Genomic DNA, 1,153,433 nt, shown 5'->3' on the forward strand with positions numbered 1-1,153,433 from the left:
GAGTTTCAGGCTTCCAGTCCTTGACTCATGCAAGTTCACAGTTGAACTATTTCAGGGTCTGGTCCGTCATGCCATCATGTACTGATGACCAGATGAGAAAGGGCTGGTAGGAGCTCTTTGTTACCTACAGATCTAAAGAGAGTGGGTGTGCTGAAATGTAGGCCAAGCTTTAAAAGCAAGATCTAAAATGTTCCTGGACCATTTTTTACACCCCGAGCTGTGCCAGTTCTATCCCTCTCCAGCTGAAGTCCTCAAAAGCTTCCCTGCCCTCCACTCTTACACACTCCTTAGTTCCCGCATCCTTTTGTGTGGATGCACATGTCTTCCAGCCCTGTAGCTGCATCTTAAGGTCCTGGCTGAAATCTTAGGTTGTAAGTGTGACCCACCATTGCCACCTCATCTTGACCATCCAGTCTTCTTAACCACCTGTGGAAGCAGTGAGGAGTGGCCACTTTGATCCCAAGAGATGTGCGAGCACTTTCCCAGACATTTCCTCACTTTATTCCCCATGCAAGGAGGTGTGTTTTCCAAGAGAAAAGACAATGAGTGAGCTTTCTGCAACTCCCCTGCAGTTAGTAAGTTCACTTGACATTCCCCACTCTACGTAGGCTGGAGCTGGCACACGACTATGCCAGCGTTTCCCCTGCCGCTAGCATGTAATTAAATGCTTTGTGAAGCATTTGGGGACATTCAGTTACATGAAAAACACCACAGAAATGAAGGTTGTCTTTGCCTTTGTTCCTTAGGCAGCTTGTTTCCTACATTCATTCAGTAATTCTTTTCTCAGTTACTTATTGGACCCTGAGAAGCCTGAGTTGGACATTTGGAGAGGGAGATTCTGTTTTACTAAGTGGGAAATCACTAATAATTAAGTGCCTTCCCCGCAATGGACACCCTTCTCATTTCACAAGTAGAGCAAAGGCTCTTCATTTTTCTGCCTCTTGTTTCTATTCTCTCATGTTACCTGGGAGAGGTCAGTAAGCGTTTAAAGACAAACCAATTTTGAGTTGCCTCTTTCCCAACCTGCCTTTCACAACTCCTCTCTACCCTCCTCTTTCTCTGAGTCAATTATGGCAAACTCAGGGGCTATATAAGAAGTTCTGTTTTGGTTTTGTCATGGGCTGGGGATGGTACTACATAGTCAATAGGCTTAGTGTCCCATGACCCTCGATTAGCTCTTAGTTAAAGAGCAAGTAACTTCTGAATCAGTGTTCTCTGTTCCCTGACTCCAACACCATATCCATTCTTTTATTTTCAGAAAAGCAAGTTTCTTGGTCTCTCTGCTTATTCTCTTTACCTAATAAGACAATGATTCTTCCCAGAACCTGAACTGCCAGGAAACCTATGCAGCTCATTGTTCTTTCCTTCCTGTCTCCTTAATTTCTTGCCAGTTTGTGAGAAATATGGCATCACCCTCAGAACAACACACCCACTGGATCCTATCAGTTGCCTGCCACCTGCACTGCCTCGCAGGTCAGATTTGACATTTCTTCTGCCTCCTTGATCTCCAGGCACAGCAATTGACATCTGCCCAAACCAGACCAGGGCTTGCATGCTGACTCGAGTCAGCCTTGCAGAGCCAAGCCCTGTCTCCTTTAATTCCAGTTTCTTCCCTCTCTTTGCTGTCCTTGCTGCCAAACCTTAAGTATGCATCCAGTGAGGCCAGTCTGGTTATGACAGGTCTCAGTGTGGAATATTCATTTACTTTTGTCTATTGGAAACATATCCTTTTTTATGTGTCTTTTTTATCTTTGATATTAAAAATGCTAGCTGAATATTCTTCAGATTTGAAGACATGGACGTATTTATAACTGTTAACATTTTTTTTAAATTACTACCCATCATTTATTATCTTATTACTTATTTTGTTGAAAAAAATCTTGTAAGTGCCTCTCTCTATACACACACACACAAAACATATTGAAAATATATAATGTTTATTTATGTATAACCTAAATATTATATTTATCACATTTACAACATAATTGCTAGAATCCTCATTTTAAAACCTCATAGTAAAAGGCAAAAGAACATAAACATTTAAGGTATGAATATTTAGCAATAATATTTCATAAAAGCATCTCACTATTTCCCCAATTAAAGAACTACGATATCAAAAGCCTGACTACCCCATAGCATGTATGAAACATAAAGTTCAGTCAATCATGTTCCAGTTATTCACAGAAAAGGAAGCAAAAGGACTAGCTTTTTGCTTTGCCACAGTAGGCACAGTCAAAATTTGTAGCAATACTTAATTATACCCTTTGCATCAACTCAGCCTAGATTACATAATGAGAATGATGCTACCAACAGATAATTTTATCTAAAAATAATATTCTATTCTACTGCCTAGGGGGTACAATAGGTACATGCTCATACAGGAGGGCAAAGATGACTCTTCCATTTTCCAGTAAACATATGCCCACTGCATTCTGTAAAATCAGTCTGGAAGTTTTCAAAGGATACTTTGGGTTCAGTTGTTACACTTCATAGTACATTATCTGTCATTTGATTCAGCAAGAAGATGGCACTGTACCACAAATACACTGGAAATAGAGTTAATGAGGGCAGGTGTTTGAAGCCATTATTTAATAGCACACATCCTGGTGAAAGTTCTCTCTCTCTCTCAAGACAGGCATACTTTTGTTGAAGTATAATTGATCAGTTTTAGACAATGATATTAGAGATGCCATGTGGCTGTGTGATAGTGTTATAACATAACTTCCCTAAATCTCAGTTTCTATGTCTATACCAAGGAAATAATAATACCAACTTATGCAGATGGCTATTTAAATATTGAATGAGGTAATATACACAAAACAACTAAAAAACAGTGTAACAATGACCGCTGTATAACTTTTCTTATTATCCCAATCTCTTACACAGGGAATTTTGACAGTAGACGTCTCTAAAAGCAATGTTGAGTACAAGAACAAGTCTGTAAGTGAATATATAGCTGTATTGACTTAGTCATATAGATCAATCCTCCAGCCTGAATCTGTTGAAAGTAGTCCTGGCTGCTTTCACACTACCTAATATGTAATATCATATTATGATAACGACACGGCCTCCATTTATGAGTAATTGTTCATTATCTCCTCATGTAAAAACTTTTTTTTTTTTTTTAAAGTTGAGAATTTACTCCCTTCATTTTTCAAATTAAATGTCTCAGGTACCATTGAGTTAGGAGACATTTCCAAAGACCCTCAATCAGCAAGTGCCAAAGCTAGAGTATTAGCAGCCTGTTGCCTCTCACATGTGCATTTCCATTACCCCTCAGGGCTTCTCTCCTGTTTTCTCATCTAGTTACCTCAGCCTATAGGACAGGATCTATGCTATATTCACATTATTATCTTTTCTGCATGATATAGTTGGAGCTATGATTTAGATCAGATTCTAAATCATTTCAAAGATGAAGAAAGGACAAGTCAGCTCAACTAATCACATAATCCATTTCATCTTAATAAATTCCTCCCAATAGACCTATAAATTCTTGTTATAACACTGCAATCTTAAATATAATAAAAATTATTATAGTTGTAGTTCACCTAAAATCAGTTCTGGATTTTCCCCAGAGAACTTGTAATATCCTAAGGGATTCTGTATGTATAATGCTAAAGTATTGCAAGACTTAGCATAATAAGCCAAGAGTTTTACAAAGTGTTTTGGTTGTACATTTAAATTCTGCTTCTGGTGGTCAGAAACATATTCAGTGGAAGTGTTATCTGTTTGACTTGGAATTTCAGTGGGTGAGAATAGGAAAAATTTAAAATTTTTAAAGAGCAAAGAGATATATTAGCAAAATTGAAAGTGTAATTTGTATGCATAAAGCTAGTACTTACAGATAATTTAGGCTGAATCAGGGACCATATAAAAATCCAGAAGTGACTTAAACTTGCTTCACTAAAATGCAAAGTAACCACAGAAGATGAGCTTTTGTAATTCATCTTCAAAAGTCAGAAATCATGGCTAAGTTTTATCAAAAATTTTACCTTTATCTGTGCCTTTGCCTGCCATGACAGGGAAAAGTCAGCTACTATCCTTGATTTGTATAGAACTAGCTGGGTGTAAATTAAATGGAAGGTGCGGTAAAAGATGAACCCAAGGAGAAGGAAAGGGGGGGATCAAAGAAATTCTTGAAGTGTTAATTGCAATCACTGAAAAAGAGGTAATATGAAGCTGAAAGTAAGATGATCTGCTATAAATAGCATGTGAATGCAGAATATCAGAAGGTCAGCAGATGGGGCTCTAAGAGGTGAAAGTTGCATAGAAATTTAGACTAAGAAATAAGACTGTGATAAATTCAGAGAAATATGAAATAAGTTCACCCAACATTCAGAGATAGGTGTTCACTTTGTGGGTTAAATGGAAAGAGTGTGGATAAAACCAGCTTTCTGCAGAAGTAATTAGACAATAAAATTACCCTCAAAACAAAGTGGGGAGAGAATAACGTTTACAGGTATGGAATGATACAACCAGGATATGATCTTACCAATGTAAGGCATATAAAAGAAAATGTATACCCTTTCTGGTATAAGGCATGCTGAAATCTGCATGGTGTTGGTAGCTCTTACTGGTTGTGCAAAGAATAGCAAGTGACTATACCTCCCACAGTCTCAGTTTCCACATCTGTACAATTGCTGCAACTCTACCTGAGAAGGCAGCATACAAGTGCCAATTCCAAAACCAAACTGCCTGTGTACAAATTCTAGCTCTGCAGTTTTCCATCTGTGAAACTTGGGTGGAACTATTAATACTTTTGACCCATTGTCTTCATGTGCACAATGGAAATGATTACTTATATTGCCACTTCACTCATAAAAATCATTTTCCAGAGTGTGAAAGTCCTAAAATACCAATTCAGGATCCAATCATTATGATTTGAAAATTGGTAGATTTTTTCCCAATAAAAAACCAAACATTTTATGTCTCAAAGAAAAAGATGATAAGTTTGACAACGTTAAAATTAATCACAGAAGATGCAGTAAAGAGCATGAAAAGAAACATCACCTCTGGGAGAAAATACCAACAACTTATATTACAAAATAGAAATATTGATATTCACAATAACGTAAAGAAAAAACCTGCAAATCAATAAGGTGAAAGACGCTCAATCTGATAAGCCAATAGGAAACAAAGGGAGTTATTCAAAACACATTCAAGATAGTAGAATCTTTTGGATATTTCTACTTATTTATTTGCTTTGCAGTGCTGGGGATTGAACCAATGGCCTCACCCATGCCAGGTAAGCATTCTATCACTGCTATATGTTCCCATTCTGAGAGGATGATTTTATGAATTTGAGTAGGAGAGTAATAGGATGCATATTCTATTTCTTAAGTGAGTGGTAGATACTTAGGTTTTTGTTTTATTATTATTCACATTTTGTACATGTTTTTTTTTGTAGAGAATATACATTTCTCAGTATGCTGTTTAAATGGAGGTTGTAAGAAGTACCTACTTCATAAGATTGCTATAAAGATAAGCAAGTTACTTAGCATGGTGCCTGGAACATATTAAATACTTAATTAATAAGCGTTACTAATTATTATTATTATTACCATTATATTGAAACATTAGAAGCATCATAAGCACTTGAGATAAAATAGCTATTGTTTTTAAGCTATTGTCTCAGCAAAAATGTGTTAAAGGGAGTAAAGCGACCTGCACAGAGACCAGTACAGAGAACCATCCAAGGGAAGATTGGAATCTGCACCTGGCAGTTTTGTTCCTACAGTGGAAGTGGTTCATCGCATATTTATTGTAGATCTATTATAGCGGCCTTTATAGCGCCCTTGTTGTCAAATCAAGTTCTCATAATTACCCTATACTTTCTCATACAGCTGTTCTCAGAATAGAAAGTGCAAATCAAGCAGCATAAATATCCTACTCCTTTGGTTAGTTTTATCCCATTTTATCTATTAATAGACTTTTTTATGTGTCTCAATCTCTTATACCCTCAGCTAGTGGAAGTATTAGACACTTGAATTTAGAAAGAATCGATAAAATTGTGTTTCTAGATCAGTGAAGCAATCAGGACCTGGGTCATCATCCAGTTCAGAGGTGAACTTGACTGGAGGATCCTCAAAGAGCCCTCTCTGATCAGTTCCTAACTGAAAATTGAAGAAAAAAAGAGAAAAAATGTTTTAATAGGAGACTCTGGTTGACAATGATACTGGAATAGCAGATCGATATCATCTCTTGAAATCATCTCAATGCACTGGGAGGCCACCTTGGGTACTGTCTTGAGAAGAGATCTGAAGCATCTTTCAGAGGACATAAGGGAGGTAACCACATAACAAAAAGTGAGTATGTGTGTGACTCTGCCACACATTATATAATGAGGATGATGCTCCCAATAGAAAGACTGCTTCATCTAGAAACAATAATCCAGTTAACCACAGGGAAAGGTAAAACATGTGATAGCAAGTGGGCCAGGAAATCATGGGCAAGCACTGATTACCAAACCAAAGAAAGAAGTGACTTTTAAAGTGCTTGTTTCAGAAAGACATAAAGTGTAGACCAAACCTCAGCTATAATTAAGAGAGAATGAAGACTAAGTGTTGAATAGATGCTCCTTATAAATGAAAAGGGAGAAGTTTCCCAGCACTTATTTTATTTACAACTTAGAGCATGAAATGTGGAGTGAATCCATCTACTCCTAGGACTGGGCTTAGAAATAGCAAAAATGATCAGCAAATCATTCATTTGGGTGTGATTTGAACATGAATCTAATGACAGGATCTAGATTTGAATATCCATGCTAGTAGGTTAGACAATATTAAAAGTGCAAAGTCATCACCTAGTAAATTGATAGGGTTTATATAAACAGATATTGTAATAAAGTGAGAGACATGGTGTTTTCTGACCAAAATATGATAGTAGTTGAAATTAATTTCTCAAAAGCTAGAAAATTTGACAGAGATAAATGGAAGCAGATCAAACTCCCATTAGAGCAGATAAATTGTTCTTAATGGTGAACAGTTTGATAAATAGAAGTCTCTCTTTTTCTCTCCAAATACCCAAGAGTGTTAACACTTGCTAGTAAATAATATAAAGAAACCTCTCTGGAGAAGAAATAGAGTCCCAAATTCTAAGCATATATGCATAAATTATGGGAGTTCTGCATATAAATTTAAAAGTAAAGAAACTGATCAACAGAATAGAGGGAAAGGATGGGGGTGGTGAGAGGAGGGAAAGAGGAAGGAAATTCTGGGAAGTGATATTGGCAAAATTATATTGTTGTATTATGTGCATGTACAAATATTTAACAACAAATCTCACCATTATGTACAGCTATTTAGCACAAATAAAAATGTGGACATTTTTTACTTTAAAAATTTTTAAATAGAAAAAAATAAAGAAACTATAGTAGTATGTATTCATATTACCAAAATTAAATGAGGTAAGTATGATAACTTCAACGTGATGAGGAGAGCTGATAGATAGACTGACATACAACCTAGCCAGTGTATTCAAGAGAAAACACACACCCACCTTACAGGAGAAATAATAGGTAAGAGAATAGTTCATTTTGGAGTAGTTTCAGGAGGAAGCAAAAGCACACAGAAGTATTCATTGTTATAGTCAGACACTGTTACAGTTATCATGCAGAAGCAGGATGGATCCCTACCCAAATTTTACTTTGGATATCTCCTGATGAACACTCTCTCTCTCTCTCTCTCTCTCTCTCTCTCTCTCTCTCTCTCTCACTCACACATCTATAGGACATGAGAAAGTGTACTACTTATATAGTAAGGTTTTTCAGGAGAATATGATGGATTTTCCAAACTGATTCACAGATGGTTTGACAACAAGACAAGAAGACTGATTGGTATTTTTTATTGTGGTTGGGGGTGAGAGTGGGTAAGGGTGCCCAATGGTCTGAATCTTCTGCCTGAACAAAGAAGAGAGCAGTTGGGCCTTCTAATCAGTTTGCCAGATGTTTGACAGAGGGTGATGGGCACCAGATATGTGCCATGGAAAGGAGGTGAGATATTTTTCTGACTGTAACAGAAAGGTACAGGGGGAGTTTTAGCCATCAGAATAGTGATATACATGTTTAAAAGTTTGATTCCTTTGCTGTTATGTAGATAATAGAATATATGAAACAAGAGGGGAAAAGGGACATAGTTGGAAGGATTCTGCAACTATATGGATCCTTTTTTCTTGGAAAGTAGCAGTGAAGGTGGTAGGAAGAGGTTATATTTGAAATGCATTTTATGCACAGAGCCAACAGAACTGGATGACAGATTGCATTTAAAGCATAAGAATAAGAGAGGAGCATAGAATGATTCTTATGGGTAAAGCCCGGTCAATTAGGTAAGTAATGGTTCAGTTTAAGCCAATGTGGATAGAAAGCTATTGGAGGCAGCATGACCAGTTAGTTGTGTTTGGATGTAGTAAGTTCTAAATATGAGTGAGATACCTAAGTGGATATATAAATTCAGCATTTGAATATACAAGAGACTATACACTAAAAAAAGGTCTAGATATTTTAAAGTCATCATTGAGTAAAGACCAATCAAAATGTAAGAAAGATTCGGTAACCTGTAAAAATCATCTAGTACTTTAATTTATTGAAGCTACATTAATCAACAAAAATTGTGCATTTGTTCATAAGGAAAAATGTTTATAATTGAGCTGAAATCCCTCCTAAGGTCCATTAACCAAGAAGTGGAGGAAACCCTTTGTAATGCTGTCCAATCTGATTGAGATCCCTGCTGAGCTTTCTGAAACATCTTGGACTAGCTTTGACCTCATCCTTGGCTGCACTTTTAATGGCATATTGGCTGAAGCTGTAAAGACCAGCATGATGAAACAAGAGATGTTAATAACAGTATTTAAACAAAAATGAGAGAAGGAAGATTTTGTAAAGTGAAGAAAATTAGACTTACTTATCATTGCCTGCATGATTTAGAGGATTTGGGGGTAGGATCCTTTTCACAGTCTGGGAGGAAAACAAAAGACAAGACAATAAAGTTAACAGACAGCCAGAAACTTAAGGTAAGAGCATATAAATGAAAAGAGACTAGACTGAAAAGAATTTAGATTTTTTGTTGATTCAACAAGCTAGAATTGTTCTTGTTATGATTACATTATGCAGTTCAAAGGGAGATAGTGAAATATGTGAGGACTTCTCATTATGGTGACTACCTTTTCAAAGCTCTTTTGCACATAGAACAATAGACCAACTTGGAAAGGGACATATTATTCAGGCTGTCCTTCAAAATCTAAGACTGGCTTGCAGGTCCTTCCATAGGGAAAGTCCTCTTTTAGATTTCCTATCCACTTGCCACCTTGCACATGCTTTCAGAACTGTCCTCGAGGAGAAAAGCTCATATTTTATATCTCTCATTTTTAGAAAGCTTCATCAAGGCCCTCCATTTTCTAATATCAATCTTTTTAAAATCAACATTCCACCCATTATGTGTCAATTACATGCATTTCTTCTATGCTGTCCTCTTTTGTTCTGCTTTAACATTTAAGAAAACATTTCCCTACTAAATTCTCATCCTTTAAGACTCACATCCTCCCAGGAGATTTCCTTGGTCATCTAGGCACAGAAAGACTTTGCTTCCTCTATGGCAAAAAGGGATTAACTTTGATGTCACAAGCAAGTACTATAGTTATTACATATTTGTTGAGGTCTATTTTTCCAGCTAGAACCTGAGCACACTGGAGCTGACCATGCTTCATTGCACATTTGTTTGGTATTTCTGCAGTTCTTAGCAGAGAGCCATGGCCATTATATTTAAGAGAGGCTTGAAATAATGAATTTTAAAAATGTTTCACCAGGGCCTGGTATAAAGGTAGGATTCAATTAATCTCAGTACTTGATATTAATATCAGTAATTTTAACACAATACCTCGGAGGCTGGATTTTTGTTTTCTTAATTCCATTTTACTTACTAGTTGTGAACTGCAGTAGGACCTAGAAATTTGGGGCAAAGTGTGGTCCCAATTCCTTCTCATTCATGTAGCATATTTAAGAACAAGGAATACATCAGTGCCTATCCACAGGTCTGCGAATTTTTGAAGAAGTTTCTATTTATTTTTTCTTATCCTATAGTAAAATTCCAAAATCTGAAGACATTAGATTTGAATACAGTATGATTTTCAAGGTACAATGCATCGAATAACCTAATTAATAAGCATTTAGGAAGTTCTTAATGTCTTCATGGAAACAAGCCATGAAAGAACAAATGATTTTTCTTTATAGTGTCACTTCATGTTATTCATAAGTTTTTCTATTTTTTTTTTTTTTTTTGGTGAGAACTTAACAGTCTTTATCTTTATTCTTACTCTCAATCTGTGTTCAGCTTTACTAAAAAAAACTTTGCCCCAGGAGGAAATTATTTTAATGGGATTTCAGAGCCACGTGTCATTTAGAAATATAAGCAAACAAATCTCAGGTAATGCAACCTTGCGATTTGAAAGAAAACAACTGTCCTTTGGTTTTTATTGGCATTTCTGAAATGATTAGCTACTTTGGAACATTTTTAACTTGGTGGAATTTAATATGTTCCTTAAGAAACTGTGTAGGAAATGCTCATTTTAAGATAAATTTGGCAATTATTCATTTTGCTTCATTTATATATCATTGAGGTCATCAGCCATTGGCCACAGATTTGCCCCTCATTGTAAAGGGGTATAAGAAGCAAGATTTTTTTTTAAATTAAAAAAAGATGAAAGAAATTACTGAAATATTAATTACAATTGAAAATATGCAGTTAATACTACATTGTTGGGGAAACACATTCTTATGAACTAAACTGTGTTTCCTTAAAACTCATGTTCAAAACCCTATCAAATATCTCAGAATTTGTTTTTGAAGAAAGGGTCTTTGAAGAAGTGACTGAGTTAACATGATGCCATCAACGTACACCCTAATTCAGTCTGACTGGTGTCCTTATAAGAAGAAGAAATTTAGACAGGAAAACACCAGATATACAGGTGAACACAGAGCTAAAACCATGTGAGGATACAGAAAGAATGCAGCTATCTGCAGGACAAGGAAGAAGGTAACAGAAGAAATCAAACCTGACAACACTTTGATCTTAAATTTCTCGCTTCTAGAACAGTGAGAAGATGCATTTCTGTTGTTTAAACCATTCAGTCAGGTATTTTAGTATGGCAGCCCTAGCAAATCAATACAGATGCTCCTCGATTTCCAGTGGGGTTACAGACCAATGAACTCATCATAAGTTGAAAATACCATTAGTTGAACATGTATTTAACACACCTAATTTACTGAACATCATAGCTGAGCAACATAGTACACTGGGGAATACTAGTAGTTTACCCTTAGGACTGTGTGGCTGACTAAGAGCTGTGGCTTGCTGCCAGCCCAGCATTGCAGCAATGTAGTACCACATATCACTAGCCTGGGAAGACATCAGACTTCAACACTTGAAGTACAGTTTCTTCTGGATATGTATCACTTTTGCATCACCATAAAGCTGAAAAATCTTAAACTGTTGTAATTCAGGGACAGTCTGTATGCTTACTTTGCACTGAAGTGGGGGACTATTGATTGGAGCAACACTTCTGGCCTCCCTTTAACTAACTTTTTATCTGGTTGGTGCTTTGGGAAATGAAGAGCTGAGAACATAGCTTGACACTTCTGTTCTGCCTTCTTTTGTTTTTTTATCTGCCTGCCTCCAAAATTATGTGTCCTTGTCTGTTATTGAGCAGTGCATATTCTGGGCATAGATAGCTCAGTAGCCATCCCTTTGTTTTTAGAAACCTGCCTTCTCTGAGCATGCATTCTGTTCTCATCATGTTACAAATTTATCAGGGTAATCTCTGCCCTGATAAGGGAGGTTGCTCTTTTCCAGTGTTGCCTATGACTAGGTGTTTAAATTTGTCAAATTGTGGGGTTTAGTTTTTAAAATTCCATGGTTACTCCAAGCCACATTCTTATGAACTAATTTTTTTCTTATAAATTTATTATTTAAGTCATTGATTTAAAATGGCTTTCTGTCTCCATATGATTTACCATTTTTTTTTTATTTTAAATCTTTTTCAAGGGGTTTGGAAAAGGACATGATCCATTTATATTTTTAAACTTCAACATAAGAAAAGTAAACAAGAAGTTAGAGTACTCATAAGACCTATAGACCTATTCATTATCGGGGACTAATTGAATATGGTCCCAAAGCTAGACAAGTCACTGACGGGACTCCTTACAGACCACTTCAACTCTCATCACCTGGAGATGACTCATTGGTTGTTTTTGTTCAATGTCCCACCTAAAAATCTAATTCCCAGTTTGTGCTTGGTCTTAGTAATTTCTCCATTTACCTACTTTCTGTATTTTGGACATTTCCTTACTTATAATCCACTTTATCCAAAGGTGAACAACAAGCTCAGGGAGAAAAATAGACAAATTCAGCTCCACATATTCTTGATTAGCAGTTCTTCTGGGTTTGATTTTAGTAAAAAGAGAAATATTGACTTAACGGTGGTTTCAAATTATACAATTTATCAAATTAATATAATAGTCAAATCACAGAGGATATTTATATGCTAGTATGTGCATATTATAGCAGTGTACCATATGCAGTGTCTAAATTAATTGTTGTAACACCTTATGGTGAAAAGGTTGGGTTAGGTACTCAATTGGCAAGTGGTGGAGTCAAAATTTGCACTTAGAATTTCTGACTCAAACAGATGTGTTTCCCACAACTTGATTCTTACTCTATGTCGGAAGTAGACATTGAGAGCAACTAGAGATCTTCCAATAGTAAGAAGACATACAACCAATTAGGGAGGTCATTGGTCAAGTGCAGAAGGTTAACAGCCAAATTACTGACATTTCAATTAAGAAGTTTGGGGGATTTTGAAGCATAATTCAAATAGACCTTCCCTCGTTTTTTCCCTACAAGTTCACATAAATTAATTCCTTTTGTGAAATCAAAGAAAATTGTGATTCTTGCTCTCAGCAAATTAGTGACTTCTTAATAAAACTTGTTGTAGCTCTTGGTAAAACAAAACAAAAGTCCAACTGATTTTGTTAAAAGCAAAATCTTTTAGTTTTAAGATACCTAAGTACTCTATGTTCAAAAACAAACAAAAAATAAGTACTGTTTTCATAAACCAAAACTAACTATATACTATTTTGCAAAACTGAACTTACAGATGAGATTGAATCTAAAAGTTACTCAGCTCAAGCAAATTAGGAAAGGAACTGTTTCTATTCAACTTCGTTTATACAATAAAAATTTCTATTTGGTTCTTCCTTATTGTAAATAAACTGCATAAATATTAGCAGATTTCCTTAATTGTCATTAAAATCATGTTCTTTTCTATTAAAATCTAAATCTGGATTATGAAAATAACAGTGGAAGTAGAATGAGTCTTATTTCATGAACTACATGGGTTAAACACAGTTCTGCAAAATGCATATTCTCTGATGAGTTGGTCACTCACAAAATAGACCTCAAACAAGATATTAAGATCCCCAAAACCACATGCAGAGAAATTTAATGAGTATTAATGATATTCTAAAAAAAATGCTAGACTTGTTAGTTGTAAGCAAGGATGCTTAGATCATGCTAATGTTAAAGCCTAACAGATTCCCTAAATGCCTTTCATGTTGAGGCGAGATTCCTGTTTCCATGGCAACCTGCAGTGAGTTAAGAAGGGTACTGTTAAACTGTACTGCAATTTTGCTTAGTCTCTCTGAAAGAAAAATGTCAGAAGAAACCATTTCTCTACCCATGATTATAATCAGAGATCCTCCACTCTCCACCCACAAGCTTCTGTTGCTGCTCCTGAAGAAGATATTGAAGACAGTAAATTAGAAATCTGTTTAAAGATCTACTCTGTTCTTCAGGAGCTAAGACCCTTTGCTGGGTCCAAGGATCACATGTGTAGCACAGTAACACTGGCATCTCTGTAGGAAGGGATCAAAACAGATAATGGTGCCAAATAATGAGCAGGAGAAATAATGAGGAAAGCATTTATGATGCCCTGATTCCTAGAGGCTGCTTTTAAATTTGTTAAAACAACTTCCTCTAGGGTAGTGCATTGCTGTTCAGTTTTTGAAGTTCTGCTATTCTTTGTATTTTGAAAGGAATGAAAATATAATGAATATTTCTGTTTTTCTGCAAGGAATCCAAATCAAAGCACTGACGAGGGATATCCACCCACATGTTTGCTTCAGCTTTTCCTAATTCATTCATTGTCCCGCTCCAAGCTCAGGACCAAGCTATCTCACCCAGAATGACAGAGGCAGCACATCCATTGGCAATTATCCCAGACCATTCAAACTGAAAACTGAACCGAAAATCAAAGATCCTGATACAGGGCATCTTATAGTGATGGAAACACACAGTTCATTTCTAAAAGCACATCCATTTTTGTATGTCATAGAACACTTATAACTAACATTTATTGTACACCTACTGTGTTCCAGGCACTATACTAAATGCCTTATATGAATTCTTTTAGTGATTGTTGTAAAATTATAAAACATATAAGTTATGGATATTGCCCAAGTAAATTGCCTAAGATCACACTTACCTGAAGGAAAATTTTTAAAGTAATCAGAAGTGACTTTGAGGCTATCTTCCACTTTAAGCATTATTCTGCAGTTTATAAATAAAGTATATATATGTTTGTGTGTACATGTATACATATTTTAGGTTTAAGACATATATATGTGTATACCTATTTATCAATATACACAGAGTTTCAAAGATCTTGCCAGTGATTCAACTGAGCAAAGCTGGTTAGCTCGGAAAGATAGTAAGAGACTAGTGATAACTGATGGAGTCACATGTCCCTGCTACTGCTCAGCTACTGTTGAAGTCTGTCATGTGGAAATGTGGGATCAGTATGATCATATTTTCTTTTATTTTCAAGACAACCCACCCATCCCAATTTTCCTGTGAAGTTCTATGCATTTCAAAAGGTGGATCCAAAAAAAGAAGCTTGAGAACCAAGAAAAAGATCTGTCCCAAGCTACCTGATTGTTTATTCTGTTAGGAATTAACTTTCTCCCCAAAACCAAAAGTAGTGTCAAAAGAGGACTTCCTGCAGTGCCACAAAGAAAAAATACAGAGGACAAAATTTAGCAAGTAAGAATGGTAAAGTCTTAGGTATTGGTGTGTTTTCCTGGTTTAAAAAAAAAAATAGAAGACAGAAAGAATAGTTATATAAGTGGTATCTAGGGATAGTGTCCAGTTCCAATTTGGATACCATTTACTGAATTTGTCATAGAAACTTAAATGATTTTGCTTTGACTCAATGTTTTATTTTTTATACCAAGCAATTGAAGTAGAACAGACCTCTATTTACTCCTAATTAAATGAAATAACTTAAAAAAAAAAAAAAAACACTTGTTCTATAATTTTGTTCTGTTGATGATGCAAGTGGCAAGTTTAATTTCATTCAGCTGAATGACGACAATAAGCACACAGAATAGAGATGAGTAATTTAGATTTTTTAATCTTCCCATCTTGAAGTTACTCAGTGTCCAGGGTAGTTAGGGACATGCTTTGAGACACACATCTCCCAGAGCAGTAGCCCTTCTAGGGTTTGAGTGTGTCCCCTTCAAAATTCAGGTGGTGAAATGTAATTGCTAGTGGGATGATATTTAAAAGCAAGAATTTTAAAAGGTGATTTACAGCATGAGGGCTTCCTACCCATTAATGGAATTAGGGCCCTTATAGAAGTGTATTTATGTATCATTCAGCAAATTTGCTCTTCTGCCTTCTGCTACATGAAGACAAAATAGTTGTCAACCCTGGAGGATGCACCAACGATCTGCCATCTTGGAGGCATAGATCAGGCCCTGACCAGATAACCAAACCTGCTGTCACCTTGATCTTAGATCTTCCGGCTCAAATGTATTTATGACAAAATAAATTAGTATTCTTTATGAATTACCCCATCTATGGTTTTGTTATAGCAACACAAATAGACTAAAACAAGTGTATGCTAGCCAACTTTCTGTCTCTGTGACAGAAATACAATAGCTTAGGAAAACAAGGTATAAGATGAAAATGTTTATTTGGTTTCACAGTTTCCAGTCTATGGTTAGTGAACACAGTTGCTCTGGGTCCTGTGTAAGACAGCATAGCATAGTGGGAACACACAGAAGAGGATGCTGCTCACCTTATGGTGATCAGGAAGCAAAGAGAGAGGAAGGAGCCTGGGTCTCAATATCCCTTTCAAGGACACGCCCCGAAGGTCCTTCATCTAGGCCTCAGCTCCTAAATGTTCCACCACCTCTCAAGAGCATCACAGGCAGGTGGCTAAACTTTAGTATATGAGTCTTTGGGAGACATTTAAGACTCAAACCATAACAAAGTCCCTCTCAGACAACAAGCAAAAGGGAAGGTAAAGGCACACTGAAAAATATGTACTGTTGATTCTCTTAATATATTTACATTTAAAAAATATTTTAGTTGTCAGTGGACCTTTATTTTATGCATATGCCATGCTGAGAATCAAACCCAAATGTGTCCTGCATGCTAGGCAAGCATTCTACCACTGAGCTACCACCCCAGCCTAATACATTTACTTTTGACAACAGAAGGTCAAATGACTATTTCCATATGTAGGAGAGAAAAATAATCTAGTTCTCTGTTTAAGCCTAACTATCTCATTAATATGCTAAGGAACAATAAAATTCTCTCTTGGGGAGAGGATATAGAAATGCATATTCAACACATTTCTTAGAAATTGTCTAAGGCAATGTTAATGTTACTTTAAATATCAGTAAATCATTTTGTGGAAATAATGGTGTTAGGCAATTTCTCATTTTACCATAGTCATTAACTGATCAAATAAAGACCCAAAGTTATGTGAAAGTAAGCATAATCATAAGTATAAATTTGAGTGTTCACAGTCGTCCAGCACATATGTAATAATTCATGAATATGGCTCTGCAACGATATTTCAGGGATTTCCTCCCCCCGCCACCAAATTAACAAAGCTGTGAGAGACCAAGGCAACCAAGTTCCAGCAGTATTCTGGCATTAATAATAGTTGATCAGACCTAATGAATTTCTAAAATGCAAGCACATATGATTGGAAGTAATAATTTGTTCCCTGGGAATCTGAATTTGAGGGCCTTGGCATGAGATCAGAGCAAATACTTGAAATTTCTATTTCCCTTCATTTGCACAGTATATTTCCCATTGTGCACTGTTACTTAGTAATGACGATAATAATAGCAGACAATAATATATTCAGTTCTTACTATATACAGATGCTCCTGTATGTCCCAATAATCCCATCATAAATTAAAATTTTCGTAAGGCAAAAATGCATTTAATACAGCTAACCTGCCAAACACTATAGCTCAGCAATACCATAAGCTGTATAGTATAGTTGCTTGCCCTAATCATGTGGCTGTCTAGGGCCTGCAGTTTTTTGCCCTACCTAGCATCAGAAGAAGACATCTTACCACATATCACCAGCCTGGGAAAAGATCAAAATTCAAAACTGAGAGTAGGGTTCTTATTAAATGCATATTGCTTTCATACCATAGTAAAGTATAAAAAAATATACTGTTGATGTTGAGCCACTGTATGTTAAGGGTCATCTAGAGTGTCAAATGACATCATTGGTTCATTCAGCCAATTACAGTGGAAATATTTGTTTTGTAGGGGACAATAAAAAATATTCCTTCTCTCCAATGACTGGTTAAAATCTGTAGACAGACAAGGGAGCTAGGAAGATAGGATCAAAATAAGCTTGAGAACGTGATGACACAGAAGACACGGCTTATGTGTGTGTCAGGGATGGAATTCCCAATCTTCTCTGCAACCTGGTTTATAGACCTTTCAGTAGACAAACCGAAGGAAATTTGAGTTTTTGGAGATCTTTCCTGCTTATTATCAGCCACATACTGGCTTAGCGGGTAGAGAGCAGAAAGGGAAAGATCCCTCCAAGTGTAAGACCTTTGATTAGATGAGCTCCACCTGTTATAATATCATACCTGCCCCTGAGCTCTCCATTCCAGCTCTTAGTGTGACTGATAAGGGGTAGGGCTAAGCTTAGGTATAAGCTCTTCTAATGCAAACCAGAGGAACAGGCAAGAACCATCTTCAGACAGTAACCTGAATGTCAACTGGTTCATTTGTCAGAGGGTCATAGATTACTATTTTAAGCTAAGTAAATATAAACACTAAAATATAAATAAAGAAAATGATGAGACCATTATGCTTAGAACAACAAAAAGATTATGCTTATGACAAACTTTCCTAGGCCATATTGTATTGTATTGTTGCCCTGAATTCCTTATCAATTAATTAGGTATTGTTCATCTGCAGTGTACATTCCTTGTTTGTCCTTTCGCAAAGTCATAATCTATTTTTTCTATTTTTAATTTTTATTGATACATTATAATTATATACGACAGTGGGATTTGTTGGGACATATTTGTGCATGCACACAACAAATTTACTCAAATCCCCATATTTTCCCTTTCCTTCTTCTCCTCCCTTCCCTTGATTCCCTTCCTCTCCTCTGCTGGTCTCCCATTTTATTCGCTTTTAATTGGTGTATTATAATTCTGTTTTCCTTTCAATCTTTTCCCCCTCTTCCCTAAATAGAGTTAAAGAGTATGATACAAATAAAGATAAGTGCAAACCTAACTTTACTGAGAACAACTTAAATATCATTGTTGACTGAACATAACAGTGGCTACTCTGAATTTGGTCCTATTCTTTCCAGCCTTTCCACAAGATGCCTCCCACACATGCACTTTAATATTCAACTTGCGCCCCAAGCACATTACGCTACCCACCATCACCCAAGAACTCCAAGCTCTTCATACATCCAATTCTTTGTATTTCCAGTTCTCTTTGCCCAACACACCATGAAGTTTGTGCAACAGAGAACTATTGCTTATTTTTTTAAGACTGAGCCCAAAGGCTAGCGCTTCAATAAAGCTTTGTAGAACTTCCAGAGAGAGAGCGATCCTTTATAATCCTCAACCACTTCGTTCTTTTTTCTGTTATAGCATTTACCATGTTCTGTGTGTAGCAGAATTTCCTTTGTCAAACTAGGACAGTCTATGCACATTATTAGTGAGTTGATGGACACAAATGCATATTTTTGCATGAGATTGGGTTTTGGCTAAAGGAGAAGAAAAGCATTATGGTTCAGTTTTATCTACTTGTTTCAAGCTCTTGAGACATAAACAGAAGTGGGAAAAAATAAAGCATATTTCCCTGACTAAGCCTTTGGATGAGCAGTTGTTTTGCTAGAAAGAGAAGTGAGACTCATGACTGGAGAAGGTTTTCCTGAGTGTCTGTGAGACCCGGGGAACCAGAACACCTTGTTGACTCAGTGTAACTTAGATCAAAGCGAGGGCAAGGTTTTGTCACTGTGGTACAGGAAAGAAGGTAGCTTGTCACTGGCACCAGTGACCATAGTAACATACATCTAAGCAATTTTATGAGAGTAAGTCAAAGTTCTTTTTCTCCTCCTTTTATCATTAAAGTCCTTATAACTGACAGATCAGTTCATGCATCAGAAGAAATACCAACTAGGTATTTTTAGAAATCTTTGGGTGTGTTTTTCAGGAGACAGAAAAGTGGTGAGTGAGGTGGTCAGAGAAAAGAAGGAAGCCAGGAGTCTTTAGGACACCGAGTTACATATTCTATAGAGCCTTAAAGGCTTAGCATACAACTGAGAGCTTCCATGGCCAATATAATTACCACTGTAACTGTTTCCTTGCCTGAGTTCTTATAGACTATGCCCTTCTGACCAAGAATACTATCTTGATAACCAAGTTTATAACCCCTCATCCAGCATGCACTGATTGTTTGGATGAAAGAATGATGAATTGTTGGATGAAAGAATGGATGAATGTAAATTAAATCAAAGCAGTGCTGATTGTTGCTTTAAGTCTTGTTCACAACTACAAATACTTTACGTGTATTGAAATCTTATAGTTATTTAGAATCATGGAATGGCAAAGGAAAATTGAGAAAATTGCTCAACTTGGATATCTTACCAGGGCAAAACGACTTACATTCATTGACATTCATAGTTCAGGCCACACGATTGTTCTCCCCCATCTAAAAGTGCTTTATCTGCGGAATAAGAGGAGGATAGTAGTTAAAAGTACTGCTCTCGGGTCCAGTTACCTGGGTTGAATCATGAATATGCTACTCTCAAGCTATGTGATCTTGGTTCCCTGTATTTGGATTTTCTCACTTGTAAAATTGTAAGAATAATAGTACCTACCTTGTAAGGCTAAATATAAAATAGTTAAAAAGTTTGATAACAGTTTTTGGCACATGATAAGCATTCATCCAATATTAGCCAGAGTTGATATTTATATTTCACATCATATGTTCTTGGTTTGGTCCAAAAGGTAGTAACTCTAGCCAATTACATAGCTCAGACTTCCTATGCTTCCTATACTCAGATTCACTTTTGAAATGGCCACTATTGAGACCAGAACTGGAGGAACATGCTTAACATTGACAATAATGTATACTCAGATTTCTTTTTTTGGTTGTAAGGTATTTTAAAATACCTACCTTGTACTGCAGCCACACACCTAGTGTTGTGAAAAAATATCAAATGCTTTCTTAAACTTGGTTTTTCCTCTTCCATTTTCATACTGCTCCTCCGCTCATGGTTATTGATCTCCTGTGGAGGGACTGGTTTCCTGGTGATGCATGTACTCACCCAGTTGCAAGTCCATAAATTGACCGATCAGTAGGTGAGAACAACTTGCTCCAATTTGACCATTACTCTGTTCCACAGAATTGCAATTAGTATTCTAACAATTGCTATAGGAGAGAACTCCCAGGGAAAAGGTTACAAAGAAGGGGCACAGTGATATTTAGGAAACACACAGAGTCACAATTAAAAATGAGAATTTGCATTTAGAAAGTGGATATTAAGTCAAGAGAACAGTTTCTACTCATTGGCAACATGCCCATTTCTTCTGAAGGCAGCCTGGGACACTGTTGTTCCTCTGAGGGATCATGTTTTCGTAATCCCAGTTTCAGTCCATTTGAAACACCTTGCTGTGAATCAGAGTAAGGTGGCCACAAACTCAGCAATCATTGCATTCTGAAAAAGTCAGGCACAATAAACACAGGCTTTGTAGAGAATTGGGGATCTAGGTTTCAATGGAGACAAAATGAGTGAGCTCAGTTCTACAAATGAAATTGCTGTTTGTCAGTCACTTTAGTGTATTGCCTTTTTCTCTTCACAGAGCATAAATGCCAAGAGAGACAATCTAAGTTCCCATTTTTGTTGTAAGTCAGCCTTGTTTGTGATATTGCTGAGACTGTAATTTATCTTCATCAGGTTGTATTTATAATATTATTATGAGTCTCAGGGTATAGCAGCCTCTCATTATTGTTTTGGGTTTTCTGTGTGTGTTTTTATTTTTATTTTTTTATTTTTTGACTTTTTATTTTTGGCAGATCATGTTAAAAGGAAGTCCTTAAGAAACTTGATCACATTTGGAAAGAGATATTTGCTATTTGCTGCATGGCTAGTTTTCTTTCTCTCTAATTTCTGATCATATCACTTCGAGATTTCCAAATTATCAGTGGCTTGCCATTTTCCTTAGATAGAGTTGCAAGATAAAATACAGAGTATCCCATTAAATTTGATTTTCAAATAATGATACTTTTTTCAGTATAAGTATGCCCCGTATACTGCAAATACTGTTTAAGACATACTTGTACTAAGAATATATTTATTGATGTTTTAGTATCTGAAATTTAGATTAAACTGGGTGTCCTACATATCTATTTGCTCAATCTGTCAAACCTGCCTTAGCTCCATATTCTATTCCTTTTGTATCCTAGTTGTCCAATCTTATTAAAAGTCACCCACCTTTTTTCTTTCTTTCTTTCTTTCTTTTTTTTTTTTTTTTTCTGCATCCATATTGGGTTTACTACAGTTCATTAAATCCATTACATGCTATTTCTGTCACTACTACTCCCTTGGCTAAACACTTCTTGTTCCCACCACCAACCACCAAAACCATTTCTTTGCCCAGCCAAGTGATAATTATTCAAATCCTCAAAAGATTCACTGGAAGACCAATTTTGCACACTCTTGCCTTCATTAGGATTTTAGTGGAGGCAACAAATAAAACTTTGCCTTGACTTCTTGAGTTTGGAGTTGCATGGAAAGACACGTGGAACAAAAACAAGTAGAAATGAAAAGTAACTGAAGAACATGACGATGAATGTGTAGCCAGACAGACTTCTACTATTCTCTTTGAATTGAACCTAATCCGCCAAATTGTAGGCATTATGAAACTGCAGACATTGAGAAGGAAGGCAGAAGGGCTGAGCTGAGTTTTTTAATCCCTGACTGACAGGTTACTCTTCCTTCCTTAGGGCTAGAGAGAAACTAGGAGACTTTCTTCTAAAACTTTTCTTTTAAGAAGTGAAGTGGGATTTCTTTCCCCTCTCTTCACTCTTTTGAAAAATTAAGAATGTGAAATAAGCATCTGTCCCAGTGCCTATAGCTTGTTAATCTCTTACTCATTGAGTTGATCCATGAAGTCTAAGGTCAGCTATTCATGTGGCTACTTCTCTAGTAGGCAGAGGTCAGGACAGTCATGACATTGCCTACAGGAGGCTAGATCACCTCATCAACCACTGATGTTCTGAAGTAACATCAATGAGTAGACAGACACTTTAGCTTTTGTCTCCAGAAGGTTATGAAATGAACCCAATGGAACTAGCTCCAAAGTCTTTCTGAAGCCTGGAGAGATCGTCTATTATTTATTTAGTTTTCCATCCTGAACTACAGTAGGTCATGGCAGATGTCTAAAAATAATCCTAAAGAAATCCTGAATTTGAATAAAAATATGTTATTATGATCATGGATTTAAAAAAATCCAAAATTTACATTTTTCCTTAAAAATGTAAGACCATATTAAGCACAAAATTTATTAGTCATGGCTGGTCAATTCTTATTCTTCTCAGTATGACCTGAAAGAATCCCTAATATCAGGGTAGAATTGAGATTTAGTATGTAGCTACCTGGGCCACCTTCTAGTGAAGAGTGGTTTCTATGAGATGGTCAAAGTATAATTAATTCGGTCTAAAACTTCTTATGTGCTATAATTTTTCTAATATTGGGACATAGAGGAATGTCACATATTAACTCCACCCTATAAAATTTAAAAACTCAAGTCAATCTCTAGCTTCTACAAACATCATTCTCAGTATTCTGTAATACCAGGCCCATGCTATCATTTACATATAGGAGAGTAGATGGTTGGTAGCTAGAAGGAAAAGATGAGCAGGAAAGACAGAAGTACTGACTTTAGAGCTTCACTATTGTTCCTAGTGGTTCATATCAGTTATCAGTTTATTCTATGAAATTAAGTTCCTACAAAAAAGAAAAAAAGTCTTCCATAAATTCAACCATAGCACTATGTTCGCCATTTAAAAAGCAAGGGTTGTAGAGAAAGTTCCACTTATACATAGCATCTGAACTCTCAGAGAATGGCATATGAGACATTCTTGTCCTCTTGTGTCTTTGACTTGTGTCTTTGAAAGACTAAGCTAAGCGCAAGTCACCAGATCATATTTGAGATACCTATTTTTCCCATCTGGTAGATGAAAAATCTCTCATTTCTGTTTTCTCTCTGACATTGGAGGTGAGTACAGGTTGTGTTGTATCCAGTGATATGCTTTTTTCTGGTGAACAGGAATTTTCTCCTTGTGCCACAGTGGTCATTGTCATTTGCTACAAAAGTTCTTTGACATTTGAAATTTTTCTTTTCCACATTTGATTATCCTAGAGAATTGTCACAGTTTCCTGCATTGTAAATGTTATTGATTTTTATGAAACCTGAGCTACAAGGGCCCAGTGAATACAAAGATGGTGTGTGTCTTACTTTATCAGGTTCTTTTTAGAGAAATAAACCCAGCCTTCTCTCTAAGACTCCAACTCCCTTTATCTATTCTTTGCATTCCATTATCCTTACTGATCCAGAAATAATACAATTATCATGTTCTTTAATAATTTTGATCTTTTGCAATTTAAATTTTTTTATTATTACTATTCTGATAAGAGGGAAATACGTACATTTTATCCTTCCCGGATTTTTTTTTTTTTTTTTTTTTTTTTTTTTTTTTTCTGCAAACTAGACTTCTAAAGACTGGGAACTGGTTACTCCATTATAAATTTTTTTTTAACTCTGGGATTACAAGAAATTCATGAGGTTGATTTTCCATATTAATCCAGAAAAAAGACAGATGCCCATTCCTTTCAAGATGCTAATTAATAGAAAATAACATACTTTAGTGATGAATATCATAGTATATCTCTGTAATCTGAAGCTGTGGTTGAGGCTTATGTATTCAGCAAATTAGAGCATTTGGCTGAGACAACGTGGTAGGAGGGAGGAAGATGGAGTTGCCTGTGGACATGATCCCTAGAGTTTAGACATGACATGTTTTCCACTGAAGCATGATCAAAGCTATGTAAAGAACTGAATTTGGAGCACCTAAGTCCGCATTTGCTTCCCTATGTGTAGCACAAAACACAGAGTGCTCATTAACTGTCATTGGATTTAGTTGACTTTAGAGTATAAAAACTCAATATATAGTTTTTTACAGAGAAATTTAGTAAATGAAAGGGAAAAATTATTTTGTGAGTTAAGACCTAAAAAAAACTGCTATGTATTGAAGCTACGACTATTTTAAGTTCATGTTTAGGTAGGACGGATATACTCTCTTTCCTGTCATATGATCCTTTAGTTAAGCCTTTTTGAATCAGATCAAGGTCAGTCACAAAGGCTGCATGAGCTATTGTAACCGTGCCCCAAGTGTCACAGCTCTCAGTCACCCAGGAAAAGCCCTGACACAGTTAAACTTACTAAAGCACTGTCAAATTTCAATGCTTCCTCCATTTGAGCCCAAAACCTCACTCTATTCCTTGCATCTACTTCTTCAATATCTGGCAAAAGCAACAAGATGAAGAGCTAAAAGTAGCGCTAATAAATAACACATTTTTTTCTCTTAAGAATTTAGAATCTCTTGATGAATTAGGTAGGGCAGATGAATGAACATAAAAATATAAACTGAGATTTTGTTCCATGAAGATGATTGAAGAATATAGTTTAGTTCTAATGCTGACAGCTGACCTAAGCAAACCCTTTCCTAGTTCTGGTTGTCCTCCTGTATGGCCAGAGCCCTTCTGCTAAACCTCTGGGGTGGAGAAGATCATCATGTACCCTCTCTTGAGGCTCTTATTCAAAGGAGAGAACCAAAGGAGCTGAGTGTGCTTAATTCAGGCCCAATGAACTCACCATTCAGTCCGACATTTCCTTGTTGAAGAAGAAGTGAGTAAGCAGGTAGTGAGAACATGAACATGAAAGGAGTAGAGAGTTAATGTCCCTAGCCTCAACTCTCTGTTACTGTTACGTGTTATGAGCATTCTAGCAATTCTCTTTCTCATTATCTTTTTCTGAGATACAACATCCTTGAAGACAGGGTTTCTGTTGGCCTTGCTTGTCAATATATCCTCAATAACTGGCACAGTGCAGGAGCTCAGTAAATGTCTGATAATGAATAAATGCATTGACTCACTGGTACAGAATTCTGACACAGCCCTTCTCTCAATAAACCTCGGTTGCAACAACTGGCAATTATATCACTGGCAGACCCATACATAAGACATTCTCCTCTCTTCCCATAGCACAGAAGAAAGTAGCATGTCTCTGATGTAAAGATATTCACCATGTCTGTGTCCCCTGTGCATCCAATTTCTGGCAGCACAGAGTATCATGGTATAACCCTAGGAACCAATAAGTTATTCTCTTCTCTTCCTCTGCAATGGCAGCAGGATAATATTCTCATTATCTATCCCCCAAGCCGACTGAATTGTTCCCAGAAACATCACCCCTTCAGATGATGACAGGTTAACTGGGTATCCTCAGTTAAAGAACATCCTATTCAATGCTTATTTTCTTTCATTTTTCCTATGCACCAGTTTTAGATAATACAAAATTTTCCTGTTGGTGAACAGATAGTCTACAAATGCGTTTTACAATAAGCATAAATATATTTATGGGGAAATGATATTGATCACAAAACCTTCTTTGCAATAAGGTTATGGGGAAATTGCAGCAAGGAGGACATGTGCAAAGAAAATTATGTAGAGGGAAAGGAGAGGGAGGAGGGGTGGAGCATGAAAGATGTTGGAATGAGACAGACAGACATCATTACCCTATGTACATGTATGATTGCATGAATGGTGTGAATCTACATCATACACAACCATAGAAACAAAAAGTTATACCTCATTTGTGTACTTCATCAAAACGCAGTCTGAAAAAATAAAAAAATAAAAAAATTTTTAAAAAGAAAAAAATTAATAATGAGCTTCCATAGAAGAGAATTACATATATCTTTTTAAGGGACTGGAAATGAAATCTTTAGTAGAAAACAATTAAATAGATCATATAAAAATTGGATGAAGGATATTTACCCTGTCCTACTATAATTTGGGTTTGGTAAGGAGTAGGCCACCTTGGATAAAAATTACTATTATTTATAAAGTTCTCACTAAATGTACTAGACATGGTATTTTGTGCTTACTCAGTAATACTGTATAAACTATGAATCAGGTAAAAAATTTGCTCATTGTACCCATGAGGAAATGGAGGCATAAAATTTCACCTAATCTACTCAAGGTTACAAAGGCCATAATATGCACAGGAGTGCCTATTTTTGGAGCCCATTGTCAATAACATTATGCTATGACACAACCAAGTTACTCCAAAGAGAAAAGAGAGTATAACATGCTTGACCTGGCTCCAATTTAGTGTTGAAGGAAGAAAGCCAAAAGATGGGTTATCCAAAGTCCACATGTGATGCTGTTCAGCTCACCTGAGGGGAGCGAGTTCCAGAAGAAATAAAGAATATAGAATTACACAAAGATTCCTCTGCCATTAGACCCTCAGTGAACAAGCATAGATCATAGAGGCAGTGGAGGGCAATACAAATATTTAGAACTGTACATGATACCAAAAGACTTGGCAGGATTGGATGACATAGAACCCAAAGTTCCAAGTGGAGATAGTGTAAATGGAGCAGCACCAGCACAAGGTGCTGCTGCCTCGGAGTGAGGTCTGGTCCTGTGGGCCTTCCTTAGTGCTGCAGACACCGAATATTAGTGTATCTTATCTTCGTGAAATAAAATTTATCCTATTTTATTTGTTTTTCTCTTTTGATATTCTTTAGTTCTTAAGGATTTGAGAAGCATACAGTACTGTGCCTACAGTTTTTAAACATTTCTGTTGAGTTTCTCTTAAGCCTGAATTGTAATTTAGTTACTTATATGACCATAAAATATATACTGAGTTCAGGGAGGTGCACTTGGCAATAATAGCACATAAAACTAAAGGCCAACCTTTAGTTTTATCTACCCAAAGGTGGCATACAGTTAGCAAAAACTTACATTATTTTTCTTATTAAAATGCTTCTGAGAGGACTGCATAGTTATTTTGTTTTTTGAAAGAGGAATTTTCAAAACATCACAATTAAAACTCAGAAATGCCTTGCACAGTGTCTTAAAGAAATGGTCAAGTAGACCCTTAGACCTTGAAAATCCTGTTGAGTGAACAAGTCCTCATTTTGGAGCTGGTGTGATCACCAGTTATTTTTATTAATTGAAATCATGTCATTATAATTTAGGATGATGAAAACAAAACAAAAAAAGACTTTAAAACTCATTTCCCAAAACCCTGATGCTATATAAGAAGTTCATTTATTTAATCTGTAAAGAATTACTGTCAGTGGTCTATGTGCCCCATATTATTCTGATACTAGGGATGAAGCATCAAGTACAACAGATAAAAGTGCCTAATTTATGGTGTATTGTATTGTTCAAAGTCACACAATATTTGAAGGAATGAAACAATTGTTTTTGCTCTGTGTCCTCCTTTATTCAGATTCCTTTTACCACCTTCATTTCCCCATTATGTCCTACTAGCCATGAACACATGACGATACGCCATATGTTCAAAATAAGTTTCCTGTACATCGCCAAAGTCTTTTATTCAAAATTCTGGGACAGTATGTTGTATTTTCTAATGCTACCTCTATTTAAATATTCATCTCCTCCAGAAGAGTATAAATTCCTCATTTATCATAGTTTATTCATGTTATAACTTTTGTACCTTCCTAAGTATTTTTATTAAATATATTTGTGAGTTGGATTTCATTTTTGCATTTCTTCATTCATTCATTCATTCATTCATTCAATTAATATATACCTACTAATACTACTTATTATTTGCCAATATCTCTACTGGCTGCTGGAGATCCCTGATAAAAAGACACAAACTTATAAACTGACATAAGTATGAGATATTTATTTGGCATCCAAGTGGAGATTCATATAGGCAACTGGATATATGAAGGAAGCTTGAGGAAAACCAGTGTGAGGGGAGGAGAGAATCCTAACTGAATGTGTGTGTGTGTGTGTGTGTGTGTGTGTGTGTGTGCCTGTTTAGTATCACGATACAGGTAGCATTCAGAGCTATGAATCTGGTTAAATTTACCAGGGAGTTAAGTCCAAGTTAAAAAATAAAAGAAAGAGAATGAAAGAAAGGGAATGGCATTGTGGCTTAATAAAAGAAGAGTTATAATAATTACTGGTATTTGAACGTCTACTATATACCATGTACCTATATCATGAGGCCCCTCAGAATAGGTGTAATTAAGTTTTGATGATAATAAAACATCTACTTACACATCTTTTATAATTGATATACTCCTTACATTTGATATAATTTATTATTTTTTGTGAAATGCAGCTTTTAAATTGTTGACATGTCTTTATATTTGCCATTATCTTACAGTTAAGGAAATGCAGCAATTTGTCACCCTATAAATAAAAATAAAGTTCAGAAAGGTTAATGTATTTGGGCAATTTCCTACAAATGACAGAGCCAAGGATTCAAACCTAAGTCTCCTTATGTATATTCTGGTTTCTTCTTCTGCTATTTCAGAATCATCACTGTTTCAACTTAGAAAGCTTAATTCCATTTATACATGTTCATGTCATAAAAGCAGAGCATTTCCTCCACACAGTTACCATTCATCAGACTAAAACAGTCTTGGTTGTCAGGAGTGACACTGATAGCCTCTGGTGATAGAGACAAAAGCAAGTAATGTAGCTATCTGATTTACAAAAGAAAGCAGAGGGGTCACAAAGAATAAGATACATTCTAAAGGACGGAAAGAAATCGTGTTTTCTTAGTAAAACTGGGAAATGAGAAAAAAAAAATCCATCAGAAGTAACTACTGAATTTGAAACACAAAGTAAAACAATCAGTTAAAAAATAAATAAATCCCACACAAACAATTCAACCAAAGTTGCTATTCCATGTGGCAGAACAAGTATTTGCAAAACCATTAGTCTGCTTTGAAGTCACTCATCATATAACCCTAACATTCCTTTCAAGATCCTCTTATGGATCAAATCATTCCAGCTGGACTGGGATTCTTGTTTTCCCAAAATGCACTATAAGAGTGGATTTTAGAATCACGAACCCGTGACCCAGAGCTGAACCTGTGACAGCAGAGGCCAGAAAAGGACTAAAACTGGTATTAGATGAATGACAAAGAAAGTAGACCCTCTAAGTTGTGGGAGAGGGGGAAGAGCTACTACTGGAAATGTTACCCCAAGGAATAAGCAAAATTTTGAGTGGCTGGGGAAGAGCTACTACTGGAAATGTTACCCCAAGGAATAAGCAAAATTTTGAGTGGCAGAAAGTCCTACAAAGCAAATTCAGAATGAGTTTGAAATACAGGGATTGGTGCCTGGGCAATAGCTGAGGATGCATAGATTAATTTTTAGCCATTTTCTTTCTATGTCTATGGCTGCCATGTGATTTCTCTGTGGAAGTGATCATCTGTGGACCCTCTCACTGCCTCTACAGTGATGCTCTGCTATTTATAAAGGAAAAAAAAAAAAAAAAAGAAAGAAAGAAAAAGAAAAACAAAAAAGAACAGGAAAAAAAAAAAAAAACTTCTGGATCTCTGAAACACCTACACATTTTTCAAATTTGTCCAAAGTAAATTGGTATCCTAAATAGCTCCATCCACCTGACTGGCAAGACCACCTGGACTCCCTACCTGGAATAGGATACCATCCCTAGTTTATACCCCACTAGCAGTATTGAAACAGTTTGGACTTTCCTGTTTCCTGCACAGCACTTGATGTTAGCCTAGTCTGACAACTCCAATGGGAGGGAAAATGGGAGGCAGACCATCTTTCATATGTTCACCTCTTTCAGGTTTTGTCTATTTTTTTTTTTTTTTTTGTACCACCAATTGAATCCAGAGACCCTTAACCTCTGAGCCACATTACCAATCCTTTTTTTTTTTTTTTTCTGAGAGGATCTCACTAAGTTTCGAGGGTCCTACTATGTCGCTGAGGCTGGCCTCAAACTTGCAATTCTTCTGCCTCAGCCTCCCAGGTCACTGGGATTCAGACATGTGTCACCATGCCTAGCTTCAGTTTTTGTTTTCTGTTCATATCCTTTATTTACTTGTTCAATGAGTTGTTTGTTTCTTACTGGTTTAGAGAGTGTCTTTATATGTACTGAATACTATACTGGTTTGGTGGTCATCTTCATATGTACTAAATACTAGTATTTTACTGGATATATGCATTGCCAGTATCTTCTCCCAGTGTAAGTTTTCTCTTTTAATTCTGCTTAAGGATCAGTTTAGCAATACTTTCATTATTGTGTTACATTTTTTCCCAATTTAGTTTAAGAAATTTTCTCCCACCAGAATGAAATAGAAAAGACCTTTCTCTTAAATATTCTCATATTTTGCTTATATTTTTGCCTTTAATCAGTCTGGAATTTACTTTAGTATGTAATGTAAGATAAGAGACTGATAGAATTTTTTTCATATAGAAGTCAACCCTCCCAGTATAATTTAAATAATATCCCTCCATTTCCCACTAATTTCCCATGATACCTATGACATTTACAAAGTTCATATGCATGATTCTTTTTTACCTTCTGTAATTAATTATTATACCTGATTTTTAAATACTTCTAATCAAAGCATATAGATGTCAAATGTGTATCATACACTGTAATAGCAACACTAAACCCAACAAATCAGAAAATCTTAGAGCTTAAAGGCAATAAGTGGCTTAAATAATCTGATTATCTAATTTTATTGATAAGAAAATTTAATGCTAGAGAAGCTAAATGAGTGTCCACGGTCATACAACCAGACAGTGGTAAAGCCAAATGTAGAAATATGTTTACTTCCCCCCACCACCTACAATGCCCTGTCCATAGAACCAGTGATCAATACTTACTAGAATGATTTCCTGTTTGAATCAAGTGACAGCATCAAATGAAATCAAATGAGGAAATAAGGCTTATGTAGCAATGGGCTAATATTCCTCTAATCCTTGAGAGTGACTTACTTCTGGACTTTATCTCATAAATTCCAATTTGTGTGATTTTTTTCTCCACTTCTGTACTATGACTGACAATTCTGAGACTACTTAGTCTGATAAGCATGTTCTATGCAAAGTTTAGTCAGTTTTATCCAAAGTTTAGTATAAATTCCTCCAACATATAGAAAACAGCATTCTCACAAAACCCTAGAATTATACACACAAATATTATGTGTGTATTTGTGTAAATGTGTAGTGTGCATAAACTATGAAATTTTGAATTTCCTTAGAAATTCAAAGTAAATCCTCCGTCTATTCCCCCTGCTTTCTTTACTTACTCCACAAATATATGTTAAGAAATTACCATGACATAGATTACCATCACAAATCACATTCTTGTGCAATGAGGTCTTCACAGGCTAATTGTGGAATTAGGTTTCTCAAAAAACATTTATGGTTCAATTGAAGTCAACATAATTCAATAGATAAGAGTAACAAAATTTTACAGAAGCACAAAAAGATCAGAACTGATTGTTCTACATGGTGGGGTCCAGGAAACTCTTGTGAAAGGACATAAACTGAACAAAACTGCAGGGAATGAGTATTTACACATATAAATGAATGTTGATTTGGAATATTATGACACAGAAATTAAAACTGAAATTTTGTGTTAGCTGGTTATGTGTCAAATTTTTATCCTGAGACCTCACATTGGGATCAGTATCACCTAATATTTGTAAGCAGTTGATCACTACACAGGCATCATGAAAACTCAGGGAATACAGAGGTGGACAATACAGATTTGGTCCCTGCTTTCAAAAGTAGCACCCTATATTTATCCAAAGGAGTAAATTTCAAGATTGCAAAAGGATGCTGTTAATAATGTAGCAACAGGTGTAAATCAAGACTGTATTGGATTAATTTGAATTTATGGCACCATGAAAAGGAAAATAGGGTGCAATATAACCATATGATAGATTTTATCACTCTTTTGTCCCATAGAAGCCTTTACAAATGAAAATTTTTCACAAATCAGTACCATATCAGCATGCAAACTCTATGGCTGCATAAAGTTCTGCACCTAGAAGGGCCATAGAATTTTTTAATACACTATTTCTATCTTGAAATTATACTTTTTTTTTTTTTTTTTTTAAGCATGGAGCTCCACATTTGTATTTTGCACTGGGAAACACAAATTACATGGAGACTATGTCACAAAAAGTACAACTCCATCTGATTTGGTAAAAGACTATTACAAAGCCAGAAGATGCAGGAATGGTAAGATATGAGACTATTGAAGGACCTGGAAATAATTACCTGGATTAAAAAAAAATATCTAAGGAACAAGAAAATAAGTACCTTAAATATAATGAAAGTTCAAGCTATGGTTCAAAAGAGAAATAGAATTTTCTAGTAACATTCCAGAAGGGGTAAGAATAATGTATGGAAATTATAGGAAAAATGAGGAAAGACAAAATTTCACAGCAATGAAAGACAGGATGTCATAACATTTGAATTCCTAATATCAGCACTATTAAGCTGAGGTGTTTTGTCAATCAAGTTATAATTGTTGAGAATAAAATTTGTTATTCATTAAAAAGAAAAAATATAACTACTATAGTTCAAACAAATACTAGAATTTTGTATTTATGAAATATGTTGAAACGTCCTTGTAAAAAATGATTTGTATTTCAAAGGTCCAGAATGTGAAGCAAATAAAACGAAAAAAAAATTTCTTTCAAACATCTTCATACATTTCTGAGCAAAGAAAATAAAGAGAAATTCCATAATAATAGTGTTCACTTCTATTATGTCATGCAAACCATGCTGAGTTTATGTATTAACTTTCTATCACCACAGTAAAAAATCTGAGATAAACAACTTATAAGGAGGAAAGTTTAATTTTGGCTTTTAGTCTCCGAGGTTTCAGTCCATGGTTGCTTGGTCATGTTGCTTTGGGCCTATGTGGTGTAGTACTTCAGAGTGGCAGAGTACAGTAGAGGAAGCTGTTCATGTAATAGTAGCCAGGAAAGAAAGAGAGAAGGACAGGGGCTACATTCTCAATGTACCCTTGGTGGGCATGCCTCCAGTGACCTAACTTCATTTCACTAGGCCCTCCCTCTTAGATGTTTTATCACCTTCTCATAGTTCCACAAGGCAAGTGACTAAGTTTAAAACACGTGCCTTTGGAGAAAATTCAGGATGCAAACTATAGCATTCTGCCTCTAGTCCCCAATGACTCATGCCCTTCTCACACTGCAAAATGCATTCAGTCCTTCTGTAAGAGTCCCTAGAGTCTTAACGTTTCCAGCATTTCTCAGAGGTCCAAGTCTAAAGTCTCCTCTGAGATTCAAGGTAAATCAGTTCTAAACTACTATACATTTTTTTTTAAAAACCTAAGTTATATACTTCCAAGATACAATGGTACAAGGTAGAATTTCAATTCCAAAAGGGAGAAATAGGAAAATGATAAACTGGACCAAATCTATCCAGAAGTGCAGTAGGGAAAATACTAAATTCTCAGCATTCATGTCCAACAGTCAAGGTACATGATGGCATGATGTGAATTCCCAAGGGCTTAGGTAGCTCCACCCCTGTAGCCTTGATGATAGCAGCTCATGTCTACTTTCTTAGACTGCCTGTATTCACTGTCTTTAGCTTTTCTTTGCAGGAAAATTAGCATCTCTAATTTCCTGAGGTCTCCACTGTAACTTCAACTTCACTCTTACAGGTTCATGCATCTCACTGTCAGGGTCTGCTTGCAGAAACCCTGAACCATACACTATACAACCTCCCAGGATTTCCTTTGAAATCTAAGTTGAAAGATTTCAAAGAATATCTTATGACCCCACAACTCTGGCATTATGCATGACTACAAGACCAGTATCAGCTGGATAATGCGTAGGTCCATCACTGATGTGAACTATCCCTGGGATCCACTTGAACCATGACTGCAGCAGTTAGTGAAAGCTTTGATAGCTAGGCTTGGGTAAACCATCCCTGGGAAATAATCCCTTAGGTTGCCTTGTGTGAGCAGGACAACCTGGGACTCTCTTGTCAAAGAAAAGGTTTATGCTTTTATACCCTTGATTCTTCAAAGGGTGGTTTTGCAGCTTCTTAAGATGCCATCAGGATATTTATTCTATTCTGGTGCAAACCACTGGACTTCTTTTTAATGGCACTAATCTTGTTAGCCACTGTACCCATTTGGCAAATCCTTTAAGTATGTTCAATTTCTTGCTAAACTGTAAGTTTTCCAAAGTTTTCAACTTTGTTCCAATCTCATAATAAATTTGGCTAAAGATAGTCAATAAAATCCATACAACTACCTGAATATTCTGCTGCCTTGAAATTTCCTCCACCAGATCAACTAGTACATTACCTTTAAGCTCAGTCTCCCACAAAATCTTAGGGCATACACAAAAGGAAGCCAACTACTTTACCATGATGTTCAATTCCCAATGGAGTCCTCATCTTCATCTGAAACCTTATAGTATAACCTTTACTGTCTTCATTTCTATCAGCATACTGGTCTTCTGATCCTTCCCCAGAATCACCTGTTAAGTTCTGCATTCTAGACTTTCTCTAGACTGCTCTCCCATACTTTTCCAAATTCTTCCCTCAATCCAGTTTTAAAAGCTTCTAAACGTCATTGTTAGGAATAGTCACAGTGACAGCCTCACTTCTTGGTACCCATTTTCTGTATTAGTCAGATTTTCATCACTATAACATAATACCTGAGATAAATGATGCATAAAAAGGAAAGTCTTATTTGGCTAATAGTTTCAGAGCTTCCAGTTCATGATCACTCAACCCTTTTGCTTTGAGCCTTTGAGAGCAGAGCACATGATGGCAGAACTGCTTGGACCACCTCATGGTGGCCAAGAAGCAAAGAGTGAGAAGAACAGCTGGAGTCCCAATATCCCCATTCTGAATACATCTCTAGTGATTTAACTCTCTTCCACTGGGTCCTGCTCCTAAAGATTCCACTACCTTCCAATAGCACCACAGATCAGTGCCCATGCCTTTAATATGCAGGCATTTGGGGAACATTTAAGATAAAACTATAGAACCTTAGCTGTATTATAATCCCCAAAGACATGACTTTAAAATATCAGCAAATGATAATGATTAATGTATTCATTCAGTAAAGGAGGTCAACTTTAGTCGTTTAAGCTTTACAAAGAACTTGCAATTTAAGCCTGTTATACCACTTTATAGATGAAAGAACCAAAGTTCTTTGGAATGAGACAAACATTATTACCCTATGTATATTTATGATTACACAAATGGTGTGACCCTACATCGTTTACAACCAGAGAAATTAAAAGTTGTATTCCATTTGTGTACGATAAATCAAAATGCATTCTGCTGTCAAATATAACTAAATAGAACACACAATAAAAAAAAAAGGAACCAAAGTTCCAAGAGTTGAATTTTACTTAGTCACATACTGTGTTAGTCTGTTTTGCATTGCTGTGACCAAAAGACTAGAAAAGAACAAGTAGAAGAAGAAAAATCAGAGGCTCACATTTCAGATGTTCAGTCCATGGTCAGCCAACTCCATAACTCTGGGCCTGAGATGATGCAGAACATCATGACTAAAGGGCATGATGGAGGAAAGCAGCTCAAGACCCAGCCACCAGGAAGCAGAGAAAGCTTGGCTCACCAGAAACAAAATATAAACCCCAAAGTCACATGCTCAGTTGCCTGCTTCCCTTAAACACACCCTACCTTCCTACTGTTACTGTCTAGTTAATCCAGATCAGTGGATTAGGTTAGTAATAGCATAGTCTTTATCATTTCACCTCTGAAAATTTTTAAATTTTCTGACACATGAGTTTTGGGGGGATACCTCATATCTAAATTGTAACATACCTTCTTAATAAAATATTAATTAATTGGTGTATTTATTCATCAGGAAGCTATTTATTGAGTACTTCTTATGTTCAAGCACTATACTGTGTACTAAAAATGCAAATCTGAATAGAATAGATTGGAATTCATACAGTATCTTAATCCATTCAGGATACTATAAAAAATATCTGACAATGATGGTTAATTTTAGTTATCACCATGACTGGATTGAGAGATGCCTAGAAAATGGGGAACAAAAAGTGGGGTCATTGCTGTGACTTTAACTGATGATAGAGATACCTTTGGAACCAGTTTATGGAAAGCATTGGGAAGAGTTTAGATTTCTAGAGAAATCCTGTAATTCTGTAAGCAGAGCTTGATGGACAATTTTGGTGAGGGCTCAGAAGATCAGAATGCTAATAGGAATGTGAACAATAAAGGCACTACTGAGGACGTTTCAGATGTAAATGAGCATTCTATTTGGAGATAAACTGATGCCATTCTTTTTATATGGTGGAAAATAATTTGATGGTATTTTGTCCTTACCCTGATACTTTGAGGAATGTCAAGCCTAAGGTAATAGACTAGTTTTTCCGAAAGATGAAATATCAAAGCAGCAAAGCATTCAGTCTTGGACATTAACTTCAGTATTATCAGTTGCCTTTATTCAAATTTACAGTGAGAATCAGGATCAAAAAAAGAGAAGATTTTTAAAAAATTGTAGCTTGGCCAGAAAATGATCTTATGTAAAGTTTCAACCAAAGAGGTTGTGGTTATTAGCACTTATTAAAAAAAAGCCAGTGCTTTGTACCAGGGCATTAGGAAAGATGTCTTGATGGTATCTTAGGAATCTGCAAGACCACCCTATCCATTATAGGCTCAAATGTATAAAAATACAAATTTGTTTAAAATACGTTCTAGGACAGATTTTTTGCTTTGTTTTGTTTTTTGTTTTGTTTAGAAAAATAAGCCCAGGGCTTTCCTGCTCACCTAGAACCACCAAGGGAATCATTTTCCGAGGATTTGTTTCCCCATGTTGAATTGGCAAGGCACTCAGGGGCTGCTGCAGCTGTGGTTCAAGTAAGCCCAGGTATAGCTTGCACTGGTAGCAGATCTTAGCATCATTCACATGATGTTGGTATTGTAGCCATGCAGAATTCAGGAGTTATGGCTAATGGAGGCTTCCACTGGGATTTCAAAGGAAACAGGGTCACAGTCCTGCAAGCAGCCCTTCACAAAAGGATACACTGAGATATGGGAGTAAAGCTGAAACTACAAAGGGGATCCAGAAAAATATAGATACCAGCAACATGGAACTCCTGTCAAGAGATACTGCAGGCAGCACACAAAATAGACTTAAGAAAGTAGCCCTGTGGGCTCCAACCATCAAAGCTTTAGGTAAGGTTAGGGCTGTCCAAAACTTTAGAAGCCTTCATCCCTATACAATGTGCCCTGAATGCTGGACATGGAGTTTAAGGATGTAGTGTTTTCTCTGCCAGGATATGGGTCTTGTCTTGGATCAATCACTCCTTTTCAACTACTCTCTTCCTCTCTTCTGGAACAGAAGTCTGTACCCTGTGCTTGATCCACCATTTGACCCATTTTGAAAGTACATACCTTTAAAAAAAAATTTATAGGTTGCAACAGCCAAGTTTGCCTTGCATCTTGGAAGAAGTTTTAGACTTAGACTTTGGGGCAATGTTGGAACAAAAGACTTTGGGACTCTGGAGATAGACTGAATACATTTTGCATTACAGGATGGATATAAAAACTTGGGGACCAGGAGTAGAATGTTATAATCTGTGTGATGAATGTTCCTCAAAGGCTCATGTGCTAAAGTTTTAGTCCTTGGAGTAGAGATGATGGGGGGTGGTAGAACCTTTAAGAGGTGGGGCCTAGTAGGAGGTCTTTCGGTCATAGGAAGTGTGTCCCTGATGGGGATTGTTGGACCCCAGTCCCTTTTTCACTCTCTCTTTTGCTTCCTGATCATGAGGTAAGCAGGTTGACTCTGCCATATACTCTTGCCATGATGTGCTATCATGCCACAGGTCCAAAAGCAAGAGTGCCAATCAGACTGGAACCTTCAAAACTGAACCAAAATAATACTTTTCAAAATTTATTATCTCAGGTATTTTGTTATAGTAATGGAGAGTTGACTAACATAGACTGTGATTTATAAACAATAAAAATGTATTCCTCACAATTCTGGAGGCTAGAAGTTTTACATAGAATTCTAGGGAGTCAGTGAGGGACTTTTTCCAAACTCAGATCACTGACTTCTCATTGCGTCTTCAATGACAAAATATACTACACAGACCCTTTATATCTACTATATTCCTTTTGTAAGACTCCTGTATAAGTCAGTTTTTGTTACTGTAACAAAATACCTGAGACTGGTTAACTTAATAAAAAGAGGTTTATTTGACTCATAGTTCTGAGAGTTCAAAGCATAGGACATCACAGTATCAGAAGTGCATGCAAGAACAAGATCACATCCCCAGATAGGATATCAGAGATTAATTCCGGGGTCAGCATATCTCTTATAATAACTTCCTCTCACAAGATATAAATCAGGGTCCCATAAGAATGTCTTTAATCCCATCTGAGGACAGCATTCCAAGTGACCTCAAAACTTGTATATTCTTTCCATCCTAATTGCCCCAGAAGTCTAAAATCATTCCAACAGTGAAAGTGTAAAGTTCAGTCTTCCCACTTAAATAACACCTAAGTCAGATATGGGTGAAACCCAAAGTAGGATTTGTATTGAGGCAAATTGTTCTCTCATTATGAACCTATGAAATCAAACATGTTATATTCTTTCAAAATATAATGGTAGGACAGACATATAATAAACTTTCCTATTCCAAAAAAGGAGAAATAGGAAAAGAGAAATAAGTAAGTCTGAATCCAACGGGGCAAATAATATTAAATTTTAAGGCTGGAGAATGATCTTTCTTGACTCTGTGTTTGCTCTCTGGGGATAATGGTTGAGTCCCTGATTCTCAATTTGGCACAATCCCCACAGTTTTGCTGATTATAACCATACTACAGATTATACTAGTTGTAGTTGTGTACCTGCAACACTCTCAGGTTGGAATTGTACCCTAGTGGATCCACCTCACCAGTCCACTGGGCATTGCCATAGTGGAGACTCTCTGCAATTTCCTTGCTCTCAGGCTATGTGCTTGGGTTGTGCATGAAAGAGTTCCAGGGGATTCTTCTTTCAAAATGTATGTCTACATAACCACACCTCCATGACCCATCAACTCTGTGCTCTAACAGAAATGACAGAGAGATGATACCAGCAAGGTTTGCCACCTGTACCTTTCTGGACTGTGGCCACTGTGAAACCTTGAAATAGTAATGATTCAGGTCCTCATACTCTAGGCCTCTGAATAGAGGAATTACCCTAATGATTCCCAGAATGTCTTTGGGGTCCTTGTTCCATTGTCTTGATAAATGTAACTACTTTCCTGGAGATGGCTAATTCAAACTAATTTTCTTATAAAATGGTGGTATGGCCACACTTTGTTTTCTCCTAAATATATTTTCTCATCTTTTACAATCAAAATGAGGTAAGAATTTTCCAAACTTTTAAGTTCTGCTTGTCTTTTAATTGACAATTCCATCTTAAGTCATTTACGTTTTCCTTCATTTTAGTAAAAACACTCAAGAGAATTTAAGCCATACTTTCAACACTTTGCTCCAAAATTTTCCCCACCAGATATGCAGTATCATTGCTCACAAGTTCTCTCTTCCAGAGAACACTAGAACATGAACATAGTTCAAACAAGTTCTCAATGCCACTTTATGATAAAGATGGCCTTTCCTCCTTTGTCCTATAGCCTTTTTTCGGATTTCCATTTCAGACCTGGTCACAATGGCCTCTACTCTTGATTTTTCTATCAATATTCTCTTCGTGGCCACTTAACTATTCTCTAAGAAGGTTGAGCTCTCACCATCCCCTGGCCCCCAGGAGTTCCCCAGAATTTCTCTTAACAGTCAATGCACAGCACATTTTTCCTGAGCATGCACCTCAAATCTCTTCTAGCTTCTACCATTATGTATTTCCAAAGCTTATTCTACAACTCTAGTATTTTTTACAGCAGCACCCAGTAATTTTTGCAGAAAATTATCCTGTCTTAGTCTGTTTAGACTCCTAATAACTAACTGCTATAAACTATGTGAACTTTAAAATACCAGAAATTTGTTTCTCATAGTTCTAGAGACTGGGAAGTCCAAAATGAAGGTGCTGGCAATTTTGGTGTGTGGTAAGGGCCTTTGTTTTCAGAAATGACCATCTTCTTATTATACTTTCACATTGTAGAAGGGATTAGCTAGCTATTTGGGGTCCTTTTAAAGGGTATCAGTCCTATTCATGAGGGCTGGATCCTCATGACCTAAACATTTCCCAAAGATTGCACCTCCCAAGAGGATCGCCTTGGGGATTAGGACTTGAACACATGAATTTGAAAAGCCTAAACATTTAGTCCATTGCACACTGTAACAGATTAGGAAAAATATAGTGAACTGTTTGCTTTAGTGTATCCTTGAAGAAGACCATCAGGCAACTTTTCCTTTTGTTATTTTATGTAATTCTGATTTTCATGGACCATTTTTATGAAGTGTTTATTTAGACTGGTATTCTTGTATCAGGAAGTGAAGAAGACACGCTTACTGTTAAGAAGAATAGAAGAGGCATATGTAAACAATGGCCTAGAAATGCAAAGCAGAATGAGTTAAGTAGTAAGAAGACTTGGAAATGTTATAATATGGGAGAGCAGCTGAAGGAGGAGGTAAATACACTGGGTTGTCAGGGAAGGCTTCATGAAGAAGGTGAGCTCAGAATCATAATTGATGGATGAAATTTCAAACCTGTGAGAACACATTGTCACATCACAATGTATAAACCACATGTCCACAGTACTTAACTCAGGAATTAGCAAATATGTAATTAGCAAATACACAGCTGTGTATTTAACGTTGCTCAAGAAGAAACAGAAATCACGGAACTATAAAAATCTGTGAGGCATTTGGGCAATAAGTGGTCTGATGAGTATTGATAAGGACTTGTATAAGAGGATTTATGGATAAGTGCTTAGGGTAAAAGGAAGAAAAGATTCTTGGAAAGTAGTAAAGTAGGAACAAACTGTGAAAAGCCTTTATTTCAAAGTAAAACTTGAAGACAACTAGAGAAACAGAAAACTTGCAACTTTTAGCACCCGTCTCCTCTCACAGGGTCTTAATCAATAGTATGCAACATGTATTTGTAGGATGAATAAAGTAACTGAAATAATAAATTACAAAGAAAGTGACATCCATCAGTTTATTCAACAAATATGTGTTGACCACTGTTCTGTACTCAGAACTGTATTATAGAAGCAAAGAAGAAATGATCTCTCACATTAGGAAGATTTCCTCACCCAGTGTGGGTTTTTGGATTTTGGTTTCTATTTTCAAGGAAGACAAGGTAGTGAAAGATAAATAAGAAGAAAGAATTGCATCTATGCAAGGTCTGAAATGTGAGCAGGAATTGTGGAGAAGGACGAAGTCAGTAGGCAAGATCTAAAAAATGGAAAAGTTCAGTGAAACATTCAAAGAAAGACAAAAAAGGAGCAAGGTCTGGAGATGTAGAAAGGAAAGAGACAAGATGAAATTGTAAAACTGAGAAACTAAATTCCAGAATGTCAGTGAGGTGACTATGGCAGGGGTTTACAGGAGAGGAACAGAGGCAATGGAAATGAGAATGGAAAGGAAGAATGTCTTTATAAAAGCCACATTCTCCATGTCCAATAAATATGGCAAGGTAACAGGATTTGGAAGCTGGACACTTATGTGGGGTATAGTAGAAAGAGTAGATAAAAGTGACTCTGAAGTTTCTAGTTTGAGGGATTAAAATGATGTTGACTACATAATGACATTGTAAATAGCATCATTTTATTAGAGTTCTTCAGAGAAACAGAATCGACAGGGGAGAGATGACAGATTGTAGAAGATAGATAGATGATAGATAGAGATAATAGGAGAGATTAGCTCATATGAATATGATCACTGAGAAGTCCCAAGACATGCCTTGTGCCTGTTGGAAACCCAGGAAACCTAAGGCTGTGGTTCCTGTCTAAGTCTGAAGGCTTGAGGATCATGGGAACCAATGGCATATGTTCCAGCTGAAGTCTGACAGCAGAAGAACCAGGAGTGGGGGCATCCATGTTTGAGGGCAGAATAACATAGATGCCTCAGCTCAAGCAGAAAGTAAATTCACCTTTCATCTGCCTTTTTGTTCTATTCAGGTCCTCAGTAGATGGATCATGCCCATCACATTAGTAAGGGTGATCTTCTTTACTCAGTCTACCAATCAGGAAACACCAGCACACCCAGAAATGATGTTTTACCATTCCTAGTTCTCTCACATTCTTGAGCCCAGTTTATGCATAAAATTAATCATCGTAGACTTTAAAGAGATTTTGAGGTTAAATTGATAAAAAAAAAAAATAGGTTAAAATTCAGATGTAGCATGTTTACAAACTGATGAAGTTCAGCACCACTACTCCCAAATACAGCACTCTGGAATTTAAGAAACAGGAAGGTCCCATTCATCTTCTTCCACTTTCTGCCTTGAAACAGAACATAAAACCCTCATTCCAGAGGTGCCCTCCCTATACCTGGAGACAAAGAACATACTCATTCTCAAAGACACAGAAACATCAAGAAGAATATGACAAACTTGACTTCCCAAATCCCCTCCATTTTATGACCATGAGATCATCGCCCCTTGGCCAATGACACTTCGGCCCCACTGCCCACTCTTCAGCAAACCTCAGCACAGAAACACAGTTTTCTGTTTCTTTGAGTCTTTATTTCTAACGCCTCCTGATTCATGTAAAGTCTATATTAAATAAACTTGTATACTTGTTATTTTATCTTTTCCTTTTGTAGGAAACCCAACTATGAACCTGGGATAGAGCAGAAGATGTTACTCTTTCAGCTTGCAAAATCTGCCTGCCATTTCTTTGGCCTTTCCTTACCTTAGAGAAGAAATGTTATAGTGAGGGCTCAAAGGTCATAGAGTTAAAGGGCAGTCCTCAGGAAAATCCTCTTTATCACACCACTGTACAACGATTTTTCTTTCTTTTGGAAAGTAAATGGAATTAACAAATGGTGACTATTTTCTATTGTTCTTAAGCAAAAGATTGTCAATATATGAGTGCCCTTTCCAAAAAGGTAGGCTGCTTCTCTACATTTGGAAAATATACATTTGCAAATCCCTTACTCAAACCCTTTTTTACTTAAAAATTATTTCTTTAATTTTCCTATGCATATATCTAGATAAACAGCTTGTAGAAAAGATGTGCCTTTGAATATTGAATAACTCAGAACAAAATTATGCTTAGATGTATCTTAATTTCAGCACAAGGAGGATTATGAAAATAATCAAAACAACTCCTTGATGAAAGAGTTGCCCACAGTAGCCTGTCTTTAGATCACTCTTTTCACTGGGTTAGCCCTTCAAGGATTTCTTAGAACACTGTGCTCATTTTTCAGTGTTCTGAGAAATTCCACCTTTGACAAAGATTTCAATGCAGTATTTCTTAGCATCTATTTAATAAAAGGGAACTATGAGAAAATAAGAACTTTTCACTAGATTTAGTCTATTGCTGTTCTGAAATATCTATCTAATTGCAACTGGAGAAATCAAAGTACAGTTTAACACAGAGAAGGGAACATTCATCATTTAGGGATGTATTAAAATATTTATAAAGACAAATATAGCATTTGAGGCCAAGCATCATATAGATAACTACAGCATTTGACACCTTGTGAAAGAGAAAGAGTCTATAGAGTGGGGCAAAGGAGGAGAGGGAAGAGGGACAAAGGGAAGGAGGTTGGAGGAAAGGGGAGGGGAAGGAAAAGAAGAGGTAATATAAAGTGATTGAGGCCAAATCTTAGAAAAATATGTCTCTAGAGCCATGGAGAAGATAGAGATCTTTGAAGGAAGAGTCTAGGATAAGCAGTATTAACTGAACATTCTAATGCTATCAACTTGTAAGATTGAAGAAGAGTGAAACCAGCTTAATGGAAGGAAGGGCAAGGAAGAATGGTGGAAAGGACCAAGACAAAGGTGCCGCCACTAGGTCTGACCACAAGTTTTCTGGTGATGCCTAACGAACCCGCTCATACAAACATTCCAACTTGGATAAATGGTTGGTGTTAAAGATGGTATCATGACAAATGTGAGATGAGCTATAAAATGTGTGGGGGTTCTAAGGGTTCTAAGAAAAAAAATCAGTTTTCAATATCATGCCATGTTACTCTTTGCCCAGCTTCTGTACTCAGTCTTAATAACATCTGGTGGGATGACAAAATTAGCCCCTGGTGGAAAATCTCTTCATTGCCTCTTGTGGAAAATCTATTTTTCACTAAGTCTATCCCTCAATATTTTGAGTAGAGAATAGAAATTAAATATACAAGGTCAGTCCATTTCAGTCATTCGGGTTAATCCTTTTAATTCAGATATATTAGACAGATAGATGACACTTATGTTCCATCATTTTTCAAGTCCAGTTAGTCCTTAATCCTAATTATCCCTGACCTGATTGAAAGTGAACAAAAATTCATTTTCAACTAAGTAAACAGGAACCAAAGGGCCTTTGTTATTTGTTGGAACAAGCTTTATTAAGCAGCAAGCCTCTGCTCTCGGTTCCAATTATCATTCATAGGTTTTAAGGGTCTAGGTTAAGTAGAGCTGTCAGATTTCACTTTGTTGGATAATGAAATCAGGAACATGAATTAATAACAACAGCTCAAATTTATGTCACTTTTTGCAATTAGCTAGTGCATCCATTAGTTCATTTGATTCTGATTAGGCTGGGAGGTGACTCTATCCCCTCATCTGTATAATGGGAATAAGAATGATCTCCTCCTCAAAGAGTTGTTGTGAGAGCTAAGGGAGTTAATGTACTTGGGAGCTTAAAACCAAGTCAGGCACACAGCAAATGCTAAATAGATGTTATCTGGTTTTGTTGGTATCTTTGCTATGATTATGAAGCCTGGTGTACTTTGTAGTATCTGAATCACACTGAAAGGAAGAGAGAAAGGGATGATGGGAGGGGCAGGGAGGGCAGGGATTAATACCAGACATACTTCAGGGAATCTGAACCTTGCCTATTTGAAAAGACCATTCAGGTTAGTGCTATTTCATTAAGTAAAGTGGATTGAAGCAGATATATTAAACTGGTATTGATTAGCTTTATAAATATCCATTCCCTCAGTCAGTAAATGGGAGATCATTCAGATTAGAAAGAAGGTGTGAAGAAACAGGGAATTCTAGGAATTAAACAGAAAGATTGAGAACTACAGACCATCTGTATGAGCCTGTGTGTTTGTAATTAATCTATGGGGACCTGATCTACCTTCTCCACGATGTGGAGTTCATCACAGTTTCTTATGGTTTATCTTGCAATTGGGCAACTAGAGTCAGAAAGGTATTTAGAGTCCTTCATGTGGGTGAATATAGTAATGCAAAATCTCAGAGATTTGAACTCTACAGTTGTTTAACTTATTATTTATTTAGTTCTCTCTTTATTCATTATTATTTGGGTGCAGGCCCCCGTTGTACCTACCCTGGATAATTGCATAGTTACTCACTGTAATTCTTGCTCCTCTCAATCTGACTGCTATGATATCTACTGAACACACATGTGGTCACATTAATCCCATTGCCCAGTGAACAATCAAGTCAAACTCTGTCACATGGGCTTTACAGCTTATGACTAGAAACTTTATTACACTTATTTATTAGATCCTCCTCTTTGGAGTTATACAAACACATTTTCCTTCTCTGTTCCACCAATATGTTTTGTGTGACCCCGGGAAGATCACTTCACCTTTCTCAGCCTCATTTTCCTGATGTTTACAATGATTGGTAATCAGGGGTGATAATGTATCTAAGGAGATATTTGTCAATATTTGAATTTTTAAAAATTTTTTCAACTGAGGGGAATGCTGTTGGCATCTCATAGAAGGAGACCAGAGATATTGCTACACGCCCTCCAATAGAAAGGGCAGCCCCTACTGTAAATAATTTTCCATTCTCAAGTGTCAATAAAGCTCTACCTTACAGGGATTATTAATCCATAGACTCATGTGACTATGACAGTTAAAGATTGAGTGTCCTGTTGATGCCTAACATTCACATGCACTCAATAAATGTTAGGATTCTTTTTCTTTTTCATTTTCAACCCTATATCCTGCTTTTCCCAATTCTTATTTTTATTTATTTAACAAAATATTTACAGTTTTCTATGTGCCACACACTTTATAAATATTAACCTATTTAATTTTCAAACTAGCCCTATAAAGGTAAAATCATTATACAGATTAAGAAGCTGATGTACCAGCAAATTGACTAAAGCCAATCATCTTAGCTAAAATCACAAAACTTGTCAGTTGTAGATGTGGATTTGAACATTGTCAGTCTTACTCCAGAACCTGTGTTCTAACTACTGTGTTGTGCTGCTTTCCTATCTCTGCTGCCACTCACTTTCATTTTCATAATAGTGCAAGCATTTCCATACCACTGATCATGAAATGGTAAACATTTTAAAGACAAGAATACATTGTTGTTCCTTTTAGAATACCCTGTAACTAGTGTAGTGCTTAGTATGAAGTGGACCATATATAACTAAATTGACCAATCCATCAATCTGTCAGCCAGAGTTCTCTAGTGTGGTTTTTCTTCTGTTAGTAGGACAAGATTGGGGATACAGTCCTTGATCCTAAAGCAAAATAAAGTCCATTCATCCTCTCAGACTACATGTAATGTTCTAATATAGTTTCCAAGGTCCAGAATTTGAGTTCCTTGGTTTCAGGTTTAAATTAGCTAAGCTGTTACTTCCAAATCCTGTGACCTTGGCCAGCTGATTAGCTTCTCTGCATTTTCAACCTGAATGGAAGAAAGGATATTCACACACACACACACACACACACACACACACACACACACACACACACTTGCCATTATTAAATAAGAGGAAAGTATGTGAAAGTACCAGAAACATTTTATAAACACCTGCATACATTTTAATATTAGGAAAATAAAATTTCCCCCTAGTGTTCATCATAAAGGAAATACACTAAATCTATAAAGCAATCTATAATAACTCTAACAAATTGACTCAGAAATCAGGTAGGATTGATGATATCTGTTAGGTTGCTAAAAGTCTCAAATTTGAAAACGTATTTCCTTAAATGCTTTCACTTTTATCCAGATATTTAGCTTCACAGAATCCTCATTTTCAGAATTATTTATCAACACATTTGGTCCTATCCTCCTCTTGCAAGCTGCCCTCATCTCCACCCTCAGGACAGAATGAACATCAACATCCTTTATGCAGAAACTCCACCTGTCACTCTGCATGCATGCAGATCTTGACCTCCGCCACTCTTCATTTCTGATTCTATAATGTTTCTGGATACAGATGTAGGTGTTATGCAATGTTGTCTTTTCATCTTTACATATGCATATGTCCTTGGAATTTGATTCACTACATTGGCAATTTTTCATAAATCTGGTTCATAGGTCATGGTTAAACTGCTTCATAACACCCATGGAGAGAAACCCTGAGATCATGCAGGTTTATGCTAACACCCATAATGGACAAGCACAAATTTGTAAAATTGTTATTCTGAGTGTATGTGCTCCATTATTACTGACAAAAGAATGTTAAATGCGAGGCTTTGAAATACATGTGGTATTCTCTATGCATTTAAGAAAAGTCATTTACTGATAGAACTTTAAGTGATAAAATTCACTTACTTATAATTCCTGTCATGACAATTTCTACTCAAGAAGGGTTTTAAAATAAATAAAATCCCATTAAATCAATCCAGTACACATGGCAGATGCTTTACAAATTGGTGTTTTCAAACTGGGCTCTATAAAGCCCATCATCTTCCCTTACCATCAATTGCTAATATATTTCACCAATAATGCCTGCAGAAGAGCTAGCTGCACAAGTTCTTGATGCAACCCTGTCAGTCACCTGGATGTGGGTTACTGGAGAAATAAAGCAGCCAAGCTAATCAGTTAGAGCCATAAGGACTCCCAAGGAGCATGATCACAAATGAAATCATTTTATCTCTGCAGCCTTCTTGGCTAATTGACTTGTACTTTTAAAAGTCATCTTAATTCAAATTCAGTTCCTGAGCTCTCATTCCTCAAGCTGCTCTAATTTGTAGCAAAATGAGCCAAAAGAGGTTTCATCAAAGGTCAATTTTCAGACTCAAGAAGGGTAAAGTCATATCAAAGAGGTAAGCAAGACCTTACTTCTTGCAACTAATCAAAGAAAGGAGAGTAAAAGTGAATTTTAGGCAATCTTGAAATTAAAATAATTTAAAATTATAATTTAGAAATTAATATGTTTTGGAGAGTACAGCCATTGAACTTTCTGACAATGAGTTTTTATCCAGTAAGATTTTGCTCTTATGAATATTTGAAAAGCATTTTTAAGCAGGGGAGTAAATCTGCATATTGCCCTTACAGATTGCTCTTTTAACATGTTATGGTTTCCCTTTTAATTTCTAATTCAACATAATTTTTAAAAAGCGTGTAAGTATAAATAAAATCAAAGAAAATCTCAGTATTTTAAATTCAAATTTTAAAAGTGGACATATTCAGTTTTCTTGTATAATATTACATAATATTGTGCAAAGAGAATGGATCAGAAGAAAAAGACCTGGGTTCTCTTCTGAGCTACAAACATGGTTTCCACCTCAATCATTCCATTAATTTATTCATACAAGTACAATTATCCATATAGTGCAAGTCTATGCTGTGGCCTGTTTCAGACCCTAGAGATATAGTGGTAATATAAACAACTCACACAAACAACATGATGTATCTTAGTTTGTAGTTGGAATAGACAACAATGCATATAAATATAAACATAAAAATATACATAATTTCACACAATGGTTAGTTATATTTTTAAAAAATAGTTGTGCAAAGGAATAGAGCTAGTGAAGTGAATAAAAGAAAGCATTAGTTCTGTTTAATGTATAGTGATGAAGAAAATTCTGAAGTAGGTAACATGAACTATTGCTTGACTATGAGTAGTACTGGCGTATTCTATTAGCCTCAGCCTCCTTCTTGAAAAATGAGCATAATGATGGTATATACCACATTAATCTGTTAGGGAACTAACATCTTGTATTGGAGATACTTAACAATTGAATGATGGTAGGCTTCAAATAGCCAATAAATAATGTCTATTAATGTTATTATGTTAGATATTACACTGATGACAATTTTGGATATATTTAAGTAATAATACAAATTGCAAATGTTCTCTGGAGTGGATGAAATCAGGAAACATCACTATTTAATATATATAATTGAGAGATTAGGTAGAATAATCATAGCAAGAAAACAATCTATAAAAATCTAAAGCTACATGATGATCTACCACAATTCATTAACACTTATATTAGATTGAAAATAATGCTGCTTATTAATATAATACCTCTCATATAGCCACCTTAACATACTTAAATAGTATCTGATACGGGTAGAAGCTATTAATATTTGTTGATGTTTGATAAAACAAGTTTTGTCAGTCACAATACTACAAAGGTAAATCAGAATTGCCAGTGAACTATTTTTATCTCTTACAGAGTGTAATTTCTATCCCTGTAGAACTCCAACAACAGCAAGACACTATAGAACATGCATTTGCACAAGAGTCACAGATATCTGGGTGATGATCATTTGTCTGCCACTCACTAGCTGTGTGACTTTCAAGAAAAATCTCCACATCCTGAGCCTGAGTTTTTCAATCTATGAAAGATAGTAGTTCCTAATCTCAGGCTGCTTTTGATGTTTAAATGATATATACAAGATCAACCCACACAATATTGGTGATAGAATTGTAAATAGAACAAATATGTTCCCTTTGTCATGAAATTTAATCTAGTAGAGAAAAGAGACACAAATAAATATGGTTACAATGGGGTAAAATATGAAAAATAAAATAAAAATGATGAAATAGTAATGAATTGTATCATGAAGCATGCAAAAGGCTATATTTTTAATAGCAGTAACTATTAGGGAAATAAACTTGAACAGGGCAAAAGTCATGCTTCCTTAAGTTGTTTAGTAGAAGATCTAACACAATAAAAATTTCATACTTAAAAAATTGGTTTGATAAAGGTGATTGATTATTGCAATTTCATAGTATAAACAAGTGAAGCACTCCAGTTAATGTTATAAGGAAATAAAAAGATCAGTATGACAAAGTGTTTGCTCCACATATCAATGAGTCTAAAATTTATCAGGGAATAAAAAGAAAGAGATGCACTGGTCAAAGTCCTTTTCTTTTTGGAGAGATCACCACCTTAATCTTCTAGAGAAAGAACAAAGACAAAGAGATGCAAGGGAGAAAGAGAAATCAGAACCATCAGCTCTGCCAAGCAAAGAGGTGAGTAATTTTACAGAATTACATCCTTCTCAATGGCCACAGAACAAGGAAGAAGCTATAAATGACAGAAAGAGATACAAATAAGTTTGCTTTTCTCCAATGGAGATGGAAGGGAGAAAAGATAACTATTCCAATCCTCCTAATTTGGGTATTCTAGATTTTAGAAGTTCATATTCATTGAAAACAATTTGCAAAGTAGAAAGACTTAATTGGTGAGTTTTACACAACAGAACTAAGTTTTATAAATAATGATGATGATGATGATGATGGTAATTGGTAAGCCATTAGACTGAGCACCTTGGATTACTATCTAAGCAAACTGAAATCAAACTCAGTGAATGATCATGGCCAAGGAAAACAGAAGTCAAAACTATTAAAACTACCAACTAGCCTATAACTAAACTTTACCAATAGAATCACCTATTGGTTAGTCATTAACTAGGGACTTTCCACTTCATCCAATAAGGTATTCTCTTTGTCTTGTTTCCCAAAACACCTCATAAATGTTTCCCACTGATGTTCCTCCAGTGGAAACTGAATGGCTTGAGTCTGGTGCTGCCCGGTTCATGAATGGTGGTTTGCTCACATAAATTCTGAAAAAAACTTAATAAGCTTAACTTTATCTCTGTGTAAAATAAACTTATAAAATTGTCAAGTAAGTCTTGGAAGTCAAGTCTTCTATTCCTCTACTCATTTCTCCTCACTATTTTCCCCCTGGAATTCTACTCATCTGAAAAATAAAAGTTGTGATCCACTTGCATCCCTTTTGTATAAAATAGATATAAAGATTTTGCTTATATTAATTAGAAAATGTACACTAATGAGTATAAGAGACCACAGGGTTTCAGAGTACCCTCTATTTTTCTCACACATAGTAGAAGCCTAGAGATCATTATTGAATAATTTTTTTCTATGTCATGAGATTATTCATCTAAAGATATTTTTACATATTCTGTGGCAGTCCACTTCTTATCCTACCACTGCAATTGTGGGAAACAAAAAGAAACCACAGTTAAGGATGAGGATTTCACCCACTTTTTTTTTTTTAATATAGCTTTTATACATATGAATTGCATTTCCCTCAAGCAGATTTACTACTCCCTGTCACTTAAATGACTGTCTCCCCTTGTTTCTTAAGAATAAGTTCCAGGGCTGGGGAGATAGCTCAGCTGGTAGAGTGCTTGCTTCACAAGCACAAGGCCCTGAGTTCGGACCCCAGTACTGCAAAAAAAAAAAAAAAAAAAAAAAAAAAAAAGAATAAGTTCCACATCTTACTGGTAGCAGTAGGCTGCTTGCAACATATATCATTAAAAATGTTGGCAATGAGCAACCCTAGACAGAAAAACAATTAATGAATATGATAAATGCTTCATTAGCACTCTATTCTTATCTTTATGATAGAAAGCTATGTAAAAAGACTCATCCAATATCTTCTTTATTTTCATAAAACATGGAATTGGACAGATAGGTGAAACAAGAGTACTGAGATTCTTTTGAATAATGATTCCATTAAAATACTATGGGTCCTCTTTTTTTTTTTTTTAAGGATAAATGGGATTGGGAGAACTAGAGTGACAGTCAAGTTCACACATTGCCAAGATAGAGAAATCCGTTATTCTAACTACCAGCAATATTCTTGTGAAGATGATGAGAACAGTTATTGAATCTTTATCTCATATATCAATGTGTGGGAAAAGTCACTGGAGCTAATAATAATAATAATTTTTAAAAGTTTAGGAAAAGTTCCCAGACTCAGAAAGTTGCTTTGTGAATCTAAAGTTCAGAAGAACATACGGTACACAGGCCTGTCTTAGAGAGTAGAAGGCAGCTCAGAGAGCCTCAGCAGTACCTGACACTCCACTTTCAATTTGTAGGGCAGAGGAGAGGTGCCTCTTCTCGTTGTCATCTTTGTGTTTCCTACACTGCCATTGTCAGAGGAATGTTGTCAGCACAGCATGTCCCTGGGTAACACAAGTACCGAAGTCAGATACATTTTGACAATTCTGGGTGATTATTCCAGAACTGAATGAAACCTTTAGATTTCGGAAGAAGTTCCTGAAATAAACACTTAGGCAATTAAATTATAGATTGCAAACACTGTAAAATCATAAGTACAATATCAAAAGAACCAGCCTCCCTCCAAATCATAGCACGATGGGATTTGAACACAGAATATTTCTGTGGAGCCATGATCTTCGGTTTCACATAACTTGCATTATGTGTTACGTTAGCTAATATGTAATTTAATTATATACCTCAAAAATATGGGCACTTATGAATTACTCTAATAAGCTAATGAGTTGAAGAAAGAAAGGTAATGTTTATTATTTTTCCATTTCTAGTCCTTTATTGTTAGGAGGATTTTTCCTGTTTAAAATATGATATTGATTAAATTTTCTAAAAAACTTCGTAAGACACTGCAGAACATCTCTGATATGGGGGCAGTGCAGTCAGGTTCTCCAGACAAGTCAAACTGAGTTCTACTCTCAGTTGCACTGATTGCTAGCTGTGTTATGTCACACTTACTCACTGTGTTGCACATAGTATTTATCTAGCACTCAACAGCTATTCCTACCTCCTTCTAGGATGGCTCCCTTTACTGTAGAGTTTAGAAGTCTGAAAATTGCATTCCTCAGATTTCCTTACAGTCAGGATTCTGAATACAAATTAGTTCACCGATTAGATGCCCTCACTCAAGTCTGGAAAGGCACAGAGGAAATCATGTAGACCATATAGCTATTGCACTTAACTTTTTTGTTTTTTACTTGATTAAAAATACTCTGGAAATAAGGCTTTTTTTTTTTTTTTTTTTTTTTTTTTTTTTTTTTTTTTTAGCAGTGCACTAGTGTCCAGATTCATAAATATCAAGAGAGAATTGTGATGATTTCAAAGCTTCCTGGTCTTGTCTTCCATTTCCTTACTCTGCATTGACAGCTGTGCCTGTGAGTCCTGTTCAGAACTCAGCAGGGACCTCCTGATGCCCTGCCTTTCCCCTGGGAGATCAATCTTGCCTGTTAGGTTTGTTGGGTGTTGTCCTTAGGGAATGAGCCTAGAGCCTGCTCCTTCTGCTCTTCAGTGATTGTAAGTACCAAAGTTCATGTGTTAAGTCCATTTCTGCTTAAACTGCCTGGTTTCTGTTTCCTAAACTAAAATCTGACTAATAGAACCCTCTTGAGCCTCACTTTCCAACTCGGAAATTGGGACAATTTGTGTACTTATTTAATAAGGTGAAGAATTAAGTCAGATGACTTTTTCAAAATGTTTAGCTCAATGTCCATTACAGTAATCACCCAATAAATATTAGATATTCTTTTAAATATCAATTTAATGCTCTCTCCACTTAAGTATTCTCTCTAGACCTGGGGCACTTCTTTAGTAATAGCAATAAAGCTAAATTAAATTAATTTGGCATGAGGATGCCTTCATACTGGAATCATTATATAATAAACAGCAACCTAATGTACTGAATAGGTACACTAACCGAAAAATCTAACACAGAAGCAAGTTTTTGTAACAAACAGCTCAGTTTCAATCACAGCAACCAAGTTGAAACCAATCACAGTTGGCCACTGATCAGACCATGTCCAAAGGAGGCAAATGCCAACCTGTAACCATCAAACTATTTGTGTGTGTATGTGTGTGCACCTGCCTTATGTTTTCTATCCATAAATGCTGCTTGCCCACAGTTATGAAGCAAAACCCTCTGAAACTCTCCTGGTTCTGAGGGCTGCCCTAATCAAGAATGCCCTATTCAACAATGGTACTTTGCTCAATTAAACTCTGTTAAATTAAATTTGCCTGAAGTTTTATTTTAACAATAGGAATGATTGAGGTAGAACACACCTAAGATCTCCTGATAGTATCAATAACAAGGCAGTAAAATCAGGCATGTGTTGTAAAGAAATGGGTCAGAGAACTATCTGGAAAGAGAGCTCCAAGGAAAAAGAGGAAAAATCCCTCTGACCTGCAAAAAACTGTTGGAAGGATGATATAAAAACAAGGGAGCCCTTGAAAGGGGATCTTTTGGGCCAACTCTATCACATTAAAACTAATTGTAGAAACGTAAAAAAGAGCTTGTGCTGGTGTTACAACCCAGAATGTCAAACTTTTGACACTAGATAGCCAAATGTCTTAGGGTTAAGGCATTTCTTTTTCTGCCTCCAGTACCTGGAAGGCCCGCTGCCTGGTTCACTGTCCGTTGACCTAAAATACTTTTATTGGTATTTAATCACTGACATAAAGGAAATATGCTCAGGGGATTAATTTTAAAATCATCAGAAATAAGGAATATGCAAGTATTTATAGCACACTTCTTGATCATTTTCACCATCCTTTGGATGTTCTTTAAATTAGGCAGTTGCTCCCCCACCTTTGTCAGGTTCAGTCAATCAATTCTGCCAGTAAGTTTAAGTAGTATCACTCTTATGCAAATTGGAGGTCACATCAGAGGAGATAAAATTAGAAGAGGCTTTCTGCAAGAGACATTAATGGAAACTATTGATCTGCTCATTACTTAGCCTTCAGTTTTTAGACATCATTAGCAGGAAAGAACTTAACTGAAAGTCTCATTAATACAAAGAAAGTGTGCTGGCATGAGAAATATATGAAGGTAAAATCAGAGCTCAGAGCTGTAGACAGGTAGGAAGTAGTCTCTGTGCTCCTGAAAGAGCAGAAGAAATGTGTTTCTAAAAGTAACTCTCCTTTCACCTGCTGGTTTCCCCGACAGAGATGTATTATAAATTCAGATCCAGACACACTTTGCAAAAGGGATCCTTCTCTTCCTGTAAACTGTGCACCTTTGAAACCTTAGAAATTACAAAACTAATATGTAAAATTTATGACTCAATCAGGAGTCCAGATTCCTGATACCTATTCACATGAGTTTTCTATCAAATCATACTTCTTCCTCCATACTGTTATTTCTAATTTATGTAATTTATGCCCTAAAGTGATTTAATTTTTCTGAGTTATCTGGTAAGGCTGAGCACACACTCTAAATTAATTGTTTCATTCGCAACATTACACTATTATATACTGGATAAGTCTAGTGCCAGAGAGATCCACAAATCTTCATGTGAATGTCACTCTCAACATTTCACATTATTCTACAAGGCATAGATCTAGTTTTAGAGAAATTCATAAATCTTCATATGAATATGACAGTACTCATGGAAACTATGCTTTAGAAAAATAAAATTTACAGAGTTCTGTTGACATAAAAAAAAAAAAAACTCTGCTTTAAAGGAAATACAAAAATAGTTTATTCTGAGCCAAAAATGAATGACCATGACCTGGGAATATAGATTCCAAGTTACCCTGAATGATATATTCCACTGTGAAAGAGCTTACATGAACTTTTATAGGAAACAAACAAAGAAAATCAGAAATCAATACATTTAACAAATACACTGGTGGGCACATCAGGTAGGCAGCCTTCAGCAAAGTGGAAAAATCTTTATCTATAGGTTTTAGATGTTATAGCACCAGGAGAATATTGGGTCAGATTCAGGGGTTAAAAGTAAATGGCTATTAAAGGGCTGAAGATTGCCCAATATAACCTTGACTCAGGACATGAAACGTTCCATCTTTTCACAATCATGATATTCTAAACTTAACCACAAACAGGCTGCGAGATCTTTAAGAGAGATGTGGCTTCTTCAGAGAATTTCAACTTCACTTCCCCAAAAAGAGGCCTCACCTTCACTCTCCTTCAAGGACCTGTTTGAGGCTCTAAGGAAAAAAAAAAAATTCTCATAAAACAGAAAGGAAAACCCTGAGGAAGGTGGGAAAATGGAAAGCATGATTTTTTTTTTCTTTTTTTTTATACAGTCAGAAATGTCTTTGTTTTTAGGGAGAATAAATTAGAATCTCAATGTGATGGGAAAATGCATAATTTGCATCTAAGCAAGTCATACCAAATTCATTAGAAAAGATCCTCAAGACATTTGGCTCTTCTCCTAATGTTGTCCAAAATTCCATAGTAGACATCTGGTCAAATCACTTCACCTCTCAGAACTTCATAGTTCCTTGTCAGTTAAATGAGAAGATGACTGTGGTTTTCAAACTGGGTTCCAATGAACCTCAGGCTTCCTCTTGAAGTAAGTTCTGCAAATACAGGGGGGAGGCTATGTGGATGGGACTTCAAGAAAAATAGAGCAGATGTTACTTTTGTCTCTTTCATGAATTTCACTTATGATTTTGCTTAAAAATAAGGTTTCCAAAAAAAGTAAACCCTGATCATTTGAGGTTATTTCCAGCTCTGCAACTCCGAGATTCTAAATGGCCAACTCCCTTGTTGGATTTCCCTTTTAGTGGTTGGATTAAGAAATGTCAGAGGTAATTTGCCTTTGAAGTGGAAGTCATAGACTGTGGCTAGTGGAAAATATAAAACATATGTATTTTTCCAGATGAAAAAAATATCTTAGTGATGCCTCACATTATGCCCATGGCACATTGAGCTTACCCCCAGGGAGCATAAATTCTCTTATAATCAGCAAACCAAAGGCATTGGCCATGCCCTACTTACGCAGTTACACTTACTTAGTCAGCAAATGCTTCCTGAGATCTTACCTGGATTCTTTCAATTCTAGGCCTCAGGAATAAAGAGGTACACAGTCATGCTAATTGGCCTCTCATTGCTTAAAGCATTGTGAGGGAGACAGAAACAAACAAATCTATAGCTAATTGATATTTTATTTTCTTTTTAGGCTTTTTATTCTAAAATACTTTTAGTTTTACAGATAAAATACAGAGATAGGATAAAGAGTTCCTACCTATCTTTACCCAACTTCCCCAAACATTTATCTAATTTAACTGTGATACATTTGTCAAAATCAGGATATTAACGTTGGAAGCCAGACCCAGACAAGATGGCATATGCCTGTAATCCCAGCAGCTCAGGAGAAGACAAGTTCAAAGTCAGTCTCAACAGCTTAGTGAGGCCCTAAGCGACTTAGCAAGACCATGTTTAAAATAAAAGCTCAGTGATAAAGTGGGTTCAATCTCAATACCAAAACAAAAAAGTTAACATTGGTAAGTACTGTTTACTACATTAGAGGCTATATTTGAACTTTTCTAGTTTTTCCCATTAATGTCCTCTCTGTGTTCCAAAAACTAATTTATCAATTGCATTTACTCATTTTGCCTCTTTAGTCTCCTTTCATCTTGATGGTTTCTCAGTTTTTACTTACTCTTCATAACCTTAGTTTATTTGGAAGGAACTGCTAAGGTATTGTATAGAAAGTTCCTAAATTGGGGGCTGTCTGATGTTTTTCTGGAGATTAGTCTTGGTTCCAGGCTTCAGGGGAGACTCCCACAGAAGTGCCGCACTTTCTCAACACATGGTTCCAGGGACACATGACATGACTTATCACTAGGCATGGTAATTCACTTACCGCTTTTACCCTGTCATGCACTGTTCATTAGAAAGGAGACATCATCCAGCCCACTCTCAAGGGGAGGAGAGCTAAGTTTCACCTCCTGGAAAGAGGAATGTTTAAATTTAATATTTATAATTCTCTAAGGAAGCATTGTTTTTTTCACCCCATTTACAACAAATAGCTTTATAAGAACTGGATAGGAAAATAAAGGGGAGCGATGGTGGGGGAATAACAGGAGAGATCTAACTAGAAGCCTTTGTACGCAAGATATCAGCTTCTGGGTCACCTAGAACAAATGATAAGAAGATAACAAGAGAAGAAAAGACCCTTATTCATTTTCTTTTGTTTTCCCACCACCCATATCAGGGATTACTTACAGATATTCAAGACTGGTGATGGTAGGAAAAAGCATTAGAAAAATACCAAATTTTTTTAAAGGTGACATTCTCTCTGGGACAGGAATAGAATTCATATACCACAATGATATTAATATTGAAACGGAATGTCTTCAAGGAATTTTAAAGCAATAGCTTACTTAAGCAAAAGGAGAGGAAAAGTTTGCAAGTGGATTTTGCTACCTTGGATATTATTAGAGAGATTACATCCTTTACTTCCTTTTCCATATTTATTAACCCCAGTTAGAATACAAAAGACAAGAATTGTAATTTGAAGTATCACATACTTTATCTCATATTATATCACAATATATTTGGAATACATAAGTGAAGAAGGAAGTTGAGGCTAGCATATGGGAGCATAGGATGGAGTTGACATTAAAGCCACAGCTGACAGAAAGGAGTCAGAGTGAGCTCACATCTGAGTAACACATGTGACCTCTGTTTTTTGGACTAATGACAAATGGAGACATCTCATTTGAGAATATTCAACAGGATGTGAAGCTGCAAACCCCTTATGAATTTGCAAGTACTAACCAGAGATGAATTACAAAAGGCAGGAAAATCAATATTTTTAAAAAATTAAGAAATAAGACTACAGCATTATGAGATCAAAGGGAAAGGAGATTGATTAGGTAACTGGCACTGTATTTGCAGTGGAAAAGTAGATGAAATAAGTAGATAAAAGTGCTAGTTTCTAAGCTTTCCTGCTCTTATTTTGTGTGTTTTAAGTTTCTCTCCACAGTTCTCAATCCTGTGCCCTATTTCAGAGCCTTTTTTCCCACTCATCTTGTGAACCTCAGGACACTGAGGAAATTTAATGTTCAGACATTTTATTTTTAGGATATCACATTATATAATATCTTAGGTTGGTGTCATTCATTCCAAATACTGCTGTTTTGAACAAGAACTGAGAAAAATGTACCCAGTAGATATCAACCTTTTACATCCAAACTGTCTTAAAAACACCTTATAAAAACTCAGCAATCCCTCCTGAAAGCATTTTTCTTCTTTTATCTATTAACAAATACATATGTGACTCTAGGTTCATTTTCAAAGTCTAATGCCTGCACCTCAATTGCTGGCAGCATTTCTCAATTAATTAATATTCTTGAGAGCACAGCTAGGCACAATATTGAAAAAGAGAATTTTTATTTATTTGGTTTCCCCACTGTGTAAAGAATGTTATGACTTCAATATACTCCATCCTTTGAAAAATATCTTCTTGTTCTCCCATCAAAGAGACCCATGAAAGCAAGATATAGAGAAGGAAAAGGAGAAAAGTTACAAAGATAAAGAATAACAAGGCCTGTTATATATGCACTAAGGCCCAAGTATCCATATAACTCTGCCACATACCTGCAGTCACATCTGCTCACCACTCAAAGTGCACTTTTCATCTTAAAGAAAAATGTTGTGGGGTGTTGGTGACAATAAGATCAATTTCAACTTTAAAACGTGGCATGGAAAACAATAGTGAGCTTGTGATCAGCAATTATCGCAAAGTCAAAATATATAGTTTTATGTTGAATAGTAGAATTGTTCTGATATGGAACTTATTGAAAGGCTTTTCTGCAGCTCCATCAATCATTTGCTCAGCGTATCCTGCTGTACAGCTAGTCTGGTGTTTAAACAGGAATCTGCAGAGAAGTAAAGTAGGACAGCAATCCTAGAATGCTGCTGAAATGCCCATGGATAAGCCAGCCTACTCATTAGTTTTATTGCTAACAAAGAGGAAAATCGTGCATATAATTATACAGATTGCAGAGCCAGCAGCAAGACTTGGCACCAGGGAATTATTTCCCTGCCACCATTACTTCATCAAGATCAGAAGTTGCCTGTATGCCTTCAAAGTAGTATGGGACTGGGAACAAAATAAACAAGTGTTTTCTTTTCATTGTAGATTATTTTTTCTCTATGCATGCTTCTCTCTAGCTCTTGCCAGCTCAACTATTTCTAAAAGTTAGCTAATCCAGTGAGTTCATGACTTGAGCTTTGTATGACAACCCTGATATCAATACAACATTATCGATGGTATTACTAGGAATATATAAAAATAATAACAGTATTTATGAGAAATGATGTTTGGAGAAGGTTGAGTTGTTCAGTTAACAAACTAATAATGTGTGTGTGTGTGTATGTATGTACATGTGCTTGCATACATGTAGGGGAGCTCTTGCCAGAACCTAGGTCTTCTTGCCAGTCCAGTGATATTTATGTGTATCCGTCATGCGTTGTCATGACTATGGTAGGGGATGAAGAAAAATGGTGAGGTCAGTCCTGTACAGTGTGTCTTTCATGTCATGATGATATATAAACAAAGGAATAGATAGACATATTTATTCACACCTGCTTTGGGAATTCTTAATTTGTATTTTATAAGTGTCTCTTGAGTATCAGCTTCTTAGTTATCTTATTTCCATCTTATTTATTCAATGCACTTGAGAGGGATTATGTGCATAATTTACCGGCATAGTTCCTGACCATTTTAGTCAGCTTTTTTGCTGTTATCACTAAATGATCTGGCCAGAAAATTTTAGGAGAAAAAGTTTATTTGGGGCTCATGTTTTCAGAGGTCTTAATCCACAGACAATACGTACCATTTCTCAGGGCTTAAGGTGAAGCTGAGCATCATGGCAGAGGAATGTGGTAGAGGAAAGTGACTCACATGATGATAAGAAAGCAGAGAAAGACTACACTCTCCAGATGTATAGCCCATAGCCACACCCCCAGGGAGACATTTCCTCCAGCCACACCCCACCTGCCTCCAGTTACTACTCAGTTAATCTCACCAGGGATTCGTTCATTGATTAGTTTAAGGCTATGACCCGATCATTTCTCCTCTAAACCTTCTTGCATTTTCTCACACGTGAGCTTTTGGGAGACACCTCACATCCAAACCATTACACTGACCCAAAACAGACATTCTCCCTTCTCCAGAAGCATTCCCATTCCTCTCCCCTCATTTAGTAAAAGGACTTGCACTTAGAATCCAAAGGACTCTTACTGACAATGATCTTGGGTCATTCAGATTCCTCCCTATAATACGCAAACCTTAACACCTTTTCTACTTTCCTGCAAAGGGTCAATGTTAAAATCAAGGGAGTCATTGCATACAAAAATATTTACTTTGTGGTTGACTGGCTGATTTCACTTCAGAGTTTACAGTATTTTCATAAAGCATCTTTGCCTGAAGGCATGGTGATTTCTTTCTTCTAGGAAATCAGAATTTGTCATGATCCTTTATTTTGGTTGACAAATCAAAATATCAATTGATCATAAAAATCATTTTCAATATGTCTGGTACCCAGAGATTTATAAGCCAAGAAGAAAGAGTCCCTGTATGCTTTATCAATCTGGGGTATTGGTGAGATGAAATATTACCATGCAGAATGAAGATAAATCACAGTTCCAAATGGCCTTACGGCTGGAGGCCTCCCAATGACCCGGCTCAGTTCACAGATGAAGCTGCGACAAATAATAACCAAGGAGGGGTGATCATTGTGATTTTAGCCCATTATTAGCAGAAGCCTGATATACATAAAATGTAGGTCAAAGCATTCTATTTAATACCATATTTATCTTCAGAACATGAAGCATGAGAATGTTGTTCCAGCACTAAAAAACAGAGGTGATAAATGAGTAGTCTCCTAAGTGCTATTTAAATGACTGCATTCAATTTCTATCTCTTCATTGAAGTATAAATCCCACAAGGGAGACAACCATGTGCATTTGGTTTTCTATCATCTCTCAGGACTTAACACAGTGTCTGTATCACATAGGCTCACAAGGTACATTTAGATGATTTGATTAATTGGTTGAATGATGTATATTGTTGCCCTTATTTATTTATGACTTTTTTGGTTTACTGAACTAGCCTGCAGGATGGGGAAGGATCACTCGGTATTCATATACACTTGCAGTCTACCTAGGTAGGTGCTTATTCAGTGAACAGGTGTATATGAGAAGGGAAGTAGTATGAGGGGAAATTGTGAGCAGTTATTGCATTGTCCTCTCGGTCATAAGCATGTAAGATGAGAAAAAAAGGATCTATAATTGGGGAGTGTTTCTTTCAAGGATTAAACCAGCACAAAGAGGAACTAATCAATTAAATAAGACAGAAACTATTATAGATAGAAAAAGAGGAAAGACAAGAAAGTTAATGGGAAGTTCTGGGCAGAGACTAATTGGCACAGTGGACAGAAGGTAACTCTGGAATAAATAGAGAACAAAAAGGAATGGAGGAAACTCATGAAGCCAAAGAAGCTAATAGGGAGTGGTGAATACAGCATGTTGCCTTTTAAATGTCAGAGGAAAAAGAAAATTTCGAGTTAAGTTATGGTTTCAACAGTAAGAATTTATAAGAAACAGCATGGAGACAATTGTTGAAGGGTTAGTGATGTTTTTAGATGTAATTACATGAGGGATATGGCAGTTTTCATTGTGAAAAGCTGTGGTTAGAAATATAGGGAAGTGTTTTTAAACTAAGTAAGTAAATTCAGATTATTGGAGAAGATCCAGCAGTTGCTATGCGTGGCATTTACTGTTTGCATATTGGAGACTAACATATTCTATTTGATTTTTAGCTAAAAATGATGTTTCTAATGCTTTCTCAAGATGATATAAAATGTCTCACAAATTCTATTTGGTCATTTGAAAATTCTGGGAGAAATTAGGAAGCACTGTCTTTTATATGTACTTTCCTTAATTTCTCTCACTCTTTCATCTTAGGATGAATTTTGTTTATCTGTTACCAAAAATGTTTCCTACAACTTATGAAAATAAGTTTTTTTTAAAAGTAAAGAATGTGGCTAAACAGTACTTTATGTCTCTCAAATGATTGATTAGTTGATTTAAAATTATGTTCACTCTAAATTTTAGAAAGAACTTTTTTGGGTGTGAATGTATAGTGTCACTTGATAGATAGCAACAATAATAGTCAAACAGTGGTTTGAATAGTGATGGTTAAAGTTCATCATTCTTGTAAAAAGTACTTAAATATGTTCAGTAGATTATAATGATTTTTATGCTATAGTTAACATGTGCAGCAGCAATGGCCCCATTTTAGTTAAGTAATAGATATACTGTGGGTTTATAAAAATGATAAGCAAATGTCAATTGGTAAACTATCAAATACTTTAATATGCATTGATTATGAGTTCTACTTCCAACTAATGTCCATATTATCTGAGTATTTTTGACAGAAGCTTGAAATATCTATATCATAATTATTGCTTTTGTCAATCTTATTAATAGTTCAGGTGTGGGTTAATATTCCTGTCTGACTAGCAAGAAAATTGTATATTTGTGGGCATTTATCACCTGGTTAATGTTAAAATTAGTAGTTATTATTGATTTTGATTTGGATCTAACAAGTGTATCAGACATGATGAAGTACAGACTACATCATTTGACTGACTCTAGTATATAATTGTGACCAAATTCAGAGCTAAAATAGATGATTTTACAAATAAAATTAATATTTTAGTAGATCATTTCAAAGTTTCAACTGCCTTGCAAAATAATAATGTCATAAATCAAACAACCGCTTAAAAAAGAAAAGAAAAAGAAAGAAAAAAAGACTATGGATTGTATTTTTAATTAAGGTAGGGTGAGTTTACATCATTCTTAACTTTTATTTTAAACATTGAACTACTGTGACAGAGCCATAAGGAATATAATTTGATTTCAATTATCTACTTACTTACATGCAATGTTGAAATCAAAATACTTTTCTAAGAACAGGGTAGATACTGCTGAGGTAAGTTTTCAAAAAAAAAGTTTCAAAATGGATATTTATCAATAATTCCCATGATCTGTTTAGGCACATGGGTCTTTATATAACTGGGGGCATAAAATATCAGTGTACCAGGACCTTGTCAGTGACCAAGCAAATTTGAGATCACTATAACCCAATATTTTTTCAATGTTGATTTGAGATATACAATATAGAAGAAAAATGATATGCAGAACAAACGGTCCATGCACCCTCCCAGGGCTTCTAAAGAATCAAGCCAGACTGGTAAAAGACTTAACACATAGACTACATTTTAAAAACTATACAGTCTCCCTTGTCCTAAGTTCTCCATATGTGAGAATACTTTCAGCCTACATTGACATTCGTGAATAGATAGTCTTTGTGACATTCTGCTTAGTGAAGCAAAGAACTGCTTGTCATGAGCTAACCATTGGACATGAACCAAGCAGAGGTGGACTCAGCTCCTGTGAAGCCTGGAGAAGTATACAGGTAATTAGAACTCAGAGGGGTCAGTCCTGCGGTGGGGGCCAAACACAGTGTTCTGGAAGCTGAGAAGTGAGGACCTCAGCCTGCAGGCTGCAGAAAGGCTCCCAGAGAAAGTAACATCCCTGCTGAAGAGCTACCATATGAGTAAGCATTACCCAAGGAAAAGGACAATGCCAAATACTGCTACATGTTCTTTGTCTTAAGAACATCACGATTCTAAGATAGTCCTCATCTAAAGCATTGTTCTTTATGTTGAATGCTATTTTTTAAAAAGCAACCAAAAGATTGATTGATGTGTGGCTTTATGTCATGATTTGTTTCCTCTTAAACATTTCCTTTTTCTTTCCTTCTTATGGGTGTGGTTAGACTAGCTTGGCTTTTAAGAGTTCAGATCAAGTGATTAGGTATTTATGAGATACTTGTTCTGCCTTATTGGCAAACATACTTATTTCTTTACTCTTACTCTTACTGTCTTTCAACCAGTTTATTTCAAATAAATAAATAACCAGTTTTTTTCACATAAATAATAATTTTTCTGGTTACTAATGCAGTGCATGTTCACTGTAAAAAAGTTGAAAGCTGAAATATTTGGAAAAAAGTCAAAGATGAAAACAAATTATGTAAAACTAACATTGTGAATATATATATATATATATTGAAAACTTAGAAACAGATAATTATAAAAATTTGTAATTAAACTATCCTAGATTTAAACCAGATATTTACTTATCAATATATCAAAACTATTTCCTTATAATTTTAAAATGATTTTACAACATTTTAATGGGTACATAACACCCTATCCTCTGGAAGCATTATAATTTATCTGTCATTTTTTCAAATATCTGTATTTCTTCCAAAATCAAGTCCTCATATATAATTAAAATATTCCATTAAGAAATATTTCATGAATGCATACCTTCACTTTTCTTATATTTTGTTTATTTATCTTTGGCATTCATGCAAAAAAATTTTAAAAGAATGACAGTTCATGTCCATCTGTGATGTAAAAAATTATATTGTAAATTGAGATAGAATTAGAATACTAAGAACTGGCAACTGGGTGGGGTATCTAGGAGTCTAAAACTGCCTTATTTAAGCACTCATCCTTATAGGTGTTTGACAGCTTTATCTACTATATATTGCAAATTTTCTAACTTATTTATTTTGATTTTATTTCACATTCAGTTAAAATTATTTCTGCAATATATTTAAACTAGGAAGAGTTTTTCTTCATGTCTATCTTTGACTATGTTCTTGGGATAGTATTGTACCAGGTCAAGATTTAGAAAACAAATGGCACAATCACATAAACATATATATTTTCCCTTTGTTCTCCTGTATTCTTTATATTCCTTATTTATTTCATTTTATTTTATTTTGTATATACTCTTATATGTTGTTTTAAGTCATTATTGGAACAAGACAGTATATAAATAGATAATGCATTTCTTAAGATCCAAACACTGAAATAAGTAAATTATGCAATATATTAGAAGATGGTAGGTTCTATGGAAGAAAAAGAGCAGAATGATAGATATCAGGAATGCCAGAGTCAGGGTTAAGAGTGGTCAGGATGAGCTCTGTGGAGTAGGTGACATCTGAGAAAAATCCTAAAGGCACTGAGGAAGTTAGCCATACTAACGTTTCAAGGATTTCATAAATATGTAGGAAGGATGTGCTAGTGTAAATATCTTATGGCAAAAATGTGCTTGGAATATTTGAAGAAATACAAGAAGATCAGTGGAGTTGGAGCAGAATAACTGAGAGGGAAGGTGGTTAGCCTTTAAGTCCAGGGAAATTGGAGACAGAATATGCAGGGAACCACACGTGTGAGTAAGGCAAGCACTGGAGGGATTGCCCAGAATAGTAGTGTGATCTGAATCACTCATGACAAGTGGATCTGTCAGTTATATTGAGAGTAGCTTGCAGAAAAGCAAAAATGGAAGCAAAACAGTCAAGTCAAGAAGGCTTTCCACTTGGCCAGGTAAGGTGTATCAGTAGCTCTGTTGAGTGTGGCGGTAGCAGAGATGGTATTTACACTATTTCTGTATTTGAAGGGGCAGCCATTTTATCTCAGGGAAAAATAAGCAAATAAGTGCAAATATTTTATAAAGCTCATCTTTATTCATATTGAGATATTTGAATTAAACCCATACTAAGATGCATTATCAGAATAGCAAAAAATGAAAAAAAAAAAAAAAACAATGTGATAGCTTTGTATCATTGTGACAAAAATACAGGACAAAAAAAAAGAAAAAAGAAAAAAAAATAATTTAGAGGAGGAAAAGTTTATTTGCTTCATGGTTTCAGAGGTTCATTCATTGTCAGGCCACTCCATTGTTCTGGGATGTGAGACAGAACATCACAGAACAAAGACTTGTCAGTGGAAATAGCACAAAGATCCAAGGACAAGACATATAATCCCCAAGACCACATCCCCAGTGACCGACTGCCTCCAGTTATGCTCCACCTGCCTACAATTACCACTCAGTAATACACTCAAAATATTAATTTATCAAATGGATTAAGCCACTAATTAGATTACAGCTTTCATAATATAATAACTTCACCTTTGAACATTTCTACATTAACAGGAGCTTTGGGGGACACCTCCTATTGGAACCATAACAGATAATTTCAAGTGTTGTTCACATTCATATACACTACTAGCAAGAGTAAAAATTCACATGACCACTTTGGAAAATAAATCTGAACAAAGGTACACCCTGTGACCAGTAATTTTACTTCTAGGTACATACCTAACAGATCTATGGGAAAGCATAAATAAACATTCATTAAATCACTGTTTGTAAAAACCAAACCCAATGCCCATCAGCAGTAGAATGCAAATTGTGGAACATTCACACAATGGAATAAGACAGGGGAATGAGAATGAATAAACTTCATCAATATGAAAATATATGGATGAATCTCATAAAAATAAAACACATTGAATGAAAAAATTCAGATGGGTAAATCACATGGATTCAATTCACAGGAAGATCAAAACAGGCAAATTCATCTGTGGTGTTACAAGTCAGATAGGAGGCACCCTTTGATGGATTTTGGTGACTGTATCTGGGAACTCGAGGAGGGTTTTTGAGATGCTGGTAATATTCTGCTTCTAGATATGAATGCAAATCACATGGCATCATTCAGTTTGTGAAAATTCATTGATTCATTTGTGATTGTGTATATTCTTCTGTACATACTTTAAAATGAAGATAATGGGATTTTGTTTGCCTGTTTTCCTGTGAGAATGGTTGAAATATAAAATGAGTATTTGGGGTAGGTAATGGAAAGACATGTTCTCTTGCAATGATGGTGTCAATATAAACTAGTTCAAATTCTATGAAAGGCATTTTTTTTCCTTATCAAATACAAATAAGTTTATAAATGCACATATTTTTTCTCCAGCAAATCTATTCATAAGAATATATTCTTCAATTACTTTCAAACATGATACATGATGTATGTTTGAAGTTATTCATTGAAGCACTGTATTGGGAGGAAATCAAAACAACCCTGAAGGCCATCAATGCGGACGTGTTTAAATAAATTATGGCAACGGCTAGTTAATGGAAAATTATGAAGTCCTTTTTTATAAACATGAAGGAGAGTTTTATGCACAAATATGGAAAATTTGTCAGGACACATATTCTTAAATTTTAAAAAAAGTGAGGTGCAGGTGGTCTGACTCATATGCTTTCACTTATTTTAAAAAAATATGCATTTGTATATTCCTGGAGAAAGATGGATAAGAAACTAACATTTGATGCCTCTAGGCAGAGATAGGAAGATTTTTTACAATATACCCTTATGGTTGGAGATAGATAAATGAATTACTTATTCAAACTACAAATACAATGTCTATTGAAATGAAAAAGCATTTTCATTAGGGTTGAAAACATGTATATTCTATCGTGGAGTAATCATAACTAGGGAGGGAAGGGAATTTTCTTACCAGGATTCTGTACCAATGCAGTGACTTTAGCATTCTAAAGTCACACCTTATATCATTAAGTGTAAGATTTAATAAATTGTTGAAGACATTCAGAGCAGGCAGTTTTATAGTTCCTACTTAATGGGATATTGGATACCCTTGTGGGTATATTTATTGGACTGTGTCATTGTCAATTTAAGACCATGTCTACTTCTTTATTCATTGCATTGAAAAGAAAATAGATTATCTAACATACAGTCAATTTACACTTGCCTTTCTGTTTTCCAGTTTTTATAATTTAAATGAAATACTGCAGAGACATACTCTTCAAGAATACTTATATCCACTACTTGTCTCTTATTTGTATGAAGAGTCAAAAATATGTTAGTTCTCTTACATTTCTTTGTATATACTCAGGTTAACAACCTTTTCTTATTTTGGCAATGTACAGAAAAACATGGTTGTAACCTGATTTGAGAATCAGCTGGGGTTTTTTACACCCTAAATGTACAGCACACGTGGAGATGTTCAGGAAATATGTTTTGTTCATATGGAAATACACTCAACAGAAAGACAACCAAGTTTAATGATTTATTAATATAATATATGTTTTCTTTCATGGTTTGGAAATGTGGATATGATTTATATCTAAACTCAAATAAAAAAAATTCGATTTTATTATTGCAGAGCAAAAATTAGTTTAGTTCGAATTTATATTTTTCAACATAAAAAGAAATAAACGTTTTATTCAGCATTTTAAAAGTGATGTTCAGTTTTTAGTTAAATTTCCTAACTGTATCAAGAAAATAAATGAAGGATTATATAAAAATTTAAAACCACTTTACTAAATGGAACAAAAATTTTTGAAGTAAAATAATTTAACAATACATTTTTTAAATTTTCATTTTAAATTAAGAACTCTTAAGACCAATCTTTTTTTAAAAAATTTAAGTGTACAATATTGCTGACTCTGGACTTAGAACTTACTTTTCTTGTTAAACTAAAATTTTGTACCAGTTGATTTGTAATTCCCCATTTTTCTCTCTTTAGTTCCTGGTAACTGCATTCTACTCTTTGATTCTCAGTATTTGACTATTTTAGATACTTCATATAAGTGGTTTTCGTTTTTCTGGTGTTCAGTGATGTTGAACATCTTTTCTTATGCTTGTTGGCCATTTGTTTGTCTTCTTTGAATAAATGTCTTTTCAAGTTCTTTACCCACTTTTAAATTGGGTTATTAGTTTTCTTACTATTACCTTTTTCAAGTTCTATATATTTTGTATGCTAATCTTTTATTAGATGTATGATTTGCAAATGTTTTCACCTGTTCCACAGGTTGTCTCTTCACTCTATTGTTTCCTTGGCTGTGCAGAGGATTTTTAGTTTGATGCAATCCCATTTGCTTATTTTTGGTTTTGGTTCCTGTGTTTGGGGGTCTTATCCATGAAACCATTGCCAAGATTAGTATCAGGAAGCTGTTCTCTTAACATTTTGTCTCAGGAGTTTTATAGGTTCAAGTCTTATCATTAGGGAGTGTATTTTGAATTGATTTTTGTGTGTGATACAACATATGGGTCAAAGTTTCTTCTTTTGCATATGGACATCAAGTTTTCCCAATAGAATTTGATTAATGGACTCTTCTTTCCTCCTGTGTTTCCTTAGAATCTTTGTCAAATATCAGTTGACCCTATAATTGTGTATTTATTTCTGGGTTTTCTATTCTGTCCCATTGACCTATGTCAATTTTTATGACAGCACCAGACCATTTTGATTACTACCTGTTTGCAATATGTTTTGAAATCAGGCAGTGTGATGCCTCCAGCTTCGCACTTCTGTCTCATGTGGATTCAGTTACTTATTATGGTCTATGTAGTTTTATGTGACTGGTAGAGTTGTGTTTTTCACTTCTGTGAAAAGTGTTACTGGGATTTTGGTAGAGATAAAATTGAATCTGCAGATCACTTTGTATAGTATGGGCTTTTTAACTACAAGAAGTCTTTTAGTTACTAAACGTGGAATATCTTTCCATTTTTCTTATTTTTATCAATGTTTTATAATTCTTACATTCTGTTTTGTTCTTTTTTTGTGGTATTTACAAATGAGATTGCCTAATTTCCTTTTCAGATAGTTTGTTGTTAGTATAAAAGAATTATAATTAATTTTTGTATGCTGGCTTTATATCCTGTAACTTTACTGAATTCATTTACAAGTTCTAACGGTATTTTTATGGAGTCTTTTATGGAGATTTTCTAATTTATAATCATGTCATCTTCAGGCAGGGAAAATTTTACTTCTTCCTTCCTAATTTGGATGTCATTTACGTCTTTTTCTTGCCTAATTCTTATAGTTAGAATTTGTAGTATTATGTTGCATAGAACTGGAGCAAGACCAGGCATTCTTGACTTGCCCCTGATATTAAAGGAAAAGTTTTTGGTTTTTCACCATTGAGAATAAGGTTCCCTATGGTTGACTTACATAAGGACAATTTAACCTATAGAAACCACTGCTGAGTGATCAACTAGGCTTAAAGATACAGAACAATAAGATCCAGTATCTATCTAGAAGAAACTTACTTTATTTTGGATATGAGTTATTTATATGCAAATGTATGTGTAAATATTGATTTTCATGTGAGTTATAGAAACAAAAGATTTTATGTGAGAACCCTTGAGATACAAAGAACAATCAGGAAGAAAATTTGGAAAGTGACTGAACTATAGAGAATACTGAAAAAATTTATGCTATTAAAGAAAATTTTTCTCAATTCTATTATATGGAATATCTGTTATGTGGTAGATTATAGGGAATTCACTTAGTTGACATATATATACATATATATTCACTTAGTTGACATATATATATATATATATAAATAATAGAAATAATAGTTTCTCCTTTTAGGAAACTCAATCTGCCATGGATACAAGTATTTTATAATTAATAAAAGGAGGAAAATAAATACTATAATTTATTAATACAAAGGAGATAAATACAGATAAATATATAGATAAATATATATAGATAAATAGATATATAGATAAACATATATTGCTTTGCAAATAGTAAGGAAGGAATGGTTGTTGTTTCATTATCTTGTTGTATTTATAGTATATTATTTATTTGTTATTGGACATAGTAGGTATTACTAATGTGTACATATCCGGAACCAGATATCTAATACTATTTTTAGTCATATGATATTAAAATATACCAAGAAAACTAACAAGGACCACAAATCAGTGCTTTCCCCTGCCTCCAGAACCAGTTGTTTAATTTATTTAATATAGTACAGTAAACAAAGATTAATATAGCACCCTGCTGCCCAGAATACAGGTGAACTCACATTTCCCTGGGTAAAATTTGCAAAGTCATTGGCAGTCATTGGATGTAATGTTATCTTCCTCGAATTGATTATTCTCTCAGCCATTTTATCTGGTTCTCTGTCGTTGAGTATGTGGTACATAAAAAAAATTACATTATTGAATGTTAATAAGGTTCTTCATAATTTCTTTTTGGGGTCAACATTTCTCAGATTGCAATATACTATACTTGGAAGATGAAGTATCCAAATAACTAGAAAAGAATGGGTGGGCATGGGATAGATGAGGAATAGTGAAATTGGAAAATTCTAACAAACAGAAACAAACATCATTCAACAACTTATTGATTAAAAATAAAATTATTTAATAAAAACTGAATTCCAAGTCCTTCTACTTATTGTCAAGATAATAATGAGCTAAAATAAGCAGACTTAATTCTCATGGGACTTACTTTCCATTGTGTAAAGAATTCAAGTTCCATGTTATAGTTTGCACATATGCTCTCATCAAAGGCATGAATGGTAACAGAGAGATTACGTTATATCCCAATCTTGCTTTAGGCATAGAAAGTGACATTAGTTCATGAAGTAAACTATCTGAAGCCTTAAATTGACTCAGAAAAGTTGAATCATTCTCATCTATATCAGTACCTTCAGATTCTGTCAATATATACTCTGCACTATGGTTTGGATAAGTGTTCCTGAAAGGCCTGTCTGTTAAAGGCTTGGCTGCTAGCAATGGCTCTATTGGAATGTGGTAGAAATTTTAGGAAGTGAGGCCTATTGGAAGGAAGTTAAGTTGTTGTGGGGCATGACCTCAAAAGAATATCTGGACCCTGGCCTTTTCCTATCTCTTTTCTTCCTGATACAATGAAGTGAATGGGCCTCCTCTGCCCCATGCTCCCTGTGTGATGTGCTGTGGTGCTCAAAGCATGAGGGACAAGTGACCATGGAGTAAAACCTTTGAGATTTTAAGCTGAAATAATTATTTTTCCTTTTTAAGTCAGTTACCTCAGATATTTTGTCATAAAGATGGAAAGCAAACCAAATCAAAAAATTTTTCCGAGTGAAGTTTTTTACACTTTTTCTGTTCTTAATGAGTATTTACAAGTATAAGAAGCTTCACTCAGACAATGAAGAATTTTCCTCTCTCCTTTTTTTTAAAAGAATGCATGAATAACTAATGGATGAAAAACTTAGTTCTAAACCTTAAACTTTATTTTTGCCAGAGAATACTTACCAGGTTCTAAGGAAGACATACCTCACTTGACTATTCCTTTTTTTTTTTTTTTTTTTTAAATCTGTGTGACTATACTTACTTCATTTTGCTCACACATCATAATTTTCCCTGACTAATTCTGACTCTGTATCAGCATGAACCTCTTCCAGCCTCCTGTCTGGGACAGAAGCATTCTGAACTGTAAAGAGAACTAGAGCTATTTGAGGAAAGGTATCCTTTCCATGACTGATATCTTGTTATCTTTGACTTTTACCCTATTCCAAAATTTCCGTTCTGGAAATACGGGTAATAAGAAGCCTCCTATGATGGTTTATGATTAAGCATGTCCCACTTAGGAACTGAGAGGTGCCTAAAACTCCAGTGACAACCAAGAAATGAAATAAAACAGAGTTCCTTTGCATTGGCTGGTAAAAGCTGATCTTATATTGTCTTGCCACTTCTCCCACACAAACCTCCTCGCAATTGTATGGGAATGAAGGTGTCCAGGGATGTTATCCTCCTGGCTCCATCAGTGAAGTAGGAATGCTTTCAATTTTCAATGTAACTTTTTCTTTTGAAATAAGACATTTTTGTATTTTTCTGTAACATTAAAGTAAATACTTTTCAAGTTTGCAATTAGTAATAATTAAATAGGAAAACCAGAGACCAACAATTAAATATCATTTAGAAAAATTAATATATTCATGGTACATTTGCTGTAACTGCATAATTCATTTTTATACTATAGCTATCGAACATCAATGTGGTTTTCTTTAGATGCCCTCTTTAATAAGGCACTTCTTACAGCTCAGTTGGCAGGTTGTTCATTTTAAATGCCAGATATTATCTGATTAAGCAATTTAATCCCTACATGTGACATTTTCTTTCCAAAATAAAGAATAAGGATATGACTGTAATCACATATCATGATTTTCAATAATGTAATACAAAAATTTCTTTCATTTATCTTCTAGAACCAAAAATTTTTTGAAATATTCTTGTTTCTATAGCACCCAGTTACCTGCTTTAACATCCACATAGACATATTGATCATTTGGTTAAGTCATACACTAAAATACATATTGTGGGCTGACTTTATGGAGGGCACTCTAGTGAAGGCTAGAGATGTTCAAGGTTTACTCTTTTAAAAGATTTTCTAGTGCAGTGTGAAACATCTCAACAAACAAATTATCATCAATGTGAATATATACAGAAAGTAAAATAAAGGACTCCAGAAGAGAGTCCACTGATTTCAGTCTTTGATGTGAAGAAAGACTTCACAAAGTAAGGAATAGATTGAGCCTTGAATGTTAAGAGTCCCACCTAAGAAGAAAGGGCTTTCCCTCCAAAGGGGGAGAGGGTTCTTCCATAAAGAAGGAAGGACATGCACACAGCCCTGTTGGTGGAAGAGCACACTGTATTCCAGAAAACCCAAGTTTTGTGCTCAGTGTGATGCAGCACAAAGTGCAGAAGTATAGGAGAAATGAGCCAGGCCAGGTTGGCAAGAGGGGTGTACAAGGGGGCCATGCAGAGGAGCTTGGGTGTGTTTTTATAGTGTGGGTGATGGAAGGCAGCGAGGACTGCATAACCCATAAAAGAAACCCAATTTCGGAGTTTAAAGATGGCGGCCTAGAGGGTGGCTGCATTTCATGTTGCTCCAGGACTCAGGATTCAAAAGAGGAGATATTGAGACGCTTGGGACCAACTCAAAGCAGCCGGGTGACTCTCACCCGTTGGGAAGGCGTCCCGGATGGGACGGTGGTCCTGGAACGTAGGGAACTTTGTGAAGTAGAGCTGCCGGCGAGACGCCCCTCCCCCCGCTGGAGCAGTGAACTCGGACAACTGGGAGCATTGTAAAGGAGGCCGCTCAGCACAGCGCTGGGCCTCAGAGCAACCACTGGGGCTCCGGCGGCTGCCCAGGGGAGGAGTGGCGAGGAGAGCTGTGTGGACTCAGGACACCGGGGCCTGCCCTGAGGAGGAGGAGGAGGAGCGTGGCCACTTGGATTTGGAGTGACTGCACCAGAGCTACAGGCGGTTGCCAGAGGAGAAGCTCCGCGGCGAGCTGTTTGGACTCAGAACGACGCTTCTGAACACTGGGGCCTGCCCTGAGGACGAGGAGGAGGAAGAGGAGCGCGGCCGCTTGGATTCGGGGTGACTACACCAGAGCTACAGGCAGTTGCCAGAGAAGGGGCTGCGTGGCGAGCTGTTTGGACTCAGACCACTTCTAAACCCCGGGCCTGGCCGGAGGAGTAGGAGGAGGAGGAGGAGGAGCGCGGCGGGTCGTTTGCACTCGCAGTGACTGCATTAGCGCTCCAGGCGGCTGCTCAGAGGAGAAGGCGAGTGGTGAGTTGTTTGGACTTCAAGTGACAGCTCCTGAACACAGGGGGGCTGCCTGGAGGAGAAGCGTGGTGGGTCGCTTGGTCTTGAGTGGCCGCACCAGAGCTCCGGGCGGTTGCCCAGAGGACCCATGCAGCAGGTCACGTGGATTCAGAGCAACTCAGAGCGACCGCTCCTGAACACCCTGGGGGTTATCTGGAGAAGGAGGAGGAACGGGGAGGGTCACTTCGACTCGGAGTGATTGATTGCCCAGGGCTATGGGTGGTTGGTGGGAGGTGGAGGCACGCAGTGAGTTTCTTGGACTCCTAGTGACCGCACCGGAATACTGGGCGGCTGTCTGGAGGAAGAGGCGTGTGGCGGGTCTCTGGGATTCAGAGCGATTGTACAGGGCCCCAGGTGGCTGCTCAGAGGAGGGGCCGCATAGCCAGGCGATTAGGTGCAGAGCAGGGTTCCAGGATCTAGGAGGCTTCTTGGTGGAAGAGCCGTACAGAGACAGGCTTAGGGCGGAGCGAAGGTTCCAGGCCTGCGGGCAGATTCTCTGAGGAGGGGCAGCCTAAGGAGATTCATCTGCGAAGGGTGAGGCTCCCAGGCCCAGGAGGTAGGGCCGGGCCCCTGGGAACTTTGCAGAGGAAGGCAGCCCAGCCCAGGCGGTAGCTGTAAATTGAGGGGAACCTCTAGGAGGGAACTGACCAGCAAGACCTCCCCACCGGGTGAGTCTTCCCTGCTGGGTGAGGTTTCCCCACAAGGACGGTAAAACCAGAGACTCAGGCCCAAACAGGCCTTGCCTCAGCCCGCAGCCTAGGTCCCCTTTGGATGACCATTGGTCAACAAGTGGAGGCACCTCTGCCCACTAGCAGGGATTATACCCCACCTGAAGGCCACCACTCCTAGAGAGGCAGCTTCCTTGTGGAGCACCGCATTATCAACTTCCTCCAAGACTTCAGCCTACTGAAGGCTAAGGGGGGATATATATATATATAGAAATCTTCAGGGACATTGTAAGTCAATAGAGGAAATCTGCAATATCTCAGCGGTCCTCTGATACCTGAACAATATGAGAAAACAAGGAAAGAAAATGCTGCAAACAAATCTAGATGTTACATCAATAAAACCCAATGACAGCATGGCAGAAGAAATGACAGAAAAGGAGTTCAGAATGTACATAATTAAAATGATCAGAGAAGCAAACGATGAGATGAAAGAGCAAATGCAAGCATTGAATGATCGCACCAATCGACAGTTAAAAGAGCAAATACAGGAAGCAAAAGATCATTTCAATAAAGAGTTAGAGATATTGAAAAAAAAACCAAACAGAAATCCTTGACATGAAGGAAACAATAAACCAAATTAAGAACTCCATAGAAAGCATATCCAATAGGATAGAACACCTGGAAGACAGAACCTCAGACATTGTCGACAAAATATTTAACCTTGAAAACAAAGTTGAACAGAGAAGATGGTAAGAAATCATGAACAGAATCTCCAAGAAGTATGGGATATCATGAAAAGGCCAAATTTAAGAATTATTGGGATTGAGGAAGGCCTAGAGAAACAAGCCAAAGGAATGAACAATTTATTCAATGAAATAATATCAGAAAATTTCCCAAATCTGAAGAATGAAATGGAAAATCAAGTTCAAGAGGCTTATAGGACTCCAAATACACAAATTACAACAGACCCACACCAAGGCACATTATAATGAAAATACCGAACATACAAAATAAAGACAGAATTTTAAAGGCTGTGAGAGAAAAGAACCAAATTACATTCAGGGGGAAACCAATACGGATATCAGCGGACTTTTCAATCCAGACCCTAAAAGCTAGAAGGGCGTGGAACAACATTTTTCAAGCCCTGAAAGAAAATGGATGCCAACCAAGAATCTTATACCCAGCAAAACTTACCTTCAAATTTGACGATGAAATAAAATCCTTCCATGATAAACAAAAGCTAAAAGAATTTACAAAAAGAAAGCCAGCATTACAGAACATTCTCAGCAAAATATTCCATAAGGAAGAGATGAAAAACAAAGAAGCAAATCAGCAAAGGGAGGAATTATCCTAAAGGAATTGTCAAATAAAGGAGGAAACAAGTTGTGTCAAACAAATAAATAAATAAAATTTTAAAAATGAACCAAATGACCGGGAAACCAAATCATTTCTCTATAATAACCCTGAATGTTAATGGCCTGAATTCATCAATCAAAAGACATAGACTGGCAGACTGGATTAAAAAGAAAGATCAAACAATATGTTGCCTGCAAGAGACTCACCTCATAGAAAAAGATACCCACAGACTAAAGGTGAAAGGATGGGGAAAAACATACCATGCACATGGACTCAGCAAAAAAGCTGGAGTATCCATCCTCATTTCCGATAATGTGGACTTCAAGCCCAAGTTAGTCAGAAGGGATAAAGAAGGTCATTTCATACTGCTTAAGGGAAGCATAAATCAGCAAGATATAACAATCATAAACATCTATGCCCCAAACAGTGGCTCATCCATGTATGTCAAACAAATCCTTCTCAATTTCAGAAACCAAATAGACCATAACACAATAATACTAGGTGATTTTAACACACCTCTCTCACCACTGGACAGATCTTCCAGACAAAAATTGAACAAAGAAACCACAGATCTCAATAACACAATCAATAATTTAGACTTAACGGACATTTATAGAATATACCATCCAACCAAGAGCGAATACACTTTCTTCTCAGCAGCACATGGATCCTTCTCTAAAATAGACCATATATTATGCCACAAAGCTAATGTTAGCAAATACAAGAAGATAGAGACACTACCATGTATTCTATCAGATCATAATGGATTGAAGTTAGAAATAAATGAAAGAGTAAAACACAGAAAGTATTCCAACATCTGGAGATCAAACAATATGCTATTATATGATGAATGGATAACAGACGATAATAGGAAGGAAATTAAAAAATTCTTAGAGGTAAATGAGAACAAAGAAACATCATATCAAAATCTCTGGGACACTATGAAAGCAGTACTTAGAGGGAAATTTATTTCATGGAGCGCATTTAATAAAAGAAGTAAAACTCAACAAATAAACGACCTAACACTACAGCTCAAAGCCCTAGAAAAAGAACAGAACAGCACCAAAAGTAGTAGAAGACAGGAAATAGTTAAACTCAGAGCTGAAATCAATGAAATTGAAACAAAAGAAACAATACAAAAAATTGACAAAATAAATAGTTGGTTCTTCGAAAAAATAAACAAAATTGATAAACCTTTAGCCACACTAACAAAGAGAAGACGAGAGAAAACCCAAATCACTAAAATTCGGAATGAACAAGGAAATATCACAACAGACACGATTGAAATACAAAACATAATTAGAAGCTATTTTGAAAATCTATACTGCAACAAAATAGAAAATTTCGAAGGCATCAACAGGTTTCTAGAGACATATGAATTGCCTAAACTGAACGAGGAGGACATAAACAATTTAAATAGACCAATTTCAAGTACTGAAATAGAAGAAGTCATCAAAAGCCTACCAACAAAGAAAAGTCCGGGACCAGATGGGTTCTCAGCCGAGTTCTACAAAACCTTTAAAGAAGAGCTCACTCCAATACTTCTCAAAGTATTCCATAAAATAGAAGAGGAGGGAACCCTCCCAAACTCATTCTATGAAGCCAATATCACCCTGATACATAAACCAGACAGAGACTCATCAAGGAAAGAAAATTTCAGTCCAATATCCTTAATGAACATCGATGCAAAAATTCTCAACAAAATTTTAGCAAATCGCATACAAAAACATATTAAAAAGATAGTGCACCATGATCAAGTGGGTTTCATCCCAGGGATGCAAGGTTGGTTCAACATCAGGAAATCAATAAACGTAATTCACCATATTAATAGACTTAAAGTCAAGAATCACATGATTATTTCAATAGATGCAGAAAAAGCATTTGATAAAATACAGCACCCCTTCATGCTCAAAGCACTAGAAAAAATAGGGATAGTGGGAACACTCCTTAACATTGTAAAGGCCATTTATGCTAAGCCCATGGCTAATATCATTCTAAATGGTGAAAAACTGAAAGCATTCCCCCTAAAAACTGGAACAAGGCAGGGATGCCCTCTTTCACCACTTCTATTCAACATCGTTCTTGAGACTCTGGCCAGAGCAATTAGACAAACCAAAGAAATTAAAGGGATACGAATTGGGAAAGAAGAACTCAAACTATCCCTGTTCACTGATGACATGATTATATATTTAGAGGAACCTGGAAATTCCACCAGAAAACTCTTAGAACTCATAAGTGAATTCAGTAAAGTAGCAGGTTACAAGATCAATGCCCATAAATCCAACACATTTTTATACATAAGTGATGAATCTTCAGAAAGAGAAATTAGGAAAACTACCCCATTCACAATAGCCTCGAAAAAAATAAAATACTTGGGAATCAATCTCACAAAAGAGGTGAAAGACCTCTACAATGAGAACTATACAACACTAAAGAAAGAAATTAAAGAACACCTTAGAAGATGGAAAGATCTTCCATGTTCTTGGATAGGAAGAATTAATATTGTCAAAATGGCCATACTACCTAAAGTGCTATACAAATTCAATGCAATTCCAATTAAAATCCCAATTGTGTACCTTACAGAAATAGAGCAAGCAATTATGAAATTCATCTGGAAGAATAAGAAACCCAGAATAGCTAAAGCAATCCTTAGCAGGAAGAGTGAAACAGGGGGTATTGCAATACCAGATCTTCAACTCTACTACAAAGCAATAGTAACAAAAACGGCATGGTATTGGTACCAAAATAGAAAGGTAGATCAATGGTACAGAATAGAGGACACGGACACAAACCCAAATAAATACAATTTTCTCATACTAGACAAAGGTGCCAAAAATATGCAATGGAGAAAAGATAGCCTCTTCAACAAATGGTTCTGGGAGAATTGGAAATCCATATGCAACAGAATGAAACTAAACCCATATCTCTCACCATGCACGAAACTAAACTCAAAATGGATTAAGGACCTTGGAATCAGACCAGAGACCCTGCAGATTATAGAAGAAAAAGTAGGTCCAAATCTTCACCTTGTTGGTCTAGGATCAGACTTCCTTAACAGGACTCCCATAGCACAAGAAATAAAAGCTAGAATCAACCACTGGGATAGATTCAAACTAAAAAGCTTTCTCTCAGCAAAGGAAACTATCAGCAATGTGAAGAAAGAGCCTACAGAATGGGAGAATATCTTTGCCAATCATACTTCAGATAGAGCACTAATCTCCAGAATCTATAAAGAATTCAAAAAACTTTACTCCAAGAATTCAAATAATCCAGTCAACAAATGGGCTAAGGAAATGAATAGACACTTCACAGAAGAAGATCTACAAGCAATCAACAAACATATGGAAAAATTTTCAACATCTCTAGTAATAAGGGAAATGCAAATCAAAACCACCCTAAGATTCCATCTCACCCCAATTCGAATGACTATTATCAAGAATACGAGCAACAACAGGTGTTGGTGAGGATGTGGGGAGAAAGGTACACTCATACACTGCTGGTGGGGCTGCAAATTAGTGCAGCCACTCTGGAAAGCAGTGTGGAGATTCCTTAGAAAACTTGGAATGGACCCTCCATTTGACCCAGCTATCCCACTTCTTGGCCTATACTCAAAGGACTTAAAATCAGCATACTACAGAGATACAGCCACATCAATATTCATAGCTGCTCAATTCACAATAGCTAGAGTGTGGAACCAACCTAGATGCCCTTCAATTGACGAGTGGATAAAGAAACCGTGGTATATATATACAATGGAATATTACTCAGCCATAAAGAATGATAAAATTATGGCATTTGCAGGCAAATGGATGAAATTGGAGAATATCATGCTAAGTGAGATAAGCCAATCTCAAAAAGCCAAAGGACGAATGATATCGCTAATAAGTGGATGATGACACATAATGGGGGGGAGGGAAGGGTTAGTGTTAGGGTTAGAGTTAGTGTTAGGGAGGGGTGCAAGTATGGAGGAAGGAAGTACTGTATAGAGGGTAAAGAGGGGTGGGAGGGGTGGGGGGAAGGGAAAAAATAACAGAATGAATCAAACAACATTACTCTATGTAAATTTATGATTACACAAATGGTATGCCTTTACGCCATGTACAAACAGAGAAACAACATGTATCCCATTTGTTTACAATAAAAAAAAAAAAAAGAAACCCAATTTCCCAGTTCAGCAATAAACAGGAGGATAAACTGAGAACCAGTGTCAAATGAGATTTAGGGAGACCAGCCCCATGGCTGTTATATAAATGCTAATGAAAAGCTTTGAGGATCTGAAATAAAGTAGTTGTTGGTAAAAACAAGACCAGAACAGAGTTTTGAGATGCATTTAGGAGGCAAAATTAAGATGATTTCTAATTGAAAGGGGGTAATGCAGATGCATACATATTCATGGGTATACTCATGCATTCATTCATTCATTTCACAAATGTCTATTGAGCACTCTTCAGGAAAATTGCCATGAAGGATCAGTCACAGAGCCTGCTCTTAGTCAAATACAGCTGAGAACTGGAGGAAGAGCATATTTAACCACCTGAAAAACAAGGTAAAAATGACTAATGTCCTGCCTGTGAGAAACTTGAAATACAATGTGTAAAAAAGATAAAATTTAGAAGCAGGATATTGCATATATGACTAACTCATTATTAGGTGGAATGGGCCACTGATTTCAAAGATGATGATATGATCCTCACAGGCTATTCATTCTAAGAATTAGTTACTGCCTAAATTCAAAGTATAGTTAAGAAGTACTATTTGCCATCTAAAAAATATTATTATTGAATTTTTTTAAAAGTCATTCAGTGATCTCACCTTCAGAGGGTTTAGAGTGGTATGGAGGGATGGAAGGCATCTCAGGTTGAAGGAGCAATGGGAACAAACAAAAATGAAGAAATGAGATGGTTTGCATGATCAGAATGAAGACTGAATTTAGGGAGAAGCGTTCTTGCAAACATGATCTATAAGCTTCACAGAATAGCCTAGTATTAAAAAAAGAAAGAAAAAAGATAAAAAGAAACCATTAGCAAGAACAGAAGAGGTACAGGGAAAGAAATATTTATAAATATTTAGAAATTATTTATTAAAAGGCAATAAAGTATCTTAAAGCACTGGATTATGTGATTTATGTGATCTTGTGTCAATTGCTCAAGCTTTCTATGCCTACATATTATCTGTAAAGTAGAAATAATATCATCTACTATACAATAGATACACAGTACTCAAAAGAGAACCTAAAACATAATAAATACTCTAAGTGTTGACTATCATCATATACAATACTATAGCAATTCTGTATGGTAGAAAACTCATAGCCCATCATACATGAAAATTTCCTAAAAAAAAAAAAAAAAAATTGTTCTAAAGAAATAAAGGAAGGTTGAAGAGGATTTACTTGAGGTCGAACATTTGGACTTATAAACCCTAGGTAAATGAGTTCACTTCTCTGTTCCTGTTATTCATTTATTAAATAAATACTGGTTGTGTTATGTAGGTTAATTAGTCATGAATAGGTGAGTGGAGGGGAAGGACAGTGAAGGACAGACATTAGACCTATGCACCAAGAAGTACCCAAGAGCCATAAAATTGAAACTGTGGGAAACCTTATCTAGACAGGCAAGCAGGGGAAATGAGATCCAAATGCCTAACTTTCCCCAGGCTGCAGAGAACTATAATCCCTTGAAGAAATTATTACTTAAAATCCTGGGGAGCCTAACTAAAACAGGTAAGTATCAGAAAAGGGACCCCCACCTACAGCTAATTAGAACTTCTCAAGGGACAATATGGTTTTCAAATAAGTGCCATCATTATCTCTTGCAACCAATCCTCCCTTATTAGTGACACTGCCACAACCACCCTGTTAACCATATATCCAGGACCTCACAAATGAAGTTGCTGAGGGCTATCCAAAGGATAATAAACCAATTTAGGGAGACAGGGAAATCAAGGAAGAACAAAGGGCTTAGTTTTCTTAAAAATTCCAGTCTCCTGAGCACCATAACATTCTCTTTTTGAGGGGGTTCATGCAGTCCCTATGCTGTACTTAACCGTCTTCTTTCACTTTCTTCATTAAACTTTTTGCTTACTACTCTGTGTTTCCCTCAAATTCTTCTGGCAAAGTCACAAGAACTGGCATCTGAGGACTGTGGTGGCTGCCCCAGCTCAACCCTGCAGGCCCCCAGTTCCATAACAACTGCATAGAAGCTTTGTGCCAGATACAATAGCATATGAGACAGATTAGTTATTTTATTTTATTTTTTAATATAATTCATCTTTAGGAGAAGAGACAACTACAAGAATATAATACATAATATAAAATTTTTAATGTGTAATACATTTCTTAATCAGTAAGAGTAACATAACGGAACTTATATTTTAATCTTATAATATGCATAAAAATACTTGCATATTGCCGTACATCAAATGTAGAAAGATTCAGTGAATTTTTAGTATAATAAATACATCATGGTTCCATCTTTTCAGTAACCAGTGGTCTTAGTATAGTGGGCAATCTACAGCCTATGGGTTGGCCAACTGTTTTTGTTTTATAAAACAAAATTATTGTAAAAAAGGTGTTACTGAAAAAGAGTCACATCCATTTTTTTAACTTATCTATAACTGCTTTCTTGTTACAAAGGCAAGATTGAGTAGTTATAACAAAGACCATACAGCTCCAGAGCCCTAAAATATATACTATCTGGACTTTAAGAAAGTTTTCTGTCTCCAGGCCTACTATGTCTGTTGGGGCATGTTTATCAAACATTAGATCAACTGTAGGGCATGTATGTTTCATCCAGTAATGGATAAAATTATTGTGTGTAGTGAAAAGAGAGACAGTCCTCCTAACTGGAGTTATCATAAATTTTCCTGGGAAGAGAGCATTTAAACATGATTTTGAAGGGTAAAAAAGAATTTAGGAGGTGGAAGTTGTTGGAAGACATTTTTTTCAGGCAAAATTCCATATGAAGAAACGTTTCAATAGAAGCACAGTAAGCAATGAGCACCACATTTTGGAAAACATTGGGATATGAGGCTAGAAAGTATAGGAGGTAATAAAGTAATTTTTTTAAACCAGAGCAATGTGACTGAACTTAATTTGTAGGCCATGGAAACTTACTGAAAATTTCTGATCACAAAAATTACATGATTAGTATTTTAAAGGTATTTATTTGTCAAAGGTATACGAAATGAATTGAAGCAGAGAGACAATGAAAAGAAGTCCACCATCAATAAGTGAATATAAAAACTAACTCAGGAATACGATAGTGTTAGCACTAGGATGATGAATGGGAAAGAGAAAAAGGACCACAGATATTTCTGTAATTACCATGAGCATCCAGGGTAGAATTGAGGGGAAGAATGAAAACAGAATGTGGATTGAGAAAGATGCAGGGATTTTGGTAAATTGATCACTGCCTGGAGTGTGATGGTGATTATTAGAGTCAGGGTGATATGATTATTGCTCAAAGAAATGATGCACTTGAAGGAAAGGGAGCATAAGTAATAAAGGGTGACAGTAAGACTGTCGCACCATCTTTGAGGATTTACCATGTGCCAGACGGTGCTTTCAGCTCTGGAGGGTATTATTTCATTTAGTCTGCATAATGATTTTGTGAATGGCCACTATTATTAAATGCCCCTTTTACAGATGAAGAAATTAAAGCATAGCCCCCCAACCTTTCACAGTTTGCTAATACCAGAGTTTGAACCTGGGTAGCCTGACATCAAAGCCTTCTGCTTAATCATGCAACTGCATGGCACAGCACCTGACATGAAAAAAAGTAAAGTAAGATGAATCAAGGCAATGATGCTTTAAATTTTCCCCATTTGTTATTGAAAACTTTTGTTGCTATTTGGTAAAGGTTACATGACTACTACTTAGAAGAAATTCATGGTTGGGGTGGTGGTTTAATTTAGAATGCAACAACTGCTTATCAAAAGCATAGCATGATGGCATTTTAATTAATCTCTTTGTTTTAAGAGGAGAGACACTAACTAAGGCTGGTTCCCTTAATAAACTCCAGCTTTTCCAATGATCTCATAAGCCCTCATTTACCTCTGTTAATCACTTTCTTCTTCACCTGGTTGAAATGATTACTGTGTTGTGAACAATAATCTATCCTACAGAGTCTTAAAGCAATAAAATTAGCCAGCATGAGGTTAATATTGAAATTCCGGAAATTTTTTCAAAACTTTTCAGTGTTCTCTGCCATACAACAGGGGTGCCCTGTCCCCACAAAGGTAAAGGGGCTGTTTCTTTAATTGTGACTGTTTTCTAAATTGACAAATGGATAGAGAAAACGGTTAGAGGTCAATGGATAAGATTTCTCAGGTGTAAGATCTTTGTCTTTACTCTCTTTTGGAACTGACTGGAATAAAATAGTCTTGATACTTTCTAGGATTGCCAAAAATCTGCCTTGTAACAGCACACCTAAAGAAATACCTGGGCTTCTCCATCCACGCCAACAGTAATGAGGTGTTTTATATAGGGCACTTCTCAGCAGGGAAGCTTCTTCAGAGTCTAGGGGGCTAAGCTCCATTTTTACTCTTTTTGACTCTGAGTTCTGGTCCAAAGTCAAGAGACTGTATCTGGTAATGTCTTCTTGCTGGTGTAGTCACAAGATGGTCATAGCAATAACCACAAGAAAGGAAGCCTACAAAAGTCATACCCAAACAGATTTTTATAGCACAGCCACTCTCCAGATAACCCACTGACCCATTAATCGCATGAATGAGTAATCTGCTCCTGAGGGCAGACCGCTAGTCAACCCTTGCAAGTCCTGTTTTTTATTCCATCTCTTAAAATGGTATAATGGGGATCAAATTACCACATGTGTTTCAGAGGGGACCAACTATGTTCAAACCATAGCACTTACTGACCAAGTTGGGTACTTTTGTTGGTTTCTATTTTTGCTCTTAATTTCCTGTTGAATTATACTATCATCTGATAGTGCAGTCAGTACTATCTCAAATTTGGAATTAAGTGACTTTTTCTTCACAGCTTAATGGGTAGTCCACATTTATTACTGTTCCATGAGTGAGATCCTTTTTTACTTACATTTATCTATAGATTATATTTATTCAACTTCATTAAAAACTTTGTTAAAATTCCTTCTGTTCTTACTTATATTTTTATCTGTACACTCAAGCATGGTTAAAAGAGACACATTTCTGCATTAATTACTATCTCTCTCTCATGTACTTCCTGAAGATTTGACTTTCAATATTTTGATGATATGATATTTAAGTATCTAAGACAACTATGTTCTTATTGTGGATCTGTACATTATAATTATAAAGTGTTACTGTCTATATCACTTAAATTTTCCTTGAATTTAATTTTATCTCATAATTCTTTTAAGATTTAAAATAGATACTCTCTTGGTCTGATTGAAGAATAATAAAATTTTTAAAGATAGTGGATAAAAAAGACCTCTTATTTCCCAGAGAGTGTCATTGTTTCTTCTCCTTTCTAATCAGTTGTATAATTGAAAGTTTCTAGGTAGGTACATGTTCATGCAGAGGTCAGAAATTATTTGCATTTATTTATATATTTTTTCTTTTACATGTGCATGATTTGAGGGATTCTGATTCATTAAGTGAAACTTAATTTTTAATATTTAATCTCTTTAAAACTCTAGCTGAAATCCCAGTAAGTGATTATTTCTTCATTTAGTCAACATAATAAATTCAAGCATTTTATTAGTATTTCTGTTGCAGTAACAACATGTTACTTTTTGCCATGCTTAAGAATCAAATAATGGATTTGTCATAATTTTGCTGAATGTTTTCCTCAATTTCACTGGGAATTTTTAAAAAATTAATCCCATTCATCATCAGGTTGCCTTAACAGTTCTCACAGTTTTTAAATAATCAGTGTACAATAAAAATACTTCAAAGGGCAACTATACCACAATCCATCCTGACATCTATAATTGGGGTTGTTCCGCTAATCAATGTTTATAGGTGTCATTCAGATTAAATATGAGTTTTCCCCTTTTTAAAATATCTGTTTCACTGGATTTGACCTTTACATTAATCATGACACACTTAGCAATCAGATTAGAATTTTCATTGTTATTTTTGCATTTGAAAAATTATCCTTATCCCTGGAGAGCATCCTTCAAGTGCCATGTACTTAGTTTCTGGGTTAGTACTAGTTGATACTTACTAGGAGTAAAAAAATGTACAAGAGAACTGAGAAAGAATTTTACCCTTTTCTGTTTTCCTTAACATCTTTAATTTGCCATTTTGTTGCTTTTCATACCTCCTAATTTCTTTTTAATAAGATCTTAATGCTAGCTTTAATAAGGTGTTAATGTTGTATTATAGCAGATCCACTAACTCAACTTAGTAAAGACCTAATAATTTTCAAAACGTGAGAATGCACCTTTACCAGGATAAGTCCTTTTCCCAAATATTTTGGCCCAGCTTATGACGTTTTCCCTAGAAGTTTTCTTGTGTCTGAGTTTGCAGTCTCCCCGTGAATTCGTCCTTTGGTCTTCTGCATGGTTTATTTAAAAGTCTATCAGATCCTGTCTGTTGGTTTCACCTTCTCTTTCAATTCCCTCTCTGTCTCTTTCAACACCAGATTACCCACTTATTTTTGTGGACCGTTAACCCATCCTTCTCACCTGCATGGGTCCACAACAGCCTCCAAGAGAAGAGGTATTTAGAATACAATTCCCCTTGAGTCTTGATTGTCATCACAGTGACATTCATTGGGAAGTTTGGCTGTGGAAACTTGTATGGAAAGATTCTGGCTATAGCACTTACTCAGATCAGTTCAGTCTACTGTCTAAAGTTGGAAACAATAGCTTCACCAAAGCTGTTCTACTGTATTATGGTTCAGTCTTTCTTCCATTTCTGAACATTTACACCTGTTGCTCTACACATCCCACAGGACTCACTTTCCCTGAAGAGTAGCAATCGGTTACATTAAAGCATTCTTCCACCTTTATATTTTTCATACCTGCTTTCTCAAGAATTTACACTTCTGTTGGAGAACTGTTTCCCTCACCCTGCACTGAGGTGCTGTCCCCTCCATCATACAGAAGTCACACATCAAGGACCTCAGGTCCACATATTCTTCCAAGTCTTCTCAGCTTTTCTACTGTATTATCTGTTTGATTTCACCCAGTAACTTACTTTTCAAACATAAAAACAAAAAATATTTTGTTTCTCTTTCACACATTCTTTTTTTTATTATGTGTGAAAGGTATCTGATTTTTTAATTTTATTTTTTAACTTTTTCAGACTGCATTTTGATTCATTGTACACAAATGAGGTATATCATTTCATTTCTATGGTTGTGCACGATGTAGATTCATACCATTCGTGTAATAATACATGTACATAGGGTAATGATGTCTGTCTCATTCCAACATTTTTCATACCCCCTTCATTTCCCTCTATGTAATCTAAAGTTCCTATTTTCTTTCACCCCCCACCCCCTACCCTCATTATATAACATCATCCACTTATCAAGGAAAACATTTGGCCTTTGGTTTTGGGGGATTGGCTTATTTCATTTAGTGTGATATTCTCCAATTCCATCCATTTATCTGCAAATGCCATATATTATTCTTCTTTATGGCTGAATAATATTCCATTGTGTATATATACCACAGTTTCTTTATCCATTCATCTGTTTTAGGGCATCTAGGTTGGTTCCACAATCTACCTATTGTGAATTAAGCTACCATAAACATTGATGTGACTGTTAACTGTAGTATGCTAATTTTAAGTCCTTTGGGTATAAAACGAGGAGTGGGATAACTGGATCAAAAGTTGGGTTCATTCCAAGTTTTCTGAGGATTCTCCATACTGCTTTCCAGAGTGGATTCACCACTTTGCAACTCCAGCAGCAATGTAAAAGTGTGCCCTTTCCCTCACATCCACGCCAACATCTATTATTGTTTGTGTTTTTGATAGTAGCCATTCTAATTGGAGTATGATAAAATCTTAGAGTTGTTTTAATTTGCAATTCTCTAATTACTAGAGATGTTGGACACTTTTTCATACATTTATTAATCACCTGTATATCTTCTTCTGTAAAGCGTCTGTCCAGTTTCTTTTCATGTATACAACTGCACAAAGAAACTAATTCTCAGAAGAGTTTAGATATCAGTAACTAGTTTGAGATCATGAAATATTGTTTCATGAGGGTGAATGATGAATGAACTTTAAAGAATTTTAATCATCAGCTTTATACAACAACATATGAAATTCTAACTGGTCAATTATTTTTATAGACACATACTTGTTAAAATTTTGTGAAACTCTTTTGTTCCATTGGCTACCAAGGTTGAACTTTATAATAGCATAAATGTCTGTTTATATTGCTCTCAATAGTATAAGAACAGGGCTATTGTTCTCTAATAATGATTTTTTAAAATAAGGATGAAATTAAGTGAAGTCTGTTGTCATGTTTATCCCCAGTGAGAGTCAAGGGTGAGACTGATAATTTCCTTGAGACAGATCTCTAAATTGATCAACTATACAAGACATCATTGTCAATCAGTCTCTGGATATAATTGGTCCCTGGATTTCTCTCTGTACCAGTCATAGCCTCAAAGGAACTAAAGGGAAATTAGAATAAGTAGAGACTGGTTGGCTCACAGACACTGGGGAAATTTTTGAGCTATCAGAAGTGGTAATATCCCACTGCAAATCTAACTCAGAGAAAGATTTCATCAAGTTCTTTGAGTTTCAATATTACAGTTTTCTCCAGTATCCTTACAATTCTTTTTCCTCCTATCTTATCCACCAGGCCTGAAGAGAAATGCTAATCTCGTCTTTGTATTTTATCTGAAATCACATGGTAATTTTTATTTTTCATACTTTACATTCAAGTTTAGTCATGTGCCTTTGAAAACTAAATACTATAGAGATAGCTGAGTTTTTCTCAAAGAACTGTCAAATATTATAGGCAAGACATAGGAGTAGTAGTTTAAAACAACCAGTTAGTACAAGAAAAATGAGATACCATTAGTGGCTACTAGACATTTGAGTCCATGGCACTAGTATACTAGTACATCTTGGATATAAACACAAGCAAATATTTCCTGCCTGTCTGCTTAGTATTGTTAGGAAAAGATTCAAAACCTTAAATAAGGCAAAAAGAAGCTTGCATATCTCTTCAGTGTCACATTGAAGTACTATTTTACATAATCACCATAATCACCAAAATCAGGCTGAATTTTTTAGGGAACTGCAAAATTATTTGTTATTTACTGTTTATTAAAAGTTAAGACTGTGAAGTTACATGTGAACATGGAGATTTTTATCTGGTAGAATGCAAATCATTTGTGTCATAGAAAAGTTAACCCTAAGGTTAACTACAGGACTTTTGCCAGTGTTTTTATCTTACCTAATAATTTCTTTCTGACATTTTATCACATAACCTATAAATAATCTAGTTCCTAAATACTTGATTATCATATTTGTTCCCTCATTAATTAGTGAGTTAAATAAATTTTGGACGCACGTTCATTTTATATTCCTATATGGATCAGATCTGTACCTTTTGGAAAGTATTCTTTATGAATTCTGCTTGAATTCTAGGCCTCTTTTGCAATCAGTCTTAAGCCTCTATGGAAAATGCTTCTGCAAACTTAACTCATTATTTGATGATAAAATTAGTTAATGAAATTAAAGGTGTTCTAAAAGATAAGGAAATGAACCCCTATGTGTGTGTGCTTTTAGTTTAGGTACCAATCTAATCCAATTTCCTGGGCTTCCTGGCAGAGGAACCATCTGCTTAGAATAGAATGGAGACAATTAGCTGATAGGACACGACAACGGTTCAAACTGACTGGTTATTAATATGGTTTCTAGGATGCATCTGGCCACCAGTTTCTTACTGGTGGATACTGTTTTGAATACTGTTTTGTTAACATTTCTTTTTTATGCAGGCCCTTTGATTTTCTATTCTGAATTTTATATTAGCTCCCACTACACAAACACCTTGTTATCACTGCTGGCCAATTAACTGGGTGCCAAAGGAAACCAAAAGTATCATAACATGGCTGTTTTACTCTATTATATTTTGTAAACAGAAAGTATTCAATAGAAAACAAAACCACTCAAGGAAAGAAACAGCAGGTGAATACAGGTTTCTTTTGTGAAAATGGTTTTAGAACTAAGCAGATGTATTTATTCTCTACTTTCAAGATCAAAAAATTTGAGAATAGACATCAAAGGGCCAACATCATTATTACAAAAGTTCCCAGGGGTCAGAGAAAACAGACTGTGATGATAATGCTGTAGGCACTTGATATGGTCACCATGCAGACTTCAAAGAGCAAAGAGGGTCTGAAAGATGCTAAAAGGGTTCTACTAGCAAGTTCTAAAAATGGTTTCTCAACCAACATTTAAAGCTGAGATAGACTTTGCAAAACCCCAGAGTAATAATTTTGATGGAATGGAAATAAATCCTGTTCTGATGTTACCTGTGTTATCCAGGCTGTTTTTAATCTTTGCATCATGAAATTGATACGGTTAATAGTAAAGTTTTCCTTTTTTTTTCTCCTCCAGGAAAAATTTTTATTGTTCTTGCTTTAATTGCAATGATGGACTATAGCCATTTGTCTTAATAGTTAGCTGACGTAACAAAAAAATGAAAACAAAAAAATCTTTTGACTTACTAAACTAGTTAATTCCACAAAATCAATGGCATATTTGGTGAAACAGACCAATGTTTGATAAGGAGATTGTGAGACACTTTTACTATCGTTAGTTTACAAAATTTATTGAATCACTGGTTCAGGGACCAAATATGGGACGTATAATGTGACACTAAAATAAGAAATGAAAACAGTTCTATTTTGTTTTCAATCAATTGAACCAATTATCCAAAATTTTAAAGACCAATGGCTTGATGGGACACATTTAACTTTGTTCTTTATAATATACCTGACCCATTTTATGCTAGTGTGTAACTTAGAAAACTATACAATGAAATCCTGAGCTTGTTCAGATATCTGACTTTAGAAAGTGCAGATGTCTCTCTAAGGGAGCATGGCTGGAAATTCAGCATCTGCCACTGCGACAGCAGAAAATCCCATGGTTCCCAAAATGCCTCTGTCTTAATTTCCTGTCCTCCTTTTTGTTAGCTTATTTAACCCACAATTTTATAATTAAAGTACAATGCTTTCAGCTCATCTTATTCAACCTCTCTCCCCTCGTGTGAATACAAGAGCCCTGGTGGATTTGCAACAGGTTAGAGGAATGTCTACGATTTTCTGAGCAGCTGCATTATGCACAGTTTTACAAATTGAATGTCTCACCTTAGAGCACCAAAGGGAACACGGTACAACTAGGTGATTTATACTTAAATCAAATCATCTGGTTTTGATTCCTTGAACCAAAAAATAAAAATGATAATTCCATGTGAATATTCTGTGTTGACACTCCAACCAACCCAGTAAAATCCTATTCCTCACCAAGAGGACTAATTCAATTTGGAAGACTATTGACTAGAAGAAATTCTACACTCTACCAGTGTGATTTACATATTTAGTTCTTATTAATTAAGTGGTGATTTCTTGGTTGTTCACACAGGACACTCTTGTTTTCAAGGGTCTTAGGAGAAGCACCACAGTGACCAGTATCAGAACCATCCTTTCATTTATTTTCCTTTGAAACTTCATTCCTTTTTTGCTAGCAAAAGTTCAGGCCTGACTATCGTGGGGACAGTGTGACTCTGTCCAGTGGTTGTACCATTCCCTTTGTTTACAGGGTTTTTTAATTTGCTTAGCAAGGCCTGTTCATTAATTAACCTTAGAACTAATATGTAGGGTTGGAGCTATGATTACCTGAACTGAGACAGTAGGGGAGTCATCTATTAAAAGAAATTTTTGTATTCAACAAACAGAAGAAAGCACAGAAAACTAGTTGTAAAACCAACAAATATAAAACATGTTCACCCTCTTTGGGAAAATACATGTACAAGTACAAAAATTTTGTCTCATGCCAACGATTGAAAAGTGCTCATGAATGGCATAATGTGCCTTTTTTCCTATAACTAAAAATACATTTCTTTTCTCCATAAGGAGATAATAAAAGTCCCATGTGTCTTTGCATCTGATCATCTCTTCATGATCACTAAGTTACTTTCATTTTACTTGTGAGATCCTGATGTAGAAATTTATCTTTTAGGACCCCAAATCTAAAAGATAAATAAATTTAATCAACTCTTAACATGATCTATAAATACTGAAGGCTAAATGCCAATTTTTATGGAGAAGATGAAAAAAAAGAAAGAGCATAGAATGATATATAGTGATCATCACTTAGGCTGCCCAACATGAGTTGGTAAACATGAGAATCAGAATTGTCCCAGTGGTCACATGATAAAAGGTCTCAATTTTTAGAACAGAAAATACCTGTCTAGAACTTTAGATAGAGGAGAGAGGGCTTTATATCACAATGCTGTACTAATGTCTTGCTTTGAACCTATCCTCCTATTGAGAAGAGTTAGAATAACTGGAAATAACATTTTTTTTAATTGTAAACAAATGGGATACGTGTTGTTTCTCTGTTTGTACATGGAGTAAAGGCATACCATTTGTGTAATCATAAATTTATATAGAGTAATATTGTTTGATTCATTCTGTTATTTTTCCCTTCCCCCCACCCCTCCCACCCCTCTTTTCCCTCTATACATCCTTCCTCCATTCTTGCCCCCTCCCTAACCCTAATTCTAACCCTAACACTAATCCCTCCCACCCCTCATTATGAGTCATCATCCACTTATCAGTGAGATCATTCGTCCTTTGGTTTTTTGAGATTGGTTTATCTCACTTAGCATGATATTCTCCAATTTCATCCATTTGTGTGCAAATGCCATAATTTTATCATTCTTCATGGCTGAGTAATATTCCATTGTATATATATGCCACAGTTTCTTTATCCATTCATCAATTGAAGGACATCTAGGTTGGTTCCACAGTCTGGCTATGGTGAATAGAGCAGCTATGAACATTGTTGTGGCTGTATCTCTGTGTTATGCTGATTTTAAGTCCTTTGGGTATAGGCTGAGGAGTGAGATAGCTGGGTCAAATGGTGGGTCCATTCTCAGTTTTCTAAGGAATTTCCACACTGCTTTCCAGAGTGGCTGCACTAATTTGCAGCCCCACCAGCAATGTATGAGTGTACCTTTTTCCCCACATCCTCTCCAACACCTGTTGTTGCTTGTATTCTTGATAATCACTATTATAATTGGGGTGAGATGGAATCTTAGTGTAGTTTTGATTTGCATTTCTCTTATTACTAGAGATGGTGAACATTTTTTCGTATGTTTGTTGATTGCTTGTAGATCTTCTTCTGTGAAGCATCTGTTCATATCCTTAGCCCATTTGTTGATTGGGTTTTTTGTATTCTTTGTGTAGAGTTTTTTGAGTTCTTTATATATTCTGGAAATTAGTGCTCTATCTGAAGTATGATTGGCAAAGATATTCTCCCACTCTGTAGGCTCTTTCTTCACATTGCTGATAGTTTCCTTTGCTGAGAGAAAGCTTTTTAGTTTGAATCTATCCCAGTTATTGATTCTTGCTTTTATTTCTTGTGCTATGGAGTCCTGTTGAGGATGTCTGGTCCTAAGCCGACATGTTGAAGATCTGGACCTACTTTTTATTCTATAATCTGCAGGGTCTCTGGTCTGATTCTGACGTCCTTAATCCATTTTGAGTTTAGTTTCATGCACCGTGAGAGATATGGACTTAGTTTCATTCTGTTGCATATGGATTTCAAATTCTCCCAACACCATTTGTTGAAAAGGCTATCTTTTCTCCATTGCATATTTTTGGCACCTTTGTCTAATTTTAGAAAATTGTATTTATTTGGGTTTGTATTCATGTCCTCTATTCTGTACCATTGATCTACCTCTCTATTTTGGTACCAATACCATGCCGTTTTTGTTACTATTGCTTTGTAATGGAGTTGAAGATCTGGTATTGCGATACCCCCGCCTCGCTCTTTCTGCTAAGGATTGCTTTAGCTATTCTGGGTTTCTTATTCTTCCAGATGAATTTCATAATTGCTTGCTCTATTTCTGTAAGGTACGTCATTGGGATTTTAATTGGAATTGCATTGAATCTGTATAGCACTTTGGGTAGTATGGCCATTTTGACAATATTAATTCTGCCTATCCAAGAACATGGGAGATCTTTCCATCTTCTAAGGTTTTCTTTAATTTCTTTCTTTAATGTTCTGTAGTTCTCATTGTAGAGGTCTTTCACCTCTTTTGTGAAATTGATTCCCAAGTATTTTATTTTATTTTTTTTTTGAGGCTATTGTGAATGGGGTAGTCTTTCTAATTATTCTTTCCAAAGATTCATCACTTATGTATAAAAATGCATTAGATTTATGTGCATTGATCTTATATCACGCTACTTTACTGAATTCACTTATGAGTTCTAAGAGTTTTCTGGTGGAATTTCCTGGTTCCTCTAAGTATATAATCATATCATCAGCAAATAGCGATAGTTTGAGTTCTTCTTTTCCTATTCATATCCCTTTAATTTCTTTGGTCTGTCTAATTGCTCTGACTAGATTTTCAAGGATGATATTGAATAGAAGTGGTGAAAGAGGGCATCCCTGCCTTGTTCCAGATTTTAGGGGGAATGCTTTCAGTTTTTCACCGTTTAGAATGATATTGGCCATGGGCTTAGCATAGATGGCCTTTACAATGTTAAGGAATGTTCCCACTACCCCAATTTTTCCTAGTGTTTTGAGCATGAAGGGATACTATATTTTATCAAATGCTTTTTCTGCATCTATTGAAATAATCATGTGATTCTTGACTTTAAGTCTATTGATATGGTGAATTACATTTATTGATTTCCTGTTGTTGAACCAACCTTGCATCCCTGGAATGAAACCCACTTGATCATGGTGCACTATCATTTTAATATATTTTTGTATGCGATTTGCTAAAATTTTGTTGAGAATTTTTGCGTCGATGTTCATTAAGGATATTGTTCTGAAATTTTCTTTCCTCGATGTATCTCCGTCTGGTTTATGTATCAGGGTGATATTGGCTTCATAGAATGAGTTTGAGAGGGTTCCCTCCTCTTCTATTTCATGGAATACTTTGAGAAGTATTGGAATGAGCTCTTCTTTAAAGGTTTTGTAGATCTTGGCTGAGAACTCATCTGGTCCTGGACTTTTCTTATTGGTAGGCTTTTGATGACTTCTTCTATTTCATTACTTGAAATTGGTCTATTTAAATTGTGTATATTCCTCCTCGTTCAGTTTAGGCAATTCATATGTCTCTATAAACCTGTTGATGTGTTCGAAATTTTCTATTTTGTTGGAGTATAGATTTTCAAAATAGCTTCTAATTATGTTTTGTATTTCAATCGTGTCTGTTGTGATATTTCCTTGTTCATTCCGAATTTTAGTGATTTGGGTTTTCTCTGGTCTTTGTTAGTGTGGCTAAAGGTTTATCAATTTTGTTTATTTTTTCAAAGAACCAACTATTTATTTTGTTAATTTTTCCAATTGTTTCTTTTGTTTCAATTTCATTGATTTCAGCTCTGATTTTAACTATTTCCTGTCTTCTACTACTTTTGGTGTTGGTCTGTTCTTCATTTTCTATGGCTTTGAGCTGTAGTGTTAGGTCATTTATTTGTTGAGTTTTACTTCTTTTGTTGAATGCTCCCCATGAAATAAATTTTCCTCTAAGTACTGCTTTCATAGTGTCCCAGAGATTTTGATATGCTGTTTCTTTGTTTTCATTTACCTCTAAGAATTTTCTAATTTCTGTCTTAATATCTTTTGTTATCCATTCATCATATAAGAGCATTTTGTTTAATCCCCATGTGTTGGGTAGTTTCTGTTTTTTACTCTTTCTTTCATTTCTAATTTCAATCCATTATGATCTGATAGGATACAAGGTAGTGTCTCTATCTTCTTGTGTTTGCTAACATTAGCTTTGTGGCATAATATATGGTCTATTTTAGAGATGGACCCATGTGCTGCTGAGAAGAAAGTGTATTCGCTCTTGGTTGGATGGTATATTCTATAAATGTCCATTAAATCTAAATTATTGATTATGCTATTGAGATCTATGGTTTCTTTGTTCAATTTTTGTTTGGAAGATCTGTCCAGTGGTGAGAGAGGCATGTTAAAATCACCTAGTATTATTGCGTTATGGTCTATTTGGATTCTGAAATTGAGAAGGATTTGTTCGACATACATGGATGAGCCACTGTTTGGGGCATAGATGTTTATGATTGTTATGTCTTGCTGATTTATGCTTCCCTTAAGCAGTATGAAATGTCCTTCTTTATTCCTTCTGACTAACTTTGACTTGAGGTCCACATTATCTGAAATGAGAATGGATACCCCAGCTTTTTTGCTGAGTCCATGTGCATGGTATGTTGTTCCCCATCCTTTCACCTTTAGTCTATGGGTTTCTCTTTCTATGAGGTGAGTCTCTTGCAGGCAACATATTGTTTGATCTTTCTTTTTAATCCAATCTGCCAGTCTGTGTCTTTTGACTGATGTGTTCAGACCATTAATATTCAGGGTTATTATTGAGATATGATTTATATTCCCGGTCATTGGCTCATTTATTTTATTTATTTTTTTATTTTATTACATGACTTGTTTCCTCCTTTATTTGACAATTCCTTTAGGATAATTCTTCCCTTTGCTGATTTGCTTCTTTGTTTTTCGTCTCTTCCTCATGGAATATTTTGCTGAGAATGTTCTGTAATGCTGGCTTTCTTTTTGTAAATTCTTTTAGCTTTTGTTTATCATGGAAGGATCTTATTTCATCATCAAATTTGAAGGTAAGTTTTGCTGGGTATAAGATTCTTGGTTGGCATCCATTTTCTTTCAGGGCTTGAAAAATGTTGTTCCAGGTCCTTCTAGCTTTTAGGGTCTGGATTGAAAAATTTGCTGATGTCTGTATTGGTTTCCCCCTGAATGTAATTTGGTTCTTTTCTCTCACAGCCTTTAAAATTCTGTCTTTATTTTGTATGTTAGGTATTTTCATTATAATGTGCCTTGGTGTGGGTCTGTTGTAATTTTGTGTATTTGGAGTCCTATAAGCCTCTTGTACTTGATCTTCCATTTCATTCTTCAGATTTGGGAAATTTTCTGATATTATTTCATTGAATAGATGGTTCATTCTTTTGGTTTGTTTCTCTAAGCCTTCCTCAATCCCAATAATTCTTAAATTTGGCCTTTTCATGATATCCCATAGTTCTTGTAGATTCTGTTCATGATTTCTTACCATCTTCTCTGTTTTTTCAACTTTGTTTTCAATGTTAAATGTTTTGTATTCAATGTCTGAGGTTCTGTCTTCCAGGTGTTCTATCCTACTGGATATGCTTTCTATGGAGTTCTTAATTTGGTTTAATTTTTCCTTCATTTCAATGATTTTTGTCTGTTTTTTTTCAATATCTCTCTTTATTGAAATGATCTTTTGCTTCCTGTATTTGCTCTTTTAACTGTCGATTGGTGCGATCATTCAATGCCTGCATTTGCTCTTTCATCTCATCATTCAATGCCTGCATTTGCTCTTTCATCTCATCGTTTGCTTCCCTGATCATTTTAATTATGTACATTCTGACCTCCCTTTCTGTCATTTCTTCTGCCATGCTGTCATTGGATTTTATTGATGTAACATCTAGATTTGTTTGCAGCATTTTCTTCCCTTGTTTTCTCATATTGTTCATGTATCAGTGAACCGCTGAGATATCGCGGATTTCCTCTATTGACTTATAATGTCCCTGAAGATTTCTATATATATCCCCTCTTAGCCTTCAGTAGGCCTAAGTCTTGGAGGAAGTTGATAGTGTGGTGCTCCACAAGGAAGCTGCCTCTCTAGGAGTGGTGGCCTTCAGGTGGGGTATATTCCCTGCTAGTGGGCAGAGGTGCCTCCACTTGTTGACCAATGGTCATCCAAAGGGGACCTAGGCTGCGGGCTGAGGCAAGGCCTGTTTGGGCCTGTGTCTCTGGTTTTACTGTCCTTGTGGGGAAACCTCACCCGGCAGGGAAGACTCACCCAGTGGGGAGGTCTCACTGGTCAGTTCCCCTCCTAGAGGTTCCCCTCAATCCACAACTACTGCCTGGGCTGGGCTGCCTTCCTCTGCAACGTTCCCAGTGGTCCGGACCTCCCTCCTGGGCCTGGGAGCCTCATCCTTCGATGACAAGTCTCCTTATTCTGCCTCTCCTCAGAGAATCTGCCTGCAGTCCTGGAACCTTCGCTGCACCCCTCAGTTTGTCTCTGCGTGGCTCTTCCACCAAGAAGCCTCCTAGGTCCTGGGACCCTGCTCTGCACCTAATCACCTGGCTATGCGGCCCATCCTCTGAGCAGCCACCTGGGGCCCCATACAGTCACTCTGAGTCCCAGTGACCCGCTGCACGCCTCTTCCTCTGGGCAACCACTCGGTGTTCCAGTGCAGTCACTAGGAGTCCAAACAACCCACTGCGCACCTCCTCCTCCTCCTCCCGACAACCACCCATAGGTAGCCCTGGGCAGTCACTCCAAGTCCAAGTGAGCTGCCATGCTCCTCCTCCTCCTCCGAGCAGCCCCCCGGTGTTCAGAAGAGGTCGCTCTGAGTCTAAACAACTCACCGCGAGCCTCCTCCTCTGGGCAGTCACCCGTAGCCCTGGTGCCGTCACTCTGAGTTCAAGCGACCTGTCACACTCCTCCTCCTCCCGCCCCCGGAAGCCCCCTGGTGTTCAGAGTGGCTGCTCTGAGTCCTAACAACTTGCCACACAGCTCCTCCTCTGGGTAGCCGCCTGTAGCTCTGGTGCAGTCACTCCGAGTCCAAGCGACCCACTGCACTCCTCGTCCTCATCCCGGTAGCCCCTGGGTGTTCAGGAGAGGTCACTCTGAGTCCAAACAGTTCGCTGCGCAGCTCTTCCTCTGGGCAGCTGCCGGAGCCCTGGTGGGTTGCTCCGAGTCCCAGCGCTGTGCTGAGTGGCCTCCTCTACGATGCTCCCAGTTGTCTGAGTTCACTGCTCCAGTGTGTGTGCGTCGGGGGGTGTCTTGTTGGGCAACTCTACTTCACAAAGTTCCCTGTGTTCCAGGACTACCACCCCATCCGGGACGCCTCCCCAATGGGAGAGACTCACCCGGTGGCTTCGAGTTGGTCCCAAGTCTCTCAATATCTCCTCTTCTTGAATCCTGAGTCCTGGAGCAACATGAAATGCAGCCACCCTCTAGTCCACCATCTTTAAACCTCTGGAAATAACATTTTAAAAGAAAATATATTTTCACTTGTCTGAAAGTTACCAGGACACGAGTCTTATGTGACTAATATTCAGAGAAAAGGGAAATTAGAGAGGCTGTACAGAAAAAGCCAAGCAGAGCCTTTGGCAGTCTCACATGCTGAAAGACTTAAGTTTATAAGCATTTGTTTCTTAGTGAAATCAAAAGATAGGAAAGAATAATTTAAATATTCTTCAGTAATTGCATGTGGCACACGTCACATTGCTTTGGCTCTAATTTTTTTGTCTCTTGCTTTAGAAATTATATTTTGTAGAATCTGTGAGTCATAAATTGATTATTACTGTTCAGATGTCTGAAATACAGGGTTAAGAACAGCAACATTTTCAGTACATATATGAGTATAATTTGGTCTGGTCTTGAAAATATTTTGGTGTTATTCATGCATTCACTCATTCAATATTTATTTCGGTAAAAGAGAAACTGAGAGAACAGACAGATTACTGAGGTGAAATCCTTGCTCTGGTACTTTTAACTGTGTGGACCTGGGCAAGCTAAATTGCCTACAGGAGCTTCCATTTTTCACATCTGGAAACTGAGCATAGAATTAATACTAATCTTATAGAAGCTCTTTTTGAAGAATAAATGCATTAAATTAGATCAGCAATGAGAATCTACACAAATCCTTTGTTTCCTTCCTCTGCCCTTCCTCCTCCTTCTCTAATGTAGGACCTCCTGTGAAGGAGGAAGGAAACTTTTGTTATTTGAAGTCAACCACTCTAATTCATGAAGCTGTGAATTATTTTCCAAGGACCTGCCTTGATGGTTTTATGTCCACCTGTCAATTAGTTCTGGTCACAAGTCCATTTAGGTACCAGACATAGGAAATGACGTAAGAAGAAACAGGACATGATTACATGGACGTGGCTGTTAAGGTTACTATAGGTTATTTTTCACTGAACACTTCTTTGTTCATTATTGATTGAAAATTCCTGATGTTATTTTTTCTACCATTTCCACAACACTCATAACTTTGTTCAAAGTAGAATAATTGCTTCTGAGCTCTTCTGACTACAACTTTTATGGATACTACTCAACTCATGTCCATGCAAAAGATTGGCAGAAATCCGGAGAAATACAGAAATTGGCAGAAATACAGTGCACTGGCAGAAATCCGGAGAGGATTATATACAGTGCACTAGGTAGATAAGATCTTACAGTTCTTATGAAACCTGAAATGAAAACAGTGCTGGGATAAGTAGACAGTTATGCCTGTGAATGCAGTATTAATATTTTTATGTTACCCCAGGATTTTGAGATGTTATTTGTCCAACTAATTTTGAGTGCCATCAAAGTCAAAACCACTTCTTTATTTGTGATGAGTCAGTGAATATTTTTTCCTGTTTTGAATCATAAAAATGTCTTTGCAACTCAAAATGATGACAGATTGTGCACTGTTCCCCCATGGAATGTCAATGACGTGAAAATCCAAATATACTGTCATCCTTTTTTATCTTACAATATTTAAACTGTATTATGTACAGTCCTGGACATCTATTGGCTGAGAGCTTGAAAAAATTTTAAATCACTGAAATGGACAAGTGTTATAATTTCACATCAGTTCTTGAATTTCAGGTGTTAATATGTTAATCTAGGGTACTTCATGTGTAAATGATTAATAACTACTACAGATTTATACTTATTTCATGAAATCAGCTTGATTAAAAAATAAAATGTTTCACTCTAGAATTTTAAGATCACTGTATCACACAGTATGGAATATGGCATCTATTTGGTGCTTATTTGCATATGGGGTATTGAGTGGGTTGGTGAGTCAAATATCTGAATACAAATGAAGCAAGTTGCAATTCACTGTGCAATGGAACTCATTTCATTTGAAGTGCTGATACAAAACTCAATAGATTTATTATATCTACATACAATTACAGAGAACACTATTTATGACATGCAATACTACATACTATGACACACTGCATTATAACCTGTTGTGTATAGAGCCCAGAGAGCAGGAACCATTTCTTTGTATCAATTCTATGGCCTAAGGGTATGATGATTTACAACTATTTGACAAATGGTTTTTGAAAAATCAAATGAACCAATAATTATAAAGGAGTTCCACATTATTTTCATTTTTAATAAATGAGGTTTCTGGTAATGAAATGAACATCTACGTTCTCCGTATACAATTAAATCCACATAATGATTTGTTTATAATTGTATTATCTTTTGTTGTGAATAATCAAATTACAATTAAGTTCACAAAGTGGCTAATGTTCACCAATAATCAGCTTCTAATGGTTCATTTTAAAATTCCATCCTCTTCAGAGCTGTTAGTGTTTGCTGAATCTATCACAGGGAAAACATGTTTATATTGACTTTTATTCATTTTAATTATCCTTTCAACATTACTATACTTATTATTTTTGTGACTTGAATTTTACCTATTTGTATATGCAGGTCATAATTTATTTCAAAAACATTTTATAATATAAAATTAATATATATTCAATTTCAAAATTTTAAAATTTGCATTCTTGAAAGCACAAAGGACAGAAAATCCCATAATTCCACTAACCAAATATTCTGTTATACATATGCTATTCTCTATGCAATTTCTACATATATGGCAGTACATCTTTTTTCACTTATATATTATGATAATGTACATACTGTTTTGTAGTCTTTTTATTTAGCATTTTACGTAGAAAGTAATACTTTTAAGTAACATCATATTTAATGTCATAATTTTTACACCATAATAAATTATTTTCCCATTGCCAAACATTTAGGTTGTTGCCAAGGTTTTGGAATTATATTACCATGAACCTCTTGTTTCTATTTTGGCACATATATCTACAGTTTTAGAGGGTAGGAATAACCACAAGTGAATCTTTGTTTAAAGATTATGTACATATTTGGACCACTTCTCACCTAAAAGTTTATTTCAGCTTTCATAGTTTTCTCTTAATTATAAAAGTATGTGTTTCATTCTATTTTTAAAAAAATCATTATGAATTGAAAATGCAATTTTTAACACACAAAGTTAGTTAATTGTTTTACTGCCAGTTATGAATTCTAATGAATCCCTCTGGTATAAAACAATATCAATACTATAAAGAAATAATTATAACAATATTTAGTACTGACTGTATATTGAGTATCTGGCATGTTTCTTAGTACAGCATGCTGTATGGTATTGACTCACTTAAATTTTGCAAGTCCTGTGAGGTCTGTAATATTAATGTCTCCATTATAGAATTAAGGAAAATTAGGTACAAGTTTAATATGTCTGTGGTTACATAGTCAGTGTCAAAGCTAAACTCTCTGACTCCTGAATCCCTAACATTAACCACTATTTTACACTGTCTTTAAAATGGTCATTGAGGTATGAATTATATGAATAATTTCTATCTTCTGTCTGTTCATGGACAGACATGACTGGCATTTCTAGGATATACTCCAGTTGAACCTGTATCAAAATTTTTTGTATCAAATTTTTAAAAATTCTTAGATTAAAATATTTTAATAAGATTTTTTTTCTTTTTTTATTAAAAATCATAAATTTACATAGGGCAATGTTGCTTCATTCATTCTGGCTTTTTTCCCTTCCCCCCCACCCCTCCTACCCCTCTTTTCCCTCTATACAGTCCTTCCTTCCTCCATTCTTACCAGCCTCCTTATCCCTAACACTAAACCTAACCCTAACCCTAATGCTAACCCCTCCTACCCCCCATTATATGTCCTCATCCGCTTATCAGCAAGATCATTCGTCCTTTGGTTTTTTGAGATTGACTTATCTCACTTAGCATGATATTCTCCAATTTCATCCATTTGCCTGCAAATGCCATAATTTTATCATTCTTCATGATGAAGAAATATCCCATTGTATATATATGCCACAGTTTCTTTATCCATTCATCAACTGAAGGGCATCTAGGTTGGTTCCACAATCTCACTATGGTGAATTGAGCAGCTATGGACATTGATGTGGCTGTATCTCTGTAGTATGTTGATTTTAAGTCTTTGGGTAGAGGCCAAAGAGTGGGATAGCTGGGTCAAATGGTGGTTCCATTCCAAGCTTTCTGAGGAATCTCCATACTGCTTTCCAGAGTGGCTGCACTAATTTGCAACCCCACCAGCAATGTATGAGAGTAACTTTATCCCCACATCCTCGCCAATACCTATTGTTGCTTGTGTTCTTGATAATAGCCATTCTAATTGGGGTGAGATGAAAACTTAGGGTAGTTTTGATTTGCATTTCTCTTATTACTAGAGATGTTGGAACATTTTTCATATATCTGTTGATTGCTTGTACATCTTGTTCTGTGAGGTGTCTGTTCATTTCCTTAGCCCATTTGTTGATTGGATTATTTGTATTCTTGGTGTAGAGTTTTTTGAGTTCTTTATAGATTCTGGAAATTAGTGCTCTATCTGAAGTATGAGTGGCAAAGATATTCTCCCATTCTGTAAGCTTTCTCTTCACATTACTGCTAGTTTACTTTGCTGAGAGAAAGCTTTTTAGTTTGAATCTATCCCAGTTGTATATTCTTGCTTTTATTTCTTGTGCTATGGGAGTCCTGTTAAGGAAGTCTGATCTTAAGCCAACAAGTTGAAGGTTTGGGCCTACTTTTTCTTCTATAAGATGCAGGGTCTCTGGTCTGATTCCAAGGTCCTTGATCCATTTTGAGTTGAGTTTTGTGCAGGGTGAGAGATAGGGGTTTAATTTCATTCTGTTGCATATGGATTTCCAGTTTTCCCAGCACCATTTGTTGAAGAGGCTATCTTTTCTCCATTGCATATTTTTGAAAACTTTGTCTAATTTTAGAAAATTGTATTTATTTGGGTTTGTGTCCATGTCCTCTATTCTGTACCATTGATCTACCTGTCTATTTTGGTACCAATAGCATGCTGTTTTTGTTAATATTGCCTTGTAATAAATTTGAAGATCTGGTATTGCGATACCCCTGCTTCACTCTTTCTACTGAGGATTGCTTTAGTTATTCTGGGTTTTTTATTCTTCCAGATGAATTTCATAATTTGCTTGCTCTATTTCTGTAAGGTACGTCATTGGGATTTTAATTGGAATTGCATTGAACCTGTATAGCACTTTAGGTAGTATGGCCATTTTGACAATATTAATTCTGCCTATCCAAGAACATGGGAGATCTTTCCATCTTCTAAGGTTTTCTTTAATTTCTTTCTTTAGTGTTCTGTAGTTCTCATTGTAGAGGTCTTTCACCTCTTTTGTGAAATTGATTCCCAAGTATTTTATTTTTTTCGATGCTATTGTGAATGGGGTAGTATTCCTAATTTCTCTTTCTGAAGATTCATCACTTATGTATAAAAATGCGCTGGATTTATGGGCATTGATCTTGTAACCTGCTACTTTACTGAATTCACTTATGAGTTCTAAGAGTTTTCTGGTGGAATTTCCAGGTTCATCTAAATATATAATCATGTCAACAGTGAACAGGGATAGTTTGAGTTCCTCTTTTCCAATTTGTATCCCTTTAATTTCTTTGGTTTGTCTAATTGCTCTGGCCAGAGTCTCAAGAACGATGTTGAATAGAAGTGGTGAAAGAGGGCATCCCTGCCTTGTTCCAGTTTTTAGGGGGAATGCTTTCAGTTTTTCACCATTTAGAATGATATTGGCCATGGGCTTAGCGTAGATGGCCTTTACAATGTTACGGACGTTCCCACTACCCCAATTTTTTCTAGTGTTTTGAGCATGAAGGGATGCTGTATTTTATCGAATACTTTTTCTGCATCTATTGAAATAATCATGTGATTCTTAACTTTTAGTCTGTTGATATGGTGAATGACATTTATTGATTTCCGGATGTTGAACCAACTGTTGCATCCCTGGGATAAAACCCACTTGATTGTGGTGCACTGTCTTTTTAATATATTTTTGTATGCGATTTGCTAAAATTTTGTTGAGAATTTTTGCATCAATGTTCATTAAGGATATTGTTCTGAAATTTTCTTTCCTCGATGTGTCTCTGTCTTGTTTAGGTATCAGGGTGTTATTGGCTTCATAGAATGAGTTTGGGAAAGTTCCCGCCTCTTCTGTTTTATGGAATACTTTGAGAAGTATTGGAATGAGCTCATCTTTAAAGGTTTTGTAGAACTCGGCTGAGAACCCATGTGGTCCCGGACTTTTCTTTGTTGGTAGGCTTTTAATGACATCTTCTATTTCATTGCTTGAAATTGATTTATTTAAGTTGTGTATGTCCTCCTCGTTCAGTTTAGGCAATTCATATATCTCTATAAACCTGTTGATGTCTTCAAAATTTTCTATTTTGTTGGAGTATAGATTTTCAAAATAGCTTCTAATTATGTTTTGTATTTCAATCGTGTCTGTTGTGATATTTCCTTGTTCATTCCAAATTTTAGTGATTTGGGTTTTCTCTCGTCTTCTCTTTGTTAGTGTGGCTAAGGTTTATCAATTTTGTTTATTTTTTTAAAGAACCAAGTATTCATTTTGTTAATTTTTCCGATTATTTCTTTTGTTTCAATTTCATTGATTTTGGCTCTGATTTTAACTATTTCCTGTCTTCTACTACTTCTGTTGTTGGTCCACTCTTCTTTTTCTCGGGCTTTGAGCTGTAGTGTTAAGTCGTTTATTTGTCGAGTTTTACTTCTTTTATTGAATGCGCCCCATGAAATAAATCTTCCTCTAAGTACTGCTTTCATAGTGTCCCAGAGATTTTGATATGATGTGTCTTTGTTCTCATTTACTTCTAAGAATATTTTTATTTCCCTCCTGATGTCTTCTGTTATCCATTCATCATATAATAGTGTATTATTTAATCTTCAAGTATTGGAGAAGTTTCTGTTTTTTATTCTGTCATTTATTTCTAATGTCAATCCATTATGATCTGATAGAGTACAAAGTAGTATCACTATCTTCTTGTATTTGCTAACAGTAGCTTTGTGGCATAAAACATGGTCTATTTAGAGAATGATCCATGTGCTGCTGAGAAGAAAGTGTATTCGTTTTTTGTTGGATGGTATATTCTATATAAGTCGGTTAAGTCTAAATTGTTGATTGTGTTATTGAGATCTATAGTTTCTTTACTCAATTTTTGTTTGGACGATCTATCCAGCAGTGAGAGAGGTGTGTTAAAATCGCCTAGGATTATTGTGTTTCGGTCTATTTGATTTCTGGAATTGAGAAGGATTTGTTTGACGTACATGGATGAGCCAATGTTCGGGGCATAGATATTTATGACTGTTATGTCTTGCTGATTTATGCTTCCCTTAAGCAGTATGTAATGTCCTTCTTTATCCCTTCTGGGTAGTTTTGGCTTGAAGTCCACATTATCTGAAATGAGGATGGATACTCCAGTTTTTTTGCTGTGTCCGTGTGCATGGTATATTTTTTCCGTCCTTTCACCTTTAGTCTATGGGTATCTCTTTCTATGAGATGAGTCTCTTGCAGGCAGCATATTGTTGGATTTTTCTTTTTAATCCAATCTGCCAGTCTATGTCTTTTGATTGATGAGTTCAGGCCATTAACATTCAGGGTTATTATTGTGATATGATTTGTATTCCCAGTCATTTGACTCATTTTTGTTTTTTGACATGATTTGGTGTCTCCTTTATTTGGCTATTCCTTTAGGATAATTCCTCCCGTTGCTGATTTGCATCATTGTTTTTCATCTCTTCCTCATGGAATATTTTGCTGAGAATGTTCTGTAATGCCGGCTTTCTTTCTGTACATTCTTTTAGCTTTTGTTTATCATGGAAGGATCTTATTTCATCATCCAATCTGAAAGTAAGTTTTGCTGGGTATAAGATTCTTGGTTGACATCCATTTTCTTTCAGGGGGCTTGGTAAATGTTGTTCCAGGCCCTTCTAGCTTTTAGGGTCTGGATTGAAAAATCTGCTGATATTCTTATTGGTTTCTCCTGAATGTAATTTGATTCTTTTTCTCTTGTGGCCTTTAAAATTCTGTCTTTATTTTGTATGTTAGGTATTTTCATAATAATGTGCCTTGGTGTGGGTCTGTTGTAATTTTGTGTATTTGGAATCCTATAAGCCTCTTGGGTACTTGGTTTTCCATTTCATTCTTGAGACTTGGGAAATTTTCTGATATTATTTCATTGAACAGATTGTTCATTCCTTTGGTTTGTTTCTCTAAGCCTTCCTCAATCCCAATAATTCTTAAATTTGGCCTTTTCATGATATCCCATAGTTCTTGTGGATTCTGTTTATGATTTCTTACCATCTTCTCTGTTTTTTCAACTTGTTTTCAAGGTTAAATATTTTGTCTTCAATGTCTGAGGTTTTGTCTTCCAGGTGTTCTATCCTATTGGTTATGCTTTCTATGGAGTTTTTAACTTGGTTTATTGTTTCCTTCATTTCAAGGATTTCTGTTTTTTTTTTTTTTTCAGTATCTCTAACTCTTTATTGAAATGTTCTCTTGCTTCCCGTATTTGCTCTTTTAACTGTTGATTGGTGCTATCATTTAATGCCTGCATTTGCTCTTTCATCTCCTCCTTCAATGCCTGCATTTGCTCTTTCATCTCCTTATTTGCTTCCCTGATTGTTTTAATTATGTACATTCTGAACTCCCTTTCTGACATTTCTTCTGCTGTGCTGACATTGGGTTTTATTGATATAATATCTAGGTTTGTTTGGGACATTTTCTTCCCTTGTTTTCTCATATTGGTCAGATGTTAGTGGGACTCTGTTATATTGCAGATTTCCTCTATTGGCTTATAGTGTCCCTGTAGATTTCCAGTGTATCGCCTCCCAGCCTTCAGTAGCCTGAAGTCTTGGGGAAACTTGATAATGCAGTGCTTCCGAAGAACGCTTCCCCTAGCCCACTACTGTTTCCAGGGAGAGAGACCTGGAGAGGCCTCTGGCTGCCCTGCCCTGGTCCCAGAGGCTGCTTGCGGGTTGGAGGTCTCCGCTGGCTTGGGGACTTGTGTCTGGCTCTGTGTAGAAAGGCTCTCACTGGGCTGTCTGCTCCAAGAAGCTAGCCTAGAAATGCACTTCCTGCTGGAGTGAGCTGGGCTGCTTGGGGAAGTCCCTGGCTGCCCTGCCCTGGTGTCTGAAGCAACCTGCGGGTGGGCCAGAGCTCGCAGCACACTGGCTCAGGGACTTGGAGCTGGTTCTGTGCAGAAAGGCCTAATAAGATATTTTTAATAAAATGTGGAAAAATACACATCTGTTCCAAAGTAGAATAGAATATCAAGTGTGATTTTTGAAGAAAAGAAAAATATGGCCTCAACAAAAGCATTGCTATTCTTTCTGTTGAACCTGATCAAATGTTTATTCCCAGTACCAAGAAGAGCCCTCTAGATGTTATCTCATGTGAAATATTATCTCACCAAGCTTAAAATCTCTCCTGAATGGGAAATTAGCTATGCTGCATTGTTGTGGATATTAACTTGAATCATAAAAAAGATGCTATTGCTCCATTCCCTCCTACTTCCTAGGACCTTGTTTTATTAATTGTCCTCATTCTTATCCACTTTACTTTTCCATATCTGGCAATCTTTTCCCTTAAACAATAGGATAACATGGACTTTTGGAACTACACAGTCTGATGTCATTGATTAAGAATAGTAAAAAGGAATAAGAAATAATAACACGAGAGTATATGGATCATTTCATACTAGATAACTTTATTATCCCTATTTATGGGTGAAGAAATAGCAGCATGAAGATATTATGTAAATGACCTCAGAAGACCTAGTTGGTAGATAGCAGATCACAAACTTGAACCCAAGTCCTCTGAGTCCAGAGCTCTTGCTTATAATCACTATCCCCTCACCTTCTATAGCAAGCAGGTAACTGTCACTATCTTACAAAGGTTCTGTGAAAATTAACAGGAATTATTTACCTGTCACAGGGGTCAGAATCTGATGCACAGTTGAATAATTTCATTGTCATTGACTATGTTATTATTCCATTAAATATATTTTCTTGGTATGTGAAATATTTAATATACACAGATAGCATGCTGGTTATAAACAATTATAAAATAAATACCTACATACAACCAATTTTAAGAAATAAAATGACCTCTATCTTTAAACATACACATTCATGTCCTTCTCCCCATGACCCCACCAATAGTTATCTCACTCTGAATTATTGCTAAATTATTGACTGATCATTCATTCTATTTTGTTTCGTTTGTCTTTTTATTTACAAGTATGCCGTCATTTACTTAGCATCTACATTTTTGTCCATTTCCAAATATCTAGTCATAAGTAAAGGCTCTTTGGTCCCTTTTGACCTCTAAATTTCTTGAATGGGTTTTCTTTTCTCTTAACCTCTTTTTCCTCAACTGACTTTATTCATTCAAATCTGGCCTCTATATATGCTGGGGCATGAGGACTAGCAGAGAACAAGAAACTAGACTACTGGCTGTAATGACAAATTGTGTCCATATGGTTATGAAGACCTAGATTCGAAGAGATCCTGATGTTACCTGATGGCATAGCCTTGTCAAAGTTTCCAAGCTGCCTCTAGGTAGTGGTGATATTTATAGTCAGGCACATGGTTCTACTGACCAGAAGGTCTGTGAGAATCAGAATTCTGATTAGTCACTGGGCTTTTCTGAGCTGTTTTCTAAGGTGGAGCCCTCCCTCATGGGAGCCTCGCTGAGTGTACAGACACTGGCAAACAGGTCTGCTGATGAAGAGTTGTCCCCAGAAAATATAAGCCCACAGCTCATTTGCGCCCAGAGTTCATTTGTGATCCGCTGAACACAGCAAAGATCTCTTTCCAGATCTTCCTGGCTTTAAGAAGGTACCTCCTGTAACACTATCAGAATGTTTCCCTAGACTTTCTAAATGTTCTCAGCATTTGCCTGCCCACAGACTAAGCCTGAAGTTTGAAGTTTTCCAGAAGCTGATGTCAAGAGCAGTTGAAGAACGCAATGTATATTCTGTTTTCATGGCTTCTGTTTCTATCCCTCTTAGTCCCTTGTAAATGTGATGTTTTGCTGTGTCACACTGCCAAATTCTTCCCATTGTCTTAATTCATTAGCTCATTCTGCTTCACTTTCTGTCAAGGGTTTGAAATTGCCAACCACTATCTCTAAATCTTGTTTCTCTTCTGTTTCTAAAAATGTGTATCTCTGGCTCTCCTGTTATCCCTCTGGATCTTACTTCTTTGTTTCATTTGCTGACTGCCATTCTATTTCCTTCCCTTTAAATGTAATTTCTAATGGTTCTGTCTTAATATGTCTTTCCTTCTAGTTTCCACACTCTTTCTTGACTATCTAACCCATTTCTATAGTTTTATATTGTTGCCTAACCTCTTTTTCAAATTCTTATACTCCATTTCTAACTAGTCATAGGTAGCCCTATATGAATACCCCTTATCCTTTCCATCCTGGAATAATTATAACTGATTTCATTATCTTCCACTCCTAAAGCTGATCTTTCTCACATGTTCCCTGACATGGTTGAAGACATCTTCAGTCTCCCTAATTCCTAGATTAAAACAATATGGTAGTTCTCAAAAGGAGAGATACTTTTCCAGTGGGGCATTTTTTAGATAGGCAAGGACTTTTGCTTGTGATTCTCAAGATTAGGGGGGGCTAGTACCACTTATTGCTAGAGGAGTGGTATGCTGCATGTCCTAAGACTGCCCTGCCCATGCCCCCAGAGAATTGTTCCATATCTTGAATGAATTTTCAATGTCCCATGAGGCATTCAAATAGGCACAAAAAAAAGTTCTTTAAAAAATCCCTCAGAAATATAATTCTGTTTTACATTAAACATGAAGAATTTTTGGCAACGTTAAAATATATATATTGAATTTTCAGAAATTCAGACACTATGTAAATGTCCTTTTTTTCACAAACATTGCCAAGAGTTTTTCACCATAATAGAAAATTATATCATTGTTGGTAACACAGCTCATGGTGTTTGGATTACCAACACACAGTCCCTCCCTAAGTCCACATTCCTAGCTGCTGCAGTTATGATGATTATTCATGTAGGTGCAGACATCAGGGGAATCACTTCACTCATTCATTCATGTAGGAATATCAGCTTCATTATTCCTTTCCAGGATAACAGTGCTGAGGTTTTACACACTGCAGTACATATTGCTGTATTTTTCTTTAATTTGTTTTATTTCACATTTAAAATCTCATACTCATTTTTAGGTGTCTAAATACTTTATCTCAGGATAAATAAGGGAAAAATTACTAGTAATATTCATATATAAAGGAAGTTTAGGCCTGATAGAATTGAAAACTATTAACTTAGAGTCCACTATAAATCCTGTCTCTCTCATCAAATAACACAGTATTGCCAAATTCTATCAATTTTGCTTTTATGAATATTCTTACTTATCTATCACACATTGCCACTACTTATATCACAATTTACGTGCTCTCATTTGGAGTACTCAAGGTTTCCTGATTATTCTTTTTCCCTTGAAAGGTGATGCTATGCCATTTTTTAAAAATATGGGCTTTAGAATGGGACCATCTTAGATTCATATTTTATCTTTTTCTTTATTAGTTGTATCTTAACTTTTTATATTTAAAAGCAGATAAATAATTTCTACCTACCAATAACAATGTTTTTGTTGGAAATTGAGCAATAGATAATGTGTCTACTGCATTATAGTAAGTATTCATTTAATATCATACCTCCATTTCCAGTTTTGTGCTGTATCTATTATAATGCTCATAACATACTAGACTGGGGGAAAGAATCTTGATCATAGTATTATATACTTCGTCAAGTTATGAGGCATGATGTTAAGTTTAGAAAATATGGTCAACATAATTACAATGTATCTTTTGGTGTATGCACTACAGGCTCAAGTGTGTGTGTACCAATAGCAGAAGTAATTGAGACTCCTTTAGTAACGGTATTATATGACCTTAAGAGATACATTTTCATTACCTCTCCAATAATCTTGTAGGTAAATTTGATTCTGTGTATGAACCAAATTTTCTTCTCCCATCCAAGCTGCCATTTCTACTGCATGCCAGGAGATTACTTATTTCCAGCTTACATTTTTTAAGAACTATATTTCCATTCAATTTCTGTTCACCTGAAATGGAAATATGAAGTACTTATTTGAAAGTAGGACTTTTTCTATCTTGTTATAAATGAAACATTTCTGAAAATTAATGTGATTTCCTAAGTTAACAGCAGTAATTTGAATGTTGCATGAATGTTACATAAAGGAATAGAGCATATGTCATTTTGTTATTATTAGGATTATTTGTAAAGCCCATTTCACAAAATTGCCTTTTTTCTTCCCTTTGGGACTTCTTTATTTTAAATATTCATCTATAAAATAAGTTGTCAGAGGTTGGTTTAAGGCTGAAGGCCTTGCTAGTTTTCTGAGATGATTTTTTTTAAACTTTCACAGATTAGTGCTTTCATGTCAGAAGTATTTCCAAGAGAATAGAGACAACTGTAGGAAAAGAAGAATGAGTCAAGTTTGGGGCACTAGGAACAGTGGGAAAACTTGCTTTAGCTAATTTTGCAAGGCTGCATGTATTTATAGAAAATAAGGAGAGGAAACCCAGAATATTCTAAGCCGCAGGAAAAACAAATGTGTAATGTTGTTGGTGAGCTTGTGGGCAGAGAGAACATAATTCCAAAGAAACAGACTATATACACATCTCCAAACAACAAAATAAGCATATTAGAAGAATCTGAAAGTAAGAAAAAGCAGGAGTGAGTTAGAAAGCAGAGAGATGTAGAAATGGATAACATTATATTGAAAAAGAGGCTTTGAAAAGAAAAGGAAGAAAGATGAACATAATGAAAAATGTAGGCATCAAATTAGACATTTTGATGGAAACATTTTCAAATAAGACCTACAGTCAAAATTCAGAGAGAATGTATTTAGTTGAAGAAAACTAGCTGGGTTATTTAGTATCTAGCAGATCTCTAATTTTAAATATAATTTTATGTTTGAGGTATTTATTTTTTAAAATATGTCTATTGTCAGATGTCCATCAACTAAATCAATAGATTTCCTCTACTGTTAATTCAGAAATTAATAAAATTTAAAATGATTTGGGTTTTCTAATTAGCCGCTATTGTAGAAGCTGGAATAGAATACTTTGATTACACTGTTAGCCCAGATTTTCTGAGAAGCCATTTAAAATGTCAATGTTTAGTGAAATAAAATAATGATGATTTTTGGAACTTCTGCTTCTAGCCATAACTGAATGCTATAGAGTAAGTGGACTTAAAATATCATTTTGCTATAAACAACTAAAAAACCACACAATGTATCTTTTGAGGCAGCTGATTTCAGGTGCTAAAATACATGCATTGCAGGACCAGATTTTTGAGTAAAGTAAAAACATGGAATAATAAGCCCTGATTCAACCCAGCTCTCCCTGGGGAAGCTTTCTCTTGGTCATTACAATAGAACATAGACCTCCAATTTAGCACAATGGGAAGCAGAGATGAAGTTCAAGACTGACAAAACACTTCTACTTTGAATGGCAGAGAATCAGACAAAAAACAGATATGGAAGAAATTGCCAAAACTCAGAAGAGTATACCATGCAATTTATTGCTAAAGACAGTACTGCACATCACAGGACAAGATCCCTGATGCATCACAGAGAGCAAGTGTTATTGGTATGAGAGCAGATTGAGGCATCAGAAGTCTTGTAGTGTTGGGAGATATTTGGGTTTTAACCTAGCAGGGGGAAAGGAGAGAACTAAATGGAGCACCTCCAACTTTCCTTTTGTAGGAAGGAGTAAGACCAGACATTAGAATAACAACCACATCCTACAACTAAAAAAAAAAAAAAAAATAGATAAATACATTAAAATTGAAATAGCTTCTTTTTCTAAGCAAGAGGAAACCCAATCTTTATGGTATCAAAAATATCTGCCAGCAATTCAATTATTTGCCAAAACAAAATTCAATATCAATTAAAAAGAGATATCATAATATAAACTCTATGAGCATATCCATCAAGTTATCCCCCCAAAATTATTTATCTGGCTAAATAAAAGCATTGTAAGGTAAACAAAAGTTGATGGACTCTATTTTCAGCAACTAACACTACAAGAAATGTCAATTTTTTTCAAGCTAAAAGGAAACAATAATCAATGGAAACTGGCATCTGTGAGCATTGTGTTCATTTTCTAGGGTTACTACCACAAATACCAGAAACTGGGTTGCTTAACTGTATGACCAGAAGAACTGTGTAACTGGGGGGCATATTTTGGAATTACGTATTTCATACCTGGTCGCTCCTGCTCCCTCTCTGCTTTCTGGTTGCTGTAATTTGTGAAACCTTTCTCTACTATTCCCTTTCCCCATGATGTTCTGCCTCAACTCAAACCCAGATCAATAGAGTTAACTAACCATGGACCCTCTGACACTCTAATACTCAAGTAAAACTCCTCCTCTAAATTGTTCTTGCCAGGTATTTTGGCCATAGTAATGAAAAGCTGGTTAGCACAGAAATTGGTACCAAGAAGTGGGGTCTTTGCTGTGACTAACCTGACAATGTGATTCGGAAACCTTCAGAAATTATTTGTTGAAGTGGTTTGGAAAAATTGGGGATGTAGGATGAAGAAGCCTTAAAAATTTTATTAATAGAGAATAATGGATGGTTCTGGTGGGAGCTCAGAAGACAAGAATACCAATAAGACTGAGGACATAAATAACTGTGCTTGTGATGTTCCAGGTGGAATGGGGACTCTTCTGGGAATTAGACTAGAGGTCATCCATGTTTCATTCTAGCAAAGAACATGTCTATCTTTTGTCCATGACCTGAGACTTTCTATGAGACTGAATTTAAAGGTGATGGAATAATTAATCTGGCAGAGGAAATTTCAAGGTAGCACAATATTCAGGCAGTGGCAGGTATTTTGCTGGCAACTTTTAGCCAGGTTTACTGTGAGAATTTGGAGAAAAGAGCAGAGCAGAAGGATTTTAAAAACTTTCAGTGTGGCCAGAAAAAGTTAAGTAAAATCGAGACCAAGGAAGGTGTGGATGTTGAAGACACTAATACACCAAAGAAAAGTTAAGCACTTTGCACAGAGATGATAGGAAAGATGCCCTCAAGGGTATGCCCCCATCAGGAATCCGCAGCACCACATCCACTTGTAGACTCAAGGGTATAGAAGTAAAAACGTTTGAAGAGACATTGGAAACACCCACTTGCACAGGGGCTCCTAGAAAACTATTTCCTCAGGATTCCTTTCACTGTTCTTTGCCACTTAGACACTCGGAGGTCACTTTAACCGTGATCCAATTGGGTCTGGCTACTGCTTGCACTCTCAGCAGACCTTGGCATCTTTCACATGGTGCTGATTCTGCAGGAATACAGGATACTGGAGTGAGGGAGACCACAGAGGCCTCTACCAAAGAAAAGCCTGGGAGGCCAGGCAACCTGAAGCAGGTTCAGAATCCCTGCGGGAAGTCCCTAAAAGTGTTACACATGATGTTGTGAAGATAAAGCCAAAACTGAAGTGTAAACCACATGAGTATGAGATGCTAATAACTTAAACTACCTGCTGAGGAAAGCTGTTGGCTATGGATAGAGGCAGCCTAAGAGACAGGTCATGTGGATGGCAAAAAGAAAGACCATAGGGGTAGGGATGCCCAATCCCTTTGGAGATCACACTTCGCCGCAGTGTGTTCCACATGCCAGATGCAGAGCTACAGGACTTGTTTTCATATCTATGTTTCAATCTTACCTTGGTCCTACCCCTTCTTTCTACTTTCCTATTCTTCCATCTTGGATGGAAGTGCTTACTCTATACCATTATATGTGGATTGCTTTTGATTTTTATAGGGACTCACAATCAAGTTTGCTTTATGTCTCAGATATGACTCTGGACTTGAACTTTAGGGAAATATCAGAACTGTTATGAATATGGGGACTCTTGGAGATGGACTATATGCATTTTGTGGTGTGAAATGGACATGAGCTTTGGGGGCCAGGGTAAAAGTTATGGTTTGAATATGAGGTGCCCCCCAGAATTCTTGTGTTAATTTAGGTGGTGAAATAATTAGATCATGAAAGCTGTAACCTAATCAGTTCATCCTGGTTCAAATATACTAACTAGGTGGTAAATGTAGAGGTTGGGCATAGCTGGAAGGGGTGGGTCACTGGGAGTATGCCCTTGAAAGGTTCATCTTCCCTGTAGCCCCTTCCTTTGTCTCTTTCTCTGTATCCTGGCTGCCATGAGCTGAGTAACGTTCTGCGCTATGACTTTTAAACATGATATTCTTCCTCATCTGAGATCTATAGCAATGTGTTCATTGCTGAACACATGACTGAACCTCTAAAACTGTGAACCCAAAATAAACATTTCCTCCTCTACACTGTTCTAATCAGGTATTTTGGTCACAGTAACACAAAATTAACCAGCACCAAATCTAAAACCAGGTATAGTGAATGTTAGCGCCTCCTGATTCTGATACCATTCTAAGAATGGTATAAAATTAACATACACTAACATAAATGAGAAGAGAAGTTGCCTATGGTAGACAGGGGGCAAGATGGGGTGTTGTATGAGGCAGATATTGAAAGTACAAGGCACAAGGAATTTTTTGAGATAATGACAAAATTCTATATTTTATTGTGTTGCTTGCTTACCAGTTTTATAAAAATATATGGAACTGTACACCTATAATTTTTCCATCTTACCTAATTCAAAATAATGACAATAATGACCTATCTCAAAACTACTGCTAATGCTGAAGTGCTTATTTTTCACCTATGTATGGAATATCTTGACTTTGTCTAAAAAATATTCAACTTTCTCCAACCTCCTTCTCTCCGTTCATAAAAACCAGCTCTGCTATTTGGCATCTATATTTCTGACAATGGCAATATTCTCCCATTCAGTAGGACTTGGAACAATAGATTTGCCTTGTTTAAATTTATGTCTTTCAGGCTTGTGGGGTCAAATTCAGCTTCCTTGTTGAATTATTTTTACCCCTTATCAATACGTTACTGTAGACTAGAGCAGATATACTTTTTCTGTGAATTGTCAAATTGTAAATAGTTTAGATTTTCCAGGAGTTACGGTCTCTCTTGCAAGTACTCAATTCTGCCCCTATTGCACAAAAAGCTTCCATAGACAATATATATAAACAAATTAGTATTCTTATATTCCAAAACAGTTTTATTTATAAAACCAGGGAGTAGGCTGGATTTGGCTAGTAGGCCAAAGTTTACCAACCTTTGATTTAGACTCTCATTGGAGTTAACGGTGTTGAAAATTGTTCCTGACCTATACTGACTCCAATCAACCCAAGCTACACTATTGCCTGTTAAAATTTATTCTCCAAACAACAACCAAAGTCATGGTCAAACATGTAAATCAGATCAAGTTTATTCTATGACTTGAAATCTTACAATCGCTCCCCTTTGTTCATAAAATTAGACTTCACATTTTCATTATGATCTTCAAAAGACTTTCTATTCTGGCCCTTACCTACACCTGAAGTCCACCTTCTATTATTCTGGTTTCTTTACTATAATTTGGGCATGTTATCGTACTGTACTTTTGATAGACTCAATCTCTAGTATTATTTTACTTACTTTTTTTTTGTTTAGTTTCGCTGCCCTCCCTATTTTATATACTCCATACGAAGCAAAACTTCATTTTATAGTTGCTGCTATTTCAAATAATGCCTGGCCCACAAATAAGTACCCAATAAACATCTGTGGAGTGCACTCATGCATGAGTCATACACACCACTAGTGGATTAATTTCCACACACACCAGCCTAGTAGACTATCAGGTCTTCCCCAGTAGTCCCATCTCTGTCCTGCTGTCTGTTTATATATACATATATGTATATATATATATATACATATATGTATATATAAACATATATATGAACAAACATACATATATATTAATATAGATATAGAAATATCTATATATACATATATACATAAACACATATATATTCCTAGAAATGCAACCAGTGCTTTTAGGCTCTTCTCACATGTAATATACTTTCTGAAGAATTTTTAAACCTCTAAGAAAATGCAATTTCATACTTTTTAATTCTGCATTAGAATTATGACAAATTGCAGGAATTTTGTCTTCCATACTTTTTCATTTATATTAATCCTGGCATTTGATTTCATCTTGTAAACTATAAATCTTTGAGCATGCAAACTATTTTTAATATATTTTTATATGATTCTCAGTGCATTTCTTCACACAGAAAGTACTTTCTGGATTTTTTTATTTGGCTTTGAACGATAAGTAATTAGATTATATATTAATTAGGCTTGGATGTGAAATAATCATAACAGTGTTAGAGAAATCTAGCTTATTTCACAGTGAAATAATTTGTTTAGAATTATATTTTCTGTAAGATGCTCTGTATTTTCTTATTTTCTGTAATTATTATATAATATCTCTCTAAGTTTTGAGTATTTTCTGTAAAAATTAAATATAAACCATGTAAAAACTCAAGAAAATAAAACATATAGCATACTGAGTGCATTTGCTACACTCCTTCACTGTTAGGGGTTCCTGCCACTCTTTGGGGGTGTTTGTTTTCTAAGAGGACTTAGGGAGAGGATGCTAGTTGCTCCCCAACATCTATTCATTCTTTCCTTTATAGTAAATTTTAATTGGGCATAAACTATCCAGAACACTGTGTGGTCTCCCTGGAAGCCAGGTATGGAAGTGAGTAAATGCCGGGTAATGCACTCTCTATTCCTCCTTGGATGTGGATGTAACTGTTACAATTCTGTAGCCAACATAGACTATGAGACAATCTTGGGAATGAAGTCCAAGGTTAGTAAAGCAACAAAGTAGTTCAAGTTTCTAGCTTCATACCAACTTCATATTGACCACACTGCTCTGATTATGGCAGGAAAACAAATCTTAATTTTGTTCCAGTTATTTTTATTTGTTTCTTGCGATTTTTTTTTTTTTTTTTTTGGCAGCTGACTTAGAAAATAAGAAAATAATATATCCAGCGTTTTAAAAGTCAGACTGCAATTAACAGGATTAAAACTAAGTACTGACTGTGTTATTACCTCATAAGACCTTGGACCACTTACCTTATTGACCTAAGATGCAATGACCTCTTCTGTGAAGCAAACAAAACAAAAACAGTGACAAAAAACCCGCTTTGTAGGATTGTACAGAAGAGTAAACATCATGGTAGATACAAAAATGTGTAATACACAGCCTGATGCATGAAAATGCTAGTTTAATGTTAGCAGTCATTAGTTACTCTTATTATGAATATGCTGAAGTAATTTCTTATTATTCTTATTTTAATACGACTTTCAAGAAAAAAAAATCACGGATTAAATCTAGGAAAAACTGTCACAAGAGTTATTTTCCAAGATTGAAGGCAGTTAGATTCTGAGGGGTGTTTAAGTCAACTGTTTCCACTCATCTAGAACACCATGGCATTTGGCTTCTAGCACAGATGTAGCAAGGGGAATCTGCAGTACAACCTGATATTCACTTCTATAGCCAATATTTTTACACTGAATCAAGTGTGCTGAATCAGAAAGCATAGAAAACATGCTCAGCTCAGTGCCTGGTAATGATGTTAGCTGAATCTGAATATGCTTCCAGACAAACACATGTCTCCAATCTATAGAAACTTATTAGTAGTTATAAATTAAGCATAGAAAAAATAGCAAATTAAAAAGAAAAGTAGTGCAAACTATAATTTCTAAAAATTTGGAGAAGTGCATGATAAATGTTGCATCTGCCTTATCTTTCACAATTAACAAGACACTTACATAAACATCTCAGACATAATACTAAACTGATTTAAAGCAAAATTTCAGAAAGACTTGAATGTGCTAATACGCAAAAAAATGAGATGAAATTAGTTATTTCACATACTTTTCCATCCACATATCATTAACTTCCTGCAGGTCCATAACGTCACAGAACACAGTTTAGAAAATGTTATATGGAGAAGTTATATAATCCTTAGTGATAAGGCCTGTGTTCCAATTGAATCTCTAACTTTAGTTCCAAGACTACAGAAAAATAAAAACAGAAGCCAAAGTGAAATTTCAGTGGCAGAGATGGAATTTAATTCTCATCTGCAGTCCTCTGCTATGTGAACTCAAGGGGTCAGGTTTCATACTGGAGGTAGACAGGAGAACTCAAGAACAGAAATGACATCAAACTCTGCTAACTAGTAAATGTGTGCTCTGAAGGAGATACCACTCCTTGGCAGTGTAATTTAGGGCAAATTATGCAAGCTTTCTGGGCCTTATATGCTTCCTCTGGTATGAAATAGAGGAATAATTAGCTTAATGACTACCGAAATGCCCATGTTTTAGCTTTTTTGCTGCTGTGACTAAAACAATTTTAGGGAAGAAAAGTTTATTTGAGGGCTCATATTTTCAGAGGTCTTAGTCCATAGAAGGCTGGCTCTTTTTCTCTGGGCCTGAGGTGAGGCAGAGAATAATGGCAGAAGAGTGTGGCAGAGGGAAGCAACTCACATGATGATCAGAAAGCAGGGAGAGGGGTCTCCACTTCCCAGATATAAATATATACCCCATAGCCACACCCTCAATGCCCCACCTCCTCCAGCCACACCCCACTTGCCTCCAGTTACCAGAATAGTTTAAGTCTCTCTCACAGCCTAATCATTTCCACTCTGAACCCTCTTGCATTGTTTCACATGTGAGCTTTCGGGGGACACCTCAAATCCAAACCATAATAACCCAATAGTTCCTAAATTCTCTTAGCTGATCTGCGTTTAAAGAAATGACAGAATATAAATTGCTGATGAAGATGAATAAGACATTCAGGTATCTCAGGAACAATTTAGCCCTTCAATTAATATCCTTGGGCAGACTCTAAACATGACCAACTGCCATCATTCATCTTATTTTATTAATATTGTTTTTCTTTTAAATTCCTTTGTTAATACTATTATTAATAATATCATTAATAATAATGGCTGCTTATATTAATTTTTTTTTCATTTTTTAGAACTATTTCATCATTTATTTGTCTACCTTGTCCTTTTTCCATTATGAGGTAGAAAGTGAAGTCAGATACTGACTGACTCTGTTCTCTTAGGGCAACATCATATTTGCATTAATTCTTCTCATAAGTAAAGTGCAGAGTCAAGGTCTGTTGACTTATGTGGTCCTCTTTCATAGATTTCTCAGCTTTAATTTTGCATGGGGATGGTGATGTCCATATGCTGGGAGCCAGACCTTCTGTCTTGTTTTCTTTCATTCCTGGGTTTCCTTCATTACCTTTAGATGATTAAAATAGCTCACTGTGTATAAGGATGCTCCTTGTAAATGCAAACTTCACATCATTTCTGAAGAAAACTCCTCAAATTCACCTCACACATGAAGGCATCAAACTTCGAACTACATCAGAGGTCTGATAATTCTCTTTTTAAAAGCAGTTTTCACACAAAGTATTTCATATCCTCACAGTATTGGATAAGAAAGTATTCCAGGTAGCAGACATCTTCATTAGTTGCTTCAGGGTGGAAATGGCATTGATACAAAAAGACTTAACAGATGACAGCATGATAATGTTGTATAATCTCAGATGATGCATCTTAAAAGGAAATATTCTTTCTATGTAGTAACATTTTTGTTCTTTCATAAAATATTGATGAAACAACTTTTTCCAGATTCTGTGCTAGGCTTCAGTTGATTTAAAGATTTAAAAGGGGGAAAAAAGGAAAGTTTGGCCTTAAAGACTTCATAGTCTGATTAGGAGGAAAGGAGAGAAATAAAATTTTATGTTGTTTGAGCCCAAGTGAAAATTGCTCTAATAGACATAAGACAGTCTATTACAACAAAAGGAGCCATTTCAGAGAAGAGGTGATGCTTCAGTTGACTCCTAAAGAACGGATGAAAGTCCTTCAAGTTAGATAGATGTGAGTGCACTGCAGGTGTAGCTCAGTGGTAAAGCATGTGCTTAGCATGCACATGTGGCCCTGGGTCCAATCTCTACATTCACCTCTTAAAAAAAAAAAAAAAAAAAAAAAAAAGGAACAAGAAAAAAGAAAATAAAGAGGGGCATGGAGGCAATTCCAGTCTTAAGTTTTAGCAAGTGAAAAGCACGTATTACCATATTACCTTATGGAAAATGGATATTCTTCATTAGGTCTAGATAATACACAATTGGGAAAGAATTGTCTGGTGGAGTTGGAATAGAAGCAAGTGAAAGGTTTGCAAAAGAATTTAAAAAATTAGTATGATGTCTGTTGAATTGGGTTGGTGATCAAGGGTAGAAGATGGATATTGAGATAGTTTCAGATATAGAATCAATAGGGTTGCAGAGAGAAAAGAATGACTAACATTGTTCCCAAGTTGTAAGTATGAACCCAAAGGTGGTTACTTTGAATAGATAAATTGGAAAACAGAAATTTCTTTCTTAGATATGACAAGTAGAAACACAGAAAGTTGTACACACAAGTCTGGAAGTTAAAGAAGATTTATAGACTGAAATTCTAGATTTTAATTTGACCAGTACACAACTAAAATTCAAAATCAGGGACTAATAAGATTACCTAGAGTAAAGTACAGATGAGATCTTTCTTGGTATCTTGGGACTATGTAAGTGGGAGTAATTATTAGGACAAAATAACCACTAGAGAAGATTAGCCCTTCATCCTTCCTTTCCCTTACTAACTTAAACCAAGAATGTATCTGAAACACAAACAATCCTGCCACAAGAATGAAGGCACTGCTAAAGTTTGAGAATACTAGTTTGTGGATGGAGATAGCCTAGCAAATAAAATACTAGCTAGCTTTGATGTGAACTACTTTTCTTCTTGAATCTATTTTCTTCTTTCCAGGTAACTGTGAGATCAAGGAGGTCATTATGTTAAGTGTATTCGTGTTATCACACTTAGGCAGAAGGACACTCCTAACTGCAGATATTCTCCTTAAATTAACTCAGAAATGTGATATTCTTGATCTGTGCCTCCTGTGATTGCTGACATGATTATTATTTTGACATCCTATTTTGTTTCTTGGATAAGTCAAATAGTAACCACCTACTCTGTTCAAGTTGTACACAGTATAAAGAGTTGCATTGCTATAGATATGAATGAAGTGTGCTATTTCTAAACTTTCCCAGGGAAAAAAGTTCCTATGAGAAAAGGAAAAGAGGGTACAATTTTTCATCCATTAAAACCTCGATGTATGCTTTGTAGATAATAATGAAAATACTCTTCGCAATCTTGTTCTAAGTGTTATTATAATTTTATAGATGAACCTCAGAGAATATTCTCATCTTATGAGAATAAGTAACAAAACCAAAATTGAAAACAAGTATATGAAAAGGCTCATGACTAGCTAGAGCAGAAAATGGGATTTTGATATGCTAATCAATATAAACACATTAATACAAGAATTTTTGCATAATAGCCTATAAATATTAGTGAATTTTGACATACTCAATATAGCCTTCAGAATCTCCATAATTCTTTTTGAGAATCTTCCCTGACCTTTTATTCTTGTCTTCCAATCTGCTTCATTTATAAAGTTAAAATTTACAAAGGGAAGTTACTGGTGTCCTTTAGCCTATCCACACCAGGCCCAGAATCTTGACTTTATTTCCCCTGGGTGAAAAGGAACAGAATTAAGGCAAATTGGTTTTGTCTGGATCATACTCAGACCAGAGAGGGTGTGAGCCAAAGAATGAAAATTCAACAAACCAAATTAAATGAAAGGGGGATTATGGAAACAGTAAAGATGAAACCCGAATAGGTTTAATCTATTAAAATATATACTCATATATTTACTGTCACTTTGAGAATTTGTTTAATTTGTTGGCTTGGATAAATATTTATGTACTCTGCATTATACATTTGAATTTAATATAGAATCAGTTTAAAATATTCCCGATTGCAATGTAGCTGACAAGTTGAATACTGAATGAGATCACTGCTTTGAGGAAAAGAGTTCCACTGATTTGCCTTAGGTAAAATGATATACTCACATGCCTCCCTCACCCCATCATCAACTATATCAACTTGTTATCAAAATCTCAGTTTGGAAGACTTTCTTATTCAAATTAATCCTCTTCTCCAAATAGCCCTAAAGAATTACAATAAATTCAGGGAATATTACACCCATTATAATTTCAAACACTGGATGGTAGGAAAGAAATATTTTTTTGCTCACAAGTAATAATGACTTACACATACCTGATCTGTTTCTTTTAACTTGCTTTAACACAAGCAATCTCATTTGGATTTCCTTAGTAAACACTCCATACCAAAAGCAACCTACAGATCTAATGCAATCTCTATCAAAATACCAATGACAATATTTGCAGAACTAGAAAAAAGAAGTCCTAAAATTCATAGAGAAAAAAAAGACCTAGAATAGTCAAAGTAATTATGAATGATAAAAGCTATGATGGAAGGATCACAACACCCAGCTTCAAATTATACTGAAGAGTTAGAGTAGCAAAAATAGCATGGTATTGGCATCACAACAGACATGACTAATGGAATAGAAGACACAGAAAAAAATCCACATAGAAAGAGTCATCTGATTCTTGAAAAAGATGCTGAAAACATACATTGGAGAAAAGACAAACTTCAATAAACAGTGCTGGGAAAACTGGATATCTACATGTAAAATAATGAAACTCTCGACCTGCACAAAAATCAACTCAAAGTGAACCAAAGACCTAGGAATTATCCCAGAAAAACAGCAACTTCTACAATATAACATAAGGTCAACACTCCAACATATTGGCACAGACATAAATTTCTTTAATAAGACTTTAATAAACTCAAGAAATAAACCAAAAATCAATGAATATGATGGCATCAAATTAAAAAGCTTCTGCACACTAAGGAAGCAATTCACAGTGTGAAAATAGCCATGTATCTAAATCTCTGGAATTATATGCCTATAATCCTAAGGCAAAAGATCACAATTCAAGACCAGCCTTAGCAATTTAGTGAGACCCTCAGCAACTTAGTGAGATGTCTGTCTCAAAACAAAAAAAAAACAGAAAAATATAAAGAGGACTGGGAATGTAGCGCAGTGATAAAGCACCCACCTTTCAATTCCCAGTAACAACAACAACAACAACAACCACAACAACAACAAAAAAGTGTGAAGAGAGCGCCTACAGAATGGGAGAATATCTTTGCACAGCTGCTCTTTCAGCAAGAGATTAATATCCAGAATATATGGATAATTCAAAAACTTAATACCAGAAAAACAACAACAATAAAAAATTAATAAAAGGGCAAATGACCTAAACAGACATTTTCAAAAGAAGAAATGCAAATGGCCAACAAGCATATTAAAAGTGTTCAACATCCTTAGCAATCTTGGAAATGCAAATCAAAACTATACATAGATTTCATCTCACTCCAGTTTGAATGGCAATCAAGAATACAAACAGGAAAAAGATTGCACCTTCCATACTACTATAAAATAATAAAAGAGTACAAACAATAATAATTGGGGTACACTTTTACATAATTGATGGGACTGCAAATTTGTGCAACCACTTTAGAAAGCAGTATTGAGGTTCCTCAAAAGACTACAAATGGAACCCCATATGACCCAGATATCTCATCCCTTTGAATTTATCCAAAAGAATTAAAATCAGCATACTATAGTGATACATGCTTACCAATGCTCATAGCAGCATAAGTCACAATAGCCAAGTTATGGGACCAATCTAGATGCCCATCAACAGATGAATGGTGTATATGTATGTATATGTATACATATATGTATATGTGTGTGTGTGTGTGTGTGTGTGTGTATATATACTCTTCAGTCACAAAAAATGAAATTATGTCATTTCCTGGGGACATAATGGAACTGGAGAACATTATACTAAGTGAAATAAGCCAGACTCAAAAAATCAAGGGCTGAATATTTTCTCCCATATGTGGAAGTTAAAGAGAATAAAAAGGAATATAAAGGGATCTCACAAAAAGAGAAGGTAGAGCAATAGAGTAAAGGGATAAAGAGGGAGGGGAGGGCATAGAGAAAGACAGGGGAATGATATCTACCAAATTATACTATTGCCATGTAGAAATATATCACAATAAATCACACTTTGATATATAATTAGAATGCACTAATTGAAGTAATTATAATAACAATAGAATAGAAATCAGTGGAATACAGGAAATCAAGGAGAGGGAGAAGAGGGAAAGGGAAGATACAATGGAATGAGATTGATCAAATTATGCTATATGGATCTATACATATGGCATAATAAATCTCACTATTATGTATGATTATAATGTTCAAATAAAAATTTTTTTAAAAATTAAGATTTCATTTTGTAGAGGACGAAATTGAGTCCATTTCTTAAAATTATACAACTAGGATGGGATAGAACTTGGGCCTGCATTAGATTTCTGTGTGTTTTCTAGTCTAAAGGTCATCTGTCATGTCAACTTCGCCTAGTATTTTAAGTATGTTATTTGCAAATTATAAGCTTCTTGGAGAATTAAGGCAATGTTTTATTGGCAACACTATACTTTTATTAAAGTTACTTCACTATTCAACACCAAGAGGTTATTTTTCTCATTTCTATAATAGAATATAAAAATTGTTTTTCTTATCTTTCTTTTTATAGACTTGGAAGAGGAATGAAAGAAAAGAAAAAAGTAAGAGTGAATGAAGAAAGGAGAGGAGAGTGAGAGAGAAGGAAAGAAAAAGAAAAAGAAAGAAGAAAGAGAGAGAGGGAATGAGGAAGGGAGCAAGGGAAGGAAAAGAGAAGGAGTGGGAAGGAGGAGTTGTGAAATTATCCAGTTGTATCATTTCATCAATATTTTATATAAATTATCCAGAATACAGGAAATCTCTTTTCCTCACTGTTTAAAACAGAAGATGCTTCATCTGTATCTATTTTGTGAAAGCAGCCATGAACCATCAGCTAGCCCTTGGGTAGGCTCTTTATCAGCACCAATTCCCTCATACCATCTATCAATTATTTTCAAATTAAATCCATGTACTTTATTTTATTATTTATAGGTATAAAAATATACTACATATGTAACATGCAAATAAACATTCTTCAATAACTCTTCAATAAAAGACTTGTGATTCTATCAGCAAAACATTCCCAAACTGGAAGACAGAGGTCTCGGGGAATGCTTGCTTATCAAATTAATCTTGCTTATAAATTAAGAAACAGTTGAAGCACAGTAATTATTTAACATGCACAGCTACTTCAGTGGAAACGGAGAGATAATCTCTAGACTCTTAAACTGAGCGTAGTTTGAGTTTGAGGAAATGTTAAAAGATAGATGTTTCCCTAATGAAGCACAACATAGATTTTATACAACCAATTATTTTGCAGTTTTTTGAAGTTATTGAATTGGTAATAAGGAGGACTAAATGCTTTTTTATAATTCGAAAGCTTTATCCTGTAAAGTTTCATAACAGAGCTTATCATTGCTAGTTATCACCACTTTTACATTGCAAAAGGCTTGTTCCTTTAGGCACAATATGGCATCTTGGGGAAAAAAGAAAAATAGAATCAGAAGAAATGAATTTTAGTAACATTACTTATTAGCATGCTGCCTGAAGTTTCCCATATTTAAAAAAGTGTGTTTTCCAATTACTAAATGAACTTTTATGATCCAGATCACATGAAGAAATTACCAAAGTTGGAGAAACATATCCTATACTGGAAACAAAATAAGAGCTATATTCAGGTAAAGATAATATTTTTAGGAAACTCATTTATTCTTAAATTCAACAAATATTTTTTGACTCTTATTTTTTATTTATTCTTATTGGTTCTTTGTAGTTATACATGACAGTACAATCCATTTGGACATAATTATAAAAGCATGAAATGTATCTTGTTCTAATTCATTCCCCAATACCTCTCCCTCCCCTCCCCAAGCTCCACCTTTCACTCCTTTCCCTCTACTCTACTAATCTTTCTGCCATTTACACATAGTTATTTTTTAATTTCCTGTCAATGTACACAAAGGAGAGATTCACTCTGATATATTCATGTATGTACATAGGAATGTTACGTCAGATTCATTCCACTGTCTTTCCTTTTCCCATCCCCCCTTTAGCTCTTTTTCCATCAATGGCACTGGATCTGGTGTTTCTAGTGCCAGGAAATTTCAGTCGCCTCATGGGGTGACTGTATTCTAGAAAGATCTTTGGCTTCAGAATTTATAGACCAGGCACTCTTTTCTCAACCACTCCTTCTTATTAGTGGGATATGCATGCATAAATCACTTAATCATCCTAAGATTTTTTTCTTATCTGCAAAATATAAGGGATTACACATGCATCATGAGTTCATGAGCAATGACTTAGGTCTTACCTGTAAATCACCTGGCAGAATATCTGATCTAGAATTCATCAGTTTGTGGGATTTTTGTGCTAAAACATATAAAACAGGATATTGAGATGAGGATAAAATCCTTTTCATGTGACTTTTCTTCTACCAGATAATGAGTTTCATAGGTGATCAAAATATGCCTCTGTAAGTCAATGTAGATTTTTGAGGAAATCTGAAAAATTTTGGCATACAAATTAGTCAAATAAAACTAGAGGCTGGTGTAAGTTAATTATTAAAACTTTTCAGGTAAAAATAGGTACAGAAATCATCTAGAAACCTCAGTGTTTCTGATAAATAAATTAAAATAGTTAACTCATTTTTTGCTTAAAAATATTTCACTGTTAAATATAGTACAAAGAATGATTATACTTGACTAGGGTGAGGAATGCCCAGACAGTTGGTTGAACATTATTTCTGAATGTATGTCTTTGAGGATATTTCCAGGGAACATTAACATTGAAATCAGTAGACTGAGTGAAGAAAAATTTCCCCCATCAATGTGAATGGTGGACCTTAATTGAATAGAAAGTGAAAAGAAGAAGGGTAAATATGCAATCTCTTCCTCAGCTGGAACATGCATATTTTCCTGCCCTCAGATAATGGAATTCCTGTCTCTGGCCCTCAAACTCTGGGACTTACACTGTTAACTTCCCTGATTCTCAGACTTTCACATACAAATTGAACTATACCACCAACTTTCTTGGTTATCCAGTTTACAAACAATAGATTGTAACCTGCTCTACCTTCACAATCTTGGAGGCAATCCCCCCAGATCTTGAGAAAACCAAATAATGTATGTAACTTAGTTTTGGAGAGGTTCAAAGCATATATTCAAATTTTAAAAATATTAACTGAAAGAATAGCTAGAAATTCAAACTCAAATTAAGAGACAACATGAAGAGAATTTCAGAAGCTTCCTCTTTGCCTTCTGTATGTTCTCCTCAATCATACTAGCCTCATTCATCTCAAGAGGAAAACACCTGTTAGTCAGCTTTTCATCGCTGGGACCAAATAACTGACAAGAACAATTTAGAAATGGAAAAGTTTATTTTGGCTCACAATTTCAGAGGTTCAGTCCCTGGTCAGCACGGACTCCACTGCTCTAGGCCCAACATGAAGCAGAACATTGTGGCAGAAAGTCACAGTGAAGGACAACTGCTCACCTCATGGTGGCAGGGAAACAGAGAGAAGGGCGAAGGAGTCACAGGGAAGATGCACCCTTCCAGAGTATCCCCTGCTGAGTCACCCACCTCCTCCAGCCATGCCCTACCTACCTACAGTTACCACTCAGTTAGTTCAAAGTAGGATGGACTGATTAGGTTTGATTTCTCATAATCTAATAATTTCATTTCTGAATATTCTTACATTAACACAGGAGCTTTGGGGCAACACCCCATCTCCAAATCATAACACCACCATTCTGATTTTTGTGATAACCAGTCCACTGAACTTCTCTACAGTTTTCAATACGTATTTGTTGACTCGAAGGAATATATATAGAATCATACTGTGTGTGTGGTTCCATAATATATTCCTTCCAACAATATGACTTTGGGCATTAAATGAATTACCTTAGTTATTCTCTGCTGAATATTATTGTACTTTATGGATATAGCACAATTGCTTATCAAACAATTAATTGGCATTAAAAATGTTAACCTTTTTTCTCTTGAAAACAATACTACCTTGTAAATTGCCTTCCATGCATATATGGGGATTCCCGTGTGCCCTTCCAAAAGCAGAATTGTGTCTATGCAAACTTACCATACTCGGGCAAATTCTCTTTCAAAGTATTTGCCACAGTTTCCACACCATGAGCTGTGGATGAACACAACCATTGCTCTACAAGCTTGTCAACATATGTGTCCTAAAACAACATGGTATTGAGACATCAGTTAGTAGGTACACCAGTGTCTTATAATATACATGCATACTTTTTCATTGTTGGTGATTAAATCCATGACCTTTGCATACTAGCACCCTACCACTGAGCTACATCCCTGGCCCTCTTATGGTGACTTGTAATGATCAGAAGCTCTAACATTGTTTGATAAACTCCTTTCTGCCCTGAGATCACAAATGTTCCAATAATAATTAACAACAGAGGTTTCTATTTACATTTCCACTTATAATTTTCAATGAATTCTTTGAATGAAGTAGACAGTTAATTTGATTTATTTTTTCAAGTGGTTAAACAATGATCCCAGAACCATGTTTTGAAACCCCATTCCTTTTTATTGATTTACATTGCCAACTATGATAAATTAAACTAAATTTTCATATACAAATATGATCATTTCTGGACTATTTTGTTCCATTTATCTAGAATTCTATCCTAGAGCCAAAAATACATCATAAAAAGTATTATTTTCATAATGACTTTTATTATACTAAAGGAATTATACTATTCTTTAAGGTTATTTTGATGCTTTCCTCTCCTGAAAACTAGTCTAAAATTCCACAAAGATTCCATTTCATGGTGGACTATTGATTGGAATTGTTGTAGGGAGAGGTGTTTTTTTAATATATTGAATGTTCCTAGCTAAAGACATGAACACTCTTCTGTATTTTGGTATTCTACAATATCTTCAAATGTCCAACATTGTGGACTGATTTTTCACCTTTATTCCTCGGTATATGTTTCCTTCCTCCTATACAAACAGTTTATTTTGTTACATTTTCTAATCAATCATTACTTCTAATTTACATATTCATGTGTATTCATTACTCCTGTCCAACTCTTATTAATTTAATATATTATTTATGCATCCAGTGGCTCATTTTTTTTTCTTTTTTGAGACAGTGTCTTGCTGTTGCTTAGGCTAGTCTCCAGTTCATGATTCTGCTGCCTCCGTCTCTCTAGTAAGTGGTAGTCTAGGTGCGTGCCACCACACTCATCTTCCAGTGGTGAACTTTAATAGCAATCATGTCACCAGCAAGTTTTAAAATTATTACTTCTGTCATGATGGCCTGGTTGTGGCTTCTTACGTGTGCTTGCCAAGACGGTCGGTGCAGTTTTAAAATGGTGAGCATGTAAAAGTGGGCATCCTTGACTTGTCCCTGATTCAAGTTGAATGACTTCAACTTTTCACCTTTACCCATAAGGTGTGTTCTAGTTTTATAGGTGTCCTATATCCACTTAAGGAGGTCTTTGTCCTTTTTAAATCTGTGTTTGTTTTGAAGTCTTAAATGGATTTTTTTTTTATTGTTAATGACTAGTCTTTGGAGATGGTCAGAGCCAAAGCTTTACACTCTTGGCTTCCTATCATCTTTTCCATCACATTTGCTATCCCACTTCTGCCCACAACTCCAGTCACTCTGGACTCGTTTTTACTCCTCCCATACTCGAGGCATGCTTCTATCTCATGTTTGTTATGTTATAGACTCTATCCTCTCCCCAAGAGATCCTCATCAGTTACCTCCTCTTTCTTTGGCTCTTGTGTTATTACTAGAAAATCTCTATCTCAATAATACATTTCCAGGGTGCTTCATGTGAAATGGCAATTCTCACCCTTACCCTGACACTTCCTGTTTTTCTTCCTCCCTTCCTCGTTGCCTTTAGAACTCATTGGTAATATGCTCTGCACATTTTTTATCTTGTTAGTGTCTTATTAAGAAAAAATTTCCCCTTGAGTATGTATCTCTGCGTTCAAAAATAAATCAACTGAGAAATTGCTTGATTCTGTTTCCTCCATTAAATGCTTGCTGTCACTATAAATGAGTTGATTATTCTTTGTCAAAAGGGAAAAGTACTTCAAAAAGATTTTCAGTAATACACTAATATCTGGGACTACTTATCTGTGGACCTTTGCATGAATTTCTTCCAATGATCATCTTTTCTCCTACTAGGCAAAAAAAAGGCTGAATCAGGATTTTAATTTTGTTTCATATGTTTAAAATAGTACATCTGCCAGATAATGACTACCTCAATTATAGAAAAATACAGTTTCTTTTCTAGTTTAAAAAATAATATAGAGAGCAACAAAAAGTAAATTTTAATATGGAACAGATTGATCAGAATCATGTTTCTATGGCTACTAAAAATGTCGAACAAAAGATAAAATGACAAGTGAATACTGAATGTTATGGTCTCAGGGTATTTTGTTCTCTTTTGTGTGTCCTATGCATAATAACAATTGCTTTTATTTAAAGTAGAAAAAAAAAGAGAGTGAATTTCAACTTATTTGTGAGCTAGTTGAATTGTAGTAGACAAAAGCACGTATGATGGATTTGTGTGGCATTGGATTATTGATAGTTTTACTACAGGAGGAAGAACTAGGTGGATGTTGGGGAGACAAAGGATATAGACTGAAGTCAATACTGAAAATTGCTTCATTAAGTACCTTCCAACCTACTCTATTAGGAAACTGAAAAACTAAGGCTTTTTAGTATGGCCAGGATTTGGGTGAGGACAGTGAAGTGCTCAGGCCCCAAAATTTACAGAGGCATTCATTCTCAGGCTTGTGCAAGTACAGGTTTGCCACTTGAGAATGAAGATCTGCTTAGACTTTGCACCCTGCCTGTCCTACTTACTTTACTCTGGTTCTAGTAGAACTTCTCAGACTCCCCGACAGTTCAGTTCTACATGCAACCTCCCTTCTAAGACAGTCCACCCTTATGAGATTTAGAAATAAGAAGTTATACAGAATCATTCCCCGTCTCCTGGAAGTTCTTCTATTACCATGAGCAAGAAAGGAGTTGAAGTTTGGATTTTCTTTATTAGCTTCTTTAAACCAAAGCTCTTGAGACCAGAGTTCTCTTAAAGGATTTATTGAGTGATACAGACGCTAGCCATAAAAAGCACTAGGTCCTGGAACCAGTTCCTGCAACTGCCAGTAGGAGGGTTAGAAGGCAGTTGAAAAAACATCTGTTTAACCTAGGGTTATGTATATTTTTGTAAGGAAAATTTGGGGAAATGAAGCATAAATTGTTTACACTGATCTTATACTGAGTGTAGATAAAAAGAACATGGAAAGCTTTGAGATGGGAAGACAGACCAAAAGGAGAAGTAACTGGTTAGTATGGTAGGCAGGATGTGGTACTGTCTGAGGTGTCATGATGGGATTTGGGTTAAGGTTTCAATGTACATTCAAGAATGTGAAGCAGTCTTTTGTTGTTTCCAGCCTACAATGGTTACCTGATTAACTTTCCCCATCTCTCCTCTCCATCTTCTTGTTCTTGTCATTAAATTTAGAACATCTTGGAGGTTTTCCTCTTATCAGCTTTACCAGAAGTTTCAATCATCTCTCCCCATAATTATAGGCATTTACAGAGAGAACTAAAAGAATCTACAGGACAGACATTTTGCTGGCATGAAATTCAACTGCAAAAATGAGCTTCTGAAGCTTGTAGTCAGGATGGTATCTTATTTATACCATGCCCATAATTGAGGGAGAAGAGTGTCAGCATTAACTTGACCTCTTAACGTGACCTCCAGACCTCAGCAGAACTTGAATGATTCTAGAGCCAGTACCTAGAGCACTAACTCCCTGATTTGTACATGTCCTGATCAGAGCAACTCCCTTAGTGGTTGTTCTATACTATGATCTGGAAGTTAGATTACAGTTAGATACTCAGCTGCAGCTGACTCTTGATGCCTCCCAACATTTTTTTTTAGCACTTTATTTCTTTTCTGCCTTTCTGATACCTATAAGAGAGTCATGATTGTTATAAACAGAACAAATAGAAAGACTGAAATAAAGAGGTCTCGACTTTGTCACTAGGATTAACAAGAAATGAATGTCTGTCTAGGAAATGTATACGTACATATATTTAATTATTAATTATACTAAACATATTGATACTAGTTTAAAATGATAAAGAGGAAATTCACTTTGAATCATGCACATAAATAAATAGTCAACAATTCTGTATCAATTATGTGATTAGAAACCTGCTCCAGAGTCTAGGATATGGGAGATCAAAGGACATATGAAAAAGCCTTTTTAAAGAACCTGGAATCATTGTCAATTTTAAGAAAGTAATTTGAAGCAGCAGAAATATGACTGCCTTCCAAGAACACAAAAGAGAAGTACCTATAAGATTCAAAACATAATGATTCAGGACATTCATATTCAAGTTATTTAACTGAATATATATCCATAATTACAAAGAAAGATATATTTGAATCAGAAGGGGTGCAAGATTACTCTACCTTGGAGGAATGATGAAAACCAGAGTCAAAACGGCTAGATTGTCAAAACCTAGTTTCAGTTCTTACTGCACTGGAGAAACCATTACTACTATCACACATATTTGTGAAATTACATTGGTTTTATACTAGTATATTGCCAGTTCCTTCCATGCTCCTTAATCTATTTCCATGTCCACTAAGTGGCATTGTTATTTTGGAGGAGAGGAAGTGTTCTTATAATGTTCACCTATTTTCTGTAGTTACTGTAGTTACACATTGCATAATAAAGCATGGTATTGGTATTCTTGATTCTTCCCTCTTGAACCCACTTTATCGGGATCTGTTGCTACAAAATAGATTACTTCTTGATAGTCTTGTAGATTGAAATTTAGAGGCTATAAGAACTGAAGGCTCTATAGGAACCTACCATGGACTATGGGAATCCTACCAAGGCCAACTGTAATGCCTCTTCTCAGACAATGATGCACCTTCCCACAGAAACAGACACAAGCAGACTTTACAAGATAGCAAGTAGAATTAAAGGTTTTTTTTTTTTTTTGGTTGTTTCTGTTTTTGTTTCCTATCACAGCTTTTTCTTTACAAGAGGCATAAGAGAATGGTTCCTTCATGTCCTATTCTACTCATTCAGTCATTGCTTCTAAAATTCTGGAATTTCTAAAATTATGCTTAAACCCTTTTCCTATACAGGTATACTCAGATCAAATTCAAATCATCCATACTATGCTAAGATAGAATATCCAAGGTGTGCTATAGATAGTTGAAAATTTTTGCTTTATAGTTAATCATTTTAGGTGACCTCTAAGATAACTTCCAGCTCTAAATCTAGAATCTAAAATGCTCGCTACCTCTTTAGGCTCATATGCTTTCATATAATGGCCTTATCATTAAAAAATGAATGCTTTAAAATGATATTTAATTTAAACTTTAAAAATGTCTTCTTTCTTGCTAACTACAGAGTACTTTCTGAATAGTACATGGTTTCTAAATGCCTCTTAATAATGATGAAACAAAGCTATTTTAACAAGAATCAAATATAAATTATACCCTTTTATAATTTTCTCCTATAGCCAAATTTGAGAAAAGTTATAAGTAACATTTTTTTGGCTACTTCATCTCTTTTTCTCTTTAAAAAAATTGGTCATGATAATTTTGATTCAATTATGAACCAAGAGCAGAGCATTGTAACTTGGACTGTGTAGGCAATCACTTACCTGCTCTCCAAAACGTATCTAATCCTCAAGCATTTATCAGAATGAAATATGATCCCATTATGCAAATTTTGGATAAAATAATAAGATTTGATACTTGTGCATTTTAAAAAGTACTTTACATGCATCATTTATTTGACCTTATCAACTAAGCGAGCATTTTAGGCAGGCTAAGTGTTCCTCATTGCCTGATGCAGTTGTAGAAAATGAGGCTCAGGTAATGTGGGGGATTTTCCAGTCACACAATTACTTAGGAGTAGACCAAAGTCCTAATTGGGAATATTTTTTTCTTTTTTAACCAACTTTAATGAAGCATAATTTATAAACAATACAATTCACTTTTTTGAAGTATAAAATTTGATAGCTTTACACCTATGAAACCACAACCACAATCAAGATTTATATTATTTAAATCAGTTCAAATGTTCCCTTTGATCATTTTGCAACCAGTCTTTCCATTACCATCACACATAGCCCTACATGATCGTGATTCATTTTTATTTTATTTTTTTTACTGAGCATCAAAAATGTTTATTTGAATGTGGTTGAATAAAACAATTATTTCTTAAAAGGAGTATAAAGGTAGTGGTAAAGTTCAGGACCTACCTGCAAAACTATACACATGTGAAGCATTTAGCACTTAAACAATGACTGGTCAAGGATGGATAGAGTAGGGAGAGACTGATTAGAGACAACCCACCAAAAGGTGATTTTTTTTCTTTCCAAAGAATCCATATGTTGACTTCTTTATTGGAAAATATTGATAGTAATAAAATACAACCCCAGATGCATTTGAATCATAACCTTAATGCTAAAAGCAAATCATTTTTGTTAATACAACATTGAACTAATATTCTATCCATAGAGATTTGTTTTGCCTTTTCTAAAATTCCACATAATGAAATAATGCAGTATGTACATTTTTGTGTCTGGCTTCTTCAGCGACACATACATTTGAGAATGATCCATGTTGCTGTGTGAATCATTGTGAACAGAGATATTTGAGTCCTAGATAACTGCTGTTTCCAGAGAATTGAGTTAGAATGTTTTATTCTCTCTGTCCTAACTTAAAAAAAATAAAATAAAAAATAAAAATCTAGTTTTGTTCAGTTAGACTACTGAAATTGTCTCCTAATCAATCTTCTCATTTGGAGTCTTAATCCCATCAATCATACTGGTTAAGAGTCATCTTCCAAAAATATGATGTTATGAGCCCTTTGCCTAACATCACATCAACTGTAGTAGTAGTTTCCAAAGTATTCCATTGAATATAGTACGGTAACCGTGAGCAAATTAGAGAAACTCTGCCTCTGGATCTACCTTTCTGCCTTCAACCAGAGAAAGACAAGTCAATATCTTACCCATTTTATATATAGGAATTCCACAAAAAATTTTTAAAGCAGAAAAAATTTTTTAAACATTTGAAAGTAGCTCATCTACAGAACAAATCCATCCTCTGTCTACTGACTGCCTCTCCAACCTGTCTTATTCTGAATTCCCCTTTTTAATCACTTTTCATGCACAGGAAAAAATTGTTCCAACCCCGTAGACCCATATGACACTTTAACTCCTCAGGATCTATTACTCTCCAGCAAAAGCCTATTTATATGTATTTTCAAATCTGTCTTTTATCTTGACTGCCTTCTTAGTCTTTATATATGTCTGACACCTTGCCCAATGCCAGCAACAAAACTGATGTTTAATAAATGTTTAAGGAGGGAATTAACAAATAGGTGAGTGAACAAATATGCCCATGGGATATAATCAGGAACACACAGCAGCAAATTTATTTAGTAATTCAAATTAAAAGCCACTACACATAAAATTCACAGAAAAACTGATGGAATTTAGCATAATGAAAATGACAAATAAAGTTATACACACCAGTGAATAAAGAAGGATTAAATAAGAAAACACTTTCAAGAATTTGAAATATCAGACTATCATAAGGGTCTGATATTTTTGAGTACAGCAGAGGTTCCCCCCCACCGCCCCCTCTCTCTCTCTCTCTCTCCCTCTCTCTCTCTTTCCTTCCATCCTTTCCTCCATCCCTCTTTCTCTCAGTGCTGGTGATGACCCAGGGTCTCATGCATGCCAGTCAAGTGCTCTACCATTGAGCCATATCTCCACCCCTCAGAAATACCTTTGTTAATTAAAATATTTTCATATATAGACAATGTTGAGTAGTAAGTCTCTGGGGAAACCCAAAATAATGAGTCAAAACTACCATAGTTAGCATATACACAAGTGGGCAAATAAATGAGAAATCTACACTATTGGCCCTTGTTCTTCAGCACAAACAGATGAAACACACACACTCATTCTTTCCTAGATAGTACACAACAGAATCCCTGCTAATGTGCCTTGGCACTTTCAGAAGGAAACAAATTAAGATAAAATAATAATGATAACTTGATCTGGACTCTCTTTACAAGTCTCTAAAGAAAGCACATAAATAATGAGAAATGCACTTCCTTTATTTTACCATGAAGCCTTATGGAGTACATTGGAGAACCAGGCACTGGTTGTACAAAATAAACACAACAAAGACCAGATCTTTTAATATGTAATAATTCCATAAGGAATATAAATAGAAAAAGAAAGTATAATTTCAAATGGTAAAGTGCTATAAAGATTATGAATAAAGTAACCTTAAAACACACCAAAGAAAATTTTCAAAAAGCCTAGTAAAAATATTAAATATCACCTGCTCTTTGGGTAAGAGTTCTGGGACCTATTCATATTTCTTCAACTAAGGGTTGCAAGTTTTATTGCCTGTCTCTTTCCTACCATTTTACTGTGATTAGTATCTACTAGAGGATGTTGGGAGGGGGAGGCAATTCACTAAATAGAACAGAATCAGAATGGGAGGATGATTGAGGCCCTGTTATTTATTGCCCTCATAATAAATATTTTTGGGCTTCATAATTTACAAAGTGCTAATTATCATTATCATTATTTTTGTGGTGCTGGGGATTGAACCCAGGATCTTGTGCATGCTCAGCAAGTGCTGTGTCACTGAGCTACATCCTGAGTTCAAGGCACTAATTGTTACAAGTTAAAGACAGGATATTTGATTAATTCTCTCCCTACACAGGTGAGATATACTTGACAATTATGTATAGGTTGGATGGATTCTATGAAAAAGGATGGGTAGTATTTATTGATTTCAGGAATAAAGCGGTCTACCTGTTTAAAAATATTACATTGCTACTAGAATGGCTTTGCATAAATTTTTTATGATGTAAGCCATATTTTTGATGAAAGCATTTCCTTCTGAAAGTCATTCTTATGTGCACATGAGCTTACTGGAAAAGGAAAGCTCATTGGCATTCTGGTGATGGCTAATGTGCTAATGTGTCAATGAGTGTCCTGTCTCAAGAATGATATGAAGGAAAAGGACACAAACTTGTTGAATTTTTCTGGAAAACAGGGAAAAGGAAACTTTCTCAAGTATGAGAAGGAGTCATATACCCAGCTTCCCAAGAAGCCTTTCAACACAGGCAAATCTAGAAAAAAACAAAAACAAAATCCCTGCTGTTAGAGGAAAGAAATTAAGTTCAGAAAAATAGAAATACAATTAATTTTTACATTGAAAGGAGCACATTGTGTTTGCTTTGCCATTTTTATTGTATACATTATCCTTATAACAACATCATTTATATATATATATATATATGTGGTCTAACATATATATGTTATTGTCTAATATATGTTTATATATGTATATAATTTTTGAACAAACCTATACATTTACTTGAGGGATCGCTACTAATACCTACATGCCAGACAGTATTACAGAAGCTGGAGATATGATCGATCTAGATTCCCAGACCTTAACAAGCTTAGAGTCAACTGGAAGACAGAGGCAAACTTAATCACTTATGTTCTGTGAAAGGAGCTATACTAAAATATATCTGACCACTGAAGGAAACTTAGGTCTACATGAAATGTGAAGGAAGTCCTCTACAATAAGTGATTTCTAAGCTGAGATATACAATAAGGGTGTGAATAAATCAGATGAGCCAAGGAGAGGTAAGAAGGGAGAAGCTGCAGAGAGAGAGAGAGAGAGAGAAATACCAAAGAATAGGAAAGGGAATGTCCGACTGAGTAAAATTCAGTAATCTAGAAGACATGTACTCCTCAAGTTCAGACTATAAAGAGGAATGTTAAGATGTGAGGCTCTAAGTGCATGCATTTGGATTCTTTTGCAGCAAGATACAGAAACACTATCTTTCTAGCTTTAATAAGCATAAGAGGGATGCATTTATTTTAAGTTTTATGTCATATCTCATGAATCTAGAGTTCAGCGATCTTGCTGGCCTCAGGAAAGAAGGGAAATGAGAACTTGGATGGCACCAGGATTCCCTCTGCGTGGCTCCCCTCTGCTGCACTCCGTGCTGGCTACATTCCTCTTGCTCACTGCTGACAGGCTCTCTCTACTGAATAGGCTGTAATTTCATTCTTTCTTGCTTCTTGTACCAGATACCCTTGAAATTATTTGTTTAGCTCCTTGCCTTACATGGAAAGGTCTTCCTTAAACATTCATCATTTGGGGCATCACGAGTAATTTTGCATGTAATTAATTGATGCAGAAATGGGCATTGGGCCCAAGATGAGGCAATACCAATATTTTCCCGGGCTAATCACTTGAATGGAGATAATTTAAGCATGGTTGGTATGATTATAGAAGGAGTTCTTTCAAAATTAGGCAGGGGCTGAGAAAACTCATGTCATGTGCAAGTATCCACTACAATGCAGTAAATGATATTCGAATTTAGACTATAGTGTATAGACGAATAGGTTCATCCAACTGCCCCAATTCTTCATTTCACTAAAACAACAGTATTTCTTGAATAAGCATGCTATTTAACATTTAGCATATTTAACATTTGCAAAATTTTCATTTACTTATAATTTATCAAGAACAAATGCTGCCTAAGCAAGATGAATTTCTTGTATGATAAGTCCCCTTAGTGTGTGTGAGTTTCTGCCACCTCTCATCAAGTACCACTCTGGTCTCCAGAGAGCTCCCCACAAGTTCATAATTTTTTGGACTCAATGTAAGCTAGGAGTTGTAGGTGGGAACTGATACTGTTCAATCGTTTCCTTTACTTGTGCCATTCTGGGTTCTTATCTAATAACATTTTCCTATACCTATTTTGAATGTAGTCCAGAAGTTTTCTCCCAGACATTATTATCTGCATTTGACAAACCATATAAAGTAGTAGAAGTACCAATCCTTGGTTATGGCATAGAACTGCTGTTCCTCTAATTACAGCTTTTCTCTTCTCTCTTTTCCTTTCTGTTCTGGATATGTATTTGTTGAAAAGTTTCTCATACATGAAACCTTTTTCTTTTCCCTCTTTTTCAGGGAAGCTCAATAATTTTGTGTCCTATTCCTTCCTGTCATTCTTGGTACAGAGTTATTGGTCATGTATTGAATGATGCAGTACACTGATATAACAGTAAGTGAATTTTTTGGCAAATTACTGAACACTACAGACTGGCTGGGTAGTCTTTTCTTATTCCTGTTAATAAACTGTAGAAAAAATTTACTTACAAAACCCCTGTATCCTGCCATATTGAGAAGGGAAGGACATTTTTGTTTGTTGTACTATCATAAATAAAATTAACAACACTCTTTTATTAGGTGTGTATTATGTTTCAAGTGCCTTATGTAATATTATATTCATGTGGGAGTCTTTCTTATTTGGTTTTGTTGTGATCCCAAAGTGATGATGAGTTGGGGAATAAAGTAGTTTCCAGAAACTACTGTGTGACAAATTAAGCCACAACTTAGAAGCTTAGGACAACTACTTATTGGTTGGTAAATCCTGTTGGTAAGGGATTTGGGTACAATACCTGGGGCCTCAATTAACTCCAAGGCTCAGAATGACTCAAAAATTGGGTGTTAAAATCATGTGAAGGCTCCGTCACATATATGTCTGGCCCTGGGATATAAGAGTTCAAAATCTGTAACTGACATCTGGAGTTTCCTGGTGTGCCCTCTCCCGATAACTTAGCTTCCCCACAGTGTATACAACTCAGGGAATTTTACCTCCTCAGGCTTAGGGGTTCCTGTATGAGTCCTCCAGCAGGAAAGATGAAGACTGTATCACCTTTCATGATACAGCATCAAAAGTCACAGAGTTGCTTCTACCATATTCTATTGATTGCAGCCTACCCATATTCAAAGAATCATAGAGGCTTCTATTAATGAGCACCAAAAATTTTATGATATATCTTGAAAAAGTCAAAGTATCAGACCACATAGGAAAATATTATCAGTTCAGGTTGCTTTTAGAGAATACCATAGACTGACTATCTTAAACAACAGTATTTTTCAACTCTCTCTTTCTCACATACTCTAGACATACAGTATACAAAAATATATGTAATTATATTTTAAACATTATTGTATCACTACTTTTCCTTTAGTTTTTCTGAAACATTAACTTGATCATTACTCTAAAACCAAAAATCATAACTTAATAAAGAAATCCAATTTTATATTCAGTCCCTCGCCTGATCCTTTCCAGTAGGTATTGATAGTGACCTGGGAGTTTCACTTCATCCAGATACTCAGGCAATAAAAGAACACCTCATGCAAGACCATGACTTCTGTATCTTTCCAGGATTAAGAGTACATAAATTGCTTGCTTTTCCTAGATTCAATGTGTTCAGTGACTAATAAATAGCAATTCCTGAGTTCTCTAAGGAAGCATCAGGCTAGAATTATTTGTGCAGGTTTATCTGCCTGGTCTTACTCTCTAGTTTTATTTCTTTCTTCCTTCCTTTCCTTCCCTTTCTTTCCCTCCTTCCCTTCCTTCCTTCCTCCCTCCCTCCCTCCCTCCCTCCCTCCCTCCCTTCCCTTCCTTCCTTCCTTCCTTCCTTCCCTCCCTCCCTCCCTCCCTCCCTCCCTCCCTCCCTCCCTCCTTCTTTCCTTCCTTCCTTCCTTCCTTCCTTCCTTCGCCTGCATTGTTACACACCGGGAAGTTGATCTTAAATCTACAATCCAAGACAACATCAGACACCCTGACTTGCTGACCAGTGACAGCTATGTTGATTTCTAAGGTTGGATCCTGGTGCTGAGAGCCATTATATTGATTTTGGACAGCTCTTCCTAACTGACTTTGGAACTACAACTGATGCCTTAAATCTCATTTATGCAATGTTCAACCCTGCATCCCTGGTATCATATCCTTTAGAAAATCACATTACCCCAAATAATACTTCAGTTCACTAAATCTCATTCACCTCTAGTCTTTGGCATTTTTAAATAATAGGGCCTCATTGGGACTCCTTTTCTATCATTAACTCATGCTGAGGTTCACCCCTGACTTACTCCCCATCTCTAGGGAAGTTTCCAAACCTGCTGTGTGATCAGTAGATAAACAATGTTCTGAATTGTTAAAAGAACATCAAAAAAGCCCCTTGATAAAATTTAGCATGAAAGCTACCCTAATTTGTTTCTTGGTCTTGGATCTTCCATGCCTTCTCAAATTTTGTGAAGAGAGAGGATTTAAAATATTAAATGAGTGCTGAAAATTACACCTGTTAACTACCAAAATGTGTATTTGAACTTAATGTGCCCAGAAAACCTATTCTCCTGTATTATTAAAAAAAAAAATCTTTCATTTTCTGTTTCTATATTTTGTTTCATTTTTTCCTCTGATGCCCTACAACTTTTTAGAATGGTTATTTGCAAACCATTTTGCAAATAACAAAAAGAAAAGCATTTTGAAATTTTCATAAAGCTGAAAAGCAACTTAATACTTTTTATACCTACTTTGCTGTACACTGGCTAGTGATTTTCTGCTTTTTTCTTAATTATGTAGTGATCTCCTCAGAGTTGCTGTATCAATTAAATAATGTTCACTCATTTAACAAATATTTCTTTAGTATCTGCTCCATACCTGCCACTATTCTAGACTTGGGAAACATAGCTGGAAACAATATGGATAAGAATAATTGCTTCATGAAGCCAACCAGCCCAATAAGCGGAATACCAATGATAAATAAGGCAAATGATAAAGGCAGGGTACGGGAAATGTTTGGGTTGAAATATAAAATGTGGCAGGGAAGAAAACCTGAATTGTGAATTGACACTTGAGTAATCACTGTAATTCTGGGAACAAGGCATATGGATTCCAGGAGAGAATATTCTAGGCAGATGCAAGAGCAAGTGCCATAAGTGAGTAATATTTCCAAGTAAATTGTATATCATTTTTTCACATTTTGATAGATTATTATGAAAATGGTTAGTGATAGCCAGTGAAGAGTTAAGATGAAGGTGACTGAGAGCAAGAGGGTATCGGGTAGGTGGTGTTGAGTGGTACAAGTATTCATAAAGGAGTAAAACAGGAGTCAAGATAACCTCAGGGGTTTTGACCTAAGTAACTAGAAAGCTGGAGTAGCCCATTAACAAGGACCATAATGACTATGGTAGATCAAATCTGCCCTAAAGGAAGAAAAGAATAATGAGAAAATGGGATGAATGGATGCATGCATGGGTAGAAAGGAAGATGTTGATGGAAGAAAAATTAGAAACATACACTTATTATCAAAGCTGGTTCCAAGCCCAGCTACTCATATCTATTTTTTGAGTAGCTATTATGTATTGAGTTTCTACAATGAACTAGGTGTTAGCCTTGTTTTACTTCCACCTTAGTCAGAGTCCTGTTACAAAAACAGAAACCATGTCAGGTATTTATCTTTATTTCTATATGATGAAATTAAGTGGGTTTTATGTAGAAAATCAGTCACAGTTGTTGAGAAACTGGAAAAAATGATTTAGGCAACCTAAGAACCCCCATGGATCTGGGAAAAAACAACATCATATGTAAGATTAGGAAGATGTGTGTGTATATATATATATACTATTGATTGCATGTATTAGATAAGACCTGAGAAATTTCAGCTTTTCTGGTAAAGCAACTACTGAAAAGTGCTGTGCTGCTCTTGAGATGTATCAGTTTGGCTAGATTACAGTTACTCAATTGAACACCAATCAACGTGTTGCTGCAAAAGTATTCTGTAGATATGATTAATGTCCATAATCACATAATCAGTTGAAGTCAAAGAGTTTATTCAAGATAATCTGGATGGGTCTGATTCAATTAGTTGAGATGTCATTCAAATGGAGGAGAAGTTTCCCTGAAGGAGAAGAAATTCCACCAATGGGCAGTAGCTTCTTTTCACGTCCAGCCTGTGCTTCCTGATGGCCTGCCCTATGAAATTTGGACTTGCTGAGCCAGCCCTGACAGTCAACATGAGTCTTGCAATGAATTAGAGAGAAAGAGAGCCATTAATTGTGGTAGATTTTTACATTAACAACCACCAATAAATCACATATGATATTTACATCCTACTATAGTCCCCTCGAACATTGGCACTAGGCACAGCCATGTGATTTGCTTTATTCAATGGGACACACTGAAAGCAATGAACATTTGATGAGCATACACCTGCGGGCATTGCAGCAACACCTGTGGGTACTGAGTACTGTGTTTTTGCAATGCTACCTGTAACTGCATGTAAAGTTCTACCTGGCCTCTTTGAAGATGCATTACAAACAAGGAGACAGAGACCCATTTTTCTGTTCATGCATTATGAGACTAGCCCCTCAGTCACCCCACCTACTAGAATGTAGGTGCACCAGGGAACCCGGGTAAGAAAACTATCTAGTCAATCCACAAAACTATAAACAAATAAAAGGTTATTTTTAATTTCAACTCTGGGGGTGGTCAGCAAAAGCCAACTGACACATTGGAATTCTTTAATAGTGCTATTGTTGGAGAACATAATCACCAATAGGAATAATAGAGTGTGAAGGTATAGTGTTTTATCATTATTTATACTAAGAAATTTTATTCTCTAGGTTGCTTGTTTGGGGACTTTTAATGGTTAGAATAAAAACTCCTTTGCTTTAATGCCTCATGAAAAAGAATGCACACAAACAATTATATAAAACAATTTTCTCAAGGAAAAAAATGACACAGTTTTCATTGTGGACTGAGGAAAAAGGATGAGTAGATACCAATAATATTACCAAATAGACAACTTATGTAACTTGAGAGAACAATGCTCTGAAAGAATGAAACGTTCTGCTGCCCGCAAGTCTGCGAAGTCACTCTCCATCTTCAAGTCAGAGGCTTTGAGGAAATATATATCCTAAGATATAACTAATTCCCTCTGAAGATACATCTCTGTCTACAGTACATATTTACAAAACTCCTAAGAGAACACTTTAGATGTTGCTACCATTGTTGTCTGGAAAACATTTTTTGCATTCTGTCTTTTCTTTGTCCTTCACATCCCTGAGAGTTAAATCCAGCTATGCAGGACCCAGTTTCTCTATTTTCTTTTTGTCCTGAATTTATCAGCACATACTCTCAAAACTGTACTTTTTCTTTAGATTTCTAATGTTCCTTGCCTTTTCTGTCATATTACTATCTGGTGGTCCTTCTAGCCAGACAGACAGATGGATGTACAGGCCAATTACTGACCATCTCACTTTAGTCTGATTTCAAACTATTCTTAATTTCCAGGAATGCATTGAGCATAATTACTAATCAAACCTCCTTCTTTCCACTCCCAATATCTTTTAGTTTAGAGTGAGAGTACGCTTTTGATATCATTCCACTATAAAAACTCTTGGCCATTAGGAAAAATAAAATCCCATGATCTTTTCTTTTTACTTGTTTTAGATTATGATACATCTACATCTAATAAAAACAGAACTTCAATATACTGTAAAAGTGATAGGTTAATAAACTATAGATTCAGATAAACAAAGATTTAGCAGTCAAGGTGACTATGGGTAAGCTATTTAACTTCTCCTGTATGAAACAGAATAATAAACCTGTGATGAGCAAAGGAAGATAGTTGTTTCAAAGCTCTAAGTTAAGTTTGTGCCATATAGTGAGTAGTCAATAGCAGCAGTGACCACAGTTGTTATACTTGAGCATTTGCTTGAGGAAATAAGAACACCGACAAGAAATACAGCAGATTCCAGCAGCTCAGTAAATTTTAGTAAAAGACAAACCACTTATTTGCTGACTGACAACAGACTGAAGATATCAGACAGGAAAATGTGGCTTTTCCTTGTTCATTGTGGTAGGTAACTCTGGAGTGGATTCAAGTGAGGTTTACCTCTGTGAATCCAAGGTTGAGTCATTCATCAAAGCTATAGAAGTCATCAGTGTCTGTTCAGATAGGAGCAGCATCTCTGCTCCTGGGGACTTTCACGTTGTGCTCTCAAGCATGGGTGTTCAACGTGCTTTCTTCTTGTCCTAACTTTTATATACAGAAGCTCCAAGTGAGTTCTGAAATGCCTTGACAAAATCAAGTGCTCTGGAAATGAAAAGCCCAGTGTGTGTGCTAAATGTTGCATAATGTACCATCTCAGTAATTGCCATCACAGAGCAAATGTTTAGCTCTTTGTGCTAGGCTGCTTAGAAAGTTATACATGAACACAAATCTCTCTTTCTTAAGTTAAAGATTCTTTGTAGAGAATAAGACTGAGGTAGTGAGACCAACATTGAACTTGGCATCAGGAGAACTGGTTGGCATCTCTGCCTAATTTGCAAATGACTTTTCTAATGGTTTAACCTCTCCATGTCTCAGATTCTTCATTTAAAAATTGGAAACAATCATCTACTCCAGAAGACTCTATGAAGTGACAAAACTTCCTACTGTAAATATTAAATAATGTTTATGTGAATCATGTTTGCATAGGAAGCTTATTAAAATGCTAATTCCTGGGGCATCTTCCACAGATTTGGACTTATTATGAGTTAAAACCTACAAAATCTAAATTTTGATCATGTGTTTTATAGATCCTTATACAGGTTCTCTGCAAATCACACTTTCAGAAAGCTTTTAATTTTTGTATGTGACATAACTTTATTTAGTACTACTAACAGCCATAAAAGTAGGAAATGTGCCAAATTCTTTTCTCTATCAGCTATTTTCAAATATCAGCTATGAAAAACTTAAAGAAATATACAGATTCATAATGTCCTTTTCTTTCCTATCATTTTTGGCATAATTGTTCTTGAGTGTTACAAGGGATGAAAGCATTAATGTATTAACAAGCAAAGACAGAATCTAATTCCCCACCTACCCATCACAATTTTATGTACTTAAACATTCTGAAAGACTGAATATAAAGAGACTGAGAGAACAGAGGGTAAGAAAAAGCAAATTTACCCTTGTTTTGACTTTAGTCAATTAGGCAACACCACTAACCTGTGCCTTCTTCTTAACCCCATCACCATGGCCTCAAAAACAACCTGTAGTATCTCATTACCAGTACCAGAGGCCTAGGACAAAGGAATGTGTGTGTGTTGGGGGGGATCAATATCTAAAAGGATAGCATGGTATTTGTCCTCCCAAAAAGATGGTCTGAACCACTGTGGTCTTCACACAATTTATACTCCAGAAACAGGTGTGATGAGTTTCCAGGCACCACTATTACAAACCCACATGACCTCTACTACCCCCATTACCAGGAAGACCCATTTAGAGAGTTTTCATCAGAGTTTACCTCTGGGTTGTCATTTGAAAGGCACATAAAGGACTCCCTTTCATGGCCCAAATACATTTTTCCACTGACCTGTCACTGGCTAGTTCTACATAGCTTCTTTTAATAAAAAGCTTTTTGGAGTCACTAAGTACTTTTAATGAATTAAATTAAATAGATGTTTTATCCCACATTAGAAGGAGTCAGAAAAACAGTAATTTACTAGGTTCCTATCCTTTCAGGAATTTAAATAGCCATTAGAAGTTTGAAATTACATTTTAAAGTTTTCCTTCAAACAATGCAGACTAGTTTGTTTTAAAATTCTTCTTAGAACAACCAGAAAATTTTGGATAAAATAATTGTTGTAAATAGCTTTCCATCACTATGACAAAATACCTGAGACAATCAATGTAAAGAGGGAAATATATATATTTTATTTCACAGTTTTAGGGGTTTTGGTACATGATTAATTGTAAGCCTGTGGCAAGGGAGAACTTCATGACCTAGAGGATGTTGTGAAGCAAAACTTCTCATCTCATGGCAGCTGGAAAGCAGAGAGGAGGAGGAGGAAGAAAAGAACAAGAAGAAGAAAAAAAGAGGAGGAGGGGGAGGAAGAAGAGGGAGAGGAAAAGGGGGGGAAGGGAAAGGGGAGTGGAAGGAGAAGTAATGAAGAGGAGGAAGAAGAGGAGGAGGAGGAAGGGGGGAAGGGTTGGGAACAAAAATATACTCTCAAAGGACATACCTACAGTTATCTACTTTCTGCAACTATGCCTCCCCTCTCAATTTCCACCACCTCTCAATTGCACCGACAGGTGGGTACTCAGCTTTTAACACATGAGCCTTTGGGAGACATTCCAGAACCAAACTATAACATTCCACCCCTGACCTCCAAAGGCTCATGTCCATTTGTGTAATCCTTAGAGAAAAATGGGTTGCAACAAAAGAATACCATGTCCCTGAGATGCCTCTTGCTTCCCAAGACCCGAGCGAAGTCAAGGGAACAATAAGAGCAGGATGGCACCAGAATACCTAGATAAGCATTATGGTGCAGGACACTGCCTTTTCTCATGAATGCTGAGAACTAAGACCAGTTAATGATAACTGTTTTATACAACTGCTTCTGCTTGCTTGCATATAAACTCCTTGGAAGGCTGTCACACAAGGCACAAAACAGATTAAGCAAATTAATGATGCCATTTTTTCCGCCGACTAACCTTTAAGACCTTTCTCTTGTGGTAATTGTAAAGGAGATGAGGGTACTCTGGAGACAGTATGTGTCATTGTCCAGCCAGCCACCACTCCACCGAGTGCTCTGAAGGGTGGAAGGAATTTTTTTTTTTTTTTTTTTTTTTCTGGAGCAGCGTCATAAAGGATGCTTGGTGAGGCACCAGGAGGAGTGGAGTGCTACTGGTTTAGAATGTTGCCACTGAACTCTTCTTGGAATATTCATTGATCTGTAAGTCTTTCACAAAAAAATCATCTACTTTGTACACTGTCTCCAGGCACTTACTTCATCTTTTCAGAAAACTACTCCACTTCCCTGGCACAACTGGACTATGAACAAGACATTATCTTTCAATGAAAACTGCATTCAGTCTATCTCTAACAGTCTCCGTAGTCTGAAGAGCTCTAGTATTGTTCAGTTGTCTGAGGCCAAACTCTCCTGAGATTCAAGACAGATTCTTAGTTCTGAGCTTCTCTAAAAATAAAAAAAATAAGTCAAATGCTTCCAAGATAAAATGATACAGGATAAATATTTATATTCCAAAAGGGAAGAATATGAGAAATATGAAGAAAGGATTGAACCAAAGCAAGACCAAAACCAGGCAAGGCAAACATTAAATTCTACAGCTCCATGTCCAGCATCTGGGGCATGTGATAGCATGATATGAGTTCCAGGAGGTTTGGGAGGCCCTTAGCCAGCTCCTTCTGGCTGACTCTGATCATTACCTATGGCTTTCCTTGACACCCTCAAATATTCCTGGCATCTCTAAATTCTTGGGGTTTCCATCACAGTTTTGACTTCACTCTTGCAGATTCAAGCATCACTCTCTTGGGGAGCTGCCCAGAGGGACCCCGACCCTGCTACACAATGCTGAGCCTACCAGGCCTCTACTTTGAAGTCTACATGCAGGCCTCAGTGGCCTCACAACTCTTACAATCTGCATCATATGGATGATGCCAAGGTCTGCTGCCAATGCAAGCAGTAGCCAAACCTATTTGGGCCATGGCTATAAAGACCTCTGAGGACCTGAACAACTGATTATCATGAAACAAATCTTGAGGAAACTCATTTCTTTCTTCTCAAAGTAGTATTTCAAAGAGTTTATATTTATACATGCTTGAGCTTGTAATGGATCAGGTTGGGCCAATTCCTGACATGCCCTCAAGCCATCTTTCCTTTTGTCCTGGTACAAAGTACAGTACTGCTTTAAAGTGATTAAACTCCTCAACAACCATATCTTTCTTAGGCACAACTTTGTACACTTTGTTTCTGGTTAAACTGCAAGTTTTTCAGATTTTCTTGTTTTTTTTTTTTTTTTTTTTTTTTTTTTTTAATTGGTACTATGGATTGAACCCAGGGGCACTCAACCACTGAACCACATCCCCAGACTTTTAAAATTTTTTTTTATTTAGAAATAGGGTCTCAGTGGGTTGCTTAGGGCCTTGCTAAGTTACTGAGTGAACTTGTGATCTCCTGCCTCAGCCTCCTGAGCTGCTGAGATTACTGGTGTGAGCCACCACACCTGGCTCAGATTTTTCCACTCTTCTTTTTGCTTCCAGTTTTCTTTGTAAATCTAGCTAAAAGCATCCAGGAACACCCATGCCACAGTCTGAATTCTTTCCTCTCTTGAAATTTCCTCCAGCAGATTTATTAATCCATCTCCTTTAAACTCATCCTCATTTAGTCTCAAGGAATGGAGGAAATGTAGACAAATCCTTTGCCAGAATGTAACATAAATGGTCTATTGCCCAAGTTTCAATACCGTTCTTATTTCCATTTGAAACATCATCATCACATCTTTTACTTATCACATTCTTACTATTTATTGTTCATTTTGGTCTTTTGAGCCCTCACCCAAATTACCCATTGAGCTCTACAGAATTTTAGGGCCTCTCTTGTTTGCTTTCCCAAATCTTTCCAGGTTCCCCTTACAAAAAAATTCTAAAGACTTCTGAGCCATATCATCAGGCATAGTCATATCAATGACCAGGAGAATCAACTTAAGAAAGAAAACACTGAGTTTGGCTCAGTTTTAGAGGTTTTGATTTATATTTGGCTAGCTCCATTGCCTTTAGGCCTGTAGCAGGAAGTACATCAGAGCCTAGATGGTGTAGGGGAACAAAGCTGCTCACCTTGGGAAACCAAGAGATAGGGGAAGGGGACAGGGAAGAAATATACCTTTCAAAGGCATTGACCCACTTTCTCAAACCAAGTCCCACCTCCTAAAGTTCCACCATTCTCTTGATAACACCAGCTGGGGGCACATAAGCTTTTGGGAGACATTCCAGATCCAAACTATAAAAACTGTAAAATAAGATCTGTATGTAAGTATTGTTTATAAGTTACCAAAAAAATAAAGTTTAGCAGACTAAGATTCCAAAGATGAAGAAAACACAGAAATGAGAACCTGAAATTTTGAAGTTTTCTCCTCAAAGCATTTGAAAGTAGTAGTTCACAGGCTAAATAAGTGAACTAAACTGTTGACAGATTCATAGGCCAGGAGAACAAAAATTAGAGATTGGAGCCCATCAAAAGTGAAAGGTTCCAAATTGGAACACCAAAATTTAAACCCTTAAAATGAGAGTTGACCTAAAATATACCAGTTCTTCTAAGGCTTTTAATCTTCTTGATTCCCATTTCTATTTTGATGACATGTCTTAACCTAGATGTCTTTCAGAAGCAAATCTACAGTCCCACTAATATAAGATAACATTATCCAGAACTCTAAATTATGCCCAGAAATTTTGACCTGATCTTGACTAATTATGACTAGTGGTACTGGATTAATTGGATATTTATGGATAAAAATAATCACTTGATAGTTACTTCACACCTTACGCACACACACACACACACACACACACTCACCCTCATTCACACAGCACAAAATACTCATACATGCACACAATTACACATAATAAAACTAAAAATTAAAACCAAACCAACAATGTTTATAGAATGTAGAATAAAAGTAATAACTATCTTGGATACCATCTTTTACTGCATTAGAATTGAAATTCTTTTTAAAGAAAAGAAACCCTTAAAAGAGGATAAAAACAACCGATAGACTAAGTTGTGACATTTGCATATATCTTGGTAGGACTCATGATCATATTATATAAAAAATATCTGTATACCAGTAAGAAAAGGACAACTCAACAGAGAAAATGAGCATAAGACTTGAACAAATACTGTGTTTTTAGGAAAAACAAACTGCTTGTTTTCCCTCTTCTCTCACACTGGAATTAACACAGAAGACTTCTGTGACTAGAAAAGATGTGTGGATTTCTCCCAACCATCAAATAATTAGCAATTCAGTAGCAACAGACAACTGCTGGGTGTCTTCTAATCTAATTCATTTCTGACAATATATACTTGGAAATAGCATCAGATCACATGGGTTTGGAGCTCAATCCTTAAGACTGTCCCCCACTTTAGATGCCACAAAACCCGGATCATTTTTATTTGTGCTTCTGACTGACCAGTTACAATTTAAGTTTCATCGCAACTCTTTGGGGCTTGGTTAATTTGTTTGAGCAGCTCACAGAACTCAGGGAAATGCTTACTTATGTTTACAGCTTTGTTATTGTGAATTAAATTTATCTGAAGAAGCCACATCTCTACTGGACCCTGAAGACTATCTGAACTTGGCTGACTAGAACATTGTGATTATGAGAGAGGGCATGTTGTAGATTAAGAGCCAAAGTTACATTGGGCTATCTTCAGAGTTTCTTTTAATTATCATTCACTGTCAACCTCTGTATCTGACATAACATCCTGGTAACTAATAGAAATGTGTCTTAGAATGTGTCTAGTCAGCTTTTCATTGCAATGAGGAAAATAACTGACAAAAACAGTTTAGAGGAGGAAAAGTTTATTTTGGCTCATGGTTTCAGACGTTCAGTCAATGGTTGGTCAACTCCATTGCTTTGGGCCCAAGGTCAAGCAAAACATGATGGAAAAAGGGAAGGGTGTGATGGGGTTGTGTTTCTCTGCTTAGGGTGCCCAGGAAGCAGAGAGGGAAAGGGGAAGCAGCTTCAGGGAAGATGAATTCTTCAAGGGTGCACTCTTAATAACTCTACTCTTTCAGCCATGTCCCATCTGCCTACAGTTACTACCTAGTTATTTCATTCAAATTAGAATGGACTGATTAAGTTTTTAAAAGCTATCATAGGGCTGGGGAGATAGCTCAGTTGGTAGAGTACTTGCCTTGTAAGCACAAGTCCCTGGGTTCGATCCCCAGTACTGCAAAAAATAAAAATAAATAAATAATAAAAAAATAAAAGCTATCGTAATCTGATAATTTCACCCCTTAATATTCCTCCATTATCACAAGAGGGGGACACCTCATATTCAAACTGTAACATTTCACCTCTGCTCCCCAAATACTCATGTTCATTTCACAATGCAAAATGCACTTGGCCCTTTCTAGGAGTTTCCATAATATTAACAGTTCTGGCATTACACAAAAGTCCAAGTTTAATGTCTCCTCTGAGGCTCAAGGCAAATTCTTGGCCATGAGTCCCAATAAAAATCAAAAGAAAGTCATACACATCCAGTATATAGTAGCACAGATTAAACATTTCCATTCCAAAAGGGAGGAATAGTCTCATAGGAAGAATGAATCCAAGCAAACATTTCTTGTATCTCCATCTCTGTCATCTAGGGCCATAGTGGTAAGATGATCTCTCCAAAGTAATCAGGCTGTGCTCTCCCTTTGACCTTGACAGTTGCAGTGCTCATAGCCTCTCTTCATCAGGCTCTTCACAGTCAGCAGCTTTCTTATTAGATAGACCACAGTACTGGTATCTCTTCATTCCTGAGGTCTTGATTCCAGCTTTGGAATTTACATTCATAGCTTCATGCCTTACCCTTTTGGGGGGAACCTGTTACACTTCTGACAATGTTACACTTTGCCTGGCCTCCAAAGCCTTCTTTTGAAATATTGGTGGAAACCTCCATGATACCTTAACCTCTGCATCCTGCCTTCCAGCAGATCCGGAAACACATGGATGATTGCCAGCTTGAATAGTAGCTGGGCCTTTAGGATCATGACTGTAGTTGCTTTTGAGTGCTTGGGCAAGGCAAAACAACTGCCTAGGCTCCACTATATGAACAGGGAGTCCCCAGGCCCTTTATCACTGAAATTTTCAGTTTTATACCTCTGAGTCTGTAATGGGTATGGACTTACCAATTTCTGAGAAGCCTCCAAGGCATCTTTCCTATTGTCTGTGTGCAAAGTACTTAACTTCTTTTTAGTGGTGTTGACATCTTCAATAACCATATCTTCCTTGGCCCTGATTTTACACACTCTTTTGTGGCCAACCTGCAAGTTTTTCAAATACTTGGGTTCTTCCTTTTGTTTCCAGTTCTCACAGTAAGTCTGTCAAAACATTTCCAGCAAAATCTGTATCCCTGCCTGAATGTTATGCTGCTTTGAAATTTCCCACACCACATTAATTAGCTAATCATCCTTAAATTTGTCCTCACACAAAGTCTTTAGACATGGACAAAATGTAGAAAAGTTCCTTACCAGAATATAACACAAATGGCCTCTAGTTTAATTTCCCATAGAATACTTGTTCCTCTCTGAAATCTATGACCAAAGTCTTTACTATCTGCCAGTAATATGATTTATCAACAGTCTGGTCTTCTGAGCTTCCATTAGAATTGCCCATTAACTTCATTTATAACATTGTAGTAATTTGTAGCCTATATCTACAAATTACTCCAATCTCCTCCCACAAAGTATTTCTAAGTCTTCTGAACAACATGATCAGGATAGTCAAAGCAGTGATTCCACTTCTAGGTATCAATTTTTGCATTATTCAGTTTTTGTCACTGTGACCAAATTATCTGATGCTAACAACTTGAAGGAGGAAAAGTTTATTTTGGCTCATGATTTCAGAGGTTTTAGTCAATAGTCAGTCAGTTTCATTTCTCTGGTTCCCAAGGTAAGACAGAGCATCATGGCAGAAGGGCATGATGAAAGAGTGCTACTCTACTCATGGTGGTCAGAAAGCAAAGAGAGAAAGGGAAAAGGGCCTCCAGGGAGACAAAACCTTCCACGGCATTTCCCCAGTATCTTACCTCCTCTAGCCATGCCCCCCCCTACCTACTACTATCATCCTGTTGGTCCATTCCAACTAGGATGTACCAAGTAGGTCACAGTACTTATGATCCAAACACTTCACCCTGAGTATTCCTGCATTAACACAGGAACATTGAGGGGATATCTCATTTCCAAACCCTAACAGAATATATGGTAAGATTAAGAGAGCATTACTCTCCATCAACCCTAAAGCTAAGAATGCTATAAGATATTATCTGAATCCCATAAAAGAGATTTCCCCACTCTGCTGTAGTCCACCTGCTTGATGGCTCCATTGATGTATTTGGTAAGTCTGTTGATGCATGACATTTTTTGTTGTTTATATCTTGTGACTAAAAAAGTTCATGCAACCTCTTCCACAGGAGAACATGTCATCCAGGGCAACTTGAGTTCTTGCCCTCAGACCATGCTCACTTAGATTTGTTACAGAATAAACTCTTTTCTTATCTCCTTTAAAGAAGAGTTGTTATTTTGTGTTGTCTTTACAAGGGATATCATAAAAGATATGAATGGAGAGATGTTTAAGGCAAGGTAGTAGAAAGATAAAATAGCTTCTATGCCTTCTCCAGGAGCACTGTCTTTCAGAAACCTCCACATATCCTTTTCTCTAGAAGTTCTCCAAACCTTGTCGTTTAAGAGTCCTACTTCATTGCATAGGCATGACTGCTAATAAACTGGTTGGGGAAATTCAGCAAAGATGGTCTCTTCAGAATAGACAGGGTTTGAGAAAGGGATTTTCCCAAATAAGGAAAGCCTTATGATCTAATATCAGATAAAAGTAGGTTAGAGAATTTTTTCATAGCCAGCTCCAAGAAAGAAAGAAGAGGATTACTTCCTATCACCTGCCTTAAAGAAAATTCTAGTTTTTATGGACTACTTTGGGGAGGGAGTTATGAGCCATGAACTCTGGAAGAAAACCAAAAAATCCTATCATATATCACAGGTAGTTCACATGAAAGAATATCCAAATTACCGCCATAAGAGAAATGGAATAAAATGAAAACTAAAACAGAAATGAGCCATCATTACACAGTCACCATAATAACAAGAAAATTTTTAAAATTGACAGTAATGTTGGCAAACGTGTGGAGGATCAAGAACTATCACATCCTGCTGTAAGAAGTATAAATTGGCGGTCACCCTAAGAAACCTAAACAAAAGTAATCATTAAAGTGAACACATAAGGATTTCATGACCCAGGAATCCGAGTCATAGAAAGGTGTACCTATGAACACCAAAAGACAGGTATAAGACAAGAATATTTATAGCAGCATTATCCACAATTGCCACAAACTAGAAATTTACCTATATGTTCATAAATAAATAAATGTATTGCAATGTATTCAAACAACTGAGGAAATACATCACATGCAAAAAGTAAAACTCTACTACATGCAACAGCATGGCTTAATGTCTCAGACAAAATATTGAGTGAAAGAACCCAAACTTCAAAAATCTATTTCCTTTGCATGAAATTCAGAATAGGTAAAACTAATTTGGATGTTAATATCAGGAAAACGATTACCCTTGGAAAGGGAGTGTTTGGAAGGGACATGAGGTGGGGGGCTCTGGCTTTTTGCTATCGTTCTATTTCTTGTCACAAGTGGCTGTTACATGGGTGTGCTTCTTTCTGATCATTTCTTGATCTGTACACTTGTGTCTCTGTACTTTTTTCTATCTATATTAAACTTTTCAAGTTTAATCGTTAAAAGTTAACATTAAAAATTACCACTAAATCCCTGGTGCAGCAACTGAGTTTTGAAGTATCTATTTTCTCCTTTTAGATTATGAGCTCCCTGAGGTTTCTGGAAGATATCATTTACAAAATTAATTAGGCCAGGATCTGCAGATTGAAGAGAGTCTTTGGGAATGGAACCCGAGAATGTTTTTGTAGGTCTTTGTTTTGTTTTGTTTTTTAATATCCCTAGGTGAATTTTGGCAGCCACCTGAAGTGGAACTACTTCACTAGGCTCTCCAAGTCTTCCTCAATTTCATCTATAAAATAAGACTGGTTTTTCAAATTTGGAATTAATTATGTTTATTAATATGCAAATGTTAAAAAGTGAAAACATACTTTTTCCATAAATTTTTCTATTAGCTCAATTTTCCCAATAAAACATGATTAATCCTTGTATAAGATTGAATTCCTTGTGTTTAAAAGATGTTTTCTTTGGAAGTTATTGTATATAAGACAGGTTTATATTATTATACTTAGTAGATTGAGTTTTGTTATCTCAAAGTAGATTTCAGTGGGATTCATCAAGAATTTCTTAAAATAGGAAAGCTTATAATATAATACTTCTGGGGTATTTATAACCGTTATTGCCTCTTGATATTATGTCTAGATGGGGGAAAATTAAACTTTTTTTTAAATGCAGACCTCTAGAGGCAGACATTGGGCTAGTGAATATCATTCAAGATTGTTTGACTTACAGTATTACTATCAAAGTAGACAGAATTCTGAAATGTTCCCCAAGATTTCTCACCTTTCTGAAGTGCAGTTCCTGTACAACTCTAGGAGCCATGAAGGTAATCAATTTTACTCTCATGATTAGGTTATATCAGACAGCTGTCTTTAAGCAAGATAATCCATGTGGGCTTAGAATTTTTAGATGAACTGTTTAAAACTAGAGAGTTTTCTCGCCTGCTAGCAGAATCAGTCTGTTTTAGTTAGTTTTTTTTATCCCTGTGATCCAAAGATCTCACAAGAACAATATACAAGAAAGAAAAGTTTATTTGGTTTATGGTTTCAGAGGTCTCAGTCCATAGACAGCAAAATCCATAACTCTGGGCCTATGATAAGTCTAAACATCATGGCGAAAGGGATGGCAGAGGAAAGGAGATCAGGACATGAAAATAGGAAGCAGAGAGAGAGAGAGCTCTTCTCACCAGGGACAAAATATAAACCCCAAAGGTATGCACAGTGACCCATCTCCTCCAGCCACACTTTATCTGCCTACAGTTACGACCCAATTAATCTATCAGTGGATTAAGCCACTGATTAGGTCACAGTTCTCATAATCTAATCATTTTACCTATGAATATGCTTGCATGTCTCACACATAAGCTTTTGGGGGATCTAAAACCATATCAGTGTCAGAGAGGTGCATTTTGATTGACCAGGAAGAAAGCAAGCATGCATTTTGTAAACTGCCAATAGAATGAGGAGACCGTGAGGAGTTGACAATAGCCACAGTTGACAGCCACCAAGGAAAGGGGGATCTCAACTGTACAAATTCCAGGGACTGACTTCTTCCAATAATCAGTGAGTTTGAACAGGAACTGCAAGCCACAGGTAAAAACTGCTGCTCTAGCAATCACCTTGACATCAGTTTTCTTATACCCTGAACTAAGATAAGAACTCCATTGTGCCACATCTGGCCTTTTAACATACATACATGAGTTATTACATGGGTATGGTCTTAAACTGCTGAATTATAGAAATTTGTTACATTATATTAAAAAACAGATTTGGGTACTCAGAAGTGGGGTATAACTGTAACAAATAACTAAAACTGTGGAGTGACTTTGGAACTGAGCAGTGAGGAGTTTGAAGAAAATGGTGAAGAACGTGAGAGAAAATGTTGAAATTACCTTGAACAGACTGTTAGGAGAACTAATGGATATGGAAAGTGCTACTGACAAGGGTTCAGAAAGAAATAAAAAATGTGTTACCAGAAATTGGAGCAAAGGGGATAGAAATTGTGCAGGTGGTAGAAATTGTGTACTATCATATTATAAGGAAAGTAGAACTTACATAAGTGATGAACCTAGATACAGAGTTAAGGAGATGTTCAAGCAAGGATTTGAAGATTCCTCCTGGTTACTTCTTGCTGAGTGTTGTAAAATAGGACAGAGAGAGATTGAAAGAAAAACTATTCCATCAAGAGATTCACTGTCTGGAGGAATAATCTAGATAGAAGGCTCAGGATCTCACTCTACAGTCCTTTGCTAAACCTGGAAAGGTCAAAAGGTCAGCATTCACAGGCAATTAAAGGTATAACTTAGAGATCTCTCTCCATCAAACCAGAAGGCCTCAAAATCTACTGGCAGGTTGATAAAAATTCTCGGTTGCAAGTGGTTGCTACTTTTCATGAAAAAGGAAGATGACTCAGAGAGCAGAACCAAGACCCCAGAGAGTATAACCATGTGCTCAGCAGGCAGAATTCAGAGCCATGGAGATTTGAGTTCACGCCAAGGAATCTCATCAAGGAGTTCTGGCTGGATTTTTGCCCATGTAGGTTTTGAAACTACTTAAGACTGCTGAATCTGCTTCATATTAATTTGTTATCTTAAAATAAAAAAGCAAGAAAACCTAAAATTTTTATCCTATGCTTGTCCCATGATTACATATTGGGAGTATTAGGCACAGATATTTTGCTTTTTTTTAGTTCCTAAAATCCAAGGATAAGAAGAATTGTTCCCACAAGCTTCCTTTAAGGGATTCTTCACGGGCATCTTATTTATATGATGAGATTTGGGACTTCAAACTGAGGATAGAATGAAATGAGACCCCTATCATCTTGGAAGTAGAAGGGACAAGAAAAGAATGAAAGAAAGGTGGATAGCCTCTTAAGGTTAGGATAAGAAGTGGGATACAAAGATCACAAAGAGAGTAATTTTTTAAATGGCAAAGTTCAAGAAATGTCCAAAAGAAAGTCTCTGCTTCTGTAATACAGTGTGTGTGTGTGTGCGTGTGTGTGTGTGTGTGTGTGATCCTTCATAAAATGAAAAAAATTCATCATAAAGTAAGCTTGAAGATCTCAAAGAGATTTACCTTCTTGTCAGGAACAATTCTACATATTTAAAGGGTCTATGAAAGGGTGTAAAGATCCTTCTTCATTAATCATGTTGAAATTTGCATTTTGGTTGGACATATTCATTAGGAACTCTTTGATGTTGTGGAAATTATAAGCTTTCTCCCCTTTATGCCAAGAACGGATGGGTAAATTGTCTCATGTTTGTATTTATTTATGCCTCACAGACTTAAGCCAAGTGTCTCATCAGTATTGCATATGTGACAGCATTTTAAAGCACAAATTAGAAAAACATTTTCCCCTAATTATCCTTTATTTTAACTGCAATGGATGTCATTTCTCCCAGAGTTTTATTGTATCATGTATTCAACAATAATGAGGCCATTTTTCCCTTTGTTAAACAAATTCTAAGGTTGTATGCTTTATAATCCCCAAAACCTCATCACGGTTTCTTTGGCAGATAATCTCCTGAGCTATAACTGATGACAGTTTATCCTAGATTTACAAGAAGAATGAATCTCCTAGGCGCTCCTGGATGATGGAGTTTCCTGAGTTGTGCAGAGGCACTCAGCCACAGACCCTCCAACTAATTAGAAGTCAGTTTTGAGAACAGAGTATTATACAGAAATTTTAACATAGGCCTGAGGGATCTAGAAATTATGTCATATGAGGAATTATTGGAAAATAAGAGCCATTTAATCAGGTGGAAATGGAGCATACTTAGTGCTCACTAAAGGGACATGCAATGAGAGGATATTAAATACAAACCACAATTCAGAAGACACATCTAAGACCTTGATTAGTTCAACAAAATACAATATTTTTCTAATGCCATTTGTCAACATTTCCTAGAGAGCTGACTGATAGCCTGTCAAGCCTCCATTGAACATCTCACTGCACTATTTGTACAGACTGTGGACTTCATGACCTAAACTTCCTTTCAATTCACAATCTAGGATTTTCTATTGCAGGGTTTACCATGAAAAAAAAAAAAATGCCAAGTCAGAGCTGGTATGAGAGAGAGAGACAGACAGACAGAGACAGAGAACATAAGTGAATGTGATCTGTATTATTTTATTTTTCAAAAAGAAATTTTGCCTCAGAGAATTCAAAGCAAAAACAAAGCATCATGTTTCAAATAGATCTGGCAATTCTAGAATTCATCCAAACTCTTCATTTTACTAATGGGTAAATTGAGGCCCAGAGAGTTTATGTGACCTGCCTAAGAGAATATCAATGTCATGCTGCTAAAAGTTGGGCAAGTCAAACCCAGACTTTGGAACTTAGGTTGTAACTCAGCACCAGCCTGGGCTTTATTGTGATTGAAACCCTATTGTTTGTTAAATCCCTGTTGTAACACCTATAGAAAACAGCATGTCCCTCTTCAGTTTTGCTTTATCATTCCACACAATAGTGAACAATATTTCTTCAACTTTTCTTCCCTATCTTATCGCACTGCTCTACACACAGAGACTCGCCTACTTCTTCAGTGAAACGACAATGGGCAGGTGGCTGCCTGATACGAAGTGGACTCTATGTCTCAGGTATGCAGGGAGCAATACTCAAAAGGAAAAACCTATTACTTGGTATTGTTAAAATATATCAGAAACCCCAATCAGAAAAAGAACAGGGAAGGAAGGCTTTAACAAGAAATATAAGAGGCAATGGGGTAGCAAACCCAGGATTAAGGTTTCTAGACATGGACAAAGCAGGAAATTATGGTAACAAACCCTCCCTTGACCTTCTGGAATTTGATCCTACTCATTGCATTAAGAAGCCCATTTGCTTGCCCTATAATTTAGAAGCTGCCAAAAATTTTTGATACAAAACTTTCATAGCACAATGCATTTTCTCCAGATTTTCAGCCCTTTGTAAATCATGTCCTTACACTAGAAAAAATAACAACAAATAATAAAACACTATTTTTATTTTATTTAATGGGTCTCAATATTTTTTGAAGGATTTTTCCCAGGATACATTATTTAAACACTGAAAATAAAATGAGTTCAAAATTGTTTATCTTGTATTTGGATCTCAGAATTCAGAATAAAAGGAAAACCCATTTTAGTTGGCAATGTGCAATTCAGCTAAACCTACCAACTTCTCCTAGTCCCATGTTAATACACCCTTGGTTTCAGTGTGTGTATCATGCATACGTAGAATATTATTCTGAGATCTTTTTATTTGAGACATTAAAAGATGTAAAAGATGTGAGATAGTTTAGTCTATTCTTATAATTCCTTTTTCATTTGAAATTGTATTTCCCTTCCACTGATGCACATTTCATGTTCTAAATGGAAAAGTGCATTAAGTAAACATTGATTTTGTTCTCTCTAACTCTCTGCTGTGCACTGAATACTTCCGAGAAAACATTAAGCTTCCTTCCACATGGTGGAATTATGTTAAGCATCAAAATAGTTTTGTCTAGGTATTTTTTAAGTGTGGAATAAGTGGGAGGTTGATAGGGAGATGAAATGCTAATGGCAGTCTTTAATGACCTATGAACTCTGATTGTTTCAAATATGTACTGGACAAAAATTTAAGGAAAATTATAGCTACCCAAATACATTTGGAAGGTCAGGCTATAATGATATCTATGTCAAATCATTTAAGTATAGGTTCTTCACAATGGATATGTAGTTATCAGCAAACTCAATAAGGAAGAAATCTTTGTAATGTACATTTGGTACGGAGTATTAGTAACGTCCATCTAAGCCCTCCTTATTAGAGAAGGAAGACAGGAGACACTGGGTCCAAAAATCTATCTATAACAATGCTTAAAGATGTTCTTAATGTCAGAATATATGAATATGCAATGTTTTCTTAAGAATAGGCAAATTCATGGTGTGAAAATAGAAGTCGATTTATTTTACTATACATAATTATATATTTCCTACTCCAAATAATACATGTTTTATTACAATAAAAATTTTAAATTGATCCTTTTTATGGAAATGACAAAAATAACATCCATAACATCTTTCAGACCAAGTATCTATTCTAATTATTTTCTATTCTCCATCCTCATTCTGCCCACAAGGTTTATATCTGAGTTGCAGGATGATCTTGTTAAAATAATGATGATCTTTATTTGTATTGGAATGTCAATATCTTGTTTTTGACTATAATTTCTAAATAAAGAATAATAATTTTATCCTTCATATATATGTATATATACATATATATATAATTATTAAATATATACATATATATATATTTTTTTTAGATCTTGATAGGCCTTTATTTTATTCATTTATTTATATGATATGTGGTGCTGAGGATCGAACCCAGTGCCTCACACATGCTCTACCACTGAGCCACAACCCCAGTCCCAATTGTATCCTTCTTTAATGTTCAGGTTGAACACCAAGTCCTTATCAGTGGTATGTTATATGTATTGGATAAGCTACAAATCAAAGTGTGTAAAAACTGGAATGTTGCATTATATTACTGATATTAATCTATCTTGAGTATATATTACCCTGGAAATTAAAAAGCCAAATTCTAGAGGACAAAAGGATAAGTAGCACTCTGGTCTTGCAATTTTTGGAGAAGGATAACAAAATAAAATCTACTATCATTTATCTCCTCTAGAAACCATAAACACATACTCGTTCCTGCTTGAACTATGGTCAGATGGTCATCCCCATTGCTCCTCTTCTTCCCGTTCCCAGTTTCAAGGTACTAAGTCCTACGTCATGGCCATTCTGCTATCCTTGTACAAAAGATACATTTTGCAGTTCAAAAATTATTAGACTGTGAATACCTTTTGTATTCCACTTTGGAGCAACCTTCTTAGTTCTTGCTTTTATTTTGCTCCATGAACATGTTTGATGTGTGATTACTAGAGATTCTACCATAGAGAGAGAGTTATAAGTCCTCTCAGCTTTAGAATCTCCAAGTGTATTCAGAGTATTCTTCTATCTCCTTCTTCAAGAACTCTAGTCAGGGACAGGGCACAAATCTACTTCATGGGGAAGTACCATAGATTATGTTGTTTCCTCTCTCATCCTTCTCTCATTTCCTTCCAAAGAAACTCCATCTCATCTGGGGAGAGAAATAAGTGGGTGGGTGAATTCTTCATATTTTCTTTCAAAGTTATCATTGGTGAGGCTGGGGGTATATTTTAGGGGTAGAGCGTTTGCCTAGCCTAAGTGAAGCCCTGGTTCAAAACCCAGTACCACATAAAACAGAACCAAAGCAACAAAGTTATCATTGTGGCATGTTCTTGAGAATTTAAGCTTTTGAAAAACTGAGGGCTAGTTTTTTTGTAATTCTAAATCATTTAATTTTTAAATGCTAATGGGTTCCAAAGAGAGAAGTGCAAAGGGTACAAGAAGATCCAAAGCAAACTCCTTCATAAATATTTCTAATACAAGCCCTTGTATTTGCTCTCCTTTAAAATACTTTGCATGCATCCTGCTGTGCCTTCCAGCACTGTTTTGTGTATGTCTGTTTCTTCTCCAGTCGCCTCTGTCTTCTACACAAATTGTAACAACAGGAGGGAACTTTACTTTTCCTACGAAAGGGCTGATTTTTAATTTTCTGTTTATGACATTACTGGCTCCCCCATTGGGAAGAAATATGGATGCCGTGACACATACTGAGCTATGTCATTAAACATTCTCCTCTCTGCCACACCTCCATCCTGCTGGCTTTGGTACTACAGCAAAACAATCATGTAATGAAGCCATGCTCAATACTGTTTGAACTTTCAGATGCAGATGACAAACTCTAAAATGCTATTGATATGCTTAATGCCAAGCAATCAGTACAGATCAAAGAATGAGCTAGTGTAGTAGGATGAGATCCAATTTCAGCTGCTGTTTGCAAGGAAGGGTCATGTTTAGAGATTCAATATCAAGAGTGTTACAGTAATTGACTCTTCTATTGAGCATAGTGCAGATGTCAACACTACACTGCAGCAGAATAACATATTTAATAAGTAATTGATACTGCCTCAATCTCGGTCTGAAAGACAGTCATTGAAATTTCTACAAGACCAACATGTAGCAGGGAGACTATGGATTCTATGCCCATAATACATCCATCTTAAGTGAGATTGACCTCTACTAATTAATTAAGCAGAAGGATTCTTATCTCCTAAAACCAATGCCTGCTGAACCTCAACAAAAACCTTTTTTGATTAGGAAAAAAAAATCTACTGAAAGAAAATTAGGAGGTAGACAATTTTTTTTTGTTTCTCTATTTTTTTTTTATTGTAAACAAATGGGATACATGTTGTTTCTCTGTTTGTACATGGCATAAAGGCATACCATTTGTGTAATCATAAATTTACATAGAGTAATGTTGTTTGATTCATTCTGTTATTTTTTCCCTTCCCCCCACCCCTCCCACCCCTCTTTACCCTCTATACAGTACTTCCTTCCTCCATACTTGCCCCCCTCCCTAACCCTAACTCTAACCCTAACACTAACCCTTCCCTCCCCCCCATTATGTGTCATCCTCCACTTATTAGCGATATCATTCGTCCTTTGGCTTTTTGAGATTGGCTTATCTCACTTAGCATGATATTCTCCAATTTCATCCATTTGCCTGCAAATGCCATAATTTTATCATTCTTTATGGCTGAGTAATATTCCATTGTATATATATACCACAGTTTCTTTATCCACTCATCAATTGAAGGGCATCTAGGTTGGTTCCACAGTCTGGCTATTGTGAATTGAGCAGCTATGAACATTGATGTGGCTGTGTCTCTGTAGTATGCTGATTTTAAGTCCTTTGGGTATAGGCCAAGGAGTGGGATAGCTGGGTCAAATGGCGGGTCCATTCCAAGTTTTCTAAGGAATCTCCACACTGCTTTCCAGAGTGGCTGCACTAATTTGCAGCCCCACCAGCAATGTATGAGTGTACCTTTCTCCCCACATCCTCGACAACACCTGTTGTTGCTCGTATTCTTGATAATCGCCATTCTAATTGGGGTGAGATGGAATCTTAGGGTGGTTTTGATTTGCATTTCTCTTATTACTAGAGATGTTGAACATTTTTCCATATGTTTGTTGATTGCTTGTAGATCTTCTGTGAAGTGTCTATTCATTTCCTTAGCCCATTTGTCCAATGGATTATTTGAATTCTTGGAGTAAAGTTTTTTGAGTTCTTTATAGATTCTGGAGATGAGTGCTCTATCTGAAGTATGATTGGCAAAGATTTTCTCCCATTCTGTAGGCTCTTTCTTCACATTGCTGATAGTTTCCTTTGCTGAGAGAAAGCTTTTTATTTTGAATCTATCCCAGTGGTTGATTCTAGCTTTTATTTCTTGTGCTATGGGAGTCCTGTTAAGGAAGTCTGATCCTAGACCAACAAGGTGAAGATTTGGACCTACTTTTTCTTCTATAATCTGCAGGGTCTCTGGTCTGATTCCGAGGTCCTTAATCCATTTTGAGTTTAGTTTCGTGCATGGTGAGAGATATGGGTTTAGTTTCATTCTGTTGCATATGGATTTCCAATTCTCCCAGCACCATTTGTTGAAGAGGCTATCTTTTCTCCATTGCATATTTTTTGGCCCCTTTGTCTAGTATGAGAAAACTGTATTTATTTGGGTTTGTGTCCGTGTCCTCTATTCTGTACCATTGATCTACCTTTCTATTTTGGTACCAATACCATGCCGTTTTTGTTACTATTGCTTTGTAGTAGAGTTGAAGATCTGGTATTGCAATACCCCCTGTTTCACTCTTCCTGCTAAGGATTGCTTTAGCTATTCTGGGTTTCTTATTCTTCCAGATGAATTTCATAATTGCTTGCTCTATTTCTGTAAGGTACACAATTGGGATTTTAATTGGAATTGCATTGAATTTGTATAGCACTTTAGGTAGTATGGCCATTTTGACAATATTAATTCTTCCTATCCAAGAACATGGAAGATCTTTCCATCTTCTAAGGTGTTCTTTAATTTCTTTCTATAGTGTTGTATAGTTCTCATTGTAGAGGTCTTAAACCTCTTTTGTGAGATTGATTCCCAAGTATTTTATTTTTTTCGATGCTATTGTGAATGGGGTAGTTTTCCTAATTTCTCTTTCTGAAGATTCATCACTTATGTATAAAAATGCGTTGGATTTATGGGCATTGATCTTGTAACCTGCTACTTTACTGAATTCACTTATGAGTTCTAAGAGTTTTCTGGTGGAATTTCCAGGTTCCTCTAAATATATAATCATGTCATCAGCGAACAGGGATAGTTTGAGTTCTTCTTTCCCAATTCGTATCCCTTTAATTTCTTTGGTTTGTCTAATTGCTCTGGCCAGAGTCTCAAGAACGATGTTGAATAGAAGTGGTGAAAGAGGGCATCCCTGCCTTGTTCCAGTTTTTAGGGGGAATGCTTTCAGTTTTTCACCATTTAGAATGATATTAGCCATAGGCTTAGCATGAATGGCCTTTACAATGTTAAGGAATTTTCCCACTATCCCTATTTTTTCTAGTGTTTTGAGCATGAAAGGGTGCTGTATTTTATCAAATGCTTTTTCTGCATCTATTGAAATAATCATGTGATTCTTGACTTTAAGTCTATTAATGTGGTGAATTACATTTATTGATTTTCTGATGTTGAACCAACCTTGCATCCCTGGGATGAAACCTACCTGATCATGGTGCACTATCTTTTTAATATGTTTTTGTATGCGATTTGCTAAAATTTTGTTGAGAATTTTTGCATCGATGTTCATTAAGGATATTGGTCTGAAATTTTCTTTCCTTGATGAGTCTCTGTCTGGTTTATGTATCAGGGTAATATTGGCTTCATAGAATGAGTTTGGGAGGGTTCCCTCCTCTTCTATTTTATGGAATACTTTGAGAAGTATTGGAATGAGCTCTTCTTTAAAGGCTTTATAGAACTCGGCTGAGAACCCATCTGGTCCCGGACTTTTCTTTGTTGGTAGGCTTTTGATGACTTCTTCTATTTCAGTACTTGAAATTGGTCTATTTAAATTGTTTATGTCCTCTTCGTTCAGTTTAGGCAATTCATATGTCTCTAGAAACCTGTTGATGCCTTCAAAATTTTCTATTTTGTTGGAGTATAGATTTTCAAAATAGCTTCTAATTATGTTTTGTATTTCAATCGTGTCTGTTGTGATATTTCCTTGTTCATTCCGAATTTTAGTGATTTGGGTTTTCTCTCGTCTTCTCTTTGTTAGTGTGGCTAAAGGTTTATCAATTTTGTTTATTTTTTCGAAGAACCAACTATTTATTTTGTCAATTTTTTGTATTGTTTCTTTTGTTTCAGTTTCATTGATTTCAGCTCTGAGTTTAACTATTTCCTGTCTTCTACTACTTTTGGTGCTGTTCTGTTCTTCTTTTTCTAGGGCTTTGAGCTGTAGTGTTAGGTCGTTTATTTGTTGAGTTTTACTTCTTTTATTAAATGCGCTCCATGAAATAAATTTCCCTCTAAGTACTGCTTTCATAGTGTCCCAGAGATTTTGATATGATGTTTCTTTGTTCTCATTTACCTCTAAGAATTTTTTAATTTCCTTCCTAATATCTTCTGTTATCCATTCATCATATAATAGCATATTGTTTAATCTCCAGATGTTGGAATAGTTTCTGTGTTTTACTCTTTCATTTATTTCTAACTTCAATCCATTATGATCTGATAGAATACATGGTAGTGTCTCTATCTTCTTGTATTTGCTAACATTAGCTTTGTGGCATAATATATGGTCTATTTTAGAGAAGGATCCATGTGTTGCTGAGAAGAAAGTGTATTCGCTCTTGGTTGGATGGTATATTCTATAAATGTCCGTTAAGTCTAAATTATTGATTGTGTTATTGAGATCTATGGTTTCTTTGTTCAATTTTTGTCTGGAAGATCTGTCCAGTGGTGAGAGAGGCGTGTTAAAATCACCTAGTATTATTGTGTTATGGTCTATTTGGTTTCTGAAATTGAGAAGGATTTGTTTGACATACATGGATGAGCCACTGTTTGGGGCATAGATGTTTATGATTGTTATGTCTTGCTGATTTATGCTTCCCTTAAGCAGTATGAAATGACCTTCTTTATCCCTTCTGACTAACTTTGGCTTGAAGTCCACATTATCTGAAATGAGGATGGATACTCCAGCTTTTTTGCTGAGTCCATGCGCACGGTATGTTTTTCCCCATCCTTTCACCTTTAGTCTATGGATATCTTTTTCTATGAGGTGAGTCTCTTGCAGGCAACATATTGTTGGATCTTTCTTTTTAATCCAATCTGCCAGTCTATGTCTTTTGATTGATGAATTCAGGCCGTTAACATTCAGGGTTATTATAGAGATATGATTTGGTTTCCTGGTCATTTGGTTCATTTTTTAAATTTTATTTATTTATTTGTTTGACACAACTTGTTTCCTCCTTTATTTGACAATTCCTTTAGGATAATTCCTCCCTTTGCTGATTTGCTTCTTTGTTTTTCATCTCTTCCTCATGGAATATTTTGCTGAGAATGTTCTGTAATGCTGGCTTTCTTTTTGTAAATTCTTTTAGCTTTTGTTTATCATGGAAGGATTTTATTTCATCGTCAAATTTGAAGGTAAGTTTTGCTGGGTATAAGATTCTTGGTTGGCATCCATTTTCTTTCAGGGCTTGAAAAATGTTGTTCCACGCCCTTCTAGCTTTTAGGGTCTGGATTGAAAAATCTGCTGATATGCGTATTGGTTTCCCCCTGAATGTAATTTGGTTCTTTTCTCTCACAGCCTTTAAAATTCTGACTTTATTTTGTATGTTTGGTATTTTCATTATAATGTGCCTTGGTGTGGGTCTGTTGTAATTTTGTGTATTTGGAGTCCTATAAGCCTCTTGAACTTGATTTTCCATTTCATTCTTCAGATTTGGGAAATTTTCTGATATTATTTCATTGAATAGGTTGTTCATTCCTTTGGCTTGTTTCTCTAGGCCTTCCTCAATCCCAATAATTCTTAAATTTGGCCTTTTCATGATATCCCATAGTTCTTGTAGATTCTGTTCATGATTTCTTAACATCTTCTCTGTTTGTTCAACTTTGTTTTCAAGGTTAAATATTTTGTCTTCAATGTCTGAGGTTCTGTCTTCCAGGTGTTCTGTCCTATTGGATATGCTTTCTATGGAGTTCTTAATTTGGTTTATTGTTTCCTTCATGTCAAGGATTTCTGTTTGTTTTTTTTTCAATATCTCTAACTCTTTATTGAAATGATCTTTTGCTTCCTGTATTTGCTCTTTTAACTGTCGATTGGTGCGATCAATCAATGCTTGCATTTGCTCTTTCATCTCATCATTCAATGCTTGCATTTGTTCTTTCATCTCCTCGTTTGCTTCTCTGATCATTTTAATTATGTACATTCTGAACTCCTTTTCTGTCATTTCTTCTGCCATGCTGTCACTGGGTTTTATTGATGTAACAGCTAGATTTGTTTGCAGCATTTTCTTTCCTTGTTTTCTCATATTGTTCAGGTATCAGAGGACCGCTGAGATATTGCAGATTTCCTTTATTGACTTACAATGTCCCTGAAGATTTCTATATATATCCCCCCTTAGCCTTCAGTAGGCTGAAGTCTTGGAGGAAGTTGATAATGCGGTGCTCCACAAGGAAGCTGCCTCTCTAGGACTGGTGGCCTTCAGGTGGGGTATAATCCCTGCTAGTGGGCAGAGGTGCCTCCACTTGTTGACCAATGGTCATCCAAAGGGGACCTAGGCTGTGGGCTGAGGCAAGGCCTGTTTGGGCCTGAGTCTCTGGTTTTACCATCCTTGTGGGGAAACCTCACCCAGCAGGGAAGACTCACCCAGTGGGGAGGTCTCGCTGGTCAGTTCCCTCCTAGAGGTTCCCCTCAATTTACAGCTACCGCCTGGGCTGGGCTGCCTTCCTCTGCAAAGTTCCCAGGGGCCCGGCCCTACCTCCTGGTCCTGGGAGCCTCACCCTTTGCAGATGACTCTCCTTAGGCTGCCCTTCCTCAGAGAATCTGCCCGCAGGCCTGGAACCTTCGCTCCGCCCTAAGACTGTCTCTGTGCAGCTCTTCCACCAAGAAGCCTCCTAGATCCTGGGACCCTGCTCTGTACCTAATCGCCTGGCTATGCGGCCCCTCCTCTGAGCCGCCACCTGGGGCCCTGTACAATCACTTGGAATCCCAGAGACCCGCCACACGCCTCTTCCTCCAGACAGCCGCCCAGTATTCCGGTGCGGTCACTAGGAGTCCAAGAAACTCACTGCGTGCCTCCACCTCCACCAACCACCCGTAGCCCTGGGCAATCAATCACTCCGAGTCGAAGTGACCCTCCCCGTTCCTCCTCCTTCTCCAGATAACCCCCGGGGTGTTCAGGAGCGGTCGCTCTGAGTGGCTCTGAGTCCATGTGACCCGCAGCACAGGTCCTCTGGGCAACCGCCCGGAGCTCTGGTGCGGCCACTCAAGACCAAGCGTCCCACCACGCTCCTCCTTCAGGCAGCCCCCCTGTGTTCAGGAGCTGTCACTTTAAGTCCAAACAACTCACCACTCGCCTTCTCCTCTGAGCAGCTGCCTGGAGCGCTAATGCAGTCACTGCGAGTCCACACAACCCGCCGTGCTCCTCCTCCTCCTCCTCCTACTCCTCCGGGCAGGCCCCGGTGTTCAGACGTGGTCTGAGTCCAAACAGCTCACCACACAGCCCCTCCTCTGGCAACCGCCTGTAGCTCTGGTGTTGTCACCCCGAATCCATGTGGCCGCGCTCCTCTTCCTCCTCCTCGTCCTCAGGGCAGGCCCCGGTGTTCAGAAGCAGTCGTTCTGAGTCCAAACAGCTCGCTGCGCAGCCTCTCCTCTGGCAACCGCCCGCAGCCCTGGTGCAGTCACTCCGAATCCAAGTGGCCACGCTCCTCCTCCTCCTCCTCAGGGCTGGCCCCGGTGTCCTGAGTCCACACAGCTCTCCTTGCCACTCCTCCCCTGGGCAGCCTCAGGAGCCCCAGTGGTGGCTCCGAGTCCCAGTGCTGTGCCGAGCGGCCTCCTCTACGGCGCTCCCAGTTGTCCGCGTTCACCGCTCCAGCGGGGGGAGGGGCTGGAGGTAGACAATTTTAAAAGTACATTTATTATACAAATATTATAGCATTCATCTAAAGAAATAGTCATTCAAAAGTTATGAAAAGACAGTTATCTGAACGTTCATATTATCAGGAAGATCAAAATTCTTCAAGGAGAAGTTGTCATCTAACACACAGTCTTTAAAAAGAAAGTGTCATGAATAAATACAAAAGATATATAAAGGTCATTAAAATAGAGAATAGCATGAATAATATAGAAAATTATGGGGCATATCCAAGTAGTTGATTTGGATATGCCCCATTTTAAAAGCAGAAGTTATTAAGAGCAGAAGGTAACCTAAAAGTGGGTGTGCAGTGAGATGTTGAAGGACCCTAAATAACAAGTTAAGAGTGTCTACCAAAGGTGCTAAGTAATGAAAAGTTCCTGACGGAAAAGAATTCTCTCAAGTGTGCTTCCTTTAACTTTTGCTAAATTCTAAATAAAGTGTCACATACATACTAACTCTTATTTTTTAATTTTTTTTTGTTTTTTATTCTTTTTTTTTTTTTTTTTTTTTTTTTTTTTTTTTGCAGTGCTGGGAATTGAACCGAGGGCCTTGTGCTTGCAAAGCAAGCACTCTACCAACCAAGCTACATCCCCAGCCCTCCTATTCATTTTTGATCCTGTTTCCTATGTCGGTCTTTTATCTAGGTTTCAGATGTTGATTCTTATATTCCCTTTACCCCAGTCATACATGTGTATGTACGCTCACATGCACATCCATGAACATGTGTACGTACACCCTGGGAGCTGTTCTCCAGGCTGACTTTCTGATTGTTGTTTTGCTTCTGCCCATGTGAATTTCCACCATGAAAAACAGATGGTCCCTGGCTTGTGATGATTCAGCTAACAATTTTTCATCTTTATGATGGTACAAAGGAACGCTCATTCAGTAAAATGTCATTTTGAATCTCGATCTTTTCCTCCGTTGTGATATTCTTTCAGGGGACGCTGGGCAGGGGCGGCAAGCCTCAGCTCCCAGTCAGTCACAAGATCACAAGAGCACTGTGTTGCCAGAGTTGTTTGGAAGCAGGTAAATTACATGTGATGGCCAACAATTCATTACAAAGCAAGCTTTGTGTTAGAGAACTTTGCTAACTGCAAGTGCGCTGGGAAAAACTACGTGTAGAATTTCTGAAATGGATTCTGTTTTGAATCACTCAGATTGACCATTATGTCATATTTAATCACATTCAAAGTGATTTTTTCTTTATAAAACTCTTCTTCCTCAGAACTCAATTCCACTAAACACACAGAAATTCAGAAGAAATTTTGTGGGAAGTTCTTTATTGGCACTGACTGTCAGACTCTAGATTCAACCTTTAAAACAAGACACAGAGCCTCAGTGGCCATGATGTTACAAGCATTACTTGACTTCAAAAGTCTCTGGGAAAACTTTTTGCTTTTGATGTTGAAGAAAGGACAAGTAAAATCCTCTTAGAGTTCAAACAATTTCATATTCAAAGAAAAATCTCCACCCTTCTACTTAGAGCACTTTTTGCAAAGTTTTCATGTAAATGCTTAGAATATTTAGTTTTTCTCCCTTCTTTACTTCAGTGGACTTTAATATAGACTCTTTCTCTACATATAGGATAGGATACAGCAAGGGTGGGAACTTTAAAACCATTAATTCAGAGACTTAGTATAATATTTAAAAAAAGGACAACAACTTCTCTTCCATAAAGCAAAGCATGGTGGCAGGCACTTGTGGTCCCTGTCACTGTATTATCTATTGTTGTATGAGTACCACACACTTGGTTACCTAGAACAATGCACCTTTATTATTTGACTGTTTCTGAGGGTCGGAAAGCTGGGCACAGCTTAACTGGGAACTCAGTTTCAGGGTCTCATAGCACCACAGGTGGTTATCCGGGGCTTCATCTCATCTGAGTCTCCACTGAGGAAGGATTGGCTAGGATGTTTACGAGGTAATTGTAACATTCAATCACTTGAACATTGTTGGATCGTGAACCTTTCCCACATGACTGGCTCATTCCTCAAAGCCAGTCAAGAAGAATATCTTTCTGGGAAATGGCCATTATAATTGTACATTCATGATCATATACATGTTATCACATATACCCTGTCACTTTTGTCTAACATTTATCAGGTTCTGCCAGGAGGAGAAGGGATTATATGGAGGTGTGAACCAGAAGCCATCACAGAGTTTGTTCATACACTAAATTGGACATATTCAACTTTAAATCTGGGAATGGTGAGAGAGAATCAGGGAGAGTGAATCCATTCTGTGTCACTAGTTGCAGAAGCAGTGGTGGTGACTGTGTGCTGGCCATCTTACATTTAAATACTGGCAGCTGAGCTGGGGGCAAAAGGGAGACAGGTTCATCTACAGGGGCGGTAGCATTATAGATGAGTTCGACAGCATGTCTTTGGCAATGGTTTTGGCTACAAACCTCTCTTGTTTCTGCTTATTTTATTCACCTGTTTGTTCAGACTTCCTAATGATTTTGTGAGCTACCTGAAAACTTTCCAATAAGTTCATTTTATGCTTTAATCAACTAGACTTGGTTTCTATTGTGTGTAATTAAGAACCCTGATGGATAGACTTAGTAAAACAAAAATTATTTTCTAGGATTCTAGCCTGCCCAACTACACCTCTCCTGATTTCCTTCACTGTAGACAATAGAGACAAGATTATAATCATTAAACTTGTATGTAAACAACAAAACAGATGTAAAATATTCCTTTTCTCTCTAGAAAGTCCTCTGACTCCTGGATTAGGTTAAGTACTTCAGCTACTAGCAGGTTTCTTTCTATCATCTCCCTCTCTCAACAATTATTACTCTCACCTATGTTGTTTGTTAAAATAAAATCTTTCCTACTAGACTCAAAGTCTTGCTTGTCCATAGATTTCATCAGCCTTTAAACCAGGGTCTGGTACAATATTTCCTTAAATACTTGCTAAAACAAGGAGTGAGTCAATGAATAGCAAGTGAACTTTTGTGACTACATTGTCTATAGCAATGGCACCTTCCTATAATCACTCATGTCTAACTTTGGGTAGCTCCCTGGATGAAAATCTCCAGAGTTAACCTTCCCTAACACCATTTTGAATTTTTATCCCAAGAGTACTGGTTTCAAAATTCATTCACAGACAAATGTTCTGATTTCCTAGGTTCAATGTCAGAAAACAGAGGTATAATTTTATCTTTTGACCTACCTCATATTCCCTAGATTGTGTTTCTGACTTTATGGAACTGACACATATGAGATGAAATTCTTAGTGAATGTTTGCAGTTAAATTCCTGTTTTATTGCCATACTTTTACTTTACATCCATTTATTCTTACTGCTTCCTTTTGCATAGTCTATAGTCTTTTCTGATCTACTCAGTTCCTTATGTGGACCTCTAGGTTGACCCCACACCTTTGTTCCTCCCCTTCTTTCTCCTCCTCTTCTACATTTTTTTATCAAATATTGCACATTCTTCAAGATTCAACAAAAATATTATGTGCTTTTAGTAGAAAACATTCCACTAAAGGAAAGTGTGCCATTTCTCTGTCCACTCCCAAATAATGTTCCTTCTTTAAAATCTCACATTTATTATTTTGTAATTTCTTTAATGACATATATTTTATCTCTTTTAGTACAATGAAAGTTCACTGAGATTATGATACATGACTGATGTATCTTCATATTCAATAAAGATGATGTATATGATTATGATATGCAAATGTATTTATTGTATATATATTCATATAGGCACAGATATATGTGAGATATATATATATATATTAAGTACATGAATGATCTTACAATGAGGAAAACAGGATACAATAACCATAAAATCAATTTCATTAAACTCTACTTGTGAATATTGAACATCTTACAAATGACAGATGTCAAGTTCTCCAAATATCTTCAATCTAGATAACACAAAAGACACCTGTCAAGGTCTCTGAATTTCTTCATATTAAGTATAACACAAATACCACATCTGAGTATTACCTAAAAAGATTGTGAAACCCAAATTATACCACTCTACAAATCTTGTAGAAAATATTTTTAAAAGATAAAACTTTGTAGAATTCCCCCAGTACCCTAATAAACATTAATGATGCTACGTACCAATTATTTTATATTTTCTTCCAACCATCTTCAGGTAAGATTTGGTATCAGATGGGGTCATGTGACCAGTCTTATAATGAGCACAAGTGAAAATTCAGAGCTATGGCATTTAATTGACTTTGTGAGACTTCAAAAGTCTTCCTTTTGCTGTGCATGGTAACTGCTCTCAACTGATACAGTGCCACCCTATGGAACCTGAAACACTATGAAGAAGAGAGTTTCTTGCTGACCTACAATGGACTTGTAGCATGAATAAGAAATAAAACTACAGACTCTAAACTACAGAAAGTTGAAAATTTTTGTTTCTGCCGCATAAACCAACCTATTCTAACTGATGTATCTTCATTTTCTTTTCCATGTAGGAAACCTAGAGACATTTAATGACACAAAATTCCAGTGGTTTCTCATTTCTTGCTCTTATCTGCATCACCATTTTTGTTTCCCACTGCTTAGAACATCAGTTATAATTTATGCACACATGAAAGGAAGATACGATCAATGAAGGGGAAAGCTAGCTATTATGAATTGAATATTGAGATAAGCTTATTCAGTGAAAACATAGGGGTATAAATTCCTTTAGAAAAAAATAAAGTATTTAGCCCTATTTTAAATGTAGAATGTCATGGACATTTGTTACTTATTACTTATAAAAGAAAGACAAGATAATGAGTAACAACTAATAAGAAAATTTGCATTTCAGATTATGATCATAAAGGTCAACTTTCCTATATTAAAATCTAAATTTTATTCATTTTTTATTTTATTTGGATGAGCATAGTCATAGGGGCAATTTATATAAAATATAAACATATCATAATTTTCTAAAGAAGAGTACTAAATTTGTTACCTACTATCTAAAATTTCAGTGAACTATTTTTTATTTTCTAGAAGACATAAATTTTAAAGACAAGTAACCTGCTTTAAGATATTAAGTCAAGTAATACAAGTTTAAAAAATAATACAACCCTCCCACTTAATTTTGAAATGACTTTTACATTAACAATCTGCGTTTTGATGGTTTAAGAGTAATTTTAGTACAATAAGCATTTCTGTTGAAGATGAGAGTAGGAATTCTATCCTAGAGTAAGTTGCTCACAATTCTTAATTATAATGACATCTTAACTCACTGTGTGACAATTGGGCATTGGAAAATTTCATAGCCTCATAAAAACCACATAAAAATAAAGTCCCAAAGGCGGGTAAATTAGGGAGTCATCCACAGTCTTATGGGAGTCAAGAGGAAGTGGGGAGAGAGGTCCTGCCATGTGATATGTGAAGGCAAGAGTAGTTGAGACAAAAAGTGAAAGATTGCCTACTATCACTACTGTCGAGGCATGCTGGGCTCAAAGTTTAGCATCATCATCAACTCCAAATCCAAAGTTCAATCAGGACACAGAAGGATTCAATACAGGGATGAATCACTGACCATGTCACTGGAAGGATTAAAGATACAAACATCAGAGGAAAACTTCTACTAACTTTCACGCTCACCACCACAGGTGTAGTGTGGAGAACCAGGTGGTCACCATGTTCTCCCAACCAGGACAAGAAACCACAGAAAGCTGCTCTTGCTGATCTCAGCAAAGCCCTACAAAATCTCACATCTGCTAAAGCCAGGGCATTTGCCTGCCACTGCCAGGCCTCTGTCTTCCTTCCACCTTCCAAATTATCTTCAAATGGACTTGACCGGTACAACAAAAATTATATTCCAAGAAAATCAGGAGAATGTCATTTCTGTCCCTGCAAAACAAAGAAATACTAGAATTGTTTCACTGCTTGCTCAATGAAGTCAGCATGCAACTTTTCATCCTCTTAATAAATAATTTGAAGAGGTTCAGTGCATGAAACCTGACACACCTCCTTCTATCACCTTCTCAAATCTCTCACGCCCTGTGCTGCTCTCTCAAATTTCATTCACCCTACCTGAAGTACCTTTCACTCTCCTCTTTCTTCTTTTACTTATATCCTTCCTTCCATGTTTGTTAAACTACTTAACATTTTTTTCCAAAATGAGCAAGTTTTGTTTTTCCTACTGGATATAAGATTCAGGGATTTTAGCAATTTTTATGTAAATTTCCTAAGCTCCTCAACTTATTTTGTTTTCCTTACTTTAAATTCTTAGAGGGTTACAAGATCATGATCAACTCTTAAAGAATAATATGCTCCTTAGTCTACACTGATTCTTTTCTAGAACACAGTCTTTTTTCATTTATTCACTCACAACTGAATTCATTTTTTTTTCTTGTACTAGGGATTGAACCCAGGGCCTAGCACATGCTAGGCAAGCTGCTTGACCACTGAACTACATCCCCACACACAATAGCACACTTGAAAGTCACTATTCGCATAAAGCATTTGTTCTGACAGGGTAAGGATTTCACACAGCATCATATGGCAAAGTGGAAAATGCTCATCCAACATTTCTCTTTCCTCAGGCACCCACCACAGAGAGATTATTTTATTTGTACCCTCACTTGACTCTCCTTATCCCCTTTCCCTGTCCTCTTCTTCCATTTTTCCCAGTTCCCAATCCCTCATTTCCGTGCAAAACATAAATGTGATGATCTCTTTTGATTCAGTAGTAGTTGCAAGGAGACAAGGAGCCTCCCACTTATTCTACACAAAGTGGCCTATGAATACATTTTGTGAAATGCAAGAGTATCGATTCTGAAGAGAAATTACACCATTCCCACAAGGACACCAGTAGTGACCAATATTGTTCTACAGAGACAAATCTGTTTTGTATTGTGTGATTCAAAAGAACTTCTCTTTAATTCTCAATTCTTAGCCCCATAGAAAAGAACTATGTAAGAGAAGCAAGCTGAAAATTAGAGTGTACAGAGAAACCAACCACTGTTATTCCTCAGTGAAACCTTCTGAGATTGCCCAAAACTAGAATAGCAATGCTTCCTTCCCAAAAAAATGTGTTAGCTAATTCTAGGAAGAAATGGTGCATGTGGCAGGCAAAACCACAGAGCCTGGGGTTGGCCTGCTTGCATTTGAATCCTGTCACTCTTTCTTAATTGTCATGCAATCTAAATAATCTTGGTTTAGAAAAACTTTGCCAACATCTTTGTCTCCTTTTAAAAGAGAGATAAAGACAAAAGACCACCTCCCCTCATAGCCACTGAGAATATTAAGTAATGCATTATTTAATAGCAATAATATTAATGACAATAACGTATAACAAATGTGTGCACATAAACTGTTATGAAATACAAGTCACTCCCCCTACAAAAAGAGAACAAAAAAAAAAAAAAAAAACAACAACGCATAGCCATTCCAGATTCCTTCCTCCACCTTTCCACCTTGTCCTGCATATTGAATTACTTTCAACTTTTGGCCAATTATACCTTTTAAATATCTTTCAACTCTTTCCTCTGCTGGCTGTACTTTAATCCCTCAACATTACAACATCTTCTGCATGGACTATGGCAACCAATACCATTATTATTATTGTTATATCATCTCTTTCCTTCCATATTTGTCACCTACACTACAGTCAGTGCTCTTACTGTATAGAAAATGGGATCAGTCTAACTGTAAATTAAATGTCTTCATACTTTCCCAAATACCTACAGAGTGAAGTTTAATCTCTATGGTTTAGTAGATAGAAACTTCTTCATTCAAATTTACCAATTTCTTGTCAAAATTTGGAGTATATCAGATTTCCACCAGATGTTTGTAAAAATTTCTGATTTTAGATCCTTACTCTGTGGACAGGGTCATATGATAGTGAAAGAATGGACTTTTTTTTAAGCTGTCTGTTTTATCTCAACTCCCTAAGGTTTCCCTCCCAGTAATGGGAACAAAGCCCTTAAAGCTGTTCCAGGAAACAGCCCCAAACAGAGAGTAAAAGAGTAAATTGAGCCTGATAGCCAGATAGTGCTCAAACAGTAGGATTACCAGAAACTATTGACCAGAATCTACACCTGTTGTAAAACATTGTGAAACATGTTGTCAGCAAACCCAGACCCCCTTTGAAATTTCCTGGCAGCTTTGTTCCCCCTTTTCCCCCTTTCATGTGTGACCCCTCCCGATGTGTGGTTTCTGCCTTTATAAACCTACAAGATTTTCTGCTAGGGACTTGACTCCTCGAGTTGGGTCCCAGCGCGCTGGAATAAACACCTCTTGCGGTTTGCATCAAGTGACGCCTCCTGCGGTTGACTGGGGTTGCCATCCATCCATGGGACAGAGTTGGGGTTTCCTTTTTGGGGGCCTTACAATAGGTTTCAGTTAAAGATTATCAGTGTGAATTTTTACCATTCAGTCCAGGAAATAATAAAGCAAAGTTCCTGAGGACATCTTTGAGAAATACTCTATAGCCTCATGGATAACCATTTAGCCATAACACCTACTCTCGGCCTACTCTATATGACAAATGAATCTTCAAATATGACATGCTTTATATGCCTTCTTGACCATACATCTGCTATTTCTACTCCCAGGAAGGCCCTTTTACCCTTTCTGCCTGGCTAATTTCCACTCATCTTTCAGTATTTCACGCAAATATTACTCTTTGTGTGAAGAGATCCCTAGTACTCCCAGGGACTGCTTGCTAGATATTCTTCTGTTTCCATAGGGACCTGCACCACCTCTACTTGTATTTGTTGCATTGTGTTATAAGTGTAAATGTTAGTTCTCTTTACTACACTGTGAAACCATGGCAGGCAGAGAAAGCATTCCATTTACTCTTATGTTGCCATTATTGGGTACCTGTCACATGGTGCATGTTCAATAAATATTTGCTGGCTGAATGAAAAACTAATAAATTATGAGAGATCCTTTTACTTGGGATTATTTAAGAATTTGTATCATCTCCATATGACAAATGTTTCATACACACAGATACACATATACACATGTATAACAGATGTACATATATCATTTATATTGTATTATTGATCCTACATTAGAAACATCTGACAAGACGGAAGGCTATTTTCTACTAATTTGATAAGTTGATATTAATGAAGGAGAAGTTACAAGACACCAAAGAAATAGAAAGTGCAGGATTTTGCTTTCCCTTTATTTCCCATTACATATAATGTCCAGAAGAACCCAAGTCCCACCTGAACTCCTGAAGATTTTCCCCAAATGAATAATCCTCTATCCCAAACAGCTCCCAGGCACTGCAACTGGAGTAAGTCACCTAACCATGGGTATGGATAAAGCAATGCTTTCCCTGAGAATTGCAGTCAAACTCTGTACAATACAAAGTGACCATTAAAAAAAGGGTTTGATTGTGTTCAATTAATCAAAATGCAGTCTGGAAAAAAAATTTTTAAATAAATAAATAATTTTTTAAAAAGGGTTAGAATCTTTCCAGTTTTCACTATTTTACTTAAAGGAGTTATTAAAAATCGTGTTGAATTTTACCTATTCTTTGTGATCCTGGAAGACGGCAATAATTAAGAAATCTCTCCACTCGTCTGTATTCCAGCAAATGGCTTATTGAAATAAATGAATACATAACAAATAAATAAAAACCACCCTTTCCAGTAGGACTTAGATAAGATTACCAAATGGCTTCCTCTTATACCTTTGAGAAAGTCAGATACAGATCCTCTGAATTCCCACTCTGTGTCTGAAAAATGATTAGCTGAGCTATTTACCCCACACACCAGTGGTACAAAATGCCAAGTGGTTGGATTTGACCAAATTGTAGACAAGCATCTCTACTTCCTCTGGGCCCTTGAATTTGTCCTACTCCTGAGCTTAAGCAGTGGTAGCTTATATATGCACACAAGTATGGAACAAGATCCATTTAAAAGGCCCTGCTAAGATTCTGCTGGTTGAAAGAAAGACGTGTTCTGCTCTACTATCCAATGATCAGTGATGCCCACCTGCTCCTCCTGTTCCCAAGTACCAAAGCATACTAGTAGGTAAAGAACTAAGTCAAGCTTTTCTTCTTCCTGAAATGCAGTTGTTCACTGCAAGAATTTCTTTTCCAGAACTATTATAGAATTAGGTCTTATGATAATTCATTAAGTACAGAGATGAGGTAGTAAACAAAACACCTATCATTCAATTGATTCAGGCTTCTACTATGGACCAAGAAGTTGTGTTAGAATTTTATTTTTTTTAAAGATTGGAGAAAACTAAAGTTAAAAGTTAACTCTACTTAAATGAGTAAACTATAAATAATCTATTATTTAAATAAGGTAACAATGCATCAAGGTTGAGATTTAGTTATGGGAAGTGGTCAATACACAAGAGCAAATCACCAATTATCAGACCTTTCTTTGTTTACTAGGTAGAGGAATAAGTCACTAGGTACTATGGTTTCTGGGAACAGTCCTCTAAGAATTGTAGAGAGAAATGCAGAAATTGTAAGGAAGAATATTCTAGTATAAACTGGCTTTTAAAATTGCTCTACTTGCCTTCAACAGGATCTTGACATACAGATATGGACACTAAGGGATTTCATGTGGAGGGTCATATCTCAGACAGTTCACTTAGAATGACTTTTTTTATTTTCTCATTTTCACAGATCTCAATAAAAGTGTTCTTTTTTTTCTATTTGTTAATTGAGGTATCACTGTACAAGGCAGCATACAATACGTTCATTTTAAAAGCTTCACTTTTAAAAACTGCATTGTTCTTTGGCATCAAATTTTACTATATCATATCAAAATGTTTAAGTTAAATTTACAAATTGTATGTCTTATTATATTTCAATTCTGGGCATATTATGGAAATCATCATTTTTGTCTTGCATAGTCTAATCACATTCCTAAGATATATAGGTGTGATTAGAAACACTTGGATATTCAATGTAACACGATGACTTTTGAAAGTGGTATTTATGGCTGGTAATACATGCACTTCATCATTCTCTATTGAGCTTTTGCTGCCTTAAACATAGCTACACTTAGCAATGAGGATAGAGTATGCAATAAAATTAAAAATAAAAGTTTAATATTTTGACATTAAACTTTTGACTTACTAAAAAATAATACCAGGAGAAGGAACTAAAAGCCTATCAACAATTAAATTTTCACTATGAAATGAATAGTGGTACCAATCGGTACCACCAAGGGGTGCACTGAAAATTTATCATTGACACATACAATTTCCAATGTGGTCCTTTACCAAATACTCAGCACTTGACCAAAACAAGCAGATTCTTACTTTAATACAATTATTAATGTTGGAATAGCTCTAAATTCATACAAATAGAGATTTGCCTCTGGTTGATAGAATGGTTAATAATATTAACTGTGTTGTGTTAATATTACTATAACTTTTAAAAATTATCTTAGCTACCTATTAAAAATAGAAAACAAATATTTTTCTTTTAAAGATTAGAGTCCCTGTGAAATTTTCTGGAAGCAAATGCAATGCAATCATATTTGTTCATTTCCAATACAAGCTACTACTCACAGAATATTGGTTAACTTTAATTATCCTAATCCAATCTTCAACCTTCTTTTTTGAAGTTCATATCCATGGAAGAAACAGCAGCATGTTTCAAACTATATTCCAGATCTTGAAGGACATGAAGCTCATGAAGTTCTAACCTATCACATGAAGCCATGACCAATTAATGGTTCCTACATCTTATAAGGCCAACTACAACAGGAATATTGAGATAATCCTATAGTTTTAAGCCATTGCCATGCTTTTTTTGCCATAAAATTACTTATTTTGATGAAAGCAATATTTTGTGGCATATTTGACCCTAAGTTAGGGTCCTACACATGGAAGCATTCTCAGTATGGAAGGCAGATTCAAATCAAGAATAAATTTTTGACTGGGCATGGTAGAGTACACCTTTAATTACAGTGGATCAGGAGCTGAGGCAGGAGGATGGGGAGTTCAGCGTCAGCAACTTAGCAAGTCCCTAGGCAACTTGGTGAGACTCTGTCTCTAAATAAAACATTAAAAAAGGCTAGGGATGTGGCTTAGTAGTTAAGCACCCCTGGGTTCAATTCCAGGTACCAAAACACCAAAGAATAAATGTTTGATCAGTTTGAATAAACCTCTGCGTGCTCTATGAGCTTACTGGTGAAATATAGTCAATGTGCTTCTGGATGGCTGGTTTGATTTCCCCAAGAAATGGTACTTTAATCTGGGCTCAACATTGACCTTATTTGTCTACAGGTTGAGAGACTACCTGGGAAGTACCAGATCAGCCTTAGTAGTTGAGCATGTGCGTGGTCTTCTAATTCCTGATGCCATAACCACTTTTCCATTGAGTATACAGTAGTTTTCTTGGGTGGCTGTAACAAATTATCACAAACTTAGTAGCTTAAAACAACAGAAACTTACTCATTCCCAGTTCTGAAGACCAGAGTCTGAAATAAAGATGTTGGGAGGATTGGATTCTACTGAAGGGCCTTAAGGAAAAATCTGCTTTACCCATCTCTTCTAGTTTTTGGAAATAACCAACCTTGGTGTTACATGACATAGCTCCAGTCTTTGCCTCCATTTTCACATTCCTTAAATGTGGTCATGCCTTAGATATCCCTCTTCTCTCTTTTACAAGGATACCAGTGATCAAATTTAGCACCCTATGTCCAGGATAATCTTATATACAGATACTTAAATTAATTACATCTGCAAAGACACAATTTCCAAACAAGGTCATATTGACAGGGATCAGGTGCTAGATCTTGGTTGTATTGTATTATACGATACAAATTCAACTTAGTATACAACAAAAATTTTGATCTTATCTCCCTGACTATTGAGATATCCCTCTGCTCTGTGTGTCCTCTGCTAGTTATTCATGTGGAATATTAATTTCATTAATCTGTGCCTGTCTTTATATAACCACCCATATCCCTCATCTGTACATTTTTTAAAATTATTTATTTGTTCTTTTTAGTTATACATGATAGTAGAATGTATTTTGACATATCACATATATATGTATGGAGGATAACTTGTGATTTTTGTGGTTGTACATGGTGTGGAGTTATATTGGTAGTATATTTGTATATGAACATAGGAAATTTATATCAGATTCACTCTACTGTCTATTCCATCCCTATCCCTCTTCCCTTACCCCAATTTCCCCCTATCCAATCCAGTGAGCCTCCACTCCTCCTTCCCCCACAATCTTTCTATTGTGAGTCAGCATCTGCATATCAGACAGAAATTTGACCTTTGTATTTGGGGGAATTGCCTTATTTCACTTAGCATGATTGTCTCCAGTTCTATTCATTTACTGGCAAATTCCATAATTTCATTCTACTTTATGGCTGAGTAATATTCTATTGTGTATATGTGCCACATTTTCTTTATCCATTCATCTGTTGAAGGGCATCTAGGCTCTCTCCATAATTTTGTTATTGTGAATTGAGCTGCTATAAACATTGATATGGCCATGTCAGTATAATATGCTGATTTTAAGTCCTTTGGGTATATACTGAGGAGTGAAATAACTGGGTCAAATGATGATTTCATTCCAAGTTTTCTAAAGAATCTCCATACTGCTTTCCAGAATGGTTGCACCAATTTGCATTCCCACCAGCAATGTATGAGTGTACCTTTTCCCCCACATCCTTGCCAACATTTATTGTTACTTGTATTCTTTTTTTTTTTTTTTTTAATTCAACACTTATTTATTCTCAAGCCTAATGCTAGTAAATATACAGTGGTGAGTAGAATACACATCTTTCTCATTCTCTAAAAGCTTATAAAATAATAAATGCACAGTAAATATGTAAAAAGTACTTATATTACACAATCTATTAAGAAATGATGTCTGTCCCATTTCACGATGTATGATTACATGAATGGTATGAATCTACATTGTGTACAACTGCAGAAACGAAATGATGTACCCCATTTGTATACAAAGAATCAAAATGCAGTCTGTAAATTTTTTTTTTTAAATAATTAAAAAAAAGAAATGTGGAGGCTTTAGTTTAAATATTACTTTCAATTCATCATTGTAAACGACATGGGGAAAATTCTCATGAACTTAAAAACCAGAAAGTACAGGCAAATGGCTATTGTATAACCTTCTAGGAAAAGTGTAATAATCATATTGTATTCTTGATAACTACCATTCTGACTAGAGTGTGATGAAATCTCAGTGTAGTCTTATTTTGCGTTTCTCTAATTGCTAGGTCATCTGTACATTTTTGCTGTTGCTGTTGAAAATTTACTTTTTTTCTTCAAATCCTGATAATTTGATACAACTGCAAGCAATGTTCCATAAATCAATATAGAGATATAGAGCTTAAATCCATAATGAAGATTCATCATCTCTCAATTAAGATAAATATCAAACAAATGAACTGCTTGGTTTTTACTCTTTGAGAAAATTCCTTATTTTCTTATTGTTTGGGTATTTCCTTGAATAGGACTTTTGTGTTGCAATAGTTCTTCTCTGTTTAGTGCCATCACATTATGAAGACTGATTAGTAAGCTCAAGTTTAATATTTATTGCCTTCAATGGACTAGTTGTGAGCAAACTACTGTGACAGGAATTGTCGAACAATGACCTGTGGAACAAACCCTACCCCGTGCTTGTTTTGTACAGTCTTATGACAGCACAGTTGCATTCATTTGATTCCATATTGTCTGTGACTGCTTACACACTGTAATGGCATAGTTGAACAGGAGTGATCAAAATGACTAAGTCTCACAAAGACTAAATGATCTAACCCTGCACAGAGTAAATTGCCAACCTCTGCTCTAGAGTCAGAAAAGTAGAATGAATGAGATGAAACTATGTAGTTATCACAATAGTCCATGGTAATGCAATTTAATTTTGCCTTCAAACATACTCAAGTCTAATCTTCTATACCTATTTCCATTTGGTGATGATGTGTTGGTATATTCACTGAGCTGTTGGAGTAAATAAACCCAATCTAGTCACCTGTCCTGGGGCCTGGGATTCAGAAATATTTGTGACCAATAGCAAGGCAGATATTGTTCTAAAAGTGAACGCTAGTTTTCTAAAGAGGACATGAGTTTGTTTACAAAACCCTGTGCCTTCCAGCTATCTGGACCTGTGTCAATAGTATCCCTCTCTGCCACAGTTCATTTATCATCTCACCTTTTGGATCATATGGACCAAGTGGGGAGAAACTTGCATTGTGTTATAGTTAGTTTTCTCACTGCTGTGACTAAAAGACCCAACCAGAACAACTGTAGAGGAGGAAAAGCTTATTCAAGGGTTCATGGCTTCAGAAGTCTTAGTCCATAGAAGGCTGGCTCCATTTTGGGGGACTCAAGGTGAAGGTGAGCATAATGGCAAAAGAATGTGGCAGAGGGAAGCAGCTTACATGATGATCAGAAAGCAAAGAGAGAGAAAAACTTCACTTTCAGGTACAAAATATATACTCCATAGCCACGCCCCCAATGAACCACTTCCTACAGCCACACCCCACCTGCCTCCAGTTACCACTCAGCTAATCCCATTAGGGATTAATTCACTGATTAGGTTAAGACTCTCACAACCCAATCATTTGTCCTTGGAACCTTCTTGCATTGTCTCACATGTGAGCTTTTGGGGGACACCTCACATCCAAACCATAATATATTGTATACTGGATCTGTTAAAAATTTTTCTCATCCTTAGGCATCTCTCAAAATGGTTATATTGAATCAAAAGCACCCAGAAATATATATTGTTTTTAAAATTTAAATAAGTTCACCAGGCATTTTTTTTTTTTTTTCCCTCAGTAGTTGTTGTATAAGGAGTGATATTTTTCTGATTAGGTCATATTCCAGATCACTATTCAAACAAACTTTAATAAATAGTCTGAGTTTTCATAAATGTATCTTCTACAGTAGGATTTTTGTATTTTATCAAATCATTTAAGATATTTCTTGCAATTTGTTCAATTAGTGTAGTGTTGTAAATGTAGGGGCCCATGGATATTTTTGTAAAGGCAAAGTTGATAAACATTCCTGTGGTCTAGATCATGACCAATCACCAACATACCTCTGAGGACCACAGAGTAAAGGTACACAATTGTCAATGCCAAACAAAATTAAACTATTTTACAGGGTCCTTGCTGAACAATATGAGAAAAGCATCTTTCAGCTCATCGAATCTGTACCAAATGCCAGGGGCTGTGTTGATTTGTTCCAATTAAGAGCTCAGTCTGGAACAGAAGCTACAATTGGAATAACCACCTGGTTAAGTTTATGATAATGCACATTCTCCAGGACACATTAGTTTTTTTTTTTCACAAGTCAAAAAGTAAATTAGGTGGAGATGTTTTAGGAATCACTACCTTGCATCTTCCAAATCTTTGAAAGCAACATCGCTTTCTGAAATGTACCAAGATGTACATATTATATTTGATTTTCCTATTTTGGTAGATATTGACATTTCAGTGGCTTCTCTTTGGCCCTTCATAATAATAGACCTTACTACACAGAATAGAAAGTCAATGTGGGAATTTTACTAGTTGCCAAAAATGTCTGTTTCAGCTATTCAGGAACTGATCATGTCTGCATAATCACTGAGCTCACTTGAGAAGATCTTAGAACTAAACTTGATTTAAAACATGACCTTCAAAAGTCCCAACTTGAACTATTGAACCATGTTATTATGTTAGGCCCCTGAGAATTAATATAAAATCAGAGGCATTGTTGTAATTTTCGTGAAATCTAGGAATTTCCCTTCATTTCTCCAATCCCTTTAACAAAGATTTAAACATTTTTATATTACATGGGGCAATATTGCATAGGAATGTGACTTCTTCATAAAGTGACTCATCTACAGCATCTTAGGCATTGAAAGTGTAGAAAGCCTATTATGGCAACTCAAGTCAGAGTTCTGGCCACAAGACCTATAATTTTATTTTTACATTATTTACACCAAGTAATATTTGAATAGGTTTTCCATGCCTCTACTCTCAGAACCACTGGGATTTCTTAGTCACTGCCAAAACTCCTTGTGAGTCAAACATTTTATTGTCCTCTGGCTCTGCTACCTTTATGTTCATTATACCCCATATTGTATAAGGTACCATAAAGAATAACAGTACACTGCCACTATTTCAGGATTCTACCATCTTCCCTGAAATTAAGAAGCACCCTTCAACCATGCTTTCTTCCAACCATCGTTTCTGGTCTACATAGAAAATATCCTAAAAGGCTTTTAATGAATGCTGGTGTTGTGCTCCCTTACAAAGGAACTGAGAAGTTTCCATAATAAAAGGAATCCCTATGCACTTATTTAGATGACTTTCAAATTTTGGCTATTGAAACAGCAGCCTGAACATCACTTGGGAAGTTGTTAAAAATGTAAATTCTCTACCCTCCTCCCAGACCTACTATATCAGAAACTTAAGGAGTGTAGTCCAAGAACCTGTTTTAACAAGACTTTCAGCTGATTCTAATTTGTACCTCCAAATTATTACCATTCTACATGGTAGTAGGAGAGCTCTAGTATTGAATATTATTCATCACTTAGTTGAAGTTCCGAATGAGGTCAAAGGTTTCCAGTCAATCAAATGACTTGTTTGATCTCCTCCTGGTTTCCTGAACTACCAGCACAGAAGGTTGGTATACTAGTTTTCTAGGGTTACCAAAGCAAAATACCACAGACCAGGTGTCTTAAACCACAGAAATTTATTTGCTCACATTTCTGGAGGCTAGAAATCCAAGAACAAGGTGTTAGTTGGTTTTCTCCTGAAAACTCTCTCCTTGGCTTGCAGATGGTTGCCTTCCCACTATGTCCCCACCTAGCCCTTTCTCCGTGCTTGAGCATTCTGGGCATCTTTTCCTTTTCTTATCATGACACCAGTCTTATTGGATGAGAGACTCAACCAATGGGTCTCATTTTACCTTAATTACATCTTCAAAGACTCTATCTCCAAGTATAGGCACATGGATTAGAGCCCATTCATCAAAATGTGTGTCAGTTAATTTTACTCACCTCTTTTAAGGCCCTGTCTCCAAATACAGTTACATTCTGAGGTACTGGGATGGAACTTCAGCCTACAAATTGATGGCAGGGCACAATTCAGTCCACCACTGTCGGGGAAGTGCTGTGTAATGTGGCTTCATCCACCTTGATCTGGCACAGAGTATAATCACCTATGTGTTTCTCCTGTGCTCATATAAATTGTTGAATCTTGTAGTATTTTAGGGGTATATTATTTCCTCCATATTAAAATTGTCTACTTGGGAATACGTGAAGCATCTGATTCTTTTTTTTTTTTATTGTAAACAAATGGGATACATGTTGTTTCTCTGTTTGTACATGGCGTAAAGGCATACCATTTGTGTAATCATAAATTTACATAGAGTAATGTTGTTTGATTCATTCTGTTATTTTTTCCATTTGACCCAGCATCTGATTCTTATTAAATAGAAATGAAGATTAGTGGGATGGAGATGGGAAGGAGTAGACACCATTAGATGAAGTCACTGATGCTCTTCAAGTAAGGGTGCCTTATTTCCTAAAACAAAAAATAAAGAGGTACTCCACAGTCAAAGGAAGATTATAATACAGGAGTTCAAACTCTCAGATGCATCCTAATTCAACCAAATGCAATTATTTTTATCTTCAGGGTCTCACTCTTCTATAGTCACTGCCATGGCAAAGTTGAATTTAAAGTTGAATTCTAATTCTGTAACCTCCATGAAAGCCTTTGATATCGTAGCTATTATGGTTTAGATAGATGTCCCCAAAAGCTCATGTATAAGACAATGCAAAAACTTTCAAAGGTGGGTTATGTGAGCCTTCATCCAATCAATGAACTAATTCTCTAATGGGAATTAAATGAGTGGTAACTATAGTCTGGTAGGGTATGGCTGAAGGAGCTGGGTCCTTAGGGGTGTGCCTTTGGGGTATATATTTTGTATCTGGCAAGTGGATTCTATTTCTGCTTTCTGATTATCATGTGAGCTGCTTCCCTCCACCACACTCTTCTGCCTTGATGGTCTGCCTCACTTCAGGCCCCAAGGAATGGAACAGGCTGTCTATGACCTGAGACCTCTGAAACCTTGAGCCCCCAAATAAATTGTTCTTGTCGGGTCTTTCAGTCACAGCAATGCAAAAACTGACTAAAACACCAGTGACTGTTTTTTCTTTCTGGAAGTCCTTCATTACGGCCATTGCTTAAAAGAAAGAAAATAAAAGTACGAAAAGTTTCCTATTCAAAAATATTGGTCCCAGATAGAGCATCAAATCAGAAAATTAAAAACCACTCAAGGTTTTTCAAGTAGGCAGGAATTTTATTCAGAAAGGAACAAAAGGGTTTGTGTCATTTTAGGTTTAACAACTGCAGGGAGTCAGCCTCACTCCATGGAAGCCTGGGAGCTCAAACAGGGCTGGTGAGCTCAAGCAGCCGTCACTACCATTTAGCAGCAGCCGAGTGGCTCTCACTTATCAGTGACACTTCTGGAGCCACTACTTGCAAGTAGACTACGCTGGAACTAATTCTACTGCCACTTCCAGAAGCAGACGGCTTCTTTCTTCCTACACCTTCTAATCTCAATTGAGTTCCTCTCACAGTCTCTGAAAATGCTGTCCCAAACCATTTGTATTTGTTAATACACTTTCCCAACAGGACTTTTCTAAGCAAGAAATAAAAGGAAGTTAAAGTGTGGAGTGGTTTTGTGGTTTCCAGTACATCCAAGCATTCACCTCCTTTGTCTGTTACTGCTTGATCCTCTTCGGATGAGATTCTGCCATCAACAACCAGTGAAGGCCAATCCTCCCTGTTTCTCTAGTGTGCCTGCTGCTCATCCCTCTTATGTCTATTTTTTGGGGGGATGTAGATTAAAATAACTAATTAAACTATAGTCAAATCACTGATCCTCCCAGCATAGTTGAACTTTCATATTCAAATATGAGTCATGTAAGTTTTTTAATCTAACAAACATTGATCTACATATTTTAAAAATATTAATGCATTAATTTTTACATGTACTTTATGAAATAGGTACTATTATTACTTCCATCTTACAGGTGAGAATATGAGTAAACAAATGTACAGTAACTTGCTTAAGGGTAACAGTTAATAAATGGCAGAACTGGGATTATCAATTTGGGCAGTCTGATTCCAGAAGATACACTCTTGACCAAGAAGTTAAAAGCTTATAATTCTAAAATTCTCTTCGTAGTTTTAAATTCATTGTCAAAGTGTGGATTCCCAACTACTCTCCAGTCTCTATAGCACTTTTGCTGAACCCTTTCAATGTACACACATATACACATATATCCACACGTGTATATTCTCTCTCTCTCTCTCTCTCTCTCTCTCTCTCCATGCTTTAGAAATATTGAAATGCTGGTAGTTCTCACAACACAACCCACTGCTTTCTACTTACATTCTTTTGCATATGCCTCCTCCTCCCTTCCTTATATGCCCCATCCTACCTTATTAACCTGGGGAATACTTTTTTTTTTTTTTTGCCTTTAAACTCCCCTCTGACAACAACACTCATACTCTCACACTCCAAATAGAATCACCACATTTTTAATCACTGAGGTCTGACACTTTAACAGACTTCTGTTATCACAATTATTATTTTACGTCTGTCTCTGTTATTATACTTACAAGCACTATGAAGATAAGGTTTAGGTTTCACTTATCTTTATCCCCCCAGTGCCTAGCATAATTCCTGGTGCAAGTTATATTCTGTAAACATTTAACTAAAACCCATTTTGCCATGACTTTTGCTTTACTTTTTTTAAAAATTACCTATTTTTTTTTTAAAGAAAGCCTAAAATCCCATAGCATTGCAGTAATCTTTCCTTCATTTGCTTAAATTTACTTTTCCAGCTTTGATTCTCACTTAAACCAAAACACACACCATATTGGTCTCTAGCAAACCACCAGTAGGTCCCAGAACACAATTTACATTTGAGTTAAAATTCACCATTCTACAAGCATCCTACCTCATAGTGACTTGCCTCTGCGTCTTTGCTCACATTGTCTTCTCTACCTGCAATGCATTTATTCAAATTTCCCTCTTCTCTGAAGTTCTGATGAACTCTCAATGCTTCAGTTATATGTGATCCCCTATTAAGATATCCTTTATTCTTTAAGTCAGATAAAACATACTCCTTTTTGTCTGTAAGAACACTCACTATGTTCAGCTTTTTCTCTTAGTTATTTATCTCCAGAGTTTATTTCATGCAATACTTCATTAGCTCCATGGGGATTGGTGCCTATTTACCTCTGCATTCCCCATATCAGTGCCCCAGAGCACTTTTCATTGAGCCTTGTCTATAAACAAATACTGAATATTAACTACTGCACCCAAATAGAAGTGTATTTTTGTCCACATATTTACTTTTCACAAAGCATTTGAAGACACATGTATTTTAAGAATCAGTATTTACTAATTAAGATATCATCAATAGCAGAATAAATATTTCTGCCAGTCACATTCCATTAATAAGCATAAGGATTTGGAAAATTTGACAAAATAATGCCAGAAAGTAATGCAAGTAGCTAGTAGCTACCATTTACTAAGTGATTAAAGTATGTTAGCCTTATGCTATCCATTAATTTAACATATAGGTTTTCATGAAAATGGGGCTCTGAAAATTTAAGAAACATCCTTAAGATCTGATATCTAATAAATAGAAGAGCCGAGTGTGAAATCCTAGTCAGTCTCCTGCACCTGAGCTCATCATGCTCTATTCCCCACTTTTCATATATCAATGCACTATTGTCGTCGGTATGTCGTCAATACCATCATACTAATCCTTAGAATGAACTTGTGAGGTGTGTATTATGTTCTCCACTTCCAAATGGGAAAACTAAGATTCTGACAAAATCAAGCTATTCTCTAAAATTCACACAGCTAGTAAATGGTGGGCTTGAAATTTGAACCAGGACCAAATCATGCCTATCATAATTTCAAATCATCAACAGTTTTCGACATAGGTCTTTCTGCTGTAATGCTTGTTTTCTTTCTAGACTATTTGAAGTGTGGAAGCAAGCAATAAGAGAGTCATCAGATAAGTCAGAAGCTTTTTACAGACAAGTAACGGACTTGAAATGCCCCACAGTTGCAGTCCATTTTATTCTGCTAAACGATTTCCTTTTTTCTCTGAGCCCCAGAGTAGAAGAGAGACCCAAACCTACATCTAATTGATTAGTCACCTAGTTCTCTTTTCATGAATCATTTTGGGAAGGATTATTGATTCACATTTGAGCTGATTTTTTAATTACTTTCTCTTTTTCTTATAATAGTATTTATGGTTATATTGATCAGCAGGCAGGTAAGTAACTCATGAAAGGTACACTTCCACTTAAATTCTCAAGCAGTGTCTGACATTCTTGGCTTTGACAGAAACCCTGTGTTCGGGGATATGTTGAAACAAAGTCAAGTTTTTAATGGGCAGAAGCCTATAGCATCAGGCAACAAGCAGTAAGATAAAATACCTGGATTGATGATAATCCCTAGGAAGGGAAGGAGGACAGAAACCTCAGGGTAGCCTGGCCCTGAAGCAAACAGCCAGCCCTCACCACATGGCATCTGCCCATTAGAGCAGATGCCCCAGAGAAAACAGCTGCGCATTATCTCCCTGACTGATTTGTTTACTGCAGTAATGGTCTTATAAAAAATAATAGTAACAACAATGGCAGGTAATACTCTTGTGGTCTTCTAACAGTTAATAGTTTTAAAGGTTTTTCCTTACACTGTGCTTCTTGAGTTACATGGTCATGTATCTGGAAATATGCAGGTAGTCCAGGGTTTGGTACTGCGTCCTAGAATATCAATTTACTCTATTTTTAGGTCATGTAAAACATTATTTCATATGAAGGCAAATAGATGTATTATGGAGTACACTGAAAAATTACCATGAAGTTTTAAGATAAAACACCAACTTTCAAAGAAAAATTGTGCTTGTTTTAGCTTGTTTGAACCTCAGAGGTTTTTACCTTCACCCTATGCTGCCATTAGGGTACTTAGGAGCAAGGTTGGGATGCACTGAAACAGATCATTTGAAGTCTATTAATTTGATGAATAGTTTTATTTATTTTACTAAGTGGATCAGGATTTGTTTTCCTTTTTTAAAAATATTTTTTAGTTGTAGATGGACACAATATCTTTATTTTATTTATTTATTTTTACGTGGTGCTGAGGATCGAACCCCGTGTGTGAGGCACGCACTCCACTACTGAGCCACAACCCCAGCCCAGGATGGTTTTTATAATTATATGATAGGCTCTTTAATGTTTACAAGTCGTATTCTTCATTTCTTGCCCTTCCCACCTTCCACTTATAAAACCAGTCAAAGCTCTGGGTGTGCTATGGACCACATGGAAAATGAGTATGGCCCTAAGACGGTGGAAGAACCCTCCACATTCCACCTTGGTGCTCCTGTGAATGTTCCATTGACATTCACACACTCTTTCTTGCCATTTTTCCTACTTCTTGGGTTATCCTCAGTAAAACCTTATGAATGGAAAGTGTGGTCAGATGACATCTTATGTAACCAATGGTACACTCTCAGACTTCAGTTCACCAGTCAATAATTAGCAGTAATTCTGCTGATATTCTCTGCTTTCAAAACTTTATCTCATCAATTATGTCCTCAGTGATACTTGATCATTCTAGCCAAAATGTTTTATTATGTTTCTCTTTGCAGCTTCTTTACTAAAACAGATCTTCAACACAGCCTTTGCCTTCAACAGGTGCAATAATACACAGCATTTGAGAAGAAAATTAGTGCATGCTCTCTGATATTGGTCAAGTTGGGTTTTAAACCCAGTCCTACCACTGACAAGCAAGTTGTTCAACTTTCTTATATCAATTTCTTATTAGCATAAAAACAATATTCTCTGAAGACTGAATTGAAAATTAAACAAAACAATAACTTAAAAATTACTCTGTCCTTAAATTAGAATATGTGATCAATCAATATAGACATTATTGTTGTTTTGATGTTTTTAGTTGTGTAATATGAAAATTGAAAATCTTTGGTGTACAGCTCAATAAAATTTTACAAAGTGAATGTAACCAGATCAAGATATTGGCATCCTAATAACTTTGTTCATGCCTCATCTGGTCATGAACTACCTAAATGAAACAATGTTGTTTATTCTTGTCATTGATGTATTAACTGAATTTGTATGATTTTCTATATTAGATGCATAGAAAATAAGGTTATGTGTACTTTTACACGTCTAGCTTCCTTTTCTCAAAATTATACTGTGATTTCTTCATGTTGCTGCTGACAACAGCAATTTGTTCAGTTTCATTTATGGATTGCAGCAATACAAAATGTTTTTATTCATTTTTTTATATTTGTTCTACTGTTAAATGATAATATTTATTTCTACTTTGAGGCTATTATGAATGAACACTGCTATGAACATTTTTGTATTATGTCTTTTGTTCTCATTTTTTTTTTAGGGTTATGCCTTGTTTAGAAATGTACAACCATAGAGGGCTTATTTTCAGCTTTAGTTGGTACTGAAAAATATTTGTCCAAAATGGTTGGTCCAATTTACACTTCTGACAATGTCTGAGAGTTGCAGTTTTTCCAGATCTGCACCAACAGTTGGTATGGTCAGTTGTTAAGTCTTTCTAAGTGAGTTTTAAATGGCACCTTGTTGAGGGTATAATTTGTATTTTCCTGATGAGTAAATGAGGTTGAGTACTTTCAACATGATTATCATCAATATTATATCATCCTTTCTTTCCAATCTTCCAATCTTTTCCCATTATTTTTGTTGTACCCTGTCTCTTTTTCTATGGTGTACTACAAATTTTGCATATACCTTGGATTTGAGTCCTTTGTAAAAAACTGTATTTCAAATATTTTTATCTATTCTGTGGGTAGGGTTTCCACTCTATTAATGAAGTTTTTGATGAACACATTTCTTTTCCATTTTTTTGAAGTCTGATTTTCTATCATTTTCCTTTATGTTGAATGTTTTTAACTTTCCTATTTTTAAAGTCTTTAACTTTCTTAAGTTCACAAAAATATTTTCTTATGATATCTCTTAGGTTTGTTGTTTTAAATTTCACATTTAGGTCTACAAATTATATTTATAAAATGCATTTATGGGCTGATGTGGTGGCTGAAGCAGGAGAACCAAGAGCTTAGAGCCAGCCTCAACAACAGTGGGGCGCTAAGCAACTCAGTGAGACCCTGTCTCTAAATAAAATACAAAATAGGGCTGGGGATGTGGCTCAGTGGTCAAGTGCCCCTGAGGTCAATCCCTGGTTCCCCCTTCCCCTCAAAAAACACATCTATATATGCAAATGAAAGATTAGGTCTCATGCTGTTTCTAAAATTACACCAATCTATCCAGTACCAATCCAGTGTGGTTGGCTAAAACAACATCATTGGAAGCTAGAGAGGGAAAAAGGAAAAAAAACGTGTAAATTCTCATGAAAATTAAAGGAAAATCAGCAAAATAGAAGAAAAGGACCAGAGGGAAGGAGGAGGAAAGAGCAGGGGTGATAGGGAGAGATACTGACGGAATTGTATTATTCCATCAACCTCCTTGCTCTCTCCTTACACCAGTACCATGGGATCATGGTAACCATGTGAAAAATTTTTATCTGAAAATATAAATCCTCAACCAACTTTTCTCTTTTTAAGACATTGTCTTCAGAATTCTTGTGTTTTTAGATTTCCATAAACATTCAAAATTGACTTGTCAGATTTTATCATTACCTATTCCACCTGTTCCCATCACTAAACAAAAAACCTTTGAAATCTCAATTGGGATTGTATTGAATCTGTAGATTAAATTTGAATGAAGTTATACCTTTACAACAGTGAGTTTGCCAATCCATGAATGCTTAATATTCTTCCTTTATTTAGGTCTTTAAGCTTTCTCAATATTTTGTAGTTTTATCTGTAAAAGGTCCTAGATTTATTTTTAGATATCTGACATTTTAAAAACAATTGTCAAAGATAGTTTTGTTCAATTCCATTTTCTAGTTTATTAATAGTGATTAGAAATTCCATTTTTAAGTGATTTTATATTCGGTGACCTTGTTAAATTCATTCACCCATTTCAATCATTTACATGTAGTTTAATTTGAATTTTCTATATCCATAATATGACTACTCTGAATAATGAGAATTTTACTTCTTTCCAAGCTTTATCTTTTATTTGTTTCTTACTTTATTGGAATGGCTTGCTTTCCAGGTTTATATGGATTAAAAGTGGTAATAGTACACTTCCTTACCTTGCTCCTATACAAAGAAACTTTTCATAATTCACCACTAGATATATTTTTGTTGTAGGATCTGTATAGATTACCATTATGTGTTTTTAGTTTGTTAATGGTTTTATCATGAATGACTGTTGAATTTTATTAAGTGTTTCTGCTGTATTTATTGATATGATCATTTGGTTTTTCTCCTTTATTTCCCTTATGTGGTAAATTACTTTCACTGATTATCTAAGGATAAATCAAACATGCATTGTTGGAAGTAACTTGTCTTGGTTGCAAGGTGCCATTCTTTTATATACAGTTAGATTATATTTGTTGATATTGTGCTTATAATTTTGCAACTAATCTGTAACTTATTTTTCTTCTGATTCCCTTTGCAACTTTTGTTTTAAACATTATATTGCTCCTGGGAAGAATAACCTCTGTTGTACCCTTTGTAAAACCTTGGGTAAGGGCTGGGGTTGTAGCTCAATGGTAGAGTACTTGTCTGGCACCGGGTTCTAGTCCTAGCACCACATATAAATAGATAAAATAAAGGCCCATCAACAACTAAAAAAATATTAAAACAAATACAAACAAACAAAAACCTTGGGTAAGTTACTTGTTACATTGCAAAAAAAAAAAAAGAATTGGTTTCATTCACTGGCAGGTTAATCTGGGTCAGGAGTGTTCCTTGTGAGAAGGTTTTAGTTAAGGATTAAATGTTTTTGATGAGCATAAGACCATTGAAATTTCTCATTTTAATTATTAAAATGTTTTGCAAGAAATTTCCATTTTATGTAAATTGCAATTTTGTTGGAGTAAAGTTTTCATAATGTCCTCTTTTTACCCTTATTATAACTGTAAAACGTGATTATTTCTCCCTTTCTATTCCTGAAATTTTTTTTGTTCATTTTCTCTTTCTTTTTGGTCAGTCTTGCAAAGGAGTAAACATTTTATTTGCTTTTATAGAGAATCAACTTTTCCACCCCCTTTCTTTATGTCTGTTTTATTTCACTGAATTATGCTTATACTATCATTATTTCCTTTTTTTTCCGCATTTTGAAAATATTTTGTTCTTTTGGTAGTTCTATGAGATGCATGCTTATAATCATTAATTTTTAGCATTCTTACTCTGAAATTGATCGATTTATATATAAACATTTCTCTTTCACCACCCCTATCTGTTCTGATAAGTAGCATTTTAATATAATTTATTCAAAATATATTCTAATTTTCATTTTTAAGTAACCCATGGGTTATTTACAAGAGTATAGATTAACTTGAAAGCATTTGGGGATTTTCTAACTATATTATTAGTAAGTACAAGTTTAAGTTCTCTGTAGTCAGCAAATTCTCTGAATTATCATAAGACTTGCTATGTAGCATAATAATTTGTCATTTTTGGTAAATGTTTCATGCATATTTGAATATAATGTGTTGTCTGTATTTGTTGATGTTCTTTAAACATTTTAAATTAGAATATTTTGTTATTTATAGTTTCTAAATCTTCTGTCCCTTACTAATTTTTCCAGTCTGTTTTTTCTCAGTGACAGAGATATGATAAAGCCTCTGGATATAATTGTGGGCTTTTCTATATCTCCTATAATTCTTCCAGTTTTTGCTATGGTTATTTTGGATTCATATTTCAACTGTATACAAATATGCAATGTTATGTTTTTACTAGATTAACAATTTTATTAGTGTGAAAAGTTCCTTTTGTTGCTAGTAATAGTTTCTTGCCTTCAAGTCCAAACTGTCTTCTATTGGTCTGTCCTCCCTGGCTTTCTCTTGGTGGCAATTTTTATAATTTATCTTTTTCCATTGAAATCTGTCTATATTTGTCATTCCAGTATTAAAATATTTCTTTTTAACCAAACATCAAGTTATTTGGGTTTTGATATGATATATATACATATGTGTGTGTGTGTTGCTGTTTTGTTCCATCTCTTCTTTTTCTCTTTCCTCTCTCCCCTTAGATTTGACTCCAACTTGTTGCATTATTTGCTTCCCTATTGACCCTTTTAATCACACTGCTTTTTATTATTCTTCTAATGGTGTCCTTAGGGATAGCAATAAATATCCTTGACTTGGTACATTCTACCTTACTACCTTTTCCATTCTGTAGACAAAATAAGGACCTCAGAACTCTTTTACTTCACTCCCAGATTTTACACTACTTTAACAGCTATTGCAGTTACACCTACTGTTAAACTTCACAAGTCATATTATTAGTGAGACAACTACCAAGTTATTAGGGTCCCAAGTTATTATTGCCTGCTTTGTCATATTCAAGCCACACCCTCTAGGCTTTTCTTCTGGCCGTCTCAAGAATCTGCAGGATGTGAGACTTTTCCAAAAATGGAAGACAAAAACAGCAGGGAGATTTTTCCTCCCAAGTGGGGTCCAGCGTGTTTTCATTTAGCATGGATGCCCTGCTAACCTCATAGTTCAGTTTCAACCACCGCTTTAGGTCTCACTCAGTGGTCATTTCTCTTTTTATTATTATTATTATTATTATTATTATTATTATTATTATTATTATTATTTTATTTTTTACAGATTGCATTTTGATTCATTGTATACAAATGGGCTACATCATTTAGTTTCTATGGTTGTACATGATGTAGATTCATACCATTCATGTTATCCTACATGTACATAGGGTAATGATGTCTGTCTCATTCCAACATTTTTCATACTCCCCTCCCTCTCATTTCCCTCTATGTAATCTAAAGTTCCTCCAGTCTTCTGTCAACCCCCACCTCCTCACCCCCATTATGTACCATCATCCACTTATCAGGGAAAACATTAGACCTTTGGATTTTGGGGAATTAACTTATTTCACTTAGAATGATATTCTCCAGTTCCATCCATTTATTTACAAATGCCATATTATTCTCCTTTATGGATGAATAATATTCTATTGTGTATATATACCACCGTTTCTTTATCCATTCATCAATTGAAGGGCATCTAGGTTGGTTCCACAATCTAGCTATTGTGAATTGAGCTGCTATAAACACTGATGTGGTTGAGTTACTGTAGTGTGCTAATTTTAAGTCCTTTGGGTATAAACCAAGGAGTGGGGTAACTGGGTCAAAAGGTGGGTCCTTTCCAAGTTTTCTGAGGATTCTCCACACTGCTTTCCAGAGTGACTGCACCAATTTGCAACTCCAGCAGCAATGTAAAAGTGTGCCTCTTCTCCACATCCACGCCAACATCAGTGGCCATTTCTAAGAGCTCCAATAGTGCTATTGGGAACACTTGACAGAGTTTTATTCTCCCCACCCAGTGACTCCTGGTGATAAAAGTCCCAGTAGGCTGATTGCAAGCAGCCCTGACCACACACATGAGCAATTGCCTCTGTTTTAAAAGATCCCTTTCAATATATCATCTCCAACTTACACACGCTTTCCAGAAAAGACAAGATGACCATTTCTGGGCTGTTCCCTCTGGCATCTTTCTTTATGATTCTGAGGCAGCATGTTCCTGTACCCTCCTTAAAGAAGTCAGAATCTCACCTTTGGGGAGGAAAAGTTACCCCATTCTCCCTCAGTCTAGAACTATCAGCTGTTTCATGTTTGTTTGTTTGTTTTGTGTGCAGAGCTGCTTATAAAACCCTCATTCTTTTATACCCATCCCTCCTTGTTAAGGCTTGGATATGAGGTGTCCCCCAGAACCTCCTGTTTTAATACAGGAATGTCCAAAGGTGAAATGATTGAATAATAAGTGCTGTAACCTCATCAGTCCATCCAGTTTGAATGGACTAAGTAGTAACTGTAGGCAAGTGGGAATGGCTGGAGGGGTTGGTGCCCTAGAAGTGTTCAGTCCCTTCTCTTTTCTCTCTCCGCTTCTCTGCCCCTGTGAGATGAGCAGCACTTCTGTGCCATGCCTTTCCACCATGATGCTCTGTCTCACCTTGGGCCCAGAGCAATGGACTTGACTGACCATGAACTGAACCTCTGAATCCATGACCCAAAATGAACTTCTACTCTGTAAGTTGTTCTGGTCAGGTATTTTGGTCATGACACAAAAAGCTGACTAACACACTCCTTTCAGTAGTGACCTTTAATTAGTGAATCATTCTTTATGTTAATTCTTTGTCTGGTTTCCAACCCCTGACTAAAGCCTAAGTAACATATTCAAAATTCAAAATTCAAGTAGTGTTTTCCATTATTTACCACTTCTGATATGCTTTTTCCTTTTCAACATTTCTGTGATTCCATCTGAGATTATTTTCTTACTATTGGAAGAACACTTTTTGTGTTTATTGAAATGCATGTCTGTTGACAATAAATAATCTCAATCTTTGTCTATTTTACATTAAAAATGACTATTTTATGTTATTTACTAAAGAATCGCTTGATCTGTGTAGAATCTGATGTTGGCAGTTACTTGTTTTCAGCACTTTAGCAATGCAATTTGTTGTCCTGGGTTATCATTTCCTTTGATGAGTCAGCTGTCAGTCTCACTGATGTTTCTTTGAAGGTAATGTGTCTTTCCACTGTTTGCCACTAAGCTTTTCAATTTTTGTGTGTTTGTTTTTAAGTAGATTTTACTATTCTGTGCCCAGAAGTGTTTTTCACACTTCCTCTCAGAGTTCAAAGAAATCTTTGAATTACATTGGCTTCGTATAGTTCTTCAATTCTAAGAAACTGATCTCAATCACTTCTTTTTTCAATATTAATCTTGCTCCACTTCCTTTTTGTTCTCCTTCTATGACTTCAATTACATTTATGTTAAATCATTTCATCATGCCTTTTCATTTTTGTGTATCTTCATGCCGTTTTCCCTCCATTTATGTAGATTTTCAAATGTTAGTGTTATCCTCTTCTGCAAAATAAAGTGTTATAATAAATTTGTCAAGTTTTTATTTCCACTGTTATATTTCTCATATATGCCATTTCTATGAATTTTTAGATAAGACCAGTTCTCTCAATGTTTTCATATATCTTTGGGAATAGAGTGATAACTTTTATTATAATGTCTGTCCCATAACTCCAGTATCTGACCATACGAGAGTCTATTTCTGTTGTAAACTTTCTTGACCATTTGGTTCCATTCCCTGAAATGTCTATTAATTCCAAATTAAACATCAAAAATTCTATACAATGTGTAGTGCCTATCTTATTTTTACATTTATTTTTAAATTTTTGCATTACCTTCAAAATAAAGTCTAAATTCAATATTTAAATTTACTCTGTGTTTTCTCTGTATTCACAGGATATAATCCTAGAAATATTGTGTATTATTGAAATTAAAATTATAAACCACTACATATTTGTTACTAAATTTTTTCACTTTATTCCAATTATATTCTAAAATCTGTGTATATAAAAGTAATGAATGTATTTTTTGAAAGGCTATATAAAAGGAATCTCAAGTAAATATCATCTTCATTAAGAGAGTAAGTGCATTTGGAAGAGATTTGCTTTTATCCTGGGACTTTCATGATATAAACATAGAACAGGTAATTATTTTAAAAGTCTTACAATTGGCATTAAAATGAAGAAAAAGGGACTAAGTATTTGAAATTTTTATACACTTTGTTAAGCCAGTAATGGGTCACAGATATTTAATGTCTGGATAGGTGTCACCATCATTAATAGTATAATGCCAAAGAATTACGTCGTGAAAAAATATTTGTGGAGAAAAATATCATTGAACAATTGTGAATATGACAGTGTGCAAAGATATATATAACAAGAAGTAATATTTCCAATGAATCCTGTGTTCCACCATTGTGGAGGAGTTATATTTATGTCATTTCTAAATATAACAGAACAAGTCAGTATGTTGAAGAAAAGGAATTAAAATAGAACAAAGTGCCTGGGCCTGCATGTTAGCAGGCAACAGAGGCAGACTTCAAATTAGAGCTTGGAAGAAAGCATTTTCTTCTCAAGTTCTAGTCTACATTTACCCCTTCCCTGAGTGTTTGAATAAGCAATACTGTCTGCCCGGGTTAATTCACCTTAGGACAACTGCAGCAAACTTTTGACACCTTCTGTCTCCTGTGATCCAACAATTTAACAGTTCATATTTCCCAAATAACCTACAGAGGTGAAACTGCCCCAAAAGTCTTAGTTTTCAAATATTGAATGTTAATCTGTATAGCATTAGTGATAATGGAGATAGCTCTTGAAGGGTTTCCATGATTTTAGAAGCAATATTTTTTATATTTCAGTGAGATAACTTAGATAAACAAAATCAGTTATATCTCTTTTCTGGCTAAGCACCTTTATCAAAAAATCTGAGGTAAGTCTTTGATGGTCTGAATTAACATGATTGGGTGTCAGGATGCTGACTGCTAACTCTCAGACCAATGAAATATTGAACTTTGATGAAGAGAAAAAAGAGTGAATGATTACACAGTAGACACTCAATACAACTTGTTAAACAAATTTTTGATGTTGCTTATCAAAATTCAGTACAAAGCATGGTATACCATCAACTGGAATTTCTGAATTTAAAAAAGATATTTCAGTTATAAAAAGAGACACATTAAAATCAGAAAATTGCTTGAATTTTTAAAATGCCATTTTTGAGTAGAATTATTTTGCAGCTTTAAGAAACAGAGGAAAATGAAAAACCCAAAACATAATATTTTAAATACTTATATTCAGATCTTCAGAAATTGTTTTTTTCCTTACCAAGGATAGCAACTACATCTTTTCTGTATTTGGTTAAACATCACACTCCCTTTGGATCCACAAAATGTATATTTTGTATTACAAAAGCATTTTATTGTTCCCAGAAAAAAATCTTGATGTCATTCCCATTGAACAATCCTCCTTGGGATTTCTCTGGGAAAGCTTGTCATACTAGTTTCTTTACATTTCTACTCATCTGTGCAAGGAATTCTGCTAGGTGCAAGAAATACAATGATTAGTAATAAAGATTTCCTGCCAATAAGAGTGAACTGCAAGCTTTCAAGAACACACACTGTGTTGATTTAAATATGAATTTTAGTCTGGTTTTCTAAGTCATCTTTTAGCTTCCTAAGTAGGAAATTTTCTAGATATTTTATCAGATTATACTTCAAAATATATCTATGAATTAAAGTGAATACAAATGCAAGCCATTTCTTTATTTTATAACTTTTTCATCTATGCAAAATAGTAAAAATGTTCTTCTCTTCATAAAAATGAAAATTTGCCCCAGAGTAAAATGCAGAGCAGAGCATTTTAGGGAAAAAATTATCAAAGCATTGGTTATGTGAGATTTTTCATAAAAAGAGTTCTAATCAAAATAATTTTGTGAAATGATTTTTGTTATATACATAAGTGGAGAACCCCTGTATACACAGCATATTAAAATAATTGAGAAATCCTCTCAATTAGAAATTCTATTTAAGTTGGTTTAGCTTATTCAGCTTTTTCCAAACTTGTTTAACCATAGAATCTCCCTTGTAAATTGCACAAAAAACAATGCATTATGGAAGACAGTGGGATAGGTAGAGGTCACACAGCAAGTTAGCAAAATAAGACCACATTTGTATTCTCAAGCTTGGGTGCTTCCTACAAAGAATACTTGATGGGCCAAATAATAAGAATATAAAATAAGTGTCCTCACACAGAGATAGGGACCATATCATGAGTCTTGTGTGTAATGAGACCAAATGGAATATTGACCAGTCTACCAAAAAAAAAAAAAATATATATATATATATATATATTAGAGAAAGTTTTCAGATTCAAATGTTTCAAATGTTTCTTGATAAAGTCTGGTAGTGGCAAAGGCTCTGAATCCAGACTGCTTATATACAAATCAACTTTAAATATATGAGCAGTGCAACCTCAAAACATTGCTTAACACTTGTATGCTTCAGTTTTCCCATATGTAAAGTAGAAATAGTTATAGAGGCTACCACAATCACTTATTATGATCACTGAATTCATTAATATTGTTGAAGCACGTAGAACAATGTGTAGCACATAGAAAACAGCACTTATGTTTATAAATAAATAATATTTTCAGTTTTTCTTAATAAGTTTTTAATTGATGGATTTTCTTCTTTTAATTTGGAAATTCCATTTTTCTTACCAATTCAAGCTCACTGAGCTGACAACCATTAAATATCATGTTTGGAAATTTTTGTAAAACATGTTTATGGAGTGAACAGTAAAGGAAGGAGACAAGCTATTTCTTATGCTGGCCAAATCTTTAGTCCATGTTCCTATCCAATACCTTGGAGACTGTTCACTGGAGAAAATCAACTAACCTCATGTAATGAGAACAACAGATTATTTTCTATATTGGTCCCTGTTGCCTCCAAATGCTTGCCTGTGGACCTTGATTATGCAATGTTAATAATAAAGGTATATTTATTGAGTGTTTACCATATGCCCTGTGCTCTTCTTAGCAATCTGTTTGTAATTTGTTCAGTGACTCCCTACAATAATCCTGACTTAGATGCTATTATTATCCCCATTTTATAGATAAGAAATATCTGCTTATTACTAAACAAATTTAGAGTTTCATAATCCTTAAAAATATTCCAAATGTTTTTGTTCTCCCAACATAGAAAATAGCTGGTAAGAAAGAATCCTTCTACAGATGGGATTTGGGGGCAGAAAAACCATAACTTGTGGGTCATGGATAACCACAATTTGTCAATTACCAAGAGCAGTACTCTTTTATACCCACCAAAATCTCTGAGGTTGCTGTTATTTCTAGATGTTACAGAGAAGCAAATTGAAGTTCAATGAGGTTCACAATGAAAATGATTCATTTATCTCTTAAAACTGGGCTAAAATATATGAACATGAAACACTCAAACTTTTATCACTGCAGCTACAGAAAGCATTGTAAAGGCATAGTTAGATTAGTAAGAGATCATCAAATGTAGAAAAGTGCTTCATTGCTGAGCTAGAAACACAGAGTATAATTCAGATCAAGCTTTAATAGGAATTTTCTTCTTACTGCTCATTTTCACTGAGCAAAGACTAATAATGGATTCCTTTATCTTGTCAAGAGCACATCATAAGAAAGTTACTTTTTATGTATTAAGTAGGACAAACAGAAAATGAACATTTATGTAATTCAGTATTTGCCATGCAGGTACAAGTACCACTCTGAACTGAACATGGATGTTTGAATACTGTTGCATTTGCAGGAATTGTCAGAAGAAAATTCACAGTGATTCTTTATTGCATCAATTTGAGTCTAATTTCCCTGCCAAAATGACCAGGCGTGCCCTCCAAAAGGCATAAATATGTATCTCATAATTACAGGCATATTTTGAAGTCACTTCAATTTCAACAAAGAACACATTGTTTTTCTATCTGCAAGAAACTTGCTATGAGCCTGTCTACCTTCAGGAGCAAAATAATAAATTTTTGACTTTGTAATGGTCATTTTTAAAACTTTCATACCTTAGTTTAGTTATTTTAGAGGAATGTCTTCATACTACATAAGGTACCATTTATGGCATTGCAAAGTTTGGGAAAACATAAACTATCAGGAAAAATTTAAGTTTTTGTTCAAAGTTTCTTGTATTAAATTTGAAAAAACACAAAGACTTTTGAGTTCATGTCTCATTTTTTATAGAATTTAGATATATTGCCTAAAATATGATAAAATATCGTGTGACAAATATCCTTTGCCTGCAAGGTATGGAAACTAAAAAGAAGCATGATTCAGCTCCCTTTTATAACCTAGATATAAATAATGCCTGGGTTAAAATTCATTGCACATTCAATGAATTTCAAATAGCTCATTGTGACACAACATGGAGGTTAGAATACTGAGCTCTAGTAATAGGTTGACTTGAATCCCATTCAACTATGCCAATAACTGATTGTGTGACTGAGCTCATGACTTTATTTTTCTTAATCTCAATTTCTTCTCCTGTAAACTTTCAGTAGTTATGATTAATTATGAAATATATATTATAATTATAATGCATGCCTACAAATATTTATTAATTCTAAATATAAAACAATGTTATAAAGCTTAGATGAGATGTTAGATGCAGTCTACACAATGTACATTGTAAATGTAACTATGGTTATTACTTTGGTTAGATTAAAAATTATATTTAATTGAAGAAAACAGAGCCACAGTTTGACACCAGCTCCAGCTGATCGATTTAAAGCAGAGACTTCCCATTGAGTCCTCAAATACTAGATTAACTATTCTAGGTGTTGTAGATCAGCTTTGTGACAATACAATACTATGGAAGCTTTTATATTAAGCCTTGATTATGGGCAGCATAAGGTCTCAAGTTTTGATACCTAAAATTGTCTTTGCTATTGTTTGCTCTTTGTATTTTCATATATATTTTATAATTGTCATTTTCATAAAAAATGAAGTCCTACTGCAATTTTTATTGCAATTGCAATAAAACTACAGAATAATTTGGAGACAACTGACATTTTTATAATATTGAAACTTCCAGTTTATGACCATGAAATGCTCTCTGAAGTTTCAAACATATTTCTACCATCTTTGGGTTCTTCAGTTGGACCTGAAAATCAAGTTGATCTAAGAGAGATCAATAAGAAAAAAATATATAAAGTAATTCAAAACAGTTTGACATGACACTGGAGAGTTCAAAAGGAGATTAAGCCCAAAAATGCAGTTAGAGATGAACACTTACATACTGAATTAGGTTGATAAATTGAACAAATGTGACAAGTCAAAGGGATTTGAGCTAAGGTAGTTAACTGGGTAAAGAAATTGCTAGAAGATAAGGTTAGTATATCTATATAGTTTATACATGTAGCTATAATTTACATGTACTTTATATATACTATATATATTATATTTTTTTCTATATATAACATCATGTCATCTACAAACATGGACAACTTATCTTCTTTCCCAATTTGGATGTCCTTTATTTCTTTCCCTTGCTTAGTTGTTCTGGCTAGAATTTGCAGTACCAATGTTAAATAGAAGTGGGTATCCTTATCTTGGTCCAGAACTTAGAGGAAAAGCTTTTAACTTTTCTCCATCAGTATAATACCACCTGTAGGATTGCTGTAGATGCCTTTATTGTGTTCAGAAACATTCCTTTCATATGTGGTTTTTTGAGAGATTTTTATTATGAAAGGATGTTGTATTTCCACAAATGCTTATACACTTAGATGTTATGTTTAGGTATGATACTTTTCAAATTTATTAGTGTTTGGATTATGGTATAAAGCATGATTTAAGTGTTATTTTGTTTTTTTACATACATATCCAATTATTCCAGCACTATTTGTCAAAAAGACACTCCTTTCCCTACTGGTTTGGCACATTGGCTGAAAATTAAGATTTATTCCTAAGATCTTCATTCTATTCTGTTGAACTATTGATCACTGCTCATGCCAGAACTGTATCATCTTCGTTTTTATAGTTTCTTAGTAAGTTCGAAGTCAGGTAATGTAAGTGCTCGAAATTTGTATTTTTTCAATCTAGCTTTGGATTTTCTCAGTCATTTGTGTATCTGTAAAATTTTAAATGTCTACATCAATGAGTGGTTTATTTAGATTTTCTTAAAATATTTTTAAAATATTTTTTAGTTTTCAGTGTAGAAGTCTTGCATATATTTTGTTAAATTTACATTGTGGTTGTTTTGCTGCAATTAATGCAATTGGTTTTTAAACATCATTTTCTGATTTTTTTGATACTTACACATACAAATAAAACTGATTTTCTATATAAACCTTATTTCCTATAACATTGAAGTCAATATTTAGTTCGGCATTTTTTTTGCAGAATTCTCAGGATAATCTGCTTTAGTAATCACGTTATCCACAAAAACACAACTTTACTTATTTTCTGATCTATGCTTGTTATTTCTTTTTCTGTTGTCGATTTTTTTAACTTTTAGAAATGTTTGAAACCATAGAAAAGAAGACAATATAAATCCATCCTTCAATATTCATTTCCCCCTTTTAGAAGGAAAATTATCTATTATTTAGGCAAAAGAATAGACATCTTTTGAAAACATTCAAGAATTTGAAAAATTATTAAACTCAAAAGTAAATGATAACGATTTATTTCCTATTACTCTTTTTTAATTTTAATTGGTTCTAATTAGTTATAGATGACAGCAAAAGGCATTTTGAACCATTGTACAAAAATGGAACACAACTATTAATTTCTCTGGTTGTATATTGTGTAGCATCCATACCATTCATGCAGTGCAATCATACAAGCACCTAGGTTAATGATGTTAATCTTGTTCCACAATCTTTTTCACTCTTCTGCCCTATTCCCTCCCTTCACTCCCCTCTGCTCAATCCAAAGTTCCTCCATTCATCCCTCCCTCACATTATAAATTAGCATCCACATATCAGAGAAAAGATTTGGCCTTTGGTTTTTTGGGGATTGGCTTATTTTGCTTGGCATGATATTTTCCAACTCTGTTTATCTGCAAATGCCATAATTTTATTCTCCTTTAAGGATAAGTAACATTCCATTGCATACATATGCCACAGTTTCCTGATTCATTCATCTATCGAAGGGTATTTAGGCTGGTTTCATAGCTTAGTTATTATGAACTCAGCTGCTATAAATATTGATGTGGCTGCATTACTGTAGTATGTGTACTTTAAATCTTTTGGGTATAGACCGAGGAGTTGGATAGCTGAGTCAAATGGTGATTCTGTTCCATGTTTTCTAAGGAATCTCCATACTGTTTTCCAACGTGGCTGCACTAAATATTTGCAATCCCACCAGCAATGTATGAGTGTACCTTTCCCCCCACATCCTTGCCAACACTTATTGTTGCTTGTATTCTTGATCATTGCTATTCTGACTGAAGTGAGATGCTGTCTTAGAGTAGTTTTACTTGCATTTCTCTAATTACTAGAGATGTTGAACATTTTTTCATATATTTGTTGATTGATTATATATCTTCTGTGAAGTGTCTGCTCAGTTCCTTGGCCCATTTATTGAATAGGGTTATTTGGTTTTATTGATGTTAAGGCTTTTGAGCTCTTTGTATAGACTAGAGATTAATGCTCTCTCAGATGTGTGTGTAGTAAAGATTGTCTCCCACTCTGTAGGCTCTGTCTTCACATTGACAATTGTTTCCTTCGCTGAGAAAATGCTTTTTAGTTTGAATCTAACACAATTATTGATTCCTGCTTTTATTTCTTGTGCTTTGGGAGTCATGTTAAGGAAGTCTGGTCCTAAGTTGATATGATGAAGATCTGGACCTACTTTTTCTTCTATTAGGCGCAGGGTCTCTGGTCTAATTCCAAGATCCTTGATCCATTTTTGAGTTGAGTTTTGTGCAGGGTGAGAGATAGGGGTTTAGTTTCACTTTGCTGCATATGGATTTCCAGTTTTCCCAGCACTCTTTGTTGAAGAGGTTATCTTTTCTCCATTGTATGTTTTTGGCACCTTTGTCTGGTATGAGATAACTGTATTTTTGTGGATTTGTCTCTGTGTCCTCTATTCTATACTATTGGTCTACCTGTCTATTTTGGTGCCAATCCCATGCCATTTTTTGTTACTATAGCTCTGTAATACAGTTTATGATCTGGTATTATAATACCTCATGCTTCACTCTTCTTGCTAAGGATTGCTTTGGGGTTTGTCTAGGTCTCTTATTTTTACAAATGAATTTTATAATTGCTTTCCCTATTTCCATGAGGGAAAGCATTGGAATTTTAATTGAAATTGCATCAAATCTGTATAATGCTTTTGGTAATATGGTCATTTTGACAATATTAATGCAGCCTATCCAGAGACATGGAGATCTTTTTATCTTCTAAGTTCTTTAATTTCTTTTGTTAGTGTTCTGTAGTTCATTGTAGAGGTCCTTCACCTCTTTTGTTAGATTGATTCCCAAGTATTTTTTTTTTTTGAGACTATTGTAAATGGGGTCGTTTTCCTAATTTCTCTTTCAGAGAATTTATCACTGATGTATACAAATACATTAGATTTATGGGTGTTGATTTTATATCCTACTACTTTGCTGAATTCTTTCTTTAGTTGTAAAAGTTTTCTGGTGAAATTTTTTTGGATCCTCCAAATATAGAATCATGTTTTGGGCAACTAGTGATACTTTAAGTTCTTCTTTTACTATTTGTATCTCTTTAATTTCTTTCTTTGTCTAATTGCTCTGGCTAGAGTTTCAAGGACAAAGTTGAATAGAAGTGGTGAAAGAGGGCATCCTGTCTTGTTCCAGTTTTTAGAGGAAATGCTTTCAATTTTTCTCCATTTAGAATGATGTTGGCCTTGGACTTAGCATAGATTGCTTTTACAATGTTCAGGTATGTTCCTACTATCCCCTTTTTTTCTAGGGTTTGAACATGAATAGGTGCTGTATTTTGACAAATACCTTTTCTGCATCTACTGAGATGATCATATGGTTCTTATCTTTAAGTCTATTGATGTGATGTATGATGTTTATTGATTTTTGTATGTTAAAACAACCCTGCATCCCTGGGATGAACCCTACTTGATCATGGTGCAATTCATTTCAAATATGTTTTTGTATGTGATTTGCCAGAATTTTATTGAGAATTTCGGCATCTATGTTTATCAGGGATATTGATCTGAAGTTTTCTTTCTTTGATGTGTCTTTGCCTGATTTTGGTATCAGGGTGATACTAGTTTCATAGAATGAATTTGGGAGAGTCCTGTCTTTGCTATTTCATGGAATACTTTGAGGAGTATTGGTATTATTTCTTCTTTGAAGGTCTTGTAGAACTCAGTTGAAAATCCGTCTGGTCTTGGGCTTTACTTGGTTGGTAGGCTTTTGATAGCATCTCCTATTTCATTGCTTGAAATTTACCTGTTTAAATTGTGTATGTCCTGATTCAGTTTGGGTTGTTCATATGTCTCTAGAAATTTGTCAACATCTTCAATATTTTCTATTTTGTACAAATTTATAAAATAGCTTTTAATTATCTTCTGCATTTCAGTAGTTTCCATCATGATATTTCCCTTTTCTTCATGAATTTTAGTCATTTGAGTTTTCTCTCTCCTTCTCTTCATTATTATGGCTAAGGGTTTATCAATTTTATTGATTTTTTTTCAAAGAATCAAATTTTTGTTTTGTCAATTTTCTCATTGTTTCTTTTGATTCAATTTCATTAATTTCAGCTCTGATTTTAATTATTTCCTGCCCTCTGCTATGTTTGGTGTTGATTTGTTCTTCGTTTTCTAGGGCTTTGAGATGTAATGTTAGGTCATTTATTTGGTGACTTTTCATTCTTCTAATGAATGATCTCAATACAATGAACTTTCCTCTTAGTTCTGCCTTCAGAGTGTTCCAGAGACTTTTTCTTTTTAATGTGGTAAAGTACTATTTTTTTGGTTTGTTTTTGAATTTTATTTATTTTTATTTTTACAGCCTGCATTTTGATTCATTGTACACAAATGGGGTACAACTTTTTGTTTCTATGGTTGTACATGATGTAGATTCACGCATTTGTGTAATCATACATGTACATAGGGTAAAGATGTCTGTCTCATTCCACTATCTTTCCTTCTGCCACCCCTCCCACCTCATTTCCCTCTACACAATCCAATGTTCCTTCATTCTTCTCTTACCCCCCTTCCCCATTATGTATCATCATTCACTTATCAGAGAAAACATTTGGCTTGTGGTTTATTGGGATTGGCTTAATTCATTTAGCATGATATTCTCCAACTCAATTTATTTACCTGCAAATGCCATAATTTTATTCTTCTTTATGACTGAATAATATTCCATTTTATTTATGTAGCATAGTTTCTTTATCCATTCATCTATTCAAGGGTTGTCCCAGAGATTTCGATATGTTGTATCAGTATTCTCATTTACCTCTTTGAATTTTTTATTCTCCTCCCTGATATCTTTTGTTATCCATGTGTCATTCAATAGCATATTATTTAGTTTCCAGGTGTTGAAGTACCTTCTATTTTTATTTTATCATTGATTTCTAGGTTCAGTCCATTATGATCCTATAGAATACAAGGTAGTATCTCTATTTGTTTGTATTTGCTAAGGTTTGCTTTGTGGCATAACATATTGTCTATTTTAGAGAAACATTAATATGTTGCTGAGAACAAGTGTATTCACTTGATGGATGGAATATTCTATAAATGTCTCTTAAGTCTAAATTATTGATTACATTATTGAGTTCTATATTTCTTTTGTTTAGTTTTTGTTTGAAAGGTCTATCCAATGGTGAGAGAGGTATGATGAAGTCACCCAGTATTGTTGTGTTTTGGTCTATTTGATTTCTGAAATTAAGAAGGATTTGTTTGATATACATAGATGTTCCATTGTTTGGGGCATATTTACAATCATTTTGTCTTGTTGATGTATGATTCCCTTAAGCAGTATGAAATGTCCTCCTTTATCCCTTCTGACTAACTTTTGCTTGAAGTCCACATTATCTGATATGAGGATGGAAATCCCTGCTTTATTAAGCAGTCCATGTGCATGATATGATTTTTCCCATTCTTTCACCTTCAGACTGTGGATATCTCTTCTTATGAGATGAGTCTTTTGAAGGCAGCATATTGTTGGGTCTTTCTTTTTAATCCAATCTGCCAGTCTATGTCTTTTGATTAGTGACTTTAGGCAATTAACATTCAGAGTTATTATTGAGTTATGATTTGCATTCTGGTCATTTTGGTTTATTTTTGGTTTTAACTTGACTTGGTTTCTCCTTTGATTGTCTTTTCCTTTAGTGTAGTTTCTCCCTTTGTTTTTCTTTTCATTGTTGTTTTTCATTTTCTCCTCATGGACTATTTTGCTGAGAATATTCTGTAGTACAGGCTTTGTAGTTGTAAATTCTTTTAACTTGTTTATCATGGAAGGTTTTTATCTCATCATCAAATCTGAAGTTTAATTTTTCTGGATATATAATTCTTGGTTGGCATCCATTTTCTCTCACAGTTTGTTATATATTATTCCGGGACCTCCTAGCTTTGATGGTCTGGGTTGAGAAATCTGCTGAGATCATGTTTGGTTTCTCCCTATTTATAATCTGATACATTTTTTGTGACCTTTAAGATTCTATCTTTATTTTGTATGCTAGGCATTTTCATTATAATATGCCTTGGTGTGGGTCTGTTGTAATGTTGTACATTTTGTGTCCTATAAACCTCTTGTACTTGATTTTCCATTTCGTTCTTCAGGTTTGGGAAATTTTCTGATAATTATGTCATTGAAAAGATTGTGCATTCCTTTGCTTTGTGTTTCTGTGCCTTCCTCTATTTCAATAATTCTTAAAATTGGTCTTCCATGTTATCCCATAATTCTTGAAGGTTCTGTTCATGATTCCTTACCATCTTCAATGTGTGGTCAACTTTATTTTCTAGATGATATGTTTTGTCTTCATTGTCTGAGGTTCTCTTTCAAGTGATCTAGTCTGTTGGTGATACTTTCTATTGAGTTTTTAATTTGGTTTATGTTTCCTTCATTTCAAGGATTTGTTTGTTTTTTCCATGATCTCTGTCTCTTTATTAAAGTCATCTTTTGTTTTCTGTATTTGTTCTTGTAGCTCTTTATGGAAGTAATTTTTTTATTGGTACACTTTTTACTAGTTAAAGTACATAAATTATATTGGGATTCATTCTTTGGGTTGGATAGCTCTATGGGTTTTGACAAAAGCATAAACAAGTCATGTATCTGCCATTACAGTGTCATGTAGACTAGTTTTGCTACCCTGCCTATGTTCTACCTGTGCATGGCTCCCCATCCCCCACTGTTGTGCCCTTTCCAGAATGTTATTTAGTTGGAATCATACAGCATATAGTCTTTCTAGATTGATTTCTTTCACTTGGCAATATTTCTTTCAATTTCCTCCATGTTTTCTCAGGATTTGATAACACATTTCTTTTTATTCCTGGATAATGATCCATTGTGTGGATGTACCAGTTTGCTTAGTCATTTACCTATTGGTGGACACCTTGGTTGCTTCCAATTTTTGGCAATTATGAATAAAGCTGCTATAAACATTTGTGGACAGGTTTTTGTGTGGACATAATTTTTCAGCAGGATTGGGTAAATACCTGCTGAATATCACTGGATTGTGTGGTAAGGCTTGGTTTAGCTTTTATAAAATACTGCCAAACTCTTCTGAAGTGTCTATACCATTTGCATTCACACCAGCAACAAATGGGAATTCCTGTTGTTCCACATTTTCACCAGCTGCCAGTGTTATGGATTTCCCTTTTCCATTAGGTGTGAGTAGTATCTCGATTTAACCTGCAATTCCCTAATGACATATGTTGTTGAACATAATTTCATATGCTTTTTTAACATCTGTAGGTCTTCTTTGGTGAGGTGTCTTCATATTTTTTTTCTCATTTTTTAATTGAATTGTTTTCTTATTGTTGAATTTCATGAGTTCTTTTAAATTTTTGACACCAGTTCTTTTTCAGATATGCATTTTACATCATGTATAACCAGGGAAAGGAAATCATGGACCCCATTTGTGTACAATGAATAAAAATGTAGTCTGTAAAAAATTTAAAAATAAATAAATAATGAAAAAAGAATATCCCAAAGAATAAAAAATTTCCCTGAAACTAACACTCAATTATAGTAAGGTTTCAAGACAAAAAAAAAAATACAAAAGTCAACTGCTTTCCTGTATGACAGTATGAACAGCTGAAATCTGAAATTTAAAAACATACCCACATTGAGATTATCACCTCTCATAAGGTGAATGAAATGATAAGCCACAGACTTGAAGTGATTTTTGTGGTCTGCATTTGCTGTCTTATATCATCCTTATCTTCACAGATCATTTTAATTATGTACATTCTGAATTCTCTGACATTTCATCTACTGTGCTGTCAATGGATTCTTTTATTGTGGCATCTTGGTTTGTTAGGGGCACTTTCCTCCCTTGTTTTTTCATGTTGTTTGCATTTCTTTCCCTCTAGCAGTATGGATCTGAGGTATTAAGGTTTCTACCCTATAGATTTATAATGTCCCTGTAGGTTTCTAATACCTTTTAGGGGAAGATCAATATCAACAGCACACAATGCAAACAATATGTAACTTTAAATCAGGTAGTACCTATTAAGACATTTGCAGTTTTGATGCAAAAAAACCAGAATTGATTACTTAAATTATTCTCTACAGTATAAACAGTAGGTTGGCAACAATGTCAACAGTTTTCAATGGTGCATAAAAGGAGAATGGGGGTTGCAGGGTGTGATGTTTATGGGGTAGGAGGTGAGAATATAGAGGTATTAGATCATAGGAAGCATGAAAGAGGAATCAGTAGAAGTTGACTGTTAGCAAGAGAGAAGAGAGAAAGGGACTGTCAGGTGTAACCAAACCTGTAGGGACCTTGGAAGTGGTTTTCTAGGTCCTGGCTGTTGTCCCTAGATAGAAGCAGACATGTCCCTAGTTGGTGGTGGTGGCTGTAGCTAACCTGTAGGTACCTTGATATTGGGCTTCTAATCTCTAGCAGGTGTCCCATGATGGAAGCTGCCCCAACTAAAGATGGTGGTGGAGGCAAGAGAGGTAACCCAAGATGGCCATGGAGGTTGGAGCCAACTGTATTCAGAGATGGGGCTGTGAGGGCAGACCATGTAGTGGCTTTGAACAGCCTATTCATATGTGCAGTGCTGTGGTGGGCTGCTGCCTCTAGGCTCTGTCTGTTGTCCTAGGATAAGAGCTACCATGTGGTGGGTATGGTTTCAGCTACAGTGACCCAAGATGGAGACCAGCCTGGGGAACCACAGGGACCACAGCACCAGCACACTCCTCTCCTCTGAAAGTGGGTACCAGTGGTAGGCAGCCCCTCTCCTCTCCTCCACACTGGGCTGGCGATGCTTGTTATTTCTTCATTAGAGTAAAAGTATCAAGTATAATTTTGAATACTTGATACTTTTACTATAATAAAAGTCTTGGGAATGAGAATCTTCACCTTGTCCCCAAGTTTAGAAAATGTTTAACATATCATCATCAAATATTATGTTTTCCATGTTTTATTCACAAAACTTTTTATCAGATTAAGGAAGTTCCTTTCTACTTTTAGTTTGCCAAGAGATTTGAAGTTCATTAGATTTGTTTTTTAACATCAATTAATATTAAATCTGATTGAATGTTCTTTCGACAGCATTGGGCTTTTATTTTTTTCACTTTTATTAACATGTTAAATTGGTGAAGCACAATGGTTGATTTCAAATATTAAATGAATCTTGCTTCCTGGAATAAACCTTAGTCATAATGTAGCATCCTTTTGACATATTGTTATATTTGATTAGATTTGATTTACTAGTACATTGGTAATATTTTTAACTACAGTAATGAGGGTTTGGGAACGCAGTTTTCTTTCCATTTTTTTTTTTTTTTATTTTTTTTGGGTTGTGCTGGTTTCCTATCATGAGTTAATAATTTCCCCTATCTTCTTTATTGAGTGAGTTTAACTGGTGATATTCCTTCTTTGAATATTTGAAACAACTTATTTCTTCCTTGAATATTTGAAAGAACTTTCCAGTGAGAACATGTGAATCTGAAATGCCTGTACAAGTTTTCAGAAAAAGGTTCAATATCTTTAACAGATATAGGGCTAACCAGATTTTTGTTGTGTCAATCTGGGTTAGTTGTATTTTTTAAATACTCATATATTTAAATATTTTTCAAATATTTTACCTAAGTTAATAAATTCATTGATATACTTGGTCATAAAATTCTTTTATTATTCTTTTACCATGTAAGGAATCTGTAACAATAATCTCTTTCATTCTTGATGCTGATTATCTGTGTTGCCTCTTATCTTTGAACTATATTGCTAATTCTAGTTTTGTTAATTTTCTATTTTTTCTTTCATTGATTGGTGCCCTTATTTATTATTTCCTTCCTATTTACTTACTTTGATTTAATTTGTTATTTTTCCCTACTGTCTTAAGGCAGACATTTAGGTCATTAATTTTAAAGATATTTCTTTTTTAACATATATTGTTCTATTCAAATAATTCTTTTGACATTTTGAAAATGTTATCTCTTATCTTCCTTATAACATAGTATCTAATGAGAAGTTTGTGGTATTTCCTTCTCTTTACTGATCATCATTTTGATAGTTACTATAAAATCCTTGAAAGCTTATTCCAACAACCTCAGTTTTGTCTTTTCTCTTGAGAATGGATTTCAGTCTTCCTGTTTTTGTTTGTTTGTTTGTTGTTTGTTTGGGTTTTTAAGGTTTTTTTATTTTTATTTTGCTTTTCATTTCTTTTTAATGTTTTAAATGTTTGCAACACTGGATCCTGTTACAGTACCCTGAAGAATCTGGATTTGCCTTACTGCTTATTCTTCCTCTTCATCCTGAGTCTTAGTATATACAAAGTATATTTTTACAGGTTCATGATGGTATATCTCCCTCTTGAGATGCTTTATACTATTCTCTTGTGTTCAGCAGAGTGCAGCTCACCCCAATCTAATCATGGACTCAGTGAATTTAAATCTACCTCATAGTTGGTTCAAACACTTCTTGCCCATGTCCTTAAAGTATAGCCCTCTAGGGTCTGCAACCAACACACTGGGTTGTATTTTAGAGATCTCCTCCTTGATATCTTCTAAACTAATTTATTTTCTCACTACAAGAAGACTACCAAAAAGTCTACTCTGCTTTATAGTCACTTTCTACTTAGCTTGCCACTGGCAGCTGAAATGGCATATGTTTTGGTGGTTAAACATGTGTCTCCTGTCAAGGTGACTTATGTGCACCTTTCTTCTCACTGAGATCTTAATCATTCAAATCCAGGCTGTTTTAGCAACTATAAACTCAAATTTTATTTTCCCATACTGAAGAGATTGCCTTAACACTCTTCACTTATCTGCCAGTTTCTACTCTGACCAGTTTATTGGCCTCTCGGCCTCTTGACTTACACTAGAAATGGGCAAATGCCTTAAGAGGAAAAACAGCAGGTGGAAAGTTGTGCACACTTACTGAGTTCCCTTCTCCCTTGATCTGTCCCTTCTTATCCTGGTGACTTGAAAAATCCTTAGTATTTTCATCAAGGTTTTTGTGGAGATTTTTTTCTGACTTTTAAAATTAATTGTAGGCAAAAGCATCAGACTGCTACATAAAACTCTACCATAATCATAAGTATGCAGAAGTATGTCCACATATTTGATGAATGGTTATTACAACAAATTTTATGATCACATTATATTTTATTGAACTGGTGTGCTATAACTACCTTAAGATCATTTTTTGTTTTGTTTTGTTCTAGTGTATTTGTAATGATCTCATTTTTAAAATTTTTTGCAGTGGGTATCTTAATTTATATAACTTGTTTCCTGCATAATTTATTCTTTTCCAGATGAATTTCTGGGAACAAGAGATCTTTTAATGTTTCAAAGGATATGAACATCGTACTGCTCACTAAAGGCATTTCTTAATAACCTTTCAAAAGGATTATACCAATCTATAATACCACCTACAATGTATAATTGCTGCTTTTTATTACAAGCTCTCTAGCTCTGAAGAATTTTAAAATACTTAATTTTGGGTGATTTAATAATTATAAATAATTTATCTTATTTCAATTTGAATTCCCTTAGGTCCCTAACAAAGTTTAAACTGGTATTATATTGGGGAAGCATACAGTAAGTTCAAAGACTTCGTGTCAATACAAGTATTGAGGAAAGTCACATATAATAGCAATGTATGCATCCATTTCCTCTGTTATTTATGGTATATTTTCCTCACATTTTCAGAATTTTGCATAATATCCAAAATGTAGAATATACTTAGTAAATGTTTATTAAATTGACTACTCTTTGTTTTCATTTTCTAATGACTTTAGACAAAATCTTTGAATATTATTTCAGAAGCTTTAATTGCTCATGGTACAAAATGTGGCTTATCTGTTTGAATCACTTACATATGTCCAATATCCTTCTCTTCTGAATGCCTTTTTCTCATCTATTTTGCCATAATGAACAACTATGAATTCATCAGTTGTGCATTTGTTATATAGACTTATTCCAGTAGGTTTTTCTTTCTATCGGTAGCAAACTGGCAAGGAGGAAACAGCTGTATCCCTGGATTTGAGCAGGCACGTAATGACACAGTTATGAAAAATGAGGACATTACTCAAGGCTGCCAGATAAAGCATGTCAGACAGTGATTTTGATTGGAAAACAGTCAGTTTTGCTCAACCATCACTCTATAAACTCCTATCTTTCTGTAAGCAAAGATAATGTAGATAACTTGTCATCAGTAGTGTGGATTGGAGCTGCTTTTCCAGAGGTGGTAATCAATTTGCGATGATGTAGTATACAATTTCTGTACAACTTGAAACCATTGCAAAGCAATTTATTGTTACTAATAATATTTTCAGGAAAAGAAGTTTGTCACAATAAAATACCCAATATCCTTTAAAATTCTTTATAAATTTAAGGTGACTTAGAAACATTAAATGTATTATATGCCTTTTGATTTTTCTCATTAAACCATTATATTTGCTATATTAAATTTAGAAGTATGGTTTACTCAGGCAATAATTACAAACATACTAATTTAATTCTCTTATAGTTTTTTTTTTTTAGTATAAAGCCATAAGCTACTTAACATTAAGGATTCTAATATCAGGAATTAAACAGGCTAAAATTTGCAAAAAGAATAAATCATTTGCTAAATAAAAATGCAAATAAATGTGTACTTTAGACCTATTCTCTCCTAGAAAGGTACACGGAAAAGCATTCGTTAGTTGACCCCAAGAAATACAGAAAAATTTTCCTTTAACTTTTAGAATAAAATTTTATTTGATTTTATTTACTGTTTGTAAAAAAAGTAAATATGTTCCATTTCTCATTTATCTGATGAATAAATACCCTCTCCATCTTTCTCATAGAGAGTGACATACATGCTCCAATTTCATGGCTAATGAAAAACATTCATTTCAGGAAGTATTCAGGGAAGCTAATGTTGCTTAACAACTCCTCCTTTTGTCAAGGTAAAGACGATAAAAATAACAACAAAGAAGACCTAAGTTCTACAAATATTTCCCAATACAAAGGTTATTTTACCAGCCCCAACCCTCCCCACCCCTGCCAAATAGGTCAGATATTATCTCAAAATAAGGACAAGATTTTCACTGAATATATTTAACTTCGTAGAAAAGTCATTTTTTTGGTGTGTTTTATATTTCACACTTTTATATCTTTATTGAATAATATTTCTAGAACTAAGTGTGGATTGCAGTGTACATTCACTTTGCTTCAATAAAACTAAAATCACCCAAACATTTTTTTCTTAAAAAATCTTCATCACAGATTAGAACCAATGATCAGAGTAATATATATCTAAGGTAAACAGTTTCAAACCAGAAAATTCATAAAATTGGTAAGTTCTAAGTCTTAGAAATATTTTTATTATTTTAAAATAAAATCCCTGTAACTTTCTCCCACATACTCTACGTCTGTCTTTCTAAACCATTCAGAAAAAGTACATTCTCCTTTCCTATAGCACATCTCTATATTAAAACAAGAGTGAAGTAAAACGGTTGGAAGCACATTACTAGTTTCTAAATGTCTTCATGCTACATTTTATTATTTTCAGGTACATTTGAAACCCAAAGCTTTGAATATATTGATATCAACTTTCTACAATTTAATGGACTAGTTTATATCTTAATTTCATATGAGTACAAGCAGATAGGCGAGCTTCTGGATCCTAGTGAACATTTCTAAGTAAGGAGGAGATCATCATCCAGGGATTTACTCACAAAGAAGGCTCTTGGAAGAACCTGGGACTGAATTTCTGAATCAAAAAGCTGAAGGTGTATCCCATTCTCTAACTTTAGAAATGCCTTCCACCTGGAGTCTTCATGTATAACATGGTTTTCTCTTCCAAGGGTACCGTAGTAGCTTACTCCCTATCTAATGAAAAGTGTCCCTAGAGACAAACATGAATCTCACTTACTTTCAAGAGTAGTAAAATGTGTCCTTGGTTACAATGATGATCTACTCCTGTGTAATTTAATGTTCTTCGTTTGCAAAATTCATAGGAATCACTCCAGGGGAGTATAAGCCAAGGAACAGTGTTATGGTGCCTAACCAAAGGTATGTAATTCTAGCATTATTCCCATCTTATTTTCCAGGTTGCTACAAAACCTCTCTGCACATATATTTATTACCTTTATAGGGGCACCATGTCATTTTCAGAGTAAAAGGTAAGATCATTTATGTAAATGGGATAACCTTTCTGACCTGATCCTTGCCACCTTCTCTGCATTGTCTTCTGTCATGACTGCCTGTTTTTGTTTGGCTTTTTAAAAATACTTAATAAGAACAATTTAGAGAAGGATAAGTTTATTTCGGGTTCAGTCCACAGTCAGCCAACTGCACAGCTCTAGGCCTGAGATGAGGCAGAGCATAATGGTGGAGGGCATGGCAGAGGAAAACAGCTCAGGACATGGCAACCAGGAAGCCGAGAGAGCTATGCTCACCAACACAAAACTTAAACCACAAAGACACACACACCCCTGGTGATCTACTTCCTCCAGCCACACCCTACCTGCCTCAGATACTGTCTAGCTAATTCATGTCAGTGGATTAATACAATAAATAGGTTATACCTCTCAAAATGTAATCATTTTATCTGAAAAGTCTTGCATTGTCTCACACATGAGATTTTTGTGGGCAACTCTTATCTAAACCATAACACTACCCCAACACAAAACCCCAACAACATTGAACCACCAGGTCTCTAAAGCCAATGCTCGTTCTTCATTGGTTGGCTTTTTTGCCAACTGCTCTGTAAATGCCCTGTCCCAATCACCTGGATTATGTGCACTGGTATTTGTAACCTCATCAACAAGCCTCCCCTAAGGCCCAGGCATCTCTAGCTCCATTCTATCCCAAACTTCACTTATGTTGGAGCCTTTATTTTACCCTCCCTTAGATTCTGAGCTTCTTGAAAGGAGGATCTTATTGTAGACATGTGTATATCCTGGAACCCTGCACAGTGCTTGACACATAACATAGCAATCTCCTTGTATAATTTATTTTTCCTGTCCTACACTTAGATACTTGGTAAGTGTTCTCTAATAGGATCTATTTTACAACCAACTGGTTGCATATTTATAGAAAAACTGGCTAATAGGTTGGATGAAAATCAGAAGAAACAAATCTACCTGTCCTGAATACATCACAAAACAACACAGAGTCTCTTTGCCACAGTTGTTCAACCATATAGCGAACACGTCACAGACCTTTTGATATTCCTTGTCTTACTAGAAATAATAGGCATTTCCCCTTTGGGTAGTACAGTAATATTTGGTGTTCTTGTAAAGATACATCGACTTCTACTGCTAGTGACAACCATAGCACCTATGTGACCACTGTGTGTAGAAGAGCTGACAACTGTGAAGTCAGGATAACAATGAGTTTGTTATGCTCTTTTATAGTGACAAATCGGAAACATTGCTTTGTATTTTCAGCTTCCTTGTGAGTACATTTTTGTATCTTCTTTCAAATATGTCCCAGTCATCATGCCTGATAGATTGACAGGCTCAAAATCACTTTCTCACGGGGAAAATTTAGCAAAACTGGTTCAGGGTAAAATAAAAGAATATGGGTAAAAGAAAACACTGAGTGTATCAAGGCAGACCCCACTTAGGTTAAGGGAAAAAATTTTCTCTGCCAAAAGATTGTTTCACCACAAGAGCATACAAACACACACACACACATATATACACACATTTGGGTGTGTATGCAATAAAATGGCAAATACTGTCAATAGAGAATTCTAAAAATAAAGCAGAATATTTTTCTTAGAAATATATTAATAATTATTTATTTATTAAACAGATATTTTAATTACAATAATCCAATTGACTTCTCTTTTAACTCTACCTATCTCTTGCTACTGATAGAGCTGGTTGGTTTAGCACGTTTGCGTGATGAGCCTTATCATGTCTAATCATATGTTGTATTTCCATATGTCATGGGCACAGGTGGGCTATTAAATGAGATGATTATTTACTCACCATCAACTCTTTGAGGTATTTGTCATTTTCAGTACATTTATAAGAACTGTGTGGGTAGTTTTATTTCTCTTTTACCATGGAGGAAATTGTCTCAATTAAGTAGCCAATTCAAGGTCCACATCCAGATCAAAGTGAGTTCATAGTCCTTACTCTTGCCATGATGTCACACTATCAATGAGACACCTCATTTGTGCTTCCATCTTCAAATAGGCCACACTGATACAGAATAGGGCAGGGCACAGTTCACGAGGACCTTCTTAAATAAGCGGCATTTGTATTTTATCCGTCAAGTTGGTATAGTTCATCACTTCAGTATCATTTGCACAGATTTCTTAAATACTATGCATCTAATTTTCACTTCAGATATACAGAATCAGAATTGGCGGGGGGGCAGTACTGGGTATTGAACTCAGGTGCACTCGACCACTGAGTCACATCAACAAACATCATAATCTTGGTACAGCCATTTTTTGTATTTTATTTAAAGACAGGGTCTCACTGAATTGCTTAGTGCCTCAACTTTGCTGAGGCTGGCTTTGAACTCGAGATCCTCCTGCCTCAGGCTCCTGAGCTGCTAGGATTACAGGCATGCTGCACCACACCTGGCTAGAAATCTTCAAACATAGAACCCAGACATCTATAGGTTTAAAAGCTTCATTTATAATCCTGATGTACAATTTAAATTGTATTCTGGTTTCTTCCAACTTCTTAAATTCAAAACTATTTACTGAAAATCTACCCAAGTATTATATTAAACGCCAATCTTGTTACAAGAATCTTGTAAGTACCGGAAAACCCTTTTTATGGTTTTCCTAACTGACATTTTTCCTAAGCCTGAGTGTGATTTTTATTGACAAGAGACTATATGAAAGGTGCTTTAAACAATAAAAAAAAAAAAAAAACACTCATCATTCCATACAAATATTTGTTAAATACAGGCAAAACAGTCTGGGCTGCTTTCATTAAGCTCATCAGGAAGCAATCTTTACTTGGTGTCTGTACTTTAACAATTCCATGACCATATGCCAAGGCCTTTTACATCAACAAACATCATAATTTTGGTATTCAACAAGAATCAATGAAGTTTAAAATATTATCTTAATGGTCTTGTAGTTCTGAAATGTTCTTATTTTTTAAAAATTAGGAAGAATTTTTTTTTAGTTTTGAGAAAAATAATTTCCTATATATGAAAAGAAATCACAGAACTGTGGCTTCTGGTCTGGCATTTAAGGAGTTTTGAAGTCACCACTCTAACCTAAGAGCAAGTAAAAAGTTGAACAAGCAAAAAATCAATAACCTCCCTTATATCTTTCAGGAAAGTAAGGTCACAGGGCAAATTGCTGCTCCCAAATTTTAGATATGGGAGGACATGGAGAACCACAATTTACTAGAGCAAAAATTCACAAATAGAAACTTCTACAGGTAATAGTGATGGTGTAGGAAAACCTGAACCTGACTCAGAGTAGACAAATCTTAGAGTTCTAAGTTCTAGAGACACCCAGTCATAGAGGAGCCCTCCACACTTTTGTGAGTTTTAATGCCAGGATAGCTGCCGGGTCTTCACAGTGAACATGAGAGAAGAATACCCTTGTGCTTCTGGTTAGGTGGAGGAGGAAAGTAATCATTTGAAATATGCTAGAGCATTCTGTTCTTCTTCACAAACTGAAGTCTCAGAAGAAACTATTTCACTAAAGCCTAATCTGTTGGGGTTTTGACTGAGTCTAACCTACATGAGAAAAAGGAAGCCAGGCATGATGGAGTATGCCTATAATCCCAGCAACTCTGGAGGCTGAGGCAATAGAATTGCAGGAATTGCTCAGCAATGTAGCAAGGCCCTAAACAACTAAGCAAGACCTTGTCTCAAAATAAAAAGTAAAGAAGGGCTGGGGATGTGGCTCAATGATTAAGTGCCCTTGAGTTCAATCCCTGGCACCAAAGAAAAAAAGGAAATAATTCTACTTCTCACTGTACTTCCGGGTAGAAGAAAGGAATATCTAAGTGCAGGCCTCCAGTCATACAATGCCAATGAAGAGGGGTAAAGAACTAAGTATCAGTTATGAAGTTCATAATTCAGGGATACCACCTCAAGAAAAGACTGAGACATAATTATAGGACTACACTATTCATCTCCTTTCCCCTTATCCTATCTCTTAAGGCCTACTTACCACACTTCCTTTCACCCTGTACATCATATCTGCCTTGGAACATAAAATCATAAGGCATACTAGGAAGTGACAAGATAGAACAAGCATTAGAACCAAAGTCAGATATACAATGTAGGAATGTTAGAATTCTCAGACCAGGATATTTTTTAAAAATCCATGATTAATATGCTAAGTAATTTAATAGGAAAGAAGATAAAATGCAAGAACAATTGGACAATTTGAGCAGAGAGCTAAAAATTATAGGAAAGAATTTTCAAAAGTGCTAGACAGCAAAAGAAAATTGTAACAGAACTGAAGAAAACATTTGATGGTCTCATTAGCAAACTACATGGAGCTGAGATAGAATCTCTGTGCTTAAAAATATGACAACAGAAACTTCTAAAACTGAAAGAAAAAAGCCCAGAAGAAGAAGAACTGTATTTAACTATATTTAATAATTGTACGACAACAACTAAAGGAGTAACTCATGCAATATGGAAATGCCAACAAGTACCATTTGAAGTAATGAAAAAAAAACCTGAAAATTTCCCCAAAATTAATGTCAGACACCACATCACAGATCCAGGAATCTCAGAGAAAATCAAGCAGAATAAATGCAAAGTAAACAAACAAAGAAACAATAACTACACCAAAAGCCCTACATATGATGTTTAAACTTCAGAGAATCAAAGATACATCTTACCTTAGAACTGACCAAGGATAAGAATTACATCCAACTTTTCCCAAGAAACTATGCAAGCATGAAAAGAATGGATTGAAACACATAAAGCATTTTAAGCATATAAAATACCAACTTAGAATTGAATGCTATGTGAAATTATTCTTGCAAAGTGAATGGGAAATGAAGAATTTCTCAGACAAAAAATAAAATTGAAAATATTTTTTGCCAGAAAGCCAGAAGACTGCTTTCAAAAAATGTAAAAAGAAGTTTTTCAAGGAGAAAGGAAATGATGTACATCAGAAATTTTGACCAGCATACTACAGAGATACAGCCACATCAATGTTCATAGCTGCTCAATTCACAATAGCCAGACTATGGAACCAACCTAGATGCCCTTCAATTGACGAGTGGATAAAGAAACTGTGGTATATATACACAATGGAATATTACTCAGCCATAAAGAATGACAAAATTATGGCATTTGCAGGCAAATGGATGAAATTGGAGAATATCATGCTAAGTGAGATAAGCCAATCTCAAAAAGACAAGGGACAAATGATATCGCTAATAAGTGGAGGATGACACATAATGGGGGGGAGGGAAGGGTTAATGTTAGGGTTAGAGTTAGGGTTAGGGAGGGGGGCAAGTATGGAGGAAGAAAGTACTGTATAGAGGGTAAAGAGGGGTGGGAGGTGTGGGGGGAAGGGGAAAAAATAACAGAATGAATCAAACAACATTACTGTATGTGGATTTATGATTACACAAATGGTATGCCTTTGCGCCATGTACAAACAGAGAGGCAACTTTGCGCCATGTACAAACAGAGAGGCAACATGTATCCCATTTGTTTACAATAAAATAAAAATAAATAAATAAAAAAAAAAGAAAAAAATGTCAGAGAAATAATATGTGAAAGTAAAATAGAATATATTTCCTGTTCTTGTCGATCTAACACATAAGTTTTTGAAATAATAATAACAGCAACATATTTGATACTATTTACTTATGTATATAACTTAGGTATATATGTTTGTGTTTGTGTGTGTATGCTCATGCATATAAAGCCCAAAAGACAGAAAGTGATTTTTGTTCCTAACAAAAACAGGAACAAAGAATAATCACGACAAACAGAAAACAGTAACAAATCCAGCATGTATCAATCCAAATATGTCAAGATCAATAATCACTCTAAAGAACAGAGGTCTAAGGTCTAAATATACCAATTAAAAGACAGAGATTGTCAAACTAGATTTAGACAAGAACCAACTACATGTTGCCTATATGGATGACAGTGTACACATAAAAACACATATAATTTAAAAATAAATGGGTGGGAAATACATACCATGTTGACAATAATCAAAAGAAAGCAAGAATAAAGTCAAAATCCCAGGAAGTCATTTTATGGACATTGAAAAACTGATTCTAAAGTTTAACATAGAGAGGCAAAATACTAATTAACCAACTAGATATTGAAAGAGAACAAGTCAGAGAACTTGTTGAAGTTAGCACCACACAACTTCAAGATTTACTTTAAAGCTCTTACAGTAATCAAAACTGTGTGTTATTGGTAAATAGACAATTATATGGAAGAGAATACACAACCCAGAAATAGAACCACATAAATACAGTAAATTGATCTTTGACAAAAGCAATACAGTGGAACAAAGATGGTCTTTTCAACAAATAATACTAGAACCAATGAACATCCATATACAAATTAAAAAGAAAAAAGAATATGTACACAGATTCCACCAAAGATATACATATGAAGTAAGCATCTTAAATAATGTTCAGCATCATATATCATTTGATAATTGTACATAAAAACAACAGTAAGATATCTTTATGCACCTAATAGAATGGTCAAAATCTAAAACACTGACACCATCAAACACTCACAAAAACATTTGGCAAGGAACAACAGGACCTCTCATTTATTATTAATGGAAATAATATGCTGTGTGGTGTAACCACTTTGGAAAACTGTAACTTGTCTTTAAAAAATAAGCATACTCTTACCATATGATCCAACAAGGATGTGCCTTAATATTTACCCAGGTGAATTGAAAACTAATGTCCACACAAAACCTGCACATGGATACTCAGAGCAGCTTTATTCACAATTACCAAAATTTGGAAGCAACCAAGATGTCCTTCCACAAGTCAGAAGATAAACTGTGGTCCATATGGTCAATGGAATATTATTTACCACCAAAAAGAAATAAGCTATAAAAAGGGATAGAAGAAACTTGAATACATATTAAAGTTTAAGTCAATCTAAAAGGCTATGTACTGTATCTTCCAACCATATGACATTCTGGAAAGTAAAATCTATGTACACATTAAGGAAGATCAGTTGTTGTCAGGGGTTAACAGGGAAAGAGAGAAAAGTAAACAGCACAGATTTTTAAGGCAGTGAAATTATTTTGTGTATGGTAAATACATGCCATTATACATTTGTTGAAACCCACAGAATGTAAATGCAAAGAGTGGAATGATGTCAATATAGGTTCAATGATTGTAACTAATGTACCACTCACTGTGTCAGGAGTTGTCAATAGTTTGAGAGGTGGTTTCTATGAGAAGACAGAAACTTTCTGCTAAATTTTGCTGTGGGCTTAAACTTATTTTAAGCTCATTTAAGCTTAAGCTTAGTAATTTTTAAGATGCACAAATTTTGGAATATTATGTGTAAATACCAAAATTATTATTTAGGTATGAAAGTCATATGCAGTAAACAGAATCTATGATTTTATAAAAATTTGGAACACATTGACAGAGATACTAAATTTGTTTAGATCTACATATTTACCTGGAAAGAGTGAATCATTAAATAATTATTTGAAATCAACTTATCTATAGTTTGCTTATTTAAGTTAATGATAAATGTTGACAAAGATACCTATTATAATTTAACTTCCATAACAGGAGAAGAAACTCAAATAAATGTATTTTTGTAAATTATTTAAGAGCAGTCCAAATTTTTCTCATTACACTGGCAGATTACACTCTTAGTGAATGATCTATAAATTTTACCAGAAATAACAATATTGAAAAGTATTCTTTAGTTTCTAGTTTATCTTTTTTGTTAAAAAAGCAATTGCTTTACCATCTGTCTGATTACAGAAAATCTCCCAGAAGTCTACATGTCTTAACATTACCCATAGATGCAAAGGCACATCTTGTGGCTGATTACGTGTGTATAATGATATGTATCATAGGTCTACTGTATTCTGCAATGGTGCTTTTTGTCTTTGTAAGGATCCTCAACTTCGACTTTTCTACTCCACATATACCTATAACCAGCATGATGAGGTGAAAAGCAATCTCTCAGTTCCAACAGAGTTGTGAGTACGCTGGTTATTCATCCTGTGTTTTCCTCAGAAATGTTGGAGAAACATAAGAAACATCACTAACATTTCTCATGACAACCCAACCACATCAAATGAGAAATACTAACATGCAGTGTGGTGAAGGTTGTTATATAAGCAAACTCTTACTGAACCATAATGACAGAGAGATTTTGAAGCACAGGCCATGAGGACCAACAGAACTCTTAGCGGGAGAGTATAGCAAGAGTTTGAGAAGCCCTGTGAAATCTTGATGCTTTGGGCTTGTGCAACCACCACCTAAGCTGGTCAATGGCGAAAGAGAATAAAGCTGCTTCAAAAACAAAAAATCATCTCTATAGGAAACCAGCACCCAAAGGTACACTCCTATTTGGGAAAAGGATTCCAAAAATGAAGGTTTGGGGTTTTGCAGGACACCAAGTTTAAAATTCTCCAACAAAATGGAAAACAGAGGGCTACATCCAAAGTTCAGAGAGATTAAGCACACCTAAACACACCTTGAGAGTCTGTTGACTTGAGGCAATGGGATGGGAAGCCGAGTGGTATCACACAAATGTACTTTGTTTTCACTTCACTGGAATTTACTCCAGGTTTCATTAAAATGGTAGACACAAGGAGAAACTGGGGGCTTAAATACAGAGACTCTAGGAGAAGATATGGTGATAACACTAAAGTATCAAAGTCATCTTTCCAAGAGCATAAATATAAGGAGAGGTATCAAAGGCAAAATTTTTTGAGAAGAATCAGATTCACAGGAGACAGTAAGCACTTCAAGTAACCACTTGAAGCTCAAAAAAATAGCAGCAACACTTCTAGCTCACAAGGATGGACAAGAGTAAGAAGAGTAACTATGGACTGAGTGGTAGACAAGAATGTTTACCAGAGAAACTTACAGGGTGTAAGTCCCATCTCTTCTCCATGCCGTTGAACTCACAGACAGATACTTTTAAAAACCATTTCTATGAACCATACATTCCAGAAATGGTATGTCTCAAATATGCCAGAATTTCACAAATAAATATATCTAAAAACTAATCAGTGATAAATATGGGAGGAAAACTTTTCTTCAAAAAAGAAATTGACAGCAACAGTGAAAAATTAAAACATGTAGATCCCTTCACAGAAGGTTCAAGACTGAATGTGTCATTGATTTTACTCCTCATAGCATCATGTAAAGATCAAACTGAAGTTCAAGCACTAAATCTAGCAAGTCAACCTGTCTCTGTCCCATATTGGTTTGGTTTCAAAGGAATTTTACCAAGATTATATCATTGAGGAAGGTATGTAAAAACAGTTCAGTATTTTCTCCTAGGAGAAATGCCAGTCATCATTTTTTATCACAGATGTGTTTGTGTGATATTTGATGGGAAGACAGAATACCAGTTTTAAGAGATCGTGTCAGATAAAAATTCTTTAGGCAAACTGAAAATAATGCCTCAGAAATGAAGACCCTTGAAATGTGTGTTTCAAACTTAAAATTCTCATTTTTTCAAATGCGTTATCTGAATGAAGTAAAAAAATATATTAGTAGAAAGTGCATTTAAATCTATATTTTAGTCAGGGTTTTCCAAAGAAACATAATCAATAGCATGTATGTAAATATTAAATGCAATTGATTTTAAGGAACTGTCTCATATGATTATAGAGGCTGACGAGTCCAGGGTGGATGTGAAGAATAGAGACCCAGAAAGAACAGATGCTGCATTTAAATCCAAAGGCTTTCAGGCTGAAGAAAAAAAACAAAAAGTTTGCTGATTTAAATCCCAATTTTATCCAAAAATAACCTCACAAATATTGTGACCAGTTATGTTGACACATAAAATTTACCATTGAAGTATCAATAAGACATTTATTTTAAAACGTTCACTCTTTTTTACCCAAAATCATAAACATGACTGTCATAGAAAAATTCCTACATAGTAAACATTTCATTGACTGCTTACAATTATGTAATGAACAAGAAACCTTTCTTAGCTCCTATTAATGCAATACTTCAGACAGGTATCTCTAGCATTTTGTCAGTATTCACTGTATTAGCTCAAAATTTACCACAGAAATATATTTCAGCAGAAACATATTTAACAATCATAAGAAGGAAATATGAGAGGCCACTTTTCCCAGGAAAGTGCTTCTCCTCCTCTAGTCAACTTTACATTCAAAGCACTTAAACAACGTTTACAAACTCTTCACACACTTGCAGAGCCAGTATGTACTTGACACACACTAGACATTCAATAAATATGTCTGCATTATGTGAACAGTATACAGTATGAATAGTATGTACCCCTTCTTGCTTCTTGAGATAATATGAACCAAATATATTAGAAACTTTGATATCACTCATTATGAAAATTCATTCACTGAACAATTTTATATTTCTTTTCATCTGGACTTTGTTTCTGATAGAGGTGCAGTGCTCAAGCTAATTTTTGAATATTTTTGAGATATACCTTTCTAATCACATCTCTCCCCAATTTTCAATACAAATAGAAATTTTCTTTTTATTATGCATTATTTCTTTCTAATTCATCCCTATTATATAACTATATATCCTTTTCTTTTGTGTCTGTCATTTCTGTTTTCTTCTTTGTGATGTTTTAGGTTTACTAATGTCCTTCCCCACTCCCTGGGGTGTTACTTTTCCTTCTGCAGACACCAAGTAGTTATTCTGCTTTCACTGGTCTTAAGTTCATTCATTCTACTATTTGCATTGGTACATTTAAATGTCTAACTCTTGACATACCCTCTACATAGTATAAAGTTAATGACAGATATGGTAAGGATGATCAAGACTGATGATGACAATGGTGATGATGATAATGTTCTTGGCAAATGACTTTTAGAGAAAACTACTGGCATTTCTTTCAACCTTCCCTCTCCCTTCTTGTGTTGATAGAATAGCTGCCCTTTCACAAGCATGGCCTTTAGAACTTTGCTTTTTTATTTTTTTTTCCTTAATAAGGCAAACAAACTAACAAGCAGACACCTGGCAAGGATGACTAAGTCATAAGCAAATATTTGACTCAGAGAAAACCCATGTGGGCTGACCAGTGACATTGGAATTATTAGAAAAGAGAAGTTGGATCAGTATAATTCCAACTTCAGGAATTTGAATTCGGAAAAAACATTTTAGTGGTACAGCCTGGAGGTAATGATGAAAGTTGAAGTTGTTGGGTCATTATCTGAATATATGCATCTGAATAAATCAATCAAGTCTGAGGTTAGTGGAAATTGGTGGGGGAAATAAATACAGTCAATTTAGGAGAGTCCCAGAGGACCGAGAGACTCTGTAGTGCCTGACAGACTCAAAGTAATCTCATTTTGAATCTGAAATTTCTATTTCTACTTTTTTCTTATCCAAGATTCATAAGATCCCCAAGTGTTTCTTTGTTCCTTGATATAAGAAGAGTTAAGAATTCTCCGTCTCAGAACGAAGAACAGCTATGATTTTTTGTTGTTATCCAATCCTTAAACATAGTCTACATAACTTTTCAACAATATTTATTCATCATCTACTCTATTCAAAAACCTCTCCAGAAATCATAATTAGAAATAGAACTTCTTGGGATTCTAGAACATCAGCCATGGCCCCCTTCTTCCTCCCAGAAGTCTCTATTATTACCTTTAAATAAAGCCTGCTTAATATGCTAAAAAAAAAGAAATAGAATATTGAAATTCTATACTTTGTCTTCACAAATTTAGATAACTCCCATTGCCTTTTTAATGTGTTTCTTCTTCCTGATTACTAATTGAACGGTCCAAGTTTTTGCAAGCCATGTGTTCCAGCCAGGGTATATTCCTCTGGGTCTCCTTTGCAGCTCAGCTTAGTTGTACCTATAAAAGAAATTCATGCAATTTTGCCAGGTCCTTGAATTCACTTTATTGTCCCTTCCCCTTTTCCAATTGGCTGAAATGCAGGCATTATTGCCATCATTTTAGTCTATGATATGATTGTGAGACCATGACAATGGCCATCTGTATATTATGGACAGTCTATTTAAGATCTGGATGCCTTATACTACTATTACTGTATGAAATTTATGTTATTTAAGCCATTATTTTGTCTTTGTTAGAACAACCAAAGAGCTATTCTCACCAACAACATTGAAAAGAAGGAAGTTCTTCCTTAGCAGGAAGGAAAAAGCATTAAAACTAATCATGTGAAATAAGTTGGGGTAGTTTAGAAATTTGGTAGCAACTGCATATTTTACCAAAATGATCAATAAGAAAGACAAAAAAATAAGAGGGAAACTGCACAGAGTTTATATGCTCTCAAAACCACAAAAATGAAGTGAGTAAACTCCACAGCAGATGTTTCACCAAATCTAGTTAGGACAGAAGTTAATATTGAACTTCATGTGTCCTCTCCCATTGACCTGAAAGGAGGCCTCCTTCTCTATGGTAATGCCATTAAGGAGAATAACAATACAGGCAAATAAAGAAAATAGAAGACAGAACCAGCCCCACATGGTCTAATTAACACCACATCTAGAATAGCTCCAGGTGTTTGCCAACAACAAAAACCAAGGTCATGAGTGAAAAAACTTCAGTTGCATAAAAAAAAATGCTTAAAAATCTTCCATGAATGACAAGTTTTTTATCTATAATTTGCTAAAAGTATTATATAATAAGTATGTAATTGTATATCCACATGGACTCACCAATTCTAGTTATTGGCATCACTTTACTCAAGAGTTCTCTGAGAAAGGGGAGAAGCTTTTTCTCTTGATGACATATGTAAGCTGCTTTGGGATCAAATTGTGATAGAAACTTGCTGCTTAGACTGCTTTCCTTGCATTTATCAGTATCAACCAGGGAGATTGGAATGGGCCAGAGGAAGCAGTAGAAGAAAGAGAGATGAGAATCTTTGGAAACCTCGTAAGTTTAAGAAATATTCCAAAAACAAACATTGTGAATCCAGATCTGCAATCAACATAAAATATCAATCATTAGTGTGATAATAGTAGAATCTAATATACTCTCCACAGCTATGTTGGTAATTAATTTGAACTAGAATCTGAGTCTCAATTTAATTAGAGATATTATATGTCTTTATTCCTGTCAAATATTGGCTTTATTTTTGTACGACCAACATTACAGAATTGTATTTGGGTAAACAGTTATTATTTAATGCTTGCAGAAAGCTATACATTTGAATATCCAAGGACAATACAGAATAAAAAGTAAATAATATTCATATGAACATGCCACATTTCCAAATATCAGAATCAAAGATTCTTTTTCCCTGGCATGGTGGTGCATGCCTGTAATCCCAGCAGCTTGGAAGGGAGGCTGAGGCAAGAAAATCGTGAGTTCAAAGTCAACCTCAGCAAAAGTCAGGCACTAAGCAACTCAGTGAGACTCTGTCTCTAAATAAAATACAAAATAGGTCTGGGGATGTGGTTCAGTGGTCAAGTATCCCTGAGTTCAATCCCTGGTACCCATCCCCCTGCCAAAAAAAAAAAAAAAAAAAGTTTCTTTTAAAAGTCTCAGATGTTTTTTTTTAGTCTGGGAAGCCTTCTCAAAACTTCTCCTCATGTCTAAGCAAGGTGATCCTTCTTCATGCTCCAGTAACACAATTTATAACACTTTGGTAAATTTATTTTTCTGCCTTTGCATAGCAAAGACTCTGAAAGTAGGAATATATATTACATGATTCTCATATGTTCCAGTTATTAGATTGGTACAGAACAAATTACTCTAAAACTTTGTGATTTAAATAAACAGTAATCATTTATTTCAGTCACAAGTCTGCTATCTGGACAGTATTCAGCAAAGAGATATTGTCTTGTTTTTGTTCCACACAGTGGCAGTGGTACAGCTGGAAAATCTCTAACAAGATGACTTCTTGGAGTGGCTGGTGTATTCATTATCTATTACTACTTAACAACTTAATTCAAACAGGTAATTAATAAATATATGAAAAAGTGTTTAACATCTCTAATAATTAGAGAAGTGAAAATTAGAACAACTCTAAGATTTCATCTTACTTCAATTAGAATGGCTATTATCAAGAACACAAACAATAATAGATGTTGGCGTGGATATGGGGGAAAAGGCACATTTTCACATTGCTGGTAGAGTTGCAAATTGGTGCGGTCACTTTGGAAAGCAGTGTGGAGATTTCTCAGAAAATTTGGAATGGAACCACCATTTGATCCAGCTATCCCACTCCTTGGCCTATACCCAAAGGACTTAAAATCAGCACACTACAGTAATGCAGCCCCATCAATGTTTATAGCAGCTCAATTCACAATAGCTAGATTGTAGAGCCAAACTAGATGCCCTTCAGCAGAGGAATGGATAAAGAAACTGGTATATATACACAATGGAATATTATTCAGTCATAAGGAAGAATAATATAATGGCATTTGCAGTTAAATGGATGGAATTAGAGAATACCATGCTAAGTGAAACAAGCCAATCCCAAAAAAACAAAAGACCAAATGTTTTTTCTGATAAGTGGATGATAATATATAATGGAGGTGAGTGGGTAGGGAAAAACAAAGGAATGGAGGAACTTTAGATTACGTAGGGGGAAATGAGAGGAAGGAGGGGGCGGGGTGTGAAAGATGGTGGAATGAGACAGACATCATTACCCTATATATATGTATGATTACACGAATGGTATGAATCTACATCATGCACAACCATAGACACAAAAATTTGTACCCCATTTGTGTACAATGAATCAAAATGCAGTCTATAAAAATAAAAAAAAAAATTAAAAAGATGGTGTTTGTTTTTCTCATGGTTTCTATGGGTCGAGTAGTTAAGGGAGAATTAACAGGGTGGATTCTACTTAGGTTCTGTCATGGAATTGATTAGGGCTTCAGGCACCTGAAAGTTGGACTGAGAAGGAAGAGTCTGCTTCCAAGAAGGCTCTTTCACATGGATGGGGAGCAAGTACTGGCTTTGGAAGAAGACCCCGGTTCCTCATCACCAGCATCTTTCATAGGAATGCTTTAGTGACTTTATGACGTGGCAGTTGACTTTCCTCAAAGTGGTCTAAGAGGGAGCAAAGCGAGCTGCCATGGTATTTAAATGCTTAGCCTAAGAAGTCATACACTGTTATTTCTGCGAAATCCTATAGATCACACTGCTGATTCCCATTCAGTGTGTCCTTTAATACCAGAAGTCAGGAATTACTGTGGGCCAATTTAAAGACTGGCTAACTACCACAGTGAGCCTATTGGTATTGACTGTAATAGATCTTTCCCCAAAAGGCTGCTTGGGCTTCCTTGCAACTTGATGACTGAGTCACAAGAGAAAAGAGGCAAGGAAGCCAAATGACAGGAAATCACACAGTGACTGGGCCAGTTTTTAAGGCCAGAAATTATACAATATCATATCCACCTTATTCTGCCAATGAAAACAGCTATTTGTCCCACACAAAATACTTAATAGTAGGATGGTCATTGTTAAACTTTGACATGACTGTTCTGCTTTGTTTTTAGTATGGACATATTCAACAAACATTTTAGGATTTTGTACATACATTAGGATATTCACAGATAAAAGGAATTACAGCTGCTCTCCTATTCCAGCTAAAGTGCATATTATATTATTTAAGACTGGCCATTTAGCAGTGCTCTTCCAGAAAGAGAAAATCAAATCATGGAATTCACTTTCTCAAAATTTTTATCTTGAGTGCAACCTGAAAATATTTAAGGCCATGATAGCATAATACTGTTATTATTTCATGTTGAAAAAGGAGAACATATGTAGCACAGAAAGTAAAGAATGAATTCATTGAATTTCTGTCAATGAGATGAGAACCTTATGAGATAGAAACATCAAAGGAAAGTGAATAAAAGTTGCACAAAATTTTAGATATATTATAAAATGTGGTTTACTCATAATTCCAAACTTTTTTTTCACTATTATACAAGGATATACCAAAACTGATTTGGGCAATATTCTTTTAGTTAAAAACAGCACTTGAAGTATTAATGTCCATGTTGTTTATGCTCTTAACAAAGAGATAACTTTATTTTTTGAGAGGTGGTAAAATAAAATTGCAATCTGGCAGAGTCCAGTTTCACCTTTAGACAGTTCTTTTCAACCAAATTATAAAGCTTTTATAAAAGCAAGGCAGACATTTAATTACTATTACCAGAGCAGCACCATTCCAATACAACCTTCAGTAACACATATTATCAATCAAATTGAATTTTTAATACTGCTTTGTGCAGAATACACACTCGATTATGTACTCTGTGTCATGAATAGTTTTCTAAGGACTTTAATCCATATTGGCTTTAACTCTGTCCCCCAGGGTTCTTAGCAGCATTCAATCTGAAGTGAGAAATTGTAATGAATAGATAAACAGCACAGCACAATATCTAATAGTAGTATGCAACCATAGCACAGACTGGATTTTGTTGCTATTTCACAGCTAAGCACAAGATGAAACTTGACTCTGACCTGAATAATCAGAAAAAAAAAACTTGCATTAATTTTCACCTTCAATAAATATGCTGACATTTTATCAGAGAAATTGTCCATAACGTTTTCTATTTATTAGTACTTCTCCTGGTAAATTACTTTGAAATTCAAGTGAAATCTATAATACTTTCTTATATTAAATACTACACACCATGAAGGTAACTTGTACACCATGAAGGCTAATAGGAATTAATAAGAAAAAAAAAATCTTGCTAAATTTGCTAGCAGAAATCAATAAATAGAAAAAAAATGTTCTTTTTAGAAATGACATTTAAATTTAAACCTCGAATATGAGAAGTCATATTTCAAGGAGCCCCAGAAAGATGACTATAGTTACAGGGAAAGAGAAGTGCAGAGCCTAGCACAGGGAAGAGCTTGACATATACAAAGAACTATCAGAAAGAAAATATGTAGCTGAAATGTAGAGATGAAACAAAGGAGAGAGTCATCCAATATGAACTTGGACAGGTGGGCAAGCAATATATTATGCAGGCAGTATATGACATAATAAAGAAAGTAGAGTTCTTTATAAGAACAACTGGAGGAGACAGAATTTTGAATTAGCAAATATTATGAACAGATAAGTTTTCAGTAAACAAACTAAAATGCAAATTAAAACTATGGAGACAAATTAGAAGATGATTTCAACAAGTTTGGAGGTGATGGTTACTTCCACTAGCATAGAAACCATTATGACAGCATGAAGTATACATATTGAAATGCATTATATAGAAGCAGTGCAATAAGAGATTAATGTAGCATCTACCAGAGATAGAAATATCAGAGAGGACTACCAGGCTTCTGAATTGAGTAGATGATATTATTTTAGTGTCACTAAGTGGGATGAGTGAGACTGTGGGAAAAAAATCATCTTGGGCTAAAACTTAATACTTTCATTTTAAAATATGTTAAGTATGATATGTATATGAAACATGTGACTGTGTAACTCAATTGTTCTTTCCTTTAAACAAAGTCAGAATATCAAAAAAGGAGGTTCATGCTGCCAATAAAAATATGAGCTGATAGCATTGAGATAATTTTCAAAATCATCATTTCATAGGAATTGAAAAGTTCACTTAGAAAGCAAATGTAAAGGAAAGGACCCCATGACTGAGCTTCACACAGAACTTTAATAGTTGAACGTAGAAAGAGGGGCTAAAAGTTTTGGAAGAAAACTAGTAAAGCATAGGATTATGAAAATTGAGAAAGTGGTTGATCAAAAAGGCAGTATTCAACTCTGTTGAAAGATGCTTCAAGGTCCAATAAGCTTAGAAAATGCTTCCCTGAAAATTTAGTAACCACATGGATATTTTTTGAAAATTAGAGAACATAATTTTCATTGACTAGTGGGAATCGAAGACTGATTGGGAAGGTTAACAGAATGAACAGGGTATGAAGATTAGAGACAATATATGACCCTTTTGAAATATTTAACTTTGAAAAGGGAATAAAGAAATGTGTGGAAACTAAAGCCCATATGTAAGATCCTAGGAAGAATATTGTGAAGTGGGAAATATTCTAGCATATTTTTATGCTGATGGGAATAATACACAGTAGAAAAGGAGAAAATAAAGACACAGAGAAGGAGGGTCCACATAGAGCCTCTTCCTGCCAGTCTTAGGAGAAATTTTTTTTTTAAAAGGAAAGAGATGATTGAATTGTTGTCTTAGAAGTGGTTATATTCTTATAAAAAGGAGAAATGTATAATCTAAAAAAACAAAGAAAAAGGATGGTTGCATTGTTTCCCATAACCAGAGGAAGCAGGAGCAAGGCATGAAATAATTATTTCACAGAATGAGAAATAATTTTATAGAAGAACACGGCAGAACTAATGTGCAGAACCAGAGACCTGTCTGAAGTTTGTAATTATGAATTTATAGTGAAGCAAGTACTCTGTGATTTTCTCTGGCAATATTCATTTCCTCGGGTGCAGATAAAGAGGAAAAAAATAATTTATTTTCTCTGTGGTTGGATATACATCAGGTGACTTTTTTAGAAAAAGTAGAAACAGCAAGTGATCTAGGGACCTTGCCTAAGGTGTAATTGTAATTTAAGGAGAATATTCCACATCCAAATCAAAGCATTCTGCCCCTGACCCCTAAAGATCCTTATTAAACGCATCGTCCCCAGATTGATACTATTGGTAGTTGATAGAAACTTTTAAAAGATGAAATCAACCAGGTGGTCAGGTCATTGGGGGTGTGCCTTGAAGGGGATAATGGGCTCTGAGCCCCTTGCTTTTTTCTTTGCTTCCTAGCCACCAATGAGGTGAGCAACTTTGCTTATTACATGCTCCCTGCCATGATCTGCTGCCTCACCACAAAACCAAAATCACAAGTCTGCTCAATCATGAACTGGAATCTCCAAAATTGTGAACCAAAATAAACCTTTCCTCTTTTTAATTTTTTTCATCTTGAATGTTTTACTACAACAACACAAAGTGGACTAACAGAAAAAATGGGGTCCTATCTGTGACTATACCTGAAATGATATGGAAGAGCCTCTGGAACTGGTTTCCATGAAGAATTAAAATAAAAAAAAATTTGAAGGAGTATGTTAGAGAAAGCCTAAACTGCTGTTAGTGGAGCTTAGGGGGGAAATTCTGGTCAGTTCTCAGAAGACCAGAATGCTGAGAGAAATGCAGATAGCAATGGTTATGCTCATGAGATTTCAGATGAAAATGAGCCTCTATTTGGAATTGGACTAAAGGCCATCTTTTTACACCATGAAAAGGGATTTGGCTACATTATATCTGCTCCCTGAGACAATGGGAGGCTGAGTTTAAAGGCAATAGACTAATTCATCTATGTAGGAATTTTCAAGGCTGCACAGCATTCAGGCAGTGGCATGTGTTTTACTGACTGATTTAGCCAAATTTACGGTTAGAATAAGAAGAAAAAAACAGAGTGGAAAGTTTGAAAATTTCACAGCTTTTTGAGAAAATGAGCAGGTTTAAATAGGTAGTCAAGGAGGGTACAGTTGCTAAGGAGATTAGTGCCATTAAAAATAAGTCAGGCACTTTGCATTGGGACAACAGAAAAGAGGCCTGGGACAATCTCAGAGATCAGCAATACCCCATGCATCATGGTTCAAAGATGTAAAAGTGAAAATTTGTTTCAAGTACTTTCCAGGGAAGACTCTTTTTTTCTTTTGAGAGAAGAGCCACATTGAAGTACTCAGAAGCCACTACATAACCACATTCGAGTGCACCCAATATGGCTCATGCCAATCTCAGATCTTGGTGTCGTCCACATAATGGTGGTCTTGCAGGCATGCAAAATCTAAGAGTCAGGCAATCATGGAGGCTTTCCCTCTAAATTTCAAAGGAAAGTCTGGGAGGCAAAGCAGTATGTTGTGAGGCTGGAGTCTCTGCAAGCAGACCCCCATAGGGCAATGTGTGCAGCTGTGAAACGGAAACCAGGGTTGCAGTGGATACCCTGCAGGATATCTAAGTCAGGAACAGGACACCTGCCAAGACAAGCTGCCATCATGAGGCTGCCAAAGGGATGCCTAAGACTTTGGAAATTCCTGCCCTACAAGTGTGCCCTGGGTTCTGGGCAAGAGACAGAATTTAATGCTTGCCCTACTGAGTTACTATCTTGCTTCGAACCAATCCTTCCTTGCTATTTTCCTGTTCCTCCCCTTTGGACTGGGAATGTTTTTCTATGCCTAACCCACCATTATGTCCTAGAAGCATGTCACTTGTTTGTTTACTTATTTCCTTGTTTTAAGAGATTACAAATGAGTTTGCCTTGAGTCTTAGAGGAGACTTTGGACTTGGACTTTTGAGCAATGCTAGAATAAGTCTTTTCAGAGTCTTTGGGATGGACTGAATACATTTTGCATTATAAAAAGGCCATAAGCACCACTTGGGGACCAGGGGCAGAATACTGTAGTTTGTATGCAGAATGTTCCCCAAAGGCTGGTGTGTTAAAGGCTTAGTTCCTAGTCTGGTGCTATTGGAAGGAAGTGGAAACCTTCAAGAGGTAGGGCCTAGTAGGAAGTCTTGAAGTTACTGAGGGTGTGTCTTTGAAGGGGATTGTAGGATGTGAGTCTCTTGCTCTGATTCTTTTGTTCCTAGACCTGAGGTAAGCAGGTCTCTGTGATGTACTCCCAACATGATATGCCTTGCCACCACAGGACCAAAACAACATGGACCTTCAGTCATGGACAGAAACCTCCCAAACTGTGAGACAAAAGAAAACTTTTCTTCTTATAAGTTGACACTGATACTGATAGGAAAGCGAGAGATGGTAGAGTCCTTATTTTATGCTTAATGAAATTGAAGAATTAAAGAAACTGTGGTTTAGAGCAAATATCTTAGGAGTATTAAAAGATATGTTTAGACATTTAGATGTTTAAAACCTAGATCTAAGAGAAAACTCAATTTCTGATGACAACAACATCCAATATTCATTCAAAGAGCAGATGACTGAGGTGGAGTGGAAGAAATAGACATTGGAGGTAGAGAGAGAAAGCACTCAGATTCAAGTTTCCTTAGAGATCATTGATATGATAGCTATCAAGGATGTGTTAAGGAGAGGAAGACTGTAAGTCAGTAACAAAGTCTTCAATCTGTACTGTATACCAGATTCCAATCAACTAAAAATGGATGATATTTATTTCATTAAATTGGTCTATTTGATGCAGTCAGATTTATTTCCTTTCAGTTTCCATGAACTCATAAAAAATGGAACTATTTCATGCAATTTTTAAAATTATGTATAGTGATAAATTTATGCATTACAAACTAGCACACACTGATGTTCTAAGAGATGTTGAAGCCAGAAATGACTGAGGAGAGCTGCTGAGTTAGCAAAACCATACCAGGTAAGTTAAAGAGGAACTAGATTCCTGAAAACCAAAGACAGAAAGATATTCAATTACATGAGAATGGAAGGGAGAAATAAATTCAGGAAAGACAAATATATGATTCTTAAAAAGGCATGCATTATGTACACAAATCTTTACTATATGTGAGCTAAAGACTGATAGTCCAGCTTCTTGAACAGTAAATAACATGAAGATAATACCCATGACATATGATTGTCTTAAAGATTCAATGAGGGAAAATATGTAAAATCCACCTATTATTTAAAACACAGGCCAAAATGTTGTAACAAAGAAATCTAAAATTCCAGTTGATTAAAGAAGAGAGCTCCTTATTTATTTTCTGCTTAATAGACCAGGGTGGGTAGGTGACTCTGCTTCCCAAGACCTTTCGAGGACTTAGTTCTTTCTATCCTGGCTATATCATCTGTCATGATTGTCCTTGTGGTGAAGCTGGCTAACCTTCATGTCTGCATTCCTTTTTGATTGGGGAGTAAGAAAGGGCAAATGTCAGGGGCAGACAGTCTGACTGAAAATTGACATGTTGTCCATGTTACTTCAACTTCCTTCCCACTGGTCTAAACTTAGTCACATGGTTAGTGTGGCAGGTCAGACCTGTTCTCAGCTTTAATATCAGGATTCAGGGATCTATTGCCAAGAGAAATAAGAAGAAAATTAGTCCTGGGGAAGAGTTTCAGTATTCATAATACCTCTGTTGACAATAATTGATTCATGTTATTTCTAAATAATATTTCTATTAACAACTATTTTATAAATTCTTTTATATATTCTTTATAGACTTCTTAGGCATTGAAGTACAAACACATTGAATTTTTATTCATTAATACACAGTGAAATCAGATACTGGGACAATCACTCACATAATCCATCAACGTTTCAGGAACACTATATAGGTGGTCTCCAACTTATTCTTCAACTTACCTTTTTTTTTTCTTTTTTTTTTTTTTACTTTCCAATGGTGTGAAAATGATAGGTATTCAATAGAAAGTGTACTTTGAATGTTTAACTTTTGTCGAGTGCTATGGTTTGAATGCCATTTGACCCTACTAAAACACATTGAAATATGGTCCCCAGTGTAACAGCATTAAGAGAGGGTAGGATCTTTAAGAGGTGATTACATCATTAAGAGGGATTATTGCCTTTCTAATGAGAATCTGGTCCTTCTAGCCAGAGCAGGTTGCATAAATTGAAGCTGTGCCTTTTGTTTGCCTCCTGTGCCTGCTTCTCTTCTTTCACCTGACTGCTGTCATGAATGGAAGCTGCACAAGGTCCTCATCAGAAGCTGAGCAGATGCTGGTATCATGCTCTTGGACTCCCAGACTCTGGAACTGTAAGTCACAATCAACCTCTTTTCTTTATCAATTATCCAGTTTCAATTATCCTTCCTTAGAATCAGAAAATGGACTAATAAATCAGGCAAGTCATAAGTGGCATGAAACTCTGACAATGCTGAATAGTGGCAGTGAGCCACAGCTCTCAGTCTTTAGGGAAAGAGTGAGATGCAAAGAGCACTACCATGGTTCCCAGGTGTAATACTCAGTGGTCAGATGTCTTAATTGCTCTTTGGACACAATATTTTCAGCTTAAGTAAGTTTATCAGGACATAACCTCAATGTAAGTCTAGAATCATCTTTGTAAGTATGTACAGTATTTATCCTAGTGATTTGCTGATCCTATTCCCACAAAAAAAAAATGATGGCTTAGGTATTTGGACAACTTTAATACACAATCTATACTCATTATATCTGGATATAGGTAGAGATTACTCTATCACTTGACCAAGTACAACATACTTATATATTTAGAATCGATTCAATTAAAATTATTCATAAGTAGAAATGTAATAAAAATAAACATAAATCAAATTCTATTCACTTAATTTTTTAAGTCACCTCTAGTGTTCATCAATATGACAATTCTTTTTTGGTCATTTCATATTTCACTTTTTCCAAAAGGTTTTCTATGATTATTCCTGGCCTCCTGTGTTCCGTTTTCAATACCATAAAATATTTTTAAGTTTGAAAAGACTTAATGATATATGAATCTGAAAAACAACATCATTATGATTTCATTGCTTAGCTCATAATTATAAATATAAATAAAGGGTTAAAGAAACAAAATGGCAAACAGCACATATGTATGAGTTTCATTCATAGGCATATTTTCATTTAATCAGTGCAGTATTGTATGGTGGTGGAAACTCATGTTACAGAACCAGATGATAATCCTAATTTTAACTGGCTGCTTACCAACTTTTTCTTAAGTAACCATATTTGAGGTAAGCACAAATTTCCTTATTTTGATAATTACAAAACCTACTCAGCAATGTTGTTGAATGATAAAATGGAGAAGTGTATATAGAGTACTCAGGTTGTACTGGTTGGTAGTAAACCATAAGTAAGTATTAGTAGTATAGTTATTACCAATTCCTTCTGAAGCCATAGTTATTCTAAGCCTAGTTCTACAGGTGACAAAACCATGCTCAAAGATTTTGCATAATTTGTAAAAATGTAGCATAGAAGATTTAGAATTCAAAACCTGGTCTACATCCAATGTTGTTTTATATTGTTATCATATTTATATCATTTTGATCTTTGTATCTTTCTCTCCACCAACAACTAAGCAAAATACTGTTGTTCTCCTGAAGGATTATTAAGAACAGCAGCCCATTTGTAAGCAGTGAGCTGGTTGGTTTTTCTGTATCCTGGGTGAGTGGAAAGAGAAAGATAATAATTGTTCTCTGGTACATTTTGGCTCCTATTGCCTTTCTCATGACAGTGTTAGATAGACAATTGTTTTTATTATTATGTGACTTTTGTTCTGGAAATCCATATGCCTCCTTAACTCTCCCTTCTTTATAAGGAAAGGGAGAGGAGGGACAAAAAATCAAAATGGGTCAGACTAAAAGCTAAATGTGTACACGGTGGATGGTGAAGAAGCTCTGCATTGGGTCTGAAAACTCAATTGCTTTCTGTCAGACTCCAGAGCTAACATTTTTACTAAACTACACTGTGCTGCTTCTCCTTGGAGAAAAACACATTATCGTCTTAGGAACTGTATATGAGTTTACAAGCTGTAAGTATTGTGCCAAGCAAAGAGTTTAAAGAAAAATTCAAGTTCAGATATCACAAAGAACATACAAATACCAAGTTTAAGGGCAAGCATCTGAGTCACCGAACTGCATTGTATTATCCACTATGTCCTCTGGAGGTAAATTGCAGTCCAGCCATATATACACATACATATGTATAAATACAATATGTATACTTGTCTGTGTATAGCATGCATGTGTATGCATGTAAACTTAAATTCAGGGACTAAGGTATGGGACCTTGCTTTTTAATTCACAGGAACTCTATTTATCTTAAGTCGTAACTTTTAACAAACATGTTCCCCTTCTACACATATCATTTTGCGAAGTCAAGTGAAAAACAGCTCTGTATGATTGTAATGTAATTGGAGATTATACCCACATATAGAAGCAATGCTATAGAAGTTGCTTTGGTTGGGGAGCAGGATAAATGAAGGGGAAATAAGAGATAATTGCAATGCTTTTGGTGAATTAAGTGAAGATGGGGTGAGAAAAAAAGACATGTTAAATAGACTGCAAGCGTCATACTAAATTAATTACTAGAAGTTACAAGGAAATAAAGATGAAAGAAATGAAATGAGGCTTGGAAGTGGGCTTTGATGAAAAGTGAACAAGTTTTTGAAAGAAATATGTAGAAACAATTAGGAACAAACTAAATTTCAAGACGTGAGATCGTTCAGGTCATTGAGGTGCTAACAAACCACACACAGTACCTAAAACTTTTGAGAAATTTTATCCAAAAGTTATTCAATCACTTAAAAGTCTACATCATAATTCTCATAGGTTCCGTTTGTGATTTCTTACCATTTTCTCTGTTTGGTCAACTTTGTTTTCAAGATTAAATATTTTGTTTTCATTGTCTGAGGTTTTGTCTTCCAAGTTATCTAGCCTGTTGGTTATGATTTCTACTGAATTTTTAATTTGGTTTATTGTTTCCTTCATTTCAAGGATTTCTGTTTTTTTTTTTTTCAGAATCTCTATCTCTTTATTGAAATGTTCTTTTGCTTCCTGCATTTGTTGTTTTAACTGTTTATTTGTGCAATAATTCATTGCCTGCATTTGCTCTCTTATCTCATCATTTGCTTCTTGGATCATTTTAATTATGTACATTCTGAACTCCCTTTCTGACATTTCTTCTTCCATGCTGTTATTGGATACTATTGATGTGCACATAGGTTGGTTTGGGACACTTTCTTCCTTTGTTTTTTCATGTTGTTCATGTATCTTCCCCTCTAGTGGTGAGAATTCAAGGTATTGCAATTTCCTTCCTATAGACTTAATGTCCCTGCAGGTTTCCAATACCTCACCTTGAAGTGAGAGATCAATATTAGCAGTACATCATACAAACAAGATGTATCCTTAACTCAAATAGTCCCTCTGAAGATATTAAACATGTTGTCTTAACAGAGATTATGAGTTTGATTATTATCTTCAGCTTAACCAATCGGTTTGCAATAAGGACTACAATTTCTAATGGTGGACAAAAAGGATGGGGAGGGGCATAGGATATAACAAATGTTAATGAGATAAGAAGTGAGTCTATAGAGGTACTATGTTGTAGAAGTAGCAAAAGAGGAATTAAAAGAAATTGATTGTTAGCATGAGAAAAGGGAGAGTCTCCAAGGAAAACAGATAGAGAAGAGGAAAACAGAGAGGATGAGAAAAATATTAATAAAAGTAGGAATAATAGTAGGTATAATAGGAATAATACTACTAATAAAAATTTTTTTTAGGACAAGACTTCCTTAACATGACTCCCAAAGCACAAGAAATAAAAGCAGAAATCAATAATTGGAATAGATTCAAACTAAAAAGCTTTTTCTCAGCAAAGGAAACAATCAACAATGTGAAGAGAGAGCCTACAGAGTGGGAAAAAATCTTTGCAACACACACTCCAGATAGAGCACTCCAGAATCTATAAAGAACTCAAAAAACTTTACACCAAGAATACAAATAACTCAATCAATAAATGAGCTAAGGAAATGAGCAGACACTTCACTTAAGAAGATCTACAAGCAATCAACAGATATATGAAAAATGTGCAACATCTCTAGTAATAAGAGAAATGCAAATCAAAACTACCTTAAGATTTCATCTCACCCCAATTAAAAAGTCTATTATCAAGAATACAAGCAACAATAGGTGTTGGAGAGGATGTGGGGAAAAAGGTACACTCATACATTGCTGGTGGGGTTGCAAATTGGTGTAGCCACTCTGGAAAGCAGTATGGAGATTCCTCAGAAAACTTGGAATGGAACCACCATTTGACCCAGCTATCCCACTCCTTGGCCTATACCCAAAGGACTTAAAATCAGCATACTACAGAGATACAGCCACATCAATGTTCATAGCTGCTCAATTCACAATAGCTAGATTGTGGAACCAACCTAGATGCCCTTCAGCAGAGGAATGGATAAAGAAACTGGTATATATACACAATGGAATATTATTCAGCCATAAGGAAGAATAATATTATGGCATTTGCAAATAAATGGATGCAATTGGAGAATATCATGTTGAGTGAGATAAGCCAATCCCAAAAAACCAAAGGACAAATGATTTCTCTGATAAGTGGATGATGATACATAATAGGGGGATGGGAGGGAAGCAAGAATGGAGGAAGGATGGATTGTATAGAGGAAAATGAAGGTTGGGGAGTGGGTGAGGGGAAGGAAAAATAATAGAATGAGATAAACATCATTATCCTATGTATATGTATGATTACGCAAATGGTGTTACGGTACTCCGTGTACAACCAGAGAAACAATAGTTGTACCCCATTTGTGTATAATGAATCAAAATAAAAAGAAATCTACATCAGTTATCAACTATGTACTTCATAATAACTCACCTTCAGCATCATTTCAAAATATAATTATTATTATTTTAAGACATAATCCAGAAGAAAATGCAGTATTTTTATGAAATTAATTGAAAATGCTAAAACTAGTATTTTGAATCTATCTGATGTTTATATCTTCATTCAAAGATCTATTTTGCTTTTATGTAAGGTTATTTCTGGACCAGAAACCTTGGCAGACCAAAAGTTTTATGTATTATATAACAGGTTAGATTTGTTTTAGCTAAATGCTGTTCAAAAATGGATTTTTATCAAGTTAGTTCATTATTTTGATATCATAATCAAGCAGAATTCATTCCACTTAGATTGTGTCAGATATTCAGATTGAGGTCAAACATGTAGTTAATTTGCATGAGCCAGGGATATTGTAAACACCACCTCAATTCTACAATTCAATTTTAGCATATTTTTAATCAAAACAAGTGAGTTTACCCTGACTTTTCATTTTCTAGGATACTAACTGTTCAGATATTCTAGTTCATCCAGCTGTTAACTAAAATTCAGATGCAAGATTTCAATTATAAGTACAAATGAAGTATGTCTTATTTAGTGACTTTCTATTGATGCAGCCTTCGATAAGGCAGTATAACATTATCAGTACCTCATTTCCTTATTTCTTCTTCTGTTTTTTTGTTTTTTTTGTTTTTTTATTTATTTATTTATTTATTTTTTGGTACTAGGAATTGAACTCAGGAATGCACTAGCACTGAGCTATATCCTCAAATTTTTTTTAATCTTTTATTTTGAGACAGGGTCTCACTAAATTGCTTGAGCCTCACTAAGTTGTTCAGGCTAGCCTCAAACTCAATCCTCCTGCCTCAGCCTCCTAAGTCACTGGGATTAGAAATGTGTACCACTGTACCTGGTTCATTTCCTCATTTCCTTATTTCTACTGCAGGCATATTTCCAGTTTTAATTCTACAGGATTTCGAAGAGAAAACAATTTTGCAAAAGTAATTTTTAACCATTGTTCCCACTTTCCATATAGAAGTCTGCAACTACAGCATCAAGGAAGCATTCTAATAATACAAAATTTTTAAATGATGTAATTCTATTTGTTTCTTCTGGCAGAAAAGTTTAAAATTATGATACAAATGTCTACCTTCCTAGTTTACAAAGTAAATGTGGATAGCCTCTAATTCAGGTACCAGGATGTCATTGGAAGTTCTGTTTTAACAAGGCATTAAAACTCTTGTCTTCAGTTCCCTCATTTAAAAAAAAAAAAAAATCAGAATAAAACAATCTAATTCTCAGAATGAGGTAATAATTGGGACATCAAGTGAGATAATAAGTATACAGCATGTTTGTAAAGTTGTAAAGCCCTATTAATTATAATCAGTAACTTCAGCATTCAGCAAACATTAGATGCAAAATATGTACCAGCCATTAGGGATATGAAGACAAATAAGGTTAAATCTCTTATAAGAATTCTCTCAGGCTGGATAGAGATACGATAGCATGAACAAATACAATATGGAAGGAAACACAGCAAGGTGTGTGCAGGGCTTTGCCAGTCATGGAGGAGAACACATCCACATTTGCCAAGAGGTGTGAAGGATGAGGAGGAAATTGTCCATTGAGTTAACTAGCTGGGCGAGGTAATCTTATCTTAGCCATACAATGTTCAAAGGGGAAGAGGCTTAAAATACTAATGTTTCAGGTCTCACCAAGGAGTAACCTCATTTCTCCCCAGGTCCTCCTCCTTTCAATCCAAATGCTAAGACCAACACACTAAATAAGCATAGGAAAATTTTTAGAGTAGGACAGAAGAAATCAGACAACCTAGGGAACTCAGGACTTTAGACTTGGTGATGAGTTCCTTGCATTTCTTCATTGCCTCTCAGATATCCAGGACAGACTGCTTCAGATTCTTCTAATCTGGAAACAATAAGCACAGACAAAACGAGTTTCAAAAAAGCGGCTTTCCTCTAGCCAAAGGACCAGAAAAGGGGTAAACTAACAACAGAAAAACTTTGGGGCAATTCTTGCCCTGTACCAGCTAACCACCAACAGGTAAAATCACACCTTCTCTAATCTGGGTGACTTGACTGAGCCTGCCTGTCCCCAGAATGGAAGGTGATGCTGCCATTCCTCCAGCATGGGGTGGTCTTTTCAGCGTGAGGTTGAATCACCCAGTGCTGCAGTTCTCCTACCAGGACAGTTTCAGCAGATCCCAAGGGTCAGCAGAATGTCTACTACCAACTGGTAATTAGACTTAGCTGGGTGAAGTGAGGCAGAGCTTGTCTAGTAGGCTGTGCGTCGTAGTGGAGAACAACCAAGCGATGTGAACAGCCACCATTTCCCTCCTCCTGCCATCAGCAGGGACCAGCAGGGAGTCATTCTCACACTCCTACTTGGATTCAAGGAGGCAGATCAGGTCTGTGCCCCTCTGGCACTGGAAAGCTTCAGCAGGGTGATAGAGGAGCTGCTCCCACCCCTTCATCTGCAGTCAAGCCATGTGAGTCTGAGTGTTGTCAAATCAATAATTTAAGTTCTTACCTAAGTAAAAAGAAAAGGGAAATAAACTCGACCCTAACATAAGAAATGAAGTCATAAAGAACAGAAATCAGTGAAATTGGAAATGGGATAACAATAGACAAAAATCACTGAAAATCAGGAAAAAAAACTTCAATAACTTCATGAACATAGCAAAACCAACAAAAATTAAACAGGAGATACAACTAACCAACATGAGTAATGAAACTGGAGGTATCCTTACATAGATAGTCATTATTATAAGAACAAAAAAGAATTGTGAACAATTTCCTGTTGGCAAACCTGACAACATAGAAGAAACAGACCAATTCCTTAAAAACCAAAGCCAGCAGAACCCACCCAAGTTGAAATAGAACACCTGAATAATTCTATAACCATCAAATAAAGTCAATTTTATTTTGAAAGTTCCCAAAAAAGAAATATCCCAAATCAGACGGTTTCCCTGGAGAATTCTATGAAACTTTTAAGAAAGAATTAACATCAATTTTCCACAATTCATTTCAGAACATATAAAAACAAACTTTTTTTTTAGATGTTGATGGACCTCTATTTTATTATTTATATGTGGTGCTGAGAATTGAACCCAGTGCCTCACACACGTTAGGTAAGCACTCTACCACTGAGCCATAACCCCAGCTCCAAGAAGAACAAACTTTTAACTCATTTTATGAGACTAGAGTCACCTTCATACCAGAACCAGAGACAGTACAACAAAGAAAACTATTCACCCAACATATCTCATAAGCACAGATGTAAAATTCACAGAAAATAGCAAAAGGAATCCCACTATGTCAAAAAGTATTATATACCATGACCAAGTAGTTTTTATTTCAGCCATATGAGACTGGCTCAATATTTGAAAATTAATCAGACAATGTAACTAACCATATTGTATCAGTAGACTAAAAAGGAAAAATCACATGATTATATCAACTGGTATATAGAAAAAGCATTTTGCAAATCTTTCTCACATTCATGATTAATACATCTCAGCAAATAAAAGTCTTAAATTTTCATCAGGGTAACTGGTTTACTCAAAACAGAATACATTAAGCTCAATGGAATTCACAATCACTGGGAACAAAACATTTCTAGCTTTTGGGACAAGTCCAATGATCATATGTAGCAATGGATTTAGAAAGAAAGAACATAAAAAATATCCACTCTTCCTTATCAAGGGCCCAGATCCTTAGATCACCAACAAGCAACAAAAGTACAAGCCACTGAATTTGTGACATTGGTCCCTCTACATTGTCACAAAATGCCTTACTAATACTAAATATGCAATAGCATTAGAGCCATGCTCTTCTATCCTCCTCCATGCCATCTTCTCCATCATAGTAACTGGCATTGAAAATAATTTTCTGCATATTTCTTCCAGTCTTATTTCCAAAACTAGAATGAAAATCTCCTTGAGAGCTGGTCTGTGATCTGTCTAGTTAACCTTTATGCCTCCAGAGCTAAAATCAGTACCTGGCAGAGCTTTGAAATTCAGTAAATACACATTCATCAACTATGCAGGTGAACACAAAGACTATCAAGGAGATTCTACCTATTGTGTTTTTGTCAAATAAACTTAAGGAGAATTTTGACTAAACAACACTACACAGAAAAAGATATGACCTCAGCAAAAATTTAACCACACCACACACACACACACACAAACACACACATACACACATACACAAAGCTAAGGATATTGAAGATAACATGGTTTTATGAAAAAATATGAAATAGCCAGTATGATAACAAATTAAATGAAAGAGACTAAAATAGAGTAAGGAAATAAAGAGACCAATAATGGTAATGTGGAACTTAAATAAAAGCCAAAGGTAAAAAAGAACACAGTAAGTTTTTAGTAGACCAAATCAATGGCCTCGGGTGGAAACTTCAAAAGATCACAATCAACACCATGGGAAACAATTAAGGAAAGACTAATAGTTGAGAAAGACAACAAATATCAAGGACAAAGATTACTGTATGCCAACAGAAGAGAACTGAGATAATGAAAAAAAATTAAAAGTATAAATAAAGCTTTCCTCAAATAAAAAATGACATAAATAAAATGTGTATCTCCAAAGGACTCCCTGAATCTGTCAGAATAAAAACAAGACTAACAATTGCAGAATCTATTTTTCATGAATTACATATTTGTAAGAAGGAAAAGAAAATATTCAGGAAAATTTGCAATCTACAACCACACCTCCTAAAAAGAAAATTTTCATAATTCCAATAACCCAAATATTTCAACTTTAACCCTTTTAAAAACTCCACTGATACATAAGCTTCAATTCCATTAGCCTTTAAAGAATCACATTAACCTTGGGCTGGTAGTCAGCCCACCTGTCATTATATCTAGCTTTAGATATTGTGTGGGGTATGATCACTTGTTGAATTACTGGACTAATATATGGTAGCATAAATTCTTTGAATTAAGTAGGTATTCTACATCCAAACAACAAACACTTCATAGCTTACCTGTCAAATTTCGAATTATATTGAATGAAAGTTTTATTACTTTATTCCCCATCACCTTCATGGATTTTTATATTACCATTTATTAGGGTCACTTCTATTTCAAATTTGATGGATATGCATAGTGTATGAAGCAATCTATATTTATGTTCCCTGGGAAGGCTAGAATTTGACTCAACACATCTAGAAACCACTGCTGTCAAAATGCAGTTGTACACATCATGAATACATTATTGCTGCTGCAGCATCTGCAATGCATTTGGCACAAACTGCTGCAGACCTTCAGCAGACTGCAGCAAATGGCAAATATATGCTGCTCTCTGCTCCAAAGGGAAAAGGCATATTTTTGTGAAAGTAGAGACCCTGAATTTGTGTCCACTGCAACAATACAAAAACCAAATTTTTTCAACAATTGTTATTACCTATAAAAGAAGTTTGTTTTAATAATTATCCTTACATGCTGTTTTGTAAGAATATATTAACCTTTATTATTAATGACCTCAAATTATAGATTCTAAATGAACTTAAATGTTAATCTGGATTTATTACAATAGTATATTTGTGACCAAAGTCCAAAAGTTGTGCTCTGAAATACTACAAATGCAAATCTAAAAATAATTTCTAGATTACTAAATGATGTGAATAATTGGTATTTTTATTACATTGTCTATCTAATAACAAATGATCTAATAGTTCAATAAAAATAATAGAATGAGTGAAGTCAGCATGTGGATAATTAAACAAGTTTTATTGATTTTTAGAAACAAAAGCTTTAAAATTGGAGTCAAGCAGTCATAAGATTTTCACAGTAGAAATCACTCCCAATTTAAGAGTTCTGTAGCCAACTTATTTTGAAAAAAGAATTTAAAAATTATAATTAAAGTAATCAGATAAAGCATTACAATGATAAAAGATAATGCTATAAAAATAAATCTGAGAAGAATGAGTACTTGAAATAAAAAATGTAACAAACAAAATTAAAATATTTCAAAAAATAAGTTGAAAGTGTGGAAAACACACCATCTAAGAATAGACAAAAAGAAAAGATATTAAATAGGAAGGAAAAAGTAGAAAATTAAACAGTCAATGTAAGGGGTAATATATCTGACAAATAGACGTTTTAGGGGAAAAGAAGAAATGTATTATCAAATATTGAATCATTAGCTCTAGGTAACATTAAGAGTTCCTTAACAAAAGATTTTTCTCAATTTTTCTAGGATGTGAGTTTCTGCATTGATAAGACTCACCAAAGATTTAGCACATTGAATTAAAAATGATATATACCAAGGCAGTATAAAATCTCAGAACATCGTGGATACCAAGAAGATCATAAATAGTCTGACAGGAAAAACAGAAAGAAATAAGAGGAATTAAACCTTTCAGGAACGACTCCAGGGCTAGCAAACAAGCATCAACGCCTTCCACATACTAAGGGAAAAGGTGTTCCAACTTAAAATGTTTTCAATGCACTGGGAGGGTTACACTTGGATCAGGTAAACAGTGATACGTGTTATGAGGCATAAATCTTCTTTGGGGAATAATAAATGATGTGCTTCAGCACCAAAAAAAGGAAGAAGAAAGAAAGAAACGAAGGAAGGAGGCAAGGAGGAAGGGAGGAAATGAAGGAGGGAAGGAAGGAGGGAAGGAAGGAAGGAAGGAAGGAAGGAAGGAAGGAAGGAAGGAAGGAAGGAAGGAAGGAAGGGAGGGAGGGAGGGAGGGAGGGAGGGAGGGAGGGAGGGAGGGAGGGAAGGAAGGAAGGAAAGAGGCAGGATGGGAAGAGGGAAAGGTGATAGAGAGAGAGAGGAGAGAGAGAGAGAGAGAGAGAGAGAATAAGAATGAATGAATCTCTCTGGACAACAATGAAAGGGAAAGGGAATTTCCAAAATGAAGAAATGAAGGTGAAGGAAGTCCCTGAGTGACAGTTGTTTACTAGATTCTCCAATTTGTTCAAATTGGAGGAGGGAAAAATTTTTGCATGAAGGGAGAATGGAGCAGGGGATTGATAAATAGAAACATGGAAATGACGGATTCTCTAATATTTGGCAATATTTGAAAATATTAAGTCAAGGTATTGGGAAGACATGTTTGAACATCGAGAAAAACATAGCAACCAGTACCATCACGCTAAGCAAATAAAATGAGATAATTATTAACCCTAGGTAAAATTAAGAGTTCTTTAAGAAAGGAAATATTTAAAGTATATGACTTGGCTGAGCAATTTGCATAATCCTGCTAATGTAAGTTCTACTGATTTTACCAAAATTATGGTACAATTAAAAGGGGAAGATGAGAGGATAGTTGTTAGCTCATTAATACTCTGAACTATTATAACAAAAAGTTTAATAGATTCTGTCACATTAATAAATATAGAGCAAAATATGTATAGCATTTAGAAGTATTGATATGAGTAACAGAAGCAGCAGCTAAAAATTGGAAAGCAACTGTCTCAACTGCCTCTAAGAAATATGACTGAAACATGAAAAGCAGGTGCTGGGCAGTTATTTTTTAATATTAGAGTAACTATTTTATTACACTGGCAGGATCAAAAATGTACAAGTTGGAAATAAACTGAGGTCTCTGCTGGTCTTTCAAATATTAGCTTCAGTATTTTTGTTGTTGTTGTTGTTTCTTTATCCCTTGGGTAAAATTTCTCATAGGTACAATTACTACTTTCAGTCATTCTCAGATAGTAGAGCATCCTCTGGTCATTTTTAGACCCACATATGGTCTACATTTTCCAGACTGAGGTCCTAATTGTAAGGAACCAGGGTTTCTCATTTCAAAGCTTTTCTCCAAAAAATGACTCAGGATTGTTCAGGCTGGGAACCCCACACTGAAGGTTGGGGATGTCAAGGGGAGAGAATGAAAAACTGCTTCTCTTCTTATCACTTTCCTTTGCCCTCACTCTGATTTGTTTCTCTGGTGGATGAGGGCACTTTCGTGGGGTTTTCAAGAATTCTTATTTGAAGACTCCCCTCATTGGACTTGGTGTGCTGTCAGCAGTAATGGTTCTCCACAGGCTACCTGTACTCTTAGGATGATACCCTTAGTTTCTGAGTCCAATGGTAATACCTTCAGTCTTTCAAACATACTCTTTGAACTTGGCTCCTGATCTTATGGATCCACAGAGGTCATGGAAAAGTCCCACTTTGCTGACAGGTCAAGTAGAAATGCAGCTTCCTTTCACCTTTAGCATTCCTAAACATGTCCCTTGGAAAGCTAAGATATGTGCAAGTTATCAGGGTGAGCCCGTCAAGACCTATCTATGTTGACACAAGAGGGAGACAGCTTTCCTGCACGCTGCAGAGGTCTCACCTAACACATGACAATATTCTCCAGGAATCCTCTTCCTTCTCTGCAGCCTCCCATATTATGGTTGGACCTGGGTGATCCACACAGAGTTTCATAAATGATGTGTGGTCCCTAGATAACTTCAGGATGAGACTGGTCACAAGAAAGACCAGGTGACTAGAAGGTTGGAACTTTCAGAACAGAGTTTGACAACAAGAAAACATTCAAGCCAATTTTTTAAAAAACACACTTGTCTGTCAGTCAAATGTATCATGGAGGCAACCTCTGAGCATTCCTTGCACAATGATTCTTGTGGATCAATACTGTTAAATATAAGGGTGAATTATTTCCCATGGTGCTGTGCAACTTCTCTATGACTATTAGCCCTAGATTCTAAACCACTAAAACTCAATCATTTAACAAATATTTATTGAATACCCTTGAATTTATTAAATATAAGGTGCTATACAATTCAAAGAAATAAGACAATGCATGAATTTATTATCATAAATCCTTCCTTTGTATCCATATTAAATTCAGAATCCAGAATTAAATAGCTAATGTATTATAGATCAAAGGTATAAAAAATTTAAAGTTATAGAAAAGGAAAGGTTTTTACAGAAAAGTTACAAATAAAACTTGTAGTATAATCTTGACCTAACTTTTTAAATAAATACAGCAGATTCTCATATGAAAATGATCACTTATCCTTTATTACTGTAATTCTTTAACAATGTTGAAATTAAGTACACACAGAAATACATCCTCAACATATTTTACTTTCTCATTTGTTCCCTTTTTTCCTTCTGTGATGCTTGAATAAAAAGACCAATTTTAACATCAGAAAGTTATTTATAGATATTCAACACACATCTTCTATTTATAGTTTCTGTCTTTTCCTAGTTTATGTAAGTAAAAAATTTAAGATTTAATCCAATATGGCTTCATTTTCTATAATTACATCCACAATGACCTTATTTCCAAATAAGGTACTGAGGTTAGTATTTCAACATGGGCGGGGGTACACAATTCAGTCCATAACAGTTTTTCCTAATAATAATCCTTCTCTGAAATGACATAAATTCTTGTCTGAAAGTTGGTTTCAGCAAGCCCATCTGTCCACTAAATATTTAATTACTGTCTCAGTTACAATGCATACAGTTATAAGGAAATGATAGTTAAATTGGTCTAAATAATAAAAAGAATGTATTAGTTTATGTAAATAAAAAATTCAAACCAGTTGTGGTGGTATACACTTGTAATCCCAGCTAATTGGGAGGATGAGACAGAAAGTTTGAGGCCAGCCTGGATAAGACCCTGACCCAAAATAAAATTAATAGAGGCTGGGGGAGTGGCTCAGTGGTAAAAACACTTGTTTGGCATGCACAAGGCCCTAGATTCAGTTCCAAGTACTGAAAAAATTAAAAAGAGATCATATCTCCAACATGACTTCCTTCAAGGATTTATGATTCACTCAACAAGTTTTATTGAGTGCTGTGAGCCAAGAAATGTACCCTGCTTTCAAGATACACTAGCAAGGCAAAATAAACATTCCTGGAACATTCAATTAAGAGAAGACAAAAAAGTAAACACAGTATATTAAGCATGTATTAATTACATGACGATAAGAGTTATGCTGTGAAGGAGTAAGGTAGAATTTGTTTGTGTATGTTTGGGGATGGAAATAGTTGCTTATAATTATAGTTTGGCCTTGACAGACCTCACTGTAACATTTAGATAAAGACAGGGACACAATGATGGAATGATTCATGAGAATGTCTGGGGGAAGAGCATTCCAAGAAGAGGCAGTATGTAGTGAGAAGACCCAGGATGTGAGTTTGTAAGGAATGCTATGGAGCAGAAAGGAGGCTACTTCGGCATAATAAGAGTAAGGGAGACTGAAGGTGAGGAGAGATGGCAAAGAGAGGAAATGGTGTTCAGAACACAGACACTTATAGGCTGGGCTACTGTAAGAACCTCGGATTTTACTATGGGGATGGGGAGCTGTTAGGTGATCAGAAAGCTCTTAGTGGAAAGATCTTACGCTTCAACAAGTTACTCTGCTGAGAATAGATGGGATGGGGACAAAGATAGAAACAGCAATATCAGTTAGAAGACTATAGCAATAAGCCAGGCATGAGATGAGGGTGATTTGGACTAGGACACAGTAATATACGTGCACACTCATCAGATTCTGAAAGTCTTTTAGAGACATAGGCAGAGGATTTGCTGGGAGATCATTATTATTATTATTATTTTAAGATTGGATATCATCAAGAGAAATAGCTACATTTTACTTTGACTTCCTCAACTGTACCATCATTCATGCAGTAGATGCTTCATCAGAATTATATTTTTTATGGTAGAAAAGCAACTGCTTAATCTTATTTGATAACATCCAAGAGGCAAAGAGGACTTTGTCATCTCCAACTTTTGCATATAATGTCTCAGCTCCCTTCTTAAGTCACATCACTGTGGTTAGGAGAACACCTTTTATTATGTGACTTAGGGCCCATCCTTAAAACTTTAACTGCAACAGGAAACATAGGATTTCCCTAATTTCCCCAACCCAACTATTGCAGATGGGACAGCCCAAATCACTGAACTAGCATGGTGAGTACAAAATGTGGGAAGAGGTAAAATAAATACCACTAGCAAGGCAATCATAATGTCTATCACGAATAAGAATATAGCCTAAGAATTATTTTTTACCCATATACCCATGGCTTCCTTAGTAAATGTAATCAAGTAAGAGGAAACCATCACAATGTGGTCTGTTAAAATCCCTTGAAATGAAAAAAAAAAAAGTTATAAACATCACATTGAATAAGCAAGGTCTATTTACTTAAGTCAATTCATGATATCTTTAAGTTTCTGTCTTTGAAGAATTTCCAAAACTCCAATTATAAATGCATTTTGCTTTGCCGGACAGACTCACAAATGGAAGAATGAAAAAAGAAGACAAAAGTCTAATGTGATCTAATAATTTCATAACAATTTTACTATTCATATTTAGTTGAGTAATTAGGCAATACTTTAGAGAATGCTGACTTGGTAAGCCTTAGTCTTCTTTTCTAGTTATGCTTTTTTTGTAGTAGTAATAGTAATAATCTTTGGTCTTACTAAATATTTGAGTTTGAGTGACCTTAAGTATTGATAGTATCTTTGCTTATATCACCCTTTTTTGAGATGTTGACAACCAGGATTGACAAACTTAGAAAACAGTAAAAGCTATACATCCTTCAGAATCAAAATATCACATTTTTAGTTTTGCCTGTAAGAGAGGGAAGGTATGATACTGTTTGTTACTACTCATGGGGTCAATGATTACACTTTCACTAACAAAATAGGGCAACAAGAGACAAGCATAACAAGACTTTCCAAAGTTTTATGTGACATATGAGTTTTCAGAAATAAGCAACCAAATACCCAGGGAAATCTGTCTATTTTTATGCATACATTAGATGAAGAATGGAAATCTGTATAAGAATGTTTCTAGACAGACAGATTAGAGTGGGAGTTGCACTTTCTGTTCAGATTCTTCTCCCTGTTCAGCATTACATCTCCCTGGGTCCTAACTCTCTACACTGACAGTTTTCCACAGAGAAGAGAGAAAAGAAAGAGTGATCTTTTCTAGGTTGAATGACTTGCTTTGGAGGAATTTTAGTTTCTATGACTGTCTTCAAGGGAGAAGGGATTGGAGACAGGCAGGCCGAGGAAAGTCAGAGATTTTTCTTCTGAGGCCTTCCAATCTCCTTTGGTTCAACATACTCAGCATGCCAAAGCACCATATTTTGAGGCGTCATTTTCTTAGCCCGAACAAGACCAAGAATTTAATGTCCATCTGTGAATATCATCATTTGACTTGTCTAAGTTCTACATTAGTTTCATTATCCTGTACATCTTAGAAACCTAAATAATTCAATATACATTTTTCCACTCCAGTTTATCAGGTGGTATAAGCTATCTTGAAAACTCTGTTGTCTGAAATACTACAGTGGTAATAAATAATGATAGCCACCAACAACAAGAATCACAATAGATGACTCATTCACTCTTAACTATGCATCAGGCATGCTTTTGAGATCTTTACGTATTCAATTTTATTCTTGCGATCATGTGATCCTTATCCTATAGCTGCAACTAAGGTACAAAAAGGTTAAGAAATTACCCCAAAATTGAAGTTAAATACTCTTGGAGTCCATAATTCTAACTGCTATGCCAATAGGAAACTTTCTATTTTACTATTTATTTATTCAAATTTTTTTTTTTAATTTCAGGAGAGTTGTTATTCAAAAAAATTGTCTCCAATTCCAAAGCAGTGTAAAAAGTCTAAGCAGGAATGCCAGATCTACTTTCTAAAATATTGTAATATGAGTTTTGCTTTTTTTATTTGTTTAGGGATTAGACCCAGGAGAGCTTAAGCACTGAGCCATAGTCTCAACCCTTTTTTGTATTTTATTTAGAGACAGCCTCTCTGAGTTGCTTAGGGCCTTGCTGAGTTACTTAGGGCCTTGTTAAGTTGCTTATGGTCTCGCTAAGTTGCTGAGGCTGGCTTTGAACTCAGTATCCTCCAGCCTCGGCCTCCAGAGCCACTGGGATTACAGGTGTGTTCATCATGTCAAGCCTTATTATGAGCTTTGTATTGTTGACTTGATATATTTCACCATGTAATGCAGCCACACTAAAAAAAAAAAAAAAAAAATAGAAATTTTAAATAAACCAATTTTGTTGTCTAAATACAACTTGGTCTAGTTAAGTACAGAATAATTAAGGCTCTTCTAAATTTCCTGGTTTAACAATAAATAACATAAATATTTTCTTTTGTTAAATTCCATTACCCCTTATAATTTCAATATGTTGGGGAAAATCTTAGCATATTTGAAAAAGTAGAATTTTATTCTTGACTTTAAATTTAGCTTTTGCATTCATAAAGAGAAAACTGATAAAATATCTGAAAAGGTACTCCCTACAGTTTAAATTATGCATTTAGTTAAAACATGATTATATTTAAAAATATAAAGGCATCTGAATTTGTACATTAAAACATTTAACATATGTACATCCTTGTTTACATGAATACACACACATCTAATATATAGTTTATGTATACACATACATAAAAACACATTTATATGTACATAAGATGCATTATATATACACATATGTACATTTATACATAGATAGTATATGATTAACATATTACCACAACAGTCTTCCCTGTTTGCCAAATAACTATAGGCTAAGTTTCCAGAGGCAAAGTTGGAGTATATTGGTTTAAAAATATAAATAAAATAGCTTCATTTGTATTCTAAAAATAAATAATATAAAACAAATATATGACTTTGCATCCCAATTATGGTTCCTTTCTTTGAGTCAAGTCGATTTAAAGCAGAAAGTAAGTTTAGCTTTTTGACACAAAGCACAAAAGCACCAGAACTTACTTTTCTTGTTCTCATATGCAGTTCTTGTGAATGCAGTTGCTTGTCATGTATACAATTCGATCCAAAGGCTCTGTTCACATGTTAGGTCTCAAAATGAGTATAGGAGACACAGCACACAAGATGTTGAGAGAAATTCTTACTTCTTTTTGATATGGCATGAATACTTTGTAATGTTCATTGAGGGTAATGAGTCAAACTTTCACTACTCAGAATAACACTGAAGTTATCTAAAAAGTCTCACTTAAGTTTAGATGCAGTGTTTTGAAGGAAAGAATCCTGCATTTGGAATTAATGTCTTGAATAATCATCCTGCTTCTATCTGTGGCCTGTGTGTATTTCATTTAATATCATCTTTGGTTTTCTTTTTCTACATATAAAACAAAAAGGATAATGTTTTTTGAAAGGTGTTGTTATGAAGTCTCCAATAAGTTAAAAAATGTATGATCTTCTTAGTAAATGAATAATTGTAAATGAATGTAGATCTCCTTTTTAAAAGCTAGATCTATACCTCTATAAGCTGTTCATCAATAAAACCAAAAGTAGTATGAATTGAACATTCATGTCAAAAAGAAAAGATTGCCTACATTGTGACAGACTGCATTGTCATAGAAAAGTCTCCTGCTCAAACAAATAAAATATTTGAAGAAATATATCAATTTTAAAATACGTCACCTGAAAGAGATGAAAAACCCAAGTCCATGTGACAGAAAAGAGATAACTAAATGCTACTGCAGCAAGGGATATTAGTTGATGTTGAGGGAATTAGGGAACTTCTGGATTTCAGATCCTCAGCTCACTTAGATTCAAGGCCTTATTTCCTGCTCCCTATTATTTGTTAAGTTCACAAACTGTAACCCCTAGGGATTATATCTGCCTCAGTGCCTCACAGTCCATATAAGTGGTGTCACTGTGGACCTCCGAGCCATGCAAGACCAGGAGTTTTCATTCTTCTCATTTTAATGCAAGGGTAAGTTCTCCCATGGTATCAAGATTTGAAGTAGAAAAGTTGGTCCCCAATCATTAAAATTCTTGGGATTCCAACAAAAATCAAAACCTTGCATTCTATAAAGTTTTACAACCTAGAATTCATGGGATACAAGGAAGGAAAAAACGACTAAACAAACAAACAAGTAAAAATCTTTCTGGGGAGGTAAGAGAGAAAAAAAAATACTAATAAATCACTACCAAGTAAGGAAACAATTCATCAAGAGGGAAGTTGACAGAAAATATAAACAAAAGAATTTGCAACTCAAGAACTTGAGATAAAGAAACCTGGAAGAGATAAAACATTCCTGTTTGCCACTAACTACAGTGACTAAGATTTATTTTGTGCATGCTATATCTCCTACTATTCTATCTGTGCCTTACATTCTTTAATTTTTACAAGTAAATGTATGATAAAATTCAATTTAAAATAAAAACAGGTCTCCAATAAAGAATGATATTTAAATGAATAGCAACAGTATGAACAGTCAGAAAAATATTGGAATATCTTTCTTGAGATGCTGCAGAAAACTTGTCAATCTAAAATTCTAAATCCAAATCAATTGTGGATAAGAGTGAACAAACACAGTTTAGACAAAACCTGAAAGGGTTTGCCACACAAAGACCCTTTCTGAAATAACCACTGAACTCTATGTTATGGATACATTTACATTTAGAAGAAAAGAATTGTGTGATGTAAGAAATAATGACATGCCTAGTAATTGGTATTGACGAATATAAATAAGCATTGATTGTATAAAACAATAATAATGATGATGACTAATTTGAGGGTATAAAATCAAGTTGGAACCAAAATATTGGACATCAGTATGAAAGAGAGGGAGAGGAATTTAAATGTGTTAAGATCTTTGTAGTTTTTGGACTAGGCCAGAAATAAGGGTTAAGAATCAACTTCATTAAATCAGGTATTCATCAAAAGAATAAATGTAAATGCATAAACATCAGAGGAGAGGAAAATAAAATGATTAAAAACACAACTTGAATAATCCAATAGAAAGTTTAAAAAGGAGAAAGAAAAGGAGGTACAAGAATGGTAAAAATAAAACAAAAGTCATGTGTATTTAAAAAGAACAAATTAAAAAAGAGAAAACCAAATTAAGTGTTGCATATGTCAAAACATATCAATAGTTTCACTAAGTATAATTGTAACTAAGTTACTGATTAAAAGAGAGTCACTACCAGGCACCATGTAGCACACCTGTAATTCCAGCATCTTGGGAGGCTGCGGCCAGGAGAATCCCGAATTCAAAGCCCACCTCAGCAATTTAGCAAGGTCATGAACAATTTAGGGAGATCCTGTCTCAAAATAAAACATAAAAAGGGCAGACTCAGTGATTAAGTGCCCCTGGGTTCAATCCCGGGTACCCCCTCCCCCCACAAAATAAAGAGTCTCAGACTACATGAAAATATTAAAATCAAGCTCTGTACTATTTAACAAAGACATCCACTACTTTTTCAGGATGTAAACTGAACATGAAAAAATAGACAAAGTTTGGAAATAAAAAGAGGAAAAATTGTATGCCAGGAAAATACAAATAGAAAGATGTGGCTCTCTTAATATCAGATCAAACTGACTTAATGGCAAAATATTGCTTGGGACAAAGATCTGTAAATAATGATAGCATTCCTGATACTATAATTCTAAATGTATACACATTGAATTATAGCCTCAAATACACAAAGTATAAGTTGATAAAATTATAAAATCTTATGATTAGTATAGTAAATTGTCAGACATATCTCAATAATTGATGGTTTGAGCAAAGAAAAGGTAATGAGAAAATAGATTTATGCTACATAATCATTAAGTAAAATATTGAACTCATTGATTAGACAATCCATATTTTCAAGCACATATGGAAAATATTCAAAATTTGATCACCTACTAAAAGGAAAATCTCAATAAAATTGAATACAATTATAAGTTTCATGATCTCTGGCCATTAAATTCTTTAAAGTCAAATAACAAAACACTCCCTAACCACTATGTGATTTAAAACACAAAAAAATACTTCCAAAATATCTGATTGAAATATCTCAAAGCACAATGCAAATTGTAAAAGGTTGAGATTATGACAGAAAAACACTGAGAATCAAAACTTCCAAAACATTTTTGAGAAATCAATGGCATTAATTTTTTAAATAAAGAAATTAATGAACTAAAAGGTTAATTCCTAAAAATATAAAAAGAACAAAGGAAATGGAAATAATGAGGGAAAGTCAATGAAGATAGGTAAAAAATAGACTTAAAAAACAAGAAACGCATGATCATCTCAAAAGATACAGAAAAAGCATTTGACAAAATACAGCACCTCTTCATCTTCAAAACACCAGAAAAACTGGGGATAATAGGAACATACCTCAACATTGTAAGAGCTACATACACCAAACCTAAGGCCAACATCTTTTTAAATGGAGAAAAATTGATAGCATTCCCTCTAAAAAGTAGAACAAAAGGATTACCTCTTTCACCACTTTTATTCAACATTGTCCTTGAAACTCTAGCCAAAGCAATTAGACAGAAGAAAGAAATTAAAGGGATACAAATAGGAAAAGAAGAATTTAAACTATCCCTATTTGCCAATGACATGATTCTATATTTAGAAGATCCAAAAAATTCCACCAGAAAACTTTTAGAACTAATAAATGAATTCAGCAAACTAGCAGGATGTAAAATCAATACCCATAAATCAAATGCATTCCTATACATCAGTGATGAATCTACTGAAAGAGAAATTAGGAAAACTATCCCATTCACAGTAGCCTCAAAAAAAAAAAAAAAAAAAAATACTTGGGATTGAATCTAACAAGAGAAGTGAAAGACCTACACAATGAAAACTACAGAACACTAAAGAAAGAAATTGAATTAGACCTTAGAAGATGGAAAGACCTCCCATGCTCCTGGATAGGCAGAATTAACATTGTCAAAATGGCCATACTACCAAAAGTGTTATACAGATTTAACACAATTCCTATTAAAATCCCAATGGAGAAAAGTATTGAAATAGAAAAATAAAATGATCAGTAAAAGCAAAAGCTGTGTCTTTAGAAACACTAGTGAAATAGGAAAGTTGATTTTAAAACAAAATATTAGAGAGTAAGACAGATAGAATCATTAATATTTGGAATGAATGTATATCCATAAACTGAGATCTGATAGATGTTCTAACAATAATAATACTGTAAAAAGCAAAGAAAATAAATAATATTTTCTAGAATACGCCTCCCTCAAATACATACATTGCTTGCTCCCTATCTACAGTTGACCTCTCCTCACCTCCTCAGGTGATTGATACAGTTATTTGGATGGAAAAAAACAGATTCAAATTTGTGTTTCCAATATCAGCACTTGACCACCTTTTATATTTAACCAGTGCTTTGGTTATGTCCTCTATAAAACTTTTCATGAATTTTTCTTCAAACACTCTAACCTAGTGTTTTAGTCAGCTTTTGTTGCTGCTGTTACAAAAGGACATGAGAAGAACAAATTTAAGAAGGAAAAGTTTATTTGGGACTCACATTTTCAGAGGTCTCAGTCCATAGATGATCAGCTCACTCCTCAGGGCCCAAGTTGAAGCAGAGCATAATGGCGAAAAGTGTGGTGATGGAAAGCAGGTCTGAAGATGGCCACCAAAAAGCAGAGAAACTGTCCTCACCACAAACAAAATATATGCCCTAAAGGAACTCCCCCAATGACCCACCTCTCCAACCACACCTACCTGCCTAGTCACCACTGTTAATCCCCATCAGGGCATTAATGCACTGATTAAGTTAAAGTTCCCATAACCCAATCACTTCACCTCGAAATTTTCTTGTGTTGTCTCACACATGAGATGTTGGGGGATACCATATATCTAAATCATAACACCTAGTTACTCTCAGCAAATGTCTTTATTTTCTACATTAACAAACATTTAAGCTAGTCTGGCATGAACCCTCATCTCTTCTCTCCACCAGAAACCTTTAGACAATTAGGCACGTGCATACTTCCTTCCCACCTGCCTCAGGAGCAGAGGAGGTGATCATCCTGTATCTAGGATAGCTCTTCTTTTGTAATCCTTATCTGATCCACCTTTGTGACCTTTGGGACCTGGTTCATTCTCCTTTCTCCTATCTCTTCAACAGTTTCTCTGTGTAACTCATTTCCCTCAGTGTAAACATGTTCATGTCTCACCCACTGCTGTCTTTTTAATGTGTCCCTCAAAGTTTATGCATTAGAACTGTAATCCCCAATATAATGGTGTTGAGAAGTGTGGACTTTAAAAGGTGATTGGGTCACTCATGCCCTCATGAATGAACTGATGCTGTTTATCCCAGGGATGGGTTTCTGATGAAAGGATGGGAGGATGTTTTCAGCAATCTCCTCCACAAACTCCTTGGTTCCCTCAAGCATTCTCTCTCTCTCTCTCCTTCTCTTGCCCTTTGACATTGGATGAAACAGCAAGAAAGCTCTTGTCTAATGTGGAGTCCTCAAACTTGGAATTTCCCAGTCTCTACAACTATAAGAAATAAATCTCTCTTTTTCATAAATTACCTAGGCACTGCACTATTTGGTTCACCTCTCAAAGAGCTGATCCTTAGAAAAAGTAGTGGTACTTACTGCTTCTGTTTTCTTATCTCCCACTTATTTCTCAGCCTTCTGTAATCTCCTAAACAAAAACTTAATATTTCCAGAAAATTTTCCATTTAGGGGTGCATCTCAAATCTTATGCTTTTTGAACTTTTGTACAGCATTGTATTTATATATTCCTTTTTGAAAGTCTCCAGTGTTTCCCCCTCTTCCAATTTTTTTGAAAATCTCTTAAAATACTCTTCTTGTTAAATTGTCCCTGTGACTAAGTTTAAGAAGAAAATATGTATAACAGAGCTCTTTCAGATTCTCACATATATTATTACATTAAATGAGTATGAGTGCACATTTTTTTGTACCAGGGATTGAATCCCAGGGTGCTTAACCACTGAGGGGCACACCCAGCTCTGCTGCCCCTGCCCCCTGCTTTTAGGAATGGAAATGTTCTGAGAAGCAAATATGGTTACTCTCTAATCTATACATTTGTTGACCTGTAGTTTATGTTCATAGTTTCTGAATTATTGAGGTTTCTCTAGAAAAATAGAGCCAACAGAAGATCTATAGATATAGATTGATAGATAAAGATATAGATGTCTGGGTAGTTCAGATTTATAGTGTGACCCAGGAAGCTTGACACCCAGAAGAGGTGACAGTATAAAAAAGTCTGAATGCAGTTTCTTCTGCTGAACTCTTTCTTGAGGAGGCAGGACTTCATGTTCTGTTCAGGTTTTCAACTGATGGAATGAGGTCCACCTACAAAAATGAAGTGCAGTCTGCTCAATGTGTACACTGCAAAGTGTACTGATTTAAATGTTAATATTGTCCAAAAGCAGTTTCCCACTTCTCTCTCTGCCTTGTCATTTTTAATATTCTTCATAGGTTATTTTCCCCTGCCAATCCCATTTCCAACAGGATCCGTTCTTACTCTGCTGCCCTTTTCTCTCTGGTCTTTGAGCACTGTCCTCTAGTCCCACAATTTTTATTGTCATTTATACACTAATGATATAAATCCATCTCACCCATAATATCACCTTCAAGCTTCTGGTGCATACATTCAAATTCTAGCAGCTCCAGTTCACCTAAGATCTTGTAGACACACTGAACAACTTCTATGCTAATCTCTTGAACTGTTCCATTTCTCACATTCTCTTCCCCACTAAGTCCTATCTCCACATTTCTAATTCACCCTACTTAATTCCACCTAGTTCACCCCTTGGTATGACTGGTTTAAACTCAGCATTTTGAATTATTTATCACTTAGCTGGGCACTCAAAATCCTGGGTGACCCGAACTACCACATTTTCCTGTGCCTAACTTCTCCTTTTTTGGGACTTTGAGTTACCTATGGCTCATGTCTCCATGTTTTATTTCAGGATTCTTTCTTAACCCAGGACACCATCCCATCCCATGTTTATTCATTAGGCTAACCTTTCTTCAATTCTGGATGTTGTTGCCTAAACCTGCAGACAAAATTAGGTGCCACTCATGCTCCAAATATTCCCTGTGCTACTCAGTCAGAGCACTTATGATCCTAGAAGGCAGTTATTGGTTCAAAAGTCTATTCCCCAGGTTGGAATGATTCTAAAATAATTATATGTCTTTTTAGTCCTTGTACCTAATACAGGTCCATGAAGAGAACAAAAATGCAAAGTTAAAAAAAAAAAAAAACCTACACTTAATGTATAAGTCAAAATTGGCTGATTTTATGATGTTTGTATAGAGGAATAATTTGAGGTTTGCAGACCTCTGAAAGTCCTTAAAGACTTTATGAGAAAAACCACAAGACAAAAACCATTTTCATAATAATACTAAGGTATTATTTGCTTTATTTACTAATTTGAAATTTCTACTGATCATGCAAAAACAAGAATCAAGGGATTAGAACCACACTGTACTATTGTAATTCACCACATGTTCTTATTCAAAAACAACAAAAATAAAATAACAATAGGATTTCAATTTCACTTAACAATATTCTTGATTAAAAAAATAAAAGTTAATTTTACAAAATCTCAACTTTCTTTTTAATCATCCTGTATGATGTCATTGGGAATAATACCAAAACATTTCTACTGCATAGCAACAACAACAACAACAAAAATATTTGTGTCAAGAAAAGCACTTGTTTTCTTGTTTAAGTTGCAATCTAAATAACCATTTTTTCCCCATAAAACATCATTTCAATGTGATAGGCTGACAAATATCAATGATTGTTCATACTTGGATATGTGGCACATATTTCTCCAAAAATGAATAAAGTGAACCCAACATCTCAAAGATAACAAGTATTGTTGCCAGTGATAAAATTTGAGCTTTCCAGTGAAAAATTAGAATTTTGGAAAACTTATGTTTGCTATTATTAGCTTGACAGCTTCCTAAAACTTAAAGACCTTTCTGATGATAGCAATGGGTTTTTAGTATATATGAAATATGTCAACATTTGGAAGATGTTCATAAATTAGTAAACCAATATATTTAGATGAACATGCAGAATGGTACAGAATCATGATGGAGAGAAGATCCATTCAAAATACACAAGACAACAGTGGATTTGGTTGTAAGAGAATCTGAAAAATTCACTGTGTGATTTGATTCTCTATTGCATCTGTCTTTTATAAATCTACTACTTGTCAAGTCTTAGTGTAGTATCAAAGAATATAGAAACATATCCAAAAATATTCCTCCTTTTGTTTCCTACATATATATGTGAGGAAGGACTCTTCATCTACTTTAATCAAAGAGTATATAGCACCAATAGAGCAGATATGATAACCTAGCTATTTTCCATTACTTCAAGAAATTTATAGAAAAGTTTGGTGGAAGCTCCTAGAAAGTTATTCCTAACATTTGAAACAGTCAAGATGTCTTTCTGTCACATCATATACCTATATATGAACAAGAGAAAATATACTTGCTATTACAAACTAAGCATTAGAGATAAAGGGATTATAGGAATGTGTAAACTAGATGAGTAGGAATACAGAAAGAACCCAGGTCTTTGACAACACTATAGAGATATTAGACTAACCAACCTTGATATATTCCATCCATCTGGAGTTAATATTTTTTGAACCAATGACTTTTCTTAGTGTTAAACTAATTTGAGTCATATATTCTGATTTGTATAGGCAAAAGTCTTCTAAGTACCACAGGATAGCTATTTTTTTATTATCAAATTTCCCACCAAGTAGAATTTTATAGATTTTTGACCCTTACCTATTGCTTTCTTGCTATAGGGAATAATTTCCAGGGAAACTGATGTTAATGTTATTCCATTTGTCTAGAATGCCCTTCCCACCCATTTGGCTGATTGATTCAAGCCTCAGGTAAGGACTTTTAAAACTTTGGCTTATATATTTCACAGCAATAAGAATTTATGGTGCTGCACTAACAGACAAGCTGTTTAACTACAGTTGTTAGTACTTTAACAAATGCATCTTTATCTTTCCACTGCCTATTCAGAACCATATTTGAGAGTAATATTATTCTAAACCAAGTATTACATCAATGGCTATCCAAGTCATTTGATAACATTCTTTTATTCAAAAATGAATACTGCTGGGAAGAGGAGGGTTTTTCAAGATGGCGGCCTAGAGGGTGGCTGCATTTCATGTTGCTCCAGGACTCAGGATTCAAAAGAGGAGATATTGAGACGCTTGGGACCAACTCAAAGCAGCCGGGTGACTCTCACCCCCTGGGGGGGCATCCCGGATGGGACGGGGGTCCCGGAACGCAGGAAACTTTGTGAAGTAGAACTGACGGTGAGACGCCCCTCCCCCCGCTGGAGCAGTGAACTCGGACAGCTGGGAGCGCGGTAAAGGAGGCCGCTGGGCACAGCGCTGGGACTCGGAGCAGCCACTGGGGCTCCGGCGGCTGCCCAGGGGAAGAGAGGCGAGGAGAACTGTGTGGACTCAGGACACCGGGGCCTGCCCTGAGGAGGAGGAGAGGAGCGTGGCCACTTGGATTCGGAGAGACGGCACCAGAGCTGCAGGCGGTTGCCAGAGGAGAAGCCGCGTGGCGAGCTGTTTGGAATCAGAACGACGCTTCTGAACCCCGGGGCCTGCCCTGAGGACAAGGAGGAGGAAGAGGAGCGGCCGCTTGGATTCGGGTGACCACACGGGAGCTACAGGCGGTTGCCAGAGAAGGGGCTGCGTGGCGAGCTGTTTGGACCCTGACCACTTCTGAACCCCGGGGCCTGCCCGGAGGAGTAGGAGAAGGAGGAGAAGGAGCGCGGCGGGTCCTTTGGACTCGCAGTGACTGCATTAGCGCTCCAGGCGGCTGCTCAGAGGAGAAGGCGAGTGGTGAGTTGTTTGGTCTTAAAGTGACAGCTCCTGAACACAGGGGGGCTGCCTGGAGGAGAAACGTGGTGGGACGCTTGGTCTTGAGTGGCCGCACTTGAGCTCCGGGCGGTGCCCAGAGGACCCGTGCAGCGGGTCACGTGAATTCAGAGCCACTCAGAGGGACTGCTCCTGAACACCCGGGGGGTTATCTGGAGAAGGAGGAGGAACGGGCAGGGTCACTTCGACTCGGAGTGATTGATTGCCCAGGGCTACGGGTGCTTGGTGGGAGGAGGAGGCACGAAGTGAGTTTCTTGGACTCCTAGTGACCGCACCGGCATACTGGGCGGCTGTCTGGAGGAAGAGGCCTGTGGCGGGTCTCTGGGACTCAGAGCGATTGTTCGGGGCCACGGGTGGCTGCTCAGAGGAGGGGCCACGAAGCCAGGCGATTAGGTGCAGAACAGGGTCCCAGGATCTAGGAGGCTTCTGGGTGGAAGAGCTGCACAGAGATAGGCTTAGGGCGGAGCGAAGGTTCCAGGCCTGTGGGCAAATTCTCTGAGGAGGGGCAGCCTAAGGAGATTCATCTGCGAAGGGTGAGGCTCCCAGGCCCAGGAGGTAGGGCCGGGCCCCTGGAAACTTTGCAGAGGAAGGCAGCCCAGCCCAGGCAGTAGCTGTAATTGAGGGGAACCTCTAGGAGGAAACTGACCAGCGAGACCTCCCCACTGGGTGAGTCTTCCCTGCCTGGTGAGGTTTCCCCACAAGGACGGTAAAACCAGAGACACAGGCCCAAACAGGCCTTGCCTCAGCCCACAGCCTAGGTCCGCTTTGGATGACCATTGGTCAACAAGTGGAGGCACCTCTGCCCACTAGCAGGGAATATACCCCACCTGAAGGCCACCACTCCTAGAGAGGCAGCTTCCTTGTGGAACACCGCATTATCAACTTCCTCCAAGACTTCAGCCTACTGAAGGCTAAGAGGGAATATATATAGAAATCTTCAGGGACATTGTAAATCAACAGAGGAAAACTGCAATATCTCAGCGGTCCACTGATATCTGAACAACATGAGAAAACAAGGAAAGAAAATGCTGCAAACAAATCTAGATGTTACATCAATAAAACCCAATGACAGCATGGCAGAAGAAATGACAGAAAAGGAGTTCAGAATGTACATAATTAAAATGATCAGAGAAGCAAACGAGGAGATGAAAGAGCAAATGCAAGCATTGAATGATGAGATGAAAGAGCAAATGCAAGCATTGATTGATCGCACCAATCGACAGTTAAAAGAGCAAATACAGGAAGCAAAAGATCATTTCAATAAAGAGTTAGAGATATTGAAAAAAAACCAAACAGAAATCCTTGACATGAAGGAAACAATAAACCAAATTAAGAACTCCATAGAAAGCATATCCAATAGGATAGAACACCTGGAAGACAGAACCCCAGACATTGAAGACAAAATATTTAACCTTGAAAACAAAGCTGAACAAACAGAGAAGATGGTAAGAAATCATGAACAGAATCTACAAGAACTATGGGATATCATGAAAAGGCCAAATTTAAGAATTATTGGGATTGAGGAAGGCCTAGAGAAACAAGCCAAAGGAATGAACAACCTATTCAATGAAATAATATCAGAAAATTTCCCAAATCTGAAGAATGAAATGGAAAATCAAGTTCAAGAGGCTTACAGGACTCCAAATACACAAAATTACAACAGACCCACACCAAGGCACATTATAATGAAAATACCTAACATACAAAATAAAGACAGAATTTTAAAGGCTGTGAGAGAAAAGAACCAAATTACATTCAGGGGAAACCAATACGCATATCAGCAGATTTTTCAATCCAGACCCTAAAAGCTAGAAGGTCCTGGAACAACATTTTTCAAGCCCTGAAAGAAAATGGATGCCAACCAAGAATCTTATACCCAGCAAAACTTACCTTCAAATTTGACGATGAAATAAAATCCTTCCATGATAAACAAAAGCTAAAAGAATTTACAAAAAGAAAGCCAGCATTACAGAACATTCTCAACAAAATATTCCATGAGGAAGAGATGAAAAACAAAGAAGCAAATCAGCAAAGGGAGGAATTATCCTAAAGGAATTGTCAAATAAAGGAGGAAACAAGTTGTGTCAAACAAATAAATAAACAAAATTTTAAAAATGAACCAAATGACCGGGAAACCAAATCATTTCTCTATAATAACCCTGAACGTTAATGGCCTGAATTCATCAATCAAAAGACATAGACTGGCAGACTGGATTAAAAAGAAAGATCCAACAATATGTTGCCTGCAAGAGACTCACCTCATAGAAAAAGATACCCATAGATTAAAGGTGAAAGGATGGGGAAAAACATACCATGCACATGGACTCAGCAAAAAAGCTGGAGTATCCATCCTCATTTCCGATAATGTGGACTTCAAGCCAAAGTTAGTCAGAAGGGATAAAGAAGGTCATTTCATACTGCTTAAAGGAAGCATAAATCAGCAAGATATAACAATCATAAACATCTATGCCCCAAACAGTGGCTCATCTATGTATGTCAAACAAATCCTTCTCAATTTCAGAAACCAAATAGACCACAACACAATAATACTAGGTGATTTTAACACGCCGCTCTCACCACTGGACAGATCTTCCAGACAAAAATTGAACAAAGAAACCATAGATCTCAACAACACAATCAATAATTTAGACTTAACGGACATTTATAGAATATACCATCCAACCAAGAGTGAATACACTTTCTTCTCAGCAGCACATGGATCCTTCTCTAAAATAGACCATATATTATGCCACAAAGCTAATGTTAGCAAATACAAGAAGATAGAGATACTAGCATGTATTCTATCAGATCATAATGGATTGAAGTTAGAAATAAATGAAAGAGTAAAACACAGAAACTATTCCAACATCTGGAGATTAAACAATATGCTATTATATGATGAATGGATAACAGACGATATTAGGAAGGAAATTAAAAAATTCTTAGAGGTAAATGAGAACAAAGAAACATCATATCAAAATCTCTGGGACACTATGAAAGCAGTACTTAGAGGGAAATTTATTTCATGGAGCGCATTTAATAAAAGAAGTAAAACTCAACAAATAAACAACCTAACACTACAGCTCAAAGCCCTAGAAAAAGAAGAACAGAACAGCACCAAAAGTAGTAGAGGACAGGAAATAGTTAAACTCAGAGCTGAAATCAATGAAATTGAAACAAAAGAAACAATACAAAAAATTGACAAAATAAATAGTTGGTTCTTCGAAAAAATAAACAAAATTGATAAACCTTTAGCCACACTAACAAAGAGAAGACGAGAGAAAACCCAAATCACTAAAATTCGGAATGAACAAGGAAATATCACAACAGACAGGATGGAAATACAAAACATAATTAGAAGTTATTTTGAAAATCTATACTCCAACAAAATAGAAAATTTCGAAGACATCAACAGGTTTCTAGAGACATATGAATTGCCTAAACTGAATGAGGAGGACATAAACAATTTAAATAGACCAATTTCAAGTACTGAAATAGAGGAAGTCATCAAAAGCTTACCAACAAAGAAAAGTCCGGGACCAGATGGGTTCTCAGCCGAGTTCTACAAAACCTTTAAGGAAGAGCTCATTCCAATACTTCTCAAAGTATTCCATAAAATAGAAGAGGAGGGAACCCTCCCAAACTCATTCTATGAAGCCAATATCACACTGATACCTAAACCAGACAGAGACTCATCAAGGAAAGAAAATTTCAGACCAATATCCTTAATGAACATCGACGCAAAAATTCTCAACAAAATTTTAGCAAATCGCATACAAAAACATATTAAAAAGATAGTGCACCATGATCAAGTGGGTTTCATCCCAGGGATGCAAGGTTGGTTCAACATCAGGAAATCAATAAACGTAATTCACCATATTAATAGACTTAAAGTCAAGAATCACATGATTATTTCAATAGATGCAGAAAAAGCATTTGATAAAATACAGCACCCCTTCATGCTCAAAACACTAGAAAAAATAGGGATAGTGGGAACATTCCTTAACATTGTAAAGGCCATTTATGCTAAGCCCATGGCTAATATCATTCTAAATGGTGAAAAACTGAAAGCATTCCCCCTAAAAACTGGAACAAGGCAGGGATGCCCTCTTTCACCACTTCTATTCAACATCGTTCTTGAGACTCTGGCCAGAGCAATTGGACAGACCAGGGAAGTTGAAGGGATGCGAATTGGAGGGGAGGAACTCAAACTGTCCCTGTTCGCTGATGATGTGATTATATATTTGGAGGAACCTGGAAATTCCGCCGGAGGGCTCTTGGAACTCATAGGTGATTTCAGTAAAGTAGCAGGTTACAAGATCAATACCCATAAATCCAACGCATTTTTATACATAAGTGATGAATCTTCAGAAAGAGAAATTAGGAAAACTACCCCATTCACAATAGCCTCGAAAAAAATAAAATACTTGGCAATCAATCTCACAAAAGAGGTGAAAGACCTCTACAATGAGAACTATACAACACTAAAGAAAGAAATTAAAGAACACCTTAGAAGATGGAAAGATCTTCCATGTTCTTGGATAGGAAGAATTAATATTGTCAAAATGGCCATACTACCTAAAGTGCTATACAAATTCAATGCAATTCCAATTAAAATCCCAATGACGTACCTTACAGAAATAGAGCAAGCAATTATGAAATTCATCTGGAAGAATAAGAAACCCAGAATAGCTAAAGCAATCCTTAGCAGGAAGAGTGAAACAGGGGGTATTGCAATACCAGATCTTCAACTCTACTACAAAGCAATAGTAACAAAAACAGCATGGTATTGGTACCAAAATAGAAAGGTAGATCAATGGTACAGAATAGAGGACACGGACACAAACCCAAATAAATACAATTTTCTCATACTAGACAAAGGGGCCAAAAATATGCAATGGAGAAAAGATAGCCTCTTCAACAAATGGTGCTGGGAGAATTGGAAATCCATATGCAACAGAATGAAACTAAACCCATATCTCTCACCATGCACGAAACTAAACTCAAAATGGATTAAGGACCTCGGAATCAGACCAGAGACCCTGCAGATTATAGAAGAAAAAGTAGGTCCAAATCTTCACCTTGTTGGTCTAGGACCAGACTTCCTTAACAGGACTCCCATAGCACAAGAAATAAAAGCTAGAATCAACCACTGGGATAGATTCAAACTAAAAAGCTTTCTCTCAGCAAAGGAAACTATCAGCAATGCGAAGAAAGAGCCTACAGAGTGGGAGAATATCTTTGCCAATCATACTTCAGATAGAGCACTAATCTCCAGAATCTATAAAGAACTCAAAAAACTCTACTCCAAGAATTCAAATAGTGCAGTCAACAAATGGGCTAAGGAAATGTAGACACTTCACAGAAGAAGATCTACAAGCAATCAACAAACATATGGAAAAATGTTCAACATCTCTAGTAATAAGAGAAATGCAAATCAAAACCACCCTAAGATTCCATCTCACCCCAATTAGAATGGCGATTATCAAGAATACGAGCAACAACAGGTGTTGGTGAGGATGTGGGGAGAAAGGTACACTCATACACTGCTGGTGGGGCTGCAAATTAGTGCAGCCACTATGGAAAGCAGTGTGGAGATTCCTTAGAAAACTTGGAATGGAACCACCATTTGACCCAGCTATCCCACTCCTTGGCCTATACCCAAAGGACTTAAAATCTGCATACTACAGAAATACAGCCACATCAATGTTCATAGCTGCTCAATTCACAATAGCCAGACTGTGGAACCAACCTAGATGCCCTTCAATTGATGAGTGGATAAAGAAACTGTGGTATATATACACAATGGAATATTACTCAGCCATAAAGAATGATAAAATTATGACATTTGCAGGCAAATGGATGAAATTGGAGAATATCATGCTAAGTGAGATAGGCCGATCTGAAAAAGCCAAAGGACGAATGATATCGCTGATAAGTGGAGGATGACACATAATGGGGGGGAGGGAAGGGTTAGAGTTAGGGTTAGGGAGGGGGACAAGTATGGAGGAAGGAACTACTGTATAGAGGGTAAAGAGGGGTGGGAGGGGTGGGGGGAAGGGAAAAAATAACAGAATGAATGAAACAACATTGCTCTATGTAAATTTATGATTACACAAATGGTATGCCTTTACGCCATGTACAAACAGAGAAACAACATGTATCCCATTTGTTTACAATAAAAAAAAAAAAAAAAGAATTGGAAGAGGTGTAATAAATATAAATTTGTAAGAAACGGAAAAAAAAAAATGAATACTGCTGATGATTTTACAACATATTCACTGTCTGATCAGAATAAAATATCAACAGGTGAAAATATAAATATAAAAGAGTTAATTTATTTTAAACCCGACTCACAAGAACTCTTCAGGAATCCGTGAACTGCTTCTGACATGAGGTAAGAGAATGAATAACTAAAGGTAACTTAAAATAGGTTTTCTTTCTCCTGTATGGTAAGTAAGTGAATGGAGGTAGGTGGCCCCAGGACTGTTTAGATGATCAGTAATTCTCTTGGCTCCTTCTCATGGTCTGAGTACGACTGCCCCAGTTCCACATGACCTCCTCTATTTATACCATTTATACCACAACTTTGGGAGTCCCATCTTTCTATCTTCTTAGCTCTTTGTCTTATCTTGCTCTTATAAACTAATTTATTCACAAATGTGGTTTGTTGGCACTTACTAAGTATGAATTCCATGTCTCTCGCATTTCACAATACTATTCTTCTATTTTATTTTTCAATTTTTAAAAATTTGTTCTAATTAGTTATTCCTCTGTTTCCCACGCTATTAAAACATGTCCTCTTCAGAGAAAAGAGGAACTGTAATCTTAATTTTCCTATTCATTTGTGTAATTTGCTCTGTGAGTTTCTCTTGGTTCTAAAAAATGGGCATCTTTGCCACATTTAGTAGAAGATGCCTTTCTAAAAGGGTTTTTTTTTTTTTAATTTATAATGGTAGTTTTATAATCAGGCACATGCTTCTTTATTCATTGTTATTGTGGTATTGCCTTCACAGACTTCTTCATGGCACAGGAATAATAAGTTATGACTTGATATCTCATCTGTTTTTCCTACTTGCTAGGAATCTGCAGTAAGGCACAATCAGAACATCCCAGTTCATCCTCATCTCCTCATATAAACAACAGTTTCTTAAACATTATTAGAGCCCCCTCAGTTTATATTGAAGACATAAGTGAGTTAATTCATACCCTACTTAGCTTAAACTTCATTCTTCACTAATCAGTGGTTGCTTTATACTAATGCAACCAATTAAATTAAGCAAAGATTGAATGAGTACCTACCACATGCCAGTGGATGGAGGGAGGATAAATCTTGTCCAAGGACCTCACAGGACAGTGAAACTTATTTGAATACATTGGAAAATAAAATTCTAGTTTTAAAACCTGTCAACAAGGGTACCTAGCATGGCTAATGACTCATTTGGGTCACTTTTCAGACCTGTTTTCTTTCAGTAAACAATTTAAATATAATGAAATTGATTTAAATCAAAGCTATATAATATTTTCCTGTGAAGAAATCAGACATGAATAGGAAAGCTGGAGTGAAAAGTTTGAAAGAAGAGTCACGTAAAGGGTGATTAGAGCCATTCGTGATGTCAAGTGTTCACGGACTAGAAACTGGACAATCAAAATCACATATGCATGAAAAAACACATCTCAGCCATAAAAATAACCATCACAGTTACACAGGTTGCATTTCTTTCTGCTCAAATAGTGGGACCCATAAGAACTCTTCAGAGACATTTTTAATTTGGAATTCACTATTTTTTATATTCTCCAATTATCCTACCCGTACTTCAAGTGTCATCTCTCCTAAGAAGTCTTCAGTTATTCCTGTAGCTAAAAGTAATCCTAAGTTCATTGCAGAATTGTTCAGAAGAGAAAAGAACAAGCAAATGTGAGCACACTTTCTGAACTGTAAATATTTAAACAAGTTAGTTCATTCATTCTTTAATTTGACAAATATTTATTAATCACCTACCACATGCCATCTTTCTTCCAGGAAGTGGACACACATTAGTTAAGCAAGAACAGAAATCTCTTATAAGATTACTTTAAAATAGGAAAACCCTGCCACATATGGTAGTACACACCTGTAATCCCAGCAACTCAGGAAGCTGAGGCACGAGGATTGCAAGTTCAAGGCCAGCCTCAGCAACTTAGTGAAACCCGAATTAACTTGACAAGACCCTGTCTCAAATTAAAAATAAAAAATATTAGAGATGTAGTTCAGTGACAAAATGCCCCTGTGCTGGATCCCCAGCACCAAAATAATAAACAAATAAATAAATAAAAAATAAAGTAGTAGATATGAGAACTAGGTTCCCTGTTAAGTGCTTGGGAAAGTATACTAAACAGATAAGAATGGTATGAAGTTTCTATATGTGGTTAAAATATATTTGGTGACTACAATACCTCTCATTGAAAAAGTGATATCTCATTAGCATAAGAAGGTGAGTTTTGTGGAACCTGGCAGACCAGCAATCCAAGCAGAGGAAAAAAAATATGAAATTCCCTGAAAAGAAATTCTGTTTGGGCTGTTGGAGGAAGTACGAGGAAATCAGTATGGCTGGAGCAATGAAGGATAGGAAGTACAGAATGAAGTCAAGGGACCATGGAGAGCAGCCATGTACATCATATACACATGAGGGCTTATTTATCAAACCTATCAATCAGTTAGTAGTAATTAGTGTTTGTAATTAACAATAAGTAAATATTTCCCTGCTTCAGCAGTCAGAGCAACTTTAATGATATTTTCTTAAAGGTATTTATGCTCCTTTTCCTGTTATCCATTAGGTTGATTCTTGATTAGAATTAACTATTATTCATTATTTTGTACCTTACAACAAACAGTACATAGGATAATTTGCTGCCCCTTTCACCAAGCCGACCTTTAGTGGGGCTTGCTTTTTTGAAAAATGACCATCAACTTGTCTCTACCTTTACATCAGCCAAAGCAGAGTTTGGTAAAGTTTTATGAGTTTTATTTAGTCATAATCTGAACACCTGTTAATCAACACTGTGCAGATGCATGTTTCTTCAAATTTTGTTTGGAACTGTCAGTGTTCTATATAACTGCCCCAGGTGATATATGCTCATTCCATAAGGCAACAAAGAAAATTCAGTGTTTACCATGGGCCATGCATTGTGGGAATGTCCTGGTTAATATAATAGATATTTTCTCTGTCCACATAATGCTCATGCTTTAGTGGGGAAGACAGACACGATTTCCAGTTGAAATGCATCCTATGTGAAAGTGATTCCTCTTGCTTCTAGACTAAGTAAACATTTAAATATGAGTTCATGGTTTTAAAAACCTACCATTTATACAGCAAGCCCATATGAATACTTTTATAAGTGCTATTTTATTTAATATTTGTAAATCTAGAGATGAAGGCATCATAGAGATGAAGACACTGAGGCATTTAAAATTTTTATAAAACCTAGATCTGCCTGCCTTCAACACCATATTCTTTATCTTACAGACATTGTATTCCCAACCAGTTACCCCCTTAGTGTATCATCCAAAGTTTTAAAGGCATTAATTTTTGTCATAGGCAGAATATGCCAGGTGTGGGTAAATTTAGGGTTTGTCATACTTACTTCCTCATAATGTCTGAAGACCATAAATTCTGACAACATCCAAGGTACCAGGTATTATTCAATGCGATATTGAAAATGAGCATGTGAATGACCATAGTTCAGGCAATGGAGAGTATCAGCAGGACATGGGACTGCTTACAAATAGGACATTAAGGTTTTTTTTTTTTTTTTGTGGGGCAGAGCAGGGAGTTACCGGAGATTGAACTCAGGGCCACTGGATCACTGAGCCATATCCCAGCCCTGTTTTGTATTTTATTTAGAGATAGGGTCTCACTGAGTTGCTCAGTATCTCACTTTTGCTGAGGCTGGCTTTTGAATTCATGATCCTCCTGCCTCGGCCTCCCAAACTGCTGGGATTACAGGTGTGCTCCACTACACCCAGTTAAGGCATTAAGCTTTAAGGACAATACCTAATTATTCTAAGTGGCTATTATTTCCAACCATTTCTATACCCTTTGTAAACATTTGCTCTGTTTTAAGAATGGATTAATTTTAATAATGTAATCTAAGATACCATGTTATAAGTTGACAACATATCTTTTCTGAGACTCCAACAGACTCAGTTTACTCCTCTGTCCACTGAGAACTGCCAAAAACTTCAAAGGAATGTATCTGTGTCAGAGTTTTAAGATTTTCTCCAAAAGCCATTTTGTCACCATGTACAACAATCATAATCTAGTCTCCACTGATCAGATTAAGAATAGGGGTGGGTCATTTACTTGTTTCCTTTGGAACATATAGTCATGTTCTGATGTGAGTATTCTCCTCAGGTACATATGTGCATATTCTTTGCTGCTTAAAAATCTCCTCAGCCTTATGAGGCGCATAGGAAACTGCTGCTTGGTTTACTTGACAGAGGGTGATTCTCAACATACATTGGCAAGGACTTAGAAATAGCCCCTTCTTTATGAAAAATTTCCTGACCACTCCATTCTTGAACATATTAAATACTTTCTGATGATCTATTCATTCAGGAGTAATCATGTTCTGCCATAAATTAATACCAGTTTCTTAAATGTATATCTCAAATATAAATTGATCACTCTCATAGGCTGATTTGCCTCACTCTTTGAGAAGCTGGTACATGGTTTTCAGAGCTTTCTTTGCTTGCAATACAAAGTCGGCATTTTCTCGATTCAATATCTTTTGCAGAAATTTGAGTCACAGGGAAGAACCACATTTTAAAGTTGACGCCCATAATTTACGTGATTTTCTAACCACAAACTATCGCCTTCTGTGGGATCTCCTGTAATTTTTTACTAGGTTGTATCAGTATTAGCCTACACCTTTTTCTTTGATGATTTTTTTTTTCAAGTCAATTGTCAGCACTACCACTGCATACTCTATTTTGAAGAGTAATGTGTCCAGTTATTACCTTCTACTCTCACTTCTCATACCCTTTCCCATTCTGGTCCTCTGGGAAAAAAAAGAATAATAAACAATTCAGATACCATAATGATCACATTCTAGAAAATAGTAAGAGTTATAAGTAATTTTCAAAGTATATCTATTTCATTCCCCTTACTGATTTGAACATACTTCACGGTATTGCACTATTTTGATCTATGTTCTTCATCGTTCTTGGTAAATACTGTAGTACATGCTATTTGGTGGATTTTGTTAGACTAGCCCCTCTGTGAAAGTAAATTAGTAAAATGAAGATTTCCTTTTCTCTGACACTTAGAGAAAGGAGTATATGATTGGATTTTATGTTACTGGAAGGAAAAATCCCAGTAGCCCATTTTTGTCTGGAGTTTTTCAAAAACATTTATGTGAACTCACTGGACTTCAAGCTCTTGGAAGCCAGAAAATTGGTTTATTTCATCTGTTTTATGGTTTGGATATGAGATTTCTCCCAAAAGTTCCTGTTAATTCAGGAATATGCAGAGGTGAGATGATTAGATTATGATAGCTGTATACTAAACTGTTCATCCTATTTGAATGGTCTGACTGGGTGGTAACTCTAGGTAGGTGGAGCAGGACTGGTGGAGGTGTGTCACTGGTGACATACCATGGAATGGTTGTTCTTCCCGCAATCTTTCCCACCTTTCTCATCACCTCTCTCTGCTTCCTGACCCCACCATGAGCCGAGCAGCTTTCCTCTGCTAGGTCATTCCCCCTCTCCCATAATATGCCTCATCTTGTGTCCAGAGCAATGGAATTGTCACTCTATGGACTGGGACCTCTGAAACTATGAGCCCCTCATAAAGTTTTCCTGCTCTAAGTTGTTCTTGTCGGTATTTTGGCACAGTGAGGCAAAAGCTAACTAAAATAACTTGCATTGTGAAAGGCAATGGGACTTGAGAAGCAAGAATTAATGGAAACTCAGGGCATGGTGGCACAAGCCTATAATCCCAGTGACTCAGGAGGTTGAGGCAGGAGGATTACAAGTTCAAAGCCAGCCTCAACAACTAAGCAAGGCCCTAAGCAACTCAGTGAGACCCTGTCTCTAAATAAAATACCAAAGTGAAGAAGAAGAATTAATGGACAATAACAGATGAAGTTTATGAAAGATAAGATAAAAGTAAGCAATCACATACATGTGCTCTCTTAAGTTGTAAAGAAAGTAGGACAAGGATGGGGAAATGGGAATAGCAAGGGAATACACACATGTTGTGCCCTTGTTGAAAAGTCATCTATGTTGCACTTTGATTTACTTTGCCTGAGAGATAAGTTATTCAAATTTGAGGCAAAAAAAAAAAAAAAAATCTTTGGACGTTGGTAATAACATCATAGGGAGGAGTGGCTAGAGGTGGAAATAATGGACTTCTTCCTAGAAAAGAAAAGCAAATTTTAAAGAAATATCCCTTCTGGAGACAAAGAATTTCCCATCATCATAATGGGGCAAGGTACCATTTATTTGTATCAACTGAAATTGTTGAATATTAAAAACATCATATGGCAGGGAATTTTTGACCTCCATCCTGTCCTCTCAGACTCAAATGTCAAACCAGTCACTGTTAATCAGGATGTCATAGTAATGTCATCTCTATTCTCCATTACACTCAAGTATTTTGCACATAGTAAGTGTTCATGAAATGTGTTGAACTTAATTTTATACAATTAACCATACATTCATAGAAGTAGAATTTGAAAGAACTAAAAAAAGTGTAAGTTTTGAAATAATTTTATAGAAATCAGTCAACAACATACAATTTCAAAGAAATAGAGATATTAATAAGCATAGGAAAAAACCAATGGTGAAAATATAAATAAAAATGAATCCTTACTTCAATATTTTAACATAGATAATGGATACAAAGACATGTGAACATATATTGTAGGTACACAAGCATGCAATACAATCTAAAATTAAGGAGCTTTTTTAATGTTATAACTCTGTTACTTTTATAAAGTTTTGATTCATTCTCAGGGAAGTGAAATACTCTCTTTAGATTTAATGTTAACAGACACATGGAAATCTTAAATTAACTAGATGTGTACTTTAAAGAAATAGGATGTATCTAATTTGGAAATAAATAATACATAAAGGTTAAATACCAATGAGAAAATCTTTCTGATCTTTTTAGATATGTACTTAACATTATAAAATATCCTGCTACACTTTAGAAAATAATGCCTACATCCTGATCCATTTAGGATCTATTTATATAATGAAAATAAAATAACTTTCATCAGCTTAATACAGAAAATAAATTACACTCATAATGATTTTTGTATTATCTATTCACTATCAAAACTACTAGATTCTTATTTATTTTAAAATGCTTTGTTGTACATAGAGAAACTACTATAAAGGAATGAACATTTTCATTTTTATTTGAAATCAAATATCGAGTTTAGAAAAAAATGACAGTGAACTGTATTTAATTTTCTTTTCTTATGCAGGAGCAAATACACGAAATAATTCAAGTTCATAGGTACTGGTCTATGACATTTTCAAGCAAGGAAACTAAAGAAGTATTATTGAGTTAAAGATTACACAATGTGAACTGTCAGTGTCTGATGGGAAGAATAAGGTTATCAAAAAACCTTTGGCTGTATCTATGTAATGCCAAATTTTTGTCTGAACACTGAAACATTCCTTTAACTCAGTTGGGTGAAGGTTAGTTCATTGATGTGGTTTAAATCCTAGAGGATATCGGAGATTCTCAGATCTGTGACCTTTTCTTGGGAGAAATGAGGAGAAAGAGCTGGGTGTTGTGATAGTGGGGATATGTAATGAATTGTGAAAACTTCAACACCTTTTCCTTTTACTACTGAAGCCTTATGGGATTTAACAAAAAACTGATTTTCTATGGGGAAGATTTTGATATCTATATTGATACCTCACTTTCAGTTGTTTTTTGCCACAGAAAACACATTGGAACGATATAATATTTTTCATTTATAGATAAGAGAAATCCTCTGCATTTCAAACTTTCATAATTATAGACAAAGATTAAATAAATAAATGAATTTGGCAATTCTATCAGCACAGGAATTCTGATACATAACTGGTAAGAACTTAAATTAGTTTAATATTTTGGGAAAGTAAAATATCATCTAACAAATTTTTGTAAATATGCAGTTTTCATACTGCCAATAATATTAATGTTTCTTTCTTTCTGTTCTTTTACTTTTTTTTTTTCTTGTTTTTATTTTTTTATTTTTTGCCATGCTGGGGATTAAACAAGGGTCCCTGCATATGCTAGGAAAATGCTCTACCATTGAGAAATATTCCAGCCCCATCAATATATTTCTAAAACATGTTATAAATGTTTTACATAAGACACTTACATGCACATATTCATAGACAAAAATATTTATTGCAAATTTGTTGAAAGAGTAAAAATTTAGAATCTACTTACTACCTGCTAGTAAGAAAGTGATTACTTAAATTAGGGTTCATCCAGTGGGAGTCTCTGAAACCTACTGAAAGAATAGTATATAACTATATCAGTACCAAAATAGGAGGATATGAAAGTTATAATATAGTGCATATAGTAAGAATATATTTCTAGAAGGTAAAATTAACAACATATCTGAAAAATTCAGAAAAGTACACCATATTAATAACTGTGGTTATTTGAAGGGAAGGAATTGTATAGAATTTTCATATTTTTACCCTCTAAAATTTTTGCACTGCTTTGGATTTTAACAATAACCATCTTGAATTTCCTTTCATATCATTTTCAGATTCTAAAAAGAGCTAAATTCTCTTGGTTTTCTTCTATTTCTCAAATTTAAACTCTTAATTGCTAGATGAATCTTGGAAATACCTTTCATGATTCAAATTGTGCATACTGGCATCATGATCTGAACAGAAGATGTTAGTTAAATAATATTATTAGTGCTGTTGATTACTACACCCCATAAGCCAAACAATACCAATTGTGTTTGTCGTGTAACTGATGGAGATAACTGGTATTTTAAAGAGATTTTTGTTTTCACTGACCCTGAAACTATATTAGTAGGGAATAATATTTAAAATATGTTTTTGTTTTACATAGAAGCTATCAGTAAAGTTACATACTTACTTTGTACCTACATCATGGTGACAAGGCTCATTTCTACTATCACCTTTCATAGTGTCATGCTCCATAGAAAGGAAATACATAACATTTTATTAAGCCTAACATGAACATTTGGACACCAAAAACAAATCATCTCAAAAATTACAATGTAAACAGATAAGTTAGCCCAGTTTCAAAATATGGCAGGCTTAATATCATGGAAATACTTCTAGGATAAAACATCTAGAAATGCTGGTTAAAAATAGCAAACTACCTCTATTTTTATCATTTCATGAACTTGGAACCACAAAAAAACTATAGGGGAAGAAAATATTTGGAGGTCAAAATTAAGAGAAATCAGGAAACCCAAGATAAAAAGCATTAAACAATCCAAAGCATTTAAAACTCTCATAAAGGAAGTTGCCAATTTCAGTCATCTAGAATTTATCTACTAACAGTCAGCTGAATAGTTCACTAGACCTTTAGCCTAAGAAAGGTGGGAGTTAAATAAAACCTCTACTTAAAGGTGAGATCCCTGAAGGGTTTCATTTTCACAACATGGTTATTTAGAAAACACCTACCTCCTGAAATATAGGTGTTATAAGTCACATTGTCTGCATCAACTTTGGCTCTGGGTGGGAAAGAAAGTCTTTTCTATAAGGATTTATAATCATAGGCATGCCCTTTTCAGCATTTGGAGTTTATATGTGTGAACTGGAAAATAAACAGCTAAAAACTCAAATGATTTAAGTAGGTAACTCCCTGGAGTTCCTGAAAGAAACAAATACAAATTATTTTTGGAGAGAAACAATCAAGATTTCACATAATTCCCAAAAGTAAAGGTCAATGGAAAATAAGTTCACAAAATAAAACATACAATGTTATGAACAAAAGTCAGGAAAAAATAAATCAGCCCCTCAAAATTGACAAGGATATCAGATATAAAAATTGTTACAGCATATGATATTAAGTAGTGAATCAAAAACATGAACAAGAAACATGATGCTCTCAGAAAAGATCAGAACATTTTAATATGTAACTAAATAGAATTCCTTGAAATTATAAATGTAATTAGTGGTATGAAACACAATGATGTGATAAATATCATACTTGATAGCTGAGAGAGATTCAGTAAACAGGATGATGTAGACCACAAATTTGCAGAAAACTTAATATATATAGAGAGAAAAAATATGAAAGAGATGGTAGCAGTTATAGAAGATAAAATAAAGAGACAATATAGAGAATGAGAGGGATTAAAGACAATATATAAAAAGGATGAATACTTTTCAAATCAATTTTAAATCCCTAGTGGCATGGAAAGAAATAAAGTAAAATAAAATAATAGAAAATAAAATCAAAGGAAATTCCATATCTGAACACATACTATTCAAAGAGGGGGGAAGAAAATGGCTCATCAGTTACCAGAATGGTGGAATGATTGGCTACAAAGAAATGGCAATTAGACTGAGTACAGATATTACAACTTCAACAATGGACACCAAAACCTGGGGGAAAATATCTTCAAAATACTGTCAACTATCCACTGCTTTGCTTGATGATAAAACTAAATGGTTTTTTAAAAAATTGAAAAATAACAAATAGTATAACTTTATTCTTATTATGCAACAGTATCAAGTCTTCATCTTGAACCTTGGGTCAATTCTATGCTAAATACTACCATCAAAAATATACTGAATATTCTCCTGGGATATGCATACAAAAAGGCACTTATTTGCCCCTTAAGTAAGCAAAATAGTCACACCTAACCAAATAATGTTGACTCCTGACTACATATGATATCCAAACCACCCCATTCCATTCTGCTTTTATTAAAAATATACAATTTAATAAATCATAAGGCTTTTGAATTACTATACTTGCCATTCTGCTTGGCTATCTTCTCTCCAACAAGAGAAGACAAGATATGTACAGAATGGAAAAAAAGAAAAAAAAATGTATAATAATATTGTCAGAGTTATCACACCTTAGTATATTTTGCCATAATCAAATTAGGATTTCATTCATTCATATTTACCTTCACCATTTCCATTTAGATTTACATGATAAACAACAAAGCTGCAATAATATTGTTCTGTCTATGTCTATTTCCCCATCACTAAATGAAAAGGCATTTTTTCCCCCTAGGAATTCTCTTTATGGGAAAAAGCAAATTCTTGTCATTGTAACTGAAGTCCCAAGACTTGAGTTATGAGATAAAATAATTACAGGTGGGTCAATGTAACACCACAAAATGTTCCATAAAAAGGTACCCACTCTAGCAATGATTTCAAAAAGTAGAAATATTAGAATTTAATTGTTGTCAATTTTTCATTTATGCATTTGGAGTTATGACAAGTACAAAGAAAAAAGAAGTGATAACAATTTTCTTTCCCTAACTTCTAAGGAAAGATAATTGGTGCAGCTGTAGTTTATCAGTTTATCACAGAAATTATTTAGTGTGCATAATACACAGATTCTTGGATTAAAGGATTATGTCATCTAACAAAGATGAGTGTTGTATATGCTCTGAATTGTGGATACATATAGTCTAAACTCTGGTCAGTTGTGCAGTTTGATTCAGGTATTTGCAGACCACTGGATGTTTTCAGTAATTTACAGTTATCATGTAAAAAATGTTTCTAGAAAAGAATATCAATAATTCTTTCATAGTTCTTTCAATAATTCCTAATTCTTCAAGTTAATAATAATGAACTGTATTAAAATTTAAGCCAGGCCCAGTGGTGCATGCCTATAATCTCAGTAGTTCAGGAGGCTGAAGCAGGAGGATCACAAGTTCAAAGTCAGCCTCAGCAACTTTGCTAGGCCCTAAGCAACTCAGCAAGACTCTGGTCTCTAAATAAAATGTAAAAAAGGGTTGGGGATGTGGCTCAGTGGTTAAGCACCTCTGGGTTCAATCTCAAGTACCCCCAAAAAAGAAAAATTAATAACATAGGATAATGCAATTTTAGAATTTGAAAACCTTTAGGTTAGTAACAAAATATTAATTTTAAAATGAATAAATGTATTTAAAATTTTTGTAGAGTATGAAAATACCTAGAGATGGTGAGTATATTGTAAGAAAAAATTTACACTGTGATATGTTGATGAACTTATCTACCTGTTTTTCTCAAATGATGTTTTATTCTTCTTGGCTGCCCTTTTTTCCCAGATTTTATCTAAGATAAGATTTCTGTTAGACTACTAGCATGATAAATGTAGTCTGAAGTTCTTATGAGAGCAAAGTGCCAATTTGATATAGCACTACATAGAACACAGACTTGGGAGTTCATGATCTGTTTTTCAGAGATCTGTGGGGTGAGAAATATTAAGCAAGCAATCTGTACCACCCTTAAAAATTAAGAAAGAATGGAGAAAAGCCAAATACATTTTGAAGAACAAGATAAGGGTCCTTGTGCTCCCTATATATCAATACTGATTATAAAGTTATAGTACTTTAGACAGTTTCAATCTGGACAAGGTAGAGGAAAAAATGAAAACAAATGAAAGACAAACTATATACCAACCAACTAATATATGTTAGACTACTCTGTAGTACAGTAGCAGCCCCTGTGGGTGAGTCCTACCTCACACCATACAGAGAATTGAGATCACATAATCTAAAGTCTGAAAGGTACAAAATTTTAAATTATAAAGCTTTTAGAACAAAACACAGAAAAAAGATATTCAAAATATCGAGGTAGTAAAGCTTTCCTGAAGCTAGATACAAAGCACATAATGGAAAGAATTAAAGCTGACTATTAAATTAAAGCTTCTTTTCATAAAAATGAACCCATATCAAGAGTAAAAACAAAAGATGAGATGTTACTGACAAAAATTAGACTTCAAAATCCATGAACACATGCATACACACAGAGTATTAGTCAACTTTATTGTCACTGTGACCAGAACACCTCACAAGAACAACTTGAGGAGTAAAAGTTTATTTTGGGCTCACCATTTCAAAGGTTCAGTCCATTGTTAGCCAACTCTTGCTCTGGGCCTGAGGTGAGGCAAAATATCATGGCAGAGGAACGATGCTTGGCAAAAAGCAGTGGGGAAGGAGAGAGTAAAAGAGAGAAAGATAAGGAAGAAAGGAAGGGAGGGAGGGTGGGAAGGAGGGAAGAGCAATGGCAAAAATCCAGGAACAAATACTCCCAAGGGCATGCCTCCAGTGATCAACTTCCTCCAGCCATGTGCCATCTGCCTATAGTTACCATTCAGTAGTCCATTCAAATTTTTAATCCAACCAATGGATTAATCTACAATTAGGATACCGCTTTCTTAATCTAATCATTTTTACCTCTGAACATTCCCACACTGAATATTATGTTTCCAACACATGAGATTTTGGGGAGACACTTCATAGCCAAACCATAATACACACCACATACACACACCACACACACACACCACACACCACACACACACACACACACACACACACACCACACACACATCAAGAAAAATCAACTGAAATAAATTCATATTGGAAATGTGGATCACAAGTTAACCCACTAAAAGATGCTCAAACTCACAAGTAAGCAGGAAAATATGAATCTAAACTATGATAAAGCACTATTTCATATCCCACAGACTAGACAACAAGAAAATATCTGATAATGCCAAGCATTTTCAACATACTGATCAAAAAACAGTTTTAAAATTTAAATTTTTTTAAACTAGTATATACAAACATAGAAGTTGTATATAGCTGTGGGAGACCATATGATGTTTCAATACATGTATTCATTGTGTAATTTTTAAACCAATGTAAATAAATCCATCTTCTCAAATATTTATCACCTTATAATGAGAAATTTAAAAAGCCTTGCTTCTAGTTTTTTGAAATTCACAGCACATTATTTTATCATTATCTATAATCACCCTATTGTACAAGAGCTCATCAGAACTTCTTGTGTGTATCTAACTATAATGGTAACCTTTGGTCATCTACTTTCTGACTTCCAGTAATCACCGTTCTACTCTCAACTTCTATGAGATCAAGCAAAGAAAACTCCTAAATACTACCAGGAATGCAAATTCTTGAAGAACAATTTAATATTGTGCTTGTTATACTTTACAAGCCAGAAATCCACTCGTAGGTGGTATATACACTAGAAAAACTTATGAATGCAGAGAGATAAAAAATACTCATAGCAGTATTACTTATAATAGCATAAATTATCATCAGCATATAAACATCATAAATTCCTACAATTAAATGTACTGTAAAGGTTAAAATTAGTGAACAAGAGGGACACATATCAAGATGAGTCATTCTTACACCATAATGTTGATTTTTTAAAATTCAAAAGCAAGTTATAAAAAGGTACATATTATTTATGTAAGGGTTCAGTGTACAAAACAGTACACAAATATTGTTAATGGCAAAAATGCATAAAATTTATGGATGTACAAATAACACAAAACTTAGAAATTAGGTTACAGGGCAGGGGGAGATAGTGGAACTGGGTTGTAGGCTCAATCATATTCATAACGTATAACACTCTCCTTCTTGAGGTAAATGTTGGGCACATCAGTGTACACTGTGTTTTCTGTGACTCTTAAATATTCAAATTAATGTTTAAAACTAAAAAATAACCCAAAGGAATTAAAGTCTATAATAAAGAAGCACTCTCTTTAACTAGAACAGATGGTTAATCTGAGAGATCAGTTTTCACAGTAAAGGCCATCTAACAAATTCATTTGAAGAATCTTAATGGCCCACTATCATTTCCTATTCAAAACTTCTTCCTTGCTTTTCAAAAGCTAACCACAACAGAGCAACCCTCTTCTGCCCTTATGGTGCTCCACTGATATTGATCTTTTCATACTAGACTCTATCAGCTTTAAGCTCTTCAGAACTGTATCTCCATGCCTCGAAATTTAACTTTACTATTATCCCCATTGCCAATATCTCATGAAGCCAATCTAGTTAAGATATTAATTCTTAAAGCTGAGTATTATCCTTTCTGTATATGACACTATTTTAATAAAAATATGCCAAAGAGGATATCTTTTAAAACAAAGGACATTTCGAGCATCCAAAGAAAAATATTGGGAAAATATTTGGCACCTGTTGTTTAATATAAATCACCATGTCTTTTATTTTCAGATGTTAGTCTTGTTTATCCTAGGAACAGATTATCATTTCAAAGATTTTAGTAGCATTGGTGAAGAACTTGATTAACAACTTTAAATTTTATAGCCTTAATATCTAACCATTTATAGATGCCATCTGATCAGCAAGTCTGTTAAAACTACCTTGATCTAAGTTGTGATTGTTGGGCTTTTCCATGGACAACAGCAGAGTACATTTAGCATTCATCTTTCTCCAATGCAGTCATCTGCACTGATGATGGAGTTTAAAGACAGTGTCTACATTTGCATTTCAGTAGTTTCATAATCCCATGAACCACTGAAATCACTTCAATATGCTTCATTGTTTAAATAGTGAAAGTGGCAAAACTTTCTTCAAGATTCATAATCTTAGAGAAAACAATTGGGCCATGGTATTCAAAGCCTATTCTAAAGAGAATGTCTTCTTTTTATTGTTTAATGCAAAATTCATGTTTCATGTTAAAAAATCTTTTGTCCATTTGGGTTTTTATAGCACAATACCAATATCGTTAAATAAGATAAATGAGAAAGGAGGACATGTGGCTTAAATATATTATAGCAGCACCATCAACTTTCAGTTTGGGTTCCCCAAAATACCACCTTCCTCCTCAATGGAAAGGAAAATGCTTGTTTTCACTCAGAAAAACAATTTCACTCACACACAGGATGTTACTTCATCAGTAGGTAGGTGGCCTGCTTGCAAGGACCTGCAGTTACTCATAATTGGCTGTGATTTTATATAAAAGAACTTCTGTGATATATTTTGGTAAGAGAGAATTCTGGAGTTAAAATAAATTCTGAGTTCAGGAACAGGGCAGCTGAGTACCTTTCTGAGATGAGCCTTTTACCTTTCTTATAAGTGGGGATCTAGCAGACAGATTTTTAGGAATGAAATAATATATGTGACAGTAGTGTGTAAATTGTATTCAAGAGCACTGGAAACCTACAAAGGATTGCTTTACTTGGATTCTTGTATCAAATTATTTTCAATAGATTTTTCAAAAGATACCAAATTTTTTCATATCATCCCATGTGACTGAGACATTGAGATGAGGTGAGATGTTCACAAGGACAAAACTGTGTGTGAAAAATTAGAGCTCAACAAAGGTCAATTTAAAAACAATTTTTCTTTTGACATGTTTTCCCCCATTTATTTGCCATTTTGAGAAGCTGTTTCATGGTGTTTTGTAGCACTTAAAAAAAAAAAAAATGATCCGACTTTACAAAACATGTTCTCACTACTTTTCCTTTCTACATGCAAATTATACCAAACACTGGGAAGCCTCCTTAAAAGTCAGCCCACCTTTCCAGTCAAGATAAAATGGACAATAATCCTTCTCCTTGGTTCTCTGCAGATTAGGTTTCAGCCTCCCAAGGCTTTTCCTAGACAATCCTTAGCAGTCAGGAAAAATTCTTTTTAACCTTGAAGATTTTAGTATTCCAAATCTAATACAAGCAAGTGCTTTTTCTTTTTGATAAACTCTAAGCTTACATACACTTCAGTATGTCATTTAAATGCCTCACACAGTCTGACTGTATTAGCGATTAGAGAAAGGGAAGAGTATTCCTCTTCTATTAATGAAGAAACAAGAAACCTTATAGGCTATATTCCACAAAAGAATGATTCCAGGACAATAAATCTATGTTAAAATATTACATCAGATGTATCTAGAGAATACAAGTCTACATATAGCACTAGCTTCAATATTTTTTAAGATACTGCTGCTTATTAGAGTCTAAAGGGAAGTGTGTGAGAACAAGTGTGTGTGCCTGTGTGTTCCTGTGTGTGTCAGGGCAGGAGGAGGGGCGGTGATTAGATGAAGGGAAAGTTGGGAAACCCTTCTTGTTTTGCGCACTCCCAAAGCAGCAACACGGCCCCAGAATGAGAAGAAAGGGACGTGAGAGCTGGCACCAGGGTCGCTGCCATGACTGATATGAAGCGACTGGACCCGCAAGCAGAGACTTTTCTCCTTGGCAGCCAACAACCTGCAGCAGGCAAGGCGGGAGGGGGAGGAAACCCCGAGGAGGCGCTCCTGGCCGCCTCTTTGCTGAGATAGCAGGAGCAGCAGCCTGCGGAGCCACGAGCGCAGCGTCACTGAGCTGGTGCGGGTGCAGGGGCGCGCAGGCAGGCGCACAGGCAAGGAGCCGCTTCTGCCACCCAGTCGCAGGCGCTGCAGGACAACCGTGCAGCCAGAGCGCCCGGGGCCGGTCCGCAAGCGCCAGGAGCCTGCGGCTGCGCTGCCCAGCGCGGTGCCTCGTGCCACCTGCCTTGCGCGCGGTAGGCGATAGGAGGAACCCAGAGAGCTCGGCCTGTTGTCCCGTTTTCGAAAAGCAGCCTGTGGCAACACAGCCGGGAGAGGAATAGCATTTCAATTCTCTACGGGACTGAGATTTTTTTTTTTTCCCTCTCCTCACAATTTGAGGGGAGTCCTAATAGAGGTCAGAGGGGCAAGAGAGGATCCCGAAAAGCTGCTAAGGGCTGTGAACACGGGCACCCCCTCCTATCATTGGAAAATCTCCTTGACATTTTTCACACTTTGAAGCAGCTGCAGCTGGTGTCGTCGGAAAAGGGGGTGGGAAAAAAGAGAGGGGGCGGGGAGAGCAGGGAGACACAGGCAAGAGCCAAGAGCAGCGCCTGCTCGCCTGCCAATCCTGGCACCTGTGCGCCGAACCACTGCACCGAGGAGGACCCCACTCCCGGCGAACCCCAGGTTTGAAGCCACGGACTTCCAACCCTTGGGCAGCCGCTTCTCGTCGGCGGGACCTGCAGCCTCCCACTCCTGCCACCACCGCCGGCTGCGTCCTCCGAAGCACACTGCACCTCCGAGTAGCCCGCTCTTCCCCATCCCCCGGGGATCCTAGCCCAAGAGAGGCACCGCCGCGGGCAGCGGGTGTTGCGGAGTTGGGTCCCTTTCCTGCTAGTCTCCTCTCCGCCCAGGATTTATTGTCTGTGGAGCTTTCTGGGGGCGGGGAGGGAGCTGCGCCTCCGCCACCGCCGCCGCTGCTGCTGCGGTCGCTAGCGCGGCGCGCAGGGCAGGCGGAGGCCGAGGAGTGGACGCGCTCCTGCCTCCCCCGCCGGCGCTCTGGGCTTCCCCTCAGCGGCTCCCCACGGGAACCTCACCAGCGGTCCACCTGAAGGGCATCAGCATCATGGTCTAACGCGGCACCTGCCTGGAATCCCCTCTTTCTCCTCCTCTTCCTCCTCCTACTCCTTTTCTCCTCCTCCTCCGAGGACTCTCGCACCTACTCTACTGCGGACCCTCGAACACTTTAAGGAATAACCCGTAGCAGCTGCACGGCTCACGCTCTCCAGAACCTCATGGGCAGTTTCTCCCGCCGGCGATGTGAGTAGAGCACTCTTGCACGGTGGTCAAAGGGGCTGCGGGGGGCTTCGCTGCCTGACCACGCGAGGTGTGGGACCCCAGCGGCCGGCTGGGGGTGGGCAAGGGAGGGCGGGAGTCTTGGGCGCTCGCTGGGAGCTGCTCGTGAGGTGGCCCGCGGAGGCGGCGGTGCTTTGGTAGGTGCCGGGTATTTGGAAATGGGATGCTAGCTGGGCGAGTGCAAGAGAACACTAAGTGGCTTGGGCTGGTGAGAGACCTTAAAGGGTTACATACTGCGAAAAGGAAAGGTAAAAAGCGAGTGTTCGGTGCAGATGCTGGGACCATTGGTCCAGCTGAGGTTAGGCTTTGCTCCTCTTTATTATCTTGGGTATCTCCAGTCAGCCTTTTCCTGGAGGTGTGTGAGGAACGGAGCGCGTATTTGGTCCACACACACACACACACACACACACACACACACACACACACACACTTGTGGCAGGTCGCACTCGTCCGTTTTTCTTGGAGGGTGTTGTATTACTGTCTTGATAGCTAATTGTTTGAAAAATGCTCTTAGGAGATCTTTATGTCATTGAGGATTGCAGGGGTGGGGCTTGGGGAAATAAAGGAGATAAAGGAGCACGAAAGACCGGAGGACGGGAAGAAGTGGGGGAGCAGTAGGGTGAAAGCTTTCCCTAGGAGTCAGGGAAAATGATGCCTCCTTCTCTCTGTGCCAGACAACTCCTACCCGCATATCTCCTTTGTGTTCCACCGAGAAGCTGGTGAACCCGCACTATTCCTAATTCAGCACTGGGCCCCTTTGCATCCTCCTCTCCCAGTCATTAAGGATGCAGGACGTGTTTCCGATCCTGTGGAAAGAGGGAGGAAAGCCCGTTAGCATTAGGGTAATCATGGCACCCTGGCTCACCGGACCGTGAGACTGGCTACCGGAGGTCTCTAGTCTGACTGTTTTTAGAGTCAAGAACCAGGAGATGGGTGGAGATGAGGGTTGTACATATCGCCTTTAAAAATAGTGTGACTTCATAATAACGGAGATGGCTGCAAAATTGCTTCATTACACCACTTCTCCACCATCAGGGCGGAATAAAAGACCCTCCTCAGTCCTCTTCTCCCTCTCTTCCCTCACTATCTCCTCCCCATTAAGTCACAAAGCAAGCGGGTTGGGCGAGAGGGCACACAGCACAGCACGAGGCGGAGAAGAAGGGGTCACTTTCACAACTCCTGGGAATCGGCTACAGAAAGGAACCATCTGCGACTCCCACGTTCCTTTCGAAGTTCTCCTTCAAAAGGAATTAGGAATAGAGGGAGGGGGTGGGTGGGAATCAGTGAGACACAGGGGTCCGCCACCTGCTCTTTTCCATTACTTTTCCAATACACTTACATCGAATTTACCTGCAGTGGTAATTGGGTCAGCAGGTAAATATGTGTACCTGTAAATGTTAAAATATGGCTCTCCTGATGGAAGAAAAGCAATTTGTATTTGAGCATATTTTAACCTGGGCAATATTTCTAAGCACAATAGAGATTTTGTAGCGTGGGCGAGCAGAGTGCATTCCAGCGAAAGCAGGACACGTGATCCCTCCAACCGGAGAGATACAGTATTAGGAACTCGATTTTCTTTGTTCCAGCCTGAGCCTATGAGATGCTCAGCATCTCAGTTGCTGAAGACCTCCAATAAAAGGAAAATAATAACAACAGTAACAGCAACAATAATAATAAGTTGACCGTAAGTGAGAATAAAGCAGAAAGGAGCCCAGGTAGATAGTTGCCGGTGAAGGGCTTGAATCCTGATATTCCATCTACTGCCCACCCTCCACCCCCACCCCTGGCCCCAGTCTCTTTTTTAAAAAATGAGATATTCCCTGTGGGAGATGCTGTAGAAAAGTTCTCCAGCCCCTGTACACGTGGGTTCTCCAGCGCCTCAGAACCTGCTGCCATTCGCAACAGATTCTGCCACCTCCCGGGTCCAAGTGTCACGCCTCAATTCAGGCATCCTTAAACTGACTTCCGGGACTCTAAGGGAACCACCGGGAGATCTTTCTGCAAGAGTGTAGAGCAATCACGTACCTGCGGCTTGGAAACCACTGATCAAACCAGAAAAGAATGAGAAAGTAGGAATGCAGAAAATATTTTATTTTTCCTTAAAAGTCAAAGGATTGAAGTGCACATATATTGGGGGTGTGTTTAGCAACATCTGTGCTCGGGTTCCTAAGGTGTCTCCAGCTTGTGGGATGTCCTGAAAGCTGATAATTTATTAATTTAATGGAGAAAGAACTTGTTCCCCACCCCAAATTTAACAAGGGTTATGTGACTTAGAAATTTCTTATTTTCACTCCATGTATTATAAGCCATCTTAACAGGGCTAAAGTTTTTAAAACGTGGGATATTTCTGTCCTGTGCTGCATTGCATCATGCTAATATGTCATGGCTGAGAAGGCATAGTCAATTTCCATAACATAATGAAATGAAAGTTCTTTATACATTTTTTAAAAATTTGTCCAAGAAAAGATGTGTACTTACCATGGCAACGCTTGCATTCTACATCACTGGTGCCTGCACATATGCAGCTTCAGAATTAGAAACAACTTCATAAAGAAACAAACCTGGTCCAATTACAGTAGCCATGTTTTATTCAGAATTTTGTCACAGCTTTAGACTGGCATTTAAAATTTTCTTAATTAAAATCTCATTCCACTTTTTTTCATAAGCTTTTAATTTTCTAATTCATCTATAAAGAACCGGACATACACTTAAAGTATCTTCATGCATCTGAATTTTTGCTTGCTTTGGGATTTTAAAATATTGTGAAAATTATTAATTAGTATTAGAAAATTTTATTCCTTAGAATCTACATAGTGTTAATTCCCATGGGTATTTCTTACATTTCTCTTATTTTCTAATAAGTAATGCAGAATAAAAATTTTTGGTGAAACCACAGTTTTCTTCATTGTGACTTAAAATGTCCATTTTTAAGAACATGTCCATTTTTAAAGATGTTAAATTTTAATTGATATACCAAAATTATACCTTTTGATACTAGAATTTTCTGAATGACTATAGCCTCAATACAAGAATGAATCACACATTCTATGAATTATAACTTCATTCCATAACCCACATTAACAAAGTCAAAGAGTAACCAATTATTCATAAATCACCATCCAGATTATTGCTGAATTCTTTTGTTTTTTCTTCTTCACATAAATTATTTGATAATTTGTTGGAAAATTATTCCTTTTGAAGATATATGGTGTTCATTGAACATGGCAATCATAATAATCTAACCAGCAATAAAAGACATTATTTTGTTCTCTTCAGTAATGACGACAGCTTTGTAGAGTATCATCCACACTGTCTTTGAATGAGTCATGTGAATTTGCAACATAACTTTGGGGAACTATTAGTTCACATTTGTGACACAGAACAGACATTTAGTTTGTGACAAGTCTTCTGACCATTAAGTAATTCCTGTCTCCCTGGAAAGATATGCCAGAGATGATTCTAGGTGAGAACCTTGGAGTTTTTACTTTGAATATCTTCAATGTAGGGGACACATTAGTCTTCCATAGGAGATTCTAAGGTATCAATATTAAAAAGTGGATATCTTAATATTAAAATAGCAATATCAACCTATAGTGTAATGATTATATTCTATTTTGAGGAAGCACACAAGTAGGACATTCACAGATGGGATTCCTATATCACCTATTTTATTAATGTTTATTATAATAAACATCAAAATTAATGAACCCAATTGATAAATTTTCAACCAAGGTGCACACAGTTCAGACTGTTGTACATTCTATGGATTTTGACAAATGTGTGATAACATGAATCTTCTATTTTAATATCATACAGAATAGTTTTACTGTCCTAAAAATCCTCTGCACTACACCTATTCATTCTTTCCTCCCTAAAACCTCGGTAAACAACAACTTTTCACTGTCTCCATAGGTTTTCCTTTTCCAAAATGTTGCATAGTTGGAATCACGCAATATATCACATCTTTGCTTGGCAATATTTGAATTGAATTGTGAATTCTTTATAAAAACTTAAAATTAAAAGTGATACTACAAATCAACAAAGTTTGGAAGATGGTGACCACAAGTCAATGATCTTTCTCCTTCGCAAAGTTTTAATCATTTTCTATGAATAAGTTATGAATCATTGGGAATATGTTTTTATAGAAATGCTGTGGGGTATTACCCTGAGACAGTCAAAGAGGGTAAGAAAACCTTAGGTACTTTCAAAAGTAATATGTAATCACCAATAACACAGTCAGCCTCTTAAATCTGCACAATAGAGGTTGTAACAATTGCTAGATAATTGTAGTACATATCAAATAATAAGAGAGTGAGTTGGATATTTTAGAAGAGCACAGCATAAACTTTTTAATATAAATTAGTTTTTCTTTAATACTGTTTTGTTTGTGTGTGTATGTGTGATTGTATGTGGTGATGCATAGTGTATTTTAAAAGAATGCCATTTAAATAATCAAATATATCTATTTTCTCTCTTGAAATTAAGTAAATATACTCAGGAGTCTACAAACACCACTTCACATCATGCTTCTCTTACAATAAATAGTGCCTGAACTTCCAGTTATTAAACATATTCTATGTGTCGGTGCTCTACTTCAAAATAATCCTGTAAGAAATATTATTCACATTTCAATTATTAGAAAACAGAGGTTTAATCATAGCATAGTTAGAAAGTGATGGGTCAAGATTTAAACCTAGATTTGTCTCCTTGACCTTTACCCCTATATCATGTTCTCTCCTTCATAGGCATAGATTGAAGTTTGTTAAATAACTGAAATTTGTTATAAAATAGAACATTTCCTGATGTAAAAGGAACAAATAAGATTTTGATCTAGCTTTTCAAAATGGTCTACAGATTTGGTAATAATGAACTGCATTACTTTTTTAATATCAGAGATAGTGTTGCTTGTTTTCCTGGCATAATTAATTCATGACAGAAACATTTACTAACCTATTAGAATCTGTCATATAAAAGTACATTAAGAAAGTTTTCAATAAAGCATGTTTTAAGTCAATAGCTGTCATCTACACTTTGAAACTCTGATATAGTTGATAAATAAGCCTCTAGAGAAGTGTCAGATATGCTATTTAAATTATTAATCATAATAGAAAAATATAATTTGTCACTCAAAGACACATGGAGAAATTAATAAATTTAAAAACCCAAAGGATTTTTTATGCACATTTTCATTGCGTTGCTCCCTGCTTTGTTAAACTACTTAAAATCTCTATAAAAATAATATTTCACTTTAATACCTATGCAGTATAGTTACCAGAGATGAAGTATTAAGATTTATATTAGCCATGACATGATCTGTTTAAATATTTTAACAGTGAAGCAGATGTTTACATAGCTTAAATAATTCATTTACTGATTTCCTAAAGATAGCATTTTTTCAGTTGCACTAGGGTGTTTCTCTACATTAAGTTTAGTATTTAAAACCTGGAGGGTTACACTATGTCCAAGGTACTATCATAACAATATTGTTATGGTGAAAACAAGGGAAACAGAAGGGGTGTGTGTGTGTGTGTGTGTTCAGATGAAGAGAATTAGCTTTTATGGTGCTCACGAAGTAAAGTAGTATGAGAACAAGCAAGAAGCTATAACTTATAGAAAAGAGGTAGCTGATTCTCACTTCTTTATGAAATTTTCATAGTTAGAAAGAGAAGAACATAGTACTGTGAAAAACAGTAAGGCCAACTTAAACAATATGGGACAAATAGTTGGAAAACAGATGTTAGATGTAGTTCACTGAGAAAAAAAAGTAAGATTTTATGCTATTATATTGGAAGAGATAGAGATACCTTTATGTGGTGAAATATTTTGTAGAAGTGTAGCTGCATTATCAAGTTATGAATCATGGAAGGAAAATCAAGAAATAACCTTGCTAAGATAACGCCTAAATGTTATAAAGACATTTGGACTGAAAGGTGAGCAATATACCTTAAGCTAAATGTCAGCTGAATTTAAAAAATTACTATGATATAAGGTGGTATAACTAAAATAATTAAGAAGTGCAAGAAATTAGACTTCTTGAGTAGTAATTGCTTAAGTGTTCTGCGTTCACCATTGTAGTTATCACCAGAAATAGTCTCCTAAAAATCATGAAGACTAGACTACATGTTTACAAGAGCCCTCATAACATTGAATATTTATTGTCTAGTATTATTATGAGTTAGTGTAAATTAGGACATGAAAGTTTTCTTCTTTATTTCTAGTGTGATTAATTTCTTAATCACAATTATAAAAGCCATTGTAATTAAATCAAATACCTAGTTAAACTTTGAGTGATTCTTAAATATTAGCAGTGCCCTTAGGGTAATACTATATTGTTGAACAGGTATAATGTGCATATACACATATAGCTGAAATTGTTCTATTTCACAACACATACACACATAGCTGTAATCTTATGGTTTTACATGTTCACAACTCTTAGGAGCTAGAAAATACTTGAAAGTGTCTCGTCTTATGAAAAAGAAAATCGAGGCCCATCTTAGTTTGCTTTCCTGATTGAAGATGCAGAGTTGCTGATGGGAGAAGTCAACTGTGGAACCACATCTCTTGGCTCCTAAACTCTGCCAGTAAAATCACAGTCTCTTGGAAATACTGGAGCCCTTTCTTCCTGAGAAAAGAGAAAGAGGGAAATGAACCTTAATCTCATGATCCAGTTAATGTAGCCAGACAATATGATTACACCATCCAAAACACATTTCTTTTTCATTTAATTTTAGCCTGAATTTTTCCCTCTGTTTTTGTTTGTCTTAGTATTTTGGACAATTGCCTTATCTCTCTACTTTGATTTAACTCTAGGCAGACTGCAATGTTATAAGTTTAACATCCATTAACTATCACATTTTTTAAAAGATGCCTTTATTTAAGAAATATGGAATTCATTTTCACTAACATTGAGCTTGTCTAAATTTGGATACTAGACCTTTTCTTAATGAGAATTAAAATGTTCTCTTAAATTATTGATTTCCATGATAATTCCAGCTAAATGAATATTAGATTATGGGAAAATGTTCAATTCATTTTAAATAAATGAATTATCTTCTCAATTCATTCATTTCATTAAAGGCCAATCAATGAGTTAAATCAAAAGAAGCAATGATTTAAAATGATGTTAGTCCTATGAAATATTTCTTGAAATATGGATTAGGAAAATATTTTAATCAGTAAGATACAATAGGATATAGTCTGTTTGAAACAGACCCATTTCTGTGAATTTTTTTCACCCTCTCTAAAAGGTGTTTTATGTTTTTTTGCTTGCTATCTTTGTCTCCCCTGACATATCTGAGGTTTGCTTCTCCAGACAAAAAGCATGCTACTGGAACTCAAAAGTTACACTTCAAAGCGTCCTTCAAAATAAAAAACTCCCTCCAAATATCTGTTTAATTTGTGGGATAGCTTAGTTCTTCTCTGACAAGACAAATTTGAAATAAATGTTTCTCATTTAATGTTTTCTGTAATGCTCAAATTATCACTCCACATTATCTAGAAGCTTTGGTTACTGTGAAACTTAGGGAAGGAAGTTTTTCAAGCTACTGACAAAACATTAGCAACACTTACAAATAATTTTTGAAATTTTGATGTATCTCTCTTAAAATAGATGCATTTTCATTATAAGCAATGAAATAAAGGATAGTTACAAAGGTGTTCATTAAACAAAATATTCCTGTACAGTCCCATTTAATAACTCTCTTCAAAAGACAGATTAAAACTTCTTAGTACAAATAATGTTTAAAATTGAAGAAACTCCATGATGACTAAATTAGTGCATCTCATATCAGCACATTAACCACGCTTTGCATTTGTAGAGTGGTTCTTACTCACGCTGCCTTTCACTGTTCTGTTCTAAGACTCGTGGGTGTGATAGAACGGAACACACTTCTGCATCTGTGATATAATCCCACACACCATTTTACATGACAAAATCTGAATGTCCCAAGACCATGTGTTACCAGTAAGACATCAACCTTTACCAGCTCAGATTTTGAATCACCCCCAAAATAATACCTGTTTTCTCTTTCAAAATGTCTTAATTTTTTCATTGGGATGTTATTTAGATATACAACATCAGGGAAAAGGGCATTTTGTTTGCTTGCTAGTTTTTCTGACCCTGACATATCTGTTTGTTTCCTTCAGACAGAAAAGCATTACATGGGAATTCAAACTGTGTTATAAGCAAAGGGGGTTTGGTGCAAAGGAGATAAACTTTTCTATTTTGATATAGGAAGAAACTACTACAACTGATTTATGAATTTATATGAAAAATAAATATATAACTGATAAACTTTACTAAAAGTTAATATATGGATTAATATAATCATACTCCATATTAACATAGGGTACATAATCATTTAAGAAACTCTATTACTTATTTATGAAAACATAGCATACAGGAAGAAAATGGACACCAAGAATTCATTTACCTTAAAGTACAATGTGCTGGTGAGTAAAAGGTTAGAGCAAGTTTTATATAAAAAGTCTTCAAAGGTTGCATTTTTATTCAGTTCCTTAGCTCCAAACACTTTTTGCTTCCAACCTTAAGCATACTTCCTGACATGGATCAGAGACCCTTGTCATCTGCAACCATCACCAAGGCATATTTCTTCTCTATTGATTATCAATTAGTGTAAATTTAGTCCCAAAGACGTGGTGAAATAGTGACTGCTGACCAAATAATGTCAGTATCTTCATCTATTTCTGGTTGCTATAAAAGAATTCCAGAGACTGGATAATTTATAGAGTAAAGGTTTATTCACCTCATGTTTCTGAAGGTTAGGGCAATATCTGGAGAGGGCCTTCTTGCTGGTGGGGACTCTGTAGAGCCCCAAGGACCTGCAAGTTATGACATGAGGAGAGGGATGCATTCAAGAGACAGAGCCAAACTGGATTTTGTAGCAGTCCTACTCTTAAATCACCTGTCAATCTGTTAATCCACGAACAGGCTCTGTTCCCATGACCTGTAATCCAGGGCCTCACACATGCTTGGCAAGTACTTTACTACTGATCTACATCCCTCAGCTCTCTAATCACCTCTTAGAGGTTCCACCTAGTGCCATCTCTCTAACACTTCTCAATGAGGATTAAATTTTAACATGAGTTTTCATTTCCACAGGGAAATGAAACCAGAGCAGTCAGCGTCTCCGTGATCATTCTTAGGGATGCAGTTGTCACTCCTTTTGTCTCTACTAAGGACCAAGATAGGCCCAAACCTCAAGGGCACAGCTCTTCTTTACATGTGTAAAATTGTCCATTACTTGTACAAAGGAAGATGTTATTTATCCCATTCCTCCTTTTCCTGGTAGAATTTCTTTGAATGATCATATGTGGAAAATAGATTGAAATACAGAAAAAAGAAACTTATATTTGGGTTCTGGGAAAATTACTGCTTTCCAGTTCTCAATGTTATTTAATGACTTTAATATAATTGTTTAATAGATGATAAAATGACATATTTTTAGTATAAAAGATAGGAAATTTTATTGGTAGTTAAGAATTAGAGTCCCATGAACCAGCATTATGAAAAATCACATAATGGCTGCTATAATTTACACTGTAGCAAAAAGCCCTAGAATGTGACTTAAAGCATTTTGCCCACTCCCCTCCCAGATAGAAGCTAAATGAGAAATATATCTTTAAGTTGAATAATGATTACTTTTACCTCATAAAATCTTTTTAGAGTAATTTGTTGAATAAAAAAACATATTGAACCAGACACAGTGGTGCACGCCTGTAATCCCAGGAACTGTGGGAGCTGAGGCAGCAGGATCCCAAGTTCAAGGTTAGCATCAGCAATTTAGTGAGACCCTATCTCAAACTAAAATGAATAAATAAATAAATATAAAGGACTGGTGATGTGGCTCAGTGGTTAAGAGCCCTTGGGTTCCATATCTAGTAAAAAAATAATAAAATAAAATTTGAATATGTAATGACTTAATGAAACTTCAGAATTCCTTAACAGCATTCTCTATCTCTTCTTTAAAATGATTACACCTTCAAATTGTGTGATTTGTGTGATCACCCACAGATCACTTTAAGTTGGTTTTTTTTTCCCATGATGCTTCAATATATGGTTCAGTCATTGCTAACATTGTTATTTAAATAACTGCCCATTTAAATGGCTATCCCCCAAGCCAACACATACATAGGAACTCACTTAAATTTTTATCCCTTTAAAATTACCTCACAGCCTAGTGCAGGGGAAAAAAAAATGCATGTTTTATGAATTAGTGATTGACTAAATCAGTGGTTTCACTTGTACTTCTGAGTGTCCCTATGTGAATTTTGTACCCTTTAGAGAATTTCCCTTCCATTTCTTCTTCTCTTCCTTTTCTGAGAAAATCATAGAACTTTACTTCCTAGTCCCTTCTTGAAGCTAAGTATGGCCATGTGACTCACTTTGACTAATGCAATAGAACAAAAAAATGAGGGGTATCTCTTCTGTATGCATGCTTCAGGGCACTGCTCTCCCTTTCCCTGAGATAGCAATTGTAGAAACCTGTCACTATGGAGCCTTCTTCCACCTGGGCCTGAATAGCTGCACTAAATCAAGTCCTCCCAGAGCACATGCATTCAACACATAGTTTGAACCAAAAATGAATGTTACACTGTTGAGATCTGTGGGTTATTTCTTACTGGAGAATAATGTAGCCTTTCTTTCCTCTTAATTTAAAAGAAAAAGTGAAATTGTAGTGAAGGTGGAATCCTGATGTAGTTTATGGTGCCACCACTACAGAAGTGGTTTGGTGTGGAGGGGGTGCGTATCAGGGATTGAACTCAGGGGCACTCAACACTGAGCCACATCCCCAGCCCTATTTTGTATTTTATTTAGAGACAGGGTCTCACTGAGTTGCTTAGCACTTCACCCTTACTGAGGTTGGCTTTGAACTTGACATCCTCCTGTCTCAGCCTCCTGAACCGATACAGAAGTGTTTTATGAGCATGCCTCTAATTTAGTTCATAATGTAAATATATGTTCCCACTGATTAGAGTTATAGGAATTAACACAGTAATTATTTTAAATATATAAAGATCAGTTCCCTTGAGAAAATTTTGAGGTTCTCAGTTTGTAATTTTGTACACAAGCATATTTGATATGCCAGAAAATCTAAGAACTATGCTACTGCTGTTCTTGTACAATTCAGTAATGACTTCTCTGATGTGTAAACAAATCAGAGAAACCAGAGTGACACATACTTTCTTATTCTTTATACTTTGGAAAACTTTCTATAATAAAAAATTGAGCTAGGATTTTGGTTGTAGAAATGGAAAGAGGTAGATGAAGCTGAGATAAGCTTTGTAGGAATTATTGGACTCATTGCTGAATTGATAGTGGAGATGGTTAGTAAGAAAAAGTGTGATATTAAGTATTCCAAGATTTCTAGCATGAGAAACAGTATAAATGTGGGTACAGTTTGTAGACTGAAGAATCATGGAGAATAAATTAATTTATTCAAGTATATCTATAACACTGATACTAACATGAAGAAAACTGAGTAACTGGCTGATATATTAGAGAAGCATGAATCAGAGCATCAATTAATAAAAATACACACACCTATATAAAATTACTGGAAATATAGCGAATATTTTTGTAGAGAAATAACTAAAGTCTATTTTTAAGGAAAAAAAATGTTTTCAAGTGAATGATATTGCTATCTTAGTTTTATTTTAATTATTTTTTGGCATGAAAGGAAAGCATGATTGCATACCCACTCCCTCTGAATGCTAATTTCTTCCATCTTTCTCTCCCCTGCCCCCACCTCTCTCTTTTCTTTTTGGTACTAGGCATTGAATCCAGGGGTACTTAAACCACTGAACCACATCCCTAACCCTTTTTGTTTTTTATTTTGAGACAGGATCTCACTAAGTTGCTGAGCCTGGCTTTGAAACTAAAGATCCTCCTGTCTCAGCTGCCCGAGCTGCTGAGATTACAGGCGTGTGCCACCATACCCAGCTTCCATCTTTTTCTGTAATACTTTATAGTTTTGAAAGAACAATTTACTCCTGTTCCTTTTATATGTGGTTTCCTAAGATATGCAGAAGACCTTCTGCTCACAGTATGTTTCGTGTCTATTCAAGTATATTGGCCAAAGCAAGTCACACAATCAAGTTTGGCATAATGGTTAAGTACTCATGCTTGAACAAAGGCTCAGTGATGTGGTCAGGAACTGTGAGTCATTTCAGATATTCATCTACTTCTCAGGTAGTGGTTTCAGCATTTATATGTTGAAAGATAGTTTTTACATCCTAATACAACTGCCTTTCACTGAACTAGCACCAAAAGACATAGCAGTAGTGAACTATACATAGTTGTAAAGTTCCCTGGGTCTCTTCCTGGGCTTTTGGATTCTGGCCAGCAAGTAGATTTATTTAATGCAGTTCTACTTGTGAATATGTAGTGTTTTTTTTTTTTTCCTTCGTTGAGTTGAAATGCATTTTGCACATTTCTCAAATAAAATGAATTTTGCTATGTCCTACTATTTCCCTAGGTTATGGGGCATTTGGAAAATATGACATTTGTCTTGAAATTAGATGAATAGCAATTTAGTTTTAATTTGGGGAAAAGAAAGTCCTATCTTTTTAAGCATCGAAGTTTAAGTATAAAATAAAATTTTATTTTATTATCAAAATCTGGAGGATTTTTAGAGTGATTTGATTTTAAGGATGGATATACCTTGGAATTTTTGAGATACCTATCAAGTCAAAAAGCCTGAAATTCCTTTAAATGTGCAAAGCCTTATTTTGTTTAGGTCTACTGCATCTAAAACTTTGGGTTATAACTGTTATTTATGAACTCTATTTCACAAATAAAAAATGTTTGTTTTGCTTTATTATTATATGGAATCTTTAAAGTCATGAGTATATTAATTAAATTCTTCAGAAGTACATAGATTAGACCATTCACATTTCTACTTCCTCTGTGTTCTTTTGAAACTAGTAGGACTCCTACTTTGAAGGATGATAATAACCTCTGGAATAATGGTTTTCAAACATTTTATGATTGTGTAATGCTTTTGTCAAGTGGAACACTACAAAGAACTCTAATCATAAAACAAAGATAAGTTAAACTGCTATATTTAAAATGTTTTATGACTACATTTACTAATAATTATCATGGCAAATATAATTATTTCACAATTTTGTAATTTAACAGAAAAAGAACTCCAATTGGGGAAATCATATAAAATAAAGGTATTATTATTATTTTTAGCTATAGATTACCAACAAACTCATGGTTGAGCTAAGTCATTCAAACTGTCTTATGTGTACAAGCAGGGTTAATTTAGGTTAGCTCTCATTTTTAAATTTTTTTTTATTGACAAAGAGAAATATCATTCACACACAGACTCTTAGAGAGGATTACTCCATCACATGAATTATCAGGGCATATGCAAGAAAGACCTCTCCAATACAGAAAGGTGTTTGGACTGTCAGCCTGCCTCTTAATGAATATCTTTATTGTTCAACTAAATAAGCAAAAGATGGAGAAAACAAAACTCCAGGGTAATCTGAGGCAGATGAAATGATTTACTCATTTTGATCAATATGGCTTATTAGGATAGCTTTGGTTTTTGGTCCAGTCAGAATTAGGATTGCTATCTTTCCTCATTCTAAATATTCTGTCAAAATTGGCTAAAGTTCTTGTGAATGTGAGTTTTAATATAATCATCAAAGAACAGCTTCAGAGGCAAAGGTGGACAAAAATATTATTTCCTCAGAATTCCATAGATCTGTTAGCCCATAAAACTGAAATACATGAAGATATTTGGAAGGTCTTCTATTTTTTATATGACATGGGATTCTTATTTTTTGTTGACTCATTTGTATTATTCTCTTGACATCTGCTATACTAGCTTTTGAATTTTCAAATATCTGTCAAAATTATACTTTGCTGGTTCTCTGGTTCAGTGACATGCAGAGTTGAATTGTAGTCAGATCAAAGATAGGAGTTTTTAGGAGGGAGACCACTAGAGGAGAGGGAGGGGAACTAGGGGAAGGAAGAGAGGAAGGAAAGAGGAAGTAATGGGGACTGATTGGAGCAAATTATAGTCCATGCATGTTTGATTATGTCAAAATGAACCCCACTATTATGTTTAACTCTTATGTATAAATACAAACATAATAAATACATAAATAAATAAGTTGAAATTTTTCTCCTTTCTTTCTAGCTGGGAGAACATAAGAAAGTTATTTTGACTTTCCACATCATCATTTACTCATACTTGAAGTACACACAGTAATGGCCATCCCACATAAAGGCTGTGATGATTAAATAATTTAATCAAAAAAAGCAATCAAATTCCTTAATGATACTTTGAACATGCTGTTTGAATCACATTTACCCTTCCCACCCAAAACAATGGTTCAGTTTGCTATTTCTTTGGAGATAAAGACCAAAATTTGTCATTTTTTCCTACAAGACCTTCCAGCCAGCTATAACATTCTAGATTTGCCTCCTACTTGTCCCAAAACATTGATTTTCTTGAAATAAACCTTGTTTCCTACGACCTCAGGGTCTTGATTCAGGTTATTCTGGTTAACTACTTTCTTTACCTGGTAAACTCCTATTTTATCCTATTTGAACTCAGTGATAACCTCTGGGAGAAGACTCTGGTATCTTGTTTTCTTTTGGCTCTGCACACATACAGAGCCAAAATGATACATGAAGTGTTCCATAGGTGTGTGTTGACTGTGAACTGCTGTACTGATCCACAACTGAATCTTTCTGATTCTTTGAAATTCTTACCTCAAACATTTTTTAAAAATGGCCTAAAATGAATTTAAATAGGAATAGAATAATAGAAGAAAAAGAGTTATATTTATTGGCAGCTTACTATATTTTAAGAATTCATCTAGGCATAATATACATTTGTTTCCTAGTACAATCCTTACCAAATTTTTTTAAAAATATGATTTTTAGGAAAAGAATTAAAATATGCTATCATTGAATATCTTTGACCTAATTCAAAGGAGGAAAGGATGTGAGTACAATATATGAACTGAAAATGTACCTTTCTTTTTTGTGAAAAAGCTAGAAAATGATAAGAAAATTTTATTACATCAGGAAAAGTCCATGTCATAAAATATTCTAATCTTTTTATTATGTATATCTTTACCATGTACATAGATCAAGTTTAATGCTTTTCAAAATATGATGAATAGTATATATCCAGCACATAGTATAATATATTTATAAATTGAGTCACTATTATAAAAATAGTTTCCATCACATCTGGAAGTGATCTATAATGCTGATATGCATTTGCACCCTACACTCAAAAACAAGAGCTTTGAAAGAGCCTGCATGTCAAGAATAAGTTGTGGACTATCACAGTAAACATTTCTTGGAAGTACAATATGTGATAAAACACTTGCAGCCAGTTAAATGAGGGCCAGTGACCTTGTCAGAATGACACAGCCAGCCACCAGAGAGTTCAGAAGGAACTACATAAACTATTATGAAGAAATATATCCTTCTAAGAATTTTAATTAGCAAATGTTCCATTGTTTATCTTAAACATTTTACAAGATAATGCCCTTCGTTCCTCTATACCACAGATGAATGTAAATTACTAAAATTCTTTGCTTATAGAAATGATTCTTAAAATGGAAGGACTACAGATTCTTAAACAAATCTTGAAACAATGGAGGTTTATGGTAGACTTAAATCTACTATTGTTAAATAGTGGAAGTACTAGGAGCTGGTCTGACACTTAGCCAGCTCTGTACTATTTCCAGTTACATTCAAGGATAAATCAAATTCTGTAATAAAATTAATTTAAATTCCTGTCATTTAAAAATATTGACCTGTTTAAAAGGTTTTTCTTTCTCCCTTCTCTATATGTAAGAACTTGAATATTACTATACTTGGTCTTTCTGACGTTAGCGTCCCTCATCCATCTGTCAAATTAATCTTAGTGAGTGCCTTATTTTTAGTATTAATTTTTCTTTTCAGAAATCCCCAATAGTTTCCCTCATTTATAAAAAATCTAGATTTCCTAAGTTGATGCTCAAAGCCTTTCAACTCCTATTGCAACTTCTCAAACTCTTCTCTGCTGCTTCTTTAAGCAAATGTTCCACTTCATTAAAACTAATCTGAGTTTTCCAAAGAGACTATGTATCTTACCTGGAAGAGATGATATGTGGTAGTGACCAGGACCCTGACTGTGAGATCCCATGGATTTCTGCTCTGTCTTACTGGAAGCTGAAAGTTTTAAGCCAAAGCTTCCTCCATTCTCTTCCATTCTATGACTTCCTGGTCTCTAAAAGAAGAGACACTGCAATCATAACCATTAGCAGCTGTCTAGGATTGCTTTTTTTGTTTGTTTAGGTCCTGGTTATTTCACCCAGGGGCTCTAGGTTACATCCTCTAAGCTACATCTCCAGTTCCTCCCCCATTTTCTTGAGACAGGGTCATGCTAAGTTGCTTAGGGCCTTTCTATATTGCTGAGGTTAGCCTCAAACTTGTAATCCTCCTGCCTCAACCTCCAGAATTGCTGGAATTACAGGCATGCACTACCACACCTGCTCTATGGTTGTTTTGAAGACTAAATGAGATAATAAATATATACAGAACAACAAAAGTCTAATAGTACTAGTTGACCAATAAATGCTAGTCTTCATACTTCTGCTTTATTGAGTTCCTGCTACCCCTAAAAGTATCAATAAATTGCCTAAGACCACATTGAAATATATGTTCTATTGATTATAAAGCCAAATGTGAAGAGAAACAGTGCAGGATTTGTGTCAGTAGCAAGGGCTTTAGCTTTGGTTGGAACTGGAATAGGCTCTGCCTCTCCCCAGCTGTGGACTGTGGACAAGTTAGTCTCTGTAAGACTTGGTTTTGGGGGTCTGTAAAATATACAAAGTAATTCTGTTCTGATTGGGTATTCAGGGAGAAGTTTCAATGAGATAATGCGTACCGTTTACTTAAAACAATTCCAGTAATCATTGATAACTTATTTATTTTTCTCGTGATGCCAATATAGATGATTTTTAATTGAACTATTCATGTATAAAAGGGCATTTTTTACCTAACTTTATTCTTGACATTTTGAATGTTATTTAAAGCAGTAACACTTGTTCTTTATTTCTCTAAAATGCAGTCTTTTGTCAATTACTAAGCAACAAAATCCAAGATCCTAAGAAATTTCAATTACCATTAAACTTTGGGTTTTCTGTTTTCTGAGGTCTGAGGAACCAAATAGAATCTGAGTAACTCAAATGAGTCCTAGCATGTTTAGTTAGACTCTTTAAATGATGCCTTTTGCAGAAGGCATCATTTTCTTTGACATATTTACCTGAAGAAATGTACTATACATATATGTATGTCTAGATGTCTGTTGACCCCTGGAATATTTTTTAACTAGTGGTGAAATATGATATAAGATCATAGAGTGTTTTACTGATAGAAAAAATGTCTACCTTTTAAATCTGTCCTTTTCATGATTTTATATTACTTATTCATTCAAACTTAAATTCTCCTACTTTTTTCCTTATTCACGTTTTTCTTAACCTGTTTTGATTGTTAATTCCTAAAGAGTTTTCAGATTCCTTTTCCTTCATTGTTCCCACCATTGCTCCCCCAGTTCATCTCCTTTGCCCTGCTCCAGTGACCCCCGGACTGGTCCTCACTGATCCCTCAGTTCCCCTGGGCTTTTCCTCCAGTCCCACCTCTATGAGACTCTCCAGCCTTGAGGCTTTGTGAAATGCATATCTACTTGAGACACTTCTGTTTCAACCATCACTAACTCCCTGTCCCGGAAATCTAACATGGATTGCACATACATACAATGACTTCTGTTCACACCCTCGTTTTCATTCGATGTGTGGTCATACTGAGCTATTAAAGGGGAGAGCATAAGTGAAGAATGGTGGAATGTTGGATTGCATAGAGGGAAATGAGGGGAGGAAAGGAAAGATGGTAGAATGTGACAAACATCATTATGTACATGTAAGATTACATAAATGATGTGACTACATCGTGTACATCAGAGAAATAAAAAGTTGTACCCCATTTGTGTACAATGAATCAAAATGCATTTTGCTATCATGTGTATCTAAATAGAATAAACAATTAAAAAATACTTTCTTTTAAAAAGCTCTAAAAATATACTCCATCTTGCCCGAGCCTTGCTATCTGCCTGAAACACTGGCAAATTCCTACTTACTTTTAGATTGTAGTTTTAAATTTTCTTTCCTTAGGAAACCTCTTCATGTCTTCCTCCCTCTTCCATCCCAGGGAAAATGAGTGGCTTTTTTCTGTCTTGAAAGTAATTCTTATATATCCATATTATAAGACTATGTTTATTTTAATTGGTTGTCTTTTCCACTATGATAAGCATTGTTATCAGAAACAGTATCTTATTCTCTTCTGTGTAGCCAGCTTTTGGCTCATGGTACCTATTAATAAATATTTGAAAACGAATAGCAAAAGAATGAATGGATATGAAATTAACAAATGACCTGAATATACATATATTACTTACTCTATCAGGCATAATGTGATCAGGCATAAATTCTAAATTGTCTGTTTCTTCTTCTCGTTAGTTTCATATGAAAGCCTGCACCCCACATTAAGTTTTCTAAGTTGAATATATAAACATTAAATAAAATAAAACCAATGCAGAATTGTGGAGATAGTCTGAACTTTGGCATCATAAAATTCAATTTTGAGTTCTAACTATGCTATGTCGTAGTGAGGAAATTTGAAGCAGGCTACATAATTTTTGTTAAGCCTGTTTTTTCCTCATCTAAATAAAGGAAATAATAATTAATTTACCTCACAATTTAGTCATGTGAGTTCAATAAGGTAAATAAATGGAAAACTTTTGCAAACTATTGAAGACTAGATGTTTTTAATTTAATATTTTATTAGGTCTATATTTATAGTTCAGTCATAAATCCTGATGTGCCAACGTATAACTTTTAAAATCTAAAACTGATTTTTTTTCATACTTGTTAAGTTCCTGGTTTTTGGTGGAAATTCATCAGGTGGCTCTTTGCCTGAAAACAGTAGCTTCTTCTTTCCTTCTTCTCATGCTGTTGCTTCTGCTGCTGCTGTGTGTGGAGATGGGGGGATTGTGGGAGGTATACCTATTGCCCATGCCATTGTCTTCCTGTGCTCTCTGGCTTCTGCCCGGGTGTCCAACTACTGAGGTCTACTGCCCTCTCTACAGGAGCTGTCACTGAAATTTCGGTACATCCCACCAATACTGTGACCCTCTCAGGTGCAGTATTTATGTTCTCCTTATCCAAACTCCCCATTCTTTCAGTCACCCATTGTTTTAGTACTTTATGCTCACCTCAGAAACTTTGAGCTTGGAAACATTCACATCTCACTAAGGTGTAAAGAGCACACTGGGACCTGGGTCTTCAGGCCCATATCTGTAGAGACCTCCCTAAGTCTGCTCAATGAACATTCTGTTGCTCACCTACCAATCAAAGACCCAGGGTATTCTCAGAGGTTTACAGATTTCTAGGGTTGTATTTTGGGAAGAGAAGCACAAGCCTTAAGTAAGGTTTGCCATTAGAAGTATTTTGATGTTTTTTTTTTTCACACCCACTCTGAGATTTTAATCCCACTAATGGGCCTATTATAAGTACCCACTGGTATCCAAACTCTCATTTTTTTCACTTTGAAAGATGCCCTCTTCCTGTATAGAGACATACCTGTTTCCTTTGGAGACACTGGATACTAAATCAAGCACTCTTTAGAACTCTGCAGCCATTTGTCAGAACTAAGGTCCATTTCAACTGGTTTTGATACCTAATGTCCAGCTTTTAAAATTCCAAGGAAAACCTCTTTCTCAAGTGTTTGATTTCCCAACTATTGTGGCAGATAAGGGATGTTAAACACTCTATTTTGAAATTCAAGGCTGAGCAATGACTTCTCTGTTCTCAGCTAAGTGTATCCTCTCCCTTTGCAGTGAAGACCACTGGCTCCACAGTTGTGAGGGATGCACAGTAATAGGAAGAAAATGTAATTACCTAGTCACAATGTAATTAATATGATCATCTGCAGTTACACCTTCCACAGTTTCTTTAAATAAGCTACCAATTACATTCCCAAAAAATATAGATAACAAATTTGATTGTTCAGTGTGTTCTGTGTCCCTAATTATATTACAAATTTAAGACAGATTCAGTGTTCAAGTTTCCTCATTTATAAACTGAGGCTAATAATGTCTCACTCATGGAGTGATTGTGAATATTAAATGTGCTTCTGTAAATAGAATAACCAACAAATTTCTTGCATGTGGTGGAGTGCTCAGTAGTTAAATCCCTACTCTCTCTCTTATGTTATTATGTTGTATTCCTCCAAGCACTTAAAAGAGTTATTTAGCAACCAGAATTAGAAAACCTAATAATATTAACAATAAATGCTCCTAATCATGGGTTTAGCAGCCAGCTGTGTAGACTTTTGTAACCTTTGCATAAGCTCTGGGCTAAAGAAACTCTACTGTACTTTAAAAATTATCAGCAACCGTGGGGATTGAAAAATTTTTTTAATTCAAAAATCATAAATTTACATAGGGCAATGTTGTTTGATTCATTCTGTTATTTTCTTCCCTTCCCCCCCACCCTCCCTCTCCTCTTTTCCCTCTATACAGTCCTTCCTTCCTCCATTCTTACCACTCTCCTTAACCCTAACCCTAAACCTAACCCTAGCCGGAATGCTGACTGCTCCCACCCCCCATTATGTGTCATCATCCGCTTATCAGTGAAATCATTCGTCCTTTGGTTTTTTGAGATTGGCTTATCTCATTTAGCATGATATTCTCCAATTTCATCCATTTGCCTGCAAATGACATAATTTTATCATTCTTCATCGCAGAGTAATATTCCAGTGTATATATATGCCACAGTTTCTTTATCCATTCATCAATTGAAGGGCATCTAGTTTGGTTCCACAATCTGGCTATGGTGAATTGAGCAGCAATGAACATTGATGTGGCTGTATCTCTGTAGTATGCTGACTTTAAGTCCTTTGGGTATAGGCCAAGGAGTGGGATAGCTGGGTCAAATGGCGGGTCCATTCCAAGCTTTCTGAGGAATCTCCATACTGCTTTCCAGAGTGGCTGCACTAATTTGCAACCCCACCAGCAATGTATGAGTGTACCTTTTTCCCTACATCCTCGCCAACACCTATTGTTGCTTGTGTTCTTGATTATCGCCATTCTAATTGGGGTGAGATGGAATCTTAGGGTAGTTTTGATTTGCATTTCTCTTATTAGTAGAGATGATGAACATTTTTTCATATATCTGTTGATTGCTTGTACATCTTCTTCTGTGAAGTGACTGTTCATTTCCTTTGCCCATTTGTTGATTGGATTATTAATCACTTTCATGACCAGTGGTATGGTAATATAATGTCATACTGAAGACAGTTTTTCATGTAGTTGTGACCTTTAAGTGGTAGTTGTCAATGCTAACTAGAAGGTACTATCAGTGCTAAGTTGGTGTGTCCAACTAATCCTGACAATGCCAGTCATGAACTAATTGAATGTGCTCATATTGTATGGTTAAACTATTAGATCATGTGCAGTATCAGTCTCTTCATTAGTCCAGGCGTAATATTAAATATGAGCTATAGAAATAAAAAATGCATACAGCATAAGATCTTTGTAGAAATATAGGCCCTTTGAGTTCTATTAATCTTACAGAGCTGGAAGGCTTAAAAGAAAATAAATATGGCAACATTTTAAAATATAAGATGATACAACAGAGGGTTATTACTAATGTTATTGCTATTATTACATTGAAAAATGGAGGTTAGAAACTAAACTATTTAACTTAAATATAAGGAACTTAAGCCATATATAAATTGAAGCTTAATTTTCAGTAGATGATGATGATAAAATGAAATGGAAAGTAAATTTAAAAATCTTATGAAAACAGTAAGATATAATGACTGATTGTTGATTCTGGGTAACAAACCAAAAGAAGATGATGTGCCCAACCAATGATAGTTCATTTGCTTTATCCCTCCAGACTCTTCAAAGATTTCCTCAAAATAAACAGGCAGAAGCCAAAACAGTGATACTCAGTGCTAAAGATAGGATGTTAAATTACTATGGAAGAGTATCCACTTTATAGACATTGTAGTTCCATGATAGACATTGTAGCATCTAAGGTTTATGAGAAAATCTTACCTTGACACCTCATAAAAAGTGGGAGGATAAGAAGCTATTTGGCACAAGAGAGGTTTCTTCATAGATGTCAAGAGGAAGAATCTCTCTGTCCAGCAAACATAAATCATACATACTTTGAAGCAAGGCCATATGATCCTTAAATAATCTCCCTATGGAAAAGTGTAATGAAAACAATAGCTTCCATGATGGATTCACTGTAAGAGCATTTATAAATCTGATCTTTAGTATTTTGACAACTCTGTGATTCCATGGTTTTTCATAACCCATATCACTAAGATAAATATTTTTATTTTTCTATATTACTTGGAAATTCACCAGAAATCAAATTGGATTCAGGATTGATGATCAGGTGAGTAGTTATCTCTCCATTTCTTCATCCACTTAGAAGCAGATGAAGCAAAGACTGGGCATTTTTCTCTCTTAATAGAAAGGCATTAGCAAGTTTATCACATCAGTCTATGCCATATCTCTTTAAGACTGTTCTATCATCTTACCTCAGTGGTACAAAAAATTACCCCTCTTTGCTCTAATCTCCTTTTTTCTTTTATTTCCTCTTTTATTTTCTTCTTGCTTAGCAAACCCTTATTCAAAAATTGATTGACCTAATCAAGCCACCTATGTGAAAGGACTGTGTCATGTGCTAGGGGTGAACTTAATTTCTCTCCTAGTGGTATCCTCTAGTATCATCTACAGGGGGAGAAAAGCAGAGCTATGGAGTATCTAGGTTATCTTGCCTCTCTACATTATGGCTTATCTCTCCCCACCCCACTTCACACCACAATGTCAGCACAGGCCCGCCAGATCCCTTCAGTCTGTTAAAAGGAGCAGATGTTTCAGTCTAGAGAAAGTTTTAAATGAAATTAAATCATTACATAAAATCTGCTTATTCAAAAAACATAAGAATATCGCCTGAAAGGGAACAAAAATGAAAAATTCAGAGAGATTGTATTATAATTCAAAGAGATTAGTTTATCTCAAACAAAAGAATGAAAAAAAAAGAGCAAATAAGTTTTTTTTCTTTTTTGCTCAGAAAAGCTGACGTTTTGGAAACACTTGAGCATTTTCATAACTTTTGAGTTTTAAGTCATTACGTTATAAGTACCCAAGCTAGCCAAACACCATTGTAAATTTCCTGTCTAGATGTAGAGCATACACTGCTTTGACTACAGCACTAAATTTATGGCAGTTTTCTCCCTACCAAGACTTTGGCTGCAATATAGTGGGGCATTTTAAGAGGCAATGTGGAAATTTAAGAATTTATCTTAGAAATAAAACTGCAAAGTATCCTACTTTTAGATTTCATAAAAGCAGCTAATATTTTCATTTATCAAGTGTACTTTGATAAATGTCTGACATGTACTTAGCTTCACAACATGGGGAGGAGAAATGAAATTTTATATTCCCCAATTACAAATGAGGTAAGTGTGGATGAGTGATTGGGGAAGATAAGTAATTTTCCTAAGGTCCTACGTGGCAGTGCTAAAATCCAAGCCTGGAAGTTCTGTGACTTAAATGCTTCTTTTTAAAGCCTCACAATGGTTTCAGCTTTTTTTCTTTTTTACACAAACATGTTTTAAAAAACATTCAATGCATGTTTATTTCTCACTAATTATAAGAGTTCAAACATAGCTGATCCTGGCCAGGCAACTCACCTCCATATATGTATTTCTATTTAATTTGTTATTTAATTCCATGTATAAGTTTTTCAAAAAATCATTTTTTTCAAAGATAAATTTGTTGTCTTATAGTATGTATCATGAAAGAGTGAGTAATGAAGCATAAAAATGAGCATTTGGTAATTTGCATTATTTAGAAATTTGATTATTCTTAGTATTTAGTTAATTGAGAAATAAAGAATCATATTCTAAGAAAATTAATGAAAATGAAGTAGATTCATGAAAAACTCAGAATCCAAGTGGTTTTAATACATGATATTTGGAAAGCTAACACATGCTTTATATTTTCTATTATTTTACTTTTGGAATCAATTCCCAAGTGGTTAAAAGAATAGTTCAGATTTATCTTAAGAAAATAGTAGATATTTGATAAAAATTTTTTTATTTATCTTTTAAAATGCACTGATAGTGTAAGATGTCTACAAGAGACTTGGATATGTGAAACATACTCTAAAATGTTTTTCTTCTGAACCATGATATTTGCTTTTTAAAATGCCTTTTCTTCATAAAACTAAATTGCAACAAAAATCTAAGGAATTTGTTAAAACTTATCAAACAGCATTTTCACTACTTTTATTTAAGTATACATATTCATGGTTGAAATCAAAGACTAGAATGACTTTCTTGTTTTCTGATTTAAACATTACTTGATAAGCCCAGCATTCAGATCACAGGCTTTGTAGTTACAGGAACCTAACCTTTGTGTTTCAATTCATGTTCTATTACTTCCCATCAGTGGAAATAGGGATTGGGAATCTCTTACAGCCATGAACACACAAACTCACCCTAATTCCCTTAATACAACCTCTGTCCGTGCAATATATCCAGTTTCTTTGACACTCAGTAACTTGGTGGCCTTAGCAAATTTTCTTAAGCTTTTGCAGCTTAATTTTTTCTTTCTAAAATAAGGATAACAATACTTAATGTTGAGGATTGTGATTACTAAATGAAATAATCTACACAGCATCCAGCATAGTACACTTAATTAGTAGGAGCTATACAAATGTGTAGCTCTTTTGTGTAATGTTCTATGAAATTCCTATACTCTATAACCATCCAGATTATATAGATGTCTTCCTAATATCAATAATGCCTAAGCTACATATTTATATACATTGTTCTTTATCTCCTGACTGAATATCTTCACTGAAATAATTTATTGTAAGTAAACTAAAGAAGAAGTTTTATGGCTTTATATGTATACAATCAACTTATTTTCCTAAAGAATTATACTAATTGTGGGTGCTTACAGTTTTATTTGGCAAATATTCCAGAATGTAAACAATCACATGGGTATCTCATATTTTCTTCAAAGTGCGCCTAGAAGGCTCTGTTCAATGCTAACAATTCTGTTACAACTCCTAACTATTCTGAACTTCTTTGGAATCATTTTCATATTGTGGTTCTTGGGGCTGCATATTGAGTTCCCCTCTCCTTCCCCACCTATGTCCTCCATTGCTAAGTCCTGTTCATATTCTATCCATACAGACCCTTGGGCTCACCCCTACTTTTCTCATCATATCATTAGTGCCCTAGTCCAGATCCTCATCATATCTGATCCGAAATATTCCAATAGCATCTTAACTGGTCTTTCTGCCATCCATATTCTACCCTCCAGATAACAATTTTGGTGACAAGAAGCATCTTTCTGAAACCTAGGTCCGGTCGAATATTGTATTTAATCCATATTATGCCAATTCTCTTCTCAGTGATTTGGGTGCTCATTTGCTTGGCTGAATTTTGCACCATATGGGTGAAGCAGTAACTATCTAAAAGGATGGGATGGGGTATTTTATCAGTCCCTGTTATTACCACATACATAGAAAGTGATAAAATTGTACCTAAAGAGTTTTAATAATGATCATAGTCATTTGTTTTGAATGTCCAGGAGCTACTTAAATATTTCAGAAAGATTGGCTCAATTAAACTTCATTGTTGCCTATAAGATAGATGCTATCATCATGTCTACTTTTTTCAAATGAACAAAGTAAGACACAGTTAATTGGCCAGGGTCCACTGCTAATATGGCTGGGATTTTAAGCCCAGAGTGTCTGAACTATTACTGGGCCAACAGCTGCCTGGTGACTCATATATTTTTCATTAGTAATCACTCTGCTGACACCACTGACTTTACAATCTTATTTTCCCTACCTTGACTTTCCTGCTCTGACCCTGTGATGGACACTACCTACCTGTAGAAAGTTCAATCTGTACTGACTTCATAGCACATCAGATGGTGCAAAGATGTATCTCAGCACTCATTTCAACAATCATCTCTGGCTAATGGCACTTTGATAATGTTATTGTGTAATGTGGAATCTGAATAGATATTCCATTATTTGCCTCCTTTGAAAATATTTAACTACTATTAAAACCTTTAAGTTTCCACTACATTTTCTTTAACTTCTTCAGCTTTTATACTAAAGGATATGTATTTTAAAAAATCTATATTAAAATAAAATATGCATTAAGTAATTGCCTACTCTTTAGCTATTAAATTGTCTCATATAGAGTAGAATGTGTGATTTGATGTGAGGATCTAATTACCTTTTACGTGAATCTTGTATAATTATCCTTAATCACACACAAATGGTCAATGATACTTAAGGATCTACATCTATAGGAGAAGAACTATGTGGGTACTTTAAAGCTTGAGACTTTTCGTTTTCTATTCTCAGGGAAATCCTTGTAAGAGCACTTAATTTGTTCCAAGCATTATTCTAATGACTTTATTAAGTTTACCTCCATTGCTTTTTACAGCAACACTAGTGTTAGTACCATTTATGGATTAAAAATTTAAAAGGCAGAGAGGCTAAGTGATATGTTCAAGGCCATACAGCATAGTAAGTGACAAAGCCAGAATAAAAACCCTGGAAATTTGGCACCAGAGTCCTTATTGTTAACCACCAGGCAACAGCTGTCTCATGTAATGTCCAAGCCTGATTCCTAATGTCAAATACTTAACTCTTCATAAATGCTAATTGAGGCACAAACTGGTACATAACAAGATGCATTAAATTTTTGTTGGAGACAAATCAGATGATGTAACCAATAGTATCCATTGAAGTGTCTTAGAAAGAGCAAGTGTTTTATAACTAAATGGTAGTTACAAATACATTTGCAGCTTTAATTGGAGCAAATGTTTTTCTTTCATATTAAGTGAACAGGAAATCATTCATTTGAGTAAATTTGTTATTATACCTATAGCCAAAAACTGGACCACTTATATTTTCATTTGGAAATAAAATTTAACTCCTTAAAAGTTTTGTTGGCGCATTATGATTATATCTAACAGTGGAATTCATTTTGTCATATTTGTACATGCACATAACATGATTTGCTCAAATCTGTATTTTGAGAATAGGACTGGATGGCAGATGATTTCAAATGAATTTCCACAAGTTTACCTATAGATGTATTTTGATTCGTCCTTTTGTGATGGTGTAAGAGTTGCACAGTTTGCACAGGGCTAGTTAAAGTATATGTTAAGAACATTCTGATGTCAGTTATTTGGTATGTTAGTGAGGCTGGCAGAAAATGATTAGCTTCAGAAATTAATTTAAATTTCCATTGACTTATAAAACTGAAAACTGAAAGTCAATAAATATTTTCTAAATTTCCATTTTCTAATATCTTTTTTATTACAGTAGTGTTTAGGTGAATGATAAAAATAAAAGACTTTGTGCTTTTAAGATATTTCCTTTTGGATTTATTTTCCAGTTTTAAAAAATAGCTTCTGTGTCTATATTAATTGAGATGCAGACCAGGAGAAAGAGTAGAAGACAGAAGTTAGGCAGGCCAGGCATTAATCTTATTCTATCACTTGTTAAGGAAGCTTCATTTAATTTTGCCAAGTCTCAGTTTCTTTATCCATAGAACAGGAATATCTCCCAGAAAAATCGAATATATGTAAATAACATATTGTAAATATGTTATGTAAATATGTAAATAACATATATTGCCCCAAAGTAGGAAATCAATAAATCTGTTATTTACTATCTTTTTCACCTCTACTAACCTTTGTTCGCTGCTACCAGATTCTATAAATAAAAAGTTTTCCATTAAATGAGAGTAGTCTCACTAGCTCTAATTTGAGTAATATATCTTCCAGATTTACTTTGAATCCCAGCATCAAACACAGTGTGTCCAGCACCTGGGAAAAGACTTAAGCCATAATAAATGCTCAATAAATTACTGTTGACTGAAAAAGTTTATTGATTTGAAACCTTAAAGTGGCGAGGTTTCAGAATGAGTGCAGAGAAGGTGCAAAGTAGAGATATCTGGAAAACAACCTTCTAGACTGATTTACTTTTTTCTCATAATGCCCTTTATCCTTAATTCCAGAATAAACTACCAGGATATTAATTTAAAATCTAACCTCATGTAATAGCAGCACTTTCTTTGTAGTTTTCACCTTTGCAAATACTTTTGTGACTCAGTGAACTCTTTTACATCATGGTCATAGAAAACATGAAGGAAGAAAAGAAAACAAGGAGGGTTTGATCTATCCCCTCTTCAAATTAATACATAATCACTGGAGAATTTCTAAAGCAGACTGCTCCCCACTCCAAGTGGAAATTTTATGAGCCTAATTGATTAGTGGAACAAAATTCTGCTAATGGATAACCTGAATAAATCTGAAACTGACTATGCTGACTTGCTTGAATGCATGGAAAGTTGTGTTTAGTAAGCCACATGAATTGTAGTTTTTTCATGAATCATGAACTCTTTTCCTCTCTCACTATAGTCAGGTTACTAAGCTTCATTTCCCTTTGATCTCAAGATTAAAAATTCGTAGACTACAGTCTATGGTAAAATAACAATATGTGTTGATCTGGTGTAAACAAACTGAAATGTGATGGCACATTTATGGGCTTCTAATCTTTGCAAAGGCCTTATGAATGGCAAGTCAGCATACTTGTGAGGGCATAAGGGCAAATTCATGATCATGTTCAGCAGTTATGAGATGTTATATCCTCATATTAGAACCTTTTTCCTAAGAATTTTCCAAAAGACAGGTCTGTATCTTTGAAGACAGGCTGTACTTCTCCAGGGAGAAGTCTTATCTCCATCAAACAATTGATCTTTCTCCAGCAGACTCTGCATAATGATATTTAATGTGGTAGGAAAAATTACCAATAATATACTTCATAATTAGAAAATACCTTCTGCCTACATTAATATGCATAGCTAACCTGTGAAGAAGATGTGATTCCTACCATATACTAAATGTAGAAAATAGAAGCCCAGAGGAGCAAACCAAGGAGCTAAGAGACCCTTGTCCAAGAATTAGGAAATGTACCAAGAATTAGGAAATGGCAGACCTAGAACTGAAATTAAGTCTGTTTCCTTTGCCTTCATTATGTGCACCTTTTAAGTATACATCTATATAGATATATAGATATAAGTATACATCTATATATATAGATTTAAGTATACATCTATCTATCTATATATATAGGTCTATATATATATTATGTGTACCTTTTAAGTATACATATCTCTATATATATATGCATAGAAAGAGAGAAAGAGAGATTCTCTATATACACATATATAGATAGATTCTCTGAGAAGACTCGTGTGTGTGTGTGTGGAGGGAGAGAGAAAGTGAAAGAGATTTTAATGATTTGGTTCATGTGATTTTGCAGCTTTGGCAAATTCAAAATCTGATGGGGTAGGAATACAGGCTGGAGACTCAGGGACGAGTTATAGCTTGAGTCTTAAGGCATCCTGCTAGCTAAATTCCTCCTTGCTAGAAGGAAGTTTAAGACATTCAACTGATAGGTTGGCACCAACTCACATAATGGGAAGGTAATCTGCTTTACTCAAAATTCATTGATTTAAGTGTTAATCTTATTAGAAAAAAAACCCATGGTCACATTTTAATGTTTGATCAGATATATATGGGCACCATGATTCAGCCCGCTGACATTTACCATAAACATTCCAAAGTGTTTCCATTACAAAATTTATCAAAGATATTGGATGCAATTAGTTAAATCAAGGATACCTACCATTAGCAAAGTCTAGGACCTAACATTCTACTGATTTCATGTTCTAGTGTTTCTGTTGAACATAACTCTGGTCCCTATGGAGATGGCTACTCTCTTTTATATCCACATGCTTCAGACTATTTCAGGTCACCATGGAATTAATGTACTTTGTTCACACATTTCTTACCTGACCTAGCATGGCAAATGAAGCATAATAATTGGCTCAATGTGCCTGAAGCTCTAGCCTCTAAAAAAAAAAAAAAAAAAACAAGAAAAAAAAAAAAGAAAAAAAAACAGTATAAAGAAAAATAACACAGGGTGCTCATTTCCTACATCTAACTCTTATATAACATCTAGGGATGAAATAGAATTATCTTAGTTTTACAAATGAAGCATCAAAGGAGAGAGGTAAATAATAGGTCTAGGAACACACAAACACAATGGAGTGTAGTTGGGGTTTACACCCATTTCTCTTAGATTTCATGTTCTTTTCATTTTGTTGCATGTGCCAGAAATTCTTCTGTACTCACAAAGAAGCAGACTGGCAGCTTTCTTGGACATTTCTCATGTTTTAGTTCTTCTCTCTGCCCTCCCTGAAAAGTGCTGAAGGAGGATGTACCCATTTTCAGCTCCAGTGTAAGTTGTGATTGGTCTAACACAATCATGATCCTTCCAATCTCTTTGTCAATGATTGGTTTAGACCCAGTTTTGAGACATGATAAAGAGGTCTGCAAAAAGCAGATTCATTCTAAAGAAGAGAGAACAATCAACTGCTCTCTTTGACAGAATGGGAAAATAGAAACTCCCAAGTTCATTATGACATTTTGGGATACTGATTAGATTAAACCTAGAGCCACCCCAGCTTTAGACTTCATCTTAGGTCAGGAACAAAACAAAACAAAAAAAATTCTTAATATCTTAATTAAATTTTTATTTTAAAATATATTTAGATTTGTGGAAAAATTGCAAAGATAATACAGGGAATTTCCATCCTCACATACTTTATCCTTTATTATCTTACATTAGTATCATACATTTGTCTCAATTAATAAACCAGTAATACATGTATTCTTCATTCAGACTTCCTTAGTTTTTACCTAAAATTGATTTCTAAGTCATTGATATCCATTATTAATTTTAAACATTTATTTTATGATATTGTATTAGTTTCCTAGGGCTGTCATAAATAGTTATCGCAAGTTGAGTTTCCTAAAATGACAGAAATTTATTCTCTCAGTGTTCTGGAGATTAGACATTTGGAGTCAGAGTGTTAGCATGTTGATTCCTGTTGAAGGCTGTAGGGATAGTCCATTTGTTCCATGCCTCTCTCCTAGCTTTTGGTGGCTCAGGTGGTTCTTAGCAATCCTTACCTTACACATGCGTCATTCAGTCTGTAACTCTGTCTTCATGTGGCTTTCTCCCTGTGTGACTCTATTTTCTCTTTTTCAGTTCTCTTATGTGGAAACTCATGATTAGATTCAGGACCCTCTCTAACTCCAGCATGACCTCATCTCAAGATCCAAAGATCCTATTTCCAAATAAGGTCATAGGCAGAGCTATCAGATTAATAGTTGGGCATACTTGGTCTCTGTTCAATTCAGTACAGATATATAGCTCAAGTGACAGAATTCAGAGACAGCATCAATAAATTTTGTTGCAAAATTTGGCACATTAATAATAGTTATACTTTATAGTGTTTTTATTGCATAAAAAGATGATTGGTACATTTACTATAATTCATCTTAATTATATTTTATTACTAAAATAGTCTTCTGATAGATATTTTCCACATAACTTCTTCTTGACTAACATTTGAAGACTAATGAAAGCATTAATTTTTAAAGAAAAAGAGAGAAATTTCTGTTTCATTTCTTGCTTTTTAGATCCAAGGGGCTGAATGCTTTGGAATCCTGTGGCTAAAAAAAATAAATCATTTTTTTCCAATAATAATTCATTAATAACTCTTCAACTTCCTTATTTTCATTTGAATTCACCATGTGTTCTTTGGAACACTAGTGTGCAGAAGAGAGACAGGCAGGTGTAGCAGCCCACCCCCTTGTGGCCACCTTGCTTGTGCTGCTTTGTCCTTCAGTGTTTGATACCTTTGTGATACTAAAAGATAGTATTTTTCATTCCCATAATTTGGTTAGAAAATTTTTAAACTGAATCATTTTTAAAATCTGTAGATAGTGTAAAAAATTCAAATGTCAGTTTTATAAATTACTTTTTTGTCTTTTGAAACTCTTAAATATTTTGAGAGGTTTCTCCCGCCCTATCCCTACCTCACTTTTCTTTGGACGTGAGGAAATGAACTGTGTACTGAATTGTGTATTGGGGACTTTTAAAAAAGGCAAGTCATGACTTTTGTGTTCTTGTTTCTGGGTCGGTTACCTATATGGACATGTTATTTTTAAATTCAAAATCTGAACTCTAAACCTCTCAAAAATTTTGCAGTCTACTCATTTGATTTTATTTGGTCTGGTCGTTTTATATTTAATTCTAGCCCACGGAGGTAAATACCACCATTTTACATTGGTCTTCAAAACAAAATAATTTCTCAAGTGTCAATAAAAATAATGTGATGTTCTGTGAAGGTCCTTAAAAAGAATTTACAGTTTGTAATATCCTCAACTAATCCTCTCCATTGGTGAAAGGCAGATGAGTTATAGAAGTCCTCTGTTAAGATTCAAAATGTGGAACTAGAAAAACATTGTCATTAATGTCTTAACTTGATTTAGTGATTTGTTTTATTGGATTAGCTCTAGCAGAGAGCAGGACCCCAAGAGAATAACATGAATGATAGGTTTTGTTTTGAAGGAGTACAATGCTTTGGCATCACTTTCTATTATTTTATGGGCTTTGCTTTCATTATTTATAAGTAGTTCTAAATATACCAACATATTTTATCAGTCCCCTGGGTTGGCTTATATTAGTTCCTGTCTGATACTATGTATCAGGGTGACATAAAGGAACTTTCTGCCACTTTAGGACTTGTGAGATAAGAATACAAACCTAAAAGTGTTTACTTTGTAAAAGAGTTTAGCTATTTACTGCTAAAGATATTAGACAAAGTAGTAAAAATACTTCATGTAACAAAATATTAAAATAAGCCATTCAGCAAACATGTGACATAAATCTGTTTTTCAGGCATGACACCCTATTGACCATCAGAGTGATTGACAGATTGGCTAAGTAGGAAGTTGCCTTCTCCTTTAGTGAGGTTGATTGCCCCAATTGAACTGGACAATTCTGTGGAAAATAAAGAATCCATGCAACAAAACTGTTAGAAGTTACTTTGTGAAAGCTTTTGACTACAAGCCATAGACAATGCCAAAATTAATAAAACGTTATACCTTCTATGGAAGTAGTTAGGTTTATTAGGGGACGTATAATGGTAATCACAATGGAGGTAAGTGGGTAAGTGCCATATAGCTGTAGTTTTGATTAGATGGAGACAACTACTAGCTTAGGTACTCAAACATATTTCCTAGAAAAGGAAGAATTGATTTGGATCTCAAAAGATGAAAAGTATTTCAATAGATCAAGATGAGGTAAAGATATGGTATAAAACCCCCACACATGCACACACACACAGCAGGCTGTGAGTATATAGTTATTTAGAATGAAAAATCTACTTTGACTAGAATGTTGAGTTTCAATGAGAATCATGGCTGAAAAATAAATGTGCCACATATACAGAGTGATGCTAATGGCCAAGAGTTAGATAACCTCTAATAACTTTAAATAAAAAATGAAGTTAGGTTTTTATCTTGTTAAGAATTTTGTTGCTCTTAAAGTGTATAAGCTGCAATTTCTTTTTAAAAACTTTCAAAGGAATTGAGAAGGAGGGATGAGGGGAGAGCATGGGGAAGTACTGGAGAATGAAATCTACTAAATTATACTCTGTATATGAGTATATCATAGTGAATTTTATATGTGTGTATATACTCTCACACATACACACACATATATAGAGTTATAATGCACCAATTAAAATAACAATCAAATCAGAGAGGGGAAAAAGAGAGGTAAAAGGAAGGTACTGGGGAATGAGATAGATCAAATTATAGTAATTGTATATACGAACATAGAATAACAAATCCCACTATTATGTATAATTCTAAAGCACCAGTAAAATGCCAGAGAGAGAGAAAGGGATTGGTTCTGATCTGAAACAATTCTCTCACTGATTGTTGAAAAATTATTTACAAAGCAATACAAAATGCCCTTAACATTTACATATTTAAAATAGGAGATCTTTTTTACTGAATAAGGATCTATCCTGAAAGTCCATGGTATTAAAATGTGTGATTTCCCTGAGGCATCACCTTGAACAATGCACTTGCATGGCTAGTTCAGAGCTAGTTACTTACAAGACCCTGAGTCTAAGAAACCATCAGTTCTCTGACTGATGATCTCATACACACTTTATCTGAGAAATACAACAATGTTATAAGGGATTCACAAGAAACTTAGGATATATCCTACTCTAAATGTTAGGCATTTACTTTATGTAAATGTAATAAAAAATTTTAAAAACTCCATCAATCTTCAAAAAATCATTTACTTTCCTTTCTCCCACTTAAAAGTAATGAGGACAGAAACTGAAGAATTAATATGTAGTATTGAATTTCAAAAAGTTGATATAATATACACTTTTACTAAAACAACATGTTTTAAACAGTGCAAGAAATCATACTATTATAGTGCTCCAGCTTAGCTATTTATATTCAAATCCCCTAAATTTATTAAAAGATTTAGATAAAACATCATATTTTATGTACGTAAGTATGATGAAATGTTCATGATCTATAGAGTCCATGGCAGTTTGACCCACTGTGTATTGTGCTACAGGTTCTCTCTTAAAGCTATAATATGAAGAAGTGGAATGAGTAGAGGACGAATTTCAACAACACCCAACAAAAGTGTTATTAAAGAATAGTAAGCATTGGTTCTTCTGCTTGGAATGATTCTCTCCCTCCCGGAGGGCCAGCTTCCTGAAGAGGAACATGTAATCACCCTGCACAAATAAATCTTTGGGGTTCTTACCACTGCTGGGTTCCATTTCAGAGGGACATACATCCTGGTTTTGAAGGTTCCTCTCTATTGAATGGGGTTTCTTCGTTGGAGGGGTGAGGGCTGTGGTGTCACCTATACACAGACACCAGGGATTTGCTCGAGGTAGTGGTGAAGAAAAATCCATTTATTGTGCACCAAGCTTTTGGTTACATAGCCTATGCAGCTGCTTATGTGAGGGGAGGCTCCTTCTGCATCAACCAATGAAAAGGTCATTAACTCAACTTATCGCTGATGTTCCCAGGGCTACAGGCAAGCATCACAAGTCCACTGGATGGCATTCCAATCCAGGCTGAGTGGTGGGCCTTTGCTCACACCATTGACTCAGTGACTGCTGCCAAGGATGCCTGTGGGACATTACCTACACCTCTCTTAGAAATAAAATGTCAGCAAAAAGCTGATACGGAGGTAGTAACGTTTTCTCTTAGGGGAGGAGACAGGTTAGGGTGAATTTCAACAGCATTCAGTAGAAGCATGGTATTTGGTTAATACTTTTTTTATGTTTTTTTTTTTTATTGTTTGGGAAAACAGGAGATTTGAAGAAACACACATTTTGAAAGGACCCTCTTTTCTGTTAAAGTGACTTTGGTTTCCTCAAAGTTCATGCTGGTGGTACATCTACTCTTAGGTTGTCAGGGTTTGGCTTTATTATAGGATGGTATCTTGGGCTTCTCTCCCTTGCAATTTTTCATTTTGCAGATCTAAAACTGACATTCTATTGTTCAGATAATTTTTTAAAAGCATACAAGTGTCGGTGATTATTGGTACCATGAAGCTTCAAAGGACTTCTTATTTGTCAATTTTTGCTGAGTATTTTACTCCTTTACTCTTTCATTCATATCTTTAAATCTTCAAGACTTATCTAAAAGGATGTTGAAGACACCTTTCTTTGACCATCTTCTGCTTTGACACCACCTCTGCCTCAGCCCTCTCATATTACAAGGCTCCACAGGCTACATAGGCATGGCTCTGGATCCCCAAGACTATGAAACCACCTATGACTTTTGCAACCCCATTTGAAATTTTGCACCACACTAGCCTATTGGCCGGTTGGGAGCAGTCATAGTATATGATCCTGCTGACAGCTGGTGTAAGCACAACCTAGCTCAACCACTCATGGTCCCATTACACCCTAAAACTTCTTAATATCACAGTTGAGACACCTTTCTGTATTTAGTTCCTCACATAATTTCTGCAACAGATTCAGTAAATATGTTGAGTGCTTACAATCAGATCTACTGAGTTTTGGAGATAAAGAAGTGAATAAGACACCAAAGAGTTGTGCCCTCAAGAGATCATCTATCTTACCAAATATTCTACCTTTATAGCTGTAAAGTAAGAACTACCATTTCCTCTTAGTTGGCATATATGTTTAATTTTGCATAGCAGAAAGTAATAAATTTATTATTTTTTAAAAGTAATAAATTTAACAGAAAAGTTCATGTAATCTAATGTAATGTGATTTTATAAAATTGGTGTTTTTCCATAAGAAAATGCCTAGAAAATGAGATATTTAAAGGTTGAGCAAGCGCAGATTGAAAGCATTAGACTTTGTAGTTTGGATGGGAAAGAATTAGACTGTAAAAGCAAAGAGAAGAATGAAGGGAGAATATTGACTTCACAATTTCACTTGATCCAAATTTGCCTTGTTTATTACAAAGTTTTCTTTTTCAAAGTTTTTAGTAACAGAGTTCTTGTTGCTTCTAATCAGTACATTCAACCAGATAGTGTGATATTTTATCCTGATTATTTAAATCTGACTCACTTTTGTGTGTTCATAAAGGTGATTATTAAATACAACAATAGTAGGAAATGACTCAATGTGCTAATTTTATGCTATTTCAATCTCTACTGGTGAAAAGTTTTGTTACATAAAATCTAAAGAATGAATAAATTTGTCTGTCTTAACTTTTTACATATTTGGATATATACCAAGAGAGGGAGAAAGAGGACAAGGATGAAACTGTAAAGAAGGGAAAAATTAATAATGATCCTATTACCCAGAAATAAACACCGATAACACTGAAACCTAAAAAATCTTAATATTTATGTATTCTATTATAATTACCATGTTATAGACGAAGAAATTGATGCTTCAATAGGTTAAATTACATGTACAATGGAACTCAGCTGGTAAATGACAGATGTTTGAACCTGAATCCTTAACTTCATAGCCTTGTGGTATCTTCCTTCCTCTCTCTCTCTCTCTCTCTCTCTCTCTCTCTCTCTCTCTCTCTCTCTCTCTCTCTCTCTCTCTCTCTTTACTGGGGACCAATACAGGGGTACTTCACCACTGAGCTACAGCTCTAGCTCTTTTTATTTTTTATTGAGAGACAGCATCAACTAGGTTGCTGAGACTGGCCTCCAACTGACAATGCTCATGACTCAGTCTTCCGAGTTGCTGGGATTTCAGGCGTGTGCCTCCATGCCTGGCTTGTTTTAATCAATGTAAATAAGAATTTTTTGAAATTATAATTTCTAATCACTGATAAATATGCATATATACACATATCTATATCCTCTTTTGGAAACGAAGGTTATTGTTTTATATTCTACAATGAGCCAATAAACATTGGGCATTCTTGTCTACTGTTTACATAGAATAGTGCCTAGAAATGAGGTGACTAATACAACTGGCAATTTATGAACTGCATTCTAGAATTATTTTTCACAATTTTTTCATACATACAAGCAGAAAGAATATTAAAATGAACCTAAAATATCCCATCAGCCAGCTTCAGCAATGAACATTATTTTACTACTCTTGTTTAATTTATGTTGATATTTATTGTTTACTATAACACATTTTAAAAATCTCAATAATTTATCATTTCATCCATATGTGTTTCAGAGAAAACCTGAACTCTGGTGGTTTCTTTTTCCTTTCCTGAACTGCCTTTGTTGAAGAAGTAGGATCATTTTTCCTCAAAAAATTATCAGGATCTAGCTTTAATCCTTTGTGATGTTGTTTAATTTATTCCTTTATCCCTTTTTGATTCTATAAACTGATGGGTAGATCTAAAAGCTTGATGAGATTCACGTTCAGTTTTGTGGGGCAAGAATCTTTTATCAATGCTGCTGTGTGCTATGTCAGGAGGTGTATAATTTTAGTTTGTCCCACTTTCAGTGATGACAAGATTGGTCATTGGATTCAGGCACATGTCCTTTAGCCTTTACCTCCCTCTCCCCTCCCTTTATTCCCTAGCCTGAAACTGGTAACTTCTTGTTTTCCATTTCTATGACTTTTAGTTGTTGACTTTTTAATCCACTTATTGGCCTTTGAATTTCCCTAATGAATTATCTCTTTGTCTTTTGTTCATTGTAGCATTTGGAAGAATGAACATTTTTTGGTTGTATTTTAATATAATTAGATTAGCAACATACTTGATGCACTACATAAAACATTTTAAGAGATCACTTTAAAACGTGTTCCTAATCTAATAAGAAAATACATTTCTTATATACAGGCTTAATTAATTACAACACATAACCAGTGGTTAACTGTTGTTAAGACTGATGAGTATGTTTCAATCTCCAAAGCAAAAATATTTCAGAAAATTAAGGAAAAACACACTTTTCTACACCAAATACTTGAAGAAATAGTTTTCTTCTATCAAACATCTCAGGCTCAAATATCAACAGTCCTTGGTTTTTAAAAATAAGTATTAAAATTAGTTTAAAATCATTAAAATATAATTGACTATTAAATCAATCACAGAAAAAAAACATTGTCCTTATTAAAAACACTTAGGTAGAATTTAATTTTATGATGGAAAGAGACAGAACAGACATAAATTTAAAGTATTTACTATGTAAGTATATATAAATATTTGTTCAATTCATTCCCAAACCAAAGCTAAGGAATAGCATGGTATTTTTATTCTCAAACCATGGCAATACAAGTTTCTTGTTAATATTTTTGGAAGTTTTGAGCAATAATTTAACTAAAATTTAACAAAAGCTAGGTTAAAATCATTTGACGTTCAATATATTTTTAACTTAACCAATTTTTCTTATCTATTTTTTTTTTCAGATAATAAAATACTTTTCCTAGGTTGTCTTTTGCCTTTTGCCTCATTTACCTGATTTTGGTTTATGGTAGTACTTAATTATATGACATTGTGTCAGAACAGTCTATTCTTGTTGTTCATGGTCATTATGTTCTCTATAAAGTTGCTTCCTCAAACGCTGGATTTGTGAATACTAAATTGTTTCTCTAAAAGGAAATACAAGGTTAGGTTCCTGTAAGCCTCTGGTCACAACATTCTTATTAACTGATCAATACATAATCTTGTTTTATGTATTTTTCTGCTTAAAGACACTTTACTCAATATATTTTGTTGGTTCGTTAACACTGAACTCATGGCCAGTAACCCTGTGATTCCTGCTGAACCAAGCTCACCTAACACATTTCCCCATTGGCACCTCACAGCCTTTTGGGGCTCAGGAACACTAAATATGCATGGGAGCCACTTTACACAGGAAAGTCACCAACAAAACTGCAAGTGAAAATATGGCACTGAAGACCACAGAAAGGACATTTGTTTATGCTGTGAGAGATGAAACTAGAAAACAACACCTTAGTCAGCCCCAGCTGGAATGTCCGCGAGGACAATGAAAGTGCTACAAATTTTGCTTAGGAATGAAAAACATTTTAAGTAGGAAACTTCAAAAATTTTTGATCTGTGAGTAATGAAAATAGACTTCTTTTGTGATGTTTACTTTTCCCCCCTATCAACCCCATTTAATATCTTCAAATAATTCAAATGCTAATGTCATTAACTTATATTAATTAAAAGTAAATAACTTTATTTCAGAGAACAGAAATAACATACAAAACTGAAATTTCCTGTAATCAAATAATATATTACAATTTTTTCAGAGTTTAAATGTTAAAGCTGCTCATCAAACCTTGATCTGATATGAAATTTTTAAAATATCACTCTTCGTTTATTCCAATCAATATAAATAATTGTATTTCATATAATTCTCTATTTCATTTTGCTGGAGTTAATAACCAAATACCTGTAAAATATTTGAATTCTTATTGATTAAGTTTTTGTGAAGTTTAGGAATTAGATGATTGGTTATATGGTTTAATTATTAGAATGTGGGCACATCCTGACTTGAACAGCCTGGCTTCCTGCTTAACAGGAAGATAAGGTTTATTCTACAACTCATTACTGTTGTAGGAACTTCCTTTCTATTTAAAGCAATCACCATAATGGTGAACACACTTGTCAGGAATATTTGAGTATTGGTTTAAGGCAGCTTTCTGCAGTTAGCTTGTGTTGTTTGCCATATAATATATAATTTTTCTAAAACATTTCTCATATTTTAACTTAATTTTATAAATTAAACATACACACATAGTATCATTTTTTTTTCTTTCCTTTTTTTTTTTCAGGGTAGAGAACAAACTCAAAGCCTTTTGCATGCTAGACAAGCTCTCTGCCACTAAGCTGAATCCCCAACCCCATACACAGTGACTTTTGTGACTCTGTATTAAAGATATTATTACCTCTGCTATACTTATGAGGAGACTGAGGCTCAGGTGCTTAAATAACTTACTAAATCAAATAACTTGCCCAAGGTCACATAGCAGATAAGTGCTAAAGCCAAGGCTTATCTTTCTACTCCTCACATGATAACTTTAACTACATTAAACAATTTTGAGTTCTTCATCAGGGTATATTCTTTCTTACCTCTTCACCTTTCCCTTTGCTGATTCATTGAGCATGCCACTTTCACTCATGGTCTTAGTCCGTTCAGACTGTATAGCAGATATACCATAGACTGAGGGTCTTAACCTGCAGCATTTCTCATAGTTCTGAGAGACTGGGAGCTCTAAGGTCAAGGTACCAGCAGATCTGGTGTCTGTTGAGGATCTACTTCCTAAATTGTGGATAGCTGTCTTCTCATTGTATCCTCATATGTCAGAGGTGAGAAAGAAAGTAAGCAAGCTCTCTCAGGGCTCCATTTATAAAGACTAATCCTTACATAAGGATTTCACACTCATGACTTAATTATCTCCCCAAGGTCCCACATCTACCATCACATTGGTCCTTAGGATTTCAATGATTGAATTTTAGGGGGACACATTTTCATTGTAGTATTCAACCTCCAGATGTCACCTCAAGCTTCATCTTCTAGTCTGCATGAGATATCTCTCAAATGCAGTGAACATTCAATATATCCTTGTGGTAATTTACCACAGTATATTATTTTTGATCCTTCTTTGCTTGTATTTCCATTTGATAAAGTACAGGAGAGTGTGTTTTATTCACTGTTATTTTCTCAGCTCTTACTGACTGGCACTCAAAATATTTTTTTAGAAATAGTTGATGGTTTGCTGACCATATATTTCTAAATGTTGGGCAAAACAACATGTTAGTGGATTTGTCAAATGGAAGAACTGTGACAACTTTTGGTAGATTGAAACTATTATTACCAACCACTACAATAGGAAGCTAGAGAAAATGAATTATTCTGAAAATACATCTTAGTGTCATTAAGTTACACTTGCAGCATAAATAGTAGAAAAATATATTTCCAAGAAGGAGGAATGATGAAAAGCACTTTTTAGTAAAGACCTGGAAAATAGTAAGGATTAATGAAAAAACTATGAGAATATTTATCTAATACATAATGGGAAAACATAGTAATTGTCATTCATAAAATTTAAAAATTTGAAAACATTCATCTACTCATGTATCTAACAACTTTGTTCTTTACAAACATTCACTTTTTATTTGGTATTAATTAAAATGTATCCACGAATACATCATATACTACAAAAAGTGTGCATTAGGAAAATTTTATCATGAACATTTATTAATCACCTTTGTGCTTGAGGTAGCACAGGACACCAACATAAAAATGAACAAGACAGACACAGATCCTCTTCTCAAACTTTATTGTCAAGGCCATCACCATTATGATAAACCATTTCCAAACCTGATGCCAATGTCAACTTATTTCAATCAATATTTAATACAATTGACTACAACCCTGAAATATATGAAAACTGTGTATCACTCTTTTCTAAGCCACCAAAATGGAATGCAAGTCAGCTGGGGAGTGTGTTCATTTTTACCAATTAGCACTGTAGGCAGATAAAACCCTCATTTATCTCAGCCTCTGTGGCATGTTGATATCACTGACCAAACACCAATTTGGATTGTGTTCTTTTGTATGGGAAGGAACAGGAGCAATTTAAATTTACCCTTAGGCAGCTTTCATTGTCTTCATTCATGTTCCCTTTCTTGGCACTGATTACTTATCTTGGCTCTCCTATTAACTTCTATGTGACTTGAGGGATATAGAAATTTAACAACTTGTGTGATCTTATTTATAAAATTCAACTAATCTACTGACTGCAGCAATGTGTGGAATTGCTAATAACACCAGGCAATTCTAATTACTTGACTGACTAGAAGCAATTTGCCATGAATTTGGAGGCTAGATGTGGGTTATCTAAAGTCTCCCACTCTGACATATACATATCTCTACAACTGATTTCTCTGGGCCTGATGGAACTAGCTGAGACGCATTGAATTTTGTATTGCATTTACAAGAGCCTGAGATAATTTTCCTCTGTTTTCCCCACATTTGAGCCAAATATGTTAACACAATAATAGAATAAATGTAAATATGCTGAACTAAATATCCATATAATTACTCTTCCTGCTTTAAAATCATTGTTAATATTATCATCATCAACCCCCTTGATAAAAAACTTATGCGTACTTGGTAGCAAACACTGTTAGGACTCTTCTCCCTTGCCACTTGCATCTGAAGGACTGAAAATTTATTTCTAATGTTTTCCTGCTTCCCTTGCAGCTAAGGTCAGCCTTATGACAACAAAGTTCTAGTCAGTTACACTTTGGAGGAAGACGACTGGGAAGTTCTTGGGTGTTTTTCACTTTCCTAGACTTCACTTTTCCTAGACTTATGATACCAAGAGAAGGCTGCAGCAGCCATCTTGAGCATAATAAAAGAAAATATTGACATTATTGAGCTACCATCTCAATGCCAATAGCTTCCTACTTTCAGAATTCTAATAACATGGGGAATATAATCTTTTAAAAATTAAACCACTGCAAGTAGTTTTATTTTAATCAAAACACAGTCTGTAAATAAGATGAAAGAGTATATACATATTCATGCAATTTTAAATACTAATATATACACATATAATCATGAATGAAGTAAGAAATCTGAGGGAGGAAAGGACCAAATATTCAATTGTATAAAATTGTTTCCTGTTATTTTGAGATTGATGAAAATCACTACTTTAACAAAAATAGTAACACAAGTAGCACAAAAGCTTTTTAAAATAATACCTTTATTCTGTTCATAACTAGCCACACACTGAATTGAGAAAATCCCCAATGCTCAGGAAGCACTTTCTAACATCTTATCATGCCTTACAAAACTTTCCCCCACCACAAACCAGACAAGAATTTTACCTCCCTATGGGCTGGTCAGAGGATGAGACTTAATCGCCAATTATGTGTTACCCAGATTCCTATTAATGAAACTCTTAATTGACTATAATGAAAAAAGACAAGGCAAAATTTAAATATGATTATCACAGGATTCAATAAATATTTTAAGGTACTGAGAAGGCAGTAATGTGTTAACATTGCAGGATATTACCAAAAAAAGAATAATTCTTAATACGTGCCTTTAATAAACTTGCAGTGCATATATTTAAAAGAAACTTCTGGGTTGAGTTTATAGTGCAACAAATAAAACTTAACATCAGTTTTAGATACATGGAAAAAATTTTTATTAGTAAAATCTATATCCTTTGGTTATTGTAAACAAACATGCCTAACTTTTGTACTTACATTAAAAAATGATCAACAGGCATATTATTCTTGATTAATATAAAAATCTGAAGTATTATTAAACTACATCTAAATACATAATGGAGTTCTCATAATCAAATATGCAATAAAACAAAAATACTCTATAAAGTAGAACACAAGTCTTTGAGAATTGGCTTCCTCAATCAGCTCAGCAATCTTTTATTTAAAGTGACCTTTATTCTAATTTAAAAAGCTTTAATGGAAAAAGTCTTTTTCCAAAGTCCTGATGACTTGATATATTGTTAAACTCAATGATCAAGAAAAATAATAATCTATAACCCAGAAAGTCCAACTGAAAAATAATTTTCACTTAAAGTATACTTCATTGTTAATGAGTGACCAGGCTCATTTTGGCTTCTACCTTAAAGATAATGTTGTCAAAAATGTCAACTTTGTCAGGCCTTCAGAGAAATGAGATGGCCTATATTTCAAAGGAAAAAGGACACATCTAACATGGCAAGGGATAGGCCAGAGCAGTGGCAATGAGAGCAACTTAAGACTCATTCCATAATGAACAATTTGTGTATACTCAAACTTCCATGTTTAGAATACATGGTTGGAAAGTGAGAGAAACACGTTCCTGAGGAAATCATGGCTAATATTAAACATCTAGAGAATATTTAAATGTTGGAAGTTAAGGTTATTCATTGCTGTTTTTTTGTTTGTTTGTTTGTTGTTTTTCTTTTTTTCAGTGCTGGGAATTGACCCCAGAGCCTCAAGCACATGCAACGTGTGGGCTCTACCATTCAGCCATACCCCAGCCCTCACTGTCTTTCAAGAATAATTTAATTTCCATGTTGTATTGTGTTTTTAATCCTCCATCTATTTTTTCCAAGCAACATGACCAAAAAAAATCAATTTCTACTTAGTAACATGATTAGAAATCAGTGGTCAATTTAATTGTTAGTGTCTCCCTTTTTAATATACATTTTACTCACAGCTCTGATGATCAAATGAATGTACTCGTTATGGCAAAATGTGAATGGTAGCAGGTAGAGTTTGGAGCTCAGCACTAAGCAGGACAAGTAGGGAATCCAGCCCAAATCAAGTCACATGCAAACAACCAAGAAAAAGCCTTCAGATTATTAATAGGAAGGGAGGGACCAAGTCTGATTTGCTTGCCATGGTTATCACTAGCACCAACTACAATGCCTGGCACATGGTGGTTTCCTAATTAATAGTTATGGAATCTCCAAATAAAAAAGCAGTTCAAAATCACTGGAATATTATTTATAAGAATAACATTAATAACAAGGATCAAGTATGTTGCAAAAAGATTTGTGAACTTAAGGTTGTTACATACATAGCACAAAAATAATCAGAACTACTCTGAGACCTTGTGAGAGCATGAGTCTACAAGTGGAGGAAATAATTTTGCCTGCAGGTCTTAGCATCATATGGTCATCAGTTAGTGATGACCTTCTCCAGAAGGTTAGTGATCTCCTTCTCCAGAAAGGTAATCCAAGAATTGAATAATAACCAGTCCTCTTCATGGGTCTTACATGTGGTTCTTCCAGGAATAGAAGCCTGAGAACCAAAAGGAAATGTAACCGAGAATGTCATACCTGATAATAATATTCAGTTGTGGAACATAATCAGAAGACCCCAATAGGAATCTCTTTCAGATAAAGAACAGAAGATACAGCATGAACAATTTTGAAATCTGCCTAGGTAGACCATGAAGATCCCTACTGTATTGATGGTGGTGGCTGGGAGAACATTCCCTAACTAGACTCCAAATCTACTAAGAGGAACACACATTTCCCCTCCAAAGGCTCCAGGCTTCAGGCTCTGAGCTTTTCCTTTAACCCTATCCTCCATGACTGGATCTGATGTGAGCAGTGTGGGGTATCCCTTCCTTAGAGGCTGCTCTCTATTCATAGCCTATGTCTAGCACATGCAATCATCAAGACCAGCACGTTGTTTTAAATACCAAACACATTTAGGCTCCTAGTTTCTTCGACCATACAATTTTCTTGAAAATTTAGTAATATGTTGAATTGTTTGTTTTCAGTCAATTCTGTGTCGGTTTACTCAAAGTCTTTCTTCCAAATGCCAGTTCTTCTCTACTTAATGGTTGCTACATGGAGGCCATCAGACATGGTTGGAGAGGCTATCTATCTCCTTAATCAGACTTTTCTATAAGCGTTAAATTGTTAGTAGACCTTTGCCTCTCAGAGACATTTTGGGGGTGTCTTATTATTATTTGGAACCTAGAAGTAGTTGTCTTTAATGTTTCTTCAAGGTTTCAAGTTTATTGACTCTCTTTTCCCTAACATTTCTGCCAGTAAACCTGCCAATTCTTGTTTGAAATTATCTCTTTCTTGCAATATTTATTGAAAACAGCAATAGCATCTGATATATATGGTCATGTTGATTCTTTCTTATCAATTCCCCTAGAGTTATAGGCTGTATGGGAAGGTGCCTACTTTCTATGTTATCACCGTGATAATTCTAGCAAATAATTATAAATGCAGAATAAGATATCCCAGCCTCTCAGCTTTGTCTTCTTACCACTTATTTGCTACACCCATAGTAGTAACTTAATGCCCCAATATTTTAGTTTTGTGTTGTAGTAGTTCCCAACTCCAAAGTATCAATTCATGTATCCAGAGTGGTTTACTGCTACAATAAACACTCTCAACAGTGAGTGACTTAATAGTAAAAATTTACCTCTGCTCTTGTCACAGTCCATTGTAGATCTATGTTTGTTCCAAGGAGTTAGTATATGTGCAATCTTTGCTCTGGTCCTTCAAAGAACCATATCCTGTCCATTTGTGACTCTACTTCTAGATCAGTACTTTGCAAACTATGATCCATGGAACTTTGGGGAGGAGGGAGCTTGCAAGATCAAAAATATTTTCATAATTATATTTGAACATTATGTGTCTTCTTCTGTATGTGGATATTTTTACTAATGGCTCAAAAAGTAGTGAAACTAGTATTGTCCTTAGCATAAACCAAAGCAGTGACATTGAAGCAAAATAGTTAGACACATAGTTAAAACACCACCAGTTTCTTTTAAGTATATCCTTATTGAAGAAGGAATTATTATTAATTTTAATAGATAAACTTTAAGTATTAAGAGATTTTGACCCTTGAGTGCAAACCTCTTTCATATTCTGCAAGAAAAACAACAAAAAAAAAAAAAATGGGAGCTAGGGATTAAAGCACTTTGCTGCACTCCAAAGTACAATAATCAACTCACAGAAAAGTCCTATGCTGCTGATTTTCAAGCTGAACCTTCCTCTCAGTCTCTCCCCTCCAGAACACTATTTTTGCTTAAAAGAACAGAGTTTGAGCTTAAGCATTTGGCATAAATGCTCTCAAAATCTAACTGACTGAGAGCTGATTATGACAACAACAACTTACAGTATTCTCGGCAAATGGTGAAATTTGAAGTTTCAGGGAAAGATTAGAATTTTGGAAAAGCTTATTTGCTACCATGAGCTTGAAAGGTTCCCAATAAAGAGTTTTCTGATGAGATTGTTGATATTGTATAATGAAATAGATCAACAATTGGAAGAGACGTAAAATTTAGTAAGCAAATACTTTCCAAATGATCAATATGTCACATTACAAATTATGTATTGAAAAACAGTCCACTCAAAATGTAAGATGAAGGTGTAGATTTAAATATATCAGAATATGAACTACTCATTGATATGGTTTCAGATTTTATATTGCAAGGAAACTTCAAGGAGAAACAATCAACTTTTGTGTAGTATCAAGAAAAAATAGCACTCTTCTCTTTCCCATTCATCTGTGTGCAGCTGGATTTTCATATGCAGAACAGATGCAAGAAGCTAGCTATCTTATATTAAGGCAACATGAAAGAAATTTTCAAAAATGTTAATGCTTTCACTATTTTTTAAAATTATTACTGATTTGATTAAAATGTGTCATATAAGTTAACATGGAATGACTTTATTATTTTTGAAATGAATTCATAAATGTTTATAAATTTTCTCAACTTTACATTTTAGTACTTTAAATATCATTAGATAGAATCACATTTGAAAAGAAGTTCTTTGAACCCCTTGAATGATGACCAATCATTTTTAAGAGAATAAAGGGATTTTAAGACCAAAATTTAATTGCTGCTCTAGAGACCCCTTTCAACTGTTTTTGGGGAAGAAGAGTAAGAATTACAATTTCAGGTTATAGTAGTTTGCCCTTGAAGTGACACATATAAGTCCCACTTAATACTCCAGTAGCTAAATTTCACTCAGAAAAAAGGCAAGAATAATGAATGCTGATAGTCTCTGAAACATAACTGAAACTTAGCCTGTACTTCTGTGACTGTAATTGGAGAGTTCTGGACAATATCCCTCTCTTACAGGAGATTGCTCTCATCTTCTACTCCTTTGTTTATGTTGGCCGATCTTGTAAATATGTGTCCTTCCTTTCTGTAATTACCATTTGTTGAAACCTCAACTATGAATTTGCCTTTAAACGGTGCTTTACCTGTATTATTTCAAGTAATACAAATATGAGGTAGTGTTCTTATTTCCAATTTACAAGAAAGGAAATCTTGGTAAAAGACAATGAGGTAATGTACCCAACATTCTCTGGAACAAGAATTCAAATCTGAATTTATCTGATTCCAATGTCTCTGTACTTCATATATTATTATACTTCTTTATAGATAAATGATACTCAAGATCGAAGTCTGGTAATTTGATTTTCTATTAGATTCTATTAGTATTCATAGATTCTTGGCTCTAACTCAAGTTTGGAATCTTTTGGAATTTAACAGGTCTTTAGAACTGAATTCATGTCATGTTCTTAACTCATGCATGCAGGGAATTTTCTCGCGCCAGAAAATTTCCTTGTTGAAATATCATAGTTGTTTAATAATCACACTCAGTCTCTTTCCTAGAATAAGGTGTTTCTTTTTCTACTCTCAGAGTGTTAGCTTGTAAATTGCCTTGTCAGGTTCTATCATCTTTATTTGTAAAGATAGGTCGGTAGCAAAGTTACCAGTGAGTCTAGTAGCAACTGTTATTTCAAGTTCAGTCTCTGAAAGGGGGAAATTTACCACCATCCTTCATTTAATTGCTGCCATTCTGGGGGTTGAGGATCTTATCACTGTCCTCTGTTGCAATTGAGATGCTGGTAAATCTGCCTGTTTTCCTCTCTCCTTCCATTTGCTTCAATCCAACTCTTCTTGCACATTGCTTACTGATGGAAACACTCCTGTAGTGAAGACGTTCTGTGCCCCTCCAGTGTCTACTGAAGTAAGTAACATTTCTAAGTTGGAACTGGATTCAAGGTCACTTTGCATGCCTTGGCATTTCTTCCCTTTCTGCCAGGTGCTTCCCATAACTTTCACTGGGTGGCGCCACTCTTCTCCTACCTTGTATCACACTCAGCCCTTTACCTCTCTATTCCATTTCTTTCATTGTAACCTCCTCCTCACCATAGTCAGGTCTTTCTAAATGCTTTTGATTCTTCAGTGCTTCTCTGGATTAGGACCTTTCCACATTATTACATAGGATATTTTCCTTCTCTGAGTCCCTGGTGTTCTAATTTTGTGTCTATTTTAGAGCCTCCAGTATTTTTATTTTATCTCATGTCCACTTGTGTACTTGTCTTACCCGAAATTAGACTAGCAACTTCCTTCAACAAAGAAGTACTGTCCCAATAATGTCTATATAATGGTTGTTCATATTATATGACCATAGGTCAATATTATTTCTCCCCTCTTCATCTACTATTTCTCCTATAAAAAGTAGAAAATTCTATAATATTGAACAGCATTTAAAAATTAAATGGTTTTCTATGTCATTATTCTCTTGACATTAGTTTGGGGACAAAAATTTTCTTGTCTATGTGTGCTTCACAGTTTAAATGTAATTATTCTCCAGATGACCATGTCTACATGTGGTTTATCAATTAATTCTGTACCTATTTCCTACATGTTGGTCTGGTCAAAAAGTTGTGAAAAGACAAAAATTCTTCCTTTTCTAAAAATATGAAGATAATTTAATATTTTGGCCCTAGAATCTCTGATAAGGACTCTAGGATGACTCAGAGTTACTTTATTACTGGAAGAAGAGACTTTGAACTTTATACATGAGTATCCAAAGACGTGGAACTCTTAGGAAGTTCTAGTTCTTGTTGAAACCTATGACCTGGAGATAATGCTGAGAATAAAGAGGTTCTGGAGAACTGTATGGAAACTTACCTTGAAGGACAGGTGGCAAACAGGACAATAATGAAATTTTAAGAGGTTCAAGTTTCAGGAGAAAGAAAACTACTCAGCACCACATAAAAATGAATAAGTAAAATAAAGGTATTATGTCCATCTACTACTAAAAAAAAGGTCTTAGAATAAAATGTTCTCTAGGCTAATTTTCTTGCTCTAGTAAGGGTGGAATTTTTTTCATATACATTTTGATCTTTCTACTCTTATAAAGTCGATATTTTGATTTTTGCCTATATTGAAGCTTATCTTTTATTAATTTTAAAATCTCTTTTTTATATAATAAAAAGAAAATATTCTTCAGTCATAAATTTTATTTTTTCTGTTTAATAGTAGATATTTTGTTTTATTAAACATGACTCTTACACACATACAAAAATGGTAGAGCTGAATGAATGATCACAAAGACAATATCCATATAATTAACATTGTGGTCAAAATGAAGTACATTTTACACACTCTGATGTCCACTTGTCATGTTACTTTCCCCCACTCTGATGTCTTTCTTCTCCCTAAAGACATTACCAATTTGAATACCAACATGACATTTGGGTTTTACCTGTTTTTTAGCATCATAGCCAAGGACGAACTTTTCTGTGTCTTCCTTTTTTCATTTAGTACTATATTTATGAGATTCAGTTTATCATGGTCATTTTTGTATAGATTACATTCTTTGAGTAATACCCACCTCTATTTTGTCTAGAAGATCTTAGGTTTGACAATGACTTCAAACAAAGCTAAAGCCATGATCCATAAAAGAAATAATTGATAATCTAGGCTTTATTAAAACTAAAATATTTTGTTGTATGAGAGAAGCACACTTTGAAGAGAATGAGAAGACATACCACAGTTTGGGCGAAAATATTTGAGAAAGACACAATCTGATAAAGTACTGTTATCAAAAGTATGCAAAGAATTGTTCAAACTCAACAATAAGAAAACAAATGGCCTGATTTAAAAATTAGCAAAAAATATCAACAGATACCTCACCAAATAAGACATACATATGGTAAATAAACATGAAAAAATGGTCAACATCGTATGTCAATAGCAAGATGCAAATTAAAACAACAATGTGATGTCACTACACACTTATTAAAATGGCAAAAATTGAAAATATTGACATCAGTGGGGTGAAGGGTGCGGAGCAACAGCAGCTCTCATTCATTGTTGGTGGGAATGCAAAACGGTACTGTGAAAGACAGTGTGGCAGACTTTACAAAACTAAGCATGCACCTATAGCATGATCCAGCAAGCACATTCCTCAGTACTTAATGTGTTGGAAACTTATGCTTGCAGAAAAACCTGCATCAGTGTTTACAGCAACTTTATTTATAAATGGAAAACTTGGAAGCAACCAGGATGTCCTTCAGTAGGTGAATGCATATATAAAGCATAGTACATTCAGTCAAAAGAATTTTATTCAGCAATTAAAACAAATTAGATATCAAGTCATGAAAACACATGAAGGAAATTTAATGTATGTTGTAAGTAAAAGAAGTCAGTGTTAAAGGGCTACATACTGTTTGAGTCCATCTATAAGACATTTTGGAAAAGGTGCAACTTTGGAGACATTGAAAAGATCAGTAGGTGTGAAGGGTTGGGGATGAATAAGGGGCCACAGAGAGTGTTTAGAGCAGGGATATTACTCTGTATGATGCTACAATGGCAGATAAATGTCATTATACATCTGTCAAAGCCCATATATTTTAAAACAACACAAAGAATGAACCCTAAAGTAAACTCTGGACTTTGAGTGATAATGATGTGTCAATGTAGGTTCACCAGTTTTGACATGTGTGCAATTCTGGTAGGGGATGTGGATAATAGGGGAAGCTATAAGTATGTGGGGTAGGCATATACAGTAATTCCATGTATTTTCTATTCTATTTTCTTCTAAAAAATGCCTATTTAAAAAATCTATTCATTCTTCTCAAAATATTGTAATAGCCACAGTTCCTTTTAGTTGAGTAGAAATCTTGCTTAAACGTGTAAGTAAATAAATAAACAAGAAACTGTAAATTAAGTATTTTTGACCTGTTTATAGTATTCAGTAGAGTATTTCCATCAAAGAGCATATTATTCATACCTTGGATCTTGTTATCAAATGACATAATGACCTTTTGTAATCTTACATCTGAGCATCTCACTCTGCTACCTCCACTTCCCCCAGCTCTATTATTCCTTCTTTAAACACATAGAGACTCTAGTTACATTGTTGTCTATACATTCTCCCTCTACATTCTTTGTGGCATCTCCATTTTGACTTCATTATGACCCATTAGTATATCTGCCTAACCACCATATCTCCAATATATCCTCAATTCCTTTATCTTCACTCTTCTCAATCACTGATGTGTTCTCTCTCTCTCTCTCTCTCTCTCTCTCTCTCTCTCTCTCTCTCTCTCTCTCTCTCTCTCTCTCTCTCTCTCTCCCTATATTAACTGTAGATGAAAGTAAAGAGCCCATAGATTGATGTCATTAGTTAAGAGTTCTACATTTTACTATTAATCTCTTATTCCTGTTCTATTCAATAGCAATTTCTTACCTTTTTTCACTTCTCCAATGTGTTGCCAAACTCCAATGCTTCCAATTCTCAGCAGTAAGATAGTTCTCTTCTTAAATTGTGGAGAATTATCATTATCAGATGTGAAATTTGTTAGTTTCTTGTCACCAAATCTGGAAGCATTCTGGCATGTGTACCTGTCCTCATCTCTTCCCTCCTATATCCCACTACTTATAAAGGTAACTCACATGCTTTATGCTGACTTCTACCTCCACCCGCCATTATCCATACTTGCTCTGTCTCCAGCATCTCTTCCTTTCTTTCCCTTCCTCATTCTTACTTCCTCATTCTCACTTCCACATTCCTTTAATGGAAGATAGTTTCCATTAAAAACAAGCAACTTTCCTCCACCACTTTGGCTCCTGTGCACTCTGTCCACTGTACACCTTTAAAGATTCCCCACCTTCCTATTGTTGGGCTGTGTTCAGTATTATGCCATTCCAAACATCCGTGAAATTAACACACGCATCTGTAGGGTTGACCTGCAGGATTACTATTGGTAGATTGTAGGATTTGAGTGTTTATGAAGTTTTCACAATGGCAAAAGCCCCAGCTTCACACCTTTTATTAAGTGACACTTAACTGTATTTGTCACCTTTATTCTTATGTTCTTAATAACCATTAATTTTGGTTAACCTAAACGCTAAATACTGTACTGCATGGCTTTAGTATTCTTTAGTGATTATCAATATTGAATGACTTCCCAAATATTGTCTGCTTCTTTTTCTATTAGTTGATTAGCTTGTGTTAGTTGCTTTGTTTCTGCTGTTTGACCTGATGCCATACACTACTCTTTTGTTCCTTGTTCTCTGATTACCTGTTAAGTCTTTATACACCTTTAACTCAAATTTCTTAATTGTCAGTATTCCTTGGAGCTTTGCTATAGGACTTCATCTCTCCTCGTTTTCCATAAATGACTTGATTCACCTCTGGGTTTGATGTTATTGTGATGATTTGGGGATGAGGGTGCTAATTAGATATCATCATGGCCACGGACTCAGGATGCCACCTTGCCCTGCTAGTCATACTTCTCCCCACAAACCCCAAAAAAGCCCTGCAGGAACTTTTGACGAGTACCCAAAAGGGGAAAGATGTCATTTTGTTATCAAAGCTGGGCTGCTGTCAAGGAGCCCTCAGTGCACAGTCTCTTAAAATAGAAAACAGTGAGTTGTTTAGACCTCTGTTGCTACCTTTCCCTGAAGCCTCATCTCTATCTTTGGATCTTATTACGCTCTAGCTCTCTGCTTGATAGAAAAACTCAGGCTTGTAATCAGCCTGCTCAGTGTGTTCACAGTCTATTTGCGATTCAGTAGCCAGAGTGTTCATCTTAATCTTAAATCTGATCATGTCTGTTTCCTACTCAAATGACTCCAAAGACTTTCCCACTGACTCAAGGTTAAAATGCAAAACCCTTATCATGTTTTACAAGACTTTTTGATTGACCCCTGTTTCCAATAGAGTCTCTTTTTCTTTCTTAATATTCTCCTTCTCTCCGTACCAGCCATTCTGAACTTTTAGATTATCTAATAAAATGTGTTCCCTCTAAACTTAGAGACTTAGTGTGCACCGTTCCCTCTAGCAAGAACTCCAGGCATTTCTTCCCATGGCAAGTGGCCACTCTTAAGTGTGTCCATAACACCATTGCTTCTGTCACTCCCTCCAGTACCTATCACCTTATGTTGTCCTTCCCTGGATACTTTTTGTAGCTCTCATACTAGTTAGGTGATTCTGGGACACAGTTTTTCCCATAGTACATCAATATCTGCAATGAATTTTATGATCTGTAAATTGTTGGATTTATAATTGAGTGCCAAGTATTCTTTTATACAATTTTAGATTTTTAGACCATTCATTTTTAATTTTATGTACTATTGATTGTTTTTATATAATTAACTATGAAAATCCCATCTCACTGATTTTGCTTTTCAAGGTGTTTATATAATAATTTTCCCTTATATCTCACCATTCCAATCCACTGTTTTACTTATCATCATGTTTTCTTCTTTTCTCAGGGTGTTTTGTCCCCCTTTGCTTCTTTAATATCTACCAGCTTATTGAATGAGTCAGTGCCTCTCTGCCTATCCCAAGCAGATCATAGGTTCTATCCAAGCAACAATCACTGTGTTGTTCAGCATCAGAATCTCAGTGACGAGAACCATCACTCTGTACGTGGGTGAATGTAATGAATAAATACATAACCTGAAGGGTATAATTTTTCTAAATAACTCCTAATTGAGATTTTTATTTTCTCAATTCCCTAAAAGTTAGAGAATCTCCATAATTTCCAAATAGTGGAAAGTGTTTTTTTCCTTTCTTTTTTCATACTTGGTATCATTTTAGTTCTAATTCAATGAAATCACAAAATATGAAGCATTTACAATTTGTGATTTTAAAAACTTGTTGGTGTTCTTGTGGGACAATGTCTTACTGTATTTTATTAATCTTCTATGATTTTTTATAAAATTTCCATAATAAGCCAAGTTTAACAATTATTAAATACATAATAATATAGTGTTCTGATTTCATTCCTTATTCAATTTTTGCTTTCTAGAAAGTTTTTCAAATAAATCTAATCTCCCATTACTCTTATCTTTGTTTTAATTTAATTGCATTACTAACACCTCTGTAGATTATATATTAATACCCTGATATTTGCATACAATTTACTTATTATGGACTAACTATACCTTTGATGAAAATTAGACTACTGTGTCTAATTTTTAAATCTGTTTGCTTTAAAATATGCTAAATACATAATATTTTAATGTTTGACTTCTTTTTTGTTCATGTTTGCTGGTATATTTTGTCTAAACTTTATTTTTAATCTTTCTTATCATTGTTTTGACTGTGTCCCTTGTAAATAACTCATAGTTAGACTTTATTTTGTGGCCCAGTCTGAGATGGTATTTAATTCATTTATATTAGTGATATAAAAGTGAAAATCAAATAATAATTAATATTTTGGGGCAATGACTGTGAGTCATGTACCAACTTTAAATACTTTTTAATCTATTCAATATTAAATTCATATAATAGCCCATTGGAATAAATAGTATTCCTATATTCATTTTACAGATAAAGAAATCAACATATGTAAAGACTATAAGTGATTTTCTAAAGTCACAGGGTAAAAAATGGAAGAGCCATAAAGTATATAAGTAGCCTGACTGCAGAATCTCCTTTAACCAAGTTGTTGTGTCATCTAGTTTTAGGTTGATTTTGAAAACTTTAAATAATAAATTACATACACATTGCATGGTCTGCAAGGTTTTGAGCTAGTCATTTAAAGACATTGAAAATACATTTTAAAAAAAATCTGTGCTTCCATGTAGATCAGCTGTTCTGCTAGAGTTTTCATCTAAGTTCTGAATTTTAAAAATACCTCTTAGTTCTGGAAGAACATTGGTATATATATCTAATTTATAGTTCCAGGGAAATTTTGTATCTTTGTTTTCTGAATGAGAAGTTAAGGGGAGGATCATTCTCTGCTAACTTAATAGTTTCATTAGAGGCTTGTTCTTTTATATCTGTAAAATTCCAATTACCCTTTCTCTCTCAACTTTCCAGTTGTATAGTTGTATGCCCAAATTCCTGTGACTTTCCTTCTTAGGGTATTTGGAAATGGTACAGTGTACCCACTGGTATCTCAGCCTCTGAAAACATGGCAAGTTGTGATATATAAGTTTAAAGATGAGCACAGGAGGCCAATGACTCTAATAGTACAGGCAAACTCAGCTTTAGGTTGAAGCAAATATAAGAAAAAAAAATCGAACAAGACAAAAACAGGAGTGGAAAGCAGAAGTGTCTGGCATTTAAATGTTTACAATTACTTTAGTGTTTGCTTTAACTTAGTGGATGAGCTTAATCCTTAATTACTAAGAGACTAAAAAATGGAAAAGAATGATATTGAAATAATTTAAATAATATCTATTATGGCACTTATTGTTTTGGTGCATTGAATCAAAAGGTAAAGTGGTTATTATAATAATCTAAAATTGATAAATAATGAAAATTAAAAAGCAGAAGTTAGAGTATAATAGCATAAATGTATTGGTAAACAAGCAAGGCTGATTTGTATTTTTGGTAAAAAGATACTTTGACTTAATTTTTCATTACTTTTCCATCTAATATGCTTATTTAATGAAAAATAATTGGATTTTTTTATACTGGAATTTATTTCTCAGGCCATATTTTAATGCAATCTTTTTTCATGTCTAGATTTTTAAAAAATAACAATCTAGAACAAAGAAGTAATGCTTGCTCATAGAAAACAAGATTGAGAGTATGTACACACAAGTTAGAAAGGTGCATCTAGTACTTTAAAAACTAATGTCATTAAATATAAATTGCAATAGGGTACATATCATGTGTTACCCATATTTATTTTAAAATAAGATTTAACTACATGAATCATATGAAATAATTCAATAGAGGCTAAATTACTGGACATGAACACAATGCATATCATTTGTAACCACAAACCATGTCAGTATTAGCTAAGAGATCAAAATAGTTTCCTTAACAGTGAAATGAATTTTCAATTTAGTAAATAAAATATTAAATTACATCACACAAGCTTTGGGACATTTATCAAATGATTGAAAAATTAGTACTGAACCTATTTTCTTGTTTGAAACAACTCACTGCATATCAATTCAACACTACTTGTGATAAACCTTTATTTATGCAGTTCTTGAAAAAGGCATGGCCACATTCATGTTTTCAACCCATGCAGACATATATACATGATCATGTTTGGTTCTGTTTAATTTTAAATCTATTGAATATTTCTTCTGTTCTTTCCATATGACACAGCTTTTTTCTGCTAGGCATTCTTCTTAGGCAAAAGGAGAATACAAAGTCCAGTCAAAATTTAGAAAAATTTTCCCCAACAATAAGTAAATCAAATAGAATCTAATTTCACCATAGAGGAAGAGGAATTCACCACAGATACCCACGTGTGTGCATGCACCTGAACCAGATGGATTTTGTAGTTAAGAAGCAGAAAGAAAAGAAAAAAGGCTGTGCTTATCTAAAGACCTTCTGCAATCCTTTAATCATTTGCTTTCTTCTTGTACTGTTTTGGAGTACCAGTAGAATGTTAAATACAAATGTTGATAGCAGATAGATTTATTTTGTTTTGGGCGATAAAAGGAATGCTTTTAATGTTCAACATTAAGCATGACTTTGCTGAAGGCATTGGGTAAATAGATACTTTTCCCAGGTTAAAGAAATTTTGGTATTCCTAGTTGCTGATGAATGAAAACCTCAGAGTTGAAATTTATTGAAAATATTCCTGCACATATAGAAGTGGTTGTGTGGTTTTTCTCCTTTAATATATTCATCAAGGCAATTACAATAATAGTCTGAAGTTAAACCAACCATGCATTCCTGGAATAAACTTATATTGCTTATAAAAGATATAAATATTGATATCTGACTGGATTTGGTTTGCTAATGTTTTATTCATGCTTTACAGCTTTGTCTATGAATGAAATTAGCCTCTCATTTTCTTCTCTCATATTGTCCTTGTCTTGTTCTTTGATGTAAAGTTTCCAAAGATTTCACATTAACTGAGGGAACATTCTCCCTTCCCTCCTCTCCCCTCTCTTTTCCACTTCTCCCTTGTCTCTTACCTCCTTTTCTCCCACTTTCCCTCTCTTTCCTTTCTCCAGAATAGTTCATGTGGAGTGGATTGTCTGAAAACACTCTAGGCTTACTGGGGTGGTGGTGGTGGTGGTGTTGGTGGTAGTTTTTTTTATTTTTATTTTTTATTTTTTGGTACTAGAGATAGATTTTAAACTACTAAATAAATGTCTTGATTGGTTCTAAATCAATTCAAGTTATCTAATTATTCCTTGGGTTGGTTTCAATTGTTTATGTTTTCCATAAAAAATGCCATTTTATAAAGCTTGTGTGATGTAATTATTTTTAAACTTTAAAGACTGATATTTTCCACAGTTTTGTGACTATTTCTAATTAAATAACTGAGTATTGTTAAGTCAGGCAGAAAAGTAGCAATATATGACTGATAGGGGACTTGATTTCTTACCACAGTTCTGTTAACTAAACATGGAACCTTAAGCAAGATGCTTTATCCTATTCATTCTACTTTCATATCTAAAATTTTGGAAGATTTTGTAAAATAAAAAATACAATTTATTTGTAAAACATCAAGCATAGTACCTCTCAGACAGATGTTATTAAATACATGTTAGTTCTCTTCCTCTTTCTTCTCTTTATATTACCATTCAGAGATATCTATTCTATGAATTATCTTTACTTCTTTACCTTATGTAATCTATCTTCTTATAACTAACAAATTTTCTGGTATATTTCTTTCTTCTCATGTGTTTTATAGTTGGGCATGTAGAAAGAATTTTGTATTTTCTTAAATATACAAATTTAGAAAAAAATTTAAAATTTTATTATAAATGGCAAGAAAAGAATGTTTTTAAAATGATGAGCAAAGGACTCATGGATGAAGCAAGGCTCAATTTCTTTTTTTATTATTATTTATTTTAATTAAAAATTATAAATTTACATAGGGCAATATTGTTTGATTCATTGTTATTTTTTCCCTTCCCCCCCACCCCTCCTACCCCTCTTTTCCCTCTATACAGTCCTTCCTTCCTCCATTCTTACCACCCTCCTTATCCCTTACCCTAAACCTAACCCTAACCCTAACGCTAACCCCACCTACCCCCCCATATGTACTCATCCGCTTATCAGCGAGATCATTCGTCCTTTAGTTTTTTGAGATTGGCTTATCTCACTTAGCATGATATTCTCCAATTTCATCCATTTGCCTGCAAATGACATAATTTTATCATTCATCCCGGAGTAATATTCCATTGTATATATATGCCACAGTTTCTTTATCCATTCATTAACTGAAGGGCATCTAGGTTGGTTCCACAATCTGGCTATAGTGAACTGAGCAGCTATGAACATTGATGTGGCTGTATCTCTGTAGTATGCTGATTTTAAGTCCTTTGGGTAGAGGCCAAGGAGTGGGATAGCTGGGTCAAATGGTGGTTCCATTCCAAGCTTTCTGAGGAATCTCCACACTGCTTTCCAGAGTGGCTGCACTAATTTGCAACCCTACCAGCAATGTATGAGTGTACCTTTTTCCCCACATCCTCGCCAACACCTATTGTTGCTTGTGTTCTTGATAATTGCCATTCTAATTGGGGTGAGATGGAATCTTAGGGTAGTTTTGATTCGCATTTCTCTTATTACTAGAGATGTTGAACATTTTTTCATATATCTGTTGATTGCATGTACATCTTCTTTGAAGTGTCTGTTCATTTCCTTAGCCCATTTGTTGATTGGATTATCTGTATTCTTGGTGTAGAGTTTTTTGAGTTCTTTATAGATTCTGGAAATTAGCGCTCTATCTGAAGTATGAGTGGCAAATATATTCTCCCACTCTGTAGGCTCTCTCCTCACATTACTGATAGTTTCCTTTGCTGAGAGAAAGCTTTTTAGTTTGAATCTATCCCAGTGGTTGATTCTAGCTTTTATTTCATGTGCTATGGGAGTCCTGTTAAGGAAGTCTGGTCCTAAGCCAACAAGTTGAAGGTTTGGGCCTACTTTTTCTTCTATAAGATGCAGGGTCTCTGGTCTGATTCCTAGGTCCTTGATCCATTTTGAGTTGAGTTTTATGCAGGGTGAGAGATAGGAATTTAGTTTCATTCTGTTGCATATGGATTTTCAGTTTTCCCAGCACCATTTGTTGAAGAGGCTATCTTTTCTCCATTGCATACTTTTGGCACCTTTGTCTAGTATGAGAAAATTGTATTTATTTGGGTTTGTGTCCATGTTGTCTATTCTGTACCATTGATCTACCTGTCTATTTTGGTACCAATACCATGCCGTTTTTGTTACTATTGCTTTGTAATAGAGTTGAAGATCTGGTATTGCGATACTCCCTGCTTCGCCCTTTCTACTGAGGATTGCTTTAGCTATTCTGGGTTTCTAATTCTTCCAGATTAATTTCATAATTGCTTGCTCTATTTCTGTAAGGTACATCATTGGTATTTTAATTGGAATTGCATTGAATCTGTATAGCACTTTAGGTAGTATGGCCATTTTGACAATATTAATTCTGCCTATCCAAGAACATGGGAGATCTTTCCATCTTCTAAGGTTTTCTTTAATTTCTTTCTTTAGTGTTCTGTAGTTCTCATTGTAGAGGTCTTTCACCTCTTTTGTGAAATTGATTCCCAAGTATTTTATTTTTTTCGATGCTATTGTGAATGGGGTAGTATTCCTAATTTCTCTTTCTGTAGATTCATCACTTATGTATAAAAATGCATTGGATTTATGAGCATTGATCTTGTAACCTGCTACTTTATTGAATTAACTTATGAGTTCTAAGAGTTTTCTGGTGGAATTTCCAGGTTCATCTAAATATATAATCATGTCATCAGCGAACAGGGATAGTTTGAGTTCCTCTTTTCCAATTCGTATCCCTTTAATTTCTTTGGTTTGTCTAATTGCTCTGGCTAGAGTCTCAAGAACAATATTGAATAGAAGTGGTGAAAGAGGGCATCCCTGCCTTGTTCCAGTTTTTAGGGAGAATGCTTTCAGTTTTTCACCATTTAGAATGATATTAGCCATGGGCTTAGCGTAGATGGCCTTTACAGTGTTAAGGAATGTTCCCACTACCCCAATTTTCTCTAGTGTTTTGAGCCTGAAGGGATGCTGTATTTTATCGAATGCTTTTTCTGCATCTATTGAAATAATCATGTGATTCTTAACTTTTAGTCTGTTGATATGGTGAATGACATTTATTGATTTCTGGATGTTGAACCAATCTTGCATCCCTGCGATAAAACCCACTTGATCGTGGTGCACTATCTTTTTAATATATTTTTGTATGTGATTTTGTTGAGAATTTTTGCGTCGATGTTCATTAAGGATATTGGTCTGAAATTTTCTTTCCTCTATGTGTCTCTGTCTGGTTTAGGTATCAGTGTGATATTGGCTTCATAGAATGAGTTTGGGAGGGTTCCCTCCTCTTCTATTTTATGGAATACTTTGAGAAGTATTGGAATGAGCTCTTCTTTAAAGGTTTTGTAGAACTCGGCTGAGAACCCATCTGGTCCTGGACTTTTCTTTGTTGGTAGGTTTTTGATGACCTCTTCTATTTCATTGCTTGAAATTGATTTATTTAAGTTGTGTATGTCCTCCTTGTTCAGTTTAGGTAATTCATATGTCTCTAGAAACTTGTTGATGTCTTCGAGATTTTCTGTTTTCTTGGAGTATAGATTTTCAAAATAGCTTCTAATTATGTTTTGTATTTCACTTGTGTCTGTTGTGATATTTCCTTGTTCATTCCGAATTTTAGTAATTTGAGTTTTCTCCCTCTTTCTCTTTGTTAGTGTGGCTAAGGGTTTATCAATTTTGTTTATTTTTCCAAAGAACCAACTATTTATTTTGTTAATTTTTCCTATTGTTTCTTTTGTTTCAATTTTGTTGATTTTGGCTCTGATTTTAACTATTTCCTGTCTTCTAGTACTTTTGGTATTGGTCTGCTCTTCTTTTTCTAGGGCTTTGAGCTGTAGTGTTAATTTGAGCTGTATTTGTTGATTTCTACTTCTTTTGTTGAATGCACCCCATGAAATAAATCTTCCACTGCTTTCATTGTGTCCCAGAGATTTCGATATGATGTGTCTTTGTTCTCGTTTACTTCTAAGAATTTTTTTATTTCCCTCCTGATGTCTTCTGTTATCCATTCATCATATAATAGTGTATTATTTAATCTCCAGGTATTGGAGAAGTTTCTGTTTTTTATTCCGTCATTGATTTCTAATTTCAATCCATTATGATTTGATAGAGTACAAGGTAGTATCTCTATCTTCTTGTATTTGCTAACAGTAGCTTTGTGGCTAAGACATGGTCTATTTTAGAGAAGGATCCATGTGCTGCTGAGAAGAAAGTGTATTCGCTCTTGGTTGGATGGTATATTCTATATACGTCGGTTAGTCTAAATTGTTGATTGTGTTATTAAGATCAATGGTTTCTTTATTCAATTTTTGTTTGGACAATCTATCCAGCGGTGAGAGAAGTGTGTTAAAATCGCCTAGTATTATTGTGTTGTGATCTATTTGATTTCTGGAATTGAGAAGGCTTTATTTGATGTACATGGATGAGCCAATGTTCGGGGCATAGATATTTATGATTGTCATGTCTTGCTGATTTATGCTTCCCTTAAGCAGTATGTAATGTCCTTCTTTATCCCTTCTGACTAGTTTTGGCTTGAAGTCCATATTATTTGAAATGAGGATGGATACTCCAGCTTTTTTGCTGTGTCTGTGTGCATGGTATGTTTTTCCCATCCTTTCACCTTTAGTCTATAGGTATCTCTTTCTATGAGATGAGTCTCTTGCAGGCAGCAAATTGTTGGATTTTTCTTTTTAATCCATTCTGCCAGTCTATGTCTTTTGATTGATGAGTTCAGGCCATTAACATTCAGGGTTATTATTGTGATATGATTTGTATTCCCAATCATTTGACTCAGTTTTGTTTTCTGACATGATTTGGTTTCTCCTTTATTTGGCTATTAATTTAGTCTAGTTCCTCCCGTTGCTGATTTGCATCGCTGTTTTTCATCTCTTCCTCGTAGAATATTTTGCTCAGAATGTTCTGCAATGCTGGGTTTCTATTTGTAAATTCCTTTAGCTTTTGTTTATCATGGAAGGATCTTATTTCATCGTCAAATCTGAAAGTAAGTTTTGCTGGGTATAAGATTCTTGGTTGGCATCCATTTTCTTTCAGGGCTTGGTAAATGTTCCAGGCCCTTCTAGCTTTTAGGGTCTGGATTGAAAAATCTTCTGATATTCTTATTGGTTCCCCCTGAATGTAATTTGATTCTTTTCTCTCGCGGCCTTTAAAATTCTGTCTTTATTTTGTATGTTAGGTATTTTCATAAAATGTGCCTTGGTGTGGGTCTGTTGTAATTTTGTATATTTGGAGTCCTGTAAGCCTCTTGTACTTGGTTCTCCATTTCATTCTTCAGATTTGGGAAATTTTCTGATATTATTTCATTGAAGAGATTGTTCATTCCTTTGGTTTGTTTCTCTAAGCCTTCCTCAATCCCAATAATTCTTAAATTTGGTCTTTTTTTGATATCCCATAATTCTTGTAGATTCTGTTCATGATATCTTACCATCTTTTCTGTTTGGTCAACTTTGTTTTCAAGATTAAATATTTTGTCTTCAATATCTGAGGTTGTGTCTTCCAGGTGTTCTATTCTATTGGTTATGCTTTCTATGGAGTTTTTAACTTGGTTTATTGTTTCCTTCATTTCAAGGATTTCTGTTTGGTTTTTTTTCAATATCTCTAACTCTTTATTGAATTGATCTCTTGCTTCCTGTATTTGCTCCTTTAACTGTTGATTGGTGCGATCATTTAATGCCTGCATTTGCTCTTTCTTCTCCTCCTTCAATGTCTGCATTTGCTCTTTCATCTCCTCGTTTGCTTCCCTGTTTTAATCATGTACATTCTGAACTCCCTTTCTGACATTTCTTCTGCTGTGTTCTCATTGGGTTTTATTGATATAGTATCTAGGTTTGTTTGGGACATTTTCTTCCCTTGTTTTCTCATATTGGTCAGATGTCAGTGGGACTTTGTGATATTGCAGATTTCTTCTATTGGCTTATAGTGTCCCTGTAGATTTCCAATGTATCACCTTCCTGCCTTCAGTAGCCTGAAGTCTTGGAGTAACTTGATAATGCAGTACTTCCAAGGAAAGCTGCCCCTAGCCTGCTACTGGTTCCAGGACTTGGAGCTGGCTCTGTGTAGAAAGGCTCTCACTGGGGGGCCTGCTCTGAGAAGCTAGCCTGGAAAGGCGCTTCCTGTCAGAGGGAGACAGGCTGCTTGGGGAAGTCTCTGGCTGCCCTGTCCTTGTGCCTGAAGCAACCTGCGGGCAGGAACTCGCCGTGCTGGCTCAGGGACTTGGAGCTTGTTTCTATGCAGAAAGGCTCTCACTGGGCGGTCTGCTCTGAGGAGAAGCTAGCCTGAAAAGGCGCTTCCCCCCCGAGGGGGCTGGGCTGCGGGCTCCTTGAGGAAGTCCCTGGCTGCCCTGTCCTGGTCCCTGAAGCAACCTGCGGGCAAGAACTCGCCGCACTGGTTCAGGGACTTGAAGCTTGTTTCTGTGCAGAAAGACTCTCACTGGGGGGCCTGCTCACTGGAGATGCTGGAGAATCTGGCCCTGTGGGAGGAGCCCACTGGAGTGCGCAGGGCTGCCTGGGGATGACTCTAGCTGCCCTGCCCTACTCTAATAAGCCGCCTGAATCTGGGCCTGCTGCCCGGTCAGAGCCTCACCGGGTGGGGAAGACTCACCCTGTGGCTCTATTTTAATCCGAGTCTCTCAATGCCTCCCCATCTTGAATCCTGGGTTCTGGAGCGACTGGGGATGCAGTCACCCTCTAGTCTGCCATCTTGGATCGCCCCGTGGAAAAAGCCTGCTGGTGGGGCGGGGGGCGGGGGGACAGGTCCGCCTGGAGAGGTGTCTGGCTGCCTTGTCTTGGTCCCAGAGGCTGCTTGCAGGCCGGAGGTCTCCACTGGCTTGGGGACTTGTGGCTGGCTCCCGTGGCTCTATTTTATTCCAAGTCTCTCAATGCCTCCCCTTCTTGAATCCTGGGTTCTGGAGCAACTGGAGATGCAGCCACCCTCTAGTCCACCACCTTGGATCGCCAAGGCTCAATTTCTTAAGTGCAGAAAAAGAAAATACCACCTTACCATCTGTAGTGGTACATGCCAGTAATCCCAGCTACTCAGGAGTCTGAGACAGGAAGATCACAAATTTGAGGACAGCCTCTGCAACTTAGTAGGACCCTATCTCAAAATAAAATAAAAGGGGATGCAGATGTATCTCAGTGGTAAAGCACCTCTGGGTTCAATCAGTACCATGAGAAAAAAAGAAAAAAAGGAAAAGAAAATATCACCTCAAGAGAATCTCAGTAGCATTCCAGAATAAGAAAGTCAAAGGAGGAGTTTTTAGAGTTTAAGAGCATATTCTGAGATTTTATTTTTATGCAGATTTTACCAGGAAAGAAATATTTGGGATTGGAAATCACAATGGAGTTAAGGCTTGAATTGCAATATGTTAATCTCCAAAAATGACTTTTTTTGGCTGACAAAATTATGTTTCTGTTTCAGAAGCAAATATTTTATAGAATGATGGCCAAATATATTGTGCAGCTTCTCAATATTAGCATAATGATGAGAAAGTATGCACTGTCTTCATATTACTTAATTTGGGTACAGGAAAGTAATGTGGCTCCCATCAGTGTTTAACCCAGTGTCAAAAACTTACATTCATTTCAGTTAAATCTCTTTCATTTGTACATTTCTAATCCTAAAATTAAATATGGAGTATTATGGTTTGAGAATAATTAATTCAGATTTGAACTCCTATCTGATGGATTATGATCATCAAATAGGACCATTTCATCATTTATTTGATCCCTTCAAAACACACAAAAGAGTTAATCAGAGTTTATAATCTACTTCCAAAAACAAAAATCACCTATAGAGTTTTTGTACACTGTTCTTTGTATATAGAACACAAGTATATTTCTAAAAAGCATATTCTCTGAAACACTGACATTTTAATTTATAACTAATTAATTTAGAGAATTAAGTGCCTTTTGGTTTGTCTCTCTTTCTTAAAAAAAAAGAATTCTAAATTTCATAAATGAAGTAGCTGCCAGGTGTGGTGGTGCACCCTTGTAATTCCAGCAGTTTGGGAGGCTGAGACAGGAGGATTTCAAGTTCAAAGCCAGCCTCAACAATTTAGCAAGGCCCTGAGCAACTCAGGAAGATCCTGTGTCCAAATAAAATATAAAAAGGGCTGGGGGTGTGGCTCTGTTGTTAAGTGCTCCTAGGTTCAATCCCTGGTGCCAATATAAAGAAAGAAAGAAAGAAAGAAACTATGATTTTGAGTTAATTAAAACTTGGGGAATAAATCACAAACTAAGATCTACTATCATTTCTAATATGAAGGATCAAAGATAATTTAGGTTTAAATGAGATACTAATAGTTTTATTATTCTGTGTTGTGAGTTAAATTTGGAAAAGAAAAAGTTAATGAAGATTGTTAGTGGAATAAAATACAAGCATAAGTCATATGATCCACCAAGTAGTTTTAGGCATTATAATAAATACATAGCAATAAATAATCATTATTAAAAACTATTTTTTTAATAATAAGAAACTTGTTTTTTTAATGATTCAAGCACTGAAAAAGTTCAGTGTCAAAAATATTTTTGGTGATAAAAGGAAATTCTTTTACCTGGATAGAAAGCTTGAAATTTATTCCTTTACATCCTCCCTATAATGAGTTGTGGTAAACAATTTATAAGTCTTTCACTAGGAATAAATCCACTAACTGGGGTAACCCTGCCAAAAATTTTTGAAGGCATTCATATATTTCTTCCAATTCATTATCCATAAACACTAAAATGCTGGATAAAATGCTATCCAGCATTATACACTATACACAAAAAACCTATTTTGTGTATAGTGTATTTTTTCAAATATGTCTTCTATTATCTCTTCATTAATTTTTAATTAATCTTAAAATACTTTTATATGTACATGTTGAGACATACACAAATATATACATGTGCTAATAATTTACATGTGCTCCATAAAAGTTTGTGTGTTGGAAACTTAATTTTCTAGTTCATATGTTGATAGCATTTAAAGGTAATGCCTTTGGGAAGTAATTAGGATCAGATGAGGTCAAGAGAGTGAGGACCCTGTGATGGAATTAATGACTTTATATGAAGAAAAGAGACCCAAATTAGCATGCTGGTTACATCTCACCATGTGATAACCCCTGGCATATTTGATGCAGCAAGAAGGCCCTCAGGAGATGCTGAGCAGATGCCAGTACCATTCTCTTTAATGCCATAGTTGGTAGCATAATAACATTAAAAGATTTCATAACACTAAACAATTTTAAATGGTTCCTAATATTATAGGTTCATTTAGTTGAATATAATTTTGTGGTTTTGTAATTTTAAATCCTCTAAATGGAAACAATGCTAATCTACAGGACCTGTTATGAGAAAGAGAATTTTGCAAAGCTTAAGTCATCAAATATTAAACCAGAATTTTATTTTAATAAGAATATTACACTAATACTATGTTTACATAAGGAATGAATCAAGTAGTAAATGTAGAGTTGTTTTACATCTTAAACCATCTTACTCTTCCAAAATATGCAGAATCTTGCCTGAAATTGTTTTACTATAAATAATTCATTATATTGAAATACCAAAAAGTTATGATTAATTTACTTCTGAAAGTTCTCCTGGAAAAGGAAAAGATAAGGATAGAAAGGTGGGGGAAAGGAGCACTATAAAAGGATGCTACCTTCAAACAACATAAAGGAATTTGCTACATTTTTTTAGGGAGACAAGACAGAATATCTCTTCATGAAGACATTTTTCTCTTTTTATTTTTTCATCTCTTTTTTTTCCTTCCAAATAAGCACTTTTGTTAATGTCACATTTCCTCAGAAGAGTCACAATAACTTCAGATTTTTCACTGATGAAATTATCCTAGTTTGAAAGATATGTCCGTGGCTTACAACTTATAGAAAATATGTTTATACTGAGGTCTAAGACTGAAAACTCCAGGAGAACCTTAGTGATCACTATATTAGTCAGTATGCTGGAGAGATGGAGAGACTCAGAACCAGTTAGGTATATAGAAACAGAGATGTAAAAGGAGATATATTGTGGGAATTGGCTGATGCTGTTATGGATGCTAAGAAGTCCTATACGATGCCACCCGTAAGCTTTAGAATCAGGAAAGTTCTTTTCTTTTTGATGGTGTGATCCAATCTGAGTCTGAAAATCTGAGTACCAGGAGAGCTGATGTTATTCTTATTTCAAGGCCAACAACCTGAGAACCATGGAAGAGGCCACTGCGATAAGTCCCAAAGTCAAAAGACCTGAGAACCAGGGCTTTGGTGTCCAAGGGCACGAGAAGATGAATGTTCACTTGAAGAAGAAAGAAAGAATTCTTCATTTTCTGTCTTTGATTCTTTCTGTTCAGGCTCTCAATGAATTAAATGATGCCCACCCACATTGGGGAGGATGGAACTTCTTTATTCAGTCTGTTGAGTCAAGTGTTTCTCTTTAGAAAACACATTCACAGACATACTAATAAATACTTCCTCACTAGCTATCTGGGCATCACTTGGCCTATTCAAGTTAACATAAAAAATTAACTATCATAATAGTATAAGAAAAGAGTACTTATACTTATGTGCCTCCCAGAGCTTGATCACAGATGAGCCACACTAAGACCAGCTGGACCAATAAAACCCTCAAATCCTGGCAGATAAAACCAATTAAAATAATTATCAAGAAAAGAGAACAAGACTATGGGAAGTTTTTCTAAGTTTTTTTTTTTTTTTTGAAAGTTGTATGTTTTGTAAATGGTGAGCCAAATTGAAGTTATTCTGAAAAATGCAAGTCTGAAAAACACCCCTAAATTCCTCTGATATTGGATTCTAGCTAGAAAGGATTTAGAAGGGAATCTCCAAGCCTATTCCCATTTTCCATCAATTGACCTTTTTTATAAACTGAAATGGAAATTGAAAGGGGTGAATAAATAAAACAACATTTATACTATTAATTTTCCACTGAAGATAACTATTTTTAAATCTGATCACATAATCAAAGGATTCCTAGACCAAAAGAAACTAACCATTTAGAGAAGCTTACTGAAGATAAGTCAGACCTCAAGCCCAGTGAAGAACCTTCCTTACTACTGAAATCGAGAAGAACCCTGGATGGAAGGTCTGAGAAAATTCAAGGGAGGGCCACTTGTCAAAGGTCTCGAGTACCAGCAGTGAGAATATCTTGACTAGATCTCAGACTTACAAAAAGTACCTACTGTCAACTTCTCAAAGGAACATCTGAAAAACTTAGTCAAACAAAGCCAAGTTTATTCAGTGAAGCATCAAAGAATATCATCTTGATAGAGTCTTAGTAGTATAAGGAGGGGGCTATTTTGTAAGTAGAAGACTAGTTGGGTTGGGTCATAGTATAGGATGTTACAACTTTGAATTGTTGAGCTCAGCAAGGCAAGTGTCTTGAATATTTAAGAGTAAGCTGACAAGTTTGCTCCATAAATTATTTTAATTTACCATTAAATTTAGTAAATTATTTTAATTTTATTTAGTGCATAGTCTCAGTCTCATCTTCTAAAACCAACTATTTCCTGGAAAATTGAGTAAGTTATTTTAATTTTGTTTAGTTCACAGTCTCATCTTCTAACACCAACTATTTCCTGGAGAAATAACATTGTTTTGGGTATTATATAGCATAGACTTATCAATATATACCTGCACCTAGCATTGTTAATCACAGAGATAGAAATTTATGTTGCTTTCCATTTCTAGCATTAGAATTGCAAAACTGCCTTACAAAAACAAGACTGTAAAACAAGGATTTATTGTAATCTAATGATTTTGAAATTATCTGTGTCATTTCTGCCTTCTATTAGCAAGAATTACTATCACATAAATTACATACTTTTTAGAAGAAAACTATGTTCTGTAAGTTCAGCATAGTGTGAAAATATAACAGACAACATTTTCTAATTATTTAAAAAACTCAGATTTTAAGTGATAAGTCTCAGCCTAGATCCAAGAATGGGTGTACTGGATGATGGTGTCATGCCATTTAAGGTAGGTCACATTGGAGTCCTCTTGTTAATGAGTGTAATAAAAATGCACTGGCGATTTTTCATGCTTGGTGGTTTAGCAGTCTGCCACCAATGGGTATGCTATAACAACGTTTAGTGTTAACCCTTTATCTGTTATTCTACTTAAGAATGAGCCCTTGGAAAGAGTTTTAAAAACTTACTTTTGAGTGTTAATTCTAGAATAATTCTTAAATGGTGAGATTCCAATTCAGTTAAGGATCTGAGAATGGAATTATATTAAATCAGACGTCTAGATAAAAAGGCTATAAATTATATATAACTCCTATGTGGAAAAAAGTAAATCTGATTTATAAGGAATACAAGGTCTACTTTGGTTCATTATGTGTTCTAAAAACATCAACAAGCCAAATAACTAATAGAGTTGGTAATGATATATTAACATTATTTGAGCATAACTTTCTTAGTTATGTTTAAAAATAATATGCAGTAACAAATGACACCGATTAAAATCTGCCATGGGAGGATTCAACCCCTTTTGCCATTTCCAAATTGAGCACCAATTATTTCATTACTTTAGCTTTTTGTACTTTAACTTGCTTATCTGTTAAATGGTTAAAACAGCGTTGCTAAAAATTACATAGAATAGAATTATAAAATGCCTGTGAAATGCCTCATAAAACAATGATAATTTAGCCATTTTTCCTTTCCACAATAGATTACATAATTCTGTCTTTATAACTGTATACACTGTTTTCACCGTTTTCTGCTATACGAGAGTGAGAACTGAAATTTTCTCTGTATTTCTATACCATCTTCTACACCTTTTCATGGTTTTAATCATAACCTTGCTTTAAAATGAATTCTACTTGTCACATCTCAGTGAGATTCATATTCTAGATTTATTTTTCCCATTAATTGGAGAATCATACTCTCTTTGTCTGGCTCTTAACAATATTCTGAGCAGATTCCACAATTTTCTGGCCTTTTTTTTTTTTTTTATTGTAAACAAATGGGATACATGTTGTTTCTCTGTTTGTACATGGTGTAAAGGCATACCATTTGTGTAATCATAAATTTACATAAGGCAATGTTGTTTGATTCGTTCTGTTATTTTTTCCCTTCCCCCCACCCCTCCCACCCCTCTTTTCCCTCTATACAGTCCTTCCTTCCTCCATTCTTGCCCCCCTCCCTAACCCTAATTCTAACCCTAACACTAACCCCTCCCACCCCCCATTATGTGTCATCATCCACTTGGCCTGTTTTTAATATTTAAGATTTCAGTCTAATTTAAAACTTCAATCCCAAGGCAATATCCCCTTTTCCCTTCCCCCAGGACCAGCCAGGCCAACTCAACAGGTAAGGGGAATGATTCTTTTTTGTTGTTGTTGTTCCTCCTCCTATTCTTAAATGACTTATCCTCCTATGGATTGGGTCATGGAAGACAGAGATAAAAATGAGCAAGTGCCTCTTACTGATCTGGCTCCTATCTAAGTTCTGGGTTGATGGTTACTATATCTTATCTTCCTGCAGTGCCCTGTAGATGGAGGGTATTCATTTGCTGGTTTTCTTTGAGGGCATAGGTGTAAATACTACTGAGGAACCTGCAGGAGGGTCTCTTATTCTTCTATTCTTAGATAACAAAAATTCCTTTTAAGCCCATTCTCCTCCGGCCTCCTTCAGCTGTTTTCCTAAAGGAATAGCCCACATTCTTTTGCATTTCAGGTCCTATTTCCCCAATCTTGAATAATATCTCCTATGATTGATTAGTCATAGGGAAATCTTGCTTTTTTCTAAATCACAGGGTGAATAGAGCTTAACTACCCCAATCCTTCTTTCTGTTTTATTATCACTCTCAAATTCTTTGCTGTCTTTACTCAAGATGAGAAATTGATGTCAGATTGGTGTAAGCAATTGATAGAAATCCCAAGATGTGTAATTATTATGAAGTATCCCTACATTTTTTCATTCTGTTTAGGAGGGAGACAAAGTAACCCATCTGCTGGGCTATGGAGTGTCTTCTCTGATTATATCAGAATCAAATAAAAAATTTAAAAATAACCTAGAAAACCCCTAAGTGCTTTAAACTAAACATTTTGAAGAAATCTCATGTAAAAATTATAAAATATTCTGAACTGAATAAAAATTAAGATATATTAAAATCTGTAGGATGCATCTAAAGCAATGCTTAGAATAAAAGTTATAGCTTTAAAACATTTTATTGTTTCATTGTTCCATATAGACCTACCTTGGAGTTTATTTTACATGTAATGGTGCATACATGCAGTTTGCATCACGGATAATGGTCTGTCCTCTTGTTTTCAATTTTCCTGTAGTTTTAGATGGAAACCATTTTCTTGTAAGCAGATAAAAGTGGGTCTTGTGTTTTTTAACCAGTTTAACTGGGGAAGTTTAATAAATATTAAAGGAAGAAATAATGTCAATATTAAGCAGACTCTTTAAAAAAATATTGCAGGACAAAGCACCAACTAATCCTGATACCAAAACCCAATATTGTGTAGGCAAAGAAAATTAGAGACCAAAATATTTCTAGGGAACAGACACAAAAACCTTAACGAAATATCAGCAAATTGACTGTAGCAACACGTATAAAGGAGAATATATTATGAACAAGTGAGGTTTATCTGAAGATCAACATTGAAAATCAGTCAGTTTAATTCACCATATTAACAGAATAAAGTAGAAAATCATATGACCATTACAATAGATGCAAAAAAAGCATTGACAAAATTTAATAAAAATCTTTAACAAATCCAGAATATAAAAGCAATTCCTTCATTTAACAAGGGTATCTGCAAACATCCACAGATAACATTATATTTAATAATTAACTGATTGCATTCTGCTAAGATAGGGAATAAGAGCAGAATATCTACTTCTGTCATTCCTAGAAGTTCAATATATAGTAATTAATTACATTTCTGTATAATAGTAACAAACATTTCCAGAGTGATTTTTTTAAGGATTCCATTTAATATAGAATTATAAGTCACATAATGCTTAGTAAAAGGTGGATCTTTACAACATAGAGGTTCTGTCTTCAATTTTGGAAAATTGCCTTGTCTTCCCATGTTTCCTTCATTTTTTGTGTTCTTTCAGAAATTCAGTTTCTTAAGAAGTTTGGCCTAAATTGATAATACTGATTATTCATTTCTCTGTTTTTTTCAACTTTCTGAAAATTTTCTTTACATTTTTATCATTGTTCATTTATATATATATCAGGCAAATGAGACAAAGAATATAAATAGTTGTCCAGAATCACTGAGCTAATTAGTGTTTGAACTGCTATCTAACAGCAGGCAGTCTGATTCTCAACACAGTCTTAGACCCCACAATTTTGACCCTTTTAGAAAACTCTATTGTAATGAAAAACTTAATGTTTAATGAATAACTGTCTTATAAAAAATAGAAACCACTAGAAGATATTATACATTCATAATACTACAAGAAAAACAAAGATCAATTTATAGGAATGATATTATAAAAGTTTCTAGCTGATTTTGTTTTAGAACTATGATAAATTTTGGTGTTAAATTGATTTTTCCCGTGAACATTTAAAGTAAAATTTAATGGAAATTTTTTTCTTGTCCCAAGTCCCCAAATCCTCAAGGTCAGAAGCTATGTTAATACTAAATTTTAGCTCTCAGCGTATAATAGTTTGTTATAAATGCCTCATCACTGACCTTCTAAGGTTTTGAAAGTCAAATTACCTGTATAGATGGTTAAAAAGATGTACACAGTGACCAATTAAACAGCATGTATATAATTAGGCCTTTTTTTAAAGCAGAGTAGTATGGATAATCCATGGCGTATGTTTTTAATTTCACTTTTGTACCTATAACAATAACGTAGAATTGCTATTAAAGTGCTAGAGCATCATATATTTATTTTGCTTTATTTTTTACATCTGCTAAAAGGTGTTTGAGAAAAGATATGAGGATCTCATGAATATTTTTGCATAGATTTCCACTCATAAGCCATCACTTTACATTTTTCTTCCATCTTTTAGGAACAAAGCAATAAAATAGTATAAATAAGCGAACCCATTATATTTCAAAACATTACAATAACATGTGGTACAAACATCACAATTAAAATAGCACTAGTATAAAAAGGGTGTTAGGGAAAGTTAAATGTTGAGTTCCAGTTTGAAATGCATGATTTTTTTTTTTTTAGCATACCACAAATTATCTATGAAAGTAAAGATTAAAACATGAGACAGAAAACAAATGAACATATTCTGTAAATAGGTCTTCTCGTTGCTATTGATATGCCAGCCTGTTATAAAGAGAGAAACCAAGAAGGGAATATTGGCTTTTGGGGCCTTCCTATACAGTGCACCCACGACTTCAGTGCAGTCCTGGCTCCCCTTCATATCTAGTCTCTAGCTCTGAAAATTTCGTATTAATATCACAAGAGTGATGCCGAACATCTCTACCATAGTGCTCATTAGTCCTGGCTGTACTAAAACATTAGTGGATGGACTTTAAATTATTTGGCACAATCAGAGTCATTCTGAGTAAGTCTGAATGGGACTAAAGAATCTCTAAGGGCCTGCCTGGCCAGTACACTACCACTTAGTTACTTCCCTAAACCTTTTATTTAAAAAAATATTTTATTTTTGAAACAAGTCTTGCTACATTGTACAGGATGGCCTCAAACTTGCAATCCTCCTGCCTCAGCCTCCTGAGTAGCTGTGATGACAGGTGTGTACCATCCCACCCAGCTAAGAATCTCTATTCTTAAGAAGTTTCACCATTCAGATTGAGAACTGTGGGTGTTACTTTTAGAGGCAGCCAGAAGTAGAGTCTACCAACCATGTGTCAGAGCCTATTTATATCAATCTAAAAATCTGGAAAAGAAGAAAGAAGGGTTATAGTAAACAACAGAATCTTAAAATATGTGTACTTCCAAGTAGGGCATTATATGCATAGGCCAAAAGACACCTGTTAAAAATGTCAGAAAATTTTATTAAATTTTCCAGTCTTCTACCTCCAGTTATTAGAGGGACAGACATTGGGAATAAGAGATGCTATGTCATTGTGGAAGAGGTCTATAGTGGAAATGGATCTGTACCCATGTGAAGAGCAAATGGACCAGGAGTCAACCACACACTTCATCTGAAAATCTTTTCTGGATAAGGTCTGTGGGGTGAGGGTGAAAGGGATACTTTAGGAAGTAAGAGAGAAAGTGTTATCTTGAATAGTCAGTGAAGAAGAACTCTAAAAATGACTTAAATATTGGATGAAAAGTTATAGCTGGTAAGAATAGTAGTAGAAAGCTCTAGAGTTGGGATGGGGTTGAGATAACAAGACAATAGAATGATTATTTCAGCATTTTAGTTCAATTACTGCCTTTACAGTATACCCTTTTAGTTTTTATTAGTATATTTAACACCAACACATTTAATCAATTTCTTCACTATCATTTTGCATCTTATTTTCCCATTCTGGATTTAACTTTTTTCTTACAGTACATTCTTTCAAGATTCTATAAAGCAGAAACTCAAAACTTTTTAATTAAAATCTTTTATATTTTCACTCAGTCTTGAATCATAGAACATGTAGATGTAAAATTGTAAGTCTTCACTTACTTCATTCAACACTGAAGACATTTTCAATTCTGACTACCATACCAGATAAGAAATCTACTACCATTTTGATTTTTGGTTATCTGAAGACTCTGGTAGCTTTAAGTTACTTTTCTGTTTAATGTTTTGCATTCTTACTACAATTTATTTAGGTACAAATTTGTTTTTATTTATTTTTCCTGGAACTTATGGGATTTTTCCATTAGACACTTACATTTTTATTTACTTCTGGAAAAGTCTCTGTCAATTCTTCAAATGCTACTTCAACTCTATTATCTCCTTCTCACAACCCTATTATATGTATTCTGTGGGGGTGATTTTTCAAGACAAATTTCCATGTATTACTTTTCTCTTACACCATTTTTATTGAAACTTTCTACTAATGTTTTATTTCACTGACTACATACTCAACTTCTATTTGCTTCTTTTCCAAATTCACCTGATCTAGCTAACTAGCTCGAGTAATTCAGATATGCACACATAAAGTTCAGTGATACTTTGAATAGGTTTCTCTAAATACAAATGAAAATTCCTTTAGCTAAGATGAGTTTTTGAAGAAAAGTTTACCATATCATCCTTGTTTCGATTTATTTTGAGGAAATTTAATGATTCCATTAAAAAATAAATTATGCTTTTAAATACCTTCCCTGACTGGGACTGGAACCCCATATAACAAATGGCATATCCCCCACTCCAAACCCTGCCCTGCCTTCATCTTATTCAAAGGCCCAGCAAGGTTGCCTGTCAGTGCCACCACGGGGCAAGAGTGCAGCAACTGTCCACTGGGCAGGCAGGCGTGATGATATTCACTCTTTCCAGCCTCAGGTGTCTTTGAACATGAAAGTAAAAATAATCCTTGTGTAAAAGGACAGAACAGACACACACACACACACACACACACACACACACACAGGAAAAATTCCTCTAATTCTGTCTCCTCTCTAGTTACATGATATTGTCTAAGCTACTTTACCTCTCTGCACCTCAGTTCACTCACACATAAAATGGAAATAACAATAGTAACTGCTTTATCTCATAAAATGACTAAAATGGTACCTAGTACACAATGAGTCCTCCAAAATTACTAGTTGTCATTTTTTCCTCAAATCTGAGGAAAAAATATAGATTTTTCTCTTGGAAGTTAAGAAAAAGACACATCTTTGCTGAATCAATATTCTAATCAGAACTTCAGGGTCATGGAAGAAAGGACATGAGTGTTGGAAAGGTTGATAGGTCCTGGATTTTAAAGATCTGTATATGGCATATGAAATATACTTAGATTACAAGAAAATGAGAGGCTATAAAGGCTCTTAAAGAGTTACTCTGCAGATATAGTCAGATGCATCTTTTCTTATTTTTTTAGGAAAAAAAATGATGCTAGCTCTATATAAAGGAACTGGAAGACATTTATAGAGTAGGAAGAATTTAGAAATCTTTAATAGCCCTTCAGGACAGATGTTAACAAGAACACTACTGGTCCATAAATCACTCTTGTGCTGATTGTAAAAGACCCCTTCCTTCAAGCAGATGTAGCTACCTGCAAAAGGATGTAGTTTGGTGAAAGGATTCTTAAGTCAAGTATTCTTAATGCAGGTAGCAAACTGCCTCTGCCTTAAGCTGCAGGCAGCCCTAGACTTTGCTGAGGTTTTGACATGGCTTAAAGAATAAAATGGATTTATTTTTCCAGGAAAAATAAATAAAAACAGAGGATTCTTCATGGGATAATCCTTGGACTTATGACAGTCACAAGAGGATCAATCTCACTCCTCAAGGAGGTTTAACAGACATGAGTAATGACATAGAAAATGAAATGAAAGATTTCAAGATGCACATTTTCCAAAATAAATATTAACTTAATATTTCTTCACTTTCTCTGCTAATGAAACTCAAGGATATAGCACATTATTTTTATTTTGTGATCATTTTTTCTTTAAAAAAATTCATTCACTGGCACCTTACTATTAATTTTACTTCTCTCCCATAAAAAGAGAGCAAATTTACTTATTCATTTATTTATTTTTAGTTTTAAATTTTGTACAGACTACATTTTGATTCATTATACACAAATGGGGTACATCATTTCGTTTCCATGGTTTTACACAATGTAGATTCATACCATTTGTGTAATCATACATGTACATAGGGTAATGATGCCTATCTCATTCCATCATTTTTCATACCCTCTTCCTCTCATTTTCTTCTATATAATCCAAAGTTCCTCCATTCTTCTCTCACTCCCCACAACTCCTACCCCCATTATATATCACTTATCAGGGAAAACATTAGGCCTATGGTTTTGGGGGATTGGCTTATTTCACTTAGCATGATATTCTTCAATTTCATCCATTTATTTGCAAATGCCATAATATTATTCTTTATGGCTGAATAATATTCCATTGTATATATATACCACAGTTTCTTTATCCTTTCATCAATTGAAGGGCATCTAGGTTGGTTCCACAATCTAGCTATTGTGAATTGAGCTGCTATAAACATTGATGTGTCTGCATTATTGTAGTATGCTGACTCTAAGTCCTTTGGGTATAAACCAAGGAGTGGGATAACTGAGTCAAAAGGTGGGTCCATTCCAAGTTTTCTGAGGAATCTCCACCCTGCTTTCCAGAGTGGCTGCACCAATTTGCAACTCTACCAGCAATGTGAAAGTGTGCCTTTCTCCTCACATCCACACCAACATCTATTATTGTTTGTGTTCTTGATAATAGCCATTCTAATTGGAGTAAGATGAAATCTTAGAGTTGTTTTAATTTGCATTTCTCTAATTACTAGAGATGCTGAATACTTTTTCATATATTTATTAATCACCTGTATGTCTTCATCTGTAAAGTGTCTGTCCAGTTCCTTGGCCCATTTATTAGTCGGGTTCTTTGTACTTTTGTTGTAAAGTTTTTTAAGCTCTTTATGAATTTTAGAGATAAGTGCTTTATCTGAAGTGTATGTGGAAAAGATTTTCCCCCACTCTGCAGACTCTCTTCCTGTTCTTGATTGTATCCTTTGCTGAGAAAAAGCTTTATAGTTTGAATCCATTCCATTTATTGATTCTTTCTCTGATTTCTTGTGCTTTGGGAGTCTTGTTGAGGAAGTGTGCTTCTAAGCCAACATGATGAAGATTCGGGCGTACCTTGTCTTCTATTAGGTGCAGGATATCTGGTCTAATTCCTAAGCCCTTGATCCATTTTGAGTTGAGTTTTGAGCAGGGTGAGAGATAGAGGTTTAATTTGATTTTACTGCATATAGATTTCCAGTTTTCCCAGCACCATTTGTTGAACAGACTATCTTTTCTCCACTGTATGTTTTTGGCTCCTTTGTCTAGTATGAGGTGACTGTATTTATGTGGTTTTGTCTCTGTGTCTTCTATTCTGTACCATTGGTCTGCCTATTTTGGTGTCAATACCATGCCATTTTTGTTACTATTGCTCTGTAGTATAGTTTAAAGTCTGGTTTTGTGATACCTCCTGCTTCACTTTTTCTACTCAGGATTTTTTTGGCTATTCGAGGTCTCTTCTTCCAGATAAAGTTCATGATTGATTTCTCTATTTCTATGAGGAATGTCATTGGAATTTTAATTGGAATTGCATTGAATCTATATACCACCTTTGGTAGAAGGGCCATTTTGACAATGTTAATTCTGCCTATCCAAGAACATGGGTGATCTTTCCATCTTTTAAGGTTTTCTTTATTTTCTTTCTTTAGTGTTCTGTGGTTTCCACTGTAGAGGTCTTTTACCTCTTTTGTTAGATTAATTCCCAAGTTTTTTTTTTGTTTGTTTGTTTTTTGAGGCTATTGTGAATAGAGTGGTTTGAGTGGTTTTCCTAATTTCTCTTTCAAAGGATTCATCACTTATGAATAGAAATGCATTAGATTTATGCATATTGATTTTATATCCTGCTACTTTGCTGAATTCATTTATTAGTTCTAGACGTTTTCTAGTGGAGTTTTTTAGATTTCTAAATATAGGATCATGTTATCAGCAAATAGTGACAACTTAAGTTCTTCTTTTCCTATTTGTATTTCTTTAAATTCTTTGGTCTGTCTAATTGCTCTGGCTAGTGTTTCAAGGATGATGTTGAATAGAAGTGGTGAAAGAGGGCATCCCTGTCTTGTTCCAGTTTTTAGAGGGAATGCTTTCAGTTTTTCTCCATTAAGAATTATGTTGACCATAGGCTTAGTATAGATGGCCTTTACAATGTTGAGGTATGTTCCTACTATTCCTATTTTTTCTAGTGTTTTAAGCATGAAGGGATGCTGTATTTTATCAAATGCATTCTCAGCATCTATTGAAATAATCATATGATTTTTACTTTAAGTCTATTGATGAGATGGATTACATTTATTGATTTCCAGATGTTGAACCAGCCTTGCATCCCTGGGATAAACCCCAGTTCATCATGGTGCACTATGTTCTTCCTATATTTTTGTATGTGATTTGCCAGTATTTTTTTTAAGGATTTTTGCACAAATGTTCATCAGGGATATTGATCTAAAGTTTTCTTTCCTTGTTGAGTCTTTGTCTGGTTTTGGTATCACAGTGATACTAGCCTCATAGAATGAGTTTGGAAGGGTTCCCTCCTTTTCTATTTCCTGGAATACTTTGAGGAGTATTGGTATTAGTTCTTTAAAGGTCTTGTAGAATTCAGCTGAGAGTCCATCTGGTCCTGGGCTTTTCTTGGTTAGTAGGCTTTTGATGTCTTCTTCTATTTCAGTGCTTGAAACTGATCTGTTTAGATTGCATACGTCTTCCTGATTCAGTTTGGGTGGATCATATGTCTCTAAAAATTTGTCAATGTCTTCAATATTTTCTGTTTTGTTGGAGTATAGATTTTCAAAGTAGCTTCTAATTATGTATTTCAATGGTGTCTGTCGTGATCTTTCCTTTTTCAACATGAATTCTAGTAATGTGAGTTTTCTCTCTCCTCCTTGTTAATGTGGCTAGGGGTTTATCAATTTTGTTTACTTTTTCAAAGAACCAGCTTTTTGTTTTGTCAGTTTTTGAATTGTTTCTCTTGTTTCAATTTCATTGATTTCGGCTCTGATTTTAATTATTTCCTGTCTTCTACTATTTTTGGTGTTGATCTGTTCTTTTGCTAGGGCTTTGAGATGTAATGTTAGGTCATTTAGTTGTTGACTTTTTATTTTTTAATGTATGAGCTCAATGCAATGAACTTACTGCTTTCAGAGTGTCCTAGAGATTTTGATATGTTGTGTCATTGTTCTCATTTACCTCTAAGAATTTTTTCATTTTTTCCCTAATGTCTTCTGTTATCATTGCATCATTCAATAGCATATTATTTAGTCTCCAGGTGTATGAGTAGTTATTGTTTGTTATTTTATCACTGATTTCTAATTGCATTCCATTATGATCTGATAGGATACAAGGTAGTATCTCTATTTTTTTGTATTTACTAATGATTTCTTTTGGCATAGCATATGGTCTATTTTGGAGAAGGATCCATGAGCTGCTGAGAAGAAAGTATATTCATTTGATGATGGATGAAATACTCTGTAAATGTCCAGTAAGTCTATATCATTGATTGTATTGTTTAGTTCTTCAGTTTCTTTCTTCAGTTTTTGTTTGGAGGATCTATCCAGTGGTGAGAATGGTGTGTTAAAGTCCCCCATTATTATTGTGTTTTGGTCTGTTTGATTCTTAAAATTGAGAAGGGTTTGTTTGATGTACATAAATGCTCCATTGTTTGGGGCATAAATATTTAAAATTGTTATGTCTTGCTGTTTTATGCTTCCCTTAAGCAGTATAAAATGTCCTTCTTTATCCCTTTTGACTAACTTAGGTTTCAAGTTCGCTTTATCTGATATGAGGATGGAGACCCCTGCTTTTTTACTGGATCCATGTGCATGGTATGTTTTTTCCCATCCTTTCACCTTTAGGCTGTGGATGTCTTTGTTTATGAGATGAGTCTCTTGAAGGCAGCATATTGTTAGGTCTTTCGTTTTTAATCCAATCTGCCAGTTTATGTCTTTAGATTATTGAGTTTAGGTCATTAACATTCAGGGTTATTATTGTGATATAATTTGTATTCCTGGTCTTTTGGCTTATTTTTGGTTTTTAACTTGACTTGTTTTCTCCTTTGATTGGCTTTTCCTTTAGGGTAGTTCCTCCCCTACTGACTTGTATTGTTGTTTTTCACTTCTTCCTCATGAAATATTTTGCTGAGAATGTTCTGTAGTACAGGCTTTCTATTTGCAAATACTTTTAACTTTTGTTTATTATGGAAAGATTTTATTTCATCATCAAATCTGAAGGTTAATTTTGCTGGGTATAGGATTCTTGGTTGGCATCTGTGTTCTTTCAAAGCCTGAAATATATTGTTCCAGGCACTTCTTGGTTTTTGAGTCTGGGCTGAGAAATCTGCTGATATCTGCATTGGTTTCCCTTTATATGTCATCTGATGCTTTTCTCTCACAACCTTTAAAATCCTATCTTTATCTTGTATGTGAGGTATTTTCATTATAATGTGTCTTGGTGTAGATCTGTTGTAATTTTGTGCACCTGGCATTCTGTAACCCTCTTGTATTTTATTTTCCATTTCATTTTTCAGGTTAGAGAATTTTTCTGATATTATTTCATTGAATAGGTTGTTCATTCCTTTGGTTTGTATCTCTGGGCCTTCCTCAATCCCAATAATTCTTAAATTTGGTCTTTTCGTGATATCCCATAATTCTTGGAGGTTCCATTCATGACTTCTTAACATCTTCTCAGTTTGTTCAACTTTATTTTCAAGATTAAATATTTTCTCTTCATTGTCTGAGATTCTGTCTTCCATGAGATCTATTCTGTTGGTGATGCTTTCTATCGAGTTTTTAATTTAGTTTATTATTTCTTTCATTTCAAGTATTTCTTGTTTTTTTTTTTTTTTCAGAATCTCTATCTCTTTATTGAAGTGTTCTTTTGCTTCCTGCATTTGGTCTTTTAACTGAACCAAATATTTGTTTACTGGAATGATCATACATTGCCTGCATTTGCTCTCTTATCTCATCTTTTGCTTCACAGATCATTTTAATTATGCAGATTCTAAATTCTTTTTCTGTCATTTCTACTGCCGTGCTGTCATTGGATTCTATCAAAATAGAATCTTGGTTGTTAGAACACTTTATTACCCTGTTTTTTCATATTTCTTCTGTATATTCCCCTCTAGCAGTAAAGATCAGAGTACTGAAATTTCCCCCCTGCAGTCTTATTGTGACCCTGCAGTTTTCCAATACCTCTCCTTTGAAGGGGAGATCAACAATAGCAGCATCCAATACAGAGAAAATGTAGCCCTGAACCAGAAAGCCCCTATAAAGACTTTAACATTATTGTAATAAACAGGATGAGTTTGATTACAATATACAGTATTTCTAGTTGTGAACAAAGAGGATGGGGAAGGGTGTAGGATGTAAGTGAGTAAATAGAGATACCTGTCAAAGGGCTTTCAGGTATGATGATGGCTACACCCTCAGGAATAATTCAAAATGCCTGCCTCCAAAGAAGTTGGGGAGTCCCAGCAAGGGTGTACTGAGTCAGCACAGGGGACAGGCACAGTGTCCCTCTGAGGTGTGGGGTCTGGGTGGGCTCAGCGACTGGCCCAAATTTATTTTTTAAAAATGCTTGGAGCATTCTTAAAAAGATTTCTCATATAAAACCAAGCATTTTTCTTTTGTTAGTGAGGAATACATTGATTCATACATCTAGAGAACATTTGTGGGCCTTCTGTGAAAGGTTTGGTTTTTTTTGTTGTTGTTGATACATATGTGCCAATAAGCTTTGTATTCATTGTCTTTAGTCATATCATTTTCAATAAAATGTATGATTTATAATCATAAATTTTAATTCTTTCTTTTTAAATGCACTCGGAGGGCTTCAGTTTTTCAGATGTTCTGGTAGAATTTGGGAGCACACTGCAGCATCATTAGTTTGGCACAGTTGATAGCTTACCTAATTTAATGGGTATATCCCAGCACATTTTTCACTTGGTTATAGCTACTCTGATAGGAATGCTATGCTCATATACAAAGTTACAGCAGTGATGACAAGCATAGATGTCAATTCCAGAATTAAGGACTAAGGCCTCCAGCTAAATCATCCCCTGAGACAGCTTGGCATGCCCGGATTCATGAAAATAAGTGATGAATGTCAACTCTTTCTAATTAGGTGACAAACCGAAGGAACCATCTGAATTTAACTAACTTTTGGCATGAACTTAGAGATATAAATAATAGTAACTTTTGAATATCTTATCCATATTATTCACATACTTTCAAATGTGCATACCTATATAAAGAAACAATATTTTTAAAAGTTGACTTTTCAAGCAAGTTTAACCTAATTTTCAATTCAACTTATGATAGCTGATTTGGGAGGAATTCATTACATTTGAAAGAAAGGCTACTATAACTTAATAGTTGAGACCAAAATTATGCATCCTTTTTGGATATAATGGAACTTTGAAAATCCAATTTCATCTTCCAATTCAAAGATATTTTTTATTTGCATTGCTTTATCTACCAAAGTTAATAAAAGGCACTTGCAGATAAATTAGATGAATAATTTATTTTAAAGTTAGAAGCACTGTGGGGGGAACTGATGCTAGCAAGATTACAGAATAGGAAGCCCCAGTCCTTGTTCACCCACAAAAACACAAATTTAGTAATAATATATGGAATAAAATACTGTAATGAGAATTCCAAAATTCAACTAAAAGTTAGGGCATCTCAGATGAGCATGAAGTAGAGAACACTTGCATTTAAACAGGAAAGAAGAGCCATTTCACTTCACATGCATGAACTCATCCCCCAGGCGAGCATATATCAGCACCAGCAGAGAATTCACCCTAGTGCACCATTTCTTTGTCAGTGGGAAAGAGAAAAGTAAAACATCCACCCAAAAAAACATTTTGGTGGGGGATACCAGGGATTGAACTCAGGGGTACTCAGCTACTGAGCCACATTCCCAGACCTATTTTATATTTTATTCAGAGTCAGAATCTCATTGAGTTGCTTAGTGCCTTGCTTTTGCTGATTCTCCTGCCTCAGCCTCGCAAGCCACTAGGATTACAGTCCTTGTGCCACTATACCTGGCTACACCCATCCAAATTTGCAATTCTTTGGAAGACTGCTCAAGGGAATGGTTTCTATCTTGTCTCATACAGAGCAGTGGTAGAGCTGGCATAGTTTAGATGCCTAGGACTGAGGGAACTGAGAACAAAGTATGACTTGCTATAACCAGCATGTCTTGATGTAAACAGGAGAAAGTGCACAACTTAAAGCTTCTTCCTCAAGAGGGAAGGAAGGAGAGAAGTGGAAAGGAGGTCCTATGTTCCAGTTCTTTGGAGGACTACCCAAGGGACTGGCATTTGTCTTGCCTGATGTAAGGCACTGATGTTGGGAGCCAGTCTACTTTGTATGTCTACAGATCACTGACAGGTAAATCAAAAGAAAGCAGAGAACTTTACTGTTGTAGAACCAGAGAACTTTTTGTTCTTCAGAGTCACCACATGAAGAAATTGAGCTCCTGAAAAAAAATTAGCAAGCTTTTCACATTGATGAAGTGCACACCCAGGCCTAAAGAAGTTGCATTCCCCCTAAAAAATTTCAGAAAACCATAGAATCACTGATTGGTGAGCGATTGCCCAGGCAGGAAGCATCCTGTAAAGAATGATAGAGGTGACTAGTTTTTCAAATGCATAGATACCAATACAAAGTTGTGAGGTACACAAAGAAATATACAAACAGCCCAAAAAGGAACAAAGATGAATCTCCAGATACTGATCTTTGATAAATGGAAGTGTATGGATTACCTGGCAAAGACTCTAAAAGAGTCCTGTGCATCCAAGAAAAGTATGTATGAATAAAACTAATGTGTAAGCCAAGAGATAGAAGATATTAAAAAGAACAGAAATTTGAACTGAAGAATAATATAACTGAGAAATTCACCAAGGAGGATCAGTAACAAACTTTATTAAGCAAAAGAAGAAAATCAGAGAATTCAAAAGACAGGCCATTTCAAAATATACAATCAATGGAACAAAAAGTAGGTGAAAAATTTAATGAAGAGTAGGATATTTATGGAACACCATCAAGTCGATAATATATGTATCATGTTAGTTCTAAAAGAGGGAGACAAAGGAGCAAAAAGTCAGTTTAAGAAAAAAATGACCTAAAATTTCAAATCTGGGGAGAAAATGGAAATCAGGTTCATTAATACAGGTAATGAGTTCCATTTAGGATGAATTCAAAGGGAAATCAACACTGAGATGCATTATAATGAACTTGTCAAAAGTTAAAAACAGACCTTTGAAAGCAATAAGAGAACAGAGACTTGTCATGTACCAGGGAACCTCCATAAAATGATCAATAGATTTCTCAGCAAAACTTGGTGAGCCATAAGATGATGGAATGTTATATTCAAAGTGCTGCAAGGAAAAAAAAAAAAAAAAACTGCTAACCAAGCATAATATAACCAACAACAACCACCACCAAAACCTATGCTTTAAAAATTAAGTAGAAAAGAAAAACATTCCCAAATAAATAGAAGTTGAAGGGGTTCATTATCACTACACCTGCCTTCTAAGAAATGTTAATAGGGATCCTTCAAATTGAAATGAAAATCTACTGAACAGCATCATAAAATAATATCCAAGTAACTGATAACTATGACTAAAGATATGGTAATGAATACAGAATATAACAATATGCAAATTGTGACATCAAAACCAAGTATGGAGGAGGGAGAAGTTAAAGTGTCAAGTATTACTACACCATTGAAGTTAAATTGCAATAAATTTAAAATGAGTAGGTAAAACTATAAAATATTGTATGTCAGCCCCATGATAACTGTAAAACAAATAGCTATTGAAGGTACACAAATGAAAATGAGAGGGAAAAAGGAATCAAAGCATATTCTTAAAAAATAAATACAAAAAATATAAAGAAATAAAAATACAAGAAAGGAAGGAATAAAGGGACAACCATGTTATAAGAAACAATAAATGACAATACTAATTCCTTTCCTATCAATAATTACTTTGACTGTAAATGAATTTAAACAAAAGCACTTAGTATCTGAATGGAGTTTCTTCAAAAGATAAAACCATATGACATGTATAAGATAATCACTTTGAATTGTAGGACACACATTAAATGAAAGTGAAAGGATGAAAAAAATATATTTCATAAAATTGCTAACCAAAAAAGAACATGGGCGGCCATTCATATTTTAGACAAATTAGACTTGACTTTAGTTTAAAATTTTCAGAAGAAACAAATGACATTATGAAATGATAAGAGAGACACTTCCCCAAGAAGATATAACAATTATAAGTAAATATGCAACTAACATCAGAGAAGCTAATTATGCAAAGCAATTCTTAACAGAACTCTAGGGAGAAACAGACAGTAAGTAATACAATAAGTGAAGGGGATTTCAATATCCCACTCTCAATAATGGATAGAACATCAGAGTAGAAAATCTATAAAGAAGAACAAAGGAGTTAAACAATGAACCTAATAGAAATGTAGAGAACATTACACCCAGATAGCAGAATACATATTCTTCTCAAGTGCACAAAGATCATTCTTTAGGATAGATTGTATGCTTAGTCACAAAACAAATCTTAACAAATTTGAGAAGACTTACACTATATCCATTTATTTTCATACCACAAGGGAATGATATGCAATTAAGGGTAGAATAAAACTCAGAAAATTCACTGACATGTGGAAATGAACACATTCTTGAGTAACCAATATGTCAAAAAAAGTCAAAAACAGAGTTAGAAGATTGCTCAAGAAAAATAAAAATGGAAACAACAGATTAAATCTATGGAACACAGAAAAAGCACAAAAGGGAAAGTTTATAGTATAGGTACCTATAATGAAAAAGAAAGATCTCAAATCAACAGTCTAGTCTCACACTCCAAAGAACTAGAAAAATATGGTCAGTCTAAATCCAAAGTTAGCAGAAGAAAATAATTAAAAGCAGGAATAAATAAAATACAGAATAGAAAAAAATCAATTAAACCAAGGGGTGTCTTTATATAAAGATAACAAAAATAACAAAACTTGCTAGATTAAGAAAAAAGAGAAAAAACTCAAGTACATAAAGTCAGAAATAAAATAGGAAAGAATAGGGAACACTCTGATTCAATTATGAGAACAAACATTATCCTGATACCAGAAAAAGTTTAAAAAAAAAAAGAGAAGAAAACAAAAATATAGTCCAATTCTCTGACAAATAGAGATGTAAAATTTCCTATTTAAATATTAGCAAACTTAATTCAACAGCACACTAAATGAATCAAACACCAAAACTAAGTGAGACTTATTCTTGGGAAGTAAAGATATTTGAACATATTAAACTCAATCAAGAAGATATATCATATAAGCAGAATAGATGGAGAAAAATCATTTGGAAAAAAATGTAACACCTTTTCATCATAAAAACACTGAGCAAACTAGGAATAGAGGAAATGAATTCAACATAATAAAGGCTCTGCATGACAAACCAACAGCTAACATCATGTTAATGGTGACTAACTGAAAGCTTTTCCATTAAGATCAGGGACAAAGCAAGGATGCCCACTCTCCCCACTTCCTCAGCCTAACAGTTGAATAACTAGAGCAGTTATAAAAGAAAAATAAAAGTATCCAAATAAAAAAAGATGAAAAATTTTCTCTGTTCCCACATGATATGATCTTATATGTAGAAAACCCTTAGAGTTTCCACACACACAAGGAAAACTGTGAGAATTAATAAATGAACTCAGCAAAGTTGCAGGATATAAAATCAGCATATGAGTCACTTGCAACTCTACATAATGAGCAATCAAAAAATAAGAAAACAATCCCATTTACAATAGCACCAAATATAATAAAATACTTATGTGTAATCTTAGGGAAATGAGAGGGAAGTGGGTATGAAAAATGGTGGAATGAGACAAACACCATTACCCTGTGTACATATATGATTACACTAATGGTCTGAATCTACAGAACCACAGAAATGAAATGATTTACCCCATCTGTGTACAATGACTCAAAATGCAGTCTGTGAAAAATAAGAAGAAACAAAGATATGTACAATGAAAACCACAAAAGATTTCTGAAACAATTTAAAGAAAATACAAATAAATAGAAATACTCCTCTGTTTATAGACTGGAAGTCAATATTGTTGAAATCTATATTACTCAAAATTCTGCAAATTCAGTGCAATCTCTACAAAGGTCCCAATGGTATATAACCACAAAGATCCCCAAATAGCCAAAATAAATCTCATGAAAAAGCTGAACACCTCATAGTTTTTTATTTTAAAACATAAACTACAGTAATAGAACATGATAGTATGGGCATAAAGACAGACATATAGACCAATGTAATAAAATAGAGAACCCATACATTATGCCTTGCACATTCATCCAAGTGGTCTTTGAAGACTGGAGATGTAGCTCAGCGGCAGAGTGCTTGGCTACCATGCATGAGACCCTAAGCTGGATCTTCAGAAATGCAAAAAACTGACAAAACAAATACTAACAATAACAACAAAACAAACGATATTTGACAAGGATGCTAACACTACACAATGGAGGAAAGATAGTCAACCCATTCAAAAACACAACCTGTTCAACAAATGGTATGTGAAAACTGGATATTCCTATAACAAAGAATGAAACTGACTTCTTACCCTACATATTACACAAAAATCAACTCAAAATTGATTGAAGACTTAAACATAAAAGTACATGCCTCAAAAGCAAAAATAATTAGACAGCTTTAAACATAAATCTTCTAAACTAAAAGCAGTTGTGCTACTTCAAACTAAAAGCAAGAGACTCAAAGTAAAAAGGCAACCATAAAATGTGTTAATATCCAAAATACAAGAGAAATTCTACATCTGAACAGCAAAATAATATAATAAATTCAATTTTAAAATGGTCAAAGGATTTGAAAAAAATATTTCTTCACAGAAGATGTAAAAATTACCAATACATATATGAAAAGAAGCTCAATAGTCTTGATGATCAGGGAAAAAATGCAAATCAAACCCACAAGGAGGTACTACCACATATGGGTTAGAATGGCAATTATAAATTAAGGGGAAAAAAAGTGTTGATAAGCTGCGGAGAAATGGGAAATTTTGTGTACTATTGGTGGGAATGTAAAATGGTGCAGCCACTATAAACAGTATAGAGGTCCCTCAAAAAATTGAAAATAGAGTTTGGGGGTATAGCTCAGTGTTAGAGTACACACCCAGGGTTTATGAAGCCCAGGGTTCAATTCAAACACTGCAAACTAACACACAAAAATTAAAAAGAGAATTGCCATATGATTCAACATCCCACTTCTGGGTATTTACATAAAATAATTAAAATCAGGATCTTAAAGAGACATCCATCTGTATTACTGAGTTTGTTGCAGCATTAGTAACAATAGCCAAGTGGTAGAAAAATCTTGGATATTCATTAACAGATGAATGGATACATGCAATGGAATGTTATTTCTCAGCATAAGAAGAAGGAAATTCTATCATGACACATGGGGGAACTTTGAGAACATTACACCAAGTGACAAACCAGTCCCAGAAGGACAAATACTAAATGATTCCATTGATATGAGGTATCTAAAGTAGTGAAGCACATAGAAACAGAAAATAGCATGGGGCTGCCAGGAGCTGGGGCAGAAGATGGAGAGCTGCGGTTCAATTAATATTATAGTCATGCAAGATGAAAATGTTTTACAGAACTGCTTACAACAATGTGCATGTAGTTCACAATACTATACTGTATACCCTTAAATGTTTTTTTTTTTAATTGTTCTCATGGTTGTGTTTCTTATCACAATACAAAAGCATTGTGGCCGGGCACAGTGGTGCATGCCTGTAATCCCAGTGGCTTGGGAGGCTGAAGCACAAGGATCAAGAGTTCAAAGCCAGCCTCAGTGACAGTGAGGCGCTAAGCAACTCAGTGAGATGCTGTCTCTAAATAAAATGCAAAATAGAGCTGGGGATGTGGCTCAGTGGTTGAGTGCCCCTGAGTTCCATCCCTGGTACCAAAAAATAAAATAAAAAGAAAAAAAGCATTGTGGAAAAATTTTATACCTTATATAGATCCTTATAATTATGTTAGAAATGATGAAAATAAATCAAAATATTAGAGTATAGGAAACTTCAGAAACAATAACAAAAATGTGAATATTTCAAATTCATGTCATTGGTTTAATTCACCTTGGTTTTTCATTGAATCTTCTTTTTTATCTTCCAAAATTGGCATTGTAACAACTCATGATAGCTCTTACTGAAGTTGGCAGTCTTATCACACAGATCATGTGCCAAATAGACTTTTAAGGTATCTCCATATCAATTATTAATTTATGTGGTGATGCTAAGGTGAAAAAGTTACCTTTCTTAATACTGATGATGTACTTTTTCAATTTAACAATATATTTCTGAACCTTTGCTCAGTTTGTCTTTTGTGCATTACAGGTTCATTTTTGCAAAGATGATAACTCCTCTTGGCCTACAAGGGGAGTCACACATATTATCCTTCTACAAAAAAAAAAAAAAATGAAAGAAAAAATGAGACCAGTTAATAGTGAATGTGGCAACTTGCCTGATATGTATTCACCATTAATAAATGATAAATCGTTTTAATAACAAATTGGCTGTACTTCTCAGAAATAAAATTAATTTTTAAAAATGCATTTTAATGATTAAATATCAAAATTACTCAAACCAGTTATGTTAGCCAATATTTCAAATAGATTGGCTACAATTTGGGAACCCTGTTGCCATTCATCATAATTGAGGTCTTCTTCGAAGATGGTGCAATATTCTATATCTCATAGCTAATTGGTGTCATCTAGCCAGTAAGCAAATTAATCCCTGGAGCAAGTCAGGCATTTTTAAAAAAGCTGTGAATTGGTTCAGATTTCTGTGATAAATTACTACTTTATAAATATTTAATGGAGTTAAATAAAGAAGTTCATGGATCTTACATATATGCTTGAATACAGTTGCTACCAAGATATTTGTGTAGGTAATGGATTACATTAATGAACTAAGAGAACATAAAATAAATCACCCCAAACCATCACAAAGAATCACTATGTTTTAGTTTTCTATTCTTATCTCCACTACATCTAGTATCAGACTGGTTGGGGCAGCTCAGACTCTACTGCAGGTCCCAACTTCCCATGTTGTGCCCAGCCATTTGGCTTTTGTCCCACTATTGCTATCCCGTTGAATTTGCCACCTCTATGACCATACCCATGTTAAATGTACACACAAAGGGAACATGCAAAATGAAGAGACAGAGAAGCCAACCGAGCCTGTCCCTTTTAAAGAGCTTTCCCAGAAACCCTTGGCCATTTTTGGCTTACAACATTTTAGCCTGTACTAGTTTATGTTGCTACTCCTAGATTCACAAAAGATTGAGAGATAGATGTTTGACATTTAAGCACATTATTCCCAAGGACAAAATTGAAACTTTTAGTAAAGAAGAGGAAAAAGGACATAAGACAGCTGGCATTGTCTTCAAAATAATTTTGGTGCTTGAATAAAAATATTTTGACATTTACTTGTATATTACTGGTAATTGACAAATGAAGGACATTTTCATCATTTTATATACTAAAGATACTTGGGATTGTATCCCATTAAGTACAAATGACTTAAAACATAATCATTACCTACTGTTAATGCGTTCTGTAAGTAAAATCATTAAATCATCAGTGTGTGACCTGATATTATAAATAAGAACTCCTGATTTAATGTTAAAGATTTCAAAAATCCACATGTGCTTAATTAGATTAGAATAGATATTGAAATTAATGCTTGAGATTTACATCTTTGTCCAGATAAGAAGTCCTTTGAATGGCCTAAATTCTCAGTGATAGCTACAGGTATTTCACATGTGGATGAGAACACCTGTTTGTTAAAAAGCACATAAACAACTATACTTCCAGGGAGATTCCTATTTGTAAAAGAAATAATGAAGGATTACTTCACTTAAATTAGACATACATAGAAAGAGGAGGCAAAAGGGCCAGTGACTGTATTTTTTAAAGTAGAAAAAAATCAAGAATCTGAAGCATTCACAGTACAATAATAATCAAAATGAAATGTTTTTACTTTTCTTATCAAGTTTTGAAATTTTATCCATAGACATTACCCTAAGAATTTCTGAAAATTTGAATTCTTAAGTTTACAAGATGTCAATTAACACTCAAGTTGACTTACTGGGGCTTATGTAATAATAAGCTATGTAAAAATATGAACAAAACTTTCATGTTTCAAGGAGGGAAGCAAGGCCTGATCAGTTATCCTGCAAATAGAAACTGTTATGTGACATTAGTTGCATGAGTTTACAGAGCAAAGGCAGACACTGTTCGAAACAAGCAATTTGTTCAACTTGCATATGTGAGAAATAACTGTTTCTTATTGACTAACCTTTGTATTTCCAGGTAACTTTATTTCTGAAATACATTTAAACTTACACTTAGCAGTTTAAGTTTCAAGTTTCATGTTATCAAAATTTGTGTCAGCATTTGTTTATTTGGCCTTCACTAAATTTTTTATTTTTCTTATTTAAATTTATTTTTAACTGATATATAAAACCTTAAGAATTATAACATGTTAATGGAGTAATATGCTGTGTTTTGATAAATTTATACATTAAGTAATATTTAAATCAGGTTAAACATATCTGTGTCCTCAAATATTTATCATTTCTCTAGGGTGAAAGCATTCAAATTTCTTTCTTCTTTTGAAATTTGCAGTGCATTGTTAGCTACAGTAATCCTATTGTGCAGTCTCACACCAGAGTGTCTTACTCTTACCTAACTGTAGCATAGTACCATTGATTAACCTTCCCCCATATTCCCTCCCCACTCCTCTTCCAGCCTCTGGTAACCACCATTCAACTCTCAACTTCTATGAAGTCAACTTTCTTAGATTCCACATGTGAATGAGGTCATGTGGTATTTGTTTTTCTTTGCCTGGATTATTTCACTTAATGATCTCCATTTCTATTCATGTTGCTACAAATGAAAGTATTGCATCCATTTTTACAGCCAAATAGTATTCTGTTGTGTTTATGTACTGGATTTGCTTTATCCATTTGTTAGTTCATGGATGGACACTCAGGATGTTCCATTTCTTAGCTATTGTGAGTAATGCTACAATGAAAGTTGAGGTGCAGATTTCTATTTAATGTACTTATTTCATTGGCTTTGTGTATATACCCAGAAGTGGAATTTCTGGATCTTGTAGTAACTATTTTTAATTTGGGGAAAGGAACCTTCATAGTTCTTTTTTCTTAATAATGGCTCTACTGTACTTATTTATACCCCCACCAACAGTTTATAAGCATTCCCTTTTCATTACATCCTTGAAGTACTTATTATCTTCAGTCTTTTTGCTAATTTAACCACTCTTACCAGGGTGAGGTGATATCTCATTATAGTTTTGATTTACATTTTCCTGATGTTAGTAATGTTGAGTGATTTTTCATATTCCTTTTGATAATTTGTATGCTTTGAGATATGTGTATTTAGGTCTAGTGACTATTTTTTAATGAGATTATCATCTAAGCAACTTTGACATTGAGGCTACACTGGTGATCGTGTCTGTTTCTACTTTCGAGGAGTTGGTAGTGGTCTAGTGAATGACAAAGAAAATTCAGAGTAGCCAGGATCCCCAATTCCAGAGACCATCATTCACACTGCATTCTAAGTAAAAGATGCTTCCCCATGTTGTTTTAATGAGAAGTCTCTGGGTTAACCAATTTTGTATTACAATATTTTCTTTTTCGAACATTATTAGAAAAAATGACATTTTTCTCAAGGGAAAAAATGTTACTTCATAATATTTTTTTGGACTAAGATAACATATAAGCATATGAATTTTAGTGATTAAGTAAGTGTTTTCCAATTCCATTGATTAATAGTGTGGGTTCTGGAGTCAGATGGCCTGAATTCAAATTCTGTCTGTCACTTTCTAGGTGTGAGTGACTGGGAGGAAGGTACTTCTTCCTTTGTGAAATGCTGACCTCATTAACCTTCACAGGGTTACTGTGAGAAGTTAATGAAATATTTAATTCATGTAATCATACATTTTGAATAAATTTAAGGATCGCTGATTCACTGGATTATTAGGACTCAGACTCCATTTTGTTGGGTAGCTTTTGATGGACAATTTCATAAACCTTTTTCTACATTTTCTTTGTCTTTTTAAATAGGGTAAGCATAGTTTCATTTTTTTTTTCATTTTAAGTATCCTCATTACAAACCTTGATATTATAGTACAATAAAATTAGCTCACATTTAATGAGAGCTTACTGAGCACTAACAACTCTTATAAACATTTTGCATGTATAAGTTCATAATTCTCATAACAAAGCTTGGTATGCTGAGATTTAAAGATATTGTTTTTGTTTTCTTATTGACTTCCTTGCATGGTCAGTGGTAATTCAGAGAGTTAGTTTCTTAATAAATGAATAGAATATAAGCAACATGAATGTATTTGGTGTTTTGCAATTGACACTCCTAAGCTCACAGTAACATTTGACATTAATATTTCTCAAATTTTTTCCAGTTTATTGGTAACTCTCAATAAAAAGGGCAGTTATGTTCTGACCTAAATATTTACCTTTATCCCACTACAACTGTAGCTATTTGATTTACCTGCTAGTAAGAATCATTACTCTTGATACTTGAAAAAATTGTGATCAGCTGATGCAATACTTAAAAAAATCCATATCTTAAAAAAACTTTTAAGATCATTCTAAAATTCCAGTGTTATAAAGATATTGGGATTTAAGGTATTATTTTAAAACAGGGTTGTATTTTTAAAAAATCTTGACATAAACCCACACCATAGAGTCAGTCTGTCTCCCACCTCAGTTCAAAGTGACAGACACAAGCTCAGAAAACAATTCCTCCTCTTGCCGGTAATCAGACCACAAAACCTCATTTAACAAACTAATTAAACGTTAGCACAAAAGCCTAAGAGAGACACAACCTGTATTGTATTTTTGTTATGGCTGTCATTAAATACAGTATCATGAATTAGATAGCTTAAACAGAGAAAATTATTTTCTCCCAGTTCTGGAGTCTAGAAGTCTAGATCAAGGTCCAGTAGGTTTGGTTTCTCCTGAGGCTTCCTTCCTTTGCTTGCACATGGCCTACTTCTCCCTGTGGCCTCATATGATCTCTGTATATACATGCCCCCTGATATCTGTGTCCAGATTTTCTTTTTATAAGTATACTAATCACATTGGTTTAGGGCATACCATAACAGTCTTATTTTTAAGATGTATTTAAAAGCCCTACCTCAAGATATTCCATTCTGAAGTCACATTCCAAAGTACTGGGGCCTGGGGTCCAGGTTCCAGTATCAGAATGAAGGGAGGGCACAATTTACCTTCTAATCCAATCTAGACAGGGATCACTTTTCTTCTAAAGCTCCAGATTACTTTAGTTAAAATTCACCAAACAAGTAGTAAGAGGAAATGTCATGGTTAATAATAGGTAATGATTTTCTGATCAAGAACCTGCTTATTATTTTAACAAACGTAGAAGACAACTTATTTAAGTATAAGATTAATAAAGTCTTAGTTGTGATGAGAGATATTTCAGATTAGACCACTAAGTTGATATATAATTTCTTGTTTATTCATCTATTTATCTAACTTTCTACTTTACTAATGCCTATTTACATAATGATGGCAGTGAAGTAGAAGATGGTTATTCTAGGTCAAAGGTTGATAGATCCTACCTTACCCATTCGATGCTAGCACAATAAGTACTGATTGATTATTTTTAGAGTCCCCTAAGTAAAATAATACTGCTAAAAGGATGATAAGATATTTTCATTTTGTAAAAGAAAGTACATGCAAAAAACAAGGATTGTTTTATTCAGGGTCTTTTTTATCTTTTGACTTTTCTACTAGAATTGAGCAGGATTTAAAAGGGAAAATAACGTTTTCTATTTCCTCTCCTACCTCTTCAGATAAATTCTGGTTGAGAGTATTTGTGATGTATACTTGTTTGGAAATCCCATTATCAGTTTTCTTTGGTGCACATTGTGGTGTTCTTTATTATAGGCCACTAGGCAAATATTCCTCAGTACTGTTGTGGGGTATATCTGATTAGGTCACAAGTTCAACTGTATCCACCTGTATTTAAAACTGGGCTTTCATTCATTCAGTCTCCACTCAGCTGTTATTTTCTGAATGACTAAAGTGCCAGAAACAGTGCTCAGCAACCCTTGCTTTTTATTTATTTATTTATTTTTACATAATTTCCCTGAGCAACCTCCAATTTATCTTGTCTTGTCCAAGAATTCCAGTTTTACCAGTAATTTTTCCCCAAGATTATGTTAATATCATGGTCCCCAGATAATGGAATTTCACAGACCAATGATGAGTTTTTTAAACTGGGAAACATTTTTATTAAAGCTATAATGATAAATTTACTATCTATAATCACTACAGATGTTCGGAGACTGGGGACCGCTGAGGGTGAGGACGAATGATGCCTACCTAATGTGCTCAGACATCGAAGATCGAGCTCTGAAGGCACAGATCTAATTTTACTTAGACTTGTACAAGACATATATAGGCACATTATCCAATCAGGTTAACACACTTGTTAAAGCATAACAGAATCAGCCTATAGGCGTCAAGGTAGTGTAAACAAACCAAGCATGCCTGAGTAATTCTGCCCAGCAACAGGTCTGAGACAAAGGACTGGGGGGATGGTAAACTGAGGCAAGGCAGCAGGGGCGAGCTCACATCACAGCTTGAAGGGATGCTTGATAAGCAAGGCCTCCTCTCAGCTTCTAACTCAGCCTCAGCAGCTGCAAAGACCTTCATTTCACGGCGAGTCTTTACCATTACCTCAGTTTCTCTGTCCAGACTGTTTGGCTTACTTAGACCATGGTGTCAGTGACTGCTGTCAGATAAGCTTGAGGAATGTTCCCTACACATCACAACCATTTTGTGAGAAGGGACATTTTAATAGCAAAAAGCTGCCTTAATGAAAACCTTGGTAAATTGCTTATTATTCTCATTATCCAAGTGAAAATTTTATAATCCACAGTCCAAACTTTGGGACTCACTGATCTAGAAAACAGATAAAAGAAAAGGAAACCGTAAATAATGAGAGTACTAATTTAAGAACCATGTATAGAATATTTCCTTCCTTCTCAACATGTCAATAATTTTGTAATTAAAACATCAGAATAGATTGTCGTGGATATTTGAAAGAATGACATTTAGCTCATTTAATAAATAAAGATAAACAAAAAAATCATTTTTAAAAGTTGTCAGGTTATCCATTCATGGTTTTAAAATAGTCTAACAAGGCTCTTCAAGTTATTTAACAAAATTTATATTATAAACATTTCTCTAAATGTAAAAGGGTAGACTTTTTAGGGATTTTCCATTATGCAGAATCTTCAGATCCAAAAGGTTGATCAATGTTGATAAATGCCTATGATTTTTATGATACTAGAGTTAAATAACTATAGTGACAATACATTAGGAAGCATCAAAAATTACTACCATAATCCTTTACTACATCATAATGATAAAAAAAAAAGCAGACAAAAAAGGGAAGGAAAAGAAGAGAAAGATAAAGGAAAAGACAAGATGTCAATATTCCATTAGAACGATGATTTATTATGGTGTAGAAACCCACAGTCAATTATAAACCTCAGATTTGATGTTTACAGTGTGTGTGTGTGTGTGTGTGTGTGTGTGTGTGTGTGCGCACATGCTCAGGGGTGCACACACACCCGTGTGTGCTACTGGTTACTGACCTAAATTCACACTGACCTAATTTCCTCACCAGCATTTCTTTGTTACTAATAGTCATAAATATTCTTGAGATATGATTATTCTATAGTTAATCTGAAAGACTGAAAGCATAATAATATTTAAAATATAATGATTAATCCAGAATATTATAATTATATGTGACAACAATTTACTGGAAGCTTAATAGAAATGTCTTAGGAATAGCTGATTTCATATAAAGAATTACATGTGCTTCAGATATTTCTTATATAATGGGTTCTTTCAGAATGACATATGTAATCATATATGGAAGAATATTAGAAGGTTATTTATATTGTCCAATTTTAAAAGTACTATAAAGACCCCCAAAGATTCTTTAAGTGTTATGGATCTGGCCACCACAAATAAAATGTGTGATACATTTTTCCTCTGATGTATCTTGTATATATAGAATATTATAAGGGACAATGTTGAATTAATTCACCAGAAAATATCATCTTTACCTAAGTCTTCAGAGAATGTTGACAGGATAAAGGAAGTGATGAAAATTAACAGAAGCAGACTGGAGGGTTCATGCACTTAGATTGTCTTCCTATTTTAAAAGTTTGTCTTAGAATAGTCATGCTGAAATAACCAGTTCTGTCATGTCATCTTTCAGACTGTTACTTTGTTTCAGGTCTTCACCAGAGTCACAGGCTTATTTATCTCCATGCTTGCTCATAGAATATTTCTGCCAAGTGAAATATTTTTTTTGGATTTATTAACATAGCAAATGACAGAAATCTCTTAGTTAAAATCTGTTTACTCCTTTATTGATCCTTCCCAATGTATCTCGTGGCAGCTATTTTTCAGCTCATCACTCTTTTTTTTATTCATTTTTATTGTAAACAAATGGGATACATCTTGTTTCTCTGTACATGAAGTAGAGGCATATCATTTGTGTAATCATACATTTACCTAGGGTAATAGTTTTTGATTCATTCTGTTATTTTTTTCTCCCCCCCCGCCGCCATCCCTTCCACCCTTCTTATCCCTCTATAGAGTCCTCCTTCCTCCATTTTTGCCCCCTTCCCACCCTCTTATACTAATGGTATAGGCACTTAATGGCTCTTACTTGAGCCTCAAGTACTAATATAAATTCTTAGCAATATTATTCTATTATAATACAAAAAAGTCAGGGCTAACAGAGGTCTTATAATGTAGAGATTTTAGAATCAATAAAATGTGAATCTTGTCTTCCCTGCTTCCTATCTATGCCATTTCAGGCACCTCACATGGTTAGCATTTCTAAAGCTAGTTTATCATATTTTGAATATAATGGCAGTATCTTAAATAATTTCTGCTAGCTTATATTGCTTCCTTTCAAAATATATTATCATGAATTTGTTTAAAATATAAGTGATTTTCATTATTGTCAGCATGAAGCACTAAACACCCTGCAAGTTCTGTCCCATGAAAACAACTAAAAAAAAAAAAAAAACTGGATAAAATATAAATTAAGTTTCTTTAAATGCAGTGCCTAGAAAGTGAGGAGTAACCAAAACTTAAATCAGCATAAACCCAAAGAAGTTGGATAAAAATTAATGATAGATTTTAGTCTAAGGGTATCTGCTAAATCCTGGGGACCACAAACTCATATTTTAGTGACTGCAAGTTGCTCCACAGTCAGGAAATAAAGTTTAGATATTCTTTGGAGTAAAATACACTCCAGTGAGGGCCTCAATGAACACTTAAAAATAAATATCCATGAAGATCTTATATAAAAATCACAAAATACATAAACAAGCCAGAAATCCTAAGAAACCTATTGCTGTACATCAGAGTCAGCAGAGACAAGTATCTGAAGAATCCTATCACAGTTTTCAGATAGTGGAATTTTCTAAAATGTATATGTTTCAAGAAATATAGATGGAAATGTGAGAAAAGGGCAGGATTCTAAAATTAATGAGGTTGATTTGTAAAAAAGAGGATAGAATGAAAGAAGGCATGAAGACACATCCGAGGTTACAAGAGCAGGGTTAGGAAACTTCCCCTGCATGTTCAAAGGAATCCAGAAAAGAAGAGGTCACAGGATACTGGAGAGCTGTCTCTGCAACTGTGGTAAAGGAGCCCTCAGCACTGGAAATAACTCATTCAACCAGCTACGGGAGACAACCATTCAGATTTAATTCTCTATCTAGCAAGCCATCTTTCAAGAAAAGGTGTAAAATGTAGACATTTTCAGATGAACAACAATTAAGACGGTTTAAAAAATACATGCATCACTTTAAAGAACATTTTAAAGGATGATATTCAAAACTAAGGAAAATGATCAAAAATAGAAGACAGTGAAGAACATTAAGCAAATATTAAATACATGGATATATCAAGACATAGAAATCATTATTTCTGAAGTGCAAATCATAAAAATTAGAATGAAAAAGGAAAAAACATCATACTTCAAATGAAGAAAGGTAAAAGAGAAATCTATGAAACTAGAAAGCACAAAATAAGATAGTAGACATAAATCCAAACTGATTAATAAATCAAACAAAGGAAAATACATTCTGTTTTAAACTGAATTTTTTAAAAACTGGATTTAAAATATCCAACAATACTTTCTTTCCAAGAGACATATCTCAAATATGAGAAACATAGGAACAATGCCAATATGGAAAATTATATTCTAGGCAATTTTAGAGATACTGAAATTGTATTATAGACAGATTTTAAAGCAAACAGTAATAAAAGTTTTTATTCTTGAAGACATTATAACTCATGTATATTTAGTACTAAAGTATCAAATTATGTAAGACAAAAAAAAAATGACAGAACCATGGGAAAAATGGACAAATTTACCATCATATTGGGGAAAGTTTTTATATTTCTTTCTCTACATAATGGAAGCCAAATCAGCAATTTTTAGATTAAGATACATTGTTTTTAAAGCACACATGGATTTTTACAGTCAATAAACAATGAATTCTGCATAAAAGATGAAACTGCTTTTAGAAGTTGATAAGGAATGAGGTTAAAACAAATTAGAAATTGTTAAGGAAGACAAAGGTGTTTGGTGCAGAGTGGGATTGGGAGAGCTGTTGCTAGTGTAGGATCCTTTGTGTTTGTCAGGAGAGGTGTGATTAAAAATGTTAAAGAGACACCTAATTAATTTACAAAGTTAAAATGCTAAAATATCTATTAAAGATAAAAATCAAGCACTCTTAACTAAAATGTATCTAAACATTAAATGTGTTTTCATAAATTGGTTAATGGAAAACTTTACTTTGTTTCTCTATTTTCACTAAAAACAGAGTTGCTGGGAGTTAAGATTCTGTCCGGTGTGATTTATGCGTAAAGAGTCTAAGAGGTTTTGGTCTGGTAAAGTAAAAAGTTGTAAATGTCTAAATAAATTACAAAAAAATTGTGGAGGAAAAAAAAAAAAAAGAGAGAGAGAAACCCTTGAATGAAGACCCCATCCATGTGTAGAAATTCCAGAAAGAAGCTACTACCAGAGAGGAAAGGCCTGCTGCAGGGTATGTGTGTGTGTTCAAGTTCAGTCAATAGAACGTGCACAGCATGGGAATACAGTACAAGAGATGAGAGAAGGAAACAGGAAGAGGTTGCAGGTAGACCACCTTAAGGACTTAGGCCTGTTCTCTTAGTGAAATGGGAAGTCCTCACCGTGCTCAGAGCAGTACAGTGACACAATACGACTCAGTTTTATTTTGTTTTGTTAATATTTTTTGGTGTAGATAGACACAATACCTTTATTATTATTTTTTTTAATGTGGTGCTGAGGATCAAACCCAGTGCCTCACACATGCTGGGCTAGCGCTCTACCACTGAGCTACAGGCCCAGCCCATGACTCAGTTTTAAAAGACCTTCTGGCTGCTAAATTGAAAGTAGACATAGGGAGGGGAATTGTATCACAGACAGGCTGTCCGTGTGTGCTGTAGCATTCCTTTAATGGATAATATATTTACATACCCTCCAATTAAGCCAAAAGAAAGTAATCAAATAGAAAGAAAAGCAATCTCCTGTGGCCACGTTAGGGGAAGGAACTGGAATGAAATGCCAGGTGCAGATTTTAAAATTGCTATGCACCTGGTGAAGTGATATTTCCTAGTGGCCTGACAAATTTTTAGGAAAAGCAAAAAGACATTTTTAACGTTCCTGGAACTAGCACACAATTATTCAATATCCTTCTGAGCAGTCCAGGCTGTTAGGATACTTACTCCATTTAAAATAGGAACTTGATTGAGTTTTTCCCGGAAACTGATCTTCCTACATAAGTGAGTCATTTTGATTCTTTCTCTAGTAAAAGTTTCACCTTCTCATCTTAGTATAAAATACTAAGAATTTAAAATATTTTATGCTTTAAAAAGTCATAGGAATTATGATTGTGATCATGATGTTTTCTTTTTTCTCATCAATGAATCACAGCCATCAGGGAGTATTCACTTGACTAATTCTAACAGTTCATTTTTTAAAAAATGCTAGATTTTGCTCTGAGCGGTCAGCACCATATGTAACCATTCTGGAGAATTTACCAGAACATTGTGCCAACACTCAGAAAACTCTTAGTGCAGTCAGTTACTAAGCACCACTGCCTTGTGGGTCATAAGACAGTTCAGAGATTCTTCATGTATGGGATATAAAAGAAGAGCAGGCTGAAGGCAGACTTTCCAGGGAACCATTTGGTTGCATCTCAGAATTATGAAGACTATGGAATCATTATATTCTACCCTATGGTATATATTTAAATATTTACATACATTTTTAAAAGATTGACAATTATTCTTAATTGCCAACTTTGCCCATTTCCCTTTGAGAAAGGAATTCATGCTTTTCTTACAAAATCATTACATTCCTTTCATATACATTTTTTTCCTGTGTCTAAACAGCTACTTTATGTGATAGTAGTTCCTTCTCAGAGACATAAGCCCCAGGTGAAGGTGGAGTTATATGGACATGAACAGAGCAGTTCCTTCATTTAGGCAGTTGTGCTTAGGTGGAAAGATCAGCAAGGATCAGAAAATCTGAGCCCAAGTTTGATTTTGCTGTTGACCTTAAGTTCTTCCTAAGAGATGAAGTGCATAGAATAAATAATATATGTAGAGATGTTTTACAACCATAGACACAATAGCATTCATAGGGTATACATGTATTTCTAACACCTACCATTCATTAATTTGCCCAATCATTTGAAGTAAGTAAGTACTCTTCTTCAGCATTCAAGGGACTGCGCTAGGTTCTATGCAATAATGGAACTTGGGCAAAGTCTAGGGTTAGATGTATATAGGATCCTATAATAGGATGGAAACTTACAGAGAGGTCGGAATGAAATCGTAGAAGGCTTTTCAGAGGGATATAAGATTCATATTCTGAGGGCCATGGTCATCTCATTTCTTAAGAGTCAACCATTGAAAAGAATGACAACCAGTTTTTCACACAGATGTCCTTTCCTTATGGTCAAAATATGAGGGTCCTGGGGAAAGGATAGAAAAACATAGAGTCAAACTTGGCTTATAAATCTACTGAATAATATTAATTTCTAGATCGCAGGTAATTGCATTGTATTTCTATATTTCACCTTATTCTAATACAATTTTTTTAAAGAAATGGCTTTAACATACCGTTAAACTTTCAAAATGGTGAACAGTCTGTATGCAGTCTTTTGAAATATTATTATAACCTGAATGGCACTAATCTTATTAACATAAGACACTTTGTACTTTTACAAAAACACAAAATTTTCTGTATTTTAATATCAGTTTTATTTTGTATAACTAAGTTGATTCAGCACTGGGACTTCTTAGAGGAGTTCTAACTATTTTAATTCTTTTTTTTTTTTTTTTTTTTTTTCCTCATCGCCAGCTCCATTCTTGTTTTGGGGAGTAAAACAAACACCTGAGTGCTTTGGATGTATTGAGTTATATCTTATTTTGCCTTTATTAGATTTTTACCATTCTTTGGAAAGGTCATTCATTTTTATAGACAAATGTTTCTATGAACCTAGTCAATTAATTTATATAGTTTTAAGAAACTTATTTTCTGAATAACTGAGTTTAGTAAATTAATTGGTTCTTTTGTGATGTAGACAATGAACATATTCCTGAATCTTACAAGTAAACTAGTTATTTCTTAAGGATCTTCACTAATGGAAGCTTGCTCCCCCTTTTTCCTACCCAGTCTGCTAACAGATTCCTTCATAAAGGACTTCTAGGTGTGCTATTACTGTGCAATAAGTAAAAAATTACAAAATCGTTCCTTAAAAAAAATAGAAGGGAAGAAATAATGTAAGACCAGATCTTGTGAACAGTGTACTCTCTGAGTTAATGAGGAGCCTCGTTTTTCCACATTGCTATGCACTTTTTTGTCATTAATTGCATAGATTTTTCATGGAACTGTTGTTTACTACAATATCTGAAAAGGAAGTTATATACCTTTCACCTGTTCTGATTCGTCATTTAAAAATGGTAGAAACTTGATTTTTAAGATGTTTCATGGGATACCCATCTACACTGGATTCTATTTCTTTGAAAATAAAAAAGTGGAAAAATGTAACATTGTGCTTGCTCTCTCCCAAAATGTAAAAACAAGTTTCTCCTCTCTGAAACTACTGCTGATCCTTGTTCTGTCGGTAAATCATGGGTGCCTTACACATCATGGGTGCCTTACCTGATTTGTTTCCAACTCTGCCAGCACTTCACCTAACTCCTTGTTCTATTCAGCATTTCTCTTTCTAAGCTGGTTAATGCGGTGCAAGTGTGGTTTCTTTGCTCAATAATCTTGCTGTTTAACTTCAGTTTGTCCTTATTAGGGATCAACTCAACATATTTGGCTGAGATAATTGGGTATTGATTATTTTTGCACTGTCATTTGCAGTTCAAATTGGATCCTTATGAACACTTGAGACTCTTCTCAGTGACTATTTGTATGCTTAATATGCATGTGTTCGGCACAGTCCTGGCCTGAAGTTTGGTCCACGGTGCTTCAGGCTCAAGTTTTCTTTAAAAACCCCAGCAGCTCACTGATAAAGCAAGGCACTTTCCACTGCTTCTTCAACTCTTTCCTCCTTTTTCTTCAGTTCAAAGCCAAATGAGGAAATCCAGAACTCTGGGGAGGTGACTTGAATTCAGTGCATTGTGAGAGTGGATGGGCACAACCCGTTGACCTTTAATCCTTCTCCTTCCCTGGGCAGGACAGAACAGATCACTCTTTATTGTTTTAAACAATCATCAAGCAATATCATGCTTACTTTTTTTTTATATGCATTTTAGGCACTACATTCATTTTTAATGCCTACTTTTTTATTTATTCTAGTTTTTCATGAATTATTTCTGTTGAGTTTTCAGACCTACAAAAGCAAAAATTATATATCTATTTTATTTCACTAGTTATGTGCTTGGCAGGAACTTCTACACATACTGTGCTGTCTAATGTAGTAGTCACAGTGCTTGTTGAAATTGAAATAAATTGAGATTTGATAAAACTGTAAAACTTCTGAAGTTCAGTTTCTTAGTTATGTAGCTGCATATGGCTAGCACAGGAATTGAACACACAGATATCGAACACTTACATCATAGAAAATTCTATTACATGTCCTACATAGTAGGTAATAGCTCCAGAGACAGATAGATCTGAATTTATATCCTGACTTGTACATACTCCCTAAATGATCCTAAGCAAATCACTTACCATCTCTAAGTCCTGGATTAATCAGAGAGAAAATAATGATGACAAGGAAAATGTATACATAAAAAACCTAGCATGGAACAGTAGGTGTTTTAGAATACTTCTTCCTAATAGTTTTATTCTCTTAACCCCACTCCCTTGTCCTCCATAGAATTAGTCATTCCCTATTTTCCTCTTCTGTCTAGTATAAATCCCTTTCAAACATATTTTTATTCACTAGTCACAACCTGTCACAGTCCACCATTCTGGATCAATCCAAAATGGTTCTCAGATCTGCCTGAGACTATTAATCATTTCAGTATTGATATTATCAGCCTTGCAAATGAGCAGTCTCCAGGTTTCTCTGGTTGACCACCAGGCAACTTGTCAAGACTTTGATTGAATCTCCTTCACTCCTCTTTCATTTTTATTTGCCTGTTCTAACTGCAGACCCCTCTACAGGCTCTTACTCTACCTCTGTATCAGTAGAGAACTTTATCATCTCAGTGAATCTGTTGAACTTGCCTTCCCTACATCTCCGAGTCTGTATTTTCTATTTTCAAGGGATCCTAAGTGTCAATATCTGGACAAGTATAAGACCAGCTACTTTAGGAGGACCTGATTAATGTAAAAAAAAAAAAAAAAGTCAATCAGGTTTTGGCTTCAGCTGTCTGAATTAAAATCTTTAGCGCTGGGAATGGGAGATTGGAATTTCTTAAAGCTTCACAAGTGATTGTGAGACTTAAACTAGATTAAGGAGACACCATCCAGAGGGTTGTAGACACCTTTTGCTCATAACCTCTGAATGTTATTTCTTGCTGCTTGATATTAATCTAGCTGCCCTTATTTATTCTCAGTGGTGGACATAGGCTGCACTTTTCAGAGCTCCTCAATGAATTGTCAGAGCATCTGTCTTGCCTGTGGTCATCACACTTAATCTCTCCTTGCTGGAACTGTTAACGCACTCCCACTGGTGGCTTGCTAAGCTAGAGAGCTGCAGAACAAACAGCTCCTTTGCAGTGTCCTGGCTGCATTCCAAGATTTCATTCATGGTCATCTTGTTTCACCATTTAATGCAAACCGTAGATCACATATGACACTGGTCAAAGAGTTCAGGCAGCCAGGAGTGTAATCTCAAGAAGATAGAAGTCTCTAGTTATATAGGAGTTTGCACATGAAAGTTGTATTGTGTTTGTGTGTGTGTGTGTGTGTATATATATATATATATATATATATATATATATATATATATATATTAGTTCCTGGTTATTGACCCCAGAGGCCCTTTACCACTAAACTATATCCCCAGACCTTTTTATTTTTTTGAGATAGGATCTTGCTGTTGTTGACAGTCTCACTAAATTGCTGAGGCTGCCCTTCAATTTGCAATCCTCCTGAGTTGCTGGGATTGCAGATATCTACCACCATGCTTTGACTTTGTTGAGCTTTTAACTTGATTCCTCCCCTGTCTAGTGGGAACAGCATTTAGCATTCTAAAGAACAAAAGGATTTTTAATGTTTTATAATTTTTTCATCTACTAGCATATTGTAACATAATAGGGAATTTCTTCACCCTACTTATATTTTTGACAGTTCTTGAAAGCTTAAAATGTCATTGATAGAATTGAACATATCAGTGGTAATAACAAAACAATCAAAACTCAGTATATAATCAGTGGATTCACATACAAGCAATTGTGTGTATATTCCTATAGTATTAATTTTATATACTACATCATATACAAAAAGCACTTATTTTTCATCTTTAAAGTGTTCTTTCGAATACTTTTCAAAGGATTCAATGAAATAAATGGTAAATGGTAACATATGATAGTATTTTCATTTTTATTACTAAGGTGAGATGTCACAATAAATCTTGAATTATTTTCTAAATTTTCTGAGAACAATAGAATTTGTAGCACTTTTGTTAATCCATAGGGATAGCAGCCCACTTTTTGTCCATTTCAATATTTTTATTGTAATCCCTTAAATCTTACAGATAAAAATGAAATGCACCATTTTAATTTTTTCATTTCTGAAAATTGGCAATTCATATAAATGGTTGTTTTATGTTTCTTTACAATACCTAGAACATTTGTTTAGTCAGTTTGTTTTCCTAACATACTGGACATGTAAAATGTTACTACATTTTTATCTTTGTTGATCCTGACTAACCACAGCTACATGAACTCTTGCATTTGACTACCACAATGCAGAGCATTTGACTTGTGCAAATATATCTAATCCTCACAACTACAAGGCTGTGAAAGTTATTCTCAATTTACTGATGAGAAAATGAAAGCATAAAGTATGTAAGTAACTTTTCCTAAAATCATCCTTTAAGAGGCAGAATGGAAATTCCAGAACTAAGCTCCTCGCATTTCCTCCATGCTGCATTGCTAACCTGGCGTAATCTCTAGGATATCTACTTGTGAGTGTTCTGGACAAGCAGCCTCTGGGCACTGATCCCTGGGAGGCTGACTTGGGGATTTTGGATGCTAACAGAAAACATGTAGGTGAAAATCTCCCAAAGTCTTTGGCAGTACTTTCTAATCTGACATGTTCTCAACCATAGCTACATGGAAAAGAAATCACTTTCGTTTTCACATATTTGATAGAGATATAAAATAAAAAATAATAGCCTGTTCAAGAGAGTGGTTTATATATATTTCCAACCAGGATAAGTTCTTTCTCCCTATCACAGTGTAATCATGTTGAATAAAATTGATTTTTAAAATTACCCCACAATTTTATGTAGACATTTGTATGTGCAGGTTATATATGCTATATTTTAATTATCTTGAGCTTGGAAATACTAGTGAATAATTACAAGTTCACTTAAATTGTTATTAGATCATCATGGAAATTCATGCATTTGCTGGAACATATAATCAAAATTGTTCACTGAATTAATTCAAGAGTCAGAAACTAGAAAATTTGATGTAATTTAGTTTGCATAACTAATCTTCATGGTGAAATCGCAGAGGAATTAAGTAGATAGAAAGATAGATAGATAGATAGATAGATAGATAGATAGATAGATAGATAAGGAAATCCTGTCTTCAAGTTCTCAGTTGGTTTCCTTTCATTGTATTATCCTAATGTCATGAGAAATAACTCTTTTTTTCACTTGAAATGAGCTTCAAGAGAAACTAATATTCAAGTTATAACATATTACAGCTTCTTATACTTTACATAGTCATATGCATATTAGCATACACAAACCCAACAGCATCTATATATGAATGTATTGATTTCATAGTTTATTTGGAAGAGTGTTAAGTGCCAATTATAGCTTTCCAAAAATATAGTGTTATGTTATTAATCTAGTACAAATGGCTATCTCATACTTCACACTATTTTAAATATCACTTTTATGAGATTGTCATTTCCTAATTTCTACTCTGGACATCAGAAACAAAATCTTCTGTACCAGTAGCCCTAGCAGACCATCTACCATTGTACGCATAATAACCATACTGTTTTCAATGGCATACATTCTATGAAACAAGATAGATATCAACACTCATGATATCCCTGATTTAGAATAATTATATAGATGTTAATAAACCATGCATATATTTTCAAAATGCCAATAAATACCTTGGGATTTTTCCTGAATAGTCAAATCCTGAGTGTTCAATAGAGTTCTTTATGTTTTATAAATTAATAGAGGGCATATTAAAAGTGAAAAATCATAAACCTTATTGAAAACAAAGTACTAACCACAAAACATATGCTCTTAAAGATGCTCACCCCAGTTGCATTCAATGAATTTGTCATTTCTGATTCTTAGCACCACACCAGGAACTGAGAAGTACAGTTTATTTATCCATTTTGCATTTTCATGAAGTCACAATTATTATAATTAGAAATCTCTTCAGATTCATTTATTAGCATGGAAAGAAAGCAACAATTCCACTCTTCAAAATGTTATTTGAAATGTCAGTGAAATATATGCTCTTTGTAAAGGGTAACCTTACTTGTATATATGTTTACTTCAATTATTTACTTGCTTTTTCATAGGTTATCTTAGGTTGGGTTGAGCTATTATAACAAATTATCATAGAGCATGTGGCATAAATAATAGACATGTCTTTACAGGCAGTTTTGAGACTGGGAAGGTCATGATCAAGGTGTTTGTAGATTTACTTTCTTGTGAAGGCCCTCATTTTTGCTGGCGGATGATGGCCTCCTCCTTGCCACATCTTCCTGTGGTGGAACTTGTGTGTGCTCTGGTTTTGCTCCCTTATCTTATGTGGATCTAATCCCCTCATGAGCAGCCACCCTCATGACCACCCCTAAATTTAATTACCTCCCAAAAGGCTCATCTCCAAATACCATCACATTGGGAGTTGGGGCTTTAATAAATGAATTTTGAGGGGGACACAAACATTCAGTCCATAACAGTCTCTAATTGGAGAACATGCATGAGTTTTGTCCGCATGATGTATACATTTTTTTTAACTGGATACCTTGGAAAACTCAGTCACTCTCCAATTTACCATAGTCCTTCCCACTCACTACTATCATACTATTTGTCAGATACTCTTAATGGTATTATCAAGTTTCTATAGATACTTGAACTTGTGACTATTTAAACTATTTAAATTGCAGGGATTTATCTAGATTTTGCCATTAAAATACACTTTGAATTTTCTCTTACAGGATGGAGAATCTAATAAGGGGAAGAAATCCCCCCCAATATCAGAGAAGTCCTTGTAAAGAAGTTCGTGCAGCACTTCGGAAGAGGCCTGAAGAGGAGTGTAAGTATGTTTAATAGAATTAACTGTGTTCTAGATAGATCTTGGTGAGTGGAACAGTGAAATGAAGAGGTTTACCTTTAAATGTTTAGACAAATAAGAGAGAGATTTAATAAATATTTGTTGAATGGAGTTGACTTTTTTAAAACAAATGACCATGTCCTATCTGAACACATGCAACTGAGATCTTTTTTTTTTTTTTTTTCCTGAATGTTCTTCTGTACTTTAAGATGTTCCACTAACATTTGGGTTCACCGTTCAGATGAAAATGGAAAAGGATGCACAATCTACCAAATCTTTCTTAGACACACATACTATGCATATTAATGGTTTTTAGAAATTCAGAAGTAAGGATACTTCTTAAATGTGCTTAAAATAAACATTCTCTAGTTTTTATTTGGTCAAAGTTTTCTTTTAACATGTTTTTTTCAAAACCAAAAACTCTTTGCAAACCACTGTGTTACTAAAGAATAAATACCCAGGGGTAAACATGAATCCCTCTATCAAATGGAAGCATTTGATTTAATCAAAACTTAGGAAAAAATTTTAGAAGATGAATGTCATGTATAATTGACCCTATAAAGTCATTTTAGTCAATCTTTAACTTATTAAATATTAGAACATGTAATCTGTAAAGATTTTTATTTAAATATTTATAGTCTGTATCATATAGTAGATTGTTGGAGACTTTTGACATAATATTGACATTTTAAGTTTGTAAAAGATTTATAACACTGTCTTTCCTCATGATATCTCTGTATAATTATTTTCAGGGAATTTAATTACATTCTGTTATGACAATAATTTATCTGAACTTTGCCTTAATATAGTGACTTGCATTTCTTAAGGATAATGATAATGAAGTATACAGCATAACAGACTTTTAAGATTACATTGGGATTTTAAATTAGTTTAAAGTATACTACTCTGGGCAAAGACTAAATACATTAAAATTGTGCATACTGTTTGCATGTAAAGTGGGTTTTTTTTGTTTGTTTTGTATTATTAGAAAGTCAATAAATTATTGAGCTGAAATCTATGTCATTAAATGTAGTATTAATCTTCTTTAAATTGGCCGATTCATACCTTTAACATATATACAATATTCAATTAGAATTAAAATTTGAAAGTGAAGGTAGGATTCATGGCACTTGTAATATGAAAATTCTTGCACCAAAGTATCACTTCTTTTTGTTGGATTCATAGGAAAACTTCAGGGGTTGCAAGAGATAACTTAGTTGGTAGAGTGCTTGCCTCATCAAGGCAAGCACAAGGCCTTCGGTTCAATCCCCAGCACCAGAAAAAAAAAAAAAAAGGAAAATTTCAGAGCATCTTCCTAGTCCCTGGTATAGTTCTACAAATTTTATTTAAAAACATAGAAGGCATTTTGTATGTACCACTGTAGGTGATTCTCATAGTGTTGTTATTTAAAATGAACATAGTGATGTTTCAGGGATCTTATACTGAGTTATGAAAGCAAATAGTTGGCCAACTGTGGGTTTTGATGAAATCCAGCATGACATCTGTTTCTGTAAATAAAATGGTATTGAGACACTGCCATCATCTACTTAGTTAGGCATGTGTAGAAAATTTTCACGCTACAAAGAAAGACGAGTAGTTGTAACCCAAACCAGTTGGCCCACAACTAAAAATGATTATTTGGTTCTTGAAAGATTTTTGAACCCTGGCCTGAAAAATGGTTTTTGAATTGTGGTATTCAGAATGGCAGCATTTGCATCACCTGGGGACTCAATAGGAATGCATATTTTAGGACTGCAACCCATACCTACTGAATGAAAATCTTTTAAGAGCAGGGCCCTGTAATCTGTGTGGAAGAAGCCCTATGTCAGGTCATAATGCAAGCTCAAATTTATAAACCACTAGTAGCCTAAGCCATGTGATTCTGTCTAATGTAAGGAACATACATGAAGTTACCTACTATGTAAGGAAAAAGGTAAGTAATCTGTTGCTTATGTTATAAATCCTCAATGGAAATGAAAAATCTGTACAATTTTATTCTCTTCAGAAAGATCTTCATTATCCCTTGTTAGTTTAATGAGTAGTATTTCTTTCCTTTTATAGAGAATATTAATTCCTGAGGAAAAAAACTAACCTCATTTTTGTAATTGAAGAAGCAAATCATGGTAGTTGAGACTATTACCTTTACAGACACACAAAAGGATCTATTCACTAGTGTGACACTTTAATGTAACAATCTTCTGTACCCTGAATATCATTTTTTTTAAATCTAAGACTCAGTTTATTTATCTAAAACTATGAGGATAATGATGGAGAATACCTTATAGAATTGTTTTGAGAATTAACATCCTTCCTTATAGGCTTATTTTAAGATACTTCTGTTTAGTACTAGATACAGAATCTGGGACATAACAAGTTTTCTTTTGTTTCCTTTTCTGTCTCTCTTTGCTTGTTATTATTATCTTGCATCAAATTAATCTTTCGACTGAGGATCATAGGGCATGAATGATTTTGATAGAGGAATATAAATCCACAAAAAATTATCATCCTATTTACTTAAAAAATAGTGTGACAAGGTACAGACTGTAAACAAATGCCATAAAGCCAACCTTCTTATAACTGTTAGAACGTAATCCGTGTTTGCTGGTAATTAGTCTAACACATGATGGTTCTTTCCTTGCGATTCTACAGATTCAGTGTAAGACCTAGCACAAGACTTTTAGTTTAACTCCCAAGAAAAATCACTGCCTTGGAAAAAATCACAGAAAGTCAAATGGCAGTGGATTCCCTTTGCTAAGAATCTAAAGAATTAGTGGAAATTTGATCAGTCTTTAGGATTCCCCAGATGAAAGGAGAGCCCTTTCTCATTTAGAAATGTTTCATGCAGAAAGGCTTTTCTAAAGAGCATAGTTCATGCCGTTTTCTTTTATAACCTTTTGTACTCTTTTGCAATATTTTCAATCTTAAGATGAATATTTTATTTCTTAAGATTAGCTATATAAACAACAGATAAAGCTCTTGGCTGATTATTTAATGTTAATTTCATCCAGTTATGGTGCATCTGGCATAGCCAAATAAACTTACGGTACAAATAAATTGATTCTTGTTAAAAAAAAAAAAAAAAAAAAAAAAAAAAAAAAACAAAAAAAACTGACTTTTAAACATGCTTGAGTTACTCCTTATTAAAAATAAAATTAAAGAAATTTGTCCTGAAAACCACAACCTCATTCAGCTAAAGTCATACATTATTGTTCTATTCCCAGGCAAATGTCCCAAAAGAGCCATCTATACACGCTCCATTTACTTACTTCCCTCTCATTCCTTCAAACGGGTCCAATCTGGTTCCTACTCTGTCACTTTATTGAAACTGCTTTCATTCAGATCACTAATAATCTCTTTATGTTGCTGAAATCATTTTCTGTTATTATGTAACAAACTACAATAAACTTAGTGGATTAAAACAACACCATTTATTATCTCACAGTTTCTGTGGGTCAGGAGTCCAGGCACAGATCTCTGCTTCAGGAGCTTACCAGGTTGGAGTCTCATCAGAAGCTCAGTTGGAGAAGAATCCATTTCTAAATGCACTCAAGCTATTGGCAGAATTTGTTTTTGTTTTTGTTTTTTTGTAGTTGATTCACTAACTCTCCCCTCCTTTTGCTGGTTTCCAGCTAGAGGTCATCTTTAAGTTCTAGAGAACTTCCATAGTTCCAAGTTGATGGACGTTCTAAATATGGCTGCTTAGTCTCTCTCACTTCTCAGGGAGAAAATCTTGACCCTCTTTTAGGTGCTTTTACCTGATTAATCCAGAAACACTCAAGATAACCTCAATTATAATTAATTAAAAATCAACTCATTTGGGATCCCAATTACACCATTGCCTTTGCCATATACTATGGGATAGTACACTCACAGTGCCTATCTACAGGCAAGGAGAGGGGATTCTATGGGGCTAACAAAGCAGAGGGTGGAATGGTGATCATGAGGTTCTCTTGGCATTCTGCCTACCATTTTCTGAATTCTTCAAGCAGGAATTGGTACTTTTGATACTTTCCTCCTTAAAACTGACATGGTGTGAATGTATCCCTCCAAAATACGTATGTTGAAACCTAATTACCAATGTGATGTTATTAGGAGTGGGCCTCAGAGATGTAAGTAGTTCCTTAGGGCTGAGCCTTCATGAAAGAAATTGGTGTCCTTTTAAAAGCAGCCCCTGAGAGCTTCCTTGCACGTTCCACCATCTGCCGACACACCTAGAAGTCACCACTTTTGAACCATGAAATGACCCTCACCAAGACACCAGATCAGACAGAACCTTGATACTGGGCCTTCCCACTTTCAGAACCTATAAGAAATAAATTTCCATTGTTTATAAACTACCCAGTTCATAGTATTTTGTCATAGCAAGCTGAAAATCCTGAGACAGAGCTTTTCCAATGCCGTGGCTCCCATAATCAGCACTCTGCTAGTTTTCCTCTGATCTCTCTGGTGACTCTTTTCCATACTCAACCAATTCTTTCCAATTGTCACATATTAGAATTTCTGAAGGCAATTTCAAGTCTTCTTTACAAATACACACCTCCACAGACAATCTCATAACACAATGTCACTTCTTCCTATAATTAGATGACTCACAGATTGATCTCTCCAGCCCAAATCTCTCTCTATTCATCAGATGTATACTTAACAGATCCTCTTGGATATTCTAAAAGTGCCTCTAATTCAACAAATCCAAAACCAAATCCATGATATTTTCCTTAAAATTCTTAACTTCTTCCAGTATTTTTTGCATAAATGTCAAGTGCTAGGTTTAGGTGCTAATCATCTAGGTTCAAAGTACATTCATCTAGAAGTCATCTTTCATACTTGTCTTCCTGTTTTCCCTCTTCACTCTAATTTCAAAGCCTCCCACTTTTAACTTCTCAGTATATTTTGTATCTGTTCACAAATAAACTCTGCAAAGATTCTAAGGTTCTACCAAGTACTCTCAAAAGAAACATTCCTACATATAGTTTTGGTATTTTTTCATCTTAAAATGTCCCTGTGGATTTCCATTTCTCACTCAGAAAGCCAAAAGTCTTTCTGCAGTTCATAAGACCCTGCCTCTACTGGCCGTGATTCAGTTTCATCTCACACTTTATTCATTCTTCTTCTCCAATCACACTGACCATTTTCTTTTAGACCTTGAGCATAATTCGTGACAGAACAGAATTTTTTCAAATGATACAGAATCAGAGAACAACAGAAAAATATTCTTTGGAAAAAATTATGCCTGCAGAAAAAAAAATTTTGAAAAATTCAGATTTTCTAGAGAATTTAAAAATTTTAGTGATCACAAGTTAGATAAGTATTCCATGAAGTAGCTTCAAAATATGCAATATGGAAAAACAGCAACTTTTTATAAAGTAAAAGGGAGAAATAAAAGGAATGCCAATGAGGAAAGAAATTATATTTTTAATTTAATTTTAATTATAATTTCATGTTTAATGAAACATGAAAAGCAGAATTGAAATATTCATGGGAGTCATAAAAGAAGAATGAACATTGTGAAAATATCAGGAATTTGAAAAGAAAATACTGGAAATATTTCATGAATACAAAGGAAAGATGAACAACTATAATGAAGGGAATGACATGTATGGAAAAATAGAGAATAGCAATCCAACCTAAGAACTTCAGGTTTTTCTAATAAAGAAATCAAAACAACTCAAAGAAAAATATTACTAAGGACTTCATTAAATATAGTTTTCTAAGTTATTAAAACACCTGTCTGCATAAAAATTGTCTGATTATGTAGCATGCTAAATCAGTTCAGTGAGATCAATACCCAGGTATACCCAAACATTTCAAAATCACACTGCCAGCTCTTTGGGAAGCAAAAGCATTGTCATTTTCACCTTAATGAAGTAATTAATTAAGAAATTAAGTTACTTAATTTCAGAAATGAAAACATTCCACGAGAATCTACTGGAAAAAGAAAGAAGGAGAGATCAAGGGAAAGAAGAAAGGAGGAAGGGAGAGAAGGAAGGTAAATCAAAGTTCAGATTCTAGAATAGATAACAGACTCACCTTTCCCTGATGGTCTCTTCTAAATGGAACTAAATACCCTGGAAAGTATTTAACAGACCAGGTAAAAAGGACTTTGAAAGCTTGAAAGAAGAAGGCAGACTGGCCAAGACTTCTGGACTCAAAGAAGTGTACAGTGGGTTTTTTTTTTTTTTTAATTTTCTTTTTTACCTCCTATAAATATATATCCCTGAACTGGGCACCAGAGAGACCTGGCATTGTTAATAGACAAATGGAGAAGAATTTTTGAAAAGCAAAAAAAGCCCGCTTTCTCCGTCTAAAGGCATGGATCAGAAGAACAGAGCCGTAATGGAGAGCCCCAAACTCCTTTCTATAATCCTTGTTGGCAGGCAGTAGGATTCACCTGCAGCAGTAGAACAGCAAGGTCCCAGAACATGTCAGCCTTGGTCTCCCTGGAAGGCAGACCTAGCCAATGATGCTGGTGGCAGCAGGGAAACCCTGTATCTCCCCTCCCACCACCAAATGGCATAAGAAGATCCAGGTCCTGTGGTTTCTGTGCCTTCCTTGAAGATTTCTCAGTAACATCCAGTCTCCCTGGAAAACACTTTCAACCTTGGCTAATGACACCTGCAGAATTTGAGCAGAAGCCACCTATAGTGCCAGAACAAAGATCAGAATGGGATCAGCAGTGTATGCGATCACAAAACTCTCATTGGAACTAAAACCCCCAAAGCAATCTAGGACCTTATCTAAATAGGATAAATACCTACTAAAATTTCAATAGACAATTTTAACAGGAAAGAGTCTTCTAATATAATCTCCAGAAAAAGCTATCATCTGAGAAAAGACAATCAACAGACCCCAGTGTTGAGGTGAACTGGATGTTGGAACTGCCAAGGAAATTGAAGCAATAATCATAAAAAAAAATCAACAGACAATTACATAATCCCTTGAATCAAGTGAAAAAAACTCAAAAAAAGACACTGTAAAAAGAACCAAATGAGGGCTGGGGTTTGATCCCCAGCACCAAAACAAAACAAAAAGAACCAAATGGAAATGTTAAAGTAGTTTTAATTTGCATCTCTGTAATTGCTAGAGATGTTAAACATGTTTCATATATTTTTAAAATTATTTTCTATGTCTTTTTATTTTTACAGACTGCATTTCAATTCATTGTACACAAATGGGGAACATCATTTCGTTTCTATGGTTGTGCACAATGTAGATTCATACCATTTGTGTAATCACACATGTACATAGGGTAATGATGTCTGTCTCATTCTTCCATTTTTCATACCCTCCCTCCCTCTCATTTCCTTCTACATAATCTAAAGTTCCTCCATTCTTCTCTCACTCCCCACCCTCCCCCACCCCCATTATATATCATCATCCACTTATCAAGGAAAACATTCAGCCTTTGGTTTTTTGGGATTGACTTATTTGACTTATCATAATATTCTACAATTCCATCCATTGATTTGCAAATGCTTTTTTGACCATTCATATATCTTATGGGAAGTGTCTGTTCACTTCCTTAGCCCATTTATTAATTGAGTTATTTGTTTTTTGGTTGTTAAATTTTGTGAGTTCTTTATATATCCTAGAGATTAAGGCTTTATCTGAGGTGCATGTGATAAAGATTTTCTCCCATTCTACAGGCTCTCCATGTTATTGATTGTTTCCTTTGCAGTGAAGAAGCTTTTCAGTTTGATTCCATCACATTTATTGATTCTTGATTTTACTTCTTGCACTTTAGGAGTCTTGTTAAGGAAGTCAGATGTTAAGCTGACAAGGTGAAGATTGGGCCTACCTTTTCTTCTTTAGGCACAGGGTCTCTGTTCTAGTGCCTAAGCCTTTGGTTCACTTTGAGTTGAATTTTATGTAGGGCGAGAGATAGGGGTTTAATTTCATTTAGTTACAAATGTATTTCCAGTTTTTCCAGCACCGTTTGTTGAAGAGGCTTTTTCTCTAATGTATGTTTTTGGCACTTTTGTCTAGTATGAGATAACTGTATTTATGTGGGTTTGTCTCTGTGTCTACTCTCTATCATTGGTCTACTCTGTTTTTGTGTGAATACCATGCTGTTTTTGTTACTATGGCTCTGTTATATAGTTTAAGATCTGGTATTGTGACGTCTCCCGATTCACTCTTCTTGCCAAGGATTCCTTTGACTATTCTGGGTCTTTTATTTTTCCAAATGAATTTCATGATTGCCTTTTCTAGTTCCATGAATAATGTCATTAGGATTTTAACAGGAATTGCACCAAATCTGTATAATGCTTTTGGAAGTCTGGCCATTTTGACAATATTAAGCCTACCTATTCAAGAGTATGGGCTATCTTTCCATCTTCTAAGGTCTTCTTTAATTTCTTTAGTGTTCTATAGTTTTCATTTTAGAGTTTTTTCACCTCTTTTGTTATATATTATCAAAAATACAAACAACAATAAATGGTGATGATGTGGGGGGAAAGGTACATTCATACATTGCTGGTGGGAATACAAATTGGTGCAACCACTATGGAAAGCAATATGGAGATTCCTCAGAAAACTTGGAATGGAACTACCATTTGACCCAGCTATCCCACTCTGTATATGCCCAAAGGACTTAAAATCAACATACTAGAATGATGCAACCACATCAGTTTATAGCAGGTCAACTCATAATAGCTAAACTATGGAACCAACCCAGGTGTCCCTCAACAGATGAATGGATAAAGAAAATGTGGTATATATACACAGTGGAATATTACTCAGCCTTAAAGAAGAATGAAATCCATTTGCCACTAAATGGATGGAGCTGGAGAATATCATCCTAGGGGAATAAGCCAATCCCACAAAAATCAAAAGCTGACTGTTTTCTCTGATATGTGGATGCTAATTCACATTAAGGGGCTGGGCACTAGGGAAGAGTAGAGGTACTTTGGATTTGGCAGAGGGGAGGGAAAGGAGGAGAGGTGGTATGGGGTTAGGAAGAATAATAGAATGAACCATACATTATTACCCTGTGTGCATATATGAGTACAGAAGAATGAGAAGTTATACTCCATCTATGTACAATGTGTCAAAATGCATTCTACTGTCACTAACAACTAATTAAAACAAAAAAAGAACCAAATGGAAATTATATAACTGAAAAACAATTACAAAATGAAAATCTTATTCAATGGACTCAATTGTGGAGTAAGATTGACAGAGGATAAAATAAACAAATACAAAGATAGATTGTAGAATTTACTCCATATGAAAAACAAAACAAATATAGACTAAATAAAACTGAACAGAGCCTCAAGGGTTTGTGTAAAATTAACAAAATGTCTAATATTCACATTATCAGAACTACAAGAGAAGAGAAAGAATGTGAGACTGAAGAAAAAATATTTGAAAAATGGTTACAAATCTCAAGTTGGCAAAAGTTGATAGATATTGAATAAGGTAGATGATCACCAAAGAAGATAAGCATCCCCAAAAAACTTCCACAAAGATATTTTATAATTAAATTTCTGAGAACTAAAAACAAAGGATTCTTACAAAACTTAACACGTTACCTGTAAAGAAGCACTAATTTAAATGGCAGTGGATTTTTAAAAATCTGAAACAGAGGATAGAAAATAATTAAATACTTTTTTAAGTATTATAAGAAACATCAGCTCTTAATCCTATATCCAACTAAATCATCCTTTAGCAATAAAAGAAAAATAAAGTCAGATTCAGAAGAAGGAAAGAAGAACAATAGAATGGATAAAAATAGAAATCAGCATAACAGACTCTACCTCATTTTTCATGGTTGGAGTAAAAACAGTAACACTCTCTGATGTGGTACATGCTCTAAGTAGAGGAAAGAGTTAAGACAATTATGACGAATAAGTAGGAAGGGCCATGGATCTAAATATAAGTAAGGGCTCTCTACTTCTTTTGAAGTGGTACAACACTGATATCAGATTACTATGATAAGTCACATATGAATATGATAATATCTAGAATAGTCACTAAGAAGACTATTCAAAATAATCTACTCAGAAACATCATAAATAAATCAAAATTGCACTAAAAAAAAATTCAAGTGACCTAAAGGGAAACAAGAAAAAAGACACAGAGGAATGAAAAACTGAGGGAACAAATAGAAAATAAATAATAAGTTTAAGTCCTAATATGTCAACAATTACATTAAGTATAAATGGTTAAGTATCAGTTAAAGGCTAGTCTGATTGGATTAACAAATAAGATGCAACTGTATTCCATTTTATAAAAGATGCCCTTTTGATGCAAAGACACAGAAAGGTTAAGTATAAAAGGACAGGAAAAGATATACTGTGCTGACATTTTTTTAATGAAAGCTAGAGTAACTATATTAATATCAAGAAAAAGTAAGTTTAAAACAAAACAGATGATAAAGAATAAATAATTTCAGCATGACAAAGACATCAGCTCATCATGAGAATGTAATGATATGAAGAGTATAAACCCTCAATTTATTTTTACAGATTTGTACTTGAATAGATTTTCTTTCATTAATTTTACTACCATGTTTTTTCACTTACTTAATTCTTACTCTGTTCAATTTAGTTTTCTATAGAAATTCATAGTGGCATAGTTGTAAGTTGAGGCTGGATTAGGAAAAGTGTAAAACTATTTTCATATTTGTAAAAGTATGATTTTTCCTCAGAATTCATTTGAGACAGCATATGGAAACTAAAAATACACAAAGTCTGTCTATAAGTTTCCTAACAAAAATTTATTGAAGATTTTTTTTATTTCTTATAAAATGTAAATTCCTAATAGCATAATGCCAGCCTCATGCCATGGTATTATATTTTTTCTTAGTATAATCTATTTAATATTGTTAAGAAATAACAATTATTTTTTTCAGATAACTGATGTTACCATTTTAAATGTCAAAATATCCTAATATGAATCAGTTGTTAAAAATCATTATCATCAGTCACATTACCACCTTCAGATGAGAAGCCATTGAACATCATTTAAACTTTTCCTGATGGCTGGAGGATGGTTTTATAAACTCTCAGTGTTTTCCAGTGATAATAGAATTGTGTCTATGCTTCTATTTTTAGTTGCCTACTGCCATTTTTTTTGCTCAGATCATTCTTGCTTTTTAATGATCCCTTCTTTTTTATTTTTTTTTTTAATTTACAGACTGCATTTTGATTCATTGTACACAAATGGGGTGCATCTTTTCGTTTTTGGGGTTGTGCACGATGTAGATTCATACCATTCGTGTAACCAAACGATCCCTTCTTTTGACATTCTATTTTCCATTTTAGTTTGTCCTTCAGACAGAAGTGAAATCTGATAAACAATTCTTATTAAGAATTGTATATTAAATATGTGTCAATGAATCAGGGATTGAAACTCAATCAATCCTCAGAAGCTTTGTGGAAACCAGAGTAAAATCAGAAGGAAATGCTAGTGCAATGTAAGCAGGGGTCCATTAGTCAGAAAGATCCTGGAGCTTCCCCTCTTCTGGCTGACTTCATGGCAGGTCTCCACTGGATGCCCAGAATCCTTCATTACCAGAATCTTATTTTTAGACCATGTACTGATGACACCTTTGATGTTGATGACCTTATGCTACTGTGGTCCAAGGACTAGGCAGTGGTGGGTGGGAAGAGACCATATACCTGCCGAGAAAATCTGATGGTTCATATAACTGGAAGTGCAGAAATAAGGTTGACTTAAGAGTCCACTATTCTCCGTATGTCAGCTTTATCCCCAGGCTGTACTCTGCAGTACCTCAGACATGAGCATGACAATGTGTATAGGAAGAAATTCTGTCTCTTCCTGGGCTTCTCTATTTGTTAAAAAAATCTCCCAGGAAGATTATTTAAAGTATAAATAATAAAGCAGGTAAGTTCAACCATACTATTGCTTGTACTATATATTCATCTGTGCATACTCAACTATCCCAAAACATTTTAGGGTTGTGAATGGGAATAAGGAAGAGGAGATCATGCTAGGAGATCGAGAATCTGGACAGTGATATTACAGTGACTTCTAAGCATCTACATGTCATTCGGTGCCCTCTTTTCTTCTCTAAGTCCTGCAGTTTACATTGTTATTATTTTCTATTTTTACCTTAATTTCCTTAATCCATTCCCTTTCTCCTTTAGAACCTGACCCATTTCCCCTACATCCCTCTTCCTTGCCAGGGCCTTCTCTTCCTTCCTTCAGTCTTAAGCAATTGCTAGTTACCTTTTACAGACGAGACTGCAGAAGCTCAAACAGGTTAAGTAGTTTGTTCATGGTCACATAGCTAGTAAGTGCCAGAGCTGGGATACAATCTGAATTCAACTCCAAAAGCTGTCTTATTCCTAGTGTTCCATGCTGTTTGCCTACACTATTTGGTGTCCTCATTTTTACTTCTCCAGGGTTTGTCTTCTGCTTAATTATCATTTTTTAAATTATCATTTTAAGGTTTCAAATTTTAAAATACCATACATACAAAGAATGTATCTAAAATGTATTTTGAGATAAAATTATAAATTCCTATTTATGTGCTATCAGAGACAGGAAATTAAAGACTTCTACCCAACTTTGATTCTCTCTTTTGTAAGGTGCATCCTTTCCAGATGAATTGACGTATTCTTCACAACTTTTTTAAGATGGCAATTTCTTAAGTTCTATGGCAAAGTCAAAAGAAACTCATTAGAAACAAGCAGTCAGTGATTTCTTATTTTCTCTGGAGATAAACTACAAAATCTTATTAAGTATTATGGTTCCTATTAATATTTTAGATTATACAGTTTTATAATAGCCAATTAAAAATAGAAGATGGAGTGGATAAAGAAACTGTGGTATATATATACAATGGAATATTACTCAGCCATAAAGAATGATAAAATTATGGCATTTGCAGGCAAATGGATGAAATTGGAGAATATCATGCTAAGTGAGATAAGCCAATCTCAAAAAGCCAAAGGACGAATGATATCGCTAATAAGTGGAGGATGACACATAATTGGGGGGAGGGAAGGGTTAGTGTTAGGGTTAGAGTTAGGGTTAGGGAGGGGGGCAAGTATGGAGGAAGGAAGTACTGTATAGAGGGTAAAGAAGGGTGGGAGGGGTGGGGGGAAGGGAAAAAACAACAGAATGAATCAAACAACATTACTCTATGTAAATTTATGATTACACAAATGGTATGCCTTTACGCCATGTACAAACAGAGAAACAACATGTATCCCATTTGTTTACAATAAAAAAAAATGCAAAAAAAAAATAGAAGATGTATTTATTTGAATTTTTATCTGCACACTCATAATTAATACATTTAATTGTCTACATATTATATCATAATGTAAAAAATAAGATTCAAGGAAAATTTGATCAAATTAAACCTTAAGAAAATGGAAAGCAAGCTAATGCAAACTTAGTACCAAGTTGAAGTATTTTAGATACGTTTCAGTGGTAATACCATTTGAGGTAATAATAAAAAATTCAAGCAAATAATTAATCAAAAGAATGTTTTAAGATCTTAGCATTGGTCCAACTTCCATAGTTATTTTTGTAGCAAACTCCTCTTAAGATGCTACATAAGGTACAACCAGCATTTATTGTCCTGTCACTTCTGGCCTACCTAATCATTCATTTGTGGTAGGGCTTGAGCTCTCACTGGACTTTTAAAATGCAAATACTTCTGGGGAGTAACTCCAGTCAAGTCATAAAACTCTTCAACATGAACATGTTCTCAGATCAGTGGCTTCAATAGCTGGAAGAAATCAAAGAGCAAGAGAGCTTTGGATGCGTGAAAGAGTAGGGAAAAGCCAAGAAACTGATATAGTTGTGAGATATTTGAAAAGCAAATTTCATTGACTCTACATTTTTGCCAAAGGTGGATTTTGTTATTCAATGAAAGACTTTTTCAAATAAAATATCAGACCTTTTCACATCCTTCTTATTTTAGTCCTGCCTTGTTCTTCTTTATCTCTCCTTTATGAAAGCATCCTAATGCTCTCTTCCTCTTCTTAGTAGAGGGTGGAATCTCCCTCCTCTGTTCCTGAACTTTGGACAGGACAGGTTGTTAATGTACTGCTGTCTGGAATGTATTTTATCCTGTTGTTTGCACGACTGTTTCCCCCTCCATTCAGTTGTAAATTGCCTAAGAGGAGGCAAACACATTTTATTCATGTATCACTAGCATTAAGCACAATATTTGTTATATAATCATTACCCTTATAAAAGTTTACTAAAAAGAAAAAGAAAATGAATTCTAGAAGATAAGACATAATTCATGGAGCTATAATTATAGTTGAAAGGATAGTTGGAATTTAAAGGCATCCCAAAGATAATTTCCATGTTCCAGAATAATTTGGAACCAATTTAGATATTGACAAAATGTCAGGCAATTAGGGAGCAACCATTGTTTTTTCATTTGTAAAGACTAGATTGAAGGACATAGCTGAGATGTTTAGCAACAAGAGTTCTTCATAGTATACTCCAGAAATAGTTATTTTTTATCTACTAAACATAGCAGTGCAGAAAACCCATAGATCTCCCCTTGTGAGGAATTCCCCTTGCAAAACCAACAACATTGAAGGACAAAATTACGTAGTGTGTGTTTTCTGAAGCAGCTCAATCCCAAAGGATGGAGAGAGAGCCTGGGATATAGAGGCCTAGTATTCATCAAAAGTTATCAATTAGGAAATTCACTCTGATTCCTAACAAGAGGTAGAAGTAAGATAAAAAGTCTCATTTCAGACATGTGATAGTCAACTTTCTAATATTCTAACAAACAGGTGAGATAAATCAAATTATAAAGGGAGAAGAGTTGTTTTGGCTAACAGTTTTGAACATTTCAGTCCATGACCAATTGACTCTATTTCTTTGGGCCTGTGAAGAGAAAAGCACATCATGATAGAAGCACAGGGCAAATCACTGTTCACTTCATGACTGGGAAATGAAAAATAGGAAAAGGAAGAAAAAAAAGTTCCACAATCCTCTTTGAAAGCATGTCCCCAGGGACCTACAGCCTCCCAGTAGGCCTCATCTCTTAAAATCCCTACCACCTCCAATGGTATCAATTTGGGGAACAAGTCTTTAATACATGGACCTCGGGACACTTAAAATCTAAAGTATAGCCAAGTGTCAGGGAAATCCCTGCACAAAAAGTAGATAAGTGCTTAAGAAGCATTCTACTTCCAAAGTTCTCTAGAAGTTTTGACTCTTAAGCCCTTGAGCCCTTAGACAACTTGAGGGGTAGTGCAGACCCTTCCCAGATATCAATCACTACTTTTTGGTGGGTTCTTCTGGGGTCATAGGGGGCAGAAAGGAGCAGAGGTATAGATTTAACTTTAAGACCACTCTGAATCAAAGTCTTGACACTTTATTTTATGTCCTATTGTTGTCTCAAATTAGGTCCTATGTGGTTTCTGCAATATGACAAAATTATAATCATTTATTCAACAAATACTGATTGAGTGCCTGCTATGTACCTCTCCCTGTTCTGAGTGCTTAGGATGTATGGTGTGATGCTTAATTTTATGCATCAACTTGACTGGGCTACAGGATGTTCAGATATCTATTTAAACATAATTTATCTACGTGTCTATGAGGATGTTTCCAGAAGATATTAGCATTTGAATTGGTAACTGAGCAAAGCCTTCCCAGTGTGGGTGTGTACCATCCATTCCTTGAGGGCTTGAATAAAGAAAAAATGTTCTCTTCAGAAGCTTTCAGAGGAAAATTGAATTCACTCTCTGCCAGAGTTTGAACTAGGATGTCAGTCTTCTCCTACCCTTGGTACTCTTGATTCTCAAAGCTGTAGATGTAGACTGCAGTATACACCGTTGTCTGACTCTCAGGCCTCCAAACGACACCACTGCCTTTCCAGCGGCTCCAGTATGCAGATAGCAGGCCTTGGAACTTTTTCACCTCCATAATTGTGTGAACCAGTTCCTTAAAATAAATCTCTCTCAATATCTGTCTATCTATGTATCTCTCTCTCTCTCTCTCTCTCTGGTATGGTATTGTGTTCCTCCAGAGAATGCCGATTGATGCACAAAATGAGCAAATTAACCCAGAGTTATTTAGCCAGTGAGCCACATCCCCAGTCTTTTTTTATTTTTCATTTTGAGACAGGGTCTCACTAAATTAGGGCTCACTAAGTTGCTTGAGGCTGACTTTGAACTTGCCATCTTCCTGCCTCAGTTTCCCAAGGTGCTGGGATTACAGGCTTGCAGCACCACACCAGTGAAATGAGCAAAAATTATAAATGCAAAAATGGTAGAAACTTCCTTGTGATGTAATTATGTTCTAGTTGGGGGAAAGCAGACATTAAACTAAGTAAGTTATGATACATTCCATATTCCATTATGATACATTAGAAAATGATTCATGCTATAGGACATTTGGAGCAAAATTATAGAATTTAAAAGTTAGTTTAACCAAGCAGGGAGAACAGGACAGGCCTTGTACAGAGGAGGACATATGGGCAAGGAGGTAAAGGAGTTAGCTGCATCAGTCTACTAAACGTCTAGAATCCACAACATATGCATTTAAATTCAACTGGGAGAGCTCTGCCATTCATCCAAAGGTTAATTCTGGCACGTTGCATTGTGATGCTTGGAAGAATAGTCACCTAAAATACAGTTTCCTCTTTCAGAGAAGTATTAAAACGCTTTTCAACATCTCACGAAGTTAAGAAACCTGAAATACTGAACACCCAATTTGTCAGAGCTTGTTTGAAGTACTGTTCTTTCCCATATAGTATTTTCACACCTTTAAAATGTAAGTGTGAGCTTGTCTACAAAGTCTGATAAGCAGGTATCTGATCCTGAGACTCTGTTGTGTTGCCATGGGCATTGCTGTGGAACTGTGTAGGCCTCTAGAGCATCTGTCATTCTTGTCTGTTTCATCTGGAGAATTAACCTCAGCATGTCCCTGACCTAAAGCAGCTGTCCGTACTTCAGCATCATGTGCCTCTAGGGACCTGATGAGGATAAGTGTTTGCTCTTTCAAGAAACTTATCTCCTCAGTAGTGGAATTTTTTCACAGAAGTGAAATAAGCACATAGCACTTAATCCCTCTTTATTGTTCTGCTGCTTTTAGGGTAGGGTTATCATTTTAAACACAAGACACTTGGTTAAAATTGAAATTCATTAAGCCACAAATAATTTTAATATAATATATCCTATGAATATATTCATAACCCATGAATATATTTAGGGTACATTTATGGTAAAAAATTGCTTATCTGAAAAACTCAAATTTTCCTGGGTATTCATATTAGTCAGGATTCTCAACAAAGAACCAATAAGGTATGTGTTTATATAAAGAGGGATTTATTGGAGGTGCTTGACTTGCATGTAGGCTAGTCTGGTAGACTGAAGACCCAGGGAGGAGCTAGTGTTATAGTTCAAGTTCAAAAGCTGTCTGTTAGCAAGATGCCTTCTTTCTAGGGAGAACTCAGTCTTTTTCTGTTAATTCCTTCAATTGACTAAGCCCCCCCATATTAAGGAGGATGACCTGTTTTACTCAAAGTCTACTTCTCAAATATAAAAGTTAATCTAATACAAAAACACTTCACAGAAATGTCCAGAATAAAGGTTGACAAAGTATCTGGGCACTGTGACCCAGCCAACATGCCACATAAAATTAATCATCACAGGTGACCTTTATTTTTATTTCCTAAATCTGACTGCCCTATTTCAGGAACTCTGAACTGATTATAGTTTCAATTACTCCCATAGATGCTCTCTCTTTCTTTAACAATGTTAAACTGCTATTACTTGCTAGTACTTTGTTTTTAGTTGTTCACAAACTTTTTTAGCATTTTTCCCTTAATTTTGTCTCATGAGGTTCCAAATGAGAGATACAAAATCAATATTCTGAGTCTTCCAAAAGCTTCCCATTAGAACAAATCAAAACCATCCTCCTTCGTGAGTTGTATAATGCTATCCAGGAGAAAGTTTCCCAGGAAGTCAGCATTAAGCCCAATCCTGTATTTGAGTTCTTATTGCTTTTCCTGCCTTCTCTTATGGGATGACTTCCCTGCTATGTCTTGTCTTGCTGGATCTTTACTAATTCCACAAATTTCTAGAATGTTCCCTTAGGGCAAGGCAATACCTATACTTGCAAGAATAAATTTATTACTTTGAAATTCACCTAAGAATGCTTTCAATATATTTGTTTCTGCCTTCTTCCTTTTATGACATCCGATTTGTCTGGGCATTTAGTCTATTGTCCTTGTTTTACAAGCCCTAGATCTCCAGTTGCTGTCACTCTGGACTTTGTATCTTTAAAAGGCCATATTCTTGTTCATTTCCCTGATCCTGACCCTTTGGGGTTCATCCCAACATTCTGGACTACTCTGAAATTCTGTTTCAGCCTCAGTTAAGTTTCTTTCATCTCTGCATGTTCTGTTTTTCCATGTTCCCTTTAAAAACTGTTCCAATCTTCATCTATCCATTTTTTTGTGTGTCTGTTTTTCCTAAGTTTCAAGATACTATTGTCTATTTCATAGCTGTCTAATTTATGCCATGAAATCTCCGTGTTTCTCCTAAGGAAATCTCTTTTCCTCCAAAGTAAGCAAACAAATTTTATTTTTTCTTTTCTTTTTAAATTTTCCACTGCTTCTATTCCAAGAATAAAACCAAAGCATGCCTCATTTCACACCACTCCAGTTCCTTCTGGATATCCTTAAAGAAGCTCAGTCCTTAAAATTCAAGTGCTCCAAATATAGGCTTTGGTGTTCCTTTTCCTAACCCTTAGGTATGCAATTATTTTCGTAAGTTATTTACCCTTTCAATTCAGTCTAGTAGAGGGCAGATGCTTTTCATAGTAAGGGCTCAGTATTACTTTACATTTGTTTATTAATCGAGTTCACCATTCTTCTGTGGGAAAATCCACAGTGAGCATTCTCTGAATCATAGGGCCATGCAGAATGTTGCATGATTATGTAGTCCAAAGCTCAAAACTGACCAGCATCTGTTCAGGCCATCAGGGGCACTGTACTGAGAATTAAACTGTCTTTTCTGTACAAAAATAATCAGTTGTTGGGAATATTATATGAAATACAATAAACTTCAAAGTCAGAACCCTGCATGGCCCACATTCTAAAGCTAAAAACCTACATGTCCTGGTCGCATCAAAAACTTCCCAGGTGTCCTTTGAGTCATCAAAATTTAATTTTTGCTACTTATGTTTATTATTTTAAAATAATAATAACAACAACAACCATTGGAAGACATGGCTTAAGTGCATGGCTACAATAACCTTCCCAAGAATCAGCATATCTAACCTTAGTCAGTGGGATCTACTCCTATAAAACTGAGGCCTTGGAGGACAAAAATCAAATTTTCCCAAGTAGGCTTCTCAAGGAAAGGGTTTGAGCTTTGCATCTATGCTCACTTCTCTAGAACCTGTCAATCAGACAAACCCTCCCATATCTGTGGAAAAGAGATGATGGAGCAAAAGTCCAGGAAGTTTCTGGTAAATCCCTTCTCATGAAACCTGAGAGGTGAGTAGGAAGTATGTGCCCTCCAACAACATTCTCATGGCAATTATAACTACCTACAAGCTGTGGCAGAAGTTCCTGTGGACTGGACTTAGTCTTCCATGAAGTGAATGCACATAATACTTGGGATACCTGTTCCATGATGAAAGGCCAACCCAGATATAAAACTCACATAGACTAATGTACCATAACTCCATGAAGCTCGTACTATTCTAGTTTAATTTGCTTTTTAAACCCCAGTACATTTTTTGCCAATATGAATCTTCCAATATCTGAGAAAATGGCACCTCTCCAAAATACATGGTCCAGAATGTCTTCCAAATCATGCCTCAGCAAGCAGACTTATCAGAAGCTACAATTAACTAAATGAACAAGAAGCCTCCTGTAACTGGACCATCCCATCTGACTCTGCTTTAATTATTTCTGCTTCCCACAAACATCCAGAAAACTGAACAAAATTTCTACCACCCTTTCTTATCTCTACAAGCAGACTCATTATATTCAATTTTCATTCAAAACATCCCAGCTAATTGAGATGATGAACAACCACATTTCAAGATATAATAGAGATACACCTATATTTTCATCTCCCTCTATGGATTGAAAGGGGGATAATCTTTCCCTGTTCTGATGTTATGGACCCACCCTTAAGTAATAGGCATTACTTCAGTTCTTCTTTCAGATTTAAGACTTTCTATCCTCTCCCCATCCCATCTGTTACCATCTCCTGTCTGACTAGACTAGATGTGGTCAGCATCTTCTTACCCCCAGCCCCACTCCCACTCCATTCACCTTCCCTCTGACTTCCCAGCTACTTTGCAGAACCCCTCCTGTTGAAGAACGAGCTAAAGAGTCCTTGAGGAGTCAGAGAAGTTCTTACTTGGCTGGAGTTACCCCCTCTGAGAGATAATTCAAGGCAATTTTTGTTAGCAACTTTCACAATTTTTCTTAGGATAATCCCTTCACTGGCAAAGTTTTCTCTTGACCTCTGCAGATACATCTCTTTTCTGAATGTCTTTGCATCTCCAAGCTTCATTACTTACTAACTTTGTGACTCAGGCAAGTTACTAATCTCCCTGTGCCTTAATTTCCTCATTGGATACAATCATAAGGATCAAATGAGTTAATACATGTAAATCATTCAGAGCAATTCCTGGCATGCAGTTAATATTATGTTTGCATTATTATTCCTTTGTAAAATCTGTATATATTGATCTCACTTTGGAATATCAAATCTATTGTATCTTGCTGCCTTTTCTGAAATCTGTACTTGGACATCCTGTTGTATTGTGAGTTCATCCAGATCTTCTGACCTAGCAGAACCGAAATTAAGTTGGCATCTTCTTGCCCATCCTCCACAGCACCAGAATGGAAACTAGAGTAAACCACCTACCATAAGATTAGCTCCACTACTTCATAGAAAAGCAAGGCAAGGACCTTAAAATTAGAATATAGGGGTTTACCAACATGTCCAGCTACCACACTCAAGTCAAGGGGTAGAAAGAAACAAACGAGGAAAAGAGGGACAGGGACCTGATAAATTCTAGAAAACTTAGCAGAAATTCATGATTATTCCTTCTCAAGTACCACCATTACTCTTAGTTGGTTTTAAGGATTTGAAATCAGTGTCTCTCCATTTTGAGTTTTATTTCTCAGCAAAGAGACAATTTGATCAGCCTAAGGCTGGAGTCATGTTGCCTTGTGTATCAAATTGCATGTCATACAACTTCCCAGGAGATGTCCACTGTAGCTTGGGGCCCACCGCTATTGTGTACTTTTGTGAGTTTCTTTCTGTTGTTAACCTCTAGCATCCTTGACTTGAATCTGCTGTAGCCCTAGCTGCAAAACCACAGTGATTTACAATAGGCTCAAGGTATTTTTTAACAGTTCTAGATAAAACTGTACTTGTAGTTTAAAATGATGGATAAAAGGTACATACCAAGCTTCAAGAAACTTCTCTAAATAGTCAAATCAGATGCTACATCTAAGAACTAAGAAGTGCAAAGAAAAGCTTATTAGTTAGAAAATCAAAGCATTTCAAATACTTCAGGCTTATTGAAGTAAGTAAATGTAACCACCCCCAGAGCAGAAATATTGCTAAAAAATTATATTTACAAGTTTTCTTTGCTAGATTCTTATCTTGGTGAAAACAGGGACTCCCTCTATTGCTCCCATTTGTATCCCCAGCACTGAGTCCAGAGCCTGGCACATGGAGATGCTTGATAAATACTTGTTCATCGATTTAATTGATTAATTAGCAGCAAAAGACATCAGTATTTTTTAAAAATGCATACTTCCTTTTTTGTTTTAGCTGCCAGAGTGAATGGAAAGGAAAGCTATTAAATTGATAGCATTTTAAAACCAGTTATGTATTTATGAATTCATGGCCCTTGCCATTTACTGATGGACTGTTAACAATTAAAATTTGAATCCCCATGAAGCTGTTTTTAATCTAGAATATGTAAGTGTCCTATGATTTAAAAGTCTTGAAAACAAGAAATGCATTTTGGCCTATTTAGAAGATTTTCTGGTTTTATTAAATTAACTTAACTATTTAATTAGAGCATGCTGTTAAAAAGAGTTGATTTAGTTTCATATTACTACACAGAAGATATTTGTACTATACCCAGTATTGTACAGGCCAAAACAAAGATTCCATTGTAATGTTTTACTTGTGTGAGCTGATTTTGTATCCATACAGTATAATGCTCAGAAAGTCTTTGCACCAATAAATTCTAAGTTATATTTGTAACTTCATTTACATTTTTATTCTAACTGCTCCAACACTAGGCATTATATTTTGTTCTGTAGTGGGCTTAACCATCTTGGATTCAAGAACAGAGCCATCTAATTCTCTTTTAGATTAATAAGCACAAGTATATGTGATGTTTTGAGCCATTTGGCTTCATGCCCAAAGAGTAAATAACATTACCTATCTGCTCATGGGTCATCTCACTCCATGTTTAATCAGGAACATATTTTCACCTGTTGTATTTGACATGTCACATGCCTATCAGTTTACTGTCAAGCAAGAGAGAACACATCAGAAAGTGCATCAGTTCTTACTGCTCTGTTTTGGAGGCAAGCACTGCAGATGACAGTAAACATGACAGGTTTTGTGATCAGCAACATTTTTCTGGCATCCTGTTATTAATAATACTTTGGCTCAGAGAGTATTTTCAGGGATAATCCATGGTGGAACAATCATTCCTGCATCGTTGGCCATAAAATTATTTTAAAGCTTTTTCTAAGACATTTTCTTTCTCAGATTTTTTTTTTTCATTGTTTTTGTCTTTGGCCCTATTCTTAACTAAGCCTGTATAAAATTAATTGGGAAGAGTAAAAAGGGAAAAGGACCATGAAAGGCTGATTCTTTCCTTCTTAACACAAAGGCTATTTACTAACTTTAAGGAATCACAATGTGATGAAGGATACAGTAAAGAATGAGTGTGACAAAGTAAAATATAAAGGACAGAACAGTGATTTTTGATTGAATATACAATAACACTTGGGAATTTATTGCTGAGATGACATATGAATGTGAAATACAGACAACATCCTAGGCATTGTATAATATGTACTTAATAGCCATGATCACTCTGTGTTTAAAAGAAATCAATAGCAGTCAGGACAGGGTGAGTGGTTTTATGGCTAGCCATTATCCAGATGTGTTTTCCTCTCAGTATCAACGCAGTGTTTATTACTTAAGCATAATTTATATTTTTAGTGTTACTTATCATCTACGCCATCATTAAGCAAAGTTCATGAGGTGGCTTGTTCCTAGATTCCATGACCTATCTCCGTAGATTCACCCTTTAATTACTCAGCGTCTTAGTTCTTATGAGATCCTACAACACTCTCAAGAAAAAAGAAATAAAAATTTTATATTGATATTATATCAAAACATTTCAACTTTACTTTGTCCTCATTTATTTTATCTTGAAAAAACTCACCAAAATAAAATTTTTCCTGGAACTTTTTTAAAAAATTAATTGTTGAAAAACATATACTTTTCTCTAATTGTTTAAAGCTTCAAGACAAAGACAAATCTTGTTTTACTTTCTTTTATAAAATAGGTACTTATTTTTATATTAAAATGACAAATCTTATTGTTTTAGATAATTTTTAGAGTTTCTAGAAATCATTTACTCTCTTCTCAAAATTTTATTTCCTATATCTTCATTCTAAATTATAAGGTTATGGGAATTGAGGAAGGGTTTTTTAAAAAAAGTATTTTAATTCAACACTACTATTGCTTAATTCGTTCAAGAATAGCATAACTGTAGACCCCTTTATGATTTGTAGCTAAGTACTTGTCTACATATCTATTCTTAAATACAAATTTCTGATTTATAGGAATCCTTCAACAGATTATATAACTGTTGCTTCAAATACCCAAAATTCTGTACATACATGTTTGTGTGTACATATAGCATATATAATGTACATATTAATATATATTAACTTCATTTTTATCTCTGTTCTATAATTAACATAAAATATGTACTAATAAAAAAAGACTCAAAATAAAATTATGGATAGATAGAAAGATAGATGTAGATAATCACATTCAACTTAATTTTTATTTTAAGTAAATATTTTTTACTTCTTTTCCAAAACTCAAAAAAACAGAAGGATTGATTGATGCCCTTGTTTATAAGTTGTCTAGGTTACAAGGTACATATACTAACAGGTTAAATGCCTTTGAGAATGTTGTACTAGAATTGATGTGTTTCCTTATAACACATACAAAACATGTAATCTATATTTTTTCCTCATCATTTCTCTTCCAGGAATCAAAAAGATATGCTCATATATGCTAACTCATAAGAAGCATAGTAATTTTATAATAAAGTCCTTTTCTTTCTTTTCCTTTTTATGATTTTTTTTTATTTAAACCTAGCTTACAACTACCTTTTATTATATTCTCTCAAAGTCTTCTTTGAAGAGATAAAGGAAATTATGACATAAAATATAAATAAAGAAAAGGAAATATATTACACAATGATAATAAAATAAAATGCCTATTTTTACATACATTTATATGCTTTTCATTATCTCAGTAAGCTGTTACTGAGCACTTACTATGTGCACATTTTTTTAATTAGCATTCTATATAAACTAAATATCTACTGACCTTAAGGACAAATCCATTCAGTTGGGGAGAAAAGGCAGTTTTTATTTTTTTTAAATCATGCAGTAAATGATTTTCTTCCTATATAGAAATATCTATAGTAGTTAAGACTTTATACTTGATTATTTAGAAAACTTTCCTAAATAAACATCCATTTACTTTTTAAAGGCAAATGAGAAAGAATATATTTTGAAAAGCATTTGAAAACATTTTGTGATTTATAGAATTACTAAATTAATTATGCCATTTGAGCCTCCATTTCCTTATCTACACAATGGGAAATATACTGCTATTTATTGTAACTTTTTTTTTTTTTTGAGGAGCAGGTACTGGGCCTTGAACCCAGGAGTGCTTAACCACTGAGTCACATCCCCAGTTCTTCTTATTTTTTGAGCCAGGATCTTACTAAGATGTTTAGGGCCTCCCTAAATTGCCAGGGCTGACTTTGAACTTGGGATCCTCCTGCCTCAGCCTCCTGAGCTGCTGGGATTGCAGGTCTGTACCACCATGCCCAGCTATTTACTGTAACTTTTGCCATGATTTTTTAATGTTTCAGAACAGCTGTTTTACATAGTAAAGCCCTTATGACTATTGGGAATTTTCCATTAATTTTCACTTTATAAAAATGAAAAATTTTGACCACATACTTCCCCCCCATACATGATATATGCATGTATGGAAATATCCCATTAATTTTTACAATTAATATGTGTTAATCACTATAAGTGAAAAATTTAAAAAGTTAAAAAGTTAATTCAAAATTTGTAACTTCTAGTTTTTAAGTATTTTTTCTTAAAGTAGAACATAGAAACTTATTCTACTTATAAATCTATTAAGTTTAATCACTTCAAAACTTTATTATGTATAGCTTTTGTAATATTTTCATTTCCTTTTTAAATATAGTACTTTTGAATTTTATTAATTAAGTAAGTAAGCCCTGATATTGCAAGAGAAACCTCCTCAAGGACTATAACCACTGCAACAAATCTAATCAATTAGATATGCATGTTAGTATAGTAAATGTCAAAATCTCTTAAGCACTACACTACTATTGTTAACCAACTAAATAAAATTCTCCTACGCAATTCAACTAAAAATTACAATCCTGTAATTCCTTTCTCATTTCATTCAGAAACTTGCCCTCATACCCAACATGCCCTATGTGTAGATAAGAGAATGCTACTCAGTTACTCCAGTGTTCCAGTCATTCTGGACTCAGAAACAGGTCTAGCACCCGCTGTCACTCACGTCCAACCCTCTGAGTGCTCCAGAAATTATATTTACATTCATGCAAGCTTTTACGTTGGGCTTTTTAGGAACCAGATCATGCTGCTTTCTCACATAAAACTAATTGCTAACCATAAGCAACCTGCAAGTCATTTTCACATATGGTTTTAAGCAACATTTCATTTATCCCTTAATGTAGTTGTTCACTAATTTTTCTTAAAGATGTAAGACTAATCTCACTAGCCAGATTATAGAAGAATTTGAAAGTCAGGCAGAGGACTTTAGATTTAATGATGTAGGAAATAGGAAATAATTGAGTTTTCTGAGGCAGGAAATAAGAAAACAGCATGGTGTCATTATCGTAGGAAAGAGTATGGGATTTTATGTCAGAACACTCTGGATTGAAATCCTGCCACCACAAGTATGGCCTTATTCTCGTCCATTGATGAAGATCACACTGCCAATTTCATGGGCATGTCACTCATTTATTGGTTTAACAAATCAGGTTCCTGCTTTGTATTAGTTATTGAAGATCAAAACAAACTCAGTTCTGGATCTCATTAGTCTCACCATCTAATGACGAATTTAGAAATTATGCAAGAAAAGAAGGAAATTAATCAGGAACCATTGAGGTAAGGGCTCAGATAGAAAGGAGCAAGTGATTGAGAATGATGGTGTGTATCTTTAATCTGAGTGTTCAGGGAATTCACTGTCTAAAATGGTGACAATTCACAAGGAATAAATGGGAAAAAGAATGTATAGTTGTGGAGGATTCTCCCATGTTCCTTGGCCCTTAGTGTTTCAATGGCCATGGCATCCATGGGTGGAATTCTGAACACTGTTTTAGCTTGCATTCAGAGGAGTCAGTGCACCCAGGTACAGCCTTCAGTCATTGGCAGACAGGAATAGGAGAATAAATAGCACACCTTCTTTGCCCCTTTGGTGGGTCATCTTGAGGCATAGCTCACATTGTTTCCTGGAGTCACCTGGCAGGATACAGCCTCAGTTTCAGAGAGTGTTACTCCTGATTCATTATATGCCCATCGCTGGCTTCTCTTCCTTCTTTGTTTCATTTGTTTAACTCTTATGTTGGTGTTTGTGAGTCCCTCTCACAGAAATTATGTATTCTCCAACCTTGGTCTCAGACAGAGTCTGCTTTGGGGGAAAATCTACCTGAGAAAGATACCATCTTAATTACCTAGGATAATATCTACAATAAAATACACACTCAGTAAATGCTAGTTCTTTTCTTCACATTTGTCCACCCCCCCACCTCACCCCCACCTTGCTAGTCAAATATGCAAGATGGAAATGTTTTAGAAAGCCCTTCCTAGACTACATTATGGTCTTGGGGGGTAGATATGTTAGAATTATAGAGACCTAGGGAAAAACAAACTACTGTGGTACATCTGATGACATGCAATAACATCCAGACAGATCAAGGTGAGATGCTGGTGAAATTTAGTTACAATGGTCAGTTTGTGGCTCTTCCATATCCCTCACTGAACATTCTATACTCTTCTGGACCATACAGTTCTGTGAAGTGTTATAAGAGGGAACTGTGCAATAAAGATATCCCTGTGTAAGAGAAATTATACACACTATTAGATCAATAAAGTAGACAGAGATACCAGCAAAATGTTCTCTGAAGTTAGGCAGAGCTTCCCAGGGCCTTGTCCTCTTATCTGTCATTACTAGTAGCAGTACAGTACCAGCTGGCAATGTGGAAGGGCCCCTGATTTTCATCAGCACCCCGAAAGCCACTATTTATATACATAATGGATAACATTAAATAGAAGTACCCTTTTTATGTAAGTGCAATTTTAGATCAAGTATTCCTGTCTTCTTAGAACTTATTACTCACCTTCGAGCTAGCATTTAACAAAAAAATCTAAAATCTCTCTTGGCTCTTGGAAATTTAAAAAATTGATTGTCTACCAGGGCCTTCAAGAGCCAATCTCTCTGATCTGGTCTTCAGCCAGCCTCCTTCCTAATCATCAGGTTTAGGCATGTTGGCCTTCATTTAATTCCTCAAAATATGCTGTATACCTTTTGAATGTTGTTCCTTTCTCACAAAAATTTCTTATCAGTGGCCCAGATGGCTAGGTATCTTCTTAAATTTTACCTTCACAATGAGGTTTTCCTTGACAACTGTCTCTGAAAAAAGATGTATTCCTTAACTTTTGCTTCAGTAATTCTGCATAACAAAAACCAAATCCCAGTGGTATGGGATAATGCAAATCTGTTTAGAACAAACGTCTGTAGTTTGGTTGGGAGTCTGCTGATCTAACAGGGCTTTACCTGGGAGTTCTGCTAGACTCTTTGGGCTTGTTCATCTCTGGATGTCACTTGGAAGCCAACTCATCTTAGGAATCTCTACTGATAAGACTCTGCTTGCTCCATAGGCTCTGAGCTTTCTTCTTGGACCAGTGGGCTAACCTGGACATGGTCATTTCACACCACTTAATGCGAAGTAATGCACACACAGGGCCTTTTGAGACTCAAAATGGCCTGCCATTACTTCTCCCTATTCTATTGGCCAAAGCAGTCACAACATTAAGCCCATCATTGTACTATGTTCCTTCTGTGGAAATGTGGTGGGAGGACAGAGAGTGAATATTTCTAAAAAATAATCCAATCTATTACATTTTGCCTCCTCTGTAATTCCAATGCAGAAAAATCAGTTTCTTCCCTTCAAAGCAAATTTATTCCTGATAATCATTTGTTTAGAATCTGTTTGACTCATGAAAATTTTGTTAAACCAGAAGGAATAGACTCTGCTACAGTAACAAATTAAACCCTAAATCAAAGCATGAAAACTTTATTTCTCCCTCATGTTACAGTTCAATCCAGATTGAAAGAACTTCCTCCACTGAAGCTATGTCATCAGGATCTTTGCAGTCTACCAGGGAAAGAGAAGACAAAAAGATCATATGAGTTTCCCAGGTTCAGCCCTAGCAATAATTTCTATTACATTTACCTACCATTGGCTAAAGAATCACTTAGTCCCAGAATAACTGCAATAGGAGACTGAGGGGCAGTGAAGTTCAGTCTTATATATCCAGGACTACCAAGATTATGAGGTCTTTGTTGCAATGTGTGTCTAGCACTGTAGTGCCTGGCATATGGAAGTTCTTCATTTGTTCAATGAATTGATGAATGATATCTGACTCCAAAGTCAGTTTTCTCATCTATGAAGAGTCATGATGCTGGTCTAACAGAATAATTAGGAAGAACAGAGAAGTAATATGTATGATAGAAAGTTATTTTGTAGGAAACATATACTATCTAGTGACCTCTCTTAGTTTATTCATTTCTATTTCAAAAATGTCTAAGAAATATTATTATGAGTTATACTTTATAGTACATGTATATTACATGAATGGTGTGTACAACCATAGAAACAAAATGATGTACCCCATCTGTGTACAATGAATCAAAATAGTCTGCAAAAAATTAATTAATTAATTAATTAAATAATAATAATGAGGAAAAATTGGTGATTTAAGCAACTCTGTGTATGGGTTTATAAAGCAAGACTTCTAAGTTTCACTTCTTAAGATAGTGACAGGAATGAACTAGAAAAAATCAAAACCAGAGACTTGCAAAAGAGAAAAGCAAAGGGGTGACCAGTCTTCATTGCAGCTTTGGGGCTTTTGGCTCTTTCCCACAGCACTCTGGTCAAGCAGCTCTGTACTGTCTACTCCTCCCCATTCCTTACAGAGCTTCAGGGACTTGGAAAGGGGAGTGTATGTGAAGGTCAAGATAAAAGCCTTACAGAGATCCACAGCTTCTGCTGGACATTATCTTTTTCTTACTGAGCTTAAGGCAAAACATATCCATGGAAGAAACTTATGAAATCTTGGTTTAATGACTGAAATTTAACCACAATTGAATAACAAATGTAAAATGATTAGAGCGCCCACAGGACTGATGGGTCACTGAATCAGAAGCCTTCCCTGAACCTCCAGATTGTGCTGGGTGCCCTTCTTTTGGGATTCCACAGTATAAAGCGCATACCTGCATCAGATCTTTTTAGATTAATTTAAATCTGTTCTGGATGGTTGCCCCTCAGTGATAAATACTTCTGTGGAGCAAGTTTATATTGTATTCCAGAACCCACATAGACTGGAACCCAGAAGGCCTTAGTCTAATATTAGGAATTCCGTTTCTGAGAAAACTTCATGTCTGGCTTTAAAGACCTGCTGTTAAATTCAGGTGACTCAGTGCTGCTGCGAGGACCTCTGAGGCACCCAGATTTCATGAGTCCAGTATTAACTGTATGAGCTTCCGCTCTGGAAAGCCCTCCAACTCTGATTCTTATGGGTTGGGCACCAGCAAGATGTGACAACAAGTGCGGATGAATTTCTGAAGATACTGATAACTGTAAAATGTACTAGATTCTCAATTGCTGAGGATGGATGTAATATAATTTTTCTTAAAATAACAAACTGACTATGGCTATTTTTTTTTCCAAGCCTGTACTTCAACCTAAATATTTTCTCTACCATAATTCTTGCTTTTGATATTTGATATGCCAGGCCTGTGTACTTCATTAGCTCCTAGGATATTACCGGTATCAAATAGTCAACAACTATTAGTAATCATGTCACAGAAGCACTAAGAGAGCTTTAACCATGAGACTGAGTTGAAGTTCCTAGCCAATTCAGTATCTGTTTCAAAGCGTTCTTTGACATTTCGAGTCCCCTGTGTTTTTCATTTACACAGTATTCGGAAACCTAAATCTAAAACTTCAATGTTATTAAGTGTAGCCACTGTTACCCTTGCCACTTGAGAGGTTAATTTCTATGAATGTTTAAACATTTGCATTAAATAATTGTATTTAAATATAATTAAAATGTGTAGCTGGCATCCAAATCTGTCCTATTTATTGTGCAATCATACCTTGAGTGCTGTGGTGACATGTGTTAAATATTGCAGAGTCTACAGAGCCACACGCACTGATTAGAAGCATAACTGAACAAAGTCCCTCGCCCCTGGGAAACCATGTTTTAAGTAGGAGCTTATACCCAAAGGACATGTACTTTCTACTTCTGAGTAGCTTGTCAAGGAAGCAGGTCAAACAGGGGGCAAGTGCAGCTTGGGTCACAGAAAGATTCAGAAAGTGCAGGGAGGAGAGGACAACCACAAGGAGTGTGTGCAACTGAGAACTAGCATCTCCCCAAGTGTACAGTGAGTGGGGTTCTTTCCTGTTGCAATTTACATATGGCTAAGGCAACCAGTGAGGCTATGTTTCTAGAATGTTAAGTAAAAAACTAGAAAGCAGAAATGACACAAAATGGGAGTTATAGCCCAAAGCAAGGAACCTTTTAAAAGGCTTTCAAACAATACTTCCCTAAATAAGTTCCCTCAGTAAGTCTTTTAAAACAGACTTCCACCTGGAGGCTCAGGCTCTTAGCCAAGTGTGCCCTGGACCAACCTGGACAGAGAAAGCACTTAAAAAAAAATCCCAAAGAATCAACCAAATGAAAAACACCCCACATTAATGTTTGATTTTTCAGGCATCTTATTCGATTTAGAGGAAGGGAACTGTTCAGGGTGTTCTGCTGGTCTCTATCATAACTAAAAGTGTTTTCTGTTGTTGTTGTTTTTAGTTCTGTAACTTCCATATTAATCACATTTGCCATTGCGAAGCCCAATTCCAGTGATCTGCAGGACGAAAAGCAAGCCTACTCATCCTTAACATCATATGATATCAGCATCTACTGTTCTAAATTCAGATATGTGTTCATTTCAATATATGAAATGGTAATTCTGCCTGAATGTAGGAGGGCAATCTTGATTTTCAACAAAATGGCAGCAAGATTATGAAAATAAGAATGTGAGAATTTATTTTAACCATATCACTTTCTTGGGTACTGAAATAATGTTTAGATTTAGTTTTACTTGTTATAATAAAACAAAATAATAACAAATAATCTTTCTCCTAAAGAGGAAGCTTAGTTTGTAAGAACTTAATTTATGTAGCTGGTGTGGTGGTGTGTGCTGTGCCTGTAATCTCAGTTATTGGAGGGCTGAGACAAGAGGATGCTAATTCCAGGCTAGCCTGTGCAACAGAGCAAGATCCTTTTCCTAAATGAAAAACACAAAGGCTTCTTATGTAGCTCAGTGGTAGAGTGTTTTTTCTAGCTTGTTTAAGGACCTAGGTTCAATTCACTGTAATGCAAAAAAGAAAAGAAAAAAAAAAATACCCTTAATTTCCATTGTTAAAAAAACTATGAGAGACTTAAATTCTATTATTATTGCCATTTTACAGAAAAAGAAATTAAAACAGCTGATTTCTATTTTTGAATTTGTAGACCTAAACTATATTAAATAGTATATAATCAGACTGTAGAATGGTCATTTCATTAATTTCAACTACGTTCATGATCATATGGCCAACTCTTTGTTATTTTAATTATGCACAGTTAGACTCTGCATGGGATCTAACATGAAACTGATCAAAAGGATTTTGAATTCTGGGAATAAACAGAATTGTTAAACATCATTTCAGCCTGTTACCCCAAAGAAGGATTCCCACCACAACTAATAATAACTGACTGCTTATTGTGTCTCAGACATTGTTGTTAGAGTTTTGCTTGTATAATCTCCCTAGTAAAGTTGCTAATTTCTGGGATTTTCCCTGGTTCCTCTTATCAATTCCAAAGTCCAGCCAACATCTACAAACCAAATATTTTTTTAGAATTTACAAGAAGAAAAATACGCAGGGTGATGTATTACATGGAGGGGCACAGCCTTCCACCAGTTCACCTTGTTTCTTGACTGTTAGTCAGATTGTCACTGAGACCAAAATATCTCAGATAATCAGTTGATAGGGAGGAAAGGTTTATTTTGGCTCACGATTTCGGAGGTTACCATCCATGATTGCTCTCTCTGTTGTCCTTGGGCCTATGGCAAGGCAGAAGGTCATGGTGACTTCATTTGTGTGAAGGGAAGCTACTCACCCTCATGGTTGCTAGGAAGCAAAGAGGGAGAGAGAGAGAAGGTGAGGCTTCAATATTCCCTTTTAGGTGCACACCCCTATAACCCAACTTCTTTCTGTTAGGCCCCACTGCCTAACAGTTCTACTATCCCCCAACACTGCCATGAGTTGGACATCATATAGCCTTTGGAGGGCATTTCAGATCCAAACTGTAACTCTGACCTGTCCTGTTCCCATGAGAAGATTGTCCTTCTGGCAGCTCTAGTCACACTCAGCTGTATTGAATCTCTGCTTCTACACCACCAGGATAGACACATTAAAGAATTTTCCCAGCAAAATCTCTCCCTCTAAAAGGAATCCTCTTAACAATAGAATTTTCTACATCTTAATCTGCAGGTGAATTCATTCGATCAAAAAAAGAACAGTCTGCAATAGATTATGTTGAATTTTGTAGACATGCAAAGATAAATCATGGAGAAAAGCAGTCTGTAAACTACAGTTTACAACAGTTTAGTTGTTTGATGTGAGGAAACACAAATAAATATTATCTGTGGTGAAGTATTAGGAGAGATAAAGCCTAATGGAAATTTAAAGGAGAGAGCTTACATACAATTGAGAGAATCAAGAAAGGTTTCCTGGGAAAGGAAGTTATTTATCTGAACTTTGAAGGAGTGGTAAGACAAAACTTGCAGATGTCATTAAAAGGGCAGTCTGGGTGAAGGAGTGGTGTGAGCAACAAAGATTAACTGGGTAGGGTGGAGAGGAGAGCAACAGGGTTTCTGCCCTCTGGCCTACAGTGTGTACAACTGTCTGGTGTAAAGATGGGGCCACAGAATTCGTTTGTAATTTGAGTGACATAAGGAATATGGATTTTTCTTCTTTCTTCTGTAAATAGTGTCAAGACTAGAAGAACTTTAAGTCTCATTAAAACCATAATTTCTCTCTTTTTTTGTTTGCTAATTTCTTAAATTTATTTTTAACTGATAACAGTCTCTCTCTCTTTAATAATGTATTTATAATAGGAAAATTACTCCAGACTGAGCACACCATTTGCTAAGCTTTATTTATTCTAAGACTGTGTTTCAAATAAATAAATAATTGCATCAATTAAATAACATAACCTTCTGCATTTTAACTAAAATGTAAATGTTGTCACTATATTTTTATTTTCTAAGATATGCTTTGAGTTTCTCCTTTCAAGAAGAGCTTTTTGGCATCAAAGTTTTGCTGCATACAATTGCCTTTATTAAAGCAGATCTTGAATATTTTGACTTTTCATTCCACTTTATATATACTTTTTTTTTTCTTATTTTTGCAGTGCTAAGGTTTGAATCTGGGACCTGGCACATACTAGGCAAGCACTCTACCACTGAACTGAACACAACAAGTTTTTTAAATTTTTTTGTTGAAACATCACACTAAATAATAAGCACAATGAAGCTTCCCTGAAAACTCCTGAAGCACTCTAGGCCCAGCTGACTCTATACATGATCTAGGTACTTCTCTGTTCCATTATAAGCTCCCTATACTTCTAACTTACACATTTAATAATTGTATAGAACTTTTTTGAGTTTATAGAGATAGATATAAAGATTTGACATTGAGTATTTTAATGCATTTAAAGTATATTTATTATTTTTTATTTCTCATGTCAACCATGGGGTATTAGATATGTAGAGTACAATTTCAATATGAAATTAATGTGTCTATCTGCATTAATCTCATGAAAATAACTTTTATAAAATAAATTTGATTGTTACCAATGCCTACGGGCATTTTGGGTTCAGAGTTTTTTGTTTTTTGTTTTTTTTTTTTTGGTTGTTGTTTAACATATTTTTATTGAGACATATATATAGTTGTATGTCTTCTTAGGCACACTATGGCAACTCAATATACGTGTACCATGTGTAGTAATAAAATTAGGGTAATAAGCATTTCCATCTCCAAACATTGTTTTTATGTGCTGGGAATATTGTATGCAAGTCATTTGAACTCTAGTCAGAGGTTATTTTAATAGTTACCCTACTGTGGGATAGGAAAGAGAACTAATTCCTCCTGTGTTTTGGTGGTCCTTATTTAACTTCTCTTCATTTACCCTCCCCCTTGCCTTTCCTAATCTCCAGTGGTCTCTATTACATTCCATTCTTCTATGAGATTAACTTTTTAGTTTCCACAAATGAGTAGCTCTGGCTTATTTTGCTTAACATAATGCCCTTCAGTTCTATCCATGTTGCTACAAGTGACAGGACTTCATTCTTTATAGCCGATTAATATTCCATTTTGCATATATACCACATTTTCCTTATCACTCACCCACTGATGGGTATCTAGGTCAATTCGTTATTTTAACTCTGAGTGGTGCTGTAATAAACTTGGGAGGGCAAGTATCTTTTTGGTATAATGATTTCATCTCCTTTGGACAGATAATCAGTAGTAGGATCACTGGATCATATATCTGATCTATTTTTTAGTTTTTGAGAACTCTCTATACTGTTTCCTACAAAGGCTATGCTAGTTTACATTCCCACTAACAGAGTAAGAGTTCCCCTTCCTCTGAATCCTTGCAGCATTTATTTTTCCCTTTTAATGATAACCATACTAGCTGAGATTAGACAATATCTCATTGTGATTATGATTTGCATTTCCCTGATGATTAGTGAGATTGAGCACTATTTTCGTATGCTTGTTGGCCACTTGTATGTCTTTTTAGAGAAATGTCTATTCAGTTATTTTAATGATACTACATCAACTACATAGAGCTATGATTACATGCTCATGTAATAACTGACCATGTCAGAGCACTTGGCTTTAATAATCATTGGAAATTACCAAATCAGCATGCAAGGTACAGTGGTGAGCATGCAAAACTATTCAAGTGGGATAATTAGAGAAGAAGGTAACTCTGTCTTGTAAGAAGCTAAACTATGAAATATTTTCAAAGAAATTATAATCTTCAAAATGAGGAAAGAGTATTTCACATTTAATATGTAGTTATTAGGAATAAAACTGGCAAGATGGAGTATCACTGTCTTAAGCATTTTTCTTGCAGTTATTCAAGTGTTGCCTTGAGAAAGAAAGTTAGACAACAGTCTCATTCTTCTATTACACACCAGAGTTACACACTCCCAGCTCAAATGTTTAAAGTGGTAGTGTTTGTGGAATCACTCTGATAGTTTGTATAACCTCATAAACTAGAAAAACACATCATTAAGCTCTTCACATTCCATTTTGCTTATTATGTTCATTTAGATGAATTTGTTATTTGTAAGTACAGTTTATTAAAATTTTTTAAATTTTCTTTTTTTTTTTTTTTAAGGAGCCCGCTACATGAAAAAAATGCAAGTCAAAGTGGTCACAACCTAGAAGTCTGCAGAGACAGGAATAACTAGCAAGTAGATACTATGTTATTTTACTATGTTAAGTATATAGAATTTAGTAGTACTCTGGGAATTTTACTCTATAATGACCAGTCTTATAATTTAAAATTCATACATAGCAGTATTTGTGTGAATTTATATTACATCACAAAAATAATTAGAAAAAAATCTGATAATTATGGATTTTAGGAAACTCACTTTCTGCCAGTAATAAAGAAATCATTTTGGGTCAGAAACATGAGTTTAATCATTGTATCCTCTCTCAGGTTCCATTTTTAGAGTCCTAATTCAACACTTTTTCTTTCATAAAAAGAGTAAATGAATCTTCCTGTTTCTTATGACATATTTAACCACCATGTAAATGTATTAATTCCTCTCCTAAACCATTAGTAGATATTATTTTATAATCATGCTTTGAGGAAATAGAGTGAAACTGCATTAACTTTTGAAGGTTACATTTCAATATTTCAAGGTGATATCAAATGAAATTCATTCACAAAGCAGGAGATTTCCATTTATCAATATACCCTGACATTTTCAAAAAACAAAATTGGAGGTTTAATAATAAAACCATGCAAGATTTCAATGAATGGATTAAAAATGAACTTAAGAATGTGGGAAGGGTGGAAAAGATTATTTGAATGGCAGGAAGAATCTTTGAAAATCTCATTGCTCCATATTAAAGTGGTCAGAGTTGATTCTTTCTCCTCAAATGTATCAGGAAGATTGCAATAAAATAAGAAAATGTTCAAGATAAAAAGACTTTAGAAAGTATTTACATAAAACATTTCAAGTATTTCACCAAAGAAACTAAGTTTGCAATTAGAAACTGATTTTGCATGCTATAATTATATTTGTATACCTCTATTCAAACATATACAAATATATTTGCACTTTCTTCAAAATAAATCTTAATGCAGTTGGTTCTTAGTTTAAAAAGTTTTTTCCCAGTAGTAATTATGATTTTATTTGCAAACAGAAGTGTATAAGAGTTGATAGCAGTATTCACAATAAAAATATTTTGGAAACAGTGCATAAATATTTTTATATTTAAAATCCTTTAGTTGTAGATATTTCTGTTATAGCATCCATAGAAAATGTGTAAAATTTTATTTCAGTGGCTTAACAGTACAACTTTTCTAAATAATTATATCAGCCAACATAAGTTTCTTTCTTTTCAATATTCTTTGAAGGCTTTATGAATGATAAGTCATGGATGATAAATACCTCATATATAAACTCTATCATCAAATATTTATACAACCAGAAGCACACATTTTATATGCATAGTACTAAGAAATAACTAACTCAATAGATATGAAAAACATTTTTATAATGTAAAATATTAGACAGTGCATTTGGTTTATAAATTTAGGCTTTTATCCTGGATTGTCATGAAGTGATACCTGTTTACACTAAGAGAGAGTGGAAAGAAAGTACCTCCAAAATTCAAAGACTTTTCAGACAGTTTAGCTGAGCTATTTTTATATTGAAGGAGAGAAAATTGTGAAAACATGTTTAGCAAAACCTTGGTATTATTGACATCAGTTTTGGCCCAGGAGGAAATCAAAGATGTCCTTTATACAAAGGGCATTTAGGAACTTTAAAGCAGAATTGTAAAAAAGAAAAAAATATATGTCATAGCAGTATGAGATTAGACTGGCAGGGAATCTGGTAGTGAAAGACCGAGATTTTGATACTTGCTGTAGTACTGGTGGGAAATTTTAGAAGTCCAAACCAAATTAGTAGCAGTAGAGTTAGAGAGGACCTTGATTCGAAAGAAATATCTTCTTTACCAGGTTCCTTTGGGACTTAATTTGGATGGATAGTGATTCCAGTATTTTAGTCTGAAAAATCACAAGAAGGGCACTTAGTTTCTAGTAGAGAATGTTAAAATGGTAACTTAGCCTAGCAAAATAAGGATGATCACGGGATGGTGTAAATATAGAACTGGAGCTCTTGGAGTGGAAGACATAGAGCCAATCTACCTGGATACAGATGAGGTTGAAGCTATCAGGGTTTAATCAAGGAAAACTAAACAAAGTGAAAGGTGACTGTTAACCTCAGGTAAAATTCTGAGGTTCATCAATATTCAATCATCAAAATTCTGTTTGAAGGAAGAGGAATCAACCATAGAAACTGAGCAGTAGTCCAGAATAATAGGAAAATTGGCTTTCAGTCTTTCTTTAGTTGTTACAAGAAATCAAAGAAGCAGTAAGATTCTAGATATCAACAGTGTTAAGTAGTGCTGAAAATTTCAGCAAGGATAGGAAAAGAGAATGATTGAGAGAAAAAATATCTTTTGGACATTACTATTGGTAACTGGGAATCCAATGGAGTCAACCCAACTTGAATACTAGATGGTTTTATAAATCCTTTTCATTATAGTTCCTTTATTCTTCATCTCTGTATATCAATCCCAATGATAGAGTTGTATTTTTCAGATTTATCTATGGATAGTTTTATTTTTAATCACATTTACTTATTCTCAGAATATCCTTAAAAATTCTAAGACTTTTCATAATTTGGACAGCAAATTCAATTCGATATACATGAGTTAAGGAAATCAAATTCAGGCATTTTTTTTCAAATATATATGACTTATTATTTCATTTATTAATCTCATATGTGATTTCACATATTAGGTTGACAAATATACCACTGCCTCATAAACAATAATTTCAAGCATTATTGACACATAATAGGTGTACTTATAAGAAATAATTAGGTGAAAGAATGAATCAGTATTTTCTTCCACCTGCGTTATTCTTATATTTTTTAAGTATTATCTCTTTGCTGGAAGTACAGAATTATTTGACTGTTTTTGAATCCTTAAATAAATATCTCTAAGAGGAAAATGAGATTATGAAACACTTTCAAGTGAGATGTTCCATGTGATTCTCATTAGTCTTATTTTTGTCTTGTACTAGCACTATAGACTAAATTTTCATGGTTTTAATCAGGGCATAATTGACACCAAATCATTTTAGACTTTTACCAAGGAATTACTCTTAAATGTTTGCATTGCTTTTTTTTCTTTTTCTGTCCACAATAAAAATAGATTCATTATTTCATTTTAGGTTATATAATCTGTGCTTACTGTAAAAATTTCAAATGGTACAAGGATGAATGACAAATAACATAAAAATCACTTCCCAAATGATAACCACAATTAACATTTACATTACTTATGAGCTATCATTATGAAATGTTCTTTGATATCTATAATAATATTTTTTGCATTAAAATCTACTATCTGGTTCTAGGACAAATATTACCTGCTTTCTTTTGATTAATATCTTTATAATTTTTCTTTTTTGTATCCTTCTTTCTACTTTTTTCTTCTTACATTTGCAGTCTCTTATAAACATCATATAGTAGACAGTAAAAAGAATTTAGTCTGATAACATTGATCTTGAAATATATAGTCCATTTTCATTTATATTTAATTGCTGATGTAGTAGGGTTATATCCACCATGTTACTATTTATTTTTTCTTTAACCTGTCTACCTGTATTCCTTTTTGTATCCTTTATTGCTGCCTGATTGATTTGGATTAATTGGGTACTTCTTGTTTTCTTTTTTTCTTGTATTAACTTATTAGATTCACACTATTTTACTATTCTTAGAATGGTTACCTTAGAAATTTTAGCATTCATCCTTGACTTTAATTTAGAGTCTAACCCAAACAGTTACTTTTTGCAAGTCCCTTTTATTGCTAGAATCTCAGGAAACTTTAGCTCCTTTGTTTGCCATTATTATTGTAGAGTATTTTTCTACAGATATCTTAAGCCTCACTCAATACTTTTCTGTAATTATTTGTGTAGTCTATTCATTTAAATTTATTTATTTTTATTTATTCTGATTAGTTGTACATGACAGTAGAATGTATTTATACATTTTGATAAATCATACATAAATGGAGTGTGATTTCTATATTTGTTTAAATTTATCTGCATATTTACCTTTTCTATTATCTTTTGTTTCTTCATGCATTATTTGTTATTTGTGTTTCTTTCTGAGAATATTTTCTTTTTTAAATTTTTATTTGCTCTTTTTGGTTATATACGACAGTAGAAAGTATTTTGCTATAATGTACATACATGGAGTATAACTTCCTATTCTTGTGGTTGTGCGTGATGTGGAGTTACACTGGTCATGCATTCATATGCGAACATAGGAAAGTTATGTCTGATTCATTCTACTGTCTTTCCTATCCCATTTCCTTTCCTTCCCTTTATTCCCCTTTGTCTAATCCAATTAACTTCTCTTCTCCCACCTGCCCCCTTATTATGAGTTAGCATCTACATATCAATAATAAACATTTGGCTTTTGGGTTTTTGGGATTGGCTTATTTCACTTAACATGATCCAGTTCCATTCATTTACTGGCAAATGCTGAGTGATATTCCATTTATTCCATTGTCTATATATACCACATTTTCTTTGTCCATTCACCTGGGACAATATTTTTATATGTCTAAAGAAATGTCTTTAGTATTTCTTTTAGTGCCAGTGTGCCAATAGTAAATTTTCTGTGTCTTCTCTTTGATAATGGTTTATCTTCTTTAGTAAACTCTATTCTAACTTTTTATAGAATTTCAGCTTTTTATTTTTTTCTGTGCTGAGAATCAAACCCAAAGCCTTGCTCACACTAGGCAAGCACTCTACCACTGAGTCACACCCTAGCCCCCAGAATTTTACATTTTTTGGGGCGGGGGCATATACTCAGAAGTAGAGATGCTGAAATTCAATAATCCTATTTTGAGTTTCTTGGTAACCTCCAGACTGTTTTTTTCATTTTCTTTCTTTTTTTTAATAAACATGTTTATTATCTTGACTGTGGGAATTGTTTCACAGGTGTATTTATACATCAAATGACCCCATTTGCACCATTTTACATTTCCACCAACAGTACACAGGCCTTTCAATTTTTCCATGTCCTCACCCTCACTATTAATTTTCTGGTTGGGGGGTTGAATTTTTGTTGTTTTTGTTCTTTTGTTGTAGCCATCCTAACAGGTGCAAAGTACTATTATTGAATGACAGACATTAAGTGTATAAAATTTTATTGTCTCCAGGTGATAATGTTTAGGCAAATGAAGTAGAAAAGGTATTCACTAAACCTTTTAAGTACTGGGAGTCATAGAAGCTGGGTTCCCAAGTCAGCCTCTGACTGTTCGCTGTTGCTGAACTGTAGCCTTCTAGGACTTTCAGTGGAAAACTGTGTGTGTTCACCATGACCCTGCCCCCATGATTCTCTGTCCAGAAGGCAAGGCATTGGGTACTGCTTTTCAGAAACTTTAGCAAAAATTCTCGTTTTCTGTGTCATGAAGCAGCAGAGTACAACGAATGGCTCAAAGTGAGACCAGCTATGGGTAGAGGTTCCTTGGTTTTCCAGTCCTCACCCCAGGCTCACAAGATCACCTAAAGCTCTTCTTATTTCTCATTTCTCTCACTGTGGCCTCTGACTGAACTAAGTTCCCTTAGATTCTCAGATTCTATTTTCTTACGTAGGATTAGCAAATGTCTCCAGAAAAAGGAGGTTTCTTTCTAGCTCACCTTTTTCTTTCTCTCCACTCTAGAAATTTGGCCCAACTAACCCTGTACCTTCCTTGATTCTCTGATGCATTAAAATAGAACAATGTTTAAATTTATACAGCTTCTCCAGTGGCCTTCTGAAGGAGCATAAGTGCTACAGAAACTACTTTTTCATCATTGTTTTTGTAATTACATAATGCAAAATTTCTGAATGAGTATACAAGAATATATGTGTCTTATTGCACATGCTGTTTTTATTGAGACTATTTTTGCTTTTGTTTCTTTTGTCCATTTTCCTACTCCGTTCCTGCCAATTTTTACTCTAATTTACATTGTAAGCTTATTTAAATTATTGTCTTCTTACTTTTCTACTTAATAAATCATAGAACTCAACTTTAGATAATATTTTGGAACTAAGTTATGAAGTCAAAGGCATACTTAACTGTAACAACTCTGCAATCCCATTCCTAGGTAATTTACACAGAGCACATGAGAACACAGGTCTACAAAAAGACTTGAACACAAATTTTAGAGTAGCTTTATGCATAACCACCAAAACCTGGAAATAATCAATATGCATTAACAAGTGAATGGGTAAACAAACTAAGTATATCCATATTTAGAATGCTGTTCAGTAATAAAAAGAACCAATTTCTGGCATATACAAGAAAATGGATAAATAGATAAATCTTGAAAGCATTACATCAAGTAAAAGAATCCAGATTCAAAAAGGAACATACTTCATTTACATGATATTCTGTAAAGTACAAAAACACAGGTACTGAAATCAGAAGTTTACAAGGGCTGGTTTAGAGGAAAATGATTGACCTCAAAGAAGTATGAGGGGCCTGTTTAGGATAATTATAATATTCTATATCTCGAATGAGGTAGTCAATACCCAATTATATGTTTCTCTAAAATCATCAAACTATAAACCTAAAAAAATACTTGATTAAAAAAATATAGTTAGAAAAAATACCAATATAAAAACTAATCAAGAACTCAGAGAAAACTTTTTTCATCAGGTAGTATTGACTAAGTGTTCTTTCTTGTTTTGTTTTGTTTTTCTCTAAGAATTTATATTTATGGCAAAAATTGGGCAGAAAATAGAGAATGACCACCTGGTGCCACATGTGACCACACTTCCCAACTATCAATGACCCACACAACAGTGTTACATTTGTTGCAATGATGAACCTACCTTGACACATGATCATCACCCAAAGTCCATAGTTGCCCTTGCTGTTGTATGTTCCGTTGGTTTTATAGTGTGTGATGACATGCCCACTACTGTAGTGACACACAATAGTTTGTTCTAAATATTATCCACGATGCTCTGTAAGTAACTACTTAACTCTTCCCTGTCTTCATAGTTTTGCCTTTTACAGAATGTCACATAGTTGGTAATTCACAGTACATAGCTTCTTTGGATTGGCTTCTTTCACTCAGTAATAATTTCATTTCATGTATTGATAACTTCATTTCTTTTTTAACACTAAATAATATGCCATTGCATAGATGTGCCTCAGTCTAATTAATCATTCATAATGTATTCTTTTTAATGACTGCATTAGACTCTATATCTGGATAACCTTTATAAATACTCACTACTTAGGGCCAATTTACTGTTACTACATTTTGTCATACAAAATAATGTTATATGAGCTAACTTGTATATATCTCTTTATTTTCTGTTGTTCCCAAAAGGATATAGATCTAGATGGAGACAGGAACATTTTAAAAAAATGTACAATTAAAAAGATAAAATGCTCCATTTTAAATGTGTTTAAAGCATTTAGTTCAGCGACATTAAATACATATACATGGTTGCAAAAAGGTAATTTTAATGTTAATATATAGTAGCTCATATAGTTTAAAAATCTAAACCTTCTAAATGATATTAACTGAAAGAGAGTGTTCCACCCCTTTCCTCAACAGTCTCCCTCTCTAGAGGGAGATGTGTAATATTATGAGTTTCTGATAAAGCTTTCTAGAAATAATTTTCACAAGTGTAATAATATGTACACATACACGTATTTTCTCCTTTCCTATAGAAAGCATAGCATATTTAGACATTGTTTAACACCTTAATTTTCTACTTAATAGAATACATTGGACATAACTTCATGTCTATTCATAAATAACTTATTTTATACATTTTTTCAGCTCCTTGGTAATATTTTGTGTGGATTTATATTGCTTCCAGCCTTTGGCTAACACAAACAGTACTACTGTAAGTGACCATATACAAGATTGTTTTGCATCTGTGCCTGTGTATTTCCAGGAGAAATGGAATTGCCATGTACAATGGTATATACCATTTGTAATTTTGGTAAATTTTGTAAAATTGCCCCCACTTAGAGTTTTTTCTGTTTTTACCATTATCCAAAATATGGCAAAAATGACTTTTGAAACTTAATATGTAGATATTGTGCTTAAAAGCTGTGTGTTTCTTATTTCCACAGGATTGTATACAAAACTATCCTTTCCCCACACTATAACCCTGAAGTAGTTTTTTTCTCATTTTTCTCACTCTGCTGAATATAAAGCAGTACATGATTACTTCAAGTTACATTTTCTCAATTACTAGAGAAATGCAGCATGTCTCATTCATATATGTATGCATGTATATATGTTTGTTTATATATATGTGATATACTCTTCTGCAAGTTGTGTATTTGTATCTTTTGCCTATTTTGTTTTTTCTTATTACTTTGTAACTACTCTTTGTATATGATATAGATCAGCTTTTTTTCTTTCAAAAGCTTTGCAAATATTTTCCTCAGCTAAAATTTGATATGTTAGTTTTATGTTAGTTTTTTCAGTTTATATGAGGCAAAATAGTCTTTTGTTTTTTAATAGGATTAAATCTTTCATTTTTGCTATTTAACTACCTTTTAATTATCTGAAATTACTTGGGTAGTTTTATGAATTATAATGAAAACAGATTCTGTCATCCTACATCACTTAATTATTTTCATCTTAATTCACCTATGACTATAGAAAAGTAGTTTTTTAAATTAGAGAACATTTTGTCTTTAATATGAAATGTAAAGATGACTTAATGCTTTTATACAATTATTCTAAAAATGTTATTTCTTACATAGGAGATGTCAATAAAGATAATACAACTTCATTTGCTATTTAGCAAATTAAAGATGAAAGTAACTCTAAATGCCAAAAATGAGAAGAATGCGGTTAATTTTTATCTTTCTGAAACTAAATTAGTTGTTGGAGATTCTTTGAGTTATTTCTTACTTTCTTCTCTGTTTTACTAGACAGTTTCCACAAATTATTGGGAAAAGTATTTAGAAATTAAACATTCAATTTTTATAATTATTAAGTTCATATTATTTTTAGAAAACTTTGTTCTTTACGAACTTCAGCATTAGAAAGTATCTTATGTCATTCAGTCTTCTATAACATGGCATAGGCTGTGTGACTTTAAGTAATGGAGGTTTATTTCTTAAAGCTCTGGAGGTTAAGAAGTCTAAGAGCAAGGTACCAGCAGATTTGTCATCTACTGAGGACACCCTTCCTGACAGTGGCTATCTTCTCACTGTAATTTCACATGGCGTAGGGGTGAGGGAGTCTCTGAGGTCCCTTTAATAAGGGCACTAATTCCATTTGTACCAGCTCTGCTATCACAACTTAATCATCTCCCCAAGATCCCACCTCCTGATACTTCACCTTGGGATTAAGATTTTGACATGTAAATTTGGTGGGAAACTTATCCATTGCAGACAGACATCAAAAGTACCAAAGTTATGTGACATGAAAACCGTAGAGTGTAGTGCTTAGAAACACATGTTCTGAAGTTGAATTATCTAGTTTAAAATACAGTGCCACTTAGGGCTGTAAAATATTGAATATGTTACTTAACCTTTCACTGTTTCTGTTTCCTCATCTGTAAAAATGTGGATAGCATGGGTTGAGTATCACATCTCTGAAATGAGTGCCTTACATCTGAAATGAGTATTCCATATCTGAAATTTTTGGAGCCATATGTTTCTTTCAAATTTTGGGTTTTTTTCATACTTTGAAATATTTGCCTATACCAAGTGAGATGCTTTGCAGGTGGGACATACATTTATATAAAGAATTCATTTATCTTTCATATATTCCTTATACGTATAGCTTGAAGTTTATTTAATACAATATTTTAGTGTACCTGCATTTTTACTGTAACCCATCACATGAGGTCATGTGGAATTTCCCACTTGTGGTATCATACCCATACTCAAAAATTTTTGAATTTTGAAACACTCCACATCACAATTTTTTTCAGATTATGGATGCTTAACCTGTGATTGTACATATTTCATAAAACTGTCTAGTTTGGGGCAATAATGCAGAAAACAAAAATGACAGAACCCAAGCCTTCATAAATGAGTATTTTGAGCAATTCATATGAAAATTGAAAGTCATAGGAGTCTCTGAAATGAATTGAAATAAGCAGAAACACACATAGCACACAATAAACAATGCTTATAAAACATAGATGCTTCTCAACTTATCATGAAGGTGCATTCCAATAAACCCATTGTAACTGGAAAATACATGTTGAGAAGTGTTAAGGACACCTAACTACCAAAGGACACCTAATCTACCAAATATCATAGCTTAGTAACAGAGCATACTGTTGGAGAGTTGGTTGTTTATCCTATGGTCTCATGACTAACTGGAAGCTACAGTTGGCTCCTGCTGTCCAGTATCACAGACAGTATCCTACTGCATATCACAAGCTCAGGGAATGATAAAAATTCAAGAGTGAAAGAATAGTTTCCACCAATTGCATATCACTTTTACATAATCACAAAGTTGAAAAATGGTGAGTCAAACCACTCTAAGTCAGGGATCATCAGTATTTGAGAATCAAGAAATATGAATCAAAATGGCCAAATATATTTTAAAAGAAAGTCTATTTAGAGCATAAACCTATAAATCTAAATTTTTTTGAAATATCTCATGCATAGTTCATAAAGGAAAATAAAACATTGTCAAATTATACAAAGACTAATTTATGTTTTTTAATTCTAGTATTTATTTATTCAACTACTGTTTATTGAGCATTTGTTAGATACCAATCTATGTTTTGGGGAGATAACAGTAAATAAAAGAGATGAAATCCACATCACCATGAAAACTTGTGTTTTGTGCAGGGGAATGACAGTTTGGGGCTGTGATTTTGAAAGACAAATTCTAAAAATCATATAAGACACAGTTTGAAATAGGGAGAAAATGGGAAACATAGAAATCATTCAGGAGACTGGTCCTCTTTCAAGATAAGTCACAGGTACTTAAACTAGTAGGTGGCAGAGAGATCCACAAAAATTGTAGAGTTTTGTGATTATGGAATTTTGTGAAGAAAATCATTTCTCTGTACTATGGCAACTTGCTACTTTAAAATAAATCCTCTTAAACTGTTACTACAAATAATCATCCATTCATTTCTTTAGTTTATGTGTTTAGTTTTCTTTTTAAAAAATACGATAAGCTTATACCGTTTAAAAAAATACATAAGTCCTTGTGTTTGATACAGAAAATTTTAAAATAACATAATTCATGAGCAATAACTTAAAATTGAATACCAGTTATGATAGATTGAAGGTGGCATTACACAAATTCAAAATCCAAAGAAGCTGATGACAAGATTGACAAGATTCTTCAGATTCTTTATGCCACTTGGGTGCCTAAATGTTATGAGTGCTGTGAGAGAGGAAAGAAAGTTGTAGAAATCAGGAGTGAGCTATGAAGCAGCCAGCATAGGAGAGGAAAGCTAGAGTCAAGCAGGGAGGTGGATTCTCAAGGCCTCCAAGAGCAGAGAGTGACCACCAGCAGCTGGGCACTGTGGAATCCTGGTCAGACCTACTCTGCTGGGGGGACGTCTTCAGGAGTCAGCAGCCTGACTCCTAGGCCCTGAGGTGTTCATACGCCAGGCAAACAAGTTCTTGATGCTGCTATGCCTTTATGACTGTATTTCCAAGTTATCTGTGCTGGACAAAGAACCTGGCCCTACCCTATGATACAGAGGGCACTTCTCTTAGCTGGAATTGAAGAACTGCATTTTGTTTAACTATAGCTGAAACCAAAAACCTAGAAAGGGAAGGAAGCGCTAAAGATAGGGAAATTGACATTTACTTAATTACTTCCGTGTTGTCCAAGTCCATTGATATGAATGTTTTCTTACCACGCCCTCATGATATCTCTGTAAGAAAGACAAGAAACTGAGATGCAGAGAGGTTAGTTGTGACTTTTCCATGGTTACCACAGTTCCTACAGGGAAAGTCAGTGTTACAATCTATTTCTAAATGACTAGAGAAACCATTCTATTTCTACAGTATCGCTGGGAGGAAAACATTTGCTGGAGAGAAATTGAATGGAGAGAACACCATCAAATTTTATCACAGTAATAAAGCCCTACAGAGTCATAAGTTTATGAGATATAAATAAAAAGCTTAAAGTGCCACCAATGGGATGATGACAGTAGCAGCATTGACGCCACTGAACATGGCACATATAGCTCTAGTGCAAGGGGTAGGTTGGTGGGGACCACGGTGGCAGGTAGGAAGTATCACTAACAGTGTATCCAGGTTGCAACTCCAGTGGGTTTCTGAGTGTAGTACAGAGATCTGTGGAGAATCCATGAGGTGGATTCATGAATTTTATTATGAGGATGGAAAATAAAGCCAAGAGTATAAGTTAAATTCTCCAAGAAAAAGTACAACAGCAAGATAAGAAGAGAATTGAGAGTCAAACTTAGGTTAAAATAAAACATCAAGTTTGGAGAAGTAGTTAGAGGACAAGGCTAAACTGAGTCCACAGAAACAGAGCAAAGAGTACTAAGGAAAAATGGTCACTTAAAAGCTATAAATGTAATCATTTATGGATTCCAGTAAGTAAGATATTTGGGGGAACCGTGGAAGAATGTCATTACCTTGTTTGTTAAGGAAGCAAGTGGGTCTTGTGCTGGATTCCTTGGCAACAGGCTCTGAGGTGAAGATTTGTGCATAGGAGAAGTATTGAGTAGCACTGGGCAGAGAGAGAAACTGAATAAGGCAGCAATGAAGTCTCAGTAGAGCTTGGGTATAACACTGGAGCTGGGGAAGCCCTTGAGAATAAGCCAAGATGAGGCGGGGCAGCTGGGCCTCTCCACCAGCATCAGTCAGTCCCTGTAAAGGTGTATCCTAAGTCAGGTAAGTCCTTCCTTAGAGGGCATTACCCAGAAAGGGGTGCACTGGTGAGCCATTTAGTAGGTAGCCTGCAAAGGCTGCAGGGAAAATGAATTATCCCACCCTGAAAGGGGATCCAGGCTGGTCAGTACCACACAGTACACTAAGAGCACCGGGAAAAAATGAATGTGAAAGCCAGGCTACTATTTTACATACTTTGCTAGAAGGGACTGTTATTTAGCATTTCAGCCACTAATCCACTCTTCCAAGCTCTTCCCCACCATCATCTTTGTGGCCAGCCCAACTTCTTGACTGACACACTTTCATCTTAGACACTTCATTTATTTATTTATGCTTCAGTTAAGTAGCTCTTTTCTTTCATTGCTTTCCCTGAGTTGTTACTCTTGGTTTATGTATACTACAGGAACAGTGTAAGTCTAGGTGGGTTCCTCAGGCCAGCCTTGTTAATAAGCGTTATTAGAAGGAAACCTTCTTGTGAAAACTCAAAGTTAAAGAATTTAGATATTACAAGCCAAGATTTGATGTATCACTTCAAGGCTCTTACTGCATTGAAGAATCTTATTTTACATATTTTATGTGGAGTTTTATATTTCCTTAGAAGATGATATGAAGTGAACAAGCCATAATTATAAATATGAAATCTTACCATAATCTCATGCTCAAGAATATAAGAAAAGGTTAAATAAAAGCTGTTGATCATTTTGGCAATTATTAATTTATGGCAGCTCTGAGTGTGGAATGCTGTAAAAATAGTTCCCAGGAGAGGTTCCAGTCAGTGCACACTTACATCATCTTGTCAACCATTTCTGTCACCCTGAATTTTTATGTTCCCTGTAGTTTCTTAATACAATACCACCTATCTCTGTCAGTCACTTGGGATATGTACTAACTGGCAGTTTTACTGCCTTTTTCAGAACATGTAGGACCATGGCTTTATTTTTCTTTTAAAATTATCAATAGAATAGTCTAGTATTTAAGATGTATCAGTGATAGGCTCTTTCAAAACTGTGAAATTCTACTATATTAAATCCCCATTTAACCAAAAAACAGCCCTAGCACCCCCCCTAAAAAATATCCAAATACATGTAACAGCTTTATTGAAATCTAACTAGATATTGTTTGAAAAAGGCAGATTTGTTCTTGCTTTGAAAATACCATATAAACACCAAAAAAAAAAAAAAAAAAAAAAAAAAAAAAAAGTCAGTCCCATCTGTCAGATTGCCTGGAAAATGCATTTAACAAGGAATGAAGTTACATTAAAGACCATAAAATATGCAACAAGGGAAGGATGAATAAAGCCATCCTGCCGTTCATTGGCTTCACCTACTGTGTTGGTATTCTTTGGGAAAGGACAGATCGGGTAGTTACTGCTACATCAAAATATCTGCCACCATAGAGAGTCAGAGTTGGGAATAGAATATTGGACTACAAATCCCAGCTCCTTCCATGATCATTAGCCAAGGAAATGTGAAAATTAGTCACATTTCTTTTCATTTTAAAGGAGCATGTCAACTTTTCCCAACAGGAAAACAACAACAACTTTTTTTGCAGTCAAGGGGCCTTCAAGTCTATTAATATTATAACCAATTTGGCAATGAAAGAAGTGAAACTTGACTTAAAGTTTTGCAGCCTTGCTCCAAGAAAAAGGGCCAAATTGCTTAAGGGAGTGTTTATACACTGGATAAGGGCAATTGTATAAACTCACCATTGTTTTCTGAAAATGTGGAAGCCACCAAAAATAAATAAATAAATAAATAAATAAGGCTCATTTAAAATATGCTAACAAAAAATAAGCTGCTCTTAGCCCTTGGAAATAAAAGACATATTTAGACACTCCTTTCAAAGGCAGCTGGCAGCTTTTTGCTTGAATTGTACTTTTGAAAGGTGTTCACTTTGCTATCAAATAACAAATTGTAAAAACATTATCTGGGACAAAATGTTCAATGTTAAACTTCTCAAAGTGGTCTCCATCTGTGAATGTTAGCAAATCTATCCAAGAATTCTCTATTGATGCATTTTGAAGCCAGGAGGATAACATCAGATGTTTTGAGCCTTTCGTAAGCACTTAGGAAATAGGTACTACACTGCTAAAATATCTTGCTTATTAGTAGTAAAAGGTACTTTGGTATTTCAAAGTATAACATGAAAATGTCCTCTCTACTAACCTTAAGTTTTCTGAGATTACAGAGGAAAAATAGCATTCTTATTATTAACTATTAGAAATGCTAGAAAAATTATTTGCTTGATTTCTTTTATCCCAGTTGTGGAACTATTATTTGAAGCGTTTAATGTTTAGAAAATGGAATAAACTGGAAAAAGTCTTTAAATTAAAAACGTGTTATGAATTGTAAAAACAATTCCAATTTAATGATAATAACAATCAGATAATTTTTAAAATACTGACTTTCTTTTGAAAGGTCTGGAACATAACTACAAAAAAAAAACCACTTTTAAAAGTATACAAACATTTAACACTGAAGCAAATAAACAGATTTTTAATGATTTCTTCTATGTTTTTAAAAAGTTGGGCCATATTATACAATCTAATGAAAAACAGAAGATACACACACATATACACAAATATGTATAGCTAATTATCCTAAGGAAAATAGATGTATGTAAGTATGTCTAAAATATGCCACACTGAGAAATCCTGAAAGTTTTGACAAGTTAGTAAAAAGTACTTCTGAAAGCATAGAAATAAAGGATATACCTATCTTGCCCAAATTCAGGAACTATAAAACAGCAACAATTTCAAGGCCTATATGTGAATATTTTGTTGTGAGGGAATTAAACAGTTTCATATTGACAGAGACCATAATCTAGAAAAAATAGATTTAAGTGAATATATTAATAGAACTACCTCTTGAATAGAATATAGAGAAATTTTCAATGTTCAATTATGTTTAATATATATACTTACTATATTTTAACTCTAAATTCTGAAAAATGAATGAAGCATTGGTCCATCTCCGTGTGTAGTTTTCTTGAACTACACATTAGATATGAGTGAAGACTGAAACTCAACAGCATGCTCCTTTGAAATGTATGTTTTTTTAAATATACCTCTACAGAATAAACCACTTTAAAAGCTTAGATATAAAACAATTTTAATGGTTAATCAACAGTCCATACATTCATGAAAAAGTGGGAATTAGTGACTCAATAATTGATTCAGAAGCTCTGCACCAGTTAAAAGTAAAAGGGACAGCTAATTCCCTGGAGAGATTCCAGTGTACAAAGAGATCTAGAAATGTTTTGTAGAAAAGATAAGTTTAAGAGTGACACATGGAACCTGTATTTTATCTCTTTAAGATGTTATACTATTAGATAATCATAAAAATCTATGTATGGGAGATTTTAAGAAAAGGTGATTTGACTTGGGTGATGTGGCTACTTATTGGAAGATGGGGGCTAGAATTCAGGTCTTCTGACTCTTAATCCAAAACACTTTAACAGAATTCTGGCAAGATTCCTGATGCTACTTGATGTTCCCTGTTAGGCAATTAAGCTCATAATTGGTCCTTGTTCCACTTCTCTGTTAACATGACTTTCTTCAGATTCTATGAAATGGCACATTATTCACTCAGGGACAGAGAGTATAAAATTAAGTCAATGAAGTAATTTTATTTAAGTTGTCCAGAAAACAAGGATAATAACATGATTTGATTATTTCTTATTTTCAGCTCATGTTTCCTTGTTTGCATTAATTGAGTACCTGATTCATCTATGTTAGGTACAAGTAACTCCCAATTTATTTTTTTATGTTATTCCTGAAGAATAAAAAAATTGCTGCAAATTGGGGCCTCCACTGACTAAAATGTCTGTAGTCAAAGAAAATGTTAATGTATCTATAAGCCATTAAGGAAAACCACTATTCAATTTTCAGGTACCTCTATCTAACTAATGACATGTAAACAAATGAGAAGGGATGATTCTAAATATACAAATTATTCAGCTTTTTAGCTTTTAATAATATATGGCAACAAATTTCTCTCACTAACTATAATCAGATTTGAATTTAAAAATAGTAATGTGGATTTGACTTAAATATGATCTCTGAATGAATGAGAGCCAGATGAACCAGAGTAGGATTAATTTAACCAATATAAATATTTTAAAGCTTTAGTTTATAATTTACTTTTTTATTTTAATTTTTAAAATATTTTTATTCTATATATTTAAGATACACAATATGTTATAAGATACATATATATAATGGAATTGTTACTAAATGAAACAAATTAACATATTCATCACCTCACATAGCTACCCATTATTTCTCCCTGTGGCAAGAGAGCTGTAATATCTTCACTTAGCAAAATTTCTAAATACAATGCATTATTACGAACTATAATACTCATAGGTTAGATTTTTAAACTTATTTATCCTACATATTTGCTTTTCAGTGTCCTTTGACCTACCTCCCTCCATTCCCCGCCCTTTCACCTCTGATGGTAACTGGTTTCCTTTACTGTCTCCATGTATTTGAGTTCTTATTATTTTTATCCCACGTATAAATAAGATCATATGATACTTTTCCTTTTTTGTCTGGTTTATTTCAGTTATCATATGCCTTTCAGGTCTGCCCGTGTTGTGGCAAAAGGCAGAATCTCATTCTTTTCTAGGACTGGATAATGTGTGTGTGTGTGTGTGTGTGTGTGTGTGTGTGTGTGTACATATATATTGAAAACAATGTGTATGGATTGAAACAATATATGTGAATTGAAATATATGGATGAACACTAAAGGTATGAATTGAGAACAATAGTATGTGGATTTTACTTAAAAGGATTAATATAATTAATATGCATCTTTTTAAAAATCTGCTTTATAATGTATCTATATAACCTATGTAAAAATATATATCTATATATACCTATGATATACTATGTAATGCATATCTCCATGTACATGTCACAGTTTCTTTATCTGTAGTGGACACTTGTAGTATTTCCATATATTGGCTATTTAAATAGTACTGCAGTGAACCTAGGTGTGCAGACATCTCTTCAACATACAAATTTCAATTTCTTTGGACATAGAACCTGAAAAGGGATTGTTGGTACATATATTTTCAATTTCTTTCAGGGTCTTTGTATTGTTTTCCATTATGGCTGTGCCAATCTACATTCCAACCAACATTTGTTATCCCTTGTCTTTTTGACAGTAACCACCCAACAAACATTTGAGGTGATATCTCACAGTGGTCTCAGTTTCCATTTCCCAGATGATTACTCATGTCAGGTATTTTTTTATCTACCTTCTGACCATTTTTAATCTTCTTTAGAGAAATGTATGTTCAGGTCCTTTGCCCATTTTTAGTGAGATGATCTGTTTTTCTGTTCTTTAGTTGTAAAAGTTTTTATAAATTTTTAGTTAGTTCATTATCAGATACACAGTTTGCAATTAATCTGTCCCACATCATACATTGCCTTTTCATCCTTTTGATTATTTCCTTGGCTGTACAAAAGCTTTTCGGTGTGATACAGCATTATTTATTTACTTATTTATTTGTAACCAGAGTTTTTAGTGTGATATCTAAAAAACATTACCACAGCCAATATGAAGTACGTTTTCTCCTACATTCTCTTTTCTAGGCAGTTTGTGATTTTATATCTTACATTTAGCTGTTTTATCCATTTGAGCTGATCTTTGTTCATGGTGTAAGATAAGGATCCACTTTCATTGTTTTGCTTGTGGAAACCCAGTGTTCCAAGTATTATGTATTGAAAAGACTATCCATTCCCCATAGTGTCTAGTGGGTGCCCTTATTGAAGATTATTTGACAAAACATGATTGAATTTACTTCTGGATTCTCTATTTTGTTCCATTGGTTTCTGTGTCTGTTTTCATTCCAGAACCACATTGTTTTAGTCACTATAACTTCGTGATATAATTTTAAATCAGTAATTGTGGTGCGTACAACTTTGTTTTACTTTCTCAGTACTGTTTTTAGAATTTGGTTTTTTGTTTCCTTGTTTGATTTTTGGTTTTTTGCTTGTTTTATATGAATTTTAGTATTGTTTTTCTATTTCTGTGAAAGGAACGTCACTGTCATTTTGATAGCAATTGTTTTAAGTGTTGCTTTGGATAGTATGGACATCTAACAATATTAATTCTTCCTGCTTATTAGCATGAAATACCTTGGGTATATCTTCAATTTCTTTCATCAGTGGTTTATTTTATCCAGCATACAAAGCTTCTACCACTTTGGTTGAGTTTATTCATAGGTGTCTTATTTCTTTTGATGATATTATGAGATTGTTTCTTTGGTTTCTTCTTTAGCTAAGTCATTAATTGTGTATAGAATGCTACTACTGATTTTTGCTGTGACATAATCACATTTATTATTTCTAAGAGTTCTTTTTATGGAAATATTGGGGTTTCTACATAGAGCATCATGTCATCTGCAAATTCAGTTAATTTTAGTTATTCCTTTCTGATTTGCAAACATTGTATTTCTTTTTCTTGTCTGATGGTTCTAGCTAGTACTTCCAGTACTATGTTGAGTAGAAGTAGCAGAAGTAGTAGTTGTACCAGATCTTTACTGGAAAGGCTTTTGGTTGTTTCCCATTGATTATGGCAGTAGATAGGGTTTTTCATCAATGACCTTTACTAGGAACTTTTCTTCTATACCTAAATTGTGAAGTTTTTTTTTTTTTTAATAAGGAAAGGATGCTGAATTTTGTCAAATTCTTTTTTTTTTCATTAATTGAGTTGATTGTATGATTTTCATTTTTCATTCCATTAATGTGATGGATAACATTAATTGATTTACATACATTAAAACAGCCTTGCATGTCAAAGATAATTTTCACTTGATCATGATGTAGGGTCATTTTCATGGGTTATTGAACTAATATTTTACTAATATTGTACTAATATTTTATAGAGGATTTTTGCATAAATGTTCTTCAGAGATACTAACCTGTAGTTTCCTTTTCTATAATCTTTGGCTTAGGTATCAAGGTGATATACTTTGGAAGTATTCCCTCCAGCTCTTTGTTTTGGAAGAGTTAAGAAGTACTGATAATAATTCTTCTTTGAATATTTGGTAGAATTCATCTGTGAAGTTCTCTGATGAAGTTCTCTTTGTTAGGATCTGTTTAAGCTTTCTATTTCTTCCTGATTCAATCTTAATAGGTTATTTTTGCTAAGAATATATCCACTTTCCCTAGATTATTTAATTTGTTGGCATGTAGCAGTTCATAATAATCCTTCATGATCATTTTTATTTCTGAGGTATCTGTTGTAATGGATTCAATTTCATCTTTGATTTTATTTGAGTCTTCTCTATTTTATTTTAGTCTAGCTGGGGTCAATTTTGTTTATTTTTTTCCATAAAATCAACTCTTGGTTTTTCTGCTCTCTATTTGATTTATTTCTGTTCTGATATTTATTATTTCCTCAGTTCTGCTAACTTTGAGTTTAGTCTGTTCCTTTTCTATATCCTTGACTCTTTTTGGGGGATCATTATTCTTTTTTAACGTTGGCATTTATTGCTATAAATTTCCATCTTAGAACTTCTTTTCCCATGTTAAATAAGTTTTTATTTATTGTATTTATATTGTCACTTATTTCAACATCTTTTTAAATTTAGCTTTTGATTTCCTCTTTCATCCTTTGGTTGCTCAGGAACATTGTTTAAGTTCTACATATGTGTGAATTTTCCAACATTCCTCCTTTCTTTGATTTTTGGTTTTATACTACAATAGTATATGTAGTATAAACAATGATAGATGTGATTTTATTATTCTTAAATTTGTTGAGACTCGTTTCATGATCAATGGAGAATGATCCATGGGGAATGATCCACATGCATTAGAAAAGCATGTATAGTCTCTGCTATTGAATAGAAAGTTCTGTGTATATCTCTTAGGTTCATTTGGTCTAAAATGCTGTTCAAGTCCAGTATTTACTTATTAATATTCTGTCTTATTGCACTATCAATTATTGCAAGTGGGGTAGTAAAGTCCCCTGGTATTACTGTATGCTGTCTACTCTTTCATGATGTCAATATTTGCTTTATGCATTTAGGAACTATTGGGTACATGTATACAATAGGTATATCTTCTTGAAGGGGTGGCCTCTTTATCATTGAAATATGACTATCTTTGTCTAACAAAACAGTGTCTGACTTGAAGTCTATTCCATTTGATATGAGCATAACCACCCCAGCTCCCTTTGGACTCTTTGCAACTTCTTCCATTCCTTCACTTTCAGCCTATGTGCATCCTTAAGACTGAAATGAGGCTCTTGTAGTCAGCATATAGTCAGATTTCGTTTATATCAATTCAATTTCTTTTTGTTGAAAAGTCTAATCCATTCACATTGATGCTATTATTGACGAATAGGAATTTACTCTGATCCTTTGTTAATTGTTTTCTCATTGATTGGTTGTTCAGTTGTTCCTTTCTGCCTATTTTATTGTTTATATTTATAGCTTGGTGGTTTCTCTAAAGTTCTAATTTCTTTATTTTTCTCATTTGGGTATCTGCTATAAAATTTTTTACTTTGTGGTAACTGTGGAAAATAAGAATTATTATAGTTACTTTAGATCATTTTAAGCTGAGAAAAACTTAACTTTGGTCACATATAAGTGCTTATAGCAGCACTTAACCTCCTCTCAAAAATACAAAAAAAAATTGTATTTTTATAACCATAATACACACCTTTTTATATTGCATTTTCCATAAAAATTTGTTACTACAATTATTATATTTTGTTTTTGTTCTGGGGGTTTTGTTTGGGGATTTTTTTTTTTTTTTTGGTACTGAAGATTGAACCCAGGGGTGCTTAACCACTGAGCCATATCCCTAGTCCTTTTCTGTATTTTATTTAGAGACAGGTTCTCACTGAGTTGTTAAGTGCCCCACTAAGTTGCTGAGGTTAGCTTTGAACTTACAATCCTCCTGCCTCAGACTCCAGCGCCGCTGGGATTACAGGCACGTGCCACCACGCCCAACACTATAATTATTTTTAAACATTTTACTTTTAATCTTCATACTAGAGATTTGAAAGATTTGCACACCACCTTTACAATAATGAAATATTTTAAATTTGACTATGAATTTACCTCTATGATTGAGTTTTGTATTTTTATATTTCCATATATTTTCATTATATTAATAATAATTCTTTCATTCTCTATTGAAGTACCATCCTAAGAATTTACTCTAAAGCTTATCAGTGGTCATGAATTTCCTCAGTTTTACTTGTCTGTGAAAGACAATTTCTTATTAATTGCTGAAGGATATCTTTGCTGGATATAGTATTCTTGACTGGCAGGTTTCTTTTTTCTTCCAAAATTTTGATTATGTCATTTCATTCGTTCAAAGACTGAGAAATTTGCTAATAGTCTAGTGGAGAATCCCTTAGATGTGACTTGACACTTTTCTTTTGATACTTCTAAAATTCTTTCCTTCACTTTTGACAGTTTGATCATAATGTACCTCAGAGAAGATCTCTTTGGTTCAATTGATTTGAGAAAATTTGATCTTCTCTCCGAAGACATGGAACATGTCAACCATGATTTTAATAAATAAGTTTTCTATGCTTTTCTTTATTTCTTTTCCCTCTGCAACTTCCATAATGTGAAAATGGTCACTTAAAGATGTTCTGCGTCCTATAGATTTTCTTCACTCTTTTCCATTTTCTTTTTCTCTTCTCTCTGTTATTTTATTTCAAAAGATAAGTCTTCAGAAATCCTTTCTTCTGCCTCAGAGTGGTTTTGGTTTTTTTTTTTTAATTTGTTTTGGTTTTTGTTTTGTTTTTTTTGTGTGTGTGTTTGTTTGTTTGTTTTGGGGGGTGTTGGTGGTACCAGGGATTGAACTACATTTCTTTTCTTTTTATTTTTTTGGAAATAGGGTTGCACTGAATTGCCAAGGCAGGAACTTATGATGCTCCTGCCTCAGCCTCCCAAGTCACTGGGAATACAGACATGTGCCACCATGCCTGGTTCTTGCTGAATTTTCTTAAGATCATTATTTTGAATTGGTATTATTTGGGTAATTGCTAGATAATTACTATATTCCTTGTGTGTGGTCATTTTTTTTCCTGTCCCTCTGTGGATATTTGCATATCTGGTAGAATAATTAAATTGCCTTTTCCAATTTTATACAGTGGTTTTTAGAGGAAAACACTTTAACGTTCAGTTGAGTCCTATGGCATCAGTTGGGTAGAATATATTGGCTTGGGAACAAGTGGGTGTACTAAGGTAGTCTCCATGCAACTTCCTTATCTTGAATTCTTCTCAGCAATGCCTATATTTGATTTAATGGCTTAGGCTGCAGTAAATTTTGGCAGTACTGGTGGCAAGGTAGATTGTTAAGAGTTTTTGATAAAAAGACTCCTCCAGTTCTCATTTTCTCTACAGTGATGAGATTTAGCTGAGAGGATCTGTATTGGTGTTATATCTGATCCAGATTATAGGCAGCTACAAAATCATTGTATTCTAGGTCTTTAAGTTAGCGTTTTTCACTGTTATGACCAAAAGACCTGACAAGAATAATTTTGTTGGAGGAAAAGTTTATTTGGGGGCTCACAGTTTCAGAGGTCTCAGTTAACAGATGGCCAACTTCTTAGCTCTAGGCTCAAGATGTAGCAGAACATCATGGCAGAAGAGAGTGGCAAAGGAAAACAGCTCAAGACATGACACCAGGAAGCAGAGAAAGAGCTCCACTCACCAAGAACAAAATACATATCCCAAAGTCATGTCCCAGTGACCCATCTCCTCCAGCCAACTCTACCTGCCTACAGTTACCACCCAGTTAATCCCTATCAGGGAATTCATGCACTGATTAAATTAAGATTCTCATAACCTAATCATTCACTTCTAACTTTCTTGCATTGTCTCACACATGAGATTTTGGGAGATACCTAATATACAAACCATAGCAGTAGGGAGCAGGTGCTTAGAGTGTCTTTTAATTACCCTGGGTCCTGTGGTGTGAGCATAGGTTTACCCTCTTAGACATGGGTGAAAGCAACTTTCCCACTAAGCTGAGAACTGTGACTCTGAAATATGACCTCATAGCTTTGACAGAGGGGGGTTATGTAACTCTGATCCTGGGACTTGGGACACAGCACTGGCATAGTTCTAGGGATAAAGGGATGTTTCAGAGGCTCAGACCCTGAGAATCAGGACAAAGCTACAATTTCAGTTTCAGAGCCAAGAAGACACACTGGTAATTTGGGCACCTGGGAGAGGAGATTCAATGTAGTAGTAACTCTGAAGCCTGTAGTGATAGGAAACAATCAACAAGGTCTATGAGACCAGAAGCAGTGACAACAAAGACCTAGAGAATAGGGAGTATAGCTGTGGCTTGAGCTCTAGGGTACAAGAAGTAGTGCAACATTGGCTTCACTAACAGAGGGATAGTACCTTGTAGCAGCTCTGGCTCTGTGGAGAGCTGAGCCAGATACAGGGAGGAAAAAGGCATTTTCCCCAGTATGCCAGGCACGGCGTGTGCTTGAGCATTGGGATTGCAACATAAACCTAGGCACCAAGGCTTTTTCCCTGGGGTTGTATTACTGGATTTGATTGATGCCAAGAGGGTAAGGTTGATTCATCTCAGGTTTGGATTTCCTACTGGGCAATACTGCTTGCTTTTTGGGGACTGAGTATCTACTTGGTCTTGGACACGAGTCATGGTCATTCCACTGACCTTGGACTCCAAGTTGCTGGAGCAGGACACAGCAGCCGCCTTACTCAGATGGGGAAGATAAAGTGCCTCCCAGGCAGTTTGTTCCCAGAAGGTAGGAAGCTGTGGCTCAGTCAGGGAATGGTACACTACCACATGTGAGGAATGGCATAGTCATGGTGATACGTTTGAGGGACAGAGAGATGCAGTGGCTACTGATCTTTGGAGAAGGACTCACTTTAATTGTGACTCCAGCTTCAAGATGTCACAGCATAGAAGCATCTTAAGTCATTGGGGAGACACAACGCGGACTCTTTTTCTAGAACAATGCAGTCTTGTGAACTCTGGGCTACTCTCTCACCTAGGCTCAGGGCCTGTGAGAACAGGATTCTCTAGTAGCAAAGACTGCAGGTGTCCATGGTGATAATGAGGGTTGTTGGGCTCTCCTATTTACTGTTTTCCCACAGGGAGAAGTCCTGGTTCTGAGCTAGCCCCAACTGGGGATACGGGCGGTGCAGGCAGAGTATTCCTTCCCTCCTCTATGTAGCCAGTCTGAAAGTCTGTGTTGCACAGGGTTTCCACAGCTCCCTTGCCTATTCCCACGTTCTCCTTTAGCCTTTCTAGTTGGAGTTTAATTAGTTGTTGTTTTGGTCCCTTTTGTTTAAGGATGACAAACAATTACTCACATCTAGCTGGCTATCTTGCTGACATTCTGAACATCTTACAATTATTCATCTATGACATAATTTTTAATGGCAATCCTGCATGACTTTATACACATTTAATTCTGGGTAAATTTTCGAGGCAGAATTAGTGTTCAAGTAAAATTTCTAAATAACAGTTCTGAGCTCTTCCTATTCCTTGGCATCTTATTCCTATTAGTAATTTGTTATAATTGAAACTTTTATCCAAATATTAATATACTATGGACAAAATGATAAATAATTTTTGAAGTTCTGTGGGCAAATTTTCAGAAATTCCTATATCTATAGGAAATTTTAAATATATAAAAGGGAGTGCTCATGTATGTCTTCCCTAAGATTCACCAACTGTGAACAGTTGCCACATTAGCTTTATCTCTCTAAATTGCAGACACTATATCCTTAAATATTTAAATATTTCACTCTATACTGCCTAAAATAAAAAAAGTTCTTTTTGTCTGCAACCATACCAGCACATCACATTAGCCCTAAGAATATTTACCTTACTTCCATGTAATTCAATATGTAGTCCATGTTTAAGTTTCCCCAGTGGTCCCCCAAATGCATTTTATGGCTTTTTCATTTTGTGAAAAGCTGATTATCACAAATATTTCATCATTTTGAATAAGATATGATTCCCCCTCAAAGGAACAAAACATCTAAGATATGGAAATTTTGATCTGAAAGTTACAGAAATTTTGGATTATTTTAATACAAATTTCTATTCTTGCGATAAGAAAGGAGTGTGTGCAGTGGATAAAAATTTATAGTTAAGCTGTGATCTGTATCTGGATTCATTTACAGCCTTGGTACCTAGTTTTCTCATCTCTATGAAAGGTACAAAGGTGCTGCTCCTTCTCCTTATAGAGTTCACAGTAGGCTCTCATCTTATTAATGCAGCCCTTGTCATTGTTATCACTATCATTGTTATCTTTACATTGCCTTTGATAATATCAATCTTTGAATTTAAGGCAATAAAGATATACATAAAGCTTCCTAAGAAAATATACATTTTTGTTCAGTAGGGGAGTTAAAGATGACCTCTATATATTGGTCCCTATATTGTTCTTCACAGCAGACTGGGTCTTTTAACTCAAAACTTGTGGATGCCAAACTCAAATTCTTATGCATCCAATTGCTTTAAATGTAACACATGCACACATTCGAAGCCTGCTTGCTTTGCATGCTCCACAAAACTTTACCCAACATCTACTACCCAACAATAAGATGAACTCTGGGGGGAAAAAAAAAAAAAAAAAAAAAAAAAAAAAACCCTTGGGCTGTTACCCTTGGTAGCTTTTTTACCCAAGAGATACCCGCTTCCTCACCTTGCTGCTGAGCAACATTATCTAGACATGTAAGTCTCCTCTCTAATTGCCCTACCCAGATTTCCTTTCCCTAGTCTCTTTCTGGGTGATGGAGTCCCATACCACTGTCCCTAGAAGGTTTCCCAGTGTGAGCAACTCCCCAGAGCTGATGCAAACCTGTCCTAGTGCCTCCTAATAAAGCATATCAGGCAACACTGCCACCTTGTGGTCATGACTCTTCCTTGGTTCGCCCCCAAATTCCTGAACTCACTGTAGATTTATATGGAAATTTTGAGTTAAAGACTTAAGAAGTTGAAAATCTTTTAATAAATATTAAGCCTGTAATTTTACTCTTTTGCCTTTTTAAAAGAAGAGGGAAGAGGAAGGGGACCTTTTGTCTATATTTATTTCACAACCTCACAATAGGGGATTTGATTGTGACTTCTATATTTTTGTTGCCCAACAGGACATCTTTTTGGTAAAAACTGCTTTATTTTATTTTAGAGGGTTACATATCATGTCTGGTATTAATGGGAGCTATTTCAAATACCAAATGAGAGCCAAACTACTCAAGGAGGGCCATCCATAGCTCAGTGAGACCACAGGAAAAGAAAAATGTTATGAATTTGAATAAGAATGCTACATTAATCATTGAGTCCTGTTTAGAAAGGAATATTCCTATTTTATTAGGAAGCTACCCAGGATGATAGAGATAGTAATTGGCAGAACTAGGATATGAGCCCTGATTTTTTTCTTTTTTTCTTTCTTTCTTTTTTTTTTTTTAATTCAATACCCCAATGGTACTTCCCTTTTTTGAGATAGGGTTTCAATTAGTTGCCAAGGCTGTCCTTGAATTTGCAATCCTCCTACCTGAGCTTCCAAAATTGCTGGGATTACAAGCATGCTCCACTACTAAACTGATGTCTTAAGCTATGATCTTGCCTCTCATTATTCTGTTTTACCTGTTCCAGAGCTGGAGCTAATCTACATTTGAGTATTTATAGGATCTCTGATAATGATAAAAGGCAATTTAATTTTTTTCTGTTTTACCTTTATTTCTTTTTAAAGTGAATTGATTATCTTATAAAATTGAAACCAGGAACTCATTTTCAAAATTTTCTATATGTGTCCTTATTCCACAAAATGTTAGTTTATCAGTAGACTGTTGTTTAACTCAGTTGCTCATGATGATTGAATAGTACCACTTTGAGACAGGCAGAAGGAAGCTACTTTTATTCAAAAGGCAAAACAAAACAAAACAAAAAACGCTGATGGGTTTGTTAGTTGTAAAGGCAAGGTCTCCCAGGGATAATTTATGTGAGAGAAATAAGATACAGAAAGAGCTAAACTGCTTTATGTAATAAAGTATCAGGAATTACAAATTTGAGTCTTGGCAGCTTGAGAAGACAAAGACATAAGTGGACCCTGGAGACTCAGAAAAATGTAGATAGGCAGAAAGAAGTTCTCGAAGGACTCTTAATAGCTTGGAAACAATGAGGGCCTAGAAAAAGATGGCCAGGTGAGAAATTCCTTAGAGAGGAAAACCAGACTGTAATTATGCCCAAAATAGCAGTTTTTAGGTTACTAGGTACAATACAAAATTCCTATATTGAACAATAAAAAGGGTTTGGGAGACTTGACTAAAAGCATGATAGCAGTAACTGGTCACCATGGTAACCAGAGGTGAAATGATGCTGATGGGAAAGAACACAGTTAAGATTAGGTTGAGCTTATATATAAAGGCCATACAAAACGAAAATCAAGTTGCTCTTTCTGTATATTCTTTTCTGACTTGGAAAGATAGAGGGATAGACACTAGAGCTAGGGAATATTGTAATATAGTTTTTGCTGGTCTTGTTGAGGGCTAGCAGAAGGTAGACTAAGATAAGAGTAAACACAATAAATAAGTCAGTATTAGTCATAGAAGGGCACAGCCATAGGGCTTTTAGCAGGTCCACTATAAACCAGGAATATAGAGGAAATGCTTCCCACCACCAAAGATCAGAATGGCTGGGGGCCATTTTTCTGCTACCAAGCCAACTGAGCAGCCACAGGATGATTTAAACTGTACAGTTTCAGAACGGATACAACAACAAAGAGTACAAGATCATAACGGGATGGAGAGAAAATTTTTAGAAAGTTAATTGATTTTGACTGTAGGATTTTATGTTCACTCTTTTCAATTGTTCTAAATAGTATTTACATTTATATTATCAAAGAAGAAATGGGCTATTCACTGATTAAGTAGGCAACTTACTGGTTAATTGTGCTAGGTCATTTATCTCTCTCATAATGAAAAGCTAGCTACTGAAGGCATAAAATTACATTTCACCAAAGACAAGTGTAAATCATGTCTAACAGTAACAATAAACCTGAATTTTCAAGATGTCAACCACTAGAGAAGACACTGGCTGCTGGTTTCTGCTATTAAACAAAGAATTATCATCAGGGAAACTGAATTTACATGACAAGTTTACAGAAAAAAATACCCTTAACATATGTTAGCCAGAATGTGGTTGTATAACTACCCAGTGTTCGCAGATTCGAGCAGCATCAGAAAAAGACCTCTGATTCAAAGAGCAACCAAATGAGGAAGATAAACAGGAAATGAGAGGGGAGAGGATCTGCGGTGTGGCTAATCATCTGTGGTGCCACACAGATCGAGGATTATTGTGTCAGTAGGCTAGAGCTACTGTTATGGCTTGAGTATGGTTTCTGACAGTGTGGAGAGGTGGTGGGGTCATTAAGAGATGAATTAGGTCCTTCAGAGGAATGAATGCCTTTCTCTCTCAAGGGTGAACATTGACTCTAGCAGAATTGGATTACTTACTGAAAGAGCAGATTGTTTTAAGGAGAGTTCAGTGTTCAGCTTTTTCAGCTCACCCTCTTCCTCTTTTACCGTGTGACCTCTCTTTCACAAGTGATGGCTTGCTTTTCGACTTTTCCTCCACACGTGGAGCAGCATGAGTTTCTCACCAGAAGCCAAACAGATGCCAGGGTAGGCTCTTGGATTTCTAGAATCATGTGCTAACATGAACTTATTTTCTTTATGAATTACCCAATCTCAGGTATTCTGTTATAGCAACAGAAGACAAATTAAAACAACTGCTGTAACAAAAGACCACAGACTAAATAGCTTAATCAACAGAAATTTATTTTCTCATAGTTCTGCAGGCTAATAGCCCAATATCAAAGTACCAACAAGGTCGGTTTCTCCTTAAAACTCTTTCTATAACTTGTAGACAACTTCCTTCTCACTGTGTTCTTTTCTGTGTGTGTATACACCTGGAGTCCTTTCTCCTTATAAGGACACTGATCCTCTCCAATTGGGGTTCCACACTTGTGACCTTATTACCCTTAATTACCTCTATAAAGGCCCTATAGCCAAACATGACATATTGGGAGGAAATAGCAATTACCAATACCCCAAATACTCATTTCATAGCAATCACCAGTACCCCAAACAGAGCAGGCTAGTCGTACTCATTAATAAATTAATAAATTTACACAAGAAATATATATTAAATATCTACTATGTGCCAGACATTGCAGTAGGCACTGGAGGAGCTTCAGCGATAAAAGGCAGACCTAGATATCATTCTACAGGTTAATGCGGAAGGAAGTCTCTTAAGCAATACTACATTAGGTGGAAAGTGCCAAGTTCACTGAGCTAAGGAAAAACTCTTAGCAGAGGCTCCTACATTAGTCTTTCCAGATGAAATGCCAAATTCCCAGTGATATTTGAATTTCAAATAATCAACAGATAATTGTTTAGTATAGATTTATTCCCAGTCTTACATGGGGACCTACTTAGACTACTCATAGTCGATCTGAAATTTAAAATTTACTGGGCATGCTGGGATCTTGTTTATTTGATTACATTTGAGTTTTTTTGTTGTTGTTGTTTGTTGGTTTCAAAATCTGGTTACTCTAAATTAAATCCACAAGAATCAGGAAAGTCCCAGAGGAGATAATGAATGTGTAACCTAAGGCCTGAGGGAGTAAGGGCAGGAAAAGTATAGTGTAAGAAAAGAATCATGGACAAAGAGAGGCCAGAGACTCCCAAGAAGGTAGGGACAACCAAAATGCAGTGTAGATGAGAACCAGTGGTAAGAAGCAGCATCTGATCATGAGTGGCCTTGGAAGTGCAGGGCCCCAACGTGCATGAGAGGAGACTGAAGAAATCACCAAATCCTACTGGTCCTGGAAGGATTCAGCATGGGGGCAAGAAAACAGACACTTACCAACCCTACCCACATCTCACTCAGTGTAACCCTAATTTAGACATTTGTTTCCTTGAGTTTTTATTAAGATCACCTTTCTCTACCTCCTTTCTGTCCGAACTTTTTTAGGAGCATCCTGATTGATTTCTGGACCTTCTTCAAACTGTTTTCCACAGAGCAGGAAGGTACAAATGTAAATCTGATCGAATCCTTTCCCCACTTAGACACCTCAGCACATTTCAGGATGGACTTTCACCTAGTTTAAGCCAATGTAAATTATTCAAAAAGTGGTACTAATAATTAAAAAAAAAAAAAGCCAATGGAGTTTTGAACATAATATTCAAAGAATAAGAAATTTAAAAGCTATATGTGTATGCATGTGTTTATGCAAGTTACACGATATAAAATCTCAGAAAACTGCATAAAATCCTTACAAATTCTAAATTGAATAAAGCAGAGCTATGTATATAAAACAATTTGAATCATAAGCGTTACTTTGGGTAAAGATCTGAATGATTCCAGTACAATAAAAATTACCTATAAAAAATAACCATCAAATAATTAAGGTACTGATTTGTATAAAAAATTAAGATTAGAATGAAGGCTTCCTTTTTTAATGTGTTTTTTAATTTGTTTTAATTAGTTACACATGACAGTAGAATGCATTTTGATACATCATACATAAATGGAGTATAACTTCTCATTCGTCTGGTTGTACATGATCTGGTTGTGTATTCATATATGCACATAGGGTAATAACGTCTGATTCATTCTATCATTCCTCTCCCCAATGTCCCCTCCCCACTCCTCTCTGTCTAGTCCAAAATACCTCTATTCTCCATGCACCCCTTATTGTGAATTAGCATCCACATATCAGAGAAAACATTCAGCCATTTGTTCTTTGGGATTAGCTTATTTCACTTAGCATAATATTCTCCTGTTCCTTCTATTTACTGGCAAATGCCATAATTTCAGAATGAAGGTTTTCTAATGTCTTAATATAGTATACTTATAACCATGTTGCTTTATAAAGTTATATATAGCTAACAGAATATTTTCAGTGAAAATATTTCCAAACCAATATAGTTTTAATTTTAGGGACAGAATTTATATATATATATATATATATATATATATATATATATATATATATATATTCATGTGTATAAATATTGAGATATCTCAGTAACCTGTTATGAATAATTTGGGGAAATTAATTTCTTTAATAATGTTTACCAAATTCTGTACTAGCATGGTCAACCATTGTCAGATTAAAGCAAGCAAAATAGGATGACTATTATTTCACAGAGATATAGCATAGATTTTCATTCTTTTAAGACTTTGTAACTAAAAACATAGTCTTAGTGCCTTCAACTTCATCAGTATTTTCTTAATCTTGAAAGTATAATTATACTGTATAAATGACAGAGAATTTTTTAAATGTTATATGTTCTTTTTTTCTGAAGTAGAAAAGCATTTAAGAGTTATAGATTTACTAAGAATAAGAAGGTATTTTATCACTAAAGAAAGTTAGTGTCTGGTCATGCTTTCTATAACCTGCAAGGATGTTGTTTAGAACATAAATGTTACCATTGAAGACATTTTCTGGAAAAGATGATTCATCACTTAGATGATGAATTAATTCATCATTTAGATGTCACCCATATGTAATATCTAGTAGTGCATGAAATATTCAGACTTTTCTTTCTGATGAAAAATTTTTAAAATAATGGAATCATGAACTTTCTGGAGAAGGGTACTGTCAAAGTAAGGACTCATGTCTCAGTAAAACATGAGCCGGTTGGGTCCTAATAAATCCTCAGAGCTTTGACAGTTTACCAACATGAATGCTAGATAGTGCTCTGAGAGCAAAAGAAGAGAGTAACTTACATTACATCCTGAGGAAGTTGGAAAAGATTTGCAGAGGGAGTGACATGTGAGCTGTCTTGAAGATGGATGATTAAGATATCTCCAATTTAAGAAACAAGTGAAGATCATTCCTGGCACAGAAGGACATTTGCAAAAGTGTGGAAGGATATGAAGACATTGTGGATGTATGTTAGTGGGAAAAGTTGACATCATTTATGGGGTAGATTATAAGGAAGTCATTTAGAAAGTTATTTAAGAAACCAAGCAAGAGACAACATTTTAGGACTGTTAAAAGGAGGAGGAGCCACATTTAAAAACCTGAAATGCTTAATGTAAAAAGTATAGAGATTAAATTATCTAGTATATTTCTTATCTCAAAATATCCTGCCTGCTTTGATATTACATGCACTTAACTTGAATGTCTACATTACACACACGCATGCACTCACACACATGCATAATGCATATAAACTGATGTAATGATTTATACTATTCTTAAACACTAAGCAGATGGTCCAGGAGAATGATAAAATTATGTTTCTTTTCTCCTTCAGATTAGAACTGGCTCTTGGTACAGAGCCAGGCTAGGAAGATAGTTGTTGCCCTAATGAGAAACCAGGTGGATTTTGTCTCTACTGATGTTCATTTTTGTACCTCATTTGTTTTCCATATATGTAGAAAATGAGAAATAGAAAGAAGATTTGTTCTGACAGCATTCATATGTTAATCTCACTGTAATTGCTAGAGGTGGTTTGAGTTCTAACCAGGTTCATGCTAGAAAGTAAAACCTTGAATTTATATTGCTAAAAAATGATTTGTCTGTGACATCCTATGTCAATAAGAAACATAAATATTCTCGAGATAAGGCTTAGTGCAAAATTTCAAGGTCACTCAAGGAAAATGCTATCAAGAGACATTTTCACTTGAAAAGAGTATGTTAGTGACAGTGGAGAACAAAATCTTAGGGATCTTTTTCTCCCCATTTATTCATACTATTATAAATACACTCCCCTGAAAACCAAATGAAACATTACATAGCAAATGCCATAAATTTTATCAATCCTCCTCATACAAAGATGTAACAGTTACTTAATTGTTTCATGGTTCTCTTATAAATCCACTAACTATAAAACCATGGCCAATAGTAAACATCCAAAAATATTGTCTGATTTTTCATATACTGTGCTGAAACAATACCCAGAAATGAGTCTAATTACCAACATGAGATTGTTATCACTCAGAAAATGAACCCTCTGGGACTGGCAGACCTCATCTAGGAGGGGAGAAGAGAATTCCCAGAAATTATGTTTCAGGGCAGTGATTGGTGAAAATTAAAGTGCTTCTTATTTGTAGTCCACTGAGCTTAAACCATTCAATAAACTGACTTTATAAGTATAAATTGAAGGAGGAACTAATAAAGATTTAAAACACTTTAATTACATTTTGCTTCATCAAACTGACAAAGATTAAAAATGATAATATCTGCTGACAATGGCACAGAGAAATGGGTTTTCATATATAGTACTTTGGGGACTATCAGTTTGTAAAAATAATTAGGTAATTCTGCAATATTTATCAAGAATAAAATGTTCAAATTCTTTTCACCTCATAAATGCACAAGTATTTTTGTATTTGAGATTGTTTATCAACTAATTAATTTGAGTTTGGAGGAAATTATAAATTATCTTAACTCCCAGGATAGAATGATTGGTCAAAGACATGTCAAAGTCTTCAGAAATATGTTTCAAGGAATATTTAATGATATGAGAGAATGTTTTAGGATAATGCTAAGTGAAAAAACATGACACCAAATGATGTATTTTATCTCAGTGATATATTTGGTGTGTGTGTGTGTGTGTGTGTGTGTGTGTGTGTGTGTGTGTGTATGTGTATTTAGATTGCAACCTCAAGTGAAAGATAGGAAATACTCTATGAATAGTGCTTTATTTATGGATGATAGGAGTATCATGAATTTTACATCTTTATACTTTTCTGTATTTTCTAAATTCTTAATAGTAAGTATATATTACTCCTTTGTTCTGAACAAAATGGCAAATGGATCTTTAAATAGAAAAATTATGATTAAGTGAAATTACATGTCCAAAATGTCTCGTTTTTCTCTCATTATTTCTATTTCTTCTCTCTGTGAGAATGATAATGTTCACTAGCAAATCTCACCAGCTATATAGTTTACATGATCTGGTGGTTAATAGTGCAGTTTCTACAGTAATATAATTTTTACTTTTATCCTCTGTCAAAAGTTCTTCCCATTATTTTCACTGTCAGTTTAGGATGTTCATACTAGTTCTCTTTTTCCTTCTGCTAAACCAGCTATAGCCATTCATTTCCATATGATTGATGTTTATCATGTCAAATTTCAAGACATATGTGAAATTTTTATTTAACTTTTTTAATTAATTCTTTTCCATTCAAGTAGTTTATAATAGTCTCTATGTGGCTGCTTAAAGATACTGGAATTCATTTCTTTTCTGAATGTGTGTTTCCAAGAATGAGTAGGCAATCTGTCAGTTTTGTTCTTTGTTTTGTCACACGTTATTCACAATATCTGGTTTATATTCTTGCTGGGCATTTTTTAATTAACATTTGAAATGTTTCTAAATCATCTTCAACATCTTGATGAATCTAAGACCAAACAACATTTCTGTTGTTCACTTATTTATTTATTCATTAATCAGTACAAATAGTAATGTCACTGAGAATATCTCATATGGCTGCCATGCACTCTGTCTTATGTTTGGAGCACAAATAAATGACAGTGTCCATAGCCTAATGAGAAGCTCATGTTACTCTAAGAAATTGACAAGGAAATATCTCCAATAAACTTATGCCAGAGTTTGCTCTAGATTCTATAGATGTCAGAAAAGAGATACCTTATCTTCTGTTGGAAGCTGATGAATAGGGTTGTATTGATTTTCTAGGACTGCCTTAATAAAATACCACTGTCTGGGTTCCTTAAGCAACAGAAATTCTTTGACTCAGTTCTAGAGATCTAAGGTCTAAAATCAAAGTGTTATCTCTTGGGTCTTCTGAGGGCTGTGAAGATAGTTGCCTTCTCTATGTGTCCCCCCACACCATCCTCTCTCTGTGTGCATCTGTTTTTACACATGGCCTTCTTTTTATAAGGATGCTAGTGTTATTAGAGTAGCATCCCACCCTACCTCAGTGTGACCTCATCTTAACTAACTACATCTACTCTTTTCCCAAATAAGGTCACATTCTGAGGTAATGGAGGTTGTGTACTTCAACACATGAATTTTGGAAGCACTCTCCCATCTGTGACAGGGATAGGCAAGAGGTCATTTTTGGCCAAGGCTAATCCTTGAGAAGGAAGAGAAATCCAGGAGAAATGAGCAGTCAAGAGAGTTCAGGAGAAGAAACAGGAAATACAGAAACGCAAAGGCAAGAAAAGTAGAGCGCTCAAGTGGGCATGGTCCAGGAGAAACTGAAGGCTCAGCAGAGACTGTATTCCTGCTCAGAAGTGCAGGGTTGATAGAGAAGGCAGCACCAAGCCAGTGAAAAATTTTATACAGATTCAGATTTGAATTTTAGAAATGATTACTCTGATGGCAGGGTGAATTTTGTGACGCACATTTTTTTCTGCCAGCAGGACCCTGTTACTTGTGCATGCTCTTTTCATTCTAAGAGCTCACCTACCTTCTTCTCCAGTGCCTTTTGCAAAACTTTTGTTCCTAATTTTATTCTCTTAATTATCTTAAAGGTATTTTTTTAATTGTCTTCTAAATAATTTAATTCCGTGACAATTTCATTTCAGTAAAAAAATGAACAAATTCCAATGGTGGCATTTGTTAGTTACAAAATGAACTGGGATAAGCATTTAAATATTCATAATATTATAAATTGCTGTTTGAAAGTCTATTTTTGATCCCATATCATAGAGTTAACAATGAGAAAATAACTCTGAATTCTAACAAAATCATTCCGTTTTAAAATGCACCTGGGATTCTGGCATTTAAGCTTTTGTGAACCTTGCCTTTAACAATTGTTAAATCTGTTCGTGCATTCTCACATGCCTTAACTTCTTTTGCAGAAAGCTTCTGAAATTAATTCTTACTTTAACTCTTCTTTCAGCCCAAGGGTGACTTCAAGCAGACTTGTATGTTTCATGACTCTTAAAATCTTTCCAATTATAAAGTAACTGCCTGGATTTATACCCAAAGCAACCTAGTTGATTAAAAGATTATCACTACAAACCCTGTTTATTTTGTTGAATCTCAAATTGGCACATTTGCTCTATCCTGAAGGCACAAGTGCAACCATCATCGGCATTAATTAAAATATTAATAAACACAGACAATATCAGAAGTTTCCTGTAGTTATAATTGAAGAATGAGTATAAAGCAGCACGAGATGATATTTAAAATGTTTTTTTAAAGTTGTTTACATCAGATTGAAAAAAGAGGCCTTTCATCTTCTCTGGTGAAGGGCACCATATTGACATTATGTCACAGCACTAAAGACAAGGAATTGCTGAGATGAGATGACTGATCACGTGGAAAATGCTGTCACTCGTACCTAATAAAGCTCCTTCTCAAATCTTCTATAAAAATTACTATTAACCTTCTGTATATCAGAATTTTCATTAATTTAATTAAAATGAATTTAAATATAACTGTACACATTTCTGACTTCTCAATAGACCATACTGAATCATTGGTCTTTTCTTGATAATGCACTCATATTAAGAACATAAGTCAACATTTGTACTACAGTATAAAATTACTCAAGAGATATTAAGGCATAAGAGCATCGTCTGAGAAATTTATTCAAGGATAAAACAAGTGATTAGACTGACGACTGAGGTTTCTCTCAAGAATCTATCAATTAACCAGCCTCTATCTGACCATTCTGCTTCATTCTTTTTATTCTGAGTCTGTAGAAAAGCAAGTGTTCAGATATTATTCCAGAAATATTACTTTAGATTATCACCTTACAAAGTGAGATCTTTGAGTCTATCCTTAATGCTTAGAAATTTGTTTCTTCATATTGCTTTGGCTGAGGTTTACAACTTGCTTGGAAGCCAAATTTTCCAAGAAACATAAATGAACAGTTTGTTACTGATATGAACTTCTCTTTGAATGTTGGTTAGTTTTAATCTCATATTGAAATTTGCTTTGTACTGTCCTTACAACCGCATTTGCATATTTAAACAAATGGGTAGGCAAATAATTCCAAGATAGTAATTCCATGACTTTGTGGAGAGGTGACAAATGTACTAAAATTCAGGATGAGCATCCCTAATCCAAAAATCTGAAATCTGAAATGCTCTGAAGTTCAAAACTTTCTGAACACAGTTATGATGTGACAAGTGGGAAATTCCACACCTTGACCTCACATGATGGGTTGCAGTAAAAAAGCAAAAAATGCAATTGTGCGCTAGAAATAATATATGAGATTAACTTCAGGCTTTGTATATAAGGAGTATGTAAAATAAATGAATTTCATATTTAGACTTTGGTCCCATCCCCAAGATATCTCATTATACATATGGAAATACACCCCCCAAAAAAGTCCCAAATTCAAAACACTACTGGTTCCAGCCTTTTAGAATATAGGGCACTCAATCAGTATTATTATTTACATGTATGGCGCAATAAAAGATTTTTAGTAAACTTGTATAAGACACTACTTAATACAAATCATCTCTCAAGGGATTGTTTTCAGATTGATCAGGTTAATGTCCTTTAGAATAGTTAGGGTTACGATGACAATAACAATGGTGTAAAAAAAAAAATGGAAAAAAAAAACAATGGTGAAGCAGAGAAGAACAAGGAAAGCTGCATTACTTATGGTCTGGAACAATTAGAGATTTTTTTTAAAGAATTTAAATTACAATAAGTGCAACAAACTCAAAATCTGTGGATTTTGTTTGAAAGCACATTCTAAGAGTAGAAGGCAATGACCAAATAAATTAAAGAATAAACCAGAATATTCTATTTGTCATGTAAGAAGTTCTCATTTACAGATTCAATGAGCTACTGTGTTATTTTAAAACATATCAGCAAATTATAGTAACCAGGAAATAAAATCATGCAACATGGTTTAAAAAGTCATAATTGTTTTACCGTACCCCAGTAGGATTAGTAGAGATGAGCAAAATGGCTAAAGGATATTCGGTGTTGGGAGCACTAGAAATTAGAGCATAGAATTGGAAAAGTGATTCTGTGGAAGTACTGGGTAAAAAACACTGAAAAGTCAAGTTGGAGGAAACTTGAATGTTAAAGAATCTTGTAAACTAGCCTCCCCTAAAATATATGATTTGGAATACCACTTCCTAAATTTTGAAGTGATAAACTTCAAAATTTTAAAATTTAAAATATTCTAATTTTTTGTTGGTGGTGCTGCTGCTGGGGATGGAACCCAGGGCCTCATACATGCCAGACATATGCTTTAGCACTGAGCTACACTCCCCTAACCCAAATGTTTTTAATTTTTAAAAATATGTTTAGGATATACTGAAAGATAAGCATGGTATTTTTTTTAACAAAAAGACCTCTGCCTTTGCCCATTTGTACTACTATAATAAAATGCAACAGAGTGTGTAATTTATAAACAGTAGAAGCAATAGAAAGCTTTTAGACCTAAAAATAGACCTTTTGGAGGTCTATTTTAAGAGGTTAATCAATATGTTAATTAATGTATAAAATCAAATATATTAACTTCCAAATATATTTGATTTTTATTTTACTTAACTTTGCAAATATGTCAGTATATAAAATGGTAAACTACTAATATTTTACAAAAATTATCATAATATATAATGATGGGTTATTTACATAATTTTGTGTTCAGTATTTGTTTTCCTTAAATAAATTCACAGAAGTGAGGAGTTCCTTTGCTCATTGGTAAGCTCTTTTTCTCTTTGGTGTTTCCAGAATCTAGCACATAGTAAATATTTAATAAATAATTGATGAATAGATGACTCCTAGATACAGTGTTAAGAGAATTAAAACACAACTAACCCAAGCAAATCATCAAGAAGGAAAGACAGTGCCTGGTACAGAGTAGAAGCTTAGTAAATGTTTCCAATTTCTGCTTTAAGTAAGTTGAGTTTTATTTAAATTTGACAATTTAAAAATGAAATCAGAAATAATAGATTGTATTAGGAATAATTTATGGAAAAAGACTGTTTGAAGGCAAATAGATGAAAATTCCTGAGAAGACTATGTATGAGAGCCCAGGATTGATGTTCTTAACATCAAGAAACTCCTTTAAAGCAGCACTTAGAAATAAATATTCAATAGGCTCCCTCTGGATACCAGGCACTCAGCTTTCCTTCTTGATTTCTTGTTTTGATTGCTGATATGATAATATCAGCATTACAGACCACGAGGAGGTTTGCCCAATAACAGTCCCTAGATCCTGAGGAAGACAAGCTGGTTTCCTTTTATTGACAGGCAAATCACATCACATCCAGCAAGTATAGGTTCTCAGGTATGATGATGAAAAAATGAAAACAAACCATTGAAATCCTACTAGTTTTGAGATGTCATCATTTCAATAGTCAAACAAACAAACAAAACCCAAAAAACAAGTAAACCTCCAATGCTCCATTCAGGGTCCAGAACCCACCATGCATATTGTCTTGATAAGGGGGTTTCAGAGATTTACTTGAAGTTAGGTAATGTTTTTAGTGAGGTGTTTTAAAGTAGGACATGTGGAGAGAGCTTGGCAGATTTCCATATCCCTGTGGCACACTTTGTGAGGCAAAAGGTTTCTCAATGAATAAATTAGAAACATTTTGCTTTTGAAAAATGCAAGGCTGCACCAACTAATGAGGACAGCTAAAATATTTGTCACAAGAAATCTTGGAAAGACTGAACTTTCCTTTGTCCCTTTATCTTTCCAGGTATGGAATATAGGCAAAGATAGCAGATAGACTTGATTCAAATTCTAGAGGATGAAAAGGTATTAAAAGTCAGATGTTTTGATATATACATTTTTATTGTTTGGAGTCAACTCCTGCAGGCCTAATTCTCAAGTGACTGAAATTCTCTTTGGTTTAAATTATCAATAGGGAAGGATTTTGAAGAATGTAGCAAGATGAGTCTTCCTGCTACTTCACCTAGGTTAAGTCCCACTGGCAATCCCTGTCGTTCAAATGCTTTTGACTCCATGAGGGAATATTGAAAGGGAAGCTGTTTATTATAGGCTGTGGTTGTGGATAAAGAAAATCCCCTTTAAGAATTCAATTTGGTTTGAAAAAAACATATGAGTCAAGAGGAAAGGCAATCCATATGGTGTCGTCAGAATCCAGAAAAAGATGCTTAACTTTGATTTCAGGGAAAATACTAGAATGGCCTCAACAGAAAGAAATGAATACCCATTTTCCTCTCATCTTTTTCATATTTATTTTTTTTTTCATATGTATCCAGGGATGGAACCCAGGACCCAGGGATGCATAACCACTGAACCTCATCGCTAGCACTTTTTATTTATTTTTTTTGTTTTGAGATAGTGTTTCACTAAACTGATTAGGGCCTCACTAAATTGCTGAGACTGCCCTTGAACCTGCAATTCTCCTGCCTCAGCCTCCAAGGTCACTGGGGTCACAGGCCTGTGCAACTGCACCCAGCTCACTTTTTTCAATCTCTTTAAAACACTGAGAATCAAAGAATCTTCTTTTAGTTTTATGCAGACACACAGTAGCACTGGAAATTAGATTGCTCCGGAGACAAAGTCTGAACACTGTTTGAAACTACCTGTCTATGATGTACGCTGGGCAATGGTTGTTATGTCAGGAGAAAGTAAATCTGTGTTCCTGTATGTCATGTATATAAAATATCTGTGATTTCCTCTGCATTGTGCTAGAGTCAGTTCCTAAAACATTTTCTCCATTCTACCTCACTGCATTGTCATCCTCTGGATGCTCAAAAAACTATTTAAAACTGATTGCTGAATAAAAAAAAAAAAAATTATTTCCCTTCCTGCTATCTCCTCATTCTGCCTAGCACCTTTATTCTTTGTGTAAGACACCTGTCAAATATGTGTTTGTGAGTGTACTTCTGGGTGAGATAGAACTGCTGATAAATTCATATCTTTGTAAGTGCTCAAATGCTGATCTATGCACACTGCTTTCAGGATAATGTAGAATCTGTTAGTGGAAAAACACAGTGACTTTGGGGAAAGGAGATGTAAGATCCAAGCCTGACTCTACTAATTATTCTGTAGAGCCTTATGCACATCACAGAGTCACTAATTCTTAGTTTATCACTCAAGTGTTAAAAATAATATATGAGGGCTGGGGAGATAGCTCAGTCAGTAGAGTGCTTGCCTTGCAAGCACAAGGCCCTGGGTTCGATCCCCAGCACCACAAAAAAAAGAAGAAAATAATAATATATGAACTGATTATTCCTCATGAAATAAAACTAAGATGATAGATCATAAATTTGTTTGGAATTTTTCAAGGATTGTATAAATAAAAGTAATTAGAATGTTCTTGATTTCTCATATTCATTTACTTATATAACTAATATTTTTATGTCTACCTAAAATGCTAGACAAGTTACCAAAAATATACATGCTGAATAAGCTAGATATGGTTCTCATCTTCATAGAGCTCTCCATCTAGTGAACTATATTGATTTTAAATAAACAATTAAAATGTGATCAAATGAACTGGGTATATAGTTGTAAAACATATTGACAAGAATTATAACCTAACTTGATAAATAAGGAGAAGCTGTTCCTCCTACTTAATTTCAATTAAAATAAAAAGCAAATGGAAATGTACCCCTATGTCCTATGCAGAGGCAGGCATAATTCTGAAGGGCCTGGTAGAAGAAAGATCACATAATCTTAAGAATGCAAAAGAAGCCAGGAATGCAAAGAACTGAAAAGCAATGAGAATAGAAGTTCAAAGGATTAGTCAAAAAGGAATGAAGGGAAAGGAGGGGGGATAGGAATAGGAAAGACAGTGGAAAGAATCTGAACTAACTCTCCTATGTACATATATGAATACACCACAGTGAATCCCACCATCATGAACATCCACAAGGCTGGGGCCCTAATTAGAATAAGATATATTCTGTGCATGCATAATTTTATAAAAATGAACTCTACTGTCATGTGTAACTAAAAAGAACCAATAATAAAAACAAATTAAAAAAAAAAAAAAAAAGCAATGAGATGAGTGGTACCTAGCTAGGCAGGGCCAGGGGCTGGGTAAGAGTGTGGAAGGCGGAGTCAGACAATAGGACCATCTCACACTTGGCAGACCATAATAAAAAATTTGGACTTCGCCTTGAGGGCAGAGAGGAGTTATTGAAGTGTTTGCAGCAAGAGAGTTACACAATCATATTTGTGTGTTTGAAAGATCACTGCACTGTGGAAAGAGAACAATAGAACAGATATATTTGCAAAGTATGTTATTAGTTTGAACTAGGCTAATGGGCAGTTGAGATGAGGAAAAATAGACTTGATTCATGAAATGTTCAGGTTAGTTAATGGTTAGGACTTTATGGTTGTTAAATACCAGAAGTGGGAGTTAGAAAATATAATGCCCCATTTTCTGTCTTGAGTAACTAGTTGAACATATAGGTATTTGCTGAAATTGGAAGCACAGCAGAAGGAAGTTTGGGTAGAATAGTAATTACAAACAGTGCTTTAAACTTAAGATATAATTCTAAATTTTTTTGTATCTATTATTTTGCTGATGAGGAAAGCAAAAATGAGGTATCCAGGGTCACCCAGCCAAGCAGTTTGCTGCAGAATCCAAGCTCTTGACACTAATGGTGTGCTAGCTACCCCACAAAAACATCACTTCAGTTCTGAACATGTTATATTTGTGACCCCCTTAAAACATAAAGTTGAAATGCTGAGGGAACTAAATATGAGTTAGAGACAAAATTTTATAGCCATCCACTTACCACTTGACTTATGTTAAATGAAGTGAGAGCTGAGAAAGGTGAACAAGATTGTAAAAGAAAAGAAGATACAATTAGAAGGGCAATGGGCAGAGAGAAAGCCAATACTATAAATCTCAGAATCTGGCTTGAGAAAGTATCATGTCCTACAGATTAGAAGGGAAGACCCAAAGTGGGAATATTGATTCTGGAAGGGTCTGATGTTGGGGTGACCAAGGGAGAGAGGTCTTTCCAAAAGAAAGTTGTGGGTCTCTGTCCAAAATAGAACCACTTACTAATAGGTCAACCAAGATGGGGTTAAAAGGATGAGAGAGATTAAAAAGAAACCTTCCTTTAACCATGGAGGTTACTCTTCTACCTTCCTGATTTATCTGTGCTTACAATGAAGTCCCCACTAAACGAAAAGGAATTTAAAATGCATGTATAAACTCTCAAAGAGAGAAATAGAAGACAGAGCAGAGAAATAGATAAGGAAAGACTTCAACCTATTTTTAAAAGACAGAGAAAGATATAGTTTATATACATCCACAATGCAAAGTACATGATTAACCACATTATAAAGTATCCACAAAGGGATAGGAATTGATTTGCCTCACCCACCTCCTTAGAACACAGGAGATACCAGGTAGCAGGCAAGGAACTAAAGAGACTGTGCTAAAAACTGGGAAGGAATTCACTAAAAATTTCCATAAACAAAGTAACATGGCTCCAGGCAGAAGCCCAAAATATTCTCCTCCAGAATATTCTTTGGCTTGCTGCCTTATCATCTTGCAGTGAAACCTGTCATGCATATAAAGCTTCCAATTAACTTTTTAGAGCATCACTGTTTAATACTGGAGGAGAGCAGGGGGTTATCAGACACTTGTGGAAAACCTCTATGATGAGAGATGAGACCCAAAGAAACCACCAGAAACTGGAACTCGGAACAATTCAGAGAGCAAAAGCGAAATGCAACTGTCGGTGGTTAGTATCTTCTGAGAGAAAGGAAGAGGATGTGGCCTTCTAAGACACAAATAGGTAACTATGAAAAAGGAACATTCAAGAAACAATATATGACTCCTACAAATGATAACAGGTAATTTAGTACATGTATATAGAAGATACATTTGAGAAAATTTCCCAGAAAATATAATAAAAAGACAAAGACATGGAAATTATAAGAAAAACAAATTTTAGAATAAATCTAATAGCTCTCTCTTCTAACTAATAGGAATTATAGAAGAGAATTTTTAATGAACAGTAAGAAATTATCAATTAAATAATAACAGAATAATAAAACAATTTGATCAATAAGTGCTTCCAGAGTGAAAGAGACTGTTAAGTACTCAGAACAATGGATTTAAAAAACAAAAATAAGAAAACCACACCAAACCTCCTTGTCATGAATTTTCAAAACTAAGGATAAAATAAAAATTCCCCAAAAATTCCTGGTGAAAAGGAAATTGGGTGTTAAACAGGATTTTGAATCAGAATGGAACTGGATTTTCTTAGAACTAGAAAATATAATAAATAAAAAGTGCCTTCAAATTTATGAAGAAGTATTTCTGACCAAAAAAGTATATATACAGCCAAACTTTCAATCATTGTCTGGTAAAATAAAGCCATTTTCAATGATGAAAGTCCTCAAAAAATGTGTCTACTATAAATCCTTTCTCAGTAAGTAAATGGATGTTATATTCTACTAAACTGAAGGAATAAATCTGGGAAGAAAGAGATATGAATCCAAAAAATAGAAGGCATAACACAGGGAATAAATGCAAGATTCAAAGGAATAATAGTAAAGAGAACTTCTGAGTGACAGCTATACACAATGTCTGGAAAAGCAACCACTCCAGACTGGAGCAGGGAGACTTGGTGTTCCCAAAGGATTGGTAGGAGTTGAGGGGTGGTTATTCCACGTGTTTAGGCATATCAGGAGAGTGTTGGGAAACTGAATTAGAAAAATGTACATTGAAAAACCAGGCAAGAAAACAATAAAGCACTTTTTAAACTCGAAGGAATAAAAAAGATACACATTAAATGTAATATGCCCTAATTACAGTGGTATATAGCCATGTAGGAACTATTAATTTAAAACACAATTGTTATGCGTGTATTTTGCTTGGGTTAGAAGTATGTAAGAATTTACTTGAAGAAAGGTAACATCTCCCAACCTTGTAGTGCTGGAAACCTATGTAATTTTAAAATGAAGAAGTAGCACCACAGTCAAGTTATTTAGAAATTTTCAGGGGGTGGGAGCTCTAAAACATTGAAAGTTATTTTGGGGAGGTAGCATAAATTGGGAATGAATGGAGATGTTTTGTGCATCAGATGCCAAAGTCAACAATGAATGAAAAGGAGTGTTCAATAAATTGATAAGTAAATGGTATGTGAAAGGGTAGACAGATGTTACTATAAGGAGGCCATCAAAGGAACAGGGGTTTTACAGGATGAAAGAAGACCAGTAGTTTTTAGAGAGCAAGGTAGAGAGAAATTCATCCTTCTAACTCAGAAGTGGGTTAATATGTGGTCTGAAAAAATTTTATGCTCTACTTTTAAAGGCTATAAGATAGAATGTTGACCCCAGGAAAAACCCAGTTTTAGTTGAGTCAATGAGGAGAGGGAAGGGTAGCATTCCTCAGGAGAGTTGAGACTCATTGAAGATATTGATGATGATGTAAAGAAAACTCTAAGTTCAGAGGAAGGATACCGAGGACTTGGGATAGGGGCAATAGTTCAGCACATCGTGGAGGAGAGAAGAAACAAAGATGACTGTAAGAGCTTACATCCTGGCATGAAAGTGAAAACAGGCTAAGTAAATTAAGTTTTGCAGATTTGATGGACAGTGGACATTGACCCAATGGTTCAGGTACTGGTCTGGGTGTTCTTTATTCTGCTTGGTTTATGTTTTAAAATATATGCAGTGACAGCAATAAGTAGATCTCAAGAAATATCCAAATGATCAAAGTTTGTTATTTCCATGTACAAACATGTCACAATGAAACCCATTATTCCGTATAATTAAAATGCACTAAAGAAAAAAAAAGAAATAGCTAATGGTCCAGCACAAAAAGATGAGTGAGAGCCTTTGAACAACAAAAAGCATGAACAGTTGATTTGTCAGTCAGCTTTGAGTCATACAGAAGGATGAGGTGTGTGCCTTGGGTCTGCTCTATGGTATCACTGCTGAAGAGGGGGAGTGTGACTAGCACTCAATCAAATTAAACACTTGGGAATCTTCTAAAATAGCTCCCTTTGCTCCACAGCCTCCCCTTCTACCACCCTTCTATTCCACCACAAGTCTTAGGATTTGACTTCCTAATTACCTTCCCAATAATTACTTCTCCTCATTCTCATAGCTAAAATAGTAGTCTAAACTATCATCACTTCCCTTTACACTACAAAAGCTTCAATACACATATACTAGGTGTCCAACAGATGTCACATATTTATTAAGGGCACTATTAGGATGTCAAATATGTTTCAGTCATCGAGTAGGGACATGAAGACATTGTACAAGGTCAGGTAGAATAATAATTACAAAATCTTGTGATTCAGACTCTTAAAAATGGAAAGTATATTTTTCATGGGGTTCCCTCCAACTGCCCCTTTTTTTCTTTTCCCTTTTTCCTTGTTTTGGTCTAACTTTGATGATTGAGAACAAACATTTGACCCTTGACTTTCTGGGTCTGGCTTATTTCATTTACCATGATGTTTTCAAGTTCTATCCATTTACCAAAAAAATACCACAATTTCATGCTTCTCTGTGACTGAGTAAAACTCCATTGTGTGTATATATCACATTTTCTTAATTCTTTCATCTGTTGATGGGTACCTGGTCTGGTTCCACAACCTGGCTACTGTGAATTGCCCCACTATAAACATCCATGTGACTCTATCCCTGTTGTGTGCTGATTTTGGATCTTTTGAATATATACCAAGAAGTGGAATGGCTGGCTCATATGGTGGTTTCATTCCTAGTTTTTTGAGAAATCTCCATATTTTTTCCAGAGTGATTGTACAACTTCACAGTGCCACCAAGAGTGTATGAGTGTATCTTTTTCTCCCACATCCTTGCCAATATTTATTATTTGTATTCTTGATATTTGCAATTTTCACTGGTGTGAGATAAAATCTGAATATAATTTTGATTTGGATTTCCCTGATTTCTAGGAATGAGGGACATTTTTTCATATGTTTATAGGTCATTTGTATTTCTTCTTTTGAAAACTTTTTGTTTAGTTTTTTGTACATATTTTAATTGGGTTATTTGGTTTTTGGTGCTATATTTTTTGAGTTTATTATATATTCTGGATATTAATCCCCTACCTGAGGAGTGTTTGGCAAAGAACTTCTCCCAGTCTGTAGGCTCTCTCTTCATGCTCTTAATAGTTTTCTTTGCTGTGCAGAAACTTTTAAATTTGATACTGTCTCACTTATTGATTCCTGGTTTTATTTCTTATGCTTTAGGAGAGATCAGTGGAGTAGAGAAAGGGGATTGAGGGAGAAGGAGGATGAATAGAAAAAGGAAGGAGTGGTGGAATAAGTCTGACCAAATTTTTCTATGTACATATATGAATATACCACAGTGAATTTCACCTTCATGTGTATCCATCATGAACTAATTTTAAAAAAACTATAAATAAATAGAAGAAAGATCAGTAGAATAGAGGAAAGGAAAGAGGTGAAAGGAAGAAGGGAGGGGAAGAGGAAGTAATGGGGACTAAAACGGAGCAAATTATATTCTATGCTTGTAAAATTATGTCAAAATGAACCCCAATATTATATATAACTGTTACAAAGTAATTTAAAGAATAAAAATGTAAGATACATATGAAATGTAAGATACATATAAAATTAACAATAAAAATATAAAACATCAAAAGTATAAAAAAGTGTAGGAGTTTGAGGGAAATTAATGGAAAGTTCATCTTTTAAATGTTTTTTAGTAAACTTTCCATAAATTACCATGTGTAGGCAGTCATCTGTAAGTACTCACTCACAAACCTGTCCCCAAATTATCCTTTCATTAATGTCAGAAAAGAGGACTAAGGATGACTTTGAACTGAATTTCCTATAGCTTTTAAGTATATTCTGCCAGATTGCCTCAAAATTTGACTTTACCTCAGCAATTTCAAAAGCAAAACGCTACACACTTTTTATTTTATATTTATAAAATATCACTCATTTCTATTTCAGCAATAAATTTATTTTCTAATTAAGAATAAATTTACAAATTAAATGCAAATTTCAAATTTAATTTCATTCAATACTGATTCTATAGTTGACCAAGTGCTGTGTACTCTGACTTGAAAAATAAGTAAGACAAGATCTCCTTAAAGATGCTGCCTAATCCATGGAGAAATAGCACACATGGAGAAATAGCTACAATTAGTAGCTCTGTACCCATTATTCCTGGGAACACACTCACAGAGATCACAACCTTTAAATTAGAATGAGAAGTCTCAAGCAAATTATCAGTAGCTGTTATGATCCAGAGAGTCCCCGACATATTCATTTATTCATTCTATAGTCGTTAGTGAATGTCTACTGTATGTCAGGCACTAAGACAAACTCAAAGATGAACAAAACAGTCCTGGTGCTCAAGAGGTGTCAGTCTAAAAGAAAAATACTTGAAAAGCAATAGAGTAAATAACATATTGAAGGATCCATGACACAAATCTGTGCCAATTTCATGGCATTTGGCAATAGTAACCTAGAGGAATAGGAAAAGAACGTGCCCAAGATGTCACCATGTTTGCAGGCTGTTTTCCTACCTGAATCACTGGATTCCTAAAGATAGACTAACATTCTCAAGTAAATGAGTCCCAGCTCTAACCTGTAGTCCAGTGGAGTATACACTGCATAAAAACACTGTTCAACTCATCACGTATCTCCAATATCTATTCAGTAAATACCTGTTCACCAATGGAATAAATTTATGGATCAAAAAGAAGACATTGGGTTAAACTTGAATGTTTTTGCACACATTGGGGAAGTGTCTTTTCCAACATATTCTGGAGGTTTCTTTCCTCTACTTTTTTTGCAGTGTATTGCATGTACATGTCTATAGAAACAGTAAAGTGTTATAGAATTATAAAATACATGACAAAATTAGCTCTAAAGAAGCTCTAAGTGTTACAAGAAAATTCTCACAAGGCAGTTATTAAACAATTTGTTTATTTTTTCTGTTTCTTTCCAGTGCAGTGCCTGGAGATGACCACCAAACGGAAAATCATCGGCCGTCTGGTGCCGTGCCGATGTTTCCGAGGTGAAGAAGAAATCATCTCAGTTTTAGATTACTCCCACTGCAGCCTTCAGCAGGTGCCAAAGGAGGTCTTTAACTTTGAGCGGACATTAGAGGAGCTTTATCTAGATGCCAATCAAATTGAAGAGCTACCCAAGGTAATTTTTGACAACCTAAAACATAGACTGTAAATGGGGGTTTCATAATTTTGAAGGACTTGGCATAATGAAAATGTTAACTATAGCTTTCTATCTGGATAATTAACAAATCATGGGGACTGATTTAATTTCCCCCAGTATTCTTGTTACATTTTAATACTACTCCATGTGTAATTTCAGTTGATGAATTAATAACCAACTGAACTCCACAAAAGTCATCATTTTATAGGTTATGCCTTCTTATTTTAAAGTGCTCTCTGTAAAAATACAAATCAAAGGGTCAAGATAAACAACTTATGTTTAGAAAAGAAATGAAAAAATATGTATTCTATTCTAGAACTGAAAATTGATATGTTGTACATTAAAGGGACATTGTTTTAAAACCTTGAATTATATATTTATGTCCGAGAAAGCTTTCTCTCTCTCTCTCTCTCTCTCTCTCTCTCTCTCTCTCTCTCTCTCTCTCTCTCTCTCTCTCTCTCTCTCTCTCTCATGCACACACACACAGTACTGTTATGAAAAATGTGTTTTTGTTCCTAGATTTTAAATATTTGATTTTTAAAAATAACACTGAATTTATGTGGCATATAGCTGGTAAAAATGGTTGATAAAAACTTCAGCTATCCAACTTTGCACACATACACACTGCCATTATGACACAGTGTTATGAGGAAAACCAGGCTTTCTTTCTCTCCATTACAGAGAATAAGAAATTATCTAAAAGCAACCAAAGCTGCAGCAGAGAGGTGAAATTTGCAGATCCTAACACTCACCTAAATAAATCACTTAGATTAAGTAGCCAACATGGCATTTACCTGTGAAGGACCTATGCAGCAGAGAGGACAAAAAATGCTGTGCTATACTTCTACTGCTTTAAAAAAAAAACACACACACACTAAATATTCAATGATCAGAAAATTTTTTTCACAAGAAAAATTTCATTATCAAAATCTGAGATTTCAATGTACTGATCAAAACAAATGATAAGTTGTTTTCAATTAGAATTATACTATTTACATAATGCTTCAAAATTAGGAACTATTTAATGTGTACTTTAAAAATAATATATTTCATTTTTGACAGCCTCAGTTTCTAGTGTCATCTTGGTTCTTTTCTCAGGAGGGCTGTGTCAAGCCTAAAAGAGTTATTGACCACACAGATTAATACCCCAGGATAGCACATCAAGTAGAGTCTGGCCTGAAGTGAACTGTCTCTTCCAGCAGAATAGGGGGTCCTCAGGGTGGGGATGGCCACTCATTCAGCCTTGCCTCCCTGTGGACACTCACACATGGCAGCCTTCGCAGGATGGACACCACACAGTCAGTGTATTTTCACTGAATGGTAGAACAACCCGGAGAACTTCATGTACCATAAGACTTATATTAGCATACAAAGTTTAACAAATAATACGTGTAGTATTTTGTTCCAAAAAATAAGAGCACATTTTTTTAGGTCAGATTAATCTAGGATTGGCAGATAAAGCAGAGAACATCCAGTTAAACTTGAATTTTAGATTAAAAATAGGTAATTTTGTAGCTTACTTATATATTATATATTGAATAGGATAAATTTATACCAAAATATTTTATTTATATGAAATTCAGACTTAAGGAAGTATTCTGTATTTTTATTTACTAAATCTGGCAACCCTAGGGCAATCTTGTCTTATCTTAAAATCTTTGACTAGATCCATGAAACAGATTTTGTAAGGTAAATAGTAAAACATGGTTAATTGATCAAGCAATTATTTGCTTAATATGTACTCCATAACATAGTACTTGAGTCTTTGGGAGTGGTTACAAGAAAAATAAATTTCAATCCCTGCTCCTGAGGATTGAACAACCTAACTGCAGAGAAAAACTGAAGTGTTAAAGGCATGTGCTCAGTAACGTATAATCAAAGCTAAAGAGCCAAATACTGAGGTAGAGCTTATGTATAGGGAAGAGTCCATTCTTGGAAAGGTAAGGGAAGAACGTGACCAAATATCAAAGATACAAAAATTAAGATGGTGTACCTGGGGAAAGTGAGTAGAGTCGTGAAGATTCTGGAGCTGTGGGTGCATGTGGGTGAGTGCTCACCATTTGGAAGGAGAAGAGGGAGGATCCATACTATCAAAGGTCTTCAAAAGCACAGAGCATTGTTTGATTTAATGCATTAATAAAATAATGCCATCAGAAAGTCTTGCATATCATGTAACTCACTAAGAGCTAAGTAGGCTTAGAAGATAAATCTTAAGATATTTTGTCTGTTTGGTTGGTTATACCAGTAAATAAAAATAACATGGCTACAAAAATAGTATATTTTCCCAGAGTATTAGAATTAAGGAGAAACTATTATTTATCCATTATAATTGGTGTTCTTTGTATATTTAAAAGATTTCTCACATAATCTCTCAACATTTCTGTTAGACCTTAAATTCAATTTTGTTACTTTCATGAAAAATCTTGTAAGTTAGTTTCTTCGACTGCATCTGATGTATTGAGGTATGATCCAAATTAAGTGACATGTGAGATGTGATTATAATTGTAGATGGATATATTTTGTGCATTATTAGACACATAGGTGTTATCAGTTAAGTCTCCTTAAATGTTCTAAGTAACAGAAAACCCAATCCATACTGACTTTTGAAAGAAATGGGCTTTGTTAACTCACCTAAGTAGAAGATCCCTCTCAGGACAGGATCCAGAATTGATTCATTTCTGTTTCCTTCATATGAGATCACCTTTCTTCTGAGGCTGGCTTCTCTCTTGGTGGCAGAATGACTGCACCAGTTCTAGAGTTACCCCTCTCAGGACCCAGAAAGAGAAACATCTGGTTCTGAAAATCTCTGAGGACAAGAAAGTGTCTCCCCCAGAATTCCTCACCTAACTAGGCCTTGGATTTCATTGACCCTAACTGTGTCACAGATTTACTGCTGATTCAGTTTCTTTGCCAACTGATAACAGAATGCACTAGTATGTCAAGAAAAGTGGTATTACCCACTTTGGGTTAGATAAGGATGGCCATTAATATGGAGGATTGTGACTAACCATAGCAACACAAGGAGGAGAATTGCCGGGGAGAGTGCCACAGTGCACACCACCAACAAACTGCCATGAAAGGATGGGTTTAGGAGGAAAAGGTGCTCTTTCTCAATGGCTATGTAGAAAACTCTAAAGACTCTTGGCAAAGCATTAGGCTCTTTGAGGATTTAAGTTCTCAAATTTAGATTAACTTTGTATTTTTGTCTGCCACCTTCTTTTATTGCACTCTCTATATTCCTCTGCTCTTGTTACCATTGTGATTTCATATTTGTTGAGTAATGAAGTTGTGATATTATAGTATGTAAAGGTTGCCTTTTATAAATTTTTTATCCTTTGCTTTCTGATGTTTTATAGAGAAAATATTCTATCCAGTCATGAATCTCTAATATAGGCTGTTATACAACAGATAGAGAGCAAAAAGTTAAGGTTAATGTCATTAGCAAAGATATGTCAAGAGTGTGTCAGAAAAGATGCAAAAATAGATTTGAAAGAACAGGAATTCTTTTGATTAGGAATAGTTCTATCTGTTGCTTAATTTTCTCTAGCAAAAGGTAAAAATGCAAAATTGCATGCCTTTTCCACAGAGGCAGACACCGGCACAGCTAATAATTTAATATTGCTTTGCTTGTTGTTTTGAATCAGGAGCTTAAAATTATAGACAGCATAATAAACTGCAATTCATGTATTACATATGAAATGGTGTGGGCGACTAATATGAAAAGAGCAATAAAGTGAAGAACTTATGGAGTAACTTTTTGAAACTGAAAAACTTTTAAAAAGAGAATATAAATAATTTTGGGAAAAAATATATGGCCAAAATTATACGATATAGGGAGTGAACTCAGTAGATTAAGTCAATTTCACCATATCTAAAAAAGAACAGACATAAATCTGAAGCACCATACTTTCTAAGTTTTCTCCATTTAAATGTTTACAATTGGTCCCAGAAGTATTTTAGAGATTTAGAGTTTTGAACTGAGACAAACCTGGGATTGGATCTTAGCATTGCCATTTGATTGGGAAGGTGTTTTATTTTCCATAAACCTCGGTTTCTTCATTAGCAAAACTGTAAAATAGTATTATCTCCTGTGGAATGACAGATGAAAGAAGGAAGGAAGAAAGAAAGGATGTAAGGAAGCAAGAAGGAAGGGAGGGAAAGAGATAAAAAGAAAGAAAAAGAAGGAAAGAAAGATAAAAGAAAGATCGATGAATAGTAGATAAGTACATAGATGAAAGTGAGAAAGGAAGAGTGGGGGGGGAGGAAGGAAAGAGAGAGGGAAGGAAGGATTGGATATCTCTCTGGGGATGAGATAATACATGTGGAATATCAGGAAATAGAAAATGATTCAATAACTGGTATTTATTATCCTCCTATCACAGAGAAATAATCTCCATGATAATTACCCTGAATCAAGCAAAAGCAATATTTTGTAACATCTCAGGATAGTTCTCATCAACAAAACATGATTGTGATCTCATTTCTATACAAAAACTCCAAAGACTCCTTTTAGGAAAACAGTCCTATGCCCACAATAGGTGATATTGTTTTTTAACCAGAAACAACTATCGTAGCATATCTGTGATAACACCACTGCTTCCTAAGAGAATTTCCCTGACTCACAGAATCATAATATTGTATCATTATTGAGTGAATGCAACCTCAGAGATTAATTTAGTCCTTAAGTATTACTAATAGGTAAATTTGAGACTGGAAAATTTAAATGACTTCCCTTGGCACATCAAAGTCCCATCAAAAATTATCATCAAACATCTTTGTATTAGTCAGGAGAGAAGAGATTATGCCACAGTAACAACAAATCGAAATTTCAATAGATAACTGAACAGTCTTGCTTTGTTCTTAGAGCATTGGCAAGGACCACTGCTATTTTAGGATTCCATAGTTAACAACTAGTTCAACTTTCCACCCAATGCAGAAATATCTAATCATTTGTTTTACAAATCATCCAAACTCTTAAAAAATATTTATTTGAATGAAATAAATAATTAATTTAAGAGGTAGACAATTATATCATTGGGAGGTTCTGATATTTAGAAAGTTCTGCAGTATATCTATGATGTTTTCTTCTATCCATCCATTTATCTATCCACCCAACACTTAGCTAGTAAACTTCAGTCAATACAAAGTTTATTGAAGGCATGCCTTCCCTGGACAGGGAAATACGTGTCCAGAAGCAATGCCTCGTTTCTTCAAGGGCATCAAAGAAACCCATGACTTTGCCTGGGTTTCTTGTTTCTAAGCCAGATTTTTAAGTTTCTTGGAACATTTTTCAGAACCATGCTTTCTAGACTCTTAATCATCTTGATTTCTTTCTTCTAGACATATTCTAGTTATGCCTGGTTTTAGATACTGATTTATTGAATGAAAACATTTATCCAAAGAGAAGTACACAATAAAACAATGAACAAAATGTAGTGCAACTCAGAAGAAAGGTCAGAGTTAGACGAATGTTTAAGATTCACTCTCCTAAACTTGACAGTTAAAACCCAAAGACAAAAAAATGATCAAGAAAAAGGAAGATGACATTTTCAGCGAAACAAATATTAAACCTTTAAAGCAAAGTGATAGTACAAACACATCACTGGCACTTGCCTAAAAGTTACTTGTATTTCCCTTGCAGTCATAGCAACTCTGTGCATAGATGTAAAGTTTGGAAATGTTATTATGAAGCCAAAAGACTCCATAGGGTTAGAGGAATGCAGCTCCTCAATTGATCTGGATCTATGTTTCTATAGCTTATTAAAGCCTGTTTGCTCAATGAACGTAAGAAAAGGAGATAGCGACTTACCATTTCATACTTTCAAAGTTAATTCTAGATATTTCCAACCTTCCCAGATATTTGAGATTTAAGATCTTGAGCATTGCACATTTAAGCCCCAAATCAACTGTTTCCTGTATTATGGGGGTGAGGTTCCACTTCTGTCAGAATGCCATAAAGCCCTCAGAGTGCACACAAAACTAGTGAGATATAGGGAAGTCACACAGGGATTTTAAAATAATTAGCAAGAGAAACAAATAAACATTAGTTTGAATATTAAATTATGTATCCTTAAAACTTGCTAATTTTCTGGAGGCACATTGATGGTGTCTGTAAAGCTCTTTGCCCAGCATGACCCAAATCAGTTAATCCCAAGTGTCAGAATTTCAAAATCCAGAAAAATGTGAAAGGTGACACTTTCCTTCCTTTACTAAGCAAATATTTTTAAGCTCTCATATGTGATTTTCATTATTTTATTGTAAAAACAATGCTTCAATTGTCCAATGTGGGAAACACTCCTCAGCTCAAAATAAATTATATCCTTTCACAAGAAAAGAAGCAGTAAACCTACTGTCTTTTTAAATAAGAGTTTTAATGAGGTATAATTTACATACCATCAAATATATCTTTAAAAAATTCGGTGGTTTTATTATATTCATAGAACTACACAACCATCACACTGTCTAATTCTGGAACATTTGAATCATCCCCTCAAAAACCCCAATTACTTCTTAGCAGTCACTTCATGCTCCTGCTTCCCTTAGCCTTTGCCAACTTCTTTCCCTGTGGATTTGCATATTTCTAGGCATTTCATATAAACAGAACCATAAAGCCTGGGGCTTTTTTGTGAGCGACTTCTTCACTGAATGTGTCTTCAAAGTTCTATATGGTATCAGGACTTTATTCATTTTTATTGTCAAATAATAATCATTTATATGGACATAAGCCACTTTTTAAAATAAAATATATACTTCTTTGAAATGCATGAAGATTATAGATTTTTACTTTTTTCATAACACACATGTGCAGCTTTTTTCTTAATACTGTCCAGCAGTTTAGGACTTTATAGCTATAGTACACAAAGTTGAGCTTCGGTATCCAATGTACCAGCATTTTGCTTTAATTAAGAAATTGTTGAAATTCAGTTCCATAAGGGTATGTAGGAAAAATGAAAGTAAAATTTTAACACCATTAACAATATTGAGTTAACATTCAATTTTGAACTCACATTCAATATAGACTATTTTCAGTAAGCTGAGAGACACAAGAAAAAATGAGCCTTCATATCTACAGTTGCATCTCTTTGGAAGAAAAGAGGCATTGAGAAGCCAGGTCCAGGAGAGGGCTGCAGGCAAAGAGTTGCATGAGGCTTGCAGCTTCATGTTGACCACTCATGTGCAGCTGTGTAGCTGAAGCACTGATCATCCAACTCTCAAAAGTCAGGGATTTATCATAAAGGGATGTGTTAAACTGGTGAAAATTTTGTCATGGCCTGGTTACAGTCACTGACCCAGGAAATGGCAGAACTCACCAACTCTTCAGAAAATAAATGAACAAGAGTGCATCTGAATCATGCCAGCAGGCAGCAGTTGAAATACAGCTCCAAGATAATGACCAGCAAGTGGCTGTGACAGCTATGTTGGAGCTGTTCAGGCTGAGTCAACCAAGGTTTCTTCTCAGAGACTGCAGTGGTCTTCCCACTGCCAGGCTTGCTCATCCCAGACCTAGTTTGTTCATGTCTCTGCTCAGACACTACCTGAGAATCTTTCCCCTTTTATTTTACACAAAATAATAATACCCACCACCAACCACCACCACCACCACCATGTATGCACTTCCAATAAAATTTCAGACTTGAGTGTTCCTAGGATATACCTGGTATAATTGGATTATGTTAACCTGTATTAAGACACTGCCAAAACACTTTACTATTACTATAAAACATCAGCATAAGTAGCTTCCTCTCATATGCTGTTATTTTACCAAGAGTAAGATCTTTGACAGGGACCAGAAGTGAGAAAGGAAAGGGAAAGTTGAACTGCATCTACATTCACACAAAACACAGAAAAGAGAATTTTCATTAAAAAGAGTTTTTCTAAAACATTCTGCTGCCTATCCTGAGTGAGGGGGAGAGAGAGAATAGTTTTTGTAGCTCCTCCATATAGTCTAGGACTTACTGTCATGCACTCTTCTCATTTTTTCTTCTCTCAGACTCCCTGTATCTTATTCATATAAATTAGAACTGCCACATGATATTTTTCTCAAGTAAAGAAACATGCTCTCTGACTCTGGAAGCAGTCAAAGGAAGAGTGTCACAAAATGTTTGAGAGTGAAGGGGGAAAATAGTCCCCTAAAATTCTTTCCAAATTGAATGTTCTATGATTCCTTAGATTTAGCTTCTTTTTAAATCCAAGTTAAGAAAAAAAAATAAAAAAAAAAGATAAACAATAGAAGTAAGTGCTTTGACAACAGAGACAATAATTACTGGTTACAGAAGTACTATAGTACAATGTAAAAAAAATTCTGTAAGAAAGGACCTCAGTTTAACACAACTTTTGCCACTAATTAGTCATGTGGCTCCAGACAGTTCTGCTCCCTAAAGCCTTAGCTCCGTCACCAGCAGTAGATGCTGACAAATTTGTTCCTGCCTCTCCTTGGATTGTGGTAAGAACTAAAAGATATAATATATATGGTAAGCACTTTAAAAACAACCAGGTGATCTGTAAATCTTGAGTTTAGAGAGATGCCTATATTTTTAATCAGAGAGGAGATTCATTTAACGAAGTTGATTTGCTCCTTGATGACAATGATGAATACAACATGATAATAACAAAAATTGTTAATGGTCATCAAATGGCTATGGATTTAATATATATTACAGTTGTGTCAGTCAGGTTTGTTTTCTATAGGCCAAAAACCACAACTGGCCGCTTTAGATAAAGATGAATACTTATTGGAAATACATACAGTGTTCAAAAAATTTAAGAAGAACCTGAAGAACTGTACACAGAAAAAGAACATGAACCAAGAGTCCTAGATTGCTACTCAGAATTTGCAGCACAATGGCAATCTGATCCCTACACTGTGGCTGTTGAGAGGATGGCAACCTCCATAACCTCCCCACTTACCTGTGACATTTGTTCAGATTCAGATTCCATTGAAATAATACTCAGCCCCAAATAATATCAGTGAGGGATACCCTAAGAGGAAGATCAAGCGTCTGATGGGATTAGGGGAATAGTTGTTAGAGAAGCTAAAAGAAACAAACGAAAAAAGAGGGGTACACCAATATTCTATATATCATATATCTTCCATTTTATGATTCTTCTTTTCATTCAGTGATATTTGCTGCTTAAGATTTATTTGTCTAAGTCCATCTTTTTGTTATAGCTTTAAAGAAGCTTATTTGAAATTAAAGACACTGACTTATTTTGGGAGAGATCATAAGATCCACAGAAGAGAGTTTTGGGGTGACTAATTGCAAGATGTTAATTCATAGTTGTGATAGTTTTAGTTTATCAAAACTTGAATGATCATTGATTATTTTATATTTTCCTACCACTGAAAGGGCATATTTTTGAAGGGAAAAAACTGCTCTGATCACTACAGTTGCTGATTGAACTATTGTCATGATTGAGAAATACAAAATGGATTGCTCTATTAAATATGACCTAAATTTACAAATATAGAACATAAAAACTGCTACTTGATCAATAAAGTGGCCTCATTGTTTGGTTTCATGTTGACAATTATTCCTTTAAGTGTTATGGCTTCCATTAACACGGAATGTTCCACAACTTTGGCATTTAGCTCCACATATGATCTCTGGAGGGTTCTCCCTAGATCCTGGGTTTAAATAAAAGTGAAAAATTACCTTTTATAATCCTTCCATTCCCTCATAGATATCTAAGATACATTATTCTGTCTACCAATGCCAAATTCTGATTATGTACAACCACATCCAGAGTAAAACTATCTCAGGTATATGTGTAAGTGATATATTAATAATCAAAAATTAATTCCTTGCCTGGAGCATCATTCTCCAAAAATGTCCTTTTATGGTAATTATCTTGGCTTTTAAGTTAACAGTAATTTTTTTCAATAAATATATATTGTAGGAAGACTCTAGGTTTCTATGGAAGAATGAGATGAAAGGCAGATTAGCAAAAACGTTTTATGTAGAAAATGTTGGAGTTTTTTTTTTTTACTCGAATTCCTTATTTTGCTCAAAAACTTTTACTACTTTAAAAACTTATAGTTTTAGCAACTGTAAATTAATTGTGTCAATGAGTAACTGGGACCACTGTCTGATCCCAGTCATTTTTGTGAATTGTTTCACGATCTTTCAGCTGGAGACACTCATGCCTTCATTTATTTCTAACCCTTACCCAGAGCAAATCTCACTGAAATCAGATAAAACAACATACTTGCTGATTTTTATTACTGTCTTATTTGAATGGTAGGAAAGTCTTAGATACAATATATCGGATGATTTGTTCATTCATTCAGCAAACATTTCTTGTGTTCTGGTTATGTGTACGCAATGCTCTAGGTGCCAGAAAACACATTATTAAGCAAGACCAGCAAGTCCCTATTCTCACAGAATCTACTTTGCTGCAAAAGAAGAATGAAAATAGAAAATTTCAAAAGAAAGTGTTAGGTAATAGCAAATGCTACTTGATGAAAATAAGCAGAGAAATTGCTGGGAGGCTACTTTAGGCTGAAAGGACAGTAAATGTGTCTCTAAGGAAAGACTTTATGTTGTGTTCTGAATGACAGGACAAGGTCACTCATGCAAGAACTAAGAAAGAACATTCTAGGCAGAGGGGACAGTCTAAAGAGGAATGAGTGTGGCTCACATAAAGAACTGAAAGGAGGCAAATCCCATCCTGAGCAAGGGGTGGGTGGTATTAGACAGCTGGAGAGGTCATGGGAAAGCTGGCAAGCCACCATGTACATTCAGCTGAGCTACAGAAGGCCTTAAGATGTTCTTCTAAGTGCATTGAAGAGTTAAGTAAAACAATAATATGAAATTATGTTTTTAAATATACTGTCTGGCTGTGATAAAAATGCATTATAACTAGTGAGGAGCAGAGGCAACCAGATCAGAGGCATCACAGATATTCAGCTGAGAGCCTGGTTCAGGGTTTTGGCCAAACAGAAAGTAGTGAAGAAAAAGAAAAGTGCTTCAGACTTTGCTAATGAATGGATTTGGGAAATGGAAGATTAGGACCTGAAAAGCAATTTTGAAAGAATTTCTATTGATAAAGGAGGAAAACAAGGAGAAAGGGTAGTCAGGAAGGAGAAAAGTGTGTGTTGTCAAGGAAGCCAAGAAGTCTGGGTACAGTGTCACATATTTGTAATCCCAGCAGCTTGGAAGGCTGAGCCAGGAGGATCTCATGTTGAAAGCCAGCCTCAGTAAGAGCTGGCAGGGCACTAAGCAACTCAGTGAGACCCTGTCTCTAAATAAAATACAAAATAGGACTGGGGATGTGGCTCAGTGACTGAGTGCCCTGTGTTCAATCCCCAATGCCTGCCCCCCACCAAAAAAAAAAAAAAAGTCAAGAAGAAACAGAAAATATTTGAGGAAGGAGTTGAACCAAGCTACTAAGACAACAGAGGAGGAAATATTACATTTGCTAGTATAGAAGTGAGTGAGTGAATGGTGATCTTGATAGGAATAGTGATGTGAAAATACCACTGAGGTGGATTGAAGGGACAAAGGAGAGTATGGACACCTCTATTATCAAGTTTTGCTGTGAGGGAAGCAGAGGCAAGCTGAAGAAGAATTTGAGGTCAAGATGCTCTTTGCTGTCATTGCTTTAAGATAAGTGACATTGAAGCGTATTTGTAGATCCATAAGAATAAATCAGAAGACAGAGGGAGAAACTAAATGAGAGGAATTGATGGAATAATTACAGGAGCAATGTTCTGAATACAAAAGGACATAAAACTTACCAAACACGTGAAGGGATTTCCTCTAACATAGATAGATGCAATCCATCCATTGTAATGAGAGAGAAAACAGAAAATATGAGTACAGATAGCAATGGTTGGTAGGACTTGAGGGAAATGATAAAGGTCTCAGTGTGTGAAAGAAAGACAAATCAGTGAGCAGAAAGGATGGGAAGTAGCAGTCTTCTAGTGAGCTGAGATGATGAGAGAGTGGGGTACATGAAATTTAGGGTTATAGTGGAAGACCATTTATAAAAGGCATTGAGGGTCTTAGATGTATATGTTAGCAATATTTTGTAGGCTTTCCTTGGGTAGTAGAGAAATAGATACAGTGGCAAATCTCTTAAAGTCATCTTGGCTTACATACCTGGACAGTGTCTACTGTCTTAGCAGACTGGACAGTTTTCTACTGCTAAGATAGTAGAAACTGAAAAGAAGGTTAGAGGGCTTAGTAAAGAAGGAAAGGCCAGAGATGCAATAATCCTATAAAGATCGTGTATTGTGTTAGACAATTCAATAGCTCTTTTGTTCCATGAACAACCCTGCCACTTGACTTTGTTATCCTCTTTTTAAATTTGAGCACATTGATGCCCAACAAGTTAAAGAATCACCAAAGGTTATACAATTAGAAAATGCACCATTCTTCCAATATGAATATAAGTTTGCTTTACTCGAAATTCATTTTCCCAATCCGAGGGTAGATCTTCTGGAATTTAGCATTTGACTAGACTTATGGAAGAACATGAAAACAGAATCAAGAATAAGATGTTCATCCCTGGGAAAATTATTCTATTAAATGTTGGAAGGGGATGTTGTATAAAGAAATATAACAAATTCTATTTTAGATGCAAAATATGAGATATTAGTCCAATATTTTCATAAAGATTGCAAAAGATAATGAGAGATCTAGGTATAAACCTCACCATGTCAAAACCAGCAATACAAATCTGATGCATTCAGAGATCAGAAACAAGCATCCAGGCCTTGTTTTGTTACAGAGCAAGGACCTTCCATTAAACAGGCAGTGCAGAAACCTTGCTCTTCACTCCAGTTCCAGGTCAGAAAGGTTTCAGGCATGGAGCTCAGGGTAACAGGCATGAGTTTGTAAAAAGGGATAGGAAAGTGGAAGCGGGACACTCTCAAGGGAGAGAGTAGGTCCTCTCCTAGAGGAGAAGTACAGCATGCCCTTCCTGCCCTCCAGTTTTATTGGGAGTCCCAGAGAAGTTTCCAGAGAGTCCCACCCAGGTGTAATCCTTGACCTTTTTTGTTTCTGATTTTTGTTATGATTATTCAATTATTAATTCTATTCCATAGTGCATACACCATACTTTCATTGTATCCATCCTCCCTTCTACCATTGTTTGTCCTCCCCCCTCGCTCACCTCTCCTGTTCCTTTCTCCTTCCCTAGTTCCTCTTCTATTTCCTCTCATCTTCTTTTTCTATTTCTCCACCGTGAGAGAAAACATTGACAGACGCTATAGGAACTGCATGAGCCGCCTCAAAGAAAGGACGATGTCGTGCTCACGGAGTTGGAAAGTTTAAAGAAATTGAGTCCCCTCTGTTTTTGCCTCAACTTCTTGTCCCCTGAATTTGTTATCCTTTTAATAGCCCCTGCCGAGTTTCCTTTTTGAGGGTTTTGATGTTTTGGCCACGAGAGTGAAGGGGGTTGTAACATAGTTTTCAGTGAAAATGGAGGGTTGTGGAGACTTGGTTACAAGAAATAATGACAGCAGGGTCCTGAAACAGTAGGCTTTCTTAATTAAGGCTGGTGGAGATTTTGACGTACCAGGCCCACATCATCCAGTGCTGTCAGGTAAGGCTCCCTGTGGTCTTCATCGCCCTTCATTGTCTTTTCTCTTGCTCACTCTTTCATGGCTGAATAGCCACCTAACAGCTGGGCCTAACAATATCTTTTTAAATAAGTTAGTAACCAATTTATAAAGTATTAGATTTCACAGAAACATCCAGATTCATGATTTCTCTTTTAAAAACTTAAAGATCTAGTGAGATGCATACTCCCAATTGTTAACAACCTTAGCTGTTACAGCAATTACTGGGTTTTTAGATGAAACATATCCAGTTTGCCACTTATCTCGCCTAAGCCAGCCCCCACTTTGAAATTATCTGTTTAGATCCTGTAGAAAATTGAATTTGCAACCTAATAAGAAAAAGTGTTAATTTAAAAAAAAAAAAAAAATTGAGCATCTTCTATGTGAGGGTAGTTTTTCTAGCCAATGGGGAAAACAGTGATTGAACAAACTTATGTACTCCTTAGCATGAAGGACAAACATTGAACAGATGGTTGCAATCAAGTATGTTGTCTGTTATGATGGATGGAGGAACAATGGTGTTTTGAAAACATTCAGAAGAGCATCCTTCTTGAGGAATGTCATTGCAACCAAGAACTTAAGGATGAGTAAGAGTTCACCACAAGAGGAATGAGCAGAATTTCTAGAGTATAAGTGAAGCATGTTTAAGAAACTGAAATAACTTCATTGTTACTTAAATATATGATGAAAGCAAGAGAATTGGAGGAATGAGGCTGGAGAAGTTATAAGGCTTTCTTTGCTAAAATAGAGAGTTTGAATTTTATCCCCAAATCTTTGGAAATATATTTAAAGGTTTATCTAGGTAGCAGTAAGATTAGATATGTATTTTAGAAAGATAGTTCTGGCTGCACTAAGAGTAGATTGTGAACAGGTAAACCCAAAGGCAGGGAGACCAGGTACACTGGGCCTGAGGGAATCTATGAGAGCTAATGACAACCTGACCCAGAATAATGACCTTGAAGATGGAACAAGGACACAGATTGGAGAGGTGTTTGAGAGACAAAATTTATTGAATTTTGTTTTCTCTTGGATGTTTGATGTCAGGCTAAGGAACAAAATAGGGCCCAGATAACTCCCAGGTTTCTTCAAGAGGATGTCAAAGTAAGTCAAAAGGAGGAAGACATACCAGGTGTGTGTCACATTGAGGGAGCAATCTCTCCAGACAGGAGCTAGCTACACAGGACACAGGAGTAAGTTTCTGTAGAATAAAATGTATACTTAGTAATTTAGTTGATGTGATTTAGATATGGAAATAGAATTGACAGGCATTTGAAAGAGCTGTTTAAGCACTTAGGAAAAATTAAAGATAAATATATTAAAAACTACATTAAAAATGAAGTAACTTCAGGACTGGGAAAATAGCTTAATGGCAGAGGGCTTGTCTAGCATGCATGAGACCCTGGATTCAACCCCAGCACCACCAAAAAAATGAAGGAACTTCAGGGAAAAAAAACTTTCATAAGTGAAAAAACATACACATTATTAATTGTCAGCATTGACTGCCAGTTTAGTCGAATATTTCTAAATATATGGAGAAGATGAAGAAAAAGAGTGGTGATGGTTAGGTGGTGATCCAACTTTTCAACTGTCAAAATATGAAAATAAATAGACAATATCACAATTGATAAAGCAACTATAAATTCACATACATTCTTTAGGTATAAAAAGGAAATATAAGAAGTAATAACTAAAATTAGTTGAAAGAAAGTATCCATGCGGAGAGGGATTATATGAGACAATGTGAAGACAAAATACTGAGATAATGCTTTTATAAAAATAAGTAAAATTAATCTAAAAATTAAAATTAAAAAAAAAGAATTGGACAAGAAGAGCAAAACACCTAAGGTAAACTATTTTGTAGATTGACCAAATCTGACCATATTATGTACTTCCTTCAAAAATTACCCACGAGACACTAATCAAAGTAAATGTCCAAAGCTAAAGTAAAATATAAAACATCATGTAAGCAAAATAAATGACATAAAAAGTAAAAATGTATCTTCATCAAGGCATGTCAATTTCTGCTACCTATTATTTTTACTGTTTCTTACGCTATTTATCTGTTTATTACATGTTCTAATGTTGTTCATTTGAGGCCTCAGTTCTTAGTATGTGACTTCACAGTTTGTTAGACTCTGGAGAAATTATTCTGCATCATTTCTCTACAGGCTGATTTCATTCTAGAAGTGGCTCCAAATTGCTGCCTTAAGTAGGTCCCATTCTTGATCAGAGAGTCAGGCCATTCTCTGCTTTATTCTAAAACATAGCATCACTTCAGAGTACTTATGAGGCTGACCTTGGATAGAAATGGCCACTAGTCCTGGGTAAAAATCACCACATGAAAATTAGCTTCCAAAATTTAGTAGAGCTGTATGAGGCCATGGGTCAGGATCTACCATGAGAAATGTGTGTGACACGTTTTTAAAATGGTCATTTACTAAAAGATTTCTAAGAGAGAAACATGAATATGTTATGGGATCAAATGCAAAGTTTATCTGAATTATGAAGATTGAAAAAAAATATTCAAACTATTCTATTGTTAGAGGTGCTGTGGTAGAAAATTTAAGAGACCTTGGACTAGACTTCAGAAGTCATAAATAGTTCCTCAGGTGCTGAGAAATTTTGGAAAGAAGAGAGGCAAAAGACATGGATATATAAACTGACTCTTCTTGCTTGCTAGCTAGGATTATTTAATTTCAAAGGTCAACTCCAAATTTCCACAAAAAAAAAAAAAAAAAAAATGCCTTTAATTGCCGAGACAGAGCTGCTGGAAGCTAAATGTTTGGTGTCTGGAAAGCACTGAGGCCTTGCAGTCAGGCAGTCTTGAACTTAAATCCCAGTTTGGAGAAGGTTCCAGAATCAGACTCTGCCCTGAGTATAATGCAGAAGACAGCTTCTGCCTCGTAGGGTTGTTTCACCTGCCTCTACTTTTTGTCATCTACTGACCTTGTGGCAGTTCTTACTGTTCTAAATTAAATAACATGATGTTTGTGAGGACGGGGCAAAATGTAAACCTTCAACAAATGACAGTGATTATCATAAGCTGCAACACCATAAAGAACACAGAAAAGTTGACCTTTTTTCTATAAATTGAGAAGCAAGAGTGCCACATTTCAGAAAAGCAGTTATCTTTATTTTTAAATTAGTGCTGTAGAATGAGAGGAAGTCCTTTGCATGGACTTATTCTTAGAAAATTTATGTGAAAATTACATTTTGATAAATTCCTAGGGATATTTATCCTTTCTATGCAAAGAGGCAATTAATTGTTTCCATAATGAACTCAAAACAGCATCAAGTTCAGTCTTGATTTGTCAGATATTAGAAGAAACACCAATGTTTTCTCCTTAGAACTATTTTACTGCTTTTTGCATTTCTGGTTACAAAGTGGCTTTGTAGTTGAGTTTTCATTTGGGGGTTTATGTATGATGTTTATTGCTGAGGGCATGAAGTTTTCTGTTTTCTTCAAATTTTACGTAGATGAACTAAAGTTTTTTTTCTCCCCTTTATTGAGATGGCGATACGGGTTAATTGTGTTGAATTTCTTTCCCATGTCTCCCAGTGGAGTCTTTTCTGTGTTTCAGTGTGTTTCAGGAATAAAGGTTCTTTTTTGTTGTTCCAATTATGCTCATCAACATTCATAATAGCTGCTTCTGTCATTGCCAGTGAAGCAATGCCTACAGAGATACGGGGCAGGGCCAAGGCCAACAGGGTCCAGGCCTGGAGGGCCATGATAGACAGAAGTCAGAACTCTGTTTAGAAAATCTATTCACAGAAATGGAAAGAGGGGAGTTCTTCGGACGGAGTGGTGGTATTGTCAAATGGAATAGGAGGTCAAGTAGGACAAGAACTGGATAATCCATGAGTCCTAGCATTGAAGTTTCACCTGTGATGTTCACAATATCAGCTTCATGGGAAGAGAGTGGAAAGCTCTTGATCTTCCAGTTTTCTCTGGGTCAACCAATTCATCTATTTTCAAGCTCTCAGCAGTACACTGAAGATTCAAATCTCATGTGCCAGCTCCACTCTCTCTCTCAATCTTCAAACTTTTCCATGCTTTCTGAATTTATTTCCACTTTCAGTTAACAAGTCTAATGCCCCTTTTGATTCCTGTCTCCAATCCTATTTTCCTGGACTCAGTTGGTTACTACCTATTCAGTTCTATGACCAGGCTCATTATTTACTCTTCCTACTTGTCCCACATCAAGTTCTTAGTGCCTCCTCTCCACTCTGACTTGAGATTTTATCAGTTCCTCATTATCTCTTAAAAGATCAATGGAACAGTCTCATTAACAGTTTCTAAAGCAGACTTTCTCCTCATTTTATTCTTCACACAACCAACAATGATACATTGCCAGTGTAAATATGACCAGGCAACTGTCTGAAATGTTGCTAAAACATAGACCTCCTTCTTGCCTCTGGGCTCCTGCTGTTTCCTCTGCTGTATGCCATTCTGTAATTCATTTCAACTGTCACTTCCTCCCTTAGCCTTCATACTTCACTCATAGGCACAGTTATTTAACTCTCTTCTGTGCCTCCATATGACTGTGTGTACAATTCTGCCATTGTACTTGCCAAACCTATGGCAATTTTTCACTCAATACATATTTATTGGGTGCTTGTTCTATACCAGGGAAATAAAATGAAGAAGAAAAACATCTATGCTATGTGTCTGCCTCCCCTAATAAAAATTGGGGGTGTGTCTGTTTAATTTTTGTTTCAGCAGAAATTAACACAGACTTTGGTCCAAAGTTATGTTATCGCTATATATTTGTTGCTTAAATATTAGCATATGATTTTGTCAAAGTGGATTATAGACATATATACACAAGAGTATATGAACTCACTGATGAGGCACACCTAACCCATTAGAGAAGTCTGTCGAGCAGAAGAACATTGCCAAAGAGAAAATTAGAACACAAACTAACTGGGTTTTTAAGTGAGAAACTGACTCTTAGGGAGAAAAAAAAAAAAAAATGGAATTTTCTCAGTAACATAGCTAGTTAAGGATGGAGTCAAAATTCAAATTCATATTTATGTGATCCAAAAGCTTACAATCTATCCATTATTTCCACCAATGGAGAAGAGACTAGTTACAACACCAATATCTTCTCCCTGCTTCATGAACATGGGCAGGACTGGTCAGCAAAGTTGTACCTTTACTTACCCACAACTGATTAGAGCACAGAAAGATAAAAAAGTAAAGTCAGCTCACACTAATATGAAAGTCTAGAGTAAATGTCATTCAGCTCAGTTGTTCACACACCAAGCACACTGATTACTTCTTATAGATAAAGCCAATAGCAAATAACCAGTAATTTAAACAATTAGTAGTTAGTAAAAAGTAACAAAAGAAAATCCCTAAGTCATACCTGTGCATGCACATGCACACATGTCTCTTAAACATAATAGATATATCAGAAATCTACCCCAACTGCCTAGAAATAATGAAGGTGAATCAAAATCAAGAACAATTAAAGGTGTGCGTTTTCATTTAGCTTTTCCTTTTTGCTATTTCTTTCTGAATATAATTATTAGCTTGCTACTATCAAAAATCAAGAATAGAGAAGATGAAGAGTATTTTTATTTTAAATTTTTAAATCCAAATTATTTCTGAATAGTAAAGGAATGGCAATGTATTATACGTTACATTTTCAAACGAATATTTGTTATTCCAATAAATCAGATACAGTCCTTTCTTTCTAAGACAATGAGAAATGTTAAAAAAAAACAACCTTGTTGTTCCAAAAGGGAAAAATGTTTCAACTACATCTTTGTACAAACTGTTGCTGAAAAGATCTGTATTTTTAAAACAACAGGGATATTTATTGTGTTCTATAATAAAATGCCTGTGTATTTATCATACTTGCCATCTTTCTGCAAGAAATGAGTTCTTCTATCACATTCAGTATTGCTAAAATACACTAAGAAGAACTATAATTGTTCCCTTTTCCTGTATCTGAACCTTATTTGATGATACCAGCACTTGTCCAGCCCTATACCTACCACACCAGCCTTACACCACCACCCTTTCTAGGAACCCTAAGGTCTTGTTTGACCACAAAAATCCTAACTTCTCTGACTGCCCATATACTAGTGGCACCCACACTTAATGATTTGCCCTAACTGTGTCTCCCTGTTTAGTCATACTGTTAGTATCTTACCTAACACTTTTATTATTTTCATCTCCTTTTCTCCCCTAATCTCCCACCTCGCTATTTTGTTCACAGGTGCCAGTTGTTTCTCAAAAACAAATATCTGAACAAGTTCCTTCCCTGCATTTGAGCATTTAAAGGGTAGATGTTAATGTGAAAGAGTGATGTAGAATAGTTTGGAAAGGCACACGAATCCACACATTGAAATTTTCCAGATTAAGGTCACAGCCTAGGGATGTTCTTTTTGGTATAAATTGTACTTTTCAAATCCCTTTCTATGTTATGGTATGTATTTACAATCTACGAAACTGTTTTTTCCTGCATTTATAACCACTAGTTGACTATACACTTAAGGAAGGGGATTTTTAAAAATTCATCTTTAAGTCTTGTCATGGTGCCTGCCCCTGTGGATATCTTCAAGAAGTGCTGAGCAGAAGCAGATTAAGAGAAAGGGAAACGGGAAGGAAAGAAGAAAGTAACAAAGGAAAGAAAGAGAGGGAGGAAGGAAATTGGACGAGAGGGAAGGAGGGAAGAAGGAAGGAAAGAAGGAAAAAACAAAGAAATTAGAAGCTTACAATTTCAACAAGCACATGTATGAAACCATTTTTTACCTTATTATTTCTTAGAGTTGGCTCTTTCCTAAAGAGAGTTATTAACATTTATCAACTAAAGAATTTTAAAACATTTTATTGTAATGTGCACAAAACTCTTTGAGATAGCTTTCAATGAACTTGGAAATGTGATAGCCTGAACATTTTAAAAGAGATTCAAAGAAAGAATTTCTGAGAAACCAGCCATTCAGTGATGCCAACTCATTAGACAATTAGTCCTTTTCCCTGATAAAATCCACATGAGCCAACATATGGCATCAAAAACTCTCTTGTTGAATATTTATGATTTTATGTGAAACATTTCAGGGAATGATTTTATCTTTTGAAAATTCTGACAGGGCTGAGGTTGTAGCTGAAGGGTAGAGAGCTTGCCTAGCATGCTTGAGGCCCTGGATATGATTTCCAGCACCATAAAATGATGATGATGATGATGATGATGATGATGATGATGATGATGACGACGACGATAAAAATTCACAAATAAATAGTATGTTTTTACTTTCAATAGAAAAATAAACAGTTTATTTTCCCCCACACATAGCTACTGACATTCATGACATTTATAGTGTTTTTAATTTTCCAAACCTGAGTGTAAAGATAATAATAAAATGCTAAACCAAATTATAGTAGTTCGTATTTGTATAGCATTGTAGGTTTAGCCAAGTGCTCTAACACATACTCACATTTACTCTGTTTTTAAGTCCTTACTGTCAGTAGTTACTGACTTGGAATCTTTTATCCTAACCCCCATAAGATACTATGATGGCTCCTTGCTTCCCCCTGTCTTGGTCACTCTCTCCTCCCAACTATTGACAGTTGTCTCTTTCTTTACCAAACACAAATCTGATACTGCAGAAATGTGAAAATAAGGAAGTGGGTTTTGTACCCAGACAGATCTGACTTTGAATGTTGGCTCTGGACCTTGCTGGCTCTATGACCTTGTAAACCTGAGTTTTCTCATCTTCAAAACAGGAATAATAATGCTTTCTTTGAAATGCTGTAAGAATTAGAGATGGAATATTTTACGGTGTAGTTTAGTGGCCTGCCCTATGTAATAAACACTCAAGAAATGGTTGCTACCTTGCTATTAAGTCATGACCCTACACGACAACATCCATGGAAGAACATCTATCTACTAAGAAGGCACAAGGTGCCTAGTGTTGTGTTACACACTGTCATTGGACATCCATGCTTCAATGAGAACAAATAATGAATATTACAAAAGAACACAGAGCATGGAAACTGGTATTAATTTGTGACTGGAAAGACAGGAAGCTCTAAGTTTGGGGAAAGGGTAGAGAGGATGTGGAATAGGGAGAGGAGGGAAAGAGCCTTAACTGGAGACCTAAAACTGGCAAAGGCACAGCAGAGCAGGTGTGGAAACCTTACAGATGTGGTCTTACAGGATGGCAGAGGGAGGCATTTGAGAAAGGGACAGGAGCAAGGGGAAAGACAATGAGAAACTGGAGAGGTGAAGGGCCTCGAAAGCCAAACTGAGGAATTTGGAATTTTTTTCTAAAGAGAGGAGAGCTGTTGAAAACTTATGAGCAGGGGATGGACCTGAGTACATTTGCTTTTCTAGAAGTCCGTGATCATAAGAATTGTTAACCTAGTCCACAGATTGCCTAAGTCTGTGTTTCATTGAGGTGATTTGCAAGTTCCCTAAATTACATGCAAATGTGTATATTTGTGTGTTTGTGTATGTGCACATGTGTGTGTGTGTCCTCATACACCTTTTTCTGGAGATAGTATTGATAAGATTTACTAAAATATTATTTAGAATGACCATCCAAATATTTCCTTCAGGATAAAACCTGGACTATTATGACTTTTACCATTCTGAATAATGTCTTTCCATTCCTACCACACAGTTTAGAATATAACCGCTTGCATGTTTTTGTCATTTCTACTAGAAAGGCCTCTGTGCCTTTCCTCCTACAGCAGCTTCCCCTCCTCCTAATCTACCCTGCTTTTCCATCCTGCTTTCTGCTCAGGAAACTACCCCTCTCTCAAAACCTGGTTGAACTCTTCCTTACTTCCCCAGCCTTCTCTCTTATTTCTTCCCTATTCTTCTTAAGCACAAACACAAGCCACAGTCAGCGCTCTGGTGACCCAGCTAGAATGTAAGAATAGACAAATAGACTAGTGAACCAGAAATAGGGGATTCAGAAACTGACCCATACTGATGTGAAAATCAGACATTCAGCAAACTTTCTTTGCAAATCAGTGGGAAAATGATGGATTGTTTTTAAATGGTACTGGAACAACTGGTCATCTATAAGGGGAAAAGAATGGATTACTTCAAATCATTCACAAAAATAAATTGTAGATGGGTCAAATTAAAGCAATGAAGCTTTTAGAAGAAAAGAAGTTGGATATCTGGGCAAATTAAAACTGAAAGATGAATTTGAATCATAAAAGTCTGTGTATCAAAAGATACCATAAAAAATTGAAAGACTAACCATATATTGAGAGAACTGTCAAAGAGTTGGTATCCAGAATATGTGATGAACTCTTTCAAATTAATGAAACAAGGAAAGATGCTCAACTTTATTGGTAATTGGGGAAAATGTGTTACATTTTACACACTACAGATTAGAAAAAAATGAAATAGATTTAAAATACCATTTTAAAATGGTATGGAGAAATAGTAATATTTTTAAAATGGTATAGAGAAATAGAATCTCATCCTTATGGGTGGAAATTTAAATAATTATGGCCACTGAAGAAAACAATTTCTGTTACTTGGTGAATTTGAACATGTATCTAACTACTCATGGAAGCTTTTGTATGTGTGCACTAGAAAATGTATGTAAAATTATTCCTAGCAGCATGGCAGGAAAAAAAAATCCCCCCAAAATCTATGAACAGTAGAGTGTGTAAGGACATTGTGTTATAAGATGCATAAAGTAGAAAAAAGTGAATGAATGTTATTTACATCAACATGGAATAATGTTAATAACATACTACTGAAAAAATAAAAGTTGTGGAAGAGAGCATACATCATTATTCCATCTACATAAAGATAAACCTAAACAAATCTTAGCAGTGTATATTTTTAGAATTACTAAACCTGTGGTAAAAGTATGGAGAAAAATGAGAGGATGTGTAAAATAAAATTCAAAAAGTGGATTGCCTTTCCTTGGGATGAGTAGGAGACAGAGAAGTATAAATGGAGAATCATAAGGAATCATAAGGGATGAATTAATAGGAGTCTTTGTTTTGTTATCATAATTTTAAAAGAACATTCATATATATATATATATATATACATATATATACTATTGTGTATGCATATTTCACTAGAAAAATATAAAAAGACAAAGCACCCATAAGATATAAATAATGATTATAAAAGACTCCATTCCTCTCCTTGAACCAGGCTGACTTCAGTATATCTGCAGCCTGTTTCAGTCCCTCTGTCCTCTCCTTCTTCACAAATTGTTATGATGGGTTCTTTCCTTTATGATCTTCTCCCTTCTAATTCTTTGGGCTTATTCTGTTGCCTTTTTTCTGTCTTCTTAAGTTGAATGCTTATTTCATTCATTTTCAGCATTTTATCTTTTCTAATATAAGTACTGAGGACTACAAATTAGTCATCGATTATTCTACCCATATCCTGTCATCTTTAATATTAATATTTTACTGTTTATTTGTACTTTGTAATTTTCTTTATCATTTCTTCTTTGAAGCATGAGTTATTAAATTTTAGTTCTTAAATATGTGTCAATATATAAATGTTTAAAAATTATCTTCTGGATAAAAATGTATGACTTAATTGCATTTTTGACCAATATGTGTTCTTTTTGATATTAAACATATGAAATTTATTATGTAAATTCATTATTATGTTTATTATGTAAATAGACTTCTTTATGTCTAGTACATGGCCAATTGCAAATCTTTCATCTTTATTTTTTAAAAGTATTCTATAGTAGCTGAATCACTGTTTTGTATGAGTCTGTTAGAATAATCTCATTAAGTTTTGATGTCCCACTGAAAAATAACAGAGCTTCTTTTTAGTTTTAATCCACTTTGTTGAAAGCCTATTATTTAATTAAAGAGATTAATCCATATTTATTGATTTATTTGTACTAATTTATCTTTTATTTTTTCATTTTTATCCATCTTATTCTGAGTCTTCTGTTTTTCCATTATATTTATTAAAGATCTTTTCTTCTACTTATCTCATTCCATTTCTCTTGCCTCTTCCAACAAAGAAATCATAACTTTATTTCTATTTTTTTAGTTGTCAGTCTATAAATTTTAACACACTTCTTTAACTTGACTCATATATTTGACTGAATAAGTATCCTCCTCCCAAAAACTGAGAAAAAATCAGAAATGTTTTTAATCTTATTATTTTTCTCCTGATAGATATACATTTGTTGTTCAGAATTTTAGCTCTAAATTGAAATTTTTAATCCAATAATTAGCCATTTTATTGTTGCTTTATATTGCCAGTATTTGTTTAGATTGATCCACACATTTTTCTTTTTCCACTTTTCTAAATTTTATTGAGATTTTTTTCTTGCTGCTCAGACCTCTCTCGTCTGGGTTCATTTTTCCTCTTACTAAAAGGCATCTTTGACAGCTACTCTAATACAAGTCTCTTGGTATATTCAGTTTGTCTTTTTGAAATGTTGATTTTTGCTTTTGTTTGTAAAAAAAAAAAATAACAGTAAATATATTTACTCTCAGTAATTTAGAGATAGCATCTAATGAATTTCTTTGTGTGTGCATGGTGCTTGATGGGGATCGAACCCAGGGTCTTATGCTTGTAAGGCAAGCACTCTCCCAACTAAGCTATATCCTCAGCCCCATCTAATGAATTTCTGTTTTAATTGCTGTTGAAAAATCAGGTCTGACTTTTAAAAATTTTTCTAAATTAATTTTTTTAATTTACATAATATTTGTACATGTGCATGGGGTATTGTAAGATAATTCACAATATGTATTGATCAAATCGGGATAATTAACATTTCCAGCTCCTTCAACATTTATCATTTTTATGTATTGGGAAGCTTTGAATTCTTGTTTTCTAGTTATTTTGAACTATGTCATTAATTGCTGTGGACTATAATCACCTATTATGCTATAGAACACTGAAATTAATTCTGCCTATCTTTTCTAACTTCAGTCTTTTTAACATAATCTCTCCTCTCTGGCAACTTTTAAGATTTACTGCCCCTTGTATTCTGAAGTTTCAAATAAGTCTAGGTGCAGATTCCTATTTTATTATATTTAGATTTTGTTGAACTTGCTCAATTTGAAGATGTGTGTCTTTCAGCGATTCTGGAATTCTTCAGCCACTTCATCATCATCTTCTACTAATTTTTCCTGGCATTCCAAAAAGACCTCGCTCTGTCCTACATGTCATTTAAAGTCTTCTCTATTTTTTTGTTGTCTTACCTTTCTTGCTAGACTCAGATAATTTCTGCTTAAAATCTAATTCACTCTTACTTTCTCCAGCTAGACTTAAGTTGTTCAACTACTGCTGAATTTTTAATTATCTCATTTCATCATCAAGTTTTCAAATCCTGTTTTCAGTTCTTAAAATATATTAAATGCATTCATTCTTCATTTTACACTCTATAATCTTAATATCTGTGTTGCTTATAGGCCTGATTCTTTGTTTTCCTATAACATCTCACTCAATTCAATTATTTCATTATATATTTAGCAATTTTTTAATGACCATGTTTATTAGAACTTTGAAAATTCATACCTTGAGAAAAGATCTATGTTTGTTTCTACCTGGCATGTGGGGGAATGCTAATATATAGCAGATATTCAAAAATATATTTTAAATACGTGTAGAGGTTGTAGGCTCAGAGAATTCACTCCAAGATCTAAATCTTCTCAGGCTATTAAGTAAATATCTGAAACAAGTTTGTGTTACATATTCTTTGAATTGGGATTAGATACTTGAAATGTAAAATTGTCTCCTCTTTAGCCTTCACCTGCCAAACTTAACCCTGACTCTTGGGAGATTCCTGTTTTTCATTGCTTTTCCAAGGATACTACTGTTAGTCAGCTCAAGCACCACCATTAACACAGTTTGTGCTGATATCTTACTGTGTGGTTCCATTATACCTATGTGTACGCCAAAGTAGGTTTTCACAGTGTATTTAAATTTATGTCTGAATATGAAAGCATAAGGAACCTGGACTCAGTTGCTTGGTCTTAATCATTTTCGTCCCCTGCACTTTGCCTCGTGTCTAGTTTTTAACAGGTATCAAAAAATGTTTTTTCATGAATCATGAATGAATGAATGAGTGACTGAAATAATACCTTTTAGAATATGCATTTTCAGCCCTCAATATTTTTATTTTCAACTTTTGGGAATTTTTCTTTTGTCTTCTCTCTCTCTCTCTCTCTCTCTCTCTCTCTCTCTCTCTCTCTCTCTCTCTCTCCCCCCCCCCCCTCTCTCTCTCTCTCACACACACACACACACACACACACACACACACACACACACAAATCTGTTTGTGCCTCTGTTCTAAATGTCTAGTTCAGAGTCATCAATTTAAATTGCACACTATTCTCAAACCAATTTCTTCAGAGTTATATTGTTTTCTTTAGCCAAAGAGAAAGAGCACTTTAACACTCAAATGTTTTAAGACTCAAAATTCTTTTATTGTTTTTGACATGTGAAATATCACCAGCAAATGAAAATCAGGATAACCATAACCATTAATAGTTCAATTAGCTGTTAATTATATTTGTTATATTCTACTACATTGAAAAATTGCAGCTATTTCAGAATCATTCTTCATTTTCATTCAAAGTTTGAAGCTTGAAAAAGCCATTAAATTGCCATCTTAATTTCTTTGCCAGTTTGTAGAAATTATGACTCATATTAAGAATTTCACTCATATTAAGAAGTTTTAGGAAACATGGACTCTGCTGAGATTGTTTACCTCTCTGAAGTTTTCCATCTGAAGAAACTGTCTGTGTCAGCTACAATTTAGCACTCGTGGCTCATTTTCCTCTCAGATATCTATGAATACTCTCAAAAACATTTATTCAGCACATACTTTATATTAGAAACTGGGCCAGTCACCTTGGTATACAGAAGGAAACAGGTGTATACCATAATGAATCAGGCAAGACCCCTTGCCTCAAAGACTTCCTTATCTAAAATAGAAATAAGAAGTAGATTATTATGAAGGTGTACCTCTGTATCTGTGGATATAAATGTTATTAATTTCTAACAATTATTAAGCTTCACTATGTGCCAAATGCAGTTTTACATTTTACATTTCTGAGTCTATTGATTATAGGGTGCATCATTTTTATGGTACTATAAAGAAAGAAAAAGATACTTAAAAATAACTTACGTTTAATTATAAGATGCATTCCAAATATCTAAACAGATAAGTAAAGATTGAAAACCTACTGATGTGATGCCAAATGTGATCCTTTTAACTTATATACCAGAATATACCAGATAGATCTTAGATTCTTTCTGTTATAGCATGTTCGGGAATTTTCTCTTATTTTATTCCTGATATGACTTTTCATTTAAAATGAAGATCACTGGGACTTCTGCTACTTCTTGAGAGGATTTGAGAATCTAGTTGTGATAATGGAACAATTTTAAAAACAAGATACATTTTGAAAAGCATTAGCCTGAACATCGCTTAAAATGGTTAGCATATTCAGACTAAAAATGGTTAGTATATCTCATTAAATCAGTGATGAGATAATTGATTTTTTAAGCACATTAATATATAACTAACCATACTGCAGGTAGGTGAAGATGTAATAGTTCTAACAAAATGGTAGAGACTGGAAATAAATTTGAATTAACTTTTACTATGTATATAGACATCTGTTTCCCTATTTCTTTAGAAGGAAAATTAGTAGTTAGTGAAAACTGTTCATCAAAGTGCACATTAAGGTTTTCTTTTTGAGGTTTTCTAAAAAGAATTAGCAACATTTCCTTCTGTATAGGATACTGAAAATTAATTGTAACATTACATGAAATGTTGCAGATAATCTTTATAAAGAACCAAAAATGACTAACCCAAAGTAAAAAACTTCATGTTGCATCTTATGTAACAAGAAGCACAATCTACTTTTTTAAGAAATATTTTTAGTTGTAGATGGTTATAATACCTTTATTATATTTATTTATTTTTATGTGGCGCTGAGGATCAGACCTAGTGCCTCACACGTGCAAGGCAAGCACTCTACCACTGAGCTACAACTCCAGCCCCCACAATCTACTTTTTAAAAAACTAATGAGTTAAAAAATAGCAACCATGTGCTACATTGTTTTTACCCATAAATAATGAATTACATGTAAGAGTAAGTGGTAGTTAAATATACTGTAGGTCAATTGCATAGTCATGTATACCAAAGATGTCAACTGTAGAAATTCAGCAAAACAGAATTAGAAATGTCAAACAAAAAAGATCTTAAGATAATTCTTCCAGAAATGAATAAAAATTCTTGTAGTCCTCAAAATGGGTTGGACAAAGCTAAAAAACTGAATTTATTATTTTCAAAAGTATAATACCAGAAATACCTACATCAAAATATACAGATCACCAGTGTGCTTGATAAAAATTGCCAACTTTTTTCTACCCCCTTCACAAACCTGCTCTATCAGTACCTGTTTGAGTAGAGCATGAGAATCCACATTTCAAATAAGCATTCCATCCACCCGTGGTTATAGCATACTGAATTTTCAAACCATTGCTTTAGCACCAGGCGCTTCCCAACCTACTACTTTGATCTGATAGAAAAAAAATGAGCTAACCACTAGTGATTTTTTTTCACTGAATATCAGAAGTTAAATTTTTCATTTATTAGATATTTATGAAGCAGTGTAGGGGGATACAAAAAAGCCATATAAATAACTGTTCAACCTGATGAAATGAAAGTAATGCTTTATGAAATGTAGCATGATTGCACAAAAAGAGAATTGAGGTAATCCTCGTAGCTGCAGGAATAGAAAGAACAACTCCAGAAGTTATTTCCAAGGAAAAGAAATAAGTAGGATTCAGCAGCAAATTGAATGAAAATGGCAAACAGAAGGGGAAAGAATGGACTACTTAGGGTTTTGCATCGGGATAGCAGAAAATAATGAGGCATGAACATAATGAACACAGATTGTGAAACCTTTGTGAAAACAAGAATACTGGTGTGGTTTGTAAAGCTTTTACCTGGCTTTTTTTTACTACTGCATTGATAAAATTTGTGCCTTGAACTTTGTTACTAAGTTTATGTATGAATGGACTTATCCAAATTGTGATCTAACGAATGATTATTTTCTATTTCAGCAATTGTTCAACTGTCAAGCTCTACGAAAACTAAGTATTCCTGATAATGACCTTTCAAATCTGCCAACCTCTATTGCTAGTTTAGTTAATCTTAAAGAACTCGACATCAGTAAAAATGGTAAGATTCTCATTTTGAATATCTTGATTTTTATTGAAAATGTGATTTTTGTTATAAAGGATGTAAAATAACTTTTTCTTTGATTTTGTTAAAACTTACTTTTTTTTGAAAAATTAAATTGTAAACTAAAATGCAAAGACAGAAAGCCTGTCTCTTCTCCTCTTACCAGTGTATCTCAATTACTCAGGCCTTTTCCTTCTGAATTTATACATGTGATCTGCCTCATTGAGAATACTCTTCTGCCACTTCACTACTTCTTCCCCTCATTCTCAGAATATATCCAACAGTTTTCAAATACCCCCTACTTAACAAAGCTTTCTTTCTACCCTGCATGAAATCATACTCTCAACTTCTCTTACTGGACTCCATGTTTTCCCCTAGCTTTAATCACACAATATTGAATCATTGGTTCATTCATTATGCTAACTATATACTTTCTTCTGACCCAGAATGTAAACTTCATCATGTGGTAGGAGGGACCTGTTCAGAGACGGGTTTGCTGAGGGTGAGGACGAAGGATGCCTACCCTGCCTAGCCTTACCCAGCACGCTTACTCAGGCATCAGAGATTGAGCTCTGAAGGCACAGATCTAATTTTATTTAGGGTTGCACAGGACATATATAGGCACATTATCCAATCAGGTTAACACGCTTGTTAAAGTATAACAGAGTCAGCCTATAGGTGAACTATACGTCGAGGGTCGAGGTAGTGTAAACAAACCAAGCATGCCTAAGCAATTCTGCCCAGCAACAGGTCTGAGACAAAGGACTGGGGGAATGGCAAGCTCCAGCATACAGCATGAAGCAAGGCAGTGCGGATGAGCTCACATCACAGCTTGCTGAGATGCATGACAGAACGAGGCCTTCCCTCAGTTCAAACTTAGGCTCAGCAACTGCAAAGACCTTCATTCCATGGCGAGTCTTTACCATTACCTCAGTTTCTCTGTTCAGACTGTTTGGCTTACTTAGACCATGGTGTCAGTGAGTGCTGTCAGATAAGCTTGAGGAATGTTCCCTACAGAGACCTTTCTCTGTTTTTGTACATGATGTATCCCAAACAGAGATGTTCCCAGTAAATTATCAGGACTTAATAGTGTTTGCTATTATTTTTGACCACACATGTATACCTGGTGTTTTTGTTGATAATGATGCAGGTGTTGATATTCATGTTGATGATATTTACTGTGTTTATGAAGGGCAGTTTACTCTTCAGAAAGCCTTCTGCATCTTCATTCATTCATTCATTAAGTTATCATTTCTCTCCAAATGACTTCAGCTCTCCCTTTTATTAGAATAAAGCAAAGATCAGTCACAAGGGTTATGTCTAGGTATCATGAGGATATGAAACATGACGCCCCCCAGCATTAAACATGTCAATTAAACTTTGTGCATGTGTGCACCTTAGCAAGTAGTACTTCAGGGTACTTGAGGGTATTTCAGTCAATATGCTTGGTGCCAAGGGGCAGGCATGAAGAAAACAGGTCCCTGCCTTCAGGATGCTTACATTCTAGTAAGTGACTTAGACATGGAACAAGTGATTATAGACTATTAAATAAGCAGGTGTGTGCAAAGATACTTTTAATGTAAGGACATGAATATGGAAAGGATGTAATATATACTATGTGGTTAAGGATGTTTCCCTAAAAAGTGATAACCCAGCTCAGACAGCATCCATAGGAGTTAAGTAAGACCGACTTGATATTCCAGGTAAATTACAATCTGTTTTGTTAAAGACCATCAGAAAAAAAAAAAAAAAAAATTCCCCCTCATCACATGAAATATCACACCCCTGAGGAATCTGATGCCATATAAGCTCCTTGATAGAATCCCAGCGGCCTTGTCTCCCTTCATTCTGTCAGGTGCACTCCTCCAAAGATCATCTGAATTGCTCACTCCTCTAACATTGTCAGGCCTTTGCTTAAATGTACTCGCCACAAAGCCTACCCTGACCATTCTGTTTAAAGAAAGGTACAGCTGTTATTAGCCACTAAAAGCATATCCATCTCCCTTCCTTGGTTATTTTTCTTTTTCCCATCTGAGAAATTGATACACCATTTACTTAAAATACTTATAGACCATGTGAACTCCCTTTAGTAGAACTAAAATTCAGTGATGATCCATTTTTTTGTTATTGATGCTCTGTTTTCTACTCTAGTCCCATTGCCTAAAAGAGTTTGCAACACATTATAGGAGCTCAGTAAATTTTTATTGAATGAATTACTGAATGAATGGTTGAGAATCATCAAGAAATTTTACACTGACATTTGTGAGGGTGGAGAGATTAAACCTCCACATATCCATATTCAGTAATATCACCCAATGCCATCCAATGAAGTCCTGAATGACATGGCACAAATTTCAATTATACATTCTTAGAGAATGGGAAGATTAATAAAAAATGCTAGAAAAGAATTGAAGTATAGAATATAGCCTAAAGATTTTCCTGAAATAAAGTAGATCTAAATAAAGAATATTATTTTGTTTGAAGGTGGTAATAGAGTATAGACAAAGGATACAAATATTTTTCTACACCAACTTGACTCACTACTTACAGGTTTTTCAGGAAGATAATCATAGGATTATCAAATTATAATTTCTAAAAAATATGACCAAATACCACATTTTTGGCATGCTTTTTTTAAGTTGTCTTTTAAACAACAACAACAACAACACCCCTTTCTCTTTCCAGTTTTGACATACAGTTGACAAAAAATTGGATGTCTTATAAGTCATAATAATTTTTAAGCCAGGGACTCCTGATTCTATTTTGCCATGTGTCCCAACCTGTCTGTAAGAGGTAGTCTCTGCTACCCTTGTATCTTCATACCTTCTCTGTGATGGGCTGATTTGTGTCTTTCCTTAAATTCCCCTGATCTCTGATAGGACTGTATGTTTGACTTCCATACCTGTAGGTTCTGACCATGAATTCAAACAACTGTGGGTCAAAAATATGTGGGAAAAATTGCATGTCTTGATCTTAAGGCAAATTTAGCTAGATTGTCCAAGCAACTGAAAGTTATCCAAGTTTTAAAGAGAATTAGAAAACCAGGTGTCCCCAAAAGACATAATAATCCTGAGAAATTTTTTTTTATTTTACATAAAAATTTTAAAAATTTTTAATTTTTATTTGTTCTAATTACTTATACATGACAGTAGAATGCATTTTGACACATTATACATAACTTCTCATTCTTCTGGTTGTACCTGATGTAGTTACACAGATCATGTAATCATATATGTACATAGGGTAATAATGTCCAATTCATCCTACTATCATTTCTACCCCATACCCCCTCCCCTCCCTTCACTCCCCTCTGTCTAATCCAAAGTTCCTCTATTCTTACCTAGCCCCCCCATTCCCTTATTGTGTATTAGCATCCCCACATCAGAGAACACATTTGGCCTTTGTTTCTTTGGGATTGGCTTATTTTGCTTAGCATGATATTCTCCAGCTCCATCCATTTACTGGCGAATGCCAAAATTTCATTCTTCTTTAAGACTGAGTAATATTTCATTGTTTATATATACTACAATTTCTTTATCCATTCATTGGTTGAAGGGTACCTAGGTTGATTCCATAGTTTAGCTATTGTGAATTGAGCTGCTATAAACATTGATGTCACTGTGCTATTGCAGTATGCTGATTTTAAGTCCCAGGAGTGGGATGACTGGGTCAAATGGTGCTTCCATTCCAAGTTTACTGAGGAACTTCCATATGGCTTTCCATAGTGGTTGCACCAAATTGCAGTCCCATCAGCAATGTATGAGAGTACCTTTCTCCCCACAGCCTCACCAACATCTGTTGTTGTTTGTGTTCTTGATAGTTCCCATTGTAACCAGAGTAAGATGGAATCTCGGTGTAGTTTTGATTTGTATATCTCGGTGTAGTTTTGATTTGTATTTCTCTAATTGCTAGAGGTGTTGAACATATTTTTTTCATGTATTTCTTCTTCTGTGAAGTGTTTGTTCAGTTCCTTAACCCATGTATTGATTGGGTTATTTCTTTTTTTTTTTTTTTTTTTTTTTTGGTGTTAAGGTTTTTGAGTTCTTTATGTATCCTGGACATTAATGCTCTATCTGAGGTGTGTATGATAAAAGATTTTCTCCCATTCTGTAGGGTCTCTCTTCACATTATTGATTATTTCCTTTTCTGTGAAGAAGCTTTTTAATTTGATTCCATCCCACTTATTCATTCTTGATTTTACTTCCTACACTTTAGGAGTCTTGTTAAGGAAGTCAGTTCCTAAGCTGCCATGGTAAAGATTTGGGCCTACTTTTTCTTCTATTTGGTGCAGGGTCTCTGTTCTAGTGCCTAAGTCCTTGAACCACTTTGAGTTGATTTTTGCGCAGGGTGAGAGATAAGGACTTAATTTCATTTTGCTACGTATGGATTTCCAGTTTTCCCAGCACCATTTGTTGAAGAAGCTATTCTCCAACGTACATTTTTGGCACCTTTGTCTAATATGATATAACTGTATTTATGTAGGTTTGTCTCTGTGTCTTCTATGTTTTACTATTGGTCTACATATCTGTTTTGGTGCCAATATTATACTGTTTTGTTACTATGGCTCTATAGTATAATTCAAAGTCTGGTATTGTGATGCTTCCTGCTTCACTTTACTTGCTAAGGATTGGTTTGGCTATTCTGGTTTCTTTTTCAAATGAATTTCATGATAGTTTTTTTCCTATTTCTTTGAATAATGTCATTGGAATTTTAATAGGAATTGCATTAAATCTGTATAACACTTTTGGTACTATGGCCATTTTGACAATGTTAATATTGCCTGTCCAAGAGCATGGGATATCTTTCCATCTTCTAAGGTCTTCTTTAATTTCTTCTTTAGTATTCTGTTGTTTTCATTGTAGAGGCTTTTCACCTCTTTTGTTAGATTGATTCACAAATATTTTAATTCTTTTGAGACTATCGTGAATGAGTTAGTCTTCCTAATTTTCTTTCAATGGATTCATCACTGATGTATAGGAACACATTTGACTTACAGGTATTAATTTTATATCATGCTACTTTGCTGAATTCATTTATTAGTTCTAAAGGTTTTCGGGTGGAATTTTTGAGGTCTTCTAAATATAGAATCATGTCATCAGCAAATAGTGATAGTTTGAGTTCTTTTTTTTCTATTCGTATCCTTAAATTTCTTTTTTCTATCTAATTGCTCTGGCTAGAGTTTCAAGGACAATGTTGAATAAAAGTGGTGAAAGAGGCTATTCCTGTTTTGTTCTAGTTTTTAGAGGAAGTGCTTTCAGTTTTTCTTCATATAGAATGATGTTGGCCTTGGGTTTAGCATAGATAGCCTTTACAATGTTGAAGTATGTTTCTACTACCCCTAGCTTTTCTAGTGTTTTCAACATGAAGGTGTGCTATATTTTCTTAAATCTTTATCTGCATCTATTGAGATGATCATATAATTCTTGTGGTTAAGTCTGTTGATGTGATGAATTACATTTATTGATTTCCATATGTTGAACCACCCTTGCATTCCTGGAATGAACCCTACTTGATTGTGGGGCACTATCTTTTTAATATGTTTTTGAAATGTAATTTGCCAGAATTTTATTGAGAATTTCTGCATCTATGTTCCTCAGGGATACTGGTCTGAAATTTTTTTCTTTATGTGTCTTTGTTTGGTTTTTTGGTATCAGGGTGATACTAGCTCATAGAATGAGTTTGAAAGTATTCCCTCCCTTTCTATTTCATGGTATAATTTGAGAAGTATTATATTAATTCTTCTTTGAAGTTCTTGTGGGACTCTGCCGATAATCCGTGTGGTCCTGGGCTTTTCTTGTTGGTAGGCTTTTGATAGTGTCTTCTATTTCATTGCTTGAGATTGATCTCCTCAAATTGTGTATGACAATATCTTCAAGATTTTTTATTTTATTGGAAGATAGATTTTCAAAATAGTTTTTGATTATCTTCTGTATTTCAATAGTGTCTGTCATGATTTTTCATCACCAATTTTAGTAATGTGAGTTTTCTCTTTCTCTTTGTTAGCATGGCTAAGGATTTATCAACTTTATGTTTTCAAAGAATCAACCTTTTGTTTTGTCAGTTTTTTGAATTGTTTCCTTTGTTTCAATTTCATTGATTTCAGCTCTGATTTTAATTATTTACTGTTTTCTACTGCTTTTGGTGTTGATTTGTTTTTCTTTTTCTAGGGCTTTGAGATGTAATGTTAGGTAATTTATTTATTGACTTTTTATTATTTTAATGAATGATCTCAATGCAATGAACTTTCCTGTTTGCACTGCCTTCAATTGTGTACGAGATTTTGCTATGTTGTATCATTATTCTCATTTACCTCTAAGTATTTTTTTATTTCATCCCTGATTTCTTCTATTCATTCATCATTCAATAGCATATTATTTAGTCTTCAGATCTTAGAGTAGCTTCTGCTTTTTATTCTATCATTGATTTCTAATTTCATTTCTGTATGATGTGATAGAATGCAGGGTATTATCTCTATTTTTTTGTATTTTCTAAGAATTTCTTTGTGGCATAATATACAGTCTATTTTAGAGAAGGATCTGTGTGCTGGTGAGAGAAAAGTGTATTCTCTCATTGATGGATGAAATATTCTATATGTCTGTTAAGTCTAAATTATTGATTGTATTTTTTAGTTCTATAGTTTCTTTATTAAGTTTTTGTTTGGAGGATCTATCCAGTGGTGAGAGAGGTGTGTTAAAGTCACCCAGTATTATTGTGTTGCATTCTATATGATTCTTGAAATTGAAAAGGGTTTGTTTGATGTACATAGATGCTCCATTGTTTGGAGCATAAAAATTTATGATTGTTATGTCTTGTTGATGTATAATTCCTTTAAGTAGTATGTAAGGTCCTTCTTTGTCCCTTCTAATTAACTTCGGTTTGAAGTTCACTTTATCTGATATGAGGATGGAAATCCCTGCTTGTTTACACGATCCATGTGAGTGATGTTTTCTTCCCACCTTTTCAACTTCAGTCTGTGGATGTCTTTGCCTTTGCAGTGAGTCTCATGGAGACTGCATATTGTTGGGTCTTGTTTTTTAACCCAATCTGCCAATCTATGTCTTTTGATCATGAGTTTAGCCCTTTAATGTTCAAGGTTATTACTGAGATATGATCTGTATTCCCAGTCATTTTGGATTATTTCTAACTTTTAATTTGATTTAGTTTCTCCTTTGACTATTTTTTAGGGTAGTTCCTCCCTTCACTGGTTTTCACTCTTTTTTTTTTTTTTTTTTTTCATTTCACCTTCATGGAATATTTTGTTGAGAATATTCTCTAGTACAGGTTTTCTAGTTGTGAATTCTTTTAATTTTTGTTATCATGTAAGGTTTTTATTTCATCTTCAAATCTGAACCTAAATTTTGCTGATTCTTGATTGGCATCCATTTTTTCAGAGATTAGGGTATGTTATTTCAGGACCTCCTATCTTCAAGGTTTTGGGTTGAGAAATCACCTGAGATCTGAATTGGTTTCCCCCTACATGTAATTCATATTTTTCTTTCACAGCCTTTAAAATTCTATCCTTATTGGGTATGCTAGGCATTTTCATTATAATGTGCCTTGATGTGGAACTGTTGTAATTGTGTACATTTGGGGTTCCATAAACCTCTTGTAGTTGATTTTCCATTTCATTGTTTAAGTATGGGGAATTTTCTGATATTATTTCATTGAAAAGATTGTGCATTCCCTTAATTTTATCTCTACACCTTTGCCTATCCTGATAAATCTTAAATTTGGTCTTTTCATGTTATCCCATAATTCTTGGAAGTTCAGTGTGTGGTTTCTTAACATCATCTCTCTGTGGTCAACTCTATTTTCAAGATTATATGTTTTGTCTTCGTTGCCTGACGTTCTATCTTCCAAGTGGTCTAATCTATTAGTGATGCTTTCTATTGAATTTTTAATTTTGTTTATTGTTTCCTTCATTTTAAGGATTTCTGCTTGGTTGGTTGGTTGTTTTTTTCAGACTTTCTACCTCTTTGAAGTGATCTTTCATTCCTGCATTTTCTCTCTTATATTATTTCTTACACTCTCCTGTAATTCACACATCAGTTTAACTATGTGCATTCTAAACTCCTTCTCTGACATTTCTTCCATTGTGGTGTCAATGAATTCTGTTATTGGAATGTCTTGGTTTGTTTGGGGCATTTTTCCCCTTGTTTTTTCATGTTGTTTGTGTGTCTACCCATCTAGCAGTATGGATCTGAGGCAGTAGAGTTTCTACCTTGTGGACTTATAGTGTTCCTAAATGTTTTCAATACCACACTGTTTAGGGGGATACAGTTAATAACACAACCAATGCAAGTGATATACAGCATTAAACCAAATAGTTCCTACTATGATATCTATAATGTTAATTATCACAACAAACAGAAATCATCTGATCAGTTATTGCCTATAATAAAAACAGCAAGTTTACAATTTCAAATGATGGACAGAGAGAAGACAAAAATGATATAGGATGTGATAATTATGAAGGAGGAGGAGAGAAGACAGAAGTAAAAGATTAAAGGAAGAGTGAAAGAGAAAACAATGCAGTAGCTGGGAGCAGAAGAAAAAAGAGAAACAAGGGAAACAAATATATATAAAATATTTTTTTTAAAAAAATTAAAAACAAAAATAAAAGAATACCAAACTAAAATATACTTATCAAACATCCTATTCACAAAAAAAACTAATCAATGAAAAATAACTGGTTTAAAAAATGTTAGAAATGAGAAAAAACTAATATGACTATGTATAAATGTCCATGTACCATTAAGGTCACAATTAAATAGAAAAAGAACTAAAAAAAGAAAAGAAAAAAAAAGAGGTCTAAATGAAAAGTTTAAGAATTCTTTCCACTGGAGTTCAAAAGACTCTCAGCTTCTCTTCTCAGCAGTTTTGGGTGGGATTGTCTAGAGTGTGATGCTCCACCCCCTGGATTGCTGGAGTGAGAGAGGTAATCCCATAGGCAGAATTCCTGGAGGCAGGGTTTAGTCTTAGGTAGGTTCCAGGCTCTTCACTGAATTCCAGTTGGTCTGCAGATTTTAAATCAGTGCATCTCCAGGACCCAGGATTTGTTGGTCCATGCTGGAAGACTTTACCTCAGGGATCTCCCCTGGGTTCCACTTTTGTGGTGGGGGAGCCAATTCTTAGTCCCCTGTGTCACCTGTGGACACCATGTTTCTTGGTCTCCAATCTTTCCCACCCCTGCCCTTCCTTGTTCCTGGCCAGATGCATCGCATCTCTCCCGTCAGTTCCTGAAAGCAGTCAGGTAGGAGGGAGAATGGTAAAACCAGGTGGGTTTCTGTGACCAGTTGTCCCCTCTCTCCATGTTTGATTTTCTTCTGGTCACTTAAGTACACTCTATGTTGTGCAGTGTGTGTTTACTGGACCTGTATTTCTTGGCAAACTCGGGTTTTCCAGGAATTGACTTCCTTAGCTGCTGGCCCCCACACTGAAACTGCAAAATGGTTCTTTCCTTTGTCCTCTGCATGCTGCCTGAAGAGATGGTGACTTTTTTCCTCCACACACAGATATGCAATGCATCTTTCAGGTTTGTTGGGCAATGTCCTTGGTCTCGAAATACTCCATACCCAGACACTCCTCCAGCCTCCCAAAAATGTGGGTTCCTTTAATTCCCTTATTCCTCTACTATGCTCATGGAGGGACCACTCTGGCTGGAGCTTCTGGCCCAGCTGCAGTAGCAGCTGTGCCACTGGGAATTTTTTTTCTTTTTTATTATATCCAAATTCCTGTGTCCCTGGGCTATTATGAATGTTCAATTTTAAGTTCCAGTGAATTCCACCCCACCTTTTTTATTTTGTTGACCCACCTTGTGGGGAAGCTGTCTATCTGCTTTCTTGGTTTCATGCCACGGAGCAGCACAGGAATGTGACCTCCTCTATTCTGTCATCTTGGATCTCCCAAAATGTGGCATTTTTGAGAGCATAGAATAATTTCTGGTGGCCTTCTTATAGAAATAATTTTTTTTTCAACAAGTGAATTGCAAGTTACACTCTGTACCTAATAAGTAGTCTATGAGCATCCTTAGAAGTACTCGAAACTATCATTTAGTGATTTTTGGCTTTGCTTATGTTTACCTATATTCTGGGAATCAAAAACTCAGACCAGAGATAGTGAACCACTCTGCAACACTAATACCATGCTGACAGCTTGATGAATATGATGATTTATCAAACATTGCTAGAAGTTAAACTAATTGCACAGGACTTTTCATATTAACTCTTTCAGAAAATCATACTAAAAAAGCTGTCACTGAATTCTGTGGGAGACCCAGACAGTTACTTAAGGAACTTTATACCTACTTTGGGAATCTGCCAAATGAAGGAAGAACAGAGCAGGAAATAAGGGGAACATCAGCATCACCACTGACACAATTGGAAAAACCCTGGTGGGAAAGAGGTAGAGGTGAGAGAAATAAGTAGTACTGGTATTTAATGACAGAACACAGAATGTTTATCTAGAGACAGGGACTCATGCATCTATCAGTCAATCCAAGTACGAATTTGCCTGAAATGTTCTTGAATTAGATGAATGACCCCTTCATAAATTAATTCATTCAGAGACTGAGGTTAAATCTGATCTTGGTTTTCCACTTGGCCTCCAGTTTTTACCTTTCACGTCCAATTCTTCTGCCTGTCATCCTAATTCAACATTTTTCTCTCCATAATTCAAAAATACTAGTTTATATTAAAGCTTTTATATAAGTGAGCAATTGTGTGCAGAAAGCTCTCTATACAATTTTTATGAGTAATGTTCATCTACCTCTATAACCATATCTCCAACTTACCCTCTTCTTTCCATTTCAGCTTCAGGCAATGCCAGATGGTCATTCCCAAAGGCCTCAGTCTGGTTCCTGTGACAGAGGAATCTGTACTCTTTCTTTTGCCCAGAATATTCCTTCCTCCCCAGTGCTGTATCCCATCATTCAGAGTTCTCTCTGCCTTTGAAAAGACACTTTAGATGTATTTTATTCTGGGAAACTTTCTTGACACCATACATAAAGTAACACATAGTTCCTTCCCCCTATTTTTACCTTCCTTGTGCTTTGATTTTAAACTTATTTCTGTGTATCTTATGAATACATGACCAGTGTAATTCTACATCATGTGCAACCACAAAAGTGGAACGTTGTACTCCGTGTATTATGATATGTCAAAATACATTCTACTGTCATGTATAACTAAAAAGAACAAGTAAAACAGATATAAAAAATAAAAATAAATTCTCTATATGTGACTAGATTGGGAGACCTTTAAAATCAGTATCTCTCTTGTTCATTTCTATATTCAGAGCAGTATCAACATACCCAGGACACAAGGTAGGTGCCCAGTAACTGTTTAGCAGGTTAATAGCATTATATAGAAACATTCTTTTAAAAATATAATGGTTTTATGTTATATTACATTAGAGACCCCGCATCACATAAGGTCCCCATCTAGAACACTGGGAATCTCTACTGAGTTGCAGAAAAGACAGAAATGACACTACAGTAAGCAATAAGTCACCACTAAAATCTGCTCTACCCACCGTTCTGTAATATGTTAAATATCCTTATTCTTTGGCATAATCACTACTTCATGTCCAGCTTTAACTCAGACTTTTAAACTTTGAACTACATGGCCAAGTGCATGCTGAGCATAGCTATAATATATTCCACAAACACCCTCAACATAGTATATTTTAAACCAAACTTACCACCCACTCCAATTCACTTCTCCTCCATTTTTCAGTTCTCTGTTAGTGTGACTGTGGTCCACATAGGCATTCAATGCAAAAATCCATTCTCTTCTCCTACTCCTACATCCATTCAGTCACCAACTCCTGCCAAATTTGCCACCTAAATATATAGCAAATGGCAAGTCTGTTCTTTAATTACTATTCCCATTGCTACAGTCTTAATTTAGTTCCCTTTAGGTTTCCAAGACTACTTAAATAGCCTGCTAATGGGCTACCCTGTCTCCATCATTGCCACCACCATTTTCAACCCATCCTCCATAAGGAAGCTTTAGCACTCTTTGTATGTTGCTAAGATGTTATTTTCCAACTTAAGATACTTCAGTCCATAATAGGGCAGAATGTAGACCCCATAACATACAATTGAGAATCCCCATAATTGACACTACCAGTGCTTCCATTCCAAGTGCCAATCCCAACCAAGGATGAGTTGTGCTTCTTAACTTTATTATCTGGACACAGAAAATCTTCTTCGAACATTTAATACTGTTTCACTGCCTCTTTTACTATATTTGTATTATTTCCTCTGCCTAAATCACCTTGCTCTTGGTGCTTTGAAAGAATTATATACTGTGAACACAAGTTCCTTTTTGGTTCTATGAGCTATAAATATCATCTCCCAATTTCTTTGAAATGTCATAAAATAGTTACCAAATTTATTGTACTAAAATTTATCACTCAAACCTTTATAGTCTGTATTTTGATAACACATTCAAGTACATCTTCCTTACTTTAATATCACAAGATACTTTTCTACAGTTTCTTCTCAAACTAATGGTTTTTGTTTTCACATTTAGACCTTTAATTCATTTTTACTTCTTTTTGTGCTGCTTATGATTAAAATATTTTCTTTTTTCATATTAATGGATGGTTACTCTGCCAGCATCATTTGCAGAGTCCCTTGTTTGTGCGCTGATTTAGAGTTCTACCTAATTTAGGTACAAAGAGTCTTTCCCCAACTCTTTCTGCTCCATCAACATATTTGCCTATTCCTGTGCCGTTGCCACCGTGTTCCAATCACTGTAACTTAATATTGTTTTAATATTTGAACCTACAAGTTCTCTTCTTTCTCTTTTTTAAATTTTCAAATGTGTTTTTACTACTATTGGTAATAAAATTTTCCCATAGGAATTTTAATTTCAACTTTTGAGCTATGTAATCTAGTGGAATTTTATTTATTTTTTTTTATTTTATTTTATTTTTTTTTATTTATTTATTTTTATTGTAAAAAAATGGGATACATGTTGTTTCTCTGCTTGTACATGGCATAAAGTCATACCATTTGTGTAATCATAAATTTACATAGAGTAATGTTGTTTGATTCATTCTGTTATTTTTTCTCTTCCCCCCACCCCTCCCACCCCTCTCACCCCTCTTTACCCTCTATACAGTACTTCCTTCCTCCATACTTGCCCCCCTCCCTAACCCTAACTCTAACCCTAACACTAACCCTTCCCTCCCCCCCATTATGTGTCATCCTCCACTTATTAGCGATATCATTCGTCCTTTGGCTTTTTGAGATTGGCTTATCTCACTTAGCATAATATTCTCCAATTTCATCCATTTGCCTGCAAATGCCATAATTTTATCATTCTTTATGGCTGAGTAATATTCCATTATATATATATACCACAGTTTCTTTATCCACTCATCAATTGAAGGGCATCTAGGTTGGTTCCACAGTCTGGCTATTGTGAATTGAGCAGCTATGAACATTGATGTGGCTGTATCTCTGTAGTATGCTGATTTTAAGTCCTTTGGGTATAGGCCAAGGAGTGGGATAGCTGGGTCAAATGGAGGGTCCATTCCAAGTTTTCTAAGGAATCTCCACACTGCTTTCCAGAGTGGCTGCACTAATTTGCAGCTCCACCAGCAATGTATGAGTGTACCTTTCTCCCCACATCCTCGCCAACACCTGTTGTTGCTCGTATTCTTGATAATCGCCATTCTAATTGGGGTGAGATGGAATCTTAGGGTGGTTTTGATTTGCATTTCTCTTATTACTAGAGATGTTGAACATTTTTCCATATGTTTGTTAATTGCTTGTAGATCTTCTTCTGTGAAGTGTCTATTCATTTCCTTAGCCCATTTGTCAACTGGATTATTTGAATTCTTGGAGTAGAGTTTTTTGAGTTCTGGAATTTTTTTTAAATTGTCTTAAATTTAAAGATTAATTGGAATCAGCTGATAGCTTTCTGGTGGTGAATATTTTAGTCCATGAACATGCTATTTCTCTTTTTATAGGTCTTATTTTTGTTTCAATAGTGTTTTATGATTTTCTTCAAGAAGATATTGTACACATCTTTAAGAGATATTTCAAGTATTTAGGTCATTCGTTTATAATTGTATCACTTTTTTTTAAATTTATTTGTTTTAATTAAAAATCATAAATTTACATAGGGCAATGTTGTTTGATTCATTCTTTTTTTTTCCCTCCCCCCACCCCTCCCACCCCTCTTTTCCCTCTATACAGTCCTTCCTTCCTCTATTCTTACCACCCTCCTTATCCCTTTTTTTAAAATTTTTTTTTCTAATTTTGGTTAATACTTTATAGACACAATTACTAATTTTGATATTTTATCTTACATCAACTAGATGCTGAATATAGTTCTAATATATAACCAGTAGATTTTGTTGATTTTTTATATGTAGATCTTGTCATCTGCATATGAAAATTATATTTCACTATAGTTCTTATTCCTTTATATCTTCTTATATCACTTTTTCATAAATTATAATCCAACTAGGAGATAATCCATTTCATCACCCAGGTTTTCAATTTTATTTATTGTCTATAGTTTTCTTTTCTTATACTTTTTATAAATCTACACCATATCTCTGACTGTGTCCTCCTTTGCCTTCCTGTTTTAGTCAGCTTTTTCATCACTCTGACCAAAAGACCTGACAAGAACAATGTAGAGGAGAAAAAAATATCTGGGACTCACAGTTCAGAGGACTCAATCAATAAATGGCCTGAGACTCCCTTGCTCTAGGTCCGAGGTGAGGCAGAACATCATGGTGGAAGGGTATGACAAAGGGAAGCAGCTCAGAACATGGCAATCAGGAAGCAGAGAGAGGGCTTCACTCACCAGGATCAAAATACATATTCCAAAGGCATGCCCTCAGTGTCCTACTCCTCCAGCCATACGCTGTTTGCCTACAGGATCACCCAGTTAACCAGTATCAGTGGACTAATACACGGATGAGGGGAAGGCTCTCATTACCTAATTATTCCAGCTCTAAATTTTCTTGCATTGTCTCACAAAAGAGCTTTGGGGGACACCTCATATCTAAACCATAACACTGACATTGTTTGTTTCATCTTAATTTATTCTTTTTATTCCCTGGCCAGAATTTTTCTACTTTTTAAATCTTTCAAATGATACTCTGGCACTAGTCTTATTTTATTTTCCAAATTCGTCAATTTTACTTCCTACAGCAGGTATTTTCACTTATTTCCTTTCTTCTACTATATTACTACATGTTCAATTACTTTTAGTTTTCTAACACATTGGGGCTCTTTTATTTTTAGCAATCATCACATTTTTATTGAAATATACTACCAACTATATAGTCTAGATAATGTTAATTATTATTTTTCATCACCTTTCACATTATGACCAAGTAAATGGTCAATTTTTAAAATGTCCTTTTTACTTGTAATAAAAATACATGTTTTCTGTTATTGGATGTAAATAGGCTAGGGACCTTACTAATATTTATCTTATTTTCCATTTTAGGTTTCTCTAGGACAAATACCATATGCTCATAATTTTTACATACTTAGAATTTGAAAGGATGGGGAGAAGGTAATTAGTGGATACTAATTATAGTTAGATAGATATGCAGGAGAAGACCTATTGTGCTATTGCACAGTAGAATGGCCATAGATAACAAAGTGCTATGTATTTAAAAAGTTAGAAAAAGGATTTTAAATGTTTTCACCATGAAGAAATAATAAATGTTTAAGATAGGTATGTTGAATTTAATGTAAACATTATACAGTGTCTTCATATATTGAGGAACATATTTATGTTACCCCCATAAAATATGTAGCATTGTTTATCTTAATTTAAAATTTTAATTTTGTTTTAATCATTCTACACATAAAATTATAGCAAAATATGTCATAACATTATCTTCTTTAAATAAATATAATCAACACAATTTGACTTTTCCATATTTATTTGGGTTCATCATAGATTATGATATTGACCTTTTCTTTTTTCCTTTTATATGTGCAAGCACTTGCCTCTACACAAAATAAGAGTGGTAGATTTACATTTAAATTTTAAATTTTAAAAAAGTAACCCAATACTTAGAACATTTGCCTACTTGGAATATTTAAAATACCAAATTAGTGGGAAGAAAATGAATAGAAAAATGAGGTTCAACTTTTTGTGTTCAATAAAAATCCTATTCTTTTTTCTCAAAAATAAGTATATTAACCTTGACTTTTCTAAAAGAAGTTTTAGTCAGTTTTACTGAAATTTGGTTCTATGTTTACCTCACTAGAGAGAAATAAATAACTATCCATGCTGCATATAAATCACTCTTCCCTTCTTAATTCTTTTTGTTCCTTTATTATACCCAGTAATGCAAGGATGATAGCATGACTTTCCATTCCAATGAATTTTTTATCTATTATTCAATAGTAAAATTGAAATCTTATGTGCATCAAAGATGAATACATTTCATGATATTGTGATCTCTGAATAAATAGTCTGTGCCTGTTTGTAGAGCTGATTCATGGTCATAATGGAATAAATTGTTTTATATGGTAAAGCAAGATAATGAATGATAAGGCTTAATTAGGCTGTGATTCCATTTCAAGTTTGATTGTTGATTTGTCATAGCTTCATAGATACTATGACACTATAATTTAAGTACTTTAATGAAAACGAATTAATTTGAAAGCTCTTCCTAATTCTGCAGCAATTAAGTGATTTTTCTCTCATCTTCTAAAACTTATTTCTATACATGAATGGATTTGAACAGCATCACAGTGGGCAAAATCACTATTGTTAGTTTTAATGAAAGGCAATCAGAGTTGAAGGCATTATTATGTTTTATTGACTTGCTAATTATTCCATGCCTTCCCCAAAATGCTCACAAAAACTGAAGATAAATCATATCCTCTATTTGCAGGGAAGAGAGGGGGGTTTTCTCTTTCAAATGTACTTGAGAAAGAAGAAATGTGTCACAAGTTAAATGATAAAGATCTTTAAACATGTGAGCATATTAAGAGAAAAATAGAGATTCTGGTACTCTATATGGCCTACATTGTTAGGGAAGTCTATTTTAGGATGCCTTGTATGGGTTAGGAGGGAAAACTTTACCATGTATTTATTCTCATATGCAATGAATGTGTTCTTAGTGTTTGACAAATATTAGACCATTTATTAGAGTAAAGCTTATTATTTTGCCCCATAAATGCCTCACTTTCAACACACTAACAGTGTGTTATTTATCTGAAAAGCACTACATTTCCTTCACTTTAAGACTACTTTCCCTTTCTACAGAATTTACTTCTGCCCATAATTATAGTGTTAAAATAAACTGAGGATTGACTGTCTGTTTCAGTTAAAGAACTTCATGACAATGAAAACCAGGTCTCTCTCCTGCTACCTTATCAGCCTGATGCCAGCACCTTTTAACTCTAATACCTACATCAGGAAATGAAATCAACAAATAATGTTTCATGTGTGTTACCAGCACTTATTCTATGGGAGACAGAGTTTCAGTCTGATCTGTGGTTAAATAAAGGAAAAAAGAACTGCTTTGGCCCCTGATCCCTCTGAAATCTACTTGAAGCTCTCTGTCACCTAGACTGATCAATTTCCTAGAGTCACAGCAGACCTCCTTTCTGACAAGTAATTAAACTGTTTTATTTGTCCCAGTAAAGCCTAAAATATTGTAAGAGAACAAAATGAATTGGTAATGAGGCCATTAGGTCTTCTCTGTCCCATTCCTGCTCCTTCCCAGCTTAAACACCTTACAATAAGAACTGAAGCCTTACATTGCTTTTACATCCTCAGTAACCTCTATTAGAATACAGGTGTAGTGAATGCTTAATAAAGTGGTCAATTGGTAATGAAGGAAAGAATTCATTGGTCAAATGGGAAGCAATATTAAATAGTCCATTTCGCATAATAGTGACTCAAAATTTTTGTTGTGGAAGCGGTCAGAGTAGGAGGAAGGAAATAAAGTGTCACTTGAATTAACTAATTTAGACTAAAACAAATTCATTCCTCTGTGAACTCACTGTTAGTCAAGGTCATAAACACTTCTCAAAATTTTCCCCATATATGTTCCTAAGGCAGAATCTGTTATGTAACGATCTCTAATTATTGATTACCTTATCAGAATTTGAATTTTTGATATATAATGCCACTAAAATAGGCAGAGTCTTGCAGGAAATCTTTCTCTTCTTGCTGAGATTGCTAACAAGTTCCTGGCTCCCTTCCCTTGAGTGGATAGAGGTAAAGCAACCACTTTTCTGTTTGTTTTATGTCTCTATTTTCTCTCCTTCCAAGCTGAATGACATAGGTTTCTCTCCCAAATTCACTAACCTAATAATTGTATGATTTTTCTTTCTTACTATATAGTAAATTGCCCCTCTGAAATCTCCTTCCAAGGTGCACTTCTTAGCTAGCTTACTATTGCATCATTTGCCAAGTATCCTTGGTAAAGGGGAGTTTATAAGCAAATTAATTTTTAAAATAAAATCAAATTTGATCCTTTCATTTTCAAATTTTTAATTTTGTTTTAATCATTCTGGGCAGATATTATAGCAAAATATTTCATATAGCATTATCTTCTTTAAATGAATGTAAACAATACAATTTTAACTTTCCATATTTGTGTTCATCATAGGTTGTGATACTGACCTTTTGTGTTGTTGTTGTTCTCATTTGTGTGTGCAAGGGCTTGATTCTGCACAAAATAGGAATGGGAATGGTGAAGAGTTCTGGTATCACTTTGTTTTTTTTCCTATCACCTCCTCTATGAGACCATCTGTTTAATTTCTTCATGCTGGCACCTTATTTTGAATAGTCTCCTTATTTGCTCCTTCTAATAACTATTGGTTGAATTGTATATAAATAATACAAAAATTCTGAAATAAGCTTCAAGTGCTTCTTGTCGTTACGGCAGAGATTCAGAAATAATCTGTTTATTTCCTGAACATAACACTCAAGTTCCAGGATGATGCTATATAAATTTGACCAAGAAAATTATAGAACAAATGCAGTTTACGAGGTCTCTTTAAAGATGCTACATGGTCAGTCCTGAGAACGCATTAAATTCTAAGTTCCAGAAAATTGGGGTTATTTTAATTTGACCCAAGAGTAAGTATGGAACAAATGCACTATAGATGACTCTGCTTTAGTGCTGCATTGCCAACTTTGGGTAGCTAAAATTAAATTCCACCATGATTAAGTTTTAAATCTTAGATTTGATGGACATATTTTAGCATAGGCAAAATATGAAAGTGTTTTGAAACAAATTTGTTCTGATTTCAAATCCTTTCTAGCCTCTGAGCTTCCATTTATTTATTACTTAAATGAAGATAATAAGCCTCCCTACAAAATTGTTGTAAGAATGAAATAAATACTTAAAATATTTTCTCAATAAACTCCATTTTTCTCCTTGTACGTCTAATCCAATTCATTAGATATACAAATAACCTGACTGCCTTTGCAAAATTGAAAAAACACCATTGCAAAATTGGTGTCATATTTAAAATATCAAATGAAAAATTTCAAATCCTATAAATATCTTTTCCTTTCTTTACTTTATACAAGGTATAACATTAGGGGTTTGGTCTTTTATTTTATTATTTATTTATTTATTTATTTATTTATTTCTTATTTATTTATTTATTTATTTTGGTACCAGGGATTGACCCAGGGGCACTCAACCACTGAGCCACATCCCCAGCCCTTTTTATTTTTTATTTTGACAAAGGGTCTTGCTAAGTTGCTTACAGCCTCACTAAGTTCCTGAGGCTGGCTTCAAATCTGTGATCCTCTTGCCTCAGCCTCCTGAGGGTTTTTGTTCTCTTATTAGCATATGTCCTTATATCTCAGAGTAATCATTTGAGCAGATGATATTTGTGAGGTTCAGATCACATAAACATTCAATAGGCACTATCTGTAAATTGTTTGATATATTTTGATTTTATATGCATATATAATGTAATTTTATGCATTTGAAGGAACACTAAATTGCTTAAAATTTGGTCTTTATAAAGAAATCTGCTATATTATGTCCATATAGAAAAGGATAGTTACCCTTTTCATCCTCAAATGTAATTAGAATCTATAGCCTCTGTACTAAAATCAAGTGTTTCTTCCTTTGATTATTAATTTTCTATTTTAAGAAATTGATGTTAAAAATATAATTAGATGCAATTTAACAAGTACTTGCTGAGTTTCCATTGATTTCCTAGGTTTACCTAGGTACTGTTGGAAATATCTCTGACCCCATCCTACTGTCCTTCCAGATCACCCCATTGGCTACAACCATTTTTTACTCCATCAAAACATCAATGGCATTTAATTCCACTCTTTTCTTTATTACCAGTCTTGTGATTTTCTCTGCCCTGTTTACATGATTCGAATTTGGTGATTAACCATCAGATTCATTCCTTGTGGATTCCCTCAGCAACCTTGCTGCTCTCTCATGTCAACAGACATTGCTCTGTAAAACTGCAACATTTGATGACATCAACTCTCTTTCTACTGCCAAGTGGAACTGAAGCAAACAGTCAACTACAGTAATTGGTATTCCACTGAATTCATGATCACAAATCTGAGGTGCGGCCTTAATGATGCCCAATGATCAGTTTGTGCTTCTTCTCCGTCATGACTTCTCTGTCTTCAGACTGCCATAACTCCTCTCCCATCTTCAAGTCTACTTCACTTCCACAGACCCTCACTATCATACCTATCCACCTACCAGATTCTGGACCCATCTTCCCTGATTTCTGTCTGTTAGGGCAGGTGAATTATTCCTGTTTCCCTTTAAAGCCAATCTCTCCAGATAACCATGTTCTATGCCTGCCCAAGTGTATAACTCCAGCAATTCTCCCCAACCTTTTTCTACATTATCTATATTTTTATCTCTACTTGATTTTTCTGATCAGCATACATACAGACTGCTACTTTTTCCACCCTAAGAAAGCAAAAACAATAAACAAACAAAAATGCTCTTGGCTCCTCTTGCCCTGACAGTCTCCCACTCCCTTACAGCAAAGGGTGTAGAGTTTTCTATATTCTCTACCAGCAATTCTCCTGCTACCCTCTCAAACTTAGACCCATTCCATTCTTAAAGCCTCATAACTCCATCAAAACCATTGCAATCAAGGTCACAATGACCTGATTATTAAATCCAGTGGGAACTATTGAGTATCTTCTTATGTGACCTGTCAACATCGTTTGAAATAGTTGATCACTTCTCCCTACTTAAATCATTTTCTTTATTTGAATTTTAAGACTCTATAATCTCTTGTTTTGCCTTTCATCTCATTGATTGCTCTTGTTCAGTCTCCTTTGCTGATCCCTCCTCTTTTTCCTATCCTCATTGTGGAATGCATCATGGTTCAGTGCTTGGTTTGCCTCTCTTCATCTTCTATATCGTGCTGTTGACAATTTGTCTCATGGTTTAAATACTAGGAATCCCCAAAGTCTTAATCTATAGCCTACATCTCTCTCTTAAATGCTAAGTTTATATCCAAATACCTACCTGAAATCTCATATTAGAAGTCTAACAGAAAAAATGAATTTTATCTTCTCCCAAAACTAGTGCACATACCATTTTTCCCATCTAAGTTCAAGACAACTGTGTAATGTAAGTTGCTAAGGACAAAAAAAAAAAAAAAAAAAATCTGAAGTCATCCCTGATTCCTGTTCTTGTATCCCATGTTCAGTTCATCAGAAAATCCTATTGGTCTTGCATTCAAACTATATCCACATTCCATTCTCTTCTTACTCTTTCCTATTCTGCCACCTAGATGAAAGCCACCATCAACTCTAATGTTAAGTCTAACAATTTAATAGGAGGTAGCATAACGGTGTAAAACAAATTTTAAATATGGTGCTAAAATAAGTTAAATTCTACCCTATGGCCATTTTCATCTATACACACCAATTTGATGTTTAAATAATTGTATGATTTAAATAGTAATTTAAATGATCAATCTTTGTGAAAATTTGGTTCAACAGTTATAAAATTAAAATGATGTTGCCTAATATGTCTTCTTCATACAATTATTAAAAGAACTAAATGATTTCATACAGTGGCATAGGAAAGTGTAAATTACCTTACTTATTATTTATTGGGCACTTACCAGATAGGATATTAAATGCTTTACATCCATTCCATCAGATCCTCAGAGCAACCCTTTGAATTAGAGAAATGAGTGAATGACTCAGATGCTGTGGCATCTGCTCAAGAATGCATGGCTAGTAAATGACAAGCTTAGGACTCAGTCATCCTTTCCAACCTGTACTTTTAACTACTATGCTATAATACTTTTACATGTTTGGGTTAAACTCTGAGGTAAAGACGTGCTCTAAGAATATTTCCTGAACTTCAGGTGCCATGTAGTATAAATGGTCAACTATCCCTGGAAAACTGTTTTTCCAAATGTGTTTACACTTTCATAAGCAAATTCAGATAGCTATGAAAACCTCCCTTCACTCCCCTCTACCTAAAATAATTCTATTCTTCCCTAGACCCTCTACCCTACTTATTGTGAATTAGCATCCTTATGTCAGAGAAAACATTTGGCCTTTGGTTTTTTAGGTTTGGCTTATTTCACTTAGCATGTTATTCTCCAACTCCATCTATTTACCGCAAATGAAACTTCTTAAAAATGGTTTATGCAAACAAAAATATTGAGAATGTGGACATCTGGCAAGACATTTGACAAGAGGTGAAAATACTGTTATCTCTAAATCTAGAAATTTATTACTTCTGACCAGACGTCTTACTTTCAACTTTGTTAAGTTTAAAGATTTGTTGGCTTTTCTATCTAGTATTCTCAGCAGTTGAGTGGTTTGATTGTGTGTGTGTGCACATGTGGGTGTGTTTGAAACACCCTCTAACCCACCTGTTTAGGAAGAGGAAGGAAATTTCTTGAAGTTCCACCACGTTCTCAGGGATCATCATTCATTTAGCAAGGCTCCCAACTCGCAGCACTCCTTAGAAGTTCCCAAAATAGCCAGGGTTGACACCAGGAAACTTTTTCAATGATAACCATTCATTTATCTGAATTTATTCTGAAATTACAGAATACATGTTTTTATGTGTGTATGTGTGTGTGTGTGTGTGTGTGTGTGTGTGTGTGTTTAATTTTTAATGTACTCTGGAGATTTTATAACAAAATATCACAAACCATGGCACATGTAAACAGATTAAGGCACTGCCTGCTGAGAGCTCATCCTTTTAGGCAGCATGTGGTGTGAGTCCCCAGGTGCCCTTAGAAAAAGGCAGAAAGTTCCTTGTTCTTCTCACTGTGTCCTCACATAGTAGAAGGGTTAGAACTCTCTGGGGCCTTTTCTCTAAGGCACTAATCCCATTCACCAGAGTTCAACCCCTTTGACCCAAAAGTCCCACCTCTAGCACTATGGGTCGGGATTTCAACACATGAACTCTGGGGGAACGCAGGCATCCGGCCATCTGATCTCTTTACAACCAGTAAATATGTATTCTTCAAATTTTGTTTTATGTAATAGCATGGTTTTATAGGAATTTCTTATCTTTGTAATTTAGTAGGAGGCCTGTTATATCCCCAAAAAGTTTAAAACATTTCTGGCAATGTCTTTCTTTTAGAGTTGGTATTTTGGTTTTGTTTAATCAGAGCTTAAACTCACTTTGTGTGTTTGTGTGTGTGTGTGTGTGTATGTGTGTGTGTGTGTGTGTGGTGCTGGGGATCCAACCCTGGGCCTCATGCACGCTAGGCAAGCACTGTACAACTGAGCCACGTTTCCAGCACCTTGAAACTCATTCTTACTAGTTACTTTCTAAAGAACTTTAAAGTCTGATCTTTTCTACTTTACAATAAAGTCTCAGTAACTGTAGTCAGAACAATGCACGTTAGATGTCCTGAACTTACTCATCTCATAACTGAAGGCTTTTATCCTTTGACCAACATCTCCTCATCCTAGCTCCACCCAGAGTTTGAGTAACTACCATTCTACTTTCTGTTTCTATGAGTTCAACTTTTTAAGATTTCCTATTTATAAGATATGATGTAAAAATTGTCTTTGTGTGTCCAGGTCATTTCACTTAGAATAATGTCCTCCACTTTGTTGCAAGTGGCAAGATTTCCTCTTTTTTTAAGATCAGATAATGTTTCCTTGCATATGTACATAACAATCTCACATTTTCTTTATCCATTCATCCTGTGAGCACCTATGTTATTTCCCTACCTTGGGCTCTTGTGAATAATGCTGCAATGAATAGAAAGTGCAGACGTAAGCAAGAATCCTTGCTGGGTGAGGTAGCGCACTTCTGTAATCCCAGCAGCTTGTGAGGCAGAGACAGGAGGATCCAAATTCAGCAAAAGCAAGGTGCTAAGAAACTCAATGAGATCCTCTCTCAAAATTAAAAAAAAAAAAAAAGAAAGAAAAAGAAAATAAAAAACATGGCTGGGGATGTGGCTCAGTGGTCGAGTGCCCCTGACTTCAATCCCTGGTACCCATCCCCCCAAAAAAGAAGTCAATAAGAATTCAGATGCCTCTTCAAGGTCATGTTTTTTTTTTTTTCCCCTTTGGATACATACTCCAAATCCAGTAGCTTTACAAGTGTGGCACAAACATGACAAGTGTTTTATAACAATATACCTTTATGTGTGTGTGTGTGTGTGTTTTTCCACATTTTTATTGGAACATTATAGTTGTACATAATGGTGGGATTTGTTGTTATATATTCATATATGCACATGATATTAAATATAATTTGGCCAGTATCACTCCCCATTATTTTCCTTTTCCCTCCTCTCCTCCCCCACTTCCTCTACTCTTCTTGTCTGTCTTCTATGTTCTATTTTCAAGAGATCCCCATACTTTTCCATTTTCCTCTCTAGCTTCCACATATGAGAGAAAACATACAATTCTTAATCTACTGGGTTTGACTTATTTCACTTAATGTAATGTTTGCAAGTTCCATTCATTTTCCTGAAAATGAAATTATTTTATTTTTCTTCATGGCTGAGTAAAACTCCATTGTATACACATACACTTTTAACTCATAATGCATACATGTATATACATTAATGTGCTTTTAAAGCAAAGCAGGAGGTATCACAATACCAGACCATATTTTTTTTTTTTTTTGCATTTTAAAAAGCTCTTTTTTTTTTTATTTTATTGTAAACAAATGGGATACATGTTGCCTCTCTGTTTGTACATGGCACAAAGGCATACCATTTGTGTAATCATAAATCCACATACAATAATGTTGTTTGATTCATTCTGTTATTTTTCCCCTTCCCCCCACCCCTCCCATCCCTCTTTACCCTCTATACAGTACTTTCTTCCTCCATACTTGCCCCCCTCCCTAACCCTAACTCTAACCCTACCACTAACCCTTCCCTCCCCCCCATTATGTCTCATCCTCCACTTATTAGCGATGTCATTCGTCCCTTGTCTTTTTGAGATTGGCTTATCTCACTTAGCATGATATTCTCCAATTTCATCCATTTGCCTGCAAATGCCATAATTTTGTCATTCTTTATGGCTGAGTAATATTCCATTGTGTATATATACCACAGTTTCTTTATCCACTCGTCAATTGAAGGGCATCTAGGTTGGTTCCATAGTCTGGCTATTGTGAATTGAGGAGCTATGAACATTGATGTGGCTGTATCTCTGTAGTATGCTGATTTTAGATCCTTTGGGTATAGGCCAAGGAGTGGGATAGCTGGGTCAAATGGAGGGTCCATTCCAAGTTTTCTAAGGAATCTCCACACTGCTTTCCAGAGTGGCTGCACTAATTTGCAGCCCCACCAGCAATGTATGACTGTACCTTTCTCCCCACATCCTCGCCAACACCTGTTGCTTATATTTTTGATAATCGCCATTCTAATTGGGGTGAGATGGAATCTTAGGGTGGTTTTGATTTGCATTTCTCTTATTACTAGAGATGTTGAACATTTTTTCATATGTTTATTGATTGCTTGAACATCTTCTTCTGTGAAGTGTCTGTTCATTTCCTTAGCCCATTTGTCGATTGGATTATTTGAATTCTTGGTGTAGAGTTTTTTGAGTTCTTTATAGATTCTGGAGATTAGTGCTCTATCTGAAGTATGATTGGCAAAGATATTCTCCCACTCTGTAGGCTCTTTCTTCACATTACTGATAGTTTCCTTTGCTGAGAGAAAGCTTTTTAGTTTGAATCTATCCCAGTTATTGATTCTTGCTTTTATTTCTTGTGCTATGGGAGTCCTGTTGAGGAAGTCTGGTCCTAGGCCGACATGTTGAAGATCGGGACCTACTTTTTCTTCTATAATCTGCAGAGTCTCTGGTCTGATTCCAAGGTCCTTAATCCATTTTGAGTTGAGTTTTGTGCAGGGTGAGAGATATGGGTTTAGTTTCATTCTGTTGCATATGGATTTCCAATTCTCCCAGCACCATTTGTTGAAGAGGCTATCTTTTCTCCATTGCATATTTTTGGCGCCTTTGTCTAGTATTAGAAAGTTGTATTTATTTGGGTTTGTGTCCGTGTCCTCTATTCTGTACCATTGATCTACCTGTCTATTTTGGTACCAGTACCATGCCGTCTTTGTTACTATTGCTTTGTAATAAAGTTGAAGTTCGGGTATTGCGATACCCCCTGCTTCATTTTTCCTGCGAAGGAGTGCTTTAGCTATTCTGGGTTTCTTATTCTTCCAGATGAATTTCATGATTGCTTGCTCTATTTCTGTAAGGTACGTCATTGGGATTTTAATTGGGATTGCATTGAATCTGTATAGCACTTTTGGTAGTATGGCCATTTTGACAATATTAATTCGGCCTATCCAAGAACATGGGAGATCTTTCCATCTTCTAAGGTTTTCTTCGATTTCTTTCTTTAGTGTTCTGTAGTTCTCATTGTAGAGGTCTTTTACCTCTTTTGTGAGATTGATTCCCAAGTATTTTATTTTTTTCGATGCTATGGTGAATGGGGTGGTTTTCATAATTTCTCTTTCTGAGGATTCCTCACTTATGTATAAAAATGCATTGGATTTATGAGCATTGATCTTGTAACCTGCCACTTTACTGAATTCACTTATGAGTTCTAACAGTTTTCTGGTGGAATTTCCTGGTTCCTCTAAGTATATAATCATATCATCCGCAAATAGGGATAGTTTGAGTTCTTCTTTTCCTATTCGTATTCCTTTAATTTCCTTGGTCTGTCTAATTGCTCTGGCTAGAGTCTCAAGAACGATATTGAATAGGAGTGGTGAAAGAGGGCATCCCTGCCTTGTTCCAGTTTTTAGGGGGAATGCTTTCAGTTTTTCACCGTTTAGAATGATATTAGCCATGGGCTTAGCATAGATGGCCTTTACAATGTTAAGGAATGTTCCCACTATCCCTATTTTTTCTAGTGTTTTGAGCATGAAGGGGTGTTGTATTTTATCAAATGCTTTTTCTGCATCTATTGAAATAATCATGTGGTTCTTGACTTTAAGTCTATTGATATGGTGAATTACATTTATTGATTTCCGGATGTTGAACCAACCTTGCATCCCTGGGATAAAACCCACTTGATCATGGTGCACTATCCTTTTAATATATTTTTGTATGCGATTTGCTAAAATTTTATTGAGAATTTTTGCGTCAATGTTCATTAATGATATCGGTCTGAAATTTTCTTTCCTCGATTTATCTCTGTCTGGCTTGGGTATCAGGGTAATATTGGTTTCATAGAATGAGTTTGGGAGGGTACCCTCCTCTTCTATTTCATGGAATACTTTGAGAAGTATTGGAATGAGCTCTTCTTTAAAGATTTTGTAGAACTCGGCTGAGAACCCGTCTGGTCCTGGACTTTTCTTTGTTGGTAGGCTTTTGATGACCTCTTCTGCTTCATTACTTGAAATTGATCTATTTAAATTTTGTATGTCCTCCTCGTTCAATTTAGGCAATTCATATGTCTCTAGAAACCTGTTGATGTCTTCGAAATTTTCTATTTGGTTAGAATATAGATTTTCAAAATAGCTTCTAATTATGTTTTGTATTTCAATCGTGTCTGTTGTGATATTTCCTTGTTCATTCCGAATTTTGGTGATTTGGGTTTTCTCTCGTCTTCTCTTTGTTAGAGTGGCTAAGGGTTTATCAATTTTGTTTATTTTTTCAAAGAACCAACTATTTATTTTGTCAATTTTTTGTATAGTTTCTTTTGTTTCAATTTCGTTGATTTCAGCTCTGAGTTTAACTATTTCCTGTCTTCTACTACTTTTGGTGTTGGTCTGTTCTTCTTTTTCTAGGGCTTTGAGCTGAAGTGTTAGGTTGTTTATTTGTTGATTTTTACTTCTTTTATTGAATGTGCTCCATGAAATAAATTTTCCTCTAAGTACTGCTTTCATAGTGTCCCAAAGATTTTGATATGATGTTTCTTTGTTCTCATTTACCTCTAGGAATTTTTTAATTTCCTTCCTAATATCTTCTGTTATCCATTCATCATGTAATAGTATATTGTTTAATCTCCAGGTGTTGGAGTAGCTTCTGTTTTTTACTCTTTCATTTATTTCTAACTTCAAACCATTATGATCTGATAGAATACAAGGTAGTGTCTCTATCTTCTTGTATTTGCTTACATTAGCTTTGTGGCATAATATATGGTCTATTTTAGAGAAGGATCCATGTGCTGCTGAGAAGAAAGTGTATTCGCTCTTGGTTGGATGGTATATTCTATAAATGTCCGTTAAGTCTAAATTATTGATTGTGTTATTGAGATCTATGGTTTCTTTGTTCAATTTTTGTTTGGAAGATCTGTCCAGTGGTGAGAGAGGTGTGTTAAAATCACCTAGTATTATTGTGTTATGGTCTATTTGGTTTCTGAAATTGAGAAGGATTTGTTTGACATACATGGATGAGCCACTGTTTGGGGCATAGATGTTTACGATTGTTATGTCTTGCTGATTTATGGTTCCCTTAAGCAGTATGTAATGTCCTTCTTTATCCCTTTTGACTAGTTTTGACTTGAAGTCCACCTTATCTGTAATGAGGATGGATACCCCAGCTTTTTTGCTGAGTCCATGTGCATGATATGTTTTCCCCCATCCTTTCACCTTTAGTCTATGTGTATCTCTTTCTACGAGGTGAGTCTCTTGCAGGCAACATATTGTTGGATCTTTCTTTTTGATCCAATCTGCCAGTCTATGTCTTTTGATTGATGAGTTCAGGCCATTAATATTCAGGGTTATTATTGAGATATGATTAGTATTCCCGGTCATTTGGTTCATTTTATTTATTTATTTATTTATTTATTTATTTATTTATTTATTTATTATTTTGAGACGACTTGGTTCTTCCTTTATTTGACAATTCCTTTAGGATGGTTCCTCCCATTGCTGATTTGTTTCTTTGTTTTTCATCTCTTCCTCATGGAATATTTTGCTGAGAATGTTCTGTAATGCTGGCTTTCTTTTTGTAAATTCTTTTAGCTTTTGTTTATCATGGAAGGATTTTATTTCATCATCAAATTTGAAGGTAAGTTTTGCTGGGTATAAGATTCTTGGTTGGCATCCATTTTCTTTCAGGGCTTGAAAAATGTTGTTCCAGGCCCTTCTAGCTTTTAGGGTCTGGATTGAAAAATCTGCTGATATCCGTATTGGTTTCCCCCTGAATGTAATTTGATTCCTCTCTCTTGCGGCCTTTAAAATTCTGTCTTTATTTTGTATGTTGGGCATTTTCATTATAATGTGCCTTGGTGTGGGTCTGTTGTAATTTTGTATATTTGGAGTCCTATAAGCCTCTTGTACTTGATCTTCCATTTCATTCTTCAGATTTGGAAAATTTTCTGATAGTATTTCATTGAATAGATTGTTCATTCCTTTGGTATGTTTCTCTAAGCCTTCCTCAATTCCAGTAATTCTCAAATTTGGCCTCTTCATGATATCCCATAGTTCTTGGAGATTCTGTTCATGATTTCTTACCATCTTCTCTGTTTGTTCAACTTTGTTTTCAAGGTTAAATATTTTATCTTCAATGTCTGATGTTCTGTCTTCCAGGTGTTCTATTCTATTGGTTATGCTTTCTATGGAGTTCTTAATTTGGTTTATTGTTTCCTTCATTTCAAGGATTTCTGTTTGGTTTTTTTTCAATATCTCTAACTCTTTATTGAAGTGATCTTTTGCTTCCTGTATTTGCTCTTTTAACTGTCAATTGGTGCGATCATTCAGTGCCTGCATTTGCTCTTGCATCTCGGCATTTGCTTCCCTGAGCATTTTAATTATGTACATTCTGAACTCCCTTTCTGTCATTTCTTCTGCCATGCTGTCGTTGGGTTTCATTGATGTAACATCTAGATTTGTTTGCAGCATTTTCTTTCCTTGTTTTCTCATATTGTTCAGGTATCAGTTGACTGCTGATATTGCAGATTTCCTCTATTGTCTTATAATATCCCTGAAGATTTCTATTATATCCCCTCTTAGTCTTCAGTAGCCTGAAATCTTGGAGGAAGTTGATAATGCAGTGCTCCACAAGGGAGCTGACTCCCTAGGGGTGGTGGCCTTCTGGTGGGGTATATTCCCTGCTAGTGGGCAGAGGTACCTTCACTTGCTGATGAATGGTCATCCAGAAGGGAAGTAGGTTGTGGGCTGATGCAAGACCAGTTTGGGCCTGTGTCTCTGATTTTACGGTCCTTTTGGGAGAACCTCACCCAACAGGGAGGAGTCACCCGGTGGGGAGGTCTCGCTGGTCGGTTTTCCTCCCAGAGGTTCCGTTCAATTCACAACTACCGCCTGGGCTGGGCAACCTTCTTCTGTAATGTTCCCAGGGACCCGGACCTACCTCCTGGGCCTGGAAGCCTCACCCTTCGCAAACGAATCTCCTTAGGCTGCCTCTCCTCAGAGAAGCTGCCTGCAGTCCTGGAGCCTTCGCTTCGCCCCCCAGTTTGTCTGTGGGGCCCTTCCACCAAGAAGCCGTCTAGGACCCTGCTCTGCACTTTTCGCCTGGCTATGCGGCCCCTCCTCTGAGCAGCCACCTGGAGCCCCTTACAATCGCTCCGAGTCCCAGTGACCCGCCACACGCCTTTTCCTCCGGCAGCCACCTGTTGTTCCGTGCCGTCGCTCTAAGACCAAGTGACCCACCACGCACCACTTTCTCCACCAGGCAGTCACCCAGAGATCTGGTGTGTCACGAGTCCCAAGAACTCACTGTGCACCTTCTTATCCCGACTGCCTCCCGTAGCCCTGGTGCAGTCACTTTGAGCCCAAGCACCCCGCCGCGCTCCTCCTCCTTCTCCAGACAACCCCCCTATGTTCAGGAGCGGATGCTCTGGGACCAAACCACTCACCACGCTGTTCCACCGGATAGCCGCCCAGAGCCCTGGCGCAGCTGCTCCAATTCCAAGCGACGTGCCGAGCCCGTATTTCTCCTTCTCCTCTGGGCAGCCCCCTGTGTTCAGGGGTGGTCACGTTCAGTCCAAACAGCTCACCAAGCACCTTCTCCTTTGGGCAGCCTCCCAGAGCGCGGGTGGGTTGCGCCGAGTCCAAGCGCTGTGGTGAACAGCCACCTCTCCAATGCTCCCAGCTGTCTGCGATCACTGCTCCGGCGGGGGGAGGGGCGCCTCGCCGGCAGTTCTACTTTGCAAAAATCCCTGCTTTCGGGGCTACCGCCCTGTCCGGGGGCTACCGCCCCGTCCGCCTGCCCAGTGGGAAACACTCACCCGGCTGCTTTGAGTTGGTCCCAAGTCTCTCAATATCTCCTTTTCTTGAGTCCTGAGTCCACGCTGCTCCTCCGGATAGCCGCCCGGAGCCCTGGCGCAGCTGATCCAATTCCAAGCGACGTGCCGAGCCCGTATTTCTCCTTCTCCTCTGGGCAGCCCCCTCTTCAATGCTCCCAGCTGTCTGCCATCACTGCTCCGGCGGGGGGAGGGGCGCCTCGCCGGCCGTTCTACTTTGCAAAGATCCCTGCTTTTGGGGCTACCGCCCCGTCCAGGACTCCTGCCCCGTCCGGGACGCCTGCCCAGTGGGGGACTCTCGCCCGGCTGCTTTGAGTTGGTCCCAAGGCTCTCTATATCTCCTCTTCTTGAGTCCTGAGTCCTGGAGCAACACGAAACGCAGCCACCCTCTAGTCCGCCATCTTGAATCCCTCAGACCATATATTTAATAGTATATTAAATTATACCACAGAGTCCTAGTAATAAATACAGCATGGTATTGGCACCAAAACAGATATGTAGACTAATGGTACAGAAAAGAAGACACAGAGTTGAGCTCACATGAATACAGTTATCTCATACTAGACAAAAACACCAAAAACATACATTGGAGAAAAGGTAGCCTCTTCAACAAATGATACTGGGAAAACTAGAAATCCATATGTAGCAAAATGAAATTAAATCCTTATCTCTCGCCCTGCATGAAAATCAGCTCAAAGTGGATCAAAGACTTAGGCACTGGACCAGAGACCCTGCACCTAATAGAAGAAAAAGTAGGCCCAAATCTCCACCATGTCAGCTTAGGAACCGAGTTCCTTAACAAGACTCCTAAAGCATAAGAAGTAAAATCAAGAATCAATAAGGGGGCTGGAATTAAACTAAAAAGCTTCTTCACAGCAAAAGAAACAATCAATAATGTGAACAGAGAACCTACAGAATGAGAGAAAATCTTTAAAATCCACACCACCTCAGATAAAGCATTAATTTCCAGGATATCTAAAGAACTCAAAAAACTTAACACCAAAAAGACAAATAACCCAATCAATAAATAGGCTAAGAAACTGAACAGACACTCCACAGAAGAAGAAATACAATCAATCAACAAATATATGAAAAAATGTTCAACATCTCTAGCAATCAGAGAAATGCAAATCAAAACTACAGTAAGAGTCTATCACTCCAGTCAAAATGGCAACTATCAAGAATACAAGCAACAATAAATTTTGGCAAGGCTGTGGGGGAAAGGGTACACTCATATATTGCTGGTGGGACTGCAAATTGGTACAGTCTCCATGGAAAGCAATATGGAAGTTCCTTAGAAAACTTAGAATGGAACCACCATTTGACTCAGTCATTCCACTTCTAGAACTTATAATCAGCATACTATAGTAACACAGTCACATCAATGTTTATAGCAGGTCAGCTCATAATAGCCAAACTATGGTACCAACCTAGGTGTCCTTCAACAGATGAATGCATAAAGAAATTGTGTGATATGTGTACATAATGGAATATTACTCAGCCTTAAAGAAGAATGAAATTATGGCATTTTTCAGTAAATGGATGGAGCTGGAGAATACCATGCTGAGTGTAATAAGCCAATCCCAAAGAACCAAAGGCTGAATTTTTCTCTAATGTGTAGTTGCTAATACACAATAAGAGGGTGGGAGCCTACAGAAGAATAGAGGGACTTTGGGTTAGACAGAGGGAAGTGAAGGGGAAGGAATGATATGGAGTAGGAATGATAGTAGAATGAATTAGACATAATTACCCTATGTTCAGATATGATTACACAACCTGTGTAACTATACATTATGTACAACTAGAAGAATGAGAAGTTAAACTCCATCTATGTGTGATGTCAATGTATTCTACCATCATGTATAACTAATTAGAACAAATTTAAAAATTGCCAAAAAAGTGCACTTTAAAAGAAGGTTTGTGATATATATATATGACTGGTATGTCTTTTTACACACTAATTCCTACCTTTTTCCTGTGAACTTTACAGTAGATAAACAATAAATTCATATATCATGCTAGCCCATTTTTGCATGATTATTGATTGTTTTGCTGACACCTTTACTTCTTTTTTAATTGTAATAATTATAACATTACTATGACACTTTTTGTCAGTTGCTCAGCTATATCATCTCTTTCAGACCTCACTGCATTTCTGTGATGAAATTGTTTCTCCAATCACCAATTTTCTGAGTAGGAAATGGAGACACTGAGCTTTTAAATGATGTTCCTGTTTATCTGAGCAGTAGTGGTAAAACTGAGGTTACATTTTAAATCAGCAGATTCTGCTCAGGATGATCTTACATTCAAACAGTAAATAATGTAATAAAAATATGTGTACAAAAAATGAAACATCACTTCCACCACAAACTGCGATTTTATTTTCATAGAAGATAAAGAAATACAGTCTCTTCCTTAATATAGCACTTTAATTCATTTCTCTTTCTATGTCTTGGCTTATACAAAATCCAAGGAAATATCATCCTTAAGTACAACTTGTGTAGATATGGCATGAGGCACAACAGCATGAAACAAACCCATCTTGGAGACGTAACAGAACTAGCTAAAGAGAGAAAGGAAGTCTGTACCCCTGTTGATTACAGATATACAAAGTAAACATGAATGCTAAGGGAAATGACTTGTTTGTCATTTTTTATATGAAATTCAAATATCTAAAATTATTATTAGAACAAGACACACTCATTTGTTTATGTATTTTCTGTGTCTACTTCCGCACTACAGCAGAAGAGTTTGCAACAAAGACCATATAGGTCACAAAGACCAGAATCCTTGCTTTCTGAACTCTTACAGAAAAAGTTTGCCAACCCACAATGTAGAACTCCCAAAGGGCCATAATAATACTTGGTTGTCATTTTAATGTGCACTTAATGAAGGCAACATTAAGTGTTCTAGCCTTCCACAAAAAGAGAAAGAGAGAGAGAGAGAGAGAAGCAGGTTTTCTTATTAAATTCATACATACTGGAACACCCAAACCTCCTTGAGTTCTTAATTGAAAGCCAATATAGTTCAGCAATAATTTTAGAACAGCGTAACTTTTCTTTATGGAATTTCACATAGGGAGAAATGGGTTGGGAACATGCCACCCCCTTCTTTGTATCCTTACTTTACAATGAATAAATTACTTGTCTTAGATTTGGCTACCCTCCTGCTGCTTCACTGGACCTCAAGTTTCTGTGGACATGGTCATCTAGATTCACAGAATGTAGGCAGGTGGAATCTTTTGTTTCTTGAGTATCCATTATCAAAAAGTTCGGCTGCATACTGCCACAAAATGTTCCTTACCCTTCTGCAAGATATGAAGTACTGAACAAGACCAATTCTTTATGGAAACTTTTACATCCTTAAAGATAGTTCCAAAAACTGAAAGGAAGTACTAATGCAGGCATATGGTAACGATTTCATATAGATGTCATTCCTCCTAACTTTTGCAGGAACCACTACATTTGATTCGTTTTGTATCAACCAATGGATGTGTCCCTGCATCTTTTATTCCTTTGATTCTCACACTATGAATTAGATTTGTGGCTTACTGATTTTCAGTTTCCTGGGAGAACCTGTGTTTTTTCTATCACATAGCCAATGACACAAGTGTGACAGCGAATGAGCAATTCTCCAAGGGCAATTAGCCAGGGTAGCTATCTCAGAAACTACAGGGAGGACCCAAGGAAGGGCAGCTCATTTTTTCACACTTCGAAGCAGACCAGAGCAATCAATGCTCTACGCAGCAAACACACACACACAAATTCATGCAATCTGTCAGACTCCTATATTAGTTTGGGAAAAGGTATTGGTTTGCAACATATCTTTAAGTGTTCTTCACATGTATGTGTCCATTCTTCCCAAACTTATAAAACGATTCCTGTAAGCAAAGATTTTATCTTCGATTTTCTTTATACTTATTGATTTTCTCTTTCCCTATTGGGGCATTGTACTAGCTAAATAGTTTAAGGTATTTTTATTTGATTTCTTTAGGTTAGTAAAGAGCCAAGATCTATCTCTTGGCAAATATAATCACTCTCAATTTTATATATAATTTCCAAATATTATTATTTGATATTCAACCTTTGGTACAAAAATATATGTATACATGTGTATACCCCATGAGATTGTTAGGCTATCATTCCTACCAAATGTTTATCCAAAATGGCTTTTAGACTGTATGTTGACTTATAGTTTTAATTACTTATTCTTAATATTAGGACTATAGTTTGCTGGAACACTCTCACGTACTTTTGGGTTTCTTTGTTTGTTTTCACCTTTCAGGTGTACAAGAATTCCCAGAAAATATAAAGTGCTGTAAGTGTTTAACAATTATTGAAGCCAGTGTCAATCCCATTTCTAAGTGAGTATAAATTATTTAATTTTTATTTATTTTTATGTTTCTATTGGATAATAATGTACTAAGATCAATGAAATTTATATAATTGAATCTTAAATGTAGCTTTGATGTAGGCTTTAATAGAATGATGGGAGACACATAATCAAATCAGAATACTCCTACAAAAGACGATTTAAAACATTACTGAGTAGGAATGGTGCCCAACCAGCACAGGACATCATTGCTTTGAAGAAAACTGTGTCATCATTTTTCTGTCACTCTCAGGTCATAGCCCATGGATGATAGTCAAAACTAAGAAAACACTTATTAGTTCTTTTCATCTCATGGGAAATTGGTAGCAGTGACCTTTTGGAAATTCAGGAGAGTGCAAGACTTTAAGATATTGGTAAATACAATAAAATATCTGTATAGGTAAAAAAAAATTAAGTATGGCTGTAAATTGGAAATGTTTGTATATGAGGGATTGCAGAAATGGCAAAACAATCATCCTGTGAAGAATAGAATTAATTGATAAGGATGCTAGGATCAGAGAAGAAGGTACTTACAATTCAAGATCTACTAAGAAATTCTATAGAAAAATTAAAATTTCAAGGTGACTGTGACTTGAGAGTCCGATGTAGTAACAGAGCTCTATGGGATCCAGTAGGTAAAGAAATTATGAGACTAGCTTGGATGAGCCATGAAACGGATGGAAAAGTGTAGAGTGGAAGTAGAATCTAAAAGGTTTCTCACAGTTATAGTACTATTTGGAATAGATTAAAACAAATCTGTGGCAACGGGATGCAGATAATAAACTTTCAGAGAAAGAAAAGGGTGCTAATTATACCAAGCTGACAGCGGGATTTGAGCAAAACCTCTCAACTTCAACTTTATGAAGTTTGGGTGGCTGTGAAAACCCCACTGGAAAGGCATTTAATGAACAGAGTATTTCCTATAAGAAGATGAAGAAGTTAGTCAAAGAGAAGCTAAAGAGAAATTTCATACCAGCATAGCTGAAGAGAGAGAGACCCATAGTTTCCTATGGATCATGGAATAAGACTGTACATGAGACCAGGAATGAGGCAGAAGTATAGGAGGAGGCCTTCAGAGTGAGTGGCTTGTGAATTTGAGTCCCTTTGCAGAAAGTGTGGAACATCAAACAATAAATTACATTTTTTCTACCTCAGAAGTAGAACATGGAGAGAGAAGAAAAAAAAAAAAAAAAACCCTGAAAATCTTTTCCCAAAATACTTGGAGCAAATCGTTTTTCCAGCATTTCCATAAAATAGATGTTATTACAAATATGTTCTTGACTTGAATCACATAATCCAGCAGAGATGATAGATTGTTTTGGCTTGGTTGGTTTTTTTTCCTAATTCTTTAGTCCAATAGTTTCTATAATTTAGGAATCATGGTAGGTCTTTAGTGGTAGAAACCAGGTAATGAATTACATTTTTACAAAGTTTAAAGTCAATAGTTTTGTGGAATATGTCTCTGAATTATGTTCACATGTTCAACTTTTAAAAGATGAAAGATAACATGTTTCATTTTAAAATGTTTTAACACTGTAAACATTAAGCAGTTTGAGAATTCATAAAAAAATTACTCAAGAGAAAAGTAAGCTTAAGTAGTATATTAATTCTCAAAGTCAGGTTTTTAAAGATTTAAGTTGCATAAGTAAAATTGATTCACTTTTGGTGTATGAGTCAATGAAATTTAATAAGTGTACACATAGTCATGTATCCATCACCAGAACTAAGATCTAGAAGATTTTCAACATCCCAAGAAGTTCCCTCAACCCAACCACATCCTGTAATCTGATTAATATCCCTATAGTTTTTCCCTTTCCCAAATGTCATATAAATTATATCATACTTTTATATCTGATTTCTTTTACTTAACATATGATTGTGAGATTTATCCATAGTGTTTCAGTAATCAATACTTCATTCCCCTTTATCAGTAGATAGTATTTCATTGTATGGATAGAACATGATTTGTACCTCTATCTGTTGACAGCCATCTAAGTTGTTTCCAGTTTTGGACTACACGAATACCATTTAAATAAATTAAGTACAGGTGTATGTGTGAGCATGTTTTCTTTTCTATTACTGAAATATCTGAGTAGTACATATTTAAGTATGTTTAACATACAGTTAAACGTATCGTATTACCTGTTTGAGAAACTTCCAAATTGCTTTCCAAAAGAGCTATTAAATTGAGTATTCCCATCAGCAACATATTAGTTTCACTTATTGTTTATCTGTGTCATTTGGTGCTATCAGTTTTTATTTTTTTAATTTTAGCCAAACTAGTAGATGTGGTATCTCATGGTTTTAATTTATATTTTAAGGCATAATTAGTATATTTCCATGTACTTATTTTAAAAATATATTGCTTCTTTAGTAATTATTCAAAATTTTTGTTCATTTTTGTTGACACCTTTTTATTACTGAATTAAAGAATTATTTACATGTTTTGGACATAAGCCATTAGCAGATATTTTTAGCAAATATTTGCTCCAATTCTGTGGCTTATCTCTTCATATTCTAAATAGTATCCTGTAAAGGGAAGTTTTGATTTTGGTGAAGTCCTATTTAATAATATTTTAAAATCTGTGCTGTTTTCCTAAGAGCTTTTTGCTAAATTCATGGTCATAACAATTTTTACCTATACTTTGTTCTGAAACTTTTTATAGCTTAAGCTTTACATTTGAGTCTATGATTCATTTAAAGTTGATTTTTACATATGTGGAAGGTTTAAGGGCTATGGTTCACTTCTTTGCACATAGACATCTAGTTGTTCCAGTACCATTTGTTGGGAAAATTATTCTTTCTTTATAGAATTACCCTGAGTACCTTTATTGAAAATCATTTGATATATATTTAGATTCATAGATGGATTTTCTGCTATGTTACATTAATCTATATGCTTATTCTTACCCTATGCTGTCTTAACTACTGTAACTTTATAGTAAATCCTGAAATCAGGGAATAAGAATTCTTCCTTCAACTTTGTTCTTCTTTATCAAAATTATTTGGACTATTTTATGACTGTTATTCTTCTACATAAATTTTATAATCAGCTTGCCAATTTCTTCAAAGATATAAAATCCTGCTGTAATTTCGATAGATACTGCCTTGAACCTGTAACTCAATTGAGTCACATTGGTATCTTTAAAATATTTGGCATTCTTATTTCTGAGCCCAGTATAACTCCACACTTTTATAAGGTCTATTAAATTCTTTATCAATGTTTTGTAGGTTTCAATATATAAATATTGCACATTTTATTCATTGTTCCTCAGCATTTCATGTCATTTGTGCTATTGTAAATGATTTTATTTATAATTCCATTTTTATTGCTATTATATATAAATAATTGATTTATATGTATTCACCTTATGTCCTTCAATTTTAATAAACTCACTTATTAGTTCTAGTGGATTGTTTCTACAGATTTAAGGGAGTTTTCTATGTAAGCAATAATGTCATCTGTGAATAAAACAGTTTTATTTCATTATTTTTCATCTGTATACCATTTATTTTTCTTGTCTTCTTGTCTTAGCTAGGTCCTCCTTTACACATTGAATACAAGAAGTAAAAACAAATCACTGTCTTACTTTCAGTCTTAGTGAGATAGACTTTTGCTATTATGTGTTACTATAACTTTTTTTAGCATTCACCAGTCTGTGACCACTTCTTGATTTCAAAGGCACTCCACATTATTAGGAATTAATTACAATAGAACCCCATTCCAAGTACCAAAATCTCTGTTAGTTTCCTAATGCTATGTAACAAATTATCACAAATTAAACAACTTAAAACAACATGTGCTTATTATCTCTCAATTTCAGTGGTTCAGGAATCTAGGCATGGCTCATCTGTTTTCCCTGCTTCAGAGTTTCACCAGACTGTAATCAAGGTGTGAGTTGAGCTATATTCTCATGAGGAGACAGCTGGAGAAAAATACACATCAGAATCCAGCTTACATTGTTGGCAAGTTCATTTCCTTATTGTTATAAAGCTGAGAGTCCTAGCTTTTCCCTAGCTGTCAGCTAAAGGCTACTCTTAGGACCTAGTTCCCTGCCACATAATCCTTTCCACAAACAGCTCACAGCAGAGAGTTTGCTTCTTTAAGGACAGCAACTGAGTAAGAGTGAGTGTTCTGGTAAGATGAGAGTCTTGTAATGTAACATAGTTATGGAAGTGTAGAATTTTCCACATTCTACTGATTAGTGGCAAATCATAGGTCCTACCAACATGCAAATGGGGAGTATTCAAAGGCATGAACATCAGGCGGTGAGGATCACGGGGGCCACCAGAGAAAGTGTTCGTCACACCTTGTATATCTGTTTTGTCATTAGTTATTGGATTTTGTCAGTCACCTCTTTAATACCTATTGACACAATCATATGGTTTTTCTTCATTGGTTTGATTATATGATAACTGACACTGATTTGGGGTTTTTTTTTTTACACTTCAACCCAACATGGCATTTCAGGGATAAACTCCACTTGGTCAAGAAGCATTATTCATTTTTATATATTAATTGCTGTAATATTTGTACACAGTTTCCCCATCTATATTCATGAGGCATATTCATCTGAAGTTTCTTTTCTTATAATTTCCTTGCCTGTTTTGCCTATCAGGGTAAAACTGACTTCATAAAATGAGTTGGAAAATATTCTGTTCATTCCATGAGAAATTGTATAGAATTTGGTATTATTTCCTTATTAAATATTGGCAGATTTTGTCAGTGCAGCCATTCAGGCCTGCAGTTTTCATTATGGGAATGTTTTTCATTGCAAATTGAATTTTCATAATAGCCGTATGCCACTTCAAACTACCTGTTTCTTTTTAAGTGACCTTTACTACTTTGTGTTTTAGGAAAAATTGTACACTTCATGTACGTTTTTAATATTATTTTTCACAAATTTCTTTATTGATCCTTTCATATCTCTGAATTATCTAGTGATGCACTTTCATTCTTGGTAGTATGTCTTCTTTCAATTTTTGCTTGATCATCCTGACTAAAGATTTATCAATTGTACTGATCTTTAAAAAAAAAAAAAAACTAGATTTGGTTCTTTTGATTTTTATGTATTGTTTTTCTGTTATGTCCTTTACCCTAAGATAGTTATGAAGTAGCAAGTCATGAAAATCCTGGAATATAAAAACTATAGGTCTGAGTGTAAGTATTTCAGTTTTAATTTTAGATATAAACCTCTCAAGTCACTGGAGAATATCATCACAATAAAACTTTTAACTATTTAATGAGAAAAGCAAAGGCCAATATTTAATGAAAACCTACCATGTCTCAGGTTTTATATATATATTATTTCATTTTAATTTTTATAATAGCTACATTATATAGATAAATATTATTATTAACTTTTTACTGAAAGGAATGCATGAAACTGGTATTTAAATTCCTAGATTCTCCTCAATATATTTTACGATATCTGAACATTTTTATTTGGTATAAATTTAAAGGTATACTTTGAAAATTTTGAAGTATTCATGCTGTTCAACAGTGAGGAAATTATTAATAAACTTGTGGTACATGTGCTGGGTGAATATGACGGTTATATGTAGGAAAGCATTTGTCTCTGTCCAATCAACCCCATTCACTCTTCTGCTATTAAATAAGGCAATAAGTGTGTGTGTGTGTGTGTGTGTGTGTGTGTGTGTATCCTTAAGTCTACATTTCTGAGGAAGAAAAGTTCAATATAAAATATCAGCACATATGTATTATAACCAGGCTGAAAAAATTAGTTTACTTTGTACTCTGGTGTGTCATGTAATTTATTTTTGGTAATCTAATTTTGCACTTTGAACCTGCAGCATGTGGTTAGTTTTTAAGCCCTAAAAGAAATGTCTTACATAAAAAGCCAGATATTTCTGAGGCATAAGCATTGTCAGAGTAACAGCAATATAGAAATAGAGTTTGATCAAATAAATGATACAATACCATTTTGTGTATATATAGAGAGAATAGTGGACTGAGGAAAACCAGATGGTTCTAACTTTCCCTGTAACTACAAAAATTAGTATTTTTAAATTCTTTTTACTTATTTATTAATAGTGACATTTTTAAAGTCAATTGTCAGATTAATGTTTTAACCTTCTTTTACATATATTGCATTGAACTTTTTTTTCAAAAGTCTTAAGTCACTCCTTTCTATGAACTAAGGAACTAAGACAATAAGAGAGTAATGTTTTAGCTATTCCAGTTACTCAGGAGACTAAGGCAGGAGGATTGCAAGTTTAAGACTAGCCTTAGCTACTTAGCAAGACTCTAAGTAACTTAGTGAAGCCCTATCTCAAAATAAAAAATAAAAAGGGCTGGGGATGTTGCTCAGTGGTTAAACACCCCTGGATTCAATCCCCAGTACCAAAAATAAACCTGTTTAACATCTGTGCCATTATCATAAAAACTACCGTACTATCAGAGATCTGATGTATTACAACAAAGGAAAACACAGAGAAAAATAATTATTTACCACAGATATTTTATTGTCATAGGATCAAATTCAAAACTTTGACTTTGGAATTCAAAGTCCTCTAAATTCTATCCCTTATCACTGATCTTGAATCTTAACCCCCCGATACTCTCATGCATAGAGTAATCACTTTCGAATGCATCTCTATGTCACCAATCTTAAATATCTTCTTACCTCTACATTATAAAATCTCTTAGGCTTTCGTGAATCCTCTCTTTCTTAAGAGCAAATTTGTGGCAACATTCTCTGTGAAGTCATATTCAAATAAGATAACTCCAAAATACAAAATAGAATAAGATATTTGCAGCAAAAATAATCAATATAACATTGGTGTCCTGACACTGTATAAATAATTGTTAAAAAAAAAAAAAGAGTATAAGAACATTAGTTGTGTTTAATGTAGATTCCCTGAAGCAGATGTTTAGAAATGAATGCAGGTAGTATAAACAGAAGGGAGTGTGCTCAGGAGGTGATCTCTGGAAGTGCCTGTTGGGGTGTCATCAGGCTATTTACTAGTATAGATCCCAGGATCTTGATCTCTGGGAACAGTGTAACTCTTACCATGGAGTTGTCAGACACAGTTGGTGAGGGAGTTCAGGTATTATTGCTGCTATTCAGTAGCTGAGATCTGCTTCTGAGGGGGTTTGTTGCCCTGGGATTGTAACCAGCCATGTGAATGAGCAGAGCAGGTTCCAGCAGCTGAAGACCAACAGGCAACAAGGGGCTAGCAGTCAGCAGTTATTCTAGTGTGTGCCACAGTGCAAAGCCTGGGAGAATGGGTGGGACACCAGTAGAAAAATGGTCAAAACAAATAAGCATGATTTTCACAGAAGAGGAAACTTAAATTACTAGTAAAATTATGAGAGAAGATGTTGATAATTAATCATGGAAATGATTATTATTACTGTTTTGCATTTGCATAATTGACAAAAATCAAAGATTAAAAAGGACATGGGGAGAAGAAGGTCTTGTACAATGGTGGTTGTGTTATAAATAGATGAAACTGATTTGAATAAAATTTGACTACATATAATGAATTTAAATATTATCTATGACCCAGTAATGACCCTTTTAGGGATGTAACTTAGGTAACCTCTTCTAAAGGTACACAGTAAGAATATATGTCCAAAAGTATTCCCAGAAGTAGTGTTTATAATCACGAAGTAAAAATAGAAACAAGTTCATTAGAAGGAGTATAGTAAATAAATTGTGGCATATACATAATGGCATACTATGTTATGGTCATTTGCATTAAAATGGATAAATCTGAAAAAATCTAATGCTGATTTTAAATGTCTCCACAAATGTACACAGTATGATTTGATTTATGTAATGTGAGAAAAAAAATGCAAAACCACACAATGTATCTACAAAATAGTTATATAGCAAAGTTATTTAAAAAGCAAAATAATTAACATCATTTAGGAATTTGTAGAGTAAATAAGATGTAACTGGGGAGTGGCACCCAGGGGTTCCCCTGCCTCCGCTTCTTTTATTGATGCATTATAGTTGCCCACACTGATGTGATTTGTTGTTGCATATCAGTACATGTACACAATATAATAATATAATTTGAACAATATCACCCTCAGAACTTTCCCCCTCCCTCTGCACTTCCTATCCCTTATTCTCTTTCCTCTACTAATCTCTCTTTCATTTTCATGAGATCCAACTCCATCTTTCTTTTCCTTTTCCTCTCTAGCTTCCTTACATCAGAGAAAACATTCAACCCTTGACCTTCTGAGTTTGACTTATTTCATTTAACATGATGGTCTCTAGTTCCATCCATTTTTCCTGCAAATGACATAATTTTTTTTTTTGGCTGAATGAAACTCCTTTATGTATATATACCACATTTTCTTTATCCATTAATCCACTGATTGACACCTAGACTAGTTCCATAGTTTAACTATTGTGAAATGTGCTGCTATGAACATGGGTGTGCATGTATCACTGTAATATGATGACTTTAATTCTTCAGAATAAATAAAGGAGTGGTTTGGGTAGGTCATATGGTGGTTCCAGGCCTAGCCTTTTGAGGAGCCTCCGTATTGATTTTCATAGTGGTTGTAACTAATTTACAGTCCAACCTACAGTGTAAAAATGTTATTTTTCTCCACATCTTCCCCAGCATTTATGATTATTTATATTTTTGATGGCTGACGTTCTGACTGATGTGAGATGAAATCTCAGTGTAATTGCTAATGATATTGAACATTTTTTCATATATTTGTTGGCCATTTTTATTTCTCCTTTTGAGAAATGTCTGTTTAATTTATTTGATTAATTAATTAATCAAATTAATTGATTAATTTGGTTATTTGATTTTTGGATATAAAGTTTTTTTGAGTTCTTTATGTATTCAGGATATTAATCCTCTATCAGAAGAGTAGCTAGCAATGATTTTCTCCCATTTTCCCTTCACATTCTAATTGTTTCCTTTTCTGTACAGAAGTTTTTTAATTTGATGCCATCCCATTTACTCACTCTTGGCATTATTTCCTGAGCTGTAGGGGTCCTATTGAGGAAGTCATTGCCCGTGCCTTTGTGCCGTAGTGTTGAAATCCAGAGGGTTTCTGTTTTTCATTTTATTATATACATGCATATATTCTTTTATGTATAGAAAATATTTCATAACAAAGATTTGGCAGAAGAAGAGAAACTATGAAATGAAATTCAGATATAATGTCCCACAAGTAGGAGGAGAATCAGGATAACTGTTGTGCTAGAAGCAAAGAAGGCAAGAGTAGTCAACAATGGCAACAGTTGCTAGGCAGTGTGCAATACATAAAGAGATGAAGCTAATGGAATTGGGACTTAAGAGGTCATTAGAGCCTTTGGTGAGGGCAGGTTTAGTGATGGAGTTGGGGTACATGCCAAGAAACAATGGTTTGAGATGAAAAGCAATGAGCACAAGCAGATCATTAAACCATTTTGGCAGAAAAATCTAAGGAAGCAGATAGGTTATAATTTGAGCAAAAGACAAATTTGAATGCTGTTTAGAAGTATTTTATGAAAGAACATAATCTGGACTAGACTGCAGATATATATTAAAAATACTTAAATAGAAATTTACGTATAGGAAACAATTCAATATTATTCCAAAAAAAATTCTGCTAGAAAAACTTTGATCATTTTTAGTGAAATATAATATTTTAAATAATTATCTAGTTTTTAAAATTTCCCCAAGAAATATTTTCTTAATTTTTAATGCCTCTTATACCCTCTATGTTTAATTGCCTTTTCAATGTTCTTCTTCATTTTTAACAAACATGAATTAAATTGAATTGTAATATGCAAGCACCTTGGGCCTACATTAAAGAAATTATTAGTGAAGGTATCAACATATTCCTCCTCCTTTCAAATTGGACAGCTTTCTTCATCTTGGTAACAAATTATAGACAGTTTTTGATGATTAACTGAAATCATTAAATATATAGATATTCTTGCTTGACTACTTGAATATTCTATTGAGAAAGTAATGTTAATCTTAAAATTAAAAAGAAAACATGACATACAACTTGAGAGTTCCATAAAAAAATGCCTTGACTGGTGTACATAATGTTAGGCCAGCTGTAAGAGATGCTGTCACTAACTTTAGCAGTAACATAAATCTCAGTATAGGAGAGCAGCATGGAGGTGGGTGAATGCCATTTATTTTAATAACAGGCAAAATTTTCAAGCTGTAGCAACATGCTCAATAAATTCTTCCATTACTGTGATACCGTAAAAGGAGAGTTGGAAAATGTATTACATGTCTATTTTTTCTTTTCAGAAATATATATTTTTGTTCTGTTTCTATAGCAACACTGATACAGTGACTAAAACTTTAACTCCCTTTTAGACTCCCTGATGGCTTCACGCAGCTTCTAAACCTGACCCAGCTCTACCTGAATGACGCCTTTCTTGAGTTTCTTCCAGCCAATTTTGGAAGGTAAGAATAAGAAATATGAATTATGCAATTTCGTTTCATATTCAGTAAGTTCTTCATGAGCACCAGCAGATGATGTTTCAAAAGTGACAGTTGTGATTAAAGATAGAGCTCATTATTATGCAATAAATAAGACTTAATTAATGAAACTTTCTGAAAAAATAAAATTAGGTCTTCACATAGCATTAATAATCAAATAAATTCTAGATGAATTAGGGAGTTAAAAATAAAGTAAAAAATTATCTGGAAAAACAATGCAGATGAATATTAATGGCTCTTGGGTTATGAAATACATTTATAGGTACAGAAGCAAAGGAAAATTTTGGTTGGATTTGACCGCCCAATTACTTTTAAAATAAAATAAATCAGAAAGCCAATATTTAAGGAACACAATGAACTAGGAAAGTGTTTTCATTATATATTACAAACAAATTATTTATTCCCTAATATATAAATAATTCTTACAAATGAATATGAAGATAGAGATCTCGAGGGAAAAGGGATAATTACTGTCCACAAGCAATTTATAATAAACATACAAATGACAAGTGAACACATGAAAAATGTTTATTTTCACAATTGATAAATATAATACAAATTAAAATGATAAAGGGTCTTTTTGTCCTAGTATATTACAAAAACTGTTTGTGGAGTATGAGGACAGAGATAATAACCTCGTGGTTTGCTCATGGATCTGGAGACTGTTATAACTTCATGTGGGGCAGCATGCTTTAAAAGCATTAAAAATATTTATAGTAATTTCCTTTTTAATTCATTACTAGAAGTCTCTTTTTTTTAATACCTTTTTAGATGTTGATAGACCTTTATTTTATTCGTTCATTTTTATGTGGTGCTGGGACTTGAACCCAGTGTCTCACACATACTAGGCAAGTGCTCTGCCACTGGGCCACAATGCCAGCCCCTAGCAGTCTCTTGTACCATCATCAGATATCACACTTGGACTTATGAACATGTATATTTATCATTATTGACAAAATGAAAACAGGGATGGCACATCTGTCTAAGATTGGCTAGTTATATTATGGTTTATCCCTATAATAATACTATGTAGCAATTAACAATCTTACTTTAGAAAAAATTTTTTTTTAAAATTCCTATAATAAATTGAGGAGTCTGTTATAACAAAATTGTATTAACTAATTCTCCACTATGAATACGCACAAAATAAGGGACTGGTTACTCTGAAGTGAAATTATGAGTAACTTTCATTCTCATTTACATATTTTAAAAAAAAATTTTCCAGGTGCTTTTTTGTGTAGAAGACATATCTTAAGAGTCAAAACATTTTTTTAATTTATTTATTTTTTTTTTATTTTTCAGACTGCATTTTGATTCATTGTACACAAATGGGGTACATCATTTCATTTCTATGGTTTTGCACGATATAGATTCATACCATTCATGTAATTATACATGTACATAGGGTCATGATGTCTGTTTCATTCCACCATTTTTCACACCCCCCTCCCTCTCATTCCCCTCTACCTAAAGTTCCTCCATTGTTTTCTCACTCCTGACTCCCCCACCCCTATTATATATCCTCATCCACTTAACAGGGAAAACATTCAACCTTTGGTTTTGGGGATTTAATTTCATTATCAACTGCATTTTTCTAAATGATTACCTTTGAAATTGTTCAAACAATAGATCAAGCATAATTGAATACCTATCTGTTAACAGAAGCTAGTTGTTGACTTTAAGAACTCAGTGGAATGAGGAAGTCACTCAACCTGCAGCAGCTTCCATTCACATACTAAGAGCACAGGAGCCATTCCCAGATTGCTTCACTTCTGTGAATCACAATATTACAACAACTGCAAGCACCATGCACTTGGGCAGGGTTTGAAACTCACAGATTTTTTAGAAAGCATTTGCCTGGCTTCTAAGTATGAATTGGAGCTTCACCATCTATCCATATAAACTAGAATTGCCCTTCTGGTACTGACCACAAACTAGAATTGCCCTTCTGGTACTGACCACAACACTGCAATATGATTTTAAATTACCAAATCATTAAATATTTAATTATCACCCTAAGACAATTTTTCTCTTGAATTTTTGTCAGTTCTCTTTTGTCCTAATGTGAGAACAAGATGTAGGCGAACAAAAAACACAATATCAATACCAAAACTAGAATTAGGATTTAAGTTTTATGTAAATTGTGTGCCAATATATGCTGTTTCTTTATTATAATCTAAAAAGATTTTTTAAAATCATTTGAGTAGTTTAACAAAAGGAAGCTTAAATTCTCTTCCAAGACCTAAGATTCTGTATTCTTAAAATCCAAAATCAGTCTCATAATAACTTCATGCAAGTATAATTGTCTAAAAGATATGAGGCATATAAATGCATAATAATCATTTTTATTGGTATATCACCAATTGTCTGATGAACTGAATTACTTTATTTCATGTTGAGATTGATTCATACAATTTAAATTAAATTAGAAACTTAATAGGAGGCAAGACAAAAAGGGAAAGGAAAAGAGATCTAGACAGATACCTAAAAGCATAATAAATACAGGTTGATACCTGTGAAATAGCTCAAATAGTGAAATATTCCTAGAGTAGAAAGATTTCAGAGAATTCAGTTAATAACTGTTTCAAAGTAACCTTATCTGAGTACCTTTTAAAGCTCAGTATGAACATGAATCTCAATAGTGTGTCCCAGACTGCAGACCTTAACAAGCAAGATGCATTCCTAATCACAAACAGCACTCCAGAACCAGGAGCTAAGAACACCTCTCAGCCTCTGCACATGATTCCTCCAACCCCAGGATTGTCAAATGAACATCCTTTGGGAAATGTTAAAATGTGTACCTTAGCATCAATAAAATATGGTATGCTACAACATTTTCCCCATCTTCCCATTGTGTAACTAATGAAATTAGCAATCATTAATATTTATTACAAGTGAAACTAGGAATTATGCTTCACATGTATTCTATCATTGAATCTTTTAAGCCCCATGAATTTGGTACTGTTATGGCACACGTATAGATGAAGAAACTAAAATCAGAAGGTGTTAATTAATTTGCAATCTCACAGAGGCAGAATATGAAAGACTGTAGACTGTTCAAATCTGTTTTTAAAAAACCCAAGTTGTTTTTGTTTTCCTAGGTCATTTGCTTTTCAAGTCCATTTATGGTATCTTGCGGAAAAGTATCACTTTATTCCAGTGAATACAGCACATAATATTTAGTATACATTCAATAATCTGTTCAATGCATGAGATTGAATATAATAGTCAATATATTTTGTATAAAACATTAGAAATTTAGAATACTTAGATTCAAAGATACCTTTGAATTATCTTTACTTTTAGAAAAATGATTTGTCATTGACTAGTGTAGCTGTGGTCTTATTTTAATCAATTTACATATCTCTTCAAAATCTGGAACCATACTAAAAACTATTTCAGCATAGTTATTTGGAAAATAATAGTTATAATTCATTTTTCTATCATAGTAACTTTTTATTCAGAAGGGGTGAAAATGTAATTTCTTTTTCTCTAGGCTTGTCAAATTGCGAATCTTGGAGTTAAGAGAAAATCACCTGAAAACTCTACCAAAGTAAGTTATTGTGCATTTTCTAAATTTTGAATTATGATTTGGGGCTAGTAGGAAAAGTAGCTATTTATATTTATGTGGGCTGTTTTACCATTATTCTACAAATTCTTCCTTGACTGCTTCTTCCTTCTCTTGGTAAGAAGGAGAAAGTATGAATACTTTCTATTAATAAGTTCAGTACCACTGTATGAGATTCCTACTAAATAGGAATATGTAGTGCTTATAAAACTGTATCATTACTAGTATAAATGGGAAGAGTCCGTTTCAGGTTCTCATGGCCACAAAAAAAAAAAAAAAAATACTTGCCAAAACATTATTGCACTAAAACCTAGGAAACTGTCATTTTTATATCTGAAAATGACAATTTCACAGGGTATAACTTAAAAGGATGCTTATTTCTGTAAGATAATTTATGGGTTGTGATATTTTTCAGTTTTTAAATCAAGACTATGCCAGAAATTTTTAGAAAAAATGATGAAAAAATTTTAAGAAATTCTAAAGTGTTTTAGCAAAAAAGAAAGTTATATATTCTTGAATTTTTTTTTCCTTTTTACTAGTCTATTTAAAATTTGGTTTATATAAATATATAGGATATTTTAAAGTAAAATATCTAAGTTTAATAAAATGCTTTGTTTTACCCTGTTTTCCTTTCTTCATGTCTAACAATAGAATTTTGTGTTATAGTCATAATTATTCTTGAAAGTCAAAAATTATTTATGATAAATCAGTATGACTTATATGTTAGGATTAAAATATGTACTGTGTTGCTATTATTACCTTCTTTTAGTATTACAGAAAAAAATTAAGAAAACAGTGATTAATTTTTTTAACAGAACTTAGATCCCTCTGATGAACCAAAAGTTAATCTTATATTTTCCCCTAATCAAAATACACTAAATTTCATTGTTTTTTTTAAATCAATGTCAATAACATACCTTCAAGTTCAATGTATGATATGATTTATGAAAATATAGTCCTTGCAAAATAGTGACTTAATTATGATGATAATTTACAGAAAGGACATGGAATCCATTTAAATACATATGTAGAGTATGCATCTGTGCATTCCTCCATAAGAAGCAAGCACAGAGAGGAAGAAACTGCTCTGTATTTCAATACCCTGCACTTTTGAGTAATACCTTTTTCTAAGGCAGAGCATCTTGCCTGGGCCTAATTTCAAGACACCTTGCCCGAGTTGGAGGATATGTTGTTAGTTTTGCATTGCTGTGACAAATGCCTGAGATAAACAACCTAAAAGAAGGAAATTTAAACATGGCTAAGTGGAAGCTAAACCAAAATGAAAGAGCATTTATTCCTTTCATCTAAATATATATTTAGTTGAAGAAGAAAATACCGAGTATGGAGGAGAATCTGGACTGCTGTCAAGTAAAGTCCTTGATTTAAAATAGAAAATAAACCTGACGTAGATTGTCAGGTATTTTCAATAAATATTTATAAAAATATTTTTTCATTGGTCTTTGTGTAAATATCTCAGGATCAGGGAATCTGGGAGAGGCTAGATGCAGGTAATACTGTCTCAGGATCTCTCACAATCTTACAATCCAGCTGGAATCCTGTCATCTGACTTGCTTCTAATCTCACTCAGGCATTATTTGGCAAATGTGTTTCTCACTTATCATAGGGTAGAGGTTTACTTCTTGGCTTTGCCCATGAACTTCTCTATCAGGCTACTCTTAGTTTGGGATCTTGTTTCCCCCAGAGCAGATGACTACAGAGAGAGAATCCAAGACAGAGCCTTGGTCCTTTTATCATCTGATCTCAGAAGTGACACACCATGACTTCTGCCATACATGCTGTTGGTTCAGAGATCAAATCTGGCATGGTGTGCAGAATTACATGAATGTGGATTTCTAGAGCCAGATATTCTTTGGGGTCATTGTGGAGGTTCCTACCATGTCCGGTGCTTTCGTGGTCTGAAATTTCAATTTGAGCAGTATACCAGATACAGCAGATACAGAAAGAGGGCTGGCAGGTCAAGTTCATGGGTAATTTCCATCATGGCACAGCATTTCCTCTTTCCAAAATTCTTCAGCTGTGCTGGGTTTCTCCTGAACAAAACGAGTTTGTTCTCATTATAGAGCCTTTACAATGGTGGCTTTTCTCTCTAGCGTTCCCCGCGTGGTAGGGCTTCCTTAGGATCCATGTTTCTCTTTAGTGGTTGCCTCCTCAGAGGCCTTCTCCAATCACGTCATGTACAATTGTGTCCTCAGTCTTTATACCATTTCATTTTCCGTTTGGTTTTCTTCATAGTATTTATGATTCTCTGAATTATGCTGACTCCTTGTTTACTTGGAGATTACCCCCTCAGAAAAATATAAGTTCCATTGAAGAGAGACTTATTTTCTGTGTTGTCACTGCTGATTGGGCAGTACCTGAAACACTGTAGGCACTCAGTAAACTGAGCAAAAGGCTGATATATTGATTCACAATGAAAGTGGTCATATGACCTGGACAGCTTGTGTCACTTGATTATTTTTCCCCTTGGAAAACTATATGAAAAGCCAAATATATCAAATGAGTCTTTGGTGACTATCATTAAATCAGGTAAGAACAAATGATTGGAGGTTCTCAATAGTTGAGATTTGAATTTTAAACCTCCCCTTGCTTCCTCCTCACCCCTCTCTTTTTCTCTCCCCCTCCCCACATTGGACAATAGGTAATTCATAAGGGAAGAAAATAACTTGAAATTTAAAAAAAACAATATTTATAATATTAAAGGAAATCCAAAAGTATTGTAACATATTTATTTGCTTATTTATTAGAATGTGACACATTAAGTCAAGATAAGAGTGAAAGAAAAAGAATGGCTTTTAAAAATAAAATTTATGAACAATTTCCACAAAAGTAACAAAATAGTATAAAATGGTTAGTAATGATGATAGATTTATCTTTAAATAAAACCATTCCATATTTGTAAGAATTTTTCTAGTATCTTGAAGTTAAAATAGGGCGATCAATTTGTTTCCACTTGCACTAACATGTATTATGTAAATACACATGTAAGAGTTGTAAAACTACTAATACAAAGAAAGAGATACATAGATTAGGTTAATATTAATATTCATATTCATATTTTCCCACCTCTGATGCACAAGGAGTGAAGTATATTTCAGTCTGCCATTATAAAACACTGACTAAGAGGAGTGTTTGCTTGTTCCAGCAAGCTTACTTGGGCTGTATCAGTAAATGGAGTCAAGCCTGATGAACATACCTAAAAATGGAATAAATTCAATGAACTTGATGGATAAGAAACTTTTGGGGTTGTGGAAAAGCAGTTCAAAGTGGAGAGAGAAGTCAGAGGCCATGGCAACTTCTCTTGGGTCATGAACCATTATGAGAATATAAAATAAAGCTATAGAATCTGGAAAAGTGTTAATTCTGAAATTCCAATCTATTTCCAATATTTTCATGAACAATTGTTAGCATTCACATTTATATTTTCACTTAGAAATAAAATATTTGCCTTTTTGTAAAGGAGATCATTTTAATACTATAACGTTTCTAGTGTAGTCACTCAAAAAGAGAAAATTTTGCTAAGCAAATTTTCCTTTGTGTTATTAATAGGATAACATTTTATTATTATCTGTGAAATCTTGAACTTCCTTAGTATAAATGATTTAAAGGAAAATTGAGGAAATTTTCTTTTGAGTTGTTAATAGGACTACATTTTATTATTAGTGAAGTCCCAAAGTTTCCTAAGTAAAAAGTACTATAGAATAATTTAGGAAACATTTTCTGAAATACAAACATAAGTGATAATTTGAAACTACTAAACTACATATGCTAGATAGTTAGTAAATGGTGTGTTTATTATTTATATGATTTCATTTCTTAGGTATCATTGTTTTTATTAAGAGATGTTCCCCCAGAAAATAGATTCAGAAACTTTGTAGTCTTCCCTTTTTGTGAATTTCTAGGAATCCTTGGGCAGCTGACAGAACTTTGGTGGGTCTGAGGATTAGATGGAAGCAATATCTTACTGTCAATTTCCTACTTTAGATGGTTACCTTTTAGATGTCTTTATTTTTAGGAAACACACACAGTGGTATCTGAGAATGATGTGGTACCTGCTTAGCAATTTATTCTCAAAGTCATTCCACAAAGAATAACTTCTATAATATTTTCAATGTTTGTATAATTTTATGATTTTTAACATAGAAATTCCCTCTTCCTTATTTATTAATTGTATTATTAGTTATCATTATCAACATAATGAATAAAAATTCTTAAAATAATGTGGATCATGAATTGGACAAATGACTAACTCATTTTCTATTCTCACTTAAATGTCCTATTAATGAATTCATCTCACTTGGCAGTACTATTTCTATTTATTTCAATGAAATACATCAGTAGGTTCCTTAGTACTGTTGTAACAAAAATTCCATTGTCAGGCACAGCTTACTGAATGGTTTTTTGATGTTGCTATTTACTATGGTTTTATAATTCTGCATTGTAACTGTAATGCACAATTGGATATATATATATATATGTTTTTATAATTATATTACCTTGTGCTTTTACCAGTGTATATCAGTTTACAAGTCATGGTATTTTTGCTGAACCCACGGCACTGTCCCATTGGGGGTTATATTTATCAAATTGACTACATGACAATCTAGCTAATCAAGGATGACCAAAGTAGTGCTCTCTGGGTTTATAGAATTGTACACAAATCAGTTATTTTCTTCATATCTTCTAACTTGATGCTTTATTTTCACTTCAAGGAAATGAGCAATATTATGACATCTACATTTAAAACATTCTAAAATTATAATGCATTCTAACAATGTGATTATTAGAATCTCTTCTAAGATATTAAATTGTACTTTCCATAGAGTCACAAAAGGAAAGATTGTGAGCTCTGTTCTGTGAACTAATTACAGTTCTTTTTAAACCTTATACTTTCATCATAAAATGGAGAACATTATGGTTAGCTAAGGTACAAGTCCAGTGAGGGACTGGGGGCACAAAAACCACATAACACTGTGATAACAAATTGCTCCTTTCAGAGTCTTTAATCAATAGCTTCTTTGATCCTTGATGATTACATTTACTGAAAGATGAAAACTGCTGCCCTGTGTAATAGTGAGGTTGAAAGCTGTGGCTTCCGTTATATGAGATCTCAAGGTTTCGGCTCTCACAGAACAATTAGCCTGTACTCTGGTCCTTTCTCATCTGAGAAGAGACACAATGTCCTTGAGTGTGTATATGATTTCCTGCCAAACCTAGATTTGTACTCAGGCCCTTGTGACTGATTTTCTGAGTTATTTGCCTTCTCTGAACCTCAGTGATCATATTTTAAGAGTATATTTTGGGTAATAGTTGAAAATATCTTGTTATCATTCAGAGCCAGAAAAATTTTTAAACAAAATTACTGTATACCAGCACTTAGAAAATTTGTGGGTATTCAAAAAAGTTGGCATGAGTTATATTTTTTTATTTTACTTCTTAAAAGTCTCTTTATCATAAGGGGGATGTATTTTTTAGGGTTTTTTTCCTAATAAAAGTCTTAATAGTGTATGATACAGCTTTCTTATCTAACAGTATTTAATGAGTAATCACACAGATAGTTGTCTCTAATCCTCAATAAAGTATATAAAAAGTTTAACTATATTTAATAATTAAATCTTAAAGGTCTGTGTTTTCATTTTATAATTGATAATTCCTTTGGGTAATGAATTAAGTATTGAACCTAGATAATACAGACTTAGCAAAATTGAACAGCAACACTCAAGTAGTATCAGAAAGGGTCTATAACCAACATTTTGTCTTCATGTACTTTCACAACTTTATTCACTAAAGATTTGCACAACCAAACAACCTAACGTGAATGTATGCCCCTTTATAACTTCTGCATAAATTTACCATCTTTACTAAAGACTCAGAGTTTGTTTGTTTTTTTTTTTTGGGGGGGGGGCAGGGTTTGGGCAGGGGTACTGGGGATTGAACTTGGAGGCACTTGACCACTGAGCCACATCCCCAGCCCTATTTCTTATTTTATTTAGAGACAAGGTCTCAGTGAGTTGCTTAGTGCCTCACTTTTGCTGAAACTGGCTTTGAACTCACTTATCCCCCTGCCTCAGCCTCCAGAGCCGCTGGATTACAGGCATGCCCCACGGTGTCAAGCTAAAGGTTCGTTATGAATGTCAAGTTTTGAATACTCACTTTTTTCTCATTGTCTCAAGCCAGAAAAATATACAAAGATCCTAGTTGACAGATCTATGACTACAGTCTCAAGTACTGCCTCTGTGCTGAATTGCCAACACATATCCAACCTGAGCTTTTCACCCCAATTCCACTTCCACATTCCAATAGCCAAATCTTTAAATGGAATATTTCATGACATGTCAAAACCTAAATCTTCCTCGTTCCACTCCTCTGCCCACCACCCCACAACAAAACAGAACAAAACCTCTGGGGTTCTTCCTACGTATACCCCAGTGACAGTGCCACTCAGCTCATTACAGAAATGAGAGATACCTATCCATTTTTCCTACTACCCCCTAATCTCTGGCCATTAACTTACGTCACATCTGAACCTCCTCTTTTCCCATTGGTATCACCCTCCTTGAGTTTCCTAATAATATTTGCCTTTGCCTCCAATAATTCCCCCTTCCTCTGGTCTCTCATTAGAATCCATCCTCCTTTTTGCTGTCAGAGCTCCCTCACTAAAACATACCATGAAACAGTTCAATCTAAAAGCTCACAATAGCTGCTCACAGTATTCAAAAAACTGACACATCAAGATCCATCTTGGTTCGGAGTCAACATTTCTTGCTTCATTATCTCCCAACATTTTCACCATCCCACAGGGTCTCTGTCGTACATATCCAGGACACAATGCAGTTTTGTATCTCTCAGCATCTTTCTTGAGACCTTCCCATTATTGTCTGAAAAACCCTAAATTATCCCATGACATTCCATTACTTTTGTCATGAAATTAACCACAAGTTCTGTATTTCGATTGGTAGCTTGGAAATTATGGCAGGGTTTTTTCAAGGCAAAGTTTCCACAGAAATTTTGATCTGATTATAGTTTTATTCAGAAATCTAATAAGCTTAATTCTGTGAAGTTTTTGTTGTCTTGACTGTATTATCTAAGGCTCTAATTCCATCATCTAATTGCCAAGTAAGCAATGGCTGAACAATGTACTCTCCCTTCTGAGTTACAGATGTTGCCCTGGCACAGGCACAGTGGGCACTCAACAGGTATCAGTGTGTTGATTTTCACTCCTGCCCTTCTGTAATTAGTAGATGCAGGGGAAAAAAAAAAAAAAAAAAAAAAAAAAAAACAGAATTTCAGCAAGCATATGTTATTATGGCATTTTATGAGATTTCTTTGCCACCATGCTTTGATTTTTATTTTTAAAAAGCACTCTTCATGAATATACAACAAACAACTACCTATCATTGGTAGTTGGTTCAATAAGAAATGCTGAAAGAGGTGAAATGTATTTAACTCTGCATAGATTTTTTCACTTCTTCATTTCTCCATTTTCCTTTCTACTCAAGTCAGGGTTATTTCAGGTCTTTCAGTATGCAAAATACATCTTTAAAAAGCTTGATTTTTCTGCTGAACAGATGCAAGGGAAATATTTCTAAATTGTTATAGTTCTTCACAGTTTCTGTGACATTTAAGATCCAATGCCTGAGCAATATTTAAAATAAAAATTCACGTAAGATATTAATTTTATGATTTTAATTTCTTTGGATGAATATTTTATATTTCCTTTCAGTAACATGAGATTTTAGTTTATTCTTTCATGGATTTTCAACTCCATGATTTCTTACCTGCCAAATCACTTATCCACTATGTTTAGTTTTATATCATTTGTACTAAAAAGGACCCAGAACCTTCCCCTAACTACATTGTAATTCTATTATGTTCTCTTTAAATTTAAACTTTATTCATGATTTTAATAGGATTTCTCTTCATATTTACTACATAATAGCAATCTTTCCTAGTTATAAAATAAATGCTCTATAATTTTATGAGCAAAATTAGAAATTAAATTAATCAGATTTAAAAGCTATGACAGTTATCAAGCATTAGCTCTTTAATGTTCAGTCTGAAACAATGGCATGGAATACATTATGCTATGTGGCTTGGTTAAAAAAGTAAGAATTGCATTCTCTATTGAGGAAATGTTCATGGGAATTTTAGATAAATGAATTATTTTGTTTTACTAACATTAAAATGTTATTAAGACTATTTATTGACTCCTCTGGCTATAACAAAACATTTCTAATTAAACATGTCTCTAAAAGCAAAAATTTCACTTTGCTTAAATGTTTCATGCAATTTCCAAAAGAAAACAGAATAACACTTCTCATATTACATATAATCATAAAAGGACATCTCAACATTATTACATTCATCTAAACAGATAAAGATTTTAAATATACTTACACGACTTCATTTTACAAAATGCATAAAAACTGTATTTAATAGAACATAAAATGAAAAATCTCTCACTTCCCATTGCTCATACAATAACATCTAAAACTGTACCTGGCATTTGAGACACCTTATAATCTGACTCTCTACATTCCCTCCTGCCATTTCCCACTAAATTTTCTAAATATGACTTTTAGTTTTGTGCCTCTTGACATACACTAATAAAATCTTTCTTCATATAATGAACAGTTCAATTAAAAATAATCTTAATTGATCATGTGTGTTAGGCATTATTCTAGGTGCTAGATAATTTAGCATTGAACAATAGAGATATATTCTCTCCAAATGCTATGAAAGGAAACAGACAAGAAAACATACAGAGATAAGCGAGTTATATAAGTAATTGCTATAAAGGAAACAGGATGATATATAAAGTTTGGGTTTTTGAGGGTTGGGGAGGAGAATGATGGATGTTTTTGTTTCTGTTTTGACTAAGCTGGTCAGGGAAGACTTTTATGAAGAGATGGAGCTTGAATTTAGGCTTAAATAATAATGATGAAGTTCTAGATAAAGAACAAAATCAGCAACCAAAAAGAATTTCAGGTGTAAAGCACTTACGATGCTTTATACAACACAAGGTTGATGTGTCTAAGGAAAAGCCAGAGTAGTTGGAATATGGTGAGCATGGGAAGAAAGAGCACCAGATGAGGTATGAGAGGCAGATGGGGCACAATTATGAAGTACCTGGTGAGCCATGTCTGGAAATGGGGATTACATTCTGACTGCAATGAGGAGCCTCTAAGGCCTTCAGCAAGGAAAATCTATGATTCGATCTAAGCATTACAAAAATCAGGATTTCTGCTCTAGGGAGAAGAAGATTTAGGTAAGCAAAATTGAAAGAGGGACACCAATTAGGAGATGATTGCCACTGAGGATTAAAATGATGGTCACTTTGACTAGGGGTGTAGCTATGGAGGTGGTGAGTGGAAAGATTTGAGAGCCATTTTGGAGTTGGAGCCTTGCCAATGGACATGATTCTGATGTTAAAAAAAAAAAATAGTAGGAATCAGGGAGCATACCCAAATATTGAGTTTGACTAATTAGATGGATGATGACACAATTTCCTAATGTAGAGAAAATTTGAAGAGGAGCAGATGGAAGGGAATCAGAAATTTGAGATGAGATTGCAATGAAAAGTTTGAGATGCCTATTAAACAATCAAGTGTAGGCAGTTGGAAACATAAATCATCTGCTCAGGAAGATGGGAAAATGAATGTAATACTCATCAGGGTATAGATGATATCTAAAATTATGGCACACACACACATTGAAGTAACCAATGTGCAAAGTATAAATAGAGAAAAATGAGGACCCAGAATTAAGTCTGGACCCTTTTAATTCTTATAGTTTAAGCATGGAAGAGGAGTCTGTAAAAGATCCTGAGAGTGAGCAACCAGAGACTTATAAAAAAAAAAAAAAAAAAAACAAGTAGAAGTAGTGCCACACGGGTCCAGAAAAAAAATGCAAGAGAAAGGAGTCAATTGTACCAAATTTACTGAAAAGTCAAGTAAGATGAGCAAAGAATATTGAGCATTGATACTAGCAAGATATAGATCATCCATCAGAGCTTGATAAGAGCTATTTCAGTAGTACATTATGTGCATACTCATTATACTGACTGAAGAGAGAATATGGATTAGCAAAAGGAGCCGAGCACAATTTCCTCAAGTTTAGCTGCAGAATGCAATGGTTTAAAGGTGTCTGAATCAGGACAGAGACATAGTGTTGTAGAAAGAATTTCTAAAGATGGATTATAGTAAAGTATACTTGCATGCTAATGGGTATGATCCAGTAGAAAGAGGAATTAATGATTCAGGAGAAAAAGGAAATAATTACAAGAATAAATGCTTGAGCAGGTGAGGGAATGGGATATAGAGCACAAGTGGAAGAAGTGGCCATAGAAGCAGGGATCCTCACACATGGTAATATCGGCATCCTGGCAGTGAAAAGATAAGGATATTCTCAACTAATTGCTCAGATTTTTCTACAAAGCCTAAAAAAGAGTCATTGCTTGACAGTGAATAGAACATATTAGAGATTTGAAGAGATAAGAGGAAGCATGAAGAAAGCCCTCTTCCAGAGTGGGAAATGGGAATATACAAGGATGGTATCACAAAACCATCAGGCACTGTTGACCATCCATTTCATACTGGAGGTTACCGAAGGAAATCCAAGCAAGAGAGTTTGGCAGTCTTCAAGGAAGTCAGATGTTTTACAAATGTAGAAGCAGCCTGCTAGATGTAGTAAGCTACATGTGCGGAGGGGTGAGGGATAATCAAATAGGTTGTTTTCAGGACAATTGGAATTCAGGACTACAGAAGCTAAGATGAGAGACAGAGGTACCTGAGGACATGGAAGCATCAAGAAGGAATGCTTTATTTTCCCTTCTCTCTCTTTTGATCTACTATGAATCTTTAAAGTGTGATCCAAAAGCCACTCTTTATATAATATGAAGTGTTTTCCTGACACTTCAGGTACAATTAATTATTCCTTACTCTTTGTTACATAATGTCTTGCACATTTCTCTATGAAAGCATTGATCACCCTGTGTTGAATTTGTGATCTTTGAGTATTTCCCCAAGAGGACTGTAAACTTTTAAAGGGAAGAACTCTTTATTCATTTATCTTCATATTGGCAACAAAGTGGGTTGCAACTAAGGTGCTCTAAGAACACTTGTTAAATGAAGTTAGGCAGCATACTGTGAAAGAAGTGCTTCAGGACCTACAACAATGCCACACACTTGGTGGACACCAGGTGAATACTTGATGGATTTTAAGGACCACAAATTAATAGAAATTTAAGTTCTGTGATATTGTCTTACCAAATAAACTATCCACTATGACTGGCTATTGATTCTTGACTAATTAACAGCTCAAGCTTAGTGTACATTGTTTATCTTTCTTCCTGTTTCACTTGTAGACCTGCAGCCATCCTCCAGCCTTGGAGAGAGACTACACTACACATTCAAAACGTTATTGGTTTCTTTTGTTTATAAAAGATGTTGGCAATGCAATAATGTGGCTTAAACTAGCATTCTACATGGGCTTTGCTTTTTAAAATTAGTTAATTGAATATATTATCAATTTTAATTGAAAAAATATCAACCCTGGATATGTTCTTAGATTATGTTTTCTTATGAGAAAATCTATTATAGTACATTTTAGATAGAATGAATTTCCATAACATTATGTAAAATGAAAATGTGTTCTAAAGAAGGAAATGACAAAGAAGGCACACTGCATTGTGAAGCAATATGGCCTCTTCTAAATTGCCAAATGTTATTGCCTGGGAAGCAAACCATTTAAAGCACTCTGTATCAGAATATCCATAATGCACCTGCAACTTGCTATTGACACCTTTTACCAAAGTTTCTAATGCATTTTAAATGCATTGTACTTGGAAATGTTTACAAAATGTTCACGTTATCCCTAATACCCAAATGCAACTATCCCCCTGTAAAGGTAGATATGATGGAAAAAAAGAACCAACTAATAATAGTAAGCACTACATTCGCTGTCATCTTTAAGAAGACATTGTTTGATTTGTAATCTAAAATTGTAAAATAAGGCATAATTTAATGGAATTGTTCTACTTTAGTTCTCAATAAGAAACTGAGCACTTTCAGTTTCTTTACTTTCTGGATATAATTCCTAACAGAAAAAAAATTTGCATTTACAAAAGTTTTCAGGCTATCAGAAGAAACATGGTTTTTATTAGCTTTTTTGTTTGTTCTTTTTAGTCATATATAACATTAGGATTCATTTTGACATAGTTATAAAAGTACAGAACATAATTTGCTCTAATTCAGTCCCCAATACTTTCCCTTCCCTCCTCCCTCTGTTCTCGTTTCTTTGCTCTACTGATCTTTCTGGTGTTTGCTTATATATTTTTTAATTGGGATGTCTTGTGCATATACAAAATGTGGAGATTCACTGTGCTCTATTCCTATATGTCCACAGGAAAGTTAGGTCAGATTCATTCCACTATTCTTCCCTTATCTTGTCCCTCCTCTCTTCCCCTGAACCCCCTTCTTCTTATTTCACTAATCTTGAAGAAACATGGTGAATGTAGATAATCTAAGATGAAGGCAGAACTGAAATCATGCAAACTCTGGGAAAACATGAATGGGAAATATGAACTCAATTGTTTACACTAGTGCATAGCTATTACCTTGTATAGTAGGAAATAAGAAACCCAAAATTCTTGCTAGTCATAGTAGAAATTCAGTAATGTAGACAGTATTTTTAATTCTTTTTGTATTTTAATTTTCAATCAAATATAATGACTAACATTAAAGATGCAAAATTTTACTTCCTAAAATCTAGTAGACATTGCATTGATAAGATTTTGGATAGATGATATAAAAGCCCATTAAATTCACATTATGTTTGTTATTTCCATTCTACCCACAAAATAAATATTAAGTATATAATCAGCAGTTCTGCTTTAACTGTAGCCTTTTTTTTTTTTTTAATCAGATATTGAACTCAGGGGCACTCAACCACTGAGCCGCATCCCCAGTCCTATTTTGTATTTTATTTAGAGACAGAGTCTCACTCAGGTGCTTAGGACCTTGCCTTTGCCGAGATTGTCTTTGAACTCTCAATCCTCCTGCCTCAGCCTCCTGATCTGCTGGGATTACAGGTGTGCACCACTGCACCTGGCAACTGTGGTCTATTTTTAAGTTGAAATGTTTGGATATGATTGAAACAAGGATAACTAATCTCCCTAAATTTTCTCCTATTGTTTTCCTTTACATTTTTTTTCTTTTGTAGCTTCAAACAGAAATGTACACTGATTTTTCCCTCTGGGATTACTGAAAAAGATGATGAAACACGAATATGAATTTTTTGGTGTATCACAAACTATTTTTAAACCAATTTTCTAGAGGTGACTTGATGCAGTGGGAATCTAGATATCTTTATGATCTCATACAAAATGAAGTTATTACTTGAAAACTATATAATAAAAAAAATGAGTGTTACTTTGGAGGAAAACAGCTGTTAGATGCACTGCTCCAACAGTTTAGTAGCAAAATAAAAAAGTATTCTACTAAAATCTAATAAAAATTTCCAAAATACACCAGTATTTTAGGAAATCACAAATTATTCTGTCAACAAAATAAAATCTAGATTTTTGTCCCCTCAATTCAACCTGCAGTTCCTTGCCTTTAGCAGAAGCATCATGGTTCAGCAGGGTGGGCATGGATTTTGAATGGGGTGAACATGATTTCAAGTCTCTTTCATCTCTTATTACTCTCATGCCTCAGAGTCATTAGTCTCACTGAACTTCATTTAATATAATATGTATATTACACCCAAAAGTGTCTTGTCCATGGTTGATGCTTGATAGATGGGATTGTTCTGTTGGTCCCAAAAGGGAATGAAAAGATGACAAGAGAAGCTTCTCAGGGGGAGTCAAATACTATAGTAGTTCTCATTCAACATAAATATACGTTCAGAGAGAAGTGCCATCCAGGTTCACCACTATTACCACACTCGAAGGCTCTTTCAATGTTCTCTACTGTCTTTTCCCTCTCATCTTTTGAGTTGGAAGTTTTGGTAGGGCCTCGGGGTTCAGAGTTTACCAATTCTGAACCTGCTTTGCCTGCCTTACTCCAAATGGTAGTTACACAGTGGAATCCACGTAACAACTGCTTCAGAAGCCGATGCACTAATGGAAGAATCACCGCCCTTACCCACTAAACCATGAGTCATAGACATTTGCTCTAAATTGTCCACAGTACAGGTATCATTTGAATTTATAAATTTTCTGACCTCTTGTTCTCAAGGAATTGTCCTTTAAGACCTTCTAATTATCTTAGTAATCTCCTCAATGCCTGAAATGTCTCTAGAGACAACAAAGTTCTTTACATAATGGCATGAGTCAATTTAAAGGTAGATCTATCATATATATATGTGTGTGTGTGTGTGTGTGTGTGTGTGTGTGTATGAATCCTATATGTGTAAGTATATAAAATAAATATTGACAGATCTGAAAAGAGAAATTGACAACAATACAATACATTGTTCTCTCAGACCCCAGAAACTATTGAAAAAATGAGTGCCACTCTTTAAAAACAGAAGTAAGCTCCACTGCTCCCATAAAATCCAAAACATTTGCCTGGTGATCTAAAACCAAATCCACTGCTTCATATGCAACCCATATACCAAAAACAATGTATTAAATGCAAAGTTTTGAGTATTTCCAGCAACTAAAATAAAAACAAATATAAAGATTTTTTTTGTTTACAGACAGTAAGTGTGTATACTATGTGACTTCTGGTATTTAATCAATAGTTTTTCTAAAATCACCTATTTATATAGTAGATTACTATATATGTAATATCAAAACTATAATTATATTCAGTTATGATCCTTCCTTTCAATATACTATTGATAGACAGCTAATTTGAATATATTGTCTTCCTTTGTCAGTAAAGGCTTTTATTATAAGTTGAGTCAAGAATTTTTATTCTCTTTTATTTTGCTCTTGTGGAAATTAGGAATAATAGACTCTGATGTTACTTAAGTCTCTTTCTTTTGACAAGTGTAAATTAATGACTTTCTGGGGAGTTTTCTTATCTAAATGATAATAATTTAAATGTCAGCCTTTCTCTAAATGTAATGCTTTTGTTAAGAGCTAACAAAATTGAGAAAGGACCAAGGAATTCAAAATAGTAGAACAAAGTTTTTTTAACTGACAAAATTAGTTCATTCTGACCCATTTTAAAACAAAACAAAAAAAAAAATCTGGAGAATCTACTCAAATTATATTTTAATAATATCTCTAAACATTTTGAGAAACTATATTAATCTTCCTTTATTAATAAGTTAACTTGAACTAAGTAATGTGAGCATTTATACTGAATATATTCATTTCTACTAGAGCCAACCCGTGAGCTCAATTCTCTATTTTCCAATCGTTCCCACGAAATTTAATTGGGCCATTCTATTTCCCTTTTATTTTTCTTTCTTTATGCAGATATAGATTTAAGGTTTTTCTTTTTTCTTCTTTTTTAATTGTTTTTTTTAAACTTTAGAAAGTACACTAGGTGAAATACATTGTTGTTTGGATTTTATTTTGCAACAGTCGCTTTCATATTTTTGTGTGGATTAGTTTTCTTACATGTTAGCTGTAGAATCTCTTCATCTCATCATTTTATAGTTTTCTACTTGCCAGACGCTGAACTAAAGTACTTTTTGTATTTTTTGTCAACATATTTAATTCACATGTTATCACTATATTGTTGGTACATTATCAGTTCTCATTTTGTAAGAATGGCAATAAGACTTCAGGAGGTTGGGAACTTGCCCAGTATCACATAACTCTTCTTTTTATTGTAGTGCTGAGCATTGAACCCAGGCCTTCACACATGCTGGTAAGCACTGTACCCCCAAGCTGCATCCCAGCCCCAGTATTGCACAATTCTTAAAGCTAAATTAGGGATTTAAAGATTTATATGAGTAGAAATAACTGACAGTAACATTTATATTCTTTGCTAATCATATAATCATGCTATGCCCACTTAGCAATTCTGAGCCCTAGTAAACTACTAAAAATGAATGAGGATTAATTTGCAAGATGGTTAAAGACATAATAAATAGATAAATACTAATAGTTTTTTTCCATTCTAGAAAAATACTCACTGATAAAAGAACCTAATATAAATATTCTATTTCCCTAGAGCAACAAAATTAAGTAATAGTTAGGAAAATATTTAGCAAGAAGGACCTTGATGCTTAAAACCTATAAATTCTTGTTGAAGAATATAAAATAAGATCTGAAAAAAATGAAAAGGCATTATTTTATATAAGATTCAATGTTCTTAAAGTTTTTTATCCTTATTACTATTTAAGGAAGTTCAATATCATTTAACTCAACTCTTCTTAGGATTCCAAAGGCTTTTCACTGGATGAAATAATCTTAATTATAATATAACATAAAAAAATGAATGCTAGATAACAGGTAAGAATTTATAATTGAAAGTATTAATGGCATAAGACTTGCCTTGTCAGTTATCAGAACATATTAATTGGTGTTCTTATTAAATAAATATTGTCATAAAATAAAAACAGAGTGAAACAAAATTAAAATTCAGATGTTGATCTTAGTATTCATAAGAATTTAAAATGAGATTGGCATTTTATTTCCACAATCCTAGAGTGCTGGGGACTCGAACCCAGGCCCTCCAGCATGAGAGTCAGGCACTCTACGAGACGGACTATATGGCCTAGCACTGAGATTGGCATTTTTAAATCAGTGATAAAAGGTGAATTATTTAATAAATGTATTTTGTAGAATTGGTGATCCATTTAATGAAAGGAATTAGATGGTCTTATATCATATATAAAAACAACTATCAAGTATATTGCTTAACTTATAGTAAGTTTACTATAGTATTGTTTGGAGTGCCTGGGAGGAAAAAGACTTAGAAAACTACATTAATAGAATGAAGGTTGCATAAATAATGATACCGAGACCCAAGAAATCTATTAAAATGATCATTTCTACAACTTATTTTCAAAGGAGTGAAAACAGGTACAAAAAGTGGGTATATTATAATTTAGTTTTGTAAAACAAAACCTCCTGTATTTGTGTGTATTTCCATATGATTATGAAAGCATCAAAAAATGTGGTAGGATATGTATTGGATATGTATTGGAGCCACATGAGATTGAGGTCAGGGAGAGTAACATGGGAACAATTAGAAAGGAAAGAGGAAGACACACACAAAAGTACCTAAAGTTTTAAAAATTATAACAACACAACAAAGGTATTCATGAACCATCACATTTATAAATTTATAAAAGTCATATGTTAATGGTATATATATATATATATATACACACACAGATCATTTTTAAATAGAAAAGTTAAAAAGAACTTCCATTTAATTATTTCAATTGCTGTGAGCAATTTATAAATTTTTGCATTATAATCTGCTATTGAATACCCATCTTCAATAGTGAGTGTTGATATTTTTCTGGATTGTGTTCCATAGATAAAGCTCTTAAGATAAGTTCAACAAATGGCATTCTTAATGTTCTCTGGGGCACAACTTACTATGACCTTGTGTCAGCATATCAATTGAGATAATTGAGAGGTTGTCGGTAAACTCTATCTGTGGGTAACTGGAGAACTGCAGAAACTTTTTAATGGATTTTGTCTACTAAAATGTAACACATTCAATCTACATTTTGAATTCTGCTGGATCTGACAATTCAACAGGTTCTATTTGTGGAAAACTACGAGTGGAAATCAAACTAAAAAGGAGGAACATAGCAAATAGTTCTGATAAAAGTTGAGTGGAGTATATCCAAAGAGAACATTAAGACCAAAGAGATCTGCTAGGGAATGAAATGTTAAGCTGATGCTATAGAACTGAAAGAGCAGGCTGGATGCAGCTGTCATTGAAAACTTCTAGCAAGTACAGCTATGACAGAAGAGGCTAATGGAGAGGCTAAATTCTAGACCAGAGGCCCTTGGCTTTATGTGTATGGTGGAACTGAAAATCACAAGTGATCTTGCAGCCAGAGACAAGTGCATATGATAAAGTCATTTGCTACATCTGCCTTTTTTCTGGTTCTTTTTGAAAGTTTTCTAATCATGCAGGACAGTTTTATCAGGTCAAATTCCTTGTAGTTGAGCCTTCTCTGGTGAAATGGTATTTCACTGAGAAGTCACAGCAGCTGTGTATGTCCATAGCAAGGCAGTCTTCAGTATGTCTGTATACAAAGGACACTTTCTATTTCAGATATTCATTATTCATCATGATGCCTTTCAAGATTAACCACAAAAGTAAAGAAATGTAATTGTCATCCTCCTCATCTATGAACCAAAGCAGTACTGGGAAAAAACCATGTCAAGCTACACATTCTGAACCAGACACTCAAGTCTAGGTTGGACATGGAAAAACTAATAGTATGTCTTATAAGCAATGCTCCAGTTATTTAGCTGGAGCACAGTTATGGGTGGGATTCCAAAAGAATCGAACTTCTTTCCATGGAAGTGAAATTATTTTCTGGGTATGATGGCGTACACCTGTAATTCTAGCGGCTCAGGAGGCTGAGACAGGAGGATTGCAAGCTCAAAACCAGCCTCAGCAACTTAGTGAGGCCCTAAGCAACACAGTGAGATCTTGTTTCTAATAAAATACACAAAAGGGCTGGGAATGAGGGGATGTTGCTCAATGGTTAAATGCCTCTGAGTTCAATCCAGGTACTAGGAAAAAAAAAAAGTAAAATACACAAGAACATCAGAAATTGATCAGTATTTGTACAGATTTTATATTTGAGGGATATAGCAGAATTCAGATTTCCTGATTTCCACCTGGAAATAATTGAAACTGCTACAGCCTACTGATAGATAACTAATAGTCACATCACCTTTAACTACTGATAAAAATAGTAATGTCCAAATTAGCTGAAAATCTGAATCATAAGAATAGCATCTACCTGTCCTGAATAGCAGCAGGTTTTGGAAGGTTCAGCAAATGTCAACTGAAGATTGCAGTTGAAAATTTCACCTGAAGAATAGTGTTGGAACAATCCGTCTAGAATCATGGTCCCAGGCCCAGGTTGTTCTTTGAAAGAATCTGTCTCAGAGGCAAGTATCATCTGTGTATTTCAACACACCATAGGTACCTTAAAATCAACAGCTCCAGTGTTGACTCATTGTTGCGTAACCATCTGTACTTTTTCCAGCTTTCCTAAGCTCAGCTAATAGAAACAACATTTTCTAGATCCTGTGAATCATTTAGGCCTATTTCTTACGCCCACATCCAATCAGTCAACAAGTTCTGTCAAATCTGTCTAATTCGCTTATTCATTTCCTTCTGTCTGGAACTCTCTGCCCCCAGAGCCTGGCTCCTTTTTTTATCATCTAAATCTCAAATCAAATGTCACCCCAAAAGGTCTCTGATGGCCCTCCAATCTAAGTAGCTACTGCTACCCCAGAAACATTCCAAATACCCTATTTTAATGCCTATGTAGCACTAATTACTATCACAAATTCTCTCATTTATTTTCTGTCCCCTTTCTAAAATTTCTCTTTGGGGAAAGGGATCTTGTTCAGCTTGTTCATCACTATATCCTCACTGACTAATATACTGCCCATTGCATATCATACATTAATATGAATGTACCTTCTAAATTCATTGTTATCGCATACACTCAACAAATGCTTATTAGGCATTTCTGTGCCATGGGTTGTAATGATGTGCAAAAAGAAATCCTATCTTTGTCCTCATTAATTAAACCAATATTTAATAAAAGACAGCCATTCACCTAATAATTACATACCTAAACATCAAATTATAACTCTGAGTAATCTCACATCTGTTTTTTCTTCTATCTCCATTACAATTACTTTAGTTCAGAGTATAATTATCTCAGGCCTCATCTATTATAATCACCTATTTCTGTGTCTCCACACTTGCCACCCTCATTTTGTTTTTCCAAAGGTAAAATATAAACCCTATGTCACTTTCTACCATAAAGTCCTTAGTAATTTCAATAACACTCGAGAAAAAAAAAAACCCTACACCCCTTAATATAATGACCGTTCATGACCTGCCCCTCATCTGTCTCTCCTTCCCCTTCTTCCCCTCTGTGATCCAGTCATCCTAAATTACATTCTCAGTTCTGGTCTCCTGTATGTGTGGTTCTTCTGCCTTTCACATTTCTCCCTGATCTTTGATTAACTTATTTGCTTACCTGTCTTGACTCAGAGGAGATAAGCTCCTGCAGAAGACCTCCTGTGATCCCATCCCTCTTCCATAGTCTCTTGTCCAAAGACAGAGAGAGAGAGACAGAGAGAGAGAGAGAGAGAGAGAGAGAGAGAGACAGAGAACTGTCTCATTGTGCTGTACTCTTTCACATGCTTGTTTCCCTTGCAGACCTATTAATTCTTTACAAAAGAATATCTTTCACATTTCAATCTGCATTGACTAGAGCAGTAGCAAGTATGTGGGGGGGGGGAATGGAATAAGTTGCATAGATGAATAAATAGATGAATATTCTTGACCAAAATTAAAATAAAAATTTGTAATGATATTCATCAACACAGTTTCAAACATATACTACTGAGAATTGTGTAAAAAGCATATTGGTGGGGCTGTGGTTGTGGCCCAGTAGTAGAGCTCTTGCCTACCATGTGGGAGGCACTGGGTTTGATCCTCAGTACCACATATAAATAAACAAATAAAATATATTGTGTCCATCTATAAATAAATTTTAAAAAAAAGAAAGAAAGAAAACCTATTGTGACCAGGTCAGAAGGCTAATGAATCTTCCAAACACTGTAGTAGCCAATATGATCATTAAATGTATTGTTGGTTGATATTAAGAAAAGAACATCAAATATCCATAGCCCTGTATTTGAAGTTTCAAAAATGAAGCAACAAAGAAATTACATCATCAGACTAAAAAACAATTTGAAATATTTCTACCACTGAGATGCTGCTTAACACAAAAGGTATTCACATCCTATAGTCTTTAGTGAGCAACTTTGTAACTGAAGAAGAGAAAGTGTGGTTATGATGTTTTTGTCACTGGATGCAAAGAATTACAGATAGATAGAGGCAATATCATGTTGAGGATTAGAGAAACCTGAATATCTATACCAATAAATTAAAGGTTGTTCGGGTTGGGACTTTCTATGGTAAATAGGAATATATGGCAACCTTGCCATCCTAGCAAGTTGACTGTTATTTCTAAGGAAGAGGAGCATAAAGGGCAGAAAAATAAGGTAGTTCTCAAAAAAATCTCAGCATCCCTTTTCAATCAGAAAGTTTTTTGCCACCATTAGCCATCAGGGACAGAATGAGTATATCACAAAAGTATGAAAATAAGGTGGCTATAGTTATTTCACCTGAGCACCTCCTTCTTGAGGGAAACTACTTCCAGCCTACTCTCCACAAACCAAGGAAACCCCTTCTGTCTCAAAGGGATAACTAAGCACCAATACAGGTTCTTATAAACCAGCTATGATCCCGATTGTGACTTCAGCTGACCATCTACACAACATGGATTTAATATTCAACAAGTATTTATTAAAAATACAATATTTTCAGACACTACACAATACATACACAGTTTTTGGGACAAATAACTAAGAGTATTCAATAGAAAGGAGCCCAAGGAAACTTTTAGGAGTCAACACCAATAGGTGTCAGATTCCTACAGTCAAGGAACTAAGGCCCTTAAGAACACTGGGGTAAGTGAACCACTGAAGAAAATTCCCTATATAGAGAGGACAAAGGGAGACATAACAACTGAACAAAATACCAGCTGAATGGGAAATCAGCCTGTGACCAGGATGACTTCAGATTCACCAGCAGTAATGGGTGACTATAGAACTCCTAGATATTACCACCAAATGGAAAAGAATATTCTGAGGTTTGAAATGCAAGAACTGTGTCTGAAGGTACCCCATCTACTTTTCAATAGTGGATCAATTGCATTTAGCAAGATGGCACATTCTCAAATGCCAACAGAATAAAACTTATGATACAGTCAGCAAGATGTTTTAGCTTTAGGTGCATTATTATTTTTTATTCTAAAATGTTGGGATGGAAGGTCCAGGAGGAAAAGTTATCTAATGACAAAAGGTTGGCTACATCTGTTTAATTTTAGTCACTAGGTCCTGAAAAGAAGAAGGGAACAGATAACAGGAGAAGAGAAAAGTGGAATAATCTCCCCGCTTTCTGTGCTCCAAGGCTATGGGGTCTTTAGGAACTGTGGTTTTACAAGGAGACAGGGTTATTGTACCAGAGATGAGAGAGCTATAATGTCTGCAAGTGGAACATAAAACTGGAGAATAAATAAGGATCCCAAAATGGTGACCCACAACAGCAGGCTTAACTATAGAAAACTATCATTTTACCCTGCCAGAATGTACATACAGAATTTTGAGAGTTTAGGGTCTGATGGCACCTAGACTAAGACATGGACCTTGTGATTCCAAGGGTTATATATCACTTTCTATTCATAAAGCTTCTTACTGTTATCAAGCCCTTAGAGAAAACATATAACCACATGTCCCAGAAAATGAAACATCAGAACATTCTTTAAAATCGTAACAATAACCAGGGCTCATAATGGTGTTGTTCAAAACGAAGTTCTTTTCAATCAGTTCCAAAATTAATTTGTTACCATGGAATATCAAGTCTGTATTAGTGTTCCTTTGGTAATTATTGCTTACTGTCAAGCCTCCATTAAGTTCCCATGTTTGAAATAATGAATGTGTACCTCTATTGATTACAGCTTGTGATTTCCTGAGTTATTCTTAGAATAATATGTTTAGCATTGTGTTTTTTGTTTCCCAACATTTCTTAATCAACTAAGTTTCAAAAAGTTTATATATATTTATTTCACAATAGGAACAGTATATTACATTTTTCAGACTCTTTTGGACACTGGTATAAATAAACTAGATAGCAAAGACTTGAGTACAAAGAATTTTACAGAAATTTTTTTTTTTTTTTTATTTCTGGCTAGGTTTTTATTGCAAGTTCCCTACACTTTAGTCTCCTTTCTCTTGTATTATTCTTCCTACCTTGAACATGCAGTGAAAATTCTGCCAACATAGATGTTTAGGCATTTTATCATTTTTAGCTTTTATAGCTTGTTCTTCTAAGTTTTCACTCTAGGGATAGAATCAGACACACAGACACATAAGTCACAATCACAATATAGATCTCTGAGAAGAACTGATATAAAATCAGAAAATCAAGCTGATTCCCTCTGAGGATAACAAGAAGGACTGAGTGACATAGTACAAAGCTATGGCAAAGGGTTGGAATTTGGCTTTGAAGGATCCAAGAACATTAAGCTATGGAGTGAAAAAAAAATCAGATAAAACAATAATTATGAAGCAAATCTGAGGAAGATGGAATCTAAATGTCTAAAGACAAAGGGATGGGTTTATAACCATTTCAATTGCCATGAAATCTTGAAAACCAGTTTGAATCAATGGCAGTTCAGTGAAAAAGATACAAGATATACTTAGGAGATAGAGTCAAATACTTCAGTGAAGGAGTGAATTGGAACTGGAAAAGATTGCAGAAAACGGAAAGTCAAGGATGACTCATGGCTTGCTGGTTTGGAGGATTTGGCACTTGGTGCTTACTATGCTATAAACAGATACAAAGAAAGGTGTGAGAAAAGTGGGAAGGATGGGAAGATGCTTAGGAGAAATAATTAAGTTTGATGCAAACTAGTTAAGTCTGAGTGAAATACCTCAATGAAAAGGTCCAAGAGATAGTCAGGTCCAGAGACCAGAGAGCAATGTAGAATTAGGTGAATTATTAAGCCCAGGGCAATCAATGACAAATTCAAAATTTCTGGTTATAAAAGAATGATTAGATTTATTGAAGTAAGCCAACATGGTAGAATTTATTATAAATCCATTAAAATTATTCTTGATAATAAAAAAATTCAAAGAATCATATCAAATCAAATAAACACAGAATGAAAACTTGCACAATAAAACCTCAATTGTGTAAATAAAATAGGTCTCCAAAATCTCAAAAGAAAATTATTAAACAGTTATAATACTAATGTTAGAGTTTTAAAGTTTATGGTGATTTCCCCCTCTTTTTGTCTTTATTTTACAAGCTTTCTATGTGCATTACTCAAAAAAATCAGTTTAGTAAGGATGGTTCCCTGGAAATGAATGATTTAAACTGAACGGAAAGAACTAGATAGAAGCCAGCCAGGTGAGGACAGTGGTACCAGAGGCACCTGTGTAGGTGAGGAGTACAGTATGTGCAAGAAACTGTAAGTAGTTAAGGATTGTTGATGTATATAACATGAGGCAGAGAATGGTCAGAGAGGAAGCTGGCTAGGAAGACATGGTTGCACTATGGAGGCCTGTTATATTAGGATTCTGTCCCTTATACTCTGAGCAACTAGTGAAGAAATACATAATAGATGCCTTTTAACAAATGAATGGATAAAGAATATGAAAAAAAATGTGGTACATACACACAATCGAGTATTACTCAGCCATAAAGAAGAATGCTTTAATCACATTTTCTGGCAAATGGATGGAACTAAAGACTATCATGCTAAGTGAAATAAGTCAGTCCCCAAAAAATAAAGGTCAAATGTTTCCTCTAGTATGCAGAAGCTAATCCAAAATAAGGGGGGTTGGAGAAAGATAGAGAAGAAAAGGGGATAAAAGGAGAGGGAATTTCATTGAAATAGAGGAAATATCAGTAAGGTAGACAAAGCGGATTGAGGGGAGGAAGGAGGGACAGGAAAAGGGAAGAACAGTAGAATGAATCTGATTGAAATTTCAAATGCACATAAGTGGATATAACACAGTGAATCCCAACATCAAGTATATCCACAAGACACTAATTTTGAAAGTAAACTAAAATAAATTGCAAAAAGATCAGTACAATAGAGGGAGGTAAGGAGGGGAAGGGAGTAAATCCTGGGAACAGAATTAAAGCAAATTATATTCTATGCTCTTGTGATTATGTCAAAATGTATCCTAATGTTACACATAACTAAAAAGAATCAGTAAAAATAAAGAAATACACAGGTAGTGTCTTCTTCTGTTAGGGTTGCTATAATTAAGTGCCATAGACTGGTTCCTTAAACAATAGAATTTTATTTTCTTATAATGCTGAAGGCTAGAAGTCCAAGATCAAGGTACCAGCAGAGCTGGTTTCTTGTGAAAGCTTCTTCCTGGTTTGTAGGTGACTGTCTTCTTGTTTCTTTACATGGCCTTCCCTCTGTGCATCTACATTCTAATTTCCCCTTTTCATAAGGATACGAGGGGTATTGCATTAAGGTCTGCCCTGGTGACCTTATTTCAAGATAATGAATTCTTTGAAAATGAAATATCCAAATACAGTCACATTTTTGAGGTACTGGAGATTAAGGATTCAGCATATCAATTTTGAAGGACACAACTCTGTTCAGAACGGGGAATTATGTGTTTAAGTTTCCTTTGGTAATCTTACAAAGAGTATGAATTTGAGGAATAAGAGACGGATTAACAGGTTAGTATAATAACACAGGTAAAAATCAGGTTATTGTATAAAACAATGTTAACAGAAATGGAAAAAAGGAACCAATTACTGACATACTTAGCAAATAAAATTGGCATAAACTTAAGGCTACTTAGATATTAGAAATGATAGGGAGGAGTCTCCAGATTTCTAGTTTGATGACATGGTGGATATTGATGCCATCAATGAATGTTAAAAAAAAAAAATCCAAAATAAGGAGCTAGTTTGGAGGCAAAATGATGAATTTAATTTGGGGAAATACAATTAAAGTTACCTAGAATGCATTTAGGTATACGAATCTGAATTCTCAGGCAGAGGATAGGCATGGTTCAGGCTTCATTAGTATGTATGCCTTTGGAAACTATAGGTGCAAATCCTCATGTACTGTGTAATGAAAGTAAAGGACTTGGAAGAAAACACTATTTGAGGGATAGGCAAAGAATGAACCCATGAAGAAGTCAATATTTTATGAAGCAAAGAAAGAGAGTAACTAGTCCCAAAATCTAAGGAGGATAAAGATAAAGGGAAAGATTAATAATGAAAGAGAGTCAAAAGATTACAAAGATAATGACTGAGACTTGTTAGTTAGATTTGGAATTTGAAAATTTTTTTAGATATTAATACCTACCAATATTTCCTTGAGCTTTTATGTGCTAGGCAATGGGCAAAGTATATCATGTATTATATTTCATTGTGAGTAACAGTAAAATAGAATGAGGAAATAATATTGTATTATTTTGCCCATTAGGAAGACTATTGTTTAAGATAGTCAAATACCTGGCCCAAGGTCAGACAGAGAACATCAGATATGGGAATCAGTCCTAGAATTCCTTCTGTTGCTAAAACAGCTGAGACCTGAGAAGGATATTGGACCTCAGAAAGCACTGGGCTGATGAGTGAATGGTTAGTGAAGAAGTAAGAGTGCCATTTTCAGAAGATAAAGGAAGACGGACCAGCTCATCTCTTCCCTTTCATTTTCCCATTGTTTTGTATATTGCCTGTACACAGTAGATGCTAAACAAATTGTAGTCCAATGGACAAGAAATAAGTGGTTACTTGTGCTTACTATATATGTAAGAGGTGGAAGAGGAGGTAGAGAGGTATATAGATTGCTCATAGGCCCAAAGGAGCCAGTAGAGAAGATAGGCTGAAGGAGGAAGCCAGGTCCTTCTTAGAAGAGATTTACAGAGCCCGGGATCAAGTGCACAAGTAGGTACTTACCTGAAGAAATGGAAGAAACACTTCTTTGAGGTTGAACAAAATGAATGAGATGTAGAAATAAATGTTAAGGACACATAGTGAGTTGCTCCATCTCCCAACAATCCCTCCCATATTAAGCTCCTTCAAGAAGGAACATTTCACCATCCCCAGAAAGTTATTTAAAGTTTTATTAAATTTATATATGAAATTCCCTATACCTAGATTCTCCTCTTTTCATTATATAGTAATCTCTTATAGAAAAATTAATATCCAAATGACAGGTTACCTCAGAATCATTTCTTGAATTTTCCAAGTTTTATTACTTCTGTCTGTTTATACCTCTTAACCATATTCATTCCCTCTTCTGAAAGAATTGGAGGCTATGGATAAACAACCTCCCATTTATTTATTAAATTCATTTGAAATTCCTTAGCACATCAACAAAATATTTTGAAATGTTGTAATATTTTACAGCAAAGACATTTCCAAATTTTGTTAGCTTGAACATAATTGCATTTACTTAGTTCAGTCTTTTGTATCTAAAAAAATTATGCAATTTCAGTTTTTTTACTGGTTAGCTAAAGACTACTCTGGCATTTGACTCCATTTTGTAATAAAAGTATATTTTTAATTCATTGAGTGTCAATAATCTCATACTTCAAATGATACATAGCTTGAAAATTTTTATATAATATATTCAAAAAATAAAATGTTGCTTGCCTATGAAGATTTACCTAATGATCACCTTGATGTTTATAGAAAATTATTTTTACTTGTGCCCTATCTTCAAAGTCAAACTATGTTGTGATACTTTAAGCTTTTAGCTTGTTTGAATTTTGGCTGGTTCAATAGTGGGATGAGAATATTGACTGCTATATTACTGTTCTGTCAGATAATTTTGTTCTTGAATAATCTATATGACCTATGAGAAGGGCAAGTGATAAGGCAGAGAGATGTGAGACAAAACACTAAGATGTTATTGTTTTGAGTTTGGCAGCTAACTAGTTGAATATTTCAAAATTATCTAAGGAAAATGCACAAAATGAATAATTGTATGCAATTTGAGCTTGGGTTTGAGCTATGTAACATTAGTCTGTCTCACTTACAAAATGTAGTCAGGTATTAAAAATATAAAAAGATAATATTCTCGGTAATGTTTTGTACATATTGTCATTTTCTTAAATCATCAAAATAAGAATGTGAACTTAATAAGCATACATTGGGAGAGTTAAGATAATCATGTGAAATAGCTATGTCAGTATGTGAATAAATGTCTTTTAAATGCTATTTAATTTTACATCCAAAAATAAATAAATAAATCACATGTCTATCAAAATCTAGGATACGAAATATCTTCACAAAGAATTTATGTATTGCCTCAGTTAAACATGCAGATAGGTAATTTTGTTCAGTCTATATGCAGTCCCAGTCTATCTATTGTATACATAGAGTTGTTTGACTTCTGCAGCATTGACCAAGTTCTTATAATGTAATTATCTACCATGTGGATATGAGGACTATACTTCTTGCCTTCTACTGTGAAAATGATTTAAGATTAATGTACACTAATCTCAGATGTATGCAAAAATACTGTAATGAAATATTATATTTTCACTTTTTAATCAAAAATATGAAAGTCATCTTAGATGGAGCAAAGAGAAATTTCTAAAGCAACCAAGGTATTCAATCATCATTTACTATTATATATAGCCATAATTGCATGTACCTGGGAAATCATAATTTGCTTTGTGCTTTGGTATTTGAGCATATCAATTTTAAAATTATTATTCATCAGTAAAATTGTGGCACTTAATTTGAATAAAATGTACATCAAAAATTGTGAACAAAATATGTATGTCATTCATTGAAATATGTGATTGGTGGCTTTCCTGGGAAGGAAATGGAGAGAAAATTAGAGATTAGAGGAAGAGTATGATTAATTGATTCAGAGTGGCTCCTGCCAAAAAATTATGTTCAATAAGAATCTGTCATAATTTGTGATCATTTGTCACTCTACAGTATATCAAATATAATGGATTCAGGTGTACAAGCAGTAAAAGTGACTGTATAAAAATATGAGTTTTTGAATGGTTTCTAAACTGATTTGGTTCTAAATAGCCATGGTATATTAATTTGAACTGTCATTGTATTTCCAGGGATGGTAAATATGTTAGTAAAATATTTTGTTCTAATATACACATTTACTATTTTGCATTCAAACTTTTTTTTTTTGGTGCTAGGAACCCAGGGGCACTTAACCACTAAGCCATATCTCCAGCCCTTTTTATTTTTATTTTTTATTTTGAGATAAGGTCCTATGACTTAGGGCCTTGCTAAGTTGCTGAAACTGACTTTGAACTTGAAATCCTCCTACCTCAGCCTCCCAAGCCACTAAGGATTTATAGGCGTGCATCACTGCACTGGGCTTAAAAACTTTTAAAGATTAAATTATACAAGTTTTTTGTTTCTTTTTTTTTTTTTTTTTTTTGGTTTTTTGGTGCTGGGGATTGAACCTAGGGCCTTGTACATGTGAGGCAAGCACTCTGCCAACTGAGCTATCCCCAGCCTTATACACATTTTTTTTAAAGCATAAAGAAGCCCAGCAAAAGTTGACATTTAAATGTTCAGTGGAAAATAAATGGGAAGCATGATATTTTTTTCAACCCAAAACATTCTTCCAGTCAAAATTCTTTTAAGGTAGTGAAATGTACTCTTTTATAGTATGTCCACTTATATGTATTTTCCTCACTGGTATCTTTTAGTGATGTTTACTTACATAAGAGCTTTTATAAAACACTGTAAGAAATTAAACTCTTGATGGGAATATCATAGAATGTTTTGAGAAAACTTCATAGAATAGGGGATATTCATACATTTTATCACTTACAGAGAGCAAAGGTTTACCATTGAAACCCATGGTAAAAAAATCAGTGGGTCAGGACTATTCCAATTCTGCATTAAACATTATGTATCAATAATGCTTGTAGAATAGAGTTCATTTAAATGAGCAGAAATATTTTTGGAAGTTCAAGCAAGTTATTTTCATGTAAATGAGCTTATCACTTGATGAACATCAAAGAAAGTTTAGCTTGCTCCTTTACAGAAATACGCATGTTTTATGGTCATCTGTCCAGTTCTACTCTGAGTTTGATTTTTCTGTTTCTATTTTATCTCCTCTATTTTTTCTAATCCTAAAGCTGTACCACTTTACAAAGATCTTATTGAAAACCTATTTCTATGGAATTACATTAAAGTCAAGTAAACTTTCTACCTCCCTATACTGTAGACCAATTGTAATTATTTTAGTCACCTTCTGCGTTAGGAGTTCCATCTTTTGGGCATTGAAATTGATTTTTCTCATCTTAGCATCTGAAGATCCAGAGTGTGCCCCTTGCCCAATCGCCTGAGACTATACAGTGACACCTACAACAGAGGATGTGGAGGCAGCCGCTTTTCGGGCACCAGAAATGGCAGCATCAGGAGCATCAGCACGAATAGACTTTGTAGAGGTAGTTCTCCCAAACTACATGGTGAAACCAAACATTTTTGGTGTGCCACCTGCTGGTGGGGCTGCCGTTTAACTGCCTGGTATATACAAAATGTTTGGTCTTTGTTAAAATTTAACAATGACATTCCTGAACAGGATAGAGAGTTGATTTCTTTTTCCAAGTGTGTTCAGTTGCCATAACTTTCAATGAATATGAACTTTTATCAGGCTCAGAAGAATGTTAAGACCCATTTTTTTTATCAAATTTATTTTACTATGTTATGCAAAGTTGCTATTGCATATAATTTTGTATAAATATTTTAAAACTAGATTAAAATAAGCCATTCTTTTTCAGTAAAAAGATAATTTTTCTAGTTCATGAAATTCTTTAGGGACTGAATATGTTTGTCCAGTTCAATTATGAACTTGTTCCTCAAAATGAAAGATTGTTCCCAGATGGCCCCAAGTCAAAATATGAAATGCTGGTGATTGATTTATTTTTATATAATCTTTCATCTTATGTAATTTAATGTGAAACAGTTATTTTACCACTGTAAAAATATTTTTGTTAACCACAATTTGTGCAGTTCAATGACTTACAGCATTTCAATTGCTTGCATAATGAGTCTGAAAAGATGCTTTTGCAAAATGAATAACAATCAACAAAATGGGTGCATTTATTTTGAATGTTTTCAACATATGACTGAGGATCAGGATATATTTCTTACAAAACATTAAGCAGTTCAATAGACAATGTACAAAGTCATTGCCTTGCCTAATGCAGTGCAGTATATCCATCTTTCACCCTGTCCTATTCTGAAACTAGGCAAAATATAAAAAATTTATGATTATTGGAGATATTTCTTAATTAAATACAATTTGAAGGATCTTCTTATAGAACAGACACGAATAGAATACACTGAGCTTAATAGCTTGTCCTGTATTTTTTAAAAATATTTCAAAATGTATAGTACTTTCTAGGAAAATATATATGATAACATTTTATGCAAACCTATGCTATGGAGCCAAAGTGTACTGTGCTGAGTATTTCTATTCTGTCTTATACATTTTAATTGTGTGAAATATATAAAATATGAGATTATGTCCTAGAATGCATAATAGCACTTCATATGAAACACATGTGCATATGAAAGTCCAAGCTGATTTTTTGTTAAAATTGTGTAAATGCTGTTTTTTCCAGGATTACTTGTGAAGATCTATGTTAAAACATGTATAAATCTACTTAATTGTATTTGTACAACACTGTTTTTAGTGATGTTTCGCATATGCTGACTTCTATCATTTTCACATATATTGCATGTATCTCTCAGAAACAGTATTCTGAAAGATATGCTGCTATTCTAAAAACACAAAACCGAAGTCTCTGATACTCCTTTAAAATAAATTTTATTATCATAGTGCAGTTTTACAATCTGTTCTTATGAATTCTCAGTGTCCTTCAAATACCACCAATATCTAACTTTCAAAAATTTAGTTTGGATAGTATTAAAATGTTTGGCCTAAAAGTAGCTTTAAAGGTTAAAGAAATATTGTGATTAGACCTCTATTATGCCTCTATGATGTTCCAAGGAAAAAGCTGAACTTTCCATTGTTAAAGCTTAAAAATCTTATAAAGTTGCAATTAAAGTTTTCAGTAATGTGTAGACTGTTGGATAATTACTTTGCTAGCATGACCTCAGTGGACTAAGCCACATTGCCTTACTGTTCTTATAAGAATGTATGACAATCAAAAACTCAAAAACGTGTATGTGTACGATAAAGGAAACTTTTCTTAATGAAAATAAATCAGTAATGTGAATAACTGTTGTCAAAGCTGAAGTGGTTTAAAACTGCATTCACCGAAGTGATTATACCAAGCAGTTGTTAAACTAAATATCACTGAACATAGTACTTGATTCATATTTGCCTACTGTTCACACCATCTCACTGTTAATGTTCCAACAAGCATAAATGATTGTAATTTCATTTGTTTACATCAATCTAATCTTTCATTCTTAGAGAATTTTTACATACAACAAATTATTAAATGTGTTTATTTTATAAGGTTACATTTTTAACGTCTATATTTATTTTTAAACAACTAAATAAAATGGTCAGAAGATGAAATGTACTTATATGCATTTACTGTTATTGAAATAATAATTTTTACTGAGCTAGCTTTTATAAATATATACTATTAATTCATGAGTATTGGGATATCCATATTAAACCAGGATTTGGCTAAGCATATTCAATAAGAAAAAATAACAACAAAAAATACCCCTTAAGAAGAAGGCAATAAAACATGTGGTTACCCGTCCTCTAGGATACCAACTTCAAAAAAGCGTTTTCCCATTTCATAAAATCAAACCAATTCCCATGCACTTGGGATGTGATGCGAACAACACACAGAATTGCCCTTCAATACCTTGTTGACATATTGTGAACAATATGTTTTTATGTTTTGTTTTTATGTCTCTTAGGAGTGCCTCAGAGAAGAGAATAGAAGACAGATTCCCTTGTTTCTCAACAGTTATGGTTCCTAGAAGTTTGTTAATGATTTCTTATATATGGGACTGGGGTTGTGGCTCAGTGGCACAGCACTTGCCTAGCACATGTGAGGCAGGTTCAATCCTTAGCACCACATAAAAATGATAATAAACATAATAAACTTATAAAAAGTTTTAAAAAAAGAATTTCTTACATATATTCTTCCATCCATATATTTTGTTAATGTCAAACTTTCTCAAATAAGGTATCTGCCACCTTGCATTTATTTTAAATCAAGTCAACTCTGCTGTAGCAAGACTATCAGATCTAAATTCTGTCTCCAAAATTATAATTAGTCTACAGAATTTTAAGTAAAAAAAAGAGAGAGAGAGAATGAAAAGAAGCCATATTCAGTGTAAACTAGTCTATTTTATTTTAGTTTAGTTTATATCTCTACTTTCTACCACTAGCAACTAATACAAGTTGGATAAAGACCAATAGTTTATTGGCATAAAATGAAATATTATTGGGGCAAATCAGTGGCCTCTGGATGTTCAGTTCAGTATAGTAAAAATAAAAGGTTTGAAACAGAAGTGGGTTGGAACACCTTGATGGTATGGAAACTACATAGTTCCTCAAGTTCCCATTTAGATAAAAATCTTCTATCAAACCAATAATCTCCAAGCCCCTCCATATGTATGTCATTTATTTTGATTTCAGCTGCATTTAACGCAACTGTGTGCAGGCACAACATCTGAAATTCACACTTCTACTTCTGCTCAGGCAAATTTTGGAGAAAATGCAAACATTCCCTTCAATCCAGTTAAATAAACTCATCTTTAGGCCTGACTTTACGTTAAGTCATGTGATTAATCCTGGAGGCACCAAGTGCAAGGACCCCCTGCTGTTTAGGCAGCTCAGAGTCTGGTGAGGATATAGACAAGTGAATCAGTACAGGTTGAACAGCCCCCACGCACAGGATTATAGAAATACCACAGATGCACAGAAATAGCACAGAGAAGTACCAAGTCCTCGGGTAGGACGGTAAAGTCCAGGTAAGAACTGACAAAAGAGATGAAGCCTAAAGAGTTTTCCAACAATAAACTGGAATTTTAAAATGTGCAGGAGAACAAGTGTTGTCATAGAGGGTATGTGTCTCAAGGGTAAAATTGTAGGCAATGAGAAGGGAGTAGTCACGAGAGAAGAGAGATCAAAAGGGATGAAGTCGTATGCATGGTTGAACTTTATTTTGTGGACAGTAGTGCAGTTTAAATGAAAGTGTTTTCAGAGAGGAACAACTCAGATTTGTGAGTGATGGGATAAAAATTGCTAAGTAAGAATTCACATGAACCCTCTCTGCTAAGAAAGCAAAGAACAAAAGCCATTCCTTCAATTCCTTTAAAAAAACAAGATTTATTGAAATGTAAAGCATATAACCTAAAACATACCCACTTTAATTATACAATTCAATATTTGTTGCTAAATTTATAGTTATTACCACAATCCAATTTTGGACACTTTCATTAACCTTCTTCCAAATCCTTCCTGCTCATTCAGAGTCAATCTCCATGCCTAACATCTCTCCTACCCCAGCCCCAGACAATCACTAATCTGCTTTCTGTCTCTTTAAATTTGTCTGTTCTGCACATTTCATTTAAATGGAATTGCATGTACTATTTGGCATCTGGCTTCTTTCACTTAGCATAATGTGGAGGTTTTGCTAGATTGTTATTAGATGAACAAAAGAGAAGTTTTTCACTCCCCAAAGAGACTATGAATATGGAGAAAAGAAGATACATAAGAATGTCCTGTGAGCCTGCCAGAGAAGCAGAAGATTCAAGGTATGGAGGGACCAAGACAGTTAGGAAAGATAGCAGTGAAAGAGAGTTGAGTTGGAGCAGAACCAGCTCTGTTAGCTTCACAAGGAAACTGGAAATGAGAGAACATGCCGTATCAGGAGTGCATATTGCAGACTCTTAGCAGCACCGAGGAAAGATGTAATGCAGGACAGAGAATGGGGTAATGACAGGTATGAGGAGCGTTCTTAGGAGAGTAGGGCATATCAATAAGTGCTATGGACCAAGATATTAGATCCCCTCAATGTGGAAAACAATCTTAGAGGAGAAATTGCCATTGGGATCTATGGTTCTTTAAATATCCTTTACAACAGTATAGAGGAGCAGGCCTGAAGACAAGTAACTTTAATCTAGCCAAACAAAGTTGAGCATCATGAAAACAGGGATGAAGTGAAGTAAATAGAGTTGGGAAACATTTTTGGAAGTAAAATGCAAACGGTTTTCATCAGAGTATAGTTCATCTTGGCATTTATAGGGGAAAGGTTGGTAAAAATCAAGCTTCTTCCAGGTTATTCCTTAAATCAGGGCTCCTTCTGCGGTTTTATGATTTGATTTGAAAAGGATTTCCTAGAGAATAGACATATCCATGTCCACATGCAACTAATAACAAATTACAAAGCCAAAACAAAGCATCTTGTATTAATATCTGTTTTTAGTTGACCATAAATCTGCTTCCCTTTATTAGTTTGACTAAGGTCTGTGAAGACTTCTCTGGCTCCCTGACCATAGTCACTCTACTACATATGAATATGGGACTTTGGATATAATATTATTAAAAAGATACCATGTCTAGGGTCTGCTTCCTTAAGTTCTTTGAAGGCAGCACTATCTTATTCATCACTGTGGCTGGAAAAGTGACCCAAAATTTAGATTTGTTGAATGGATAAAGCAGATGCAACAATCAGAGGAAATACTATTCCTACTGGGTATTCTAGTTCTAATACATATAATAAAAACAACACAACTGAATGTCTAAAGGTATTCTCTGTACCTATTCATAAAATTGCAAAACTGTCACAAGACTGATTTTCATGAAAACTCTCAGGGAGCCTGGCATGGTGGCGTACATCTGTAGTCCTAGCACTCTTGGGGGGCTGAGGCAGGAGTAGCTTGAGCCCAGGAGTTCCAGACCAGCCTGTGTAACAAACAAAGACCCTGTCTACAAAATAAAACCAAACAAAAAACTCCCAATAAGACATTTATGTGCTAGTTTCAATTATGCCACTAAAGTTTGAGTATCCTTTACTTAAAAAGCTTGGGAGAAGGGCCTAACATTTTGAATTTTTATGGATTTTTGGAGTACTTTTAAATACATAATGAGATATCTTAGGGACAGAGCCCAAATCTAAGCATGAAATTCATTTATGTTTCATATACACCTTACATACAAAGAATGAAGGTAATTCCAATCAATATTTTTACTGGCCCTGACCAAGACCTGCATATGAAGACAGATGTGGAAGTTTCCACTTGAAACATCACTTGAGTGTTCAAAAAGTTTTGGATTTTGGAGCATTTTGGATTTGGAATTGAGGATTTTTAGAATGGGAATGTTCAACCTGTAGAATATTTCTCAGTTTGAAACTGTTGGCATCATCATATATTTATTTACTTACTTCCATTTGAATTACTATGACACCAAAAATTTAGGCAAAAAATTGCAAAAATAAACAGATGGGACATTAATCAAACCAAAACAATTCCATATAACAAATGAAACATAAACAAAATGAAAAGACAGTCTCTATATTGTAAGAAAATATTTGGAAACCATAAGTCTGAGAAGGATTAATATCCAAAATACATAAAGAACTTAAACAACTCAATAGCAAAATAAACCCAACTTGAAATACAGGGAAAAAAAACTTATAGGCATTTTTCTAAGGAAAACATATGAATAGCCAATAGGTATATGGAAAGTTTTCAATATCACTAATCATTAGGGGAATGCAGATCAAAACCACAATGAGATAGCACCTCATACCTGTTAAGACAGCAACTATAAGAACAAAAAGAGATGAGAAGTATTGAGGAAGGTGTGGAGAAAATATAAATTTGTGGCAATGTAAATGGGTAAAGCCATTATGGAAAGCAGTATGGAGATTCTTCAAAACATTAATAAAGAACTATTATTGATCTAGCAGTTTCTTTTCTGGATATATACAGTACCCAAGATATAAAAGCAAACTTATAGTCAACTGATAAATGAATAAAGAAATTATAAGATATGTATACATACATACATACATATACACACATATACACACATATACATACATATGTCTCACAGATATAGTGGAATAATATTCGACCTTAAAGAAAGAGATTCTACCATTTGTGGCAGCTTAAATACATGGATTATATTTTGCTAAATGAATTAAACCAGACACAAAAAGAAAAATACTGCATGGTCTCACTTTTATGTGAAATCAAAAAAGGTCAAATCTATAGAAACAGAGTGTAAGGTGGTGGTTAGCAGGAGCTAGGGGATAGAACATATGGAGTGATGTAGGTCAGAGTGTACAAACTGTGATTATAAGACATAATTTCTGTAGACCTAAAGTACAGGATGGTGACCATATTAAAAATCTATGGTATTCTAAAATATGCTAAGTCAACCTTAATTATTATAGCCATAGGAATAAAAGAAAATAGCTATATGAAGTGATGTGTTTGTTAATAAGATTCATTATGGTAATCTTTTCACAGCGTGTGCATGGATCGAAACACCAAGGTGTACATTTCAATATTTACAACTGTTTCATGTCAATTATACCTCAATAAAGTTGAAAAATTTTTAATGTAAAAGTAAAGTAAAATGGAAATGAGTAACAAGGACACAGTGTTCAGGGCAAGAGTTAAAAACTCAAATGAGAGAATAAAAATGTTGGTGCAACTTCCCACAAATAAAGCAAACCATGTAGCTCTTATAGTCCAGTTTTCAAATCTCTCTGGTACTGTGGTAGGCCTGAAGATGCATGCAGTTGTTTGAATTGCATCTCAAACTTGGTCTTGACCTCTAGCCAAACCATGAATGAGATAAAGTTTATTTTGCCTTTTAATAGTCTCTTGTTCTTTGACAATGAAGGGAACTAATGTTTATTTTGTGAATATGCCAGGATCTTTACCCATATGCTTTATTTCATAAAACCTTGTAGCTACTGTGTAAAGTCCGTATTCTCACATTTGACCATTGAAAAAACTGAGTCTCAGAGAAATTATTTACCCAAGATCACTCTGATAGAAAGAGCAGAAACTGGACTCAAACCCACTTTTCTTTCCAGTACTTCATAATATATCAACTCAATTGCTTTTTCAATCAATTATAGTTTTTCCTAAATTCCATTTAAGAAATTTTTAATTACTTATAATAATATCACTCATTTGATTTACCTTAAAGTTGCTTGATTAGAAATCATACTGTATTAGTGATCCTTAAATCTTATAGATATTTATCACTCAGGACAAGATTTGCTTGTTCTCTTCAGGTGTTTTTAATATTTAAAAATAAAGTACTAGAGATTGAAATGGAGCAAACTATGTTGTACGCATTTAAAAATAAATAGAAAATGAACCCCACTATTATGTATAATACAGTGCCCTAATAAATATTTATAAAATAAATCACAGTACATATTGGGTTCTGGAATCACAGATTAACCAGTCAGTCCTCATAACAAAAACTGAGAAGATGATCAAGGAGTTTCATAATTACGAGTGTCAGTTATTGTAATAATATAATGCTGCATTGATTTTATGATTCACTGTCTTTATCAGTTTTATTATTCAACCTTTTAAAATCAAGATGATTTCCTTGTATTTCCTAAGATTTGAACTTGAAAAAGTAATAATATTTCATACAATTAATATGCATTAAACTCTTCGAAGACTAACAAAGAATGCTTTCAACAGTGTTTTTTTTTTTTTAATCTTCACATTAACCTGGTAAGGAAACTATAAACGTATTTCCTATTAAGCAAATAAGAACTTTAATGTTATTCATTAAAATATAAATCACATCCTTAGTGCCATGGGCAGTGCATTTATTTTTATATAAGCTTATGCTATTATTGTTGTATATTAATCCTATATTTTTTTTTCTCAAGGACACATTTCAAATTGTAATGCTCGATATAAGTAGAAGCTTTGCAGAAGGATTTCACACAAACTAGTAAAATTTTTAAATATAAATACTTAGTAATTTACATAAATATTGTTAAGCAGATTAGGATACTTCTATACAGTAGCTATTCCTTAAGATAAGTAGATAAGCTACATAGCTTCTAATATCGAGGCATTTGCTATTCTAAGAGATTTTTAAATTTACTTTTTAATACAAAATTCTCATTCTTGAAAAACAAACATTCTTTTCAGTCCTTTCAATGAGCTCTTGCATTCATAGAAGAGAGATTCTAGGCCAAGGGAAGTCATGTGCACACGCAGAGAGATGAATGAGAAACTGATGAATTATGCAAAATAACAGGAGGATCATTTGTGTGGGATGTACTGGCTAGTGAATGTCAAGAGATGAAGTTTGGAAAGTATAATAGAACCTATTCAAGTATGATTTTATATGCCAGTATAGTTGGTCAATAAACAGAAATAAAACCTTGTACAGTGGTGCACACCTGTAGTCCCAGGTACTCAGGAGGATCACTTGAGACCAGAAGTTTAAATCCAGCTTGAATAGCATAGTAAAACCCCCATCTCAAAAAATTTAAAAATTAAACAAACAGAAATAAGCTTCATTAAGTTGATTTTGCAAAAGTTCTCCCAGTTCTATCTTACCTCTAATAGGTAATTAAGTTGCTGATATTGAGTTCTACATTCTTTGCATACATTAACTCATGTAGTCCTCCAGTAACTTTTTGAAGTAGATATGTTTACTATTATCCCAGTTTTACAAATGAGGAAACTAAAACAAGAACTAACTTGCCCAAGATCACAAAGCTGGTAAGAGTTGAACCCCAACAACCTCACTCTGAAGCCTTATTCTTAATTGTCATGGTACAGCTGAAAACAGCCCACCCCAGCTAAATTAAAATTTTGAGGATATATGATGATACTGTTAGAGATTTGAATACAAATTTAATAAATCAGCCACAGGACAAATACTGCATGGTTCATCTTAAGGCTCCTGAAATAGGCAGAGTTGTGGAAGTATATAATAGGACTCTGGTTACTAGGGAAAGATGCAGAGTTCTTGTTCAAAGGGTATAAAGTGAGTTATAAACAGTGAGCAAGTTCCAGAAATCTGCTATACACCATAATTTATATATTTTTAAAATTTTTTTTAGTTGTAGATGGACAGCATGCCTTTAATTTTTTTTTTTTTTTGGTTTATTTTTTGTGTGGTGTTAAGGATCAAACCCAGGGCCTCACACGTGCTAGGCAAACAGTCTGCACTGAGCTAGAGCCCCAGTCCCATTACTTATATATTTTATAATAATACATAGCATATCAAAGTTAATAGGATAAATCTCATGTTGAGTATGCTTACAATAAATAAATGCACAAAAACACTACCAAAAAACACAAGAAACATGGAGGTGATGGACATGTTCTTTTTTAACATTTTTTAAGATTTGCTCTTTTTAAATATACATGATAGTAGAGTATATTTTGACATATTACACATATTATACATACATGGAATATAACTTATTCTAATTAGGATCCCATTCTTGTGGATGTACATGATGTGGAGATTCACTGGTAATGTATTCGTACATGAGCATAGGAAAGTTATGTCTAATTCAATCTACTGTTTTCCCTATTCCCTTTCCCCATCCCTTCCCTTCATTCTCCTTTGTCTAATCTTTCACTCCCTTATTGTATGTCAGCTTCCACATATCTGAAAGAATATTTGGCCTTTGATTTTGGGGATTATCTTATTTCACTTAGTATGATAGTCTCCAGTTCCATCCATTTACCAGAAAATGCCCTAATTTCATTCTTATTTATGACTGAGTAATATTCCATTGTGTACATATACCACATTTTCTTTATCCATTCAACTTTGAATGGTTCCTAGCTTAGCTATTGTGAATTGAACTGCTGTAAACACTGATGTAGCTTCATCACTGTAGGATGCTGATTTTAAGTCCTTTGGGTATAAACCAAGGAGTGAGATAGCTGGGTCAAATGGTGGTTCCATTCCAAGTTGTCTGAGGACTCTTCACACTGCTTTCCAGAGAGATTGCCCAATTTGCAGTCCCACCAGCGATGTATGACTGAACATTTTCCTTCACATCCTCACCAACACTTCTTGTTACTTGTTTTCTTGGTAATTGCCATTCTGCCTGGAGTGAGATGGAATCTCAGTGTAGTCTTAATTTTCATTTCTCTAATTGCTAGTGAGGTTGAATATTTTTTCATATATTTGTTGACCCATTGTATTTTTTTCTTTTGTGAAGTGCCTGTTTGGTTCCTTTGCCCACCTACTGATAGGGTTGTTTTTTTGGTGTTAATTTTTTTGAGTTCTTTGTATATCCTGGAGATTAGTGCTCTGAGATACAAGTGGTAAAGATTTTCTCCCATTCTGTAGGCTCTCTCTTCACACTCTTGATTGCTTCCTTTGCTATGAAGAAGGTTTTTAGTTTGATACTGTACCATTTATTGACTCTTGATTTTACTTCTTGTGTTTTAGGAGTTTTGTTGAGAAAGTTGGTTCCTAAGACAACATGATGGAAAGTTAGGCCTATAGTTTTTTTCATAGGTACAGGGTGTCTGGTCTAATGTCTAGGCCCTTGATCCACTTTGCACTGAGTTTTGTGAAGGGCAAGCAATAAGGTCCAATTTCACTCTGCTACATATGAATTTCCAGTTTTCCTAGCACTATTTGTTGAAGAGGCTATCTTTTTTTTCCAATGTATGTTTATGGTGCCTTTGTCAAGTATGAGATAACTGTATTTATGTGGATTTGTCTCTGTGTCTCCTATTTTGTTCCATTGGTCTTCATGTCTGTTTTGATGCCAATACCATACTGTTTTTGTTACTATAGCTCTACAGGATAATAGTTCTGGTATTGTGATACCTCCTAGTTCACTTTTCTCACTAAGGATTGCTTTGGATATTCTGGGCCTCTTATTTTTCCAAATGAATTTCATGACTACTTTTTCTATTTCTACAAAGAATATCATTGGAATTTTAATAGGAATTACATTAAATCTGTGTAGCATTTTTGGTAGTATGGCCATTTTGACAATGTTAATTCTGCCTATCCAAGAACATGGGAGCTCTTTCCATCTTCTAAGATTTTATTCAATTTCTTTCTTCAGTGTTCTGTAGTTTTTATTGTGGAGATCTTTTACCTCTTTTTTTATATCGATTCCCAAGTATTTATTGAGGCTATTGAAAATGGGATGATGGATATGTTTATTATGTAAGTGTATACATATGTGCAATATCAGCAAATTATATGCATTATTTTATACAGTTCTGGGTATACTAGTTAATCCTATATAAGTCTGGAAAAAGTGTATAATTTATTAAGTTTGGGAACATATGCACACAGTGAAAGCACCACCATCAAAGTAATGAACTAATCCATCATTCCCAAAAGTGTCCTCCTAACATTTGTCACTGAATTCCTTCCCCAACACCTACCATTCTGTTTTCTGTGTCTATAGGTCAGTTTGAATTTGCTAGAACTTTATGTAAATATAATAATACACCATATCTTCTTTTTATGTCTGCCTTCATTCATTAAGGATAATCATTTTGAGATTTATCCATGCTGTAATGTATATTGATTTTTAGTGTTGAATATTATTCCACTGTATAATATACCAGGGTTGTTTACTCTTTTCCTTTTTGATGGATATTTGTGTATGTTCTCCCAGGTTTGGGCTATTATAAATAGGCTGCAGAAAATTTTACATATAGTTCTTTGTATGAATGTTGAGGGAAAGAAGTTAGGTATAAGTGATATGTATGTTTTCATTTGTATAGCATAGGGAAAATTATCCTGTACTATCAGAATTTGTAATACCAGCTATCCTCTGGAATGTGGTGAAGTGTGACCAGTGCCAGAAGGGGACTGCTTCGGGACTCTGATAATGTTTTGTTTCTTTTTCTTGGTGTTGATTACATAGGTAACCTGTTCAATATATGAAAATTCAATAAGCATTAAATTTCTGATTCATATTCTCTAATTGGTATCTAATACACTGATTAAAAGTTAAAAGAGAGGCTAATGAATAGGTTGGGATTCATCTGGATAGTTTTCTATATGTAGTCTGCCTAGCATGTCGGCTTCCTAGTTCATGGCCTAACTACCTCAGTTATCTCTTCCCATAGTAGCCTCACTGTTTTTATACTGCTGCCTTTATATCTTTTACTGCAATTGCCAATTTTGCCATATGCAGTTCTTATTACAATGACATTATAAACATTCTGAAAAAGAAGATAATATCTAACTCTTGTATCTCTGTGCCCACTCTGGGCTGGTGGTTGGTACATGGTACATATTCAATAAATTCCTGTTTGAATGATATAAAACATTCTTGGTAGTTGCTTATGCATCTAATCTAAGGTTACCCTCAGAATCTTCGTAATTTGATTTCAACTAGAGACTTTTGTTTCTCTACTGTCTATAAGTTGTTGATTAGGTTCTGTGCTATTGAAATTTTTTTCTTCCTATCCTAATGCTTTGTTTTCTGGCATCTACTTTTCAAAATAATAATAGCATATTATTAAGTACTTGCTCTGTGCTCTGTTTAAGATGCACAGCTCAGCAATAGCCTCATTCCTTTTACAAACAGAAATTTAGGTACAGAGATGTTGAGTATCTTGCCCGAGACCACATGGCTAGTAAGTGACAGAACTCAAAAGTGATCCCAGGCAGTCTGACTGCAGAACTCAGGCTTTTATCCAGTAGTCTTCTGTGTTTATATGCGTTATGTTAGTTGTCATGTTTTCTCCCTTCCTGTAGAACTTGGATAAAGTGTTAGCTTTTCAAAATGGCTTTCTTTGAACATTTTATATGAAACTGCAGACTTTTCCATAGGCTCTATCATTCTCATTCTTTATTTTCTAGCAACTACCACCATTTTATATATTGGATTTATGGGGTTTTTTTCCTTCTTATATATCTCGCCCCACTAGAATGGTGGCAGAAACTGTTTTACTTTTGTCTTTCTTCCTATCTCTTAGAATAAAGTCTCGCATATGGTCAATTTTTAATAAATATTTGCTGAACGATGAATGCTTCATAGGATCAACTTATACATTGTGGCATGTGATACCAACAATGATGGCAAAGGATTTTAAATCTTTAAATACCTTTTAGTAGAATCACTTTCTGCATAAAATAGAGACCAAAAAGAGTCAGGCCTGGTGGCATATGCCTTTAATTCCAGTGACTCAGGAGGCTGAGGAGGAGGATTATAAGTTCCACCAGCCTCAGCAAATTAGCAAGGCCTTTAGCAACTAAGCGAGCCCTGTCTCAAAAAAATAAAATAAAATAAAATAAAAAGTCCTGGGGAATAAAGCAACCCCCAGTACCAAAAAATAAATAAGTAAAAAATAGAGACCAAAATTAATGTCTATTAGGTGGAAGCATGAATACCAGTACACATTCCATGTAGCACAACTGAACATGCCCTGATATTTTTAACTCAAGAGCATTTCTGAACAGTTCTTGAAGGTCCAGTATCATGTGGATTTTCATTCTGGAGGAAATATCCTCTGACAAAGGGAAACCTAAAGAGGGTTTTTATACATCTGGCATTTTCCTTTTAGACACCTTTGTTTGACTACTTCACGGAGAGTGAATATATAGGGCAGAATGGAATATAAGGTAACCCATGAGCAAAGCCATGGCAGTCAATCATGGTGGAAATAACTGAGTTCTGAATTAAAGCTATGAAGATGGCTATGGAGATAAGATATGAGATTCAGGAAGAGAAGAATTCATAGGGCTCCATTATGGAGAAAGGAATAGCTCACAAGTTTCTGTTTTAATCAGCAACACAGGAAGGAAATAGAGAAGGTCAGGGAAGATGACTAATTTTGTTTTCAACTTGATAAATTGGAAGTACATGTGGCATATTTAAGTAGAACTGTTTTGTAAATAATAAGAAATTCAGACCTGAAACTTGGAAGCCCATCTGTAGCTAGAGAGTTATATTCCAAAGTCATCAAATACATGAAATTGCATAGGGTGTTCCTGTCAAACACCGTTCTGTAAGACTTAAGCTGAAAAGGACTAATGAGAGGAAACCAAATGAATGAAAGAATTGACTGCAAGACAACCAGTAATAGAAACCGAGCAAAAGCAGTTTAAAAAGCACAGTGCTGCATAATACCATCACTGCCAACACCAAACACCAATGCCACAGTTTGCACTGGCACCCTGCCAGCACTGGTCAGTGACCCTGCTCCTGCACCAGACACCAGCAGTCTCTTGCTGTCACCACGCTGCTACTACTGCTTGAGTCATGATCAATTCCCCATGGGCAGTAGCTGCCATCGAGCGCATCCTTAAAGAGTAAAGAGGATCTGTCTGCTAGTATAACTGGGGTACCAATTCACAGACTCCAGAGAGGCTTCAAAGTCAAGTGTCTGCTTTTTAAAAAGATAGAATTGAATACTCACCAAGGAAAGGCTACTAGATATACCAATTCACTCACATTAGGTTTATTAGTCACTCCTACAAGAGGGATGGCATGCCATGGAGAGCTATGGAACATCTCAGTAAGAGGGAGTTAGGAAAGAATTTCATAGATGATTTGGGAAAGGGTTCAGAAAAGGAATTACCTACTTTGGATTGGGTATTCTCTAGAATTGATGCATTTTTCCTATTGGAAATATCAGTATATTTTTTTTACCTGTGTAATAAGAGGAATAGAAAGCTATCATTAGAGAAGAAGTGGTAGCTCTCACATTACTAGAGAGGCATAAAGTCTTTGCTTTGATCTCTGTTCAGATATATTTATGCAGTTGTCTTATTTGTTTGTTTTTGTTTTCTTCATCATGGTCATGAAGAGTCCTCAACCAGAGTTCTGTTTTGTGGAATTGCTTATGACAAGCAGGGAAACACTGTGGTCTAGGTATGAGCTCTCAGGGTTGCCTTTTCCCTTCATGCTCCCAAGCTATGCCTCCTGTCAAGACTCAGAGCTACTAAGTCCTCACATGGCTCTTCTACCCTCACCAGCAAAAAGACCCAAACCAGATGCTGGCACTTTGATCTTGAATTTCCTGCCTCCAGAAATGTGGGAAATTAATTTTTTTAATGTTACCCTATCCCTGGTATTCTGTTACAGAAGAACAAACAGACTAAGACAGTTGTGTTCCAATAAAATGTTATTTATGAACACTAAAGTTAAATTTGATATCATCTTCACATATCATAAAATAGTATTCTTCTTTTGATTTTTTTCCTATTTAAATATGTCAAAACCATTCCTAACTTAAAAGTTGTATGAAAAAGGACAGTGGGCCAGATTTGGCCTCTGAACTATCAATCTCCTGCTTAATAAGAAATATTATTGATGTAAATCTATCACCCACATGACCGGTATAGACAAAGAAGAACTGATGGTTTTGATTGATTTAGGACACATCATGTGGCATTAGAAGTTATCATAATAGTGTTTCCCGTTTAGTTTAGAGTCTTATACTAAAACTCAGAATCTATGTCTATTTTAATAGCTTTTAAATAAGGAAATAGTGACAGATTTCACCTACTACTTCATTTTATTGCATTGATGTCCTAGGGTAAATGTCTTCATAAAATTTTTTGGTTTTGTTTTCTTGTGGTGCTGGAGACTGAACCCAGGGCCTCACCCCATACTAGGCAAGTGCTGTACCACTGAGTTCCATACCCATCCCATAGAGTTCCTTTTCCAGGTGAAACCAAACTTTTATTCTTCTTTGCTAATAGAAATTCTATCTTGCATTTAAATATAGCAACTTATTACACATTATTATGTTTATGACATGGGTATACACATATAAACATACACATGTAGATATAAACATGTTTTGCTTATCAAATGTATTTTTTGTTCATATATGTTATATATGTATTGATTTGCCACACATAACAGATTTTAGATATTTTTAGAAGTAAATCTTTATATATGAATATATATCCTTCTCGATCTATACCTTTATTTTTATTTTTTATGTTTTTATTACTTTATTATAATTATGCATAATACTGGGGTTCATCTTGACATACTCACACCTGAATGGAATATAATTTGTTCTACTTAAGTCCCCATTACTTCCCATTTCTCTACTGCTTTTCCTTTTATTTATTTATAGTTTTTTAAATTAGTGCTTTATACCTATAAAGATAAATTTCACTATAGTATATTCATATATGTACATAGCATAATTTAATCAATTTTATTGTACAATTTCTTCCTTTTCTCTTTCCTCCTTCCTCCCCCACTATCCCCTTCCTCTTCTCCACAGATCTCCCTTCTATTTTAATGGAATCACACCCCCCATTTTTTCCCCTTATTTTGGTCTAGCTTCCATATATGAGAGAAAATATTTAACCCTTGACTTTCTGAGTCTGGTTTATTTCATTTAGCATGATATTCTCCAATTTTATCCATTTATCAGCATATATCATAGTTTCATTCTTCTTTATGACTGAGTAAAACTCCATTGTATATATGTACTGCATTTTCTTAATCCATTTATCTGTCAATAGGCACCTACACAGGTTCCATAACTTAGTCATTATGAATTGCACTGCTATAAACATTGATGTGCCTGTGTCACTACATTATGCTGCTTTAGTTCTTTTGAATAAATACCAAGGAGTAGTATAGCTGGGTCATATAGTGGTTCCATTTCTAGTTTTGGGGGAAACACCATACTGACTTCCAAAGTGTTTGTAACTAATTTGCAGTCCCACTAATAATGTATGAGAATATTTTCCCCCCACCTCCTGGCCAGTATTTATTATGCCAGTTATTGATTCTCAATTTTATTTCTTGCACTTTTCTTGTTAAGGAAGTTGATGCCTAAGTAAATACAATGGAGTGTTGAGCCTATGTTCTTTTTCTAGAAGTTGTGAAGTTTCTGGTCTAATTCCTAGGTCTTTGATCTACTTTGAGTTAACTTTTGTGCAGGGTGAGAGATAGGGATCTAATTTCATTCTTCTACATATGGATAACCAATTTTACCTGCACCACTTGTTAAAAAGACTATCTCCAATCTGTGTTTTGGTGCCTGTCAAGTATTAGAAAACTACATCTATGTGTTTTTTTTGTCTCTGTGTCTTCTATTCTGTTGGTCTTCATATCTATTTTGATGCCAATACCATGCTATTTTTGTTTGTAAATGTCATTATCTATTGGTCAACTTCACATGAGAGCCTTCATTGGTTGCATACAAACCAAGAACATCGGTTTTGTTTTCTTTTGTTTTTTGATCTATAAAAATTCACCTTTTTGACAATATACAAGATTCTTCCAAGAGACCAAATCATAATAAATATTTTCCTCAGCAATTCCTCATAAAAATGCAATTATTCCCAATTTCGAGTTTTTTAATCCAAGAAGATCTCTGAAATGTATTTAATAGAACTATATTTAAACTCTTGACCTCCAAAACTAAGTTAACCAGAGAACGGCCCCCATAAGAGAACCTAGCTCAATTAGGATAGTGTAAGTGGCTCAGGAAGGCTGTAGATCATACTATGTATAGGGGTTTTATAGGCAATAAAACCAGAAAGTTAAGCTGTTATCGAATTATAAGGTACTTTGGAGGCAGTGTTGAGAAACTTGGATCTTTTCCTGAAATAATTTGATTTCTGAGCCCAGAAATGACATGATCAGATGATTTGGAGGATTACCTGATTTAAAACGATGTACAGATTGAAAATTGCTGAAAACAGAGGCAGGAAGATTAGTAATGAGACTACTAAAAATGCCTGTGTTATCACAGTCCCGGAGATAAGATGGGCTAAACAGACGAAATTTAAAGTGAGCACACATTTAAGAGATACAATGGAGGTAGGATAAACAGCAGGGGGTTTTTTGTTTGTTTGTTTTTGTTTTTTTAGACATTGATGGACCTTTATTTTATTCATTTACTTATATGTGGTGCTGAGAATTGAACCTAGTGCCTCACACATGCTAGGCAAGCGCTCTGCCACTGAGCCACAACCTTAGCCCTAAACAGCAGTTCTTAACTGACTTATATGGAGTGTGATAGAAAAAACAAAATGTTTAGAATGGCTTCTAGGTTTTCTATTATTTGAGGCAGTTGGAAGAATTTTGTTAATGTTCATCAAAACAGGGACAGGAAAGTTTTTTTCCTACCATTGCTGCATTTTGATACTCAGCCCTTTGCTCAGAAGGGAATTGGGCTTTGTCTTCTAGTTTGGCAAGATAGGTACTCTCCATCCCTCAGAGCAAGGCTCTGCTTACAGTCTGGAAGTTGAGTTTCGTTTGACCCTGGGAACATGACCTACTGTAGCTTGACAGGGGAACAATTTTCAGAACCATATTTCTCCAAGAGGTGAATTGCTCTTGACAAAGAATTCTTTATGTCTTTCATGGTCATTAATGTTAAGAAAACAAAACTCCTCTAATACTCTCCATATTGCATAGAATTTTATTGAGAAAATATTCTGCTACTTCTAGGATGTACCAAATTTTTTAATACCTAGGTGAGTGCTGATGTTATCATTTTCTTTACTTGGAATTTCCTTTCTTCCTTCTGTATCTGGTGAACTCTTTGTATCTCAAACCCTAATTCTAATATCTTATATGAAGCCTTTTCTAGGTCAGGCCCTGAATTACAAGTTCTCACAGATCTAAGACTTCTTCTGGGTTGAGTAAATCCCAATCACAATAAATTAAAACATTAATTTCATAATTATTTAATTTCTGAATTCCCTAATAGAATTCAAGGTCCATCAAGGCAAAGGCTGTGCCCTTTTGTTAATCCTTGAGTTGCTGTCACTCTCAAAATAAGTTCTCATAGTAACTATTGTTGCTATTAATGGAAACCTTTTATAAGGATTCTACTAGATTGTGAGGTACCTGCAGACCATGGCCATATCTTATTCTCAACTATTAGCCTAGTTCCTAGCATCTAGTGTGTACTCAAAAGATGTTTGTTAAATTAAGGAAAAAAAAATTTATTTGGCCAATGAATTTAAAAGGTTTTAGTTATGAAAATTTATGCAGTGAAGTATCTGAGTAGTGAAAAAACTAGAAAATAACGGTTCAGATGATCAGCTTGTTTTGTCCACAGCGATAATGATTTCAGGAGTCAGACCTTTCTTCCACCTTGGGTAGTTGGCCAAGTGTTTTGTCATATTGAAAAAGTTAATCTTTCCTCAATTAAATTCTGTTTTGCAGGAATATAATTTTTCTTAAGAAGCCATGGTTGATCTTATGACTATTTTAAAGCAAGATTACTTTTTCATAAATATAATTACCTATAAGAAATAATGCAATTGACTTCATTGTCTTTTCCAGTTCTATGACTAAAATGAGTTTTCATTATAAACACATTTCACAATGGTCTCATTTCAAGTGGCTTTCTAAGCCATTGTTATTTTTATTGTACAGTCCATTATTTCTGATGGCTATCCCATTACACTCTATTTCACAACTTCTACGTTCTGATTATTATAATAATTTTAGCATGATAATCTTTATGCTACATTATATTCGTAGGAAAAAATTGGTCCTGGTAAGGCCAATTCAAAACTTATTCTAAGTAAAATTTCTATAAATTGTATAAAATTTGTATGAATTTGTATAAATTGCCATTATAAATGATCTTATGCTGCTTAAAGCACACATCATTTCAATTATTAGATAAAATCTAATTATAATTTATCAATAGATATTATTAACAAGCATACCAGTAATAAAATTTTTAACTTTCAAGGGCAAGGGAAGAATCTAAGGAATAGCTACCTTGACATAGAACTAATGGTGTCAAGTCAAAAATACTAATTGCAGCTCATGCAAATTTTACTTTAAGGAAAAACGACTTAGAGAAAAAGAATTATGAAATCCTTTACTTTGAAGATGTAACAAATAGAAAAGAACAATATGGATTGAAAAATATTAACATCATTATTTCTGAAACTATACAGTAATAAAAAGCCAAAGAAACTGGCCATATATACAAACATGACTTCTGAAAAGCAGAAAGATAAAATATTAGAAAAAATACAAAAATCCACAGAATAATTGGTGAAAGTGAGATTATCAAAATTAGAAACTAGAAAAGTCAAATGTGGGAAGAAGCAAATGGTACTCTGAATACTACATGATTTGTAGAAAGTCTTTTTTTTTAACCTAACTTTATCATTAACATAAAAAATATATAAATTCATTGCTATTTATTTTCTAGTTATTTTTAAATTATGTAGTTTTCCATGATCCCCAAAGCATTTTTGTACTGAAAATAGTAACTTATTCATTTACTTGTTAATTTAGTTAAGCTTTCCTTTTATATTTAATTTTTATATTATCAAAATATTTTCTCTAATTGACAGTAAAAATGTTCAATTATTTATTTATTTGTTGTTTAACATATACTAAAACTCAAAATATAAAGCAGGATTTTCTTTCTTTTTTCAATGTGTGTTTTATCACTTTCAAGGATCTCTGTTCAGTGAACAGTTTTTGTTTTAGCTCTGTCACCAACAAACAATATGACCCTCTTACAGACACCTAATTGCAAGTGTATCAGGAAACATGTTTTCAACTATAAATAACCTAATTCTGAGTAATAGTAGGTATTAGTAGGTTATAATAGTAGGTATATTCTTTACCACAATAAAGTTTCAAGGAAAATAATACCAAGTCAGTTCAGTAGCTTAATCACTTAATGATTCAAGTTGAAATTTAAGCTGAAAAGCTTGGGCTTTTTTTGTTTCTGTACCATTATCCCCAGAACATTGACTTTCATCCTTGAACCTGTTACCTCAAGGATGCAATGTCTGCCACAACTCCATACATCATGTTCCCATCCAACCACAAAAGAAGAGGAAGAAAGGGGAACGGGGGGAAAGTTTTCATGTTTCTGAAATCAGGGAGAGAAAATCTTTCTCAGAATCTCCCCCAGCAGATTCCTCTTCCTGTTGCAGTGCCCAGAACTGAGTCATGTGTGCACTTCCTACTTACAAAGATGGTCTGGTCAGTGAAGATCTGGCATTTCCAGTCTGAGACAAATAGGTTCTGCTGGCAAGGAACGGGGAAAGACCACTATGGCACAAATAATGTGCCACCTTGGCTCATTATTTCCAAAGTCCCTTATCCTCTCAAGTTTGAACTCTCTAACATGTTAATCACAAGTTATTTCTATTATTCATTATAATTATGGTATCAACAATCTAATGTCTATGTAAAAGTATACTAATCTTAATATTCAGAATGCTTTATATAACAAGTTATACAGTTTTCTATGACATACAGCCAGGAAACAACAATCCTAACACACCTGTTTGTGTGAATGCGCATGTATGCACATACACATGTGTTTTAAATGAGTCTCTTAGGAAAGGAACTTGTTTTTCTTGTTATCCCCTGCTCTGTAATCCATAGAGTCCTAAAAGAGCACAATTTCTGCATTAAGTATGTTTCAGTTTCATTCAAAAATCTCTTCATGGGCCTATAATGTAGATTGCCATGTGTCTAGTCAAAAGGAGCATATTCATAGTTGATTATGTTTCTCATAACCTTTTGACTGGACTGCTGCAGAGAGCAAGGTAGGCACTCCAGTTCCTGCAGTGTAGATCTCCAAAGAGATAATTACCAAAGTTCCTGATTACATGGCACCTTTTCCCCCACAAAGAGCTCTATAAACCTGGCAGGCTTCTTTATATCTTTACTGTATTTTCATGAATTAATAATTTTTGGTCAGTGGTAAAATTCAGGCACAGGGTAAATGAATAATTGATTTTGTTTATAAACCCAAGAAGGCTTCAGAGACAGTATAGTCATGCCTCTCAACTTAATTAGATCCTTTATTAAACGAAGTAGTGCAAAATTTGTCACATAGATGGTTTCTGTTCTTAAGGTACAATTTGACAATTTAATCTTTCTATTTCATTCAACAAGTACATCTTACCAAATAAATTGAAGTGTTCTTGAGAGGTCACTTGTGAGTTTTGTTTTATAGAACCTTTTTTTCTTCATGTTGTGCATTAAACTTGAGATAAGAAATTAAAGGAGAGAAAACTTTTCCAGTAAGACTTCACAAAATTAACCTAAACTTACAAAATAATGAATATTTAAATGAAAAAAAAATCCTATGGAAATATTCAAAATATGTGACAACTTGATGCAAATTATGTATTTCAAATATTTATTCTAATAATTTAAATACTCCACAGAGGAATATCTTAAGGGATAAGCATTTTTAACAAACTAGTCTGAAAAATTAGTTCTTCCCAATATTCTTCAATAAAATAATAGATGTTTAATTTGTTATGTATCTTCTGGGAGGATACCAGGAGCTCATATGACATTTTATTTTGTTGTTCTCAGGGGGAGCTTGGGTTAAAATGATGAAAAATACATAAAAACCATAATTGTGACATTTCTTCAAGATGTAGTAACAATCAGGAGAAAATTTTTACATAAAACATTTGATTAAGGAAATTATATTTTATTTGCTTTCAAAAATAATCTTATTTCCTGGGTTGTTATACTACATTACATGTAGTAATAAGGTATGCCAATAGTTTCATCTTTAAAGAATATTAATTCCTGGGCTTTCTACACATTAGCACGTATGCTGCTAAAAAAAAAAAATACTTAAAATACAGGGTTTATTTAAAGAGACAAATTATCAACAAGGGGAGAAAATTATAATGTGAAATTGTCAGGCCTAAATTATAAAATACAAACATCCACTACAGGTGGTACACAGACTAAGCAAAGTGAAAGATTCCTTCCCTAGGTTTCACTGAGAGAGAAACAACTGAGAGGAGTTTTTCTGTCCTTGTGCCATGGACATCCCTTAATTGGAGAAAGTGTCTAAGCATATTTGAAAGACAAGTTAAAAGCAGAAATGCATAAGTCCATGCCAAAAATTTGCAAAATCCTGCAAGTCAGCAAACCCAAGTTATGGCACTGGGAATTTAATACTCCTGCCACTTTATGTGGTTTCAGAGGTAATTGTACATTTGAATAGATAAAACCTCTGAATCTGATAAAAAGAAAATCATAGATTGTACAATTTTATGAAAGTGACAGATGCATCAAGATACTGCATTATTTTCCACCACTGCTCCAGCTGGAATCTTTGCAATTGGATAAATGCTATAAAGAAATAATTTGATAAAAAGTACTTAATTTTAATAAATGCAACCAAAATGACAGCATTGAGAGCAAATTTCTCTGGATGCTAGTAACATGCACTCTAATAAATGAAGACTTCAAACACTAAATATAGTTATTGAGTAGCAACTTCCTAATAATAAATATTCTTAGTCCTTAATTTATCTGTCATATATTTGTTCATAAGTTTGAAAACTTCAATATTTTTAATGGCTGGGCTTGTAGCCTACATCCATAAGTCATCCAGATATAAGATTTCAAGAACCGGTATAAACTAGGGGCTAGGAAACGATGGCCTCTTCTCCAAATCTGAATGCCTGTTTTTATAAATTAAGATTTATTGGAACACGGTCATGTCATTTGTTAACATATCTCTATGGCTGCTTTTGTGCTAGAATGGCACAATTAAGTAGCCCAAACTTGGACCACAGAGCCTGAAATCTCTTCTACCTGGCCTTATACAGAAAAGGTTTGCTGACCCCTGCCATAGACCATAGTGAACTATAGAACACATCCTTTCTATTAAAATATTTGTTTAAACAACAACCACGATGAACAAAGCAGGCCAGATTCAGATGCCTGGTCAGTGATCAGAAAGAGATGAAGATTGTGGGTCAGCCCTGTCACTGATTTTTGTGTAACATTGAACAAGTCACAAATTCTCTAGTAAGAAGTGATTATTTCCCTTTAGTAAGGTTGCAGTGCATAAACCAAATGACAAAATCACATGGCCTTTCAGGGAAAGAAGCAATCATGAATGCAAGAAACTAAAGTGAATATTGGGAGCCAAGGTCAGAGCTGAACAGGTCAGAATGTAGAGCAAACAAACAAGTATAATCTAATCAAACTTGAATATTCAAAATAGCACACTTATATACACCTGGGCTGTGTCTTCATGGAGCACGTAGTCCTCTGATCTCCTGGACTGAGATGGACAAGGATGCAGTTTCATCATGTAACCAAAATACCAACAAAAACTTCTAGCAAAACATGTTCTTAGTCTAAGAAATGTTCTGCAGAAAAGAAAACAAAATGTTCCTTGATCCCAGAAACAGGAAATAGCCTAAGTGTTTACATCTGTTAGAGAATCACAATGAATATTTGTGTATCTTATTTGAGAAGTACTGCCAACAAGAAACCTAATAAGCAATTTTTACAACAAGCTTTGCCGAAATGTACTGACCATCTGAAATCTTTCAAAATTCATGTAACACCTATGAATCCTTGAGGAAACAGTGACCTAGACAATTTCTGAATTAGATGTCTGACAGATTTCCCTAAGTGTTTTAACAGTTAACTCTTATAGAGAATTTACCATGTGCTCACCTGTCTCAGGTTTTTATCATTGCAATAACTCTATGACATAGAGATTATTATTATCATACTCACATAACAGATGGGAAAACCAGGGGCAAGGATATTATCTAGCTTATTCAAAGTCAAATAGGTAGTAAATTGTGGAATCAGGATTTGGACCCAGATTCCTGATTAGACTCACGAATATCAGATTCTGAATAGTCTGAATCCAAAATGCATGGCCTTAACTACTATTTACATACAGTTCTGTTGCTGTTTCAGATATACAGAAAAGTGAAAAAAAATTTGCTTAACAATTTCATTCAGTATATCTGTTCAGCTGAAATTTTTCAAACATATTATTGGAAATGTTAGGAAACAAATACAAGATTTAGGTATACAGTGACTGGTGAACTTCAACTTTATCTGTCATTGTCCATCATGCATATTCTAGTATAAGTTCACTAATGTATGTTCATTACAGTATTCATTAAAACAGGCTATCAGGATATCTCCTTGACAACTGTTAATTAACTATAGATGGATAGAAATTGAGTAGTTTATCTTTGTAAATATTCTGGAATTCAAACTTCTCATTGGTAAAGTATCACTCATTTGTACCTGCTTGAATATCTTCATTTAGCAGACCTGGTTGAGGAGGGATTTACGCTGTGAAAAGTATTGGCAAGTTGCTTGCTCTTGTGGAGTTTAACTCTAGTAGATGGAGGAAAACAACTGTAACAAGTAAATAAAAAATAATTTGAAGTGCTAATTGTTAAGAGAAAATAAAACGGAAATATTTAAAATGAATGAAGGAAGGATATGTCATTTAGAAGTGGGGGAAGGATCATCTGAGGAGGAAACACATGAGCTGAGATGAGGAAAGGAGCTGGCTCTGAGATGCTGGCTATGAGATTTACAAGAAAAACGTCACAGGCAGAAAACAGTAATGATAAAAGCAACAATCAGTAATTTTACACATTTCCAAAATCTTTACATGTACAACCACATATCATTTGTTATTACAGTCAGATATTTATATATATATATATTCATTTTATATCATTTAATACTATCATATGGTTGGTAAATATCATTAACACAATCAGTTTTACTAGAACATTTTAAGGCTTCTCAGTTTCTAGGAATGGATCCAACATATGATCCAGCTATTCCACCTCTCTGTATTTGTCCTAAATAACTAAAATCATCATAATATAGTGATATGTGCATACCCATGTTTATAGCATCGGAATTCTCAACAAATTATGGAAACAGTATATGTGTCCATCAGTGACTGAATAGCTAAAGAAAAAGTGGTGTTATATACATGACAGAGTTTTACTCAGTTGTAAAGAAGAATGAAATTGTGTCACTTGCAGGAAAATGGATGGAACTTGAGAGTGTTATGTTAAGTGACATAAACCTGACTCAAAAAGTCAAGGGTCATATGTTTTCTCTCATATGTGGAAGCTAGAGAGGGAAAAGAAAGATGGATAATGGGGAGTAGAACGCATAGAAATTGAAGCGAGATCTGTAGAATAGAAAAAAAGGGACCAGGGAAAGGTAGAAAAGGAGAGAAAGGGGAAATACTATGGGATGATACTGACCAAATTATGTTTTTATATTGTGTGCATGAACAAATATGTAAAAAAAAAAAAACTCATCGTTATATATTAATATAATGTGTTTTAGTCAGCTTTTTCACTGCTGTGACTAAAGGTCCCTACCAGAACAATTGTAGAGGACAAAAAATTTTATTTAGGAACTCACAGTTTCAAAGTCTCATTCCATAGATTCTTCTGGGCTCAAGGTGAGGCTGAACATCATGGCGGAAGAGTGTGGCAGAGGGAAGCAGCTCACATCATGGTGATCAGGAAACAGAGAGAAAGAGAGATTCCACTTGCCAGATACAAATATATACCCCATAGCCATACCCCCAATGAATCACTTCCTCCAACCACACCCCACCTGCCTCCAGTTACCACTCAGTTAATCCCATCAGGGATCAATCCACTGATTAGGTTAAGGCTATAATCCAATCATTTCTCCTCCAAACTTTCTTGCATTGTCTTACATGTGAACTTTTGGGGGACACCACATCTAAACCACAACATAATGCATCAATTTAAAATGGAAGAAAAAAAGAACTTCTCCCTTAAGATAACTAAGTTAACATATAAATGGAGCTAAATAATCAGCAAGATAATTGGTTCAGATAGATGAAGATCAAATTGTCAGCAGTACTAATGGAGAATGTGCCTTGAACTTGTGACCAAGTCCCTGACCTACCGTGGTACTCATGTCTTTGAAGTCAGGCATTTGTGAAGGGAAATGGGCCAACTGTGCTTCTCATGAGGACAGAGAGATAGCGTCCAGATTTGCACATACTTACTTTACATGAAGGAGTAGAGCTGAGGGTGCTCTACGAATGAAGCAAGCCGGCTTGACCAACTTAAGGACATGCCTCCTGGGAACCCCAACTTCCTTAGTAGACAAATGGAGATAAGATGCTCACTCTCCAAGAATGCATAATGTGAGGGACATCTGACAATGTCTGGAGGCATCTGTTATTACAGCTGTAGGATGCCACTAATAGTATCTGGCAGGTAGAGGCCTTACATGCTGCTGAACATCTTACAATGCAAAAGATAGTCCTCTACAATAGACAGTTATCTTACTGTCAGTCATGCCAAGGTTGAGAAGTACTGCATCCCAGAGGTCTCCTTTTCCCAGCCATGAATGTTGAGCTTTACAAACACAAATGGAAATATTTAGAATTTTTCCCTTTGGACCAAAATTTTTCACCTCCTTTGAAGTTATCTGCCCATATTACATATATTATTACCTTAAGTTGCAATATCAGAAAAAAATTATCATGTCTCAACTGTATATATACTCTTTTAGTATTTTTATTATTTCTTTTCAAATGTGCAAATACGTGATTCTCCAAAACCCAACTCAAATGTCACCTCTTCTTGAAATTTTTCCTAATTACTGAATTGTGAGTTGTTCCCTCTTCTGAGTTCCTCTGACAATATATACATACTCTTATCCTAACACTTATCACCCCATAAAGTAATTTTCATTTAAAGGTCATTCCCATTTAGAAAATAAGCTCTTTAGACTACAGGCTGTGTAGGATGTGCTGAACATCCTACAACATACATGCTACCTCCTATAGCAAAGAATTAGACCGGCTCGAAATATCAATAATGCCAACGTTGAAAACCTCAGCATCTCAGAAATCTTTGTTACTCCAGTGCCCACGGACTGCCTGCCATAAAGAAGCACACACTAAGTAATTGAATGAACACTAACAAAGAACACTGCTAACATAAAATACCATAAGTTCTATTTTATTTTTCCTGACAGTCTTACTTGTTTGTATTCTTATAAAATTACACACTTATTGCATTAGTCCATCTAAAAGGAAAACTCAAGGGACAATTTGACAAGATGATTATAGTTAGTAACTAGCACACAAACAAGAAAAGCAATAGGCTATGGACTATCTAAAATCTAAAAACCTTGCGTATAAGTGAAAAGTGTAAAATATAGAAAGAACATTGAATGGAATCTTTTAAACAAAACAAATAAGAATCTAATGATCTTAAAGATATAAGTAATGGTTTTGGAAAGACAGACAACTTCAGAAATAGGAGAATATGGCATTAGAGATTTAGCTCAGTGGCAGAATGTTTGCCTAGCATGGGCAAGGTCCTGGTTTCAATTCTCAGCACCAGAAAAACAAAATAGGAATGGGATAATATAATGTTAGAATGAAACTGGTAATAGTAATTAAAACTTGATGGAAACTAGGATCATACAAGTATAATAAAATAAATTTAAAATAGAAGAAAATGTTTTTTTTTAATAAAATAATTTAAACTTAAAAAACAATTAAGAAAACATCATGGAAAATCTGCCACCACCCTCTCCCCCTGCCCTGGGGCCCCAGAACTAGCAAATTGTAGAGAATGGTAAGAAGGTGTATCATAAAATTACAGTACAGTTTCCATGTATGAAGTTATGAATTTTTCAAAAGCAGTAGCCCAAGATTAGGATAAGAAAATTAAAAGGGTTATAGGTGACATAGAGGCTACCTCTTCTCCCTATAGAAGAAATCAAATTTAAACAATACTAATAGTAGCCTAATAAATAATTGTTTCTTTATACACTGTCTTAATCAGACCACATTTAGAGAGAAATTTTCAATTTGAGTGCCACCTGACCCTCAGAAACACAAAATGTTTCAGACTTTTGATTCACACAATCTGTCTCAGCTACTCAATTCTGTGGTTTTGGTACAAAACTAGCTATAGATTCTATGTTAACAAAAAGAGATGGCTGTGTTTCAATAGAGCTTTATTTATAAAAACAAAAGTGACATATTTGGATCTGGCCCTGTCTTGGAAAATAAACATTGGAAAATGTTAGTAGGGGCTATCATACAAGAGACAATTTAAGACAGCAAGAATATTTAAACCAGAAAAGAGACAAATCCTGTAGTTAATAAAACTTGCTTCAGAACACTCAGGTACAAGATACCACTTCTTTCTTAACTTAATGAAATTAATTTTGTTTTGGTCTTTAGTCACAAAGGCTGGCAACAAAAACCTATTCTCATTTTCATATTATATTCTCCTTGGACAACACTGAGAACCAAGAGTAAATAGTATTCGGGAAATCGTGGAAGATCCTCTGCCACTGGAATAATTGTTGCCTAAGACTAGTTGGGCAAATCAAATGCAGGTGACTTTGCTGCTTCTGTGACTATTTCTCACTCACTTGCCAATCTGGCCCCTTGAATACCTTGGCTCCCAAGATTTTGGTGCCCATTGTTTTTGTTTGTTGGGCATATATTTCCAGAGAAAATTTTGAGAGAATCTGCCACTCCACGATATTCCCAGAATCAGTAAAATCTAGTTGTACCTTCATGGGACCCAGTATCACATACCCCTGTTAATCAGAAGCACCAATTCGTTGGAATAGATTTGGTGAGAGGTGAAACATAAGCTCACCTTACAAAGCTGGGCAAGGTTTTACAATCTTCTTTCGATTGCTGGTGGTCCCTACAAACCGTTCTAGGCATCCTAAAACATATTTTGAGTTCTGGGTGAAGAAGAGAGGCATGTATTTATGAAAAACCAACAATTCAGGAAAATATGTGGTAAATTTCAAGTAAATCATGGAAAAGAAAGAAAATGGTATGTGAGTTTAAAAAGACAAGTCATCTTAAGATAAGTGTCACCTTTTTATTTCTCAAAGCTTTATTTCCATTCGAGACTTTTACCCCTCTCCACTCACTGTTCCCTAATAAGTGTTTCCTATTCATGTCAAAGCCAATATAATATTTAAAATAGAATTCATTGCATCCAACCAATCTCCACATTAAATTCATTCCATTCTAATATTCCCATACTGCTACTCAACCTACAAACTATCTTCGATTTCTTCTTCTTTTATTTTTTTTTAAACCAGGAATTGAACCCAAAGGCGCTCAACTACTGAGCCACATCCCCAGCTTTTTTTTTAACTTTGTATTTAGAGACAGGGTCTTGCTAAGTTGCTAAGACTGGCTTTAAACTTTCAATCCTCTTGCCTCCACCACCCAAGTCACTGGAATTACAGGCATGTGCCACTGCACCCAGCTTTTCCTCTTTTTAACGTCCCACATCTATCTGTTCCTCTAATGACTGAAATCATGTCTTTCTCCAAAGTATCTTTCATATCTGTTACCATGTTATCCATTTTTCCATTGCCTTATTTCCAGCTCCAGTTATCTTCCACATGATAATCTCTTATGTGGCCTCATTGTTCATATGTCCTCTGACATTTCCCACACCATTCCATGCTGCCAAATGAGCTTTCTGAAACACAAACCTGATACCTCTTTCCTACCTGAATATTAAAGGCTTTTATTTCCTTCAAAGTAAAATTGAAACTCCTTGGCTTGATATATGAGATGAACTCATGATCTAGCCTTTGCTGACATGTTCCTTCTTTATTTCTTGTTGTTTCTTACTACTTTTCTTATTATTTCTTACTGATTTTTATTTCTTACTAAATTTACCAACCTGTAGTTTTTTGGATGGGCCTTGATCTCTTTCAACTTCCCTTTCTGACATTTTCCCTGAAATGACCATGTCCCCTGACTCTCCTGGAGCCTGATCAACTACTCCAAAATTAAGCCTCATAAGAGCCTGCTATTTTCTACTCCCACCCCCATGAGGTAGAAAATGTACCTCTCCTAGTGTTCTCTAGCAGCCTCTGAGCCTATGAAGTTGTTCATTCTCTTAGTGATTTGCTCTTAAGATTACAAGCCTCTTAATAATAGGAACAATGCCTCAGACTTGGAAGATAATTTAAAAATCAACATTTATCTTATCAAATATGTAATATAGAGAGATAATAGGTAAAGGTATATGAACTAGAAGAAAATTTTAGTAAAGGGTTTACACTTGGAAAACTGATCTCAAAATCCACACCAATCCCCATGTTAAATCAGGTGGTCAGTTCTGTCATCCTTCAGTAACTTGTCATTTTTTTTTACTTCATCCTCGTTAAAGTGTTTTCATTATTTGGCTTCCAGGACTTCATGCTCTTCTGATTTTTCTCCTAGGACCCCAGTTCCTTCACAGTCTTCTTCATTGACAAATCCTCAAGTCCTCTTACACCTATCATCTTCCTATCTACACTCATTACCTTGGTGATCTTATATTTTCAAGACTTTATATGCTATCCCTGTACCACTAAGATCAAATTATCTATCTCTCTTGGAATTCTCCCCTGAACTTAGGACCTGTTTGACATCTCTAACTGATTGCACAACAGAAATTTCTAACTTAAATTTCTGAAACTGAACCTCCAATCTACCTACAACCCGAGTTCACCTGATGTTCTTCATCAGTCTATAGATGTTCATCTTTCTAATTGTTCAAACCAAAACACATTTTTAGTCATCCTTGACCCTTCTTTATGTCACTCCACATGGTCAATCCATAAGTAAGATATTTGGCTCTTGTCTTTCCCATATCCAGAATCCAACCGCTTCGTAGCATTTCCATTGCTACCACCCTGGCCCAACTCAACGTCACCTTCCAATTGCCTTACTACATTAACCTCCTATTGGATCCTCTGTTTCTACCTTAGTTCTCCTCAGTCTACTTACAAGCCTGCAATCACAAATATCACTTTAAAACAAGCCACTTCTTTCATCCAAACCTTTGAGTGGTCCTCCATCCTACTCAGAATCAAAGCCAAATGTCAGTTTTTGAACTATAAAACCACATGATCTAACTCCCCAGTACACCGTCTCTTCATCCCCCTTGGCTACTCTTGTTCAGACATGCTGGTCTCCTAGGATGGCCTCAAGAAACAGCCTGTCTCTGCCTTAGAATCTTCCTATTTGCATGCTTCTTCATTTACCTTAAGCCTTGGCTCAAATTTCATCCTCTTGATAAAGCCTTACCTGATCACCCCATTAAAAATAAATTCTCATATGCATTCTCCCTACTCATCTCCTCTACTTAAGGTTTTTTGGCATAGTATTTATAACCATCTAATATATTATTCTATTTTACTTAATTAATTTGTTTACTGACATTCTTCTCCTTCCAGATATAAAGTCCTTTGGGGCAGGAATTTTTATACATTCGTTCATTGCTGTACCCCAAATTGGACATAATAATCTCCAAATAATAGTTGCCAAGTGAAGACACAATTCACACATATTTTGTATTTCTGAGGGCCTGACACTGACTGGATTGCAGTAGTATTTCACTCAACGTTCATAAAGTCCCTATAATTTCTGTATGCACTTTAAAGACCAAGAAATTAAAATTTCTAGGATTTGATTCTATGATGCTTCGTGAGTTTCTGTATAGGTAAGACTTAATGACAGCTTTCTGGGTGCTGGGAAAATAAAAATCTTTCAGAAAAATGCCCTCTTTCACTCTGTTATATTTTTACTTGAGAGTGGTTGAGAAATGCTGATTGAATATGGGGGAGTGTACTAGGGTACCTTTGACACAAACTTGCCCAAGGTTTTATAATTATTCAGAGCAGTTGCAGCATGATGTCAATACTTTTAGGAGCCAACACATACAATTTGTCTGTAATGGAAACTCAGGGGAGTTGAAAGTGACAAGATTGATGATAAAATTGTGTCATACTGTAGAGCTTGTTTTATAATGCTTTGCTAAGATTGAGTTCATCTATTGGATCTTAAAATTGTGGTGATTCTTAAAAATATAGTCAGTGGGTCCCCATCGTATGCCTCCTACTGGTGTGTTTAACAAACTTCCCAGAATTTCCCTGCACTTCCACCATACATTGGCATTTGAGAACCAAGGTTATAGATCATGGTAAACTGCTAAATGTTTTCAGCTGGAATTTTGCATACATTCTGTGTATTTGCAATTTATGTCTGGTTGAAGAACACCCACATTTTTATGTACTATACAACTAGGTAAATCTGACAAAGGAATGACTTGGAATGTCTTTCAGAATAATGTGTCATATGCTGCCTCACAACAGTATTTTTCTCTATCTGTTATAGGTCAATGCACAAACTGGCCCAGTTGGAAAGACTTGACTTAGGCAATAATGAATTCAGTGAGCTGGTAAGCAAATGCATTTTCTAAACTTGATAAATACACTCCAGGAGATTATTTCTTTTGCACTGTCTTTGCAACCCCAGGTATTAAATCATTGAGCACACATTTGCATTTGCTAAATATACAAAATAAAATCTGAGAGTTAAAGTGATTGTATAGTAAGCCAGAAGGAACTGTATATTAGGTTACACCAAAAAAATTATTGGGGTTGAAGCAGAGACATATTATTAGTTTGAGCAACAACTAGGTGGCAGGCACCAGGTTAAGTGTTTTACATATGTAACCTCATTTAATCCTGATTTGACATGTTGCCAGTTTTAACATTATGGAAATGAGCGCAAGATGGTCACTGACATGTATAGCTATTATGCGGCTGACCAGAGATTAAATTGAGACTTGATTAACTCTGAAGTTCAAACCTGGAAATTTTTTTCCCTTGGAGGTTGCTTGGTAGCATGGCACGAAAGACAGGAGTCACCAAGGGCATTTTATTTCCAAATGCACTGAAAGTGTCTTAAAACCTCACTGCCAGCAAGATTGGACAATTCTGCTTATTCCTTTCAAGCTTCAGTTTTCTTTAAAATATGTGTGGAGTTCAGTATCTCAAATGCAAATTAGAAAGTAAATATTCCTTTGTAATTCTCCCTCTTGAATATTTTCAAATATCAAAAGTTAAACTCATCCAAAGTATATTTTAACTGTTTTCATTTTTTTTATTTGTTGGTTTTAGATACACAACAGTAGGGTGTATTTTGACATATTATACATACATGGGGTGCAACCCATTACAATTTTGATCTCATTCTTGTGGTTAAACATGACGTGGAGTTACACTGGTTGTGGACTCATATATGAGCATCGGAAAGTTATGTCTGATTCATTCTACTGTCTTTCCTATTCCCATACCCCCTCCATTTCCTTCAATCCCTTTTGTCTAATCCTACGAACTTTTAGAATTCCCTTCCCTTCCCTCCCTTGTTATGGGTTAGCATTCACATATCAGAGAGAATATTTGACCTTCGGATTTAGGGAACTGGCTTATTTTACTTAGCATGATAGTCTCCAGTTCCATTCATTTACCAGAAAAATGCCCTAATTTCATTGTTCTTTATAACTGAGTAGTGTTCCATTGTGTGTGTATACATACATATATATATATTTATGTGTGTGTGTGTGTGTGTATATATATATATCACATTTTCTTTATCCATTCATCTGTTGAAGGACACCAAGGTTGTTTCCATAGCTTGGCTATTGTGAACTGAGCTGTTGTAAACATTGACATGGCTGTGTCACTGTAGTATACTGATTTTAAGTCCTTTGGGTATAAACCTATTAGTGAGATAGCTGGGTCAAATGGTGGTTCCATTCCAAGTTTTCCGAGGACTCTCCATACTGCTTTTCAGAGTGTATGAGTGTGCCTTTTTTCCCGCAGCCTCGTCAACATTTATTGTTACTTTTATTCTTGATGATTGCCATTCTGACTAGAACAAGATGAAATCTCGGTGTAGTTTTAATTTTCATTTCTCTAATTGCTAGTGAGGTTGAACATTTTTTCATATAGCATCACATTTCTTCTTCTCTGAAGAACCTGTTCAGTTCCTGTACCCATTTATTGATTGGTTATTTGGTTTTTTGGTTAAGTCTTTTGAGTAAAACTTCACATTTCTAATATTTCTCACTCTTAATCAAAAGTCTATTGGCAGTCATATGTGTGGGCTATTGTTTCTCTGATGATAACAACTTGTAATGAGAAAATGGGAAAATTTTTTCTGGTAAGAAACAGTGTCACATAAAAAAGGGCTCAAATTCCATTCTGAAATTAGATGTGATCAAGTCAGAGATTATTACCAGGTGATTCATTGAGTATGACCTGGCAAAGAGACAATGAGGAAAATGGATGACTAAACTTAAACATTTTGAAAGCCTAATGAGAATGGAAGTTAACTGAGAAGCAATATAAATATTCTAAGTAAGGTTTAAAGTAGAAATATCTACTTATGGATGCCTTTGTAACAACAAAAACGTCTAACAAAGGGAAATACATTTCTAACAGCAATGATTACCAAAAGATAGTAGACAAAATTCTAGGAACCTAAGAGCTACTTGGGATTATTTTTTGATTACTTTTTTCTTGGATGGTTTTCACTCAATATGAAATTAATAAGCATCCATTTAAGATAATTTAGAAAGTTAAGAGAACTGTAAAAACAATAGTAAAAGTCAGTCATGATCCCATATCCATATATAACCATTATTAATATTTTTTGGTATATTTTCTCCCTGCCCCTGTTTCTTATCATGAAGTCAAATGAGTATTAGCTGTGATAATTAAATGAGCTAAGATATACAAAAACATCATTATTTGAGGTCACATCAGATGTGGGACTCTTCATTGACTATCGAGGGCCAAAAGCCCTGTGGTGGGTATAGTTTTCAAATAGATGTATCCGATGAATTAAAACTCCCCTATTGGTCCTAAACTGGTAGAGACAATAATGGAGGCTTCACAAGCAAATCACTATGAGTGAAAAACATACAAGAAAATGGAAAAAAAATTGAGAGCAGAGCAAGGGGGACAAAGGGATCAGAGTTATCCTGAGACAGAGTGAGGCCAAACTGACCATCTCCTAATACAGCTCCAGCCCACAACTCCCAGCTCCCAGCCTCCTGAACTGCCTCTCCCCTCCTGCCCTGCACTGGAAAGGTGAGGGTTAATATGTAAAGGAAAATGTCATTTAGAGCCATCAACAACTCTGCTAGGGGGATCTTCAACAAGAGTCAGTCATAAGAAGCAAAGTAAGCTTCTCTACAAGCCAGAAAGAAGAGTCCAGCCAGAGGAGACTAGTAGCAGATTGGAAAGTGACTTGTACATGGTTTAGAGTTCAGGAACTCAAGGAAACTCAGCAGGCAGCAGAGTAAGCAAGAGCCCCGTAGGCAATGGGCCACAAGAGAGGGCCGCAGGGACTGCAGTGGTCACTAGAGCAGCATCTCCCCTTATTTGGGAGTGTCCCTTGTCTCCATTCCTCTACACCTTACAGAGGGACTCCTGAAACGGAATTAATTGAGAAGGGTTCTAGGAAGGTCCTGTTCCTGTGCTATTCAAGCAGGAAGAAGGTCAGAGAAATGTGATTTGAAATTTCACTGTAAATATGGCATAATACATACTGGTTAGGTGTCTACATAGGTATTTCTGTCTACCAAATTGCAATCACAGTGTGCATTGTTATTGAACTGAAATAGATTCTCTGCAGGCACTATAATTCACCAGCTTTCTTTGTAGCTAAATTAGGAAGACTACCAAAAAGTGAATTAAAAACCTGAATGTAAGAGAAAAAAATCAGAAGCTTGATATTTTATTATATCATATTTTATGCACATAAAATAATATAAATAATTAATGTTTAGGTTACAAAGCATAATAAAATGAACCCTGTGAAGCCACATGAACCCTGTTCATATGAACTAGAGCATTGCCAATCATGTGCAGCCACATGTATGCTTTTCCCCAGTTCCATCATTCTGTTTATCCCCAGAGGTAACTACAATTCTGAATTTCTAAAAATATTCTCTTGATTTATCTCCAGTGGTAACTATAGTCCTGAATTTTGTTTAACATTCCCCCGTTACACCCCCTCCCCCTTTTTTTTGTATTCGTAAGTATTATATAGTTGTATTTTGCTTTTTTCTTATTTCTATAAATGTGACTATACCACAACTCTTTACCCCTTCTTGTCTTCCTGGACAGTCCCTTTGTCCAGTTGTTATTACCATGTTGCTATGTGTACTGTTATGAGTACAGAGGTGCAAGAATTAACTTAAGGCACAGGTTTAGAAGTGGAATTTCTTCATTATCAATTATCAATATATTCATCTTTTAAAATAATGCTTTTGTGTTTTTCAAAATAGTTGTACTCTTTTACCAAGAACATGTAAGAATTACCATATGTCCTCTCAACACTTGATATTGTTGGGCTCTTTATTTTTGTCAATATAATGGCTGCAAAATGGCATCTCGTTTTGCACTTCATTTGCATATCCTATCCCCAATTTCTAGTGAAATTGGTGATTTTTCCATATGTTCATGGTAGTTTGTAGTAGCCTCTTCTGTCAAATGCCTGTGTATGTATTTTTGCCCTACTTTTCTATTGGTTATCTTTCTCCTTTTGGCTCATAGAAACCTTTGTACTCTCATAAAAGAATATATATTCCACCCATATTCTAGATACTAATCCTTTGTTGGTTAAAGGTACTACAGAGGGACTGGGGTTGTGGTTTAGTGGTAGAGTGCTTGCCTAGCATGTTTGAGGCACTGAGGTTTGATTCTTAGCACCACATATAAATACATGAATAAAATAAAGGTCTATCAACATCTAAAAAATATTTTTATAAAAGGTACTACAGATACCTCCTCTCAGCTTCTGAAGAGTCCTTTTGCGTTCCACATGTTGTTTTCATGAATAGAAGTAGTTAATTAGAACACAATAGAGTGTATAATTTATATGTGTCTAGCACATTTTGTGTCTTGCTTAAGAAGTGATTTTTCCCAAAAGTCAAAAATATTTTTTCATGTTTCTTGGAATAAAAATTTTGAAGATTCCATTTTTTTGTGGTCAAGTATATTTCATGTGAGTTTAAATTTTATATTCTGCCTTCTATTCTAAACAAATTCTGTTTTCCACGTGGCATTTATTGAACCGTTCTTTCCACATGCATTTGGCTATAAAGGTATTGACTTTGTAATGCAAATTTTTATTGGCAATGGAGAACTGACATTTTACAATGCTGAATCTTTTATGCATCAACATGACATATATCTCAATTCATTTGTCCATTTTTATATCTTTTTGCTAAGTTTTATGACTTTCTTCATAAAAAGGTCTTGCATATTTTTATTTCCTTGCAAAGTACCTTACTTTTTTGTTGAAGTTATAAATGTACTTCTTCAAAAATTAGTCTGCAACTGTTTGTTGCAAATACACAGCAATTCATTTGATTTTTGTTCTTCAACATAAATCTAGCCATTGGCAAAACTCATTTAATAATATGAATAATTTTCCTGCAGATTCCTTAGGAATTTCTATGTAGCTAATCAAGTAGTCTATGAAAAATCACCATTTGCTTTTTGCTCCTCAAATTTTAAAGTTTTCTTTGCCTTTATTAAGATAACACTTTCTTTTATTTTTATTTTATTTTTTTAGAGATAACACTTTTTCAATTAATGGCATGAATTATATAGAAAGGATTTCTAATGTTAAACCACTTTTCCAATTCTAAAAAATACACAAAATGATCTTTATAGAACCATAATCATGACCTTCTATCTAAACTTTCATCTATGCTGTGTAACAAAGTATCTGATACTTGATAATTGATAAGCCATGAAAATCTGGTTCTTCAGCTCTGGGTCTGGAAGCTCAAGATGAAGATGTGGCAGAAAGTGTCTGAGAGGCTCATCTGCCTTCCAAGAGGGAGCCTTGTTGCTGGGTTCTGACAGATGGAAGGCAGAGGGGCAAGAAAGACAAACTCCCTTCCCAGCCTTTTTTATAAGGGTATTAATCTATCCAGAAGAGCATAATCCTCATGGCTTAATCACTTCCCCAAAGGCCCATTTTAATATCAGCACAACGAAAATTAAGCTTCAACATGAATTTTAGAGGAGCCTTAGTAAAACCTTCTTATGAACTGTTCAGTTCAATCCTTCTCGGGATTTTTAAAGATTTGTGCTCATGAGTGAAATTTGTGTACATTATCTTGCACACTTTATCTCTGGGTTCTTCTTAGTAATCAATTTTGGGAAATTATCAGATCTTATCTCTTCAAATAATTGCCTTTTATATTTGTTCTCAACACTTCTGGAATTTGAATCAACTATGAGTATGATATCAGAAGCATTTAAGAAACACAAGCTACCTTCATTCATTATTTTATATATTTTTTATGAAAACATGATCAGATAATGAGTGATTTTTAAATATTAATTTCATGTCCTTAAGGAGATTCTTTCTGCCTCTCTGCTTAAAATTATCCAGTAGTCATTATACAGAATTTGAGAACACAAAGGTAAGATCATTGTGAGAGTATTTCCAACATTTTTGAACTATTTATTATGCCACTTACTAATAGAATACTTCAAATTTTAGGCCACTGAAGTTCAGATTAAAGAACAAAACATGATTTTAAAAACAAAGTGCCTAAGTGACAGCAGCAAAAATATGTCAAGAACATGAAAAATATTCTATGTGTAAAAGAAAAACAGCACTCAATTTTTTAAACACAATGCAGAGATCAAGTGGATTTATAAATTCAGAGAATTCATCAGGAAATGAATAGCATGATTTTAACTCACATTTGAGACAGTGTGTCAGGCAGTCTTTAAAAACATTTTAAAAATTCAGTTATCCGTGGATATTTTTGGAAGATTTATATTTTATAAAATATCTTTATAAAAAAGCTTAAAATTATTCTATACTCAAACCCATTTAAATATTTAATAAGGCTACAGATTACAATAAGGAAGGATTTTTAATCTCAATATTCAGATGGATTTTGTTTCTATTTTTTTTTCTCACTTGGTTTTACAAAGTCAAATGAAAATTTCAAAGAAATAAACAAAAAAATCTTAGAATGGAAATACTCTAAATGATCTAACTGAAAAGAAATGCCAATGATTGTACAATCTGTTCAGGTATGTAAGAAATAGAAATGTGTTTTCATAGAAATTTGACAAACCATGAGTACTTAGGCTAGAGTTTCAACTTGTAATTGAAATTGATTAGCATTAAATTAACCTCACATTATTAAAAGCACAGCAGTAAATAGTCTCACCTCCCTAGTTAGGCCAAGGTGTACTCATCTTAACTACTAAGATGCAAGTATGCCTGAGGCAAGCACTATTTGCATATCCAGTAGTTTCCTTTATTAGTAACTAGAACATAGTTTTGTAACACCTGCTTACCAAATTTTTTCAGTTATTCTTCAAGTAAAGTTTATTTTTAAAAAAACGAAATAGAATTTGCCATTATATAACTGGTTACTCTGTTTTCAAGGAAAATACTTAAAACAACCTAATTAGTAATTGTAATTGCTCTATTTTCCTGCATTTGTAAAACTACTAAAGCCATAGATTGTATAAGCCTCAGATATTTTCAGAGGTTTTTATTCTAGTGAGCCTTTCCAGCACCATGATCAAAATGCACAACAAGAACAACTTAAAAGAGGTAAAGTTTATTTGTGGCTCATGGTGTAGGAGGTCTCAGTTCATAGACAGCTGAATCCATTGCTCTGGGCCCAAGTGAGGCAGCATACATGAGGAGAGGACCCAGGGAAGGTAAGCTGCTCCACTCTGCTCATTGCAGGGTCAGGAAGCAGAGAAGGGGGAGGAGGAAAACCACAGGGAAGACTCAAACTTCCTGAGTATGTCCCCAGTGACCTACCTCCTTCAACCTCACCCCACCTACCTACAGTTACTACCCAGATATTCAGTGTGAACTTGGATGGGCTGATTAGGTTACAACTCTCATAATATAATCATTTTACTTCAAAATATTTCTGCATTAACATGCACTTTGAAGGGACACCTCATGTTCAAACCATAAGTTATTAACATATCAAGAGAAACTTGAGGACTGAAACTTATTTCTAAAGCTTTTGCAGATGCATCAATTTCTGGATCAGGGGTCTGTCAAAGGACAGAAACTATGTCAATTGCTTTACAAAGAAAGTTTATTATAAAGAATGGTTAATCATGTACCAGAGAACTGAAAGGGAAAAAAAAAAAAAAAAGGAGATAACGAAATATCACAGAGGTAGTAACTCTGTGAAGCAGCTAACGCCCCTAGGGTGGGAACAAAGGGAAGAAGTTGATTAAAGAATTATGAGAACATGAAGCTGGAGCTGTCAAGAGGAGCGTCCACCAGCTGTGCTCATACCCCAGAGCCGGGCCTGAGGAGGCTGGTTCTAGCTGTGTAGAAAACTACAGAGAGGAAGCAACTGCTGTTACTGATGTTCAGTGTCACTACAGGTTGAAGAAGTGTGGCTGGTGAGAAGCTAAGAGGACCAGAAAGTGAATAGAAAGAGCAAGTTCTTTCCCTCTCCAGTATTCAATCTCTCTCTAGTATGCCCTATTGTCAGAGCCTAACATGGAGACCACGGTTAAAAAAGAAATGTTTTACTGTACAATGTTGAAGTATGTACAGTGTTGAAGAATGAGCTTACATCTGAAAGGAAACAGTTTAATAACCAGAAAATGAGTACTCTATCCTCAAAACAATAGGTAAATGTTTATTTTGCTGACTCAATTTTGGCATCATTTTCTCCAGAAAACTTTCCATGCACCTAGCAGAATACCCAGCTCCCAACAGGCTCTCAGTAAATGTTTTTGAGAAAATGAATGAATCATTTTCTTTTAAAAGAGAACAGTTCAGTCAGTTTTAATCATCAGAATCATGCCATTATCAGTAGGAATTTTTTAATTCAAATTAAATGGTAATAGAGTGGAGGAAAATACTTTATCTGAAAAGCAATCATGCCACAATAAGATGTCTTTTGAGGAATCAATCTCATTTCACTTTGAGATACACTTCCAAATGGGTTCCTTGATGAAACTTTGAAATGCAAAATTTGGAATTGTGACCAATACATTCATCATACATCCATACATAAATTAGATCCCCACTAACTCTGGAATTTGAAAGGAATCCTTGATGAATCATTCAATTAAAATACATTTCCTGACTGAAAATAATTACAGAGATATTTCTTTCAGAGGAGGATCAAATTGGGGTCACCATGTTCTCCAAAGGAGTACCTGTTGACCTAGGATTTTAACAAGTCCCCACTGTCACACAAAGAAAGAAATACATTTTCTTGTTTTCCAACTTTCACTTTCCTACTAATAAAATAAATCATCTTTACCTCTGTTTTCCAAAAAAGTCATTTTTCCTTCATTATCGTTTTCTATTATTGCAATACCATGACTGGTCACTATGGATGAAATTAATTAGCTCCGTTTATGTTTCTACAAATGGACTTTTCTAAGAATGACATATTTTCTCTATGTAGTTAAGTTCTCTAGTATGTCCATTGACAGTTTCTACCAGAGTAATTAAAGGAAAAAAAATATGCTCCCAAGGCTGGGGTTGTGGCTCAGTGGTGGAGCATTTGTCTAGCACGTGTGGGGCACTGGGTTTGATCCTCAGCACCACATAAAAATAAATAAAATAAATAGATTGTGTTCATCTACAACCAAAAAAAAATGTTTAAAAAAATGCTCCCTAATAGAACTAGAGTAAACTATATTAAATAAGAGTTCAAGTTTGTAATCAAATGTTACAAAGAATACAGGGATATTATGCAGTCATGGAGTAAACCCAGGAGAACATTCTTCTATTGTGGATAGAACTGTGAACCATCAAAAAAACTAATAAAAAATATATTTAAAGTAATCAGGAGGTGGCAGGGGGTGGGAGAAGGAAAGATAGTGGACTGAGACAGACATCATTACCCTATGTACATATGTGATTACACGAATGATGTGAATCTACATGTGTACAACCATAGAAATAAAATATTGTACCCCATTTGTGTACAATGAATCAAAATGCAATCTGTAAAAATAAAAAATAAAATGAAATAAAAAATAACAAAAAAGTAATCAGATTCAAATTTAAATCTTGCTCACTTATATGGTAAAATAGTGTAGATGTATTATCTAAAATTAAATTAATAGCAAAAGCTACTTGATTTCAGTAAACCAAAAGTAAAAGAGAGAAAAAATTGCTAACGAGAAATATAAAGAAAAAAAGGGTAATAGGGAGGGGGTGTAATTAGTTAGGATGGCCAGGGAAGCCTCCCTCAGAAGTCACATTTTAGTGAAGACCTAGAGGATGTGTAGATGTGCAGGTAGAAGATTGTTCTCTGCAAAAGGAAAGGCAAGCACAACCTCCCTCACTGGGGACGGGCAGGAAGACCAGAAGGACACAGTAGGCTAAGTGAGAGGACAGTGAATGAGATCATTTGTGGACAAGGGAAACTCTGTAAGGTATTTTAAGGATTTAGACTTTTTGAGTAGAACAGGAAGCTCTTTGGAAGGTTTTGAATAAGTAGAATCTTGATCTACTTTCATTACATATGTCACATTATGACATATAGGTTAGGTCATGTCACATTCATTAGTTACATTATATTCTATGCCTTTGACTGCTATGTTGAGAAGAAATAGAAAAACATTTCATGGAAGAAGTGTTTCAAGGTGGAGTCAGGGAAGCCAGGAGGAGAGTATTGCAATTGCAGTAATCTAGGCAAGAATGGTAGTGACTTGGGTTGGACTAGTAGAGAGGATAAGGAGTCAATTTCTGGGTAAGTTTTAAAGATACAGCCAGAAGATCCAGTGAGATCTGAACTTTATAAATTAAGTATATCCTCTTTCAAAAAATAATCATAATTATTATTTGGGAATACATAATTAGATATAAAAGTGAATGCTTAATCAAAATGAAAAAAGAAACTATAAAATTTAAATTGTGAACAAAAACAAAATATAATTTCAACAGATGACAAGTGCCATAGCCATCACAAAATCCAGGCAATTAACATGACAGCACACATATAATGCTTTCCCCTACATTTTGGCTTCATATTCTTTGACAGCCTTTTCACATAACAAATATTTTGTAATATAATTTTCTGTGGAAATAAAAACAATCCAGTCTGTCCTCTAATGTCGTCTTCTTTACTAATAGTTTGGAAATTCAGCTTTATGATCTTTCACTGACACACATTATAAAATTTTAGGATTGCTATAAGATTTGGGGAAACCTCCATATGTTTCATGCCTCGTTTCTCCTCCACTGTCTGTATACTTCTGGTGCCAGGAACTGGACTTGAGCATGTCCTCTGTCCCCATACCTTCATGCAACAGTCAACTGGGTTTAGCACTGTGGTAGGAGGAGTCATTCCAGAAACCACTTCTAAGTCAAATGACTAGCACCAAGTTAACTATATGCAGAAATTATTTGAAAATTACATAAAAGTATTCCACCACATCTGTTTTAAAGGTCTTTGCATGCAACTTCCTTTTAGCTAGTGCCCCAAAATGCCTGTGACCATTTTATCACATGCGACATTAGAGAAATTGCAACAAGGGAGAGTCAGGATGAAAATTATAATTAAACTTCTTACTTTTTCACAGCATTTCAGGCCTAAACATATGCCTGTTACTTTCCAATTGCTGAATTGTAACAAAATACCATAAATTTAGTGAATTGAAGCAATACAGAATTACTATCTTAGAGTTCTAGAAGTAGAAGTCCTAAAATCAAGATCTCATCAGGGCTTTACTCCTTCCACAGGATGTGAAGGAAAAGTCATTTCCCCTCTTTGCCCAGCTTCTGGGGGAACCCACATTCCTTAGCTCACGGCCCCTTCCTTACACATTTTTTCCCTGCTTCTATCATTACATCTTCTCTACCTTCACTGACCCTCCTGTCTCTAATAAGCACCCTGTGATTAAGTTGGACTCACTCAGATGATACAGGATAAATTCTCCATCTCAATATCCTTAAAATTATTGCAACCTGTAACATTTCTTTTCTGTGTTAGATAATATATTCATATGTTCTGGGAATTAAAATATGGAGATCTTTGGTGAGTCATTATTCAACCTTCAATAATGACTAAGAATTGAGACCATACAAAAGCTTTCCCACAAATGTATATAACAACATTATTGAAAACAGGCAGAGTGGAAACAATCCAAATGTCCACAGATGGATAAATGGATGACCATAATGTGATGTGACATATCAATACAATGGGATAGTGTTCAGCAACAAAAATGAAGGACTGGCATGAGCCGCAACATGGACAAATCCTGAAAGCATTATGCTAACTGAAAGAAGCCAGAAACAGAAGGCCATGTATTATATGATACAGAAGGCTAATTATACAAAATCCAGAGATGGACAAATCCACAGTGACAGGAAGCAGATTGGTGCTTGCCAGGGGATGAAGGGAGAAGAGAATAGGGAGAAGGAGTATGGATTTTGTGAGAAATGAAAATACAGTGGAATTCAGTAGTGATGATGATTGATAACTATGTGAATAGCTAAAAACAGATGAAATTTATGGCATGTGATTTATATTTTAATTTTTTAAATCTTAAAAATAAATCTTAACCGTTATTTGCCACATAACATTTTGGTCAACAACTGACAAGATATATGTTACTGGTCCCATAAGATTATAATGGAGCTAAAAATTTTCCATTACCTAATATTTTTACTGTCCTTTTCTATGTTTGGATACACAGATACTTAATATTGCTACAGCTGCCTACAGTGTTCAATATAATAACACACTGCATAGATTCTAGGAGCAAAGGGTCGTATCATATAACTTAGGTATGTATTTGGCATACCATTTATTTTAGTGTAAGCATATGCTATGATATTCGCATGATCACCAGTGTCTTATCTCAAAACATTTCTTTTTTGTTAAGAAATTCATGATTGCTGTTACTTTTGTAAATTTTACAAAAACATATGGCCATTTGAATGTTTTGCCAGGCTACCTCCCAGAGTCTGGAAAAAGGTGTTCATGCAAACAGTGAGCCTTAAATTTTAGGCTTAGTAACTTCAAGGTAAACCTGCCTCTAGGAAGAAGAAACAGGATTTGTGGGTGTCAGAGATGAAGAGGAGGGTAATTAAGGATAACTTCAAGATGTGAGACCCATGCAACCAAAGGATGAAATTTCTAGTTCTAACAGATTGTAACAGATGAACTTTGTTCCATTTTTATCTGTTTATTATCATGGTAAAGGAAAAACACACACAGCGTGAGATCTACCCTATTAGATTTCTACATGTACATTACACTATTGTTAAAAAGAAGCCCAACATTGTTCAGTAGATCTCTAGAATTTTCTCATCTTGCATGATTGAAACTTTATATCTATTGAACATTGACTCCCCAGTTGCCCTTCACCCCAGTCTCTGAGAGCAACACCCACTTTCTGCTACTATAGATTTCACTACTTGAGATACATCATCTAAGTAGAATTGTGCAGTATTTACTTTTCTGTGACTGATTTTCTTCACTTACAAAAATGTCCCTGGGAATCACCCATGTTTTTTGCATATGACTGTATTTCCATCCTTCTTAAGGACAAATAATATTCCACTGTAGGTGTATACCACTCATCTGTCGATCCATTCATTTATCAGTGGACATGTAGGATGTTTATCCTTTCACCCAGCAATTGACATTTAGGTTGCTTCCACATCTTAGCTATTGTGAATAATGCTAGTCAATTTGGAAGGACAAATATATTTTTGAGATCCTGATTTCAGTTACTTTGGAAAAACACCAAAGTACCATGCATGAATCACCTGGTAGTTTTATTTTTAATTTTTGTAAAATTTCCATCCTGTTTTCCGTAGCAGCTATACCATTTTACACTCATACTAACAATGCACAATAGTCTCAGTTTCTCTAAATCCTCACCAAAATGTTTTGTTTGATAATAGCCATTCTAAGAGGTGAAAGAAGACAGCTCATTGTGGTTTTGATTTGAATTTCCCTGATGATTAATAATGTTAAGAATCTTGTCATATATTTGTTAGCCATTTCTATATTTTCTTTGGAAAAAATGTGTGTTCATGTCCTTTGCCTAATTTTTTAAACAAGAAAAAATTTTGAATAATATTAATATCAAAATAAAGTTTAACACAAAAGTTGAAAAAAATGGAAGATGAATCATTCACCTTCACAGAAGAATACATTTTCAATGTATCTAAACTAAAGTTCTGAAAAAGATATGATAAAATGCCAATGTTTGTTACCTCCAGTTAGGTTGGTATACAGCAGGTTTTTGTTTGAGCCATTTTTATTTATTCATTTTTAATAATGATTAGTAATGCTGTAAATCTATTGGGTACAATGTGATATTTTCATATAGTATAAATTGTGGAGTGATTAAATAAAACTGATTTACATACTCATCACTTCACATGCTTAGCCTTTGTTTTGGTGAGAACATTTTACACTATTAGTAGTTTTCAAAAATACAATGCATTATTATCAACTACATCACTAGGCTAGGAAAGAAATCACTAGACTTTATTCCTCCCATCTAATTGAAATGTTGTACCCATTAACCAGCATCTCCCCATTCCTATGCCTTGCCACCTCCATCCCTAATAATTACCATTCTAATCTCTGTCTGTTGGACTTTTTGAGATTTCTCATATACATGTAAATGCTTTTGAGATACTTTTTGTTTCAACTGAAAGCACTCCCTTTGGCATTTCTCATAAGGCAAGTCTAGTGGGGTTAACTCACCCAACTGAGCCATTCAAGCTGTATACAGTTCCATTTTCTCTGGTGAATTTTCCCCTACTGTACTCTTCCTGGACATACACACAGGGTGCTACATATTGGTTGTGGCAAATGAGGAGGTGGGTATATAAAGAAGGCTTCATTTGAGGTCTTTAGGAAAGTGGGTGACAGTATAGGGCCCTTCTTTAAATAACAGCTCTGTAATTCACGCCAGGGTAATCAGTGCTGTGACTGATGTGTCCACTGTACTATGAATCCCTCCAGTTGAGTTTCAAAGTCTACACAGAGTTCCTCAACCCACCATCTCCTTGAGCCATTTTATGTATTTGCCAACAAGTTGTGGATGAAGAATTCTTGATGAAGACACCACATCTATATTGATTGTGCTGGCCTGAAGTTAGCTGGAACACCACCTTCTTCATTATCTGACCCTACCACTCATGTTAGAAGTTAGTTAGGGCAGATCTTTAATGAGTAGTCTCAACTAGTGAGAGATCTCTATGTCCTTAGCCCTGAATGTCTAGAAACCCTTCAGTTGCTCCTTATGGACAAACTATAGTCTATTTGCTCCAATCCCTGCTATTCCAAGTTTGGAGATTCTCTTTGTTTAAATTGCCAAACTGATTATATTGCTCTTTAGTTACAAAAGTAGTTGTAATACAGAAGAATAAAGAGGAAACAGATCTGTGCATGTACAAATATGTAATAATTAACCCCATCATTATGTATAATGCTCCAAAAAATATGGAAATATTAAAAAATTAAAAACCAAAAAAAAATGTTAAAAGAAGAAACAGAAAATTCCCCCTACCAGCCTCCTAGACCCACTCCCCAGAGGTAAGCATGGTTGAATATCTATCATGTCACTTATTTTTCTATGCATTACAAATGTGCACATGCATTGCATTTTTTCACATAAGAATATATATAAACAATGTATATCTTTTGTAATTTTTAAAAATGTATATATGGTGTTCTACTGCAGCCATTCCCTTGTTTATTTAATCTATAATCTATTGGTGGACATCTATGTCGTTTCCAATATTTTGGCATTTTGATGATGCAATGATCAACTTACTTTTACACTTACTTGATTATTGGATAAGGGAGATACATATTTTATTTTAATAGACACTGTGTATTTTCCCTCCCAAAAGTAATACTAAGCTATACAAACTTTTGGAGCTTATTAGAGAAACCGAGCAATTCTGATTTCCCAGTGAGACCCTTTTTGGTTTGCTCTAAGTCACAGGTGACTAACACTGAACTTAAAAAAAAAAAACTAATTAAATTTACTTTGCTTCTTCTGCGAAATTCTCAAGGTTTATGACTTCTTTGGGTTTTATCCTTTCCTGTTCACTGGAAGCAACCATTTTTCCTTTCATTAATTTTGTTTTGTTTTTGTTTTGTCATTTCAGTGGAATTTGGGGAGAAATGGAAAATAAACTCCTGTTAACATCTGAGTAATTTGCTGTTTATTCATTCACTGTACATTCACCCTATGCAGAATTGAGGATACGAAGATTAATTAAGCACCCATTTGGCTTTTAGAAATTTCTAATAAGAGTAATTAATGCAAATGAGATGGCCACAATTAACAGACAGGTAGGTAGGCAGGCAAATAAGATAGCAGATAGCAGATAGGAGAACTGAAGGATGGTTTTTGAGCAGAGACAGGGAGAGAGACCAGCTTATACAGCTACAAAGAGTGAAAGAGATGAGCAAGGCATGGAGAGCCTGAGGTGAGTAAATAGGCTACAGAACAGATCATTTCATAGAATAAAGGCAGGCAAGGTTAGAAAAAGAAACTTAAGCTAGGGTACCAGAGACTTTGAACACCATGCTAAGGATTTAGTAGTCACCCCATGAATGACAGACAGTCTCAAAAGTTAAGACTAATCTGTTGAATCATGCATTTTAAATTTTGCTCTGATATGAAGGATAAATGAATCACTCAAGAATTTTTTCTTTTTTTTACTCAATATTTTTATTGATGTTATTAGGTATCTGACACTGTGATAGGAGATAGACCAAAATGAGTGATAAGGGAACATTTTTTATACTACTTAAGGAAATATGCAGCTAGAACTAAGGTAAAACTGGAGAAAAGAAAGTAGAAAAGGGTAGATTGAGGGGAGGTAGACAAAAGGAAAAAAATGGACATTTGATTTTGGTTCTAATTTGGATTATTTGGTATTGTTAAAATTGAAATAAGATATATATATATGACAATACCAAAATGATGAGATATATATAGATAGATAGGTAGATATAGATAGATGATAGATAGATAGATAGATAGATAGATAGATAGATAGATAGATAGATAGATAGAGATATCAGGAAGAAGAAGTTGAATAAAAGATGAAGCAGTTCTGAGCACACTGAGTTTGAATTACTTTTGAAACTTGCAGGCAGAAATATCTAAAAGAGAAATATGGATCTACAACTTAGTAAATGTATCTGAGCTATAAATATTTGAAAATATTTGTTGATAAATAAATAAAAATAACGTTAATAACTATTTGAGAATCACTGGTGTAGTTGGCCTTATTATATAAATGGAAAAAGAGGAAAATTATTCACAATCAGAATAAAAGAGAGTGTGGAAAATAACAAATATATAAATTTGCATAAACTTTCAGGTACTATACGGTATAACTAATAACAATTGCTACTGCTGAATAATTGAACCAAATTACTGTTATTATGTAAGTTCCACAAAATCAGGGAATTTGTTCCCCTTGTTCTACAGTGTATCCCAGAACTCAGAACATTGCCAAACATTTGGCAGGTTTTCAGGAAATATTTTTTCTTCTCTAGATGTATTTATTAACATGTATTATACATATGAATTTGTAATGAGAATGGATCAGGGATCATGATTTTTTCTTCATGTAAACTCTGACAGACCTCTTCAATAGCCACATTGTTGAATTTGTACAACTACTTCTTCAACTCTAAAAAATAAAAGGCTTCTTCCTAAAATTTATAGCTCACAGAAGATTACAGCAATCAGTCATCATGTCTTAAACGTTCAGTTGATTTTTCAGGGTGGTTGCAATTTTTTTCATCGCAGGTGCACATTTTTATATTATGTTAATAAGATAGAAACCCAAATTTAAGAAAATATTTACAGTTAATGTAGAGAAAACAAAAAGAAGCATGCATTTGCGGTAAGGTTCCCAAGGGGCTAGGATAGCATTACTCATGTTCAGACACCTCCAACATCTTCACAGCATGGCCTCTGATTGTCAACAGGGACAATTTTCTCATATGCTTAACTGATGTCAGCATAGCAGAGAAAACCCCAGTGGTGCATAGTCCTCCTGCATGCTATTGGAGGCCTCTTTTTGTGAACAAAAAGAGTCTATGTCTGTCAACAGAAAAATTTTGAAGTCTTGCCATTTGCCAGGAATTGTCTGCATGTGAGTGACTTACAAAGAAGTATGAAGTATGCCCCCGCCTGCAAGAAAAGTATGTTTGTTGAGGAGACAAGCCATGAAATGTAGTATATAATAAAGCATCAAATGAGTTGTCTAAAAATAAATGCTATGCTGAGATGTAGTACCCATCCGCCTCATTTACCTTCCTAAGCATTTCCCTGAACCCATGACCATAAGAAAAATCATCTTTCTCATTCTCTGCACTGAGCAGAATTTAACTGTCTGCTGTCCTCCACATGTGCAGAATGCCTTCCTGCTTCTGTGTCCTGCTTCTGTGTACTAATTCTTCCTTCCAGTATGCCCTTGCTTTTACTCATCCTCAACTTTATACCAGAGTTTGTAAATCTTACCCTTTCCTCAACACCCAGCTCAAATGCAGCATCTTCTCAAAAATTCTCGATTTTATTAACTAGAAACAATCTCTGCCTGAACTCTCTAAACTCCTCTATTAAGAGACCTTAGCATATCCATCATTTTTTGCTTTATGTCAAAGGGTCATGATCATAGCACACAACCTTCCCTCTCCTTCCTCTACTGATAAGTGAATATTTTACCTTCAGGGATCTTAAGCCATGGGAACCCTGTAAGGCTAACTTGTGGTTTTAGTGCATCTAGTAATATTGACTCTTTCCATCTAGTTCCATCCTTAAACCATCTCACAAAACTATTTTATTTTTTAACATGTAATAATTATAAAGTATTAAATTTGTACTGTGTTAACTAGGAAATCTGTGCATCCAGTAATCCTATGACCAAGCAGTATCTATTAAAAGATGTATCTTCAGATTATCATCAATACTTATATTTATTTTTCTGGGCTACACTTTTTGAAATTCTAATTGAGTAGGTTCTGTATGGAGCCTGGGAACCTGCATTTAATCAAACTCTGGGTTTACACACTTGAGATGTTCACTGCTGCCAGCCAAGAACTAGGATTTCTCCCAACAAAACTCCCCCGGTGATTTTATCCATGGTAGATTGAAAATGGTAGCCAGTTAATAAATGTTTATCAAATAAATGCTTTCTTTATTGGTTCTTTCAAATTATAAGCATCTTAAGGAAAGAGCATGTGACAACTTAATCTGTGTTTCCTCCTTTGTGCATATGGCCTAGTAGATTTTCGAATACTGTGGAATTTGTGCATGTTAATGGGATGATTTATGACTAGGGTAATTAAGAAAAGCTTTCCCCAACACACAGAATTATCTGGACCTTGAAAAATGAGCTGAATTTGGATGCGGGGGGCATTCTAGTCAGAAAGTGACACAATCAACAAAAAAGAGTTGAGGAAATACAAGCATGCTGAGGGTTGATAGTTAGATTAGTTTAATAAGAGCCAAAGGTTCTGTGGCAGAGGAATGAGAGATGAGGCTGCCTCCCCACTGTATAAAATAAACATTTGTTAGCAGAACTCTAATTTTCATTTTAATTTAATAAGAGGAAAAATAAGTGATTTTGATATGACTAATGACCGACAAGGGATCCATGGTACTACCTTGGCAAGCATCCACCTCCATGGCACATGTAGAAAGACAAGATTTAGTACAGAATCAACCTGCCCAAGCATCTGTTCAGAACTCCATATGAAAAAGAAAAAATAGACCAAAGCATATGCTACAAGTTGAAGTCTGGACAACTTTTTTTTTCATATCAAGTTGGTAAGAATTCACATTTTTAGCCAAAACTCTTATTGGCTTGCTCATGTGAACTTGAATATGAAATAAGCACAATAATAATTTTTTAAAAGTTAATTTTTAAAAACTTTCTGTTCACACATAAAGAAAAGATTAAATTCTTACAAAAATGATAATTATGATTATTTTAAAGTATATTCCTTTGGTTTCATGACACAGCCAGCATCAGCTTATAGATCTATAATTAATTCACTTGTACACTTACTCATTCACCAGATAAATAGTTATTAGCAATCTACTACTTGTAAACCACTATACATAAAATGTTAATGGCAAATTTCCACATACATAATACAAACTAAAGAAATGTTCTTACATGGAAGAGGGGTTGATATGAAAATTAACATTGACAGGTTATGAGTCATTCTCTCATTCCACAATTCTTGAATAAATGAAAATTGATATGTGACTGGGCCCGGTTCTCCTGTGGTCCCCACACTGAGCACAGTGCTCCATATGTAATCAGTGCTCAGTAAGTATTTGTTGGATAAATACATTTATTGATCACTATTTCAGGCTCTCAGGATGCAAAAGTAAAGTGGGAGCAGAAATAACCCCGCCTTCACTGACTCACAGTCTTGTGAGGGAGACAAAAATTAACAAGTGCACTCGGAAATGTGGAATTGACTTTTCAGTCTTGACAAGTGTGAAGGAGCTTCTGATGGAATCTGGCCTGGTGTCAAAGATTCTCCTGAAGAAGTGACCTTATCACCTAAAGAATGAAGAGCCATTAACCAGGCAGAGAGAAGGAGGTAGAGCTCTGCAGGCAGAAGAGGAAGCAGGAGGAGACTCCTGAGCATACGGTGGCTGTAAATGTGAATGGAGAACTAGGTAGGCAGGGTGAACATCTGGAAATCAGTTTGAGAGAGTTCCATTACTAAAATATTAGTCAAGATTATTTAAGGAATATCTCATTTGAAATGAATGAAATACAAATTGGTTTGATAAAACCGGTATGTTTACAATTGACATTTTGGTTCCAGTTACAACATCAAAACTCAATGCTCATCTGTAATATAAAAGAAAAATTTACCTGATAAAACAAATTTTTTAATGACAAGCAAAACAATTGAGCATATAATTGCAAATTATCTAACCTTGATCCCTGTGCCAATAAATATTATGATTTTACTAACTTACACAGCATCAATTAGCTCTCAAATGGAGGTTAATAAAGGAATCAAACAATATCAAAATAATAATTTGGGTGTGCTGATGTAGAACTATATTGACAAATTAATATACCCTGGCAAACAGTTCATTCAATTATTATGGAAAACTAATAAATATATATATATATATAAAATTGGTGTAGTTCACATGATAGAATTCATACAGAGAAAAAGAAAGCTGAGACTTTTGAAGAGCAATTATTGAATGTGGAAATAATAGCATATTTAAAACATGACATGAGAAACAATTGGCTTTTATAGAGTATTTGGTCAGGTGACTAATATTATTTTCCTTAATTCATTTACTTTTTCCTTTGGCATGTATACTATTCTAATTTTTATAATATTTAGCTCTAACTTTTATATCTCTCTCTACTAATCCATATGTAACATGTTGTCTGAAATCATATTTTAATGATCTTATGTTTTTCTGCTCCCACATGCACATAGTATCCACAAGACAGTGCTGGAAATGAGGTTGGTGCTTGCCAAATATTTGTTAAATTTTTGGAAGTGGCCAATTAGAATATTTCCAATAAAGATTATAAATTTAAATACTTATAATGAAAAGAATCATAACTTCTTACGTTTAGTTTAGTATTATTATTTAAATAATCAGGTTTACGGATAGATGGTATAGAAGGCTATGATTTTTCTCTTACCAGCTTATTTTTTTTATGTGTAAAATGGAAAGCAAAAAAATAAATATCCAGAAGTACTCACACTAGTTGTATTCTAACCTGATCTTTAATTGCCAATAATTTCATAAAATGAGAGTAATAATTATAATACACAGTAAAAATAGAAGATGTATTCAAAAGTAATAAAACTGTAATATACTCAGGAATAACAGAATAAAACAAATGCAAAAACTTAATAACTCGAGTTCCACTTAACCCATAAAATTCTGTGTTTAAAAGTATTTACATTCTTCAATATGCAGTTTAGAGCCCACGATGGATATCACGCACCATCTTATTGACCGACATAGCATTGCTAAGCAGGAAGGTTAAGGAGGGAAAAGAGAAGTATTTCCCTTTCTCTAATGGAGAAACTAAAGCACAGAACTATTGAAGGTTTCCACTGATGACATTAATCTTTTTATTTTTCACTTAACAGATACTATGAAGCATTCACTGTGTATCTACTAGGCTAAATAGAAGGCTAGTCATGACTCAGTTTAGCATTTTCTATCTCCCATAAATTGATAACAGGATTTATTTGGGATCCAAACATGAATATGCTTTTATCATGACTGTGTTCTTACCTGCCTCTAATGAGTTATGCTTGCTATCAAACACATAACTAAATGGCTAGAACCTGGGAAAACTAACAATTTTAACACAGGTTCACACTTTCATTCAATAGATTTAAGATATTGACATAAGCAGTAGACTTTCTGCCTTCTCATATACTGACTTTCAGGCAGAAAATATAATGTATGCACACTGGACAGTTTGGTTTCTCATTTGATGAAATGCTTACTGATTAGCAGATTGACAATATAATTTCTCTGTTATTTTTCTGTTTAGGTAATTGGACATTATACAGTTTAGTAGAGAATAAATTACCTTATATACCACATATTGATTACTAACTTTAAAATAATTCAAACTTTGAATAACATTGAATTCAGTCTGAGCTGCAGCAGTCTTTTATGATTCAGAAGGTATGCCAGTTTTGCAGTACATCTTTATGACCTTCAAGGACCATTGCCAGCATTTTTTTCAGCAGGCACACTGTTAAATGCCAGGGATTCAGAGAAGCAGGCCTTTCTCCAAAAGCTCACAATAGTGAGTGTACAACTAACAGCTAAAAGAGATTCAAGGTTATTGGTTTGCCAATAAAAAATAATAACTTTGATTTGCTTCTCTCTCAGTGAAATCTCTAAATTGGAAAAGATATTTATCTGATCCAGAAAAAATAAAACAGTTTCAGATGTTTGCAGAGGTTAGCTCATGGGAATGTGTAACAAAATGTGGTGCATATAAAAGTTTATGTATATATTTTCAACATTGCAAATGTTGAGAGAGAAAATAGGTAGCCCGTAGAAACTGTATGATTTACTTTAATTATAGTTTACATAAATGAACAACCACATATCATCTAAAACTGTGGAATAAAAGGTTGCATTGGCAACTACAAATTTTCTATCTAAAGATACTTTCAATCATAACATTTTCTTTAATCAATTGGGTTTTAATGTATGTTTTGCATTTATACATTTAAAATTGGGGTTTTTTCCTCCTTATTGGTCCTGACTCTTTATTGTCTGACTTCAATAACTAAGTACTAAATGTGAATTATTTAGCTATAAATTTTAGGAATCCCAGCTCCAATATGGAAGTCATAAAGATTTCACAAGAGCAATTGTCAGTGCTGTTTCAGAACCAGTTGAAGAGTGAATGGGAGATGAGCAAACAGAGACAAATTATTTTTACAGTGCTTCTTGAAGAAGAACATTTAATAAATGGGTAAATAGTTGGAAGGGGCTGTAAAGTCAATGAAAATATTATTTCCTTTTATGATGGGAGAAACTAAGGCATATTTGTATGCTGCTGGAGATGAATAGTGGAGACAAATAGTGGAGACAGATTGAAAGTGTGTGGAAAGGAAGTAACTACAAGCCATGAGACCCTCTAAAGACAAGATCTGCACCAATTTGCAACCCCACCAACAATGTATGAGTGTACCTTTTTCCCCACATCCTTGCCAACACCTATTGTTGCTTATGTTCTTGATAATCGCCATTCTAATTGGGGTGAGATTAAATCTTAGGGTGGTTTTGATTTGCATTTCTCTTATTACTAGAGAAGTTGAACATTTTTCATATATCTATTGATTGCTTGTACATCTTCTTCTGTGAAGTGTCTGCTCATTTCCTTATCCCATTTGTCGACTGGATTATTTGCATTCTTGGAGTAGAGTTTTTTGAGTTCTTTATAGATTCTGGAGATTAGTGCTCTATCTGAAGTATGATTGGCAAAGATATTCTCCCACTCTGTAGGCTCTTCTCTTCACATTGCTGACAGTTTCCTTTGCTGAGAAAATCTTTTTAGTTTGAATCTATCCCAATTATTGATTCCTGCTTTTATTTCTTGTGCTTTGGGAGTCATGTTAAGGAAGTCTGGTCCTAAGCTGACAAGATAAAGATCTGGACCTACTTTTTCTTCTATTAGGTACAGGGTCTCTGGTCTAATTCTGAGATCCTTGATCCATTTTGAGTTGATTTTTGTGCAGGGTGAGAGATAGGGGTTTAGTTTCATTTTGCTGCATATGGATTTCCAGTTTTCCTACCACCATTTGTTGAAGAGGCTATCTTTTCTCCATTGTTTTTTTGTTTTGTTTTGTTTTGTTTTTTGGCACCTTTGTCTGGTATGAGATAACTGTATTTTTGTGGGTTTGTCTCTGTGTCCTCTATTCTGTACGAATGGTCTACCTGTCCATTTTGTTGTCAATATCAAGCCGTTTTTGTTGCAAATTGGTGCAGCCACTCTGGAAAGCAGAGCAATTTTCATTAGAAAATTTGGAATGGAACCACTATTTGACCCAGCTATCCCACTCCTTGGCCTATACCCAAAGGACTTAAAATCAGCATACTACAGTGACACAGCTACATCAATGTTTATAGTAGCTCAATTCACAATAGATAGATTGTGGAACCAACCTAGAGGCCCTTCAGTAGATGAATGGATAAAGAAACTGTGGAAGACTGACTAGGTGGTTTTCAAGATGGCGGCCTAGAGGGTGGCTGCATTACGTGTTGCTCCAGAACTCAGGATTCAAGAGAGGAGATATTGAGACGCTTGGGACCAACTCAAAGTAGCCGGGTGACTCTCACCCCCTGGGGGGGCATCCCGGATGGGACGGGGGTCCCTGAACGCAGGAAACTTTGTGAAGTAGAACTGCCGGCGAGACGCCCCTCCTCCCGCTGGAGCGCCATAGAGGAGGCCGCTCGGCACAGCGCTGGGATTCGGAGCAGCCACTGGGGCTCCGGCGGCTGCCCGGGGGAGGAGTGGCGGGGAGAACTGTGTGGACTCAGGACACCGGGGCCTGCCCTGAGGAGGAGGAGAGGAGCGTGGCCACTTGGATTCGGAGAGACTGCGCCAGAGCTGCAGGCGGTTGCCAGAGGAGAAGCCGCGCGGCGAGCTGTTTGGAATCAGAACGACGCTTCTGAACCCCGGGGCCTGCCCTGAGGACAAGGAGGAAGAGGAGCAGCCGCTTGGATTCGGGTGACTATACGGGAACTACAGGCGGTTGCCAGAGAAGGGGCTGCGTGGCGAGCTGTTTGGACCCTGACCACTTCTGAACCCCGGGGCCTGCCCGGAGGAGTAGGAGAAGGAGGAGAAGGAGCGCGGCGGGTCCTTTGGACTCGCAGTGACTGCATTAGCGCTCCAGGCGGCTGCTCAGAGGAGAAGGCGAGTGGTGAGTTGTTTGGTCTTAAAGTGACAGCTCCTGAACACAGGGGGGCTGCCTGGAGGAGAAGCGTGGTGGGACGCTTGGTCTTGAGGGACCACACCAGAGCTCCGGGCGGTTGCCCAGAGGACCCGTGCAGCGGGTCACGTGGATTCAGAGCCACTCAGAGGGACTGCTCCTGAACACCCGGGGGGTTATCTGGAGAAGGAGGAGGAACGGGCAGGGTCACTTCGACTCGGAGTGATTGATTGCCCCGGGCTACGGGTGGTTGGTGGGAGGAGGAGGCACGAAGTGAGTTTCTTGGACTCCTAGTGACTGCACCGGCATACTGGGCGGCTGTCTGGAGGAAGAGGCCTGTGGCGGGTCTCTGGGACTCAGAGCGATTGTTCGGGGCCACAGGTGGCTGCTCAGAGGAGGGGCCACGCAGCCAGGCGATTAGGTGCAGAACAGGGTCCCAGGATCTAGGAGGCTTCTGGGTGGAAGAGCCGCACAGAGACAGGCTTAGGGCGGAGCGAAGGTTCCAGGCCTATGGGCAAATTCTCTGAGGAGGGGCAGCCTAAGGAGATTCATCTGCGAAGGGTGAGGCTCCCAGGCCCAGGAGGTAGGGCCGGGCCCCTGGAAACTTTGCAGAGGAAGGCAGCCCAGCCCAGGCAGTAGCTGTAAATTGAGGGGAACCTCTAGGAGGAAACTGACCAGCGAGACCTCCCCACCGGGTGAGTCTTCCCTGCTGGGTGAGGTTTCCCACAAGGACGGTAAAACCAGAGGCTCAGGCCCAAACAGGCCTTGCCTCAGCCCACAGCCTAGGTCCCCTTTGGATGACCATTGGTCAACAAGTGGAGGCACCTCTGCCCACTAGCAGGGAATATACCCCACCTGAAGGCCACCACTCCTAGAGAGGCAGCTTCCTTGTGGAGCACCGCATTATCAACCTCCTCCAAGACTTCAGCCTACTGAAGGCTAAGAGGGGATATATATAGAAATCTTCAGGGTCATTGTAAATCAACAGAGGAAATCTGCAATATCTCAGCGGTCCACTGATATCTGAACAACATGAGAAAACAAGGAAAGAAAATGCTGCAAACAAATCTAGATGTTACATCAATAAAACCCAATGACAGCATGGCAGAAGAAATGACAGAAAAGGAGTTCAGAATGTACATAATTAAAATGATCAGAGAAGCAAACGAGGAGATGAAAGAGCAAATGCAAGCATTGAATGATGAGATGAAAGAGCAAATGCAAGCATTGATTGATCGCACCAATCGACAGTTAAAAGAGCAAATACAGGAAGCAAAAGATCATTTCAATAAAGAGTTAGAGATATTGAAAAAAAACCAAACAGAAATCCTTGACATGAAGGAAACAATAAACCAAATTAAGAACTCCATAGAAAGCATATCCAATAGGATAGAACACCTGGAAGACAGAACCTCAGACATTGAAGACAAAATATTTAACCTTGAAAACAAAGCTGAACAAACAGAGAAGATGGTAAGAAATCATGAACAGAATCTACAAGAACTATGGGATATCATGAAAAGGCCAAATTTAAGAATTATTGGGATTGAGGAAGGCCTAGAGAAACAAGCCAAAGGAATGAACAACCTATTCAATGAAATAATATCAGAAAATTTCCCAAATCTGAAGAATGAAATGGAAAATCAAGTTCAAGAGGCTTACAGGACTCCAAATACACAAAATTACAACAGACCCACACCAAGGCACATTATAATGAAAATACCTAACATACAAAATAAAGACAGAATTTTAAAGGCTGTGAGAGAAAAGAACCAAATTACATTCAGGGGGAAACCAATACGCATATCAGCAGATTTTTCAATCCAGACCCTAAAAGCTAGAAGGTCCTGGAACAACATTTTTCAAGCCCTGAAAGAAAATGGATGCCAACCAAGAATCTTATACCCAGCAAAACTTACCTTCAAATTTGACGATGAAATAAAATCCTTCCATGATAAACAAAAGCTAAAAGAATTTACAAAAAGAAAGCCAGCATTACAGAACATTCTCAACAAAATATTCCATGAGGAAGAGATGAAAAACAAAGAAGCAAATCAGCAAAGGGAGGAATTATCCTAAAGGAATTGTCAAATAAAGGAGGAAACAAGTTGTGTCAAACAAATAAATAAACAAAATTTTAAAAATGAACCAAATGACCGGGAAACCAAATCATTTCTCTATAATAACCCTGAACGTTAATGGCCTGAATTCATCAATCAAAAGACATAGACTGGCAGACTGGATTAAAAAGAAAGATCCAACAATATGTTGCCTGCAAGAGACTCACCTCATAGAAAAAGATACCCATAGATTAAAGGTGAAAGGATGGGGAAAAACATACCATGCACATGGACTCAGCAAAAAAGCTGGAGTATCCATCCTCATTTCCGATAATGTGGACTTCAAGCCAAAGTTAGTCAGAAGGGATAAAGAAGGTCATTTCATACTGCTTAAGGGAAGCATAAATCAGCAAGATATAACAATCATAAACATCTATGCCCCAAACAGTGGCTCATCTATGTATGTCAAACAAATCCTTCTCAATTTCAGAAACCAAATAGACCACAACACAATAATACTAGGTGATTTTAACACGCCGCTCTCACCACTGGACAGATCTTCCAGACAAAAATTGAGCAAAGAAACCATAGATCTCAACAACACAATCAATAATTTAGACTTAACGGACATTTATAGAATATTCCATCCAACCAAGAGTGAATACACTTTCTTCTCAGCAGCACATGGATCCTTCTCTAAAATAGACCATATATTATGCCACAAAGCTAATGTTAGCAAATACAAGAAGATAGAGACACTAGCATGTATTCTATCAGATCATAATGGATTGAAGTTAGAAATAAATGAAAGAGTAAAACACAGAAACTATTCCAACATCTGGAGATTAAACAATATGCTATTATATGATGAATGGATAACAGAAGATATTAGGAAGGAAATTAAAAAATTCTTAGAGGTAAATGAGAACAAAGAAACATCATATCAAAACCTCTGGGACACTATGAAAGCAGTACTTAGAGGGAAATTTATTTCATGGAGCGCATTTAATAAAAGAAGTAAAACTCAACAAATAAACAACCTAACACTACAGCTCAAAGCCTTAGAAAAAGAAGAACAGAACAGCACCAAAAGTAGTAGAAGACAGGAAATTGTTAAACTCAGAGCTGAAATCAATGAAATTGAAACAAAAGAAACAATACAAAAAATTGACAAAATAAATAGTTGGTTCTTCGAAAAAATAAACAAAATTGATAAACCTTTAGCCACACTAACAAAGAGAAGACAAGAGAAAACCCAAATCACTAAAATTCGGAATGAACAAGGAAATATCACTACAGACAGGATGGAAATACAAAACATAATTAGAAGCTATTTTGAAAATCTATACTCCAACAAAATAGAAAATTTCGAAGACATCAACAGGTTTCTAGAGACATATGAATTGCCTAAACTGAATGAGGAGGACATAAACAATTTAAATAGACCAATTTCAAGTACTGAAATAGAAGAAGTCATCAAAAGCCTACCAACAAAGAAAAGTCCGGGACCAGATGGGTTCTCAGCCGAGTTCTACAAAACCTTTAAGGAAGAGCTCATCCCAATACTTCTCAAAGTATTCCATAAAATAGAAGAGGAGGGAACCCTCCCAAACTCATTCTATGAAGCCAATATCACACTGATACCTAAACCAGACAGAGACTCATCAAGGAAAGAAAATTTCAGACCAATATCCTTAATGAACATCGATGCAAAAATTCTCAACAAAATTTTAGCAAATCGCATACAAAAACATATTAAAAAGATAGTGCACCATGATCAAGTGGGTTTCATCCCAGGGATGCAAGGTTGGTTCAACATCAGGAAATCAATAAACGTAATTCACCATATTGATAGACTTAAAGTCAAGAATCACATGATTATTTCAATAGATGCAGAAAAAGCATTTGATAAAATACAGCACCCCTTCATGCTCAAAACACTAGAAAAAATAGGGATAGTGGGAACATTCCTTAACATTGTAAAGGCCATTTATGCTAAGCCCATGGCTAATATCATTCTAAATGGTGAAAAACTGAAAGCATTCCCCCTAAAAACTGGAACAAGGCAGGGATGCCCTCTTTCACCACTTCTATTCAACATCGTTCTTGAGACTCTGGCCAGAGCAATTAGACAAACCAAAGAAATTAAAGGGATACGAATTGGAAAAGAAGAACTCAAACTATCCCTGTTCGCTGATGACATGATTATATATTTAGAGGAACCTGGAAATTCCACCAGAAAACTCTTAGAACTCATAAGTGATTTCAGTAAAGTAGCAGGTTACAAGATCAATGCCCATAAATCCAACGCATTTTTATACATAAGTGATGAATCTTCAGAAAGAGAAATTAGGAAAACTACCCCATTCACAATAGCCTCGAAAAAAATAAAATACTTGGGAATCAATCTCACAAAAGAGGTGAAAGAGCTCTACAATGAGAACTATACAACACTAAAGAAAGAAATTAAAGAACACCTTAGAAGATGGAAAGATCTTCCATGTTCTTGGATAGGAAGAATTAATATTGTCAAAATGGCCATACTACCTAAAGTGCTATACAAATTCAATGCAATTCCAATTAAAATCCCAATGACGTACCTTACAGAAATAGAGCAAGCAATTATGAAATTCATCTGGAAGAATAAGAAACCCAGAATAGCTAAAGCAATCCTTAGCAGGAAGAGTGAAACAGGGGGTATTGCAATACCAGATCTTCAACTCTACTACAAAGCAATAGTAACAAAAACGGCATGGTATTGGTACCAAAATAGAAAGGTAGATCAATGGTACAGAATAGAGGACACGGACACAAACCCAAATAAATACAATTTTCTCATACTAGACAAAGGGGCCAAAAATATGCAATGGAGAAAAGATAGCCTCTTCAACAAATGGTGCTGGGAGAATTGGAAATCCATATGCAACAGAATGAAACTAAACCCATATCTCTCACCATGCATGAAACTAAACTCAAAATGGATTAAGGACCTCGGAATTAGACCAGAGACCCTGCAGATTATAGAAGAAAAAGTAGGTCCAAATCTTCATCTTGTTGGTCTAGGACCAGACTTCCTTAACAGGACTCCCATAGCACAAGAAATAAAAGCTAGAATCAACCACTGGGATAGATTCAAACTAAAAAGCTTTCTCTCAGCAAAGGAAACTATCAGCAATGCGAAGAAAGAGCCTACAGAGTGGGAGAATATCTTTGCCAATCATACTTCAGATAGAGCACTAATCTCCAGAATCTATAAAGAACTCAAAAAACTCTACTCCAAGAATTCAAACAGTCCAGTCAACAAATGGGCTAAGGAAATGAATAGACACTTCACAGAAGAAGATCTACAAGCAATCAACAAACATATGGAAAAATGTTCAACATCTCTAGTAATAAGAGAAATGCAAATCAAAACCACCCTAAGGTTCCATCTCACCCCAATTAGAATGGCGATTATCAAGAATACGAGCAACAACAGGTGTTGGCGAGGATGTGGGGAGAAAGGTACACTCATACACTGCTGGTGGGGCTGCAAATTAGTGCAGCCACTCTGGAAAGCAGTGTGGAGATTCCTTAGAAAACTTGGAATGGAACCACCATTTGACCCAGCTATCCCACTCCTTGGCCTATACCCAAAGGACTTAAAATCTGCATACTACAGAAATACAGCCACATCAATGTTCATAGCTGCTCAATTCACAATAGCCAGACTGTGGAACCAACCTAGATGCCCTTCAATTGATGAGTGGATAAAGAAACTGTGGTATATATATACTATGGAATATTACTCAGCCATAAAGAATGATAAAATTATGACATTTGCAGGCAAATGGATGAAATTGGAGAATATCATGCTAAGTGAGATAAGCCAATCTCAAAAAGCCAAAGGACGAATGATATCACTAATAAGTGGAGGTTGACACATAATGGGGGGGAGGGAAGGGTTAGAGTTAGGGTTAGGGAGGGGGGCAAGTATGGAGGAAGGAACTACTGTATAGAGGGTAAAGAGGGGTGGGAGGGGTGGGGGGAAGGGAAAAAAATAACAGAATGAATCAAACAACATTGCTCTATGTAAATTTATGATTACACAAATGGTATGCCTTTACGCCATGTACAAACAGAGAAACAACATGTATCCCATTTGTTTAAAAAAAAAAAAAAAAAAAAAAAAAAAAGACTGACTAGGTAATTAGGATTAGAAGTTACTAATTAGAAACCTGGCCAGAGCCTAGGAAAACAGGGATAGTGGGGCGGGGGAGAAAGTACCCAGTGATTTAGTGATCTCATTGTGCAGTTGTGAATCTACTTTCTAGCAAACCTGATTTTTTTTTAAGTTCTAAGAATATACTGTTTATTAAAATATAGAGTCAGTATTGAAAGCATGGAAAACACCTTCCCTCTTCTCATTCTGTTAGTAAAATGAAGATAAATAGGATGGAAGTCAGCCTCACCGAGATCACACTAAGAAGTATGATCTTTTTGTTAAATACCTTTAAATGCTTGGTTACAGGACAGTCCAATTTAGCTCCTAAAGTTTTGTGGCTACTAGATGACAATATTGCCATAGGTGGATTTATGAAACCATTTAAATGACAAAAAACAGTTTTAAAGGCTAAAAGGGACATTTCAGATCACAGCAAGCTTATATTTTGCAGATGAGATGGGGGAAAGGCAGTCCTGGATCTCCCCTCCTCTGTAGAAGTGACTTCTGCACTGGATGTGTGACCCAGAGCAGGTCATTTAGACCATCATTAAGAAACATTAAGTTTTTGCTGTGTGTACCAGGTATGTCTTAAGTGCTGAGATTTAAAGGTAAGACATGGTGTCCACCTTTAAAGAACTCACAGCAAAGTGGGGAGACAGGCATAAATGCAAATGTGTTCAGCACCATGAAATATCTTTGAGAGTCCTGTGGGAGCCCAGAAGAAGAAGCAGTCAACTCCCTGCAGAAGGTGGTAGTGGTTTGGCATAGAGCTCTGGAGCACCTGGAAGAGAATTCCAAGAAAAGAAGATGGGGAGGGGTGGAACATTCCACAAACAGAAATAAGTCATGAGGTCAAGGAGTGTCAAAGTGCAAGGTGTGTCCTGAGAACTGAGACACCTGAGAGAGTGGGCTGAAGGTGGTGCATAGAAGCCAGACCACAACAGGCTTGGTGACCCTGAGAGCCAGAGCTTCCCTGAAGGTATTGGATATTCTTGGAGCTCTTAGAAGTTTTAGGCCAGGACAGATCTTCAGGTTTTAAAGTGTCTTCAGATACCTGTTTTAGGAAGTTTCCTCTGGCACCCCTGTGGAGGAAAAATGAGGAGAGGAAGTCATTTTCAGAAGACAAAGGTCAGAAGGAAGCAAAAGTGCCACTTGGGAGCCAGAAGTTCTAGATATACTATGTTCCAGAGGTATTTAGGAAGTGGAATAGAGGGGCTAGTTCTTGGGCCACGGAGGGGAAGGCAGGGAGGAGGAATCCAGGCTGCTCCAGTTTCTGGCTGGGCAAGAGGCAGTCCATGGTGACCTGAGGCAGGAGACACCCACAGAGAGAAGGGCAGAAGCTGGGGCAGTGTGCTGAGCTCTGTTTTACATTTGTTGAGCTGGGGGTGCTGGTGATGTCAGCATGTTGGCAGCCAGAGGAGATTTCCTGGAGAGAGATGGTCCAAGCTGGAAGGGACCTCAGGAGGCCTCAGCATGAAGGCTTTCAAAGCCAGGAAGGAGGCAGGCAGGTGGGAAGAGAGGACCAGGTGTGGATACGGATGCAACAGTAGGACATGGTGTGGGAGGCACTTGAAGAGGAAGAGGGGTTGTGAAAGACAAATGAAGACCAGAAAGGAAGGCACAGAACAAGAAGTGCCTGCATCTAGGGAGGACCTGCCAGCCACCAGGGTAGAACACAGCAGACAGATGATGATGGCCCTATTGAGGAGAGTGTCCCTGTGATCTTGACCTGTGTGTCCCTAGTTCATGTGGGTGGTGTGAAGGAGCCAGATGGTAGGGAGAGGAAATGGGGTGATGGGGACAGAGACCAGTAGCTCACAGTCCTAGCAGTTTGACCAGGAGCGGAGAGAGCTGGGAGGAAAGCCTTGTAAGCACCAGTCCTTCTGCTGGTCTAAGGAGTCCCCTGGTCTGGGTTACCTGGTACCTAGGGAAGCAGGTGGAGAGGAAAGGCCTGAAGGCAAAGGTGGGTGGAGTCTGTTGCATTCTCAGAGGTCAGTTCCCTCCTCAGTATGATAGGGTCTCAGAATCCAGCTGTAAATTTCACAGTGTTGGTGAGAGTCCATATAAACCAGAGACGTGGAGTCAGACTGCCATGGGGAAGAAACTGAATCACTGTCATTAATTCAGCTCATGAAATGCAGACCCATGTCTATGGGACAGGTCTTGGAAGAGCTCTGTAAAATGGGTGCTCACAAGAATTCCTGAAAATGTCCTCGATTGGAACCTCAGGATTCCCATCCAGGTATCCTGTCATTTCAAAACTGGGTCATTGGTGACCCCAGTGGCATTGACTATTTAAAACATGCACCTCTGGGTGTTTAGAGGGGATGGGCAGTGTGCCACATCAGACAGCACTTGTGGTATTTAGCCAGACAGACCTATATTTAATCCTCGATTTTGATAGTTATTTGCCTTAGGACAAAACTCCTCTGAGCATCAGGTGTTTTGAAATAAAAAGGAACCAAGTATAGCTGACTTAGAGCTTTTGCAGCATTGAGTAATAGAAATACCCAAGTAGTGGCCCATTTTACTTACGTGCGAACTCGCTTTTTACACGAGAAGCACATTCAACAGGAAAAAGCCAGTCCACAATGATTAAAAGGTCAAGAATGCAGTTCAGGCTGTTCAGGAGGACTGCCAGTGGCACCCTGAGCTGGCAGGCCTCCCATGTGGCCCACAGGCTGTGGGAGGTCTGTGAGGCCAGAGCTGTCCTTGTCTTGATTCTGAGACATTGGCTTGCCTTAAAAATATTTTAAAAAAAGGAAAAGAAAAAAAACATGATGTTGACATTTGCACTAATGATTTAAAAACAATGGTGGGAAATGGCGGCCCCTGGAATGCTCGGTCATGGACCAGGCTGTCCTCACTGTCACTTGGCTTCCTACTGCCACAATTGTCAGCTCCACTTGGGAATGTCTTGATGAAGTAATAAAAATTATTCATTTAATTAAAAAAAAAAAAAAAAAAAAGAAACTGTGGCATGTATACACTATGGAATATTATTTGGCCATAAAGAAGAATAAAATTATGACATTTGCAAGTAAGTTAATGGAGTTGGAGAATATCATGCTAAGTGAAATAAGCCAATTCCAAAAAAAGCAAAGGCTGAATGAGTTCTTTGATAAGTGGATGATGATACGTAATGCGGTGGGGAAGGAGGTAAGGGAAGAATGGAGGAAGGATGGATTATGTAGGGAAATGAGGGATGGGGAGAGGGTGAGGGAAGGAAAGATAATAGAATGAGGCAAACATCATTACCCTATGTATATGTATGATTATACAAATGGTATGACTCTACTTTGTGCACAACCAGAGAAATGCAAATTGTACCCCATTTGTGTATAATGAATCAAAATTTTTAAAAAAGAAGAGATATAAAGCTTAAATGGACAGGAAAGGGACATAAAATTTGGGAGGCCCAGAGATTGTGAAAGATAACCACAACAGTGATTGGAAAACTCATAAATATAACACACTAACTGGGTGTGATGGTACATGCTTGTAATCTTAGCAGTTCAGTGGCTGAGGCAGGAGGATTGCAAGTTCAAAGCCAGCCTCAGCAACATAGCAAAACCCTGAGCAACTTTGTAAGACCCTGTCTCAAAATAAAAAATAAAAATAAAAACAGGCTATGGATATATATATATATATAAAATATACATATACATATATATTACACTTTATGTATGTGTGTGTGTGTGTGTAGTGTGTGTGTGTGTGTGTGTATATCACACTATCCCCAACTTAACTTGAACTAAGACACATCCCCAATGTACCATGTTATATCTGAGGAAGTATGATTAAGGAAAATCCATGTAGCAAAGGACAACAATCTTTAAAATAGATTTCTTTACAATTTTTTCTAACCATGCATGTGGGGAGTCTGAAGCTCAAGCTTCATTACCTTTGGAGTAAATCCACTTCTGACTTTATTTCAGTGAATGACAGAATAGGTTATAAGCTGGAGTAAAAGGAGGATACTTTTGACAAGGCTGAAGAACTATGAAATAATCTCAGAGAGTAAAAAGGCAATTTCTTCAGGAAAAAAATAAAGTTGCATGCAGTATTCAGTTCTCACTTAAGGCATTTGTCATGAATTTGAAGTGAGACCAGTCAGCCAACTTGCAATTTTCTTCAACAAATCTTGGGGCACTTGTAGAAAAGACATAAAGTTGCATTCAACCAAAGTTTAAGTTCAGACAACTGGCTGTGACAAAAGAAAGAGTTTGCTAAATGATATGTGTATGTGCAAGAAACTGTTCATAATGATAGAGTCTTTATGATGAATCTCAGTTTAGGAAGCAAGTAAAGAGAGGTGAATAAAGACATGCTAGATTCAGCATATCAGTGATGTGTCATACCAATAAATCTTACAGAAGAGTTCTAGGATACTTGAATAAATCAAACAAAAGCATAGGAGGTGGTGCTCAGCCAGGGCATATTTGCAAGTGAGGTTTCAAAAGTCATATTGATCACTGTGATTACAAAGTCCAAGTGTTATCTTTCAAGTGGGTCGCTGAGACAGAAAAGAGGAAAAGAGTGATCATGAACATAGATTGTTTATTTTGTTCATATAGATGGAAATTTTGGAGCACTGGTATACATGAGTTACTGTGGAAGGAGTTGGAAACAGAGGTGAATGAGATCCAGTTTCCTGCTTCCAGAAGCTCAGTGTAATGTGAAGATTGCTACAGTAGAGACAACAACAGAGAAGGAAGGATACCTAATTGGATAAGGGATTAGGTGAATGGGCTTAGGGAATGACATTTGGGAAGACATGTGAAGCCTTTAAGAAGTGCAAAGGTATGGGTTTTTCTTGAGGTTAACAGGTATAGTGAAGGAAGAGGGCAAGAAGTAAGCAAGGGTTAGATGAGTCATTTTATATATAAGTAAAGGAATTTGGGCTCTGCATTCTCTGGGTAATTGAAAGACAATTTTCAAGCAAGAGTGATCTTACTGGCCCTCTGGCTGCCATATAGATAGAAGTTGGAGAAAAGAAATGGTTGCAGTTGGGTTGCCCCCTCCCTTTTTAAAAAATATTTTGTTCTAGTTGTAGGGGGACACAATATCTCCACTTTATTTTTATGTGGTGCTGAGGATCAAACCCAGGGCTTCACTCATGCTAGGTGAGTGCTCTACCACTGAGCCACAAGCCCAGCCCTCCTCACTTTTTTCTGAGAAAGAAAATAAGACCAGTTAGACTTACAAGATGGGAGTATCTTTGTTGCACGGTTTTCACTCTTAAAATTTAAATTCAGACAAATTCACCCAATTTGAAATCTAGGTCAAGGGTAGTATGTTCAAGTGGAGATCATGAAACCAGAATTGCTGCCCTTGTCCAATTGTCAACATTTTATAGGACCCAGACCAGAAAACATGGACTATAGGATGTCACTCCCATGAGAATTCATCTATTTTGTTCACAACTGCTTCTCTATCTGGTGCCTGATAGGCACTCAATAAATACTAATTGAATAAAATTGCACAAGGAATTAAATCTAGTCTTTAGCATCGGATCTTCTATGCAACTGGCATTCTAAAGTCCCTTGCCTAAGAAAAATCATACTATGTCGGGACCACTTACCATTTTTCTCCCAGAATATTCTTCTTCTTATGTGTTTTACTCATCTTGTCTTACAAAACTTTAGTATCAGTCTCTTGCTTTTCCCATGTATTAGCTGTATGATTTGGGCACATTTGTTTAAACCTAAATCTCTTTTGTGACATGGGGATACAGCTAACACTCACTGAGCACCCAGCAGTGTTATGGTTTGGATATGGTTCGAGTGTGTCCTCCAGAGGTCTATGTTGGAAGCTTTGTCCCCAGTGTGGCGCTGTTGAGAAATGGTGGAACCTTTGAGAGGTGGGGCCTAGTGGGAGATAATTAGGTCACTGGGGATATCACCTTTAGAAGAGAATGAGAGAATTCTCAGGACCAAACTAGTTCCTGCAAGAATGTGTAGTTATAAGGGAAGGGGCCCTGGCTCCTTCCTTCAATTCCCTTTTTCCTGCAGCTAGTTCTCTTTCTGTTTCTCTGCCATGTTGTGACACAGCCAGAGAGACTTTGCCAGGATGCCAGCACCATGCTGCTTGAACCCTCCAGCCACCAGAATCATGAACAAAACAAACCTCTTTATTTTGTAAAGTACCTAGTCTCAGGTATTTTTTATAACAACAGAAATGGACTAATACAAGCAATAAGACTTGGAACTAGTCACTGTTATAAGAACTTTAAATATTTTAGCACAGTTAATCCTCATCATCCCCCCTATGTGGATAAAGCTACTATTATCCACCTATTACTGATGAGGAACTTGAGCCAAGATTTGCTACAAGTAAGTAACAAAGCCTGGATCTGAACCCAGTCTCTGAAACCATGTTCTCAAACATTATGCCAACTGCCAATCCAATGATGGCACCTCCCTCATTGGCTAGTTATAAAGCATCAATGACAATAAACTACATAAAACTATTTGGAAAAGTGCCTTACTGTGGTAAGTGCTCAATAGAAGTTAGCTTTTGTTGTTGCTATTATTTTATCATTTATACCTTAGAGTTGCTATTTCTCAAAGGAAATTAAATTATTTTATTTGGAACATATCCAATGGAGAAAAAGTCACTGCTCATATGAGTGCTTACTTGTATCTACCTTCCTGTGTCTTCCATGATCACTTCTAGTTCTCAACTTGGAACGAAGACAGGACCAAAACAATTCCTCTTTCTTATAACAACCCTAAGATATCCAGAGACAAGTGTCTTTGGCATCTACTCTTCCATCCTCCAGGCTAGGCATTCTGAGTCAGTTCAGCATTTCTCCAATGGCATGAGTTCCAGTTCATCTTTGTTGAGGACACCTGTACAGTTGGGATCAAGATATTGTATTCCATATGTGGGCTGATGGCCACCACCTACAGAACAGGACACAGATAAACAAGTTTGAGATAGCCCTTTCCCAGTCTGACCTCTATTCCCAGAGACCATTATGGTCTCTTTCTTGTATGGAAGAGGTGGGATTCATGGAGCAAATTAATTCACTGACAAATTAATTAATTAATGTCGAGTTTACTCTTGATTTGAATTCCCAATTTTGTTCAGTTGTATTTCATTTTTTTTTTAATACTGTTGATTGAACACTATACCACTGAACTATATCCCCAACCCTTTCTACTTTTTCTTTTGAGATAAGGTCTCACTAAGTTACTGAGGCTGGCCTTAAACTTGTCATTCTCTTACCTCAGCCTGCCAAGTCACTGGGATTACAGGCATATGTCACCATGCCTGGTTTACATACTTCTCTTTCTGGTTCTATTCCTCTATGGTTCATTTGGGAATATATGGCAGGTCTTACCTTAGCCTTTATTAAACTTCATTTTTGAAGAGCTAACCAGTCTTTTCAGATCATTTTGTGTATTAATTTTGTCATTGTATATATTGTCTCTACTCCACATCATATTATCAAATTATACATTTTTCCTCTATTCATCAATATTCTCTTCTGAGTATTTAAATGGAATGCATTATGCTCAAATCTATATTAAAATATTCATAATAGCTTATGACTGAAAATGTTTTAATTATTAATCAATTACATTTTCACAGCAGTGAATTTCATTATTGTCACTATGAATACCTATTTATTTGTTCAACAATGACTATAAAGCATCTTTTTCCAAAATATTACCTAAAATTGAGGAATTAAATAAAAATAAACTTTTAAATTTTATGAACATTTAATGGGATTAACTTCTGAAATAAAATTAATGTAAGCTGGAAATAGGCCCAGACCCTAAGGAACTAACCTTTTCATCTACAAAGAAATTAACTGAAGAAGTTAAACAATCTCAAGGCATGTAGTACATTACAATTGAGAGAATGATAAGTAGGCTTTTCATCAAGAGCTGAAAGTTTTAGTTATCCTACTTGTGTATTAGAGTTTCAACCATGGACTATGAAATTCATGAATAAAATATTTCCCAGTTGTGAGACTGAAGGGCTAGTAATAAACCCACCATATTATTAAATAAGAAATTTACATAAAAAGAGAAGAAGCTTTCTTAAACCTAGGTCATGCTTCCATGGTGGATTGCAAACCCTAAATGTTATTCAACAAAGTTGGAAAAAGTAAAAAGAAATTTAAAATAATGTCTTTAGGTATAGATGATATCAAAACTTAGAAAAACTGAAATAACTGGACTATCTCAATTAAATATTATAATTAAGTCTCTTCACTAGAGTCTATATCTGTCAAACTTGCACTGGTTGTTACATATTTGTTGATTTGAGAAAACACTTTCAAATTCATTTGTTTGAATTTTGAAGCAGGTTTCTTTCTTCCAGAATTCTGTTTCCTTTGCATAATTTCTGAAATAAGTTTTTGTTATTACAGTATCCACCACATAATCTCATACAATTTTAAGATACCAAAAGTTCTCTTCTCATTTCACTGATTTTACTTAGAAAAACTTACATAAATAACAGATATTATGTCTTTCATAGTTAGCATTTCTCTTAACCTCATTAGAAGAAATGATGTTACAGGATAAAAACACTTGTAATCAAACTATATTATCCAAATTAGTGGAATAAAAGTAATACATATAGCCAAATTAGCAGAAAAGCCTAAAATTGCATACATGTAACAATACTTATTAGAATTTGGTGCAATCATGAAAAATATGTTATATTTGTATCAATATTCATGCAACCATCTTTTTAACACATTTTGACTGATCATAGTAAAATCACTTTTCTCTTATGCAATAGTGTGTTTAGATTGCAACCAACTTTTTAATTATGATTTTTCAGTGAACATTTTTTTCTATATTAAGGATTTTTCCATATTTCAGATCCTTTTGGTAGCAAAAAGTTGGTAATTGCTTAGAAGCAGATATGAAACTTTTCAGGACATGAGCAATGTATTTGAAAATATTCTCCAAAAAGACTATAGCAACTTATAACCCTCAAAACAGTTTATGAGAATCTTTATCTCATCACATCTTATCCAGTGCTGAATCTACCAAGTCATTCTTGAGTTCAATCACTCATTTTTAATGGAAATAATTGACTTTGTGATGAAATTAAGTAGCATGAAAAAAGGTAATTTATGTGTCATGATGGATCTAAGCCATTTAGTTTAGTTCCAAGATCCACTTTAAAATTGTCTATTGATCATGAAATGCTATTATATCATATTCATGTTGTAATTTTTGTTTTCTTTTCACCAAGACTATGTATTGATCTGCTAACTATATTTTGTCTCTTCTATTATTAGGAAGTTTCTATAATTTCCTCTGTAGTATATTTTATTATAGCAATCTAGTAATAAAAATATCTTATTTAGAAATACAGCATATGTCTTACTCTCTTTATTGGGCTTTGTGATCACAGCTCCCTTCATTAATTTGGAATCTCAATTTTAAGCTCCAACATGAGGTCATCTGCAGAGCCAGAAGACCTGAGTAACAATCCCAGCTGCAGTTATGCAACCATCATCAAGTCTTTCTCATTTTCCTCAGGAAATGATTATCAGATTCTCCATCTATAAAGTAGGGCTATTACTCCTTATTATGTTATTAAATATATGTAATGAGATGTTTTGAAATAAAGGAGAAGTGTAGGTTAGCGTCAATTATTTCTTTCCACGTGGTCATAGATACCTAGAATCCCCAATAGAACCCAGCGTTACAATTTTCAGAAGTATGATTGGGCAGCTTTGTCTGCCACTCCGCCTCATGTAGCCGAGAGTAAGTTACGCAGTGTAGGAAGGGTTGCTCAAGTCTTTAGAGGACACACAAGACCTTACATTCCTACAGTACATCCCCTACCCACACACCAGGACTTCAAACTCCAGACCTTAGCCAACGCTCCTCAGGGTTACAACTTGGATGCTGCCATTGCCTGGAACTACTGCAGAAACCTTAAACCCCTAAGTTCTGACCTCTTATTTCAATTTTTATCTTTTTAATTTTCTCTTTCATTCCTCTCTGACCTAATAGAATCCTGAAGTCTTTTATTTATTTTCTCTAAACTCTAAGTCTCCTTGTGCCCCAGGAAAGAAGTTCTGATAAATATCATTGATAGAACTCTTTTGATTGCCCTTGTTTCCCCTCAAACCATTCCAATATACACCATTTTCCCCCACTGTTCTATTACACAAACCTCCTCTCCCTTCTTGCTCCACAGGTTACCTTGCTCCCTACTGAAGCAATAAAATTTGAGAACTTCAAATATGCTTTCCCTCAACTCTAGCCCTCCCTCCACCATGCCAACCTACACCCATGCCACTCTGTGCTGTCACTTCTATTCAAAGTCATCCCCTTCTTGAACTATCAAACTCTTTCCCCTCTTGGAATTTACTTCACTGCTTTCATTTTATCTGTCATTCATATTCATTCTCTCTTTCCCTTAGACTTCTCAGTTTCTTGTAGCACGTCAACTTTTCTCCTCTTCTCTCATCCAAACTTTACAAAGGAGTAAAATCAAAAATCAATAAATGGGTTGGCATCAAACTAAAAAGCTTCCTCACAGCAAAGGAAACAATCAAGAGCATGAAGAGAGAGCCTATGGAATGGGAGAAAATGTTTGCAACCTGCACCTCAGATAGGGCATTAATTTCCAGGATATATAAAGAACTTTAACACTTAAATAACCCAATCAATTAATGGGCAAAGTAACTAAAGAGACTTCTCAAAAAAAGAAATATGAATGGTCAACAAATACATGAAAAATATTCAACATACTTAGCAATTAGAGAAATGCAAATTAAAACTACATTGAGATTCCATCTCACTCCGTCAGAATAGCAATTATCAAAAATACAAGTAACAATAAATGTTGGCAAGAATGTGGGGAAAAGGATACACTCATACACTGCTGGTTGGCCTGCAAGTGGTGCAACCACTCTTGAAAGCAGTATGAAGATTCCTCAAAATACAAGGGATGGAATCACCATTTGATCCAGTTATCCCACTTTTTGGTATATATCCAAAGTATTTAAAATCAGCACACTACAATGACACAGCCACATCAACATTTGTAGCAGCACAATTCACGATAGCTAAGCTATGGAGCCAGCCTAGGTGTCCTTTAACAGATAAATGGATAAACTGTGGTATACATAGATGATAGAGTATTATTCAGCCATTAAGAAGAATGACTTTATGATATTTGCCCATAAATGGATGGATCTAGAGACTATCATGCTAAGTGAAATAAGCCAATCACTGAAATCTAAAGGTCAAATGTTCTCTCTAATAAGTGCATGCTAACACACAATGGGGGAGGGTAACAATAGAAGTTCACTACATCAGACAAAGGGGAATGAATGAAGGGAAGGGAGGGGTAATAGGAGGAGAAAAGACAGTAGAATGAATCAGATATAACTTTCCTATGCTCATATATGAACACACCACAGTGAATCTCACCATTGTGTCCATCCACAAGACTGGGGTCCTAATTAGAATAAGATATATCCCATACTTGTATAAGTACATCAAAATGGATCCTACTGCCATGTATAACTAAAAAGAGTCAATAAAATAAAAAAAAAGTCACACAGCTAGTTAAAAATATAGAATATTCTACCTGTGTTGTACCCACTTATTTTCTTCTTATTTATCTAAAACCCACTGTAATATAGTTAGCACCTGAGATGACTATCACCAAGACTATCAATGGCCTGCTGTTTTCAAAACTGAGTGAATATCTTCAGTCTTTTATTTGACCAGACACCTATCCTACATATGATACTTTTGTTCTCTTCCTTATTCCTTGAGTCAATGGACTCAGCTTGAGTCAGTGGACTCAAATAACCACATAGTCTCCTGGACTCCGCTTCTTCTTGGCTTCTCCAGTGAAAACTCCTGTTTTCAGCCCTCAGGGCTTAGTGTTACTCAAGGCACCTTCCTCTTTCAGCTGTACGTCTGCATCCCTCACATTTCTGATGAAGATGTTATCCTCATGGCTTTAGACTTCCACAAAATACTTAAGTCTTATCTCCAACTCAGACCAATTTCCTCAGCTTCAGATTTTAATAATCAGCTGATTCCTGGACATCTCCACCTATGTCCCACAGGAACTTAAAGCTAATCATAATCAAACATGAGTTCAGTCTCTCGAATGTATCTGCTTTTGCCTGAATGTTCTGTATCTCCATTGGTGGCATCAAAACAAGCTGAAAATCTAAGAGACATGTATGACTCACTCACCTCACTCCTGTATCCAGTCACCAAGTCCTACCATTTTTATCTTCTAAACAATTCCTTAATCCAACTTCTCTTTATTACTTATTATCTCTTTCATTACCAACCATAATCTGTTTTCCTGTCCTAATTTTTTTTTCTTCTTTGTATCAGTTTAGAGTTTCATATATATAATATTAGATAGCTATAAATAAAAACACTACTCTGTCAAAATCACTTCCTACTAGTGGTGCTCCTTCACCCATGTAATAGAGTCCTATCTCCTTTAAAAAAAAAAAAAATGAGGTCTTTGTAAATTCTTGTTTTCCTTTGCTGCCTCACTTCCTACTACTCACTCTGTCTCAAACTTAGGTGAGTCAAACTGCCTGTCCTTCTAGTCACATCTCATGTTATTTCTCATCAGTGTGCTTCTGACCAAAGGTACTTCCTTTCCTCCCTTCTCTACTGGCCAACTCCTTCTCACCTCAGCTCTGTGAATTCTCCCCCAGAGAATTCCTAAAGCAGATAGATCCCCCACCTTTATGTTCCCATAATATTATATATTTACTCTTTGCTTCATAACTAGAGTGTGGGTTTCTGAAAGGACAGAGGCTGCACTATACATATGATTCTAGTGCAATGCCTAGCACTTAGAATATGTTTAATAAGTACTTATTTACTTAGTTACAGGATGGATCAATTACAAAAGCTCTGTGCATTCATTCTTATCATTTGCTTTTTTGTATAGTGTTATGGTGTGGCAGAGATAGTAGTGTTCTCCAAACATTCCATGAACTTCCCTACACTCCTCAACCTTCCTTGCCCTTAGATTGGAGTCATGTAAGTATTTCTAGACAATGGGCTGTGAACATACATGATCTGTTTCACTCCCAGCCCAATATCTTTAAGAGCAGTGATGAGTTTCCTCACTCTCTTTTCCCCCGCTTTGACTCTTTTGGAAGTCTTGAGACAATGGTCGTTGATATCACAAGAATGTGAGGAGTAAACCCATACTGAACACATAGTAGGAGTGGAAAGTAAGCCTGTTGTGTTAAGTCACTGAGATTTCAGGATGTATTTACTAAAGGATTTATTCAGCATAATCTTGTCTACCCTGAACACAAATTTTTGCATTAACCTCTGTCCTAATGTATTCATTATGTACATGTAAGGATTTTGTTGAACCTTACCCAATAAACACATTTCCTTCTCCTTCTGCATAATGCCTAGGCTAAGGGAAAGCTGCACCACATAACTCAAGTTCTCTAAGTGGCCAGTCTGTTGCTTGCCAGTCCTCTGCCTCAAAGCCTTTGCATGTCAAGAGTAATTTTCCTAAATATAACATATTTTCCATCCTTGACCAGCCTAACATGTAGGTGGGGTTGGTAGTTCATTGCTTGCTCCTTATAAGTGAAAGTGGGAATATCTTCCTACATAAAAAAAGAAGAAGAAAATTATGGCATTTGCAGGTAAATGGATAGAGTTGGAGAATATCATACTAAGTGAAATAAACCAATCCCAAAAAAACCAAAGTCTGAATGTTTTCTCTGATAAGTGGTTGCTGAACACAACAGAGGCAGGGGGCAAGGGAAGAATGGAGGAACATTGGATTGTGTAGAGGGAAATGAGGGGTAGGGTGGGGGCAGCAGAAAGGAAAGATAATGGAATGAGACAAACATCATTACCCTATGTACATGTATGATTACATGAATGGTGTGACTCTACATCGTGTACAACCAGAGAAATGAAAAGTTGTACCCCATTTGTGTACAATGAATCAAAAAAAATTAAATTAAAAAAAGTTCCTCATACTTACTGACATGAATCTGATTCTACAGCAGAATACCTTGTCTCTAACTTAAACTTTTATCCTTGTTATAAAGAAAACTTTTCCCAGGAATCCTACCATATTCCATGGCAATTCCAAGCTAAAGGGATCAGAGATTAGCTCCAAAATAGATCTCTGAAACCCTTCTAGTGCTCAAGGATATGTATATAACCTTCACTGGCCTACAATTTCCAATTTATGGTAACTTTGATAAAAATTCTATTCTTTTCCATCAATATTCCATAAAATGCACTGAATTCCTATTTAAGCCCCAAATTATATTGAACCATATTTGTACTATATTCTTCCAATAAGTAATAATTATTTCAGATTAAAAAAAAAAAAAACAGAAAATCTAGTTTTAAATTTGACTTAACTCCAAAATAATATGGTGTTATCAAGGATCCATCTTTTAACTCTAGTTTCTCTGAAAAGACTCCATCCTTAGATAGGTTCTCCTCTTCCCTCATATGTAAAGTTCCTCAGGAAGTCCCAAAGATTCATAACTTTCTGTAGTTGTGAATGAGTCAGATTCCATCTTTGAATCAGTCCCTGTGGCCAGGTAAATACAGTGCACTAATAGTTCAGGCCTTCATCATCCCACAGAGTGGTAAAAAGGAATCTGCATCAAAGGAGGCACGTAGCCTAACAGCGAAGAAGGGGATGACTTCTGGAAAGAAGTTCAGTAAAGGCCGCCACCAGAAGGGAAGCGATGCTGGCAGTAACAGCAGCCTCTATCCTTCTAGATAGTCTGCTGCCCAGAAGGCAGAATTTAGAGAGAGCTCCTAATTAGGGAATGTGTGTCTATGCACTGCATGTTACAGCTTGATTGTGTTCTCTCATTCCTTCTCTGCATTTCTCTAAGCTGTTCTTTCCTCTCACATTACCTTGAGTTTTAGTTATCTAGAAGCATTTGTCTACATACACTCTATTTAGACAAAGAGATCTAGACCTAGATCAAGGATGAGATCATCAGCTACCAAGGAAGGAGCTACATGTGATATTACTGTGGGCTCTGCATTGTGCATTACACATAGTAGCCATTCCACTAGTCAGCAAATAAATATTTGTTCATTAAATGAAGGGTGATAAGTCAAAGGTTCTCACTCAGCCTATCATCACATCATAGTACTGCACTGCTGTGGAAGTTGTTTGTGGGGAAGGTGTTAATACACACAAAAAGAACCTACTATATGCCAGATACCATGGAAAGAAACAGGAATGTGTAGCTAGTGACTTCAAAGCAATATTTCCTCAGCCTTCTGCTTCAATAACAAGGAATTTATCAAGTGATTAGAGTACAATTAATGATATAAAACAATAATGGGGAGATATTAAGGGAATAGACCAATGTGTCTGAATAATAGATCTTAATTTTTATTATTGTTATCCTAATTGATTCCAGATAATTCTAGGCTGGCTACCTCAAGTACTGCCAGTTTTTCTAGAGGTCTATTAAACTTAGAGATACTTAGAGGATTAGCACAGATTCCCAAATAAAAACTCAAGATCTAAGGAACAGTATTTAATATTTATGAGAAGAAAAACTCATTTTGTTTTCTTCCTTTCTCTCTGTCTCTCTCCTAGCCTGAAGTTCTGGATCAAATACAAAATTTAAGGGAGTTGTGGATGGATAATAATGCATTACAAATACTACCTGGGGTATGTAAGTTTTATTATGCCATGTTGTCTAACATTTATGTTACACATTAGTTGCATTTGATAATTACCAATCCTAAATCTTAAGTCTCAGTGCCTGAATTCCAAAATAAAATACCACTTGCTAGATGGATTCAGTCACCAAGTGTTTTCACTGATTTGTCCTTGAGTGATTCAAATGTGTCTTTGAGTGTTACAGGTATGCAAAATATATGAAAATTTTTTTCTTGTTCTCTTAGGAGGATATTTTTCATCTTTTTTTCATAGTCGCTTTTTAAAAAGCTGAACATTCATAGTTATTTTTAAAAAGAAAAATACTATATATAATACCACATTCTATTTTACAAAATTAGCCTTATTCTTTTTTTAGGGGGAGTGGGTCCTGAGGATTGAATAAAATTAGCCTTGTACTTACACAGGTAATTAGAAAATGACTTCTGCTTGTATCGTTAGAACTCTTCATAAAATGAAAATCTCTTTCTTGATTCAGGCAATGTTCAATAGAACCCACTTAAATTTTTGAAAATGGCAGCAATCCTATGGCATTAGAAACAAAAGTTGAACAGTCATTTTTTTTTTTTTTCCTTGACTAGGGGCAGTTGCATGGGACTTCCTGAGTAGTTGGCTTACCTGTCAACTCATGGAGTATGACTTCTCCTGCCTTATCCACTTAGTGAAAGAATGGCTTCCCAAAAAACACTGCCCTCACCACCCACAGCACATGCACTTGAAGAACAATGTGCAGCAACATGCACACACACACACACACACATACACACACACCACACGCGCATGTGCGCACACATGAAAACAGAGCAAGCCCCAGTCCCCTGTGGATTGGCCAACCCTGAACTCCTGGCACTAGACTGAGAACTAGGGCAGCTGGGTGTGTAATAATTCTTCAGTCAACACAGAAATCTAGATGTATGTTCCAAAAGCCAATTTTACTCCTTTTTTGTATTGACAAAATTTTGTTAAAATGATTTCACATGCGTCAAGAAAAAGAAGTTTGTTCTCTGTTTAAAATGAGCATGAGACCATAGAAAGAAAAACATCTGAAAAAAATTAGGGAAAAATGTTCTCTTCTTTTAGCAAAAAGATATACTTCTATCAACATGGCCAGAAAACAGAGAAGTATGCATATTCTCAATTTGTTGATTTATTCAAAAGTTATTTACCAATGCAACTCTATGAATCAGAAACAGCCAATGTCAGAGTTGCAAAGTTAATATTTTCAGTGACCTTGAATATATTTGTCTGAGTAAATTGCACATTGAAGTAAAGACAGATGTGGATTCCATTTCACATTGATGCCATATTCAGTACACATTCATATACAGTAGTCACACTTTATCCACAGTTTTCTTCCCATAGTTTAAGTTACCCATAGTCAACTGAAGTTCAAAAATATAAAATTCCAGAAATAAGCACTTCCTAAGTTTTAACTAACTTTCATTATAGTATATTGTTATAATTGTTCTCTTTTATCATTAGTTGTCATCATTTATCTTTTTTTATTATTTAAACAAATGGGATATATGTTGTTTCTCTATTTGTACATGGAGTTGAGGCATACCATTTGTGTAATCATAAATTTACATAAGGCAATATTGTTTGATTCATCATTTATCTTACTGTTCATTTATTTTTATTTTCTCATTATTTTTTATTAAAAACTTTTATTTTTACAAACTGCATTTTGATTTATTGTACACAAATGGGGTACAACTTTTCATTTCTATGGTTGTGCACAATGTAGATTCACACCATTCATGTAATCATACATAAACATAGGGTAATTTTGTTTTATTCCACTATCTTTCTGTCCTCCACCCCCTTCACCCCATTTTCCTCTACACCATCCAAAGTTCCTTCATTCTTCTCTTCCCCTGCCACCCCCCCCATTATATATTGTCATGCACTTATCAGAGAAAACATTTGTCCATGGACCCACCATTTGACCCAGCTATCCCACTCCTTGGCCCATACCCAAAGAACTTAAAATCAGCATACAGTGATGCAGCCACATCAATGTTCATAGCAGCTCAATTCACAATAGCTAGATTGTGGAACTAACCTAGATGTCCTTCAATTGACGAAAGGATAAAGAAACTGTGGGGTATAAACTCAATGGAATATTACTCAGCCATAAAGAAGAATAAAATTATGGCATTTGCAGGTAAATGGATGAAGGTGGAAAATATCATGCTAAGTGAAATAGGCCAAGCCCAAAAACACCAAAGGATGAATGTTTTCTCTGTTCATTTATTTATTATTTATTCATCACCATCATTGTTGTTTATCTTAATATTAATTCATTTATTATATACTTATTTATTATTTATTAATTCATTGTTTATCTCTTACTGTTCCTAACTGATAAGCTAAATTTTACCATAGCGTTGTATTTCTGGACAAAACAGTAAACATAGGTTTTGATCATAACTATGGTCTCAGACATCCACAGAATGTCTTGGAATTTATCCCCCACAAATAAGAGGGGACTATTATGTATGTATAAATCCTGGGGAAATATGGGTAAGATGCTATGAACTCCCTGTGCAGAGGTTTGAGGAAACAATGCAAGTCTAGTAGGAAATTCACACCTGCTTCTTCAACATGTTTTTTAAAAAACGCATAGCAAGTGCCATGAGTTAGGCACTCTCAAGATACTTTACAAATGTGGACTCCTTGAATCCTCCTAACAACCCTATAACATAAGTCATTACCATCTTCATATTTATAAATTAGGAATCTGAAACACAGGGTGAGTCACTAGCCCAAGGTCATGCAGCCAGCAAATGGTGGAGCTATGACTCAACCCAGCTTGAGAGGTTCTGGTGGTGCTTCCCCAGCTGTCTGTATGGAGCCCACAGAAGGTACAAGTGAAAATTAGGCTCATCATGCTTATCCACGGTGGATGTTTCCAAAACCCAACTGTGCAAATCAACTCACACCACAAATTCCCTGATACATTTATTATTTAAATGGAAAGGTCACGACGAGATCTATAAAACGTAGAATACTACCTAATTTGTCTATTCTCCGTTTTTCATATAGTCCGCTAACTTTAAGTAGATTCCTTTATTTACTACACTTGAATTTGACCTTTTGCTATACCCTCTCTGGGAATACCCCACACCTCCCTGCCATAAATAGCCATGGCTTTCCAAATGTTGGTTCAGAAAAAGGCTGTTTTTCAATTACCTGGCAGCACTTATGCCTACATCAGAGAATGATTAATTCTAAATATTTAGTATTCTAAGATGGGAAAAAGGAAAAGTCACTTTTTGCTTCGTTCATAATACCTTGAGTTAATACATTTTGGAAGTCTGGACTTATTTATTTAATATTTGTTAATCATCATTGTTGTTTATCTTACTGTTTATTCATGTATTATATACTTATTTAGTATTTATTTATTCATTGTTTATCTCTTACTGTTCCTAACTGATAAGCTAAATTTTACCATCGCTATGTATTTATGCACAAAACGGTATATATAAGTTTCAATCATAACTGTGGTCTCAGGCATCCACAGTTAGATTTTCTCCTCAATTTTTCATAAATCAGAGAGGCAAATAGATAACAGTCAAATATCTTTTCTTCTACGTGGCACTATCATTTTAAGATTGATTAAACAAAATATGACTAAGCATTGCACTGAATTCACATTTATTTTCAAACAAACTCCAGTATTTTCTTCAACCTGTGGTTTCTACTCTTTTCCTTTGCTGTCCAATGCTCATGGACAAACCCCTCTACACCCAGAGGCACACTTCAACACCCTCAAGGACTCTGAGACATTATTCCTCAAAGCCGTTTACACCAGACTTTAAATGCCTTTATAAGGTATTTGAAAGTACAGATGGAGAAAGACTCAGAAGTAAACACCAAAGAGTTCTTTTGCTTCCAAAAAGAATGTTCAGAAACTACATCAAAAAATATATATATATTGACTTGTGTTTAGTGAAAGAAACTTGAAGGTTGAAAGAAATGTTCTCTTGATAAAGGAGCAATAAAAGGAAAAACACACATACACATGTAACATTCTTTTATTGCTTAATAAGGGAATAGTGGGTTAAGGTAACAATGATTTCTTGAGGTGGAAAATTATTTGTGACAGTTTTTTTTTTTCCAAGTGGCATATTTCTAAGTAGGGGAAAGAACTCAGCCCTGTGGTCTGACTCTCCAAGTACTCTCTTTCTGTGGCCACTTGGGGAGATGAGGGAGAGAACTAGAAATATGTACTGGGTTAATTAGGACATGGTGGTCAAGAACTGCCAGTATAATCAAATGGTCTTTGCAGTCTGTAGGCTGATAAAGTGACAAAAGTAGTCTGATTGTGATTCAGTAGGTGTGGTGTGGGCACAAGATTCTATTTTTCTAACAAGCTCCCAGGTGAGGTCAGTGCTGCTGGTCTGTAATGCACAATTTGAATCACAAGAATAGGAAGTAGTAAGACAACAAAAATGTATAGAAAATACTTAGTACAGTGCCAAAAGTATGCTTGTGTGTATATATTAATGTTTGTTCATCTATGCTCTGTCAAATAAGTAGAGATGACATAGTATGGTATACATGGGTAGATCACGTAGATGAACCGTTGTGCTTCTTATTTGCAAAACATACACTAAAGTAAAGAAAAAATGAAGCCTTTCATCTTGCTCTAACTCCTTGTGTGAGCTCAGTGATCACCCTTCATTCATTGTCCACACTTCCAGTGATTTCTGCCCTCCCCAGCAATCAGTTAGTAACCAGTCATTCCACTTCTAAACTTTACTTGAACCCATCCCTCTTCTTCCTCACTTCTGCTGCCTTAAGTCCTAAACTACTAAACAACTACGCTGCTTCTATACAGTAGTCTTTTCATATTATCTGGAGACTGGTTCCAGGATACACCTTACCCTGGGAGACCTAAATCCACAAATGTTCAAATCCCTTATATAAAATGGTATGATATTTTCATATGACTTATGTGCATCCTTTCATATAGGTTAAACCATCTAAATTATTTTTAATGTCTGATGCAATGCAAATGCTAGCTAGGTAAATAGTTGTTATACTGCATTGTGTAAAGAATAAGGACAAGGAAAAACCCAGTAGGTCTGCAGCACCGATGCAGTTTTTTCGAATATTTTGACTCACAGTTGCTTGTGGAAGCTGCATAATACTTCTTATGGCCCCTGACTACAGTCGCATACCTGCCTCTGTGAAGGTTTCCTGAAGTTATTTTTTCCAAGCATGAATCCAATGATGTGGTTTCCCATCTTACAAGCTTTTAAATAGCTTTCTTACCTGTAAGACAGTTCTCATCCCCTCATGTGACATGCAACACCTTTTACCAGCTGGCTTCTTTCTGTAAGCCCAACTGCATCACAAATTCCAGTCTCTTTAAATTTCTCTTTCTTTCTCAAGCAGGAAATGCTTTCTCACCTTTCTTTGTGCATGTGCATGTTGTTCTCTCTCCTGAGATTCTTCTTTCTTGACAAGCAGTATCTGCTAGGCAATTTGCAACCCTTCCCCTGTTATTTTGTGGTATTCTTTACATGCTTTTTATATTGTACCTATCACAGGGTATTAGAGCTATTCATTTCTCAAATGTTTCCTTCACTACTGTGAACTCCTTAAGAATGGAGATTTTGTCTTCATCATGACAAATTTTTACCCATACCTAACTGTCTGACCCATAATATTCTCCAGTGTATAGCATAGGTACTGGTACATAGTAGATCCTGAAAAGGGACTGCTGAATCAACCAAATGTTGAATCTGATTAGTAGAATAAAGTCCAAATCCCAATTTTAAACCTTCCTCATGCATTTTAAATTTTAAGGATCATCATATTAACAGCATTTCAGTGGCAACATTAGTCATTTTGTTTCAGAAGTAAGTTTGAGATTATTGCTGTGTTTTAGCAGTTGCATTGATGCAAAATATGTCTTTTAACTGTTTCATTGAGATATAATTCACACACCATATATGCTTTAGTTGTTTTTAGCATGCTCATATAGATATGTAAACATTAACACATTAAATTTTAGAAGTCCTTTTATCACTCCTGAAAGAAACTCTGATTCCATCAGCAGTCACTCCCATACCACCTCCACCCAGATCCTAGCAACCCTACTCTACTTGGTCTCTTTTTTGTTGTGGTTATTTAATATAAATGGAATCATTACAATATGTGCTTTCTGAAACAAGCGTCTTTTGAGGTTCATTCACTCTGCAGCATATATCAATACTTCATGTATTTTTATTGCCAAAAACTGTTTCATTTGTTTACCCATTCATCAGTTGATGTTTTCATTGTTATTCCTTTTAGGCTATTGTGCATAACGCATCTATGAGCATTTGTGTAAGGTTTTGTATGTACATATGCTTTTATTCTCAGGTATATATGTAGAGATTATGGGGTCGTTTGGAAATTCAATGTTTAACATTTTGAGAAACTGTCAAACCATTTTCCAAAGTGACTACAACATATTCCACTCCTACTAGAAATATATGGGGATTGGTTACAATATTTCTGTATCTTTGCCAACACCTGTTATTGTTGTGGTTGATTTTAAAATTAATATTTCCAGAGTATGGTTCTGACAACTTTAAAATGTTTTGTGAAAGTTTCTCAACTAACCCTGAGTTTATGCAATGTCATCAAGTCTATAGGGAAGTTAAAGATGTTGGTATACCTGGATATGTCAAAAAACAGAATAGAAACCGTTGACATGGATATTTCTGGATGTGAAGCCCTTGAGGACCTCTTATTATCATCAAATATGTTGCAACAGCTACCTGACTCAATAGGTGAGAATATAATATTTTCTTACAAATATTTATGTCAAATGTACACTTTTCTTTTTGGCAGTATAGTTTGTTTATTAATGTAGGCAATATGCTGTTAGCCTGATATTAACAAATTAGCAAATTAGTAAATTCACTATGCAGGAGCATAAAATAGCATTTTACAAATATGTTAACTCTAGTTGTCCAATTCAAGGAGGCTTTCCTATTTAAAATGAACCTACAGAATTGGTATACTTTAAGACTTGGAAAATCTCCTAAGCTGTAAAATGTTATTGTAAGGAACAAATATCTTTAATTTAGAGTAATTTGATAATGATGGGTATTTCCTTATATCACCATAATATTACAGTAGCTTCTACACACAGGATGTAGCTACATTCTATTTTAATGCCTTTGGAATGTTGTTGTAATATAAGAATAACAAAAATGTATAGATATGAAATGTCTTCTTGGTTCTATTATTCTAAAGAAGGTACAGTGTCTTTAACATGTTGTCAGGGTTCTTGAGGGCAGGTGATTTGTTTGTAAGGACATCGAAAGCACTCAATCCTTTTTTGTTCATAAATTTTTATAGGGGTAGAGCTATGAAAGACTAATTTAAATAATGAGTAAAACTTTTGTATAGATATCTCGCTATTGTTATTCGTGGGAGAACTCAGTGAGAGAGGTAACCATCAAATGTCTTAACCCTGGATTTAACATCTTTGAAATAGATGCATAGTATGTGTTGGAACTTAATAATGCTTCTAAAAGTCTCAGCCTAAGTAGCCAGGTTGACGGGAAACTTGAAGACATTTACTCACATTTTTCTTCAGTATCTTATTACTAGTTTCATTTTCACCTTTATTTCAATCTGACGGAAACATTTGTTAAGAGCAAAATCACAGTCTACCTTTTCCTTTTTTGTTTCTATATTTGTTGACTTTTTAATTTATATATCACATATTTTAAAACAATATTTCTCCAAAGTGTTTGATCATTAAAAATTAACTGAGGGGTTCATTAAACCCTTTCCCATTTCCAGTCTCTACCTCTGAAATTCTGGTTCAGAAAGTCTTTCATGGGCCCTCTGATCTGTATTTTTATTAAAGATCCTAGATGAAACTTGTGATCGAATATGTCTAGAAAATACTGGTTTTCGTTGTAACAGATAGGAGGTATAATGGTTGAGAAGATCAACCTTTGGTCAATATGACGGTGCGACATGATATATCACTTTAGACCCCACTAGACCACCACTCTGTCCCACTTCAAATGCATAGGAAAATGACATGTGTTTAAGGAACTTAATTTTGCTCATTACTGCCTCTTCAGTGCTGATAACTGTGCTGGCATATGGTATGTCCTTCTTAAATAATTAGTAAATAATAGAACAGATCTATGCTGAAGAAGAATAAATGCCTGCCTGGACCTGAGATAAAAAGAAAATTCATTGATGACCCAAGAAAATAGATGTGTTAATCTCAATGTATCTACTTAAATAGAAATAGAACTCATAATTCTCAACCAGCAGAAGCAAGGAAAGAAACATTCATACAGAAAAAGAAAGAAGAATAACTTTTTTAAAAATCATGGAAATGAAAAACATAAAATTGAAACCAGATATTTCATCTTAAATCCCAACAAATTCAATAAATGCAATGAATTAAGCTTGTTTTAAAAATCAACATTTCATATTATATGTATTTAAGTTCAACTATATTCTGGTTTTGAGAACCATCTAAAGCAAAACACAGGAAGTTTGATTTTAAGACAGTTCATTAAGAAAATGAACAATTAATAACATGATATCATTGTTTGCTTAAAATATCTTCCTTTTAGGAAGCAGACTAGAAATCCAATTTTCTGAGCTGAGAAAGGCAGCATCTATGGGTAATAGAGAATATCAGTCTAGACACCTGGCTGGCATAAAACAGACAAAGACAGGCACTTGGTATGACAGTTGACGCCTTCATTTCATATCTGAATGGGTCTTGTGATTCTGTTACAGAAACTTGCCCTTTGAACTGTCTTTGGACCCTATTGAAACTGCAGGGGAAGTTGTACTGGTCCATCTGCAGCATTGCCACAGTACCTGATTATAGATGTAGAAAGGCTGATTTTCCTCAGAGAATTCCCTTCTTAGGCAAGAGAAATATCTGGATGGGATACTGAGTGTTCTGTTCTGTGGCCCTAGAATAAGTCACAGATGCTAATTGGATGGCAAACTGCATCTTGTCTTGCTTCTTTGAGAAGAGATTATCTATTGAACCACCAACATTTAAAAGAATGAAAGATAAGAATTTTCATAATATAAGGAAATAGCACATAAAATAAATCTTTACTTCTAGCAGGCCTGTGTCCCTCTGAAGCTGTGTAATGTTTGAATGGGGTGACAGACAACAAACCCTGCATGCTTAATCCCTTTTTCTTGTGCTGGTTCCAGGGAAAATGAAGGGTACTTTTTTCCTTTTCTAGGTGGAGAGTTTCATTAATCAGCTTCTTTGGAAAACAGAGAAACTGAATAAAGGAAAACATAATTTTTCACTTTTCAAAATAATTTGTCTTAACCAGCTAATAATTAAGCTTTGTAATCAGTTTACCTGAGTTCAAATTCTAGGGTTTCTTCTTTACTAGCAGTGTGACCTTAGACAAGTTATGTAATTTCTCTGTGTCTTGGTTTCATCATCTATTAAGTGAGAGTAGTGGTAGTACCGAATAATGGTATTACTTTGAGGAATAAATTAATTAATATATGTAAGTTTGCTTGAAACAGTTCTTGTCATAGTAAGTGCTCTATCAGTTTCAGCTATTATAACATAATAATTATTATTATCATAGATTTGAAGAGTGCACAGATATTTGCTTTCTAAGTTTTATAATGTATGTAAATGCCATGTAAATTTTAATTATTTTAATAACAAATCATATAAAGGTTGAATACATCAATACTAATTACATACTTATAGATAAAAGTAGCTAAAATTGCAGTGATAGTCCACCTTTTCCTTTTCATCCAGAAATTCTTAAATGGGAGTGTAGGATAAAAAGATAGTTGAGGGATCTTTCCTCATCTTTCTCTCCTACTCACTTCTCTATCCTCCTCGCTTTCACACTTTCTTGCACATGACCTTTCTCGTTCCCTTTCTTTTCCTCTCATTTTCTCTCTTACCCTGCAGGGAGACACTCTGTTTGCTTAATAAACTCCCTTATGTGATTTCCCGTGTCCGGCATGGTTTCCGTGGGATCCCTTACATTGGTGCCATGACTCAGGATGGGATCTTCCACTGTCTCTTAAGCTAGTGGAACCCCATCTGAGCCCCAGTACCCCCCGGACACAGCCCCACTTTCCATTCTGCCCGGACGCTCTGCTCTGCATTCATCATCGGACTTCAGAAGCACCCATCCCCAGATGCCTTTACAACCTGCTCTGCCCCAACTGGACTTCTACCTTGGACCCCTCAATTGACCCGATTTCTAAAAGGGAACTCCAAACTGCTTGCCCCACATTGCCCCCTTCCAGCTTGAAGAAGCCAGAGCAGTCATCGCCCCCTTTCCCTACAGCAAAGGAGTTCCTAAAATTAGAGGAGTGAATGAAGCCAGAATTGGGGATAGGCAGTTAGTGTAGAGATGGGGGATCAGTCAAATCGAGGAAATGAAGTCCATAAAAACCATCTGCCTCTGGAAGTTTGGAAGTTGAAGACTGCCCCTGGGAGAATGGACTTTTTACATCTCACCTGCACAACCAGCCCCAGTCACTTAGGCAGGAAGGAGAGAGAAGGCTTCAGAAAGAACTGGAGAACAAAAGATTTTCTTATAAAAACAGAAACGGGGGGATGTAATGCAAAGCTGCTCCTCCTGACCTTTCCGGTGCAGCCATTTTCCCCACCTCCCAACTACTTGTCAATTTGTGAACATCCTCGCTGGCTAGCTATTGGTTCATCAGTCAGCTTGTAAGTATCCTTCTCTGATATTGGTCCCCTGTTAGCCCGGCGGAATTCAATTGCTTTACTGTAGCTACCCGGCCATCTTTCCTCATCTTTCTCTCCTACTCACTTTCTCTATCCTCCTCACTTTCACACTTTCTTGTGCGCACCCTTTCTCATTCCCTTTCTTTTCCTCTCATTTTCTCTCTTACCCTGCAGGGAGACACTCTGTTTGCTTAATAAACTCCCTTATGTGATTTCCCGTGTCCGGCATGGTTTCCATGGGATCCCTTACAGATGTTCCTCCATTTTTTCAGTTTCCCTGAACTTACTCCAAGTATCGCTCAAAATCTCTAAGTATCCTCCACTTAATCAAAGGATGACCAGATCTGGTCGTCTAATATTTATCATTCCCTGAACACCATGGCCGTTTCTTCTGATCCTGACCCTCCTGCTAGGTTTATTGACTTCTTCTTGGAGCCAGGTATCCACCAGCAGCTGCTACTGCTCCATCTTGGTGTTGTCCAAAGCTCGGTCCTTGTCCCCATGGGACTGCCAGGCCCATGGCCATCTCTGTCTACTCTCAAAAAGCTTCTTACTGTAACTCACACCAGTCGATGCCAAGTCATGGTTTGGTGCTGTTAAAATATCAGAACTGTGTGCAGTGCAAGGCAAACTAAGGAAGACTGCCTCTCTTCTTTCTGTTACAGTTTATTAGAAAATTACCAACCCTAAAGCTTTGTTCCTGAGCAGAGCTTGTTCTGACTTAGGGATTTGCCATTGTGTTTTAAGATAAAGCTCTCTCAGCAGGCAACTGGCTTCCTCTATAAGTAGATTTCTGGAGACCATGTGTACATATATGAGCAGAGCCTGGATATGTCTAAACTCAATGATGGACCCATCTCCAGCTCAGAGCACAACCAAGAAGCAGCCACAAGTATGAAATTGGAAAAGCAAAAAGAAAAAACTGTGACAAATATTGAGAGCAGAGAGTGGAGAAAAGCAAAAGAGAAATTCAGCAAACAACATTTGAGGGTTAAATGCAAATGTCAAGGATCCTGTAAAGTCAGTTTTGGATTTGCATGAGGAAGTTCAAAACGGGCGTGTGCCCGTGGCATGTTCACTTCTCACAGAGAATTTGATCCTGACCAAGAGCTGAATGACTTGTCATGAAAACAAACAGGTTTATGTTCCCAGGGCGTCCTTTAATAAAACACAAAAGCTAATACAGCTCAGATTCATACAGACTTGCAGCCTATAGAACTTTCTAGAATCTAGACTATAAAATCCTTTCTAGGCCCTAAGACTTAAACAAAGGCTTCTTCTTAACAAGTCTTTGGCTGGAATGTACATTTGAGAACAATATAATTAAGGATAGATCCACCCAAGCCAACGCAGCTCTTCTGTCTCTCAGCCCTCTTCACAGCTTCTCCACAGGTCTACTGATGCCCTCGCAATAGTAATGTGGGTGGTAATCTACCACTTATGAGCCCTTATCACCTACAAGAGAAGACACTGTTCTGGATCCTTGCCAGTCTTGATCAAGGACTTGGTCCCTTTAGAAACTTCCAAAAGAAGTCAATGGACCAAGCATATTGTCACTTGGGTAGTTTCCCTGATGATTTAGGGAATCGGAGAGAGGGATCAAGACACACAGCATTTCACCAAAAAGCCCCCTTTGTCTCTGCTTTTGAAGCCACAATTGGGGACAGGCAGTTAGTGTAGAAATAGGGGATCGAATCAGATGGAGGAAATGGGGGCCGTGAAAGCCATCTGCCTCTGGAAGTTGGAGACTGCCCTGGAAGAATGGAATGTGAAGGACCTGCAGAGCCCATTGATAACCAAATTTACCTGCCCTTGTCAGGGACTACAGACAAGGAGATGCTAATTAATGCCCCCTGGGCCCTTACCTGCCTGAATTACCTTGGCCCTCCCCCTGCCCATCCCTTCTCACTTTATGCAAAACCAGGCTTAATCATGTAGGCAGGAAGAAAAGAGATAAGGGGGAACAACGGGAGAATAAAACCTATAAAAAGGACAAGATTTGCTCAATCCGATGGATTCCCCCTTTGGGTCCCCTTCTTCCACCTGGGAGAAGTCTGCTTTTACTTTTCTTTAATAAAGCTTACTTTCTACTCCAAAAAAAAAAAAAAAAAAAAAAAAAAAAAAGATAGTTGAGGGAGGGTAGAGAGAAGGAATAGGATAAAATAACATTAATTCACATGGAGTAGAAGAAAGTACAAGAAGATAAAATATGAAAATGAAATACAAGAATAATCTGGCAGAGCAAAACATAAGCAATGAGTGAGACTGGTGCCTAAGCCCACAATCAGATTTCCAGGGAAGTTCCAGAATCAGTCCACAGCCTATCCCGGTGGATGGCTTAGGAGTGGGAAAGTCACATCACAAAGGACAGAGGTTCCTATAAATCCAGAGTGGTGGAGCTAAGCAGGGAGGCCCAACTTGCTTCAAATTGTAAATCTGCAGAAGCTTCTGTCAAGAGCCGCTGGGTGGAAGCTTATAGTCGGAGCCCTATTCCAATCTTCAGAAAAATCTGTTGCATCAACATTCGACCTTAGTGCCTGACCTGCCTTAAGGTTTCTCACTGTGACTCTAGACTACAGGATCTTCCTGAAGAGCTTAGTGACCTGGCTGTGCGGCATTTGTTTGGCCTTATATAATTCACCCCGTAGCCTCTGACCCAATCAAGTGATGTTGCCCCTCCTCTAGCACCACTCACAGGCAGGAGCAATAGTCTGTCTGATCAGGGCTACCAACTCATAAAAAAATCTAACTGTGATTTATAGTCCCTTGCTTACAACTGATAGACAAGCTCAGGTGTTCTTTTATATTCACAAAGTTGGTATTTTATCATATGCACTAGAGAAGCTAAATGGTTCAATCACCCTTTGAACATAGATGAATACAGCAGTGGGTGTTAAACTTCAGAGATAAATTACCACCATATGAATTGTCCTCTTTCCCAGGTGCAGTTGCTTTTGAGTTGACGTATTAAGCTCCTAATGTTGTAGATATTTTTTCACAGCAGACCGATATTGATAATGTTTCTCTCCCTGGAGTAAAGTCTCTGCTTCTGAAAAAAATGTAACTGAGTACACTGAAATTTAAAGTGCAGCAACAACTTTATTTCAGTTATGTGGCTTACTCTTGCCTCTAAAGAATCCTCAAAAAACTGAGGACATAGATAGGACCTGAAAGCATGTTCACAAAGTATACCTCTTCAAGATATTCTGTACACAACACACACACACACACACACACACACACACACACACACATTTCACATAACTTTGGAAAGTCATGTTGTTGAATGAGTATATCAAGAGCTCCTTTCCTTATTAAACAAAGCCAGGCAATTTTTGTTTAATTTAACATTTCTCAAAATATATTTGACCATGGAACTTAGTGTATTTTCAAAACAAATTTTCTTTAGGACACAGCAATCTATTACATATAGGTGTATTTCCAATTTAAAACAAAACCAACCGAATGTTAATGTTTTGCTCTTAGATGTTTGGCTATTTAAACCATATTGATCTTTTAGTCTATGTTATGGCTGGGTAAGAAAGTTGATTATGGCAAATGCAGCTGTTCTCCAATTTCTTGTGCGGCTATTGCTCATTAAGACCCTGGGAGGGGAGCAAGCCATAAAGGTCTGGAGGGTTTAAATCAAATAGTGAAAGATAAATAGTTGTAACTTCAATTCCTGGCTGGTTCTCCTGGTATATCAAAATGGTGAAATTTGAGCTCAATGCTGATCTGAGTCAAGGATTTATGATATCAAACAGAGTATGAGGTCATATGGTGTCATTTTCCAGTCCTTCATTAGGAGCACTGCATTGCAGTGCCTTAGTATGCATTCATGGTTGTTAGGCTTTATTCAGATGTGTTTTCAATCTGCATCATGACAGGAATGTTAGTCATTAGTGCTTATGAGTAAATTAAATACTAAATAATAATAGATATGAAAAATTTCAACTGATCCATTTGCTGAAGAATAGGATGGGAAAATGTAGTAGTAGTATCTGTATCAATACAATGTTTGGTTTTGTTTACTACATTAATGTTCTTGAATTCTTGAATTCCTGTTGATATGAGTGAATTTTTCACAAGAAAGTCAAAACTAGACAACACACAAATACTGTATCAATTTATGGTTTTATAGAAACAGAATGCAGCCAGTTAACATGCCAATCATTCATCACAAGTGATTCCTTTGATTTCTTTTATGTGACATTTTCTGTCATAAATATGCTGATGTATTAATAAACTTTATCCTCTGTTTTAGGACTGTTGAAAAAACTAACTACTCTAAAAGTAGATGACAATCAACTTACAATACTGCCCAATACAATCGGAAAGTAAGTGCCAATGTTTCATATCAGTCGACCTGTCTAAAGCCAGAAATGAAAGGATATATTGACTTTTCTGCTACAAAACATTTTCTACTATAGATACCAATAATCTTGTTCCTATGTCAGTTTCTTCTGGACTAAATTTTATTTATTTATTCATATTTTTATATAATATATCTTCATTTAATTTTATATTTGAACATTGCATTGGCATTCATCTATGTAATATCATGAGAAATGTTCAACTATATATCTTTCACAGCAAAACAATTACCTAGACTTTCAATTATACTCTTTATGGTATTTTCCAGATAGTATTGATTTAATATTTTCAAATGATTAGCAGTTATAAAATTGAATATTTCTTACAAATTTAGATCAATTTTTCTAAGACTCTTCAGTATGTATATGTTGCCATTATACTATTAATAATATTTGATATGTATAGAAGCTTATAGTGTTTTTAGAAGCAAAGAGAAAAGCATCTGCTTAGCTAGCAATTTTTAGAACTTCAGGATAAAAATCTAATATTGTCTTTTAAGGATAAAATGCATTCCATTCATTTTATAGAAATTCATTTATAACTTCCTTTTGCTGTTAATATTTGGTTCAAAATTCTTTAGGAAATATTTATCCTCTCAATGCTTCACTGAAATGCTTTTGTTTAAAATCTCTGTGAAATCAGGAATCAATACAAGGTGCTTTTTATCCTGAGATTACATAAGGCAATGTTATCAGGATCTTGTCCCACATCTCATTGTGAAGAATTATATAAATTCTTAATTTAACAAATTTGAGTATACCAGGCAAGAGAAAGCCTCACTTTTTAAAAACAGCTTTATTGAGTATGATTGATAGACATTCAACTGTACATACTCAAGTCTTCAATTTAACAAGTTTTGACATGGTTATAAAAGATTAGAACCATCCCTACCACAATCAAGATGGCAAGAGTGTCCCTCACCTCTCCCCTCCCCTATCCCTGGCAAGTCCACTGGTAACCATGGATCTGGAGAACTTTACTTTTAAAAAGTAGAATTGTTTAGCAAAATTGAAATTCAAATGTTCAGACTTTGGAAAGTAGAAAAAGTCTCAATCATTCCTGATATTGTAATAACACATCATACTTTATGATTCTGTCTACAGTTTCTTTCAATTTTTCCAGTGCAAAGAGAACATTATTTGGGAGGGGGGATACACAAAAGTAATTTTCCTTATAAGACTGATGTTTTTTCAAAAGTTCTTCCTAATTATACTCTTAGATACTAATCTTTTATCATTGAATCAATACTCAGTGGAAACTGAATTCAACCTCATCTATCCCTGCTAAGGTCATGATGGGTATTTTGCCACTTGTGTTCACATTTCTTACATAAACTAATAACCACAACTCTTTGAAGACAAAATGAAGAGGTTTATAACCTAAAAATAGACAAAGAAATGTTATTTGGGGTTTTTGTTTTTGTTTTTTTTTTTTTTTGAAGGAAGTGGTAGTATACATTCAAATTACCTGGGTGCCTTGTTTGAAAGGCAGATTCTGGTCCAGTAGGTCTAAGACCAGAGGACTTGAGGTTCTGCATATGTCACAGATGCCCCAGTGATGTTGATGCTTCAGGTTCAGGAATAACACTGTGACTAACAAGGCTCTAGTCTAAGTCTACTACCACATTTTTCTGTCCCTGGGCCTGTTTTGTTTACTTCCTGGCACTTTTCACAATTTATAATTGCTTATTTTTCTAAAGATCATATTATTCTGCCTTATAAATGCAATTAAGATAGGTTATGTATCCCAGCTCCAAAATTGTGGAAGGTTTCTACAAACACTAGATCCCAGTTCACTTTTGGTTTCAATTTCTATATTGTTAATTACTGTTGTTTGGTAACACTATGAAAGTATCAAGTAGTGAGGATGTTTTTAATGAACATGTCTTTCTATTTAGAACTCTTAGGATTTTACCTTTCACTAAATGCCTTGTTCAGAATAAAAATGAAAAATGGAGAAATTAGGCAAGTAGATATGGATGCTATTAGTCACACATTTAGTTTTCTTTTCATTAAGATTGATAATTCTTTTTTTTTCCTGTGTTGGTATTTTTTTTTTATTTTTATAGACTACATTTTGATTCATTATACATAAATAGGGTATAAATTTTTGTTTCTATGGTTGTGCATGATGTAGATTCACACCATTCATGTAATCATACAGGTACATAGGGTAATGATGTCTGTCTCATTCCACCATCTTTCATATCCCCGCCCCCTCCTCCCTCTCATTTCCCTCTACATAATCTAAAGTTCCTCCATTCTTCTCTCACCTCCTCACCCCCACACCTCCATTATGTATCATCATCTACTTCCCAAGGAACACATTCAGCCTTTGTTTTTTTAGGATTGGCTTATTTCACTTAGCATGATATTCTCCAATTCCATCCATTTATCTATAAATACCATAATATTATTATTCTTTATGGCTGAAAAATATTCCATTGTGTATATATACCACAGTTTCTTTATCCATTCATCTGTCGAAGGGCATCTAGGTTGGTTCCATAATCTAGCTATTGTGAATTAAGCTGCTACAAACATTGATGTGTCTGCATTACTGTAGTATGCTAACTTTAAGTTCTTTGGGTATAAACCAAGGAGTGGGATAACTGGGTCAAAAGGTGGGTCCATTCCAAGTTTTCTGAGGAATCTCCATACTGCTTTCCAGAGTGGCAAGAACCCAATCAATAAATAGGTCAAGGAACTGGACATTTTACAGAAGAAGATATACAGGCGATTAATAAATATATGAAAAAGCGTTCAACATCTCTAGTAATTGGAGAAATGCAAATTAAAACAACTCTAAAATTTTATCTTACTCCAATTAGAATGGCTATTATCAATAACACAAACAATAATAAATGTCGGTGTGGATGTGGGGGGAAAAGGCACATTTTTTACATTGCAGGTGGAGTTGCAAATTGGTACAGCCACTCTGGAAAGCCGTGTGGAGATTCTTCAGAAAATTTGATAATTCTTTTGAAAGTAAGCTACAAGGCACAAGCCTGTAATCCCAGCTGCTTGGGAGGCTGAGGTAGGAAGATTGCAAGTTCAAGGCCAGCCTTGAACACTTAGTGAGACCCGTCTCAAAAGGGACCAGGAATGCAGCTCAGTGGTGAACTGCCCTTGGGCTCAATCCCTAGTACCAATAAGTAAATAAATAAATAAATAACAAAGTTAGGAAAAGATTTATCAAAGATAAATAGGACTATTTAATTCAAACATTGAATACTAGTTTAGAGAAATAAAGAATCCCATCATAAAAGCTCATTTTTAAAGAGATATTTAGTGCCATTATTTTCCTTTGTTTATTGTTTCAGAAAAAATATGGAGGGATTTGCAGAAGAATGGAGTCGTTAAAAAAAACAGTTTTAAATCAAAGCAGTGGTGGGCATATGGGAAATAAAACAATGTCCTTCTTCTCACTAAAGTTTTTTGTTTGGGAAAATACAGTTATCTGCATACTGTTCTTACATTAACATGTAATGGATTTATTATTGTTTAAGAAGAAATTAATACATAAAACTATTTTTTAAATTCTTATTTTAATTTAGAATATAGGAAACTCAATAGATATAACCTATAAAAACAAAATGTTTCTTGGCATTATCATTGATTTTTAAGAATGTGGAAAGGTCATAAAACCAAAAAGTTTGAGCATTTTAGTTCTATACATGACACAGTTTGGACAATAAAGTTGGAATGGCCACTTTCTAACTTACGTTCCCACTTGAGTAGTCTTCTGCCAACAAATGTCTTGGATTTGCATGTATGGAAAAAATACATTAAGTTTCTAAAGTTTTATGATAAACAATCATAAACAATCTGTACTTAATAAACAATCTGTACTTTCTTTAAAAGTGGTAATACAGTGACTTTGTTTACCTTAGGAAATTCAGAATGGCTAGATCCGAAGTTTAATTCAAAGGTTAGAGATGAAATTTGACCATTTACAGAAATGTTTTGTAAATGGTCAAATTATCTTTATTTTATTATGAAACATTACACCTACAACTCTGGGCACTGAAACCCTAGTATGACCAACTGCAGTGACCAAAAATTTTCTTCTTCTGTGCGTGGACTATTTCAATATTTTAAACTTACATTTGATCATTTTTAGTAGTACGACTATAAGCTGCTAGAAGATTTCATTTTTCAACCTTTTTCACAGGTGAAATTAATCCCATGATGTTTGTGCCAAATGATTTATAAAAACCAGTTATTTTTGTTGTTGAACCTTAATATATGCCTAGGAGTTTCAACAGCACTAAGAATTAAATGTCAAATAAGAATAATAATGAACAACATTTTGTGCTCGCAGAGCTCCGGATGCCATGTTTTGTGATTTACATTTAATTCAAGGCCCCCATTAGCACAATATGATATCAACAGATATAGACACTGAGGCTGAGGGAAGTTACCTGATTTCCATACCATGCCTCCCGGTATATGTGATAGCCAAGTCACCCCTGTGAACGACTCTCCATGTTTGGTAAATTAATGGGCTCTGGGGGTACTCCAGACACAAAGGATTTTTCACAACCAAAAAAAAAAAAACATGCTGAGCCTGTTCTTTCTTGGCTATATAGTTTTGGATGAAAGCAATAAAAACTCAGAACTTCAAATGGGTATTTTATAAAGTCATTCTTTCATAGAGTTTGGCCACAGAGACTGCTCAACGAGGAATCAGAAAATCTAAGAACCTATGCACAACAGCAAAAGTTCCTTCTTCAGTTTGGGATTTCAGGTGTGAAGGGATTTGGATCATTAATAGCCTTGACATTAGATCAAGTTTCATAGACAAATAACCTTGGGACATTCTGTATCCAAGTTAGAGCAACATTGATAACTTGTGGTTTTATTTTTTTCCCAGTTCTTTTATCAGTCTCTGGTTTACCTTTTATATCATCATTTAACTTTTTATTTTGCATGTCTTGCCAACCACAGCATAGGCTCCCCAAATGTTGGTAGCCCATGCCTTGAACATTTCTCATCTCCTGCATTGCCCCTGGGCAGCTTGGCACAGAGGAATGTTTTAAGCCTTGGAACTTGACTTGGGTTTCAGTCCTGTTTTCTCCATCCATTAACCAATTGATCTTTGGCGAGTCAACCCACATCTCAGAGCCACAGTTTCCTCACTCATAAAATAGAAATAATAATGTTTCTCAGAGGTTACTGTGAGACTTAGTGCTAGACGGCCTTCAATAAATTATAAGTTGTTATTGACAGTAATAACAAAAATACATTTATGTATTCACTGTAGCTCATGTTCATCAATTGGAGGATAGTTGATAAAGAAGGAGTGAAATGTCTAGTTCTTAAAAAGAAAAAACGTTTCATACTTATTTGCAAAAGTGATTATAATAGTGTCCTAGTCTGGGATACTATACCAAACTACAATAGACTGGGTGACTTAAACAACAGAAACTCGTTTCTCACAGGGCGGAACCCAAGGCACCAGCAAGGGGAGTGGCAGTCTGAGCCCCTCTGGGCTTGAATTTGTTGCTATGCTCCTATGTGTGACTTCTGTGTACATGGGGGAAAAGAGGGAGAACAAACTCTCTGGTGTCTCTTCCCAACATGAGGCCCCTACTCTCATGACTTAACACCAATTACCTCTCAAACGGTCCATTTGCAAATACCATCAAATTGGGGATCAGAACTTCAATATATGAATTTTTGAAGGAAACAAACATTCAGTGCATAACATACATATTTTAAACCTATAAAATCTACTTGTTCAAGAAATGAGGTGTTTGAAATTGCTTCCTGCTTTTTGGCAGAATTCTCAAGAATAAACTGTTAGAACATAAAACAATCATGCATCATTTGTTGTTGGGGATACTTCCTGAGAAATGCATCATTAAGCAATTTTGTTATTGTGCAAACTTCATAGAGTGTACTTACACAAACAGAAGATATATGAGGCAGCTGCTAGCATAACATGTGATACTATCTTATAGTAAACTTATTTTATATAAGTAGAAGTACTCTGAAACAATGATAAAAATCATAATATAGTAAATACACAAATCAGTAACAGTTTATTATCATTATCAAATATTATATATTTTGCATAATTGTATGTGCTATGCTTTTTGTGGGGGGTTTTTTTGTTTGTTTGTTTGTTTTTTGGTACTAGAGATTGAACCCAGAGGTGCTTTATCACTGAGCTACTTCCCCAGTTCTTTTTATTTTTCTTTTTTATTATAAGTCAGGGTCTCAACAACTTGTTTAGGGACTAAGTTGCTGAGACTGGCCTGGAACTTGCAATCCTCCTGCTTCAGCCTTGTGAGCTGCTGGGATTGCAGGCATGCACCACTGTGCCTGGACTCTGTGCTATCCTTAGACACTACTGGCAGCATGGTAGGTTTGTTTACACCAACATCATTATAAACACTGGAGTTATGCACTGAGCTACCAGAATACAACATCATTAGGCAACAGGAGCTTTTCAGCTCCATTATAATCTTATGGAAACAGTGTCCTACATACCCTCCATCATTACCAAAACGTCATTATATGGCACACTTGACTTTATTTGATTGATTTGATTGTGCAAAGGACTTAGAGAAATACAAACACAGGCAATAAATTTTAATGTAGTTCCCAAACTGATAGAAGTACCCTCACATATAAAGTTACTGAGAAACCTCCCCCCAAAATGATCAAATGGAATTTAATTGATAATTGTAAGATGTGTAGAATTTCAGCTAAAGTGCAAAACCAGGAATGATAAAAGACACTCCCTGCTCAAACATTTTAGAATTGTAGCTATTTATGAGTGATGTCCAAATTATAATTGTGACTGTTTATTAGAAACATATATGAATGTTTCTAAAGTTTGGGTTGATTAAGAAAAATTTTAATATAACTTGAAACATAAAGAATTTTTTTAAATCATCTGGCAATGAGTGAACCTATTTTCTACTCATAGGTAACATTTTATCTACTAAAAATGTGTTTTAAACAGTATTTTGATTTCAGTGATACTTTGTTCCTATAATCTAAAATAAAATTTTTGCAAATTTTCTTTTCAATCAATCTAGTTAACTTTGTAAGATGTGCAAATGAAAGCAAAATTTTCTAGTTGTTCAGCATGAATGAGAAAATTGGGTTTATATATACTTTATATTGGGTTTATATATACTTTTTGATGAGGGTAACTACTCAAAATCAGCCAAGATTTCAGAAGACAGAATCTTCAAATTATTGTATTTCTATTTAGTTTCTGCTTTCACATGGTTTTATTGAATTCAATTTAGGCTGGGGGTTTGTACTAAAACTGAGTGAGTTTTGATGAGTGAACAGTATAGAAAAGAATTAGTCTGATTAAAATTCGTTAATTTCATCTCATTGTGTAGAAGCAACCCAAGCAACTCATCTAATGTTAATAGGGAAAATTAGAGTGGACTCTAACTTTTAATTCCAAGTCTAAAATAAATTAAATTGATTTATGACCTCTGAAAATAAGAATAAAAGTTAGTTAGCATTCACTCTGTGCTAATCCTAAGTGATTTACACGTATTAATTCCTTTATGTATTTTTGGGTCTTTTACACAAGGTTAAGTACTGTTTTCACTCTTTTTGTCCAGCGATAAAACTGAAGTGCAGAGTAATTAACTTGACTAGAATATTCCCACTAGGACTTGTTAGAATCTAAACTCTTATCCTAGCAGTTTGGTCTGTACTGGCACGTTTATAAAGGCAATTTTACACCTTTTATATTGGCAATAGCTATTTAAGGAACTTGCCTTTGAATCAATACCTGCAGTTTAGCAAGTTCTCCTGATGATAGCTGTTCACACTGAAATTTAAGAAACTCTAACCTTTTAGTTAATTTTTTATTGGTGCCTTACAACTATATGTAATAGTGGAATTCATTGTGACATATTCATACATACACATAATTTAGACAATTTCATTTCCCAATAACTCCCCTTTCCCGCCCATCCTCCTTTCCCTTGGTACCTGTCCTATACTCTGCTGTTCTCCCTTCTAATTTTATGAGACCCCACACACACCACCATTTTTTTTTTCTCTCTGGTTTCCACAAAAGAGAGAAAACAAACGACCCTTGACTGAGTCTGAATTATTGTGCTTAACAAAATGCTCTCATTTCACCCATCTTTCCTGCAAATGACATAATTTTGTTCTTCTTTATGGCTCCATTGTATGTATATACATACCATTTTTTCTTTGTCCATTCACCTGCTGACAGATACCTATTCTGGTTCCATAACTTGACTATTATGAATTACCATGCTGTAAATATGAATATACACATATTGCTATAGAATGTTGATTTTAATTCTACTGAATAAATACTGAAGAGTGATACAGCTGGGTCATATGGTGGTTCCTAGTCTTTTGAGGAATCTCCATGTTGACTTCCATAATGGCTATGAATAATAATCCCACCCATGTGTATAAGTATTCCTTTTTCCCCCACATCATCCTCAGCATTGTTTATTATTTGTACTGCTGATGATTGCCATTCTAACTGGAGTGAGATGAAAGCTCAGTGTAGTTGCTTACATTTCCCTGATTGCTAAGGATATTGGACATTTTTTCATATCTCTTGGCCATTTATAATTCTTCTTTTGGAAAGTATCTCTTTTGTTCATTTGCCCATTTACTGTTGAGGGATTCGTGTGTTTTTCTTTTGTGCTTGTTTTTTGGTGTTAAGTTTTTAGTTCTTCATATATTCTGGATATTAATCTTCTGTCAGAAGAGTAAATGGCAAAGATTTTTTCCCCATTTTGTAGGCTCTCTTTACACTCGTTTTCTTTGCTGTGTTGATGCTTCTTAATTTGATTCCATCCCATTCATTCATTTTTGGTACATTCTTGGTATTATTTCCTAAGCTTTAGGAATTTTGTTGAGGAAATGGTTGCCTATGCCTACATGTTGAAATGATGACCCTACATTTTCTTCTAGCAGTTGCAAAGTTTCTCATCTAATTCCTAAGTCTTTGGTTCACTTTCAGTTGACTTTTAGGCAGAGTGAAAGTTCCATTCTTCTACATATAGATATACAATTTCCCCAGCACCATTTTTTAAAAGGATGATCTTCCCTCAGGGGTACACAGTGCCTTTGTCAAAGACAGATAACTGTATCTACCTATCTTTTATCTGCATCTCTCTGTGTCTTACCTTCTATGCCACTGTTTGGGGTGTCACTCTCTGTTTTTACACCAATACCATGCTGGCTTTGTTACCCTATGAGTTAAAATCAGGTATTGTGATGCTTCTAGAATTGCTGTTTTTTGCTAAAATTGTTTTGGCTATTCTGGTTTTTAATCTTCCATATGAAGTTTGGAACTGTTTTTTCTAGTTCAGTGAGGAATATCATTGGAATCTTGATAGGGATTTCACTGAATCTGTATATCACTCTTGGTAATATGCCCATTTTAACAGTATTAATTCTGCCTCTCCAGGAATATGGGAGGTCTTTCTATCTTCTAGTATCATCTTCAATTTCTTTCTTCAGTGTTCTACAGTTTTTTGTGTTAAGAGGTCTTCCATCTCCTTGGTTAGATTTATTCATGGGTTTTTGTTGTTGTCACTGAGGCTATTGTAAATGGAATTGTTTTCCTGATTCTTTTAGCAGATTGGTGCATAGAAAAGCTATTGATTTTTCTATGTTGATTTCATATCTTAACATTTTACTAAATTTGCTTATTAGCCATAGAAGTCTTCTGGGTAAGATTTTGGAATCTTCTAAATATAGGATCATATCTACAAACAATGATAATTTGACTTCTTCCTTTCTTATTTTTATCTGTTTTATTTCCTTCTCTGGCCAAATTGCTCTGGTTAAAATTTCAAGTACTATATTGAATCATAGTGATGAGAGTGGACTTCCTTGTCTTGTTCCTATTTTTACAGGGGATGCTTTCATTTTTTTCCCATTCACTATGATGTTGGCTTTACATTTGTCATATGTAGCCTTCATGATGTTGAGATAATTTCCTTATTTTTTATAAACGGGTGCTGGATTTTTTAAGGTTATTTTTTCTGTATCTATGATGGTGTGATTTTTGTTCTTAATTCTGGTCACATGATGAATTGCATTTGTTGATTTGCATATGTTGAAAAATCTTTGCATCTAAAACTAACTTTATAATGATGTACAATCTTCTTAATATATTGTTGAATATAGTTTGTTAACATCTTCAAGGATTTTTGCATCTATGTTCATTGAGAATATTGGTCTGTTAGAAAACACCACTCTAAAGTAATTTACACTTTATTTGGACTTATTTTTACTTTCCTTAAATTTATTTTTACTGTAAACAAATGGGATACATCTCATTTCTCTGTTTGTACATGAAGTAGCAGCATACCATTTGTGTAATTATACATTTACATAGGGTAATGGTGTTTGATTTATTCTGTTATTTTTTTCCTTCCCCCCACCCCTTATTTTTACTTTTAATGTTCACGATTCAAGATATAAAGCTTCTAAAATAAAGATAATCTTGGTTTCTTTTTTTACTTAATTGTTATAAATGCCAGTGATCATTTGAATAAAAGTGATAACTATTTTCATACAAGCTCCTATATTAAAATACCTTTAATGATTTTTAGCAAGATAGCCATCAAAGAAATCTGCTGAAATTATAGGTAATGAGTATAAATCTTTGGTATTTGAGAGATCATTGATAAATGTATATTTTGTACCTACTAGTTCTTCTTTGGAACCCAAAGATGTAAGATGTTTTTAAGATCTAAAGCTCATTGTATAATAAATGTGTTGTCTTTATAATACAGAAAGTCCTTTCCTTGCACAGTAATATGGAACTATGTGGGATAAAAACTCTTTTTCCCTATCAACACATAACACAGAACACTTCTGGTCACTGAAACGTGTGGGATATTCCTTACATCAAGTAATTCCCAATTTTCTGGACACCAACTGAATGTCTACAATTTAACTCAGTCCAGATATATCTGTCTGAAGTTAGAATCAGAACCCACAGGTAAAGTTTCAGTCCCACAAGACCGTCTCCCACTTAGACACCAATCACAAGTCCAAAGCTGGGGATTTCTGAATGGCCACCTATAAATTGGGGGTTCCTATGACTCCCTCCTCAGGTCTGATCTTTAGATTGAATGACTCAGAAATCAGGGGAGCAAGTTAACCAGTGGATTATAAAGGATAATGCAAAGGGTAGAAATAAGCAAACACATGAAAAGGTACGTGGGGAAGGATCATGGAACTTCTGTGCCCTCTTTGAGAGCACCACCTTCCTGGCACCCCTGCCCCATGTAGTCAGCAACCCAGAAGTTCTCTGAACCTCATCCTTTTGGGTTCTTGTGGAAGCTTTATATGTGAGTGTGATGATTACATATCATTGACCTTTGGTAATCAGCTCAACCTCAGCCTCTCTCCCCTTCCCAGATGTCTGGGTGTGGGACTGACACTTCCAACCTCTAATGACTTGGTTGATTTCCTTGGCAAGCAGATCCCATCCTGAAACTATGTAAGAGCCCCTAGCCCTACATCTTCTCATTAGTAAACAGAAAAACACTTATTGTTCTGAAGATACCAGGAGGTCTGGACCAAGAACTGGCTGAATATCAAAAACATATTCCTTATAAATAAATAAATCACAACAGATTGAAGTGACCATAAGGATTACCATGCAATCTGAAACTGTGCAAAACAGTTTTAAACAATGTAAAAAATTATGACCATTTTCACAAAAGGTCTTTAAAACCATTTATCATAGCCTTAAACACTCATACTGTCTATTATAAATATATAGGGAATTGGAAAAATTCTAAAACTAATATTTATTCAGTACACTGAATAAATAAATTTAAGTACTAGAAACATTGAGATATAATGTCTGTTTTATTTTGTAAAACACCAAATTTAGCTTGAGCAGCACCTGCCTTCTTTTTATATTATAAGTTATGATACAAGGTGAATATCTTTTCTAGACTTTAGTGGATTGTTATACAACTTGTTAAGTTTGGATCAACTTCCTTTTTTTTGGTACTGACGATTGAGCCCAGGGGCACTTACCTACTGAGCCATTTTCCCAGCCCTTTTTTTGGATTTTATTTAGACAGGGTCTCACCAAGTTGCTTAGGGCCTCGCTAAATTGCTGAGGCTGGTTTTGAACTCATGATCCTCCTTCCTCAGCCTCCCTGGTCGCTGGGATTACAGGCATGCTTCATTGCACCTGACAGCTTCCAAAGTTTAATCCTTTGTGCTTCCAGTGTCATGAAGCGTCGGTGAGAGTCCCTTTAGCATGATATGTACTACCCTGTCACTTCCTCTGAAACCTCTTCATCCTTCTTGTCACAACCACTTTGCTCACTCATGTTGATAAGTGTGCCTTCACCAAGTTCCCCTGGCAGCTTATCTGGGGTTCTCTAACAGTCACCTGTGTCTTCTGTAACTCTGTTTATGCTCTGTTGAAATCCTGCTAAGTTATTTGCACAGTGTGCTGAAAGTTTCTGCTGTGTCGCACACAAATTACTTGCTGTTACTTCCTACTACAGAGGCTCAAATATTTTCATTTTTATGTTTCATATCATATTTCACCCAGAACTCAGGCAATGAAACTACATAATCGGCAGTGGTGGCATGAATAGCCTATTCCAAAGTCTGTGTAAGATAATGGACTTTAAAAGTTAAAATAACTCCACCAATGGCTGGATTGGTGAAGTTGTCCTTCATGATAAGTAGCAAATTTTCACATAAATCTCCAAGTCAATTAGGGCAACCAAGAGTTTTATCCAACAGTAGTGGTGTTTTAACTGTTACATTATTTTGCTTGTAGTATCTGTCTACTACTGGGAGACAAGCAGGCAACACAATTTGCTGTTGATGTGTGAGCACAATAGCAGATACATGATTTGCTGTTTATGAACATAGTAACAGATGTGCATGGCCCATCATAACTCTGAAGAAAGTGATGTAACTGTTCACTGATCATGATGTGCATCTATTATTCACATTCACAGTGTGACTTGTAGACTGATGAAACTGTGATACTTTATGGAGTTACTACAGTTAAAATACCAAGTAACTGAAATTTGAGCCATATCATTGGGGAACAAGTGGTTTTTAATGAACTATGACAACTGAAACTTCTGCATACTAACACTGTGCAAAATAGAGGACTGCCTTACTGTGGCTCAACTGTGACCAATTTCAAAACATGTTTCTATGAAAGAAAGAAAAACCAAGAATCCTCATTTTTAAAAAAAATTTTTTTAAATATCTTGTTTCAATTCACCCTCTGAATGTACAACTGAAATTTTTATTCTAAAAATGCCTGGTCACTTTTATTACCACTTGCTGAATACATGACTCCAAGCTCTTGGTAGAAACTTCTTTTATGCAATTTTACAAATATGATTAAGCCATTATATGTGTAAGACATGATGTTAGGGTTTTTTAATAAAGACATTCTGTTACTGAGTTTTCCATATATGTTGATTCCTGCCCCTACCAATACACATACACCCACAGTCACACAGCATGCCCACCTGGCACCTCAGGAACATGACTGCCCCTATGGAAGGGGAGTCTCAATGGATTTACAAACAAATTTGACTGGGTTCACTAATAATAAAAGAAAAAAATTACTTGGCATTTGTTTTATGACAAATACTATGCTATGTCCTTTACTTATAATATTTCATGAAATATTCAAAGCAACTATGTGAGGCAGGAATTATTAGTATCCACATTGCAAATATAAAGAAACTGAGACTTTGAAGTTATATGACTCATCTATGTAGAAGGAAAACTTTTCACTTAAGCTATTTAGTCAAAGTTGAATGCTGTGTATCACCATAGCTGGTTCTAACCAGCTAAATTTGAAGGTTCAAGAACTTTGAGTAACCCTTAACAGAGTCAGACTGGACCTAAATGTGTTAGACGTTTTCCTGACCCATAGGCAATAGGGCTTTATTTGTCTAACATATACAGTCTTCTGAATCCATTTCGCACTTTTCAGAATGCAAGTTTTCCATCCTTTGTGAACATAACCATCGGTCACCCAATTAGACCCCCACCCCCCACTATTATCACTGATCTTCCTCCTCAGTACACTATTTACTGGATTTTCTTCTCTGCATGTACATTTACCTGGCAGGTAAATAAAAGCAGCTTTGTTTTCTGAGCTATAGTGGTCTTTCTTTTGTTTGTTGATACCCAAGATCATACACCCAGTAAGTGACAAGGCTGGGAACTAAATTCACTCTAACTTCAGTCATATGCTTGATTTTCATGTTCATTTCTTAAGTAAATGATGGGAGCAAACTGCATTCAAGTTAGCTCTTTCCAGTGTATAAAAAGGTATCCTGGTTCTACAACCTTACTCAAAATGACTTCATTTTTCCCTTTACCATGGCAGGCTCCTCCCCCTGGGAATTCCTTCCTGCTTCAATAATAGCAATAACATGAATGCAATAACAATGTAATAATATTAAGAACACCAATGGCAATTTAAATATAGCTAGTGATTTCTCTCTGCCAGGCCCACTGTTTCCCAGCTGTTGAAAAAAGGCAGTAAAGTGTCTTGTTTTCTTGTAATAACTTCACTCCTATGATTCCTTCCTGTAGATCTGGGGAAAAGCAGCTAAATGTAGAGTGGTAGGGATTATAACAAACAGGAGACCCACCAAAGAGCTGCGCCCATTTGAAGACAGCAGTTATAACTCTATCCATTGTTTGTCAGGGAAGATATAGGCCCAGTATTGCCAAATTTGCAAGAGGCACCAAAAATCTTGATCATTGGGGTAAATTTACTACTTTTTAATAACTCTAGGTAAAGCAAAAAAAAAGCATGTCTACAGGTAGGATAATGTACGGGAGCCAGGTTATCTGATTTCAGTTCCAGATTTGTTTTGTATGGCTTTGGCAAGTTTCTTAGACTATTTAAGCCTTAATTTTCTTACCTATAAAATGAATTTTAAATAGTTTTTTTTTTTTTTAAAGAAAAGGGATTAGAGGTTTCTCTAATCTCTAAAATGCTTAGTAAAATACCATCTCATTTGTGTTTTTGTTTTTATTACTTTTCCCCATTCATTCTCTTTTCATTGAACTTACCAATGCCACTTCAGGCACTCATTCCAAGATACACATTCTGAACTTCTGACTATAAATGACAGCTAAGTTATGAACAAACACAAAAGCAAAAATTCTTCTATAATTTCCAAGGGTTCAGTTGAATGACAATTAAGTTCAGAAGTGGAAAAAAAATGAACATGATTTATTTTACCAAATCAAACAACTCACTTGATGATATGGAACCATTCAACTGAACTGATTAAAATTGAATAATCGATATAATATTTTGTAATCCTTGATGAATAACTTTTGTTTGATGAGTTGACTCACTACTGTGTTTACCTTTTCAGTTTATCTTTACTAGAAGAATTCGACTGTAGCTGTAATGAACTGGAATCGCTACCATCTACCATTGGCTACCTTCATAGCCTCCGAACATTAGCAGTTGATGAAAATTTCCTTCCAGAATTACCCAGAGAAGTGAGTTTTCTATCAATTAACTTTTTGAAATGAAATATTAACAGATGTAATAGCAGTATAGGTTCATAAGTTGAGCATATGTATATAGGAATTATCTATATAATCATTCTATTTTAAATGACAAATAAGTTCTTATACTTTAACTGGAAAATGCATTTGACTTAAGTATCACATACAAAGAATAAAATAATTAGAATAAATATTATGTAATAATTATAACAAATATTAAAATATAATAAGTTGTAAGTTAATGCTTAAGGAATACAATTTTACGTGATTTATGTATTTTGCTTTTAGAACAATATAAGTAACATTTTGGGAAATGACATTTCCATTTCTGAAGTAAAAGGACTTTGATAGCTATAAGTATTTGTAAGGTTTCCAGTTACATACTAATATCATGTTAATTTCCAGATCCACCAAGAGATTCTGTTTTTAATCTCTAAACAGAATTTCTTTTACTAACATCAAGAAAAAGTGTGAACCATCTTTTCAATTTAACATTTTCTACTAAATCCATATGATGGAAAATAATCAATATATCATTATTTTAAAGCCAAAAGTTATGAATAAAATTGATAAAAAAAATTATAATATAAAGTGAAAATAGCTTTGTCAAAGAATTGTCCACAATATTTCATTTTTTGAATATGTATGCTCTGCTACTATAAATGTAGAGATTAGTATTCATCTAGAAAAAAAGTGATTCATAGAAATAATAGTGTTGAAAAATATTCTAATAATAAAATTATTAATAAAATGCTTCCTTGTTAATATTTAGAGTAACGAGGTATATATTGCCTTAATATCCAAATAGGTATATACATATTTTAAACAAGGTGACAAAATTGATAATATTCATATTAAGAGAAAGTTTAAAATGATAGAGAAATCAATGAGTTAATTAAATCATTTTGTAAATTAGAAAAATTAATGTAAAAATAGATCTACATTGTTACTCTTCATCTATCTTCTTTTTGTACCAACAGATAGGAAGTTGTAAGAATGTCACAGTTATGTCTCTACGCTCCAATAAGCTGGAATTTCTTCCTGAAGAAATTGGACAGATGCAGAAACTGAGAGTTTTAAACTTGAGTGATAACAGGTATTTTTGCAACATTTCACCATCACATACTAGTTATTTACTAAAAGCAAATTATAGGGTTTTTTGTCTATAATTTGGAAAACATTTTCTGTATCTTGTGAGGTATTGTGAGGAATACAAATATGTGTGCTTTGTATAGACAATAACAGAAACTAAATTATTTTTAAACCAACTATTTCTAAGCTTTGTTATTTGATTATTTAGCATCACATATTATATATTAAAATTGTATAAAACCTCTACACCCAAATGTAACCAAAAGCCTACGATGCGGAAGGCATAGTAATACAAAAGCATGGAAAAATAATTGTAATAAATAACTGCAAATCTATTTTTTACCATATGTGCATATATTTATATGTATGCACATATATGTGTCTCCATATGTATACCTATGTGTCCAACAAATTGGGTAATGTGTATATTCCACCTCCACCAGTGTGCTGGTAAAAACATGCTCATACTCCAAAAGCATAAGGTTTGTACATTATAGTAAGGAAAACCAAATGACTACTCAGTCATGTTCAAAATAGAATGAACAAAAAAAGGATAAGCCTTATTCTTGTAACAAAAATCTTATGTTGGTAGATGGGTAGAAAGAAAAAAATGAAGCTACAATTCATGTTTATTTCCACCTTCTCTGTGAAAACAATTACACTCAAATAAGAAAGAATAAAATTAGACATTAACTAAAAATAACTATTAAGTTGATAAAGGGATTAGGAATAGGATGGATATTCTATATTCTCAGTAAATTCAATCATAAAAATGATGGTACAGGAATTAGGAGAGCTTTCAGTGAAACTGTCCAAGATGAGCTTTTCAGAAGTCATGAAGAATAGTCATAAAATTTTCAGGGTAAGCATTGAAGTTTTCTTTTTACTTTACTTAAGAAAAAAATAATTTGAATTTTAAAAATTTATTCTCATAGTAATTAAATAATATTCCCAACTTAGAGAATAAAGCATTTTACTAAAAGGTTTGGGATTTTATTTATAAATCAAGGTAAAAAGAGGCACCAAAGCTTTGTGCATCAAGAGGAACTATGTCCTTCCAATGTTATTTCCTCTCTGACTGAGTTACCAGACTGGAAATGAAGGAAATACCTTAAATGTTATGTGTGAATTTCTGCAAGACACTTTTTGAAATCTCTAATTGCATTCTTATGAATTAGATTAAGAAATATGGTCAAGAAAATATCATAGGAAGGTAGAGTCCTGTTGGATTCAATTATAGTCCCCCAGCAGAAGCATTATTGTCAATCTGGCTGGAGAGAGGGTTATTGTGGTGAGCTTTGGAAGTCTCTCCTAAATTCTTTCTCTGCTCAATGTTTTTCATTAATAGTTTGTATGATTTTATAACAAATCCGATTGCCAAATATCACAAATGTCCCATGATCAGAAGGATTTTTAATGCCTTGGAGTTATTTATTCAGCAAATGTGACAGACTTTAGTGTCTAGTATGAACAGACACTAGGGCAAAACAGGAATAAAATTGAGGATATCACATCAGGAATTAAAATATTTCATCAAGACAAAAATAGTTGATTAATACATCCCATTATACAGAAACTGGAACATAGAATGGAGCCAAATTAATACTTTAAATTAATGAGTCAATCAATGAATCAGAGGAAAATTTAATATTCAGCCAAAGCTGAGGCCAAAGTTCAACATCACCATCAGAGAATGAACTGCTTGAAGAAAAGCTTAAGTAAGGAATGTTATCCAAAAGTAATGATTACTGAAGTTCCATATTTACAATATAATAGATTATTTAAGTTTGACATTTTAATTAGGAACAATGATTCCACCACCCTGCCAGCTGCAAAGTTGTTCCTTGGTCAATGCATTGCACATATATTATACAAAATACAGGCTCACCTCCACAGAGTCTTTGGAATAGCAAGGAAAAATGAGGTTCCCTTGTTCATCTCTAGCAGTTTCTTTTCTTCATACTCTACATTTATGACTGAATTGAGGAAGATTTATCATGTATATTGTCATACAGGATGTATGTGTTGGGCATGTTTTCCCCTCATGTAATTTTGATGCAGCAAGATTGACATCCCACTTTAAATTTATCCCCATATGAGGTGAAAAACTCTATCTATAAGAGTCACTTCACAATTTCTGCTGTGAGTGAATTTAAACAACGACAAATCAGAAACAGCTTTCATGGGTAAATTGGTTTAAAGTTGTAATTCTATGAAAAAATTGTGACACAATTTAATATCTACTATCTCTTCATATTTATTAAATTATTTGAAAGTACTTAATTGCTTTTGCTCTAAAATTAACTCATTGATTACTGTAAATTTTCCATTTCCTTTATTGAAATACATTTATCAGTTTGATGATAGAATTTCAATATGTTGAAGACCTAAGAAAATTTTCCTTCCAAGTTAAGCATTTTCTAAAATGTTTCTCTATGATCCAAAGTGATAACACAGTAAATCTCATTGGCATGCTAATTCGTACCAGTCACTTTGCTGACTAGCAATGATGGTAACCTTATGATCACCTTGTATTTACCATGTACATGCACAATTTCAAGGATTTAAGATTAGTACATTGAAGTAGGCATTTAGCAGGTTGACCTTTTGAAGGCTGAAGCCAAAGTTAAATACGTAGTTTTGACTGAATATCAAAGCTGAAGCCAAACTTGACACAAAGTTAAATATATAATTTTAATTATCAAGACTGAAGCCGAACTTCACATATCTTAAAAATGTTATTTTTAAAGATTCCTTCTTTGTTTTTTTTTTTCTTTTATTATAGGTTTATTCTTTTTTTTTTTATTGTAAACAAATGGGCTATATGTCCTTCTTTGTTTTTATGAGCACATTATAGTTATACACAATATTGAGTTCATTTTGACATAGTTATACAAGCATGGAATATAATTTGCTCCACTTCAGATTCCTTCTTTGAATATCTTCTGTACAGTATACAAGGAATAGAAGAACAAAAAGACACACTTCCTGGAGGTCAGCATAACTTTGGGAGCTGTTTAGATTTATTTAGTAGTTAGACAGATATGTCCCCTGGCCCTCATGGAACTTACGGTTTTGTGGGAATATCAGACTATAAACAAATAATCACAAAAATAAATTTTAATTACACACTGCAGTATGTTCTGTGAAGGAAAACACCAAGTACTTGGAAACTAGATTAAGGAAAGTATTTTAAATGAGGAGTCAGGAAAAAAAAAAAAAAACTGTTTGAGAAAATGCCATTTAACCTGAGAACTAAAAGACATGTGGGGCCATAAAAAAATAATAAAATTATGGCATTTGCAGGCAAATGGATGAAATTGGAGAATATCATGCTAAGTGAGATAAGCCAATCTCAAAAAACTAAAGGACGAATGATCTCGCTGATAAGCAGATGATGACACATAGTGGGGGGTGGGAGGGGGGCAAGAATGGAGGAAGGAGGGACTGTATAGAGGGAAAAGAGGGGTGGGAGGGGTGGGGGAGAGAAAAAAAAACAGAATGAATCAAAAACTATTACCCTAGGTAAATGTACAATTACAAAAACGGTATGTCTCTACTTCATGTACAAACAGAGCAACAAGATGTATCCCATTTGTTTACAATAAAAATGAATTAAAAAAAAAAGACGTGGGATTTAATCACATGAAATATGGTAGAAAGAGTATTCAAGACCAAGGATAGAGGGCCAGTGTGCTGATGGAACTGTGTCAGGAAAAGAGCAGTTAGACCAGCTGCTGGAGGAATTGTGGGTCCCAGATTGTTCAAGGTCTGGCAGTGCATGTCAACATTTTTTTAATTTTATTCAGATATAATGGGAAGCCTTTGCAGGGTTATAAATACATTCACTTTTAAAGGATTATTCAGACTGCTAGGTGGAGAAAGGATTGGAGAAAAAAATGGAATCAATCAAATTACAGTATTTTATTTTTATTTATTTATTCTTTTTAGATATATGTGGCAGCAGAGTGTATTTTGACATATACCTACGTAGGGTATAACTTATTCTGATTAGAATCCCATTCTTGTGGTTGAGCATGATATGGAGTGACACATGCAGAAGTTATGTCCAGTTCATTCAACTGTCACAGTATAGTACAGTAAACAATTCTTCTTAGATATGACTTATCCTTCTTCACCCGTGCTATTAGAATTTTTCTTGTTTTTGCAGATTGAAGAATTTACCATTCTCATTTACCAAACTTAAAGAACTTGCAGCTTTGTGGCTTTCTGACAATCAGGTAAAAACTTTTATTACCTGATTTTTGTATATAAATATGAGCTACAATTAAAACTGAATTACTTTTCCCAATTGATATCTTTGACAGTTAATACAAAATAAATATTCTTATCCTCTGGATTTTTGTAAAGGTAGCAATACAAACATTGCCAAAGACAACAGTACTATAATCTCTATACCCTTAAAATATTTATATTGAATATCTACTTCATTGTCAGAGATCTAATACATAAAATGATCATTTTTATAGCTTCTTAGCTCCTGGTGGTACACATATGTCCTTAGAGTATGTACTTTAATTATATCTCTGAACATAAAGAATAAGAAACAATTACCACAATCCCCACAAGAGGGATTTCTTATCCTCTATGTTCCCTTTTCTTCTTATGCTTTTAATTATAATCAGTTTAATTTTAAAACTTTGTTCAAGAAACTTGCTGGTATCTTTCAGCAACTATTATTAGTATTTTCTGTGAAAATGTTTTGATATTATTCTTTATTTTCATGAAAATAGATTATAATAGAATCAGTAATTGAATGTAATGAATAGTTTTATTAACAGGAAAATAACAAGAAACAATTGGAGACATCTGATTTACCAACAAAAGAAATATTAACATAGTTTAGCCCTCTTTTTCCTTGTGTTCCTAAAAGTTTTGAAATACCTATGCCCAAATATAAATGAATGAATGGAAACAGTCCATCTTGTATTTCATTTATTACTTTTTTTCTGAGCATAAAAGAAGCATTACTGGCAAACTGATTATTCATACCCCTAGCTATTAAGCTACTTATATGAAAAATTAAAAATATTTTCTACAAAATATAAAATGTAAATGTAAGAATGTTTATAGTTCTACAGTGATTACAGCACTTGCTTTCATCGACTGACTAAAAAATTAGATTGTCTTTCAAATTCAAATCTTATCAATAAACTATGGATTTTCCACAGCATCAATATAGCATCATAAATAAACCCTCTCTGGAATCAATGTGAACTGTGCTAATGAAACAATGTACTTTATAGTCTTGCATTGCAAATAAATGTCACTGAATATCATGATTTATTATTGTTGTGGGAGAAGGAACAGAGCAATGATTGCAACATTTAACTTTTATTTTGAACACAGATTTGATATGTTTTAGACTTTTTCATGAGACAAGCTGGTATCCTGGATCCCCTTTGTTCTTCTCTTGTATTAATAATTATCACAGAATAAGCAGATTTTCAAAACATTAGATAGTATGATCATTTCCAGTGTGTTTATGATACATAATATATGAGATCTGAAAGTCATTCATAAATAGTATTTCTGAAAGCAAATTAATGACAGAAACAAAAGTGACCTTAGATATACTATGATACATCAGACACATGTGTAGTTGATTATTTATGTGTGGACCTTTTTCTTTTGATTGCAAAAGTATCTCTTAATGCTTAATCAATTAATGCTTATGTTTTAATCTAATTAAATTCATTGATGATCTTGCATAGGGTGAACTTTATAGCAAATTCCATTGCTTTCCAGGGCAACTGTCCATGAAAATGAATAGGCATATAGGACTACACTAAAAACTAAAGTTGAAACAATTTAACACATTTTGGTCTCAACAGCATTAAAACTTCATTTCTTAGTTGAATAGGTTTTGGTAAGTTTTATAAAAGTATATACTAATGAGGAAGAAAACTTTATTACAAAAATGTTCAAATTAGAAAATATTCCTCAGCAATAGTCTTATTTGTGGTATACTTTATTTCCTTTTTTCACTCACTTTTCTTTCAAATTTGATTCATCTTGGTGAAGTCAGACTATTGACCATTCATTAGCTTATGTAAAATAAATATTCTTTAGATTTTCAATTTTTTTCATCTAATTTATGTTTTTTGCTTCCAGTCCAAAGCTCTTATCCCTTTACAAACGGAAGCCCATCCAGAAACAAAGCAAAGAGTATTGACTAACTATATGTTTCCCCAGCAACCTCGTGGTGATGAAGGTAAATTGTCCATAGAAATCTGTTCTGTATTTATAACGATGGATTAAAAGGGCTATTTTTATTCTGATCTCTGTCCAGAAGTATTGGCATATGAGCAAGCTAATAAAGATAATTACAAAACACAAATATATCATTTGGAAGTTTAAGCATGAGTCTCTACACTATAATATTTTAAGTTAAAATTCCAAATACTAAATTCTTCCTCTTTCTATCTTACATGAAAATAACATTGACATGTAGGTACCACTTCTCTTGGCAGCAAGGCACAGGACTAGTTAACCAAAATGTTATCCATCATGTTGCAATGAGCTGAGAGCCATCAGATCCTAAGGAAGGTTCAAAGGGCTAATTCATTTCCAATGTTCACTTAGTGCATGAAAACAGTTTAAACATTTACTCCAGTGATCCTGCGCCCCCCAAAAATGTCATATTTAGTTAACCATAAAAAGAAGACTTACAAATATATGATATATTTTCTTTTTCTAGTTTGGTTTTCCTTTAAAAAGTCAGCAACCGTGAAATACTATTTTTATTAAAAAAATCTAAAACTAAATCCAATAATTAAATTTCCAATCCTGTAATCGCATTATTCATAAATATTTTAAAAGAGGTTTGTCTTTTACCATTTGAAACCTAGCACAGGCTGATATGAACATTTTCTATAGTTATAGAGTAACAGTAATTCCTGGAGGAGTAAACCCTCTTTACTTCAGCCATGGATTCAATCCACCCAATTTACTTGAATGAAACCAACTTGTAGAATAAACCATTTACTCATGCATTTCTTATTTTCAGGGAAAATTAATCATAAATGGCTTTAGCCTTTGACTTCCAAATCAAAGTGAATCATTTGTCTACTTGGTTTACAGTTGGGGGTTCTGTTATTTTCGTTTTCTTTGGGGAAAGAAAGTTGCTAATTGTAAAGTTTTCTTGAAATTCAATCAAGTGACCTTTTGGTTTGTCAGATAGGCGTGTAATAAATCTTTAGAATCTCTTACAGCAAACAAAGAAATACAATAGAAAAGCTATCCTTTGGAAAAGAATGTAGCCTAAGTTGAGTACTTTTATTGCATTTTCTTATATCTTCACAATTATATTGTGAAGAAATATTATTATTAGCCAATATTCTGATGTGAATTAAAGATTTATAAACCATTTTTTCTGTTATTTGAGACATACTTAAATGAACTGAAAACTTCGTGTTAAAGACTAAATTTTCTACTTATTCTGTACCTTAAAAACATTGCCCCCTGCCCCAACACACCAAAGAACAAAGAAAGTTGCAATCACGGGTGCTTTATTGCAAAACCATTCTTATGTAGAAACCTTCATTTAAAAATAACATCCAGATGAGAGTTTAGTGCTTGCATATGTGAGCTCTGTAATCACATCTATATGGAATTGAATCCTCGGTTAGTCACAGAGAAGCTGCATGACTTGAAGCAAGCATCTTAAAATTCAGCTGTAGTTTCATCATTAAGAAGAAATATTAGTACTACTATTAAGCGGCTGTGAGGATAAAAAAGATTGTTTAGAGTGCTTTGTCCAACTATCTTACTACTCTTGTCCTATGGAGAACCCATTCCTACACTAGACAACTTTCCTTGAGTAATTAATGTGTACCTAAGGAATTAATCTATGCTTGAGTTAAGATGTTTAAAGACCACGTAATAAATATCAAGGGAATTTCACTCCTTATTTCTTTCTTTCCTTCTTTCTTTTTCTTCCTCACTTTCCTTCTTTCTCTTGCTTTCTTCGTTCCCTTTATTATTTTTGTATTTATTTGTAGTTATCACCAGTTTTATGCATAGTAATTAAACCCTATTAATAGCACTTTTTTAAAAAGCAATAATACTTTGGAATCTAACTGTAGATTTCCAGTCAGACAGTGACAGCTTTAACCCTACACTGTGGGAAGAGCAGAGACAACAACGCATGACTGTTGCCTTTGAATTTGAGGAAAAAAAAGAAGACGATGAAAATGCTGGGAAAGTCAAGGTGAACCTTTTAGCTTTTGTTTCTCTCTTCTTAATCTTTCAGTTTGTCCATTGTGTTTATTCAGATAGATTGTGGGGTAAATTGAGCTACCTCTGCTGGAAGGTCAGATGCATCTTCAAGTCCTGTGGTGGTACCTTTCATTACAGCAGCCTGGTAGTTTGAAAGCACTGGTGTGCTTCGGAAGGAGACTGATGTCCCAGTTCTGACTGAGGAAGTTTGATATGCCACTCATCCTACAGAATAGTAAGGTGGGAGAGATTCAAGCTGAAAGTTTAAAAAAGTAAAGAAGTCTGGGTGATGGACTTCTGCTAAGCACTCTTATTTCATCTGACACACTACAATGATTTTCTTTTAATCACTGAGCGAGGCATCATGCAGTCTGTATGAGCATAAAATCCATGTTTCTGAAAGGACCAACAATTAGTGTGCTATGGGGACATTAAATCTCTTAAAGTTTCTGTCTCAGGTATGTTTGAGAAAAGTGTATCCGTTTCATTAAATGTAAGGACACATTTTAAAGGAGATGGGTGCCTAACAGCAGGTGATGTTCCTTACCAAAAATAACTTATGGAAAATAATTTATTTTCCTTATGGAAAATGACTTCAAAATTTTTTCTTCCTTGAAGCATATCTTAAAAAAATCCTTATTGGGACTAATCTAAATCAAGTACTATGGTTGAATTTTAAAGTCTACATTTTTCCATTATTTAAAATTTCAACCAGGGCTGTGAAGATATTGCTGTCATGTTTTTGATTTCCAAAATAATGAGCTAAAAAATGTCTTTTCTTTGCAAAGTAAAATAAATAAATTTTTAAATACTATCAAAATTTATTTATATTTTATTAACACCTGATTTTCATGTTATTATCATAGTAACATCTTGAATCTCTCATTAATTTTTAAATATTATTTGTGCATTTTTTCCATCATGAATACTAACAGCTCTCATTCTTAGTGTCTAATTACCTAAGTAATTGTATATGCATCCTATTAATAAATCCAGATTGTGTGATGTGTTCTCTGTCCTCACCTTCCCATATTTTCTAAGCATTATTTCTTTAGTTGTTATTTCTAGAACCTTATAAGAATTTCTGAGGTAATTGAGTGTTTACCAACAAGGGCTACCTATAGCATTATGGAGAAACCAAGATGGATTTCCAAATCCAAAATGATATTTTTTATTAAAGATTTGTGTTTTAAAAAATGTTTCTGGATGGTTGATTAGTACCATCTAACAACCAATGAAACATTTTTTTTTTAACTTGTGAATTCCTAAAAAAAAAAAAAAAAAAAAAAAATGCTAACCTAAAAAGAAAGGAAGAAACCAAATCAAACTCTGGAACATTCAATTCCTCTTTTAGGGATTTCATATGTTAAATCTAAAACCAATGGATGATGCATTCTATATTGGACCCCTGATTCATGTTTATATTTCATTGAATTGTCAAAAACTACATGCTTCTTCTTAAAACTCTATATCCAGAAGATTCAAGAGAAAAGAGTGCATTTAATATACTCTGGTATATGTGTCAATGAAAACATAAAATATAGTAAATGCAGACAATTATTTAGAAGACCTGTTTGTGTGTTATGTGATTAGATTTGTTTATAATCAGAGTAGGTTCATTATACTTTAGAGTGGTTTATCCTTGTTTATTTACATCTGATTGATTCATATTTTGGTAAAACATTGTTTTCCCAAAATCTCTTAACTACTTAGCTTTGACTAATTTGAAGATCTCCAATGCCACTGGCCATTGGACAAATTAGAGCACAAACAAACTTCTAAATAAATCATCATGGAACTATGATGAATGTATTATATTGAAATCTCACACTAAATTAATTACACTTCTCTGGTTCATTACATGTATATTAAATTTAGTGCCATTTTACCTTTAATTTACTTGAAATATGAAAAGGAACCATTGACTTACGCCATCAACTTAAAAATGGACTAGAGTATAATGCCCTACTTAGATCATGTATAGTGTAGTGTGAATGCTTTATTGTGTGACAAAACTGTGACCCTTTAGCTTCATATGATATTGGTACTGTTTTATTACATAAATTTAAAACTCATTTTAATGATGGTCATTTTAAATGCATTACCCGGAGTGAAAGAAAAAAAAAATCAAGAGTAGAAAATGATAAAGTAAAAGTATTGCTACAGTGCTCCTCTTTCTCCCAGAAAATGGAGATTCCTTCTCCCACAGGATCTCTCCTGCCAAGCCCCCTGGGAAAGGGGCCAGCGTGGGATTACTCTCCAACCTGCCAGACTGTCTGGCGATTGCTGCACACCATGGGCCAGGTGTGATCAGCAGATCCAAGATATGCCCGTCCCCCAGAATGACCCACAGCTGGCATGGGGTTGTATAAGTGGCCTCCAGCAGGAAAGGAGCATGTGTACTCAATTGCCAGTTGCAGCACAATCCACCACTCTTCCCTCTCTAAGTGGCAGACAGGTAGGCCTAGGTGTTTGGGGTAGGAGAATCCCCCCATGTAGAGGCAACCTTGGAACAGTGGTTTATGGGGTATGTTCTGCATGATTTGGGGAAAGAAATGTTGATCATGTAGAACTTTCAAATTGCCAATGTTTGATCCCTATTTAAGTTTTTGCTTATTGACATTGGCATTAGGGTGGGAAGAGGACTGAGTCAGAGGGGAGGGAACACCAACATGAGGTGCCTATTGGTGGGGAATCTGGCATGGTTTTTGAGTTGGATGCTTCATTTTTATTTACAGTGTTTATTTTAAAAGGCTCTTTAAAGTGTGGGAATACCAATAGTGGGGCAGAATGTTGATGACACTATCAATGTAATCTAAATTGTCCTCCCTACATATGCATTTTTATAATGTCAATTTTAGGGGAAATTAAATAGCCAAAACTCTATTCCTAAAATAGCAGGAGTTTAAATTGAGATTTGCTGAGAGTGGACTTTAAGCATAAAGATAGACATCTGTTGAAAAGCATCAATTTCCTATAATTTTGAAGACTCAAATGATATGAATTCCTGTAAGAGAAGCCTGGGTGGTGGCATGTGGCATATATCAGTGGGATGGGTGTTTAAGAGGTTAATGGGCAGAAAGCATATCTTAATGAAATATGAAAGAACGCTGCATTTTTGTGAACTTTACCATCCACATGTAATGGACTAGATTCTTATTCTGTGTCTTATATATTCTCTACAATATAAGACAAGCTAAGAATGCATTTTCCTGACTAAAACTGTTATGTTTCCTTTCTTCATAAAATATTCTGATTAATTCCTAGAATAAAATAATATTTATAATCAGTGATCAAAGCACTATTATTTCTCTTACTGGAATTTACTACCTCAAATCAAATTATAATTTAACCATTATATGAAATATATTATGTGTATATAGTGTAATATATGAGAAATAGTTCTTTATAAATTCACTGCCCAAGTTATTAATATTAATTAATTCTTCCTTCATTGCTAAATTTTTGGGGTCCCCAACATCTTGCAGCTGCTATTTGCATTCACTGCACTTTATTTAAATCTGGGAAACACAGAATGCTGTGAAACATTTCTATTTTCCAAAATTAAAATAAAATAGTGTTTTAGTAAAAATCTTGCATTTAATAAAATGTGTATTTTACATGAGCAAATACTTTATAGTGAGTGATAAATCCAGTATTTTATAAGATATAATTAATATACTTTCCCACCTATGTGTATAAGAAATGAAATTATTTCTTTTTCATGCTATATTAGAATAATGGAATACTTCTAGCCTATGTATTTAGAAATATATAGAAACTGCTCTTATATTTGATAATTACTGACCTACTAATATGGCTCTGTTTATGATCATATTTATTCATTTCTGAAGTACTGCACACAGTTGGAAAGTGAGAAAGCAAAGTCAGTAAAATTCACTGTTGAGACTTACAGTACTCTTGCCCAAAGTTACACAATTATGTGCTGCACCTATTCTTGTGAATATCTCTAAGTAGCACTGGTCAGAATAAAGAGTGGGTCAGAAAGATATGAGTTTGAATATAACCTTTGACAGGTTACTTATATTGTCCAAACCCCGACTTTCTTCCTATAAAGTGGGAATAGCTGCAGTAATGAATTTTGAAAATTAAATGAGATAAAATTATTAATTAATGATTTATTTGATAACTAACAAATAATCATTTATTATTTAGGACATAAATAATTTGGATTTAAAGCTACAGAATTAATTGTAAATGGGATTGTGTGTTATATCAATAATTAGTAATAAATTAAATATCCCTATAAAACATTTAGCACAGTGACTGACACATGGCAAATGCTGAATAAATGATAACTGCTGCTACATACAATGTGAAAAAAGGTCTAGACACTTTCAGTTATTATGTTTAGGGATGTAGCATCATATCTAGATTACCAAAGGAATCATATTTTTAAAATACTTAGTAATATCTATTATTAGAAATAATGTTTGATCTCTGCAAAACTTACACATTCTCAAAGACCTGTCACATGAGTAGAGAAACAAAATGATTAGCAGTTGATAGCTAGTTGGTGGTAAATGTGTGGCTTGAATTTATGCCTCCTGACTCCAAGTGCAGTAAATTCTGCCAGTAGACAGGTAAATGGAAAGCAAGGAACTTATTTTCTAGACAAAACAAATCCAAGTAGTATGAGACTTCAAGCCTCCACAACTCAGGAAAGGGCTTCTTTAAGGAAAAAAAATATATTTAAAATGACCATGCAAATACACAAATAGGGCCACTTACCAGGCTTCAGAAGAGCCTGGTAAAATTGATAGGCCCTAGAGCTTAAGCTTCATTAACTTCATGGCAAATCTGTTTCTATATTCAAATATTTTCATGGAAATAAAATACCCATAAGTGTTCAGGTGATCTGACCAAAATATCACATTAACTTGCTTATAAAATAAGCAGAAAATATTAGCAGCATGGCCCTTAATACATAGTCATCTAATTGTGTCATATGGGACATAGCATCTATAAAAAGTGGATTACATTAGTCAATGAAGTATTTAATTCAATTAAGGAAGAACATCCCACATTTCTTTTACCTTTGACTCAATTTGTGTGTAATTTTAGTGTTGAGAATTTTTTACACTGCATAGAATTTTAATTTCATGCCCTACTTTAGATTACTTTTCATTCATATACCACTGGTTATTAAAAATAAAAAGATATTCTTAATTGGCATAATATTCATACCATTCTACAATTTACTTTTCTTTTAGAAAATGTAGTTTTTTGACTTTTAGCTCTTTATGTCAAGTACTTCTAAACAAGTTCAACAATATAATTTAAAAATTAGATTTAATTCATAATTAACATTTCTAATACTAATCCAAACAGCAGATCCATGAATGCATGCATCCCAATGCACTTTGTCTAGCATGAATATCATTGTTTTTATGTTTTTTTAAGAATGCATTACAAATTAATTACCCTGGGATGTATTAATATTATATTCTAACAACTTACAGTTTTTTTCTGTAAAGTCTAACTTCGTCTTGGGTTATTATAACTGTATTTCTGTATATTATTAATTTTATTCTTATTTATTTGGGGGTGTAAAAGATTAAACTACATTTAAACATTCACTCCAGCAAAATTAACTGATTTTTCAACTGCTTTCCCAATATGTATTGGAAAAGTAATTTTATATTTTTAATATTGAAAGGCATGTCAGAAATCATCTAATGAACTCCAATCCTGGTATTTGATTAGGAAAATGAGCCACAAGGAGGACAAAATACTATGAAGAATGACACACAGTTGGTGGATTCGCTAAAACTGCAGATGAGCAAAAGTGTTTGAATCTGTATTCATAATCCTCAGATCTGTGCCACCATCATAGCTCTTACATTCCATGAGTGACATGGGTGAGGGGACTCTCCCTCTTTCTCTTTTCCTTCTATGTCCCACTCTGTCCTCTGCCTTCAGCTTCTCTTCCACCTCCTCTCCTCCCACCCCCACCCTCACACAGGCCCTTTCCACAGACACATACTCACCACAATCACATAAACCATTCCATTTTGAAAAGTTGATTCTACTCAGATTCTAAAGGCATGAGTGTTGAACAAGCCAGGCCAAATAAATCTGCCTGGTGTTCCTTCTCCACTCCCGCTCGCTCAATAAGCAGGGGAAACTTCCATATATTCTATTTTAACTACCTTATAATAAATACTCTTATTGTAGGATATTCTATACAGAATAAATTCATTATTAAGAATAGTCATTAATTTTGGTACTTGAAGGTCAGGTTGATACCCAAGCATGGATTAAAAATGGAAATAAATATCTAGATAAACATGTCAGAATTTATATATTTACCTAAAATATCTTAGAGAATAGTCTCAAGTTTTTAGTTTCTCTTTGTTGTAAGAAGCATGCTACTTCATTTGGGTAAAAACTAAATATAAAGCCACCCAAAGAATTTTATCTTCAGGGATTAACAAGAATTACTATCCTACCTTTTGATGTAACATGCTAATTATATATTTGGGCAAATGCATATTTGGGCAGAAGTTATTGTCAACTCCCCATTTTTAGACACACAACTCTACTTGGAAATCTTTTGGGATCTCTTCCCATTACCTGCATGGATATCCCAGATACTACTTAATATAATTATTATTATTTATTCATAATTTATATAGAGAATAGTCTCTAACGTATGAAAGTAGCTTGTAATAACTTGATTAAATTTTTTCAGAGATCACCAATCACTTAAATGTTTGACCTACTGCTAATCCAGTCATCTAGGTAGGCCTAAAGATAGGATATAACCCAAAAACCTGTTTATCTAGAAGGGTAGGTAGGGGTGGGGAAGTCCTGTGAGGCCGAATGTGAGAAGAACACTATATGTTCTATACTAGAGCATTTTCTCAAGCAGCTCAACACTCACTGTATTGCATTTGGTTGTACTACTGCACATAAAATGGAGTAGCTTTGTGAGCATGCTTGTTGAAATTATTTTTGTTAAATTTCTTTTTATAAACTTCTAGGTTGAAATAAACCTAAAACGATATCCAACTCCTTACCCAGAGGATTTAAAGAATATGGTAAAATCTGTTCAAAATCTGGTGGGTAAGCCAAGCCATGGAGTGCGTGTTGAAAATTCAAATCCAACTGCTAACACGGAGCAAACTGTGAAAGAAAAATTTGAACACAAGTGGCCGGTAGCCCCAAAGGAGATTACAGTGGAGGTATTTGAAGGTTATTGGTAATTGCCAGTGTGGTTTGGATTTTTTTGGAATTCTAAATAATTTGGTTTATTTTTTTAAACTGAATAGATCTTCCTTGATAAGTGCATTTTTTCCAAAAATACAAATAATCTGTTTTTTCTTTTAAATTATGAGGGCTGCAATTAATAAATCACAGATAAATGATGCCCTTATGCCCTAAAATTACTACAGCTCCAAAGTCCCAATACACAGAAAGAACAGTTTGCCACCTAGCATGGCCTCGTCATTGATGTTATTTTGGCTACCCCAATTTTGTATAGTCACTAGGGAAAACTAAAGATATTTTTCATTTAGTAAATCTTAATAAAATTCTTAATAAGTTTTAGAGCAAATGTTTTAAAATATTTTTGGTTTGGGTTACAACCTTTTCAGAAAACATTACTATTAACACTAAAAAGGGGAGATAAGTGAAACCTAGGCTTATAGAATCTGGTCATGTGAAGCTTAATTCTTATATTTTAGAATGAGTTGGAAATTAATCCTTATTGATTTTTGTGGTCTGAAAAGAATTCAACTACATTTATGCCACCTCTACTATCTCATCAACTCTCCAGCTAATTTAGTTATTCATCTTTTTATCTTCATTAGAAACATAATTGGAATGATAACTCTGGAAATTCATATCCTCAAAAATCTAGATTGATGAAACTCTTTTACAAATCTGCATTTCAAAACATCAATTTATTGCACTTATTAAACACCAACTGCATATGTAGCACTGTGCTAATCACTGTGAGAGAAAAGAAGAAATATAAAATGTGTCCATATCTCTCAAATAATTAAGTCCAGTCAGATAAACTTAACACATGTAAGTGATAAGAGAACATATTTATTATATAGGTATGATCACATGATTGGTTGTGTGGTGGAGAATATAATGCTCTAATTAGGGCTGAAGTGCATATTAAAGATTGGGTTTTACAGTTAAAAAGAGAGGAGGGCATTCCAGGTAAAGGGAAGATATTGAGCAAAAATAAACATAGTATGCATACCTGATGGCAGAGGTAACAGTCTGCCCTGGAAGAGGGAAATACAGCTGGAAATCTAAGGAAGAAAAATGTCTTAAGTATTTGTTTACATTGCTTTTTTTCTTATAAAATAAGTATCATGGTGTATTTTTTTCCCAAAATATTACACATATGTTATAGCAAAGTAAGAGACTTTTCTTTCATCTCTAAGATATTACAACAATATAAAAAGGGAAGAAGTCAGTATTTAGCAAGTGCACACTAAAGGTGCACATATACACTGTATATTTAAATCTCATGTGGCCACAGCTTAACATCAAGGTAACTATGTAGTCATGAAAACCTGACTAAAGCTAAGTAAATTTACATCAACAATAGGAAGACCCTAAAATTGCTTAATTTGGGATTAGCATGATACAAAGAAGAGATGGCTTTGATTATGAATGTAATAATAACTCTACAGAGTAGTAAAGACAATAAATCTTAAAATTGTTCTACAAGCACTACAAGCTTAACAATTCCAAAATTAAATATTTCCTTCCCAAACTTGCTTTTGCTCCTGTATTCTTGATCTTGATCTCAGCTGGCACCATTATTTATGAGTTCTTTCAGGTTAGAAATTTGAGAAGTGTCCTGATTTATTTTTTATTTGGCCCAAATAATTTGCCAACGCCTGTATGTTTCAGCTGGAGAGATTGCCATAAGTCCACACCTCTGTTCTGCAGTCCTGTACTTTGTAAACTATTTACAAAACCATCAGTTTCTTGGATTACCTTGTTCCCCACCTCCTCATTGCCTTGCCAGTGATCTTTCTAAGAAAAAAAGAAAAAGAAAAAATGAATAGAGGTAGGCAGGACCAGAAGCAAACACAGAAAGAAAAAGACAAGGTATATAGATAACAAATGCTGTCAAGTAAGGGGGCAAATAAATCAATAATTATTGCTCTTCTTTTATTTGCCAACTCTGTGTCGAGAGTTTTAACTTGTGTTATGCTAGACAAAGAGCCAGAAGAGCCAAAAAATGAGGAGAGCAGGTAGACATGTAGGTTCCCTTTCTTCTCATTTTCCTTTACAATGCCTTCCAGAGATTGTATTTGGATTCTCTCCAGATCTATATATGGCTAGACTTTCCTCTTTTTTCAAGTTTCAGCTTAAAGATTCTCTGAACAGGAAGCCTTCCCTAATAACCCTGATCATTTAGACCCTCTGATTTTCTCTATCACATTACCCTATTTACTTGCATTACACAGAATGAAAGGTTTATGATTATTTTGCTTATTGAATTCAGACTGAATTTCATGAGGACAGTGACCATTTCTGTCTTGTCCATCATTATACAGATGGTCCTTGACTTATGATGGTTCAACTTAGGATCTTTCAACTTTATGATGGTACAAAAACAATATGCATTTAGCAGAAACCACCCTTTGAATTTTGACTTTTCATTTTTCCCTGTGTTAGCATCATGTGACTATGATATTCTCTTGTAACACTGAGCAGCAGCAGTAAGACACAACTTACAGTCAGTCACAAGATCATAAGGGTAAACAACTGATACTCTATAGGGTACTGTGTTGCTAAGCTATGATGTTTGGTAGGTAAGTGTATTAAATGCACCGTGATTTAATGATATTTTCAACTTATTGAGATGCGACCCCAGTGTTAGTTGAGGAATATCTAAATTTCCAGGGTCTAGCACAGTGCCTAGTACAGAATAGGAGCACACTAAACTAATGATTCATATAGTTAGCCTTACAAATTTGTTAACATGTCTATCTGTCCAATCACTTTGAGTTGGTTACTAAAATCAAGGACAATTTCTGATGTTTTTGCTAAATTAATGATCTGTTGATTGTTGGCTGCTTTATGTATCCATGCTTTATCACCTGTGTGTTAATTCGTTGGTAGATCGATTCCCTTAGTGTTTCAGTAATATTATTACAGAGACCCTAAACCAAAATTAACACATAACAATTCCATATGACAACTTAATGAATACTTATGCTTTACTTAGTGGTCATTTGAAAAATAATACACATAAACAAAATAATAAGATTTTTTATCTCATTCTTAAGTAACCAAAACCAAAATATTATTAAAATGCAGGCACCCGTTGGACACTACTTACCTTCTCAAACATGGGAATTATGTAGACACCACAACTCTGATTTCTGTTTTGCAATGATTTGCAAGCAGCACTTACATTTTGATCACTGCAACCACCCAAAATCCACCTTCACAAGGATTGTCATCAAAAAGACTGTGTGCTCTCATGTTGAAACTAAGACCTGCTTGAGCTGGCAGTTTGCATTGTCTGATTGATGTCAAATAGTGCTTTGTTTCCCTCAGACATCTAATAAAATCCATGATATTTCAGTTAATTAGCAGTGGCACCCTTCGATGCCTCAGAACAGAATTTGGGAACCAAAGAGAAGGGGTTTTAAGTGTAGCAGGCATGAATTGAAATCCTGGCTTTACATTGCTACTGATTATTTGACCTTGACAAGTCAAGTCACTAAAACCTTCCTGAGCCTTGGTTACTTTAACTTTAAAAAATACAGATAATAAAAACACCCTTTTAGGTATTTTGTAGAGATGAAATCAGATTATAACATGCATTTATGCACAGCTCCAAGCACAGTTCCTGACACAGAGAAAGGCTAAAGTAAATGATAATTCCCAATCTTCAAGAGAATAATGTGTCAATCCTTGCCCCATCTGGTGTTAATCCTCTGCAGGTCACTACCTGACACCTGTTCACCAAGTCTACCATAATCAAATATGCTCTGAACCTTTCCCTTTGTTAGGACACTGAGTCCAATTTCCCTCTATAGAAGGTCCTTATCTTCCTCTCAATAATAGAAAATAGTCAACTACCTTTGAAACTTTTCTTAAATTGCCTTTATTAATACTATACCTGGACTCCCAAAAGTTCTAAAAGGAACTATTTTTCCGTTTGATATCTACCTTCAATCATTTTCTCTATAGCAGTAATAGGCAAAATTTGAACAGTGGATAGGCAATTCAATAAAAAAGTGAATTTCTACCTTTTCATTCCCCTCCACTTCTCTCTCCTCACCAGAAGGAAATGTGGTTCATTGTGCTTACAAAAGAGCTCCTGATAAATCTGACTCCTTACCAATAACTTCCAATGTCTTTATTCACAGAAGCATCACCCAACTTTTCCAACAAAAACTTGAATTCTCTAGCCTCTATAAAAGAATTTCCAGAGACAAATGCAAGGTTTCATTCCCTTTATTGGACAGTTAACTTTGGTCTCTAAAACCCATTTGATAAATGAGTTTTTCTTAGGATAGACAATATGGTGGACACAACACAATATCCTATAGAACACCATGAAGTTGGACAAATCCAGTTCAAATCCTGGTTCTATCACTTCTTAATGTTGCAACTTGGAATTATGACTTTATCTTTCTGTGCCTCCAGGCTTTTCTGTAAAACAAAGATAATGATAAATATTTTTAAATAATACATAATTAAGAACAAGGTTGTCTTTTAAATAACTGAGAGATAATAGTTAATACTTATATAGTTATATCTGTAATACAAACATAAAAGCACAGTTGCAGATATATAATCTATGCTTCATCCCTAACAGAGCATCACCATCATCATCATCATATCATCATCACCTCCACCACCACTTTGCTCATACAAATAAGAACATTTTCCTAGATCAGAAAGATCTATCATTCTTGCTTCAGCAGTGTCATGCCCTGACATGGAGAACCACAGAACTCTAAAGAAGAGATGTAAAGTCATGACTAACTGATAATCATACTGTTTTCCTGGCCACTAAGGCTCTTTTTGCTTCACAATAGAAAGTCTTGAGCAGGGTCAGAAAATTGTATCCAAGTCAGACCCTACCTACCATGCAGAATTCTGCTCACAAATTGGGGATACAAGTTTGAAAGTTTAATCTATACAAACAAGATGAGTTGAGTACTGAATGTACAGGACATAAAGAAGTTAAACCCTTAGTTATGTTTATGTTCTGTGCTTGTACAACTATTTGATACGCTTTTTGTGTCTGTTTTATTTTTGGTTTGGGTTTTGATTGAAATAAAATTCCTATGCTTGTATTAGGTATTATAAAAATATTTACTTTTTAAGTTATTATTTCATTCAAATAAATTACCTTTAGATTCATAAACTGTTGGTACTAGATAGAAATTAGCACCAGTTCCTATTAACTAGTATCTTCATATTACTGATGAATTGAATAAGGCCCAGAAAAGTACACTAACTTGCCCAAGATAACCTGATTAATAAGTGATAAACAGGAATAAGATATGGAAATATGACACCTTGTACCTGAAATTTTTTGACAATCAACATATTTTATGCCTTTAATGGTGCTGTTTCTCAGGCTTATACCTTCTTCTTATAAATTGCTCTCAAGGTGTGTAAAGGTTTTTATTCTCTATTGTGACATCTTAAAACTTCTCCAAAAAAGATTTTATGCTGAACTTTGAGATTATTTTTAAAATTTATGAAAATACAGGTTTATCTCTTTAGCCCCAGGATTTTCATCAACCCCACTCTATTTCTTATCCCTCTTCTAATTTGATTCTTCGTTTTAAGTCCCTAATGCTCCCTCACTGGGAGGCAACACACTTTAGGGGAAGATCTCTGGCCTGGAAGCCAGAAGAATCATGCTCCAGTTCTGTCTTTGTCTAATTGTATGTGTAGGCCTGAGCTTGTTCTCAGAAACTGCCTTGAGACAATGAAAGGGTAAGACTAAATGGTCTTTCTGTCTTCTATTGCAATATTCCTTTTCAAAAATTAACACATACTAGGTATACCCTGTTTCTTCACAGGCAAATATTCTCATAGAAGTAAAAAAAAAATTTTTTTAAAGATAGAACTTAAATATCAGTTAAAGAAATGGATTTGTATTGCTGCAAAACCCAAACACCTAAGCCTGTCTCTGTGGGAGTCCTTGGCAATATTTAAAATTTATAGTAAAAGTCTCTGTTCATTACAACAACCAATTATTTATTGGGTGGGTCTTTTTAAATTTCTAATACTTTTGTCCTCAAGGATATTCTTTCTCCAATTAATAATATATTTCTAAATGTGTCAATGTTCCAAAATAACAAAACACTAAATAATAACTGAAAATTCTTTGAACTTGAATTAACATTAAGTTTAAGCAAGAGACATAAAGATAGCTGCCGTGCATAAATTTTTGTCGCTACTTAACTTTTTACATGTAGAAGAAAGCAAGAATTTGGCATTTTGCCTTCCCTAATGCTCCCCCACTCTCTGGTTAACTGGGAATAGAGGTTTGAATTACTTAAGTTTAAAATGCATGTTTTTTAACATGTTCGTTTATCATTACAAAGTTATGTTCTTGTCCACTGAAGTGCAATGCACTCAATGAATGGATGTAGAATGAGGACTTAGCAGGCCACACTGGTCACCAGAAAACTAGAAAACTTCAGAAGAAAGCATGGCAGGACAGGAATAGTGGAGATCCTTCCCTGATAAACAGCAGCAGTTAGGAGGAAGAGTGGCAGAAAGAGCAGATTATATAGGACCAAGGGGGCACATTCATGTGGCAAGGAATAAAAAAAAAAATCCCATTGGTCAATGATATCTTTTCCCCCTAGAACTCTTAGAGCATTTACCTACTAGATGTCTTACATGTGTATATATCATATATATGTATGGATCTTACTACTCATATAGAGCTTATAAATCAGTACTGCATTAAAATGAGTTGTATCTTGTCTCCCCAAGCAGACTGCAAATTGTCAGAGGGCCACATTTTGTCTTTCTTTGGAAACTCTACAGTTCTTTGCACAGTGCCAGCCATAAAAACAGCAGTCAAAAATATGATGAAAAAAATAGTATGCAACTTAGAGATACATATGGTTTATTTTTCCCAGTGCCCCATAGTCAATTAAATTCTAGAGTCACATTTTTAATCTGAGCCAAATAAAGATATTGCCATCTTGGTTAACCATTGTTTAAATGTTTACTTTCCTTGTCCTGTATTATTATATCTCTCAGGATTCTTTTGTTCATCCAGCTAATGAAATGAGGATTGGGGAACTTCACCCTTCATTAGCTGAGACCCCTCTGTACCCACCCAAACTTGTTCTGCTAGGGAAGGACAAAAAAGGTAACATCATGAAGCTGATATGGAAAATATGCTACGAATGCATGTGCATGACGAATCACCAGTTGTACATTATGATATGCCATAGTCTATTAAAATTATTTTATAAATACATGTTCTAACTTTAATCAGTATAGAATCTGTTTTTCCTACTTACGTTTCTGTTTGTAATTGTCAATATTCGTAGCTTTTTAACGTGTTTCCCTTTAAATTTCAGAATCAACTGATGAGTCTGAAGTTGACAAAACTCACTGTCTGAATAACAGTGTTTCCTCAGGCACTTACTCAGACTACTCGCCTTCCCAGGCTTCCTCAGGATCCTCTAACACCCGGGTTAAAGTGGGGTCCTTGCAGACAACAGCTAAAGATGCAGTTCATAATTCTTTGTGGGGTAACAGGTGTGTTTAGAATTCCTGCTTTTCTGTTCCCAATTGCTTATTTTCAGCAACTTTTTTTTTTAATGGAATCTTCCTAATTTTGGAATTGTATTCAGCACATGAGTGGTATAGAAGACAGAAGGGGCAGGTAAGCAAATGTAGTTCACCTGGGACTTCCAAGAGCAAATGAATACACCTTACAGGGGGAGGCAGTTGATTAAGTGGGTGATGGCAAGAGATTAATATGATGACATGAGAGGACTAGAAAACTTAAAAGTCAGAAATTGTGTTTGACCAACACATGTTTATGAAGCATGTGGACAATCCAGAATGGTGTTATAGGCTAAATAAGATGCATGTGAAGCACTGTGTGCCTGGCACAAAGTAAATATTCCATCCATCTCCATCATTGACTTCATCATCATCATCACCATCACTGTTTATCATCACCTGAAGTTAATATGTGAGTAAAAGTACTTCAGCTTTCCAGAATGACTCCTACTCATTAGTACTCCCATTTTACAGATGAAAGAAACAAAGCCACACTGCATAAAAAAAATGACTCAGTGAGATAGTATTTGCCCTCCTACTTGCCCAGTTTTATAATTTGTGGCTACAGTTTTATACTACAAGTAACAAAATATGATTTAAGTGGTCATAACTTTGACTCCTATTAAACTAACGATGTAGTCCCTCTTGGCAATACCTTCTTTAGTAATTCATCAATAATTATTTCTCTTCATCAATGACCATGATAAAAATCTTAACTCTAAGGCTTTTTTAATTGTAGATGGACACAATACCTTTATTTTATTTATTTATTTTTATGTGGTACTGAGGATCGAACCCAGTGCCTCACTGTGTTAGGTGAGTGCTCTACCACTGAGCAACAACCCCAGCCCTTAACTCTAAGTTTCATGTGAGCTGTACTAATCAAACTAGTTTTGGAAAACGCTTTATAAATGCACATTTTTCCAGTTAACAGAAGCCTGCAAAAGCATTTCCTTTATTAATAAACTATACATTGTTCAATATTATTGGTGTGCAAATGGTTTTCAATAAAGTTAGAAAGAGGAACATATACTAGAGATACTTGACAGACTCTCACTGTTGTAAACATGCCAGAGATGTAAAGTCAGTATAATTTACATTCTAGAAAGAGATATATGACTGTGCTCCCTACTTCAACAATAGTATTAGTGTCTTCAAGACCTGGCCTTATTTGAAGACTTTTTGTATCCATCAGTTATATCAAGCATTGTTATGAAAAGTACTCTCAAGCAATAGTTTGGAAACAGACTGAATCAGAATCTTTAGGGATAAATACTAGGAAACAGATGATTGTAATTAACAGTCAGGTTTGAGGGTCATTACTAAAGACATATATGTCATCCATTCATTCCTTCAACAAATACACGTTTAACACCTAGTATGTGCCACGCCCTATTCTTAGCCTGAAGAGAAAAAGATCTCTGCCCTCATGAGTTTGCATTCTAGCAGAGGACACGAGATGATATACAATAAATATCAAAGGTAAGTAAATTTTAAAATGTGGTAGAAGCTGATTATTACTAGGAGGAAGTGAAAGAGGAGGGTAAAAGGAGTGAATTTGGGGGGCATAATTCTATCTTAATCCAAAGTCAGGTGGGGATGAATAATCAGCTCAGCAGACATGGTGGCCTCCTTCCGGTGCTTATTCTTCTTGACAGAAACCAACTCTTCCTCATTTTCATATTTATCCTTCCCATTGTGTTTACAGGATTGCACAATCTTTCCCACAGCCTCTTGATGCAAAGCCATTGCTCAGCCAGCGGGAAGCTGTTCCCCCAGGGAACCTACCACCGAGACCCGACCGGCTGCCCATGAGCGATGCTTTCACTGACAACTGGACTGATGGCTCCCATTATGACAACACAGGGTTTGTTGCTGAGGAAACCACAGCAGAGAATGCCAACAATAATCCTCTCCTGAGTTCGAAATCTAGAAGCACATCTTCTCACGGACGCAGGCCTTTGATCAGGCAGGATAGGATTGTTGGTGTTCCCCTGGAACTCGAGCAGTCTACACACAGACACACACCAGAAACAGAAGTGCCTCCTTCCAATCCTTGGCAGAATTGGACCAGAACCCCTAGTCCATTTGAAGACAGGACCGCTTTTCCTTCCAAATTAGAGACAACCCCCACTACCAGCCCTTTGCCTGAAAGGAAAGACCATATGAAAGAATCTACTGAAATACCTAGTCCTTTTTCTCCAGGAGTGCCATGGGAGTATCATGATTCCAACCCCAACAGGAGTCTTGGTAATGTCTTTTCTCAAATCCACTGCCGCCCAGATTCTTCTAAAGGTGTCATTTCAATTAGCAAAAGCACAGAGAGGCTTTCCCCACTAATGAAAGATATAAAGTCCAATAAATTCAAAAAGTCACAGAGTATTGATGAGATTGACATTGGTACATACAAGGTTTATAACATACCATTAGAAAACTATGCTGCTGGAAGTGATCACTTAGGAAGCCACGAACGACCAGATAAACTGTTGGGACCAGAGCATGGCATGTCCAGCATGTCACGAAGCCAGTCGGTCCCAATGCTGGACGACGAGATGCTCACTTATGGAAGTAGTAAAGGGCCACAACAGCAGAAAGCTTCTATGACAAAAAAAGTCTACCAATTTGACCAAAGCTTCAATCCTCAAGGAGCCGTGGAAGTTAAAGCTGAAAAGAGGATACCACCCCCTTTTCAACACAATTCAGAGTATGTGCAACAGCCCAGCAAAAACATGGCCAAGGATTTGGTTAGTCCTAGAGCTTACAGAGGATACCCACCAATGGAGCAAATGTTCTCATTTTCTCAGCCATCTGTTAATGAGGATGCTGTGGTGAACGCCCAATTTGCAAGCCAAGGAGCCAGGGCACCCTTCTTGAGGAGAGCCGACTCGCTGGCAAGCTCCACAGAAATGGCCATGTTTAGAAGGGTCAGTGAACCTCACGAGCTGCCTCCAAGTGATAGGTACGGCAGACCTCCATACAGGGGAGGGCTGGATCGCCAAAGCAGCGTTACAGTGACTGAGTCCCAGTTCCTGAAGAGGAATGGCAGGTATGAAGACGAACATCCTTCATATCAAGAAGTGAAAGCTCAGGCGGGAAGTTTTCCAGTTAAAAACCTAACCCAGAGGAGGCCATTGTCTGCAAGAAGCTACAGTACAGAGAGTTACGGTGCCTCCCAAACCAGGCCAGTTTCAGCTAGGCCGACTATGGCAGCTCTTTTGGAAAAAATACCGTCTGACTATAACTTGGGTAACTATGGTGACAAGCCATCAGATAACAGTGATATAAAGACGAGGCCCACCCCTGTGAAGGGAGAGGAGAGCTGTGGTAAAATGCCTGCAGACTGGAGACAGCAGCTGCTTAGACATATAGAAGCTAGAAGGTTAGACAGGGTATGTTTGGCATTTCTCTGTAAGAATATCCCTCCTGCCTTTAGTTTTACTTTTTTGGCATTTCTAAGCACATGTAGCGAAGCATGAACTACATAAATGAATAGATGATCAGCACTTATTTATTTTTCTATTGTGGGGGGAAATGATCCTAATAGTTTTTCAAGGGTACTGCTTAATGCTTTCTGAGAGTCCATAACCTGCAGGTGAATTATTTATCAAATCTAGCCTAACTATTGTTAGTAAGAAAGAATTCAACTCTATTATATGGGATGGTGTTTCAATTGTTTTCTAGCCATTAAGGCAAGGCAAAATGCCTCTCCTAGGACACAAACTGCTCTCTGGTGACCTAAAGAGTATGGTTTTTATTGAATCTATAAAAAGTGAGTATTTCACCCTTTTCTTCACGGACTCACTTATGTTAAACTCGGGCCTAATTTGTTTATAAAATTTGCACATAGTTACTGCTATGGGACTACTAAAGTTATTACTTCTAATGAGCAATAATCTTCCCAGCAAGAAAAAGAAAAAGAAAATAAGCAGAGATTAAATGCCCTCCTACACACTATTTTATTTAATAAAAATCCTGCCATTTAGAATATTGGTTTTTATATAGAAGGAAATGTATAAATTCCAATTTTACTACAGACAACAAAAGCAGATGATGTCTATATAAAGACTACAGACATACAGATTAGTATGTATGTTGCAGCAAAAGAAAGCAAATCAATCCTAACTCAATTAAAAATTGAGTAGTAATAGTATGGAATGCACAGTACAGTGATTGGGAGAGTTAAAAAACAAGTTATAAAGCCTCGAATTGCTTTTTTGTTGTTTTTGCTTGTTCAAATCTCTCTAAGAGAAATCTGGTACTTCATTTTCTAGAACTACTATCAACTTACTGTCGTCATTCAGTATACCTTGTAGCTTTGGTGTAGAGGGCTTTGTGTGCTCTGCATTGACATTAGAACCTTGAAGATTTTTTGTTTGTGTGAAATTGGGGCCTTCTGTTCTCATTTTCGGAGTTTGAATGCTCTACGTAAACTGGGGATCTGGGTAACAAGATGCTATCGGAATGTTTCACTTAATAGTTTTAGTATTTTTTTGTCCTGTGAAAAACACAGGTCACTGCATTTATTATGTATATCTTTAGCATTGAATTTTGTGTTTTCAGGTTTATTCCTTTTAAATACTTACACTATTGTAGGTCGTGTCTACATGACAAGAAAACAATTTTTTAGGGAAAGAGTAAACTAATAAATGTGGGCGTGGGTGTTAGTTTCTCAGTGTGGAAATTGGTTCTGCCTTGCAAAGTATTTCATCAGAATGTCTGTTTCAAATAGGTTGCTCAGTCCCATTGAAGGGAGCCTCATCAAAGCCGCATGACTGGCTGTCAGTGGGAGACACCTGGTCGGTTGTCACCATGCCTTACCTCAAGTTATACCCTCCATGTAGACAGATAACTTGGAGGGCGAAAATATTTGGGGCCAAATAATACAGTACAGTTTGGGAACTCTGGCCTCGTGTAGACACGACCATACGTAACAGGGTAAGATGAACTAGTCAAGAAAGGTTATAAGAAGCTTTGTGAAGCATATGTACAATGACTAGTAATTTGAGGCAGCAGAGGAGTGAGTGGAAACGAAACATGAAAACAAAACGATGAAGTTCTAAGTATTTGGTACCATCAATTTTTTACTACTATTCTAGATACATGGTTCCTCTCCTTTGATTCAACAACTGAAAACTAGATGATTCCTCTAGATGGAACAATAAGTTGGGGGACCGGGGGTATATAGGAATGGGGAGGGGGATCAGATCAGCAGTGACTAAAAGAGAATCCATGTGTAATTTCTCTTATTGTGATGATACCTCCCTTTTTAATTAGTCTCCACATATCCTATTGGTTTATAATCTCTTGGACCTATCTTTAATTTTTCAGAGCAATTTCAACATATATTCAATAGTTTCTCATTTAATTCCAAGAAATTGAATTGCCTTAGAGTATTGCTTCAAGTCTTTAGATGCTGGAAGTTCTTCCTTTTATTTTTCCCAAGTAGTGTTTCTTTCCCCCTTTCAATTGAGCTCCTGAGCAGTTCAGGTTATGAGTTACTTAAAACTCCCCAGCTACTCAACAAGTTGAGCTAAGGGAGCAAAGCACAGGCTTACTAGATAAAACTGATTTTGACACAGCTGTGCTGCTTAACATTCTGCCCAGAGTCTGACTGCACCAGACATGATGTGCTTTTTTCCCAGTGAAACTAAGTGGAAACATTGGAATCCCTAAAACTGAATAGCTACACTAGAAGCTACAAGATATTTGTGATTCCACATAAATGACAACTAACTGCCTAGAGGCTGGATATGGAATAAAGTTAATATTCCAGCATAATGTTGGCAAAGATCTCACTGCTGACCTTAGAGAGGCAGCTCCAAGTGCTACTCAAGATAAAAGATGCTTATGTTCCCCTTTAGTTTAACCACAAAGCTCACACTTCACTGCAGATTGCCACTATGACAGAAAATTCAAAACATGAACCCATATGTCCTACTCTTCTATAGGAGCTGAAAGAGCACTAGACTGGAATGATCTAAACCCTAAGGAATCATACAAGTGCCACATCAAGATGTTTAGTGTCTTTTTCACTTTGGGCATGGTGACTGCAAAAAAATCTCTATATGAAATAATCATGAATTCATAACAAGTATGATTTGTAGACAAGTACCTCACCAGGAGTATAAGACTTTCAGTATCGCTCAATGAAACATTGATGCTAAAAATCATTACTTTACATATAATGCTCTCAGAATAGAATAGTTGCTTGCTTGTAATGCTCAGTAATATTCAGTTAAGAAAAGCTGTACTTAATTTCTATGGATAATTTCTTCCAAAATAAGAGAATTAAAGAAACCAAATGCTGTCGATGATTAGATTACCATTGTAGACTGCAGATTTGATAACACAGCATCTAAAATGTTTTAATTTTTCAAGTAAGTTCTGTTGAAAAAAATTATCAATCATTTAGAATAATTTTAGATGCACCTGATGAAGAGTAGTCAACATGTAAATAAGTATTTAGATGCATTTGATAAGTAGCATTAATAATTCATAAATTATAATTAATGTAATTATGAAATTTTCTTGTTTAAAAGGTATTCAGAAAATAAATATAATATATGGTTCCACCTCCAACTTATTTGATTGGTATAAGTGAATTAATAAGTGAATTTAATCAAGTCAAAAGTCAGAATTGATTTTTTTGACCAGCTGTTTCTCTGAGTTGCTATAATTATGACTATTGACTTGAGCAATAAAGAAGAAAGATCTTGACTTTAACATTGCAATGCAGTAGTTTAAGGCAGATTTAGAAGATAATATTTGTCTTTCATATGTGAGATGTCACAATGTGAAAGAGACCATGAGATTTGTAGCCAATAAAATTTGGTTAAGATCCATTTGAATTTTCAAAATTAATACCCTACCACAGATGGATAATATTTATCCAAAGTCACTACTATCATGGTCTCAAAGAGACAGATTTTATGCCTTTGAGTTAGCAGCAAGTGCAAGACAGAATGTATCTTCTTTGCTTTTTGTCTTTTCTGTAGTTTTGGATGGTACTCATTATGTGCATAACTAACACTGTTGACTGTATGCTTTTGTCCGATCAAGTGCATGTTTTTAAAAGAAAGTTACTGTTTGCCCGCTTAAAGTTAAATGTTATAAATTTAAACATGTTCATGTAATAATCAGTTTGTTGAGCATGTGTTCACATCCTGTCACATGATTATTTCCTCTACTCAGAATGCTGCTTACAAACACAACACAGTTAACCTTGGCATGCTGCCCTATGGAGGTATTTCAGCAATGCATGCAGGCAGAAGCATGACTTTAAACTTGCAGACTAAGTCTAAATTTGATCATCAAGAACTACCTCTTCAGAAAGTAAGTATGGACTGCCCTACATGTGTCAGCATACCAAAGCCAATTAATATAGTTTGTTCACTTAATGTATTTAGGCTGTACATACAACCCTGTTGATTAGACTCTTGAGAGTCCAAAAAGCACAAGGGCAAATAATGTAGAGCCTAAATTCTCAACTGCTAAATGTATATTCGTAGCTAGACTGATTATTGGGTTCTTGCTTTTGAGACTGAGCTTTGCTTTTTGGATGGAGCAGGTCCATGGCTTTTTATGTTGCGTTAAGGCTCATTTTTCTTATTTCTCATTTTTTCTATTCTTCTTTGTTTTTCTCTTTTTGTGTTTATATATTTATTTTTAAATTTTTTTAACATAGCCCTATCTTCTCTTGGTGATGCATTCTGACAACAGAGCTGGAAATTATTATGGGATTTCAGTTGATTTCTTTAGAAAAGTTGCATACCCCTAAATTAGAATGGAAATTAAATGCTTAGTCCTTCTAAATGCTTTTTCAGTTCATATTTTGGAAAATACAACACAGAAGTAAAAGATGAAAAACAACTTTTAGGCTAAGTTAGCAATAGGTACCCTTCCTAGGTTAATGGAAAAGAGGCCAGTTTATACCTTTTTAGATGGAAAGACATGTACATTTGAAAGGGAATGTGCTATGAAGAGAAAACATTTTCATTGCCAAGAAACATTTCTGCTTGTTATATTTAGGCAAAATTGAGACTGCCCATTTTACCTGTTTAAATTGATTAATGCTTTGTCTCTTACATTTCAGTGCAACTGAGTCATTTTCATAAAATACATAATTATAGCTGTATATTAATATAGTCATTAGCCTAGTAAGTTTTTGTGGGAAAAAAATACAAAATAGGGATCACAGAGGGACAGCAGATTCCAAGCACATTTCTTTCCTAATAAAATTAATGAAAATATGGAACAAATTCTCTTCCCAGAAAAATGAGGGTCATAAGATCTCAAATTTGTGTTTCAATGTCAAATTAGTCTTTAATAACTTTCCCTAACTCTGGATAGTTTGATTCCCACTGTGATGGAGTAACAAAATCAAAGAGACACATATCCACAGATTTTTCATCACTCAACATCTCTTGGGGGAAAAAAACGCCCTAATTAAATTGAGAACTTCTGAATATTTTTTTTTCCAATCCTTAGTCTCCTGTAGCATAACCAGTGGTGTCCTGATAACTTTCTCTTGAGAGGGAAGTGCTCTGATTTGTGGTGTTTGCTAATGACCACAATATAAATACTCCCACTATGGCCACCTTAACATCACTGAACCCAGAAATGGGGTACATACTGCTGGCTCTCACAAGCCAGCACAAGTTGGCTCCAGAACACCATCAGCAGGCCATCTTACCTTGAATTCCCATTTTAATGCATTTTGTTATGTCCTCTCAGATGCCCAAGGCACTCATCATCTTTCCTAATAAAAACCAATTTCCAAAAGGCCTTGAAACTTTTCTGCACTAAGGAATAGATAAGATATCACAACTTACATGACCGACTCTCCTAGAAAACTTGGGAATTAAATAGAAAGCAAATCTTTAAACCAAAACAATGAAATTTCAAAATCCAGTGAGCATATTAAAGAGATCTTACTATAAAGAAAGCTATTGCCTGAACCACCTGAAATTATGTCAAATGGAAATTCCCTAGTTTTGCCTAATTCAGGGCCCTATTTATTCTCCAGATATAAACTAGTTACATCTATATTGCTGTATTAATTTTATGATGTGGTTTGAATACCCTAGAGAATGGATTCATTATCACTATAGCTCTAAGATATTCTATAACAGAAATAAGACAGAATGTATTTAGGGACTTTTTTTAATAATCCTCTCTTGGGTACAGAGATAACTTACAGGAATTCTCTTTGTAAACCACATTACATTGCAACACAGAACAATTCAAATATTAAAATATTTCAGAATAAATTACCATTAATACTTTTATTTCCTGCACACAAAAAAATGAAAAAGAAAAAGAGGAGGAAGAAGGTAGGGGATGAAAAAGGCAAGAAGGGCAAGTACTTCATTACCCCAAAAGATTTTATGATTCAAAAATTATCAGTGTAAGTACTATATAACCTTTAGCATTTAGGCGTCTTCTCACCCTACCACCAATTTGGAAACTTATGAGGCACTGGGTCTTTATGAGTTTCTTGAATTGCTCCCAGACTCCATTTCCTCCCGTGGATTGCCATCTAAGTATCTGTCACATTACCTCTCTACCAGTTGTTTCTCCTTTGCAGAGCTTTGATCTGAAAATTTGTATGATTTGTTTTGGTCAAACTTTAGAGTCAACCTTCCTTGAAATGCATTATCCCAGATTATCCATCCTTGGCTCTGCTGGCCATTGCTAACTAGTCCCATGATGGATGGATCATTTCCCTGAATCCTTCTTGTCAGGAGAGGAGACTTGCAAGAATAATTTTCCTTAGATTTAGATATGCATAAAAATTTATTATAATAATTTTGTCTTGCTACGTAAAATAATGAAAATTAGTGTCTTGGGCATTTAAGATTGCTTTTCAGCCCCTATATGCTCATTAGCTATGAGAATTGCACTAACATGTAAGGCAACATCTATTTATAAACATGTCTAGTAAATAAAATTGACAAAACTGTTCATTCCTTTGATTGGGAAATTCCGAACCAGTCTCTATTATTCATAATATTCCTGAATGATAACCCTGGCCAACCTCAGTTAGGTATTGTAGCAAATTACTCCAAGATGTCCTAGAAAGAGTGAATGAAGTTTCCTAAGGAAACTAAGTTAACATTTTCACCTATTAAAAGTTAAGTATTGGAAATGGAGGTGCAGTGTACACTAGTATGGGTGATGCCCTGCCCAGGGGACATGCAGGGCTGCCTCTTGCAACCAGGAGGAAATAGTGCCTGTCTGAACTTCCTCTACTGCACAGAGACTGTCCTTAAACAAATTGTGCTAAACTAATTAAGAATATAACTATTTCTGAATGAAGACAATAATTCTGGCACTTAATGAAGCACTTATAAAGTGAATATTTACATGATGAAAAGGAAAGACACTCCCAGAGTTTGCTATGTATTTTGACTATTTCTAAATTTTTCATATTTATTACATGCCAGGTCAAGTATTGTACATTTTTCATGGATTGCAAGCTAAGTATAGGCTTCCTATACTGTAAGCAATAAATTTCATTTTCTGTAATAATTTTATGGAATCCTTTAAAATATTTTTAAAATATCAACAAATACAGCAAAATTAGTTTACTGAATTAATATCCTTTAATATTTTCAGTTGTTGATGTGTATGACAATTATTAGTACTTATGAACTACAGCATTTGACATACAAATAAGCTACTAGATTATAAAATAATTAGTATTTTTTGTTTGTTATTCATTCATTCATTCATTTATTCCTTCATTTATCTTTTATTTACTGCCTTTCCAAAAAGCACTTAAGGCAACTTTCTATGATGTGATTAATGTTTCCATGTGCTTCTTCGGATGTGTTCTATTGTAACTGAGGTCAGTTATTGTCCTGAAATTTTATGTCATCAGAGAGAAATACAACATTGTAAAAAAATGTCAATTCAATCTACCATTTTACTTATCTAAATTAATGCTAGAATAAATAAATATTTCCACTGGGAGAAAACTAAAGACTAGGAATTACTGGACATCTGCTTCTTACCTAGTGGCATGAGATATTTTAAATATGTTATTTTTTTTCTCACAACTCACTAAAAACCCTCACAGGACATAAATATCTCCATGGATGAGGAAACTGAGGATCATGTGTCACAAAATATCTCACCTGCATTTTTATTGTTTTACTGTTGAATCCTTTATACCTATAATCACTATAGACAGAATTTAAATCTGACTCTGGTACCCAGATCCAAGCTCTTTCTACAATACAATTCCTTCTCAAATGTTTGTAAAACCTGACATTTTCATAGAACATGAGTCATAATAGTTGATAAACCTCCTTCATATGCATTATTATCTCATGTCATCTTCAATACAATCCAGAGAAGTAAATGTTACAAAATGTAAAAAGAATACACAAGTAGAATATTTTAACTAATGACCCTAGTCATTACCCATGTGCCACAAGGATCTGCTGTCTTTGTTGACTGCGCTTAATGAATGCTAGTAATTACCTGTGCTTTTCAGACCCACTTGCATTTCCTGAATATTCAGTGTCACCAAGAAAGATGCTTGGTAGCAGTGAAAGGCTAAAGATTATGGACTCAAGAAAATCACGCGTTAATCAAATAGGCTGCTGCAGCACCAGAGACAGTCAGGGCTGGGGAAGAAATCATTGGCCTTTCCTAACTCCCTGTCTGCTGGATGTCTGTCTGCCAATGTAAACAGTGTGGTCTCTTCTCCACCAGAGAAATAGAACATTTTATCTTCCTATTCTTTTATTTTTAATTTCTATTATCAGAACATACCATAGAATCTACTGCTTCTTGACTTATAGAATGAGACACTAATATAAATGAATTATAATTTCAGGGAAGGGGAGGCTGAAGTCATGGAAATGTATGTATTAAATATTTTTTTATAGAATTTTGTCTGGGAGAAAATGACCCCATTTGTTTTATTAATTGATAAATTAATTGATACTCATCCTGCCAGCTTTTGCGTTAGAGAAATCTGGAGAGCAATGTTTGCACCTAAACTATTTTTTAATTCTAATGTCCTTTCTTATTGGATCTATGCAAATGACTCAGGATCAGATAGTACCAACATTTGGTATGCATTTATTCACCCTAATGCCAAAGGTTACTTACCTAATGCCATCTTTTTTCCCTGCTGAAAGCAAAGCAAGATTTATGCTGCACCTGGGGCAGTTCAGCCCTATATTCTCTATTGATTGTGTTGCATTTATTATTGGCTAGCTATCCCTCAAGAAAAATTCACTTACCTTTCTAATTATGAAAAAAACCTTCAGCCTGTAAATCCACATAAATCCGCATAGACAGCAGCTAAAATCAACAAAATAATGTTAGTACTTATACGGATGCTTCATCACCATTACAATGAAGTGCTGGTTTTAAAAATCACTTGAGCATTACATTACCACCTTCACATTAAACCCTATGAATTCATAAATCATTTAGAACCTAGCTCAGCATATATTTGCCTTTTTAATGCCGATTTTTTCAAAAGGCATGTTGAAAAATATATATATATATATAAATGTTTATAAAATTTCACTTGAAGTACTTTGAAGCAAATTATTTTTAACACATTTTATTTGATTCTGTGGTAATGCCTTTGTGAACTATGTGCCAATTCCTAAACAAAATAGATCCTTGGGATATATCCTTTGGATTTGTCCTTTGCAAAGACTTTTGCAAAGTGCCAAATTCTAATATCACTCTCATAAAATTTTTAGCAAAATGCCAATAAGTATAATTTCACGAGAATATTGTGTACCCATCTATTAGCGAGCCAAGAGCAAAGGGGCTGGATCAGCTAAGCTGACCTACTCACTTATGCAAATGCTATTCACATATAAACTTACACACCTATACCTACAGACAGACATGCATTCATCCCACATATACATGTTTTAAACATACTCAGATACGCACATATAAACACATATTCGTGCACATTTATGTCTCAGCAAAATTAGGAGTTGCTTCTCTCAATAAATACTGTGGTCATTTATAATAATCAAAATCATAAATGTTAAATCCAGATAAGTCCACACTGACCTTGGGGCTAACATCTGTTCAGCAAGACTTCTATAGAACATTATTGCACTTGTTACCACACACAAAATTTTTGCTTTTTCACTAAATCACATTGACTACTTTTACAATTTAGTTTGAAATATTAAAAACCTGCAGAATTTAGAAACTAAGGAAATTGTGCATTGTGATGAGTTTCCCTGTCTTTTATCTCTAGTTGGTTATGTATAATGAGAGAAATAAGACGCATCTTTACTCTTCAAAGTATTTAAAGAAAATGTCAAGAATATGGTATAAGAAATGGGTAACTAAACCCCAGTCTTATTATTATCTCTGGAATAATAAATTTCAACAGTGATAGCATCTTTTTTTTTTTCTAAATTTCAGTTTTCCTTTTCATTTTGTATAGAATTTTAACAGCTAAGTAACTAAATTTATATACAATAGATTTACTCCTTTGGAAAAGAATGTGAATGTACTCCATAATTCACTTTTCAGTCACCACCACCACCCAACATCAATAAATTGTTTTTATGATCTTTTTATTTCTGTAGACTTAACTCACTCCTAGGATATCTCATTTAAGAAAAATAAAATGGCAGATAATTCTTGAAATTAATGCAAATCGCTTTCAGGAAAATTCTTTAATTTTGCTATCTAGTCAAAGGATCTTTTCATGTGTCTGCATGTTTATGTTCCTTTTGTCCCCTGTAATATAGGAGAATTGATGTGATTGTTAATTGTCCTTTTTAAAAAGAGAGATTAAGTTATCCACTAGTGAAAAACCTAGACCATGATGATGTTAGGATTTTGATAAAATGGATTTAGCCATTTTATTTAATGCTGAAAAGAACGTTGTGATTCTCAATTGCTGTCTGATGGTGACTAAGTGTCATGTCTGGGAGAGTGAATCAAGTGTAGTAGAGGAAACAGATGAAGATGGGAATGATACCGAGAGCAGAAGAAGAAACCTGTATTGAATTCTGGCCACTTCCAAAAACCTGCACTGCAGAGATCCGGCCAGAGGAACATGTTTCTTATGCCCTGTCTCTGGCAAAGAATGCAACCCAGAAAACACATGGGAACTAAAGAATAAAAAAGAAAATACTAGTCAGTAGTGCTTAACCTGAATAATCTTGTTAGCTTAATTTAGTATTTTAATTTTCCATATTTAATATCCAGAAAACATGTGTATGGGTATATATAAACAAATTAATCTGGAAAAGGTAAATATTAGAAAACCCCTACCTGAAAAAGACAGGTAAGCACTGGTTAACTGCTTGGTTATTTTCAGGTAATGTATTCTTTGAGTGTGTTATGTACATATGATTTTTCAAGCCCACAATAAATTCACTCCTAACTCAAGACCTTAAATTCAGAAACATTTTTCATTCTTCACACTTTCTGATGAGCTTGTGAAAAAAGAATTTACATGGCCAAAGCAGAAGAAAATTGAGTTGTCTCCTTACTTTTTATTATATTCTATAAAGTCTCACAATAAATCCCATTTAAAATATTTCCAAGCAATGCTTTTTAAAAAGTGCATGTGATTAGAATACAGATGAGTTAGTTGCATAACTGTTCTAAAGGAGGACAAATGCAGACCACTCGATATAACCAGATGAAGCCTGGCAAGCAGTCTATCGTGGCATATTATAAAGAGAAGGACCCAGTCTCCCTTCATGATGTTGGAGGACAAGTCCTCACACAAAATACACTATACATACACTTTTTTTGTACTAGGAATTGAACCCAGGGGCACTTTACCACTAAACTACATCTCCAGCCCTTTTTATTTTGAGACAGGGTCTTACTAGGTTGCTGAGTTTCTCACAAAGTTGCCGAGGCTGGCCTTGAACTCTCAACCCTCCTGCCTCAGTCTTCCAAGTGACTGGGATTATAGGTGTGCACCATAGCACATTCTTTAACCAGGCTTCATTAGTAGGGATCCTTGAGCACATGTACAAATAATGACATGCCATGTCAGTCTCTTATGGATTCCCCCAGGCAACCAAGCAGTACTTTTGTATCCTGAAGGTTAGGGGAGGAAAAGACCTTGCCCCACCCAAAAACTATCATACACACACACACACACACACACACAGACTTTGTATTTGTCACCATGTATCTTTCCAATAGAGGCTGTCTTTCTCATGGTATATGATGACTTGCTATTACTCTGGCTAAAATATAGATTTCTCCCAAAATACCTAATATTAGTAATAATAAAGATAGGTGTATTATCATCTGTTAAAAATAATAAGCCAGAAATCAGTCAAAAAAGTATAAATGTTATGATGCTTAAACTACAACATATAATTAATCTAAATAAATAAATTTGGTATCAAAACAATCAGGATTTATTTATACTGTAATTCTAATAGCATAATATTTTTGATGTTGCTTTAGCCTTTCCCTCAATCTACCTGTTAATAATGGCCTAGTACCATAAATTTTGTGCTATACCAGTGTTAAAAATATTTTAGATTAGGAAAAGGCATATTCTCTCAGAATTATTACAGCCTTATAAAATTTATTTTAGGTTATGATTTGGAATATTGGAAGTTCCATACTATGGATTATGTGGTTTCAATTTATATTCTAAATGGTAAGATCATACTAAAGAGACAAATTAAGCAAGCTTTAAAGGTGATGGTTTTTAACAATTGATTAATCTTATCCTGATTATTTTTATTTAGGTACTGTAAATAATCTAAACTTTTCTTTAAAATTTAGTAAATAGCTCTAAGATTGTTATTTTACTTGTATTTCCAAAAAGCTGTTGATTTAGAGTTCTTACTCGGTAAATAGTATATAATAACATTTCCAGTTAGGATATATGTTTTTCTACTATCAAACAAAATTAATTTTACCATGATTATTAGGGACTCTTTTCAGAAAACTATGGTAAACTTCTATTACATCACTAAAGAATGCCATACCATTTTCGCAATAGACCCCGTCCCAGCAAAGCAACATTTTAGACAATGGACAAGAGGATGTATCTCCTAGTGGCCAATGGAATCCTTATCCACTTGGGAGGCGGGATGTACCTCCGGACACCATTACTAAAAAGGTAACCAATTTCAAATTGATGACACAAACCATGAACCTTGCACATCCATTGTAATGTGTAATCCATATCTTGTGTCTTAACATCATTTCTAACTTCATGATAACTTTAGGCTAAATATTATCCTACTACAGGGAGTCTGGTTAACCTAAGTGCATTGAAAAGAATAGAAAATGAACACTGCCAAGTGTTCAGAGTTGGTAATGAATGTTTATAAACATCCTGTCATTACTCCGAAGATACTACCACTCCTAAGAGTAGGCGGACACAATTTGAATGCAAGTACAGAAAGATTTGTGACATACACTTCTGTCTCTCTGAGCTTCAGCACTGTGTTGTAGTCAATTTGCACAAAATAGAATTTGACCTGAAAAAAATTAATTCATCATTTTTAAAGTCATTCAATAAATATTTGTTGAGCTAGAATATGACTACTACTATGTGCTGAGCACTTGCTGGATGCTAGAGAAACAAAAACGAATAGGATATAGTTTCTTACCTCAAGCAACTTTTAATCTAATGAAGCACATCAAGTGATAAGTAGGTACTTAAAACACCACATAATAGGTCACCATAACAGGAGCAGAAAGAAAACCGTAACCTGGTAGGAGGTATTTGCAATGTATGGAGGGATAAGGGATTTGCATTCCATAATGTATTTTTGAAACTCTATGGAGCAATAAAAAGACATATTTTGATTGGTAAAATACAAGGCAAACCAAATAAACATTGAAACAAAACTGAGCCCCTTAATCAATCAGGAAAATGCACAGGATATGCCATTTCACATAAACTAGGCTTGTGAAAACTAGAAGTCTGAAAGGCACATGTTGTTTGCAAACATATGAGTAAAGGAAACTCTTAAATTTCTTGCGGAAACAAAGTACAATCACTTTGGTAATAAATCACATTGTGAAGCCGAACATGCACATATCCTGCATTTAAGCAATTAATGTATTAAATGTATTAAACTAGAATGTATTAAACTAGAAATGTATTAAACTAGAAAAACTCATACATGTCATTCAAGTGCAAACTCAAATGCCTATCAGCAGGTAAGTATGCAAATAAATTGTGTTATTCACACAAAAAAATATTTCATAGCAATAAAAATGAGTAAATTATGATTACAATAATGTTTATAAACTTTCAAAGCTAATTCTAATAGAAAAATTTTTGGGAAGATGTCATACACCAGGAATACCATATTTATAAGTCTCACAAACAAAACTAAAAAACACTCTTTAGTTATAAATACATGTGCAAGAAAATTATTTTCATAAGGATGTGGTAAATATAATATTTAGAATTATGCTTACCTCTAAGGGAAAGTATGGGGTAAATTCGGGGAAGATGCTGATATGTTGCTAGTACTCTTCTGCTTCTTCAGACCAATAGTGGTTCTTACATTCTAGTTTTTAAGCTCAGAAGTGTTCATTTTATAAATGTATTTCATAACTTATGTATGCATTACATAATTGCATACATTCTTTGTAACAGATGAATTGTTCTTGATGACAATTTTAATAATTTTTAAAGATATGTTAAGTATCAAATAATTTTATTCAAAGTAGTTGGTAATGCCATTGATTTGCATGTTATTCCTTTGCTTTCTGGGCAGTATGCAGCACTGCAGGTAAATAGGATATGATGAATGTTTATAAACATCCTGAAGTTGGAATACGGGCTGTCACAGCAATGGAAAGGGAAGTGCTTAGGGAGGGAACCAAAGGAAGGTAAGAACAGAAGACTGATGTCAGATAAGGCTGGAAAAAGCAAAAATCAGATTATACTGGACTTTCTCCTGTAGGTAATGGGAAGAACATCAAAGTGTTCTTAACAGGAAAAGAACATGGTCAAATTTTCATTTAAAGAACATTTTGATAGCTTTTCAGAGACTGAACTGGAGAGGAAAAAAATGGAAGGAATAGAACCAATTAAGAAGCTTCTCTAGAAATCTAAGGGATTTAGATGGAAGCAATGGGTAATGGAGAAAATGAATAGATCCAGTACAGTCTTAAAGGGTGGCAGAAAAGCATCCTGTGATTGATAGGACACAGGGAACAGAGATAGATAAGAGTTCTGAAGGTGATATTTAGGTTTTTAATTTGGTAAAGTTAGTGATGATGTTCCATTCACTAAGATGGGAGATACAGAAAGAGTATAGGTGGAAGTGTGAGCAAGGGAGGGAAACTTAGATTGTAATAGGTTGATCTGAACTATTTTTAGGGCATCCAACTGGGAATGCAAAGTGAATATGTGACTATATTTATCTGAAGTTCAGCAATCTTAGCTGAAGATTCACATTTAAGAATCATCAAAGTATGTCATAAGTCAGCTATGAGTGAGACAGAAGGATGATGCATAACCTCATAGGACACCTGCCTTTAAAAGATGTACTTAGGAAGAATAGAGAGAAGGAAGAATCAAAGCTTTTATCAGTACAATGATGTCTACTACAAGCTATAGAAAATTGAAGGGAAATGGCCTTGAACTTGAAGGAAATATTTAGCTACATACAAAGTAGTGAAAAATCTAAGATAAGCCTCAAATTAAGTCCTCAGTTCTGTATTATTAAAAACTTCTGGTTCCCACCTTTCTACTCTGCCACTTCCACTCTACTTTATTCTAAAACTGGTTCCTCTCTTAATGATAAGATGATTCCCAATGACAATTGGTGATAGAAGCTTCTTTCAAATCCATCAAGAGAGAAACAAGCTTTCAGTTGCTGTCTCTTATAAACAAAACATTTCCTCCTCAAATCTCTCAACAAGCCTCTTCACACTTCTCATTGGTTCGAAATAACCAAGGCCTTCCCTATCCATTCTGTGCTTGGCTTTGACTAATCAACTGGAGTAGAATAGATGGGGCTCTCAGTTGCAATGACCACTAAAAAAGTGCAAAAGGAAGACTAAGGACCTATGGAGCCTTGGAAGCCCAATAGGGGAAACATGTTTTAAGGAGAATGTAGTTAATAGTGCCAAGAAACACCAAGCCAGACAAGTATGCCTAAAGGCTCCTTGAATTTAGAAACCTAGAAAACTCAAGAAAGGAGTTTCCTTTTGAAAGGAAAGAGTGTATTGCAGTGGGATCTAGAAGGGCTTATAAGGAACTCAGAAGGAATATTTAAGATGGCAGACATATGAATGTATTTAAAGGCTAATGATAAGAAGTCCATCTTGAAGGGGAAGTTGGAAATATCAGATAGGAAAGGAAGGAAATCAACTTTTTTATGAGGCAAGAAAAGGTACCTGCTGGCAGGATATTGAGGGGGTTTTCATCAGAGTTAATGGTCTGTTGCCTGAACAAAGGAAGGAGTCATATTCACTTATGTCACTGCAGAAGGTACAAGGAAAAGTGTTATTCATTTATCACTCTGAATTGGAACTAACAGTTATTTCCTTTATCCATCCACACATCCATTTTATATGAAGTCTGCTTCCAGAGTCCATACTAATGTTCAATCATATCATCAGTACAAGTCATAATCAATGTTTGCCTTACTACTTGCTTTTGAGACCCTTTGTAATCCTGTGATTGATTAACCATCTGTGAGCTGATCAACCTTATTAATGGCTGAAACAATTGTTTATCTGAAAACTTTATATTTCTTGTCAAATGTGAAATAATGTAATATGTTTTAAAATGTTTTTAATCACATCCTTAATGCACAAAGTTATTTGAATCTTCCTGCTCTCATGATAAATGCTTCTGATTATCCTATATTATTGCAATTTTCCCAAAAATAGGAGGTTTTAAAATCCTTGACTAGATAGGTCTACCAATTACCTTACCTTATTTAAAATGTTTTAATCATTCAAATTTAGGGTTTTTTAAATCATATATTAGTTAAATATGTTAATAGTCATGAGTCTTAACCTAAAGAAATGAAGATGGTAACAAAATATTAGCCTAGGTTATATTATTTACTGGAATAAGTGTAATGTTGCATTATTAGTCATTGGATTTATATTTTACTAAAAAGTGAATGTTCTTAAAAGTCAGTGTTACTTTTGCAATTGTCAAGAAATAAGTATTCATTGGACCAGACTTGAGAATAGAAAGCTAGAAATTGAACAACAGTAAATGGGAAATCAAAGTAGAATAAATGGTGAAAATTCTTAGGCATTCCAGTCTACTTCTGAAAGCCCCTGCAGAAGATTTAAAACAAAAACCTCACCTCAATGCATAAGTCATCAGAGATTTGGTAGAAAATCAATTTCATAGAAAGACTGATTGAACTTATGGCTCTCTGCTGTGGCTATAACTCTTTGGTAACTAATGTTGGTAACACTCATGGCCATTTCTAGCAGTACTCCAAGCACTGTAGAGGAAAAAATGAGGGCACCTTCCATAAAGTAGATCCCAGGATTCAGACGCATAAAATAACTAGGCAAAAAGTGCTCATCTCTCAGCAAGCATTTTGCTCCTGTATTTACTCTCACTGTCCAGTATACCTGAGAGTAGTTGAGCAATGCCAAAATGTCAAGGGTTTAAAGTCACGTCTTGTGTTTTTAATGGTGTAATAGCAAGTAACCATTTGTAAATTCTCTCTTGTATGTCACTTGCCAAAATCTCAACTTCTGATGTCCATCAACTTAAAAAGTCTAATCACTACTAGAAGGATATGTCAGTCCAAACCCACCAAATTCCAGGAAGTACTATAGGAACACTTTAAGAATTGCTACTAAAAACTTTGGCAATGGTGGAAAGCAACCATGGTTTCAGAAGAAGCACTAGAATTTTAGAATCCTAACCATCACTTCTCTCCTTCCTTTAGTCTGTTGGATTATGTTGCAGTCAGTATGGTAATATTAGGTACTATCTATTAAATCTTTGTATCAAGCATTGTGTTAAACATTTTAATGCATTTCCTAATCTAATCCTCTCAATAACCCTATGAGGTAAGCACTACTGTTTTATATATTTTATAAATTAAGTCACCTAAAGTCTATGACTACATATTACTCTCCTGTATTAACAGAAAATAATATGAGGGTCACAGAGTTAAAGATCAATACAAAATATATGTTATTTTAAGATCAAATATTATACTGATTCAGTCAAATTCTCCATAGGTTTGACAAGGCTTTTTGCCCTAATTCTCAGTGACAATCTTTTAAAGTATTAGAAGTCATAAGTAGTTTGAATACCCCTGCAGAGATTTAAAGTTGAAGGATGCTACCTGTAAGGATATAGTAAAATGTTGAGGCAGGAAAACTCAGCAGTAAAAAGGTTAAAATGACATATTAAAACAAATGAGACTTCAAACACTTCCTTTCTGAAACAGGTAGGCATGACATTATGAAACCTAGTGAGGTGGAATCTAAAAATTCTTTAATATATAAGGCAAGTCACTCAAAGATGTCTTCTAGTGTTAGTGAGTCTTCTCTCCCTGATTGTCCTTTCCTGAGTATTCTAGGTTAAGTGCATTACAGCTTGACATTTAGAGAAATACAAATGAATAATCAATATCAGAATGGACACAGATGAAGAGAAAATTATAAAAATTTTGCCACTTTAGTCTTGACTCACAAACTTACCTCTCATGATGAAATTGCTGTGATTTTCTTATAACTACAATGTCAGTTCAGCCCATTAAGGGTTTGGGGACTGCTAGTGTTATCATCTTTGGGGCATGTCCAGTAATTTAAAAAACTTATCAGGAGAAACTAGAATAAATGATATGGGTTTTGTGTGTGTGTGTTATGTGTGTGTGTGTGTGTACGCGCGCGCGCATGTGTGTCTTCATGTTCTTAATACATTTCCCTTCCTCACCTCACCCACAAGCTAATTTTTTTCTTTTTTTTTTTTGAAGTTATAGAAAATATTTTGAAAATATTTTTCAATAAGTTTTATCAAGTTAAGTAATATTCATTCTCTATTTTAATTTTGGCATTTGTCAGTTTTAAATATAATACATTTCCATGTTTCTTTCTATATAAATATAGAAATGTAAGACCTAAAATATCTTTTTTAAATCATAAACTGCTTTGCTGTTGTACATCTGACCAAACTGTCATTTGTGTTTTAAAATAACTGGATCAGCTAGGCACAGTGGCCCACACCTGTTAATACCAGCAACTTGGGAGGCTGAGGCAGGAGGATCACAAGTTTGAGGCCAAAATAAAAATAAAAAGGGGGTAAGGGTATAGCTCTGTGGTAGGGCACCCCTGGGGTTGAATCCCCAGTATGACAAAAAATAAAAATTAATAAAGCAACTGTTTCAAATTTCTACTGAGGTGGATTTTTCACTATGTAATAAAAGTCAGTCTACTGTCGAAGTTCAGAGGATCAGAAGAAACTGATGTTGTTTTTAAATAAGATATTTAAAAGTAAATATAAAAACATCACATTAACCTATACATTTAGGAATTTAAATAACATTTCATTGTTTTATACATATTTAACATTATAATCATTAGAGTTATTAAATAATAACTCTTTTTTTTTCCACCAAAAAAGAAATACTATTATCAGTTAGTTGTATATGTGGAACTGTAATAAAAATAACTATAATTCTTGGTGTTTATAATTTAACTGAGACTCAGCACAGATCTCTGGAGATCACTTATGCTAAAGAGTGGGGAGGAGCTTAGCTTATTTACATAGAGATAGAGGAAAATCTGGGATAGATAAGACACAGATAAGGACATAAATATTGGGTAAAATAGGGGTGGTATGGAGTAGAGAAGATCTTAAGGCTCTCAAACAGCAAGTCAAGATGTGGAAGAAACTGATATAAAAATCAACCAGCTGGGGCTGGGGATATAGCTCAGTTGGTGGAGTGCTGACCTCGCAAGCACAAGGCCCTGGGTTCAAATCCCCAGCACCGCAAAAAAAAAAAAAAAAAAAAAAAAAAAATCAACCAGGTAAACCTTGTATATAACAGACAAGGGAAACGGAAATGTTTCTCATTTCCATCAACATCAAAGTCATGAATATCTGTTGGAGGAACTTTGGATTACGTAGAGGGAAATGAGAGGGGGGAGGGGCAGAGTTATGAAAGATGGTGGATTGAGACAGACATCATTACCCTATGTACATGTATGATTACACGAATGGTGTGAATCTACATTGTGTACGACCCCAGAAACAAAAAGTTGTACCCCATTTGTGTACAATGAATCAAAATGCAGCCTATAAAAATTAAAGATAACAACATGATAAATAATTTTTTTTAAATATCTGTTCCAGATAGAGTAAAATGGGAATTGAAAAATGACTCTAAAACCTGACTGTCAATGCTATAACTAAACATTTCTTTTATAAAAACAAATATGTCAGATAGGGTAGGTGTTTGCTTAGGTTTTGTACTTTTCCCCTCCCTACAAAAAATACATTGTTAACAGTGAAGAACCTCCCAGGAGTAATCCTTTTTTTCTTTTTCATCAGTCCATAAACAAATGTGAAGGATCTTTGTCACTGTGAGTAATGCCAACCTCCTCCCTGGCTTTCTCATTTTCTTTCTCAAATCTTATTTTTCTCTAGCAGATATTTCACTGATAAGAATAAATTTTACTTCTGGTTACTGTGCAGTACAGTAAAACAGTTCAGAATTCCTTAAGCCTTAAACCAAACTGGAATTCCTTACTGAGAGTCATTTTGAACCCTAAGCATCTTTCTAAGCTAAAAGAGATCTTCAAGTTGGTGGGTTGAGATTATCCTTGCTTTCCTCATCCTCTTCCCCTCACCCCACTGGCCAAGGTGTCACCTAGAACTTGGTACTGAACACTATAAAGACTGCATTGATCCCATGGCAATAACATTCCATCATGGGACTGATGAGGAAAGGTGGCTTCAACACAGCAGTTAGATGTTTTTGCTGTCGGTAAGCTCTGCAAAACAAGAAATGAGTCCGTGAAAGGGAAGATTGATGAAATAATACAATTACAGATTTTTTTTAATGAAAATAGTTCAGCCCCATCATTGAGCCCCTGAAAAGAAACATTCTTATCCAAATATGTGCAGTTTTCCTCTTGACCAGAAGTTGCTTTTGTAAGGCAACAGAAGAAAAGTGGAACAGTGAGAACGTGTCAAATATATCCAAATACAACCTTCGTCCTTATTAAGACTCTGAACATCCCTCTCTACTACTACTATTTTTTGTTTGTTTGTTTTTGTTTTGTTTTGTTTTGTAGTCTTGGTCTCTAGAAATAACCTAGAACTGATTGTGCTACTAGTAAGTACTCCATTTCAACCTCTGGTTGGAAAGGACCTTTTAAAGGATATTTCGATTGATGCCAGTTGCTTGGCAAGCATTCAGATTTACTCCTTCAGGTCAGGAGGTTAAAAATAGCAGAAATTGGCAAGTGTAAATTGTATGGTATGTGACTTTTGTCATTAGAGGTCAATTATTGTTAGGTACATGAAACATTGTTAGAGGAATCTCAAAGAGGAACTCTGATACTTTTATTTAGTGATAAATTAGCGACATATTAAAAGACCTATTAATTTCCCCACCTAACAAATCTGTGTCTCTATACCTACTAAACTTGCCTCAGCATGATTTTTATGGTAGTAATGTTAATTACTCCTCTGGAATAGTATAAAATACCTTTTGAGGTCTTACAAATTTTAATATAAAGAACAACCCAAAGAACAATTACAAAAATATCCAGGTTCTCAAATCAAGTTACACTCATTTTATGTAATCAACAAGAGAACTCTTAATCAGATAAACTAAATACACTCATTTTAAATATAACTTAATTGATTGAATTATCATGTTATCTTTTCAGAAAATCAACACAGTCATGCATTTTGCTGTACTAGAGGAAAAAGAATGACCAATTAAATTCACTTTTCTCCATAACTGCAAATTATTAATAAAAGATAGAGGTGGCTTATATATATATATAAACTTTCTTGTTAAACAAGAATTATTTGCCAAAGCAAGATTACATGGCTGACCCAGAACTGGGAAGAAAAAAAAGAGTACATGACCTGGAGGAAGTAAAAAATTCCATGAATATAAGACCCTTCTGAGCAGTTCCATAACTTATTAATAGCTGAATCAGAAAGAAGGGTTTGAAGGAATCAATGAAATAATTTCCTCTACTTAATGATCCATTTCAAATATTATTTTGTAAATCTGAAAAAGTTAGGATGATATATTTCTAATCAATTCATTTTGGTATTCTCTAGTTCATAGATATACTAAGACTTATGTAATTAGATTTATTCTCAGAAGTTATATGGATAGGAGGTTGTGGAAATGTGAATGGAAAATTTCTCTTAAAACAAAAGTGACAGCTGAATAAAATATTGCTTAGTTTCACAGTCACTGTTGTGCTGGATGCAGCTTTATTCTTTAACCTACAAAGTGCATCCCTTTGTCTCCCAATACCAGAGAAACAATGCAGCTGTCTCTAGAATTGAAGGACATCACTGTCACAAAATCAGGGATTGTTCTCATCCAGACTGACTCTAAATTATTCCTTTAATAAAAGTGCAAGCCAAAAAAATGTCTATCAAATAGCTATTAAATCTGAGGTAGAAAATAAACTTGTCACAGATTAAAACAGTAGAAAGAGTGGCAGTTACTTAGTCCATCAGAATTTGACAAAGGTGTTCCTTAAAATAAATGACTATTCTTCTTCAGAAAATTGAGATAACGCAGTAACATTTATATTGTCTGTTTTGAAAGAAATTTAAAAGAAAAAAACCAAAATTAATACAAAGCACTAAAAATGTCCATGGTTGAATATGAAATTTGGAGACCTAGATAACATGACAACTGGTGGATGGATGATCAAGGATTGTTGCCAAGCAGAGATCCTCCAGAGGATAACGTTCCAGTTCTTGCCACTTGGTCTTTTTCTGATTTGCTCCACTAAGTGGAGATTTCTATGGTTTCTAAGATTCTTAGAAATCTTAAGAGTGAAAGAAATTGTTGACAAACATATCTTTACTGTTAACATTTTCCTCTTCATTTTACTGTATTTTGGGAATGTTTGCTAGTGTCCTCACAAAGCATTGCAGGTTGAAATGTGTAGGCTTAGACCTAATGCCATCATCCTGCAGCTAGGGATGCTCCATTGTTTTTTCAGGTCAGTTAATATCTTCCAATTCCATAACTGTTTTGTAGGTTGGCATTTAATCATAGAAGAGATTCAATAAGTTAGAGATGACTGCTCTCACTTCACGGTGGCTCACACCTGTAAACCCAGTGGCTCTGGAGGCTGAGGTAGGAGGATCACAAGTTCAAAGTCAGCCTCAGCAACAGCAAGGTGCTAAGCAACTCAGTGAGACCCTGTCTCTAAATAAAATACAAAAAGGGCTGGGAATGTGGCTCAGTGGTTAAGTGCCCCTGAGTTTAATCCCCCGTGCACCCCACCAAAAAAAAAAAAATCTACAATACATTCTAGGTAGCTCACTAAGGTGCTTAACATCATAGAAATTCTCATATCATCATCACAACCTCAAGGGGCATGGAACTGAGGAACACAGAATCTGAACTTAGTGTGTCTGACATAACAGCCTGCTCTTAATCACTACATTGTGCTACTAGTATATGGTATCCCGCCCACTCTACCCAACAGTAACAACAACAACAAAAATAGAACCACTGTACATGATAGCATAGCTTAGTTGTGATTTTAAGTAATCCTCAATGACCCGTGTAGGTACAACTTGCTATTGCTTCTTCTCTTCCATGTTCAGAAGAGAGAAAGAAACCGTGGCCCCAGTCATAAATTTAAAAAGAATTTTTGAGTCCTCTTCCTCTTGCTTTTCTTGCCCTTGCACAAATCAGAACTTTTACAGATTCTGCAATGCATCAGTTTCCCAAATGTAAATTTCTTTTAATCTGAAATATTTACAAGTTCTTTAGTCACCTTCGTGACTCTCAGAATGAGTCATCAGGGGCATTAAGTATGGCTGAGCAGTACCCAGAGATCTTTCCATCATATTGAATTTAGTTCATTTTGTTAGTTTGCACTCTGAATAAGTTTGCACATCAAAATTTTCCATTATATCATCTATGATTCCTGTCACTGCTCCCTGTTTGAAAGTCTCTTCAAAAGTTACCTGAGAAATTTTGAGTCCTGTCACCCAAACCACTTGTGGAATTTATAAAACTGCACTGAGTTGAGACAATCCCAGAAAAATGATAATTAGATTAATATGTAAAAACTAAAGTATGCACTAAATTGCAATAAAAAATTATCTCACCTTCTTTATCAAGATCTTGCCCCCTTTTTTTTCTTTTAAGCAAAAGTTCAGGAGAAACTGTCAGCTTTAGCTTTTGTTTAATTATCAAGCATATTAAACTTTTTCCCATCTGGGAAGAAAAGACAATAATCCTTACCTACCTCATATAGTAGTAGTTCTGCAAATTAACTAAAACCCGTGGTGTAAAATACTTATCACAGTACCTGTCATATACATGTTTGATTAATAGTAACTATTTTTTATTATTTTGGAAAAAAACCTGTGTTAATTGGGGAAAAGTTAACTTTCTTTTTTATTTTAAATTAGATTAATTTTACTTTATTTTAAATTAAATTTTTATTTAAATTAAAATTAAGTTAAATTTTAACTGATAAAACAAAATATTATACATATCAATGGAGTACTATGTGATATTTCGGTATATGTATACATTGTGTAATGTTTAAATCTGGTTAAACATATCTATCTCCTCAAACATATATCATTTCTTTACAGTGAAAACATTCAAAAATCCTTTCTTCCAGCTTTTGAAATGTGCAATACGTTATTATTATCTATAGTCATGCAATTGTGCAGTAGTACACTGCAATGTTTACTCCTACCTTACTGTAACTTAGCACCTTTTCTTTAGCTGTCCCTCCCCTCTAACTTGCATTTAGCTCTGTCCTATCAACAGGTTGTTAATGAGACCAAGGTCATGGTTTAGCATCTTTTGTATTAGTTATGATAAATGCAGAATAGTTTCTTCATCTGGACAGTTGTCATGAAAACTTATAGGGAAACCAATGAAGATGAATCACAGCAACATAAGATATTAGCCATATTCCTAGTGAAGAGTAAGTTCAGGGTTGATGGATTTTCAGAAATCAGAATGTGCGGAAGTTTGTTGACAAAGCTTTAACTGGGGAAACATGGTTACTTGAGTGAGACTTGCTGATTGACTGCTTTTCAGGAGCAGTTTCTAAAGTAAGTTGTAATTGATTTATTATATCAGATTTAAAACCAATTTTTTCTGCTAGTTGTTTGTTTCTATGCTGGAAGAAAAATCATATCTTTACTCAGCCGTTAACTTCTTATTCTCATTGCATTATTATTTACTGTGTACCAAGCAATACACTAATACACTCAATATATTATAGTGTCTGTAATCTTCACAGTATTCTATTAAGCCCTTATCATTATTATCTACAGTTTTCATGTGATAAGCTTAAGACATTTGCTTAAGATTACATAACTAAAAAACAACTGAGTAAGGAATAAATCCCAGGTTCATCCAACTCCAAATATCATTGCTATCTGTACTACATATATTACCCTTTTAAAACTAACTCCTGGCATTTATATAACCACCCTCATTTCTATAATTTTGCCATTTCAAGAATGTTATTTAAATGAAATCACATAATATATAACTTTTGGGTTCTATGGAAAGGTTTTATGTGAATATAATTTCCTGGAACTTCTTAAGTTCCTGGGGATAATGCCCTGGAACACAATTACTGGATTATATGGTACTTGTATGCAGAGTGACTCCACCATTCAACATTTCCTCTAGTAAAGTGTAAGTAATCCAGTTTCTACTCATCATCTGCAGAATTTGGTGTTATCACTGTGTTTTGCTTCAGTCTTTCTAATAGATGTGTAGTGACTTTTCACCATTGTTTTAAATTCCCATGATGGCTAATGATGTTGAGCGCCTTTTAATGTGTTTATTTGCCACTATCTGTATATTCTCTTTGATGAAATGTCTCTTCATGTGTTCTGTCCATGATCTGAGTGGATTGTTTATCTTTATATTGTTGGGTTTGAGAGTTCTTTATGTATTCCAAGGACTATCCTTTGTCATATGTGTTGTTTGCAAATATTTTCAGCACTTCAGTAATTTTTTGAGTTTCTTAACATTTAAGTCCGTGTTTTATTTAGAGTTAATTTTTATATATGGTAGGAGACATAGGCTTATTTATTTTGGCTAAAAATGTCCAACTAGGCTAGCATCATTTGTTGTAAAGATTCCTCTCTCCATTCCTCCATTTTTTTTTTTTTTTTTTTTCCGTGCTTGGGATCGATCGAACCCAGGGCCTCATGCTTGCAAGGCAAACATTCTACCGACTGAGCTATCTCCCCAACCCTCCATTCCTCCATTTGAATTGCATTTGCAACTTTGTCTAAAATCACTTGGACACATTTTGTGGGTCGATTTGTGGATTTTTCTATTTGATTCCATTGGTTTATGTGATTCTCCTTTTGCAGATACCACATTCTTGATTATTATTATAACTACAGTAAACTTGAAATCAAATTGATTCCTCCCACTTTACACTTCTTTTTCACATTCTTTTTTGAACATTCTACTTTCATGTCTTTCTAAATTTTAGAATAAAATGTATTTGATAGGAATTCACTAAACCAGTGCATCAATTTGGAGAAAAACTTTTCTAAGTCCTTGAATCTATAAATATGGTGCATCTCTCCATTTATCAAAAGTTTCTTGATTATCTTCATCAGTATTGTGTATTTTCAGCATGTAAGTCCTATACAAGTTTTGCTTATTTATTCCTAAGTACTTTACATTTTTGAGGAATATACATGATATTACCTTTTAAATTTCAGTATCTATTGATTGCTAGCATCCATTAACACACTTGATTTTTTAATGTTTATTTGTGTCCTGTGGTCTTGCTCAACTCACTTGTAAATTCTAGATTTTTTGTTAATTCTTTTTAATTTTTTTCTGTAGAAAACTGTCATCCACAAGAAGGGAATGGTTTATTTCTTCTTTTTCAAACTGCATAGCCTTTTTTCAGACAAACTCCTAGCATTAAATAAGAACTTGAACATTGAATAAGAATGGTGATAGTGGACATTTATGCTTTCTTCCTGATCTTAGTTCTAAAGAACTTAGTTTTTCACCATTAAGTATGTTAGCTGCAAGTTTTTGTAGATGCTATTTGTTAAAATACAGGAAATTCCCCTTGATTCAGGAGTAGTTGCTGATCCAGTCTGCCAACATCTTATCTTTTACTTTGTATATCTGACCCTTTAAATTTAAAGGAAGAATTGATACATTGAGATTTAAGTCCTCTTTCTCTGCTTTTATCATAAATGAATGTTGACTCTTCAAACATTTTTTCTGCTTCCATTAATGTGATTTTTCTTTTGTACCCATTAGTATGGTGCATTACATTGATTAATCTTCAAATATGAAACAAGTTCTCTATCCCTGGAATACACCTTACTTAGTCATGATGTATAATTCTTTTTATATATTGCTGAATTCAATTTGCCAATATTTTGTTAATAATTTTTTGCATCTGTGGGTAATACAGTCTTTGATTTTCTTTCTTTTCCCCCACTTCCTACTGCTTCTCCTTCACCTTCTCCTTCTCCCTCTTTAGTTCTTCTGGGTAATACTACTTTTATAAAATAAAATTGGAATAGATTCTCTCTTCTATTTTCTTGAAGAGAATGTGTAGAATTGGCATTTTTAGTTAAATGTTTGGTAGAATTCTCTAGTGAAATGATCTAGTCCCAGAGACTTCTTTCCTGGGAATTTTTAAATGATAAATTTCATTTCTTGGTAGTCGTAGGACTATTTATTTTATATTGGGTGAGTTGTGGTAGTTTGTGTTTTTCAAGGAAGTGACTCATTTCATATGAATTGTCAAGTGTATGTGCATACAGTTGTTTGTAGTAGTACCTTATTATAATGTCTTCAGGGTCTACAGTAATGTTCCTGCTTCATTCCTTATTTTGGTAGTTGGTCTTTTTTTTTCTTTCTTTCTTTTCTCTTTCAGTCTTCCTACAAGAGTGTTGGTTTTATGAACCTGTTCAGAGAAACAACTCTTTATTTCATTGATTTTTCTCTGTTGTTTTTCATTTTCAATGTCTTTGGTATCTTCTTATTATTTTCTTCTCTGTGCTTACTTTGGGTTTATTTTATTCTTATTTTTCTGGCCCTTGGGGTGAGAATTTTAATTATTGATTGAACACTCCCAATACTTGCATTTAGTGCTCTGAATTTCCCTGTCCAAACTGCTTAAAATGTGTTCCACAAATTTTGTATGTTGAACTTGCATTTATATAGCATTCAGTATATTATTTTATTTCCCTTAAGATCTCCTCCTTGAACCATGGATCATTTAGAAATGTGTTGTTTCATTTCCAAGTGTTTGGAGAGTTTTATCTTTCCATTACCGATTTATAGCTTTATTTCATTTTGATTGGAGAACAATTCTGTATCATTTCTGAATTATTTTAAATTTGTTGAGTTTTTTTTTTCCAGTTCAGGATAGGGTCTCACTTCATAAATATGTATGGAAATTGAAGAAAAATATTCATTCTATAAGTAATAATCAGATATGGTTGGCGGATGGTATTGTTGAGTTCTATGTTAGATAATTTTTAGTTTCACTTTTCTATCACTTATTCAGGGAAGAGTATTAAATTTTCAACTCTAATTTGGATTTGTCATGTATTTATAGCTCTATTGTTTGGTATATACAATATAGGATCACTATACCCTTTTTTCATAACAAAATTCTTCTCTGTCTCTGGTGATATATTTTCGTTCTGAAATCCACTTACTCTGGGATCATTTTAGTCACTTTTCCACTTATTAATACTTGCATATCATCCTTTTTACTTTCTACCTGCCTATGTCATTATATTTGAACTGATTCCTTAAAGTCCACAAATAGATGCAATGTTCATTAGTCCAATCTGTCAGCATCTTTTAATTTTTATATCTGACCCTTTATTTAAAGAAAGAATTGATGCATTAAGATTAAAGTCTCAATTTAATTTTCTGTTCCTGATTGTGCTTGTTTGGGCTTTCTGTTTCTTTTTCCTACTACCTGTGGATTATTTGAACATTTTCGAAATTCTATTTTTATTTATCTATAGTAGCTCTTGTAGTGGTTGCTTCTGGTGAAATATGCATATATAAAACTTTCAAAAATCTACTGGTGTCATTTACCAATTCAAGTGAAATATAGAAACCCAGCCTTCTTCCATGTCTTTTCATCTTGTGCTATGTATAATAGAATTGTCTTAAATATTTCTTCTGTATACCTACAGAGCCACACCACATAGTGCCAGAATTAGTGCCATATTTTTTTAATTATTTTTATTTGGCTTTTAATTCTTTACAGACTGCATTTTGATTCATTGTACACAAGTGGGGTACATAATTTTGTTTCTATGGTTGTACACAATGCAGATTCATACCATTCGTGTAATCATACATGTACATAGGGTAATGATGTTTGTCCCATTCCACCATTTTTCATACCCCCCTCCCTCTCATTTTCTTCTACATATTCTAAAGTTCGCCAATTATTCTCTCATTCCACACCCCCACCCCCATGATATATCATCCTCCACTTATCAGGGAAAACATTCAGCCTTTGGTTTTTGGGGCTTGGCTTATTTCACTTAGCATGATATTCTCCAATTCCATCCATTTATTTGCAAATGCTGTAGTATTCTTCTTCCTATGGCTGAAGAGTATTCCATTGTGTATATATACCAGAGTTTCTTTATCCATTCATCTGTTGAAGGGCATTTAGGTTGGTTCCACAATCTAGCTATTGTGAACTGAGCTGCTATAAACATTGATGTGGCTGTGTTACTGTAGTTTGCTGATTTTAGGTCCTTTGGGTATAAACCAAGGAGTGGGATAACTGGGTCAAAAGGTGGGTTCATTCCAAGTTTTCTTAGAATTCTCCATACTGCTTTCCAGAGTGGCTGCACCAATTTGCAACTCCACCAGCAATGTAAAAGTGTGCCTTTACTTCAATCACGAAGTACAGTATTGAACATTCAAGAGGGGAAGGGAAAACTCAGTGTATCTGCTCATATATTTGCTTGCCATGTTCTTCCTTCCTAATGTTACAAAGTTTTTCCTTTTACTATTTCTTCTCTTAAGAACTTCATTTAGATATGTTAGAAGAGTTCTGGTAGCAATGAATTGTGCTTGTTTTCCTTCATCAGTGAAAGTCTTGATTTCTCTTCCATTGTTGAAGAATATTACCACAGTTATAGGATTTGGGGCTGACAGATCTGCTAGCACTTGAAAATTATGCCACTTTCTTTTGTCCTCCATGTTTTTGATGAGATATCCACTGTTGGTGATGTGGTTTTTCCTCTCTAGGTAAGCTGTCATTTTTCTCTGGTTGCTTTGAAGATTTTTTTCACTTGTCTTTAGCTTTTATAATTTTAATTATGATTCATCTATGCATGGATTCTTTGGTTTTATCCTATGGTAGTTTCTGCTTCTTGAAATTTTCCATTTGTTTCTATTTTACATCTTCTATTTCTTTGCTAAGACTTACATTTCTTTGCTGATGGCTTCTATTTTTTCATTTGTCTCATGTGCATGTGTATTTAGACATTGAAATCTTTTCTTGATTGCTTCCTTAAAATCAGATACTTGCAACATCTTTGTCCTCTCAGTATTGGCATCTACTGATTGTCTTTTCTTCTTTTGGCATGAGATTTTCCTGACTCTTGGTGTGCTGAGTCATTTTCAACTGAAACTTGGACATTTCCACAATATGCTATACAACTCTGGATCTTATTTCAGTCTTCTGTTTTAGCTGGTTTTCTCTGATACCATTTCAGTTGAGGAAGGTGGGGAGCTGACTTGTTATTGATTAGAGATAAAGTCTAGTTTTCCCATTCAGCCTTCACTGATACCTGAGGCAAAAGGTCCTCAGTATTGCTAAGTGGGGATGGGTTTCAACTCCCCACATAGTCTCCACTGATACCTTGGTGTGGGGGTAGCCACATTATCACTGGGTAATTGAATGTCTGGATTTCTAATTAGGCCTTCTCTCATACTACCCATTGAGAATTCAGAAGTTAACTCATCACTTCTGAGTGGGCTTGGAAGTCCAAGTACCTCCAGTGGTCTCCACTGACACCATTGGAGGGGTTTTTACTAGTCACTGGGGATGAATGCTGTGGCACCTTGTTTGGACTTCCCTAATACCACTTCAGTAGGAATTTTGGTTTGCTTTGTTGCATCCTAATGAGGGTAGAAGTTGAGGCTACCCACTTGGCCTTTGCTGGCATTGTTGAAGTTGGACCAATTTTTCCTATGGTGTTCAGTCATAATATAGAAGGCAGTATCTAAAGCATCTATCTGTTAGGCTACATCTTTGCTGATCTTTTGGCTAGAAAGAGCAGGTTTGTGTTTGTTTAGTTGGGTGACTGATTACCCACTTCTGGATATATAACCCGGGAGACATGAGTGTATTGTGCTTGGTCCCTAGGTCTCTTGCTGGCTTCCTTCTTCTATTTTTCAGTCTTTTTATATCTTTATATATAATGTTAAAGGATCTTTGCTATATTTAATGTAGTCAACAGGGGGGAAATGCATCTATTCCATCCACATGGAAGCAGGAGCCCTACTGACTCACTTTAAAACAGCCTGCATTTTAAAAATAAAAGGGAACATACCCTATAGAATACATGGTTTGGTATGAATAGAAAGTATGACTGGGGATTTTTTGTTTATTTTGTTTTGTTTTTGTTGTTGCTTTACAAAATTATCAATACTGACTTGTAAATGAGTCTGATTCCTTGAAATCAGTTACTTAGTTATCTTTTGGAAATGATTCTGGATTGTTGACCCTGCTCCTGAATATTTCTGGGGCTCCTTTGGAGTTAATTTTGGAAACTAAATCATGTTCTTTTGAACATTCTCAGTGACATAAATTGTCACCTTTGGAGGCTGTTTGATTTTTGGAAGCAAGCCCCACTGGTTCAGGAGCCAAGATGGGTTCTAAAACAAATGACCAAATTGGGTAATATGATACACTTCTCAGTTTAACACACTTTTCCAAAAGAACAATGTGAACTAAGGTATTTTTATGGTGAAATAGTCATTGCTTTAATATCAAAAAACCTCCCAAACACTTAACAATTTCCCACAATAAGCCATATTAACTATGTGATGAATTTCACATGAAGTTACTGAATTTTATGCCACTTATATCAAATCAACATTTCTTCAGTGTTGAAATAAATCCTTCCTTGAGTCTTATGGATATTGAAGTTTTTCCCTGTAAACTTTGACAGTTTGTTTTTGGGGTCAGTTGAAAATAACTTACTGTATCACTATTCTCCTCAAATACATGTTATCTTGTGTACCCTACCCTGAAAAGTTCCACACTAATGCAAAATTTTATCTTTTTCCTTTTCTAATTCAAAATATGTAGCAGTCTTTACAGAAACCCTCATGTTCCAAGTCCTCTTCATATAGCTCAGTATTCATATAACTCAACCTCTGCTTAAATAAATCCAACCTCTGACATCTGTTTTCATCAGTCCTTTGTACTTCATTGTAAGAGTCCTTATTACCTTTCTTAAGTCTATGTGTGAAAAAAGAAGCCTCTTCTTTGCAACCTCTCTATTCCCTAATCGATCCCCCTAGATATCTTATGTCCCATATGTTTGTTTGACTACACAAAATTTGGTGTTAATTCTTGGCTTTGTACAGCAATAATTCCTCATCCCCATTTTTTATAGCCTATGACCTGGAAGAGTGAAAGAACTGCTTGCAAAAAAAAAAAAAAAAAATTACTTGACAGCATGTTCTTTCCATACCCACCTTTTGTTTTGCCAAGCCATCTGAGAACATGTGCTTCATTACTTCACAGGACCAGAAAGATCACTAAATACTAAAGCATAATCCTATCTGCTGAACTGTACATCCTGAAATCACATGCACAGCATCAAAAGAGCTGATAGACCTAATTCACCAAGTAGGGAATGGACCTTTGGCAAATTTAAGAGAAGGAATTGTATATATTTTTCCCTGCAACCAGATCCTGGTTTTCATGGTTCCTTTTCAGTTCACAGTTCAGCTATTAGGGGAGGGTGCCAATCTGGGGGAAAAGGGTTGCAGTATAATATAGTGTTTAAGAGCAAAACTCTTTATAGTCAGACAGCCTTCACATGCTGGTCTTTCCAGTTTACCAGTTATACAATTACTTGGATAGATTATTTAACCTCTCCCACCCTTGGTTTCCTCCTCACTAAAAACGGATAATAATTCCTTCTTAATGCTGTTATGAAAATTAAAGGATGTAATATATTTAAGATATTTTAGCACACTTTTTGGCACCAAGTGTTTGGATGGTAGCTATTACTTATTAAATGCAGTTACTGCACCAGTCATTAGAAACATTAAGGTAGGATATGATGTTTTCCCTCAAACAATTCAAAATTCGCATAGTCCTGAGCTCAAATTGTCACATCAGAAGAAAAACAAACAGAATAATTGTGTAAAAGGTATTACAGTTCTAAATACAGAGAATTAGATTTTCACCCTTGGATAGACCATTACCAGATTAATTAGAAAAGGAGTTGTTTAAGTAGTCATTATTGATTTTCTTGTGTAGAATATTTATCAAGGAACAAAGCTACATTCTGTTTTCCTTCTAAGTTTTTGTCAGGGTGCAAAAAAATCTTTGCTTATCTATGTGATCACTTTAAGTTATATAGGTAGCCCTCCTCCCATCCACTGGTTCAAGTACTAACTGAGTCCCATGAAATTACACCAGAGGGGATGAAAAGTAGGTGTCGATCAACAGACTGCTCAGTACCTATTCAGCCCCAGTAAACAGCCTCCACTCCCAACTCCTCTAACTGCAGATTATCTTTTTAACTATACAACTGAGCATGCCAGTGAGTTCATTCAGAACAAAACAGACCAAAATCTAATACTGGGTTTAACATGAGTACCTCTCCTACCAAACAAAAGAACACAAAATTCCATGCAAGCAGAAAATAATGGAACTTGTAATAAGGAAAAACTTGACCGGAAAGGTGTTCTGTCTTCTAGAATGGCTGAAAAGGTTGTGACATGTCCTTTCATGAAAATTTCTGAGAATAGAGAAATAAACATTTGTCCTTTATGAGGTTATTTGAGTTGTATTTATTGTGCTATATAATCACTGTATAAGTGTGTCAGACCATGTTGGATTGAAAATTGTTTTCACATTGTGCTGGCATAGACCAAAATTAATTTTTGTTTTTCCTCCAATTTCTCATGACTGAAATATCTTAATGTCTCTGCATGGAAAAATCATAATGCCAAGACAGCCAGTTGGACATCGAAAATATAACCAATGATGTGTTTATTTTGCCCTACATATTGCCAAATAATGATTTTGGATTTTTTTTTTAATTACATCTTGTTTGGGATCCAACAATATAACTTCTCTCTTTAAATGATTCTCCAGTCTCACTGTAATGTCTTTGCTTTTTTACATTGCTCTTTAAGAACTTGAAAATTATTAAAGAAATGTACAGAGTTCATTTTGAAGACCGTTCCAGATCTTGTGCCTCCACAGTCTACAAACACAGGAGTTTCGCACGGATTAATTTTAATGTAACAGAGATTCCAAAAACTAAACTCTTGATTTAACAATGTAAAAAATTAATACCATTGGTTATACTCACCTAAACAAGCTCCTTATACACTTGTGTCATAAAACTTAAGGAATTCAATACTTTTGCTCCAGAATCAAGAAACAGGAAAAAAATAAAATTTGTAATCATAATGATAGAAATGGAATCATTCATAGGATCGATCATTTGATACAAATGAAATTTGTATCGTTTTCTTCCTGAAGTCATGTATTAAACGTTTCTGTTATTTTTCAAAATCAAATAACAGATAGAACTCCACTTTATTTTTGGTGACTGCTTGTACTACTTGAGATTTTTTGAACTGAATTTTGTTTCTTTAAGGTAGGGGTTAAAATGATCTTTGGCAAACCACCAGATGACTACAAATACATTTAATGCGACCTTGCTCCAATATTAACATTTTCACAAACCACAGTAGACAGACCCTCGCTGTTTCTTCATTATCCTTTCCAGCCGTGGCTGAAAGCCCAAATGATTCCACTTTACCCGAGAGGTATTCTGAACGTGTTTCCTACTTTAATCACATCCTTTCAGCACCAGGAGCCTTCGCCTGACAGATTATCTTCTCCACAGGCAGGCAGCCACATCCAGACTTTGATGGGGTCCCAAAGCCTGCAGCATCGCAGCCGGGAGCAGCAGCCATATGAAGGAAATATAAACAAAGTGACCATCCAGCAATTTCAGTCACCATTGCCTATTCAGATCCCCTCTTCACAGGCCACACGGGGACCTCAGCCTGGACGGTGCTTAATTCAAACTAAAGGGCAAAGGAGTATGGATGGATATCCAGAGCAGGTGAGAAGAGTGGGTTTTTTTGTTTGTTTGTTTTTTAAATAATTGTTGAATTTTTAGGAAAATATGAAAAATCCATGACTTGCTTGCCCTTATTACTATGGTTCAGAACATATAATGTCATCATCTTGAATGGGCTGGAACCCTCTTTGTAGGCATTTTATGGATATTTTCAGTGTAACACAGGAACTTATGGTTAGTAAAATGACCCTTTTACATAAGAAAAAGGATGGGTTTAGAATTGCTTTTCTTGTCTCACTCCCAACTCTAGGTTAGCTTTACAGCTTTGTCATGTTATAGAGAACTTCATTGGCTAAGGTGTGTTACCCAAGGCCTCTGGGGTAATAGTATAAAAAGTTAGCTTTATTATTCCTCCTCATTTGTAGTTAAACACTTTCTAAAAGTTCTGGTTGTTGAATAGCATAGAGATAAAGCTTTGCTATAAGGAAATTATGAAGAACAGCTGGAAGAGAAACATTGCTGAAATGCTCCAGAAACTACTGATCAGTGCTATGGAGCAAAAACATTGCTGCTCTTCTGACCTATCTAAAATTAGGATTTGCTTTCCATAGTAGAATCTGCTTTTCTTCCTTAGGACCAGAAAACAGAATCTCATCTATTGAATTATATTAAGCTTAGAAAGAAAGACAGTAAGGCCTTAATACTCTCATAAAATTAATTTCTCTTATTTCATTTTTCACACAATTAGGCAAAGCTCCCACTGACTGTACTAACTCCTTAACAAGGTTTTAAAAGTTTTCATTTTATTATTACTGACTCAAACTTTACATTTCACCCCACCTTATTTTCTAAACCTGTCAGTCAAGATTACCTTCATTTCTAATTTTTTCTTTATATTGAGTCATTTATCATTTAAATCCAACTTGCTTTAAATATTGCCTTTATTTCTTAATACCTGTCTTAAAACTGAAACATGTGTTAATCATTCTCAAAATCAGAGATTTTTTTTTCCAAGATAATTATCTTCCTCTCCTTTCTTGATCTAAACCCAGAGCCGGATTTCATGTATAACTAGATAGGTGCTTTCATCAGATAATGATGTAAGGTTTTTAATTCTCCAGAGATTCTAAAAATTTTAAACTATACTTTAACAAAGGCATCCTAGAAAGTGATAAAATTATATCTATTATCCCACAAATATCATAACCTCAACCCACTTCTCTGATTTAGTTATTCTTATTAGTAGATCCCAAAATTAATGCATTTAAAAATCTACTGAGATCAATGCCCTGTTTTGACCAACTTTGAATCGTGTTTAATATTACCATGTTCTTTTTCTAAATACCCCAAATACATAACTTTTATAAATTTTAACTAATGAAAGGATTGCTAAGTTTTAAAGTTTATACATGAATTAAGTTTAAAATATCATGACTCTTTCAAAGAATGTATTTATTGTAGCTTTCAAGTGTTTTGATTCATAGCTCTTATAAATCAGGTGCCTTTCAAACTGAGAGAGAAAGGTATAAGCATTCGGTGTCTATGTGAAGAAGGGGACTTAACTATAACTTCTTTTGTCTTCTTAGTGTTCTCTGCCTTGGTTTGGGGCCGACATGGTTTCTAATGGTGAAACAAGAACTTTGCCTGATGTCAAGAAAACCTAAAAAGCTTTTAAACAACTACTACTGGTTCTAAAACTATTTTCTCCCCACCCCACATTTATAAATTTTGAGACAGTTTGCCAAAACTTTTTTCATGATTCAATGCACTTGTTCCTGCTACTGGCTTGCTGAAGCAAACTCGTGCTGACCAATCATTGTGTGCATCTCTTCCCAATTCACCTTCAGTGACATCCCATTATAAGGTTGACATTGTGGGAATAATTACACCATAAAAATTAACAGACACTACAAATCAAGACATGCCCCACTCCCCAACCAGCTGTTTCTAGCCCACCACTTTTTACAACAATTTTCTTTCATCTCTTTTGAGTTTCCCAACCTCTCCACTTCATTAGCTGTACATCATTCAAGAAAGAGAATGTTAGGACTAGGTAGCAGATTTGAAGTTGCAAGTTCAGGTTTACTTTTACTAGTCATGTGATTCTTACCAAGTTATTAACTCTTTCTAAGGTTCTATTCTCTTGTTAATGAAAATATTACCACCTGCCAACAACATTCAGAAAGGTTCTGTAAGAGTCACAGGCTACAATTCTATACAAACACACAACACATACAGAATAAGCCTAGCATTGAGATTATAGAAATAGGAATACAAGATTTTGAAATCTTGAAATAGGAATACAATATTTTAATTAATATTGGAAAGAACTTAATGACTGATGGTCCCAACCTCCTTAAGTCTACAAATAAAAAAAAAAAAAAAAAAAAAAAACATGAAAGGGGCTATAATTTTCATGTAGAACTACACATAATATTCAGGTTTTTTCAGTATTTTTCTTTCCTATCCACATTGTTCTTTCTTTCACAATGTAATAACACTTTATAATAGCCGTTGTGTATCTCAGCTCTGCATTAGAGTATGTTCAGGAGCTTAGAAAAACACTGATGCCTTCACTTTGTACCCAAATCAACTGATTTTATTGGTCTTCTTGTGACCAAATCCCCAGGTGAACCGATCACATATCCAAGGATGAGAACCACTGTTTTAGACGTTCTGTAGCTCAACAACTTGCCAGACAAAGTGAATATTATTACTATTTAAAAAATACATGTTAAATATTGTTTAAAAATACCTTGGTTTATCCCTTATACAAATGCATAATCCAAGACAGACTATATTCATGTACGTAGAACATATAGATACCAAAGCAGAAATGAAAAGGAAAAACATCAGCCTGACACTCCACATCTCCCTAAACCCTTTCAGGTATTAACTGATTAATTGGTAATACTGTAATATGGGTAAAGCAGTTTCTATTTTATTATCTAGAAAACTAAGATAAAGAAAAAATTAAGTACTGTGCTATAGTCAAGACAACGATTTAGGAGTGGATCTGGGACAGAGTCCAGGCTTACTGGCCTCCTGCTCTGTGTGGCCTGTAATTGTGTACATGCAACTGCATACAGCTTAGAAAGTCAATTTATAGAATTTATGGTGTTGAGTTGCAAATTCTTGGTGTCAGACTGTGAACTATAAATCCAGAGCAGCAATGTCTTTTTGTTTTCTTGTGTGTGTGTGTATATGTGTGTGGCATTACTGTGATAACTAGAGACTAAAATTCAGTGGAGAATATTTCCAAGTAGCAATACTTTAAGATGGGCAGTATGAGGTATGGAATGTCCCTGAAGTCATTTGAATAAATAACAGACATTAAAATCATTTAATATGTATTTTCTAACTATTTAATTATTATATTTTAATTTAAAAATCTATATTTTATTAGCATCCCACCCCAGTTTCTCAACTTCCTGTAATCACTTTCTCTATTCAGATTGACTTTTTTTTTTTTTTTTAACTTCTACATATTAGAGAGAGCATGCAATACTTGTTTTTCTGTGACTGGCTTATTTCATTTAACAGTGTTCTCCATTTCCATCCATTTTGCTGCAAATGACAGGGTTTCATTTCTCTTTATACATGATGTGTCTTTTATACACATTCCATCATGTATACTTAACACTTATCTTTACCCATTTATCTGCTGATGGGCACCTAGGTTGATTCCTTATCTTAACTATTGTGAATAGTGCCACAATAAACATGAGAGTGCAAGTTTCTCTTTGATATGCTCTTTTCATTTCCTTTGAATTTATACCCCAAAGTGGGACAGCTGTATTATGTGGTAGATCGATTTTAGTTTTATGAGGAATCTCCATACTGTTCTCCATAATATTGTACTAAATGACATACCCACCAACATTGTATGACAGGTTTTTTTCCTCTACATCCTCTCTAACATTTGTTATTTTTATTTATAACAGTCATTCTAACCAGGGTGAGATGATATCTCACTGTAGTTTGGAAAAAAAAAATCTATAATTTAATAAAACAAATCTTTCCAAGTTTTTCTTCTTATATCCCTTAGCATATTGTAGTTTTCTTCAACAGCCTTCAGATGAAACCCTCAGCTGGAATTCCAAGTGTGCTTTTCAGCCACTGACCAGAGCATCTTGTCTAAAGAAATGTCTGAAGTCATTTTCTCTCAACCACCTGCTTCATGAACCCTATATATTAGTGAGCATTAAAATTATTTCAGAGTAGATTACAACTTGCCTGTAGGAAGATTTAATCATATTTCTGTTCCTGACCTCTAAATATGGAAGTGCTCAGTATCCAGACTTTGACTCCTTTCTGTTCTCTTTCCACACCCTCCTCTAGATGACCTCACTCAGTTCCAGGCTGGATAACTTTAAAATTTATAACTCCTGCCCTGCCTTCTCTCCTGCACTCCAGATGCTTATATGCAAGCAGCTACTTGTTGACATCTCAACCTGAATGTCCAATGAACTTCTTAAAATTAGCATGGTCAAAAGGAACTATCAATTTCCTGTCCCTGCCCTTGTCCCTACCAGACCCACTTCTCTCCAGAGTTCTCCATACCATCAATGGCCCTTCTATTGATCATTTTTGCTATAACCAAAAATCCTTGACTCCCCTTTCCAGTGGCCCACATCCAATCCAAAGCAATTCCATCAAAATGTATCCTGAATCCACCACTTCTCATCACCTGCACCACCATCTTAGTTGGCTGTAACCTAACTCCTATCTACTTCCCAAACCTCCTAATTGCTTTCTTTTCTTCCAGTTTGCTTCTCTTCATTTATTCTCCATTGTCAGTTATCTTTTCAAAACATGAGCCATATCTTGTCACTCTTCTGCTTAAAACACTCATCTACTCATCTACTTTGTCTGTGCACAGATTTGTCCTAATCTGGACAATTAATATCAGTGAGATCATGCAATATATGTTTTTTTGTGACTTGTTTATTTATTTCACTGAGCACAATGTACTAAGTATAGCATGTATCAGTGTCTCATTGCTTACCATTGCCAAATAATATTCCATTGTATAGATATACCATATTTTGCTTCTCTGTTTATCAGTGGACATTTGGGTTGTTTCTGCTTTTTGCCTATTATGAATAATGCTGCTATGATCATTCATGTACAGATTTGTATGTTTTTATGCTTTTTGGATAGATAAATATGAGTGAAATTTTCTGATCATATGAACATTATGTTTATCATTTTGAGGAACAGTCAAAAGTTTTCTAAAGTAGCTACAACATACATCCCCAGTAACAATAAATGATGGTTCCAGTTTCTCCTCATGCCTACCAATACTTGAGACTGCCTTTCCTTTATAGCCATCCTATGAAGTAGTATCTCATTGTGATTTTGATTTACATTTCCATGATGACTAGAATTTCACAGTGTAAAATATTTAGGTCCCAGTTGTTACAATTCCGAAGAGGATTTTCAAACAAGTGTATTATTTATTTTCTTTAAAAAAAAAAAAAAAAGGTAATAAGAAAATCTTCTTTGATATTTGCATCTAAGCAAGGCTCTTCTAGATTTTTTTTTTTTTTTTAACCACCTGGGATTGCAAGGACTCAATTCAATAAGACGTAAGCCAAAAGAGAATGTTTTGACATACACTGAAACTGCAGGAACAGGCAGGATCTAGAGAAGATAATGCAGGCTCACTGAAGTCTGGACTTCGGTTTCCATGGGTTGATTCCTGCCTCAGAAAGACTTTTTCCTCAAGCTGGAAAGATAGCTGTAAGAGTTCCAGATCTCTCAATTTTAAAACTTGCAAGAATAGCAAGATTTCTTTCCTGGATATCTTACTAGGCCTCTCATTACTCCTTTTTGATTGAGTTACTTGCCCATCCTGTAAACAATCACATTTTTGGAGAATGCAGTGCTTCGTTTTAGGTCTAAATAACATGTCTCATCCTAAGCATCCAGACTGAGAATGTGGGAATAAGTGGTTCCTCAAACATATTAAGGTAGCGCTACCAGAAGAACAATGAATGGATCTTAGGTAGCAGAAACAAGTATACACTAATATATACTGCTGGGAAAGAGAATGGACTAAGTAGGAAGCCAATTCATGATAGCATCGCCAGATATTTTTCTGTAATACTTCCCTAATTGGAATTATACCTCCCAAAACACTCTCTCTCTCACACACAAACACACACACACATGCACACATTTACTTTATTTTTGTTGTGAGGTTTTAGATCATTGTGGAACCAAGTCAGATCACAGGCTTCTACACAGATTATGACATCACCAGGCCTTACTATGACACAACAATCCATTTTATCACAAAGGCCTCTATAAAATAAGACCCAGTATTTTAGTTAAAGTAAGATTAACACAGACCAGAAGTATCAAGTGAAGGGAAGTCATGGAAGCAGATGCTGAAGGAAGCAGATGCTGAAGGAAGCAAATGCATCTGTGATTGCTTACCCATTGTTTATGCTTTGGGCCAAAAAATTTCATTCTCTGTTGTCAGAAGAAAATTGAAATATTTATTCTCACTAAATAAGCTATTTATTAGACTCCTAGACTTGACCTTTTGCTAGAATGCTGCCTGTTCTCTTTGCTAATCCTCTTTGGTTTCAGATTGCTTCTTGACTAGGAGGTATTCTCTCCTCTTAACATTTTATGGCCTCTCTGGGCCTTGGCAGACAGGTGGAACTCCTTATATGTGAGATGAATACTCTCCCTGACATGCTTTATGAGACCCAGTAGTCACAGCGCAACCTATTAGCCATACCTTAGCATGCCCCAGAGTAGTCTAGCTTCAGATAAGAATTTATGTTTGTTTGTCACATTTATAAAACCACAGTGTCATCTTTATTATTTCTATTATTAAAAAATATATTGAGACAGTTCTTCAAATACTTGGCACACATGAAATTTGTTTTCCTTAGATTTTTAGTGCCTTCCAGATTTACAATAATATAAAATAGATACAGTCACTACCTCGAAAAAAATGACTGGAAACAACTCTCAGCAATTTTCTGTGTAAATGAAATCTGTTGCATTTGTTTCCTTTCCAGTTTTAGAGTAGCCAAGGGAAAGCCAGGAATACATATACTTCTCCATGTTGTGCAACATGAAACTTTCACATTAGAAAGATATAACCCAAATTTTAAATAATTTAACTAGAAATACCTAGATGGATAGACACAAAAGAAAAATGTTTTAAGCATATTGGTTGCTTTCTTCTCATTTTCTAATTAACAAATAAGAAGAAGAAAGGTAAGTTAATATATTGAATTAAGCTAAAATGTGTCAGCCAAATCAAACTATTATGATCATAAGCATAGACTGTAAGCCATACAAACACAGCCTATTATTAACTGTAGTTGCTACCATTCTATGATCACTAGCTGTAACAAATCTAACTCAATTGAAGAACAGTTGCAATTAAATATATCTTTAAAAAAGATAGCCAGGTGTGGTGTATACCTCTAATCCCAATGACTTGGGAGGCTGAGGCAGGATCATTGCAAGTTCAAGGCCAGTCTGGGCAACTTAAGGAGATACTGTTTCAAAAAAAATTTTTTTTAAATGTACTCAGGATATAACAAAGTAGTAGAGCACTCCTGCATTCAATCCCCGGTACTGCAAAAAAACAAAGATATGAAAGAGTACTTTCAGTAACTGCTTTTACCCATACTTTTTGAAACTTCATTAATGACTATGACTCCACCATAAAAGTCACATCTGTAAATAGCTCTTTGTTCTTGTGTTGCAAATGAACTATATAATAAACATTATATTTACTATTATGAACTATGACAAGGAATTACAGATGGTAGCATTAAACAGACAAACCGAATGGATCTAGTTTCCAATGACTCACAAATATGCTAATTAAGTCAGGAATAGGATTAAAGTTTACCTTGAACTGCCTAAGAGGTAGGGATTAAAAGGTACCTAGAAAATAAAAACACAGAATATTTTAGACATTTGCATTAAACTAATTACTAGGCTAAGCCTGAATGTGGGGAGAAAACATTAAGCTTCTTAAGAAAGCAAATATTCCCAATCTTTAAGAATGTTTCTAGTATATGTTTATATAAATACAAAATATATGCTACTGTATTTCTTTTTTTTTTTTTTCTTCTTCTCCTTTTTCTTAACTCCTATTAATTTTTTATCTGCAAACCTCTGGTAACACTTGATTCACCTCATTCTAGTACTACTTCTGTACTTAAAATGTATAAAAGATTTTTTTTTTTCCTTTATGTAACCAAAATATGCTGCCTCTTGGTCCCAAAGCTTTCAATCATCTGGGGTCACCCTGTCCCACTTTATATGCAGAGACAGCATTTTTACCACAGTCCATACATGTCCCTAGCTCAGATCACCAGGAATTCTGAGGTGGTTTCATTTCTCTAGGTCGTCCCTGGGGCTGATTGCCCTTCTGCTGAATTCTTGATCTACTCTGTATTGAGTGTAATGTTGATTAAACCATTCTGCCATAGCCTTATCCCAGGGCAATTGTACTCTTCCCAATGGTATCGTTCCCTTGGTACTATAAAACACAAGGCTCTAGTGTTTAACAGACTTGTACTGGTGATTTTGGGGGAGGGGGAGTAATATAACACAGAATGTTAGAATACTTGCCCCTGCAATCCTGAACACCTATTACCATTCCCTGGCACAACCAACATGTCCGTATTCTTGACCTCTTTCTTTGACTTCTTCACAATGTCCACTTTCTTCTAAGGCTCCTAACTCCTGCTTCAGAAGCTGCTGCCAGTTGCAAAACTCTATTCACTTCATTCCTCCTCTTTCATCTTCACTCCAGCTGTGGCCTGTTTCTCAAACTAAAAACCCTAATATTCCTGAATATCGTAATACTCTATTAAGGAGAAGAACTAGCCTACCCTACTAGAAAGCAGAAGCACCTTATCCTCACTCTGTATTTGAAAGCTTTCTTCCAATTATCCCTGCCATCCTTTCTAGTTAATCTGAATACATGCACATTTATGATAGGTAGCTAAAATAATGCATAATCTCTTAAATGTATATAAGACTTTTGAATTTTAAAACCTGCTAATCAAAATTTAATTAAAATAATAAATAAGTACATACAAATGTCTGCTTACCCAGGTAATTTCTAGCTAGTTTTCATCATAACTTCTGCATAAACACTCAACATTTTGTCAGTTTATACAGGTCAATATAGGTAATCCTAAGAACTTAGTGTAATATGAATCTTTTCTACTAGGATGAAATGATTTGAAAAGATTTAGCTTTGATAACTATTTGATTTTCTTTTTTTAACCTTTTTTACATAGTTCTGTGTGAGAATAGAAAAGAATCCTGGCCTTGGATTTAGTATCAGTGGTGGAATTAGTGGACAAGGAAATCCATTCAAACCTTCTGACAAGGTAAGAAGTGAATTTTTTTTTTTTTATAAATACAAATTTACCCATGAAGTTTAGAAAACTTATATGATTTATACAAAATATATTCTTCTGATCCAAATGAAACTGCTATATAGATCAGAGGGTAAATTGCTTTCCATGTATAAGGAAAAGAAGTTCATATTAAGAAAAGAAAATTAAATTTATCATTGACAATTTTAAGAATACTATCCTCTACTGCAATAATGAAGGTTAGGAAAAGATTTCAAGTGTTTTTACTGTGCTCTAATAATCTAGTTATGAAGTCAATTAGAAACTTTTTCAGTACATGGAAAAAAAGAATCCATTTTAATATTTGACAAATAAAAAGGATAAGAAAAAATACATATTTAAGCTTTCTATTTGAAAGGCAAAGAAGGGTTTAGGGTTTTGGTGTTTGCTGACTTTTTCTTCAAATTGTATTGTTTGCGGGGGGGGGGGGGAAGCTATGTAGGTAACAAGTTGTTTCCAAATGTTGGCTTGTAAATCACTTTATTATTTAGGAAAATGCTTTCCCACAGTAACAGGATGATTACATAATGATTCAATGCCAGGGAAAGCTGACAGCTCTTCAGCTCTTCAGGCTTGTAAAGAATTTCATTAGTAAAACTGTAGAACTGAAAAACCATAGAAAACAACTTTTTTTAAAAAATATAAATTTTTAGTTGTTGATGGGCCTTTATTTTATTCATTTATTTGTATGAGGTGCTGAGACTGGAACTCAGGACTTCATACATGCTAAGCAAGTGCTCTACCACTGAGCCACAATCCCAGCCCAGAAAACAACATTTTAAGTGAGAAAACCATAGTTAGCATTCACAGATAATCTGGGTACTCATCTCATTCTTATCCCTGATTGTCACCCGTGGGAGAAATGTGCATGCCCACCCAACTCTAGCCTCAACCATTGCCTCAACATCCAACATGCTCCCCACGCCCACTGTGGCCTGCCTAATCCCAGAAGGACCCTCTGACTCCTAAATGAAAAATGTTTACCCTGAGCTATATAACCTGCCTTGGCTTTGAATCAATTAGTTATTATAATTTGATGATAATTGAGATGATCTGCTTTTGACCCCACCATATTTAACCACATTAAGTGACATCATAAAACTTTAAGATGATAAAGAAAGATAGATATTACATTAGAACAAACCCCCACAGGCTCTTAACTTACCTGTAGTTACCTGGTCCAGACTCTTTCAATTCACCATTACTATAAAAGTAATTCACAGATCAATTTCTGACCATGAAACTTGATTCTAAAAACAAAAACAAAGAAAACCACTAAGATACCTCCATTCCAGAGATATCTAAAGCCTGAACAGAGCCTTTTATCCATATTTTCCTAAACATATTCCCAGTCATCTTATTTCTTATGTTCTTCCTGCCCTTCTTTCTTCCCTGTCTGGAGAGGAAAGACAGAAGAACCTAAACCAAAATGAGAATTCAATTCCACTATTATATGCATTAGGAAGAAAGGAACCTTCTGCCTCAGTTTCCCTAGTCCCTGGGATTACAGGCATGTGTCACTGGGCCTAGGTGTCATTGGTAACCTTTAGATGATTCTAGTGAGACTGAACTATGTCTGTGATCTTATAATTTGCTTCTCTGGTTAAATATAATAGACAACTTGAATTGTATGATGTATCCACTGAAAGATTTCCCCTCAAAAGCACTTTTTGGTTGGCTGTTTACACTCGAAAAACACTTGCAATCTGAAAAGTGTATCTCTATTGTTGCAAAATTGAGAGTCTAAAATTTCCAAAACTATATAAATCTCAATACTGCTCAATGTTTTGGTCAAACATATGGTAGATAGCTGGTTAACAATGTCCAGACAGGGTGTCATAAGAATGTGTCATAATATCTGTTCTCTTTTATGACTTTTTAAATATGGCCATTTTCTTCAGTCCTGTCCTTTGATTTCTTTACAGAGAAGGCATACTGGTAGTTTATATAAAACACAGAGGAGCAGCTGATAGTAGACTATGTTATCATATATTGAAGTCATACTCATGCCTAGTAATCCAGGAGTACAGGATTCAGCTTAATAAACAATTCACTTCTTCTATTTCATGTCTATTCCTTAGACTTAAAAAGGCATTTATAAATAAGATTGTCTTACAGCTACAGAGATGATATTACACATATTTTAACCTACATATCTTATTCATTGACTTCATACACACATATTTAATGGAATGGGTTAACAATTTTAAATAGGGGTTATAAGATAGAAGGAATTTGAAATAACATTTCTGTGTACCTATAACTATACTTTAAGAATCCATTTGAGTAGCACAGAGGAAACTTTTCTTAAAATCCAGAACTATTGTTGTAATGGTTGAATCCTTATATGATAATAAAGCATGGAATACATAGGGGAAAAAAAAAACAATGTTCAGAGTCTCTAAAGACTTTGGCTCTGAAAATGTACACAAGAATTTAGTTTATTCATAAGGAAATGGAATAATCTCTTGGAAATCCAGATGCATTTTATTAGCCCCAGTAGTTGCATAAAATTTTGAGTTAAACCTAGAGCCTTTATCTACCCCAAAATAGCAAACAGTAAAAACAAATTAAATTAGTTGAAATACTCCTCTCTCCAATACTGAAAACAGATTTTTTTTCCATGAGTTGTCCAGTTTTCAGCTGGAGGTAAGAAAAAACAAATTATACAGATGTCTTACTTCAATAGCTAATACCTGCGTCTGAAGTAGAAGCTGTATGAGGAGTCTAGTTACACAAAAGTTTAAACTGAACATGGTGCATACTCTTATTTTACTTACTGTTTATTAGTGTTTGAATGTATTACCTCTCAAATTTTAAAGTATCCAAGAACATCTGAATATCTTAGAGGCATTGAGGACTTTTTATAATAAAGTAACCAATAAATTTCTTTCATTCTCTTCCTTGTTACTGATGGGAACCACTGTTTCAGCCACATACCCAGGATCTATGTGAAACAGCATCCAGACTGATCACATCTACACAAGGAAAGCTTGAGTGGTCATCCCTCAAGACTGAGAGGACACTAGGTCAAAAGTGAGCTTTGACTGGGCTAAGTGCACATGCCTATAATCACAGCAACTCAGGAGGCTGAGATAGGAGGATCACAAATTCAAAGCCAGCTTTAGCAACTTCAGCGAGGTCTTAAGCAACTGAGCAAAATCCTGTCTCCAATAAAATATAAAAAGGTCTGGGGATGAGGCTCAGTGATTAATCACCCCTGGGTTCAATCCCTGGTATAAAAAAAAAAAAAAAAAAAAAGTGAGCTCTTTTGTTCATTCTGGCAGAAGTTCTGAACTAAATTCTGAGTTAGTATGAAATTAATGCAAAACAAAAACAAACACAAAAACAAAACCACTTGAGACCACCAAAAAATTAACTGAGGCTTTAGGAAGGATTCAGGATTAAACAACAGATGCCACACTATTTTGTACCAGACTTCAAGAACAGAGAACAGCATCTGGTAGCAAACTTAACTCCCTTCCAAGACCAAAGATAGTCCTAAACAAATATGGTCTCCCTGGGTTCAAGGAATACAGTGCAATTAGCCCTGCCATTGATATAGTCAGAACAACGTTTAGTGGTTGGGAAAAATAAAAAAATTCACTTGCCATGGAGTTCATTATTTTGGAGTCCATCTGCAATTGTAAACTGCTTTCACGTACTGGGAAGAGAAAGCAGTAGAGCTGTGGTTGGAAATGGCCCTGTGTGATGCTTGCCTTCCTCTCTCCATGACAAGGGTGGAAGCCACAATCTGGTTTATTATGATACAGAAACATTGCTGTCATGGTGGCAAGATGTGATTAAGAGATGAAAGAGTTTGATCCAACAAATCTGAAAATAAAGCAATAAAAATCATAGCCTCTTATGATCTACAATGTGCTGGACACTGTATTGGGCTCCTTATAAGCATAAACTTATTTAATCTTCATAAGAACTTCTGTTAGTTGAGTAGTAGTATTATTCCCTATCTTACTGAGTCCCAGAAGAGTTAATTAACTTGTCCAAGGTCATTTAGCTGCTCTGTGGCAGACAAGATTTGAAACCAAACTGATCTGACTCCAAATCCTTTTCTCTTAATAAGCACTATAAAACATGCCTCTATCTGCAAATGCCACTTAGCAGAGGAGCCACATGACAAATTTATACCCTGTAGAGTTGAAACTAATATGATATTCTAATATTGAAAGTATTACAGAACCCTCTAATTAGTCATAGTCTACATATTTGCTTCAACAAGTCCTTGGAAGTCAGCATGTATTCTCTATTGAACCTAGATAATTAGGAGCATACTGTACAGAATGGATTGCTAAGCAATTATATAACTTGTAGACTAAGGTATCATTGCAGTGGTGATTCTGCCAAAAGAGAAAACTGCAATATTCTTTGTATTTAAACACTCATAAAATAATAATTCATGGCTATACAATTCAAGGAATTTACCAGTATAATTTCCACAGGATGTTGTTAGAAAGAAGAAACAAGATTAATAGTTGACAGCTACCATACTTTTGGCAGTATTTCATAAAGTAACCCAGGACTCTGTGAATGGAAGGGCTTGTAATGTGCATCAAGTCTCATCATTCAGGGACTAATATCCTTTCTTGCTCCATTTGAGGAAAGAAGGAGTAAGTGTCTGGATTTTAAAGTCATTAAAAAAGACTCATAACCCCTTTCCCTATATACTATAATGGTATTGCACTAACAGCCCCATAAATAATTATCTAGACACAGGATCACAGTCAACACTGTATTATAGATCCAGCCTGCCCTCAAAGGACTGGAAAGCAGGACATCAACATTCCAGAGCATTGGAGCAAAAGAATCACTACTTCTTTCAGCTTATCATAAACACCTAAGCTTAGCAGATGCCAGAGGGTTCACCCATGTTTCTACCAGCGTGGGCAATCTGAATGCAATCATAGAAGTGATAGGAAAAACAAATCCATGTTCTTAAAATGCTTTCATTTGCCTATGGTACAGGTAAAATTTTAATCCATAGAAGAATACTGGAAGCACAAAAATGTAAAATGTAATAATGACCAGTAGACTCCAAATAAATGGTCTAGAATTTCATAATTATTATAACTTAATTACATCAATTTTAAATTATTTCCTCCAGATGCCCAAGCAACTGCAACAAGACTTAAACTTCTTTCACTCCACCCTTAAGGAAAAATAGAACTTCTCCTTTGTGTGAATATGGGTATTACATCAAATAGAAGTTTTCATATGATTAATATTAAGAGAAGGATAATCAGACATGCAGAATGAAAGCATTTATTTGATACCTTTACTCAGAGATCTCAAAACCCAGGGGTACATATGGTATTGGGAAGTTCAGAAATGCACAGGAGTAGCTTTCCAGCTTTGCTCAGCCTCATGACAGTGAGTGATTCATAAACAAAGGGCCTCAAAAGCCCTTGACTTAAGAAAAAGGTACATGCTATATGTCTATCTGTCAGATATTCTTCATGGATATGAAAAACAAGGATAGCAAACACATTTGTCTAGAACTCTTCATTGCATGTGATCTTATTTACCAAATAGATATTAAACTATAAAAAGCACATTTCCTTCATTTTACACAGCTGGTAGGCAAATATGATTTGTTTTCTGTATTTCTTAATTCTTTTTATAAGTAATATAATTTATAAATTTGCCCATCCTTATTTCTGCTTCAAGTGATTATGCAATGCAATGTAATTTTTAGAACCTATGAATTATGTGAAAATAAGATTCAGGAGTAAGAGCTAGTTACATGTTGTTGGTAGACTATGGACTAAATTTGGGAGGCAGTTGAAATAGATCTTATGTAATAAATAAACCTGGACTTATAAAAATCAATTTTAAGCACAAATTATGTTATAATACAACAGATTACTTCAGCTGCATATTAGTCATATTGCAGCTTGAGGTTTAGAATGCCACTTGGTTACTTAAGGACATTACAAGTGAAATAGCAAGGCTTTTAAAATAAAAATACTCGAAGAAAGATCCTCAATCTCTTCATAAATGTAGTCTTTACAATTTCCTACTAGTAGAAATGTAGTCTATATAATCTCCTCTTACTAGGATTCCCTGGAGGTGTAGCAATTATATACCTTTTTGAAAGGCATGGTAGGCCAGGCATGGTGGTACACACCCAGGAGCTCAGGAGGCTGAGGCAGAAGGATCACAACCTCAAAGCCAGCCTAAAAATTTAGCAAGGCCCTAAGCAACTTAGCCAGACTCTGTCTCAAAATAAAAAATAAAAACCATTTGGGATGTGGCCCAGTGGTTAATTACCCCTGAGTTCAATCCCAGGTACCAAAAAATAAAAAAGTAAAGGCATAGGAAAGTGCTTTAGCCAGTTGGAAAATGTCAGTGTCTAGACATTATAATTTAAAGAAGACATGAATTTCAGCCTAAAAGAGCAAATAATCAAATATATTGCTACAAAGGCATGAATCTTTGGGAAAATATCACGAAAGCATACATGTGAAAAAAATAAGTTGATTAAAAAGTACCATTTTAAATAAGAGCATTGATTGTGACTTTTAAATTCAACAATACATTTAGAAAATCATTAGAATTGAGAATGTCATCACTGTGTGATGTAGTCTAACAATCAGTAAAATCTTTTCTTCAAAAAAAAAATTGAAGCCCAAAGGACACAGCTAGCTATATTGTTGCTAGAGTTATATATTATCTATGTTCTGTCTGCTGCTTTACTTCATCTATTTAGCATGGAACACAGTAAGCAAGGGAAAATAATAGAGCAGGAAAGGATTTAGAGACTTTATTTTTAAATTTGTTTCTATTCATTGGAAAATGTCAAGCACTTCCAATCAAAATATGAAAGCACTTAACGTTAGTGCAAAAATAATGTGTAATTACTGAAAAGAATTGACAGGTCTACCAATGAAAATTAATTACTGAGGGTCAATTAGATTGTTGGGAAGTGTGTGTGAAATCTTTCACACTCCTTTTACAAAGTTTCTGCACTTTTAAAGAGGTATTTCAGGGACTCATGTCTAGTTTCTTGTTTGAAAAGGTTATAACCAAGTAGATTCCTGGAAATATTATGAAGTCAAATTGCTAGAACTAAAAGCAAGTAAATTAAAAGCAATACATGTCAGGTCTTTGCCTATAGCATCATTATTTAACAGTGTTTTTTTTTTTTTTTCCAAATAACATTTGAGACATATATAAAAAATATCAATATCATATAATTTTCCACAAATCTACCCCCAAAGTTGCTCTAAGCTGGAGGTGGAGAGCATCTTATCTCCTGATCCTGGCTTCCAAATAATCACTAAGCAAAATAAATAATCTACCTATCACTGTCAGGCAAGAAGATATTATGGAACTTTAATCTTCATAGTTCGTATTTACCTTAAGTCAGTTTTCCTAGATGATGAGTCTGAGATGGGAATTTTGTACAAGTCTTTTTTATTGAAGAATCATTTTCAGATGAAATCTGTTAAGAGCAGGGTTAGAGACTAAGCAAATCCTGTGGTGTACACATCAATGGTACCCACAGGGCGGTCTCACCCTAAGAGGAGAAATAACCCTTACTACGTCGTATCAGCCAATCCTTGGCTGTAGGCCACCCCAAGAGAGGAGGCTGTAACTTTCCAAGCATTTCCCAGAAAAGGAGGCTGCAGGATGAGGGGATTTTTAAGGAAAGTATCCAATCGTGAGCAGCACCTGCAGCTTGAGGACACAGATCTGAAAAAGGGAATCTGGCAGATCACCAAAAGGGTCCATTACTGCATTATGAAAATGAGTTTCTTTCATGTTTCAAACTAAAAGTACTTTAATATCAGAAATTCTGATGTACTCCCATCCATAAGAATTACCCTTCCAAAGCCCAGTGCTTTCAACCATGGCATCAGAGGAATTTCTAGCAGCTGAAACTTGAGTGTGGATTCTGAAATTGGCTATGTCAGATTTTTGCAGTGAGACTCATTTAAATATGCTTTAGAGCCCTATGATTTTTCCAATTAAATGTTTTTCTTTAAAAAAACTACTACATTCTACAAATAGACCTCTGGTTCATCTAAGAGTAATTATAATTGCATCCAATTTGTATTTCTTTGGAGCTAAAAAAAGTTATTCGTAAAACTAGGTATTGATCAGAAGGTTCAGGGAAATTTGAAGTGAATGCCATAAGATGTAAAAATAACAGAGCCAGACAACAAGAAACAGATGTTAAGGACAAGGGAATCTATGACAAATAAAAAAGAAGCCCAAGTGACTGCTCATTGCTTTTATTGTGCCATTTTTCCTCTTTGGGTATAAGAAATTATAAAAACTCAATGAGTTTATTCTTATATCCTATAAAATCAAACTTAAACTGTCTCTAAGATCCTTTGGATGAGTTGGGAAGCCACAAACAGATGAGAATACATATCCAGGAAAGGCTGACACCAAGTTAGCCTGAAGTCCCAGAACTATGCTGGAAAGTTAGATTAATAGTCATAATTGAGAGTGAGTTATTTTTAAATTTTATATACACATATAATTTTACATTTATATATGTAACTTAAAGATAAATTCAAAATGAGTTTAAGCAGTAATAATGGTTTAGGATTACTGTGTAAGGTATCAAATCATATATGTGCATATATTTGTCTATTGTATTTACAGTGTAATTAATATAGTACACATAGTCTTAGTAACTAGTTTTATTTTCTTAAGCATAATAGACTACAAACAGCTTCCTATATTTGAAATCTTGTTGATTAAACCTCATCATGTTGCACAAACCACATTCCCATAACAAGGGACCATATTTTAACCCCCAGGGACATTCATTAATAGGAAGTAAGTAACCTTTTTTAGTATTGAACTAAACAGCAAAGTGATTGAAGAAAATTTATATCCTACTTTCTGTTTATTTGCCTCTTTACTTATTGGTGTCTCTGTTTATGTATAGGGGGAAATCATATTTTCCCTCTGTTCCCTACTCAAGAATGTTTCCACCTTGACTTAGAATGACTAATTTAGAGAAGGACCTAGACTTGGAAATTTTGTTTGTTCCTTTACTGCAAGAAAGACTGTGATAAGTTTGGTTTTGTTGAATTGCCCACACCAGCTGGGGTGGATTCAGTTCTCTGAAAGTGTCCATTTCTCAGTGATAAAGTAAGAGTAATCAAAGAAAAAAGAGTGAATGAAGAATCAGTTTTATTTAAGATCCTTCTGCTGGTCCTGCTGGTTGTGAGCTGCTTCCCCTTCCGTTATCATCATAGGCAGCCTCAATGCTTTTACTCTGCAGGATATAATTATCCTCCATAAACATATTCTCAGTCCCAGATACATAAACTACAATAGCTTTTTTTGTTTAACTTATACATTTCAAAAATTTATACAAGCAATACATGAAAATATTGTTACTATAACATTTCAAATAATATAGAAATATAAAGACTAAAAATGGAAAAAAAAAAAAAACTTTTTCACTACACCCCACACTGCCAATGTGTAGCCACTTTCAATCAACACGTCGAATTCACAGCTATACTGTCTTCTGAGCATTTGCTCCAGAGATTTTGATCTTCTGATTTCACTAACACCTCTAAGAAATACCTCTAGCATAATCTGACTGTACAACAAAGTGTTAGTTATTAAGAAAAACAATATTCGACCTTTAAGAATCCTCATTCAATTGAATGTCGCTTACAACAAGACACTTTCTCACTTCAACAGCCTTATTTGAGCCTAAATGACAGAAAAAAAAGTTTGATTGAATACATCAATTTGCAATTCATGAATCTGAAATACGAAGACAGTGTCAAAAAATTACACAATTGAAAGGACTTTGAGGGAGCCTGCAGGGATGATAATCAGAAACCTGAATACCAATACTATTTTAGGAATAGCTAGGAAAGAGAATACATAGCCACCTAGAGTTACCTACTCCTGTTTTTAATAGTTTCTGCTACTTTATGCCATTTGCAAAGCTAAGAAGGAAAGCCATTAGGAGCTCTGGGAGAATTGGTAAACTGTGTGAAGCTCAACAATCCAAATATCCACCACCAGTTGGGGTCTTATACTTAAAAAGAGGCTTTTTACTCATAAAATAAAATAAATGGAATGTCTTTTCTTTTTCAAGGTCAGAAATCTGGAATGACAATAAGTGGGGGAATATGATTATTGACTTTTAGAAGAAAATATGATAAGTAAAAGAAAATTATTTTTAAGCTCACAATTTTCATCAAGAAATAAGCAGGATGTACATGTTCTGCTTATAGACATCCAGAGATGTCCAATTGCTAGGTAATCATGAGACTACTGGAGCAATTAATAAAATTTAAAATATAATTATAAAAAAACACACAATTTTAGTTCTTACATTTCAGTTTCCCAGAAGAGAACTGTCCATAATGACCAGCATCAAACTATAAAAAATATTATAATGGTCAATCTATCATCTCTAAAAGGAATCTCAGAGAAAAGGGAATAAGTTGCTTATATTTTAAATACTTTAAACAAATCAAAAGAACTATATTATGAAAATATATGTATATATAAAATACTAAAACTTTTAGAATGACCTCAAAACTCAAACAATGTATATTTCTTCTGCTAGGATATTTTATTCCATTATATTCCCACTAAAATATTGGTAATCTCATGGTCAATTTCTCTGGGTTTCACTAGTCTCCTTGGCACTCCAGTGCATTACTAACAATTTTTAAAAAGTGCAAGCAAGGGGTTTCTATTTTATTATTTATTAAATAGTAGTGAGATTGAGTTTGAAGTTCCTTTAAACAATAGCACATGAGATTTTTTAAAACTTCTAGATGACTTTAGTCTTTTGGAGAATTTTAATTTGTCTCTGTCTCAAATTCCCTAGGTTTCTAAAGCAGTTCTTCTTTCTGGCTTTACCATTTCATTGTTTTGTAAGTTAAAGCTCAGTCATACCTGAAGCACCACGTTCAGCTCTCAGTGACCCTCTTTCTTTCTCCTTTCCTCCTTTCCCCCTCTCTCTCCTTTCCTGATTTCCCCAATGACCATGGGATAAATTTCATCTCTTGTTGCATAGGAATTTCTCAGTTACCAAGGTAGCAAAACGTTCAAAGCCTAAAATGTACACATAGCAATTAATCTTAAAATATTTCATCATCATATTTCTGATTCATGGAGAAAAACACTATTGATAATACCTTGTCCTTGATGTGTCATCTTCTAATAATTATAGAGACTAAGTAAACATATTCTATTATGTAAGTTTAATGTTGCTTCTCCAAGTCACAATAGAGTTACATATTAATGTTGCTCACTTAAGGAAAGAAAATTAATATTTGCCTCTATGGAAGAACAAGAATAGCCCCTTAAAAGCTGTTGAATCTATAGCTCTGCAGTATTGCTATCTTCATGAGTTAGTTTTTCCTCTAGAAACTCTCTTTGAACTTTCATAATTATATGACATCATGAAATTCTATACTCTAAAATATTTAACTTAGTATGTTCTGAATTATAATTGTAATAGTGTATACTTTTTACTTGAGGTATGGCCTTCCTAGAAACCAATTTCTTAGCATCAGCCAGAGCTAAGATTTTTTTTCAGAATTTAAAAAAAAAAAAAAAAAAAAGCATATTTCACAAATTGAAGTTGTAGGTCCCTTAAGACAAGTTCTATTTTGGAGTCTACACTTACAATAGCTGAGACTGTCATAGTCATTCACCTTCATCATTAAAAAGCCACATAAAGTTCTTTTCTCCTCTAAAGTTAGGATGTTAATACTGGCCTTGTAGACTTTCTGAGTTCTTGGTTTATGTCTGAAGGTGTAGAAGCTAGGTAACTAGTAAGACGAGGTCAGATCTTAACACTGTGAGAAATTTCCTAAATACATCCTTTCTCAAAAGTACTTGCAAAAAGCAAAACTTTCTACATGCCCGTGATGGGTACTTTTGAAAGAGTCATTTATGACTTACATCAAGGCTGGTTTTTAAGTGGAGCAGAAATATGAGATAGCAGAAGTCATGCCTATGGGGAGCATCAAGGTCTGTGTCTCAAACACATCCAGATGCTGATGTCTGAGGAAAGCAAAGAGGTACCTTCTTTTGAAAGGACTTTAAAGCATCTACCATGTTGCTCTGTCATGAGATAGACTCCAGAGGTGGTACTGAGGGAAATCACTGGGTTTAAACCATTAAGGAACCTGAAAGTTATTCACGAGAGGAGAGCAAAACACACTCAGAAATTAGCCATAAGCTACTAATGAGGGTACATACTAGTACCCATTACTATAAGGAACTGATGTGTCTGTGTTGGAGCTAACAGTTATTAAGAACTATTAGAAAACCCTGCAGATCGGACCCAGGTACACTGCTGAGTGAACAGTAATTGGAGCCATTATCACTGTGAGCCACCCTAAGAAAAACCACAAATGAGGTGGGAGGGACTTTCTAGCCCTCTTTCTGTCTCCTTCCAAAATAAAAGATGTTAATCCCCTTACCTACTGGGAACTCAAGGGAAATATGACAAATGACAAATGTTGGCCTTTCAGTATATTCCAGAAGTATAATTTTCTGGTACAGTTGAAGACTCGGTTGTATAAAAGACCTGGGATTATAGTTCAGCTTTCATATTTTTAATAATTATAGTAACATTTAGACCATATGGTGAATACTATCTACTGTTCTAAATATCCTGCATGCATTCACTCAATGCAACTATTATGTACCATTCTTTTAGATGTTGATACACTTTTATTTTATTCATTTATGGTGCTGAGAATTGAACCCAGTGCCTCATGCATGCTAGGCAAGCGCTCTACCACTGAGCCACAACCCCAGCCCATATTATATACCATTATTTTATCCATTTTACTAATGAAAAGTTATGTATACAAAAGTTAACTTACTCAAGCTCATCTATTTGTAAATGGTAAACACAGTCAGCCCTAGAGTTATTATCTTAACTACTAATTACTTGCACAATATAGCAGACAGAAAAAAAAAATGAACCTGTGAGTATGTTACATTACATAGAAAGGGCGACTTTGCATATGTAATGAAGGTAAAAGCCCTAACATGAGGAGACTATCCTTGATTATCCAGATGGGTCCAGTATAATCACATGGGTCCTATAATCACATGGAGACTCCTTCCCAGCTGTGGTCAGAGAGAGATGTGACAACAAAACATGGTCAGAGAGATACACAATTGCTGACATAGAAGACAGAAGAGGGGAACCATGAGCCAAGGAATGTGAATATTCCTAGAAGAAGGAAAGACTGGGAAGTGAATTTTCCCCAGGAGACTTCAGAAATATAATGCAGCCTTGCCAGCACTTTGTTTTGACCCAGTGAGAACTGTATTGGAAATCTAGCCAACAGAACTCTAAGATAATAAATTTTTGATGTTTTAAGCCACTAAGTTTGTGGAAATTTGTTCCAGCAGCAGTAGAAAACTCATACTTATTGCCTCGTTGAGAAAATATACTTACTGAGGGTTTTCCCTGCCTTGGGCAAGATGACTTTACTGTAACTTTAGATAATAGATTATTTCAGTAGTGTTGAATATATTGCTTGATACTTTGTCCTACATTTGGCACCCTACCAAAGGTAATAAGAAGCTGAACATATTTTAGATGTTGCTAACAGTTATAAAGTTGGTAAGATGCAACTCTTTGGATCTTTGATAACATATAAGATGCTTCCTATTATTTAGAAAAGTTAGGAGACTGATTTTCACCAAACAGTAGTAAGTTACTGTTCTAATTTTCAAAATACAGAGTCTGATGAGTCCCCAAAAAATTCTGTCATTGATGCCAAAGTTTCCTTCGAAGTCTCAGAATAAAATGAGTTGTTGAAAGGGCGACACATTACCACAATGAGCTTTTTCGAAGCAATGTCAAAATTTTCATATTTCTCATCAATATTCATCAGAGCAAAGACTGAAAAAAGGACTCAGATTAATTGGTCTCTTTCATTTCTATACCTGAATATAAGGAAACATTAGGGCACTGGCCTTCGAATGCAGTCTTTTGGGAAATAGTCCACCTCCACAATAAGGAATGCCACAGACCATTATCAAATGTAGCACTCAGTGCTGTTTCCTCTAACATGGCAATAAGCTGGCAGAGAGGTTATATAGAGAAAAAGCTATACCAATGGGCAGAAGCAGTTTCTTAGTTGATGAAATTTATTGATCGAAAAGAAATAATAAAACTTTAGAAAAAAGCAATACATGCTTTGGAAGACTCGAGCTACCATAAAAGTAAACTTCAAGGCCAGTCATCAAAACAGCAGTTGAATATTACAAAACCATGTGATGGGTGAAATTAAACCTGCTGCAGACACCACATTCGTAACCTCTGAGCCTTCAGCTTATAGAGTGTTCCCGGTTGCTCTCAGCATTGCAAATGTGATGGCCATTATTCAGCTCCTATGGTCGGGATTCATACAAACCTTATTAAACTGTTCCTGTACACTGAGCTGAAGAAAAGCCTTCAGAATTAATCTAGTAGGAGAGACGGCAAGGATCAAATAAGGTCAAAATGGTATTACCCCCAGTAATAGGAGATGTGGTGCCTTATTTTTGGTAATAGTATCATTTTGCTAATGGTACAGAGACCCCAACAGTAAAAAAAAAAAAAAGGGAATCTGGGGAACTGATTGTGTATACAGTCTCCTGGATTAATGAAGTATGGCAGCTGTGTGCCCAGTATGGCAAGGACAGTGGGGGTTTATTTGTTGTCACAACCAGTACCATTCAGTAGTGGCTTAATCATTGTTCTTTATTAACTATCCTTTTCAAACAACCGGCTTTCTCTTTTCTTCTGAATTGACCATTTTACAATGAAATTGGCCAAAGATATTTAAACATCACTCTTAATAATACCACCATTAACCTAAAATTGCAACTGTTTTTATGATGTCCTTAACTCTGTAAGTAATGTACAATCATTATAGAAACATAAGAAAATACAGATTGAAAAGAAAATGGATGTCCTATTACCAGTATAACCATTGTTAATGCTTAGGAGTTGTCTTTCCAGATATTTTTCCTACACAAATATACATATAAACAGGTTTCAGCAAATATAGTGACATACCACACAGCCTTTTAGAACCCACCTGTTCACTAAGCATTCACCTATTTCTCTGTCAGCCATGTGGACTTCATTTTCAACAACCACGTGTCATTCTGTTGTATGGATTTACCTTAATTGTTTTAATCAATGCCCTTTTAGACATTTAGCTATAGTTTTTTGTTATTAAAAATGATATTATAGTGAACATATTAGTACATGTATGTTGTGTATTTTTTCAGTTGTTTCCTTAAGATGAGTTCTAGCAATCTAATTACTTGACTAAAATTTATGAAGTTTTTTTTAGAGATTTTGATGTCTAATTTCCTCCTTAAACCAGAAAAAATAATAATAAAATTAGAAAGATGAAAATCACTCGAAGGCTTCAGACTAATTAGTTTCATAAGGATCTGAAATGCTAAATTAAAACATGAGTAATAGTGTTTTTTTAAAGTATTATAATATTTTATTTATTAGTGTCTTTTGAGTTCTTTTCAGACAGATTAATATTTTTAAGATTAATCAAAATTACCTACATTAATAAAGTCACTATTTTACTATTTAATGATTACTATTATGTCTGCCTTCTTATTTTTATTTATTTACTTTTAATTTATTTTTTATTGTAAACAAATGGGGTATAACTTGTTTCTCTGTTTGTCCATGAAGTGGAGGCATACCATGTGTGTAATCATACATTTACCTAGGGTAATGATGTTTGATTCATTCTGTTATTTTGTAATAGTAGTTTAATTTGGGTTTGTTAAACTATTTACACACACACGAATGCACATATAACATACACACACACACACACACACACACACACACACACACACAGTTTTGGGTTTCAGTGAGGTCATTAAGTTTATAGACCATGAGGGCACATCTCTTTTATAATTACCATGTAAATTGAATGTACTTTTTTGTTTTCTTTTTTTTTAATGGTTCAATAGAAAGATAATTAGCATACAATAAATGGCACATATTTTTAAAGAAAAAAAAGTTTTTAGACCAGCAAATGACATGATTTTCTAAATAAAAGGCAAGGATATCAAAATTTTATCTTCTATTTTCATTTATAATTCTTAGAAATTTTTAAAAATTAATAACAGTTGAATTCACATACCATAAAATTCACTCTTTTAAAGTATGTAATTAAGTAGTTTTTGTATATTCAAAGAGTTGTACAACCAACACCACTAATTTCAGAATATTTTTATGACCTTCAAAAAGATACTCTGGCTTGGGGTGTAGCTCAGTTGTAGATCTATTGCCTAGCATGCATGTGGACCTGGGTAGAATCCTCAACATTGCAAAGGAAAAAAGAAAACTGTATTAATAGTTGCTTACCACTAACTGCTCCCCAGCCCCTGGCAAACACTAATCTACTGTCTGTTTCTAGGCATTGCCTATTATTTTTGTTATTGTTCTTTTTAGATATATGTGACAATAGAGTGCATTTTGACATACTATACATATGTGGAGTATAACTTATTCCAATTAGGATCCCATTCTTGTGGTTGTACATGATATGGAGTTTCAATGGTGGTGTATTCATATATGAACATAGGAAAGTTATGTCCAGTTCATTCTACTGTGTTTCATTTCCCTATTCTTGACATTATATTTAGCATAATTTTTTTTTTGCATGGATCAGTACTTCATTCCATTTTATCACCAAATAATATTCCACTGTATGGATAGACCGCTTTATTTATCTATTCGTTAGTTTATTCTTCAGATATCAATTAAAATCTTGTCACCATCATGCTTAAAACCCTTCGGTAACTCCTTGAACTGATAAAAAGGGCTATGTAAGGTTCATTCTGATCTGGTCCTGACTTTCCCTTTGGGTCTGATTTTTCTGCTGCACTCTCAACCCCATCCAACCCCTTCCTTCCATCACCAATCCAGGCATCACTACTTCTATTTCCCAAATGAAGGCACTCTCACTTTTGTGTGTGCTGTGGCCTCTATCTGCTATATCCTTCCCCTCCTTATGGGTGTGGCTGCCTTCTACTTCTCCTTTATGATTCAGCTGTCAGATATCTCCTTTTCTGGGAAGCCCCTACATACCAGGTGTAAGCTGGGTACATTTTTTATAATCCTTCATACCTTTAGCCTAACACTTGTCACACTATTTTCTAATTGTTAGTTTTCTTGACTTCTTTTCCATTAGATTGTAAGCTCATTGAAGTACAGAAACTATATTCTATATATCTCTGTATCACTAGCAATCAAAGCTTAGCGTGTGGTAAACATTCAATAAATGTTTGCTTTATGTCCAGGATAAATAAAATTAACCTGACTTTTTATAAACTGACCAACTTAAGGATTTTATGACTATGTAGACGCAAAATTTATTTAAAGTGCATTTTGGATTTTTTATGTTTAATTTGTTTACATACATTCTATATTAAAATTCTCAGTAAAATACATAGTAATTAACTCATTAAAATAACCCAATATGTGCCTACAATTCTAGTAAGGCATTTAAAGTAAATATGAATATAAAACCTACCAAGAAGGTAACATTTTTAATATAGAATAACAACACAAATTTGGAATTTATATAAAAAATGATTCAATATCATATTTCAAATGATTTAAGAAAGAAATTTTTATGAATATATCATGGATAAATTTATAAATCATAATCGTACTTTAAAAACAATATGAGTTTTGTGTTTTTTGTTTTTGCAAGTGAACATGTCAGTTTTCTTAAACTTGGAGAGTATTACCTATTTAAAATAATATAATTATCTTTAAACTTTGCATGTATAAACTGTTTTTTAAATGTTTTATCTGTTTTCTATATGAATGAAAATGTGTTTAAGAGGGCCTAGTTGGTAATGGAATCCTAACCTCTGTTACTTCTGACTTATAGGGTATCTTTGTTACTAGGGTTCAGCCTGATGGGCCAGCCTCCAACCTTCTGCAGCCTGGTGATAAGATTCTTCAGGTAAGACAGATAAAAGCAATGCATGCAAATGCTGACACTGAAACAAACATGTAACCATGTTATTAAGTTAAATGACGAATTAAATGATTGAAAATAAATACTCCCCTTTTTTTATTTTCCCTTATTGTTTTGAAGTTGAGAGACAAGTCAAAAACAATTTGATCTGAGAGAAACCTGTGTCCCTAGCATCTAATATATTACCTGGCACATAGTAGTGTTTTGACTATTTTAGTTGAGTTGAATGGAATTACACAGCAATATAAGATTTTATATGGTGTGCATTCTAGTACACATCTATGAATCTATGTATAGTTATTAAGTAAAAGCAACAGTGATTAAATGCCCATATAGGGTATCCGTGTGACTTTAGGAAAGGGGGAAGAACACGTCCATATTTCATTTTTCAACAGTCTGCTTATTATGAGTTGAATGAGTTGAATGTTGTGAAACACATGATTGTATCTGTCTCTTCCCCTGCACAGGTGAACATGAACCTTGCTAGAGATAAGGTGACTTCTTAAAATATACTGTCCAGTAAAAAAAGACTTTCTCTAACTTAAATCTCTGCATATCAGAAAAGGGTCACTGCAGTAATCAAATGCTCAGCATAATGCTATCCATTTTGCTTTTGTCCTCTCTTCTGAATTCATTTCCCATGCAAGAGGTGCTAAATCATTTCCCTACCTTAAAGGGAAAGGCTGTTAAGTATTTAAGATTCAGTATTTTGACCCCTAAAATTTCCCAGTATGTAAACATATGCAACTATCTGAAATTGCTGTTTGGCCATTTTTAAAAATTTGAAATGACTCAACATAATATATTGAAGGTTTAGATACACTAAAAAGACAGGTCATGTCGGAAAGGAACTTTCATCAGTCAGCTACAAAACACAGAAGAATGCAAGACCCCCTCAACACAACTCTAAGGAGATCTTCTTTCTCCTGTTTACTGAACTATCAGAAAGGCCTAGAAAAGTAGAAATCATATATAGCCCAATATACATATAACAAGATTTTTTTAACATTTTATCCTCAGAAATTTTTTTAATTTATTTTTTATTTGTTCTTTTTAGATATGCATGAGAGTAAAGTGTATTTTTACATACATGGAATACAACTTATTCTAATTAGGATCCCATTCTTGTGGTTGTACATATGGAGTTTCACTGATTTTGTATTCGTATATGAACATAGCACAGTTATGTCTGGTTCATTCTACTGTCGTTCCTATTCCCATTGTTCCTCCCTTCCCTTCATTCCCTTTTGTCTAATCCAGTGAACTTCTATTCTTCCCTCTCTGCCCACTTATTGTGTGTTAGCATCCACATATCACAGAGAATATCAGCCTTTGGTTTTTGGGGACTGGCTTATTTCAGTTAGCATGATAGTCTCCAGTTCCATCCATTTACTGGCAAATGCCATAATTTCATTTTTCTTTATGACTGAATAATATTCCATTGTGTATATACCACATTTTCTTGATCCATTCATCTGTTGAAGGGCACCTAGTTTGATTCCATAGCTTTGCTATTGTGATTGAGCTCCTATAAACATTGATGTGGTTGTGTCACTGTAGTATGCTAATTTTATGTTCTTTGGGTATATACCAAGAAGTAGGATACTGGGTCAAATAGTGATTTCATTCCAAATTTTCTGAGATGTTTTCCAGAGTGATTGCACCAATTTGCATTTCTGCCAGCTATGTATGAGTGAACTTTTCCCCCACATCCTTGTCAACATTTGTTATTGCTTGTATTCTTGATAATTGTCATTTTGACTGGAGTGAGATGGAATCTCAGTGTAGTTTTAATTTGCATTTCTCTAATTGCTAGTGATGTTGAACAATTTTTCATATATTTGTTGACCAACAAACTAGCAAGATCATGATCTGCTACTCAAATATTCAAAACTGATGGTTCTCTGAAAATATTAGGAACTGTCCCAGCTGAGGGAATGTTGCTGCTGAAGCACTGTCCTGCATGGCTGAGTCCATTCCAGGCAGGCAGAAGATAGTAGATTGTCTTTTGAGTTAGATGATTGAAACAAAAAAGACACATAATCTAAAATTTTTCTTAACCACTTTAACATAAAGATCTATATTTTTGATGGTCTAACTTGTCTTGCAGTCTTAAGTATTTTACATTGTATCGACGGGCCTCAGATTTGTTATATGTAAAATAGCTCCACAGATAATTTTATATCTAAAGTCCCTCTCAGCTCAAAAACTTCACTTGTTTGATAATTTTATGAAGTGTTGTATAAGGCAGCCAAGAGTGAACTAACAACATAACTCCCTAACACTTGGTAAATGCTGCTCATTAGCAAAGGAAATGGCAAGGAGTGCCAGACAAGAAGCATCCTATAGCCTGAGACAGGTTATGGAGTTTTCTTCATCTATGACAGAGGTATCAAAAGTGTTCCTCTTATACTTAGGTTCAGAGAAGAAATATAAACATAATCATCATAACAAAATTATATGCTGCAAATGGGAAAATAAATGTCTACTTGCAAAGTATTAGAATACTCTTTTCTGGCTATAAAATTCTAGAAGGCCAATATGAGGGGACAGGAGGCTTCAGTATTTCTAATCCCTCAGAGGCATACAGCAACAGCAAAGTGCACAGAGGAATGAATTCCTAAAGCAAGAAGCAGAAAGGAATTATCAGCTCAATTAGTTAAATGCCAAGAACACTGTGAAAGAGCTGCACCTGGATGCCTCCTGTCTCCAAAATGACAATCGATGATGTAACATTTGAATCTTGCTGTAGAACTCATTTGTACCTTGTAGAATAAAATCAAAGTCCATCTTCAAGTAAAGAAAAAAAATCCACATAGACCTTAATCAAATAAATTACTGTATTTTTCATTCATAATATTTTAACAGCAAAAGTAGCCAATTATGCTCTCTGAATTGAAGAACAGCTAATTCTGGATCAATTTTATTTATTTATTTATTTATTTATTTATTTATTTATTTATTTATTTATTTATTTATTTTGCAGTGCTAGGGATTGAACCCTGGGCCTTGTGCTTGCAAGGCAAGCACTCTACCAACTGAGCTATATCCCAAGCTAGAACAGCTAATTCTGAACTGGAATTGTTGCCTATATCAGAGCCCAGGGGGCAAGCTAAATTTTTGACTCCATAATACTACTGGCTCTTAGTTTAAAGAATGATGGGGAAAAAAATGGGTTAGCAATATTGAGTTATCTGTTAATTACAAGATCCGTATTATGTGTTCTCACTGGAACCAATTTATTTACAAATCTGAATGGCAATGAAAACCCTGGAAAAGCAAGATGAAAGGAAGAAAAACAAAACTGGCAGTCCAAAGTGATGGCAGTTACTGTGTTTGGTCTAACCCAATAGCAAAGAGCAAAAGAGACATAAGATAATAAAAGAGGTACCTTTCCCAAATCCCAAACTCCAAATTTGTTAGATAAGATCTTTTTTTTCCCCTCAACTCTTCTTACTCACCCCTCTTACTCTGCTATGGTATTATTAGCATGTTATTTGAATTACATGATGTGTTCATTAAGTGATGATGTTAATTAAAACATATTCACATGATTTTCCTGTCATTTTACGATTCATTTTCCCAGCATAGACATCTTATAATTAATGAGCTTAGTTAAGTGATTTACGGTGCTATTTGGCTTTGTAACAGTGTGGCATGTGGGAAGAATGCAGAGATAGAACTGACCCTTCATGATCTCACCTTCTGTAAAGCTGAATTACATGACTGAGAGAAAGAAAGGGGAAAACAGCACATGGATCATAAAAGAATGTCACTAGAGTGAACCATGTGAATTTGCTAATACACAAACATTATTGAAATGGCAATTTTGTTATTTTAACATCGTACTCTCCTCTAGTGTTCTTTCCAGTAAAAAATTTCAGTCTAATTCATTAAAATTAAAATTATGCCTTAAAATTAAAATACATCTGAATATAGAAAATTTATTAATTATAATTACTCTGTGGAAATGACTAATACACTAAAAAGCAAATACCTTGTACCTGATTGTCAATAATGTGATTCATAGTGATAGACCTAAAGATTGCTTATAAGTATGTCATGTTCTGTTATTAAAGGTAGCTGCCTCCTGTTTCTTTTTTTTTTTTTTCAGTACCACGGATTGAACTATGGGGCACTTGACCACTGAGCCACATCCCCAGCCCTATTTTATATTTTATTTAGAGACAGGGTCTCACTGAGTTGCTTAGCACCTCACTTTTGCTGAGGCTGGCTTTGAACTCTCGATCCTCTGCCTCAGCCTCCCGAGCAGCTGGGACTACAAGTGTGCACCACCTCGCCCAGGCCCCCATCACTTTTATTTACCAGCCCTCTACCCCAAACACAAGTCTAACTTTAATAGGAGAAGAGAAATGAAATAATTTAAAGAGAATTAGTTAATGGCATCCATATTTTACCAGTCACAAAAACAGATTTTTGCAATATGAGACTTAAAAATATGCTCCCAATTAAAGATAATTTTATAGTCTCTTCTATCTTATTATTTTAAGAATTTTAGAATCAATAAGCAAAATATCTGCCTGATCTGTGACTGCATTTCTAACATACCAAAAGTAAAATAGTCAATATGTTAATAATTCAGACAAACCAGGTATTGTCCTTTGTTCCTCACCCCCACAGACACCTAGACCTTAAAATTCTTAAAGACAATTCAATGGGGTGTGATGGGACATACCTATAATCCCAGCAGTTCAGGAGGCTGAGGCAGGAGGATCACAACTTTAAAGCCAGTCTCAGCAATTTAATGAAGTCCTAAACAACTTGGTGAGACCCTGCCTGAAAGTAAAAATAAGTACAAAGTGCTGGGGATGTGGTTCAATGGTTAAGCACCTCTAGGTTCAATCCCTAGGACCAAGAAAAAAAAAAAGTTCATAAAAGCCATTGCCAACAAATAAACCTATCAATGAATACTTGAACTTTTAGTGAAATTATAATTACTGTGCTTTTGTACTGTTTTTTAAAAATTATTTCTCAGTGAATTTTTTTACTCAGAGCACCACATCTTGGCCAAAATTTTGGAGTTTGATGCTCATCAGGCCAATTATATCACTGTTCTGTTCCATAATAGCAGAGAATTCCACCATATATCCCGAAAAGTGTTATATAAAGGAATACCATTAGAAGACCTATAATAGATAAGAGAGAAGTCATGTACCCTCAGAGGAACTCCTCACTAGGGACACAAGATGTATGTATGCAGATCTATTAGAAAATCAATGAAGTATTTGATTTTGTCATATGACTAATAAATGTTAAGTATTAAGAAAATGAAGTGATCAATATAAAGGTATTTCTTGAGGTGTAGAGGGTGGCCCCTCAATCAAAATGAAAGCCCAGAGGGTAGACTAGTTCAACTTACCTCACCCATTGAGCCAGTTGGTGAGAGGAGAGGGAACACGGGACATGGAGCTCTCCTGGTATAGAGGAGATACAAGTTTAAGCCTCTGGACTTGAGGACAGAGGGAGGTGCTGGAGGAACTACCCAGGGGCCAGCCTGGCCTAGCATTCAGGAGAGAATAAGAGGCTTACTCCAGAAAGAGTATGGAGCACAGAAGAGAGAATCCTAGGGAGAAAGACCCCGGGGTCACAGGTTAGAGTCGTGAAAAGAAGAGGCCCTGGAAATTAAGAATGTTTCCCATGGAGTTGGAGAATTCAGACTCGAAGGTGAGTTGAGTGAGCGTGGAGATGAGGTGGAGGAGATGGCAAGATGTAGCTTCCAGCCTCAGAATACGAGAGTGAGTTTAAACCTCCCAGAAGTCTAAATAAAATGTCTGGGTGGCCAGGTCTGCTGCACACAGTTACGTCTGTATACAGCCACTGAATCGAACCAACTTTCCTCATCAGAATGGAAATTCTGTGGCTCTGTGCCTGTTAATAAGCGGTCGGTGTGATCAGGCACTGCTGGTGGTCTCTTACTTAGGCAGAGCTCATTTATTCAATAGTCTCAGCTTTCAGAAACAAAAACATAAACCAAAAATCAAATTGCTTCTGAGGGATTCGTAGTTATTCTTACAAACTCTGCACTGAATTTCATGCTTTTTACTCACAAGAAAGGATTTATTTCATACTGGGAGTCTTTTACCTAGTTTTTCAGACCACCAAGAGGAAGGCCTCCGGGTCCAGGCACATTGTCAGAAGCAGAAGTCACAGCTTCACCGTGCTTCTTGTAAAGCACAGTAGATGGGGGTCCTTGTATTAGACCAGGACCTCCCAAAGGCTTCTCTCAAGATACCTGAGAACAGGAATTTCTTGGACATGAATGTTTCAGAGCCACCTCATGCTATATCCCTCGTTTCAGGATTTTACATGTCCTGAGCACACTAGAGAAATCTTACAGTTTCATTTTTCCCAGCATGTTTTATTCCATACCCCTCTTTACTAACAACATCTATTAGCCACTTCCAGAAAACACACTTTGGGAAACAAACGTTTGCTGTAGAAACTTACTAACTGGGCCCATGGCTTTCTCCCAGAGTGTCTATGTTCACAGTTAACACCATGACTCATTAAGAAAGGGTTAGAGTACATCCATTTTTCTGAATTTTAAAAAAATTACTCCAGAAAAATGACAAAAACAGTGAGAAATAATTTTATGGTTAAAATGAAGTGTTGTGCCCTTAAATAAATAAACTTAAGGTATTTTAAAAATCCCCTATAGCTTTTTCCAACAATGCTAAGTAAGTTATGCATTTCTATAGTTCATTTTGTGGTTGAAAATAAAAAATACTGGAATTCTTGGAGAGAGGGAATAATAATCATGTAACTCATAGTGTTCAGAGGAATTATTGTAAATAATGATATAATATTTAAGAGAAGAAGATTAAAAAAATAGTTTGGTTATAAGGCAACTAAAAATAAGTTTAAAAATACGTGTGATTTTATATACCAGAGTTTCACTGCATATTATTATTTTAGTTTTGCTCATAATGTTTAAAGTTGTACCACAGATATCTATTTTAAAAATTGAGAAAATACTTTTTGGAAATCAAAAAGTAGTATTTTAAATATTAAGTAAAACTTGAAGACAAATAAAGATAAGTCAGGTTAGACTGCTCTATCCTCCATAGTTGGTTAATATGAAAAATAATCATAATTAAGAATTTCTGTCATCTAACTCACACAACGCTACAAGGTAACTATTGTTAATGGATGTTAAATAACTTATTTGATCTCTTTCCATTATACCATACTGATTGTCTAGAGCAAATCTTACTGATTGATTTATTTACTTATTTGGAAAATATCCATTAAATGCCCACTCTGTAAAAAGTATTGTAGAATACCAAGAGGTGTAAACAGCACAACAGGGAAGATAACTATATTCCTGCTTTTACACAGTCTAATCTAGGAAGCAGATGAGCCCAAATTACACAGAGCAGAAAATGAAGGAGGAAGACAGGAAAGAGTCAAATGTCAAACATTTAATAAAACGAACCCCAATTGGCCCTGTTTTATTTTATTTTACTTTTTTACACTGCTGGGAGTTGAACCCTGGGTCTCACACATGCTAAGCAGATGCTATAACATTGAGCTACATCCCAGGCTCCTAGTTTGTCTTTTAAAAGCGAGCTATCCACCAAAACAGAAACCAGCCTAATTCCAAAGAGTTCCCTGAAAATGAGGGGTTGATTTTCATGTTATTCTTTTCATGGTAAAAAGGAATAGAGTATAGCTTCTTGGAAATTGCCTTGTAAATCAAAGTAGGAAATTAATGTGTTTCCACACCCAAGTTTCTATACAAATAATTCCCAAAGACTTCAGTTTAGTCTTTTTTTTTTTTTTTTTTTAGAACTTTATTAACCTTTGCTTTAAACTTTATTCCCAGGCTTTTTCAGCTTAATTAGCTACAAAGAATAAATTGTGTATAAGCAGAAACTAAACAGAGCTGCAGTGTTCAAGGGGCTTGGGCTTAAAAATATTAGAGATCTAGATTTTATCAGATCCATAAACAAAACAATTTTGAAAAGCACTCATAATATAAAGTAGCAGCTCCCAGTAACTTCAAGTTTATCTTCTTCAGAAGTTAATCGGTTCAGTTTGCCTTGTTCTTGGAAGCCTCACCAAAATTCTCCACAAGATCTAGAACTTCATCATCATCTTCTTCAGTAGAAAGTGGTCCTTTTCCATCCACTGATTGTTTGGGCAGAGGTTCAGCCAGTCTCCTTAAACTAGTCAGACTGTCTGCACCCAGCTGATTTAAGATGCTGGGTAGCATTTTCATCAGTTGCTTTGTCTTAGCATGGCTTGATTTAATAATGAAAGTGTTTGCTGCCAAAGATGCCTGAACTTTAGGGTTGTTAAAGTGGATCACTGTCCGTTGGTTTATAAACATATTCATCTCTTCAATACTAGAGATATTGTTTACCCCTAACTTCTTTAAGGAGAACTGAAGGTTTTTATTACCTGCTGTAGATAAATTCTGTGAACTACATTCTCTCTGGAAGAAGTTCCTTTCCCACCAATACGCCTTGTTCCTATGGTTTGGCAAGTTTTCCCTGGTTCATGATAGTTTCTTTCATCTTGTCAGAGCAGAAATGGAACCTCATAAGGGCCTAGAGTTGGCACTTAGGGGGGTCTCAGGCAGACTAGCTGAAATTAGGTGCACACCAAGTCTATTCTATCTTGCCATGTCTCTGTTGAGCATGAATTCATGAGATATTCAAACTGCAATACTTGTGTCCACTTAAGATAAAAGAGAAATTTTTATTTGTTATATTTTGTAAAGGTTTGTTTAATTCTACAACCAAGAGCCATTAAGACTTCAAATATTCTCACATTTACAAAGAATAATATAAGTTTTTCATGAGAACTATCTAAGAAGTGAAGACCTACAGTTTGGATCTTTAATGGAAAGTTGTTTTTTTAAATGACTTGGCATAGAGCCACTGTGTACTGATTATGCAATATGTTTTATCCTAAATATATTCCAATATTTAATGAGAGTATCTACCAGTTGAAAATTCTAAAATGGGAATTAACTCCAGGTTGTCATTTGAACCACAGTTATAAATATCTAAGATTTCTACTGTGCCTCATAATACCTGACTGTCGTGAAGTCTTACCCTTATAGCTCTAGTTCAATTGCTGTTTTTAGTTTTTCTTCATCCCAAGAGCTGTGACATTCAAAGTATAGGAACGCAATCATGTATATGTAATATACAGAATTTATGTGCACTGATCCTTTAAATGTCTGTCCCTTGAGGATGAGTTTAAAGCAATCAAAAATCACATCCCCAGGTCTCTAATTTGATTTTCCTTTTGTAGTCTTAAATGATTTGTCTTGTCCTTGCTGTTGGATAATCCTATCAGACCTGGGGCCAAGTCTTTTCCAAGGCTAGTTTTTAAATTTAGAGCTTTGGCTAAGAATACAACAGAATTCCTATGAGAATTACAGCCTCATCTGGAAAGTTTCTACAGTATAACCGTCCATAATTTATCCATTTAACAAAACATTTACCAGAAGGAAATCAGAGATAAATCCAGGAAGGAACAAGAGGAAAAAATCCAGAAACTGTAAGTGTGTTTTACAGTAAATCAATGAGTTATAATTGCAAAGCTGGAATTGCAACTAATGTTTTTCATTAACCCTCAGATTTTTTACATCTAAATCATGAAAAAGGGAAAGTAAAAACATTTTGTGGCAGAGAAGATGTCAAATGGAAGTGAAATAGGAGGAATATCTTTTTGAAGCTACATAAAGATTACAATAAAATATTCCTCATACTTTCAAATCAGCTAAGGCTAAAAACCCATTAATTACACATTCTTGAAGCGTAACATTTTCAGGACATCTTTTCATTTCCTAGATTGTTTTCTTATTAACTTCACTGAAACTTAATAAGCCACTCATTTGTTTCTCATTTTTCACTAAGATGCAATTTCCTCAAGATTGCACACATTTTATTTGAATCTGATAATGTGTTTATATAAAGCATATATGTATCCAAATGAGGTAACATTTTAAATTTTCATTAAGCTAGCATTTATTCTTCATATTATCTTTTGCATTTATATTGTGCATATATTGGAAACGTTATATGCATAAATGTATCATATGTATTTATTTTTCAAAGCATCATTGAATTTATACTCTGTAATTGATATTGTATAGGACCAGTCTTTATTTCCTCAACCTCTTCTATTCATACACACAAATCAACCACAAAATTCCTCTAGTTAAAAGATTGAGATTCATGCCAGTTGCCATGGCACCTACCTATAATTCCGGCTACTCAGGAGGCGAAAGCAAAAGGATTGCAAGTTCAAGATCAGCCTGGGCAACTTAGCAAGACCTAGTTTCAAAATAAAAAATAAAAAGGACTGGGATGTACCTCAATGATAGATCACCCCAGGTCAGTCTGCAGTAATGAAAAAAAATATTTTTTTCTTAATTTTACTTGGAAAAGGCCTATAAATGAAGTAACATAATTCTTTGATTCCCTGTCTGAACTATTCAAGACATAAGCCAGATAGCCATTCTCACAGTAACAAATACAGTATAAATTCTATCTGCTTTTCTGTCCTACAGATGAAAGAAGGGGGTTCTCTAGAGCCGAGGTTCTGTTCTCTCTTCAACACAAACCCCTTTCTCCAGGCTCTTCTGTCATTGCCCTCCCCAGCCACAGGCCTAACACAATGCCACTTGTCAAGAAATAGTTCAATTGATATTAAAAAGTGAATGTATCTAACAAACCTACATTAAAAATTGCAACTTTGCAACATCCAAAGAAACAAATTGATTGTGCCAAGATCCAGAGAGTTGACAACCGCGTGATAAATTCCCACCTAGCCACCAGCTGTGTTATCTGTGTTATCCTGTGATCACTCTGATCCTCACATTTGCATCTATCAAAAAATTGGGTTAGCTAAGCAGAAAAAGAAAGATATAGTTCCTCTGACATTTTCTCCTTCTGTTCTTATGGCTTAATGAAAATCTTATTTCTTAAACTCTACAAAGTGGTAATGTATTAACATTAATAGTATTAGCTTTTATTGATTGCTTATCATGTGCCAGGCCCCATCCTAAACACTTGACATACATTAACTCATTTTATCTTTCACAAACTTTCTAAACTAACTCAGAGTCATTCTGGTATTTTGGAGCCATTCCCAGGCAGTCCCTGGTTGTATTGTTTTAAACAGGACTCTTAAGGTTCACCAACACTCTGATTTAAAATCAAAACATTTATGGGGACAGGAATTACAGAGAGAGCACTAGAGTTCATTTGACTTACGGATCTAACTCACCAAATGCTTCTTGCCTTTTGAGTGGTTGGCCCTACTTACATGTTTTCAGAACTCTGGCTCTCATTTGTACATACCCAATGCAAAAATGAAAGGCTGGTACTTTCAAACTGTTCTCTGGGCTAAGTTATGAAGGGATCTGCTGTCCCTGAGTCAGCCTGGATTGTGTTTCTCAACATGGTGAAGTTTGGTTTATCAGAACCAGATCCCAAGTTGAGCCCAGAATTAATTCAGTTTCTCCCTGCTTATTCCTTTATGCTGTGGGGAAAATGTGCTAATTAGTAGCACTAGAAAATGTTTGGTTCTCTCAGATTTTCTGTTGCTTTGTGCACACCCTACTTGGTCCCCCTTCAGGATGACGCTTTCCAGGACTCCTCATGCCCCGGTCTTTTAGGAACTCAGAGTTTCCAGGCCCCTGGGCTCAGTGCCTAGGAACTGCGAGGATCTCTGCCTTTTAGTTTGGTCCCCAGGTTAAAGCCAGCTTCTGCCATACTCTGACAGGAATAAACCAGCCCTGTTTCACCTTTCCTACCTCACTTCAAGCAGATTTACACAGATGTCCCTATTAGCAGCAAACACTGTCTTCCAGTTCTGCTCTACATTTCCAAAGTTTCAACTCCATCCTGTTCCTACAGTTAGATTTTTCTTCTGCCACAATGCTTCCTTTTAAACTCATTTTCTGGTAAATCTCAGCATTCCATGTGGTATCAGGTTGCCGTATAACCTCAACTCTGGTGCTAGCAAGACCACTCTGACCTGCTTCTTGGACTCTACTCTCCTGTTTCCAAATGGATGATCAATAGTTCCCTTGCCTCTGTTGCCAGGAAACTTCATTTCTCTTATCCAAGGTTCTCCAAGGTTTCCATTTTCAGTTACAAGAATCACAGTTTGATCCTTGTTTCTGACACCCTTGTCTAATCAGGAGCAAAATTGTAGATTCTTCTTATTAGCAGTTTCCTTCTTTCTGTTTCCTCTCAAGTCTTTTGGCATTGCTCCAGCAGATACTCTGACTTGGTTCTTGACTTTCAGAAAGAAAGCTCACATTTGGTCACGACAACCCAATTAAACCAAGATGAGGCTATGAGGAGAGATTCAGCATTTCTGTAGCTTTCAATTCAGGACTAAGTGTTATTTCTCTCAGTATTTTTTGGAATAAGTGAAATTAAACCTGATAAGAATCAGAATGAGAACTGTGGCTTTGCAACCACAAGAAAGAACAGAATTCGGCCAGGAGAAGATAAAGCCACAATGCTGAAGGAGGAAATGTTGGACATTTTATCATGGCGACTGAAATATCAGTTCAGATCACATGGAATGACCATGTTCTCATTATTTTGGTGAATTATCGGGAGAAATAATAAGGAGGAATATTGGGGTATCAGATGATGCAGTTCTAACTCACTCCCTGAGCTGTGTGACCTCAGACAAGTGGCTTAGTCTCTGGGGAAGGCCTTTCATTTATAAAGGCATCTCATATATTATTTTCAGTTATGCCCATGGCTTGCTTCCCCCCTGGACAGCCACCCCTTAGATGGGAGCCTCCATGGTCCATCTGTTCCTGTTCCTACCCCAGAGTCTACCACAATGCCTTGGGTAGTACATAACAGACACTTTTAGTTGAAAAAATAATCATACTGGAAGTGGATCAACTTTCTTTGAAGATCTTTCAATAAAGGAATCATTCAAAATTAACAACTATGATTAATTGGTTACTGAAGTTTTGTACCACGCATGCCCTTAACACTAATACTATTGTCTTTTTTTAGCATTGTTATTATGTCAGGTCTAAGACTGAGCAAATACCATGGCCTCCAAATCCTAGAGAGTTTCTCACCCCTGAAACTCTTGAGATATTTAAATTTCAAGCAATTCTCTGAAAACTCTCAGTGGGTTTTTAACTTCATTGCTGTTCTAGGTTTGAGGCTTCAGGTAGAGAAATCAGAGCACTCACAAAGATATTATTAATTTTTAACATTCAAGAACTTCATTATTAAAGTTAAATTTTAATTTCACAATTCAAATATTCATGTGGAGAAAAATTAAAGGCACTAAGGAAGTTAGTGTACCCCTTAAAACTATACTGTAGTCTGATTTTGTCAAAATGAACCCAACTACTATTTTATATAACTAAAATTCTCTAATAAAAATTAGTTTAATATATGTATTTCATGCAAGTTTGCTACTTTTCCAATGTCCAAAACAGGATAATAGTAGAAAGAAGACTGTACCATTAGCTATGTTTTTTATTGGCTGTTACCATCTAACCAGAAACAATATGAAATGAAATTTCATTCTCTGATCCTTATATAACTTAAAGCAAGAAATTTGAACTGTGTAACACACCCCAAATTCTACTTAGTTACTGTCTCATGCCACTGAAACACCAATGCCAACCTCATTAACATTTTTACTAAATAAATTATTAATCAATACGTAGAGTTTTGTTAATTCAGAACAAATTTATGCTTCTAATTATATGGATTTCCAAGAGTTTACATTTTATTTCCTAGCATATTCCTTACTGTTATACATAATGTAGTTTTAATGTAATGTTTTAGAACCTTCTTTATCACATCATTGTCTAATCAATTTTAAGAACTACTGATAATTGTGTATCAGATGACTTTCCTCTGAACTATAAAGATCGTACAGTGTTGCTGGAGATATAATGCTGTTTGAAATTTGAAAAACTAAAGGTAGTGAAACATTCAAATGATTGGTTACTAGAAACATTAATCATGTTTTAAGAAAGCATAAAAAGAATAAATAAAATAACAAGGGCTATGTATGCCCAAAATAAATGTCAGTCCACTGAAGATTGAAAAAGTCAACCAATAGTCTCTATTACCTATACTTTGTCACTTTGACTAACTTTTCTGAGTCTCAGGTTACAGTGAAAAGAGTTATATAAATATCGTTCATTGCCTTGCAACATTTGTTCCTACAAAATTTCAATAAGCTCATCTTTTAATTTGGCCTTTGTGGCAATAATGGTTTATGAGACCCACCTTTCTATAAATTAATAATAAAAATCATTCCAACAAGATAATTTACAATTTATTATTCAGAAAACCAAACAAAAAAATGAACACATTACAAAGAAGAATTTGTATCATTCTTCAAAGTCAGTGTGCTTTATCCCTGTGTGGGATAGATACCTTAGATATATTGGATTGCGTTGCGAACCACTGGCATAGATAATAAAAACACTTGCATTTGACAATGGGATAGCAAGAATAAAAATATTTCTTTAATATAAAAATGTACAAACCAAGAACTTTTCCATGAGTCAAAGCAATATTTAACAGTATTTGAAAATGTCCAGTCATGTTTGATATGATTAAAATATCTAACATGCTGATGAGTTTATATTGGTGATTATATAGCACAAGGGCAATGGCCGTGTGCATACTCCCAATCTATCTCAACTAGGCTACTCTCTAAACAATTCAGAACAACAGCCAATCTGAACTACTGTATCACAAATCTGTTTTCACCAATGTATCTTTATCATCAGCATAGGAACAAAGACATACTAGAGATTTGATAAATACTAGTGGTATTAATAATTTGGGCTAAATCTGGATAAATTATTTACTTCCATAGATGAAATGTCATTGTGAATTTTAAGAACTGATATCTTGCCAGGCACAGAGGTGCACGCCTGTAATCCCAACAGCTCAGGAGGCTGAGTCAGGAGGATCGAGAGTTCAAAGCCAGCCTCAACAAAATTGAGGTGCTAAGCAATTCATTGAAACCCTGTCTCTAATTAAAATATAAAATAGAACTGGGGACATGGCTCATTGGTCGAGTGCTTCTCAGTTCAAACCCTGGTACCAAAAAAAAAAAAAAAAAGTATGTTTTGGTTGCTCAGTGTTCCCTCAGATCTTTTTTTTTTTTTTTTTTTTTTTTCAGTACTGGGGATCAAACTCAGGGTCTTGTGCTTTCAAGGCAAGCACTCTACCAGCTGAGCTATCTCCCCAGTCCTTCCCCTCAGATCTTATGATTAGAAACAATGATACAATGATAAACAAATATTTGCATTGATTTCCCTGTTTTATTTTGTATTTACAGGCAAATGGACACAGTTTTGTACATATGGAACATGAAAAAGCTGTATTACTACTGAAGAGTTTCCAGAACACAGTAGACCTAGTTATTCAACGTGAGCTTACTGTCTAAATATTTTCTATAAATAGTGAAGATATGTCTAGCCAGACCTAATGTTCAAAAAGAAATTTATACATAGAAACAAATTTTGCCAATTGCTGGACCAATGGCAAACATTAGTGCCAAATGTATAATACTATATGTTAGCACTGATCATCCTTAAAAATGTTAACTCTACAAATATGATGTTCATGTGGTTATGTATTAGTTCTAATTGTCAGCCTCTGGCTGTGCATTGGTGCAGTTTTGTTTTTGTTTTTGTTTTTTTAATCAAATAAGTTTCTTCTCAAAGTGGATTTCATATAATTTCGGAGCACGGAAGCACACACAGCTCTTTATGAATTCTGCTCTCCATCAGAAACACTGCCTCAAAGTTGTATATGCCTTTATATAGAAAATACGAACATAAAGAATTGTAATTCCCATAAAATATTTCTAGCACAAGGTATATGTTGGCATATATACAAAAAGAATATAGAGAAAAACAATATTTTCATAAACTAAACATCTCGGATTGAGAAAGAAAATATATCTTAAAATAAGACTTTACTATATTGAATCTTTTTCAATAAAAATTCATGATAATGCCTTATGAAAGCAACTGTACATATGGTATAAAGTGTTTATATTTGGTTCCATATTCATTTGCTAAATTCTCATAACACAGAGTGAAATATTTCATAAATTATCCATTTATCACTGGGACCTAAATAAAAATAGGACAAACTAATTTGTTCAATGCCTTTAGCTAATTACAATACATGCAGAGTTAAGAAACAGACTAAAGGTCATTGTAGATAAGTCTTTTTCTCCACAAATTTAAGCAGTGAATGATGGGTGGCAGGAAAGGTATTGCTTTCTTTCTTTCCAGTTTATGTTGATTATAAATTGTAGCCCCTGTGATTTCTTTACTTGTAAATGTGCAATTTGTTTGTGTGCTGCTTTATTTAATTTGCTACTTTTAAATCATTTAAAGTGAGTTTGGGGAATTGATAAAATTTATCATTAAGAAAGACTTGTTAGAAAGTTATGTTGGGTGGTTTTAAAACTTTGGTATTTAAATATGAAACTTCAAATATAATTTCTCAGAGCTGTGGTCTGTATACTTTTAATGCTGTTTTGTGGACAGAAATAGATAAAATACTTTTTTCCACAAAGAATGTTTCAAGGTATATTAAATTCTGAATACACTCTCTTTAGAGAGTGACATAAGTATAGTTAATATAGAATTATTTACTTTTACATTGGAACTGTTTTCCTCTATAAAAGATCAAAAGTCATCTTACAATCCTTTATAATATTTATTTTTATGTTAGTCATTAATTTGATTAAAATATGAATTTGAAATTTTAAAATAATTTCCAAGAATTGGTTATACGTGTTCTCTCATATTTCTACATAGCTCTTTTTTATAGATATATATATAATGAATTTATTTCACATGCTATCAATTCAAGTATTCTATTGAGATTTTACAATAGAATTACATATTGATGTCATGAGAGCTCTGAGAATAATATTTGTAAGTTAACTGTTTTATGGGGACACTGAAAATAATGTATTTTTGTAGGGTCTATTAAAATGAGTGTCACTTATTAGAAGTGCAGTGGTATTTTTTGGCATAGAATTTGTCACTTGATGGCAAATGATATTTCATTTTATAGATGGTGGACTAATTTTAATGTTGCTTTATGTCAGGTGACATGATGCCATAATTTTATAGGGTTTGACAATTAGCTGGTTCCATGATTGGCCTATTTAGTATATTTCCCAGAAGTAACTTTTAAATGCATTTTAATACATTGAGTTTTCAATGAGAAAAGTCTTTCAGAGCCTAATTCTATTTGTCAAAACTCGTGCCATACCACTGTATCCAGATATTGTAGGATGATCACCATTCGTCAAGATCAAGATCCCCTCTGGCCACCCAGCACCACTTAAAGGAAAACAAACTCAGGAGTGTAGTTTTGTGTCAAGGAAACATCTCAAGTTGTCCCCCAGTGTTGTTTAATCTTTAATGGGAGAAGCAGGAGGAGAGCCAGGTGTGGGACTTCCCCAAGTCTTTTTCTTATGTTAGGTTTCAACATCAATCCCAGGGCATCGGGAGATGCTTCTGAGACACTCAGCTGAGAGGATCAAGATACTAGTAAACACCTCTGCCACTCCTGATGTGACAACATTGTCTTGGGCCACTGCTTTAATACTTTCTGTTCTGCAGTTCAGAAATGAGGAAAAGAGAAAAGGGACCCCTGACCAACTGAAAAAGAAATCTGATGCCAAAGCACCTCATTATCAGTTGTACTACCGTGCCGCATGCTGAGAACAGGCAGGTAATAATGAAAGGGGGATTTTTTTAAAAAAATTTTTAGTTGACTGAATAGAATAGCTAATCACGTGAGGGGGAAAACATCTAATTGATTTGATAGGGAACCAAAACCAATAATTCATTGATTTTTGAGTATCGACTTCTTTTTAATAACTGGCTTGCTGCCTGAAACGAGAATCTGATTTGTATTAACAACAATAAAAGTCAAGGGTGTGCCTTTAAAAAAAGAAAAATCAACAAAAAAAGGGGGTGAAATTCCTAATAGCGCCTCTTGATTTTTTACTGGTATTTTTCTGCTGAGGAAGCTGTTTCTGTGTGACAGATCAGTAAGTTGTAATAGAGGGAACTGAAAAGATTAGAAGTGGAGAACAAATGGTGAAAATTATTAGCAGAATTACCACAGATTTTGTAAGACAAAAGGCATTGGTAGATGATTTTTTAATACTATCTACAAGGCTTATAATACTTTGTCATATAACTTTCTTAGGATAATCCCAGCCCTCTAGACAACACAAGTTGCCTAAACACAAAATAATTTCAAAATGTGTAGAGTATTTTGATAAGTAATACCCAAAAGTCAGTATGACACATAATTATTTGCATTGTGCTAAGTTGTTGCTATTTGAAACCCATGGAAAATATGTATCCCAGTTACTTGGAAATGTAATATATAGACATCAAACTATCTGTATTGTTTCTGGACCTTACCTTGGATTACCACCATCAAGATGGAAAACAGCTTTGAAGAGGGGGTGACAAACTAACATTAATCTGTTTTTAATCTTAAAGATGATTGTACACATATTACTAATATAATTGTCTATTTTAAGGTAGGACTAAAATACCTTTTACTGTGCAAGATAAAGAGAGAAGGTTCAGAGGCAAGAAAATGTTGAAGAAGTTAGGATTATGAAATCAAATATTACATGAAAAATATCTGAATTTGCCATAATGATTAGATGAAGAAAACCAGGAAAACTTTACTTTTAATCTTAAAATCTATTTAATATCTCTATCACAATTCAAATCTTTAAAAAATGCAGTGTACTTGCCAATTTGTCTTTCCAGTGACTTTTAATAATGCCTTTGATCAATTTCTACTCCTGGTTGGCACACAAATCAAGAATACCTATTCTGATAAATATACTCTTATCAAAAGACAAGAATACATTACCAGATAAAAATCCACATTGGTGTAGATCTACCAAAGTCATCAGTTCAGTCAGACAACACATTTGACTGGATTCCTAATATACTGACCAAATAGCAGGTTTATTGAAATGCTAGATGAGCAAAAAGTAAAAAGTTATGCAAATAATGAAATCCAGTAAGTTAAGAGGGTGGATCTTTATCAAGTATAGGAAGAGCAGGGCTAAGGTACCAGTATAGTGTCTCTCACAGAAATGCTTACTTTATGAGCTTAATAAAATGTTCAAAAACTGAGTTAGTGAATGTGCCCTCTCTTATGGTTGTAGCTACCTGATCAATTGGAAACTGGGGAGAAAGTTCCAGATTCAAGATCACGTGAATAAACTTTTTTTTTTTTTCCATAGTAATGTAAGTGCTTCCTATGAATAAAAGCACCCCACCTTGGTTCAGAATTTTTCCCCATCACCCAACAAAAATATACCCCAAAAATACATTATAGAAAGAAAATAGAATGTGTAAGTAGGCATGCTGATGCAGGCCTGTAATCCCAGCGACTCAGGAAGCTGGAGCAGGAGAATTGCAAGTTCAAAGCCAGCCTCAGAAACTTAGCAAGACCCTGTCTCAAAATAAAAAATAAAAAGGACTGGAGATGTAGTTCAATGGTAGAATGCCTCTGGGTTCAATCCTGAGTACCACAAAGGAAAAAAAAGTAGAATGTGGGCTGTGGAAAAATGAACATGTACTATGGAAATCATGTGGGTTAATATTATAGGAGACCCCAGCTCTCCCGTGCATCCTTTTAGCTCCATTCTGATCTGAACTACTCAGTGGGTATTTTCAAAGACACACCACTATACAAAACTAAAGCAGGTGCAATTGAGTTTTTCAGTTATATCCTAAAAAGTCAGGGGGCATTTCTGTTTCTAGATGCAAAATTGACCTCTCTCCATTGCTGCCATGGCCACGATAGATCCATCCCTCCAACCCCCGTGCTGCTCAAAGGTAGTATGTGTCTGATGTTCTCTTGCTGAACCTAGCCTAAGTGCCCCTGTAGAGCTCCAGCTGTTCAGAGACCCTTGAGCATCAGCTGACAGCTTCAGCTCCAAAGTTTGGGAGGACTTATCTTGGGAGATCATGGAACCTGGAGAAGTGACAGTAACCAAGGTCCGGAGGTGGGGCACTTACTGAGTCACTGACAACCATATGCAAAGCTTATGGGCAAGGGTGAAGGTGGCTACTGCCTTAATAGAACTGTTCACTTTTATTTTTATTATTTAATTTTTCATTTATCTTTTTTAAATATTGGAGTTTGCCATATTGAGAGACTTTCTCTGAGCCTTCTGAAATAAAATTCATAAAATTATTCTATGTTGAGTGCCCCAAAATATCTGTCCTATGACCACTACCTCCTCCAGACCCTCAGGGAGCAAGGGAGCAAGGGAGTCCACACAGGCCAGAGGCCAGAATGAACTGCTCAGAAACAGTAAGTGAACAGCCATTCAGCTGGTGACCTGGTATTGCCCTGGGCCTCTCTCCTCACCTTTCACTCCATCTGCAGAGAATGGTTTGGAAAGTCTCCTGCAAGGGTGAGGATACAAACTGCACCGCTTTCTACTCAGAAAATTCAGGAAGTTCTGATACAACGAGGGGCAGAAGTCCACTCCAACTTTTTATTAAACATCCCGCAGTGAAAACAGAGGACTGTTGAATCCCCTGGGCTCTTAACGGTGTGATTACCTTAAACTGCCCCCGTAGAAACCAAAATAAGGAGAAAAGACCTGAGAGAAGGAAAATCGTTTACTTGTTCCAACTTGAGAGGCGTTTCTTCTGCTGGTCGGGTTTCCCGGGTTGCATTCTGTGCAGGACTCCAGCTCGTGGTCTGTGTAACAACATAGTGATGAGCAAGGTAAGAGATTGGCCTGGATAGCAGGCACACACGGGGAACAAGGGTGTCTACAGCCACATTGATTTCTCCCCAAGCTGTCTGCAAAATGCTCCCTTTTTTGGCCTATTTTTGTTCATGGCAGCACCTGAAAGACTAGAAGTTTATAGATCTGAGCAGCAATTATATAGGAAGTATTAAAATTCCATGATTCCTATTAGTATGGCATTAGATTCAGGATAGACCTTTCCCAAAGAAAAGTCATGGGTCAAGTTTCCAAAAGTGAATTTTTTTTTTTCTAATTAGAAGTGAAAATTTTAAATCCTGCATAATTTCCTTTTCTCCTTAAAAAAAAAAAAAAAAAAAAAAAAAGACTGCTCTTTTTATTCTTCAGGGTTAATATAATTTTCAATGGGTATTGGGATTGGTGCTAAGAAGAAAACTTAAGTGAATCTTCCAGTATTTCCCTACTTTAAAAGTAATTTTTTATTACTGTTGTACAAGAGTATTGCTTGTGATGATTTTTTTTTCTTTAAAAAGATGACAGTAGACTAACAGATACCCACGCATCTCTACACCTAGCGTTAAGAACCAGGTATGGGGAATTTTATTTTCATCTGTGAACTTGTGTATTTTCTCCACAGGAAAACATTTAGTGTAAATGAATCTCGATCTTCTCATTGCCAAAGAAAACAAAAACATTAAGTGCAATGATTATAAATATTAAAAATATCTGTTGAGCATCAACCATCTATCAGGTACCACAAAGGTAGTCTCAACCCAGGAACCTCACAAAGTTCCAGACAGGACATGACAATATGGAGAGTCCCTTTGTCCCTTGCTCTCAACTAATCTGTTGGCAAAGGAATTAGCATCTGTATCTAGTCAAATCTGAACATGGTCACTGCTGGTAGGGCTCCTACTGTGTCCTAAGGCCTCTGGAAGGCCACTATGAGTGTTTGCAGGACTTAGGGAAACTGCATAGATTAGGCATGGCCAGAGTGAATACCTTGCTGGACAAGGTAGATAGAAAGCAGAATCCCTTTAGCATCTCAAAGAGAGGCCATCATTTTGTCAATCTATAAGCCCTAAAGAGGAAAGGGAACTTAATGAGGAATGTTGTTCCCCAACCTGGTCCAGCACCGAGTCTGTGTGCCCCTGACTTGATGGGAGGAGAGGTGAGTAGAACCCTCAAACAGACATGGGTGTTGCCTGAAAACACTTGTCTGTGGAGTGCCTCCTGTGACCACTGCTTCCTGCAGGCAGCCTCAGGGAGCACGGGGTCCCACGTTAGCATGAGCTGTTCAGGAACGCTGTGAGTTGAACAGGCATTCCGCTGGCTGCCTTTTGTATTTATTGGGTTCACCTGGGGGTAAAGAAAATTTTCACTGCAAGCTCTCCACTCAATCCCATAAAATATTATTTGTATGAGGTTGGATCTCACATATCCACATATCATAGACATGTGTTTATTCTTCCAAGGAGAGTTTGATCCCAGAATCTGAGTTATTCTCTCCTCACCCTGTGTATACTTAGTGTTTTAGACACAAGGGATGTTTCCCCTTCTCTGTGCTTTGGCAGCTTCATCCCCCACCGGCTTCTCTACTGGAAAACCTTCTCCTCCTTCCCCTTCTAATTTATCAAAGTCATATGCAGACTTCAGACTTGAACAGCACTCTGAACATGAAACCTTCCCTAATCTTAATGGTAAGAAATTTCTCATCCTCAGCACTATAATAGTTTATTTTGTAGTACTTTCCCATTCTGCCTGAAATGACAACAGCTGTTTAGTATTTGTTTTTTATCTCCTCTCAACTGTAAGATCCTTGAGAGAGGATCAGACAATGCTTAACAGGGACCTTCTGAAGATGATTTCAGAAGCGCACCGCTTCTTCTGCTTACCCTACATACTAATGCCTGGTTAGTGTCAGAAGTATAGTAGATGCTCAATGAATATTTGTGCTCTATTTAAATGGATGACAGGTCTGACACATGAACACACTTAATAAATATTAAACAGGAAATTTATGTTCAATTTTCATCACGTTAAATTATGAACCTTGTATCTTCTCAGTTCATTCACCATTCCCAGTTTTGAAAAAAACAAAAACTGTTTTAACCCAATCTTCCTTCTCTCCTTGGCATTTCTTCTAAAAGCTCTTAGGCCTTTTATGCTGTTTTAGCAGTTATTTTTAATTTCCCTTTTATGTGTTCTAAGTACCTTTACACTGTCCAAAACATTTAAGAAGTGGCTGGTGTTCACTTAATTGGAGCACATCGTATCTATCCTTTTGATTTCTTTGCATTTTACTTCTCTTCTGGGAAGAACTCATGCATAGAGTTGTCAGAAATACCTTAAAGGAATGAATTCAGAGGGCCATGATTTTGGCATCTTAGAGAAAATCAAACCCAGTTCCCTCATTTTACTAGAGTCTCCAAGCCCCTGAGGTGAAGTGACTGTGAACTAAGGAGGGGACAGTACCTGGTTGAGTCTGGTTTTGCACCTTTTTAAAAGATCCTTTGAATGTGCATTGCCACTTGATATATCACTTTGCCTAAGCTATTTTCACAAGTTGAAGCTCGGGAGAAGAGTAAATGAAGTTATGAAAGAAAAATAGGGGGAGGGTCGTTTGGAAGAAGGCGTTCTCATCCCCCTTTAGCTCTGAAATTTAACTGCTGCCTCATGCTGCCTGTTCTAGAGTAAAGAAGAGTAAAGAATTGTCTCTCTATAGGCTTTTGGCCACAGATCAGCAGGATAGTGTTTACACGCTGCATTTTAGCATCATTTCTTGGATGGATCCCATTTCCTGTGTCCCTATAGTGAAAATGTCATAAGTTCCAGTCAAATTTCTCAGGCCACTGCAAAAGCTACAGAATTGATATGGTACAACCCTGGGGTTGCAGAGTGGGTAGGTCCATCCTAGAGGTACAGCATGTTCTTAGTATGCCTGAGGCCCTGGCTTGAATCCCCACCTTCCCCCCAAATCGACGTAATTGACTATTCAGATAGACCACAAAAAAATCAAGTTGATCATTATTAAATCATTCCCCTCCCAATTTTTATGAGGATCATAATTTGGCCTGTTGATCTCAGAGGAGAATGAGAACATGTTTAAATTGCCATGAACATTAGCTGCTTTACATTTTTCCTTGACAAAAAGTGGAATTCAGTCCCTTAAAAGAAAAATGGTATCTTAACACATTGAGCTCCAGGTTCATGAGCTCCTAGCCCCAGTAACGTTCTTACTCATGAGACTCTGATTTCCTTGCAAGTAAAACACTTCTTAGTTTCTCTCAAAAATATGTCCCTTATTATTCTATTTGTGCTTCATAGCAAATCAATTCTGGAACTGAGTATTCCCATACATCAAATATTTGTTGTCTATTATTTTGCTTATCTAAAACTAATTACTCCCATCTTGCCTCTGCTTTTCAAGTGCTTTTTTATAAAGAGAACTTGCCAACTCTCTGTTTTGGCTAATTATCTTCTTTTCATGAAATTTTTGGATTTAGAAAGATCTAGAGGTCATGAATCTACCTTAGAGGAAACTTCTATCATTGTCTTCTTTGACAGCCTGCTGCCTCCAACTATCCAAGGGCCTACTGTTTGGTCTGATAGGCCAGTGTCTGTATATTTGCATAAGAAAGGAATGCCAAGTCTGCTTGAACAAAAATTATATGAAAAATAAAATGTAAAAGTGAAATATTAATTGAAAGAGTGATGCCATCTTAGGATAGTAAAGGAGAGAGAGTACTGGAGAATAGTAAGAGTACTTTAGGTATTTTAAGTAAAAGAATTTTAGAATAGTAAATAAGAGTAAGAATGGACAAGGTCTGGAAGGGGAAATTAAATTATTAAGGGAACAAGAATGAGCAAAAGAAAAGACTGATAAAGAGAAATGGAAAGAAACTGAAAGAAATCAGATTCCAGCATCTATCTCCTCTGGACTGTTGGTGCTGGTGCCCCTACTTCAGACCCCTGGATTCCCTTCCTCTCCTTTACCCTCTCCTTTCCTCTGGCTAAAAGAGTGATGCTTCAGCTCTTCTTGGTTTCCAACGTCCCTCCGGTTCTTCCAGGTGTCAATTCAACATGAAAAATAATGCATCTATTATCAATATATTTAGTTTAACTGCTATGCATTTCTAGGAACTGTTTTTGCAATGTACTAGTGATTTTTCTAGTCATGCATCTTCTCAGAACAAGGAAAATCACTACAAGTTATCTTATAAAACATTGTCAGAGCACTTTCCTGAAATAAAGTTCAATATCAGACAATATTGACATAGGTAAAAGTTCTATGAAGAAATGAGGTAAATTATTGTTTTGTCCTAAGACTGACTGAAAAGGATCTTGAAAGGATCTGACTCCTCTGTCTCCCCTCAGGAAAGAGTTGATGCTGTTTTTTATAGATTCCTCCCAGGGGCTACTAAGTCTCTCTGTTAACCCACCCTGATAAGACTGATAAAGCAACAAAACATGTGTTTCAACCCAATAAAACCCTCAGTTTAAATTGCTGAGTTCAAGTTTTCATATACTACACCCATATATATATAGTCCACACCCACGTACTTTTTAAAATTATTTTTTATTTTTACAGACTGCATTTTGATTCATTGTACACAAATGGGGTACATCTTTTCGTTTCTACAGTTGTGCAAGATGTAGATTTGAATGGTATGAAATCACATCCACATACTCTTTAAGGAACATGTTTCTGCAGTTAAAGATCCACCACCAGATGGCGGCCTTATATGTAGATTTTATTGCCTGCTCCTTGGCATTTCTATGGCTTAGGTACCCACAGGCTCAGCACAACCCCCTTGTAGACTGCTGGATTGATGCAATTCTTAGTAAACACCCTTTTCATACTCTTCTGAGAGAATTAACTTGAAACTATACTCCAAACATGAGAAATACAGAAGAGTTTTGAGTTTTTTAAGTGGTTTCTGTGATATTTGACTAAACCTCTTCAATGGAATCAACTACCCAGAACACTGACTCTGCTCTTATCAGCCTTGGATGAGTGTGTGTTTAAAATTTTGATGTTTCTTAATTGTTCAGTTTAATTATCACATCTACCCATCTAATCGTTCTCTAACTTGCTTTTGTTTTCCAAGTCTTTGGGGTTGATTGCCCATTATTTTATCCACACTTCCTTCAGTCCAAATATGTAGGACATATTTAATTTGCTACAAATTACTTAAAATTTAAATGAGCTCTCCAAAACTTAAACATCCAGAACTAAGCTTACCTAGAATAACCTTTATATAATTCTAAAACTGATCCATCTGAACATGTGTGTATCTGTAGAGCTTTATTTTCAGCAGGTATCAGGTTGTAACAAGGTATCAGCTATAAACTGATAATTTTTCATTTTTTCTCTCTGCACAAGGAATCAGAGTAATATTATAATCAGTTTTTTTAAATTATGAACTGAATAATAAGGAATGCATTTTGAAAAGCATCTCAAAGTGAAAATCAGATTCCAGGGGTAGCTTACAGTCTCCCTAGGACTCTCATCTTTCGACCAGATTGTCTGGATATTGAAGGCACAGAGCTCTGGCAGCCTGGATGACACATGTACTCTGGCTATTTTGGATCTTAGGTGTTTGAAATTTCAGGTCCTCTGATGGCTGAATGGTTGCTAAAAAAGTCAAATGTTTCCGTTTACTTCTTCTAAGCTAATTATGTCTTCACCCTTCTAGTTCAGCTAGCACCCTTGTCTGGGCTTCTCCTCTGCTAATCCCATCAAAACCCTTATTTGTGTGTGTATATAGTATTTCTCTGCCAATCCTTAGTATTGCTTTCTTCCAACTGAAAACCAAAGTAAAAGGAAAATAAGATGTTCTTTCCTGGAGTTTTATGTAAAACTTTAATACCCTGTCATTTTCCTCCAAAGGAAGCAGTTTCTTCTAGTCACATGATCACCAGCTATTAGGACATTGGGCTCTTTCTTAGCAAATCGGACTCAACCTTCTCAGATGTGTGGTGTTCATAACCTTGTCACCTCAAGCCAACCACCTTGGTTTGGTTTCCCAGATGTGCTTCCTCTCTTTTCAGTATCTCCTGAACAAATTTAACTTGTATACAATGTTGCTGCAGATCTTAAAGCAATTTCAGCAAGTGTCTGTCATGGGTCTGTTCTTTTGGACGTAGCATTTGGCATTTTTTAATTTGCCTTGTTTTGTATTTCATCATCATTTTCATCCCTTATCAGGCTTCCATAAGCTTCTGATAGATTTAGTCAGAGAACTAAATATGAGAATGAAAATTAGGAAGAATTTTACTTAAAATAATGAGAAAACTCTTTGTTAGTTTCTAGGTACTCCAATAGTTCTTTGTGCTTTTTCTGCTGGTGTTATACTACCTCTAGATTTTTGGCATCAGATATTACCTACAGTATTTTTTTTCTCCTTGGTTATATATGGATTATTTTTTATTCCTAGGAACATTCTCTAGATCAGTGCTTCCTACCCAATGGCCAGCATAGTTCTCTTTGTGTTGATAATGATCCCCTGGGAGCCTCAGGGCTTATGACTTATTGCTTTCACTTTCCTACCCATCTGTGTCCCATAATGCTGAACAAACATTATCATTTTCTATCTGTGCCATGATGTGAAGAGGTCGGGAAGCTTTGCTTTTAGGCAGAACAAACAGGAACGTCGCTGAGATTGGGTTAGGTGGGGCCTTCACCAGCTGTGGTAAAGCTGCCAAAAGCATTGAACCCTTTAAAACCTTCCCTACCTTCTCCCTGCCCCAAGATACTGACTGTCCAATTGTGTCACCTCCCTCAGGGATAAGTGAATGATAGGCATAAGCAAGACTTCACTTTATTGGTGCTCAATAAGCCAGAATTCCCTAAAAGAAAGAATGTTAAGTTGTGGGCAAGTCTCATTTTCCAAATTAGATTTCTCTTCTGTTATCATTATATAAACTGTAGCTAACTTGTAACAAGTGTCTCTACTGGCTGTCCTTTGTTTCAAACCAGCTATCTTTGATAGCAAGTGTTGGAACATAATTCTTCAGCCAAACTTTTGGGATCATGGACTTCTCAGTGTTTTGTACTTGATAGGATCTCACAGTCTCCTTATGATCAAGGCAGATTTCTCTCGCAGGCCAGCACTCTGGTATGTTCTTTATAAAGCCAGAGACACTGCTAATGACATTGCAGATCTATGTGGTCATTTCCCAGAGAAGTTCAAACTTGGGAAAATCTCCTCTCTCTCTCTCCCCCACTCCCCTCCTCCTCCTCTTACCCCTGCTTCTCTTTGTACACACACACACACCTCTCTCCCTTTCTCTTTCTCAATACCAACCCTCGCCCCCTTTTTTCATTTCTATAGATTTCCTAAAAATTATAATTGCTATCTCTGCAACCTAGGGCTCTAGATCATCATAAAGTACTCAAAGGTAAGGGACTATATCTTTTTTCCCCTTTTTACTTTCCATGAATATTCCCAGCATGCTCACCTACACCTTCTATTATTTGTGTTTTGAGAATTCCCCAGACCTGCAGGTGTGAATAGATACAGGTTAGGGAGGTGTTGTTCCTGGGGCTTAAACCCAGGGCCTTGAGCATGCTGAGCATGCAGGTGCTCTGCCACTGAGAACTCGCAGGTCTTAGAGAGATGTTTAAATGGTTCTCAACTAAGTCAGTCTCTGGACCATCCTAGGTTTGTCTTTAGTATTTATTGTCTTAAAAAAAAAAAAAAAAAAAAACTGATTTTAAAAGCATATATTTTCTTGCTATCCAGTTTAATCAGCAAATGTTAATGAGCAAAGGATTATGTTCAAAGTCTACTAAGAGAACAACAAAGTTACAAATATCAATAAGCCATTGCCCCTTCCTCAAGAAACGCGCAGTCTAGTAGGAAGACAGACACATGAAAAGTCTAATAAATGCGGCTGTGTGCGCACAAAATAGGAGGGGAGCACAGAACAATGTATTATCACTTTCTCTCACAGCCTGATAAAATGGCAAATGCTTCTGTTTGGCTTTACTGTGAATGAGAAACATTTTTCTATTCCCTTAGGAAGACAGGCTGTGTGTGTGTGTGTGTGTGTGTGTGGACAAGTCTCAGATGACAGTGGAGACATAAAGAACTGAAGTCTCATCCTGAATGAATCCTATGGGGAAGGAATACTCACAAACCAGCTAAGCTTTAGCTTTCCATTTGTCTTTGACTTTGTCCTTCCAGAGGGTTGCCCCTTAAGCATCAAAGTCAGAGGACCTGCAGGAATCAGGTCATCTTCCCTGGAGGGAAGACACTGAAGACCCAACATGAAACTCAAGGTTTGAGAACAAAGTATAATGTTCGGGTTGAAGGGATTAATTTGAGGGAAGGAAAGAACAGAAGTTAACTTTTGATGCCCCTGGATATCTTTGCTTTGAAAGAATCATTTGTGTTTTAAACACCATATTAAAGATGTGTGGACTTTTGATAGATTTGCATATTGTAAACACTTATCATGTACCTAAATATAGGGAAAAAATGACACTCCTTACTGTTAGCAAACACCCCACTATGAGGAGAAGACTTTGTGTTAAAACAGAATAGGATTTGTTGATACTTGAACAGCACCTAAGATAAAATTTTCTAGGGAATAAAGTAAAGAGTACCTGGAATGAGGTGGACCCAGATCATGTCTGATGCATGTCACTTAGGCGGATGACTGAAATGGCCACCTGGCCTGCCCCACCAGACCTTCTCTGTAACTCTATGTATGTGATATAGCAGAGAATCACTTCTATGACCTCAGAGAGAGAGGGCAAATCAAATTGTTTTAAAAAATTGAAGCAGCAGAATTTTAATTCTTAATACCTTATGAGGTTTGTTGTAAGCTTTTAATGGTCTGAGGAATGAATGGGTATGGTAAAATTATTAAATACTTGCCCTGGAGAAGTTCAAGTTTGTCCAAGGTATGATCTATCAGTGAGAGGATCAGTAGACAGCCACAACAAAAGCTGATCAGTCTTTAGTTCAGTCCCGACCAGCTAGTCTTCTTCCAGGCATTAGCTGCCTGATTTTAAAGACAGTAGGAAGTGGGGATGTTGTGTCCCATGCCTGTGATTCCAGCGGCTCAGGAGAATCATGAGTTCAAAGGCAGCCTCAGCAAAAGCGAGGTGCTAAGTAACTCAGTGAGACCCTGTCTCTAAATAAAATACAAAATAGGGATGTGACTCAGTGGCCGAGTGCCCCTGAGTTCAATCCTTGGTACCTGCCCACTCTCCCCAAAAAAACAAAAAAGCAAAAACAAAAACAGGGAACTAGGCAGTGGTGCATGCCTGTAATCCCAGCAACTTGAAGGCAAGGCAGGAGGATCACAAGTTTCAGGCCAGCCTCAGCAACTTAGAAGGCCCTAAGTAACTTAGTGAGACCCTATCTTGAAATAAAAAAGGATTGGGGGTCAGCTTAGAGGTAGAGCACTCCTGGGTTCAATCCCCAGTGCTGCAAAAACAAAGAGATGATATAAAAATGAAAAGCAGCCCTCTCGTTTATCCTATTACAAATTCAAAAGCATAGTTGCTTGTGAAGACCCCATTGTGTCATATTTGCCTATCTCAGAAAGAGATCTGCTTACCTGTCCTTAGTAAAAAACAAGGCTTCATGTAGCAATAAATATTGGTCTTGCATCACGTTATTCCTATCTTAAAACAAACAAACAAACAAAAAAAACCTCAAACTTGGAAGTCTCCAATTCTGAAAATTTCTGGAATATTGACATAAGAAATTTGCTTGGCATAAGCAAGACCACAGAATTCTAACATTCGTTTAGAGTCCTGTATTATCAAAATTTGTCTCCAAACTATAAGCGGTAGAAAAATTTAGGCATGTTATTGGATTTCAGAATTCTGTTAAGTACTCTTGGAAGGAAAGAACTAATGGGCTTTTGACATTTCAAGAACTCACTGTTGAGATTGTTAAAGGCTTCAGTAAGGAACTCTAACAAACAGATCAGGAAGTCATTAGTAAGAAAACATTTCTAGTGAAATCTCTGCCCAGTGTACTTCTTGCAGAAAAGCCCATTTTATTCAGACCATTTGCCATTAGATGTACCCGAAAGATAATTTCCCAGTACTGGTTTGTCTGCTGCTTCCTCTATATCCTATCCATTGCCGAGGTGAGTGTTGTTTCTAGTTTTTGGGGTTTTTTTTGTTTTGTTTTTGTTTTTTCCCTTCATGTGTTTGAGGAAAGAGGAGGACTTCAGGTGAAGGATGTCACTAATACTTGAAAACTAGATCTCCAGGAAGGGTCGAGTCTTCTACAGGGTGACCTTTCCCTGTCTCCCCTTTAGAGAAACTGCATTTCAATATAGACCAAGTCTAAAGCAATAGGAATAAGGCATTAAATAAAGAATTTTAGTAGACAGCCTTTGGGGAAGCTTGAGAGAGAGGAAGGGTGGCAGTCTCTTTGGTGCCCTCAGCAAATACAACACAAGCAGTTCTCAGATTAGGCTAAAATTAATCCCTGTTAAACATTTTCCTGGACTAGGACGTCTGGTTTGATCAGTTTTACTATGAGGTCCAGAATGACAAGAGAAACACAGGGAGGACTTCTTTCAAGTGAAATATTATTCCTTAATAAGAAACTAAGTTCTTGGCTACTTATAACAGCTGCCTTCTTGGGGACGGGAGCTATATATTTGTAAATTGTGTGTGTGTGTGTGTGTGTTTTTTTTTTTCTTGGTTGTTCTTTGTTTTTGAGTATTAGGAAAGATGCTTCAGCAATAAATACTAGGTGTGCAGGTAATTTTGTCAGCTAGTGTGTGCTAGCTTTGGAAGGTTAGAATTGTTACAGCAGGCTGCTTTTGTTTATCAAGTCTTCCCAAAGGACATATCTGATCATACACACTTAATTTAACATTTGGGCTGAAGAGCTTAACCTTATCAGGAAACAGAATTGGATTTTACAGTTTCCCTTATGCAAACTACAATATGCATATTACTTTCTCCCTGTATTCCATACTTTTGGCCTCCTAGGACCAGCAACCAGCCAAGTCATTTTGTCCATTTTCATTGATCTGGATACATGAGGAACATCCTGTTTCTTTAAATCCCAAATGCTCAAATTGCCATGTAGAAACCAACTCCCTATCAATTTTTTCCACATTTAATCCTTCGTGTCTCGTCATATATTCATTTTTCTGCATTGGTTCCCATGGCAACAAGTCTGTTGGCAAAGAAAGTATGACTCTGCTTTTAGCCTTCTGCACAATGCAAAATCCTTCAGGCAACTGTCATTAATCAGGCAGGAGGAGACTACAGTTCCCTTGCTAATGCCAAAAATCCTTTACCTCCTGCATGCATTTCCCATCCTATCCCTAAACCAGGCTCACTGGCCCAGGAGAAAAGACAGCATTCACAAGCACTGCCCAAAAAATCCTTTACCTCCTGCATGCATTTCCCATCCTATCCCTAAACCAGGCTCACTGGCCCAGGAGAAAAGACAGCATTCACAAGCACTGCCCAGAATTCCTTCAACTACTAATGCAAGTATTCAACTCTCCTCCTATTGAACCACAGATGAAAGATCTAACCTTTTTGTTCAGATGGCTTCCTTCTCAAAAGTGTCAGTGACTAATGAATAATTAATGACAAACCACTGAGGTTAGCATGAAAAAGCAAGTTTCACTCATTTTCCTATAAAAGTATCCTCAATATGCATCTGTCATATAGCCCAGGGAATAAGTATATCCTGAACTGAGCCTTAAATCAGTATCCAAATGACAAAGACAGTGGGGGACATGTAAGCATTTTCTCCTAGGATTAGTTTAAATTGGCACCAGATGGGAGGTCAAGAAATTATTCCAGAGTATTGAGGCTACTGAGAGGAGAGAGAAATAACAGAAGATATAGGCAAGGAAAGACAATATTGAGCAAGGGAATTTCAGTTGGGAAAATTCAGTGTTCAAGTATGAAAAACTTCAGAAACTCACTGAAACCTAAGGAAATGGAGGGTGGAGATAGAAGGAATTGGGAACCTGAAAAGGAGAGAATAGCTTCATGCAGACTTTGGCCCAACTCTGTCTATGAAATATTTTTGCTAGTAATGTTTCTTTTAATAGATTTGTGTTTTAAACTTTATAACTCCATCATAACTTGGCACTAGTACCCCCAAATCTCCTCTGTCCTCACATTTAGAAAAAACCAGGAAGTTTGTCAGAAATTGAACAAGATTTATTTAAATGTGTGTATAGATTTTTTGAAAGCTGATGAATTCAGAAGAATGAAAATAGATGTTAGAGATAAAAATGTAGTTATCTCAGTTATAGTTAAGAAAATTATCAATGTAAATGATCCCCGTTTGCTGAGTCTTATAAAATGCGATACTTAAGCACAGTGAAGTTTAAAATTAGCTGCATATAGTGTACAAAGCTATTTTTGGCCTCTTTATAGGTTATTTTCCTACATTAAGAGAAGTTTTCTTATATTAAAAACTTACTGTGACTCAGGTTTTGTGTCTATATAGACACGTATACATAGGAGGATTTTTCTTTGCTCATTTGTTTTGCACAGCTGAAGTAATGAAGTTAAATAATGTCTAAGTATGCAGGTCAGTTGACCTTTAAGAGAGCAGGATTAAGGAAAGCATTTGACAAATGGACAAAAGAAATCACATTGTATTTCCTGTATCTCTCTACCCCTCTTGCACTGCCCTAGCTCTCTACTGAAGAATCTCTCATTTAGTCAGGAAATTCAAGATGAAACTCTCAGGCAGAAAGAATATTAAGCAGTTCCCATACTTGCTAGAAAAGTAATTTATTTTCAGAATTGTACTATTGAAATAAGTTATTTTCATGCTTGTCTTTCCACCCAGAGGACTCTTACTGGTTCTTGAATGTGGGAAAGGCATCTAATTCAGGTCAGAAATGATTTTTATGTTGTTTTAAAACTCTTTGAATTTAGTTTTAGCTTTGATGCCCTAGTGTCAAAGGAATGCAATAAATGTTATAATACTTCTGCTCAATGATGATTAGGCATTTCCCTTTGTTTTCCTCCTGTAAAATGCAAAGCCTTATTATTTTGTTTGAAGAGAAAGATAATTGATAGATCAACCATATATTTTGCTTGAAGAACCAATCAAGTTTCTCTTTGTATTCAGTGTATAGAAGGGACTAAAGGAAGCTTGGGGATGTGACATTGTCTACATAAGGAGGAATTTTTTTTTCCCAGTTTAATGGAAAATCTGAGGTAAATCTACAGAATTCTGCTCAAAGACTATCACAAATGACCTTGTAAAAGTTTATTACAAGATTACTGTAGATATATTGCATGTACAGTGTTTTTCCATTTTACACCACCCCAAAGGTACCCCTCACCCAGCTGATGTTTGTAAACCATAATATGAACTATGGTCTCATTCTATTCAGAGAAATATTAAATTAACCAAGTGATTCTAAAGGAGAACAGTGGTACATTTTCAAATGATTGGTTAATAATTACAAGTAAAAAGATACTCTATATTGTTTTGAGGTTAAGTATCTATGAAAATTATTTTCTGAACTACAATTGATTACTTTTGACCTCTGTTATTTTTGGGCATAATGCTTTTATTATTCTATAAAGTTCTAATTTCACTTATATAAATTAATATTTTCATATGTGCCAAATACATACAAAACACAAATTTTTCATTTGAGGTCATATTAATCAGTTAGTGAAATATTTCACTCTCTTGTAAGTTCAAGAAAAATTCCTAGGCAGTGATGCAACTTTGAGTCATTATTTTAGTAAACTGAAGACAGTTTCTAGAGTCATATTCTTTTATATCTGACTTCACTACCATATGTGCAGCACAACAGTGACATCTTAAGGCCAAGTAACCAGAACTCCTTTAGTCAGAGAAAGAACTTGAATTGGGATCTGATTTCAAAGAAATTAAATTATGTTAAGTAATTTTCAAGTTTACAATATGCAATTAGTAGATAAAGTGCTTCTTTATGACTTCTTTTGCAGTCTTTGTGAACATTTTAATGTGCATTAGTAAATGCTGACATTTTACATAGACATACTGTATATTAATGCATGCATTTCATTGCATCATTTACTGATACTCCCCTTGTAAAGCTTTTATGGAAGAACCAACAAGCCACAGCAGTATAGCAAAAGAGGCTTAATCTTTATAAATTGGGGCCTTTTCTGTCTCTTTGCTAGCCTAGGTGGCTGTATACAAATTTGGGTGGGAGGGGGGCAGGAAACACCTCTTAACATTTAAGATTTTCTACTTGGGTATATGCTAGCCAATTCAAAACAAATTGCTTTCTTTAATAAAAAAGTTTTAACATTTTATAAAAAAAATCAAATCATGACATGTTTAATTGAAATGGCTGTATTGTAATTAATATTTTGAGATAATTGTGATTTTGAGCTTAAAATTATATATAAAAATTGTCATTTTTGTATGTGTTAAAAGGACTACTGTATCATGATTAACAGTACTTTTTAGTTGAACAACATATTGATGTAAATAAAACTGAATGAAGACATATTTACTACTTTATTAACATAGATTGTGAATGTACTTAATGGTTTTTTTTGCAGTATGAGACCATAACGACCTTGAAAACTGCTTCATTTTCTGTGCAAAGAAGTCCTATGAATCTATATTTTAAATTTACTGAATCAGTGAAATTACTTTGTCAGTTAATTTGCAAATGCAAGCTGTACTCCAGTTTTATTTTATGTATTGACACTAATTGGTAAAGGTGTACAATGTGATTAGAATGCATTTTGAAGATGCTTTCTGTACAGATATAAAATACAGGGACTAAAATAATGCTGTGCAGTGTATAGCAGAGCCATTTTTCGGCTTTGGTGTACTCAACTTTTTCAGTATTTAAAAAAAGTGTTTTGAATAACATAAAAGTCTCTTTATTGTATAATAATAAAATGTCACCTTATTGTAAAGTGTCTTTGTTTACTATCAAAGCAGACTTCTTAGAAACAGAGTTGTGACATGAAAAGGGCATATTTCTTTTAAAACAAAAACAAACACTGTAATCAATATTTGAACAATGTAATTTTTATTATGAACATGTATTTATCTTTATTAGCAATGATTTTTTCATTATGTAAGCATGCCTCAATCATCTAAAGTTACCTATCTACATATCTATTGATACACGCTTATTGAATTGGCTACTTAATAGAATTATATGGTAAGTCTCATAATGACTGATCAACTAATTCTGATAATTTTGGTATAAACAAAAATGTTTATATTTAATTTTATTAAATTGAGTTTACCTATATCAAATTCCCTTTTAGAAAATTACTGTAAAACTGTAAATTTAATCTTACCAAGACTGTAAGTAAATTTTAAAATTAAGGTGCTGAAAATAAAAAGATGCACAAAGTTAGATTAAAACATACCCACAAGTATATTAAGTATACAAATACCTGCTAAATAAGTGTTGAAACAAAGTTCATTTAAGATTCAGTCCCTTCTTCTTCCTTCCTTCCTGCCCTTCTTTCTTTCTTTTTGTGTATGTCTGGGACTTGATCCCAGGACCTCACACATGCTAGGCAAGCACTGAGCTACATCCTCAACCTTTTATTTTATTTTTGAGACAGGGCTCATTAAGTTGCTGATGCTGGCCTTGAACTGGTGATCCTCTTGCCTCGTTGGGATTACAGGCATGTGCCACTATACCATACTGGCTTAAAGATTTCTATATGGTATATGTTATTAATTGTCTTCTGTTGCTGCTACCTATAGAATTAATAAGGTCTTCATTTTCTTTTTCCTTAAGGAACAAAAGATGTTTAAATGCTCACACTCCCCAGGGGGAATATACAGATCCAATCTCTAATTCTCCTAAATCTAAAAGTACTAGATTATCATATGAAAACAATACTAAGATACCACTTTAAAAAAAATGTCAAATTTTAAAGTCACAATTGTAAAAGCAGTTACAATAACACTTCATTTTCTCCAATAATACTATCTTGAGTATTATTTTTGAGAAACTAGCAAACCTAATGAAATGATTTCACAAAACAGGGGAAAAAGACCTACTCAATCATTAGAAAAGAAACATTCCAACTAGATTAAAACAAAAGTGAATGTTAATTTAAAAACTTATACTGAGATCAACCATATCACAAAGTTCTATCACAGGTAATGAAGTAATTTTTTTTCTTATCCCCAAAAAAAAGTATCCAATAAAGTTCATTTTGGTTTTATATCTAATGAAAAGGTAGAAATTAAATACTCATATTCAAGTCAACAGGTTATATTGTATGGATTACAAAAAAGAAATGAAAAAAAGAAACAATTCTACAAAAATGCTTTGTTATAAAAATATTAAATCATTTTACAAAAAAATTCACTCTGAAGAAAGTGCTTGCAACTTTTAAGGGAATGAGTGTGGGTAAGATAAATTCTGTGGAAAACATTCAGATGAAATGTATGTGATTAATACCATTATAAATGTACACAACACCTTAGAAAAAAATGTTGAATAGTTATCAATGAAAAATATTTATTGGCAGTGAAAATAGCCCAGGCCAATTATACCAATGGCTAGGCGATAACTGGTAAACTAGGAGATCAGTTACAGCAATCACCTTTAGGATGACACTAAAACAAATGTAATATTCTTCTAAGAATTAACATGATGATCAGGATTAGAAAATGCCATTAAGTAGGAATTCGGTCTCTCAAGTACTCCAGTATAGCGGCGGTTCCTTCATTAATATAGCTGCTCGAGGAACACGGAATGGATTTCCATCTAGTAGTAAAGTTCTAAAACAAAAGAGAAATTGAGAATTTCAACACTTTCTATTAGTGAGATTTTTTTTAATGGAAATAATTTTTACTTGCATTCCACAAATAAAATGGATATTTTTCATATTTGTCCCCTTTCAAAACTGAACATTTAAATAGTTGGAATTACAACTAAAATAAGAATTCAAACAACATAAGTTGAACAACTATTGGGTAAAAGATAATGTACATTCCTTGACTCAATATTTTTAACAATCTTATGCTATTGGATATGAATATTCATTTTACAGATGAGGAAGCATATTTACAGGGGTAAGACAGATTTGTTGAAGTTAAAACAGCTGCAAATGATACAGTTGTGATTTGAACTACCATTCTGTCTAGCTTCTTCCCAATCTTATAACACCACATACTACCTGACTGCATTAGATTTAGACAAGTATTAGAATAAGCAAACTGTCAAGTACCCATGCCAAGGACTATAACGTAATCAATGTAGTATGTCCTCCTGGCCCTGCAAAACATTAATATATATCTCACCCCTCCCTCTGTTGAGCAGACATACACACAACAGTCTTCTGTGTTTGTAAATAAGGTTCACTTTAGATTTAAGTGCTTGTTCTTTTGTTATTTACACAATTAATGAAATATCCTCAATTTGAAGAGACAATTTGTAACATCTTAAGAATTTGTCAAATGACTTACACCATATTATACCGTTTATCTAAATTATATCTTCAAATATTTGTTTCTTTTAAAGATGTAGTTGAATTTCTAGAAAAAGGAGTTAGAGTTGAACCTCATTATTCACAGATTTCATATCTGCAAATCTACCTACTCATTAAATTTTGTTTGTAACCCCAAAATCAATGTGTGACACTTCCAAGGTCATTCATGGACATGCACAGGGAATAAAATTTGAGTCATCAGACTGGTGTGACCCCAGTTGAAGTCATACAAGGTGAGGTTCTGCCTTCTTGTTTCAGCTCTTACACTGTAAACAAATGTCATTTCTGTGGTCCATTTGGTGCCACATTTTTAAAATTTCTGTACTCTGTTGGTGATTCTACTGTTAAAAATGGCCCCCAAGTGTAGTGCTGAAGTGCTATCTAGTTTTCTTTAAGCCCAAATATGCCTTCTGGAGAAAACACATATGTGGGGTAAGCTTTAGTCAGGCATAAATTATAGTGCTGTGGGCCATGAATTTAACGTAAATGAAGGAACAGTAATGTCTTTATACTGAAACACACACAAACTAAGTTTATGTATTGATGGGTATATGAAAATATTGTGACCAAACTCTTGGAAAAACCTTACCCTATACTTCCACTAGAAACACTAGTTCAATATTCACTAAATAAGTTCATAGTAATTTTGTAGAACATGACTAGAGCAAATAATGAGAATCAACTATACTCATCGTCTATAATTTACAATATGAGGTACCACAGCAGATGCCAGTGCTACCCCAGTGAAGTGAAATATGTCAATTAAAATGCAGTTATCACTAATTAAGATACTTCTAACATTCTACTTAACTAGTTAGCTTTTCATTAACATCTGGAACTCCTTTTATATGCATGTAAGCGGCACTTATTAGGTGCTTACTATGTTCTAAGTATGGGAACATCTCTTTTCTAAAAGACAAAAAAATAAGTCCAAATCAGAATACAGAGTAATTTTGCTTGGAGAATAGGGATGGTTTTCAAAAGAAATAGATGAGAACTGAGCATGGTGGCACACGCCTGTAATCCCAGGGCTCAGGAATCTGAGGCCAGCCTCAGCTACTTAATGAGGCCCCTGAGCAACTTAGTGAGACCCTGTCTCAAAATGAAAGATAAAAAGTGCTGGGATGTGGTTCAGGTTAGGCACCCACAAGTTCAATTTCTGGCACTTACCCCTCCCACCAAAAAAACTCCCAAAGATGGAGAAAATACTACTAGAAACAACAGCATATTTATACACATATAAGAAAACATATATATAAACATGAAAATATGTGGTAAAATTTGAAAAACAGAATGGCGATTTTGAGTCTTGTTAATCATTATTTTAACAGGATATTAAGTTTGTTACTTCACTTTCTAAAAGATTATCTGAACAACAACAAATCACTTCAACAAATGAACTGAATAAATGGAAAAATTCAGTAGACTGGTATACCTTAAGTTCACACAATTACCAAGCTCTGGTGGAATTTGTAGGAGATCATTATTTGAAGGTCCAATGTGGTCAGATTTTCCATCATCCTCATTTTCTGAGCATCCACAGATCCAACCTGATGTTACTAATCGAACTGTTTCAAGCGTTGAGATACAATACAAAACTTCAGGTAGCATTTTGAACCTGTTAATATAAACAGAACACCTAAATATACTATAATCGGAGGCTCAAATCCTTAAAATAGATGAGCTTAAGTTTTATACCCTGAAATAATATTTACATTAGTGTATTTTACAATATATTTGGTATGTGTCCTAAATTCAAACTTTCCAGAAAATAAAGAAAATGGGACTAACTCTAGAAACCTTGAGATACATATTAGACAGACTATATTGATTAAATAAAATCAAAACTTTAAAATAAAATTTCCTATATTTTTCTGTTCATTCAGGAGATAAGAAAATCTTCCTCAGATTTTCTATTCAATATCTTCATGCAGATATTCTTCCTTAGTTCATATACACTTCGTATGAGTTGCTTGCCCATATATTATGTAAATTTGATATTTATATTTTGATTTGACTGAGTCATCCACAATGAGTACACTATGGATTTCTTAAAAATGATAGCAAACTGCATAGATTCTGACATCCTTCTCCAAATCAATCCTGAGGATGCCACAAGAAGGAGAAAGGCTGATGGTGCTCTGAGCCATTCTCACAATTAACAAAATCATGGAGGAACCCTTCAGGGATATACACTATCCCAGTTTCAGTAGTGGTAAACAGTAACCTGAACTAGCAAAGAAAAGGGCAGGCTGATGGAGAACCTTTTATCTGTGACTTTTTCACTTCACTACTGCCCTTCTTTCCTTCCTTTGTTGTTTGGATGCAAAAGAAGTGATAATGATAGGGAAACTCAAGAAAACTCTGAAGTTTCAGTGGCACTGAGTCAATAACCAAGAATACAATTCAGCTGAGAGCTCAATAGCTCAATGGAGAAACTGATAACTCAATCTCTAGGTAAAATTAGGAGAGAGCTGAGCAATGCATATATTTTTTAAATAATGACAATAATGGTATACCACTATACATGACAAAAACAATATTGAAAAAGAGAACAAAAAAGTATGTATTTTAACATTTCTATGTATCAGCTTCCTCATCTATAAGGAATAATATGAGTACTAAACTATATAATATAAATTTGTTCTAAGGACTAAATAAATATATTTGAAAACCTTTAGAACATCCTGGATTACAGTAAATATTAGCTATTAATAGTTTTATTAAATTGCTGTTAGAATTAATTTTTATCATAACAAACAATATGCTATGGTTGCTAACACCCTTACTTTTGGGCAAAACCACGTAGACTCTAATCCCAGCTCTATAACTTACCACATATGTACACCTTAAGTAATTTATTTAACTTTGAATCTTTGATTTTTAAATAGACATACAACACAATCTACCATATAGGATTTTTGTACAGAGGGATAATTCATGTACTACTAGCAGCAGATAAATAGCTTCTCATAAGTATTAGTTATTCCTACTTATCTGCAGAATCTGATAGTGTTTGTAGAAAATCTGTTCACTTATCTTAAAAGCCTTAAGGGGCTAATTATTGTTCAAATACCCAACCTTATCTATCTCTGCTATACCAAAACTCCTCAATTTATATAGCAAAGAATACTGAATTTCTTGAAGTTTTTCCAACATACCATGTTTTATATGTTTGGGCCTCAGCATATGTTATTTGTTCTAACTGGGATGCCTTCTCCCCCAAGTGCCTGGCAAACATCTATTCAAGCCTTAGTTTCAATGCTACCTCCACTACCTTCAGTTAATCTCAGGGACCTTTCCTATGCACTATGTTTCCATCATAACAATTATGATTATTTACCTTATTATTACAATTATTTATTTTGTATTATTTGTCTTTCTACTAAGCTACAGGTTTCTACAAATTGTAAAATGGAACAAAAAATCTGCTAGACATCAATTGTAAGAATTCTAAGAAAGCAACATCACTTGATTCTAAATAAAACAAGATGAAATAAAATCTGGATATTGAAATAAAGTAAATATGGGTTCTTTTTGTTAATTCATTCTTTTAATTGTTTTCTCTAGTAAGAAAGATCAATATAGTTTCCATAGAATGGCTGTTGGAATTATCTCTTTTCTTACCTATTAAAGGAAAGATTGATCGTTTGTAGTCTTATCAACAATTTCATTTCTTCTGGCAAAGAATTTAAAAAATTGTTCCTAAATTGGAAATCAAAATAGAGCAAAATAAAAATTTTATGAGTCTAATTAATGATTAAAATTTTGAGCAGAAAAAAGTGCACATATCAGTTTGTCAGTCCTTAATCTGATCTCATTAATGCTGAATTCTGAGTCAGCTGGTTCAAGCATTTGACTAGTGTGTCAAATCTAAATAACACCAATATGCAACCCAATGATAATGAAAACAACTTTTTAATAATATTCAACAGGGTAAACATTGTAAACTATACTCTTAATTTTTTAGCTTTCATTTTATTTATTTATTTATTAATCTCTTAACTCTTTCAAATTGAGTTCAGCAATATTTCTCACAGTCTAGGCCCTTCAGAACATGATGGTAATCCCACATAAAACAAATATTCTCTCAGCATTAACATATGTCTTGCAAACAGACATGACATTTTACTCCAAGAAGAACATTACAGGAAAAAAATAAAATGAGTTAAAGAGATTTTATAGGTTTGGAAACCTGGATCTTTTTACTTACAAGCTATTAAGCAAGTTCATTTATATTTTAAGTATAGTGTTTCAATTTGCACAGTGAATTTTTTTTTTTTTAGATGTATAATGAACATGGCAGTAAATAGAATCTTATTCATTGTTGGAAGGATCTGGGAACAATGTTAGAAGAAAGGTTAACAGGAAGGCAGAGACAGACAAACTACAAGCAGAAAACATTTGTAATAAAATTATTCCCAACCAGGTGTCTATTAAAACATACTAATTTTCTCTAACCTCTTTCTTTGGGTTCAAAAGTCAAACCCTTATATTTCAGTTTTATAATTATGTTAAAATGAACCCCTAATATTATGTGTAACCCAAAGAAACTAGTAAAAAGTCAACCACGAGTGTGATGGCCCACACCTGTAATCCCAAGGGCTCCAGGAGGCTGAGGCAGGAGGAGTTCAAAGTCAGCCTCAGCAACTTAGTGAGGTACTTAGCAAAGGACCTGGGATTGGCCCAGTGGTTAAGCATCACTGGGTTCAATGCCCGGTACCCAAAAAAAAAAAAGTCAGGTCCAAAGAGTAACAGTCTTACTTTCTATGGTGAGACCTATGTCCTTTTTCCATTATTTTTCCCCAACTATTATCTGTATTAGGTTGTGGTATAATAACCATTGCTGATTACTATTCTTTTCCTAGAGAGTGTTATAGTTACTGATATCAGATATAAAAGTAAAATTTGGTCATTTAATTAGAAACTCCCAGTTATGGATACAGACAGTCCCATTCATATAAACAAAAGACTGGGGGCAAAAAAGAAATAAAGACAGCAGCAACAGGGACACGGATTCATTCCCTCAGCTCCATCACTATGGAACTAAAATATCATTTACAGTTTCCTGTAAAGAAAACCGTTTGCCATCCCCATATAGAAGCAGTTAAATATCTAGTGAGAGCTGAGTGTTAGTATATTTTGCTTGAATCCCATAAGTAAAAAATCATCTGTCTGCAAGAACAAAGCCTAAAAAAGATATAACTTAGTGGTTACTTGAACACTGAGCAAAGCAGGAACAGCTATTCTTTAAATGAATGATAACACATCTAGAATAAATTTAAAAACATGGGAAAGCCCAAGCAATAGAGATATAGTTTACAAAAAAAAAAAAAAAAGATTCTAAGCAAACAAATAATTTTAAACTAACCATTGAGAATCTATTGGTACCCTTAAAGAACTGTCATACTTCGATTTCCATCACTTTAAGTTGGACACACTTAAACCTCCTATTACTTCTACAGAAATTAAAGCAGTTTCTTTTTGTTGTCCAGTTTTTTTTCTTTAAACTTTATTTATGGCCTTGTGTATTTAATGGACTATTTTGAAACCAAGTAGTTTCCTTAAAGAGAACCCTTGCAAGCTGCTGTGCCAGCACGGGGTGTACCAATTTTATGCTATTTACTTGCAGGAAATAAGCAATAAAAAGGAAGTATTTTCCATTTGTTATTTGTAATTTTGCTTAGGCAGGAATCTCAATAATGTGCTATTATTTTTAACATTTTTTTAAATAATTCTGTCTTATCACAATTTATAAAGTGCTTACAAATGATGTCTGATTCAAACGTTTCTTTAATACTTAACTTTAGATTTCCTTTATAATATTATTAATAAACTAAAGAGCAGCTTCCATACTTACATATGAAAACATGACAAAAAGGGCAAGTTATGCAAAACTTGAAGACAAGTCATAATTTTAAAAAAGTCAAACAACAGAAGCAATAAATACCTTAGATCTAAAAAAGTCAATTTTTGAAGCATACATAACTCCAAGGATATAGAGGAAAGCTTATTAAAACTGAGATTGACATCAGAAACCATTTCCTTCAGTTCTACAATCCTGAAACAAAAATAGTTGTTAAAAAATGTTAGCACTGAATTCACTACCAGAACTTCAAAACAATAGCAGATCATAATAGAATACTATATTATTTCTAATTATGATTTTGTTTTACATTTTCACAAAAATTTTAAAAAATAAAGTTTAGATATATAACTAATAAAAAATTTTAAAAATTAAATAAGCTTACTATCATTTGTCTAAGAACTTCTAGTTGACCCTAACTGTATGATGAAGTTTAATTTTAATATATACTTATTCTGGGGCTGAGGATATACCTCAGTTGGTAGAGTACTTACCTTGCATGCACAAGGCCTTGGGTTCAATCCCTGGTACCACCACCACCACAACAAAAATCTTATTCTGAATTTACACCAATTGTGATACAAAAAGGAAAAATCAGATCTAAGAAATTTTTATACTTATTCTGTTAATGACCTGAATCCATAAAATAAATTGTTGAACATATATCTATATCATAGTAGTATTTTCTGTAGATTACTTAATATTATGTCTGGTACTCACATATATTAAAAAATATATATAGAGATATATAATTATATATCTATATATAAAAATCTATGTATATAAAATTTTATTTTTATTTTTTTGTGGTACTGGGAATTAAATTCAAGGTTTCATACACACTGGGTAACTTCTCTACTACTGGGCTATACCCTCACTCTACCTCAAAATATTTTAAAAATATATCAACTTTTTTTTTAACAGTACCCATTATCTAAATTTTCATTCATTTCATGATGATTACAAGAAAATGAGATTAATTCCTAGGTTTGGTAAGTGTCACCACTAAGCAGCTTAGGTTAAAAACTTAAAGAAGAAATATTAAACATTCTAAAGTAAGTCTAATCAAGCTTAGTAGTTTTAATTACACTATAATTGCTAAGAAATGAAAGTTAAACTATAACAAATCATTTTTAGTTTATCACATTAGCAAAGAAAAAAGAATGTGAAATGCTGTGCAGAAGATGGAATAAAAGAGTTCCAAATAACTGACACAAATTTTTTTAAAAAAATTATTAGATACATGCATTATAAGTTAAATTCTTTGACTTAGTAATTTTTCTGGAAATTTGGCCTAAAGAAAAAATGATTTATTGTTATTAACTTTGTTATGTAGGTAAATTAGATTTTTAAAGTTGTTTATAATATAGGTAAACAAATATATAATTCCAGATAGGAATTGCTTGAAATAAAGTATCTTTAAGATAACAGAATATATCAGTGATAGGACTATAATTCGTAAGTCGTGGTCCAAAATCTTATGAATATATATTGTTTTTATAATCTGAAAGTATGGTAAAACATATGAACTATAAATTAAAAATGTAAGAGAGGAATGGTTTAGAAATTTTCTAAAGCAAAGTATGTTTTTATTATCTTTCTTCTTTGACCTTCTAAGTTGCTAAAAAAGTGACACAATAGCTATGGTAACAGACTAACAATGTTTTGCATAAGAAGAACCACATTGCAGAATCAAATGAGAAAGTAATAAGATAAGATCTCTTAAATCTATCTTAATTCCTGAATTACTTGTTTGATCCTAGTTCCCCCATCCTATCTGCAAGCAAATCTAAACGCTCAACTATTCTATCAAATATCCTCTCAGTCGTTTAAACAAGAAACAATCAGAAAATGGACCAGACCTCCTTTTGCAATGAATGTTCTTAAAGTTGTCATCTTTCAGGACCTATAGTTCTATATTTTATAAACAGAATAAACTTCATACTTTGGCTAGCTTTTAAAAATTTTAAACATATGAAAAAATTTGGGGACATTTAGATGAAAGCCATTCTATTTTCTCAATATATCCTTCTCCTCATTTTTTTTTTCACTTTTAATATGTAAGTGCTTACTAAGTACTAAGCCTGGTTAAATGCAATATGTGGATTTTGTTATTTAATTCTTATAAACAGATATTATTATTATTCCTACTTCACAGGTGAGGAAACCAAGAGAAGCTATGTAACCTGATCAGAAAGGCAAGTGAGTTCTAATAATTGCAAGTGAAGAACTCTTTCAGAGAAGAAATTATTAACAGGGTTCAATTTTGCTTTTTTTTAATCAATAGGAAATTTCAGTGGCTTGGCAATTCATTAACATAAGGTCCAAAATGAAATTCCTATTAATTCACATAGACCTGGCATTGTATGATCTCTTAATAATTTTCCTTCAATATTTCATTATATAGAAAAAGTAACAATATTTTAATAACTTTAATACCTATTTTCCTAGTTTACAATGTAAAAGAGTAACAAACTTTGAAAAACTCTCTCTACCTCCCAGAAAAAATACAAGTGTCTCAGACATTTCGCTATATTCCTCTAATATTAATAAGTCATGTCTTAGTAGAAACTGCCTCATGAATAGTTCTTACCTTTTTGGAATTTCACATAGTTGATTCTTACTGAAGTTAACAGAAGTGATGATGTTGTTTTTTATTGCATCAAAAACTTCATCAGGAATCAAAGTTGCTTGCTTATCACTAAATGAAAAATGGTATAAAAAATGAAATATTCTTAATAATTCAGAAAGATGATTATTATTATTCTTTTTAAAAGGCCTTTAAATATTTTATGAAAAATTTCAAGGTAGAGATTATGAAGTTTTACAAAGAATGGCACAAAAATTTACCAGTTCACTGTTTGGAATTTAGACAATGAACTGTGTTACAACACATTGTGCCACACTTTCTGCATACGTACATATGAAAATGTGAACAAAAATAGAAATACTTTCAGAGTCTAGGAAATCTAGAAGTCATACATAGTAAATGGATATGTCTACCTCTGACTAAAAAATTCATAATTTTAAAATTCATAATTTTAAAAGTTAGTTGTTGCCCCTTTTCTTAAAAAATCTGTAAGAGGGGTTATCTGTCAACCACTTTTAAAAGTTCAACATTAGGGGTTGGAGTAGTTGGCTCTGGTAGAGCGCTCTCCTAGTGTTAGTGAGGCACTAGGTTCAATCCTCAAAACCACATAAAATAAATAAATAAAATAAAAAGGTACTGTATCCACCTACAACTAATATATATATATATATATATATATATATATAAAATGTTAAATATTATGCTAAATTAGTTTTCGGTTAGTCACCTAGACAAATTTCTCTCTCCTTTAGTATGTGACCAGGTAGACAGAATAGTGGGCTGAGATAAACTATTCCTGGTTTCACCATTAATGAGTTTGCAATTTACCTTCCTTGAAGCTTAGTACTTTATTTATCCCACATCTTTTGCAGATACCCATATACGTAAATTTTCTTTTATTAAAATTTTCAGTTGAATTTCTTAATAGTTTAATTGAGCAAAAATATAGAACTCTGACATGTATAGATTTATCAATTTGTGGTGATATTATAATTAGCCATCATTCTTACTTTTTTTTTTTTTTTTACAATGATTTAATGCCTAACACAATGTCATTCACTTTAAAGAAACTTCAATGGAATGCCAAATGAATGACTATAAGGACTACATGGACGAGAGAACAGTTGTTACATGGAACTGTGTAAGAAAGTCATCATAATACAGAGAGGAAAAAAGACAGACAAAATCCCAGTTATTATGTCTTCCACTTCTGCTTTAGCACCCCATTTTCTGTTCTACAGATATAGCATTTTCATATTTCCCCAATTATAAATGCTAAAAATCATGGGTAAATGATTTATGCTAATCAAACTTGAGAGTCATACTACTTTCAGAATTTAGTTGAATGCATTATACTTGTTTATTTTAAAAGAATACTTGGTTCAAATTAAAGTCTCTAAGAATAATAAGTTACAATAAAAAGTTATAATCCAAGCAACCTAACATGTACGTTTTTTCATGCTTTTGTAGCATCTATGCCCTTAAAAAGTAGGAATGTTATGCTACTTTTGGATCAAGACTACTTTATAAAGTTATGCATAAATAAATACCATAGTCTTCAGAAAGTATCTAGTATAGTGACTAGCAACAGGATAAGGACTCAATAAAACATTCAGGTGGAAGGAATGGAAGATAAGATAAGGACAAAATGACATTCTAAGCTAAGGAATCTATGACAGGAATTAAGTCTATTTCATCAATTAATGTATTCAAGGCACCCAGCAAGAATTTGGTACTTAACAGATTCCTAAGAACATCTACTGAACCAGATACATTATGTGGAAGATGTGCTAAGGTAACAATGCTATATGAGAAGAGGAACACAATATATGTGCAGAGGAATACTGTCTATGTTAGAGTGGCCAAAAGAAACTGGCTTAGAGGAGTGATTACATACATCAAAGAGTGGCAAACAAGACATGAGAACAATGTGCATGGAAAATTGAGATCATTCGTCCTTTAGTTTTTGAGATGGCTTATCTCACTTAGCATGCTATTCTCCAATTTCATCCACTTGCCTGCAAAGGAATAATTTTATCACTCTTCATGGTGGAGTAATATTCCATTGTATATATATGTCACAGTTTCTTTATCCATTCATCAACTGAAGGGTATCTAGGTTGGTTCCACAATCTGCTATAGTGAATTGAGCAGCTATGAACATTGATGTGGCTGTATCTCTGTAGTATGCTGCCTTTAAGTCCTTTGGGTATAGGCCAAGGATAGGATAGATGGGTCAACTAGTGGTTCCATTCCAAGCTTTCTGAGCAATATCCATACTGCTTCCAGAGTGGCCTGCACTAATTTGCAAACCCCACCAGCAATGTATGAGTGTACCTTTTCCCCCACATCCTCGCCAACACCTATTGTTGCTTGTGTTCTTGATAATCGCCATTCTAATTGGGGTGAGATGAAATCTTAGGGTAGTCTTTTGATTTGCATTTCTCTTATTTACTAGAGATGTTGAACATTTTTTTTCATATATCTGTTGATTGCTTGTACATCTTCTTCTGTGAAGTGTCTGTTCATTCCCTTAGCCCATTTGTTGATGGATTATTTATATTCTTGGTGTAGAGTTTTTTGAGTTCTTTATAGATTCTGGAAATTAGCGCTCTATCTGAAGTATGGCAAGATATTCTCCCACTCTGTAGGCTCTCTCTTCACATTACTGACAGTTTCCTTGCTGAGAGAAAGCTTTTAGTTTGAATCTATCCCAGTGGTGATACTAGACTATCTTTTTTATTTCTTGTGCTATGGGAGTCCTGTTAAGGAAGTCGATCCTAAGCCAACAAGTTGAAGATTTGGACCTACTTTTTCTTCTATAAGATGCAGGGTCTCTGATCTGATTCCGAGAGTCCTTGATCCATTTTGAGTGAGTTTTGTGCAGGGGAGAGATAGGATTAGTTTCATTCTGTTGCATATGGATTTCCAGTTTTACCAGCACCATTTGTTTGAAGAGGCTATCTTTTCTCCATTGCATATTTTTGGCACCTTTGTCTCATATGAGAAATTGTATTTATTGGGTTTGTGTCCATGTCCTCTATTCTGTACCATTGATCTACCTGTCTATTTTGGTACCAATACCATGCCGTTTTTTTGTTACTATTGCTTTGTAATAGAGTTGAAGATCTGGTATTGCGATACCCCCTGCCTTCACTCTTTCTACTGAGGATTGCTTTAGCTATTCCTGGGTTCTTATTCTTCCAGATGAATTTCATAATTGCTTGCTCTATTTCTGTAAGGTACGTCATTGGGATTTTAATTGGAATTGCATTGAATCTGTATAGCACTTTTGGTAGTATGGCCATTTTGACAATATTAATTCTGCTTATCCAAGAACATGGGAGATCTTTCCATCTTCTAAGGATGAAATTGGAGGATATCATGCTAAGTGAGATAAGCCAATCTCAAAAAACTAAAGGACGAATGATCTCACTGATAAGCGGATGAGGACATATAAGGGGGGGTATGAGGGGTTAGTGTTAGGATTAGGGTTAGGTTTAGGGTTAGGGATAAGGAGGGTGGTAAGAATGGAGGAAGGAGTACTGTATAGAGGGAAAAGAGGGGTGGGAGGGGTGAGGGGAAGGGAAAAAAATAACAGAATGAATCAAACAATATTGCCCTATATAAATTTATGATTTTTAATTAAAATAAATTTTTTTAAAAAATTGATGATGGATAAAGAAACTTGTGGTATATAATATAATAATGGAATATTACTCTGCCATAAAGAATGATAAAATTATGGCATTTGCAGGCAAATGGATGAAAACTGGAGAATATCATGCTAAGTGAGATAGCCAATCTCAAAAAACCAAAGGACGAATGATCTCACTAATAAGCGGATGATGACACACAATGGGGGGTGGGAGGGGGGCAAGAATGGAGGAATAAAGGACTATAGAGGGGAAAAGAGGGGTGGGAGGGGGGGGGGAAGGCAAAAAAATAACAGAATGAATCAAACAACATTACCCTATGTAATTTATGATTACACAAATGGTATGCCTTTACTCCATGTACAACATAGAAACAACATGTATCCCATTTGTTTACAATAAAAAAAAAATTTCTTAATGGCATGAAAAAAAAAGAAAAAAGAAAAGTGGACCATTGAAATGGAAGACTGTTTGCTGACTGTTGAGAACATGCTTCTACTGATACAGTAAGGATAAGTGGCCAGACCCTGATGATGGTTGTGTTGATTCTTCATAAAATCTAGTCACCCATCTGACTTGAGTCTGTCTTCTTCTGTTTCCATGCAATACCTGTACATGAACCAATCACCAAAAACTCCTGACAGTATGTCTTATTTTTATTATTGTTGCCTTAGATAGTACTGAAAGAATACTTGACAAGTAACTTCGATCTTTGCAAAGGTATCATCTTTCCCCAATATTAATACACTTCCACAATGAATAAAAAATTTTTCGGCTTTATCTTGATTTATATAACAACATTGTAATGGCTTCAGTTTAAAGTATCTGCTATAAGAGGACCTTATAACTATGATATAGTTATCTAATAATATTCAGATAAATTAACAGGGTACAGCTCTCATGCTTTTTGCCTGTTTTTCAGGGTTGAACTAAAGGATACTTATCTCTATTTACTAAGATAGCCTTACCTTCCAATATTAAAACTCTCTTTGCATATTGATTGCTGACGTCAAAGAACTTTATTACCAATACTATCCCTCTTTTATCTTATTTTACATTAATATTATTTTTATAATTATATTATAATTATTTTATATTTAAAATTAAAATATTATTAATACAACAATCTATCTCAAGCATAACACAAATCACATAAAGAATGGGCATTTAAGTTCATTATACTTTTAATGTGCATTTATTTCATCATTCTTTTTGTAACTGCTATTATTCTAGGGGTACTTTAATTTTCTTACCAACTGTCCCTTTTCTAAAGGATTCTTTCTTAGAAGTTTCCTATGTGTTTTGTAATGTTTTAAAAAAATTACTCCAAAAACTCCACCCAAATGACTGCTAGAGCTAATAAATTTGACAAAGTAGCAGATTACAAAATAAACATACCAAAATGAACTGCTTTCCTATTACCAACAATGAATCTGCCAAGAAAGAAAGCAGGGAGGAAACACTTTATCCAAAATAACCTCAAATAACAAATAAGAAAATATTAGAAATAAATCTAACCAAGAGGTGAAAGACCTCTGCAATGGAAACTATAAAACACTGTGAAGAAAGAAATTGAAGAAGATCTCAGAAGATGGAAAGATCTCCCATGTTCATTCAATAGGCAAAATTAATGTTATTAAAATGGCAATACTACCAAAATCTATAAACAGCTTCAATGCAAGTCCCATCAAAATATCAATGACATTCTTCACAGAACTAGAAAAATCCTAAGATTCATTTGGAAGAATAAAACACCAGCCAAAGCAATTTTTAAGCCAAAAAAGCAATACTGGAGGCATCACAAATTATATTACAGAGTTATAATAATAAAACACTGCATGGAACTGGCATAAAACAGACACAGAGACCAATAGTACAGAATAGAATACACACGAGACAAACCCACATGTCTGCAGTCATCTGCGTCCCTTGATAAAGGCTCCCAAAAACATACGCTGGAGGAAAAGACAGCCTTTTTAACAAATGATGCTGGGAAAACTGGTTATTCACATGTAAAAGAATGAAACTATACCTTATTTCTCACCCTGCACAAATTCAACTCAAAAATGAATCAAAACCTAGAAATGAAACAGAGAAAACTATGCTACTCCTAGAAGATGATATAGGTCAACACTTACACTACATAGGCATAGCCAACAATTTATTCAATAGGACCCCTACAGCTCAGGAACTAATGCCAAAGTTAATAAATGGGATGGCCATCAAACTAAAAAGCTTCCCAATAGCACAAGAAATATTAGGAATGTGAAGAGGAAACTTGAGAGAATGGGAGGAAAATCGTTGCTAGTTACTCTTTTGACAAAGGATTAATACATAGAATATATAAAGAACTCAAAAAAACACCAAAAACCAAATAACCCAATTAATAAATGGGCAAATAATTAGACAAAAATGGCCAACAGGTAGAGGAAAAAATGTTCAACATCTTTAGCAATTAGGGAAATGCAAATCAAAACTACACTGAAGATATCAGTCCGAAGGTAATCATCACGAATGCAAATAATAAATACTAGAGAGGATGTGAAGGAAAAAAGGAACATTTTCCCACTGTTGATGATATGGTAAATTAGTACAAACACTATGGAAATCAGTATGGAATTTCCTTAAAAGACTAGGCATGGAAGCACCATAGACCCAACTGTACCACTCCTTTATATTTAGAAGAATTAAAGTCATCCATACTATAGTGACACCTGGATACACATGTGTATAGCAGCACAATTCACAATAGCCAAACTATGGAACCAGCCTAGGTATCATCAAAGGATGAATGGATAAAGAAAATGTGGTTTATTTACACAATGGAAAGGGAGGGTGGGAACTTCATGAAAATCAAAGGGAGATCAGTAAGGGAAGGAGTAAGACAGGAAGAGGTGGGGAGGCAGGGGGGGAAGTGTTTGGGAATGACACTGGCCAAATTACACTATTATACTGGGTGCATGTATGAATATGTAACAAGGAAGGCCACCATTACATACAGCTATAATGCACCAATTTAAAAAAAAACGAGCAAAGAGGGGAAGAAATGAATTACATACCTGTAGTCTAATATTTTTAATGCGACAATGGCATGTATTGACTCTGGACTCCACTTGGGTAGTGTCATGGCAGTCTCAGCAACAGAGCCACTTTGGCTAGGACCATCATCTGGCAAAGAAAAGGCATATAAAACCAATATTTATATTAGAAAGTCATTTTCAAAATTAACTCAAATCTCTATCAAGAACATATTAGTTAAAATAGATAAAATTATACAATACAGCTTTAAACCCACTGATAAATCCTACTCTAAGGATATTTAGCAGGAAGAAAGAATCTTCATGTAATAACTATAGTGTCTAAGAATCTTCCTCTTTTTTTTCTTTTTTTAAGCACTCTACCAACTGAGCTATATCCCCAGCCCCAGACTCTTCCTCTTAATCAAAATAATATGGTCCATAGATGAAATTTGTTAACAAAATAGTATTTTCCTCAAATATCTACCAAATAATATAGCTAGCTTTAGTTTAGAATACAATAAAGCTAATCATTGTTTTTCTCTTAAAATCCACAAATTACAGTCACGCTCTTAGATATTTTCTGTTTCTTAGCAAATATGATTTTATTTGCAATATATATTTTCCTAACATATGTGTATGATCACATATTTGCACATCATCAACCACTTTAAAAATTTTTGTTTTGTTTTGTAGATGGACACAATACCTTTGTTTTTTATTTATTTGTATATGGTGCTGAGGATCAAACCCAGTGCCTCACTCGTGCTAGGCAAGCACTCTACCACTGAGCACAAGCCCAGCCCCATCAACCCTTTACTAAATTTCAGAGACTATTTACCACTGCCATCATATGGTATTTAAAAAACAAAACAAAACAAAAGAAATAAACATTTAAAAGAAATGACTTTGTGTGTTTTGTTTTTTTGATTGGATTCTTTTGGCAAAATAAGACTTGAACAATTGAAGAGAAGTAATAAAACTATTCATTTCAACAATGTGAAAAAGATGAAATAGTCCCAGAAGTCATTAACATAAACATAAGACACTCCAAAGGAAACTAAGAATTAGTGATCTCACTGATCCTGCTTTAGCCCAGTAGGTATTCAGTAAGTATTTATTGGACTATTACTAAGTATGTTTCTCTTGCCTTGAGTTTACCAGTTATTCATTAATCAATAACAATTAAAATACATGTACCCTTTTTGTGAATTTAAAAAAACAGCCAGGTAGTGCACACCTGTAATCCCAAGTAGGACTCAGGAGGTTGAGGCAAGAAAGGATTTTAAGTTCAAAGCTAGCTTCAGCAACATAGCCTCAGCACCTAAACAACTTAGTGAAAGCTTGTCTCAAAATAAAAAATAAAAAGGACTGGGGATGTGGCTCAGTTGTAGAGCAACCCCTGGTTCAATCCCTGGAATCAAAATAATAGTAGTAATAATAAACAAACATCCACTTTGAAAAAAATAATTTTTCATGCAAATACAATATGAATACTTTATGCATAAAAGTAGCACAGAACAAATGGGCAGAATATCAACAAATAAAAGACATGAAGGTAAATATAAATATCAAGTGAATACTTTCAGTTTCAGAAATTTCCCAGTAGTTTAATTGTATTACTTGAAAGAATATATAATACTTTGCCAAATTACATAATCAAGAGAAGCAATATTAAAGCAGTGGCAGAACTCAGCATTTTAAAACTACGTATGTATTCTACCATGACTATATATTAAGATAAGATGTTCTTTTTTTTTTTGGGGGGGGGAGGGGGTGCTGGGATCGAAGCCCAGGGCCTTGTGCTTACAAGGCAAGCACTCTACCGACTGAGCTATCTCCCCCAGCCCCCAAGATAAGATATTCTTGACTTCCAAAGAGCTACTTTAATAGTCACCATCAAAAGAACTAAAGAGAGTGGCTATTGATATGGAAAGGGGATTGATGAAAAGATAAATTTATTTCTCATTAATGCTCACATATTGGTTAATTTTTTACATGTATATTTATGTCTATTTTTAAAAAAACCCCTAAATAATAATTTTAAAAATTTCAATTTAAAAAGGCTCACTAAAAGCCAGTCAGAATGAATAAAAACACAATCACATTGAATATATGATCAGAACAATGTCAATGAACAGAAGATCCTACAAGTTTCCAGGGAGAAAAAAAAACAACTTAATTGTGCAGTGACTGATAGTAACACAGCAAATAAGAAATAAATCACACATACAGAAAAGAGGAGAAAGAAATTCTCAAATGTACTTATTTGGTAAGTTAGGAAGGCACGGTGGGTGAGTTAGCTGAATGAGTACCACCCAATCAGGACATCTTCAGAGCTTCAATTCATCCCTCAGAAGCAAATAGACATTCTTCAGCCATGCCAGTAATGTTGAAAATGATCAGAAACCTGACATACCTCACCACCTCTGGGAAATAGAAGCAAAGGGCTTATTTCACTTGCTTAATTATTACTTCATTCTACAGCATTATCCAGCACATTCTAACTGCTAGATAGTACTATGGAAAACATGAAGACAGATGAACTGTATAGTGGACAAAATATATAGAAAAATCACAAAATGGTATAGGAAGTACAATAACAGAAGTATGCTGAAGGATTATTTTTGTGGGAACAGTGTGTTATAGAGTGATGGGAAGGCTTATACAATCTAGAAGGGCCAGGTAAACCCTCCAGGAAAGTAATCACATCAGAAGGGAGTCAAGAACTACAGGTTCTTTAAAAGAATTTGCTTTTTAACATCTTCATTTCAATTCCTATTTCTCTAGTCAAGCCCTTCACTTTTACCACACAAAAGATGAACATAAATCAGTAATGCATACTTAACAGCAATCCTGATTTTAACTCTAATTAGAACAGATGTATTCATTTACGCCACAAACTTTACTATGCTTTCCGCTTTGGCTGTCACCGTATTAGGGGTTAGGAATATAAAAGTAAGACACTGCATGATAGACCATGTCCAGATCTGCTGTACATAGTCCACCCTATGCCTGATAGCTGGATGGTAACTGCCCACACTTCATTAGTACAGAATTGCAAAGAAACTGAAAAATGATGCCAAATTATGATCTATATCAAATTTATGGGAAATTTTCTATGGTTGCATTAGTAAGTTGTTACAAACTTACTTGGTTTTGTTTTTGTAGTACTGGGAATTGAACCAGGGACTTGGGACATTCTAGGCAAGGGTTTATCACTGATTAATAGTCCCAGCCAACGTAGTGGTTTAAAACACACACTTTGATCTTGCAGTTTCTAGTTCAGAAACTAATGGATTTCAATGGGCTAAAATCAAGTTTTGGTAGGTCTGCATTACTTCTCTTTTTTATTTTAGAGGGTGGGGTATTGGGGGATTGAACTCAGGGGCACTCAACCACCGAGACACATCTCCGGCCCTATTATGTATTTTATTAGAGACATAGTCTCACTGAGTTGCCAGCACCTCGATTTTGCTACTGCCATTACTTTTCCTCGGGAAGAATCTGTTTCCATTCCTTTCCAACTTCTAGAAGCCACACACATTCCTTCGTTCACAGCCTTCTTCCTCTATCTTCAAAACCAAGAATAGTGTATTTTTCTTATATCCTCTAGCTGAACTGGTCCTCTGCATTCCACATCAATTTTTTAAAATCCTTATGATTATACTGGGTCAACACCTTTCATTCATGAAAATATTCTTATTTTAAAGTTAACTGTTTAGGAACCTTTACTGCTCTTCCACGTATGGTAAGACATTCACAGGTTTCAGGGATTGGGATATAGACAAGATTGAGAGGTTAACATTCTGTCTACCATTGGTAGTATAGAAAGATGATTCAGGTAACAGCAAGAAATTAAAACTCAGAACACAGAATCAGATGATGGCGCTTGAGCAAAGGGAGTTTTTGTAATCAAGGTAATTAAGCTTAGGTATTATGATGACATAACTGAAGTATGCATCTGTCTTAGTCCACTTATGCTACTATAATAAAATATCATATACTGAGTAATTTATAAACAACAGAAATTTATTTCTGACAGTTCTGAAAGCTGAGAAGTCTAAGATCAAGGTGCTGGCATTTAGTGTCTGGTGAGGGCTTTGTCTGTTGTCTTCACATGGTGGAAGGGATAAGAGAATGCTCTCTCCAACTTTGAACTCCTTTATAAGGGTGTCAATCCCATAAGCGCAGGACCCTCATGGCTTAATTGTCTCATAAGGTCCACGACTTTAAATGCTGTCGTATTAGGGATTAAGTTCAGAATTAATGTCAAAGGGAACACCCTTATTCAAACCACAGCAGTACCTGGGACCCTTAGCAACTTGGAAAACCTTCACAATGGACAGACAGTACAAACAGTCACCAACAGAACACATCTCTCACCTTAAACTGGAAGAAGACCTTTAGAAACGACACTCACTTAACACTCTAGCTTAAGAAGCTTCATAAGGTTCTTGTTTTAAAAGTATATCCTATGAGCTTATAACAACCAACTACAGTAAGATTTGAATATCAGACTTAAATTTTTACAAACCTCAAACTTGGTCCCTAAGGGGGAAAAAAAAAAAAAAACTATTAATATATATAATATATATATTTAATGTTGTAGTTATAGATGGATACAATCTCTTTATATATTTATTTTTTATGTGGGTGCTAGAATCAAACCCAGTGCTCACATTGTGCACGGCAAGTGCTATACCACTGAGCTCCAACCTAGCCCAGAAGATATTTTATAAACATGAAAAGAAATTTTATGGCCCCATTGATATTTACCTAGGCTATTGATTTTTACCTGGAGAATAACTAACAAGGAAAGAGAGGTAAGATTTATCTGAAATTCTGTTTTACAAAAAAGAAAAAAAAAAAGCCACCTGAAAGTTAAAAAAGTTTAATACTATCTAGATCAGTCACAGACATTGTAGGTCATTTTACACATGCCACCTCAGGAAATTCTGATCCTTAAGACCAAACCAATCAAGAAGGTATTATATTCATTTTATAAATAGAGATGTGTGGTTCAATTAACAGAATATCGGCTACTAAAATCTAAACATAATAATAAAGATGTCATCTGTTGAAGAATGGCTTAAGTCCTCTGGATTTAGAAAAAGATTAATTTTTAAGAGTATAATTACAATTTTAGAGTTGTATTTGTAGGGCAACAGGAACTTGAAATAACTCTTCCCAGAGAGAATAATAATAGTTCATTGCAGAAATTGGGTATATAAATTCTACATGAATTACGGGCTTCAGCTAGACACTGGGGGAAGAATATAAATTAAATTACCAACACAACCAAATAAACTTTCAGAGAACAAAATTTCTCTTTCACACAATGATGTCTGAGGAACTGTGGAATATCACTACACTTGAAGGCTTCACAGACAAGTACCTTTTAGTAACTCGAAATTCTAAGATTACTTTAAAGTAACATAACTTCATGTTTCTGGATATTCTGTAACCCTCAAAGTAAGAGTTTTTACTATCAAGTTCCATCATTTCAGTCCAAAAGTTTTACCCTCCTTCAACAACAACCTTGAGAATGAAATTACAATACTGTCTTCAGTTAGGTCCTCGGGCCAAAGTAAACTTTATTTGAAAATCAGCACCTACACACCCAGGCATGACACTTTCCATTGAGGCCCGTCCCCCAAAGAGTCCCTAACATACTGGAAACCACAACAAAGATGCAAGAACAATCACAGGACCCAGATGGGTTACTTTTTAACTACTTTACTGTACATGACTATATAGTTAAGAAGTTTTTTCATCAGGCTGCTGCACCTTGCAGAAGGGCAGCCTGGCAGACTTTCTCTGTCAATAAACCTTTGTTTGAACTCAAAGTTATGTCTTTTGTGGATGTTTGTGCCAGCTGCCCCAGCATCTTCAATCTTCACCGATTATATTTCTAACCTCTAAAACTGAGAATAATTAAGAAGCAGAGAGAAAAAAGCTAAGCTAAAAGAGGGGAAAGTACAAAAGAAGTTCAGTCTTTTTCTCAAAGAACTCCAGGAAATTCAGATGCAATTAAATCCAATTTCACTCTCTTATTTAAAAGGGCTGGAACTTACTACCTGAAAATTCTGATTCAATTGAGCTAAAATCTAGCCTGGGCACTTTTTTTTTTTTTTTAATAATTTCCACAGGTTATTCTATGTGTCTCTAGAAATGTATAAATTTTCTGTCATTGCAATTAAATACCTGAGACAATTAAATAACTTGTAAGAGGAAAGGTTAATTTTGGCTCATGGTTTTACAGGTTTCAGTCCATGGTTGCTTGTCCCTGTTTGGGTCTGTGGTGGCACAGAACATCGCTGCAGGAGTCTGTGGCAGATGAAGCCTAGTCATCTCATGGAGGCCAGGAAGTAAAGAGAGAAAGGAGCAGGATGAGGTCCTAATATCCCTTTCTAATGCGTTCCCCAAAAGGCATAACTTCCTCCAATCAGTGTCTGCCTCTTGAAGGTTTCACCACCACCTGTTGGCACCACAGGCTGGTGATCAAGTCTTTAACACATGGCCATTAGGAAATATTTCACATCCAAACCATAGCCTTTCTTTACTAAGCACCTTTTTACTGAGAAAATGCTTATTGCTTTTTCAAAATAAAGGTATGTTTTGATAAGAAACCAATCTTAGCACTTTACTTGTGTATATACAAAGTTAAGGTCTAATTTAAAATAAACATTTCAATCTGCACTATTTGACATTCTCTTTAGATTATAAACATTTGTTCATATGATTATTATAATCAAAAAATCCTAGTGAACATTTGCTTTCAAAAATTCAATTTAACTATCTTGAAGTCCAAAGTAATAATGCCATGTTTTAATTATGCATTCCTATACAACACAAAGAAAAATCAAAGAGATGAGAATGGAGTCCTAGAAACTACAAATGGATTTATTAAAATATGACTGGACAACTAGGGAAAGAAAGGTGGTAAATGTCAATAAAATAACCAATCAGAGACGATAAAAAGAGCAAAAACCTGAAAGGTTATAAAGTAAATAAATCTCAAGCACTGAATATTTGTACATTCCCCCCCCCCCCATTTTTTAAAACAGCTATACTAGATTTACTTTTGTTTCTGAATGTCTTAAGGAAATAAGGTTATACTTCCCATGCATTTGAATTTAGTTTGGTTTTACTTTCCTTTATTGACTTTTGAAAAGGAAAATTTTCTTATCCCAAGTTAAAAAAAAAATTTAGAGAAGAAAGTAAAAGAAAGAAACAAGGACTGAAAGATGAAAAGGCTATGAAAAACTGAAGTGAACACAAAGATAAAGTACTGTAAAAGATTCTACTGTGTTACGGTTTTGGATCTGGAATATCCCCCAAAAGTACACATGATGAAGCTTCAGTACCCAATGCAGTAATATCAGAGATAGGGCATCAGGGTAGTGAATGGATCTTGAGGACTCTAACTTCATCAGTGGATTAATCCATTTGATAAGTTAATAATTTGAATGGACTCCTGAGGGGAGGTAGAAACTGTAGGCAGGTGGGATATGATAAGAGGATACAGGTCACTGGGGACATGTCCTTGGGGACTCTATCTTGTCCCTGTCCCACTCCCTTCACCTTCTTGGCCACCATGAACTCAGAGGTTTTCCTCTGCCACATTCTTCTGCCATGATGTTTCTGGCTTGGAGTCAGTCAATCATGGTGTGTTAGTTTTCCAAAATACCTGGTAAGAACAACTTAGAGGAGGAAAAGTTTACTTTCACTCATGGTTTCAGGGGATTCATTTCACAGTAGGCAGGCTCCATTGCTGGGCCTGACGTGAGGACAAAGGGAACGGGAGAGGAGGTCAGGGGGCAGAAAGAGAATAATGCAAGGGATCATAGGGAAGATGAACCCTTCTAGGGTATTCTCCCAGTGACCCACCTCCCCCAGCCACATCCCACTAGCTCAGTTACCATCTGGTCAGCCCATTCTATCTAGGAATGGACTGATTAGATTATAGCTCTCAGAATCCAATTATTTCACCTCTGAATATTGTAGAGCTTTTGGGGGACACCTCATATCCAAATCATAATACGTGGATAGAAAACTCTGAAAACATAAGCCAAAATAAATCTTTCCTTCTGTAAGTCATTTTTTCTCAGGTATTTGTCACAGAGAGGTAAAGCAGACTAACACATACTGACTCTTGACCACGAGGTTTTAAACTATTGCTTACTGTGGAAGACAGCTAGTTTCCTCCAATTTTTGCTCTCCCGTACAGAATGCAGATAGAAAATACATTTTCCAGGGATCAACTCATGCCAGGACAATATACGGAGCTTTGCTAACCTGCTCCCTAGAAAAACTGGTGAAAATATAAAACAGCAACAAAAATAACCATAAAAAGCCTCTGAAAATGATCCTAAAAGTAAACATCAAATGAAGAAACCTCTGTTCAAGAAAGTCTATGAAGATTCAGTGAGATGAATTTGTGTGATATTTGAACCAAGAATGTTTTCTTTCTCCCCATTCTCAGTCTAAAGAGGCAGAAATGATGGGCCAGATGGCAGGAGCTAAGAACAAAAGACTATTTACCCCTAGCTTTCAGCCAGAGGGCTTTCTTTCTGGAAACAGCATTAACATTTCTTATCCTGCCCCCAGCTGCCTGCAACTAAGGTTAAATTCATGGTGATAAGGGCTCAGAAGTGGGGGCTCCATTCTTCCACTTAACTCCTACTCATAGATATTAGGTTTGGTACATTGAGAATAATGGGGTCCTGACTATCCTTCCTCTGGCATGGGAGACGGTAGTTCAAAGCAGAGAGAGGTAAACCAAGATGACATCTGGCTACTGCCACTGAGTGTTCAGCTCCTCGAGAGGGTATCACTCACAGAGATGCTTGTAATCATTCCCCTTCCCAGTTCCACAGTATTGGTGCAGAGATCATGCCTGGGAGAGAAAGGGCCAAAACATAGATAGATCCTAATCTCTTCCCCAGGGTACTGACTTCATTTGCAATACAGCATGAAGGTTCTCAAAAACAACAGAGTATCCAACCCTCAAAAACAACAGAGTATCCAGGTGTGCAGGAACATGCCTGTCCCAATCACTTGGGAGACTGAGGCAGAAGGATTAAAGTTCAAGACCAGGCTGGGGATGTAGCTCAATGGTAAAGAATACCTGGATTTACTCCCCAGTACTGTGGAAACAAACAAAAAACAGAAGATATGTAAAAAATGAGGAAAGAAGAGATGCATGCACCTACTAAAGTTATGACCTAGACTGTGGCTGAATTAGGTCATGAGAAAGAACCAGGGAATAAGGTAACTACAGGAAAACAGGAGTGGCTGTGCTTACTATATTGCTAAACTATGATGTTTGGTAGATGTATGAAACTCATTTTCAACTTACACTAGTTTTAATATACAATGGCTTTATCAGGATGTAAACCCATCATAAATCCAAGAATATCTGTATAAGTAGACAAAGTAGACTTAAAAAAAATTATGTGCCAGGAACACATAACAAAAATTAAACAAAAACTATCAATAAACAAATGATGAAGAAAGACATCAAGAGAAATCAGAAAAACTGACATAAATGGAAATAACACAATACATTAAAACTTAAGAACTAAAACCATGCTTACAGGAAAATTTATAGCATTAAATGCCTATAACGAGAATAAAGAAAAATTTCAAATCAATAATCTAAACTCCTACTTGAAGAAACTCGAAAAAAAAGAGCAAACTAAACTTAAAGCAAGGAGAAGGATACAAATAGAGTAGAAATTAATGAAACAACAAAAAAATAATAGGAGAAATCAGGTTCTTCAAAAAGTTTAACAAAACTGACAAACAGTTGCCTTACAAAAATAAAAAGGATAAATTATGAATAAATGTAAGCATCAGGTAACCTAGATAAAATGGATAAACTTCTAGAAAAACTGGAATTATCTCAATAAGAAATAATCTATAACAAGCAGAGATTGAATTAGTACTCAAAAAACTAGGCACAAGAAAATTTCAGGCTTAAGTGGTTTCACTGCCAAATTTTACCAAGTATTCAAACAAATATTCAAAGAATTAATATGAACACTTCACAAACTTTTCTAATAACAAAAGAGGAGGGAATATGTCCCAACTCATTTTATAAGGACAATAATACACTGATACCTAAACCAGACAAAAATTTCTCAAGATTAAAAACTCTTCATGCACGTGGACATAAAAATTCTTAACAAAATTTTAGCAAAATAAATCCAGCAACATATAAAAAGAATTATGTGCCATAACCAAGTGGGATTTATTCTAGGAATGAAAAATTCATTTGCCATCTAAAAATCAATTAGTGTAACATAGAATATTGACAGAATTCCAAAAAACTCACATGATCATCTCAATAGATAACAATAAAACATTTGACAAAACCTTTTTTCATGAAGAAAACACCCAAAAGATGAGAAATAGAAGGGAACTTCTTCAATGTGATAAAGGGTATCTACGAAAAGCCAACATTAACAAGATACTTCATGAGGGCACATAGAATGTATCATCTATGAAGAACCAATCCTCAAAAGACACTGAATTTACTAGCATCTTTATCTTCTTCACTGCCTTCAAAACAGTGATTAATAATTTTTTATTATTTATAAATTACCCAGTATAAGATACTTTATTCTCGTAGCTCAAACCAACTAAGATGACTTATTTCCAGGCTAGGGATGTGTGGGGATGTGGCTCAGCAGTAGAGCACTTGCCTAGCATACACAGGCCCTGGGTTTGTAACAGTGGTCCACTTTACCTTTTGAATATAGCCTCCTTGCTCTGAGGCTTATTTTTAAAGGGACATGTTCTTTCTCTTTTCTCTTTTTATAATTTCAGCATTATTATGGCTATGTGGATACAGAACAGAGTCACAGCTGCCAGGAACTATTCCTTCTAAATATTCCTATCAAGTACAATGAAATTTATGTACCATTAATACTTCACCACCTTTCATATAATCCTTTAAAGTACAGGAGAAAATAGAAAAGTACCTTTGATCTTACTTCGTAGATACTTTAGAACTTCTTGAGTTCCCTTCTGAAAGTGCAGAGACAAAGACATACATTCACTAAGATATACCTTGCCGTTCTACAGATTGACATATATATCTACAATTTGATTTACAGATAAAGAACTGAATTCTAAATAGTTACATTTATTATTTCTCTCCGAATGGTTCTCAAAGGATTTCCTTCTAGTGCCAGGAATTTCAAATGTAGGTTTCCCAATGAACAGGGCAGACTACAAAAGATTAAATCAATTCAGGGAAAAGGTTAAGTGTGAGTCTAGACCAACCAAATAACTGACTATAAACATAACAACATGACAAACAACATATTATATAATAGTCTATAAGAAGGCCTAATGTAGGCCTAAAATTTTTTCTCTTGAGATAAATGTTAAACATGTAAAAGAAAAAACAGATATATCTTCAAAGTTGTCATAATAAAATTGCTAAAAAAGAATGTTGGCTATAAAACATTTGCTAAATTATATCTAGTGCTAAAAAGGAAATGTTAAAAAAAATTTTTAATAAATCAGAAATTCAACCAGTCTCATTAATAATGTTTTAATTTTGTACTTTGAGTAAGCAAATAAATTTTTTTCTAAATGAAAAAGTGACAAAAAGAAAAAAATACTTACCCAATTAGGTTTTCATTCAATAAGGAAAGTCATTTTTATCTTTGGCTCACAAAAAGATAACCCATTTATTTATATTAAAGATGACCCACATAAACACTCTCAATAAAATTTATTGTTTCTACAAAATACTAAGAATTAGCAGAGTGACAAAGTTCTTGCTCTGAAGTTTTCAACTGAACAAAGAAAAAAAACACATAAAAATGGCCAAAATATAACAAATAATACATATCTTACAATACTGGTGAGAATACAACATAATACAGACATTTTGGAAAATAGTGTCTTTTAAAATTAAACATACATCTACATACAAGTAAGCAATTTTACTTCCTACATGTTTACTAAGCCCCCAAAATAAAAAAAAAAAAATACTGTACACACAAAATCTTACACATGAATGTTCCCAATAGCAAAAAAATTGAAGAACACCCAAATATCCATCAACAAACTAGTGGAGATGACAAAATTGTGATATATCTAATATAACAATCAGCAAAGACGAATGACCTATGTTGATAAACACAACCACATGAATGAATCACAAAAACTTTGTGCTACCTGAAAGAAGCCAAACACAATAACTGTATACTGCATGAAGCCATATACATGATATTCTAAAAAAGGCAAAAATAGTGCATTTTAATTACTACTTAGCAATATGGTAAGGGAATTGGTTGTAAAATGTGTAAGAAAATTCTTGGGGAAACAGAAGTTTTTTACATGACTGACAACTGTATACATTTGCCAAAAGTCATCAATTTATAACCTTTTATTGTATGTAAATTACACATCAAAAAAGAACATGATATAAAAATATATAGAATAAGACAAACTCTAAACAAGTAAAGAATAGAAACAAGGAGAAAGGGGGAGAAGGAAGAGAGTAGCAACGCCTGGATTTGGGCTTAAAATGAGTGGAATTCCCTTAGGCATTAAGGCAGGAAAAGGACATTTTAGGATAAAGGAACAAAATGAAGGGTTGGTGTATTTATACACTGATGTAGTCAGAAAGCAGGGTACCTATAATAGTGAAAGAGAAGCAAATGAAAGTAGTTTGAGTTTGAGACATCCTTGAATGTGTTACTAGAAATTCTGGACTTTATCTTTCAAGACAGTAGTTCCCCATTACTGGTTTGAAGACCAGAAGCACCAAAATCTTTCCAGGAATGTTTTTAAACAAAATAAAACAAAATAGTAGGGTTTTATTGTAAGAGATTTGAATCCATTGGTACCTCAAAATCTGTATTATTTTATCCCCTTAACTAATGCTTTTTAAATGATTCTAATACGTAGCCATATTCGGGGATGGTGCTACCTATGGCAAGGGAAAACTATCAAAGCTGCTCAAGTACATGAATTCTTTATTTATATGAGCTATTATATAAACTACTTATATAAACTATTTATATATTTATATAAACTATTCTAGTAACAATGTTGGGAACCAGTAGTCAGAAGAAAATTTAAAGGGGTAGAAAATGACCAGAATTATCACTGATATTTCAGAACTGCAGGCTTTAAGGGAAGAAAAAATCACTTAGAAAAGTATTAAAATGATTATGTGGTAGGCCCTTTATCACCAGAGCTCTGGAAAAAGAGGAAAATATATATGAATATGTTTTCTGATATCAAAAAAAATTGGAACATATTTTGACATTAGAAATATTTGTACCACTGGGCACCCAGAGGCTCAGGAGGCTGAGGCAGGAGGATTGCAAGTTCAAAGCCAGTCTCAGCAATTTAGCGAGGCCATAAGCAATTCAGTAAGATCCTGTCTCTAAACATTTAAAAAGGCTGGGGATGTGGCTCGGTAGTTACGTACCTCTGGGTTCAATTCCAGGTATTAAAAAAAAAAAAAGAAAGAAAAGAAAAATATTGTACCAATTATTTAGTTTTTGTTTTAAACATTTGCTTCCTACTGCTCTTATGCAGTAGGTTAAATAAAACTGCCATGGAGAAAATTTTACATGTCAATATTTGTAAGATTATTTTATTCATTACTTGTAAGACAAAGCACTTTCACAAATACCCAGGTCACTGAATAATTCTATCACACATGTGTGAAAAGGTAATCATTATCCAAGTATTCAAATCTATAGCCCAAATATGCCATACGTACACTGTAGAAACAAATGTGACTTTAAAAAATATTTATTAAAATATACACATAAAAGAAAATCTGCCTTGCCTAATATTTTCTTCCTCTGGGAATAGTACCCCATATTTCTGGCATTCAGACTTAAAACCTTAGACATCTAGTTGATACACCATCTGAATCTCTGTATATAAAAAATAATTACATTTCTAAATATGATGGTTCTATAACATTTTATGATTCTTCATTCACTACTCTACTCCTCTCCATGTCCAACATAACCAGTCAGCTGTTAAATACAACTTATTCTAATTTATCAGATGTCCTTATCTTTCCATTCCCATTGCTATCACAATTTAGTTCTTCATTAAGAGAGAATTCTATACAACTGTCAATACAAGAAATTGAATATAGTCAGTGTTCCTTAGTGATAACTACTACTAAACTAACAGCTTTATTTAGATTTCCCACCTATAAAACCACTCCTATTCAAAGTATTATTGTTATTGTTTTAATATGATAATTAAATTAGCCCTGTTCATAGTCTTTTGTAGCACTTATCAAATGAAAATTGATTCTTCAAGGCTCTCTTCCTCATGGGTCAACTTAGTTTTCAAACTCTAAATTTTCACAAGCTCCCTACATGCACCTTATTTAGAATTCCTAGTTTTGTTTGTGCTATTTACTCCGCCAAGTGGATCATTTTTACTACGGTACACATGAACCTGAAACTTTCTAGTCACTCTATAAAGATCACAGGGTAGAACTAGGATAAGACATAATCCTGAAAGTGAATGTTCTTAAATTTTGTGTTCTAGTCAATTAACTTACTTTACCCTAATTCCAATCCCGAAGAACATCTTACTTCTATGTGTGCCCTGATTCTACCAGTGAAGTGTAAATTTTTTAACCCCCTAAATTGTTTTATATTTCTCTAAAGGCTTTACGTTCATTTAACAAATCCAACAAGCATTTATGAAGCACCTTTTATGGGCAAAAGGCACTGATCTAGGAGTTGAAGTTAGTGCAGTAAAAAGACACATAAAAATCCAACCTCCTGGGAGTTGTATCGGTCAAATAATGTCGTTATACTGTATGCTTGCATGAATACATAACGAATACTACCTATTAAGTACAACTATAATGTACCAATAAAAAATGTGGAAAAAAAAAATCCAGTCTCCTTAGACTTTAGTTCTAGTTAGTGAATTACAGTAACTCACTTCTGCTTCTATAAACATATCAAGCTAACTGCCAAAGACAAAATCTAGTTAATCTTTCTTTATAGATAACATCTGCTCAATAAACATTTAATGAATTCAAGATTTACAAAAGGATCTCTTATTTTTTTTACAAAAATTTTAACTAATAAATTATAACAACACACACAATGATTATTAATTTGATCTATAAACTTACCTACTAATATCATTGTTACTTAAATCAAGTCTTTCCAAAGACTGTAGTAGTGTAATTTCATCTGGAACAGATTTTAACTTGTTATCCCTCAGGTCCAGCACAAGGATGGAATTCAGATGCTTAAGATGTTCTGCTCCTAACATTTCAATCTGGTTTTCACCTACATGCAATTCCTAAAAAAACAAAGATCAGTCATACGTGTTTCTTATTCAATTTTATTTTAGATAATGAAAATAAAGTTAATTTCAAATCATTGAAACACATTAGAAAAAAATACAACCTTCTTATTACTGAGGTATATTTTAAATTACATTTAAGCTATTTTACAGCTAAAGAAAAATGCCAAAGAAGAAAATCTTCAAAAATGTTCTGGCAATATAAATATAAAAATAATTAAAGATGAATCTTGCAGAAACATTGTTTATAAAACCAAAGTAGAGAAATGATTTATTAGCTACATTTATAATATTAATAAAAGTGTAAGTCTAAAAACCACACTGATGAAAAATTAGTTTCAAAACAAATCATAACCAGCCAAAAGAATTTATATTTTAGTCAGTTCATTTAACATTACCATTACTGATAATCACATATATTGATTTCCCATTAACAGAATTTATAATTATCAGTTGAAAAATTAGCTAATTTTATTCAATGAAAACTTTTCCATTACTTTTTAAAAATCATTGTTACCTTCCTATTTAAAAGAAACTCTTTTAACACTACAGAAAAGTAAAGCATGTAAAATTTCAAACATAATTATAATGCTATTTCCTCCCTCCTTTCCTACCTCCCTTCCTTCCTTCCATACCAGGGACTGAACTCAGGGGCACTCGACCACTGAGACACATTCCCAGTCCTATTTTTTTTTAAAAATAATTTATTTATTTTGATGCATTGTAAACAAATGGGGTAGAACTTGTTTCTCTGGTTGTACATGAAGTAGAGTTGTCATACCATTTGTGTATTCATACATGTACATAGGGTAATGATGTTTGTCTCATTCTGTTATTTTTCCTAGCCCTATTTTATATTTTATTTAGAGACAGGGTCTCACCGAGTTGCTTATTGCCTCACTTTTGCTGAGGCTGGCTTTGAACTCATGATCCTCCAGCCTCAGCTTCCTGAGCCACTGGGATTACAGCCATGCACCACTGTGCCTGGCTATAATGCTATATTCTTTTTTTAAAATTTTTTAAATGTTCTAATTATTTATACGTGACAGTAGAATGCATTTATGTACTTTGATACATCATAAAGTATAATTTTTCATTTTTCTGATTATACATGTTATAAAATCACATCAATCAGGCAATCATATATGTACATAAAGTAATGTCTTTTTCATTCCAATATCCTTCCTATCTCCCACAGCCCCTCGCCTCCCTTTATTCCCCTCTATGTAATCTACAGTTACTTTCTTCTTCCCAAACCCCCCTCCCACTTTATTGTGAATTAGCACCTACATGTCAGAGAAAACATTCAGCCTTTGGTTTTTTGGGATTGGCTTATTTCACTTAGTATGATATTCTTCAACTTCATCCATTTACCAGCAAATACCATTAATTTCATTCTTCTTTAAAGTTAAGTAATACTCCATAGTATGTATGTGCATGCGTGTGTGTACCACATTTTCTTTATCCATTCACCTGTTGAAGGGCATCTAGGTTGGTTCCATCATTCAGTTATTGTGAGTTGAGCTGCTATAAACACTGATGTGGTTGCAACACTGTAATATAATGATTTTAAGTCCTCTGGGTATAAACCAAGGAGTGCAATAGCTGGGTCAAATGGTGGTTCCATTTCAAATTTTCTGAGGAATCTCCATACCACTTTTCTTAATGGCTGCACCAATTTGCATTCCCACTAGCAATGTTTGAGTGTACCTTTTCCCCCACATTCTTGTTCATTTATTGTTGCTTGTGTTCTTGATAGTCGCCATTCTGACTGGAGTGAAATGAAATCTCAATGTAGTTTTGATTTGCATTTCTCTAATTGCTAGAGATGTTAAACATTTTTTCAAATATTTGTTGATCAGTTGCATTTCTTATACTGTGAAATAGCTGTTTAGTTCCTCAGCCCATTTATAGACTGGGTTATTTCCTTTTCTGGTGATAAGTTTTTTGAGTTCTTTATATATCCTGGAGATTAATGCTTTATCTGAGGTGCATGTTGTAAAGATTTTCTCCCAATCTGTAGGCTCTCTCTTCATATTATTGATTCTTTTTGTTTTTTTTTTTTTTTTTTTTTTTTGCTGAGAAGGCTTTTAGTTTGAATCCATCCCATTTATTGATTTTTTATTTTACTTCATACAATTCAGGGGATCTTGTTAAGAAAGTCAGATCTTAGGCTGACGTGGTCAAGATTTGGGCCTACTTTTTCTTCTGTTAGGTGCAGGGTCTCTGTTCAAATGTGTAAGTCTTTGATCCACTTTGAGATGAGTTTTGTGCAGGGTGACAGGTTTAATTTCATGTTACATGTGGCTTTCCAATTTTCCCACTGGTTGAATAGGCTATCTTTCCTCCAGTGAATGGTTTTGGAACCTTTATGTAGTATGAGATAATTGTATTTATGTGGATTTGCTTCTGGGTCTTCTATTCTGTATCAATGGTCTACATGTCTGTTTTGGTGCCAATACCATGTTGCTTTTTATTACTATAGCTCTGTAGTCTAGTTTAAGGTCTGGTAGTATGATGCCTCCTGCTTCACTTTTCTTGCTCAGGATTGCTTTAGCTATTATGGGTCTCTTATTTTTCCAAATGAATTTCATGACTGCCTTTTCTAATTCTATGAAGAATTAGAAAATTTTAATAGAAATTGCATTAAATCTATATAATGCTTTTGATAGTATGGCCATTTTGACAATATTAATTCTGCCTATCCGGAAGCATGGGAGGTCTTTCCATCTTCTAAGTTCTTCTTCAATTTCTTTTTTTAGTGTTCTATAGTTTTATATAAATGCTATATTCTTTTTTTTTTTTTGGCGGTGCTAGGGATCGAACCCAGGGCCTTGTGCATGCAAGGCAAGCACTCTACCAACTGAGCTATCTCCCCAGCCCTAAATGCTATATTTTTAAAATCAAAGTAATGTAATTTTAAACAGACCATGTAAATGTGAGAGAAGGCAACTTATAGAGTTAGGTACATATTCCTTACCAGTATTTCAGGTCTCCCACAGGATAGTACCAACATATCCAGTCATCCTCATTATATAGTACTTCTCCAATTATAAACTACTTATCAGATAAAAGGACCAAATACCTATTTTTAAAATTTATTTCTTTTAAAAAGTCTGTTAATAACTATCATTAATGTGAGTAGTCACATTAAAATTCTAAAAAATATCAACATGCACACACAAACCCCAGTACTTGTAATTAATATGCATGACCTTCAGAAGATTAGGTCCTTTTAAGAACATTCATTTTCATAAATAACTTTTGGAAAATATATAGTTACTTAGTAATAAACTAAATAGTACCTTCAATAGTCTACATGAAGGAAATTCTGGTAGAAAACGCAATTTATTCCTCCGCAAATAAAGCAATTCTAGTGATTCCATGCCAGCCAATTCAGGAGGTATAGTTTCCAAGAGATTTGAATTACAATCCAAATGCTTTAATTCTGCAATATATATTCAGTGAAAATAAAATATACTTTAATATAGAAAAATAATTTGGTGTATGATTATATAGAATTTCAAAGAATAGGTAATAAATTTTTGCAAGTACTTATGAACATATGCCAATGTACACTGGGGCAATAATCAAGAACACTCAAATATTCTTGAACTAAATAAATGTAAATTAAGTTTCTCTTTACATTTAATTAAAATTAAAAAGAAATAATGATGTTAAAATTAATATTTAATAATAATCCACATCATCTTTGTAACACAGTTAAAAAACAAAGTTCTCTAGTACTTTTCATTGCTCTAAAATATATAACTTATATACAATTATTATTTCATATATTATGTTACCTTAAAAAGAAAAGGCTATAATTAAAGGCACGTAACATGCATGCATATTGGCTGAATGAAAGAACATCAAGTAACTCTGACCGGTAGTGGCTTACTAATATTTTAGTAAGTAGATTTTCTGCTAAAAAGCCTTGGATTTTTATGTATCCACCCATACTGCTCCTCCTTCCCACCCCCATCTTCTTTTCTGTTTTTAAATTACATGCTTCTCCTAACACCTCTGCTATCATTCCTGATAAGAATATATACTACAGCTCAAAGAATATCATTACTCGCAGGATCTTTCTTTAAGCTCCTGGATCCTCCTTTCTTAAAAGCAAACAGAAAAACAAAACTGAAAAAATAAGTGAAGGTTTTCTTTTCTTATGATTCAACAGGCAGTTTTCTCCCGACTCCATATTACAGATTCTTCCACTTATCAGGGCCAACATCTATTCTAGCTTTCCAACTGAATGAACAGGCAATATGCATTTACAACTTATTTTCCTATACTTTAGAGCCTATCAATTTTTAAATAATTCAAGGTTAGATTGTTATGCTGCCTTAGATTCGTTATCTTTGAGGATATTAAGATAATAACTGGTTTCAAAGAAAATACAACAGTACTATTTTCAACTACTAATAAAATTTATATATTATTTTACTAGAATAGTGAGAAAAGAATGATGCTGTCTGATCCACTCAAATATAATAAATTTTTAAGATGAAACTTTGTTTTAAAGATAATAATTTTTACAAATGTTTGCATCTAGGGGCACTGTTTGAAAGAATATAAGCCAGGTGTATTATTGGAAAGAGCAGTGAAGATGGAGCAAAAAGATTTCAGATCTGGTTCTAAAACTTACAACCTAATTTCTGCGTCAAGGTTTATGAATCTTTTAAATGTAAAACAAAAAATTACCTGATCTAACTTACAGAACTGTTGTAAATGATGCTGTCAAAATAACTTAAACAAAAGTACTGTAAAGTTATATGACACCAAACATATGTAAGACATGGTTCTTAGAATCCAGTTGTCTACAGTCAAAAAATAACTAAATATCCTATTTGTGATAGATTAAGTTTCGCTGTCATAGCTGAGGACCACAAAGCATTTCATCATTAATTATGCAGACTATCAGAAAGTTGCTATAAACTCAAAATTATTTTTCTGTCAATTTCTCTACATGTTCCTTTCTCTGAAAATATTACACTCAATTTTTGAAAAAGAAATCCATTGCTTCTTATATCCTCATTCCAGATATTGTATTTTATGTTTAGTTCATTATTATATCTATTGAAAAATGGCAAAGATAAGCAGAATCTTATCTAGTTAGTACCCCAGGTAAAGGATCCCTGAAAAAGTCATTTGGTTCTTGATAGAATTAACTTACATACTTGTATCATACATAACAAATAAAGATTAATTTCAAGTAAAACAGTAGTTTTACAAATTTATTGCAAAATTATCCACAGTCAATTGCAGGAAAGCATTTCTACAACTCCCTTTACAAAAGAGAGGTTTAAAAAGGAAGAGGACTTACATATAACTAGCAAAAGAATACTTGATATGGTAAACAATTTATAACTAATATACAATGTAGCTATCAACCAAAAAAATAATGTTTTTGTTTTTTACCTTTAAATTAAAAAAATGATTTTGGACTCTAAGCCAAGATGATGAAGAATACTTATTTAAAAGGGTACTAAAATGTCTTTAATTTTTATGTAAGTTCTCCATTATTTAAATATAATTGGTCAATGGTAAACTTTAATAGAAATACTAAATTTTGACATTTTCTTTTAAAGAATTAATCTGTGCCCTTATGCAAAACAAAACTCTCTTCTTAACATTATTATTTATGGACAACAGGGAGACTACAATTATAATATAACTATGTATCACAGGTATATTCACTGTGATGGGGGAAAAAACCTTTTAAAAAATGTGGAATGAACAAATAAAGCGATAGCATAGCTGAAAATCTTTATCAATTTCTCAATTACTTTATAATAGGCCTAAATATATTTTGATGTTAACGCTTTAGAAATATGTCAGACAATAATGGTCTAGAGAAAATATAACCAAGTATTGTTTGCATTTATTATCATAAAATTATTACTTTCTCTATAATTATGTTACAAATTATTTTTCTAAAGGCAAGTTACATCAACTTCAAATTTATGTAGTTTTTAAAAATACAGAATATTTACTTTTCATTCTGCTTATTTCCGCTGGCAAACTCTTCAGTTGGTTACTGGAAAGATTGAGTCGAATCAGACTCAACAGAGAAGAAAAACTAGCAGGAACAATTGAAAGACAATTGCTTGAAAGATCCTTTAAAAAGAAAGAATGAATGAATAAATAAAAAACAGGAAAGTAAATAAATATCCCTAAAGGGAGTTTCAGAATTTGGGGGGAATACAACATAAAGACTACTTTAGAGGTAATTGATTTTGTGACCTTCACACAATTTCACAGATTATCATTTCATTTCAATGTTTTTTTCAACATCTACAGACCCACTATGTATTCATCAATATTGCAGATGGAAATGAGAATGAATTTTTTTATTGGTGCATATATAATTGTACATATGGTGCAATTTGTTGTTACATTTTGTACATGTGCACAATGTAACAACATAATTTGAATATCCTTCCCCAGCACTTCCCCCTAGAATGAATTCTTACTTAAAAAATATTTACATAAAGGTTATTAGTTAAGTCATAGTATATCATACATTATGTTTACAATGCATAAATCTATTTGACTGAATACCCATGATGAACTGGGCACGTTATTAGTAACCCATAATAAGAAATGAAAGACATCTTTGCAAGATAGAAAAATTCCTGAAAGAAAGAAATACAAAGTGAAAAAATGAAAAAAGTGGTTATTTCAAATTTTTGGGGGGTGGTACTGGGGACTGAACTCAGGGGTGCCTGACCTCTGAGTCATATTCCCAGTCCTATGTTGTATTGTAGTTAATCACATTCCCAGCCCTATGTTGTATTGTATTTAAAGACAGGGTCTCACTGAGCTGCTTAGCACCTGCTTTTGCTAAGGCTGGCTTTTAACTCCTGATCCTCCTGCCTCAGCCTCCTGAGTCACTAGGATTACAGGTGTGCACCATTGCACCCAGCTGGTCCTTTCAAGTTTTGAGGAAAATATATTCACTTGGTTCTGTTGACTTCAGCAAGTTGACATTGGCTAAGATTAGAAGTCTTCTCTTTACTTTTGACACATTCAAGCTAGCTTAATTTATCTCTCTACCTCAATGTTTCCTTAAATTTTGAAGTTTGTTTTTTCTTTAAACAGGAGATAACTTTCTTTCTTTCTTTTTTTTTTTTTTTTGAAACATCCTTCAAAAGACAATATTAAGAATCAGGTAATTCTTTTAACACTTGAATTATAAAGTGTTCCATTTACTATCAGCAAAATGTTAGGTAGGGCCATTGGTAAAACTGAATAAGAAAAAAGTGACTTAAAATAACTATGAAGATTTTCAATTAGTCTAATATTACTGATTCTGTAACTCTGATATATGAGAAGATAGAAAAAGGTAAAAGCTGAATCAGCTCATTTTTTAAAAATATACTATTCTCATAACACTATAATAATCTACAATACATAACAATACAATCTATAACTCTAATTCTACAAACTAAGAATCAAGAAATTGCTTGCTAATAAATAAATATTATATATTATCGAAAGTTTCAGAAATTAAATAGTATGGTATCCGAATTGAACTTAGAACAACAACAAAAGAAGAAGTAAAGAGAAAATGGGAAAATAATGAATAAAATCTATACTTTAGTTAGTTCTGTGCCAAATATGAATTTCTCTGAGTTTTTACAAATGTTTCATAACTATACAAATGTTAACATTAGGAGAAGCTGGATGAAGGGCATATATTTACAACTATTTTATAAATCTAAAACTATTCCAATATGAAAAACTTAAAATAGTTGCTGACAAGAAATTAATTAAGAAATTCTCAAAGCATTTTAAAGTACCCCCAATCATTCTAATAAAATCCCTTCTAAATTCTAAAAGGGACTGCTAATAAATTAAATATTTAATTACTGTAGCAAAATATAAAACATAACGCTATGCCACATATAAAACTAATTCATATTTATGCCAAGTTATTCCATTCCTTCTAAATTAAAAAAGCATTACTAATAAGTTAAATACTGAATTATTATAGTTAGTAAGATTTAAAGCCTAAGTATGTGATATATACATTAATCTATATTACTACTTCAACACTTTATTTAGTGCTACTGGCTAAGCATTTCTACATAACGTTAATATTAGTAATAAATGATCACAGGTATTTATCATTTTAATGTTTTTAATATAGTTTTCCGTTTTATGATTTATTTGATACTAAATTCCTTAAGAACATAATTATCAAGGAAACAACCTTTAATTATGCAAATGACTCTGAGAATCCATAAAGTGAAACTAGGAAGCTTCATTTATTATAAGGTTTCTTGTCAGCTTTTAACTCTGACTGTATGTTTTTTAAATATCAACTACTTGTAATATTTACACAATTTGAAAATTTGTAATAAAATCTGATGGTTCCCTGCTCTGCCAATCATTGTATCTAATATGCCTTTTTCTTTCCTAACCTAATTTCCAATCTGAACCAGACTGAACAACAAAAAAACACTGAAAGAATAGCTTGGACATGTATATATTTTATTTCAAACACTAGAGCAATTAAGGAGAGTATCAAGGAGGTTTGTACTTACAGAAATAAATAGAGGTAAAAGGAGTAATTTTCCCTTAGTGAGAAATTAAATTTAAGGTTAACATGACATAAATGAGCTGTCAAAAACATGTAAAAGGGAAAAATACCAAAATGCAATATGAAATAACTGTTTAGAATACATATCAGAATCTCTCATTTAATGTGACTAAAGTCTTTAAGATGGAATATTTTAGAGTCTTATTCCTTTGGTGGTAAAGTAGAGAAAAAGAAATCCACTTTGGAGTCAAACTAACTTGGTGTCCAAATCCTCATTTTGTTACTTATCAGGTGCATGACTTTTGACAATTTTCCTCTTTTCTATAAGACACAGTTTCTTAATATATTAAGAGAAAGAAACTGTTTACCTCCTGCTATATGTAAGCACAAAGTAAAGTTCTTATTATTTTTATTATTAATGATTAAAATATTATTTGTATTGCTTTATCATTATTTCTATTAAAGATAAGTAAAACATGGAATAAAAGTTTTATTAGGAATATGGCCATTTTGAAACAGAAGTAAGGTAAGTCTTTGAAGGGATTATCTGAATATTCATAGGGCTGGGCCACAGGTAACAAAAAACAAAAAACAGTGGCGGGATAGAAGAGAATTGGTATATGCTAAAGACAACTTTCTTCTAAGCTATAAAAGTCTCGGAACAATATTCATCTTCTTTGCTTTTGTCCAAAGTCTATTACTGAATTATAACTTGAAGTTGATTATAACATAGGAAAAAAACAAGTTTATAATTATTGATTTAGCAATTAATTGAAATGCACAATTTCTGATAATCTATTCACAAATCGCTGTCCATGTCCACAATTTCAATCATATATCCATTTCTCAGCCTGATGAAAAATCCCAGCAGCCACAATAATACAAAATTAGAAAATCACAACTACTAAATCTTCTAAATTGGAAAGTTGTTCAAATCCTCTGGTATGCAAGTTAACTCATTATGCTGGAGGTACAGGCCCTTCAGGTTTTTTTAGATAATGCAATTTCTTCAGGGAGCATTTTCAGTTTGTTATGGCTATTGATTGATAAAAATAAATGCTGAATAATTTAGTAAACAACACAATAGATATTATCAAAGATATTTTTGCCAACCAACTACATGAACCTGTTATGAAAATAAGATATGGTTATTAATTTAAGTACTTACAAAAATTCACATTCCAAATATATATACTCATTAAATAACAGTAATCTAAAGTAACCAAATTAGAATTTTGAAAAAATAAAGTTTCTAACTAAATGTAATTAGTGAACTTCTAAGTTCTTGCTTATAGTCAACTTAATTTTACATGTATCATGAAAGGACTTATTGTACTCTTAATTTTTTATACTGTAACTGACTTGTGTAAGTTTACATACACCCTACAATAGAGTCATATTTATATGGAGGTAAGGTTGTAAACTTAGCATTCAAGACAAAAATACCTATTTCTGTTGAAGGACTGACACGTCAATTTGGTTTAAACTTTATAGTTGCAAAATTCTCTAGAGATACTCAGTTTATTGACTTAGAAGATCCCACATCACTGAGGATTATATGCTCCCTAATAATTAAGAGATAAATGAAGAGATTCCCAAATTTATCACATTCATTATTCACTTATGAATTATACTCTGTTATCATGACATAGTTACTTCAGCATTAACAGGGGCAACTGGAAATATGAGGTGCTAATAACCCTAAACTACATTAAATAAAACTAGCTACAACAAAAAAGCCAAAAGAGGTTTTCTAAAATAAGAACCAATAAGACTGTTAAAAGTCAGTTATTATTCTAGATTATGTAGCTGAAGTCTGGGTATATTGATAGAGAATGAGATGGGAACTATGTAATTCTAGCTATATAATTCCTTCATCCTGAGATTCATACACTTAAGTTTTGGAATCTAAAGCTAAACCACACTCCCTCCATGCTTATTCCCCCTTTTCCTCTCAATACTCTTCATTCTTGTCCTCATAGGCCCTATCTATAACTTTGACTTATAAGAGGAAGAACCTTTGATGCAGATCTAAACAATTAGTACCTTTTCAGATAGATACTTTTGCTGATTTATGGTAATTTTAAGTTTTTCACCAAACGAGGACTGTTATTTTAGGGACTGTTTCCCTCAAACCAGTTAACTTACCACTAGAAAACAGAACTGACTATACTGTGTTAAACAGATTTGTAACCACATCTGTTTTATAACCAGTTTTTCAAACTATGCTTTTCAGAACCTTTTGTTTCTTTTTTAAATGAAATCTCCCCTAACTTCTTTCTCTAAATCTGTGTCTATACAACATAGGTAGAACAAAGATATTTTTTCCTATAAATCTGGGTGTTTATTGGGAGCAAACATTTAGAGTCTCAATCACCTAGCCTCCTATGTACCTACCAATGATAGTACCAGAAACATGCATAGAACACAAGGGATCCTTGGAAAAATTTAATAACTGCTAATATTAAAAAACCCTGAGGGACTAGGGGCTTAGCACAGTGGTAGAAAACCTTTTAAGCACGTGTGAGGCACGTGTGAATTTGACCTCAAGCACCACACACACACAAAACAACCATGAAATTCTTCAGCATTAATGAAAGAATTAACAGTTCTTCCTTATTGTTTACCACCTTGATATTTTAGAATATCAAGGTAATTTAAAACTTGATATGTCATGAAAGAGGCTTTCTAAAATAAGAACCTTTCTATATTATCTCACAAACATAAAACCAACACTTTCTTTCTTTTTTTTTTTTTTTTTTTGTAATGGGGATTGAATCCAGGGCCTTGCACATGCTAGGTAAGCAATCAAAAACATTTTTTAAGAAAATCAACTGACCTTAAATTCATAAAACCAGAAAACAACGAATCAAAATGCAGTCTGTAAAACTAAAAACAAACAAACAAACAAAAAACATATAGGCAATTCTAAAGCCAAATATAAAAAGCCTGTCCCAGCTATATGGGAAGCTAAGGCAGGAGAATTGCTTGAGCACAGCTGTTCAGGGACTGCCTGAGGAATGTAACAGAACCCATCTCTTTAAAAAGGACAACTAATAAAGAATTAAAAGTTAAAATTCTTATTCAACTACTTTCTTTTCTTTTCTTTTTCTTTTTTTGTACTTGGGGATTTGAAGCCAGGGTCTCATGCATGCCATCAACTACTTTCTCAGATAACACAAAGATTTTTTTTTTTTTTTTGGTGCTAGGGACTGAACATAGGGCATCATGGATGCTAGGCACATGTTCTATCACAGAGCTATGCCCCAGCCCTATGGTATTTTCTAATGTTAGAAAATAATTTTAAAGAATACTAACCTATACCATTATAATTGCAATTTTAGAAATAAATAAGCTTAATTTTACCTGACATTAAGCTTCTGAAGATTTTCAAGGTCTTTTATAGCAGAAGGAAGTGCTGTCAGCTGATTATCATGTATCTAAAATTATTAAAAGGCAAAATCAATATTCTTAGTCTTACAATACATGAGCCTCGCATTGTACAAAATTATTCACTAATAATCCCGTTCTTCTAATTCAATAACATATATAGAACTATTTGTGATTTATTCTGAGTGTAGAAGAGGAAAAGGGGTTTAAAATTGACACAACTACTATTCAGAAATCATGAAGTAGTAAGTTATTAATTTTAAATTTTACCAAAATAAAACAAAAGCTTCACATCAGAGAGTGAAGTTTCAATGTCATGTAGAGGTGAAGGAGTTAGAAACCCAACAGCCCTCTGAAGGAATTATTTACAACAACATATACAAAAATTACATGACAAGGGAGAGAAGAACTTCCCTCATGTTCTCACAGAAACACGCTGTTTCAAGGGAGAAAGAATCTGAGAGTAGGCCAATTCAATCACTTCACAAACACATTAAAAAAAAACCTTCTCTAGGAATTTCTCTATTAACATTCAATTTTTTTCACACATGAATTAGAGGACTTCTAATGTTGCTATGTAAACCAGAAGTTTATATATTCTGAAATAACTACTCATGCTTGACTTTACCATGACACAGTGACTAGAATCTAAAAACAGAATACCTTAATAAAAATCACAAAAATTTAAGTTCAATAGTTTAAGTGAGTAAGGCTGAAGGCAAATTACAAAAAAAACTTAAGTGCTATACCTGCTTTAATATCTAGAGTAACAGTGATGATAAAATAATAAGAAAACAGATGAGTGGAAGCAACAATTAGTTAAATACTGATTGTATGCATTAAACAAAGAGAATTCTAAGAATTAAAAATAGATAGTAGTATCTTTTCTCATGGATAAATGTGGAAACTAAGGCACAAAGAGGTAACTTTCCAAAAGTCACCAGCTGTAAGAGTCAGAATTAGAATCTGAAGTTTTACACTCTTAACCATTATACAATGCATGACAAAATAATTTGTTATTTTTCCTTTATCTGTATCAACTTAACATGAAGAGCTTTCTGCTTACCAAAGCCTAAATTTAGCTTTGGAGTCTCTTCAACCAACAATACATAATTATATTCAACTTACATCAAGAACAGTCAATGCAGGTAAGAGTCGAAGATCATCTGTCAGTGATTGAAGTTTATTGTTTGATATGATTAGTTTAGTCAAATCTGTCTGCTCCCACCATCGTTCAGTAGAACTGAAGGAAAGATTCTGATTAGCTTCTTCAGGGATATCCACATTTATTCTCCAAACACACTGAGGCACTATTTCCAACACCACAAGGGAAAAAAATTTTAAAAAATTAAAGAAGAAATGGATATTAAGTGATATACTTTGATAATAACTATTCAGTTTATGTACTAAAAATTTCAGAAATAAAAATTTTCCAATAAGTCAAATAGCAATAAGTTATAGCTACAGCAAAAGTTGATTTCATTAAAAAACAGATTAATATATACTTTATACATTAGATCTCACTTTACATTTTATTCACTTATATACTAGGTATACTCTGTATAACACTTTTTGGTAAATGTACAAAATAAATAATGTACTCTACTATTGTGCTAACATAATTACAGAGAAGACTTGGAAAGGAAATCAGCATTTATATTTACAAATTATCAATCACTTATAATTTGTAATATCATAACTTTTGTAACAAAGGTGTATGCCAAGTCTCAGAAAGGGCTAGTAGTAGTAGTACAAGTAGTAATAATAATAATAATAGCTAACACAAATACAGCAATCTTCTAGTAAATCAATGCATTTAAACCTTGACACAGGGTTAGGGGTGTAGTTTACTGGCAAAGCATTATGTATCATCACATATGAGGCCCTGGGTTTGAACCCAGAACCACAAAACAAACAAAACACCTGGTCACAACTCTGAGGTAGGTGATATTACCATTCCCATTTTATAGATGAGAAAAATGGGGCTGAGAGAGAATGTACAATTTACTCAGGGTTCCATAGCTAGTATTAGATGTGATTTTAACCTTAGCAGGACTGTTGTACCTTTTCCAATAGTAGTTGGGAGGAATACCTGACTCTGCCAACACCTTTGTTTTGCTAGATATAAAATTATGTTTCTTACCCCACCACACAAAATTGTTATTCTATTGCAACAAATGAAAATTCCTATAACACAGCAAATAAGACTATAACTAACGTTATAGTGATATAACCAATTTTAAAGAGAGTTCTTCATTCCTTAACAAAAGTAGGACTATATACATAATGATGGAGAACTTTGAGCTAATATTATTCAAGGCATTCTCTGATTATACCCTGCTTTAACTGATGATAAAAATTATTAGAGATTAACAAGAAAGGTGCAATTACAGTTTCAAGTTTAAAACAATGAAGTATAATTCAGAGGATTAATCTGATACGATGGTGTTACAGGAGCAAGGCAAAATCCCAGAGATACATAAGACTTAACACTCACTCAAAAATGAGGTATCTACATTCACACTAGAATAAATTATAAGATCCCTCTCTTACCCCTTCTCTCAGATTAAGTATTCTCTGCTTCTATACTCTTCTTCAGCAAATGTGAACAATATAGTATATAAATTCACTTGTGTTTCTGTTTGTGGATGAATGATTATTTTAAAAGCAAAATAAAACAACAAATCTTTACTATTTCCAACTGCATTGAGAACAAAAGCATCATAAAATTTGTCAATACTATTATTTTGATACATAGGTATAGATGATTCTATATGAATGAGAAACACAGATCACAGATAATACATGGACTTACTGACATTATCATACTGCCCATTAGTATATACAATTTCTTTCTCTCTTTTTTTTTTTTTTAAACCAAGGATTGAACCCAGGGATGATTAACCAGTGAGCCACATCCACAGCCCTTTTTTCCTATTTTGAGATAATCTCACTATGTTTCAGAGGGCCTCACTAAATTGCTGAGGCTGGCTCAAACTTGAGATTCTCGTGCCTCAGCCTCCCAAGTCACTGGAATTATAGATGTGCACCACCACATCTGGCTAGTATGTATAGTTTCTAAGTTTTTGTGTACTAGTTAAAAATAAATTCATTTTATAAAAGAAAAAAATGGAGACACCTATGTATTTGACTAAAAGGCTATAATCAAGTCACATAGTATGAAAAAATTCATAGTATGGGAAAACACAAATAATAAGAGGAAAAAATATAAATTAGATTTTATCAAAATTAAAAGTTTATTTTTCCTAAAGATACCATTAAGAATATTAGGCAAGCCATAGACTGAGAGAAAACATTAGATAGATATTGGTATAGATAGATATCTAAGTACTTGGATTTGTATTCAATACAGAGTCTTGCAACTCAACAAGAAGACAAACACCCTGCTAAAAAAAAGAAAATCTGAACTTAACCAAGGATACACAAATGACTAAGAAGCAGTGGAATGATAATGTTCATCATTAATTATTAAGAAAATACAAATTAAAATTTCAAGAAGATACTCAAACACAGAAACAAGAATGCTTAATATTAAAAAGACAATACAAAGTGCTAGTAATGGTGTGGAGCAACTGGATCTCTCAAGTCTAGTAAAAAACAGTTCAGTGAGCTTTTATAAAATTAAATATACACTTATTACTATTATCCAGCAATTCTATTCTCAGGCATACAACTCCACAGAAATAATACAGGTCTACTGAATTATATGTACACAATGGACTATTGTTCAACAATAGAAACTACTGATATAAACATGGAAGAAGTTCGAAAACAATTATCCTAAGTAAAAGAAGCCTTAAACAAACGTACAAAAATTCCAATTGTACGATTCCATTTACAAGAAATGCTAAGAGGTGGCAAAATTAATTTTCATTGACAAAAAGCATATCAACAGTTCTGTGGAGCAAACGGGATGGGCTGATGAAGGGCCATAAGGGAACTTTTCAAGAAGAGGGAAATGTTCATTATTTTTATAAAAAATGTATTAGTGTAGTATAGTAATACATAATATTGGGATTCATTTTTACATAATCATACAAGCATGGGATATAATTTAATCCAATTCAGTCTCTAGTACTTTCCCTTTAGCCCCCTCACTCTCTCATTCTCTTTCCTCTATTCTATTAGTCTTCTATTTTAGTTTTTTTTGAAAGGGCATTATACATATACATAAAGGTTCAACTCACTCTGGTATATTCAATATATACAAAGAATAGTTAGGTCAGTTTCATTTTGCTGTTCCTCCTTTTCCCTGTCCCTCCTCCTGACTGATCAATCTCCTTTATCTACTCCACTGATACCCTCTTTTATTCTCATGAGAGCCTCCCCCTTTATTTTGGTCTAGCTTCCACATATGAGAAAAAATACTTGACCCTTGACTTCTGAGGGGTTCAGCTTATTTCACTTAGCATGATGTTCTCCATTTCCATCCACTACCAGCAAAGGATAGAAGAGCCATAAAGAAGAATGAAATAAAGAATCACTGTGATTCAATCACTGTGATTGATTTTTTGTATACTGTTTTGTAAAATGCTACTTTGATTTTTTTATCAGTTCTAAAGTCTGGTGGAATTTTTTGAGTCTTCTAGATAAAGGATCATATCATGAGCTAATAGATAATTTGACTTCCTTTCCTATTTGTTTTCCTTTAATTTCATTCTCCTGCCTGGTTGCTCTGGCTAGGATTTTAAAGGACCATGTTCAATAGCAATGATGGGAATGGGCATTACTGTCTCATTCCTGTTTGTAGAGGAAAAACTTTTCAGTTTTTCTCCATTCAGTATGATGATGGCTTGGGTTCGTTGTACAGAGCCTTTACAATGGAGGTAAATTCCTTCTATCCCTAGTTTCTTCAGCATTTTAAACATGAATGTTGAATGCTTTTTCTGCACCTAATGAAACAGTCACGTGATTCTTGTTCTTAACTCTATGTATGTGGTGAGTTATACTTATTGATTTGCATATGCTAAATCAGTCCTACATTGGTATCTATGTAGTAAGTCAATGCTATAAACGCACCTCCTAGAACTGCCTTCATACTTTTCTATTTTGTTATGTTGTATCTCTATTTTCATTTGTTTCTAAGAATTTTTATGTCTTCCCTGATTTTTTCTGTGATTCATTCCTCATTCAAAAGTGTATTACTAACCATGTGCAGTGGGTGCATGCCTGTAATCCCAGCAGCTTGGGAAGCTGAGGCAAGAAAATAGTGAGTCAAAACAGTCTCAGCAATTCATTTGTTATCTAACTCCCTGTTTCCCATCTACTTAAAATAACATTAAAATTCAAGTGAGCAAGACTGACAATAGAGAGATAAGTTTAAGTTTGGACTAATTTATTGCACAATGTTTGGCACTGAAAACTGGAGATAAACAACTGAAGAGGTGAGACACTAAAGTTCAGAACAACTGTGTTAAGGGATCAAGAAACAGAAATGGGAATTAAATTAACTATCCAGTTCCTTGTCTCCTTTTCCTTGTATTTTGGTATAAATTAAATGTTCTCCTTCAGCTTCTGAATACATACGCACTTTTTTCTTGTTTTCATTATTAAGAAATGTATAGGAATTTGCTCTTTTTTGATAACCTCCTCACCTGGACACAGTTTTTTTCCTAAAATTATTGTTCTGTAAATATTTTGGATATTTTGGTCAGTTGTTTTTTTATTAGCTATTTAGAATATCACAATGAGTTCCATTAAGTAAGCAGAAGCTAAAACTCAGACTCAAGCTAAATAGTAATGTAGAGCACGGTTGATATAAATATAAGGTGGTTACTGAAAGCCTAAAGAAATGGCTTATATTATCTGTACTAACTGTACATACTGAATAACAAATTCTCATTGCCCTAAAACAGTGTGGTTTTTGAAACTTAGGATCCCTAGACCTAGTTAATTATACAAGTGAAAACTAATCCTCTGTTCTCTTAAGGAAGAAAAGCCATACACCAATATTTCCCTTTCAAATAATATGGTTTCCAAAGTAAAATTGTTGTAACAATTTATCTGCCTACCAATTTTCCTTTCAGTTCAAGTATAGTTTTCATTAGAATTTGCAGTATTCTTTTTTCCCAAACTGTGGCACATTTTAATTTTCCTTAGTGTTAGATGAAGCACCTAAAAAGATTTCTAAACTATCGTTCTGCTGTGATTATGCAACTGGAAAGCAACAACCCACATTTTCTTGATAACTTGGTTCTCATTTTATCTCGTTCAGTGAAAAAAGAGCTGCAACATTTATATTGAAACAAAGTCACAATATATTCTGTTGCTGCTCATAAAAACAGCCATCACCACCACTATTTTACTGTTTCTGAGTTCACCCTTTCTAGAATTTCTTATAATTCAAGTCATATCAGTATCTAGCCTTTATAGATTGGCTTCTTTCCTATAATATGTATTGCCCCCTAAGTAATATGCTTTTCCAGATCTTCTGATGACTTGATAGCTCATTTCTTTTTATTACCAAATAATATTCCATTGTATGGATGCACTATTTTGTTTATTCACTCACCTTTTGAAAGATATCTCATTTTTTTCAATTTGGGGCAATTATGAATAAATCAGTTATAAGCATTCATGTTTAGGTTTCTGTAGGGATGTAAGTGTTCAACTCAATTTAGGTAAAAATTTAGGAGCATGATCACTGGGTCATATGCTAAAACTATGGTTAGCCTTATAAGATATTATAAGACTGTCTTAGAAAGTGACACTACCATTTATCTTTCCACAAGCAAATGAATAAAAGTTCCTTTCACTTCATATCCTTGCCAGCATTTGGTATTATCAGGTTTTTGGATCTTAGTCATTTTAGTACACGTGCTATGTTATATGCTGTTTTCTATTGATGAATGAAGTTGAGCATCTCTTTATAAGCTCATCTGCCATTTATATATCTTATATCTATATATCTTCTTTGGTTAGGTGTCCATTCAGATCTTTGGCCCAAGTTTTAATCGGGTTATTAGTTTTCTTCATGTTGTGCATGCTTGCCTTTTATTTGTCTTTTTGTCACTTTTTTCTGCTAAGTAATAGAAGTAGCCAGTAGCCCATTGGTTATGGTTCTTAAAGTCTATGTTGTTTAAATTTGGGACAGAAGTTTCAGAAATGTTCTTTGACATAACCAAATTAAATGCAGATGGTGATTTTTTTTCCAGTAAACTTATACTAACTTTTCCCTTTTACCAGTCTGCACACTGCTGTACTTTTAAAAAATATTTTTCAAAGTCTTCTCATGATGGGCCTGGTGGCACATGCCTGTAATCCCAGCAATTCCAGAAATTGAGGCAGGATGATTGCAATTTTGAGGCCAGTCTCAGCAACTTAGCAAGGTGTTTCAAAATGAAAAATAAAAAGACCTGAGGATGTTGCTCAGTAGTTAAGCACCCCTGAATTCAATCACTAGCAATACCAAAAATAAATCTCATTATTTTTGCCCCCAAATATTATTACTTTGAATTATGAATTATATTCAAAAGATACTTTGAAACATGTCTTCTTTCAGATTGCTTTCCACATATATATATACACAAGATATTTCCTATGAAATATAACATGAAAGTGTTATGTATGATATGCATTTAAATAGTATGTTATTTATCTACTATTTATGTTTCTTCCAGATATTGGGCTAGGTAGTAAAGAAAAAAAATTAATGATTCCTTCAAATAATTCCTATTCTCAAAAGTCTTTTAACATAAGCTTCATTTTTATTTATTGGGGGAAGGTGGGAAAGGAATAAATGTGTATAGCACAGGGGATTTTGTGGCAATTAAACTATTCTGCATGGCAGTATAATGGTAAATACATGATATGCATTTGTCAAATCCCATAAAATGATACAACACTAACAGTTAATATTATTATTGATTCATAGATTATTAAAAATGTATTCCATATGTAATGCAGGATGTTAATAAAAGGGGAAAATGTAAGTGGGGGAGACAAAGTAAATGAAAACACAATGGACAACATGCTCCATTTGCTATAAACCTAAAATGGTTCTCAAAGAACGTGCAAGTATAGCTGTTTGGGAAAAATGCAATGCTTTGTTGTTGCTTTTGTTAAAGAATAAGATGCTGAAAAGACAGATGGGAAGCCACAAAGTAGATGGTTGGGGGCAAGATTCTGAAAGTCTTTCGCATTTTATGCTAAAAACATCATATTGCATCTTGTGAGCTATGAGATGTTATTAAAATGTTTTGTGATACAATAAAATCTGTTTTGGGAAGGTAACTCTTGGTAATAACACTAAAAGAGTGAGGTTTAAAACGAGAGACCCAGGATATCAGGCCATCACCACGATAACAGATATGGTCAATTTTATTTTTACAAAGCAGGCGTTTTATTTATGTTATCTTATATAAACCTTAGTAGGTCTTATTATTTCATTATAAATGAAAAACTAAGGAACAGAGTGAGCACCTCCATGTGATATGAGCTAAGAAATGGAGATAAAGAGGACTGCACCCAAAAGGAATACAAATAATTCAGAATTATAGTGATTTGAGTAATAAAGATTGAGTGATAAGACATGAAGCTAAAGTCTAAAGTCAGTTAGGGAAAGACCTTCTATATAATGGTAACAGGAATTCCTTTTTCATATATAAGCTACAAAGACCATGAGTCTTTCCTATTTATACCTTTTTCAACTTATGAAATATTATATATTAACTCACTGAACATGCCAGTTATTGTGTCAGGTTCTGTTCATACAATAACTTAAAGAGTCCTGATCCACATCATGAACCTGAATCAAAATTCATTTTCAACCTAAAAGTTCAACAGACTAAACCACATGGATCTAGTCAATAAATACATTCCAAAACATCACTTAGCATGGGAGACTATTCACTCATTTACTTATTGCTTCCACAGATATATTTAATAAGAACCTGCAATACAGCAAACACTATTTTGGGATACAACAAAGAACAAAATGAAGCTACCTGACCTTGTGGAATTAGCAGTCTATTTGATGAGCAAGGTAGGCAATAAACAAATGATATAAGTCCTTACAGTAATTCCATTTAAAAAATTAAAAAGGTGAGATAAGAGTGTGTTACCAGTGGTACTTAGGGTAGTTTGGAAGGGCCTCTGGGAAGTGTGAGCTCTGAGCAAAATCTAAAAGGAAGTAAGAGAGTCCTATGAAGGCACAAAGGAAAATATTCAACTTTGGGAAAAGCTGATATACATGGGGAAAGGAGTAAAGGGAGGAAGAGTGACTGGGTTAGAGTGTACATCTTGTACTTTCAAAGTGCTTATGCCCCCATCTATAAAAAATCCTTCTAGATAAGCTGAGATTTTATGCCATATACCCTTTCATTTATTCAGCAAGTATTTGTTTGCCTGGTTTACTTTATTCACGGCTCAAAAAGTAAACAATCATTAAAAGGAAAATGGGAGGTTTTAATTGCAGTGTGAAAACCCGAATACAAGTAGAGGTAAACATTACAGGGAGAATGCTTTATTTCTCCACCTCTCCCTGATTGCTCTCTCATCCCCACACGTAGGCCACTCCAAGAGCATCTGGCCTTTCATTCGTGGTATCCAGATTCGTGTTTGTCTTTATCGGGTTTTCCAGAATGGCCTCATATTCATACACTTTGTGGGGTGTTTATTCTGATCCTCAATTTAGAAAACATGCTCATTATTACTGGTCATTAGGGCTCTACCCAGCTGCAAACAGAAGAGGGTCTTGCAGGAAACAGTGACATTCACTCAAGGCTCACAAAGGAGCAGATAAAATACAGAATTTTAGTGTCGATAAATTTCCTTAAAGAACAAATTAAAGGAAAAAAATGAGAATCAAAGAAAGTATTTTCCCAATATCTGATAGGTAGTTTACTCTCATATTACGTTGCCTATTCTTTATTATGCCGGAGTCCCAGAAAGTGCCCGGTTTAAATTTTGGCCATAGTTCCAGAAGTGTCCCTCCAACAGAGACTGCTAGAGCCAGAGAAGTAAGGAGACCAGAAAGCCATGTGAGTCGAAATGTAACAGTGCCTGGATTAGCGCATAGGGATCCTGGCTACCAGGCAAAGCCAGGCTTGAGGAAAAGGAGGCTGCCCATGGCAAGGGCTTTCTGATCGCATGGTACAAACTGATAGTACCTCCGAGTCTTACCTTCACTGAGGTTCCTACCCGATAAGTTTAACTGTCCGCTCTTCCTCGCCGCCTTTAACAGCCCCTGGGGTACAGAGGTAGTGCAGTCTCTCCCCTCAGCTCTGAAACCAGCTCGCGGATCCCGCCCGGGTACTCGCTGCAAGCGCGACATGTTCAAACCCTAGATCTCGGAGCAGGAGCCCCGCCCGTGACGCTTAAATGTGGCGCCGCCAGGCCGCCCCGCCCCTTCCGCAAACGCGCACACTGTGCGCGGAGTTCGTGGCTTCTCGCTGGGCCTTTCGCTCTGTGCGGCGCGGCGCAGATGTCGTCACCGCCAGCTCCCGGGGCTGGAGGACAGAGCAGCCCCTTCCGTTGCCGGTGCCAGCCTAGCGTCCTGGAATTACTTCGCTCCTGTAAGTGCGTTTAACGGGCTTACGAGGGGCTTTCGGGTTTATTGTTTGCTCTGCTACTGCGATTCCAGCCTTCTGTATGCTTCCGCCGTGGCGACGGGGTTGGGAAGGATAACCCTTTCTTCTTCGCTCTCCTAGTCTGAATGTGGGCCTTAACTAAAATTTGAGACTTGGGCGCGGTCTGCAGCCTCTTTGGACCCCAATCTGTCTGTTGCTTGGGGTAGAGGCACCAGACCTCCATCGAATAAAAATGCCTTCACTCTTGATTCCTGGAACTAGTGCATCAGTTGTTGCACTGAAATAACCAAACATCGGAGGTAATGTGAAATGAAAGGGTTGGCAACCTAGAAAAAGAGAAGAAAAAAGTTTAAAATTTAGAATAATGTTCTCTCTACAGGTCAATTTAAGTGGACGGTAAAGGAGACAAGTGTGGTACAAGCTTTAGTGTACCACAAACTGCCCGGACTTTGGAGCCCCGGAAGTGCAAGTTCAGATCCCAGCTGCTTACTGTTGCTGGCAGGGGAGCTCAGGATCCCGAGTGGATCCTGGCTGGCCGGCTTGGTCCCCCGCATAAGAAATAGACAAAAGATGGAAAAGGGAAAAATGAACGTTAGGTATTTTGATCAAACCCGGGAGAAACAAGCAAGATTGCTTCTCCCCCTCCATCCCACAAAAGCAGTTACAATTTATAGAGACAAATGCAGGTGATACCCAGATTTAGAATTAATTGACCAGAAGAGGAGGCAAAGGGGGACAAAAGGCGGGAAGCCTGTTTTAAATTTGGATGGGCAATCTTCGCTTCTGTATCCATCATCTTTGGAGCCTACGTGTGGGACGAGTGGGGTTGGGGTGGGGGTATCTCAGCCCTTCAGCTTCCTTTCTTAGTAGGAAGGATTTTGTTCCCAGTGTCAAATTCAGTCAGTTTCATTTCATACCGGGTAACTTAAGCAGTTTTATTTGACAGCTTTTGAAGCTCATTCTTTTGCATTACTTTAGGAATAACAATTTCTACCATATAAAGTTTTGGAAATAATTTGAGGACAGTAAAAGTTTAAATCCTTGGTTGAGGGAAGTGACTTGAGATCAGAATAAAATTTGAAAATGTTGTCCAGTAAGTGTTTCCTGGAAAGTTATAGTTTATGTCTGAAATGTTCAGTTCATTGAGTCATTCACCAAGTATTTATTAAGAACTCATCTTGCATAGTACTGTTGTGAGTGCTAGACTTTCTTTTTCTGAAGTGATTTTGTCTTAAAAGCAGACTAGAAGATATCCTTCTAACTGCCAGGAAATCTGTGGATGAGTAGTGTTAATTTAAAAGTAAAATGACATCCCTTTGACAAATTCTGCATTATGCAGTTTTACCTAGCCTATGTCCTTGCTACATATAAGATTTGGTTTTAAACACATGTTCCTTTTCTTCTTATTTGATACAGTGATCAGTTTTGCAGATGAAGAAATTGAGGTTAACCGGAGTTAGGAATCTTGCCTAAGATCAGAAGTTTCTATAAGTGGCATGACCAGGCATTCAAACCTAGACCTTTCTCCAACTATGACTTGCCTCGTGGCTTTTCATAATTTCCAATTTGCTTTTATTATGGAATCATTTTAAGGGATACTTCAATTATTTTGTTGTTGTTGTTGCTTTTGTGGTGCTGGAGATCGAACCCAGGATCTTGTGCATGTTAGGCAAGTGCTCTACCATTGAGCCACATCCCTAACCCACTTCAATTGCTTTAACGTAAATTTGAGAACAACCTTGTTCTCTCTTCTAGGATGTAACACTCTACCTTGAGAATAAATTGCTATAAGATTTTACAGTAGCTATTCCTCTTCCTACAACAGATTCTTGTTTAGTTTAACTCTTAAATAATAGCAAGGTGTAATTCTTTAATTCATTGTGCTGCTACTGGAAGTTCGGTATTTCATAATTGTTTAATGACACTATGTTAAAATATTGTTTCATTTTGTATAAGAAGTGTATCCTATTTAATGATAAAGTAATTCTGGAAAACCCAACTGGCCATATACTTGTAAACTCAACAGATGAAACTGATATACCTAAAGAATTTTACTAGCATATATGTGTACTGGAAGTGTGGATTGAGGAAGTAAAAATTATTACCTCCTGCATTTGGGAAAATTACATGTTTACCTCAAATTGATGGATACTGAAAGCCAATCCACTTGAATTAAACTTCTTTATGAAAGTAGTTATAATCTTATATGGTTATATTAATGGGAATTAGTTCTTTATATTATTGTATTATTTAAAAGTGCATTAAAAACAAACAAAATCCTAACCCTTTTCAACCCAGGTCTGTAAGTGAAATTGTTTGTTTTTAAATGGCCTTTATATATATTATTAAAATAATATGAAAGGATTATCTCCTGTGTCCAGACTGGAGACTACTTCATACCTACCTTTAGTAGCAGAATTATCTAGCTACAATTTATTATGTTCATTTTATTTAAGTACTATAAAGTTTCACTCTTTCAGCTTCTTTGGTAACTGAAAACAATGAAGAAACCAAAATATGTTAAGCCTAACATCATATGACCCAAAGAACTCTATTCTGTTTTATAATGAAAAATAAGACATCAAGTCAAGATAGAGCAGCTTGTCTCTACATTAAAATTTATTAAGGTATTTTCAGATGTGGCTGTATTACTCTAAAACATTGCTATGTATTCGATTTTTTTTTCTCCCAAAGGTGAAAGGTACAATTGATAAGGTGGACTTACTGAAACAAGTCTAAAATGTCTGCTAAGGGAAGATGAGGTTAATTTGTGCATGTTTTCTAAGCACATTTGTTTAGAAACTAGAATCGAGTAAAGCAAATTTGCTTTGCAAACATTTCTCGGAAGTTTCTTTTCATGTAAGTAACAACATTTTGCCTGTTCGAAGCAGTATTATGTTTACCTTTCAAAATATTGCCTTATCTATGAGAGCTTGTTATCTTATATAAAAGTTATTGAGACAACATTTTAGTTCTGTTAAAATACTAATTTGTAATTTCATATTGTTTTCCCTTTAGGTGTTTAAGTACCAGTTTTGGAAAAAGTGGTCAGTAAATATTTCATTAAGGCAGTACATATTTTGTATTTTCATTAGTTTTTCAAACGTGACTCTGAATTGATTCTATTATTGTTATTAGGAGGTGAGTGGAATAATTATTTTCTTAGTGGAGAAAGTGCATTTTCTTTAGGATTGTACATTTGTATATTCTTTGTGTTTTCCCACTGCTTTTCTTCATACTTTTGAATCATGAAGCAGGTTGCCTGCTCTAAGAGGTTAACATTTGATTCTAATATTTGGTCTTATATTCCTCTCTACTTTCAGTATAAAAGAATTTTAGTCCCCCAGCGTTAGGAAAATAAAGACTTTATTACTGTCAGCATTTTGAAAAAAACGTGGAGATGCTAGTAAAAAAGATATATCCTAAATGCTTTTAGTTTTTGTTATTTTTGTTTATTTTCTTTCTACTGAAGAAAAATGAAAAAAAGATGTTGATAAACTATTCTTTTTAATGTCATTTAAAAAAAGTGCAATGGTGTTGAAATTTATTAGTTTTTCTAAAAATCACCTGAAAATGTTCATTATTCCTTATTATTTCTAATGTTTAATAACTATTACAGTATCCCTCCTCTTTTTCCTAAGATTAATATGTTGCACAACTTAAAGTATTTTTTTTTTAATTTTTTTTTTTTATTGTAAACAAATGGGATACATGTTGTTTCTCTGTACGTGGCGTAAAGGCATACCATTTGTGTAATCATAAATTTACATCGAGTAATGTTGTTTGATTCATTCTGTTATTTTTTCCCTTCCCCCCACCCCTCCCACCCCTCTTTATAAAGTATTTTTTTAATATTTTTTTTTTAGTTGTAGATGGACCACAATACCTTATTTTTATGTGGTGTTTAGGATCAAACCCAGGCCTCACACTTGCTAAAAAAGCACTCTAGTACCACTTAACTAAATCACTAGCCTCAAATCTACTGTCTTTAAGATTTGGCTATCACTCCCTGCAAACAGTTTTATTCAATTCAAATATTGTTCCACATGAACAAAGCTCCCTTGTATTTTCACTAAGATATAATATGGTCTTTGAGGCTTCATCCTTATTGTCTGCTTATTATGGTTTGGATATGAAGTGTCCCCCACAAAGCTCGTATATTAATGCAAGAATATTCACAAGTGAAATATTAGATTATGAGATTTATAACCTTCCTGTGAACCAGTGTTCCTTCACCATGCCCTTCCGCCTTGATGTTCTGCCTCTTGTTGGGCCCAGAGAAATGAACTTGATCAACAACAGACTAACCCTCTGGAACTTTTAGTCAAAAGAAATCTTCCCTCCTCTAAGTTCTTCTTGCTGGGTATTTTGGTCACAGTGATGAAAAAGCTGATACATATTTGATGCCTACTAGGCAAATATATGAGCCCAGCCTTGCTTTTCATCATTCTAAAAGTACCTATTTTTTGTTTATCACAAAGCATATCTACCATTAGTATAGTTTTGTTTATATTCCCATCGTAAGGTGCTGACCATTTTGCTTTTCTTTTTAACTCATTGCCTAGAATATTACCTCTCTACCATCTCTTCTCTCTCTCAAAATAACTATGACAAATGTCTTCAAGTGGTTTAGACTTTAACATGAGCTAACTGTGGCTTGAAATTAAGGACAGTTCATAGTTTCAAGTGAATGGATGGCTGAGTGAAAAAGCCTAATGGCCTTTAAAAACTACTTATGCTTTATCATTAATTTTTAGTTCAGATTATTTCAGATACTTAGCAATATTTAGCTTTGTTGGTTGTTTTTAATTTGTGCTTTTGTTATTTGAATGTTTGTTCTGATCCATGCCACAGTATGATTAATATTATTGAAGGAAATGTGCAGGTGTTTGTGTCATTTAGAAGTAAGGATATTTACTCTAAAAATATAGAAAAGTAATTGAAGCCTTCCTAAAAAGAATTTTCCATAGAAACATTTGCAGTTTATTAAGAAAAGAAATGTTTTGTTTAGCTATTATCTGCCTATGCATGCAATTGGTAATATGCTGCCTTAGAGTCAAAATGATTATGAAAATGTGGAACCTATTTACATTGTCAGATTTGTACTGCAGCAGCCTCTTAAAGGAGAAAGTACATCTGATATTATAATTCACATCTTTCCTATCACTTAACAGTTTATAAAGTATTTTCATGTCAATTTAATTTTGACAGTAATGCTGTTTAATAAACGTGGCTGTTCCAGAGTTACTGTTGAATTCATCCACTGAAAAGTTGAAGAAATGTAGAGTTTGAAATTGACTTTTCTCTAAGGTTATATAACATTTGTAGAATACCCATGTGCTGGGCACTCTTCTTCATCCCTATAGCATTTCTAATCTTAAAGCTAAACTTAAAGCTTTATCATTGTCTCTGTTTTTCACATAAAAGTAATGGAGATCACCTGGTTAATTAGAGTTAGTACTTACTATGGTAGTTCAGAACATAGATGGGGAGTGGAATGGGAATAGGGGTGGTTAAAATAGAGGACTGCTTTTTTTAACCTTCATATAGTTTAAATTTTCAATATTTAACATTAGTTTACAATATGATTTTAATGTGCTTTGTTAAAAATATGAATTTAAAATAAGAAAGTATGCTATGTAAACTAACTCTTCTGATTCATATTTTTCATGTGATCAAGAAGTCAGAATACCCTGAGGTACTAGCCTAGAAAAAGAATGATGGTATAAAATGGAGACTACTTGAAGATAGCCATTCATTTTTCAAAACGAGAGGTTTTTGTCAGATAATTGAGAACCCAAAACTAATTATTATTCCTTCCCATTTCACAAGTTTAATTTTTTTCTAGAATTATTATGACAAATGGTAGTAGGATACAAAACAGCATAGTGGAAATAATAGGCTTTGAAGTGAGATACCTAGTTTGTTTTTTTGTTTTGTTTTGGTTTGGTTTTTTAAATACCTGCCTGCCCCTCTGTTACTTGCTTTATATATTAAGTCAGTTGCTTATTCCCCATAACTTGGAAAAGGAAATTGAAGTACAAAGTACCAATTATTTTAATTGGTAGTGGAAACCCTTTAGTTTGACCCTGGGGCCTGTGTTAGTAATCACTCTGGCACCTTTTAAGTGTTATGAGGATTAAAGACCATTTTCAAAGCATTCAGTTAATGTAATTCAGTCTTATTACTAAGTTAGTACACTTTCATTTTTTTCAGTTTTGTTAGGTGTTTAAAAATATTTTTTTCTTCATGAAGAAAATGTTAAGTTTACAGCTTAGAAAAAAGAAGTTAAAGGTCAAATGATGCAAATGTCTCATTCCTTGATTAAGGAAAGCTAATATTAAAATTCTTGAAACTATTTACTTAAAAATACATATAATTCTAGAACTACCCCCTACGGGATTTTTTTTTTTTTTTAATTGTGAAACATTCCCTCAAATGGCCTTTGCTCAATTGAAGTTCCAAAAGAATCTTACATAACTTAAAAATTGTACTGAGTAATCAGTGTTCCCCAGCCAAATGTTTCTGTTGACCCTACTCAATCCAAAAAAGAAAACTAATCTGTACAGATAAACCAACTGTGATTTTTTTTTTTTTCCCAAGCTCTAAGTGTAGCTGAGAATACTGTGCATATGAATGTTGGAAACAGTACTTAATGGTTAGACTTCTACTTTTTTCCTCTGTTAATCATGAAAATAAGGCTGTGACAAATGACCATACAGATTTTTGCTTATAATTTCAAGGTGTTATATCATTTTAAAAGTATACAGACAGAATCCCTGCTAAGTATTCAGAAATGAACTTAGGTAGGCTTTTTCTTATGTCCTGGTGTATGTGTATATCTGTCCATGTCCATGTGTCTGCCCATCTATTAGTCCCCTAGTACTGATTTATCCTTTAGCTTCTCCATTTAGATGGAGAAGAAGAAAAGGGAGCATGGGATTTATAACTTTTATTTTAAAACAGATAATGTTTATAGAATTACCTAAATTTATAGAATTAGAACAGAAATATAATTGTGCAATTTATAAATTAGTAAGAGAAAATAAAGTAGATCTATAGATGAGTTTTTCACATTTACAGGTTTATAAATAGTAATTTATTTCCTGGGTTTTCCCTGTTGCTCTGAATAACTATTGTCCCCACTTTGAGATTTTTACCTCATACAAATTTCCCCTTAAATCTTACAGTTAACAGTAAATTTACCCAGCCTTTGCTGTATACCCTATATATACCATAGTAATAAGCTACCTGCCTTACAAGACTGAGCACATCATTGTTTGAAGCATTTGTAAAGTTTTCAGCACATGATGGTGCTCAATAATGCTTTTTTTTTTTTTTTTTTTTTAATCACATGCTGTCTTTGGTCGAGTATTACGTTATTGGTCACCAGGCACCAATGGTGCATGCCTGTAGTCCCAAGTACTTGGAAGTCTGAGGCAGAAGGACCCTTGAGCCTAGGAGTTTGGTGCCAGCCTGCACAACATGTCAAGACCTGTCACTTTTATAAGGGGGGGGGGTATATCTCGGAAAAACTAAAGTTAATACTTGCCTTTGCTGTCCTCAAAAAGTATTTGTTAAGGGGAAGACAACTAATTTTGATCTTTTAGAAACTTCAGACTGGAAAGAACTAAAGCTTGTTCTTTGTTATTGGTATCATAAGAGGAGTGGTAGTATTGTGAAGATTTGCATAAGCATTCTCTGGTATTTTTAGACATCTTTCTGGCATTATATCAATCAATTTAAATTTTCTTATCAATGTAGTAAAGGTTTTTTTTTGCTTTTGATAAGAAATTGCATTAATGGTTAATAAAAAATTGATAACATTTGTCAAATATAACTAGAAGTCTTCCCCTGACCTACTCCCAAAGATGAGCTAAATGACCCTTGTGCATACTTCTTTCACTACGATTTTTTTTTATAATTCTGTCTTTGAAATATAAAGTGGAAAGCAGTGGTCAACAAGTTTGAAAGCTTCAAACTTGTAATTTCCTCTTATCTGGAATGCTCTTCCACCAGAATGGCTATGGATACAGATACCAATAATACAAAGTAGTTATCAAATCCTACAAGGATGTTTAAAATTATTATCCAGATGGTCATAAGCTTAATATTACCAAAATTGTAAATATTCCAGGAAATTTGATAGTGGTGAGGAGAAAAAACTTGGTAGCTAGGGTGGAAATATTAGTAACGCAAGATTTGTAGATGATAGCCTACAAAGAAAGAAATATCGTGGGCGGTGTTTAAAAACAATAGTTGCTGAAAATGCAGTTTTTTGTAGGGAAGTGAGTGCTTTTGAAAGAGGGGAAAAAGAAAAGTGCCTGTACTCCCTTCTGAAAAACAGGGGCTAAAGGGGAAAACGCCCTACACCGCACTGCCTTCCCTCTCGTGTTTCCCCAGCGGCTGGCAAGGCTGACTGAGCCTGCGCAGGGCGGAGCCGACGGTGACGCACCCTTGCGCCGCACTGCATTGTGGGGAGCTGGGGTCCGCGAGGGAGGTGGTTGGAGGCGAGGTGGGGGCGGTCGTTTGTTTTCTCGTGGTCTCGAACTCGCGCGCTCTCTTCCCCTCCCCCCGGCGTGCAGCGGGGAGGAGAAACGGCGGCGGCGGCAGCAGCAGCAGCAGCGGCTGTATCATCGGATACTCCTCTTTCCTTTCCCGCGACCGGTTCCTCTTCCCCCTCCCTCTCACTGTTTGTTGTGTGTTTGATGTGTTAAAGCAGGAACGAGAACTCGAGCAGCGCCATGAGCAACACTACCGTCGTCCCCAGCACTGCGGGCCCGGGCCCCAGCGGCGGGCCGGGTGGCGGAGGCGGCGGCGGAGGCGGCGGCACCGAGGTAATCCAGGTGACTAATGTCTCCCCGAGCGCTAGCTCTGAGCAGATGCGGACTCTCTTCGGTTTCCTAGGCAAGATCGACGAACTGCGCCTCTTCCCGCCGGAGTGAGTATCGTCCACCATCACCGTTTTCGCTAACGCCGCCCCAGCCTGGGCCTAACCAACACAATTTCCGTAGGCCTTATGGCTGCTTTCCCTGCCAGGCTGTGCTACTTGGTGGTTGGTAGTTGCATTTTCGGGCGAAAAGATTGCATTTTAGGCCTACAAAAAAAAAAAAAAAAAATGCAGATCAGAGACAAGACTGATTAAAAGACACTGGCTCATTTAGGTTTTTTTTTTTCTTTTTTTAATTGTGCCAATGAGACCGTTTTCGTTTGGGCACTTAAAGCAAAACAATCTTTTGTCATTTCGCGTGTAGGTTAGATTCATTTCTTTTTTAAAAGTCAAGGTGGGATTTTTGGGTTTTTTTCCTCTCTTTGCGATCTTTGGAAGAAAGGTAACAGAACTATTCAGGCTTATGTTAATTTAGTGTTGGTATTTGTAGGCTGTCGTTTATTGCTAAGTATTGCTTTTAACTGATTCTGGCCCAGGCAATCAATATGACAGATTAATTCAGTAAGCCTGAATACTTAAACACACACACACACACGAATCCTGGTGTTTTCCTTTTTTAAAATAATGTACAGATTTGGGATGTTTCTCATTTGTTCTTGAAAAGAAATTTTAAAGAATGTCAACATTTCGATATAGAGTGTATTAACTTCTTTTTTGGCCTTTAAAAAATTATAAAGATGAGGTATTAAAAAGTATTGGAGCAAACACTTGAAAAATAGTTCTAGGCTCTTTGGAAAATGCTTATTAGATAAAAGTGAAAAATCAAATGTTGTCAATATTTAGTACATCCATCATGTGTTGAGAGTTTTATGATGTCACTTAAATTCTAAACAGGAAGTTCAGAAATTTGTGTGGTTGGTGTAATAAATCACTAATTTTTGTACACTTCTCAATAGAATAATAAAAGTGAATCATAACGAAGTATTTAAATATTATATTTCATGACTTTTTATTTTCCAAAGACTGTTTTCAAATTGGTGTGTTCTTGAATTTTAGGGAAAATGTACATGTGGAGAAAGGATTCATTTATCACCCTGCATGTGCTGTGGAGTTTAGGAACACGTGTTATTTTGAACAGAAACTTATTTTGTAATGGACAAACTCATAATATGAGCTATAGAAATAGATATTTTGCTGATACTCAACTTCTTCATAATGTATCATTGTAACCTTAATAGTAAAATGGCAGAAAATAAGTCATATGTTTGTGAATATTTTATTACTGGGGTAATAAAATAATTTGAGATGTTCAGTTTGTGACATAATTCCTTCCACTTCCACAAGATTATATAGTTTCTGACTTTAAACTGCTTTTTTGTTCTCTGAGTATACTCTTTGTGGTGCAGAGTAGTTGTGGGAATTTACTGGTTCTTTCCCCCCCCCCCCCCCCCCCAATCAGAGGGCAGTATTGTGGAGGAAGCCATGAAAGACACAAGTCTGGCTTTTTCCTTTGTAATCAGGTGAATAGTTAGGTCCATCATAACCATGATAGATGCTGGAGAGTTGTTCATTCAATCACATGATCTGGGGTGCTGTCCATTTGGAAAATTCCTTTTCCTGTATTAGAAGATAAATGTTGACACAGTAATGCTCTTTGGCTCCCTACTTTATGTTGCCATGTGCAATAAATTTATTCTGAAAAGACACAAGTTGTAATATAGTGAATGTTATATAACATTTAGTTGACTTCCAGATTTGAGCAGTACCATAGATAGACTTTATTCATTTAATGTTGAGTTTTATTATTTGTTCTTTTACTAGTACTCAATAGGTAATCTGACCTGTTAAAGTCTAGGATGCTTTCTTGAAAATTTCTGTAAATTCACTAGTTAGCAGTAGTTTGCCAGGAATAATATGCTTTGGTCTCCCAGTGGTCCAGATGTGCATATCACTCCAAAAATACTTTCTTAATCATAGAATAAGATTGAATGGCTCTGTTGTGAACATATTTCCACCTGATTTTCTTTGTGTGTGTATGTGTGTGATCAGATATATTTGTATGGTTTTTTTTTTTAATACCTTTATTTTTTGTGGTGCTGTGGATCAAACCCAGTGCCTCACACATGCTAGACAAGTGCACCGTCACTGAGCTACACCCCCGCCCATATTTGTATGTTTTTAATTTCCCTGAAGAAGGCATTCTTACCTGCCAGGAATTCTTTTCTCCCCCGATGTCCTTGACATACTCACATCCCTTTGTTTCTCAAATGTCTTTTTAATCAGAGTTTTCCTTGACTACTGTATATAAAAATATGGCACCCCTCCTCTGTCTAGTTTTTATACTCCTTAGCACTGTTTTGGGTTTTTCTATTGCCCCGTCACCAATTGACAGGTTAAGTTCAACCTTCTCCCTGTTATTGAATGCAAAGTTCTTGAGTTCATCAACATCTGTGAGGTTTTTCAAAGTACATATATGCACCATATGTACCTAGTGAAGTGCTTCAGTTTTAAATGTCTATTTTGGGGAAATTTTTCTGGGCTTACACCATGCATTTCATTGACAGATTGCTGGGGAAGGTTTCTGGAGTGGTTTTGTTATTGGATTTGTCTGGTTTTGTTTTTTGTTTTGTTTTCCATTTCTCTTAAGCCAAAAACAAGTGGCCTGTGATTTTACTTAGAGAAGTGTTGTCTATCTTCTCACTAAGGTAAAACAGCTCTGCAGCTATTTGAAAGCATCTGTTGTCTTCTACATTTATTTTCTTAAACTGTCATGTTGACTACCTACTGAACCGTTGAAAATTCAACATTGTCTACTATAAATTAGGTGCTTTCAAAATTTTTCCTACCTCATTCCTTACAAACCCAGAAGATGTATTTGACCTTGTTTTCACGTAGTTGAACTGAAGTTCTCCTAGGTTGTTTTGTCTGCCCAAGCTATGAGTGTCAGAACTAGTATTTGAACCCCAATATGTGATTTTTTTCTCTACCACTTGATCAGGGGTTCGTTAATTTAGCCAAGCAATTTGAGTTGTGGTATTATTTAAGTAGGTACTAAATGTTTAGGTTTTTTTTGTTTGTTTTTAGTTTTAATGAGATTTCACAGTGGAGAATATAACTAGAGTGCTTATTAGGTAATGATCCTAGTGAAGAACGTCAGAGTTACACAGTAACAGAAGCTTCTGTAACACTGAATATATATTTTTAAAGAATTTAATCCACCTTTGAAGAAATATTTGTTTTAATGAAACATTTTGCTATATATTTTTTTATAGAATATATAAATGGGTCAGTAGAATTTTTAAGTTTTTAGGTGAATGTAACCTTTGTTACACATGCTGCTTTTTGGGGCTTTGGAAATACTTTGTTTATAAACTCAAAATTCTCCAATCAGAAATCGTTGGCACAGTGTTAAGGTAAGAGTTTAAAGACTGGTATTGATGGCCTAAACCAGAGGTTCTCACACTGAAGTGGCCAGGAATATGTACCTAAAGATCTTGTTAAGAATCAGGACTCTCTTATAAAAGGAATTCACTGATTCCATGAGCTTTAGATGAATATCAGGATTTTGAATTTTGTGTGCATCCTAGAAAATTATGTAACATCCCTCAGAGGACACTTTGAGAACAACTGGAGGGCTGGGAATATACCTCAATGGGAAGGTAACTTGTCTGGCACTCATGAGGCCCTGGATTGGATGGATCCCCAGCATAGTTTAAATAGAAACAAACACTGGAAACAATACTACATCTTTTAAGATAGAAGACAAAAACATCATGCAGGGCTTTTCGTATCAGATTTCTCATTTGTCCCAGTGTCATCTAGACTTGCACAAAATTCCATAGCCTGAACATGAATTTCAGGCATCAGTCCTCTATCTTGTATTAAAGTATGTCTTTTTAAATAAACTGTTAAAATCTCTATGGAGTCAAATAATAGCTTAAACTTTAAACCTCTTTAAATGAACCCATTTCATCTAGGGGGAAATGTTTTTCCTTCTGATTTGTTTTACAGTATTCAGGCTTTTCATGTTTGATCTTAAACCTAACACTGCTTACAGGTTTTGATGTAGCCAAGGTTAATAATCAGTATTCTCATGACGTGAATGGGTAGGAAAAAAATTATTTTAAGATTGCCAGTAAATGGAAATAAAATGTGAACACAAGCAGTTCTAAAGAACTGTTCATTATATGTTCTTTAAGAATTTTTTCCTTATATTTGTCTATTTTTTTCATCAGATAATAGTGTTAAAGAATTCATAGAGGTTGCTTGCTTTGTGTGTGTGCGCACATGCTAGACAAGCACTCTGCTGCTGTCTACTGCTACACACCCAGACCTTTATGTTTAATTTTGGGACAGGGTCTCATTAGGTTGCCCAGGCTGACCTCAAACTCATGATCCTCCTGCCTCAGCCTCCTGAGTCCCTGGAATTGTAGGTGTGTGCCAACTCACCCACACCAAGCTGTTTTTTGTTGAGGTTTAAGGAAGTTACTTCTGGGAAAGGAAAACCTTATTTTAGACATCAAGTAAGAGCTCAGTACTTTGTCTACTAGAAATCTTCGTAGAATTAAGAATCTGGATTCCCCCCCACACACCCCAGTGTTTTTAATGTGTTACCAGGGATATGTGATTACTACTGCCTTTGGGCATTGGTTTTCAAATAACTTGATGTAGGATTGAAGAGCAAGGAAACCCTGCATTTTAAAAAAAATCTTTTCCTTTCACAAAAAGTGTTATGACAGAAGTTGGAACCCTTTTGTTTTAAAGCCCTCTCTCAGCACTGTTCTGCTACCACAGCTTGCACTTGCCACTTGTTTTTCTTTAATCTGTGGAAGCAATTTGCTGAGGAAAGAAATTCATTCACTTGGTGAAGTAACAGGGGTTAAAGGGTGCCTAAAAACTTTTAAGCACTCTTTGTGTGTTTAAAATTTTTCTTTCTCTGAAAGTACTCCAAGAGAAAAAAGACCTAATTGTCGAAAGTGCCTGGGAGTCGGTCATACACTGTATGTTAAAAAGGTCATTATATGGAACTAGTTCATTTTGCAGGAAAAAAAACCTCGATAGATATATTTCTCAATGATAGTATTTATTTTTGAAGTGGAAAATTTTTAAACTTTTTTACTCTGAAAGATTAGCATAGTGAAAGGTTTCTAAGCCAAAAAACTGTTAACTTAGGTTTAAAAATAGCTGGTATTAGGGTTGGCATGTGGACCATTGGTACAGCATTTGCCTAGTCCTGGGTTCATTTCCCAGCACCACATAAAGGGGGGAAAGGTTGATGTGACGAAAAGTGTGTTGATATTTTTGTGATCTCGCTGAGTTTAAGAAAGTGGTTTCTAACCTGATACACTGTAAATTTAAATAGGGATTATATTTATCGACAGTGCACTTTGCTACATTATTGTACAGTATGTATTTTTCTTGTGAACTGGTTAAATTATACATGCAATTGCATGTTTTTTATCCGATTATTTTATTTTTGGGGGTACATGCTTTGGTTTTCAAATAACCCTTTGTGTTTTCACTGATATCTTTCTTTTCTTTTTTTTTGTTTATTTTTTAGTGATTCACCTTTGCCAGTCTCATCTCGTGTCTGCTTTGTTAAGTTCCATGATGCGGACTCAGCAGTTGTGGCACAGCATCTGACAAATACTGTTTTCGTTGACAGAGCTTTGATAGTCGTACCATATGCAGAAGGTTTGTGCTTTGTTTTAACTATCTATGTGGGCATCCTAAGATGACCATCTACCTCAGTATAGTTGTAGAGTGAGCATTAGTAGCATGTTAAAATCTAAGCAATTAACATTTTGAAACCCTTGTTATACTGCAGTACATTATTTATACTTGCAGTTTTTTTATTCTAATATTAGAGATCAGATATTTTTATAAGAATTTAACCTTTTGCTTTCACTTTCATTGAAACCATATTCCTACTTGTAACTCTCTGTGATACATCTATTTAATGTTAAGTTTTATGAAAAAGTCCCAAAGGTAAATGGCTAACTCCATGTACATTTAAAAAAAAAAAAAAAAAAATCCTTCAAGTGCATGTTGTTTTTAAGTAAGTGACTAGGTTAGTCTTATTTCCTTAATGCTTCCTTGAACTTATAAATTGCCAAAAAAAAAAAAAAAAAAAAAAAAACAACCACATTGAATTCCAGTATACCAAGGGTTACAATGATACTGTTTTTTGTGAAAGTTCAAGATTTCCTATAGCTTAGGTGCCAGATGGGCACTGGGTATTTTGTTTTTATGCCAGATTTTCTTGTTCATTCTTGTTATATTTCTAGAATATCTCTAAATAATAAATTCTTCTCTCTGTTATTTGTGTGTGTGATTTTTGTAGTGGAGAAGGCAAATGCAAAACCCTTCCAGATGACTGAAAAACAGTGGGTCCTCTGCAGCTACAGGGGATTCTAGACATTAACTAAAGGCCAGCAAGCACTCAAGTCCCCCAAGTGTTTTCCTGGTGTAATCATTTGTTAACTACATTTTCTCTCTTTTTACATTTTAGGCTGTTAATTTGACAGAAAAAAATGAGCAGGTTTTTTGGATCTTAAAAAGCCACTGTGACAAGACAGCACTATTTTAATGCCATTTTGTAAAAATTTCTAAGGCATATTTTATAATTAGTTTGTTCCCAGTGTACTGCTACTTGATTTGCTTTTTGGTAACTATAAATATTGATCAAAGAAATCACATATGATAAAATTACTGGATTTTAAGTAATAATATACTGACCAGGATTTACATGCTTTCCCCTTTGTTTAATAAACTGGTCAGTGGAAGCAGAATCTTGTTATTGTTGATTTTAGATGCTATTGGATCTTTGAATACAAATGTGAACGTTGACACCATACCTTGTAAAAGTTGTGAAATGTCTAAATTTAGAGAAATTGCCTCTGGTTTTCTAAAGAAATTAACTTATATTCAGAGATGGGTTAAGGCATGCTATATAATAAGTACATTTATCTTCATAATATTAAAGTGTATGGGCTCAGTTTTAAGGTTTTTAAAGATAGGTAATTTTTGAGTTAGTATGTTTTGGTTAAGCAATTTCTTTTATGTCACTTGTGCCTATTATAGGATAAGACTTAATCACCAACAGAAAATTTACAGAGTTCAAATTCAGGATGAGTAAAATATATATAGGTCTTGAAACAAGGGTCAAACCATGTGAGTAATATGCAAAGCATTTGAGTTAGCCATTAAATTTAAAGAATTTTTATTGGAAAAGTGTTAACAGTTCCCAAGCCTGGAACATAATACAGTATATCATATAACTGACTTTGATAAATATTTTTAGGCTACAGTAATTTTTTTAGATCTGTTTTTGAAAGTGAGGTTGGGGAATATATATATATATATAGAATTACAGAAATATTTAGCTCAGAAATTTATTTTTGCTGTATTTAATTATGATATGCTGTATTCATGTTATCTCCACTAAGTAATTTGGTGTATTCAATCCCTTTGTCACCATTCACTCTGATTTTAGCTCTTACACTTTGGTGTTGGCTCTTGGTCAGTTGTTTTAGAACAATAGACAAAAATCTACGGTAAGGAATAGTCTTAATTGATAAAACAGCCAGATTTGGAAGGAACTCTTTAATAGTAATGGATTTGGGGGTTATTTAGGTTCCTTGGTTAATGTTTGTTTCTTTTGTCTGTTTCTTTTTCTTTCATTTCTACACATTCATGCAGTATTTCATGGTTCTATCAAAGCAGCAGTAAAAAAAATACTCTTGACGCATGAAAATTAACTGGTGAGGGGCCTCATTGCTATTTTTAAATTGTAGTTTTATTTTTAAATAGTCTTTTTTAAATCAGAGGATCAGATGCATGACTTTTTTTTTTTTTTTAATGGATGCAGATCTTCTATCAGGTGTCTCACAATAAATTCAAGAGGATTTTAGTTGGCCAGAAATGTTACAAATGCACTAATTTGACTAAGATGTTGATACTTAATATATCCTCTTGAGACATAATTTTGCATGCAAAATTATCCCTTGATCTTTGTAGGTTTGTTAATATTGATGCATAAATGCCCTATATCTAAATGATCTTCTCCCCCTTCCCCTCCATAACTCTTGGTATCTAAATTGATGACAGCTCTGACACAAACAAGATAACAGTGCTGTGTAGTATACATTTGTTTATGTTATCGGCACTTCTCAGTATAGGTGGAAGGAACCATTACCTTTATTTAACAGTGGTTTTTCTTTTTTGTTGTTGTGTTTTACAGTTCTTTTCCCTGGTTCAGCCTGAACTATATACCAGGCCCTGCTGAAAATACCACCCAACAGTTTTCTTCTGCAGCTTATCCAGTTTCTCTTAAGTGCCCTGTACATATTGTATGTTTTATGATGAGATGCAGTTTCTTAATATGTATTACAAAAATACTACTGGTATTTGCAAATATGTAGTTTAATTGTATTATTGAACTCTCATTTTGGGGGCTTGGGCACATTAACAGATTAATCCATCTGTATAGGGCTTTTGCTGTTGGATAGAATTTAAATGGTCTACATAAATATTTGTCTTAGGACCCTTAGTTTTCATCTGAATACACAGTTTAGGCTTTAAAAACAGACATACATGTCATTTGGGGCATAAGAAGTTTGGCCCAGTTAGCTTTTGAACTGACACACGATAGCGTTTTTTTTTGGTATGGTTAGCATGGCACATGTTGGAACATAAAGCATTTTACTGTACAGGTAAGGAATGTGCCATGTTGTTTTACCTATTTTCTCTCTCACTTACTCCCCCCCCCACCCCCCCACACACACATCCCAAGTGTATTCAGAGACCTTCAGAAACATTCATATTCATTTTCATGAGTCAGCAAAAGCCCTACGCTTGATTCCAACAGAATATTTCCTTTACATACTTTTCTTCTCTTAATTTTTACAAATTTGTATGGTAGGTGTAAAAAAGAATCATAGTAACTGTACCATATTATTAACCCCTAAATCAAACTTTTTTTGTCTTGTGTATCTTGATTTTTCTGTGTGCTTTATAGTGAAGCAGCCGACACGAGTCGTTGTTCATAAAACAGCTTTTGAAAGTTGAGAGCACACCCCTGGAGAACCGACTGTGCTTGCTTACGTTTGGTTCATGACTTAAAAATCGAGTACAGGTGATGAAATCTTGGCAGTGTTAACAAAAAAGTAGTGTGTATTGTGCTATTTTTTTTTACTCTAGAAACTTAACCATTTGTAGACAAAAGGAAACAAATTTTCACACATTGAAGTTTCATTCTGACATAAAATTAATGATAAATAATCATATAGAAATCAAGCTTTATATTTTAGCGAACAATAAGTACTTTCAACAAACTCAGGTGGTGTATCAGGGAGACATTTTCTGGGTGTTTTTGTGTGTTTTCTGTCTTACAAAAGAGTGTGTTCTCATGCAAGAATGTTTCTCTGCAGGAGTTATTCCTGATGAGACTAAGGCTTTGTCTCTGTTGGCACCAGCTAATGCAGTGGCAGGTCTTCTGCCTGGTGGTGGACTCCTGCCTACACCTAATCCACTTACCCAGGTACTTGTAATTGTGAAAAGATAAAAAGAAACCTAGTACTGCAGATATATCTCAAAATAACCTATTAGTAATTGTGGCAGGAGTAGGGTGATCTTACACAGTATTAACACTAGGGAACATGCTATTACAAATTTGTTCATTGGGTCCAAGAAAGAAAATAAAACTGAAGTTCAAACTGCTTAAGTGAAGCTTTCAAATGCCCTGTGATTTTCTGCTGTTATCATGGGGTTTGGATGAATTAGGAAGGTAGCTTGAAAATGAAAATGAATTCTGGATTGGGATTTTGCTATGAGGAAAGTAAAGTTGATTAGAATGTTTCTGATTGATAACGCTTTAAAAATCTTATAATGTTAGAACTAAAAGGCACTCTGAATTTGTTTTACTTTTTGTAGTGCTGGTAATCAAATTCAGGACCTCATGCATGTGGTAAAGTGCTCTACCACTGAGCTACTTCACCAGCCAAAAAGGCACTGAAATGCCTATGTTTAAACTACTCCAAGAGGTTACACAGGGGCTTCAAAAATAATAGTGAATGATGTGTCTCAGCTAGAAATTTATAAAAATATCCTGTTACATCATTTTTGATTTGTCATTATAAATAAGTCAAGGCAGTTGTTCAAGGAGAAATGTGCCTCTAGTAGCACAAAGCATGGCAAGTAAAGTAAGTGCTGACCATTGGTATAAGAAACAGAAACAAAGTCTTAATGAACAAAACTTGAATTTTTACAGATTGGCGCTGTTCCATTGGCTGCTTTGGGAGCTCCTACTCTTGATCCTGCCCTTGCTGCACTTGGGCTTCCTGGAGCAAACTTGAACTCTCAGGTACAACTTCTTATTCTATATTTCAGCCTACTTTTCTAGAAAGTTTATTTAACTGTTCATTTGCATTTCATCAACAGGAGTTTGCTGCATTGTAGTACTAATTGTTTCTTATGTCAGCTTGTTAAAAAGAGATTTAAATTATCACTAAGTTATTAGCCCTTTATTCATTAGAGAAATTTTTTTGTTGTTTAAAGTAGAAAATAGGTATGTTGGTAGCCAACACAAGATCGGTATGTCATGCAGTCAGTACTATGAAAGGATTGGGATATGCTTTTATAAGTTTTTTTCATCTTGCAAATTTTCAGGTGTTGTTTTGGTTTAATTGTTATATTTTGTTTTTTCATTGAAATTTGGCTAACCTTTTTTCTGAAATTCTTGCTTTGTAGCGGTCTTTTAATGTTAAGTTTGAATTTTATTTTACATGTGTATTTAAAATGTTATTTCCCTCAAAGTCTTAAAATAAGCAAGAAGTAGTTCTATAAAATCTAAATTGATAGCTCTTCTACTCAGCATTGTCGCCACTAAACAGTAAAGACACTGCCACCTGTCTTTATTTTTTTTATGTGGCTTATAAAAAAATTAATAATATGTAGCTTTTATTTTTATTGGTCAGCATCCTGCATAGAATATGTTACTTTTTATAGGTTTGGTAAAATTGCCTCAGTATATTTTGACATACTGAAAGAAAAAAAAATAGCATCATTTGTTGTTACATGTGTTCTCATTTATTTTTGGTTTTTACAGTCTCTTGCAGCAGATCAGTTGCTGAAGCTTATGAGCACTGTTGATCCTAAGTAAGAATTTTGTTTCCCTTGATGATAGTGTGTGTGAATATCTATAGAGTATTGTTATGTTTGATTACTGAAAGTACATTCTCAAGGCATCTATTATATATTGTTTTCTAGAAATGCGGGAAATCCAAAAGTAAATCCACATATTAATGGTTTTATTTTAGTGCAATGTGGGTCTTTCATAATAATTGTAAATGGCTTATACCAGGATGATAACATAAAAAGCTGTCCTAGAACCAGGTACAGTGGTATACATCGGTAATCCCAGCAACTCAGGAGGCTGAGGCAGAAGGCAGTTTTGAGACCAGCTAATAAGTTGATTGACTTAATATTTTGATTCCCTTCGTGACATTAAGCTCAGGAAGAAAGGCATTCATATTTTAGTATATAGTAAAATATGTGCATCCAACTAGGGAAAGGACAGAGATGCTTAGCTTAAGGAACTTACTATAAAGAGAAAACTTAATTTGAAGATCAAAGGCTCCCCCTAAGGATAATAAGAATTAGAGAAGCAAAGCTGAAGGGAAAACTATCCCAAAACAAAGTCACGTAAGTTACATAATCAATAGTTCACACATTTCTTAGGGATTTCGATAAGTACTACTCGAGGTGTTACTGAAATGCTTCCTCTTAATTTGATAAAAGTCATTACCAGTAAGTGGGAGAACATGAGGGAAAGGAAGACAAAATCTTTTTAGTGCGTGACCTTTTTTCTTAAAAGTTATAGTTAAAAATTCAAGCATGATCGGGCACACTGTAGCACACACCTGGTAATCTTGGCAACTCAGGAGGCTGAGGCAGGAGGATCACAAGTTCAAAGCCAGCCTCAGCGATGTACCAAGGTGCTAAGCAACTCAGTGGGACCTTGTCTTTAAATAAACTATACTAAACGGGCTGGGTATGTGACTCAAGTGATTAAGTGCCCCTGGGTTCAATACCCAGTACCCATCCCTCAAAAAAATAAAAATAAAACAAATTCAAGCATGTATACCCACCACCTAACTTACTAAATGTATTAAATGTCACCAACATATAGAAATTCTTTCTTTATGTAGCTATTTTAATATGACATTTCCCACTCTTCCCTCAAATCTGTACTAAATTTGGTGTCCGTAAATTTTTTTTAACATGTATAAACCACTATGGGCCATAGCCTTTCCAGTCAATGTGTGTGTGTGTGTACTTTTTTTTTTTTTTTTTTAATTATTGGAAATTGAACTGAGGGGCTCTCAACCACTGAGCCACATAACCAGCCTTTATAATATTTTATTTTGAGGCAGGGTCTCACTAAGTTACGGAGACTGGTTTTGATCCTCTTGGCTCAGCCTCCTAAGCCACTGGGATTACAGGCATGCACCACCACGCTTGGCTCCATTCAGGATGTCATGTGTAACTTTGGGCCATTTGTCCATTGCCTCAGTTTCTCCTCATCTGCAAACTTAAAACCCGACAAAATTAGGATAGTATAGAAATACAGTAAAAAGTTTTTGGCGGTTTTTAGCATTTCCATATTCAAACTTTGTTTAAAGTTAATGTTCAGCAAAAGTGAAAAGGTATTTTTGCCTATTCTAGAATTTCAGATCTGGGTGAATCATTAAAATAGAACTGTCTATTGTTAAATACTCAAAGCTCTGCTATATTACATATTATTTATTGAGGTTATGGGATCCTCCTCCCCCCTGCCCACCTATCTTTTTTTTCAAGGCATATTTTACTAAAATTATGTTACATGCAACTAAAGCATACTACTTATTTTAAGTGTAGGGTTGAATTTTAAAATATTTCTATCCTTGGTTCTTGGTCCTGTTTCAGGTTGAATCATGTAGCTGCTGGTCTTGTTTCACCAAGTCTGAAATCAGATACCTCTAGTAAAGAAATAGAGGAAGCTATGAAAAGAGTACGAGAAGCACAGTCCTTGATTTCTGCTGCTATAGAACCAGGTAAAATATTTGTATGCGGGGTTTTTTTTGTTGTTGTTGTTTGTTTTTTTTGTTTGGGTTTTTTTTTTTAAAAATTAAACTAAGATTCTTGACAAAATTGATGATGGCCTGCATGTGAAACTGTGTTGAATAATACTCTAGTCTTTTTTTGTTTTTTTGTTTTTTTTGATTTTGCAAATTCTGATAAATAAAAGATCATGTAATGGAGTGCCACCCAGGCATATTTGGAAATATCTGGAGAAATTTCTGGTTGTCACACTGGTACCAACTGCATTTAGTAAGTAGAGACTGAAATGTTGCTAGACCTACTACAGTGAACAGGAGTCTCATATACAACACTGAACCATTCCAAAATGTCAGCAGTGCCTAGGATTAAGTAATACCTGGTATGATATTTTGGTTGTTATTAATCATTTTTATTGGTCTAGGTTGGTATAACCTAATCAGAAGAACCTACAGAAAATACTTGTATCATTTGTGTAAAGAAAAATCAATTGTCTTATTCTTCACAGATTGTCTTTTAATCATTTAATAAGTAAAATGTCAGTAAGTAGCCAAGGTCACAGGGAAAGCAGTAGGAGCTTTGAATACACAAATGGTTCTGTGTAACTCAGAATTCTGGGGCACTTGTGTTCCTGATTGCTTTAGTTGAAAACTCATGATTAAAAATGATTTATAAATTATTTTTTCTAAGTTTTTTTGGAATTTATTATTCATAGTGATAATCACAATAAATTGGATCCTATTAATCTAAGGACTTAAATGTGAAAGATAAAGGAACTCATTTTTATTTTGATGATAGTCCATGTTTGAAAACTGCAGTGCCTTTATTTTGCTCTTTATGACCTAACTAAACTTACTGATTGGATATATTTATCCTTAAGTGCTATTAGGGAAGATGTTACTTATGTAGAAATTTAAATTAAGCTAGGCACAGTGGCACACACCATTAATCCCAGTGACCTAGAAGTATCACAGTTTCAAGACCAGCTTAGCAAGAGTTTTAAAAAAAGGACTGGGAGATGTGGCTCAATGGTAGAATGCCCCTGGCTTTCACACTCAGTACTGCTCCTGAGAGCAGAAAAATTCATGAAAATTAAAACAAATATTAATCTTAACTGATTATAGCTGTATTTGTGAAGAAACCTAAGAAAGGAAAAAGGACTCAAACCTAAACAAATCCGAAAGACTCTACAAATGAGAAAGATGACCCTTTTTTGTTGATTTGTAGAAAATAGTTCAGTTTTCTAATTGTGATGATGAGATAGGAAAGGCAACTGTTAGCTGAGGAATTAGAAGTCTAATAAAGATCCATCAAAAGCCAGATTATTTGTATCAGTTCTGCAAACTTCAGCATTGGATTATGAAATGATCACTTGTAACTTTTAAGTATATATGTGAAAGCTGAAAATTGAAAGTCATAAAAAGAATTCTTTGAATAACTCCTGAATGGGAGTGATTTTTCTGTTGGACGATTTCTAAATATAGGTTCTTTTTTTAAAAAAAATAAATAAATCCAGATAAGAAGGAAGAAAAAAGAAGGCATTCAAGATCAAGATCACGTTCTAGGAGGAGAAGGACTCCCTCATCTTCTAGACACAGGTTAGATTGCTTTTTGAAGTCAGTTATACCTTATGCAGGGGTTGTTTCTGTATTTCTGAATCTGCTATTTGCTAAGTAGTTCCTGGTTAATGTATATTTTGTTAACCATTGCTGTTAACAGTATGTGTGAGTCCGTGCATGTATAAAAAGAAAAGATATGAACTACATCTATGATTTATACTTTTTAAACTCAAAATCTGTAGGTGGTGGGAACACATTGGGACTTGAGCATCAAAATGACTTAGTACTGTTTAAAGAGCACTGAACTTGAAACTTTGGAACTGAACTCTAGCTATAATTTTTTCTCTGAGTTCTTGTGACTTTTTTAAATTGGAAGGTTATTTGTGTAATCTGCACATTTCTAATGTATGAATATTTGCAAATTATAACTTGCTATTTTAATATATTGTTTAATGAATTACTGGATTAACCAGTTGATAGTATCATTCTCTCACATAGAATAATAATAAATTTGTTCTTTTTTCCATATGACATCCCCATTCCTTGGAATCGTCAAACTTCTTTACATTTACAAATAACTGGAGATGGTGCCTTTGTTTTTACTGCTTTGCAAATCTTTAATGTTTAGCTTAAAAGAAGACAGCAGGATTCTGCATTCAACTTATTGAAGTAAATTTTGGTTAATGTGCTTAGAAAATCTAAGCTCATATAGGTAAATAATTAGACACTGAAAAGGTAATTGTATAGTTCTTTCAGGTAGAGTATTCTTTATTAAAATTCCAAAATTTGACAGGCAATAGTTTCTGTAAAGGTAATTGCCATTTGGACTCTGAAACCATAATGAATTAGGAAGCTCTTAAGCTGATAACAGGAAATTCAGAATTTCAAATTTTAATTTTCTCTTGAAAGCTCAGATTTTATCATTGAAAACAAGTCCTTTGTAATATGTTTTATTCATTTTTCAAGAAAATATCTGCCAAATGTCCAGTTTTGAACAACCAGTTGTTGGTTCATAAAAGTTATACTTCGTGGAAATTGAAAGGCAGCCAGTTCAACTTGGCCATACAAGTTCTTGGTATGCCGTTGTAGTTTAATCAGCATCAGAAGTGATTATGCATACTTTAAATATTACTCAAGATTTAATACAATTATGGCTTTAGCAAGATGCAAAGAACTAGATGTAATAAAATTAATAATTTTCAGTTTCACTAAATCATCCTAAGAGTAATATTTTTTATTTTGCCACAAGTTTTGCAGAAATGCCAGTGATCAGTACAGTACATTTGTCAAGAACTTGATTTGTGACAAGAAAATGCCAGTAACTTTCCCTACTATTGCTTTTGCATCATTAATGCAAATATCAACACAATGAAAAATACACATAATATCTACTATTTTGAAAATAATTTTGACCATGTGGACCCCATAAAGGGGTCCACAACTTTACAGATTGTAAAACATTGCATTTGATGACTCATAACCAATCATTTCGTTCTTTTTTTTTGTTTTGTTGTTTTGTTTTTTTTCAAAAGAGTAAGTACACATCGATTTCATTTAGGAACAGGAAAAATGTGTGAAAGTTTCAGAATAATCTTAGTAAAGTAATATGTAGTATTGGAAATTTTTCTTTCTTTTTTTTTTTTTTTTTAAGCGGGCTGGGGATTGAACCCAGGGTCTTATACTTGCAAGGCAGGCGCACTCTACCAACTGAGCTATCTCCCCAGCACCCCCCCTTTTTTTTTTTTTTTTTTTTTTTTTGACAGTGATAAATTTTTTAAAAATTTGTCATACATGTACATAGGTTAATAATGTCTCTCACTCTATCATCCTTCCTATCCCCACCGCCCCATCTCTCCCCTCACTCCCATTCACATAATCCAAAATTCTTTTGTTCTTCCCTACTCACCCCCCACTATAGAGCAAGATCCACTTATCAGAGAAAACATTCAGCCTTTGATTTTTTCAGAATTACCTTTTTTCAGAATTACCATGATATTCTCCAGTTCCATCCATTTACCTGAAAATGCCATAATTTCATTCTTCTTTAAGGTAATATTCCATTCTGTATATATACCACAGCTTCTTGATACATTCATCTGTTGAAGGGCACCTAGGTTGGTTCCATGATCTAGCTATTGTGAATTGAGCTGCTATGAACATTGATGCGACTGCATCGCTGTAGTGTGCTGATTTTAAGTCCTTTGGGTATGAATATGAATCTAGGAGTGGAATAACTGGATCACATGGTGGTTCCATTCCAAGTTTTCTGAGGCATTTCCATACTGATTTCCAAAATGGTTGTACCAATCTGCAGTCCCACCAACAATATATGAGTGTACCTCGCCAACACATATTATTGCTTGTCTTCTTGATAATTGCCATTCTGACTAGAGTGAGATGAAATCTTGAGAGTAGTTTTGATTTGCATTTCTCTACTTGCAAGAGATTATGTACGTTTTTTCATGTTTGTTGATCAATTGTATTTCTTCCTCTGTCAAGTGTCTGTTCAGTTCCTTAGCCTGTTTATTGATTGGGTTATAATTTTTTTTTCTTCATTGATTCATTGTATACAAATGGGGTACAACTTTTCATTTCTGTGGTTGTACACCAAGTAGAGTCACACCATAGTGTAATCATACATGTACATAGGTTAATGATGTTTGTCTCATTCTATTATCTTTCCCCTGCCCTTCATTTCCCTCTACACAATCCAATCCATCTTTCCCCCCATTCCTTCCTTTCCCCCCTCTCCTGACCCCATTATATATCATCATCCATTTATCAGAGAAAACATCTGATGTTTCGTTTTGGGGGATTGGTTTATCTTACTTAGCATGATATGCTCTAGTTTTATCCATTTACTTGCACATGCCATAATTTTATTCTTTATTATGGTTGAATAATATTCCGTTGTGCATATATACCACAGTTTCTTTATCCATTCATCTGTTGAAGGGCATCTAGATTGGTTCCACAATCTAGCTGTTGTGAATTGACCTGCTGTAACATTGATGTGGCTGTGTCACTGTAGTATGCTGATTTTAAGTCCTTTGGGTATAGGCCAAGGAGTTCCCAGGATAGCAGAGTCAAGGGTTATTTATTTTTTTGGTGGTAAGTTCTTTATATATCCTGGAAATTAGAGCTCTAGCTGATGTGCATGTGTTAAAGATTTTTTTTCCCAATCTGTAGGCTCTCCACGTTATTTCCTTTGCTAAGAAGCATTTTAGTAGAATTCATCCCATTTATTGATTTTACTTCTTGCACTTTAGGAGTCTTGTTAAAGAAGTCAGGTCCTAAGTCAACATGATGAAGATTGGGCCTACTTTTTCTTTTTTTTTTTTAATTATTGTTTTTTAATTTTACAGACTGCATTTTGGTTCATTGTACACAAATGGGGTACATACGTTTCTGTGGTTGTGCACAATGTGGATTCACACCATTCACGTTATTATACATGTACATAGGGTAATGATGTCTCTCAATCCACCCACCCCCTCCCCCCTCTCATTTCCTTCTACGTAATCCAGAGTTCCTTCATTCTTCTCTTACCCCCAACCCCCGCCCCCCACTTTTTCTTCTGTTAGTGCCTACATCATTGATCCCCTTTGACTTGATTTTTGTACAGGGTGAGAAAGATTTAATTTCATTTTTTTACATACAGATTTCCAGTTTTCCCAGCATATCATTTGTTGAATAGGTATCTTCAGTTGCCACCTTTATCTAGTATGAAATAACTGTATTTATGTGAGTTTGTCTCTGTGTCTTCTGTTTTGTACCATTGGTATACATGTCTATTTTGGTGCCAATATCATGCCATTTTTGTTAATAATGCTCTGTAGTATAGTTTAAGGTCTGGTATTGTGATACCACCTGCTTCACTCTTCTTGCTAAGGATTGCCTTAGCTATTCTGGGTCTCTTATTTTTCCAAATGAATTTCGTGATTGCTTTTTCTGTTTCTATGAAGAATGTCATTGGGATTTTAATAGGAATTGCATTGAAGCTGCATAACACTTTTGGTAGTATGGCCATTTTAACAGTATCAAGAGCCTTGGAGATCTTTCCATCTTCTAAGATCTTCAATTTCTTTCTTTAGTGTTCTTTAGTTTTCATTCTAGAGGTCTTTCACCTCTTGTAAGATTGATACCCAAGTAGTATTTTTGTTCAGCCTATTGTGAATGGGGTAGTTTTCCTAATTTCTCTTGCAGTGAATTCATTGTTTATGTATAAAATTACATTTGATTTATGGGCATTGATTTTATATCCTGCTACTTAGCTGAATTCATTTATGAGTTATTGAAATTTTCTGGTGGAATTTTTGGATCTTCTAAATACAGAATCTTGTCTTTGGCAAATAGTGATAGTTCAAGTTCTTCTTTTCCTATTTATAGCCCTTTACTTTCTTTCATCTGTCTAACTGCTCTGGCTAGAGTTTCCAGGATGTTGTTGAAAGAGGGCATCCCTATCTTGTTCCAGTTCTTGGAATGCTTTGTTTTTCTCCCATTTAGAATGATGTTGGCCATGGGCTTAGCATAGATAGCTTTTTGAGATATGTTCCTACAATTGGTAGTTTTTCTAGTGTTTTGAACATGAAGTGCAGGATTTTGTCAAAATGCTTTTTCTGCGTCTTGAGAAAATCATGTGATTCTTATTATTAAGAATATATTATATATTAAGAATATATATTATTAAGAATATATTATTATTATATAATAATATATATAATATATTATTATATATTATATAATATATTATTATATAATATATATAATATATTATATATATTATATTACATATAATATATTATATTATATATATTATATTATATATAATATATTATTAAGAATATATTATATATTAAGAATATATATTATTATTAATATATCTATTAATGTGATATATTGTGTTTATTGATTTCCGTACATTGAACCAACCTTGCATTCCAGGAATGAACCCCACTTGATCATGGTGCACCATCTTTTTAATATGTTTTTGCATGTGATTTGTCAGAATTTTATTGAGAATTTTTGCATCTGTCTTCATGACAGATGTTAGTCTGAAGTTTTCTTTTCTTGTTGTCTTTGTGTGGTTTTGTTATAAGAGTGATACTAGCCTGATAGAATGAGTTTGGAAGGATTCCCTCTTTTTCTGTTTTCATGGAATAATTTGAGGAGTATTGGTGTTAATTATGTGAAAGTCTTTTAGAACTCAGCTGAGAATCCTTCTGGTCCTGGGGTAGGCTTTTGATGGCGTCTTCTATTTTATTGCTTGAAATTGATCTGGTTAAATTGTGTATGTCCTCCTACATCAGTTTGGGTAGTATATCATGTCTCTAGAAATTCACCGATGTTTTTCTATTTTGAGTATAAATTTTCAAAACAGTTTCAAATTATATTCTGTTTTTCAGTAGTATCCATCATGATATTTCCTTTTTCATCATGAATTTTAGTAAATTTAAGTTTTCTCTCTTTCTTTGTTAGTGTGGCTAAGGGTTTATCAATTTTATTTTTTCAAAGAACCAACTTTTGGTTTTGTCAGTTTTTTCAATTGTTTCTTTTGTTTCAGTTTCATTGATTTCAGCTCTGATTTTAATTTCCTGCTTTTGGTGTTAATTTATTCTTTTTCTGTGGTTTTGAGATGTAATGTTAGGTCATTTTATTTGTTGACTTTTTATTCTTTTAATTAATGAGTCCAATGCAGTGAACTTTCCTCTTAGCCCCGCTTTCATAGTGTCCCACAGATTTTGATATGTTGTATTGGTGATCTCATTTACCTCTAAGTATTTATTTTTATTTCCTCTTTGCTTTCTTTTATCCATTCATCATTCAGTAGCATGCTGAGAGTTGCTTTGTGGCTTAACATATGGTCTGTTTTAGAGAAAGATCCATGTGCTGCTGAGAATAAAGTGTATTTGCTTGATGATGGATGAAATTCTCTGTCTGTTAAGACTGAACCATTGATTGTATTATTTAATTCTGTAGTTTCTTTGTTTAGAAGATCTAGCCAGTGGTGACAGAGTTGTGTTAAAGTCAATCAGTATTATTGTGCTGTGATCTGTTAGATTCTTAAAATTGAAAAGTTTGATATGGATAGATGCTCCATTGTTTGGGGCACATACATTTATGATTATTATGTCTTGTTGGTGTATGCTTCCCTTAAGCAGTATGAAATGTCCTTCTTTATCCCTTCTTACTAACTTTGAAGTCCAGCCCTGGTTGTTCACACAGTCTGTGTGGGTGATATGTTTCTGCCCACTCTTTCATCTTCAGTCTGAGGTTGTCTTTTCTTAGGAGGTGAGTTTCTCGAAGACAGCATATTGTTGGGTCTTTAAAATCTAATCTGCCAGTCTGTCTTTTGATTGTTGGAACATCTTGGTTTGTCTGAAGCACTTTGTTTCCTTGTTTTTGCATGGTTTTTTTTTTTTGTGTGTGTCTTCTCATCTTGTGGGTATGGAGCTGAGGCAGTACAGATTCTACCCTGTACTTTTATAGTGTCCCTGAAGGCTTCTAGTACCTCATCTTTAAGGGGGAGACCAATATTAACAGCACCCAATACAAATGATATCCCATCTTATCTTAAACCAAGTGACTCCTATTAAGGCGTTTACAGTTTTGTCACAGTAGACAAAATTGAAGTGTTCAGTTATTGTCTACAATATAAACAGTAAGTTTGCTAAAAGAGTTTACTGTTTCATATGATGGACAGTGAGGATACAGAAGTAGTGTAAGATGTGATGTTTATGAGGAAGGGTGAGAAGAGAGAGGTAAAAATTTATAGTAAGAGCAAGGGAAAAATCAATAGAGGTTGGCTGTTCGTTTGGAAGAAGTGAGAATTCAGAGAAATAAGTGAGAAAAAACATACAGATTTGTTTTTAAAGTAAAAATGTAAGAATACACAGCAAAACTCTCATACTTTTCAGACATCCCATTTCTCAATAAATTGCTTTGTGAAAAATATTTGGATTCAAAGATGGTAGAGGTGTGAGAGATGGGGTAAAAAAAAGAAAAAAGGAGGAAAGTCTCAGTGGGAAATTAAATGATTGCTTCTGTTGGCTTTCCAAAATTTTCTTAACTTCCCTTCTCTGCCAGTAGGTGGGATTGTCTGAAGTTTGATGTTAGCTTCAGTCCAGTCAGTCCCGGACCGGTTGGGTAGCCGATAGCAAAATATCCTCACACCCTCTTTCAGTCTTCCATTCCATTGTAGCTGGGCCCTTCTGTCCTCGCACTCTTTAAGACTCACTGACCTGGAGAGAGCCCAGTTTTCTCCCAATTTCTTCAATCTCTGCTCCCCGCAGGGAACTGCCCCTAGTCTTTGGCTTTCCATAGGTTTGTCAGACTCAGACTGGCCCACAAAAACCCACCTGCAATCTGATGGACCTTGGCTTTAGCTTCCCCAGGCTCTGTTTTGCTGCAATCCCAAGATATCAGTGTCCTTTCAACTTGGAGAGAGACCATCAGGGATGCGCTCACACAACAGAGCAACCCTGCAAAGAGGCAGGCAGATGGCAGCCACTGCCACACTGAGCAGAAAGACCTCAGGTGCAACCAGATCTGTAGGTACCCCAATATATCTCTAGGCCCTGACTGATGTCCTGCGATGGCAGCAGCTGCGTGTAACCAAACCTGGGGGTATTGTAAGAATAGACTTGAAGGCAACAGCGGGCAACAGACAATCTGCTGGTGGTCTGGGGGCAGTCTGCCAGCTAATATCGGGCAGTGGGTGTCAGGCAATGGGCAGGCAAGAGGCAGGCAAATGGGCAAATGGCGGATGATAGGTGGAGGTCAGTGAGGGATCCGCACTCAAAAGGCAGGCAATATGCTTGCAGACAGCTGGTGGTGGATGAATGGGGTAGGCAGCAGGGGATCGGTAGGCAGCTATGACTGCCTCTCAGAGAAACCATATTTCCTCTGCTTGAATCCCGAGTTACTTGAGTGTGATAACGAATGCAAGCCTCCCTCCAGTCCAGCATCTTAGATCTCTCAGCCATTCTTTATTTTACCTAAACTCCCTATTCAGTTTACTTTAATTATATTCTAGTCTAAGCCCATGCAGGGATATTCCAGTCATCAATTATTTCAGCTAGTTTTCAACTTTACATACCACTTGATTCTTATATTCCTGGAGCTTTTTCTTCTGAAACATAGTTCATACTATGTCTGCATCTAGTATCATCATCTTAATTTATTTTGTGGACTACTGTAGGAGCATTCTGTATGATGTCTTTTATTCCCTGTCATCCATCTTCTCCCTGACAATCTCATTCTTAGGGATGCTATTCAGAAAACCAAATATGGATCATGTCCACAGCTCTTAAACCTTGAGAAACTCCCTACTGCTGAGGTGATAGAGAAGACCTCAGAATAACTTTCAGTTTATTTACTATTCAGTATGACTTATCTTTCCACACATTGTCCTTTGGCCCCTCCTAAATAGTTATGGAACTTCTTGCTTTACCATTGTTTCTTTATGACTTCATGTGTTGACTCATGTTCCTTCTTATCTATTGTTCTTTTTTATATCTTCACTTCCCTTTGAGGAACTTTTTTTTTTTTATGTGAAGTGTTGGTACTACTCACTATCTTAATCTTCCAGGACAGTGCTCTCTTTTAGTCCAGTCTCTAATAGAATATATCTCTTACTGGAATTACCATGATTTGTTTCCCTAATCATACTTTTAAAAATTAGAGTCTATGTCTTTTCCCTTCTCTTTCTCCTTTTTCTTTACTTCTTCAGTTAAGAACTCTAGGAGCTTTATTTGTATGTACTAAATACCAGGACTCTCAAATTTTAATAATGATATACTTTTGGCCATGGGAAAAAAGTATTGAAACATTCTTCTGAATTCAGATGCTTGTAATATATCGTAATAGATAATTATTGTGGGTTACAGTATCTTAAGCTTCTCCTTTGTTTAGTTCTCTTTTGTTTTGTTTCTTGAGACAGGAACTCACTTGTGCCCAGGCTGGTTTCAAATTCCTGGGATCAAGTGATCCTCTTGCCTTGACCTCCTGATTCCAGGACTCTAGGTGTGTGCCACCATGACTAATTTATCTTAATCATTTTAAGGACCATGATTTTCAGCAAGCTTATTGATTTGGTTAGACATTTGATATATTTATCTCTAACTTTACTGATAATTAAAATATAATAAGAGCAGTAAAAGTGTCTCTTGGAGTATGTTGCCCTTGAAAAATAATTGTTTTAGGACTATAGTGATTAGCTAGATTGTGGTACCTCTACTTTTTAGATTTTTCAAAACTTTTTTATTAATCTGTGTGTTTAGAAAATTGTAAAAATGCTCTCTTGATTTGTTTTCAGTATTGTGTTTGTGTACGGTATAGGTAGGAAAGAAGTTTAACTTGGTTATTGAAAATGTTTTACAAATTTTCCGTAAGGAGAATCTTAAGGTGAGCTATACTTAATTCTAATAACATTAATTTTTATTTTCTAGAATATTTTAATCTCTTTAGAGGAAAATGATAATTCTGATGTTTCATAGGCTCATTATTTCCCTCACAACTGTTTCTGATCTCATAAATCAGGCATTGTAGTAATTGCCTATGGGTTCATTGGTAAATAAATATGACATATTTCCCCAGTCCTTTTGGAACTTTACCAATAAATAGATAAACATTATTTTAAAATTTCTTGGGATGTGGAAGAATTATTTTGCAAGATACTGTTTAGTAGTTTGAAAGATGGCTGCAAATACAAGTCATGCAAATAGAAGTTAATTGAGTTCAGCATGGCAGTACTAATGGGTTTTAAGGCAGACAGTTTGTTTAAGGGAAATCAACTCTTCTTTGAAGTAGCTATTTTCTTACTTTGACTACTGAAGAACCAGTATCACAGAGATTAGATAATACTCTCAAGAGCTGAGGACAAGACTTTAATAACACTGATCTTTTGTATTTCTAAAATATCCCTTCTTTGGTACTTGAAAAGAAAAATCATTCAGAAAGCTTAGACAGTTTTTGAAATGTTCCGCAGTTAGATTGGTAAAGAATTGGAATATATTTCAAAAATAGACTGCAATCCACTAAGCAGTCTTCATTTATAAAATAGGGATTATAATGGTACCTACTTTATACAGTTACTGTGAGGCCTATTGGTAAGTCATGTAGAAAGCCTAATGTAAGTATTTGATAATTGATAAATATTGCTTAACCCTGCAGTATTGGGAAATAAAATTTTAAAATTGTGTGTTTCAATGCCGTGTACTTATTTAAAATAGTTCCAAGGTATTTTTTTGTTTTTCCTTTGTTCTGTAGTAGTATTTTTAACCTTTGAGTTGTAGGTGAAGTGGAATTAGGAGGACTGGTCTGCAGCGATGAGTAAAACATTGAAAGGTGTGGAATTCAAGTGTTAAAAGGTATCAAAGATGTTTATAGATTGAATAATGACAGCAACTGGAAAAAGAAGATTATCGCCACTAAAGTCATAGTTAGTCTGTATGTCTGAGACTGAGTGAAATATTCACAACTAGTCTTTTTATTGCTTCTGTTACATGATCAGGCGATCAAGAAGCAGATCGAGGAGGCGATCACATTCTAAGTCGAGGAGTAGACGACGATCCAAAAGTCCAAGACGGAGAAGATCTCATTCCAGAGAAAGAGGTAGAAGATCAAGGAGCACATCAAAAACCAGGTATAACTGATTATTAACATTGGGTAAGAATGCACATTTTAGAGTTCCTAAGACCCCAGGTACTGTGCTGCTTACAATAAAAAGAGGTGAGATACAAGCAGATATAGCTACAAAGAGGAAGAAACTGCTGAAGGTTTGAGGAGACTGACATTTTATTTTATTGTCTAACACATACCATATCGTTGATTTTCTTTTTATAGTGGTATAGTGGCTTTATCATTTGAAAAGTGCATAGATTTTTACTATTTTTCCCTCATTCATTTATTCTTGGTAAGCAAGCATATAACTTGACAGTGGGAATAGAGGATCTAGGAAAACTTTACTGGGTATTCAACCCATAGTGGAATTTTAGTATATGTTGCTGAGTGGATTATCTGGTTAATCTAGTAAAACAAGATTGCTTAATAGAATGGTCATCATACACAGAGAAAGAATTAGGCTTTCTCTCCTCAGTAATTTTCTATTTATTAGAAATTGTAATTACAGGGAAAAAAATCATGATAGTTGCCATATACATTGGAAGAAGTTTGAGAAGTGACTAGAATATTACATTCTGAAATAAATTTAACTCTGACTTCATTAGGACACATGGTGGCTATCAGGTTGAAAACCCAATTTACAGAGTTAAATGAGTCAGGCATAGTGGCTCATGCCTATTATTCTAGCACTCAGGAGGCTGAGATAGAAGGAACTCAAGTTTGAGGCCAGCCTCAGCAATTTATGAAACCCTGAACAACTTAATGAGACCCCCATCTTAAAAAGGCATAGAGCTGGGGTTGTAGCTCAGTGGTAAAGCATCCCTCGGGTTCAATACCTAATTAATCGCCCCCTCCCCTGCTCTGCACCCACACACAAAAGTTAGCATTCAACACTTGACTATAATCCAAAATCTCTCTGATAAGAGGGTGCATGATCAGTTTGTGGAAAGCATAACTGCGACCTTTTAGGAAATTGATATTGTCATCTATGAATTTCTTGATAACGAATTAGATGAAAAGAAGATGAATGCTGGAGCAAGATAACCAGAAAAGGAAAGGAATGAAATAAATACCATTGAAATAAAAACAAATTTATAGAAATGTTTAAAAAGACGAGATGTGAATGTAATGCCAGTTCATTCTGAGTATTTTTCTAGTAGCTTGAACAGCCCAGAGTATAGCAGTAGGGAAAGGTCAAAGGCACATGAGCTATTTCTAAGATAGTATCTATCAGAATAACATTCATATTTTTAAGAATGTCGTAGGTTTGATTCTACTTTTGTATTTATTTTTAGCACTGTATATATTTTCATAAGCTTAGTCTTATTTATATATTCTTACATAATGTTTATTAGAGATAAAAAGAAGGAAGACAAAGAAAAGAAACGTTCCAAAACACCACCAAAAAGTTACAGCACAGCCAGACGTTCAAGAAGCGCGAGCAGGTAAGGTGGCATCGTGAATTTTTTGCATATTTTTACTTTGTGAGATTATCAGAAGGCTGTGTGAATTATGCTTCAGAACAGAGAAAAACTACCAAAATTCAGCAATTTTAAAGGCAGTTTGTGAAGAGTAATCTGAAGTTCATCTTTGTATCATCTTGTAGTGTAGGGTGTATTTAAAAATAATGTGGAATTTAGCCAGGTAAATGTTTCTATCTTAATGTGAAGTTTTAATGCCTAAAGCATATCAAATTTAATTACTCTTATTAAAAAATGTTACACTTAATGTGTCCACATATTAGTACTCAAGAATATTTCCTTATATTGTAGTTCATTGATAAATTAAGGCAGTGGAAGTTCTGATTTGCATCATTTTTAAAGTGTTCTTCAATTATAGGGAAATTAAAAGTTTTGCAAACTTTTTCCACATAAAATGTTTTTCATGCTTGACTTGAATTTTTGTGATCTTAATAAGGACTGACGATACTTAATTTCAGATATTATTCATGCTTTACTGCAGTGTTTATATCTTAATGCCATACCTTTTTAAAAACTCAAAAGTGAAGATGGCTGTAAAACTTAAAACAGAAGTAAATTTTCATGACCTTGATTGGCAGTGGTTTTCTACAAATCTGACCTTAAGAGAACAAGTACAAAAGAGAACAAAATGACAAAGGAAGAACACCAAAATTGCAGATTTTTGTGTTTCAAAGGATACTCTCAAGAAAGTTAAAGACCATCCATGGAATGCAAGAAAATATTTTTAATTTATAGACTGATAAGGAATTTATGTCTAGAACATGTAAAGAATTTTTAGAGCTTACCAATGGAAAAGCAGATAACCCAATTAAAATCTAGTCAAAGGCTCTATATAGGCATTTCTTCAAAGACATATGCAAATATGGTCCTTAAGTATATGAATAATGTTCAATTAGTCACCAAGGAAAGCAAGTCATTCACAATGAAATACCATGGCACATCCCCTAGGATTTTTGTGATCAAAAAAATAGTGAGGAAGTAGAAAAATTGGCAACAGCTTTGGGAAAAACAGGCTGGCAATTACTTAAAAAGTTATACAGAGGTTTTTAACCTTATGATTTCACTACTAGATATAAAGTAGACACCCATGTTGATACTTGTAAACAAATATTTATGATATTATTCATAATAACTGAAAAATCAACACAGATGTCCACTAACAAGTGGTTCAACAGAATGATGATCTAATATGGTTGATTATTTGGTAGATATAAGAATGATATGGAAAAAAAATGATATGGATGAACCTTAAAAAGATGCCAGTCATGAAAGTCACGTGTGATTTCATATATACGAAAAGTCAAGACTAGGCAGATACACGGAGATAAAAAGTTGCTAAAGGGAATGGGATTTCTGTGGGTCTGAAGATGAAAATGTTCTTAAAAAGTAACATTATAAAAGAAAGAAATTGAAACCAAGTTTAAGTACCAAGGGGAATGCATTGTCAAGTCTGAGGGACAGGTGGCAAAAAACCATAGGGGATGGGACATATAGCATGTATTTTCTTGCCTTAAAAAACAGAGGGACTGGAGCTGTACTCAAAGGCAAAACTTGTATTTAGTACACACAAGGCCCTGGGTTCAATCCCCAGCACCAAAACAAAAGATTAAAAAAAGAAACTGTGGAGACATTTTACCTATTGATTTATATACCTTAACTCTTGAATAGATCATTCAAAGTTAAGACATCTTTTTTTTTTATTATTAAATACTTTATATTGTCTTGCAGCTGTACGAAAATATATTGAGGGGCACAGAAATATAAAACATTTCTTCCATGTAAGGAATTTGGAATATCAGTTATACAAAACAGTAGCAAGAAGTGTAACATATTCCTGACAAACAATAAATATTTGAAGAGTGAATGTTGAGTTGTGTATAATGTTTCCATGACCAATTGGAGAGGGTGTCACAGAAAGCTGTGAGGGTAGGAAAAATTTTCATTTGGAAATGAGACAACTGAAAGTGCAGGGGTTTCATTTTATTTATTTATTTGGTTGCTTTGTTTTTTCCAAAGTTGTATATGGTCATCTTACAAGTCTAATAACTTGAGAATTCAGGAACATTTTTTTAAAGCCACAATAAAAAGGAGGTGAAAACTGTCTTAGAAATAGTTGTTTAATGTAGAATGGTGGGGAAGATTTTTCTGGGGTATGAGGACTAAATTAATACTTATTCAGCATCTCTATTTCTCTGAATTTCATCTAATGAGTTAGAAGCTAAATTTTTAGATATTAAAGACTGCCTTCCCAAAACATTGAATTATCCTAAATCTGTTCTAACCGCTATAACTATACATTTGAACCTAAAGCTTTTTTCTCTAATAGGTTACTTCTGACTTTTTCTTTCTTGCATTAGAGCTTCTATTTATCAGTTATTTCTCAAACCTAAGAGTGTTTCTGCTCAAAACATGTCTGTAAAGTAGGTCTTGCATTATTAGAATCATGTTATAAAGTTCCCAGTGGAGCTAGTTAAGATCGCACTGTATTTTAAAATCTAGTTTGCACATTTGTGATTCTAGAGAGAGACGACGAAGAAGAAGCAGGAGTGGAACAAGATCTCCTAAAAAGCCTAGGTCTCCTAAAAGAAAATTGTCTCGCTCACCATCCCCTAGGAGGTAAGAATGTTAATTGTTTCAATCTGGCCTTTGATTTTTCAGAAGTTCTAAAGTTTTTAAAACTGTACTGTGTTTTTTATAGCTATCCTATAATTTTCTTCATTTTGGGGTATTGAATGTGCTTGAGAAGGCATTTCATATTCTCTTTAGTCTTGAGATTTAAACACTTCTTAGAATTGAACATTTTAGATCTCTGACCAGATTCCAGTCTTCTTGCCTGTGGCACCTGTGCACAGTTTGTGCCTTTATTTTCCAGTGTTTTGAAATTGAATCTTTGCTGTCCTCTAGTTATCGTGTGGAATCAGAACCTATTGCTTGTTTTCAAGGGTGAAACTTCTTTCTTGTGAGGTTCCTTTATCTTTTCTGAGCACATTTTAACTGTCATTCTAGACATAAAAAGGAGAAGAAGAAAGATAAAGACAAAGAAAGAAGCAGAGATGAAAGGGAACGATCAACAAGCAAAAAGAAAAAGAGTAAAGAGAAAGAGAAAGAACGGGAAAGAAAATCAGAGAGTGATAAAGATGTAAAAGTATGTATACAAACTGATTTATTTTGGAATTTGGAGTGGTATTTGTGCTTTGAAGAAATTCTTTTTCTTTGAAGAAGCTTATTTTTATTATTCTCCTTGGCAAAGCAGGTTACACGGGATTACGATGAAGAGGAACAGGGGTATGACAGTGAGAAAGAGAAAAAAGAGGAGAAGAAACCAACAGAAACAGGTTCCCCTAAAACAAAGGAATGTTCTGTGGAAAAGGGAACTGGCGATTCACTAAGAGAATCCAAAGTGAATGGGGATGATCATCATGAAGAAGACATGGATATGAGTGACTGAATACTGCCTCTGTGGGAGTCCAACTGTATACATGCATCAGTGTCATTCCTTTGTGTGATTTCTTAATGCTGTATTTGTTCATCTCAATCCTAGATGTATACAGCTCTGAGTTAAGTGGTTATAAAGCTCCTGATATTATTTACATCAAAAAGCTTTTAGAAAATGATACATGGGTAGCCAACTCTTGTCATGGTGAAATCTGATTGAGTAACCAAGCAGTTTTACTATTCTGGTGCTGCTTCATAACAAAAGTGAAAAGCTGCATGCATCTACAGCAGGCATGGATTGTTTATGTTGTACGATCTCCTTTATTACGTAAGTTCACTTATAGTATTTCTAGAATTTGATTCATTGCCGTAATAGAGCCATGTAGGGAATGCACTGATTGCATGTTATTGTGGCAAGAATATCCTAAATGTCATTAAAATCCAACATGATGGATCTACTTATGGTCTTGTTCGTTGACATGACAAATTAACATTCTTAGAGTTACATCTGGAAATGAGCATTTGAAATAGATAATCCTTTAAGCCTTGTGGCTCAATTTTTGTGGCTTTTGTTTAACTTTTGAAAGGTTACATATGCACTAACCTTTTTTGATGGCTAATTAGGCTTTAATTACAGAAACAACATTTCAAAACTGTCTTTGGCGGTGAGTAAATAGCAACATATTTTGAAGTAGAGTTGTATACTTTTTCATAGGTGTTTGGGAATTTTTTTTCCTAAAGTAATTTATTCCATATCTACATCAGTGAAAGTTATCCGCCTATCCTAAGTCCATCTGTAAAAGAAAGTTGTCTCTTGTCCTGATTTTCAATTTTTCTTTTTAATTTGTTTTAAGCTCACTTTCGGAAAAAAGGGGGTAGTGCATTTTAAATTGACCTTCCTATGCTTTTAAAATAAGACAGATCTACTTGATAATGTACTTTTATTTGATCTCAAGTTGTACAAAACCAATAAATTTTGTGTTACTATTACTACAGTAGTAATCTTAATGCACACAGTGATTCCATGTTATATGCAAAGTAGTTAGGCAACTGTTTTCTTAGTTACAGGAGTTTCAAGCTTCACTTTTGTGCAGTAAAAACAAAAGTAGGCTACAGTCTGTGCCATGTTGATGTACAGTTTCTGAAATTGTTTTACAAGACTTTGATAATAAAACCCTTAAACTTATGTTCATGTTCCTGTAAAATGTATTTGTATTTATTTACATTATTGAATGTAAGACATTTACCTCATTCGTTTTACAAATTCTTTCCCCTTCTATCCACGTTTAAATACAGTAACAAGATGAAATCCATCACCTTATGGTGGTATTTGCCATCAGAATTGTCACAAATAATTGAATTTCTAAAACAGTCTTGATATAAGTTTCTCATATTTTGGATGTGGGAATGGGGTTGGATCAACAATGAACTTTAGGATCCACTTATAATTAGTAAATTTATATTTTCAGTGAAATAAATATTTGCCTTTTCTGAAATAATATAGAAACTGTCAATGATATGTATACTGTACAGTACTAAATAGTATATTTATTCATTTATGAAATTAGTAGTGTTTGGGATTAAAGAAAGTTGAGACTTGGAGTTGTAGTACTATCCAAGTTTTCAGTAAAATATGATTTTTTTAAAAAACTGTTCTAAAGTTGAAATGCCATATAGAAAAGCAGCGTTTTTATAGTTTGTAGTAACTTTTTAAGATTTTATCAGAAACTTTGTCTATGGCAAGTATAAAAAATAATAGAAATGGTCCGAATAATTACCAATTTTTTTTTTTTTTTGAGTGCAGATGACATTTGTTTAAATTTAGAAGAAAAAACTCTTAGTAAAGGTTAAACCATGTGACATGACCATTTTTATAAGTCAGAAAACAAGACTGGCAGTTTTATGGGGTAAAAAAAGCATTCAAAGTCTATTCCCTTACTTGTACTCTGGATACAAATATTTTCTAAAGGTATTTTAAAAATGGGGCTTTTAAAATAGTGCCACTGACTTAAGATACTGCAGTGAAGGGAATTCTATTTGGGATATTTTCAGTGAACATTCTCTGCACAAAGGTAGTGTTATACTGGGACACAATCCTTTTAACAGATGAGATAACCAGTTGAAATCAAGTGAACACTGCCTCCACACTGAGTTTTGTTCTGTATTTGGTAGTAAAATGATCTAAAAATAAAAGTGGTTTTGTTAGAAAAAAATGTTTGTTCTTATTTATTTGCTTTAATTATTTAGTAGTTAATGAGAGCAGTGGCTATAGGAGGAGACTTTTGAAAGATTTAACAATCTAGTCATGGATTTGATCTTTGGTCAGCTTGGAGAGACCTGTGTTGACCTGTGTTTCTTCCTATCTGTAGAATGGAAGTGACCACCTTCCATTCCAACCAAAGTAGTTGGTTGGGGGTTAAAAAAAAGTGTAGCCTGGATCAGTGAACAGTAGCTGCTGTTCATGGTTTTTGAAAAAAAAGTATAATAATTTAGGACAGGCATGGTGTAATCCCAGCTACTCAGGAGAATCAGGTTCAAGGCCAGCCTGGGCAAATTAGATCCTATCTCAGATTTTTTAAAAATAAAGGGGACTGGGGATGTAGTTCACTCCCTAGTACAAAAAATGTTATGTAAGTAGATGTTAATGTTAAAGCAAAAACACTAACATTAAGGCATATGTATTAATTAAGAAAGCTGTGTTACCCTTTATATTTCCATTATGAGTTAGCTATTAAAGATAGAAACAGGAAAGAAAATGGACAAGCCAGTATTTTTTACAGTGTAAACTAATTTTACTTTTAACCGTGGAACTGCATCTTACAACTCAAATTTGCAGTTTTATCAGTAAATCTAGTAAAACTCACTTCCAGTTGGGTAACAGATAAAGATCTATACTGTTTGAAGATTGATGATCTGGTTTTTTAAACTAGAATTGAGATTTCTGTCCTTGGTCTCAAAACGAGCTAATGCATCTCATCCTTGTGTTGCTCAAAATCAAGTTCCTATTTTGTATTTTACTTGAATGTGAACGTAATGGAATTGCTACTGGCACTTTGTTTTATAAATATCCAGAATTCGTTCATTACTAAGACTATCAGAAGTAATACTTTTCCTAAATATTTTCTATGAGTGATTTTCTGTCTAATTGGATTTAGGCATTCTTAGCAAAGTAGTTTAGGGCCTGTGGGAATATACTCAAAGAATATTCTTAAAGTGTATAGTATGAGATGTTTAGCAACCTAAGATTTACAGAGAAGGGATCCGAAAGGACATTTTTTAGGGACTGTAATTTATAAAGGATTTTTGTTTTTTGTTTTTTATTTTTATTTTTTTTGCTGTACTACTGGGGATCAAATGCAAGACCTCCTACTATATCACTGAACGACATGCATCTCCTGCCACTGATAACATTTTTCAATGACCTATCTGATAATGCCCTTATTAAGAAAAATTCACATCTTTTTCAAAAGTTAAGCTCATTTTTGTAGTGCGGTGTCACTAAAATTGGTATGATGCCTCTTGTAAAAGCTAGCCAAAAGCCAGAGCATGGTTGCACATGCCTGTAATCCCAGCAACTCCGGAGGCTGAGGCAAACAGCAAGATCCTGTTGTCCTGATCTTCCCCACTGTGCAAAAAAAAAGCTAGATAAAGTGATTGGTGCCTAAGAAATTGAAAATTAATAAGTACCTTTCTAATTACTACTAAAGTGGGCTTTACAATTGGTGCCATGATAATGTGATAATACTTCACGTTACAATATTTTTAGGTGGCAACTAAAGATGATAATGCCCAAGATTTTTGGCATAAAGTAGTTTGAAAAGATTTTTGCTAAATTACGGTATACCCAAGTCATGGTCTTTTTGCTTTGGTACCTTTTATGATTTAATATCTCCTGTTCCTTTCTCTTGGAGGGCAAGTTTCACTGTCAGTTGTCTTTAAAGTTCCCAGTTCCTAAATATAGCAACTTACTATAGCAAATATAGTAAGCAAATATAGTAAGGATGTATTTCGTTAATTTTAGAAAACAAAGTTAAGATGCCATTTGCTAGAGTTAATAGCAGAGGCATACTATATCCACTATTAATCTGAGATACTTCAATTTTAAAGGCTAGCATATAAGCAGGAATTTGAATTCAACTGAAAATTTCTACTCCAACTTTTTGCAAGCACATTGCTTGAAAAAAAACAGTAACATAAATGAGGAAAAGCATCCCTTAATTGTTTATACACAGTATTTATTCCAGCCCTGTCATGGCCTCAAAAATGAACAGTATGTTCAGAACATTCATCTGTATACTTAATGAAAACTGGAGAAAAGCTTGCTAAACAGTCATTATTCACCTTCCACCATGATGTGAATAATGAATTGTATGTGCATAACAGTATGAAAACCCATTTTTATTCGTGTAAGTGAGGCTTAACACCAGTCTGAGCAGAAGGAAACTGGTTGTTCAGCTATCAGCTATAGGCTGAGAGATGTGTCAATTTCCAAACCTCACAACAATCAGGGCATCTGCTTTATCCGTCCCTTTTATGAAATTTGACAGTTCTCTGTAAGAATGTCCACAAAGGGCAAACTGTCTCATTAGAGAACAATTTCTTGAGGACAAACTAATAAATACCACGAATGGCAGCAATATTGAGCATGTCTAAATGCGCATTTGACAGTTTTATGGCCCCAATTCAGTTGTTTCTAAAATCACAAGTAGAAGACAATTTTATAAACCCACATTATAAAATCTTAATTTTTGTATGAAATTTTCAAAATACATGGTGTTGTAATCTATTCATTTTAAAACAGCATATAGCTTCATTCACTAAATGCAGTAAGAAGCACATTTTGAAAAATCTAATAATGTGAAGTTTATTTGCATTAATTCTTTTTTTCCACCATTATAATAGATACTGACATTGTTCATGATCAGTACACATTTTGGAATGGACAATTTGTTTCTATTTCTTAAAGAATAAAGTATTAAAAACAAAATCCAAGTGCAAAAGTTTTCAGTAGTCCTATCTCCAGTGTACCCCAGCGTAACTGTCACAGCTGTTAGGAAATTGATACATCCGGAGTTGCAATTTACCATGTCCTTTTCCCTCTCCAATCTGCCGTTATGCAAAAAATCTGCACTATATTCCTGAAAGTATACCATATTCCTACAAAGTGAGGGAGCCTAAAAGCAATAGTGGTCACTGCCATTTAGAGTCTCAAACCTCATAATAACCAAAGACAGGCTGTTTCAGTCTTTATAAGTCACTTCTACATCCATTCCCTAAATACCAGTGATCAACTTCTGTTCAGCAAAGCGTTACCAATTCTTTCCTCAAAATTCAACAGACCCACATACAGTAGTGATTAGGTCTTTGAATTTTTAACTGAGTCTTTTTCTGCATTATAAAACATTATTAAAAGGTCAATATATGCAATGTATGTATGGAAGATGCAGTTTTAGAGATGTTTATTATAAAAATGTTTTTATGGTTGATGCTTTGGGTTTTTAAGTAAATCACCTCTTCAATGAAGGTCTCTAAATTCATTTCAAATTACCTAAAATTCTGGAACATGGACACTCTAAAAAACTTGACAGATGCCTTCTTGACAAATTCATCAGGACAAATTTTTTTAAAAATTTAGCTAAGCTCTTTAATACAACATGATACTTTATGACTGTTATACATTATTCTCCCTAAATTTATTTTCATTCTTGGACCTACAAACCATCTTGGAATAAATACAAAAAATTTTAAGTCAAAAATGAGTAATGCATGATTTTAACACTTTGGAGACAATTAAAATCAATAAATATTTTTCTGTAATTTAAAAAAAATAAACAATAGGTATTGTCAATCTTGTATATGCTTCTGGACTTCAGCTTGTAACAAATATATTCTGTTAGCATATAAAATGTTTTTACCGTACTTTGAAAGCATTAAATATGTAGGGCTGTCCAAAATATGTGGGTTGTCTTTTAAAATTGACACCAATGATCCATATTCCACTAAACACAAACAAAATCATCAAACTTATGTGCACTTATTAGGAAGTAACTTTAAAAATTTGGAATTTGTTTAAAGTGCTGAGATTTAGAAGAGGACTATTTATAAGCATGCTAACCGTACCTTATCATGAACATAACAAGGACTCTCAAACTCAAGTTTAGAAAAAAAAAAAAAAAAAAATAGAAGTTCTATGAAAGAAAGATTAGTAAGAAACATTTTCCATTGAAGAAAGAATTCAGGTAAAAACAAATAGCACCACAATGAATTGCACTAAGGTGCTAAAGGAGGTACCATATTCCCTGCAGAGTGAACGCTCCCTCTGAAATGTATTGCAACATATAAATGCAATTGTTTAATGGTTACCATTTGGTTCATTCATCTACAGAAAACTGCATTCCTTCTAGTTCATTATATTGAACAAACATTCAAATTACTGAACTATACATAATGTTACATAGTTTACATTTTATGAAAACAAAGCTTGAAGGAATATTTATAAATATCACCTTGAATATAAGATGACAAGTTTTAAAGGGCTTCATATCTCTTAAGACATTTAATTTACGTTAATGGTCCAGGAGTGTTTTAGATATAGATATATAGATATATTTATATGCATATATATTTCAACAAGAAGTGTAAAAATTTTTAAAAACAAATCACAGCACTCATAGCTGCTTTACATACGAAGATCTTAGGGTTATTAAGGTGTCAAACTATTACACTTATAATAAGTATATTTTTTTAAAAAGACTCAAGATGGCACATCAGGAAACTTGCTAAAATTCGTATTAGAGACCCATTTCTTTATCATATTACTGATGTGTCAATTCAATGTGTAATTCCCTTTTCTTTACTGAAAGCATTTGTCCCTTCTGTTTTTGGATTGAACTTCAGAGTATCTCATTCTTTTTTCTTGATTAAATGATATATTTTCCATGTCAGTTAAAGGTCAGGAAAACGACTTGGATCTTCCTTGTAGTCATCAGGTATGGTAAAGATGGAGCCATCAAATTCATCATATCGAAACTCTTGAAAAGTCACAGTGGCTGTGATCGTAGGAAACACAGGTATATCTGTGAAGAGAACAATCATTGATAATACTGTAAAATCAATGCTGACGGTCTATAGGCCAGACAAATCTAAATATACGTATAACAATGAGCATATGTGTTCTGGGGAATGGTTGGGGTACTGATGAAGAGAAAGACACTGAGATACCAAGAATTTTAAGAACCCATTTCTTCCCAGTCTTAAGAACATAATGTCAGACACCACAAGTCTTTTTCCTTGGGACAGAGAAGTACCTTTCCACTTTGCACATCCTGACATCTTTTCTTCAGATTTAGCACATTTGTTATGTTCACTTCTTGAGTTTATTTAATTCTTACTAACCTAATCATTTTTTGTTTTAACACATTAAAAACATTCCATCACTTAAATATGTGAGCTAAAAAGTTTCATCAGAATTGGAGCAATAACACACCACACAGCCTAACTTCTAAATGCAATATATTTCTGGCTGAAATTACGAGTGAAATCTAACAATAATGGGCAAATATAAGCTGCATGTGGTAGCACATGCCTGTAATCAAGTTACTCAGAAAGATCACAAGTTTGAGGTCAGCCTTGGCACTTTAGGGAGACCCTATACCAAAATAAAAAAGGGTTGGGGGAGGGCTGGGGATATAGCTCAGTTGGTAGAGTGCCTGCCTCGCAAGCACAAGGCCCTGAGTTCAATCCCCAGCACCGAGGGGAAAAAAAAAAAAAAAGGGTTGGGGGATTATAATAAGCTCAATGGTAGAACATCAATGAAATCAATCCCTAGTAGTAAAAATATTAATTGGAAAATTTGAAAATAATGGACAAATACATTAATTGTTCTCCTTAGTTTTATTCCTAATTACTGGAAACAGTACAAATCATAAAAAAAGCATTCTGATTCTGAGAAATTTTACTATGAACCTCAGAGATTTCATCTATAATACCTGAAATTCCCTCAAAACCCTGAAATGAGTCTATAAATGATAGTTCAAGTGTCTGCCTAGGTTAAAAACACATGAAAAGAAATTGTTTTCCTCTGGGGTACAGGGAATTGGTACCACTGAGCTACATCTCCTGCCCTTTTTATTTTTTATTTTGAGATAGGGTCTCACTAAGTTGCTCAGGTTGGTCTTAAACTTCTATCCACCTGCTTCAGTCTCCAAAGTCATTGGGATTATAGGTGTGCACCACAACACCTGGCAAAGACACATAATAAATTAACTTCTAATAATATAAGGCCAGTATTTTTTTTTTTTGCAGAAATATTCTCAAGCTAAAAACTGAAAAAGTAAAAAAAAACTTAGACAAATAAAAATCAGTATAAGAAGAATAAGAAACCCAGAATAGCTAAAGCAATCCTTAGCAGGAAGAATGAAACAAGGGGTATCCCAATACCAGAACTTCAACTATACTACAAAGCAATAGTAACAAAAACAGTATGGTATTGGCACCAAAATAGGTAGATCAATGGTACAGAATAGAGGACACGGACACAAACCCAAATAAATACAATTTTCTCATACTAGACAAAGGTGCCAAAAATATGCAATGGAGAAAAGATAGCCTCTTCAACAAATGGTGCTGGGAAAACTGGAAATCCATATGCAACGGAATGAAAATAAACCCCTATCTCTCACCCTGCACAAAAATCAACTCAAAATGGATCAAGGACCTTGAAATCAGACCAGAGACCCTGCATCTTACAGAAGAAAAAGTAAGTCCAAATCTTCAACTTGTTGGCTTAGTATCAGACTTCCTTAACAGGACTCCCATAGCACAAGAAATAAAAGCAAAAATCAATAACTGGGATAGATTCAAACTAAATAGCTTTCTCTCAGCAAAGGAAACTATCAGCAATGCAAAGAGAGAGCCTACAGAGTGGGAGAATATCTTTGCCACTCATACTTCAGATAGAGCACTAATTTCCAGAATATATAAAGAACTCAAAAAACTCTACACCAAGAATACAAATAACCCAATCAACAAATGGGCTAAGGATATGAACAGACACTTCACCAGAAGAAGATCTACAAGCAATCAACAAACATATGAAAAAATGTTCACCATCTTTGGTAATAAGAAAAATGCAAATCAAAACTACACTAAGATTCCATCTCACCCCAATTAGAATGGTGATTATCAAGAATACAAGCAACAACAGGTGTTGGCAAGGATGTGGGGAAAAAGGTACACTCATACATTGCTGGTGGGGCTGCAAATTAGCGCAGCCACTCTGGAAAGCAGTGTGGAGATTCCTTAGAAAACTTGGAATGGACCTACCATTTGACCCAGCTATCCCACTCCTCAGCCTATACCCAAAGGACTTAAAATCAGCATACTACAGAGACACAGCCACATCAATGTTCATAGCTGCTCAATTCACAATAGCCAGACTGTGAAACCAACCTAGATGTCCGTCAATTGATGAATGGATAAAGAAACTGTGGTATATATATACAATGGAATATTACTCAGCTATAAAGAATAATAAAATTATGGCATTTGCAGGCAAATGGATGAAATTGGAGACTATCATGCTAAGTGAGATAAGCCAATCTCAAAAATCCAAAAGACGAATGATCTCACTGATAAGTAGATGATGACACATAATGGGGGGTAGGAGGGGGACAAGAATGGAAGAAGGAGAGACTGTATAGAGGGAAAAGAGAGGTGGGAGGGGTGGGGGGGAAGGAAAAAATAACGGAATGAATCAAACTTCATTACCCTATGTAAATGTATGATTATGCAAATGGTATGCTGTTACTCCATGTACAAACAGAAACATGTATCCCATTTGTTTACAATAAAAATAAATTTTAAAAAAATCAGCATAAGAACTATGAAATTTCCAGTTATTTCTGGGGAAAAAAATCATTTGTGCCTTCTATGTACAGATGCTGTTCTAATAAGGGGTCAGCAAATTGAAGCTCACTGCCTGAATTGTTTCTGTAAGGCTTGTGAGGCTAATAAAGAATTCACATTGTTAAATTATTGGGAAGAAAAAGAATATTTCTTGAAGTAAAAATTACATGACAGTCAAATTCAGTGTTCATAAACACTGGGACACAACATACTCATTCATTTACATATTGTCTCCAGCTGCTTTCTTTTTCCAACAAAAGATAAGAAGATATGACAGAATCCATATGGGTAGCAAAGTCAAAATATTTACTATCTTTCAAAGTGTTGCTGACCCTTTTTCCCCCTACCCTGCCTGGTTCCAGACCTTGGATACATCAGTAACAAGAAACAAAAGTCATGCATTATGGAGATTATATTGTGGTTGGAAGAATCAGGAAACAAATAGGTAAAAAGTGAAGGTGATAATTATCTACAGAAAAATTAAGCCTGGTGGAAGAATAAAGTGTCCCAGTGTAAGAGATGTTGGATAGGGTGATCAAAGGAAAACCTCAATGAAAGGATCTTTCAGCAAAAAACTGAGATCAAAACAAACCATGCAGTTGCCCAGAGAATGAAAATTCCCAACAGAAGGAACAAAAAGTACAAAAAGCCCTAAAAGAAAAGTGTTTGGTTCTGGGAACAGCTGAGGTGGCCTGTGCGTCTGCAGTCAAGTTGAATGAGGGTAGGGAGAGAAATAGGTAGCCTTATCAGGTACAGTTAAAGACTTTGCTTTTACTCTGGATGAAATTAAAAGCGGAGGCTATGACCAAACTAGTAGTGTACTTTAAGTTTTAGCAGATATAGTGAGAATATAATGTAAGGTGACAGGAGGAAAATCAGAAACCAGAGAGGCAGGAAGAAATCCAAGACAGTACTCTACCCAAGAAGCTAGAGGAAATTTGAATCACTTGTTTCATTTACTGAAACACTAACACCAAAAAGTCAAATCTTAAAAGAGATTAAGGTTAAAAACAGTAGAGTTTCCACTAAATTTAACAATGTGCATATCAATAATAAACAATGAAGTAAGGAACTAATCTTTTTACTTTAAGTAAACTTTTACAGGTTTACATGCAACTATAACTAATAATACAGAAAGATCCCCTGTACCCTTTATCTAACCTAACATCTTACAAAATACATTATGAAAAACTGGACACTGACAATATAGTAAAAGATGATTAACATTTCCATTACCACATATTGCTCTCAAGTTCCATCCTTTGTTTCCTTTTTATAGCCACATTTACTTCCCTTAGGCCCCCATGCTTTCCTTAATCCCTGACAACCATTAAACAGTTCATTTCACTTCAGACACTTTTTAAATAAATGGAATCATACAGTATGAAATCTATTGCATTGGCTTTTTTTACTCAGCATGATTTTCTAGTGTTTTGATCAGGTTGTTTTACAGATAAAGCTGTTATGCAACAAACATTTATGTACAAGTTTTTGTGTGAACATATCTTCACTTTTCAGGTAAGTGTGTAAGAGTATAACTGCTTGATTACATACAGTAGTTGCAAGCTGAATTTTTAAGAAACTGAAAAAACATTTTTCTAGAGTAGCTGTACCATTTTATATTACCATCAGTAATGTATGAGTTACCTGGTTTCTCTACATCCTGACTTGCAAACTTCTGGTGTTGTCACAATATTTTATTTTAGCCATTCTATTAGCTAGCTGTAAGTGATATCTCATCATGGTTATAAAATGCACATCCCCAAAGACTAATGATAACATTTTTCATGTGCTTATTTTCCTCTATATATCTTCTTTGGTGAAATGTCTCTTCTCTTCATGCTTTTTGATGTTTTGAAATTATTTTCTCTCACTCTGTAACCTGTTTTTTCTTACTCCTCTTACCTGAGTTTTTCACTGAGCAGAGTTTTTAACTTTTGATAAAGTTCAATTCATTGATTATTCCTTTCATGGATCATGCTTTTAAAGTAAAAAGTTAAGAACTCTTTGTCTAAATCCAGATTCCTAATAATTGCTGTTTATTTCCTAAAAGTTTTATGATTTTACAGTTACAATTAATTTAGGTCTAACTATCCATTTCAACTCTTGCATAAAACAAAAGACTTAGTAACAGGTTCATTTTTTAGATTTTGGATGTCAAGTTACTCCAGCACTGTTTGTAGGAAAGACTACATTGAACTCCTCCATTGAACTGCTTTGCCAAAATTAGTTGGCTATATTTTATGAGAATTCTCTATTCTACTACGTTGATCTACATGTATATCCCTCAGCTGATTCCATGTCTTGATCACCACAGCTATATAATAAATGTCAAAATCAATGTGATTCCTCACACATTATTCTGTTTCAAAAGTTTTAGCTATAGTTAATGTTTTTGAACTCTCTTCTCAGAAAAGATATGTTTGAGTAATAGCTCTCAGTAACTCACAATGTGAGATAAGAGTCTTTGCAGAGGTAACTGTCTTAAGAGTCATCAGGGTGGCTCCTAACCCTCACAAAAAGGGGAAATTAGGAAACACACAGAGAACACTAAGTGAAGATGAAGGCAAAAATTGAAATGTTTCTAAACAACAGGGAAAATCATCAGAAGATAGGGGAGAGGTATGGGGGTAGAAACTTCATCATAGCCTTCAGAAGCAACCAAACTTGCTGACTGAGCTTCCAGAACTGTACAACACAAATTTCTGTTGTTGAAGGCAGTTTGTGATGGTTTGTTATGGCAGTCCTAGTAAAATTAATACAGATGTTCTAGTTCAAAGCTTTGACTTTTCATGCAAACTTCAGAAATAACCTTGCATATGTTTTTCCTTTTTGTGTGTGTGATTATAATTGGAATTTAATTTATAATTTTGAGGTCTGTATGTATACTATTAATATGCAGAAATACCAATGATATTTTATGTTTAACTTGTATCCTATAATGCCAATAAACTCACTCACTACTGCTAGGTTTTTTAAAGAATCTTCATAGAATTTTCCACTTATAGAATCATGTAAGTTGTTATTAGGGAAGGTTTTATTTCTTATTTTCTGCTGCAAATGCCTTTTATTTTCTTCTGTTCCTTAATGCTCTTATCCTTTTTATTTCTTCAAAGTCTGTAGCGCTATAACGTTTCATTCCTTTTGTCAGGAATTTGGTTTTTCTTATCAGTTTTTCTACAAGTTTATCAATTATTTGATTCAAAGAATGAGCACTTTGCTTCACTCACTTTATCTATACTTTTTCTGTTTTCTCTGGTTTCTACTCTATTACTTCCTTCCTTCTGCATCCTTTGGATTTATTTTGCTCTGTTCTTCCAAGTCGTTGAAATAAACACTTAAATTATTATAAGTGTTCCTCTTTTCTTTTTTTTTTTTTTTTTTTTTTTTTTTTCTTTTGGGTACTGGGGATTGAATCCAGGGGCACTCTACAACTGAGCTACATTCTCAGTCCTTTCTATTTTTTGAGACGGGGTCTCACGAAGTTGTTTAGGACCTCCCTAAATTGTTGAGGCTGGCCTTGAACATAAGATCCTTCTGACTCAGTCTCCCAAATTTCTGGGATTGCAGGTGTGTGCCACCATACCTAGCCTCCTCTTTCTTAATGTGTGAATTTAGTGCTATAAAAATTCCCCCTCAGCACTGTTTTATCTGTGTTGCACAAATCTGACACTTGCAATTTCATTTTCATTCAAGCTCAATGCACTGTTGTATTTCCCTTGAAATTTCTTCTTTAACATAGAGATTACTTAGAAGATCATTTTTTAGTTTCCAAGTATTTGGAGATTTTCCTTTTTTCTATTATACTTTCAGGTTGATTCCATTACACTCAGAATGGACTATGTATGAATCTTCTTTCATATTTATTCAGGTTTCCTTTATGCACATATACCTCCCTAGTATATGTTCCATGGGCACTTGAAAATAATATAGATTCTGTTGTTAACTGGAGTGTTCCATAAATCCCAATAAAATCCTTTATGTTGTTGAATTGATCTCTATTCTTGTTAATTATTGTTTTTATATCAACTGTTGAGAGAAGGGTGTAGAACTCTCCAATTTTAATTGTAGATCTTTTTTCCTTTCAGTTCTATTTTGGCTTTACTTATCTTAGAGCTCTGTTGTTTCATGTATATTCATTTAGAATTATGTCTTCTTCCTGGGATGACCCTTTTATCACTATATAATATCCTTCTCTGTATCTGGTAATTTCCTTTGCTCTGAAATCTACTCTATAATTTTAATACAACCAGTTCTGCTTTCCTCTGAATAATATTTGCATGCTACACTTTTTTCCATCCTTTCACTTTTAAGCTTCCTGTATCATTATATTTGAAGTAAGTACCTTGAAGATAGCATATAAGTTGTAATTTTTGTTTTGTTTTTAGAGACAGTCTCACTTGGTTGCCCACGTGGGTCTTAAACTCCTAGGCTCAAGTGATCCTCCTGCTTCAGCTTCCGAAAAAGGTGGGATTATAAGTACATGCCACTGTCCATTGCTCTGGATCCTTGGATCCTTTGAATCCCTTCTTTTTTGTGGTGGTGGGAATCAAGTCCAGAGCTATATGCATGCTAGGCAAGCACTCTATCTTTCAACTATACCCCCAAGTCCCTGGGCCATGTCTTTTAATCTACTTCAGCAATCACTGAATTTTAAATTCTCCTCTTGGACCACTTATTTTTAATAGTATATTAATATGTTCAAACTTAAGTCTGTCATTTTATTTTGTTTGTTCTGTTTTTTTTTTTTCTTTTGTATTTTTCCTGCTTTCCTTAGGTTACTTGACAATTAGAATTTCATTTATCTGTAGTGTTTTTCAGCTTATCTTTTCATAAAGCATCTTTAGTGGTTGCTCTCAATACACAGTATACATATCTAATTTATCATACTTTCCTAGTGTCATCATTTTACCAGTTCCTAGTGAAACAGAGAATCCTTGCCTCTTTTATGTCACTTTACCTTCTTCTACTTAGAATATAAGAATATAGAAATAAAGTAGACATTCAAATAGCTTGGCTATGAAAAGTAAGAATTAAAACAAGGGCTGGGTACAGTGAGGTTAACAGAATTTTTTTTTTAAGTTAGGTGGTTGAAATTTAATAGGTGAAAGAATTAATAGGAAAAGGTAGTAGAAAACTAACAAAAGGGAAAACAACTGTAAAAAAAAGGGGGTGTGAGGTAAAGCAGAAATATGAGTGACAGCACACTGAAGAAGTTGGGAGAACAGATACACAGCACAAATGAAGAGATTATTTAAGTATGAAGAATATCACTTCCAGTGAGATATGAGAGATGGAAGAAAAGATGGGACTTGGGGTAGAAAAATTGTATGGGGACTGAGAACAGTGAAGAGAGGTCTCTTCTTGTAGTCTCTTTTTGTAAAAAAGGAAATAAAAACCATCTGTTTGAAGTTATAAGAAGTTGTGGGGGAGAATGAAATTTGATGGAAAAGGTTCAAATTTGGCCCTGCAGTCAAACAAGAAAAACGGCAAATCTAAGAAAAGATCACTCATAATCAAGTTTTGACAAATTTTAAAAACAACAATTTCAACTTGTTAAAATTTTCTCCCAACTTGTAGTTTTTATCCTAAAAACAGAACAAGAAATGGTAGAAGATTAAACCAACCCAGGATGGGGTTAAACAGGGTTGGTTCAAGAGGAGGTCAAACAAACAAGAAATAAATAATAAACAAATTCCCTTTAACTTTTTTAAAGTATAAAAGCAAAAGATTATATATACCTTGTTAAGAATGTGGATCTATGTCAGAGAAATGCCTGCAAAAAATATTGCAGAGTTCTTTCCTTCCCATATTGTGGGAAGCCATCCGTATTTAGCAGAATCAGACTAGGTTGAGCCATGGGATGCAGAGGCCTGGCGTCTATGAACTGCCGGGAAGCATGCCACAATGCGTGGGAGTGGTTCCCTGTTTCCTTCTGGAATTTTCCCCCAAGAGAATGGTTTCCCAACTCTACCCCATCCTGTCCATCACAGAAGAAGCTCCTCCCAGTCCTGTCCCCCTTTACCTATATGTTATAAATAAAGGAGAGTTGGGCGAGTTGTTGTAAGAGGCCAGAGCTGCTATGGTCAGACCCGTCATGCCCCCTCTCATATAAAAAGAGTATTGGCTCTTCAGTGTTTACTGAATAGGTAAGTTTTTTGGGTAATAGAAAAACTGCCAACATTCTCCTCGGCAGTTAACCCTTTTCTATTCCATGCGGGATGTGGCAGAGAGGACCCCCACACCATAAAATCAAAGTAATTCTTCTGCATAAAAATCTACATTGCATTATCAAGTCTGACTTAGGTTTCAAACTTATAATTATATGTGAATGCAACGGCTGGGGTTGTGGTTCAGTGGTAAAGCGCTTGCCTATGTATTAGGCACTGGGTTTGATTCTTAGCATCACATATAAATAAATCAAATGAAGGCCCATCAAAACTAAAAATATATATTTAAAAAAAATGTGAATACAGGAATAGTTTGGAATTTTCTTCTATTTAACCCCTATCCTTTGTCCAGTTTGTCACTGTAACTAAAAGGGAATCTTTTCTGGCCATGGAAAAGATAAGTGGAGTTTCAAGCTTTTGCAGAAATGTTCAACTATCCCTTATTCACAACTAGAAAACACAGATTTTCTTGCTTTGGTTTTCAAAATTTATCACTGATTCCTCCAAATCAGATATTGGGTTGCCAGTACTTTTTTAATGCAACGAGGAACTGGCATAGCATTGTGAAAATCATTTTTAAATTAATTTTAATTCAAAATGTTTATGGTGAAGTCTGGGAAAATTAGATGGTTCGATTTAATTTTTGGCAATGAAAATATTATTTCTGAGAGTAAAGCATTTTGAGTAATTATTATGGAATTTTTTTTAATATGGAATGAAACGAGATCAAATATATCTGAGGAATATATAAAGACCACAATTTTTCTCTCCCACTAGAAGATAAGTACCAAAAGGACAGGACTTTTGCTTTCTCCTATCCCTGAAAGAGTATCTGGCACACAGCAAGGACTCATTAAAAACTGGGTAGGTGACTGGCTGGATGGCTGGATGGATAGCATTAAAGGCTCTACTGAAGGTTAATGTTACATCTATGATTAAATTCCTAAAATGCTTTCAAATGGTCTTTTGTTCCATTTTCTAAGTTAAAAAAATTAAAAATGTACAAAAAAGGAAAGTTTACTTTTTTCTAAAGATCACTGATATGATACAATTAAGTTCAAACACTGATTAAAAAATAAAATGTATGATTTCTTCTTTTTTGAATAATGACTGCTATCTCCAAAAACATTTGTAATAAGCAGAACCTTAAGAGTATGCTGAAAATTTGGACTAAATTTCAGTCTCCCTATTTCACGTTATTAGATTGTATCATTAGTTAACCTACATTTCTTGTATGAAATATCCCTTACTTTTTATTTGAGTCACACAGAATTAGAACTCCCATCAGGCACTTTATATACATGATAAAACAGAACATCAATGTATCTAAATACAGAAAAACTTCATAAAAATGTAAGCAACTAGTAATCAGGCACAGTTGCCCATGCCTGTAATCCCAGTGGCTCAGGAGGCAGAAGGCTGAGGCAGGAGGATGGCAAGTTCAAAGCCAGCCTCAGCAAAAGCGAGGTGCTAAGCAACTCAGTGAGTCCCGGTCTCTACATCAAATACAAAATAGGGCTGGGGATGTAGCTCAGTGATAAGAGTACCCCTGGGTTCAATCCCCCAGTACCCCCGCAAAATGTAAGCAACTAGTAAATGTACTTTCTTTTAAAATGTATTATTAAATTTAAATAAACAATTCCATATTTCAAACAGACACTAAATTATATCCAAATTTTTTTCTTACCTAATTTTACAGGAAAGCCTGGAGGAAGCTTCATCTGAACAAATTCTCTAAGCTTGTTAAAGTGCTTGAAGGGAGCTATTACTTCTAAAACATTCAATAATCTGAAAAATAGAAGAAAAAACTATTTTCATTGTTCAAAATATTATTTCTGTGTGCTCTTATGCTGTTTAACTACATGCTTCAAACTAAGTAATACTGGCTTTCAGATCTTAGGGATGAGGAAATTACAGACTTTCTGCCTCCTGGATCTTTTAATTATTCTTTTTACCATGCAAGGTTTATAACTTCGGTCTGTACACCCATAGTTTCCAGTTGTTTGATATTAGGTCCTTATTTAAATGGATTGAAGACTTAAGTTTTCTTGTTGAAGTCTACAAATTCCTGAGTTCCTTATTTAGACTCATGGTTTGGATAGCTGAATTTCACTATCAATTTATATGTAAATGCTCTTATGTGCTTAATATTCCTTCATTTCTTGCCTATTTGATAAACAGTGTTTCTTAAGTCTTTAAAGGGAAATCTCATTCATATGTTTCAGGTTATACTATCTTTCTCCCTCTGAATTAGAATTTCACACCTCTTAGAATTCTGTATCACACCACTAAATTATATTACAACTTCTCCTTTCATCTTCTGGTTGGATGGATTTCCTTGTATTTTGGTGGGGGCGGGGAGCAGGGCAGTACTGAGAATCAAACCTGGGATCATTCTACTTTAGAGCTATATGCTCATTTCTTTTTTTATTTAATTATGAGATAGGGTCTCACTAGCCTCAAACTTGTGATCCTCCTACCAAAGACTCCCACATCACTGGGATTATAGGAGGGTGCCACTGTGTCCAGCTTGGATTTCATTTTCAAGTAGTATTATTTTTCTTTCAACAAAAGCTCATGGTTACTATACTTTCTGAATACTTTTGTGTCTGAGAATAACTTTAGTTGCATTGTATATAACTGACATCTTAGCTAGATATATTATCAGATCACACTTTCTTTGCTTTTTTTTTTTTTAAATGTCAAAAATGGGGGGAGAATGTAAGACCAGACTGACTTTATCCATTTTCTGCCGTGATGCCTCTAGATTTCTTTATTAACAATTGAAGCACAATAGTTTAATTGGATAATTTTTGTTACTGATCATTCAATATTCATTTTTCTTGTAACCTAATGTTATCCTATAGATTCAGTTCTTTGTTACAGAGAAATTTTCTTCTATGATATTTTGAATACTATTTCAGCTACATTTTGGAGACTTTCTATTTAAAGGAACACCAATGATTCTTATGTTGAATCATCTTTATATAACTCCATATTTACTGTTTTCAATTCCTTTCCTCTGTTCTTATATTTATTGTAACCTGTCAAAATTTAATTTTCAGTCACATCTACTCTTTTATTGTTGTTTCTAATATATTTATTTTATAATAGTACTGTTTAATGCTCAATCTATTTCTCTTCAGTTTTACAATCTCCTTTTCATTTCATTTTATTCTTTCATCTCATCTTAGAGTGTTCTAGTATATTGATTTTATGTTATTTATGTGTTTTTCCACAGCATTCACAGAAAATTTTCTTTGGTCCTTTTAGTTTACTTATTTCAAGTTTTTTTTTCTTTGTACAGGGATTGAACTCAGGGGCACTCAACCACTGAGTCACATCCCCACCCTATGGTGTATTTTTTTTTTTTTTTTTTGCGGTACTGGGGATCGAACTCAGGGCCTTGCGCTTGCAAGACAAGCACTCTACCAGCTGAGCTATCTCCCCAGCCCCCCTATGGTGTATTTTATTTAGAGACAAGGTCTTACTGAGTTGCTTAGCACCTCACTTTTGCTGAGGTTGGCTTTGAACCCCACAATTCTCCTTCCTCGGCCTCCTGTGCCACTGTAATTATGGGTGTGTGCCACCGAGCCAACCTCATGTTCAAATTCATGTTCTTTCTGTGTTTTTTCATAACACTTCTGTGTTTTTCCATAACCTTTAAAGGTTTTAACCTTTAAAGGTTCTTACATAAATTTCTTACATAAATTTTTCTTTGGTCTTCTGACCTGTTTTTAATTTTGGAATGATTTCTTTGCATGACTTTTGAAAGTAACGTTCCTTATTTTACTTTTTTTTTTTTCAGGAATAGTGATTACAACTGTCACATCTAATCTATACCTAAGTAAGATACCCAATTTCTTCACAAAACATATCTCAAATTAGGATAATTCCTAAAATTGATGTCATCACAAAATTAGCTGCATTTTCTTCTTCAATAGCACACAGAGAGCTGGGGGTTTTGGCTCAGTGGCAGAGCACTTGTTTAGCATGTGTGAAGCACTAGGTTCGATTCTCAGTACCACATTAAAAATAAAGATATTATGTCCATCTATAGCTAAAAATATTTTTAAAAATTAGTACACAGAATATAAAACTGATACATCATGGAGTCAACTAGGTCCTAGATAGAATGTATTATGGCAGGTTTTTATATGTAGTTAATTCTCTTCTCACATTTTCTTAGATTCCCTCACTCTGGCCTATATAAAACATTCTATCAACTTTTCTAAAGTTTACATATGGAGCAAAATCAGGGAATATGCTCTATGCACAGACTTTGTTGAAAAATATGGGTCCTACTCACTTCTCCAAGAAAAATTTTTTGATGTACTAGACCAGGTTTTTTGGTTTGTTTGTTTGTTTGTTTGTTTTGCTTCTTAATGTGTTAGGTCAGATTGGAAGGAGAAGAATGAGAATGAAAAAAATAGCCTGGGGGCCATTCCACTTTAGTGTAATGCTTGAAGCAACAATTCTATCAAGAGTAGGCTGTAGTCACCTACCTCTCATTTCACCCATTTATCCAAATTGGATTTTTTTTTAAGGAGCATCTGGTAAGTACAGATCTAAAGATATATTCAAACAAAATGTCATATTGTTTGTAATAGTGACAAACTAAAAGAAAAAAAAAAATCTGTCCATAGGAGAATGATAAAATAAATGGCAGTAAGTCAATACTATGAAATAAAGAAGGAAAAAAATGTGATTACTGTAAGAACTCAGAGATACACTCACCTTTAAAAGAGATAAAGGAATTCATAGATCAAATTGTGAACTATTTCCCATTTTTATAAAAAATGCAAAACACACGTTTGAATAAAAATACATTAGTTATTAACTATTAATATGGGAAAAGAAAATTATCACTTTTTGGTGTATAAACTTCCATGTTTTCAGACTTTTTAAAGTATTAAAATAATACATGTATTATATATATTATATAATAATCACGATTTTATGGAACAAAGACAACTGCTAGAAAAACAATTCAAAAACTATTTTAAGCTATTCGAAAATTTATCTGGAGAAAATAATAAAAATATTAATCCCTTTGGTGAACCAGAATATTTCTAGAATGTTCATATCAAAGCAATGGCTGTATTTTTTTACATTTCAAAGACCTCAAACTCAACACTCAAATGCAAATATTATTATAGCCTTTAGGATTAAATAGCTCTCTTTATAAACATGTATAATTAATAACAAACTTACGACTCAATCCCTAAGGGGAATTCCTGGCTCATGGCTATGGTGGCTTTAAAGGTTTTCTTACTCTCTTTGCACACCAGTTCTCTACCCAGATGTGGAGCTCTAAAATGGGAGATTGCAGGGAGAGAAAAAGAAAATGTTAAGAAACTTATTCCATAGAACATTCACTTTTTCTTATTCTGTCTATAGAAATAAAATAATGCTAAAAGAGAATAAGATATGTAACAAAAGAAAACAATAGACTAAAAGTTCAGAAAATATTACTAGACCTCAACTAATTTCAAATTGAATATAACTGAATTATAATAATTACCATTTTATGAAACAAAGACAACTGCTAGAAAAACAAAATTTTAAAGTATTATTGCATATCTTTAAAAATCCCTTACTCCATTCAATCTCTTTTATTGTCTACTACAGTGTTAGCCTTCATCAATAAGAAGTCTTATGAGGAATAAATATTTCTATAGTAAATGCTGTCAAAAGACAAAAATATAACAACTTTAAAGATCTAATTTGCCTTCCCTGCCCAGTTCTAGACTAGGGCAATGCCTTGTTCTATAAAATAGCATGAGCATTGCAATGAGCTTGAAATAGAATTTAGAAGATGACTCCCCACTACTCCCACCCTAATGAAGATAGAGATGCTGGATACCGGCCCCAGGGTATCTGGACTCTTTTTGATGTGATAAGGAGGCTCCAGGAACTCCAAAGGAGGCAAAATCTGTGAAACTCCTTTTGGTCATAGACTCAGAAACTACTGCCTTTTGTCCCAATGCACCCTTTCCTATGGAACACAGACTAAATAAATCTGCATAGGTATATTTTGCACCTTTTGTCTCACTAAACTATAACTGCCTCCCTCTCAAAGTTCTGCTAATTTTTAGGGATTTCAGAAATGGAATCTTTGAAACAAGTTTCTTCCACATTCCTTCAAATTATTTTTGTACGAATTTGACCAAATATTTCTGGAGCAGGGAGTATTTAGGCCTGCCCTCTTCTTCCACTGGTGAAATCTTGTGCAGCCTGGTAAGAAGTTAGGCAGAATTGGTTTTATAGACACAAATGTGCAGAAGAAGAAACAAAAGGTAGATGTTTTCCTAACAGGTTAAAACATAGGGGACGTCCCTATTTTATACTAATTCAGATTGACTGGAATGTCCTCAGTTATTTTTTCAAAGTTCAGTTTGATTAGATGGTACATAGCACATGTGACTACATTCTGGGTTTGGGATGATCTGGAGCCTAGTGCGAGAGGTTAGTCCAAACCAATGGTTTCTCACAAAATATGTTTAACACTATACAATATTCAGACAGAAACATTATGGAGAAGTTAGAAAAATATACCAAGCCTTTTAATAAGAAGATCCAAATGATGATAGCTTCTAAGGGGGTAAGTGATATTTTATTCTCCACCAAAAGGAATAAACATTTTATTTATTTGTTCATTCATTTAAAATAAACCCTTTCTTTATCCATTCATCATTCTTTTAATAAAGAAATACATACTAAATACAAGTTAGGTTAACTACTATACTAAATATTCATAATACAACAGGAAGTAAAAACTGTTTTTTTTCTTTTTCTTTTTTTTTTTTTTGCAGTACTGGGGAGTTAACCCAGGGGTACTCTACCATTATACTACATTCTCAGCCCTTTTTTGTTTTTATTTTATTTTTGGTATCCAAAAATACCAACAGGGATTAAGGGATTAAACCCAAGGGCACTTAACCACTAAGCCACATGCCTAGTCCTTTTTATTTATTTTTTATTCTGAGACTGGGTCTCACTAGGTTGCTTACAGTCTGGCTAAATTGCTGAGGCTGGCTTCAAACCTGCAATCCTCATGCCTCAGCTTCCTGAGCCACTGGGATTACAGGACTGCACCCTGCTTTTAGTTTTTATTTTGAGATAGAGTCTTGCTAAGTTGCCCAGGTTGCTCTTAAACTTGCAATTCTCTTGCCTCAACCTCTGAATTGCTGGGATTGCAGGCATGCACCACCATGCCCAGCAGCAAAGGTCTAGCATAAGGTGAAACAAAAAGAGTAATAATAGAAGATAAGCTTGGAAAGGCAAAGAGGACACAAATAATGAATGAATTTACACACCAAACTAAATCAGGACAATCACTAAATACAAAAGTTCATCATACAATGGAAATTTTCAAAGGTAACAACATTGTGTAATTTCCTATATATGTTCTTAAAACAAGTACTATAGTTTTTTTTTTTTTTTTTTGGGGGGGGGTGCATAAATGTAGAAAAAGGCTCTACAATCTTATTTAGAATGTACGTAATTCAGTATATTCTTTCCCATCATGAATAATTTCTATTTTTTAAATTTAAAACACTGCTTCAAAAAGAGAATATAATGATAATTATCTAATATAAACTCGGGCTGGGGAGATAGCTCAGTTGGTAGAGTGCTTGCCTTGCAAGCACAAGGCCCTGGGTTCAATCCCCAGCACCACCAAAAAAAAAAAAAAAATTAATATAAACTCTCATACCTAGTCACACATTCTGTTCTTATAAACTATTCTTTCTAAAAACCAAAGAAATCCACCTACTTTCCATTTTCAGCAGATATATATTCTTCCCATGTAATAGTGTTCTGAGGAGGAGGGGTAAGGGACTGTCTTCGAACAGGCTGCCAAAATATAAAAGAGAAATGAAGAGAAGGGGAGGAGGGGTGTTAAAAAAGAAAAACATTATATATTTAAAATATAAAATTAAAACATAGTAAACTGGGTGCTATGGTTGTAGACCACATGGTTAGCATAGAACGGGCTCTGGGTTCTATTCCCAGCACTGGAAAAAACACACACTCACAGTATTATTTAAAATCACCAATCTACTTAATTTCTTCAATATAACACTTACAGGCATTCCTTCCAAGACTAAGACAGTACCATGGTAATTGAAGCTCTAAAGGAAACATTTGTTATTAATTTTTTTCTAAATATGAATACTAGTATTGAAGTAATAATATCCATTCACTCAATGTTTCAATCATCTGAAATGTCCCTGGCTTTACACCAGCTACTACACATGGGAGTGTAGAGAAATGTAAGAACTCTGACTTCAATAAACTTATATTTGAAAGAAAAAAACAATGTGGAGGAACAGTAAACCAGAAATCCAGAAATACAAAATATATTTGTGCATGTGTGTGTCTATATAAATACATATTTTTAAGAGACAGAGTACCATTAAAGAGTAGCAATAGAAATTGAAAATTGCACAAGAAAAACTAAAAAGACAAACTGTGGACCAAGAGGACAACAAGTGAAAGACTGGTATAAATAACAAGATAAATGGTAACACTGGCAGAGTGCCCTGTTCAGAGAAGTGCAATTTTGAATATATAATGAATACAAGATATTAATCAAATAGTCTAAAAGAACTGTTAAAATCAAAGATTTTTTTAAAACACAGAACCTAGTTAGAATTCCAGCTCCAATACCTGGTAGTTGTGTGAACTGTGGCAAGTTACTTTCTATTATGTTAACTCGCCTGCGAAATAGTACTATGGTCACTTGTTATGATTTGTATGTGAGGTGTCCCCCAAAAGCTCATGTGAGACAAAGCGAGAAGGTTTAGAGAAAAAATGATTGGGTTATGAAAGCCTCAACACAATCAGTGAATTAATCACCTAATGGGATTGAGTGGTAACTGAAGGCTGGTGGGGTATGGCTGGAGAAGGTGGGGCATTGGGGATGTGACTTTCAGGTATTTTATTTATATCTGGCAAGTGGAGTCTCTCAGGTTCTTAATCATCATGTGAGCTGCTTTCCTCTGCTACACTCTTCCACCATGATGTTCAGTGTCACCTCCAGCCCCAAGGAATAGAGACTGCTATCTATGGATAGAGAACTCTGAAACCATGAGCCCCTAAATAAACTTTTCCTCCCCTAAAATTGATCGGGTCAGATATTTGAGTCACAGAGGCGATAAAGGTGACTAAAACACCGTTACGTTTGAGGCATGAGGTATCATCCCCAAAAGCACCTAAGTTAATGCAGGAATGTTCAGAAGTAAAATGATTATGAGTGCTATGACCTAATTGATGGATTAATCCAATTGACAGAAAAATAATTTTATGCTATGTGGTAATTGTAGGTATGTGGGGCATGGTTGGAGGTGGGTCACTGGGAGTATGTCACTGGAGATTATACCTTGACCCCCTGGCTCTTCCCTCTTTCTTCTGCTTCCAGGCTACCATGAGTTGAGTAGTTTTTCACTGCCACATTCTGGGCCCAGAGCAATGGAGTCAGCCAACCATGGATTGAACCTCTGAAACCATAAGCCCCAAATAATCTTTTCCTCCACTACATTTTTCTTGTTAGGTATTTTGGTCACAGTGACAAAAAACTGACTAGCATAGTAATTGGCATTAAGAAGCAGGATCATTGTTGTGACTAGACTGACCATGAGGTATAGAAGCCTTTGGAACTGGTTTGCAGAAAGAATTTGAAAAAGTTGGAGATGCAGACTGGAGAAGCCTTGGAATGTTGTAAGCAGAGCTTAATTTGCAATTCTGGGATAAACTCAGAAGACAAAATGCTGAGAGGAATGCAGACAGTAAGGACCATAGTCATAAGGTTTCAAAAAGGAATGAGGACTCTACTGCAAACTGGACTAGAGGTCATTGGTTTTACATTTTGGCAAAGAACTCATCTACATTTTTCCCATGTCCTGAGACTCTATGAGGCTGAATTTAAAGGTGATGGACTAATTAATCTGGGAGATGAAATGCACATATATTGCAGGCAGCTTTTAAGCAGATTTATTATGAGAATTGGGGGAGGAAAAAAAAGCAGAAAAGAAAAAAAGATTTGAGAAATTTGCAGTTTGACCAGAAAAGTGCAGGTAAAATTGGAGACAAGAAAGTTGTGGTTGTCAAAGAGATTACCACCACTGAAGGGAAGTTAAGTACTTTACACAGAGACAACAGAAAAGAGTAATAGACATAGATGTCTCAAGGTTATCTCGGGAATCAGCAAGACCACACCCACTACAGAATAAGAGTATAAAAGTGAAAACTCATATAAAAGATCTTGGAAGCACCCTGCTACCACAGGAGTGCCTAGGCAGTAGTTTCCCCAGGATTTGGTTCAACATGCTCAGTCCCCCTGGTCCTCAGAGGCTACAGAAGCTGTGGTCCACAGGGGTCCAGTTACCACCTGAGCTAGTGGCAGACCCTGGCATTGTCCGCATGGTGGTGGCTCTGCAGGAATGCAACATTTTGGAATTAAAAGTGTCATAGAGGCTTCCACCAAGATTTCAAAGGAAAGTGCAAGAGGTTAAGCAAATTGTAGCAAGGAAGAAATACCCACACGAAGTCCATGAAAGAACAATGTATAAAGTTGTGAAAGTAAACCTGACGCTTTACTAGAGAACCCCCAGGATTAAGGAATGCCAGTAATGACAAAAGCTGCTGGCTACAGACATTGCCAGGCTAAGAGAGGCCAAGAGCACTGAAACAGGGAAGTCATAAGATCAGAACTGCCCCAAGTCCTTTGGAGCTCACATCTTGTCAACATGTGCCTTGGATGCTGAACATGGAGTTACAGAACCTTACGTTTACCTGGCTGGGTTTCAGTTTTCCTGTGGTTCTATCTCTTCATTCTATCCCCCTATTCCTGCCCTTTGGAATGGGAATATTTACTCTGTGACATTATATATTTGATGTATGTAATGTGGTTTTGATCTTTACAGAGACACAGAGCAAAGAGCATGCCTTCAGTCTTTGATGAGACTTTGGATTTGGACTTCTGGGCAATGCTGGAACCGCTAAGACTATGAAAACTCTTGAAGATGCACTGAATGCATTTTGCATTATGAGATAGGCATGAGCTATTGAGGGTTGGGGCAGAAAATATTATGGTTTAGATATGAGGTATCTCCCAAAAGCTCTCATGTTAATGCAGAAATGTTCAGAAATGAAATGATTACATGATGAGAGCTGTAACCTTATCAGTGGATTAATCTAGCTGGGAGATTGATAATTTAAAATAATTGTTGTGGGGCATAGCTGGAGAACTTGGGGTCACTGAGGTTGTGCCCTTAGTGATTACACTTTTTTGGCTTCTCCCTCTCTGTCTCTGTTTCCCAGCTGGCTACCATGAGCTGAGTAGTTTTCTTCTACCAAGCCCTGGGCCTAGAGCGATAGTTGGTCAACCATGAACTGAACCTCTCAAACCATACACCAAAAATAAACTTTTCCTCTTCTAAGTAAGTCTTACCAGGTACTTTAGGCACAGCAACAAAAAGCTGACTAGCACCACCCAGGACATATAGTTAAAAATTTAAGGAGATAACAAGTAAAGAGCTTAATGCCCGGCACAGAATAAAGGGTTCAGGAATGCTGAGAAATTCCCAAAGGGCCATTACAAAAGGAAAAAGGGGAGAAAAAAAAAAAAAAAAAAAAAGGAATTCTCTGACAGACAAAAAAATGTAAAAAGAGGAATAATGACTAAGTCCTGAATACTGCTGTTAGGGGGGATTAAAAAAAAAAAAAAAAAAAAAAGAGTGGGGTCAGAGAAGTAAAGGAAAAATGAGAGCATCCAAGTATCAAAAAAAGGCAGACCTTGTCATGCCAAAATATCATTCAGACATAAAAATTATTCTGAGCTGAAGGCAATTAAAAAGCAGTAGAATGGGGCTGGAGATATATCTCAGTTGGTAGAGTGCTTGCCTTGCAAGCACAAGGCCCTAAATTCAATCCCTAGCACTGTGCAAAAAAAGAAAAGAAAAAAAGCAGTAGAGTGAAAACACTCTATTCTTCCCATTTCCTGCCTAAAGACAGCATATAGGGGATAGAGATGTAGTTGAGTGGTAGAAAATTTGCCTAGCATGTATAAGGCCCTGGGTTCAATCTCCACTACCACACACACACACACACACACAAATATATATATATATATATATATATATATATATTCTCCTTTACTAGTGACAACTTTAACCTCTTAGCCAGACACAGCACCAGAGCAGTCTACAAACAAACCTGATTCTCATAAGTTTCCTCCCATATATTTAGTTTCCCAAAGTTTCCTCCCCTTGGAAGCCTAAAACCATTTTCCTTTGCCCTGTCATTTCTCAACAAATTTATTTTTTCTTGTTGAAGATGCTAAAAATGAAATTTAAACCAACATCTTGAGTTACTTTTCATTGTAGTTTCTCCCGTGTGGTGTGAAGTACATACATTAATTATTTTTTTTTTAGACTTTTCTCTTATTAATCTGTCTTTAGTTACAGGGTTCATCCCTTTAGAACTGAGATTGGTAGTTATATTTTCGCCTCCCTTACAGTATCATGAAGGTCAGAAGAAAAGCCTGTTTCAACATCAAGCTACAGAGACATTAAAAAAACAGAAGCCTAGAAAAAAAGCCACAGTTTGTTAGAAATGATTAATAATCTTTCAACAGCAGCAGAGATTAGGGGAAGACAAGAAATAAACAGGTTATGAATATCAGGAAATATGAAACATATATTCCTTTAGAAGCTTACAAAGATTAATTCATAATTCAGGGTAATGGGAGCTATGGTAAAAAAAAAAAAGAAAAAAAAAAAAAATCTAGAGGATAATACAAAAGCACATAGGAGTTTCTGACTCAGTCTAGGGTAGCCAAAAGATGTGGACTGGTGACTCCTGAGCTGATGAGTCTAAATAAAAGAAGAGAAGAACCTGTTAAAGGAAACCAAGGGAAGCACAATGGTCAGGAAACGTGTGCAATCCTGGGAAACTACACATGTGGCGTATCTACTTAGTATGAGAAATACACATGAAGTTTAGCAGAGATAAGGTAAGTGGCAAGACAGAAAAAAAGTAAGTATGAAAAGATTCTGTATACTAATTTCATTCTATTTTACTTTGGAAGCAATGTACAAATATTTTGAACAATATAGTAGTTAGAACACAAACTTTGGGAGTCATACAGATCAAATCTTGGCTTTGCCAATTACAGGCTGATCTGGACAAATTGTGCAACTTCCTTTGCTTGTTTAGTAAACTATATTTCTGTTTAGTCAGCTTCTACATCACTATGACCAAAATACCTGAAATGAATAATGAAAATTTACTCGGGACTCACAGTTTCAGAGCTTTTAGTCCACACATCACCTTCATTCCTCTGGGCCCAAGGTGAGGCAGAACATCATGGGGGAAAAGCCCAATGGAGAAAAGCTGGTCCAATCATGGTCGGGTCAGGAGGCAGAGAGAGGGAGGTGGGGAAGGGACCAAAGGGAAGATGCACCCTTCCAGGCAATGCCCCCAGTGACCCACCTCCTACAATCATGACCCACCTGCCTACAGTTGCCATCCAATAAGTCAATTCAAACTCAGATGAAATGATTAGATCACAGTGCTCATAATGTAATCATTTTACCTCTGAACATTCCTGCAGTACCACAGAAGCTTCTAGGGGACACCTCATATACAAACCATAACAATAACCTCACAGAATTATTGTGAGGATAAAAATGGGCTGGTAATGTAAAGTGCTTAAACAGTGGTAATTAGTATGCTACATTTTTAGCTTCTGAACATAGGCAGTACATGATTCAATCTATTCCTGGGTTATTTCAGGGTTATCACTCTGGCAGTTATCCAAATGAGAAGTGATAAGGGCATGCTGTTTGGAAATGTAAAGAGATAAATTGATTCAAGAGATCTTTAGGACTTCATGAAAGATGAGATAAAGAGGAAGCTAAGAAATCCTAAAAACAAATTTCAGTTTATTAACTCGGGTAACTAAGTAGATATGGAGCCACTATTCAAGTAAGAAATTAATTTAATTCAAGAATTTAAACATACTAAATTTTAGATATCTATGTTTAGCCAAGTAGAGGCAGACAAAAAGCACTGGGTGATGATTAGGACAAAGATCAAAGTTGAAGATAAATATCTGGGTGAAAAACACCAGCATTTATTTATATGGTAAGTGAAGCATCAGGTTATGTATTCACTGATGTCAGAGACTGCTAGTTGTCTCCCAAATATCTGTTTTCACATTTTTCTTTATAAAAGAACTTCCATTTTAAATTTCTGGATGAACACATAACTTTCCAGAATAATTTCTAATCATCCTTTAGACTGATGTTACCATGTGACTAAATTCAAACCAATTAATGTGTACAACCTCTAACTGGGTTCTCAAACAAAACAGGAATGCCTTCTCCTTCCTAATTACTATTAGGCATTACTATTTCTGTGGTCTGGAGTATAAAACTGGTAAAAAATGATATTACAGCATGTGGAGGAGGACCACTTCCTAGGTATGACGGAGGAATAGGATGAAAACCGACCATGTCTGAGATTAAGCCACAGAGCAGAAAACCACAAAAACTCAAGATTTCTACAGGAGAGAAAAATAAATTTCTATCTTGTTTAATTCTATTATTTTGGAATGTCTTTTAAGCAGCATATAACACATGATTTATATCATAACCAATACCAAATTTAATAAATACAGTGGAATAATACACATAAATATAATGCTAAGGCATGCTACAATGGCTTACCAGTAGAATGACGGTTGGCTTAAAAGTTAGTGACCTTCATAAATGTTATGGTCAATCATTAGGTAAAATACTGATTAGTAGTATACTATGACATATGTTTGTAGTTTTAGAGGGAACAGTTTGAAAAATTTAAGACTGCTGTTCTAACCCAGAACCAAAACAAAAATTAATCCCACCTCCACCCCAATATTAATCTATTTATACACAGACACACACACACACACACACACACACACACACACACACACACACACGTATATATTTACATTTTCATAGTAAGGACTTATTTGCTACATGATCAATATGCATGCCATATTTTTTCAGGAAGTAAACTTCTATTTCTAATAGAATTCTTTCTTAACAGTTAAATTATATATTCATCATCTTAGTAAACAGATTATAATCCATAATTTAACCTTTTATTGAACACTTTACCTCATCATTACAAATGTTAACTATCATATTCTAATAATGTATTTTCTACAAGATTATGATTATTCCAATTAGATCCTTATTACACAGTTGTAGCTGAATCTTTCAGTGGTACCTCTATACTGACACCATACTAATGAAACAAAAGACATGAAAGCTGCTGCAGGATACCAGATATTGTTCTAACGTGATCTTGCCAAGTCAATCACTTCTATACTGAAATGCCATCAAGCCTTTTCCTCATAATTAAAAATGAAAATTCTGGGGGTTGAGGAAATAGCTCAGTTGGTAGAGTGCTTGCCTCGCAAACACAAGGCCCTGGGTTCAATCCTCAGCACTGAAAAAAATAAATAAATAAAATAAAAATAAAAATTCTGATGACTTTTCCTTAAGCATGTAAAAAATACTTTATTTCTAGGTTTGCTATTGTACTTTATATGGTAAAGGTTTCTGGAATTTTAAGATATTCATATACATAGTCAGCCATCTGTATCCATGGGTTCTGTATCTATCAATTCAACCAATCCTGAATCAGAAATACTAGTGGAAAAAACTGTATCTGTACTAAACACAAAAAGACTTTTTTTTTCCTTGAACTTGTTCCCTGAACTTGTTCCCTGAACAGTACAATATAAACACTATTTAAGTAGCATTTACATCACAATAGGTCTTACAAACAATCTAGAGATGATTTACAGTGTATGACAGGATATGCACAGATTCTATGCAAATACTACACTATTTTATATAAAGAACTTGACATTTGCATATTTGAGTATCCATGTAGCTAATACTCCATGGATACCAAAGGACAACTATATATTATGTCTGGTTATTCCTATCTGGATTTTACATATATAGGAAAAAACATCCTACCACTAATAGGGCTTGCCTCAATATTCTGAACATGTATAGACAACATACAATAATACTTTTTTCATCAATGATTCAAAAGTATAAATGAGGCACTGTACGCTCCTCAATAACTGGCTGTAATGAGGGTGCAGGGGGAAGCCAAAATACATGTGCAAGTATACATGACTTCATTTCTTGAGCATTTAAATTCTACTATAAAATATATACACTAAATATTAGAATCACACCTGAAAAGAAGAGAAAGGAGGAGGCTTGGCAAAAGTAGGAAAATGGAAAATAAATCTTCCTAAGTGCTACCTGTAAATCACTTCTTATAGAAATTAAAACAAGCTGGGTGTAGTTTGCACATGCCTGTGATCCCAGGGAATCAGGAGGCCAAGGCAGGAGAATGGCAAGTTCTAGGCCAGCCTGGGCAAATTGGCAAGACACTGTTTCAAAATAAAAAGGGGTGGAGGTATAGTAAGTGGTAGAGCACCTCTGGATTCAACCCCTTGGAACCACCCCCCCCCCCAAAAAAAAAAACAAAGAAAAAGAAAAAGAAATTAAAACAAATATTTGTTTGGAAAAAATACAACAAAATAAGAAAAATTCAAAAGTTACTTATTTACAGTAAAGAATATAAATTGGTTTTGAGAAGTACAAGATATTTCTTTTTAAGAACATAAATTCTGGCCAGGTGAAGTGGTGCACACCTATAATGCCAGTGACCCAAGAGGTTGAGGCAGGACAGTGGAAAATTCAAGGCCAACATAGGCAACTTAGCAAGACCCTGTCTCAAAATAAAATAAAAAGGGCTGGAAATGTAGCTCAGTGATAAGGCAGCCCTGGGTTCAATTCCTAGAACCAGGAAAAGAAAAAAAAAGAATAAATTCTATTAAAATGTAGCTTTTAAATGTAGTATTTTTGTGTATTGAAAATAATAAGAAACTGTTTATTTTCCAGGTTCTTGAAACCTTCAATAATTCCAAAAACATATTTACTACTATATGTTCTATTAATGCTTACTACATTTACCAGTAGAATTTCTCCAGGATTACTTCTTAATTCATCTCCCTTTCCACCTTCAAGTTCCCAATAATTTTAAAGAACTGCTAAGACATTTTAAGCATCTGAATACATGGGAACAAGAGACAATAACAAAGTCAGACTGAGAAAACAAAATAATTAGTACAGGGACAAGCTTGTGATCAGGGTCCTATCAAAACCTATCGGTACTACTCTAACTTTTTGACTTTGCACAAGTTTAATTTCTTTAAACATCAATTTCCCTTCGGGGGACAGTGGCCCATGCCTGTAATCTGAGCAACGCAGGAGGCTGAGACAGGAGAATAATGACCAACCAGCCCCAGCAACTAAGCAAGATCCTTTATCAAAATTAAAAAGTTTGGGAACGTATTACTGTGGAAGCGTGTACCTAGGCTCAATACCCAGCACAAAGGAAGAAAGGAAAGAAGAAAAAAAAGAAAGAAAGAAAGAAAGAGAGAGAGAGAGAGAGAGAGAGAGAGGGAGGGAGGGAGGGAGGGAGGGAGGGAGGAAGGAAGGAAGGAAGGAAGGAAGGAAGGAAGGAAGGAAGGAAGGAAGGAAGGAAGGAAGGAAGGAAGAAAAGAGAAAGAAAGAAAGAGAGAAAAGAAGGAAGGAAAGAATCAAATCTCAAACAAATCAAATCTCAACAGGAAAACAAATAAATGAACAAATAATTCAATTGGAAAATGGGCAAAAGAAAGGAATACTTGTCACTGAAAAAGAATACAAATGGGAAATAATCATACCAAAAGATGACCATTCAATATCCCTAGGCGTTAGGAAAATATAATTAGAATCACAATGAGATAGCACTGTACACTATCCAAATGGGTGATACAAAAAAAAAAAAGACAATACCAAGCAAGCAAGGATTTGGAAAAACTGGATGATTCATAAACTGCTGATGAAAATAGAAGACAGAAAACATTTTGGCAGTTTCTTATAAAACTAAACTACCATATGACACAGCAACCATCACTCTTGGGCATTTATCCCAAAGAAATGAAGAATTATGTTCACACAAAAACCTACAAAATCAGCATACTACAGTAACGCAGTCACATGAATGTTTATAGCAGCTCAATTTACAATAGCTAGATTATGGAACCAAACTAGATGCCCTTCAACAGATGAATGGATAAAGAAAATGTGGTACATATACACATGAAATATTACTCAGCCTTAAAGAAGAACAAAATTATGGCATCTCTGGTAAATGGATCTAGAGACTATCATGCTCAGCAAAATAAGCCAATCCCAAAGAACCAAAGGCCAAATGTTTCCTCTGATATGTGGATGTTAATGTACAATGGGGGTGGGGGCTATGGAAGAATAAAGGTGCTATGGAGTAGACAGAGGTGAGTGAAAGGAGGGAAGGGGGAATGGGAGAAGGAAGGATAGTAGAATTAATCAAACATTATTACCCTATGTGCATATATGGTAATATAACTAGTGTAATTCTATACCATGTACAATCAGAAGAATGAGAAGTTACAATCCATTTATGTATGATGTGTCAAATGCATTCTACTGTCATGTATAACTATTTAGAACAATTTTTTTAAAAGAATACAAATAATACAAATACAAATAAATTTGGAGGATGTGGAGGAAAAGTTACACTCACACATTGTTGGTAGGAATACAAATTGGTACTACCACTGTGGATAGCAGTATGGAGATTCCTTAGTAAACTTGGAATGGAACTACCATTTGACCCAGCTATCCAACTCTTCGGTTTATACCCAAAGGACTTAAAATCAGCATACCACAGTGATGCAGCCACATCAATGTTTATAGCAGCTCGATTCACAGTAGCTGAGCTATGGAACTAACCTAGGTCCCCTTCAACAGATGAACAGATAAAGAAACTGTGGTGTATATATACACAATGAAATATTACTCAGCCTTAAAGAAGAATGAAATTATGGCATTTGCCAGTAAATGGATGGATCTGGAGATGATCGTGCTAAGGGGAAAAAAAGCCAATCCCAAAAAAACCAAAGGTCAAATGTTCTCTCTGATAAGAAGATCCTAACACACAATAAAGGGTAAGAGGAGGGAAGAATAGAAGTTCACTGAATTTGACAAAGGGGAATGAAGGGAAGGGAGGGGGGAGGGAAATAGGAAAGACAGTAGAATGATTTGGACATAACTTTCCTATGTTCATATATGAATACACAACCAGTGTAATTCCATATCATGTACAACCACTAGAATGGGAAGTTATACTCCATGTATGTATATGTCAACAACATTCTACTATCATGTACAACTAACAAGAACAAATAAAAAATGAAAAAACAACATCTACATGTGAATATTTATGGCAGCTTTAATTCATAATAGCCAAAAAACTGAAAACAACCCAGATCTTCAATAGCTGAATTGTTAAATAAACTGTGGTGCAAAACACCATGGAACACTACTCAGCAATAAAAGCAACAAACTATTGATACAACTTGGATAAATCACTAGGGAATTATATTAAGTGGGGGCAAAAGGCAATTTCAAGGGGTTATATATTGGGATATGATTCCATTTGTAGAATGTTCTTGAATTAACAACCCTAAAAAAAAGGAGGAACAGGTTAGTGGTTGCCAGAAGGGACAGTGAGGGGGAAAGCAAGCATAAAAGAGGAAAATGAAGAATACCATGGTGATAGAAATATTCTATGCCTTGACTATGGATTCTTATATCCTGGTTGTAATCTTAACAACTGTTTTGTAATATTACCATTACATTGTTACCATTAGGGGAAACTGAGTGGAATATACATGGATTCGCTCTTATTTCTTACAACTATATGTACAATTATCTTAAAATACAAAGCTTGGGTATTAGGCAACAAAACTGACCAAATTATATTGCTCTATTATGTATACGCACAAATGTGTAAGGATTTCCACTTTTGTGCATTAATTATAATGTTCCAATAAAAACAGAAAATAATGTAGTCTGAACAAAAAACTAACAACAAACACAAAGCAGAAGCTTGGGACTAGGCATGAATGTTGGCATAGGTTTGCCTGGCATGCATAAAGCCCTGGGTTAGATCCCCAGGACTACCAAAAAAAGAAAAAAAAAATCACAATGTTTACTTTTTTTAAAACTACAAAAAATCCAAATAGACTTTTGTGTAGAAATTGATTTATCTATAGATTCACCACTGTCCTAGTTAAAAGTTCACCAAATGTTTTATCTTTTGTAGAAATTGACAAACTGAATTTAAATACTCATAAAGAACTATAGCTGAGCACTAGAGGCACAGGCCTGTAACAGGAAGGTTGAGACAGGAATTTCTGGGTTAGCACCAACAACTTAGTGAGACCCTGCCTCAAAAGTGAAATTTATAAAGGACTGGGGATGAACTCAGAAGTAGAACACTACTGGGTTCAATCCTCAGACCACACACACATACAAAAAACAAAAACAAAAACAAACTACAAACTGCAGTGCTATGGAACTGCTTTCTTTAATTTTGATTAGTAGTTCGAAGTTTATTTAATATCAATCATAATCACAGCTGGGCATGTATGCTTAGGGTAAGGGTAAAGCAGTTAGGCTTAGGGATACAGCACTTCCCTAATATGTTCAAGGTGGTTCAATCCACAGCATTTCTAAATAAATGAATAAGCATAAATGAGACCATCAGAAACAACCTGTAAATGATCTATGAATTGCTCTTCCATAAAATTTTTTTCCGTACATTCATCCCAAAATGGTTTGTTGTCAATATTAAACAAAGGTAGCAATAATTACCCCAACAAAACTAGTTTTCAAAAAGAGCTCTAATAAAACTTAAATCACAATACAAATCTGAAGAATCATGGCCTTTTTGTCTGGTCAACAATGGGAGAGGGTGGTAGCTTTATGTTAAAGACTACTCCCTTTATTCATCTCCATTTCTATCTCCTGAGCACATACTTATGGCCTACAGATCAAAAGATCAATAAATAAATGAAGAGAGGCTCTAATTCAAGGCAAGAAGAAAAATAAGAAGCAAAAACAGGATCTGGCAGGAAGAGGATAGATTCACACTAAATTGGTATCGGTCACAATTTTAACTTAAACACTTTATATTGAACTCAAACCATGGTTGACTCACTCACTACATGAATCTTCTAAACATTAAAATATTTTCCTTACATACATAGTATTACCATGAATTAGCTGGAACCTGGCATACTATTCTGGAAAATTTGTCCGTCTTTGAAAAGTACCATCAGGCACAATATCATAAGGGAGGAACTAAATATTCAAGGAATTTAAATCTTCTTGTAGTAGCTTTCAATCCTCTTAAAAGTGTGACTCAATTTACACTACAATCTAACACGGACAGGAATGTTAACACAACACATAATACAACCCTAAATCTACTGTTTCCTAAAGTGATAATGAGTCTTATCATCTGTGATGAGATCTGACTTTTTTCTATTATTTTTTAGTCACTAGTTTTAAAAAAAGAAAAGGGTCAGAATGGACCACTAAATATCATAATATTAGTAAAGGGGTCCCCATCCTGCAGATTTAAAAATAGAACTATTCAAATGTAATAAAATGTTAATATTTACGGAGTCTTAATGAACTATATCCAGGTATTCTTTGTAATATTCTAAAACTTACTTGTAAATCTAAAATTTTCAAAACAAAAAATAAATTTAAGAATCCATCCAAGTCTTCTTATTAGGCTATAAGATGATAGGATCTGTTATCATATTTCATGCGTCTTTTAATTTCCTTATTTCCCTGTACTTACTTTCACGTGACTGTATATACATGTTTTCAATAAACATACTGAATAAAATGTATGAAATAGTATAGGCTACTGATAACTTCATGAAGTAGGTGGCAGATTTTGGTCAATCAAAAGACTATATTATATGTAAAGGAAAATGGAACAAAATTTAACACTGAGTTTCACACTTACAAAATGATTCTATTTATTAATGAAGAATCAAAGATCAAGTACGGACTCACAAAAACACCAAAGGTCACCTCTTTCCTTTTCTTTTTCTTTCCTTTTTTTTTTTTTTTTGACGGTGCTGGGGATCGAACCCAGGGCCTCATGCTTGCAAGGCAAGCACTCTACCGACTGAGCTATCTCCCCAGCCCCCTCCTTTTCTTTTTCATGATAATAACATTTAAAAAAAATGAAGACTCACAGAAAAACAAAAGGTAATAAATAGTGAACAAACCTACGAGTATACTTATATAAATGCCAGAAATGAAGTCTATCCCCTCTCTCCTTAGAAAACTACAAATTGGGAGAAGTAAAAATTATACCTCAAAATTCTGTTCCATTATGTTTCCACCTTTGCTCAAACTCTCCATGATGGCCTTATTTCGAAGGATATCCTCTTCACTGAGATGCTCTCTTCTTTTCCTTGATTCTAAAACAAGTCCATTCACCAGATAAAAGTCTGCCAAAAAGTTTCCTACTCTTTCCTAAAACAAAATCAAATATTCCAAAATAACAAAACTTAAAATGTTTGTCTTATATTCAAAATAAAGTTTCAAGGTAACATATTTTTTCCACAAATGTGTATGAAAATAAATATTCCTTTAGTATAAATTATTCTATTAAGTTAAAAATGTATAAAATTATGCATTTCTGTTTTATAAAGGAACATTTTAAATGCACAAAGATGTATGGTAATCTGCAAATGAGTTAAATCTAAATAAAAATACCACATAGTATTTCTTTATAATCTACTCCTCCCAAGTAGCACAAAGCTATCTGAAAACTTTATTAAACTAAGAATTAAATATCCTGAGAAACAAGGAGGGGTCAGGGATAATACTGTTCCCATTTTATAGATAGAAAAAAAAAACAGAATTAAAATAAATAACTTAATTCACACAGGAATCTAGTTCAATTAGAATTAATGATCTGCTCAAATTTTCTATTGTCTAACAGAACCAAACTTCATGTTACAGCAGCTTGCTGTTTCAAAAAAGTACAGAATAGCTTTGCTTACCATATACTTGTTTAAATTATGGACGGGGGATACGGAAATTCAAATGATATTAAAGACAAGTAAGGAAAAATTATTTCTTTTCAATGAAGTCTTCCTAATCCTTTCAATATTAACCTACACTTTTTTTCAAACCCAGAGTTGGTCAGAGCTTGAAATATCCTACTTAAAAAAAGAAAAGAAAAAAAAATTAATAACTTACTAAAAACAAGCTTCCCATTTCTATATGCAAATCAATCTCCACCTTGCTGCTGTTTTCTGGGATCCAAAGCTATGTTTTTTAGTGTTATTTCTAGGTCTACCTCGCTTCAGTGGCTCCTTACCACTCACTAGAAAGTGAAGCATTTTGTACCAGTTTCTACCTACAAAATGGGAACCATAAAGATTACTGACTCCCTCCTTACCTGTCAAAGATTAAAGAAGATCACCTAGACGCTGTTCAAGAGCTTTGAGCTGTTTAGCAGTAATACTAGATGAATAGCAGTTTCAATTTTTATCTTCTCTTGAAGTGATCCGTCTAATGCTGTCCAGAAGAACAGAGTACAAATAAGACTTAAAACCAACAAATGGATTGCATGTAGGATCTCACAACCTGGAATCCTATAATGCCATTTGTTGCCAAATAAGACTTAGAAAGGATGAGCTTAGAGCTCAGTTAGAATTTTATCTGTGATTGGGTAGTAATTACATGTTTTTGAAGCCATATAAAGAAAAAGTATTTATTTACTAAATGTAAATTATCATATCAATAAAAATTTTAATCCAGTCATTTCATACCTTGCTGCCTATAACTAACAATGCAAATGTCATGTTAAAAATAGTAGCACATCATTCATAACAGCAGAAAACTGGATGTAAATATGTGCCTATTTATTTACATGTCCAAAAATACAATTGGATAAACAAGTCATATTATATCTACAGTATGAATACTATGCAGTTGCTAAAAAGAATAAAGTAGTACTACATGTAAAAATAAGAAAAGACTTCTTTCACATTCTAAAAAAGTGAAAAAAAGCCAGTTGGAAAACAATAGGTATTAATGACACTTTATAGAAAAATAAACATCTAAACAAAAAGCTACATACTACTTCTATGTGGAAAACAAAAGAGGGCTAAAGTAAATACAGATAACCTTCAGTGGGGGGTTTAGGGATTATGAGAGTCAAGGGAAACTTTTCAGCTATGTGCCAAGTTGTATGATAGCCAATTTTATGATAATTTGGCTAGGGTAAGGTCCAGGTGCCAGTCAAGATACTGTGAAAGTATATAGGTGTAATCAACACTAAATCCAACAGACTATCCTCCATAATGGTGGTTGCCTCATGCAATCCACTGAAGAATTTAAGGGCAAAGTCAGAGGTTTCCAGAAGAAAATGCAATTCTGCCTTAAAATTGAAACTTAGAAACCTTACCTGAGTTTCTAACCTTAGATTTTTGACTCAACACTACACAACATCAACTCTTACCCTAATTTCTAGACTGCTGGACTGCTGCTATACAGATTTCAGACTGGCTGCCTGCTTCCACAATCAAATGATCCAATTCCTTAAAGTAAATCATTTTTTTTCCTCTCTCTCTCTCTTTTTCTTTCCTCTCCCTGTTACTTCTCTGTTCCTCCCCTGTATTCCTGTCCCTTACCCTTTCTATCTACTGCTAATTTTGCTTCTCAGAAAATCCTAATATAGATTGTTTTTGTTTCTCCTATGTAAATATATTCATTACTATGTGTAATAAAAATATGATTTTTAAAAAGTAATCTTCATGCTCTCCTGTTGTGGTTATTACTCTTGAATAAAAGGGGTTTTTTAACTTTATTTTTATAGTGTAGATGGACAGCATGCCTTTATTTTATGTTTATTTTTATGCGGTGCTAAGGATTGAACCCAGTGCCTCACACATGCTAAGCAAACACTCTGCCACTGAGCTATGGCCTCGGGCCCTTGAATAAAGTTTATAATTATACATTTTATTAAAATTCCTTGAATATATTTTTGAACAGTTTTATATAACCACTTGCTGACATATGCAATGGAAATTATGGAAAGAAATTTATAATTCACTGGTGCAAAAACTTCCACTAAGAGTTAATTTAGTGACAGTGTTACAGAAATGTAGTTTGAGTTTAGAAAGAATATTGAAAAACAGATACTGAATAAATGATTTAGAAGTCTAAAAATGGAGAGCAAAAGAGATTCAGGAAAATAAACTCAAGTGTATCCCTACTGTGGACTCTTCATGGAATAAGAAGTTGAAATAAAATAGAATCATGTGTAAAGTAGGCAGTTAATAAGAATTCTCCTTAACATAGAATTCAAATAAGCTAAACTTTTTCTCTTGGCTTCTCCAAAGATACATTCCAACTCTATAAACCAACTATTTTAATTACCTATCTACATTCAAGGAAGAGAGAATAAAATACTTGAAGACAATTCAGTAAGTTACTTCTTTCTGCATTGTGATCACATTATTCTGGCAATATTAAATAACAATTTTAAAAAGTTTTAAAAATCTAGATTTGCACATACTGTTTTATCTTCCCGAAAAAGCCATCCAGTTTGGGCACGCGTGAAAGAAATTGATTTGGTTGATAAAGTTGCAGAGTAAATATCGCTGCTCATTAAAATGTCAACCTCTTCTTCTGTTTCCATCTCTGATTCCTAGGGTATTGGTATAAATTAAATATAAGAATCTAGGTTTTATCCAAAGGCTATTAATGGTACATGTGAAAATATCAACACAATGTTACAGACTTCAAAAAGATTAAAAGGATAGCTTCCAAAAAATATAAAGTTCCTGTTATTCTAAAACAATTAATGTTCAAATTTCATATATCTAATTATCTAATAAGAATTATGATTAATTGTGAATCTTTAAAAAGAAATGTTCATGAAATACAGTATTCTTACACTGTTACAGATATGTAACAGAACATTATTAGATTACCCATTACAGAATTATCTAGACTTGTAGAACAATTTTAAAAGATTATCTTAAGAACTGAAAGACAGGAGACAAATTGCCCGTACAAAAGATTTCCTTGAAATATAGATGAATCTGACTTTGGGCAAATGTTGTTAATTTGAAAAGTTATCACTGTTATATGAGTCTTTATAAATTCTAAAAGAAATGAGGGAGAGGAAAAGTCTTTTCTGTTTCTCTCTCTCTCTCTCTCTCTCTCTCTCTCTCTCTCTCTCTCTCTCTCTCTTTCCCATCAATATTAGGGATTAAACCCAAGGATGCTCTACCACTGAGATACACCCCCAGTCTTTATTTTTTTCAAAATTAAATCCATATATAATAGCATAGCAGTGTGTTTTAGACATTTTTTTATTGCTGTGACCTGAACTTTTATTTTATTTTATTTTCTCCCCTCTGAGGGGCCAGGGATTTGAACTGGGGTCCTTGCACATGCTAGGCGAGCACTCTCCAACACGAGCTATTTCTTCAGCTCCCTGCACTTTTATTTTAAGACAGGGTCTCACTAAGTTACTGAGGCTGGCCTCAAACTTGTGATCCTCCTGACTCAGGCTCCAGAGTCTTTGGAATTACAGGTACACTCCACTGCACCCAGCTTTTTCTTTATTTCTTACAGAAAGGAAAAGAATCCATGAGTATCAGTTCATGATTTCTAAACTTAAAAAGCAGCCCTGCTCCAGGTTTTATCCTCCACATATTCCCTAGTGCTGGTATGTAATAATTGAGCAATAATTATTTTTTAGGTTAAAAAATTAAAAAAAGACAGAAAGCACAAAGGCTTTGTGCCTTTGTGTTTGCTTCAGGGACAAAATGGACAAAAGAAAAACTGATCAGGTACAGAAGAGTAAGAGAGCAGGTGTAAGAAGTTCTCTTTCCTAACAGGCCAAGAGATACTCTAACATTAGGTAAAACCTAGAGAGCTGTCTAGGGAATGAGAATGGTCCACAGGGTTAACAATGGCTGTAAGTTCTATTTTCAAACATCTAATTTTTTTTTTTTTTTTTTTTTTTTTTTTTTTTTTTGGTGGTGCTGGGGATCGAACCCAGGGCCTTGTGCATGCAAGGCAAGCACTCTACCAACTGAACCATATCCCTAGCTCCATCTAATTTTCACCTATATAAGATCCCTTTCTGAATTTTTGAGTCTACAGAAACAATAGCTATGGCTTAGAACTAGAACAATATCATTTCCTCCACCCTTACAAATGATGGAACAAAAACCTTAATATCACTACTAAGTATAACAAGTGAAAACATACAGTTGGGTAACATAAACTAATTCTGAACAATTTTCTAAAGAAAAACTTTGGATAAAATACATTGAAAAGAATTGTCAAAACATTATCCTTCAAATATATTGCAAATTAACTACAGTTTTATATACCAGTTTGGCAATTAACACCACAAAGCACATTGTTATGTACAAATTTTACTCTATTTTCAAATAAACTTTTGGAATAGAATTCTTCTATAAATCAGATATCCTAACCATATCACTGAAAAATACCTGCTTTAACTACATTTCATCAACATTTAATGAAGAAATGTTATTTATGAATGCATATTAGGATAAACAGAGAGTACAGTACTCCCTCAGCAGCTACAGGGAATTCATTGCAGGATCCAGTTTTGTATAAAAATGGCATGTCTGCATATAATCAATGCATATCCTCCCATCTTTACTTGTAATACTCCCATATTACTCAAATAATATAAATGCAATATAAATAGTTTTTAACCATATTGTTGGGGAATAAGGACAAGAAAAAGTCTGTACATCAATATCTAAAAGGTAAGCAGAGAAAAAGAAATAGGTAAAGGAAAATCAAGAAAAATGGAAGAGAGTAACAAGTGGCCAAGGTCAAATCCAAAGAAAATGGAAATCCCAAAAACTGAATTACCAAATAATAGCAAATACTTCCAAGAAATTTAATAAAGAGAGAGTTTTAACAAGTACAGTGATTTTAGCAACGGGTTCAACATGTACATCCTTTAAAATCCTAAGCCTGTTTCCTTTTCCAAATGTTCAGTTGTGTCAATGGTACTGCCACCATCCACTCTTCAAGGCAGCATCACTACACACAGCCATGTTCCTCCTCTCCTCTTCTTTTTTTAATAAATAAAAATTTTTTTGTAGTTGTAGATGGACAGCATGCTTTTATTCTATTTGTTTATTTTTATATGGTGCTAAGGATTGAACCCAGTGCTTCCCACATGCTAGGCAAACACTGCCACTGACCTACAGCCCAGCCCCTCCTCTTTTCTTAACTTAATACATATAGTTATCAGAAATTTCTATAATGGCCATCTTAAAAAACAGATGTCATAATTTATTCACAATACCATACTAGTATCATATCACCCTCTCTAATGAATTACTGTAAAAACTTCACAAATAATTTCCCTGCCTTCAATTTCTTTCTCTTTTCCAATTCATCTTGCATGTTAGTTGTGTGATCTTTAGAACTGTCACTTAAATGCCATAAGCCTTAATTTTCTTAACTAAAAATGGAATATTACCTTATTTGGCAGGTTATGAAAGAAGTTAATGAGGAAAGTTGTAAAGCACTTATAATCCGGTACTCTATAAATCAGTACTTAATATATGGCAGTAACTGATATACACTATTAATACTATACTAGTATCCATAGCATCTAGCAGCGTCTAGCCTTTTATCAGGTATTTGATAAATATTTGAGGAAGGGAGGAAGAAAAGTAAAGTACCTAAGAAAAATGTACATGAATTACTTTTTTTTTTTGCGGTGCTGGGGATCGAACCCAGGGCCTTGTACACGCAAGGCAAGCACTCTACCAACTGAGCTATCTCCCCAACCCTGAATTACTTTTGATTAAAATACCTTAAGAATCTATGACATTCTGTTGCCAACTGCAGCAGACCTTAAATTATCTTATCGTTTTAAGGCCTTTCTCATTTCATAGGAGAAATTTTCAATGAAGACAGATGATCTCCTTTCTATTTCACTGACTATACTCATTCTGTTTCTTCTGCAAGGAATAACCTTTTTTATTCTTCCCTTCCATTCTAAATCTTGATTGCTTAATACCCTTTTTTATTCTTCCCTTCCATTCTAAATCTTGATTGCTTATTTATTTCAATAGTACACATACCCCAAAGTAATTAAGGTCACGTAAATAGATTAGACAATATAATAGTCTCATCTATGAAATACTGAGAAATGAGCCACAGATGTAGTGAATGACAATGAAAGCAAAAATAAATAAAAAGGCAAAATAAAAACACCAGTGACCCCACCTCCACTCTACACCTCAAAAAAGAAAAATATTTACTTAAAATATACCTATATGATTACCAATGACCTAGATTCTGGGAAAACTTTTTTAGAATATAGAAGGAAAAGGGAACAAAGGATAAAGATGATGCATATGGTTTTTAAATGCTGGCTGTGAGGAAATACTAACATAAAGATATAATATACCAGAAGGTATGGAAATGCTGAGGGGGAACAGAGAAAGAAAAGGGTAGCCAAAGAGACAGAGTAAAAGAATACAGAAACAGTCAAAAGAGGAATTCATATTAAGGAGATAAAGAAAGTCAGGAACATTAGAAGAAATCAAGGCAGTATGACAATAAATACTAAAACAGTCAAGGTTCAACAAATGAAAACTACAAATAAGAATTAAAAGAGTCAGAATTAATTCATCTAGGAGATAACCAGCAAATTCTGAGCCAAGAGACTTGATTGATTGGTCAATATGTAGACCAGATGATGGGGGGGAGAAAAAGGATAGTGGTAAGGAAACAGTAGCTTTGGGAATAAATCATCTCAATTATATCTTATACTTTTAAAACAACTACAATGGACACTTAGCTAAATACATTTTTTTAACTATTTAAAAAAACACTGATAAGACAACATGCTCACCTCATGGTGTATTCGCTGATAAACTTTTTGTTCATTGTCTAATACTACAAAAGATTCAGAGGGTGCCGCATCCCCATTGAAAATGAAGCTTAAATCCCCTCGTTGGCACTTCATGTCAGTAAAATCTATGAGAGTTGTGTCAAGCCTGTGAAAGATATAGGTAGATGAGAAACTGATAAATAAAACTTGATTAGTAATTATACAAGTTTTGTGTCTTTAAACTCAAACAAAGATGCTAATATATTTCAATCTAAATCTATAGGTTAAATTAAATTTAAAATATTTTATTTTCAAAAACCACTTAAATGCATATTCCATTTTATCTACATTTTAATTTTTTGAATATATACTTCATTAATTCAGCAAGAAAAAAGAGTTTGCCCACTGCCGAAATATTTCCCTTTATTTTCTACCATTTCCTTTGTTGCAGCTCCTCAACAAGTTATTTCCACAAGGAAGACAGAAAAGGATAATAGACCTAACATTCTTTGATCCCTTTAAAATCATGTTACTAGCTCAGCAGAGTATTTAAGATGGGTAGAGCAATATATGGACCACATTCCTAGATTTAGAACTGCCCTTTTGGTCTACACTCATTTTATGCTTAATCATCTAAGCCTTACTTCATCCTTCAACTTGATCAATCCTTTAACCTAATAAAAATGCCTGGCCTTTCTGTATGACTTACCAGATTCAGACTAGCAATCTCTTTCCCAGACCACATCTGAACAGCCTGGAAAACATGGCTCACTTAGGGCCAAATTCTTATGGATTCACACGTGTGTATGGTTCTTGTGCTCTTTGATACCTCAAAACTGGCATGGACTAGCCCAATGGGCTAGTCTCAGACAACATTCCACAAATTACTACTTCTTGAAATTAGGAAAAATATTGGAATTAAAAAAAATTTACAAGTACTCTGAATTGCTTTAATCTTGCACAAGACTTTATAGGTCACTAGATATGGTTCATCCTGCTGATCAGTTGCTCAAACCAGTCTTTAGACCAAGAAACTGGTTGGCTTAACTATCAAGAGATGTTGACCATAATGCCAAAAAGTTTCTCTAAGTCTTTGTTAGAGATTCACCTTGGCTACTGAATTTCTAACACAATTCTAAAAATTCATTATTTTGTAGGTTTTCCTGTTCTTATCACAGACAAAGGAAAGTGAATGGGAATTCTTGGTTTCCCAACATGGGAAAAGTTGAAAAAAATGCAACAAATTTTGACAGGATGCTGCATCAAAAGAATAACTGTGGTTACATATAATTTATTAAAAAAAGAATAACGTTTAAAATAAAGGTGATACATTAATAATTTTACCATGACAACAGGGATGAATCAGAGCAAAAAAGAAAGTATTGATTACCCAAGGTATAAAACATATATACCATAGGAGCCAAACAAAACATTTATATCCCTCAGAACAAAATCAAGAAGTTCTAAGAAAAGCACCTCACCAACTTCTATAGAAGTAGAGTCTCCCTGCTGCTTTATAGCTGAATTCCAGCTCCTGGTCCACTCCCAGTAGCCTGCTATCTATACTATTAAACAAGTCCTGTCACTGCTTATCCATGCGGCCCAAGAGAAGAAAAAAAAAATGTCAGTAAAGGGAGTTCGTCCCCCCTATCTCTATAAGATATGAACTCCTGATAATATCAAAAAGGAAAAGATCATTTTATATATAAGTGGATTATTTCACATCCAATCTTCAGCTACCAGGGATTTCTATGCTCCTCCACATTAAAAAACAACAACAACAAAATAGAGACCAGTCTTCTGCCTCCATTTCCTTTTTGCCCATCCAAGATGAGAATGGTAGCGGGTTTCTAGGAGTGGGGATAGGAAAGGTAAGGGAAGAGATGCACAGAAAGAGGCAAAAAGATAAACATGACTGACGTGATATCTGAGATCTTAGATCTAGCAATACCTACAGTCAGTCATAGAAATGTCCCAGTTACTTAAGCTAATGTACTCAATTTTTATTTCATCTGTGTTTCTATAATTTGAACTAAAAAGAAAACTAATACATTTTATGCAATAGCCCTGATATGGCCTAATAAGCTATTTAACATATAGCTAATAAATCATACAATTTATTGTTAACTATTAACTAGTCCTTGGCTTTTTAAGTATTTTTAATTCTTGTTATGTAATTAGACAGGAATAACAAATGCAAAAATTGGAATAGAATATTCTTCTTGAGAGAGATTGAAAAATGACACATAATACTGAAAAAAGAAAATAAAGCCTTCTCTTTATATAGCACAAAGACTGAAATGAGGCGAAGTTGCAATGTTTTAATTGACAAAACTATAATATACTGCTAACAAAAGTCTACTGAGGGGCTGGAGTTGTGGCTCAGTGGTACAGCCTTGCCTTGCACATGTGAGACACTGAGTTTGATCCTCAGCACCACATAAAAATAAATAAATAAAATAAAGGTATTGTGTCCATCTACAGCTAAAAACATTTTTTAAAAAGTCTACTGAATGAAAACTACATCATTATAAAAATCCTATTCTACTTTATTTTCTATATTATTCTGCAATTTTTCAATTTTTCTAAAATAATGTGCATGCGTGCTTTGACAATTAGCAATACCTGACGGCGTTGTTTTTAAAAACAAAAACTTCAGAAATATGTCAAATTCTACTGCTTAATGATAATTATCCTAGAATTTACTTCCAGCAATGGGTATCTCTTCCACAACTGAAAATATTACACAATAAAGTTTCTCACAAGAAGTCAATTTTTTAAAATTTCTGATTTGTGACACAGTGAAAATGAATGATAGGAAATTCAGTCATTATTTCTAAAATCCCCTTAAAGAAAATCATTTAACATCTCTGAACTTTCTCATCTATAAAGAAGTTTATATGAAATGATCCCTTCAAAGTATTTCTAGATGAAGACCCCTAAAATATCCAAATTAATAATCTGAAGATCTACAGAGATGTAGATAAACAAAATTTTATTATTCATATGTATAAATATGTTTCTATTTATAAATACATATGTATATATAGATATGTAAGTTGGCATATTCACTAGTATTATAGTTTATATATATATAGTTTATAAATATGACTACATGATTAAGGTAAAGATTAATAAAAAGATAAAAGTAAAGTTCTGAAATGAGATTCAAAAATCAGATCTAGACCATCAATCTTAGTTATAAAATGAAGGAAGAAGAAAATTAAATCCAGTCTTGAAATGCTCACTAGAAAGATAAATAATTAAATGAATAAATAGATGTATGGATGGCTAAATAGATAGGAAGGAGACAGAGAAAAAGATAAGAGTTGGGTCTTCCTTAGGTATCCCTTATTCCTTAATAAATCCAGGAACAGGGAGGTGACCATCTTAAATCTACTATTATATCATGGTCTTCATGTTTGTCAACTGCATAGTCTGTAGCTGAGTAAAAGTAGCTGCTAAAGTCAAGATTTATGATTTTTCTTCCTTATCTGTAATAGGTGTCAAATGAGTAAAACATTTAAACACATTATAGCATTTTATTTATTTTTAAGTTATTAAGCACATGTAAGCTATGATTAGAGAAAGAAAAGCTTCCTCTAAATCTCAATTTTCTTTTACTCAGGCAAAAAAAAAAATCAAGTCACCTTACCTGATATTAATACCTTGTTTATATATTTTACATGCATCAGAAGGCAGAATTCGGGAAAGTAAAGGCACTGTATTTTTAAAAACAAAAGGTAAAAAGTAACTATCTAAATTCTGAGACATTTACAAACTTTACAATTAAAAGAAGACTAATATAATATAAACATTTCACCAATTCACCAAATAATAATCATTTCCTCTAAAATAGCATTTTCCACTTAAAAATGAAAATAACACACAAAGCAATTTTGAGCAACATCAAGTAGCTACTACTTAATTGTAATTTCTATATTCTTTACTACACCGTCACCTCTCCCACAGACTACTAGAGTAGCAGAGTCAATATAAAGCAGCTCTTGGATACACGGTACATGGTATTATAGATGAATAAACACTAAAGTATGGTAACTAAACCACCCAAATAGTTAAAACAAAGGGATCTGGGTCCTAGATGTCCCTTTAGATATAACTTGGAAATATAGCAGGAAAGTGATGTGTATAGACATCTTTGAAATAAGATAGCTAAATCTAAGTTTGAATCCCAAAATGTGCCTTGGTTATTTATTCACTGTACATTGATTTCAACATCTATAAAATGGAAATCATAGTATTTACCTTCAGTTTTCTATACTGCAAAGTCGTTTTCTATAACTCATATTTAATCATAAGCTATTCTGATTTTTTTTATTATTACTGGCTATTTTTTGGGAAATAGAAGCTATTCTACTTAAATCTGCATCACAAGCTATAATAAATTACCATGTCAAAAATAAAAAAGAAAAATGTGAAGTTCAAAATTCTTGAAATTCAAACAATATCACACATACATGCACATGCAAGTTTATGTATACATGTATGTGTTTATAAGCAATGGGGAAGTTAACAGCAGCTCAGCTCACAATAGCTAAAGTATGAAACCAACCTAGGTGTCCTTCAACAGATGAATGGGCAAAGAAAATGTGATATATATATCACATCTTTATAATATACATATATGTGTGTGTGTGTATGTGTGTGTGTGTGTGTGTGTGTGTGTGTGTGTGTGTGTATGAATGATGGAATAGTACTCAGCTTTAAAGAAGAATGAAATTATGGCATTTGCTGGTAAATGGATGGAGTTGGAGAATATTATGCTAAGCAAAATAATCCAAACTCAAAAAAAAAAAAAAAAATCAAAGGCTGAACGCTTTCTCTGATATGTGGATGCTACTTCGCTATGGAGCAGGGCACTAGGGAAGAACAGATTTACTTTAGATTAGGTAGAGGGGAGTGAAGGGAGGAGAAGGGGTACGGGGGTAGAAAGGACTGTAGAGTGAAACAGACGTTATTACTTCATGTACATAAATGACTCATGACCGATATGATCCTTCAATATGTACAATCAGAAAAATGATGAATTATACTCCATTTATATGTGATTTATCAAAGTGAATAAATGCATTCTACTGTCATGTATAACTAATTAGAACAAATTTTTTAAAAAAGAAGAAGAAATTGAAGCTCAGAAAACACATGTGGTATCATGCCAAGCCAAATACTTAGAAACCAGTACTGACTCCCAAGTTTTTCTATATCTAAAAACTCAGACTGGAATAGTTCATTTGTCTTCAGACTTGAGATTAAATCCCGGGCTAGTTTCTCCAAAAAATGAGTGTAATATCAACAGAAAAAAAAAGTAACGTGTGCTCTACTATCTCAAAATTGAATTTACCCAGATTTCAATATTTCTTAGCTCTCCCTATGTAACCCTTACACACACACACACACACACACACACACACACAGAGAGAGAGAGAGAGAGAGAGAGAGAATATAGGTTTTGAAAAAGGGAAGAAATATTCTGAAAGTCCATAAAAAAGCTTGAACATCAAATCTAATAACAGATTACCTACTGGTTTTTAATTTAAACTGTCTAAGCTAAATAGGTGACAATAGGTTTAGTTTTTAGAACTACATATGATATCTTAATTATCAGGTACAATTTTGACTTTAAACAACTAAAATCCCTTTTCTTCCCCGTCATCTTTGTTTTTAAATTTTTTAAAAAATATTTTAATTAGTCACACATGACAGTAGAATGCACTTTAATACATCATATATAATGGAGTATTATTTCTCATTCTTCTGATATACATGATGTATAGTACCACTGGTCATACAGTTATAAAAGTACATAGGGTAATAACGTATGATTCATTCTACTATCCTTCCCTCATACCCTCTTCCCTCCCTTCACTATGCTCTGCCTAATCTAAAGTAACTCTTATTCTTCCCTAGTCTCCCCCTCATTGTGAATTAGCATCCACATATCAGAGAAAACATTTGGCTTTTGGTTTTTTGGGATTGGTTTATTTCACTTAGCATGATATTCTCCAACTATATCCATTTACCGGCAAATACCATAATTTCATTCTTCTTTAAGGCTGAGTAATATTCTATCATATACATATATGCATGTGATATATATATGTATGTAACTACATATATATACATGTATCTACATACATATATACATATATACACATAAATTTATATATACCATATTTTTTTATCCATTCATCTACTGAAGGGCACCTAAGTTGGTGCCATAGTTTAGCTATTGTGGTTGTACCAATTTGCAATCCCACCAGCAATGTATGACTGTACCTTTTCCCCCACATCCTCGTCAACATACTGTTGTTTGTATTCTTGGCAACTGTCATTCTGACTGGAGTGAGATGAAATCTTAGAATAGTTTTGATTTGCATTTCTCTAATTGCTAAAGATCTTGGACATTTTTTCATACATTTGTTGATCAATTGTATTTCTTCTTCTGTGAAGTGTCTGTTTAGTTCCTTAGCCCCATTTATTGACTGGGTTATTTGTTTTTTTGGTGTTAAGTTTTTTGAGTTCTTCATATATCCTGGAAATTAATGTTCTATCTGAGATGTGGTACCCTACCACTAAGCTTCACCCTCAGCCCTTTTTAATTTTAAATTCTGAGACAGGGTCTTGCTAGGTTGCTTAAGGTCTCACTAAATTATTGAGGTGGGTCACAAACTTGCAATCCTTCTGCCTCAGTTGCCTGAGGGTTTGGGATTACCAGTGTGAGCCACCACGTCCAGCTTAAAATCCTTTTCAGCAATGAAACAGATGTGCTGACTTTCATATGTCAAAATCAAGTTCTCAAAGATGAAATACTTTTTACAAGTAACTCAGTGGTTAGGTCATAAATTTGTCTATGCAACATTTATAATACATTTTAATAACTAAAAAAATATAAAGCAGAAGTGATTACATGTATTTATATCTCTTCATATTACTGACACATGTGACAAAATTTTTATGAATTTTATTCAGTAACTGACAATTTTAGAACTCAAACAATTAACAATCATGAAGAAAATTAAAGGCGTCAACATATTCAAGAGACAATTTAGGATCACTGGCAAGACTTGAATTTCTACAGATGAGAAAAATTCAGGCTTTACATCAATCTAACTTGGATCTTCAGATTTATGGCTACATTTACTTTTTCATGAGCAGGGCACACATACTGTAAACTCAGATACTCCTAAGGCTCAGGCAGGAAGATCCCAAGTTCAAGGCTAGCCTCAACAACTTAAGATTCTATCTCAAATAAAACATAATAAAAAGGGCTGGGGGTGTAGTTCAGTAATAGTGTGTCACTGGATTTAATCCCCAATACTGTAAAATAATAATAATAATAATTAACATACATATACACAGATATTATATAACATCCAAAATTATATAAAATGGAATATTCTTCATATATTTGCCAATATATGGTTTATTTCTATGATTATTTGGGAGATGAACATCACTGAGCAGTCAAATAATTTTATAGCATAAAAGTTAATTGAGGGCTGGAGATATAGCTCAGTTGGTAGACTGCTTGCTTTGCATGCACAAGGCCCTGGGTTCAATTCTCAGCACCGCAAAAAAAAAAAACAGTTAATTCAGATGCTTTTAAAAACACATACAGACACAGCTTATTAATCCCAAATCTTCATGGACTACATTTTAAAAAATTCCTTGCATTAAATGAAAATTCTTTACATTAAATTACTCTAATTTTTAACCCTATCTTTTATTTTTAAAAAATTTTAAAATAAGTTTTCAACCTTAAAAACAAGAACTATGAAAGCTGCTGATCACAATGGGATAATTATTGCCACAGAACTTTTAATTATTATTTTCAATGTCATGAAAAATGATTTTCATCAGAACAAGTATCAAATTTGTTGTGATAACATTTGTATAATAATTATTTTTTCACTTGAATCTCTGTACAAATATTTTATAGTACAACATAGCACATTCTTACCCCAGCTTTGAAAATCCCAGTGAAGTTCTAGATAAAAGTCACCTAGCTGCAAATGAAATATGAACAATTACCAAATGCACCTTATTTAAGTCCTTATACCTGCTTAATATTTTGCTTTAAAGTAATCTATTACCATTATAAATCTATGAAAATAGAAAATAATAAAAAATTTCAATAAAGTTTGAGAAAGAACAAAAAAAATCAAAATATGATTATTAAAGCATAATAGCACACACTACTCAATTACAAAATAATATATATACTACTATACATTTCAGAGAACTATTTTATCACATTTAAATTTGTATGATTAAATATTACACTTGTGAGCATAACCAAAATAACAATAATAATAGGCATTATCTTTAAGACTAACTTCAGAAATAACCATCAAAATGACTATTTGTACTGCTTCATGATGGTCTAAAATAATGATCCATTGCAACAGAAAAGTTTTTTGTATGAAGTGATAAATTTACTAAATCTGAAAATGTTAATCATATGAAACCTATAAAGAAAACTATTTCTATGGAGAAAACCTTATTTCTCAAACTAAAAGCTAGACAGCAAAGAGATTATAAGTATTAAGGAAACTATTAAAATCAAATATTCTCAAAAAATGTATACAGAGGCTAGAGTTGTGGCTCAGTGGTAGAGCACTTGCCTGGTATATGTGAGGCCCTGGGTTCAATACTTAGCACCACATATAAAAAAAATAAAATAAAAAGATCCATTGACTACTAAAAAAAAAAAAATGTATACAGTCCGAATATAAGTACTGCAAATATAGCAACACTGGCAAGTTAGGCCTTCCTATTTCAAACAACGAAAGAAGTTTATCTAATAGTATATATTATTGCAACCTAAGTATATTTTTTCTGACTCTTTATCTCTTCAAATCTCAAAAAAAAAAAAAGAAAAAAATTAGCACCCCATAAGAGAAGACAAACTATTATCACATCATCATGACAGGTGTATGTCCTACAGTTCTGTCAGACATCAAAAATACAAAGGAAGAAAACAAAAACAGAAAACAAATATATCCTTTTTCTGTGCCAGCACAACCAACTGCTATCACTCTGAAGCAGGACGGACAAAAAGAATTTTTGTTACATAAATAAAAGGCATACTGCTCCTTCTACCGGCAGCATCTTCAGCTATTTTAGAATCATCTAATCCAAAGCACAAAGCATAATTATTGCCATTAATTATGATGCACTTCCTTTTTGCTTACTTATCTAATTTACTGAAAAGTAATAAATATTTATTTTCCTAATTCAAAGAAAATGGTGCTTCTTAGATTACACTTACAATTCACAATATTTTATTATTCCAATTACTGCTTAATTTGAACATGATTCTTACCATTTATTAATCTTTAACCAACAGTAAAAATTTAGATTATATTAAAAATGCTTAAAATCACCCTTTTGATTACTCTTGAGGTGCAAAAGCAGCAAAGAAATATAGCTTACCTCTTTCAGGGCTTTTAATAATCGAGGTCGTTTTTCTTCAACACTTTCCCTGGATTGCTGCTTAAGCTTCCTTAAAAGAGCTGTAACTAATTTGAAATTAAAAAAAAAAAAAAAAATTTTAAGTGATTTTTACCAGGCTAGAAAACACTATGACTTATTTTACATATAGATTTTTCTAACCAGTTAAGATTAAAGAGAAACTAGATGGGCTCCTGGGTTTTTTGCCCACAGTGAGGCTTTTGTGACTTTCAAGGATTCTTTTGTTCAGAATAACAACACTGTGGATTGAACCAAGGGCACTCTAACACTGGGATAGATGCCCAGCCCTTTTTATTTTGTTTTTATTTTGAGACAGGGTTTCACTAAATTGCCCCTGCTGGCCTCCAACTTGTGACTCTCCAGTTTCAGTCTCCCAAACTGCAGGGATTACAGGTGGGTGCCACCATGCCCAGCTATAAGCAACATACTTATAAATATGGTTCCTCAATTCTTTTTGTATACTTTTCAATATTCGAGTTCCTAAGTCATGAATAATTCACATATAACTTTACAGATAACTGCAAGGTTTGTAGTATGGAAAATTACACTAAATGAAAAATATCTCAAATACATCACTTTGTATTTTTGGAATATTTATCAACAACAGTAATTCACATTGCTTACTCATCTGTCTGTCTCCATAGCTGATGGCTTCTGCCAGAGGGCTCCATCCCTGAGCATTTTTCACCTTTACTGGAGCATTGTGAGCCAAAAGTAAATGGGCACATTCTGCAACAAAAAAATAGTAATATCAAACATCATGTAATGTTTAAGATCTCTAAATAAAAAATCACATAAAGTTTATACGCCAAATAATACAAATAAATCTATAAAATACCACACTATACCAGATTACTTCAGATCTCCAGATTCAAAAGCACCCATTCTACTACCTAAAAATAAATAGTATCTCTCTACAAAGGAAGTATATGTCTCCTAATAATTATCCCCATGAGTATTTTGAGAATGTTTCCATCCTCTAAAATAATTTACAAATCTCAATAATATATATCCAAATATCTACTGTAGAATAAGACCCAAAAGAGGATTTGTATGTCTATAATGTCAAATGCAAAGCTCATTATTTCAAGGAAAAAAAAAATGTGCTTTCAAAAAAAAGTGATCAGTAACATTTCCATAAACCATTTTTTTTCAAGTTTTATAATTCTTTAAGTTTGGAAAAATACCAAAAAAAGGGCAAAAAGGTATATGATCATAAGGACAAATGTGAAAAGTTCTCCAAGGAATCAAAAGAAGTCTAAGCATAGATCCTTCCAAAAGTGGAAAAAAACTTTAAAAACAAAAATTGCATTAACAGGCAAAAAAACATTTAAAACTGAGACTCATAGTAAATTTAGACAGTACAGCCATACACTCATTCATTCAATCAGTATTTACCAAGTGCCTACTATATGAAATCTTTAAGTACAAGGTTCTAGATAGTAATAGTGAAGAAGGAGTATAAGGTCTTATCATCAGAAAGTTTATATCCTGTGTTGGAATGTCATAAGTAAATTAATAAATAAATAATATGAGATTTTAAAAAATGCTTTAAAGGAAATAAAGATGTTATGACAATGTAGTATAGGTAGGCAAAGGGTGAATTTCAGAAGAATGGCACTACATTAGCACTATTCCTAGTGATAGAAATAACACCTATACTAACAGGGAACTTTATTAGAATAAAATAAAATAAATAACAGAAATTTCAGAAGTGTTTTTAAATATCTGATAATAGTATGTAAGAATATATGTATTGAATGTTTATTTTAATATTTGTAGTAGCAAATATACTAAAAACAAAACGAATATCCATCATGGGGTAATAATAAACTATGCTGCATCTAAATTACTGGAGTAATTGCAGCCATTCTTAAAGAATAAAGTCATACCAAAAGAAAAGGAGACCACTTGAATGATCAGCCACTAGTCAGATCTGAGAAACTGAGAACCAAAAAGAATACTAGCTAGTTAGAGCACAATGAAAGAAAAATAACTGACAAATTAAAAAGTGATGAATTTGGGCTGGGGAGAGAGCTCAGTTGGTAGCCCTGGGTTCAATCCCCAGCACCCCAAATAAAAAAGGTGATGAATTTTTCTTTACAGAATAATGTAATGCCAGCTTAATAAATGGCAAAAGTGGAAAATTAATATTGGAGCATCCAGTGTAATAACTGATTTAGGCAAAGATTCTTTATGAATTCCAAAGCCACAAAATAAAAAATTATGTGCCATAAAATAAGATAATCACCCTAAGATTACTTATTAATTACAATCAGAAAACTGCTCTTCTACAGTGGATTATCTAGAGATCCTCATCAAACAAGTGGGCAAATTTTGTAGCATTCATAGTGGAATAATCTAACATTATGGTGTGTCCTAACATAATGCAATATAAAGTTGATCGTATCACCTGTGATGTATTCTTTCCAGAAACATTTAATTTACACAGGCCCCTAAGAACTAATTTTCAATTTACAGAAAAGGTAGATACAAGTTAAATAACACTACAAGATAATCAGGCAAATTCAAGATTAAGAACACTCTACAAGTTAACTGAATAAGATTTTTGGAAATGTTAGGCACAAAAGGGGGAAAAACAATGAATGATAGGTCCAAACTACAAAACAGAGTGTTGCAATCAAATGCAATGAATGAGCTTCAAAGCATCTTGTTTCAATATAAAACATCTATAAAAGACATTTTTGGAACAATTGGAGAAATTTGAATAAAAAATGGCTATGAGATATTATAACAATATTATTAATGTTCTTCCATGTAATAGTGATAACATGATTATGAAGAAGAATGTCCTTACTCTACATGCTAATGTATGAGGGGTAAAATGAAATGATAGCCATGCTTAATTTTAGTACTGCAAAAATAATATGTGAAACACAAAGAAAGATAAATATGATACAACATAGACAATTACTGAGACAATGTGGAGGGTGTTTGAGTATTCACTGTGATAATCTTTCAATTTTTTGGACATTCAAGATTTTTCATCCCAAAATGTTGAGAATGAAATAAAAATGTGTTTTTAAAAAATCAAAAAGAAATGAATTAAAACTATCCCAACGTACTGAAAGGACTTTCACAATGTACTAATAAATCATACAACTTACCTACTAAATACAAAGGCATTTTATGACCCCATTTTTCTAAAAAGAATAACTAAAAATTACACACTGTGTTCAGACACATGCATTAACGGTATACCATAAGAAGTATGGCCAAAAAAAGTAGAAGAATATATAACAAGTTTTAACAGGGGTTATCACTTTAATTGGGAGAAGGATAGATTAATGAGGATAAAGAATGATGAAAAGTCAAACTAAAAAGAATTTAAAAATATTAAAATAAAAAGGCTCTTCCCACAACAGACCTATTACTGGGTTCTATTTAGAACAGCAAGGTCCTAATGTAGTGATTCTTCCTCAGTGAACAGAAACTAAACCCCTTTGTTATAAAGGTGTAAGGCGTGAAAGGATAACCTTCAGACCATAATGTTAATTACATTGGAAAAAGAGTATAATCTTATATAATTTTGTCCTGTATTATTTCAGTTATTGTTTCAATATGTGTTTATGTTAATAACCACAAAATATTAGCAAAATATTTTTAATTTAAAAATATTAAAAAGCAGGATACACAATGATTAAAGCAATATCCCAGTTGTATAAACTTAGGTACAGGTTTAGTATAAGGTTTATATATTAGGCTAGACATGTCAACTATGTATTCTACTATGGCACAGACCCTGTAGAATCAGTGCCCTCTGCTCACCAGTCATAACCCAACAAGGAAGCAACTAATGAAATTAGGTAATCACAGATATGCTAATTACCCATGAAATTTTCTTAAACATTTTTTTAAAAACTGTATAAATTAAATGTTTTCTCTCAGTCATTTTAACAATGAATAACGAGTAACAAAAAACAGGTAGTTAGCAACTAAGTGGGCTAGAGAAATGCATAAACATTCTAGGAAGAATTCAGGATTTGAGGAATACAGACAAACAGATTACTAATGACAGAAATCACACAGAAATAAACAGGAGCTATAAGGGTGATAAAATATACAGAGAATACAGAGAATGAATAGGAGAGTTGGGAACATAACAGAAGATCAAGAGAGATCCTCATGAGTGAAAAGCTATACTAATTCTAGACTTATTTAAAAAAAAACTTAAAAACTGCACAAAAGATTAAGAATGAATTAAAAGTTGCAGCAACTGGTTTAAAGAAACATTTTTTGATGTTTCTAACCCAATGGAGGAGAATTAAATATTAGTTTTCCATTTTATCTCCTAAAGATTTCTGAAATTTTCCTTAATTAAAAGTGTGATGTTTTTCATTTCCACAAATCCATAGTTCAAAAACCTCCCAGGCAATATGGCCATCTTTAGTCAACAGACCCAGAAATTTGATTCTAACCAAAAGGATAAGAATTAAAGATTAGTTTTCAACTTTATCTCCTAAAAGATTTCTGAAACCTGCCTTAATTAAATATGTTCTTTATTTCCTCTCAAATTCATAATTTAGAAACCTCCCAGACAACAGAGTCAACTTTAAAGGTCCAGAAATTTAAAAAAAAAAAAAAAAAAAAGACTTCCAAGGTGAAAAAATAAGGGTATTCAATATGTCAAAGTGAATGAGAGAAAGCAAGTAAATAAAAATGTAAAAACTCAAATGTATCTATCTCTTCTTTTCCCAATCAACAAATAATTATCTGAATGGTTAGGGGGCTATGTCTACAAACAAGCATATAAACAAAAAGTGCTCCTCAACAATGAAACCACTGAAGTGATATCTCAAAAGGAGAAGATAAAAGAGTAAGAGTGTCATAGACTAAAAATGGTACAATGTAAACATTTTTAAATCTAGCATTCAGAGGATTGTCAATCAGCTATCTAGAATCCTCACTTTCCAAAACAACTGGAATCCAAGTAATGGAAATGGTATTGCAATAGGAAAATATATAGAAATAGATCTTTTTTTTTTTTTTTTGCGGTACTGGGGATCGAACTCAGGGCCTTGTGCTTAGAAATAGATCTTTTAAATCACCTGCCTATGAAGTATTTGTTTAAACAAAAAACAAACATGTATCAAGTTTTTACAATTATCTATCATAAAGAAGGATCAACTTGTGGAGTTTAGATATACAAATTATTTCACATTAATGTTTTCATAATATATTAATATTTTTATAATTTTAAATAAGTCTTTAAATATTTCGTATCAATTTATAACCCATATATTAACTTATTAAATTACTATTACTTATTTATTAAATTATTAATTTATACTAATTATAAATACTTTTATTAAGTATTACAATACATCAAAAGTTTTACAATACTTAATAAACCTTAAAAAATTATAAATACCTGTTTGATAAAATAACTAAGGGAAAGAAAGTTTTATTTGTTTTGGTTTTTTTTGCAGATTTGAGGACTGAACCTGAATCCTTGCACATGCTAAGCAAGCACTCTACCACTGAGCCACATTCCCAGCATTAAGTTTTAAATGACATGAAGGTTAATATAAGACTTCTGTTTTTAAAATGGGCTATGAAAAATGAAAAAAAATTTATTTACTTCAATGTTAAATCCTAAGCTCAAATATAAGATAATCCAATTAATTTTTAAAACTCAAATGACAAAACAGATTTTAAGAATTTTAAACTAACTATGCACAAGTGAAGAAAGTGAAACAAAAAGAAAAATATTTACTAACCTTTATTTCCTAACATCACAGCAAGATGTAAAGGAGTGTTTCCTAAAATTAAAAAAAAAAAAATTAAATTAGAAGGTGTAACAACATAAGAAATTTCACTTTAAAGTGATTTCAGTATCTTCAGAAATTTCAAACAAAAATAACCTGTCTGCAAAATACTGCTTAAATGGCAAATTCGAAGTCAGAGAATGCCATAGTTTCTAAGCACCCTACTCTACTCCCCAAAAAGTGATACCTTTGAAATCTTTCAATCTTTCCAAATAGATGTCAGATTCTTTTTGTTGCTAATTTCTCATACATTCTTTGTTCTTTAGAAAACAATTTAAATATCTACTCATTCTTGGGGACAGAAATCTTCAGACTCAAACCCAGTCCTCAAATTGTTCAGAACATTGCTGTTAAGAGACTAATATAGTAATAAATAATAGCTATTATTTTTTAGAACAGAAGGAAGTATTATGTGACAAAGGAACATAGGACAGAGCTCATAACTGCCTGAGCAGAACTAAATATAGATGGACCACACTAAAATAAGCCTTAAAAAATGAGTTAGAAATGTGTAGGTAAGCAAAAGTAACATTAACTAGCATTACAGTCCAAGATAAAAAAAAAGAAAGAAAGAAAGAAAAATCTCCAAATCACACACAAATGCAAGAACAGTATGTAGAATAGTAATCAGTAAAACTGGATGGGCCAAAGACAAAGTCTTAAAAGCTATGCTATGGAGATTGTTTTAACTATACCCTATAGTTGGTATTATAGAATGACTAATTTAATTTTAAAACGATGTCCCAAGAACACAGTCTAAAAGGCTCTGATTATAAAGAAAACCAAAAGTAATAACTGAAAATAAAATTACTGAATTACATTTATATGAATTTTCAGATGTTAGGAATTTTATAGAAGTCACATCATCAAGAAATCTGCCCAACAAAATGAGCTAAACATTATAAAGGGACCATACACAGGATGAGACAACTACTTTTTCTAAGTAACGTGCATATGATCAACACCAATTATCTTAGTGTGACTAAACTTGCCAAAGTTTAGCTCCAAAAAGGTAGAAAGAAATGAGAATTATTGGCAGAGTCAGCAAGATACCATTTCAAGTGAAATTTAGAAAACAACACAAATGATTCACTAAATTTAAATTCTAAGTCATTTTATATAAACAAAACAAGGAAAATTCTGAATTACAGTAAATCTCTTACTCTTAACCCTTAAACAAATGATAAATAAGGTTCAGGGATATATTTCACTTTACATTTTTCAGACATAAGGAGCAGAAGTACAAATGTCCATTAGTAACTAGGCAAAAAATAACATCTGCTTCCTCAGGACTTGACTCCTAAGTCTTTACACCTCAGAATTCTGCCTAGCTATCCCAAACCCACCAAAAAAAGTGTTCCCCAGAATTCTTCTTGCTGAGATATGAAAACTATTGTAATACACACTGTTAATAATCATGTTAGAAAATATTTCCAGAAAGGACGTTTTACTCATAATTTTACTTAAGAAACAAGTCTTAATTATTTGTGTTGCTTAATTATTTGTGTAAGCTGCATTTCAAAAAAACAACTGGTCCTCACAAAATTTCAAGCCCTTTTAGGGAGCTTTCTCCACAAAATAACATTGTCATAATGTTAACAAAATTTACATGAGTGAGAGTAAAAAGGGCAAGGCAAATAAAAAAGTATTTCTGGCTTTATAAAAGCACTGTTGATTGATTACTAGCTTAATATGGAATATTCAATAAAGAAAAGACTTATTGCAGATACTTTTAAAAATGAAGTTAGTAAAACTGATTTCGTTCTCTTCCCATGTTGAAACCAAATACCTAACTCCTCAAGAAACTAAAGAAACTCCATGTCTGCAATTTTTTGACCTTTTTCCCCAAGAAAACTATAAGGTTAGGGACTTTTGATGGAATTTTTTGCATCAGGAATTCAGTAAAGCACAATTTTTCTATTACTGACTATATATATTCAGACCCTTAAATGAAAATGCTTACAAACAATTTTAAACATAGTCATCCACTTACCACAGATGAGGGATCATCTGTAGGTCAGCTTAATAAACTATTATGCTTTCTCGAGGCCTTCAGCATAATGGACAATAAAATAATCCACATGAGTATCAATTCCAATGTGAGTGATCTTGAATAAGTTCCTCTTCCTCCTTTTCAACAACTTTTTGTTACTAAATTAGCATTCACATCTATGATTATCCACCAAGAATAAAACGTAATCATAAAAACACTTGACAACTCAGTGCCAGAAACAAAAGCTTGCCAACTATGCCAAAAATCAAAGCCTTTAGATAGAATCACTCTTTATTTCTCTTGTCTCTTTTCCAGTTCAGGCTCTCATCATTTTATCTGCCTATTTATAACAACAACCTTGTAACAGTTCCCTGCCTCCAGTCTTACATCATTTCAATCTCCTCTCTAAAGCAAACCTGTAATAATAATTATAAAACAAAAATTTGACCATGTTACATTTCCACTTATAAGACTAGAAATACTCCATTTATCTTTTTTATTATTAATATTTTTTATTTTTACAGACTGCATTTTGAGTCGTACACAAATGAGGTACAACTTTTTATTACTATGGTTGTGCACGATGTAGATTCATACCATTTATCTTTAACATGGTGTAAAACTTCTTAATAAGTCCTTACCTTCCTTCTCTTATTTTCCATAGGATTCTCATCTAAACTGCACATAAATTCTCCAATAAGCAAGGTTCTCATGGCTTTTATCCATATTGTTACACCCTCCTAAATGTACCATCTCCATCTGCCTGACATATTAACACCTTATAGTCAAGGCTCACTCAAACACCACCTCTTCAGAAAAGCCTTTCTTGGCCTGTCCTAAGCAATTAGATGACTTTCTGTTTTCCCAAAGCCCTCTATTTCTATTTATTATAGTGCTTTTCATGCTCAACTATACAACTTTATATATAAACATCTGTCTCCATTAGGTATGAACTTTAGGATGATCAGATACATATCTTCTTGATCTATATGCATAGCAAATGTTTCACATACAGCATCTAACATTCAAAAGATGGTCAAGAAGCATTTGTGAATGAAGGAATGAGAAAAAACACTACAGCAATCAATCTTACTAACGTCATGTTACAGAATCCAGATAACTAAAATGTAACAGGCATTAATTTAGGCAAGAGTTGTAAACTCAAACATTTCCATAATTAGGTAATTATGCAAAGATTTTGGTGAGTTTTTTTCCTTAATGTTTAGAAAGACACACTGAGAAAACTGAGTCCAGAGCTTCCTTTAACACAACACTTTCATTATGAAGTCATTCCTTAATAAATTCCTTAATTACAGCATCCCTGTGCTTCCTAATTCTTTTTCCCCCAGTGGTGAGTGTTCAACTCAAGTCCTTGCACATGCTAGGCACACACTTCTACCACTGAGTTATATCCCAGCCCTCTAATTCCTTTTTATGTTCATTTTGATAAATTAAAGTTTTTAAGGATAATTTATTGGCATATATTGTTCACAATATTCTTTTATGATTTATTAATGACATTAAAAGTTATACTGATGAGTTGGGCACAGTAGCACACACCTGTGATACCAGGAGCTTTGGAGGCTCAGGCATTAGGATTGAAAGTTCAAAATCAGCCTCAGCAAAAGTGAAGTGTTAAGCAATCTCAGTGAGACCCTGTCTCTAAATAAAATACAAAACAGGGTTGGGGATGTGGCTCAGTGGTTGAGCGCCCCTGAGTTGCATTCCCAGTATCAAAAAAAAAAAAAAAAGTTATATTGATGAGGTCCTTTTTTCATTCTTGATGTTATTTGGGCCTTCTCTCTTTATCTTAGTCTAAAGTTCATTAATTTTTTTCATGTTTTCAAAGTACAACATTTTGGGTTTGTTGTGTTCTATCTTGTTTTTTTAATTTAATAATTCCTACTCTTATTATTTGCTTTCTTCTATTTTTCTTGGACTAAATAAAGTAAATTAATTTAATTGGAAAATTAAGCAAATTGTTGTGTTGTTGGCAGTACTGGAGATTGAACCCACCGGTACTCTACCACTGAACTACATTTCCAACCCAAAGGGACCTTTTTTTAAGAAAGGGTCTCACTAAATTGCCAGGACACTAGAATTACAGGTGAGTTTCTTTTTCTAGTTTCCTGGAATGGATTTGATGATTGATTTCTCAGTCTTTTTCCTAATATGTCTTTATCTTTTAATTAAGTATTTCTAACTTATTTGGCTTTGTAATCAGAGAACAGACTCCCTACAATTTCAGTCCTCTGAAACATGTTGAAATTTGCTTTATAGACAAATTTTACCCATTTTTAAATGCTTTATCCTTGAAAAAAACTACGTATATTGCAATTACTGGGCACAGAGTTTCATATAAATCTACTAGATCCAGTTTAATTGTGTTGCTCTTATCTTTTATATCATTGACTTTTTTTTGGTGTAATTGTTGTTATAAAAAGATTATTAAAATTCTCCAATTATTCACTGGGGATTTCTATGACTTCTAACTATACCAATTTCCATTTGATTTATTTTCAGGCCAGCCAAGTGACTGAAAACTTAAAATCCTTATATTTATTTTCTTGATTAGTTGAGCCATTTTTCATTATAAAACATCCACCATTTACTCAGATAATTCCTTTTGCTTTAAAACCTATTCAGATATTAATACATTAACATTTTGGATTGATATTTACATTGGCTATACGTTTCAATCCTTTTACTTTCATTTTTTCTATATCATTGTTTTAGCTATGTCTTCACTGTATGTAACTGGGTATTATTTCAATTGGCATGATGATATCTGTCTTTTTTACTACACTTACTGATATACTGGGTTTAAAATCTACCAACCTGCTTGTGTTCTCTATTTGTTTTACTTGTTCTATGTTCCTTTTTGTCTTCTTTACTCTCTTTCAGAGTGATTATTTTTATTATTCAATTTTATTTTTGCATGTGTTGGATAGAATGTACACATTTTATTTTACTATTTGTCTAGTAGTAATCCTATAGGTGTACTGCCCAGCGTAGCTAGATATGGTTACTAAGCATTTGAAATGCAGTTATTCCAAACTGAGATGTAATACAAATGGAATTTTGAAGACTTAGTATAAAAAACAAGAATGCTAAAAACATCTCAAATAATGTTTTACACTGAGTTTTACACTGACATTTGGATATATTTGGTTAAATATTAAAATCAATTTCAACTCATTTCTTTTTTTATGTGGCTACTAGAAAATTTACAATTACACACATAGCTCACATTGTATTTCTATAATACTGCCCTAGGATTTACAATATATATCATTGATCTGTCAAAGTCTAACGTCCAATGGTGCTTTACCCCCTACTCAAAAACCTATGCAATGGCTGGAACAGATGGAATAAAGTTAGTGTTCTGAGGTCACTGCATAGGCCTCAGAACACTAACTTTATTCCATCTTGACTTATATGCTACCGATGTCATCTAGTTCTATGAATTTCTGATTTTACCTTAATTCATTTACTTTTCTTTTTGTTGCTCATCATTCCTTTCTACATCAGAATCATTTTCCTTCTACTTGAGGTAGATCTTTCAGGGTTTCTTTTAGTGACAAATTCAGGTTTCTGTAAATGTCTATTCAACTTCACTCTTTTTTGTACTGGGTGTACAATTCTTGCTTGATAAGATTTTTTTTTTTCAACATTTTGTGTGGTCTTATGGGTTTTTTTGTTGTTGTTGAGAAGTCAGACATAAGTCTTTCACTTCTTTGAAAGTAATGTGATTTTTTTTTCCTGGCTGCTTTTATTTAGTTCTTAATTTTCAGCCAAATTACCCTGATGTGGATTCCTTTCTTTATTGTACTTAGATTGGACTTCTTGAATTTCTGAATTTGTAACATTCATTAATTTTAGAAAATTCTGAGCAATTTTATTTTCAAACATCATTTAGTCCCATTCTCTCTTCCCTCCTGGGGGTTTAATTAACACACAACTTCCCTTCCCTCTACTGCTTGTTTTCTTTTTTAAAATATCTTTTCCCTCCCTTCTTCATTATACAGTAGATATTTTCTTCTGAAAACTTCCTGGATCATGAATTCCTTCTTCTGCAGGGTCTAAACTAATCCTAAGACCTTAGTTCTTTCAGTTCTTACATTTTTCCATTTGAGAAATTTTCAGTTCTTTTTCAAATCTGTGATTTCAAGTCCTGTAGTTTTCAATACTACACTAAAATTTTCAATCTATTATTCCTCAAGAACATATTAGGTGTTGTTATTCACAGTTAAAATAAATGGAGTCCTGTTGGGTTTGTTTCTTTTATTGTTTGTCCCTGATTCTCATGGATATTTTCCAGTTTCCTCACAATACTGGTCATCTTTAATTATATGCTGGATATGGTATTGAATTAACTATTAAAAATTTTGAAGCCTTAGAAACAAATCCTTCAGAGATTTTCATTTGCTTCTGATAAGTGGCTACATGTACTGAACTTTAGGATCACCTAGTCCAAGAACTGATATTTTTTTTTCTGGACCTCAGAAATGACTCAAGGCTATAATTTAGTCTGCACCAGCACTGATTTACTTTCAGTTCACACTTATTCCTAAGGTGCAGCACTCCAGATGTTCTTTAAGTTCATGATCCAAAGAATTGTCTTTATGAGATATCCTGTATCTGGTAAGCTCTGACCTCCATTTTTGTGTCCTCTTAACTCAGTGAGGTTGTCAAAAGTGCTGCTCGGTCTCTTAACCACATCTTTTGGATTTGCAAAGGACACTGAAGCAAAATAACCTAAAATGCTAGGCTCACATTCTTGGGTTCTCATCTTCTGCCAGTTGTTGGCCCAGTTTCTACCTTGTCAGCTCTCCAGTGACCTTCAAATAGAATATTTAATTCCTACTTGCTTCTAAAGAAGACTGGTACTAATTATCTAGCCCAACATTACTGGAAACAGAAATCTATTTTGATTTTATTTGTAATATTTTTTTCTTTCTGGTCTTTAATATTATTAAAGATAATAATCTACAAGCATTAATGATTATACCTTCTATCAAATCATAATTACTCTTAGTATCTTTTTAAGTAATTTTTTGCCTCAAATTCAATGTGATCAACAATTAATCCTGCCATTCATACTTTTCTTTACCATGGACACAGAATAAAATTTTATTTTATTTTTTTTTACCAATCCCCTTCAGGTATGTCTATGAAAGTTCTTTATTTCCCTTTTCCCAACAGTGCTGTATTTATTATTTTTCGGTACCATGAATTTTATTCCTATACTTCTCTTAGTATCAAATCCCATACCTCAAATACATGAACCAGACAGGGTACATGAATCAAACCAAATTAGTCTGGTAACTGGCCAGAAAACTTTCAGGGGATAGCACAACATCCACCAGGATTAAGATGATTTTCTGCATTTTTTCCCCCCTTTTTGAGGGCATAAAATGGGAGGGCACTTAAGTTGGAAGGAAAAACTGTGTCTTGCCATTGTAATCAGAGTATATGGACATTTGGGCACGGGGCTGCATATTCTCTACTTCACAGATCAGTGTATTTCAAACAGAAGCAAGTTTTTCCATCCTCAGGGTACATTTGGCAGTATCTAGAGTCAAATATTTGGTGGTCAAATCTGGGGAGAGGGGGCACTGATAACATGAAGAAAGTAGAAATCATGGATGCTGGTCAACATCATACAATATAAAAGACAGCTTTCCACAACAAAAAAAATTACCCAGGTTTAAAAAGGGCAAATGAACTAGGAAAGAATAAAGTTCTACATAACAACAAAATTGAGAGATTATTAAAAGCCATATATATATATATATATACATATACACACACATACCTATACATATGTATATGTATAGATATGTATACATGACAGCACTGCGGAAGCTCTGGATATAATCACGCCTGACACCGGCTCATACCCTATCTTTTTCAGTTACGTGAATTAATAAATACTTCCAGACTAGTTTGTAGTAACTTCAAGAGTCATTACTAATACAATATGGAAATATAAAGCTTTATTGGCCATAATCATATTTTTGAAGGATTTCTAACTTTTAAGTGCTTTTGTTTTTCTTTTCTATTTATTAGGTTTTTTATTTGGACTAATTTTATTTATTTACGTAATAATACAGAATATGGATATGTTAAATTCTGTGTAAAGCAAAAAAGTATTTAGCAATCATTTTGAAACAATATTTATCTAACAAAGAAAAAGATCATATTTTAATTTTCTTTTACAAAAGAATCAGTACTTTTCATTGCTCCTATGTCCCCATTTTTCTTTCTCACTAATTTAATAAGTGAGTATAAGTCTTTTTTATCCCATGTAGAATAAATGAACATTAGAGACAAAAACAAATTTTTGGAAACTTGTTCTCAATATTATAACCAATTTTTATAATAATTAATTTATCTGTAGTACATTTAACTAGTTCAATGTCAGCCCTTTTATGACATATAACCTTCCTTGAGTTAGTCATTTAATTTCATCTCATGTTCTAGGATACTTTATTGAGCAACATTTTTCAGGAATGATATATCACGCTGATTGGTCTATTCCTCAGGCTGAAAGTTAGATATTTAATCTGAGACAAAAACGGATGCTTTTTGTTCAAAAGGAACTTGTATTTTTATTTGTATAATACAGAATTCACTAATTCTAAAATAACACCAAGATATCAGAATCTTTTAAACGCCACCTGGTAAATGTACACCATTAATATGTACAAATTTTATGTTATCAGTTAAAATAAATTTAAATAATTCTTTTTTAGTTGAAGGAGACCAAAGAGAAAAGAAAAATGCAATGCATGATTCTTGATTTAATCTTGGATCAAACAACACTGAATATTATAAGAATATTTAAGGAAACCTGAATAGTAGGCTGACAATTAATACACTTCTATTAGTTATATTTAGATCAATACTAAATATTATTAATGTGATCAGTGTGTTGTGGTTATATAGGAAAATGTGCTATGTTTCAGGTAAACACACGTTTTGAACTTACTCTCAAAAGTTTCAGAAAATAGCTGGGAATGCAGCTCAGTGAAAGAGTACTTTTCATTTTTTTTTTTTTTTTGACTTTATATTCTGTGTTTTCAAATGCACTTTCTACTTAATTTTCTATGTTGCCAAGACATTCCCACATTTAATTTACATTTTTTTAAAAGAAGTGACTATGTTTTTAATTTTTTACTTACTCTTTTGTGACTATATTTTAAAAATATTCCCACAGCTTCTTCTTATTTTGGCTCATTTTCTTCACACCATCACATTAGTTTTAGAGAAGCAAAACTGCTTTTATCTACTGCTGAAAAAGTAACTATTTTCTTTCTTATATTTCTTGCAGTATTCCCAGTAGTATCTTCAGAAATAATGCCTTTTCTCTTATAATGAACATTTCTCACAGGTTCCCAAATGGACATTTATTTATTTACTTACTTATTTTCTGCTCATCCATCCTAAAATGAAGATTCATCCTAGTCTAGTAAGAGCACAAGTAGAATTCCCCCAGTTTCTTCTTAGTTGATTCAAGAAAATGAACAGCAGAAACCCTTCTCTGAGTTCTGAATTTGATATTAATAGTACTTTCCTGTGAGACTCCAATACTCTACAAATTAAAGACAAACAGCTGAAATTATAAGAACTTGCTGCACAGAAATCAAAGATAAGAGAATGGTACAAAACTTATTATATTCCGAAAACTACAAAACTCTATTGAAAGTAATTAAATAATACCTAAACATAAGGAAAGACATCCTAAGTTCAAGAATGATAAATATTGTTAGAATGACAACACTACCCAAAGAGATTTACAAAGTTAAAGGAATCTCCATGAAAATCCCCAGTACTTTTATTTGTAGAAATAGACATGTTGATCCTAAATGTGTATAATTCAAGAACCCAAAATATCCAAAATGATCTTGAAAAGAACAAAGTTGAAAGATTTGCCTTTTAAATTTCAAAACTTTGTACAAAACCATAATAATCAATAGAACACACACTGGCATAAGAAGACATATGTTAATGAATCAATCACATCATACACAAAGTTAACTGAAAATAGATCATAAACCCAAATATAAGCCCAGAAAGGAAGGAAGTAAATCTTTGTGAGCTTGGTTTCTTAGCTACTATACCAAAAACACATCAATAAAAGAAAAATATACTTCATCATAATTAAAATGTTTTGTGAGGCAAAGAATGCCATAAAGAAAGTGGAAAGAATCTACAGACTGGAAGAAAATATTCTGCAAATCATTGATTTGATAAGGGTATCCAGGATATACAAAGAACTCTTATACACAGGGACGATGGCGCACACCTGTAATCCCAACGGCTTTGGAGGCTGAGGCAGGAGGATCACAGGTTCAAACCAGCCTTAGCGACTCAGCAAGGCCCTAAACAACTAGTGAGACACCATCTCTAAATAAAATACAAAATAGGGCTGGTGATGTAGCTCAGTGTTTGAGTGCCCCTAGGTTAAATCCCCAGTACCAAAAAAAACAAAACAAAACAAAACAAAACAACACCTCTTAGAAGTCAATAAAAAGACAACCCAAATTAAATATGAGAAATGATCTGAATAGCTATTTCTTTGAAGGATAAATACAAATTTTTCTTTGAAGGAAAAGAAGGAGAAACCATGAACCATTAGGAAAATACACATCAAAACTGCTAGAGGGGCTGGGATTGTGGCTCAGTGGTAGAGCACTTTCCCAGCATGTGTGAGGCACTGGGTTTGATTCTCTGCACCACATACAAATAAATGAATGAAATAAAATATCTAAAAAATATTTTTAAAAAAGCCACTATGAGCACTTCTCAAAAAGTACTAGTAAAAGTTGCCAAAAAAATATGTGAAAAAATGCTTAATATCTTCAGCCATGGGGGAAATGCAAATCAAAACTACACTGAGATTCCACCTCACCCAAGTCATTAAGGCCATTATCGAAAAGCAAACAATAACAAATGCTGGTGAGAATGTGGAAAAACAGGAACTCATACACTATTGGTTGAAATGTGAACTAGTACAACCACTATGTTAACCAGTTTGGAGGTTCCTCAAAAAACTAAAAATAAAAATATATGATCCAACTATACCACTCCTGGGTATATACCCAAAGCAAGTGAAACCATCATATAAAGGAGATACCTGCATATGTCTTTAGTGTAGAAATAATCATGATAATCAAGTTATGAAATCAGCTGAGGTGCCTATCAACAGATGGATTGATAAATGAAATATGACATGCATAAGGGGATATTATTCAGTCATAAAGAATGAAATCATGCCATTTGTAGGAAAATGGATGGAGCTAGAGGTCATCATGTTAAGCAAAATAACCAGATACAAAAAGACAAGTATCACATATTTTATCTCATCTATGGAAACTAAAATAAATAAATAACCTAAAAGTAGAAGGACTATAAGAAGGGAGAGGGGATCAGAGGGACAATGTAGGCGGGAAAGTGGATATGAATAAAGTAGGACATATGTATGAATGGAAATGTCACAATGAAACCCATTAATTTGTACAATTAATATGAGTTAATATTTAGAATATTAAAAAAAGACACTACTTTTTACCCACTATGATGGCTATAATCAATCAAAAGACTGGCAAAGAGAAGAAACTGAAACTCATACACTGCTGCTGGGAAAGTAAAAAAGGGCAAGCACTTTGGAAAACAGGTTTGCAGTTCCTCAAAAGGTTAAACATGGATTTACCATGTGACCCAGCAATATGTATATATTCAAAAGAATAAAAACATGTATGCACAAAAACTAGGATACAAATGTTCATAGCAGCAATTATTCTTAATAGCCAAAGGATAGGGGGAAAAAAGGTCCATTTACTGATGGACATATAAATAACTGGGGTATATCCAGTCCGAGGAATATTATGCAGCAATAAAAGGAAATGAAGTACTCACACATGCTCTATGGATAAACCTTGACAACACTGTGCTTAAGTAAAAGAAGTCAGCTAACAAAGTCTGTATATATGGAACTTTATTTACATGACATGTCCACAATAGGCAAATCTATAAAACAGTTTAGTGGCTGTCTAGGGCTGGAGAATATGCATAATTGGGAATCGCTAGCTAAAGGTTATATAGTTTCTTTAGGGGATGATGAAAATATTTTCAAATTGTGGTTAGTTACCCAACTATGAATATACTAAAAACCACTGAATTGAATACTTTAAGTGGATCAATTTATGGTATATGAATTATATCTCAATAAAGGTGCTTAAAAATAAATAAAAAATAAGGAAAGTGGAGGGTGAGGTTGTAAGAACTGCAGAACAAACTTAGGCTCCTGACAATTTGAAAAGCAACCATTCTTTAAAAAGATCTTTTTACTAGACCTCTTACTTTGTCTTAATGGTTATCACCCAGGTTAGTTCAGCTTTGGACTCAAGGAAGTTTTTATGGCCACTTGTTTCTTTGGTGTGTTAACTTCTCTATTTGAAAATAAGGTACCAGGAATAGCTTCTTTACTACTGTTAATGGGTACTACGGATACCAATAAATAAAAGCAAAAAGAAGCTTGTAATCAGGCACATATTTGTTCCTGCCATCTGTTTTCCATGTTAGGAATTTTCTCATCCTCTAACTCAAAGTCAGCACATGACATACATAAAGTTTTATTGGAACATATCCACATGCTAATCACTTATGAACTGTTCATGGCTGCTCACATGCAACCATGATATGGCCTGCAAGCTTAAAATATTTGCTATTTTGTCCTTTAGTTAAATGTTTGCACACCCTGTTCTAATTAGGAAGGCTTTTACTTCATGTTGTCTTGCTTCCATGACACAATACCTGTCAATCATTAGTATGGTTTGTATAAATGACCACTTTACATTGTTGTTATGAAAAAGTTATCTCATAATCTAATTTACCTGATTATATACTTATTATTTTATAATGCAGAATCAGGTCAGGAGTTCTTAAGATATGTTATTCCTCTTCTGTCTTACCCAGAAGTAAAATCCATTCATTGTGACTCAATAAATATTTCCTGAGCATTACCATTACTAAGCATAGTGTCAGACCCTGGAGATTCAACCATTAATAAGTCAAAAGTAATTTCTACCTTAAAGAAGCTTATATTTGGGCTGGGGAGATAGCTCAGTTGGAACTGGGTTAGATCCCCAGCACCGCAAAAAAAAAAAAAAAGGAGAAAATTTATAAAATGAGACAAAACAGAGTATAATAACCATTAATAAGCATTAAGAAAACTAATACAAGATTAAAGTTAAACATTAAAGGGAGGCATGCTTTTTGATATTTTGGTCAGAAAAAACAATCTTTCTAAAGAGATGCTTTAAGTAAAATCTGAAAGATGGAGGAAAGCTAAGAGCTGGGCATGGGGATACATTCCTGAAATTCCAGTTACATAGAAGGGTAAGTGAGGGAAGATTTCAAGTTAGAGGACTGCCTGGAAAACTTAGCAAGACCCTATCTCAAAATAAAATAAAAAGTGCTGAGGGTGTGTGTAGCTCAGTGGTAGAATGCTTGCCTAGCATGTGTGAGATCCTAGGTGTGATCCCTAACATGGGGGTGGTGTGGGCAACAGCAGCTGAGAAATCAAAGAATGAGAGAAAAGCACTACAGATACAGGCCAGAAATAACCTTGCATTCTAGGAAATCAAAGAAAGAGAGAAGTATGGTAAGAACATATAAAAAGGGAGAAATTTGTACAAAATTAAATTGTGGAAGTAGGCAAGGTTCTTCTGGTAACATAGCATTCTTTCTAGCAGGAAACATGAACTTAACTTTTTAAGTGAATATGGTATTAAAGGACCTTGGGCAGGGAAGTGCCATGATGCAAATTACATTTTAAGATTACTGCTGTAACCATAGAGAATGGATTGGAGGAGGATGTAAGGACAAAATCTAATGCATTCCTGGAAAAAAAATAAAAAATTGGTTGGTCCCAAAGTGGTAGCAGTGGAAGACATAGGCAGACTGATTCAAAATAATGTGCTGATTAGATGTGTATGAAGAGAAGAAGTAAGACAAAGAATGAATCACAATGACTGAGGTTTGAATAACTGGATAGTTAATGATATAATTCGAAAGACTAGGTGGTTATGTAGAAGGGACGAGGATAGGATAACTCCATTTTGGACAAGTTAATTTTGAAATATCTCAAGTAGATGGATATAAATACAAAATCTGGAACTCAAAGGAAAAGTCTAGGCTGGAGATATAAATTTGTCAGTAAATAAGAAATATTTAAAGTTAAATAAAAACTTCTGAATATCTATTTTTGCCCTAACAGTATGAGGTAATAATAGTTCTCTTTCTTTACTTCTCTACCTTTCAGAAAAAAAAAAAAAAGAAAGAAAGAAATATGCTTTACATGGTAACGAATAGAAGGAATTGGTACAATGGCTCCAGACAAGGAGGGAAAGTGGGTGGACAGACACAGGGATGGATGGAAAACAAACACCCATTGGAAGTCTTAGAACACACCTCCCCCCAGGCACCATTCCCTTTGCCCATAAGGGAAACTATTATATCTCTTTAGAGGTTTATAACATGTGAGAGTAATCTGTTCAAAAAACTAAAGAGTCTACCAGAATCTAGACAGAGCATCCAAGTGAAGAAATTAAGATGTTCATTCTCCTAATTACTCTTTGTTTTCTTAAACCCTCTAGGAAAATACAGAGGAAAAAAAATGATAAAAAGTAACAGTACCAAATGAAGTAATGAAAGAAACTTTTCATTATATATGTCCAAATTATTAATCACATTATCAAAAGTTAAATGACAGGGCTGGGGAGATAGCTCAGTTGGTAGAGTGCTTGCCTTGCAAGCATAAGGCCCTGGGTTCAATCCCCAGCACGGCAAAAAAAAAAAGTTCAGTGACTTTAGAGCCCAACAATCCAATCCTCCTCACTTTACAAATAAGGTTATCAGCAGAAATACCTACTATAGAGATGACAAATACCATGTTGTCAATATTTTAAATGATAAAAATAATAATCATTATTAACATTATCATCACCTAGTTAAACTGAATTTATTATCAGACAAGTATGTCAGGAAACAGCTCAAATGTCTTAGTTATGCCAGGCATGGAGGCACATGCCTGTTAATTCCAGTGACTTGGGGAGCTAATTGCAAGAGGATCTCAAGTTCAAGGTCAGCCTAGGCAATTTAGAAGACCTGTCTCAAATTTTTTAAAAAAGGTGGGGAAGGGAGTGTTCTTCAGTAGTAGAGCACTCCAAGGTTCAACCCACAATACTACCAAAAAAAAAAAAAAAAAAAGTCGTTAACCTCTATCTGCTACCCTCCTTAGTTTTCTGTCCTAAGGTTTAAGCTAATTATCAGTTTTCTAGGTCTTCAGCCTGCTGTTTTAGCTAATGTATTATAAAAGAGGTTCTAGAAATACATTTACTATTAACTTTTCATAATTTTTAAATCTGAAAGAGGATGGTTTGTTTCTAACTTGGTAAATAAAATTGAATTTTATTTGTCAAAAAAGTGAAAAGTATATCAGTAACATTAAAACCACTTTAGCTTTAAAATATGCAAATAACCAACTGAATGATTAGAATCTAATGTACATATGTTAAATGTGCCAAGTTTTATGCTATATATTTCAAACATCTTCACCTAATTCATTCAAAAACCCTCTGAGAAAAATATTATTCTTATTTCACAAGTAAGAAAAACAGTTAATGAGTTATTTCCCAAAATTACCTATCTAAAAACTGGAGGGGTCATGACTCTAAAATCTACATTATTTTTGCTATACCAACAGTTTTCAAACTTTGGTCTCAGGACCCCTTTATACTCCTAAGAATTATTGAAGATCCCAAAATCTTATATATGAATATATCTATTTATGTTTATATTAGAAATTAAAATTTTAAACTGTTATTTATTAACTTAAGTGCTACAATAAACCCATTATGAATTAATATAAAATTGTTTTCTCACCATAGTTAGAATAGCTATTATCAAAAAGACAAAAAACAAATGCTGGCAAAAATGCAGAAAGGACATTTCTTATATACTGTTAATTATCAATACATTAGTATAGCCATTATGGAAAACAGTATGAAGTTTCCTAAAAAAAAAAAAAAAATCAAAAATAGGTCCAGTGGCATACCATGCCTGTAATCCCAGCGGCTTGGGAGGTTAAAGCAGGAGGATCACAAATTCAAAGCCACCTCCAGCAATGGTGAGGCACTAAGCAACTCAGTGAGACCCTGTCTGTAAATAATACACTAAAAAAGGGCTGGGGATGTGGCTCACTGGTTGAGTGCCCTCTAAATTCAATCCCTGATTACATCCCCCACCAAAAAAAATTTAAAAAAAAGAAACACCCTATAATACAGCAATCTCACTACTTGGTATATGTCCAAAGGTAATAAAATAATTTATCCAAGAGATACCTGCATACTCATGCTTACTGAAAAACTCTTTATAATAGTCAAGATATGTACTCAAATAAGATGTTCACTGACAGATGGATTTTTAAAAATTGGTATATATTCACAATGGAGTAGTAGTCACCCATGTAAAAGGATGAAATCTGTCATATGCTACAAAATGGATAAAACTAAGGACATTATGTTAAGAAAAATAAGACAGCAACAGGAAGACAAAATACTACATGCTTTCCACTCATTTGTGGGAGTTTAAAAAGTTGTCCACATAAAATAGGACCATTAAAGAGGCCACCAGAGTCTAGAAAGAGGAGAGGGAAGGATATAGGTACCAAAACATAGTTGGGTACCAGGGAAGTGGTTTTGGTGGCATATACCACAATAATGCAATTTCAGTCTACAACAATTAGTTACCCATTTCAGAGTAACTGAAAGGAAGAATTTGAGGGTTCCCGATATATGACAATGATAATATTTGAGAAGATAGGCATTATTTCCCTGATTTGATCATTCTACATTGTATGCACATATCAAATTTTACAATAATGTACCCCCTAAATATGGACAAATAAGATATGTCAAAGAAAAAGAAAAAAAAATACTTCAAAACGGGATTAGGACCACAAAAAATTAACCGCATTGTCCAAAACAAAAGTCTGACAAAAGTAGTACTATTTTAAATTTTTTAAAAATATAAATAAATTCCTTTAATGTCTGGCTTAATAGAACTCAATTTTTTAAATCTAATTTAAATCTAATTCTGCATTTATTCAAGTTTTTTTTTTTCCCTAGCATGAGCAAGATACTGAGCTTGATCCCCAGCACCACCAAAACCAGAACAAAACAATGTTTTGGTTAGAAGTATGAGAAGAAAATCGAGTTTTACACAGATTCACAGTTGAAAAACATAACAGTATTTTCACAGCCTTTTCAACATTCAGGGTATTCTTTCATACTATACCAAACTTATTAAGTAGTCATTTCTTTTTTTTAATAACTTTATTTATCTTTATGGTGCTAGGCAAGCACTCTACCACTGAGGCATAACCCCAGCCCGAGTACTCATTTCTTAAGGTAACTGCAATGTGAAATCTAAAATCATATCAATTAGTTGTTTGTACTATATTACACTGAAATACATGGGTCTCTCTTGCACTTTGAGGGAATCTTTTATCTACATGATTTTATAACATCATGCACTGATCACTGGAGAAATATTGTTTGACCAAGTTATGCAGATCTTCTAAATGATGACACAGTTCGCTGTATTGTATTTAAAATTTTATACTTAATATCACTGTTAATCTGACCAATACACTCTTTTTAAATACTGAGAACCTGGCAAGCTTACAGTGGCAGAGATGAGTTCTCCAAAATTCTAATTTTCATTTGAAAGTTACATTCTTTTACCCCTTGAAGTCACAGGCTTGTTTCTTTCATTTTCCAGGGAATATTTGTCAAATATCTAAATTGCAATAAACAGTTTGTCTGTAAGTCATTTTTCAAGTAAAAATGGCATTTCATGAAAAATGTGACTAATCCAGTTTACAACTCAGTTTTACAAGTGTTTTTCCATTATTTGTCTTTCAGTATACAGAAGAATATCATTCATGATCCCTATTATGTTACCAAGAATGCCAGAAAGATGTACTCAATAATGCTTTTGCTTTTGTACCATCAGTGAAAATGTCAACAGTCAAAAAGGCAAGCAATACCTTGGAATCATTATAAAAAGTTTTCATTTCGTACAGTCCCTAATTATAGAGCAGGAAATTACAAGTATTACCTTCAGGTTCTACAAACATTCAAGTCTCACCAACATGCAGTAATAAGAGAATTTCTGCATTAATTCTCAAAAATGGCATAATCTTACATCTAATCTGCCATTAACTCCTACCAGCTCTCATTTTTTATCACTTCCACACTTACCCCCACTTAACTACAATAGCCTGTTACTGATCCTTGCTCCCCCACCCTCCACATTCTGCTTCATAAAGCAGATAATGAGCCTTTAAAATGAGATTGTCACTCTTCTGCTCAAAATCATCTAATTGAACCCAGTGTTGCCAGAATAAAGGCAAAATCCTGAACAATTGTCTATAAAAGCTCTACATGCTTACAACTCCAGCTACCTAACTCCTGTTCCTCCTCTCTTGCTCACTTTGTTCCAGACACACTGGCCATCTTATTCCTTGAAGCTGGTACCTTTACAATTGCTATTTTCTACTTTAAACTCTGGTCTGCCAGATAATGTTTCCTAAATTTCTTTAGGTAACTGCTTAAAATTCTTATTGGTATCTTCCCTAAACCTAATCTCAATGAAATAATTACTACCTCCCTTTTCCCTGTATTGCCAGCACTCTGTCCTCCTGACTCTAATTTTACTCTGTAATACCTCTCATTCATACCATATGGTTAGTGGTTTGTTCATTGTCCAGCTATCCCATCAGAATGAAGCTCTATGGAAGCAAGAACTTTGTTTTGTTCACTGCTATAACCCAAGCTGCTGACAAACACTATCACATACTAGGAGCCCACTATACTTGTTGAATGAATGAATGAATGAATGAATGAATGAATGAATGAATGAACCAACCAACCAACAAACCAACAAAATTTAAAAAAAAAAAAAAATTCAGAACCAAAAGAGCAGTGTTGGAATCTGTTTTCACTCTACAAAAACATTTTGCCAAAGGACAACACATGTCAGCACAGGGCTCCTCCTTATATGAAAAACAATAAAAAAATTTATATATACATAAGAGGGAAAACACAGTACAGAGAGCTTTATAGAAGATTTCAGTACTAAGAAAAAGAAAGCCTGCTTTAAGTGCTTACCAGATATCTGCAGCCAAGAATCCAAATGCACTAAACTAAGCTACACCAATAGTAGACTAAAGATGACTTATAGGTGAGTCAGATGATCCTATCCCTTAATAGACTGACAGGCAGTATGAATTAAAATTTCAACTGAAAGCCTATCGAAACCTAAAAACAAAAGTTCCTTGTGCTGTAGAGTGGAACCAAAGATAAAAGCAAAACACTATAATTCTCATTATTATTGTGTGACTGAGCCTTCAGATTTAAAATATTTTCAAGTCCATTCTTCCACTGGAGATTATAATGCCCTAAGAAATAGATATTATATCTACTTATTTCAGAAATTATGTCATAAAAAACACAATGTCAATAAAAACCAGTTTGTAGAGAAGCAGGGTCTCAAACTAGGATCTGATTCCAATGGAAATGGCATTCTAATTTTGCAGAGAATCTTTAGGATTTCAACAAGAGTAACAGGCTCCAGAACAGGTGGAATTCAATTAAATCACACAATAAAACCTCACATAGCCTGATAACTAATATCATCCATAATCTTCAATTAGAAAAAAGATCTTTTCTTTTTTTTCTATCCCCATTTTACATATTTCTATTTTGCTCTAAAATGAACTTCTCATTTCTCCCTCAAGGAAATAAATGACATAGGTACAGTTTGCCAAGCCCCTATCCAATTCTCCAGGAATTGCACTCATTTTCTAGACTCTAAAGCATCCTGACAATGAACTCTTAAGTTACAGAACTTAAGATGGCATTAACTTGGGGGCAGCCATACTACCTAGAACTCAATTATTCAATGAGTTCCCCAAAATTCTCTTGCCTCATTGAGTACGCTCAGGACCTAACATTGCCAATAAATGCCCATTTCTGCTGAATTTTTCTGCCAAAACTGGAAGGTTACAACTTTTATTCCTATTGTAGCTCAGGAAAACAAAGGGGAGATGAGGATCATCTCTCCCTTTCTGAATATAGCTCTGCAGATGTGTTCACACCACAGTATTTTTAAGTGGTAGGTCAAGTGTACAGTGCTAATGGTAATGCCATCAGGACACAGAACCACTTAAGCCAAGGGTAGTCCTATTCTGTTAGAGATGCACATGGAGATAAAGGAGAAAGGTCATGTTCATATAATTATGAAGAACAACTAAATCAAATTTCACAACCATGTCACCCTCAAAACTAGGGAAGGTAAGTAACACAAATGCATGGGTTTTCTTGGTCTTTAAACATCACATTTTTTCTAAGGGAAAACAAAGTGTGTCTTTTAAAAATAAAATTTTGAAAGACTACAGAACGTGAAGAGAACAAATAACTACTAATATTCTTTTAAATATATACCATCACTTTAACCCTCTCTGGGCTAAAACTGTTTACCAGTAACTTAGTTCAGGATTTGTCATGTTCACTTACAGGTGCCACTTTCTCAAAAGACCTTTTATGAGTATGTATTATTCTTTTCACCCATCATGAAGATTTTACTGACAAAAACAATGCAGAAAAACAATATCAAAAAGATAAAGAATATATGTAGAATAAATGAAAATAAGCATTTTGCACCATCACCAGATTATCTATCTTACTTCCTCAATTCTCAAATGTACATTTTTAATCTTTCAGAAATTAAAAATTTTAAATCCCTGTCTAAAGAAATCTGCCTGCTGCCAGGCAAAGATGTTACACATGTTAACAATTTCACTGTCACTTCATTGGTTACCTCCATTGTCAGGAACAGTCTCAAGTGAAATTTAACTTAAATTAGAAAATCCTAATCATTGTGTGAAATAGTTTCAAGATATTACAACTAAGTAAAAATGAAAATTAACTGTATTTAGAGTAGATGGCTTGTCACATGCAACGCAATGTAATTAAAGGCAGAAGAGATTGCCAAACCTCCCAAAATAGATCAGAAATGTTTCACATCTTAGAAAGGCTGGTTTGAGCAGTCCATATACTCAGGACTTTCATAAATGGCAACTGAAAGCTTCTGAAGCTTCTCACTAGCATCCAACAGAAGCTGCTTAACTTCTCAAGGATAGTTAACTCAAGGGAAAAATCAAAATTACAAATTCAACAAACAGGAAATGATCTCCTGCATGCTTCATATTATCCTCAGTTCTAAAGGTAGTAAATAAGTAAAATCATTATTGTTGAAAATAAAAATAAATAGCTTGTTCCTATAATACTGTGCCAAACTACCAAGAGAAAAAGTGATTCAGAAAAATCTTAACACTCAATGTGAAAAAAGGCTTAGATGTAATCTTTAATTTTATATTAAAGAAAAATGTGGCACATAACTAAAGATATAATAAAGATACGTTTAAGTTTTTGTGTATTTTTAATATAGTATTTCTTTTCCCCACTCCTCCCCCGCCCAAAAAAAAAAAAAAAAATCACAATCTTTTGGCATATTTGAACACAATATATACATTATGCTACAGCCATCAATGTATTTAACTTATATTTCAAAACATGTTTGAAACCAGGATACAATATTTCTTTTTTTTCTTTTCTTTTTTTTTTTTTTTGGTACTGGGGATCAAACTCAGGGCCTTGAGCTTGCGAGGCAAGCACTCTACCAGCTGAGCTAGCTCCCCAGCCCAGAATACAGTATTTCTGACAATAACTGATGGTTCAGAAAACACAATTCCTACTCAACCAACATTTTACCACAGAAGAAAAATATAACATACAAAGAAAGTTTATCTGATCAGAGGTTAGTAAAAACTGAAAATGGCTAAAAAATAAAATTCAAAATGTAAAGTCCTGTGTCAAGGGTAAAAAAAAAATAAGTAAATGGAAGAAACAATAGAACAACAACAAAAAAAAAGAGTAGCTCACTTGAGAAAAAGCAGTATTAAAAAATTATACTCTTGAACTGTAGGAATGTATCTTACTTTAAAACAATAAATATAGTCTCCATGTTCCCTTTGGTTAGGGGCCTACTATAGCTCTAGCACTAAGGTTCCTTTCTGGGCACATCCTAAAAGGGAAGAATTAACAAATTAGAGTTCTACTAAAGGAAATCGATTAAGACTTTCATTTACTTAGCACACATACATTATTTACTGTGCTTCAGGGCCCATTTTAAAGACTTTACAAATTAAGTCATGTGAGTAATAAACAAACAAGTTAGGAATGTTTAACCTGAAGGTAGGGGAATATGATAGATCTTATCAAGTATCTAAAGGTCTATCATGTGGATGGATGAAGTAGCCCACTTATTTGTGCCAGTCTATGAACAAGAAATAATTGTGGCTCAGTGGTAGAGTGCTTGCCTAGCATATGTGAGGCACTGGGTTCAATTCTTGCCACCATATACAGAAAATAAATAAAGGTTCACCAACAACTAATAAAAATATTTTTAAAAAATAAATAACAAACAAGATGTTTGAGTTCTACAGAAAAACCCTGAGAGCAAAACCTCTCTATGAAGCTATTTAAGTGCAAAGTGGGAAAGCATATATTAAAGAACTTTGCTATGAAAGATAACATACACATTACAATCAACTTCCTTGCAATAGAATAGATCTCAATCAGGAGAAATATTTATAAAGAAACTAATCATGGGCTTAGAAGTCCCAATTTTTACCTTCATTTGTAACTTTGCAATTCATACTAAGTATGTAACTTAATTAAGTTTCCTTGCCTAGCTGGCTTCACTTTTCTCACCTTTAAAATGAGGATAAAATTATCTCCTTTGCAACACTGTTGTGAGGATTAAACATGACAATGTATACAAACATTTAGCATTGCTGACAAAATAAATTATATGTATAATAATGATCATTACCATTACTGTCATCATGATGTGGAAGGAACATCTTCAGGGAATATAAAACTATGTGATACATGATATGATTGTATGGCTCTGCTATGCACCTGCCTGAGTATATGATTCTGCAATGTACCTACATGTTACAGCTATCCAAATATACAACTTGTTTTTGCTTGGGTAATTTAAAAGGCATTTTTCTTTTATAATTTGAAAGGAAAAACATCCTTAAAATCTACATAAAGCACTCTGATTAGTAAAAGACGAAGAATACAAGTAATAATGCAATAAGAAAGAAAAAAAACAAGGGAGACTAAAGCAGCAGCAGCACATTAAATAGAAGCTACTCTTCCCAGGAAATAAGAAATGTATATGGGAGAAGAGACCCAATTACACTTTTCACAGGTATGTGAACAACTAGTTACATTTATCAGAAGTGACAAAATAAAGGCAGTTAAATGTTTCATTTAAAAAATGAATTTCAGTGGGGTATGAACAAGAGTTAAGGGTACACAGAATTCTAATTACTTTGAACAGAATTTGAACTTTAAAAAAAAAGCACTTCTAAATGTTGGATTAAACAATATGAAAGCCCAACTACCCAGCAAGTCGGTAAACTCACACAGAACCTTCTGATATTCATCCACATCTTCTTGTAAATGGAGTTATCTCAAATAGGAACCTTTAATCTACTTTCAGAAATATTTCAAGGTAGTAAAATTTTAAAGGCAGTGGCCAAGAGATAAAACATACAACTACTATGCAGCCCAAATCTGAAAAACTTCCTAACAATTTACTAATAAATTAAGAGTACAACTCTTTAACAACTCTTTCCCAAAATGTCAGAATATAATTCTCCCCAGCAAACATCACGCTTATTATAGTACTAACATGAAGAAATAAATTAAATATAGGAATGCAAATCTAGGGTAGCTTTACAGTACTTTTGAGGGGATCTGACTTCTCATAAATGATAGGTAGTGAAATGATAATTACAATGGAAGTTCAGACAACAAGTGTTGTTAGAGAGCTATAAAATCAATAGGAAACATTTCCTTTTTTAATCTGAATTTCTGTCTTAATTTTAAAAAAGCCTAGAATCCAGTGGAATTAAGGGAGCTTACTTCACAGGTAGGTAATTCACTAATGTGATTTTGTGTCATTTTGAGCATAGAGCTGAGTGTATTCTAACAAAATGTATACAATAATTGTCATGTTAAAAGCATAACAATATTTATTAACCACTCAGTTTAAAATGGCCTATTTATTAAAAGTTGAAAGTTGTATCAGCATTTACATTAGTTTTCACGCACAAGGTCCTAGGTTCAAATCCTGTACCAAGAAAATAAACAAATTTACTGATGCTTAAAAGTCAATTCAGGGCTGGGGAGATAGCTCAGTTGGTAAAGTGCTTGCCTTACAAGCACAGGGCCCTGGGTTCGATCCCCAGTACCACAAAAAAAAAAAAAAAAAAAAAAAAAAACTTCACTAAAAGTCAATTCAATCACATTACTCTTTTAGAGAAACAAAAAAATTCAACTGACTGTAGAAAGACAGTCCTTCAATAACAAATACATTATTACTTTCTGACGTAGGCTATGATGAAATTACTACGAAAAATCTCAATATTATTCTGAGTCAAGATGAAACGTTACTAATAGCAATTATATACATAAAACTGGCAATAAGGGGTTGGGGTTGTGGCTCAGTGGTAGAGTGCTTGCCGAGTATGTGTGAAGCAATGGGTTCCATTCTCAGCACCATATATAAATAAATAAATAAATAAATAAATGAAAAGTCTATCAACATCTAAAAAATATTTTTTAAAAACTGGCAATAAATAACCACTAAGAAATCACTTTAATTGTTCGAGGAAAAAGAGGCTAATTATTTCTAATGTGTGACGTTCAGAAAGCAAATCATTCTAAGTTTTCTGAGAGCAAACGGAAAACACCGTACTATTCAATGGCAATTGAAATTACAAAATCACAACCAGATTATCAGTCAAGTTGGGATCTGTATCTGAATATGAAAGAAGGTAGGCAATGTATATGTTCAAAATTAAAGATCCCAAGGTGGGACGGAGTGAAAGCAAATAAATACATAATTTCATAAATACAGGAAGAAGGCCGGGTTAGATAAGAGGAAAATTTAAGGATCAGTATATGAAAGGCCTGTCTCAAAGATATACAAAACAACTTCTCACAGTAAACTCCGAGTGAGCAAGGAAACATTCTTTTTGCACCCACAGGGACCAACCTCCTCACCACTAGCATGCTAAATCATGAATCCGACATGATTTACCGGTATTTGGTCCCCGCACAACCGGCACAGAAGGGTCGGCTGGAAGGGAGCCTAGAACTCCAGAGACCTGGGGGTACACACCCTATGCGGAAGGAAAGGTGGAGAGGGGCTAGCACTCCTCACCGTGATTATCTTTCTGCCCGATATTGTGTGTGCGGATGAGAGAGGAGAGTCTCCTCACATCCCCCTTGAAGACGCACTCGTGCACCGGGTAGTGTGCGGGGCAGTTGTTTCCATCCGCGACGACTGCAATGGGGTTGGTGCCGGCTAGAAGAGCCGGGGACTGAGAAGTGGTGGTCACGGAATTGTGCAGCGGCAGGACCGGGGCACCAGGGGGATTGGAGGAGGCCGGAGCTGCCTTCAACTGCAGCCGGTGGTGATGGTTACTGAAGATCTTATGACAGGCTTTGCCGCCCTTGCCGCTGCTGCCAGTGCCAATCCTGCCTCCGGTAAAGGTGCCGCCGAGGGCAGCTGCCGCTTCCTCATCCCCGGGCTCCAGCAGGTCCCCCTCTTCTTTGCTGGGCTTGTGGTCCCTCCGTAATGAACGGATCTTCTCCCCGGTCATCGCCGCCGCCAAGGGCAGGGAGTAGATCCGGCAGGCTCACCGCGGGGGACTGAGCTGGCGCTGCGGCGGCACGAGGTGATTAGAGCGGCGGCCAGGAGCCTCCAGCGCAGCATGAACTCCCAGAGCACCTCCGAGCCCGGGACAAACGCATCTCCTGGAAGAAGAGCCGGCTCTCGCCCAGGAACCAGCTCGCTGAGGACAGCTACAGCTCAGGTGCCCAAGACACCAGGATTCCAGTCCCCGCCGCCGCAGCTGCCGCAGCCGCCACAGCCACCACCACTGCCTCACACCAAAAACCAGGGCACCGCCATCTTCCCCTTGCTTCTCTCGCGAGAACTCCCCCGGGAATGAAGAGGGAGGAAACACCGCGATAAGTGCGCTGCCCCCGCTAGCTCTCCCGCACCTTCCAAATCCCAGTCTCTCCCGCCCGCAGCGTGTTGCCGCCCTCAGCTGGAGTCTGGAGCTGGAAGACCCAGGTCTAGCCGTCCCGCTGGCAACGCTTCTTGTGGGAGGTCTAAAACCTTAGCCAGCGTTGGAGATGTTCGCTGCACGTTATGCACAATGATTAAACAGTCAGATCTCTGAGCCTCCCGCAGAGTGCAGAATGACGCCACTGCCCACAGGATGTGATGTCACTGAGATGCACAGGACATTCACTCAATAAACATGTACTAAGCACCTACATGGTTTCATGCGCCGAGCTAGTAGATTTATAAAACGACGCTCTGGACTACAAAAAGCACTGACGGGAGAAAGGACAATTAAATACAATATTTAACAGTGCAACGAATGAAGCAGACATGGGGAGCTGGATTACACCAAAAAGGGAAGGGCAGATTTTAGTATTGGGATGTCACAAAAGTCATCTTAGATGAACTTAAGGGCTGACCTTAAGGGGAGGCCGCTCAAATATTTGTTAGATTAATGAATTTGGGGATGTCAAATAATTGTGCAAGTAGAATATCATAGGACTAGTTCATGTCTAACCTCAATATTATCAAACTCTAAAGACAGATAAATCTAACATCCGTAACAACGTCACCCAAACTGGCGAACAATGGGGCGGGGGGTTACAGAAACATTCTAAAGATCTTTAACCATCTCTCTCTCCAAAGTCCCATTAACTCTTTGATATCTGCGTCTCTCACATCTCTTCTTTCTTTATTCCTACCCCTATGCCCTCCGTCCCCCCCAAAACAAACAGGGCTGCTGAGTGTAGCACAGTAGAACAGGGCTTTCCTAGTATGTATGAGGACATGGTTCATTCCTAACACAGGGGACCATGATCAAAAAACCTTGAAGGCCTCTCTTTATCCTTCCCTGTAACTCAGGTTTTCACCTTCAATCCGTTTCCAAATCTTTTCAAATGGAATCTCTTTCTCCCTTTCTCTTTCTCTTTGTGTGTGTGTGTGTGTGTGTGTGTGTGTGTGTGTGTGTGTTGTGGGGGAGCCACTTTTGTTCAAATATTACCCAATCAGACCTCAAAGGATCCTCCTTAGAGAGCAGGAGAGACTGAAAATAGACATAAAATAATATTTTGTTCTTCCACAATAGCCAATATTTATTGTTAACTCTAAAGCAGGCAATACACTTGACATTGTATATGTTGTTATATGCATTTTATATGCTGTTATGTCCTTGGAAAAAACAATGCCTCAATGCTAGAATGTGGCACAATCAAGTCTGATTTTAGGACTAAAGAGATAGGAAAGACCAGATCATGCAGGCCTCTGTATGTTGGCTTAAAAGTTTAGACTTTTAAGTGGAGCATAGTGGCTCTCACACCTGTAATCCAGGCGGCCCAGGATAGTGAGGCAGGAGGATCACAAGTTCAAAGCCAGCCTCAGCAACTTGGCAAGACTAAGCAACTTTGCGAGACCCTATCTCAAAATAAAAAATATAAAAAGGGCTGGGGATGTGGCTCAGTGTTTAAGTGCATTCCTGGTACAAAAAAATAAAAAGTTTAGACTTTATCTTACAAAAAAAAAAAAAGAAGAAGAAGAGTGTCTTTCAGGGATTTTAAAGAGAGGAAGAGTAAGATGAGAGTTGCCTTTTTAGAAAAGGCACTCATACTTAAGAAACATATAAAGAACAGATTGCAAAGGGACTATACTAAAGACAAGAAAACTAAGCAACTACACATAAACCAAATAATAGTAATAATAAGTGTTAATATATGCATACCGAAGTTTGGTAGAATATTATACATCACACGTAGTAAACAGTGGTTCTCTCAGAGATGGGACTGCTAAATCATATTCCCTGGATTGCTTGAATTCCTTTGTACAAAGGGAAAGTATTACTTTTTATTAATAAGAAAAATAAATTAATTTTTAAAAGAAGTGTGCAGTAAGTCAGGTGAGAGATGAGAACTTGAAACAAAATAATAAGAATGAGGCTGAAGAAGTATTAAGAGTTAAAAAAAAATGTTCCATCTTGGCATGTTGGGTTGAAAGTTCTTATTGCTAATCCAAAGGAAGTTAGATGGCATACATTTTGGAAATTCAGCAGTGAATCCTAGGACATAGAGAACTGAGTTTAGATCAGATTCAGGAGTTATCATTATATAGCAATTGATGCCCTTGGGGTTGAGTTCCTCAAGGAAGAGTGTGTACAGTGAAAAATTAAGAAGAACTAGCATAGAAAAAAAAAAAGTCTTAAAAACTAAAACACTTAAAGGATGTTCATAGAAAGGGTGCTACCTCTTATTATCAAAATCGACTATTATAAAAAAAAACTACCCAGAATATTCTACCATTTTATCTATGAAACATCTTATCACTGGACTCAGAATTTAAAAGTAGTTTATTAATGGCTGTCATCCCTGGATGAATGTGAAAACTCCTAAGTGTCCATCCAGTGAAACCAAACACTTTAGACATAAAAAATATTCAGCCCTTACATTTAAGGGCTCATAATATCATAGGGGAAAAGTGACATAGAAATATGAGATTACAGTATATTATGAAAAATATAGAATTGAGATTACATAAGATCCCAATAGAATATGGAATAGTTATTAATTCTCTCTAAAGGCAATAGAAATCAGATGATCAGAAAATCTCTCTGAAGGAGGCAATGTCTGAACTGGGTTTTAAACAATATATATGAATTGGGCAAGGCAAAAAAACTATTTGATTTAATCCTCGCTACTATGAGATACTCACTGATCCTATATTACAGAGGAGGAAAATAAGGTACAAGAAGGGATCTTTCAACTAATAAATATAAAGAGAATGGGATGTATAAATGTAACATGATATTCGAGAATTACTGGAGCAAAGTTGAAGAGAGCAAAAACAGTGGTAAATGAGAAAAGGAAAGTTGGGGCAAGATCACAAAGAGCGATGTAGGAAACTTCAGCTATCTCTACTAAGCAAATGGAGACTTTATAAAGATTTTCAACACAGTAAAGGCAGGATCACATTTTATCACCATAATGTGCAATCAACCCATATTCCAAATATTTTTGCCAAACTTTCCAGTTTCACCTCCTACTTTACTGCCAAATTCACTCTTCAGTCTAACCAAAGTAATATGCTAACTTCCTTAACCTCTCATGTCTCCATACCTTTACACATGCTATTCCATATGTCCAGAATTCAGTTCCATTTTATGCACCTAGGTAATTCCTTCTGTTTGTCAAAAATTATCTCAAATATTCTCTTATTCTCTCCAGGGTTTTTGTTTTTACTGGACACTGAAGTCAGGGCCAGGAATTTACATTGAACTAAACTACTAAACAAAATTTAACAAGTCCTTCTATTCTGAATGTAGGCCACAAATCACAACAATATCAGCATTAGCAATATCTGACTTTGTAACCAAAAGAAACCACATATATCTTCATATTCCACTATAATTGGAATATCAAAATATCACTTATAATTATTACTACCTAAAAATTATATTATCCCTGTTAGATCTTCTTTTTTAATAAGTTAATAAAGATGCAAATATATTGAATCGAAAGTTTTATTTTGATAGTAATTTCAATACATTAAATTTCCTTTGTAATTCAAAGTTTACTTATTTAGAAAGACTATTCTGCCAATCAGTCGCTAGGATTACCACACCACCAAAGAGGTCCATGGCACAAAAACAGAAGTTGGAACCCCTTCTCAGGGATCTTTGTTGCCCATCCCTCCTTTTCTTCTATCCAGTAATTCAAAATTCTGAATTAGGTATTCCTCCTTTTTCCTTCTCTTTGATTTCCCATTAAAACTTCTGTATACCTCCTTAGTACTTTTGTCTGCCTCCTCAGCTAGTCCTTTGAGATCTCTGAGTACTAAAGGATTTACCACTGCTGTATGCACAGTGCCTTACAGACACTGAATGCCTTATATTAAGAATAAACAGTTGTTGAATTAACCAATCAATTAGAGCATAAGAGCTAAAGTACCTACAACTACCAAGACATCTATTAACTCGGTGATGGGATAGTAAATAAACTTCTTAAATAATCCCAATCTGAAAAAAAATCCCAATGAAGTTGAATTGCTTTCCTGAATTCTTACGCAAAGCTCAAGAGTGGATATACTATTTAGGACTTTTAAATTTTTCATTCACAATTAACAGTGAATTCAACTGAAACTGGCTTAAAGGGATGTATTCACTTACATAACAGAGAAATGCAGAGACAAGTCTTCAGGAGAGGCCACCTCCAAATCCCACATCAGTTTCCCACTGAATCACTCAGCCTCTCTGTGTTTGGAGCGCCCTCCTCAGGCCAGCTTCCCTCGAGGACACAAGATGGCAGCCGGCGGTAACAGGGACCTCGTGCCTCCTCCTGCAGGTCCTGAGGTCCGTGACCACAGAAGTTTCAGTCATTGACAACTTGGTCCACTTCTGGCATCCTACAGAACGCTGATTGGCTCAGGCGTAGGTTACGTAGACAAATCCCTGAGGAGGAGGTGAGCACTGATTCGGTTTGACCAATCAGGACTCACCTCTGAAAGAGGGGCGGGGCCCATCACTCCAAACCGCAGAACTATTTCATAATAGGGTTTTCAGTGGGTTGGATGTTAGGAAGAGGGAGACGAGCACTCTGTCTATAAAAGTATTACTGTTGTGGCGCGTTATAAATAAATCACTGGGTCAGTCTTGAAGCAGGATGTGGGACTTTATTCGCCAGTGGGTCGGAAGGGCAGCAAGCAAGCTGCCTCTGCCACCTTTGACCGGGGTTGAGGATAAAGACAGGCTTATAAAGCTAAAAACCACGAAAAAAGGGACGCAGAAGATATGTGGATTACCTTTGATGAGTTCTGCTTGCTCATATATTGAAGTATAACATCAGAGAAGCCCCGAGGCAAGCTAGAAAGCAAGAAATTTTATTCAAAGAATAGTAACAGTCTTCTCCAGGGAAGAAGAAGGGGGCCCAAAAGTCAGAATCCATGGGATGAGGAAGTCCTGTCCCTTCTATATATCTAAATTTCCTTTGTTCTCCTGCACCTTCTCCATTATGTTGTTCCTTTCCCCCACCCTGGAACTGGGAGATACCGGTGGGGTGGCCATAAGGTGAGCAGGTGGGCTGGAAGGGCCAAGGTGAACTACTGACTGGGCAGGAAGGGAGCAGCAGCCCAGGGGGCGTTAATTAGCATCTCCCTGCCTGCTCAGGAGTCGTTTGGGGAGGGTTATTATAGGTAATCAAAGGGCTCTGGAAACATGAACATTCCAGTCTCCCAGGAGTGGTCTCCAACTTCCCAGACCCAAATTGTTTTCCATTTTCTCAATCAGACTCAGTCACCTATCTACACCAACTGCATGTCTTTAATTCTTGCTTCAGAACCATAATCTCAATAATAAGATACATTTCATTAAAGTAGAAATTTACCAGGTTGCATAAAAACAGTCACATTCTCAGAAATGACATTCTCAGAAAAAAAAAAAAAAAAAAAGGGAAGAAGAGATGTGTCTTTATATGTGGGCACTGTCAAATCAGTAACTTGTGCTCAAAAGGCAAGGGGGCTGATGTGGGCACCGTATAGAAAGAGGGGCAACTTCACACAAGGTGGAGTATCTGAACAAAATGTGGTAAGTCTGGTTAGAATTTAAAAAACCAGCCCATAACATTACACCCAGGAACTCATAGTGGGATTTTACCTAGAAAAACAAAAAAGAATTTTTTCGTTATCACAGTATTTTGGGTTAAATACAATGAAAAATGTGATTGTGGATTACCTCAATGTGTAATGAGTGAATAACTAAATGGGCAGGCATTTAGTTCTTATTCATATGTTAATGACATAGAATTCATAGAATTCAATCCAACAACTCAAGTATACAACTCAACTCTTGAATTTACTAGACAAGACTATGGTTCTATAGATTACCACTCCTTAAATTTCCTCCTGCTGTGGTTTAGAATCCAAATTATGTTCATTTCACCTTAGAAAGCACAACTACCCTTTTTTTTTTTTAATCTTCTAAAATTTGGGGAGTTTTTTCCCTTTTTTTATTGGTTCATTGTAGTTGTACGTAATGGTGGTATTTGTTGTTACATATTTGTACATGCACAGAATATAACAATATAATTTGGCCAATAGTATTCTCTTGGAGTTCCCCCTTTTTCTTCTCTTCTCCCTCCCTCTGGTCCTCTTCCTCTAGGCTACTGATCTTCCTTTGATTTTCCACCCCCACTGGAGTGCTGGAGATCAAACTCAGGTCCTTGTGCATATTAGACAAGCACTCTACTGCTGAGCTACACCCCCAGCCACTCCTTTTGATTTTCATGAGATTCTGCCCCCCCCCCCGCCCCTCTTGAGCTTCCATATATGAGAGAATGTAATGAGACAAGGAAATAATAGGAATTGCTATGTTGTGTGTTATGCAGTAATAATAAGCTGTTTTGGTATTTGCCTGAACTTGTAAAACTAAAATAAAGGCACCTGGTGACAAATTTGCTGTGTGGCAGGATGACACTCCTGAACAATGCCGATATGAAATTTTATGATTTGAGTGGTGGCTCCTAGTATAGTCATGTTCTGGTCTTTATCAATGAAGACCAGAGCGTGACTGGGCTGAAAATCACTACTTAAACCCCTGGACTTTTGGAGCAAACTGTCAGCAGCACCGTGACCAGAGGACTCCACGTCGCTCAGTCTCTTGACTGCCCCAGCTGCTGTCCACTCCATCACTGATTGCTCATCGATCGTTGTCACCAAGGCCAGATGACTGACCACCTCTCCCTCGGCAACAACTGCCACCCAGCCTCTGGCTTATCGGACACCCAAGGACAGCCAAAGACATTCAAGGAGCTGAGAGAGGCTACAGCTGAGAATAATCCCCTCGGTCTTGCTGACTGACTTCTTGGCTAAGAGACATTGCATTGAGTAAGTCCAAGGGGATTGGACTCTAGGTGAACAAGGGAGTGAATCTTCAATATATTTAGGATTTGCTATTATTAGGAATGTTAAGTTGAGTGTGCACTGCATGAATAAAATCCACTTGTTGGAACCAAACTTGATTCTTCTCTTACTCAACCGAACGCGACAGAGAAAACATACAACCCTTAACTTTCCAAGTCGGGCTTATTGCACTTAACACAATGATTTTAAGTTCCATCCATTTTTATACAAAGGACACAATTTCATCCTTTTGTGACTGAATAAAACTCCATTGTGAATACCACATTTTCTTTATCCATCCATCCACTGACAGGTACCTATGTTAGATAGTAGCTAGCAATGAGCAGTGAAATTCAGGCAAGGTTACAAGTATTCTTTAAATTACTTTAGCATCCTTCTTTAAACTACTTCCAAAGTAGATGAGAAAGCAAAAGGTGGTAGTTAATTTGTAGAAAATAAACAGAAGCAAAAGGAGCTAATTGGGAAATACGTCAAGAGAAAATTATTAATAGGGACTAACTCTTGATAGGGTCCATTGATGTTGACATGAAGCTAGGAATTATGACTAAAGGTGTCTCCATTTGTCTGGGAAGGGTACTAAGGTAACTTCTGATCAGCAGTTGACCCCTGCGCCCACTTTAACATGGGATTAGCTTGTAGATAAACCCTCCTAAATAGAATGGCCACCATGACAGTTCTGGAGAGGACCAACTAAGGTCAAAAACTCCACCTCCTGATATGAAACAGGAGTTGAACATCTGATTGGCAGAGTACAGAACGTGGTCCCCAGTTCTTCTGGTAAACATGAAACAGTAATAAAGTTGGAGACAGCATTGTTTCCTTTGTCATTCTCTGCTTGGAGATGGCTCACTCTGCCGACTGAGCTATCTCCCCAGCCCCCTGCATCTTATAGAAGAAAAAGTAGGTCCAAATCTTCAACATGTCAGCTTAGGATCAGACTTCCTTAACAGGATTCCCATAGTACAAGAAATAAAAGCAAGAATCAGTAACTGGGACAGATTCAAACTAAATAGCTTTCAGCAAAGGAAACTATCAGCAATGCAAAGAAAGAGCCTACAGAGTGGGAGAATATCTTTGCCACTCATACTTCCAGAATATATAAAGAATTTCCAGAATATATAAAGAACTCAAAAAACTCTACACCAAGAATACAAATAACCCAATCAACAAATGGGCTTAAGGATATGCACTTCACAGAAGATCTACAAGCAATCAACAAACATATGAAAAAATGTTCACCATCTTTAGTAATAAGAGAAATGCAAATCAAAACTACACTAAGATTCCATCTCACCCCAATTAGAATGGTGATTATCAAGAATACAAGCAACAATAGGTGTTGGATAGGATGTGGGGAAAAAGGTACACTCATGCATTGCTGGTGGGGCTGCAAATTAGTGCAGCCACTCTGGAAAGCAGTGTGGAGATTCCTTAGAAAACTTGGAATGGACCCTCCATTTGACCCAGCTATCCCACTCCTTGGCCTATACCCAAAGGACTTAAAATCAGCATACTACAGAGATAAAGCCACATCAATGTTCATAGCTGCTCAATTCACCATAGCCAGATTGTGGAACCAACCTAGATGCCCTTCAATTGATGAATGGATAAAGAAACTGTGGTATCTATATATATATATATACAATGGAATATTACTCAGCTATAAAGAATAATAAAATTATGGCATTTGCAGGTAAATGGATGAAATTGGAGACTATCATGCTAAGTGAGATAAGCCAATCTCAAAAATCCAAAGGACGAATGATCTCACTGATAAGCGGATGACGACACATAATGGGGAGGTGGGAGGGGTGCAAGAATGGAGGAAGGAGGGACTGTATAGTGGGAAAAGAGGGGTGGGAGGAGTGGGGGGGAAGGAAAAAATAACAGAATGATTCAAACATCATTACCCTATGTAAATGTATGATTATGCAAATGGTATGCTGTTACTCCATGTACAAACAGAAACAACATGTATCCCATTTGTGTACAATAAAAATAAATTTTAAAAAATCTCACTGGTTTTATTTCATAAATGCATCAGAATAGTAATTAAGATTGGTAGTTACCAATTTGACTCCATTCTCTTTGCACTGCATACCGTCTGTCTTTAATGTAACTGTAAGTGCAAGTTCAGTCTACATCTTTTTTTTCTCCTTTTACATTTCATACTTTCACAATAATCTAGACCAGGAATATAATTTCCTACACTCCATATTGGTTGAGCCAGGCCTAGGCGAATTTTGGTTAGAAAGATGACACAGATGCTTAATGAGATAGTCCTCTTAAAATCTCCTGATAACCCTCACAATAATTCCCAGACAAATGAAAATAACAAATCATGTAAAGCAACACTTCACAGGTCTTGCTTCCATCTCCCTATGTCTCATTATTTTTCTGTTTCCTCTAATCTGCGTATTTCCTTTTTCAGAGGCAATGCTGGGTACTTGCCTTTTACTATTTCTGTCCACTGTTATCAGTGATTTAGTCAGATTTCTCTTAAGTAGTCAGGGGGAAAAAAAAAAATCCGAGAGGCAGGAGTTGTCAAGGAAACCAGAGCCAATAGCTCCGGAAGTTCCTGAAGGAAGCAATTCCTCTGAGACAGATAAAACACAGACTGATTTGAGAGGAGAGGAAGAAAAGATGCCAGAAGCATAATGAGATTTCAGGTCAATGAGATGAAAAGGAAAGATAAAGTGCAACATTTATAAATAAAACTATTTTTAGATCACTAACAAAGGCTTGGATCAAGAGAATTAAAACAAGAACAAAAATGTGTTTTTCAGTGAATGCTAAGAGACAAGGAACAACAGTTTGGTCAATAACAGTTGGATAAGAATCAGTACATGTGCTCATTGGCTTTTTGGATCTGTTTTATTAAATTAGTTTATTGCCCAGAATCTATCCAATTACATTCTGTTATTGATTAAACTAAATATTCCTCAAGAATATCCAACTCAATATGTCCAAAATGGAACTCATCTTCATTAGCAATTCCACTGACCAAACCTGTGTTTCACTTTCATCATCCCAAACTTCTTTTTCTCCCTCAACCCCACATTCAACCAGATACCAAATCTTGACCTTTCTACCTCCCATACAGCTCTAAAATGGAATCATTTCTCTGATTTTTCCACTGGCCATACTTGGGTTCACAGCTACTATTGCTTGAAACGACCTGCAAAGTATCTCTGGCTCTCATTCCCCATGTGTGCCTAAATACACAGAACCCTGTATCTACTCACCCCTGGTTTTGCCAGAGTTGTCAAATAAAAATTAACACCCAGTTAAAATTTAATTTCGGATAATCAATAAAAATTTTTTATTATAAGTACATCTCAAATATTGCATGGATTTTTGCTGTTTGCAAGTTACATGACCTCAGCATTTCCTTTTTTTCTAAGAACCATTTTTTAAGCACATATGTTTTCTGAGTGACCATTTTTGCAATTCAAACTCTTTATTGGGAATATTTCAATTATAATTTAGCATTTATACTAAAAGAGTTTTGTTGTCTATCTGAAATTCAAATTTAACTGGTATTTTATATTTAATCTGACAACCTTACTCACCTCTCAACCATTTATTTGTTACATATGTAAAGAACTAAGCCAAATATGTAGAAACAATAATACTAAATTCAAGGTAGTGGTTTCAATAAAGCATGAAATAGAAAAATACTATCATTTAGGGATACATAAAGAAATTCAATCATGTACTTTCTTGTATCATATATAGACTTATTAATTTTTGGTTTGGGGGTTTTTCCTTTTTTCAAAGAGTTCTTACATTTTATTTCCTTAAGCTTAGTGGTACATATACAAATTTTTTTGACATCACTATCCTTTTTTATGTCTGAAATATTTATAATAATTATTTTTAAAAAATTTTAACAGCCCTCTAAGTACAACCCAAAGAACTTAACATGATTTACAAACACCTTCATGGTTTCACTGGCCCTGCTTACTTCTCTAATCTTGCCATTTTCAGTCTATATGTTACAGTCTGGTCACACTGAGCATTTTTCCTCCAAAAGCCTCTAAGACTTTGCCCATGTTACTTGCTCTCTCCTGAACTCAGTAATGCCCTCTTCTTGTCATTGAGTCTCAATTATAAATCTTTTTAGAAAACTTCTCTGGCATCTTACTGATGTCTAGGTTAAATTCCTCTGTGTTCTTCCAGAACATTCATCATTTTCACCATCATTTTAAACTCATTTGCTTATTGTAATCCTAACTTCTTTGTATCTTGCATTACAAGATAAACTCTCACTTCTTGTTTTTTTTTTTTTTTTTTTTTTTTGCGGTGCTGGGGATCGAACCCAGGGCCTTAGTGCTTGCAAGGCAAGCCCTCTACCGACTGAGCTATCACCCCAGCCCTTATTTGACACTCTTGAGGCATGCTGTAAATTACTTCTAATGTGAACCCTATTTTATAATCAGTATTTAGATTAAACCCTAAAGCCTTGCCATCCCATAATGTGTAGATTAGAAATTATAACTTGAAATAAAAGTTTTCATCTGTGAATTCACATTACAAGTTTATTTTTAACATCATCTGTTACCTAAACCAGGTCTTCCTTTCCTTAGTTAGGATTAGCTCATCAAAAATATTCATCAACTTATATAAACATTCTGAAATATATATGACAAATTTCTAAAAATTGCTTTTTATACCCATATAGTCAAACACGATGAATATGTAGGTATTGTATATTGATACTACTTGCATTTATTAAATCTAATAAAAATTTCATTATTATCTATATATTCTTCTTAGCTCTTTTCCTTTGTTTTTCTTGAAGTCCAAATGCTGCTAACTGATGATTTTAATTTACTAACAGTCTTAACCCTACATGTAAAATCCAAACAATTCATTTTACTTTAATAAAACAATACAATTTTCTTTTATTGTGGGTTTACCTCCTTGAGTTTTCTCTCTCCTATTTATCAGTTTTCTGAAAATCATTATTTACTTTACCAATGCTCTTCCTTCAAGAACACCTAATTTTAAGATGACACCGAGTGAGGTGGAGCATGCCTGTAATCCCCGTGGCTCTGGAGGCTGAGGCAGGAGGATCATGAGTTCAAAGCCAGCCTGAGCAAGAGGGAAGCACTAAGCAACTCAGTGAGACCTTGTCTCTAAATAAAATACAAAATAGGACTGGAGATGTTGCTTAGTGGTCTAATGCCCCTGAGTTCAATCCTGGGTACCAAGAAAAAAAAAAAAAGAAGAAGAAGAAGATGTTTTTTGAGTCCTGAGTCCTTTCAGCATTTCCTTATTCTCCTTTGTACAAAAGAGGGTAGCAACTGGGAAAGAGTTGAGACTGGAACAACTGGCACAGGGACAACACGTTAATGAAACAAATTATGAACATGCCACCTTTGCTCCAACTGCACTCTGTTCACTTTCACTTCTCAAATTTACTAATTGCAGCTCTCAATTAATTCTAATTCTCACATTTTACTTTTGCAGCTTCCAAACAATATCATCTGGGAGATTTTGAGGCAATATCAAGGAAAAAAAGTAATTAAGTGATTATTTAAATATTGAAGACCCCCTATTGCTTAAACCTAAACCTAATGTGGTCCCTTGAATGTTATGAAATTTGACACAAGGAATGCAAAAACTTATTGTTTTGCAAATACTGGTTGACAGTCAAGATCCTCATATGATGGCATTTATTACAATGGATTCTCCATGGTCCATGAGCTGGTCCTCAGCATGACAAGTAAAGAAATCTAATTTTGTTAGCGCACTGACAGTGGGTATATTTTGCAGGGTAGACTTGAGATAGGCAAGGATAAAAGACTAATATATCGGAATTCCAACCTAAAATTAATGGTTGAGTGGACTAGAATTACTCATTAGTATATCCCTGTAGACAAACTAAATACAAAGCCAGGAAAGCAGAAGGCAGCTTAGTGAGCATGGAGTCAGAATAAGAAGAGTCATTTATTTGATTCTAATGTTTAATGACATGGTGCCTTGAGAGTCTGACATGCCCTGTTCCACAGGAGCAAAATTTCTGTCTGTGAGGCAGATGGAGATTCAGGAGACCAGAGGAGCACCAGGCCCCCTCTTTACCACCATCCTCTGGGGATGGGTTGTTGCCAACTCAGGCCTCTGCAACTCCTTTTTCTTTGCGTTCCTGGATGAACAACATATTTATCTGCTCTCCACTTTGTTCTTTAGATACATTAGAGCATTCAGCACGACTGCTGCCAAGTCTGCCCAAGCAAACCATTATGTGTCCTGAGATGAGTTTGTACATCTCTGCTCCAATTTACTATGTGATCATTTCAAATTTTAACTTTCAAGTAACTCTGTTTATTTCTCTTATTTTTATATTTTGGAAAGGCATCGTACTGTGGTGCCTAGAAACTGAAAACACATAAAATTAAAAGAAAAATATTTTAAATGTTTCATGTCAGGAAGTAGGAATTGGGAATGATGTTAATTGTTGTAACCTATGAATTCAAATATTTATTATTCATTTCAAAATTACCCTTTCTGCAAGTACATGTCTACACACACACACACACACACACACACACACACATACACACACACAATTTCTGACAATCACACTTAGTTCTTAAAGTTCTAGAGAGTTGTTAAATAACCATAGAGAGTAAAAGAAGAAGGAAAAGAAAGGGAAGGAATCAAAAAGGGGAATAAATTTGATCATTTAGATCAATTTTAAACAAAACATATTACAACATGTATCCAGATTCCTTTTGATGAATCCGATTTTTAAATCTCATCAGTTTTTTAAGCTTCATACTGTAGGCACTTTTTACTCTTGTGTTCCTGAATTTTCATAAAGCCCTACATACTGTATATGCTTTTGTTTCTTTTGGTAGTATATTGCTTACTGTACAGATTATTTCATTTTGAGTATAGTCTGAATTTAATGCTATGACTATAGTTGTTTTGCTCTATCTATATATTCTTAAATGTCTAACTGACATTACTTCAGTAACTCCTTATTTTCTGATTCTTCACAGAGTATTTTTATCAAGCACACAGGCTTTCCGAATGACCATTTTGGATTAAAACTTTTTCTTGGAAATATTTCAGCTATACAATTATAGTAGTCTTTTTAATGGCTTGAATACATGTTATTCCTCAAGCACTTGGAGTAAGAATTTTATTTCTCACATACATTATTAACAAGACATTTTAAAATGTACAACAATCATTAGAGTGGAATACTTTGCCATTAACTTATAGAGACTTTAATTTATTGTGCCTTGTGGCTATTCAAAGAAACAAAGATTTATAGGCACGGACATGGTTAACCAGTCACGGAATCAATCAATGGCACTATGTTTGGAGAAATTCAAAGGAGGAACTGATTTTATTATTTTAGATATTGAAAAATTACAAGACTGACATTTAAAATAACAGCCATACATCAATTACATCAATTACGTGCTATATAACAGCTATGATTCCATTCCCTTCACCTATAATGAGTCTCTGATTGAATTTCTCAAACCATCTGTGGTAAAAGACCAATTTTGTTCTATTTCCAATCTGTTGCAAATAGATATTTTTATAAAATATAACAAAAAGAAATTGCTGGGAAAATGAAAATTTTGTGTGTCATATAAAATTGTGTTAGGTTGAAAAAATTACTCTGTCAAATGTCTGTGAAAGCTTCTAAGTGCTTATCCTTAATTTCTGACCATAAATACTGGTTAGCACTAATAAGTACTCATAAGCACTGATATGCAGACTATACTTTGAGTAGCATTAGCCTAAAAATGAGAATTTCTATTTCCACTTTTTGTTGAAAAAAACTGAGACTTGGATAGATCAAGAAACTTGCTTGGGTTCATTCAGATAATCAATAGTAAGTCCAAATTTCTATTCAGAATTAATTCAAAATTGCGATATTTTAAATAAGTATGATGTAATATTCATTTTGATTTAAATAATATTCTAAAATTATGCTGTCCAATATAGAAGTGACTAGCAACATTTTTAAAATTTAAATTTAAATTATTTTAAATCACATATGATTAATTTTATTGAATCAGCTCTTTAGTTGTACTATTGACATTTCAAGTATTGAAAGTCACATGTGGCTAGTGGTATATTGAAGAGGGAACATGTGCATCCTCACACAAAGTTCCACTGAACTGTGCTGCTCTAAAATATCAATAATTCCTCTTAGAGGTCATTTATAAGTTAGTATTAGACACTTTCAGGTCGACTGCCTAGTGCACAATGACATTCCTCCTTAAGAAACTGTCCTCTTGTCCCAGTGCCATAAAAACAAGGCAATTTTTCCTTCCCTCACTGCCTCCACTTCACCAGTCATTGCTGATTGGACTAGCTGTGAACAACTCACTAAAGCCAAGCCAGATAAAGATTCACACTAATCTTAAAGTGAATTACTTGGATGAAAAAAAAAAAAATGAATACTCATAGTTTGCTAATCCCAATTATTTTCCAAGAGAAAAAGAAATACTAATTAAAGCCTGTAAAGAGAAATTTTGCCTAGACTCCAACTAAATACCCAGTTCCATTTTAAACAACTATAGTCAAGAGGCAAGGCTGAGTTGTAATAATGTGGCAGTTTGTAGCACTCTGAACTGGGGTAAGGTTTTTGCCAAAGAAGAGGACATAGTTGTAACTTTTATATCCATAGCTAATATTGGGTGTGCACTTACTAGCTGCTAAAAATGTTTAAAGGCATTTGCTTATATTATTCCATCCAAAGGTCCAATCTTTGGAATGTATCAGTTTTACAAATTCAGGCAAATGAGACCTACACTGTGTTAGGACATAGTTAAAAACCTTGGCGGTTGCTCAAACTTTCTACTACAGGAAAAGTAGTCTACAACACCATAAAGTACTAAGTGGAAAAATCGACAGGAATTCACAACCTCACAAACAACTACTATTTTCCATTTCTGTATTAAAAGTGCCAGCAGTAATGGCAATATTAGCACCATCCAAAGACATGTTTACCGTTAGCTTCCCAGATTTTTGTCCCTAGTGTTATTTTAAGGAATAAAAATTTCATGGTTGGTAACTGATTCTAAGTCTCAGCAAGAAAAAAATTTAAATAAATAAATTTATATCTATATGTTTATCTATTTTTCTAGTTATTTGTTATTATCGGAAAGGACAGATCATTTTAAGAATATATGTAAGAGTGTTTAAGGGACAAAGGATCCATCTTAAAGGGGTTTCCACCCACCAAGTTGTTTTCAAATTTATTATTATTATTAATTGGAAAATATTGAGTAGTACACAGATTCACTAAAAATACTGAAACAAAAAAAGGTTAGTATACTATGTATGAAAAGTTAGTTTGAATATAGAAGGGTGAATATAATAGAAAATATTTGATTTTGACTATTTTAATATAAAATATAGACATTAATATACAGGTATATTCTCCTCATTCTATTAAATATATGCATTATATATAGAAATGATATTTTTCTATCTGTATAAGCAATTGTTATGGTTTGGATATAAGGGGGTCCTCCAAAACTCCTATGTTAATGCAGGAATAGTCAGAATTAAGTTGATTAGATTAACAGAGTTGTAATCTTATCATTCCATCCTGGTTTGTATTGGTTAGTACTCTCTGTGTTTTATATATTGCTGTTTTGTTTAGCTTTTCATTGCTATGACCAAAATACCTGACAAGAAAAACTTAAGGGAAGGGAACGATTATTTGGGGTTCACAGATTCAGAGGTCTTAGTCCATAGATGGCTTTACTGATCACTCTAGGCAGGTGTCAGGGAGCAGGAGGAGGTGTGTTATTGGAAAGGTACATCTTCCCTGTGCTACCTTTCTCCTCTCACTCTACTTCCTGACCCTGCCATGACTTGAGCAGCTTTCCTCCACAGGGCTCTTCCCCATGATGTCCTGCCTCACCTTGGGCCCAGAGCAAGGGAGTTAGCCATCTATGGACTAAGACCTTTGAATCTGTGAACCCCAAATAAATGTTTCCTTCCCTTAAATTTTTCTTGTCAGGTATTTTGGTCGTAGCAATGAAAAGCTAAACAAAACAGCAATATATAGCATACAGAGAGTACTATAAATGAGCCAGATGCTTCCAGAAAAAGTTGATATTAAGTCTGAATCAAATGGACTGATCAATTGCATGTGTAACATATGATAACCAAGCACAAAGTAGATCCAGTAATTGATTAGCACTAGTGACCATAAATACAACAACCTATTTAAAGAAGATTTAGCTATGTGTTCTAAAATAAATATGGACCATTCCAAATGTAAAAGTTTACTGAAAAAAATTGATCCCTCATCTTCTTGTAGATAAAAACTTTTAGAACACCTTTAAATGGCCCTCATCAATTAATTATAAATGAGATTCTGATATGACTTGAAAGGTTTCCAATATCCATGTCAGACCAGATCCAATATATCACAATGGCCTCATCTCAAAGAGCAAGGTGGTTTAATGGTTATAAACAGGGACATGGGAGACAGTCTGCTCAGGATCAAAATAATGTGCTTCTAGCAAGTTACTTGATCTTTCTGCATCTCAGTTTCCTTACCTATAAAATGAGAGTTATGATAGTTTCCATCTCACATGTGAATGGTGATATATTGGATCTGGTGAATCACTTAGAATGGTGCTTTGAGTATAATGAACACTAGTGAACACTTACAAGTTCTAGAAAAAGGCCCAGAAATTTTTTGCAAAAAATAAAATCTGAATAAAGCTGTATACTTGCAGCTTTCATAAAAGTAACATATGAAGCTCTATTTAAAAAAAAAAAGGATTTCTATTTAGTGACCATGAGTTCTCTTGGACAAGTCAGCAAGACTTCAAATCCTGACCAAGATTAATCCATCAACCACCCAAATGTTGTGTCATCAAATGGTATGATGTTTTTGAGGTGTGGGGAACTCGGCAGTGCAGGAGGGAAGAGGAATATGGTTATTGAAATGCTACAGAGTGTGAAACAGTATCTGGTTTAAAGCAAAAGCAACATCTTACATATTGCTGCCAGGACCAATTCAATGGATGGCAAACCGCCACTTCTAGTTTCCAAACTAGTGCCAAGTATAAACTGGAGGGCAAATATAATTTTTCAGCTATTGGTATGCCCTTCATGTATTTTCCTTTCAGGGAGGTCTTTCTCCATCTTGGATTATCTTTCTCAGGAATCAGCTCTTCCTACCTCCCTATCCCACCCATCTTCCATCTTCTTTTCCTCAAAAAAAAAAAAAAAAAAAAAAAGCATACTCAGGGACTTCTGATTACTTAGTGTGTTGAATATATCTTTTACAATAATTCTTTTTTTTCTGGACAAATATTGCTCAGTTAACCTTATCCTAAATCCAATAGTATATAATTGCAGAAAACAAAATGACAGTAACCACTGAAAGAAATGAAGCAGAAAGATTGGATGATCGCAGTCCTTGGCATATATCACAGGACCGCAAAAATAGATATGGAACCTTCCTTGATGTGATAATCTTTTTGTTCTTTTAAAAATGAGTATTACTTATTTTAGTTCTTAACAAATCTGTGCCCACTGGATTTGAATTGTGGATTCTGTGCTAACTACACATACAAGTTTTAACTGGGAGTAAAATCTTCTTTCGTTGTTCACTGCCTGCCAATGAACTCTTTCAGCTCACTGTTGACTCTGGGAATGTTGCCAGGATCTGCCTTCTAAAATACTTACTCCCATCAACTAAGTTTTTTAAGGTGGAAATTTTATGTTAGATCAAAATTTTCTTTTCCTTTTGTTTCTGCAGTCTGCCTTCATCCAGGACTTAGAAGTTATGAACTGCTTTACTCCTACATCTGTTATGAGTCTTGTCAGTTATTTTAGGTTTCTAGGAATATTTATTGAGGTCTCACCATAGACTTTGCATATATTAACACATTTCTTCCTCACTACTCTATGAGTTAGACATGATTAGCTTCATATACTGTTGAGTTTGGCTCCACAGAATTAAGACACCTTTCCAAGGTTAAAAAGGTATAGATAGTAGAACCAGAATTGGAACCAGATAGTCTGCATTCAGAGCATGTGCTTATCATTGTCTCCACACCACAAGATACAGTTTGCTCTGCTGTAGCATGTGTTTTTATAACACCAGTTAGTGAATGAACATTGACATGGGAATCCTGGATATATAATTTGAAAGTTGGGTTAGTTCAGAGGGAATTCATAGACAAGGGAAGTGGATGCAGCACAGAAATAAATTAGAAACGAAAACAAAACTTACCCCAAGTTTGATGCTACACAGGCAGAAACCCTTTCAGTTCTATTTTGAGAAATGTAAAAATGAGCACTTCGTTCCATAGCTCCTTCCTAGAGAGATGCACACCCAGCCTTGCTCTGCTCCCAGCTGGCAGAGCTCAGTTTCTTCTCTGTCCGCATTTACAGCAGCCCTATAGCTCAGAGCTCTTCCATCTATATTGTTGTCACACCTGCATGCCAGTATTTCACTCTGCTTTTTGCATTTTTACTATTCTCTAAATCAACATCCAGACACATTAAGTTACCTGTCTGGACTTTCTAAAGTTCCGCTAGAGGTATCAATTATTATTTTTTTTATAGAACTCTGACCATAGATTCACATGGGTTTGAGTGGTCTGAACCCCTCCTACTTTTTTTTTTTTTTCAGTACTGGGGATTGAATGCAGGGCCTTCTGCATGCTAGGCATGTACTCTACCACTCAGCTATGCTCCAGTCTATTTTGTTATTCTGCAATTTGCAGATAACAAGGGTTTTCACTGGCATATATGTTATACATAAGGTAATAGTGTCAACCAAAACATATTGAATTAATCATCAATCCAAAGTTATTATTATCCTAAGCTTAGCATTTTCATCCTCATAGATTAATATTTTGTTGGGGCCAAGGGATTAGACTAATTAGAATAAAAATGATTACAAGAGTTAATGCCCACCCCCAAATGGTTTCTGCCAATAAGACACTTAAAATCTCCTAAGAGCGAGAAAATATGTACATTGAAAAGACATACATCATGGTCATTAAAGACAGCCAAAGGCAGCTAAGCAAATTGTGTGGTACCTTTATTATATTGCAGGAGGGATGCTAATCGTATAATTAGACAACTTGTATTTGAATAGACTCTATCACTTGCTTTATGACCCTGGGGAAATTCTTAAACTTCATAAACTCTAGTTTTCCTGGTTTTAAAATTGAAAGACTATTCCTACCTTACAAGATTGTACAAGAATTAAATGAAAACTATGTTAAAGAGGCAAACACTGAATTTATTAACTTCTTTCTTTCCTTCAAGTAGTATATAAACATCATTCAGGTGTCTTAGCATTTGTTTCTAATAGCTAGAAATAAATCAAGCCTTATTTTGTAGTAATTAAGAAATATTTTCAAAACCTCTGTCTTTAAAGGTCAACAATGAAGTCACTGCAGAGTCAAAGTAGAGTTTCTGATCACTGAGAATTCAAAGTTGTGTCCTTCAGACTTAGTCCCATTCTTGTTTTTTTTTTTTTTGTTTTGAAAAAAACAGCTTTATAAAAATATAAATCACATACTATATAATTCATCAATTTTCACTGTACATTCAATGTTTCCTTGTATAGTCACAGACTTATAAACCACCACAATCAGAACATTTTTTTGTAATTCTCCAAAAGAAACTGTACCTATTAGCAATTGCTTCCCATTTTTCCTCTAACAAAAGAAGCTAGAAAACTGAGAAGAATCCCTGAAAGTCTCACCATTCCTTCAGCTTAGTCCAAGGATCTGCCACTTTTTGAAAGTGTGGCTTGTTCAGAATGATTTGGATAGCTATGTAGAGAATGGATGGAAGCAAATGGATGGTCTTGTACTAGCCACAGATATGCTGGAGGTGATAAGAAGGGCAAATATGGAGCAGGTACTGGAGCTCTGTTCCCATTCTAGAGAGAAGCCAACTCTTGATCAATAACTCAATGTGCAACCAGAAAGGAATGTGGTGAATAGCTATCCCAATGAGCAATGAAATTGGCTGACTCCTAACACAAACAAATAGGGAACCAATATTAAGCAACCCGTCCCTTATTAGATAGCTTCTGGGCTCCACCCTGGACATTCTGATTTTCTAGACCCTCTTTAGTGTCTTAATTTATATGTACCTTTTTTTTTTATGTTAAGGTCCTTGCATTAGTTGTCTGTTGTGGTGTTATAAAACAGTAAACATGCATATCTCACAGTTTCTGTGGGTCAGGAATTTGGGAGCTGTTTAGCTAGGTGATTGTGGTTCAGGGTCTTTCATGTCCTACCAGTCAGGTTGTTGGCTGGGGTTGCAACCATCTGAATGCTTGACTGGGCTGAAGGATTCATTAAGAGGAAGGCTCACTCCATGTCTCGCAAATTAGTACTAATTGTTGGCAGTAGGCCCCAGTTCCTTACCATATGGATCTCTATAAAGGACTCTGGAGTATCCTTGCAGTGTGGCGCTGACTTCTCCCAGAGTGACAGAACCAAGAAAGAGAACAAGGAAAAAAGGGGGTTTCCTCTTTGAGAATGAAATAGGTCATATCTCTTGTTGTAGAAACAAGACAGCACTCGGAAAGTAGGAGAAACCAAACTTTATTTTATGCCAGTGGGCCCAGAGGAGATTAGCACTCCAAAATTCTGAGCCCTGATTCACAGTTTCTCACAATATTTATAGCTTATTTGATGTCATCTTAGACCCATCTTATCATTGGGGCTTTTTTCTTTCTTTTTTAAAAAAATTTTCTAATCTATGCTGCTGAAGGCCTGTGCAGGATCTCTTACATAGAGCATGCTCACAGAACAGATAAGAAGAAAGGCTCTTTTCACAGACATCTATTACATTTCAAGAGGAAGTAGTCATAGTCAGACTCTTAGGGTAGTTATTGACAATGCAGAAGGAAGGGACCTATGGTTAATTAGGCTTCCCAGAGAAAGGCTAAGAGAGGGAAGGGGAACTGACCCCTCCCCAAGCATTGGACTCTTACCATAATGTTTTTGTAATTTCATTTCACAACCAGGTCTGGTTTTGCCATCACATTGTGACTCATCCGAAGTCACACACCCTCATTCTATTCATTAGAAAGCACTAACTCCTCTGGGCACAGTGGTGCAAACATGTAATTTCAACTACCTGGGAGCCTGAGGCAGGACAATCACAAGTTTGAGGCTAGCCTGGGCAATTTAGTCAAACCCTGTCTCAAAATAAAGGGCGGGAGATATATCTCAGTGGTAGAGCTCTACCTCAGTGATAACTCCACCACTGAACTACATCCCCAGTACACACACACACACACACAAACACACACACACACACACACACCCAAAACAGGGCAGGGTATACTGATCCATTCCACACTAAAAGAGATGAGAATTAGGCTATACATCTTATCTTGAAAAGAAAAATATGAAATAATTTGTAGACATATTTTAAACTATTGTTCTCTTGCTCCTTCTCATCTACTTTCTTTTGATGTCTTCATCTAAGTAGATGGAAAATGTTTACTTTCCAACTATATTTTGGGTAAGAATGTTTTCTTCAGGTTTTTAATTTTTTCCTATAATTGTTGTAGGCAAATCAAGTATTGTGGGTCTGGACACACTTGTTTACTTATTGATTGTATAAATTCCAGCAAGCTTTTTAGCTGCCGTGAACCTCAGCTACCCTGTCAATATGATGGAATAATGATAACATTAGAGGGTTAATGAAAAGATAACATAACATAATATATACAAAAAGTGTCTGAAAATTGAAGGTTTAACACAAGGGGTAGGGATGTAGCTCAATGGATGGAAGAGTGCTTGCCTAGCATGTGCAAGGCCTTGGGATCAATCCCCAGCACTGCAAAAGAAAGAGGGAGGGAGAGAAGGAAAGTACTATATAAATGGCTAGGTTGTAAAAATTATTAGTACTACTATCAGCACCTAAAAGTATCATGTATACATTTATTAGTGTAGAACATGAGGCCATTTTTTTTCCAAACTGATGACACAAACTTTTTCAAATAAATAAGCATTCATCTATACTAATTCATTTGCAAGGAATGAGTTCTGCAATGAACTAAATTATTCTTCCACTAAAAAATGTGAAATGCACAGTTGTATTTTCACACTAGTAAGTGTTGAGAAAAAATAAGTTTAACTTTTTTGTTATTGACACCTACTATCTTTCGTTTGAGGTGAATGAGCCAGAAACAACTAGGTTTCTAGTTGAAATGGATGATTTTATATAAATTTCCCTCTAACTGGTGACTTCTTTAGACTAAAATTGATGAACATTTGGAATTTTATATGAAGCATGAAACATGAAGTTTAGTATGCTTTAACTTTTTTAGCTTGAGAGAAAAAATTCTTTTTCTTTCTTTCTTTTTTGTTTCTTGTTTTCTGATACTGGGGACTGAACCCTGGGACACTTTACCATTGTGCTACATTCTCCAGTCCTTTTTTAATTTTAATTTTAATTTTTTAAGGTTTGAGACAGAATTGCTGAGGGTGCTTCTAAGGCTGAGGCTTAGAAGTTAAGGCTGGCCTGGAACTTGGAATCCTCCTGCCTCAGCTTCCCAAGTCACAGTGATAAAAGGTGTGTGCTGCCATGCCCTGTGAGAGACAACATTCTTAAGAAATGGACTTAAAGATGACATCGCCCTTGAAAATTATTGCATCAATTAGTACAATCACTTTGGAAAGCAGTGAGGGGATTGCTCAAAAGACCAGGAATGAAACAACTGTAAGACTCACCTATTCTATTCGTTGGTATTTGTTCAAAAGAACTAAAATCAGCATACTATAGTGATGCAGCCTCATCACTGTTTACAGCAGTGCAATTCACAGTAACCAAATTATGGAACCAGCCTGGTGCCCATCAACAGATGAATGGATGAAGAAACTGTGGTATGTATACACAATGGAATTTTACTCAGCCACAAAGAAGAATGAAATCATGGCATTTGCTGGTAAATGGATGGAAATGGAGAACATTCTGCTAAGTTAAATAAGCCAGACTGAGACAGTCAAGGGGGGGCCAATGTTTTCTCTCATATGCAGAAGCTAGAGCAAAGTAAGGAAAAATGTGGAGGGAATTCCAAGGAAACAGAAGGGAGATCAGCAGAGTAGAGGAAGGGAATAGAGGGGGAAGGAAGAAGGACAGGAAAAAAGAGGAACTGAGGAATGAAATGGACCAAAATATGCTATGTACATGTATAAATACCAGTGAATTTCACCTTTACATATTTACAATTTTAAAAAATGATAAATAAATAGAAAGAAGACCAGTAGAGTCGAATAAAGGGAACAAGGGGAGGGAGGTGGGAAGGGAAAGAGAAAGCCTTGGGGAATGAAATGAAGCAAATTATATTTCATGCATGCATGATTATGTCAAAATGAACTCCACTATTGTGTATAACTATAATGCACTAATAAAAACATCAAAAAAGAAAAACATTCATCAAAATATTTCTAAATATACAATATAACATTGTATACATGCAATTACGTGAAAATGTTTGGTCAGGATTTTTTTTTTTTTTTTTTTTGGAATAGTCAAAAGCATAAAAATGTATTTTTCTTCTACATAAGTAGAGGAATATAGCTCAAAATGAGGAAATTAACCTTGACATGTTATTAATGTCTAATATTCATCAGACTCCTTTCAAGATTAACTAATAGTCCTGGTAAAGTTCCCACCCCCTTCTTTGTGCTCTTCCCCTTTGGTAAGAGCAAAAGGAGTCATTTCAGAATCATGTGCTTTTTGCATTTAGTTGATTTTCATAGTCTTGCTGGGTTGGAGATCATAGGCTAGATATTTTGTAGAACCTTTCTCCATTTGGGTTTGTTTGATGTTTTCACACAATTAAACTTAGATTGCACATCTTTGGTAGGAATATCGTAGAAATGATGCTATGCCTCATTGCATCCAATCTGACAATTTGTCCCATTTCTCATGAGGTGCTGCTAGGATTTTTTTTTTTCTTGGTATTAGGGTTTGAACCAAAAGGCGCTTTACCACTAAGTCACATGGCCAGCCCTTTTTATTTTGAGATAGTGTCTCACTAAGTTGCTTAGGGCCTTACTAAATTGGTGAGGCTGGCCTAGACCTTGTGATCCTCCTATCTCAGCTTCCTGAGTCACTGGGATTACAGGCACATAAACCGTGCCCAAATTGGTCAGCCTTTTTAAAAAATCCCCTTTTGGTTAACTTCTCCCCTTTCTCTTAATGTGTATCGGCTGTAGTTGTCTATTTTAACAATGCCCATATTACCAATCTAATATAAAAATAATAATAGTAATAATAATAATAACAAATTAATAAATAGTCTAAATTGAGAGCTCAATTGTGCTGGCACTGTTTATTTTATGGATATTGACTCCTTCATTCATCCCAACAATCCCATGAAGCCCACATCCCCATTTTGAGATATAGACAGGTTAAGTAACTTGCCTAAGGTAAATTAGTAAATAATGTTTGGACTTCTAAATTTAAGATCCTCTTATTTTATAATGACTGCATATAGCTATCTTTGGTTCTTTATTTTTCTCCAGAATTCTATCATTCTATTTATCAGCTACACATATATATACAAAGGTTTTATTTGTCTATTTTTATGAGTATGGGATATCACTTGTATTATGCATACATGTGCTTTTATCTTGCTTTTTTCATACAACGATACTTTTAAGAAATTTTAAGTCAGTTGTTATACCTGTAATCCTCTAATTTATTCATTTTCCTGTGATCATAATATTCCATTTTTAGACCTATCATCTTCTAATTCATCATTCTCTATAAATATTCTTGTATATATCTTTTTATGCTGATTGCTTATTTAAGTGGTTTAGATTCTTTATTTCTATGGTTTAGATTCCCAGGAGGCTGTGGGACTGCAGAATCAATGAAGCTTTTAATAGAAACTGTCAGATGGTTTTCATAAAAGACCATTATAGAAATTCCATTAATAACATGTGGTATGCCCTTTCCCACCCTGCAGAGAAACAGAAGTGTTTCTTGAAAGCAATGTTCATAGTGAAGTTAGCTGCAGGAGTAAGGGCCCTTGCTCTGCTATTTGTTAGCTGGGCAAGTGCTGTCAATTTTCTCCAATGCTCTGTGCCGAGGTTATCTTATTAAGATAAGGATGAAACTAGTAACTCCCTCATAGTTTTGTCTGAGTTAGAAACTGGTTCATGCAGATCTCCTACAAGAGTGCCTGGCATAAAGCAAGTAGTCAATATCCCCATTAGTTATCACTTTTTAGTTTTGACAACTTGATGAATGTAAAACGATGTATTCTTGTCACTGCAACTTGAACCTACCTGACCATTAGTGAATTTAAACATCTTTTTATTTACTTGTTCTTTTGAACAACACTTCTGTGAAGTGTATATTCATTATTTCACTCCACTTTTTTTATAGGGAAGGGTTTTTTTTTTTTTTTTCTGATGAATTTGTTAGATTGCATTGTAGATTATAGACCATCATTCATCAGCAGCATTCCCCAAATCTTTGACTATTAAGACTTATTTTTTATAGAATTAAATGGGTTTTTAGTTTCTGAGTTTAAAGTTCAAAGGGGTTTTTCTAACCCCAAGGCTGAACTTATAGTTTCCCAAACTGTACTCCAGCATAACATAAATAATTCATTATTTTACCAAGGATTTATTTTTGTTCTCACTTATGCTTAGTGTGGCTTGTCTATTCCCGTACTAATACCATGTTAATATAATCATGTAACCAGTTAACTGAATGAACTAGAATTAATAGGGCACAAGCGCTTTATTTTTTCTCATCTCCACATCTTTAAATCCATTGTATCAAGTGGTTTTTCTTCCCCTACCTCCACTCCCAAGAAATCTCAGTCAGAAATAATAAGATTAGATTTCTTTTCCATTTTCACTCAAATATTAATAATTTTAAAGCTCCAATCATTTATCTAGTGTAAAACCCTTTCTTCTCCAAGCTGTGACCTGACTCAGGCTTAGAGTTGAGAAGGCAGGGAGAGAGAATGGTTGGTCTTTATCACAGTTCCTATAGTTCTATTCTTGTTTCCCTTCCTCTGCATCTTCCGATTCCTCTTGGGTTGTGGGATTTAAGCAGCAGAATTTGGTGGACTGCAGGGGATTATGGTGGCATCTTTGTGAGAATCTTTTACATTTCACTAAGGGTTGTCTCCTCACAGTTTCCTGATGAAGACTGTCCTTTGACTGGCCACTTAGGATTTCTTGGCTGGCAGATTCTGGTGATGCACCCCACACATAGACTCCCCTTCCAAATGCATTTCTTGGGTGAGAGCCTTTTCAAGAGTCTTATTTGGGGACTACATCAGGCTTTCAGAAATATCTACCTTTACGCAGCTATTGTACAACTAAAATTTGTTTCAACTGCTGCCCTCTCCCTTTTCTCTGCCTGATCTCAGTACCAATTGCTCACTTTTAAGTGTTTTCAGGTATGGTATCAAAAGGTAATAAATCTTTATGTACTCCTGGGATCCATGTCAAACTCTAAAACCCCTATTATTTGGTTCATGTATGGAAGATGGAAAAAATACCTATCTCCTCTCCCACTTACCAGAGGAGATGGGAGATAAGTATGCAACACATTTGTTTAAAAAACCCCAAATTCCTTACACTAGGCGTGGTGGTGCATACCTGTCATTCCAGCGACTCAGGAGGCAGAGGCTGGAGGATGGCAAGTTCAAGACCAACCTCAGCTACTTAGGGAGGCACTAAGGACTTAAGCAAGACCCTGTCTCAAAATAAAACAGTAAAAAAAATAAGGCTGGGGATGTGGCTCAGTGGTTTAACAACCTTGGGTTCAATCGCCAGTACTCCCAAAACAAAAAACAAACAAAATTCCTTACTACCTTGATCAATCTCTTCAACTCTTCTTACAAGTAAGGAGACAGACTAGGGACAAAACTGGTTTTACAATGTTTTATGTTGTCCTTCATAAATAAGCCTGAATCTCCTTTTAAACCTTTTGGGCACAAAGTCAAATATAAATTTCATTTCTAATTATAGTAGATTTATGATATTTTCTGATACCTGATAAAATAAGTGTCCTCTTAGAATTTTTTTTTCATAATTTTCTTAGCTATTTTCAGGCATTCATTCTCTTGTTTATTTCATTCATTCCTTCCCCCATCATCTTCTATTGGGATCCTATTTGAATGGTAATTAAAATACAATATTAGTTTTTTTATATTTTTATCATATCAAGTGTTTCCTTCCAAGAACATAGCATTTTAAAATAGTATTTATTTGTTTTCTTCCAATGCTGTTCTTATAGTATATACTTTCAAACATTCTGAGCTGGGGATATAGCTCAGTTGGTAGAGTGCTTGCCTCATAAGCACAAGGCCCTGGGTTCAAATCCCCAGCACCAAAAAGAAAAAAAAGAATAAAACATTTTGTATTTTATACTTTTTGTTCATATTATGAATAGGTTTTTTTTTTTTTTTTTTTTCTTATTTCCTCTGTGCTTGTTTAGGTTGTAAAGTATTATTTTGGGTGCATTTTCTTCTATGTACCCACTTAACTGAATTATTTTATTAATTATAGAAGTTTGTTTTTAATGAGTTTTATCTATTTTTAAGAATGCTATCAAGGGCTGGGAAGATAGCTCAGCTGGTAGAGTGCTTGCATCATAAGCACAAGGCCCTGAGTTCAATCCCCAATACCGAGAGAAAAAAAAAAAAAGAGAATGCTATTGTAAGGCCCCCAAAAAAGGAAACCCCAACTCTGTCCCATGGATGGACGGCAACCCCAATCAACCACAGGAGGCGTCACTTGATGCAAACCGCAAGAGGTGTTTATTCCAGCGCGCTGGGACCCAACTCAAGGAGTCGAGTCCCTAGCAGAAAATCTTGTAGGTTTATAAAGGCAGAAACCACACATCGGGAGGAGTCACACATGAAAGGGGGAAAAGGGGGGACAAAGCTGCCGGGAAATTTCAAAGGGGGGTCTGGGTTTGCTGATAACATACAACATGTTTCACAATGTTTTACAATAGGGCGTAGATTCTGGTCAATAGTTTCTGGTAATCATTCTGTTTGATCACTATCTGGCTATCTGGCTCAATTTATCCTTTTATTCTCTGTTTGGGGCTGTTTCTTGGAACAGCTTTAAGGGCTTTGTTTCCATTCCTGGGAGGGTGACCTTAGGGAGTTGAGATGACTGGGAGGGTGACCTTAGGGAGTTAAGATAACTGGGAGGGTAACCTCAGACAGCTTAAAAAAATGTCCATTCTTTCATTTCCCCATTTTCTTTTCTGGTAAGTTCTAATCATGGAACTTCTGTCTCTATATACTCTTCTCCAAAGCTATTTCCTTGGCGGAGGGACTGGTATTGTTGCCTAAGCATTAGTACCTGTACAGCACTTATTCTTTCCCTGATGAAGGTGACTAGGCGATTTCAGGCAGGCAAGAGCCGAGGGGGCGGGCAACCAATTAGCAGCCCCTTGTTTGCAGTCCTTGATAAACAGTCCTTGATAAAGGCAGGTAAATTTGGTAATCAATGGCCTCCGGAGATCCTTGACATTCCATTCTTCCAGGGGCAGTCTCCAACTTGCAGAGGCAAATGACCTCATGGTTTCATTTCCTCGATTTGACCCGATCCCCTATTTCTACACTAACTACCTATTCCCAATTCTGGCTTCATTCCCCCCTTTAGCTTTAGGAACCCATAACTGCTTGTTAAGAAAATGAAAAGGGGCGTCGGTCATTCTGGCTGCTTCGAAGCTGAATGGGGGCAGCGAGGGGCAAGCAGTTTGGAGTTCCTTCTTTTTAAAAAATCGGGTCAATCGAGGGGTCCCAGGAAGAAGCCTGGTTGGAGAAGAGCAGGTTGTAAAGTCGTCTGGGGGTGGCTGCTTCTATGATAGAAGAACAAAAAGACATGAGTACTGAAATGAGATTAGCACAAAGTAAATGTTGCAGCATCTGAAATATGCCACTGAGTATCATGAAAATGACAGAAGTTAATCTCTCACCAGGAGGTGGAAGAACTGAGAAATTGTTCCCATAACTAGGCCTAGCAAAGGCTGGAGAGAACAAGGCCTTTATTTGGGGACTTTAACATTGCCATAGATGTCCCCAAAAAATATAGTTAAGCTACTTAATGTCATCTGATTTTGTAAAATATCCCTTTATTGGTATAACCTGTGTTTAGTAGAGATCTCTATACTTCTGTTACTTAGAAATAGATAATCATACTGGCAAACATAGATTAAGTCTACCTGTGTAGCTTAGGAAGGTCTGCAGGCCTTAAACTGACTAAAAACTTCTGACTCTGGCAGTTTCTCTGATAGTTATCAGGCTACATCTAAAGTTACATTTAACTATTATTTCCTTTAAATGCCCAAGAATGGCTATACTTTGGTTTTAACTGTTTTGCTGGGTGTCTAAGATCAAGCTGGTCAAATTGACCTGGTTCCTGTCTTGTTAAAGAGTCAGCTGAGTCCCACAGGGGTCACTCGTACAGAACTTAAGAGCGGCTCCTTAGCTCCACCAGTGACTTTGGTTAGGCAGGGTCTCTTGATGGGGTGACTTCCTTTAGAAACATCAAGGGATGTTTCCCCTTTTCCATGACCCTCCTCTGCAGCAGATGCACTGGATGATTTTTCATCCTCTAGTCAACAATCTCCTTGATCAGGAGGTTGTGTGACCCAGAGTTGCAACGCTCCTTAGAGAAGTTCTCTTATTCCCTGGGTTCAGGCTAATGTTGAGGGCAAGACCCAAATATGGACTTTTCTTGACCTCTGTATTTAACTCCAATTTCTAAGTTTGATCTTAATTATCCAGCAAGCCAGTCTCACCAGTCATAAATTAAGAGTAATGGGCTTTAACTTTAATGTCCATAACTTTACAGTTATTTACCCTTTTATCTAACTGGAGTCTGCATTAGTACTGGAAGTTACCACTATCTATTCTATAGGTGATGGCTTATTATCACAAGTTACCTAGGTTGTATATTCTTGAAGCAGCTACTTCTGCAAAACATTAACAGGTAACAGTTTTACAAAATGAAATTAGCAAGAGTAAAAATATATTCAGCTTGTATAATAGCTATCTTGAATTTTGATTGAGAACTATATTCTATCCCCTATTTGAGATCACAGTACTTTTACAACAAGAACCAATCTTTTGACTATAACTTTAAATAAGCTGAAGTCTGGCTTATTTTGGAGTCACTCTAACATGCAGTAAGGTGGGAGGCAGAGCCTTATCTCAGGTAAGGCAGGGCTCTTTACAGATCTTAAGTGTTCTAATTCTGATGTTGATCTTTGCTTCTTCCTTAAATATCATTAAGTAGTTTACATATACTGTTTCCTGAGTCTATATAAACTTTATAATTAACACAATTTAACATAGTATCTAAAACATGAATCAAAGAAAGGCTGAAAGAACTTTTGTTATTTCCACAATCCGAGAGTGCTGGGACTCGAACCCAGGCCTCCCGCTTGAGAGTCAGGAACTCTACGTACGAGATGAGCTAAATGGCCTGCACTGAGAGAGCTTTTAACTTTCCTTTTGTGATTAAATGGCAAAATGTTTTCATGTTTCTTTCATGTTTCACAATATTAACCTTTAAACAATCAGACTCTAATGTTTAGAAATACATTTACATTTGAAATTCTTTATCCCAGTGTAAAAAGTAACAAATTTTACACATACCCTATTGATAGCAGGTCCTATAATAGAACATTAAATGATAGAAATAAATCCCCAATAAAATTTACTCTTTATAAGATTAAGATTACCATTACAGACAAGTTTAATCTGGAGGATAGCAGAGCTTAATAAATTAGTTGCTTTAAAAACTTGTGGTCCTGAAAAATATGAACACATTTAATATACAACTAGTGACCATTTCACAAATACCTTGACACTTTTATCTTACCAAATTGAGTTTTTAAAGAGAAATGTATACTCTGTAACAAAGTACAATACTCTATAATAGTTGTTTAATCATAATTGTATACACCCCAATTTTTAAGACTAATTGTTCTAAAGAATAAAACTTAATAGACACAAAGTTAAGAGTAAATTAGTGTTTCAAATCCTTGTCATTTTACCATGTCATTCTACCATATAGATTAAACTTTGGTTTATATCAGAACATTAGTATTTCACCTTAGGAAAAACCTTCAATAGTTTTAGCTGTCTCACATATATATAACCAACTTAGTTACACACAAACTTGTTGAAACTTGCCCTTTACTTACACAGACTTTCTTAGCACTTACTTAGACCCTCATGTATTTCATCACACAAGCACTTTCTTACCCAGAAACATTTCCTTTTTCCTTTTACTAAATATATTTCCATACCCAGAACCTTTTATTTTCTCTTTCCTACTTGTTGTCCCCTTTTTGTTCACATTCTGAAACAACTCTTATGAAATTTCTGAATTTAGATAAATTACTCTATTTTAATAAGATTAAATATTCTGTTGTTTATAGTACTCTAATTGAAACACAGTTGAAACTTTTGGGACCCTTTGTATATAGAATTGCACTTGTTAGGACATAACTCTTAGTAACCTTGTTTTTAGTTTAGTGATGACACAAAGCAAGTTTAAACCCTTTTATTTACCAACCTATGAAAACACCAATAATGTTTAAGTATGATACCCCATGGAATTTAAGGAGTTAAAAGTACTCGATGTTATTTAACAATTAGCATTTTAACTTTGTAAATTAATCAGATGTCTCTACAAACACATTAGAGTAATCCCATACATGTTAACTCTAATTCACTTATTCTGTAAAAAACCAAGATATCAGATAAGTGTCCTGAACAGTATTTGCTGTCTCTTCCCTGTTGAAAAGTCCTAGAAACAATTGATATTAGACATTTTATTAACATCAATATTTTATTAGCTTGACCACCTAGAGACTTTCAAGTTATTTTCAAAGACATTTTACTCTTATTAGTTTACCCAATTTGAACCTTTTTAAATCACGTGAATTAAAAGTATCTGGATCCATTTTTAAATTTTAATTTTAGGAGCGCTCAGCTTTGATACAGACAAAACATGACATCAGACAGCACAACATACAAATAACACAAAATCAAGCCCTTGTAACTTTATAGGTGAATCTCCATTGCAATGTAACAGATGTTCAAAAACTCTAGTTGAATAAAAAATAGAACTGATCAAAAAATCATGAGCTCAAAAAAACATATAATTAAAAATATAGCATTTACTTTGCTGGAGTTTTAAAGACTCTTTTTACCTTTTCTTTCCCTGGGTTTGAGACTGGTCTCCTACTGAGCCTTTAGGCTTCTTTTATTTATATTTCAATGTAAGCCTTGACTGAGATCTGGAAGGATCTAACAGGTTTTAACAGAAACTCTGTGTCTAAGGCATTTTAGCCATCTCATCCGGACAGGTTGGATGTTAAAATTATGAGACCTTATTTTTTATTACTTTTGAGACTGAAGCTACTTTGCTAAGTTACCCTTCAGGGCTGTCGGGAGGGGGAGTCCAGAGAAGGAACCTTTGGGGTCCACCCGAGAGTAGCCCGGGCCGAGAATCCCCCAGTTGTTCCAACCCTTCCTCCACCTCCGCCACAAACACACAACAGAACCAGATACAGACGGGCGCCAATCTCTGATCCACCAATTGAACCCCATCAGCGCCCTTACCGACGGAGACTACCAGGCGTCCCTGGCTCTCCTTCCACCCTTAGGGCGTCCCCCAGGGCTGCAACCTGTGGCCCCCCAGGCACGTCTACCGGCCACTGTCCGGCCACTCTCACGAGTCACCGAACGGCTGCCACCGAAACCGAAAGCGCGCTCACAGAACCAGACCAACTAACAAAACACAAGACAAAGACAGACAACTTCGGGGTACCCCTTCTTACCTCCAAGGTCGACTCCGCGGATGAGGGGGGGCCATCTTATCCCGGACGAGCCCCCAAATGTAAGGCGCCCAAAAAGGAAACCCCAATTCTGTCCCATGGATGGACGGCAACCCCAATCAACCACAGGAGGCGTCACTTGATGCAAACCGCAAGAGGTGTTTATTCCAGCGCGCTGGGACCCAACTCGAAGGAGTCGAGTCCCTAGCAGAAAATCTTGTAGGTTTATAAAGGCAGAAACCACACATCGGGAGGAGTCACACATGAAAGGGGGAAAAGGGGGGACAAAGCTGCCGGGAAATTTCAAAGGGGGGTCTGGGTTTGCTGATAACATACAACATGTTTCACAATGTTTTACAATAGGGCGTAGATTCTGGTCAATAGTTTCTGGTAATCATTCTGTTTGATCACTATCTGGCTATCTGGCTCAATTTATCCTTTTATTCTCTGTTTGGGGCTGTTTCTTGGAACAGCTTTAAGGGCTTTGTTTCCATTCCTGGGAGGGTGACCTTAGGGAGTTGAGATGACTGGGAGGGTGACCTTAGGGAGTTAAGATAACTGGGAGGGTAACCTCAGACAGCTTAAAAAAATGTCCATTCTTTCACTATCAGATGATCAACAGAGACAGTATTATCTTTTTGGATGCTTATTAGATGAGTTAATTGTCTGATTTAATTTCCTTATCTTGATTTTACTAAAACTGCCAAAATAAATTTAGATAAAATGTTTTTAAGGCTTATTCATTTAGGATAATAAGACAAACTTTAATAAAAGTTTGAAGGTTTAACCATTTAAGATAATTAATTTGGGATTTTGACCTATTTATTATTACACTTAAGTAACTTTCTTTATTATTTTATTTAGAGGTTTTATGAGGAACATTGCTATATCTTATCAAAAACCTTTCAAGAACATATAATTATGTGATTATTTTTTACCTTTAGTGAACTGTTTTAAAGAATGAGGTTGATATAGTTCCTGATCTCAAACCACATTTGTATCTTAGTCATACTGCATCCTTCTTTTTTTTTTTTTTTTTTTGCAGTGCTAGGGATTGAACTGAGGGCCTTGTGCTTACAAGACAAGCACTCTACAACTGAGCTATATCCCCAGCCCCTGATTCAGCTTCTTGAGTCACTGTGATTACAGGCATGTGCCACCAAGCCTGGACTCCCTCTCTCCTTTATTTCCTTTCTTTTTTTTAAATTGTCATTATCAGGTTTTCATCTTAAAGTTATGTTAGCCTCATAAAATAACTTAGAGAACTTTCCTTTTTTTTGTTATAATTAAAGTACATTAAATCCTTGGTACTCAAAAGCGTGGACTGTGGATCAGCAGGATTGGCATAACCAGGAAGCCTGTTAGATATGCATTATGTTAAGCACAATATTAGATCTACTAAATCAGTAACTGCATTTAACAAGATGTCCTGGAGTTTCATATGAACATTGATGTTTTGCCATAATAAACAGAGAGAATAAGTTTAATTATTATCTACAGTACAACAAATAGATTTGCAATAAGGTCTGTCCTAATAGAGGACAAAGAGGATGGGGAGGGGTGTAGGATGTAACTGTTAATGGGATAAGAAAAGAGTATATAGAAGTTCTAGATCATAGAAAGAGTGAAAGTGTAATCAAAAGAAGCTGGTTGTTAGCATGAGAAAAGGGAGAAAGAGACTCTGAGGAAACAGGTAAACAAAAGAAAAATAGAGCAAGAAAAGTAAAGAAATAAAAAAAAAATTTTCAAAAAGAAGGAAAAAAAAGAAAAAAAATCTACACTATAAAAGTCACATATTTCAAACCTTCCAGTCTTCAGTAGCCTGATGCATGACAATGAGCTTCTCAGGATGGAATTTGCCCCACATAAAGATGGGAGCTACTCTTCCAGGATAATCCAAGATGACCACTCTGGCTTTCAAATGTGTTGGTAAATGGGGAGCTGCAGCTCAGGGTTGTGGGTGTAGTCAGCTGGGGGAGGGGGTCCTGAAGGTGGGGTGTGGTCAGTCCTGCAGGGGGTCCTACAGGTCCTGGCTGTTGTCCAACATTAATGTTTTGGATTTTTTTTTTTTTTTTTGTGGTACTGGGGAATCGAACTCAGGGCCTTGAGCTTGGGATGCAAGCACTCTACCAGGTGAGCTATCTCCCCAGCCCAACATTAATGTTTTGAAAGCAATATTTGAAAATAAGATTGAAATTATCTAAGCTGTTATGAATCTGATCATTTTTCTATGATGGAACTTTAGTCACCTTTTCTAATCTTTGTTATTTGGTCTATTCAAGTCCTTCCTTCTTTCTTAAATCATCTAAAAAATTTTTTTTTCCAATTCCGAAGTTTTATTTTAATAATCTCTACTGGAAACAGTGTGCCAATCCCTACCACTTCCTCATAACATCTGCTAACCAAGCTAGGGAAGGCAAGTGCACCTGCAGCCAGCTTGCCAGTCAATGTGTGATGGGTGGGCAGTCTCACTGGAGGCAAACTCGGCCCCAGCCAGCTGCTGGAGGAGCATCCACAGTGGAGGGGTGGTTCTTGATGGTCTCATCTATGGATACGACAAGGCATCCAGCTTCAGAGGCTGCTGTCAGGGCATTGATCCGCACCGAAGCTGGTTCCCACACAAAGACTTCAAAATTGTCGGCAATGTCCTCATTGTTGATATTCACCCCATACCACATGCCCCCCTGGGCATGCCGAGCCCACAGCTTGTTGAGGATGTTTGTGGCATCAAATCCAGCATTGTTGCACAGCTGACATGGGATAATCTCCAAGGCCTTGGCATATGCCCAATCAACAGCTGCTGTTTTCCTGGAATAGTCCTCAAGTAATACTGAAGATACGTGGAGAGCTCCATCTCAATGACTCCACCACCAACCACCACTGAATCATTCCCGATGGCACTCCTGACAATCATGATGGCATCACATAGGGACCACTCTGTTTCCTCCATAGAACTGCTCAGCGCCTCCACGGAGAATGAAGGTACAAGTCTTGGCCTTGCCAGTGAAGAAATTATACCTCTTGCCTCCAATCTGGGTCTCTTCAAACATCTGGCAGTCGCCCAGCACATCTGCTGACAAAGCATCCACACTGGTCTGGATAGAGCCTCCACAGGCCATCATGGTCCTCTTCAGATCCTCCTCAGGTACACGGCTGGCATAGAACATGTCCCTATCAACAAAGTACTAGGTGGCCACATCCCCAAAGGGGAGTTTGGACAAGATGATTCTGGCTCCAGAACGATGGATCTTCTCTAACTTGTCATAGAGAGTATTCCATTCAGCATCAACAATGGCCTGATAATCCTCCACTGTGTGGACCCTGACTTCAACATTGTCTTTCTCAGCTTTCAGCTCAAGTTCAACATTTAAAAGGGGAATCGTGGGGTCATGGTACTTTTTGGGTTGCATTTCAAAGCCAGCAGAAGAGAAAGTCTTGAATGCAACACCAGCCACCAGCTGAGATTCCTCTAGGGCTCCACCCTGTACCTTCTTGATTATAATCATTTTAAGCTACAGCAAATCATCGAGCATCATCACAGCATCAACCACCATCTTAGCAAAGAAGGCTTTCTGTTGGGAGGTCATCTTGGAGCTCAGAGCCGTCATGGCACACTTTTCTAGCAGCTTCCTCTGCTCCCCTTTATCTTGCTTCTTCACGGTCACAGCAATCTCTTTGATCTTGTTAACTGTCAACTGGGCGGCTGTGCGGAAAGCTCGGATGATGATCTGTGGGTGCAAATCTTCCTTCACATATGGTTTCACCTACTTCAGAAACTCTGCAACCCACAGGGTCACTAAAGTGGTGCCATCAGCAACCTCAGCATCTTGAGACTTGGCAATGTCCACTAAAGTCTTTGCTGCGGGATGGACAACATCAAGTAGTTCCCATCATTGGAAATTGTTGCTTTGCCTCGGCCATCTACAATAAGTTTGTCCATGCTGAGAGGACCTAGGGTGGTTCTTACAGCCTCAGCGATCACCTGGCAGGCACTGATCTTGCTCCCAAACTGAGGGATGCCTTGGGAGCTATCAGTACCTTCTTTCAACAGGATAACTGGTGTGGGCATCATTTTGGAAGCTTGTTCAGTAGACTGCCAGTCCTTGGTTCTCACGGTTGGGGCCACCCCCATTTTATAAAAATTTTTACAGACTGCATTTTGATTCATTGTACACTAATGGGGTACAGCTTTTCAGTTCTATAGTTGTGCACAATGTAGATTCACACCATTCATGTAATCATACATGTACATAGGGTAATGATGTCTGCCTCATTCCACCATCTTTCCTACCCCCACCCACTCCCACCCTTAAATCAATTTTGATAATGCTTATTTTGCTAAAATATTATGCATTTCTTCTGTTATCAAATAGGTCGTCATAGTTACTTCTGATATTCTTTTAATTATTGTAACCTCTCTCACATTTATAGTTATAATGCTATCATTAAGGTTGATGTCTTGCTTCTCTAGCAGTTGTCTTTCACTAAGTTTCCATTCTTTTGATCAATCTCCTCTAACTTTCCTTAGCTCCCAGGCCCCAGGTAGATGTTGGATGTGCCATCAGTGTCCCCCATTAGACTTAGGTACTTATTTCCCTAGAAGCTATTTGTATTGGAAGCTGATGATTCACAGGTTAAGTCTCTTTTGAAATTGTCTCTAGTTGAACAGAGCCACCACACCCAAGGACATGACCAGACTCTGTGAGGATAGCTTTCATCTACCTACTGGTATGTGAGAGGGAGGGGTGTGTAAAAGCCCTATCTGTCCCCTTTGCCTCAAGACAGGACAATTGTGAAAGACCATTTCAGGTCCTGAGTGTCCCAGGACTACTGTTAAATCTCCGTGGCCCTCACAGTGCAGGTCAACTTTTCCTTTTGCCTAATTTTTTCTTGGGAACAACAGTTGTTCCCAAGAGTTCTCCCTAATGGATATGTAGAATGAGAAATCCCAAGATAATGAGACCTGAGAGAAAGGGAGTGAAGAAGAAGGCCATGCACTGACAGCCTTCATCTCCCAAGACAAATGTTTTCCAGGCGCCTGCTGCAGACAGGGAGGAGGTGTTCTATCACCCTTAAAGAAACAGTCTCTGTTGGCGAGGACGTGGGGAAAAAGGTACACTCATACATTGCTGGTGGGGCTGCAAATTAGTGCAGCCACTCTGGAAAGCAGTGTGGAGATTCCTTAGAAAACTTGGAATGGAACCACCATTTGACCCAGCTATCCCACTCCTTGGCCTATACCCAAAGGACTTAAAATCAGCATACTACAGAGATACAGCCACAACAATGTTCATAGCTGCTCAATTCACCATAGCCAGATTGTGGAACCAACCTAGATGCCCTTCAGTTGATGAATGGATAAAGAAACTGTGGCATATATATACAATGGAATATTACTCCGCCATGAGGAATGACAAAATTATGGCATTTGCAGGCAAATGGATGAAATTGGAGGATATCATGCTAAGTGAGATAAGCCAATCTCAAAAAACTAAAGGACGAATGATCTCGCTGATAAGCGGATGAGGACATATAATGGGGGGTAGGAGGGGTTAGCGTTAGGGTTAGGGTTAGGTTTAGGGTTAGGGATAAGGAGGGTGGTAAGAATGGAGGAAGAAAGGAATGTATAGAGGGAAAAGAGGGGTGGGAGGGGAGGGGGGAAGGGAAAAAATAACAGAATGAATCAAACAACATTGCCCTATGTAAATTTATGATTTTTAATTAAAAAAAAATAAAGAAGATTATCTGGTAAAAAAAAAAAAAAAAGAAAGAAAGAAAGAAACAGTCTCTAGGAGGCTTTAATCCCCTCCATGGTAAATCCTCTCCAGATGTTGCCCACAGACCTTGACCAAAGAAAGCTCAAATTCCCAAGTGCCTAAGGACACTGATACGGTCACTAGACCACCCCTCAAAATAACCTATATAAACCCAGTCTCTTTTTTTTTGTTCAGTGACTCATTTTCCACCAGGAAAGTGGGTTCATGGGTGCCATTTCATCCCTGCACCCCCCAAATAAACAGCTGAGATGATTCGTGAGGTTTGTGTCCTGCCCGGTCTTTTTGTGCTAACACTTCCTAAATAAACCCTCTGCATACAAATTTTAGAGTTGCAAAGCCTCTAAGACATTTTAGGAGGAACTTTATGTACCTCGAATGAATTTTATCTTTCTTTGTTGGGTCTTAGGTCTGGCTATAATGGCAGCTTGATACATAGCAATGCCACAGATAGACTAAAATCAGAATGATCTCTGCCTGCGTGGACTTCATCTGCCAGTCCCTGATGAAGCCTTGCCACCTCTATGATCTCTATTGCCCCTCACACATCCTGTATCCCTGTACTCTCCCAGTCACTGGACAGGGAGGTCAGAGGACCTGGTACTCTCACTAGGGGATGATGTTTGCTTCTGTCTTGCTTCTAGCTTCATGTAAGCCTCCTGTGCTGATTTGGCTCAGGAGAAACATATGGTTGGGAATTAGAAGTGGAAATCAAAAAGCAAAAGAAACAAAACCAGGAATCAATGAGTGTGTTGACATCAAACTAAAAAGCTTCTGCACAGCAAAGGAAGCAACTAAAAGTATGAAGAGAGCCTACAGAATGGGAGAAAATCTTGACCAGCCACTTCTCTGATAGGGGATTGATATGCAGAATATACAAAGAACTAAAAAAACACCAAAAAATAAAATAATAATAATAATAATAATAATAATAACCACCAAGTCAATAAGTAGGCAAAAGAACCAAACAGAAACTAAGAAACACAAATGACCAACAAATATATGAAAAAAAACGTTCAATATCTCTAGCAATCAGGGAAATGCAAATGAAAACTATACTAAGATTCCATCTCACTCCAGTCAGAATGGCAATGATAAGTATAGGAAAAACGATAAATGCTGGAGAGGTTGCAGGGAGAAAGGAACACTTGTACATTGTTGGTGGGACTGCAGATTAGTACAACCACTCTGGAAAACAGTGTGGATTCTGTTACCAAAAGCCTGGTCCTTGTCCTGATGCCAATCTATAACAGCGCTCCACTTTGTGCTTTGAATATGACCCTTGCTGCTCTGCCACTGCAACTTATTTTTAAAATAGACATGTTGTTCCTCCCTAATCTCTCCCCATCCCTAATCTCAGGGGAAACAGGATTACCTTTCTTCCCCACTTTGGGCAGAGTTATCTGTCCTTGAGTACACACCCACCATAGGAATGGAGTAATCCAGACTTTGGGAATGATACCAGAAGATCTCAGAAATAACTGTCTCCCAAATTAGCAAGTGAAGTTACAACTCCAACAGAGAATATGTGGAATGTGGTCTTGGAGGCACCTCTTTAAAAACTCCAGAATCACAGCCTTTGGGACAGGAGTCCCCTGTGTTTCTCCTTTGCTAGGAAAGCTATAAACCTGTTTCCTTTTTCTCAAAACCATGTCCTCGTTATTGGATTGGCATCAGGGTCAAGAACTAAGTTTCAGCAACATATCCAGTAATGAGTAACAGGGACACCAACTTAACCAGCCTGATCAGTCAAATCAACCCTGGCGATCAATGGGGTGACAGATGTTGCAGCCAGATCACCCTCACTCCACCAGCTCACTGCTTTTAAGGTTGTCTTTGACTTTGTTAGGATAGGCATAAGTTACCCTTTACTCTGTCTGGGGTAGTTCACTACTAAGGTGTGACTCTTATGGGGTACTATGGCTTGAATGATGTGTCTCCCTTCATTTCATATGCTATAATCCTAACCCCCCAAAATGTTGGAATTAGAAGGTGGAACCCTCGGGAGTTGATTAAGTTATGAGAGTTGAACCTTGTGATAGAGATTAGTGCCCTTATATAAAAGACTCAGAGCTAGCTAGCACCTTCTACCAATGGAGGACAAGTAGGAAAGAGCTATCTAGTCAGGAAATAAGGTCTTACCAGACTTTCACCTCTCCCTCTCCTTCTTCCTCTCTTCCCCTCCCTCCCCCTCCCCCTTCCTCTTCCTTTGTTTTTGGGAATTGATTTACTTCACTTAGCATAATAGTCTCTAGATCCATTCATTTTCCAGCATATGCCATAATTTCATTTTTTTTATGACTGAGTTATATTTCATTGGGTACATATACCACAGTTTCTTGATTCATTCATCTGTTGAAGGGCATCTAGGTTAGTTCCATCGCTTGACTACTGTGAATTGAGCTGCTATAAACATTGATGTGGCTGTGTCACTATAGTATGCTGATTTCAAGTCCTTTGGGTACATACCAAGGAGTGGGATAACTGGGTCAAATGGTGTTTCCATTATAAGTTTTCTGAAGAATCTCCACAGTGCTTTCCAGAGTGGTTGCACCAATTTGCAGTTCCACGAGCAATATATGATTGTACCTTTCCCCCACATCCTCACCTACATTTATCGTTACTTGTATTCTTGATAATTGCCATTCTGATTGGAGTGAGATGGAATCACAGTGTAGTTTTAATTTGCCTTTCTCTAATTGATAGAAAGGTTGAAATTTTTTTCATATATTTGTTGACCATTCATATTTTTTCTTCTGTGACTTGCTTATTCATTTCCTTTGCCCATTTATTGATTGGGTTATTAGGGTTTTTTGGTGTTAAATTTTTTGAGTTCTTCAAATATTCTGGAGATTAATGCTCTATCTGATGTGCAAGTGGCAAAGATTTTCTCCTATTCTATAGGCTCTATCTTCATGCTGTTTATTGTTTACTTTGCTGTGAAGAAGCCTTTCGGTTTGAATCCATCTCATTTATTGCTTCTTGATTTTACTTCTTACACTTTAGGAGTCTTGTTGATAAAGTCAGTTACTAAGCTGACATGATGAAAAGTTGGGCTTACACTTTCTTCTAGTAGGTGCAGGGTCTCTGGTCTAATGCCTAGGTCCTTTTTGTTTGTTTGTTTTTCCTCCTAGGTCCTTGCTCCTCTTTGAGTACAGTTTTGTGCATGTTGAGAGGTAGGGGTTTAATTTTCATTCTGCTACAAGTGGATTTCCAGTTTGCCCAGCATCATTTGTTGAAGAGGCTATTTTTTCTCCAATGTAGGTCTTATGGCACCTTCAGCTAATATGAGATAACTATATTTATGTGGGTTTGTCTCTGTGTCTTCTATTCTGTTCCATAGGTCTTCATGTCTGTTTTGATGCCAATACCATGCCATTTTTGTTACTATAGCTCTGTAGTGTATTTTAAGGTCTGGTATTATAATGCCTTCTGCTTTCTTTTCTCTTAGCTTGTGTTTTCTACTTTCCCATTATCACTTGCTTTTTAACAAGTATCTCTATCTTTTTATATTCATTTCTTCCTATGGTCAGATTTATGGTTAAGGAAAATCACACAAGGGGTTTCAAAGGGTCTATGGATATATTTACATATTTGCTATAATAGTCTCATTTATAATTCATTGATGAACAAGGTTTTCTTATTTTTAAAAAGTTAGCTTTATTTAAAGGCAAAAATGCAGTAAATAATATGGCAGTATTGATGTGCTTCAATCTATTTTTTAGAGTTTTTGAGGATAAAGACTAAGTCTTGATATTGTCTTGATTGCATGATATTTGTTCAGTCATTTAGCAAATAATTATTGAGCATTTTCTATGTGTCAGATACAGAGCTAGGTGCTTATAAGGCATAACCCCCCACAAGCAGCTGCAAAAGCCGCCCCCCTCCCTTGGAACCACACCTTGGCAATATGGCGCATATTCTGCTTCTCTTCCAGAGTGTCAGTTTCCTACAGGGCGGCCCGCACCCAATCACTCTGCACCACCCTGCCTCAATCCCTTAGCAACAAAGCTTGCCCAATCACCTACCGCCCAGTCCCATACCCTGGCCTATGAGACTTCTCTCCACTCTATAAAAGTGCGTGTATTCTCTGAATGAAGTGGAACTTCTCAGGTGGACTGGCAGTTGGTGTCGCCTCGTTCTTTCAGTGCTAGTGACACTAAGAAAAATTTCCTCCCTTCTGCCAGGAACACATAACTTAGGAATTGAACACAGTAAAAGTGAAGAAGCCCATATTTGTGGGAGGGAAACCAGCTCTGGGGATAGTGGTTTCAGATAAAAATTTCCAGAAAAGTAGAACTAGAGATGTAGAGAACCAGATGAATGGTTCATCCACAGGAAGGGAGAAAGTGATTCCAGGATGACAAGATGTAAAGAATCATAATAATGAAAGGGTGTTGGCATGTTCACATGCCAATGAACGGAGCATGATGTGACTGAAGAAGAGTAGGGAAGGGCAAGATCATGGAGGGTTTTGGGTTGTAGGCAAAAGAATTGTGAACTTTACCTTAAGCAAATCACTGAAGAGTTTTAAAGCAGGTTGAATCACAATTAATTTGCACTTTAGTTTTCAAAGTGCTTTCTGGTAGCAGAATGGTGGCAATGAAGAACTAGAGAAGGCTAAAGAACTTAAGCCAAGACAAACCATTATGCTTGCACAAAATTGAAATGGAGCAACTATTTGTGGATGAATAAAAGCTGAAGAATACAGTTCAATGATGTTGGCTTTTTTTTTTGTTGTTGTTAGCAGGGATTGAACCAAGGGTTGGTTAATCTTTGAGCCACATCCCCAGCATTTTTTTTTTTTTTTAATTTTGAGACAGGATCTTGCTAAATTGCTTAGGATCTCACTAAGTTGTTGAGACTGGCTTTGAACTTGTGATCCTCTTGCCTCAGTCTCCCGAATTGCTGAAGGCTTCTCAACTAGGGTTGACTCTGTATTTGGAAATATGTGGGGATGTGTCACTAACCACTAGGGAGGTTGGATGTCCTGTAGTGAGCCAGATAGTTCCAAAACATAGAGCATTGCACCTCAAAAATATTTTCCTTGGCTATTATCAAGAACACAAGCAATATAAGTGTTGGCGTGGCTGTCGGGAAAAAGGCACGCTCATACATTGCTGGTGGAGTTGCAAATTGGTGCAACCACTCTGGAAAGCAGTGTGGAGATTCCTCAGAAAACTTGGAATGGACCCACCATTTGACTCAGCTATCACACTCCTTGGTTTATACCCAAAGGACTTAAAATCAGCATACTACAGTGATGCAGCCACATCAATGTTCATAGCAGCTCAGTTCACAATAGCTAGATTGTGGAACCAACCTAGATGCCCTTCAACAGATGAATGGATAGAGAAGCTGTGGTATATATACACAATGGAATATTATTCAGCCATAAAGAAGAAAAAATTGTGGCATTTGCAGGTAAATGGATGAAGTTAGAAAATATCATGCTAAGTGAAATAGGCCAAGCCCAAAAAACCAAAGGCTGGATGTTTTCTCTGATAAGTGCATGACAATATATAATGAGGGGAGGTGGTGGGGAGAAGAAAAGAATGAAGGAACTTTGGATGGTATAGAGGAAAAAGAGGTGGAAGGGGCGGAGGACAGAAAGACAGTAGAATGAAACACACACTATTACTCTATGTATATGTATGATTACATGAATGGTGTGAATCTACATTGTGTACAACCATAGAAATTAAAAGTTGTACCCCATTTGTGTACAATGAATCAAAATGCAGTCTGTAAAAATAAAAAAAGACAAAAAATTTTTTCTTTATGATGCAAGATTGTTGGCCAGACAAGAGTTTTTCAATGCCTACCTTATTCATTAGTAGCTGAGGAAAGCTTCTGCGTATCTGGATAGTTAAATCAAATATCATCCTCATGTCTTATCTCTGTGCCAGTTTATGAGTAGTCCAAAAATGTTGCCTACTTTCTCCATTAAATCACGTGGCCTCTGCATAGTGTACTGCACAGATACTGAAAATATTAGCATCTTGGGGCAAAATGTCAAAAGTGGATCTCTGCCCTAAGTGCTTCCCACTAAATCTGTTGGCTCCATACCCTTTCCTGGTCTGCCATCAACTTCCTAAAGACTATTTTCGAGAACTGCCAAGTAGGATTATTTTGCACAATTTCTAAGAGAGGAAACTTAGACTTACAGGGGTCAAGTAAATCGCCCCCACCAAGGTCACAGAGATAGCAGATGCTAAAGTTGAATTTCAAACCCAAGCATTCTGACTCCAAAATTCAGCTGCTTAACTGTTACCCCCAAATTCCTGAGTCAGTACTATGTTGTTTTCAAGTCATATTTGGCTCCTTTTACATCATTTTGGTATATACCTCGAAGATTTGGGGATTACTTTTTCATCCCAAATATCTGAAAGTCTGTGTTCAATTCCTGACCTAAGTATTCATTCACTCTATATGTTCATTATGAACATTGTTGCCATAAGCTTGGTCCTTGTCCTGATGCCAATCCAACAATGAGGGCATGGTTTTGAAAAAAAAGGAAAAAGGTTTATTGCTTTGCTAGCTAAGGAGAAACACAGGATACTCCTGTCCCAAAGTCTGTGATTCTGCCCATCAGCAGGAACAGGTGGCTTTTAAAGGGGTGACTCAAAGGCTACATTCTACGTGCTCTCTGTTGAGTTTAACCTCACTTGTTAATCTGGGAGACAGTTATTTCTGAGATCTTCTGGTATCATCCCCAAAGTCTGGATTACTCCATTCCTATGGTGGGTGTGTACTCAAGGACAGATAAGTCTGCCCAAAATGGGGAAGAAAGGTAATCCTGTTTCCCCTGAGATTAGGGATGGGGAGAGATTAGGGAGGAGCAGGGAGAGAGGAAGAGAAAGAAACGTCTATTTTAAAAATAAGTTGCAGTGGCAGAGTAGCAAGGGTTATATTCAAAGCATAAAGTGGAATACTGTTACAACATCACTTGTCTTTTTGCATCTATTATTAAAATAATGTAAGGGTGCTAGAAATTTGCTCTCTGGTCTCAAAATGAAATTTAAGTTTGATTAACAGTTCTTAAACATTTTTATTCTCAAGATATGCCATTTTGAATTATATTCTATCAAAGTCATATTCAGTTTCTTTTTGTTGTCATTTAAAAAAATAGTTTAAACTGGCAAGTAAAGGTTGAAGTGATAAGAGCTCTTTGGAAGGTCTCAGCCCATGGTAGCAATCTACAAATACCCAAATGAAGAACTTGTGTTGCAATGTTGTCTTCTTCCTCCTCCTTCCAAAATTCCCTTCATAATTCTCATCATTTCATTGGCAAAAACCAAAGGAAGAGCAAAATATTTGTCCTTTGAGTTAAAGCAAAAGAGATCAAATGGCTATACCTATGCTTGACAATACTAATGATAAGCCAGGTGCAGTGGTGCACACCTGAATTCCAGAAACTTGGGGGGCTGAGGCAGTAGGACCACAAGTTTGAGGCCAGCATCAGCAACTTAGCAAGGCCCTAAGCAACTTAGGCAGACTTGTCTCAAAATAAAAAATAAGAAGGGCTGAGGATGTGGCTCAGTGGCTAAGCCCCTCTGGGTTCAAGCCCTGGTACCAAAAACCAAAACAACCCAATAATAATTAATGATGGTGATAATATTATATGAACATCCCTCCCAGGTCCATACTTTGCCATTGTTGCCATTCAGTAGCTTTATCCAAGCCTGTCTTTAATGGGAGCAATAGAGGTCTCTGTGCACATGCACAAGAAGTATGGTGCTATTTTCATAGAGCTTAAGATGTATTTATTATAAAAGTAATAATGTGCTCTTTTTATAAAAGGATTACAGAGTAAAGACTTTTTTTAAAAAATGAGTCCTCCACTTAATGTAAATTATCTGTCCCTGCTGAATCTCATTCCCAAGAGGAAGTTTTTCAGTATTATGATATTGTCATGTGGTTTACAAGCTAACTTACATGAAAAATTAGCACACACCCCAAACTATATAGCATTTTCTGTATTTATAGTGGCTATCGTTTGAAAAATTTTTCCTAAATAAATTGCTTAATTGAAACTTTTTTACAATAGAGAAAAAGTAATCTCAAAAAAAAAAAAAAAAAAAAGAGGGGGTTACACTGTGCCTTTATTTCAAAACAAATAAAACCTAAAACCGGAAAACCAAAAAACAGAAACACAAAAACAAAAAAAAGAGAATCATTTATAACAATTACACTAAATAAAATGTCCATATGCAACTTAGGGAACTAATGGGATTGTTTTAGGCCCTCCAGTACCACATCATATCATATAAAATACACACACACACACACACACGAAATACATTGCAGTTGATAAAGTTATATTTTTTAAAGAAAATTATTAATTAAATATGTATCAATATCTACCTGTCTTTTGGAATCTCTTCAGTTTTCCCCAGGCTTAAAAATTTAGGTAGGCCTCAAAAACTCATACACCCTTAGTATTGCCCCTCTACTCCTTAATGGGTAAGTGTCCCTGAAGTTAATTTAAAACCATTTGACTCATTCCTGCTCTTCACATCTTTCTTTGAAACTGTAAATTTTTAATAGCTGTTTATTCCTTATTTCTTTCTTTCTTAATTAGTTTGATAAAATTTCAGTTCTTTAGCTAATAAGTCACAGGAACATAAATATTTCTAAATTCCCTAGTTCCAGAAAACAGTCACAATAGTAAGTAGGTCAAGACTGTATTTTTGGTAGAAACAAGAAAAAATTTTGTTGTTTTTAAGGACTGATCTCAGTGAGAGTCTGGCCCTGGATGCAGGTGAGAGGTAAATTCTGACACGACTGCTTTCTTTGTTCTACCAGGGTGTTGCTGTTAATTTTGTAACAACGAAAGCATTTTGCGTAAGGATTTGAGGTTCCAATATACTTTTCACAAAGCCATATTATCTTTCTCATCAGTGGGGAGTTTCTCTTGCGGACTTTAACAGAAGATAATGATGCTTGAAAAGCTCAAGGGTATGTAGATTTGAGGAAGCTGTCAGAGTTCTGCTTCATCGTCCTCACTAGTAGTTTCGATACTACTAAAAAATTTGACCCTCGCTCCTATTTCAGTCACGATAAGCACTGGGTCTTAGTCTACAATTAACGAGAATTCAAGTTGCACATTTGGCGACTTGGGTCATTGTTTTCCTAACTAATCTTCATATTATCATTTGGGTCTTTCGACAGCGTCCTCAGGACAAAGGGTGGTCAGTCAGGGGGCAGCCGGTGCAGTAAGAGCAGGTTGTTGGTGTGATCTGTTTACTGGTTACTCAGTTTCAACACCTAGTCAGCCTTTCTTCATGTCTTGGACGAACTTCCGACCTGAGGTCACACAACTAAGGGTGGTTCACAGAAGCCAGCATGGCAGCTTCCCCAGGGCCGGAATTCAGGAATGTCACCCGCAGGGACCAACACCGCGCAGACCCACAGGCGCGGTTCACCTCACTTTCTGCACCGGGAGGGCGGTGACGGAGACGCTCCAGGCAACGCCTCTGCTGCCAGCCAATGGGGAGCGGGGACTGCGTCGGGGCGTTCGCTCATTAGGCGGTGCTGGCTCCGCCCCCAGGTGCTCGCGTGCTAGGAAAGTCTAATCCCTCGCTGGAGCTGGGCTTTTGTGCACCGGGGTTTAGCTCAGCTGTGTACTTGATCTCTCTGTCGCTTCATTTCTTCTGGTTCTCTCCAGTCCCGACGCCCGGTTTCCTGGTCAGATTTTTCTCACTTACCCCACTTTCTCCTTCACAGTTCAGTATGCAGAAAAAAGACGCCTCCCCGCACGGTTTCCTGCCTAGCTTCCAACATTTCGCCACGCAGGCCATCCATGCCGGCCAGGAACCGGAGCAATGGAATTTCCAGGATGTGGTGCCCCCCATCTCACTGTCCACCACGTTCAAGCAAGTGGCGCCCGGCCAGCACTTGGTGAGCTGGGACTATCTGGGGGCGGTACAGGCAGAGCTAGGCGGCAAAAATGAGATGGCTTTTAAATTTAAAAAGTGTTTCTATTCTGCAGTCCTTTGTAGTAAGCTTTGTGTTAGTTGGTCCAGGGATCATAATTTTTTTTTTTTAAATAAATAGGACTGGAAGGAGCAGTTTGCCCAATTTGCCATGTAGATTTGAATAGAAATTCATTTGATTTTGACAAATTTTCAGCTCGAAAATGAGGTTTGAATAACCAAGAGCAAAACATTTAGATACGGTAAGGAGTCAGCTTTAAAAAATTATGGATCTAGCCAGACGCGGTGGTGCGCGCCTGTAATCGCTGCTACTCAGGAGGCAGAGGCAAGAGGATGGCAAGTTTGAGGCCAGCTCCAGCAATTTAGTGAGACCCTGTCTGAAAAGAAAAATAAATAAATGAATAAATAAAATAAAGGGCTGGGGATGTAAGTCAGTGATAGAGCAGCGCTGGTATCAATCCCCAGTTCTGGGGGGAAAAAAAAATCAGGGCCCAATAAATCATGTAGCATTAAGAATATCCCTAAAAGCTATATTCAGCTATTACCTACTATGGGTCAAATACATACTTATATCATGTGTATTACATATAGTGAATCCTCTAATCCTAACAACCACTCCAGTCTAAATTCTCATTTTTCTGATAAAATAGTTGAGATTTAGGGATAGTGAGCAACTAGCATAAGGTTCATAAGAGGTAGAGTTGGGATTCTAAGTGCTCTGGAATCCTTCTTAGTTGCTGGACTACCTTGTACCATATTCTAACAATACTAGTAATAATATAACTCATTGCATCATTTAAACAGTATAGCTTAGTGATTAAGAGGACAAGTCATATACTCAAATGACATCGCTTTGTGTTCTGACATCACCTCTTCTGAGCTGGGTAACCTTGAGGAAGTTGTTTAACCTATCCACTCCTCAGGTTAATCCTGTATAAATGGAGATACTAATAGTACCTACACATAAATTGTTAATGTTTGTGAAGCTGTATACTACACAGTAATTACTTAGTTGTATTTTGGTTCATGTGTTTGCATTTACATTGTTTTTATTTTTTCATCACAACAACCAAGTCAGAGGGCTGTACAGGCATTGTGTGCTTTTTATAGAAAAGGAACTGACCCAGCCTCATACATAAATGACTTAGAGCACTCTATGTTAATTACATATCCTATTTACTTTTGGTGGCATACTAGATGTATCTTGTGGTATTTAGAAATTGCTGAAGTTCAAAAGAAAATAGTTGAATAAACTTTGAAGGTCCCAAGCCTGAATTACACTTTGAAAACCACTTTCATGTGATACATGAGACAAGAAAAGTTCTGTGAGGTAGAGTTCTAATGGCACTTAGAACTGGTTTAGGATACTACAAACAGTTGTATTTTGATCAAAATGTGTACACAACTTCTCTTCCAAGATGTGGTTTGTTCCTTGTTTAGGTTTACTGCATGAGTGACTGCTTGGGCTTTGGAACCTAGTACAAAAGTTAATCATTCAGGTATATTAATAATTAAATGTTCTCAGAAAGCAAATAGGGATAGTTATATCCATAAGATTGCTTTATATCTTTAAAACAGTTAAGAGCACTAAAGGAAATTTGGAGAGCAGAATGAGAAGCATCTGATTCTTTAGTTACATTTGAAAAGCCATTGAATGGGTGAGGCAATTTGCCCCTAGAATATACCTCTTTTCCCCACAAAGGAAAATATTTGAATACTTGAATACTAATGAAAGTGTGGGAGTGTGGGTCTCCTTTTTTTTTTTTTTTTTTTTTTTTTTAATCTGATGGGTACAGCTGCAGGTGATTGTAGAGGTGTGATGACATCTTGGAGCTTCACAAAATATATTTGTTTGGTTTATTAAAAACAAGGAAACAACACAGTTAAACTTTAAAAAATGATTATTGCTAGTACTGTACGCTCCTGAGTCAGAAGCAAAGGTGTGAAGAGTGGTCTTTTTTTGTTACATGCTATATGAGCTGGATAAAAAAAAAAAAAAAAAAAAAAAAGTCATAGGTTTCTTAATCAATGTTCAAATTCTAGGTTTGAACTCTGGTTTTGATGCTTCTTAGGTCTTATAATATTTGACCTCACTTTCGTCAAAGCAGGTCCTGAGGATTAAATAAATAAAATAACCAGAAGGAGATGTATTCTGTGGCACCATATGTGCAAAAGGAACATTATGCAAATTTTTAACAGTATTGTGTGGAGATGCTTTGCCAAGAATTATTACCTATATTTGGAATTACTCTTGCAGAACCAAGATCTGAACTCTGAGCACTTATAGAATCTAATTTTTGATAATTAGAACTTATCTCACATTTATTTATTTATTTAATTTCATACTAGGGATCAAACCCGGGGCCTCTCACATACTAGGCAAATGGTCTACCACTGAGCTATATCCCCAACTCTTTTTATTTTATTTTGAGACAGGATCTTGCTAAGTTCTTCAGGCTGGCCTCAAAATTGTGATCCTCCTACCTCAGCCTCCAGAGCAGCTGGGATTATAGGCATGTGCCACTGTGCCTGGTTCATTGCTTATATCTTAGAAAATGTAAAACAGGTTAGAATTAATACTGTAATACAGGTTTACTTGGCTCATGTAATTCATTTTCCTCATGAGTTCAGATTAATACAGAAGGTGGGTCTAACATAATAATATTACTAATATTAAAAACTGACCCCCCACATTGCCACTTACCATGTTAATATGTGCCAGGAAACATGCTGTTGGCACCTTCTTATTTTATTCTTGCAAACAATTTTGTGAACTGAATATCCTAACTCCCATCCCCCCAATTTATACTGAATCTTGGAAATGTTACCTATTAACACCCAGTTTATGAGTGGCAGATGCTTAATTCTAACCCAGAGTGACCGACCATCTTCAGAGCTTCTTCACACCACCGTGACACTGTCATACTTCTGTCCAATGTCAAGACATCTTAACTAAATAATAGAAAGTCATAATGGTAGGTTGAACCCATAGTTGTGGAGATATCTCCATTAGGCCCCAATAATAAACTTAGAACTCTTTGGATGAACTCTTATTTCTTTACTTCAGGGTTTTGAATATAGCCGCGCTGGAAATCCCACAAGGAAGTGCTTGGAAAAAGCAGTGGCAGCACTGGATGGGGCCAAGTACAGTAAGTAACTTGCATTTCACAGCAGTCTAGAATCCTTTAAAAATGTCTCAAAGAAATCACAGAGACCCAGAAGATAGAACTGGAAGGAAATAAAGATTTGCTTGTTCAAAACTCTTGTCTTACTAAGACATTGAATTCTTTGTCTAAGGGGTCTCAGTTAATCTAATATGCATATGTGTAACCATCAGGTAATATGTAGAGGCAAATGCCAGCAGTTTTGGTTAGTATTCATGTGAATACATTCTTCATCTGAAGAGTCAGTATAAATAGGTAAAAATTAAATTTATAACTCTACTTATGAGAAGATAAGCTTTCCTATATTCTGGTTCATTTATCTGACAACTTGTATTTGAGAACAGCACCAAGGTTTATTTGCAATAGCCAATAACTCTTTATATATATATATATATTTTTTTTTTTTTCAGGTGTAGATGAACCTTTATTTTATTCACTTATTTATATGTGGTGCTGAGAATCAAAAGTGCCTCACACATGCCTCACACTTGCTAAGCGAGTGCTCTACCACTGAGCCACAACCCCAGCCCTGCAATAGCCCATAACTCTTGGAAATATGCTCTTAGACACTCGGAATTACCTCCCTGAGATTTATTTTTTTTTCCCCCATGAGGCGAGTGGATTACTGTTAAATCATCTTTGTATTCTTCATATAAATTATAATAAAAAAGAACAGAATAGTGAATAGAAAATAAGTGTCTTATGTATCCGTCATTATTAAATTTATTAGACAGATCTCTGAGAGTTTTGTTAAAATATTAGCTGAATTACATATTCATAAATTAATGAATGAGCTGGGCGTGGTGGCATATGCCTGTAATCCCAGCAGCTTGGGAGGCTGAGACACGAGGATTTCAAGTTCAAAGCCAGGCTTAGCAACTTACCAAGGCCCTAAGCAACTCAGTGAGACCCTGTCTCTAAATAAAATATAAAATAGAGCTGGAAATGTGGCTCAGTAGTTGAGTGCCCCTGAGTTCAATTCCAATACCCAAAATAAATAAGTAAATAAATAAATAATTAATTAATTTAATCAATCATATCTTAGCTCTAGTTCTCAAGTTTGAAATTTTAGTTTGATTTTATAAACTATTTAATTGGCTAAAGGCCTTTTATCTCAGATTTCCTTTTTTTTTTGTTTGGTACTGGGGATTGTACCTAGAGACTCATAACCACTGAACCATATCCCCAGCCCTTTTTAATATTTTATTTAGAGATAGCGTCTCACTGAGTTGCTTAAGGCCTCACTAAATTGCTGAGGCTGACCTTGAACTCTTGATCTTCTTGCTTCAGCTTTCTAAACTGCTGGAATTACAGGCATGAACCACCATGCCCGGCTATCTCAGATTTTTATGAAGAATTATTTCCTTCAAACGCTTCTTAGAAATGTTATAATCAATTTAGAATTGATGTAAGACAAAAGTATCTCCCTGCATATTATATACATAAATATATAAATTCCAAGTGCTTCTAAATATCTGAATGTGACTATTAAAATATTACCATTTTATCTATAATATATGTCTATTTAATTTATGTATATGTTCCATATAATTTATTTGTTTATACATGGATTTATATGTAATTTAAAAGTCATTTTGTTCTTGAAATAGGAAGGGGGATTTGTTATGGCATTAATCAGGGGACCTCTGGTGATTCAGTGGTGGTGGCTGACTATATTTCAGCAGAGAGAAGCACGTAGAGTACTGCAAGTAAATACTGTAGGTGTTTTTTAAACCTGTAATCTGCCTTTTCAGCTTATGCTAACTTGATTTTTGTTTAAGGTTTGGCCTTTGCTTCGGGTTTAGCAGCCACTTTGACTATTACTCATCTTTTAAAAGCGGGAGACCAAATTATTTGCATGGATGATGTGTATGGAGGTAGGTAACCCCTCTCATATGGTGTCACCTAATAATAAGAAATTATTTAATAATATAACAATATAATTTGCTAAAATATGTGATATAATTTGAGAGATTGTTTAATAAAAATTATATTTAAGCTGCTAGAATGAGGATGTATGACTTTATCAACTTTCAGGCGTATTGTAATCTAGAAAAGATTGTTTTTGTTTTTCCACTTTTTTTTTTTACTTGTGCATGATAGGGATACATATTGATAGGATTTGCTGTTACATTTTTGTACATGCACACAATGCACAATATAACAATATAATTTGGCCAATATCACTGTCCAACATTTCCCCCTTCCCTCCCACCTCCTACCCCCTGGTGCCTTTGATTTTTAGGAGACCCACCCCAACCTTTTTTTCCTTTTTCCTCTTTAGCTTCTGTATATGAGAGAAAACATACAACCCTTGGGCTTCTGAGTTTGACTTATTTCGCTTAAATGGTGATCTCTAGTTTCATTCATATTCCTGAAATGCCATAATTTCATTTTTCTTTATGGCTAAATAAAACTCCATCGTGTATATATACCATATTTTCCCTATCTGTTCATTTGTTGATGATTGCCAGGCTGATTCCATAACTTGGCTACTGTGAGTTGCACTGCTGTAAACACTGATGTGACTGTATCACTTTAGTATGCTGATTTTAGTTCTTTCAGATAAATACTAAGGAGTGGGTTAGCTGGATCAAATGGTGGTTCCATGAATCTTGAGGAAACTCCATACTGATTTCTGTAGTGGTTGTACAAATTACAGTCCCACCAACAGTGTGAAAAATGTTCCTTTTTCTTTACATCCTCTCCAGCATTTATTATTATTTGCTTTTTTGATGACTGCCATTCTGACTGATATGAGATGAAATCTGTGTAGTTTTGATTTGCATTTCCCTAACTGCTAAATGATGTTGAACATTTTTTTCATGTATTTGTTGGCCATTTGTGTTTCTTTTTTTGAGTGTCTGTTTAATTCATTTGCCCATTTATTAATTGGGTTATTTGATTTTTTTGGCGTAAAGTTTTTTGCGTTCTTTCTATATTCTAGATATTAATCCTCTGTCAAAAAAGTATCTAGCAAAGATTTTTCTCGCATTCTGTGTATTCTCTCTTCATATTCCTAATTTTGCCTTTGCTGTGCAGAAGATAATGTTTATAGAGAGCGTGTTCTAGCATCATTTAGTTTTTTTTACCTGCAGTGAAAGTGAACTATAACCCAGGTGACTTTGAAGAATTCAACTCTACCCATCCCTCTCCCCTTTTATTTTCTTTTGGCGTTAGGGAATTTTTTGAAAAATTTTTTGATATCTATGGACCTCTTTTATCAAAAAAATGTTTTTAAAACTCTACCCAGTGTTTAGCATTTACTTTGGAGTCTCACAGATCAACACCTTGAAGCCCATGCTTAGAATGGGTCATTCCCAAGGGCTTTCATGTTCACTGTTCAAGTGGTTCAGGGTGTGGGAAGAAGACAGGTTTGTTCTTACATTTAACCAAGACTGATTTTTATGTTAAAAACAGCAGCAAAGAATTTTTTAAATGTACGTATAATTCCAAATGCTTCTAAATATTTAAAGGTATCTTCTAGAATATTATCATTTTATCTACCTCTAGTTGAACAAAAAGTTACATTTCTGAGTTCTTTGAAGTAAGGGACTTGCCCTGAATAATCATTTTATCTTTCAGAAATTGGCACAGTACTTTGTGTTTAATTTGGGTCCTTATAATAGTTTAGTTTAGTTAGTCAGTCTATATGACATTAAAATACGTTATCTTTGATCATCTTTTTCCTTTTTTTTTGGTTGACTATCAATGATATCACCTTTTTCTTAAAATTTTGCATATGTAACAAATCAAATCCAGAACAGTGTTTATGAAATAAATTATTCTAAATTGAATGATTTATCTTCTTGAACTACCAAAATCTAATTTGCCTTAATTTAAAAAAATTTATCTATTAAAGCTTTTAGAATCACATAACAGAAATATTGAGAAATTACAAAGAATAGTAACTAGTTATTTCCTATTACTAAACTATAAACAGATTGAAAATTTATTTTGAACATTTTATTGACCTTGGTTCATTTCTTTTAGATTTGAGTACTAAGAAGAAATTGTTACAAAAGATTGATGTTTCAGGGACAATGTCACTTAATGTTTGAACAGTAGAGATTGGGTATTTTGAGAAATATATTTTGAACATTTTCTGCTTCATACCCCTTGTTGTGGGTATCAAGTATATTTTATCTGACTTCTGAACCTCCAAAGTCCAAGCTTAATATTCTGTGCTATATTGGGTTGCCAAAATACTTACCTAACATTGCTTTTAGTTGGTTTTTTATTGGTGACTGAAAGTTCCTTAAATTTTTAAAGTAATTATACCTGTAAAAAACAAACATTTTTTCATATAATGCTCTTCCCATTTTTCTCATTCTCTCCTGCCTCAGGTACTAACAGATATTTCAGGAAGGTGGCTGCTGAATTTGGATTAAAGATTTCTTTTGTTGATTGTACCAAAACCAAATTGCTAGAGGCAGCAATTACACCAGAAACCAAGGTAACTTAGCTAGTTTTCAGTTTTGTCTGTTTTCTCTGTGATGTCCTGTTTTCAACATTTCAGTTTAGTAGAGAATATGGTTTAAATCTGAATTAAAATTTTTTTCAAACTGGGGTCCTTTATTTCAATAATTTTTCTTTGAAAGTAAAGCTAATATATTTGTACAGTGAATTAAAATTTTATTAGAAGACAATTGAAACATCAAAAAAATTAACATAGATTGGCATCTCCCAGGCATTGTGGCCTAATGATTAGAAATTCATACACAATTCTAGAGTGGAATTCTAATTCTGATTCTGTATCATAGTTGGTGTATTATTTCAGGAAAATTATTTATCAAAAATCTGTTTCTTCATTTGTAAGATGAAGATAATTGTATCTGCTTTATAGCAAGGTAGTTGTGAAAATTAAATGAGATAATGCACATGAAATGCTTGGTAATAGTACCTGGATATGTGGTAATTATTAAAATTTTTCTGTGTGTGAACTGGGGAAGTAACACAATGATAGAACAGTTGCCTATCATGTGTGAGGCCCTGAGTTACATTTTCAACACTGCAAGAAAAAAAAAATATGCAAGAGAACACAGTGCTTAAAAGAATTACCAAGGTAAGTATTGGTAACAAGTCATCACAAAGTTTGGATTATAAGAAAAGGTGCTTGCCAAACCATAAACCCTTAAGCACTGGTTTTCAGGGCTTTCAGTGGTTTTCAGGGCTCTAAATGATACTTGCTGCAAATAATAGAAGTAGAGAATGGGTCACAAGCAATCTTTAGCCTCCATCCTGGGAAGCTTGTGTGCTACCGGAAGGTGTTTTGTGCCTGAATGAATGGCAGATGTGATATTCTTTCTTGGGACCTCATTTATATTCTGTGTGAATAAAAGAAGGACCAGTGTCCTTTATAATAAGTCAGCCTTTTTCAACATTTTTACTAAGGATTAAAAGGTTAGAATTGGACCCAAGATCTTGTGGCATTTGATGCTAAAAAAACGAAAATCTTTTTCATACAAATGATTTCTTTGTTGTTTAACACAGGAGTTTAGCTTTTAGCTTTTTGAGGCTTATTTTCAAAGGAACTTGTGTTTCATCTTATTGGAGAGAAAAGACATTTAAGGAGCTGGTTCAGTCTAAGAGAGGAAAGCAAGTTATGAGTATATTCAGTTTCATTCACAGCTATGTATAATGACTTTTTACTGACTTGAATTAATACATTTTCCCCTCTGAAATATCAGACTTGTCATTTGAAGTAGAATTTTAAAGTCCACGTAAAACCTAATTTTTATTTGTTTACTTATTTTTCATTTTTAGTTGTCTTTTAATTATCTGTAGGAATAAAAAATTCTTACCCAGAAATCATCTTTATAGATATTCAAATAAATGAAGATTTTTATAGAATATGCATTGATTACTTTACATTTTCTGTAGGGAAGTTTCAGAGTAGAAAGTCTATTAAACCAGATCTCTACCTCATTTGTATAGATAATAAAAAAGAATCAGTCTTTTAAAAAAAACAATGGACAATATAATTCTACACAGTTGCACCTTGTTTAACACATAGAATTGTCTTCTTTGGTCTTTTCCTTGACTATCAAGTATCTATTGTATGCCTGAATTATGGTAGGTTTGGGGATATCCAGGTAAATATATTGCCTTTCTTAAGTGAGCTGTGACCAGGTTTTCTGTTGTGACTGTCATTGTTCTCCTTCAGTCTGAAGTCCATGCTGATCTTCTAGTCTTAGGCACTTATTTGGTATAGTTTCTAGTGTGTATGGTATTATTTAAGTATTAGAGATACTTTGGCATTGTAAGAATTGCATAATTCTTGTTAACGAAAATTCTAGGATGTATTTTTTTTTTCTTTCTTTTGCAGTACTAGGGATTGAACCCAGGGCCTTGCATGTGTTGGGAAAGCACTAAGCTATATCCCCAGCCCTTTTTATTTTATTTTGAGATAGGATCTTGCTACGTTGGCCAGTTTGGTCTCAAGCTTGAGATCTTCCTGCCTCAGTCTCTCAAGGAGCTGGGATTATAGTTCACTATGCTTGGCTCTAGAACGTATTTTTACCGAATCTGTTACTTATTATTGAGAATAAAATTTATAGACCCTGAACTATGTCTTTGGAATAATTCTCCTTCTCATGGAAAATAACTGTAATAATTAATAGTATTTTTTTCTGCTTAGATGTACATTATCTCATTCAATCTTTACACCAACTCCATAAGGTTAAGATAGAGGGTAAGTTACTTAGCTCTAGCCTTTCAAAAATTGTAGGAGAGGCTGAGATTCAGATTTGAGCCTTCCAACTTCATTGTCCATGTGTTTCCATTATCTAATGTAGACGCCTCAATTGTTATATGAGATATATGTTTGGGTACTATATATATATATATATATTTTTACAAATTATTGTTATTTACCAAATTATTTTAGCTGGTTTGGATTGAAACCCCCACAAACCCTAATTTGAAGCTGATTGACATTGAAGCCTGTGCACATACTGTCCATAAGCATGGAGACATTATTTTGGTCGTGGATAACACTTTTATGTCAGCATATTTCCAGGTAAATAAAAATAAATATTTTGGGGCTGATAAGTAGATCACATAGATATCTATAGTTAGCAAAGGAAGGAATAGTTGACATTAAAATCGTTGTGGAATTCATGAAATCTAATTGCAGTTATTGATTAGGCAAAAATTAAATTTGGATCTTTTCTGCCATTAGTTAATATCTGTTCAAACTTTATATTATACCTGTGTTTTTAAAGAATTGTCTCAGAGCTTTCTGGGTCTCTTAGGATGGGTAAACTCTGTTTTTGCAATGCTGGGGAATGAACCAGGGCCTCATGCATGCTAGGTAGTAGTTCTAGCACTGAGCTATGTTCCCAGCCCAAGAAATGTTAAATAAAAAGAAAAGCTATACCCAGTGACATCTCAATATGTTACCCTTCTCCCTATCTTTCTCATTTTTCTTTCCTCAGCATCATATAGATTATGCCTATCCCTGTGTATCTTTAACTTACTTGTGTTAAAAATTTCTACTGTATCTGTTTTATATTATAAGTTTTATAGTGCTCCTGTCTTAGTCTGTTTGGGCTGCTATCACAAAATACTGTACCAGTTGACTTGTAAACAGAAATTTATTTCTCATAGTTCTGGAGGCCAGGAAGTCCAAAGAGCAAGGCACTAGCACATTCAGTGTATGGTGAAAGCCCACTTTCTTGTATTCATCCCCACAGGGCCAAAGAACCTAGAGAGCTCTCAAATCACCTTCCATAGCCTCCTTCCCTAATACCATCATGTTGGTGATTAGGTTTCAGCACAGTACTTTTGTGGGAACGCAAACATCCAGACCATAGCAACTCCTTCTAAATTATCTTTTTCCCCTGCTTATCCCTCTTCATTTATCTTTTCTTCAGCACAATCCTTCATAAATCCTCCATTCCTCCCCATTTTTCTCTGGCCTCCTGCCTTGTTCTTTCTCTTCTATTTTATTATTTTTGGTGTATCATCTTGGGGTCTCTCTGCCTGCCTTTTCCCCCCATGTTCTCCCTCCCTTTCCTCTGAGTACCTATTTCCTGTTCTTGTAACAAGTGACCTTCTCCTTGTTCTTCTCTTCCTGATTGCACCTTATTGTACTTAGTACACTCCCTGTAGTTCTTCTTTATCCTTTAGACTTCCTGAAACCCCAGATCATTTTCTACAGCTGCTCAGTTAGGCAGTTGTTTAAAAGTTCCCACTGTCTATGACATTTTCCACTGTCTGTTTTCGTCCCAGCAATTGACTTGGACTGCTACCTCCCTGTGACTGGCTAGCTGCCTGAGCAGTTTGCATAAACCTGTTATTCACTGTTTTATTTGACGTCACTACCGTATTTTATTTTTCTTTCCCAAAACATACTTCCTGGCTGCATTGCATTCAGATAGATTCATGGGTCTTCTACCCTTGGTTCAGGATATATCTCTGGCTGCCTCAGGTAAACAATTGGTTTCTAAGTGAAAATCTCTTGGCATCATGTGTCACAGGTGATTTTCAGTCTTGGATTAGTTTATCCCAACACATATGCCTCTTAAAGTAGACACGTTAATACAGCCTGGAATCAATTTGGCTAAGTCATGGCATGTCCTCTGTATTTTTTTAGCCTGACCCTGCCCAAGTTACTCATGAGGCCTGGCCCTCTTTCTTCTATTACTAATCACCAAAATAAGTCCAGTTTTTCTACCTTTCTGAAGGCCACATCACATTCCTCATGTCAAGGAGTGGCATTTGCTTCATTGCAACTTGGAGTGATTATAGAATTTGTCAAAATTTCACCATCTTGAGGTAGCCACATAAACTGGTGTCATAAAGTAAATCTCCTTCTGAAAAGATCCTCTTACTGTCTTACCTTCACAAAAACTGAGTAGGTTCTCTTTCTTTGCTTTTTGTCTTTTGGATATCCTGTAAGTTTCAAATAAATCAAAATGAACATTGGTGTGAAGTTTCAGAATAGCACCTCAGGAGTCAGGCAGTCTCGCTATGAGTCCTGGCTCTACTTACTATTTTTTTAATCTAGATAATCAATTATTTTCTTAGTCCTTTTTCCTCATAAGTTCAACGAGATCCATAATGATACTGATTTTATTGGGTCAGGTAAAGTATTTTGTACAGCATTTCACTGGGTTATATAATGGATTTAGCATGGTTCTTGGCACATAATGAGATCAATAAATGTTAGGCATTTGTTTTTATTTTTCCTTCTCTGTTGGCCATGATGATCGCAGAATGTCAGTGCTAGAAGAGAACTTAACATCATTTCTGATCCCATCATTCTACAGATGAGCAAACTCAAGTACAGAATGTTTTGAGTGATACCTTGCATCCTTTTTTTCAATCACTTTAAATGAAAAAGTCCCATAACTAACCATAATGATACCTCCCAAACATCAAACAACTCTAGTAAGGTCAAAACACATGCATACGCTTTTACGTTAAAGAAAATGTACATGGAAAGGTGTTGATAATGTATTGTATGGTAGTAAGTTCATTATAATTTTAACTATAAAAAAAGACATTTAAGACTAAATGATTAATTTGTATCCAACTTAGCCACATGAAAATTCAAAGAAATTTCTTTATAAGTGACTTTCTATTTGGCAAAACTGGTATAATAAAAGAATAATTAGGAGTCAAGATCATGACAAAGTAAGTGTCAATAACCACAGAATATCTCACAAGGTTTTACTGGTTAAAAATCTAACTAGATTAGTTTATATTTACTTGATATAAAAATTGCTGAATTCCTATCTAAACTATTTATGTGTTTAATGAGTCATAAAATGTTAATGTCTGTACTATAGGTAATAAATTTAAGGGCTAGTCAGCAACTGCTATGAAGAAACAGGCTGCCCTGAGTCTATCTGCTATTAGCAGGGAACTTATGCTTTCAGGTTCCATTTCATGTTTATTTGGTATGAATGAATCAAAGACAAAATATAATATCATAGATCCTAGAAAATTTTAAGGTATACATGTTTTCACAAAGTTAGTACTGATTAGAATGAGACTGGGATTAACAATTGTAAATAGACAATATGTTCAAATGGTTTCTCATTTAAAAAACCCATACTTCCTGTTTCTTTCAGCGGCCTTTGGCTCTGGGAGCTGATATTTGTATGTATTCTGCAACAAAATATATGAATGGTAAGATAAGCAGATGACACTTGATAGTTCATTTTCAGTAGCAGATGAAAATAGCATCTCTGTTTTTTCTACTATTATGTAGATTTTATCTGTGACTTCTGTAGAAAGTAAAAAAAAGTTTTGCTAAAATATAGGATTTCATTTATACAGACAAAACTATGCTTGTGATTCATGAAGAAAGGGTTAAAATTTACTATATAAAATTATACTTTTATCCTGCTTGCAGATTGAAAATAAGTATTTTTATTTTATAGGACAAAACCCTGAGAGTTTTTTTAAGGAAAAATTATATTTTGGAAATTATAAAATAAAAAGTAGACATAAATTATTTTTAATGTAAACTTTTTGGGTTTGTCTTAGGCCACAGTGATGTTGTAATGGGCTTAGTGTCTGTTAATTCTGAAGACCTCCATAATAGACTTCGTTTCTTGCAAAATGGTAAGTATTAAAAATCTTGAACTGGGCACTGTAGCACACACCTGTCATTCCAGTGACTTGGGAGGCTGAGGTAGGAGGATCTTGAGTTCAAATCCAGCCTCAGCAATTTAGTGAGACCCTAAGCAACTCAGTGAGACCCTGTCGTTGATATGATAAAATATGAAAACAGGGCGGGGAATGTGACTTGGTGGTTAAGTAGCCCTGGGTTCAATATCTGGTACCAAAAAGAAAAAAAAAAAAAAGCCTGACTTTCCTTGTAAGCTATTAGTGACTATGTTTGATATTTGTTTGCATTTCCATGAAATGTTGTAAAACATTTAGAAAAAATTCTGATTGTTAGAGGAAAGTAGGAAAAATGGGATTATAAAAATACTATAGTTATAGTATAGTATGACTTTATGACAGGATACAAGGAATGAGTTTTGTTATTTTCATAGCCGTGTTAATTTTAATCATAATTTTTTAAAGCCCAAGTGAATTTTAGTTTCAAGAGTTAATGGATTTTATTTTCTTTAAAACAAAAACAAAAGAAAATAGTTGAAATGTTGGATTTCATGTTTTACACCTTTTATATGGAATGGTGGTTAATTTTAAATAATATTCATGTATACACTTATAGTTTTCAACAGATAGGTCTAAACCCCAATTCCTGTTGAATAGTATTTAGTATATCTCAAGTATGGATGAGGGTTTAACCATGTTAGTTTGAGAGATGCATATATAATTAGGAATAAAATTGCCCTTCTAGGAAATAGGCAAAAGGGGGCACTGAAGAGAGAAGCCAAGTTATTTGATAAATGGCCTTTTATTTGTAAAAAATAGGAGTGAAGTGTGTAATCTGTAAGCATATGATATCAGAGGCTGTTTTATATGAAGCCTAAAGAGGATATTGGTAGAATGTTTGGTAAAAATTACAGTTGAACCATTTTTTCTATATGTTGTAATAACTTTTCAAAGTAATGTAAGGGTAAACAATGTACAGTATATCATGTTATTAAAATCACAGGAATTTATCTTTATATTTTAAAAAGTTTATATTATTGTTTTTACTTAATTTATAGGATATTTATTTACCCTCTTGTATAAAGCACCTTTCTCTATATTTTATGTTTCATTGTCATGCTTCTGAATTTAATATAGCAATTTTCTGCCTAAAATGCAAAAATTGAGCTTCATAGTTAGCTTCTTAGATTCACTCTAATGAAAAGTAGGGAAAGAGAATTTTCTGGGCCCTACCCCACTTTCATGCTAATCTAAGTTGTGTTCATTTTAGCTCTTGGAGCAGTTCCATCTCCTATGGACTGTTACCTCTGCAATCGAGGCCTTAAGACTCTGCAAATCCGAATGGAGAAGCATTTCAAAAATGGAATGGCTGTTGCCCAATTCCTAGAATCTAATCCCCGGGTAGAAAAAGTTATTTATCCTGGTATGTGAATCTGGTTTCTATGTTTATGCTGGAACTAGCACCCTGTTTATGTAGCCGTTGTTTGTAAGTTAGGTGCATGCATATATGTTTGTGTTGTTTGTTATTATTGAACACTGCCATGTCAGGCTTGTGGTGGGTATGGTAGGGAGTTGACAGACATGACCTCTGGCCACTAGACGTAGTCTAGTGATGCTTGGGTGTTAAGAAATTAGTCGTACATACTAGATGGTTCTGCTATGGTCTTTAGCTTTAGGGCTTGTGTGTACCTATTCCAAGATCACAATATTATACTTTTTTCATTGATTTGTTCATAAACTTGGCAGGATAGTCTTCAGCACTAGCTCAGTTTAATTTTAATCTGATAGAATTTTGTTCCACTCAGTCTTGATGCTTATGAACCAAAATTCCCCTGAGACTTTCTTACTTTTTTTCCCCTGAATTCCTTTACCCTTTTCAGCATCTAGAAAAGCTCATGTTGGATTGACACAATGTCATCTTTGAATTCATTTTACCAGATTTTAAACTGTGGTATTGTTAAGTAAAGAGTTTCTATAAGATATTTTTGAGTCCTCTAGCAGTGTAGTCATGGGTATACGGGATAGTTCAGATTCTGTCCTCAAGGACAGATAGTCCAAGGAAGAAATATATATATGAGATTAAATGTCCCCTCTGTAGTTTTATATAGAATGGTTGATGGTGTACATCTTGAATGAAAGGAGGGAGAAGAATTATGTCCCCCAAAATGGGTAGCATTTTTTTAAAGGGCATGGAAAAGGTATTTCAGATTCAGTTGAAAAATGCTTTTAAATTCCCAACTATGGTCCAGGATTTGTGCTAAGAAATGGGATCCAGTTATTAAAAAGAAATGGATTGGGATTGGTGAGATAGCTCAGTTGGTAGAGTGCCCAGCACCACCAAAAAAAAAAAAAAAAAAAAAAAAATGGATTTGCCCTCATGGAGCTAGTTTGGTGGATAAGACAGATATTAAGCAAGAAATTGCAGAAGGATGTAATTACATAGGGGAGTCCAGTTTAAAGTGACAGTATGTACAAAGGTCTCAAGACGAAAGGGAGTTCAGTGCTGCTGGTGTGGAGAGGGCTGGTGTGACTAGAGCGTAGGTAGGGCAGAAAGACGTATGTCAGTGCAAAGCTGGAGAGGTGGACGGCGGCCAGAAGAGTAGTCAGATGTGAACATGGCGTTAACGCTTGTTTGCAGTTTACTAAGTGGACGGTGAAATTTTTTTCCCTTTGAAATTATGTTTGACTCTAAAATAAGACTTTTTATTATACCTTGTGATTACAGGTTTGCCCTCCCATCCACAGCATGAGTTGGCAAAGCGTCAGTGCACAGGTTGCCCAGGGATGATCACCTTTATTATTAAGGGCTCTCTTCAACATGCTGAGACTTTCCTCAAGAACCTAAAGGTAAACTTTCAAAGCAAATTTTTAAATGGTGAGGTAAGACATCCTTAGAGTAGATCCTTATCTTTCACTTATTTTGTACCTGAAGGTCACACCCAGAAGCCTCTTCATCATGAAATACATAGGGTCGAAAATGATGTAGACAGTAGTCCAAAGTATCTTGATGTATTTCCTTAACTCTGCACACCCTACCATTAATTCAAGAGAGACAGAACAATCCCATGCATTGGTTTACAAATGTACTTAAAAAGCAAACCCTTCTTCAAATGAAATATTCTGTGACAACTGCACAAAGGCTATTCTGATGTCCCCCCACAAATGGCTTTCCAGAGCCTGCCCCTCCTAGACTGGAGGTAAGAGGATACCTAGGGTGAGGGAAGAAGAGGACTTTGTTTAATTTTCTCGAAGGCAGGAGGCTCTCAGGTGCCATGAGTGAGAGTTCTGTGCTTGCATGCACTGGACTTATCTTGACCTCATGAAGCCGACCTTGAGAGTTAAAGGCCACAGATCTATTGAATAGATTATAGCCAGATTAGCCAAAGTTCTCCGAGGTCTCAAATCTGTCCATCTCTAAAATTAAAAGATAATTCAGATTTAATAGTTATGAGAGTGAAAATATTTGTAAAATTAAGCCAGGTGTAGTGATTCTCTCTGGTAGTCCTGGCTGTTCAGGAGGCTGAAGTTGGAACATCACTGGAGCTCACAAGTTTCAGGCTAACCTGGACAATGTATTGAAACTCCATCTTCAAAAAAAGAAGAAAGAAAGAAAAAGAAAAGAAAAAAAATTTTAAAAATTCTATGACACTTTGACAGTCCATTTTGTGTTGCTAAAACAAAATACTTAAAGCTGTATATAAAGAAAAGAGGTTGATTTAGTTAACAGTTATGAGGGCTGAAAGTACAAATTGGATGGCCCCATGGATCTGACCTCTGGTGAGATCCTAGTGGCAGATGGTATTGTGTGTGGGAGTGAGAGATCACATTGCCAGATGGAAGCCAAAAAGCCATTCAGGGATCTGGTTTGCTCTTACAATAATTTGCTTTTACAAGAACCAAATCAGAGAACTACCTGAGTTAGCAGTGCCCTCAGTGAGCTAACGCCCTATCCCACTAGGCCCCACCTCTTAAAGTTCCCACTGACACACTGAGGACCAAGTTTCCAACAAGTGACTCTTTGGAGGATAAATCATGAACAAAACCATTGTAAATGCTAAATCTGAGTTTTCCCCTGCTCCAACAGGGAGTTAAATAAATGTATTTGTTTAATAAGTGATAACACCAGCAATGTACAAGTGTGCCTTTTCCCCCACATCCACACCAGCATCTATTATTTTTTGTGTTCTTGATAATAGCCATTCTAATTGGAGTAAGATGAAATCTTAGAGTTGTTTTAATTCGCATTTCTCTAATTACTAGAGATGTTGAACACTTATTTATTAGTCATCTGTATATCTTCTTCTGTAAAGTGTCTGTCCAGTTCTTTGGCCCATTTATTGATTGAGTTCTTTGTATTTTTGGTATAAAGTTTTGTAAGTTCTTTATAAATTTTGGAGATTAGTACTGTATCTGAATTGTGTGTGGAAAAGACTTTCTTCCACCCTGTGTAGAGTTGCAAATTGGTGCAGCTACTCTGGAAAGCAGTGTGGAGAATCCTCAGAAAACTTGGAATGGACCCACCTTTTGACCCAGTTATCCCAATCCTCGGTTTATGCCCAAAGGAATTAAAATCAGCATACTACAGTAATGCAGACACATCAATGTTTATAGCAGCTCAATTCACAATAGCTAGATTGTGGAACCATTCTAGATGCCCTTCAACAGATGAATGGATAAAGAAACTGTGGTATATGTATGCACAATGGAATATTATTCAGCCATAAAGAAGAATAATATTAATGGTATTTGCAGATAAATGGATGGAATTAGAGAATATCATGCTAAGTAAAATAAGCTAATCCCAAGAAACCAAAGGCCGAATGTTTTCCCTGATAAGTGGATGATGATACATAATGGGGGTAGGGGGGTAAGAGAAGAATGGAGGAACTTTAGATTATGTAGAGGGAAATGAAAGGGAGGAGGGGGTCGGGGTATGAAAGATGGTAGAATGAGACAGACATCATTACCCTGTGTACATGTATGATTACATGAATGGTATGAATGTACATCATGCACAACCATAGAAAGGAAAAGTTGTATCCCATTTGTGTATAATGAACAAAATTCAGTCTGTACAAATAAAAAAATAAAAATAAAATAAGTGTTACATTTTAACAATTGTGTATACCTTGGCAGGCTTTTAGAGATTTTTATTTAAAGGGTAATCTCAGAGCTGGGTCCAAATGTAATCATTTTGAAGTTTTGGAACTCATGTTAAATATTACTTAAGTATAGGGCTAAATTAATATAATATAGAAGATTCACTTTAGTCACCTTTTAATGTTTTAATTTAAATGTAATATATCTAATTGTTGAAGTCATTGTTAAAGACTTTATTTTCATTTATTTCTCTAAGTTTCTTACCCAATATTTAGTTTATATATAATTGCGACCATTCCCCATCACCCTTATACTAAGTCCATTTCATTAAAAACATTAACTATTAGAGTTTAGTATTTTTATTTTACTGGAAGATCTAAATTTGTATTTGTTTTATTATAGTTATTTACTCTGGCTGAAAGCTTGGGAGGATATGAAAGTCTTGTTGAGCTTCCGTAAGTATATTTTTGGTTTTCTCCATATTTAATTTAATTTAATTTTAGTGTTTGAGACATAGTTTGATTATGTTGCCCAGGCTGATCTTAACTCCTGAACTCAAGTGATCCTCCCACCTCAGCCTGGTATTACAGGCATGTGCCACCCTCAGTATTCTAAATTTGAATCACCTTTAATAGTTTAATGGTTGTCTGGAAATGGAGTTTGACGCAATCAGGGATATAATTAAAGATATTTAACAGTAAGAGTTATATAGCACTAACCAATTAGAATGGACCATACCTTGGTCAGGATGGAGACCCTGACAAAATCTCATGGTAAGCTACTTATTAGTGAGCTGTGTCCTCCCAGATGATGCTTCCTTCACTGTTCTGCCTGCAAGAGATTTCAGCTGTCATTTTATTCTAGGATTACTGACCTCTGATCCAGGGCCACCTATTCTACCCCACCTGCCTTGGAAGGGAGTTTGGAGACTTTGTCCTGGAAAAGTGTTATCAAGGATCCTTGGGAAACAGAATGTGTTTCTGGTGAAACTCCTCCACACCCTTGTTTGTCAGAGAAGAGCCTGACAAATCTGTTTCTTTTCTCTTCTCTGTAGGGTAAACCTTTAATGGCTCCATGTAGTCTGCAAGATATATCCAAACTCTGACCTGGTATTCCAGGCCTGTCGGCATCTGAATAGATCAGTCCATCTATTTTAGCAAAGTACCTGAGGATTTTAGAATAGGAAGTAGACTCAGATTGTACAGTCCAACAGCTTAGGAAACAAAGATCCACTAAGGTTAGCTTATTTACTCAAATGTCACTTAGGAATATGTTGACAACTTCACTTTGAGGCTTTGCATCAAAAATAGTGAGGGGAGATAGAAGGAGCCTGCGTCTGGATTTGAGATTTGTTTCCACCAGCTGCTTAACCATTAAACTTCATTTTTTTTTTTAATGCATGAAATAATTAAAGTATTAAGTAAGAGATCAATAATTAAAGTATTGATTCTCATTTATTGACTACCTGTCCCACCAAGCATTTCTAAGCTATATTTTACCTTTATTGTATGTTGCTGTGGCCAAATTTTATTATTACAAGGGTAAGTCAACATCATTATTTAATAATTTTCAGCCATTCTCAATGCACATGGTTCATTTTTGTGTTTTAATCTTTACACATATTTGTGGGATAACTATGTCCTGGAAGCATTGTGTTGAGAAATGTCAGGGATTACCAAAGTTTAGATAGACATATTTCCTGCCTTCTCCTGGTAGTTCACAGTTGCAGGAATAGTCAAAAAAGCTCAAATAATGATTTGAAATAATTCAGTTAACCCAACTTTTAGAAGCTTTTTAAGAAGATGCCTGCTAGGAAGTCTGAATGCACAAGAGGGCACACTCCACACATGAAACTGGCTTATTTTTCATTGTAATAAAATATGTATTACTTTAAGGCTCTCTTCTTAAAAATAGATGTCTCCTGATTTATTTAGGGATTTGGTTTAAAGTTACTTGGCCCACAGACACTGCTGCGTAGGCTACAACCCCATGCCAGTGGACAAAGTGAATTTAGGTCAGGGCTTGTCTCTTCTACCAGCCCATTCTGTGCCTCCCCACATTGCTGCAACTAGAGCAGCATTGCAATGAGGAAGTCAGGAAGTGGACGCATGGTGTGCTGGGTTGGTCTCCCAGCCTAGCAACACTATTAACTCTGGGACCTTAGTTCCTAGGGTTGCTATGAGAACATGATGGGAAAATTGCTAAGCTACTTGTCTTAGTTCATATTAAGTACCCAATAAATGTTAACAATTACTGTAAACTACTATTATTAGGCATCTACTACATTCTAGGTACTTAAAGATGCTGTTGATATTTTTTCACTTAATGTCTGTGACAGACTTTCAATCATAGTTCTTATATTCAGGTTTTATCCTTTTTTTATACTAACTAAATGAGTTAGTATAAATACCTGCCTCATGGTAAGCACACAGTAAGTGCTATCTATTATTATTTCAGATGAAGAAATACGCAGTGAGTATAGTCAAGCCTGTATATGGAGACAATAAGATTCATACCCATGTTTATTGGTCTCTTGAGACCTAAGTTCTTATTCGATGCCTATACTCTGTCTAAGGAATTAAAGACTTGCTAGGGCAGAGCATTTTAAGGATGATGTTTGTGTGTATGCAGTTCATTAGAGTGAACTTTACTTACTCACAAGTATTTGTTTCCATGGGCCTGAACTGAGATAGGAGAAAGCAGCTTAGACAGATTTTTCTGGTGTTGTTTAGGCAAGGGAAGAGTATCATTGACAACATATGTACTGGGACTGAGTAAGACTCCTAAGTCTCTTCTCTGTGGTACCTAATCCGCAGGAATTTCTCCATCCTGAACTCAGCAGTCCTTTTGTCTGTACTTGTTTGGTGTTCTCTGTGGAGTATTTTGTTTTGTGAATTGTCATAGTCTATCTCTTGCTTTGTTATCTCAGGTAAAGAAAATAACTCATCGTTCTTGGTTTCTAATTCTCCCCATAGTACCTGACACATAATAGGTGCTTTACTTGTACCCAGGTTGATAATGATGGCGAGTTTCTAGTTAGTTTGAAATATTCTTCAAGGCATCTATGTGCTGGGTTGCATGTTGGAATTCCTGATGCTCAGTGGTTGCCTTTCCCTGATCTGCCTCAGAAGGGCCAGTTCTGGATTGATCCATTGATTGATCTGGAGGGAATGAATTCTTGCAGGCTCTTGTTCCAAATGGCTTCTTAAAAGTAGCAGTCTGGCCATAAGGTATGGGACTGGTGGTCAGAGCCTCATTCAGGCAGTGTTCAAATCCGCAGGCTTTAGGCTAGCATCTCCCTCCTGCGTGGGTGTGCTTGATTAGTACTTTCAGTGTCTGTTTTGATTGTGTCTTATCAATGGTATAAACAGGATTCAAACATCTCACTTTTCACTTAAAATCCTGATCAGAAAAGGTAACTTTGGTAATTCTTTTTCTTCTTTTCTTTGCTGTGAAAAATTATGAGAGTATAAAAAATTTGATGTTTGGAACACAACAAATTTTGAAGGTAATTGCAATATATAAGACAGATAATATGGGCACTCTTGCCCCTCTCAGGTACACTATGCCAGTAGTTCTGAGTCTTTCCTTCACCTTCTTTTTAAATAAAATTCCTGCTTCCTTGTTTAAAAAAAAAAAAAAAAAGACAGAAATGTGCCTCCACTGATACAATAAAGTGATCAAAATTTTTCTCATGTTTTCTTCCAGGGCAATCATGACCCATGCATCAGTGCCTAAGAATGACAGGGATATCCTTGGAATTAGTGACACACTGATTCGACTCTCTGTGGGCTTAGAGGATGAAAAAGACCTGCTAGAAGATCTAGATCAAGCTTTGAAGGCAGCAGTAAGTTTTACTTGAGAGAGAGAGGGGAGGGGTGTGTGTGTGTGTGTGTGTGTGTGTGTGTGTGTGTGTGTGTGTTTAATCTTGGAGGGGTGGTCATTGTCTTTACCAAGAGTGGCCTCACTGAATTCTAAAGATTTTTCTCTTCCTGTAATACTTAGGGTGGATAAATGTGTGAGAAACTCAAAGTGCAGATTTAAAGGGTAATAGAATTCAGAAAAGATTTCTCAAGGAGACAAAGTCTTTACCTATAAGTTTAATAATGTATTTTTCTTGTGTACTGTTAATATAGCACCCTTCGAGTGGAAATTGCAACTAACATTCTGGAACTGCATTAGAAGCTGCTTGCTGAGAAGATCAAATCTTCTGAATAATTGAACACACTCTTAACGAGCCTTCGCAGAATGTTCAAGTGAAAATTTTAAGGCACGGTATGATTTTTCACTGTAACCTTCTAGGGATCTTCCCTGTTAAAAGCAGTTTTCTATACATCTTATTGTAACCGACAGGCCAATTCTGTTAATGCCTTTTGTTAATTTTGCTTTACACATACCTCTGAAGGAAATGAGATTTGTGCTGCTTTTGGGGATCGTGTTCTTCTTTTCATAGCCTAAGATTTATTTTGATCATGTTTACAATATGATGGTCATTCACTTTTGATGTTTTGTGAAGATTAAGCATGATTTTTACATATTGTTGAAAAGAACATTCCAAGCAATGGTTTACATTTAATTGCCGTAGCCAAAAATTAAATACTTGAAAAGTCTACTGTGAAATTCTATTGATTTAAGGTTGTACTTCATTCTCCTTATTTTTTAAAAAATAAATCTAATTATCAAATCCCATTGTGATATTACTGTGTTATGTGACATTAACCCTGTATTCCTGGATCCTTTTAATCCCTGATGACTGTTCTGAATTTTTATAAACTTATTTGAACAAATATCATTTTGAAACTTTAGTGTTCTTAGGTTATAAATTCTGTGCATGAAAGTGGTAGGTTAAAGGCTGCTGTTACACTTTTTATATTTTCATGTGAAATAGTAATAAATTTATTGAACTAAAGAAAGATGTTTTAAAACAGTATCTTATAATTAAATGCAGAGTCAGCAAGTTATTGTTAATAAGCCATAAGTCAAACAATTAGATTTTTTAAAAAGATTATTTTTGTGCTGAAGGCTTTTAGTCTTGTCACTATTTGTTTCAGTTGATGAATAATAATAGTGCTGAGTAGGAGGATACATAAGAACACGCATTCTCACGGATCGTTTACATTCTGAATTACTGTGTGTAGACAGTCTGGAAATTCAATCTCTAGTGGCTGCAGCAATTTGAGGCAGATCGTATCTGGCTGTGGTTTCTGGCACACCTGACTTCCTGCCACCTTAGGACCTTAAGGCTATGGAAATAAACAAAGACCAACCAATGAGAAAAACATCGGCATTTTTATTCAGGGCTTTTAAAACCAGGAAGTCCATCATTATCGCTTGTGTTTTGGCAGAGACTCAAAGGCATGCAGAAGTGTGAAAGTGCAAAAGAGGAGAGCTTGACAGTGCAAAAGAGGCAGTGCTCAGGTGCGCACTGCTGGGAGTGGAAGCTGGAGGGGGCTAACTGGAAGCAGGCATCCTCTGTGATTAGCTAGGGGTGCAGTTTTTACTTTCTCTGATTGATCTTAAATTGGAAGTAGGAACAATCATGTCAGTTATTAGTTAAGTCCTGGACATTTGGGTCTGTTTGTTCCTTAAATTATTGCTTAGCCTACTACGTTGTAGCTAGAGATAGCAATCTGGCTTCCTGCAGTTCTGATTTATCACTGATTCCATATAATGCAACTATAAATGTGTATTAAAATATACATATTTTTAATGTATTAAAAATAAATTGCTTTTGAGAAATTGAGGATTATTTGAAGAAAGTTTGTAGTATTTTTTTTTTTAAATAAACACATTTGATTCAATGTCGAGTTACTTCTCACTAAATTTTAAATTTGTTCCAGTGAGAACTATCAGATTCTGTGGACATTCCTGGTCTTTTGAATAGTGTGCCTCTAACAACATATATAGTGTTGCTCTGGGGATTAGAGACTTAACTAGTTTTGCAGTACGTTATGTCTCAGCTTTTTCAATGAGAAAAATAAATTCAGGCCTGATTTTTTTTTTTTCTCATTTATTAGCTCAGTTTGTTTTCATACCTACCCTTGAATAAGAAGGGATAAGTATAATTTATCTTCAGGGAAAGAAAAGGTTCAGATTGCTTCTGCAATTGTGCCTTATCACTTGGTTAATAAAAATGATTGTACCCAGGGGCATTCTACCACTGAGCTACATCCCCGCCCTTTTTATTTATATATTTTTTACTTTTTTTGAGATAGGGTCTCTCTAAATTGATGAGGCTAACCATGATCTTGCCATCCTCCTTCTTCAGCCTCCTGAAGATTACATGTGTGGAATTCAGCTGGAGTCACAGGTGTGCACCATTGCACAGAGCAAATGGACATGTATTTTATTCAAATGCTTTATTCTATTTTGATTAGAAGAGTAAAGCAAAGTATAAGCCTTGACCTCTGAAATAAATGTCCTGCAGATTTGGAAACAAGAGGGGGCTGCCTTTATAGCTCTGTATTATTCAATCATTAGTTATGGACTGAAGATGGGAAGGGGCAGGGAAGTTGAGGGGGAGGTGTGGGTAACTTCTGTGGAGTAGCTATAGTCAGCTGAGGGCAATTCTTTGCGGAAAGGGAAGTGGGTTCCCTGATCTCGTAAAGGGGTCCCAATTAGCATGCTACAGGCCTTATCCATTTATATCCAGCAACTGCCAAGTTAGCCTAAGAAAATAATGATGGCTATAATGTGGTAGTTATTGATCTGTAATGAAATTCCCTTCCTTTCTTCCTCCCTCTTTTCCTTCCTTAATAATATTTTTTCCTTATTGCAAAAGTAATTTTTTTTTTTCCCTACAGACTTTAGTGAGTTAGGGAAAATAAGGTCTTTTTATAGGCTTCTATTATATAAAAGTAGAAATCAGATGGAGTTCAAAACCCAGCTCACGAGCTTACCAGCCTTTGACCTTGGTTTCAGCAGCTTAACAAATCTAAGTTTCAATATCTTGCTTCATAGAGTTGGTGCTCAATAGTTGTTATCTGTCCCTGTGGCTTAGTAATAACAATTGTCAAAATTTGTTCATGTGCTTTCTAGTCCTTTCTCTAAATTATGTAGATGAATATTGGAATCATGGCAAATAAAGCTGTTCATCCCACTCTTGAGGTTTACATTTAGAACACTGCTGTTGTTACTAAGTAACAGACTGGTTATTGATTATCCTGGTAGGTGAGAGGGTGGTTCTCCTTTTAGCTTAGCTGTAACCAATTGTATGAGTTTTTTTGGTTGTTTTTGTTTTTTTTCAATTTGAATTTTGGATACAATATTAATAGAGAAAGTGTCCAGCCCATATGTGTGGCTAACACAAGCAATAATAAAGCATTTTAAAAATGTAAAACTACCTCTAAAAGTTTAGTCACCTCCGAATAGCAATAATTATCATTATAACATTATGAAAAGATTTGAAATTATTCTTGTTACAAAGGGGCCAAAAAGGGAATTGCTGTTCAGATTTTTTTTTTTTTTTTTTTTCATTTTGGATGTATTTTTTAGCCTGGGATATTAAAAAAAAAAAAAAAAAGAAAAAAAAAAAAAAAAAAACTATTGCCAGGTATTCTATTGTGTTTTTGATTCTCAAAATTCAAATACCTTTTGTGAAACGTAAAACAACCAAAGTTGAGAAGAGTAATTTTGTTAAGCAATGAGAGTAGCCTTTTCTTGCTTTGACTGTCTAGCATCCATTTGACCCTCTTCAAGCAGCATGTTCTGTGTGGAAAACCTCCTTGCCCCACTTTCCCCCACCCCATTATCTATTACTGCTTTGGTGGGGAGCTCTAGCGTTGAGCACAGATTAACAGAAACCAACCCATGGATCTAGTCCTCTGGCTTCAGTGATGGTTTTAACTGAACTTTTGATCTGAGTCAGACCATTTAGATTGAGTCTCAGCACAATTACCAGAAAAGTGCACTCTCATTCCCTGTGGTCTGAGCTATAAAATGTCTTGTGGACCTGCTGCAACCACCTCACCACCATAAGGGGAACATTTATTATTAGAGAGTGAAATCCCAAGGAGAAGGCACCTCTGAGACATGGACAGACTGGGCCCTGGTGATGTTTTTGAGATATGGATTCCATTATCCTGGAAGCTAGACCTATACCAGGAATGTCAGTCACATGGGCCAATACATTTCTCCTTCTCCTTTTTTGTATAGCTTGATTTCTGCTGATCTTAGGAACTGAAAGGGTCCCATCTGATATTGAGATGAAGGGAACATTTATTAGGGGCTCTTATCTATCTCCAGATTTTAATTTTTATAAGTTCTACATAATAATATCACCATACTTACAGACTGGATTCTGCATTAATTGGGATTCTTAAAAGAAACAGACCCAATAGGTTGTGTGCGTGTGTGTGTGTGTGGTGGATATATATGTATGCCAAGAATTGACTTTTGTGATTATGGAGGTTGGCAAGACCAAAATCTGGATAGGGCCAGTTGGAGATTCAAGGAATTGCTGATGCTGTTGTTCAAGTGGAAAGCCATCTGCTAGAACATTGCTTCTTGCTTGTGGGAAACTATTCTTTTTTTTTTTTTTTTTTTTTATATTTAAGCCTTCAACTGGTTGAATGAGACCCACCATATTATGGAGACCAATCTGTTTTCTTCAAAATCCACTATATTAAATGTTAATCTCACTTGAAGACATCCTCAGAGAAATATAAGAGTAACATTTGACCATTTATCTGGGCACCATGACCCACTTAAATTGACAAATAAAATTGCCATCACAGACATCTAGTAATAATAATGCTTTTATTTAGCTCTTACTATTTGCTAGGTTCCTGGATAAGCATTTTATAAATATATTTTTCAATCAGTTTTTGAAATAGGTAGTATTATCTTTTTTCAAGTGAGGAAGTAACAGTAAAGAAAAGCTCTGATAAAGGTATAAGAATGATCTCACAGAGTTAGCTACATAAATTATAAAAATAAAAAGAAAAGAAACTTTGCCTAAAGTCATATAGCTAATAGATGGAACTTGAACCTGTCTTATGATTCCAAAACCCATACTCTTAACAAACGAACCACAGTGCCACTTCAAGGCTACCAATTTGTTTGCCATGTTTGTCCATTTTGAACAGAATACCCTAGTAGCATGTGGGAAAGCTGATAAAGAGACATGGCTTCTTTTGTTTCTTTTAATGCTTTGTAAGCTACAACTACGGTTATTTTTTAATTCGATATTTTTGAGCTTAACTGCTAGGAATGTATTAAGTTCAAGAGATACCATGTAGAATAAGACAAAGTTATTGCCTTCAGAGATTTAGGAGAGAGTTCAGAGATGGACACAATATGTTAAAACATGCATGAGGCATTATGAGACCTCATGATGGGGACACCTAGTTCTGGAAGATAGGGGACTCTATGGAAGAACAGGAATCCAAGTTGAATCCTGAGGCAGAGTTCATGTTAGCCAGGTGATCAGGGTTGGAACAGTATCCCATAGCATAGGTAGGACTTAGTTTTCTCACTGGTAAAATGAGGGATAGAATAAAAAAAAAAAAAAAAACTCTAGAAATCTCTAGAGTCTTTTCTATATTAGTTTTCTATTGCTAACATAGTAAATTACCACAAATAGCTTGACTAGCATACATTTATAATACCTTTGTAGGTTAAAAGTCTCACACTGACCTCTGCACTAAAATCGACAAGACTGTGTTCTCTGGAGATTCTCCAGGGAGAAGCCATTTCCTTAATCACCTGGATTGTTGGGAGAATCAGTTTCTTGTAATTGTAGAACTGAGATCTCCATTGTTTTGCTGACAAAATCTGAGGACGGTTCTTAGCTTCTAGAAGCTTCCTCATTCCTTGGCTCGTAGCTCCCTTCCTCCATCTTTAAGCCAAATGAGTTGAGTTTGTATCTCTTTTCCTCCTTTGTCTTTCTGATCCAACTGGGAAACATTCTCCAATTTTAAGGACTCATGTGCCCACTTGGATTGAGCCTTCTTGAATTATCAAAAGTTACCTTCAGTCTCAAGATCCTTTACCTTAATCACATCTGCAAGGTGCCTTTTGCCATGTAAGATAATGTATTCGTTGGTTCTGAGGATTGGGCTGTGGATGTATTTAGGTGGGGGCATTATTCAGCCTTATTGTACCTGTTTTTGTCAATTTTATCTTCACTGTGACTAAAAGATCTGACAACAATTTTAGAGGAAGAAAAGTTTATTTGGGGCTCATGGTTTCAGAGGTTCAGTCCATATATGGCCAACTCCATTGCTCTAGGCCCACGCTGAGGCAGAACATCATAAAGAAAGGGTATAATGGAGGAAAGCAGCTCAGGACATGACAATCAGGAAGCAGAGAGGGAGCACTACCAGGACAAAATACAAACCGCAAAGGTACACGCCCAGTGACTACCTCCTCCAACAACCTACCTGCCCATGGTTCCACTCAGTTAATCTATATCCCTGAATTAATTCACTGATTAGGTTAAGATTCTTATAGTCTAATCATTTCACCTCTGAAAATTCTTGCATTGTTTCACAGATGAGATTTTGGGGGACACATAATATCTAAACCATAAAGGTACTTCCCAGTTTTAACATTATTTTATGAGAACTCATATTGAACAAATTTAGACAGTGGAAATTTGGAGAGGCATTGGCTTGCTTTCTATGCTTGGAAACAATTTTTACATTAGTCCAAGCCTACAGGAAAACGTTCTCTGAGCAGACGGGTGGGTCATGATAGAAAGCAGCTCTCCATGTTTCTATACACTTGAAGCTCTCCCTCTCTCTGGAAGTATTCTGGGAGTCTAGATAAAGCTGGGAGAGGGTAGGAATGGGGGTTCTTGCTAATGCGGGGTGACTGGTTCAGTGCTAGATCTTCAGATTCTTCTGGAGGAATTTACAACCTGTCTGGTCTCTTCTCCAAATTGCAGAATCAAGATGATTATGGTTTAGATGGGTTATCCCTCACCAAATTTGGGGTAATAGCTTATAACAGTTTCCTTTAGGGAATTGTAATAATGTGTTTCCCTAATTCTATGTTTTCCAAAAGTCTTATTGTACCCATCTTACTAATTTAGTTATTGTAAATCTTTAAGCATATCTAATCTGTTCCCCAGAGTTGAAAGTCACAGTGCAGAGGATACAGATGTAGGAAGGAGGTTGATCACTGGGTACTTTTGGCAGTAGTGAAGGATGTTGTCTAGGGTGTTCCCTGCACCATGCATACTTTCCTCTCGAACCTTTTAGGTACTGTCTCTGCCAAGGTAGAGTTTCTTAAGATACACTGAAGAGCAGCAATGAATACACCTTTCCAACAGAGACAGAAGTTAAGTCACTAACAGGAGATTAGTATATGATAAATATGTAATTTAAATTTTGTTAGTGAAAATATTTGTATTGGGAATCATCAGAATAACTCAAGTACAAGTCTTCCTACATTTATTTCATCAGTAGAAAAAAATACTATGAAAAAAGACCCCTAAGTATGCCTCATTTCATATAAACTTCAAACAAATGTAAATCCATTTTGTATTACTTTAAAAAGACATTACTTAAATAAACATTTAAGCTAACAAAACATAGATGATTGATAACTTCATCACTTCTGCTTTCAAATGATGCCCTGGTTACTTTCAGAAAAGGACCAGCAGCTTTCAGTTTTTATTTCTTCTTCCTGAGGAAAACTCATCCAGTATATTTCAGTGCTTTGGTTGTGTTGTTGGCTTCTCTTCCTTCTGGTTCTTTTGGCAGTTTCTTGCCTGATGTTTTCCAACCCATGCTCTTCTAAGCTCTATAGAAATATACGAATTTTGCTGTTTGATAAACTCTACTTTGTTCACCAACATTATCTAAAATGCTATGATAAATGCTGAGACCACATCCACAAGAAAAAAGTCAAATAGGTGAAATGTGTGTCAAATGCAGTGGGTAAAACAGAAGAGATTTATAAGAAATAAAATAGTGAATTTATGAGCTAGTGAGTTTGGGCACCTATGCTGTTTGTTCATGTTTCTGTTGAAGATGAGCTTTCCTCCCTCGGAGTACAGATTCTTCTTTCGTCGATTAGACTTGAGGAAGAGATCATCTGCTGTTTATGACATGAATGTCTGCTGCCACTGCAAGGAAAGTCACTTTGTGCCTTCTTATTTTTTCCATTTGCTTTTAACAGGATGCACTTTATGATCAAGATTCTTACATAACAGATGGCATATTATAACTAAAAGGGATTCTTAAAATTCATATTTTAACATTTGTTCTTTTCAGACACTTCACACTGAAGAAAAATGTACGATTGCCTGAAATAAAATGTGGCTTATATTTTGTTTCACAGCCAGAAATTAATTACATGAGAACCAAGTGGTTTGTTACACAATAGTACTGTTTTAGGACAGAGTTGAGTTTGCACAGATCAGTATTTTATGAGTTCATTTATGCTATCTGATTGACTTGCTCCTTTGCGTTACCCTTATAAGAGCCCTATTTTGGTGATCTGAGAATCAGATTACTTTCTTGGGTTCTTAGATCACTGTGTGTACTGTGCCAACACCAAAGACATTGCTTTTTGGAAAGCCTTTTTTTTTTTCCATTTTTTTTAATTAAAAATCATAAATTTACATAGGGCAATGTTGTTTGATTCATTCTGTTATTTTTTCCCTTCCCCCACCCCTCCCACCCCTCTTTTCCCTCTATACAGTCCTTCCTTCCTCCATTCTTACCATCCTCCTTATCACTAACCCTAAACCTAACCCTAACCCTAACACTAACCCCTCCTACCCCCCATTATATGTCCTCATCCGCTTATCAGCGAGATCATTCGTCCTTTAGTTTTTTGAGATTAGCTTATCTCACTTAGCATGATATCCTCCAATTTCATCCATTTGCCTGCAAATGCCATAATTTTATCATTCTTCGTGGCGGAGTAGTATTCCATTGTATATATATGCCACCGTTTCTTTATCCATTCATCAACTGAAGGGCATCTAGGTTGGTTCCACAATCTGGCTATGGTGAATTGAGCAGCTATGAACATTGATGTGGCTGTATCTCTGTAGTATGCTGATTTTAAGTCCTTTGGGTATAGGCCAAGGAGTGGGATAGCTGGGTCAAATGGTGGTTCCATTCCAAGCTTGGAAAGCCTTTAATTGAAAATATTTCCCTTCCTGCCTCATAGGCTGAATCAGAAAGTTGTTTTTGGTACTAGAAATGAACTTTTCTCTTTGGTCCAAACCCAGCTGACTGGAGAACTGAAGGGAATTGTAAGATCTGTGAAAAGTTTGTGTGTGATACTGTGAAAATTGGAGAGAATTACTTTTAATAGAGAAGAGCTTTGAAGCTGTGGAGTGAAATCAATGCAAAGTGTCATGAAGCACCCATATGAAAGGATTCTTTTATTCATGATGTCTGTGCCCACAGAGGTGATGTTTGCCTCTGATCATTGGTCTCTATTCTCTGTGGAAACAGATTGTGAGATTCTGTACTGTGCTCAACACACATCTGCTTCCTAGGCTGCCAGATTTCATGGAATTTATAAACATCTGCTTTTATCTACATCTAAACTGCTCTTTTGCATCTTCATTCAGACGGAAGACCTGCAAAAATGAACTAATTTTTAGAAAACCAGCATAGTTTTATCCCCTGAGAACACTGGGCAGTAAATTGAATTTAGGATACTGACATGCAGCACGTGATTGCTGAAAAACAACGAGAAGGAATAGAAAGCAGGGGACAGATGCTCCCCTATATTTGGAAAGAGTCTGCAAATAAAGGAGTCTTACAATTTTGGTTTTTTTGTATGCCTGAACTTGACTCTTCTCTTGGAAGTTAAAAGGTTCTTGGGGGATAAAAATGAAAGTCTGAAAGACATGGAAGAAAGTCCTGGTTTACATTATGAGTATATTTTATGTGAAAACAATGCCTGATCTTCTGATCTGAGGAAATTGGTTTAAAAAATGACACCTCCATTAAGGAATGTAGTCTTAACTACCATGCTGCAGTCTGAAGGTCATGGGCTTGGAATCAGTCATGTCTATAATGTACTCAGATCCAGTCACTGATATGGTGATTTAACTTTGGGTTTTGGGTACCAGTTTTTCTGTCTACTTTCCTCAATTCCTCTAGTTCATTCTGTCATCTCTCCTTCCTACTTCCTTCTGCCGTTTATTTGTTAGACCAGATATTGACCTTAAACTAGAAAGCATTTTATTGTTTTCAGATCTAATATTTAAAAAAAATTTTATAGTCAAATATTTATTATTATACAATTATTTTTTAAGCTAAAAAATTCCCCTTTTTTTTCTTTTAGAATTGTTCCTTAGGCAAATGAAATTATTTTATTTTTAAAATGTTGAGATTGACATAATTTCTTCTGTCATTCCCTCAAAATGTTGCACTATCCCTCCCTGATAAACTTTTGCTATTTCCTTCCCTCTTCCGTATTTGTCCCCTTCTCAATCTCCTCCTGTTTGTGCTTTTCTCTGGTTTTCCATCAACACTTAAAAATACATTTTAATGAACATTAACCAAAATGTCCAAGGTTAAGAAACACATGGGAAAAGAAGGAGAGTAAAGACAAGAAGGGAAAGGGGAACAGTGGGTGTTGCTGTTTTAAGCTCTTTTCTGCAGGTGTCTCTCACTCTAGAGCTGAACTTAAATACACAACATTTACTAAGGTGATCAAATCATGATATAATAAGGATTCTAAAGTCCTTGAATCACAGAATACTGCTGTAATTTGTACATTACAAAGTCATATTATTGTTGCTTCTATAAAGAGACAGTATACTTTTCTTTTTGATGACAAGGTACTTGCCTTATTTTTCTAATTTTCTGTTGTTGATTAGTATTCCTGGCACATGCTTGGTGCTCAATATATAGTGTATGTCCCAATATAACTTATCATCCAAATCAAGACAGTTTTGAAAGCAAAATGAATGCTATTGTTAGCTATGCAGAGACAACAGGTGCAATTTGAAACATAGAGTCCTTTTATCTATATTTGCTAAATAGAAATATTAAACAGCATTCTTTTATACCTTTTCTGTCCCAGAAATCTTCCTACTGATGCATGAACTTATTTTCTTTTAAAAATCTTTTCCTTTTAGTACTGTGCTTTCTAAAACCACATTGAATGTCTCATAACTTATTCTCTTCCTATGAACCATGACATTTTTCCCTACTTCTCTAATTTGTTTAATAATAGATTCTGGCAATGTTTCTTCCTGCTTAAACTCTTGAAGATGAACTTCTCAAAAAGATATTTTAGCCAAGGTATTTCTAGTTAGACTCAAATTCCTGGATATTGGCTTATAAGTTATCAGTCTCTATTATCAATAGGTTAAAAAATTGGGGTGGGAGAAAATAGTTCCTAATTACTGAGGTCTGTTTGTATTCTGGGCTCCTTCCTCCACATTTCTAATTATCACAAAGTAGTGCACTCTTTTCCAAAACTTATTTTGTGAAATATTAGGTCTTTGGGTGTGTTATTTAATATTATGTGAAAAAAAAAGTTTTTCTGGATGAAGTTCATTTGATAAACTATGTTAAACTATGGTTTCTTTACTGTACTAATTCTCCATTATTTTTTTAAATGTGGGCAAAGAATTTTAATAGACTTTTCTCTAAAGGAGAGGTACAAATGATCAATAAGCACATGAAAAGATGCTCACTAATCATTAGGGAAATGCAAATTAAAACTACAGAAAGATACCACTTCATTAGATGACACATCTTCCTTTAGAATTGCTATACTAAAAAATGAAAAATAGGGCTGGGGAGATAGCTCAGTTGGTAGAGTGCTTGCCTCGTAAGCTCAAGGCCCTGGATTCAATCCCCAGCACTGCAAAAAAAAAAAAAAAAAAAGAAAAAAGAAAAAAGAAAAAGAAAAAGAATAATAATTGCCAAAAATTGTAGAGAAATTAAAGTGCTCACACTTTGCTGTTAGGAATGTAAAATGGTGTAGTAACTGACCCAGCTCTCATGACCCAGAAATCCCACATTTGCGTATATGTCCAAAAGAACTGATAAAGATGTGTCCATGCAAAAATGTGTATATGAATATTTTCAAAAGTATTTGTAATTATCAAAAAGTCAAAAAAATCCAAATATCCATCAGCTGATAAATGGATAGACAAATACAGCATATGCACACAATGGAGTATTATTCAGCTCTAAAAAGAAATGAAGTACTGATTCATGCTATAACATGAATGAAACTCAAAAACAGGCTAAATATAAGAAACTGGTCAGAAGGGATCACATATTATGATTCTCATCTTATTTTCCAGTATAATGAAGAATGAAATTATAATATTTGCAGGTAAACAGATGAAGCTGGGGAATATCATGCTAAGTGAAATAAGCCAAATGCAAGAAACCGAAGGCGGAATATTTTCACTGATAAGCAGATGATTATCTATAATGGGGGGTTAGGGAATAATGAAGGAACTATGGATTGTGCATATGGGAGTGAGAGGAGGAGAGGGGGAGTAGGGATGGGAAGGACAGTGGAATGAGATGGATGTTATTATTCTGTACAAATGTATGATTACGCTACAGTTGTGACTCTGCACCATGTACAGCCAGAGTGCTTTCTACTGTCACGTATAACTAATTAGAACAATTATTTTTATTGTAAACAAAGGGGATACATGTTGTTTCTGTTTGTACATGGAGTAACACCATACCATTTGCGTCTAATTCTCCATCTTTAATAAGGAAGTGTACACAATTGCCATAAGAAGTTTATGGTAAGCTTTTTTCAAACCATGGAACTTACTCCCTAACTTCTTTTGTGACCTCCTTTATCATAAAACCAAAAGAAAACAGCCATTCCTAATTCTAAAGAATGCACTTTGGAAAAATATGAATTAGTGTTACATATTTCCTTTCAAGATGGAAATAGGCTTGATTACAAGAGAATTCTACAAAACGAGCTGTGTACCCAGATTGCAGACACATAGCAGGTGGCTTTCAAGATTTTGGTGTCTCCAACTAGAGACCTAATAAAGATAGTACAATGAGTTGTTGAGAGTAAATAAGCCCAGATTTTGTAACAAGAAATGTTTAGCTCACATACTTACATGTAACAGATGCCAGTCATTTGAAAAGATTCCTAGTGATTTCAGAAATAACTCCCAATTTTCCTAATTCTGATAACACCCATATCTATTGTAGCACAGTAATAGTTTCCAATTTGGTCCTATCTTTGTTTAGTTCTGTATGTCCCACAAAATATTATCTACCACCAATCTTTAATTCTGCAGTAATTCAAAGTGCCATTTCTAAATATCAAACCCTTACTAATACTCTTTTAGAAGGGGTATGCTTTCTTCTAAGATGACAGCCTATTTATTTGAATTAATATATGAAAATGTCTCCTTGATGTGCTATGTTAATGAAGGGATATTTTTAATTTGCTTGGGAAAATTCTGCTTGAACTTCTAATTGAAAATAGACCCTCCTGCCCCTATACAGATGTTTGAGATTTTAAAAATCCCTTGTTAGCTGTAGTTCTTTGGTGGTATCATTAAATTGATTTAACAAACCTGTAATAAAATACTCAGAAGTGCTGTGCCTGTATTAGGCACAGAAAGAATAAAGATAAATAACACATTTTGGGTCTAATGTTATGAAAGTATGTATGAGTTATTTTTGATTTTCAGATAGGGTTGCCAGATCATTTAAGAAAAAAGGACACATTTGATAAAAGTTTATACACAAAATGAGAAAATAGTGGAGACTTTAACCTTAAGACTCTATGTTATAGTTCAAATTTTATATTAGATCAGTTCTCATATTATTAAAATTATATCAATAGAAAATGATATATTGGGGCTAGGGCTGTAGCTCAGTGGTAGAGCACTTGCCTCACATGTGTGAGTCACTGGGTCCATCCTCAGCACCACACACAAATAAATACATAAGAAAGGATATTGTGTCCATTTACAACTAAAGAAAATATTAAAAAAAGAAAATAATTTATTAAGAAGAGATACCCATAGAGTTGAGGAAGATTGAGGGAGGAAAGTGAGGGACTGGGGAACAACAACAGAAAAGAATTAAGAAAAAACACATTTATTTGGGCAGCATTTATTCCCAGTATACATTGATTTTAAGTGCCAAATTAAGCACTTAAAAACGAAACTGGGCAATCCCCTTGACAAATAAGGAAAGCTACTCTTTGAGAAGTTAGATAACTTGTCCAAGCCATATGGCTTGTAAGTGGAAAGGCCTCTGGTACTGGCCCTAAGGCAACCTTGTTCCACGCTCCCCCAAGGCCATTGTCTATAATTATTTGTGAACACATTGTTTCACAGAACATGTGTAACCATGTGACACAAGAGGTCCAAGCAGAAGGACTTCTAGGGTCTGTCAGAAGTACACTTGAAGGAGTATAGGAAGGATGCCAAGGAGAGAAGACTCACTGAGGTGAGGATCGAATGGTGAGATTTTCCAGGGAACCCAGGGAAAAGTGCAAAGGCAGCTGACTAGAAGAGGCTTTGTTCATTAAGTTCTGTAATTTGTGTATTACTCAGAGGTGGCTTGGAATAGCTGGAGCTCAGGGTATGTATGAGAGTAAGATAAAAAGTGAACTAGGACATATAAGTTGCCTGGATCCTGACAGGCTGATCTTGAGGAAATATCATCTCAGCGTAGGAATTTATGTGTACAGAACTGCATGTGGAAGGTAGCCATCTCTTGTTAGGCTTTCTTGGAAACTCTCCATTTTTCATTTTCTGTTGACAGACTTTACTAATTTGTCACATTTTTAGAGATTTATAAAGAAACACTCTTTTGTACCTCACTTTTAACATTGTTAGCTGAAGCATCTTAAGTATACTTATCAGTAATATTTTGAAATATAATTTTCCTTTTGTCTTGGACAGGAAATTTCTTTTAAATTAAATTTACATTTTGAGTAAGCAATATGTGCACATGGTAGAGCATTTATCAGGTAACATTGAAAGTGCAGCTGAAAGTAATTCTTCCTAGCTACACATTTTCCCAAATATGGCCATTATTAACAGATTCTTGTATATCTTCCAGAGATGATGTTATCTATCGTACTTATTAAATGTGTGTGTGTGTGTGTGTGAGAGAGAGAGAGAGAGAGAGAGAGAGAGAGAGAGAGAGAGAGAGAGAGAGAGAGGGAGAAAGAAAGAGAGAGAGAGGAAGAGAGAGAGAGAGAGAATCTTTATATTTTAAAACTAAATTATGAGGAGGCTGAGGCAGGAGGATTGCAAGTTCAAAGCCAGTCTCAGCAACTGAGCAAGACCCTAAGCAACTTAGACCCTGTCTCTAAATAAAAAATTTAAAAAAAGGGCTGGGGATGTGGCTCCATGGTTAAGCGTCTCTGGGTTCAATCCGTAGTATCAACAAAGCAAAACAAAATACAAAATTATAACTCAATGTCCTAGGTAACAAAGATGTCTGGTGGTCTTTTAAATTTCTTTCTCCCCTTCTTCTGTGTTAGCTACATTCCTGATTTTTGACAACCACATGTTTGCCTAAATCATACACCATTTTTCCAGGCTCGAGTTCCTGCCCTAGTAAGACAGATGTTCTCTCCTTCTTTGCCTTCCCTTTCCAGTCCTTTTGACTGGAACGGAGTGAACCTTCCTAGTCCATGTTGCAAAGAGATACTCAGAGGCTGGGTATTTCATACTTGGATTCCCTATAATAGCTTTAGGTTACTTTATTTCTGGGCTGCTATGTGAAGAAAATAAATTAATATTTACCTTGTTAATTTAAGGTTTTGTTATGTAACAGAACTGATAGTCTAACATTACTATGACATAATCTCTGTGCACTGTTTTTTTTTCCACTTAGTATAAAGTGGAGATTTAATTACATACCAAATTGTCATGTACTTTATAGAATTTAATTTTATGTTATACCATAATTGTTTAACTAGTTGGAGAACTTTTGGGTTATTGCTAATCTTTGTTTACAATGTTGTAATTTATATCCTTTTCCAAACATTTTGTATGAGTGTAGAAATATTTGTAGCATATATTTTTAGAGGTAGACTTTATGTGTTTTTTAACTTTGAGAGATATTGCTTAATTATCTTCTCTGGATGTTGTTAATTTGTACTCCCACCAGCAAGAAATGAAAGAGTTTTTTTTCTCAAAACTCGCCAACACAGTGAGTTACTAAGTTTTTTGGTCTTTGCTTGAAGAATGAACAATATATGTATATTATTATGGTCTTCATTTGTATTTAGTGCAAATATGTATTTCAGAGTCATTTATATTTCCTTTTTCTACCAACTTTCTGACTTTTCTTGCCCAATTTTCTAATGGATGCAAAGTGGCTTGGCAAAGATTTTCTATTTAACTAGAGGCATACTTCTTTTATATTTAGACTTGGCAGTAAAAATAAGTATAGATTCATAGATCAGATAATTTTTTTTCTAGTATTGGGGATTGAACCCAGGGAGACTCTTCCACTGAGCTACATCCCTAGTCCTTTTTATTTTGAGATAGAGGTTCATTAAGTTGGTCAGGCTGGCTTGAACTCGCAATCCTCCTCCCTAGTAGCCAGAATTATAGATGTGCCATCAAGCCTAGGTAGAATGAGGTGATTTTTTGGGGGGGAGTACCAGGGATTTAACCCAGGGTGATTAATCACTGAACCCAGGCCTTTATAAATATTTTTTTAGAATTTTGAGACAGGTTCTTGCTGTTGTGCTATTGAGGGTTTTTTTTTTTTTTTTTTTTTTTTTTTTTTTTTAGCTCAGAGGCTAAATACTTCAACATGATGAAAATTTGGAATTTCATCATGATATTGCCTTCTCAAAAGGTAGATCTGGCAATTTGCCTCTGAGTATCTGTTTGAGCTACTGGCTCTTAGGCCAGATGAAGAAGGAATGAATAGGATTCATTAGTCTTCCATTTCATTGCCCAAAGTTCATTGATAAAAGAAGTACACACATAATATCTCTAGGTCAGAGTAAATTAAACTCAGTGTTTGAGCCACGGATAAGGCAGAGAAAGTAATTTACATCTCAGTAAATTGAATTAACCAGCTGAAACTACCTGCCACATACTTTCTCAATCAGATCTGTGTAATGTATCTAGTTACCCTGAGGGAAGGAGCAAAAATTCTGTTCATTAATTTGCACCAAGTTTAGTACACCCAGATACACCCTGTGCCTTTAGATTGGGCAACCAATGGCATTGATTATGTTGGAAGTTTTTGAATGAAACAAAGTTCCTTGTTAGTTACTGCTTAGGTTTCTAAAGGCGGCAAATAATGCTTCTTTCTTTCTTTCTTTCTTTCTTTCTTTCTTTCTTTCTTTCTTTCTTTCTTTCTTTCTTTCTTTCTTTCTTTCTTCTTTCTTTCTTTCTTTGGACTGAACCCAGGGATGCTTTACCACTGAGCTACATCCCCAGTCTGTTTTCTTTTTTTAATTTTGAGACAGGGTCTCACTAATTTTCTCAGATTGGATTTGAACATGTGATCCTCCTTCCTCAATCTCATGAGTTACTGGGATTTATAGGCATACACCACTGTGCCCGGCTTAGTATATCCTTCTGAGAGAAATGCATCCTGGTGTGTACCCAAACAATGGCTGCTTATATACATGCTAAATTTATTGAAATAGTTTGTGAAATAAAACAGATAAATCTTAAAACCGATGATATAGTAAGCATTTTACCTATGAAAGCAAATTCAGCTTATCAGTCTCTTGTGTAGGGACAAGGCCTTTTTTTTTTTCCATTCGTTCACTTAAATATTTATTAGACTCTTACTACATACCAGGCACTATTCCAGTTGCTAGAAACAAAACAGAAAGTAAAACAAACAAAATTCTCTATCTGTATAAATTTAGTGGGAGCCGAATGGGGCCATGCAGAAGCCATAGGATGTTCCCCCAGTCTTCCTACTACAGAGAGCATAATTGAGCCCCAGTTTCTTGTCCCTGTCATCCCTCCTTTTCTCCTTTTCCTCAAATATTTGTACAATCCTTATTATCACCAGAATCTCTGAGAAGTTTACTGTAATGAGTAATTCCTGCATTATAAGAATGCCTTAATTTGAGGATGAAGACAGTTATATGAATAAGTATAGTACCTAATATTTGGATCCACATTGCAGATGTGAATGATAGATTACAAAAGACCTCAAGAGGAAGTGATTGATCATGTTCGGGAGATTTAGGAATAATATTGAACAGAATTTCGAACAGTTTGGAAAATTCGTAAGGAGAAAAGGAAAACTTGAATGTTACTTGCTCAAAAAGAAAACTACAAGTTCAGTAGTTTAAGACACAGTGATTGAACACTTCCATTTGCCAGAGTCTATGTCAAAGTGGAGACTTGAAAACAAACTATGATTAAATGAAAAAAATTCATTTTCATACCAGGGATTGAACCCAGAGGCACTTAATCACTGAGCCACATCCCCAGACCATTTTTTATTTTTTATTTTGAGACTTGGTCTTACTAAGTTGCTTAGGGTCTTGCTAAGTTGCTGAGACTGGCTTTGAACTTTCGATCCTCCTACCTTAACCTCCCAAGCTGCTGGGATTACAGGCATGTGACACTTGCAACCAGCTAAATGAAGGAATTAAAATAAATTTTTTTTTTTTTGTGATAGTGCTATTACGATTTTTCTAAAAAGTGAGTCTTTAGAGATCAATTGTGTGTGTGTGTGTGTGTGTGTGTGTGTGTGTAGTGCTGGGATCAAATCCAGGACTTTGCATACACTAGGCAAGTACTCTACCAGAGCTATATCCCCAGACCCTATACTAAATGTATGAAGATAAAACTGTATGAAACTTGAGTTTTTTTTAAAAAGTGTGGTGGATGGAAGAAGGGGGTGAGAAATATATGGCCAAATTGACCATAAGCTGATGTTTGTTGAAGCTGGGTGGAGTACCAGGGACTCTTTTCCATCATAAACAGTAAAAGCAATATCAGACTTATTTCCTGTGTTTGAAAGCCTCACAGTCTCTTGGAGGATATTTTTAGCACATTAAACCCATTTCAAAATTCACTATGAAAGGATGCATAATGTTACAGAATCAAATAATACTTCTTTAAAATAAATATTAACTGTAGCAGCTTCTACTATATAGGAGTGGTGATGTAATCCTTATCAGTGAGAAAATTGTCTCTATATAGCTCTCTTGCTCTGGGGAGGAGAGGAAAAATTTACATTCAGACAAGGTGCCTCTTTTTTTTTCTATCAGAGTATGTGAATGCGTCTTTGAGTATATAAAGGTGTATTTTTGGAATGCTGGTATTTAGAAGGAGGAAGGGAAGGAGAGGTGTTGTTAGAGAGACAGAGTAAGCACTGAATGATATTATGGATGCTTCTGTCAAGTTGGTGGCAATAATATTGAAATGTTTTTGTGTTACTATTATATATCCTCATCCATTGCCTCCAAGCATGCACAAAAGGCTGCAGCATAAATGGCTTGTCTGTTTTTTCTTTTCCACTCTTCCTTTTTGCGGAAAACAAAGAAATAAACATGAGTCTTACATGATCTAACAGTCATGAGAGGTAAGATTGAAGAACTCTTGGAAGCAAGGACATGAGAGGGCTAACCCAAGAAATGTACAGAAATCCTGGAAGGAAGCGTCCAGGCATATGCAGATGTGGGGTTAAAACTGGAATTGGCTGAGTAATATTCCATTGTATATATATACCACAGTTTCTTTATCCATTCATCAATTGAAGGGCGTCTATGTTGGTTCCACAATCTGGCTATGGTGAATTGAGCAGCTATGAACATTGATGTGGCTGTCTCTCTGTAGTATGCTGATTTTAAGTCCTTTGGGTATAGGCCAAGGAGTGGGATAGCTGGGTCAAATGGTGGTTCCATTCCAAGTTTTCTAAGGAATCTCCACACTGCTTTCCAGAGTGGCTGCACTAATTTGCAACCCCACCAGCAAGGTATGAGTGTACATTTTTCTCCACATCCTCGCCAACACCTATTGTTGCTAGTATTCTTGATAATCGCCATTCTAATTGGGGTGAGATGGAATCTTAGGGTAGTTTTGATTTGCATTTCTCTTACTAATAAAGATGTTGAACATTTTTTCATATATCTGTTGACTGCTTGTAGATCTTCTTCTGTGAAGTGTCTGCTCATTTCCTTAGCCCATTTGTTGATTGGGTTATTTGCATTCTTGGTGTAGAGTTTTTTGAGTTCTTTATAGATTCTGGAGATTAGTGCTCTATCTGAAGTATGAGTAGCAAAGATTTTCTCCCACTCTGTAGGTTCTCTCTTCGCATTGCTGATAGTTTCCTTTGCTGAGAGAAAGCTATTTAGTTTGAATCTATCCCAGTTATTGATTCTTGCTTTTATTTCTTGTGCTATGGGAGTCCTGTTAAGGAAGTCTGATCCTAAGCTGACATGATGAAGATTTGGACCTACTTTTTCTTCTATAAAATGAAGGGTCTCTGGTCTGATTCCAAGGTCCTTAACCATTTTGAGTTGATTTTGCCATAAAAAATAATAAAATTATGGCATTTGCAGGCAAATGGATGAAATTGGAGAATATCATGCTAAGTGAGATAAGCCAATCTCAAAAAACCAAAGGACGAATGATCTCGCTGATAAGCGGATGATGACATATAATGGGGAGTGGGAGGGGGTCAAGAATGGAGGAAGGAGGGACTGTATAGAAGAATGAGAGGGGTGGGAGGGGTGGAGGGAAGGAAGAAAAATAACAGAATGAATCAAAAACTATGACCCTAGGTAAATGTATGATTACACAAACAGTATGCCTCTACTTCATGTGCAAACAAAGAAACAAGATGTATCCCATTTGTTTACGATAAAAATGAATTAAAAAAAAACTGGAATTGGCTTCATCAGAAAAGGATAATGAAGTTAATGTATTCAAGCTGCCAATGCTTCATTGGAAATAGTTTATCTTGTGCTTTATTCTGTAAAGTGATGAGTAAGGGTCTTGGGCAAATCCATGTTCCAAGTGCCCATAAGGAAGAAGAACCTCAGAAAGAGGTATGGATAGTTCTGACAGGAAGATAGAAGAGGTTTAAGAGTAGGTGATAAAAGGAGGAACTTCTATTTTTTTTTTCTTTTTTTATTGTAAACAAATGGGATACATGTTGTTTCTGATGGTACATGGAGTAACAGCATACCATTTGCGTAATCATACATTTACATAGGGTAATGATGTTTGATTCATTCTGTTATTTTTTCCTTCCCCTCCACCCCTCCCACCCCTCTTTTCCCTCTATACAGTCCCTCCTTCCAAGGAGGAACTTCTTGCAAGTGCACCTTGCACACTCGGCCTTTGTTTTATCTTATTAGAAAAACACAAACTATTGACTCTGAGTGTCTAGCAAGGACCTCTGTAGAAAATTGCAGTTACTATCCAGTCAAGCTATTTACTTTCAACACCTGTTTGCTTTGAAGTGTGCCTTAGGTAAAATAAAATCAATATGCCTCCAGGAATTTTGATCCTTATCCAACTACTTCAATGATTAAAATTGTGTAATTTAGCTTTGTGCATCTGTTTTTATTGAACTGACTCTTAGGCCAAAATTGTGGAGGTCAATAAAATTTCTGAATACATTCACTCAGCAATCTTGTCACTAAAGAAAAATAATTTTACAGACCCAAATTTGGCAGCCACATGAGGGTTTGAACAAAATTAGTAGATCATAGTAAATAATCCCAGGCTATTGAGTGAGGTGAAAAGTCAGCTTCTATCCAAGTGATTTTTTATCAGATCTGGTGTGCCCGAGAGCTACCACCTGATCCCCCACCATATATCATATTCAGGTATTAAACTTTGTTACTCTGAAAGGAATGTCAAGAACACAGATTCTGAAGATTAAAGCTGACTCCTATCTTGTGACATTTACTGTTCTGAATAATAGCAGCAAGTATTCAGGAAGAAGGTCATGCCAGCAGAGGCCACATGGGGGCTTGGGTGAGGCTGAACGGTATTTCAAATGTAGCAGTGGTTTAGGGTGCATTTGATGTGTTTAAATTGTATTTAATCCACGTTGGACTATCTCCTTCAGTATTATGTTTGAATAAAACTGGTTGCCACAAGAATCAGAGCGCTATAACCCCTGGTCCACCATCTTCCATGAATACGGCCATATTTTCAAAGGCATGTTTTTAATGTTTTAGAAATCCATTCTAAAATTTTTATTGATAAACTGAGTGTCTGTGATTTTATCAGAACATAGCTGTGTACTGTAGTTTGGATCTTATATGTCTCTCACCAAAAACCCATGTTTTAAAGGTTCTATCCCAGGGTGGTGCTATTGGGAGAAGGTGGAACCTTTAGGAGGTGGGGTCTAGTGGGAGATCCTTAGGTCATTGTAGGCACGCCCTTGAAGGGGATTATGGGACTCTGATCCCTTCCTCTCCCTCTTTTTGCTTCTTCACCATGAAGTAAGTAGTTTTACTTTTCCACACATTCCTGCCATGATATGCTGTCTTGCCATAGCTAAAGCAATGGATCCAACTGATCATAGGCTGGAACCTCTAAAACTGTGAGCCAAAATAAACTTTTCATCTTTATAAGTCAATTATCTCAGATATTTTGTCATGGTAACAAAAAACTAACACACCATACTTAGTTGTTTATGTTTTATCTATAGCAAGTTTTTGTGTTATAACAGCAGAATTCAGTAGTCATGACAGATTCCAAATTGCTTGTGTCTGGAAGTCCTAAAATATTTAATATTTTATTGTTGATAACTTTGCCCACATGTGGGTAATGTCCTGACTGGATTCACTTACATGTTCAAGAAGCAAATTTCATATATGCTTCAGAAAATATGAGATTTTCTTTGGTGTCATCCTAATGTTACATTGTCACTCTGACTTCCACTTATAACAATATGTATAATGCTACATACTGATTTCCATCACTCACTCAGCTCTTTGATCTGTCCAACAGGTATCATCACAACAGAATGTATCTTCGGGTAGAGCAAAAAAGTATATGATAAAAACTTGCTAAATAGCTGTAAAGACTTCATAATATTCCAGTATATTGTCACAACTGCAAACTATCTGGCTACGCTTAGATCATGATTTATATATAAATATATATAAATAATATAAAATAGTAGACATCTTGCTTGCTTATTTGACTTTTCCTCATTCGTTCTCTCTTTATCTGGTAACATGACTTGATATACCAGGGAAAACATTTTTTGTAAATGCATACTGATGCACATGAAATGGTTGGATTTTGTCATATTTTCAGCCTAAAATTAATAGGATTCGCTGTTGAATAAGATAGAGTTGTGAGGAAAAGAGGGTCAAGAAAGACTAGAGAGTTTGTTCAGTTGAAAAAAAGTTTCTGTCCACCATTTAACATAATACATATTTGTTTGTTATTCATTGTCTTCTTGAACTGTGAACTGTATTTTGAGATCCAGAGCTTTCTCTTTATTCCTAGCAACTATAAATATACCTGGAGTATAAGATACTTTCAATAAGTATTTTGTTTAATGAATAAATGTGTGAGTATTTCTGTGGCATAGATTTCACTGATTTAGAGTTAAATGTAATTAAAGGAAATATATTGTATAAAGTTAATTTTAATATGTTTGCAACTACCCTCCAAAACCAATTTGCCAACTGCAATTCCTTTAACTATATTAGAATGCTAGGACTGTAAATGAATGAAGAGTGTGTTAGGCCTAATTTCGACCTTCTCCAAGTATATACATATTCTAATAACTGAAAAATCTGACTGTGTTACATGACTTAGAAAAACAACTTTGAAGTTGTGATTGAGATAGAAGCTGTGTCCAGGGAGGGAGTTGACAACAGAAGACAGAAAGGACAAAAAGATATGATTTGCTGTTTTTGATGATAGAAGATGTGGACCATGAGCCAAGGAATGCAGGAGGCATCTAGACACCAAATCAGGCAAGAAAATAGATTCTTCTCTAGATGGTCCACAATAGACTGCAATACCTTGATTTTAGCCCAGTGAGACCTTATCAAATTTCTACAGAACTATAAGATAATGTATTGGTCAGTTTTGTCATAAGAAAATACCTGAACCTGATAACTTATAAAGAAGTTTCTTTACCATCCAAATTGCATGGTACTGGCATCCTAGGTAGGTCCACTTATCTATACTATAATATGAAACAGAAGCAGAAAAGTGAATGACCTTATACAGAAGGGGTCAATCATGTAAAGTGACCTTATTTTATAACAACATGCTTTTCTGGGAATTCACTCCTGAAAGGCCAGAATTAATCCATTCATGAGGGGGGTGCCCCTGTGACCTAATTACCTTCCAATAGGCTCCATGTTTTAAAGGTTTCACCTCTTTAGCCTTGCCACATTGGGGACCAAGCTTCTAACACATGGACCTTTGGGGGACAAACTATATCCAAACCATAGCAGATAATAAAATTTGTATTGTTTAAGCACTAAGTTTGTAATAGTTTTTTCAGCAGTAATGCAAAAGGAATATGTGCAACACTAAACAGGCAGATGAGAGTTTGGGGGATGATGATATATCTGATGGAAAGATAAGTGTTATGGTTTAGATAAGAGGTGTCCTCCAAAAGCTCATGTGTGAGACAATGCAAGAATTTTCAGAGATGAAACAACTATATTTTGAGAGGTGTAACCTAATCAGTGGATTAATCCACTGGTATGGATTAACTGGGTGGTAACTGTATGCAGGTAGGTGTGGTTGGAAGAAGTGGGTCACTGGGGCATTCCTTGGGGTTTACATTTTGTCCCTGATGAGGAAGCAGTCTCTGCTTCCTTGTTGCTTTGTCCTGAGCTGCTTTCCTTCTCTGCACCTGTCTGCCTTGATGTTCTGCCTCATCTTGGGGTCAGAGCAATGGAATTGACCATGGATGGACTGACCTCTGAAACCATGGGCATCAAATAAACTTTTCCTCCTCTGAAATTGCCTTGTCAGGGCTTTTGGTCATAGTGGTGAAAAATTTGACTGAAACAATAAGAGTGAGCAAAAATGGAGACAGACAGACACTCAGGGCAAATAGGGAAGGGCCACAAGTAGAGCATGTGGAGTATTAGTAACCACTGTGGAATGGCAGTTGAAGACAGCAGAGGGAAGATCTTGAATGCCAGGCTAAGTGTTACAGTTTATTCAAAGAATAAGTCTTATTCATTAAAGATTTTAGAGTTAGAGAACAATAAGACTGAAGGAAAAATGTAATATTAACTAGAATGGTGTTTAAGAGGACTGGAAGTGTTCTGAGTGCAAGAGCTTCTGACTGCATGGAGCTAGGTGTGCTAACTTCTTGGTACATATTTTAGTCAACGTTGTAACCATTCTGACTAAAAGATCTGACAAAAGCATGGCAATCAGGAAGCAGAAAGAGAGTTTCATTCACAAAGGACAAAATATAAATTCCAAAGGCCAGTGACCAACCCCTTTCAGCCACTCCACACATGCCTACGGTTACTGCTCAATTAATCCATATCAGTGGATTAATACGCTATTGGGTTATAGCTCTCACAACTCAACATTTCACTTCTAAACTTTCTTGTATTGTCTCACACATGAGCTCTTGGGGAACACCTACTATCTGAACCATAATGGGATGTGCATGAGTTCTTGTTCACTTTCCTGTAAGACTCTGTGGTTTTGGTTGCCCAGAAACTCTCCAGATCCTATTTTTTTAGGTTTTTATGGAGACTTCATTGCATAACTTCATTGCATGATTGAAGCATGGACAACCATGTAAGAATGTGAGTGGACAAAAGGGATGTGATCTAATGATAGTGGTCCCACCCAGCAGGAAAATCCAGCAAGGCCCGTCTGTTCAGATTCTTCTTTGCTTTTCTGTGCAGCATTCTTTCCTCTGGGTAAAGGGCAGGATTGCTTCTGAAATGAGGGTCTTACGATCAGACAAGGTAGCTGGAGAATTTCTTTATAGCTGATTCCATGATAGAAAGGCAGGGGAAAATAAGAGTTTCTATCCCCTGCTGCCTTAAGGAAGAGAAATTCTTGTTTCTATCGCCTGCCCTGGGGAAGGTTTTCATGCCTGCCTGGGGAAGACATGGCAAGGGGAGATTGATTGTCATCGGGGTTGGAATAACAAAATAAGGGTACCAGCAGAAATAATATAGATGTCTTAGTAATACCTTAAGGTGAATTACTTTATCTGTTGATTTACTTTATGTCCTGGGAAGTATCAAGTATCAAAATCCGGACATCTGGGAAAAGGAGGTCTCTGGAGAGGGGTGAGCGATGTGAGGAGATTTCAGGAGAAAGGAGGGAATAATGCAGAAGTTTCATAGGTAGGGCAGGAGTCCACAGGCCATTGGCTATTCCTTGTGTTAGACTGATGTTATGCCAAGAAATTGAGTGTAACATCTAGTTTCCTGTAGGAAATTTAACATTTCTACTTAGAAAATTATTTGTTTCATATGCTAATTTGCTTTTAAAATGAAACTGATATGATATAGCAAGGACTTTTTTTTTTCTTGTGGTTGCTGGGATTGAATCCAGAGCTTTGTGCATGCGAGGCAAGCACTGTACCAGCTGAGCTACATCCCCAGCCTAGGACTTGATTCTTTTAAAGTTTTGGTTTTTTTTTTAGTTGTAGATGGACACAATACCTTTGTTTTATTTATTTATTTTCATGTGGTGCTGAGGATCGAACCCAGGGACTCATAAGTACTGCATGAGCGTTCTACAACTGAGCTACAACCCCAGCCCCAGGACTTTGATTTTTGATGAACTACTGTAATATATAAACTAGGTAATTTAGCTCCATACATCTGGCTTTAAGCTAGTTCTTGAGTTCAAATTGTGGAAGGCAAATAAAATTATCCAGAAATTCTGAGCCCATTCTCTGGGTAATGCCAATAAGAAATAGAATTCACTGACAAAATTATAATTATCAGTAGGTTGCAGTTAATTGACACGTACATTTTGACCAAGGAATACAGTGGGGAGTTAGTTTCTATCCAAATAATTTTCACTGTGGCCATTCTCTAACCTCCATGCTGTTCTGATATTGAATCCCAGAATTCTAAAATCAAGATCAAGGGTCCAGATTTATCTATAATCGTTGATATTTCAAATAAGCACAAACACTGTACCAGGAACCTGGCTTCTAAGAGAAAGTTGGTGAGACACTGAAGGAGGAAAACTAGAGGTAGTTGATTGTAAAGCTCCAGTTGTCTGATCTTTGGAGCTAGATCAACACATCCTGGTTTGAATGTAGACCACAGACTGGTGCCTGCTCCTGCTTTGTAATACTTGTTGATTTGAATCACAGCATAATAACTCAGGGAGAATGACCTTATTAGTAGAGCCCACGCACAGAATTGTGTTGTGTCTCTATTTAGAACAATATTTCTTAATACCTTTCAAGTTTACAGAACATTGTTGAATGCCAGAATTTTTGTGGCATACCTTATGGAATTAATTTTCCTCTATTTGCAATTTATTATTCTTCCCTTTTATTTGTTCCACTTCTGCATTGCTATTTGATTAAAATGGTTATTTCCCTTATCTGGCTAGGTATATATTCAAGAGGCAAAGTACTTTGTGTTTCAACAAATAACTGATGACGTTTTGGTTTCAGTTTGGGGTTAACCTGTGCCTTCTTTGCTCTTGTGAATTGGATATTGCCTTACGTCATTTTCACGATGTAATAGGTCTATTTAGCCCAAAGTTTTGGTACATATTGCTGTAATACAGAGATTTTTTTTTTCAGTTGCAGTGAAAGTGGGTCTTACATATTAAGCAAAACACAACATACCCAAGGGTTTATGCTAATTTGGTGAGCACTGGCACGTTTATAAACACATTACTTACTTACTGGGTATTCACTGGCCAAATCATATGTTCTAGACACTTGGAATGATAGTAAAATGCAATTTCTCATCTTCAAAAGATTTCACTATGTCATAAAGGAGAAAAGAAAGTTAGTCCATGAATGTGCTACAAAAGATGGTAGTTGAGTCACAGGAATTCTTGGGAGAGTAAGTTCATTCTTGGCTGAAGTCAGAAGGTTGTGAGGTCCTTATCAGATTTGTAGAGCTAGAGCCCCTCACCTCCATAGTGGGACCCCACTTGACTTATGGCCAGATTCTCTCATACAGGGCACAGCCTGCTCAATTGTACTCTGCAGTTTTGACTTAGGGTGAATTAACTGTGGCTTTATGTAAACAGCAGTTTTGAGCTGAGAAAAAGGACTAATAAAAATTATCCTTTTAGTAATCCAGATGGTATATATATGATATGGGAGATTAAAACTTCATGTATAGAAAAGAGTTCATTTAAATATTGGAATATTTAAAAATGCTTGTTAAAAACAGAAAGTGTGTTGAGTAAAAGAAAATTAATTTTTTATTTTGTAAAAAGAATGAGGGACCAAGTTGCAGTGAGTTGGATTAGCTACATCTAATTTATAGAAACAGCACTGAAGTCAAATTTCCAGTTGAAGTACATCACGGCCTCTGCTACAAAAAGGAACATTTTCTAGCATTTACATGAGTGACTTTGAGAGGTTTCCTGATTAAACTAGCAAATTTCAAGGGCCCATATATTAATTAGGACTCTTTTAGATTGTAAAGTTCAGAAATCTTAGTTGAATTAAATTAGCACAAAGAGGAATTTGTTATAATGAAAATGAAATGTCTAATAGAACCCATGAATAGAAATGCAGGTGCTTTTCAGGAATCAGTAGAAGGAGGGGCTTACATATCCCTAAATTATCTTATCAGTTCTCATCTTTGCTCACCTCTTTATATCTATTTTATTTTTCTTTTCTCTTTACAGGTCCCTTGTTTTTGGTTCTTTAATCTATTATTCTTTTTTTTAATTGTAAACAAATGGGATACATGTTGTTTCTCTGTTTGTACATGGAGTAAAGGCATACCATTTGTGCAATCATAAATTTACATAGGGTAATGTTGTTTGATTCATTCTGTTATTTTTTCCCTTCCCCCACCCCTCCCACCCCTCTTTTCCCTCTATACAGTCCTTCCTTCCTCCATTCTTGCCCCCCTCCCTAACCCTAACTCTAACCCTAACACTAACCCCTCCCACCCCCCATTATGTGTCATCATCCACTTATTAGCGATATCATTCCTCCTTTGGTTTTTTGAGATTGGATTATGTCACTTAGTATGATATTCTCCAATTTCATCCATTTGCCTGCAAATACCATAATTTTATCATTCTTTATGGCTGAGTAATATTCCATTGTGTGTGTATATATATATATATATATATATATATATATATATATATATATACCACTGTTTCTTTATCCATTCATCAATTGAAGGACATCTAGGTTGATTCCACAATCTGGCTATTGTGAATTGAGCAGCTATGAACATTGATGTGGCTGTGTCTCTGTAGTATGCTGATTTTAAGTCCTTTGGGTATAGGCCAAGGAGTGGGATAGCTGGGTCAAATGGTGGGTCCATTCCAAGTTTTCTAAGGAATCTCTACACTGCTGTCCAGAGTGGCTGCACTAATTTGCAGCCCCACCAGCAATGTATGAGTGTACCTTTCTCCCCACATCCTCTCCAACACCTATTGTTGCTTGTATTCTTGATAATCACCATTCTAATTGGGGTGAAATGGAATCTTAGGGTAGTTTTGATTTGCATTTCTCTTATTACTAGAGATGTTGAATATTTTTCCATATGTTTGTTGATTGCTTGTAGATCTTCTTCTGTGAAGTGTCTGTTCATTTCCTTAGCCCATTTGTTGATTGGATTATTTGTATTCTTGGTGTAGAGTTTTTTGAGTTCTTTACAGATTCTGGAGATTAGTGCTCTATCTGAAGTATGATTGGCAGATTTTCTCCCACTCTGTAGGCTCTTTCTTCACATTGCTGATCGTTTCCTTTGCTGAGAGAAAGCTTTTCAGTTTGAATCTATCCCAGTTATTGATTCTTGCTTTTATTTCTTGTGCTATGGGAGTCCTGTTGAGAAAGTCTGGTCCTAAGCCGACATGTTGAAGATCTGGACCTACTTTTTCTTCTATAATCTGCAGGATCTCTGGTCTGATTCTGAGGTCCTTAATCCATTTTGAGTCTAGTTTTGTGCATGGTGAGAGATATGGGTTTAGTTTCATTCTGTTGCATATGGATTTCCAATTCTCCCAGCACCATTTGTTGAAGAGGCTATCTTTTCTCCATTGCATATTTTTGGCCCCTTTGTCTAGTATTAGAAAATTGTATTTATTTGGGTTTGTGTCCATGTCCTCTATTCTGTACCATTGATCTACCTTTCTATTTTGGTACCAATACCATGCCGTTTTTGTTACTATTGCTTTGTAGTAGAGTTGAAGATCTGGTATTGTGATACCCCCTGCTTTGCTCTTTCTGCTAAGGATTGCTTTAGCTATTCTGGGTTTCTTATTCTTCCAGATGAATTTCATAATTGCTTGCTCTATTTCTGTAAGGTACGTCATTGGGATTTTAATTGGAATTGCATTGAATCTGTATAGCACTTTTGGTAGTATGGCCATTTTGACAATATTAATTCTGCCTGTCCAAGAACATGGGAGATCTTTCCATCTTCCAAGGTTTTCTTTAATTTCTTTCTTTAGTGTTCTGTAGTTCTCATTGTAAGGTCTTTCACCTGTTTTGTGAGATTGATTCCCAAGTATTTTATTTTTTTCGATGCTATTGTGAATGGGGTACTTTTCCTAATTATTCTTTCCAAAGATTCATCACTTATGTATAAAAATGCATTAGATTTATGTGCATTGATCTTATATCCCGCTACTTTACTGAATTCACTTATGAGTTCTAAAAGTTTTCTGGTGGAATTTCCTGGTTCCTCTAAGCATATAATCAAATCATTAGCAAATAGGGATAGTTTGAGTTCTTCTTTTCCTGTTCATATCCCTTTAATTTCTTTGGTTTGTCTAATTGCTCTGGCTAGAGTTTCAAGGACGATATTGAATAGAAGTGGTGAAAGAGGGCATCCCTGCCTTGTTCCAGTTTTTAGGGGGAATGCTTTCAGTTTTTCACCATTCAGAATGATATTGGCCATGGGCTTAGTGTAGATGGCCTTTACAATGTTAAGGAATGTTCCCACTATCCCTATTTTTTCTAGTGTTTTGAGCATGAAGGGGTGCTGTATTTTATCAAATGCTTTTTCTGCATCTATTGAAATAATCATGTGATTCTTAACTTTGTCTATTGATATGGTGAATTACATTTATTGATTTCCTGATGTTGAACCAACCTTGTATCCCTGAGGTGAAACCCACTTGATCATGGTGCACTATCTTTTTAATATGTTTTTGTATGCGATTTGCTAAAATTTTGTTGAGAATTTTTGCGTCGATGTTCATTAAGGATATTGATCTGAAATTTTCTTTCCTCGAAGTGTCTCTGTCTGGTTTAGGTATCAGGGTTATATTGGCTTCATAGAATGAGTTTGGGAGGGTTCCCTCCTCTTCTATTTTATGGACTACTTTGAGAAGTATTGAATGAGCTCTTCTTTAAAGGTTTTGTAGAACTCGGCTGAGAGCCCATCTGGTCCCGGACTTTTCTTTGTTGGTAGGCTTTTGATGACTTCTTCAATTTCAGTACTTGAAATTGGTCTATTTAAATTGTGTATGTCCTCCTCGTTCAGTTTAGGCAATTCATATGTCTCTAGAAACCTGTTGATGTCTTTGAAATTTTCTATTTTGTTGGAGTATAGATTTTCAAAATAGCTTCTAGTTACGTTTTGTATTTCACTCGTGTCTGTTGTGATATTACCTTGTTCATTCCGAATTTTAGTGATTTTGGTTTTCTCTCATCTTCTCTTTGTTAGTGTGGCTAAAGGTTTATCAATTTTGTTTATTTTTTCGAAGAACCAACTTGGTTCTTTAATCTAAATAACAATAAACATTTCTCCCTTTTCTCCAACATCTCCTAAGATATTCTTATTAGTGCTTCAGCCACTGGAGAGAACGTTGTTTTTATTCTCAGCTTCTGCTTTCTCAAATTACAGGAAAAGGATGAGTTGGTTCAGCTGGAGTCAAGTCCCCACCTTTGTGTAAATGACCAGAACCAAAGGGGTTGCGACACCATGGGAAAGGCAGTAGTGTGCTGGTAATGTTCAATTGACTGTTGGGTAGGAGGGGGAAAGGGATGCCAATCTCTGGTACTGGTGGAGCTCTGTGGTGTGAATACTCTCACCTTGGCTAATTTGCATCTTAGAAGGTGATACCCCTGCTTGTGGTGTTGGAAGAAGCGCTAACAATCCGCTTTCATCAGATAATATGAAGCAGCTTCCAGAATGGCAGTTCCCATAGCAACCATGTGGATGAAAGAACATTTCTCATGAAAACAAATGACGTTGGGCAAACAAATCAATGTGTGTAACACAGCCTACATTATACAATAAATACTGTTTTATTTTTCCCAACACATGACCCTTTAGACTCATTTTTTTTAAAGTCAAGGTAGTAGCAAAACAAAGTGAAATTAGAGAATTTTGTGTAAGACAGTCATATCTGCATAACGTGGGGGAAAATTTCCTATTTTTTTAGATATAAAATTCAAAGCAAACACACCAAACTGAAAATAAAAACAGGTTGATATAAAAATTTTGGCCATTTTTAAAACTTTGTATTTTGAAATAATTAAAGATTCATAGAAAGTTGCAAAATAATTCAGTTTCACAAAACTTTCTTCACCCTGCTTTCATAGTGCTATGGTTTGAATGCTCCTGTCTGCTCCAAAACCAATACTGAAACTTGATCCCTAAAGGTCCCCTAATGCAGCAGTTTTAAGAGATATGGCTTTAGGAGATGATTGAATCAGGAGGGCATAGCCCTAATGAAGGGTTTAGGTGCCCTTATAAAAGGGCCAAAGGTTGAAGGGAGAATTCTCTTGCCTTTCTGTCTTCTGCTATGTGAGGACAGCAAGACGGCACCATCTTGGAAGCAGAGAGAGGAGCTATCACTACACATCAAACCCGTTGGTGCCTGGTGGACTTCCAAGGCTTTAGAGCTGTGATAAATAAATTTCTGTTCTTTATAAATTATCCAGTTTATGGTATTTTGTTATAGCAGCCCATAGGACTATAACACATGTTAACTTCTTATCATGAGGTAGTACAGTATTAAAACCAGAAAATTGACATCGTGTTATATTATTGGTAGTTAGATTAAAATTTACTTAGCTATAACCAATTTTTAACCTTCATTTATTTCTGTGTGCATATGTGCACCTTGTGTGAACTCTGTGCAATTTAATTCCATGTACAGATTCATGTAACCACCACCACAATCAGGATTCATAAAGGGTCCATCACTGTAGAAGAACTCTACACGCCACTTCCTTGTGTTTATTCTCCTCCTCTATATTCCTGTCCCCTTAGCAACCACAGATCTGTTTCTCATCATTATAGTTTTGTTATTTTGAGAATATTATGTAAACAAAGTCATAAAGAATACCTTTATTTTTTCCAGAGTAATGCCTTTGAAGATTTTTTAGGTGTTACATGCATCGGTAGTTCATTCTTTCTAATTGTTGTGTAGTGTTCCATTATATGGGTGTGTCAGTTTGTTTAACCATTCACCCTATGAAGGACATTTTCCAGCATTTTGCTATTACAGATAGAGTTTCTCAAACATTCATACATTGTTTTTTGTGTAAACATAAATTTTCAACTCTAGTTTTAAAATCGAGATTATTATCAATTCATTTCCTTTCACAATTTTCTTATCAATTGAGCTGTTTTTACTTACAAAACTTTTGACACCAAATGTGTGTGTGCATGTGTATGTTCACTCACATCAACCAATTCTCCAACTCTCTGGCCACCCATTGTATCCAACAATTCAATTCAATTTTGATACAATCTGGTTGGAATTAGCATCAAATTCCACAAATTTTAGGCTCAGTCCCACAGACTGCCCCCACATCAGTGGCCAAACACAAGTCCAGAGCTACGTATACTCCTGACTGATGTTGGAGCTTCCAATGATTCCCTCCTCAGGTTTGATGATCTTCTAGAATAAATCACAAAATTCAAAAGCCATCTTGTATAACTACTATGGGTTTATTATAAAGGTTTCAGCTTAGGTGTAGCCAAATGGAAGAGGTGCATTGGGCAGGGTGGATTGAAGCATGGAGGGGAGGTGTAGAGTTTCTGTGTCTTCTCCCCATCCTTTTTTTTTTTTTTTTTTTTGGTACTGGGGCTTGAACCTAGGGACACTTAACCACTCTGCCACATTCCCAGCCCTTTTTTATTTTAATTTTGAGACAGGGTCTTGCTAAGTTGCTGAAGCTGGCTTTGAACTTGCCATCCTCCTGCCTCAGCCTCCTGAACCCTGGAACGCCACTGCACCTGGCCTTTGTTTAGTTTTTCTAGAGGTCTCATTACACAGGTGCTTCTCAACTTAGAATGGTTTTACATCCCAATAAATTCATTGTAAGTTGAAATTATTATAACTCGAAAATGAGTATACCCAAACTACTGAATATTATGTTTCAACCTAGCCCACATTAAACATGCTCAGGAAACTTACATTAGCCTGCAGTTGGGCAAAATCATCTAACATCAAGCCTTTTTTATAATCAAGTGTTGAATATCTCATGTAATTTGTCGCGCGTTGTTTTGAGGGTGAATAACGGAATGGTTGTGTGGGTGTGCTTTTAGAACTCTGCAACATCAAAAAGTCATATACCTTCATAAGTCAGGCCCATTGGCATAGGCACAAAATTGATGAAATCAATGACTCTGGGCGACAAACTCCATCTCCCGTCCTTTTCCCCTCTCTGTATGATGAGAGAATTGGCTGAATTTTCCAAACTTCTAATCAAGGTTTTATCTTTCTGTCAACCAACTCCCGTCCTGAAGCTATTTAGGGCCTGCCAAGAGTTGCCTCATTAGAACACAAGATGCTCCTATCATCCTTACCACTCATGAAATTCTAGGGTTTTAGGAGCTCTGAGTCAGAAATCAGGACAGAGCCCAATTATGTTTCTATGGCACCACAGTACTGCCTAGGTTCTATTTTTTGAAGTGTCAAATAATTTTGACAGAATTGCAGTTGGTACCCTGGATCATTGCATCTATATAATCTATTAAAGAATATATTACTGAATGTGTGATGCACTGTTCTGTGTGACTTAGGCTGTTTAAGTCAACACTGTGTACTTTACACCTCATCTTGTATCAATGATAAAAGTGATAAAAAGGGTTCCTGGTGACATTTCAATTTCCTTAAAATCTATGAGAAGTAAATTGAAATACTGCCTGCAGAAGGTCTTTCATAAGGGGATGACTGATTTTCAAATTCCTCTATGGATGCTGGTATAAGCCTGAAACATTTGAAGGTGATAGGAATTAATGAATTTTCATGTAGACAGCATTGCATTGCATCCTCAGGTCACACTGAGATGGGAAACCACCCAAGCCCAAGGAGTTCTTTGCCTTAATCTAAACCCAAACACACAAGTGTCAGTAGGAATAACTGGTTCACTTCTGCTGATTGCAAGAGTGTAAATAAACTGAATTGAGGAGAGGCAGTTTTCAAAGGTTAACATTTTAATTCTCAGATTTTCATATCAATAAAACACATTATTTGAATTTATTATATTGGTTGCAGTGAAGTTGGCTTTAGTGTCATTTGGTCACTGACCCCGGAATGTGAAATGATTTTGGGGGAGAAAATCAATTTACCCATCTCTCTGTTTCATTGGCTCAGTTTCAAATCAGAGAGGCCATGAGAGGGAGGGTTCCCACAATTATCAAATTAGGAGTGGATGAAAAATTCTTCATACATATATTTCCAAAATAAAATATTTTTACAATTACCAAATAAAACTTTAAAAATAAGAAAACTACCTTCAATACTATTACAGAACACTTACTAGTGTGTTGCAGTTGGAAGTTACGTTTCTCAAGGAGACAGACCTAGCACAAATCTCAGCCATGCCATTTGTGAGTTGTGTGACTTTAAGCAAGGGGCTTTCCTTCTTTGTGTCTTTAAAATGGGGATTATCATATTTACCATGTAAGCTTGTGGAAAATAAAGTGTGAAAATTTGTGTAAAACGCTTGGCAATATCTGAAATACATGCTCCCAAACAGCACTATTGCTCACAAAAATATGTCCCCCATTGTGACTCATTATGACTAATGTGGTGTCCAGTTCAACCATCTCTGATATAGTACAGAAATGACCCAGAAAGAATGTCAGCCAAATTGGTAGAGGATGCTGGATTTAGTTTGGTAAGTTTACTTTAGGTTATTTCATTTCGAACAATAAAAAACGACCAGGAAGCTTTGTCTAAACTGTTGGAAATGGGAGTAGTAAGTTAAGAAGGGAAGTAAAAGACATTGGTCCATCCAGATCCACTTATGTATAAACCAGTTAAGTAGAGGGAGAGGCATCTCAGAAACAGCACCTGTAGTATCCATCTCTTCAGGTGAACGTTCATACAGTATTTGATACTTGTGCTCCTAAGTAAGGTCTTGTTTTTTTCTTGCACACTTAGCCATCTTTGGTTGGCTAAAGACTCTGCAGGGTTCAATGTTCTGTTTTTGACACCATATCCAAAGCAAAGGCTTAATCTCTACTTTGAGTGTTAAATGTCAGTAAAGGGTGTAGACTAAGATTTTCTGAAGAAAATTTAAAAGCCAGGTTTCAGGAATGTATATCCACTAGTATACATTTTAAACCTGAAACTCAAATCTGTAATTTATCTTGTTCCTCCCTGACAGAACATTGGCTTTTTGTGACAGCTATTTTCAGGCTACGGCTATGTTTGCCTTTTTGGGGGGTACATTAGCTATTCTTATGGACCAGTCCAAATAAGGTTTTCTTTCTTTTTTTCCTTCCCTCTTTTCCCCCCCCTGAGCTCCAAAAGCGAGATTTGTTGTTGAAGAGTTCTCTTGACCAGATTGAGGAGAGCAGTCCATAATTCCAGCTCTCAATAAATCATTTACTCTTTAGATATTTATTCTAAGATTTTGGCTGTTTTGGTATTAGCTTTTCTGGGACACACGTAGGAGTTCTGTGAAGTCGCTCTTCCCATCATTCCTGCTTTTGAGACAGCAACGCTTACCCAATTCTAGGGCCTGGTAAATCCTGGATTTCATGTAAGCAAAAGATAGTTTTCCCTGTCATTCAGGGACTGAAGTCCACCCCAGAATGGGAACAGTGCCTTAGTTCCCTCCAAGCAGCAGGATTCAGGGAAATGAAACAATATTTAAATCTGCCTGTTTAAGCCTCTTAGCTGAGACATGATTGAAACCAAATAAGGAGTTTTATTTTCTACAGGTTTACTCTTTGTGGGTTCATACCAGACAAACTGTTGGGAAGAACTTGATAAAGGGACGCTTTATGTAAACAGAAGCAGAGTCCCAATCACTCACATTCTTCACTCTCCTCTCTCCCAGCTCTGTTCTGGTTCTTCTCTCATGTTGTCGTCAGGCTGCCTGGAAGCCGGCACAAATGGTAGAGTGCTGGGCTACCGTCCAGCACAAGAGGCTTTCCTGGGTCATTTTCACACATTTTTATACACTGAAAACAGGGACTTTTTTTTTTTTTTTTTTTTTTTTTCCTGGCCAAACAAGAAGACTGGTTACTGTCTTGTCTTCTTTTATTGCCTCTTCAGACAACCTCAGAGTTTTTCATCTGACAAAACATTGATGGAATCATGGATAATATTTTCTCTTTACAGTTAGACATCTGGTCAGTTTTTTTTTTTATGATTTATCCTTTGAGATGCTAAAAATTATTCAATGTAAAATTCCTCATTTCTCTATACATTTTCCTAAAAATAGCTAGAGTCCACAAATTCAATAATAAAAACTTGTTGAAGTCCAAAGGAAGTGCATTTATATTTTACCACATGAACTTGCCAGCAGGTGATGATATTTAGTATGTAATACACCTGGGATGGTTATTAGTACACCTGACCTTTTAGTGCTATTAAATTTTTGGAAAACTGTAGCAACTCTATGAGTGTTTTACACTGTTTTGTGTTATGAAAATACATGTCACTTAAGTAAGATACAAATTAATGATATAAGGTGTTAGAGAAAAAACCTCAAATGACATTTTTTTTTTATAATTGTTTTATTTACTTATTTTTATGTGGTGCTCAGGATCAAAACCAGTGCCTCATACATGCGAGGTAAACACTTTGTCACTGAGCTACAGTCCCAGCCCCTCATTTATTTTTAAAAGAGATTTTTTATCACATTTTAGAAAATAGGAAGCAATCAAATAACCTGTTGCTTGGGCAAGATCTGAGTCTGATTATTTTTACCATTCCAATAAGCATTTCTGTTCTTGCCCAGTTTCACCCTATATTAATTAGTATTGTTTTGTAATGTACTTCAAAAAGTAACCAGATTGCATCATTTCTAAGAAAAAAGAATGAACACCAAAGGGATTATGATGAAATAGTTAAGGACCTTACTGCCTTTCCAATGAAAAGAAATCTAACTAGTTTCGGATTACTAAGGTTAAACTAATTCACTTCACTATTCCATGGGTCAGATATAAAAATTGGATTGGTGAGAAATACAAACTCAAGGAAAGGCAGCAAGCTATTCTCTAGCTAGAGGATTGTGAAAGGTGGAGAGGGTGAATACAACCAGACAACAGAACTTGGGGTTAGTTGTCCTGGGCAGAAGTGAAAAGCCAGAGCAGCAGACAAGGCAAACTTGGGGGAAATGGGAGGCAAGTTTATAGAAAGAGGCTACTTATGTGAAGTGCAGTCAGAAAGACCGTGGAGACCACAGGTGCAAGTTCTGGAGGAAATGTGCTCTAAGTACAGATAGTCTAGGGAATGGCCAAAGTGGTGATGATGGATAAGGAAGGACATAAGTGGATATAGTTTGACCTGACAGAATCAAGAACTCAACTGTCTTTGAGATTTAGATGACTTCCCTGTTCCTTTTTCCTCCCCATATCCAGTTCATCAGTAAAAACTTTCAAAACTTGTCCTTAGTCTACTTCCATCTCTCCATTGCTATGACTGTCGTACTAGTCCTTTCTCCTTCTAACAGGTAGTAGGGTCTTAAAATGTCAGTTAAGGGCTGGAGTTTATGGCTCAGTGGTAGAGTGCTTGCCTAGCATGTGTGAAGCACTGAGTTCAATTCTCAGCACCACATATAAGTAAATAAATGTCCACTGACCTCTAAAAAATATTAAAAAATATATATATTTAAAAATATATGTATAATGAAATATATGTATTTTATATGTACATATATTTTTAAATATATATATATTATTATTATTATTTTTTAAGTCAGGTACTGTCACTCATCTGCTTAAAGCTCTCTGAAGTTTTCTCATGGAATTTAAGAATAAAATCTAAATCTCAACTTTGGCCTCATGGCCTTCATGATTTCTTGTCCTCGGGCACTTCTCCAGCTCCTTCCCATCTCACTCACTGTGCTCTAGCTGAGATGGAATTGTTGTCATTCATTGCACATGCCAAACTCATTCTTGCCTTGGGGAGTTTCTTTTTGCTCTGCTTTTCCCAGAACCTTTTCTCTTGTTTCCCCACGATTGGTTCTTTCTTGGCATTAGATCTAGGCGACTCTCCAGTGTTCTGGAAGGTAGTGCCTTCTCTCTTGACTGCTTCTGAGGAGCTGAGGAGAGTATCCAAGTAAAAGATATGATCTTCTTCTGAAATTTATATACTTCTGACCTTTGTTGTATGCTGGGAATCACTCTTCAGGGTTTTCATTTTCTGGCTTTATTTGTTCTGTTCCTGTCTCCACTTATCACTGGAAGCTCTCTATTTTGACCTTAATATTTGCCCCAATAGCCAATGTGAGAAATATGATTGCGACATGGAAATAATGCTGGACTCCCATAAATGCCAATCACAATGACTGAGTCTATGAAATGTTTGTAATATTATGATTATTTATGATTTTCTATTTTATGAGCACTGTAGTAAGCACATTGTATCTACTGTTTTAATTTATTCTCACAACCCCATGGGAATAAAGGTACTATTATTATTCTCATTCTATAAAGGAGAAAATTCTAAGCTCACATACTAGAAATCCAAACTCTAGAACAGTGCTGTCCAAGAGAAACTTCCAGACTATTTTAAAGTCTTCTACAAATCAAACCCATCTACGAATAGGGGTTTGGATTTCTGAAGTTAGCAATTCCATCCAAGTCTCTGAATGGATATGGTTTTGCCCAGTCAAGATCATTTGTGTGTTGCCTTTTGTCTTCAAACACCTCTGTTTGTAGATAGAAAACTCTTTCTATTAATAAATCTATTTGGAGAAATTCTCATGAGAGGTCAAATTACCCCAGCATCCCTATCAGGCTATGGGAATCAAGTGCTTTCTTATACATAAAACAGATGACCATTCAATGGACTGATAATAAAATAATTTTCAGGAACTAGTGACTAACTAGCTAAACCAGGTAAATTGGCTTGTTGTATGTCTTAGTTTTTCTGTGTCTGTAACTGAATACCACAGAGTGGGTAGTTTTATGTGGCTCATGTTTTTGAAGGCTGGCATCTGGTGAGGGCCTTCTTCCTGCATCACAACATGGCTGACAGCATCTCATGTGAGTCAGAACAAGCTTGCTAGCTTTCTAGACTCTCTTCCTTTTCTTATAAAATCACTAACACAAGCATGGTGGTCCCACCCTTATGATCTCATCTAATTCTTATTCCTTTTAAAGGCCCCACCTCCAAGCACCATTAACATATGAGCTTGAGAATTAAACTTCCAATACATGAATTCTGGGTGGCACACCCAAACTGTAGCAGCATGTATACCAAACCCAGATTAACACAGTGCCAGGTTCATTAGGTAAACATGACTAAGTAGATCCCTACAGCTTTTTATGAATGAGTAGAACTTAGTTAAAAGTGTGACATAAATATATTTTACTTTGACATTGTAGTTTTCTCCCTTTTTCTGAATGTCAATTTTACTCCTCTTTTCATTCTCTCTTAAGCATACAGTATTTCCTCCTAACCGTTATTAAAATTTTATTTTTTATTAAGGTCAAATAACCGATAACATCTTGAAGACTGCTTTCTCAGCACTTTTCTCTAAGTGGAAATAATAAATTACACTAATGATATGGAATTATAAAAATATGGAAAAAACCTAGTCCCAGTATTTTCCTAATATCACATTAATTACTCAGTCATGTGTCCTTCCCATTTTGCTCTGCTCATGATCCATGTAGGAGATACAAAGGCAATGGGAGAACATTTTGTTGCCAGAATTTGTGGTATTTTCTTTTTCCTGGGACCTGAATCTGCTAGCCAGGATTGCCCTTCTACAATTGCTTGAAAAGTACAGTCTTCTCACACACCCAAGGGCAACAGTGGTTTCTTGAGACTGCATTAGTTGGCCAATCAGGAATCATGGAGTCCAGAATTCAGAATAAACAAAGTGAATTATTTTTTTGCACCTTGGTTTCTCCTCACTTAAAATGATAAAATAACTAATTCTTTCATGTAGCAAATATTACACACCTATTACTATGTGCCATATATTTCACTGTGCACTATTGCAATGTACATTGTCAAAATAGGCTATAGAAATGCTGTGGCACAGCTCTTCTTTTTAAAAAAGGGTACAATTAACCAAGAGATCATCTAAAACAGTGTGGTAAGTGCCATGAGATAGGTGTGCAGAGCACTGAGTAAATATCCTTGATTCTGTGTGGGATAGAGGGAGGTTTGGTAAAGCTTTGTTGAGGAGATGAAACATGAACTGATTCTTCCAGGATGAGTAAAAGTTAGACACATGGGGACATATTGAAGACAAATCTGTAAGAAATCTTTGTAAAACAGAAAAAAAGTCCTCTGATGACCAATGAAATATTGATTTGAATAATTTAAATTTCCTTGAAACTCAAAGACTTGTCGTTCCTCTCTGTAGGAGATTTGAAGTATTGATTTTCAGGAACCAAGTTTAATTTTTTACTTCATTTTATCAGATCTATTGCAAGGGGGGGGGGGTATCCTTAAAGCAAAAGGGTTAGTTACTTTTATTAGACCCTAGACTAAAACAATTGTGTTGGATTTGAAAGTTATTATCAGACTTTCCCCTGGGCGATGTAAAAACAGATGCAACTTATGACAGAGTGGCGAACAATCACAAGCTGTTATTCAACTCTTTACTAATAAAGCAATACAAATTGAGTGAGTCATGAAAATATAATCATCTGTCTTGCAATATCTTGAGGTGCCACAGGAAGCCAAAGGCACTTGGTTAATGGTCTATCCCAAAGGAAAGCGGTCAGTAGTGATTATAAGCAGAGCAGAAAGTGCCACCTAGTGGTCTTTGAAGGAAAATTCAAAATGTCCTTTGTAAAGTGAAGAGCTGAAATTATTTTGTTTTCTTTTTTAAAAAATGTTTTTTAACTGTCAATGAATATTTATTTATTTATTTATTTATTTATTTATTTATTTATTTATTTATTTATTTATTTATTTATTTATATGTAGTTCTCAGAATTGAACTCAGGGCCTTTCACATGCCAGACACAGGCTGTACTACTAAGCCACAACTCCAGACTTATTTTGTGTTTTCTAAGCTTTTATGCCACACTTAGTTTTCTTGAGTTGCAAAGTATTTACATGGTGACTATCATGACACAGAGTAATTTTCAGACTGTAATTTTCAGGTTCTTGCAGGTGACAATAAGATATGCTCAAATGACCTGTGGTGGTGAGAATTTATGGAAAGGATTCAGATCTAAGAAAGGAAATGCCAGAAATTGAAGTAGTGGCCAAACAGCCAGGCCTTGCAGGTAATTGAAACAATTCCTTCTTGTTCAAATTTCTGGTGCTTCTCGTGATCTAAGGTCACTTTGTTCATTGTATCAGAGGCCTAGGTCCTAGTGTTGGCTATTTACCATCACCCAGTATTAGCAGTTGGCTACCTACACTCAGGGCAAGAGGGCCAGGATTTATTCCCTGGAGAAATTAAGCAGTACTGTAGAAAAGAACTCCCTGTGTAAATGCTCACCCCCTTCCAGGCAACCCAAAGGAAGTCGGCAGACTTTGCCCTACTTTATGTTTTCACACTTTTGGAGAAGTTTATTAAAGCTGATTTTTCCATCTCAGACTCAGTGTTTGTGAATCATTAAACCTGGGAAAATGAGGGCAGAGAGTTTGTATTTCTAACAAGTTGCCAGATGATACTGGGGATTCTAGTTGGGGAAATCATAATTTGATTTCAATCAGCTCAATCAGCTTTCAAACTCAATCAGCTTTTAAGAGTCTCCTACTATAGGAACAGGCAAGGAAGGATTACTATATACATGAAGATCTGGGTCCTTAACAAGTGAAAGAGAGAAAATAAAAGTAAAGATAGAGAGATAGCAGGAAAGAGAAGGGAATTAAAAAGAGGTCTTAAAATATTTCATTCGTTCATTTGTACATTTAACAAACGTGTCAGGAGAAAATTATGTGCACGAAAGTTGTTCTAGGAGGCACTAGAATATAGCGGTGATGAATCCTCGGAAGTTTGAGGGAAAATGACTTTCCACTAATTAGTCTATACTCAGTTCACCTGAGAAGTAAGGGGGTGGGTCAAATGCATTTTTAGGTGTACAAAAGTGTCTTTTTCCTCGTGACTTTATTTTTTAATGAAGTTGCATGAGAATTTATTCTAGAAAAATGGAGAAGCAGATGAACAGAAAGAAGGGATTCAGAAGGAGAGTCTGAGAAAGTCCCTAGGGCACCTCTCACAGAGTAAGTCTGATAAACAGCCTGGCTTGCAGCAGGAAGACAGATGACTCTAGGAGGGGAAAACAGGCTTCTCCCAGGATCTGGACTAGGATTCTGTTAAAAAAGTATTATAAAAAATACATTGTATGAAGAAAAGAAACAACAATGATAAACTCCAGGAAATCTGGGCAGGAAAGGAAATATAATCATTGTAAAGTTCTTGGCTCCACAAAATCCTGAAAATGTAAACAGATATTAAAGATTTTAACAAAAATCTTATTAGAACTGTGTTGGGAGGAAGAAGGAGAGGAGAGTAGATGAAGGATGGTGGAAGAGATCTAAATAACACTGTTGTAGAAAATAAACAAAATTTAAAATAGCTCAATAAAAAACAGCAACCTAGAAATATCACTTCAAGGGTTGATGTGAACTACCAAGACACATAAAGAAATCAACAAATGTTTCCCCTTAGAGAGTGAGACAGACGGTTGGGAAGAGATTAGATAGAAGATAATTCCTTTTCTTTATGAGCCTTTGATGCCATTTTATTTTAAAACTGTATTCATGTGTTACTTTGGTAAAAATAATTTATTTTAGAAAAAAAGCATCTATAGGTAGAATTAATTCATTTTACTTTAGAACTTTTTTGTAGTAAGAAAATCTGTCTTCCTTCTTATCTTTGTTAATGGAAAGTGGATAGTTCTTTTGTTCAGAAAAAAGACTGACACTCAAGGATTTAGTGTAATTATCTTCTCTTCAACCGAAGTAGACAGAAAAATAAGCTAGGAAGGAAAATACTGAGGCCTTTCAGAATCTTGCTCTGGTATGCCCGCCTCACCATGGTCTAGAATTTGATGCTACATGGCCTTTCTAAGGCTTTGTCTAACTTCTCATTCAACAAATATTGATTATGAGTGCACAGTATACCTGGCATCATAAAGCTAATAAAATTTATTATTAAAATGTTATTCCACTGATGGTGGTGTGTTCTCAGTCAGGACATAGAAACCTGAGGAACTGGTATCCTCTGGATGGGATCATTTCAGTGTCTTTGAGAAAGAGAAGGCTGGTTTCTTTGGAGGGAATTGTTGTATTCCTGGCAAAGAAAGCAAAGAGCTAGGTATAATTATATGCATAATTATACTACTTATAATTAAGTACATATGTGGGCAACCTGGTGAATGGAAAGAGACCTTTCGCCTTTGTGTTTTTCCTTTCTTTCATGCTAAACCTAATCTCTGCTCTCCTCAAAAACCTGGACACGTTCTCTTGGCTGATTTCTTATTTTCAAATCTTTTCTTTCTCGCTTCTTAGCTCTCCCTGCTGGCTCAAGAAATTAAAAGGACCTAAGCATCAAGTTTCTGCTAGAAAAGTGTCCATTTTAAATTTCTCCTGGGCTACAACTCAGAATACATTTCCCTTTCAACTCTTCTCTCCTCATTTTCTCATGCTTTAATTAATAACCATTATCATTTTTCTTCTAGGATTTTGTTTTTCTTAAATGCTGTATTTTTGAGCTCACAATTTTGATCCTACATACCTAGGTTAATGATTTTGATCAGTTCTTTTTATCCAACTCTAGAGTTATTTTTTGAACATCCGTTACATTGCAATGGAGATAAATCTTACAAGGCCTTTGCTTTTGTGTTAAATATAAGTGCACATAAAAATTAAAAATTTAAAAATGGATCCAAATATTTTTAATTCACATGATTTAATGAGGTTCAATTGAAATTAAAATAATAGAATTAAAATGTCCTTAAAATTAACTCACAAGTCTCTAAGTGGTCAAACTAATAAAATGTTGATGTTTATAAAATGTCTAACATCAATTTTTCTAGGACTTTTTTTCAACAGGAAAGAGACGGCAAATACTCTTGGTACACTTGTCTGATATCTTGGTTTTTCTATAATAAGATGAGTGATTACTCAAATGTGTTTGTTAGAGACTTCTGATTAATTTATAAAGCTATTCCATGGAATAACATACTTAAAAGCATTATTCTTTGCATATTAAATGTGTTCATATTTTCCAGGTATACAAGCCTTTAAAGCAGAAAATTTATCAAGCTGCTGTTCTCCAAATTGAACTTGTCTGTAATGGTAAACCTATCATTTAATGTTATTATAGGATCTGTCATCAATAGGGTATATGTAAAATAACATTTGAGAAAGAGTGTAATGTGCAGTAGCAAAAATGGGACAATAGTGACTGAAATTGGGGTCTCTGATGACCTCATGGCTGTGGCATGCCTGGTGTCTGGGAGTGTTCCCGTGCAGGGCCACAATGTACTGCTGTGGCAGTACATTGATCTCAGGCACACAGCTCTTGGGAAGGAAGGAATTCTTATGCTAGATAACCAGTGTTTCATCAGCTCCTTTCTCTGGTTCCTGCCCACCTTACAATAACTTTGGAACCTAACATTGCACATGTATAAAGATTGCTGATATAACTCTTTAGATCTGCATTTCCATCAGAGAACAGAGCTCCATCTGACCTCAGCTTAATCTTCAAAATCTGTGTTTATACTCCTTTGCCCCTCACTGAAAAGCCCCACGTTACCTGTGATAAGGCTCTGCCTCACAACCCTGCTACACATTAGAATGGCTCCAAAGTAAGCCAGACTTTAACTCATTTAAAGTTGTGTTCAAAAGTCTGATGTTTGTTGTATTGTGATCTCAAATGGGCACAAACTGAATGTTTTACTGTTGATGATTCCATTTTGTATTTTCCTTGTAAACTCTAATTGTTGCCTGATCAATATTTCGCAGAAGTACTGCTTCAAGAGCGAACATCATAAATTAACTTGGAATAGTAAGCCATCACCTATAGAACAGATAATGTAAACCCCAATTAGATAAAAGGGGGTAAATAACTGTAAAGTCATAGACATTGAAGTTAAAGCCCAGTACTCTTACTTTATGACTGGTGAGACTGACTTGCTTAATGGTTAAGATCAAACTTAGAGATTGAGATTAAATACAAAGGTCAAGAAAAGTCCATATTTGGGTCTTGCCCTCAAAGTCAGTCTGAACCCAGGGAACAAGAGGACTTCTCCAAGGAGCTTTGCAATTCTGGGTCACACAACCTCCTGACCAAGGAGATTGGTGAGGTCACTAGAGGAAAAGCCACTCAGTGCACCTGCTGCAGAGGAGGGTCATGGAAAAAGGGAGACATCCCTAATGCTTCCAAGGGAGCCACCTCATCAAGAAGACCCTGCCTAACCAAATGGCACTAATGGAGCTAAGAAGCTGCTCTTAAGTTCTCCATGAGTGACCCCCATGGAAACTCAGCTGACTCTTTAACAGACAGGAACAGGTCACTTTGACCAGCTTGATCTTAAACAACTAGCAAAGCAGTTAAAACCAAAATATAGTCATTCTTGGGCATTTAAAAATAATAATAACTATCAAGAGAAACTGCCAGAGTCAGAAGTTTTTAGTCAGTTTAAGGCCTATAGACACAGGTAGGCTTAATCTATGTTTGCTAGTATCTCTACTGAATGTTGTGTTTACATTCCTGATAACCTAGACAATGTCAAAGCTCCCAAATAAAGGCCTATCCTCTCCAGGCTTTGCTAGGCCTTGTTATGGGAACAACTTCTCAGTTCTTCCACCCCCTGGCGAGGAATTATTGACTTCTGCGATCTTTATAATATGCATTAGCATGTTCCAGATTCTGCAACATTTATATTGTATCAATCTCATTTCAGTACTCATGTCTTTTTGTTCTTCTCTCATAGAAGCACCCATCCCCAGATGCCTTTATGACCTGCTATTCCCCAACTGGACTTCTACCATGAACCCCTCAATTGACCTGATTTCTAAAAGGGAACTCCAAACTGCTTGCCCCACACTGCCCACTTCCAGCTCGAAGAAGCCAGATCGGTCATCACCCCTTTTCCCTACAGTGGTGAAGGAGTTCCTAGTGTTAGAGGGGTAAATGAAGTCAGAATTGGGGACAGGCAGTTAGTGTAGAAATAGGGGATCAGTCAGATCGAGGAAATGAAGTCCATGAAAATCATCTGCCTTTGGAAGTCTGGAAGGAGAATGGACTTTTTACATCTGACCTGCAAAACCAACCCCAGTCACCTAGGCAGGAAGGAGAGAGAAGGCTTCAAAAAGAACTGAGAGCAAGATTTTTTTTTTCTTTTTATAAAAAAAGAAATTGGGGAATGTGATGTATAAAGCCGCTCGCCTTTTCCGTTACAGGAATTTCCGGCCTCCCCATCACCTGTCAATCTGCGCTCTGCCCGCCTCTTACGTTACAGGAATTTCCGGCTTATGCCACGTTATGTCCTAACATACTATTGGCTCATCAGTCAGCTTGCAAGAATTCTCCTCCACTATTGGTTCCTTCCAGCCCGTGAGATTCCAATATCTGGGAGAAGCCACACGCCATCACCATCTTTCTCTTTTGCCCCTTCTTTTCGCCCTGAGCAGACCACATAAATAAAGTCCCTTGTGTGAGAAAAAAAAAAAAAAAAAAAAAAAAAAAGGAAAGAAAGCAAAGAGTTGTGGGGATTTAAGTTCTTAGGTTCATCTTAATCCATTCACATTTTCAATTCCAGTTCTTTATTTGGCTTATTGTTTCCTTCATTTCAAGGATTTCCATTTGTTTGTTTTTTGAGCATCCTATCTCTTTGTTGAAATGATCTTTTGCTCCCTGCACTCGTTCTTTCAGCTTATTGGTATTATCATTCACTGCCTGCATTTGCTCTCTTATCTCATCCTTTGCTTCACGAATCATCTTAATCATGTATAATCTGAAGTCCTTTTCTGACATTTCATCTAACATGCTATCATTGGATTCTATTAATATAGAATCTAGATTTGTTTGGATCATTTTCTTCCCTTGTTTTTTCATGTTGTTCATGTATCTTCCCCTCTAGTGCTGCAGATCTGGGGTATTGCAGATTTCCCCCTATAGGCTTACAGTGGTGCTATAGGTTTCCAAAACCCTTTCTTTAAGGGGAGATCAATATTAGCAGTGCCCAATTCAGACACTATGCAATCCTACACCAAATAGCCCCTATGAGGACAATAACAAAATTGTTGTAATAGGTGTTTTTTTTGGGGGGGGGGGTGTGCCGGGGATTTGAACCCAGGGCTTTGTGCTTGCAAGGCAAGCACTCTACCAACTGAGCTATATCCCCAGCCCAAAATTGTCATAATAAACAGAATGAATGCAAATATTATCTTCAGTAAAACAGATTTGCAATAAGGTCTGCAGTTTCAAATGGAGGACAAAGAGGATGCAAAGGGATGTAGAATGTAGCTGTTAATGGGATAAGAAAAGAATATACAGAAGTTTTAGATACTAGAAAGTGTGAGAGTGTAATCAAAATAAATCGGATGTTAGCATGCAAAAAAGGGAAAAAGAGACTCTGAGGGAACAGGTAAACAAAAGGAAAAGAGAGCAAGAAAAGAAAAGAAATAAAAACTTAAACTTTTTCAATAAAGAGAAAAAAGAAAATCAACAGTATAACAGTCATATAGTAATGAAACCTCCCAGAGTTCAGTAGCCTGATGCAGGAGAGGTACCTGACAATGAGCTTCAAGCCTCCAGCAGGCATCTCAGGATGGGTTTTGCCCCACCTAAAGATCGGAACTACGGCTTCCAGGATTATCCAAGATAGCCGCTCTGGCTTCAAAATGTGTTGGCAAATGGGGAGCTGCAGCTCAGGGTGTGGCTGTGGTCAGCAGGAGGTCCTGGAGGCGGGATGCAGTTGGTCAGGTAGGGTTCCTGGAGGTCCGGTGTGTTTGGTGTGGTTGTGGGATCCTGGAAGCCATTTGCAATCAGTTGGTCTGGGGTCCCAGTGATATGGTGCAGTCAGTTGGTCTAGGGGTCCTGGCGGCAGGGAGCAGTCAGTCAATGTGATGGCCCCAGAGGCAGGGAGAGATCGGTCGGGCTGAGGGCTTCTGGAGATGGGGCTCAGTCAGTCTGGCTAGGGGTTCTACAGGGCCTGGCTGTTGTCTCAAAATGGTGGAACCACGTGTAATCAAACCTGTAGGTACTGTAACAGTGAACTTCCAGGCAAGAGCAGGCAACAGCAGGCAGCTGGTGCTCCACTGGTGGTTGGCGATCAGTTTGCTGACTGTTGTCGGACGATCGGGAGGTAAACCTGGGTGATGGTTGGGTGATGGATAGGAGTAAGGCAGGCGATGGACAGGTGAGAGGCAAGCAAATGGAGGATGATAGACGCCTGACAGTGAGCAATCAAGAAACAGATATCCTCTGCTTGAAACCGGAGTTACAGAGCGACAAGTAACGCAGCCTCCTTCTAGTCCGCCATCTTGGATCTCCCTCAATTCCAGTTCTGAAAGGCAGTGATTTCAACTTAGATTGCAATTTTGCAACTCAGAGGGTGAATATGGGACTCAACATCCCAAATGTGTACCTAGAAAACTACTTGTTAAAAGATAACTTTGACTAGGTGCTTGAGGAAAGCATTATACTGAGCTGCAGAATAAGAACATTTTCAAAAACAGCATTTGCTTTCCCTTGTAGGATTGTTCTTTGAGAAACAGTTGGCAGTCAGTGTTATGTCCCCTATAACCGTAATGGCCAACTGTTCCTTGGTCTCCTTAGACTTGGCCCAGATTCAGCATCTCTTTCTCTAGGAGATCATTCTTTACCATTTCTTCCTTGTTGCCACCATTTTACCTAGTATCTGCTTCTATTATTGCAGATAATACCAACTGTAGGCATAAATTCATTTACCAAATAAAACGAGGAGGTCAATTTTTTTTTTTTTTAATAATGTAGGGAATGGCATAGTATTATGGCTAAGCATGAGACCTCTAGACCCAGATGCTTGGTTTTTTATTGCCTGGCTCTTCCACTTGCTAGCTATGAAAACTGTGAGCAAGTAATACTGTTCTGGGTTTATATTTCCTTATCTGTAAATAATGAAAATAGTGCTAGCTACCTGTGATGTTAGTTGTGAAGATTGAATGTGTGAATAGATGTACAATACGTAATAAATGTTAGCCATTATTGTTTACATAAGTTTACAATAAATAATTTAAATATTGTACATTTGAAAAGTCAATCTCACTCTGGAATACTTTGGAGGTAACGATTTTAAGGTCAGTTTGCATTTATAATACCACGGCTGCAAATAGTGGTATTTCATTTTCTGAAAATTCTGGAATATTGGGTTAAAGGATTTGCAAGTCACTTTTAAAGTTCTTCATGTCTGGATAATATCTTTTTATTATAAACATCAAACCAGTTATAAAATACATAGTAAAATACTTTTCCTGGCATCAATATTAATAACTATTTTTCTCTACTTACGAAGAATAACTGAGTTGAGAATTTTGACTTCATTTACTTGTCAACTTATTGAAATGATGATTTTACTCTGCCTTCCTCCATTTTACTCCCTAGTTGTTTGAACTGATTTTTTTTTTTTTTTTTTTGGTCTGTTTGTTGTTAGATGTTTTGCTTTTTAAAATTTATATAGGCATGCCATCATTTCACAGGGCTTGGTTCTAACCACCATTCAGTATGCATCTTGCCAGGCTCTAGAGATACTAAGATAAATAAGACTCTATTATCAAGATGCTCTCAGCACATGATATTAGAAATATTTCGTATTTCAGCATTAAACATGGTATAAGTTCTGTAGTGAAAGGCATAAGGACACTTATTAAGCTAAAGATAGCTGTTAAGTCTTTGTGCCTTTGTAAAATAAGAAAAATAACAGCATTAACCTCAATAAATTTCTTCAAGGCAGTGTTTACCAATCTTGGGTGACAATAAAAACCATACGAAGCACTTAAGAAATGCAGAACCATGCAAATAACCCAACTGACAAATGGGCTAAGGATATGAACAGACACTTCACAGAAGAAGATCTACAAGCAATCAACAAACATATGAAAAAAATGTTCAACATCTCTAGTAATAAGAGAAATGCAAATCAAAACTACCCTAGGATTCCATCTCACCCCAATTGGAATGGTGATTATCAAGAATACAAGCAACAACAGGTGTTGGTGAGGATGTGGGGAAAAAGGTACACTCATACATTGCTGGTGGGGCTGCAAATTAGTGCAGCCACTCTGGAAAGCAGTGTGGAGATTCCTTAGAAAACTTGGAATGGACCCACCATTTGACCCAGCTATTCCACTCCTTGGCCTATACCCAAAGGACTTAAAATCAGCATACTACAGAGACACAGCCACATCAATGTTCTTTGCTGCTCAATTCACCATAGCCAGATTGTGGAACCAACCTAGATGCCCTTCAATTGATGAATGGATAAAGAAACTGTGGCATATATATATAATGGAATATTACTCGGCCATAAAGAATGATAAAATTATGGCATTTGCAGGCAAACAGATGAAATTGGAGAATATCATGCTAAGTGAGATAAGCCAATCTCAAAAAACCAAAGGACGAATGATCTCGCTGATAAGCAGATGATGACATATAATGCGGGGAGGGAGGGGTTAGCGTTAGGGTTAGGGTTAGGGTTAGGTTTAGGGTTAGGGTTAAGGAGAGTGGCAAGAATGGAGGAAGGAAGGACTGTATAGAGGGAAAAGAGGGGTGGGAGGGGTGGGGGGGAGGGAAAAATAACAGAATGAATCAAACAACATTGCCCTATGTAAATTTATGATTACACAGATGGCATGCCTTGACTCCATGTACAGAGAAACGACATGTATCCCATTTGTTTACAATAAAAAAATAAAATGCCTCTGAAGGAAAGGGAAGGTGCTGGCAGTGAGATAGGTCAAACTGTGTTATATGTATGTTCAAACATGACATAATGAATCCCACTCATAGTCATATTTTTAATACACCAATAAAAAGTTTTAAAAATCTGGGAGAAAAAAAGAATGTAATAGAAATGACCAAAATAAGAAAGTCGGAAATGGAGAAATGTTAGGGAGATAAATTTGGGGGAATCTAAAGGATCAGAGGTAGGAGGAAAAAAGAGAATAATGGGTCTAGAATTTTGAACCTTGATTCCTGGGAGAGTAAGGCCATTATTAGAAATCTAAACATTGAGTGCTGGATTCTAGAGTAAAACCTGTAGATTTGCTGAGTCCTGAAGGATAGACAGTGAATAGCATCCAAGAAGTCAGACATAATCCAAAGTTCACAGTCACAAGCGCAGCAAGAGAAAGAAACCAAATCAGCTAGAGGCACACTTTCACCCAGAGGACCTTCGTGAAAATTCTGCCTTGGAAAACAATAGTGCCAACCCTCTTCTCAAAAAAAAAAATTATTCAAAATACACACAAATGGGGGCCGGGAATATAGCTCAGTTGGTAGAGTGCTTGCCTTGCAAGCACAAGGGCCTGGATTCAATTCCCAGCACTACCAAAAAAAAAAAAAGATACACAAAATGGGTAAGTCATAGAGGAGGACAAGCTGTAACCATCAAGCTCGTTCTAACAGAATGAAAGTCAGTTGACTGTAGTAATTGGGGTTACAGAAGGAAAAGATGTGGTGATAAGAGAACTATCAAACTACAGTGAACTTTATATCCTTAACTCTATTTTTAGATATTGTCTAATTATTCTGTTTCATCCCAGCATCTTTCCACATGTTTCATACAGATGAATAAAATTTTTAAAGATTCAGTGTTGTTGTGGAATATCAAAAAGGTTACTGGATTATGGAAAAAACATAAAGGTCTGTGCTTACATTAGAAATAAGTATTCACTATTCCCCTAACTAAATGATTCCTATGATTAATTTGTATGATGTACCAAGGATTTAATCAGGTAAATTAACTCATAAGATATATATTAATCATACTAGCATTAGTAATGAAAAAAAGGCACAAAAGAAAATGGTGTTCACTCAGCCATAAAGAAGAATAAAATTATGACATTTGCTGGTAAATGGATGGAGTTGGAGAATATCATGCTAAGTGAAATAAGCGAAGCCCAAAAAATCAAAGGCCAAATGTTTTCTCTGACAAGTGAATGATGATACATAACCCCGGGGAAAGAGGGGGGCAAGAGAAAAATGGAGGAACTTTGGATGGTGTAGAGGAAAATGGGGTGGGAGTTGGTGAGGGAAGGAAGATAGTAGACTAATGGTGTGAATCTACATTATGCATAACCATAGAAATGAAAAGTCGTACTCCATTTGTGTACAATGAATCAAAATGCCATCTGTAAAAATAAAAACTGAAAAAGAAAAGAAAATGGTATTCAATTTGGGGTGACAGATATTTCTTCATTCCCAATCTTCACAATACCAGGGAAAGCCCATTTTCCACATTCCATTTCCTAATGTGTTAACATGCAATCCTTTAATAAAGCATTCTGGATATCCTCCAAATTTCTAGAAAGAATTAAGGAAATTAGCGTCCATAGGTTGTGCTTCAATCCCTCAAGTGCCACTCAAAGGTGATACTTTTAGGTAGGAAGCAGTAGACAACTGCCATTTTTTTTTTTTTTTTTCTGGTGGTGAGGATTGAACCCAGGGCCTTGTGCATGCTAGGCAAGCACTCTACCAACCGAGCTTATCCCCAGCTCTTTCAGTCTTTTTGCCATCCAAAATGTGCAATTCATGAAATAGAGCCACTTGTTACTTTTATGAAAACTAGTTCTACTACCACTCTAGTATTAGACTGAACCCAATCTCTCTACTCAGGAGGTTTTTGATCTTTCATAAGT

General features: G+C 35.0%; 5 protein-coding genes, 2 long non-coding RNA genes and 2 pseudogenes across 20 annotated transcripts; 3 read left to right on the top strand and 6 right to left on the bottom strand.

The window, feature by feature from the left end:
- The first annotated feature begins 299,990 nt into the window (after positions 1-299,990).
- LRRC7 (leucine rich repeat containing 7) lies at positions 299,991-825,604 on the top strand. Of its 2 annotated transcripts, XM_079128752.1 has the most exons (27): positions 299,991-300,765; positions 411,805-411,902; positions 497,618-497,820; positions 527,462-527,579; positions 563,499-563,577; positions 573,903-573,992; positions 577,525-577,581; positions 641,259-641,322; positions 688,258-688,332; positions 694,991-695,135; positions 703,350-703,422; positions 718,851-718,980; positions 719,970-720,085; positions 724,253-724,322; positions 726,217-726,316; positions 728,190-728,314; positions 730,532-730,780; positions 735,330-735,530; positions 742,576-742,687; positions 742,902-743,082; positions 744,821-746,501; positions 750,304-750,444; positions 759,101-759,220; positions 781,406-781,627; positions 790,879-790,971; positions 808,917-808,991; positions 824,346-825,604. In XM_079128752.1, coding segments are annotated over exons 1-27 (4,728 nt in total). In that variant the 5' UTR covers positions 299,991-300,763; the 3' UTR covers positions 824,454-825,604. The 2 variants fall into 2 exon arrangements, with proteins under 2 accessions (XP_078984878.1, XP_078984877.1); XM_079128751.1 differs by lacking the exons at positions 641,259-641,322; positions 688,258-688,332; positions 694,991-695,135; ... (15 more) ...; positions 808,917-808,991; positions 824,346-825,604 and adding an exon at positions 607,653-609,698.
- On the bottom strand, positions 306,608-319,153 carry LOC306655369. The gene is made up of 3 exons (XR_013762251.1): positions 318,984-319,153; positions 316,940-317,075; positions 306,608-307,426 (listed from the first exon to the last, which is right to left on the bottom strand). It is a non-coding gene; the product is annotated as an uncharacterized lncRNA (long non-coding RNA).
- On the bottom strand, positions 546,177-550,622 carry LOC306655148. The gene is made up of 3 exons (XR_013762212.1): positions 550,438-550,622; positions 549,673-549,725; positions 546,177-546,257 (listed from the first exon to the last, which is right to left on the bottom strand). It is a non-coding gene; the product is annotated as an uncharacterized lncRNA (long non-coding RNA).
- On the bottom strand, positions 817,060-817,546 carry LOC306663242 (transcription factor BTF3-like; annotated as a pseudogene). Its single transcript has one exon. The product of its transcript is annotated as a transcription factor BTF3-like (transcript).
- Positions 825,605-845,461: 19,857 nt separating the features above from the next.
- On the bottom strand, positions 845,462-900,062 carry LRRC40 (leucine rich repeat containing 40). Its single transcript, XM_079129014.1, is given in 20 exon segments — positions 845,462-846,492; positions 846,495-846,547; positions 848,693-848,747; positions 848,750-848,814; positions 848,816-848,875; positions 850,885-850,962; positions 853,208-853,318; positions 855,717-855,824; positions 862,429-862,537; positions 873,378-873,423; positions 873,540-873,627; positions 877,544-877,716; positions 881,025-881,167; positions 883,719-883,842; positions 887,176-887,207; positions 887,210-887,261; positions 887,264-887,306; positions 889,637-889,710; positions 890,789-890,970; positions 899,804-900,062. Coding segments are annotated over 20 exon segments (1,797 nt in total). The 5' UTR covers positions 899,955-900,062; the 3' UTR covers positions 845,462-846,442.
- A 6-nt stretch (positions 900,063-900,068) lies between these two features.
- SRSF11 (serine and arginine rich splicing factor 11) lies at positions 900,069-941,171 on the top strand. 10 transcript variants are annotated; one of them, XM_079129057.1, is made up of 13 exons: positions 900,069-900,195; positions 908,930-909,151; positions 914,661-914,794; positions 918,532-918,641; positions 919,371-919,463; positions 920,208-920,257; positions 922,067-922,194; positions 923,715-923,796; positions 934,271-934,402; positions 935,736-935,825; positions 938,361-938,477; positions 938,868-939,006; positions 939,112-941,171. In XM_079129057.1, exons 2-13 carry the CDS (start codon positions 908,955-908,957, stop codon positions 939,307-939,309), a joined length of 1,470 nt encoding a protein of 489 aa, XP_078985183.1. In that variant the 5' UTR covers positions 900,069-900,195; positions 908,930-908,954; the 3' UTR covers positions 939,310-941,171. The 10 variants fall into 10 exon arrangements, with proteins under 10 accessions (XP_078985183.1, XP_078985182.1, XP_078985188.1 ...); XM_079129056.1 differs by having other exon boundaries at positions 900,077-900,195; positions 908,933-909,151; XM_079129062.1 differs by lacking the exon at positions 900,069-900,195 and adding an exon at positions 922,389-922,471 and having other exon boundaries at positions 908,732-909,151; positions 939,115-939,254.
- Positions 941,172-945,425: 4,254 nt separating this feature from the next.
- ANKRD13C (ankyrin repeat domain 13C) lies at positions 945,426-1,026,437 on the bottom strand (the record flags this gene model as incomplete). Of its 2 annotated transcripts, XM_079119384.1 has the most annotated exons (13): positions 945,426-946,372; positions 957,060-957,160; positions 960,587-960,685; positions 963,150-963,229; positions 977,725-977,886; positions 980,945-981,076; positions 985,301-985,445; positions 988,935-989,001; positions 993,261-993,306; positions 994,736-994,821; positions 995,399-995,503; positions 1,000,516-1,000,557; positions 1,025,996-1,026,437. In XM_079119384.1, the coding sequence occupies 13 exons, from the start codon at positions 1,026,435-1,026,437 to the stop codon at positions 946,242-946,244; spliced, it is 1,638 nt and encodes a 545-aa protein (XP_078975510.1). In that variant the 3' UTR covers positions 945,426-946,241. The 2 variants fall into 2 exon arrangements, with proteins under 2 accessions (XP_078975510.1, XP_078975511.1); XM_079119385.1 differs by lacking the exons at positions 988,935-989,001; positions 993,261-993,306; positions 994,736-994,821; ... (1 more) ...; positions 1,000,516-1,000,557; positions 1,025,996-1,026,437 and adding an exon at positions 987,003-988,257.
- A 36,635-nt stretch (positions 1,026,438-1,063,072) lies between these two features.
- On the bottom strand, positions 1,063,073-1,064,764 carry LOC306638319 (T-complex protein 1 subunit eta-like; annotated as a pseudogene). The gene has a single exon. The product of its transcript is annotated as a T-complex protein 1 subunit eta-like (transcript).
- An 11,229-nt stretch (positions 1,064,765-1,075,993) lies between these two features.
- CTH (cystathionine gamma-lyase) lies at positions 1,075,994-1,099,888 on the top strand. The gene is made up of 12 exons (XM_079100996.1): positions 1,075,994-1,076,319; positions 1,079,422-1,079,503; positions 1,081,300-1,081,395; positions 1,083,865-1,083,974; positions 1,086,408-1,086,539; positions 1,089,601-1,089,658; positions 1,090,019-1,090,096; positions 1,091,370-1,091,522; positions 1,092,825-1,092,946; positions 1,095,602-1,095,654; positions 1,098,908-1,099,046; positions 1,099,336-1,099,888. The coding sequence occupies exons 1-12, from the start codon at positions 1,076,152-1,076,154 to the stop codon at positions 1,099,360-1,099,362; spliced, it is 1,218 nt and encodes a 405-aa protein (XP_078957122.1). The 5' UTR covers positions 1,075,994-1,076,151; the 3' UTR covers positions 1,099,363-1,099,888.
- The last annotated feature ends 53,545 nt before the right edge of the window (positions 1,099,889-1,153,433 follow it).

The sequence above is a fragment of the Sciurus vulgaris genome (assembly GCF_902686455.1).
Source record: "Sciurus vulgaris genome assembly, chromosome: 1".
Lineage (NCBI taxonomy): Eukaryota > Metazoa > Chordata > Mammalia > Rodentia > Sciuridae > Sciurus > Sciurus vulgaris.

Bases quoted from the DNA above. Each gene is read 5' to 3' on its own strand.
- LRRC7 (XM_079128752.1), top strand. The intron at 695,136-703,349 runs GTGAGAATATAA...CCTCTGTTTTAG, and splicing joins ACAGCTACCTGACTCAATAG to GACTGTTGAAAAAACTAACT. The intron at 781,628-790,878 runs GTGAGAAGAGTG...TTTTTTACATAG, and splicing joins TGGATGGATATCCAGAGCAG to TTCTGTGTGAGAATAGAAAA.
- SRSF11 (XM_079129057.1), top strand. From the start codon at position 908,955: ATGAGCAACACTACCGTCGTCCCCAGCACTGCGGGCCCGGGCCCCAGC. The intron at 914,795-918,531 runs GTTTGTGCTTTG...GTTTCTCTGCAG, and splicing joins AGTCGTACCATATGCAGAAG to GAGTTATTCCTGATGAGACT. The intron at 918,642-919,370 runs GTACTTGTAATT...GAATTTTTACAG, and splicing joins CACCTAATCCACTTACCCAG to ATTGGCGCTGTTCCATTGGC.
- CTH (XM_079100996.1), top strand. From the start codon at position 1,076,152: ATGCAGAAAAAAGACGCCTCCCCGCACGGTTTCCTGCCTAGCTTCCAA. The intron at 1,076,320-1,079,421 runs GTGAGCTGGGAC...TCTTTACTTCAG, and splicing joins TGGCGCCCGGCCAGCACTTG to GGTTTTGAATATAGCCGCGC. The intron at 1,092,947-1,095,601 runs GTAAACTTTCAA...GTTTTATTATAG, and splicing joins CTTTCCTCAAGAACCTAAAG to TTATTTACTCTGGCTGAAAG.